This window comes from Desmodus rotundus, chromosome 8 (assembly GCF_022682495.2).
Source record: "Desmodus rotundus isolate HL8 chromosome 8, HLdesRot8A.1, whole genome shotgun sequence".
NCBI lineage: Eukaryota > Metazoa > Chordata > Mammalia > Chiroptera > Phyllostomidae > Desmodus > Desmodus rotundus.
In genome coordinates, this window is record NC_071394.1 from 40,324,460 (window position 1) to 41,422,468 (window position 1,098,009).

The following is a 1,098,009-nucleotide window of genomic DNA, read 5'->3' on the forward strand; positions in this document are numbered from 1 at the left end:
ATAGAAAAAAAAAGTATGCAAAGAATATTTAACCCTATGAAGCTGTCTTTCAGAAATGAACCAAGTAAACGCTAGGGGAGTTCGTTACCGCTACACCTCAGTAATTTACAAGAAATTCTGAGATTTCTTCAAACTGAACTGAATGGACACTAATTACTAACGTGAAAAAAATATCAAAATATAAACCATAGTGGTAAAGTTAAATACATAATCAAGTTCAGATTACTCTAATACTATAATATGGAGGTGTTATAATCACTTAACTCTAGTATAAAGGTTGATGGACTAAAGTATTAAAAATAACATAGTACTAAATAATAGTATTTAGTACTATTATTTAAAGGACATAGTTTAAAATAACAAAGTATTAAAATAATTTGTCAATGGTATACAACATGAAAAGAGATAAATCGCAGTATCAAAAACACAAACTTATGGGGAGAAGCATGAAAGTAGAGGGTTTTTTTATTTTTCAATTACAGTTGACATACCATATTATGTTTATTAGTTTCACGTAGAAAACATAGTGCTTAGACATTTATATAATTTACGAAGTGATCAACCCAGTAAGTCTAATACTCCTCTGACGCCACACACAGTTAGTGAAACTGTAGAGTCATTGGATGCAAAGTTAATTTGTTGTCAGCTTAAAAGAGACTATTACATCTGTAAGATATTTTAGGTAAGCCTCATGAAAACCACACAGCAAACACTGATAGTAGAAACACAAAATATAAAGAGAAAGGAACCAAGGTATATCACTATTTTAAAAAATCATCAATTCACAAGGAAAGACAAAATAGAGGAAGGAAGGAGCTAGAGAACTATGAGACAGACAGAAAACAAGAAAACCATAAGATGGCATCAGTGAGTCCTTACCTGTCCATAATTACTGTAAATGTAAAGAGATTAAATTCTTTGACCAAAAGGCATAGAGTATCTGAGCAGCTTAACAAGCAAGAGCCATCTAATTAATTAGCACAGCCAGCATCTCACATATTTTTTTGTAAGAACTTTTATGTTCTACTCTCTTAGCAAATTTTAATTATACAATACAGTGTTATCAACTATAGTCACCGTGTTATACATCAAATCTTCATACTTTATTCACCTTACAGCTGAAAACATGTACTCTTTTATCAACATCTCCCTATTTCCCTCTGCCCACCCTCTCCTCCAGTCCCTGGCAACCAATTCTCTACTCTGTTTCTATGTGTGTTTTTTTTTAAATTCCACATGTAAGTGATATCATGCAGTATTTGTCGTTCTCCGTCTGATTTATTTCTGTTAGAATAATACCCTCAAGGTATACCTGTATTAGCGAACACAGGTTGTTATTATGTCTCAGCGATTGTGAATAATGCTGCAATTAATATGGGAGTATAGATATATCTTCAATGTTTTTGCTCTAGTTGTTGCTGTTTCCTTTGGATAGATGCCCAGAAGTGGGATTACTAAATCATATAGTAGCTCCAGTTTTAATATTTGAGGAAATTCCATGCTGTTTTCCACAGTGGCTGCACCAATTTACATTCCCACCACCAGAGCACAAGGGTGCCCTTTTCTTCACACCCTCACCTCACTGGATACCTGTCTTTTTAATGACAGTCAATCAATGCTCTTAAAAATAAAAGTTTGGGTAACCAATAAGGGGTATTCAAAAAGGAAAGTTGGGGTGCACCTGTATGTCAAAGAAACACCAGACACGACCAGAGCAAAAGAGTATTCTGGTTGCCTGCACCAACTAGCCCAGTTCATTTGGAAGGGGCAGACCAGGCAGGCCAGAGCTGAACGAGACTCTAGCTTCAGAACATCCAGCTCCCTTCGTTCTAACTATACTCAACAGGAAGTTTTTCCAACATGGAAGGATCTATATGGAAATGTGTTTCGTTCTTATTTTTGTTTCTCTGATGATTATACAGGATCTTTTAAAAAATCCAACATAGGTGGGGGAGGGGCGGGGGAGACAACTGTACTTGAACAACAATGTGCAAAAAAATAAAAATTAAAAAGTTAAAAAAAGCCAACATAGGGAGAGTGGAAGTCCTCCTGTTTGGAATCCTACCTCCAGCTGTAACCATTGTTAACAATTTAGTGTAAAACTTACAGACTGATTTTCTAAACTATTCCAAACATCTAGTTCTTTTTAACATACACCATTCAGTAACTTACCAAATAACTTGCTGATTCCTAAATTTATTTCTAAAGCCAGCTTGCTCTTATGAAGACAAAACAATGAACAGCCAATATGGATATTTTGAATCTCTTACAGCTCCTTTTCTTGGTGTAAATGAATACATTTACATTGTGACTTAGAAAATAAAATTCAAGCTCTAGGGTATGATCACCCCAGAGGGAACAATAAAAAATCAAAGCCTGATGACACCCACATCTGATGATAAAATAATAAAATCGAATTTTCAAAATCCACAGTGTTAAGAACCAAGCCCTCCTTTGGAAACTGATTTTCAGAGGATAAAAGGGGGATTCTGAGCTGTTGGGGATCAAATTAGAGAGACTGTTAATAACTGAAGACTTCCTTCTCACCAAAAGTGCACATAAGAGGGAGGGCAAAATCATGATGATGTGTGAAGCTCCCGCAAAGGCAGATACCCTAAGCAGTCTGAGCTGCTCTGTTATTTATATAACAATAAAGACGTGACCATTTTCATACTGACAATATAGGATGCTTCTCTCCCCCCATATTTGTGAGAATCTCATTTTTGCAAACCTTCAATTCTGTAGAGAGGTTTTAGTTTACTGATTGGTTTGTACTTTAAATAGTACCAGAAATACTTTTCATCCTAAAAGAAAAGAGAATAGCTATCTATTTAAACTTGCTCTAATCAATTTTAAAACATTTCAATGTCAGACTATTCGTATGATTTTTTTCATAATTTTTCCAAATTGATGGGCTTCCAAAATTATTTTGAGTGTGTAATACAATGGGTAAGAAAATGAGCTATGGAATTGGAATGGCTGTTAAACCCCAGTCCTGCCAATTAATATAAACTGTCAATGTAAGAAATGTCCAAACCAGTAAGAATTTCTGCGAGTTTATGTGAGCCAAACTGACAATTGCTGGGAAGCAAAAGCTTACGGGACTGAAAAAATGCTCTGAAAAAAGGCAGTTTTGCACCCTCTTTTATACATCACAATCAAAAGAGAACAAGTAAGGGGGCTACCTGAAGTCCATTGGTGGTAGACTAGGGAGGCATCAGAAAGCAAAGGGCGGGGCAACCTCTGGGGTTGGATAAAAAGTAGACACGTACTTCTTTTACACGGGTGGGTACAGGATAGTAACAGTCAACGATTAACACAGTAACAGTAACAATGAGGGGGGTGTGGTTTGAAGGGTCTGGAAAAGGGAAATTGACGTTCCAAAGGTGTGTCATCAGAGACACAAAAAAGACAATAGACAGGCCCAGTTAAGGTATAGACTGACTTTTGTCAGGAAAGATGCTAGCCTAAGACATGAATGCCTACCATGATCTGCTTTTAGCTAAAAAGTCTTAATTTCAGACTATCCTCTGTGGTTACTTTAGGTATCTGAGTTTCCAAGGCTACCATGCAGGGTTCCCCTGAGCTTGTCAACTTTAGTATGCGGCCCCTTTTCATCCACAAAACAATTAACTTATGCTTCTTGGGCCAAGTGTGGGTTTTTTTAACCTGTTAAATGGATATAAAATAGTACAAATTCCATAAAATTTTCACAAGGATTAAATGACGTATTGTTTATAAAGTGCTTAGAAGAATGCCTAATACGATAAGCTAAAGATTCGTCAATCTTGTGGAACTTGCTTATTCATTGTGTAAAAAGTAATATGTTTCATCTATGGGCAGAGTGCAGACACAGAGTTGAATACTCAGTAAATTCTTTTCAGTGAATGTTAAGGAAACAGCGGCACGGACAAATAAATGAAATGTTACTCCAAGTGACGTAACCTTCCCAGGCAAGGTTAGAGCTCCCTCCTCAGGATTCCCTCAGCACTTCAAACATGCCTTTGTGAGAGCACTTTTAATCCTGCAGCGCTCAGGGGCTAGGACCGCCACCTCTCATTTAGGTCTGCGACCTCAGAGCCTCTCAGTGATTGAGGCTTAATAATCTCTCAATAAATGTTCCCTGAGTGAATAAATTCCAGCTGCTTAAACAAAGGTTAAGACACACCTGTAACAGGACAGAAAAAAATCCCCCGGCCAAACTTTGTTTCTGGGGAGAAGTGGGGATGCCTCTGAGGAATGCTAAAATGGATAAATTTAAAATAAGGAAGTTTTGTGACCTGTGGCCTCAGCTCTTTATTCAACAGTCATTTAATATGTGCCTACTGTATGAAAGGCATTGTCCAGGATACAAAAATAAAACAAAATAGCATTGGCCTGTCCTAAGAGAACATTTGAGTAGAAAAAAAAATACTTTACATAAATCACTAAAAGTAGCTTATAATAAATCCTGTATAATAAAGTTCCTTTTATTTATTTTACATGTTAAAATACCTATCATTTATTATGCATGAACTTTCTTTTATACCTCTTTTTAAATTTTTTAAGTTAAATGTATTGTGGTGACTTTGGTTTCCTTTTAAGAGGATGGATTTCCACCTAGTGTGATGAGGTTGTGCATTCTAAGAAAAGAGGTGTTTAGGCTGGTTGTTAAAGACAGTTAAGAGCTCAGTGGGGGAGGTGGTGGATAAGGCAGGAGATGGAGAAAGGACATGACAGAAGAAATAACAAGAGCAAAACTGCAGGAAGAAGAGAATAAAGATGCGTTTAGAAAAGTCCTAGCTTCTTAATTCTACTCGTAACGTTTGTTGATTGGACGAGGTAGAAAAGCCAGCTTAGGGGTTTACCGTCGAGGAACCTGAGTACAAGCCTGGACTGCGTCCAGAGAGTTAGAGTAAACGTGGACTATGTGCAGAATGGTTCGGAAGGGAGGAAGGAAGCTGGTGTGAATGCTTGAGTTGAGAAAATTAGTGCCAGAGCCAGAAATGAATAGGGCGAGAGAGAGAGATGGGAATCATCTGTGAGGTCAGATGACTAACACTTGGCAGCTGACCGGATGTGAGAGGCCGGCAGAAAGGGCTTCCGTCATTCGTCGGCCTTCAGGCCGAAGACGAAGTGTCCCTTCCCTGTGACTCACACATTACTGGAAGCTTTTGAGTTCCTGGAATTTTTTATGAAATTCTGTCTCTCGACAATAAATTTTTAAACCACAATTTTGTTCACATTTTAGTGTCTCCATGACAGTTCTTGGAGCAGAGACTTTCTCTGCAACTGCTTATGTGAATGAGACCCAATGTGACCGGTTTCACTAATTGGGCTCCATGTCTATTACCTCAGTACCATCTGTTGCCAATGGTTTAGTCCTAGACAGCACTGGTTGGATGAGTGATTTTTCTGATAAATAAGAAAACTTCTGGGTACATTCACACTAGTAAAAGGCCATATCTGCCACCTCACCATGCCGATGACAGGTGTCCAGTGCTCAATTTGTGAGTCATCTGCTTGCTGCAGCCCCAGGGAGTGGATTCTGATGCAGAGCAATTGAGAGGATTACTTAGCGAATGCACACAGCACACAGCCATGTCTTAGCCTTCTCTCTCCGGCTCTTCTTTTCCAGATCCAAATACATGTTTAAAAATCTCCACCCAGATGAGCCACAGGCAGCTCAAATTCTCAAATTCAGCATGTCCAGAAAATAATTCATTATCTTTTACCCAAACCCCACTTATTTTCTCGTATCCCTTGACACCTAAGTCTCAGAGTCATGCTTGTCTCCTCCTCTCTTCCTCTCTCGTTTTCTACATCCGGTCCATCAAGAAGCCCCCTGCTTAGTAAACTCTAAGCCTGGGCCCTCCTCTTCAGCCCTGTTCTGCCTGTGACTTCTGCTACAGCCATGGACAAGTCCCTTGCCCTCCAGTCTGCCTCCTTGAATACATTCATTATATTACGACCAGAGTTATTTCTCGAAAACAAACATTTGAAAGTGTAAGATTTTGCTTGAAACTTGTCAATTGCTTCTAATTAAAAAAAAAATCCCAAACTTTTAACTCTAGTCTTTTGCTGCATCACTTATGATGTGGTATTGTGTGACTGGGGGCTCCTTTATTTGAATCCTCTAACATATTAAAAGTTTCTAAATATTTGTGGGATTTAAAGAAATGGAATAGAACTTTGTATACTTTTTTAAAGATTTTATTTATTTATTTTTAGAGAGAAGGGAAGGAAAGGAGAAAGAGGGAAATATCAATGAGTGGTTGCTTCTCGAGCTCCCCCTACTGGGGACCTAGCCAGCAACCCAGACGTGGGCCCTGACTGGGAATCAAACCGGCAACCCTTTGGTTCACAGGCCTGCACTCAATCCACTGAGTTACACCAGCCAGGGCGTACTTTGTATACTTTTATGATATTATTTAATTCTCACATAAACCCTGTCAGATAAATATTATTCTTCCTAGTCCATAAAGGGAGAGAGTAAGGCTCAAAGAGGATATTTAACCTGTTAAAGTAACATAGAAAATAAATGGCAGAGACCAGATTGAAGAAAAACTCTTTCTAACCCCAAAACACTACACAGCTCACCATGCCTCCACATTGCCCTTTATTTGCATTTGTTGTCTCCTTATTGTTGTAGCAGCCCTAGGTAAGCCTGAGATGCACCTTTCATCACTATTTGTGTGTGTGCATCATTAGATTATGAGCTCTTGACTTCCACAACCCCAGTAGCTGGCATAATATTTTTATAATGCCTTTAGTTGGTTTTTGATAAAGGATTTATTAAATTAAATTAAATAATGCCATGCTGAAGGTGATCTTGTTATTTTAGAAAATAATGAAACTTAAAATGATTTCAAAACATGAAGTAATGTTTAAGTACCATTTAAGGATCACTATCTGTGAAATAAATAGTATAGAAATATAAAATATTTACTGTATGTATTTACCATTTGTAGCTCATGAATTTTAACTACTAAAGGAGACATTATGTCTCTAAAATCTTGGTATAAGTAATGGCCCAGTGTTCTCAGGGAAAACTTTTCCAGTTCTATTATTAATAGGATTTCACTCTGCTTAGATTCAGATTGTCCTTGGCCAATGTCATTATTCAGTCTTTCATCTTGAATTCTCTAAACAGAAAAATTTCTTTGGGATCATAACTCGTACCAATAATGAAAACTTCTAGGTCAGGTGAGGTGGTGAGTTCTAAGGGAAGGGATCTCCTAGGAGACCTCCAACTTTTGTTGAGTTCCTTAACTCCATATTGATCATATATATCTGTTGTGGTGAATTCTAAAAGCCACATTTTTCAAGGTAAAAATTCAAAGAGTAAAGAAAGCTAAATAGAGAAGGTGTCTTCATAGAAACTGAGTCATCTGAGAAAAGCATAGAGAAATTAGAGGCATATAGCCTGGTGATAAGATTTAGGAAAAATATTTTTTGCAAATATTTCTGCATTCAAACACTGTATGGTGTTTATAGAATACACAGAATTACCCATCTTGTGCTGTTTTCCTAGAAATTGGCCCTTTTCCTTCCCTTTTTCCACATGATTGAAGCAGGAATGATTAGGTTTCCTCTGTGACGTTGTCGGCAAACACAGATTTGTTCAGGGGTGGATCTTGATCCAGCTAGAGCCATCACTGTGCTCTCCAGGAAACACGCAACAGAGAAAGAGAGAAGCACGGGTTACAGCACAGATGACAGACGTGAGGAGTGATGTTCTCGAGTCTCTGATTCTGGATCAGTCCTGAAGCTCAGTGCATTTCTGCAGGTCTGTCCTCAGATCCCACAGGAAAACTCTGCATTCTCCTTCTTATTTTTTTTTCCTTAGGTGCGTTAAGATTTGGTTTGGGTTATTTACAAATGAAAACATCCACGTTAATACATGGGGGAAATTCTTCCTATTTCCACAGAGAGATTACACAAGGACCAATGCGTTGAGGTTATTTTCAAAAAGCAGGTATCAGTGCGAATACATGGTAGAATTTTATCGTAGTTCCAGGAACCATGAGTGTGTTGCTAAATGAACTTTCTGTCTCTGGAAACATTAAAAAAGAGGCTGGATGTTCATCTGGTACAGATGTAGTAGAGAAGATTTCTGACTCTCAGGAAACTGGGTGAGATAACCTGTTAGGCTCTTTCCAATTATGGTATTTTATGTGATCTTAGGGGGATACATCATCAGTCATCTTCAGGTGCCCACCACAAATATGAAACTGTGTTCTGGCACCTGCTACTTTCCCAATGTCCCCACCCCCATCTCCAGTAGTTGAGCTCAAACATTTAAAAAATGGCATTTGGTGGAATGGGATGTAGTCATTATAAATGTCAGGCAATTATAAATGTCAGTTGTGGGAACTAGAAAGAAATTGCTAACCTGATACTAGGAGGCAAGCCTTACAGGGGATAATACAGAAAGAAGTAAGACAAGAAAGGGGCTGGAATATGAAGGAAAAGAGTGGAATAATTACAAACTGGAGAGAGGTGCAGGAATCTGCCAGCTTTATTACAGCATTCCCAAGACCCCCGGCACCCAGGCAGTGCCTGGCTTATAACAGGAGCTCAGCGAAGTCACTAAGCAGCCCTGGCCAGGTGTCTCCGTGAACTGGGGTGTTGTACCATGCACCAAAAAGTTGCATGTTTGATCCTCAGCCAGGGGGCGTGTGCGAGGCAACCAATCCATGATGCATGCTCTCTCCCTTCCTCTCTCTCTCTCTCTCTCTCATCAAGAAACATATCCTCTGGTGAGGATAAATAAATAAATAAAGTCACTAAGTAAATGGATGGATGGGTGAGTGAATAAAGAGATGAAGCAGACAAGAAATCTGGGCAAGAAAATATGAGAGAAAACCTGAGTCTAGGAATTAAGAGTTAACTTACAGAGAGCTCTGGAGACTCAAGCCGAAAAATTACCTCTTTAAGGCTAAATTGGGTGCATTAGGTCTCATTTGCAATTTCAAGACTCCATGTACTTGGTTTCAGAAGTAATTGCTAAGTTTGACCACTAACACAGAGACCTCTCTACCTTTCCAAATTCCAGATGTATAAACCAAATCTTCCCATCTCAGCCACAAACAGCTGCTTCACAACCACAGCTCAGACTCACTCCCTCGGAGCACCAGACTCAAGTTAACCAACGTTACCTCTCTGCCCTTCAGTCTGAAGCAAATTTGAAGTGGGGGAGTAATCGCTGAACAAAACAAGAGGTTTGAAAACAATTTTGATGGTTGGAAATAAATTAAGGTGCTTAAAATGCCCATTAAAGTCAGTGAAGAGCTTGAGTCCTGCTGGCAACAATATAGAAATCAGGCACTCTGGAATCTGAAAACTCTTGAGTTACATAAATGGCCTGAGAGTGCTGGGGAGAGAAGCCTCCGAGTGCCTGTTCAAACCCTCGCCAGTGCTCAGGGCCTCTGAAGACGGGAGGAGGACGAGCTGCTCCTTTCCCAGCACCCTTTTCACTCCACATGTTTAAGCTCAAGCTCTGTTTAAGGGATTTGATTTCTTCTCTTTCTACCTCCAAAACACTGTCTTTCCCAAACGTGTCCAGTTTTTTGTCTGGAAACATTGGTGCTCTGAGTTCCATTTTGCCTTGTGCACTGGGCCTGGAAGGTCAAGATGAACGGGGCAGAGCAATTCCTTTAACCATGGAGAGGAGCACGTCAATATAATGCTCCCGGAGGCCAAGTCTTCCATACACTAATTTAGCCTCTTTCTTCCTTAATATGTTTTATAATAATCTATGTTTTTTTAATATTTTATTTATTTATTTTTAGACAGAGGGGAAGGGACGGAGAAAGAGAGGGAAAGAAACATCAGTGTGTGGTTGCCTCTCACAAGCCCCCTAATGGGGACCTGGCCAGCAACCCAGGTATGTGCCCTGACTGGGAATCGAACCGGTGAACCTTTGGTTTGCAGGCTGGCCCTCAGTCCACTGAGCCACACCAGCCAGGGCCATATGGTTTTACAATATGCCAAGTCTTAGGCTAATCAGGCAAAATATTAGCTCCACTATGGTGAAGACATTGGTGGCCGTGGTTGGGGTGGGGGGAGTGGGGGGTGGTGTGGACAGGGGGTTGTGACTTTCTTTAGTTTTGTTGGATCTGGTTCACAAGAGGAATTACATCAAGATGTCATTTAAAAGGGGGGGGGGAGCTGATATCTTTTGCTTTTCCTTTGATTCTAGTAAGCGACTGACTCACACACTCCAGAAGGAGGGATGGCCCCTTAGAGCATTAGCTGCACAGCACACTCTGGTACCACCACCACCCAGCATGACTCACTGAAGAACCAGTATTTTTTAAAGCCTCCTAATGTGGCTTATGTAAATGTCCCTGTCTTAGTCCTAGATTAGTCCTGATTCTGATCCTTCCTGTCTGATAGCACATCATTTTTCTTCCATCCACTCTACCACGTGGTAATTTATTGATTTATTAATTCATAACCAGCATTGTCTCAAAATTAAAGTAAGAACTTTGTCATACATGGATTTCCAGATTATGTCACATCCTCTGACACAAACCGGAGGTCCTGTGTCGTAAGGTGAAACTCAGCAATCACTGTACAACACACTCACTCGGAAATCTCAGTGGCCTCGCACAGTCGAATTTATTTCTCGCTCAAGTCCAAGCGGTGACAGATGTAGAAAGGAAGGGGTGCTCGTCTCCAGACGGTCATCCGGGATCTCAGGCTCCTTCCCACATGGCACCCCACTCTTCCTGGATACTTTGGGTTTCCCGCTGTGTCTTGGCGTCCAGCAGATAAAGACAGAAGGAGGAAGAAAGAGATCATGGAGACGGCACGTGAGGCTTTTATGGGCCAGGTTTGGAAGGAGTGTGCTTGCTTCCACCCACAGGTCAAGTCCCACAGCCCCGTAAATGGGCTTGCTTCATACAGTGGAGGCTGGGACATGCAGTAGCTGTGTGCACAGCAGGAAAAGAAAGCGGGATTGGAGAAAACTAGCTAGCCTCCAACACATCTAGTCACTGAAGAGAAATAATAATCCAATTTTTATTCAACACGTATTGATTGCATACGCTGCACCAGTCCCCGTGCCAAGTAGTTTAAATTGATTACTTCACTAATCCTTTGTAAAAGCCCAGGAACTAAGTCTTATTATTATGACTATCTTATAAATGAGGATTCTGGGGCTGAAGAGTTAAGCAATCAAATTCCCACCATTTTCCACTGCCTAGAACTGGGGGTGGAGCCCAGAGAGGGCTTCAGAGTCCTGTTTGGCATCGGTAGCCACCAGCCCCCCAGACCTCCTGGCAGAGTTCCACGCTTCAGCCCCAGGACTGCAGTGTTGGTCACTTCCTAGGCCACGGCCTCTAACCGTGACTAATTCAGCTGAACTGACTAGTCCTTGTTTCACATCAAGAGGCAGTAACGGGTTTCAGTCGAGCAGCCCCTCTCTAAACCTGCTCAGGGTGGGGCTTCAGCTCAGTGGGTCCTGCTCTGCTTCGTGGGGCGGCACGATAGACGCATAGCCCGTGATTTCATCTGGGGTAAAAGTTCTTTTGGAGCAGGGTGGAAACCATAGGCATCCTCCTCCCTGGAAGCACCCTGTTTCCTACCCTCCGAGCCCCCTTTTCCAGAGAATACATACACCCTCTCCGCGTCTGGCTATCAGAGATCAAAGCCCTCCCTCAGCCTGTTTTCTACATTCTCTCTCCCTCTCCTCCTCCCCTTCCCAACACACACACACAAACACACACAAAACCACGGACAGAAACAAATAACACAAATTACATCAGGAGCTGGAGGGAAGGTCTGTAGTATTTTTTCACCCTCCAAATTTTCAAGGCCCAAATTATATACACGTGGATTACACGGGTACAAGCAAGAAAAAATAGAAAAGGTGATAGTGATATTAATTCTAACTGCTGTTGACCTAAGTCCTCTGGAATGGTTCTTAAATTATTGCAAATGGTGTGGAACAAATGCTGAACAACAGAATTTAGAGAGGAAAGGGGAAAAGTGGTTGCAGCTTTTGAAGTAATTCCCCAGACTCCCATCCTCCTCCAAATAAAGACGGTAGAGCCTGAGGCCATGCGATTTCAAACCGGTTAAGTGAGCCTGGAGCGTCCTCCTAGGAGCACTGAAATTCACCGCAGGCTCAAGAGAGAGCTTTAATGAATTCAGTTTTGGACTCAAATGCAAAAGGTGAACTCACATAGGCTTCTCCAAACCTGAAGCTGTTAAACAGGCAAAAACAAAAGCTCACCCAAAGTCTCTTGCAAACTGCTTTCAGCTGAAAAACAATTTTCCCCAGACACGCCTGCTTTTGGAGTAATAGCCGAGGCTTCTCTGTGTAAACTCAAGGCATGATTTTTAGAAGACGTGTGTTGTTGTGCAAAAACACCAGTCTCTCACAGGAGGTTTGTTTATACTGTTAAAGGACAGATGCACTGGGTTGCTAAAGCAGCATTTCAGATGGCTGCATTTCAGAAGAGTCATCAGAACCGCTGTAAGTGGACAACGCCCTAGCTGGGGCGTCAGAGAACACGAGTCACTGAAGGGAAGGAGGAAAGAGAATGCGAATGTGGGGCGGATGGGCTCTTTGGTAGAAACACACCCTGTGAGCTAAGTCACTGCCAAGATTAGACTGAAGGGGTTCTTTCATAAGGAAGGTCAGGGAGTAAAACAAACCATCTCTAACGAGCCACTGATGTGTTTTTAGGATCCAACAGTTTTGGCTCTGCTGTCCCCAAACCTAAGGGAGCTAGCCATCATTAGACCCCCTGAGGACAGGAGGCACAGTGGTTAAGGGCTCTGGCAGGAATCCACAGACCTGAGTCAAAGCTCTCACTAGCTGAAGGTACTTTGGCAAAGTCTTTTCTTCATGCTCTCCTTTTGCAAAAAGAGGACAATAATAGCACCTAAATCACCGTCAGCTTTAGCAAGAGAGTTGTCTGTGTCTTGTGTGTGCTCCGCAACTCTGCAAATGGAATTTAGCAGGCAAAATTTAAATACAAGAGGCATGAATCAGCACTGGCCAGAATACGGCACAGTCACAGCTTTGGAGCTGGCCCAGGGCTCTGGGGAGCAAAGGGAAAAGACAGCTTGTGGGGGCTAGGAGACACCCAGGAGAACTGCAGTTTGGTGAGGAGTGAGAAGCACCTGTTCCCGTGGACAATTTGGGTCTTGTATATCTGTATTTCCTGTGTCTAGAATATGATGGGAATATTCAATAACCACATGGAGAATGCATGCATAAACATCATTTCCTCATAAATGTTTCACCAAATTTTGCTTAGCTTGCAGTGAGCCTTTCTCTGGCCAGTCCACTAATGGCCAAGACATGAAATGTCCATCTGCTGTGCTTAAGCAGAGCCTATGGGAATGGCATCTTGGATCTGTTTCATAAACTCTTCAGAAACAACAACAACAAAAAAAGTCTATTTGAAGAAAATGTATTGCCTGGTAAACACCCAGTAATTTTTAAATGAGTAAATGAGGATAATCAGACCTGATCTAATTAGTACCTGTGTGCCTAGCCTTCCGTCCCCAGTCTCTTTGCCCCCAAGCTAGCTGAGGATGCTTTTCTCATTATATTCTGGAGCTCAGGGATCTGCTGACTTGAGCTGAAAACAGGCTGCCTTTGCACCCTCCTCCTCTGCCCGCACAGGCCGACAGAAAGTGTCTGCAAAACCCGGATTGCTGCAATGCGGTATTTTCCTCAGGAACTCTGAAGCCATATTAAAGATTTTAGACATTTAATGAAAGTATATTTGTTTTCAGTGCTCAAATGCAATTTAAATGGTAGCTGTTGAAGGAGGCAGATGAATTATTGCCGGCTCAGCAGCCCCTTTTTTGTGCTGGCCGATCACAGTGGTATTTTGCTGAACTAAATTATTTCAGGTCCTCTTGAAAATTATGTAGCTCTTCCCCAGAAAGAGTCTGCTGCTAATAACTGTAACCCTTTAGCACCATTGCAGGGAAGAGAAGTGTCTGCCAAAAACAACCATCCCTGAACCCACCAGACCCAGGAAAAGAAAACTGATAATGGACCAGCAGGGAACTCATAGCAAAACAATGGGAAATTGCAAGCAACCTCTCCTTTTTAAAGGTCATTTGTCTTAGTCCTACTGATGCTAATTTGGATTTGGATTTCTCACCAGAGAATTGTGTTATTCTGTACAATATGGCTCCTGGGTCCTATCTTGCTTCTGCACATTTTGTATTCCAGGGAAGGCTTTCCTGTCTTAGACTCCAGCACATTCTTCTTGCTCTTCTGGCCTGCATTCTCCCAGGCTCGCTGCTAAACTCTCTAGTCTCAATATAATCGAAAATCTGTCAACACCAACTAATGGCATATACCTCAGTCCCAGTCCAAAGTCCAATTTAATTTTTAGAAATCAGAAGAGTTAAGGCTGAGGAGAGGAGCTGCAGCATCAGAGCTGAATGTCATGGGTGACGAGTGAGTGTGCCAGAGAGAGGAAATGCAGCCAGCGTGCCTTAGCCACTCTTTCACGGAGTCGGCATTTGTGGTCTGATATGGAAAATGGAGCTTGGTTCTGCACTTTGGAAGGCTGATATTCAGGACCAATGTAAGATTCTATTAACATTCCTAGCCCCTCGGTTCATAATCAGCCAGCAACATGAACTTGGCTTTATGGGTATGGAAATGGAATACTATGTGGTTGAGAAACAGGGCCAGAACTACTTGCCAAATTAACACGGGAACCACACCACGTGCGCCTGCACGTGCATGAGTGTGCGTGTGCGTGATCTTTGGATTTAGATCCACTGTTACTTTTCCTTTTGTTCTTGATCACGTTGTTCTCTTTTGTCCTCTTCCTGCCCTTTTAAAATTATTTGAAATGTATTTCAGCTGTATCTTTTTATACCACACATATTTACATATATATTTATATGAACTTTCATAAGACCTTGGATTACCACCAGCAGCTGGCCGTTTCTAGAAATTACTAGAGAATGAGAATGAGTTAAAATGACTTCCAGAAATAGCCTTTGTTTCCTTCCTTTCCCAGCTAACTTTATTTTCCCTCTTCTGTCATCTCATAGCTGGTAAAACCCCAAGATGGCTTGTCACCAAATCATGAAGCCCGGTCTCTGAAATTGTTCCTGGTTAGCTAACATTATCCTGCACTCAGGTGAAAATGTCGAATCTTTAATTAACCTGCACCTTTTCTGCAAGCAACTAGATTCTTTCACTGCTGAACATTCGATTCTAATTCTTCCTCCCATAACCAATATCTAAAGAGAGGATTTGCACAAAAACCAAAGAGCTTCCTAAATAAGCTTTCTGTTCTTCCAGTGAAATTGCTTCTGCTGTGGAATACTTTGAATTTCCTTCTCATTCACCATACTTGAATTAAGTCATCATTGCTCTGTGAGAACAGCCATATACGGGTATGAGAGAGAGGGAATGAAAAGAGCCCTTCACCCCAGGCACCCCTGGCACGCAGCGACGGCTTAAACTACTAGCCTGTAATAATGTTGGCATGTCTATAGGGTTCTTTTATGAGCAAGGCAATGAGCATCTGAAGTGGTCACCTTGACTTCTCCCCTGTCCCTCAATTCTTTAAACCGACTATTATGAAGCAAAAGACGTGAAATGTCTTCCGAGAGGCATCTAAATCATTTGTACAGAGATCAGAACAGAGTTCCAGCTGGATCCGCAGCAGCTGTGCACATGCGGAGTCTGAGGGACGCATAAAGGCGCGCCCGCTCTGCTGGCCACACGGATGACGGGACCTGAGCCCTGGCTCTGGGTGCCCCGGTTCCCTTGACCTGCCACCTGAGGTTGGTGACACCACCCTCCCATTGCCTCGGGTAAGCTCTGACACAGCGCGGTCGCACAGAAAATTACTCCACAGCACCAGCAAATTCTCTTTCAAATGCAGTTTCTGTCTGTCTCACAAAGAATAAAATCCACAACAATGGCATCTTCTGATTTCCCCCTGGCTTTCTCCCTCCCTGCACCCAGCCAGCCATTTCCAGGAAAAGGAAGAGGGTGGAGCAAATGCACATCCTGAAGACAGGCTGTGCGGGAAGTCCTTTCCAAGGGGGAAAGTGGTGGGAAATTCTTGACCACATGAATGGCTTGAATGAGAGGAAGAGATAAAGTTGAGAAATCAAATATAAACCTTCACATGTTCCCGCTCTTGAGACAGAGGCACCCAGACCATTAGAAGAAACAAGAGAACGTCAAAGAGGTAATGTGACACTGAGCCGTATCCAGCTCATGTGTGGGGGGAGGGGTGCCCAGGAGACCCCATGTGTGTGGCCAGCACCAGCCCAATGCAGAAGCAGTATTACCTCACAGAAGGAGACCTGTTGTTTATATGAGTTGGAGGCAGCTCTCCTGGGCCCCCACAGTCTGTCCAGCTCGTGCAAAAGCTGGAAAGTCTCCATTTGTCTTGACTGTGAGTAGGGACTGCGAAGTTACTGGACGTGCTGGGGAAACGTCAGAGGCCTGTGATGAAGATAAAACAGCTTCAACATAGATTGGTGATTACAGAATAGTCATGTGGACGTGAGGTACAGCACAGGGAATATAGTCAATAATATTGCCATAACTATGTATGGTGCCAGGTGGGCACTGGAAATATCAGGGAGAGCACTTTGTAAAGTAGATGATTGTCTAAAACCACGCTGTACCCCTGGAACTAATACCAAATAACACTAAATGTAAAGTTTAATTGAAAAAAAATTTAAACAATTAAAAATAAATAAATAAATAAATAAATAAATAAAATAAAATTTTAAGTGACTTTTAAAAAAAGAACAGCTCCCATATGTGGCCATTTGAAGACCAATAAAAACAATGAGGACCACAATCTTCTGTTGTGAATGGCAGTCCAAAGATAAGGCCAGGCAGTCGGCAAGGTTGTGCAGAAAAGTGAAGATCCGGCCTCTCACCTCCCCTTACTGCCGGAAGGTCAGCAAGCCCCACCTGTCCTACAGACCCAGAGACCATCTTACCAAGGAACAGGGGAAGGAGGTGAAATAAAAAACTGAGCTTCAACATGGTTGATGTGGCTCAGTGGATTGAGCACCAGCCTGTGAACCAAAGGGTCACTGGTTCGATTCCCAGTCAGGGCACAAGCCTGGGTTGCAGGCCAGGTCCCCAGTACAGGGGAGCACAAGAGGCAACCACATGTTGATGTTTCTCTCCCTCTCTTTCTCCTTCCCATCCCCTCTGTCCAATATATATGTGTGTGTTTTGGACAGAGGGGAAGGGAGCTTAATATATATATATATATTAGATAGATAGATAAGCTTAGCATCTAGTATATATTATATATATATTAGACAGATATATATATATAAGCTTAGCATCTACCCTAAGATAAGATTCATCCATTTAAACCAAAGGAACTGAGTTATCCTTAATCAGAAAGCTTAAACTTCTCTACTATATAGAGAAATCTATGTGCTTCTTGGTAAGGGTGGGGGTTAGACGGCTGAATTGTGAAGAAATTTATTCAACTATTTAATTAAAATAAAACTCAAGACCCAGAAATTCTACTGTTGTATATAAACCTTCAGGAAAACCTTGCTCCTGAGTATAAGGTGACACATACAAAAATTCATAGAAACTGAGAATAACCCAAATCTGCCTCAACAGAGGAATAAGTAAATTGGGATTAAAATCACATAATAATATACTATAAAAGAAAGTTATGCATATCAACATGGATGAATATTAGGTTACAAACATAATATTAAGCAAATAATTAAAGTTTTAAAAAGGTACATACACATATAAAACAGTATATCATTTATGTACAGTTTAAAAACATGCAGAATCAATTAATAATAATTGTGAACATTTATTATGGAGTTTCCTATGCACCAGGCGTTGTTCTAAGATTTTACATTTATTAAATGAGTTACTCTTCACAGTCTTAAAAGGTTGCTACTATTGTATTACTATCCCCATTTTACAGATAGGAAAGCTGAGGTATATATGTAAAGATGTAACTTCTACAGGCTGCTTAGCTAGTAAGTAGGGACCGCAGGATTCAAATCCAAGCAGTTTGATTCCAGAGTCTATGTCGTAAACTTGTATGTTTGTCTCTTACACTCTATGAATCTGAAGTAGAAATATAAAGAATGACATGCAATGGTAAAGTGAAAAGGCCGAATAAGAGTTTGCTTATTCTGCAAGAGCAAAGTAATGGGGCCAAGGACAGGGGCCAGGGAGAAGGGGAGCTTTAATTTCTTAGGTTTGCTGATGTTTATTATATCATCATCTTACCTTCATTACAACATATCTGTACTGTTTTGCTACAAATTGTTAGGTAGCTACATTTCCTTTGCATATCTAAGTATAATATGAGTTAACTTATGAGTATAATATGAATATGCTATTAGACCCTGCTGTAAACTACAAACTCTGGGTAACAGTGATGTGTCAACGCAGGTGACCGATCACTTGCAGCAAATGGCCCGCCCTGGCGGGGGCTGCTGGTAACGGGAGAAGCTATGCATGTGTGGGGACAGGGGGTATAACACATGGGAGATCTCTGTACCTTCTACTCAATTTTGCTGGGAACCTAAAAGTGCTCTAAACGATTAGTCTATTTTTAAAATGTCATTACATGTAACAACATCATCTGGGATACTATTGGCTTATGAATTTGGGTGCAAATTACATTACTACATGACAGTGTTGGCAGTCTTTCAGCACCAACTAACACAAGTCTGGACAACTATAAGAATGGTACTTAGGGAGAGAAGTCAAACTGGCCTTCAGTTACCTTGTAGCACTGGGCAGGGCAGTGAGAAAGTTAGAGACTTCCGCTAAGCCAGGTTCAAGTACTTGGAGGCACACAATTCAGAACAGATGTCACAGTAGAGTAAAAAAAAACCTGGGACTTCTCTGTGAAGTGTGCCAGGTTACTACCTAAGAGGGATTCAAATCAACTGAACAAAGAGCAAGAATTTGGAAACATCCCAGGGGAAACACCCCTTGGAAGGCAGTCCACATCAAATGGCTGGGCACTCGCCAAGTACAGGGGTAGAGCCTGCCTCAGACCTGTAATCTTTTTTACCCAACCTGGAGAACTGCCCTCACCCCCAGGGCATGCTCTTGGGAAAATGAGTCCTGACCTGCCCACACTGACAGCAAGCAGAAGCCCCTCAGAGACGGTGGAGCAGAGAGGGCAGTCAGAAGGCAGGCCTGCGGGACCCCATCAACACCCTCTGGAGCCCTGGGTGGGGATGGGGGAGTTGGACAGCAATGCAGAAAGGGTGGCCTGGGAGGTAGTCAGATTTGGGAAGTGTCTGAGAATAGGGTCACAATATTATCCAAGGACCAGAAAGCTTCCTGACCTTTTGTGGATAAGGGAAAGGAAAATTACTGAATTTTCAGCCTTGGAAACTCTCCCAGGAATTTTTCCATCCCAGTTTATGGACGAATCTCAATCCTTCCCCAGCCTTCACTTTGATTAACAATATTTGGGGTTTTTTTAATGTTCTAAGAAATGATAGTAGCCACCCCTCCCATTGCAAAATATTTCCCCTAAGGCATCTGTGGCTCTCCCCAGCCTGCTCCCTTCCCTGTGGAGATAACATCAAAGCTCTTGATTTCAGGGTTCAGGCAATGTTTGCTACTAGCTGAACATAGAAACAAAAATAAATTTGAAAAAAAGGGGAAAAAAAGAAGCAGATCATTGTATTGGCAAAGTTTGCAATTATATTTTACATTTTACTCAAAGTGCTTTTTCTGTGTCCAATCTAAACATATACAACTGCTTTCCACCTGGGGAAAAAATAAAAAAGAGCGTAACTCCCAGTCCCTGCCTCCTCTGAATCAATCAACAGAGGTGTAGGGGAGATAAGGTTCCCTTCTGCTTCTCATACATCTAGATGGGCTGTGCCCACAACTGCTTTCCTTAGAGAAGAGACAGAAGGGGAATTCAGGGAGCTGAGAAAAAAAGGAGAGAGAATTCAGGAAGGGAGAGGTAGTAGAGAATAGTAACACCCATGAAAAATAAGCAAGAAAGGGAGGTTAGTGAATTACATTTTCCCTCTGCTGGGTGTGGACGAGAAAACCAGGGCTTTGTGTCCTGGAAGCAGGGTTCTACATTTCCCAGACAATTAAGAAACTGTTCCCAAAACTAATTTAATAACAGCATTGGACAAAATTTTCTAAGATGAGAGGAGCTAAAAATTGAATGAGATCCAAAAGATCTGAACTCAGAAACAACTGGATCCCCAAACAGTGGAGGACAGAGCCACCGAGGGACACTGCCCTGCGTGCGTGCGCAGTACCTCGGGGGCTCACAGCTCTGAGAAGCTCACTGCATGTGAACCTAAAGAGGCTGAGCAGTACGAACTGCAGCTTGGAGCCTCGGCAAAGATCCACAGGACTCAGAGAAGGGGAAGTGCTGGCACAAGCCTGCAGACAGTGACAGGCAGTCATTTGTTGGGGACAGCTCTGTGTGGTTTCGGAGACTGTAGTCCCGTGAGAGCAAGCCCTGAAAGGGGCTAGTAATTCTCCCTGGAAAACCAGGTAACGCAGGTGGCAGACATGACCCAACTCTAACACTGAGGGTTCCAGGAATCAGGCCTGAAAAATACATTGTATCCTTTGAAGCTTACTCTGCTTTGCTTTGTATGGCTCTGTCAATATAAACTGGATGGTTAAGTTCAAGGCATAAGTAATAAACTCCTTATCTCATGAAACACGTCTGAAAGACCATCTGGCATCAGCATGACTAACAGACCCTGACCTATGACAAATCTCTGTGTTCCTTCAATTATTATCTATAGATAATACCTGTTTTTGTATGACTATAGCCTTTGACATTGATTGATGAGCTATGTGTGTATGCTGTAAACACCTACACATAACATTCCCAATAAAAGCCGTTTGGAAGAAGGGCTCAGGGCATTCCCCACTAGAGGGAATCGCCATCCCCTTTCCCACCTGAACAAAGGATTGTGTCCAGGACGACTTATTTCTCATCTGCGGTGGCCTGGAGGGCTCTGCGGGACAGAGTTCCTCCCACAGTCATTGTCAGAGACACAGACCAGGAGCAGTCATGAAAACTAGGACTGAAACTAGGCCCCTCTCCAATCATTCTATACCAGCGGCTCTCCACCAGTGTGACTAGCTCGCAGTGACACAGTTGCCAGTGCCTGGAGACATTTTTGGTTGTCCCCGTTGGAGGGGGACGGGTGGGGGAGGAGGGAATAGTGCTGTTATTAAATTAGTTTTGAGAACAGTTCTTAATTGTCTGGGAAATGTAGAAATATTCTTCCAAGACACAAAGCCCTAGTTTTCTTGTCAATACTCAGCATAGAGAAAAAGTAATTCACCAACTCCCTTTTTTGCTTGTCTTTTCCCAGATGAGTACCTAGATGGTACTTGGCATCTTGTGGGTAGAGAGACCGAAGCTGTTGCTAAACACCCTACACTGCCCCAGACAGCCCCTCACAGCAAAGAATGGTCTGGTACAACATGCCGACAATGTCAAGACTGAGAAACCGTGCTCCAGATCCGGTACATTCTGTGGGGCCTACGTCATCCTGAGAGAAGAGGAAAAAGTGGGCCCCAATGACCAACACTGAATATGATGACGACCCCGATGAGTTAACATCAAGTCTCACGTGCTTTCTAAAAAAAATAAAGGTCTAACGTGTTTGGAGTGTGGATGAGCAAAGGGCCACATACAAACCTGACCAGCTCGGGCAGGCCCGTACCGTGGGCTTTACGAACTCGGAGGCCAACAGCAATCACACGGTGTGGTCTGAACATAAAATTTCCTAACTTAAAGCAGGTCATGGTGGGTAGTCATGTCCTAGGCCTGTAGGTTCCTTGACAAAGGTTGGTCTTCACCTTTCAAATGGTCTCTTGTCATTGTGCATCTAAGATAACAACCTTTGAAATGTCAGAGTAATTTTGTATCCAGACATCTTAAAGTCACACCCCCTGGCACAAGAGTGCAGACTGCACTGCAGACCACATTCCATCTCTATGTGCTGTAAAATGTTAACTATACTGTGCCCCCAATGTGAAGGACGTATGTGTCTCTCCATTTTACCTTTTATCCAGTCTCAGAGATTTTCCCTCGTTGTTTTCTCCATCCTCCCTGTGAATTTCACGTGACCCTCCTTACGTCTCCTCCTTTGATTTCACTGTACAAAATAAGCTGCAAAACTGCTAGTCTCTGGTGCATTTTCTCAATTCGTTGAGATTTTGCTTTCCAACAACTGTCATCAGCTTGGCTCAAGGAAACTATTACAAGACTTTTTCTTAGGCTGGATGTTATTCCATCGACAGGAGCAAGTGCATTATATTGCACAATGGGAACCTCTTCCTAGATTGCTAGGAATCTTTCTAGGCATAATTTTCCCCAACATGTATTATGAGTTGGAGCAAAATTATTTGGAGAAAATAATCACGTCTATTCTGCACTTTGGAGGATGCTCAGAACTGGCTGCTGAACAAGAGGACTGGACCACTTGGGTTTGTTCTTTGGGCAACGACGTGTAGATGTCACGACCAGGCAGCGTGGCTTTAAATCTGTCAAAAAGTGGAAAAGGGTCTTCACTTTGCTCAGGTACAGCAGGAGCGTATTTCAGACACCAACCAACCTCTAAGGAAGAAGCGCCCTTTTTGCTGTGCTTGTGGAAAAGATGAACGTGTCTTGGCAGGCTTTTCACGGTACCTAATGGGCTTCTAGACCAAATTCCAATGTATGGGGAGGGTGGTGTTCCCACCTACCACCAAGCAAGTCTCCAGGACACCAGCAGGGTGTCCTACGATTTAACTCAATTCTGACGCTTATCTACCCAGAGATAGCATCAGATTCCACCCGTAAAGGGCTCAGTCCCACAACGTGGCCTCCCACTTCATATGCCAATCACAAGCCCATGTTATTACCCGTGCTTTGGACCAACTGGCTACAAATTGGAGGTTCCAATAGCTCCCTCCAACACAGGATGCCAGTTGGGACAGGATGCCAGTCCCAACAACACAGTTAGGTTGTTACTTATACTTCTGGCCTACTTGGCTATAAATCAGAGGTTCCCAAAACCCCCTCTTTGGATTTAGTTAACTTGCTAAAGTGGATCACAGAACTCAGGCAAGCCATTTACTTACCAGGTCAGCAGTTTATGGTAAAAGGATATAAGTCAGAAACAGCTATATTGGAGAGACGCATAGAGCAAGGGATGAGGACAGGGCAAGGAGCTTCCGTGCAGTCTCCAGGAGCACCACTCTCCCCAAACCTCCACAAGTTCACCAACCTGGAAACTCTCCAAACCCCATCCTTTGGGGTTTTGTAGAGGTTTCATTACATTGGCACGATTGATGAAATCATTGGCCATTGGTAATTGAACTCAGTATCCGACCCTTCTCAGAATTTGGTGGGATGACTGCTACTGACCATTCCAAACCTCTCGTCACAAAGTTGGCTCTCCCAGGGACCTGACCTGTCAACCTGCTGAGTCCTTGGGGCAGTCCAAACATCACCTCCTTAACATAACAAAAGACCTCTGATGCTCTCATCACTTGGAAATTCCAAGGCTTTTAGGAGCCCTGTACCAGAAATGGGACTGATGACCAAATACACATTTCTTATTATTAATCACACTATCATAGTGCCCATGGAAATAATCCACTACAGTGATCTGAAATCTAAAGTACAGATTAAGGGTCTTGAAAATACCAGAGGGCTCTGGAGGAGATGCTCTCCTGATCTAAACCAAGCTTTCCTGACACCCATCTCCACTGTCATCAGGGAGAGCGAGGATTCCTAGATAGAGGGAAAGAAAACAAGCCTACCTGCCCATGTGGTAATGGACAGCAGGGCATGGTGGGATTGGTCATAGTCCTAAGAGCCATACTGTACCCTGCATGGTACTAATCCACTGCATGTAGCCAGGAAAGTATTAAAGTGGCATTTGCAAATTGAAGTTCGGATATACCTCCTTCTAGTGTAGGGAACTCAGAGGCTGGGGAAAAGAGTATAATTTTTAGTATTAAAAACATTATGGTTAAATGGGACTTGAACAAAATTTTATTTGAAACTCAAAAAAATTAAATAAATGTGGCTTTCTAAAAATGCCTTAAATGCCATGAAACAAATTTATTTCAAATATATGAAAATATAGGCATAGAAATACACACAAAATACATATAGAAAACAACATAATGAATTCTGTGATCTGGAAAAATAAAGGACCACTCAGGTATGAAGAACAAAATGAATATGCAATTGAATTAAAGACTACCTGGTTTTAAAAGACAATCCTTTCATTTCTCTGTGATTTAATTTCTCTTCCATTTGGGAGAAATAATAGTTGCTATTAAAAGAAAGAAGAATTATTAGAAAAGTTTATGTTTCTATGGTACTTTTACACAGAAAGCATTACATAAAAATTTTTCTTTCATTTAAATTCTCTAAAATACCCACAATACCATTATGTCAGAAAACTAGGCAGAAAAAGTAAACTGTAATTTAAAAACCAAATAATGTCTGCTAAAAGAGCTATCCACTACTTAAAAACAAGTATCCACTTACACAATTTATATCACTTGAATGATTTAAATTCTAAATTATTTGGGACTATTAATCAGGTTTTAATTCCTCTTCTCTACTATAACACATCAAGCATCTGACATAAAAAAGAACAATAGCTCAGGTAAAAACTGGAAAAAGTGTATCTAATTACTAAAGGTAATAGTACATATAATAATTTTAAAAGGATGCAAGTTAACTGATTTTTATATTTTATTCTCTATTCAGATTTTAGTTCATCTTTATTCTTTTATGTTTTTATAACTGTAGATTGTGAATTAATCTATTTAAATAGGATAATATTTCACAGAAAATGGACATCCTCATGAATCCCAGAACTCCTTCCACGATGAAAGACCATGTTAATAAAACAGTATTAAATTACTCTGCAATAGTAATTGCTCTGCTTCCTTCTACCATAGTGAATGGTAATAAAGGAAGATTTCCCCATACAAATGCCCACTGCTATTTCAAAAAATGAGACCATTGGTTTGATTTAAAATTTGGCTGTAGGGTCTACCAGTTCTAATTAACATGACTAAATCTTGATTTAGAAAAGAGAGAGAAAAAGGTTAAAAAAATACAGCATGTCCTAATCAAATAAGAAGATAATTCAAAGGTCGTTATTTTGCCCATGGAAATGACTGCCGGTTGAGAAACATAAAAGAAAATTTAATCAGGTTGATATAATCTAATATATAGGAACTGACTTGAGCTGCATAATATAAAAAAGTTTTCTGTGATTCAAGAATTGAACACAATGAATACTAGGTCAACGGAATCAAAATCAGTAATTCCAGTCCTAAATGGGTAATTTAAATTGTCTTGATTTTTTTCACTGTAGCTCTTTATATTAATCAAATAAACAAATAAATTATAAATTATCAGCATGACAATGACTACTTTTTCAGAAGCCAGAGACTTACAAAGCATAACTATAGAAGAGATAGATATGTAAGTAGCCAAGGATACTTGACAATGTACAGATATACACCTTAGATAACTGACTGAGATAATCTAATACAATGCAGATGATTTTTAAAATTTTATTGATTCAGCCAGAGCCAGAAAGAATTTAAGGATCGTTTCTCATTTTGGTAATGACGTAAATTAAGAATTGGAGGGTAGAAATATGATTCTAATGTAAATATAGTGGATCTAGATGCGATAGTGATTCCCAAGTTTGCTAATCAAGTCATCTCCTAAAAGAAGAGTCTGGAAGGAAGGAGAATGAAGATCACCTGGACCCACTAATACATCTTAATAGCAGAGTAATCAGACACTATGTGCGTCCTAGTAATATGAATCATGAAGTATAAGGCATCATCAGGGATATATTTTGCCAAGAATGTTTAAGTTGATTTTAATCAAGTCTTTAGTTCTAGTTTCAAGTTCACAGGAAATACAAGACATAGAAAAACAAGTTAAAGAACATGAGATAAATCCAGAATAAGAGACACTCTACAGCAAAACTAATGTTTTTTTTTTCTCTCAATTACTCAATGTCATTGAAAAAAGAAGTGGAGAAGAAAATTTCAAATAAAATAGACTTAGAAGATAAAACAAAAAGAGTCTATGGGAGTATCTGTGATGGCAGCAGAGTAAGTGGAAGCTACACTCACTCCCCTCCAGGACCAAACTGGCATTACAACTAAATTATAGAACAATCATCCTGAGTAACCAACTGAAGACCAGCTGAAGAGAAGTCTTATAACCAAGGATTTACTGAAGAAGCCACATGGCGATGGTAGGAAGGGTGGAGATGTGATAGGGCTGGCCCTGCTCCCAAGGGCAGTGGCTGAGGTTGCAGAGGGATATCTCAGTGGCAGGGCGGATCCCCCTAAGAAGTGTAGTGTCTAAACCATAAGCCAGGCTCCCCAGCGCGGAGCACCAGAGCCAAGAAGAGGTGTCCACATAACATCTGGCTGTGAAATGCAGTGGGGGTTCTGTCCCCCTGAGAGAGACAAGAGTCAGCTAGAGATGCAGGCACTCTCTTAAAAGACCAATGCACAAAATTCTGTTTGCAGCCACTCACCCTAGGCTTCAGCAGAGAGAGGGTGGAGCAGACTACAGTGGTATGAGGAGAGCCTAGGATTTGTGGCACTGGGGAAATAGCTGAAGGGACAGCCACCAGGATCCCTATGCTGAGTCATACTCCCATACCACGGATGACATCTTTCCTGGGTGGAGCACTCCCCTCATGTGGGAAAGCAGTAGCCCCACACTTTGGACTCCCTCTTGCCCCACCCTGTAGAGCTTATGCCTTGCTGAGGAGTACAAGCAGAGGCTCTTTCAATGACTGAACCAAATAGGAAGCCAGAAAGCAGAGGTAGATCTTGGGGTACCTTGGGACTTTTGCTGACCTGCCCCCAGCCTACTGTGGTAAAAGCTGGCTTTGGTGCATAGCTTGTTTCTTCCCATGCACACTCAGGCCCAGCAGAGGTAGTCTCAAACTATGGGTCACTTGTAGCTCCAAACAGGTTGCCAAGGGCCAGTCATGGGCAGTGTCTTACATTGGTCTGCACCAGAATACTTCCCAAGAGACCCAGAAGGAACATACCCAGTGGCCAGCTTGGCAACATTAGAGTAGTATTTAGTGTTTCACAAACAGCACATCCAAAGGGAGATATCGGCAAGCACCAAACCCCAATGATGTGAATTCAGCTCCTGCCCAGCAGCTTGTATGTTGTGGTTAGGGTTGAACCTCACAGTCGACCAGCCTGAGGGTTGATCCCATGCAAAAATTGGCCAATGGGAATCAAGATTCAACTACAAAAGGAGGGCCTACATAACCCATACAAGGGACATTTCTGGAGGGCGCAGCTCATATGATCAAGAAGTCTGCACCACTGAACCCCACAGAACACCTACTACATAAGGCCACTCTACAAAGACTGGGATTCACAACAGATCTATTTAATATGTAGAAACAAACACAAAGAGGCAGCCAAAATGGGGAAACAGAGAAACAAGCCCCAAATGAAAGAACAGAAGGAATCTCCAGAAAAAGAGCTAAATGAAATGGAAGCAAGCAATTTATCACATATAGAATTCAAAGTAATGGTTACAAGGATGCTCAACAAAATGAAAAAAGGATACAGAAAGCATAAAAAAAGGGGCCAGTGAAAACTGACCAATACATTATCTGAAATGAAGAATACACAGGAAGAAATAAATAGTAGGTTGGATGAAGCAGAGGATCGAATCAGAGATTTTGAAGACAAGGTAGAAGAAACAACCAATAAAAGCAGCAAAAATATAAAAAGATCTTTAAAAACGAGGTTAGTTTCAGGAACCTTTGGAATAACATGAAGTGTGATAATATCCATATCATAGGGATACCAGAAGAAGGAGAGAGAGAGAAAAAGGGATCAAGAACCTATCTGAAGAAATAATGACTAAAAAATTCCCTAACCTGGTGAAGGAAAAAGACACACAAGGCCAGGAAGCTCAGAGACTCCTAAACATGATGAACCCAAAAAGACCCACACCAAGGCACCTCATAATTAAAATGGCAAAAGTTAAAGACAAAGAGAGAATCTTAAAAGTTGCAACAGAAAGACAGTTATTTACCTTCAAGAGAGCTCCCATAAGACTGTCAGCTAATTTTTTAACAGAAACATTTCAGGCAAGAAAGGATTGGCATAGCCCTGACTGTGTGGCTCAGAGGATTGGGTATCATCTTACATACCAAAAGGTCACTTGTTCAAATCCCAGTCAGGGCACATACCTGTGTTGTAGGCCAGGTCCCCTGTTGGTGGTGTGCGAAAGGCAACCACTTGAAATTTCTCTCACACATTGATGTTTCTCTCCCTCTCTTTCTCTCTCACCTCCCTTCTCTCTAAAAATAAATAAAGAAAATGTTCCCCAAAAAAAAAAGAGAAAGGATTGCCATGAAATATTCAAAGTGATAAAGAGCAAGGGCCTACAATCAAAACTACTTTACCCAGTAAAGACAGCATTGAAAATTGAAGGAGAAATAAAGAGCTTCCTAGACAAGAAAAAGCTAAAGGAGTTTCTTACCACCGAACCAGTATTATAAAAAATGTTACAGGGAGTGCTAGAAGAAGGAGAAGGAGAAGAAGAAGAGAAGAAGAAGGAAGAGGAGGAGAGAGAAAGATAGTTTAAAGAATAAAATGACATAATTGCATGCCTATCAAAAATCACTTTAAATATAAATGGTTTAAATGCTCCAATCAAAAGTCATAAGGTACCTGAATGGATAGAAAACAAGATTTTATAGATAGATAGATGACAGATGATAGATAGGTAGATACATAGATAGATAGATATGCTGTCTATGAAAGATATATATGCTGTCTACAAAAGACCCACCTCAGAACAAGAGATACACACAGACTAAAAGGAGAAGGATGGAAAAAGATATTCCATGAAAATGAAAATGGAAAAAAAAAAGCTGGGGTAGCAACGCTTATATCTGACAAAATAGAATTGAAAATAAAGACTATCATAAGACACAAAGAAAGAAACTTCATAATGAAAAAGAGAGCACTCCAATAACAGGATACAACCCTTGCAAACATTTGTGAACCCAACATAACAGCACCTAAATGTGCAAAGTAAATTCTGATGCACATAAAAGGAGATCTTGATAATAATACAGTCATGGTAGGGGATTTTAACACCCCATTGACAACAAAGGGTAGATCTTGCAGACAGAAAATTAACAAAGAGATGGCAATCTTAAATGACACACTAGATCATATAGATCTAGTTGATATCTACAGAGCATTTCACCCCAAAGCAACAGAATATACATTCAAGTGTACATAGAACATTTTCTAGAATGGACCACATGTTATACCACAAAACAAGTCTCAATAAATTTAAGAAGATTAAAATCATATCAAGCATCTTCTCTGACCATAAAGGTATGAAACTAAAAATCAACCACAAGACAAAAATGGAAAAACACACAAAGACATGGAAGCTAAATAACATGTTACTAAACAATGAGTGGGTTAACAAGATCAAGGAAGAAATCAAAAGATACCTTGAAACAAAGGAGAACACAACCACCCAAAATCTATGGGACACAGTGGAAGCAGTCATAAGAGGGAAAATTCATAGCTTACAGCCATATCTCAAGGAACAAGAAAAATCTCAAATAAACAATCTAACTTTACACTTAAAGGAACTTGAAGAACAATACCCAAAGCCAAAGTGAGTAGGAGGAAGTAAATAATAAAGATCAGAGAAGAAATAAACAAGATAGAGTCTAAAGAAACAATACAAAATATCAATGAAACCAAGAGCTGATTGTTTGAAAAGATAAACAAGATTGATAAAACTTTAACCAGATTTATCAAGAAAAAACAAAGAGGACTCCAATAAATAAAATCAGAAATGAAAGAGGAGAAGTAACAACTAACCAAAGAAAAGATTGTAAGAAAATATTATGAACAACTAGATGCCAACAAAATTGGACAATATGGACAAAATTGATAAGTTCCTAGAAATATACAATCTTCCAAAACAGAATCAGAAAGAATCAGAGAATCTTAATAGATAGATTACAATTAGTGAAATTGAAGCAGTTATCAAAAAAATCCCAACAAATAAAAGTCCTGGACCAGATGGCTTTACAGATGACTTTTACCAAACATTCAAAGAACTAACACCTATCCTTTTAAAACTATTTCCAAAAAATTCAAGAGGAGGGAAAACTTCCAAACTCATTTACAGGTCCAATATTATCTTAATTCCAAAACAAGACACTGTAAAGAAAGAAAATTATAGGTCAATATCCATGATGAATGTAGATACTATAATCTTCAACAAAATATTAGCAAAACAAATTCAGCAATATAGTAAAAGTATCATACACCATGATCAAGTGAGATTTATTCCAGGAATGCAAGGTTGGTACAGTATCTGCAAATCCATAAACATGATACACCACATAAACAAAATGAAACATAAAAACCACATGACCATAGAAATAGATACAGAAAAAGTATTTGATAAAATCCAGCACCCATTTATGATAAAAACTCCAGCAAAGTGGGAATAGAGGGATCATACCTAAACATGATAAAGGTCATGTATGAAAAAACCTACTGCCAGTGTCATATTCAATGGGCAAAATCTACAGTCATTCCCCTTAAGATCGGGACAAGACAGTGATGTCCACTCTCACCATTCTTATTTAACATTTTACTGGAAGTCCTAGCGACAGCAATCAGAGAAGAAGAAGAAATAAAAGGCATCCAGATTGGAAAGGAAGTAGTAATACTGTCATTCTTTGTAGGTGACATGATACTGTGTATAGAGAACCCTAAAGATTTCACCAAAAAATGTTTTAGAACTGATAAATAAATTTAGTAAAGTATCAGGATGAAAAATAAATATCCAGAAATCACTTGGATGTTTATACACCAATAATGAACTATCAGAAAGGGGAACTAAGAAAACAATTCCATTTATGACTGCTTCAATATATATATATATATATATATATATATATATATGTATATATATATATATATATGAATAAATTTAACCCAGGATGTAAAATACTTGTATTCAGAAAATTATAAGACACTGAAAGAAGAAATTGAAGGTACAAACAAGTGGCAGCATATACCATGTTCATGGATAGGAAGCATTAACATCATTAAAATGTCCATACTACCCAAATAATCTATACATACAACACAATTGCTATCAATATACCAATAGCATATTTCACAGAGCTAGAACAAATATCCCAAAAATGTATATTGACCCACAAAAGAATGGAATAACTTCAGCAATCTTGAGAAAGAAAAGCAAAGTTGGAGGAATCATGCTACCTGGTATCAAACTATACTACAAGGCCATAGTAATCAAAACAGCATGGTACTGGCATAAAAACAGACACACAGATCAATGGAACAGAATAGAGCATGCTGAAATGAACCCATGATTTCATAGTCAATTAATATTTGACAAAGAAGACAAAAGCAGACAATGGGGTAAAGATAATCTATGCAAAAAATGGTGTTGAGAATATCAAATAGATACATGCAAAAAATGAAATTAGACTACCTGCTTACACCATACACAAGAATAAACTCAACTCAAAATGAATTAAAGACTTAAATATTAGACCTGAAACCATAAACATACTAGAAGAAAACATAGGCAGTAAAATCTCAGACATTTCTTGCAGCAATAATTTTTCTAATATATCTCCTCTGGCAAGGGAAACAAAAGAAAAAATAAACAAATGGGACTACATCAAAGTAAAAAGTATTTGCACAGTAAAGGAAACCATCAACAAAATGAAAAGACATATCACTCAATGGGAGAACGTATTTGCCAATACAACTGATAAGGGGTTAATATATAAAACTTATTAAAAACTTAGAAAATTCAACACCAAAAAACAAACAATCTCATTAAAAAGGGGCAGATGGCCCATCAATAAATAAGATTGTTTTCAATAAACATTGCTACAAGAATTTGATAATTATATGCAAATATAAAAACATTTTGGATCTTCACCTAATATCATATACATAACTTTAAATGGAACACTATAAAACTTCTTAAAGAATACATACAGATGGCCAATAGACATATGAAAAGATGCTCAACAGCACTAATCATCAGATAAATGTAAATTAAAACCACGAGTTATTCTCTCAAGCCTGTCAGGCTGGTTATCATCAATAAACGAACAGACAAGTTCAGTGAGGATGTGGAGAAAGGTGAGTCCTCATACACTGTTAGTAGGAATGCAGATTGGTGCAGCCACTGTGGAAAGCAGTATGGAGTTACCTCAAAAAATTAAAAATGGAACTGCCTTATGACCTAGTGATTCCACTTCTGAGAATTTATCTGAAGAAACCTAAAACATTAATTTGAAAGAATATATGCACCCTTATATTCACCAAAGCATTATTTACAACAGTCAAGGCTAAATATTGTTAAAGTGTCCAATCTATCCAAATTTATCAACATGATATCAATCAAAATTCCATCAGTCTTTTTTATAGAAATTGACAAGCTGATTCTAAAAATTAATATAGAAATACAAAACACTTGGAGTGTCCAAGTAATGTTTAAGAGGAAAAGCAACATTGAGGACTATGTTATTTCAAGACTTGCTATAAGTCTACAGTAATCACAACGGTTGTAGTACTGGCATAAAGGACAGTCACAGAGATCAGTGGAACAGAATAGAGAGTCCATAATAGTCACCCATATAGGTAATGAGTTGATTTTGACAAAGATACTAAAATAATTTTATGGGGAAAATTGTTTTCCTTTCAATAAACATTGCTACAAGAATTTGATCATTATAGGCAAATATAAAAACATTTTGGATCTTTAGCTAATATCATGTACATAACTTTAAATGAAAACTGTAAAACTTCTTAAAGAACATATAGGAGAAAAACCTTGCTGCTGTTGGCCTACACAAAATTTCTTTACTATGCTTCTGAGATGAGGTAAAGTTAAAGGAGTTCATCATTGCCAAGCTCTTATTATATGAAATGTAAAAGGGACTTATTTTTTTAAAAAAAGAAAAAAATCAAGACTATGAACAGTAAAATGACAACAAACTCATAACTGTCAAGAACTGAATCTAAAACAAAAACAAAATAAGCTAAGCAAACAACTGGAACAGGAACAGAATCATAGAAATGGAGATCATATGTAGGATTATCCGTGGGGAGGGGAAAGTGGGAGAATGGGAGAAAAGGTGCAGGGATTAAGAAGCATAATTGGTAGGCACAAAATAGACAGGGAGGTGTTAAGAATAGCACAGGAAATGGAGAAGCCAAAGAATATATATGCACAAACCATAGATGAACAAAGCAGGAGTATTGTTGAAGGGAAGGGGGGTTACTGGGCAGAGGAGGGCAAAGAGGAAAAAATTGGGACTGCCGTAATAGCAAAATCAATAAAATATACTTTAAAAAAGAAAAAGAAAAAGAAAAACATCAGCTATTAAAAAAGTGATAATTTGGAATCCCTCATAATTTAAAGCTTCTTTTCCTCAGAATCCACAGTAAAGAAAATGAAAGCAGAAGCCACAGACTGGGAGAAAGTATTTACAAAATACATATCCAATAAAGGATATGTCTCCAGAATCATCTTTTAAAAAATCTTTAAAACTCCATAATAAGAGGACAAACCACCCATATTTTAAAAATGTGCAAGGATTTAGACAAGACACTTCACAAAAGATGGTAGGCAGATGTCAAATAAGCATGTAAAAAGATGTTCAATATAATTAATAATTAGAGTGAGATAAATTAAGATATGCTACACACTTACCAGAATATCTAAAATTAAAAAGACGGACACAATAAAGTATAAGTGAGGATATGGGGCAACTGGTTCTTTCATTCACAGCTAGTGGAAATGCAAAATGGTAGAGTCACTTTGGAATAGTTTTGCCATTTTGTATAAAATCAATTAAACACTAACATATGGTCCAAAATCCCACTTCTAGGTACTTAGCCAAGAGAAGTTAAAAGAAAAAAAAATGTCCACACAAAGACATTTATCCAAATGTTCATATCTTTATGCAGAATAGCCAAAAAACTAGAAACAACCAAAATGTCCATCAGCTACCAAATGGAAAATTTTAGTACATCCATACAATGAAATGCTAATCAGAAGTAACAAGTAAAAAAATAAAAAAAATACTGACATGTTCAATAACATGGTTGAATCTCAAGAACATTATGCAAAATGCAGGAAGTGAAGGAAGGCAGGCACAAAATACTATCTACTTTATGATTCCATTGGTATGAAATTCTAGAAAAGATGAAACTACAGAGAAAGAGAGGACCTCAAGGGTTCCAAAGGTAAAGCTTTGCTGGAGGAAAGGGACTGCCTGCAAATGGACCTAAGAAAGTTTCAGGGGGATAGAATGTTCTATATCATGTCTCTGGTGGTTGTCACGTGACTGTATACATTTGTCACATCTCATAAAATTATTCACCTAATGTTGAAGAATTTTATTGTATATAAATTACACCTCAATGAAAAATAAAACTCTTAAAACCTAGGAGTAATAAAGCTGTATACATCTTAAACATAGAATGAATATATTAAAATATTAATACATATTAATAAATTATTAGATCTGAAAAATGGATCTATAAAGGATTCATAATACTCTTTCTAAACTTTGAAAATTTTCTTTGTTGAAATATTTTTAAGGGAGATGTCGAAATAATGGGAAAAGGCATCTAGGTGAATGTCAAAAAGAGAGAGAGGGGGGAGAGAGAGAGAGAGAGAGAGAGATTTTTAGCATCAGTTATGACCGCCATTACATATAATGGCTCTTTGGAATGAATTTGTGACCCCAGCTAAAACTGACCGGCCATATCTCTGCCAGCCATTTCCACTGCCTTTAAAAACTGTCTCAGGAACAAAGAGAAAACTAGGTACTAAGGTCAGTGTTGCTGTTTTAACAGATTGAATAATTTCTTACTGTCTAAGACTCTTGTATCCTTTTCTCCTTTCTTTCTTTCATTTTTTGTGGGGGGGTGCAAAATTTGTCAAAAGATTTCTTTCTGGCATTTTATTTGTTTTAGTGGGTTTCTTTTCAGCATGATTATTCACAGATTATTTTCCATTTTAATTTCCTTTTTGCTTGATCAGTTGGTCATCCTATTTTTAGAAAATAAAGTGGTAAAAAAAAAATACATATCGCTTCTCTCACTCTGTAAAACAGTTCTAAGAAACCGAGTAAAGCAGAGAAAATACCAAGGCTGACATTTAACAATTATTAAGAGTCTTTGTTTGAAAGAACATCCCTGAAACTCTATGATATATTAAATAGTCATTAAAATTAATGAGAATGCTTTTATTCTTACCTGTGGAAAAAATTTTAATGCATGGTTTCGATAAAAAAAAATTTTTAGTCTTGCAAGTGTTCTGTAAGTGTTAAGAAATCTGGAGGGACCATATGAAAGCAAGTGAGATTCTGCAGAGCTGTGTGAAAAAATAAAATAAAATTGGTAAGTCTATGATGGGTAAGAAGAAAAAAAAGATATCACAGTTTTTCTGCTTCTGCCTTTCTACCCATCTCTCAGGAATGTTCTCAAGCGAAACACTTCTGAGTGCTAAGTGTTGCCAACCAAATAATCTCACCTGAGTCATCATGTCCAGGGATTTGATTAGGGGTCAGTCACATCAGTATGAAGCACCTGTGTGACTGATCTGAGCTACTCAGTCTCCAGCCCCCCTCCTCTGAGAGCTCAAACTCACCGTGTGGCTCCAAAGCCTCAGGCATAGAGAATCAGGTGTTCTCCGTCAATCATATGCTAGCATGAACTGTCGCCCACGGCCCGAGACCTCAGTAATACAAAGAAAATTATCAAGCACAATACTCCAAGGACCTCAGAGGTCAGGCCAAGGACCATGGAAGATCTTGGGAATTTCAGGATTTGAGAAGCTGGGGCCTGCTGAGTTAACCCTTTCCCGAACAGATGAATAATCCCTCCTCCCTGTGGATGTCATCCTACATTGCAAAAGGAATGTTGCAAATACAATTAAGTTAATCTTGAGACAGAGAATATCCCAGGTTATCTGGGAGGGTCCTAAGTGTAGCCACAAGGATTTTTATAAAGTGGAGGAAGAGGCAGATTTAACTACAGTGAGACAGAGGGCAAGATGAAGGAAGACTGAAGCTAAGATGCTAAGGTGCTGGCTTTGGAGAAAGGAGAAGGGGCCACCAGCCAAGTAATGCAAAGAATGGGACTAGAAAAGGTAAGAAAAAGGAGTCCCTCCTAGAGCCTGCAGAGAGAGGAGGCTCTGCCAAACACTTTGATTCAAGTCCAGTGAAACTGATTTCAGACTTCTGACCTCCAGAAGCATGAGCTACCAAGTTGGTGGCAATTTGTTACAGCAGCCATAAGAAACCAATACACATGGGGAACAAAACTTTGTAATGAGATCACTTTGGCATTTCAATTACTAACTCTTCTTGGAAGTCATTCTTTCATTTCATTCAGTTCTAAAAGAGTGAAATATTACAGCAAGATGTCAGCATATACATGAACATGCATGCACACATTTAAAATGCAAATGATCTTAAATACAAAACATTTCAAGAATTTGAAAGCCTAAAGAAATAGCAGGCAAGCTATCCTCAACCAGATGGCTAACTAATAGATTCAGCAGTTGTCCTATAAGGATATTAAATTCAAATATCAAAAGCTGTAATATCCTGAGTACTGTGACTTGAATATAAAAAATAATTGCTAACACGGGAATAAAAAAAAGCGAACTGGCATCACACACAGGGTAAGATAATCAAATGGCATGGGAAATATCAACGAACTTTACTGTGTTCCTCATCTGAATTTTTATATTCTATAATAAACCTTAAATCTACTCAAAATATCTTATTTCCTGTTTTTAAAGATGATAATGTGATCATATTCTGCCCTTGGTGATTTCCCTAGCTTTAATTAACATACATGTTTACAATTCTGTGAATATAGACTACATACTTTCCAGTTCTCATTCACATGCACACATTTTAACCATTACGTCAGAACAGGTGTTTTTCCTCCGAGTACACTTAGCAAATCTTCAGAGTCTTTTTCTCACTAGTCAGATTTAGCTGTATATAATCATATTCACTTTTTTATAATTCATTAATTTCTTTTTTAATCATGGTCTAAACCAGAGGAACAGCCAAATAACCAGAATAGTTTTCCTGAGCTCTGTTTATATGGTAAAGATAAAAATTGTCAAATAATAGTTTTTAAAATTAAGTTAAATTAGTAATTTTAAAGAGTTAGACTTGATGCCCATCCAATCACTCCCATTTTTAATGTTTATAGCGCTATACTCTGAAAATGGATTTTCATAATATGCTATGCATATTACCCAATAAAACAGTGCCTTCTGTATCATCAAAGACTAAATTCTGTGTAGAACAGTTTTAAAATCTATCATATTATATCAAATTATTTGAAAATTGATGTCATCTATAGACTATATATCAACAATAAATAATGTAGAATGTTTGTTTTTCCAGAACAAATAGTGTGGCATTCATAGTAGGGGTTCGATAAATGTTAATTACGTCTACATGTTAATATATCTTAATAAACATCCACCCCCTTTGAAAACCTCATAAGCATTTCTGTTGGTATAGATCCCATTCTTCATTACCCCCACTTCACTGAAACTTTGCATAAGAAAACGGGAAACTAAGAAGGGTTTTCAGGAACTACTACTATAAAGGACACGTGGACAAAGCCAAGGGGGAGGGTGGAAGCAGGGGAGGGAGGTGGGTTTGGCTGGGGTGGGGGGGAGTTGGGGGGGGGAATGCAGACAACTGTAATTGAACAACAATAAAGTAATTTTAAAAAAAGAAAAGAAAACGGGAAACTAAAGCAGCAAGGGTTAGGCAGCTCAGCTAATTATTCCTGCAAGTTATACCAGAATCTAAACATGGTCACACAATTTAATAAAAATACACATTTTCCAGAGAACTGTACTTGAATAACAATAAAATTAGAAAAAAAATTAAATTTAAATTTAAAAAACTACAAAAAAATACACATTTTCCATTTTGTCATGAAATACTTGAGAACATATTTCCCATGAAATGCTCTTAAGATACACAGTTTCATGGTGTTCTTTTTCCCTAAACAATAATAATGAAGAACTTTTCACACTCTCACAAATTCACATTTATAAAAGCCATGCACCAACTACTACATCAGATATATGAGTCTACATTAAATTGAAGTGTTAATATTTGATTCAATTAACTGGCATCCAAAGAAGATATCCAATTTAAGTAATTTAGTTTTATAAAAGCTTTTCAATTAATTACCATAACTGTTAGCCAAACTGACAGATTTCCTCAGTCATCTGAGTAACTGCAGCTTTGGGGATCCGGCCAGAGGTCGTGGCATCCTATAATTCTTTCCATGCCGATGACTGGCTCTGGGCATCAAGTTGGAAAGCAGCTCTTCTCAGAGCTTAGCTGGCAAGTCTAACATAGCGCTATTTCTACTGTTATTGCTATGGAAACCACTAGAAACATAGCTTTGTGAACCAAGAACCAGGTGTGAAGTATCTTGGCTAACTGCACAGCAAGTTCAATCTTTGATGGACAAAACGAGGGTCATGCAGGTACTTAAAAACCAATGTCCTATATGGTGACCAAGCCCCAGCTGGAAATTTTACAAAATTACTTTACTGTGTAGGTGGCCCGCAGCCGCACTGAGCAGTGGCTGTTGATTCGCTTATTGCTGTCCACCCCAGAGCAGGGGCTTTGCAACAGCTAAAGTGTTTAGCTGTTTCCATAAAGTAATGGGAATAGTATTTTCGTGTGTGGGCTATATCTTGCCCTTATATACGACTACTTTATTCCAAGGAGACCAAGTAATAGTATGGATTCTTATTTCATTTTTGAGTGCTATTATTTATAAAAATTACTTATCATTTAGAAAATAGTTTCCATTTACATTAATATTTCTCACTTTGAGGTCAACAAGGTAGAGTTCCCACTTTGTCATAAGAAAGTCTTTAAAGCAATTCTTAGTCCCTGAGAATCTACAACTTAACACAGATACCAAGTGGACCAGGAAAATTCACACTTACCTCATGGTCACTTGGACTTCTACTTAGTCCATAAAACACGTGTTGCTTAGAGTAAGTAATGCTAGCTGATAGAAAAATAAGCAAACCCTGAAATCTCAGTTCCCAATTTACCTCAGTGAGGACAGGTGAGGGTGCTCTGTCCCATGATGTTTCTGGGGATGTAGGCTACTTCCATCTTGTGGCTCTGCCCTCTGGGTCCTTGCAGTTTTCACCCATTCAGTGAATAAAGAGAGTGGGAGGATTTGATAGCTCAGGCCTATAATCTGGGCACGTGACTTCTGTCCACATCCCATTGTCCAGAACTCTAGGAAACATAAACCAGCTGTGTGCCCAAGGAGAGGAAAGCAGCCTCTACCTCTCCCCGCCCACACCAATGCACAAAGTTCTCTGCACTCCACCGAAATACGGGGAATGAGAGCAGAGAAAGTATAAGAGAATTTTATCAGCTGGGCTGGCAAGGAAACACAGGACCCTCACATTCCATTGGCCAAAACTCAGCTTTGTGGCCACATTTAACTGGAAGAGAGCCTCGAGTTTTAAAACAGGTGCACACCCAAGAATAGGATGCGGGTACTGGGGATTACACATCCAATCTAAGCTTCCTTTGAGTGGTCACTAAGATATCCCTATTTGTTCACACACATTCCTTCAGCAGGCGCGTGCGGTTTTTCTTTTCAGAGGGTCCTTGACATCCTTTTTCCTATTTTATATAAGAAACTAGAGACCTCAACAGATAAAGTCTTGAATAGACCAAGTCAGCTAACAAAAAGACAAATTTGCCACTAAATTTCATCTCACTTTTATTAAATGCGTACTGCACAATGACATGGTGCTAAATATTTTGGAAATAAGAAAGAAAGGCAGGCCTTGTACTTTCCCTCACTGAGCCTTTTTTTATTTTTAAGAAAGTGCATTTTTACATAATAGAACACATATACGTAATCATTATTTAGAGAAATATATGCCATTGCACATCATGTGACGCTAGAATTAGAACAGACTCCAGGGAGGTTTGCAGACAAGAAAGAATTGTGCAGGGTGACAGCTGGGAGGAATCTCACTGAGATCAAACCTGAGTAGGACGTGAACGAATAGCGCAAGAGGGAGGACTTTTCAGAAATGACATCTGAGCTGGGAGAAAAGCACGAGCAACATTTTGTTCTAAGCACAGCAAGGAGGCCCGTGTGACTGACAAGGAGACTGGGTAGTGGGAATCGTGGAAGGAGGCAGACAGATCATGCGACCCCATGGGAGATGATTCTGAAATCAGAGTCAGCTGGAGAACCACAGTAGGGACCTGAACAGGCCTGGCATGCCTGTCTAAATGCTTAAGAATGTTGCTTTGGTGACAACATGTAGAGCACGCTGCAGAAGGTAGAGTTGGGCTGCAGGGGCCAATTCAGTGGACCTTCTACAAATGGAGGGACGAGAGGATAAGGGACTAGACTCAAGCAGTGTTAGAGAAGACTTATGAAGAAAGAATGGCCACAGAATTTTGTATTTCTGAAGCAACATATAAAAACACTTTACATTGTTACAGAAGAAAGACCAAACGCAGTAACACAGGCTGATGTTCTCTATGCGGTGGCCCACTTCTACTGAATCCATGCATTCATGTCCTGGTTACCTTTTTGTCATGAGGAGAAATTATATAAGCACCTAAATAACACCCTGCGCTCTCTCCTCAAAACAATCATTTTTTGGCAAAGAGATTAAGTAAAGCCACGAGCCTACTAAGAAATGCAAGATTATGCACATTATCTCTCAAAGGCAGGCAGCGATGTTTGTAATACACCAAGGAGATATCTTCTCAAAGTAAACAGATGTTCTTGGTTGACAATATAAATGCAAGCAGAACCTCACAGAATTTTCTCCTCATTTGGCCTATTTATTTATTTCTATACTGCCTTTGCTTAAAAAAAATAAATTAGACGTGTTTACAGAAATAAAATAAAACAAGGTAAAATAAAGTAAAAATAGGTGATGGAATCAGAACAAAAGACTAATAAAAGTAGAAAAAATAAGAGAGGGCCATGAATAATGCTGGTACACTTAAGAAAATGTGATGAAGTCCTGGCCACTGGATAGAAGTGAATCCAAAACTTGGTTCTGAACTTTCTGCTCAAAGCAGAATTGCTTACATGATACACAGTGTTCATCAAACAAAGCATTTCTTCAAAAGGGAAACAGCCTTTCCTGGTTCCAAGACCCTCAAAAAATTTTCTCTTGAGAAATCTCAAAACAAGAGATAACAATTATTAATATTTGTAATTGGTCAGAAGTCTTTCCATTGCAAATGATAGAAAACCCAACTCAAAGTAGCTAAAGCAGAAAAGTGAATTTACTGACTAGTGTAACTAAGAATCCAAGAGGTCGATCTATGGTTTCCGGCATTGCCAGATTCAGGGGCTCCGTCGGTGCTGTGAGGACTCACCTCCCTTGTCTCAGACCCAGTGTGCCTTCCTTTGTGCAGTTTATTTTCAAGAAGACACTCCCCTCTTAGAAGCAACAATGGCCACCCGGTTTCTATTCCACAAGATTAGCCTCTTCGAGAGGAGTAGAGTCACTTGCCCAATTGACATAGCAGAAGTCGTAGGGCTGATTCTGTTTGTCCCTGCTTTGGCCACATGCCTACCTCTGAACAAATCATGCGGTCAAGGTGAGGTCTTTATGTCTCTGGGTGGCAGAGGTGGGAGCTGCTGAATCAGTGTGAGACTCAGGGTCAGAGACGGGTGGCTCCTTAAAGGGATTCTGACCAGGCAGAAGCATGTTCCCCGTCCATAATACATCCCAACATACTTCTAGAAAAACTGTTAAGTATTTATTTAATAAGGTTGTTTCTTATACATTTCCCTTAAAGGAGTTAATATTCTCACACTAAAGCTCTCCAATTCTATCAAGGTCAGGCACACACCTCTCTGTTGGTTTAATTGGCCTCATTGGACTATCTAGGCCATGTTTCTGGAATACACTAGAATTCATTCAGATGGTTTAAATAAGCAGACTTCAATCACATGTGGAATCCAAAGAACAAAATAAATGAACAAGAAAAACAGAAACAGACTCATAGATACAGAGAACAAACTGATAGTTACCAGAGGGAAGGGGGATTGGCAGACTGGGTGCCACGACCAGCATGGAGTGGGGGTTCCTGATTGGGGGGGACAGAAGATGAAGAAAAGACACAACAGAGGTAGTTTGAGGAAAAGCAGGGACCAGGTGGGACATCGTCCTCTGATGGACAGGCAATGAGCCCTGAACATGGTCTCCGTGTCTATTTTATAGGGGTTGTTAGATAGAGCTCACGGATGCTTTGCAAACCCAGGGAGATGCTGCAGGCACAGACTGTTCCATTCCCAGGCTGTCTAACCGATACATGTGTCTTCTGCAAAAGTTACAGCGTATACAGCTGAAGCTTGCGGTTATCTATCTCCTGTTTAACCCCTGCAGGTCTCGGCTGTTGTTGCTGCTGGCTGGATCTGCCTTGCAGATGCAAGCCGTCAAGTGTGGCTTTGTTAAGCACTCAAACTCGGCAATGACGCCAGCCTTCACCATCCCCCACACTGGGTGAAAAGGTGAAGGGATTGAAAGTACAAATTGGTAGGAACAGAATAGTCATGGGATGTAAAGTACAGCGCAGGCAATACAGTCAATAATACAGCCAGGTGGATACTAGACTTATCAGAGAAATCACTTCATTAATTATATAAATGTCTAACCACTCTCCTGTATACCTGAAACTAACATAAAATAATATTGAAACTACAACTTTAAAATTTTTAATTAAAAAAGAAATAAGGTACTTATAAAGATGTGAACTTGGGTACAAGACACACGCAAGAGGTGTTGAGGGATCCAAAATATAGCAGCATCAGGAAGCTGTTAAAACTCCTAGAGTGGCGTGCCGTGACTTTGCCAGTGGAGCTGTGGAGTTGGAGGCGCCCAGCGAGAGCTCTAGTTTGGGGAAAGTGCGTGCTCCTAGGAAGCAGCCCTAAAGGAAGCAGAAAGTTGGTCGGGGGGGGGAATACCCTGATGTCTCTCTTCTCCCAGGCTCCTATTTTCCTGTTGGTGCTGGAAGAGTTGGGAAAGATGAGCAGATGATGCGGTCTATACTGGTAGGGCCCCTGTACTAGGCTGGAATATGGATCTAGAGGAGCAAGGAGAGAATACCCAGCTCATTGATGTCAGCATATTAGACACCAGCTAGGTGGTGGCCCACATTCCGCTGTGGACTATGCCCATCTACACACCTCTCCCTGTTCACTGGCTATGGTTCACTGATTCAAGGATAGAGATACGTGACTCCAGCAAGCCAAAAAATTATCCTCCCTGAATTCAATCTTGAACAGAAATGCAAAGTTTTGGGGATACAGGAACTGAATCACCATACAGAAGCACCCATGGAGAAATCCCCACTGCTCCTGCTGCTGAGGTCCCAGGAGCTTCCCTGGTTCCTGCCCTTCCTGAAGCTTGGTTTTTCAATTGCTTCTTTAATTCTATGAGTTTCCCCCCAGTATCATATAAATAAATCCTGCTTTTCATTGTTAGCCAGAGTGGTTTTCTGTTGCTTGAATTAAAAAGAGGTTAATTGAATATCTAAGAAAGATTTTTTTAGTCCATACATTGAAGAGGACTAGATGGCTCGTAGTCTTCAGAGATTCTCTAGAAATATTAATTTCCTTAATGAGGTTTTGACCCACATGGTGCTGCGTTAAGTTTGAATACAGAAATTACATGTTACTGATTAATGCCCAGACCTTTGCTCCTTAACAGTCACTGAAGCAACATCCTTGGGTCAAAGTTGAAGAGCTTAAAGGAGACAAGCTCCTAAATAAAAGAGCATTATTTTCCAAATGATGTCATGCAAAGGAGGACCATAGTCAAAGGTCAAATCCATCACAAAAAGCAATTTGGGGTCAGCCTAGACAAAGGTGAATGAGAAGCTAAGGCCATAATAATTCTAATCTGAAATCATTCAAAACTGTACTATTCAACCTTTCCGTTCATCTGCAAATGGTTTTTAGTTCATTGCTTGTTTGCTTCTCTTGTCCTTAGTGAACTGGCCCAGGCTGATAATCAGCTCTTTCCCATCTACATCCTTTCTGCACCTGCCCTCTCATCCACAGGACACAATGTATGGCACTGAGCTAAATGGCAGCAGAACAGAGAGCAGTCCCTGGCTTCATGGAGATTATATAATCTAATGTGTATTAAAGCTAATTCATAAGAGAGTATGAAGATACATTTCAATGGGAGAATTATCTTGTGACCCATTGGAACACAGGAAGGAGGAGACAGATGATTGCAGGTTAAGCAGAGCAGAAGTCTCCAGGAATCACCTGAGGTCAATTTTGATCCCCACATTGCAATCCAGGAGCTTTCCAACTCAAGAGAACTGACTGAGACAGAGCTTCAGAGCAACACCCTCCCAGTATTACATTCATCCACCACTTGAATGAGACCATCTGGGCACATCTGAAGGAGGATTCCTAATGGTGACCTTACAAGTTTTCTGGAGTTGGCCGTGGCTTTGTACATCTACTTTCGAAAAAACAGCCATAAGCAAATTTTACCCTCGTCATTTACATGAGTATCCTCTGTGTCATTTGTGATACCCACAGCATCACACTTCAAATTGTGTCCATGCCTTGAAGCCAGACCTGGACCAACAATCATTCTCCAATGACTCACGCCACTGGGAAACACACCTGACATGACTCCTCAGGGCAGGCTCTGTGTGGTGAAGTCTTGAATGGAGACCAGATGGTCTTTGGACACTGAGTTGGCTCCGACAAAGCTCCCAGATGTCTTCAGTGGACCGCATTCCCCATTGGATACTGAGTCCCTATAGATGTAGACCCACCCCCTGGGACGTGACCCACCACCCTCTTTCCTTTCTAATGCCTCCTCAATCCCTTTCCCCCAAGCCAGGGAAATCTGTTCAAGTCCCAGAAGCTAAAAGCTTCACTTCTGCTCACTCTGAGTTACGGTCTAGCTCAGAGCAGTCCAGTTCTAGCCATGGTAGAAATGATGTGTAATTCTGAGCTAGCCAGAATGTACAAATAAGAAACTGGCTGTTTAATTTTATTTAACTTTAATTCATTTAAATTTAAATAGCTACAGGGTTATGGACTAGGGGCTAACATACTGAATAGCACAGGTTTGGCTGTTAATGCTCAAAAACTAAGAACTGATTTCTTATTTTTTTTTCTTCTGATTCCTCCAGATTTTCTTTTGATATCCCTAAGGCAACAAACTTGAAATTATCTAGCTTAATGGTAGAAGTAGTGAGGACATTAAGTAATATTCCAAAAATATAATCTCATCACATTTATCCCTTTGTATCCTGGCCAAAAAAAAAAAAAAGGTTGCTGTAATCCAGAGCAATGGAGTTCTTTGCCTCTGGCTCTCTAAGGCTGACTTGAGAAGCTTCGATGGCAACATTCTAGCCTCAGGGTGTCACACTTCCTAGTTCTCCCAGGAAGGTCTCTCATGGTAGCAAAGAAGGACTCAGCTGAGTCAAAAAAGGAAGAGAGAAGTGAACAGCGTAGCCATGCCTGCACACCATTTTTCCAGTATGTGTTCCAGGGAGGGAGGTGTTGGCATCCATAGGTTGTTGGGCAGTCTTCTGGCCTAGTCTCACTATCCAGCCTGAGTGAGCACTGGAGTGGCTTGAAAGTTGATGATTCTGTGACCTCCAGTGTGATGTTTAAGGTGCAGAAGCAACAGGTGGGACCTGCACAGGCCTGTAGGGCAGGAACAAAGTGCCCTTCACAGACCATCCCCCAGGGCCAGGTAGGTTAACAGATGCCTCAGTGGATACAGATGTGGACAGATGATAGCTGAGGACCAGAGGTCTCCCTTCTTTCCATATAAGTCCCCGGAAATATGATGAAACCAGAGGGGACAGGTAAAACCCCAATCAGTTGAAATAAAGATTCTACAAACCCCAATCAATTAGCACATAACATTAAAGCTTAATTTTAGTTGTAGAAAAATGAGTTTACATATATTCCTCAACCGAGTTTGAGAATTGTTTCATGATGATGATATTATTACTGTGAGATACATATACATTCCCCCCCACACAGGACCCACTGAAAGTGGACTAAAAAGCCTGGACAGTATTTACAGTAACCCAACTCCTCCTTGTAAAGACCTAATTGGTTACATTAATGAGTCCCAGCCGTAGCCACACGTTTCTAATGTTCCCGGATAAAGAAAGGTAAGCTCCTACTGCAAGCCTACACTGCGCAAATACTTAGGATTGTCCTTGACTTGGTGGAAGGGGAAGCAAATATTTTTTAAAATCAAGTTTGAATTAACTTTGACCCATTTGAATAGAAATACAGTCTATGCTTACTATTAATATTTAATTATGTTCATGTTGTTGTCTTAGTTTAAGCATCCAGCAAGTTATCTCTAACATCCCCATTTTCTTCGTGTATACCTGCTTTTACTATTGTGATGAAGCAGATCAGAGGAAAAGTGAAGAAGTTAGTGAAGTCTGTCTTCAAGTCCTCCCAGTAGTACCTCCACCGGCACCCACTCCCCACCCCAGTGTAGCCTAAAGAGTCTAATCTGGACTAACATGTTAGTGTGTCCTCTGCAAGGTGGCATGCATGCAGGATCTTCTGTGCCTGATGACTTAATCACGAGCAGTGGCCTGGAGGGTGAGATTATCAGCCACACCAAAAGGATACATGGAGTTACAGAAGCTCAGCATAGACAGAAGACCTGGACAAGAAGTTAAAATACTTCACTTCTAATCTAACACACAATCACCACCCTGGCCATTATGGTTCATTTGGTTGGAGTGTCATCTTACACACCAAAATGCTGAGGGTTTGATTCTCAATCAGGGCACATACCTGGGTTGTGGGTTTGATTCCTGGTCAGGGTGTGTGTGGGAGGCAACCAACTGATGTTTCTCTCATATCAATGCCTCTCTCCTCTCTCTCTCTCTCTCTCTCTCTTTCTCTCTCTTTCTTACTCTCTTTCTCTCTCTCTCTCTCTCTAAAAGCAACCAAAAAAATACTTTTGGGTGAGGATAAAAAGAAATTTTTGCATGTTTTCTAAATTTTTTATTTTATTGTTGTTCAAGTACAGTTTTCTGTCTTTTCCCCCCACCCCTCCCCACCACCCCAGTCCTCCCCACCTCCCTGCCCTGTTTCCACCCTTCCTTGTTGTTGTCCATATGTCCTTTATAATTGTTCCTGTAAACCCTTTACCTTTCCCCCCCTCTGGTCACTGTCAGCCTGTTCTCAATTTCAGTGTCTTTGGCTATGCTTTGCTTGCTTTTTCATTTTGTCGATTAGGTTCCTTCTAATGGTGAGATCATATGGTATTTGTCTTTCACCTCCTGGCTTATTTCACTTAGCATAATGCTCTCCAGTTCCATCCATGCTGTTTCAACCACTATGGAAAACAGTATGGAATTTCCTCAGAAAACTAAAAATGGAACTGCCTTTTGACCCAGCAATTCCACTGCTGGGATTATATCCTAAGAATCCTGAAACACCAATCCAAAAGAACCTATGCACCCCAATGTTCATAGCAGCACAATTTACAATAGCCAAGCACTGGAAGCAACCTAAGTGCCCATCAGCAAATGAGTGGATCAAAAAAAATGTGGTACATTTACACAATGGTATTCTACACAGTAGGAGAAAAAAAGAACTTTTGTATAATAATCTGACAAATCACCAACTAGTTGGAAAACTTTCAGACGCCACTTAATCTTTCCAGGCTTCGCTTTGCTCATTTGTGAAGTGCTAGATAAACTCTAAGATCCCTTCCAGTGAAAAAACTGGATGCTTCTGATTTCATCTGTTTCAACATGTGCATGCATGTGAGTAAATTAAAATATGTTACTTCGATGGAATCCTGTGCCATTTTTAAGATTTGTCCTGCCAAATACCTTATGAAGCCACAATAATAAAGAGTTTGGTGCTAGGGCATAAAAAAGCAAGTTAAATAGAACAGAAATTATCTCAAGGGTATAAACTAAAAGTTACACATAATTTAATCACCTAACACCTGCCATATACTGTGCTTTGTGTATTATCAGTATTCAATTTGTTGCTAAACTCTGCAACATAATAATTGACATGAGAAGATAAATTACTGAGAAAGTATTGGCTATTTTATTTGTTTCTCTCCTTGCTTTATATTCCTTGAAGAAAACTAAAAGGGGTTTTTCCCTTTTTCTCCACCAAGACCTGTATTGCAAAATTCCAGCCAGAGATCATAAATCAGTGGCCCATAGTGCAAATCTGGCTTTGAAATGTAAAACCCATAGTGTGATTTCTTTTTTAAATATTAGTTGCCAATATTTTAAAATAGGGATATTTCACTTTTTTTTAAATCCAAATGTTCAACTTCTTTTGAAAAATCAGAAGTTCGGACTGCACTGGGCGTTTATTTCCAGGGGAGATTAGCTACACAGAGTCGTAACTGCCCCTTTCGGTGGGTGTGTGCTCTGTGGTTCCCCAGGACACCCCCACTCTTTGTTCACCTCTAGTTACCACCTGACCGGCCGCCGAGAGCATTTCAGTTTGCGCTTCCTGATCTCCTCACCGCCAAGTTGCCGCTGCAGTGGTTCAGGCTTTGAAGGGAAGCAGGGACCTCCTTAGAAGGCAAGGGTCTGGAGACGGTTGTGCACCTAGTGCAAGATAGGGAGGCACAGGAACCTGCCCCGGGGGATGATTAGACGTAGAGCCCTGGAGCGTGGAAGACAGCAGCTTCAGCACAGCTGTCAGACCCAGGCAGCTCTAGGGATGCCAGTCCCACACCCAAACTGCCTGAGGGGGGCAGGAAGGGCTCGACAATACGTCTCAGGGCCTGACAAACCTAGGCAATGTCTAGAGGTCATGCCATCCTCGGAAGCTCGTCACTTCGGGAGAATCAGACTGGCCTGAGCCATAGAAACACAAGCCATATTGATCCATATGGAGACGTAGCAACAGACCAACGCCGGGGGCGGCACCGTCTCCTGGGAGGGAAAATGGCCCTTCACCGCAGAGATTCTCCTTCACAAAGCCTGTATGAGCCACTGGGATTTCTTCACCTGCTTGTGGAAATGACTGGTGCCCTCAAAGAGCAACCAATACTGAAACGAAGCCGTGCGGAGTGAGTGGGGCCTGTGTGGGGAGGTGGCAGGGCCAGGGTCCATGTTTTCAGAAGGCTTCCCTGGTACTGTACCACAAGGACTGCCTGGGGACTGTTTGCTCCTGAGAACCTTCCAGCTCAAAAAGTCTGTGGCCCAAAGAGTTCTCTCCCATAAAAAGGTGTCTGTGGATGGAGAAAGGATAAAGGATGTGAGAACTGGTACAGGCACATCAGTTCATATGGGAATTGGTAAACGTGAAATTCACTGCCATAGTTTAAGTTCAAAGTAGGAATTCCAATTTGCCAATAGAGTAATGCCGTCAGCAGAACTGAAGGAAGTCTTTCATTCACAGAATGGTATGAACCTCATAAGCATGTGATGGCACTGGCCGCGGAGGACGTTTGACATTTGGCCACCCAGCACATGTCCCCCATCCTGGTGGCACCTTGTTCTCCCGGCTTTATCTTTCCCCCAATGGCTGTAGCCTGAGGATACAGACTGGGCTGCTTCCATGAGAGCTTGTTTAAAGAAGGTAGCAATTTATTTCTATCTTGTAACAGAGATGTTCTTTCTTATATAACATATATAACGCAGAAGTTCTGACAGCATTCGAGACGGCGACCCAGGCCTGAGTGGCAGCTCGAGAACGCTGAGCACACAGCCTCCTTCTGTTTTCTTGCTTTGCCATCCCTAGCGCGTGGTCCTTGTCCACGAGGGCAAAGATGACTTCCTGCAATTTTTACATTCAGCTATAAAAAGAAGGATTGAGGAAAAGGGAACATAAGTACCTTTCCTTTTAAGGGTACCAGTCCGAAGTTGCAACATTCTTGCTCATGTGATCCCACTGAGTAGAAATAAGATACATACTTTTGTATCAAGGAGGCTGGGAAAAAATGTAGGCTTTAACCCAGCTAAAACTTTTACTAAAACCTAAGAGGAAAGCAAATAATGGGGGAAAGAGTTACAGTCTCTGCCACAAAGGGTAAATCCTTGGTGCCTGCCTTCCACTAAGCAAGCCAGAGGGCCCTTCTTCCTTTCCCAGACCAAAGCCACCGGGAGCTGAGCATGTAATGAACTGTGGTCAATTGAATGCTCTCTTTCAGGGCTTCAAATCTTGAGTGAGTAAGGCAAGGATAGAAGATAACATCAGAGGTCATATATTGTCCTGTGTGCTGAACCGAGTCGCTGCTAGGAGAAGGTCGCCATACTTCTTCCCAGCCCCGGAATTCTGTGGGTCCCTGCCTGTCCCCACACCCGGCCTCAAAGCTTCCCATTGTTTCTACAGCCTGCCCCATCAACATTCACTACACCCTGGATATTTTTCCAGTAAGTTTGCTTTTGCTTTAGTTGGCTAGATTCCATTTCCATTGCTTTTAATAAAGAGACTTAAAGGCAAAGACTTAGCCTCAGTGTTTAGCCTCAGTCTAGAAAAATGAAGAGGTTACATAAACCTTGGCCTGTGCTCTAAGCACCAGGCCACAGTGGTGCCCTCGGACCATGTCATTCTAACTCCCTTGTTCAGAGACCTAGGGCCCACTCCAGAATTTCTTGCTCTTATTGCACTCCTATGTATATTATTTATCTTTTGATGCACAATTAGTAAACCCTCAATTTTCATAGTTTAAACCAATGAGCATTATTATCTCACGGTTTCTTCAAGTCAGAAATCCGAGTGTCACTTAGCTCTGTGTCTCTGGCTCCAGGTCCCTCATGAGGAGAAGGTCATGCTGTCGGCCAGGGCTGTGGTCTCGTCTGGAAGCCCAGTTGGGTGGTGCAGGGGTGGGGAGGAGACCTGCTTCCCAGTTTGTTCTTGTGGTCGGTTAGCAAGCCTCAGTCCCTTCTCATGCAGGGCTCTCCACAGTCTGCCCACACATGGCAGCTGTTCCCCAGGTGGGACATCTAAGGGAGGGCAAGAGCGACCACCAAGATGGAAGTCACGATCTTTGACAACCTAATCTCAGAAGTGGCATCCCATAATGTCTGCATGTCCTACTTGTTGGAAGTGAGTCACTTAGTGTAGCCCACACTCACAAGACACAGGGCTTGAACACAAGAAGGCAGAGAAAAGTGGGGCCATTTTAGACTCTGCCTGCCACACCATAAACGTCACTCCCTACATATAAATATATCACCATCAAAGGAGGAAGACAAAGAGTAAAGCTCCCCCAGAAGTATGAGTACCGGTTTTTTCTTTTTACTAAAATGCCCTAAAAATATTTAAGTGACTATTTTGCTTTCACAATATCAGGCAGCAATTGTCAGGCGGAACCCACCAGTGCCAATTTTTTTTACTGTACTATAATTCACATTGCACTGCTACGGCTGCTATTTTCTGTGACATTCCCAAGGATAGTTTCAACGATGATAAAAAAAGACAGTTATGTCAATTTCTTGAATTTTACTATTATTAACAATAATAACAACCAGATGTGCAAAAAGAGGTAATGTGTCCTTTTCCCCATTTATCTTATTTTAGTCCTCTATTATGATTTCCTTAGCTGCCACTGTAGCTTTCAAAAAGCTAGTTCAATTACTGAAGTACTACCCATTAAATGAGAAATGATGGGTTTGCCAGAGAAATCAGCTATTATTTCGAAATAAAAAAGCATAGGCAAAGATACTGCTAACCCTCAATGAATTTCCGGAAGTCTTAACGCCTTTTCAAAGCCATCATGAACAGCAGAACTAAGTTGATGCTTTTGAAATTGAACAGATTGTTAAAGGCACGAAAGTGACAACACCTGTAAACAGCTAGGTTTTCTCAATTATCTAATAAAAGAGTTCATGTGCAAGCAAAGTACTGTTTAAGCATCTATATGCCCGTTGTTCAAGCATGGGAGTCCTTTCTGCTTTCCGTAGTTTTCATCTGAACAAGGAAGTCAAGGCCCCTGATTAATGAGGGCCGCGACCCCATCCTGATCTGCCTCTTCGGGTGGCCAAAAGCAGTGAGAGTTCATGCAGGGTCAAGAAAATTTACGCAAAATTTTATGTCAATATATGGAAGAAATGAAGGGAAAAATTTATTGGCAGGGTGCCCAGACTTCCCGTTAACACACACATTATCTAATTTAATCCCAGCTTAAAGGTCACTTTCCTTAAAGAAATCTCGCTGATCACGCTCTCAAGGATCTCCAACAGGCCTTCCCCATTGTTCTCTGCCATACACCCCATTCATTTCCTTTATAGCATTTACTTTCATGACAATTATGCATTCCCGTGTTTCCTTGCATGTGTAACACACTAGCTGGTAAGTTCCATGATGATAGAATCTTCGTCCTCCAGAACCAGGCTGCCTGGGTTCCAGTCCTAGACATGTCAATCACCACCTGTGTGACCTATGCAAGTCACACAGCATCTTGGGGCCTTACTCTTGCCATATGTAAAATGGGAATAAAGTAGCACCCTCCTCCCCATGGGGATTAAGTGAGCTAATGTAATTAGCACTTTGAAAACTGTGAGCCACTTAGCAAGAACTATTTAGATATTAGTTATTGTTGAAGGCATAGTTATGGGGCTCAATAAATGCATGTTAAATGAACAGACTTAATTCTCACAATAGTTCTACCAAATAGACATCATGGTTTCTTAAGACTGCAGATGAGTAGCCCAAACCTCAGAAGCCAGCCAAGATCACACACTAGTAGTTGTCCTGGGCCATGTCTTGGGTAACTTCAAACAATCCATATTTCTCAACCCAAATGATCTAGTTTTATATTACCCTTCATGTTGCTTTTCTCTCCATTGTTTCCCAGTCTTCAGTGAAGTTTTCCAGCCTAACTGTATTATGGAGTATTAAAGAGAAAAATCATTTGTATATGCTTGAGCTTTAGTGTAAAACCTGGAGAGTGGTGCCCCCTGCTGGAAGCCTGCAAGCAGTTCCCAAGGCGAGGGGATCCTGGGGCCGAATGGGAGTGACAGGAGATGGGGCTAGGATCCTATGTGTCTAGGAACCTTTTCCCAGGTTAAGGCTTGGAGGAGCTGGGCTTTATTTATTCAGAACTCAGCAGCTTCCTTTCAATATTTTTGCTATTTTTCACCAGGATGCTGCTAAGAGGTATTACCTCTTTTTATAGATGAGGTTGAGTAACTGCCTCCCTCCTTTGTAAACTGACGATCCATTTGATTCCAAAATCTAGGGGCCCCTGAGCTAGTGCTGGAGTCAAGCACCTGCTGCTCTGGATCCCCATCCACCTGCTTACCAGCTGAGGCAAGTTATTCACTGTCTCTTAGTGTAGCTTCCTAGCCTGGAAAAGAGAAATATAAGAACTACCTCATTGGGTTGTTGTATAATTTAAACAAAGTCCGTACACTCCTTGGAGCATATAGAGCAGAGGTCCTACTTCCTTATTGTCTGTCTGCTGGGGACCGCCCTTAGCTCCAAGAGAATTCTCTCCGGTCCTCGCAGGTAGTCCCCTACGTTTCAGAATCAGCAACTACGCAGCATTCCATCCCTGCTCTCCACGTCTTCTCTTCTTTCTCTGTTGCCTCTCTCCAGCTGATGCTTCTGCCTGCCTCTTCTGCTTTTAAGGTTTCATGTGATTACATTGGGTCCACCAGATAACCCAGAAATTTCCCTATTTTAAGGCCAACTGATGAGTACATTCAATTCTGCAAAGTCCCTTCAGAGTAAAATCTAGACTAGTGCTTGATTCATTAACCAGGGGTCAGAAATCTCGGGAGTCCATCTGAAGAATCCTGCCTCGTACAGTATCTTCTCAGTAGAAAAACACCTACTGAGACACATGGGACTCTCTCATAGTTAGTTAGTCCCTGTGTCTGTGGATGACTGTTACCAGCAGGATGAGAAGTGTTCAACAAAAACTGTGTTTCTGGTTTTTTCCTTTTCAAATATGCAGGTGCTCAGAAACTTTGTCCACATAAATAAGTAAATGATAAAGGAAGGAGTTTTATTATAGCAATGTAAAGGAATTCTTTAAACTAATTCTAAGTTAATCTATAAAAATATCATGAAGTGCTATATTATTTGAAGTCCTTTTTCTTAATGATCCATTACCTAAAAAGCTACTGAGTGTCTCCAATCCTGTAGAAAGCAAAGAATTAAAAAACCATTGGGCTTGCAATAGGATTTTTACCCAATCAACCTTATTCTCAATTTCTGGGACTTACTACAAAAAGTATTAACAAGATTTATTGAGTGAATTTACAAGGTCTATTACTCTTTTACTTATGAAGATAACAAAAATAATTTTTGGCACAAATAAGTTTGGGGAGAAAAAGGAAATGTTTCATTCCCCAGCTGTGGCTTAATATGGAAACAGTATTTTTAAATGTAAGTTCCCAGTTCCAGAGGTTGCAATGGTCCCCCCAAATGACCAAAAACCCACCTAGACAAAGCAAAGGCAAGGCTTATACTTGACGTGAGGAAAAATCCAGAAGGGGTTTAATCACAAAATCTAAATTAATCTACGATAAGAAGTATTTTTTTTCAGATTGGCAACAATAACAATAATAAAAAAGACTTCCTCAAAACTAAAAAAAGAAAATAGTCCAAGAGGCTGATAAGCTGCAAAGGCAACACAAGAGAACAGAGTCCCACAGAGAACCACTGACGGAATACAGCCAGACAGGAACTGAACGGGGTCTAGGTTATACAGCCCAACCTCCTGGCTGCAGTCTGAGAGAACACCCAGTTACACCAAAGCCAGAATTCTCTCCTTAGCCCGCCGGGCAACTTGCCTGTCATGGTCTCAAAAATATTCCCAGTTACAAATGTATTGCCTGTCTCATCTCCAAAATCACTCTTCATTGCCTGCTCGATGCGGATCCTTTAGTTTTTCTTTGCCCGGTGGGATGGTATTAACCTTCGCCAATAGAGGGCCCTGGAGAGGCACTGCGGGAGCGAGAGGTTTTCTTGCCTGGTTCCGAGGTGCTTTCTCCACTGGCTCTTACAGCTCCGCTGACTTCTCCCGCACCGTACAGGGCCCACCCCCCCGTCGTCAGGTGCCAGCTCACGCAGCATTCACAGGTGCCCAGCCGCCAGCAGCTCCCCTCGGCATTCTCTCTCCAGGAGCTTTTACAGCACAGTGCCTCCAGGGAGCTTGCCCTCCCTAGCAACAGCCCTAGAGGGTGAACTTCCAGCAAGTTCCAGAGGGTCCGTTTCCAGCAACTTCTACTAGAGCGACACCTTAGTGGCATCTCTGCCCATCATTGACCCTCAGTCATGCATTCTCCAGCACGGACGGATTCCTCACCTGGGGGTCAGGAAGAGGGCCTCTTTCCTGGGTACCCTGCCTCAGCCCTAGAAGTAATGGCTTTGCTTTACACCCGCTGTTCCTGTTTTGTTTCAAGTTCTCTTCTTCCTAGTCAATCCTTTGTAACTCCAGTTCCCGGTTATAGTTTATGATTCTTTACATTAAATTTCCCCCGTTCAAATGTCTGTGTGATTTGGTGTTCCTTTCCTGGTTGACCCTGAGTTGGCCCTAAGATCAGTATCTCCAAGAGAACTTCCCTCCACTCAGCTTAGACAATTCTCTAAGGTTCACAGAGAAGGAGGTTTTGTTTTAAAGATATTATAGTTTCCCTTTTTAATAGATCGCATTGTCTGAGACATATTAATATTGTTTTTAGCAAATTCCCTTATTATCAGAATGAATGATCCCAATCCATTTAACTTTTCTTCACAAGCTCTTATTTGATTCATTCACCACTTTTCATTGGCCTTTTGGGATTGCCGAAATATGCAAAGGGGTTCTGTGATCTCAGACAGACTCCAGACATGCTGCTGTGCACCTGTTATAACAGTTACATTTTCACAAGCTACGAGAAGTGAGAAACATGCTGATGCAAAGGTAAAATTATTTTAGTGGCTAGAAAAGGCACTCTTCCTTTTATCTTCCTTTATTTAACCGGGAAGTGTGGAAAGCAGAGGAGAAAAGAAGAGAGACCACGAAATGTTCAGCAACCTCATCACAAATAGAAGAGAAACCAGTGTTGCTTAGACATGAAATGACAACGTGGCAGGGAGAACAAGGGGTCTCTAGAGCTTCTAGATCTGAATACCAACTTTTAAAAAGATTTCTAGTTGCCCTTAGAATGTTCGGAAGGACCTTAAAATACAGAACCCATCATTTGAATCAACCCTGCTTTGGCTATTGTCTTCCCAAACAAGCCCAGTAAGTTCTTCAATACTTCAAGGGCATTTTCTGTGGCAAGGGCAGTAGAATTCTGCAGCTAATGTAAGTTGATTCAGCAGCTGTAATAACTTAAAGCCATCTGTAGTCCTACATTTAGTATGCAAATGTGAGAAAGCAAAGGTCTAGCATTTAATGAAAGATCATATATATATATATATATATATATATATATACACACACACACACACACACACACACACGGTTTGGTGGCATAAGTGTATGTATCTTCATGACGAGATCAATTTCAATGGATACTAAGATGGGCATCATGATGTGAGCCAACAGGTGGGTAGGCAGCTAGGAAGAAGAAATTGTATAGAGATAAGTCCAAGGAAATTTGGTGATGGAGGGAGGAAAGAACTGGAGCTATAGCTGGAAGGTATTTGGAGGTGAAGGAAGGTCACTTTGAAATTGGGGGAGAACTGGGTATGTTAAAAGGAGTCAAGTATATAAACGTTCAAAGGGGAAGGAGAGGACCTTTTTCTTGGATTGTATTAAAGAAACATTTCTATGGCACTTTGGGGTAGAAAAGGCACTCTTTCTTTTATCTTCCTTTATTTAAAAGGGAAGTGTGGAAAGCAGAGGAGAAAAGGTTGTGCCAACCTTCTTCTAATCATTTTACCAGGTTATTTAATCTTTATCACAACAAAGTTAAATAAGTACTATTTTATCCCAATTTTCAGAGAGGGAAACTGAGGAATGGGGATTCAAGAGGTTTGCCCAAGGTCACACAAGTTCTAAGGGACAAAGCTGGGATCTAATCCCAGGCAATGTCTCTAGACAAGGTCTCTAGTGCTAACTCCAGAGAGAGGAGGGAAAAGCTCCATTCTGCGAAGGCAGGAATGGGTGGAATGCGGGGTGCAGGTGAGGGATAAGCCGAGAGGTAAAGAAACACAGGTTCAGATCATAAGGAGATTTTCACCTGGTGGCTTCTATTTCTTTTGCTCTGAGTAAGAGGAGGTGCCATTTGCTGAGATGAAGGCGGAGGGAGAAGGAGCCTACATTTGGGAGGAGTAGGGCCTTTGCAGGCACTGTGAGCACTGGGGAGACAGCTGGCTAGAGCGTCGTCTAGGACTGGCTGGCCGGCTGTGTTGGAAAGCCGCTGAGGCCGGTATCCATGAACTCAAGTGGTTGCAGTCAAAGCCAGTCAGAGTTTTCAGAGCCCAGTGCACAGTGGAAACATGGCGTCCCTTGTTGAGAAAGCAGAAAAAGGACGAACAAAGACACTGCGATATGCAACTTACTTCCTTTCTTTCACGGCCTCCCTCTTGGCCCATCGTGGTGGTTTTCATTTGCTCTTTAATGTCGCACCCACTGGGGCATGGGACACTCTCCGGAGGAGTGGCGGCCCTCACCAGGCCCAAGGGCCCCACCCCGTGACTCAGTGCATCTGCGTGTGTGCGGCCCACCGACTACCGGGTTTGGCCTCCCACCAGCCTGGGGACCGAGACTCCTTCCCACATGCCCCCCCCCAACCTGTCCTGCTAGTCTGGGCCTCAAATATCCACTGGTCCACTTTCTGTCTGACTCTAATAGCGGTTACTTCAAATTTGCATCCTTTTAACCATAAAATCAGATTTTATTCTCAGACAATTTTGATAAACTTAATCCATTACTAGTTTCACATGAGAATAAATTCCATTCATGAGGCAAGTTTCTGGAACATTCTCCCCAAACAAGTTGCTGTTTACAATATACTATGATCAAAGGAGCCATTGTTGAGAAAGAAGTTGCTGATGTGAAGTTCTGAGATTCTGCCCGACTTTGGAACTTCTCTGAAACATCAGACAACACTTGAAGAGAGAAAGGACTTCTCTGGCATCATGTCATCCCATGCTTCCTCTATGGAATCTTAAAACAGACATGAGAGGATTGGATTGGATTATCTCTCTTTGGAATTGGCAATGAAAAATTAGTAGTTATGCAATTTAAACAAAAAAATAGCTTTAAAATTATAGGCCCTTCCAAAATTGATTGAATTTGAAGAAAAATGTGTATCTTTTTATTACCTCTGAACTCGAGGAAACGGAACTGAATGAATTTCTATATTGAACCAAGAATAGCAGTCTATTTAAACTATATAAAATAGTGCTGATTTTCATGGCTCTTAACTAAAAATTCATTTCCCTCACTCTTAAGCCTAAATCACATTCAATTCTATTACTCTATGGAATGATTGTGACTAGAAGACTTTCATAATCTAACTTTTACTGATGACCTATATGCTTTAAAAAGCTGAGCTGCCTTTTCCCTAAGAGAAATGGCGGTGGGGTTAATCCAGCTTATTTGAAGGGCTGCTAACTCCCAACCCCCATCCAAGTTGGTTAATACAGACCAGTGCTAAAAGCATTATTCTTAGAATCTTTGAACTAGGTGAGGCTTTAGAGATCATGTAATACAATGTTCCATCTGCCTTCATGAGTTTCACACGCTTGCAAATGAGTAATTCCTTTTCCAATGTACAAAAAGGCACCAAAAAAAATAAATAAATAAATAACCTCGAAGAACGAGAAGTGCTTGATTGGGTATGTATAAGCTGCGAGCATCCTCTATATCTAGCACGTAGATGGGGGAAAAAACTTGTGTTTTCATCAAATTTTTTAAAACTATCCTCTTAGTCAATTATTTCATTTTAAATACTGCATTGTTATCCAAGTAAAAAAGATCGGTATTTATTATTACACATTATAAATACTGTTTGTCTCCAAATTGTTTCAAGCTACACCATATAGTCCATCATGTAAAAGGTACAACTAGTGTTAGTTTACTCTAATATTTCTCCCAAAGAATTATAGAGAAGAAAAAAGAATATTTCACTCCCTTCTTAGAAGAAAACTGCTTGATTTTGCTGGGGAAGAAATATTTCTCTTCTGCCCTTCTAAGTTCTTCTGGATGGTTTAAGAATTAAATTGACATGATACAAACTAACAGGAAAAATTAAATTTAATTATGTATGTATGGGGGCTTCATAAGAATATGGGGCCCCACAGGTGGTCAGGCAACTGGGACTTATCCACCACTCTGAATGAAGGAAAGGGGGTAGGAGCCAGGACTGCAAAGGGAAGGCAAGCAATGGACATAGAGAAAAACAAGTGTTTGGTAAACAAATGTTTGCCAAGCCATGCAAACAGTGGGACACCAAGATGACTCTGGTCTCCATGGCTCATGAGTCCACCCCCCGCTTGCCCCCCACAAACCTAGCTTCATATTTTCTGTAGATACCTCTGGTGATGGTGCTGTTCCCGGACCAGGCCTTTCACCTAAATTATCTTTAGACAGTTAAGGGGAAGATATAAAGCTCTTCCCAAGACCACTTCTTAAAATCAACCTAAAATAACCCTCATGCCAAAGAGACATACTTTGGGGTAGCAAAATCCTGCTCCCCTACAATTTCAAATAATGTTTATGCTACAGTAAGTTTTGACTTTTAAAATATTAAATGGCAAATATTGGAGAATCTCTAAATGCTCAAGATAGAATGTCAATGAATCATATTCCAAAACAATGAACAACCCTCCTCCTGAAACACTGTCTTCACTTGTCCTCCAAACACTGCACTCACTTGCTGGTTCCTGATACTCAGGAGGTTCCTTCTCAGTGCCGTTTACTAGTCCTTCCTCAGCTTCTCAACTTCTGAACATTGAAGCTCCTCAAGACTCCTTCCTGGGCTGCGTCTCTTCTTCAGTTGTTACTTCATTGGTCCCGTCCAAGGGCATAGCTTTAAATGCCATCTATTTGCCAGAGAGTCCAAATGTATACCTCCAGCCCAGAACTCTTCCCTGGATTTCAGGCTCATATATTGAACTACCAAGTTGATATCTCCATTTGAACATCTGACAGACATCTCACATCTGACATACACAGAATGAGCCTCAAGACCTTCTTCTGGAATCATCCCCATCTCAGTTATTGGCAATTCCACCCTTCTAGACACAAGGAAAAGAGCTTGGAATTGTCTCTAACTCCTCTTTCACTAATATTCCATATCCAATCTGTCAGCAAATTCTGTCGGCTTTCTCAACAAACGCAGAATTAAACCCTTTCCACTACCCTGGTCCAAGCCCCCATCAACTCTGCCTGGATTATTGCAATATCTCCCACACTACTGTCTTTGCTTTCCTACCTATACTCAACACTGCAGCCAAATGATCCTTTTAATCCCACCTAGTTTTGTTAATCTATGACCCAAGTATCATCTACCTATAACGTTCCTACCTTATCCCCAGAGCGAATACTGCAAATTCACTCGAGTCATGTTATATCGCACCCCTGCTGAAAGCCCTGCAGTGAGTTCTGAGCTCACTCAGAGTAAGCTATGCCTCACCATGGTCCATAAGGCCTCCCACAATCTGCGTGTTCATGCACAGACACACACACGCCATTGCTTCTCTGATGGTATCTTCTATTACTCTTTTTCTTTCTTGTTCCACTCTTTTCTAGAGTGGCCACTATGTTGGTCTTAAGCATTCAGGACATACTGCTGCCACAGGAGGCTCTCCCCTGGCTGTTCCTTTTGGTCGTCCCTGATACAGTGACAAGACACACTTCCTCACCGCCTTTGCCCATATTTCATCATAAGAGTCTGTCCTGATCCCTCCATTTAAAACCGCAGTGGCCTCCCATTCCCACAATGCCCTAGTCTTCTTCCTCTCTTTTTTCTCTCTAGCACTTGTCAGTTCAAATATATCTTCTAAGTGACATGTTGAGTTTATTCATTTTCTTTCTTGCCCACGAGGATGCAAGCTCCATGAGGACGGGTATAACCTGCTCTATCTCTAGTATCAATGACTGTACCCAGCAGTGACAATAAAGGATCATCGATGTAAATTCAAACGCTTTTTAAAGAGCCAACATGGTATTAAACAACTTTTGGGGGTAATTTGGTCTTCTTAAAATTGTATACTTTTAAAATTATAGTTCTTGATTTTTGTCACATACATAGTCTAAAGAATCTTCTTTTAGCTACTACACACTAGGAAAAAAATAGGTATAGATAAAGACTATTGTTAAAAATGGTGAAATTTTGTTTTAACTTACTTTGGTTCAATTTTGTACTTCTATAAAAATCAGTGAAATGATTTTTTTCTGACCTTAGACAGAATTTCATATATTAACTATGAGGCTTTTCCAACCTTAAAAAGTTTATTTTCCAATGAACAACAAATATGGAAACATAGGGTCACTTTCTCAAAAGCTCTAATTTAATAAAGGACAGTCATAAAGTTTGATACAGGTGACATGGATTTGGTTTACTTACACTGTGTTCTAGAGATCTGTATGCCAATCAATCTACTGGCATTATTACTACTTTGTTAAAGATTGAACTTATTTTTTTTAGAGAGAGGGGAAAGGAGAGAGAAAGAAAGGGAGAGAAACATCAATGTGTGGTTGCCTCTCACATGCCCCCACTGGGGACCTCACCCACAACCCAGGCAAGTGCCCTGACTGGGAATCAAACTGGCCACTCTTTGGTTCACAGCCCGCACCCAGTCCACTAAGCTACACCAGCCAGGGTTGATTTATTATTATTATTTTATTGAATGTGTATTAAACATTTGAGCTTAAATACTCATAAAGTGTGCTGTGCTATTATCTAAAAACCAATTATGAAGTTTCTGCCGATTGCATTTGCTGCCTGGTATTAGGGAACCAAGGGCAACACGATTTTCCTGTCTGTCTCCATCACATACACACATGTAGGAGCACACAGGCACAAACATAAATCGTTTGAGAACTTTTGACAAAAAAGGAAAATATTTAACTCTATTTTTTAAGGGAGTGAAGACCAGAAAATAAATTACACATTCAAATGCAGGAAAACAATGAGAAGCAGAAAAGGATCGTTATCTGACTTCCAGTCTCGTGCTCAGTCCATGACCAGAAAAAGCATTGTTCTTTCGAGAACAATGTAAAGAACAGACAATGTCAGTTAAGACAAGGAGAGCTCCGCACTGCTACCCCTATTTGCCATCTACCCATCGCTCACAAACACAGTGTTCATAAAATGGTAAAACAGGGACAAATCTGGGCAGCTGCTGCAAGAGAGCACTTTTGGAGAATTCATAAGTGGGAATCCCAAAGAGGTGATGTTTTCCTCACAAATGAAGAGAACTTTTCCAACAATGTTCAAACTAGAAGTTGGTCTCTTCTCCTCCTAAAAAAAAGAAGAGATTCACATAGACCAGCCTTCTCCATCATGGGACATAGGCAGGGATGGTCCTCAGGGGGCAAATCCTCTGGCGTCACTACTACAAGTGGGCATCCCTGAGAAAAAACACTGAAGAAAAGCCCATCTCCTTGTATTTCTGCAGCACAGATGAGCTAACCTAAAGGATCAGGCAGCCGAGTCACTCACAGGAATCAAGGATCTTACCCATATCAAACTTGCCTAATAATCTTAAGAATTCAAGTAGCTCAGGGGCACAGGCACAGCAAGGGGAGGTCTGAAATGCCAGCTACAGCCCTGCAGGTCCTTACTCTCTGCATCAGTTGGACCCTCTGTCTCAGAGCAATGGATCAGTTCCCCGGGTAAAGTATGGTTTTCCCTCCCGGCAGGGAGCATTTCAAGTTGTAAACTATCTCTGAACAATATCTAGAAGGTTACATCTGTGACATCTTCTAAGAAGCCATGTTTCATTAATCCACAGATTCTAGGTCTCTTTACCCTAAGCATTGTGAACCAGGGACATCTTACTAAAACATCCCACCAATAAGAATTCCCCTCCTATAAAATACCATTAATTAGGTTGGTTATTAGTACTTTTACCTGGATATCATACCCCATCACTTGTCTTCTCTCTTCCCTGGGCATTGACAAAGATACTTTGACCAAACTCTAGTCAGTCTCTTCTGCACTCTTTCTCAACTAGGCCTCAACTTGTGGACTTCTGTATTTGTGTCTGAATTGTTCGATTTTAGAAAGACTCCTGATAAGTCAGTTTAACCAGAATCCTCCCACCCTCCATCCACCATGTCTGATCACCCTTGACATCTAATCAGGCTCCTCATCCCCTGCCACCCCACCAATGATGCTTGATCACCCTGGCCTGCTTTCCGCAAGGATCCTGTTAGGTCGTTTGACCCAGAATACCCCCTGACTCCTGATGCTTCCTCTGAGTAAGTTTCCATCCACTAACCCCACCTGCTTCTTGGCTGTAAATTCCTACTTTTCCTTGTGTTGAGCCTGATCGCTCTCCCCTGCTGCAAACCCCATTGCAGTCGCCCGTTGAATAAAGTCTGCCTCACTGTCTTTCCTAAGTGTCAAGAATAATTTTTAAATAGCAAGCGCTTACATCTCCTCACAAAGGGAGAGAACAAATCATCGGCCATTTTCTTCCTCCTAGTAGCAGATTAGAAATAGCAGTGACAATTACTATGGAAATATAGTTAATAATCACCCAGTACTTAGGATTTGAACTTCAAAAAAAAGTAAACAAAGTACATGGTAATTCTTGGCAATTAGTACAACAGTATCGAGATGAGAAGAACTTTCCAAAACCCATGAACACAAGTGGGAAATTCCATGACAGACCAGTAAACAACATCTCCCCCCCCAAAAAACAACTAAACACGTGCCCTTCATAGGACCAACACAGGGCAAACGCCCTTAGCCTATCCGTTCTACATTATTGTAGTATGCTGTCTACCAAATTACGTTTAAATTAAATGTTCGTTAAATTGTATCAGTTGTGTGGGCTCTGTTTTTCTCAAGAAGTCCTCTCCTTGTCATTGATGTGGCTCACATTTAGTGACTCCCTTCTGGGATAGCTCATCTGAACCAGATGATTTACCAAAACATTTGCGGTGTCAGGATTTCCACACCCCAACGTGGTTTTTAAAAATTATGCTCTGTTGCTGCTGGAGTATAGTGCACATTATGCGCTCGTCATCTTTCATAAAGTTCTCCCAGGCACCTTAGGGAACTGCGTAAGCACGAATGGCCTTTGCCCCTCAGGGAAGTACAGTGCAAAGGGGTCAACACACTGAGATATCGGCAAAGTGACTGTTAACACTCTGACGCGATGGAACTGACAGGTAGCACTACCCAGAAGGACGCCTGTCCATGAATAATGGAGACCTAATCCCAGGTCTGCCACCAACTCCCTGCTGGACCCCAGCATACCACCTCCTCTTTCTGGATCTCGCTTCTATCTGTGAAAAAAAAACGGGTTAGATGGGACAGAAGTCCCTTCGAGGTCTAAGTTCACGGAGGAAACACATACAACAAACAGAAGAGCATTAGCAGTCTTGAGGCTGGTATTACGGAACACGTCGTTGAGTCCCAAGAACGGAGTGCGGCGCAGAGTGCATTTTGTGTGGAAAAGCTGAGTGAGTCACTGTGTGGAGAAAGGGTTGGAAGTGTCTTGGCTCCAGCACTTCTATGAAAACCATATGACTGGGGCTCACATTTTGGACTCCAGTTATGTGAATGCCACGAACCCTGGCCTTGGTCTTGTGCTCCACAGGCTGTTTAGGTAAAATGTCTTAATAAATGTATACCTTAGGTTAAGTTGCATACAAAAATGGCTTGTTTGTAGAATAAACAATCATCCTTCAAACTGAAAAAGGGATACTCTAAAGTCTGAGAGAATACGTACAATCATGGTTCCCGCCCAAGGCTCTCCCACAAGAAGCTGAACTATTTCTGTGAACACATGAAGGTTCACCGTTGGTGTGTCCCATGTGGTTTGGCGTCCTGAAGACCAGGGATCTGCATGCTCCAGTCACAGGGGGCTTTTCCCCAACCCTGACCAGGGTGAAAGAGATTATTATGAGAAGTGAAATAAGCCTGACACAGCGAGACAAGTGCTGTGTGATCTCACTTATGCCGGGATCAAAAATGTCGAACTCATAGAACCAGAGAGGAGAATGGTAGTGGCCAAGGGTTACAAGTGGGGGAAATGAGGAGATCTTGGTCAAAGTTTACAACATTTCAGTCATGAGATGAGTAAGTTCTGGAGATGTCATGTATGGCATGGTGACTATAATTAAATACTAAACTGTACACTTGAAATTTGCTAAGAGAATAGGTCTTAAGAGTTCTCACCACCCACACGCCCAGGAAAAAAAAAAAAAAAACGGTAGCTATGTCAGGTGATAGATGTGTGAATTAACTTGATGGGGGTCATCACCTCATAACAGATACACATAGCAAGCTATCGTATTTTACACCTTAAATATTAATATGTAACTTTTATTTGTCAATTATGCCTCAATAAAATTGGGGAGAAACAGAAGAATTATTACTGAGGAGACAGAGTGTGAGCCTGGCAAAGCCCAATGGACTGATGGAGTTATGTAATTTTTTTTCTGAGCCTTCCATAACTCCAAAAATAGAGGAGGAAAAAATCCAGTTTGAGTCTTTTTTTTAAACACCTCATAATGGCAGACATTTGAATTTCTTAACTGGAGCACAAGAGAGAAAAATAAAACGAGATGGGTACAGATTTAAATTCCATTCTTTTTTTCTATTGTGTGAGACTACAGCATCAACAACTGGCAATTGAGAGAAGAGATACATCATTATGCTTATTTATAGCATTAACTACTTTACATTCATCCACACGGTGGAACTGTAAAAAAAAATTATAAAGGGAGTGTGTGGTTCTTTCATTAGCTTGTCTGTAACGCCGGATTGGTCCATAAATTAATGTGTATAAGAGGGTGGAAAAAAAATAGAACTCAAAGCTCTGCCATCGTAATTACAGCTCTTTAAATATCAAAAGACACAAAGAAAGATTCCTTTTAAAAAGCCTACAGACTCTCTTGGCAAGACACTATTAATTACTTGCATAAATCTGCAGTGTGTACACCCAGAGCTATGGGTGACTTTATTACATTACCCAAGCTCTTAATAGTCCCCCTTGGTCTCCACACGTGTTTGTTTAAATTCTTGTTTACCCAGCAATTCCTCTGTAAACTTCAGCTTCCTGTGCAGAGGGCTTGAGCGAGCCCTGGGACAACAGGTAGCTTTGAGTCCCTCAGCACAGTCTATAACTCACACAATTCAATTCGAGAAACCGTATCAGGCGAATGATTAAATTAGACTGGAGATTGCCATGAGCAGTAATAATATCACAGTCTTATTTAAAAACAAGACATGTAGCTTCCATAAACAAACTGTTTATAAATAAACCACATGGGCAAATGGAAAACACAAACTGGGCCTCGGATCTAAATTAATAGTTAGAACCCTGGAGAAAGGGCATTAGTGAAGCAGCTACACCTTAGAAAATATTTGCCTCCAAATTTCTAGTTCTTACATAGAAACCTCATTAACATTTCTCTTTTGAGCATCCATTGCATAGGAAAGTTTATAGAATTTAAATCTGGCCCACAGCTCTATATTTTTGCAATAAATACAGACTCTAGAGAATATACTCCAAGCTGCTTTGGAGGAGACCAGGGGGAGTGTGTTACTTGATAAAATGAAAACCTAAATTCAAAGCAGCAAATGTGTCTCCTGCTATAACCAAGTGCCAATTTTCAGCTTTAATTATACATAAGACCCTTCTACCAAAAAAAAAAAAGTTAAGGAAAATGGATTTATGACCAAGCTGAATTGGTCCACATCATCTACTTGGAGAGAGAGAAGCAAGAGAAGCAGATGGCATGTAAAAACTTAAATTACCTGAAGGACCTTATGTCGAGGAGGAAGTAGTAGATGCTCTTCCTCCTGGAGAGCTGCACGAAGCCAAGGTGGGAGGAGCGGCTCCTCTCAGGTCAGACCCCTGCAATGCCTGTGAGTGTTAAAGATTCCAGGAGTGTTGTCAGAGCTCACCCCACTCTCACAACCATTAAACCTAACGCAACACCATTTAATAACACAAGTTGTTATATTCCTCCTCATCGCCACAAGCCAATTAGTTACAAGACTTGGCCAAAAGCCAATTCCATTGATATCATGAAGCTTAATCATATAATAGAATGGAAAAATCTCCATTACATCTTCATAATCTTTTATGCTTCTAATCGCATAGATGAGTAAAGGAATACTTTGAAGTTTGGAAGTATGGGGAAAAGTTGAGAGTTTCCAGGGACGTGCATCAGTAGATGAGTTCATGTGATTGCACTGGCCCAACAGCACAGACTACAAGGTAAAAATGGCTGTTGTCTGAAGCAGATGTCTGTATGTTTTTTAAGAATGTCCTTCCAGTATCCCAATACTAGCCCTGGGCAGACCCGACACCTCCAGGCCCTGCCGCTATTTAGAAGGCAGGAAGAGGAAGAGGAAGAGGCAAGGAGACCGAGATAGTCGGTGAAATAGAAGGAGAATGAAGAGACTGATGACAAAGGGCTCAGCAAGCAGGAGGAAACGTTCCCCCGGTCAGACATTGCTGGTTAAGTTAAATTAGACGAGGTCTGAGAACCCGTGGTTGGAACTAGCAGTGCAATAACACCACAAAAACGGTAGGCTAAAGAATATTATAAACCTTCATTTCTTTTCTAAAGATAGCCAAAATGTAATACATGATACTTCTTTTTTAAAAGTTTATTTATAGATTTGAGAGAGAGTAAGGGAGAAAGAAAAACATTGATTTGATGTTTAAATGAAGCTTCTTTTAAGTAAGATGTGTGAGGGGTGGTCCTATCCCTGCTGGCTGCCATTGATAATGAAACTTTAACATAGGAAAAGAATCTAGAGGTTTTTCAACTTGAAATATCTCTGTTATAAGTGAGCACAATGAGCTAAGTGAATTATTCAAGGTCACATAGTTAGCTATCAGAATGAGACTGAAAATTCTTGACCTGCCCTGCTCTTTCTGTACATCACACTATGCCTTTGATTTCCTACTTCAAGGTGAATGATTAAAAACCCCAAATGCTACATAGCAATACTGACCTCTCTCACCTGAAGTGTGTTTATTGGTGCTTTCCCTTACTTAAAAGTTTGTAAAAGCTTTTCTAAGAAACATCTGTGGGACATTTTTTAAGCCATTGAAGGAATCAACATATAAAAGACACAGGGATACCGCCGTGGGAGTTCCCAGAATTTAATACGAAAGCTCAATAATGCCGGTAAAATTATTTCAATTAAAACAACTGCCATTGACTGCATGATTTTAAAGAATGCTCTACAAAGTTAGTGTTTCACTTATGAAATCACTTCATATCATTTCTCAGAAATTGTTAATTATCTTGTTTATTTAATTATTACTATTGCCTCCATTGTGCTAAAGTGTAGGTTCCACAAGAGCAGGGATATTATATATCTTGCTAACTAACCTCTGTACCTCAGAGCATATCATAGTCCCTGGAAACTAACAGAAAGCAAACTGTATTTGCGTGATGAATGAAAGTGTGAACAGGGCCTTGAGGAGCCTAAGTTTGAGATTGGTGAGGGGTCTGATCCCCAGACGGAGGGCAATTGAGAGGAGTGGTGGGAGGAAGGGTCCCACAACTCTACCCCACCCCGTGTTGGCTTGTGGGGTAGAGTCCCTGTGTAAGACAGGACTAGGGTCTCAAGGTCTGGGTGGTTCCTACTAAATGCTATTCTTGCTCAATGTTAAAATGTAGCACAGCATTTTACAGATGCAGCTGCAACTGGATGAGCTTGACCTGAACGCACCTGGATAAGTTTAGCCAACTGCAAAGAAGAAATTAATGTGCAATTAACCAAATAGTGTATGTAGCAATGGCTAAGCCTCTTTTGGGGGAGGGAGAACTTTGAAAACTATCCCCCTGCCTCCTTTACTTGTCACAAGTGAAAATAAAAACTTTTTCTTCCAAAAAGACTTGTGTTCTTCTTTGGCTCAGATACTCTGAGCAGATACTCTGATCAAGTGTTCGATCACACTTGAGTGGCAGGTGAAGAGTTCTGGCCTCCATTCTAAAAGCTCAGGGGGCTCTTGATAGGAAGAGTAAGAAACGTAACAAGACAGGGGTTTCAGAAAGGACTTGAGAATGAGGCAGGAAGCAGGAAGATTTATTAGAATGTTTGGAATTGATTCTTCAAAATACGTCATCCGTGTACTTGAGCTGCAGCAGTGATCAAGATGCTGCCCTCGTGGAAAGGACAGTCCAGGGGGGTCACGTGCATACCCAGGCCACTGCTGCACGGTCTTGTGAGTAATACATGGAGAGAACCCCGAATGCAGAGAGTGCAAGAATGAGTTCTGAGCTCAGTTTCAGTTGCCAGTGACATCTACCCTGACTGCAGGAATGTGGGAAGAACTGACCCTGCGGAAGGCAGTTCAGGAGGAAGAAGGAGCACAATCCTGGAATGACAGCACCCCTGTCTCAGAAGGGAGAAAGGATGCTCAGCGGGAACAGAAGAAAGGAAGGCAATGAGGGCCATTCAAACTACAGGATCATAATGATTCAGTGAATGTGAGCACAGGTGGGGAGAGCATAGAATATTCTCAGAACCCATAACTTGCTCACACAGGGACCTTCCCAGCCTGTACCTGCACCCCTACCCACTGCCACGCCCAGAGGTAACCATTATTCTAATTTCATTACCAATACATCAGTTTTGATTATTTAATAATTTCATATAAGCAAAATCATTTCTCTGCCATCTTAAGTTTTGCTCAAAGCTCATCCCAGCAGCCAGAACTCGGAGCTCCTTAAATGTCTTTAAAGGTTCTATCGTAGGGTCAGGTTTTACAGAATAATTAATAAGAGCAGCCTAGTATCCACAATATGACATTTACTGTCTTGAAGTGTTTACAGATTTTAAACAAACAAGTGTTTCTAAAATAAAAAACACTTCTGCCAATCTAAAAATTGGTTAAAAGAGAAGGATGAACCAATGTTACCCCTATAAATTTACTTAAATTTTAAAAAGGAGGGACAGTATGAGTGTGGTTTGTTTATATTTTGTTCTCAAAAAACACAAAGAAATTTCATTTGACATATACATTTTATACACCTACTAGTAATTAATAATATTTATAGTTATAAACTTTGCTTTTACTATTAGCAGATATATCAAGATTTGCACATAGAATACAGCAAAGATGGATTTAGATGTGATGTTAAAAGTGAAAGAAAACTAGTCAAGATAAGGCAGCGGGAGGTAAAAAAAAACTTTGCTGATGTTTTATGAAAAATTTAGGAAAATAAGATTTTGTAATACCTACGAGACAACCAATAAAGATCTTGTTTCTTCTATCTGACTAATCTGGCAGCAGCAGAGAATGTCGTTCACTTTAACCAGCCTGAAAAAATGATCTTATAATATTGCCATCTGTTGGCATATGACAGACACAGCATCCCAACGACACAGATAATGAAGCAAAAATACAGAAAATTAAAAGGACAGATGTGGAAAACTCACATGCTCATTTGGCTTAGCGTTTCACATCTGTTCTCTCAGAGCCTTCCCAGCAACACAAATCTAATTCCTGGATTCAGTGTCTTGAAATGTTATGCTTTGCAACAGGCAACACGTCTCTGACTTACTGACGGTCCGTTCAATCCAACACATGCTGTGCTGTCTCATCGACACGGGGAGCCTTCTCTCCAACACCGGCTTCTGCTATCAAGGGAGAACGCGCAGAAGTACACGTAGGTGTATGTTATGTGAAAGTTATTTAACCAGGCTTCTAAAAACCTGCCTCACTGGCATTTGAAGTCAACTGTGACCAGAAGTACACACCAAAAAATGTCATCTGTATGCTTTACGTACCTTTCCAAGATTATTCACCTTTCTGATTGGCAGATTGTTGAAAAACATTAAGATTAAAAACCAATTCCTTGTGTAGCATATACATACATTCATGTAAGTATCACATCTCTTTTTTATACTTTTAAAATTGTGGACCATATATTGTCTATTCAAAAAATTTAGTTAAAAATGTAACGGAGTAAATAATTATTTCACAACACTGGAGCCGAACACTTTCTGTGCCCCTGCACTGTGGAAGCAATAAGATCAGTTGTTCCCAGCAGGGAGGGTCCCACGGACCCCTCGGAGTCCTCGGCTGTATTCGTTTCTCCCTCCCAGCTCTTTTGAAATGTAAGTAACATACAGCATTGTGTAAGTTTAAGGTGGATAATGTGATGATTTGATACATGTATAGCTTGTGAGATGAGCCAAAATAAGGTTAGTTAGCACACCCCCTACTTCACAGTTATCACTTTTGTGTGTGATGAGAACATTTCATATCTACTTCCCTAGCAACTTTAAAGTCCACAATACTGTATTGTTAACTAGTGTCACTAATTCTGTACATTAGGTCCCCAGCTTGTTCATCTAATAACTGGAAGTGTGTACCCTTTCTCAACATCTCCTACTTCCCCCCCAGTCCCTGACAACCACCATTCTACTCTGTGTCTATAGTTGGCGTTTTTGTATATTCCACATATAAATGAGGTCATACAGTATTTGTCATCCTCTGACATTATTTTATAATAATTTTTCTAACTTCAAAACATTTTTGTAATTTTAATAATTTATATATTTCATATATAATTTACATATAATTTATCATTATAATATCATCATAATAACTATTATTTCACTTGGCAGAATGCCCCCAGGTTCTGTCTATTTTGTCACAAGTGGCAGGATTTTCTTCTTTTTTGGAGCTGAATAGTATTCTACTTCATATGTATACATATTTGCCACACCTTCTTAGTCCACTCATTCATTGACTGTCACTCAGCTGAACCTGACCTTGGCTGTTCTGAATAACACTACAATCAACATGTGCATGCACAAAATTCTAGAAGATGGTGACTCCATTTTTTTGGATATATACCCAGAAATGAGATTGCTGGATAATATGGTAATTCTATTTTTAATTTTTTGAGAAACCTCCAGACTGTTTCCATTCTAGGTGAGCCAGTTCACATTCCCACAAACAGTGTACTGGGGCTCCCTTTTCTCCACATCATTGCTCAGCTGTACTCTTAATAGCATGGGGATTCCCAGCAGAATACTTAAATTTTGTGGCCCATTTAAACTAATGATCTTTTTAAAAGTAATAAAAGCACATTTTCAATCATATAAATAACAACCTTATTCGTATCACTTTTTCCTTTTATGAAACAGTTTTTCTTTTAAGAGGGTCTGTCCATTACTAAAATTTGAGAATGTTGGTCCTGCCTGCCAGAGCATTTGTTTTTTATAAATGTGTTGGCACCAAGTTGCTCTGCATCGAAGATTAATGTAAAACCAACAGAAGTGAACTTAAGATGGAAATCCTGTCTTCCAGCCCATGACATCAGAGCTGCAAGGCAGCACCGTGACTGCAATTCCTACGGGAGAAGCGGCGGGAGCACTGAGCTATCACAGGGCACGTGGCAGAAGACTGATGCCGACCTCGGAAGCTCTTGTGCCTTTAGTGCTTGGCACCATGGTCCCATGGTGATGAATAAAGCAGCAACATCTCCATACATTATCCAAAATACACTTAATTTTCAGCTTATGAACATTTAGCTACATTTAACAAAAATCATTTACATCCATCATGGGGATCCAAGAATCCTCTCTCCCCACCTGACCCCCGCTAAAAGGTTTAGTACATTGCTTAAGCTAGAGAAAAACTTATGTCAATGTTATGGTCACGACTTTGGGACATACCAGCCTGAGTTCCCCCAGGCTCTGATTGTTACTAGCTGTCTGATGTCAACTAAGTTACTCAATACCTCTAAACCTGTCGCTTCACTTGTAACATGGAAATAGTAGAAAATGACTTCACAGCTTGTCAGGAGGCTGAAATGCTAGCTCATTTGTTTATATCATGTGTTTGTAAAAGACACAGCACAGAGCCTGGCCCAGAGCAAGATATCAATTATGTTAGTCATTTTATCAGTATTGATTCCTCACAATAAAGCTTCAAAGTAGAAATTATTGAGCCCATTTTACAGGTGAGGAAACTGAGTCTCAGGAGTTCCTAGTAACAGCAAGGAAGTATGAGAGCTGCAATGTAAAGCCAGGTCTGGCAGGCTCTCACACCTGTAATCTTCCCACTGCACCACACTGGCCCTCAGGAGGTTGCAGAAGCTACACCTGCCTGGCCACTGGCCAGCACCACCAGCTAGAGCTTCCTGTGCTTTGTTACAAGAATCTGGGCCAGCACTCCTTACTGCAGCAGTCAAAGGTTACCAGGGCAAACGGAGCACCCATGATAACCTTAGCAAGTGCACCTTCGCTGGGCAAGGCCAAAGCTGACTCTTTTCGGATGAGATAAAAGCTCTCTGCTCCACTCCCTCCTCAGCCTCCCTGGGCTACAAGAGGCCTGAGCAGAAAGGCAACAGTATGCTATCTCCTTTCACTGACATAGAAGGGGTTAAGATCAACAGGCATGAACATTCAACATATGTTTCCTTTCTCCTGCCAGAGAATATTCCTGGCTTTCTGTTACAAGCAGAGGATTTGTTGTTTTCATTACCAGAGTAAAAATAAATAGGTGTGGGTTGGTTTTGTTTCTGAAGAACCCTCTTCTATACCTCGATGTGCCCTCAGAAATCAACGGGGGAAACGAATGGGGGAGGCGAACTGGCTGCATAACGAACATGGGCTCCCACCTCACACACGGCGCTGCCTCCTCCACACAACAGGGAAATAAAACTCTCTAGGCGATCCACTGTGACGAGTCTGCAGGAACAGTCAATCCTTTTTATTTCTTGTCATTAAACGTGCTCTGCCTCAGTATAATATGCAATAGTTGTCCATGAAATGGATGCCTTTACAATGACTTACTTTCAGTGAAGGAGAAATAACAGAGAGCTGCAATGTGGAGTCATTAGTGGTGGTGATGAGGGGAAGGAGGCGGAGTTTTTGAAACACTAAAGGCGGGCTATAGAAAGGCCTTGACCATCACCCATGACAAGGACTCTACAGCCACTTTTTAAAAAACAAATGCTTGCAATGCTATGTTTTATCTTTGTCCAGTTTCTGTACGATCCCTATGGCAGCATGAGTCACACTGTGGATTGGGAGACCTACACCGTGAACGCTCCTCTTCATTGCCACTGACACATGGAGACTCTGAGGCACAGCAGGGCGATGCGGCCTGTGCGTGAGCCCTTGCTCTAATGGTACTCCACTCTCACCCACGGAGTCAGGTTCCACTTCTGGAAGGGAAGTTCCAGTCCTGTAACACATTCAATCAGACTCACGTGAGCCTGTGTCATGCCAGGTGGTAGGAAAGGCCTGTGAATGATACTTGTCCCAAGGAACGTACGGTCCCTTGAACTGGCCTCTGCAATAGAGTGTAGTGCACATAACAGTAAAAGTGAGTGTGAGGCTCTGTGGGAGCCCATAAAAGGGGTTCTTCAGAGGGCCAAGGGAAGGCTTCCCAAAAGAAGTGCCATTGACACCGAGACCTGAATGTTGAATACGAGATATCCAGGTGAAGAGAGAGTTGACAGGAAGTGTGTCTCTGGCAAAAAGACATCATATACAAAAGCACAAAGGCCAGCAAGACAGCATGGAGCTTTTGACAAACAGTAAGTGATTCCAGATGCTTGGGCAGAGGAGCCAGAAGGAAGAAGAAAGTGAGGCTTGAGAATCAAGAAGATGGCAAATAAAAAATATATGATGCCTTGGCATTCTAATTAAGGAGCTTGGTCTTTGGTCTAAGGGTGATGGGAAACTAAAGTTTTAAGAATGGGAGTCATTTAGAATAGAAGGGCAGATAAAGTGCTTCCCAGATAAGGTCAAGTTAAAGGAGTTCATCATCACCAAGCCCTTATTATAGGAAATGTTAAAGAGATCTATCTAAGAAAAAGATCAAAAATACAAACAGTAAAATGACAACAAACTCACAACTCTCAACAACAACAACAAAAAAACCCAAAACTAAGCAAACAACTAGAACAGGAACAGAATCACAGAAATGGAGATCACATGGAGAGTTATCAGTGGGGATGGGGAGGAGGAGAATGGGGGAAAAGGTACAGGGAATAAATAGCATAAATGGTAGGTACAAAGTAGACAGGGGGAGGTTAAGAATAGTATGGGAAATGGAGAAGCTAAAGAACTTACATGCACAACCCATGGACATGCAGTAAGGTGGGGGCATGATGGTGGAGGGGGGGTGCAGGCAGTGGGGGATAAAGGGGAGAAAAAATGGGACAACTGTAATAGCATAATAAATAAAATATATTTAAAAAATAAAATCTATAAAATCATAAAAAAGAATGGGAGTCTCATAAGCAAGCTACCAACTTAGAAATATCATTCTACAAATAAAAAGGATAGAACAGAACAGAATAGCAGCGGAGTGCAGTGAAGACTAGGGCCTACGGCAGTTGGGTGACAAGTGCGAAATCCGTGTGAAAACCAAAAGCGGTCTGCGTTAAAGGCCTCGGCACAGTGATGGATACATAGGAAATGCTCAGTAAATGATATGTATTTCTAATAACACTAATAACAGTGTGATGGCAAAAAAGAATGGATTGAGATATTTGGAGGATGAGGAGGATATACACCACTCGTGATGGTTTAGCTGTAGAAGATGTGACTGCAGGAGAGATCAAGGATGGCATGGGCTCACCTGGGCCACTGAACCCTTGGTGTGGGAGTTGCCATGGTGAGGGCCTGGAAAAAGAAACGGGTTTGAGGCTGATAGAAGAAATTGGATGTATTTGGAGCTGTTTCAGCTTGAGTGGGCTGTAAACATTTCTCAGTTGATTTACCCCACTTCCTCTCTTTTTTTAAATTCACATTTTAACCATCTTAAGCCATATAATTCGATGGCTTTTAGTACATTCACAATGTTGTGTAATCATCACCACTATCTAACTCCAGAGCATTTTCGTCATCCCGAAAAAGAAAACCCATATCCATTAAAGAGTCACTCCCTATTATCCCGTCCCCTCGGCACCTGGCAACATTAATCTGCTTTCTGTGTCTATGGATTTGGCTTATTCTGAATATTGCACATAAATAAAATCACACACAATATATGATCTTTTGTGTCTGGCATACACAAATGTTCATATTATCATTACTCATAATAGGCAATAAATGGAAACAACCAAATGTCCATCAACTGATGAATGAGCAAACAAACTGTGGTATATCCATACAATGAAATATTGTACAGCCATGAAAAAGGAGTGAAATACTGACCCATGCTACAACATGGGTGAACATTGAAATCATTATGCTAAATGAAAGAAGCCAGACACAAAAGGCATCATATTGCATGTTTCCATTTATGTGAAATCTCTGAAATAGGCAAAACTTTAGACAGAAAGCAGTTTTGTGGTTGCCAGGGACTGCAGGGAGGGAGCAATGGGGAGTGACTGCTTAATATGTACAGGGTTGCCATTTTCAGTGCTGAAAACATTTTGGAACTAGATAGTAGTAATACAACATTGTAAATGTACTTAATCTCACTTTAAAATGGTAAATTTATGCTATACATATTTTACCACAATTTAAAAAAAAAAAAGAAAGGAATGAAGTACCGATACATCTTTGTCCATCGAAGAGCAGCATTCCCACCTCTGAAGGGAGGAGGAGCACTCTCGTGGTTCATACAAGCTGTGGAGTCCAACTGCCTGCATTTGAATCATGGCTCCACCTCTTACTAGATAAGTGACTCTGCACACGTTACTTCGCCTTTCAAACTCAGTCTTCATTTACAGAATGGTGATAGTAATAGTACCTGCACAGGGAGTTACTGCAAAGAGCATGTGAAATAATATCAGTAGTATGGTTAAGCACGGTGGCTGCCACAAGAAATGTGTTTAATAATGTCAGCTATTTTTTTAATTATATTATTATTATTATTATTCCACAGTAAACAGTGTGTAAGATGGGCATATATAGGACGGACCAGCAGGGTCCTCCAAGGTATATTTTTTAAATGCAACTGAAGAGAAGAGCCTCTTTCCTTTCCTGGTGTGATGCTCTCAGACAGGAATCTAAGAGCTGCCAGCAATTATATTGAAAAGGCCAGGAAATGCTTGGCTGGAATAAAGCCAATACAGCAAGAGAAGCCAGGAGAAGGGATTGAGGCAGGTCCAATGCACTGGAGTCCCTGATTCCAGGTGCCCAACACTTGGTCACATAATCAACAAACCACATTTTGGCATAAGCAAGTTCAAATGTTAATTTCTGTTCAATATGGCTTTGCAAACAAAGGGTGCTGAACAATGCAGCTGTTGACTAGAGGGGCCAGCAGGACACTGGAGCAGAGTTATTCAGCAAGCAGCCTGCTGGATACAAGCTTCAAAAATGGAATCCGGGATAGAAATATCAGTTTAGGCATCATTAGCTTAAAATGTGACTATTTTGTGAGAGTAAATGAGATCATCTGGAGGGAAGGCATAGACTGAAAAGATAAGATGGCATGAAATTAAACTTCAGGGAACAGAAACATTTAATGGACAAACGGAGAAAGATGAGCCAGGAAAGGAGGAGGAAATCCAGAGACTGTAGTTTTCCAGAAGACAAAGGAAGAGAAAACTTTGAAAGGAAGAGGCCAATAGTTAAATACCCAAAAGAAATCAAGTAAGGGCAGGACTGAAATCTGTCCTTTGCCTTTGCCACAATGAGACTCTGCAGGTTTTGTGAGTATCAAGCACTTTTCGAGACAGATGCCCGGGAGGTAGGTGACAAAGAAACTGACCCAGAGTGAAAACAATATAGTCTCAGTTATTGTTTTGATTCTAGCACCAGTTATGCAACTTTGGGCAAGCTGTTTAACCTTGCTGGGCCTCAGTCTCCTTACCCACAAACACACAAAAGAGAGGATGTAATTTAAAAGACAGGCACTCAACCCTTCACAGGGGTCTAGATAAGTATGAAGATAACTGAAAGGGATGGTAAGCCCAACCAGGCACTGCTCGGCAATTCCAAGACTTCCTGAAATCCTCTTTGCATAAGTCCATCTAGACTGCCTTAAAAAAAAAAAAATGGTGCCCTGACTGGTGTGGCCCAATTGGTTGGGCGTCGACCCACAGAGCAAAAGGTTGCCAGTTCAACTTCCGGTCAGCACACACTCCTGATTGGCACATCCATCCCTGGAGAGGCCACCGATCAATGTTTCCCACATGGATGTTTCTCTCCCTTTTTGTCTCCCTCCATTCCCCTCTCTCTAAACATAAATAAGTAACATCTTTTAAAAAAATAGTGACAAGGACTTTGGGATCTGCAGTCAGTTCTGGAAACTTAAGCAACTCTGCATTGCAAATCCCTAAACCCCTAAAAGGAAGTAGTGGGCGTTGTGGCATTGGCCACCCAGATGCCCTCCTTAAGCCTGAAACACCGAAATTCCCCTGCTGAGGGCTCTGGGGCAGACGGCACTCAGCCCCCTCCTGACTCAGGAACTGCCCTTCTCAGAGAGAATGCTGCGCAAAGTCCCACCCTTCCTGGGGCAGGCTGCCTCCCAGGACTGGCAAGTGTGGCTATAGAGGCCAAAAGGCCGTCCCTGTGCCTAGAACAGGGGGAGCCTGGGCTCGGCGCCCCATGCCACAGCCTGCTGTCGTCACTCCCTGCAGGGGCTGGCCCTGCAGGTCCTCCCAGGAAATCTCCTACACCCAAATCTTCATCCCAGAATCTGTTTCCCAGGAAACCCCAACTAGGTTTATCTCGAATGAGAAGGAAATGCAGGCAAATGGGAGTCAGGAATGAGTCAGCTCCTACTGCATCCCCAAGCATTTAGGAAACGCAAGAAGCACTTCTCCGTGGTATCTTTCAAGTGCACCCTGGACCATTCTCTGGAGACTTAAAACTGGAACGCCCAGCAGCTCTTTGGAGAACCTAATACAAAATGTGTACGAGTGAAGGTGGTCGAAAGGGTACAAAACCACCGGTCAGAAAATAAAGGCCCAAGGGTGTCGTGTACAGCACAGCGACTAGAGTTAACAACACCTGACCTTGTCTAAGAGAGCTCTCACCGCAGGGGAAAAAGTGTGCAGCGGTGTGGTGAGGGATCTTTTGTAGACTTATTGTGGCGATCATTCCACAGTATACACATATCTCAAATCATCACGTTGTATACTCGAATCTAATACAATGTTTTATGTCAATTATGTCTCAACGAAAAAAAGAATCTAGAAAGGGAAAGAGAGAGTCTGCCCCCCACCCTCGGCCCTGGATGGAGCCCCAAATCTGCAGAGTTAAGAGTGGCCCTGGTGGCAACAGTAGTCATTTAACAGCCACCAAGGAAAAGATAGACACCCAGGGGCCTGCCAGGGAAAGTGCAGAGAGCAGGTAAGGGCTGCGGCAGGAGGGACCCTGGCCGCCAGCCGTGCCCACCCACGGGCAGCACGCTGGGCAGTTTGCCTGCACACACGTGCCCAGAGCCATCTGTGGCGGATGAGAAGAGTGGCCACACGTAGCAATAATTGCGCAGGGTGAATGTGAGCTTCACAGAGCCCAGGCCACTTGCTTCTGCTTAAAGATTCTTTGAAAACAAAAATCATTCTATTGATGTTGTCCTAAATAGTTGAAATATAATTTACTTTTTTACTTCAGTTGCTGGGGGAAAAAATACCAAAACTTTTGAAAGTCCTGTTCCCCCGTCTCTCATCCTTCCCCCCACAGAGCCTTGCTCCTCAAGATTCCGCCTCTAAACTCAGTCTGCTCCCTAATCTATCTTGCTCCTTCACCCTTTCTGTATTTCTTTTATTCTTGCCAGGCGCTCACCAACCTCTCAAACATACCTCCTCACAACCTCTCGAGCTTCTTCAGTCTTTGTGTGTGTGTGTTTGGGAGAGAAACACTTTACCTGTCACCCCAACACAAGGGAAGGGGCTCTGGCCTTTCTCTGCCACCAGACGCAGACGCCTTCCGCATGGAACCAGGTGGCACTTTCGCTTTCGTTCCTGTCATGAGAGACGGGTCACGTTTAAAGCCTCTCCTCTCTCAAAATCACATCCCCCCTACCTTTGGGAGGGAGGATTAAATTATCGTGTCCTCCTTGAAACAGTGATGACAAATGTAAGGTGTTTTTAACATACTTGGCTAAATGAAATGTTTGCAATGCTGTATCAGCCCTCAAATCATTCTTTAAAGTTTGCAAGTTCATAAATCAGAAAACCTGGGAATCATAGGAAGACAATGTGTACACCTGAAACTAATATAATGTTATATACTTCAATAATGTTTTTTATTAAAAAAAAACTCCAATATTCAGAGAAAGAATACGAAGCAGCAAGATTTTGTGACTATCCATCCTCAAAAGGTTGACCACTGTTACTCTTGGAAAAATTTGAGGAGTGTTAAAAAGAACAGAAATGTGCAAAAGGGTTTAGAATGGTCCCAGGCATTATGTGAGAGCTCCCTGCATACATTTGCATACATTATCGTACGTAGACGTTAACACCTCCACGTTACTGATGATGAAACTGAGGTTCAGAGAGCCCCCAGCTGGAAGTGGAGTGTAGTCCCCACAGCAGTGCAGACAAAACAGACCTGATTAGTGGCTTGTTTTTAGAAACAGTGGAACTATGGTTAGGTCCTAAAACATAGTGTATAGGACCCTCAAACAGAGTAGGAAGAAAGCCTGCCAATATCTCCTCTAAGGACAGACATGGACATTCCTCTGAGAAAGAACCCAGTTGAACAGCTGTAGACATGGAGCCAAACAAATAAAGAATTATTATCCTTAACTCAGTAAATCACCAACCCTCACATGTGTGCATACCTCCATACAGAGGGCCAGAGGGACACTTAATCCCCCGTCCACCAAGCGTTCCTGCCGTATCTCAACCTCAGAACCCTGTTTCAAGTTATTGAGAGCTTTTTTCTTTCTTTCTCTCTTTTTAACTGAGCTAACTCTACCACCGCATCCTGACAGTATAATTAACACTAGCCTGGGGAGAGGAATTGTTCTGCATTTAAAAATAAGTATTATAGACAGATACTTTTAGATCTTCTTGCATGGCTGAGAAAGAATCAGTACACAGAGCATGAAGTCAAAAGAAGTCAAAGAACAAAGAAAAAGGAACGCTAATGAATTCTCAGATGTGCTGGAAATCTGTTAAGTCCTGGGTTTGACATTAGATGTGGAGTTAAGTGATTTTTAATTTTTTTAAATTGTAATTTTAAATTGAATATAACCCAAGAATGCTGTCTGTCATTTCACAAAACCTCACTAATGGTTGCACACGAGGAACGTATTAACTCCTACCAAACGGGTTCCCTGCGGAATCAATCATCTAAGAGTTTGGGACAAAGGTGATCTTCAATGAGTTATGCACCTATTTTCCTGCATGTGTTTCAAACTGAGCTGTTTATGTCTGTCATTGGGGCCATATTGCAAGGCCATAAGGTTTGGGGAAGTAGAAAGGAAGTTCATCTAGTCCGATACCTTTGTTTAAAGAGACAGGCATGTCGCAGTCCAACCACTAGACGAGTAACAAATTCAGGGTGAAAACCCAGATGCTGTGGATCCTGGCCTGGGACCCACTCTGCGTCATCGTGACTAGACAGTTCTGGGACTTCCGGGCGCCCTTGGGACAACTATCGTGGTTTGTCACCTTGTAAGCTGTTCTGTCCCATGTAGCAGTGACAAAATTCTCTCCTTCCCCAGTCAGCGACTTCTTAATTGTATACAATGACATTCCTCCCAAATAATTATCTAGGAAAGTAAGAAAAAGTTAAGGAAGTATTTCCTGAATTAATATTCTAATATATTACTGAATTTATATGTAAATCAGTCTACTAGCTGTTAGTCACAAAATAAGATAGAATATAGGAAAATGCTTGGTCAACTCTCCAGAACACCTTTAATAGTGTATATTATTATTATCATTATTATTACTAATCCTTCCATTACCGTATTGGAATTTGGTGTTGAAACATACAATAAAACACCGATTCAGACTAACTGGGAGAGAACAGTCTAAATCATACACTGTGTTATTAGAAGGTAGTGTTATTATCGGGAAGTCCGAAGTCTAACTTGAACTTACAGCCAACAGAGTGCAAACAAATACAGACTTTTCTCCCGTTCCACTTCAAGACAAGAAAAGTTTTACTTAAAATAATAGATTTATATGCTGTAATTAGTGTGCTAGATTCCTTGCAAAGAAATTATCCTGTTATTATAAACATATCTGTATATTAAAAATTCATTAATCCAGGCTTCCAATAATTCAGAGTTTAAGCTCATTTTGTCTATGCCAAAATGAAATAAACCTTTCTTCCCAGATAATGTAAAGGTATATTTCAGTAGGGCACAAGTTGAATTCATGAAATTTAAGGATATGGTCTCTGGAAAGAGATTTTATTTGAGTCTTTCAAAAGCCTACACTGCTGCCATCTGGTGGTCAATTGTGGTTCTATACAATCACTTTAAAATTAAAACTGTGAACAGCAGCGTAGACTAGACTCAAGGAGAATGCACAGTTCTTGTCTGTGCCCTGATTTTCAGTCTAAGCCGCACCTAAAGTACAAACCAATCACCCACTTTCTACCCTTCTCACATAAATACATAGGAGGATTCTTTGTAACTACTGTTCCTATAGGAGTTTTGCCTCTTGAAAGGCAAAAGAGTCCTTGGTATTATCCAAATAGCCAAGACTATAAGGAATCCACACTCAAATGTGGGGAAAATGAGAAACATCCACTGAGTTCAACCTACACCTTTAAACTACGTCCTTAAAGGGCAAGTTCTCAGCCCAAAAATCTTTCTCCCAGTAAGCCCGTTAAGAGAGGCATTCTGATTCTGCTAATTCCCCACCTGTCAGAGAACGCGAAACAGAAGGGGGTGTCATCTGGACAGCCAGCTGTACCCCCTGCCATGCCCTAACAGGGGTAATTTGCTACTCAGGAGCTAATATTGACTCATCAGAAGTTGTTTCATACACTCTGGTTTCCCAAAGGACACGACTCAGGTGTTGAGCCTCAAGTTGTTATTTCTGCATGAAGATGTTGCGGTAGCAGGAAAACAGCACCAGAGGTTTCACCTTATTGATGCGGCTCCCTCCAGTGGCTGCATAACCCCGCCCAGGACAGACAGGCCAGACTTAAGCCCCCAAACCTGCCAATCAATACTACTCATTAAGTGTCATATGTACGAGTAGGGCTGTGTGGATCACCGTGCTAGGTGATAGATATCGGTCAAATGAATAAACTAAAGACATTGTCTTTATTTTTAAGTAACATAATGTCTACCTGGGAGAACTGAATAGTAACAAGGGAAACACTAAGAAATTGCATGAGTGTAATGCAGAGAGGGCACATGATTCTTTGTGATGTGGACAGGGGACAGATTGGAGTACCCGGCCACGTTTCTAATCTCTGAGTGTCTCTCACCCATGGTTAGCATGATTATCGGGCACTCAGAATACTTCTGCCTGCTGTGAAGCTCATCCCCAGTCTTTATCTGTCCCACCCTCTGCAAGTTCAATAGCTAAATCACTTAAAGAATCTTTTATTAGTCACCAGTTACTATGTAGATGGAGCCTCTGAAAAAATCCAGCCAAATAATCTTGTTCTAGGGGCATACAAACAGAAATTGGTTTATAAAGTTCAGTTAATAAGGTTGAAAACAAACTAGAGAGAGATTAATGTACAATTCAAGTTTGTCATAATCAACCCCTAGATGTGAGAGTCTAGACAGGGAATAATAAAGATGAACAATCTTATCAGGATTATGAGGCAGCCAATTATTGAAAAAGATATCTTTGATTTATTACAGTGAACAGAGGAGCTATACAAACTGATACGGGTCAAGTTCCAGAAGGGACAGAGTCAGTCAATTGTTAATCATCAAAATGATGTGTATCTTGGTATCTCAAAAATTATTTGAAAACACAACATAGAAATTAATTTTGTCTATCTTGAACAGAAGAAGATGTAGGCAAATTATCAGTACATCCTTATGAGAACCTGAACTACATCAGACCCACATCTCGCCTTTTGTCACGATTTAATAAATACACAGGAGTACCACAGTAGCGATAGTCTATTTATACCTTCACGGAGCACTCGACACTGATTTGTGATGAAGAGTCTATCGCTATGTGGATAATGGAACTGAAAGTGACACAGTAGTTAACCAACTGGTTTCTAGACAGAGAGAAGAAACAGTACTGTTGCCTCTGCCCTTTCTTCTGGTGCCAAACGGCGACATGGGGACTTGTGATGCATCCCACCTCCGTAAGTTAAAAAACCTGCCGCAGAGCACCTACACTCTGAAAGCACATGACGCACGAAAGCACGCGATGCAGAAAAGAGAGGAGGTGGGCATATAGTTAGCTGTTGAATGAAGGGCAAATGTGACCAAGGTACTTACCGAAATAATCTATCGGCTGGGCACAAGATAAATACTGCTAAATCAATAGCTTTTCTCTGCAGTACTCATAGCACTTACAAATGGAAATGGGAAATACTCCATTCTCAGAACTGACAAAAACTATAGAGCGGTGACAGGAACAGCGTATGTATGAAGAACAGCACAAATATTACTAAAAGACAGAAAACTAAATTGGAACAAATGCAAAGATATACCATCGTTGAGTGGGGAGACAATAATAAAAATGTCAATTCTCACAAAAGTAATATGTAAATCAATGTAATTGTAATTAGTATCCCACAGAAACCTCTTATCTAAATTGAATTAACTTAAATTATATATGGAAGAATATCCAGAATAGCCAGGAAAACTACTTAAAAATCTAACGACAACGGAAGATGTAGTATAAAGCCACTGTGATAAAGGCACGAGTAAATCAATGGAATAAAGTACACAACCCAGACTAGATCCCAGTGCACCGGTGACAATGGGACACACTAATTTTATGAGTAATGAATCGATTATTTTAAAAAGCATAATGTCTTAGCCAGTGCTCCATAAGAAGAAAGTAAAGTTGGATGGGTGTCTATTTTTACCATATGCAAAACCATCTCCAGGTGATTACAGAGCTAACTGCATAAATTAACAAAATTAAATCAAATAGATTAAAATTCCAGAGGAAAATGTGAGAAGCTGCATGTACTATAATCTAGGCAGAGAAGAAAAGTTATTAACCAAACAGGAAACACAAAAAGCTGAAAGAAAGAAAATTAGGAAGGGAGGGAGTGAGGGACCGAAGGAGTGAGGGAAGGAAGACAGATTTGACAATGTGAGTTTTTTATTAGGATGAAAGTACCATAAACAAGCATAGTGGATGTCCATCCTTTTGAAGAGCGGTTGAAAGTATTGAGATTAATTTACATCACAAAAAATTTTGCATTACTTAAAAGAACAACCTAGAGTAATAGACATGCTTGGGAAGAGTTCCTTGAAGTTTTCTGAGTAAGATAAAGAATGAGCAGAAAAGTAGGGATGATCTAATACTACTTTTAAAAAAACAACTGAAAAATTGCCTTCTCTTTATGTGCTCCTGCACATGTGAGTGTGTCTGCCTATAGTCCGTTTATAGTTACAGAGCAGGAAGCCAAACATTCAGAGAGGGTAATTGTCCCGACTTGGGGAGCAGGAAAAGAGGGAGGCAAGAGGAAGCAAACAAAGAAGAGAAATTACAGTTCTAATACACATTAGGATATTATCCCACTTATGTAAAACTATATGTATGCATATGTGTGTATGTTGGCATATATATCAGGAAAACTTTTAACTTAAAAAATTAAATAGGGAGAAAGAAAAGGCGGGAGAGAGTAGAAGTGAGTGAGAGGGGGAGATGTGGAGATAAAAACGGAATCACTGGCAATCACGATGCAATCACGTCACATTCACTACCTCATTTGCTAGTGACTTAACACTCAACCCTCACAGCTCCCAACAATGTCACTTACTCAGATAAGTTCAGTCCAAAGTGTGAGGGTGGTTTTAGTTTTTGTAATTTTTTTCTTTTTCCTACCTCCCACCTCCCTTTCCTTTGAAAACAGGTCAAACATATTGCCAATGTAGAATGTCACCTCCACCACTCAGAATTTTAGCTGACTGCACGGACATCTGTTAAACTGGTGTGTCCACAGATTGATTCTCTAAGCATTTAGTAGCATGTATGGAGCATCCCATAGTCTATTAGGTGAGAGGCTTCTCCTAAAAGCAAAACTAAATCCAAGAAAAGTTTGCTTTTGCAAAACAACAAACACATCTATATCTTCTAAGTGGTAAAAGACTAGAGACTATGGTTCCAACACAGAAGAAACAATTTCTGAAACACCTTAATAAATCTCAATAATTGTTAGAACACCAGGAAGTCAAGCAGAAAACAAAGAAGGATATCAATTTCTCAAAAGATCAAGGTTATAAAATTGGTTTCAGCAACCATTCAACAATTTATAATGAGATCAAACTTGTCACCGAATATCTTGGGAAAGTAATTACAATGGACACACTTTGAGGCTATGGGTTAGCATAAGATGTCACCAAGGAATTAAGAATAATGACGATATTATCGATTTAGGGAACAATGGATGAGGAATACGAAAACCAGGGGAAGAGGTTTTAATACCCACATCAAGTCTGCCGAGTAAAATTAATATAAAACTGAAGTCAGGTTAGTATCATTCCAATATCCTATGTCCATTAAAATTTTATATTGAACCCTCCTCTCGTCATTCATTTAACCTGCCTCCCTCATCTTCTCTCCGCTTTAGCAAGAATAGCAGACGGATCCTGAAGTACCTCGATTAACAATAATCTCAGCTTTTCTTGGTTGAGTCCCTGTTCCATAAGAAGCACTCTTGATATCCTATCTCATTTAAGCATAATTGCGATTTTATAGAATAGGTATTTCTTTCACCATTTTAAGATGGCGAGATTGAGGCTTAGAGAATTACAATGAATATGACCAAGGTCAAAGAGCTAGTAATTGTCAGAGCAGGACTCAGAGCCATGGCCAACTCAAAGCCTGCGCTCTTCCTGCTCCGCTGCTTTGGGTCTCTTGATAGGTCAAGCCCGCCCTGGAGGCAGCCTGACACAGAGAAGCTACCGTGTCCACAGCCATTGCAGCTTAGAGCCACTGACCCAGTATTTTTCATATGCAGCCACTGTTGTTAATTCAACATCTGCACAGTGGATCGGAAGATGCGACTGCCCACCGTCCACAGCTGATCTTCCTTGGACATTCACCAGTGGGAGGCCACTCAGTCCTCTGCCCCAATCAGTGCCCCAGGCCACCCATCAGCATCCCAGACTCCCAGGCCTCATAGGCAAGTGGCTTCAGGTACTTAATCATGACTCAAACTCATACCTGCTTTTCTTGGGAAATACAAAATGTTTTCTTTCTAAACTTAGAAAATTGTATGAAGGATATTATAGGCAAATGAGTCATTCCAATAAGATTCCAGAATCTTATCCCTGAGCATCGTGGGCCGAAGCACTCAGAGATTCTGTGAGCTAGAGGCCTCCAGGCCAGCACTTTCATTTTTTGCAGCTGATGAAACTGGGCTCTAAGAGGTGACACTAAGATCTTTCACAATGTGGCCCTGCCTACCCTTCCCACTTCCTCTCATGTCCCCTCCCGTCGTCCTTGTCCCAATTATAGCACATCTCCCAGAGCAGAGCAGCTAGGTGCAGTGGACAAAGTGCTTAAGGCACCTGCAGTCAGCCCCTGACCTCATCTTCAAAGCAAGGATAGTTCAGCCCTAGGTCCTTCAACACATTTTTATTGAGATTTTACAATATCAGGAACTTTTTAGCCAACCTCAACCGATTAATGACGTTTAAATTCCATGTAAAACTTTTAGCCTTGTAAGTGCTAAATAGCAATTTCTCTATAAGGTTATTAGCTATTATTAGTATTTTTATCTCCTTATCTCACCTCTCCACCTTCGTACATGCTGCCCTGTCTACTTGAAATGCCTCTCCCCAATTTATTCATTCTTCAGGACTCAAAATACCACCTCCTCTGTAGAGCCTTCCCCGTTTTTCCCTAGAACAGTTACTGGCTTCCTTCCCCCACTCTGGGATCTCACTGTACCTACAGCAGGTCCTCAAATAACATCTGTCTAGTTCAACGTTGTTTCATTATAAAGTTGATGAGATGCTGTAGAAACTTAATTCTTGCTTATATCAATTAGCTTATGGCAAAATTGTTTTCATTTTATGTAGTTTTGCCATAGTTCCAAGAATCTATCAATAACATTAAGAGAGGATTTACTGTGTATCAATTGTAGAAATATCCACATTATATTATAATACTTTTTCCACATCTGTCTCCCCCCTTTCCCCTGGGCACTGTTCCTTGGAGGTAAACGAGGATGTTTTAGTCATAGTAGACGTTCCTGCATTCAGCACCACGGCAAGAAGAAAACAGATTCTCCTGAAGAACTGAATGGCCTGCCTGAGCTGTTGCAGTCCATTGGTTCCCTGAGTCCCTGCCCCGTGCTCTTCTCTCTATCATGCTGCTTCTCTGAATCACTGGGGAGAGGGGTCACATTATGCAGGCATCCAGATGCAGCCTATGCTTCTCAGGAGGCCCACGTCAGTCTGGGTCCAGTCAGGAGACAAAATCTACACAGTCACTTACACAGGAAAAGTATAGTACCAAGAATTACTAGCCAATGGTTTAAGAGTAAATCTTTTTTGTTTTTTTATTGTTGCTCAATTACAGTTGTTGCCATTTCCCCCCATTACTCTCCCTGCCCTCCCCACCCTCCCACCTCCCACATTCAATCCTCCCCCCTGCCGATTGTCTTTGTCCATGGGTCCTTTATACATGTTCCTTGACTTGACCTTTCCCCATCTCTCCCCCATTATCCTCCTTCCCTCTGGTCACTGTCAGTTTGTTCTTTATTTCTATGTCTCTGGTTCTGTTTTGCTTGCTTGTTTGTTTTGTTGATTAGGTTCCACTTATAGGGAGATCATATGGTATTTGTCTTTTACCACCTGGCTTATTTCACTTAGCATAATGCTCTCCAGTTCCATCCATGTTGTCACAAAGTGTAGGAGCTCCTTCTTTCTTTCTGCTGCATAGTCTTCCATTGCATAAATGTACCACAGTTTTTTGATCCACTCATTTACTGATGGGCACTTAGGCTGTTTCCAGCACTTGGCTATTATAAATTATGCTGCTATGAACATTGGGGTGTATAGGTTCTTTTGAATTGGTGTTTCAGGATTCTTAGGAAATAATCCCAGCAGTGGAATTGCCGGGTCAAAAGTTTTAGTTTTCTGAGGATATTCCATACTCTTTTCCACATTAGCTGCACCAGTCTGCATTCCCACCAACAGTGCACTAGGGTTCCCTTTTCTCTGCATCCTCACCAGCACTTGTTGTTTGTTGACTTGTTTATGATGGCCATTCTGACCAGTGTGAAGTGGTATCTCATTGTGATTTTAATTTGCATCTCTCTGATGGCTAGTGATGCTGAGCATCCTTTCATATGTCTCTGGGCCCTCTGCATGTCCTCCCTGGAGAAGTGTCTGTTCAGGTCCTTTGCCTATTTTTAATTGGATTGTTTGTCTTCCTGGTGTGGAGTCACGTGAGTTCTTTGATTTAAAACTAAATCTAATACATAAGAAAACTCTATGTGGTACCCTAGAACTAAGGAGAGTACCCAAGGAAAGACAAACACAAAAGACTGTCCCCTCCCCACAGCTGGGGTTCAGGTCTCAATAGAGAAGGTATAGTTGCAGCCCACCACATGGCAGAGAAGTGGCAGTCAGAAAGCAAGCAGGGATCACCCGTCTGTGGTGCAGGCAAGCTGTGACTAATGGGCAGGCACACTGTTGTGTGAAGCAAGAGTTCTGGGGCACCCAATGTCTGCATTGAGAGAGTTTCAGGAGATGCCCTGGGATTGAGGAAGCAGGCAAGCAGAGGCCAGCGGGGTACCAGTGTGGGCAGGAGGCCTAGAGTGCACAGTGTCCATGATCATCAGTCCAGACCAGGCTGCAAGGTCACCACAGCACCATGCATTCTTGACTCGTGGCCAGGGCAGGGCAGGGCACTGGTGAAGTCCTGCCACCCACACTGCTGACAGACTCTGCAGCCAGCAGCGCCAGCACAAAACCCCCTTCTTCCTGCAGTGTCCTTCCAGCACCCTCTATGAGAGCTGACTGACATGCTCACTGTTGAGGAGAAATGTTTAAAGTTAGCCTGTCCGTTATTGCAGAACATGTATTGAAAGATGAATTTGGAGCTGACAGGAAATAAATTCATAACTGGCACAAAGCCCAAATGGAAACTTCAGGGTGCAATAACGGCTTATGCTAAGTGTGTTAAAGTCCATGAAACTGCCAGTCAGAAGTGAACAACAGGGTTGGTCTGAAGAATAATGAGATAATACAGGTAAAAGTGCAGCACAAAATATACTGTCAATTAATATTTCATTTGGTTCCCTTAATATTGTTATAAAAGTTTGCTATATTGGTTTCCATTGCCATGTATCAAATTATGCCAACACTTAGTGACTTCAAACAGCATGTGTTCATTATTTCACGGTTTCGGTGCATCAGGAATCCGGGCAGAGTCTCACTGGGTCCTCTGTGTCAGAGTGTCTCACAGGGCTTCAGTGAAGGTGCTGCCTAGGGCCGTGGTCCCATCTGAACACTCCACTGGGTACAGATCTTCCTCCAAACTCCCTGAGATGACTCTTGGCAGAGCTTAGTTCCTCAAGAACTCTCGGGCTGAGGGCCTGGCTCCTTAGGCATGATCTGCAGGAGGCCACTGTCAGGTCCTTCCGGCGGAGGCCTCTCCCAGAGGCCTGCGTCATCAGAGCAAGCACGCGAGACGAGCAAAGAGAGTGCAAACAGGACAGAAGTCACGGTCTCCTGTAGCCTGAGTTTGGAAGTGAAGTTCCTCACTGTTGCCGCATTATACTCATTAGAAGCAAGTCGCCAAGTGCATTAGAAGCAAACCACACCTCAGGGGAGGAGATTCCACAAGGACAAGAGTACCAGGAAGTGGGGTCATTACAAGCCCTGTCAGAAGTTATCTGCCCCATTGCCTTTGCTTTTCAGTTCTGCTTTTTTCTTAAGCATGTGAAATTAACACATGAAATCATGATTGCTTTCAAACCCCTATTCGAAATTTAAATATGTTATTCTGGTTAGATAACAATTGGTTTTGTGGAGTGAACACAAAACCAAGTGCTTTACAATCAACCCTTTGGCTACCAATCACAAAATCTTCTTCAAGTTAGACAATTTCAACCATTTGAAATAGATTATGAAATGTTTTGAGTAAATCTACTCTAACCCCTAAATTAATGATATATATTGCTCAAACATGCACACTTTTAAATTCTTTCTCAAAGATTAATTAACCATGCTGTATTTATAACTACCTGATATAGTTGATTACAAAGCACTATTTTCATGGTGAAAGAGTACTTTTTAAGCATTCAGTTATGCTCACTGTAAATACCCACATGTAAGGGTGTTATGTTCTAGCAGTTCACATTCTAAAAGATTTTACCCTGATGCAACTAAGTACAGATATGGCAGCAATAACAGAACCTTATACGACACTTTCCTGTTTCTTCATAACATCCTTCCAGGATCAATATTCAGAAAATGATATATTAAATAAATGTGAATGCAACAGATATTTTGTTAAATGCCTATCACGTGCCAGAAACTCCACACAGCACTGGGAACCCAGTGGTTAATAAGGCAAAAAACATCTGACAGGACTGACTCTGCAGTGGGAGAGCTAGACAGTAAGCATGTAAACAAATAAATGATATCGCTACAGATTGTGATAAGTGCTAAGAAGGAAATCAACAGGATTATGATATAACAGAAGGAGGATAGCTTACACAAGTTGGTCAAGAAAGGCCTTTTTGAGAAGGTGATACCTGACCCGAATGACAATGAACTAGACTACTAAAGAGCTAGGAAAAAGTCCTCCAGGCAGCGGGAAGGGTAAGTACAAAGACCCTCTGTGGCAAAGGGTTGGAGTGACTAAGAAACAGAAGAGCAGACTGTGCCTGGCATGTGATGGTGAAGGGGGAGAGACTCCAAGCTCAAAGAGGAAGGCAGAGGCCCAATCAATCATGCAGGGCCTTCTGGGTCAGGGAAAGGATTCTAGACTTCAGTATAGAAGTGACATAACTAATTTATATATATTTTTAAATCTTCCTGGTGGCCGGGTGACAAATGAATGGGGTTTGAAGTGCCAGGACCAGTGAGAAATCTGTCAGAGGGGACAGGTGCCAGGAGAAAGACTCAGAGAAGCCCTGGCTAGTGTGGCTCAGTGGATTGAGTGCCAGGCCTACAAACCAAAAGGTCGTTGGTTTGATTCCCAGTCAGGGCACATGCCTGGGTTGCGGGCCAGGTCCCCAGTAGGGAGCGCTCAAGAGGCAACCGCACATTGATGTTTCTCTCTTTCTCACTCCCTTCCCCCTCTCTAAAAAATAAATAAATAAAATCTTTTAAAAAAAGAGACTCGGACAAGACTTGTGACAGTGGAGCTGGAAATAAGGGAGTGATTTTGAAAAATGTATTTGAGAGGTTAGATGTGAATGGTGAGGAGAGAGGCAGAGTCGGCTGATTCCTGGTTTGGGGCCAGAGCATTTACTGTGACCGAGCAAAGCAGTGTTCTGAGCAGAGCAGGGACAGTGGCTTGTGGGGGTGGGGAGCTCTATTTAAAATATGTTCAATTTGAGATGCCTATTACTCATCCAACTGGAGCTGTTAGCAGTAAGATTTACAAGGTTGTAGCTCAAGGGACAAAATTTGGCTGGAAATATCAATTCTAATGGAATCAACAATAGCTGTTTCAGACCCTGAGAGCAGATGGGACGTCGGGGGACAGAGGGAGAAGAAAAGAATGCCCAGGAGCAAACCCTGAAATACTGAGTCATTTAAAGACTAGATAGTGGAAGAGGAAGAGGAGGAGATAGATGAATTAGCAAAGGAAATTAAACAGGAGGAAAACCAGGTGGGCGGAAAATCAGGAGGGCAGTGTCAGGGAATGCAGGAAAGGAGAGAATTTTAAGTAAAAGTAATGGTACCAAGTACTGCTGACCTCAACCCTCAGAACTGTCCTTCATGGTCAGCAGGAAGGGTGTTGTCGATGATCTTGGCATAGGAAGTTTTCATGCAGTGGTATAGACTGAAGTCAGATGTGAGTAGACCAAAGAGTAAGTGGAGGCTAAGAAAGTGGAGACAAGTAGAGACACCTGGTATGAGAAGTATTGGGAAGTGAAAGGAAGACTTGAAATGATGACATTGTCTTCAATCTCTTTGAGTAATTCAGAGTATCCAACAGAGGTTCTGCAAACAGTAAATGGAGATTGTATTAGTCAGGGTTCTTCAGAGAAGCAGAACCAATAGGAAATATATAAAGATATGTAGAAAGGTATATTATGAGGGGCAGTTCCACAATCTGCAGTCTGCAAGCTGGAGACCCAGAAAAGCCTGTCGTGGAGTCGCAGTCCGACCCAAAAGCTTGAGAACCAGTGGAGGACTGAGGGTGTAAGTACCAGCCTGAGAACCAGGGGCACTGATGTCCAAAGGCAGGAGATGTTGATGTGTCTTTGTCTCGTCTTTCTTTCCCTCAACCCCTCCCCATTCTCTCTCTGGCCTTCTGACTTGTACAACTCCAATACACAAAGCTCCTGTTTCCTGTGGTCTCCATCACCTCTTCCATTGCCCTTCCCTTCATTGATTTCACAATTCAGCTGTCATAGCTGACTGGCCTGATGAGGATTTTGAACACAGGTGACCTACTTCATCTTTCTTGTTACACAGTTGACTCTTGAATAGAGTGGGGGTGAAGTGAGGCAACCCCTGGGCAGCCAAAAATCCATAACTTTGATTCCATAGTCTGTCCTTGGCATTCGTAGATTCAACAAACCAAGATTAGGAAACAGTATTTTCCATCCACAGGAATGCAAAAACAGTTTTTGATTTCTGGCTGGTTGTATCCGTAGATGCCAAATTTGAGGGTAGGATGGGCCTACTGTTTTTATTTTTTTAAATCTGTGAATGAGTGGGCCAGCACAGTTCAAATCCTGATGTTCAAGGGTCAACTGTATACCATTAAACTGCTTGCAACTTTGTAGACAAGCTTAAACCCATTTACTGTTGACTTGGAAGGTATGAAAGCATCTTTACAGTCATTTGTCTAGAAGGTTACACAAGGGCATGTAATCGGAACTACTCAGTGGTTTGTTTCAATTTGCTTTATTTATCATAGCCACCAAACTACTGCTGCTGTTGCAAACTTTAAATACTTTTCCATTTCATATAAATTCAACTTTCAGAGTCAGGAGCATAAAGCAGAGTATGGACACCATCATCAAAATGTTTTGTAACACTTCATGAACACAGAAAGATATACCAATGTAAGCTAGAAGATTATTTCAATTCAGAGACCGAGGAGGCCTGACACAATGGGGAAATCAGTTATTCATAACAGGGCAAAGAAGGGGAAGGGTCATCGAGGAACATGTATAAAGGACCCATGGACAAAGACAAAGGGGGTAGAATTGAGTGAGGGTGGGAGGCAGGGGTGGGTGGGGAAGGGGAAAGTGGTGGTGGGAAAATTGAGACAATTGTACTTGAACAACAATAAAAAAAAAGAAAAAGAAAATCAGTTATTCACTCTATCTCCTTCGAGAAACTTGCTACCATTTCTAATGAGAGCAATCACAAATGTTTCTTGATGCTTCTTTGAGAAATCATTCCTAAACTCCCTAGCCAGGAACATATATACTTGTGTGCATACAGAGAGAGAGACAAAAAAAAGGAGAGAGAGCAAAACCACATAGTGTTAAGTTAAAAGTCCCTGATAACTCCAAATATATCATTTTAAATCTTTTCTCTACATAATATTCCATGGTTAGCAGAGATCCGGGACACCAAAGAGAATCTTGTCACTAGGATTGATAGAATTTACTTGAGTGTTGCGAACAAAGAGTCATCTGAAAGTGATTCCTTTTCCAAACAGGCACATAATGGATAATTTATGGGGGGAAATATGCCCTTTTTGCATTTTATGAATTGTGGAAGAAACACCACGAAACTGCCAAGCCTCGGCTTAGCAGCTTGACCCCGTGGAAGTTCACCTCCCTTGTCTCAAAGAGACGATGCTCCCAATTGTCCCGTCTTTCCTTGTTCTTTTTTATGCTTCTAGATACAGAGGATCTCTGTTACCTTTCTTTTGTAACAGAGAATGTTGCAATTTTGTACAAATTGCAACCTATTCAATTGTACTATCATATATTTTTACATTCCTATCTTCTGTCAACCCTCCAATGTGGTGAAAATGTTCTCCAATGGTGAAGAACAATGGGAATTTTTTATAATTTTAATGAGATATATTTGACATATAACAATACATTTAAGATGTACAACATAATGATTTTGATATAAGTATGTATTGTAATATGATGACCTTAGTAAGTTTAGTTCATATTCATCACCTTACATAGTTACAAATTTCTTTTCCTATGGTGAGAACTTTAAAGTCTACTCTCTTAGCAACTTCCAAATATACAATATGATGTTGTTAACTGTAGTCACCATGCTGTGCATTACAGCTGCAGAACTTACCATCGGAGGTTTGTACATTTACCCAGTCCCCACCCCCAACTCTCTGCCTATGGCAACTACCAACCTATGCTCTGTTTCTATGAGTTCATTTTCTCAATCCCACACACAACTGAGATTACATAGTATTTGTCTTCTCTGTCTGACTGATCTCACTTCGCATAATGCCCTCGAAGTCCATCCATGTTGTTACAAATGGCAGGGTTTCCCTCTTTTTTTTATGGCTGTATATAATTATATTGGATGTGTATGCCACATCTGCTTTATTCATTCATCCATCAATGGACAACTGGGTTGTTTCCCTGTCTTGGCTATTTTAAATAATGCTGCAATGAACATAGGAATGCAAATAGCTCTTCAAGATTGTGGTTTCATTTTCTTCAGATATATACCCAGAGTAAAATTGCCATATCATATGTTAGTTCTATTTCTTTCTCTCTCTCCCCTATTTTTTTTTTTTTTAGGATCTCTGTACTGTTTTCAATAGTAGCTGCACCAATTTACATTCCCACCAACATGATACAAGGGGTCCCTTTCCTTCATATCCTCGCCAACACTTGTTATCAGTTGTCTGTCTGATGACAGCCATTCTGAGAAGTGTGAGATAATATGCATTGTGGTGTTGACTTGCGTTCCCCTAATGATTAGTGATGTTGAGAGCACCTTGTCAGGTACCTGTTGGCAATTTGTATGTCTTCTTTGGAAAATGTTTAATTAATTTCTTCACCCATTTTTCAACAACACCAGGACTTTTTAAACACTGCTGGTAGGAATATAAACAATTACAACAACCTCCAGAGACAGTGTGACAAAATCTAGTGAAGCTGAAAAAGTTCATACCCTAAAACCCAGTAATCCATTCCTACATATGTGCCCTAGGGAAAACTCTTCCATATCTACATGGAGATGTGCATCCTAATGTTCAAGGCGATCTTATCTCTAATAGCAAAATAAAATAAACAATTTCAATATCCATTAAGAAGATAATGGATTTTAAATGTTACAATATAGCCCTCTACCAGGATACTGTGTAAAAGTCAGTGGATTATAGATATATGTATCAATATGGGTGAATCTCACAAATACAATGCTGAACCCCCCAAAAACAAGCTACAGAAGAAAAATCAGTGTAATGATATTTATGTAAAGTTTACCAATGTGCAAAACAATACCAAAATGAGAATGGGAACATTGAATTCAGGGCAGTGATGTCCTATGAAGAGGACAGGAAGATGTATGAGGGACGAGAACACAGAGGGAACTGAGAACACAGAGGGAACTGTGTATATCCGTGTCGAAGAAAGAAACGTCCAAACCAGTAGAGAATTTTTATGGGTTTATTTGAGCCAAATCGATGACAATTGCCAGGAAGCAAAGCCTCAATGGATTGAGAAAATGCTCCAGTGAATGGCAGTTTTACAGCTTATTGTATACTTTGGAGTAAGAGGAGGAGCCATAAGGAAGGTTACGTGAAATCTATTGGTGGTAGATTAAGGGGGAGGGAGAAAGCAAAGCAGGGAAATCTCTGAGGTTGGACAAAAAGAAAGTTGTAGAGACACACACTTCTTTTAATTGGTGGGTACAGAACAGCAAACATTTATAGCAAATGGAGGTGTTATAGGAGGAGCAAGATAACAATAAGGGGATCTGTGGTCTCCTGCTCTGGTGACTGGAGGGGTCTGAAAAAGATTACTCTGACATTTCAAAGGTTTGATGTCTTAGGTGCCAAAAAAGACAATAGACCGGCTCACTTAAGGTAAAGATTAACCTTTGTCAAGGAAGCTACAGGTCTAGGATGTGACTGTCCGCCATAACTTGCTTTTGGTTAGAAGTTTTAATTTGAGACCATCCTATGTGACTACTTTCAGTCTCCGAGTTTGTTAGGCCACCATGCAGGCCTTCCCTGAGCTTGTCAGGTTTAGTATGTGGCCCCCTTTTCTCATCCTCACCTGAGGATATGTTCATTGATTTTAGAGAGAGAGAAATGGAGAGAAACATCGATGGGTTGTCTCCTGTATGCAACCCAACTGAAACTGAACCTACATACTAAGTATGTGCCCTGACCTGAGATTGAACCCACATTTTGGTGTGATGCTTCAAACAACTGAACTCCGGCCAGGTCTGTAGCTGCTTTTCATCTGCACTGGTAATGTCTTCTTTTTAAGCCAAGTCGTTAAATCCATGAGTGTTTGTTACATTTTTATTCTGAAGTAATTCTGTTATTTATTGAGCAACTACTCTACACAAGACACATTTCTTTTATTGTTAGGTATATTTTATTGATTGTGCTATTACAGTTGTCCCAATTTCCCCCCTTTGCTCCCCTCCACCTGGTACCCCAATTCCCTCCAGAAATCCCCCCCTTAGTTCATGTCCATGGGTCATGCACATAAGTTCTTTGGCTTCTCCATTTCCTATACTATTCTGAACATCCACCTGTCTATTTTGAGCCTACCAATTATGCTTCTTAATCCCTGAAACTTTTCCCTCATTCTGCTCCTTCCCACTCCCAACTGATAACACTCCATGTGATCTCCATGTCTATGATTCTGTTCCTGTTCTGGTGGTTTGCTTAGCTTGGTTTTTAGATTCAGTTGTTGATAGTTGTGCATTTGTTGCCATTTTAATATTCATAGTTTTGATCTTCTTCTTTTTCTTAAGTAAGTCCCTTCAACATTTCATGTAATAATGACTTGGTGATGATGAACTCCTTTAGCTTTACCTTGACTGAGAAGCACGTTATCTGCCCTTCAATTCTAAATGATAGCTTTGCTGGATAGAGTAATCTATGTTGCAGGTCCTTGCCTTTCATCCCTTAGAATACTTCATGCCAGTTCCTTCTTGCCTGCAAAGTTTCTTTTGAGAAATCACTGACAATCTTATGGGAATTCTTTTGTAGATAAGTCTTTGCTTTTCTCTTGCTGCTTTTAAGATTCTGTCTTTATCTTTAACCTTTAGCATTTTAATTGTGATGTGTCTTGGTGTGGTCCTCTTTGCATCCAACTTTTTTGGGACTCTCTGTGCTTCCTGGACTTGTATGACTATTTCCTTCACCAAATTAGGGAAGTTTTCTTTCACTTTTTTTCAAATATATTTTCAATTTCTTCCTCCTCCTCTTCTCCTTCTGGCACCCTTATGATTCAGATGTTGATGTGTTTGGAGCTGTCCCAGAGGCTCCTTATATTATCCTCATTTTTTAAAATTATTTTTTTCTTCTTGCTGTTCTGGTTGAATGTTTATTACTTCCTTATGTTCCAAATCATTGATTTGGGTACCAGCTTCATCTCCTCCACTGTTGGCTGTAGATTTTTCTTTATTTCACTTAGTGTAACCTTCATTTCTTTCTTTATGTTGTTGCCGTATTCAATGAGTTTTTTGAGCATCCTGATCACCAGTGTTTTGAACTCTGCATCTGATAGGTTGTTTATTTCCATTTCATTTAGTTCTTTTTCTGGGGTTTTGTTCTGTTCTTTCCTTTGGGCCATATTCCTTTGTCTCTTAAAGTTGGTAGCCTCTCTGTATTTGTTTCTGTGTGTTAGGTAGAGCTACTTTGACTCTCTGTCTTAGTAAATGGCCTATTGTAGAAAAGGCACCTGTAAATTGTGTGGGGCGGAGCCTTAGATAATCTCCAAGGTGGGGCAACCCACTTCACTGTTTTGTGGCTCTGTGGGGGGTGGGGGCTCCGAGAGGGGGACAATGTCACTGCCTGTTTTCTGGAGGTTTGCCCATCCCTCACCCTGTTTCCAGTCAATTTACTTACTCCCAGTATACAACTGATACCCTTCCAGCTGTTGTTGTGGTGCTGAATCTCAGAAGGAGTGGGTCTGCATCTGTTTTAAATCTGTGTGGGCCCTTTGAGTGGAGTCTCCTGAAAATCTGACCGTTTCTTCTGCCACCCAACCCTCACTGGCTTTTACAGCCAGAAGTTATAGGGATTTATCTTCCTGGCACTGGAAATGGGCTGTGCGTTTTGGCCTGGGGCTGGGATCACTCCCTCCCAAAGTATCCCTCCCAATTTTTATCCACCACACGTGAATGTGGGACCACACGTTCTGCTGCCACTGCTTCTCCATGCCTCACCACATCATTGCGCCTCTCCACCTGTCTCCTAAGCAGGACACATTTCATCCATTATGTTATATATTCAAAGCCTGCAAAATAGGTATACTCCTTTAAAGGGAAAGGAAATCCCCAGATAAATGATTATTTTACCCCTGACCACATAGCATGGAACAACAAATGTGGGGTTTAAACACAAATCCATCTAAAAATCAAATGTTATGCACTTTCTACTACATATCCATGTGTTGACTGATTTTTCTGTGTGGAATTAACTATGCTTCAGTAAGGCTTTAATGAATATGGCTGACTCCATCCCCCAACTAGGGATTCACAGATACCTACCCAATCACAGTAATCTATACTCTCAGGTAGAGTAGCAGATTCAGAGAAGGACAGATGACACAAGCCAGGTCAATGAAACACAGTCCTGGGACCATTATGAAATTTGTGAAAAAGATATCTTTTCGTTGGGTTTCCTTAAGTATAGGAGACAATAAGGTCAGTTGTTGTAAGTTGCTTGGCGGATAGGCGAGAGTTGCTGGTCTTGTAGGCTGTTAGCTGTGGCGGCCGTTGTAGTCACCACTTGTTCAGAACTCTCTTCAGAATGAAGGTAGTTCAGAGAAAAAGAAGACAGGTGAGGAAAAGAGAGAGATTCCTAACAATAATACCATTTGAGGCCTGGATTCTGCTCTAAATGGCCATTCCCTTTTCTTTAGTTCAGTTTCAGTTGGTTTTCTGTCACTAGCAGCCCAAAGTGTCCTAATATATCAGTTTATTGTATTATATGTTTTCATATAACTGTAGTCCTTTCCTCATATATCAGCGTTAAAATTCAATTATTTGAATGTATTTCAGTTGTGTCTCCTCCTCTACACAGGAAAAGTCCACATGAAAGCAAGAATCATGTTTTACTTTCCTCACCGCAATTATCTCAGTACTTCCCAGAAGAACCAATAGGTGCTTATTACATATGTGTTGAATTAATAAGTAAATAAGTAAATGAGCAAGGAAACAGAGTTCCCACTCAACTATTTTTTTTAGTAGTCAATCATTTGATGTCTGTTTTAAACATTTCAGCAAACTCTACTAAAGTGGCACTAAAGTTTTTTTTTATGTTTTACAGTTGTTCCAATTTCCCCTTTTACTCACCTCGCATTCAACTTTTGCATTCATGAAGAAGCTCAACAGCAGAGAAAAGCATTATCTACTGCATATAATAGGCCACCTAGTCTCTCATTCATAAACAAAAGTGAACAACCGAAGATCACCAGATACTTGAGGAAGACATTTCATAGAAGTCCTGGGCGAAGAAATCTATCAAAATGTCAAACTTAAAAATGAAGAGAATGAGCCCTGGCTGGTATAGCTCAGTGGATTGAGAATGGGCTATAAACCAAAGAGTCACTACTTCAATTCCCAGTCAGGGTTCATGCCTGGGTTGCAGGCCAGTTCCCCAGTAGGGGCCACATGAAAGGCAACCACACACTGATGTTTCTCTCCCTCTCTTTCTCCCTCCCTTCTACTCTCTCTAATAGTAAATAAATAAAATCTTTAAAAAATAAATAAAGAGAATGAAATTTTGATAAAAGAACAAAAGTAAAAGGCATAGAGGCTCACTTTGTCTAATTATCTAATTATCTAATATAAATTGCAATAAGAGAGAACAGGTACAGTAAGGCCAGAAGACAATCAAATAAATGCAAGAAGAAACTACTACAAAACTGAGGAATGGCTTAAATTCTCAGTTTGGAAGTGCCCAGAACCATATATGAAATAAAAAATCCATATGTAGACAGATTTGTGGAACTCAGAATACTAAAGCAAAAAGAACATACTACAAGGGGAAATGAAAATAACTTACATGTAAAGGAAGATGTTTCAGATTGCTCTTAGAATTCTTCCTCAAATCCAGGAAACACAGAGAGTCCCAATCAAGAGGAACCCAGAGAGGCCCACCTCAGGATGCATCATAATTAAAATGGCAAAATTCCAAGATAAAGAGAGAATCTTAAAGGCAGGAAGAGAAAAACAGGAAGTAACATACAAGGGAGCCCAAATAGGACTAGCAGCTAACTTCTCAATGGAAACACTCCAAGCCAGAAGAAATATTCCAAGCAATGAAAACCAGAAACCTGCAACCAAGACTACTTTATCCAGCAAGGCTCTCAATTAAAATGGAAGGCCAAATAAAGAGCTTCCCAGACAAAAGAAGCCTCAAAGAATATACCTCCTCCAAACCAGCTCTGCAGGAGATGCTAAAGGGCTTGCTTTAAGAACAGGAAGAAAAACAGTGAAAGAGAGAGGAACACAGGTACAAAAAAATGGCAATGAATAAATACCTATCAATAACAACCTTAAACATACATGGATTAAATGACCCAATCAAAAGACACAGAATAGTGAAATAGATAAAAAAAAAAAAAAAACATGTCCCACTCATAAGCTGCCTACAGGAGACCCACCTCAGAAAAAAAGACCTACACAGACTGAAGGTGAAGGGCTAGAAACAAATATTCCAAGCAAATGGACAGGAAAAAAAAGCCAGGGTAGCAATACTCATATCAGACAAAATAGACTTCAAAAAAAGGGCCATAAAGAGAGACCCAGAAGGTCACTTCATAATACTTAAAGGAAGAATCCACCAAGAAGACATAAACATTTCAAATATATATGCACCCAACATAGGAGCACACAAATACATAAAAAAAATCTTGGAGGACTTCAAGAAAGATATTGACAGTAACACAATTATAGTAAAAGATTTTAACACCCCACTGCCAAAAATGGACAGATCCTCCAAACAAAATATCAACAGATATTGTGGCACTGAACAATGCCCTAGATGAAATGGACTTAACTGATATATATAGAGCCCTTCATCCCAAAGAAGCAAAATACACATTCTTTTCAAATGCACATGGAATATTTTCAAAGATAGACCACATGATAGGACACAAAACAAGCCTCAACAAGTTCAAGAAAATTGAAATCATATCAAGCATTTTCTCTGACCACAAGGGACTGAAACTAGAAACAAACCTCAAGGGAAAAAAACCCAAAACACTCAAAATCATGGGGAGTAAATAGCATGCTATAAAACAATGAATAGGTAAAGAATGAGATTAGGGAAGAAATCAAAAAGTTTCTGGAAACAAGTGAAAATGAATTCACAACAATCCAAAACTTATGGGACACAGAGAAGGCAGTCTTGAGAGGGAAGTTCATAACAATACAGGCCTACCTAAAAAAGATAGAAACATTTCAAATAAATAACCTAACCCTACACCTACAAGAACTCGAGGAACAACAACAAAGACAACCCAGAGCAAGTACAAGGAAGGAAATAACCAAGATCAGAGCAGAATTAAATGACATAGAGGCTAAAAGCACAATTCTAAGGATCAATGCATCCAGGAGCTGGTTCTTTGAAAAGATAAACAAAATCGACAAGCCTTTAAGCAGGCTCATCAAGAAAAAAAGAGAGAGGACCCAAAGAACACAATCAGAAATGAAAGAGGAGAGGTTACAACTGATACCACAGAAATACAAAGGATTGTTAAGAAATTACTACGAAGAACTATATGCCAAGAAATTTGAAAACCTAGATGAAATGGACAAATTGCTAGAAAAATATAATCTTCCAAAACTCAATGAAGAAGAAGCAGAAAGCATGAATAGACTGATGAAATTGAAAGAGTGATCAAAAAGCTTCTGACACACAAAAGCCCTGGACCAGATGGTTTCACAGGAGAACTCTATGAAGCATTTAAGGGAGAGCTAACCCCCATCCTCCACACATTATTTCAAAAAATTCGAGAAGATGGCAGACTCCCCAACTTGTTTTATGAAGTCAACATCATCCTAGTCCCAAAACCAGATAAAGATGTAACAAAGAAAGGAAACTTCAGGCCAATATCACTGATGAACATAGACGCTAAAATTCTCAACAAAGTATTGGCAAACCACATCCAACAATATGTTAAAAAGATCACACATCATGATAAAATGAGATTCATCTCAGGGATGAAAGAATAGTACAATATTCACAAATCGGTAAACATAATACAGCACATAAAAGCAAAGACAAAAACCACATGATCATATCAATAGATGTGGAAAAAGGATTTGATAAGGTACAGCACCCATTTATGATAAAAACACTCAGCAAAGTGGGAATAGAGGGAGCATTCCTCAACATAAAAAAGGCCATATATGAGAGACCTACAGCCAACATCATAATCAATGGACAAAAACTTAGAGCTTTCCCACTAAGATCAGGAACAAGACAAGGATGACTGCTCTCACCACTCTTATTCAACATAGTACTGGAAGTCCTAGCCACAGCAATCAGACAAGAAACAGAAATAAAAGGCATCCAAATTGGAAAGGAGTAAACAAAACTGTCATTGTTCGCAGATGACACAATAGTGTACTTAGAAAATCCTATACACTCCACCAAAAAACTACATGACCTAATAAATGAATTTAGCAAAACAGCCAGATACAAAGTCAATATTCAGAAATCAAAGGCATTGCTGTACACCAACAATGAAACATCAGAAACAGAAATCAGGGAAAAAATCCCATTTGATATAGCAACAAGAAACATAAAGTACCTAGGAATAAACCTAACCAAGGAGGTAAAAGACCTGTACTCAGAAAACTACACAACACTGAAGAAAGAAATTAAGAAAGACACAAACAAACATAAGCATGTGCCATGCTCATGGATTGGAAGAATTAACATCAAAATGGCCATACTACCCAAAGTGATTTATAGATTCAATGCAATTCCTATTAAAATACCCATGACATATTTCACAGATACAGAACAGTTCAGAAATTTATATGGAACCATAAAAGACCCCGAATAGCTGCAGCAATTTTGAGAAAGAAAAACAAAGTGGGAGGGATCACAATAACTGATATCAAACTGTATTACAAGGCCACTGTAATCAAAACAGCCTGGTACTGGCATAAAAACAGGCACATAGACCAATGGAACAGAACAGAGAGCCCAGAAATAAACCCAAGTCTCTAAGGTCAATTAATATTTGACAAAGGGGGAAGAAGCATAAAATGGAGCAAAAATAGCCTCTTCAACAAATGGTGTTGGGAGACCTGGAGAGCTACATGCAAAAAAATGAAACATGATCACCAACGTATACCATACACAAAAACAAATTCAAGGTGGATAAAAGACTTAAGTATAAGTCATAACACCATAAAAGTCTTAGAGGAAAACATTGGCAGGAAAATCTCAGACATTCCACGCAGCAACATCCTCACAGACACGTCCCCTAGAGCAAGGGACAAAAAGGAAAGAATAAACAAATAGGACCTCATCAAAATAAAAAGCTTCTTCATGGCTAAAGAAAACAGCATTAAAATGAAAAGAGAACCAACTGTATGGGAAAACATATTTGCCAATGATACCTCAGACAAGAGTCTGATCTTCAAAATATATAAAGAACTCACACAACTCCACTCCAGGAAGACAAACAACCCAATTAAAAAATGGGTAAAGGACTTGAACAGACACTTCTCCAAGGAGGACATACAGAGGGCCCAGAGACATATGAAAAGATGCTCAGCATCACTAGCCATCAGAGAGATGCAAATTAAAACCACAATGACATACCACCTCACACCAGTCAGAATGGCCAACATAAAGAAATCAACAAACAAATGTTGGAGAGGATGCAGAGAAAAGGGAACCCTACTACATTGTTGATGGGAATGCAGACTGGTGCAGCCACTGTGGAAAACAGTATGGAATTTCCTCACAAAACTAAAAATGGAACTGCCTTTTGACCCAGCAATTCTGCTGCTGGGATTATACCCTAAGAACACTGAAACACCAATCCAAAAGAACCTATGCACACCAATGTTCTTAGCAGCACAATTTACAATAGCCAAGTACTGGAAGCAACCTAAGTGCCCATCAACAAATGAGTGGATCAAAAAACTTCGGTACATTTACACAACGGAATTCTATGCAGCAGAGAGAAAGAAGGAGCTCATACCCTTTGCAACAGCATGGATGGAACTGGAGAGCATTATGCTAAGTGAAATAAGCCAGGTGATGAGGGACAAATGCCATATGATCTCACCTTTAACTGGAACATAATCAACAGAAGAAAAAAGCAAACAAAATATAACCAGAGACATTGAAGTTAAGAACAATCTAACAATAGCCACAGGGGAGAGGGGAGGGGACGGTGGGGAGAAGAGTTTTCAGGAACTACTATAAAGGACACATGGACAAAACCAAGGCGGAGGGTGGAAGCAAGGGAGGGAGGTAGTTTTGGATGGAGCTCGGGGGAGGGGTGGGGAGAAAATGCAGACAACTGTAATTGAACAATAAAATAATTAAAAATGGGAAAAAAAAGAATTCTTCCTAACTACTAAATGTAGGAAGATAGCAAAGTAATGGTTCAACCTTCTGAGAAAAATAATTTTCAATCTAAAATTATACATCCTTTTATACTATCAACTAGTGTGACAAGCAAAAACAGAAACTTTACTGTGTATTTACCCTTTATGAAAAAATATTTTCTTGGAAATATTTACATTAAAAATATTTACTTGATTATGTCATGCAGCAGAATGAGAAAAGGAATCCAGGAAAGAGTAACAGCAGAGCCAAGAAGTGATGTAATTAACCCAGGAGTGCACTGACAACAAATCTCAGACCAATGAGCAGCAGGATGAAGAAAGCAATCAACCCAAATGAAAGCAGGAAGCCAGAGGTCTGTGAGGATAAGGACCTCAAGAAAAAAGCAAATTTCACATAACCAATGAAGCTGTGAAAATCCTGAAGATTTTAGTCATATGGATAAATCAGGGATAAACTTCTATCATCAAGAAAAAAGATAGCCATTGAGTATAGGAAGGGAACAAAGGAGGAAAATAGCTGTACAAAAAGTTATAGTACCAAATCCTAAATTTTGCATGATTTCTATGTAAGAAAAAGTAAATATATTTAACCTTGTCACTTGGGACAGTGACATTACAAACCGTGAATATGTGGAAGTCATGCTACCCTGGCTGAAGCTGGGAAACTGAAGGAAACGGGTTCAGGGACGTGTGGGCATGCTGACTTCCTCAGCTTACCCAGTGAAGTCAGGAGACCCCGTCTAAAGATGATATTGCAGGTGTCCTTCCCAACCTCACTAACAATGGCCCTGAGTTCTTTCCACCTTCTATGCATCCCAAAACCAGACCCATATGTCACAGGATTTTGTGGCAGGTCTCTCACAAGTTTGTATTCAGGATGGGATGAGACTGAAGTCGTTCACAGGCTTTCCTGGGATGGACTAGACTTTCTCTCCATGGGGTGTCTGGTGGTCTCTCCAACAGAGTAGCCAGATCTTTTTGTGGCTACTCAGGGCTCCCAAAAATGTAAAACCAGAAGTTTCCAGACATTCTTAGGCCTAGACCCACTGAGGAAAGTGTTACTTGCACAGCCTTCTGTTGGTTAAGCAGTCACAGGACAGGACAGATTCTAGGGGAAGATAAACTCTGCTTCCCAATCAGCCACGTTTTATCCGCTCCAAATAGTACCGAAGATGTACTTAAGGGAGCATTTCCTCCCAGGTATATAACTTGGAACATGGACTTGATTGGCAAAGATTTTGGCGCGGTGATCTGGGAGAATCATCTGAGCTGTTTGCTAGCACTGGGCTCTTGCTAGAACAATGCATTTCATTAAGAACAGATGCTGCTGTGGCTGCTATTTTATGCAGATACATTTTCCCTGACGTGTTTCCTGGGATAACAATCTTAGCTATTGAGAAAAATAGACCTTTAATTTCTTTTTGGCATGCAGGTGGGGGGGGGGGGCAAGGTTTAAAACAGAGATTAAAACGGAAGATAAAACAACACATCTGCTGTTGCTGATAAAAGTGAAGTGTCAAAAGAAACAAAAAGCTAAAACCAAGCACGCTCCCAGCTTGTTGCTGAAGGAAACTAAGGCAACAGGAAGCACTGAATTTTTATAGGATCTATTTCTGACATGTATTTCAGTCGCCTGCACGCATCACCTTACCCACCAAATTAATGCAGAACCAGGTTCCAGAAGCACCTTCTAAACAACTGAACTCTGCCGGTAGCATTTATACCTTTATGGAACAATAAAGTTGATCAGAGGTTCTTGCCACCTAAGTGCTTCTCAAGAAGCAGAAGAAAACGTTTGATTATACCTCATTCAACAAAATGACATAAAATCCGATGTTTGGGAATATTACCAGACTTGGGCAAAAATGATAGATCAATTAATTCATTCAAAATTTTGTGCTGACCAGACTCTGCTACAGGACAAATGTTGGTTACAATTTCAAAATAAAGCTTAATAAAAAGCAATGTAGGAGCCTTTAAAAAGGGGAAACTCCCAAGAGGGGGTGACACTGTGAAAAGGACAAGACCACACACTATCTCTGATGTGGGCTGCTGACACCCTCAGGGGCAGCACTAACTTGACTGCTGCTGCCTCTGCTCCACGCTGGCCAGACGGAGCTCACACCATCAGTAGTAAAAACCACCTATACAGTTGATTTGACAATGCCAAATCTTCCTTCTGAATTTTTTATGACTTGCTCTTTCTAATAAGGTGACTGGCTGTCACCATTAGGTTCCCCTCTGAGCTAAGTCATTAGAGGCCTGTTAGAAACATGTCAGCAGGCTTTGGTATTTGGCCACAGTCAAGACTGTTCATCCAAATAGCTTGCTGAGATCACAGCTTGAAATGAATGAGACACAGTACAGGTACAATTTGACACAGAAATCTGGAGGATGATGTCATGCCACAGTAAAAGACCTGGCATAAAGCGTTACTGCATTTATTCCACTACGTGTCAACGCCAGAAGGATGGAGACGGCGATCTCCATCCTCACACAAGGACCTGATACCCCTCCTTGGGCACCCACATCTGCCGGCCACCGCACTGCACAATGAGCCTTTGCACGATTCACTGTCCCTCACAATCGTCTTGCGAGAATGGCACCAGTATGCCATTCTTCTCATGGTGAAAAAACTCAAGATGAAGGAGGGTAAATTTCTTGCCCAATATCACCCCACAGGTAAAGGCTGAGTTGGAGTTTCTACGCAGTCATGCCTGATGTCAAAGCCCTCACTGGTTCTACTCAGGAAGCTGCCTCCAGAAGAGAGAGGATCACAATCAGCCACCAGGAAGGATCACTCTCTACATTAGACCACGGGGGGTGTGAAAGGCTTTAGGGAGATTCGGATGCTGGGTTCAATCCTGGAAGACCAGTAGGTCTCATGTGGCTCAGTTGGTGGGGCATCGTCTTGTGAAGCGAAAAGTCGGTGGTTTGACTGCAGTCAGGGGTGCGGTTCGGTCCGGTCAGGGCGCGTACAGAAGGCAGTCAATTGATATTTCTCTCTCACTCATTGTTTCTCTCCCTCTCTTTCTTCCTCCCTTCCCCTCTCTCTAAAAAATAAATAAATAAACTCTTTTTTTCTTTTAAGTTTAAATTAGTTTAATCATAAGCTCTTTGTAGACAATTCAAACCAAAGAAATATATAAGACAATGAGTACAATCTTTCCTCTTTCGTCTTCCCATACCCAGGAAGTCTAACACCATTTCTTCAGAAGTAGCCATTATTATGAATAGTATACAGCCATTAATGTCGATGGCTATATTTCATCTTGTGTATATTTCCAGAAACTTTATCGATAAAGTCCTTTAAAATTGCTTTAAATTATGTATTAAAATTATGTGTAAATCTTCTATTTAAATTATGTGTTAAATTTAAAACCTCATAATATAGATCATATAGATCATATAGGCCATGAGTTTTTTAATTTAGGAAAAGACATCAACATATTCCCACAATCGGCATTAATGGCTGTGTAGTATTTCACTGTAAAACGTTCCACCATTTATTTTTCAAATAAACAGATCCATTTCCATTCTCTAATTGGCTGTTACGAAAGGAGAAATCCCTGGAAGAGGAATTCAGAGTATGTAAGTGGTGAGGAAACTAAGACCATGGCTGAAGTGTGGAGGATGGGCTTGGAGTGGGGAAAACTCCGGGCCTAAGGGTCCGGTTAGCAGGCACGGGGTCAGCACGTAGGGAAGGGAGAGACCAGAGACCAAGACGTCAAGAGCAGGAGGAGGTTTTACACATGGGCGGGGCCTAAAGAAGACAATGGAGAAAGCTGGAAACAAACTTCGTCCACTGCCCTTCCCTCACCACCACCCACCCACACGCTACACACACACCTGCAGTCACCCATGCACACACCAGATCTCGTCCAAGTTCAATGCCCGCCTCCCGCTTCTAATGAGGGTTTTCATTAAATGTTTGAATTGTATCCCTTTCAGGTCTCCAGCACATATAACTGAGTGACATACAGCAAGCCGCATTAACCCTTTGAAGCCCAATAGAGGTCTCCAAGAAGCCTGACAAAAACACAATTTGGGGCAATAGCCTGTAGTGCCCTTGACCCCGATGACCCAGATTTGTTCTAATGAAGTCATCTCATTTCTAAAATTATAACTGTAAAGCTGTCCTTACTTTTCTTATACCAACAACTTTTATAGGAATGTTGGGATGATAAGGGAATTGAAGGGAGTCTGGTAGAAAATATGCCTCATTTTTTTGCAATCCCCAAAACTACAAATACATCCTTGAATCTCATAAAACTTTTCTTGAATACCAGTAATTGAGATGAGAAAGTCTAAGTCAAAATATTACAGTTTAAAAGAAAAACAAAGGCAAAAACCTCAACCAGGGCAATGGAAAATATACTCAAACCTCAATAGCTCCCTCTGCTGTCTCTCTGTGTAATTTTTAATTTTGTGTTTTATTTTCTTTATGTCTATTTTTTAATTGTTCAATAAAGAACCACATGAAGCTGGGTAGTATAAAAGTCAGTTGATAAAATCCTTCCCACTTTATATAAAATTGGAAACATCAATCGTGTATCATGAATAATGACCATCTTGTGTTCCAACTTTTTCTATATGGTAGAGGTATTGGTATAATTTAAAGAAGTGCTTACGTTTTTAAAGCGAAAAGTGATATATATATATATATTTATATATAGATGTACATATATATATGCTTTGATAACTAGGAAATATAAGTCTCTAAAAATTAAATTAATTTGTTTAAAATAAAGCTTTTAAAGTTTCACCTGTCTAGACATTTTGGTCATGTTAGAGCTAAAAGCTAATGGCTTTGAAGAGGCTCTTCAGTTAAATGTGGAGAAAACAAACATGAACTGAACCAGGGAAATAAGTTTTTCTCAGTGAGGATGAAGTACCGGGGCGGAGACACGGGGAACAGAGCTCACACACGCCAAAGGCTTCGAGATGTCATGCAGTGAGTATTTTCATTTTAATTCTCCAAATAAATCTGAGTGAGGCTTATTTGTCATGGAATTGTTTGGTCAGACAACAACTAAGTAGTGGGTTTGGGCACTGATTTAGAAGCATTTGGCTTTGAAGTGGGAACTAGAAAATCTGGGCTTGAAGTTCTTGTTCCCTCACTAACCGGGACCTTGGGAAAATCAGAGCTTCTCAGTCTGTCTCTTCATCTGGCAACTGAATGATTTGATCAAATGACTTCCCAGGTCCTTCCCAGCACCCTAAACAGTCTCACAGTAAATCACACTGCATAGCCCCACCTTTTCTGACTCAGAGAAAATCCAGTTTAAATGAGAATCAAAGGCAATTTTAGGAGAAAAAAAATGGAAGGAAAGAAGGGAAGGAGGGAAAAAGGCAGGCAGACCTGAAGGCAACAGGGAGACTTCGAAGACCAGCCAAATAGAATAGCAAAGGTGAAATGAGAATATTATCAATCAACTTGCCATTTGGTAAAGAAAATAAAAGTCACATGGCTTCTTTTTTTTCCAGCAACAATGGGCAAGACCAACTTTTTTCTCCTCTATGCTTCACCAGTTCATAGACTGACTTCTGGTTCCCAAGCAAGGAGGTCACCACTGCAGCGTTAACAGCAATGGCTCCCTTCATCACAACCTAAGAAGGGGTTCCGGAAAGTCCATGACTCATCCCACCAGTTGTCACTGAGGACTTTATGTGCCAGGCAGTGTTTATGTCAATCAAGAAGACTAAGGACCCTAACCTGTGAATCTCACAATCTACAAAACAAAGAGAAGGCCATACACAAATAATTGTAGCTAAGTTCTATGAAGAAAATAGAAGGTAAGATAGTGACAGTAACTATTTAGGTTGGTGACCGGGAACATACTCTCTGAGAAAGTTATTTTAGTAGAGTGACCCAGAAGAGAGCAAATATCAATGCGGGCAGACAGGACAGAACCCGGAGGTGGGAATGAACCCGAAGTTTGTGGGAAGACAGGAGAGCCAGTGTGGCTGAAGTGCAGCAATGAGGCGGAAAGAAGGTGGTGTGAGCTGAGACCTGAGCAGGAACAGGGCTGGCTAACAATGGGAGTGAAGAGTCTGCCTGGGACGGGAGAACAGCCCAGGAAAGTGGAAAAGAGGAGTCGCTGACTACGTGACAACTTCCCCCTGCTTTTGTTACCACTACCTTTGCTTAGAGTTTGGTAACTCACATTAGTGGTCCTAAAAGAGGCGCATGTTACCAGACTAAAGGGGTCCATTCGCCAGCATCAAAGCTCAGTAAGACATGAACAGGAGCTGGCAGCAAACAAAGTAAGGGTTATTTTTAGGAGCTGGCCCATGCCCAGAGACACAAGTGAGCTAAAGCTTAAAGACCTGGTTCTCCTATGGCTTCCAGGGGATGGGTTGTATAGGGGGAAAATCATTAATCATGGTAACTAACAGTGCTAGGGTCATGGTCAGGGTTGTGGTCTCTACTGACTGGTCGGTGCCAGGGTAGGGGGTAGCTGATCATTGCACCTGGTCCTGAGGTCAGCTATGGCAGCACTTCATCTGGCTTCGCTGCTTTTCTGGGCTGAAACAGAACTGAGGCCTATATGTTCTCTCTATTTGCCCAAAACTCTATCTCTGTGGTCAACAGACCCGAGGCTTTGTTCCTAAGATTATTTCATGCTGACCAGAACCCTCGTTGTACTGAGGGCTTAATGATTATGGGAGTGGACATGCAAGAGAGAAGGAGGTAGGTCAGGAGGCTAGACAAGGCTAGTTTGAGTCAAAAAGAAAGGAGAAAAGGTCATATTAAAGAAAGACAGCTTCTACAAGGTTACAAGCAGAGAAAATGGAAGTGACAGAAAGCCAATTGGGAGAGTGGGGAATAGGACAGACAAGGAAGACCAAGGATAAAAGCAAGCATTCCCTTCAGATGCAAAGTATCTGCAAAAAAACCTCTCACAAAAAGGAATCACAACTAATTTTCAGAGTTACACCACTCATGTTCTTTTCATAGACAATAAAGCACCAGATAGGGTAAGGAAATGATATAAAGTTAAAAAAAAGTTCAGTGATACTTAAAAGCTTTGAATCAATAGATCCCTTGTAATAAATATGTTGATCGAGATGTGTATTAGACTTTATGTTAGCAGATCAAGAAAGGGTTGGTGTGGTCTGCGGGAAGGTTCGGGGGCCATGAATATATCCAGTGCTACCTCGGGACTTGTGGGAACCGTGACGAGTGCCCCAACCGATGAGCACTGAGTGATGCATTTTCTCTCCCAAGGCATCATGTCTCATACAAGTTCTAGCAAGTGCGACGATTCCCAAGCAAGTGCTGAATGCTGAAATATATTTTCCTTGTCAAAATGCAACGAGTACAGGGGTTGATGAGTTCGAAAGTGGACAGTGGACGAGTGCCAGGGTGTGACCGTATAGTGGAGAGCTGCCGAACAGGACTGACTGCTCAAAAAGTGGTTCAAAAGATCTTCTTAAGGAAGATCATTTACACAGAGGACTCTGGACACCGATTAGCCCATCAACAACGTGGTCCCAGAGGAGTGGCTCCCAACGGCGGTCTGCAATGCCAAATCCATATGCAGTCACACTGAGGCTCTTCACCCTCATTCTCTCTTGAACGTACCACATGGCTTCCCAGAGAAAGATTACATGACAAGTGATGCTGCAACAGAATGAACAAAAAAGACAAAAACCCAACTGCCACTACATAAAACACCAAGAGCTCTGAAAGTTTTTAGTTTCCAATATGGTAAATACAGATATAACCCACAGGAACAAAAGCTGTTTGGGTTTCTGTGTAACTGGCTCCTGAGACTTAAAAGCTCAAGTACTGCCCAACTTAATATATTTGAGAATATTAATATTACATACGAAGTATATGTATAGATTACAAATATGTAAATGTTACAAATATGACATTTACTGATGATAATTTCATTATTAATAAGTTAGAAGAGTCCATTAAAACTGCATGCTTGGGACAGTAGACCTAAATTATCAAAACCATTCAAGAACCACTCTAAGGCTGTGATTTGTGTGTTTATGGCGCCCATCCTGAATGGTATAAAAAGCATATACAAGGAAACATCTAAAACTTTCCTTGAAAAGTGTGCAAGTTGCAACTTCATCTTCTCTGGGAATGGAATAGATTCCTCACCTAACTATAAACATGAACTAAAGGGGAAGGAGAGGCTGTGTGTCTGCCTGTATGTGAATATATGACTGCAAAACCAGCTCAGAATGGTCCAAAACCTCACATCATGCAGCTCCAGCATGCAGAGGATAGAACTTTGACCTCCAGCTGCTCTTGAAACCCTCTACCCCATCCCCAACAAAAGGACCAGGACATACCTGGTACTTGAACTCTGGACCCATTCCCAAAGTCAAGGGTCCATTGCCCAGGAAGATCTGGTGTTGACACCCTTTACCATAAATGGCCAAATTCTAAGGTCCTCCAATTAAAACTTGACACACCAGCATTTCTGCATACTTCTCCCCACCTTCCCCAGCCTCTTAAAAATCCTTAACTGCCCTGACTGGTGTGGCTCAGGGGGTTGGGCATCCTCCCACAAACCAAAAGTTCACCAGTTCAATTCCTGGGCAGGGCACATGCCCGGGTTGCAGGCCAGGTCCAAGGCAGGAGGCATGCAAGAGGCAACCAACTGTGTTCCCCTCACACATCGTTTTTCTCTTCTCCACTCCCTTCCCCTCTAAAACTAAATAAAATCTTAAAAAACCAAAAACACCAACCCCCCCCCCCTTAACCTAGTCTAGCAAGCAAGAGGATTTGAGGCACCCCTAAGTCTCCCAACTTCTTCGTTGGCGCCCTCTCCATCAATAAACCTTTCCTTACTCCCAACTCTTGACATTTTGGCCTTTCAAACCATGGGGCACGTGAATTTTGGTTTGGTAACAAATCAAACTTGATATTAATGTATCTTTTTTAAATTTTGGGTCCTTTGTTATTAGAAAGCTGTTCAAAATGTCTTTTGTGAAATATTTCTAAAATCCAGTGGAAAATAAATATCGATGCAATAGTTTATTTCTACATATTAGTATGCATTCCATTGGGTCTTCATGTTTTCAATGTGCCCTTTCAAATATTGCCTGGAAAGCAGATAATTAAAAAACAACAACAAACCTGTCTGTAAAGCTAGGCTACATAATTCCATGATGGGTATTTAATGGCTAACTTCCTCTTCCTGCCGCACTGTTTTCCTTATTAAAGGGAGTAATGGGGGGTGGGGAACACCAGTTTAGATAAGCTCTGAGAAATGAGGCTGTGCCTTTCCAAAGGAGTAATGGTTTACTCCAGGCAAGCCCCAAGACTTGACACGGTTTCAGTGGCTTTAAATTTAGAAACCAGGAATTGATAGTGGCTTATCTTTCTCCAACATTTTATACAGAAAACATTTCTTGCATAAGTTTAGATATCTGAAATAAATACATTAAGTGGCATTTTATATTTTCTAAGTAGCGAAGGGGAGAAGTTGCCACCCCAACATATGCTTCTTTGGGGTATTATTTTAGGCCAATTAGTTGCGAAACAGCAGACCTGGAAGCAGCTCGGAAAACCAAGTAGAAGTGATGTTGTACAGGGCACTCACACTTGTAAGGGAAATCTCCATCTGGGAGGTGTTCCCTCGTTGTACCTAGCCGGCTTTCACCATCAACGGCAAAAGCAGACTTAAATTGCATAACCTTACCTTTGTTCACGTATTTTTCCTGGTAACCTCCCAAGAGTGACTCTGCACCCCCATCTTTACCTGAAGGGTGTATTTAAGGTGACGGCTTCCACCATGTTGGTGCATATTCTGTTTTCATGAGTCTGTCCCATGTATGCGGGAGGTCTGCATGTTATTAAAATTTAGTTTTTCTCCTGTTAATCTGTGATGTGTTAACCTGATTATTAGTACAGCCAGAAGAATTTGAAGGGTAGAGGACTCTTCCTCCCTGCCAGTGGCATGAATACTTCTTTATTGCCATTATTTGCAAAGCAAGCAGAAGGGCTTCTAATCACACATGTATACCTGCAGCCACTGTGGAGAACGTTAACCTCTTTAATGCAGAGGGAAAAAGGGTTTGGGTTCGAGAAAATATAATTTAGGTTAGAATCTTTAAAAATAAATGACATTAAAGAATGGAATAGTTGTCAGTTAAGGAGTAAATTCATAAAACGTGATTCAAACAAACCTTAAGCATTTGATTGGAAACACATAACTTTAATTCACCAATTATTTGAGATAGGACCAAGACTTTTTCTTTGAACGGCAATCTCTTGGTTTGAGTGCCGTCTTTCTTCTATAAACCACACCTCCCTTGTAATGCATCGTCTGAATTCCCACAGAGAACTGAAAACACACTTGTAAACTGTGTGTCAATTTCTGTATTTTTATGATTTCCCTGCCATTTTTAGTTTTATGTTTTATACCTAATTAGAAAACTCACCTTGATCAGGCATTTCCAAAGCAGTCAATTTAATTTTCATAGAAACAACTGTCACATTTTATCAGTTTACATATTTAAATCTCGTAAGAGGAACAAGTACAACTGGAATAAACAAGTTTAGACAGCACAGGTGAATCCTGGCAAGCATACAAACGTGTGTGAACTAGAAAACAGCTGTGAGATGCACGACTATCTGTGCTCCCGGCACCGAGCACTTTACAGAGGGAACCCAGCCAATACAGCAAGCCAAAGCAGAAACAGTAAGCCTCCCACAGTGGGAGACGACAGCGTTGGTATCACCATGCAACCATATCATGTTGAAGCTTTATCTGTGAACTTTTTACTTCAAGATACAATCTTCCTCTTGGATATATACTAGAAGTTAGAACGGCCATCTTATTTTATGTCAAATATCTTTTTTCAAAAGTTGCATAGTATCACCGATGACACATGGAGGTAACACATCCACATTAGTCTTTCCATTCTGAATTGTTACTAACTATTCATAATGGAACCCTTACAATTTACGAGTACACTTAAATAAAATTACTATCAATGGGCATTGGTAACAAGCAAAAAATTTCTTCTTGAACTAATTTTCATCTTTGGCTTGTTTTCCATTGTTGATAGGTTTTCTTGTTATTTCTCCTTTGCTTTCCTTTTTGTCTTAATTTGCCTTTGGTTCTGCCATCTGCTCTGCTCTAGCAGGATAAACTAACTCTATGTTGTAATATTTTACTTAACAAAAGCATGGCTGACAGTCACTGAAAATCCTGGAAACCACAAGTTGCAAAAACAAAAATAAATAATAATTTAAGATTTATTCAGGCAGTGACTGGTCTCTGGATCTCAATGATATAATATGAATTTAAAATAATCAACATTCTATAACCTTTGATCAAAGCTGTAAATATTACCCTAAGAAATCTTCAATGGCAATCAATAAATTCTAAATTCTCCTTAAGAAACAAGAGAGTTAACATTTGATGACAGTTAACATTGGAGGGCTTGCTTGCCACAGGCCCAGGGTTGTACTAAGCACTTTATATTATTAATTCACTTAATCTTTCTGAAATAGGTTCTATTGTAGTCCCCTCATTTTTTTTTAATCCATAGGAAATCTAGCTTGGAGCTTAGTTTAGTGGACCCACGGTTCCAGAGCAGGTCTGTCAGACTCCAAAATCTATGCTCTTGCCCTGGCTGGGTGGCTTAATTGGTTAGGACATTGTCCCGATACACCAAGGCTGTGGGTTCAATCCCCAGTCAGGGTACATACAAGAATCAACCAATGAATGCACAAATAAGTGGAACAACACATCGATGTTTCTCTCTCCCCTGTCCCCCCAAAATAAATTTTAAAAAACCTCTACGCTCTTGGCTGGAATAGTATGCAGCAGCCTAATGAGTACTTCAAAAGTATTCCATTAAAAAAGAAAAAGAAAACATTATTTAAGTCACCTTTTCTTTACAAATGAATGCACCATTCTAACCATATTACTGCTTACCTCAGGTTTTCCAATCCAAATTTAAATGACCATCTGCTCTCACCTCTACACATCAAGATCAAGATAATTTGACATAATCTGAATCTTCTCTTTAATACATTCTTAATCCTTTATTAAAATCATTGCCCCACTATGCACACAATTAGAATTCAGGGAGTAGATATGAGTATCCATTAAATTCTTCCAATATATAATTGCTCTGTTGAAAAATGAGGAAGGGGAAAGAGGGTGGGGGTTCTAAAAAGACATAAAAGTAAAATAAAGGTATTCATACATAAGCCTGTTGAGATGAGGCTAAGTAGTAATAAAACAGATTCCCGTATTCCCCTTTAAAAACACAAGGATATGTGGAAGCATAATTATCCACTCAAAGGGTGACTGTGACTTCCCTCCAAAGAGGAGAGAATGAAGCGGAGCGGGGGAAAACCTCAGAATGGAGAAAAAGACACTATCTCAGCCAGGTGATCAAGGTCAGGATGGACAGGCACATGGAGGTGACCTTGAAAGCGACATGATGGAGAAGGCACTTTACTTATGTGGCCTTCCTCCCCCAAACTGGTAACTGCAGTCTAATCAGAAGAAAAACACAAGACAAATCCAAAGGAGGAGCATTTCTCTAAGATATCTAAATTGTATTGCTCAATACTGTCAAGGTCAGCAAAAACAAGTCTGAGATATCGTGACAGCCATGGGGAACCCGAGGAGACATAACAACTAAAGGTAATGTGACATCCTTGCTGGCATCCTGGACCAGATAAAGAACATTAGGTAAAAACTTTAAAAAGTGGTGAAAACGTTATCAACAGTGGTGCATTAATTGTAACAAATGCACTCCCCACTAATGTAAAATACAAGTAACAGGGGAAGCTGGGTCAAGGTACAGGGGAACTTCTGTACTGTCTCCCCCCTATTTTGTAGAACTGTTCTAAAAAAATAAAGACCGTTTAAAAAAATAAAAGTATAATGTAAAATGGCAGAATAGAAAATATTGAATTTTTTCTATTCTTGGATTTCTTTAGCATACATTCTCTTGCTTCTTGTTACCAACACTGCAGAAAAGATGGGGATTTTGTACGCTAGACTTCAAAATTAACTTAAGGGAAATAAACAGTGGTCATATTTTATCAGACTCAATGAATAAAACACAATTTGAAGTATTCGTTACCTACATTCCTAAAATAAATGGATGAATATTACAAGTTATATTGGTTTCCAAACTCATTTACAAAAACGTCACAGCCTTTCAAAACTGCAGAGAACCTTGGATGCATTCGATGCCAATCTTCTGGAATTTACTGAGCACTAACAACAATGGAAATGAGTTGTCCAGCATTATTCTGCCAGTTAGAAGTAAACAAAAGTCTGGTCTTTCCACTCCCAATTCTAAGGTCTTTCCTTACACAATTCCACTGTGGTTACTTATGTGTCAGAAATAGCCAATGTTTTAAAATGGTCTATGAATATTCTACCTAAGGGGCATCTTTGTAAGTGGAGTAGCTGGAAGGGATGGGGAACCCTACAGTGATATAAACTCTGCACCCATCTTCCTTACATACTAAGCTTTACAAAAACAATTCATATTTACATTTAGTCCCAATGTTGTACGGGTAACAAATTAGAGTACTCAAACTTCAGTGCACTAGTTATAAACCCCACTCCTAGGTGACAGTCAAGTTCTGCCTCTCACGATTGACCAAGAAGACCGAGGAAAGCACACACACACATCGAGATGAAGCAATGGCAAGTACTGTGATTTGAAAGCAAACCTTGAATTTGTCAGGTAAGTTCTGACTGCAAGAATATTTTAGTTCCTAGACTAGAATTGCTAACCAATCCCATTATCCCTAAATCAAGATAAAGCCAAGTCAGTAAGAAGTAGGGTCCCAACTAGAAATTGTAAGTGTGCTGAGACACAAACCCTCTCATGATGTGACTAGTAACACGGAGGCTTCTGATGATGTGCAGTGTGGGGCACTTGCGTGACTCTGTAAAACTCTGCCCCAGTCACAGGTCAACAGTGTTGTATGCACCTGGCAGGTTGACATCACAGAAACTATAATCTCTGGTCCCCCCTCCCCCCCGTACCTTAGGAAACCCAGAAATAATCAGTGTACCATCCGGAGTCACCACGATCCTATCCACGTAGTTCTATCGCAAAGGACAATGTACAGATGGCCAGAAAAGCATTCCTTAGTACCAAGAACGGGGTATCAGGGTTACTAGACAGCCAGCGATACTACTTCCTCCTATTACCTGAAAATACACAGGCCTCTTTCTCTTTGGCTCTAAGTTTAGTATTAAGAGGTTGTAATTCAAAAAAATCACTTAAATGGGTACAGATTAGGATAAACTGTTACCCTCCCTTTCTTTAACTTCCCCACTTAATTTAATGGCCATCTAAAACAAGTGATATAATCTACCTGTGCCTGAAAGATATGTCAAAAAATCCAGAATAGAGTCTACAAAAATGTTACGTTTCTAGCCAATAGCACATATTTATAAAGATAAAATGGAAAGAACGCAGATATGAGTGAACAATTTTTATTGAAACCCTCAAAGATTAAAGAGGACCAAATGGTGAGTTTGGGTACCATAACAGAAAATCTCACCCAACTGTACCATCATTCACAGGAATGAACAAACCCAAACACGACAAAATTCAAATTCTCATGTAATTGCTACAAGTGAATGTAAATTAACTAATCATTTTATCATAACCTTTCTGTAATCACATGAAAAAGAAGGGAATTTACATGGCATAACAAAAGATATGCAAAACTTAATGAAAACACAATTTCTTAATTTTCTCAAACTTACTTTTACAGGATGCAGAATGCACTTGAAATGATTAAATGACTTAAGCTGATTTTTTTTATTGCAAACTGTTTTAACATCAGCTTAACCTCCATGCATGGTATTCAAAAAGAACACAGCCTTTGAATTAGAAAGATCACTTAAGTTAAAATGAGGAATTAGGTATTGAAATGAGGAAAAGGCTGGGGTTTCTTTTGAAAGGAATCTTCAAGTACCAATAAGTATAGAGAAAGAATACTAATTTTGGTTACATTTTTCCCCTTACTGTTAAATATACAAACTATTATACCTTTCGAAATAAAATACCCACATAAGATAACTTTAATAAGAAACATTCAAACCAGATCTTGGAAAAACATTAAGCAAAAAATTTACTGGGCCAATCATGTCTTAATTTGTGATTATTCAAACATTTGATTACGTGTTTCCTGCTGTAGAGCCCAGGTTCTCTCCCTTTTGGTCCCTACAGTTAAGAAACATTCAGTTAGTTGTGCTATTGAGACAACCTGTGATAATGATTTCACTTAGAGGAAAAATATTCGCAATATACGCATTGACAGACCAAGGAGGAAGAGAAAGTAGGTGCTCTGAAAAAACCGTAAATGAAGAAAAACTACTGATTGTAAAGTTTTTATTTCCAAAGGAATGCTGCACCCATTTCACTTAATGTTAGAAATCCAGGTAAAGGCACTGGGATGTACTCCTCCGGATGAGCAGACCACTCAATCACACCGGACGTTTCTGAGTCTGCTGTGGCAATCGGCCTGCCTGCCGAGTGTTTCCGTGACACTTCTTACATAGAGACCAAAGGCAAATCAAACAAGTTTCAATCCATTTAAAATGTAACTAGTTTTATAAAAATATTCAGAGTTGCTAATAAAGCACCAAGAAAAAGAGAACCTCAGAGCCAGGACTCAGATCCTTTCTATGAGGTCACCCTTTACAGTTTTCTCTAATAGGACCTCCAGAGTGACAACAGTCATCTTTGACATGTCCTACCTATATAATCTTAGGGATGTAGAACGTTGCTGTGGTTACTATACCCAAATGCCAATTTTTATTATAAATAGTTAAGAGACATGTTACAAGATAGATTTCATGGCTTACTCTTAAAAAGGTAAAATAGGTGCAACTTTCCTTTAAGAAAGTCTTTATTTTGTAATATACCATTAATATTTTAATGTTCCCTTCAGTAAACACTGACATAACTACAATGGAACTACCAAAGACCTGTGAAGTAGCTACGATTATCTACAAATACTGCATTTTATTTCACTTGAATACAGTATTTGTACATTTTAAGAAAATATTGTACAAAAAATTATATAAATGAAAGCCTCAAAGAAATGTCACTAAATTTTGAACTGATGTGATCAAAGATGTAAATGAAAAGGTTTCTAAACATGATGTAAACATAAATGGAGTAATGCAAAACACCACGGTATTCAAATCTACTGTATTGCTCTTTTCACCCCTCTCGTATCTTTCGACACAGCTTTCTCCTTTTGGAACAATATAAGGGACAGTACATTATCTTCACGACTGTATGCCATCAAATCATTTAATACAGATGCTTGACACATTTAATTTATACAAAATCAATTTGCTTCAAGATACAAAATTAATGTTGATATGTAATTAATGAGAAAAATAAGATGTTAAAAAGATAACTATAAGAATACCCAGATATATGCTGTATTCCCATTTATATAGATCTGATCAATAAAACATCAACACATTCACTTAGATACTGATTTAATCCATGGATCAAGGCCATATTTTCAAAGTATTTTAAGGATGCCAGGACACTGCAAAAGCTGGAGAAAACAGTTGAGGAACAGTATATGCTTGCTAAACGAGAACTATGTTTATTTAGCTAGTGAATACCTAGAGTAATAAATTTTTACTTCATGATAGCAATCAGGCTCGCAAACACCCAGAAATAGGAATTAAGGGTTTTAAGTGTTATAAAGGTCATAAAAAGTCTGATTAGACTGAGGTACATTTACTCAAAATTTTGAGATTCATTAAGTGGTAGCAAACAAAATAATTCCTCAGACAAATGCACATTTTTCAGTGTACATATGAGGGGGGCAGGGAGGGAGAAGAATGTGCATTAACTGGTGCAGCCCACCAAGCTGCATATCAACGTTCTGTTACACCAAACAGGTTAAAGACAAGGGTAATGTTCTAATATAATCTCAGGTTATGTTTCATTTGGCTAAAATAGAGCTTAAGGTTGCTTTGCCATATTAAAAGTTTACTACAATAATTCTTCACATAAACATTTAGACTTGAACTCCAGGACTAAATATGGCATGATTATTTTGCTTTTAATCTGTCAAATAGCTAAAAATCGACAATTTAAAAACTACAACAAAGAAAAGTTGAAGCAGTGTGACTCTTACATCATTGAACCACTTCTAATGGTTAACTGTTAGTATTTAACAAATTCAAAGAGTTAATGAATCCTTGCATTCATTCAGTCTTCTGTGCCTTAGCTAGGATGCATAATTACAAAAGACAGCAGATACTGGTAAAAGCTTCAGGACAGAAAGTGCTTGACGAAGTTACAGTTCTCAAGTGTGTTTGGTGAGAGTATAAGGGCAGATGCGTTGATGAAAACCATTACGAGAGTCAATTCTGTGTTAAAGAGTTCAAAGATGTCACTTTAAGCAGAAAAAAAGCTTTAATAACGTCTTCTTTGACTTATTAGGCGTTTCCAGAGTCTACATCATTAGTGTTGTAACTCTAACAGGACATCTTCATATGGTTATTGTTTGTTTCTATTTCTCTCCTGAAAGAAAAACAAAAATACCGTCACTATATAAAGATTTAAATTGTATTTACATATAATGTAAACCATCTCCATAAAAGGTTCTTAAACACTAATTCACGTAATTAGTTAAAACTGGTTTACTATTACCTATACACACCACAGTGGGAAGATTACCACAAAACCTTTCAAAATGAAAAACTCCAACTCTTATTCCCAGACAGTAAAGGCCTTCTACATAGCCCTATTTTCACACAGCATTTTGGGGAAGGTGAGATTACAGCCAACATCCTTTAGCCCTTTCAATGACTTTCTGACAGTAAGGTATCAAAGAGAAGAAAAAGGAAGCTCTGTAGCAATTTCAAAACTTTTGGCTCAGGTAGGTTACGACGAAAGGGTAATTCTCAGTGTTAACAGAAAAAATACTTTGAATCACAAATTTCCTCCGTATCATATTCTCACATTCAGCATAACTTTCCACATCAGGAAACATTACAATTCCTTCTAAGAAAGTAGAAACACCTTGAACAAAAAAGGTGAACAAGTGATGTTCTCCCGTTTATTAACCAAATATATTTACAGTACCTACAAAACTTCTATCTTTCAATCGAAGGCATCTTATGGTCTGTTTGTACCATTTTGTTTTAGTGTGTAATTCAGTGGTTCTCAAACTTTCACAACATGCAGAATCAGCTGGACGGCTTGTGGAAACACTGGGCCCCCAAAATCTGAAGCCGAACCTGTGAGTTTGCAGTTCCCGCAAGTTCAGAGGTGACCCTAATACTGCTGGTCCAAGAACCACACTCCGAAAGCCACTGTGTTTACCACAGTGTGAGACTCTGTTTTCACTACTCCCAGTTTGTTTTTCATGTCCCATAATAAATAAGAATGCACTTTAAAAATTGTCAAATTAGTTTCCTGTACTCTGAGATACCATCAGAAAATTACAGAACTTTAAATTAATAAATTCCTTTCTTTTTTCATTTTAATATAATCCTAGAACCTGAGTAGCAGTATTTAATATAGAAAGCTAGTAAGTAAATGCCCTATTACATAACTACAAATAATATTATTTCATAGACACATAGGATCAGTGACATATTCTGAAACTAAAGAAAAAACAAAACAAAACAAAAAAGAGCTAGCAATTAATCATGTTTCAAAAGGATAAGCAAAACCAAAAATCCAACATAAAGAACGGAAAACAACAAAAAAATTTGGTACCAGGAAACTTAATCTAACTTTACAAAGGCTCTAAAGCTTTAAAAAAAAAACAGCCTAAACATAAGGTTTAGTTCTCAGAAGAAGAAAACAGATTTGTATGAGAAATACCAAAGCCTGCTTTGAATAGCTTGATAAAAACCAGAATTATAGATGAAGCAGGAGGATGTAACAGCACACTGCTCATCCTTCCCCATACAATGACTGATCTATACTAGAAAAATTCATTAACTCCACGAAGAGCCCCAAAATTACAGAAACAAAAGCAACACTACTTAAGGATAAGTTAGACAAAAATAGAGGTTTAATTCCAGGGAGAGGATCATTTATACAAATGAGGGTTATGTACTATTTAAATAAAAGAGATATTGTTTCAGTTTGAACTATAATCAACTACACATTCCAATAATCAATAAAATATACAGATTATAAAACATATAAGACATCTATGTATGAAATACATAACCTCTAACTCAGTGAACGAAAAAAGATGAAAATAAAAAGAAACTTCAAACAAGGCAGAAAAAGTAAGGGGGAGTATGAAAGACCTAGGTTAATTAGAAAGCACAAAATAAGATGGCAAAAATATACATTTACCTCAAGCAGTCAAAAAATGTAGAATCATCAATGAAAACAAAAAACAATACCTCAGATTTAAAAAAAACCTCTAAATCCAGTTACACGATTTATAAGAAATTTAAAACATAAGAACACAGGAAAGTTAAGAGTAAGAAAAGCAAACCAAAGACTGATACCACCTTATTACTATAACACAAATGGATTTCAAGGGGAAAACCACTGTTGGAGATAAAATCACCACCACATACTGAGAATAAGAAACATGTTTTTAAAAGCTAGTAGAGTATTTAACTAAAATTACAACTTTACATATATTAAAAGTTGTCAGAATTACAAAGAAAACCTGAGTTTTCTAATTATAACAAGAGAATTGAACACATTTCTCTTGGTAATCAGCACAGCAGACAAGTCAGTAAAGATACAGGTTAAATATACGGAACCCAGGAAACAGCTAACTATGACAGTACACACGGAACCACCCCAGAAAGTGACTATATGCCAAGGAGTCAGTATCATACAGATCACATTTTCTGACATAAATTTTAGAAGCAAAACAGATAATCCCAACCAAAAAAACCTTACCCACATGTGGAAATTCTAAAACACACTCCAAATAGTCTGCTCCAAAAGTCCTAAGAGAAATCTAAAACATTTTTACATCAGTACATAATAAAAATGTTCCATCTAAGTCCCTCCAATGCACTTAAATATCTATGTATGCAGAATTTTTTTAAAAGCTAGAAAGTACTGAGCTCATCCTCCAATTCAACGTTAGAAAATGTGTAGCAGTAAGCCCTCAGAGTAGGAGGAATGAAAGAAGACCCTGGCAGAAAAACACAGAATAAAGTAGTAAAAGAGAACCGAAGGACTAAAACTGAAAGCTGGAGTAGGGGAAAAAACCCAACAGTAGAAATAAATCTCTGGAAAAAATAAGTTAAAAAATTAGCATAAACGATATCATGAAGACAAATACAGCTAAAAATGTAAAACCGTAACTGCCCTGGCCAGGTGGCTCAGTTGGCTGGAGCACTGTCCTGTACACCAAAAAGCTGCGGGTCTGACCCCTGGCCAGGCAACCTACGGGAGGCTGCTGCTGATCTATGTTCTCTCTGTGTCTCTCTCAAATCAATCATCATATCCTTGGGTGAGGATTTTTTAAAAAACAGAAATAAAAGAAAAGTGAACATGTAAAAATAAATAAAATAAAAACACTATTAATGTCAATATGCAAAAAAGTTTTAGACAAAATGGACAACTTAAAAATACAATTTACCAAATACAATTTACCAAAACAAATTGAATAAGACTTATAACTAAAAAAGTTTAATCAACAACTGAAAATCCACTCCAAGCAAAAAAGCCACCAGGCTCATATGGTTTTACAGATGCATTTGATTAACTGTCCCAGAATTGATAATTAGGTAATTCTGAACTTATACCTGTTCCAGAAATAGAAATAGAAAAAGAGCAACTATTTCCTGATATATTTTGAGGTTAGCAATACTTTTGATACTAACATTGTCAAGAAAAGCATGAATAAAATAACATTCCAGTCTCACTTGTCACCAAGGACCTCTTACTGGCTGTTCTGTTGGTAACAGAGTGTAGAAGAGCATGGCGGGGAGCAAGAAGGCCAGTAAGAAGGCTAGCACAGAAGCAGCGACTCTTAGACTGGGGTGAAAAATGCAGAGTTAGTGGAGGTGCTTGGAATCGGGATACATTTTAACAGTGGAGTCAACAACACTTACTGACACTGATCAGATATGGGTAAGAAAGAAAAGTATTAAGAACAAAGAATGAGTCCAGTAGTCGTGGCCTAAACTGGAGGAACAGTGGTACCCTCTGCAGGATGGAGACAGTTTGGGGTAGGCAAAGAAATGAATTCTATTAAATTTAAGATGCTTATTAGACAACTAAGTGAAGCTATCAAGCAGGCAACTGGATACATGAATCTGGAGGTAAGAGGAAAGGTCCAGGATGGGTATACAAATTTGATAGTCTTCAGGTGTAAAAATGTCCATCAACAAACCTCAAGTACTCCAGAAGTCTACAGTCAATATCATGGCTTTTTTTTTTTAACTTTTATTTTTTTATCTTCACCCAAAGATATATTTTCATAGCTTTTTAAAGAAGCGTAGAGAGAGAAATATTGGTGCAAGAGACAGCAATTGGTTGCCTTCTGAATTGGGGATCGAACCTGCAACCTGGGTATGTGCCCTGACCGGAAATCAAACCCATGACCTTTCAGTCTACAGGACATCACTCCAACTAACTGAGCCACACTGGCCAGGGCAATACAGCTGCTTTAAAACAGGTGTGTTACACAGCCAACTTCATAATTACACCTCTTGCTGTGTTGTTGGTAACACAGGGAGAACGGAAAGCTAACCTACACAAAAGGAGCCATAGTCCTGTGCACCTGGTGAAGGACTAAGCCTCTACTGATGATTCAGAATGAGGCACTTCCAATATGTACAAGTCTATGACACAGTTTCCAAAGTACTTCACAGAACTCAACTTTTCTTTTACTAATGATTGACAATTCAAAAAAGCAATTTGCAGAGGGGTCATTTTTCATTAATAGAGCTAGGCCTAATAGAGACAGATTGAGATTTGAGTGCTTCTGAGTCTCTGACATAGTGCTTCCTCCTCACCCTGGGCTGAACAAAGGCACTGGAGATCAACAGACCATCCCAAGGCTGAGACCCAGAAATTGAAATTGGCCTGTGGAAGTAAACTCCAGAAGTTAGTTCACTTGCCAACCAACGTGTTTATTTTTTTCTTTTTTTTTTTTGCCAGAGCTTATTAACAGGAGAGCAAACAAGAGCCAGAAAACAAAATTTTCCTCAGTGCCTTCAGAGGGGCCAACAGTTTGCTCTTAACATTACAGATAAAAACAACATATTCCTTTAATCAACAGTAGGTTTATCACCATTAGCAGTATTTCAGTTTTCATTAACCAGGACCTGTTCACAAATGAGCCACCAGGGAAAAGTTAACCGTGTTTCTAAGAAAACAAACCACTGAGAAAGAAGATGAGAATAATCACTCAGAACAATACAATAGAACTGCTAAAGGAGGAAGTATTTGGGGAGGAAAAAACCAAACAAAGCAAAAGCAGGCACTTGAGATCTAAATGTCACAAAAACAAAGACCTTCGCTTCTTTAGACATCTGATTTTCAAATTAAAAATTTCAGTAGAGGAATTAAAGGGGGAAATGGTCACTGCCTCATTTGGGAAGTAGAATATTAGGCGCAAGAACTATGCCAAATTACAAAGCATGAAAAAAAGAAGTTAGAAATCACATACACAAAAATAAGAGAACTGAAGAATAGATCCAAGACAAATGAGTAGTTTGGAAGTAGAAAAAAGAAAGAATGGATGTGTTAAATAAAAAATTCACAAATTCTTTGATACACCTCCCTGCATAAGGTAGGGCTTAATTTTTTTCCTCTAGAGTGTAGGATGGACATAGTAACTTGCTTCAAAGAACAGAGTATGCATAGAGGGAAAAAAAGACGTTTCCTTTGGAGAATCCGAGCAAACACAAACTGAATGAAGTAATCAAAGTCCGTATCACCAGCAATAAGTTATGTACAATCGGACGAGAAAGACACATAACGTACGTGGTATTCTTCCCCAAATCCCACCACGTCAGTCTGCACCAGGAAAGACTGAGAAACCGTCACAGCATTAAGAAGACAGGACAACTAAATGCAAAGCTGCTGTTCCAAACCTTGGAACATTTACATACCTTCTTAAGTTATATAAGTGTCTAATCACTAACTAATATAATGGATGTCAACTAAAAAACTGTTTAAGTCTGTAGTTTAATAAAGATTATTATACCAAAGTTAATCTCTTAGTTTGGATAAGTGCACTATAATTATGTAACATGTTAATATTAGGAAAAACTATAAATATACAACATACAGAAACTGACTACATTATCTTTGCAACAAAATTACTTAATAAAAAACCCTAATAAAGTTAGAAAAATCAACTCCCAAATAATCGTATTGCTGCAGAAATATGAAATACACATATGTTCTACAGGGCATAGTTATTTTAATGGCTGCCCTGCTACTCTTTTTATTGTTTATGTGTTAGATTCTGCCCAAGTTAAAACCAGTAAAGTATCAGATATTTTTAAAGTTTAAAAGAAGAAGGTGTGCATTTTCAAAAAGACTAAGTCTATAGATGAACAGATGACAAAAGTTAAAACATATAATAAATTCAATTCTTCAGGAAACTTAATGACTTACCAGAAATGAAATCTGCATAGGCTGGCTGACAGGACTGGAAAAATTCGTGCTAGAGAGCAGAACAAGGGGTGTATTGGGTGGATAAAACTGATAGCTGTTCAAAAACCTACATATTTGTCCAGAGCCACTGAAGGGCTAAAACACTGAGACAAGCACGACATGCACTGTCCCAACATGACGGACCCTTTCCCATTGAGAGCAAAGGACAAAAATTGTACAGAAAACAGACCAATTCTGCACTGCAAAATTTAAACCAAAAAATAATCAAGGGAACAGACAACCATTACCCTTTGGAGGTTGTTTTTGGAAGTCAGCTCTTTGAACTTAGGCTTCCATTTAATCAAGAGTGTCACATTCTTGATCCTCAGCATGAGCACACTACAACTGCTTTAGAAGATCCTAGTGCTTAAATTTATAAACAAAAGTATTATTCAAGTTCGAGAAAATAGATGTAGTCTAGTAATATATACTATCAACTAAAGGTCAACTAGTCTCCAAGGTAACTACAAAATGGGAGAGTTGGAAAGAAGTTCAAATGGCGCGCACGTGTTAGTCTAAGTGTCCAAATGACAGTAGGGATACAGTTCTAAGGCTTAGGACTAACTCATGTTTTGAGCTGTGATTTATTTCCACAAATAGTATCACTTAATACACTAATTCTTTTTAATGTGTTGTATTATTTTGGTTTTAGAGTTTACACTTAATCTCATGTTTAAGTAACACTATATGAAAAATAAAATTGCAAGGGAAAAAAAAGCACAAAGATCAGAAAGAAATCAGTGGTCTCTACTTGCAGACATGATTGTTAGGTAGAAAACCCTAGATGTTCTATTAGGACTACTAGACTTTATTAAGTGAATTTAACAAAGTCACATGACATAGGACATTTCTATAAACCAACTGGGAAGTAAAACTGAAAATGCAATTACAGTAAAAATATACTTAGCAAGAAATTCGGCAAGAGACATGCTGGCCCTCAAAACTACGAACTATAAAAATGAGAGAAATTATGTTTGTCTCTCTAAGCAGACTGAGTTTAAAAATGGAGGGGGGTTATTTATCTTTAGTAACTTTTAGTATTTATCTGTTGAATGAACAAGGGAATACTCGATGTGGCACTATAGTTTGACTAGACGTGTGCTAGAATTCTCAGGGAAAAAAAAAACTGACCTGGGACCTGGTAAGCAGCGCTTGGAGCCAAAGCAAAGGAATCCATATGTAATTCTACTTTAAAGCCAGATTTTGGAGTTTTTACAATAAAATGAAAACGATAAAATGATTACATTTCAGATTGTTGTTCACAAGTGAAACTGTCCACTAGTTGCTTTTTAGATCCTAGTCTTTTATCATAGATGATAGTCTTGTTATTTCAATATTGACTGTCAAAAGTATAAGACACTCGAAGTAACATACCTGTCAAGTTTCCTGCCAAGAAACAGTAATGTCAGTTTCACTCAGAAATTAGAGTGTAATATATAAACAAAGTTCAATGGAGATAAGTTCTGAGAAGCATGTCATGAGGTGAACTTGTCATGTATATCAGTGCATTTATACAAACCTAGATGGTATAGCCCAGTGGTCCCCAACTTTCAGGAGCAGAGAGAAGGCAGAACTCAGGTGAGTTTCCCTCCCAGTCCAGTTCCCAAGAGGCCACAGACTGGTACGGTCCGAGGCCCAGGGTTAGAGGACCCCTGATGTATAGCCTACTACACGCCTAAGCTATATGATCTAGCTTACTGCTCCCAGGCTACAAACCTGTCCAGCAGGTTACTGTACTGAATACTGCAGGCAATTATTACACGAGGGCATATATTTGTATATCTAAACACAGAAAAGGCATTTAATATAAAAGATGAAAGATGGTACACCTGTGCAGGGCACTTACTATGAATGGAACTTGCAGGACTGGAACTTCCTCTGGGCGAGTCAGTGAGTGAGCGGTAAGTGAATGTGAAGGTCTAGGGTGTTACTATACACCACCGTGGACACTACAAACACTGTCCCATAAGCCCTCCCCCTGCTTCGTTCTGACAGGGTCAGAAATAAAACATGGAAGCGGTCTATGCTGCTCCATGAACAGGGATATGGACTGGATTGATCAGCAATACCAAGAAATCAACTAAGGCACCGTAACAGTGACCATCAGGAGGGAGTGAAAGGTGGCCTGAGGATTAATAACAAATCAAGATGGAGAGATAAAGGAACACAGGGGATTGCCATGGCAGTGTGTTCTGGGTATTACATGCTGGAGCAGCGGTCATATTAAGGAACAAGCTTTGTGGTATTCATAAAAAAGAGGGGAGGAGGTGTCTAACGTGGAAAGGGCATAGAACTAAGAACTCAATAGCCTAACTTGGGAAATTTGTTTTTGGTTCCACCGACTCTGGAACAAAGGGGTCTCTTTAGAATTAAACTGATGTTAAAAATAAAATTTATCTATGCTTTACATCATTACAGTCTGAAAATACGTCCAAAGTACAAGGACAGGCTGGCTCCACACTACAACAGGAAATGCAGCTCTACTATAATCTCATGATAGCACCGTTATATGTGCAGTCCACTGCTGATCGAAACACATGCACATGACTGGCTAGTAAATTTCTGAATTAAGAATTATATGTCACACTTCTAAAATAAACTGTTAATGGGGAAGATAATTCAATAATGTAAGTTTCTTCCTGAAACAAAACTATTTCATATTACTTACAGTTAAATATATACGTATGTTCCTGAAGTAATCATGTATTTTCTGCTGTAGAAAAATAAATGAAATAATTGAAACACCATCAGTTTAGTAACTGTTCATACCATTATAGGTATGAAATATCTCCCAAAGATACATAATTAATCCAGTAAACTACTGGTAGGTCATTTACTAAAAACCTCATAAAATTCTTTATCAACACTGGAACATAACGCAGATACCATTAACTCTCCTAGGGGGCAACAAAATTAATCTAAGAAAATAAAAACAACATTATAAAATGTTAATTGAAGCATCTCCTCTTTTCCCGCACCTGGCTTATCAGAAATATTTACCAAGTTCAGAATAGATTATCATTGCAATAAAAATGAAATCATCTTGACTATTTAAAATATCACTCAATGTTTTATCAAAGCTCACTTAACCATGTAATATAAAAGTTTATGGTATCAAGTGTGAGACATCCTGGACTAAAACCTATTTATTTTCCAGAGAAACATTTTTCAAAGTTTACAGTAAAGATCAAAGGAAAAGCAAGATTTTATATACTGAATTTGTTTCTGTGTATTATAATCAATTCATTAACTGAGAACTACAACCATAGAAAAGTTTACCAAAAGGCAATCGAATAGAGACTTCAACCTAAGAACTACTATGATTCACAGGGAAGCATTACACTACATGTCCTAATTGAGAAAAAGGAAGTAGAGATGGTCTCTGACAATGGTTTGAGTTATAATGTTTTGACTTTACAAAGATAAAAAAGCAATATGCATACTAAATTACGCTGAGTATTTATTATTATAAAATAGGCTTTGTTTTAGATAATTCTGCCAAACTGTACGCTAACATTAAGGGTTCTGAGCGCATTTAAGGTAGGCTATGATGTTGTGTAGGTGTATTAAATGCATTTGCAACTTACAGTACTTGCACCTTACAGTAGGTTAACTGGGATGAAACCCCACTGTAAGTCGAGGAGTATCTGTACATACAGAACTGTTGTCACAGGTAAAATTACTGTTGAAGTAATTTCTTACACATCAACACAAACTTGGTAAGTTTGAGGCAGACCTAAGATCATCTCATCTCAGAATCAAAGTTACTACAATTGTGAAAAAAATTCTATCAGGTACTAAGATTTACTCTTTGGAAATATCCGACAATATAAAATCACATATATGACCAATATCCCTAGAATATTCTAGAATTAAAACTATTTAATAGGGATTTTATTGTAATTATGACTGGCCTGTCCCTGCGTTAAGTTACAGGGCTCCCTCTCTTTCTGAGAGAACAGGTATAGGTAAGTGCCATATTTTGTAAGTGCATCTCAAAATTACTGGCAAGTGGAAACTTTATTCCTATATAAAATTAAAAGGGCTAAAAATTTCACCTCAGATTTTGTTTTCTGATTAATAATGATTCATGAAAATCAAAGAATATAACAGGATCTAAATGACTCACATTCAGTACACCAAAAGTACAATTTCAGAGAAAGGATTATTAATTAGTCAAAAGTAGAATCTAATGCTATTTAGATTACTTGATTTTATAATGGACAAATATACCCAGGACATTATCAGTTCTTTGTTTTTCCTTCTTTTATTTTCCAATTAAACCAGCTTTATCATCAGACACAATACAATACAAACATCAAGCTGAGGTTAAAAAAAGCCCCCCTAACCTCCACTAGCCCTTTCTATTTCAAGTTCCTCTGATGGGTTGTCACTGACTTTAAGTAGCATACTAACACATAAATTTCTCGATTTAACAATTGAGACACTATCCATTCCCACTGCAGCTATGAGTAATTTATGACAGTTGAATGTTTTATTCTCTTCCTCCTCTCTACATTAGAAGCCATACTTAGTTCTAATGACTGTTATGACTTTAATTAATATGCTTAAGGCACAACTGCTTCTATCTAAAGAGATACGTTATCTCTATAAACAATTATGTTACACCTTCAGAAACATGAGGAAGTTAGTACAAAAATTTACCCTTCCTCAAATCTTTCCTTCCTGCTCCATCTCATAACATTTTATCTACCTGGAATTAAATCTCTGACATACTATTGTCCATTTCTACCAACGGAAAAACCATTTTACTTGAATGACCAAGTACATATTTCCTAAAGTACAGTAACTAAACCAATTAAGAAAAATTCTATGACCTTCAAACTTCCCTGTAAATAAGATTTTTCTAAGCTTTCACTCATTTAACAAGTGTTTATAAAACACCTATTATGTGCCAAGCATTAGGTACTAGGGCTTCAGCAGAGAAAAAAAGCAAGTCTTGCTCTCACATAGCTAGCTTATGGTCCATTGAGAAGAAAGGTTAGGCATTTTTCTTTTTAGCTTCCTTCACGTCTCCAAGGTCAGTGGTTCCCAAGTGGGAGCTCATTTCATTTGTCAGGCTTCAGAGACCACAGTGCCTTTTAACAGAAAGAACAGAGATGCTTACAGTATTGACACATACTATATTTACAGTAAAGACCCATCTGATTCAAAATGCACCTAGAGTTGCCATTGAGAAATTTATTTGTTCTAGTAAAATCAGCTAAGTCTTATCTTTCTTGAATTTCTTTTTCACCCTGTTGAAATAGCTCAAGTAACTTTCTCATAAAAGGTCTCTGGCTAAGCTCTTATACACCTGAAATTTTGCACTGCCCTCAATCACAGAATTTGACACTCATGTTTAATAATGTAATGTACTCCATCCCCTCCACTCCAAAAACAGATTTTACATGTGAGTATCCAGAGCTGTAGATGAGAATTCCCGACAGTCTGATTCTTTCTTTCTATTGCTCCACATTTGTAAATTCATTGATTCAAAATCCTAGATCATCAACTAGATCTAAAACATGAACATCTTATTAAACTGCCTGTTCATTGCTTTTTTATTTTGAGCATCACAGTTCTCATTTCCAAGAATATTTTCTGGCTTTCTTTCCTTTTTACATTATGAATTCTCCCTAAAATCAAATCAAATTTTGTTTTGTCTTTTAAATTAACTTCTGCTCTCTGAATTAAATATTTAAGTGGGTTTGTCATGGTTGTTCTTTCAACAAGCTTGGTATGTTATTTTATCAAATATATCAGAATTGTGTGTTCAAATCTAAATGTGAAGAACCACTCAAATACTACAAAAACTGGTATGGATTTCTCCTACAGTTTTAAGTTTCACCTATACCCCTCACTATAAAACAGACAGCCTGACTTTGTAAGCTTTATATAACACGACAGGATATGTCTGGTGGGCTCCCCCACAGGGTGCTTTCCTGGTGAGGCAAGCTGGGAAATTCCTCTACTGCCCAAGTAACCAGAACAAAAAAGAAAAAGAAAAGGCAACAGAAGACTCAACAATGACAAGACAGAATTAGCTTTTTAAAGTGCTCATCTATCACAAGCAAGCTCAAGAATTTAAAGAAAAACATGAACACAGTACGACAAGAAATGTAAGAAAACTACAGTCAACCTTAATGTTAAATTTTAAAGTACAAAACTTCTAGGAAAACGCAGAGGAAAAAATTCTCCCCAAATTTGAGAAAGGCAATTATTTGATGTCAGATCAGTACAAGCCTTCTAAAACTGTTGGTACTCAAAACTGTTTTGGCTATTCTAGGCCCCACACCTGATCTTAACCTGGAACCCCCCTTCCCCCCCCAAAAAAGGCTTACAGGACACTGTGGGTCAGCTAACAGAATACTGCAGTTACGTTAGGAAATATATACACTTTTGGGGGGTAAAGAGCCATGATGTATAAAACTCTCACATTGTTAAAAAATAATCATAAAGCAAACAAGAAAAATGTTAACAGGTGAGCCAGATAAAAGGCACACTAGTATTCTACACACTATCCTTATTCTTACAAGTAAATTATAAATTATATCCAGATAGAGATTTAAAAAAAGAGATTCACTCATATCCCCGCATGTCTCTACAGTTCAATCATTCCACCATATTACTATAGCACCAATGTGTTTTGAGCATTTTCCTGCTGACAGACATTTTGGTTGTTCCTTTTTTTTTTTAAACTATTATTGCCTGTGCTGCTAAGAACATTCCTGTTTGTCTTCTGGGGTACATGGAAAGTTTTTCTTAGTTATCTATCTTAAAGGAAAACTGAATTATAGCGTGTATGAAATGTCCAGCTTCACAAGAACATGCAAAAGTGCTTCCACACATGGCTTTGTCAATTTAATGTTCCCACCAGCGGTTTTATAAGAGATTGTGTTGATCTACAGTCTTCCAGTGCTTGATACTATCAAATTTCTTAATTTTGCCAAATAAATGTACATTTTTTTATTATAGTCTTGATTTGCATTTTTCTTGTTATTATTAAAACTGAATACCCTTCTATATACATATCAGCCATTTTTGTTTCTTCTCATGAAATGACTATCCATGTATCACTTGGCCCACTTTTCAACTAGATATCTTTTTCTTAAACTGACTTACAGGAGTTCTTCATTCTTTTTATTCTTGATACCAATCTTTGGTCAGTTGTGTTCGAATTTTTCCCAGTTCCTAATGTCTTTTTGGTTTCTTTAAAGAATCTTTTGATGAACAGATTTTAATATAGTTGAATTTTATCAATCTATTTTTGTATAATTAAGTGTTGTTTTAGGTCTTGTTTAGGAAACCCTTCTTTACCCAAGATCTGAAGGATGTGCATCTGAGAGAATGTAATCTTCACATATCAGAAGCTCTGAGGAATTTCAGCTACAATAAGACCAAAGGGGTTACATTAAAAGAAAAGGCTAAAAAATAACTCCTTTTATTTAAAAAATTAAAAAGCATAACAAGTAAAGAGAATCCTACCAACACACCACTAATCTGTCCTTTGGATAGTGCCAAGGAGAACCTAGAATACATACCCTTCCTTCATCACTGGGATATCAAGAGTATTTTGAAAGTAGTTTTGCTGGAAAGCCCAAGTGCAAGTATACTAAAAATCTACGAATGAAAATCTATGAATTCTACCTGGACTAGAGGTAACAGCCCCAGGAAGAAAACTGGGCAGAGACACATGATAACCCAAGTGTTAAAAGGCAGGGAAAACTTTCCTGACATGGTGGTTTCAAACGCAAAGGGAAGTCAAATTTCACCTTCCAGCTTATCCATTGTGCTGGCTTTGCCTGCATAGGCTGATGAATTGCTTATCTGGTAGAGTCACTTACATCATGCCTCTCCCATCTCATGCAGCTAACACCAAGCATTAAAGTGCAAAACAAACAAACACTAAGACCAACAAAACAAAACACCCGCGCTATTTGGGGGCAAATACCTGACCTGGATGATCGATCCTCTTCTTTGTTCAATGACGACAGGGGGGAAAAAAGCCAAAATGAGTTAAAAGGATACTAATAAAACTATCATGAGTCCAGGTGTTGGTTGCCAGATATTAGACTTGGGGGAAGAATGTAAATACAAAGGAATAGTACAATAGTTTTGAAGCAATAATGGAACTATTCTGTATCCTGATTGTGGTGGTTACACAAATATACAAATATGTTAAAATTCACAGAACTGTACAGGAACTAGTCTATATCCTGACTGTGGTGGTTACACAAATACAAATGTGTTATATTTCACAGAACTGCACACTCCAAAAAAGTGATTTTTACCCTATGATTAAAAAAATTTTAAAACGATTTATATACAAATATTTATAGAAGCTTTATTTACATTTTTCAAAAAGTGGAAACAATCCAGGTGTCCCCCAAAGAACTGATGAATAAACTGGTAAATCCATACAATGAAATAGTACTTAGTGATAATTAAAAAGAACAAAAATTTGATATACAAAAATAACCAAATAAATTGAAGAGGTATCATGCTGAGTGAAAGAAGCCAGTCTTAAAGGATTACACACTGTAATTTCATTCATCTGACATTATGGAAAATGCCTTCTAGAGACAGGACAGATCAGTGAATTAGGGGAAGTGGAAAGGGGGGCACTTGACTACAAAGCAGCAGCAAAAGGAAATTTGTCATTTTACTGTATGTAAATGTAATAAAAGAAACAAGTTAAAAAGAATATGAAAGAGAAAGAAGTTTCTAAAAGTGATCATCACAGGAAGCAAAAACAGGCTGTGAACAGTCATCTTTGTGCCCCCCAAATCAAATGGAATCTGGATCAAGGAATTCAGTTAAGAAAACAACCAACAGATGTAAACGGCAGCTAGACTGATAATATAAGCGAACATGTCACTGTAGGATTCAAAACCTCACAAATCACAAAATCAATACAAAGCAAATCATATCAATGCCACGGAAATTCAAATTTAAGAAATTCTCCAAATGCAGGAAAAAAAATAATAAAGAACCAATGACACTGAAGGACAAAGATTCAACGTATTTTCATATTAGAAAAAATAAAACAAAAATAAAATCCTGGATTACAGACGAAGAATTAAGGAAAATTTTAAGACAGACTCATATTATACACATTTACACACAGGTCTATATTGTAAGAATAAAGAAAAGTCTTTTATGTACAGAAACAGCTATTTCAAAAGAAAGAAAACTTAGGCTGGCCTCAGACATCTCCATAATATAAAACTATAAATATATTTATATATGTAATAGAAATATAAAACTATAAAGCAGAGCCTGAATAAAAAGACTGTGACCCCAAAATTCTATAGCCAGACAAACTGCTATTCACATATCATAGCTAAAGAAAGATTTCCTTTTTTGCACTGAGGGCTTAATAAACATATTATCAAATTATTCTGCCTAAAAAAAGGAAGTTAAGATTCAAAATAAATATGCCAAAGGTGGATTAGACATAACAAGACTGGCAGTAAACACAATTTAAATGTCAAATTTTAAAGCTGAAATCACTGTTGAATGTATGATTACAAAACAGTAATGTAATGGTCATAATTCCTAAAACAATTATATAATAAAAAAATAAGACAGGATTAAATTTTTACATTGGGTGGAGAAGAAATGTGTAAAGACATAAAAGGATGACCTCTCCTGGGCAGTGAGAAAGGAAAGTTGATAAATATTTCCCTGCCTTGCATCTTTCTCCATGTGTAATCTCATCCCACTTCCACTGACTCATCTGTTGAATAAGAAGCTCCCAATCTGTGACTCCCACATCTAACTGCCTAATCAAAGAGATCTGTCTATATTTCTCAAAGGCATTTTAAAATAAGTGTATCCTGAAACAAAATCTTTATCTGTAACCCACCTTTCATATCCCAAATTGTTTTTCCTGATCCACTATTTGTAATGGCAGGTACAAAAGGTTGAACAGGGCCTTGAATTTTAAATAGTCACTTGTTTAATTCCAAAGCAAAGTTTCTAACATCTAACAATTCAGTTCAGGAGTCACCAGCAGCAAAATCACCAAGGTGCTTGACTAAAACTGTACTCTACCAATCCCTTACCAAATACATCAAATTCTCCTGAAGTGGGCCTCAAGAATCTGCATTTTCAAGAAGCACCCTGGTTGATATTTTATGTGCCCTAAAATTTGGGAATTACTGCTCCAGGACCATTATATTTCAACATTATTCACCATTAACTGAAATAGTTCCCTTTTCTGCAAAGATCAAGAAGCTGCAAGATGCTTGCTTATGTTCATACACACATAGAAATCTACTTAAGTTCCCGTTTTACTTTAATTTCTCCGTACAAGCTTTCCATAGCAACTGTCGTAATTTATTGGAGAAGCTTCTATTAACTTTATACCTGATTCATTTGAAAATAACTTTAAATGTTATCATCCACAGAAAAATCTACTAGTAGCCTACTCCGTCCTTTCTCTCCTTTTCTCCTAAAAAAAGCACCCTCTCCCCCACCCCAATTTTCTGTTGTAGTTTGAAACAAATAGCATCCCCCAGCCTGACTTGTTGTGTGCTTTATGATGAAATCTGGCTAACAAGATGCAAGCATGAACAGTGAGTAAGTAATTTCTTGGGAAATTCCCCTTCAAGTCTCACAGAGGTAAATTAATAGTGTCAGAAATCAAATCCTACAGTCTACATCTAAAGCCTATGTCTTTCCAACTCTTGGCTGCCTTCCTAAAGTCAAACCTTTACTATATTTTGTACAACTGCTCTAACTACACAATTATAAAAATGCCTCAGGAGTTTTAGGGAAAAATATTTTATTTCTCATAAATACAAAATAAGTAATAATCAAACATTTATTTAAAAGCTGTTTCTAACTCCAGACACATTTTGCCATAAAATTAATGTTTGAGATTGGAATCTCTTGCCAGTTCTTATGCCTGCTTAATTACAAATGCAGAATTCACTGAGTTTTGATGAACAGGACTCAATGATCTTTATCACCTGAGGAGTATGAAGAATAGGCAGGAAGCAAATTCAGAGTAAGGGTTACCCTTGGGAAGGAAAGAGGAAATGTTTCAAATATGGCATCGCAGGCTTTCAAGGATGTTTATAAAGTTGTTTCGTAAGCCACCTCAGAGTAAAGTTCTTAAACTCAGAATGTAATATTAAAAGGCATTAAAGATTAAAGAATACCCATCCATGCACAACACCCCAATAAAAAGACCCTACACACAAAAATTACTGTACTCTTACCCTACGCATGGCTTCCTCCTCTTCTTGACGCTTTTCATAATGTGCAAAGTCATCAAAGATTGAGGTGGTATGCTTGAAAGTAGCAATTATTTTAAGCACTTGCTTAGCTTTTTCTAGGGGTACCTCTTGAGTGTCCCTTGAATTGGTAACTGGTTTGTTGTCATTATTTTCTAAGCGAATATGCCGTAATTGGTTATTGGGAACATCTTTGACAAAGATCCACTTAACTTCAAATTTGCCCTTCCACTTATCCTGAGACCAGACACCAGCATATGCATTATAGTCCACAACAGACTTCATTTCAGCCACTCCACAAAAATGTCCACTGCCATTCACACTGAAGAGTAAATAGAGTGGGCCTTTCCCGTTCAGGGAACGGTAAGCTGCATCCAAACGCTTATTACCATGCTCAGTACTACACCAGATAGAGTACTTAATGGAACGGTGAATGTCATCCTCAGAATAGCTTTTAATTATAAACACACGTCCATTCTTCAGGTTCCAGTCAAAGTCTTTGGGATTATAGTTGTTTATGGCCTTTAGCTTTTCCAGCACTGGATGCACTTCCACACTAGAAGGTGAAGCGCTGACAGGAACAACACCTAAACCAAAGTTTTCACCGCCCACTCCATTGTTCTGGTTGAAGCCAGCTCCCCTATTCCGAGGAGCTACCCAGCGGTTCTGCAGCTGCTGCTGTTGGGGCTGCACTTGGTGAGGCTGGGCCTGTGGCTGAGGTCCTTGTTGCTGCTGTGGTTGTGGTGGCTGAGGCTGCTGTTGAGGCAGTTGGCTTTGCACCAATGGTGGTGGTTGAATTAATGGCTGAGGCTGCTGGATTATAGTTTGAGGAGGCAGAACTGGTTGGGTTGGTGGAGCCTTTACCACAGACCCCTTTTCATCCCAAGTTCCAATATTCATGTTGTGTTTTATAGGAGGTGGTGGCACAGCAGAACCCCCAATTCCCACATTGCCCTTGGGTTTAAGTTTCGGTTGAGGTTTGGCAGGCTTTCTGGCAATGGCGGCCCAGGAGGTTGGTTTAGGTGCTGCACTGCTAACTGGGGGCACACTATTGGTTGCAATGCTAGTCATACCACTGCTGCTCAAGGCTGTACCTACAGTTTTTGTCACTGCAGCTGTCAGGTCACCACCAATTTTCAGTCCAGTCATGCCTTGCTCAATACTGCTAATGCCGGGCACCTTACTCAAAGTATCATTGCCAAATCCAGCCTGTCCATCAGTAATAGCTCTCCCAAGAGAACTAGGTGGATAGCCGTAACTGCTACTATAAGCAGAACTTTGCGTTGATTGTCCCTGAGATCCACTTGTCCCCCATGTAGAGAAATCAGCATTACCAGGAAAAAAGTTAAATCCATGCTGACCAAGAAATGGAGGGGTATTTCCTAATGCCCCAGGTTGACTAAACACACCATCTGGTATATAATGATGTTCTCCATTACTCATTTGTCCATAGGTTGTCAGATATGGCATAGGTTGGTCTCCCGCCGTGGACCATGCTGCTTCCCCAAGAGAATATGGAAATCCAATGGATGGAGCATAGTAACTAGGCATGTATGGATCTGACATTGGTGGATAGCTGTTACTCTGGAAAACAAAAGATCATAATCAAGAGCGAAATTTCCTCCGAAGGGTAGGGGGAAAAAAGACATGTGAAAGATTAAAATCAAATAGTTTTAAGTAAGTGAAAAACAAATCCACCTGTTCCAGATAGCTAAATTAAAATTTCACATCTAAGTTTATCAACAACAACAAAAAATTGGCTGATGACTCTTTATTTTAAAGTATTTTGTATAAAATCACAGGATTTTTATTTCAGAGCAGGGGGTAGTGGTGAGTTGATTATTTTTGTTTAAAGGGACTGGTCCTGTACAATTTAAAAATACTGTACAATTCTACAAAGTTGATTTATATATTTTGCAGACATGAAATGATCACTTACAGGCAGCTTTATTTTAAGCAATTGATGTATCCAAAAATTTATAAGCAAGAATTAAACAAACCTGGAAACCATGCCATTAGGAGAGAAATTATAGTCTGTCTATATTATGGAATCTACTTCAGCAATTAAATTTTCTATCTTCATTAAGAAAAAAAAAGAGAAATACACTCTAAGAAAAAAAAGATTCAAGGTTATAACTACAGCATGATTCAAACCTGTTTGTGTTTTGCTTTACTCGTTTTGAAAAAGAAACAAAACCAAATCCTTACTATGGTTTCTTAATGGTTTCTAAAGACAGTAAGTGCCTCTTCTTTGTACTAGGTTTTCCAAATTTTACACAATAAACTCATCACCTTTCTGATCAGAATTTTCATATAAAAACAAGTTCCTGTATTTTTCCCAGAATTACTGCAATTATATCAACTTTTGTTTTGAATATTAGCTAATCATTCATTTAGGCATTTGGCAGAAACCAAGGCACCAAATTGCATTTTAAAAACTCAAATTGTTACTACCCAACATGAAAAATAAAATATTTTAAAGATTTCTTTGAAAAATGCATTTCTTGTATCAAAAACAGGTCTGATAGATTTTTTACTGCTTGACATAGGTATGATTTTTAAAGCCTCAAACAGAGCTGTAGAATTTGTAGACTAAGCAGGGTGAAAACATTAAGCTAATATCCAGTTAGGACTAGTATTCCCTTTGCAAGGGTGAAATTTTGAAGGTGATTATTCACTTAATTTCTATCAATATTGTAAATTCTCCAGAGCAAACTATGTAATCCACTTTTTTTTGCCATTACTCTCTTGGGACTATTCTAATACTGCTTTCCCACTCAAGAAAGTACATTAGGACAAACATGTGCCAAACATCAGTCAAACTACCTGGAATTTATTTTAAATTATTTTTTATAGGCCAATCATTAAAAACTGAGATGCTTTATTGTTACTATTAAGTTTCTTGTAACACACGTTGCAACTGTTACAACTACATTGACTGAGAAAGCTCATATTTTGTCTTTTAAAATGATTTTGACATAACTAAAATAAAAATAACAAGAGAATCAAACAAAGGCTGCATTTAAATTAATAATTATGACACAGTATTACAGAGTATTTCCAGTAAAGCCTGGGCTTAAACTCTCACTTCGCACTATTTAAATAAAAATAAGACTTTAAATACACTTGATATTAAGTACATTTTACTGCATTCAAAACTGAAAATACATGTGTTACTATTTATTAATTTAGTTGAACATATTCTTGAACTATAATGGATAATGGATAATTACTAACTATATTTGAAAATATATTAATATAAAGGAAATGAGCATCTTTGAATCAACCACAGTAGTGCCATCATTACAGAGATGAACAGTGTTTAAATATTGACTGTTATATTTAAAGGCAAATACGAGAAGAGCTTGAGAGAAGTTCAAAATAACCAACAATGGTTTCCAACAAAAAAAAAAATATTTTTAAAGAAACTGAGTAAACTTTACTAGCCATGAAGATGACAGTCACACACACAAGTATAATCCAATCACTAATTATTTGCTAAAATAGAAGTACTCATAGTGTTTGAAGTCAGTATAACTCTGAAAAGCTTAATGAAATTTAACAGAAGTTCAGCCAGTATACGTGAATATATATAAATAGATTAAAACACTTTTTTAATTTTTTTTAAAGTTACTAAAGCATTCATTCATTCATTCACTTTAACCTAACACTTATTGAATGCCTACGTTGTGAAAAACACTGGTAAGAGGCACTCATTCAAAAAGAAAACCTACAGCTAAAGACACGTAACACAGGAAAGTAAATAAATTCCACAGGAGGGAAGCATAGGAAAGCTGGGCTAAGTATGGAGGTAATCAGTTTCAAAGTTTTAACTTAGAATGTTGGCAATGAAATCTAGACTCAGTAAGTGCTTATCTAGCTGTAGGAGTGGAAAAGCAGACAAGGTAGAAAGTTTTATCATTGTTCATAATGAAGTATATGCAAAACTATACTCATAACTTATTCTTATTTCACCATTACAAATGCTGAATTCTGCACAATAGTTACATATCAAGTTCCTAATTTATCTATACCCATTGTGTAATTTAGGGGTCAGCCAACAAAAGACCAAAGAACAAAATACAGGGGTGGCAAAAGTAGGCTTCAAGTTGTTTGTATGGAAAAAAAGACATGTGGGTTATGATTATTACAACAGTCTCATTAATTCTTTATTTCACATATTCACAACTGTAAACCTACTTTTGCCTACTGCTGTATTTTAAGCTTGCAAGCCAAATAGTCCCTTGGTTGCTGCCCATTCTTTTTTTCTTTTTTCTTTTTTTAATAACCTTTTTAAAAAGGCTGCTAACTCAAGGGTTTTCTCAAAGAAAATGGCATGGACTGGATTTGGTTCCTGGGCCACAGTTTATCAACTTTGTTTTAACTGGTTCGATCACCTGTACCAATTCCTAAAAACAAAAAAGTTCCCAACCTCTACTATTAGATTAATGGGGAACAAGTTTTTGCCAATTCTGTTTCCTCTGGGGCTGAAATAGGCCCAAACCCTTTTGGGTGTGAAGGCTTTGATGAGTTATCTTTTCAATTATTTTTAAAAATCATGATTTTTACTACTCCCCTGCAAATTAGCAATTTTGTCAAGAGTATGTTTAAATTACTTTAAAATGTGCTCCACTAGTCACACCTGCCTATCAAATAGACAGCTCAGGCTGACAAGAGAAGTGTTACTGCTACTGCTCGGGTGGGAGGACACAGCTGGCCACAGTACTACCTCCTAGAGTCCTCTGCGTACACTGGATAAATGGACTTTCCCCAGTTTATCCAATGCTAACCATTTATTCCCCAATTCTCTCAGGAGTTTTCGCTAATGAGATGTTTTGTTTCCTTAGCTCTATAAAAGCAACTTAAGCAATCTCCTTTCAAAAGGCAAGACTTCAGTTTGGATTCTAGTAAAAACAAAATGTTAGGGAACTCTTTAAAGTTAAAAAAAAAAAGATATGATCAACACATTTCGAATTAGTAGAGCTTTGAGTATAATTGGAAATATTTTTATGTTTTCCTAAATTTTTAATTGCTAACTAAGTGGAATATCAATTAAGAGAAATGCACCTTGGTAGTGGAGAAAACAAAATTTCCACCTACTAATAATGGAAAATAACTCAAAACTTACTTTCACCTTTTACTTAAAACCTGGTTAATGAGACATAATCATTTTCAGTCTATGCAAAGTAATCACTTTAAATAGTTCATTTCATAATTTGGAAAGTGGTAATAGTGAAATCTTACTATATTCTTCAAGGAGTTACAACCTTTAAACAAAGTAATGTAAACTTTTTATTTCCCTCACATTCGAAAAACTAATTGGAAGGGAAAATAATATATACATATAAATAGTGATATAATAATCAATAGATATAACACACACACTGGTGAAAACCCTTCACCAATATGCACAAACCCTTTGCCTACAGCATAAACTTAAAAACACAGCTGAAGAGGCCATTAATAAAAGGCTGCAGTGAAACCGTGAGGCATTTAAATTCTCATCTTAGCCCAGGCACTTACCATCTGTAGCCAAGTTACAACTCTGAATTGTTTTCTCCTCTATTAAAAGAAAATAAAGATACACTGCCTAGGACCCAAAAAGTATTCAATTGACAAGTTACATGTATTAATACAACTTAAGCTGCCTCTTTAAAATGTAACGATCATAACATACATTTGTATAATTTCAAAGCTTGTCCAGACCTTAGAAGTATAGTCATCAATGATGTGATGTAGTCGGAGGCAAGGACTGAGCTCAATTCTGTACTCTCACTTTCTATGTCCATGAACTTCTCAGATCATTTAATTTCTCTAACCCTGTTACTTCGTCAGTAAATTGGGGATAATACCTGATGCTCTAATTCACTGTAAAGATTTTAAAAAATTGCAAAGTGCTACATGGAAATACAGAGTTAAGCATTTACCTTAATTTTTTTTATCTGGAAACTAAAATATGGAAGGTTAAAAGTTCTTCCTTAAAATTTTGAAATCATTTATAATTGTTATGCCTTAGCTGGTAGGTCAATTGTTTTTCTATTACCTCAAAGAAAACTTGAATAATAATAAAAAGTTTATGATCACTGTTCATAGGGCACAGGGCATTTTAATACAAATCAATTAAACTGAATCTTTCAATTAAGGTAACTTAATACCCATTTTTCCTTCATAAATATCCAAACTTCCATGAAATAACATTGTACAATGTTTCAGAAGTTCAATAAAAAGGCTGAGGCATTATCCAGCAATAACAGCACTTCTGCAAAGAGAAAAACAAAACTACTTTCCCTTAAGAATTAGGTACTTCAGGCTCCAGACCTCACTTCTGAATGAACAGAAAGTGAAGTTTAGTCTACTTTTAATGCTTATCTGTATATTCCTCTAATATTTTAAAATATTATTGTACTTTTTTAAAAAGCATGATTTCTTCACACCTTTTCATAAGAATGTCCTAAGAACAATGTATTATATATCACACTCACTTAACATGATTATTTCATCCATCAACCATAATTCTTCATTCCCTAATTCTGGAAGATAAACTCATCTATTCATTCAATAAGTACTTAATGAATGTCTCCTACGTGTCAGATTAAAGTGCCCTCATCAGAGACCATGAAAAACACAGTCTCTGACTAGAGGACTTCACAGGTCTAGCAGGGAAGATACATGTACCCTACAATTTGGTAAGTACTGTAATGGAAGTACAAACAAAACAAAACAAACACTCTAGCACAAAGAGAACAGTGCAAGTAACTGGGGAAATCACTAAAAACTTCAGAGGTTAACAGACATCTGAATGTGTCTGTGTGTGTAAATCATACATACTGAGATCATAAAATACTTATATTATTATTTTCAGAAAATAATAATAATCCCTATTTCCTTGAATAAGTTAGACAGAGAAAGGTAACCAAAGTTGAGGCAGGAAGTGATGTGTTGTGAAGCTGAGGTAAATAAAGTCTTTAATGTAACAACTGTACAGCCAAATTTTAACTTTGAGAAGACTCCTGAATGTAGAATTACCTATTATGAAATCATTTCAACAGGCAGAGATAATGAAAACCTCAACTAAAGGCAGGGACAGAAAATAACAAAATTCAAAATATATTACTTTCTTAGTTGTTTACACCTCTTCCCTGATAAACATGGCTAGGAATTTATTTCCCCATATACATAAGCAGACAAATGCAAACTTCATTTTTCCAATTTATTCTTCAAATTTCTATGGCACCTTTAATAGTAACCAATTAAACCTGAATTTTCTGATCATCTTAATTGCCTAGTTATTCTGAGGAATTACAGAGAATTATTTTGGTTTTTTTGTATTGCTGACCTTTATTTTTACTTAAATGTAGTGATCTTTGGCCCTGGTTGGTGTGTGTCAGTGGATTGAGTGCTGGGCCTGCAAACCAAAGGGTCGTGCATTTGATCTCCAGTCAGGGCATATGCCTGGGTTGCAGGCCAGGTCACAGGTTGGGGTATGGGAGAGGCAACCACACACTGATGTTTCTCTCCCTTTCTCTCTCCCTCCGTTCCCCTCTCTCTAAAAGTAAATAAATAAAATCTTTAAATATATATATAGTGATCTTTTAAGAGAATAGACAAAAAAAGGTTTACACAGCAAATATTTTGCATAAATGTAAATATGCATGTCTACTTCATAATTAAGCAAAATAAATTAATTTTAAGCACAAAATTTTAAAAATCATTAAAGAATTACACATTAAACCCCAGATAGAATTAACAGAAGCAACAAAAACACACATTTTATAAAGCTTCAGTGGTCTTGTCTTTCCAACTACTGGTTAAGGCCTGAGTTTCAAAAACCCTACCTTCCTTGTCAAACAGAAACATCCAATTTGACTCTCCCTGTTATATATCTACATAACAGAGAACTAATTTTCAGACCTGAAGGACAGACATTCACTTGTAAGTTACTACAAAAACTGTTTCCTAAGGAAGTGAACAGTAGGAAATACAAGAAATATGCTGCCACAGAAGGTCAATAACCTGGTTTAAAGTGTCCCTGGGTTTGATGTGAGTAAGTATACAGAGCAATTTCAATTAACCAAAAACATTAAATACCTTTTCAGGCGAAGGATTCATTTCTCTTATTTATATTAAAATCAGATGATGGCATTTAATTGTAAAGTCACATTATGTATTTAAGGGAAATTTTAAAATTTTAAACAATTACTTCAACTAGGTCAGCACAAAGACCCAGAACTACTTTGCAGAACTTTAGATCTGCAATTACTTGATATATTTCACCAATAAATCCAGTTTCATTAATCTGCTTAAAAAGGTCAATTTTTATACAGTGTTCTATTTCAGCTAAGTGATTATAGGTAACTTAGTCTTACACAACTTACAGATTTCAGATAATTTTCCATTGTCTCCAAAAGATCCAGTTTTCAATGTTTTTATAATTGTAGTGCTCTTTAAAAAGTAATTATGTACCCTGAGTACACCTGATTATTTTTAGTAGTACAGAAAGGTAAATGCTGAAAACCTGTTGGTTAGTACTCACAAGAAGAGAGAAGTAAAACACAGCCTCACTGGTATCAAATTTTAAAACCTCCCTTTAGAGCATGAATATATTGATTCAAATATCATGAATTAAAATAATGACTTGATTAATATAAAGCATAAGGCCTTCCACTTAAATAACACATTAAAACAAGTCTTTTATAGATGTTTCTGCCAACATAAGGTTTTTATGATACAATTTAAAAATCAGGTTCATTAAGGGAAATGCACTTCTATTCTTAAAAAATAACTTCCCAACACTTAGGAAAAAAATTTCACAAGTGAAATTCTTCTGCAAAATTCCCAATTAAAAAAAAAAAAAAAAAAAAAAAACCAGGTAAGAAGCAGAGCACAGCTCTGGTTGCCACAAGCGTGGGATCAAGGGTACCCTCCCCCAGTCCCCCTAGGCAGACCTGAAACACCGCTGGGGAATGCCAAATAACCAATCTTCTATGCCCCTGTGACAAATGAATTATAAAGTATCTGTTACTAAGTAAAACTAAGATTCCTACATAACAATTTTCAAACATCTACAATCCACTAAAATCCCCTGAAAACAGAGTTTGAGCAATTAAGACAAAAGATCTGCATACTATATCCTTGTCTTAGAAATTCATTTACATTTTAATGAAGTATGAAATCAAGTAACAAAAAAAACCATTTTAATTATTTAGACCAAAAAACTTCTAAAACTATCTGATCATAAAGACCTTGTGCGGAGAATATCTACTATACCTCATAATATCAGAATTTCTCAAAAAAGTTAGAAAATACTGCCAAAAGGGATATTAACCGACCCAAATAGAATACAGTGTTTCTTTTAAAACTTGTACACACACTGCACAACAAATGATCTTCCCCTATTTTCCAATGACACATTCGTTCACAATCTCTAGGTGGAAAGTAAATTTACTGAGATCATAAAGTAGATTATATAAATGTGAAATGAACTTTTCATTCTTAAGAGTAGCCAGACTTTCTCAGATTTTATCATCCATTTTTCTTCTTTCTCATGTGTTTATTCCCTCACAACAAATTCTAGGAATGTAGATCAACAGATAGAAGGGGGAGTTCACAGAAATTACCAAGAGATTAATCAGGCTCAACTTAACCATGGCTCTCCATCATCCTAAAAATAATTCTACATCCCACAAATGGAAACTACTTTTTCTTCATATTTGCTCTAAGACTGTGAAGCTGTGTGGTAACATTTGGTTCCTTGTACTTTTATATATAGTTTAAAAAAAAAACAGGTTAAGATTTCAAGATACATTTTTTAAAATATTTTTTAAGCAAAGTAACAAAAGCAGCTTTATTCCAGAATGTTCTCCCTAAAGAAACTAGTTAATAATAAAACTTCATTTTTAAAATTTATTTCAAGTAGCAACATTTTTATTAACAAATGGATGCAGACAGAAATGATATGGAGACCAAAGAACACCACTTTTTATGTCTAAATCTTAATACTCCTGTATACAAATTCACAAGACTTATAAAAAATCCAAACACACAAGAACCTCAAAACCCACCAATTATTTGATGAAATTCTCCATGGCTACAATATATAAGCAGGTGTTTATAAAGTCTTTATTTTATCTATCTCCCTACCAATCTATCTACTCTCTACATTTCTGGGTTATATTGAAACTTTATCAGTGAAATTCAAATTGGAATGCCTTATAAAAAAAACTACACTGAACAAAAAATTTCAGGCACAAAGTAGTCCTCTTCCACAAATTTCTAGCTAATAAAACCTTGTAATTTGCTTTGGCTATGAAGATATGAGAGTGACATAAAAAGATTAAATTCTTTCAACATTCAAAAAACTAACTACAATGTATACAAATAATGTTCATCTTCAAATCTTTACATTTCATAATTTAGTTTCGGCTGTTTATAATTTTTAAGAACTCTCCTGTGCCACACACCTGCATCTGCTATTCACTATTATGCAGGTACACTAGATTTATTCATGTTATGGTTAGTCTCATTAGATTAAAATATCTATTTGAAAAATCAAGTAATACTAATATAAGCTAAATTTCCTAATTATGGAACTATCAAACTTACCTGATTTGTCTGGCTGCTTAAGTATGGCTCAAAATCATCATCATTTACAGCATCTTTTTGATGAATGGAACCGTTTTGTACTGAAACTAAAAAATACGTTTGTATTAGATGTGGTGTAATTATCATTATGAGAATCAGAGAACAATCTAACATTTTCAGTATTCTTCAAACCAAGTCACAGTTATCCCTGAGCTCTTTAGTCTTTTCACTTAAAAACTCTCTTAAAGATTAACTTAATTTTGGATACAAATATTTATGTGCCACCCAAAACTTACAAATCCTGTATAGATAAGCCCAAGATTAGAGAAATACAAATTATACATACATTTCCCATTATCAAAAACATAAGGGAAATATCCCAATTTCAAACCTGTATAATAAGCAGTTAAATTAAAATGTTCAAAGGATTCGCTAATGCTATATTTGAATCTAAAATACTACTTCAAATAGTGTTGTAGACAGATTTCTGTGTGTTCTCTTTGTTAAATCTATGACTTAGTCCAATAAAGGTAAAGAATAAAATAACTTTTTTTGTAACTAAAGTTACAATAAGTATCTTAAATGTCTCCAGTTAAAGTGACTAAAATTAACTAGAAGCAGTATCACAATGAATAAATATAATTATGGAAAAAATCTAAATAAAAAGGGCCTTTATTCTAAACCAAAAAATTACGAAGACTTTCACATGAAAGTACAAATAAAATTCAGACACTAAAGATAACCATTACTTTTGCAACACACAAGAAAACCAATCAGGATACTTTATAACGCCAAATTTGTTCAGAGATAATTTCCATAAATGCTCTACAGTTATTATTCTCTTGACACTGTCTCAGGGTGCTCTGAGGAGACTTGAGGTAAGGTGGTCTTGGGTTTGAATCCCAAGTCCAACACTGAGAAGCTGGGTGAGCCATCTCTAGTGACTTAGCCTCTGTAACTCTACATCTCTGTTCAAGGAGGATATTAATAGTACCTATCTATGTCACCTGATCAAAGTATTCACTGAGAATATGCAATAATCTTGAATATTATTACATAAAATATTACAAGATCTAAATAGGACTAAAAGTTACTTTAGGACCCACAAGTTTTACCAGGCTAAAATTTGACGTGCTAGCACTATGTAAATAGACTGAAATATAGGAAGTTGAACCTTTCTGGTGAATAATCTCAGAAACAACAACAAAAAACCCCCTCAATATCTGGGATTTATTACTTAAAAAGTGTCATGAAATACTGTAAATTAAGGCTGGGGGCAATGGATTTAAGTTGTGTTCCTTTATAATAGCATATCATTTTTATTTCCCTAATGAGTTTAGATCACCTACTATGTAATACTGAGTTGGCACTGACATGGGAGCAAAAATAGGCAATATGCCTTAGTTCTTTGCATCCCACTAAACAGCATAATCACTCAAAGAAATGATGAGATTGTGAAGGCTTCAAAGTAAACCTTAAAGACTACAAGAGAAACATGGTCAACTTGATCTGAAGTGGTTTAACTCTGTATGATAAAGACTGCATCATAGCCAAGGTTGAGCTAAATGTACTCCCTAGACCTTAAATATGTTAATAGCCACTAGAAATTAAAATAAAAGAGGTGGGCACTTTAAGTTATCTGGTGGGCTAATCACGTCAGACCAAGAGATTCTAACATACCTGTTCTCCTTTACCACTGGGTTTAGCACACCTTTATGAAAAGATAGTTATGCATAGTCTATTACCTCTTGAAATGTAATTCTTCACTACAGTTTTGGATTATTACTCTAGTACATATTTGAAACAGCTACCCATTTCAAAATTACAACTCTCTATTTCTCATATTTGTTAGATTCTCACAAATGTAATCTATATTGCTAGCATAGTAAAAAGTGCCTACTTAAAGTTCATTTAAATACATATTACGCTGCTATTCTTATTTCCTGTTCTACCCTTTCTCTTCTTATAAGAGTCGCTGAGACTAAGAACAAAACATTCACACACACTAAGTTAACAGTCTACAGTCATTTATAAGTGATGCATTAATTGTCTAAGAAATCCTAAAAAAAATTATTCAAGGAGTATGTCAATCTAAGGAAATGTTTAATTAAAAGTATTTTATGCATACTGACAGGTAATTTGCATTCAATTAAAATCTGAATAAGAAGCTAGCTCTTGAGTTTCAGAAGCATACATTTAAGAAATTCAACTGTCTTAAAAAAAGACTTTAGTTTTTGAACATTACTTAACGCCAATCTAATGTCTTGGAGACTGAGAGCCATTAAACAGCAATGAAATCCAAGCCCGTTCCATAGTCTGTACAAGTTCTTCAGGGAAAAAAGAACAGATGACTTACATGATTCTTCGCCTGTTTCCTCTGCTCTATGAAGCAGAGTCAAATCAAGATAGAACATGGGCCTTAGGAGCCAGATGATTCTTTGCTCTGGTCTGACTACATCAAGTTAGGAAAGTCAACAGATCTGTGCATCATGTTTTCCCACCTACAAAAACAGTGACAATACCATATACCCTCTATCTCCTTATAGGAATGTTTTGAGGATTAATAATAAAATAAAGCCTAAAATGACAGTTAGGTGCTTTGCAATCATTTCCAGAGGGGAGAAGTTACAAAAGAATATTGCCAAAACACAAGGCATTTTCAACTACTTTTCTGAAACACTAGAAGAGAGCCAAATTTAACCTAATTCTTTGAAACTGCAGTTGTACCAATGTTGGGAGAGGAGAGAGGAGCAAAAAGATAAATTCCTTCCACACATTTATCTATTTATAAACTTAAGGGACAGAAGGAAACAAGCAAGGAAGCCTAAGGCTACCTGGAGTATAAGATCTGACACTTCTCTCTGTGGTGCCTGCAGGAAAAGGAACAATACACTGATTCCTGCAAGCAAAAATTCTCATTAATAAAGAAAAGTGATATAAAGTCATTTTTAAATCATGGACCAATAGGTGAATAATTACTCTTAAATTTCTACTACCCTTCAGTACTACCTTGGCCAAAAATAATAAAAATAATTCTAACAGTTAACACAGAGACAACAGATGAATTTAAAAGAATTCAAACTTACAAACAAGTAAATCTAGGACTAGTTATATTACAAAAGCATTTTGCCCTCCAAAACCACTGCTATAGAAGTCCCTTTAAATTTTAGTTCCTTTAGTGCACTATGTTATTAATGCAGAAAATCAAAGACACTAAAGCCAGGTGTAAAACCAATGCTATCAACTAATGATAATTCGGGGAAGAAATCTCTGAAATTACATTAACTGAAAAGAATACTGCTTTCAAAACTCTGACAACTCCTCGGGGACATATATTTTTCATAAGTTTGATAAGTTCTGAATTCAAGTTTAATACTCATGTTCTTAGAATATTGAGGCCGTAGTTGAAGAAAAGTAACTTTGCTTTTTGCTTCACAAAAGTAAACAGAGTTAACTGTAAAACAATTTCACTAGCTTGAAAACCAAGTCAGCTAAGGCAGAGTAGTTTTCTCAAACACACACATAGCTATTGGTATCAGTTCACTGGAGGTGTCGCCTTGTCCTTGTAATTCTCCCTGTGGAGGCATACAAATGTAAGTAATGTGTAGGTACATCTGTGCACTTGCAGTATCCATTATTTTAAAGCATCTTAAATGACCACCAGTACTTTCAGGGCAGTAGAGTTTTTCCCTAGCACCACATCTTAGGCAATAGTCTTCTGGCATCCTAAAAATAGATGAGGTAAGGAAGGTGGTAAGAAACCAGAAAATACAGTGCCTCCTAGAGCAGTGGACTATTGTAATCACAACAATCCTCGTAACACAGAACAGGATTTACAACCAGAATTATTGCTTTATTTTACAGATAGAGGGGAAATTCTGATCGAAAGATGCACTGTGTTCAAGCTCACTTGGCAAGTCAGTGGCCACAAGCAGTATTAGAATACAGATCACCTAGGAATCCCACTCCATCATTCTACCCGTGAATGAGATTATGAACTGAACAATAAGGGAGGAAGGAAAATCGCTGTAATGAAGAACCATCCAAATACATACTTTGTATATGTATCTAAATACATCTAACAAACAAAAAAGTGATACTGATAAAACAAATTTAATGACCAAAAAAGAAGTATTTATGGCCAATACACAGTATTATTTATATATAACTTATAATATCAAAGACTATGTCATATATCAAGATTACATTAATAGCTTACTAAATAGATGCTCTTATTTTGTTTTCTCAAACAAGTACTTCACAGAACTTGCGTACTTACCTTAAAGCAGGTAACACAAAACACTTAGCATTTCAAATAGCCTTGCAAAGTGCCACCTCCCCACAGATCTAGGATAAAATAATTTATGCTAGGCAATAACAAGCACAAATTTCACATATCTCAAAGTCTGTATACTTCCTAACAGACTAGCAAAAATGTAAGAGATCATTCTTTTTAAATTTACAAGTTAGTTTATAAAAGCTCAGTTAAAATAAATCAACAATGCCAACTTCAGAGGATTATGGTCACAACATAGAAAATGATTCTAAAATCAAAAAATTAGCTCTAAAAATTAAATTCTAGAATTTAAAATTTGTGTGTACATACTCCAAGAAAATACATCTTTAATCAAAACAAAGCAATAATGTTAAACAGTGCCATATATCTGGTACACGCAAGTTCTCAAATAAATTGTAAAATTCGAAGAAAATTAACTAAGCTGTGTATACAGTACCTATTCCTTTCGAATTTGCTACAGTATATAAAAACCTGAAGAAAAAAAACCTGAAGAAATAACATTTTGCTACTGAATTAAAAAACAGGAAGCATAATTCTATTTCATCTAATTTCAAGCCCTATTTACAAACTGTTACAAATACGTAATTCGCTGTAATTTTAATTGGCACTGCCCCAAGAAAGCAGTTACTGTTCTCTGCTCGCTCATGTCACATGATCGATGCCATGTTTCAGTCAGCTGACTACATTACTCCTGATTAGTAAATACAAAATAAACTTATTTTTTAAAATGCTGTACCTTCGGTAGAACTTCTCTCTCTCTCTCTCTTCTTTTAACGGAATAGTTAATCATATAGTCCTGGCAGGAAATTAGTCCTTTCCAAAATACCAAATTAAGCCTCACCGTGCAATCCTAACTACACAACAAGATGACATGCCCGGTCAGTCTTGATCTCTAACGTAAATGACTTCAATGCCATCAGTGATTCACAGTACAATTCACACTAGTGTGACATGGGTACTATGAGATTGCATGTTCCAGTGTAACCCAGACATGTCAGACAGAACATCTACTTATGTACATACATACATAAAGATTTCTTGTGGCAGAAGTTACATAATACATATAAGTTGCAAAATTAAAGAAGTGTCACTGCATTCATAGTAATAGTTCCTGAACTGAAATACAGCGAAGTGGAAAACCGTTTCTTGCACCAGTGTTCCTTCTACGAAAGTGGCATCAACCTTGGAACTACCTAAGCTTGGGATAGCATTTGGCTGCCTCAGCCACGATGAATGTTTCTCCAACCCTACATTTCAAAAAAAATAAAAATAAAAAAGGAGCAAAAACAAACACAAAGGCCCTCACAGTTCAACAAATAACATGAAACCAACATTGGTGAATTAGATAAAATTATCCAAACTCACCCTTATTTCCTTGCCCTTTAGGTCTCTGTGTGGCAAGACGAAAGGTGTCGTAATGAGAAGGAAAAAAAGAAAACAGGGAAAATGTGTTAATCAAAGGCGTTATCAGAGACAAGTTATTTTAAACAATCCGCGTAGGAGTAAAAGCCACCATATCCTCCACAGCCACCGATTTCCCAACCGCCCCCAACCTTTAAACCTCCTACCGCCACTCGGGGTCCGTCTCCCGAGCTCGCCCGGGTTGAGCCCCGCGTCTGCCGCCCTCAGGTTGCGTCCTAAGGCCCGAAGAGCAGTCCGCCCCCCACCCCCGCGGCCACCCGCCTCCACCGCAGACTGGGCCAGGGCGCAAGCCCGGGCCGGGCGGCAGGACCGCAACTTGCGCCGGGGGCACCGTTATGGGGCCGGCAGCGGCGGCGACGGGGAGGAGCCGAAGCCCCACGCGAGGGTGGAGCTCCGGGGCTCGGGCCTTCGCCGAGCCTGAAGCCTCGGCTCCCTCACCTGATCCACGCTAGTGGCTGACATTCTTCACCGCAACCCGAGAGCTGCCGCCGCCGCCGCTGCCGCCTGGGCCTCTCCCCGTGCACTCACAGCAGTTGGAAGCCGCCCTCGGCCGCCTTGACCGTTCCAGCCGCCGCCGCTGCCGCCGCTCGCTGGGAAGCCAGACAGAGGGCCTCGCGCTCGGGAGCCGGTGGAGGGGGCCCGTCTCTTCCGCCTGCACGGTCGTCTTCCCCGCTCCCTCTCCGCTTCTCGGGTCCACAATGGCGGACAGACTCCCTAGTCTCACTTCCGCTCCGAGCCTCCCTGACCTTCCGCTCTCCACTCTGACGTCCGCGCTCACCTCGCTCTTCCTCCCCCACCCTCCCGCCACCGGTAGGGGCTCCGCCCCCGCACGCCACGTCACCGGAGACGGGAGCCGCGCGGCCCACCCCCGGGCGCGTGCGCCGACGGGGGAACGCTGTGCGGGTGCGAGCGCTCACGGCCAGGGTTGCTCGGCGACCCTCCTTCCGTCCGGCGCCCGGGCTGCAGACCTCGTTCGGGGCGGCGGCTGCGGGAATCGGGGCTGCAGCCGGCTGCGCGACCTTCTAGGCAGGAAGTGGGCCTGGGAGGGAGGCGCGGCTGCCGGGAATTGTAGTAGAGCCGGGCCGGCGGCGCCCACCGGGCGGCGGGGTGGACGTTGGCCGGTGGGCACGCCGTAGCCGCGCCCGCCGAGGATGGGCGAGCTGCGGTGGCTGGGCCTCCACTGGAGCCTCCCGAGACTATCTAAAGCCACGTGTGCGGCTTGGTATTTCAGCCACCCTCGCCCTCGGGATAGACTTGCTGAGACGTCCACAGCAGCGGCTGCGTGCAGCGAAAGTTACTGGGTTGGAGCTCTGGGCTGTGACATCTAAAAGCAAGTAGGAGGTGAGCTGGCAAGTGTTTGTTCTCTCCAAGTCCCAGCAACACGACCGGAATATTTCACAATTCAGCTGTAACCTGTGGAGCAGACTTTGCCACCCAATTCGTGGACTTGTGTTCCCCGCCGGAGATGTTGATGTTGATGAATGAATAAAGTTAATTTGATAAAAATAAGTGTAGTTGGAGGACGTTGTTTTCAGACCTAAAAGGACAGACGCTTAAAGTAACTGGTAAAGTTACTTTCCTGGAAATTGGTAAAAGCAAAGAGCTGGTAGGCAACAGTTTGAAATTTGTTGAAGCAACATTTGTAATAAGGGCAAAGATTCCTTGCCTAACGGGCATGATGTGGATTCTTTATAAAGTAATCATTTAAATGACCAAATTCTTCCAAATTCATCAAACGGGCGATTATAAAATTGTTGAATTGTAGGATTCATTTTGTGGTGTACAATGCAACAAGATTTTAGAAGCTCTGAATAATACAACTGGAACTTAACTTAAGAGTCAGCTATTTCATATCTATCACCAAGAGGCATTCCTCAGATCTGGTCAGCTTCCCATGCATTCCCATTTTGCTACATGTCCCAGGGACTCACTAACTTTCAGTTCAGGCTGAGCTCTCTTTCCATTTCCCAAGATTCCCCCACCCTTCCAGTTGTTGTTTCTTAATCTCCCCAGCCTACCCTCCTCCACTCCCATACAGACCTTTTTCACTTGACAGAATTTGCTACTACATGTTATGAGTGGGGAGACTGGGAAAGGAAGCTTGTGAAACTTTTCAGGCCTTGTCTTTGATCCTTAATTATCTAAGTTAAAAAGTAGGGCTTTGGAACCCAACCAATCTAAGTTTGAATTCTGGCTTGGCTGGAATTAGTTGTAAAACCTTGGGAAAAGCCCTGAAATTTTCTAAGCCTTAGTTTTCTCATGACTAAAATAAGATCATGTATGTATACTATCGGGCACAGAGTAAGTTTTCAACCAGCAGTGGCTAGACAGGGCTAGTTTCTGGTTCCTTTGCTAAATAATTTCCAGAAAGGTGATAATAGGTTGCATTCGCTCACTTGTTCATTATATGTTAGGCACTGTAGTAATCACTTAAGTCCTCATAGCACCTTTGTGTGTTAAGTGCTATTTAAAAAAACTGATAGGGAAGTTAAGGAACATGCCCAAAATAACACAGCTAGTCACTGAGGATTTGAACTCAGGCAGTCTGGCTCTAGAGCTTGTATTCTATACCATGTAGTGCTGCCTAATGTCGTGGTACTCTGATAACTTTCTGTTTGCTTTCATTCCTGTCCCTCCTCAAACTCCTTATTTATTGTTCTTCGTAGCATTGATGTCTAAACTGGTACAATACAGTGCTAATTGCCATGAGATATAAAGCCATTTGATACAACATTAAATACTTTTTCAAAGTACGTCTGGGAACTACCTAAAATCATCTCCACTGCCTCCAGAAGTATGCAAGTGGTATTTTGGATAATGCTGATCAAAATTTCACTCCTTCACAGGGCCACTGTGATATGCCAGCCTCCCCTGGTGAGCACAGCACTGTTCAAAGCTTGGAAAGGACAGGGCAAGCTGAATTTCAGCCCCCGTTTACCTGTCAGCCATCTTGGTGCCTTTATCCAAAGAAGTTACACCCTCCACAACTGACTCTGAACTTCTTTGAGACTCCTTGTGTCACTTCAAATTAGGTTCAGCTGCAGGTCACATCGACCCCAAAATAATAGGAACTTAAGATGGAGGTCTGTTTTGCTCTCATGCAAAAAAAGTCTCGTCAGTTTAGGGCTTGTGCTGCTGTCACAGGATAAGGTGGCTTCTAGCCTCTTGCTCTACCATCCTCACTTCTCCCAGTACAAGGTGACACTTCCCTACTTCCAGCCATCATAATCATATTCCTACCTTCAAAAAGAGAAATGAAAAAAAATATTGCTTCCCTTTAAGGACATTTTATAGAAATTGCATTTCCTGCTTCTGCCTACCACCTACTAACTAGAAAACAGTCTCAAGAAAATACTTAGTTGAAGGAAGCCTGGAAATATATCCTGGTACGTTCTAGGTTGTCATGTACTCAACTGGAAATCAAAGTTTAGCACTGACAAAGACTGGCACAGTGGGTAGTGAGAGATTACAGAGTGATGCTCTCTCATGACTTCGATTGGGGTTATAGATTTTGGAAAGGCACAGGTAAGGTACCTTTCTCACTGCCTCATATTGGGGGCATTTGGTTAAGGTGGTGTCTACCAGGTTTCTCCATGGTGAAGTTACTATTTTCCACTACATAAGCTAGTCTTAGGAGGGGAGTCATTAAATCGAGCCCACAATCAACGAGAATTAAAACTACACTCCCTGGAGCAGCTACATGTGTTTTTTGGAATTCATTTGCAAGGAAGATTTGTCATTTCTCCCATATTTGTATTATTCTCTGGGTTATATAATCCAATACTGTTGTTATTTATTGCTCAAATTGGTCCAGGCTTTGGCTAACTGGAGATCCTTTTGACATGCCCCCATTCTTTTTTTTTCCAGCACCCCACTTTGGAACACATTTCATTCATTCTTATGTTTGGGGAAATTTACAAAGATAGGGAAAATGCAGCAGAAAACATCAAGTACCTCTTAAGGTTTCCCTAAAATAATGTAGATCAAAGTGTGGTCCCGGGAGGAGAGCATCAGGGCTGCCTGGGAGTTTGTTAGAAATGTGAATTCCCTAGGGCTCCAACCCAGCGTCACAAAATTGAAAATGTTGCTGTTTTATCAAGACCAACGACGCACACTAATGTTTTAGAACAACTGTACTTAAGTTTCCTCAAAGATGCAGTTCAAAAATCTACCCAAAGAACCCAAAAATTCTCTTATTGACCTGAATGAAAGTATTCCTGAAGAACTGGTTGTTTGCATTAAAAGTAAAGCTGACAAGACATCGACAGATATTTCACCAAGATACGCACGTGGCAAATAAACACATGAAAAGATGTTGGACATTTTTAGTGATTAGAGAAATGGAAATTAACGCCACAACAAGATATCCCTACACACCTGTTAGAATAGCTAAAGTAAAGTGACAGCACCAAGTGCTGATGAGGTTGAAGAGAAACTGCATCACTGATACATTGCCAGTGGGATTCTAAACTAGTACAGCCATGGTGGAAAATAGTTGGACAACTTTCAACCAACTTAAATGGGCTTCTACCAATGGCAGTTACACTCTTGGGCACTTATCCTAAGGAAATGAAAAATTATGATTGGCTATATAGTGGCCTGGCCCTGATACCCACATCCTAATCTTCAGAACTTGTGAATGCGTTACCTGCCTTACAGGGCATAAGGGTCTTTGCAGTTGTGATTAAACTAAGGATATGGAGATTGTTAACCTAAAATTAAAAAGCCCAAATGAGAGGCAGTAAGGGTTTACTTGGGATCAAAAAATTACAATTTGGAAAGCACAAATTTAGGCAGAAACCTGAACAGTGACCTAATACCTGGTAAAGGTGTCAGCTTTTATGAGAAAAAGAAAGAAGTAATTACACAGGAAGAACGAATTCTCACTGGTGCTGACAAACTGAGTTACTCTTGAGCAATACGGGATTGGTTACTGATTCTGTCTTCAGATAGAGTTCACAGTCATCAGTCCTTGTGGTCAGGATGTCTGCTTTCCTGCTTACTTCACAAAATAAGTGTTAGACAATTTTGGATTGGCCCAGACCAAAGGTCTGGCTCAGTTCAAACAGTCCAAAGATTCAAGAAACAAAACATGAAAGGCCATGTTTAATAGGACGGCAGGCTCCAGAGTAGGACCACTGGAGTGTGCTTCCTGGCTTTAGCATTTACTAGCTGTGTGAGCTTGGGCTCGCTCTTCACCATCTCTGGGCTTCTGTGTTGTACTAGTCTCTTAGAGTTCTTGGAAAGATTAAGGGAGGGATAATTACGTGCAGTGCTTGGCACTCTCCTTGACAAATCATAAATATTCAGTAAAAATTAGCAGGTATTACATTTTCATCATCAAGTATTATGATGTACCAAGATGTGTGACCAAAGCTCCAGAATTTTACCAGGAAAATCTGGGTTTGTGTCCCAAGTCTGCCTCTTCAGAAGGCATGTCTTGAACAAGTATTTGACACTCTTAATTCCAATCTCTGAATTTTTTAAATAGATAAAAAGATACTTGTTTTGAAGGTTAAATGAAAAATCACATCAAAAGAATACTTTCTGAAACTATTAGGTGCTTTACAAATATGCTGTATAAAGTGACTAAGAGGACACAACACGGAGGATAAATGAGTTTCATCTCAACATCTTGGCTTTATGGAAATACTAGAGAGAAAGGAGAAGATACTCAATTAACCGAGACAAAATTGTTTCCATCCTGGTAAAATGATGTCTTGAAATAAAGTTGAATTTTGCAAGTTAAATTATGTTTCTTACATATGAGTTTGTAGATGGAGATTCTAGCCTAATATACCTGATTTATGGGTTTGGCCTGAAAAGTTCAGTGTAATCCAATGAAAACGTATTGAGTGTCAATCAAGGACCAGACAATGTACTCGGCCACACAACGTGTACTGTCCATTGAGATGATGGGCGCTAAGAAATAATTGTAAGTCAGATAAATGTTAGCAAAAGGGAAGTACACGGGATCATATAGCAAAACATTTAAGCGATATGTATACTGGTACTATAAATTTCTCCTTGAGAAAATTATGTTTAAGTTGAAATGCCTCCTTGAGAAATTTATGAAAAATAAGAAGGAATACACAACAGCGAACTGTAATTAGGAGAAGAGTAGAAGAGGGAAAGGGGGAAGAGTGTGTTTCAGAATCGACAGTGAAATCCAATACAATTGGAGCACGGAGGACAAGAATATCAGTGGAGGCGGGGGAGGGAGGTGGGTTTGACTGGGGTGGGGTGGAGGGGTGGGGAGAAAATGCAGACAACTGTAATTGAACAGCAATAAAAAAAAAAAAAGAATATCAGTGCCTAGGGCTTGAATAAGTTTTTAGGCTTTTAAAAAATATTATTTTGGTTGCTAAATTGGCTGGAAAATAAGATAATGTAGCATATTTAGGTTTAAAACAGAGGGAAGGGCGTGGTGAAGTCTATTTAAAATAACATTCTATCACAATTTTCCAATTAACTTTCAATGACGGATAGTTTTAGAGTAAAAATATTTTCACTCCTACACTTTATGCCTAATTCTAGACATTACCTGCGCGTAGCTTTCTATTGTGTCCAGATGGGAGTTCACTTAACATTTTAGACTCTACAAAGTATAAACTAAAGTACTCTTAAAACTATGTTACTGTCTCTCCAGCATTTCATGATGTTTACAAGTATAAATGAATTCAGCACTTTCAATCACTTTTGTTAGTCAAGCATATATTTTTTTAAAAACCCACTTTTTTGGAGTTCATTACATTGCAAATGTTCTTTGATCAGAATATTATGATAATTTGCTTTATTTCTGGGTTGGCAGTGTCCAACTACATATTTGCTGTGTTATGTATGCGTGCACTGGACAACTGGAACTGAAAATACGTTCTTGCATTAAACCAATATTCTAAACAGTGGCTTACACAGGGACACGCATCCTGCACTATTGCTGAATTAATTTATTCTGTATTTGACTTTTGATTTTGTCCACCTGCTCTTGCTTCACAAGGCATTGATCTTCTTTCTGCTTCCATCCTTATTTTTATTCATTTTTCCTCTGGATTGCACACATTGTCGCTTCACACCAAGCCCTTTCTATTTTACCTTCCAAACATCCCTTTCTTCCATCCCCATGGCTACATCCTACTCCAGCTCTTACCATTTCTCACTCTGACCAATGCCCTCTGACCTGCTTGCTTGCTCTCTCCCGTCAACCATCCTCCACTCTGCTGCAAAGATTAGATCTTGTTGCCAAACATGCCTCCTGGAAGCCCTTCAGTTTTCCTTTACCTACAGCAGTTGTCTCCAAATGTCCTTGAACTCATACCCTTCACCCAAAAAGCGGCTCTGGGCATCACCTCCAGTACAGCCAATTTTATTCTTTTACAGTTTATGATTTGCATCATTTCATTAATGTTAGGCCCAATATAAATTACATCATAACAAGAAATTTTAAAATATAAAATAAAATAAAAAATACAATTTTTTACACTCTATCATATTGAGCACACTCGCTTTGTAGACCACACTGTCTTCTCATGTTCTTCCCTCCAAGCCCCACATACAATACATATGCTGCTACTTTCTGGCTTCAATACATCACTTAGAATTCTCTCAATGTACCAAACTCCTTCTTGACTGTATCTTCACACAGGTCATTGCTTCTGCCTGGAAATCCTTTTACACTCCCATCCTCCCCAGCCCTTTCTTTGCGTAACTCATACTCACCCTCCAGGGCTCACTTAAATTGCTGTCCTCCAGGATACCTTCCTGGCTCCTCACAGACAGGGGCAGATACCTTTCTCTGTGTTCCCATAGCAACCTGGGCATCCTTTATGTTGCCTACGTCCTTTAGTAGTCTTTACGCTTAAGCTCTCTAAGGATAAGGATCAGGTATTTCATTTTTATGTCAACTGTTGCCTAGCATAGTACTCAGCACATGGTATAATATGACTATTGGGCTGAAAATAACATGACTAAAAGTAGTTTGGTAGAAAACAAGCTGTCATTTTGGTCATGTGGGTGGGTTGGTAATGTTTTATGCATCTATAAAAGAATTGATGCCCACCCCACCCCGCTGAACAGGATTGTACTGGTTTTATACTCATTTATTTTCATTTAATTTTAACTGCTCTGCACTTTTCATCATTTCAAAAATTTGGTATAACCTAAATGCCCAATAATTGGTAAATTGAAAAAGAGTGTGCATGATATTAGATTGAAGAAGAAAATAACATAACCTTTATGTAAAACAATCTTGGAGGATTTAAGCTAAGGTATCAATAAAGATTTTATTACACACGTAGGTTTGTTTTATTAAAACACTTTCTTCACATTCCAGAAAATCAGAAACCATGAACAAGGAAGTAAATATAAGAACAGTCAAGATTTCACCATCCTAGAGACCACTTCTGTGTGGGAGAGAATGGGAGGAAAGGAGGAATGTATATGAATTGATTAGTGACCGATTAGGAGCAGGGCAGTCCTGATCCAATTCGTGGAGGGGGACATAGAAAGCCAAACGAATTTAATGGTAGCCTTGGAGGGTCAGCTTGAAATAAGTGAGGAATTCTTTTGAAGTAGATAAACTCAGATTAAGCCTCAAATTAAAGTGCAGTATATTTAATTTGTTAGTCCAAAATCTGGATAAATTAAGCATATATTCCTAAGACTTTATTTCCAGCTTTATTTTCTTCTGCTCTCTTGCGACTCAGTCGTGCTCCTGATGTTTTCCCTAAATGTCTCGAACATTCTCTTGACTTCATGTCTATGCACACATTGTTTATTATAACAAATGCTACCAAACATTGTCTATTGAAATATGTCCACTTTTCAAAGCTCAACTGAAATGCTTCCTTCTCCATGAAGTCTTCACTTCCTGTCCCACCCCTACCTCCCAACTACAAGAAACTTCTTCCTTTGGAACCTGCATAGCACTTTGTAGTTTGCTAATGGCCTCCGTATTCTGGTAGCGGGGAAACGAGGCAGGGCGGCAAATTTGCAACATGGGACAATACTTCGTAAACTGAAAAGTACTGCATATGTGCAAATATATGATGTTACTTTTGTCGCATCCTCAGAACTAGATTTTAAGCTCCTAATTTAGGACAGAAACTATATTTTATTCAACTTTGTCCCCATTGTCTAACATGTTACTCAGCACATAGTTATTTAATAAATTCTGTTAAGTAGCATGTAGTAATTTTTTGTTTCCTTTTTTTTGTTTTCAGAAGTGGCCATGGGTGTTGAAGAAATGCTTCTCGTTCTTGTTTACCATAATGCACAAAGTTTACAGAAGCCTCTGTGCTGGTCTTGGAGGAAGTTAAGACATGCATCTTCCCCACTGAGTTTGTGAGGAGCTGGTATATGGTTGTTTATTTCCAGGCATAATACTCTACATTGAGTAGACAATGAGGAATTTTCCTGGGCTTGGAGCAGGGTACAAATTTGTGCTTGTCATAGATAAGGGACTCGCCTCTGGTAAGAGGCAAGGCCTTCTATCATGCCCTCAGAATACAGGCAGAGCTACCCTAACTAGAAGTGCAGACACTGGTCCTCTGAGTGGTACATTTCAGATATCTGCACTCTGGAACAGCAGATTAGATCTTGAAGGCAATGAATGTCTTCCATGCCAGTCTTTCAGATTATCTTATTCCTTATATTGGTTATGGACAGGCAGTGAGCAACTTCTCATGTGTTTATGCAGCATCCTCATTTCTCCTTTAGTGATATGTCCAAATCTTTTACACCTGCACCCCTCCCCTTTTTAGGTTGTCTGTCTTCTTATTACTGACTTGTCAGGGTTCTTTATAAATTCAGCATTAAAGGCTTTAATTAGATATGTGGTTTGGAAATATTTTTTCCTAGTCTGTGGCTTTTCTTTTGATTTTCATGGTAGTATCTTTCAGAGACCAGAAATTTCTATTTTTATTGTCTCATTTATTAATTTTGCCTTTTACAGTTCATACTTAAGAAATCTTTACCTAAGCCAAGGTCACAAAGATTATCTCCTATGTTTTCTCATAGAAGTTTTATAGCTTTGGTTCTAACAATTAGATTTATTATCCTTGTGGGCTTAATTATTTGTAAAAGGTATATGTATTAATCTTCAAAAAAATCTTTCTTCCTTAGAAAGTTCCAACTGTGCTGACCTTTACTTCCGTAAGTGACTGTTCGAATTACTCCACCTAGTGGATTCTTAAAAACACTCACATTTAATCTGTCAGTCCACAGAATGGCATTTTAACTGTAAATTGAAAAGCAGGTTTTTTTCAAAAAAGTAAAAATATTTTGCAAAAAGTTTGGAAATAATCATTTAACTTTATTTTTGAAATAAGTATAAATATATCACCTATAAAATTTACATCTCCACATTTGGAGACAAATTTTTCTAACTTATTTTAGAGTTATCGCTTTAAAAGTAAAGTATTTCAGCGGGATTCAAACATTTTTTTAAAGTTTGGAAGAATAGACCCTCCAATTACTTGTCAAGAACAATTAATTGACAATAGAAAAGGTGCATTTACTGAACATTTACAAATTTTCAATAAAATGTTTTAATATGTGGATTGAAAAATGATATTGAACATATCTCTGACTTATTTTTTTAACCAAATTTCAAAATAAGCTGAACTCAAAGGTCAACTTTTGGATTGCTGTATTAAAAAGTGATAACCTGAGATTTAAAAAAATAATTATACATATTTATTTTGCACTCACCCAAAATATTATTAATAGTAAAAGTAAAAAGAATTTTTGTACCACTAGTACAATAAAATAATTTTAAATTATTTACTTCTGTGTATACAATGCTTATCTATGTTTTATAATGTACATAATTTATAAGTATATAAATATATAATAATTGGATATACCCTTGAACATATTACTTAACCTTTCTGGGTTCCTGTATTCTCATCTTTAAAATGAATGGTTTTGATTATCAAATCTCTTTAGCCTACTTGAAAATTCTTTGATTTTGTAATTCAATACCTAAAGACTTTTTTTTGGCCTGTATTTCTACATTTTTAAAAAGATAATATCATAAAGTTTTTGTCATATGTTTTTTCTTTATGATTCATTTATAAATTAAATGCATATTCTTTATAACTCTGACAGCTCATATTCCCTCGCCTGACATCAGTCCCAAAGTCACACAAGTATCGTTTGAGGTAAACATGAATGGTTTTCATACTGGAGACTAGGTTGACAGCACTGCGATGACTGAGTAATGAGAAGAGGGATTTAGTTCAGACACTGGGGAATAAAAACAGATGTGGGAATGAGAGGAATTTATTTTGAAGAAAGAAATCACAGAATCTGCTGATAGGTTGGTATAAAAAGAATTTTGTGGAGAGAAGAAAGAAAGAATTTAGAAGATTGTAGCTTTTGAGATTAGGAGAAGGGTGATATTATAGATAGGTTTATGAACATATTAAAAAGATGCCAGTTTGTGATAAAAGAATGTTAAGCTCAGTTGCAAAAGTTGAATTTGAAGTAATTTTGGTACATCCAGTTATGATTTTTCTCTACGTCGTTACTTAAAAGTAAATCATAGGTTAGGGGAAAATAAATTAATATCCCTCACAAATAAAGATAATGTACAAATCAATAGGAAGAAAAATATATTTCCAATAGAAAAATGGGCAAAGACAATGGCCAGAAATCCACCAAAGAAGACACACAAATGACCGATAAACATGAAATACACTCAATCTCATAAATAATTTAAGAAGTGTAAAGTTAAAATAATAAAAATTTTTAATATCAGGATAGGCTTTAGCCATAATTATGTTGCTCCTTTGCAGGAATTGTTCTTCTCTTTTATACAATTAGACTTGAATGTGCCTAGAATGTACTTGGAAGCTGTGGCATGTGCTGTAGCTTATGGCAATGAGAACCTGAGGGAGAGGCAGGAAGCCCGGCTGGAGCACAGCGGGCCGATCTCATGTAACAGGTGGGCCAGGCAGGTGCTGAGAAGAGCTGCCAATTGCATGAAGAAATGATGACTACATGAAGTGCAAAAGATAATCTTTTGTAAATTAAAGTGATACAACTCATTTCCGAAGAAAAACTGAAATGCAGCTCTTTAAACCAGCTAGCCAGGATTCATTAAGGTAGTAATCCCAGCATATCTTGAGGAGTTGAGAAAGCACCAGATAAATGTTGAAAAGCAGCAAAGGTACAGAGCCTTAGGTATATTAATACAGAATATAAAGTTTGTCACTTACACTCTAACAAACAGAATTGTTGTTTGGGCTCCTAGAACCTGCCCTAGGAATTCAGAGGAGAATGATAGATACTGTTAGAGAAAAAAAAACAGAGAAACAGCAGGATTTGTCCAACTCCGTTTGAAATCTATAGAAGAAATTAAAGAACAAAACACTGACAAAGAAACTTCATATCACTTCATGAAAGCTTCATGACTCTTTATGGTGTATTTTAGGACAAGTGTTAACTTTTATGGTATTAATGAGTTAATTTTCTAATCTCCTGTATATAATACTGCTGAGTATATGTCTTTCATGGCTATCTGCTACTCTAACCGAATAGAGCTTAGAATTCTAGAAGTGCCTCCTGACTTTGCAGGCTGAAATTTTTGAAGCCATATTACCATGCTAGGTAGAGTAACATTCCAGGGCCTAAAGCTCCCACTTACACTTTAGAAAGAAATTTTTAAAAAATTCTGAGGAGAATCAGAACCTTCAGTGTACTTCCTTAGATCCATCTTTCTCCTGGGAGAGGTAGTGGCCTTCATTTAGAAGCGATTTTTTTTTTTGTTAGGCTTCTCAGTTTTCACAGAGCACATCATGAGTTTATACTTAAATGACAACACAGAAAAGCTTGTAGTTGAGGTAATGTTGAAGCATAAAGTATTAACTAATTGCTGAGATGTTATCAGTGTCTTAGCTGAGAGAAAAAGCATGTTTGGAAGACCAGAGAATTTATGCTCTGTAGTGGATGCTGTGGTGGGCCGCCCAGACACCCCAGCAGCACTGAGGCCCTCGTTTTCCCAGCTGCCCACACTCACTGCTGTTGATGTCTCATAATCCGTTTCCCAGAATTGCCCTCAGTAACAGCTGCCTTCCCTAAGGTTACACCACCTTCCCACAGATGGCTTGCTTCTAGTTACTGGTAGGGGTGGGGCACAGGTCTAGTCTACTTCCCTCATCTATGAAGGGTGATCCAGTTCCAGAAGAGTGATCCTCTGAAGCTGCATGGCAATTCATCTGCTGCCCAATTTTACTTCTCTGGTGCCCCTCATAAACCTCCAGCATGCGAATCACCATCTCAGAGAACATGGACTAAGACATACTCCAAATATTCTTTCAGATATATAACCTTTCCAATATTGTCAACTCAATTCTTGGGTCTAGTTAGACCATAAGACAGGCAGCTTTCTTGGTAAGTTAATCTTGGACATTGTCATAGGTCACTATATTTTAATCTGAAGTAGGTATGATAGACAGTGAAGAACCTGGAAAAGCCCACTTAACCCAAGTCCTCTCTGTGTCCTATCGCTTCAAGATGGCCTAATACACACCTTAGTGAATACCTCAATTGCTCACTAAACGTTAACTCTTTTTATTTCCCTGTGATTGGCCTTACTTCTCCCTCCTTAGTTCTGAATGACATATATACCTCATTTTGTTTTACTGTCTTTGGAATTTTTATGTTCATATGAATTCCCCATGCACATGTATTAAAACTGGATTTTCTCTTGTTAGTCTGCTATATGACATTTGAATTATTCAACCCACTCAGAAGAGCTAAGAGGGAAATGGAAAAATTTCCCCATCCCTGATTACAGGGTGGGGAGCAGATGCAGCATGGATTCATGTTCCCAGCAGGACAGCCTGGGACTCCATCATGCTGCTCAGAATAGCATGCACTTAAAAACATGGGAACACTTATTTATTTCTGGAGTCTTCCAATTAATATTTTTGGATGGTGGTTGACCCCAAGGAATCGCAACTGCACAAAGGGTGATCTCAGGTAAGGAGGAACTACTGTAAAATGTTAAAAAACAAAATTCAACCAAGTAAATTTGAAGATCTAATTGACTTTAATTAAGCGGTTCATGACAGGCAGCATCCCACCCAGGAACTAGGAGAGAGATGGAGGAGTTGTACAAAGTGGAAGGTTTTTATAGGCAGAGAGAGGGTGGAACTAAGAAGTAGAAAGAGTGAATTATTTCAGTCCAGGTCATCTTCTCTTAGGGGAAGGGAGGTGTCTTCTCAGGAAGGTTTTTATAGGAAGCAGGATGGGGCAAGGGCATACTAGTGAAAGAAAAGAAAGGATTATTTGGGGGCCAGGACACTTTTTCTTAGGGGAGAACAGATGGGGAAGGATTTTCATTATGCAGTTTGGCTTCTCTTTCTGTGGGGATGGAGAAGACCCACGTGATAGGTTACTTTACTGGTGCTTGACCAGAAAATTCCAGTCTGGTTGATGAAGATTACATTCCTGGGAGAGGTTGAAACTACAATTAGATCAGGTATTAAATCTAGGTTTGGTATCTGGGCTTGCCGCCCAGAATGAGTGATGCCATTTGGGGCCTTTGGTTTTGTATTTAACAATATTAATTACCTCCTTAGAGGTGAAAGTTGAAGCCACATCATTCTACAACTCCATAAAATTATATGTACCTGACTTTTTAAAGTTTAATTTCAGGAAGATTCTAATAAAATGTATATAAAAATTTAACATTTTAAGAATAGATAATGGAGCTCTCCAAGATGGCAGCCTCGGTAAACATGGCTTACCTCCTCACACAACCACATCAACATTACAACTAAACTATGGAACAGCCATCACTCAGAACCAGCAGAAATCAAGTTAAATGGAGGTCCTAAAACCACAGAATTAAAGAAGAAACCACATCCACTCAGACTAGTAGGACAGGCATTGATATAGAACGGGCTGGTCCCACACCCACGTGTGGCAGGTAAAAAATGGGAGGCATATCTCAGGAGCAAGAGGTCCCAGCTCCACATGAGGCCCCCCAGGGTTTCAGTGCCAGGAAGATAAGTTCTATGGCTTCTGGCTGTAAAAACCAGAGGAGATTGAGTTGGTAGAAGAAATGGCTGGATTCCCAGGCAGTTCCTCTTAAAGGGCCTGCAGATGGACTTACTCAGACTCAATCCCACTGAGCTCCAGCACCACAGTAGCAGCTTGAAAGACACGGGGAGGAACTAAAGCATGTGGCATCAGGGAGAGAGCTGGGGGACAGCTTTCTTCAAGACAGAACAGCTGGCAGAGGCCATTGCTCCTCTTCTGAGCCCTCCAACCTACAGAGCCACAAAGCATCTGGGCACCGTACCTGAGACTCCAACCTGGTACACACTGTTTGCCAGCCCTGGTGATTCCCTGAGACTATGCCCCACCCAACTTATGGCCCCATGCAAGCGGTTAACAGTGGGTTTTCCATATGAATAACTTGTCTTGGGACATGCTTCTGATCTTCCTAAATCCTCTAAATAAACAGCAGCTGGCCTCAGCAAGCCCCTGTACCTTGCTAAGTGGCCCCAGGACTCTCACTAGCAACAGTTGGCCTTGCTTCACATCCTGGCCTCCCTAGGGTGCCTCCAAGCCCAGCACAAGAAGCAGCTAGCTGCAGATTGCTTTATAGCTTATGCCAAGTGGCCCCAGCCGGAACTCAAGTAGGCACCAAAGCCCTGCTGAAGTAAGCCCTCCTCTGTGGAGTGGGCTGCTGCACAGCTGATTCTCCATGGTGGGCAGAGGTTGGTGGTCAGTGGTCACAGCCAGTCCTTGCAGTTGACTAGCCTGGGCAAATCCCTCCCATTGACCAGCCAACAGCAGTCAAGGTTCAACTGCAAGAGGAGGGTATACTCAGTACAACCAGAGGGCTCACCTTGAGTACCCAGCTTGGGTGATAAGAAAGGTTTAGCCACTGGACCCCTCAAGACACCTACTACATTAGGCCATGCTACCAACACAGGGAGTCACAGCAGCTCTACCTAATACACAGAAACAAACACAGGGAGGCTGACAAAACCAGGAGACAAAGAAACATGGCCCAATGAAAGAACAAATCAAAACTCCAGAAAAAGCTGAATAAAATTGAGATAAGCAATCTTTCAGATGCAGAGTTCAAAACACTGGTTATAAGTATGCTCAAGGAACTTAGTGAATACCTCAAAAGCATAAAAAAGATCCAGTCAGAAATGAAAGGTTCACTAATTGAAATAAAGAATAGCTTTGGCTGATGTGGCTCAGTGGATTGAGTGCCAGCCTCGAACCAAAGGGCACATACCTGGGTTATGGGCCAGGTCCCCAGTAGGGAATGTGTGAGAGACAACTACACACTGTTGTTTCTCCCCTTCTCTTCCTCCTTCCCTTCCCCTCTCTCTAAAAATAAATAAATAAAATCTTAAAAAATAATTTACAGGGAATCAACAGTAGAGTGGATGAAGCTGAGTATCAAATCAATGATTTGAAAAACAAGGAAGCAAAAAATAAACAACCAGAAAAGCAAGAAGAAAAAAGAATCCAAAAAATCAAGGATAATATAAGGAGCATCTGGGACAACCTCAAGCATTCCAACATTTGCATCATAGGGATGCCAGAAGAAGGAAAGAAAAAGCAAGAATTTGGAAAGCTATTTGAAAAAATAATGAAAGAAAACTTCCCTAATTTGGTGAAGCAAATAGACAAACGAGTCCAGGAAGCACAGACAGTGCCAAACAAGGTGTATGCAAAGAGGCCCACTCCAAGACGCATCATAATCGAAATGCCAAAGGTTAAAGATAAAGAGAGAATCTTAAAAGCAGCAAGAGAAAAAGTTAATTAACCAAAGGGAATTCCCATGAAACTGTCAGCTGATTTCTCAAAAGAAATTTTGCAGGCTAGAAGGGATTGGCAAGGAATATTCATAGTGATGAAAAGCAAGGATCGACAGCAAGATTACTCTATCCAGCAAAGCTGTCATTTAGAATCAAAAGGCAGATAAAGAGCTTCCCAAGAAAAAGCTAAAGGAGTTCATCATCGCCAAACCATTATTATGTGAAATGTTAAAGGGACTTATTTAGGAAAAAGAAGAAGATCAACACTATGAACAATAAAATGGCAATAAATACATAACTATCAACAATTGAATCTAAAAAACAAACTAAACAAACAAGCAGAACAGAAACAGAGTCATAGATATATAGAACAGTTTGATGGCAACCAGACAGGAGGAGGTTTGGAGGAGTAGGTGAAAAGGTGAAGGGATTAACAGCATAAATTGGTAGTTATAGATTAGTAATGGGGGTATGAAGTACAGTATAGGAAATAGAGAAGCCAAAGAACTTATATGCATGACCCATGGGCATGAACAAAGGTGTGCGGATTACTTGAGGAGTGAGGGGTGCTGGGTGGAGGGGGGCAAAGGAGAAAAATTGGGACAACTTAATAACATAATATATAAAATATAGTTTAAGAAAGAAGAATAGATAATACTCTCACCGACTCTTGCATAATAAAAAGTCTTCTCAAAAGCATTACAAAAAAACTTAACATTTGATTGAGTTTATATAATTTTTAAGCAAATCCTACTGATGTTATTTGTAATAAAGGAGTTTTAAGTCTTAGCTGTGATAGCCAGCTTGATTTTAATAACCAGAAAATGAATTGCCAGCAAAACTAAATGACTCATATCTATTTAGTTTGCATCAACAAACTTATAATTGTTACTGAACCCAAGTTTGTGTGCCTGATGCTTTGTAAGGCAAAAACTCCAAACATCAGTTTGGAGTAAAGAAACGTTTATTGATTGAGAAGGTGCCAACCAATAAGATGGGAAACCTAGTGGTACCTCAAATCCACCTTGTTCACTGAACTAGGTTAGGGTTTTTAAAGGGTGAGTGGGGAGAAAGCATGCAGAAGTACTGGTGGGGCAAGTTTTAGTTAGAGAAACTTGGGACGTGACCATTTATGGTAAAACGGTGTCAACACCAGATCTTCCTGGGAAACAAATCTTGTCTTCTGAAAGGATTCTGGTGTTAAGCTCTGATTGTGTCCTGGTCCTCTGGTTTCATGGGGCAGGATTAAGACTTTGGTTCCAGGTGCAGCTGGAGGTCAAAGTTATCACCCCTGAACACACCCCTTCGGCTGTATGACTTACAGATTTGGTCTGTTGTCTCTGAAAAACAACTCAGTATCTCGTTAAACAGAATAAGACCAGTTTGAACTGGTTCTTCAGTTGCATAGTCATTATTGATTGATCATCTTGCTGTACTAGTTATTATATTTTCACTGTGTAATTTATTCCTATCAACACTGTGAAGTCAACTGTATTCTCCTTTTATTGAGAAAAGATGGATTTAAAGTTTGGTACTAGCATCAGGTTGAATAACTATTTCATGGAATTTTCAGACTGAAACTGAAGGCTGCCTTTTTCTAATTGTTTACTTTTGCTAATTTTTCAAAGTACATGTCCAACTTATACATATTTTTAGTGGATTCATTCATGAAATATTGTTACAGATTATGATACTGTGATTTATAGTAAATACATATTTTAGACTTTGTGTACAGTTCTTGGTTCACAGCTCCCAAAACTCTTTGGATTCCCCGAATGATAAGAGCTTTGTAATCATCTTTAGGTCAAATATTTGGTTTCTTGTCACCAGTTCCTGAAATCACATCTAAGCCAGTAATCTAGTGAGTAAACTAGTTTCCTGAATTCTGTGAACTGCTCTAGCAAATTAATGGAACCCAAGGAGGGGGACATTGTAACCTCTGACTTACAGTGGCACTTCGGCACTCATTGCTAATTCTTTCCGGAACTGATGAATACTGAACCATGAAGCATTTTCTCTTGCAGGGGGGAATTGTGACTCATACCAGTTCTAGCAAGTGTGCTGAGTCCTGAGCAAGTACTGAGTGCCGAAAACATTTTTTTCTCATCAAAATGTGACAAGTACAGGGTTTTACGAGTTCTGACGCTAATGAGTACCGAGATCTGAATGTATAGCCAATTGGTCAGAAGCTCAGATAACAAGTTGGGCTTGCAATTTGCATCTGAAGTTGGGACAGTCTTGTTCGACTGAGCCTCTAACCTGTGAAACCTGGTCCTATAGCAGGTAGTTTGAGTCGGAATTGAGTTGAATTGTAAGGAAACTCATCTGGGAGGGAAATCACACACATCGGAATTGGTGACCACAACTGTATATATAAATATGTAAAAGCTTGGTGTAACCAAAGAAGTGTTCAATGAAAACAAAACTACAACATGATCTCCATAAAATATAAATGTATGCACATAAACACAGAAAAATGTATTAAATGATATACATTCTTGAAATAGCAGAATCATGAATGGCTTTTATCCTAGTATACCTTTTCTTATTTTGTAAAATACATAAAATGCTTGTATCTCAATTTATAAGCGAAAAAAATTGAGTTTTTTTACAAATATAAAGTTGCTTCTTCTTTTTAAAAGGAGCAGATCAGTCTCCTTGATCATTTAGAAAGTACAATTTATATTGGGCTTACTTTTAAATGAATTCTGGTTCACGTTTCTTACTTCCTTGTTTTCCAGACTGATAGAAAAATGAACTGATTTCTTCTGAAGATCCACTAGGTGGTGTCGGAGTGGAATTAACTAGTTGTTTTGTTTTGTTTCTACATCCACTAGTTCCCAAGCTTCTGATCGTGTTTTAGAGTTCAAGGGGTCATTTATTCCCCTCAACCGATCTGTTCATTGTGTTACCACACATTAACAAAAACACATCACCTCATTGCACCTCTAGTGCTGATCTAATGCAATATTTAAAAAGTGCCGTCTATGAAGCGATAGAAAATTAATCGATTTATGCTAAGTGATAATATAAACAATGATCCATTGTAAACATGAAACAGACATATACCCAACTCGGACAACCCTGAGATCTTTCGAGATAACTGGAGGTGACTGGACCATACTTTGTGAACCACTAATCTACAGTATTTTAAGAAATTTGGTTCGGCAATTTTCCGATTACCAGTGGTTCTCAACTTTCAGATACTCACTACAGTGCCCCCCAGTTGTGGCGCACTGGTGATCACAGTGATGTTACCGTGTACGGCACTTAGCTCGCTCCGCGTGGACATCGCCCTGTGCTCGTCCAGAGGCTCGGTTCAGTTCCCTCCTCTGCTGCACATTTACCCCCAGTCATCCCTCCGGCTCATGGCTTCCAACAATGGCTTCCATCAATACATTATCTCCTTCTAATAAGTGGTTTTCAGCTATTTTCCTGGCAATGTCGATAAATGCAAGTGAACTTTAATTCCATTAATTGTAGTATTGTGCCCTTAGATTTAGCAGCTAAAAAACATGTCGGAGTTGATTACCTGGGAATAAATTCATGCAGCGTCTCTAAAAGCTTGAGGTGGTAGGCTAAATAATGACCTCCAACACCCACATCCAAATCCGTGGAATCTGTGAATGTTAGCTAATATGGCAAAAGGGACTTTGCAGTTGTGACTACATTAAGAATTTGAGATGGACTACCATGCTGGATTATCCGGGCAGGCCTGATATAATTACAACAGTCACTACAGGAGGGACACAGGAGGAGTCAAGGTCAGAGGAAAAGTCAAGGTGCTGATGGAAACAGAGATTAGAGTGATGTGCTTTGAAGAGTAAGGAAGAGGTCACAAGCCAAAGAATACAGGCTAGGAGTTGAATAACACAAGGAAGTGAGTTCTCTTTAAGAGCTTCCAGAATAAAATAGCCCCGTAAACACTTTGACTTTAGCCCAGTAAAACTGATTTTGAACTTCTGGCCTCCAGAACTGTAAGTTAATAAATTTGTGTTGTTCTATGCCACTAAATTTGTGGCAATTTGTTAAAATGACAATAGGAAACTAATATAGTTCCCTACCTGATTCTTGCTCAGCTACCTACCCCTATTAACCTAGCACTCATTCCTGCATCTATTTTAGCCTTCTAACCTACTTATTTTATCATATTATAAAACTTGTAATCCACTGGAAAAGTATGTTCTACTTCTGGTGTATTTATTAAATTGTTCAGTTTTTCTGGAAGAAGATTTATTAACAATATATTTCAAAATGATCATACTCTTTGGCCCATAATTACATAGAAAGACCTCAATACAAGAATGGACATTACAAGGAAATAATAAAGATTAGAGGAAATAATAGTCAAATAGAAAAACAAAAGAGAAAATAAACAAATGATCTTTTTTCAATAATGAGTACGATAGTGATGAATGTGTTAATTCACTAGATGGGAGGAATCCTTTCACAAGGGGTATGTGTACCCAATCTTCACAATATATGCTCTAAATATCTTACAGTTTTACTCATGAATTATAACTCAATAAAGCTGATTTAAAAAAATTATAAAACATCTTTCAAAGGAACTAAAGACCTAAGTTAGTGGAAAGACAGCCCATGATTATGGATCCAAAGACTTATACCGTTAAGAGGGTAATACTCTCCAAACTGGCCTGCAGAGTCAGTGCAATCCTTACGAAAATCTTAACAGCACTTTTTGTAGAAATTACAAATGATCTTAATTTAAAATTCATATGGACGTGTAAGGGACCCAGAATAGTCAAAATACTCTGGAGAAAGAAGGACAAAGTTGGAGGACTCATGCTTCCAAATGTTAAAATGTAACACAGAGCTACAGCGGTCAAGGCAGCATGGTGCTAACATAAGGTTAGACGTAGAGCTCAATGGGATAAAGTCAACAGTCCAGAAATAAACCCTTCAATGTATGGTCAATGGGTTTGCAACAAGGGTGCCAATGGGAAGACAGTTCAATGGGAAAAAGAATAATCTTTTAACAAATGGTTCTGAGACAACTGGATATCCACATGCAAAAGAGTGGAATTCGATACCTTTTTCATACCATACACAAAATTAACTCAAAATGAACAACAGGCCCAAATATAAAGGCTAGAAATATATATATAACTCTTAGAAGAAATTATGGGAGTAAATCTTCATGACCTTGTAATAGGCATAGCGTTCTTAAATATCACACCAACAGCACAAGTGGCGAAATAAAAAAGTAAATTGAATTTCATCAAAATCCATTACAAACTTTTGTGCTTCAAATGATACTATCAAGAAAGTGAAGAGACACGCAGAGAGTGGGACAAAATATTTGTAAATAATGTATCTGGTGAAGGACTTATCTAGAATGTTTAAAAAACACTTACAACTCTCTAATAAAAAGACAAATAACTCAATTTAAAAATAGGGCAGAGAATCTGCACAGACATTTTCCCAAAGAAGAGGTACAGATGACTAATAAGCCCATGAAAATATATTCAACACAGTTGGTCATCAAGGAAATGAAAATCAAAATTATAATGAGTCACCATTTCACACCCATTAGGATGGTTATAGTTAAAAGTCATATAATGAGTGTTGGTGAGGATGAAGAGACATTAGAATCTTTATGCATTGCTGGTGAGAATATAAAATGTTGCACGCACCATGGAAAACAGTCTGGTAGTTCCACGAAAGTTAATTAGATGTAAATGTGACATTGTATCAGTACCAATCCAGTGAAAACTTTTCTGCCTTCCTTATCTCAACCTTCAACCCTCCTCTCTTTCTGGGCCCCTTGAACTCTGGGCTGCAAAGAAGATGGTGTGGGGTGGGTGAAATTGTCAGTTTAGTCCTGTCTCCCTGACTACAGAAAGCCCCAGCTGGGTTTTGTTTTGTTTTTCTAATCAAATTCACAATTTTGATTATTACTTAAGACTAAACATTATAATTTATAAATTGACACTGTTTTGGTGAAATTAAGTGATCATAGGAACTTTACTATCTGAGAATGATCCAAAAATCTTCCAGAGGTTGAGGAAGGATTTCTTCCAATGGACATATTTTAAAGTCCCAATGGGACACAGAAATGAAGTTTCCTTTTGAATGTCTTCTTTGAGCCCTGCTCTTCAATACATTGCGTACATATGTTAAAATTTTTCTATTATAAATTTAGATCTATGATGTTGCAATGCCCACTGTTTTCTAACAGGTTCATTGAGATATAATTTGCATATAATCACCTTTTAAAGCGTACAATGTTTTTAGTGTGCCGGTATATTCACAGTTGTGAGACCATCCTGCAGTCATTATTTTGGCAAATATTTAATACTGATTCTTTCCCTTTTACTCCATGGTATAGCTTCTTAGCTTTAGAACTCTTGATATTTTGGGCCAGAAAATCATTTCTTGTCCCCTGCATCGTAGGATGGAGGGTATTTAACACCATACACAGCCTGTACCCACAATGCCAATAACATACCACTCACGTCCTGTTGTGACAACCAAAAAAATCTTCAGACATTACCAAAGGTCCCCAGAGGTATAAAATCATTCCTGGTTGAGAAACCGCTGACATCGATGATGTATTTTTCTCTAGCTGAACTCTGCCCTCTAAGCTCCTGTTTTTGTTTTTATAGTCTGTATTCAATGCAAGGCAGGTATTACACACACCCACAGGTCATAGGAGGTGTCCTCACTGCATCTCTATTAGTTGGAACCTGACAACCACCGCAGCTTCAGCCGCTTTCCTGAGCATCTGTTGCCACAGCGGTGTTGCACCCTGGACATCGTTTATGGCCAAGGTCCTACCTAGCCTTCTCAAGGATAACACACCATGGCCAGCTCTCCTGGAGCTGGAGCCAGGAGGATGCTTCCCCTCCCACTTCTGATACTCAGTTAGGGGGATCCCACAGCAGAGACCTCAGGCCTTAACTCTTAAATAAATGGTTACCATGAAATCTTTGAGTTCACCCCCACTCCCACAATGAACAGTCTGTATGTCGCTCCTTGAACTCTTACCAAGTTATTTCCTCAGGATAAATTTCTCGATCTAATAGCGTACACTGTTTTTCCCCAGTGCATCTGAATGTAGATTGCCGAATCATCTGAAAAGGTTGTGCCAATTTACACTCCCACCAACGGTATGTGACAGTATTGATTTTCTAGTACCTTTTCAGCAACCATTTCGCTCTTTCTACCTAATTTCAGTCTGATATAATAAAAACAGTATTTCATTGTTTTATTTCTTTGTGGATTATGCAAGCTTCTTAAAGGTGCATGAATATCAGGTTTTTTAGAGATGCATTTGGAAACATTTAAATTATGAAGATTTTATGTGTTATAAATTTTATGTAGTACAAATTATGGCAAATACTATTTTGAAGTGATATTTGAACTCAATTGGCATTGCCAATCCCCAGAACTAGCCCAAAGGGCAAGACTCAGTAAACACAGGCCAGAGTTGGTCTTTGGATATTTACAACACTGGGTAATACACTAAAGGCCACTTTTGAATAAACACCAGATGCCTGACTGCTTCATTCCTTCTAAAAACTTTATATACAGACATTTATTCCGATTCCCAGAATAAGACGATCTATATAAATGACTTTTATATAACAGGAGAATTATATATTAACATGTATCTATAAAACAAGACAAATGGGCATTTTTCCTAGTCTTAATCTGTTGTTACATAATAACTGTAGCACAGGTTTTGCCCTCCCTCATGTAAAAAGATTTCTCAAGAAGATTGGTTGGAATTAGGATCTCAGTGTTAGCCACCCTTTTATAATTATTTGTTATAATTATAATTTGCACCTGAAATTGAGCAATGTGGGCCAAGGTTATAAGCCAGCATTCCTAAGCAATTTGATGGTTCCTTTAACCCTGTGGTTTGCAAGCACTTTCTTGTAGCTCTCTTTGATGAAATGAGCTCTAGGTCGACAGTCAAAAAATAACCCAGTTATATATCTAAACCCTTACAAAACAAGTTTATGTGCTTATACGAACAAAACTCAGGCTACCAGATATTATGTTAACAGGTGTAGACATAAGCTATTCTATAATCACTTTTCCTTAACCTGAGAGCATTTTAACAGAATTAAGAACTACCCACTGAGGATGTCAATTCCTAGATTTAAGCTAAAAGGAAATGAGAAAAGCTAAATTTAATTTTTAAAGACAAGATTATTGAGCAAATCTCTTTTGAATAATTCAGACAGCTCCATGCTATCTCTTTGATCAAAATGACAGCTCACCAAGATGAGGGACAGATATTATGCCAATTTCATATTTACAAAATCCGTAGTAGGTGAGGGACATAAAATAGACTTCATTGAGGTTCTCAAATCCCCTGCCGTGTCTGTTACAAATCCAGATATCTAGACGTCTTCCTTGGAGATTCTGATTAATATGTCGGAAAGGGACTGGAAATCTCTGTCCTTAAGAGAACGCTCCATATGGTCAAATTTGAGAAATACTGTCTTGTTTATCATTTGTTAAGTGGCAAAGCTGGACAAAAACTCCTGGGTGGGTCAGAAACCATCAGAACTTATAAAAATTAGTTGATGTCTAAAACTGAGCAGCAAAATATAAACTTGCATAGCCACCCCCAACCAGTAAAATGAAAGATTTTGTTGGTTCAGGCTATCGGGACTTGATGTTGTACCTCTTAAGTAAAAGATCGAAACAGGAATAGGTGCTGGTGAGCAGGAGCCAAAGTCATAATCTAGGAAGGGGACAGAATCAAAAGCATGGGTAAAGTAAATGGTACCATTAGTTTATATATCACTTATAAAGAAAAATATTATGATATACCGCTTTCTTATGCTCCAAAGACTTTATTTTACACTTATAGAAAGAGCTCTTTTAGACTTAATTAAGGACTTTTATTGTAACAACTCACACACCCTCTGCAGTCCTCACGCCTGCCTGTTTGATGTGTGCAAACAAATCATGGTTCAAAAGTGGGCAAATAAGCACCCAGTTTACACATCTAAATATGGACCCAGTTCACACACAGATTGGGGTGCCTTCATTGAGGGGGAAGCTAGGTCCTTTAGAGGACAGTTTTATTCTGCAACAGATGAACAGTATGAAGCTTTCCCCCAAATCAAGCCCGGAAGGACCTCTATCCACTGCTAATAACATGATTGTTATCAGAGTAACAGAGCAACAGGGAAAGCTTCTGAGGGTTACCAGATATTACGAACCTAACCTGCAAAGCCCCCCAATACCACCGTGGCCTCCAGTCAGAATGGGGCTTATGGAGATCAAGTGGTAGGTAGATTCTTGACCTGAGTTTATTTTACAAGGGATCTGGTGGGATGGGAGATGGATCCTACGGTCATTTCCTCTCTCACCAAACATACTTAGGGTCTGGCAGAATCTACATATTGGTTTCCTGACCTATTAAGTAAATTCTATTTTAGCGGAAAGAACCAAATAGAGGCCCTTGAAACTGACTACCCTGCTCCTCCTCCCCCTCCACATCCTTTCCTCTACTATCTCCCAGATAGTAAACCGAAAGCAGTACCTCATTTCTAGATAACTGCAGAGACTGGGGATATTCAACTCACCTCTTTGGTTAGTAAAAGCCAGATGGGTCACAGAATATGACTGAATTTATTATAAACGTAATCAAGTGGTGACATCAATTACAGCTGAGGTTCTAGATGTGGTTTTCCCACTGGACTAAATAACCACTGTGCTATTGATCTGAATAAGGCTCACGCATTTCTATCAGTAATGATAATCAGGAGCATGTTGCCTTCATGCTGCAGAGATCGCCCTCTGACCTCGGGGCTGTACAACCTCTTCTGCTTTCTGATACAACATAGCCCAGAGACCATGGCCACTTCGTAGGTCGCAGTGGTCAGCCAGGCAGGGTCCTGACCAGGAAAATACTCAAATTGGCTAATTTAGGATAGTTTGATAGAAGGACTATTCACAGTGAAGGGATTGGAAACACAAGATCATCACCCTCCTTCGATGTACTGGGAGGAATGGTGCCCCTCCAGAACTCACGTACTTCCCAGAACCTCAGAGTGTGAACTTACTTTGAAGTAGGGGCTTTGTAGGTGTAATCAAGTTAAGGTGAGGTCATCTTTGATGGGGGGGGTCTTAATCCAAGGTGACTGGTGTCCTTATAAGAAGAAAAAGATGGAAACACAAGCGCAGAGACATAGGGAAAACCCCATGCGATGATGGAGGTGGAGACTGGAGTGATGCAGCTACAAACCAAGGAACGCCTAGGATTTCTGGCAGAGACCCGCAGCTAGGAACGGGCATGGAGCAGGTCCTCCCTTGGATCCTCCAAGGAAGGAACTAATCCTTCCTGTATTTTAACTTTGACTCCTCTCAGAACTGTGAGAATGAATTTCCGTTGTTTAATCCACTTGGTTGTGGTACTTTGTTACAGCGGTCCCAGAAAACTAATACAGAACTGAATGGACAAGGTAGTTATGGAAACCCAGAGAGAACAACCGTGGCTGTGAGGCAGGGCTGCCTGATAACACTGCAGCCGTCAGCAGAGGGGTGTGGCCGATCTGCTGCAACCCCGTGGTGAGGGAGCCAGGGAAGTATAAGTCTGCCCTGAAACGTTCCTCATTTCTGGCCGCTGCATCCCATTGACCAAACACAACTGGGAGCCAGAAGGCAAGGATCACACTGAGGAAATCAGTCTGTCAACCTCATGGTGCACAGAGTGAGATACAAGAGTGAAGGGCAAATCTGGGCTGAAAATGGAAAATTGTCAGCATGGGGGTCTGTTACATTATTAGGTGTTAACTGGGCCTGGTGAGAGAGCATAGTCAACAAGTGCTTTCATAAGAATGGGGCACTCCAGAGGACAGGAGATAAACCCATATTACTTCAGGGGCTGCCACACGGCTGACGTTTCTAGTCTGGGGCACCTTGAGATATCTCCCTCATGAGTGAGAGACAAGTTGCTGCACCTGCTTTTCCCCCTGCAAAGAAAGAGGCACACAGTTTGATTGGCCCATATGGATTTTGGAGGCTACGTGTTACCCCATTTGCGCATGCTACTCTAATTCATTTAGCATTCAGCTGGCAGGCTGCTGGTGTTGAATGGGGCTTGAAGTAAGAAAAGCCTTGGCAGTAGGGCCGGGCTACATTGCCAACTGTCCTGACATTTGGGCCTTATGCCTACACGGGGTCTGGAAATGTCTACGGTAGAGAGGGATGCCCCATTAAGAGAATCACAGTGCCGACCTCTAGGGGTTTTTGTTAGGCAATGCCTTGTTCTGCTCACAACACTTCTTCATTCAAAAAGAAGCTTCTGGTTTGCTGTTGGACCTGGGTAGATTCAGAGGCCGACCATGGAATACCAAGTAATTATGTAACTTGAATTGTCCGTCGTCAACTGTGTGCTATCTGATCTACTGAGTTATAAAATTGGATGTGTGCTGCAGCATCCTGCCTGGCTGAAAAGGATATATTCAAAGCCGGGCCCTTCCAGGTCAGGAAGCACAGGTGGATTTCCTAAGCATGTAACCTGAACTCCCATAGTGCTTTGCCACCTTTCCTGGAACTCACATCTATGGTCTTATGGAAACTCCCTAGAACCAGTTACTAGAGGAGGGAAAGCACAGCTCAGTTTGAGTGGGCTGAGCCTCGGAGGGTACAGCTGGACATGGACAACTACCTCACAAGAGCAGTTTTACCCTCAGGTTTGCCCGTGAATGACAGTGGTAAAGGAAATCTTCTCAGAGGGCAGAACTTCAGATGGCACATCTGGCTGTCAGCCTCATGCTGGAGGAGAGAGGGCCTGAAATGTGCATCTCCTCTGATTTGCGGGAAGCGACAAAGGAGACGTGGAAAGAACAACACTGGAGAACTAGCCAGCAGGCCATGGGAAAGATAATGTGGATGTACCTCTTGAGATGCGCACATACTTTGAATATAAATCCCCTTTGATAACAAACTTCACACAGGGTGCTTTGGGTCAGAGGCAACGTTCTTATTGAATACTCGACCGTAAATAATAAGTGGGTTAGTTCCCCTTGCCCCAGTCCATAATTCCAGGGCAACTCTTGTGAGCTAAAGGGAAATTCTCGTACATGAGTGGCCGAACACCCCCAGTGGAGAGTGCTGAGGAAAAATATTTTTTCTCTTTACATAAAGGGGGAAAAGGCAGCTGTCATCCTTACCTACTTCCATACTTTGGTATGTAAATAAAAGCTGTCTGCCCTGGCTGGTGTGGTTCAGTTGGTTGGAGTGTCATTCTGTAAGCCAAACGTTCAGTTCCTGGTCAGGGCACATACCCAGGTTGTGGGTTCAATCCCTGGTCTGGGTGCTTACACTCTCTCTAAAAGCGATAAAAAAAAAAAAAAAAACTTTAAAAAAAGCCCTCCAGGAGAAAAATAGATCCACTAGTCTCTTTAGTTTCTCTCGCTCCATCTCAGCTTTTCCTATTTAGAGATGCAGCTATTGACCCATCGATTACTTGGAATCTCTTCCTTCAGGAAAGGGCAGGTATACGTCCTCATAGAAAAGTCACCTGCTTCATAGATGGATATCTCCTAGTCCCCAAGCCTCTCCCCTTGAAAAAATAAATTCCTAGGAGGGAGTTCCAGTCTTGCTGGCACAGTGGGGACTTCGCTTAGGGATGCAGATGCGGTCGTTTGAGTTTCTTCAGGGGGTAAGAGTTTTACTAGCCTTTCAGGTCAGGGCAATTAACTGGACACACGGCTCCATATCTGATTTTCATGGTATGTAAAGGTGTTTCTGTAGGTGTAGGAGTTTTTATAGGAATGCTGAGCAAGCCATATCTTGAGGTCAAAAAGTATCACAAAGAAATATTTAACATCATCCAGTAGCCTTATTTTAGTAGTATTATTGATACTGCCAATTTTAAGTTTTTACATAAAAGTTATGTGATTAAAACAAATAAGTCATTATGTTAATATCAAAAGGTGGTACATTTTCAGTGTAAGAAAGCAGAGATACACGTATAACATCAACAAAAATGGGTAATAACATGGCATTTCTAATATGATTGGGAAAAATTAGTATGAACTCATGATATATTTTCTGCTTCAAAAAGCATTTTCTAGCTCTCTCCACTAAAAACACCCGGTGACTAGGACAATCCAGCAGAAATGAGCAATCAGGGGAGTCCCTTTGAGCCTTCCGAACACTACTCACCCCCACAGGGACCCGCCGTCCAGATTTCTAACACACAGCAGCTCTTCCAGGCTTTGAGTTGGTTATCGCGGGAGCGACGGGGTACAAACGACCTTACGTTTCTGAGAGGCATCGTCTGTTGTGTCCATGTTCAGCTTGTCCATTCTCACTGCACACATCGCTTGACTGTATCCACACACCACAATCAGTTTATCCCTTCAACTGTCGATGGGCTGTTTTGTTGTCTCTGATTTGGAATATAACAAATAGGGCTCCTATTTTTTTATGTCTTTTATTGAGTATATGATCTATTTTGGTAGAACATATGTGTTACATGCACATTGCACACATATTTGTTATGCATGCACCACACATGTGGAAGTGTGTTCATATATGTAAGGGAGACACTGCTGGTCATAGGCATGAACATTTTATATATTCAGCTTTAATAAATACTGCCAACCAGTGAATGAAAACAACCAAGCATTTATATTACATTTTCTATAAAAACTGAATTTCAGGTTAACAAAATAGTTCATAAGGGAAAGTTTCTATTCATATAAAAACTCCTTCTAGTAAGCAAGAAGAAAATGTTAAGGCAGAAGGTGCCCATTGTGCAATCCCTAGTAAAATCGTGGGCCTAAGCAGAGATTGTCATCAGGGAACGCTGAAACCATGGGGCAGAAGGGAGGCTGGATTAGGGCAACAGCATTCAGACCAGTTAACATGAGCGCACCGGCTGGGGAGAACCCAGATATTACGTCTGTCCTCATGTGATAAGCAAAGAAGAGTCATCTTATGAAATAATCTTGCCAAAAATTGAGCCTAAAGCTAATCATATGAATACCTATGATATATAGGTATTCTTTGAAATATTTTAGCTTATTAAAGAAGCGGGAGAGGCAGACAAATAAGATTGGCAAAATAACATTGATTGCCAAAGCAAGCTGTATGTTAGTTCTCATTATTATTCTCTATGTATGTTTTAAACTTTTTGTGATAAATATGACTTTAAAACAAGTTTCCTTAGTGATATAATGTAGAATCTGTGCCTCACTAGAAAACTATGCATTGTGTAGACTCCAGCCGATACCCTCTGGATTACCTGATTCTGATTCTACCTGGGCTACTTCACGAGTCTGTAAATTGGAGGTAACTGATAGCAATGGCAAACAGTTCTTGTCTGAGAGCCTTCAAACTCTGTCCTACCGGTAGAGTTTCAGTTGACCTCCCTCTCCTCCTGCAGACGTTACTTTTGCCACCATTTGCAAATTTGTTTCAACATCCTTTGCTCCATATACATGTGTGCTATTTTGATTTCTTCTTTGACTCTTATGACATCTGCCTGATTATTTGCTTACAAGTTATATAAAATCTTTAACATGTGTTAATTTGTATATCTGTCCTAATTTACTCCCTTTTAAATTTATCTCTTAACAACAACAAATAGCATTTTTGTCTTTCTTGTAAAGCTGAAAGTAAATTCATTGGTATACATATGAATTATTATGTGCTAATGAATAATTGTTGAATAACTTAAATAATTTCAGCATAAATTGTAGGCTGGTTGTACAAATATGAACCAACTTTTCCTTCCATCTTTGTTTTTATTTCCTCATACGATTAGTTCCAGAAACCCCTTTGGAATCTTTGTACTAGAGGTCTGCTGGATGCACTTGCAGTGAGCATGAGGATTCAACAGAATAAAATATGAGCAGAGCAAAACCGAAAACACTACAAAACAAAAACAGAGTAACACCTCCTGAAAACTCATGCCAAGAATTCTGAACATTTTATGTATGTAGATCCAAGACATGTTGTTGGAACACACAAGCATGGTCTGAATTATTTAACAAAAAGTCGTCAGTCTTTTCTTCAATGCCACTCACCGCAGTCACTGGGATTGCTTCACATTTTTGTTACAGAGACCCGCGGCTACCACCGCCTCCTCGCGCGAATTTAGGAGCCATCTGTCATGGAGGCCTGGGCTCCATGTTGGTTCCATTTTCATCGAGTTCAATGGCAATTAGCTCAATCAATTAGTAAACACTATTTTGTGCTTTCACAAATGCAGAATAACAAACTTGGACTCTTTATGGCTCACTTCCATAAACGGCTACTGTAACTGATATTATAGCTGTGTCAATGAGCTCTCACTGAACTTTCTGTCCAATTTCAAAAAAATCACATGCTAATTGCTAAGAACAAGTAGAAGAGTATGCTGAAAAAAATGAGAAAGAAAAGAAAATATGCGATATGTACGCTCTCTTGTTAATTTACTTTTAAACACTTTAAACTACTGGAGAAGACTGGTTTCCCTTCTCTCTCTTCCACCGGGCCGACTTTCCCAGTGCATCCCCCAAGGCCAAGCAAATGTCCCCTCTCTGTTGAAGCCTTGCAGACGTCCCACCCAAGCAGGGTCAGTCTTCCTGTGCTCTGGAAGCACTTCCCCCATACCTCCTTCACAACAGTTTTCACGTTGAATTGTAAACTTTTACCCCAATAGCTTTTCAGGTCATTCCAAGTAAAGACCAGAGCTCTTTCCCTCTTTTGCAGTAGCTTTCTCATTGGACTCTGATTGTGTATTCTATTGGCTTCCTGGCTTCCCCAGAACAGGGCCGTGTTGGTATCCCAGGTATCCCTGGGCCAGCTTCCTCAACTCTTTCGGGTGTTTATTTAACCACTACTGTAGATGCTTTCAGGGAAAGGGGGAGGGGAGAGGAGAAAAGGAAAAGGAAAAAAAAAGTTCCCTAACAGATGTATTTGAAACACGCCAATCAACTTAGGCAAACAAACTTTTTGACATCTTTCCTTGGCGTTGATAGCGAGTGAATTTCCTTTGGGATAAGGTTCAAGTTACTACTTAGAGCTTTCGAAATTATTAGCACCCGTGGGGACACCACGTGGTTTCTTTTGGGGAGGCAGTGCGCCGCCGGCCGCGGTGGCCAGGCAGGGCAGGAGGGTGGACAAGCGCTGGGCAGAGGCCGCCGGGGGAGGGGCTGCAGGGTGGCGCACAGCGCACGCTTTTGCGGACGGCAAGGGCCAACCCAGCCGAAGCGGCGGCGGCGGCGGCGGGCATGGCAGAGGTGCGGCCGGGGCCGGCGACGGCGACCGGGCTGCAGCTGAGCGCGCTGCCCGACCACTCGCCGCTGCTGCAGCCGAGCCTGGCCGAGCTGCGGCGCCGAGCGCGGGCCGTGGGCTCTCCGCTCGCAACGCAGCTGCTCACCGACTCCTTTCTGCTGCGCTTCCTGCGCGCCCGGGATTTCGACCTCGACCTGGCCTGGAGGGTAAGCGTGCGCGGCCGCCGCGCTTCACCCTACGGACAGGGCTGCGTAACTCGCGGTGTGCAGTCCTGATCCCCGCGAAAGCCAAAGTTGCGAGACGGATCTCGGTGGGAACGCGCCCCTGGCGCACTGGGCAGAGGGCGCTGTGGCTGTGGGTATTCTGAGAAATCCAGCGCCGGCTCATTCACTTTTTCTGGATCTTGGAAACGGAAAATCTGGCAAAGCTAGAGCCCTCTAGGGTGATGGCCCTTTTCACGCTGGAACTCTGTCCTTGATGAGTCCCTGGAACTTGTAACGTTTGGGGAAATGCCTTTCATCTTCCCTAGAAGGAAGCTGGCGATGGGGGCGCGGGGAAACAGCTGAGAAGTTGGAAGCTTAGATTTCATTACATCTTAACAGGAAACTCCACATGTGGAGGGGAGAATGAAATTGCCAGTAAGATGGAAGTCCTAAAGCCAAATTCTAGCGAAATAGTATTATTAATAGTCATCCTTAACTGTCAAGACAGTAAAGTAGTCCAGTGTATTTTGAGTGTAAGAATGAGAATGTTTTGTGTTTCCAGGTTGGGTGAGAGAAGGGGTGGTGGGAAGACAGGAGTCAGACAGAGGGATGCGACCTTGAGTTTCGTGACTTTGAACTCAGCATTCACACCTGTTAGATAATGGTGAAAACGCCTACCCCCTGGACTCCTTTCCACGACTGACCATCACCCAGTTTAACCGAATAAGACGTGCCCAGCACAGAGCAAGCACTCAGCAATTGAACGCCCTTTCTCCAGTGGCTTCTTCAATGTCAGGCAGCGGCGACCAGAAAGGCAAGAGCAGTATAGTAGTACAGCATCTCAACGTGTCTCAGTATGAGCGTTTTTGGTTGTTGATAACTAATTTTTAATGGAAAAAGTAAAGACTACAGGTGGTAAAATAATCCATAAATAATAAAGAGTACAAAGTAACTTTCTAAAGGAAAAAAGTTCCCCACCCCATTCCTTAGTTTGCCAATCAGTCTACCCACAGGAGGTTAGTTACCTGTGTCTTGTTTCTCTTTCCAGGCAGAGCCAACTTTCACAGAAGTGTATGTATGTATGTATTTTACATTTTGCCTTTTTTAAACCTAATGTATCATAGACAGCATCATATTTCAGCATATGTGTACATGCTGAAATGTATATATACATTTTCTCTTTTATGGACCTTGTGCTCTTCATCGTATGAACATACTGTGTTAGCGTTCACTGAGCAATCCCTGCTGTTGGACACGGCCTTGCCCTCAGACCAGGGCAGAGCTGCCATGCACGCTCTTCATTCCGCACTCAGTGATTGTCTTTTGAACACCTACAGTTTGCCTGGCAGTATACAATATGCAGTAAACAAGACAAATGGGATGTCTTCCATCACCAACTGGATATTCTAGTCTGTTTTTGCACATTTATCTTTGTGCAAAACTAGAAATATATCCTTGTAAGACAAGTTCTACCTGCAGAATTGCCAGATGGAGTGAGACGTGTACTGGCGCTAATTTTGTCAATTCTGTATCACACAATGATTCCTTTTCCCGCATATCACCACCCATGCTATATTAGCCAACTTCATGATCTGTGTGCCAACCTGCTAGGTGAGAAACTGGTTCTCATTATTATAATATGCATGTATTTAATTACAAACGAGGTTAATTGTCTTCTATATATTTAACATTTTAAAATTCTTTTCTCAGTAACTCCTTATTTTTGCCATTTATTTTCTTGCAGTTTGTTTACATAAAATATAATATACCTACAATATAATATTTTTATTCATAAAACATCTTCATGTATAAAAAAGCAAATGGGCTGTTGTCCTAGTTTGTTGTGTTGACATTGCTATTTTCTTTCCGTGCAAAATTTTAAGTTTTTATGTAACAAATGTATTGATGTGATTGTTTTCCGATTACTTCTGGGTTTTATAATCTCTTCTTTCTAAAATTTTCTTAAGTAATTTATTACTTCTCTCTTTTTGATGTTGGACTTGTTGCTCTACTAGGATTTCTTTGATGATAGGAATGAACTAGGAATCTGACTTTATTTGTTTTCATTTTGTCAAATGACTACCCAGGTGTCTCAACATCATGAGTGATAAACTAATCATCACTAGCAGATGCCGAATGTGAAGGCACAGTCTCAGGCCCTAGGGAAAGTGCAGTTTGAGGCATTAAATGTATATGATGGGAGACCCAAAATGCCCCCAGAATTTATTTATAAAACATTGTGTATTTATTCTTACATGGTTAAACTTCAGTCACCTTCAAAACACTCTCCATTTGATGCCATGCACCTATCAAGACCTTTTTTCCACTGCTCAAAACAGTTTTTTAATTCATCAATTTTGATGCCTTGTAGTGCTTCTGCCATTTTTGTTTCATGTCTTCCACACAGGTAAAACATTTCCCTTTGAGGAAATGTTTTCTTTCATTTGGGGGAAGCAAAGTTGCGTGGGGTAAGATGAGTGAACAAGGAGGGTGGGGCATGGGGGTCATTGTTCTTTTTTAGTTTAAAACTGCTGAACACTCAGCATGGTGTGGGCAGGTGTGCTTATAAAGCACCCATTGCAAAACAGGCACATGTGTGGAAAGAGTCTTTAAAAAAAATTCACTGAAGCTGAACTCCACCTCTTACAACAATACCAGCTGGTACACTGATACAGATGGGTTCCTAGGACACTCACCTAGTGGCAGAAGCCTGTACTACAAGGGGCCCACCCTCCAGAAGATAATTCTAGCTTTTGGGGGGTCCCTCCTCATATGTTGTAGAGGTAACTAACTACAAAAACTGTTGATTTGTTGTTGATTTCATTTTGTTTGCTTTTTAAAAGAAATGTCTGTAGACACAGACAACCCAAGTTTGGCACCAGAGGCGAAGGAGCTGGGGGGACTGAAGAAGGTAAAGGGGGTCAAATGTATGGTGACAGAGGGAGACGAGACTTTTGGTAGTGCGCACACGACGCAATATACAGGTGATGTGCAATTAGAGAATTGTACACTTGAAACTCATACAACGTTATGAACCACTGTCACCCCAATAATTTATAAAGAAAAAAGACAAAAACAAAAACAACAATATAGAAGAAATAAAATTTACCCCAGCCTTTGCATTATGTATATATACACATGTATATATTTCTATATTCTTTATGTTCCTGAATTGTTTTCATTGCACCATATCCTTGGAGAATTGCTAGTAAGACTGTGTCTAAATCTACTGAACAGGGATCAAGTTTCTGTCCGTGAACTCTTTACCTTATTTTTCTGCCACCTGGAGATGAAAGAGAAGGTATTAGAGCCTGAAGCTATTTGTTTTACTTTACAAAGGCAGTTAATTCAACTCATATTTCCTTGTTTATCATATAAAAGCCCTAAAGTTTTACTGTATAAAGAAAGCTCCATAAGTCCCTCAGTTGTAATGTAATTTCTCGTTTTTTCTCATTTTTTATCTGAAGTGATAATGAATTAATGAGGTTTTTAGAATTTTGATAGCTTTCAGGGTGCTGGTGACTTTATAGGTAGTGTTTGGTAGGGTTATCTCATTATTTTCTCATTTTAGAAGAAACAGATGTAAAGAGTTAAGTGACTTGTCTGAAATCACAGTTAAGTGGCAGAGCAAGAATTTGGACATGGGTGAAACTCAGGACAGCCTGTGCTCCCAGGTGTACTCCACGTGCCCTGTCTGTTTAAAGCAATGAACGTAAAAACCTACAACTATTAATTTTCGTCTGTGCTACATATTCTTGTGAATTTCTGTCTTCACAAGTGAATAGTCCAGTTCCTTATATTTTTGCTCTATGTGATAAGTTTTTTATCCTCCAGTTAGTGTTACAGTTTTCCCAAAGACTTGGAAGCTTTCAAGGTACTGTTTACTCTCCCTGCTAATTTCCCACTAAATGGAGCTTCTTTTGTAAAATTTATCATATCAAGGGGGCTTCAGTCTCCATTCTGCTCCTGTAGTTATTGCCCTTAAACTAATATATAACTAACTTCTCTGAGCTTTAGTCTTTTTAATCCATAAAATGGGGTAACAATAGTTACTTCTCAGGTTGCTTGCGAGGATGAACCGGAAATAATGCCATTAAAGGCTATGAAATCTTCACAAATATGGTTTTTATTTTGTTTGAAAGTACATGAAAATGTGAGAAGAAAGCTACTCTATTATAAAGCAGAGTTAAAATAAACCATAACTTTTTAATTTGTTTATTCCTAACTGTGGTACCAATTGTGGTGCCTTTAAATAATGATATTTATTTGCACCCAATTTTTTTGTTTTTGTGAACTTTAGGTCATTTTTTCAAGAATTGCTCTGTAGCATTTTATCATTTACATTATTTGTTTATGTCAACTGGATCTTTGAATTTAATTGTCAGTGGAAAAGTAATAATCAAAGATCCAGGTATAAATATTTTAATTTTGCAAAAATTAAAGGTCAAAGGCATGCAAGTTAATTCTGAATCCTTACAAAAATCATCTTCTCAAGTGTGTGGATCCAGCTAGTTGACTCAGGCAATACAGGGGTTCCCTTATGCTTCAGGGTACTTCTGGAGAACTCCGGGGATGCCTGAAACTGCACACTGTACCAAATCCTAGATACAGAATATTTTTTCCATATATATATATATATACATATATTCCATATATGTTCCATATATATACTCCATGTATATTCCATGTATATTTATATATAAGTATAAATATATTGTTGTATTTTAAACATATAAATGTAAATATATATTCATATATATAAATATAAAGTTATCTTTTTATAGGAAAATAAAATTGTTATTTCTATATAGGAGCTAATTTGCTGCTTCTAGCATTTTGCTTACATCAGAATTAAAAGAACTATTTTTATGCCTGTGAGAACTATGAAAAATATAATGAGCATTATAAAATGCTAGTAACACTTATTCTGATGCCCCTTAAGGGAGCATCAGAATAAATGTTACTTAAAGGAGGTGGAAGAGAAATTCCTATTGTAGGCTAGGATGACTATATCGCAATCATCTACAATGTGCCTTTTGTTCGTACTGCTTTTGGAAACTGCTATTTAGGTCACCAGTTATGTCTTGGTTGGCAAATTTACTGACTTTTTTCCTTTCTTACCTCTCTGTTACATTAAACTCTTATAAACATCCTCTTTTTAAAATCAGTTAAGAAAAGTTATTTAAATGTAGAAATGAAAGAGAGGGGAAAAAAGAGGGGAGACAATATCAGAGAGCGTGAAGGAAAGGGGGACACACACACACACACACACACAGATGACTTTTCCTCACTTCCGTGCACCAGAGCAGTGTTTCTCCTAAAATCCAACCAGCTTCCCTCTTCTTCTTCCAGCCATTCCTAGCCATTGGCATTTCCCGTGGCTTGGACTTTCACTCTCTACTTGTTTTTTAGAATTTATATTTGTGGAATTCCGGCCAAGATGGATGCATGGATAGAAATGCTTTGCTTCCTTGCACAACCAAAAGAAGGATAACAACAAATTTATAAACAAAAAAACACCAGGACTGGTAGAAAATCAAACTGCATGGAAGTCCAACAACCAAGGAGTTAAAGAAACATTCATCCAGACTGTAGGAGGAGTGGAGATGGGCAGCCGGGGAAGAGAGGACGTGGGACAAGGTGGCAGACCCCATGGATGAGGCTGTGGGTGGCTGACTGAGCAGTCCCACATTTGCACACAGATAAGCTCAGAGGAACAACAGGGGAGTGAGACCATGGAACTCAGGGTTTCAGAGTGGGAAACTAAAGACTCCAAACCTCTGGCCATAAAAACCTTTGAGGGTTGTGGGTGTGGGAGAAACTCCACGTGTCACAGGAGACTCCACTGGAGAGGCCCACAGGGTCCTAGAATGTACATAAGCCAACCCACCTGGGAATCAGCACCCAGGGCACAATCCCCTGTGGGAAGCACCCTGGGTGCTGACACTGGTAATCAGGATGCTCACAGAATTGATGGGAGTTCAGTCACAAAATGAAGGAATAAACGAAGGCTACCCAAAGTGAAATCAAGGAAAATAAACAGGGAACCAACAGTGAAGGGAAGGAAACTGGAACACAAAGCAATGATTTGGAACAAAAGGAAGCAATAAACATTCAACCAGAACACAATGAAAAAACAAGAATTCAAAAAAATGAGATGCTGAGGAACCTATGGGACAACTTTAAACATTCCAACATCTGAATCATAGGGGTACCAGAAAGAGAAGAGGAAAAGCAAAAAATTGAAAAGTTATTTGAACAGATAATGAAATAAAACCTCTCCAATCTGGCAAAGGAAGTAGACTTCCAGGGAAGGCCAGGAAGCCGAGAGAATCCCAAAGAAACTGGATCCAAGAAGAAACACACCAAGACATACCATAATTACATTACCCAAGATTAAAGATAAGGAGAGAATCTTAAAAGCAGCAAGATGAAAGGAGAGAGTTACCTACAAAGGAGTTCCCATATGACTATCAGCTGATTTCTCAAAAGAAACATTACAGGCAAGAAGGGGCTGAGAAGAAGTACTGAAAGTCATGAAAGGCAAGGACCTACATCCAAGATTACTGTATCCAGCAAAGCTATCATTTAGAATGGAAGGGCAGATAAAGTGCTTCCCAGATAAGGTCAAGTTAAAGGAGTTCATCATCACCAAACCCTTATTATATGAAATGTTAAAGGGGCTTATCTGAGAAAAAGAATAACATCAAAATTATGAACAGTAAAATGACAACAAACTCATAACTACCAACAACTGAACCTAAAAAACAAATACAAAAATAATAACTAAGCAAACAACTAGAACAGGAACAGAATCATAGAAATGGAGATTAAATGGAGGGTTATCAGTGTGGAGGGGAGGGAGGAATGGGGGAAAAGGTACAGGGAATAAGCATAATTGGTAGGCACAAAATAGACCGTGGGTGGTAAATAACAGTATAGGAAATGGAGAAGCCAAAAACCTTATATGTACAACCCATGGACGTGAACTAAGGTGGGGGAATGCTGGTGGGAGGGGGAGTGCAGAGCAGAGGGGGATAAAGGGAAGAAAAAAATGGGACAACTGTAATAGCATAATCAATAAAATATACTTAAAAAAATAAATAAATAAAATTTATATTTGTAATTTCTCCTCCCAGTCATTTACTACTTTGTGATTACAGTTATAATGTTTATTCCAGTGACTCTCAAAAACTCTCAAATATAAAAATTTGTCCTTTCCTTTCATCTGAACTTTAGTTCTACATTCCTAATAGATGTTTTTAAATTCAAATACAGGGCCAAAAATGCAAAAGCAGAAGTAATGCCTACTTGAGTGTGGTTGGTGGGGTAATAATATGGATGTAATAATTTATAATTTTAATTTGAACATTTCACCTAACATGTTAAATGGTGTGCTTGTGTGTGATGTTGTTACGATGCATAATTACATGTGTATGATTTTGTAATAAAATATTTTATAATAAAAAGGGGCATTATCTGTGTGAGACCCTGTATATTGCCATTTTAGAAAAATTGAGAATGCTGAAAATCATAAAGAAGAAAATTAAAATATAGCAAGTTGTAAATGTGTAATTTCATTTTAGTATTCTCCACAATATACTGCCAATGTTTGTATTATTTGTAAATGTGGAGTAACCATTATTGGTGGTTCTTTTAGGAAAAAAAGAGAAAACACGATTCCTTCAAATGGTATTTTGTCAAGACCTAATATCCAGGCGTAGAATTTCACAGTCTCTCTGAATGTATATTACTATTAACTGAATTGAGTTTTGTTTTTTTCTATTGGCTGAAAGTATAGCAGTTGTACAGAGCTGTTCCTTTGTATCTTTGATTAAGCTTTTTTTTTGTGGGAAAAAAAATAAAAACCAAAAAATTCTAGTTTTCTTTAATGTAAACCTGCACTAAATACTTGGCTGAGCCAATTAACCCAAATGACTTTCCCTATTACAACAGTACTGAGCACCACTCATTCTGCCCATGTATGCTTTACAAGTAACTCTAGAAAACGAGACTCAACAGAGTTAAATAGCTACTGAAGATCACATAGGTAGTAAGTGGCCATACCAAGGTTCTACTGAAGAGGCAGCCTGGGAACTGAACTTTTCACTACACAGCATGGCCTGTGTGATCCAGTTGTCACCAATACGTCACTTCCAGGGAGATTAGGGGTTCACTGTGGTTGCTGCTTTAACTCAAGTGCCAAACACAGTATGTTGAACATTGTAGACACTCTGAACGTATTTGTAGACTTAATTCATTTGATTGATTTCTATTTGTCTCAAAAAGACTAAATAAGGGTGAATGTTTCAGTTGCCCATTGCCAGGTAACAAATCACCCCCAAAATTGGGTGGCCCAGACCACAGCTTTGGCTGTGATCCTCCAGTTTGGGCAAGGCTGAGTTGGGATGTTTATCTCCGCTCCACAGGGCACCTAAGTAAGACAGCCTCCCGTTCTCCAGGGCCTCTCTGCAGAGACTTTGCATTGCAGGACCTTACATGGCAGCTGGACCCTGCAAAGCAAAAACAGAAAAGTCCCAGACTTCTCAAAAACCTAGCATCGTGTCACGTCTGCCAAACTCTCTTAGTCAAAGCAAAACGGCCAGCCTCGATTCAAGGGGAAGGAATCAAATGGATTCCACCCTTTGATAACGTGTGTGCACCAGGGCAGAGGGGTTGTCCGGCAGCTATCTTTGCAGGCCATCCATCACAGGACACAAATGAGAATTACTCAACTTTGAATTTTTGATGAACCCCTACCACCTGAGATCCTTGATGAAGGAAACTTTTATTTTTTATGTTAAGAGGATACCGCAGATTAAAATCTTGACATGAGGGGCGGCAGGGGCCATATGCAATGCCAAGGCTTTCCTACCATTATTACAAAATGCTTACCAAGCATGCTGTCTGTCGACACTTTGTTTTTCAGTTACTGAAAAACTATTACAAGTGGAGAGAAGAATGTCCAGAAATAAGTGCAGATCTACATGCTGGCAGTGTTCTTGGCCTCCTGAGGGCTGGCTACCTTGGCGTCCTGAGAGCCCGGGATCCCACCGGCAGCAGAGTCCTCATTTACAGAATCGGTGAGTCAGACATGGCACTTCCGTTTGATTTTCCTTGGCTGCCATACAGAAGGCTTCAGTGAATCCATATTTAAGCATATTTAGGTTTTTTGGGTTTTAACTTAGGTTAATTCATATTTAATTAATAAATATGTTAATTAATTAATTAATAAAATATGTTAATTTTAATTATGTTTTTAATAATTTTAAATATGTTTTAATTAATAAAATATGTTAATTCATATTTTAACATCCCCTAAGAATAATAAAACTGGAAGTTGTGAGAAAATTAGCAAAAACCAATGAAAATCCTACTTCCATTTTTCCACACCATGAACTGTATAAAATAGGAGAAAAAGAAAACAGGAGAGAAACAGTAGGGGAAAGATGAAAAAGATCAAGAGAAAATGTTGTAAAAACACATAGTGGGAAGTAGAAGTAAAAGTTCTGAACTATAATAACGCATAGAACCTGTCTATTCTGTTCACTGACGTATATACCAAGCACTGAACCAGGGCACGTGGTAGGTGCTTAATTAAATATTTTGCAGGGAGTGAGTGAATGACTAGTTGGATAGTGCCCAGGCTGCTGAGCAAGGTGCTCATTCCCCTGGATGGAGAAAGGTGCAGTGGGAAAGCAGAAACCCAGGAAGTGCTGAAGACTCTGTATTCCACATGCTCCTCCTGCTTTTTATTGCTTCCCCTTTTCATTATTAGGTCTTCCTAGTATTTCTTGTAGGTTGGCAACATACAATTCCAGCCCCTTCCTTAGACCTGTGTGGGATGAAAAATGGAATTCAAGGGAGAAGGACACGTACCACCTGCAGCATGTCCCCATGGCCCAACATTTTAGGAGCAGAATCGTATGAATTATAATCTTCCAGAAACTTGTACATCTTTAAATATTTCAGGGAACTTTAAAATATGTATAGATTTTCTTTTCCTGCCTGCTTATAAATAAGAGGGGTGTCTGTTATTCAGCTGTTTGCTTTCTTGCAAGAAGACACTGTATTTAATTCTTGAAAAAGTGTCAGAAAACTGAGTAGAACGATTCTGGTTTTTTGCTCCAGCTTCTGTGTGTCAAATGCAGTTGAGTTAGTCATGAAGTCATTGTCTATGAACTGGACATCCGTTTAGAGACAATAAGAGATATTGTTGTCTTATTGCTCCAGAGGCGGTACGGGATGTTGAATGAAGTTCTTTGAGTTCCTTGGGGCAGGGCTGCCAGGTTTAGCATAGTACTTATGTTTTATGTAGCAAATAAACCTTTATTTTATGAAAATATAAAGTGTGCATTTACATTTGAACTTCAGATAAACAAGAAACAATTTTTGGTATGCATGAGGCATACTTATACTAAAAATATATATTCTGTTTACCGGACATGGGGCCTTATATTTTATTGGCAGCCCTGCACAGGGGTTCCGGGAATGTAACACCGAAATCCACAGATGATTCTTTCTGCAGGTGTCCTGCCTCTGCACTGCCTGGCTGAAGTCTTCCTAGTTTGTTTATAAAGTAACTGGGCAAATTAAGTCGTAAAAATGACACCTTAATAATGAAAAAGCAAATGTGCTACTTTGGTCATAAATACCTTAACACTGAATTAGGTATTTTATTGTTTAGCAAGAGTCTCTTATCGTATGTTCATTCCTAAGTATACTGTTTAACTCCCAGAGACTTTAAAGCAGGAAAAACCTTCAGGTGCACTGGTGGCCAGAGAGGGTATGCAGTGAATGTCCCGTGTGGCATGTAGAATAACGTGTTGTGGAGAATTGCATGTTATTCTAGGGTGAAAACAAGAAACACAGAAGAATTTTATGAATAAAAGGAAAGGATAAAATAAAGATTTATAAGTTTTCTAAATTTAATTGAACTAATGGGAGGAACTGGACAAGGAAATCTATGGTAGAGCTTTTTGACAGAACATTAGCCTAACCACGTTCCTAGGTACCAGTAAAAGCTGTGCAAAAGTGCCCAGAGCCTTTCCCCGGTTCAACAGGGCCCCCCAACACTAAAGTTTTGCCATTCTTAGCATACAAGCCGGAGGACACATAGCTGACCCTCAAATAATATGGGTTTGAACTACACAGAACCACTTATACATGGATTTTTTTTTCAATAAATAATGTACAGTGCTGTAAATGATTTTCTTAGGAACATTTTCTTCCCTCTAGCTTCCTTTGTAAGAAAACAGTATATAATACTTATACCATACAAAATATGTGTTAATGGGCTGTTCATGCTATCAGTAAGGCTTTCAGTCAGTAGTAGGCTATGAGTAGTTAAGGTGTGGGGGAGTGAAAAGTTATACTTGGATTTTTGACTGCCTGGGGGTCAACACCCCTAACCTCTGTTTTTCAGGGGTCAGTTGCAATTCTAAGCCTTTTGAGACTCACTACTATACTAAAGCAGCAGAAGTAAAATTTAACATTGAGTGTTAGGTTTTGACTATGGCTTAATTCTTTGGAGTACAAGTTCTTAGGAATGCATGGCCTGCTTGGAATCTTAGCTCTGCTATGTTCTAGCTACATGGAGAGCCGTGTGGCTGTAACACCGTTTTCTCACCTGTCAGGCAGCATAGTAAGAACCTATCTCCTAGGATTACTGTGAGTATTAATCCTATGAGATAGAGGATTACTGTGATATATATATATATATATAGATATAGATATAGATATAGATATAGATATATAACATAATTAAAGCATTACCTAGTATATACTAATGACTCAATAAATGTTAGATACATGTTAGGGAAGGAATTAAAAATTTAAGGCTTTTTTTTTTGTCTTAAAAGTGATTCAAATCCAGACCAGAGCTATCCAATGTGACTATGATGACGAAATTGTTCTACAGTAGCCACTTGCCACACAGGCTGTTGAGTACTTGAAATATGGCTATTGCAACATAGAAACTGAATTTTTTATTTTGTTTAATGCTAACTAATTTAAATTTAAATAGCCACATGTGAGTAATGGCTACCGTGTTAGACAGCACAGGTCTTAACATGCTGGTTGGCAGAGAAACTTAGGAATATAACTATTTTATTACCTGCAGACTTTCAATTATTCTGTTTGTATTTTTCACCCTTGTCATTGTCAGCCAGGGTCCGAAGTAGTATAGTGTGTATGAGTTGGATTCATTACTCAAACTCTTACCAGGAATCCAAGGCTTTTAAAACAAGGGGCAATTCCATTGTGTCTTTGTAGGAGTATCTCTGATTATCCCTGTTCTTTCTACATCTTTAAGTTTTTCCTGCTCCTAGACCCTACCCATTGACATTTAAGTCTGGGGTCAGCCATCCAAAATGAAACAAAAGTCCTACTCATTGTCTCAAGACCCTCCAGCGCCAGCCGTCTCCCCACTGCTGTGACTCTCGGCCAAATTCTGTAAGTTAGGGATGCTCACGGTCCACATTTTCTCCCAGTTCCTCTCAGCCTACCGGCGTTTCACTGGTTGCACCCCCACCTCTCTGCTGAGATGACCTCAACAAATTGTCAGTGACCTTCTTTTCACCAAATCTAATGGACATTAAGGGGCGTCCTGTTTTACTTAACCTCTCCACACAGCCACACAGCAAGCCAGTTCCTCTTTCTCTCTCTCTCCTTTTTAGCAAACAGATTTTACTTCAAGGGAAGTTTCATGTAAAGGACACTTTTAATTTAGTAATTTAAAAAGAGGGAGAACATGAGGAAAGACAACTTATTGAAAAAAGAAGGCATGTTTATACTCAGGCATCAAAAGAATAACATTATTATAATTCCTGGAAAAAATTCAACAATGTCTCAGATTTGAAATAGTCTAGCACTTCTACAGAATTGTAAAATAGATATGTAATAACATGCAAATGTGGAATTTCTTACTCTGATTTAAATGGACAATGGATGTTTTAAGACTATTTTACCTGAATCTTTTGTTTTGGGAATACAATGTAGTTACATTAGAACAAATACGGTAAAATTTTGTTGATTATAATCCTAAGGGGAGGAAAGGCTTTTATGAGAAAAAATTCATAATTATGAAAATTAAAAGAAAGCATTCCCAAACTACCAATAGTAGTATTAAAACCTCACAAAACTAACTTTTGGTGTCAGTTTGGAGTAGATTTATTTTTGTTTCAGAGATAATTATCATTTAGATTTTATTAGAATTTAAAAATGTGTTGTAAAAATTTTAATTTATATTCTTAAAATTATTGCAATCACAAATATTATATGTTTGAGAAGAATGACTACTACATATACACTAATAACCATACTTTCTAGATCATTCCTCAGCAAGCCCTTACTTTATATAACTTAGGTTGGTTCAGTGCTTTCTCTTTCTTGAGATACCCTCTTCTCATGGCTTCTTCGATGCCACGTTCTCCTGGTGTTGTTCTCCAATTTAACTGGCTCCTTCTTAATCTCCTTTGCTGGCATCACCAATTCTACTCACCCTTTAAATTCTGAAGTTCCTTAGGACACTGGACTCAGCCTCCTTTTCTCAGGCTACTTTATCTCTCTCCCACAACAAAGATAAACATAGATCAAAGATAATCCCTGTCTTAAACTTTCATATAAACACAAACAATGCCCTGACATTTAACTACCCCATTACCTTTGTTCCCAAAGAGTCATACAACCAACTCCCCGGTCCAGCTGCATCCAGTCGGACATCGCACAGCCACCATTTTAACAGGTCCACAATGATGTATCATCTTTCCAACCAAAATATTTTTTCCATTGTTTCCTATCTCAGTAAGTGTTACCACTATTCTACCCAGTTGTCCAAGACAGGCATTTTGGTATTTTGAAATTTTACTATTACTCAGTCATGAATTCTTTTTCTCTTTTTCTTTCACCCTGTTAGACACTCCGTGGACCCTTCAATCTGAAGACTCTCATGTTTTTTCGGCTTTGGAGAAACTTTCCCTACTGTTAGTCTTCCTCTCTCCTCTGTGTCACGTCCTCTGTCATACTGCTTCCCAGAACTCTAGTTAGTTGGATTTTCAAACTTCAGGATCTAGCTGCATGTCTCTCAGTTTGTTCCTCTCTTTTTTGGGTCTCTGAATTTCAAAAAAATTGCAATTCTTAGTGGATGCATGTTTGTTTGTTTTTAAGATTACCTGCATGCCTCGGCCTGTCCCAGGAATGGTAGGGGAGGGGACAGAAGAAGAATGTCAGTCATTCCTCCTCTTAGTTCAGGCATTCCCTGTTTTTCCTGGGTGTGGGCAGCTACGTGAGTGCTTCTTGGACTCTGCTTTCCAAAGCCCACACTTACTGGTCTAGCCTGTCAGGGCATGTCTCTGCTACATGCTGCTTGTCAGTGAGTGGTGTCAGAGATATCAGCCAGCCTGTCCTACTCCTCAGGGATTTCCTTTTGCAACCTCTTTGGTTACTATAGGGCCCGAGTCGCTCCTCATCATGCAGGCCATGCTTCTCCCATTTGCGATATCTCTGAGTTTGGATGCACCCCAACAGGCATTCCCATCTTTAGCCACATCTATCTCCTGCACAATTTGGGCTGTAGTTTCATCTGGCAATCAAATGCACCCTGCATTTATTCTTTTATTTATTTTTTTTAAGGCACATGCTCTTAAAAGTCTGTTCTTTGCTAGAGAGAAGTAGGCACATGTTTTTGGGCCACCAGTTAGATGTGCTGTTTAATTCATGATCTTTGTACATGTTTTATTTTTATTAAGTCTAAAAGGAATTAGTTTCCTTTTGCTTTCTGATTTTTTACACAATGCTGAGATATGATCTTTTTTAATTTTATTTGTTTAGCATACTGGGACCCCAAAGTTTTTACAGCTTATGATGCATTCCGTTTAAGTCTAATCACATCCGAGCTTATTGTGCAAGAGGTGGAAACCCAACGGAATGGAATCAAGGTTGTCTTTGATCTGGAAGGCTGGCTTTTTTCTCATGCTTTTCAAATTACCCCATCTGTAGCCAAGAAGATTTCTGCTGTTCTTACAGTAAGTGTATAGTTTAACTTGTTGGGGTTATACTTCCAATGGATTTTAATTTAGTTACGTGTTATATAAAGACAAGAGTTAGTACATTTATTAGAAAATCAAATACAATTTTAGAAATGATACATAGAATTCAATAATGCTAAGAGAAAGTAAAGTGTTTTTAATTCATAAAAGAATGTTGCAACAAATTGTAAAAAATATGTTCAAGATTAGTAATCACAGAATTTAAACATTCAAACAATAATGTGTATGGTGACTTTTCTTTCTGTCATTAAAATGCTCTTTCTAAATTTTAAAAATTGAATAAAAATAATATTTATAGCAATGGTACAACAAAATGTCATAATTTGGTAGGTTTATATTGATACAGTTTTTATTTTTAAAATTTTTTATTTTTTTAGAAATCAAAAGCTTTTTTAAATGGCCATGGTTTTTGACCTAGTAATCCTATTTTGGTGAACATAGCCAAGGAATAATCTTAAATATAGTAAAGACCTTGTATGTAATAATAATACTTGTGTACCAAGTACTTGGCTACATCTTCAAATGAATTACCATTCAATGGTCACACAGTCCTATGTTATAGGACTATTATTTTCCCATTCTACAAATTAATCAACTATGGCAGAGAGGTGATAGCAATGCGCAAGCACATCCATTTTGTCGGCAGTGAAGCAAAGGTTCCGGTCCAGAACTTCGGAATTAAAAGCTGTGCTTACAGCCACTATGGCCTCCTTCACAGAAAGATAGGTGCTGTGGCATCAATTCCTATAGAATAACATTAGAAATAGCTTCCTTGTCCAGAAATAGGAAAATGGTCACTTAAATTATGGTGCATCCATCTGATGGATTATTGCAACACATTAATGATGTTTATACAAATTGTATTATATCAGTGGGGCAAAACAGGATACAAATTATTTAGAAAGCATGTTAGCAATTCTGTTTAAAATGAAATTATGCATAGGAAGAACCTGGAAGGAAAATTCTCCAATAGATAACACAGTTCTAAAGGCTTTTCAGAGAGGGGGAAAAAAAAGAATTTTGTATGAAAGAATCTTGGCAGGAAATGTCTCTATATAAACTGTACATCTTTGGGTAGGGAAACTATTGATGAGATTTTTGTCTTTCAACTCTCAACTTTTTAAACCATCTGAATAAGCCTCTATTACTTTTATGTTGAAGACTTATACCAGTCTCAAAAATTTAAAAGTGTGTGTTTATTATACTATTCTTTACTTTTATGAAACTTTAATTTTTTTCAAAATAAAAATTTGAGGGAAAAGTTTCCTTATTAACATCCAAATAACTCATTGATTTAAGTTGAACATTTATATGTGATTGGGAAGAAATTTCTGTGTCTTTTTAGTAGAAAATGCAGGTATTTCTTAAAATACTTTGCCTAAACTACAAAATAAATACTTTTTAGGGAACTTTTCTTAATCTAGTGACAGTGAACTATAAAGCAGACTATGCTGTATTGATGGAATAAATAATTTTGAAACTGAAACACCCATAGGTGCTGCTGTAAGTGTAGAAAATGATCAAAGAAGGGACTTGTCAATAGAAAGATATATTTATTCATGCTTTGTTATTAATAAAATTTTTCTTTATTTTCCAAAGGATTCCTTTCCATTAAAAGTGCGTGGTATCCACTTGATAAATGTGCCAATAATTTTTCATGCTGTCTTTTCCATGATCAAACCATTCCTGACTGAAAAAATTAAGGAACGGGTGAGTGAAGCATGTTCAAGTAACTGTTCCTCTCTACCACATGTTCCAATCCTTTCTCGTTGAAGAAGTGCTTTATTAACCATCCCACCACCATTGAACTCATATTTTGAGTATTTATCTAACAAGCCAACTACTCTTATAAGTTAAAATTTCTTTTTAATTTTGAAAAATCATGTTAGTGATTGTAAAGGGTAACTCTGCCTCCTGCACATAGCTGGTCAGAGTGCAGTATGGTGTATTCCCTGTAGAGGGCAGTGTAGTAATAGTTATCAAAAGTACAGCCTTTGTGCTTCTGGGAATTTATCCTATTCACACATAAACAAAATTGCATATAAATATCAGGATTTATTGCAGCAAGAGATTGGAAACCACTGTGTGTTCATCATCAGGGGACTGGTTAAATGGACTGTGAGACATCGACACAATGCAATACAAGATTTGCAGCATTTATTGTAAAGTAAACTAAGCAAAATGCAGAAGAGTTTATGGTATCCTACCTTTTGTATAAAAAGAGGAAAAATCAGAATCTGTAGCTATATTTGCATTAAAAGTTCATTAAAAGGCTTCACAAGAAAGCAACCTAAGTGGTTATCTATACAGGACAGAGGTGTGGATAGGGCGGGTGAGGATAAGGTTGGGAGGTAGACACCTCACTGTGTATCTTTCATCTTGTTTTGATTTCTAGCCATGTGAATGTATTATCTATGCAAATAAAAAATAAAAAAAATAAATAATACATTTTAACTGAAAACCACAATACCTGAGGTATGTGACTCAATGTTATGTTGGTTAAAGAAAAGAGGTTTGATTTTTTTTTAACCTACCTTGTTGAGCCTAATCTCAGGTGACAATATAATATCTCTTAGGGTATTCATTCATCTTTAAAAGAGAATTTTTAAAGCATTTATTGAGACAAACATTGGCAACGTCTAATGCCTGACAGAAAAAGTTTTTAAAAACTTCTACAATTTAAATCTCAAACATTATTTAAATATAAATGGTGATCATATAAGTTATAATACTATATTTGGAATTTTAAAAAGTATCGTTTTTTATATTACAATGCAACATCTTCCATCTGGTTAGAAAACTGTGACCCTAGAGATTTTTTTTGAGGTTATCCAGCATGCATTTGCATCTGTCTTCAAGGAGAACCACATTTCTGAAGACGGCCCATTTTCATTCTAGTGTTCTTATAAAAGTTGATTCTTTTCTTAATTTTTTTATCTCTTCAATGTAGCATGATAAAAGCTGGCTACCCTCTCTTTAACTCTAAAAGATTTAAAATTAGGTATGTCTATTTTGGGTTATACTCTCGACAAAGAAAAATAAAAGCAATAATAAACTGAACCTAATAAATAGAAGAGGATGAGCAAAAAAGAAAAAAAATATAAAAAATTGAGAATTTAAGTAAAGCATTTGAGTAAGTCAATTAGTATGAAACAGACTTGCCAGAATGCAGGGGTGGAGGATCCCAATCCAGCCACTTCGATCCTTTTCCATACTTTGGCAATACTCAGTGAATGTTCTTATTTCCCCCTCCTGAGGAGATAGTAGACTCTCTTCTCTATTAGCTGATACTATTCTAAACATTTCAGAAAAAATCCAGGACTGAGGACTGTGAGGTTCCTGAGTGCAGGAAGCTTGTTTCATTCATTTTTCAGCCCTCCTGTCCTAGCACAGTGATCTTCAACATGTGTGCCACAAGAATTTTTAAAACACCCAACACCTATTTAGTCAGGGGCACTGACCTCTTTTCCCTCGAATTGTCAAATAAAATAATGACAACAGCCAACACAACAATAGCTGGCTGATGTGAATGTCCTGTCCTACATGACCTATATATTTTTTTGACCATAAAATTATGGTCATATAATAGAATTGCATCTTATTGGTCATGTCACATAATAAAATTGCATCTGATTGGTTAATTCCTGGTATCAGAAATCCTTATATAGGCACCCGATTTTTTAAAAAGTCACTTTGGAGCAAAAAAGGTAGATAATTACTATTATTATTTTTTTGTAAATCAGTCAAAATTATACCTATTTGGTATCAGATTGGCAAAAAATATATTTTTGGTGTGCTGCAGAATTTAAATAATCAGTTTATGTGTGCCATGAGATGAAAGTGGTTGAAAATTGCTGTCCTAGCGCATAATAGGCATTTATTAAATGATTGTTGAATGTTTTGATAAACATTTTGCCCTGCAGATGGAGAAAGGGTTTTTTTAAAATATGTATAGTTTAACAAGATATACTTTTGATTTAAGGTTCTAAATCTTTAACTTTTGAGCATAATATGATTGATATTTATAGTTTAAAATATTTGAAAGTTTAAGGTTTTTAGGCAGCATCATTGTCTCCTAATTTTGTACCAGCAAAGAATATCCATCAAATGTACCATATAAATTATTTCCTATATACCTAATTTTGTGTATATATATACTTTTATCTCACATGAAATAATACCAAGTAGGACATTTTTATGGTCTACAGAAAAGTCTCAGGATATCTGATATTTTGCTAATAATCACTTGTATATCAGGGAATAGAATGAAATACTTTTATTTAGACTTTTAAAAATCTACTTGTGAAACAGGGTAATAATTTTTTTTATAAATCTTGTACAGTTATAAGAATACAAATATAAGAAAACAGTAAGATGATCAGATTCATAAACAGCACAATCCAAACCAGTAAAATTCTTCAATTCATAAGCAGAGGAATAAAGGATGTAATATCTATACATGCTCTTCTATCTTGCAAGTTTTTAGAGTACCTTATTTTATGGTGTTGATTTTCCATTGCAAATTCATCTCATGTATCAAAAAGGCAGAAGACAAACCTCCTAAAACATTCTGGCTATTTCAGATTCATATGCATGGGGCCAATTACAAACAAAGCTTACTTCAGCATTTCCCGGACATTCTTCCTCTGGAATATGGTGGTGAGGGATTCTCCATGGAGGACATTTGTCAAGAGTGGACACATTTTGTAATGAAGTCTGAAAATTATCTCAGCAGTATTTCACAGACCACTTAATGAGAAGAAGTTATTTAATGCGAGTGCCTTGAGTACCTTCCTAATTAAAAATACATAAATGAGATCCTACCTGGTAACATGAATGAAAGAAGAAAAGTCTTTTTTAACTAATTAATGCTTGTCTGGCTGATCTTTTGTGATATGAGCAACATAGGTATTTAGGAAACTACTTTTTAAATGCATTTACCTTTGAAGTAATTATATGTTAATATACTTAAAAACATAGAAGAGATTTCCTGATTTTTACACTTGAAAGTTATCTGTAAAGTAGCTATTCATGTGTGTCTTTGTATGTTTCCAAAAAATTTCATTTCAAACAGGTTCTCTGAGTACATTTGTTCAGAAACAAATGTATAAATAGTCCACTAAAAAGAATTGTTAGCACAAATCAACTGATGATAAAAATCTCTTAACACTCATTTTGGGTAGGTGTCAGATTAGATTATAATTCAGATTAAAATCTGAATATGGTTTTACTGTATTTACTTTTCTCTGAGCCAGCAAGATAGTTCATCTCAGGGAAATTCTATTTTAGCATATTTGCACACAGAAACTCCTGATGGTAGAGTCTATATATCATAAATTATTGTGTGTAGCACCTATAGGCCTCTATGAAATGACTCATGCTGATACAATTTTGAAAATATTTCAAGCAGAGTTAATGACTTCTTAATACTGTGTCTGCATTTTTATACAAATCAAGAATGTAATTTTGACTTCTGTTTGTGGTGAGTTTTATCATGATTGCATAGATATTTAGAGAGAGAACAATGTTTAGTTGTATATATGGACTCCGTTTTTAATGGAACAATAACACAGCAACAAAAGGAAAATCACATGTTTACATTTTTTAAATAGCTGTCAACGACATGTGGAATTTTGGGGATTATGCATGAAATGACTTGAGTTTTATTATTATCTCAGAATATTCAAGTCAAATCCTACAATTCACATTTACTTTAAAAAAATCAGTAGTTGAAATAGGATGTTTGTACTGTAGCTTATAACAAAGAATATTTCATTAATTGAGAAAGATATAAAGGTATGGCTTTCAATTTATAACAGTTCTTATAGTGTTTTATAATTTTAAATTTTATTTTAAATTCAAAAATTAAAGCACGTACTGAAAAATTTGTTAGACATTTGTTCAGCTTAGTTGGGTTTCTACATCAATCATACAATAGTGCCTTTGTATGCGGAGTATGTGAAGGATGTTTTTCTTTGTAAGAAAATTACTCTAATCAGGTGAGCTGATGTTTATTTTCTGTACATATATCTATGATAAAATTGAGAGCAGTTGTGAATGTTCTTTAGAGAATGTGTTTTATTTTGGTTTATCATTGGGAAATCTAATTTTACATTATAATTTTTATTAAAAATTAGATGGCTCCTGTTGTCTAAAGAAAAAAGATTTTCTTCTTTACAGTAAAACCATTTTAAAAGAGTAAACAATAATAAACAATAATGGCTCTGGTTTACCCAGCTTTTATTCCTAGCGGGAGGTTCACATAGCAAAGTGTCTTTTCATTCCCGCTGGCTTACTTAACACACTGCCACACGGCTGTGTAAAGGAACGATTACGTTAGCACCTGAATATGGGCAACATTTAAGAATGTCTTTCAAATGTGATTCATTAGCGATGTTGTTAACAGTAAATAGAAATTAGTCAATCAATAGAAAGACACTTTATCCTGGGACCTTGACATTTTTACAAAATGCAGCAGCTTGCGGACGAATGTTAGAAGAACAGTGTGGGATGAGCAGGCAGCTCTGCGAGGTGGCAGGTAAACAGCTTTCGAAGGGTCTGCATTGCTCAGCCCTGAGGGCGCCAGAAGTGCCTTTTGAAGATGATCTCTACCACTTGCTCATTGTGTTACTGAACTGCATAATAATTTATGTGTTAATATTGTTCAAAAGAAAATAAATATTTTTCACATAAACTATAGCTTCTTTTTTATTAAAAAATATAAGTATTAGGCATTCTTTTTTCCAAAACTGCTTTTCCTGACAGAAGAGTTTAAGAAAAACCTACCACATCTAGATGTCCACCACACAAAGTCCAATTTTTTCTTTACAAGTTTTCATTGCGGGCTGGTTTCCCCAACTGCTGCATTCAACACTACCTCCTGCCAATGTCTTTTGCTGTGTTTAAAGGGACCAGGAACTAATTTTATAAAACTAACCCATGCTTACTTACTAACTTAAAGCTTCTAGTGAAAAAAGCCAGAACGTGCCATTTTGTCGGACACTTTGATTTTGAAACAATTTGCCCTTAGCCTAGATTATGATTTTATTTGTCAAACTATATATTTTCTTACACTGAAGTCTTAGAGTAAATATCTTTGTCACTCACCTAAATGAAGCCACAAAACAGGTCAAATATACAAAAACACCAAAAACTCAGGAAACTAGTAAGATGGTATTGTCTGAACCACTCCGTACTGACCCTTCTTGTGTGCTGAATTTTGCTGTATTTAATGCTCTGGAGGAACCATGAGTCACAAAAACGGAACTAGAAATGATTGAATAAAATCAGGGCTGACAGCAGTACGTCCCCACCACTTCTCCGGTTAGCAAGGACGCAGACCAGCCTCCGCAAGCTCCATGCCCAGCGCTCCATTAACTGCTCTTTCCTATCCAAGTCAATTACATTAGTCTGACTTTTAAATACCTACTGTGCATTGATATCACTGGGCATTGAAGTAAGTACTATGGTGACGAGCAAAATTAACCAGATGCTACTTTGAAGAGAGAAAAAAATATTTCAATGTTAAATATATTTGGGCTGTCATAAAGAATAAAAAGCATTTATTTGAGCAAAGGAGGGATTGCAATCCAGGGCACGGACTGAGGTAGTAAGCTAAATTGTGGTCCAGGGAAAACAAAGAAAGGAGGGGCTTCTAAAGGCCCGGGCTGCACTGCTGTCTTCTTAGTGTAAAGACAGGATTCTGGCTGAGTTAATAGGGCTGGCTTACCCCATACACAAATGAAGGAGGCTGGTTGGCAAGATGTGTTGCACCGTTCAAAGTAAAAAACACAGATGATCTGGGTATTGCACTGAGGAGGAAATAAAGTTTGGGCACAGCCGAAAAGTGCAGAAGTTCATGGGAAAACATGCTGTTTGGAATGCAAGACAGACTTCTTTGTGGTTTCCAAGCTCCATGGCAGTTCCTTGAACATAAATGACTCCACCTTGGCAATCTCTGTTCACAACATGCAAAATGGACAGGTAATATGCAGCATAGCATCGAGTTCATGAGGATGGTTCCAATAAAGTGTTCTGGGTGGGCAACAGAAGGAAAGATCATTTCCACCTGAGAAAAAGGAGGAAGTGTCCTTAAAGGAAGTACAATTTAAAGGAGAGCCTTTAGAGAGAAGTGACTTCCCCAGAGAGCCATGAGAACCAAGGAGAGGAAGGATAGTCCAAGAAAAGAAATAGCATGCACAAAAACTTAGAGGTGAGAAATGAAAGGTCACATCCGAAGAATAGTAAACTCATTGCCAATGGAAATCAGTCTTTTCCGCAGGATCGCAAGGAAAGCATTCCAAAAACCCATGCATGGGAGATTGTGGTGTGGCAAGGTTTGTTCAGGTAGAAATCTGCCCCTGTGTCCCATCTCCATCCGCCCTGCCATGGAAGAAGTCTGATTGTGTCCTCGGGAGGTAAAACCAGAGGCCAGGGTCCAGAGTTTCTGTTTCATATTACGGCCTGGTCCTCAGGAGCCTGCGTGTCTGCTGCAGGCCCACGGGCTGCTGGACCCACGTGCTTGTGTGTGTTCCCACATGAGAGGGAGAACACACAAACGAAAGGGGTGTGCGAAGATCACTGAGAGAGAGAGAGAGAGAGCAAGGTTCTTTGTTCTCCTGGGTTATAACCAGGAGCTTTTTCAAAATAACCAATTAACTTCCCAAGCTTTTGCAGGCTTGTGATGGGTCCACTCCTAGTTAGACTGACAGGCCTCTATATCTGGCACCAAAGCTGGGAAGGGAGTGTTAACCCTCTTGGTGGAGAAATGTTGAAATCCTCTGGAGTGTGTGAAGCTGTAGCTTCCTGGCTAAGCAAACAGGCTTATGCTCCCCAGTTTATTAAGATCAATGTCAACCCTCTCTGCTCTCTTTCTTATTAACAATTAGCTAACTACCTGTGGTAGCACAGAGACCCGTATTTTTGGAGAGAAGGTGTGGGTACAGGAGAGTGGGCCTCTTGCCTAGAAAGATCCATGTGGAACAAAATACGGGAGGCCCTGTGAATGCCAGCTGAAGGATACTCAAATATATAGATTACTTGTTTTGTGCCAGACACTATATTAAATTCAACACATTGTTATACAATCTTTATGAAAAAAGGAGGTACCATTATGTCTATTTTTACATAAGAGGACTGAACTCAAGAAATGTTCATTCTTTGCTCAGAATCAGAGCTAGTAAATGCCAGGGTCAGATGAAGTTGGTAGGCCAGGCTGTGAAGTCCGTGTGCTCCCCAACACCAACACCATCTTGCTCCCAATAGACCCAATTCCACAGACCATGGAGACTGATGGCCATCAGATTCTCTCAGTCCTGCGTGGACATGTCTGATCCCGGCCCATTTCTAAGGCTACTCCTCTCTCATCTAACCTGCCGCTGTAGCCTCCTCAACAGACGACCAGTTTCTTGTTGTTCTCATTGTTCCTACCTGTTCATACCTCTTCCACTGCTGCATAGTCATCTTATCTGCAAGACTTTATTCCCGGAACTTGGAGAGAACAGCCCTGTGTGCAGGATAAACTGCTAGTTGTCACCGAGGCCTCTCACAACCAGGCCCAACCTGTTTTTCCATCCTCGCACTGAGAACTCCTAACCCCACCCACACTCTAGACACACCAACATGTCACCACTTAGAAAAATATTGCCCCTTTCACACAAGAAACTTCAGAATCAGTAGCAAGGAGGGGTGAGGGGTGAGGGGCAAGAGATGAGATATGTGTGAATTTTGTACTTTGAACATTTGCTCTTACAGTTTTCTCTGCTCCAGGCCCTTTGCTGCTTCATTTGTTCATCTTCAAAGTCTCATGACTATGTCACTTCTGTAAAGCAGTCTCTGACCCTCCCAGTGAGAAATACTTGCTTCTCCTTGTGTGGTCCTCTCTGGGAAGGGCAGCCTTTGTGACACTGAATTGAGTGCTATTCACCTGCCAGCCTGCTCTCCCTGCTGAAAAGCGCTCTCAGCTGCAGACACTGTCTTTTTCACCTTTGTGCAATCAGTACCCAGGCTCCATACTCACAGCACGCAGACCTGTGTGAGGGTTTCTCATAGCAAGGCTGGGTGACTGCTACGGGGCCTGTGCTCACAGAATTCTGTTACTGGGAAGTTGGGCTGACCTCAGCTGCCTCCTTACAAGCCTTCCGAGCTGACCTCCCTTTATTTTCTCTCTCATCCTAAATGTTAACTGTCTTACAGTGAACATATTGGCTTTGTTTTTGTCTCAAACTTCAATCCATTTCTCCGTTTTAAGGATCTTAACTAACTGAATTTCATTTTTTGGTTGACTTTAAATTTCATTTATTTTTTGCCTTCATCATTTCCTTCTTCTCTATTCCTCATTTTACCAACATTCCAGACCTCCCAAAAAACCTTTGGATGGCTTTTGTGGAAATGATTACTCAACCTTAAAATCTTTCTCCAAATTTTTGCTTTAAAATTTTTAAAAATTATTATTATTATTATTATGTTTTATCCTCACCTGAGGACATTTTTCATTGCTTTTAGAGAGGAAGGGAGAGAGAGAAACGTTGATGCGAGAGAGAAGCATCAGCTGGTTGCCTCCCAAATGCACCTGTACCAGGGGGGATCCTATGCACCCGGACGGGGGATCAAACCTGCAACCCAGGTATCTGTCCTGACTGGGAATCAAACCACAACCTTTCGGTTACCAGATGGTGTTCCAACCAGCTGAGCCACACTGGCCAGGGCTAAATGATTTTTTAAATTTATTTTTCAATTACAGTTGACATACAATATTATATATTAGTTTCAGGCGTACAACATAGTGATTAGACATTATATAACTTACAAAGTGATCAATCATATCGGATAAGTCTAGTACCCATCCATCACCATAGAGTTATTACAATGTTGCAAAATTGTTGCTTTTGTTTATCCTTTCCATTCAGATCAACCATCCTAAATTTTTCTTCCCACCCTTAAAACCTGCACAGTTTATTTCCCACACAGTGTTAGGGAATTCTTCCTATATTTTATATCAGTTCAATAATTACCCAAATCCAATCTGGAGCACTTTAAAAAAAATCATGTTTATTTCTCTGGCAATTTCACAGGAATTTTTGTAGGTTCCAGGTTCTACATATACTGATGACAATTCCTATAACTATTCATCCTTTTCCCAAAGAAAATGGAATTCTTAGTTATATTAAATAACTCCACCATGGGGCGCTCCCATCTGAGAGCACTGAAGTTTTGCATACGGGAAAGTCCTAATCAGGACACCCCCCTTACACCCATACCCGTTTCTCAGCTTCTATATGGTAGGAAGGATAACCCTCTGGTGAAGAATTATTCACTCTTCTTAGTTGCCTCAAGTGACAACTATCGTTTTCACTTGTCAAAGCTGAGCCTACCGATAGCTCCCAGCACGCTGGACAGACTCAGGTTACCCTACTGTCTTGTCGGTTCTTACTGGATAGGTAGTCCAACCAGCTTCCTAAACTATTTAGATTCCTCTCTGACCTCTTCATTGCCTGTCATTGGTCCTAATGGTCCGCTGCTAACAGTCCTCTGAACTCTTGGAGACCTACACCCAAGTGTTACTGCATTCTGGACCTGACAGCACCATTAAAGGGAAGCTGAGAGTTTGGCGGGAGATTTTAAGGACTTCATTGTTACATCTGATCACATCTGAGCCGCCTTTTTGCCTGTGGCACCTGAAGTTTGGGCTACTCGAGAATGACTTGAAACTCTCACATCTTCCAGGAGATGACCGTTACTGTAAACCAGCAATTTTCAACCACTGTGCTGCAAGAATTTTGAAAACATGCAGCACCTGACTATTTAGTCAGGGGCTCTGACCTCTCTTCCCTCAGTTTGTCAAGTAAAAAAATGACAACACCAAACACAACGATAGCCATCTGGTGTAAATGAATCCAAATTATATCTATGTTTTTGGTCAAATCAGCAAAAAATACATTTTTTGGTGTGCCTCAGAACTTTAGTGATTAGTTTATGTGTGCCATTGAAACCAAACAAGTGGGTTTGGCTGCCTGTGCCAGAGAAAGTCAAACTAGGGAGGCAGGTACTGGTGCAAAAGGCAAGAGGTTTTATTCAGGTGCCCACGTGGGAGAATGGTGGACTCCCCTCTCAAAGACCATCAGCCGTTCTGGCTCAAGTCTGTGGTTCCTACAGGCATGAGGAGGGAAGGGCTTTTTTGCCTATCTAATTACCTTGCTGGCTTTTGGTGTCTGTGTATGGGCCCTGCCCATTCATTTCTAGCCTTTGGCGTGTTCAGTGTAAGAACTTCCCCCTGCACCATCCTGTCCAATGGGGGAGACTCTTAAGTGCTCTATGGAATCTGGGTCAGTGGAGAACGGGGCTGCATGACCAGCCATCAGGAAGAATCTGGAGATGCCGCAGCCCTCAGCCCACCTCCCAATGCTGGACACATACCCACACATCTGGGGAAGCCGGGTGGAGTCTGTGGGGTACCTTTAGATCCTGGCCCCCTCTCTGACTGACTGTCTAGGGTAACACCCTGAGATGAAAAAGGTTAAAAATTGCTGCTGTAAATGATGTCATAAAGAAGACCTTTCTTATCCAAGAACTTCAAAAGACTCAACACAAAGTGTTCCTCAACTGACTGACAATCTTATCTCAGAGCCCAGAGGGGGGACGTGTGCTGTATTTGGAAGCAACTTCTGGATATTTGTCCCCCCAGTTTTCTCTGACCTCTACATGCAAACAAAGAATACCAAGTTGTTAACCAAAAAATTCACCCTGTTGCCACTGTAGTCCTAACCTCTTTAGGGAGGACCTTTTCCATACTAATTTCCTAGACTCTACTAGACTGGTTGCTGTATGGCCTTGGGTCTAGGTTTTATTTCTTATGACAACATCCAATCAATCATTCTGCTGCTTGTTCTTGAATGTACCCCCCTGATTAAATGCCTTGTCTCCAGAACTCTTCTCAATTCCAGACCACCGTCAGAGTACAACAGATGGGTCAGCTATTTCTGCAAGAACAGCATCCATAAGAAATGCTGACTTTGTGGACTCCTTTGAGGAGCTTTCGTCAAAATTCCACAGACGTTACTCTAATCTCAAAGATCGTTCTAAGACAAACTGTGTTTGTTTGAAAAGACCAACGTAGAACTTTCTCTTTTGCTCCAACTTGCTGGGAAGGCCAGACACAAGCCCTCCAATTTCCCACTCTTTATCTCATCATTGATTAGGTAAGATTAAAACTGTTTGTCATGATTGATTAGCTAAGATTAGAAATTTTTGCTTTTATGAAACTTGCTAACTACAGAGCAAAACATTTCCTGTTCTGATATCTGATTGAGACATCTCCTGCTTGCAAAACAACCCCTACTCTAAGTTCCTAGTATGCTGCGTGCTCATTCCTTTCCACAAGAGTCTAAGGCAAAAGCACCCTATTGAGAAACTCTGACACTCAGATCTGGGGTACTTTCCATATTGCGACAGCTGGAATAACATCAACTTCTTTACTTGTCCAGTTTTCGTCTTTGATAGAAGCCACCCAAACATTCTCTGACAATTAGGCAGGTGGTCTGTCTGGAATCAACAGGAGATTTCTAGAAAAGGTTGTGAGCTACCATTTAACCTCAGCTTTTTTTAGCCCCTTGCTACAGGAATGTTTTATATAAATACACATAGGTATGTAACTGGGCCACCTTTAGCTGACTCTGCCCTAACCCTGTTACTGTGTTGAGATAAATTTTACATCTGGCACACACATACAATATACATGTATGTATATATATGTATATATATATATATAATAAAGTATTAATAAATAGTGGAGACTTCTAGTATAGCTTCCATGTAGAAATGGAAAGAGGGACAAATTGCAGACCACCCAGCAGAACCTCGGTGTAACTTTTAACAGTCTTTGTCTTTTGCCCAAGTTCATTCTACCCTCCCTTCCGTTCTTCTCTTCCTCTCTTCCCTCATTATATCCCAATCCAGGGTTCCTTTGGGGTGTCTCTAAATGGCAGGAGGAATATCTCCAAGGCAGGAGGATATCTACCCTCCTGTCTTGGCAAAACAGAAGACTTCTTCTGGAACCCACCCTCCTTAAAAATTATGGAAATAGGCTGGGATGGATTGATAACTCTACATTATTTTTGGTTTTAATTCTACTCTTATGCTTTATTAAAAGGTTGGGGGCAGTTTAGCTTGTATTAATCCTTATTTTTATTTATTTTAATTTGTATTAAACATTATACAACTTCAAATTAAAATTTTGTTTTTCCTTTTTCAATTACTTTAAATCTTTTTGTTCTTTTACATATATTCCCACTGGATTCTGGGAAGGCCACATTAGTTTTCTGCCATCTAGGGAACAACATAGTAAGTGAAGGACTTTCAAAGCAATGCCTCTTCCTGACTTCCTGAGGGGACACTTGGCTTCAGGCGTTCCCCCGGACCTTCATGGGCAGTGACAGAGTAGGGACTCTAGTCACATTCCAGCCACTTCTTTTTCTCTCATTTTACTAAAGCTCTAGGACGGTTTACTTCACCTTCCCATCAGGGTCAGCAGAGAAAACCCTTGAGGTTTGCTTCTACAGCTTCCCTCCACCCTCCTGTGAACCAAGCATAACTAGCTAGAACCAGCTTTAGCTAAGGAATGCTGAAGTTACTCCTCTGGTTCGTGGTTTTCCAAAGCCTTTGGGCCCCCTTTTTAGTGAGTAGAGCCCTGCCTGGGAGGATACAAGAGATGAGCCTTTCCTTTTGTGATTAATGAGCCACTGCCTGCCCCCAGAAATAAATGTCCTGTTTCACTAAACTTCCTGGTTTTACCAAATGGAAACAGATGTCTAAAGAATGACTTCATTGAACTTCTGGGTGTTTGTCACATTTGTTCAGTTATCCTTCCTTTATTCCCTCATCTCCTCCTCCTCCTCTTCCTCCAGGGGCCTGTTGAGTTCTAAGTGGGGTCTAAGTGGATTGCTCTCACCCTTTGAAGAGATGAGTCATCTGAAATCTCCTCCAACCCTCTTCTAACTCCAGAGGGAGACCAAAGCAGTTGTAATGACGGTGCTTTTTGCTACTTCCCATTCCTATCCAAGGGCTAATGCTCAAGTATTCCTTGCCATACCACCACTACTGTTCTGGATGTTAAGGCTTAATGTGGGCAGAAAGGGGGAAGTAAATGTCTAAACAGGGCAGTTGAGGATGCTAGGCAAATCCTAGGGCGCAGCTAGACACCCTTTTGCTAGTTAAGCCATGAGTGATCTGTAAGCAGTTGATGACCAGAGACCTATATGTTATACCACTTAAAAGCATGGCGCCCAGGACTCTGCTTCCATGATAGCTGGCGATGCTTCCAACAACAACAACTGGCCTGGAAGCATGTGGATTCAAATATTATTGCTGGTGGGTTTCTTTTGGGCAATGAAGAATATGAAAGTGGCCAGTTTTGAAAACCCTGGCCTGACCCTTAAGTAAACCATTGGCTTGAGAAACTCAGATGTAAAAATGTTTAGGTCAATAATTAATGTAAAATTAGAATTGGAATGTCCAGCTAACTAATAGGTCTATACACAGAGGGGAAAAAAGAGGTGTCTTTTTTGAAGGTGGGAAAAATATATCTGAGGCCCCGTCAGAGGGAATCATACTATTAGAATTATTTACAGAAAACAAGTTATTAGTAACAAATGTGATCGTTTTAAGTGAACCTTAGCAGACCCCCTTTAAATGCCAGTATGGTGGGAAGGACAAGGCATCAGTTTTGCTTTGTTTGTTAGCTCTAGTGGCCTTTGTTTCTTTCTCTGGGGTCCAATGGTGACTTGTCTTTTGTTTTCTGCCTGATTTTTAAAAAAATTCACTTTGTTTTATTCTAGGTGCATGCTTTTGATTTTTGTTTTGCAGAATACTTCATTAAGCTTACTAAAGCTTTTGTGTAGCTATTTTTTGTTAGCTAATTGATAGTGCTTAGTTTTAGGAACAAGCTAGTAAAATGGGATCCTCTCGTGGTGTAATGTCTTGCAGTTAAAACTGTTGTACAAAATAAGAAGACATGATTCTTAAGGCACATTAGGATTCAAATAGTTTATAGATTCCAATTATTTGCTGAAAAATTCTCATCCATTTTGCCCAGCTTTGTTTTCTATTTTACTTAAATAATCAGATTTTATGGAAAACAAAAGCCTTGTCTTCCAGCTGCAATATCGGGATCATCGATGGCTCTTCCATTTTATTTTTCTTTTTAAGTTACTCTTACGTATTTTTACTATTTTATTGTATGTTGGACATTATATTTAACTTGGAAGTTCCAGGTAATATCTTTCATCAGTGATAATTCTTCCTGAGAGGGAAAGGCTGGTCAATTCAATCAGGTCCTGAGCTGGGATGCAGATTTAGTGAGATTCAGTTTACCTCTGGTTCATATGGGCTTTTGATTGATATCCTGGACACTCTCTTTTTTTTTCTCAGACTTGAATGTTCTTCCTTATGTGGTTATTGAACTTAGTTCCCACCTCCTGCAGGTTCAAAACCTGGCAAAGGTTTTGAAGAGGAGGACGACTGCTATGTTTGTTGCAGGCTCTCTCCCTCTGCTGGAACTTGAGTTCCAAAGCTCTGCAAGCCAATCCAATGTTCCATTCTGCCTTTCTCAATCAGGTTCCCAGAGCTCAGACCATGTGCAGGGACCATGAAACCATGTACTTTGTATTTCTCAATTTCTTTCTCCAGTCTTACATAATTACAACACGAAAAGCTTCACTGATTTCTCTTTTCCACGGTAGTATCTCTGTTGGAGCTAGGATATATCTCTATAGGTATTCATCTATCTGATATCTATGTGTACAGGTGTAGATATTTATACCTTCTTCATGTTCTTTCTTTTTTCTTAACTTTTTCTCTCCGGTTGTTCAGTTTTTCAATGGAACCTTTGACTCTCACCTATTACTTCTACACAGTCAATGATCTTTCATTTGTCCCTTTCTCTCTCCATGTTTCCCTCATTTTTAAACTTGTATTCTTTCTACTTAGCAGCAAATATGATGTTTATATTTATTCTTTGACCCATGTCCCTACCCTTATTTTAATCTTAGCTCTACCCTTAAATATATTAAATGCTCACCATCAGCTATTTCGATAAAGTTTTCCAGTCACTGCTTGTTTAGATGAAGTTAATTTTCTAGTTGGTTTTCCAGGAAGGGCACGTGAGAACAGTATTCCCTCAGGTACAGCATGTTCAAAAAGCTGTGTTTCTATAGTCCTCATACTTGAAGTATAGCTCAGCTGCATATAGAGTACTTGACTAAGAATTTACTTGAATTTTTCTTACAATAATATTCCGTTGTTGCCTTAATTTTATGTTGCCCTTGAAGTATTCTTACCTTATTAAGTAAATCAGTTATTTGCTCCTGATGGCCTTAATTATTTTTTTGTTTTTCCTTAATGTCCAATAATTTTACTAAGTCAACTTCAGATCAATTTTTACCATTTTCCCTTATTTACACAAAGTTCTAGGACTATAGTTATAAACGCAGGTCCTGTTTCATTACTTTGATTTCTTCTTCCAGGACTCTAATAAGATGTATGTCGAATCTTTCCTGCCTATTTTCCATTGTAAGCACTTTCTCTCTTGACCTGCTTTACTTCTTGATGTAATTTTCATTTCCTTGATTGTTTCTTTCTCTTGTTCAGTGATTTTTATCAATATTCCCCTCGAATATTTTCTGTCTGGGACAGACAGTGGTAATCTAGTCTTCATTTCTGAGATTGTTTTGTCTTTTCCTTCAATTTTTTTTTCTGATTTCATCACCATCTATGATATCACCATCTATCACCTTCCTCATGTTGTCCATTTCTGTTCTTAGGTTTTGAACTTCTGATCTATATTTGGTAGGTATATATGTACACACATATTTAACCTGTGCTTGTTTGAGGATATTTAATTTTAACTTGGAACTTTTTGTTTTGTTTTTTTGAGGAAACATTTCCATTAGGTAAAAGGTTTTAATTCACCTTGTCTGTTTTCTTCTTCAGATAGTTTTGTATTGTATTTACTTGATTTTTTCAAAATAGACCTTTTGTGGACCTCATCTTCATTGAAAAGTGTGTTTTATTCTGTCAGTATAGTGAAGTGCAAGGTCTTGGGATGTTTTCGTGGTGCTAGTGGTGTGTATACAGGGATGAGGAGGGCTGGCTGGCATGACTTTTGTCTCTTACAGGATCCTTAATTTCCCCCTTGTATCATTCTTTCCCTTCATTGCCATATCTTTAAGAGATAGTACTCCCTTGTCAATGAAGCTGATTCTTCCTTAGAAGCAATACTTATCTGAAGCTGTCCATTCTGGTCCCATTTTCAAGTCTCTTTCCTATCATTAGTACTATAACCTACCTAGGTCCAGACTGTGTTCAGTATTTTAGCGTTTAATGTTTGACTTTTTTCTTTCAGGGTTTGATTTTTGCCCATGCTTTGTCTATATCTTCCCCTCTCCTTTTCTCTTTATCAAGGACTCTCTGAAGACTTGCCTCTCCAACTCTGAGTATCCAGGCTTCCAGCAGTGGAGGAATCTTTGTTGCAATTTGGTACTTATCAATTTTCTAGTTGTTTGATACTTGTGGTGTCCTCTGTCTCCTATTATGGCTAAAGGCATGGATCACGTGTAATTTCATTTGTACTCCTTTTACATCTAATGATTTTTTGAAGATGTACGGAGGGATTCTAGTCTAGGCAGTTGACATTATCCTCTCTCCAAGCATATCTTACCTCTGTTATCTCTTATTCATAGAACTTTATCTCTGTTGATAAGCAGTTCCAGTTATTTCATTTCCATGCTTTCTAATAGTCTATTAATTATACAGTTTATTTATTCATTCTCTTATTGATGGCCATTTACATTGTATTTAGTATTTCACTATCACAAAAAATTCTGCAAAGAATATTCCTGCATAAATTTGTTCACGCATGCAAGCATTTCTCTAGGGTAATGCCTATATATACCAAAGGGTGCTGGGTTACAGAATATGTGCATCTTCACGTTTAACAGAAGTTGCCTAATTGCTATAAAATGGTTGTAATAGTTTACAGTGTTACCAGCAGTGTCAAGACAGTTCTCATTTTCCTACACCCTTGTTATAATCAAGGCTTACACTTCCATCAATCTGATGGGTGTGACATATTACCCTATCTTAATGTGCATTTTCCTGATTGCTAGTGAAGGTTTGTTTTGTCTTTTCATTCTATTCCCATTTTCATGTTGGGTGGCTGTGTTTTCTTAGTTCTTTGTATATTCTAGAAAATAACACTTAAAAAAATTATTGTTGTTCAGCTACAGTTGTCCCGCTTTTTTCCCCATTGCTCACCCCAACCCAGTCCCCCCCAACTCCCACAGTAAATCCCCCCATTGTCTATGCCCATGAGTCCTTTATTTGAATTCCTTTGTTTGCCCCTCCCCCTTCTTTCCTCCATTATCCTCCTCCCTCCTCCCCTCTGGTCACTGTCAGTTGTTCATTATTTCCATGTTTCTGGTTCTATTTTGCTTGCTTGTTTATTTTGTTGCTTAGGTTCCACTTATAGGTGAGATCATATGGTATTTGTCTTTCACCACCTGGCTTATTTCACTTAGCATAACAGTCTCCAGTTCCATGCATGCTGTCACGAAGGGTAGGGATTCCTCCTCTCTTTCTGCTGTGTAGTATTCCATTGTGTAAGTGTACGAGTTTTTTTATCCACTCATTTACTGATGGGCGCTTAGGGTGCTTCCAGCACTTGGCAACTGTAAATAATGCTGCTATGAACATTGGGATGCACGGGTTCTTTTGTATTGGTGTTTCAGAATTCTTAGGATATCATCCAAGCAGTGGGATCACTATATTGTGGGGCAGTTCCATTTTGTTTTTTGAGGAAATTTCATACTGTTTTCCACAGTGGCTGCACCAGTCTGCGTTCCCAACAGCAGTGTAATAGGGTTCCCTTTAGAAATGAACACTTCTGAAATTTTATATTTTATAAACATATTTTCCAAGTTTGTGCCTTACTTTTAATTGCTTAAAATTACATAGAAGTTTTAAAATTATGTCGTTAAATATATCACTTTTTTCCACTAACATTTGTATTTTTAATCCTCTGACCACCAAAGTCATGAATATACACTTCTGTATTTTCTTACCAAAGTATATTATTTTGCCCTTTCATACTCAGCTGGAGTTATTTTTGTCTATAATACCAGGTAATAATTTAATTTTTCCTATGTGGATTTGACCTCCATAATCGCAAATTCATATTTACAAAGGCTCCTTGTCCAATTATGTTCAAAACCAGCTGACTAGGAAAGGCCTTTCACAGTATCTTCCATCGCACATTCTTCGGCCTCGTCTCCAAGTGCACCCTTCTACAGGAGCATTCTTTTGTTGTCAAACCAGACTACTTACTACATTCACTCTTTTTGAGACACGCCCAAACTATGCTCTTATTCTTTTCATAAGTCATGTTCTCTTTCTGTCTTTTTTCCTTACTAAACTGTAAATTTCTTGTGAAAAAGACACTGTGTAATTCATTTTTGCATCTTCAGTATTTTGCAGTGATTGAGGAGATTTTCAAATCCATTTCTTCAATTTTATTCTGAATTTAATTTGGGCCTTATTGGTGGGAACTTCCACCCAATACTATCCATATCTGTACATTTAGGTTTTCACACACACACAGAGAAAAAGTTTCCTACTCCCCATGAAAAGAGTGATTCTAAATCTCTTAAAATTTTATACAGAACCCTCAAAATACTTTTAATGAACTGGAACCAAAGCCGTCAAGTCTGTCTCCCATTTATAGGACAAAGTCTGTGGTTGGCGCTAACAGTGACATCAGTAAGCATCTTTTGAGAGCTTGGCCTGGACAGGTCACTTTGCAGGGGATACCAGGAGTCAGTCCCTCCTTGACCCAGTTCTGAAGTGAGGCGATTCTCCTTGGAACACCGGCAAGGCCATCTACTTTCCCTTCCGCGGAGCTTCTTTCCTCCAGATGCCTGGACCCTGAAAAGAAACAGCAGGATGTGGAAATCACCTCCGAAGTCACTGCCTATCCTTCTGTACATCCAATGCTGGAGTGTCCACGCAGCTGTCAGCGTTGCTAACGACAAAGCTCTGGCCTTTTGGGCAGGAGCTACAGTTGGGACAAAGGTCTCCGACACTGTGTAGAATCTCTCTCCAGCCTCCTCTGCTGCCTGGTTACCAGTGAGGATCCAGCGGGGACCAAGGATCCTCTTCAAAGGCTCGGCCTGGGCGCCCCAGCTTTGTTGCGGGTGACGTCCTCACATCGATTCACAGTTGAAAGGGAAGATCCGAGGACACGGAGACCACCCGCGCCCACCCAGCCATTTTCATGTCTTCCGCAAGGGCCTGCTGAGCTGGTGTGGGTCTCGGATCGCAGGAACGCGGTGGAGCAGAGCGGCTGTCTAGGTGACGGCGCCCCGGAGCCGCGCCCCAGCAGCCGCGCGCCCCGCCCGACGCCAGGGTGCGCGCGCGCCGGGACTGCATTTCCCATAGGGCCCCGCGTGGAGCGCCACCCCTGCCAAGCGCACACGAGTGGCCCCTGGGACCTGTCGCCGCAGCTGCCTGCAATCCGCCCGTAGAGTCTTTGAAAGGCGGCGGGAGGCTGCCAGCGCTATGGCGAGCCTCAGCAGCCTGCTGTGCTTGCTGGGCCTGCTGCTGTGCGTGGCTGCCAGCCACAGGCTGTCTACTTCCCCTCCCTCCAAGGCCAAGAAGCCCATTATCGGTAAGAAGGAGGGACGGGCGCCGGCGTCCCTCCTTGGCGCCTCCAGCCAGCGCCTCCGGTCTGGGAAACACCTAGGAAAGGTGGTGCGTGGTGTACTTGCCCGCACAGCTCAGGAAGCACGCCGAGACACTGTTTGGGTCCTGCTGAAACGTAGGGAGGGAGGAGGGAGCTCTGAAGCACCTTGCGGGGGTTTTTTGTTCTTTGTACACAGCGAGGGATTTCTACTAATTAAACAAATTATGTGCATGCATTATATTCATTAGAATTTCACTAGTAGACGTATTTCAAGACACAGTGCACGTATAAAAATCGAGTTGACCAGATACTCAAGAAATTAGGGTATGAACCTTGGACTTTGTCATCTTGAGCAGTGGAGGGCAACAGGGGCTAGTGTGATCCTAATGGCAGTTTTCTTGGTGTTAAAATGAAGCATGCGAATTTTCGTTTCCAACAAATTTATGATTTAAAAAGAGTAAAATCCGTTTATATTGCCGTAAGAGACATTTGAGACAGAGCAGGGGAAAGCTATCCAGGGGAAGTGAGCCTGGAATTAAAATTTGCCAGAAGTAATTTATGTTGACAGTTAAGGTTGGTTTTATTGCGGCTTTAATATTATGCCATTTATACTGTTTTTTTCTTCCACTAAGAGGCGCACTGTATTTTGTAACTAAACATGAAGTAGATGAGAATGTTTTCGCTTATATTGGTAATGCTCAGTTTTCAAATGGGTTGTGTATCAGTATTTGGAAATTGAAATGCCTTATTTCTTAGCTATTAAAATAGAAGTCAGATTTTCCAAGAATTAACTCAAAATATAATTCTATGTAGTATGCTGGAAATTGTGGGTGCAGAGAAGAGGAAGGGAATTTCTCTTCCTTTTCCTAGAAACAGTGGTAGTCCAGGGTCAAATACAGAAAAAGTGAGTATGCTTTTGGGCATCCTGATCCATTAAGACAAAATAGTTAACTGAACACCTACTATGTGCAAAGCATTAAGTTAGGAAGTGCAAATGATTCAAAAACGAGGAAGCCACAAACATTGTGAGATGGCTTTAAAGTACAGGTGACATTTTGGTCATATTTTGAGGGGCTGGGAGTATAGCCTGAGCTCTTTGCCCAAGATGGAAAGTAAGTATGTGTGGGCAACCGCAGGGGGATAAGTTGGTAGAACTTAACTGCCGTCTCTCATGTATGCATTTTTCTCCTTTCTGGTACCTTGTGTTCACATGTCCCAAGCCTCCTTTGTGGCCCCTGATCCTGGCCTGTCCTGTATCACTCCATGTCCTATGACATTCCCTAAATCTTTCCCTACCAAATTTTATTTTCTGTAATCAAGATGATCCTACTCATCCACAAGGAGAAAAGCAGTCTGACTGAAGACATTTTGGCCTTTGGTCTATGTTAACGCAGTGCCTGATAAAATGCCAGCTGTTGTAACAAGTTGGGAATATGGAAACAATGTTTCATGTGGCCTACAGAGTCATTGAACGTGTTCCAAATGGTGGAGTAGTGATTGGTGTGGGCACAGGTGTACTCTTGGGATAAACATGTTTTGATGTGACCGAGTACTCTGAAGAGGATGAGGTTTCAGTTGTAAGAGGCAGCCAGGGAGATAGGTGGGGCAGAGCACACACAGGGTCTTGTAATGTTTATGAAACGTTTCGGAACCCATCGAAGTGCTTAAGCAAGGAGGTACGCCCTGCCGATTTGTCATCGCTCATTTTCTGTGATCTCATTTTGTATTGCTTTTCCCCTTGCTCACACAGGGCTCTGGTCTTCCGGACTCCTGGCAATGGGGCAGGTACACACCTGACTCAGAGCTTTTGCACTTGCTGTTTCCTCACCTGGCATCTCTCTTCCTCCAGACATCTGTATTTGGCTAGTTACTTCACCACCCTGAAGTCCTGGATCAAATATCATGTGCTACCTTCTCAAGGATCTGGCAGGTGTATTTAAGAGACTCTCTTCTCGCCTATAGATGAGACACCCCCTACCCCCAAACACACACTTTCTTCCTCTGCATTACTTTTCTCCCTAGCACTTACCACCAGCCAACACACTATATATTTTACCTTTTCTTTTAATCTCATTTATCGTTCATTTTCTCACCATTCCCTCCCACACACTATCATTAAAACTCACAGGACAGTGATTTTTGTTTTATTCACTTATGTGTCTACAACACCTAGTTCAGTGCCTGGTATATAATATGATTCAGTAATAAGTGAATGAATGGATGAATGTTGAGTGAATGTTGACATGATCAGATTTCTTTCCACAGGGAGATCTGGTTGGAGATGGTGGGGGTTGTTTAAGAAGGAATGTAGAGAGACCTTTTGAGAAGCTACTGTAATAGCCTGGGGGGATGCTGCTTGGACTGAGGTAGTTTTGCTGATGATGTTGGAAAGATGTGGATGAAAGGTTATTTCCAGTCTTGCTTTGTTGTCAAGGAAACAGTGTGTCTTTGAGTGTTTGGGGCAAGGGAGAGGTCTCCTACTAGATTTAAGGATCTGTATGTACTGAGGTCCACTTTAGGTTTAGAGCTGTGAGAAGGAGGCTAGTGCTGTTGTAAACCTGCTTTGGGGGCTTATTTAGCCTCCCGGATGAGGGCAGAGAGAGAAGGCTACTTAAAGCTCAAATCAGCCTCCACTACTTCGTTTCCAAAGTCTGTGGGTATTTAATTCTGTGAATTAAGTGAATAAAGCACAGTAGTCCCCCTGTATCCATGGAAGATACGTTACTAGACCCCCAGCGGATACCTGAAACTGTGCATAGTACTGAACCCTATATAAACTATGTTTTTTTCATATATATATATATATATGAATATATATGAGTGTGTATATATATATATATATATGAATGATAAAGTTTAATTTACAAGTTAGGCCCAGTAAGAGATTAGCAACAATAACTCATAATGAAATAGAACAGTTATAAACAATACAGTTGTCCCATGCAGTTGAAAATTCACGTGTAACTTAAGTTAACCCTTTGCATCTATGGATTCCCAACCCTGGATTAAAAATACGGTTTTTAATCCGAGGTTGGTTGAATCTGTGAGTGTGAGGATACAGAGGGCCGAGTGTATATTTATTGAAAAAAACCTGTATGTAAGTGGAGCTATGCAGTTCAAATCCATATTCAAGAATCAACTGTGTGCTCTGACAGAAGTTGTGTGAATGTGGTGTCTCCCAGAATGTCGTTTCGTACTCCCCTCAGCTGTTTTTTACTTAAGGAAGCACTCCAGAGCTTCTCTTGGCCACGTTTGAATTGCCAGCACTGTTCTCGCACTTTGGGGCTGTTATTAAGTACAGTAAGTGTTACCTTAACACAGGTCCTGCAAGACTGTACAGTCGATGTACTAACTGAGACCGCTACTAAGTGACTAGGTGGTCAGGCAGCATCTACAGCATTGAGATGCCGGACTGAGGGATGGATTCAGGTCAGGGCTGGGATGAGGTAGGACAGCTTGAGATTTCATCACGCTTCTCAGAACAGTAGGCAGCATGAAACTTATGCATTGTTTATTTCTAGAATTTTCCATTTAATGTTTTCAGACCACGGGTGACCATGGGTAGCTAAAACCTCACCAAGTCAAACCTTGGATAAGGGGTAACAACTGTAGTGATATTTTTACTGTGGTATCTTTCAGTGTCTGAGTGGGGAAAAAAGGAAATTGATTGAAACTAAACTTCTCTTTTTTCCCCCCTTTTCTGTAATTTAGGCGTATTAATGCAAGGGTGCCGTATTAAGGAAATGAAAAAGCTGGGAAAATACTATATCGCTGCATCCTATGTAAAGTATCTGGAGTCTGCAGGTGCAAGAGTTGTACCAATAAGGTATGATTCAGTGTTGTTACACTGCATAAATAAAAACTGTTCTACTTCTAAAATTACCTTTTATCTCAGAATGAATGCTTTCTCTTTTGATTGCATCATTTAAGTGTGGTAACATTGCCTGTGATTTTTGCCACAGATCTGATGCTCAGAGTCTCTCACTACATTGTTTAAAGTATGAAGTTATGTTTATCTGTAACATCATTGGAGATAGGTCGTATCTGTTAGATAGAGAAGAAGTGACAGTTTCCTTTACCCGCCCCGAGAGGCGGGCCTCACCAGGCATCTTGAAAGTAATGGAGTGAAAGGGTCTCCAACTTTGCCAGCTGTATTCTAGAATATTAGGGTAAGGGCACACATGGGGCATGAAGGAGACGTAGAAGATGACTTTTGAAATACCTTCACACTCCACTGTAAAAACTTGTGAGTGACTAACACAGCAGTGTCGCTTCGGGATCAGTCGCAGGCATTGTAGTTTTGAAAGAGCCGTATGAGTTTTGTGATGTAATGGCCCATGAAGAATAAAATGATTTGTTCATCTATTGATTTGGAAAAAGTTGAATTTTTTTAACAAACAAAACCTTGCGAGTATTAATAATATCATCCTAAATAAGTGTATTTTAAAAGCTTCCAGCACCACCATCTAATCCATTATAGGTGATTTCATACACAAAATACAACTTTTTGCTCAGGGCAGCATGCTTTTGTAAATAATTCTGCATTAAGAAAACTATAGCCAAAAATACTGTTCAAATGGAACGTGAGTAATCAAAATGCAAATGCTACACTTTAGAGAATTACACTACAACATGGTTTCGTGTTTCTCTTCGTAAGGATTGTCTTCTTGCTTGTTTGTTTGCATTTAGCGGTCTCTACCCCAAGATGAACATTTGCTTTTGACATCTGTCTTTAATTCTTTAGTAGCAGATCTAATTTTTCAAATGCAGTCTTACTTGGAACCGAGGTAGCGCCAGAGTTTTAGAGCTGAGGAAGCATCGTGTGTAAGCTGTTCTCTTAGGACAGGAGTGCCGATAGCACGGGTGGGAAGTAGGAGAGACCGAAGGCAGGTGTACCAGTTCAGAGTTATTGCAGTCGGTTAACTGTGGAGTGATGAGGGCTTCTCTTGGATCAGTGGTTGTGGGATTGATAGGTAAATGTTATTCAAAAAAGAAAAAAAATCAGCCCAAGTTGATGATTAATTGAAAAGAGGACACGGGGAGGAATAGACAAGAAAGACAGAAGTTTTGAAACCGGGGAAGTTTTGACAGCAGTGATTCACCAAATACTGGTATGTATGACAGACACACTGAAAATGTGACTGTTAACATCGAGGTTAACTTTCAGCTTGGGTTCCCAAGGTTCATTTAAAGTTAATTGCCAAGGATTAGAACCATACGATCCTATAAAAACAATACAATATGTGGCAGCTAAATTCCCAGGGTAACCTGCAAAGGATTCCCTAATGTAGAATGAGACAGGATCGCACTGAAAATGTGGGGCTCATTTCTGCATTTTGGACGCTGGGAACCAACTGCTGCAGATTAGAAGGGAAAAGGAGGAGGATGGGAGATGTAGGCAAAACTCTGCAGTCGGCAGAACAGTTTGTCTGTGGTCTCCTTCTGCCTTCTGTCTGCTACCTCTCTCTCAGGTGCCTGGTGCTCTCGGGCTATCAGAAATTCCTCCCATGGGACTCGGGGACCCACAGAGCATTCTCCCCCAGGGGGCAGCATGTGGCACCCCCCGGGCTGCTTTTGGTTCAAGAATGTTATTTTGTTCACGTAGCATTTTAAAACATTTTAATCATTTACAAATCGGAAGACTTCATAAAAGTCTGAATTTCTGGTCTGTCTCTCTTTTAAAAGAAAGTTACCTGGAGCTGATTTGAAATGGAGCAAGTGCTCTCCAGTGGCAGCCATGCCTGTCACTCCTTTTCATGCTGTCATTTGTCATCGTTACCAGGCTTCAACTGTGTTCTTCTAGTTAAAGAGAGAGTGAATTATTGAGAGGTTCTTTTGCTTCAAGAAAGTCTGACAAATGCAAATCACATCTGCGTTCAAAGCATGTGACTGGGCCGGTTTCCCCTGGCAGGTCTCTGAGGCACTTGCGTTTGTGACAACCCCCTCCTCCAACATTCAACAACTAAGGCCCCAACTGGTGATAAGCAGGGATCAGAAACTCAGTCATGGACAATGTGGGAGGCATTTATTCAGAATTAATGAAGTGAGTGAAACTGGCCTGCATGGCTAGCTGTCAGGAGTCCCTGGGGTGCAGCTGAGTGACCCAAATCCATGGTTTCCTGATGGTGGTGGCTGCCCATCCTGGTTTAAATATCCACAGGGAAGTTCTGGGCCCTGAATGGTTCCCTTTTCTGTTGGCACAATTTAGGCACATTGAACTGGAAGAATAGTGGGAACAGGCAAACTCACATGTCTTCCCCCTGCCGCTTCCCAGGTCAAGGCCACGGCCCATCATTCCTCCATGTAAGAGGGTGGCAAGCATCCTTGCACTGTCACCCACTGCTCTGTGGCTCTCTGCCGGAAGGATTACTCTAAATTTCAAACAGAACCGATCTTGCAGAGCTCTTTTGGACTTGGAGGAGAGCCCAGAGGGGTTTGCTGGCTAAGCACAACCAAGTTCAGGGCATCAGAGGTGTCTACTTCATAATGTCAGAGGTGCTCTGACTCCCCCTAAAACTTCCCTGGGGCCAAAATGGACTGCAGTTGATGTTTGGTCATCAACCTACTCCTCCTGTGTCGGGGGGAGAGGGAATTACGCCTCGTGCTTCTTTCACAGAACCGTAAGACTGCTAACGGAGGGATTTCACGGACAGGATGCCCTCTTCCCTCGTTCTTGCATTTTGTTGACCTTCTGGAAGAGAAAATCCACCTTGCTGTGACTTAACTAAAGGTTGTCACCAATTATCACAGATTACTTCCCTCCGTCTTTTCTAGAGAAGGCGATAAAATCATCAGTAACCCAGTGACTGGTTAGGTCTTCCCGGGGTATTTGATGGAGGGGCCTCAGAATGGTCGCCTGGGCGGATGAGGCCAGCCTGCCGTGATGTGCGTGGTGTGCCCCAGCGCTCAGCTCTTCCGACTTTTGAACATGCAGCAGTGCCCAGACTTTGCACTGGTGGCGAGGGCGGGATGAGTCAGGGACATGGCTTTCCTGGGCATTGTTTTTATCTGCCGAAGCTGCCTGTAGTTCAGATAGGCATGTTTATAAATCTCCTTATTTAGACTTTACCTGAAATACTAATTGGCTAGCAGAGATATTACCGGTGCTTAAATCCCTTTTTGTAAAAATAATTTTTTTCATTTTTAACTACTGTTGATGTGTACAATATTATATTAGTTCCAAGTGTACAACATAGTGATTAGGCATTTATACAGCTTAGAAGTGACCCCCGATAAGTCACCATGTGCAGTTAGTACAATTTTATCGCCTAGGCTCCCTGTGCTTACTTTCCATCCCTGTGACCGTTTGTATGGATGGTGATTTGTACACTTTCTCACCCCGCCTCCCAGCCCGCTCTCATTGGCTGGCACCCATCAGATTGTTCTCTGTATCTCCAAATCTCACGGCCTTTAATATTTTGCATATGAATACATCACAATATTAAATTATAGTAGGCCACAGAAAAACATGCTTACTCCTCTGATTAGCAAAACAAGGATGTAATTATGTGACTGTGTAGTTTGAAAAGACTCCTCTAGGAAGGTAGAGCGGTAATATTATCTAGAATTTAAGAATTATTTTTTCATCTGGCTTTTAAAAATTAATGTGGTAACTTCCTTTAGAGACTGACTGTTTCCTTAGGTTTGGGAAATAAATCTTTTGTTACTATTTTTCTCGTTTTCAGGCCTGATCTTACAAAGGCGGAGTATGAAAAGCTTTTCCAGTCTGTTAATGGGTAAGTTGGCAGCACTGGCTTGATGCAGTGTGTGAGGCCTGTGTAGTCTGCCCTTGCAAAAAAGTGCCTATAAATATTCCATGTGTTTATGTGTAACTGTCTTGTAGTGGTGCACCATCGGCTTCCTGAGTTCTTTTGTAAGAATTATTTTGTTGAGAGAGAGAGGCAAAAGTCCAACAGAGAAGGAAGGTTCAAAAGTAAATGTTACAAAGTAGACATATATGATTTCTTTTAAAGTGTGACAGAGTCTTTCTTCTTTTAACGCCTGTGTTAAATGTTTTGGAGGCACTTACATGGCACAGCATTCTGCTAGTGTAGGGGACTTGTAAATCCTAAACTTCAGGATATTAATCGGTTCTCTTTTAGAAGGAAATTTGCATAGAACTTAGACAAAAGTTATCTATTCTCTAACATCACCACAAAAGATATGATTGGTTATCTCATAGGAAAAAACATTTTAATAATATGAAAAAATGCTCAACATTGCTCATAATTAAAAACCCTTTTTTAAAACTATCAAGTTGGCAAAGACCAGAAAATTTGCTAATACTGTGTGGTGAAGGTGTAAAGAAACCAGTATTCTCATACTTTTCTTATGGATGTGTAAGTTCTATAGTCTTTTGGGGGGCCAGGAAATCCTTTTATCTATTGAAATTAAAAATGCACATACCTTTGGGCCAGGAAATCCTTTGTAAGTAATTTTATTTTACAGATATACCACCCCCACTCCCACATGTGAGGAGTTGGGCCCAAACATACACATTGTAGTATTATTGAAATACACTCCATTTCCAAGCCACCATTAGTCCATTGGTTGGGAGTTTAGTAAATAAAGGAGACCGCGTACGGTAGAATGTTATGACCGATTATGAATGAGGCTGTCTGTCGGTAGCTGCTGCTTTGACCACCGCCTGGACAGTGTGATATGGTCAGACAGAAGAGTGAGGCCCATAGTGGTGTGTATAGTGCGCTCCCATTGACTTTGGTTCTTAAGGCAGTGGTGAGGAGGTAGGCATTGTGACATGCATCTCTGCATCAACACAGCCGATTTTAGCAGTGGTGGTTTCTGATGGGGAGGGGGAGGGACGGAGCCTATCTTACTGTAAAGCTTTTATAAAAAGAGCTTTTTAAAAACATTTTTAAAGCTGTTTATTTACTACTATCTTTTTGATAAGGCCATGTTTAAAACAATCATATGCCTTCAGTCTTCAATTCGGTTCGGTAAATATTTACTGTAAAATCAGTTAAATTTAGTAAAACATTAAAAATGCCCATTATGCGCAGTGACCTTTGGTACAAAGATCAATCAGTTCAGGCTAGAATGTGTGATAGAGAACCTCAGCATTTCACCAGGAAATGAGCAGTGCTCTCTGCAGCCTCAGAAGCACCGTCTCTGAGCCCTGTGATGCAGGGGGCCTCCTCCTGTTGTAGGGGGTGCGTAGAGATGAAAAGGCAGAGCCTGGCTTCAAAGGACTTGTCAACTGAGAGGGGCGGTCGTGTTTTACTTTATGAAATTACTAAATCTCATGCTAAAAATGCTCTATGTGATCAGAGGCAGCTTTTTAAGTAGTGAGTCAATGAAAAGGACGACCTGCTATGAGTCTTCATTAATCCACTTTGAATTGTAGGGTTTTCTGCACGGTTTTGTGGCAGGCACCCTGCCACATTGTTTATATGTTCTCTACTAGACTGTGCTTTTACTAACAGCAAAAATTACTCATCTTTGGCCCTCCAGGCTATACTGAGCCTGGCTTGTGCAAGAAGTTGAATATAGTAGAACCAACAATCTCAAAAGCGTTATGTCACATATCTTGAATTCAAATTTAAGTCTTTTCAAAATGTTAATACATTTGATCTGACTTTTATAATCTCTTTTGACCATCCTTGCTTATTTTAAGACCTGCTATAATGTTTAAAATTAATAGCTAATTTAAAAAGTTGATATCAAAACATAGTAAATATTTTTCTCTATCTCACCTTTATGGGTAAACTAAAATCAGATGGATGTTACTCCCCCCTTTGGCCCCCTGTACTTTTTCTAGAATCGTGATTGTGTTCTGTTCAAAATTTTCTAATCTCATGCTTGTTTCTGAAGAGATTACAGGGTAGTAATAAAAAATTAAATTCTCATGGATATTTAATTCTAGCTTACATATATGTTTTTGATCAGGTTGTTCCTTATGGTTAGGAAAAACATCTTTGTGAGCCAAAACTGACTCAGGATTCTGGACTTCAATTGATTTTGGCACCATGGATCACCTTAATTGAAACCTTCCTGTGCTTGCAATTTTGTCTCTACTTGATTTTTAGTTCTCTGTACTCTCTCCCTCTTCCCCGTTTATTTACCTTTAACTTACCCATGTGAAAAATAAACTTGTTTATCAAAGAAGTTTTGGAAGAATATGCACAAAATAGTCTTAAGTACAATAATTTACAAATGGGTAGAATGATAAATATTTCATTTTTTACCATAGTTTTTTCATTTTCTGTAATGATCTTGCTGCTATGTCATAGGAAAAAGTTGTTTTAAAATTAGAAGATTGTTTGGTTTCTGTGGGGATGGGGTTGAAGTACACCCTGTCTGGTGTTGTTTCAGGGTCCTTTTCCCTGGAGGAAGTGCTGACATCAGGAAGTCAGGCTATGCTCAAGCAGCCGAAATATTTTACAACCTTACCATAAAGGTAAATATCAGTTTTTGCTTATTATTTCAGATGGGTTTTTGTAATTTTCCATGGGAGTAGTTCCTTTTTCAAGCATATGGTAAAGCTTCCCTCACGGTTAACCCTAGCCTCATCGCCCCTTGCCCTTTGAGGTGCCTCCCTTGAGCAGCCAGTGGAGGCTATCGCTGATTTTCAACTTAATTGAATTCTGGGCTCCAGAGTCCCTTTAGAGCCCTGCTGGCAGCCCCTTGCTATTCGTGCTCAGTAATGTGAACCAGGGCCTCAGGGCGGCTTAATAAGCTGTTTTTTTTATGTACTGGGTGTTGTTCATATGTTATTAATTATTGTCTCCTCTTGAAAGCTGTGCTTTCTCTGACTTATTCCAGCCTACTTGATGTTTCTTCACAATTCCCTTAACTTCACTTGCAGTTACCAAGCAGAGCCTCTTGACTCCTTTGTAATGTCTCGCCTTTGCACCATAGCTCACACCCTCACTATTGCTCCCCTGAACTATTAACAGCAGTTTTCTAATTAGTAATGCTGGATCTAGTATCTCCTCCCTCCCCTATAAATATTTCCCTAAAGAACTGCCTTTGGCATAGGAAATACTTGTTTGAGAACTTTTTAATGGCTAGTCCCAATTACCAGTAGTCTTTCAGAGCGTTTTGCTGAAGACCTATAGTGTGGCCACAGCCCACCTTTCTCCGCCTTTTCTTCTGCAAGTAAGAGAAGGCAGGTTGGTATTTCCAGCACAGACTCTTGGTCCTCCTGCATGTTTCTTTCTACTCCATCCTTGATTTACATCTCCACTGTCTCTCAAGGCGGAGACTCTGTTCTTCTCCTTTAGAGATTTCTCTGCCCCCTCCAGCTGCAGGCATCCCACTCCCTCTTCACTTTTAGAGTATTTTGTTGCAGAATTGTTCAAACATTTTTGTCTCCTACTCTGTACTATGACTGGGTCCGTGACCTTAAGAGGCTTATAGTTCAGAAGACAGAGTATCTTGAAGTTAGCTGTTCGTGTCTCATCTGATTTCATGGTTCTGACACCCTTTGAGGTGTTCCTCATTTCATATTGTGTGGTTCGTGTGCTTAGTACTTGCTCAAGACTTAAAAAAAAAAGTGAACAAACTTGAAATTTTATATTGTGATTTAAAATGAATTTGAGAAATATATACGAACATTATAAACTAGTCATTCTTAATTTTCCTTCTAGAGATTCACATAACCAGCTTGCTCAATTGAAAAAAATAAAAAAGAGTCACATAACCTATAAGACCAAAGATCTATTTTAAAAAATGTAATCAGCTACTTGAAGATTTCAAAACAAAGGAAAAAGCTTAGCCACACTGAACTTCTTGTTTAGCACTGGTCACTGGGGTCCACCAGGTCCTCATTGCAGAGGCCCTGGGAAGTGAGTAGTCCGCTAGATCTACTCAGTTCCCCTCTGCGTCCTCTGCTCTGCTGGGCTGTGTAAAGAATCATAGCAAACACAAGATGTGCTTCCAGCTAGTGGAGGTATGTAGTTGAGAAATTGTATTGGGTGCATATGGAAACTGAGAACAGTCAAACCTGCTTTTGCGTTTATTACATGTAAATGCAGTAAGACCCTACAATTTGACGTATACAGTTTTAACTTCTAAAAATAAACTTTTCCAGACCTGTAGATAAAATGTAAAAAGTTCTACCTTGGGCCCCTGGGTGGATGACTTGGTTGTTTGGAGCGTTGTACACCAAAAGTTGTGGGTTCAATTCCTGGTGAGGGCACATACCTAGGTTGCAGGTTTGATCCCTGGTCAGAGTGTGCAGTACAGATTGATGTTTCTCGCATCCATGTTTCTTTTCTTCTCTCTCCCTTCTACTCACTTTGAACAAACAAACAAATAAACAATAAAAACCCCATATCCTCAAGTGAATATTAAAAAATAATCCTAGCTTGGAATAGAAAGTACAGGAATTAATGTAATTCTCTATTTTTCTCAGTGAGGAACAGAAAACCCCTCCCAACAATTTCCTCATTTAAAATGAGTTATCAGTGGGTTATACTTTACTGTTTATGCAGGAAAATAGATATTTTTAGAAAAGTTACAAAACTCATTTTTGTAACTATCAGCACATACAGTTTTAATCCAGTTAACCAGAACACTCAGTTGCTAGAATACTTTTTCCCCAGTCAAGCTAGTTGTTGTGACCTCCTTTGAAGAAACCCAGTACCAATAAGGAGCATAAATGGTTAGGTATAAAATAGGGGGAGGTTAAGAATAGTATGGAAAATGGAGAAGCCAAAGAACTTATATGTATGACCCGTGGATGTGAACTAAGGTGGTGAATGTGGATGGGAGGTGGGGTGCAGGCTGGAGGGGAATAAAGGGAAGAAAATAAATGGGACAACTGTAATAGCATAATCAATAAAATATATTTTAAAAATAAAGAAGAAAAAACCCCAGTACCTTTGCACTTTTTTAGTTGACAACTTCTACTCTATATAAATCTATTTTACTTTTGTTCAGCCTTTTCCTTCCTTACTGTTCCTTCCCTTCCAGATCATGAATTTCTCCTAATTTAAATCTAATTAGCCAAAGGTGGTATAATGCAGCTATTAGTATATATTCTGAGATAATGGAGGAAAGAGTGTGTTTAAAACCAGACAATTATCCAAGCAACAAGATTTATAGAAGATTGAAAAATAGGCATTTACCAACCATCATCTTTGATATTTACAGTCCCTAATTGTTACTTGTATTACTTGGTAGTTGACTGGCAGATGTCAGTCTCTTTCCCAGCACAAGTGAGGTTGGATAGTTTGGTTGATTAAACTGAATTATTATGTGGGAGGTTGGCCTGAAGAGATACTGTGATAGCCTACTTATGGAATCTGGAAAATTCTTGAGAAATCCATGTATAACTCAGGTGCTTCCCTTGTAATGACATACCAAATATATAATTTTTGTGTTGAAAAGTTTGAATAAGATTCTTTTTCTCTTTCGAAGAGTTTTGATGGTGGAGACTATTTTCCTCTGTGGGGTACATGCCTTGGATTCCAGGAGCTTTCATATCTGACCAGTGGAAAGTACTTATTAATCCACACAAATACTGATGGAATTGCAATGCCCCTGAACTTCACTGGAGGTACGAATTGTCTTCTTGACCCTTTAAAAATATTAACTGGGCGGGATTAGTAAGTGGTCCATATCAAGTAAAAAACGCTCATGCTCATGCCCTGGCTGGGTGGCCCAGTCAGTTAGAGCATCATCCCGTCCTTGGTACAAGTTATGAGGGTGGTTTTTAAGGAATTCTGAATTTTGAGAACTCATTGTTTCTAGTGTTACCAGGACCTGGCATGAATAAAACTGAAAATGGACCTGGTTTCGAGTCCTAGCTTTGTTAGTGTTGCTATGGGGAATCCCTTAACCAATCTTAACTTTAATTTCATGATTTGTAACAAAGTTTTCCTCTTAAGGTTTTTTTAGGGGGGGGGGGTTGAGTATTAAATAAAAATTATGTTTTCCAGATACTGTGCTAAGCACTTTAAATACAATTCTCATAAATGTTAGCTGTCATTATTATAGTGTAGCATTTTCCCCTTGGCTGTGTACTCTATTTCGACCCCAGCTGAGGTGTGCTGAAGTTCAGTTCTGGCACTAAGCACCTGGAGCTAGTGCAGACTCCACAGTTAAAGGGTGTCTCCCCAACTAAACTGCCCTTATTTCAGACACTAGCCTCAATTCATGATCCAGGCCACCCACACTTCTGATCAACTGGCCAAAGATTTGAGGATTCCCATGAACCCCCTTAGGTCCTGTAATTCATTAGAGTGACTTACAGAACTCAGGAAGGCACTGTATTTATGGTGACTTTCATGATAAAGGATACACCCGGGGTGAGGTGTGGGAGAGAATGCACAGCTTCCATGCCCTCCCCCTGTTGGGTCAGGGCACATCACCCTCCTGGCATATGAGTGTGTTCACTCACTGGGGAGCTCATGGCAGTGGGCTTCAGTGTTAAGAGTTTGTATGTGTTTTTTATTGCAAAGGCATGATTGATTAAATCATTGGCTGTGGGGTTGAACTCGATCTCTAGTCCCCCTCCTGTCCCTGGCTCAGATTCCTAACCTTCTCTAATCCTGGGATTAGTCTTCCTGAGGACCAGCCTCAGTCCCACCCTCTCAGGGGCTTACTGTGAGCCTCCGCATTAGCATTACAGACACTGCTGTCCCTCAGGACAGCCCAGGGGTTTTAGAAGCTCCCTGTCAGGAACTCAAGAAGCCAGACAAATTCTTTATTATACTACACTGTAAAAAGATAATGACTCTTGTAGGTTATTTGATCTGTGAATCCTCAGAGTTGAATACTACCAGCTGTTCTGTTCTCATAAGCATTTTGGATGGAAAGCAGTAGTAGTTATACATGGAACCTATAGAATGCTCTATACTTTTCAAAGCTCCTCCTCACACCAGCTCACTTAAATCATTGCAAGAACTCTGTAGGAAGTATATGTATTAGGTCAGTCAGTTTTGGTTGTATGTGGTAGAAACCCAGATTTTACACAAAAAGGAATAAATTCTACTAAAGTGAGGTATTTTCATTCTTTGAGGTACTGAGATTCTGATGGAAGCCTTTAGCTTCCTGAATGAGGGCCTCATTCAGGGACAGCTGGCCTCAGGGCCTTCAACATCATTAGGAACTTTGTATCCCTTTGATGGTACTTGTGTCTGACTTTTAGACTCCAGAGGCTTCAGAGAGGTACATTGCTGTTTTTAATCTATTTACAGAATAGCAATTTCTTGGCCTGATAATTAAAAGAAAATTATCTTTCCTTCATTGCTGGTAAAGTTAAACCTTTTAAGTCCCAGATGCCTTTGAAAGTATGTTGAAAGTTCTAGATAATTTCCTGGGAAAACAAATACATACAGGTGTGGAAAATCTTACCTGTTTTTCAGTTTACCTGTTTATCTACAGAACTCAGGATTCTTTTGCTCATTTTATGGCTAGCCTGCTGTTTAGCATATCAGAAGAATTTTAGTTATTAATGTTGAACTTCTAGAAGAAAAGTACTTAAATATGGATCATATTTGAATTTGTATGTTAAACTTTATAATTGACTAGAATACTTCTGTGGAAATGATGTGTTTTGCTTAGTTATCTTGATTATATCTTAATAATAACCTATCTTTGGCAATTAGTGACTTCAGTGGATTTAATTTTTTCTATGTTTAAATTATTTCCCTTGTACTTAAATTATTTTAGATGTATTGAAGAGCAGAATGTTCCAGAATTTTCCTGCTGACTTGTTGCGGTCATTAGCAAAAGAGCCTCTGACTGCAAATTTCCACAACTGGAGCCTCTCCACGAAGGTATCACATTAATTATATAATAAAATTAATGCAGAGGATCCAAGATGGCAGAGGAGTAAGTGGAAGCTACACTAACCTCCTCCCAGGACCAATCTGGAATTAACTCAATGGTAGAGAAGGCACCCTTAACAACCAGCTGAACACTAGGGGAGAGAAGCCTTATAACCATGGACAGACAAGAGAAACAACTTCACCACAATGAGAATGGTAGAGTGTGGTGACATGAGAGGGCTAGCTGGGCTCCCAAGGGTGGCAGCTGAAGACCTGGAGTGATATTTCAATGGTCGGGGGCTCCCTCTGAGAAGTGTGAGGTCTAAACACCAAGCTGGACTTCCCAGCCTACAGTGCCAGAGCCGGAAAAGAACCCAGATAACATCCATCTGTGAAAAGCAGCAGGGTTTCTGTCTACTAAGGAGAGATGGCTGGAGACTCAGAGAGCCTCTTAAAGGGCCAAAGCCCAAAATTTCATTTGCAAACACTCACCGTGGGCTTCAGCAGTGAGAGAGAAGAGTGGACTGGAGAAATTTGAAAAGAATTGGGGGTTGGTGGCTCTGGGGAGAGAACTGAAGGAACAGCCATCAGGATCCCTGTGCTGAGTCATTCCCCAGATGGCAAGAGACATCTTTCTCAGGCAGAGCTCTCTTCTCCAAATGGCATCAACCTGAGGGGAAGCAGTATCCCTGCCCACAGGAATTACTCTGCCCCACCATATGGTGCTTAAACCAGCTGTCAATTACAGCTTGATGAGTTTAATGATTGACCAGTTTAAGAACTGATTAGTTTAAACAACTCAGTCAGAAAATATGAAGCAGCCAAAATGGGAAGACAAAGAAACGGATTCCAAATGAAAGAACCAGAGAATTCTCCAGTAGAACTAGATGAAATGGAGGCAAGCAGTTTATCAGAGTTTAGCATAATGACTATAAGGATACTAAAAAGCATGAGAAAGGACATAGAAACCATAAAAAATGACCAGTCAGAAATAAAGAATGCAACATCTGAAATAAATAACACACTGGAAGATATTAACAGTAGGTTAGATGAAGCAGAGGATCACATTTGTGAAATGGAAGACAAGGTATAAAAAAACACACAGGCAGAGCAGCAGAAAGGAAAAAGAATTTTAAAAAGTGAAGCAGAACAACATCATCATCATGAGCAAAGGATCAAAAACCTGTTTGAAAAAATAATAACCAAAAAATTCCCTAATATGGTGAAGGAAAAAAACACACAAGCCTGGGAAGCTCAGAGAGTCCCAAACAAATTAGAACCAAAGAGGCGACACTGAGACACATCATAATTAAAATGAACAAGGCTTAAAGAAAGGAGAGAATCCTAAAAGCTGCAAGAGAAAAGCAGGTAGTTACATACAAGGGAGCACTAATTAGACTGTCATCTGATTTCTCCCTGGAAACATTTCAGGCCAGAAGGGAGTGGTGTGAAATATTCAAGGAGATGAAAAGCAAGGACCTACAACCAAGGCTACTTTACCCAGCAAGGTTATCATTTAAAATTGAAGGAGAAATAAGGAGCTTCTCAGAAAAGAAAAAGCTAAAGGAGTTAACACCAAACCAGTACTGCAACAAATGTTAGAGGGCTTGCTTGAAGAAGAAGAAGAAGAAGAAGAAAAAGAGAAAGAAAAAAGAGGAAAACAGTCTAACAATAAAATCACACCACATATGTATCTATCAATAATCACCTTAAATGTAAATGGCTTAAATGCTCCAACCAAAAGACAGAGGGTAGCTGAATGGATAAGAAAACAAGACCCATATATATGCTACCTCCAAGAGACCCAGGTCAGATTGAAAGATACAGATAGACTAAAAGTAAAGGGTTGGAAAAAGATATGCTAATGGAGAAGAAAAAAAAGCTGGGGTAGCAGTACTTATATAGACAAAATAGACCTGAAAACCAAGGCTTTAGTAAGAGACAAAGAAGAACAATACATAATGATAAAGGGAACAATCCAACAAGAGAATATAACCCTAGTATACATGTATGCACCCAACACAGGAGCACCTAAATATGTAAAGCAAATCTTGTGGATATGAAGGAAGAAGTCAATAGAAATACAGTCATAGTCGGGGATTTTATCACCCTGTTGACTTCAATGGAGAGATCTTTCAGGCAAAAAATCAACAAGGAGACAGTGGCCTTAAACAGCACACTAGATCAAATGGATTTAATTTATATCTTCAGAGCATTCCGCCCCACAGCAGCAAAATATGCATACTTTTCAAGTGCACATTGAATGTTTCCTAGGATAGACCACATTAGGACACAAAACAAATCTCAATAAATTTAAGAAGACTGAAATCTCTCAAACTGAATACTGAAATTGAAGCAGTATTCAAACAACTTCCAACAAACAAAAGCCCTGGACCAGATCACTTCACAGGGAATTTACCAAACATTCCGAGAGGAACTAACACTTCTGCTTCTCAAACTATTTCATAAAATTCAAGAGGAGGGGGGCTCCCAAGCTCATTTATGAGACCAGCATTACCCTAATTCCAAAACCAGATAAAGACACCACAAAGAAAGAAAATTATAGGCCAATATCTCTGATGAACATAGATGCTAAAATCCTTAACAAAATATTAGCAAACCGTATGTAGCAATGCATCAAGAATATCATACACCGTGATCAAGTGGATTTTATTCTGGGAGTGCAAGGTTGGTACAACATTCACATACCAGTAAATGTGATCATCACATAAACAAAATGAAGGATAAAAACCACATGATCATATTAATTAATGCAGAAAAAGCATTTGATAAAACCCAGCATTTATGATAAAAACTGTCAGCAAAGTGGGAATAGAGGGAACATACTTAAACATAATAAAGGCTACATATGACAAACCCACTGCCAGCATTATACTGAGTGGGCAGAAACTGTAAGCATTCCCTTTAAGATCAGGAACGAGACAGGGATGTCCTCTTTCACCTCTCTTACTCAACATAGTACTGGAAGTCCTAGCCACAGCCAGACAAGAAGAAGAAATAAAAGACATCCAAATTGGAAAGGAAGTAGTAAAACTGTCTATATGCAGATGACATGATTCTGTATATAGAGAACCCCAGAGATTCCACCAAGAAACCATGAGAACTGATAAATGAATTCAACAACATATTAGGATACAAAATTAATACCCAGAAATCAGTTGCATTTTTATATGCCAATAACAAACAGGGAAATTAAGACAGCAATCCCACTCACAATAGCTACAAAAATAATAAAATATCTAGGAATAAGCCTATCCAAGGATGTAAAAGACCTGTACTCAGAAAATTATAAGATACTAAATAAAGAAATTGAAGAGGATACAAATAAGTGGATGTACATACTGTGTTCATGGGTAGGAAGAATTAATGTCATTGAAATGTCCATACCACCCAAGGCAATCTATAGATTCAACACAATTCCTATGAAGATTCCAATGCTGTATTTCACAGAACTAGAATAAATATTCCATAAATTTATATGGAACCATACAAGGCCCCATGTAGCAACAGAGATCCTGAGAAAGAAGAACAAAGTTGGAAGAATCCTGCTACCTAATATCAAACTGTATTATAAGGCCATAGTAATCAAAACAGCATGGTACTGGCATGAAAACAGTCCCACAGAGCAATGGAACAGAATTTAGAGTCCAGAAATAACCCGCACCTTTACAGTCAATATTCAACAGAGGAAGCAAGCACATACCATAGACTAGAGATAGTTTACTCTTCAAATGGTGTTGGGAAAATCAGACCGATACATGCAGAAAAATGAAACTAGGCCACCTTGTTACACCTCACACAAGAATAAATTCAAAGTAGATCAGAGACTTAAATGTTAGACCCGAAACCACAAAAATCCTAGAAGAAAACATAGGCAGCAAAATTTCAGACATTGCTCGCAGCAATTTTTTATGGGACGTATCTCCCCAGGCAAGGGAAACAAAAGAAAAAAATAAAATAAACAAGTGGAACTCTGTTAAACTCAAAAGTTCTTGCACAGCAAAGGAGACCATCAACAAAATATAAAGACAACCCACAGAATGGAGAACATATTCGCTGATACATCTGATAAGTGGTTAATATCCAAAATTTTACAAAGTACTTACAAAACTCAACACCAGAAAAACAAACAGCCCAATTACAAAATGTGCAAAGGACCTGAATAGACACTTCTCCAAAGAGGATATACAGATGGCCAATAGACATAGGAAAAGATGCTGAACACCACTAATTATCAGAGAAATGAAAATTACAATCACAATGAGATACCATCTCAGACCTGTGAGAATGGCTGTCGTCAATAAGTCAACAAACAAGTGCTAGCGAGGGTGTGGAGAAAGGGGAACTCTTTTGCACTGTTGGTGGGAACGCAGATTGGTGCAGCCACTGTGGAAAGCAGTATGGAGATACATTGAAAAATTAAAAATGGATCTGCCTTTCGATCCAGCTCTTCCACTTCTGGGAATATATCCGAAGGAACCCAAAACACTAAATTGAAAGAACATAAGCATCCCTATGTTTATTGCAGCATAATTACAACAGCTAAGATATGGAAGCAGCCCAAGTGCCCATCAGTAGATGAGAGGATAAACCAACTATGGGACATTTACCCAATGGAATACTAAGCTGTAAAAAAAGAAAAAAAAATTACCTTTTTGAACAGCATGAACGGACCTGGAGAACATTATGCTAAGTGAAATAAGCTAGTCAAAGAAAGACAAATACCATATGATTTCACTCATGTGTGGAATCTAAGGAAGACACTGAACTAACAAGCAAAATGGGCACAGACTCAGGTGGAGAGCAGGATGACAGCTAGGTGGGGGGTGGGTTAGGGGGTGGAGCGATTGAGTAAAAAAGAAAAAGGGCTCATGGACCTGGACAGCAGTGTGGTGGTTGCTGGGGCAGTGGGGTATAGGGGACTAAATCGTAATGTAAAAAAAACAATAAAGGCTAAGTTAAAAAGAGAAATTAATGCACTTAGATTAATTAAAGGAGTAATTATTTTTGTTTTATTTTTATACTCCAGAATTTTACGATGAATGAAAAATTAAGGGAGTTTTTTAATGTATTAACTACGAATACTGATGGCACGATTGAGTTTATTTCCACAATGGAAGGTATGTATCACCCTACATGGACACTTTTTTTCACATATTATGTTTATATTAATCTTAATTTTACAGTTGTCTATTTTGTGAATAAAATCATGTTAACTTTGGGGCCTTAAGATAGAAGTGAGGACACTTTTGGAGATAGGAATTGTGTTTTCCCATGTTCCAAAGTATGTGGTGTACCTGGGTCATCTTCTGGTATGGGTTGGTGAAGAAGGGAAGCAGAGAGAGTGATGAGATAAATGGGGAAAGTGGCTTCTCATTCCTTTATTTTTATTGAATTTATTGGGGTGACATTGGTTAATAAAATTATATAGGTTTTGAGTGTACAGTTCTGTATACATCATCTGTATACTGTCTTATGTGTTCACCACCCAAAGTCAAGCCTCCTTCCATCACCTTCATCCCACCTGTACCTCTTATACCTTCCCGAACCCGCTTTTCCCTCTTGTAGTCACCTTGCAGTTGTGTGTGTCTGCGTTTTTCTCAATCTCTTCACCTTTTTCACCCAGCAACACTGTGGGTTCAGCACCCTGACAGATTCTTCTCCAGACAGCAGCAAAAGATGTAACTGACATCCAGAAAAACATTTTCCTAAGTACATTGGTGAAGTGGCAAGAAATTAAGAATACTCAGGCCCAAACCTCCAAGAGATGAGTGGAGTATTTAGGTGGGACCACCTGGAAGGAGAAGATGGGGTGCTTTCTCCTGGAATCTGGAAGGCAAAGAGCACCAAATGTCTCTGCTTGGTTTTGAACCAAGAAGCTCTTGGGTGTTAGGCGAGCAAGACGACCACAACACCACCGAAAGCTGGCACTGAGGGAGTGGGGTGCCTTAAGCATTCTTAATGACAAGCTGGAGTGCGGCCTGCATTGGACTAACTGGGAAGTTCAAGAAATCTCAACTCACAAGTTTTGTTTCTCAGACTGATAGTGACCCTCCTCCTCCCACATGCGTTGCAGAAGCAAATAGTAAATGATTCTCTGGGGGGGAACTTAGGTTTACCTCAGACTTAGGAATTACCATATTATGAGGTTTTAAGAAAAATGAGCAATTCACAGCCAGAAAACCACAAATGAATAAGGAAGCAACATACCATGAATGAGAATTTGCAGAAACAATAGGCAGCAGCCTTTGAGTTGGTGAGGCTGGTGAGTGCTACTGAGAAGCCAGGGTACTGGAGCAGAACAACCTGGAATAAATTGGAAGTAGCTTGGATGATTCAAACATTGGCTATATCACTGGCTTGCTTTTGTGGGAAGGTCAGACCCCTAAGGGTTTAGAAACAATATCTGGGGAATCCTGGGTAAGGTTGGTCAATCCAGTCTGAAGTGGATGTATCACCTGAGTTTATCATCTTCTCTTTAGCTGTGTTTCCCCTCCTATATTTTTTGTTTCAGTCAATAGCATTATCATTCACCAGATCATTCCAAGTTAGAAACCTGGGAGCTGTCTTTAACTTCTGCTCTCATTCCCCACATCTAGAAAATTCATGCCATCTTCCACTTCCCAAATTCTTCTTGGATATGTGACTTCCATATATGACTTTCTCTGGCCCGCCCCGCCCAACCTCAGCATTAACCACCTTGCACCCGGATCGTCGCAGTGGCCTCCTCACTAACTGCTCCACAAGTCCGCCTTCCAGCCCACCACTGCTGACCCCCCTCAACTGCCCGTCTGATCGCACTGCTTGAGGAGCACTCGGCAGTGGCTCTTCAGCACTTGGAGGATGACGTCTAGATTTGCCAGGTCGTTTACTCCCTGGTGTCCCCCTGCCTGCATCGCTAGCCTGTATTCCTCTGTGGTGCATGGCCCTCCACACAGCAATGCTTCTTGCCCCTGTGTTTTTCCTTACGTCTCTCCTCTCCGAAAAGCTTCCCTTCCTCCCTACTCCCTTGTCCTGATGGCTGTCCTTAAAGACTCAGGTCTGGTTTATTTCCTAAGGGCTGCTCGTACCCCTCATTCTCCCCCTCCACATTTTCAGTACCCCCACTTTCTCCTTGCTCTGTGCTGCCTAGGAATACCTGTTTTTGCATTTATATGCTGTAGATCTGTCTTTCCCCTGAGACTAACGCTCATTGGCAGCTTGGACTGTGTCTTATTATTCTTTGCATTTCCAGGACTTTGTTTAAACCTCAGGAGATGTTGAATCAATGGCTGATTATTTAAATGAGGGAGCATTGGGTTGGCGGGTAGGGAATCCGGTGCCATGGTGCTTCTGCTCCTGGCTGTGTCATCACACCGAGCTCCTTTGGACATTTTATCACCTGAAAAATACCCGGACACCTGCTAGATGGGAACACCTGAGATGCTCTATTATTTCCATGTTTTCTTTTCATTCTTCACACTTTTGTTCTTAAATTAGTGAGGTGGTTTTCAGGAACCTACACTGTTCTTTTAATAATGCAGTTAACTAAAGGAGAGTGACTGTCACCTGTTTCTGTCAGTGTATATCTATAGCCATTCATCCACCCATTTGTCTGTCTGTCTGTCTGATAAATCCTTGTTACAATTTACTACTTAAGACATTTCTTATCCTTACTAATACATTTTGTGTCTCAAAGAAATATGCTAGATCATCTTCCAGTTACCTGTGTGTAACCATTGATTTTCTAATCATGTCACCTGTGGGTCTCCTGCTGGTAGCATCACATGGGGTCCCGGACAAGAGAGAAAGGAAGTGCAGTCACAAGGAGGTAGAGAGACAGGGGAGGAGTGGAATAGAGTGACCGGAGCTGCTGGCTGGCAGGAGGTTTTCTCTTGCGAACCCCAAGAAGGCAAGGCTAAAATGGGTCTCCTCCTTGCGACACGAGTGCAGTGACAGAACCCTGTGCGGTGTGAGAGGGTGGTGCGCTCTGCCCTGGGCAGCTCTGCTTTCAGCGAATTCTCTTGGCTTGTCTACGTGCTTCCCCATGGTGGTCGTAGCTGGAGTTTCAAAGCAAAAATGGTAGACACAAGGTTTCTTTTTCAATTAAAACGAGAAAAGGAATATGTAAAGAAGAAAAGACGAGTATATAAATTTTTCAGAAGGTAAATATCCACTCTCATATTTTTAAAAACTCACGGACTTTTTAAGACATATATAAAAATAGAAAGATAGAGCCTGTAATATAATGACCCCCCCCCCAAATACCTATCTTAGGTTTCAATGACTGTCAACACTTACGTGGCCATTCTTGTTTCCTATCTTCTTTTTCCCCATTCTAGATTTTTTTTAAGTAAATGCTAGGGAATCATCATTTTTATACATGAAGATGTTTAAAAATTCTAAAAATAATTGAACTATATCACCAAAAATCTTTCATACCAAATTTAAACTTTTGCAAACTGTTTTAAAATTGGCACCATGAAGTCAGGAACCGTCCCGGAGTCTGAGAGAAAGCCACAGTCCAGGCTGAGACGAGCTGGCTTGGGTGAAAGGCACCAAACGTGCTGTTGCATTTCCTTCTCGTGGGAATAAGGCGTTATGGGAGGGGATGAAAATGCGGTGTGAAGTACAGGGAGAAGAGACCCATCATGGAAGAAACTCACTCACCACATGTGCACTTGTCTGCTGGGCTAGGGTATATTCAGAGGCGCAACTGTTTTCCCCTACTCTGATCATGTAGTGAAGTGAATAATATTACAAATTGTAAAAGGTTGAAATCAGAGAAATGCTGTATTGTGAGTTTTCACGTTGACTGTGAACAGAAATTCTTTATTTTGTGTCTAAGAGTGCGCATGGTTTTACTTTGTCTGACACAGCGAGTTAGTGTGTTTTACACAGGACAGAAAACATAAGTAACACTGTAGACATTCTCACCACTTAATACCTACTAGTGTGTGTTCTTCGTGCAGGATACAAGTATCCAGTGTATGGTGTCCAGTGGCATCCAGAGAAACCTCCTTATGAGTGGAAGAAGTTAGGCGGCATTTCCCATGCGCCTAATGCTGTGCAGGCTGCATTTTATTTTGCACAGTTCTTTGTTTCTGAAGGTAATACGTGGGTATATATTTTTATCACTCCATTAGTGTAGTTTTGAAGGAAAGGCTTTCATCTGAACATTTGTATACTCTTGCTCTGTAAATGCTCTGTTTTTTAAGTTAAAACACTCACCTAGTGGGGGAAGCAGGTAGTACAAGGGGCCTGCCCTCCAGAAGATGATCTCATTTTTGGGGACGTCCCCCTCGTATATCCTAACTTTTAAAAAATTCACATTTTCTTTTTCTTGCAGCTCGGAGAAACAGTCATCATTTTGAATCTGATGTTGAAGAGAATGAAGCACTAATTTATCAGTTCCATCCAGTTTACACTGCAAATATTTCTTCATTTCAACAAAGTTACATATTTAATTGAAAGCTTTCTGTATGTTAACAGAAATTTTGGATAATTCCATGATGAAATTGTTTTAGTAATGATACTCATGACAGTAATAGAAAGCCACAGAGGTTTCTTTTCTGTGATTTTACTGGTTCTGAATTGTCATTCAATATATTGATTATTTATATCACATTGGTAATTAATCAGTGAGGCAGATAATCATAGTATATTTGATGTAAAAGCTTTAATCTCAAAATTAGAAAAAAATTTGTTGAAAATACAAATATTTTATTTTTTCTGATTGATTCTAGAAATAAATACCACCCCCTACTCAGCCAAACCATTCCTGCTGAAGACTCTTTAAATCAGACCTCTAGTCCGCTGTGGTATCTGTCTCCCTGAGTCTCAGGAGTACTCAGTGTGGTGTGTGTTGGGTGTGTGTGTGTGTGTGTACTTGCACATGTATTTCCCTTCCTGCTGTTAGTATCTGTCTCCCTGAGTCTCAGGAGTACTCAGTGTGGTGTGTGTGTTGGGTGTGTGTGTGTGTACATGCACATGTATTTCCCTTCCTGCTGTTCGCTCCGCAGGGAAAGCAGAGTCTGCGTCTTGAACTTCTTTGTCTCCCACAAGGCCCAGCACAGTGGGCCCTCAGTAAGCCCTTGTGACTATCTGTGAGTGAACTTTGTTCCATGGAAATAATTTGAAATTTGTCATACATGTGTTTGGGTACATTTAAATAAATTTGTCAATCCGTGCTTTCCTCTCTCGCTGCTCACTCTCCTGTATAGTCTCACAAATTCTGAAATTTAGGAATTCCTTGGGGGCAGCCAAGCGGTTGGAGAAGAGAGGATTTTTGGAGCCGTTTCTGAGAGACAGTGTTTATGTACCTGTTCTCCTTGGTCCTTCACAGCTGCTGCTGGAGAGGTGGAAACATGAGCAACAGAGAGAGGGATTGGGCAAGAGGCTGGAGGAGATTAGGAATGTTTTATGTACAGAAAGGTAAGAACATAAAGCTTTGCTCTTAAGATAAACCGTAAGCTTTGGGCAGCAAGGTGGGCAGAACATAGAAATCGAAAGGGATTAACCCCTTCAGCTACAATGGACTTTGGTAAAAGTGTGGTACATTATTTATTTTTTTTCCATAAACATGACAACTCTTTGTTAAATCTTACTGTCAAATGTGCCATTTCTGGTTGGTTTCATGCCTCTCCCCACTAGAAAAAGGCAGAGGCACTACTTTTACTCACACTGACTTGAGATACTATAGATCCACTAGTCTCTGAAGTTCCCTAATAACATATCATCCTGACTCTATCATCACTCCTGATGCTGTATCATCCACCCTTCTGCCCAGGAATCCTGGCTTCTGATTGCTCCCGGAGGTTCTCACTGTGCTCCATTGGTGATGACCACAAATGCGAGAAAATGGGAACCATCCTTTGTTTTCCACTCATGTCAACTTTTCCATTTTTCTAACCGTGTATATTTTTGAAGCCTTTATGCTGGAATCACTTTATTCCAAGGGAGGAGTCTCTTTCAGAGTTGGCGACACTGCCATCTGCCACACACTACCACCTGCCAGAAGGCTGTGAAGAGGCCCGAGGGCAAGCGGGATGAGCAGTCCCATTCAGGCAAGGGATGTCTGCCCTGTCCCTCAGCCGGCTTGGCTTAACACTGACCCAAGGCAGCCCGACATTGCTACATCAGTGAGGGCAAAAGGGGATGTGGACTAGAGGTGCTTGCTTATGTTACTGAGCCCTAGGAGGCGGTGACGGCCACCCCGGAGGGACTGCCTGACACATCGTGTGGAGCCTGTGGAAGGAGTGGAGTGACTACTTTGGGTGCTAGTGGCTGGAGGCACGGAGGCTAAAAGATGGATGTTGCCACACCGCTGCCTTTGTGTGCTGTAAACCAGTGGTGACGCTGCAGCTGGGAATTGAGTAAGCCAGCACGTGGGCCCTCGTATGTTGCTCAAGTCCAGGGGTCATCGTAGCTCTCCAGTAGCCTAGATTCCTGAACTTGTCTGTGTCCATCATGAAAGTCACTTCAAGTCAGCATATCGACCCCATTCTGGCTGCCCAGTCCCATGCAATCCCACGAAAGAAATACTGTGCTTGCCAGGAGGCTTTTCTGGAACTAGAGTCTGGTCACAGGACCTGACACAATCCTGTAGGCAGCAATTCCAGAGCTGCCCAGGGCATCTTGCAGACCTTGAAGGGAGACATGGGAGTCAGGCTCCTGGTGGTCTGGCTAGGCTCTGCCACGGTTGGCTTCTCAGCACTGGGGGGCACTAAGGAAATATTGAAAGTAGATGCTTCCTGTGACCAGGCCCCATGCAGGACCAGGTCCAGGCATGGTGTACCTAACACAGTGGCACTTCTGGCCCTTCCCAGGCCCATGCACTAGAAAGGGGCTCAGAGCACTTTGAGCAAGGTCCTCCAACATGTGGGGACAGACCCCTGATGGGCAAGATCTGGAGCGGGGGCTCCACTTGCCTAAATCCAAGGGTGGCACACTGCCTAGCTCCGTAGGGACCCAGTGACAACTGCTGCTTAGAGAAACACTTAAGAGATATTAGAAGGTTTGTTTCTGAATACAAAGTATGGGGGCCACACACTGTACTCTGCTCATAGATGTCCCTTAAGTCCTAGGACTCTTGCATTGAGACAGTTCACGGCTCCAGGCAGCCTGCTCCTCGAGTTGGTTTGTCAGCTGAAACGTATTCACCCCTGCTTCTGGTCTAGAGTGGCGCTTTAACAACTTCTGTGCATAGGAATCACCCAGGGTCTTGTTAAAGTGCAGATTCCGATTCAGTAGGCCTGGGTGGGGCCTGAGATCTGCGCGTATAACCAGCTCCCAGGTGCTGCTGATGCCACTGGCCAGCGGGCCATGCAGAGTGTCAGGGAGCAGACTTTGTCAGCAGGGTAGGAGCAGAGGCAGAAGACAGTGCGAGGGAGGGAACATGTGGATTAGAAGGAAAAGGAAGAAAGATCAAGAGGAAGAAGGACTGGGTCAGGGTGGGGCTTCCTTCTACAGAAGAGACATCTAAGGTGAATCCTTCCTGGCCTTTCTCTTACCTACGTGGGACACCTCAGATAGAATGGGAACATTGGACTTAAGGACAGAACCTGTCACCCATTTCCATTTAGCCAGATATTTATTTATTATTTTTATAGAGAGAGGGGAAAGAAGGGACAGAGAAGGAGAGGGAGGGAAACATTGGTGTTCAGGAGAATGGTTGCCTCTCACATGCCCCCAAATGGGGACCTGGCCTGCAACCGAGGCATGCGCCCTGATTAGGAATCAAACCTGCAACCCGTTGGTTTGCAGGCTGGCACTCAATCCACTGAGACACACCAGCCAGGGCTTAGCCAGACATTTCTGAGTACCCACAAGTGTGTGAGACTGGGCTGGCAGGGGACGTTTTATGAAGGGATGTGGGCTGTGTCCATTTCCACACTGCAGAACAGGAAAATCTCAATACCTTGTCAGGCTGAGTTTCCATGGTCGGGATGGGGTTAGGATGGTCCTGTAGCTTCTAAAAGCAGAGTGATACATCACGCTGAAGTATTCAGGCCCAGAACTTGGCACATAGTAGGCCCTCAGTGAGTGCCCCTCCCTTCATTTTCCCCTCCCTCCTCCACAATAATGGAACAGCCTGACATACATGAGGTGTTCCTTATCAGAATAGCAACAAAATATACCACTTTGCTCATATGGGAAGAATTATGAAACAAAGGCCTTTTGCTCATTACAAACAGAGGCTTTGTTGTTATTTTGCTTGTAATTTTATTCCACTTAACTTTCTAAAATGAATTTTTTATTCCATATAACATTTTTCACTCTAGTAGTGGTTTAAAATGAAGTTACTTTGCAGTAATGAGTCAGGAACACTAGATGTCAGGAGAGAACCAGCTGACTCAGTGTTTAATAGGTTCTGTTTGCATCCAAACATTTAAAACAGGAGATCGTAGGAGGTTGACGGAAACCTAAAGGACATCGAGGAGTGTAATTACTACACTTATTTAAACTCTAATGGTGTATTGCATCATTATGTTGTACACCAGTAGCTAATATGTGTCAATTATATCTCAGTTACAAGATGCTAATGATTGTATAAATATAAATTTATACCAAATACCAGATGTTATCTATTCCGATTTATGAGGAGGCCCTTCAGGATTTGATTTTAAGAAAGCAAACACAACTTTAATAATCTATTAAGGGTCACGTACTCTTAGGTACACAAATGTGTGGACTGCCTGCAAAATTCCAGTCCCCCTTTCCCTGCTGCCTACCTGGGCAACTGCCAGGCTAGAGTAGTGTATTTTTGGATGAGTAAAGAACCAGAGTGTCATATAATGCGAGATGCTCTGGGGACACCCGCAGGGGAGGCACTCAATCGAGAACACCTACTGTTGAGTAACATACAGGTGGGAAGTGCACTAACCAAACACTGACCTGGTTGGAGATTTTCCCCTATAAAGTTTCGCCACCAAACGTGCTCTAAATCTCATCAGGGTTTCCCTTTCAAATTTAAGGCAAGTCTTTAAACATGAGTTTTTCTGTTGGACGTGTTTGTGTCCACATGAATTTAGCACGCTTTTGGACTTTCAATTCTCTGACAGTTATTGTAATCTCATAACATACAAATTCCGAGCCAGTCTGCTCCGCGATAGAGACGCTCTTCAGCAGCTTACCGTGCCCCTGTAACATCTCCTCCTGTGGTTCGGGATTCAGAGGCCCCGCTGCGGGCAGACACCGTCTTTGCACGGGACTGTGAGCTTCACTATGCTCACCCATCCTCTGCCTCTTCCCTTCACCGCCTCTGTCTCCACTGCGCAGAAAACCATCCGATGTAATTTTGTTCACTTGCTCGTGTAATTATGCTCTGCCTCCCCACGGGAACATAATTCACGTGGAGGTGGAGACTTGACTTTGGCCTGCGTGTGTGGCTACTGCCGCCTATAATTGCTGGGAGCTGTGCGCTCAGTGCCAAGAAACTCCTGACTGGCTGAACTTGAGTACAATTGGGTACTGTACTTGAGGGATGAATACAATACTTTTAATGGAAATTTTGACTACACTTAACTTTTGCTTTATGTAGTCACTTTACAACTTAATCCCCTGAGTCAGATTTGACTCTACTGTAGAAGCTGGTGCCTGCAAGGCCGCTGTCATAAAATAAATAACAAAAACCTGGCAACCTGAAGGTCTTTAAAGCCTCTGATCACAATTAAAGTGCTGATGTCAATGACTTCTAACATCAAATATACTGAAAAAATGTACGGGGCTGACCATTTCAATTTTAATAATTCAACCGAAATAACGTGAGGCGTTCTTGCTTCCAATTCAAAACCCTTGTCAGCTCAGCATCATACACAGAAAAACCATGAATCTAACTCCAAGAAGCACTGAAGAATAAAATAGGTATTGAGTTGAAGCTTTGATTTTACTTTTGTGTGAGGCTATGGGGAGGGAGCGACTGCATTGCCACAAATGCGCTAAGATTTCCTACTGTAGAGATCTTCATTTGTAAATTTGTAGATTCCTGTCGCTTTGACCTCCTGTCCTTTCTGCCTTTCCAAGCTCTCACCTAACCTTGCCCTCCTCCTTTTTCCCATCTCCGCAGTCTTCTTTCTTCCATGTAGCTCAGGACATTTCTAACGTAGATCGGTGTAACTTTTCTTGGCTTTTAGTTGGGAAACAACCCTGCTTCCACATTTTGTGCAGCAAGGCTGGGAAGCGTCCACGAGGTCTTCCTTTCTCTCGCAGGCGCAGGCTGAGCAGCCTCCCTCCACGGGAGCCCTCGTCTGTGCCACGTGTGAGTCCCCCTCCACTGTCTGGCTCCTCAGCCGTGTTTCATTCCTTTGGCTCCTGCCCTGCAGCGTGCGCCTCCGTGGAATGAACTGAAGGGTAGAGAGGAAATACCCCTCCCCGTGATTAAGCATGCCACGCCCATCTGCTTGTGGTTTATTTGTTTAATATTAAAATGCTCTCAGACCTGCACGAGCCAGCTGCTTCTCCTCCATGCTCACCGAGCCCCGTTGCACTGAGCGCCTGTAACGCTATTTTTCTTTGCATCGTTAAGGAGGGGGGAATGCACAAATGTAAATACCAACCAGAAAGCTTGAGCAGGTTTTCAAATTTTTCAATCATGCTGTTTGCTGCACTATTATTCTGGATCAGTCTACTCTCGGAACAATTTTACAGTATTATCAAAGGCCTACTCCAATATTTAGGTCCCAAATGACAGATTTAATGGCCTTAGTTAACACCCCAATGATGTAGGCTTAATTTTATGGCTCACCTGTTTTTGCTGTTTACTTTCCTGGGCTTTGGCCAAGCTGAAGAAACTGTATGAAAACTGAGTTCGACTGTCCATGAAAGAAAATGGCACCTTCCCTAGTAAAAACAAAACCTCCAGTCTCCTAAGCTGGCGCCCGCGAAGGACTCTCCACAAAGGGGTGGAAGAAATAAAGACCCCAGGAGCACCATTCCCAAGCCAGGCCCCTAACAACCTCCCCACGAAATCACTTCTGCTTCTTTCTCCCTCTGTACACAGCTGGACGCTGAGACTCCAGGGCTGTAGGTCAAGCCAGCACACAGCATGAGGCTGGGCCCTGAGTTCTGCTTGAGGAGAGCATCTCAGGAGGGTCTGAGTTTGGTGCTCTCATTGACTGGATGTTCCTTCGCTCCTTGAGTGGGGTCTGCCAGCAGGTTGCTCCAATATCCAGCTACTTACATGCTTGTGGGTAAGAAGGTACAGGATTCAAGTTTGCTATATACCTTCCCCCAACTTTAAATAAAAGTCTTGTCCTTAATTAGGTCAGAGGATTCTTTGTGAAACCTTGAAATAAAAAGATAAAACAGAAGTTGGCTCTGCATGCTAGAATGTACTTCCAAGTGCATTGAACTCTGTGCCTGTGGACCCCAGGTGACAGCTAAAGGGAGCCATTGCTGTAAGAACTGGTTCTGGCCTTTCGCATCGGTGGTGGGGGTGGGGGGAAGGGAGGGTTGAAAGCGCCTGGAGGAGGAGTGAAGAAGACTAACACCTGTAGGGGACTTACTAATATTTCCGGGCCATGCCATCTGCTTCACTCGTGTTGATATTTTCTCCCCAACCCAATGGGATAGATGTCCTCCTCCTCCCGTGGATAAGGAAACTCCAGCTCTGAGAAACCAGTGTGAGGAAGGGAAGTCAGAGAAGAGACGGCGGGGGGGCAGTGGCTGAAATGAATTCTGTTACCCTGAGTAGCACCCCTCCTTTCCAACTACTCACTCCTCTTCCTCGGGACACCTTGCTCTGTAACAGTGCCTGCCACCCCAGGAAGTCCCTTCCGCTGCTTTTATTCCCCAGGACACTTTGTCCTTTGAGAAATCGTTCACTTACAGAACCTAGAAGGAAGGTGTTAGGTGAAAACATCCAGCTTCTTCTCCTCGCAAGGGCGACAAAGGCCGTGCCAGGCATCGTGAGTTCTGACGCTGCAGACCGTGTCACTGGTCTTCACGAGGCCCTTCACACGGCCGTTTAAGGAGACATCAGCTTCGGGGGAAATTCTTTTTGAAAGGAAACTTAATGATTTTATTTCTGTGTAATCTGGAAGCAGAAATGTCTTTTATGATCGAATTTTCCTTTTCAACGTATTGACTAATGTCTGGGGTTCTTACGTATTACAGTGAGCTGAACAAGCACATGTTTCTCTCTTCATTGGTGTAGGTGTATTCTCCAAGGGTTAAGATGGCAAAGGCAGGGAGGAGTACAATTAAATTCATGCTTCAGTAAGAGGATAGTCCAGTTCCCTTGTTCTTTGCCGACGGTTCTGGTGTTCAAAGAGGCACCCGGTTCCTAGAATTTGCTGGGTTTTGTTACCCAAAGGCATTAGCATTGGAGGTGATTTGACTTCCCCACTGCCCATCAGGGCCTAACGCCCCCCAGTGGATTCCCGTTGAACAAAATCTCAACTCGCTTTGACTGAACAACACCCTGACTCCATCACTCTCTACGTCCACTTCCTAACCTCTTCTTCTACCTCTCTTCCACTTCCTACAGTCATGCACTGCAGAAGGAAATTTTATTCAATTACGGGCCACACACAATGGAGGCAAAACATTTCTATCTAGTGATGTTGTAGCCTCAGTGAGGTCACAGGGCAAGGCAGGAGATTAAGAGGAAGGCTGACAAATACAACCTGTGGAAGTGAAGTCAGCAAGGCTTCAAGCCCAATGGTACGACGCATGAAAGGTACTTTCAAGCTTCTAGGATGCAATCCTTTTATTTATCATCAAACCTTAGTAAAATTTATTAGTTCCAAAAGTTTCTTTCGGCTTTGCTTGGGTAATAAAGAGCACAGATTGCTGCTTTGGGAAGAGGTTGTCTGGACCTGGCTGCAAGGACAAGAAGCGGTGATGAGAAAGTCGTTACCTGCCCCAGGACACCTGGGTGGGTTGTGGAGTCGCTGAAGCCCCTCAGAGGTGCTCTGAAGTTTGTGAGGAAGACACTGGGCTTTCTCTAGACATGTAGCCTGAGACTTAATTTTCATTTGTGTATGAAATAGAGGGGTAATCTCTTGAAATCAGAAGAATGAAGGGAGCTTCAAGATGTATACCTTTTCCAAGTTTAATATAATAAATGCATACTGTAATGTGGGAAACATTAAAAACAATAACCATCTTTTACTTCAATGTACATTTTTATTCATAATTGAAAAGAATATTATACTGCTAACTTATTGTAAATGCACCCAGAATCAAAGGGTCCATAGTGACATAAAAAATGTGTATAATTTCTATTAAATAACACTTTCTGGTCACTTCAGAATGAGAATAATATACAGGTATTATATGCACAAAAATGTAAAAAGGAATTGTGAAAACACCTTGTTACCATTTTGTATAAGAAAAAAGATCCATTTTTCACAGCTATCGATACCATATAGGATGGTTCCTAACAGGATCTGACTTTTTAAATTAATTCACCTGGTAGCTCAAAAATCTGTAGAAAAGAAGTTAATATACAGCGAAGCCACGACACAGTGCTATGGGGCAGTAGAAATTCATAGTGGTACAAAATATCGTTCAAGATTTTTACATCAAGTTGCAGTATCAAGATTGAGACCCATCGTGGTTGCCAAGCAATCTAAGAATTGTTCAAGACTGAAAGTTTATCTTTAATGACTTCTGCTGGTAAAATGTTAAAGGTTAAAAACATGTAGAAAACAACAGGAGGTGCAATGTCCTTGCCTTTCTGTCCGTACCAGCAGATCCTCGCCATTGAAATAGAACGAAATGCTATAGGTATTTCCAGTATTTTCCATCAGATGGCAGAGTTGGTAGTACAAAGGAGCGCAAACTGACTTCCCGTTCTGTTGGCCACAGCAACAGAGACTTGAAGTCATTCTCTCCATTTACATACTGCCGTTGTGCTTTCAATCAATGCAACATAATGTCTAGTGTGTTAGAAACAGTATCAAGAAACAGTTATGTGTTGCATAAACCTTTGCAGTTAAGCCATAGTTGTGTGGGAACGGCCTTCAGCATTGCTTTTGCTCCTTTGGTGCCCAGGTGGCAAACAGAAGGCCCACAGGTCGAATCCGGCCCTCCACCTTGTTTTTCTGAATTGATGGCACCTTATTTCTAGCCAGTGGCAGCGCCAAGCTCTCACTTAACTGTTAAGGAGTAGTTACATTTATACAGTCCTAAAATTACACTTGGCCCTCTGAAGGCAACCGCGAGGCTGATGTGGCCCCTGGTGAAAATGAGTTTGACACCCCTGCCTTAGTGAGTCAGTCCCCTTACTTGTCTGCTCTGGGTTCTGTGCAAACACTGGTCCATCAAACAGGCCCTACGGCACCACCCTCAGATCACCACAGATGTAACTAGGAGATGTCTGTTGGTATCACTGAAGCACGCAGTGGCGTTTGGCTGTTAGGAGCTCAGACTTGGTATTTTTTATGCCTACTCAGCAGTCCTTCAGACTTGCTTTTTGGTTTGTTGGTCACGGATGACTTCAGTTCTGACATCTATTATTCAGGTCCCCAGGAGCAGGGAGCTCATTTGCTCAATTCGCCCTTTCATACACAGTCACAACAGACAATGGCACTGTCTGCCCAGACGGATGTTGTGGTCTACGAGCTGGTGAGACTTCAGTTTTATAGAGGGAACAGGCGTGGTATCCAGAGGTTGAAGTTAAGGGAAGTAACTTAGTGACCACTTGAAAGCTACTAGGATTGCTTTTGTAAATTTCTCAAGGCAAAGATATATATATTTGATCTGTTTTTGCTGCTCCCCTAGCTTCTTGCACAAAGTGGATTCTCACTGAGTGTTTGTTGAGAGCATAGGGAGATGGAGGGAGTTGTGAATGGGCCCTTCATCCTCTTGGGGTTGCTGGGACTCAGAATCTGGATGAAAGAAAGCCCAGCATCTCCCATCAGCGCCCGGCTGTGCAGAGCACTAGCAGGCATTGGCTCAGGAGCAGGAGGTTAATACTCCTCTTCACAACTGGACTGTGAGCTTTGTGTGGACAAACTCTCGTATGATTTTGCTTTGCATCTCTAGTGCCTGCACAGTGCCTCACACACAGCCAGCACTCAGCAGGGATGTTTTCAAAAAAGGAGCAGCATCCACACCCTGCAACCAATGGACACTGGCACATGGTGTGGCTTGAAGGAAGTCCTCTAATCCTGTCTCGCCCAGGAAGCTTGGTTAGCAATGATGCTATGGGAACTAGCTTTAGAGGGACTTCAACACTGGTAGCATCTTCTAGGTATTGTCAGTTATACACACCAAATAGCAAATCAGATTTAGCCATGAATGAAGAAGAAACTATGTATCCCAATGTGATATAAGCTGCTACTATGAAGCGAGATTCCCTTTTATACAGTGATAATGGGCCAAGAATGCACCAGGAAACAAGTTTGTTTTGGTAAACATAGGCAGGGGGGTAACTACTTCCCGTGGAAAAAGAATGCCACGCTCACGCTTTCTGCAAAGGCTTTCTCCTTTGCTGTGGAATACCCCAGGGCTTCAATGTCTTTGCAACTGAAAAAAATCGGGGCATTCTACCAGAAGAGAAAATATGGCAACAAAAAGGTGGAGGAAAAGTTATCATAGGGGAACATTCCAGAAAAAAAATACCAAGGCCCTCCGTCTTGAAAATCTACTCATTCCTTCCAGAGATAGTTTCACACTAGAACATGTCTCCTACTCAGAACATTCAGGGAATATCTTTGGTATTATTGATAGTTTAAGTTTTCAAATATCTACATATCTTTATTTTAACGAACTTGGATGGAGACACTTCCACACTGCTCACAGGGCAACATGATCTTGTGCAGGGTATGTGGGTACAGCAATGCCACACTAAAACGGTTCCTATTCACAATTCAAAAGAAGCTGTGCACCCCAATGTTCATAGCAATGTTATTTATAATAGCCAAGTGCTGGAAACAGCCTAAGTGCTCATCAGTGAATGAGTGGATCAAAAACTGTGGTACATTTACACAATGGAATTCTACGCAGCAGACAGAAAAAAGGAGCTTCTCCCCTTTGTGACAGCATGGATGGAACTGGAGAACATTATGCTAAGTGATATAAGCCAGGTGGTGAATGACAAATACCAAATAATCTCACCTTTAACTGGAACCTAATCAACAAAACAAACAAATGAGCAAAACAGAACCAAAGATAAGGAAATAAAGAACAAACTGTCCGTAACCGGAGGGGAATGGGAAGGAGGATAAGGCGGGAAAGAAGTGGAAGGGTCATCAAGAAATATGTATAAAGGACCCTTGGACAAAACCAAAATTGGGGGGAGGATTGAAAGTGGAAGGTGGGGGTGGGTAGGGCGGGGAGAGTAATGTGGAGGGGGAAATGGGGACAACTGTAATTGAACAACAGTAAAAAAAAATTTAAAGAAAATAAAAGGGTTTCCATTCAAATTGTAGACACTGAAGGTCCACATGGTTATTTGAACAAGTTTTCAGCAGATAAAAGTAAGTGTCTTATTTAAAAAAATCAATAACTAACATAATTTTGGGACAGATGAATGAAAAGTATCATGAGTAAGGGGTTCCTGTTCCTAATTCACAATAGGTGTTTTTATGGATAATCTGGATTCACCAGAATATGAATAAAATGCTTTTCTCTCAAGCAACACAGTGTCGCCCACAGACTCTGAGTATATTCATTCTCGTCTGCAACGTCCCTGGACAACTGTGCTGTAGACTGTTCTATTAGTTTTCTACTTCTGTTCTTTTAGTTTGAGTGTGTCAAATTACTGTCTGTGCTTTGCTGGTAGTATCACATTACCTGTTTTTCTGGTTTTCTGCTTATAATGTGTCATGTGATTGAAAACTATGTTTTTTAGATAATTACAATTGTGAATAAATTAACAGTAAGTAGGACTGGAATAAAGGATTGACAAGCTTTTCTACAGGGAAAAACCCTCAGGAGTGTGAGAGCGGATTTTATAAAATTGGTGGGGAGGGTCAGAGACCCGTTTGGTGCCGTGGCTCTTCGCTGTGCTGTGGGGAGATGGGGTGCCAGGCAGCAGAGTTCTTGTCACGTGCAGGGCGTCTCCGAAAAATCGGAAAGGTAAGCACAACGGAGAAGACATTTTTTTTTTGTTTTTTTACTCACAATGGCAGAGATTCCTTAGTGTTTTCAGATCAGAAGGTCCCAGTGGGAATTCTCGCCTTTGCCTTTGTGCCACGGGATGAGAAATAACTTTGTCCTTCCAAGGCAGGCATTTTGCTTTAGGAACTGATTTGTAGATGAATACCTTTCACTTCAGGTTTCCCGCTAAGGACTTACAAGCATGTTGAAATGTTAACACCAAATCCCCTGCGAGTTACGCAGGATAAAATTGGGGTCTCTGTCTTCTGAAGGAAGTGAGACCTAGACTTGTTGCAGTCATCACTGATGCTCACAACATTCCATGCCGCCAGCGTTTGTCACGTGGCATCTCAGATTTTCAGGGGACCTTTAAGGAAAGCTCCATTTTCTTAAGAGGCTGCAATCCTCATGCGGCCCCATATTTCTAGATACGGAAATGCGGAGCTCAGGCAGGATGAAATCAAGGAGGGTGGATGGCCATCGGCGCTAAAACTAAGGAAAGAATCAAACAAGATCAGGAGTTCACCTTCTCAACCTTCCCCCTAAACTTCCTTCTTGACAAAGATTGATGGGACCAATGCGACTCAAGTTCAGAGGCTTTAGACCAAAGACTGTGCGGGCCCAGGAGCACAAAGAGGGCTCCACAGAGGGTGGAGCGATTTTGATTTCGGGGTGAACTTCAGATATTTGAGTTTTGTCATCAACGGCCTTTCCCTGTGATGTTAAAAAAGCCAAAGATCAACCAGCTGACTTTTTAAAAAAATTCACCACACTAAACAAGTGGTATGAAAATAATAAATTGGATTTAATATCTTTGCTCTATAAAAACAAGTTAAGCATGCCACATGAATCCCCCCCAATTCCATTCTTTAAAGTCATTTAACTTGGTACTCTGCTCATTCTATTTTGCCTAAAAATGTCTTGCACAGGAAACTATTTTTCTTATTTAGAATGGTGGCAAAAATGAAAAGCCATAGAAGAACTTAAATAAATGTGTGTAGGTGTTGGTTGAATAAATGTCCAGTGCGACATTTATACCAATGAAAGTCCTGGCCGGGCAAACAGAAGGCTGTACAACACGAGTTCTGAGGAAGGAATCGGAAAGCTGATTGACATTCACATGTAACAGTCCATTTGTATTACCGTGATCTGAATGCAACGGGACTCCCTGCACTCCCTAGGCTCTCGGTTGCTCTCGGGTTCACATTACATCAGGACCCAAGTAAACTCTTTTGTAAAACTGCATTCAACCACTGCCATTTAAGGTTTAAAATAGAGTTAAAAAGGCAAAAAGGGAAGAGAACAATTCCCTTTAAAAAGGGGTTTCAAAGAAATGAAATATGTGAGGCAGTTAAAAAGTGACTTTCAGCAATCATTTGCAAAATCACTTCCTCGGAAACAAAAGTCTTCAGAAAGACTGGCTTCCAGCAGTTGAGTAAACTATCTCTCTGCTGGTTGACAAAGAATCATGGGAAAGCTTGGGTTGGGCAGAAGGATAATGTTTAAACCATGAGTAAAGACAGAGGAAGGCAGGCAAGGCTGAGCTGTTTTGTGTTTTGGGAAGGAAGCAAAGAGCAGTCATCTGAGGTCTGGGGTTTCTCATTGGCCCCGAGAAGACAACATGCATGACAAAAGCCCACGGAAGAAGAGTATCTGACCATCTGATGCTCAGATCCAAGGGGAGGAAGCGTGAAGGGGAGGAGCCAACGGCAGGTGTCCTCCTCAGGTGTTCGGGTCTTGATTACCAGGGCCCGCAGCCCAGGTGAGAAAAGCATCGGACTGCAGTCAACAGCCTGCCTGGTTCAGTTGGGGCTTGTGACAGCTGATGTAGAGGAAAGAAGGCTGGACTGAAGGCTTGCCTAGCAGAGCCAATGGGACGTGGGCAAGTCGCTGCTGCTACTACCAGCCTCAGTAGTCTCTGCAAACTAATAAAATGAATTGCTGAGGTCCTTTTCAACACTGTGGCTTTACCGAGTAGAGAAACAGCACGTGACCCTAGGCATCTTTTCTCTTTTACCTTTCATTCCCTAAAATAACCTTATATTTTTTATTGTTTAGAGAAATGGGTATATGGTACACTAACAAAGTGATTGCTTAGAAAGGGCACATCCCGGTGTTGAAGTTTGTGCATACGCGTGCGAACAACAAGGATAGGTCCATCACTCTTATCTCAGTCATAGTGGCAGCTGCCAGATTTGCAGGTAGAAGGTATTAGGAGAATGTAATCAACTTTTCAGGGACTGAAATCACTTCCTGGGATGTTTTAAATAAGTAGTGCCTGGAAGATTTCAAGATTTCTCTGTCTCTCTGCCTGTCTCTGATTCTCTGTCTCTGTCTTCCTGTCTCTGGGTCTCTGTCTCTCTCACTATCTCTCTCTTTCTCTCTCTCTCACACACACACACATGCACACAACCTACGAAGAATATATGATAAAACCTGATTACAAAAAAATTCCATGATTTCCCTCAATTGAATTTTTCCTTAGAGAAGTAGACTGTGCATCAGTAGTTTAAATATACTCATTCTACTCTAACCAATGTTATGTTTTTGAAGAAAAACAGGTGATGGGAAACACAGGCCCAACTTTTATGGACAGAAAGCGGCAGGAAGGAAGGATCACGTGCTTTTCACTGATCTGCCCTGCCCTGCCCTCCTCGGCATTGGTGCCCGCTGTGTATTGGGTGAGTTGCATAAAAAGAAAACAAGGACACTACTTACCAATTCAGAGAAAAGGTGCTGCCGAGAAAAAATAGTTAGAGTTACGACCACGGGATGATTTATTTTTGTAGCAGAACAGTGAGAATCACGCATTCCATTCAATTGGCTCTTGAGTTTAAAATTCAATTTTAAGTAAGGGAAAGCTAAAATATACTCTGAAGAATTACAGAAACATAGAAGGATCTTGCGTCATAGTTTTTTTTCTTTCTAAGAAAAAGGATAGAAATTCTCATTTCACAAGGTCAATGATTAATTCTTCACAGTATTGAAAAATATATGTATTTTTCTATAATGTATTATAGTTAAAGTAGGTGAAAATGTTCCAAAAATCATGTCAACTAGTTTGAACTGCTGAGCATCTTTAAATCTACATTTCCCATTCTTACTGAGAAACGAAGCCCCTAAGTTTTAGATGGGTCTTAGGCCACCACAAATGAAGACTATAATTCTCAGCTTTCCTTGCAGCTACATTTGAGATGGATCAAATTTGTGCTAATGGGATATAAGCAAAAATAGTGTGTGCAACTCCTGAGACATGGCCTTAAATGAAAGAAGGGCCCTTCTGTGCCTTTTTTCTCCTTTTGGCCTGGAATACAAAAGCAATGGCTGGAACTTTGGCAGCCATGTTGACTCGTTATGATTTTCGGAATGTCAGGACACATAATGAAGCAACAAGAGGGAAGGGGCTTGGGTCCCTGTCTCTAGGGAGCCCAAGTTCAGCTCTTTGCTGACTATCTCCAGAATTTTGAAATATAAAGAGATAGAGACCTCTATCTTACTCAAACCACTGCCATTTCTCCCTCCCTCCCTCTCTCTCTCTCTCTCTCTTTCTTTCCTTCTTTCTTTCTTTCTTATCAGTTTTATCCACCTACTAGAAATGGCATTTTTTTCCTTAACCTGAAATAAATAAATAAAGTTTTTTTTCAGGATGTAAAGAGAGACGCTACCCACAAATTGTAAAATTTTCGAGAATTCTGTTTTTTGGAGTGTTCCGGAATTCCAATAAGAACATTCTAATATTTAAAATAGATCTGCTCTCTTTCTGCATCGCATATTGTGCCGCTACACGAGCAGTGTTTTCTTTCGTTAGTTCTCCTTTTCAGGGATAACACGCTTAAGTTGTGGGCCCGTTTATCATGAATGTCTGCACAGGGTTGGTAGACGCTTCCACAGACCTTCTACCCAGCAGAAGTCACAGATGACTCTTCCGTGGGAAGGCAACGTAAAAACAAACAAACAAACAAAAACCGTATTCAAAGTTTCTAAGTTCAAAAAGATCAGTTGTTTGTAATTTTCTTACTTAATTCAGCGATCCCTTGAAAACAGCTACTACTAACCTTGGGCAAAAATATCAAGTTAGAACATTTAAATTCTAATCAACTGTAAGGATTCGCCTTGTTACTTACTAAGGTAAATCAGAAATGATAAATTAGTGTTTGCTTTAAGAAATAATAAGCCCCAATATTCATTTCATAGTGAGTCCACATTTTAGGATACTATAAATTTTTAAATTAGGTCTGAAATGAAGATGTGTTAATTCTTGGCAAGATTCCTCTCTAATTTGCAAAGGTTGAAAAGAGCAATTTTGGTCTCTGTTTGATAGTCAATTCAGCAGAGTCATGATAGTTTTCCTCGGCTTTGCAACCTGCATTTTAGCTGATTCTAATGAAGACAAATTCCTCTCAATCATGAGTGTCCCATTCATTAAGTGAGACAGATGGCAGCCTTGCTATGTTTTGTTAGATGCGGCCTCTTGAAGCTGTCTGCCTCCCTTATTTAGAAAATAGCAGGGCTTAGTTTTCTGAAGTAAAAAAAGAAAGAAGTCAATATTTTGCTAGGGCAAGATGTCAAGTAATCTTCAAACCAAGTGAGCCCACGGCCTCTCAGATTTAGAGTGGTATGAACATATGCTTTTGTTTCAGGGACACGTACGCTCATATTACATGGCAGGTGGAAGGCTAAGATACTTGGGGGCATGCTAACTTCAGAGTTTTTCCTAAAAGAGATGTTTGAGATTTCTCTGATGTAGACTATAACCCCTTGACCCCTGGGAATTCTCTAGCCAACCCCTATCCCCCGTGACTCCCCTGCTTAACTTTTGCTGCTTTAAAACATGACTGGAAGTGGAAATAGATGTAAGGTAAATTGGAGAGCATCCCAGCTGCCTGTGGCTCCACACAGTGTCAGCAGGAGACACTTTAAGAAAGGACAGGTCATTGACACAAGATAGAGGACACAGCCTGGGGCAGAGTTGGCCAAGGTTTATAAGACACATAGCCGAGGAGGCTCAAAGAGCAAAGAAAACAGTTTTAATTTTTCCCTTCTGTACTGCAGCCAGCCCTAGGGGTTCCCGGGCAGTGCAGGTCCTGTCTTTGGATTTGCCAGGACCACTTCTGAGGAGAGCACGTGAGATGCCTGTCTCAGGATGCTGAGAGGTTCTGACAAACAAGTACAGGCTAGGAGACGTGTTCATTTTCCCTTCCTCTGACCACACGCACACTTCCGTATGGCGAGAACACGGATGTAGGGAACATGTCTTTGTTGAAAGCCCTACCACACGAGGTGCAGTATAGAGTGGATTCCCTGGAACACAGGCAAAAGCTGCAAGAACTGGAGATGCTCATCCTGAAGTGAGCCTCGTGACATGTGACAGTACTGCGTCAGAATCCCCCAGACCCAGGGGACCTGTGGAGTGCGACTGTACAATTCTACACTCTTTTCATTCCTTTGTCTAGGTAAGCAGGACCTGTAAGGAGTAGGCTGGACGAGGAGAGGTGTGGGGGAGAAAAGGGGGCCAGGGAGGAGGTGGGAGGTCTACCTAACCTGTTTCTGATAAGTGGCAAGTTTTTTGGAACTTCAGAATTACCGTTATGGATTCCTGAAATTGGGGATTGAAAGAGTTATAACTTAATTATTTAAGTTACATTATTTGAGTTAATATTAAGTATTAAAAACCCAAACACACACATACCATCTTAAGTAGCTGCCTGTGTTGAATTTCCACAGAAAAGTCACGAAGGGAAGGGTTCCTTCTGCAGTCTCCTACCTGCGCTTGGACAGGCTCCACGACTCCGTGGTACGTCTCAGAAGGATGTACAGGTTTACAGGAAGACAGAACAGCAGCAACGTTTGTACGGCACTATTTCGTGAAATGTGAACTAGGCCTTGTTTGCAGGTGGAGGGCATAATAAAATAACAGTTTAGGATATTTAAGTATTAATTTTATTCTTCTGAATGACGTTCTATTAGTTTTCTCCACAATCATAATAGCTATTGGTCTTGGAATTTGAGTATCAAAGTTATTTTTTAATTAAGAAGTGCAATTTGTACTCTGCACGATTTCTAATCACTCCTACGTGGGCAATGTTTTCAAGCTACTTTGTAGAAAACGTGGAGGAGTTTGGCGTTTCCATGGGCTCTGCACAGCACTTGGGTACCCAACAAGAGCTCCAGACAGGATCCGGCCTACCATTAGGGCGTTCTGGTAACAATGGCCTCTTCCGGTTGTGAGCACCTCACAGTTTACAGGGTATTTTGTACATTTTCATCTAACCCTCCCCTCCCCCTCGGGAGGCAGGCATTATAGCTTCCCTTTACAGATGAGGAAAGCTCCAGGGCTGAGGGGCCCGACGCTGTCCAAGGCCAGAGTGGTGGTGGACCTGGGACCAAAACCCCACCCTGTGTCTTCCAAGTTCTCTTTCCTTTGGCCATGGCTCTTGCTCCTCTGTACACATGCAGAACCCTGGACAAGTCCCCAAAGTCCTCTAGGCTTCCGCTTTCTCCACTGCACAATGACGACTTAGATTTGACCATCTCTCAGGTCCCTGCCAGCTCCTCTTCCCTTTGGATTTGAGGTTATCCAGTAGGACGAAAAGTGAAGGGGTTCAATGGGTTTCAGGGGACTGAAGGGGCACTATCCAGAGGCCTCCCCAAAGCACACCATGGTTGTCATGAACTTGGAGGAACCAGGGAAGAATTTGTTCCATAAGTTCTGATTCTTAAGTTCTGATTCTTATGGAGTCTCATAAAATATATGGAGACTCCACAAAAAAGAAGAAAAAAGAAAACCACACACAAAGAAATTTGTGTACAATTTTAGATGGTGTATAGGCTGTCTTAGAAATATATAGGCCAAGTTAACAACTTCTGGATTAAATAGTGTACATATACCCCTTCGGGGCCCTATAGGAACCCTCATCTTAGTATTCACACAAAGTGAGCAAAACTTATTCTGGCGTGGGAAATAGTAGTTGAAAGATACAAATAGAAAAGAACTGGTGTATTTTCAAGATGTATTTCCCTCCCCCTTGGGAAATTATGTTTCTGATACTCATTTCTTGGTTTTGGGGATGGGGTAGGAGAAAGAAAAGTTGGTGCATAACACATATAAATATCTTCTTGAGAGGTATTTGTAGACGACTCCACATCATTTTAATGCTCCTTTTGACTGTCTTCAGAGCAACATGGCCGATTACAGAGCTGTGGTTGTGATTTCTGCCCCGCATGCCCACGGGCTGCAGGCGTAGGTCTGACACCAGTGTCAGGCCTGGGATAAAGAGTGGAAAGTGTGGTCCTCAGAGATACTCATATTCCCTCCAAAGGGGGAAAGGTGTTGTACTGTCATTTCACTCTTCCCCGTGCCCGTGACATATGTTTTTCAGAACACAGGAAGAACAAGGTATCATGCAAGAATCCGAAATTTTCGATGGCCATACTATTATTCTGGGTTTTGGGAAGTTGAGAACAAAGGGGAACTCCATGCTTGTCTTGTGATGTTGAAAAAAATGACCTACATTCGGTCTGAAAGCTGGATTCACTATTTGTACCCATTTTTCATCTGTCACAGCATCTAACTTCCTGTCTACTAGCCCCAAGTAACGTCTGCTAATGCAAACTCCATCAGGCCTAGGATAACTGCGGCTGTCAGCAGCCCTGACCTAGCACCTCAACAACACAAACCGGTATTTCTCACAGAATTGTCTGTAGGTTTTCACAGCATTCTTTTCATTTTGCATGCCTCATGTTAAATACTGTTAAAAAATTAAAAACCATTTTTTTTACAATTTACAAGTATTCATATAAGAAAAAAACGACTAAAAAAATACCCACCCAAGCACCTACAACTCATCTAGCGCACAATGCTAATAATACATAGGCTGTGACTGAAGAACTCCGTGATCGGTGGGAAAGCAGGGAAGCGCAGTCCATCCTCTGGAAGAAAGTGAGACGTGATGCAGAGAGGAGCTGTCAACGGTGCTTTGCTTCCTAAGTCCAGTTCAGCAGCCGCATTTCAGAGTCAATGGCATTACTTATTTCGACCTAAAACAGAGAATAGGTATTGCTTTAAAGAACTTCAAAACTGACAATGAAATGTCCTTTCTAATCATCCAGGTGCTTCAAAATGCAAAACAGTTTTTGGGTGTGCCTTTACTGTCTGCATAGAGGGCTGTAGCCAACAAGGAAGCTGAAAACCAGGGCTTCCTGCTTCTCAGATTAGGGCAGGGCACACAGGTGTGAACATCAGAGGGCAGGACAGGTTTCTCAGGCTCAACGTGCAGACCACACAGCAACTGAGGTAAAGGTATTGCCTTTGGTTGCTGTGAGGGAAAGATGACAGAGTACTATTATGTCTCCAGTCTACTAAGATACAGCCTTCGCCTCATCTTCCTACAGCATCCTGTTGGTTGACTGCTCAAGAACATCCTGGTCTGGCTTTCCCACCACCTAACCATTGATCCCTTACATACCTCCCATCCCGTGATGGTTAATTTTATGTGTCAACTTGGCTGGACCACAGTACCCAGATATTTGGTCAAACACCAGTCTTGATGTCACTGTGAAGGTGTTTTTTTTAGTTAGGATTAATTTTGAAATCAGTAGACTTTGAATAAAGCAGATTCCCACCATAATGCGAGTGGGTTTTATTCAATCAGTTGAGGGCCTTCAGAGCAAAGACTGAGGTCGCTGGAGGAAGAAGGAATTCTGCCTCCAGAATTCTGCCTTGGTACTCAAGACACCAACATTCACTCTTCCGTGGGAATCTAGTCTGCCGACTTTCCGAGCCGGTTTCAGACTTGCCAGTCTCCGCAATCTCTGTCTGTCTGTCTGGCTGATCTGTCTTCCTCCCTCCCTTTCTCTATACACATTCCAGTTTCTCTGAAACACACGCTGTCATCCCCAGTCATTCTTTTCTCCACACGTTTGACAAGGATCCTGTGCATATTCCTGATTTCATACCAGGCAGTTGCCTTTGCACGATCTAAACCTCAGCACTCTGTCAGCCACATAGCTGGCACTTAATAAATATTTATTGAATACTTCTGCTCTTGCTTTTTCTCTCGTGAGAAAAGTCTTAGCCGATCTAAATCTTACTCATCTTTGAGGTTCAGTTGACATTTCTTCTCCTCTGTCAAGACTTTGGCTTGGACCTCAGCCACTTTGCTTTCTCATCCTGCTCACGGCAACTCTTACCCAACAGCTGAACCCCATGTGGAGCTCATGGCACGCAGCTTCATCATTAATTGTGCTCTGATTGTTTCACTCAGGGAAGTAAGTTTTCTCCCTCCCACTAAATTACGAGCCTCACACCGGCAGAGACTGAGTTTCCACCTAGTAAATGTCTTCCATTAGCTCAGTTCAACGACTCTCTCTCTATGGCGTGTGATGGACTTTTTAGTCATAAATTGGAATAGCTAAGAAAAGGTCCAGCTTTCCAGTTTCACTTTTGGTAGTTTCTGTCCCTGTAAATTCTGTTCCCTCCTGTACACCTCAGGAGCTGGAGTCCCTCATTCTCTCCCTGTCTTCATATCCATCTCCCTGAGCTTTTATTTCTCTGTATTCTGGAAGACGTGCCCAATGGCCATCCCTTTTAGCTCATTGTAGTTTAAAAGGATTTTTTTTACCTTCTTAAAAATTTGCAACATATCTGCACCATCTTTTTAAAAATATTTTTTAATTTTTCAGTCACAATTGACATACAATATTACATTAGTTTTAGATGTGTACCCAGGGATTGGACATTATATGACTCACCAAGTGATCACCCTGATGAAACTAGTATCCATCTGACACCACACACAGTTATTACAATATTACTGACTATATTCCCTACGCTGTACTTTACATCCCCATGACTATCCTGTACCTACCGACTTGCACTTCTTCATCCCTTCACCCTTTCCACCCATCCCCCAACCCCGCTCCCACTTCCATCCAGTCTCCTAATACCCCTCTCCTCTGGCAACCACCATTTACAGGGATTTGAACTAAAAGATAAAAAGATGAGATTAGGGTGGTGGAATTTTTGTACTTTTGTACAACCCTATAGTTAGCAGAGAGATTCAAAGTCCTTAAGTTTACTTATCCATCCACCAGGTGAACTTCTTCTAGAATGGGGATAAGGCAGGAGGAGAAGTTACCGTATTTTTCGGACTATAAGATGCACTGGACCATAAGACATACCTAGGTTTTAGAGAAAGAAAATAGGGGGAAAAACCACACTCCCCATTTTCCTTCCAAATTTTTTTTGGGGGGGGAAGTACATCTTATAGTCCAAAAAATACGGTATCTCTCTGTTAGTGACAACATTGGTGAACGGTTGGGGGAACTTCTAGGTATCTACTGCTCTGTTTACAGCTAACATTTTCTGCTTTGGGGCTTTAGCAACATGGGTTGGTAAAGCAGTGAAGTAGACTGGGTGTGTTCCTATGATGCCAAGTAGGAATTCTGGAGTATACTCCAGGCATTGGGAAATACGTCTGCAAGGAGTTTCCCGAGAAGACAGTGAAGCAACTCTGAGAGAAGACATTAAAAGGCACCTATCGGCAATCCTGCCTTAGCTTTAGTAATAGTTTGATATTTAAAAATCAAACATACACAGCAATAGAGAGAATGGTATTATGAATCCCTATGCACTCACCATCCAGCTTCAACTGAAATAAAAACTATGCTAAACAAGTTTCATTTATCTACAACTTTTTTTTTTGCTAGAGTATTTAAAAGCAAGTCTTAGACATTACATATCACTTCATTCATCAACACATCTCTGTGATTTTCTTACCCAACGATTCTTAACCAGCGGGCGTTTACCAGCTTGTTATCACAATTTGGCCAGATGCGCGTGCAGGGATTCTAGTGGCATCTAGTGGGGAGAGGGCAGCCGTGCTGTGAAATATTCCTACGTGCACGGGGCAGCCCCTACTACAAAGAAAGATCTGGCCCCGAGTTAACAGTGCTGAGCTTGAGAAACACTGCTAAACCGACGAGAATTTCTTTTTTTATTACCCGTTCACTAGCATACCTATCGAAATAGGCAACAATTTCTTAACATCCTTGACATCTAGTCCATATTTACATTTCTCCAGTTATCTGAAAACATATCATTAGTTGGCTTGTTGAGATCAGAATCCAAACAAGGTGAACATATTGTGTGTGACTACTACGTCTCTCAAATCTCTTCGAATCAGTAATGTTCCCCTTTCTTCATTTTCATCTGCGCTACACTATTTCCCACATTCTAGATTGGGCTGATCACTTCCTTGTGGTGAGATTTAACTTGTTCTGTTATTCTTGTATTTTCTACAGTTCCGGTCCAAGCTCAGGCTCGACTCTGTGGCATGATACTTCATAGGTGGCGCTGTGTCTTCTTATTGCGCCACATCCAGAGACACATAATATATAGTCGCCACTCTTTTAGTGATGCTATGATTGATCAATGAGTCCGATAGAAGAGTTTGAGTATGGGGGTACCTAAGACCATTTTTTTTGTTTTTTTCACAGATATTTGTAGATATGTTAGCAGTTACCTGCGGACATCTACCCTCGAGGGAAAATTAATCAAATAATGAGACAGTGACGTTATTTCAAAGCATGTCTCCTGATAGGCCTGTGGTTGTCTCTTTCTATGGCGTCTCTAAGTTTCTCTGTGTTGCTTCTGATGTGTGTGTGAGTGCGTATGTGCTTTTCTCTGTGTTTTTTATGTTCTTTCTCATGTCTTGTTTCTTCCCAGAACCTGTCATAACATGGAGAGTATAAATATTTTTTGATATGAATATAGAATTTAAAGATATATATGCAACATAAAATTTGGTTTATGTTCATTGCCTTAAGTTTTAAAATCAGAGAATACTTTCCTTAGAAATCGGACAAAATGACAGTTTTACTTATGCTGATTCTTTTTTGGTGGCGGAGTGCTCTCTACACCATTACACATATCTATCTCCTTACCGTTGACATCAATGACAAGTGCTGAGAAGAATCCTGAGAATTCTGGAAAAGACAGGAACCACCGCTTCCCTGGAGAAGCCCATTCAGACCCAGGCTTTCTCACTTTGGAAAAGGCCTCGACCAGGATGGACAAGGCTCTGGGGGCAGTGTGTGAGGTCACATGTCAACTGAGAAGGTCTCTGTGTTCCAATGACCACTGGTCCTGGCAGACCCTTTGCATGTGGCCGGCTGCACTACAGGTGGCATCGCTCCTCCCTGGGAAGGACAGTGGTGCCTGAACTAACTACTAGTACAGTGATGAGTCTAGGCTTCAGGAGCCGTATACACACACAGCCGTTCCGCTGCTACTTAGTCAATGGCTACACTCTGGGGTGCATTCTTACATAGTCCCTAAAATGGCATAATCATTTCCTGTGATGGATCACAAAGTTACTAATGCCAGTGACAAAGGGAAAGTACTCCAAAGCTAGGCGAAGCAGGCGCCCTAAGAGCTGCCCCCTCTGTGCTAAGTAAAGCCGCATGCCGGGAGGCCCCTCCCCCTTTGGGACAACCAAGAGGGAGCTGAGTGCATTACAGTGGTAACTCTCTGCACCCCTGAGACAGCCCGGAGAGTTAATGCCCCGTAAGTGCCTGCCGCTTCCAGGGACTGATGCAAGCCGAAGGCATCAGAACTCCACTCTCAGCGAAGGGAAAAGTGAGCCAGCCTGGGCTGCGAGCAGATTATAGACACCCTGCTCTGCGTGTGACAGGGGACAGACAGCACCGGTAGGTAAATGTGGAAGTGTGAAAGCCAGTCAAGACAAGCGGAAGCAGGGTGAAGACAGCGACCTATCGTTTCATTAGTGTTCAGGCGCTTGGTCAAGAAATGGAGGCTGGATGGGGTAGATGCAGACAGCAGGCTCCTCCAGCTGGGGTGTGCCGATACTTTGCTGGTGCTTACCGGTTTTTAAATCAGGGTTGGAAAGCACACGATTCTCAACTCCTTGCCTCCTACACACACACACATGCACAGCCGTGATTTGTCCTTCTGGGTTTTACTCTAGATGCTGTAAATGCAAAATAGCCTGACACCAAATTACAGGGATCCTGCTACAAAACAGCTGTTCTCAGGAAAGCGCAGATGGACGGGGCGACCTCGGGCTCTACCCAGCAGCTGGTCATCAGAGGTCGATTTCCTCTGGGCCTGGACTCTTGGAGCGGAGGACAGGCAGTGAAGGTCCGGGTGGGAGCTGACTGCAGAGCTGCCTAGAATGAGGGCTAGCCTCGCTTGCCTCCCAGTGCTTAGATGCAGCAGAGGGCCCCCAACCTCTGAGCCTCAGACCGGTACCAGTTCAGGCCTAATCAGAACTGGGCTGCACAGCAGGAGGTGAGCTTGAATGTCATGCCCTTGAATCATTCTGAAACCATCCTTCATCCCCCGGTCCGTGGAAAAATCGTCTTCCGTGAAACCTGTCCCTGGTGCCAAAGAGGTTGGGGAGCGCTGCAATAGCAGACACTTACTCAGTAGTGGCCACAGGACAGGTAACATTAGGTTTTCTTTACAGAGAAAAATTAGCCTCTAGCAAAGGCAATCAGACAAGCCCAGATACCAGAAAAAATCAAGTGGTCATTTGGAAACCTTAGGAAAAGAGGCTAACAGTGAAGGGAGAAGCTTTTTCCATATCCTCATGGACGTTTCCAACTCCACCAGGTCTCTCTGCCTCTGCTGGGGAACTCAGTTCCGAAATTCCACAGCTGTCTTTCTTTGATAAACTGCCTTGGTCTAATTACTTCTAGGTGAAGAATTACTGTTATATGAAGCTTAGTTTTCCCACCACCCAGTCGTTACCCAGTTTGCTGATTTTGACAAACTTTAAAGTAATTTAGCTGCTCGCGATGATGCTCCCCGCTGTTCTGCGTCTCTTTCCTAGCTGCATGGGTTTGCGCCAAGCTACTGCTGGTCCGGAGAGGGAAATCTGTTGTTGCTAGCCCTCCCTCACTGCAGCCTCCCCCATAAGCTACTTGCGGTGTAGGTGACCCCTTCAAAGCCCCCACTGACCACATGGCTGTGTGCCCTAATGACAACTCTAAAGAGCGGCCCTTGCTTCCCACCGCCCTCCCCTTAAACTTGGTATCAGTGTGTGGTGGCAGCAAAATGGAGGGGATCCTGGTGAAGACCTAGGTTGTAGCTATGTTGAGAGTTCCAGCCCCTCACTGGCGGTGGTGGTGAGGTGACAGCTCCTGGTACAGGCTACCCCTGACCTGTGTGTCACATGTCCCCAAGCCAGCCCCAGAAGACAGTCACTGAAAGCACCTCTATAGCTTTAGGCAAAAAGACTGACACTGTTCCAGGGGTGTCCAACCTTTTGGCATCTCCAGGCTGCACTGGAAGAAGAGTTGTCTTGGGCCACACATTAAATACATTGCAACATGTAACCACAGAGAAATCTTATAATGGTTTAAGTAAATTTACAACTTTGTGTTGGGTCACATTCACAGCCATCCTGGGCTGCAGGCATCCCTGGACTGCGACACCCCTGGGCCTTTAGACGGAGGAGCAATGGCTGCTGAGGATCTCTGGGCCTCCCCATGCAGAGCTCTCGAGATTCATGTACCGCTTAAACACCGCTTCCTCATAGGTTTGCTCAGTTAATGTGAGATCTATGGCAAACGCCAGATTGGATAGTCACAAATTTCAACTTTATCTTCTGCAGAATGGCCAAGCAGATTAGCCTCTATGCAGAAGACACCCATTTTCTTCTGCTTTTGATAAACTCCTCATTGTCTTTCCAAAGTCAGTGCAGACACCATCTCCCAGTAAAGCCTTCTCTCCCCAAGTGAGAAGTCCATATGCCCCCTTCTGCTGTGGGGACATTGTTTTGTATCTACCTATTCTATGTAGGTCTCTTCTAGATCATTGGCCACTGGAGGTCAAAACTCAAGCATATTCATTTTTATGTCTGCAGCACCCAGCACAGGGTCTAATATGTACTGTATAAATAATCAATAAACAGTTGTAAATGGAACTAAATCAATTTATTTAATCAGTTGTCCTTGGTAGGTTGATATCATTACTCTAAAGAGAGAAAGCATGAAAGACTAATTTCATATGTGAACTGCCTCACTCTATCATATCACCCACCCCCCCGACATCCACACTCAGACTGTGCGCCCTGGAGAGACACTTCATGACTACGAGCGATGACACAACCAAACACGAGCCCGAAGACTCCCTGCACACGTCTGCAGCAGTACCTGTGCACGAACTGCCTGTCTGTACCCACCCATGTAGCGCTGAAAGTGACCCATCCATACACACGTGCCTGGGAATGTGCTAAAGATGCTCTCGATCCCCTTAGTAAGGTGGCTTCCTCATAAAACTGGCTTTGTACTCCACGGAGATTACAGGCTTAAAGAAAATTACAAACCACTGCTCACCGCCCTCTCTAACGATTGAGTACAGAGGACTGGCTTTTTCTCCAACCTGTTGCTGGCTGGTGATATAACACCACTGAACTGGGTACAACAGAATCCAACGTAAAGACCTCATTAAAAGAAGTCAAGCAGCTGAGTGATGCCAACTGGATACACTGGGCGACATTTGCATACCTGTGGGGAACACACATACTGACCTTTGAAATTGTTTCATGCACCGTGATTTTTAATTCAGGTTTAGTTTGATCTTTCAGATTTCTGCTTCCTTCATGGTTGAAAGGCATTCCATATTCATCTGACACAATAATATGCATAATCTGCCAAAGCATAAACTTGTTCCATTATTTTATGCAGCTTGTAGTTTATGCTACATTCAGCTAAAAAGTGTGAGGATTCAGCAGTGAACAAGACGGTTGAGAAAACCCTCTGAGGAGGTCGTGGAGCCAATCAAACTCTTTTAGGTAATCTTAACAGGGTATTTTATGTGTTCCTGGTGCACAGAGATGGAAGGGACCTTAGGGAACACAGACGGCAGTCACTTGTCTCTGGGCCATGACAGAGAACGCTCTTTGAGCTACATGGATGCGCATGTGTCATTCAAGAAAGGAGGTTCCATATCCACATTAATCAATTGCAGTTTTTAATAACCTTCCTTAATAGAAAGACCTTCTTACATGTGACCAACATTTTTTCATGTTGCAGTTTCTCTGCTGAGTTATGTTTTTCACAGTGGAGATGAAAGAAATCATTCAGCACCTTCTGATTTCATAACAAGTATGTACAAGACTCCTCATCACCACCAGGCATTGTTTCAGTTCGGCTCTCCCTTCCAATGCACTGAGCATCTTTATTCTGGTCTCAGTCCTGGCCAAGTTCCCCAGATCCACAAGTACCAGCCTTTGGCGTATGCCCGTTATGAGCACTCGGTAGCACGAACAAGGAGGTGGTGACTACTTAGTCCTGGAGTCTTATGTAACGTGAATATTTTTCCAAGTTGAGTTTGCTTTAAAAAACCCAACATTTATTTCAACAACTATCATGTGACAAGTGCAGTGCTGATTTATGGGCTATATTTCCTACAGGTCATTCTGCCTGAAGAAAATGAATTCCACCTGGAGAGGTGGAGGAGGCTTCGCGGGGCTGCAGTCCCCAGAAAGGCAGCTGAGGGCTGTGTATTTGGGCAGAACCGCAACGGCAAAGAGGCAGCACACGAAGACTTTCGTATACGTGTCTCACACCAGGGACTGTTGTACACAATTTCCTCTATTGCCACGTAATTATGGAACATTGGGCTGACATAATAGGAAGATCACTGGAGCGAGCTTGGTGATTGCTTACCATCCAGGAGAGATTTCAGTTCCACCACTTACGACTGGAGGGACTTTGGGAAAGTTGTGTAACGTCTATGAACCTCAGTTTCATTCCTTGTGAAGTAGGGGTACTCGTTAGTGCATTATAGTACTTTTCTGAGGATTATGTGAGATAATATACGTAAAGGCTTAACACATGCTAGCTATTATTTTATACAGTTTTCTATTTGCTATGTAGAGTTTTCTAGGAATGGAGTCACTGTATCTATTTTCTTGTTTTCTAGCATTTTATCAAGCAGGTGACTATGATTTCTTCCTTATACTCAACTGAATTCAGCCCCATTTGAGGAGGCTTTTGCTGTAGTTGTTGACATCCTTCCATGTCCTCTAGCAATGGTTAGTCCAGTATCTGAGTACTAGACACAGTCATAGGGAGCTTTCCACATACTATACATGCTTTGTCCCATATAATCCATCCTCTGCCTTCTCTGTGAAGCAGTTATCCCACAGTGCACCTATGTGACCTGGCGAGAGCCCTACCCTGCCTCAGCTCTGCTTATCTCTGAGGAAGAGTTTGGCCTGTGGTTAATAGGTCCCTCCCCAGAAGGAGTCAGTTAACACCGGCCTAGACCAACATGGCCATGGAATTGGCCTTCTAGAAGACCTCAAACCTCTTTATAATTTAATGTTAAATGACATACCCTCCAGCACCAGGACAGTTGACCATCACTAGGATGACAACTGCAGGGACCATAGAAGGACACGCACACACACACACAAAAGGCACAACCCTGGTTTCAAGAGGACTACCATCCATTTCCCCTTATCTACCTAGATCACCCCTTTATTTCTCTCCTCCTATATCCACAGCTTCCGGCCCCAAACCTATGAGAGGCTGATCTGAGAGCTACTAGTCTCCTACTTCTCCATTCTCTGGCCATTGAGTTACTAAATAAAGCTTGCGCTATTAATGCTCAGTTTCGGTCTTGTATTTGGCTTTGTAACACCTAATGGAGAAAGAACCTGCTCGGAGTCCCAGGAAGGGGGATTTTGCCTCTTGGGTAATGAAGCCACATTACAGGTGAGAGAAGCAAGGCTCGGAGATGCCAAGGAAGGCCCCTGAGACTGCACAAGTGGAGCCTGGAGTCCAACCTGGTCTTTCTCCCTTTCCCCTCAGCCATGCTGCTCCCAAGATATGTATTTTGTCTCTTCCTGGTAGACTAAATAATTCCTTATTTTCCTATTTGGCAATCAACTACTGATAAAAAATATATCTATAATTTTAGAAACATAAAGCATGTTACCCACTTCAAATACTTTTTAGAATGAATAATAATGGTGATGTTGGGTTACATGTGAAAGGTGTGTTTTAAATATGAGTGGAAAATTAAACCAATGATTAGTAGCAGCAGGTCCAAATTATTTGTTTTCGTTAGTTTTGACCAAGTTAGAAGGATTAATGTTTTCCATCTCATGACACCTTTACTTACAGGTTAACTGGCTTTAACTCAACATGATCCTGGTAGTAGGGGTGCGCGTCAAGTCCGCCTATGAAATCAACTGAAAATATAACAGCCCAATATGAATAAATGTGCAAGCAAAACACACATCATAGAAGGTGTTTAAAATATAACACATACAAATAATGCTAACAAAAATGTCCGTCTATCACAAAACGGAAAAACGCGTGTTTACTATAAAGGACAGCTCAGAATGTTATCCACGCTCAAAAATGGGGAAATTTTCAGAGATACAAAGAAGTTGGCCTCTTAGGGACTAAAAATCACAGTTGTTATTGGTTTTAGTGAAAAATGAAGTCACATTAAATAACATTAGATTTAAAATAATGGGTTTGTCCTTAGGCATACAGCTATGCACTTTTCCTCTATATATCAAAAGATATACCTTCTGATTTTGTTGCCAAGATCCATTTTTATTCTTAAGACTATTTATTGCATCATTACAAAGACCTTTGAGAACTCACATAATCTATGCCCATGCTTTCTGTCCTCAGACTATCCCCACCAAACAGGTGTCTGCCTTTTGCAGAGGAGTTTCATCTCCTTTCAGGTAGCACAGCGCTTGTCTCACAGCCCGTATGGGATCACTGTTCTGGGTGGTAATCATTCTAAGTTTTTCCCGTCTTGCTCACAGCCTCCGTCTTTCTTTTCCAATCCTAGTGTCCATGGCTAATCTTAGTTCATTTTCCCTGTTTTTTGGGGGGTCCATTAAAATGTTGATTACTTTATACCAAGCTTTGGTTTTATTACATCACTTTAGCATTAGCAGGTACATAGGTCTGTAGGGACACTAGACTCTGTGTGTGTGTGGAGGTTCACAGTGAGAGAAGGCTATTATATTATATCTGTAGCTCAAGACAGGCGTTTCAGTGAACATTGATTCAGAGGGGGATGACCTAGCCTAGAAGCTCTCTTGAATCCATGATCCACTTAAGCTCTAGCCACTCTTATCAATCCCTGACCTGCTCTATCCTTTGCATCTGCGAGAGAAGCTGAGGTAAGACTGGGCCAATCAAAGCTTCACCGGATCACGGTGTGGACAGAAGCCTTCGAGTCCCATGGGGTATGTTACAACCAGGCTGAAAGAACCATCTCCACGTAATTGACCTGGAGACCAGAGAAGCCTGAAGCTGATCTTTTTCCCACCAGTACCAGACACTACCCTGGACACTACCCTGGGAGAGAAGCAGTGGGAGGGGAGTCACTCTGAGGCACTGAAAAGATTTTCCTGGGGAGAGTCAGCAGTGCCTAAAGAGGCCATTGAAAGGGTCAGATTAGGCCAAGGTTGTTTTTATTTTTTACTTTTTTTTTTATCAGATTAGATATTTAAACAATCATTCACTCCTTCACTCTGCTGACCAAGGGGTAGGAATTTTTTTTTTTTAATTACATAGGTAGGTAGGGTGTTCGCTTCTAGGAAGGGCACGAGTTCTGTGCCCCTCCACGAGAATTTGAAAGGAAGATAACACTGATTAAAAGTTGAATGAGTGTATCCTTGACAAAGACACACTCCAAAGTTAATGGGGGTGTTAAAAATAAACACATTTATAATTATGTAAATTTGTGAATAAAATGGTTCAGTTAAAAATTATATCTAAAATAAAATTATAAAAATAAAGAGAGCATATATATGTATGCTTTAAGCCAAAACAAAAACAAAATTTTATATCGATGATTTGAATATTAAAATGCAACATTAACACAATCGTTACTTTGGGTATAAATTCATAGAGCTGTGAGTCTGCTCCTTGGCTGTCTATGTCTGATACACCATATCACCGGTATTTCTAGGGAAGGATATACATATAATATGTTTTTAATATGGTTTATTATTTTCATAAATTTGTTTACATTACTCAAAATGTATTTTTATGATTATTAAATTTAAAATTATTGATACCTTAATTAACTGTAAATCATAGTATCTTTAATTGTGGAAATATTTTCTAAATAAATCAGCACCAAGCAAGTTTGCTAAAGAGTGGAGACGATATATATATGCTCTGTCCAGAAGGTATCCAGCCTCATAATGTGAAAAATAGAGACATTTATTGAAAAAGATAGAAGATACAAGAAACATTGTACATGGGACAATGACGCCTCAGTCTCCTTCAAAGTAGGCACCTTGGGACCTCACACAGTTCACCCAGTTGCCATCAGCTGCACCGTCATATTTTCCTGAATCTCATTGATAGTCTGAAAACTCTTCCCTTTCAAAGGTGATTTTAGTTTTGGAAAAAGTCAGAACTCGCAGGGCACCAAATCTGGGCTGTAGGGAGTCTAAGCCACTGGGGTGATTTGATGTTTCACCAAAAGACTCTGCATTAAACCTGAGGCATAAGCAGGTGCATTGTCATGATGAAGCTGCCAATCACCAGTGGCCCATAGCTGCAGCCTTCTGTATCATCCAAACAGTTTCCATGGAGGAATGTTCAAGCTTAATGCTAAATCTGATGCAGATTCATTGCTCTAGTCAGTCAATCATTTTGAATGTGATGACCACACAGTACATGTGCTCACTCAACAGCATCTACTGCCCCCACTGACTATATAGTGAAATCATCCAACCATTCTTGTTATATTAACAATGGCTGGACGTTTTTCAGACAGATCTCATATATATATATATACACACACAATGTAGTTTAGTTCAAATACTTTCCCAGGCACTGTTATTTTACTTCCATTCAGTGTATCTTTCTTTGCCAAAAATTTTATGAGAAAAAAACATAAGTTATATAAATTTATTATTCTTTTCACCAAATATAGCTGCAAAATTTTTAGACCTCGCAAATCAGTTTTTTTTCTATTCTGATACAAGATAGAATCTTTTCTCGATTCAAGATGACTGTTTCAAAGAGAAATTATAAAATGGCAAACGAAGTCTCGTGTAACATCTGAGTTCTCATTATTCCATGGGTCCAGTTCTCCTGCTCACAGGAGCATGAATTCGTAGGCATGAATTCCTACTCCTAAGCCTTCAGTTATTGCCATTTACTAAAAGCTGCAAAAGATGGCTTTGAGGACGTTTCTTTAGTTGAATAATTCAATTTAATTTTTCAACTGATCTTGAATACCAAGCAACTCATATGGAGACTTCATATGGAGAAGTCTCATTTATAAAAGTGCTCACAACCATTGCAGGAAATTTAGATTAATTTACCAACTAGTTCTTTAACGGCTGAGGTGTTCCGAACTCTGACTGAAGGAGAGAGGCAGAGAGAGAAAGCGTATTTTCTCATTCTGAAGGCCTTTTTGTTTGTTTTCAACACCAGCCTCATTACAAAAGTTTTCTCAGGGAAATGCAAATCAGAACCACAGTGAAGCGCGACCTTATCCCCACTAAGCCAAGTTTAAAAAAACAAAAATCAGATAACAACACATGTTGGTGAACAAGTGGAGGATTGGAGCCCTCAGGTGCTGCGGGTGGGAATGAAGATGGTGCAGCAACTTTGGAACAGAGGCAGGGCCTCTGGGTAAACACGGAGCTGCCATGGGCCCCAGGTGTATCCCTCCTAGCATGTACCCACGATAAATGAACACGCGTGCCCACACAGAAATTTGTTCACAGCGTTTATAGTAGCGTTATTCATCATAGCCAAAAGGTGAGACAATTCCAGTTTATTTACCTTAATACGCATGCATGTATAGATAGATAGAAATTTGGAAAACTCAAGCTTCTATTTTCATTGTTCAAATATTGCATGCAGCTTTATTGGGAAGCAATTATAAATTACCTGTGCACCTGAATTCCAAATACATCTTTGCTTCACAAATTTCTTAATTTAATAAGTCTATGTTTTTTAAACCCACAATACTGTGCCCCTCTAAAATTTGTATTAGTACCACAAAGTAAATAATTTTATCTTTAGTATTCACTTCTTAACTGAATTAGCACACCATTTAAAGTAACATTATAAGTGTTAGCTTAGAATGAATACCTAAAGTTTTACTTTGATTCTATGAAATGGATTAAAAAATCAAACTGTATTTGAAAAGTTAATTGGTTTCTGTTGAAAGCATCTGATGAACTGGTAAAATATTGTATTTTACCAGTGGGATTTTAGCTCTGTGGGAAATTCTTTCCCATTGCTGGAGGCAGCCCAGCGCCCTACACTGACCCACATACCAGCCCCGGTCTAGGCTACTGAGCTGCTGGTAGGAGCCTAAGCTTCCAGCACTTCCCCCACCTCTACTGGACACAGGAAAAGAATTAGCCATCACTGCCACACTGTCCACGTTTCTATCTTTTTAATGCATTGACCTACCCACTGTACTTGAAAGGAAGGTGCTAATTACATTGCTTACTTAAAGATTGGGGAAGAAGAGGGTGGTGGTGGTGGTCTTCTCACAGATTTAACCATGTCTTGAAAAGAGAATCCTACTAATTGCATTAACATCTCACACACCTTGGGGAAACTAGTGCAGAAGCCTGAAGTACTGTCAGTTTACCTGTCTTAGATCATATTAGTATAACTATTAGTAATGAAGCTTCATGTGTAAACTAAATAATCTAGCCCGAAATCTAAAGCAGATAGGATGCCGGACAACACGTGCAAACAGAGACTGTTTCAACCAAACAGGACGTGTGGTCACCCCTGCAGACGGGCAGGGGTGAATGAGGCACGTTTTCTCTGCATGTCCGAATTCTAGTGTGATGCAAAATTTGCAAAAATCTAAAACCAAAATGTTACGTATTGGCAAAACTTACATTATCATGCTTCTGGAAGCAGATAAGACTATAAAAAATAGTCTTTTTATGCTATTTTTTTAAGGAGGAATTAAGGAGCAATCATTGAAAAGTGGGCAATTACGAAACTGAGAATATCAAGAACCTTTTATGGAAGGGACACAACAATGTGGCTTTTTTGGCAACAGGAACCTACAAGTCCATGAGATAATGATGTTTCCATGTTAAAAAGAGAGGTTTTTTTAGTGCATATGCTAACACTTCTCATTTGCCAGAGTGGGAGGACAATTCAAGGAAAGGGGGAAATTGAAGTGTAAATGGAGGGCAAGTTTACAGATTCTGAAAGCTTTTTATTAATGATGACAAATGCTTTAAAAATATTGAAGACTTTTTTAAAAAGACGACTTAACAAAGGACTTCAAAACAACTCAGTAGGAAAGTCCTTCGGCTTTTAAGTTTGCAGAAAGGTAGTCATGCTTCACTGTTAGGAAAGTAAAGCAACTATGCATTCTGAAACTCACTTAAATGCAAAAGATGTGAGATGAGAAGATGCTGAATTAAGCGATTTTTCTCCAGTAATAGAATAAGGAGATAAATTCCAATAAATCACAAAAAGTAACAGAGATGGCATGATTAGGTGTCAGGAGTACTGAGGACGGGACAGTTAGAAAGAAAGCACCCACCAAATACGGAGCTGTGGCACAGGAGTGATTTCTGGGAACAGTTCTTGCAGGATTCTGGAGGACCTTTTTCCTGGGGGGAGGGTCTTACAAGAAAAGAGTTACTGAGACAAGATAGAAGCAACTCACACTACAGCTAGTCTCTTGACCCCAACTGGCACCAGGCTCATCCTCCGCAACACGTTGTAGATTGGTGAGCGAGCAGCCAGTCTGGCAGGTGGGAAGGAGCACAGGGAGCTGTACACGGGGATGTAAAGGATGGCATGGGGACTATAGTCAGTAACATTATAGTCAGTAGCTGTGTGTGGTGCCAGATGGGTACTAGACTTGTTGGGATGATCACTGTGTAAGCTACATAAATGTCTAATCACTATGTTGCACACCAGCAACAAATATCGTATGTCAACTGCAACTGAAAAATAAAATTTAAAAAATAGTCTTGAAATTTAGAACAAAAATTTAGCACAATTAAGAGGTGACATCAATTGTGCAGAAAAGTCAGTTATACAGAACATTACTCTTCACTCATTCCCGGAAACGGTGTGAGTATAAAAGATCTTACAGGGAGGGCCTGCAGCCAGGAAACCCCGTTGTTTGCAACCCTTTCAAATGCATTTCCTGTGCCAGCTTCCAACAGCTCAGCCAAGCAACTTCTTGGAAGAAATTTATGTTACTTGTTACCAAATATCCTGACGAGGATTCTCACTGACCTGAAAGGATTAATGACAAAGCTACTCGGGATTTAAAGCAACATCTACCATACAAATACAGACTTATTTTTCACTTGTAAAAGATACACAAGCAATTGCAACTGTTCCAGTTGAATACAGGAAACTTTCCAGTCATAAATAAAGTTTCTAATAGATAACTCAGTGCTAGTGGCCCTATTCTTTACTCAGACATTGAAAACCTGACTGACTTAATACACCTAAAGCAACTACCTACGGGCTCTTCTCAGTGAGCCCTCCAGCTATCACTTCTGCCCCAGGTTTCATTGTGTTTACTGAATATCTAATCAGCATGGAGGTGTTTTGTTTCTGATGCAGCTGGGTTGTATGCTGCCTTGTCGCTGAATCAGAAACACTGAGTCCCTGTAACATTGCCTTAAGCTCAGGATAATGAAAAGACTCAGGACAATGGGGACCAATTAACACACTTACTCTGAATTTGCTTGCTGGTCTATCATTGTTCCTGTTCTGTAGTTATTAGAGTGTTCTAATAAGCATTTATTTTGCAAGTTGCCACCAAAAATGTCTTAAGGAAGCATTGTTCAAGTCTTAAATAACTCAAGTATTGGGGCTGTTATATTGAGATTTGCTTGTTCTGTGATATGATTTACTAAGAGAAAAACCAGGGTGGAGGCTCAACACCAACTGAGTTCATGCAGAGAGACCTGGAGGAAGGATTTTGCAGCACCCCACAGGTAATGAGGGCTTTAGTAGAGACCCGCTATTACAGAAAAGCAACTGAACTGCCTCCGTGTTACTAGGCAACGAGCTACTCAATTGGAAGAATCTGGGCTTTCAGAGGGCATAGTCCAGGTCACAGTTGGGATGCTTCCAGGGGTGCAGGGATGGGCGTGCTGGGCACGGTGAACTTGACAGTGCCCTGAAATAGCCTTGTTGCCCAGAAAGGGTGGTTGGGGCTGTGCTGCTGCTTTTCCATGAGCCCTTTAGGAACCCTAAGGGCCGTTCACACGGCAGATGATACCCAAGTGCAAGCTTTATGGCTGGCTGTTCATTGCTGTCCTCTTTATGATGCTGAAAGTTTAAGATCTCCTCCTCCTTTTAGAACACACAGGAAACTGAAGAAGGGAAGCACGTGGGACCAAGGAGACGCTCCAGGAAAAGTCATCCCCTGTTGCAGGGAAGAGCTCACAGTCCCATAGGCTGAGTTGTCCAGCTTTCCAACATTTTTACCTCTTCTGCTTGGTAACATCCACTCAGAATGGACTCTCTCACTGCTGTCTTGTTCCCCTCAGTCCCAGAACTGATAGAACTCAACTGTCCCTTGTGACAATTTGGTCTGGAAAACACTGAAAATTGTCACTGGGAGGGTCTGGAGGGTCTAGAAGCAACCCCAGGACATCTAGCCCCTCCTTATGCTGGGAAGGGAGAGGGGAGGCCATAGGTGACAGCAGTCTTCAGCCTGGGGACGGCATGCCCCGGCCGTATGAGCAAACTTCCCAAGTGGTGTGTAGGTGTGCATAGTTTAAAGGAGGTCAGTTCCAAGGGCCTTCATTTCATAATTTATGTGTCCTGGGAAAGTGTGTCTGCCCCTTCTGGTTCTTGGTTCCCTAGTTCTCTTCCACATTTGTATTCTCTCCACTTTGCAAGGAAAGGCATTTATCTCAGCCACTCGGAGATCTTATCTTGGCACACCACCCTCGGGGAAAGTCCTCCAGGGCCCTAGGCGATGTGGCAGTTTTAATCTTCTGTGATGACAAAATAATAGCTACTCCTGACAAGGTGGCTAGTTTCTGATTTTTTGCTTCCAAAATAATTGGAGCACCTAACTGATTTATTAGCTGTAGTACTGTAAAAATAATTTTTCATAATAGATCACTGTGTACTTTTTAACCTAAATCTCAGCCACTTTATCTGTAATCTCACTCCTACTTGTCCTTTCTCCTTCCCTGCTTCATTTTTCTCTTTTGTACTCACTACTATTTAGCATACTATACATTTTACTTTAAAAATCTCATTTGTTGTCCGACTCCTTCACTACAATTTCAGCTTTATCACATGAGAAGTTTTGTTTGAACTTGTCTGGTCTTTTCTCTGCTAGAATAGTGCTGGGCACAACACAGGCCCTCCCAACTTACTGGGAACAAACGGAAGGCACTGCAATAGTTGAGTGAGACTGATGTAACCGAATTCCTCTCACTCTCACATTGTTCTTCCTGCGAACAAAGTTTCTGTAGCTACAACATCAGGGGCAAGTGTCTGAAGGTAACTTAGGTGGCCTATCTCAGTCTAGCAATAACTAGTTTCATCCACGGATATGTGAGCTAATTGAAACAAAACTCTCCATTTCATTGAAAGGCACCCTTCTTACAAGTATTTTCATTTTCTGTTTAAGTGTTTATTTGGATGGGGTTATAATTCCAGTTAGTGGCTATCAACATGTGTGAGCGAACATAAATGTATCACACGTGTGGGTGAATGTATTTATGTTTGCTCAGTCATGTCGATGGTCAATAACTGTACAGATGACCTTGGAGAAACATGGGTATGAACTGCGTGAGTCCATTATATGCTGATTTTTTCAATATAACTGTAAATATATTTTCTCCTCCTGATTTTCTTAATAATATTTCATTTTATTTAGCTTACTCTATTGTAAGAATACTGTTTATAATACATATATAAAATATGTAAAATATGTGTTAATTGACTATCTGTGCAGGACATCTGGTCAATGATAGGCTATTAGGAGTTAAGTTTTGGGGGAGTCAAAAGTTGTAAGTAGATTTTTAACTGTGTGGGGTGTTCAAGGGCCAACATTAATTATAAACTCATCCAGAGATGAGTTTATAATTAATGTTGTAAGTGTACGTGTAAGTGTCACACAACATCTGGTCATAGGAAAAAAATTAAAACTAAATGAAAATATTTGCAGGTCTTCTAAACTGAATATAGTAAGATATATTGAGAGAAATTAAAGATGTCTTAAGCAAATGGAAGAATATAAAACACTTATAGGTTGTAAAACTCAATATTATAAAGATACTTCATCTATAGATCAATTAATCTATGGATTCAGGGAAATCCCCATAAAATTTCAGCAATTTAATCAAAATGCTGATTTTAATGCAAAGGCTTAGTTCAGACAATCCTGAAGAATAGTAAACCATGAGAGTTCCTAATTTAAGATTTAAGATTGATAACTGAATTATACAAATTAAGAAGCTTTATTTATTAAAATTAACATTAAGAATGAAATTCTAATTTATAAGAAATTTCTCATTGAAGAGATATATGATAGATTAAAAAAACTTTCAAGAATAAACATATTACATTAGGAAATAGTTTTATGGGTGAAGTGTAAGTTCAAAAGGAAAAAAACACAATTTAAAGTTCCAACTGTTTATTAAATCTTTTTAAGTGGATAATAACGAGTATTAAATTGTTATGGCATTTAGATTCCATGGGATACATTCAAATGAGTAAAGCCTCAGTTTTATGATTAAATAGTATAGTGATGTGTCACTTTGTCTCAGCTGGAGTTACGTTCCCTGAATTCCCCTCTCTGTATGGTTCGGAGGAGTTGGGATTGGTACAAGAGACATCTGTGTGATCTGGAAGACAGGGCGAGGCAGAGTTATTGTGCTCAGAAGTTGGTCTGGGGTCCCAGGCCCCCCTGCAGCTTGAACACGGAGAGCTGACCGCCAAGAACAACACACGCCTGACAAGTAGGACTACAGGGGGACCACTCCACAGCTGAGTGGATGCCAGCGGGAGAGATGGGGGGAAATGTGGGTGGCCAGCCCTGCTCCTCACGTCCTGCATCACTACATCACCTTGACCTCAGAATCAGTGCTGGGACAAGGACAACCCTCCTGACCTCAAGGAGAAATCCTTGACATGGTTGAGTTTTCCTGGAAGTGGCCACCATGACGAAGAAATGCTAAGTCTGGTTTTGTGAAAATAAGGGAAATTACATTTTTACTTTTTTATAATCAAACCCATGACATTTGTCTCATGTCAAATTCTCTTGCCTGTTACTGAACCAAACTTTAATAATGGCGGATTCTTCCAAATTCATTGTATGGTCGTATGGAATTTTGCAGTTGTTAAAATTAAACACAGTTTGTGTGTGGGGTGGGAGGAGCAGATGGGCAAAGGTTTGTTTTCACAATCTTGTGGTATTTGAACTGGATCCTGAGATTCTGTATTCTAATGATAAACTTTGCATATTGAGTATTTTGTGTTAAACCAAGGCAATTGATTTGGAGTGAAATCATTGGGTATATTACATTACATGTGACTCCCATATCCACTTAAATTTCAGTGGGCTAGCCCATTATTTTTCTCCACATTGTGCAAGTAATTTATATTCTCACTCAATATTTAAGTATGGACATTCTGGTATTAATTTAGTGAGTGATCAATATCTCTTCCTTTACCTCTTTATAAAGAATTTAGTTCTTGTTGGGAAGAAAGGCACAACTGTGTGTTGGAAAGCTTGTTGGCCTGTGGTACCTGAAGAAGCTGGATCACACACCCGTTCCCCTTCTTCCAGGATATGCGAACTGGGAAAAACCTCAGGGTGCTGTGTATAGAATGAGGACAATGGCTGCCTCCGGAGTGTGACTGTCCTAGATGCGCTAATGACCTTGGAGTATGGGGACACAAAAGCATTCAGCAAACAGCAGGCTGTTATTGATATTATTGACACATTTATCTTATTCTGACAACACATTCCCATGAACTATTGATTTCAAAAATTTCAAAAGCTCTGTTTAGCTGAGGGTAACAGTGATTTGCCAGAATTCCTGCATTTCCTTCCCCCTAGTTCCCAGAAGACTGTGTGTCCTTGAGAAACCTGTATTGAATTTGTGTCTAGTTGGATTTTCTCATATTTGGAAAGAGTAGCTACTTTAGAGGGGAGGAAATTGATTAGTGTGCCACATTTCGAAGCCTGAGGTTTCACCGTTTATGAGCGCAAGTAAGAAAATAAAGCTCAGTGGAAGCAGAATTTGTGGGGTTAAATGTCAAGCAGAAGCGAGGCTCTCCCTCCATCCAGGGCTGGGGCTGGGGATTCCTTCCCTGTGCCCGTGTCCTGGGCAAGTGACTCACCCAGTGCACCTGGGACCAGTCTGAGTGCATGTGTCACACTCTCATTACCACGTGTTTAACTTTGCCCGGCATTGCCTTTATTCTCTATGCCTTTTCCCCACAAGAGTGCAAACACTGACAGGAGATGTCTCCCCCACCCTTCTCTCTCTCTCTCTCTCTCTCTCTCTCTCTCTCTCTCTCCCCCCCTCGGTGTTTTAAGCCACTACACAGTATTCTTGTGTAGGCAGTATACCCGCTTTGCGCACCTTTGCCCTAACGTTTTCAGTGCTCTTCTTTTAGACGCAGTGATATGGTCATTCTAGTGGTTCGGTGAGGATCCCCTGGACTGTCTTTAGTATTTTGTCTTTGATTCTTATATGGGGGAAGCTGGTTGGGATAGTGTCCCGACAGAGTGCTTTGATAATAAGCAATTACTACAGTGACTTCTCTCCTTGCTCAGACTTGCGATTCATATCACATTTATAAGGACATCTGTAACATACTGGTTCCCACTGTCCTACCTCTTCAACACACACACACACGTCTTAGTTTTTATTTTCTCATATTTGTCATAAAAGTAGCCAGTTCCCCCATGCCCCTTTCTTACTTTGCTCATCTTTTATAGTACATTTTTCTATTCTCTTTAAAGATACTCAGCTATTTTAAACCCATTCAAATTGTGCTCTCTTTTCCTACAGTGGGAGATTAACCCAGTTAATCATCATCTGTGATTGGATGGAATGGCTATTGTCAACTACAGCTTGCCTTTCAGTTTTTGTCATTTTTCAGTCAGTCTGTTCAGGATCACTGGTGGCTGAAGGCCATTTTGTCACCACTGCTGGGCTTATTAGGAAGAACATTTTATTCCGGGAAAAAACAAAATTTAAAAGAAATCATGAACACACCTCCCTTTTCTATTTTTGGAGCTCCCTTTTCATTTTTATTTGGCTACATTTCCAGCTTTTGTTCCTCTCGTGGGTTCAGATCTCTGGAATCAAATGTTCCCATAATCAGTGCCGACACTGTCTTCCCACTTAAAATTTTCTAAGCGCAGATAATACTTAAATAGTGGAATAATAAATGTATGAAATCTCTTTGGGGCCAATAAAGCAGAATGGAATGGCTGGGAGGAAAATAATGGTCAGAAAGGTAAGGGCTAAAACCAGGTCTATGAATTTGTCTCAAATTCATAGTTATAAATATATTACTATTTACTTTATTATTTCCCTTTCCTAGTACAATCTTCATCCAAAAAATGTTATTTCTTCTGAGATCTCTATTACACTTTTCCCCTTCTGTGAATTACTCTTCAAAGAAAATGGAATCTACCATATTCTTCCCAAGATTAAACCCATTTATTGACTCCACATGATCTAGCAAAGCATCCCAACTGCTGTGACCTCAGTGGGTACAGACGCGACAAGATACCGAGTCCCTCATTCCCTGGTGTTTGTGTGTTTTTGTTGGGGGGTGTGTGTGTGTGTTTGCCAAGCGAGGCTTAGGGTAACTAGCCCACTGAGGCAGTCAGTCCTTGCTGGGAGAGAAGTAATGTGTTTACCACAGAGTGCTTTATGAATGTCAGCTGTCTCCATGAGGGCCAAGGCATGAAATAGGTGGGGAATCACTGTTGTGAGACAGAATCCGAGGTCCCTGAAAGACTGATCCCACCACTCAGTTAGTGACCTGAGCACACCAACTACTCATCACTTCTTGTGTAATCCAGGCTTCCCTCAGGCCTGAATATTCCATGGTTTCCCAAGCTATTTTGACATATTTTTCCCAGTATTTAAAATGCATTTTCTTTGTTGTCTTTCTAGTGAGTTCATGTTCTTCATATAGGACCACGTTCACACGCTCTGACAGCCATGCCTGGTGCCCTGAGACACAGGCAGCCTCTGCTTATGTTTTCTGTGCACCCGATTCACTTTGCACAGGCCATTATCTGCACTTCCTTCTTCGGTAGTTGTCTCCTGGGAAAGGGACCAAGTCTTATTTGTCTGTACCCTTGTGGTCTCACACACAAAACTCTTTCAATAACTGTTTCTTGAATGAGTGAATGAATTCATCAATGAAAGATTGGTAATTTAAGCTTGTTTAAACTCTACTAAAGTTAAGCACTATGAGGCTAGATGTGGACTGTAACTACTTTTGGATCCGACCAGGTCATTGACTTCAGAACAAGAAGAGATGTGAGCGGAATGCAGATCCAATCAAACATTTAAATGTCTATGAGGATTGGCAACGTACCTAGAGTGCAGAAAGAACACGGAATTCTGAGGCAATGTGGTTGAAAGAAGCAAACAGAATGTCAACAAAGTGTTGGAAAGCAGGATGATACGTATCTTTGAGGCACATGGGAAGATATTAAAATGTTTTAAAGAGTTACCAAATATAAAACCAACCAAAAAGAAACTCTTAATAGGAGTAAATTCTTCTTTCTACTCAAATCTTTTTTTTTAAATCCTCACCCAAGAATATGTTTATTGATTTTATTTATTTATTTTAAATTATATTATTTATGCTATTACAGTTGTCCCAGTTTTTCCCACTTTGCCCCTTCTACGCAGCCCCACCCCCCACTACTTCAGGCAATCCCCACACTATTGTCCATGTCCACGGGTCATGCATATGTGTTCTTTGGCTACTCTATTTCCCATCTGTACTTTACATCCCCGTGATATTCTGTAACTACCAATTTGTACTTTTTAATCCCTTCATCTTTATCACCCATCCCCCGGATCTCCCTCCCATCTGGCAACCATCAAAATGTTCTCTGTATCTATTATTCTGTTTCTGTTCTGCTTGCTTATTTTGTTTTTAGAATCACTTGCCAATAAATATGCATTTATTGACATTTTATTGTTCATATTTTCGATCTTCTCAAAGAAAAAAACTCTTTAATGTTTCATGTAATACTGGTTTGGTGACAAATACCATATGAACTCATCTTTAACTAGAACATAATCAACAAAAGAAAAAAGCAAACAAAATATAACCAGAGACATTGAAATTAAGAACAATCCAAGAATAGCCAGAGGGAAGTGGGGAGGGGACAGTGGGGTGAAGGGTTTTCAGGAACTACTATAAAGGACACGTGGACAAAACCAAGGGGGAGGGTAGAAGCAAGGGAGGAAGGTGGGTTTGGCTGCTGTTGCGGGGGAGTGGTGGGGAGAATATGCAGATAACTGTAATTGAACAACAATAAAGTAATTTAAAAAAAATACTGGCTTGGTGACGATGAACTCCTTTAGCTTTTTCTTGTCTGGGAAGCTCTTTATCTGTCCTTTGATTCTAAATGATAGCTTTTCTGGGTGTGTCATCTGAGTCCTTGTGTTGTGGGCTGCTGAATTAGCCACATTTGAAGAGTATAAAATGAGATTGTATCTTGTTCCACCAAATATTTAAAAAAGCTGTTAAATTTGTTAAAATAGTGGAAATCAGAGTCCCCTTGAAATGTAGGTTCTGCTTCCCAACAGAAAATCCCTGAACATGTAGTAACCCCAGATTGTTGGAGATGCTTATTTATTGGAGAAGTGCCTTTTCAACACAGGGAACTGATTACAGGGAGAACAAAGTAAGCCTGTTCCACCATTGTAATACTCTTTTTTATGAATTGCAGATTAGGGTTTTGTAATCATTGGGATAATCTGTGTTTACCTGCTATGTAAAATCTTCCTGCTTCTTAACATAACCACAGAGATTACATTAGATCTGGCAGATACACCTTGTAAAACCAGTTCAAAATTTGAATTGGGTAATTAAATTTGCTCTTGTGATTTTAAGTTGAAAGACATGGGGGCTATTTCATTAAAGTTGTATACTATTTAAGAAAATATTTAGATGATTGAATTTAAGTGGATCAAAAAGTTACTGGAAGTTCAATAGGATACTATTCAACCTTATGAAGAAATCAGATTGTGCTACATGCTACAGTGTAGATGAACTCTGAAAACATTATAGTCAGGGAAATGAGTCATACGCAAAAGGGCAAACACTGTAGGAGCCCATTCGCATGCAGTGCCCAGAATCGGTAAATACGCAGAGGTGAGCAGGGACTGCAGGGGTGCGGAGAGGGAGCTGAGAAGGCCTGGTTTACGGCCGCAGAGCTTTCACACGGGATGAAAGTGGACAGTGCTGATAGTTGTACAATGTTCTGAGTGTACTTAACGCTATTTAATTGCACACTTAAAAATGTTCAAAAGGTTAATTTTACATTATGTATATTTTATCACAGTAAAAAGAAACAATAAATTCCAAAGAAGTGATTATTAAGATTTACTGGGTTTTAAAATGAATACTGCAAGTCCTATTCAGCACTTAAGGCTTAAGAAAACACAGGTTTGAAAAAAAATTGTCACTTTAAGAAATGGCATAGTGATTGAAACCCAGATAGCTATAAATAGAATGTTTTTCCTTCATGGACATCGAAAATGTGCAGTGACACCGGAAAAAGTTTATCTGCGTACAGTTTGCAGTATGGACTCCTGCTGGTGAAGTTTCTGTCTCCTCCTCCCCCCCCTCCCCCTTTCCTTCCCCCTTCTCCTTCTCCTCCTCCTCCTCCTTCAGCATTCACAGCTGGTCTTATCTGGAAGGCTCACTTTACTTAGAATTAGTGGCACTTGCTTTTATTAGAGAACAATTTTAAGAGCTGTAACTTTCTGAAATAACATGGCCTTTGGGGCATGAAGACAGATACTCATTCCAAGGTCATTGGACACCAGAAGCAATAAATTAGAATGCCTCCTAACACCTACTCCTCAGGAATGTTTGCTGGAGACGAAAGAATAGTCCGTTGAAATGTAGTGTCTTACAAAAACATGGCCTTTGCTTGAAAAAAAATACCAAGGAACAGAAAACTGATCATTAAAGCCGGCGTTTGCTTTCAAAATGTGAAGAAAAAAATGGGCAGTGACAAAGTCCCAAAGGAACTTGGGCCTTCGCGTGTTCTCTTGTGTCTCTGTCATCTCAACTAGGAGGAAAACTCAGTCAGTGGGATCCCTGGGCTTCAACTGTTCTACCAGTAACTAAGGGTCTTTGTTTCCCTTACGTAAAAAAGAAGCATTTAACTTACTTCTCCAAATAAACGTGTAGGGGAATGAATAGAAAATGAGGCAAATGTAGAGTGATGAAAAGAAAACAGTGTTTACATCTAAGCTGTGCACTTTTTGCCACAATGTGTAAAAATGGCGTGTTCTTCATCGCTTTCCATGGCCTTCCTGGTGAACACAGGGGTTAAAGTTTCATCCCAGACACAATCTGCCCTTTGATTCACCTCTCTTATGAGAGTCAACAGGCCAGGAAAGTCCAGGTTACCTTTTGACCCTCCAGAACACCCAGGAGGAAGCTGCTCCTGAAGTCAAAGCCTTTGTTTTGGCGAGAATCTTCTTCCAGAAGTGATTCTTGCTGCCCCTTCATTCAGGAATGGTCTCCTCCTGCCCCACGCCGCTCAGGCTCTCTTTCACCCCTCTGTCTCAGCTTCAGTGCCATCTCCTCCAAGAGACCTTCCCAGGCCCCCAGGAGGCACTTGCATGTTAGTGGAAGGCCAGAGATGCTCCACCCCTTCAGTGGCAGGAAAACCCTGCCTGTTTCTACTGCAGGGGCTCCACCTCAGGGGGAGCAGGGCCCTGACACACACTCCTGGGTGCGCCTCGGCACCGTGCCCCTCAGGGGCACTTATCATCGCGTCCCAAGTTATGTGGTCACCTCTCCTCCAAGCAGTGGCTCAGCGACCAAGGTCCCTTCAATATTATGGTTCCACCATTTTCAACACGTGTCTACCAAAGCTTCTATGCTTGTCTGTCCAACAGGTAGAAAGGCGAAGAACATGGAGGATCACATGGGGAAGTTATTTAGGGGTCAGGCCTGGCCGTGCACACATGTCTTCTGCTCATTGCCATGGTCTAGATGCAGTTTCACGGGAGTTGTGTGCGGAGAAGCACGAGCAAGCGGGGTCAGTGACTAGCTGGCTATTACATTGCTATTGCAAGACTGGTGAATAAGGACTGGGGAGCAGCACACATTTCATAATTGATTGAACTGTATGTAACAAAGAAAGCTGTCCTTGGGATGCACCTTGAGCTCCAATGTAGACCTGCTGTTCTTACAATCAAAGGGAGAGCAAGAGTAAGAAAGAACGAGAGAGGGAGAGAGAGATTCTGCCATGAGGAAAAAGGTGGACAAAATGAAAAGGCTATTAGGTATAATGTAGAATTAATTTACGTTGTACCTCATAGAACTTAGAAGGGAAGAAATACCTTTTCTTTTTCTCCAGCTTTATTTCCACGTTGGCACTGTTGGAGCTCAAGTTATGGGAGCACTCCCGAACACCGCACTTAGATTCCAGCGTCAATTGCTGTTCCCAGGAACAAGCCTACGTTATTTCTTTTCTCTTGGTTAATAAAGGACTTACTATAAAACACATGACAGTGAGTATTCCATATACACTTGTTATTTATTTATTTTCTTTCTTTTTTATTGTTGTCTTTCTTTATTATTATTTTGTATTGTCTTCATTTATTGTTGGTTGCTCATGTGACATTTCTTAAAGGAATGATAAAATCAGATTTCTATTAAATATGTGATCCAGGAATATAGCTCTTATATCTAAAAGGGATAAATATCTGTTTTATGATCTAATTTTACTTAAAATGCTTCATTGTAACACTGTGGGTATGAGCTATATACTAAGGAGGAGAAGTTAACATTTTAAGGACTTACTGAAAAATTATCATTCCAAAAGTAGCCAGGGCAAGTATTCAAAATTTGTTACCAGTAGCTGCATCAGAAATCTGATTCATTTGCATAAGGACATTGGAAATAACTTTTAATTGGTACAATAAACACTATCAAGAGGTAGGATTGCCTGGCAAAACTCAAAAGGATGGAATTGCCTGGAAATCAGAGAAAATGTTTTCAAAGAGGGAGCAGTCCACAGTGACCGTAGCCATCCATTATAATGAAGCACGATAAGATCTAAGTGATTTTGACAATTAAAAGGTCATCGCTGGCCGCTGAGAGAGCATTTTCAGTGATAACGTAGCACAGGAGGCCAGACGGCTGCGGACTGACAGTGAACGGGTGGTGAGAAAGTGAACACTAAGTCTGGACTGCCTGGGAAGGTGAGGGATTAAGATGTGCAAATTGGCAGTTAGGAAAATAGTCATGGGGATGTAAAGTACAGCGAGGGGAATGTAGTCAGTGATATTGTAGTAATTATGTATGGTGTGGGATGGATGCTAGACTTGCTGGGGAGATCACTCTGTAAGTTACATAAATGTCTAATCACTGTGCTCTACACCTGAAACTAATATAGCATTGCGTTTTAACTGTAATGGGACAAAATTATTAAAAAAAGAGAAGGAGGTCTGGATGGGGGGGGAGAAGAGCACAAGAGACAGGGAAGCTAAATGCATTCTAGGAGGGGAGTCAGGGCAATTTCTTTTATACTGTGACTTTATTCATAAGCTGAGGGAAAGGATCCAGTGGGAGGAGGAGGCTGGGTAGGGAGAGGGGAGACAGAGGGATAGATAAGGGGCAGGTGGGAAGAGAGAGGTGGGGGGAGAGGGAGAGAGAGAGAATAGTTAATGGCACAAGGTGCTGGAATGTGTGGGAGGGATGGACATAAAAGCCACAAAAGCCACAGGCAGAATGAAGGCCTCTTTTTCTATGAGGAGAGAAACAATCATGGGTAAATAAAGGTAGTTCCAATGGCAGAGAGCCCCTGGGAACTTGAGGGACTCCATGTCTACTGGCTTTCATTTTCTTTGTGAAGAGCCTTGGGTAGAGGAGGAGAAGGGTGCCAAGAATCGCATCACCCCTCTGGGCTTCATCTTCTTGTCCCTACAATGGGCTGAGGGCCTCAATGTCTTTGAAATGAGGGTAGGAAGCTCTAAGACTGCCGAGTTTCGTTTTGTTTTTTAATAGGTTCTTTCACATTCCATATTGGGATCACAGTATCTCAGGATGTTATTGGGTCACGGTATAATCCAAGTGGGGTCTTCACACCTCAGTATAGACCTTTGGCATAGGAGGAAACTGAGGCCTGGGGCAGTGAGGAGGCCAGCTAGAGTTGGGGCAGGGAGCAGGGCTCTTGTTCCCCTGTCACGGAAACCCCAGAAGAGATGCAGCTGCAAGGTGCTGGTTCCTACAGGCCTGACAGAGCCGCTGACCTTTTCCCCAGAGCTGTGAGGCCCCTCCTGCTGGACTGTGGTTCTCCTGGGCCCCTTGCAGCCCACAGAGCCCCACTGAGCCCATCCTAGAGCGACGATAGCCCGCTTTCCCAAGGAAAGTGAGGATACATGCCCTCAGCTCCGTGGTTTAAAGAGTGAGCCTGCAGTTTTAAGGAACCTAGTGAGAGGATGGAAGGGCAGGTGGCTGGCTTACGTGTCATGGTGTGAAGTTGCCTCAGGGACAGTGGATGCAGTCATGTGCTCTCTGTGTCAATGAGCAGCACAGGGAGAGATGCGGAGAATGAGTGGTCCAGGTACCTGCGGTGGGTTGGCAGAACTAGCCCGGGGGAGGACAGAGAAGGGTAGGGGTGGGGTTGGGATAAAGGTATTGAATTTAGAATTAAAATGGAATCACAGGGGATTCTGTCAGAACATGGTCAGCTGCTCTGCCTGCTGGGTTCCTAAATATTCCCACTAACAGCCCAGAGTAAAACCATTGCACGGGATCCACGTAAAATCCATACAGCCCATGTTTTCTCACTGTGCATTTCGGGTGCTGTGAGGGTACGAATTTTTTAATTTGTTACTCTGCTCCCTCGTAATCACATCTGGTTCCCAAATCCCTCATCTTCCATTCTGTGCCATCTGGATGGCAGATCCTCCATTCTTCCTTCTCCACTGAAGGACATGTCACACAGCTTGTGGCTGTTGTCACAGTGAGCTGGGAGCACCAACCTGCCTGTAGCAGGGGTATAGAGAGAGGCAGGCAGGCATGGGTGAAGAGGGCTTGCTTTAGGGGTGAAGCAAGGCGTCACACTCCATCAACTATTAATCTGGTGCAGAGAGATTAGGGTGTTTTGAAACACTGCCAACATGTACCATTGGTAAATGAATGGAGAAGAAAATGTGAGTCACTCGATTGAGCTTGGAGATAACCCACCAGCCACAGGGCGTCATCTGTAGAGCTGAGAGCTTTGGAATCCCCTAACTGCCGGACAGGTGCTTTCTCTGGTTAATGGGCACAGAGCTAGAAACTGGCAGGGCTGGAACCGTCGTCACTTCAAGCTTCAAGTGGAAACCTAGAAAATTAAAACCCCCTTCTGGGGTGTAGGTGTTCTCTGCTTGTTGGCATCAATTTTCTGTCAAAATAGGCCTCACTTTGTAGCCGATGAAAATTTCCAGGGAATATATGTAAGTGCACAAACAAATTATACTTTATTTTGAATTAATCAGATTTTTCTACAGTGTGGGGAATGGGAAATTTAAATTTGCATAAGGTGTGAGGAAAGACCTATGGGAAATAATATAAAGACATGGGAACATTTTCCTTATTATGACATTTTCCTTAGTGTACTTATTAAGGTACACTAGCTAGGGTCAGATGCCTGCACGAATAACTACTTTGAGCTGTTCAATATAGAATATTGAACCCACATGTGGGGGGTTCATTTCCTTTTTAAAATCATTAAAATGCAATAAATATTCACTGATTTCCTATGATGTTCCAGATACTGAATCAGGCCCTGGGATCCTAGGGTGACCTCCATCCTCTATAAGTGGGGTACGCTGTTAATTAGGAAATAAATTGAGCACAGGTTTGGAGACATAGTTGGGCCTACTGGCTGCGGGGACAAAGCATCCCCAGGAAGACTGTTGAAGAGCATATAGAAACTGTTAGTGGTTTGAAGGAAGGTGAAGTTGTCTCATTTGGTGACTGACTAGATGAGGGAAGAGTCAAGGAATATGCCCAAGGTTCTAGCTTGTGTGAGGCGTGGTCATTCACATAAAGGGAGATAGAGAATAGAAAAGGAAGAACTTTCTCCCCCATCTCCACCAATGGACATCCTGCAATCCTTCACAGTCCATTTGTTCATAGTTATTCACTCAATGCTCACGCATCTATTATTTGGCGTGCCTGTTGTGTCAGGAAATGGGCTGAGCCCTGGGGATGCCATGCCTCTTAAAATTAAAGTTGTGTTAATGTTCCCAAGCCAGTGTGCAATGGAAGCATATAATAATATATCACAGGTGCCGTTGTCTAGCCCAGGAGGGTGGTCAAATTTGGAAAGAGATAGTTAAGCTGAGATCTGAAAGATGTATAGTTAGTGAGTCAACAGAGAGAGAAGGCCCCTCAGAAAGAGCTTGGTGTGAGGTTGTGTGGAAGAGTTTCATGGACATAGAGAAACAGATGTGGCTGGAGATGAGGAGGGTAGAAAATTTGGCTGTAGATAGTCCTGGTCCAGGGAGATAGGCATTAGTCTAGGTGCTGTAGGTTTAGCACTGACTCTGGAGCTGGTTCTGGTAAGGGGGCTCACTATCTTGCTGCTGTGGTGATAGAATAGCTACTAGGTAGCTAGTAATTCTGTAGCTATTTGGTAGTCATCCAGGTAAATCAGGGGAAACACTACAGGCTCTAAATCTAAACTGTGGTGAGGATAGTTACACGCAGCTCATGAGAAAGTTACTGAAAGAGAAACTCTCTGAGAACCAGTAGATTTTTAATGGCTTATTGGATAAATACTGTGACTCCTTTGAAATGTTGGCTATGGCTACAGGATCACCCTTGTTTGATTCACATGCATTTCTCCATCTTTGACTCACAAAATTCTTCTGTCCCTCCACTCTTCAATATGCAAATATCGCAAGGCTCACAAGAGAACAAACCCCCCGTTTTCTATTCTGAGGATTATCTAGGCCTTTGCTGCTTTCATTCCTTCCCCTCCTGCCTGACCTTTGGGTCATTCTACGTCTCTATGTCTTCTCCATACCTTACAAAGCTAAATTATTAGGAGGAGGTTGAAGTTATTTTTATTTCCAATTCACATTTCTATGGTAACATCACATTATCCTTTTAAAAGGAACACTTGGGCAGACTGGCAAATACATGAACACTAGCCTGCAGGAAGCCTGAAGAAACAGCAGATGTGTGGAATATTTTTCCAACAGTCATGCTTCCTTCTGAAGCATGAAAGGTTCCCCAAAAGTACACTAGCTAGGGTCAGATGCCTGCACAAAGTTGCTCAATATAAAATATTGAACCCACACGTGGAGGGTTCATTTCCTTTTCAAAATCATTAGTGTCTTTAACATACTTTTCTGTCACCATTCCACATACACAACCCAGACTGGCCTTTGTGCGTCCAAATAGATGTTCCAGTTGTAACTGGCAAGCTAATATCAGGAGTAGTGATAGCAACAGATCCTCTGGAAAATTCTGGCAATATTTATACAAGTCAATACTGTTTTCACCATCTTTTGCCTCACCTCCACACTTCCCTGAATTAAAACATTTTCTTAAGTAAATTTGACAAGATCGTAACAAGCCCACAAGTTCCTTTTCAGCAGTAGATGATTCCCAAACCAGATGTTGACAGGTTCTTATGACTACACATTCCGAGTATCCAGGTCTCACCAAAGTGCTCATACAGATGGATAGATATTGTAAAGAGAAACAGAGAGACATAAACAAGCTTTTGCAATAGAATGAGTGATAGAAAGTTTTGACCCCCACCTACCAGCACTCTTCCGTTTGTGAGTTTTTATTTCATTGTCTCTGACCTGCAGTCATGGTTTTTATAGGAAATAGTGAGCAAAAGAGCCTGAGAAGTAACTCAGAAGGTGGGCGGATGGAAATAAATGTTTCCTCAAGCATTTAGTACCCTTCTGAAATGTCCATCACTGAAATGTTAGTCCCACAGAACCACTTAGCACTGCAGAGGGGGAAAGTAGTTAGCCGTTATTAATTTTTAAGGCTGGCTGGCAGCTTTCAGTCCAAGTGCAAGACTTAATTCTGCATTCTGAATAATGCAGAAATTTTCATTAGTTAGAATAGGATTCGAAATGATAAATGATACATTGTCTGCCAAAATACTGTGACATTACGCTATACATTTGCAGATACCTTTCCGAATAAGCTTTCCAGAAGTATACCCAGACAAATTGGAAAGCTAGCAGTATTGTTCCTTATTTTATGTTTTGTGTTTAGAAAAACAATTCAAAAGACACTTCAAAAGACACGTCTTCTTGGTTGTGGGTTGGTAATGTCTTATCCAAAGGGCAGTTCATTATTGCACCTAAAAGCTAAGTGTTGGCACACATTGTACTAGTCTATGAGATTATTGCAATTGGTTTCATAGATTTCTTTTTGCTCACATCTGCCTTCTGAAGACTGTGGGACAATTCAATTACAAGTGCACTTTTGATTCCTACTTCTATCAATAAAAACATAAAATTACCCTTGCTGGAGAACGATCAGACTAAAAGGTTTGTGATTGCTTTTCACTGTCATCTCTCTTCCATCAGATTAGCATGTCAGGTTGGACTAGGGCATGTTTACTTTGTTTTGAGCACCCCAGACTCTTTCTGACTCTGAGTATTATTTGAATTGATGGCAACACAACTACTGTATCCAGATGTCTCTCGGTAACTTAATGTATGGCCCCAATAACAACACTAGAATTAAACCGTTAATGGAATCGGTTGTAGCAGCTGCTTCAATCCCACTTTGATGGGCATTAAAATAGCTGATTCGGAGATTTCTATAGAGAAACTTAAGCTAATAAAGACACCGAAATCAATGGAACTATAATATCTGCCAGTAGCATACAATCCATATACATTGACATTAATACTCTAAAAGAAGGCTAGCAGAAGGTCAAAAAATGTTTACTCAGTTTAGATGAGCCTTTTATTTTGAATGTCATCTTGCATTTCCCAGTTTTGCTTAAAATCACAGGCCTCAAAGAAAAGTCCTTTCCATGTTTATGCTAATAGATAAAGAAGACTATCGATTATTCTGTCTTTTCTCACACGATAAGGCAGGAATGAGCACTCACATCGTTTTAGAGCCTCCAACTAATTCACTGAGGAGGAAAAGAAACGATTCTTTTGGTATTTACTCAAAAGTACCTTACAGGATTTACTTGAGGTTTATCATTCATTGTTACAATTTTTTGAAGTATTTATTCATCCCCAATTCTCATCATTTCCGGTAGGTCCTAAGTCCAGTTAAAACTGTTCATATTCAATCAATTGCTTTTGGCTGTGCACCCTGTTTTAGCTGTGGGTCGGAGGCAGGCTGCCTTTTGTACATTAACAATGTCAGATTGTGGAAATAACTACTAATGGAACTCCCGAAAATAGGCTTTTTGATGTTAACCTCATAGTGGGAAGTATGTCATTACAGCTGCACTTTGGAAATGTCAGAAACTTTCTGGCTCATCTAGCATTAAAAAAAAAATACCCCCAAGCAAGCATAAAATATGTGATGCCGTCTGTTTGCATGTTTTCACTGCCTGATGAGTTTCGTCTCAGGTCTAATATTTATTCCACTTGGTCAAATAACCTGAGAGAGAGCTTATTGTCAACTGGATGCCAGTTTATGTATCATACACTACATCTGTGTGGAGGGAAGCATTCCTCAGACCCCGCTGGAGCTGTGTTGTGGAAAGTCGTAATGGCTAGCTAGAAACTACCCTCACTGCTGAGTCAACTTACAACTCAGACCGTAACTGCAATGATGTAACTAAATCTCTGATATGGTTGGGTGTGGTTTGTTTACCTAATTTGTTATTTTTAAATAAATTAAAATTTCCTTTGGCATTCCGTGAGCCCAGAACAGAGTTGTGCCAAGAAGTGCCTTGCACATTAGCAGGTGGGTGCTTACTAAATGCCAGTTCTTGCCTATGTTGCAAAATCTCTATCTATATAACTTCAGGTCATGTATGTCTTATTTCGTTGTTTTTTATTTAAAAAATGTTATTGTACTTTTCCATTACCATTTAACTCCCTTATACCCCTCTCTCCCTGCAAACATGTACGTTTTTTTTTTTTTTGAGGGTTCTGCTAAAATGCGATTACTTAGCTTTTTTTAGCATCTCTCTCATTGTTTTTTACATCTTGCCTCGAAGGTTATTCATTTTTAGTTTTCTCAGAACATTTTACATAGTTTATATTCATAGAGATCTTGCTATAATGTGTGTTGTTGTTATTGCTATTAGTCAGATTTCAAAATTCTGCAGCCAGCATGCTCACAGTTGGTGAGGGATAAAGCAGTCCAGAATCTTCTACTCAGCAACCCATTTAGGTCTCTGATGAAAAGTTACTAAGACAGGATTGGACAGCTACCCGTGGGCTCCCGTGTCTCTGGGAAGCTCCCCACACAACCGGGACTGCGAGTTTCAGCACTCGGCACCATCTTACCTGAGTGCGGTTCGGTTTGTAAATGTGTGATTGTAACTTCACTACAGTGAGTTCAGTCACTTTAAATTCCAGATTGGAATGACTTCATAGCCCTGTAATGACTGGTTTTGGAAGCTCTATCTCAGCGAAAATCAACCCGCAGGGAGACATAGCAGCGATACTTACAGGTGTCCTCTTCTTCCATGAAAATACTGATCACATAACAGGCATACACAAAACCAACCAACTGCAAAGGAGAGAAAAAACATGCTTTAAGAATCTAAGCCTAATGTCCATAACTAAAGAGCACATATAATCCAATAGGTAAAGAATATATAAGAGTAACATCTATGAATTTGTAATAGAAAACATCTTGTTTTTGAAAAATAACTGTGATTTTTAAGAAGGTTTTTCATTTCTACTCAACTTTAATAGTTTTCTAGAAAAGTATACAGGAATGGGGAAAAACAATTTCTAGATATTTCACTTAAATTTTGATTTGGGAAATACAGATCTTACATTTTAAGGTCACAGATAATTCAGAACACATATTTTTAAATTTTGGCTGCTTATAGAGCAATTTGTAGCTGCACTCATTATTACTACAACTATTTTAATGTTTAAAACCAAAAAGGAATCAAAATATATTAATTACAAATCAAGCACCAATCATTTACTCAGTTATTTAAAATGCCTAGAGAATATAAATTCTATTTAAATACACGTTGTTTTGTTAATTATAGCACAATAAAATGCACTAACTTTCAGGTATTAGTCATAAAATCAAACAGATGAGATGACTTATACTTTGGATACTAGTGGTTAAAAGAATAAACGCGGGTACTTTTAGGCTTTCTAAGTTTTCACATGTTTTTTTCACTTATACTGAGAAGACAATTTTTATTCTATGGAGCCAGTGACACTGTAATTCTTGGAGAATAAAATTGTCATTGAATATAGTTGAGTCTAAAATTACTCTGATAAGTACTTTGATGAAAAAGACGTTCCTCAATAGCTGTTATAGTCTGTCTTCTTGCCTTTCTCTCCATTGTTAACGTCTGTTCCTCCTTCCCCCTTATAAAATAACGTTGGGAAGGAAACTTTCCTGATAGTCCCAGTGTCAAAGGCTGAATGCAGAGAATAATGTATCTGGTGGATGTGACTGCCCAGGTAGATTAGGCCTCTGAACTCATAGCCCACGTCAGACTATCTAGACTAAGGCCAGGAAGTCCCTCAGAGGGTGAGAGGTTAGAGTGAGAAGGACTTACATAGAGAGAGTTGCCGGGGCACAGGCAGGTTCTCTCACCCCCAAGTGAGAGGGTATTTCAGGGAACCAGAAACATGTCGGAACACAGGTGCTTAGCACCTAACTCCCACTTGGAGAAGTAAAAGTTGAGGGGCTGAGGATAAACAGGCTTTTGGTGACAGAGGATGAAGAGACAGGGCTGAGCAGTCATGGCCAGTCAGGTGAATGGGTCCCCTTAGCCTGGCAGGTAAAGCCTTTTGGAGAGAACTGACTGTGCTGTTCTGGAGTGGGACCCCACTCAGAGGACTTCCTGCCAGGTCAGGCGGCCTCAGAAGAATGATGCTGCTTTTTGGTATATAGAAGAAACACCTGAGCCAGAGAGGCTGATCACCCAGAGAAATAGCTGAGAGGATCCTAAAAGACGGTTGGGGTGGGTTTTTGCAGAACCCACAAAAGCACCTACAGAAGGAGGAGTTGCAGTTGGAATCTGTGACACCCAGAGAGCACCTCCTGCTAGATTACAACTGAAGCAGCCTCGTGAGACCCTGTTCCTTATCTCTTCTCCATGAGTCCTCCCTTCACTTCATCCCTGGACTGGCCCAAAAGACAGGAGTGGCGTGAGAAGAGGGAAAGCAGCCATAAGTCCCTTCCCCACTGCTGTCTCCAAGTTGAGGTCATACGCAGGCTGAGGAGGAAAGTTTAAATAGAGGAAAGTTTGCACTGGCCTGGGCTGGGTTTTTTTTTAATTGAGGTAAAATTGGTATACAATGTTATATACATTTTAGGTGTACAATATTATAATTTGACATATGTAGCATTACAAGTGATCACTAGCCAAAGTCCAGTCACCATCCCTCACCATACAACGACCCCTTCACCTATGAAGCCCCCCCCCCGTAACCTCCAGTCTGTCTACTGTATCTATATGTTTGTTTTTGTTTTTGAGATTCCACATATGAATAAAAGATCGTAAGATATTTGTCTTTCTCCCTCTGACTTATTTCGCTTTGCATAACAGTTCTTGCGTCCATGTTCTTGCAAATGGCAGGGTTTTATTTTGTTATTCATGACTGAGTAGTATTCTGTTTGTATATAGTCACAGGTTCTTTATCCATTCTTCCATCACGGACACTTAGGTTGTTTCCATGTCTTGGCTTTTGTAAATAATGCTACAGTGAATATGGGGGTGCCTACATATTTTCAAATTAGTGTTATGGCATCCTTTGGATAAATACCCAGAAGTGAAATAGCTGGATTATATGACAGTTCTAGTTTTACATTTTTGGAAAAATCTCCGTATTGTTTTTCATAGTGTCTGTACCAATTTACACTCCCACCAACAGTGTATGAGGGTTCCCTTTTCTCCATAACCTCTGCAACATTTTTTATTTCTTAGCTTTTTGATTTATTATGGGCTGAATTTTTCAATATCCACAAGGAACCAAAAGAGCTGTAAGTTCAGCCTGAAATGTGATACAAAGGGTGGGATAGATTGAGGCTAAAAAGTGTGCTTGAAGGGGCAGTGGGAGAAAGAATAAAATGCCTTTAATTATATTTTACCATGTCCGGCTCATTCAGTAAACCAGCTGCATACAGAAGAGAGAAATGGCCTATGATCCTATTACAAAAAATTTCCTAGTGGATTTCTTCCAGTCCTTTTTCTCATAGTTGCTATATGCTATGGTTATATTCTTATGACTCATGTCAATACCCACCATAAACTTAATTATTAATAACTATATAAATTTGCACACTTTAAACATACTGTAATATATTTAAGCAATATACTATTATTGAACATTGTTTTCAAATTATACATACTATTATAATGAATATTAATGCTTTTTCTGTATTTTGGATTATCTGATTCTCAGAAGTGCGGTGAGTAACACATTTCATCCTACTACAGCAGCGAATGGCAATGCTTGCTTCATCACACCCTTAAAAATATATGCCAGTATAATAGATAAAATGGCATCTTTTCATTTCTTTAACTTGCAAGTTTTGTTTCATCTGAAACATTTTCATATTTTATCAGACATTTATGTATTTTTTCTAAATTATTTGCAGAAGTCCTTTACCCATTTATTAACTTGCTGTCATTTTCATTAATTTGTATGAGATCTTATGGTATATATATATATATATATATATATATATATATACAAGCTTTTGCTATATTTATTATTTCTTTATGTCAGCAGGTGATAGTGATGGCTCCATAATTGTGTAATATTTTCTTAGTAAATCATATACTGGAAGGTATCTTCCTACAAATAATTTTCCTATTTTCTTGGTGGGCTTTCTCTTAGTGTGGGTTTCTCTTAGGGCTGTTTCTTGTGTGTGTATGTGTACATGTAACTTGGGAGCTTTCTTGTATTAATTTTCGATTGGTGCTGTACAAATGAGCACAAATGTGTGGATTAACACAACACAGATTCATTAGCCTACAGTTCTGGAGATCAGAAGTCTGCAATGGGTCTCTGTGGGCTAAAACAAGGTGTCAGCATGGATGCACTCCTGGAAAATCTCTTTTGTAGCCCTTTTCGGCATTCAGAGTGCCTCCATTCCTAGGCTTGTGGCCCCATTTTTTTTTCATCTTCAAGGCCAGCAACCTTGAACTGATCCTTCTTTGCTGCCATGTCCCTGGAGTCCCTCTTCTGCCACCCTGCTCCACTTTTAAGTACCTTTGAGATTCCACTGGCCCCACCTGGATAATCCAGGATAATATCCTCATTTAAAGTCTCCCAATTAGCCACTTTTAATTCCATCTGCAACCTCAGTTCATTCTGCTTTGGAGATTAGTACATGGGCATCTTTGAGGGGGCGTTATTCTACCTGCCACGTCTGCGAACTTGTATTTTAAGTTCTCAGCTCTCTGTACAGTGGGCTACAATGGGAAGGAAGAAGTGATATTAATGCACTTACTTAAGTTTTAATGTATGAAGTAAAATCATATCTTGATTAAAAAAAAGACTGGAAAGGAAACTTTGAAAAGTCATCTTTTGTATCAATTCATTCCTCTCAGGAACTACCATCTTTTACCATTGGAGAAACCACTGCCAGCATGGATTTGGTGTTTGTGCGTTAGTGTATGTTTTCACATCTTTACTATAAATATGTGTCTACAAGCAGAACATAATTAATTTAAATAGCATTTGTTTCTAATAGTTTTCTTGACAACTTAAATTCTGAGAATATTATCTTTTTAGTTTGATTAAATCATCACTGTTGTCTATTTTGTATTAGAGCTGACAGAGAGCTTATACTAGGCTGAGACAGATGTCTGCTCTGTCTTTTCAAATTCGTTCCATTCATGTGTTGATAACTAGTTTTATCTTCAATCCATGGATTCTTGCAAGAAAGGTTATAAGCCACATGATCATTTTGTGAGCATTAGTTTTCTTGAAAAGAGGCAATATAGTGTGTAAACTTACTTAACTGAGCACAGCAAAATGTAGTTCATCTCCATACATTTGGCATGCCTGTCCCCATCAATCCCATCATGCAGTGGAGCTCCTGCCCCTCACAGGAGAGTCTAGAAACTCGGTCGCACGTGCAACTTCCTTACTGGTAGTCCTTGTGAGGAGGCCAGTGCCAAACCACATGTTAGATATTGCTCAAGGCCATTTTCTAGGTTATTAGATGAAAATAAATAGATATAGAGGTAATATTGTCTCCCCATGCTCCCATGGATTATCTCCTTTCAATCCATGGGTTCCATTTTGGAATATTTTATGTACTTCTTTGCATGCATTTGCCCTCCTTTGGAGACTTACTTTGAAAATGACCCTTTTGGTTGAAAAACAGTTCAATGAGTTCAGATACCGTGAGTTTGAATGACATAAACATAGACAAATCAGATATCTTTTGAACTCTCTAGAGCCAGACCAAGTGACAACGGAACAGATCAAGGTCTCCTGTCCAGTGTGACTGAGTGACTGGTACCAAGGGTCTCTTCCAGGTGCTTTGCAAAGAGCAGGGCAGTAGCAGAAAGGATGAATAATGTTCTAATAGACACATTTCTGAACTAGCTTTGTTACTTTGGTTACAGACTGAAATTTAGATGCTGCATTTCTTATTTTATCTTGGAAGTTGCTTATTGAATAGTTAGCCCACACTTACTTGATAGTTTTATTTCAATAATTTTTTTTACAGCAAACCCAGGTAAGTGAAATTTCACAAATCATTATTTTTTTCATTTGTATTGGTGTGAGGTAGGTAAAGATAAACAAAATATTTTGATTAAGTGCTATAGGACTTTTCTAGTATAAAGCTAGGTCCTTCATGATAGCTAAACACTGTAATGAATATCATTTTTCTACTTTTGTATAGAGTATAATTCTTTGGAAAAATAAAACACTTCTACCTACACCTTTATGTTGATTTAAATTAAACTAAATTATTTTGTCTTCACTGATATCTTTTGAGATGACAATGATATCTAAAGTATACATTAGTATATTATTAGCCTCCTTGACAGAGGCTGTATTTTGGTGTCTTCTAACATTAGCTCATTCTATTTGGCATGCTTGGCCCATCAGCATTTACTGGTTGGTTCATTGGCATTTACTGGAAGAAAGGCCAGAGGATTGATGAGAAGGCCCCTTGAGAACCTACTCAGTGAACTTAATGCTGAAACACTGTTTTCACATGTCAATATGTAGAGCTGATTTGATGGGGTTGAAAAAATTCCATCCTGATAAAAAAATGTTGACCGAAAACAAAATCCACCCCACTGACCTCTGGTTTGCCTTCCAGCTGTTATAAGAGGCCTGGAAAAATATTAATGGGTGTACCATAAATTGTTGTGTTGTGTTATTTATACATTTAAGGATACAAATCTAAGAACCCTCTAAGAAATCTTCATAATATAAAATAAATTTTTATTTTTTAAGGAAACTTTTTAACAATCCCAATGCAAGTTCCTTTCGAGGCTAAACAGAAAGAGGTTTACCAGGTGGGTAACAGTGAAAGGCAAATGCAAGTCCTGATTTTATCATTTGAGTAAGTGCAGTGATAGGGTTAGGTGGAGACATTGAGCAAGTTGAAAGGATTGCATAAGATGATGATCATAGAAATGTCAATACTTTTACAAAGGCAAAGGAGTGCAAACCCCTTTAAATGTTTTTTTTTTTAGAAATATGTTATCACTTATTTCATATAAGTATTTACTTATTTCTTCTCTGTAGTTTTAAGGTCATGGATTGTTCTAAAAATATTGGGTTACTGTGTTTTCTGAAAAGATTCATAATCTATGTAGTCAATATATTTATTTCTCCTTTTCCAAAGAATTCGTTTGACTGACAAAAAGATCAAGTTCTTTATTGTAATGCCACCACACTACCTTTCCTTAGTCAATGTTTTTTTTTTGTCTTTTTGTTTTTTTTTACTAATGAAATGTGATAACACCCAGTTTTAAAAAACAGCAATGCATAGCAAGAGAAAATTTATCAGATCCAATTGTTCCCTAATGGGCTTTAATAATCTCTTGGTAGATGACAAGAAAGGAATTTTGGCTACGTAATTGAAATATATGGTGCCATTAGCTGGAAACGGTGAGACAAAAACATGCCGTAGTAGAAATATTAGATCACACTTTAGGTCCTCAAACAAAATCTGCCAACTCATAATTTTCCCAGCTCAGGCTGTAATCTCAATAGTGTAACAAACAAGTTAATTAAAATACATCCTTTTACTTTGCTTTATTCATGGGCACACTAATAAAATATTTATCCCCCAAATTACTTTGACTACCATGATTAACCAAACTGCTATTTAATTAGTGATGTTATTCTCATGAGAACCTGTCTAGACATCACGTTGATCAACAATCTGTAGATGGCTGAGTGTTGTGTTGTGTTCTGGGTTTCCTAGGATACAAGTGAAATAGTTAATCCCTGTGCCTTTCTCTTTACCTTCACGAAATGTAATATAATGCATTTTTGTTAATAGCAAAGACTTACAACATAATGAAAAATGCCAGGATACTAATCTTGATTAGTTCTGCTTTTAATAAAGTTTTGAAAGTCATTTATTTTAAGGACACTTTTTTCTCTTCCATTAAAGCCATCCGTTTCTACTGTTGTAACATTTACTTTTTTCCCTCTGTATTATAAATTCTGACCGCATAAAATTCTGACTGCATAAATTTCATCTTTCTGATGAAATTAAATGAATGCAAATGACATAAGAACAGAGTCCAACACCACTTTTTGTGTAAGGGATTGATTAGCTTTTGCAAGTAGGAGTCATATATGAGATTGATTTGTTTTGGCCTGCAAGCCTCACGTGAGGATTGGCAGGCTGAAGTTCCACACCAGCAGACACCAGAATGAGGACATTGGCTGCCTGTCCTGCTAACTGTGTGTGCGAGTAAGACTGACTCAAAGAAATGAGTCGTCTCTAAAAGCCTGAGTGTCTTAAGGGAACACTTACAGGTGAAACAGATGATGAGAAAAGCTCATCCAGGGAACTCAGAGAGAACAGCTTGTTCGGGGGTAGCCTTAGGGTGAGAGAATTGCTGAGTATGAGGAAAGCCCAAAGGATTCTTAAAGAAAAACAATTCCCCATCTACCTTCCAGCATTCACACCAACATTCATTTATTTATTTAATTTTTAAAATTCTTACCCGAAGACATTTTCCCATTGCTTTTTAGAGAGATAGGAAGGGAGAGAGAGAAACATCGATGCAAGAGAGAAGCATCTATCAGTTGCCTCCGGTAGCACCTGGACAGGGGATGCAACCTACAACCCAGGCATGTGCCCTGACCAGGAATCGAACCTGCAACATTTCAGTTACAGGACGACACCTGCCAGGGCCTCACCAACATTAAAACCCAAAAGTTTAAGAGAACCGTAAGGAATGACAGAATTTTCTCTATTTGACACACAGCTGCTAAAATGCTTTCTTAGTCGATTTTTCCTCAACTTCAAAATAATTCTATAAAAAGCCTTGGCCAAAACTGCCCGTGGGTGGCAGGCAGAGGGGGACACATTTTGTTCTGTGGAAAGCTTTATTCCTGTGAAAACATTAAGTTGAACATCTGTGAGTAGGAAGCTTCTGTAGGTGATTTATTTGGGCTGAGGTATTAAGTTATTTATAAAAGAAAGCATATTACCTAATGTCAAGAACTGGGCATCGTTTGGGATCTTACTTTTGTAAGCTAACAAGTTAGCCTGTTATTGTCCCGGGGTGCTGGTCAGAGACATAGGTGAGCAACAGCTCCTTGTCTGTGCTGTATTCCCCCTGGGGGCCACAGGGGGCCCCTGCTCACACAGCAGGCTGTGCTGCAGGAGAGGGTGCCAGGTCGCCTTTACAGCAAGGAAAGCAAGCCCACTCTGTGCCAGGGGTGGGAATGGGGAGGGAGAAGTTACCTCATCCCTAAAGTCTGTTTACTAAAAATATAACCCTGAGAAATCGCTCAGGTAAAGAGCAGTTGTAAGTTTGGAGGTGATCAGTGTATCTACAGGTGGTAGTTAAAGCTGTAAGACTGCATTCGATCACTAAGGAAGTGAATGAAGTCAGAGAAGGGACCCAGGGATGAAGTACTGAAACATTATAACACTTAGGGGTTGGAGAGAAGTCAAGAAACCAGCAAAAAGGGCTGAATGGGACTGACCAGAGAGGTACAGCGATACAAGAAAGTGAGAGCCATCAGCTGTGCCCAAGGCCTCTGAAAGGTCAAGGACACTGAGCTGTAGGTAGCGGGAGGACATGAGTGACCTTGATGGGAATTGTTTTGGTGGAGGGTGGAGCCAAAATAGGATCAAAACGGGTTCAGGAGAAAAGAGGATTTCAACAATTCTTTAAGGAGATTTGCAGGAAGAGAGTGGAGAGAGGCACAGTAGCTGGAAAAAGACATGAGGCAATGAGGTTGTTTGTTGTTTTTATTTTAAGGTATATTCTGATGGGAATAGGCTCTTCCTTAAACTACGACTCACGATTTGGGGTAATGGAGGACAAAGATTGTTTAGTCTATCCAAGCACGTGTGAATTCTTTATCTACTTCCAAGCCCTCTATAACCTGGCCTCACCCTGGCTTTCAAGGCTCATCTTCGGCCTTCCCTGCCGCGAGCCTGCACCTCAGCTGCCTGAGCACATCCCATCCTTGGCCTGCCCAAGACCTGCTAACCCTTTCTCACATCCCTGCTTCCACAAACCTTCTCATCCTCTAAGCCATGTTGTATAAATGTCACTTCCTTTGCTCTCTCCAGCGGCTGTACCTCTAGTCTGAACTGTCTCAGCACTCCCTCCTTACATCTCCAATGGCATTTCCCAGTATTGCTTTGTATCATAGCTACATGTGCATTTGCTATCTCCAGGTAGGTCCTTAAAGGCAGGAACTTCTGAGAGAGTAAAGAGAAAAGCCATGTCCCCTGAGAGTCCTGCCCGGATTCCTTCGAGACGAGGACCTGCTCCTTCCCCGACTTGGGCACAGCCTCATATCCCTTGATTAAGGCACATTTCACATGATTATATCCATTTATTTAGACCTCCGCCTCTGTCTCCAGACTCTTTCAAGGTGAGGACTTTTTCTCAACTCAACTTTGCATTTCTGACACTCAGCACCTTGGCTGGTACAAAGAAGGTACTCATTAAATGTTTTTGAATGAATAAATGATGAGAAGCACTGCATTTCAAAGCAAAGCGTGGGAGGGAAACCAGTATGTTTGGGATAAAGTGGATGAATTTCAGAACTTCAGCATGCTAGCAACCATGAAATTCCTACTTGGGTCACTCAGTCAAAGTAAAAGCCAGCTCTGCTCCAGTGCAGTGGTAGCTATTGTCTTGATTTGATAAACTTGATAGATGTTTATGCTTTGCTTTGATACTGTCTGGGTCATGCAATAAACATGAGAACAGCCAAAGACTGTCCCATTGTAGGCAGATGGAGGAAATATAAACGTGTAGAAAGAAAAGAGATATTGGGCTATTTTCACTTACGCAGTAACCATCGGTCAGGTTTACGTGAAACCAAAGGGTTGAAATGCATTCAAAATAGCTACCTGTCTACCTGAACACACGCTCCTTCCTTCCCTGGGGAGAGGAAAAATAATGTGATGGAGTGAGGATTTTCAGCCGCTTTGCTGAAGTGGTAAGGTGGTTTTTACTAAGGATTAGCAGTCTTCCTCCTCTCGCAGCAAGTCTGCATGTAGCGCGCCTTTTGTCAGCTCAGGATGGTAGACAACAAAGTGTCCAGACACAGAAGGCATGGTTAGGAATTTGAGATTCTTCTGGCTCTTCTAGAAGGGGTGGGGTTCAGCTTCGTGCCGTGGCTCACAGTGAGTTTGGGACTGCACAGCAGGCGAATCTTCCTGGGAAGTTACTGCAAACTCCAGGACTGAGGAATAGGCAGCAGGTGGACAGTCCCCTCGCACAGGGCTATGTGGACACATTTCCTTCTCCACGGCTCTCAGGAGGGCCTTTTCGTGCAACCATCACCCATTCCCATCTGTTTTCTCTCGTGTGCCCACTGAAACGGAAGTCTAGGATCTTAGGGCCCTCAGGGGAGGAAGTCCTAAGAGGAATTGGCCTTTTATTTGTTCGGATCACTCTGGGAAGAGTGTGAATCCTGGTTAGCCCTAATCTATTTGTTTTTAATCAAGCAGCTCATACTTCTCCTTCAGGAATCCCGAATTAGAGTTATGTCTCTTTATGGAAGTGTCCTTTGCCAAGTGAAGCCTGAAATTATTTGAAGACATTTGGATCAATCTCTTAAGGGTCCCACTGGCACCCTAGGCTCCAAATGAATCAATGAATATGGAAATAAGTTGTTTTCTCCCCGATGACCATAAAAACGTGCAGGAGCAACACCATCGCATTTAGTCAGGCTTTGGGATTTATTGCCCTTACGTGTATGGGAAGCGCCTGTGTAGACAGTCAAATGGAAAACAAATAGTTTTTGGCTTCTGCCAAGGAAGCAATGTTTTTTAATGACATGCTTTTGTGATGCAGACATTCTGCGCAGGCCAGCTCAGCAATATCACAGGGCACACAAATGTTACTCTAACTCACAAACTGCTTTGTTCTCAGATAATGCATTTCTGGTGGCAATGATTAGAGGAGTAAGAGCATTGTTCAAAAATAAAAAAGTAAAGGTACCTATTTAAATAGCTGCTTATACCCTTTGCAACAGCATGGATGGAACTGGAGAGCATTATGCTAAGTGAAATAAGCCAGGCAGTGAGGGACAAATACCATGTGATCTCACTTTTAACTGGAACCTAATCAACAAAAGAAAAAAACAAACAAAATATAACCAGAGACATTGAAGTTAAGAGCAATCTAACAATAACCAGAGGGGAGTGGGGAGGGGATAGTGGGGAGAAGGGTTTTTAGGAACTACTATAAAGGACACAGGGACAAAACCAAGGGGGAGGGTGGAGGTGGGGGAGGGAGGTGGATTTGGCTGTGGTGGGGTGGAGGGGTGGGGAGAAAATGCAGACAACTGTAATTGAACAACAATAAAAAATGTTTAATTTAACATAAAAAATAGCTCATTTTATTTAGGACTTTTCTAAGTGTTCACTGCCAAATTCAATAATTCTTCAATGGTATCATTTGAATAGCTTGGTAGGGTCATAGTATCTGAGTGTTATGAGGTAATTTGAAGGAAACTATTCTCTTAAGAAAAATTTCATTTAGCTTTTGCCTATTTTACAATCCTAAATGTAAACTAAAACAGAATTTGTAAATGTGTGAGTTTAGCATAAATGTAGTTTGGGAGTAAAGAGTTGTTTTTGATAGTGTCAGGGTGTCACAGACGAGGTCTTGGGTGAACACACCTGTCTGTCCACATGGAGACCTGTAAACAAGCCAGGTTACGCAGAGCTCTGGCTCCTGCACGTCTCACCCTTTATGTGGAATCAGGCCCAGGAGGCTGGGATGAAAGTTGGGCTTGGTTGGGAGCCCTCTGCCTGTGTCCATTCAGGTTGGGCTCGGACTTCCTTGTTCCCATCTTGAGGTGTCGACTTCACTCTCTAGAAGCTCACACCTCCTGTTTTAACGACTCATTTTGGAATCTGCTCTCGGGCATACTATAGCAGATTTACTCTGTGTGACTTTTCCATGTCGGGTACCCTTAGTGACTCAGGAGAGACATCTCTGCCAATATACCCTCAAATCCAGCTTGCCACTGGGCCGTGGAATGCAACAGTGGGATGTTCCTCTCCAAATTTTATGTGTTAGAACTGAGATCTCAGAGCATCCATTGGAAGGCAGTGGATGGCAGAGCAGCTGTGCTCCAAGCTCCACGCTTAGGCAGCCAGGCACTGCCCCAAGGGCATACAAATCCACCTGCCTATCCACTGCCCGTCTGCTTGTCACTGCGGAGCTGGCTCAGCCAGTAATAGAGCTATTGAGGGGACATTTACAAAGGGCAATGCCTGGAGCCTTGACTATTGTGGACCCTGCTCCTGTTATCCAGGGACAGTCATGTAACCTCCGCAGACTGCTCAGGCCCTTGTTGCAATGGAGTTGTATGTAAATACACAGAGTTTGTGGATCTCAGGAGAACTCAGAGAAAGAGAGGCTTTCCTCTGCTCATATGTGTCTGTGGAATTTGAGAGGACGTATTTTGCAGTATACGAGTAGAAGCCTACTTCTCTGTGATTAAGTGGGGTTTTCACAGGCTTTTTAATTTGTCTGGGAGATGCATTTGACCCACCTAGCAAAATATGGCAGATGTTGTAATCTTCTGGGTTGGGTTAGCAGATGGAGCCAATTCCACCCAAGCCCACTGACTTGCACAGGAGTCAGAATGAGAGTGATGATGCTGTGACCCTGGTCTGAGAAGACTCCAGGGAACTCTATGTGAGAAACTGGCCACAGTAGCAAAGTGTTCCAGCCTTTGTAACTAGTGGACCTTTGAGTGAAGCCAGATGCATAGCCTAAGACCTGCCAATAATTCATCATTGCTGCAGCAGATCACTGACCTTCCCCCACGGTTGAGGACGGGAGGATCTCAAGTCATGGACCACCTGACCTTTCCTGAAGGTCAAGGAAAAATAAATGTTGAGCACTAACACTTTATCTGTGTGGCGTTCCTGTCTGCTCCTTGATTATGAGCCTCTGCTCTTCTGACTGATGAAACAATTTCACCTTGTTTCTGGGGACCCATGACGTTCCTCTTGCTGCTAGCCTTGCTCTGATGTACCCAGGTCTCAGGATGGGCTTCAGCTTTTTTCCTGGGATCCAGTGCTTTCCTTACAGTTAATTGTTATGGTGGTCAAGAGTCCAGCTTTGTGGTTGGAGAGATTTCAGTTCAAATTTTGGCTTTGCCAATACTATCTAAGTGAGCTTGGACAAAAGTATTTAACCTTTCTGAGCCTCATTTGTAAAATGGAGATAACGATCATATTACTTCATTGATTATTGTGAGGGTTACTGAGATAATGACTACTTAGTGCTCAGCACAGGGCATTGCTGGACAGTAGTCTGGCCCTGTACGCCCATTACTTCCCTTAGTCATTATATTACTAGAACTACGTCCTATCACTAACTCCATTCTACGGATGAGAAATTGAGGCACACTGTTTAATGAACTTATCCTCAAATCACTTCGGCAGGAAGGGACACTCTGGCTCTTTAGCTCAGGGTGTTAACCTGCCCTTACTGCCGCTCCATATGCACTTCTTCTGCAACCCAAAGCTGCATTTACTTCACAAAGCAACTACAAACTCCTTTATGTTATACTTTCCCAAGAAGACGGTATAAGTTTTCATAGTAATCTTAGAATTAAGTGCTATTCACCTATCCACTGGACATATTACTCACCACATACTGCATACTTTTTAAATGATGGCTTAAAATTTTAGTACCATGAGAAGTACAAAATTTGAGTCAAAAGCATGAAATAGCTCTAGAATGCTTGTGTCTAATAATCTGGAGTTTTTAGATTTTACCTTTGATTTTATTGGGTGATTTTTCAATCCAAAGGGCAACAACCATCTTTATTCCTAATAATGTGTTGCAATCAATAAAAAGGAGGAGTACTTCACTAACAATACTCAAACCAAGTGCTCCTTTTCGAAGACAGCTTTGGCATGATGTCAGAACTTCATGGCTGTGATATTTCCTTTCAAATAGTAGTGCCTTTCTGGGTCCAGGCACACTCATTATTATTGGAGTTTAAATGATTGCTAAAGGCTTTGTTGAAACTCAAGTGCACCATGCATTTGGATCTAAGCACAGTCTACTAGTCATGACAAAAATAAAGTGAGGTCAATTTACTATGACTTACCCTCAGAGTCTATGTTGGCTTCCAGGGGTTCTATCATCTTTGCTACTTACAGTCCTTCAATAATGAGTTTAATAATTGATTCTATTTTGGGGTGGTGGGAGGATGGTGCTATGTTTCCTGCTCTATAATTGTATAATTCTTTTTTTTTTTTTTTGAAAATGGAGACAGTTGGCCAGGGCCAGGAAAAAAACCTAAAGAACCACCTTGGTAGCAATCTGGGTTCTCTGCTGGTGATGCAAGCCAGTTGTGTGATTCACAGAAGATGGAGAGGAACTCGGGGTTGTACAAGCCACAACAAAACTGTTACAATCTAAATATCTCCAATAGAGCCACGCACTTCAGTGCAGAGGCGGCTGTGTCTCCGTGGTGCCAGAGCCTGCTCTCGGCAACCTTGGATGTCCCGAGTTAGCCCTTCAGGGTAGACATCTCAGGCCCAGTTGCCAGCCTCCATCAGACTGAAGAGTGTTCACACCTAATGAAACTCTAGAAAGGATCTCTGGAAGGAATTTTAGGGTGGGAGCCTTACTCAGAGAAGATATTCGAGCAGGCTAAGGAGGGTCAGGCTGATGAAAAGAAGTTTGACAACTTTTTTTTCAATTAATTTTGGGGGGGTAATTATTTTACTTCAGGGACCAGTGAAAGTTAGAGACATCTTAAAGATCTAACTTATGCTTTAATTAAAATCTTTGTCGATATCCTCGATCCATATAAATCCTAAATAAAAATAGGTTATATTTTATGTAGTGTGAGTAAAAACAAGTGTCACCTCTGCTTCTAATCCAGGTGTTTAAAAGTGAAAAAAGCTGACAAAACTCTGACTATTAGTTTCTTGTTTCAGTTCTGATTTATAAGTTATCAGACCCCAACTGTTCTGCTGGCCGGACAATGCAGGAGGAAGGCAAGAGTGTTGGTTCAGTGTTGGTTGGGGCTGGGTCTCCCTACTCTGCCCTGACACGTTCAAGGTCCCCGAGGCTCTCCTCTTCAGAATCATTGACAGAAAACGTCTGTTACCTACCAAGTTTGATAACTTTCTACTTTTCTACATGGTGGGAGCTGAGTTGAGAGAATACTTTGATTCATTATAGAGAATTTAAAGAAGATCTTAATGGGCATATATTAAATTTCTGTTTTTTATAGTAATAATTTGATACTTTGAGACAGATTATATCTCCTTAATAAATTATGATGTATGTTTACATCTCATTAGAAAAAGAGAGCTATGCATACAACCATTTGTAGCTACACTATTTGAGCCATTTGAGCATTTACGTCAGGCTAGTTATTTAGTGCTAAATTCTGGGTAATTTGCTTTTCACAACATATTTGTGAAGTGAGTATTATTATCTCTCTTTTGCAGATGAGGAAACCAAGGATCAGAATAACTTGTTTCTGATTACATAGCTAGTTAGTAGTGGAATTAGCACTCAACGATAAGTCTTCAGTTTACAAAGACCTATGACTTTGACACTCTTCGAACTGTCTTCACATTCACTGGGCAAGATGTAAGAAGGCAAGACTTTGGTTCTATTAGAGATTCCCCACTGACTGAGGTGCCATGCCCTCCCTACAGCCCTAGGCCCCAATCCATTCTTGCTCATTGATGGACCACACTAAGTCCCAACCCTGTATTACTCTTGCTGCCCATTCCTTTGCCCCTGCTCTCAGGTCATAAGGTAGAACAGAAGCATAATGCTCAGGTCCTATAAACGACAAATTAAATTTAACTTTTTTAGCTTCACTGTTGGCCTTCACCTCTGTTCACAAGCTTACCATTGGCCTCAACCTTCACTTTAGCTTCATTTCTGATACTTGGCAAATTCCGTCTTCATCTTTCACTTATAATCTTCTAGATAGTATCAAATCCTGACAGCCACTACATTCCTTTAAACCCATCTTGGCAAATCAGGTTACCTTATTCATTCATCACTTGTCATCTCTTCAAATGAAGAGAATATATCAATAGGTTATTTTACAAGCTTTTCCTATAATAAAAATCTTTAACTCTATGAAAGTCCCACATCCAACACAAACATTCCTTATCCTTACCTATGACTTTGTTGACTGAAAGACTATTGTGAAATAGTTATATAACCACATAATACCTTACTTTACTTCCTTTCTACATTTATTTCTTCATTCTTTCTTAATGTGTCTGAGGATAGTCTTTCCTTTTTAAAGATAATCCCTCTCTCTTTAATGTTTTTTCCTTATCTTGATTTTCAAAGATTTTTCTTTTGCTCTTTTGAGTTTGTCTCTACATATCTCTTTTTCCCAGACTCTCTTCCTTCTGCCTTCAAAAATGTTTAATTCCCCCTTATCTTATAAAGATGTCACTGGATCCTGTTATGTCTCACAGCTTCTTCCTTCTGCTCACAAATGTCTGAAATGGATGTGTTATCAGCTGCCTCCTTTCCTCTGCTTTTCATTCCTTCCTTAATTCATGGCAAATTGGCTTCTGGCCCTACCTTTCTGCTGAGATTGCTCTTTTAAAGGTTAACAGCCTGCATTTTGTCAAATGTAACGGCTGTTTTATCCATCTGAATTCACACAGTATTGACACTATGTTCCCACTAGACTGTGTTAGGTTCTGCCAGGCTCCCACCTGTCTGTCTATCTCTCTAGGGCCACTTACTCTACTTCTGTGTTTCAGCCTGGCCCCAGCACCTAGAAGTGATTCTTGCTGTGGTGACAGTGGACTGAAAGACTCTGGCTCAATGGTGGGACTCCACGTGTTACTTTTTGCCATGAGCAGCATGGCCCTGTGTTGGCGTCATGTGGATTTCCACCCGGGTAAAAGCGAACAAGCAGGGGCAATCCAGCCTTGGCACAAACTTAGGGTGGGAAAGATCTGCCTGGGATCTGGGGAGGAAGGACCGACTCCAAAACACACTCTAGGAGAGTGTTCAAGTCAGCTCTGATCCTGGCTGTGGTCAGGATGTCCTGACTCAAAAAACCAAAGGAAGCCAGGTCCAGACATCAGGGTGGTGGCCCACTCTCAGAGTCCTTGGTTTTAAAGATTATTTAAGAAGGGAGGGCCATTTAAGAAGAGTTAAGGAAACTGGAGCTAAGGACAGCTCTGTAAGTTAAGGTAGCATAGAAGCCATGGAGAGAGACAGCTGGAGTGAAAAGCTACCCTCCTACCAGTTTAGGAGAGAGGGGGTGAGGATAGGAGGAAGAAATACAGCCCAAGAAATTAGGGCAGAAGGACCAGAACGGCTGACTGATGGCACAGTTAGGAAGAGATTAGTGATGATACAGCTTGATGCTCACACTGGCCCTTGTTCACACCAGGGTTCTCACAGAACCCATCTTAGGACACGAAAATACTTCCCCACCCTGACAGCTGGTTGGGAGATGGCTCCAAATAGACAACCAGGCTTGGCTGTCCCTAAGCTGGGACCTTAGAAGGACTAGGGGTGCACTGCTTCTCAAACTCAAATGCTCGTGCTCATTATCCAGGATCTTGCTAGACTGAAAATTCTGATTTACTAGGTTTCAGGTGGGGCCTGTATTCTGCATTTCTAGCACGCTCCCAGTGACACGGCTGGCGCTGGTCCTCGAGCAGCAAGGGGTTCAGGTAGCAATTGTGTTATTAGCATCTGCAGTTGGGCGGAACTTATGTTTAAGGGGAATCATCTGCAGGCTTGGTCCTTGGGCTTTGGTCCCAATACAATCCAATGAATGTGGCGAATAGAGTCAAAAGCAACGTGACTATGTGTAGTATGTCATCATTGGTTTAAAAACGTGAGGCAAGGAACACACAAACATTGTATATTGTCTTGTAGATTGTGACAGATTGCTAGTTGCCCATTCACCATCCACTCTTCCTTTTTAATGTCCCCCCCGCCCCCCGCCAACAGTACACCTATATTTGGGAGTGGCAATCTACCCATCTTAAAATCTGCCCCTTCAGACAGGGCTAGTCAATTAGATGTGGCGTGGGGCTTTGAGGACAGCTCTTTAAAGGGAGCTGACTTCAGGGAGGCACACCCTTCTGTTCTTCCTTCTTTTTGGCTGGAATATTGATGTGATAGATTTCAATCTAGCCACCATATTCTGATCACGAAGTGACTTTAAGGATGAAAACTGCGTCCCAAGACTGATGAGGAAGAGAGATTAAAAAAGCCGGAGTCTCTGATGACGATGGAGTCACCATTACAGGCCTGCAGTGTCTGTCTCCAGATCCCTCCAGATGAGAGAGAAATAAACCTCTGCCTTCTAAATAACTGCTGTATGTAGCTGAATTCAATCACTAACTGGTATGGAAGGCGCATAGTGTTTTGGGGAGTTTATCTACAGAACTGATGTCAGCTTTGCCTTTGAAGAGGGGCACGGATGATATACCCTGGTTTGCGGACTGGGAGGCAAATTTAAATTTTATAGTATTATTCCCTTCCGTCCTTTTTGGAGTTTCACTGTTAGAATCACAACAGTCACAGATGACAATAAAAAGTAACACAACAAAAGAGAAACAAAAAAGCAAATGAGTGAAACAGAAACTGTGGTAATATGAAAACCTTGGGTTCTTGTGAGTGTTCATGAGTAAAATACTATAATTTTCAATCCCTGTTTTCACATCCTTTGGGTGATCTTTTCTTTTCATTAAAGGTGACAATGGACCCAGCTGTGCTGAATGAACTTCATCAGGCATTTGTACATAAATGGAAATTAGCATGCACATTTGACATTCAACTCAATGCCGATTTTCTACCTTGCCTTCTGCAGAATTCTACATTAGGATCACCATCCAAATAACTAAAGCTCCAGCATTTTCACCACTGAAATCAGATCTTCAATATTTTGAATTCATATTTATGATTGATAACAAGTGAGTGGCAAAGAAAGAAATGTCTTTTGAAATATGTGTCTTTGTTTGTTGGACTTGAAGCAATTTAATCTATTTAATGAGATGTCGAATTTTCATTGGTGGTGTCATTTTATGGCAAATGTCTTAACCGGCATAAATCTTTATGTCTGATCAAAATGCTGTTAATCACATTGTTCAAGAATTTTCTGTTGACGCAAACATCTACACTTGCCTTCAAGCTTTGTTTTATTATAAATTCAATCTTCTTTCTCCTCTAGCTAGGAAAAATTCCTCCTCTTTCAACCAAAGATTTCATACTTTCTCATCATTCCAGGATTTGATTATAGGTCGTTCTAGTGTTTGAATGACTGCTTACCTTTATAACTCCCCCAGGTGTATATATCATTGTGTGTACATGGGTGTATATGCAAAACACATCTTAATCTTTATACTTAATATTTTCTTCTCTTAGTATTTGCACTAATTTTCACTTGAATGAGTGATGGATAGATTTCATTTATTTATTTTCTTTGGCAGTACACTTGCATCTATATTTTGGGACATATAATTTGAGCATTTCACTAGGGAGGCTAATAAACACAGCCTGGAAAGTGTAAAGATAAATCTTACTCACACTTCATTAGATCAAGGAACATTTTTTCACATCAGTTAATATTATAATACTCTTTAAAATATTTGCCTTCTCACCATGGTGCTAATGTGAAGTTAATCTAACACTAAATCTGGAAGCAGATTTAGAAAAAAGATTTTGCAGACTTCATTTGGAATGTTAACCTTTCTACATCAGGCTCTGACTATGATACTGTTATCTTGAGTACTGTGCCATTTCCTTTCTTTAAAAAAAAAATGTTTTTGAAAGGTTTTACCTCACACGATACCTAAAGATGTCTTTTCTCAAAAAAAGTAATTAAATGATTGTAAAACAAAAAACTATTAAAATATAGTTAATCCTTGTTAAAATGAGTAAAGTAACCTATGGAATCTACTGTAACTTCTACCTCACATGTATTCATCAGTCCTGGTCTTGCTATTTTTTAAAGGATTTTATTTATTTATTTCTAGAGAAAGGGAAGGAAAGGAGAGAGAGGGAGAGAAACATCAATGTATGGTTGCCTTTCGCACACCCTCTACCAGGGACCTGGCCTGCAACCCAGGCATGTGCCCCAACTGGGAATCGAACTGGTGACCCTCTGGTTCACAGGCTGGCACTCAATCCACTAAGCCATACCAGCCAGGGTGTGATCTTGCTATTTTTGTTTTTGCTACCAGTTTTAATGCTGTGAATAGAAGGAATTTAAACTTCATTCCATTTACTGATGGATTCTCAAATAATTTTCAGCAGGGACTTTGCTGACATCCTTCCTTTGCTCATTTCATTCAACTAATAATATTTATGTGTGTGAAGATGGAAGGGGAAGGGAGAGGAAAGGAAGAGGAAGAAGAAGAGGAAGAGGAAGGAGAAGAAGAGGAAGAGCAAGATGTAGAGAAAGAGAGAGGAAGTCATATGCTTAAGGCTGGAACCATATCACAGGGCTTTGTAAGAATCTCATCTGCATAAGAAAGAGCGGTTACCATGCGAATTGCTAAAGAGTGGAGAAATTTTGTCTCCACTCAAAAGGCTAATCAGGAATAGTGTTTCAATAGTTAGTGACGAAGTCAAACTGGCTCTATTTCTTCTGCACTCCACTCTCTCCTCTGCTCATTGTCCTCCAGAGCGGTCCATGTCTCCCTATTCTTCCATGTTGCTCCCTTCAGATATTCTCAGATGCCTCAGTGGCATTAAAGAGTAAACTCACAGCCATCTGGTAGTCTTCAAAAGGTAAAATATTAAGGGGATAACGCCCCCTGAAAGGAATGGAGGCTGTGACATGGCACATGAACTAGTGAGTGGGGAAGCACTTTATCTAGTGATGAGAGGTGGTGTGAGCGATAAACATCACTCCCAAAGGAGGCGACACCCACTCTCCTTTCTGGGTAAACAAGTGAGACAGGCTTCAGGGTTCCCCTTCCAGCAGGGGTTCCTCTTCTAGCAGGGGAACCCTGAATCCGGTCTCACTTGTTGGTGAGAGGCTGTAGGTGAGTGTGCAAGCCCATACATGCCGAGAACACAGACACCTAAGGGTGCTCCAGTTAGAGTAGAAAAATGCTCAACTAACGAGTTTGGAATGCTAATTACTCCTGTTTGAACACATTTCATACCTGGTTGTTTCTTCTCTACTATTGTACAGGGGCACATGAGACATTAAATGATTTATTTGTGTGGAAATTACCTTTCAATAAATTAGAAAATAGGTCATGGAACTAGCTGGTCTGAATAGTAAGTTTTTACCTGCATCGTGCATATAGGAGGTGGGTTTGAATGAGGAAACTACCTACATGACATATTCTTTCATCATTGTTCAAATAAAGTAACAAAAAGAAAATTAGGAACAATTTGTGGGAAAATTAGGAACCAAGACACAGCTATCAATGCTCATTTGCTAAAGATCTATTTGGTGGCCAGCATACGTATTTGCTGTCAGAGCATTTAAGTGTTCCAGTAATTCCCTCCGAAGGGCTGTGTTTTTAAAAGTTTAGTAAATGCGGGCCTGCTATCTTTCAAAGGGGCCTTATCAAAACATTTTAATGGGGCTTCAGACCAACTGAACCAAGAAGGGTAATGTGGATTACAATGGCTGGAACTGTCAGCTAACCTGAAGAACATGTTTAAAATAAATTATTCCTATAGCCACAGAAACATACCATACTTTAATTGGGATGGTGAATAGATAGTGCTATTAATACATACTTCTAACCAAAATCCTTTGAAAGGAACTTTATTTGAGCTTTCATTATGCTACTCCATTGTAGTTTCTCAGCATGAAACTAGATATATTAATAAGATGCATTTTCTCTCTTTTTAAATCCAAACCCAATTAAAATATCACACCATACTCATAGCAGTGCCAGGTCTTTGCTCATCAACTTTTCCTCTCTGAATTCTGGCTGCTGCTCAAGGGCTAGGCCAAGTGCTCCAGTAGAAGGCACTAAGCCCACCTTGGACTTCCTGCCATTCCATGTCACATCTGTTCTGTCTTTAAGAATTCTGGTACTGATTCCAATGTGTGGAGGTTTTCTCCCACATCACCAAGCAATTCTATGACACCAGCTGGGTGTACTACAGTTCAACTCAACTCTGACATCGCTACCTAGAGACAGCATCAGATCTCATGGGTTAAGGGTTCAGTCCCCAAAGAGTGTCCCCACCTTCCCTTCAGATGCCAACTGCAAGTCCAGGTTTGATTCACTAGAGTGACTCACAGAACTCAGAGAAACATTTTGCCTATTAGATTACTGGGTTAATATAAAAGGATATAACTCAGGTACAGCCAGATGGAAGAGATGCATAGGGCAAGGGGTGGGGAAAGGGTGCAAAGGTTCCAGGCCCTTTCAGAGACCACCACAATCCTCAAATCTCTACATGTTCAAAACCCGAAGTTCTTCAAGTGCCATTTTTTTAGGATTTTATGGAGGCTTCATTACATAAACACCTTTGATTAAGTGATTGGCCAATGGGTGGGTGTGGAGGTGGGACTGAAAGTTCCAACCCTCTGATCACATGGTTGGCTCCCCTGGTAACCAACCCTCAACCTTAGGTGTGGTCCAAAAGTCACCCACTAACATATTAAAAAACACTTTTAATCTTTTTCACCACTTAAGAAGTTCCAAGGGTTAAGAACTCTGTGCCAGCAATAGGGATGGAAACCAAATGTATATATATAAAATAAATCACAATATCACAGTCTCTAAATGACATATCACCTTATCTGATTTTCTTAATTTCAGGGAACCAGAATGAATTCCACTTCTTCTTTGGTTACTTTTTAGTCATTAAAAAGATATTTAAACAATAACACACAGCAGAGCTCAATAATGGTTAGATGTTTCCATCAGTAGGAAGCGATGGCTCTCTCTTAGATAGAACCACAAGGTTTACTATTTGGCTCCCTAGTTTATCACTATTACATTATCATGCGGGTCTTTGAAGGATTGCTTCTAAAGTTCAAAGGATTTTAATTTTTTATTCTGCAGTCACTTTTTCTTGTTTTTCTTGGTAACTTTGTGCCTAGTCCATTGCTGTCACACACCATTTATTTAATAAACTCATGCTAAAAAATTGAATGTAGTTTTTAAAATCCCTTGGGTAAGTAGACATAAGAATAGACAAATAAATCAATGGAACAGATAGCCTAGAAATAGACCATATAAATATAGTCAATTAAATTTTCTAATCTTCATGTGAGGATTTTATAGATTTTAGAGAGAGGAAGGGAGAAAGAGAAAGAGAAACTTTAATGTTAGTGAGAATCTTTGATTGGTTGCCTCCTGTATATGCCCTGACAGGGGACTGAACCCACAACTTAGGTATGTACGCTGAACAGGGTTTGAACCCACAGCCTTTTGGTGTATGGGACGATGCTGCAACCAACTGAGCTACCCAGCCAGGGCAGTAGTCAATTGATCCTTTTAAGAATATATATATATTTTATTGATTATGCTATTACAGTTGTCCCAACTTTCCCCATTTGCCCCCTGCTGCCTGGTACCCCAATTCTCTTTGGCAATCCCCCATCTTTAGTTCATGTCCATGGGTCATGCACATAAGTTCTTTGGCCTCTCTATTTCCTATACTATTCTTAACATCCCTCTGTCTATTTTGTACCTACAAATTTATGCTTCTTAATTCCTGCACCCTTTTCCCTATTTTCCCCCTTCCCCATCTCAGCTGATAACCCTCCAAACGATCTCCATATCTATGATTCTGTCATATCTATCTATGAGCTGCTTTGACTCCCTATCTTGGTCGTGCGGCCTGTTGTAGAAAAGACACCTGTAAATTGTGTGGGGTAGGGCCTTAGGTAATCACCAGGGCGGGGTGACCCATTTCACTGCTTTGTGGCTCTCTGTGGGGGTAGGACTCAGAGAGAGGACAGTGCTGTTGCCTGGCTTCTGGAGGTTTGCCCGTCACTTTCCATGTTTCTAGTCACTTCATTTTTTCCCCTACATGCAGCTGATGTCCTTCCAGCTGTGGCTCTGGTGCAGAGGGGGTGGATCTGTGTAAGTTCTAAGTTCCTACGGACCCTTTAAGAGGAGTCTTCTGAAAACCTGGCAGTTTCTTCCACAGCCCCAAGCCACACTGGTTTTTATAGCCAGAGGTCATAGGGATTTATCTTCCTGGCACTGGAACCCTTGGCTGCGTGGTCTGGTATGGAGCTGGGATCCCTCACTCAGGATGCATCCCCCCAATTTTTGTCCACCACATGTAAATGTGGGATGGCCCATTCCGCTGCCTCTCCACACCATGCCGTGTCTCTGTGCCTCTCTGCTCATCTCTGTATCTCTTCCCCTCCTACCCATCTGGATGAATGTGACTTCTTTAAACCCTCGGTTGTTGGACTTCCACACAGCTTAATTTTCTGATGGTTCTGGGTGGTATTTGTTTTGAGCTCTAGTTGTAATTTTGTTCTGTAGTTGTGCGAGGAGACGAAGCATGTTTACCTACAACTCCATTTTGACTGGAAGTCCTCAATTGATCTTTGACAAAGGAGCAAAGGTGATATAATGGATCAATAATAGCTTTTTCAACAAACGACACTGGAACTACCAGCCAACCACCTGCAAACAAATTAATAGACCCTTCACAAAAATTACTCAAAATGGATCATAGACCTAAGTGTAAAACTCGAAACTGTGAAAGTCCTAGAAGATAACATAGAAGAAAATCGGGGTGACTGTGGCTGTGGTGATATCTCTCTTGAGACTACATCAAAGGTAAAGAATTAATAAAATGGAACCCCGGGGGAGCCAGCATCTTCTTTCTAGACTCTATTTTATACCATCACAGTAACTGAATAAAGGCTTGACTGTTACTTTCAGTTTGGTTCCTTGTCTAATCTGCCATTTAGACACCTGGCTGCTCAGCTCTCACTGTTTATTGACAGGGAGCACATATGGACTCGCAGGTTTCAACCCTTCTCCTCTGAGAAATATGCCTTCTGTCCACAATGCCATTTGGCAGGATTATCCCTTTCTTACCTACTTCACACACACACACACACACACACTATGATAGCAAATATTCAAATGTAGCTGTCAGGTCTACTTCCTAATACTTGGGCAGGAAGGGGACCTGAACCTGAGTGTCAACTTGGATATTCCTGAGTTTGCATTTCCAGCCATGCTGGTGTGAAGAGATCCCAGTCTGTTTTGCCTCATATACCCCAGCCGTGACTGGGGTCTCCTTGCCTCTTAGAGGTTTCAGATACCAGGCTCACTGCAAGCCCTAAGTCCTCCTGAGATCTACATGGATTCCTTGTTTTACATCTCACACAGGGAGTTCTCTGTCCTGTGCTGGCAGGTGCAAATTTTGCTCTACTTCAAATCCTTAAGTGGATTCTACTTATATTTTTCTAAAGTTAGATATCATTAATTTCCCTTTTAAGTTAATTTGCCTCTTGGATAAAGCACAACTGAGGTATTTTATATGGGATGCAGATCTCTGATTCCTCATCATTTTCTACAAGAAAACTAGTAAAAATGATCATTTTACAGAAGACACAAAGGGTAACAGAGGAAGGTCCCATCCTGAGCCTTCCACCACTTCCAGCTGTTCCCATGCCCGGGGCTGCTCTCCTGGGACATGTCTTTGGGGCTTGGCCCAGGGAAGGACAGCCTGTGTCCTCACTCCAACTGCTCCTGCAGAGCAGCTCTGCCCCACCAGGCTGCACATTCCTTTAACCATGAAGTCTGGGGACAGACATTTCTTCATCTCGTTATGTTTATTTTCTGAGATCTACCTGGGCCACTGCTTGAAAGAGAAAAGGTAGATTGCATGCCAGTCACGTAAAGTGAGTCTTCTGTTGCCTGCTTATAGAATCATCCCAAAGCAGGGAGCTATACCGGAGAAATTCTCTCTGTGGATGATTGTTCAAATGAAAGCCCGTCTTTGACTCCAGTTCTCCCAGTATGATTTTTGTTGTGCTACAGAAGTCATATCTAAAACCAATCTTTTCCTGTAACCACTTTTCCAAAGCTAAATAGGAATAGCAGATGGTATCATCCAGTTATTTCTAGTCTTTCTGATCTCAAATGAATAGTGACTTCTCTTTAAAATCCTATTTAATTTTGCATTCTTTTTACTTTATTATCTTAAAATAATTTACTACTCTTCCTCTTATCCCTTTTAAATTCAAAAGATTCTGTTTGATTTCGGTTCCCTCCATGAATTCTTACTTTATTCCTCAGGTTAGTTATCATTAATCTTCCTTCTGAATTACTTTTCCCAATGAGAAAACACCACCACAAACTAATAGTTTTTTTCCTCTGATATTTCATCTTAAAAATATTTTTATAAGAAGTTTCCACATTTTTAACCAAGGCCATTTCAGAGGCCATACAGACAGACAGACACCACCCTCCCCCTCCATATTTCCACGGTCAGGTTTTTGTTTCTCTGGTCCTCACTCATTTCTTTCCCAGGGCCCATCCCCATCAATAAAGTCTGTTTTTAAAATACTACTGGGGGAAGAACAGATCTAATCTTTTAGATAGTTTTACTTTTTGCTCCATTCTATTTACCTTTCTCCCCTGCCTCTTCTGTGAGCAATAGTGGGGAAGGTCTGAATACTAACTCAGGAGATGTCTTTACCCAGGTATGGATCCATCACTCGACGTCCATTGTATACAAATGTTACACATGATGTAGTCATTACGAGTACACCCGACAGCCCTCCTATTCGACACTCACTCAAGTATTTAGAAGCTGAGCTTATCAGGAATAATACATGTTGAATGCAGGCAGCGTTCCCTTACTTTTTCAGATTGTGAGCATTGAATAATTGTGTTCAGAAGTAAACGTTCACAGAAATGATCACACTGCCATGATCACGAAAGGGTCCCAGAGCACAGGCAGGACTTGGTGCACTGAATGGATCAAAGTCACAGCCCTGTACCATCATCAATACCTGATTTTATGTCTGACATCAAACCAGGTCTGCAGTTAATCCAAGCAAAAACTCTCTTGTCTAAAACATTGCACTAGTTCAGGTACAAATCATTTCTGCCTGAATTATGGAGATAAAGGCCCCCTTGGTCCATTTCCCTTTGCTAGTATAGTCTTTGCTTGTGATAGAAGCAAATACCAGGTCATGGGGAAAACATGAAAATAAAGCAAGAAAGAATGTAAAGGAAACGTGAAAAGAAAAATACTGTACCATTAGTATGATAAAATGAGTTTTTGCTTTCATTAAATTTTAAAATTCTTATGCTGCACCATAGAAGTTTATTTAAAAAGCTCAAGTTATAAACTTATTTAGTTATAAAGCTCAAGTGTTTGTAATTTGGCTTTTTATTCTAGTGAGAACATCTGCTTCTTTTTCTGACCATCACACTTCTCTTGTTTTTTTCCTTTAAAGATGTTTTTCAAACTCCAGACACCCTGGTCTCCTAATCATTCCAGTCAGATCCGGTATATTCATGTCTGATTAACATGAAAATTGTGTACATGGTTTCTTGTCAGTTAAATGATTTAGTTCCTGGTTTGCTATGTCTTAAAGTCATCTTATTCTTACACAGCTGGATGTACTACATTTTTCTGAGCACACGTTTGTGAATATATGTATACATTTTCAGAGTAAATACACTCACACATATACAACCAAGTGTTCTATTTTATTTTGAGAGATGACTCAAAGGGAGGATTTTATTGTGTTTTTAGACTGCTAATGAGCAGTTATTAAAAGTAGGCAATAAGCTATGTTAAATATCTAAATTAAAAACTAGGGTATTGGATTCACCATCCTCAACTAATGTTGCTTACTGCTGGGCAGCGCACTTTTGTATGAAATTTCTTATGACAACTCACTCTGCCTGGCCTCTGAGAAGATCATGTTTTTAACCAATCAGACTGTTTCTCCTCCTCTCTAAATAAACAAACAAAAAAGGCTTTGTTATTTCCTCTTTCTTTGCTTTACCCCTTCTCTGATTTCAGGTATGTACGCTGTGAAGGATGGAGGTGTCTAGATTCTCCAGCGTCTCGTGTACATATACATGTACATGCACACACGAGGAGCATATGCTGGCAGGCGCAGCTGTGGACACACCTACACACGTGCACAAAATGCACACACCCCACGTACATCCACACAAAACAGACACTTAGACCTGGGATGTGTCACTCCGGCATTGTGGAATTAAACCTCTTTTTACAGTTTATGAAAAAAAAACAACTCCTTCTGCCTTTCCTCTGAGACACCAAAGCCGTATTTGTATCATCTAACTCTCTTGGAATAGTCTTATTCTTTCTGGCCTCTGTGTTATTTCTGTGTCTTTACTCTTCCTATTTCTTCAAGCCCCTGACTTGTATCTTATCTCTCCTAAGAGCTATAAGTCACCAATACTATTTTCTCTAATTCCAAAATGATTTGCAGTGACCTTTATAAATTCTTGAGTGTATTTTATTTAGAACTAAGAATTTTTCATGATTTTCAGCACTCTTTGGCCTGAAGAAAGGAAAACTCAGATATTATAATAAATGAAAAAAAATTCCCTTCTTTTTTCTTCAAAAATGTTTGAATTATTTTTCAATTGCACCTGCTATTTCAGGTTTTTAATATCTGATCCTCTTTTCAATAAACCAGTTTTCTTCTCTTTAAATTAAATTTAAATTTTTAATTGCATTTTTTCCATTACCATTTATTCCCTTTATACCCCCTACTCCCCACAATCACCACACTGTTGTCCATGTCCGTGAGTCCTTTTTCCTTTTTGCTTGATCCCTCCACTCCATACCCCTTGTCCCAGAGCTGTCCACCAACTCTAGGGGTCTGTCTCTATTTTTCTTGTTAGTTAACTTTGTTCATTAGGTCAGTTTTCTTTAATCTTTTTAATTTTGACATTAAAATATTTTAGTTTTTACTTATTCTTAGCTACAAAGAATCATGATTTCCTATGTGACCTTATGACTGCATTCATCAGTTCCATAGTACATGTTTTTTGCAAATTACTCACTACTTTCTTTCTAGAACCTGCTTTATTCCCTGTCATCTACATGAGCAGTTTCTTCTTCCCTTTGATCATATTTTACATGATGCATGGGATCTGCCTTAGAAATTGGAAGTCAAATCATTTTTTCCTGACTTAAAATATAGAGGCAGTCTAGTTTTATTAATACTGTTTTTATAATTGGATTCCTGGTGGTAAATTCACTTTGGGGCAATCAATATCAATAGACAAACTGAACTGCAGATCAAACAGATTGTCATAAATGTAATATGGTAAATGTAGAATATCATCAGGCCAAGCACAACCTTGTAAGGCAAGAAAACCACTGGATTCCTAAACACACCACATGCGTATCAGGAGAGTCCATTTGTTTCACCAGAAATACCAGGGAAAGATGAAGGAACTCCCGTGTCAGCTCCTTTGTATTGCATTGAGATGAATCTACCTTCTTTATTCTTTCACTCATTTAAATTTAGTTTAGAATAGAAAAATAAGGCTGCTGATTCAAACCTGTCCATGGTATAAACCTAAAACCATTCACAATATCAAACATTGATTAAATGCCAAACTACTAATACAAATAGCAATATAGTTTGTAAGTAACAAATATGCTAATACCCTAGTATAATAAAAATTACAAAATAGCACTAAAATTATACTAGTTGGAAAATATGCTGTATTTTTCTGAGGCAGTCACTAAGTCAACTCTTTAAATAAACAATGAATTCTCACAATATTTTGAAGATGATATAAACTGACAACTTGTATGAGGTTATTCTCATGCTAGCAGACATGGGTGAACTTCTTGTGGGGTCCTAATCAAGGGAAACGCCCCTTTCTGTGATCTTACTGTTGGCTCATCTGATCTTACCAAGACAGATGCAGTTTGAGGTGGAGTACAAGGGCCACGGGATTTGAGTCTGTGGTGAGGCAAGGAAACTGAATTCCAACAGACTGATTATGAAAAATGGAGCTTTGACAGAGGCAATAAGATATAGCAGGGAGAGAGGGTGGGGCTCATCATGGTTCCTGGCAAGAGTAGGGGGCAAGATACAGTGTACACTGACGGGGGCCAGGGCAGAGTACAAAGGTCTACCAGAGAAGAAGCTGGGACATTGGCTTTGGTTCAGGGAAGGAGGAAGGATCCAGAAGCAAGACAGCTGAAGCCCAAGGTGAGCTCCCAGAGAGCTATGAGAGAGAACTGGGGTCAAGATCTAAAGCAAGATCTAAAACAAGTTTCTTCTCTTTGCAGGCAGCCCAAAGATCCACCCAACTGAACCTACCCTAGCATCTGTCAGAGTTGATCTAGTTCCGCAGTGTCAGGGGTTCATCCTCAACTTCTTTGTGTCTGTGTCTGTGCTTAGGTTATGTCTGAGCAAATTTGGGGCTTTCATGGCAGGGTAAGGTGTGTGTGTGTGCATTACATTGGATAACAACAATCTATGCTATTCCTCAGAGCCCCCCAAATAACCCACTTTCTCTGTGCTGTTTACATGGATTAAAATGTTGAGTGGAAAGCCCTATGTGCACTTCTGTGCCATAAAAGAAGAAATGGAAAGCCGGAGGTGGACCATGAGGTTACCCGGGAGCTGCATTTTGTATTCCTGGAATAGACAATTTTTGAACCCCCCTGAACGTTTGGTGAAGTTGGCCTCCTACCAGCTTTGTAGCCAGGTGGTCCAACATAGACCCAAAAGGAACAGCCACATCCAGTGTCCTATCTCAAGGACTTCCCTCACGTTCACTGTTAGTCTATTTGCATCATCCAGATGTGTTTGCTCCCTGGCCTTAATGAATATTCAAAATGGCCATAATAAGTCCAATAAAGACTTTCATCTTTTTTCATGATCAGGACTAGTTACAGGCTCTCAGAAATCCCTGTTTGGTATAAACTGTGGTTCACCTGTGCTAACGCAATAAGCCAGGAGTCAACGGGAAAGTATTGACTCTAGGTAATGATTTTATTTAACACCTGGGGCTCCCTGCACATATGTGCACCCTCGCTTCTCATCTTGATGAGCAGGAGAGACGCGAGATGGGCAGATGGGACCTTTCTGTAGATTTCTTTCAATAAATTCTCCATGGGACGCCATCACTGATAGATCACGAATACATGTGCCTGGCTGAAGATCAATAGCTCAAGCAGAGGAGTAGAAGGCACGCAGGATTTTGGAAAGTCTGAATATATTTTAGAGTCATGTGATTTCTGTGTTAGGAGTGGTGCATTTTGTTTTCTTTTGTACTCCAGTCTGTACGCTTGCTGAAGGAGTCTGCTGGAAGTGATGGTAAAGCTAACCTTGGCTTTGATGATTTTAAGTGATACTAGACAAGCCCTTGTATCCCTGGGATTAAAGATTCTGAGGGAGCAGGTAGTATTTAGGAATGTATATCCTTGGTGACATTCAAAACTAGAGTGGATTTGAAGACTTTTCCAGCACTGACCATACACTGAGACTGTCTTTGGATGTTGGGTTCACAGTGATGTCACCCAACTGAAGGAATGACTCAGCCATGACAGAGCTCAGTGTGTGTGGATGTGACCATCTGTTGAATAATAGTCTGTGTCCATATAGCACTAAAGAAGCAGTTTTCGGGTTCCCCAAGAATGGTTTCCAACTCTGACACGTGGGCCGCCAGCAACCTTCTCCAGTACCCACGCAGAATCTTCGGTGACTAAAACACACATTTACGCTGAGCCCAGAAGAGGCCTTGGAAATCCACGCGCAGCTCTCTAGGCAGTCACGACCACTAGCTGAGTTGTCACGCAGTATGAAACCTATTTGCTTTGCCTATGTTAGGCCTTGAGTCAGCCTCAGCAGTCCCATGAGGTAGGTGGTGTGATTTTGTTTTACAGATGACAAAAAGTGGAACTTAGAGGGACGGCACACGCTGCCCCAGGTCACAGTGGGAAGGGGGACATGAGATCACACGCGGGTCTGTCTGGCATTCCTCCTTCTTCTGCATGGTACTGCTGCTACCACACCATATGGCCTGTGCTGGGAAAGGAGCCACCTCTGTTTCTTGAAAAATGTAAAAACTTCTTATTATTTCAGGTCTCCACTCCAGAGTTAGAGTTTAAACAGACTGATGAAACACTATCATCCACCTGTCCAAACTTATAACCTGCCATTCATAATAATTTTGACATTTCTGAGGTCATCTCTCTTCCTCCCTTCAACAGACAGATGAGTCGGTTCCGTGTTCAAAATGAAAAAGCAAAATGGCAACAAATGTCAAATGCAACAGTGATTTTTTTTCAGACAAAGCACCAAGAGAGCAAAGCTATTAAAAATTTCATTTTCCTCTGCCCTTCCATTTACTGGCTGTACCCTCTGTGCTCCTGAAGCCTGCACCATCCAAAGCAGCATGTACTGCCAGTGCCTGGGGCACAGCACTGTGTCCATACATGTGAATCCAAGCAGAGTGAGAACCACACATAGGTTGTTTAGTAGCAGGGGTTTGTAGGAGAGATTGAGTAAATCCTATGTTATTGTTTATTAAAAAAATGGGGCAGGAATAGGGAAACAAGAGCTCATTATCTTAAAAATCAATTTGAACTTTTATGTATTTATTTGATTTTGGCTAAATACAACTAGACTCCTCCCATTAAGTATTGTTTTACTTGAAGGATATAAAAACATTAACTGCAATAAGAAAATCTTGCTACTTTAAAAGGGAACTATATTTCCATTTAACTTAGGAAAAAGCAAGAAAATAATGCCTTCTTATATGTAATTTACATTTCATCATTGGCATCATTATTTCCTAAACTAGGCATACTAAAACATAATTAAATTGTACCATGAGTACTAAAAAAATAGCATAAGACCGAAAGTATTTTTAAAAATTTGAATGTAATGTGGATGAAATCAACTCTTCATTTTTACAAATATAAAAGCTGAACTACTTGCCACTTACACTTTGGTTAATCTTGCCCCAGTTGTCTGGTTATTGATTTCTAAGAACATTCATTTGTCAAAGCTGGTTTAGCTCATGCCTCTCTTACACGTTCATCATTTACTAGACTGAAAACACACAGGCTTTCTCTCCGTGCCCTTTTATACATCGCTTTAGAGCTTCTGATCTTTATTCTTCTTCGATAGCTGTGGGATTGATTATGTATAGATTTTGAAATACTCAAGTACTGAGTGAGATGTTTCTAATTTCTGTGTTACAAGCAAGCCTTACAAATTTGACATGCTGAATTCAACCTGTATCTTCTGAAAGGACTGGAAGCCCTGGTGAGTTTTGTGCTGATAAGAATCACAAAGCAGGTGTATTTTCGTGAAATAAAACAATATAGGACAGAAAACAGGGTGGAAATTGTATTTAGAAAAATTAAATCGACTCTAGTAGCATGTTGAATGTATAGTAAACAAAACCTTTGTTTTTCTTGGGTGACTTTTTTTAAACATTATCGTCCAATTCTTTTCAAAATCAGGCCAGTGTCCTTTTACTTCCAGGCCTGACCAGCACATACATCTGTGTGACCTATTATAGGATGTCTGTTTGAAATGTCCTTGCATCTGATTTTATTCCCCATCTTCTGGGGTAACTGTGATAAGCAAAGGCATTAAATATAAATGCTACACAATTCACTTAGAAAGTTTTCTATCCTATCACTCGCTGTGTCCCTTTCCGGGGCTTCACTTCTGCACAGGACTCGGATTCAGGCCTCGTGGGACGGGGACCTAAAGAAGCGTTGGATCTCTTTTGTTGAACTTCTTATTGAGGGGAAGAGTGATGCGGTTTGGGGTAGAGGAAGTAAATAAATATAGGACAATAAATCCGCTCTGTTAGGTATAGGATTGTATTTATCACTTAAGCAAGCAGGTCTACACAACTGTATTATGAAGGTTTGTAAAATATATAACCAGTGTGGGAAAAAGAGAATTGAAACCACATAAGCACAGAAGGCATCCCTGATCTTGGACATCTGCTTTTACAGTAATTCTAAAAACTCCAGCACATAACAAAATATTTCCTCTTTATTTCTGGTCAGATCCAAACATGTTCTAGTTCTGAATAGCTGTTTTTGGATGATTTATGGTTGCATACAACATACTTTGTGGGTAAAACTGGCCTTATTCTACCCAAACTTCCTTTCAGACATGGGACATGAGAGTCAGTGGCCCTGCCTGGAAGGACGGAGAGTGCCACATAGCCTCTTGTATCATGTCACCGGGTGGGTTAATTGTAGGGCAATGTGGGGCATGTCAGGGCGCTGTCACTCATCAGCTTCCCAGCCCAATGCTTCTGTCTCCCGACAGACCCGGCAGTGACGTGTCACTGGTACTTCTTTCTCATTCTTGTCTTTTTCCTTAATCTCTCTTTAACCTGGGCTTCAAGAAGACGGCATTCAATTTGAATGCACTAGCATGTAGGATTGATAACACTTAGAACAAGAAAAAGTGTTCCCACTAAGGCCCAGCTATGCACGCCCAATAACATTGAAGTCAGAGGCAATTAAATAGTATCTGGTGAGGGCTATGGTGTGAGGAGCTTCTTATGAAGTGAAAGGCTCTCCACTTCATTTTTGCATTAAAAATAAAAATTCCTTTCACCTTGATTTCACATTTTGTTGTAAGTGCTAACCAAAAGCTTAAGCAAGTCTTCCAAATGTCAGTTTTCTGAAAGGAATCTGAAATCCTGATTATCCCCAGAAAGAAATTATCCTTCTTGGATCTGAGAACCAACAGTTTCTAAGGAGTTATTTTATCCCGTGATACACTTACTTTCTACACAGGTTTACAATCAGTAACCCTGGAGAGCTCCCCTATCACACCGTCTATAAATAATGTAAATAAGGTGAGTTGCAAAAAAAAAAAAAAAGAAGTCTTCCAGATCATAGACCTACCGGCATATCCGCCAGGACAAAGATCGGCACGTCTGGGGCACTGATGCTCATTTTTCAGCTTTTGCCCTGGAAGTTCCTGCTGGCATACAAGTAGTCTTGTATCATGAAGTTGCAGCATGCCCCAAATCACTTCTTAGTTACAGGTTTTAGAACCTTTTCCATAAAGCTTTGGATCCCTAACAACTAAGAAAATAGTCCTCAAGCTTCCTCACTTCTTGCCTGGCATTTCGTTTGGTTGGAAAGGCCATGAATTAGTCAACAGGAGCAAAGGAGAGGGGGAGTTCATAGCACTAACTGCTCCTTTGCAGCCCAAGCTTGTTTCAGGAGACACAGGTCAGAAACAAATCCTGAAAAATACTCTATTAGTCTCCTATTGCCGCTGCAGCAAATTCTCAGAAAATCTGTCACTTAAAACCACACACATTTCCTATCTACCATTCTGGAAGTCAAACTCCAACGTGAGTCTCCTGGGTGAACCCCAGGGTGTTGACAGCACTTCTTTCTGGAGGCTCTGGAGGGGAATTCACTTACTTGACTTTTTCCAGCTTCTAGATTCCTTGACTAAGAGCCTCCTTCCATGTTCAAAGCCATTAATGACAGGCTGAATTCTTACATCTCCTCTTTCTGAGTCCTTTCTTCCACTCTTGTGTTATAGTGGACTCATTTGCATAATCCAGGACAATCTCCTAATCTCGAGGTCCTTAATCTTATTGGCATCGGCAAAGTCCCTTGTGCCACATGAGGTACAATTTATCAACAGTCCTGGCATTAGCACATGCACATTTGGGGCAGCCATTGTGTTACTTCCCACAGACGCCGGGCTGCATTGACCTGTGAACTCTGGCTGCCTCTTCAGTGTGAAAATCCCAGGGGAAACCCAGGAGTGGAACCCCAGAAAGCATTTGCATAGCGATGACCCCCCAGGTGCTATGATAATGAGATGCTGCTGTTCATACCTGTTCAGGTGACTCTTCTTTCTCAAATACCATCACTAACATACATTCAATACAGACTTTTTTCTTTTCTTCCTTTGTCATAATTGTATATTTCCTCTATGTGGGTTGAGTTACCAACTTTTTAATATAGAAACTGAGGACTGAAAAAGTACGTAAACTGTTAACTGCAACGTGGTTGAAGAAATCACTCTGGTAGTATTTGCCTTGCTTAGAATTATGCAGTTCCTTGGTGGAGCTTCGTTCACCCTGGAAATTCAATCAGCATTAGGTCAGTAAAACTACCGTCCATTTGACCTGCTCAGACAACCTGGGCTTTTGGAGATACTATCATGGAAACACTTTTTTTTTTACTCTAAAAATGTAGAGAGTAGGGTAAAAGGACAAGAGACAGGAGAAAGAAAATTTTACTCTCTTTGAGTGCTTTTTTCTCTGACCCTCCATATTTAAATAAAGCAAGCCCTAGAGACAAGGTAAAATCATGTTTCATAATGAAAAATTAATTTCTTAGAGAGCCTGATGAATATGTCTATGGCAGAACTAAGCAGATTATATTAAACAGTGGTATATGCATTATAAATTGTAAGCATATAACCAGGCCACTAAATAAGTCAGCATGCCTTTGAAATCTCTCTTTTCCCCTGGAATGACAATTGAAAGACAATGTGGCTTAGGGAAGATGCATGTCAGAAACATTCCCTCCCCACCCCAACCCCATGATAAAAGTAAGGCTTGGCTTACGTTTATAAAAGCCATTCATTCATTCAAAAATATTTATTAAATGCAGGCTAAGAACAATGCTGTGAGGGAGGACGTATGTGGCTGTGAATACATCAGTGTGAAAATAAAACCCACCTATTCTCTACCTGGTGTACAGTCTAGAGAGAGACTGTCACTTGTGAGGGAGTCCTGGGCGCCGCGAGGATGTTTCATGTCTTTGCTCTCCTACAGTTTGAAGCCTACTTCTGATTTCATTTACCCGATCCATACCAAGACATCAAAAGGAGGTCTCTACGAAAGACGTATTTCCTTTATTTATAATTTTCATAGCCTAAAACCTCACCACTTTGGATATAAGTATCTTTTTTATTTCCCTACTTGATTTGCAAGGGATTTTTCAGGAAAGCCGAATCCATTTGATAGAGCCACAAGACCATACAGATCACTCTGTGGTGGTGAGTAAGACTAGTTCTTAACAGAGGCAAAGAACCCTACATACTTTAAATGAGATAGGCTGTCAGGCTTAGCATATTCTACGTTAGTTTAGAAAAGGAAATTAGGTGTGCATAAACAAGGGAGATAAAATCCAGGACAGATGAAGAATTCCTGTCGGTAAGCCTTCAAAGGAGGAAAGAAGTGGAGCTGACGACCATGTGACATAGACACTGTTCCACTGTCGGATTTCTGCCTGTTGGAGAGTGGAGTGTGAATATGTTTTAGAAGGGGAATGAACTCTGTCAGAAACGTCCGCATTCCCTGGTGCTCAGGCGTGGAGCCAAATCCTTATACACCGTGCACTCAGGAGTGAGAAGATGCCCAAGGTGCACACGGAAATCTCTTCCCTAGTTATCCAAACCTAAGACTGTTAATAAAAAGCCACTCATTTCCTTCCCTGTGTAAGAGTCCAAGTTACCCTGGTAACTCCAGGGAGACAAATATCATTTGTTGTTGAAGGATTTCAAATGAATATTTGCCTTTTACTCAAATGATTAGAAACTGGTATCTCAAATGCAGAGAAGCTTATTCTCTTGGATATGGTCCTAATTATTCGTGTAAATTAAAATAAGTATGTGATGGTGCTTCTAGCTCTCATACCTAATGATTGTATCTTAGAAATGTGAAACCTTCCATATATATAGGCAATAGCTCCCCCACCAACCAATAACCCCATCTGCTGGACCCAAAAGAAGGATTTTCTCTGGTTAAAACTTATGTAGGCCATACTTGGGGGCAAAATAGCATTGAAACACCTACTATGACAATTATGGATAAAATAACTCTCGATAACTTGAGAGTTATTTTAGCTTCATAATTTTACTTGATTACATTTCTTATTGTTTTCATCAAATCCACAAGTCTCTTTCTAGATGTCCCAGCTGTCTCCTCTGGTGTTCAGAGAAGCATTCTGAACACTGCCTTTCCTACGTTTTGATACCATCACACATTTGACAAACTAGGACTTCACTACTTCCTCCATATACATTTTATTTTCCTAGCAAAATTTTAAGAGTCAGGAGAGTTTATCCTTACTTTTATTGCTGTTATTAGCTCTTAGGGTATACTTTACATAGATGAGATATTTAATAAACACTTAGACTGCACAGACAAACCAATGTAAACAAAACCTAAGTTTGAGGTCTCTATTGACATCAACCCTCCAAGCACCCTGCAGGTCCCTACAACACGATTCTTTATGGTGGGAGGACATATTGGGTCCTGTGTAAGGTAAATTGCACTTGTAATTTCAAATTGCTTTTGGCACAAAAGACACAATGAATGGGTTCAGTGTCTTTTGTTTCTCATTAACCCCAAAGCATATTGAATTTAGGAAAATAGTTAGAGTATTACTTGATAGTGCATCCGTCTCTCAAATCTAGCTACCCCCAAAGTTATCCTGTTACAGATCAGTAGACAGATGGCAAATGCACGGTCCTGAGCTGTATATAGCATTGAAACAGAAATACAATTCTCTGGTCACTAAAAACACCAGTTATGTCTGACTATTATAGTACAAAACCACACACATCATTTTCATATTCAGAATTAAAGTGTTTCCACTGAATAACTAAACATCACTTTAACATAACTCTAACATCTTATTGGCATTTTCAGTCACAGGGAGGAGATTCTTTTTAATGCCTGATACCAATTGTGGGGGTCTTTCCTCTACACCTGTATGACTGAATAGCCAATGCTTAGTTCAGCAGTTGTCTTCATTATTACATCAGTAATCTGATTTTAAAATATTGTGAAGTATAATGTTTTACCCTTAAATTGAGATGGTGTTACCTTTTCTACCTTATAAAGATGTATAGAATCAACCGACTTCAAACATCTCAGTAAATTGCTAGTTTATGAAGACAGAAAGAAAACATTCATTAAAAATAAATGTCAGCTCATTATACATAATGACATTTACAAGGCCCTTTCCCTACGGCAGCTGGTTACTCCTTGTTAATATTTTCTTAGAAAACAAATAGTGGAAACTTGTGAGAATTTCAAACAGAGACAAGACTACAAGTCTAGACTTCTCTGTGAGTGAATTTAACAGAAATTGCATTTCCTACCTTTAGTGATAAATGTACGTATCACATTTTAACTTTCCAGGCAAACTTATTTTTTTTGTTACAAGGTTTAGATTTCACTCTCTACTTGACTTTTCATACAGGTATCTGTGTCTTTAACTCCTTGAATTGACTAAATGCTGCTTTAGTTCCTATGCTATCCGCTGATTCTTAATTATCTCTGGACACTGCCTCTTGGCAGAGTCTTCTTCAATGTGGATCACCATGGAGATCTGGAAGCCATCAGAGGTAAAGAATAGGATGTGGACAAAGGGAGAGGCCCTGCCCACTCCATCTGCGAGCAGGGTCTGCCCATCGCCCTGTCCTGGACCCATGCTGGGGTCTTTGCTCTCTGCTCTCATTGCTGTCAGAAAAATCAGTGGAATTCTAGGTATTTGACAAGAGCAGCTGCTGCTTTGTGTTTTCGTTTTACCAAAAGGGAATCTTGAAAACAGTCAGAGAGGGCCAGACTTACATTATGGGACTCAAAGTCCCGACGCTTAGAATGAAAGATAGAATGATACTTCACTTTGCTAAATATTTTCCCATCACAGGACATTATGTATTATGCTAGAAATCTAAAGAAAAGGATATGTTGTATTAAAACATTTATTTTAGAGATGGGGGTTGAGTGGGAATTTTATGCTTTATTTTTCTAGCACAAGGTTTTCAGCAATACTTTTATAGTTGTATGTACTGCTACATTTATGGATGTATCAAGCTATGAAGGTGAAGATACATTCAAAAATCAGAAAAAATTAACAATGGAGAGTGGAACAGGCAAAAACAATTAACTTTAGGAGGATTTAAGGTGAATTACATCAATCAAGCCTTTGTTACAAGCCTTTGTTGTATTGAGGCTTATCGCATTTTTTTTTGGTTATGCCATCCCTTAGTTAATGCCATTAACTATCAGGGGTGTCCAACCTGTGGCCCGTGGGCCGCATGTGGCCCAGGGTGGCTGTGAATGCGGCCCAACACAAAATCGTAAGTTTACTTAACACATCATGAGATTTTCTGTGATTACGTGCTGCCAATGTATTCAATGTGTGGCCCAAGATAGCTCTTCTCCCGGCGTGGTCCAGAGACGCTGCGAGGTTGGACACCCCTGGTACATTAACCCTAGAGTGTAATACTAAAACTCAGATTTAATCCTAGTACATACACTTTAATTGATTAAATACAGAGGAAAACTTTTGTATCTATTTATTTCTTCATGGGAAAAATCAGTAATAAATATGCATCTTAGATATTACTCGATAAGGAGTTACCAAAAGAATATTCAACTATTGAAAATGTTGTGCTAGGTCACTTACAGCCATGACAATCAATAAATAATCAATGAATAAACAAATACATATAAAAATAGAAAGCAAGAAAAATATCGGTTTATACAGTTATCTTTAGATTTTTGTCATGAATGTAAGATTTGTTCCAATTTTGTCCGTTGAAACCTACTACGAGCACCTTGACATTGAAATATATATTTGTGATGGAAATCTGGCCCCTCCTTTGATAGATGCTTTGCTTTAATTGGAACACAATGACAATTTCTTCAATTTGTTCATTTCTCACTTCATTTTGAAAGTCAATTTGAAGCAGATGTAGCAATTTAAAAGTCTCTCTCTCTAGCTTTCATTTTGTGACGGAAAGCGGGAAGCGTATCCTCCAGGAGTTTACTTTAGACACAAATGGCTTTAATGACCAAACGATAGTATTTACAAAAGAAAGAAAGTAAGGTGATTTTAGTTTTTCTTTTTCTTTTTCTAAAGATGTTATTTATTTTTAGAGAGAGGGGAAGGGAGAAAGAAAGAGAGGAGGAGAAACATTGATGTGTGAGAGAAACATCAACTGGTTGGTTGCCACTCCCATGACCCCAAAAAGGGGCCTGGCCCACACAACCCAGGCATGTGTCCTGACTGGGAATTTAACTGGCGACCTTTCGGTTTGTAGGACGATGCTCAACCCACTGAGCCACATCAGTCAGGGCTGGTTATACTTTGTAAATGGATTTCTTTTATATACATAGAATATATATAAATACATAAATTATATAATATTTTTATATATTACATATATGTAAACACTAAACTACAGAACAAAGGCCAAAACATTAGCCTTGTTACTTCGCCAATTTAGTCATTCTTAACTTGTCAGAAATCATAAAATTATAGGACTTAGATACCCTATTCATAGCACATGACTACTTGATAAATGTCAGTGTTCCTAGCCATTCTCTGCAATGCACCTGGGTTGTTACTTTTTGTTTCCATGCCCATTTGGACTCTGTGCTCTGCTGTGCTATATTTTCCCTTGTAGAACAAGCTTACTTCAGGAACCTCTCTCTACCTGGTTTGCTTGTAGCATTGTTTTCTTCATGAATTTCTTTATCTTTGCTGGTAGAGGCATTTGACATCACCTCCTTAGTCCAGCTATTTTCTTTCTTTATTTCTGTTTTCATTTACAACATCACTTTTATTGTAGTTAATTTACAATTCCCATTTTCTGTTATAGTCAGGCTTATTCAGGAAAACAATCAAGAAGGGCAAGAATCATCGCAAATACTCCATCTCACATGATATTCACAACTAAATAACTATCAAACCACATTTAAGAAGCTGATGATATAAACTTTGGCAGTTTTCAAGAAACACTGATCAAACCATAATAAATCTCAATGCATCAGATAGGATCTACTGAGTTCCTCCTCTTGTAGTCAGCATTATCGGGTGCTTCGGATGGTAGTTTGACTCAGTTCAGAACTGTACATTTAAGACATAATATAATTCCCAGTTGTATTTTGAGGTTTCTATCTGTGAGAAATTTGAGGTTTGTATTGTCCCTGGTTTAGTGCTCAAAGCTCAGTTTCTTCTTCTTCTTTTTTTTTTTTTTAAATCCTCACCTGAAGATATGTTTATCGATTTTAGAGGAAGGGGGAGAGAGAGAGAGAGAGAGAGATCAATTGGTTGCCTCCCGCATGTGCCCCGATCCGGGATTGCCCTGCAACCTAGTTCTGTGCCCTGACCTGGGATCGAACATGCAACCATTTGGTATATGGAAAAATGTTCCAACCAACCGGGCCACCTAGCCAGGGCCCCAAAAGCTCTGTTTTGAGTTCTCCAGGCTTTGGTGGCCAACGTGGCCAGGTGGCTGGGGGCACCCATCTTCATGCAGGTGGTCTAGGACACCCCCACGGGCATGGTCAGTGGGTGCATGCCCACTGGCCCCACAGGTGCGCCAATGAGACTACCACAGAGTGCCTGGTCCAGCTGTTTCCAGTGAATCTTTTCAGTGTGTCCGAAATGCTGGGGGTCAAAGCTCGGAATGCATGAGAATTATGTAGGCAACTTGTTAAAAGGTGGGTTTCTGGATCCCCACTTCAAGAGATTTTTATTCATTAGACTTGACCAAGGGGTGGGAGTTTGCTTTGTTTACAACACTTCAGACCGTTCTGATGCAAGTTTTCGAGGCTGACACATTAAAATCTTCAGTGCAGCAATGACTCAGGACTCAGGCCTACAGCGTAGTCCCAGGTACAACTGTGATACAGAATAGTTAGCGCCTCAGAAAACCTCTCTTGTGCTATCCCTTCATGATTAGACCCTTCCTTGGCCCATGACCCATGATAAACACTGACTGATTTTCCATGACAATAGTTTGTCTTTTGGGGAATGTCAAATAAATGGAATTACAGAGTATGTTACCTTTTGAGACTAGTTTCTCACAGTTTTTAGATTCATCTATATTGTTGCATTTATCAAGTGTTCGTGAGAACCAAAAGTCCTCACTCTCTTTGCCTTGTGTGTGAAAAGACCCTATTTCTCCTTAGCCTTTTCCTACTAATGTCAGCAAATTGTAGAAAAACAACGGATAAATATTTCAGCATGGGTACAATTGTGCAACGCTGATGAAACCAGCAGGTGACAACTTGCTGTCTCTTTGTCAGCGGCCCCTTGGTTTGGGTTGGAAATTATTTATTTACTATTTACTGTTATTTAGTTATCTATGACTTAATCTCTGTAAAAGAAAAATTAAACCACCCAGATCAGCTTAGCTTGGCTTAAGTCTGCCAGGTGACACAGTTCTTCCCTCCCACACTCTTGGACCTTGACGGCCCATCAGAGATAAAGCGGAGAGACTGAGATTTGGGATGTAAAGGTGTCCACGCCAGCCAAGGAAACAGATAGGAAGCAAACAACTCCAGTTCATTACAATGTAGCACCTCTCAGCTATTTAAATTCTCACTTCCTCTGTTTTCCTAGCTCCACTGCAAGGAGGGCATTGTATTTCCAATAAATAATGTATAATTAATCAACATTTCCAAAAACATAGTACCCTTCACATACAATAGTCTTCTGTCTCCCAAAACAGCAGGTACTAATGAGATAGGATTTTTGTCTTGGAGCAATCAGATCCTGTTATTTGGCAATTATGGAGTGCTTAGGGAATGGAACTCAATTTCTCTGGGTTCATCCATTTAAAATCAACCTTGTTGCTATGGAATGGATAGAATTCTTCTACATAGGAAATCTTAGGTAACAAAGTTAGAGAGAAAGGACACTTGCTCTAAGGAAATTGAAATGTGCACTGCCTCAGAGAACTTAATAATTCTGAATAAATAGAATAGAGAAGCCAGTGGAGATGCTGATCACATCCTTGAGTATGTCATTGCCCGCTCTTGTCATAAATATTTAGCTCTACTCAAGCGAGTTTAAATTAATAAAGGATTGTTCATTGTATTTCTTAGATTGGATTTTTAAGTTCACACACACACTTGTTAGAGATAAATAAACTCTCCCTGTAATACCTATTTTATTTATGCCCTCATGGTCTAGAATTACCTTCACGATGTATTGTTTTCTGAGGTGAGGAAATGAGACTAAAGCAACCCAGGTCACTGACAGGCTGGGACTAGGCACTTTCAGCCTGACAATTAGAGATGAGCAGAGGAGGGGTTTCAGTCAGTGGCACGGTGATGACCGGGGAGGGGCCTGCCTGAGCCAGAGCAGTATTTATTAATACATAGGGCGAAGCATTTGTTATAACTCACCCTCAATGATGTTAATGATACGGCATGTAAAATGTGTCCTTTGTTGTTTTTTGAGGTATGGCTGCTGCTCAGTCCTTCTTTCTCTTACTCCAGGTCTCTTTGTGACTAGTGCAGCTGCCTGAAACTGACCGGCGGTCAGGGGCCAGAAGCCAACCTGCAGCCACTTTATCCCCTGTGCTGGTACCATGGAGCCGCTGAGCTCCGTCACCTCTCACTTTCCAATCCTAGCTGCATGTGAGGATTACCTGGGGACTTTTCATAGGTAGCTCTCTGAACCTATTTCATGCCCAGCCACTGAAGGTCTCCAGCCAGTGGGACTTAGGGATCTTTTTGAAACATCCCTGGGTAATTCTGTCAGCCCTGTATGAGAGCCCAGTGTTTTACTCAGTTGGTTTAACTGGTTTACTAGAGGAATGTATACAGACACGCACACACATTTAATCTAGTGAATTTTATCTCACGATGACATAGAAGCTGGGCACTATTGGAGGCAGACTGCAGAGGTCAGAGAGATCAAAATATTCCTGCTTCTCCATAACAGCTCAATCGGATATGCACACTGTTGTTATGGATTTCCCCAAACTTCTGTTGAATCCAGAATAAAAGACACATCTAGTGAAAGTGAACAAGGCATAGGAATTGTAAGTAAGATCACTAAGCTTGAGAAAACTTGCCTATTACTTCGGGGAAAAATGTCTTCTTAATGTGTAAGTTTCTTTAAATTTGTGAAGACTGAGAGTCATGAAATGTTTCATTCAGTGTAAGACAGGGAATGGGAGTCCACTGTTTTTGCCTTGCCAGCTGGGAGACCTCAGAAAAGTCACGATTTCCTTTCTTGGCTCCTCCCCACCCCCCAGTTAGGATGCTGGGTCAAAACAGTCTCTAATGTCTCTTTGGACTCTCTATTCTATGATGATAATCATATACAAAGTAACTGCCATGCGCTGGCCACTGTCCTACTGGTGTTTAACATTTAGGCAGGGCGATAGGACAACTCCATGAAATGGTAAGTGGCGTGCAGCATAGGAAGTAGCTGGTATAGTGCAGAGCAGAAGTCTCTAAGGTCCTAGATGGGGTGGGCTTGTGAAAAATGGCCTTGTGGTAGAGTTAGAACTGGGTCAGGGCCATAGAGAAGGGGATTTAAATGGGGGAAAGGAGTGCAGGAGGCATTCTGGGCGGAGAGAGCAGCACGGAAGTCAGAATACACATGCATTGTGCCAAGCTTTCCATCCCGTACGAAAGACAGACTGAAAGACAGACTGAATCTCCCGGTAAAGTGAAACTTCCTCTTCTGCATTCCCAAAGCGCACTGCAGTGACCATTACTATGGCACTTAATACTGTTTTTTCCCGTGGTTTTAAACCGTTAGACTGTGGAATCATTTTCCATTCACCTTTAGATTGCTAAGTCCCAGCAGATAGCTTGCATCCAGAAGACTGAGTACCTCATAAACATCTGTTTCATTAATGGATAAGGGAAGTGATGAGAATACAGGGCAGGGCAGGCTGGCGTAGTGAGTGTCTTGGTACATCACTCAGGTCCCACATCAGGTACCAACCCTGAATCCCTCCAGCTATCCGGAGTGTTGATGGTTGATGGCTTTCTGCCCAGGTACTTTCTGGGAATGGCTCTCGGCTCAAGAAAGCTGTCTCACCCTAGGTCAGGTTCCTTCCCCAGGAGGGGTCTATATCCAATGGCTGGACAATGCAGCTGTATAAAACTCAAGCCTTTTTCCCTCAATGCAAATAATTTTGCAGGGCTATCCCAGCCCAAGCGCTCCTTGTGGAACAGCTTACTATCTTTGCTGAGTGTGCATTGCAGTTTGCTCTCTCCTTTGCTCAACCCTACTTCCTTCACTTCCTCCTGGTGTTTATCCTGAAGGCGTACTTCATTAAATTTCTGGTTCACAAATATTCACCTCAGAGCCAGTTTCTCACAGAAGCCAATTTAAGATAGCTGGTATGGGAGTTTCATTTTGGATAAAATAGAGGATAAGGTTGAAACGAGCCGGCCTTGAGTCCAAATGACACCTTAATGGGAATTAGAAGAATTTGCCCCTACTCATCTGTTAGAGAATGATAGCCCTAAATACACAAACCTGCAGTGATTGTGGAGGTGGAAGGCACTCCCCCAAGCTGAGCAGTGCTTAACAATCAAGCTATACAACAGAACATGGCAACCTGAAGTGGAAAGGTAGATTTGTGTCAAGCTAGGAAGGGCTATGCTAATCAATCTGGGGATTCCATCTTCTCAAAGCTACACTCTCATTTTTGCAGAAGTTTAAGGGCCTTAGTGCGATGTTAGCTTTTAAACCAAACTAAAGAAATGATTGGGCTGGGCGGGGGAAGGTGGGGAGGAAAGGCAGAAAACTGTACTTGAATAACAACAACAACAAAAAAGAAATGATTCTTCCCATAGATACTACACGTGACTTTACTTTCAGGCTTCAACTCCCTAACATCCTTGAAATATATCCCTGTGAATATTCTTTTCAGTGTTATACTCACTTTACGTGTATTTAGCATTACAGTGTCAAGGGGAGGGAAATGATCTATGATTTCTCATGTATATTTGTTCATGGAATTATCTTTAGCAGAAGAGAAAGTCTCCTAAATATAGTCTATGGGACTTCTCAGGCTACATGTTACATTGTATGTAAGCTGAACACTTAGCCCAAGGCTGGTGAGTGTAATATAACACCAGCACCCACCCGTGTCTGTGCAGAAAATGATAGTTGAGAATCATTTCCCAAATCTGGTTCCAACATAAGCCTTCCTTAGATTTCCCTAGATGTGTTAATTTCAGCATATAGGCATTTGTGATCCTTTCTTTACAATATTAAACCACACAAAACTAGTATGTATGTTATGCACCTACAAGTCAATTGTTAAGGGCACATGCTTTAAAGATTGATTAGCATAGATTTTTACCCTATATTAATGCTTTTACTGAACGCACTTGTCATATTAAGAACCTTTCAACTGATTTCTATTTTTGTACTTTTATTAATAGAATATTCTCTTTATCTGAATGCTTCAGGTCTCCCATTCCAGTGAGAGGAAATAAACATGCCCCAGCATCCAGAAGATAAAATCAGCAGGAGAACAACTAGTATAGATCAGTTGGTGCCTTTTTCTTTTGACAATATGCTTCATTTTGATAACAGAAGGATTTGGCCACCTTGCCCAACCCGATTTAAACTTCACAGAGGGTCATAAACTAGTAATGAGAAACTGGGATTTTCACAATTGCATCCTGGAGGGAAATTTTTTCCAGCCCTAATCTGTTCCTTTGGTCATCAGCCTGTATATACTGGCTTTCCAATAGCCCAGCTATAGGTGCATTACATCAAAAAGGAGAGCTTTTGTGGGTTTCTTTTTCTAATGTGCAACAAATAAGAATTTTATTATCATCCCACCCTGGCTTGTCTGGCTCAGTGGATTGAGCACTGGCCTGCAAACCAAAAGGTTTCTGGTTCAATTCCCCATCAGGGCACATCCCTGGGTAGTGAGCCAGGTCCCCAGTGGGGGTGTGTGTGTGAGAAGCAACCTGTCCATGTATCTCACACATCGATGTTTCTCTCCCTCTTTTTTGCCCACTCTTCCCATCTCTCTATAAATACATAAATAAATAAATAAATAAGAATTTATCATCATCTCAAGTTTCCCTTTTCAATGACATCATGTCACATAGTAAGACACCTTTATGGGCACATGTCGTGTCCTCCACATGAAGCGAGTATGGGAGCTCAGGAGAAATATACTACCTTTTACAATCTCAACTAATATTTAAGTTTATGTGCTGAAGATGTGGGTCAGAACCTATAGGTACGTGTCCTTCAGTTTGTTATATGATTTAGAAATTCATGGCCACTTCAAACACAATGACATGCTTCAAAATGAGATAGGAAGCAGTATTCTCTCTCCAATTCTGTTTCTTGCTCAAAAAGTTCTCCTTATTCCCCTTGAAATGACCTATTACATTGATGGAAGGCACAGCCAGTGATCAACTGCTCTTTCTCCCTCTAAGGGTACAATCTTTCTGGACAGAGACTTTTCCAGGGATGAGAAAGGCATTTAATTGAGTATTAAAGCTGAACTTTGGTATGGAGACTAGACTTTAATCTTGGTATAGTAAAAGAGGAAGCAAATAAACAATAAACAAAAGAGAAAATAATAACCACCACTGCCCTGTCTCTGTCCTAACTGATTGTGAACTGTAAAAATTTGCCACACATTATCACCTGTTCAGCAGCTAGATATCTTAGAGTTGACTTTGCCAGTACAGAATAAAAGGAAACATTTCCTATCAATAAAGAGGGGAAAGATATTCCACTAGGCAATAATTGTCACCATCCCTACCTCAACTCATTTTTATAGAGACCAAAAGCTCAAGATCGGTAGCTCATTATTACAAAAGGTAATTTAGCCTTTGGATTTTGCAGGTGTCTGAGGTAAAATGCAAACTGCATTGATTAAAATACTCCTGCTTATAATTACACCTATGATGAGTCCTGGAGAACAAAAACTACCATGAAACAGATACTGCAGATATAATTAAATGGAAACCAGAGGCTTCGTAGACTCAGGTCGCTTCAAATTATTTAGCTAAATATGCACATTCATGTTTATGTTTGTGTACTTAGAGTTTCTTCCTCATGGATTGGTACAGCTTCCTAATACGGCATTCTTCCATAACCAAGCATTTCCGCAAATCTCAACGATTTCCTGAAGCTTTTCAGAAGTTGGTGATATGTCCCTAATGTTCTCCTCCTCTGTGTCCATGGCTTTTCAACCTTCACCTCCTTTATTCACATAGTGGTTTGTCGTTTTACCAGAGTTCTTCCTTTGATCTTGTCTCCTTGTTTATAATGTTTTCCTCTGGGTGATACCTTTTACTTCAATAAAAGAGCACTAACCTCTAGTCCTACATCACCATCCTCTGCTCTGCTTGGATGTCCTTGGACCATCAAGCGGAACATGTCCGATGCTGTACTCATGATGTCTGGCCTCCCCAAATCTGCTCTAAGTTTTGTATTCTCAACCTTGGTGAATCGTGTAATTATGAATTGAATCATTCTTCTTCCTTTTCTTCCACTGAGCTTCCAAATCTTAATTCTGTCTCAGACAAAGAATTCACTTCCATTCTCAGCATCACAGTTCAGTGCAGCCTCTCATCATCTCTTGTCTGGACCATTTCAAAGTTTCCTCTTTTATGTATTCTGCTTGTCAGATCATTTCCCCTTTATTCCACACTCTACAGGGTGCTCCACAAATAATGCCTGCCTTTTCATTACACAATCATAAGCATGTAATTCTGTAACATAACAATATCACACTCAAGCACATGATACGGCATGTTCATATTGAAATGTTCCAATTGAAACTATAAATTATTATACCCATATTATTACCCTACCAACCACACTCAAGCAGGTGTTATTCTGTGGGACCCTGTATAGTACTCCCTGAGATACCTGGAAAACAAATATAATTCTGTTTTTCCCCCAGTTCAAACTTGCATTGGTTCTTTTTTCATCTAACGGATTCAATAAAACTTTGTAGGTTAGGAAAAACTCTTCATTATCTTTCAGCTTCATATTGCCACTCACACACTTTGGTTTCCTGCCTACCGTTGGGTCCAGACAATATTTCCTAAACATAAGCCTTTCCCCCCCCTTAATATTATTCCCCTTGCCTGGACTGCCTTTCTTTTTCTTTCTTCATTTAGCAGGTTTTAAAAATAATGTGATATTGAGACTATCTGAAGTTTATTATATATGTTATGTTTTATTTTTATAAGCTTCTTGGTAGAAAATTTAAAAGCCCTATAAGCTTGTTTTCAGAGTCAAAAGTGTGGGCTTACAATTTCAGAACTGATAAAATAATTTGCAAGACCAACGGTAATGGAGACAAAGGGATCTTTCCCTCAGTATTTTCTGAAAAAAACTTCCATCTTCATCCAGCCCACAGAGGAAACACAAATAGCTCCAATAATTTCTTTTTCTCCCTCATGCCACGGCTGGCACCTAACTAGAATACAGAAGACTCTGACTCTGGAGAAAATATTACTATGGTGACTAAAAATTAATCAGTGCTGTCTACGATTCAGCATAAATTAAAATAAAGATTAGGTGTTAAATGTTCTGAAGCTGTTAGGTAAACTGTTGATGATTAAGAAATACATTTTACTTTTTATTATGAAAATTACCAAGTATAGAATTTGCATAGAGAGAATAGTAGAAATGAATTCCCATTCACCCATCATCCAGCTTCAACAATTAGTAAATTTTTTCAATCATGTGATACCTGTCACTCACAATTTTATTTTCCTGAAGTATTTTAAGGCAAATCCCACTCATTATACCATTTTATTTGTGAATATCTCATTCAGTTTGTAACTCTGAAATAAAGGATTATTTTCAACTTAATAACAATATAATTAATCACCAAATAAAATAAACAATTCCTTAGTTATCATGATTATTAACACATTATATCTTTACCTATATCAATTTATTATTAAATCATTAACAACAATTCCCTTCTATCCCATCCAATATATTTTCAAATTTCTTTGATTATCTTATACATTTTTTACAGTTGTTTTATTCAAATGAGGTCTGATATATTTTATTTGGTATCTTTTAACAATTCATCCAATTCCCTTTCAGTTCATACTATCTATTTGTTGAAGAATTAGGCCATTTATCCCACAGAATCTTTCACATTCTGAAAAATCTCTCCTTTTCCGTTAAGATTGAGTTATATGTTCAATCTGAAATGCTGTCACTGGCCCCACCTCTGTGTTCCTGCTGCATTCAGCTAATGAGATCCTCAGGTTACTTTACAGTTGTTTACATAGCTCTATTCTCCAACAGATTAGAAGACCCTTGAAGACAACAACACTACCTCATTCATTTTGTATTCTCAGGGCTTACATTCATACATGACCCATAAATGGTTCTTCACACATTTCTGCTAAGTGAATTAGTAAATTAACAAATAAGAGAGAAGACAGGTCAAACTTGGAAAGAGAAGATGGCATAGATATATGATCACTAGGAATGGAGACAAAGTAAAATTAATTAATGGTTTCCATTCTTTATAGGGTGTATCATGTGTTTCTCCCCCAAACTACCTAATTCTTGCATGAGAAGAATCGATATATTAAATAAACTTAGACTGTTAAAAATGCAAAGTTATATATATATATAAAATTAAGGCATAAAAAAATAAAAAGCATATGGATTAGAAAAGAAGTAAAACTGGCCCCATTTGCAAATCACATAATTGTCTACATAAAAAAAACCCAGTGAATATATCACAAAACAAAACAAAAACAAATAACTCCTCATAGAACTAATAAGGTAGCAGCACATTCACAGATACTATGCACAAAAATCAATCATGTTTTTATATACTAATATCAAACGTGTGGAAACAAAATTGGAAAGAGCAATATATACACATATATATTATATATAGTGTATAGTATATGTATAATATATATAAATATAATCATCCCAAGGAAAATAAAATACTTAGGTGTAAACTTAACAAGCATGCACAGTGACCTGTACGCAGCAAATTACAAGATGCTGAGAAAAGAAGTCAAAGGAACTCTTAAGTGATGAGACATACCATGTTTATACACACATGCCATTGGAATACTCAACAAAGATAACATTTTTCCCCAAACTGACATAAATTTAATGTGATTCCCAAAAAGATCCTAGCAATTACTCTGCAGATAGACAACTTATACTAAAATTTATACAGAAATACACAGGCCCCAGAATAGGTAAATAATCCCCCCCAAAGAGAAGAATCACTGCATTAAGTCTTATGCAGCTGCAGGAATCAAGACAGTGTGGTATTGGTGGAGAGCTGATACATAGATCAGTGGGAAAGAATATAGAACCCAGAAATAGACCCACACTCATATGCACAGATGATCTTGGCAAAGGTGCAAAAGCAATTCAATAGAGGAAGACAGCCTTCATACAAATGTTGTTAGAGCTACTGGACATTCACAGGCAAACAATGAATTTTGACCTAAATCTCACACTTCATTTGAAAATTAACTCAACATGGATGTGAACTCTAATGTAAAATGTAAAAACTATAAAACTTTTAGAAAAAAGCACAAGAAAAAGTCTTTGGAGTTTACAGTTAGGCAAATACTTCTTAGACTTGATGTGAAATGCATGATTCATAAAGGGAAAAATTGATAAACTGGACCTCATGGACATCAAAAACTTTGTTCTGTGAAAGACCCTGTTAAAAGGCTGAAAAGGTAAGTTGTAGAGTTGGAGAAAATATTTGAAAGCTCCATATTCAACAAAGAAGCAGTATCTAGAATATATAAAGAACTGTCAAAATTTGACAGATAAAAAAAATCAAACAATCCAGTTAAAAAAGGACAAAAGACAGAAACAGACATTTCACTTCAGAAGATATATTGATGGCAAATACACCCACAAAAACTATTCAACATCATTAGTCATGAGAGACATGCAAATTGAAACCACAATAAGAATGGTAAAATAAAAAATAGTGACCACACCAAATGCTGGTGACGATGCAGAGAAAGTAGATCATGCATACATCACTGGTTGGAATGTACAATGGTTCAGCCATTCTGCAATACAGTTGGTTAGTTTCATTTACTACTATATATGAAACTACTAAACCCAGTAATTACACTGTTGAGGATTTATCCCAGAGAAACAAAACCTATATTTATATAAAAACTTATATACAAAAATAGATATTAACTATAATAAAAAATAACCTCAAAAACATTCAAACACATGGAAGCTAAATTGCGTGTTATTAAACAATGAATGGGTTAACAATGAGATCAAGGAAGAAATAAAAAATTACCTGGAGACAAATGAAAATGAACACACAACAACCAAAGTCTATGGCAAACAGTGAAAGCAGTCCTAAGAGAGAAATTCATAGCATTACAGGCCTACCTCAAGAATAAAGAAAAATCTCAAATAAAAAATCAAACACTACACCTAAAAGAATTAGAAAAAAGAATAACAAGCAAAGCCCAGAGTAAGTAGAAAGAGGGAAATAATAAAGATCAGAGCAGAAATAAATGGCATAGAGATTAAAAAACAATATAAAAGATCAATGAAACCAAGAGCTAGTTCTTTGGAAAGATAATCAAGATCAACAAACTTTTAACCACACTCACCAAGAAAAAAAATGAAAGAGCGAGAGACCAAGACAGCAAGAGCGAGAGCGAGAGCGAGAGCGAGAGAGAGAAAGAGAGAGAGAGAGATCCCAAATAAATAAAATCAGAAATGAAAGAGAAGTAACAACTGAAATCACAGAAATACAAAGGACTGTAAAAAAAAATACTATGAACAACTACACATCAACAAACTGGACAAACTGGGTGGAAGGAACAAATTCCTAGAACATAGAATTTTCCAAATCTCAACCAGGAAGAATCAGAAAACCTGAAAAGACTGTATACAACTAATAAAATTGAGCTGTAATTTAAAAAATTCCAGCAAACAAAAGTCCTGGATTAGATGGCTTCATAGGCAAATTTTACCAAATATTCAAAGAAGAAATAATACTTCTCCTCCTCAAACTATTCCAAAAAGTTCAAGAGGAGGGAGGACTTCCAAGCTCTTTTTATGAGGCCAGCATTATCCTAATTCTAAAATCAGATAAATACACTATAAAAAAAGAAAATTATAGGTCAATATCCCTGATGAACATAGATGCTAAAATTCTCTAAAAAAAATTAGCAAACTGGATCCAGAAATACATTAAAAAGATCATACACTATGATCAAGTGGGAATTATTCTGGGGATGCAAGGTTGGTACAATATTTGCAAATCAATAAATGTGACACAGCACATAAATAAAATGAAGGCTAAAAATTACGTGATCATATTAATAGATGCAGAAAAATCATTTGATAAAATCCAGCACCCATTTATGATAAAAACTTTCAGCTAAGTGGGAGAGAGGGATCATACATCAACATAACGAAGGCCATGTGTGAAAAACCTACTGCCAGCATCATACTCAATGGGCAAAAACTAAAAGTGTTTCTCTTAAGATCAGAACAAGACAGGGATGTCCACTTTCACTGCTCTTATTCACCACAGTACCGGAAGTTCTCACAGTGGTCAAACAAGAAGAAATAAAAGCCACCCAAATTGGAAAGGAGGAAGTAAAACTGTCATTGTTTGCAGATGACTTGATATTGTATATAGAAAAATCAGTTGCATTTTTATACACCAATAATGAACTATCGAAAGAGAAGCTAAGAAAACAATCCTATTTACTATTGCAACAACAAAAAAATAAGATACCTAGGAATAAATTAAACCAAGGAAGTAGAGTTGTATCAATATTTGGAAAACTATAGGTCATTGAAGAAAGAAACTGAGGAAGATACAAATAAGTGGAAGCATATACTGTGTGCATAGATTAGAAGAATTAACATCATTGAAATGTCTATACTACCCAAAGTAATCTATAGATTCAATGCAATTCCTGTGAAAATAACAATGGCATATCTCACAGATCTAGAACAAATATTCCAGAAATTTATATGGAACCAGAAATGACCCTGCATAGCCTCAGCAATCTTGCGAAAGAACAAAGTTGGAGGAATCATAATACCTGATATCAAACTATACTACAAGTCCACTGTAATCAAAACAGCCTGGTACTGGCATAATAACAGGCATATAAATTGATGGAACAGAACAGAGAGCCCAGAAATAAACCACAACTTCATGGTCAATTAGTATTTAACAAAGGAGGTTGCAGCATGCAATGGAACAAAGACAGTATCTTCAACAAATGATGTTGGGAAAATTGGACAGGTATATGCAAACAAATAAAATTAGGCCACCAACTTACACTATACACAGGAATAAACTCAAAATGGATAAAAGACTTAAACATAAACCACGAAACCATAAAAGTGCTAGAAGGAAACATAGGCAGTAAAATCTCAGACATCTTTTGTAGCGATATTTTTACTGATAAATCTCCTAGGGCAAGGAAAGTAAAGTAAAAAATAAACAAATGGGACTAAAAACAGACAAAAATATCAAAAAATGAAAAGGGAACCTGTATTTGTCAATGTTACATCTGATAAGGGGTTAATTTCCAAAATATATTAAAAACTGATACAACTTAACACCATAAAGACAAACAATCCAGTTAAAAATTGGCAAAGGACAGGAATAGACACTTCTCCAAAGAGGGCATACAGATGGCCAGTAGACAAATGAAAAGATGCTCAATGTCACTAATCACCAGAGAGATGCAAATTAAAACCACAATGAGGTATCACCTCACACCTATTAGAATGGCTACCATCAGTAAATCAACCAACAAGTGCTGGTGAGAATATGGAGAAAAGGGAACCCTCCCGCACTCTTGGTTGGAGTGTAGACTGGTGCAGCCAGTGTGGGAAGCAGTATAAAGTTTCCTCAAAAATTCAAAAATGGAACTTCCTTTTGATGCAGCGATCTCACTTCTGGGAATATGTCCTAAGAACCCTGAAACACCAGTGTGAAAGAACACACGCACCCCTATGTTCATAGCAGCGCTACATACAAGAGCCAAGATTTGGAAAGAGCTTATGTGTCCATCAGTAGATGAGTGGCTCAAATAGCTGTGGTACATTTACACAATGGATACTACTCAACTGCAAAAACAAGGAACTCTTACGTTTTGTGACAGCATAGATGGACCTGGGGATCATTATGTTAAGTGAAATAAGCCAGTCAGAGAAAGACAAATACCATATGATCTCACTTGTATGTGGAATCTGTTGTACAAAATAAACTGATGGGCAAAATAGAAACAGAAGCATGGATACATGGGGCAGACTGACAGCTGTCAGGGTCGGGGTGGGGGACTGGGTGAAAGAAGGTGAAGGGATTAGTCCAAGAACACATGTGCACAGCTCACAGACACAGACAACAGTGTGGTGACGCCCAGAGGGAAGCGGGGCCGGGGCTGGGTGGAGGTGGGCAGATGGAGGGGAATGGGACATCTGTAATAGTGTCAACAATGAAAATAAAGCTATAAAAATCCTATGTACAAATGTTCACAACAGTTTTATTTGTAATAGCCCCAAACAGAAAACAACCCACATGTTCCTCCACAGGTAAATGGTTAGACAAACTGTGGTATATCCTTCTCAAGAAATACGACTAGTACAGCAATAAAGAGGAATAATTGATACATGCAGCCACTGGATTACACTGAGTATGGGGAATTATGACCAGTGAAAAAGAAGCCAGTCCCAAACCTTTACCTACTGTGTGATCCATTTATAGAAAACATTTGAAATAGCAACATTATAGAAAGGGAGAACAGATTAGTGATTGTCAGAGATCAAGGATAAAGTGGGGGAGAGCGGTGGGGAGAGAGGAAAGTGGGTGTAGTTTATAAAAGAGCAACAGGGGCAGCCTTGTGGTGATGGAGCTGCTCTGTATCTTGATTGTAACAATGTCAGTATCTTGGTTGAGATTCTGTGCTATAGTTTTGCAGGATATAGCTACCACTGGGGAAAAGTGGTAAAGTTATACAGGTTCGCTATTTATGATTTCTCACAACGGTGTGTAAATCTACACTTATCTTAAAATAGAAAATTTAATTTAAAAAGTAGAAACAAATCCTAAGGATGATCTTTAATGGAAGAAAATAGATGTGCAATATCCAAGTGAGCAGCAAATACATGCACAAGACCAAGAATATTGAAAACTTTATCAATTTAATGGAAGTCAGGGGAAAAAAAGCAAAAATAAATGCCTACCTTCCTATCTGTAGGCATCTACCTACATACCTGCACACACAAATAACATGGTGAATAAAAATATAAAATAAAAAATCAAAGTTTTCCCAATAAATAGAAATGTATTCAGCTCACATACTAAAGGACGGACAGCTCCTTCAGAATTCACATTTTGTAAAGGAGAAAACTGAAGCTTGTGGGGCCTAATTGACTTGGGGCGTTCCAAAGAAAATTGGATCCAGGGTTCCGACTGAAACCCAGTGCCCCTAATTCCCATGCTCGCATATTGTAAATAAAACAAAAAGCAAAAAAACTTTCACTCCAGAAATGAACTACTCCACCAAATACATCCCAGTAGACTCACTGCCATGACTTGTGATATCCTCAAACCATAAAAGAAGTGAAATGTACCTGAAAATAGAATTACATTTTTCTCCAGAGTAAAGGCTTTTCAGTATTTCAAAGGTCATTTATTTTTCAATTTTGCTATTTTTTGATTTGCTAACATGTGGCTGAGGGAACCTATCCCGAATCTAAAGCTGGCCCGTGATTACTCAAGCAAGCGGCACAGCCCTAACTTTCAGCCTTCGGAAGCCGAGTGGCTTCCCCAACCTCAGGGGAAGGCTGGTAGCACCTGCTCCGTGAGCCGAGTTCCACTGTGGACCCGTGAGGAAGACATCATCAATTATGTGATCATTAAATAAGAGTGACCAGGGGACCTGTATCTTAATTAGTATAATAGATATACCTTGTTTTATTGTACTTCAGAAATTGCTTTAAAAATAAAACAACAAATTGAAGGTTTATGGCAACCTTGAATTTTTCCCAACAGCAGGCACTTCATGTCTCTACGTCACATCTTGGTGATTCTTGCAATATTTCAAGCTTTTTCATTATTAGACTTTTGTTATGGTGATCTGTGACCTCTGAGAACCTTTTCGTGAAAGGAAGAGTCAATGGCAGCCCACTGCCCTGTTGTCCTTACACAAAACCGCCCCAGCCACTGTGCTGTTCGGGGTCCAGCACCCTGGTGTGTACGCAGCCATCGCCCTCAAGGCAGGAGCCCCAGCCAGCGAAAAGATTGCAGTTCACTGAGGGCTTGGGTAATGGTTAGTGTTTTTCAGTAACTGGTGCTTTTAAATTAAGGTATGGAACTCTCTTTTTTTTTTAGATATAACGCTATTGCACACTTAGTAGAAACATAATTTTTATGAACATTGGGAAACCCCAAAATGCGTGTGCCTTGCTTTATTGCGATACTCGCTTTAAAGCGGTAGTCAGGAAGCGCGCCCCCAGTGTCTCCGAAGCGTGCCTGCATTCTCTGTCTTCCACTGTCTTAACAGTACGTGCAGGGATAGAAATAAATATTATCAGTTCTAGACGCAACTAGACAGATCTGGGATCTGAAGACCTAGGTTTGCATCCCATAACTGCCATTTCTTAGCTGTGGAATTAAGAGGAAATTATTTCTTCATCTGTAAAATGTGGAGCTATTAAAATTTCTAAGATTGTGAGACTCAATGAGATTTGAAAGACTCTGACCTTCAATAGGCATTTAATACATTTAAAAATTCAATTTGTATTAATTTGAAAAGATAAATGTAGCGATAGTGGAACTACTTGAATACTATAAAATCATTTTCCCGTGAAAATATCAAGTGTTTCTGGGAATGCTTACCCAATTAGTGTGATTAACAATATCTGACAGTTTTAATAGATGCCAGAAGGTAATATGCTGAGCAAAAGAGCTGCTGACCTAGAATAACTATTAAGTCAAAGTATTATTATAGAATGAGCAGAAATAAAGACATGCAGGCCATGGCAGGGTGGCTCAGTGGGTTGGAACAGTGGTGTCCCTGTACACCAAAAGGCTGAGGGTATGATCCCTGGTCAGGGCGTGTATGGTAGGCAGCTGATGGGTATTTCTCTCTCACATTGATCTCTCTCTCTCTCTCTTTCTCAAAATCAAGTAACATATCCTTGGGTGACAATTAAAAACAAACAAAACGGAAGAAATAAAGACATTCAGACCAACAAAGACAGAGTTTACCGTTCACGAGTTCCATGAAAGTACTATGAAAGCACACACTTCAAGACCAGGATAATACTGAACCCACCGAAATGAGTGCTATGCAAGAAGCAATAGTGAGCGCAAAAAAAAAAATTGTTAAGTATGTCATCCAAATAAACATTGGCTAAAAAAATAATAGTTACTAAGTTGTGGTCACTATAAACAAGGTGGACCTAAAATACTAGACCAAATTATATAGCAAATGGGAGAGGGAGGATTTGAAGTAAAGTATAAAGGACTTTATGTCCTTTTTGTGTTTGAAGGGAAGATAAAAATATAAATTGTTTTGATTTTAAAAATCAAGGACATATGGAAAACTTTAAGGATAACTACTGAAAGACCAGAAATAGATACATAATTCCTTAAGTAGCAGAAGGAGAATGAAGAGAATAAAAAAGATTGATGAATCTCACAGAAAGCAGATAAGGAAAAGATGGGAAGAAAGGAAAAAAAAAGCATAGTAAATGGAAGATATTAAAAGAAACTATCATCTTTATGTGGTGAGTAATTGCATACTCATTGATTAGAGAAGGATACGAGGGGAAGGATGCTCATCAATGTTACGATAATGACTACTTCTGAGGGAGGATGAAGAAAGCGTGGTGCAAGGGTGCCTTAGTGATATCAATAAAGTTTTCTTTAAAAATACCTCATGTCCTGACTGATGTGGCTCAGTGGGTTGCGTGTCATCCCATAAACAAAAAGTTTAATGGTTCGATTCCCTGTCAGGGCACAGGTCCCCAGTTGGGGGTGTGCAAGAGGCAACCACTTGAAGTTTCTCTCCCTCTCTTTCTTCCTTCCTTCCCCTCTATCTAAAAATAAATAAATACAATCTTTAAAGAAATAAAAAAATAGAAAATACCCAAAACAAAAATGACAAAATGTTGGCATTTGTCGAATCTTGGTACAAGGGTACGTGTTATATTATTTTCTGTTAATTTGAAATATATGATAATAAAAATCCCCAAACTGTAAGTGTTCAGAAGAGCATGTGTGTACAAATTAACAAAATCTATCCTTTGTTGTAAAAGAGTTAAACAAAATAAATATTAGATTCATAACAGAGTGAAAATATAACAGGTGCTTTGGGGAAAGTCCCAGTGCTAACTTCACACAGCATAATCTGTTCCATTTTGCTTGTCACCAGCCCCCCCCATCCTGCAGAGGCCAGGCAGTCACCCCCAGAGCAACTTCTGCTTGGGCTACTGTAGACAGTTGGAAATTAGCATAATACTGGTTTCTAGTGATTTCTGAAAGAATTAGGGCAGCTTTTCTGGAATTGTCTATAGTGAATTGATGGTGGAGAAACTCCTTGAAGGCTCCACACTGCATGTCTTTTGATTGAAAGCATGATTTCCATCCTTCAATCTGGGATTTATTTTAGGAAAACACCTGAGATTATACAATAAAATTTGACGCTGGGGTAGAACTCGATCACGATACCTCAGTGGCAGAGTGGTATGCTTGGTCTTTGTTGAGTGAAGCTTGGTCTTACTTCATAGTCTGCTGCATGAGACTCCTCCATATTACAAACAGAACCGACCAGAGGGCCTCACACAAACTCCTTCCTGTATGCAGATGTGTAATTGCAAAAATGAATGGCTGAAACAACAGAAATTCATTGTCTCACCACTCTGGAGGCTAGAAGTCTGAGGTCAAGGGGACTGTAGGGCTATGCTCCCTCGGAAGACACTTGGAAAGGCTCTCTTCCAGGCCTCTTCTACCTTCTGTTAGGTCCTTAGCTTGTGGCATTCCATTTCTCATGGGACATTCTCCTTGTGTGACTCCAAATTTCCCTTTTTTATAGTAACACTAGTCATATGATATAGTAACACTAGTCATATGATATCATATAGTAACACCGGTCCATGATACTCCAATTTTACCTCATTATAATTATATCAGCATGTCTCTATTTCCAAATGAGTCACATTCTGAGGTCCTGGAGGCTAGGACCTCAACATGAAGTTTTGCAGGACACAACCCAACCCATTGCACTGTGGTTTCTTTAACTGTTGGGGCACTGTTACTCATTTAAAATATTTTTAAATTCATTCTTTGTTTATTCATTCAGTGGATATTTATTGAAAGCTAACCATATGTCAGACACTCTGCTAGACATTGGAAGAAACCAGGCAACGAGAATGAAGGAACTCACTGTCGTCAGGAGACGCAGGTGAACTACAGATGAGCTCAGTCTGGATCCTCTCTTGGAAAAATAAAAAGGATGATGGAGTTTTCCCAAGACTTTTTGCTTTTAATAGTTGCAAAACTTTATTGTTAAGGAGATTTGGTCAAAAGTGAGACCGATGGCTGACTAGTGAAGATGTTAGATAAATGGTTGATTAGTGAAGATGTTCCAGGACAGAGGAACTTTAAGCCAAAATTGAGTAAACAGGAAGCTCATGTTCTAATGATGAAGGGAAACTATTCTTGCACAGGGACAGATTAGGCAAAGATTCAGAAGTAAGATAAAGCTGATGAGCACAATGTCACTTCCAGAGCAGGGGTGATTTGATTATTGTCTATTATTAGATTTCACAAGCAGTTCTGGTATGTTTCTTCTATACACATAGTCGTTGTGTTCTTTCTTCTCTTTATCTTTCTTTTTTTAATTTATTATCCCCTTATATCCCCTTCCAACTGCAATCACCATACTTGACCATGAGGTCTTTTTCCTTTTTGCTTGATTTCTCCACCCTCTCACCTCCCCACCAGAGCTATCTGCCTGCTTGGTATCTATGAGACTGTCTCTATTTTGCCTATTAGTTCAGTTTGTTCATTAGATTCCACATGTGCGTGAAATCATATGGTATTTGTCTTTCTCTGACTGGCTTATTTCACTTAGCATAATGTTCTCCAGGTCCATCCATGCTATCTCAAAGAGTAAAATTTTCTTCTTTTTTACATCTGAGTAGTATTCCATTGTGCAAATGTCCCATAGTTGTTTTATCCACTCATCTACTGATGGACACTTGGGCTTCCATATTTTGGTGATTGTAAATAATGCTGCAGTGAACATGGAGTGCTTCAGATAAATTCTCAGAAGTGAGATCACTGGGTCAAAAGGCAGTTCCATTTTTAATTTTTTGAGGTACCTCCATACTGCTTTCCACAGTGGCTGTACCGGTCTGCACTCCCACCAACAGTGCAAAAGGGTTCCCCTTTCTCCACATCCTCTCCAGTACTTGTTTTTTGTTAATTTATTGATGGTAGCCATTCCGACAGGTGTGAGGTGATATCTGCTGGTTTTAATTTGCATTTCTCTGACGATCAGTGATGTTCAGCATCTTCTCACATGTCTATTGGCCGTCTGCATGTCCTCTTTGGAGAAATCTCTATTTATGTCCTTTGCCTGACTATTGTAACTGATCATAATCTCCCAGATTTTGATAGAACCATTTGTCATCTAACTTACATGTCCACAAGTTTCCTGAAAGTGCCTGTTACTAAATTTACTTTCGACCACGGAGTCTATTACACTGATTTCACCATTTGTTATTTGTAAACTGTATTTTCCTGACAAGAGGGCTCATTCATTTAAGTTTTGGGCCTGGAAAACCCATTTAGCATGCTATTGTTGGCTATAACAGTGATTTTTGATAAGGAAAGAATTTTAAGCCTCCTGGAAAGAGATCCTTCTGTGAAAGAAAGCACTGTGCCTGTTCCGGAGAACAAATTAAAAGCAAGTTGAATGAAAAAATATAGAAGAAACAACAGGTAGAAAATATTCTCATTCACCTCTTGTTACACCGGCGTGGAGCTTCCAGTCTCTAAACAAATTCCATCGGCTAGTACAGTGTTCTTTAAACAACCCCAAGTGAACTTCTGAAATAAACTGTTCCTTTGTTGGGGGGACCAGCATGTCACGAAAAAGTGACACAAAGTGTTCAAGGATGGCTTTCAGAATGACAGCCTCTGCAGAGAAATTCCCTTCTAGTCTTGTTGGGTTCAATGTGTGTGTCTGTGTGTGCGTGTGCATGCACACATATGTGCGAAATAAAAACTAATTTTCTCTCATCATAAAAATTACGGGAGGTGGAGGGCTGGGTAGGGAAGGGGAGAGTAACGGGGGGAAAATGGGGACAACTGTAACTCAGCAACAATAAAAAATACCATACAGTATTGTTAAGTATAGTCACCATACAATACATTATGGAAAAAATGGAATATGCATAAAAAACTATGCTTCCTTTCTACTAAATTAAATTACGTGGTGCTCAGTGACCTGAACATACCTGTTTCTCTGCATAGTACAAGATAGTCTGGGGCTGGGGCCCTGGCTCAACGGACCCTTTGAGATTTAAGTGGTAAGAGAAAACATTCTCTGCAATTTCAGATCCGTGGATGCATTAGGCATCATTGGCCTCCACGTGAGGAATTCAGACGGGCCGTCTGCTGTTGGATAAATGCTGAGCATCATGCGTGTTTGCACAGTGTGACCTAGTCCAATCACGCCGTTTTGTCCACTCTGCAGAGACTGGAGGCCGCATCTGTCGTCCACTGCTGACTTTAAAATCACCTGCAACCTCTGACGTGGTGAGCCTCAAACGAAAGGTGAAGAATTAAAGACTGTCATCGTGTTGCCCGAACTAGTGCACTTTTTGAAATGGTCTTTGGAAGATTCGGAGGCTTGGTTGGGAACTGGACATTTGGTGGATTTATAAGGAGTGATGAATTTCAGGATTGGGCTCTTGCACACACACATTTTAAAAATGCAATTAATAAACAGAAATTTCAACCAAATGCAGGACTTTCTGATGCGGTTAAAGTGACCTCATATAATACACATTTTCTGGGCCTAAGGATGTTGTAGGTAACTACTATTAACATAGGACAGATTGACAGATATACACTGAACACATGTTGAACATCCACAGCATCCCAGACTACTGTCTATGTCATCTAGTTACATTTTTAAAGTATGAACTACTAGTGTAAAGTATTCATTTCATTTTAAATGAGTATGAGAGCTGTAAAAAAAACCTAAGACTTAGAGAAGTTAAGTAACTTCTAGCTGAAGGTCCTAAAGCTAGTGAACTCTGGAGTGAGATCCAAAGTTAAGACTGCTTGATTCTAAAATAGGTCGGTGCCTTTTCCACTGCACAACACTGCTTCCACGTCTTTTCAGTGTGAGGTCCAAAGACACCCAAGGGGTTTGTGAATGGAGTCCAGGGGTGTCCATGAACATGGTGGGAAAATTACATCATTCTTTTCATTATATCTACCTGAATTTTAGCATTTGTTTCAATTATAAATGTTAGAAACAAACCTTAGAAGTATTCGCTCTTGTTTTGGTTTGGTTTTGCACTTTGAGGGAGGAAAAGAATAGGGGTAAGATTTAAAGAGTGAACAGGGAAAAGCAAAAGGGTGATATCCTTGGTGATAGGAATCCAGGTTGTACATGTTTGTAATCTCTAAATAAGGTGTACTGACACATGTCTAAGACTTAGAATTATCTTTAGAGTTTGTTAAACATACAAATCCCTGGACACTGCTCTCCAGGAATTTCAATGTGGCTGGTGTTGAGGTAAATTCTGGTCTTCTGCACCATGATATACACACGGAAGGTATGTAGTAAGGGCTCTGAATGGGATGGATGAATGGATGGATGGACAGATACCGGTATGAATGACATAGAAGGAAAAACGGACAGGAAAAGAAGCAGCAGGTACTAAGAGACAATGAGTGAAACTGCTGGCTTCAGTGAGGTGCTGTGTTCTGAAGGTCAGACACCACTGTGCCGGGGACCTAGTCTGCATTTCCACCAAGTTAGACTCTCCCTTAAGGCTAGAGAGACACATTATACACAGTATCTTAGGGATGTCAGCAACCATCAGGAGGTCTCACATTACTGGCAACCCTCCCCCCAACAAAAAAAAAGGTAGGAGATGAAGAGGAAAGGAAATGAGGCTAAGAGAGCTCCAGTTCTCCTGCTTACCACCTTTCAACCTCTCTTCTCAGCTCCTCAGTGCAAGGAACAATTTAATAGATGTAAAAACGGCATTTTAGGTGGATTTGCTGAGGAAGGAGACTACAGATTTCTCTGAGTAGCTTCAGGGTTGAGGGCTATTTTGTAAAAACTGATACCAAGTTCCAATTTTGCCTGATGACATTTCATTTGTTAAAAGCATTTATTAGTGACAGTTGAATGGATTTTTCTTGTACTTATACACCACATAGGAAGTGAAAAAGAATCTTCTATGACATTTGTCTCATGCTCTATTTGATATTTATTGGAGCCAGACTAGAATCTACACATGTTAACATAATCACTTCATTACGAGGCCATTTACTGCTAGTCAAGCCACCTTACTTCCTGTACAGAAATAACAGGCTCTGTGTGCAAAGGCTACTAATGGTGGCAAAAAATGACATAAAGTTAAAAAGAAGCTACTGCCAGCTCTGCAGCTCACTGGTTTTCCTAGTAGCTACTGGCATTCTAAGAGAGACTTTTTATATTACAAAACCAGAAAGCAGATATTCAACTATGTCTAATACGGTATATATAATAAGACAGGGCATGATGCTGTTGCTACCCAATTAATGCTTTTTTCCCATCCTTTGGGCTCAAACTCAAGCAATGATAGGAATTATTTAACCCAGAAATGTCAGGTTCGATGAGGATTTGGAAGTTCTGGGTGGTGATATTAAGCACTCATTTCTTAGATGATCTTAGAACTTAAAATGCAATGTCAGGGATTAGGACCTCTCAGACCTCTGGAACCCATCCCGAGGCTCTTATCCTAACCTTACTGGGAGATGGGAGCCTGCCTGTCCTATCCTCTTCTCAGGGAAATGGCCTCACCCACACTCCTTACCACTGAGCAGCCGTGCTATTCCCCTATCACAGATAACCAACCTGGCGGTGAGTAGTGGACCCAGAGGGAGATGGTCAGCTTATTAACTGGCCTGTGACCTACAGCCTAGTACCCAAAGGTGAGCTGGGCCAATCAGATTGACCCTTACAGGGTTTCAAGACGTGTGTGCACATTCTCAGTTGATGGAGAAAGCTGAGGCCACAGGGTCATGATTTGGAGAAGGGTCGGGGATGCCTTGTCTGTAGTAGTTGAAGGCATGAAGGAGCGGACACCGTGAGGAAGTCAACTGACAGAAAAGGAGAACCGGAATAGATCAACAGGGAAAAAGCTGTAGTGAGGGCCGAATGGAGGCCATGTCTATTTATTTTCCATGATGTTCAGCTGAGTTCAGTTCTTGCTCTTGGACTTTTGGGACAGCTATTTTCATTTGCTTTCAGCAAACCATTCTTTACCTGAAAAATGTTAAGCAGGCTTCTTTTTCTCCCAAGCAAATGTGTCAGGTTAGACAAAGTCACTTCAAAATGCCAGAGTTGAAGTTAGTTTAAAAATCCAGATGAATTTTAGTAGTTTGAATCTGAAATTCCAATACTTGATTCGTTTAATCTATTGAAATATTAGTTTGATGTGGTTCAACCTGATATCACGCCCTAAGTGTGCCCTCTGGGGTGTGCACAGAATAGGGGGCCCAGCACCTTTCAGTCCCTTACCATCTGCCATCTTTCCTGTTGAATCTTCAGCTTAGCTGTGTCATTACACTGCCCTGGACCCCGTGTTTCATGTCTCCATGAAATCCTGTATGCTCTTCTCTCTGACCAGAGTGCTAGTCCCTAACTCTTCCACTGGCAAATTTCTATTTATGTTTCAAGATTTATTTCAAGTGCCAGCTCATTCATGAAACATTCCTTAGTTTCACCAGGTTTCACCAATGGCTTCTCCATTCCCAGTTTCTTTGCTACCTGGCCCTCTTACTTTATGTTATCATGCACCGCACTAAGTTAATCTTACCTGTTAACGCCTGTCTGAAAGGCTACATAAGTGCCATGAGGTCCTTGAGAGCAAGGACCATGGTTTAGTTTAATTCTTTCCATCTCTGGCACAAGTCAGTGCTTGGTATATGTGTGCTTTTAATTAACCTAAACACCTTGAATTTTAGAAGATGATCCCAAACAACTCAAAAAATTCAAGATTTGAAAGGCACTCATCATGTGGTAATATCACATATATTATTATCCACCACAAACATGGGGAATGAAATAGCTCAGAAAAAAAATAGAAATAAGCCCCAGTTCTTTGAAATTTGAGACACTAGACACAACTTATATCCAATATTTCACTCAAATAATTGTTGAACATGCTGTTTGAATTATAGCCAAGAAAATGAATAGTCTGGACTTTGGAATAAAAATCAATTTCCTTTTAAATGTATCCTTCCTTCTAGTAAAATAATTTAAATTAATCTGTTAATTTTAAAATAAGTCATGGGGATATAATAAACAGCATAGGGAAAATAGTCAATAATATCATAACTTTGTAGGTGATGGATGGTTACTACATTTATTTTGGTGAGCACATTATAAAGAATATAATTTCTAAAAAATATTTTGTTTTTTAAATTTTATTATTATTTTACTTTAATCCTCACTTGAGGATATGTTTTTATTGATTTTTAGAGAGAGGAAGGGGGAGAGAGAGGGAACCCTTGATGTGAGAGAGACACTTATTGGTTGCCTCCCGCACGTGCCCTCACTGGGGATGAAATGAGATACCTAAGCATGAGCCCTGACTGGGAATCCAACCCACAGCCCTCTGGTGTACCGGACAGTTCTCCAACCAACTGAGCCACCCAGCCAGGGCCAGGAATATAATCTCGATCGCCTACATTGAGCACCTGAAACTAATAAGACATTATATGTCAAGTATCCTTTACTAAAAATAAAAATAAATTAATTTATTCTGAAATCCATTAAAATATTGTTTTGAAATGGACCCTGTGGACCCTGTGGAGATACTGACATTTTTTAAGTAGAGAAATTAATAATATGATTTGCATTAAAAAAAACGTGTAAGGAATAGCACAAAGAGGGAGACACTACCGGTGGGAAGCCCTGTTAAGGAACTGTTCAGAGTGTAAATTAAGTCAGTGGCTGTGCAGATGGAGAAAGAAAAACAGGGAGAGATACTTAGAAGTTGTCACAGTAAAGCCGCAAAATTTTTACCTACATAGATATATTCAATAATATTTACTTTCAAAGCCATTTGGTAAGGTAATGCTCTAATTTTTTAAAAAGGCTTTATTTATTTACTTTTAGACAGAGGGGAAGGGAGAGAGAAAGAGAAGGAGAGAAACATCGATGTGTGGTTGCCTCTCACATGCCCCCTCCTGGAGACCTGGCCTGCAACCCAGGCATGTGCCCTGACTGGGAATCCAACCAGCGACCCTTTGCTTCACAGGCCGGTACTCAACCCACTGAGCTTCACCAGCCAGGGTGTTGTTTTCTGGAATTTGTGTTATGAGTATGGACATCAGTTTTCTCACAGAGAAGCCGTCAATCCTCATATAAGTGTAATTCAAAACACCTACTTGAAATGAGCTAATTCTCACACATGAGGAATGGGCTCATTAAACTTTCAGGCATGCTCCATTAAGAGAAGATGCCAACAGATTTTCCACTGCAGTTGCTAGGGAAATGGGGACATATGGAGAGTACCAAGAATCATTCATTTAGATACAGTTTTATTGTATCTATTTCATAGAAAGCCAAACATTCATGTTTTGTTCATAAACAACAGGACAATTGGTATAAATCAGGGTATATGTGAGGCTCATTCTAATGGACCTAGTGTAAGAGGTCTTAGTCTGCACACTGAGGAATATTTTTCTAGCCCTGAGGTAGAGTCAAAGCAAATTTGACAATATTTAAATAACATCAAGGATTATGATTCTCAAAACAACTGAAGTTTTTGGTTAGTACCTTTGAAAAACCCTAGAATTTTAAAACTGTAGTAGAAAGTGTGGGCTGATTCTCAATTCAGTACCAAGTGATTTGCAAAAATATCCATCTAGTGGCTCAGGACAGAAAACTTGGGTCCCTGTTGGTTCCTTTCTTTCTTTTTTTTTTTTTTTCCATACATCCAAACAAACATTTGGAGCTGTTCTTTCTACGTTCTAAATGGTCTTTTCACCCCGACTGCCACGTGAAAGTTTGTAAAAATGGCCACAGTGCTTTGCAACTCCTTTTATCAAGAAGTGGAATCTATTTCCCATCCCTTCAATCTGGTTTGGTATTTGTGACCAGCTTTGACCAGTGGAATGCTGCAGAAGTGAAGTTCAAAAAATTCTAAGACTGGGACTCAAGAGACCATACAGCTTTTGCTAGCACATTCTTGGAATCGTGTGACTGCCTTGAGAAGAATCCTCACTTTAATCCTCACAATAGCATACTACTTAGGAGAGGTAATACCATTATCCCTACATGAGTGATGAGGAACCTGGAACAGAGAGAGGCTAAGAAACCACAATAGCTTCCACAATAGCTTGTGTCTTGTCCTCGGAGTATCCCCAGTATAGGGAAAGGTACCAGGCATAGAGCAGTTGTTTAAAAGAGAATTATTTCCCTTTTATAGAATTCCTGCATTAAAAATCCCAACCTTCAAATTCATAAGTAGATTCTGAGTTTTCACTTCAACTGTTAGAAATGTTCACGTACTATACACACCCCACACATGTGCGCACACGAAGACAAAGGACCCAGTTGCACTGGCTATTGGCTCGCATGCCACCAAACAGAGCAAGGGAGACAAGCGTTGTATTGATGGGTAGTTCTAGGAGGGTACCAGAACTTTTTAAAATATGAGGATGGCAACATCTATTCATGGGTTTTCCTCTTTGTTCTGGTTGCAAAAGAAGTTCGTAATGAAATATCCTGTTTAGTTATCATAGATTTGGACTTTTTATTTTTGTGCTTTATTATTAGAAGCCTAAATTTTCTGGGGAGCAAACAGGATATGAAAACATCTGCAAACCCATCAGTGATATATTTTTATTTTTGTTTATTCAACAGTTACAGAATATGGAATTAGAAATAAAATATATTTATTGCTTAAGTGATGCCATCCCTTTCAAAGGAAGTGTCAGTTTATTTCCTCCAAGCCACGGCGGAGGATTAACGGTGTGTAATGCGCACGCATACAGAATCATCCCAAGGAGAGGGCCCCACCCCCACTTCTTTCTTCTTCTGTTTCTATGTTCAGTCTATTCATAATGGACTGATCCTTATTCCCAACAATTTGAGGTTAAATCTGCTAATCTGTGGCTTCCACATTGTCCCGCTGCAGGCTGGGGTAGAGAGCAGCTGGGACTGACAGCTCGCTGCCTGAAGCATATGTTGACAATTGCCCCCGGGGAGCAGGAGCGTGTCTCTTACTGGACTGCACTCAGTGTTCCCATGCGCCAAGGGCAGTCTAGCCTTTAACATATTAAGAAGTAACCAAATTATCAGGGTTTCATACTTCACTGCCACTGTGTGGGTTACAAACCTTTCTCAAAGGGTAAAAGCTTATGCTGCTTTCTTTAGTTGGGCAATAAATATTTATAGGATTACCAGCCCATTGTAAATGGGATAACCAAATGCATTCTAATGCAAAACTGCTGGCTGCTTATCTGTTGGACAGAATGAAATCACACAACCAATTCTCTTCCTTGTGCCCTTCTGTTACTGTTCCCTGGATCCCCCATGATGGTGTTTTTTCTTTTTAACTTTTGCAAACATTTGCTTGGAAAATATGTTAGCTATCTCATAAGTCTGGGATATACATTATTCTGTTAATCTCTTGATATTTTTACTGTCACAGAAAATTGTATTTAAAATCTATAGCTCATTATTTCTCTGTTGCCAGGGAGAGACAGTGCCTTTGCTGCTGGGTGTATAATAATAATGTTATATGTAATGTCTACATTTATGTAGTACTTTTCTGAGAGGAGTTCCATACAGCTTGTGAATTTTGAGCTAATTTTTCTGTATGGACATGCTGGTGCTTGTGACATCATTATTATTAACTAAAATTTATTGAATGCATATTATGTGCCAATCACTATGCTTAGTTCCTTGCATGTAGAGTCTCCAAGCTTTTTTAACATGCGGGAAAGGAACTTCTGAAAAGTTTGGCCAGGTTACGGTGGAGCTGGGATTCCAATCCAAGTGTGTCTCATTCTACCACTGACAAAAACTGATATGATGAGGGTTGAATTGACTCCCCTAAGATCCAGTAGCAGAGATTATGTATCTTTCAATAACTAATTCATCATGCATCCTTCTAGATGAGTGATGAGTAGTGAAGCAGAACTTGGCCACTCTCTGTGATCACATTTAACACCACACACTCTAGGAAGTAGGGGTTAATCTCTTAGGGATGTTGGGATGAGGCAGGGTTTTATTGCAAAGTCTTAATCACCTCCAAGCTGCAGCTCCATCAATACACAAAAATGGAGGGTACTTAAAAAGTATTCTAGATGGGATAAAAACAATTCAGTACGACATTGTTATATGCAATTATTCTTAATCAGTTATTCATCCCATAAATATTTCTCTATGAAAATAAGAAATATTAATTATGATTTCCTGTGTCTGGTGTAAGTAGCTCTGCAAAGCTACTTGAATTTGTGGCACCTATCTCCATTCCTTGTGTACACACTTGGAGGGATGAACTTTTCTCTCGTGAGGTTTAGGAGCACTTGAGTTCAGTCCTTTGTGCTTATTTGGAGGAGGGGTTTGGAGGTGGGGATGAGAGAGCCAGCCTGCCTGTAGAAAGCATTCAGTCTGCGCTTTCTGCAACTTATTTCAGTGTGGCCCCGTGGGCAGGGAGACCTGGCTGTCCAGCACTGAGGGCGCCTCATCTGGGAACAGGAGTTAGCACATTGAGTTCCCAGGTGGAAGCCATGGTCTCCAATTGGACTTATAAGCAATGAAGCTTACATTCTGATTTGCTTTCATCTGTTTTCTGTGTCATTTTCCTGTTTGATTTCTAAATCAAAAAGAAAAGAGAGGAATGATGTATTGTCTCTTAAAATATCTCTAAAATGATGATATTATCTCTATTTATTGCCATTAATTTTAGCAGAAAAAAGCAGGGAAAGGGTAAATTTTTGGATATTAACTGACTTTGCATTCCTGGGATTAACCCACCTCAGTCATGGTATTTGATACTTTGTAAAATGAAGAAACAGCTTTATTGAGACATGATTCATGCAGCATAAAACTCCCCCACTCAGAGTGTAAAAGTCGGTGGTTTCAGTACGTGACTACAGAGCGGTGCCAACATCGCCGCAGTCTAACTTCAGAGCCTTCACTTTACTCGGTCAATAGTCACTCCCACCTCTCCTCTCTTCATCCTCCCCCTGCCCGAAGGACCGCCAATCTACCTTCCAGCTCCTTACATTGACCTTTTCTATAAATAAAATCTTATAATGTGTGGACTTTCATGACTGGATTCTTAAACTTCGCATAATGTTTCTGAGATGCGCCCACGTTGCATGGTGTGCCAACACTTCCATTCTCTTTACGGCTGAATTATAGTCCATTGTGCTGTATGCGACTCATCAGTCGGTGGGTATCATAGTTGATTCTGCTTTTTGGCTACCACAAGTAAGCTGCTATGAACATTTGTGTACAAGTTTTGTGTGGATGTTTGTATTATTTTTTGGATATATACCTAAAATGAAAATGGTGGGTTTATATAGAAACTATTTTATTGTATGAAAAACTATCTGACTGCTTTTCAAGCAGCTGCAGTGTTTACATTTCTACCAGCACGTATGAGGTTCCAATTTCTTCACGTCTTCACCAGTGTTTATTATTGTCTGTCTTTAAAAAAAATTATAACCACAGTAGTTGATGTGAAGGGCATATCTCACTGTTTTTCATTTGAAACTAATACTGTTACATGTCGCTGGATTCAGCATGCCAATATCTAACTGAGGATTTATGTGTCTGTGTTCACAGGAGATATTAGTCTGCAGTTTTATTTTTTTTGTGATATCTTTGAGTTGTTTGGGTGTCTTAGTAGTAGACTAATAGAACAGAAAGAGAGTGCTTCTGGTCTATTTTCTGAACAGTTTTGTGAAGGATTGGTATTATGTATTTTTAAAATATTTGATAGAATTTACCAGTAAAGCTGTCTAGGCCTAAGCCTAGATTGGGAGATTTTTAATTATTAACTCATTTTATTTATTCCTTTTTGGTTGGGCTATTCAGATTTTATAGTTCTTTTTGAGTCAATTTTGGTATTTTCTACATTTTATGTAAGTTATCTAAATTGTTTCTATAGTTATTCATAGTATTCTCTTTTAATCCTTTTCATTTTTGTAAAGTCAAAAGGGAAATCCCTGTTTTGATTTCTGATTTTGGTAATTTGCGCATTCTTTTATTTTTCCCCTAATTAATATATCTAATGGTTTATAAATTTTGTAGATTTTTTTAAAAAGTAACAACCTTTGGTTATATTGATTTTTTCCTATTGGTTTTGTATTATTATTTCTTCTTTTATGCTTTGATCTTTGTTATTGCCTTACTTTTGCTTGCTTTGGGGTAGTTTGCTCTTCCTTTTCTAGTTTCTTCAGGTGAACACTTAAACTGTTTGTTTAAAATGTTCCTAATTTTTGATGTGTCCATTTGTAACTCTAAACTTCTCTTTAGAAATTGTTGGCTGTCTACCACAATTTATAATACATTATGCATTTGTTTCCATTACATTCAATTATCCAATGTTCAGAGAACACACTTTGAATACTTTCAATTGAGACTTGTTTTATGGCCTAGCATATGGTCTGTCTTGAAGGATGTTCCATGTGCTCTTGAAAAGAATGTGCGCACTGCTATCAGGTGGAGTGCTCTCTACCTGTCAGCTAGGTAAAGCTGCGCTGGTCTTCTAGGCGCTTGCTAATTCTCAGTCTTTGACAATTATTTTTGAGTAAGGTATTAAAATACCCAACTATATTTTCAAATTTTCTGTTTATCCTTTTAATTCTTTCTGTTTTTACATATGTCTTTTGGGTTCTTTTGTTAGGTGTGCATATATTGTCTCAATTTATCCATCTTTTTATCATTACAAAATCCCTTCATACTAATTATATTTCTTAAAGTCTATTTCTTTCTGATATTAATTATAGCTCTATTATTATTACTATTTGGGTGGACAATCCTTTTCTCTTGTTACTGTCAACTAATTTGTCATTTAATCTGCAGTGTGTCCCTCTAAGTTAGCATACAGGTGCATCTTGTTCCTTTAAGAAAACGCTCAATCTATTGGTTAGATTGATTAGTGTTTTGTCCATTCACATTTACTATAATTATTCATGTACTTGGATTTACATATGTGATTTTTCCATATGCTTAATGTCATTTTGTTTCTTTTTCCTCTTTATGACCTTCTTTTGTGTTAAACAAATATTTTACTTGTTTAGAGTTCTTGTACTATCCAAATTTTTCTGTTGAATTTTTAACTATGTTTTAAAGGTAATTTTCTTTGTGGTTCTTTTAAGGATTACAACATGCATCTTTACCACTGTCTACTTAACCTTCAAGTCAATATTGGCTTACTTCTGGCTAACTATAGAAACTTTGCTCCTATATAGCTCTATTTCCTTTTTCCTCTCTTCTGCTATTATTGTCATACATTTTACATGGACATACCATAGACACCTAACAATGTAGTTATAATTATAATTTCATACAATCTTATGTTTTTAAAATAACTTAGGAGAAGAAAAGAGAAGAAATGCATTTAGGCAGTCCTTTACATTTATCCTCATATTTATTATTTCCAGTGCTCTTCATTTCTCCCTTTAAATTCCAGTTACTATCTGGTGTTATTTTCTTTCAGTCTGAAGAATTTTCTTTATTATCTCTTGTAAGGCATGTCAGCTAGCAACAAATTTTCTCAGTCTTTAATTGAGAATGCCACCCTTTCATTTTCATTTTTTACCTTCATTTTGTTGGAGACAGAATTCTTAGTTGACATTTTTTTCTTGTAGCACTTTTTAAAAAGCAATCCTTTATTTATTTTGAGAAATGAAATTTTGAGGAAGAGGGGAAGGAAGGGAGAAAGAGAGGGAGAGAAACATCACTGTGAGAGAGAAATATAGATCAACTGCCTCCCGTACATGCTCGGACTGGGGACCAAACCCACAACCCAGGCATGTACCCTGACCAGGAATCACACCGGTGACCTATTGCTTTGTGGGACGACACCAAACCAACTGAGCCATGCTGGTCAGGGCTCTTTTAGCATTTTAAAGACACCATTTCATTGCCTTCTGGATTCTATTGCTCCTAATGGGAGGTCAGCTGTTAATTTTTAATGACTTCTCTGTATGGATGAGTTGTTTCTCTTCCACAGGACCATGTCTCTGACTCTCAGCAGTTCGACTATGGTGCATTGAGTGTGGATCTTCTGATTTTATCGTTTACCCTAGTTGGAGTTCTTACAGCTTCTTAAGCCTGTAGATCAATTTTTTATATTTAATTTGAGAAGTTGTGGGTCATTATTTAAAAAAATAATTTTTGCCACTATTTCCCTCATCTCTCCTTTTAGGACCCTAAGTGATATTTATGTTATGTTATGTTGTCTCCTGATATCTGAGGTTCTGCCCATTTTTCTTCAAATTTTTCCCCTCTGTTCATCAGATTGGGATAATTTCTATTTGTTTCTTGAAGCTTAATTATTATTACTTCTGCCATTGCAAATTTCTGATTAAATACATTTAGTGAACTTTTCATTTATTGTTATTATTCTTTTCAATTATTGAATATCTATTTGGTTCTTTTTATAATTTGTTTCCTTGAAATTTCCTCTTGTTGAGTTATTCCCACCATATTTTTTGAATGACTTAAACGTGATTTCTTTTAATTTTGAACATTTTTATAATCAGTGCTTTGAAGCCTTTGTCTGCTAAATACATCCAAACACACTCAAAGACTATTTCTCCTGGAGTTTGAGCCACATTTTTCTGTTTCTTTGCATGTCTTAATTTTTTTAAACTGGTCATTTTAGATAATATATCATAGGAACTCTTATTTCCACCTGAGAGTGATTTTGTTTTGTTTTAAATAACTTGTCTGGGATTAATCTTAATATGTGGCTTTTAAAGCCTCTGCTCAGAAAGAGGAGAAGATGGTGGAGGAGTGAATTGAAGTCACACTGACTTCCTCCCAGGGCCAATCTGGAGTGACAACTCATTGTGGAGAAAACACCTGGAACCAGAAACTGAGTGATAGTGAGAGAGAAGCCTTATAACCTCAGACAAACAGAAGAATCAGCTTCAGCACAACCTGTCTGTACCTGCACAACAGTACACAAGACGTGGTGGGAGCAGTGACCCTCAGTCAACCAGCTGGAGGGAAGGACCCACAAAAGAAAGACCCAACAATAATCAAAACCCAATTACATCGAGAGAGCCAGCATAAATGGCGTAAAGGGCATCCCAAGAGCATCAAGTTCAGGTGATCAAGGGGGCTGCACCACTGAATCTCACATACCACACCATACCATATGCCTCGTACCATAGAAGTTCAGACCACAAAGTCAGGGAGTCAGAACAGATCAATTTAAGAAGCAGAAGCAAACAAGAAGATTCTCACAAATAATGGGAAGACAAAGAAACCCCAATGGAAAGGAAAGGAGGAAGCCTCAGAGATAATGCCAAACAAAGCCTCTGCTCAGTTTTTTAAAACCCAATTTTATTTTTCATTCTGGGATCCTAGAGTTTACCACTATATCTGCAAAGCCTAGTGGTTGGTCAATGATTGATTAGACATTTGCTTAAATACCCAACGCCAGGAATCTTCTACCCTCTGTTGATGCATCTGTGGGTTGTGGAGTACATCAAAATTCAGGCAATTTTCAATTCTCCCCAGACTTTTACTTTCTTCTGTGCCCTCTGATCATTCTTTCACATATGTGAAGCCACCAAGTCAGCCAGGGATGTTTAGGGAGCTTGTACCCCTTGATTCTCTCCTGCACGTGTGCAGTAGCCCAGTTTTACATAACATAAAACAATCATGGGAGTGCCATCTCGTCACTTTGTCATAGAATGTAATGTGTCATGAAATGGACACCTCACCGTCTTTGCCATGTTTCATTGGTTAGAAGTAGGTCCCAGGTGCTGCCCACACCTAAGGGGAGAGAATTATGCAAGGGCATAAACACTGCAGGGAAAGAATTATTGGGGGTTCCTTAGGGTTATCTATCACATAGAGAAAGGTCATTGGGGACCTCAGTGCTTACCTACTTTCTGGTGTAAATTAGTAGGATTTTTAGAGGATGCCTGATCTCTCAATTTAGAGGAATGACTTTACCTCTTAATTCACTAGGCCAGAGACAACAATATTTTAGAAATTGGATTTGATGACATAGATAAAGTTCATTGCACTGGGGTAAGAGAGAAACTATAGGATGCTGAAGGTGATTATTTTTTAAGTGGAAGGAAGCCGTACAACAACTTACTGAAGGAATCATGAGATATGATCGACACACTAGCTTTCTGGATTGTTTATAAGACTTTCTTAGGCTGAACTGTTTTAATTATTTTGGAAAAGTTAGCTTGTCAATTTGTTGGTGAATATTTTTTTATCTTGAATTAATTGGGTTGAATAAATTGAACTAACTGAATGTTGTGGGCATCTTGTACACAGAATTGTAACCCATGGATATTGATACGAATTGAAACAGAACAAATATAAGAATGAAAAGGGCACTGAAGTGCGTTAGCATTTATCGATATTTTGGATTAGATTCATCACCACACAATTTATTACTTCTTAAGTCACTTGTCTGGGTAATCAGGGTATATTATTGTGCCCACAAGGCTGGATGCTCTAATTAGTGCCTGTCATTAACTTGTCTTATTTAACTTTCCCTAGATAAGAAAAATTTCAATTCAATCATTAGACTAAAATGCGGACTCTAGAGGCTAGTGGTGAAAAAATCAGAAATGTAAAGAGAGCCAGTCTTAAACAGATAAGTGTGTTTCTGGTTTTGAGTGTCAGTGTCCTGAATTAAAATCAACTTCAGTTAAAATGACTTAATTTATCAAGATTGCCCACATATTTTCAATAAAAATACTTTGAATATGTTAAAATCACAGACAATAATAATTTTTAAACAATGACTTTTTATCTTGAACTATTTCAATTTTATTTTATTGTGAAAAACAGGCATCAGGAACTTGACACTTGAAACCTGCAGGACACTGTCAGCAATCTGAAGCATCTTACCTACTTTTTGGATTTTTTCAAATTTAAAAGGAAAATTACATTTCTTCATACTTCTTTATGGACAAGAAGGACAAAGAAAACATCTCATCTATTCTTACAACCAGTCTGCCTTCATGAAGCCTGGGCTGGAGCATGTTGGAACAGCCTCTTGTCTGCTGAAGATGGAACTGCCATTCCCTTTTGAAAACTGTCCTCTTCCCAGCCCAAAGTCCATGTTTCCCATGACAGAACTCAGGGCAGGGCAAGCAACCCTGCTGGCTGACCCAGCTTCTCCTTTTCTCCAAGTCAGTTTGTGGGGCAGAGAGAACCTCCCAGGTCTCAAGCAGAAGTGCATACCTTGTCTGTGGCTTCACAAGAAGGAGGTGGAGCCAGGTTTTGCATTAGGCAGAGAATGATTATGACTAATAAACTCACAGATTACCATCTAACTCGTCTCTCACAATCCTATTTCCTAGGACATCACAGACATCGTTGACTGGTGCTTTGCTGACAGGACTCTGTTCAGTAGCAACTGTTGCAAGTTTATCAAATACATATAGTTATACATGTATATATAAACAGATGTAGTTACATATGTATGTATAACTATATATAAATAAATATACCTATGAATATATGCAACTATATATAATATACATACTGTTATATATTGGCAATTTGCTAATTCCTTACCATGTGAAAGTTGTCAAATTTTTAACTCCTCCTTTCTTACAGTGTAACTTCTATACAAATGTAAATCCTGACTCAATGGTCAGTAACGAAAATTGAAATTAAATATACCGCATCTACTCCAGGAAAGAAAGAGTCACATGGTCTGCGCACAGGCCTTCCCAGCAACCTGAGAGCTACAGAGGTGGCAGAAAGTCCTGGCGGGTTGAGAAGGCTTCCAATTTGAGAGACTGGAGTCTTTGTATAAGCTGAATCCTCACTCTCTGATTTCCCTATTTATTTTCGTGCAGTTCCAGACCTGGCATATTTTCATGTTCACATATAATCATAGAAAGTTCTTGCAAAGTCTTGCCTAAAAAACTATCTAGCAGTTTGGATTTTTGTTCTGATGATTCACTCCATTTATGGGAATAACTTGGAATAGGATTTGTTTCCTCTGCCCAGTTCATGTGGGATACAGATATCTCACATTTGAAGATTTTGATTTACATGAAATAATAAAATTTGCGAACTGACTCCTTAGAAGTCTAGTATCTTTCCAAAGTATATACAGAAAGATACATCTACACCTATGTTACTTTTTGTCCAATGTGTTAACACAGTATCCTCAATAAGCACAGTAGTTTGGGGATCCATCCATCAGACCAAGTTTGATGCCCCTTCCCGATCACTCACCACAGAACCTTGGACAAGATACTGATTTTATGCCCCAGCTTCTTCCTATGTAAACCAGATTAATAAAGCCTAGCTTGCATTAAAAACTTCAAAGTAAGATGCCAGCCACATAGTATACAGCCAATAAATGTCAATTATAATTTTAAAAATTATCATCATTGGCTCTAAAGTCATTTACAGCCAATCTGTACAGCAAAGTTTTCTATTTATTTGAATTACTTTAGCCAATTAATTAAAAGTTTTTATGTATCCTGCAGACTTTAATTGTTCATGTTTCATTGTTTGCATGACTTCCTGATTATTTTTGCATTTGGTGGAATTTTATGTAAATAAATTTTAAATGAAAGAGCTATTCACATTGATTTTATCTCAAACTTCCCTTTCTCAGCCAGTTATTGCATTGGGGAGGCTACACTGACTGAAAGAGCAAGAGAGGATAGCTTTCTTTCACAAACAGATCATTAGGTTTTAAAAATAAATATGCAACTAAAAAATGGTGAGAGCAATAATGGAGTCAAGATGCATTATGGGTCCAAATCTAAATTCATCTAATTTCTAATTTCTTCTCTCTGCGAACCCAGGTCTCCCCCGCCCCCAGCTGTTGTATGGATATGGAGACATCCACCCTCCTCAGCCATGTGGGCTGCCGGGGACTCTCATCTCCATCACCTCCCCTCACAGTCCCGCACCCAATCTCAGTCATATTTCGGGGGAACTATCCTCTGATTTGCATTCTGAATTCTTAAATTACTTTTCCATTGAAAATATTTTTTTAAAGTTGCATTTTGAAATAACTTCAGACTTACAGAAAATTTGAAAAAAATAGTTTGAAGATTCCTGTGTATCCTTTATCCAGTCACCTGAAATGTTAGTACCTTGCATAGCCACAGTACAATGATAAAACCCAGGAACTCAACGTTGGTACAATGATATTATCTAATCCATCAACTTCATTCCGTTTTCAACAGCTATTCCATAATTGTCTGGGTTTCTTTCTGGCCCAGTATTACATGTTTTATTTAGTTGTCATGTCTCATCAGTCTCCCTTAATCTGGATGAGTCCTCAGTCTTTGTTTTTGATTAGAATTTTAACAAAGAGATTTCTCGGAAATGTTAATATGCTAATTCACATACTGAATCTCCAAGGAGTGAATATAACATGACATCAGTCAAACTTAAGTCATGACAGAATCCTTCCTGAGGTTTAATCGTAGGAGAGGTATTCCCAGGACACTCTGGGGCAGATGGCCCAGACTACTATAAGAATATCCTGATAACATATTCTTCCTTGTCTGATCCATCCATCTTGTACACGCCTATCACAATAGCCTCCTGAATTCAGAGTTCTGTGTATGCCATTTTCTTGCTTACAAACTGAAAATAGGCCTTTATTTCCTTGAGGGCACACACCCAAAGCTTTAACTTGGCATTCAAGTGCCCCCATTAACCTTTCTTTCCATGTTAAACCACTATTTCTGTGCATTTTTTATTTGCTTAAGCCAAAGTGAACTACTCATTTTTCCCCTGGTTTATTTTTATTTCTCTGCTTACGCTGTTCCTTCTGTCTGGAGCACATGTGAGAAGTAACCAAAGGTCCTCTTTGTTGCAACTGCAGCCATGGGAAATCTGAACCTGTTTTCTCTGAGTTTGTCTTTGACTAGTTGTAATGAGTTGTCTCAAAACTATGTCCAGACCTCTCTTTGGCCAAGACAGCTCTTTTTCCTGGGACTCTGAACCCCATCCAGAAAGCATTTTTCTGCCCTCTGGTTAGGACAATCAGCCTGTTGCTTAGTTTTGCTCTGCCGAATGCCTCCTTCTTTGCCCCTTGTGATACGCTTTAATATACTGTATTTACATAACCCAAAGAAGTAAGTGCTTTGACTTTCAGATTCTTGATTCTCCTTGTGCCAGCATGAACGTAAGCTTCTGCGATCCCACCTGTAACTCATTGGGGATGTTTTTGAAATATTACAGTTTGGTCCATCAGGAAAAGTTCACTTCCTAGAGTAAACTCTTTTGGCCTAAGTTAAATATCACAGCTTCCATGAATACTGCTTCCTCCTGTGAGCCCTGGGGGCACTTAGAATAGTAATTATGGAACTTTCATTTTCTGTCCACCTTATGGCACTTGGATGGCCTGTCTGATCTCCCCTAGTAGAGAGAAAGAAACCGTGGGGTGGATTATGTCAAATTTAACTTTGTTTAGTGTAATTCCATCCTCTCAACCCCAAAGCTCCTAGCACAGTGCTTTGCACACAGTGGGGACTTACTGAGCATTTTTTTCTGAATGAATAATAATCTGTTTTCATTTAGAAGGAATGCAAAAATGACATAAGAGTTTCTTTATGGATTTATACAAAATTTGCCCTGGTTGGTGTGGATCAGTGGATTGAGTGCCAGCCTGCAAACCAAAGAGTCACCAGTTGGATTCCCAGTTGGGGCACATGCCTGGGTTACAGGCCAGGTCCCTGGTAGGGGATGCACGAGAGGCAACCACACAATGATGTTTCTCTCTTTCTCTCTCCCTTCCCCTCTCTCTAAAAATAAATAAAATCTTTTAAAAAAGAATTTATACAAAATTTGGTTAAAGGGGGAGTGGCAATGTTTTTGAATTAATTATTGTTATTTTGAAAGCTACTTTTTTCCAACCTAATAACTATTCTTACTTAGGCCTAAAAATAAAATGTCTGCCAGCATGTGAATGACATTAAATTACCCTAAATAAAGCATCAATAAAGTTAACTTTCTTGCTTCTAATATCTCCATAAGCCTATAGTCACCATGTTTGTCCTGATTAATTATTAACCACTTCTCCCATTTTCTATATTAATGGTTTTGTGCTAGATATTTCAAATTCAGCTTTGCATTTCTCTGATGAAATTATATTTAAGTCTATCTACCAAATGTCGTAGCTCACTTTTGCATTGCAGAGTCCATGTTGAGTAGCTTCTTTGAAACTAGCAGGGCAGTAATAATTTATGAAGCCCTGCAAACATGTGTGGGATAATTATGAGCATTTGGGCCTTGGAAGACTTAATTCTGTTGTTTAGAAATGATATGGAATTTGTAGTTTGAGACACCAATGTCTGTGATAAGTGATTAACATACAGAATAAAATCTGATCATACACATACTACTGAAGAGAATATTATGGTATAAGAGGAACATGAATTTTAAATGCTCACATGTTTCAAGTTATTAAATCCCATAGATGCTGTGTACAAGTGACACACATTCGTATTAGATTTACATAAGACCAAAGACCTATGTAAGAGCTGAGAATTGCTGTCCATAACTCATGTTCCCAAAACATGGATCTGTATACAGACAAAATATATGGTGGATTGTCCAAATTCCACTTAGGATTTTATTAGTGGCCAGGTAAGGGCTTTATACATTTGAATTGTAGTCCTAACATTTTTGCTAAATTTTGTATATGTATCTATAGCAGACCAAAGTATTAAAAGTACATGTATGATAAAATGTTATTCAGTCATAAAAAGGAGTGAAGTCCTGATACATGCTACATGAGTGAACCTTCAAAACATGCTAAGTACAAAAAGCCAAATGGAAAATCCTACATATTATATGATTTCTTTCATATGGAATGTCCAGAATAGGCAAGTCTATTCTTGAGACAGGAAGCAGATTAGTTGTTGCTGAAGGTTGGGGAGGAAGAGGGGATACATAGTGATAGTTAAAGGGTTTAAGTTGCTTTTTAAGGCAAAGAATATATTCTAAAATTGACTGTGGTGGTGGTTGAAGATATCTGTGAATATACTGAAAACTACTGAATTGTACACTTTAACTGGATGAATTGTATGGTGTGTGAATTGTGTCTCAGTGAAGCCTTTAAAAATGTAGGCACTTTTCAAAGACAGAATACGCTGCAGAGACAGGACTGCTGAGAAAGAAATGACCGGAAATCAGTTCCCCAAACAAACACTTTCAAATCCAGACAATTGTACTAACCAGGTGTGCTTTGAACACAAATGTCTGTGCGGAAGGCTAATATTACTGACGTGGCAATTCTTCCCCCCAACCACACTCTCTTCTCAACGTTTTGATGGTTTAATAAATGATTCCTTTACGGAACTTGAGGTAATCGGGTAATCAGTTTTCTGATGATGGAATTGAATACAGAGACCAGAGATGGTGTGTATGAAGTAACTGATCTGAATACTTAAGGCTTCTAGGTAGAACTTAGAAATTGCTCAAAATTTGGTACAGGGAGCAATCATCTATTTCATATATTGGTGAACTCCCTGGGAAAAGGGTGATTCTAGGGAGAATTTAGGGCAAGAGTGGTTGACCATGATTGCTCTCCTCTTACTAGCCACTAGACATCCCCAGCAAACAAGCAAGCAAAAAATCAATCTGGTAAACTGAACACTTTACAAATGTTGAAATCCTTTCTCTTTTAACAAGAAGGTGGTTAGGGGGGTTTTCAAGAGTGAAAGAAAACATTTTGAACTATCCATTGCACTGATCTTTAAACTATCAATTGCTACCTGTGACTTTCAAATACTGGAGCCGCCAAATAAGCCCCATCAAGGCAACAGGAGATTTGCAGGTTTACGGTTCTGAGAGGGTTTGCCACTGAGGTCAGCGAGGAGCTGCAGGGAGGCTGGAGGTTCTCTGTCTGATGTCAAAAGGAAGTTCAATGACGTGGTTAAGACCATGGACTCTGGAGTCCAGCTGAAGTCCATTTGAGGTCCAGCTTCCCTCACTCACAAGCTGGTGACCTCAGGCAAGTAATTTCACCTCTCTCTGTGTCTCAGTTTTCACATTAAAAAAAAATAATCCCTTCTTCTTGGGTCGCTTTGAGGATTAAATGAGTTCCTATTTGCAAAGCACTCAGAGTGGTTGCAAGCACATACCAACAGTTTGTTAAATAAATGCAAATATTTACTAAAAATCAACTCTTCCCAAACACCACTTTAACTATATTTATATTTTTGGAGGCGTATCATTAACAGCATTGAAACTTATTTTAAAATCTTACTTTTGACTTGCACTCTTACACTGTGTGAGCATGTTACTCAGTCAGCAATAGCATTCTCTGCTCCCACAGGCAGATGGAACGGATACCCATTTTGGATAAAGATTCCACAGGATACCTTGTGGTCTAATGTTACCTTTCTGTTGAGATTTAATTTATCTTTAAGTTGAATGTGTCCGGTATGAAGGGCAGAGAACGACAGTGGCGAATATTGCTGTGACCAGACAGACAAAATTCAAAGAGCAGGGGACGAGGGAAAGCAGTTCTCTCAGTGTTCTGATTTCCAGCTCTGACTGTGGTGACAACCTCCAAAGACATTGAGTAGGACTTGTCACCTATCAGATAGGAAGCAGAATATCCTGACAGTGAGGGTTCAAGATAACATAAATGTGAAATGAGCTCCAAACCCAGGCAGAAATGTGAGTGGTACAGATCTCTTCCAGGTTTGGAGATTAGAATTTGTCAGCTAGTTATAAAAATGAGTTCCTTTGAAATATACGTATGTTGTTTAATAGTTAACATGAGAATATGGATCTGTTTACCCACAAATAACTAATCTTGAAAAATTAAAAAGTGTCATAAAATACACATTCATTATTTACCTATTAATCGCAGAACTGGCAGTGCACTAAAATGGAATATCTAGTAATAACTAAGATTTAAGAGTGCCTCCGATGTTCAAATAAATATTATGAGATTTGGGAATGTTTAATAATCTAAGAAAAACAGCAATAACATCTCTTCCACTCTTCTATATAAATCATATGACGATTAAATGGTATTATTGAAGATGTGATACAACATTTCAAAACCTTTTTTGGGAAAAACATACATGTAATTCTCCATCTTACTTTTGGCATCTTATCTTTCTTTCTTGATTGCTTATTTAAATTAAATTCCTTTCCATGTGTTACATTTGGTCTTAAAATTAACATAGTTATTGCTGTCTACGTAGTGATCATGTTGACATATTTTAAATTGTTACACTGTGTGTTTGACAGTGTGTTTTAGATATACTTAGGTTTGCTACTATAATAAACGTGAAGATCATTCAGGTAGTTCTTTGTTCCTGTTGAAACAGTCTCTTGGAAGATATTCCACTGAGTAGGGTTACAGCGCCAAAAGGAACTTTTTTTTTAAAGATTTTATTTATTTATTTTTAGAGAGAGGGGAAGGGAAGGAAAAAGAGGAAGAGAGGGAAACATCAATGTGTGGTTGCCTCTTGAGCACCCCCTATTGGGGACCCGGCCCGCAACCCAGGCATGTGCCCTGACTGGGAATCAGACAGGAATGGTACCAGCCACCCTTTGGTTTGCAGGTGGGCACTCAAACCAATGAGCCACACCAGCCAGGGCCAAAAGGTACATTTGTAATGGTCTTTGCAATAAAGAATGCTTTTCACCAATAACTTAGTGACACTTTACTACAAATATTATTTGCTATTATTTTTAAAAGTTGTTAAATTAATAAAGATTTTTAAATTTCATTTGCACACATTGAGTTACTATCAAGAATAACCATATTCCATACCTTTGTTTACAATTTGGATTCTCTTATGTGATTACATTTGTTCACATTTTTCATTGATGTAATTATTAAGTTTTCATTTAAATGATTTTATCATGTGTTATGGATAATGAGCATGTGTCTGCCATATATGATGCCCATACAACTTTTAGTTATTTGTTTTATTTTAGTTTTGTAAGACTTCGTGTTCAGGTGTTTGGGAATTAAATGAGGAAAATATAGCACAGTAGAATGAGATTAAAGGACAAAGATTCTTTCCATCAGAAATATTTAATTCACACACTGTAGTCGAATAAGAACACGCTCTACTTGGGGTTGTAGTATTAATTTCAACATATATTTCTTTAAACTTGTGGTGTTAAATTTCCAGAGTGACCATCTGATTTCAAAATATGTTCAGCATAGTGGTTGGAATTTAAGTGGACATAGTTTAAAATTTTCACCAGAAACTGTTCTGATACTCCCCTTAATAGGAGCCAAGTTTAGCAATTAAGACAGGCTAAACTTGTGAAGCCATTCTCCAAACGAAGACTATATGGATGTGGAAGAAGAAATTCAGAGGTGCAGCTGAAGTCTGAAAGCAGACTGACTTTCCTTCTCCCTGCACCTGGGTACAAGCGGAGGCCTGTGTTCTAGATCGGTTGTCTTTCCCAAAGGGTAGGAAACAAAATCAAGTCGTAGCTGTATTAAATTACAGGCAGTGTTTAGACATTATGCACTTGGTGTTTGTCAATCTAAAATCCAGAAGATTTGCACAGCAACTGACTCAAAAAGTCTGAATGAGTGGCCATTCGGAGCTAAGCGCAGCCCTTGGCATGACGGATATGGGGTAAGTCAGAGTCACAATCCTCAGTAGTTTCCTACTGGCTTTTAACTGGCTACTTCAGTCCCTGTTCCCCTGTAGTAATTCTGCAAATTTTCATGAAAATATAAAGTATATTCAGTTAGTGGAATGTGCTTGAGAGGCAAATGTAGGAAAGAATTCTAGGAAGCCAGAATGAGAAAAACAGATGCCTATTAAATAAAAGTTTGGCCTTCAGAATAGAGGTTTATGATTGCATGCCTTATGAAGATCACAGAAACGGCATTTTTCATGCAGGAAATGGATGTAAGGTGCGTGATTAACAACTGAGAGTTCAATAGACAGAGCAGCATCAGGATGGAGCCCTTTGGCCTTTGAAGAAAGACCAGCTCAGCAGGACAGAGACAGGCAGAGAGCGGTTGTAGTGATAACAACAGTACAGTAGCCTCCCTTGTCCTCAGGGCATATGCTCCAAGACCCCCAGTGGGTGCCTGAAATAACAAATAGTACCAAACCCTATTTATACTGTGCTTTTTCCCTGCACATACCTCTGATAAAGTTTAGTTTATAAATTAGGCACAGTAAGAGATCAGCAACAAATAATAATAAAATAGAAAAATTATAACAATGTGATGTAATGCAAGTTATATAAATATGCTCTTTCAAAATATTTTATTGTACTGTTCTCTCCCTTCTTCTTGTGATGACGTGAGATGATAAGATGCCAAACTGCACCTAAGGCTGTGTCACCATCCCTCGCAGTAAATGGCTCCGTGTCCCTTATTTCAGGGGATCCCTTGCTGAAGTTTTCTATAGGCCCAATACTTTCAGGAGACACACGTGTGGTCAATCAGAACATGATTTCTGTTCAAATCTTCCACCCTCAAATTAATGCTTTTCCGTCTTAACTAAGCTTTGTTCAATGCACCATGGCCTAACTTTTGTAGTTTGAGGTGCAGCAGCGAAACTAGCATGAGTCTCTTTTCTTCTTCACAATTTCATATATAGAAGATTTGTTCTTACCGTAGATCTTAGCAACCTCATCATACAATTTTTTCCTTACTTATTAAGTCAAAAACTTGCACTTTTTCACTTGAAGGAAGCAATTTATGGCTTCTTTTTGGCATGTCGTAATTTCCAGCACTACTTCTCTTGCACTTTGGTGCCATTGTTAAGCAAGATAAGGGTGACTTGAACACAAGCAGGGAGATACTGGGCAGTCAATCTGATAACCCAGACGGCTACTAAGTGACTGAAGATGGTGAGTGTCTGCAGCGTGGATATGCTGGACAAAAGGATGATTCGCGTTCCTAGCTGGATGGAGAGAGATTTCATCATTCTACTCAGAATAGTGTCAGTGTTAAAACTTTGCACACCATTGTTTATTTCTGGAATTATCCATTTAATACTTTCAGACTTTGGCTGACTACAGGTAACTGAAACCACAGAAAGCAAAACCTCTGATAAGGAGCTACAGCTGTACTAGCAGCACACAGCTACTGAGTGTTTCTGTGCTACATGCTGTGCAGAACCTCACCTACGGTCCATTCATTTCCCAGACGAAGGGCATCTTCTCTCGGATTCGTCTGTGCATTCACTCCTGCTGGGTTTTGATCAATGGATTTGTTCTTTTGTTTTTATCCATTTCAGACTTTGGAATCCCTTGTTTTCTGGTAATTTATTCATTCAACAAATTTCATGCCCTAGTCACTGGGACTATAGAAATGAACAAATAAGAAAAAAAACCATTTCCAACTTTGAAGGAGCTTTCATTCTGATGGAGCAGAGGCTCAATGATACAATGTTGTGTATAATAGTTATATATATAATTATAATACATAATTGATATCATATTACATTGTGTTATAGATTATGTTATACACACACACACACAGAATCATTGTTATATTTGGATGAGGGTAACAGTCCAAATATCCATCAATAGGGGATCATTAAATAAACAATGAAACACTGAGGTGCTAATATGAAAATAGCTCCAAAATACATAAGTAAAAAAGGAAGATTTTAGAAGGGTACATATCATATGCTATCTTTTGTTGGGGGCAAATAACAATAAAGAGTCCTATTTTCCTGTATTTGCATAAAGGTACTTAGATTCTTCATAGCCACACATGTAACACTGATGAATGAACAAAGCACAACTGGTTGCCTGTTGGGGAGCAGAGATGGGAGAGCTGGGCGAAAGGGTGGATGGGAGCTTTTCACTCAACACTTTTTCTATGTTTTTGAACTAAGTGAACATATTATCTGTTTAGCAATTAATAATATTATTCAGCCAGAAAGAGTGAAATCTTGCTATTTGCGACAACGCGGACAGACCCTGAGGGCATTATGCTAAGTGAGATAGGCCAGACAGAGAAAGCCAAATCCTGGATGATCTCACTTACGTGTGAAATCTAAACAGATACAAATGAACAAAACCCCCAAAACCCAAAATAAATCTAAGAGATACAGATTGGTGGTTGAGCACTGGGGCACGAGGTGGTGAGGAAAAGGGTAGAAGGGGTCAAAAGGTACAAACTTCCAGTTATAATGTGAGCAAGTATGGCGACTATGGTCAACAATACTATATCACATATTTGAAAGTTCCTAAGAGAGTAATGGCCAGGTGGATGAAAAACTGAGAACAGCGAAGAGGGAGAAGAGATGAATCCAAGTACCCATTCCAAGCAAAGAGTGTTGGGAGGCGGGGCATCCTTCTGGAACATACCTCATTCTGTAAGGTGGGCAAATGGGCTCATTTGAGGCAATGTCAAGAGTTGAGGGTGGGAGTCAGGCAGGGAGCAGTTGATGAGAATCTCACATGCCAAGGTAAGAATTTGGATTTCAACTTGAAGGTGATGGGAATCACGGAAGGGGGGTGAGAGGAAAGTGGGTGATGAGATGTGTACTTTGTGATCATCTTCCCACAGAGCAAATGCCTGCTCACGGTGGGCAGGGCAGGGCTGGGGTGGGGAAGACTGTTTAGGAGGTTATGGGCTACCCTTAGGGTAAGAAAGGAGCAGATGAGGATGAGAGGAGGTCCTGATATCATCCCATTGCCTACTACTGGCCACTGTCTCTGATTTCTCATCTCCTCTTTGGGTTAAATTTTGTTCATCCCCTCAGACGGTCCACAGCCTGTCTTTTGGATTCCATCCTGATCTTCAGTTGGGTGTTGGTGACAACACTCAGGTCAACAAAAACCAACTGCTGACAATGAAGGGAACAGGAAACTTCTCTGCTTTCCACTCTCCCTGTCAACCCAAGCGCCAGTGAAGGAAGCTCAAGACATCGCTGCTGGGCAGGGATGGGTGCTGTGGTGGGGGTCACGGTGCCTGTGCTGGGGCCCGTTGAGCGGGATCCAGACTCCTCACCTTCTTTCTGAGGTCAGTTCCCCCCTCCCCATTTCCATCAAGCTTGTACACAGTTCCTATAGAAGGCTTATGACGGGGGTTACGTTTCTTTCTGTTCAAACTCTCCTCCAAGCTGGGACACTTGTACCGTCAGTATTCACCAGCATGGCTGCATCCACAGTAAGTGACTCAAACATTTCTCTTTCATTTGCTAGACAGCTGCTGCCTTGAAACCCCAAGGGGCCCCATCCTCTATCCTGGCCACCTCCTTTGCTCCCTTCCTTACGAACTTCTGGATATTTCTGGGCCTCCAGCAATGAAAGGCACCTGGGAACCGCCTATCTCAAAGCCCTTTGTCTGCTTGCTAACTTGTAGCCCATGCAGCACAGGCTGTCAACTATTGCATTCATCATCCATGTTTGTCACACAAGGCAATTCATACAGGAAGTGTTCCCTTATAAGATTTAAAAACACAATTCTAATAATTGTGAATATATTCATATGAAATAAGTGGAAAATATAAGAAACCCATATAAAATCCAAGACAACAATACATCATTTGAAAGTTGTCAAACATTCAGGGTATTTCTTCTTAATATAAAAATGTCTTGGACATCTTGTCTCATAGGTATATTACACAAGAAAAGCAACTAATCTTTTTTTTTTTTTTTTTTTGCCACAAAGCTGAACAATATAGTCCTATGTAAGCAGGCGGGCAGCTTTGAGTGTGGGCAGACACTTTTAGGTGGTAACACACACTTCATTTAGTGTTGCTCTAGTATAGGTTTTTATGTGACAGTTCAGCTCCTCATCAAATGAACACTTCCACCTTGCTGTTTGAGTGGACTGGAATTACTATGGGTAAATGACTTTCTGATTCCATAGCAGTCTGCTGCATTATAAAGATGTGGACATCATGCCATCATTCCTTGAAATGGTTTAGGAATTCAATAAGAATAATTTTTTAAAAGGAGGGGAATCTGTCCACATATGAAAAATTCTAGAAAAAATGTTTCTATAAGAACCTTTAGGATCTAGTATATGATAATAGTGTACTTTTTTTAACCATGGAATAGACTGAAAATTTAAGAGAAAAAGTTGCCTCCATATTTAAAAAATACTACATATTATACACACACACACACACAATGTGGGCAAAAGTAGGTTTATAGTGTGAGTAACATCATTTTGATTAATAAAACTATTGCAATAATCATAACCTGCATGTCTTTTTCCATATGAACAACTATAAACCTACTTTTGCCCTATCTGTCTATCTATCTAGGATTAAAGAAAGACCAGAGAATAGGAAAAAAATTGATAAACATATATTGACAAATGACAGTATATTATATTTTTAAAATGACTATAGAAAGCAAGAATAAATAGATTCCCTGGTATAGCTCTGAATGAAAATTCCTTAGCATTGAGGTACAACCTGCTTCTTTGAATTCAGAGTCAAATTTGGCTTTTATTGAACAAAAACACGAGGAGATATTTAATTTTTAAAAAATTTAAATTGTTAGTCTTTCTTAAAAAATTCTAATTAAAATGTGCTCTAAAAAAACACTTGTCTTAAAACTTGACACATGCAGGTTAAAGACTAACAATTAACAGAGTAAGTAAACGAGTTGAGATCACTACACAAGTGGCCCCAAATAAGCCATGTTTCCTCATATTCTCACCTTTCCATAACCCCCTTCCAAAGTGGCTCTGGGCTTGGTCATGTCAGTCATATGAGGGCTTGTAGCTAAATGGACCATAATAAGCATTACTCAAACCCAGGCATATCTCAGAGATACTGGGGGTTTGGTCCACACCACTGCAATAAAGCAAGTCACAACATGTTTGGTTTCCTACTACTTATAAAATTTATCTTTATGCTATACTGTCATCTATTAGGTATGCAATCCAATTCTGTCTAAAAAGATAATGTACATACCTTAATTAAAAAGATTTTACAGTTAAAAAATTCTAACCAACATCTGAGCCTATTAGAAAAAAGGGGGCAATAGACTTGCTCAAAGCAAAGTTGTCACAACTTTCGATAAGTAAAATCAGATACCTGCAAAGTGCAGTAAGGTGGAGTGCAATAAAATGAGGTATGCCCGGAGAGGCTTGAAAAATGTTTGCATGCTGGGCTTCTCTCAGAACTCAGGTACCCTGCCGTAAGAAAACTTGTCAAGTTTTTCACAAAAAGAGAAGCCACGTGGAGGAGAATTTTTCCAACAGCCAGCACCAGACATCCAAGTGAGGTCTTCTTGGATGTTCTATCCCAAGAAGAGCTCCTGGTTGAAAGGTTCACATGAGGGACCCCAGCCAATACCAGGTGGAACAGAATTACTCAAATTCTTGCCCAAATTCCTGATCCATGGAACTCTAAGAAATGAACTGGTATTATTTTAAGCAATTACATTTTGGAGTGTTTTGTTACCCAGCAGTAGATAACAAATACAGTAAATGATATGAAGGATTTCTCAAAGTTCTTTCTAGAAATAATCCCAAGGTACATTCTTCACTGACACATACCTCCTATATTTCTGCCATCTATTAATTTATTATTGAGCCTCTCTCTTTTATCCTGACATTAACCAGATGGACAGGACTGAGGTGGGTAGTTTATGTGAAAAGCATGGTTAAGAATGTCTTTATTGTGTACTCAGTCAAACAAATGCCAAGTACTTGCTGGATCTCAAAGAAATAGCATTCTTGATGATGGCATATATCTTAATTCTACTCCACACTGTGAGCAAACTGTGGGTGGGACAGCGTGATGGGAAGAAATTAACTTTAGGAAACTTCAAGCACATAAACCTTCTGTGATCCAATCAAGCCATTTTTTCTCTCCATTGCTTTATATGGAATTGTATTCTAACCCCAAAAGTTAGGTATTAGAATGGGTGTCTCTGGAAGAATTTATTTTCTTAAGGAATAATTTTTTTGAACTGTGAATACGAAGTTTATTAGACTGAACAAACCACTGGGTGTGTTTCCATCACCTCTCTCTGGGACTACTGTGCATTAGTGAAAGAATGCATGAGAAGAAGCTGCAGTAGAAGTAGAAGAGCCTGAGGCAGCGGGTGGCTACACACTCTCCTGGGAAACCCTGGGGCTATTTCATTGAATGGGTAGATTTTATCTCAAGTAAGAAACTACAGCGCCTAACTGGCTCTAAAGACAAAGTGTCTGGATACCAATTAGAAAAGATGTCACCTGCCATTAAGTGTAACTAATTTTAGCATAATTGCTGCTATTTCCATTGCTTAAAGGATGTTCTCTGTGTGCTTATTGATAGAATCACCTCCCAGGTGGGTGTGGACAGAAGGTTTAGATATAAAATGCCAATAAAGGAGAGTCCGATCAGACAATGACATGAATGTGACACTTACGGAGAGTAGTATCTGGATGGCACTGTGGATGACCTCCAGGTACTGGAAGTCCACGATGCAGCCTGTGACGGAGACGTACGTGTAATCGTCCACGGCGCCGTGGGCTGAGGGCGGCAGCACTCTTCGCACACAGCCGGGCCCATGCTCTCGCCACCAGGACCGGTGCACGGAGATGTTGAATGTCATCAGATCCGTATCCTAGGGGGGCAGGGGACAAAAGATCCAAAGGACACAGTCACATCACATCGAATCTTTGATTTTTACCTTAGGGGGAATTTAGGATGGATGAAATTGTTGAAAGGATGACTTAAGTTTCAAATGAAAAGTAACAAAGACAAAACAAGAAATGGCTATATGTATATATGCCTAAAGCGTGGGTAATAATTGTTCGATGCAGAGTTACATCGAACAGTGTTACATCAATACAGTGTTTTGCACAAGAACATTTTAAGGTTAGTACACAACAACAATCCAGAGATGACACCCTTCTACATACGTCCATTTAAAAAATTATTGAGTTTAAAGAACCTATGCACACCAATGTTCATAGCAGCACAATTTACAATAGCCAAGTACTAGAAGCAACCTAAGTGCCCATCAGCAAATGAGTGGATCAAAAAACTTCGGTACATTTACACAATGGAATTCTATGCAGCAGAGAGAAAGAAGGAGCTTATACCCTTTGCAACAGCATGGATGGAACTGGAGAGCATTATGCTAAGTGAAATAAGCCAGACAGTGAGGGACAAATACCATATGATCTCACCTTTAACTGGAACATAATCAACAGAAGAAAAAAGCAAACAAAATATAACCTCTAAATATAGAGACATTGAAGTTAAGAACAATCTAACAATAGCCAGAGGGGAGTGGGGAGCTACTATAGGAGCTACTATAAAGGACACATGGACAAAATCAAGGGGGAGGGTGGAGGCCGGGAAGGGAGGTGGGTTCAGCTGGGGTGGGGTGGAGGGATGGGGAGAAAATGCAGACAACTGTTTAATTTTAATAAAAATTTAAAAAATTATTGTTTATTTTGAAACTTTCTGTCTGCATTTTCTTCTTTCATCATCAATATCACCATCATGTGCCAGCATTTATTGAGTATTTGATTGTATGTAGACATTTTTCTAAGCATTTTTCATATATTATATTCTTTAATTTTTATGTATATCCTATTATCAACCCAATTTACAGTAGGCTGAATAATAGTCCTCCCAATATGAATGTAAGTCCTACTCCCTGGAACCTATGAATTTTACCTTCTATGTGCTTCTATGTGCTATTTACTTTGCAAATGTGCTTGAGTTTTTAAAGACATTTTTATTGTATTTTCTCCATTACCATTTAACCCCCTCATACCCATCTCCCCACTGTAATCACCACACTGCTGTCCATGAGTCCTTTGCCACTGAGTTTTAAAGATCACGACATGGGGGGATTATCTTGGATTACCTGTGTAGGGCCTAAATGCAATTGCATACATCCTTACAAGAGGGAGGCAGAGGAAGATTAGATACCAGAGAGACCAGGAGGAGGCAATGTATCCATGGAAGCAGAGATTGGAGTGATGCAGCCACAGCCCAGGAATGCTGGCAGTAACCAGAAGCTGGGGAGATAAGAAAGGATTCTCCCCTAAAGCTCCAGAGGGAGTGTGACCCTGCTGACACCTTGATCTCCGCCCAGTGAAACTGACTTCAGACTTCTGGCCTAGGGAACTGTGAGAGAATGAATTTCGATCGAGACACCAGGTTTGTGGTACTTTGTTATAGGGAAGTCATAAGAAATTAATACATATGAGAAAAGTAAGGTACATAAAGGTAAAATAAAGTGCCCAATTTAGTTAGTGCATAAATTAAATAAATTGACCAATTTCGTTAATGAATAAATTACATAAATTGCTTATTTAGTGGCTGGCCCAGAAGTGGCTCCTATGCAGTCTATACCTTTTGGTATGACCTGGTACTCTCCCAATGCTTACTGTGTACTCCTCAAACTCTACAATTCTTCATACTCTGAAGGGAGCTAGGTCTTTCCTCATTGGTTGTTTCCAGAAAATTCCATTATAACCACAGTGAAAGAACAAAGAAGGCAATCCTGAACACATAAGTATCAAAATAACCTTTCACAGCTCTCAGCAGAGACAACAGCACATCCTCACGAGATGCCCTTTAGTACTCGTGAAGTGTCAGACATGAAAGACAAAGATCATAGTGATTTTGCCACCATCTGGAGAAGAATAGATATGGAATCTGGCTCTAGACCCCCAAATAAACTAAAGATTACCACTTCTTGCCTGAGCAGAGCAGGAGAGGAGGTGTGATGATAGAGACAGGGCAAGGGGACCCGGAGGCCAGGATGCTGGACCTGCAGGGAAGCTGTGCACACGGGAGCAGGGTCTGCTTACGTTGATTTCCCAGCCACCACCTGGTGCAAGCTCTGTTGTCAGTAGTGCCATGGGGACATGTTGGAGTAGGCACCATCCATGGTGTTTGCTCAGAGGCCCGGGGCTGTCCAATGACTGTGCGATGCAAACGACATGTATGCCCACCTCAGTAGGGAGAGGACTGTCCCGACCTCAGTACGTAGGGTGCTTCCAAGTGCCAGAAATTGAGTTTGGGGCTCTGAAAACATAGGGGAAGCTGGTGTGAAATGCAAAGCCCTTGGCCTTCCATGTGGCCAGGACCAAAAACAACCAGAAGAGAGCTCTCTGAACAAGGACAGCGGGGAAACCCTCTCCTGTCATTCTCAGCTGGATGTGTATGGGGCTCATGAGGTTAGAAGCACTTCCTGCTCGCATCAGTAGGCAGTTAACTCTACAGTTTTAGATTTCCCTCAACCCAGGAATTCGGAGTGCCATTGTAAGTATGCCTGGATCACATCAGTAAGAAAACACTTTACCTCTTCTTTCTTTTTTGGATTGTTGGGTTGCGACACATATCCTTCAATCACTTTCACAGTTACAGCACTTTATTGATACTAAAACATTTTATATCATTTTTGGTTGTTCGCTTGCTACATGAGTCATTTGCAGGAAGCCTCTAAAGGGAAAATATTATAGAAAAATAATTGCTTTAGTTGGTGAGTTAAGTTTAACACAAGGCAATTTACCTGCAGGCAAACTATCACTGACTGTTCCCTTTCCTGGCCATCAAGTTTAATCTGCCGCCGTTAGTCTTGATGACTACGGAAGACCCTTATTTCCCATTTTAATAGAATTCATTAGGTTCAGGATGAACTAGCATAATCTCAAAATTTATAGCAATTTCTATGGCAGAACTGTAAGTGCCTTTCAATGTGACTTGGATAAATTTAAATTATACAAATAAAACAAAAGTGAAATTTATGAACTAATAATATGTATTTGTTACACTCATAAAATCTCTCAGTGTGGTTCTCACTTAATTTGTTGGCACTATAACATATTTATTAACTGCACTATTCTTTGCAATGATTCTATAAAAATGTGAAAGAGAACAATATAATGTTGGGGTTAAGGGCAGGCCACCCCAAAACACGACAAAGCAGCATACTGATTGTTTTGAATTAAAGTTACTTGAGTAACAGTCAGTATGAGAAGAACATTCTTACCTTTCTCCCTGTCCCCTGAATGCAGGAAAGAAATCCCCCCACCTGGAAGGTACCCTACCTGTACCAGGAGGTACAGAGACTTCCTTATCACCAAAGATAGGGAATGAAGGCCCAGAGCCTATGTAAACAAACCTGGCTACTTCTTCACTAACTTACTACCCTAAGCTCAAACTCTGCTTAGATACCCCACTAGTTAAGCACCTACACCTAAGTTTCTTTGCCTTGCCAGTTCCTCACAAATTTATATTTTCTTTGTATAAAAAGTATAAATATGCCTGCTTTGGACATTTCTTTAGGTTCCATTTCTGTGAGTCCTCCATATGTATGAATTAAATTGTTTTTTTCCCCCTCCTGTTAATGTCTTGTGTCAATTTAATTAGATCAGCAAAAGAATGAAGGGGTGTGGGGGAGAGATTTTTCCATCCCTACAATAGTATCCAATTTACTTACAGTTCAAACTCCTTACTTAAGTTTGGTATAGAATTATATCATAAATTTGGGTTTGATTTCTATCCCCTTCAAATATTAAAAAAAACCTTGACACATGATAACTGAGTTTCATATATAAGTCACATCAGAGGAAACACAACACAGAAAATTACAACAAATTTTTATTTTATTTTTGTCTGTTTTATTTTTCTTAAAATTTTTTTTATTGTTGTTCAAGTACAGTTGTCTCCATTTTCACCCCAACATGCCCCCACCCTATCCATCCCTGCTTCCCACCCTCGAATCTACCCCCCTTTGGCTTTGTCTGTGTGTCCTTTATACATGTTCCTCAATGGCCCTTCCATGTTATTTCAATGAAGAACAAACTGACAGTAACCTAAATAACCTAAGTGCCCATCAGTAAATGAGTGGATCAAAAAACTGTGGTACATTGACATGATGGAATACTACACAGCAGGAAGAAAGAAGGAGCTCCTACCCTTTGTGGCAGCATGGATGGAACTGGAGAGCATTATGCTAAGTGAAATAAGCCAGGCGGTGAAAGACAAATACCACATGATCTCACCTGTAAGTGGAACCTAATCAACAAAACAAACAAACAAGCAAAATTGAAATAAAGTACAACAAATTTTTATAAAGAAAACAAACAAATACAGATTACTTATTTTGTGGGAGCTTTTCATTACCACGTCAAAGCATGTAGCTTGGAAATACACAGGTTAATACTTAATCATAGATCAACAAAGTAATCTTAAAAATAATTTTGAGTAGCTCAAATGCCATTTCTTACACTTCTTGGAATTAGACTATTATGTGATGAGTTGAGCACACCATGGTTAAGAAATTGACAACTGATGTCCCTGCCATTTTCTTTACAACTTAAATGATATAAACAATGGAATTGGTACTTATGCCAGCATCTGCAATTACTAAGGGGACGGTTTGTAGAACAAGGAAGAGGAAAGTGAGGAGAGAGAAGAAAAACATGAAACAAAACAGAAGGGCTGGAAGGTGTGAGGGCAGCCTGGAGAGAGAGCACGTCAAGGCCAACAGAAGAGAGAATTTCAGGGAAGATAGTTATGTCATAGACTCAAAGCCTCCTAAAAAGAGACCACTGAATTCGCTGACTGGTGGGGGAGAAGCGGCCTTACAAAATGCAATACCAGGAGAGTACTGGGGGTGAAAAACTGGATTACAAGAGAAGAAAACTGAGAAAACAGGATTTTTTTTTTTCATGAAATTTTGGAGTCAAGGTAGTGAGAACATAGCAAGGTGGCTTCCGGGGTGGTCAAGGAGAACAGGAGTCAATACATGGAGAACCAGATATTAGCTATGTCTGCTCATGTTCACCAAGCTCTGACTTCACAGAAAATTATTCCAGAATATCTGCTTTGCCCCTAATACCTATTCCAGTAAATAGTAAATATGTAAAATTATTTAATCTCATTAGTATAAATTACAAACTTGTTCCTATTTTATTTAAATGCTTGAATTTTAGAACAAGAATTTCCAGAATTTTTTGAAAATGTTCATTAGCCCTGGCTGGTGTCGCTCAATGGATTGAGTGTCAGCCTGCGAACGAAAAGTCACTGGTTGGATTCCTGATCAGGGCACATGCCTGGGTTGCGGGCTGGGTCTCCAGCTGGGGGCGTGCAAGAGGGAACCGATCAATGTATCTCTCACACAGTGGATGATTCTCCCTTTCTCCCTCCTTTCCCCTCTCTGTAAAAATAAATAAGTAAAATCTTTTTTTAAAGAAATGTTCATTGATTGTGTGTGTAGACAGGTCTGCCCATATTTGACTCATAAGGAGCAGCCACAGTATTGGAATCAGCTCACATCCTTAAAAAATTCAATATTCAGTTCTTTTATAGTCTCTCTCTCTCTCTCTCTCTCATTCTTCTTTGTTCTTTTAGTTATCTGCTTTTTGGTTATGTGTCTAATTTAACTTTAGCTAATCCTCTCTATTTCTAGAAATGGAGTACTAACTACTCATAATATTCACCTTTTATCCTTTCTTTTTAGTTGTGGCTCAAAAAATTGTTTTTATATGGCTATCTATTTCCTTTGTCTTATTACTTTCTTTTATCATAAGCCAGCCCATCTGGATATAAAAATGTGACCTTGAAGAGAAGTGTACATGTATGTAAGAAAATAGATTTTGCTTAATTTTAAAGTTAGCTTTGGATTTATACTTATACAATAGAATTTATGCCAGTTTAAACTTCTTTTGAAATACTTGGTCATCTCAGAATATGAATTAGAAAAGTTAAAACAATCTTCTTATATTTCTAATTGTTTTATTTCACTAAACATTTCAGAAAACACTGTGGATATATATAATAAAGGACAAACACAGTACTTCGTAGTGAGATCTAAGTGTTTGGAGCCCATAGTACAAAGATTTAGCATCAGTTCAAATACATCGACAATTGATTGTTATTTTCCTACATTACAAGCAACATTGACAGATAGACACAAACGGAATTCAAGCTCCCACCAGGAAGTGTCTGTCACTTGCTATTGCTTTCTGAAGGCCATGAAAGGTCCTGAAAGTAGAGAGCAGTCGGAGTGAGAGTGGCCACTGATGATCTTGGTTTCCCGCTTCTCTCTTTACAGCTAGGTCTTGTTGGGATTTTTCAACCTTCTACCATTGAGCATAGGATGGGGCCAGAGCTAAAAGTCATCAAGTTTTTTGTCTTCATTTTGGGGTTTAATTCCCTAGACTGTACCACTTCAGAAAGCAACAAAGTTTCATCCATCTCTTCAACAGATAGTTACGGAGTTTCTAATATGAGCTGTGCACTGGGGTTTAAGAGTGAACATACAATATTCTCCCAACCCCCATGAAACATGTGTTCTAGTGGAGAAGACGGGCACTGAAGTAAACAAATAGACAAAAATAATGATACATTGCAAAAACTAACATAAAGAGAATGACGTGATGAAAAGTGGTCAAAGAAGGCTTCTCTAATGGCTGATAATTGGGCTAAGACCTGTTAAGCGAGCGAGCACTAGACAGACAAAGACGTGGGGAAAGGGTGTTGCATGCAGACAGATGAGTGAAAAGACCATGAGATGGCAAAGAGGCCTGTACATTCCAGGGGACCACTGAAGGCCCACACAGCCTCGCGAAGCCGAGGTGAGCCCCGGAGTCCTGTAAGAAGAGGTTGAAGACATGGGAAACAAGACACGCTGAGGAGTCTGGATTTCACTCAAAGTCCACCTGGGACATCAAATATGAATATCACTTGCTGTGCGTTTTTAAAAAGATCTGCTGGAAGGAATCAAACAAAAACTCCCAGGCTTCTAATAATGGCTTTAGAAATGGTTAGTCCCATTAGAGCAAATGATGTGAATGAAGCCGGCTTTTACTGAAGGGCCACCTCGAAGGTGGGTGGAGAAAGCACAGCGAGAAGTTAACAGAAACCTTCAATACTCAGGACAACTTTTTTCCTCGTACACGTCAAGCTCCCCTTCTCTTATGTGTATTTATTTTTCAGTTATTCCTTCATTAGTCATGCCCCCTTTTATGCTGGTCTGTCTACTTTCGATGTTTTTCAGGGTCAAAGGGCAGAATCAGGAACATGCCTGGGACAACAGCTCTAAACGCTGAGCACGTGAGCACTGAAATCATCTCTTGCCAGAGCTGCCTCAAGGATTATTTGTGGAAGTATAACGTACAGATATTGACACATATGGTATGTAATTGCTGTACCTGAGTACACTACGATTTGCCTACAGATGATTTTTTTATATTAGTATACATTTTACTTTTACTCTATGAATTTTAAACACTTGTAGTTTACTTAGTTCATTACCATGCCTGTTCAACACATCTGGCTTCTCTGTCTTTGTGTTAATCAATAATTATTTAATTACAATGTTGTGCTTTTTATGCTAATTAGAATTTGGGGACCATAAAAATATGCTAACTTTGTGTTTCCTGCTGGCACTAATGGGTTGTATTTATAGTTTGGCGTATTCATAACTCATGCCTGCATATGCACGTAAGCATACAGTTTACTTCATTTGAACAATAGAAATTTTTCTATTGTCTGTTTTTGTTTTGTTTTGTTTTCTTTCACTAAGTTTAACACTTGGAAGGAATTACCTTGATTTCCACCCCCCCAATTTTGGTAGGAAAAGATTCCTTGTTTGACAAAAAACATTTTGGTTTTAATGGGATATAATTCTTTACAAAAAAGGAAAAATCATATAATTGTTTTAGCTGTTCCCTTTTTGAAAGGTAGCTGGATAAATAGAGCAATGTTGGTCTTTTTGACCGATGGATGTGGCTGCTCATGTGGTTGAAAACCGCAAAAAGACTATTTTTCTTAATTGCTTCCTTTGCTAAAATCATTGTGGAGGCTGGAAAGAGGTCTGATTAACTGCAGACCTGGATGCGGTACAAACCTCTCTGGTAGGTTCTCATCCATCGCCATCCATCTCAAGCTGGATGGCTTGCAGGAGGCAGCGTCTCGGGATCTGGAAATTTCAGAGACAATGACTCAAATGCAACTCTCTGGGTGGGTGTTCACTGCAGCAGCGGACGTGCATTAGCCCATTCTCACTGGGTGACTCGTCGGCAGAGTCTCCGAGGTTCCGTACACATTCAGTGTGCATACATGTGTGAATGTGGGTGCTATTCCCTTTGCTGGGGGAGGAGCTGAACCGAAAATAAAAGCCCACATCTACCCATGGCAGCTATGGATACTCACTTTGAGACTGCTGTCTCTCTTCAAGGATCCCTTGATATGATTATAAGTAATCATACCAAATTTGTAGATGCTTTCTGCAAACATTGCTCTAACCCCTTCCTCTAAACAAGATTAAATTATCACTAGCCAGGTATTCCCCAGTGTGTAAAGTCCAACGGCCATGAAGGAATTACATAACAATGAACATGGTTTTATTTTATTACTATTTAATTATTTTCTTTGGAGAATGATAATGAAGGTCATTTTCTTTTCTTTCTTTTTTTTAACCCCTATGGCTGAGTCATGGGTTTATCTTTCATAGTGTTGTAAGGAGCTCTGAGTGCTTCTAAGCTATTAATTAATTCATATTAGAAAGGAAATTATTTCATTCTTACTAAGGATGATTAATCCCAATAATTTTAATTTCCCTTAGTGAAGTAAAGACCATTTACTTTAGCTCTTCCTCAATTAAAGTTAAATTTCAAGTTTTCCAAGCAACACTTGAATCCTTTTCAATTGGCAGATCATGAGGATCCCATTTCTTCGCATGGATCCATGGCCAATTCCTGGTCATTCTCTTTCCAGGCGGTGGCTGCTCTTAAATCAAAACATCCAGTTTGTCCAAAAGCACACTTACCCTTCCTTTCCATAAGCTCCTGGATGAATATGCATATTATTACACAACTGCTCCTCCCTTTCACAGACCTGCCTCTAGCCTCTGAACAGTCCTTCCACCATGAGCTGCCATTATTTCCATGGGGAGAACCTGCCTGCTGGGATCTTCAGTGGATGTCGGGCAGTTGACTGTGGCTACCTCTTTGCAGTGTATGAGGGACAGCAGGAGGAAGGCACGGGTGCCCGTCTATGCTCTGCCCCATTTCCCCTCTGTCTAAACATAAGGAGCCCTCAAACAGTACAGGTTCCCTCCTTACGAAGAGAATAATCTCACTACACATAGAGATTGTTACAAATCTTATTAGGTCCCCCAATTGTCTCTGAAAATGAGTGCAGAGGTTTTTCCTTGCTCATCTTTTGAACAGGAAAGCTGTTTACGTCATTATTCTCTGTCCATCACAGTATAAAAATCTTTGTAATGTCTTAATTAGCACTTCATAATCTAAAATATATAGTCTATATAGACTAAAATATATTGGTGAATGAAGAACAAAGGTATTCAGAACTACTTTAATTCAGAGCCACTTATGTAGAAAGTGGTTCACACAGTCTGATATCATTTTCTTACAAGAGTGATGCTTTGAGCACCTTGTTAACCAACGGTGAGGTCTGGCAGCATCTTATTTGTTGTTTGGAACTAATATTGTTCATCAGGAGCTCTGCACATTGAAAAGCCTGGTGTGGGGGCCAAAGGTAGGCAAAGTGGAGAGTGGTCCAGTCAGCAACCAGAATATTATGCCACATCTCCCCAATCATGCATCCAACTCTTTTTCTCTGAGTCTAGGAATGAAATAGACAGTTCTGGAGCAAGTCTAGCACTTTATCAGTCAGTTTGGAGACTTCCCAGAAATAGATCAAACAGGAGGTGATTTTTTTCCTTTTATTGTCACAACTATCATTCCTTGAGAGATCTGTTTTTTCAGTGAAAGGCTATGCTTTTAAGGGTCCTGTCTGGCTCAGGGAGAACCTGTAGCCCTGAAAGGCAGTAGGTGCAGCAGAGCCTGGCAAGTCAGGCTGAAAACGCAGTTTGCCTCACATTCTAACTGTAGTCTCACCGTTAAGGGAAAAACATCTCAATCTGAGTAGGCTATAGGCTGACTTTTTTTAAACCTTTAATTAAATGAGAAATGAAATAGTGGCCCTGGCTCTGGCACTTTCCCCATATCCTTAAGGAGTTTAATTTTCATTTACCTGGTTAACATTCTCTAATTTTAGGCCATGTGCCAAGTTGCAGTACTGTCATACTTTAGGCAAATTATATAAGATTTAAATTTCAATTTAGAAGTCCAGGCAGTCCCCTTATGTTTTAAAATTGAGGCATTCTTCAGCAAAAGATTATGCTATCTGGTACATCTACCTCTTTTTTGGAAAAGTTATATATTTAAATTTCCAGTTTCTAGATGTGATTCTGAGAAGAGATCTATTACTCCAGGGCAGAAGGGGCCATGTAGAAAGTCACCGCAATTAGAGATTTTGTGTGACATAAATTCTATGAGGGCAGAAATCTTCCCGATCATCCCCTCCTATAATCTCATGATATCAGAGACCAGTATGTGCTATCACCTGGTGCTCAGTAGAGATCCATGAAGAAGAGAAGGGTAAGACAGATGAATACTACATACCAGATGCATTTGGGGTAAGGATGGGTTGGTATCACATAACTGTGACGTGAAACGAAGGCTGCTGCCGTCGTCAGGGAAAGATTGACCGCCGGGACCCAGGAAGAAAGAGAAATTTATGGGGACACCCAATAAACTTGAAACCCACAGTCAGATCCATTAAATTATGTACAATTAATGAAAGACAGAATTTGAATTACAAGTAATAATTCCATTGAGAATTTTTATAGCTATGTAATAATTCATGGTGTTCTTCAGTCGTTTGTGTCCCTCACGGCCGTGAGTACTGCTCTCAAATTCAGATAGCTATCACACACAATGCATATTACGTATTTATTTATTAACATTTAGAAATAAAGGTGTTCCTGTAATTTAATGTAAATACATAAATATGCGAAAACTATCGTCTCATCATAAAATACCAGGGGTTGTTATGGAAACATGCTAGGCCATTTATATAGGTATTCTTAATATTGAAAAAAAAGTTGTACTTTGGGGATATATAAATACACGTTAGTTTGGTAAATACTCAATTTGGTCATAATTTCACATAAAACAAAGCCTTTGTTGTTTTGTGTGGACTGTAATTTTTCGCTAGGCTGTTTCTTGCATCTGATATGTATGCAGAGGATTAGAGAGAGTGTCAACTAACCTACAGGACAGTGTTAGTGATGTTCAAAACCTACTTCTCAGCCAAAACGTAAGACAAATGGATTATATGTGGACATTTTGCTGAGAATCAATTGAGAACAAAGCCAGATGCTCAGAGGAAAAGAAAAAAAAAAAGATTTCAGCTGATTGTAGGATAATGATTCAAATGACTAGCTCATCCCAGAAATTTTTATAGCTTCTCACTGTGAACTAATGTCTCAAAGGCTAGCTCTCAGGAGAATCTCACCAGGCTCCTAGTTAATGAAAGGTGTTGACAATGAACAGAATTAAAGAACTTTAGCATCAAGAATGGGATCCATTCTTAGTAGGCTATTTGCTTCCTATGGTTTTTAGATTTTGGATGAAGTGATGGCAGGCCCTCTACACCTTTCTTCTTCACCTGTGCTCCTCACTCCAACCACCTTCCCCACACGCATCTGGTCCCACAACTAGGGCAAGCCGAATGGCCTGGGGGAGACTTTCAGGAGCTCAACTTGTACAGAAAAAAGGAAGGAGAGAAGGATTCCAAACAACCCTTCTCTGATTTAAGTTTCCACATCACACGCAGATTATTCATAATATTGCAAAAGCTTTGAGGACCATTCTACGCCTCCTATTTACCTGGATATCACTCATTGTATTCTGATCCTTCCGAACTATGGAGATGGGAGTAGCAGCAGCAGCACCTACCCGAGGACATTTGTCTATTGTCTTTGTCCAGCCTTGGACTGAGTGAGTTCATACTCAATATAACACCTGCTTTTTTTCCTGCTAAAGTGAGTCCAGCTTTGTAATGAGAGTACCCTGTGAACTCAACACCTGTGCACCAAGAAGCAGAAACCTAGTTAATGGACAAGCTACCACTGTTGGCACAGATGTCTCCTCTTGTTCTTTGGCCCTTTCTACACCGGGGTGTAATGCATCCTTTTACAGCTTGCCTTGCCACTTTATCTTTTTAAAAAGCTGGCATGGATTCATTTTGTATACACAGTGCCTAGAACAGAGCCAAACACATGGTGTATATGTAATTAATGTTCACCAAATGGATTATTGGTTTTTAAATATAAAATAAATAGCATGCCCACCTTAAAATCAAATGGTCAGTTCCATATGTATTAAGAAATTAAATGCAACATAGATTATAAAAGAATTAGAGAAAACAAAGACAAAACATTTATCTTAGAGTGAGGAGGTACTATATAAACAAAAATAGTCAAGAAAGAAAATGGTTGTAATGCACATGATAAATTTGCTTTAAATGACAGCTAATGAGAAGGAGAATTAGCAGTGAAATACAAAGGTGACTGCTTCCTCCTATGTTATGCTAAGCTACTCTGAGAAATGGTTTTATCACAATTGAATATTGTCAACCACATGCTAATGAACAATATTCATGTAACTAGCACTGTGTTTGCACAGATGAATTGGTTTAACTCATTAAGGAAAATGGTACATGAATTACATAAGATATATTAAAATGTCTTTTAAAAACATCAATGAATAATTGGTTCAACTGCATTTTTCAGAGTTTAGTCAATTAACCTGGAGTCCCTTAGGTGTGGTCCCAGAACTAAAATATTAAGAAATTGCTTAGTTTTAAAATATGTACAATTTCACAACTCCACAAAGGATATCACAAATGATGGTCCTTCTATTTACCACTGCCTTTTGGCTGAGATTGTTTTAGAAGTATTATGCCTATACTGACCAAGAAATTCCACAGCTGTAAGTTAAAGAGACTAAGAGAAAATCTGAAAAAGTCATAAACTTTATTCTTACACTTGGAATTATTGCCATCTGATTCACCATCACAAAAAACAATTTGTAGGGGAAGTAAATAATTATTTCTCTAGTAAATTTAAAAGGCTTGAAATTCTACTTACAAAGCTTATTTCTAATACACAAACACATACTTATCACGAATTAAGAGAATTCTTTATTCTTTAATAAGAGTATCAATCTGGTATATAAATATTGGACACCTAAAAATAACTCGATCAACTTAGAATTCAAACTTAGCACTTGATCAAATCAGCTGGCTGATGATTATTCATTATTCAGTACAACCTGAATTACAATAAAGCATGTAACAAAAATAAAACACACAACTTTGGTTTTATTAAAAGACTTGCATTACAATGGCAGACTTTTAATGTTATTTTTAAATTACAGTTGACATGATATTTATATTAGTTTCAGATGTACAACATGGTGAGTAGACATTTAAATACCTTAAGAAATGATGTCAGTTTTGATAAGGCAGAAATCATTAATTGATGAAGCAAAGAGTAAAGCCTAAGCAGATATATATAAAAAATCAGCTTCCAAATTTGAGAAGCTTCATGTGCTATAGGATAGTCTAACACTCTAGGAAAAAGACTGAGTAAAGTATACACAAAATGTAATAAAATACTTTAGCTAGAAAATGAGTATTTTTTCTACAGGTAAGTAGGACCATTTTACTTAGCAATGCAAGCTACAGGATGCCAGCACTGAGGTGGCTTCGCCTTTCGCACCCTGGCTTAGACTACGTTCAGCTACAGCCAAACCCCCGTTTGCAGTAAAATCTGGTGCTCTCTCTTGATCAAGTGCCCCTTTGCTAGGGCGCTTTTTGAAGTAGAATTAAAACAATGATAATTTAACCATCAGTATAGCCTCCTTGTTCATTTTGTGTTCCAGACATAGCTTCAGTAGCAGGGGTTAATTTCTAGGTAAATTTTGTTTGGCCTTCTAACAACTGCTATCCCCTATTTTTTTCTTTTCCTGAGAATTCCAGTTTCCAGGCCAAAGGGAGCAAATTCCCAAGTGTTTACTGGTGTTCTGATGCCAGTTCTTTAGAATAGTATGAGTCTCTATGCCACAGATTCATGTGCTTTTTAATCTACTTCAAGAACAAAAAGGATATAATGGCCCATTAGGAAACATTAAATCCTGACCATTTTGTGAATGTTCTTGCTAATATGTGTTCTATAAAGTTGCTCACTTTTATAACTAAGATTCTAGTGTCATGGGTTAATGAGCCACATAGCTTCTAATGCTGTACATCTGCCATTAATCCATTATCAGGAAGGGACTAATCTATCACTTTAGCAAATGGATCAGAAGTCCTGTAAGGGTAAATTAACCCCCATCCTTCATTGTTGTATCTTTCAGATTTATAGGGCATTTTCATACATTATTATATTTGATTTTTAAAACCATTCTCTGAAATGAGGAGGATTTGTATCATCATTCTCATTTGTTTGAGGGGCCTGGCAGGGAAGCACAACGTCTTGTGTATTATTGACCAAAAAGGGCTGTGGGAGGGGGTCTCTTTTTATTGGGCAGGCCGACTGTGCAGCTTCCAGGGCCCTGGGGGAGGAAGAGAAATGATACTCAGTAAGTTGAAATGGCCCTGGTGACCTACCTGGGATTGTTGGATGAGTAGTGAGTGTTTCCACCCAACAGCAGTTACGTGGCAGAGGAAGGAGGCAAACTCAGGCTACTTTGCTCCTTTCCCTATTCCTTTTCCCTTCCCTTCCCTTCTCTTTCCTTCCCTGCCCTTTCCTTTTCTAAATTAATCCTCACCTGAGGATACTCTTAATGATTTTTTAGAGTAAGGAGGAAGGGTAGAAAGAGAGAGAGACAGAGAGAAACACTGATTGGTTGCCTCCCATATCCCTTAACTAGGGATTGAACCTGCAACCTAGGGTATGTGCCCTGACCGCAGATTTAACCGCCAACCTTTTGGTGTATGGGACAATTATGCAATCAACTGAGCCACCCTACCAGGGCAGCTCCTTGCCTTTTCCATTATGGCTTTGGTCAAATTCTTTGGGTGAACCAATGCTAATAGCTTCTGCATCATCACCAAGTTCATGGTAGCTGAGAGCAGTTGTTAAGGCTTGTTCCATTATCTCCCTCCTTGCATGGCCCGGTGCCTCAGGAACAGTGACTCTGCCCTCAGCTCCAGGCTGTCCTGTTAGTCTAGGGGTAAACCTGCTATGTTACCTGGTGATTGTTTCAGGAAAGGGCTCGAAACACAACTCCCACAAGTATGTAAGAAAACCTGCTGCAGGGACGAAATATGTTCGTAACCAAGATGGTACCATAAGTTCTTTTTCTGGACATTGTCACAACAGCTTAACAAGAGAAACAACAATGACATCTAACACATATGTAGTACTTACAATGTGCAGCCATAATTCTTAGCACTGTATGCATTTTAACTGACTTTATCTTGCAACCACCCCTGGAGTAGATGATACCATTCTCCTGACCTTGTGGATGAGGAAGTGGGTACCAATGTATGAAGCTGCAGTGTTCCTGCTTCCAGTCCTAAATCCACACTGCAAGGTGTCATTCTCAGTTACACTGAATGTACTTGTGCTCAGTGCGGTTACATAGCTTGCTTTAATCAACAGCCAGTAGGAGTATATCTGATTTTGCAAGCCAGATTGATGTGGCAAAATAAAGACATGGTGATAACTTGGGTCCTTGATGACATCACTGCATCCACCAACCTTGAAACGTGCTTCGCTTTGAAGCTTTGGGATGTGAGATGCTAAATGCTCTTAACATCTGCAGCGCTTTGAGTCAGTTTTATTTTCTACTTGCAGCACAGAACTTCCCAGGTGACCCCAGAGTCACATTTTAGTACCAACCATGGATGCAACTATTTGTTTTGAGTTTTGGCCTCATGATTTTCGGTCACTTTTTCATCTGTAAACAGGAATGATAATGGCACCCACTTCCTATGCATGGTGAGTCAGAGGACCCAGCACACACAGAGCTCTTAAGAGACTGCCCCAGGTATGGTTCATATTCACCAGTATTTAGTGAGTGCTAGTGAGTATTTTTTATTGTTGTTATCAATATTATTATTTTATGTTTTATTATTAAGTTTTGGTATTTTTTCTAACCTATAAAATGTGAATTGCAATAAGCTTGTAGGATTATAAGAATTAAATGAAACCTATATAAAGTATTTAGCAGAATATCTGGCATATAGAAAATACCCAATCGAATTTGGTATATTTTTTCTAATTAATTTTTATTTCAATGGAAATAATCTACATAAGATGTAAAAGGCCAAATGAATGCTATGGCCTGTAACCAAAGAAAAACAGTTCTATTTTGAGTTAAAGCTATGCTAACATGTGGTTTTCCTTTTAAAAAATCCTATACATTAAAAAATAATACTGTCAACCTCTATGTCAAGATTTACTCTTCAATACACCAGTTTGAATACAAACTTCATATTTTCTTTTTATGAATGAAAACCAATTACAGTCTGTGCAAACTGTTACATGAGAAAGTCCATACTAGTGAGTTGCTATATCCAAAATGAAACATGGGGACACGTCTGGCAAACCGTATCGCTTGCTGACCCATAAACTTGTACAGATCAAATATCCAAGTACAGAAATTAAATATCTAATCCTATACCCATAAGGAAATATTGTACTATCTGGATAAACTAAAACACTGATCTTTCAAAGCCTAGTGATTTAAGTATGATTCTGGTTGAAGGAAATATTAACAAAGGCAACCTGAATCTAAAAAATTTCTAAATGCAGTACAATTAGTTTTCTAGCCCCCCTAGGAATAGGCTGGAGCTTTATACGGAAGCAGTACGCTAAAACTCCATTTGTATTATTAAATTTAGTAACAGAATGATGGCTTCTATATATCAAAGTTGTATTTAGTACCACAAACCACTGAAATATTTACTTCAATATTTGGGAGTAAATATTTGATTTGGGGGTTAACAAATCTTAACCTATAAAAACTCACTTAGAGGATCCTTCCACTGATTAAATGGTGTCCCCTTCGTCATAGACATGCTGTGCAACAAAATGCAAACAGTACTCTCAGTGGTTACTAGTAACATTGTGGCTTCTCAATACATATCTTTAAAATAGATAAAACATAGGCCCTGGCCAGGTAGCTCAGTTGATTAGAGCATTATTCTGATATACCAAGGCTGTGGGTTCAATCCCCAGTCAGGGCACACATAAGAATGAACTAATGAATGTATAAATAAGTGGTGCAACAAATCTGTCTCTCTCTCCCAAATCAATCAATAAAAAAATAGATAAAACGCAGGAGTAAATTACGTGACCATTCAAAGTTTTGATAAGTTTTTCCAATGTAGGTTTTTTACTTATAGAGTTTTATATATGTTGCATTATCGGAGGGGAGAAGTATATTTGGTTTTACTGACTTGTCAAATACCTAAATCTGTACTGTGTGAAGATTCTGTAGGACTATATTTTGGATGGTTTAAAGTATTCATGTATTCAATTTTACCACACAGTTTAGTGTCTACTGTATGCAAGATAGTTTTGTGCTACGAGAGAGTCGAAAGGTAAACTCTACCATCTTAGTTTCTCATTAAGATGGGGCACTGAAAACACACGAAAACTCTAGAAAAGTATATATATTTAAAGACGTAATCCATAAAAACGAGAAAAGCAAAAGACACTCAATTTTGAAAGGTGGAAGTAGAAGAAAGGGAACAGATGTCAGTAGGGAGAGAGAGGGACAGGCCCAAGTTACATTAGCAGAATCATAAAAAGTATTAGTTGCTTCTGAAATGGAGGTGAAGAGGATGGGTCTGAAATCAGGCATCCTGCGTAGAGTCTGTGTGAGAACCAGTAGAGGTCTGCTATCTCCTGCTCCTCACCGCTGTGTGCCCGCTTCCCCAGAAGTCTGACGATGCACACATTAGAGTGAGAAAACAGGATACCGGCTGGCCAATGCTGCACACAGCCGAGGTGGCATGCAACGTGGGGATAAAGGATGGGGCACATACCAGAGCATGAGTGCAAAGACCCTCACCTCTGCCCCTTGTGGTTCTCAGCATGCTGATGCCCAGATCCCGCCCCTTGAGGTAGACACTCGGAGATTCTTTTCTGGGGAACTTAATCTACTCCAAAGCAGAAAAGTCACAGACACTTGACACTTGGAATTCCCCCCAAAATTGTCTGCATGAGTCAATTCACAGTGCAGTTCACAGTTGAAAAGCCCCTTTATGCACTTAGCAGGGCCAGGGCAGTTTTAAAGCCCTCATTCACAATCATGCTCAGACAGCCAAGGATGAGAAAAATTTGAAGGCTCATAGATAAAGACCCAAACTTACAAGCAGGAAAAAAAAATAGAGAAACTTCAAGGAAATAGATTATACAGAGAGGATAAAAACTTTAAAGACAAAACCCCAAACTATTAGGAACATGTACAGACCTCAAACAGTATGCTGTTCATGCAGGGTTCTTCTCTAGCTGCCAAGACTGTACAGAAATAAATTCTTGGTCAAGATGATCATTAAACAAACATATATATTTTAGTTCCCTTCTTGAACCTCATTAAAATATCAGTAAGAGCTTTAAGAAAAGTGTATAAATGGGCAAGGTGGAACCAGGCTTTGCCTTTTAGATGGGAAGCTAGAAGACTCTTTCTGGGACATCTGACCTGCTGGAGAGTCAAGATTACCCATCGTCCTGAGAGGAAGGCAGGAGACAGCCAGGAAGACTCACAGTCTATGTTAAGAGTTTTTGAGAAATCCCTCCCCCACCTATTAAATATGAGCCTACAACTAAGAATTATTACATAGTTGAATTAAGCCACTAAGATGGGAGACAGAAAGCACAGCAATCAGGGAAAAACAAAGGACAGATTTGTTAGAAACAGACACCTAATGGCAAATACAACTCTACTATCATCTACATGCACAGAAAACAGAGAGAAAACATTGGAACTATGGACTAAGATTAAGATTTCATAAAAAGGGAAAATTGGGGGAAATAATTTTGGGGGTATTAAAATATTATGGTGTAAACAAAAGGCTCATTTAGAAGTGTTAAAAAATAAAGTTAAAGATATCTTCCAGAAGATACATATTGTTAAAAGTGAAAATTAGGAAAAGATAAGGAAATTAGAGACCCAATCGGTAAGGTGGGTACCCAAATATCAGTGTTCCTGAAATACGGAAGTGGGGAAATGGACCAGTATCAAATCAAAATCCAGACTTCAGAATCTATGACCAACAGAAGATGCTACAAACTTCCAGGTTGAGGAGACCAGCCACAGAATAAAGATTGGGATACAAAATGGCTCTGGCCTTTCATCAGCAGCATTGCGCGCTGAAGAATATGGAAAGGATATAAAAGAAACATGATTTTCTCTCTAGAATTTTATATCCAGACAAATAATAGATCAAGTGCAAAATCTGAATACGGTATTTCAGACAAGCAAGTTCTGTGCACACTTACTCAATATACTTGTAGATGTGCTAATCAAGACAAGTTCCACCGAAATGAGCAAGTGAAGGAAGACAGAGAGGGAGACATGGGTTGCAGAACAGAGGAGAAGGAAAGGCAATCTGCAAGGTGCTTTTGAAGGGAGGTCCTGTCGTGAGGAACTGGGCATATAGGTTAGCATATCCTGATTGAATTACGTCAAAAGATTGGAGGAGAAGATTCTGGGCAAATAAAATTGAGAATTAGTTTCTAATTAACCAATGAATGGTTGAATAATAATTGGTTAAATCGCTAATGTATCTAAATATGTTGAAATGCTATTTAGTCAATTTGAGAAGAGTTTGGGAATAATTTAATAGTAAATACAAGGAAAATTCAGCAACCAGAACCAATCAGAAACACTAAAGAAGTTTAAAAAGTTATTCAGGAAAGAAAAAGTATCCGCGTTTTACCATGTCTTGGCTGTGAATACCATTTTTATAGTGATTATAAAACAAACATTGAATAATAAGAGTAAATTAAGATAAAATATGAAAAAAAATCATCATGTTAATTTGCAAGAATAGATGTAGAAGCCTATAACTGAATGCTTCTTTTGTTGAAATGGTCTATTGATCTTAAAAAGCCAGATTATAAACCATTATTAAAATGAAAATAAGAACCTGCTTCAGAGAATACCTAGTGAAAGATGACCAAAATAGTGGATATTATGAGATTAAGCAATTGTATGACTTGGTTAACTATGATTTCAGGTAATATATTTTTAACAAATTAAGGTAATGAATGTATGCACTGCTTGCAAGGTAGAGGCAATTAAACTTAGTAGCTCTGTCACGGAACAATAACCCTGTGCTCTAAGCCCAGAAATAATGAGCTCCTGCGGAATATATTATCCTAATGGCGCTCACTGCCGTGATGCTACAGAACGAAACGTTGGTGAATATGGAAGTCATCATTAATGCTGACAGTTTGATTCAGTGCAGCATAATTCCCTTGGTTTGTATTTTGAATTCTTCTGCTATTATACGGCTTCATTGAAGTTTACATTGATATATTGTGGGGTCTTAATACGTCTTAAATGGAGCTTAGGAAGAAAAATAAAACAACTAGCCACGATTTCCCAGTACAAAATTCTGGAAACAAAGCTTTAAATGTTGCTAAGTGGGGTAGCAAGTGATAGAACTATTTAAGAGATAGATTTAAAATCAAACCATCTAAAATTTTCAAAAATAGATCTGAGAATAATCCTAGAATACTGACACTATACAAGTCATTAATATAAAATGCTAGTTCCTGACATCTAATTTGTAAAATGTAAATCATCTAGAAAATGCCAAAAAACATGTTTGGCTTAGTCACTTGTGCTCATCCTTAGTAATACAAATAAAATAATTAGTTAGAATAGAATATAAATTTTCCACAGAGGTTTGTTTTCTATACAAACTGTCTGCATAAGAATCTAACTTATGAGGATCCAATATGGCAGTAGAGTCGCTAGATGTTACACTCACCTCCTCCCAGGACCACACTTGAATTACAACTGAAATATAGGACAATCAACCTGAGTAACCAACCGAAGACTAGCTAGAGAGAAGTGTCATAACTAAGGACTTACAAAGAAGCTATATCAAGACTGGTATAGAAAGGGCAGAAACAAAAAAGGGGCTGGCTTCTGTTCTCATGGGGAGACTGAGATTCCAGAGTGGTATCTCAGCTGTAAAGGTTCTTCCTGAGGAACCTGGGGTCCCAACTCCATGCCAGGGTCCCCTGCCCATGGAACCAGAATACCAGAGCCAGGAAGAGGTGCCCATAACATCTGGCTATGAAAATCAGGAAAGATTCTGCCCAACAGGAGCAGAATCAGGAGTCTGTTAGAGACACAGGCACCCTGTTTAAGCGCCAGTGCACAAAATCTCATTCTCAGCTGTTACCCTGGGTTCCAGCAGAGGGAGGGTGGAGCAGACTAGAGTCATGTGAGAAGAGACTGGGGTTTGTCTTTCTTGGGAGAGAGCTAAAGGGACAGCTGCCAGGATCCCTCTGCTGATTCCCTTTCCCAGACTGAAGATGCCATCTTTCTTGGATGGAGCACACTCCTCCATAAGATGTTAGCCTGGAGAAATGCTATAGTTCCACTTTCTGGACTCCTCCTTGTCCCAGCCAGGGGAGCTAGCTTGCACCCTGCTGAGGAGTCAGGTACCCGAGCTGGGATGTAGAGGTCTGGGCAGACTCAGCAGGCATCAATGATTGAGTTGTGTGGATTTGGGGTGGGGACAATTTTCCCTACCTTCCTGTGAACCTGACTGGTGTCTCCCCCTCGTGGGACATCTGCTAGCTCCACTCTCCAGGCTCTAGGCAATCCCACCCTCCTGACTCTTGATGGCCCCATCCTGCCAAGGTTTGGGCAGAATCCCAGACAGACTGACTTGTGTGGCTCTGGGGTTGAGGCCACTCCTCTCACCTTCCCTCAGCCTGACAGCACCTCCTCCTCACAGGAGATACACTAGCCCTCTCCTTCCAACTCCCAGTGGCCCTGCTCTGCTGAGATCAGGCTCCTGACAAAATCTGGGGCAGGCTGAGTTAGGTGGCCCTAGGATGGGGCCAATTTTCCCTCACAGCCTGACTGGCGCAGAGCCCACCCTTTGCATAGGCAAATCTTGGTCTGTTTGGGTGTGATAAACTCTGCTAGCCTCACCCTGATTATTCCCTGAGACCTCATCCTGCCACAAAGGCCTGTGGGCCCCCAGTGGGTGGCAGCTAGACTTGGTATACCCTGGCACATTTGCCAAGTGGCCTCAGACTCAGCATTGGCAGGGAGCTGGAACATGTATCAATCTGGTAAACACCACTTGCCCTTACCTGGTGACTCACTGAGAACCTACTTCATGCAACTCAAGTACCACCAGTGCTCTTTCAGTGACTGAACCTAACGGGCAACCTGCAGGTGGAAGCAGGTGATGGTGGACGTCACCATGCCTTGGAACTTTTGCTGAATTGCCTCCAGGTCCAGTGCTCATAAAAGCCAGCCTTGGTGCACAGCCTGGCCTTTCCCATATTAAGGCCCAGCAGAGGCAGTAAAAAGTGGCAGATCACTCTGAGTTCCAGAGGACTTGTCCAAGGCCAGTCACAGGCAGCTTCTGACTTTGGTCTGCACAGAGTCCTTCCCAAGAAACCTCAGAACTAACACACCCAGGAGCCAGATTCAGACAACATCAGGACAGGATTCAATTTTAATTAGCTTCACAAGTGGTATGTCCAAAGGTAGATCTTGGCAGGCACCTGATCCTGCTGAAGTGAATTCCATTTTGTGTGGTCAGCATGTGCACTATGGTACAGGCCAGTCCTCACAGTCAGCCAGCCTGAGTGTTGACCCCACACATGAAAGAGCTAATAGAAGTCAACGCTCAATTACAACAGCAGGGCCCGCATCACCCACACAAGAGACATTGCTCGAGCGCTCAGCTCAGGTGCTCAAAGTAAATGAGACACTGGGTCCCACAGGACACCTACTACATAAAGCGACCCTACAGAGACTAGGAGTCATCGAAGATCTACCTAATACACAGAAACAAATGTGAAGAGGCAGCCAAGATGGGGAGACAAAAACAAAACAAAACAAAACATGCTCCAAAATGGAAAAAAAAACCAGGAGAAATCTCCAGAAAAAGCTAAATGAAATGGAGGCAAGCAATTTACCAGATATAGAGCTCAAAAAATGGTTATAAGAATGCTCAAGGAACTTAGTGAGGACTTCAATAAAGTGGGAGCATGCACCTAAAAAGGTTAAAAAAACATAAAAACAGAAGTGAAGGACACAATATCTGAAATGAGGAATATACTAGAAGCAATACACAGGGGGTTGGATGAAGCAGGAGATCAAATCAGAAATTTGGAAGACAGGGTAGCAGAAAACACCCAAACAGAGCGGCAAAAAGAAAAATAAAATTTAAATAATGAGAACAGTTTAAGGGATCTTTGAGACAATAAAAGTGTAATAATATCTGCATCATAGGGGTACCAGAAGGAGAAGAGAGAGAGCAAGGGATCAAGAACCTAACTGAAGAAATAATGGCTGAAAACTTCCTTAATCTGGCAAAAAAATAAAAGACACAGAAGTTCAGGAAGTGCAGAGTCCCAAAATAGATGAAAGGAAAGAGGCCCACGTGAAGACACATTATAGTTAAAATGACAAAAGTTAAAGAAAAAGAGAGAATCTTATAAGCAGCAGGAGAAAGATAGTTACCTACAAGATACCTCCCATAAGACTGTCAGCTCATTTCCCAACAGAAACATTTTAGGCCAGAAGGGAGTGGCGTGAAATAATCAAGGTGATGAAAAGCAAGAACCTACAACAAAGAGTACTTTACCCATCAAGGTTACTATTAAAAGTTGGAGGAGAAATAGTTTCTCAGATAAAAAAAAAAGACTAAATAAGTTTATTACCATGAAAACAGTATTACAAGAAATATTAAATGGTCTTGTTTAAGTAGGAGGAGGAGGAGGAGAAGAAGGAGAAGAAGAATGAAGAAAAACAGAGGAACATATTTAAAATAATAAAATGACAATATGTATATAGCTATCAATAATAACTTTAAATGTAAATTGCTTCAATACTCCAAACAAAAGGAATAGGGTTCCTCAGTATATAAAAAAAATAAGATTGATATAAATGCTACCTACAAGCAACCCACTTCAGAACAAGAGATACACCCAGCCTAAAAATAAAGGGATGGAAAAAGATATGTTGTGCAATAGACATGAGGAGAAAAGCTGGAATCATACTATCAAAAAGCAGATCATACTATCTGACAAAATAGTTCTTAAAACAAAGGCTATAGTAAGACACAAAGAGGGGCACTACGTAATGATGAAGAGAACAATCCAACAAGAGGATATAACCCTTGTAAACATTTATGAACCTGACACAGGAGTGCCTAAATAGGTAAAGTAAATCTTGATGAACATAAAGGGAGAAATTGACAGTCATACCATCAGTGTAGAAGATTTTACCACCTTATTGACATTAATGGATAGATCTTCCAGACAGAAAGTCAACAAGGAAACACTGGTCTTATATTACACACTAGATCAGATGGATTTAATAGATATTTTCAGAGTATTTCGTTCGAAAGCCACAGATGCACAATCTTTTCATATGCACATGGAATGTATTCTAGGATAGATCACATGCTAAAACACAAAATGTCTCAGTAAATTTAAGGAAATTGAAATCATATCAAGCATCTTCTCTGATTATAATGGTATAAAACAAGAAATCAATCACAAGAAAAAAACAAAAGCACACAAAGACATGGAGGCTACATAATGTGTTATTAAACAATAAATGAACTAACAATGAGATCAAGGCAGAAATCAAAATATATGTTGAGACAAATGAAAATGAACACAACAACCCCAAATCTGTGAAACACAGAGAAAGCAGTCCTAAGAAACAACTTCATAGAATTCCAGGTCTATCTCAAAAACAAACAACTATAACTACAGGCCAACATACTGGACAATCTGGAAGAAATGGATAAATTCCTAACATATACAGTCTTCTAAAATTGAATCAGGAGAAATCAAACAATCAGAATACATTGAATACAACTAATGAAATTGAAGCAGTAATAAAAAAAACTCCCAACAAACAAAAGTCCTGGACCAAAGATTCAAAGGATAAGTGACATCTATCTTTTTCAAACTATTCCAAAAAATTCAAGAGGATGGAAGGCTCCCAAGCTCAATTAACAAAGCCAGCATTACCCTAATTCCAAAACCAGATGAAGACACTACACAGAAAGAAAATTATAGGCCAATATCCCTGATGCACATAGATGCTAAAATTCTCAACAAAGTATTAGCAAACCAGATCCCACAATACACTAAAAAGATCATATACCATGATCAAGTGGGATTTATCCTGGGGATGCAAGGCTGGTACAATATTCACAAATCAATAAATGTGATATATCACACAAAAAGAGGATAAGAATCACATAATCATATCAATAGATGCAGAAAAAATATTCAATAAAATCCAGCACCCATTTATGATAAAAATTCTCAGCAAAGTGGGAATAGGAGGATCATACCTCAACAGAATGAAGGCCATATATAACAAACCTATAGCTGACATCATTCTCAATGTACAAAAATTAAAAGTATTTCCCTTAAGATCAGGAATAAGACAAGGACGTCAGCTTTCACCACTGTTATTCAACATAGTACTGGAAGCCCTAGCCACAGCAATCAGACAAGAAGAGGAAATAAAATGCATATAAATTGGAAAGGAGGAAATAAAACTGTTATTATTCATAGATGACTTGATATTACACAGAGAAAGCAATAGAGACTCTGTCAAAAAACTACTAGATTGAATAAATGAACTTGGCAAAATAGGATACAAAATTAGTGTCCAGAAATCAGTGCCATTTTTATACCCCAATAATGAACTATCAGAAAGAGAAACTAAGGAAACAATCCCATTTACTATTGTGACAAAAAATAAATAAGGTGCCTAGGAATAAATGTAACCAAGGAGGTAAAAAAAACCCTGTACTTGGAAAACTATGGGACATTGAAGAAAGAAATTGAGGAAGATACAAATAAATGGAAGCATATACCATGTTCCATGGATTGGAATAATTAACATCATTAAGATGTCCATACTACCCAAAGCAAGCTTTAGATTCAATGTAATTCCTATCAAGATACCAAAGGCTTATTTCACAGAACTAGAACCAATATTCCAACAATTTATACAGAAACACAAAAAGCCCTGAATAGCCACAACAATCTTGAGAAAGAAGAACGAAGTTGGAGAAATTATGCTATCTAATATTAAACTGTATTATAAGGCCATAGTAATCGAAACAGCATGTTATTGGCATAAAAACAGACACATAGACCAATGGAACAGAATAGAGAGCCCAGAAATAAACTCATGTCTTTATGGTTAATTAATATTTGACAAAGGAGCCAAGAACATCAATGGGGTAAAAATAGTCTATTCAATAAATGGTGTTGGGAAAATTGGAGATATGTGCAAAAAATGAAAGTAGACCACCTTCTTGTGGTCTAGTTGTATACAACACACACAGGAATAAACTTAAATGGATTAAAATTTTAAATGTTGGATTCAAAACCATAACAATCCTAAAAGAAAAAACAGGTAGCAAAATCTCAGACATCTCTCATGGCAATATTTCTTTCTGATATATCTACTTGAACAAGGGAAACAAAAGAAAAAGTAAACTAATGGGACTCCACGAAACTAAAAAGGTTTTGCACAGCAAAGGAAACAATCAACAAAATGAAAAGACAACTCCCTGAATGGAAGAACATATTAGCCAATGACACATCTCTGGTAAGTGGTTATAACCAAAGTTTATAAAGTACTTATACAGCAACTCAATACCAAAGAAACAATTCAAATTTTTTTTTAAATGCGCAAAGAATAGGAGTATGTCCTTCTCCAAAGAGAACATGCAGATGGCCAACAGACATATAAAAAGATGCTCAATGTCACTAATCATCAGAAAAATGCAAATTAAAATCACAAGATATCACCTCATGCCTGTCAGAATGTCTGTCATCAATAAATCAACAAAAAACAAGTGCTGGTGCGGATGCGGAGAAAAGGGACCCCTCGTGCCCAGTTGATGGGAATGCAGACTGACGCAGCCCCTGTGGAAAGCAGTATACCTCAAAAAATTAAAAATGGAACTGCCTTATGACCCACCAATTCCACTTACGGAAATACATCCCAAGAAATCCAAGACACTAGTTTGAAAGAATATGTGCACCCCTGTGTTCATTGCAGCGCTATTTACAAGAGCCAGGATCTGGGAGCACCCAGGTGCCCATCCATAAATGAGTGGATAAAAATTGTGGTACTTGCAGGAAATCTTACCTTTTGCAACAGCATGGATGGACCTAGAGAGTATTATGCTTAGTGAAATACGTCAGAGTAAGACAAATACCCTACGACTTCACATATGTATGGAATATAATGAACATAATAAACTAACAAACAAAATAGAGACAGACTTACAGGTACAGAGAACAGACTGACAGATGTCAGAGGCGACTGGTTTTGGGGGCTGAGTGAAAAAGGTGAATGAATTAAGCAGAAACAAAATGAAACAAGAAAACCAACAAACCTCATATACACAGACAATAGTATTTTGATTACTAGAGGGAAATGGGGGTGGAGGAGGCAGAAGAAGGTAAAGGGGGATAAATGGTGATGGAAGGAGACGTGACTTGGGATGGTGAACACACAATACAATATACAGATGATGTATTATAGAATTGTACACCTGGAATCCCTGGCTGGTGTGGCTCAGTGGATTGAGTGCCAGCCTGTGAACCAAAGGGTTGCTGGTTCAATTTCCAATCAGAGCACATGCCTGGGTTGCAGACAGGTTCCCTGGTGCGGGGTACTGGAGTGAGCGAGAGGCAACCGCACATTGATGTTTCTCTTCCTCTCTTTCTCCCTCCTTTCCCTTCTCTTTAAAAATAAATAAATAAAATCTTAAAAAAAAAAAAGAATTGTACACCTGGAACCTATATAATTTTATTAACCAATATCAACACAATAAATAAAATTTAAAAATATTCTAACTTTCAAGATCATAGTAACAAAAAATTTGTTTTTAATGAATGTCCACAATTTCCACATTAAAATATTTTCCCATTTACATAATATCTAGAAATAAATTGTTTCTGTCCCAGAGCTCCGTGGATCTGTTCAGGTCTATAAAGTAAATGGATGGGAGACAGTGGTACAAAAATATAATATTTTTTCAGTTTGGAAAACAGGGCCTGATGAAGATTTATTTTATTTCATCTATAACATGGCATTTGACACTCCCCCTCAATTTTAAAAAACATTGTATTTGTATGTGCTAATGTCTTAGACTGAATAGTTTATGAGTGGAATGATACCATTAATACTGATTTAGTGTTGGGAACTGCCCTGCCTGGTTTCAAAAGCTGTAACCGCCCATGGCTAAGGCTGAGTCAGAGACCTTGGGACCATTAGCCACTAAGGAGACAAAGCTTATCTCCCTGGCAGGGGCAGTGCCCCTGTCCACTTTACTTCACCCTGCTTGGCCCTGAGCCTGACCAGTTAGCCAATGATGGGTAACATTCCTCAAGGGAGGGACGACCTAAGACAGGCATGGTCATGAAGAGGCCCACAGGGAAGGACTTGGGGGGGCTATAGGAAAAGGGGGTGATGGACCCTCGCCCCTCGGCTTTGACATAGCCTGAGTCCTCATTCTGTCTGTAAGAAGTCTCCTAATCTCTTGGCTGCCTTACTTCCCCTGCTTGATTTAAGCTTGAAACAATGACAGAGGGTGGTGCAGTCCTACACTGGAAGGAGTAGATTCCCAGTGCAATCAGGCCTAAGAAAGAATGCGTAAAATCCTGTGAAACCTGCTTTGCTAATACCCTCAATTTAAATGATAAGGGTCCAAGCCTGAAATGAGTTTGTTTACCAAAGTCTTATAGCCCTTTAGCTAACTGACCCTGACTCAAAATAAGTCCTCAGAGTTCTTTGTTTGTTATCTGCTGTGTAATCCTTACTGCCTGACAATGATTGACGAGCTTTACCTGTATTCCTATGCAAATTGAACCCAATAAAACCCCATTGAGGAAAAGGCTCTCCGTGCTTCTCCTTTGAGACTTCGGCCACCTTTCCTCCCCAAGCAGATCATGTTTTGGTAGACTTATTCTCATCTGTGGCAGCAGCCAGGAGGGAGGGGGGGGGGGCCCTGCGGGCAGAGCCCCCCCACAGTTTAGTAGTTTTATTGTTGTGTTAAATATAATACCCCATTGACATTTTTAAAATCTAAAGTGAGCATACGCAGCCATGACAGAACTGAACATTGCACAGTTTTATTAGATATTCTACATTCATTGAACTTTCAACATTCTCCGCGGCAAGGTTTCAAGTGTACAGACACTGTGAGGGTCACCCAGAGAGTAAGGTACGGCCACTGACCGGAAGATGGCTGATAATCTAGACTGAAGGCAGGTACATAAAGAAGGAGATCATCAAAAAGCAGAATGAAGAAAGTGCTCAACAGATCCATGAGCATACGTGGCGTTGTTAGCCCATCGGGTGCCTTAGTGGAAGCTGCTGTGGATGGCTGCAGTGCTGTGCATCCTGCGCTCAGGGGCCAAGGTGGAAGTGAGGGCTTTGGGGCTGCAACAGAAAAATCAGCGCCAAATTGGCAAGCTTCCAGGAAGGCTTCCAGGGAGAGGTGGCATTTGGATTTGGAAGAGTGTGCAGCATCGCGGCGAGTAGAGAAACCTGGGCAATACCGTCTGCTTTTCATGGAGGCCTGTCTCCAAATGATGAAATAGGGATCCAGGGACCCATTTTGAAGGAAGATAACTTGACAGCGGAGGTATACCTTTCTCATCAATTTGCCACACAGGACCCTGCTGCCTGTGACTCGCAAGTTTAGCGTCCCCCATTTACTCAATGCCAAAAATAGGATTTCACTTTTCTTTTGACAGAGACTGAGCAGGGGCTGATGGAAAATCACTGACCTGTGGGGAGTATCACTTGATCGACATTTAACTGCCCACCAAGTTTTTCAGCTGTCTGTCCAGGACTCCCCATGTTTCCATAAGCCATATAACATGTAATGACTAAATCTGAGATTTTTCTAATTGAGAGTTAGAAAGCATGACTGAAGCATACGTGGCCCCAGTAAACTGTTGGATACAGGCAGTGCAATGTTGACAAATGGCTGGCTATACGTAATATAGAGGGGACATCAGACACTGCACCAAACTGAGATTCCACTGGTCTGAGGCCATGTTTTAAAATGCCCAGATGGCCGAGTTCATCTCTGCATTGAGCGGCATTGTGAATCCAATTGAGAGAAAAGATTCTGGGGTCAAAAAGTGGTTCTAGTACAGTCAGATGAAAAGCTTATAATCTAAGGGACACACAGGGATTAATAAAAGGTAAATCTGGCTGGACTTAATGCTGACCTTTAATGAAATATTTTACTTTTCAGCTACCACAGATGGGTTATAGGAGAAAAGACTAGCTATGTATAATTTTACAGCTAAGATTAAGGATCAAAATGCAAACATAATATCTAGAAATAAATTGTTTCTGGCCAAGAGCTCCGTGGAACTGTTCAGGTCTATAAAGTAAATGGATGGGAGACAGTGGTACAAAAATATAATATTTTTTCAGTTTGGAAAACAGGGCCTGATGATTTATTTTATTTCGTCTATAACTGAGAAAGGGTAGCAGTTTCAAACTATAGTTGTTGAAAGTCAATCAACTAAACAACACAAAGCGTTAATCGATTATACAGTTTTTAAAATATGCTAAGACAAATTTATTTTTTAAAAAAACTGGATAAATAAAAATGTGCTTCAGATCATGTATTTGGGCTTTTTATATAGGACTTGTTATCTTTGTACTCCAGTTTCTTGGCCAAATATGATGATTAATAAGTGAATCAAGGTTTATTGATACATGTGCATTAAATTGACCATTTTGATTGAATTAGGGGATGATGGGAAAATATTTTTTTTTCTGGGAGTTTGTGCAGTATTTCATAGTTCATAAAACACTTCCACATTTGAGTGAAATCATCCTGGGGCAACGCTGGAAAAATACCATTTCTCCATTTTGTTAGCTTAGAAAACTGCAATGCAAAGTTGGGACGACCTGACCCACAGGGCCGGTGTTTAAGCTGTAGACCTGGGATGGTGTTCAGGTTCCATGACTAGTGCAGCTTCCCTGCACGGCTCTTCTGAATTATCAAGGAAATTCAAACCAGAAAAATTTACTTAAGAGATTTCTTCTCCTTCCCTCAACTTCCTCAAGTTGACTGTTTTAGTAGAGAAGTAGCCTGAACTAGCCTAAAGTCTCTCTGAATTTCAAAGCCACCACCAATAAATTAAATAACCACATTTAAAACATATCTTATTCTAAAAATATTAAGAGTCTAAGTCATAATTCATAGGTTGTCTATTTCCCCCCTCTGCACAGTGGCTAAGTGTGAGGAGCATAAAGTACTGTGAGTTAGCTTTCTGTGGTATTCTACCACGAAGACCACAGTTCCTGACTAATCGTTCATTTCAGGAAAGTTAATCACAGCGAACAGTTTAAAGACCTTCCTTTAGCAACAGCAAATGACAGGACAAGGAGGAATAAATCATGGAAAAGGGAGGTTAGGCTTTTGAAGATCTTAAGTTCAACTAACAGATCCCTCATCCTCTCTGACTTCTCCCCACAAAGTGTGGAAAAGAAGGTAGAAAAGAAGCAGATATTTAGAAGCATTCAATATATAGTTTCCGAATTTGTTATGGCAGCAATAATTTAATCAGAATTTCCACAATATTAAAAGCAGTTTAATTCATTAGCACTAATTCCATTTTGAAGGGCAATACCAATTAAAAATGTTTTTATTAAAATATTAAAAATGTTTTTAATTGCTCATCATTCATGATTGAATATAGATTCTCAATGTAACTATTTAGAATTAGAAATATATTTATAGAGAAACCTAGCAATATGCTTTGTAATAATGCAGCATGTCATTCTAATTTCCTTGAACTTGTTTGATCTGTTTAAAACAGATTTTGTGGGGTTATATCAAATGAATTTTCCAATTTACAAAAAATAGGAAGTTAAATGAGGCAAATGATTGGTAGTATCTTGAAAAATACTCCAGTAGAAATGAACAAGAAATGATGTGTAACTATCCCGATGAAGCTCACAAGGAATCCAGCAGGTTTCTAATGACAGCAACAGGGTATTTATTTCTATGAGAGGGTCGGGTTAGCAGACGGAGAATGCAGAGAAATAGTTGTTCAGGACTAGCTCTTAAATTGGCAAAAACTTAGGCAATCTGCTTAAGGTAAAAATACGAAATTGGAGCAACAGATAACTGACTTAGTAACTCCTTACAACATAGTCCCTCAATGGTGCTTATTAATAAATTGACATCTATCACAAGGGAGGTTTTCAGAGTTCATCTCTTCACCTGTCCTCTTCAGTATTTTCCCAATCACTTATGTTTCTTAAGTAAAGAAATAAAGGGCATTCTCTCCCTCAATTAGTAATTAACTGTATAATTAATAAATATGTTGAAATCAAAATTATCTTGACATGATGTAGCCATTGGCTGAAATCTACCAAATTGCTATTTAACTGGAAAACTACAAGGTCCCACACTTGGTTGTATATGGTGGGGAAAAATGTAGCCTAATCATTTTAAGAATTAAATTTGCTGATGGGCACTTAGGTTGCTAAGTGCCCATCAGCATATGAGTGGATCCAAAAACCATGGTATATTTACACAATGGAATTCTATGCAGCAGAGAGAAAGAAGGAGCTTATACCCTTTGCAACAGCATGGATGAAACTGGAGAGCATTATGCTAAGTGAAATAAGCCAGGCGGTGAGGGACAGATACCATATGATCTCACCTTTAACTGGAACATAATCAACAAAGGAAAAGAGCAAGCAAAATACAACCAGAGACATTGAGGGGGGGAACAGTCTAGCAGTGGCCAGGGGGGAGTGGGGTGGGGACAGTGGGAAGAGGGGATTGCAGGAGCTATTATGAAGGACACAAGGACAAAATCGGGGGGATGGTGGGGGTGGGGGGGAGGTGGGTTCAGCTGGGGTGGGGGGGAGGTAAGGGGAGAAAAAGCATACAACTGTAATTGAATAACAATAAAAAATAAATTTAAAAAAATGCAAAAAAAAAGAATTAAATTTGACAGGAACTCCACATGAATCATTAACATAGCCTTTAAAAAGGCAAACATCTTAGGCTGAATTAATACAAGCAAAATATCTGGAAGTGAGAGGGAGGTCGTACTCTGCCCTGTGCTGCAGGGACCGCGGGATTCTGGGTGTTGCTCTTCAAGAGGAGACAGAAAGGACTCAGGTGATACGAACTTGAACTTGTATCACATGTGCAACAACTCAATATTCACCCTTTCAGAATAGACTAAGCACTGGAGTGGAGCATGAGAACTCTCTTCAAGTACCTGAAGGCCTGTTATTTAGAAGGAAGGTTTATGTACAAGTAAGTAAACGTTTTTCCCACTCCAGGGCAGGCACCATCACACTAAAACAATATATATTCTATTGACTCCGTCTGTGGAAAATGAAAACTTTTTTTGCATCATTTTTTACTTTGTCCTTTCCATTTTCTTTGCATTACTCAGTTTTCATTGATTTCATGTTTTTAGATCCAATTTATGATTAATTTTATTATATGATTTTGGGTGTCGAGATGATTTAGTGAACAAAACAGATGAGGACCCCTTCCCTTAAGGACTGTGTATTCTAGTATGTGAGAGGTGCTGGAGGCTGGGAGGAGGAGACAAGCAACAAAAAACTTAATACCATTTATAAGCAAATTATTAAGTTTGTTTGAATTGATAGTTTCTCTTCAAAGAGACAATAGAGGAGAATTTATTAGGAGCGCAGGAAGTTTGCAATTTTAAATAGGGGGTGATAAGGATAGTCTTATTGAGAAAGTGATATATGAGAAAAGTCTTAAAGAAGAGGAGGCAGGAAGTCATGAGAATAACTCATGGAAGAGAAAACCAGGCAGCGGGAACGGCATGTGTAAAGGTCCTGAGGCAGCCATTTTTCCAGCAGGAGGCCAGCGAGGCTAGAGCAGGGTGGGCAAATAGTAGGATAGAGGATGAGGATAAAGTGGCGATAGGGAGGTTGGGAGGGATGTTTCCACAGGTCACGCAGTGTCTGTAGGCTGCTGTAAAACTTCACTTTTACTCCAAGCAGAATAAAGACCCATATAGAGTGTTAAACAGAGGGCTGCTGTGGTCTGATCTCTGTCTTAAAAACATCATTCTAGTTACAGTTTTGAAAATAGACTATTGGGGCTAGCGTGAAGAAATTCAAGTCAAGTCTTAGCCTTTTATTCCACAGTAAAGTAAAAAGGAAGCAACTTAACAGTGTCATTTTCTATTTATTATATACTTTATTAGCGTTTTACTAAGGAAAAATGTAACAGGGCATATCACAGAGAAATCATTGAAATATATTACTGGAAAAAACCTTGAGAAATAATCTATTCCACCTTGCCTCAGTCAGATAGTATTCCAATAAGTGATTTCAGACATATATGAATCTGCTTTATGTTAGAACACTTCTAGTAAAATAAATTGAACAGCTCCTTATAATCCACACTCCAAAGCTTCACAGATGTCTCCATTGGAATTCTTCATTCTGTAAATTACAATGTATTCTTCTTTAGTTTCTTTATTTATTTACATGGAAACTTAGAACAAAGAGTACTAAATGTAGAATCAAAACTCCAGATTTCTAATCACATAGTATTCTAATCACACTGGCATCCTGTGTGACCGTTGTCACATCATTCCGTCTCTGTGTGCGATTAAAGGGACAGATGTAGACCCTTCCTTTAGCTCCTAGGAAGAAACGAGCTCCGTAAATCCAAGATATAATTAGAATCATTGTTGGTGTTATTCTCTTCTCATTAGAAATGAAGAATTAATCCAAACCCTTACGCGGATGTTAACTCAGCAAGATGGTGTATGTTGCTATAGCTATGAAATCCTCAGGAAGCATTTAGCTGTTAATTCTGAGTCAGGGGAAAAAAACACTCAGAATTCACCAAAAGCTTTTAATCCCGATTTAGATCCATTCTTACTCTATTACAATGAATGAACTTTAAGGAAAAAATCATGACAGTAATTTAAAAAATGTTTAACAGAACAGTTCAATATAGCTAACATAAATTCCCTTGGAAAATATACTTTAGCTGTTAAATCACAGTGTTGAAATTAGATATTTATCTGAACGAAAATTTACTAGAAGACCATTAAAAATTATAAGTCAATAGCTTAGGTTCTCAATTTAAACATGCGATTGTGTGTGTGCATTGGGAGCAGGGAAACAATGGGATTTTTAAAACTTCAAATCTCATGTGGCCTCAATTTCAGAGGAGTGATGGCAGAAACAGCAGCATTGACCATGATCATTCTAAGTATCCCAGACAGGGTCATATAGTCAGCAATTCCTAAACCCTGGCTGTCCCCTCAGTTCAGGTTTCAAAACTATGAAGAGTCCAAAAAAAAAAAAGAAAGAAAACCCCACAAAATACCGAACACGTGAACAATAGCTAACATTGTGCACAACATCGAGTCCATGTTGACCGTGTGTGAAATGGAGTTCTTCATGTTCACTCCTTTATTCCCCAGGCTTGTTATTAAAACCATTCATTCTTGGCTCCAGGCTCAGCTTTGGATTTATTGTCCATTACTCCTCTCCCCTTTCAAGCCTGCATCGAGTACTGGGCATTCCATTCTCAGACATGTCCAATATTCTTCTTTGCTCTATGTCCGTCGACAATTTCTTGCTTCACTTTATTATTATTATTATTATTATTATTATTATTATTATTATGATTACCAGCCTAGATCTAGATAATCCCAGGACCTTCCTAACTGGTCGTCTCTTGCATAGGCTTGCCTCTAATTAATTCTCCGTGCTGTTCCTGTCCTTATTTTCCTAAAGCTTTGCCCCTATTATTTGTTTATCAAGTATCACTGAACTAGAGCCAGATGTATGGACTGTGTTAGGTACTGGTGATGGGGGGGTGGCAAATAGGACTTGGCCTTTTCACTTGTGGAAACTGCAATTAAGCTTGGCAGAGAGACAGGCAATTAAATGATTATAATACAGTATAATTAGTGAGTCATTATGAGCATGTAGAAAGTGCCATGGCCACAGGAGGAAGGGATCAAGGCCACCTAAGGTGATTAGGAAAATCTTGGACGGGAGAAGGTGATATGAAATCTGTGTATTGCGGGACAGGTGGGCTTCCACCAGGCAGACACTAGGGAAATGCTGATTCTAGGCAGAGAGAACAATATTCAGAGACACATGGAGATATGAAATATAGCAAGTTGGAAGAGCTTTCACTTTTCCAATATTGTTAGAGCATAGGATATGAATTTTTAAAAAGCAGGAAAATTGTCTCCAGGGTGGGTTTCATGTGGAAGACTATGTGGCTTTATTCCATGTTTCATAGACAATGAAAGTAGTGGAGCAATATTTGGTCTCAGGAAGATGGCTGTAGAAAGTGTTCTGCCCATTGACTGGATGGGTCAGGAGCCATCAGGAAGGAGGCCAGCCAGTCCTGGGCAGGAGTCCAGGGAAGAAACGATAAACGCAGTCCAGGTCAGGGAGGAAATGGCAGGGGGTAGGCCCCATTCTGGAGTCTGTAACGTGGAGGCTTTTTACTGGAATTGGGGCAGATATTCTGTCTCTTCATTTGCTTGGTCAAAGTTTAATTATTGCAACTTTTTCTTCTTTGTTTCCCAGGACTGATCGGATTTGGCCCACGTACATGACAGTTGCTCTTTTCCTAGATTATGCATGTCCCATGTTTCCCCTCGGGTCATGGTTTTCAAATTGGGTTCTGCAGGGCCTTGGGAAGGGTTAGGAGGTGATTCAGGGTCCTTACAAGAGGTGCTTAGAAAGGATGGATGGGAGACCAAAGGGCAATTTCTCATACCTCCACCCCACAGCTTACACAGCCAGTTCTGCTTCTATTGGTTTTGTGTGAGGTTCCACATAAGATTTTGCTTGAAGAAAGCTGTTTAAACAACTTCTGCTCAAGGGAGTCGGTAAGATGTATGCATTTCAGTATTCCCTTAGCACTGATATCAGACTTGGAGGAATAGCTCAATCCATTTTATGCCAAATGTAGACAAAGGCTGGGCTGAGCCTCTGCTATGACCATGACTGCAAGTCACACAATGATGCTATTCCTGGGGCCAGGTGTATATAAAGGTCAAAAGTCACATTGAGAAGCTTGCTCTTTCCAAAGTTTCCCAATAAGAAAACTGCCTCTCATAATGGGGCACAGATTCTTAGGGTGTGGGGAACACATTATAGAATGCTTCAAAGAGATATAAAGTGTTTTACTGAAGTATGACTTGGTCAAGATACCATTGTGATACCACTGTGATATCAATGAAATCATCTCTCAGTTAAAATTAGGTGAGCTGAATTATCTCTGCCCTTCTTACATAACACAAAGAACCCAAGGAACCATAGCCACAGCTCCTAAATGGAGCATTCTAATAACACATTCGGTATTGGTAATGTAACAGGGTGCAGCCAGGGGCCCCCCAAATAGGGATTTGTAATGGGGTTCAGAACTCAGGGTGTCCAGGAAATGTTAAAAATATGGGATGTCCTCACCCTCACAGGTCTGAACTGGGGGATGGGACACATGGAGCAGGGCCATTGAGAGTCATTCTGCATAGCAACAGTTTTGCAGCTAACCTCTGGCACGGTCATTTAACATATCTATAACTTTTAACTGGTTTCATGGATATGTTAAATAGCTGTGGCCATGCTTTGAGCCAGGGGGATGTGAGTGACTTCAACCCATGACATAACTGGGGGGCAACTCCCCCTGGTTACAGCGCCTACATGAGAGCTTGGATATGACTGGCTCCACGCCACCAGGCCACGCCTGCTCAGACTTATTATGGCAGCCCAGAAAGCTGGGAAAATACAGAAATGCTGGCTGGTGTAACTGATTATGGGAGGAGTCAGAAATGTGGCTGCAGAGGAAGACTGGTGCTGGGATTTAAACCCAGGTGCAGCAGCCATGTGGGTCAGTCCCACGCAGCTTTGACAAGAAGCGAGAGCCACAGGGCTTTGGGGATCCTTTTGCCACGTAGCCTAGGAAGCCAGAAAGCAAGATGTAGCAGCGATGCAGATCTTTCTCTTAGCAGTTTGGCAGAATGCAGGAGATGCTGCGGGAAGGAAGGGGGGCCCATTCGGTAATAGTATTTTGTCCCCCCCTCCCAGTCTGTTCTGTAACAGTAACATATTAGGAAATAATAATTGACTTGTAGGTTCATGTGGCTTGTTATGCAACAAGGCTAACTGATCCAGCAGTCTAACTCATATCTCACCAATTCCATGAACTCTTCCTGGAGGAATCTTGCTAGGAAAACAAAATAAAACACAATGCAAAGTCACTCTTTCCTTTTGTAGAGGAGAGTGGCCTAAGATGAGGCAATAGAGAAAGACAGGGCCCAGAACAGGCAGGGCCTAAGGGGCCTTATTAAGGATTTTAAATTTAACACTCTCAAAGGTACCAATTTTTTTTTTCTCCCTTGGAGATTCCTTAAAATTATGTTTAAAGTTACAACATTTTGAAATCTGGAGACAATTGGAAATCTATGTGAAAACTTTCTAGCACCCTTGGTTTGCTTTAACTCAGGCAGCACACTGAGACAACACCTTCCCTTGTACTCTGCCTCAACTCGCCCCATTCTGCTTGTCATGCAAACCACACATTTGGAACCCGGCTTAGAATCTGAGACAATGGAGTGAGTCTCTTTCTCCAGTCACATTCCAGAACAGAGGCACTTAAGACCCTCCCAGATTCATTTGAGTCAGCCTCTCTGCAATAACACCTGCTTATCAAAAGCACTTCCGTGAAGGAGGAGATAATGGGTAATGTGAGACGAAAAAGCACAGGTTGCTACTTAGCTTCAAGCACTTCTTTTTAAAGAAATTGAACTACTTACTTGAAACTGTGAAACTCTAAGAGATGTAAATGCATTTAAAGGCCTCTGAGAGTGGGACGACTTAGTCCTATGTTATAGATGGCAAGGATCGGGAGTCTGCATGACGGCAGGAAAACAAATTGTTCTCTGCGTTATATAGTCCATGGCTTTTGGCTGGGATCCAAAGTCAGGGAAGACAATGGAAACTGGTGAAGCAGTTAACAAACATAGCCTCGCCTTCCACCTGTGTGAGCAATAACAATGATAATTGCTTTTACATCCCCCCCCCCCCCCCATCGACGCTGTGCAGTGAGGCTCGTGACTTTGCACCTTGCCCAGAGTGCAGCCTATTCAGACACACTCAGGCTGCTGCCTCCTCAGTGGAACGTTTTGTTTGTGTGAGATGTGTGCAGCTGTCAGGGGAAACCTAATCAGCTCCGTCAACTGAGAAACTGGTTGAGAGTCCCTCTGTCACCATGCTCAGCTTCCTACCCGTCCAGCGTCTGGACAACTGTCTACTCTTCAGGGCTGCTAGCCAGGCAGACAGAGACAGAGACAGAAGCTTCCGTGGAGGCGCTGAGGCTGAATACCTTGTGCTTTTCAGCGATGAATTTGGAAAACATCCCAGACTGTGCATCTGCCTTGGCATAATAGCTTGTACTTCAGAGAATGAGGCTTTCAAGGGAGACAGTGAGAACAACCACTTCTATTCACAGAGGGAGGGTGACATTTCTTCCTCCTTTCAGGGACAAGTGTCTGCCTTGTTATGCTCTGCCCCCGTTGTCGTAGCTGCTGGAGAATGTGTGGAGTCAGGAAGTGCCCACTTGGTGCACAAGCCCCTCTGAGGGGAGCCCCGCCAGCTCATCCAAAGGAGGCTGCTTAGGCTGGGTGGGTGGGTCTGGAAGGGAGACCCTGGGATTCATGCAGCAAGGTCAAAGAGCTTGTTTCACTCATCCCTCTGATCAACTTGGAGTGCCAGTTTTTCCATTTTTGTTTTTATTTTCTTGTTTGTTTTTCAGTGTGGTGGCCAGGTAGCCAAGCTAATGAGCTTCTTTTGGTACCACAGGAAGAAATTGAGATCTAGTGCATTGTAACTTTCCTCAGGGAATATAGAGGCTCAACTGGTCCTGTAGAAATAAATCTCTTTACGGGGTTAGTCATCCTACCTCATGAGCAAATCGCACATCTATATTCAAACGTGTAATTTCAGGTTCAAACAGACATAAACACAGAAGAGGAAAGCCTGTTAGGGGCACAGGAATTCTGGCCACCTGAATGGGGTTGGAAGAAAGAGCTGAACACGCTTCAGAATGTGCTCTTCTGATATAAAGATGCAGTGACATCCAAAGGGGTCCCTTTTATGAAGACAGAAAGAGTCTTTTATAAACAAGCATATAACCTTCTGAGATTTTAAAACCATGTTTATCAGGATGACACTGGTTGTTGAATGTACATTAACAGGGAAAATGGTCTAAAGTGATTGTTTAGGAATGTCTAATGGGTCAAACCCATGCTTGCCTGAAAGGCAATATGTAGCAGCAATGTCCAAGTGTAAATTCTTCTTAGAACCAGAAGAAAATGAATGATGTGTGATGAAATCAGACTGATGAATTAAATACTGGAGTGAGCGGGAGGAAGGACAAAAGGGACTGGGTTTCCGGGTGCTGTGTTTTATGATCAGAAGTACATAGTCAGCTAGACAGAATATTCATAAGACTAACGACTTTTATTTCAGGCATCTCCTTACAGGGTGTATACACTCTTTTGATCAATTTACAATAACACTAGGTCTAGGGATAAGTACGCACTTACAAACTCTATCTAGCTATCTTATAAGTAACTTTAAAATAAGTTCCCCAAAGAAAATGGATTGTAGTTTCTCTTAAGACTTACTTTCCTCTCAACATTACAAAAGCAAATATAATAGCAAATTAAAATTAATATATAGAATATGCGAACTATAAAAAGAATGCACACTTGCAGTTATTTTACATGTTGAAAAGGACTTAAAAACATGAGAAAGAATTTTAAGTAATATAATCTCTTTATTATTAATCTAGAAGTTCCTTAAGGAAAGATCTTTCAGTATTCCATATTTCATCAGGAAGAACTAAGCCGTCCACAACCATGCTATCTGAAGAATGCATGGAAACACAGGAATGTTTATTCTGGAGATACGAAGACTGTAGGGAGAGATGATTACACTGTTCCTGTGTGTGTGCACGACAGAAAGTGGCCTTGTGTTTATGACTCCCCTGTGTGAGCTCTCTCAGGACCCTGGTGCTTTCTTTCCGAAGACTTCTAACATTTGTAATTCAACGCTCCTTTTGGACTCACTGTATCCCCCTCGAGACAAAGCGTGCATTTGCTGCATTCTCTGCTAGAACGCCAGGGTTTATTCCAAGGTTTGGAACAACATAGATGCTACATCAATATTTTATGAATGAATATATGAATGAGTTTGGATCTACATTAGACAGAAACAAAATTTAGCAAACATTTAGCATGACAAACACTATATCATTATTTATCTCATGTAAACTTCCCTGTAACTCTGAGACATATTTCTGTAGATGAAGCAGCTGAAGCTCACAGAGACTACTGAACCACCTCTGTGTGTTTAGGTCCATGGCCACTGTCTTTTGGACAATGATGGTCATTCCCTGCTGCCTGTAAGGGAATCAGATGCCAACTCAGTATAAGATGGACTTCCTAAGAAGTCTAACAATTTGGGAATGCACCATTTTGTGAGGAGCTGAGTTATCTGTCACTGGAATTGTGGAGTCTGCTGGACCATGTCAGGAACATAAAATAGAGAAGACTGGAAAGGAGGTTGAATTAGAAAACCTCTAATGTTCCTTTCAATGCTAAAACTTTAATTTACTGTCTAGCCATATGCTGAAGTGGCAGAAAAATACAGTTCTTTCCCCCTCTGGGTATTTCCTTCTTTTTCTTTTCCTCTTCAAGCAGATGGTTGCTATTGTGCTTGTTGCCCCAGGAGGAGAATGCACAGAAAAACAATCAGAAGTCTGTGCCTTTTGCCCCAGGAAGAGAATGCATAGAAAAACAATCAGAAGTCTGCTGCCTTTTGGCTTTTCTGTTTTAGAAGCCTAAACCTTCAGGGGAAGCTGGAAGCTCAGGGGCACAGCCGAAATATTGTAGAAAAATGTCAAAAATGAGGACACGGTCCCCTATCTGTTTGAAAGAGCTAATCCAAACTGGTGAATTAGAATTAGATAGATGAATGAAGTATAGAGCACTTAATGATGAGCAAGGTGCTGATGCTTCAAAGAAGAGACACCCTTAAGCACCCTTTTTGGGTAGAGCCATGTGAAAGGAGAACTACCCCAGGAAGGGTGTGAGGGGCTTGAGAACACAATAGATCATATGTGTTCTCAGGTAAAGCCCTGGGGAGATACAAGAACCCAGCCAGGCATTGTCTGAGAGGGGTATCTAGTATATACAGCCAGTGAGAGCACCCGGTGACCCTAGGATGAAGCGAACACACCTGGCCCAGGACCTGGGCCCTTTAGGTGACCCCCCAAGCTGAGACACTGCTCTTGGGAAGGAACTTGGCAGGAACGAACACAGTAGGGTAGGGGGCTAAGGATTTGTTCTGAATCCTGAAGACTTATCAAACCAAAGATCGAAGATTTCTTTGAATCCCTTGTCATTCCTGTCTTTTTCTCCTGCATTTATCTAGTTGAAATGAAACACACACATTCTTCCAACAAGAAGTTTAATGTGTGTGTTCGGAATAATTTCAATGTGATCTTGTGATGGAATCCACACTTTAACGGGGTTAACGTGTCTGAGAGTCTGTTTTCATCACTTTTCCATTAGTTCTCCTAGTCTTAAGTAGACATATAAAATAAAGATATATAATTATATCTAATAGGTATAATCCCAAGAGGATATGGATATTAAATGCATATACCACATATATATTCTCTAGGTTTAGAGCCCTATACAAAATCACACCCTTCTGTTTTCTGCAGAGGTAATGGTTTGGTGAAGTAGGAGAGGTGGTAGATAACATCTCTCTATTCCTTTCTCTAATAACATGCTTTTTACATAGGTTGTACAGAGTTTGTCCTGTCAGTCAGAGTCCCTCATGAAACGGACACCAAAAGTGCAAGAGACTTAAGGGGGGGGGCATACTTGTGAAGGTGCAGAGGGAGCAAGAATAGTCAGGATGGGCTTTCAGTCCACAATGAGTGTTATAGTGCAGTTCTGAACAGGGGCTGAGAAGGAGCCCCAGAGTAAAGACTGTTAAAGCAGTACTCTGTCTGGCAGAAATGGCTCAGTTCCAGTCCCCCTACTGTGCTTAGCCTCAGGGAAGTGTGGTCTTGGCAAGAAAGCCATGGTGGACCCTGATGGACAGCTGGAGGCTGTCAGCTAACTGGCTTATGTAAAGTGCACTTTCTCTTGCCCTGGCTGGGTTGCTCAGTTAGTTGAAGCATTGCCCTGTACACCAAAAGGTTGCAGGTTTGATTCATGGACCAGGTACATACCTAGGTTTTGGGTTCAATCCCCAGTTGGGGTGTGTGGGGGAGGCAGCTGATCAATGTTTCTCACATCAATGTTTCTCTCTCTCTCTCTGTTTCTCTCTCCCCACCTTCCTCTCTCTCTAAAATCAATGAAAACATATCCTTGGGTAAGGGTTTATTTAAAAAGTAGACTTTCTCTTGAACGGAGATCTGAGAGGCACACCACTATGGCTTCCACAATCACCACTGTTCATGTTTTAGAATATAACTAATCTTTAGAATTGTATGGATACAGATATGGAGTAGGTTCATGGGAGAATATTGGAGAGAAAAACATAGAGAAGGCGATGGGTTATAATATAGACAAGAAATGTGTGGCCTCAATGACCAACCAATCATCTGAGAACACTTTAACTTAAAGTCTGAAGAGTCACACTGCGGGAGTGAGCCATTTCCCTCTCCTCACTAGATAGGGGACCTTAATACTTCATACATACAGTGCGGATACCCTTTATACAGAGTCTTTTAGCATCCCAATTAAAGCTCTTGGAGCAAGAGTTTGAATGCCACTCTGACCACAAGTAGCAATGAGGCTTAGAAAATATAAAATTCTCCATTTGACCCAAAGGATAAGCAAAGGAAAATTAATGTTCGTAAACTTGCTTTGCTAAAAGGAAAGAATGAAGTGTCAGTGATTTATTCAAAATGACCGTCATTGATTAATTTTCAAAAGTGAGTGAACCAAGAAGGTACTTCTGAATGAAAGAATTACAGCTTATTAAATTTAATTTTCTCAGTTGTAAGGATTAAAAGGTTAATGAAACTGAATAAAAGGGAGAGTGCTATACAAGTCAGTGACTAAAAATGAGGACTGAAGTCTTTTTCATGTGATTTTTTTTCTAAACCAAATGGTATGATAATAGAGACTGACTAGAAACTCTCACCTATGTCCCAGTCTCCACGAGACCGATTCAATCCCTTGAGCTTTGGTGATGTTAAGCCATACATTCTCCAGAGAGAGAGAGAGGATATGAAAAATCTTTTCCATCTGTTTTCTTGTCCTAAATATCACCAATGATGGACCTAGGCCTCCCTGGAAGGAAAACCATCACTGGAGGTGAGCCTTTACAAAATCTCATCATACAGTCTTTTTTTTTTTTTAATTAATCTTTGTTGTGTTTTTCCACTACCATTTCATCCCCTTATGCCCCTTCCCCAGCAATCACTACACTGTTGTCCATGTCCATGTGTTCCTTTCCACTTTTGCTCAATCCAGCTACCCCCTAACCTCCCCTGCTTTGCTGCGTCATCCTGCTTTCATCTATGAGTCTGGACCCATTTTCCTTGTTAGTTTACCCTGTTCATTAGATTCCACACATGAGTGAGATCATATGGTATTTGTGTTTCTCTGACTGGCTTATTTCACTTAGCATAATGTTCTTCAGATCCATCTATACTGACACAAAAAGTAAAATTTTCTTCTTTTTTACAGCTGAATAGTATTCCATTGTGTAAATGTCCCATAGTTGTTTTATCCATTCATCTATTGATGGATATTTGAGCTGCTTCCTTATCTTGGTGATTTTAAATACTGTTTTGAATATTTTACCTGAAATGATATATGGTATGCTTGAGTGTGATATCGTTATGTTACAGAATTACATGCTTATGTTTTTGTAACAAAATATTTTGCAGTAAAAATGGGGCATTTTTTTGTCCTGGACCCTGTATTTGTGTGTTTATGCCAATATCATACTTTCTTGCTTACTATGGCCTTATAGTATATTTTGATATTAGGTAGAGTGATTCATCCAATTTTGTTCCTCTTTCTCAGGATCACTGTTGCTATGTGGGACCTTTTGTGGTTCCATATAAATTTTGAAAAAAAATTTTTAGTTGTGTGAAATACAGCATTGGAATCTGGATAGGAATTGTTGGATCTATAGATTGCTTTGGGTAGTATGGACATTTTAGGGATGTTAATTCTTCCTATCCATGAACACGGTATGGTATATGCTTCTACTTATTTGTATCTTCTTTAATTTCTTTCTTTGGTGTCTTATACATTTCCAAATACAGGTCTTTTACATACTTGGTTTAGTTTATTCCTAGGTATTTTATTCTTTTTGTAGCAATTGTGAATGGGATTGTTTTCTTAATTTCCCTTTCTGTTAGTTGTTAATTGGCATATAAAATGAAACTGATTTCTGGATATTAATTTTGTATCCTGCTACTTTGCTGAATTCAGTTACTAGTTCTAGGAGTTTCTTGGTGGAATCTTTGTGGTACTATGTACAGTATCATGTTGTCTGCAAATACTGACAGTTTTACTTCTCCTTTCTAATTTGGATGCCTTTTATTTCTTCTCCTTGTCTGGTTGCTATGGCTAGAACTTCCAGTACTATGTTGAATAAGAGAGGGGAAAGCGACATCCCTATCTTGTTCCCAATCTTAAGGGGAACACTTATAGTTTTTGCTCATTGGATGTGATGCTGGCAGTGGGTTTGTCATATATGGCCTTAATTATGTTTAGGTATGTTCCCTCTAATCCCACTTATGTCAGCAGTGCAACCGTGCAAAATAAGCCCTGTCTGCTGCATCTCTTCTCCCTACGTCAGCACCTGTGCGCTACAAACAGAGAGAGTCTCATGAGAGCCAGACAAACACCCTCTCCCCTCCATGTTCTGGAGGGCAGGACAGAATGGAGAAAGGAGTTATGAAATGTTTATGAGACTGAATCTTAACAATTCTAAGTGATATTTAATTACTGAATAAAAGTGAAAAGTTAAGGATCTAGCTATTATTTTATTATGAGAGCTTGACCAATAAGTACAAAAGGAAGATTCAATAGAGCACACTTGGAATAGTTACTGACAAATGTCTGTACATTATTTCTCAATGAACGAGTTCCTCATGTAGATAAAGGGTTAATGACACTTATTGTCCTGCTGCATGAGAGTATGACCTTTGGCAACTCTCTCTCTGTTATCCTGAAACTTGGTAAAGATAATATGTACCAACTATATTATAAAGTCACACTGAGTATGATAAAAAGTGACCCATGAGTGGAAAAGTACATCTGGATAGGTATTATCTATTATAAATGCTGATAAGAAGACATGATTTTTAGCTTTGCTAAGTAAGTGCCATGGCCTTCATGGGGACTCTAGAAGCTATGCCTCTGGTGCTAAAAAGATGTGGGCTCTTCTGATGTAGGTGCACCTCCTGGACCTGTTTGATGTAAAACTCATCTCAGACCTGACCTGCTGCATGGATGGTTTAAAAAACTCGGGGAAAACGAATTCCTGACACTGCCCTGTTGGCAAGCTCTGGTGCCTGTCTACGTCCTTCTGTGTGCTCCGCCAAGTGTGATCTATGATGGTCTTGAGTCCAAATGTTCACTTGAACCCAAGAAGACTCTCCATGGGTATTGCTCCCATATAAAAGTGGTTGAAAAAACTGCAGCCACAACAGAGCAATTGGGGGAAAGTTTGTAAGCACCTCCCTCTATGTCTTGAGGTTATCCTGGGGAATCAAATGTACTGCTTAGTGATTTTTCCATCACTCCCAGTGGGGATAGCAGTTCTCCCTACCTCTCCACAACCTCCCACACATAACCCGGCATTTTCTTGTGTGGGTTCCTAATCTTTGTTTGCTTTTCTTCTCCTTATTCATTGCCATTTTTAATAAAAATTGCTAATGTTTGGGGGGGGGAACTAGCTACATTCCAGATACTTAAGTACTTTATCTACCATTATTTCACTTAATCCTCACAACAAACCATGAGGTGGGTTTTCTTCATTATAAAGACCAGATAAATTTAAGTAACTTCTCAAGATCACAGAATTAAGCCATATAAGTATAATTCAAACATGTCATCAAGGAAGTGACTTAAAATCATATTCTAATGATACAGAAGAACCTTTGATCTTCTTGTTGGTATCTTACAAGAGTAAATTTATAGAGCAAATAAGTAAAGGTAGATATTCCAATACTGTTTTTTGAAAACTATTTATTCCAACTTTAACCCTCCTTCTTACTTACAGTGAAAAAGAAAAAAAGGATTATATTGTTTTCCATATAATCTGTTTTTAGTTACATTATTACAAAATAATTTTAATGACAAAACACTATTGGGAAGGTGAAAGAAATTAAAATGAAAGTCCATGGCTATACAAATCAAAGGTAAATTAACTGAATAGCGACTTCATGTCTAGACTGCCCTAGAGGAGACCATACACTTTGAAGGAAGTCCAACTACATGAATAGAAACCTTTTTGTTGGTAACGGAAGGGGAGTATGAAAGTTTATGTGCTAAAATTTCTCATCCAATAATCTCAAAGTTCTCAAAACACAGCTGATCCAGGTGAAATATCATTTAGTAATACTGGTAATAGAGAAAAATACAATAATGATTAAATCAAAAAAGAAAAAAAACACTAGGGTTCCCTTTTCTCCACAACTTCCCCAACACTTGTTTTTTGTTGATTTGTTTATTTACACAATGGAATACTATGCAGCAGAAGGAAAGAAGGAGCTCCTACCCTTTGCAACAGCATAGATGGAACTGGAGAACATTATGCTAAGTGAAGTAAGCCAGGCAGTGAAAGACAAATACCATATGATTTCACCTGTAAGTGGAACCTAATCAACAAAACAAGCAAGGAAGCAAAATATAAACAGAGACACTGAAATAAAGAATAAACTGACAGTAACCAGAGGGACAGAGGAAGGGGATAATGGGGGAAAGAACGGGAAGGGTCTCAAGAACATGTATAAATATCCCATGGACAAAGCCCAAAGGTGGGTAGGATTGAGGGTGGGAGGTAGGGGAGGATGGGAGGAAAGTGGAGACAACTGTGCTTGAACAACAATAAAAACATGCATACAAATAAAAAAGGAGAAAAAAAAACAAATGCAGTTTTGGAAGTATCAGCATTTGTCCACTGCTTAAATGGACATTCAGAGAAAGTAATATCAAGTTTTGATACAAAAATACAAGATGGGGCAAAAGGAGGTTTACAGTGGTGAGTACATGAAACACAGTTTATTCTTGTATTATGATTTATTAATTCTTTTATTATTTTCCATACAAACAACTGTATACCTACTTTTGTGCCACCCTGTATGGTGAAGCATTTTTGTAAAGAAAGAGTAAGACAGGCAAAAAATCCAGCTATCATAAGTTTTAGTTTAAATCACACATTATATGTTACTTTACTGAATTTCAGGATTCAAGAGATCAGAAAATCCTATCACAAAATTTCAGAATTCTACACAATATGCCCCAATTAAATAATAAAGTCACACTTGACCCACTTCAGGTATTGGATATGCTGAATTCCCCAGCATCTTGAAAATTTGATTTTCTTTCTTCCTTTCCTTCCTTCCTTCTTTTCTTTTTTTGCCTACATAGAGAAATAAAGGAAAAAAAAATAGCCAAAATCCTTTCTAAGCCTTTCATATCTCTTGACAATTATAGGGTGTCTTTTGATATCTGTTTTAGTTTCCTATGTCTCCCTTAACAAATTACCTCAATTTGAGTGGCTTAAAACACCACAAATTTATTGTCTCACAATTCTGTAGGTCAGAAGACCAGATGGACTCAGCTGGGAACTCACCTTAGAGACTGACAAGCTTAAATTAAAGTATTAGCAGGACTGCATTTCTTATTAGTGGTTCTGAGTGGAATCCACTTCCAAACTCATTCAGGTTGGGGGCAGAATTCAGGTCCATGTGGTTGTAGACTGAGGTCCAGGTTTCCTTGATGGCTGGGGTGATTCTCGGCTTCTAGAGCTACTATATCCCCTGGCTTGTGGTCTCCTTCATCTTCCAAGTCAGCAATAGTGGGTCAAGTCCCTCTCATGCTTGAATCTCTCTGACCTCCCCTTCTTCCTTATTTCACTGACCTCTCTTCCCAGCCAAAGACAGCCCTGTGCTTTTCAGGGCTCATGTGGTTAACTAAGGCCCACCAGGATAACCCACCTATTTTAAGGCCTTTTAACCTTTATTACATCTACAAAGTCCCTTTTTACTATGTTAGGTAATTTATTTACAGGTTCTAAGGGTTAGGGTCTGGACATCTTTGGGGGCTATTTTGCTTACTGTGCTGTTAAGAGTTGGCCATAGCTCAGTCCTACTCTACACCACTCCTGCAAGATGCATCCACCTACAGACTCTGGGTGTGTCCCCTGACTTACGTCTGTATCGGAAGCACGTAGTGATTCTTCTCAGACATGGCCTGTTTCTGAGATCCCATTCTTACTGAGCCCTCAAATTTAGTCTTCTGCCAGCTTTATGCCACCCCTACAACTCTGACAGGTAATCTCTTCCTGCTATTTGTCTGGATGTTGGAGTATTTCATTTTTCTCTGTCCTGCGGCAGGTCCTGATTGGTCAGCATGGCTTCCAAATTTGTCAATCCCAAGCTGGGATTTCCAAATATGTCTTTTTGGAAGGTTTCAAATCTTTCCATAATTTCTTTGGTCCTTGCCTGAGTTACTCATCCTTAGCCATGAGCTACTGTGGCTCTCATTTTTCATATTCATTGATAGCTATCATGATATATGGAATGTCACTAAAATGTCAGCATTCCAGCATTTACTCACTAGAAATATGATACATTTATTAGTTATGGCTTGAGCTAGTACCCATGTGTTATGTGCTAAATCATAACACAGACAAAATTATTTTCAAAAATCTATATACCTAGGTTAATAAAAAAAAGTTTATACAGCCTGGATCAAGTATTTTCTGGCCATTTTTGATAATTATTGAATTATGATGTAGTTACACTGATGATGTTTTTAATATGCCTGAAATGACAGGGCTATCAAATATTCATCTTGGTAATTTGAGTCATTTAAATAAATGAACTATATTAATATCACAGTAATCTAATAAGCTACTTGGTAATTGGTTATTTTGCAACTGGGATCTAACTGTGGGTATTGGGTAGAATTGAGTAGTTACTGTCAAAACTCTTACTAGGCTATTTCAAATTTTATGTGACTTCATAAGCTCCAATTACAAATATTTATTTTATGTCTATTGAGCGCAATTCCCTGCAATACAAATGAGACAGGCATGGATTCTTCCCTCAAGGCACTCACAGCCTTTTAGAAGGTAGCAAGTCCTCTGCTTCCTGGAATTCAAGGTAGAAAGCAGTAAGTGCTCTCGCAACGGCACAGGTGAAGCATTAAAGACACTGAGAAGAGAAGAAAGTGACTCTACTCTCAAGAAACATATACAGTACTTAGTTGAGGGCAGGCATTTAACAGATATTATTGAATGTATTGAGCTCCTCACTCGATTTGAACCTTGATATGTCTGGACTCCGAAGGAAGGTGAAACTGGCAGCTGTCTATGGAATGAAGAAACACAAACCAAGGCACAGAGATGTGAAATTTCTCATGTTGTAGCTTTAACCTCTGCATTGAGGTCTCTGTCCACTAGCCATTCTCATCCTGGTTTCTATTACCTAGTCTTACCACCCTCCTCCTCTCCCATCCCCACCCCGCACACATGGATGCGTGAAATGTCATCTATCAATAGCAGAAAACAAAACGTTGGCCATTCTCATCTTCCATTCCCACCACCAGCATCCCAGATAAGCACCCATTCCGTGTGCCTGGTTCATTGTAACTACCTCCCAGGTGGGGTCCTGTCTTTCGTGTTTTGCCTTTCTAAAAGCCCTGACTGCCACTTACACTTCTGACCCTGTCATCTGTGTCATCGCAGCTATTGGATATTTCCTGAATACAGTCTGACCCTCATCCCGGCTGTTAAACCCACGGTCCTCCTGTGTTCCCCCCAGTTATCTATTGCAATCCCTCTCCTTCCACCCAGCTAGCCTACTTACCTTCTCCTCCTACCTGGAAGTCATTTTTGTTCACATTCGACCATTTTAACTTTTTCTGTACTTTTCCTAGAGCCACTACACACTGTCTCACAGTACAGTTAAAACCGGGTTTTGAGCTCCTTTGGGGAAGAGTACGTGATTTTTTCATTTTATGTCCTCACAACGGTCGCTTAACAAATGATCAGCAATGGTTTAATAAATGCGTGTTATCACTTGGTCCCTCCCTGTTTTATTTCTCTGCAGAACATTCATTTACAACTTGATATTTTCTAGTCGGTTGCCAAGCTGATTAAGTGAGTCTCCTGACACTAGAAAGTAAGCTCTATCTGAGACACCTTGTTTGATTTTCTCCAACATGAAACCTCATTGTCTAGGATGGAGCCCAGCACGTTCTAAGCTCTCATCCAGAAAGTGTTGAGTAAGTGAATGAATGAATAAAACTGAAAATTTAGGAACTGTTGTTGGTGTCTTTATACAGTTTTATTTAGTGGTTCACTATCATTTTTATATGCCAGAAACACACTTCCAAAGTACTATTTGTGGGCTTCGTATAACATTTCCAGGCTCCCAGATACTTGTATGGAAAACACTAGGTAAACATAGTCATTAGCTTTAAAACATACGTACATTGACATGTGGGAAAGTATAGAATTCTTCACAATTAATTATTATGAAACATGGACATTTTGAAGCTTTCTTGGCACTGAAGGTTTTGAGATAGGAGAGCTAAGAAATTATCTACTAACATTTCTATTGCCTGAAACATTGTAATAGAACAATAGCTAACATACTCCTTTGTTATTCTCAACAATAAGACATTCCTCTTGGTAGAGGGCACTCGGATGCCCCCTACGTGGCAGAGAGGACACTTAGAATCTATACTGAAGTAAGCAATTTCAAAATTGTACAGTGACTTCCACTGGCAGGCAGAAAGGAGGGAGCTCCCAGGCTCTGACATCAGACAGGCTCGGACTTGAATCCTGGCTCGGAAAACGCTCGCGGGTTGCACTGGAACAAGTCATCCCAACTCCTGTCTGTAAAATGGGGGGACGACGGCAGCAATTTCAGAGTGCTGGGGTGAGGACTGAGTGCCACACTGACAGGGGTGCTAATGACAGCATGTGCTTCTTACCTGCTTCGCGACGCGACATGCTAAGTGCTCAAAGTGAATTGTCCCCACTTAATTCTCACAACAGTCCTTTAACATCCATATCGCTAGTATCCTTATTTTTTCAGTTGGAGGAAATGGGGTGTGGAGCATTGCCTGAGCACTAGTAAGCTCTTACTAAATTATAGCTGACATAAGAATTTGTATTATCAATATATGCTATTAGCATACATTTTAATCAAATTGTATATTTTGGCATACACAATTTGATTAAAATATATGCTAAAAAAAGAAGAGCTACTGTTTAACCAGCATTACATTGCACCTGATGCGTTAACACTTTACATGGTCATCTGATTGAACCCTCGCAGCCTGCCTCTGCAGTGTGATCCTGACTCCCAGTTTGCAGAAGAGGAAACTGGGGTTTGAAGAGGTTAGGTCATGTATCTGGGGTCACACAGCTGGAAACTGTTAGAGCCATTATTTAAACCCAGGCTGTCTGACGCCAGAGATGGTGATACCTCTACTACCTGACCTGCAGCCCAACTCCTAGTATTTCTGGAGGTTGCACACATAACTATAACAAAGGAGATGAAGTCGGTGGAGAGCTGGGTCTTGGGAGGAGCGCTGTGGGTGCATTAGTTTCCTGTAGTTGCTGTAGCGAATCACCCCAAATTAGATATCTCGAGACAATAAAAATTTATTTGCTCAAAGTTCCAGGGGTAGATATGTGAAATCAAGGTGTCGGCAAGTTTGTGCTCCCCCCAGAAGCCCTAGGGGACGATGCATTGCTTGCCTCTCTGACTTTTGGTTGCTGCCAACATTCCTTGGCTCATGATTGCTTCACTCTGATCTTTAACATCAATATATTCAAATTTATCTCTGCTCTGTCTTCTCATAACCTTCTCTTCTATGAGTGTGTAACTTCCCTCTGCCAGCCTCCTTTATGGGCATTTGTGAAGGAATCTGGGACCCACCTGGATAATCCAGGATAATGCCTGGTTTCAAGGTTGTTATTATACCCATATTTGTAAAACCTTTACTATGTATGTAACATTCAAAGGTTCCAGGGATTAGGACATGGTATCAATGGGACAGCATTTAACCCTCTGCAGTGAGGAATACTTCATTAAATCCATTCATCTATAGGTTGTGACACACAGTATTATTTTATACATCAAACACAGGAAACATCCCCAACACGGGCAGTCTACTAGGAGACCCTCCACCAAAAAACAGATGAGGACTACACACTCAGGGTAGATACAATCCAGGAAAAAGTCCACCACACAGGAAGAAAGAGAAGGGCATCTTGCCCCTGTTTCATCCTCGGCAGTGGGTGAAGGGAGAAAACAAATTTCTGGGAGTTGGAGCCCAGCTGATGCCCATTTGGGGTCCAGTGCCCTGTGGTCATCCTCAACTTTGATGATACATGTCCAAGTGTAGCGTCGTGACCTGAAAAGGAGTCCAGAGATGCAAGTCTGGACTCTAATGGGTAAGCCGCTTGGGGGCAGAATGCTGCCTGGGACAAGAGCTGGGTAGCAGGAACAGTAACTAGTGTCTGCTGTGGCACCAAGACCCGCACAGCAGTGGGGGCTACAGTTTCCACCAGCAACCTTTCTTTTATAAATCATCCAAGGAAATGAGCCTATCCAGAATCCTGGAGGAGCTGCTCCCACATCAGGTAAACTTTGGTGAATCAGTTGCCCTGAGCACACAGGAGGGGCCCATCATACATTCAGTGTGCTGCCAGGTCCTCAATGACCAGGGCAATCTCGTCTTTGTTGGGCCACATGGCTGTCATTTCAGTCCTCTCCCCGGAGCAGCTGCCCGCTCTGGATGCTGCGAGGCCTCTACCGCACCTGTAACTCCTCTAAACATCCCTCTGTGAGGCCTGCCCCAGCCCTTTTTATCTGTTCCAAGAGCAGTCCTCCATCCTGTAACGTCCATCTCAGAGACTGTTTCCTGGGGAATCCTACTTATGGAATATTTGAAAAATAAAAAACAACAGCAACAAACCGATGAAGCAGGAAAACAAAAACATTGCAGCCGCAGGATTTGTCAGCTGTGTACCATCCTTAAAGGCTGTTATACACTGAATTACCCCGTAATTGGGTTACAGATATATACAGTGTGCGCAACTGCGTCATAAAGTTAGAGATATCCCCAGCTTTTAAAACGCTTTGGTAATTTCGTCGGGTCTACGAGGTTGTGGACGTGTAAGTGTCTGCTCCGTTCTAATCTAGCAGGCATGTTCCTCGCAGCCAGACAGACGGGGTATAAATCCCTGGCCTCTTCCTGATGATGCAGCCTAGCACAAGTGACTTGGTCTCTGTGAGCTTCTGCAAAGTAGGGATCATGTTACTTCCCTACCTCACAAGATTGTTGGTGACCATTAAATTAAATGCCCACCATGTATAAACCTAGTGTTATGACGGCCACGGAACAGGCAATTTATGAATGTTAGTTCCTCTTACTGTTCCCATGGGGGCATCTGAAAACCTCCTGTCTTGCTTGTAGTCCTCTTTAAAAACAATTGCAATAGGATAGCAGGAAATGCATTCTTTGTGGGTGCACTTTAAATAAAGCTAATATACAGAGTAATAGGAAAAAGAACGTCAAATAAATCCTTTCTTTTCTAACTTAAAAACACACTTGAAATAACAGAGCCCACAAGACATGGTTGGTTTGACTGTGGTCTACACACCGTGGCAGGAGGATTCGATCAGCCTAAGGCAGCATGTCCCCTTGCTTCCGGGGGAACTTCCACCAGGCCAGTGTTACTTCCTGCCCCAGCAGCACCTAAGGTTCACCTGGCACTTTGATGAGTGAGGGAGGGGATAAAAGCCACTGCCCCAGGTCACTGCCTTTCTAGCTCATGTTGAGATCTTAGAATCCATGGCCATCATAAGTAATTTGTATTTTCTCAGTTATTAAAATAAAAATTCTGAAAAGAATACATAAAATGATAAACCGGATAACGTCTTGGTACAATATTTCACAGAAAAATTAATATTTTCATGCATTCAAAATGAGTCCCCCATTCTTAAGTGACTTTCTGATGTCATTAGGAAGAGATGCTTCTGGTACGCGCTTATTTGTATTTTAAAGCCAATAAAATCTTGGCACTGAATTTTCAGTTTTAAGCAGCTAAATCTTCAACTATAGTCAAGAGAACCTGAAGGATATAACAGAATGTTCTTGGACTTGAATAGATTTTTTAAAAGGAAAAAGTTGCCAGGCAGGCTCTCAAACATCTCAAGTCATAAGAGAAGTAAGATGTGTTCTCACCAGTCTCCTCCCCGGTGACCCTTCTCCCACACAGATTTAAAAGTTTCAAGTCTGTGCGGCCGAGGTGGCATATGAAAACATTCTAAAAGAGGTGAGAGTCTACAAGAAAGCAACATGAGTTACTGACAGTCACTAAATATAGCTCCCTTTTTCATGAAAACATCTCCCGTGCCACTCTTCATACAAATAAGTGTTCGACATTCAGGAATTGGGGCAAATACATACCTCACTAGGGTTTTGCTTATCTGCATTTTTTTAAAATATGAAATTCAGAATCATGGCATCCCTGTAATTAAGATGCTTGCTGGTAAGCACGAGAAAGCAAGTCTAGCTGCTTGAGGAAAATAGATTTATTGGGGAGGGTATTAGGAAGCATACGTCCATGAGCAGACACGGGGCCTCACAGAAATGGTCAGACACTAGGGACCAGTCCTAGACACAAGGGAAACCGAGGGAGCTATGGAGAGACAGAACCGGGGGGGACAGGAACCACAGTTCCCTTGTTTTAATCTGTCCAGGCCCCCACTACTGGGATTAGTCCTAGGAGGACCATACACAATGTCAGAAAGATCCATTTCCAAAAGAAAACTGGGGCACTGGCAGGAAGGCATGAGCTCATGGCCAACCAACACAGCACACATGTTTACTACAGTGTCCACAGGGTAGGGGTCTTGAGGCGAATTCCGGCCTCCCACATAAGCAGAAGGAGTCAACAACATAGTAAGTGCTTTGTGCCAGAATTCTAAAGCACTGGGGTTAGTAGTGTATTTCTCAAGGATAAAATGCCAACACTCTTCAAGGGGCAAAGATTAAATGGAAGCAATTCCTTAAAGGAAATGCCTGTGGTTAGATGTTCTTTCTTTTGCAGGTGGAGGAAAATGCCTGTGGAAGCCCTTTAAAGAAAGTGAGCCCCGAAAATCACACACAAACAACATAAAGAATAGCTCTTCTAAAGGCTAAGGGCTGGCTTCTTCAATCCCTGAGCAAGAAACAGGGCAGAGGGGTTTTTACAAGTCTTCATTCTCTGTGTCTGTCCTCAGCAAAGGTAGTTTATTTTTTCCATGTACATTACAGAACCTGAGTCTGTAATATAGATTCTGTTGCCTTTGCTGGTGGGTTATTTAAGGCTAGATGAAAAATACAGATTGTATTTAGACTAAAACTTTTGTGGACAAAAGCATTAGGATTTTGCTTCCATTATAGTTGAGTAGCACAAAACTGGTGATAAGAGGAAAGGAATATACAACATTGTTTTTCTGTAAAGTGACTCTCCAGTAGCTGATTTCCTTAACATGCAGGGGGCACACAGAAGAGGTAATCACACCGTCCTCCAGTGCAGCTATTTGTAAGTGTCATGCACTAGCGCAATATCTAAATGCGCAGTGAATTTCTCACCATCCCATCCAGCACAGTCCGACTCCCACCACATCCCCGAGGCCCAGCCGTTCTAAGGAGCCAAAGGAGGGGGAAGGAGAATAGATGGTGAAAGCACTTAAGTCCTTTGATACACCTTTGCAATGTGTGCCTTTTGTTCTCCTTTTCCTTTTGTTGTGTAGCCTGATGGTACAAACCAGCACAACTAGATACTAAGCGAAACTGCATCTGATGAAATACCCTTCCCTGAAATGGAAGGAAAAAGGAATTTCAAAAATGTATCACTTTGGTCCTGGTGCAAACAGATCCTAGGACAAAGATAAGAGTGCAAAAGAGGTTTATTAGACGTTAAGGTTTGTGGGGATAAAAGAGGGAGGAAGGAGGAGTTAGCCGGGAAAGCCTTCAGGAGGAAATGTAGAGCTCATAAAGTCTGGGCCAGCCAAACAGGGGGTTCTCAAGCAGGACTTGCCTATGGTGCTCCGTGTAGGGGAGAAATGGCCAGTGCTCATATTCCAATGAGCTAATATCATGCTCATTCATTGGCAGGACGCTGCTGGGGTGAGTGAGACCCTGGCTGTAACGATGAAGCAAACCTTGCAGGGGACTGTAAGCTTATAGCACTCCTTGCAAATAAACAGCAGGTGCTTTCTTGAAGGGAATTCTAAATGGTAGACCGTCCTGGTTGCCCTGAGGAGGAAATGATTGGTGCAGAATTAGGTGCAGGTTTAGTTCCACGGATTAAAGTTAAAGAATGTGTCACCTGCTAACTGGGTCCTTTTTATAATTACTATCACAGGAGCATAGTCCTAAAGGTGCAGGCAGAGGGAGTGAAGACATAACATTTAATTATAACACGTAGTCTGTTGAAGGAAAGCATTTAGGGTTTGCTGTAAACCAATTAAAAGTGACAAAAACACTGTCATAGTTTGGGCTGCCGTCACAGAGTGTTACAGACTGAGCGCCTCAAACAACAAACATGTATCTCTCACAGTCCCAGAGACTGGGAAGTACAAGATGCCAGCAGGTCCTATGTCTGGTGAGGACACTCATCCTGGTTGGTGGCTGGCTGTCTTCTTGTAACCTCACCTCACAGGGCGAAGAGCAGACAGAGAGAGCCTCTCTCAGGTCTGTCATTAGAAGAGGCTAATCCCATTCATGAGGGCTCCCTCCTCGTGACCTAATTACCTCCTAAAAGCCCCACCTCCAAATACCATCGTGTTGGGGATTTAGGCTTCAACACAGGAATTGTGGGGGTGGGAGGACAAGCACTCAGACGACAGCAAACATTTTTTTTTAAATCAAGGAATACAAATAAATAAAAAATTAAAACGTATAACCTGATAATCTCTTCTTTCCTCACCTGCCCTTTCACGGGTTTATCTTTAAGAAGTTGCTTTAAGGACGTCAGGAGTCAGTGTTGTCTGGTATTGACTGAGTAGTTCTGTTCCAGATATCTCATTACAGAGAATTCAACTAATGTGTGAAATCTTGAATAAATGTGTTTTTACCTAACATGTTATCTAGGAAGACAGCATGTATAATGTAATAAATGTAACACTGGCAGGAAGTGAGAACACTTGAGCTCTGGTCTCGAATTTTCTCAATTGCCAATTTTCAAAAATTAATTTACTTTCTATTTCTTTGGTGATATTTTGCTTACTTTTTCATGTTGTTGATTGGGTTCCAGTTAAAGGTGAGATCATGTGGTATTTGTCTTTTACCACCTGGCTTATTTCACTTAGCATAATGCTCTCCAGTTCCATCCATGCTGTCACAAAGGGTAGGAGCTCCTTCTTTCTCTCTGCTGCATAGAATTCCACTGTGTAAATGTACCATAGTTTTTTGATCCACTCATTTACTGATGGGCACTTAGGCTGCTTCCAGCACTTGGCTATTGTAAATTGTGCTGCTATGAACATTGGGGTGCATAGGTTCTTTTGGATTGAGAACAGGCTGACAGTGACCAGAGGGGAGAGGGGAGGGGATAACGGGGGAAAAGGGTAAAGGGTTTACAGGAACAATTATAAAGGACATGTGGACAACAACAAGGGAGTGTGGAAACATGGGAAGGAGGTGGGGAGGGCTGGGGTGTTGGGAAGGGGTAGGGGGAGAAGGCAGAAAACTGTACTTGAACAACAATTTAAAAAGTTTAAAAATTAATTAATTAATTAATTAACTTTCTATTAATAATTCCATTGTGGGTTTTACCTTATCAGTATTATAACAGATATTGCCCCAAATTTTTGAAGTCTGTAAGGACATCCTTCTATTCACTCATCAAATAATTACTGAGTGCAGAACCCAGGCTAGGCGCAGTCTAAGGCACTGGGGACACCAAACAGTCTACATCCTCCTGGAGTTTATGCTATAGTTGTAGAAACAAACAATCATCAAGGAAATGCAAATATAACTTGTGATATAAGTATTGAGAACAAAGACAAGAGACAGAGAATGCCTGGGGGGCTGTGTTCCTGTGTGTGAGTATTGGAGGGCCTCACATGAGGATTCACACAGGGTGGCCAAGGTCATCTTCTTCTAACCAAGGCACTGGAGCAGAAATGTGGATTACATGTAAAGACAGGGAAAGACAGAAGGAACAGCAAGGCTAAAACTCTAGGGCAGGAATGAGCTGTGAAAGAGTTGGGGAGGTGAGGTGGGGTCGGAAAGGCAGATCTTGGAAAAGGTAAAGACAAGGTAAGGTGTTTGAGGTTCACTCTAAGCCTGAAGGGAAGTCCCAGATGTTTTTAGGCAGAATGAGCTGATGGGATGCATGTTCCACACAGATGGCTCTGGCCTCTGAGGGGAAGGCACCTGTAGAGTGGTGAGAATGGAAGGCAGAAGCTAATCCATTAGCCTGGGTGAGCAATGAGGGAGGTTTAGACATTAAAGGTGGCAGCTGGTCTGCTTCACAATACCTTCTGAAGGTGGAGTTGCCCTGAGTTGCTGCTGGAGCGGATGTTGGGTGTGAGGATAAAAGAGGAAGGAAGAATGACTTCTAACCAGAGCCACTGCTGAAGTGTGGAGCTCAAATCTGGTATCAGGCATTTGACAAAAAATCAGGCTGATTGCCTTCTGTGGGCTAGGGCTAACATACATGAGAGGAAATTTCAGGGTGTTGAAAGGGGTCTGCTGTCCTTTATTTTTCACTCACTACTTTATTCTCTACCTGTGATTAACAACACAGTGATTGACTTTTTGTATGAATTAAATTGTTTATGTATCTGACTGGATCACTTTTTGGAGAGGTGGGCTAGGGGCATTCAGACCATAACTGAGTATCTGCATCAGAGGAGGGGCTTTCTGATCCTCCCAGTAACCCCTCTTAGGATGGAAATGATTGGCAGTGAGACACCAGTTAGATCCAACGCTGCTCATTGTGTGGGCTTAATGAGGAAGTCCCTTTCTGTTCTTTGGTATAATGTAAAAGCACGAGTTGACACAATGTTTAGACAAGGGTTTCTCAAGTTAGTTGGTAGCATTACAAGTCCTGTCTGACATCATATTGTAAAAGTCGCTTTTCTGAGAAAGGCAAATGGAAACAGTGGTGGGACTTGCAACAGAAAAATAACCTAGAAAGACAACCAGCTTCTTTGTGGCCTGAAGCTTAAAAGGCTCAGGAGACCTTGCTTTAGGTAAGGAACACACGATTACTAATAGCAAAGTTAGAACGAGAACTTATTTAGTATGTGGAGAAAGTTCACAAAATGATAAATATTTAAAGCTGATAACCCCAAACATCACGTAGTACACAGAGATAATATTTTAAAATAAATTGATTGCCTGACACCCCTCTGTAATAGTTTCCCTACCTTTCTTTAGGTTGTATAAACTTTGATTGCATTAACACAAAACAAAAATTACATCATTTTAAAATAGAGGATACATAAAGATCATTGTTTTTACTCTGGCATGGACGATGAAAAGTTTCAAACGCTTATACTTGGGATACACAGAACATGTGTCTTATATAGATGCATTCACTCTTGTGAGAATTATGCCCTACAAACACAGAATTCTGATTAATTCTATTTCATACAACTTTTTTGTTTAAAAATATCTTGTTTTAATGACTGAGACAATTTCAAAAGACTAACTTTGGGCTCTGCACACTTCAAACATTATTCTCCCTCCTCCGCTTGTGCACACTTAGCGCTGGGCACACAGACACCTTTGCATCATGGTACAGCCCTGGCCCTGCCCCTCTGCGTCAGGTTAAGATGTTGGGGGAGAAGGCACAGAGAGCCATCCAAGTACCCTGGGAAGCCATTCCTATCCCAGGAAGGCTTCATAAAGAATGATCTGTGCAATTCATAAACATACTCCATTAAATTAAAACAATGTATTTGCAACTGAATTTTCTTGTAGCCAAATAACCAAAATGCCCTTGTCCACTCCAATGCCTTCCTGTCATCCAGGAGTTTGACCAAACTGGAATTAAAACAAGACAGTTGTATTAAACAATTTGCACAAACTACTTTGGGAAATTTTACTAAAACATCCTGTGAACACATTGCCAAGACCAGCATCTTAGAAGAGGCCCGTGCAGTGAGGGGCCATTGTATTCAAGTGTCATTTCCTCTATGGTAAGTCCTCTTTTAGTTGAGAGTCACGATTCGGTGTGTCCTTTTTTTTAAATGAGTGAGAGAGAAAATAATAAGTGCTAAGCTATAAAAGAGTTCCAGAGTCATAGAAGGAAATCTGTTCAAGAATCTCTGAGCACATTGAAGGGGAGCAAGGAGAAAATACAGGATCTGTTTTTAGCGCATGTTAGGCTTTAGGTGTTTTACCCCAGTTTCTCTCAAACTTGCACGTGAATCCTGGGGACCTGCTAAAACTCAGTTTTTGACTGAATAATTCTGGAGCAGAGCCTGAGATTCTGCATTTTTAACAAGTTCCTACGTTTTCCTAGTGCCTTGAGATCACATTTTGAGTAATAAGATCTTACTAGTATTTTGAGTGCTGATTTCGAGTCTGTAGAATGAAAAGGAGGGCTGGGGTTTAGAGACAGAGATTTTGGGTGTCGTCAGATGAGATCATCTTAGTAGCAAGGGTAGTCAGGGATGGGAAAAGGGCCTGGAACTGGACTTTAGGGCACACTGACCTCAGAGTAGCTTCTCTCAACTGTGGTTCCCCATCGAACCATCGGGGCCTTATGCTCTCCTTGAGAAAAGCTGACTTAAAATATAGGAAAAAGGAGAAATGGCTCATCACAGTAGACTGAGATAGACTGGCTGGGAAGTTAGGGTAATAACAGGAGCCTGACTTCATGGAAACTCAGTAGGAAAAAGGTATCAAAAATGAAGATGTGATCAAGTATATGAAGAGTTAAGATATCAAATAAAACCAGGACAGACTACTGATAACTGTCCTCTACTCCCAGAAGCCAGCTTGCATTGACCTTGATAAGAGCAGTTTCAGAGAGCGGGACAGAAGGTTTGATATGAGTGGGTTCAGGAAAGAATGGAATGTAAGGAAGTTTGGATGCTGAGTATAAACACTCTTTCAAATGGAGAAATGGGTTTTATACCCCCAAAAGAAAGGGTTGTGAAGATTTTTTGTTAAAAGATGAGAGCTATTGTACCTTTATTTTGTATGCCCATCAAAATGATCTAGTTCAGAGGAAAAATTGAGGATTAGGAAGGAAACAAGGGACAATCTTAAGAGTAAGTTTCTACTAGGCTAAAGGCAATAGGGTCTACCAGGAGACGGAGGAGTTGGCCTTATAGAAGAGCACAGAACATGTAACAGAGAGACAGAATACATGGGCTTTGGTTTAGGGCCCAGACACATGAAGAGAATAGTAAAAATATTAGCCAAGGGCAGATATCCTGAGCAAGACCCAAGTTTCCCACCCTCCGCAATACTCCTTAGGGCCATGTATGCAGCTCCATACAACCACAGAGATTATCTGGTATTGTTTCAATTTGTTCACTTGGCAAATACTCATAGGGCACCTATCGTCTGGGTGTCAAACACTGCTGTCTCACGTGGCTGACTGGACTTATCCAGAGAGCTTCTTCTTCCTCTTCTATGGATGTCCCACCACACTCACCGAGGCCGTTTTGTGAGCTGATTGGAAAAGAGTGAGCAGATAATATCACACTGAAGACCCTGGTGAAGATTAAGATGTGTGAGCCTGAGTTCTAGCATCGATGCAGAACTGTAGCAAACCCTTTTCTGTGTGGGTGAATAACCCGAGAACTGTTGGTAGTATATGATGTTCTGTAAATGGGGTATCTGGAGGTAAACGTATATTTCATCATCTCCCCTGTCCCAGCACCATCTAACTCCCAGACAGTCTGGTTGGGACAATTTTGGACAACCCCAACCCTTCCTTCAGCTGCTCGCTAAACCAGCCCATCCCATACTGTCAGTTCAACTTTTCCCAATGGCTCTTGCCCCTGAACCCTCGGTTTCATTTCTATACCTACATCTTTGTCTCAGCCTCTTAGAATTCACTGCCTGAATTCTCACAATAGGCAGTTAATTGGTCTCTGCTACTTCAAACCACTCCTTCCTCCGTTCCCTAAATCACAGGCCAAATCTCCCACTCTCCTTCTCAGAAACTGCCATTTAAGGAAAGCCTGAACTGAAGATGACATTTGGAGTCTCTGGATCTGACATTTCAACTTCATTCCTTCTTCCATTCATCAAGTCACCCTCTGCTGGAACCATCCTGGGCTGCTTGCCTCTCATGAACCTTCTTGTGCCTTCTTACGCACTTTCTGCCTTCTTCACGTCTCCTACTCTGTTTTTCAAGTCTGAAATACAGTACTTATCTTGGCCTTTCAAATCATTTCAAGGATTCATCAAAAATTCTATATTCATGGGAAAGCCTTCTGGACTATTTCATAAAAATTATTCCTTTTTCTACACCTCCATAAAAGTTAACTTATGCAGCCATTATAGTTCTTACTAATGTCTTTTGTAGAAGATATATGCTTTTCTATGTTTTCTTGCCATACTCGATTATCAGTTCTCTACAGAGTGGAAAAGTTTATTCATCACTGAATAGTCTCCCAAACACATTTATACAGTGTCTCCCCAAGGGCTTTGTACATAGTAGGTGTCCACAGAATTTTGCATGAATGCATTAATCTACAAATCTATTAAGTACTTCATAAAACGTAGAATGAAAACAATTTCGGGCTATTCACCAGATTGTAAGCGCTGCAAGGGCAGAACCTTTTATCAACTTTTTTATTCCCAGAACCAAGAACAAAGCTCAAGTCAACAAAAACGTGTTGCGTCAATAATTCAAATGATTCTAAGAATCAATATATATTGGGCCCATTTGATGGTTAAGGGGAAAGTAATATAACAAGAATGACTTCCATACAAAAAGAATAGAAAACAGGAGGACTGTGGAGTCTGCCATGGCTGCATTAGCAATGTCTGGGATGGGCAGGAGAAATACACTTTCGAAAGAAGCTTCGAAAGGTGCTATGACATCATGCCTGTCTGAGAATGAGCAGAGAGAATGTCGACAGAAAATTTAAGCTGAGATGCTTTGGTCACTCTTGTTTTGGACTGTCTGGAGAGACTGAGAGGCAAGGCTGTGATTTGTAGAAACCACAGCAAGTAACTGCGGTAGCTCTGTGTGCCTGGGCAGGAAGGGGCTGGATTGGCACTCCTTAGCCTGTCTGGGCTCTTGTGTAGCATAGAAGGGAGTAGAAAATACTGTTTCCTATGGGGCAAAGGACAGTCGTGAGGGCTGGGGAGCCTTACAAAGGCTCATTTTGGCGTGGGCTAAATAACCTGAATCCAAGGGCTCCAGGCAAATTGTATATGTCAGAGCTGCAGAGGAGCCTGCTCAGCAGTGGGGCACTGGGCTCCCCAGGAGTATGGCCTGGTTGAGCGAATGCACGGGGAGTTACACCAGCCAGGGCTGCAAAGGACACACAGGTAGGACACCATAGTTAAGAAAGGATCCACCTCGTCTCAGCATAGACCGACCAGAGGGCAGCCAGGACTAAAGCTGGTACGAGGGCACCAGCTTAAGACCTCGCATGAGGCCTGGCCCTTCCCCCACCTGACATCAGGAGGAGGGAGGATGGGAAGTTTCCTGTACTGCCAGCCAGCATCTGGGGAAGACGCAGGGAGAGTGGGGCAGAACACATTTGCTAGAACGACGCCGAGTACTACTTGTTTGACAGGGCTGGTCTCACCGCAACAACAGACTGTGGGACTGCTGTGTTTTCACCCCTCACACTTTTGGCCCCGGCCTAGGGAAGTGGAGGCTGGTAAGGAGGAGGAGATTAGCCAGAAAAAAGAAAAAGTTGCCATTTTATTCCTCTTTATGAACCCAGTATGCTAAATTGCAGTCTGTCAACTTGGAGGTGAAGGGTCTATGATAAGGTGAGCTTCAGCCGGAAAACAAGAGGTGGCCTGTGGCTCAGACAGCACAGGACATCGCAGTCCTCCACAGTCATGATGGCCAAGGACTGACTGGGAAGGGGGTAGGTCAGGCCAGTCTGGACCTTCAGAACATCCAGACACAGCCTGAGCTTGCTGACCCAAGGTGCAAAGCGAACCAACCTGGAAGAATGGTATGTGTACTTTCAATCTGCCTTCAACTAACTGCCTAATGTAAGGGTGTTTCTGTGCAGACCCCAAATGTTGGAGCTCCAGCTTTCCTAAATCACTTGTGCTGAGTATCTGGAGACGTGCTAGGAGGTGGTAGGAGCACTTCCAGTATGTGAATCCTGCCGTTCTGAAGTGTAGCGCATGGTGTTCTCTTGGTGGAATGCAGAGGGGAGAGTCTACAGAGCAGGGAGAGGGGTCTTTGATGTCCAGAGGGGCCCGGGGGACAGCTCCCCACCCTAGCTGACCAGCCAGGCGCTGCTCTTACTCTGAGCCACCCCTCTTCTTCCTTTGACTAAGGAATGTGGACACGGAGGACATGGCAGAAAACTTCGAGACAGATCTGTAGAGTGTCTGAGTGACCACTATTGTCAACAGCCAGAAGTGGGTTAAGATCCTGATCCTTTAATCTCAAACTACTTCTGATCAATTTATTTCCTCAGTAAAACAGGAACCATTGATCATATTTTGCCTTTCATCCTGAACTATCTGACCTACCTTTAATCATTTCACTAACAGCTTTGGTCCCATACTCACCTGATGCAGTAAAACTCCCATAATACCATCAGTGGAGTCTTCCAGGTCATCATCTCTCTTAATGTAAGACCAAGCATTATTGGGTACTTTACTTTTCTTAGAAAGAAAATAAAAAGCAAGGTCTAGCTCTTAAATGCATAATTTGCATGTGGGTAATTCCTTACTATCCATATACTTAATTATGGTTAGAAAACTGACTCTGTGTTCTGTGGTGTGTCTTTCCTACCTGCTCCAGATATTCTAAATTAATATTCACTACATCTTTGTGAAGCCAAAAAGATTGACTATTTCCCTTTAATAGAAAGACAAAATGAGAAGTGGTTTGCCCAAGGTCACTTAGCAAATTTGCTCTGGGAGCACCCCACCTTAAAGCTCAGGTCCTGTGATTCCTGCTCCTGTGCTCGGCCTAGGAAATCTGTTGCCCCCAACCCATGACACTGCCTCAGAAGTGACTGCAGTGGAGCTCAGCAGGCAGACCTCCCCCTGAGGCGTTCAGCTAGCCAGAGAGGAGGCAGTCCACCCAGTGGCCAAATCCAGTCCTACCCTATTAGACATTCACACCGACTGGGGAGATCACAGGACAACAAAGCAGCAGTCTCCCATCTCCATCCAGCGTGGCGGTCTATGCTAGAGATCCACAGTCTCATAAAGCCCTTGTCATCACAGCAACAGCACAAGCAGAGGTGCGATATATCTGTCAGTCACGTAAATCTATTAAAAATTCAGAATTTAATACATGCAAGGCCCTAAGGCAGGGGTCCACAACCCCCAGGCCACCACAGGAGGTGAATGGCAGGCAAGCGAGCGAAGTTTCATCTCTATTTACAGCCGCTCCCCATCACTTGCATCACTGCCTGAGCTCCACCTCCTGTCAGATCAGCAGCGGCCTTAGAGGCTCAGGGGAGCGTGAACCCTACTGTGAACTGTGCATGCCACGGCTCTAGGTTGTGCGCTCCTTATGAGAATCTACTGCCTGATGATCTGAGGGGGAGCTGAGGCGGTGATGCTAGTGCTGGGGAGCGGCTGCAAATACAGATTATCCTTAGCAGAGAGGTTTGACTGCACAGACAGCATAAAAACTCAGTTGTTTGCAGACTCATATGGAAACGCTAACAGTGAGCGCACTGCAAGTGACAATTGAGCTGCATCCGGTGGCAGGCTTTGTAGTGGCAAGTGAGTGGATGTGCTTCATTCGCACAGCTGCTTCTGGTGGCAGGCTTTAAATCAGAATCTGACACTTACTTCAATCTGTGAGTGGTCCACCCAATATTTTATTTACCACTTCCGTCCGTGCCTCTTCCACGCACTGCGCACTTGTCTCAGTCACAGACCTAGTGTGCCACAAGCATACCCCCTGCTCATTTTGCTGACCCCAGCCACAATGAGTAGAAGACAAAGGTCACTAGAGAACTTCTTTGAAAAAGAGGAAAGACCCAATGATAAGACAGCAGAAGACTCTAAGACCTCCAACAAAAAGAAAGCTGCATTTAAAAGAAAATACCAAGAGTCCTGCTTAAATTAACAGGTTCATTGCTACAGGTGGTTCACAGTCTCCAAGCCCACGTTGTATAATATGTGGCGACCGGCTATCCAACAAAGCCACGAAACCTTCACAACTGCTTCCCCACATGGAGACCGAGGACCCTGCATTAAAAGACAAGTCTTTGGAGTCCTTCAAATGAAAAAAAAAAAACCATGAACATGAAGAACAGAAGCAATTATTGAAGGCCACCCCTTCAGCAAGTGTGTCTGCACTGAGAGCATCACTCTTAGTGGCTGACCGCATTGCTAAAGCTGAGAAGCCCTTTACCATTGGTGAGGAGTTGATCCTGCCTGCTGCTAAGGATATTCGTCATGAACTTTTAGGAGAAGCTGCAGTTCTAAGGTGGCATGTGTTCCTCTTTCGGTTAGCACCATAGCTAGAGGAATTGATGAAGTAGCAGAGGCTGCTGAGGCACAACTGTTAGAGAGGGTTAATGAGTCACCAAGGTACACAGCCCAGGGTGACGAGGCTACCGATGTTGACAAGGCAACAACGCTTGCTTTTGTGCAATATATTTTTCAGCAGAATGTGCATGAGGATGTGTTATGTGCACTTTCGTGCCAACCAACACCACAGCTACAGAACTGTGCGAGTCTTTGAATGATTACATATCAGGAAAACTGAACTGGTCATTTTGTGTCAATATACGCATGGATGGAGTGGCTGACCTGACTGGATGGCTTTCTGGTTTCACTACTCGGGTCAAAGAGGTCGCTTCTGAATGTGAGTCTACACACCGTGTCACCCATAGAGAAATGCTGGCTAGCTGAAAAGTGTCACCTGAACGTAACGTTTTGCAGGATGTGATTAAAACTATCAACCATGATAAAGTACATGCCCTTAACTCAGGTCTGTTTGTGCAGCTCTGTGAAGAGTTGGACGCCGAGCACACACGTCTTCTCTTATGCACAGAAGTGAGAGGTTTTGTAAAGGTGGACCACCGGCCAGAGTTTTTGAGTTACAAGAGCTGCTCCAGAGACTTCTCTTAGAAAAGCAGTCATCACTACCAGCACATTTCAGTGACACAGAATCGGTCGCAAAACTTGCTTCACTGGTGTGACATATTCAACCTGCTCAATGAACTCAATCTGTGCCTTCAGGGAAGACAACAACTGTGTTCAAGTCGATAGATAAAGTGGCTGCATTCAAAGCCACACTGGAATCATGGGGGGCGACGAGTGAACACTGGGATGTTTCAAACAGTGGAGATTTTGAAAGAGACTGAGCCACGGCCTTCTTTCTCCCAGCTGCTGCATGATCACCTACCTCAGCTTAAAAAAGAGTTCGAGCATCACTTCCCAACCACAAAAGACCCTGAACTGGGAAGGAATGGATCCGTGCCCCATGTGTGAATAGGCCAGGTGAATAGACTTTGTCCGTGCTAGAAGAGGATCAACTGCTGGAGATCACAAATGACGATGGCCTTAAAAGTGTGTTTGAAACAATTTGAAATCACTGTATGTTCTGGATTTAAGTCAGGGCGAAATATCCTGAGGTTGCCACAAAAGCACTGAAAAGCCTGCTTCCGTTTCCAACACCCTGTCTTTGTAAAGCGGGGTTTTCTGCAGTGACAGTACCAAAACGAGATTACGGAGTAGACTGGACATAAGCAACACACTTTGGTGTCACTGTGTCCCACCATCCCCAGATGGGACCGTCTAGCTTCAGGAAAATAAGCTCAGGGTTCCTGTGGATTCTGCATTACGGTGAGTTGTATTAATTATCTCATTACATAGTACAACATAATAATAATAGAAATAAAGTACATAATACATGTAATGAGCTTGAGTCTTCTCGAAACCACCCCTGCCCTCACCCCCCAACCCCCAGTCCTTGGAAAAACTGTCCTCCACAAAACTGGTCCCTGGTGCTGAAAAGGTTGGGGAACACTGCCCTAAGGTATTTCTCACATGTCATCCCGTTTACCCCTTACCAAACATCCAGAGGTGCATGTAATTACCCTAACACACTGCCAGTGGGCACCAGAGCCAGGATCTGAACTCAAGTCTAACGTCAGCCTCCATGGTTAGAGCAGGAGGCAGCAAGAAGGCGAGCCCTCACAGAGCCGGCCATTGCTACTGATGGGGGCGGAGAGAGAAAGCCACGTCAGCCATCTCTGAGACCAGCTCAGTGGGGACCAGGAGGTGGAGTGGAATGAGTGTCCCCTCATTTTACCTGTTGGCTGCAGCACTAACTTAACTTTGTGTCCTTGGCATAGTCAAGCCCAGTGTCAAAGTGAGACCACAGAGATACACCTGATTTCTGACTGAACGGATACTCGGAGGGTGGAAAATCATTAATTACACCAGGAAGAAGGTTAGAGGAATATGCATCTCAAGCGATTTGGGGCTCACACTTTTTATCATGCGTTCCCTCATCACGGCTCCATCTTAAGAGCCTTGAATAACCCCACATTCCAGAATATGGTCTGGTGTAAACATGCAGAACATTGTGACATTTAAAAATATGTCCAGAGCAAAGTAGGACAGGTTAGAATTACAGTGTCACTTGTGGGCATGAGGGACAGAAATGAGCAGGTAATACTTCCCTTCCCGAAGCTACAAGGAATCATTTTACCAGCCAATAGCTGCACAAGGAGGATACAATTCCTAACCACATCCACAAATGCAGAAACTAGAAAACAAATAAATTATGTCAACACTATTCCAAAACCCCATGTTTCACCAATGATAAATTGCTGAGTGCAAGGGGAGCTGTGCATGCTGTATTCAATGTCTTCCTGGAGTGATACATTCATTTATTCGAAAGTGCAGCGCCAAGTTATCTGACTGGGTAAGCCTCATTTACATAGAACACGCCAAGCAGTGATAAATTAGAATGCTGAACATCTACTGCCTCAATTCCTTAATAATAAACTCACCTAATTTCTCCTGATAAAGCAATCAAGTACACAGAACACCTGTTTCCAAAGTTCACTGAATGGTCTTGTATCCTCCCTACAAAACTTAGTTTTGCCAAAGGATGGCTGTGGTGTTTATGACGCTCACCTCACCACTGTCTGGGGGCTGGGTTTCTAATCAGCATCCTTTAATGCACAGGAATCCAGACTGTCTCACGTTTACCTCATGCCATTGACATGCAACTGGATCTTTACTCTCTGATTTCATGGTTTGGGGAGAATTGGGGGAGAATTCTCAGAATGTTACACAGAGCAATTAAATTCAAATTTAACACCAAAGGCAAACGTAGTGCTTAGGATTATTCATGCCTTGGCTGCCCTTCATTAATGCAAAAAATTAAAAGCTGACTGTAAACAGAGGGGCACGTGGAGAGCTGAGATAAACCGAGAGATCTGTATTCTCTTCAGTCATTCTGTTTTCTTTTGTTCTTTTGGTTATGGGGATGTTTACAGAGTTTTCTCTGCTTGTTTGTTCTCCTCCATGCCTACTGACGAACAGGGCAGGTTAGAGAGCTTTACCCCGGTCCTCAAATGAGGAACCTCAGACTCTGAGACACAGACTGTGCCAAGGTCACCCCCCCAAACCAGAAGAGACTCCAGCACGCCTGCTTCCCCATGCCGGGCTCTTTTTACCACCGTGTCCCTGGCATACTTGCAGAATGCACTGCCAGTCGGCACCGCGCCTCCTCCCGCAAGTCCATCCCCAGAGCTCACTGTGTGCAGGGGGCTATTTTAGGTGCTGCAGACAGAATGACGGGCAACACGAAGTTCCCACCTCTGTGATAGGAAGCGATCGACAATACAACGTGTAAACTACAAAGGTTTATTTTTTTCTTCTTTCAACTGTATAGCCATAGGAGAAATGAACAATTAGGGCACGGACTTTGAAAGCAAAAGATGATAAAAAGAGTATACTTGCTCAGCTGTGGGAGTCTCAGGTTCCTGTCACTGAGATTCAGCTGTGAGCACACCACGAGTAGGCTTTGCTTCTTGCATAATGCATATGTAAAATGGACCCAAATGAATATAATTAAATGTACAATATTGACCAACCAGTCTATTAAATTGAATATTATTGAATATATGTAATACTACATTATTTCAGTTTCCAAAATGAATTCTGACATCCTAAGAGGTTTCATTGTACACCTATGAAATATTTACAAAACTGTCTGAGTAGCTGATAAATAATAGCAAACTTCAGACATGCTTAGGTAGCTATTTTGAAAAAAAGAATTCCAGATATAAGTAGATCTTTTAAACAGCATGAAAGTTGAAATGTTTAAATACTATTTCTAGCCTGGACAAAATAGCCCAAACAAGAAAACTTACAAACAGAATAAACTGCGATATAGCTTTATAAATGGACCTTTTTGTAAATAGACCTTGCTAATGCTTGCGTTTAGAGAACACAAAGAATACCCTTTTATGTAAAATGATTCATTTACACAAATTTCTAATAAAATCTTCAATGATTTGGTAACATGTGGATTTATTAGTCACTTCCATTGTCTTTCCTTTCTTGTAGGTTTCTTTATCTGCCCGGAACAGGCTCCGCTGGAGGCAACCTCAGAAACACAGAACACGATCACAGGCTTTCCTTTTAAAATAAGAAAAGCTGTGGAGGCTGCGGTTACAACGCACCTGATAGTTGGAGGATTAGGGGAGTAATTGGGATTAGGCATTTAGAGTAACCATGAAAAACACTCTTATTCCAATTCACAAATTCAAAGCCTAAAATAACTCATGCTCTGGGGAAGTACGATTGTTAAGCATAATAAACGCAGCTTACAAAGTGAAGCTCTAATTTATGAGGCTGGTTGCCCTAAGCCACAGAACCACCCAAACCTAGGATTCTACAATTTGACCCACCTCACTTATTTTGTTTCTTTAATTTGCTCAGTATTTCCTGGTGTATGAAATAATAGCTGCTGAAATTCTGCAAGCCACACAAATAATGTCAAGCTTAAAAAAAATCTATGCCCTGATTTTCAAAAATCTATGCTGAGATCAGAACCAGTTGCTGAGCCATATTTTCTAAATAGGAATCTGGGGAGTGTGATGGGGAATCAATTGTAGTTATGGTTCAGAGAGGCAGCAAAATCAGCTCCACGCAGGTGCTGCTGCTTTTTGTGACGGCAAGGCCACCACTCAAGGAAGGCAGCTTGTTGGGTCTTCTCTCCCCTGTCCCCTTCTCCCTGAGGTCCCCTCTGTGAAGCATTCCTTCTGGTGTCTCTGGGAGACAGGGTCTGAAGTTTGGCCAGAGCAGGTCATTTTTCTTTCAATTGTACCGTCACAAGAAATGAGGCTTGTTTTATTCACAGCACCATCTTCCCAAGACAGCAATTATTTCAGTGCTTCTAACTTCCCACACCCAATATTGCTCACGATCTACCAAATTTTATGTCCCTCTGTCCTTTTCACTTTGTGTGTTCTTTTCATGTCCACGTTTATAATCATTTCTTGATTAGGAATCCAAAATATACACCTTTACCTCCCTCCAGAACTCCAAACTACATACCCTGCTGCCGACTGGACATTTCCGCCTGGACGTTTCATGTCCAGAATGGACATCTCCATCCTCCTCTAATAACTGCCAATTTCCCCAGTATTTTCTTTGCATTTTGGCAGACAGATTACCATCAACACAATTGTCTAAACTGTGACTCTGGAAGCCATGGTCATTCTCTCTCACCTTGACTCAGCAAATTCTATATTGATTCTACCTGTTTTTATATGGATATATTCTGTTCTCTGTCCACCCTCATTGTCACTATTGTAAGTTTCTTGCCAGTACCACGGCAGCCTTGTGGGTGGTCTCCTGTCCTCTCCTCTTAGTCCCCTCTACTCTGTACTGCACACTGAAGCTGAAGTTCTCTTCCTAAGATTCAGATCTCATTATGTCACTCTCCTGCCTAGAATACTTCACTGACAACCTACGACATAGAGGCATGGTTTTCACTATTTTTTTGCCAGCAAGTTTCATTCTTCTATATGTAAAGTACGTTCAAGATGTGGAAGTGGACTTGTCCTGGTTGAAGCCCAGGAGCTGAGTCCGCAGACACTATGTGGCTCAGGCTCCTGTCCCCTCCCCACACACCTCACAGAGTTGGAAGACAGCTGACTTGTCATCATAGCCCTCCATTCTTCGGTTTACTTCCTCACACTGATTCTTATCATCTCCCCCTACCACCAGCACCCGCATTTCTAAGCGTATTTGTGCCACATTTGAACTTTGAAGAAAAGAGTGACTATAAATGGAGTATAGAATACAGCTGTCCATGGCCATAAGCTCTGATCCGTGCTTCGATCTGGACCAGGTCTATGAGTAGCAATAATCCTGGGATCTCCCTTCATTACTTGAGGAATCCCATTACCTCTCTCCTGTCTGAGATCTCCCATTCATTACGAGTTCCTTTTCTGTTTGTTTTGCTTTTGTTTGTTTTTTTCTTGTTTTTTGAAACACAGACTCCAGTGTTTCATGAGGAAAAGGGAATGTGTATACAAGTGTGATACATTTTTGCAGATCTTGCTTGTCTAAAAACGTCCTTATACCCTCACTTGATTGGTAGTTTGGCTTAGTTCATATTTTAAATAGGAGATAATTTTCCCTCTAATTTTTAATTTCAGGAGTTTTTTTCTCTTTTGTCTTCTAACTTCCCATGCCTAAAGAAATATAAAGTCATTCTAATCTTTGATCTCTTGTAATTGATCTGTGCTTTCCTTTTTCTAGAGGCTCATAGCACCCTCTGATTGTCACGGATGCTCTGAAATTTCACAGTGATGTGACTTAGTGTGAATGTATTAAGCCCACTGGTGCTTTTCATTGTAGGACAACTCATGTCCTACTCACCTAGGAAATGTTCTTGAATTGCTTCATTGATGCCCCTCTCCCCTTTTTTTGCAGAACTGCTATTATGTGGATTTTGGGGTTGGACTTGCTTAATTATTCTTTTAACTTTATCTTTTATAGTTTCCTTTCTTCCCCTTCCATTCTTTATGGGAAATTTTATCAACTCTTATTTGGTTCTTTATTTCTGCTATAATATTTTTAATTTCCAAAATCTCAGTGTTGCTTTCTGCAACATTTTAAGCATCTTTTTCTTGTTTTGGTTTCACTATTTTTTTCTTATTTCTCTTAGGATGTTATTATAGGTTTTTTTCTCCCCTCTCTTTTATTTATTTATTTATTTTGCATACTGTGTGTTTCTCTAAGGTTGACTTATTTGTGCTTTGTGTTGGTTACTATTCTTCACTTTAAAGGATTTCTTTAGGTAACTGTAATCCCTTGGACATCTGTTCAAGATCGAGAGTGAGAGACTAAAACAATGATTGTAACCATGAGTCCATCTCAATTTTGAGCTTCCCTTTATGGTGATTTGGTATGTGTGTGCTCTCAACCCAGAACATCATGTGGTTTCTTTCTTTAAAAAAGCACACTGAACTAAGTGTATGTCCTGATCATACAGGCAACAAAGCAAACTCTACGCTACTCCAGTGGCACAGTAGGGCTGGTGGAACAATCTGTACTACTAGCCAAACACTCACGCTTCCAGACTCAACATAAAAAGTCGCTCCCTGGGTAAACCGGCTTTGATGCCAACCAGGCCCTCAGACGTGCCCATAGTTAACTACATCCTCCTTGGTGCTTCCAGACACTTATGAATAGTAGGACTATGCATAAATTCGTAATTTATCTGTGGCTGTTTCCTTTTCTGTAAAAGGGGTCAAATACATGTGTCTGCTTCCAGGAGCTGTTTGGAGAATTAAAGATACAGTGCTCATAAGAGCCTGCAGAAATTATTTTCTCAAAAAAATGGCAGTTGTAATACTTAACCACTAACATGCCATGAGAATTCTAACCAACAATCAGTGACGTGGCGTATATGAGACTATTCCCAATTTACCCAAATAGTCAGCCTCTTTAAAACATCCTCAGAAGCATTTTTGTTAATTGTCTAACTGAAAAGGAGACTAGATATTTTTCATGCTTTGTTTTTGTCTTAATATTTTGGGAATGAGAATCTTTTCTTATTCTTCTAAAAAACGTTATATTTCTTCCGAGAACAAATGATTTGCTCCATTTGCCTGCAGTGTTTTTGCTAAGCTGCAGGACAGCGAGTGTGAAGGGAGCCATTGGGTAGTATGTTGGCCAATCTAAGTTCTAATTTCTTTTAAGAGACTGTTTGGCCAATTTCTTTAACATTGAAGGCCAGAAGTTCTAGATGGGGATAATTCCACATAAAGTATTGAATGATATTACTGAGCTGCCAGAAAAATTGCTGAGTGATATTCATCTCAAACCTTCCATAAGGGAGACAATCATTTGCCAATGAGACTTAATGAGATGAATATTAGAATTATGCAAATTGCTTCATTATGAGACTTGAAAATGGTTACTCCTCTTTGATTCCTCGGGTGCTTAAAAAGATGTGGCACCTTTTTATCATGCAAATATGAACATAAAATATGAATAAAAATTAAATTATAAGTTGAAGTAAAAGAAAATGTATCAGAGGTATTCTAAAAAAAATACTCACTTTTCCCGAGGGAGAATAATCTTGCAAATGCATTTTCTTCTGCTTTCAAAAAGATGTTTTTCTCTTTGCAGGTACTTTTGGGAAATGAGAATTATATTCAAGTGAAGGTTCATCAAAAATGCACATATTTTAGGTATTCTTTGAATTTGTAAAACAGTTTGAAAGGTTTAATTAAGAACTTGCAAAAAGTAAAACAAAAACATTTCTGTTAGGACCAGGTAGCTTCACTGGTGAATGCTACCAAATATTTTTTAAAAATCCACAGAACTCATTTTCAAACTCTTCCAAAAATTGAAGATGAGGGACACTTTCAAGTTCATTTTACAAGGCCACTTACAAGTTCATTACCCTTATATCAGAATCAGACAAGGGCACAGCAAGAAAATAAAATCACAGGCCAATATCACTAACAAACATAGATGCAAAAAAATCTTCAATTAAATATTAGCAAATGAAGTCCAACAGCACATTAAAAGGATCATACACTAAAATGAAATGGGATTTATTCCAGAGAGGCAAGGATGGTTCAACATCCACTGATCAATCAATGTGATACACCACATTAACACAATAAAGTATAGTAATAGTTGATCATCTCAATAGATGTAGAAAAAGCATTGATAAAATTCATTCATTTAGGATAAAAATTTTCAACACAATGAATATAAAGGGAATGTACCTCAACACAATATAGGTCATTGACAAGCTCCCGACTAACATCATAACAGTGAGAAGATGGAAGTGTTTCCCCTATGATCAGGAGCAAGACAAGGATGCTCGCTTTTGCCACTTTCAGTCAACATAGCATTGAAAGTTACAGCCAGAACAACCAGGAAGAAGAAATAAAACATATCCAAATTGGAAAGGAAGTAGTGAAACTATCACTATTTGTGGATGGTGTGATTTTATGTATAGAAATCCCTAAACACTCCTCTAAAATCTTTTAGAATAATACATTCTATTAAGTTCAATATACAAATCAATATACAAATCAGTATTGAAATCAATTTGTACATTAAAATCAATATACAAACAGACAAAAACAAGTATGTGTTTTTACATACTAACAACAAAATATCAGAAAGAGTACTTAAGAAAACAATGCCACTTACAACTGAATTTTAAAAATTAAATACCTAGGAACAAATTAACCAAGGCAATGAAATACTGTATTTTTCAGACTATAAGATGCACCCCCCCAAATTTGGGAGGAAAGGGGGGTGCATCTTACAGTCTGAATGTAGCTTACCTGGCTTATTGGGGTGGGGGCGGGGGTGGGGACGGGGATGGTGGTGGAACAGGGTCACAGGAGGCAGGAGCAGGACAACATTTTTTGCTTCAAGGTTTTTTTTTTCCCTATTTTCCTCCTCTAAAACCTAGGTGCATCTTATGGTCTGGTGCATCATATAGTCTGAAAAACATGGTACTTGTACACTAAAAACTATACAAGAGTGATGACAGAAATTGAAGGTGACACAAGTAAATGGAAAGATACCACGCTCGTGGATTGGAATCATTAATATCACTAAAATGTCCCTACCACACAAAGCACCATAAAGATTCAATGTCATACTTATCAAATTACCAGTGCCATTCTTCTCAGAACTAGAATATATAATCCTAGAATTTATATGGAACCAAAGAAGACCCAAGTAGTCAAAGCAATCTTGAGAAAATGGAATAAAGTTGGAGGCATCATGCTGCCTGATTTTGAACTATATTATAAATCTATAGTAATCAAAGGAACATGGTATGGTATGGATAAAACAGACAGAACTGAGAACCCAGAAACAAACCCATAGATATATGGCCAATTAGTTCATGGTAAGGGAGGTAAGAACATACAACAGGGAAAGGACAGTATTTTCACCAAATGGTGCTGGGAAAACTGGGCAGCCACAGGCAAAAAAATAAAAGTAGAGTATTATCTTACACTATACAAACACTCAACTTAAAATGGATTAAAGACTTGAATGTAACACCTGAAACCATAAAGCTCCTAGATGAAAACACAGGCAGTAAGCATCTTGACATTGGTTTTGGCAAAAAAAATTTGGATCTGACACAAAAAGCAAAGGCAACAAAAGCAAAAATAAACAAGTGGTATAGTACACCACACTAAAAAGCTTCTGCACAACCAAGGAAATCATCAACAAAAATGAAAAGGCAACTATTGAATGGAAGAAAATATTTGCAAGTCATATATCCAATAAAGGGTTCACGTCCAAAAATATATAAGGAATTCATACAACGTAATAGCAAAAAAGCAAACAATCCAAATAAAAAATGGGCAGAGGACCTGAATAGATATTATTCCAAAGAAAACATACAGGTGGCCAACAGGTACATGAAAAGATGCTCAACATCACTAATCCTCAGGAAACGCCAATCAAAACCACAATGAGATGTCACTTCACACCTGTTAGAATTGCTGTACTCAAAAAGGCAACAGATGACAAATGCTGGGGCGGATATGGAGAAGAGGGAAACTTTGTGCTCTACTGGTGAAAATGTAAATTGGTGCACCCACTATGAAAAACAGTACGGAGTCTCATCAAAAAGTTAAAACCAGAACTACCATATGATACACGAATTCTACTTCTGGGTATTTATCTGAAGAAAATGAAAACACTAATTTGAAAAGATATGTGCACCCATGTTCCATCATATATATATATATATATATATATATATATATATATATATATATATACACACATATATATTATAGAATATTGCTCCACCATAAAATAATGGAATCTTTATAGGTGTCGATGGATTTGTGCCAATATGGATGGATTATGCCAAGTTAAATAAGTCAGATAGAGAAAGACAAATGCTGTATAATTTCACATATATGTGAAATAAAAAAACAAAACAAAACAAAAAATCAAATCAAACCAAACCAAATAAACAAAACAGAAGCTCATAGATACTGGAAACAGCTTGGTGGTCCCAGGGTAGGGGGGGGTGGTTGAAGGAAGTCGAAAGGTAGAAACTTGCAGTTATAACATAAGTCATGGGGCTATAATATGCAGCATGGTGCCTACAGTCCATAATACTATGTTGCATTTTCAAAGTTGCTGAATGAGTAAAGCTTAAAAGTCCTCATTATGAGAAAAAACTGTAACTCCCTATGGTGTCAGACAGTAACTAGACATTATTTGTTTACTTTGCAATGTATACAGATATGAAATCATGATGCTGTATACCTGAAACTAACAGAAAGTTATATGTCAATTAGACTTCAAAAAAGAGAACATGTTTTAAAAAATTAATGTTAGAAAATCTTGTTGCAATGGGAAGGAAGTGAAGATTTTTCTTACAAAGAAAATATTGCTTCAGTCAGTATTAAAACACTAGGTATTATTTTTCTATGACATCTTTGGTGGAGCTCATACTAATCTTACATTTTCTACATGTCTAAAATATGTTTAACACAGTGGCATCAGGACTGACGTTGATTTTCATGAAATGAGAAGCAGCAGCAAAGCAATAGCAGGCATCGGGTCATAGTTCATGGTCGATGTCCCACACCGTACTTTGTCCTTAACTAGTGATAACTGGAAACACAGAACTCGACCCCCACATGCTGTGCATTGGTGTGCAATTAGTTACAGAAAATTTCTTTTCATTTAATTTACCTTACCCATGAGAGGAGACCTGCTGAAAACATCTTAACCTCAAGGAATTCATAATCAAATCAGGAAGAATATCAGATAAAAAGCAGAAATTTGTTCAACCAACAGTAATAAATGCAGACTATATGCTCTTAAAATATATGAATAAAATTTCCTACAAATATTGAAGGATGTGGTCTTTCACTGAGTGAATTTAACTGACAATGGGGCATTTAATTAATTTGGGGATTATTCACCTGGTAGCTGGGCACACGATGGATTGCAGTAAACAGTGCTGGAGGCACAGAATCAATTAGGATGTTGTTACTCTGTTCTAAGCCAGAGGTAGTGAGCACCTGAACTTTGTATATATTCTCAATAGAAAAGAAGAGGGGATGTGAGAAGTGTGATAGAAAATTGAGACTGGGTTGACAGACTTGTTACAAGTCCTTGGAAAGAAGAGCCTGGTGTAGTGAAGGATTACATAAAATTGATATAAACACTTCCATTTCCATAGCGACCAGGATGACCGGAGATCGGAATCAAAATGTCATTTTATTCAGCCATCAGAATGACAGAAGGACACGGTCCCTGTAAAACTCCAGACTGGATGATCCCTGTGGGCTGTTCCTTGCTCAGGTAGGTTGGACACCTTCAATGGATCTCTGTTTAACAGATGTCTACCATGTAGCTGTCACGAGCTTAAGGACTTGGGAAAAATAGAAAATTAAATACAATCTATTTCTGTTCATGGAGACTCGATAGTTCTTTAAATGGATGAAGGTTTATCCGGACTCCAGCGACACTGAGGAGCCCACGTGTTGCAGCTTACCTACCCGTCTTCTAGGTGAAGTCCAGAGCAACATGGCTCCCAGATGCCAAAATTGTTTGCAGGAGTCATTTCTTCTTTCTCCCACTGGTTCTCTGAACCTCTAGCTTGACTGTCTCTGTCCTTTCACAAGTCAGTGAAACTGCATTTTAAGGGCAGAGGGAAGAGGATGAAGACGCAGTAAGCCTGTTCCCGACTTCTGCCGGTACTGCTACGCTGAGACTACCCTCACTAAGGCCCCAACACCATTGGTCATTACATCTAATGGATACTTTTCTGCTTCTGTAGTAAACCAATGTCTTTTGGTTAAAAATGGCAGAAAAGCAACTCAAACTGACATAAAAAAAGCACTTATGGCTCCCAAAATGTAGAAGTTGTTCGGGTGAAATTCCCAGCAGAGTCCCATCGGCTTGGCTGGCTCACAGGCCCTCCCGGTGCTCAGAGAGCTCACACACTGACTGTTCGCACCTGGGAACCGTCAGTGGTCTCACGCACCCCAAACCAAACGAATCGACAGTAGGAGAGGCATGGTTGCCAAGGGGAAACTAAAGTACATTACCAGAGGCACAGGCAATTCACACATTTCCACTTCAGCATTAATTTATTTGACTTGAGAGAAATATTTGGCACTGATGATCCATTCTGGAGATACGACCTTTTCTCGCTACCTTTGACTTTGTTTTCCTTCGCTTCTATTACTCCTTCTCAGGCTTCTTCACAGAATAGACCTGACGCAGGTTATGCATCATACCAAATTGTATCAAGCCATTGGTTGTTTGCTCTGGTTCCTAGCTGAAGAGCATCCACTGAGATTCATGTCATTCTATCAGGCACTACATCACTGCTGCTAAGGCCATGGCTTCCCTTCCTAGGACCACCCCTGTCTCAGTCACTCCCAGGAGTAGTGAATGAGCTGAGGCCAAGCTCCATCATGTTGTCCATTTCTGGAGAGCACCAGAAGCTCCAACGTTGAAGCTTGACTGGATTAAACCCATGGAGATCTGGCTTTCCCAGGGGCTGCCCAGAAAGGCTGGGGAATGTAGTCTTCTAAGAGGCAAATCTTGGTTAATGACACACAAGAAACAGAAGGGGCTAAAAGACCCCCCCTAGAAGGGGGTGCCTCCCATGACCAAGGGCCAGGCTGTTGCCTCTGCTGCTAACTAGGTAAAGCACCCCCACGTGTTTGCTCCCCTGCCTTTCTTGCTTCGCTGCTGTTTTTCTCTTATTCCCATTGCCCTTCTGTGGCACTCTCTCCTCTAGTAAACGGTGAGCATGTAGCCTTACTTTGGGCTTTGCTTCTTAGGAAAGCAGGGCTAAGACACAGGGCCACCTTTCTCCGACCAATGCACATTGACGGTGCTCCTTAGGGTTCTTCTTACATCATTCTCATCACACATTCTTCCGGGGAAATGTCCCACTCCCATGGTTTCAATCTCTATCTGTAATCTGGTGACTACCAGACCTCCATCTCCATCCCAGACCCCTCTCCCGAGTTCCGGCTCTTCCCGGGTATCTCTGCTTAGAAGGCTCACAGGGATCCCCAACTCAACATGCTCCAACCTGATTCATGTGCCAAACCCAACCTGCTGTTCCCGTGTTTCCTTTCTTGGTGAATATCGCCACAACGAGCACAGGTGCCTACATCGGAAGCCTGGGATCACCATGGTCCCTCGCTCTCTCCTCCTCCTCACTGTGCACATCCAGGCTCTCACCACACCTTGACATTTTTATCTTTTAAAAACACTTTGTTGTCATCAACTTTATTCCATCTACACTGTCATACATAACCTCTCTAAGCCATTTTCCTATTTTGTCTGCATTCCTCCAGCCCTTTTTCTATGGAGTAGGGTTTTTAAAAAGATTTTATTTATTTATTTTTAGAGAGATGGAAAGGGAGGGAGAAGGACAGGGAGAGAAACATCAATGTGTGGTTGCCCGTCATGCACCCCCAACTGGGGACCCGGCCCACAACCCAGGCACGTGCCCTGATGGGGAATCAAACTGGCGACCCTTTAGTTCTCAGGCCAGCGCTCAATTCACTGAGCCACACTAGCCAGGGCTGGAGTACTCTTTTTTTATATTTTATTTTTTCTAACTTTATTGAGGCACAGTTAACATACAACATTGTGTGAGTTTAAGGTGCACAATGATTTGATACTCTTATATATTACAAAGTGATTAGGGTCACTTTGGGACAGGGGCTGGAGGAAGGGGGAAGATGTTGGTCAAAGTGCAAACTTCTAGTTATAAGATGAATACAAGCAGCCTTTGAGTCCCTTTCACAAGGGTGTCAAACTCATTCTCACCGGGGGCCACATCAGTGTTGTGGTTGCCTTCAAAGGGCCGAATGTCATTTTAGGATTGCATAAATGTAACTACTCCTTAACTAGGGGCAAGGAGCTCGATGCTGCTGCCAGTGGGTAGAAACGGTGCCGGGCTGGATAAAACAAGGAGGAGGGCCGAGCCTTGTGTTTGCCACCTGTGCTTTAAAACATCAGTTTCAAAGGCTTTCTGTTATTTTAGATAAAGCTTCCCTAGTGAAGCTTACTCTGACCTTTATGCCCTATGTCCTCCCCTTTTCTCCTGGTTCACTTTTTTTGCCTCCCGCAATCTGGGGGATTTGGTCTTCAGTCCTACCGAATTTTTATCTTCTCATGGTTCCATGTTCTCGCTCACCTCTGAGTCTTCGCATAAGCCGTTTTCTGTGCTTAGAACAGTCTTCATTCTCCTCTTCATCTAGTTAACTTCTACTCATCCTGAGATCTCAGCTTAAATATCCCTTCTTGCAGGAAGCCCTTCTTGATCTCCACCCTTTTTCCCAATCTAGGGCAGCACCTACTGCCAAAGGCCCCGCTGCAGCTGCCGGTGTCCTCTCCCAGCACTTTCAGTGCTGAATCAGACCATTTCCTCTTCCTTTCCGTACTGGGGCGGGGCCTCTGTCAGCCTTGCTCATTATTGCTTTCCCCAGAACCTGGCCCAGCGACTGATGTAAAAATACTCCTAATGTATAAACACCTTTGCAGGTAGTTTTGCCACCTTGCCTTTTATTTTGTGTCAAGTCCCAGAACAGCCAGTGTTTTCTCCCCAGAATTGTAGACAACTGTTGTGTGCAGCCTTGCCTGTAGGGACTCTGAGCAGCTTTCCTCACAGAATCCTGAGTCATGGTTTTAGAATGAGTTTTAGCACGCGGCTCTAAGGTAGAATATGCCATTGACTAGTTCTAAGAAAGAACATCCCATAGATGTGAATAAAATTGTTATTACATATTTCAAAGTTTATCTCCTTTCTGCCTTATGGAGTTAAAAAAAGTCTTTAAGAATAGACTTCCTAGCAAGTGAATAAATTAAGCATGCACGGGCCCTGGCTGCCGGGCATTATGTGCAGGCACCTGGGGCAACGTCACCTTCCTAGTCATTTATTTTTGAGCTAAAATTCTTTGCTGTTTTTCACCCCTGGCTCTCTGTCTTGGAGTTTTTGTGATTGGCTCAACCTGTTGTGCCTTTAAAGTATCTTTTCATAATTTTTGCTTGTGTGTTTTTATTTTATTCCCTGCTACTTTCCATGCTCATGTGCATTGTTTTTTGTTCTTACAGTTTATTATCTGCTGAATAGAAGTTGCTGATGGCAGTTTTTAGGGTTATAAAACATAATATGGGCTCATATCATAAATGGAATTTTAAAATGGAATAGATTTCCGAAGAAATCAACGTTATGTGAAAGCTAAGCCTGTTCAGAATGGATAAATACAATGGCTTATTATAAACATTAGGAACATAGAAATTAACCTCCACACTTAAATTTTATGTTCAGAACAAGCTATTATAGGGTCAATATGGACATTTTTATGTCTAAGCACATTATCTTGTACACTAATTTTCTTCAGTATCTTAATTGATTTATTTGGAGTTCAGTGAGCGAATGAAAAGGCTCCACAAACACAAGTTCAAAACCTGACACTATGCACTGTTTCGTGGTTCTGTTTATAAATGAATGGCTCCCACATCATTCGTAGAAGGATCAGATCTCTAAAAAATCACCCTATAAGTCTTATTTCATTTAAAGCTATGAATTCAGTTCCGTGTGGGGGTTGGGAGAATAAAGCTGTGCAGTAGTCATGTGACCGACAGCGTCTAGTCAGTCCACCTGTCTTCATCTACTTCCCTAAGGGGATGAAAAAATATCTTGATTTTTAGGCATTGCAACTGACCGGTCAGTCTATCATCTATGGTACCTATCTGTTTATCTGTCTGTCTGTCTGTCTATCTATCTATCTATCTGTCCATCTACCTACCTATCTGCCTACCATCTGTCTATCTCTTGCTTCATCCCAAAAGCTTTTGGTATGTTTTTCAAAGCACTAAGTTTCCAGACTTAATTATAAAACAGAAAACTGTACTAAGCTTCACAGAACTGTACTATTTGGGGGAAGTAGGGTGTTTTCCATGTAAATGGGTCCCTAGATTGACTAGGAAATACTTTTGAAAATTGTTTTGGGGGCCGAACAATTAAGACGTTGAGCCTCAGGTGATCGGCATCACAAAACTGCAACTAGTGACAAAGGCGGAATCTCTCTGATTGTCTGATGCAAGGCTGGTGCTCAGCAGGAATGATGCCTTCACATCAAAATCCAGAACAATTCTACTTTAGAAATGCAGGTTTTTGAACATTCAGAGAATCCATCTCTTCGTATCAATCTGGTTCATTCTTTCATCTTCACTCTAGTGTGATATTTGAGTAAAAAGGGGAGATTTAAAAAGTTTTGTGTGTTTGGGCTTGTGTAGATAATCTCTTTACCTATTGGTTATTTTAAGGATATTTCTCCTCATTCACATTGCAATAAAACTTTGGAAAAATGAAGTACTCTCCCTGTTGGTACCCCTTTCCAAAAACAGTGTGACTTCATTACATTTATTACAGGGGGATAAATAAACACTGTCATTCACATATTACCTAGTAGGATTTTTCTCTCCTTACAAACTGAAAAACTATAGAGCAAAAATTTTAGACAAATAGTTAAATTTTCCAAAACTATGAACACGAATCTTCAAAGAGTTGCAGATTCAGCTATACTCCAAAACTGTTCTGATTTCTGTGCTATCCAGCCTGTGACCTGAGACCACTGAGAACTGGCTCCCTGCTTAGTAGCCAAGCTCTTTCTCATACTCCTTGGCTTCTCCTGCCCAGGGCTCTAATTAGCATTGGAATCAGCCATCAAGAGACTGCTCTGCTTTGACTTACGGGAGTGATAACCTAATCAGGCAAAATTAAGGACCTTTCCAACAAATAATATCTGCTACACAATCTCCCTCTGGGTGTTCTGTTAACCTACCTAGTGAAAAATGCAACAAACTTCATATTTCGCAGACATAATATAGCTACGGATGGTTGCCTACAAAAGTCACAGCTGAATGTAGATCACTACATACACTGTTACTTATGCAAGCTAGTTAATCAGCCATCCATTGGTACTCCTCTGTTTTGTACTCAGTGCTGTGGACGATACAGAATAAAGACCTTCCAAATGCATTTTAATTTCTGAGGAACCATTTTAAAAGCCAAAAATATTCAGAAAGAAAAATGTCAAATTTAATACTTATAATCCATAGCCAGCCATTACTTAACTTTCAGTCATAACCCAAAATAGCTGATCTAGAGTTGTCTTTTCCATAGACTTCACTACGTGAAAAATTGATTCACTTAATTTTAAAAAGGTTTCTAAAAGTCGTAATTCTGAATTTCTAGGGAATTGGGACATGGGTATACAAACAAATATGGTGAAGTATGTTCAAAAAGTATCCAGCCATGTACTATGAAAAAGAGATATTTATTGAAAAAGATACAAGATACAAGAAACATTGTACATAGAACAGTGACACGTCAGTCCCCTTCCTGAAGAAGTTTTGACCTTCTTGAGGCAATCTGGTTCATCGGTAGAGGTTTGAATCAAGTCATTAGCAACTGCAGCACGATGTTCCTTCTGCTCTGGCAGCAGAAGCCACGGAATGAATTTTGCCACAACACGTTTCATGCCAAGATCCTGCATCGAAATCTCTGACACGGTAGTTTTGGGAATCCCCAGATCGGCTTCTAGTTCTCCCACAGAACTTTGTTGATTGAAGCCCACACACGTTCAGCATTCTCAGGTGTTCTGCTTGTTCCAGGCCTTCCAGGACATGGATCCCTTTCAACAGATTCTCGGCCACCTTTGTAGCACTTTTATTTGTGCCACACTCATTGCATTGTCCCCAAAAGCCTTCTGATTCATCCACATAGTTTCCACAGCAGAATGTTCAAGCTTAACACAAAATCTGATGCAGCTTCATTGCTCTACTTGCTCATTTTGAATGCGATGGCCACACAGCACACAGGCTCACTCAATGGTGTCTACCACCCCCACTGACTAGTACAGTGAAGTTGTCATTGTTCACACATGTGCATTCCAGTCCACTCTCCTTCACTGCCAGGTTACATCGATGTCATGCAATCCATTTTCGTTGTGTTAACAGTGGCTGGAATTTTTCCGGACGGACCTTTAATGAGAAAACTGGTTTCTATTTCAAGAGGTTTGAAGTGGTTATTCAAGGTAGATGGGTGTATAACTAATTGTTTATTTTCACAATTTTCAAACTTGCAATAATCGACATGTATTACCTTTATTATAACAAAGGTATCATGCCCTCCCCATGCTCAAGAATACAGTGAGGTTACTGGTCTGATGTATTTCGTCCACATCTCTCCTGGCAGGGTTCATCCTAACACCTCAGAACACATTACCTGATCCTGGCCTTTCTTCTGGACATTCATATTAAGGGCCTGCTCTATGTCTACTGTTCATTTCTGCATGAGATTAAAAATATTAGCCAAACGCACAAGAGAATTGAGTAGAAAATAACTGTAGAGAAAAGACTCTGAAAACACTTGTAAGATTTGCAGCATAAAAGAAGCTGTATCTAAAATTTCCAATTATTTGTCCTTTTACACCTTTTCCTGGAAATAATTCTGGGATTTACATATTCAACAGTAGGAGATTCAGATAACAACCCCTTCCTGGACTTGCATCTTGCTTTATCAATGAAGTATTTAACTTGCTAAGTAGTATTTTACTGCCCAACACATATTTGCCTTCTGCAGGAATTGGAAGGCTGGACGGGATTACGCTTTTGAATGACACTGATGTAGTTGTCCTGAATGTCAGCTGTCCTCCCCATCACTTACCTAAAGCCTACAAAGATCAAAGGTGCTACACAGCATGAACGGATTATTGAGAGCATTTTTGTAACTGTGATTAGGTATTTCATGTGCAATTTCTTAGCTGCAATTTGCATGGAGGAGTCAGCCTATATTATACAGAGTTCTGCTTTCCCAACAGTTATCAAAAAACCTTTCTGTTTCTTATTTACCCACCAGAATACAGCAAAATTGTGTGCCTTATTTATGCAGAAAAATCCATGCAATTTGAAAATTTTTCATGTATTTTTGCAAAGCTTTCCGTTAGCACAATTACACAACCTTGTTTGGGAGCTTCTCACCAGAAGAGCACTTATCAAACTTTGATGGCGGAGGAATCAATCACCTGAGCACCTTGTTAAAGTGCAGATTCCAGCGCAGACGCAATAGGTCTGGGCTGGCCCCAAGACTCTGCATTTCTAATAAGCTCTCAAACAATGTTGACGCTGCTGGTGCAAGGACCACACTTAGAGAAGCAAGCTGTTTCTCTAAGTTTATGTTTTTTAAGTTTAAAAAACATAAATGAGGCATTTCTCTTTTTTTTTTTTCTGGGGCACAGTCTGAGACTTTTGCTACCATATGCTGAGGGTTAGACATTGTTGAGATTAAAGAATTTGAGCACCAGAATGTGAATCAAAGGAACTGGCCCTAGTTTCCAGCTACAAAGAAAGAAACTAGTAGCAGACATTTTACACTGGTGTTTCTGCCGGCTCTAAACAAGATCGATGAGCAGATTTATTTACGTGGCTGTGGAACTTGGACCCACTCTGGGGCGGTCCCACTCCCTTGGATCCCTTCAGTGATACGAGGACTAAGCCAGACTTTGTGTTTGCTATGCTCCGTGTGTGCAAGATTTATGTAAACATCTATGTTAATAAGGTACTGGGCAAAGGGAAGAAGTACCAGAAACACTCCCTGAAGTGTTTCCTTCAGCTTATTCAACCTCAAATTCCACAAAATTTACGAGGTACCTACTTGCCAGGACACTAACGTGTGCCCTGAAGCAGATACCAACTAGTACAACCTTGACATTCCACTTTTGAAGGAAACTTGCATGAAATTTGGGAAAATGAATATGATTTTCACATGTAACATAGTTAATAATAATGTAACACAACATATGCTCAATGCCAAATTAGAGAGAAAGGCTAAATGTATGACTACGAATTTCAAATGGATACCCGGTGAGGCCAAGGGACCCTACTGTGACTGCCTACTGCATCTGGGCTCCAATTCTCTGAGATGATTATTGGCTTAGTTTTTTGTCACCATGTGCAAAGCCCTTTTCCTCACTCTTAGCTATGACCTCCCGCATTTTTGTTGATAAAAGAAAATTAATCAGAAAAGAATCACTTCACTTTCCAATCACCAAATCAATTCAATCTTACACTCCTTGCCCCATAGTCCACGCCTTTCCTCTTTGTACATGGCCCTGCTCCTGCCTGTGCTCAACCTCGCTACTTTTATCACTCTAGTCCACACCAGCATCTTGCTTTTCAATATTCTCCTCTCTCTTTTGCAAGGCTATTTCCTTCCTGTCAATTAGTACCATTGACATCAATTTGTAAATGTACCTTAATATTACTTAGGTTAAAAAAAACTCCATTAATACTGTATCTTCTTCTGATCACTGCCTCACTTTCCAGCCCACCTTCCTTTTTCATTTTCTCCTCATCCACATACTGTGTGAAATCCCTCCCTTTTAAACCTTGTTAAGTGAGCTTCACTTCTTCTCTGCCCATGCACATGGTTTCAAAAACCATGGTTAACATGGTTTCTGTCAAGTCTACTCCTCCAAGCGCACATAGACCTTCAGATCATAAAGTCAAATTGGCAGTTTGGAGGATGGCTAACATGGCTACGGGAGATCTGGAAAGGTGGAGACCAGTCACGTGATGATGACGCATGTCATTGCCTGTCTCTAGCTTTACTTGCTTCTCTGCGTCTCTCATTTCTAATTACTGCTCTGCTCCCCACCACCTGCACCTGTATCATGTAACTTTCAAATGTGGAAGAACTGGCCTGTGGCCAAGGATTAATAGGAAGAGTGAAGAAAAGTGTTTTACAAATTTTTTAAAAGATAATTGTAAGAAAAATACTGGAGATGACCTTTTATTCATAATCTTTTTTCCTACCATCACATTTTAAATGAAAGTTTGTCTAAGGAGGTTGCAGGCCTCATTAAGATGGGTCGGTCATTCATTTTTTGTAGGGTCTCTGACTAGGGGTCAACACTCTAGGAATACTCATATTTTGACAAAGCCATATTTCCAAGATGTTTCCATGTCTGCCTATCAGGTAGAACATGATATTGGTATACTGGGAGCTGTCCTAGCTTTAGAATACTAATTGAAACCCCAACGTTCACGAATCCACCAGCTGTCGCTTTTGAACTGAATACATAACTGCCATAGTTCCATTTCCACGCCTTTCCAGGATGGGGCCAACATGAAATGGGTGGCACATTTCACATCAGGGAAACATGACCTTGCGTTTTCCTGTGTTGTCTTGTTCCTCATCCTTCCTTGTTGCCCTTCACTTTCTTGGGGAAAACAGAAGGACCTCACCCCCGGACTCTGGTTCTGAAGGACTGAGGATTCCTTACAATGGAGCACTAAATGCAGATAATATTCCCTAGAGAAGCCTGCCAGTTCCTTCCTTCCTCCTTTCCTCCCTTCCTGTTAAAATCTGTGCAGGAAACTCCAGGCTGAGAGAGCTTCTCATTTCTCAGAAGTAACCTGATTAGCGCCTTCATACTGGAGTGTACCTGTGGGGCAGGAAAAGAGCAGGAACCCCATGGTCCAGCAGGACTGGCAGAGAAGGGGAGCTCATTTGCATGCGCATCCGACCGCACAGGTGCTGTGTTTCTTCCACAGCTCGCCTGGTTGCTGTAACAAAGGGATATTGCTTTGAATTCTTCAAGCAGACTCAGGGATGCTCTTCAAGGACTCCAGGCAATGAAAAGGAAGAAAGGGCCTTTCAGTTAAATATTGAACTCTATTAATTAGAGAAAAACATTTGTTTCATGCCTGGTTATATCTGGTGTTAGCTTTTGTTATTTAAAAACGTCTGTACTATAGTCATACACTTGAAACCACACTTTTCTAAATCATACTAAAGTCATATTTTTAAGAGAATGCTGATAGCTATTGATATGTGAACAAAATAAAAACTGTATTTTTAGATAAAATATGGATGATAATTCACTATAAATAACAAAAAATCCTGCTTTTAAAAAATTGTAAGCAGGAGAGTATAAAGTTTATCATGATGAAATGAGAATTGCTAACTATTGTGCATTTTCAAAAATCAACTTCTCATAGGTTATCACTGTCATTACAGAGTATGAATATAAGGTTAGTGGAGATTTCTGAGTTCTCTAATGAGGTTTTCTGTAGCAAAATTTTATACCAGCGACATGGTTTCCTTGTGTTTAGGATACCAGTGTAATCCATTCGGTTCCCTAATTATAAGGAAAAGTCCTAAGTAGAGATAAAAGTTTCATCACTGAAAGTATGTCCACCCACTAATATGCTGTCACAGACATAGCTGCAATTCAGGCCAATGATTAGTCTCAAAGTAGAGAACTTCGTGTTCAGACTGAGGCTTCTCTTTCTTGGAACTGCCATAAACATGAATTTTCAAGTTCAACCTTACTCAGACATTCATATTTTAAAATATGCTCTTTACTACGCTAGATTTCATCTTTTGCGAGGAGGAGAGACTTTAGTGTCCATGTCAAACTTTTGAATAAAATGCAGTAGGAAAATTATGACAGGAGCCATTGCTGGACAGGACATGTGCGTGTGTCTTCACAGGCCAAGCCATTTCTATAATTTCTAGAAGCTGTGAAAAATGAAAATTTCAGGTTCTTGAATCACGAGATTTTGATGCAGACTATTTTGAGAATTGCTGCATCACAGATTAGAAAGTGACTATTGTAAATAAGTGGATTACTAATAGGATTGGGAATTTGGCTTTCCCAGCTACAGTTCTCATCTTTAATCTGTTTCTGAAACTGTAAGAAGGAATAAAATCAGTCATAAGTATGTTTTCTTTTTTTCTTGCCATCTAGAATCATTTCCAACTTGCGCCGCTTTGATTTGAGTTTCTAACCACACGGTTAATTCAGACCATGGCGCAGACGACTCGTGTCCGTGGACCGTGCAGGTGCCAACCTGTGTGCTGTAGACAGGACTGCCATCCTCACATGCTTTTTATTGCACTTTCCCAAAGAACAGTGTGGCTCCTGTTAGCATTCAATCACTGAGAGTCACTGAAAGATTAAGGTGTGACGCAGCATTCCTAGACGGCTCCCTAACACAGATCTCTCCACATGTGTTGTGAGCAGAGGGCCATTCTGCCTCCGTTCCTGGGGCAACCACCGCAGGACACGGTGGAGGTGGAGCATTGCCCCTTGGTAGGAAAACCTGTTAGAGGAATATTTTATTACATCTCCTTGAGTAATCAGGATGTGAGTTCACTCTCTCATTCTGTGAAATGCACAACTCTTTAGGGCCATTTGAATATAATGCCTACTTAAAGGTACTCGAAAACTGACTGCTGTGCAAGCACACCAGTCAAACACCTTTTCTACTTCAACCCCACATAAACTCCCAGTTTTCTGTCTAGAATTGGAAGGAGAAAATAATTTAAAGTTTTTGTTAATATTCATAACAGGTATCTTGGTATTTTCATTTCATACCCTGGTCCAGCATTTCTCAAATACATTCCTGAGGGTTAATAGGTACTTTAATTTAAAGAAATCAGGCCCTTACTGGTGTGGCTTAATGAGTTGGGTATCATCCTACAAACTGAAAGGTCACCTGTTCGATTCCCAATTGGGTACATAGTTGGGGGCACATATGAGAGGTAACCAGTCAATGTTTCTCACATCGATGTCTCTCTCTCTCTTTCTCCCCCCTTCCCCTCTCTCTAAAAATAAATAAAATCTTTAAAAATTTGAAAATAAAATTTTTAAAAAATCACATTATCATATTATATTAAGAATATATGTTATATTGAAACATAAAATATAGATATAAGAAATTACTAAACCAGTGTAAATCATTGCTCTTACTTGTGTGATGAACTACATGTAAGAAAAGGAGAGTCATAGCGAAGAAAAGCAGTCAGCCACTGAGAGACCAGCACCTCCACACCAGGCTAACCCACAGTCCTCCTGGGTGTGACACATCAGGACCTTCTCAGCATTTATAAGTGGCACTGTGTTTGTATTTTCACTGTCCACCCAGTCATTGACATGGTATTGCAATTTCAGCATATAATAGCATCTGATGCCTAATGGGACATTGAGACAGGCCCCATCATGAAAACATAGATAAGACGTTATACTCACTCTTACATGACTTAAAACCTAGTTAGAGAGATGTTCAAACCAACCACGTGAGCTTAACACACAGATGTTAACAGATGTTAAGACAGCAGAAAGAAGAGGGGGGCTGGGAGCTTGCATCAGAGAAATCTGCAGCAGAAAGGTTTCCTAGGGAGGTGGGTTTTGAGAATTAGGGGCAAGCTAGGCATCAGAGGAAGTGCCACTGTCTACAGACATGAGAGGATAGAGAAGTCTCCGGCAACTAAAAATAGTTTGGAATAAATGCAGTGAAAAATACTCATGGAGGAAGGTCAAGAGGAGAAAGTGGAAAATTCAGCAAAGGTTAGTTCATGAGAGACTCAGAGTATCTCTTTTAATATTTTGGCTTTTCTTTTAAAAGCTGTGAAAAAGTCACTGAAAAGTTACAAATACAGGATTATTCTGGCACTGAGACATTGTAGGCATGGAAGACTGAGAAGAGTATAGAACAATTTCCACGTCTGTGGATTAGGTTTTAGGTGAAGGGTCACATTCCTCACCAGTTACAGACCATCAGAGAAGGAGCAGATGAGGGGAGGGGAATGCGGGGTCAACTTCTGACATGTGACCCATCACAGAGCTGCCACTGAGGAGGAGACGCCCAGGCAGGGCCAGGGGTATCTGTGTGGGTCAGGAAAATGCCTTCTGGTGCCATGGTTTTACAGTGAGTTGAACAGAGTGTTGTCAAAAGTTTCTGATGCTACAGAAAATTCTAGCAAAAAGGGATCTGATAGGTACTGACTTGAATTTGCAGGGAGAGGTCATTTGTGTCCTCTTAGAGAGCAGTTCCTTTGAAAAGGCAAGGGAGTGAATGGGAGGTTTCTATGTGGAGACTATAAGGACACATTTGTCCTCTTGAGACAGGGTGTACAGCAAAATGGCTGCAATCAATAAAAGCTATAGGGACTGTTGACAAGGAAGTGAGACCACGCCCACTGGATTTGTAATGCATTAGCATGCTAAATGATGCAGGCCGGATGTTAGGGATGGAAACAGAAAGCCCATATAAGGACACAAAATGGCTGATGGAGCTCTTCCGAAAAATCTCCACCCCCTTCCCTGGAAGATCTTGGAGATTCCCTTCCCCTTACTGAATATTCTACCCCCAACTGATTAAACAGACCTCAATAAATGAAGCAAATGCCCCTGAAGTGCCCCACTCTCTGTCTCACTGCTTCACTGAGAAGAAACTCACTTTCACATTAAACTCTATGCTGGCTTGTCCTTGAATCATTTCCCACAAGAAGCCAAAACTCACAGTGGGCTGCAAAATCTCAGTTCCCAGACCCCTGGAATATGTGCATCACTCTAGGAACTTGACTGTGTAAAGAGTGATACAGGGCAGGATCTAGATGAAAGTTGCCTTTCTCTCAGCATTGAAGGGGAGGCTTGAGCTTATTTATATGCTGAAATGAAAGATCCAGCGGGGGGTGGAATCAAAAGAAAGATGCCATTTCTAGAAGAACAGAAGGTTTTAGGTGGCAGTGCATCTATTTCTCTGAGTCACAGAGAAGTGCTTACAGAAAGAGAGAAGGTAAGGGGAGGGAAGTCACCACTGTTTGCCTCTATTTCGTTTTGAAATAACAAGCAATGTCATCTGCAAAGCTGGGTGGTGATGAGGATCCCATCAATGAGTGGAGCAAAGTAACAGAGTTAGAAGTCTGGGATAGAGGAGGCACAGCGTCCCAAATACACCTCATTATGGTTTAGATACAATTTTGGTGACTTGCTGAATATATTTGGCGAATCTAGAAGCACCTTTTATTGGGGGGTGGGGGTCAGATCTCCCACCAGCCTTTAAGAACCAAAGCTTCATTATTACATGATTCTGCAGTGCTACTTTTAATGAAGAGTCTCAGCTTTCTAACACTAACTAGGTTAAATCCCACTCTAATTGTCTGCTGTATGGCTTATATCTCACTTTACTGCAGAACATTATTTATATTCAGTTGGGAGAAAGACTTCACCTTACAGTATGTTTTTATAGTTCAGACTCTATCCCTGCTTAAACAATTTTTAAAGTAATTACAACTGTTAGTACTCTTGGGCACAGATCCATATATGAACATCATAAACTCACATGTTTAATAAAAAAGAGTAAACTTGAAATACTTTAATTAGTATTTTCCAGTCTAAAACAGCATATGTTACTCCAAAATTCCTAGATCTATCACCATTCAACGCTAATTTTTTTAAATGAGCAATGATGTATTTATATTGCATTATTTGTTCTTCCTCTATTTCCTTTTAAGGAGTGGGAAACATTTATCTACTGTGTCATAAGAATGTCTAACATTTACTGAATGTCTTCTGTGTGTCCGTGTTTATCTAGGTGATTTTACTTTTATCATCTCATTTAAGATTCCTAACAACCTTGTGAGATAAATACTATTTTCAGTGCCAGACCAGGGGGGCAAGAGTATTTTGCCATTATGTCTGCTGGTATATCTCTAACTTCTACAACACTGTCTGGCACACAGTAGGCACGCATGCAAAACCTATTTGTTCAATAAATGAATTCCATTTGACAGATAAGAAAATTGAGTCATAGGGATGCTAAATAACTTGACTTACTCCCCAGAGGTGGAATGCAAATTAAATGAGCAACTATAAGAAAGCACTTAAGGTAGTGAAGGATGAAATACATTCATACATGTGACTTGTTAGAACACAGCCTGGCACACAGCAACACTGTCCAGGTGATTTGCCAACATTTACTAGCATTCTCTGTTTTCTTCTGTGTCTTCCCCTCCTGATTCGGCAAGGCCTTATTCATTCCTCTACCGCTAGCCCCTGGGCCAGTGTCTTACATAGATTAAGCAGTACGCCAATATGTTGGATGAGGAAAATGCTTTCAAATAGATGCTTTTGAGAGCTTAATGAATTATTTGTTTTAATAAAAATAAAATGAGTTTAAGTCATGTATTCAATATTCATTGTGCTGCTTTATGTTTGGAATAAAATGTTGAAGACAAAAAAGATAATCACTGCCCGCATAGAAGCTGTCACCTGGGGAGGGAGACACCAATATGTGTCTTCTTTCTTTATAGCCCTGAACAGGAAGCTGTCTAAAACCGTGACTTATGCATGTGAAATCGACAAAAACTTCTTGATAAACTGAAACACAAGCTGCAGCGATCAAAGCCACGATTTATTCAAAAACGTTAAGAACGTGGCGTATGTGTAGACTGCAGATAAGTAATGCAGAGGAAAGGATAACTACTTAGTGATATTTAGAACAAAACAAGGGAGTGGGCTGGGAGATTTGCTTAAAAGTATTTAGCAGTGTAGAGTAAGAAGTAACATTATACCATCCCGATATGAAGTATTTAGGTTGGAAATGAAAAAATGGGTAATGATAAAATTGGTTAGATCACAGAATAATTCGTCAAGAAACATGCTATTTTCAAATACAGGTGATGGCAAAAATGTGTGAAATTCGCTATGCAAACCACGTAGGCCCCCAGTGGGAAAACATTAGCACATCAATAATGTATTTTGTTTTGCAGCAACATATACAAGCACTTAATTCTGCCTTCAGATAATGACATTTTAACATCTCACTGACATAAGCTTGGACACAGGCCCAGTCTTCTCTCCAGGCTGTGTGATTCGTGAGATGTGTCCCAAAGATGATGCCCGAGATGGCTTGACAGTTTTAATCAAGCCCTTTGACCTCTGTGGGCTTTAGCATCCCCATCTGTGTAGCAGGGTAATGATCAAACTCACCGTGAAGGGGACGGTAAGGGGCGTTCAGAGATACCTCACCGTGTTTCAGAGTGCAAGGTGCTTTTACAGAGGCCTGCGGCGGCGGTAACCATGGGCCCCGCTTACTGAGTGCTCTGCAGAAGGTGTGTTGTGTGCAGGATCTCTCCATTTATTGGTTTATTTATTGATTTATGAGAGGGGGAGGGACAGAGAAAGAGAGGGAGAGAAACATCAGTTGGATGCCTTCTGAACACGCCCCCAAATGGGGACCTGACCCACAACTCAGGCATGTGCTGTGAGCAAGAATTGAACCAGTGACCTTTCAGTGTATGGATGATACCCCACCAACTGAGCCGCACTGGCCAGGGCTTGCAGGATCCTATTTAGTCATATTATGGCCTCGAAGAGGATATTATTGTTCTTTTTTTTCTTTTCCAATTATAGTTCACATTCAATATTATTTTGTATTAGTTTCAGGTGTACAGCATAGTGGTTGGCAGTCATATACTTTACAAAGTGATTCCCCTGATATTTCCAGTACCCACCTGGCATGGCACACACTTATTACAATATTATTGACTATAATTTCTGTGCCGTACTTCCCATCCTTGGGCCGTCATTGTTCTTACTCTGGGTTCAGGAGCTTGTCTCACAAAGGTAGAACCAGAGATGACCCTTCTGCCTCCAGAGTTCATGTTCTGTCCTCTGGGCCCTGTTACCTCCTGCAAATTGGTCTTTCCTTCAAACCTCCATGAAACCAGCAGCCTAAAGATGACAAAAGACGCACCCTTTCCAGTCCTCTATTTTGCTATGGAGTTGTGATTCTTGCATGACACAAGGAGCTTTTTAAACTTGGACAGGGCTGCGAAAAGGCAGGTTGTTGTACTTACTGCATTCACCACGACGTCATCATGTACACGGGCCGCCTGCAGTGTCTTCAATTCAAAGCATGTGAAACTTGCAGTATTCTACCATCTCTCTCTCTCTGGATCCCTTCCCGCCTTATCTCCCAAGTACTCCATGCTCCAAGGAATACGGCTTTTTCCCACCACCTTTTCCTCAGCAGGGAAAGCTCACATCACCCAGCATCCCTGGCCCCAGCCATGTCGAAGGGAAAAGCAGACTGATTGTCTCTTGAAGTAATTCACAATAGCCTCCGAAAAGCCACTAGACCAACCCAGCCCTCCTGGGACACGGGCATTTTCATCACTGAACCAATGTGGTAATAATAACTAGCATTTGCACGGAGCGCTGTTTTTCACACAGACATTCACAGCACATTTAATTCTGTGAGGGGCTGTTGTCCCTATTTCTCGAACAGGAAAACTAAATTTTAGAGATTGTAATTGGCAGAGTCGTTCTGCAGCTAAGTGGCAGAGCCACAACTCGGAGGCACCACTTTTCATTTATGATTGCATGTTCCGCCCATCGTCCCTCACTGGTCTTCAGGGACACTAGCTTCCTCTGAAGGGGATAAACCTCTTCCTTGGCCTGTCCTAGTTCTGGCCACCAGCACATCCCTTCGTGGAGCCTTGGCAGGTGCAAATCATGCAGTCAGTGATTTGGCCCACACCTTCAAAAACATGCTACATTTTCTCCTGTATTTCACTGACATGTTGAACAGAGTTAATAATTAAATTTGGCAACATGGAGGCAAGAGTGGGTGACTTACTGTCTGAAACTAGTGCTTGTGACCTACAGAAAGATGCTTTCGGCAAAAGTGCATTATTTCCTCATTGTTTCATTCAACGTGTGGTAGGCACTGTTTTTGGCACTTTCTACACACTGTCATCTAATACATATGACCACCTGAAGATGAACGTGCTCTTACTACGTGCATTTCATAGATGAGAACACTGAGGCATAGCTAGGTAACTTGCCTACCAGCTAGCAAACACCAAAAGTGTGTCCCCAGAGCTCCTGCCTTTAGACCTGGTGCTCCACTCACTGCCTGCCATAGATCTCCCCCTTGCAGACTGGGGAATGCTGGGGAGGCTCGTGTTGAATGAGTGTACTGGCAGCCATATCCAGATAGGCCGAAGCCAACCAGGACCTCATGCTTCTGATGCTTTCTCATCATCGGAGCCCAAGTCCACATGATGTGTTTGCTCAGTAAGATCAATCTCTGGAACTTCACTGATCTGAATTTGACCTTCCTACTCATGGGAATTTTCCAGCCAAGCATGAAACAATAGGTGTCATTTATCACAGCCCCATGAGGCAGGAACTACAGTCACACATTGGTACCCATCGGCATCATAACTCGTCAAACCTGGTACTCACTGAATTTTGATGAGAAAAATGTTTCAGGACTCAGCGCTTGTTTACCACTCCTCATACTTGCTAGAACTTTTATGAGTCACATTGTCACTTGCTCGCCACTTGTTGGAACAAATTAACAATAAGTTCCAAGGTACACTCTCTTATCACCCTCATTTTCAGATGAGAAAACTGAGGTCTAACGTTAAACAATCTTCCAGAGTCACAAAGGTGGTAAGTAGTAGAGACAGGATTCAAATGCAGCCGAAATAAATCGTTAGTTTTATGTAGTCCAATGTAGTAATTTGGTGATTAATTAGCTTTTGAGTCAGACAAATCTGAGTAGGAGTCCAGGTTTCCCCGTTTATTAGCCATATAACATTAGGAAAACCCTGGTTTCCTGAAAATACGAATAATAGTGGCTATCTCTTGGGACTCCTGTGGGAATTAAATGAGATAGCACTTACAGAGCACCCATAGAACCTTCACTGAAGCAGAATTATCTCCCACTGCTAGACCTTGATCCTAGCTTTGTATCTCTAGCCCAGTATCCAGCATGTCGTGGGTACTGACGGATGATGAACGAACAAATGGATGAATAGGACATAAAGAATTAAGTTGGTCTGAGAACATTACGCTTTGAAATGTCACACCAAAGCAGTGTTATATGTCAATTGTTCAGACCATGGTTAGTGCTTTTATTTTAACATAAGTATATTCTCTACTGGACAGTCTAAGCATAAAATAATGAAGCTAGAAGAAATCATATAAATACAAGTTAGACATTGCTATAAACTTTATAAATGGCTGTATTGATTAACATTTCTAGGTACTGTACAATGTCTGTACAAATGCATGAATATTTTTTCTAATATCCATTTACAGTTACAGTATCTGGAGCACCTATTCATTATTTTACTGAAAATCTACTATCAGCCATTTTTATACTCCATAACATTTTTATTATGATTATTGTTCCTCAAATAAGCACCTCGTCGTTTGGCACACGTTGTTCATCCATATGAAGTTGAAGTGGCGTAATTTTGTTTCTGGGATCATCGATCTTAGAGGAGAACAAGAACCTCCTAAATCATCTGCCAGGCCTGTGACAAAAATAACACCTTTGACCTGGTTCCTGCCCAGACGTTTCCTCATTGCTGGTCTTGAGGAATATTCCACGGCTCTTACCCAGACGGAAATATGGAGATTTTCTTTTCCTAAAGCTAATGGCCTCAGGTACTCAACTTTCTCTTTCTTCTATCTCTCTGTCTCCAGAGAGACTTTTTTTTTCTTTTCTTTTTCTTTTTCCTTTTTTCTTTCTCCCCTGAAGCCTTTAGGCCTTCTGAATAGCTTGCAGCCAACAAAAATGTTTCCTCTATTTTCATCATTCCATTAAATATGTTTGGTTTAAAACAAAGAAATATTAACTCTATGAGACATTTCCATTAGCCCCACAGCACAATGATAATCACAATTATGAGTTCAATAATGGGAGAGGTTAAAAACAAAGTGAGTGTATAAGTCCTGTGAACCCAGCCCCGTGGTTTTGCCCCATTTCTCGCTGACTGACACTTTTTTGTCTTGAGCCTCTTGTCCCTGGTTCATAGCTTGCTAACCAAAACGACATTCTTAGAGATTCCCTGCCTCCTAATCCAGACATCTATGTCAAACAAATACACATATACTGTTTTATTTAAGCCTATTTTATGTTTACTTAGGGAGGAAAATGCCATAGCGGTTATATACACACATTTTAATTGTAGGGAAGAGATTTCTCTTTGTAGATCATTTGATATGTGAATGTAGTCAGCAATATTAGCACTAGGTTGCTATTCCTTGTAACCAGAAACAGAAATAACAAGTAGAAAGAAAGAGGGGGGAAGTCAAGTGGGTTTAGTGGCTCAAAGATTTCAATAGCTCCGCAGTAGGAATGAGGGAGGAAGAGGTAGGTGGGAATGTATGTTCTGGACTAGACCTTTAGGAAAAAGCAGACTGCCAGGAAGGCGGGCCAGTTTAAGATTCCTTATCTCAAGCTGGTCCAAATGGACTGAGTTTATACTCAGTTAATATCCATGAATTTCTTGGTTTACCATTAAAAAAGTAAATATTCACCCAGTGTGAACATATTAATTCAATCCTATATAAGTAATAAAATCACAGCTAAATTAATCAATTAAAAATGGCTTGCAGACTTAGCTATAAAACATAAGCTATGAAACATTAAAAGCAAGACAACCTTCAGGACCTAGGGCAGGGCAACATGTTCTTAGATTTGACACCAAAGGCATTATTCATAAAAAGAAAATTTGGTAAATTAGATCTCATCAAAATTAAATTTTTTTTCTCTGTTAAGAAGATGAAAGACAAGGTATACACTAGGGGAAAATATTTGCAAACCACGTGTCTGACAAAGCACCAGTATCTAGAATATATAAAGAAGTCTCAAAACTTAACATAAAGAGATATTTCACCAATGGTAAATAAGCACATGGAAAGATATTCAACATCATTAGCCATTAAGAAAATGCAAATTTAAACCACAATGAGATATTGCTACACACCTATCAGAATGGCTACAATAAGGAAGTGACAAGACCAAATGCTGACGAGGATGTAGAGAAACTAGAGCACTCATACATCAATAGTAGGAATGTAAAGTGGTCCAGTCACTAGAAACCAGCTGGACAGCCTTCCATGAAACTAAATACACAACTACCAAAGGATCTGGCAATCACACACTTGGGATTTATCCCAGGTGAACAAAAACTTCTATGGACACAAAACCTATATATAAATGTTCACAGCAGCTCCATTTATAACACCTAGGAGTTAGAAAAAAGCAGATATCCTCCAATGGGTGAATGCTTAAACAAGCTGTGGCATATCCTTGTCATGGAATGAATACTACACAATTAAAAGGAATGAATTATTGATATATGTAATAACTTGGATGAACCTCCAGAGAATCGTGCTAAATGAAAAGTACTAATTTCTAAAGGTTATGGTTTAATACATACAACACTTAAAATGGTAACATTATAAAAATGAAGAAGGCTAGTGGTCTCCAGAGGCTAAGAACAGAGGGAACTATGTTTGTCTATAAAAGGGTAATATGAGGAATCCTGTGGTGATGGATATGTTCCATATCTTGAGTGTATCAATGTAAATATCCTGGCTGTGATACTTTACTATAGTTTTGCAAGACGGTACCACTGTGGGCAACTGGGCAAAGGGATTCCATGCTCTGCATTGTTCTTCCAACTGCCTGTGAATCTACAATTGCCTTAAAATAAGAATCTAATTGAAACATGGTTTTCAAAGCATATTTATTACACAGGAAAATGCTCTTATTATAACAAGTATAAAAGCAAAATATGAAACTATATTTGAATTAATTATAACTTTAAAGAGTGTATATATCTAGCCTTGGAAGGTGTGGCCCAGTGGATTGAGTACTGGTCTACAAACCAAAGGGTCGGCAGTTCGATTCCCAGTCAGGGCACATGCCTGGGCTGCAGGCCAGGTCCCCAGTGTCGGGGCATGTGAGAGACAACTACACACTGATGTTTCTCTCCCTCTTTTTCTCCCTCCCTTCCCCTCTCTAAAAATAAATACATAAAATCTTTACAGAGTATATACATCTATATCTTTCTACATATGTATATACATGCTGACCTATGTATAAACTCTCCCTGTACCATATATGCACACACACGCACAGTCTATATACACATGTATACCAGGCTTAACAAACAGGAGTACTAAAATGCAATGAGTGCTAGAAGGAGGGAACATACATTTTTTCTTTATTATAATTCAATATATTTTTCAGTTTTGTAAAAATGTTTACATGTCACACTTACAATCACCAACCAGAAAACAAAATGTCTGGGGCCATGGCCACCCTCACACTCATACTTCAAACCTTCAGACCTTTCCTAGTAGGGCGTCAGGGGAAATGGCGACTTATTGAAAACCTGAATCTGATATTCAATACATTATCTTTTCCTACTCTCCAAACTGATGACTTTTATAATTAATGGGCTACTTTAACTGCAAATCTCCAAGTCAGTAATATTAATTAAAAAGAAGACATGTAAATGACCTTCTGAAAAGGACTCATCTCTTAATTTGCCCACAAATGAGCACTTGGCCATGGCTTCTCAATCAATACCAGGAAGCTGGCTAGAATTAATGCCAGGCCTCTCAGTTTCAGCCACTTTTAAAAGCACTTAGAATCACCACACGCAGACTCTTCAAGACCAGTCCTATATTTTCCCTTAATTTATCTGACCTTTTTCAGGCAGGGAGTGAATTTAAGGCCTTTATAGGCTTGGCATGAATAACTGGCAACTTTCATCACTTTAGTCGTTGACCAAAAGCTTTGGGAAATGTCATCCTTTCCTATGCTATTGTTCAATATGTTAATAAGATCATTAACATCCTCCTTTGCTGAAAGAAACACCTGATCCATAAAATGGGAGGAAGTTGGAGGTGGAGGTGGATGAATAAAACCCTTTCTATTTCTAGGAGAAATTTGGAGCTCTTTCCTCACGGCCTTTCTTCTTGAATTCAGTGTAGCAAACGTTACGGCTAGCAGGTTGCAAGAACTGGCACTTCTAGGCAACGTGCCGTTGCCTCTTCCGGGGAGCTCTGCGTCTGAAGTCAGCGTATAAGGTGGAAATCAATTATAATATATTCCAAAATACCCCTGACCTCCTTTAAATTGTCCAGAAAGGACACTGCTAATACACCTTTGCATGTAACACATCCCTGTAACTCTTCCCTTCAGGATAGCCCTCTGTTAATTTTTTTTATTTCCTAGGAAGTTGTTGACCTAGGAAATGTGTTTTTGGCACATTTTAACAAGCATTTCATAATTTATCAATAGCTAGGAAGACCTCCCTTAAAACCATCGCTTTGTTCTTTCAGTGGGTTTTACCCACACACACTGGCTGTTTCAGGCTTGAATGCCTCCATTCCCTTGACAAAGTAAGTGACCCAGTTGGGAATTGTCAGGTCGAACTCAGCCAAAGGGAGTAGATGCTTGCACCATGTGAGTGCACTGTGACGAAGTGGTAAGGGTGAGTCTGTACTCCACACCTGTCTCCACACCTGTCTCCACCTCTGTCCTCCAAGCATCGCCTGTACAGGAAGGGACTGGCTACACTTCACTGCTTACATTATGAACTCAACAGCACCCACCACTGTAGAGAAAAGTACAGGATATTTTCTTTCTTAATGTTTTTATGAAGGGAAAAGCAATACAAAGTAAGTAAGTGGAAAAAACAAAAGAGCCACCATGACTAATTGTCCACTGCAAGGAGGCATTCACAAGGAGCTGCACCTGTCGGCAGACACAGCCGGATGAGAGAGGGGCTTTGAATCTGCTCCACTTTCACACACACCCTCCTCACCTGGCTCATGGCTCAGCTGACCGCTGGAGTGCAGAGGGGGCAACTGGATGATTCTGATAAATCAGTTAGATGTTCCCAGCCCCAAACCCGAATCACATCCCTGAAAGCATCCCTGAATTGTGCCGATGTTCTAAGTCTGACTCTCCCTTCAGCCACTCATGTCATGTGTGTTCATTAGGGATTGTAGGTTTCCAGAGAAATGATATTTTCCCCTACCGAATGAGATGGAGGGTGGGGGCAGGACTAAATGGAGCAGGTAGAGCTGCTATAACTGCAAATTTCCATTACAGATGGTCTGATGAGAATAACCAATACAGGCAGCAAGTGGGGTGGACATATTTTAGATCCTAATTACTGATTTGTGAGAATATAATTTCTCAGATTTCTCGGAGCCAAACCCTTTCTGAAATCTGAAAACACAGATGCTAATTTACAATCTTAGATGACTGAATTCACAACCTTACTGTGCTAAGTCTTCTTGTCATTTTCTGTTAGGTAGCCCTGGTGTCAGCTGCTCGGACAGTGTCATTCATTCCTGTTTATGAATGGCTAGCAGGTTCCAGGCTTTCTGCATGTGTCAGGCTATCAGACTGCCTGGATAAGACGGAACACTCCTTCGTGGTAGGGAAGAAGGACGTATGGATACAGTAATACGCTTGCCCTGGTTTTCTCGTTTTCCTCCCTTTGTGTGTTTCTCTTACACACGTGAGGCAACTGTCAATAATGGATATGACCTTGGTCTTGGAGACAGCAGTCCAGGATTAAAAACCCCATTTGCCAGATGTCAGTTGCCTCATCAAGGGTAAACTGCTTACCATCTATCAACCTCCCATTTCATTTCTTTAAAAAAAATACTTTGAAATGTGTTTTTAGCTTTACTTTTATTGTTGGCACTATACCAGATGGCCCCAACCCCCACCCCTTTTCCCCACCCCCACCCAGTCCCCACCCCCTCCTCTGGCATCCCCACGCTGTGGTCTGAGTCTGTGGGTGATGCACATGTGTTCTTTAGCTGATCCCTTCACCTTCTGCCATCCAGTCCCCTCTCCCTCCTCCCCTCTGACAGCTGTCAGTCTGGTCCATGTGTCTATGCCTCTGTTTCTGTTTCGTTTGTCAGTTTATTTCGTTTATTAGGTTTCACACATAAGTAAGTTATTTGTCTTTCTCTGACTGGCTTATTTCACTTAGCATAATAATCTCCAGGTACATCCATGCTGTTGCAAAAAGTAAGATTTCCTTCTTTTTTATAGCTGTGTAGTATTCCATTGTGTAAATGTAAACCTCCCATTTTCTTAGGTATGTAAGGGGAAGAGTGATGTCAGGGTGAAATGAGTTGCCTTCGTGAGCTTTTCTGATACCCACTGACCTTCCAGCCCTCCCTGTTTTATCAGCCTTACACCCTTTGTACTCAGGGACAGCGTTTTGCTCCTTGTAGTCAAACCTCCGCACCTAGTGTCACGTCCCTTCAAAAAATTCTTTCCTCAGTGGGACAGTGAGTAAAGAGGCCATGATTGATGTGGTTTAATAAAAAAATCTACATTTGGTGCATGTCAGCTCCTGGCACAGAGCTTCTGAAACCCTTGGCATTTCCTCCGTGATAGGAGAGACTTTTGCTACTCATAAGAAGGCCCTTTTCACCTTCACTGAGTCGTGTATCTAAGGTGACTCTTAAGGGCACAGAGCTCTAGAGAGCTCCTGGGTGGGAGCTGGTGGCCAGAGGAACCAACCATGTGAATAGAGCGCTGGATCTTTCAGCCCCACTACCTCTGGGGAGGGGAAGGGGCTAAAACTTGAGTTCAATCACTAGTGGTTGTTTATTAAATCAATCATGCCTACTTAATAAAAAGCTTCCTTAAAAACTCTTGAGCATCCAGGTTCGGGAAGTGCTTCTGGGTTGGTTGACATAGCAACACATCAAAATGCAGGGAGGGCGGCACATCTGGAGAGGGCATGAAGGCTCCACGTCCCTGTCCCAGCTCCTCTCCTTGCCCTATTCACCTCCACTTGGCTGTTGCATTTTTATCTTTTATATAAGCCAATAATCATAATCACAGTGCTTTCCTGAATTCTATGAGCTACTGAAACTGAGGAGGAGTTATAGACACCCCTGAATTTGCAGTAGTCTGGTCAGAAGTGCAAGTGGACTAGAAATCCCATTTACAGCTGGCGTGTGAAGTGGGGGCTGTTTTGTGGGACTGAGCCCTTAGCCTGTGGGGTCTGTGCCAACTCTGGTAGTTGGTGTCAGAACAGAATTGAACAGTTAGAAAACAAAATAATTATTTAGTGTCAGAAAAAAATAGAATTACCCAAAAGACCAAAATGTGCATTTAAATGTAACTAATTCTCATTGAAATTAGAGTTTATGGTAAACATATACAACTTTGTAGAACAAACTACTTTCTAATCGACTCTCGGTTTCAAAAACATTTTCTTTTTTGCTTTCAATACTAAAGTCTGTCTTTGGTTGTAAGAGAGGAAACAAATATGCCGCATCTTGGTTTTTTCTCCCCCCGCTGAAGTTTCAGACAAAGCTATTAGAAATACATCAACTATTCAGGCAAAGATTTTGATTAGAGTCTAAAAATGCAGAGTGGATTCACCATGGAACTAAGAAAGCTAGTCGCAGGACCCTTGCTTCAATAGACTCATTACCGCCGGAAGACAGACCAGCTGGCAAAGGCTCGGCTTCCTGAATAGGACCGTTGGAGGGGAAGGGTGATGTACAACAAAGGAGAAGCAGGAAGCGAGAGGAAGAAGAGTAAGGAGTGTCAAGGTAAAGAGAACATAAAATAAGAAAGAAGGGCTAGATGGGGAGGGGAGGGAGGCCCTTCGAAAGCATGGGAACTGTGCTTTCAGAGGGGGTCTCCGTCTTCCCTGCTACGCTCTGATATAATTATGGTTGCTCTATTACTGGTGAGAAAACTCCGGCTCCCAGACAACAGCACATGGAGCAGAAACAGAATTTAATGCTCTGTCTTACCCCACCTCTGGTCCATGACTGAATTCTGTCAGTTCTGTCTTCCAGCTGTACAGTAGCCCCTCCTCTTACTCATGGGGGACACTTTCCAAGACCCAGTGGATGCCTGAATCTAAGGCCTAAATTACATAGTATAATATACTATGTATTTTCCTACACGTACATGCCTATGATAAAGTTTAGCATATACACTGGGCACTATAAGAGATTAGCAACAAGGACAAACAGTACAATAGAACAACTATAACAACATACTGTAGTAAAAGTCACATGAATGGCTTTGGGACCATTGTTAAGTGAAATAAGTTTCCTGAACACAAGCACTGCAATACCAAGACAGGTGACCTGATAACCCAGACGGCTACTGAGTGACTGAAGAGTGGGGGTGTCTACAGCGTGGGAAAGCAGGACAAAGGGTGATTCCCATCCAGGGCAGGGCTGAGCGGTGCGACATGAGATGTCATCAGGCTACTGAGAACACTGTGCAGTTAAAAACTCATGAAATGTTTATTTCTGCAATTTTCCATTTAATATTTTTGGACTGTGGTTGACTGGGGGTAACTGAAACCACAGAGAGCAAAACCGTGGATGTGGGGGGGAATACTATATTTCAAACTGGATTACTCTCCCCTCAGCCACTGCCACCACCCTAGTCGAAGTCACCTTTTTTTCTTACCTGACCAGCACAGTCATCTCTCTATGGGTCTTCTTCCCTCCACTCTTATCCCCTACAACAGCCACACCAAGTTTTGATCCTGTTATTCTCTTATGCTTAACCTTCCATCAGGTTCCCATTACACTTAGACCAAAACCTAAATTCTTACCACGGCCTGCCAGAGGTTCCTACAGAATCTTACAATGGCCCAGCTCTCCAGATGCACGGCCTGCCCTCTTCACCCTGTTCACAGCATCCTGGGACACAACACAGCATCCCCGCTGTCTGCGTGCATGCTGTACATGCTCCGATCTCGGGGGCCCGGCAGTCCCCCGTGTCCTTGCACAGCTCCCTTCTGCCACTTGGCCTCTTAGCTCTCTCCATTCCCATGAAGTCACTCTCTATTCCTTTATCTTGCCTTCACTGTCTTGATATCACTTAACACAACATGGTATTATATCACGTATTTATGTATCTATCATGTCTTTTCTACTGGAAGAAAAGATCCACAAGAGCAAGTTCTTTTCACAACCCTGCTACATTTTCAGCACCTATAACGATACCTTAGCCACAAAGAAGCTATCAGTGAATTGGTTGACTAAATGTGTCTGATACCAAAGATGACAAAAGAAAATGTTTACAAAAGTTGGAACTTATTTTGAAAATAATCTCTAAAAATTATCTCTAAAATATGTAGAAAATGAACATTTTCCAGTAAGCGCTATGCCTTCGGCGCATTTATATCAGAGATATTTCCTGCGATACATATCTGACAAAGTGTTCTGATGACTGATGTCATGTTTTGTAAAGCCCCTTGAGCCACTTGGAGGAAAATACAATATAAATGCAAACTAATCGCAAACCACCTCTCATAATACAGTACATGAGGCTTTTGATGGTTCAGTGAAAAATAAAGGAGGGAGTTTCTAAAGGTGAAGAAATAAATCAAGTCTTAGTCATTATAGTCTGATCCAAACAATTCAGACCTTAGAAATTCCCTTCCTGACGTTTCAGCAAAGATGAAAACCTCCTATACTCGAGCATTCTGTTAGACTGCCGCCATTATTACACCCCAATCTGGTCTTAGGCAAACAGATAAAACCTTGATTTTATTGTCTATAAGCACAGCTATCTCTAAAAAAGCCAGCATTTTTCCCTCCTGGAAGTGAAAATATCTTTTCTTTTTTTACATTAAAAATACTATAGATAAAGAATGAACAATAAAACTATATGAGTTAACAGGTTAGACTCACCCTAAAGCAAGATTGTGTGATAATTAAAAGTTTCTATAATGATTATGAATATATGCTACAGTTACAACGAGGTTCAAGGATGTTAGATTCTCAGTTTACATGCTCTAAGTATAGATGCTGGTATGACATACAGGAGAGAGTTGAATGCAATTGTCGACCAGCACTCCCAAACCACGCTTCTAAAACTATCAGGGAAAAGAACACGTGTTGTGGAGAGGTGTTTTCTGCTGCCTTACGTGGCAAAATAAGGGGTCTGCTGAGCCTCTTTAGAGCTGTGTCAATCTTGAACATAATGTTTTGAAAGTAGTCCATTCATGTGGACTTCCACTTTATTGATTTTTTAAATATTACAAAAACACAAAACACCTCTGGGTAAAGCCAGAATTATGGCTTCACATGAATCGCTATCTACTAGGTACGTTGATTTTTAGCCTTTATGATAAATGTATAGAGTTTTCCATTTTGCCTTTAAAATTTGACATAGAAGCTAAGAAATTAATTTATCAAATGGTCATCTTTTTTTTCTCCTTTTCAGGAAAAAATGATTAAACTAAAATGCAAGATCAACCATCATTTTGGGAAGAGGAGTTTATAGACTCAGCCAGATAGGCAAATAGAGAAAGAGCAAAAAGAAGAAAGAAGGTATTTGTCTTAGTTTTCACATTAATGTTGCTAACAATGACACGCACAGGAAGTCTTGTTTCTCATGTGGAAATCTATATGCTCACTTGATAAAATTACTACTGGTCTATGTGATTCCAGAATAGGAATTACAATTACAACTTTGATTTGCAAGGTTTAAGCTTGGTAGGAATCCTGGGGAAGTCCATAAATTAATGGACACATTGAAAACAAACTGCAAAATATATCAAAAGTCCTTTTTCTTTTTGGGTACACTCCAAAAATGATCAATCATAGGTTATACCTCATTGTGTTTAAATTGTGAGACCCTCTGCCTCAGGATGAGACCCTCTGTAGAGGTCATCCTTCAGGGTATCTTAGGTTGCAAATTCCACTGGGGGCTCAGGCTTCCTTCTACTTTTTCACAAATTCAAATATGAAGAAAGTATTGTTATCAACTTAATACCAATAAAGAACTGGAAAGAAATTACACTAATAAAAATGGGATTTTCCTTTAATCAGCTTCTTATGAAAAACTGCAAAGTAAACTCTTGGTGCATGATGAAAGAGATTATGCCCCCTGCCCACCCAATCTGGCAAAGGAGTAAAGAAATGCATGGGCAATGATTTCTACTCCAAGAAATACAGGCCGGCACCAGGCTTTCTGGTGAACAAGCGCATCAGAGCACCGAGTGATGCAAAGGTGCTGATGGTTCCCAGAGAAGGTGCATCACCGTCTCTGACGGCGCTCATTTGCATACACGCATTTAGTCCCAGCAGGGGTGTGCACTCAGGGGTCCCCCAGAGCAGGAAGGCAGACATCCTCAGGTAAAAGCAGCTCTTCACTAAACCTTTCAGCCTCATTCCGAAGTCCAGTTGTCAGTTAACTGCTTTCAGGATGACATCTTAAATCAAAAAAATGACACACGTGTACAGTAACTGGCCTAATCTTTTCTGTAAATTGCTGCCCGTGGTTTTCAGAATCGTAGTAAATTGCTGGCAATTGACAATGTGTCTCCCTGCACGGCTAACTTCAGTTGTGCAGTTAACAAATCAGTCTTAAATTATTCATCGGATCCCCCAATGTCTAGGCTCTTCTGACTGGCATTGATTTCAGGGACCAGTAGCCTGCTTGCACCGTATACTGAAGTGACATTCATATCATGGTCTCAGCAGGCAAGATTAATTGTATGCAGAAAATAACAACCCTGCTCTTTGCCTCAGTATCTCAGTTAATGGTGAGTGAGAACAACTCGCTGCACCATCAGTGCATCTGCTCTCCTGGGCTGTCCTGACGCAGGACAGAGCGTTTCCTCGGACTAACCCTTAAAATAGCCTTAATGCCCCCGGATGCTTCAAACACACAGAGGAAGTGTTTTCTCTATCAATTCTGTAATTACAGGGCAAGAATAAGATGATGAATTATATGTACAAGCTAAAACATCCAATGGCCCATTTAGAAATCACACCATCAAATCATTGGTCATTGTTCTAGAAACGGGGTCAACTGCCCAGGTAGCTCAACCAAGTTCAATTTTTGTTGCTAACATAAGTGTGGGTTTAGAGTGTGTGTTCTGAACGGACTTCTTATCACCATTTTTCTTTCAGCAGCATACATGGGATTTTGCAGGAAGAATATTTATTCTTCTTTGAAATACCTTTTGAATCAGTATTAGCTCTAAGTTGTGCAGTGAGTCAGTCTTTTTTTTTTTAAAGAAGCACATTTGTCTATTTATGTTCAGGAAAATTAACTTCAGATCACCTCCGAAGGAAGCTCAGTGTTCTCTCATTTTCTCTTGTGTCTGAACAGATATTTCTAGGCCACTGGTCATCAGAGCTCCCTGTGTAGAGCATGTCCCTACAGGACCACCTCCCAAGGGTAGTGACCTTGGCTCTGGTGCATGTAAACCCTGGAGCATTCTCTCTGATGCATGCTGGTCAGAAGAGTGTCTGGGGAAAGAGTGTGGGATGGAGGTGGGTGGATCAATGCAAATTCATTGTAGAAACATTTTTTAAATGTAGCAATTCAAAGCACTTTTTTCTCACTGATGGTAGGTCAGTAATAGCATCTGTGTGAGTGGAGGTCAGCATGGTTATTGTGTTACTCCTTTTCCTATCCTTCTTAGGGATCCTCCCTGATTCCAGTGCAGACTATGTTCCCTTCTCTATGGTATCAGTTCTTTTTTCTTCATCATCGCAACACTGGTTACATGTTCTTGTTATGAGTCATTTACTGTCTGTCTTTCATAGGATACAGAACATTTTATGAGTTCAGGAACTGAATAAAGCCTTAGTGCTTAGCACAGTACTTTGAACCAAGTAAATGCTAAGTAAATTGTCTATAGAATTATATATGATTAGTTTGGTATTATTTTCAGCTGTATACTTAGAGCTCCCAAACGGTGGCTAAAACACATTTCCGAACATAAAAGAAACTTGTTGTGGGCAGCTCAGGGCTGATATGAAAGTTCCCCAGAGGTATCAGGGTACCAGGCTCCTTTTTAATTTTTACTCGAGTCTTCTCACGCAATTTACATCCTAAAGGTCACTTCATGGTCAAGGTGGCTGCCACCATGCTGGTAGCAAAATATTGGCTCCAGAGATGTTCATGTCCTAATCCTCAGAACCTGCAAATATACTAACCTACTTGGAAAAGGGACTTTGTGGCTGTGATGAAAGTGAAGGACCTTGATGTGCTGAGATTAGCTGGCATAATGCAGGTGGGCCTAATCTAGTCACACAGGTCCTTACGGCAGACGGCCTTTCTTGGGATGGCCGAGTGAGGAGGACTGGCAGGCCACGGGTGGCTTTGCGGTGGAGAGAGGCATGTAGGTGGTTGCCAGACGCTGGGGACGGGAAGGAAGCAGATGCTCCCCTAGAGCCTCCGAAACAGAACACCTGGATGGTATGTTACTGTATTTTATTTTTTCGGTTATTGAGTTATACTTGGCATATCATATTGTATCAGTTTTAGGTGCACATTATGATTTGATTCAGTATATACTGTGAAAAGATCACCACAAGAAGTGTAGCTACCATCCACCACCTCACAGTTACAAATCTTTTTTTTGTGTGATGAGACCTTTGAAAAACTTCTCTCTTAGCACCTTTCAAACACACAGTATGAGACTGGTCACACTCGTCGCCATGCTGTGCATTACATCCCTGGGGCTTACTCATCTCAGAGTTGGGATTTGTACCTTCTGACCATCCTCACCTACTTCGCCCACCACCTATGCCCCACCTCTGGCAACCGCTGATATGCTCTCTGTATCTATGTGTTTTTTTAAAAAGAAAACTCCACATATTAAGTGATCATACAGTGTTTGTCTTTCTCTGACTCACTTCACTTAGCCTAACGTCCTTAAGTTCCATCCATGTTGTCACAAATTGGCAGGATTGCCTTCATTTTTATGACTGAACAATATTCTACTGTATACATGTGCATTTTCTTTATTCGTTTGCTTTGTCAGCGGACCCTCAGATTGCATCCATGCCCTGGCTGTTGTAAATAACACCGCAATGTACACGGGGGCGCAGGTATCTTTCATTTCAAGATAGTGCTTTCATTTCTTTCAGATAAACACTAGATCAGATGGTAGTTCTATTTTTAATATTTTGAGGAACCTGTATGTTTTTTTCCATAGCAGCTAACATTTTCATTTTAGCCCATTGAGACTTGATTTCTGACCCACAGAAGAAGCATAGGACTTATACTTTTGAAGTCACTAAGTTTGGGCCTTCTTCTAAGCGGAAGCAGTTCTTAAGCTGCCTTTCCAGAAGTCCTTCACAATTCTTCTGCTTCTCTCTCCATGACTAGACCTCAGATGACCATACTTACTCATACAGAGGCAAAAGGAATAGAGCTTTTTAGTACTTACTCATCAAATAAAAGCAGGGTTTTCCATGACTCTTATCCAGGAAAAGGGGGAGTAGATAATGGGAGATGACCATAAATGGCGACTTCTGTCACCATTGGTTTAATAAAAGAATGATTAGATGGATATAATCGAACACCTAGCAAATTAGAAAAGTGATAAGATTTTTATAGAAAGTGATACTTCCCATTTGTAAGTTAATTTAACAAATGGATATCCTTCCTTTTTCTTTTAAGTTAGGTAAATTTCATTCAACTTTTGTCCCTACCAATGTAATTTTAATTTTGGAAACATGCCTTTAAAGATTCTATGCTTTTAGGAAATTAAGACCTACTAATAATCAGATCCCATAAATTACATCTCAGAGAACTTGAGTCAACCAGCTATTACAATAATAAAGTAGAATTATTTTTTCAATGCCTTCAACCTCACTTGTTATTTGATTGTGAGATGTTACATTTGGTTTCTGTAGCAGCTTGAAAGTTCCCAGAAAAACAAACAAACAAAAAAACAAAACACCTTTCATGGAGCGTAAACAGCTGGATGCTTCAATGTTCTGATTTTAACACGTAGGCACACTGATAAATCCTATAAACACAACCGTTGCTGTACCTCTCTTGTTACTCCCAAGTCAGGAAACAGGTTAAGGAGGGTCAATGCCGAGGGCTTCCAAGGGGCAGAGGAGGTACAAGCTCCTCTCTGACCAGACACATGGTTATTTCATGCCTCTGTCCTGTTTCGTTCCATCACCTGTGCCTCTGTTCACTGGTCTGTGCTGGCACCAGCCAGTTCTGCCTCGTCTTCTGGGCAATCTTTGCCCAGGCACTTTTTCTGTGTTTTCCTCTCTATCAGCCTTCAGATCCCTGAAGCCCTGCCGGTGGACAGACATGACTTATGAGGAGCTTCACTCCAAAGGGCATCTCATCAGGAGGATTTCTGAACTGTCCTTCTATTAGCATCTCCCTGCATCAAGAGAAAGCAAAACACGTCTCCCTTCCCACTTCTCATCTTTCACATTCTACTTCAGGCCAAGCATATTCAATTTTCACATCTTTCCTTATACATCTCATTTGATTTCCTCACCATTCTGCTAGTCCTGCGTTCTCCAGCTTACCCTGAGCCAGGGATCCAGAACTCTTGGGCTAGGGCAGCAACTATTACAACACTGGGCCTCGAGTGGCTGCAGGAATGGACCAAGTCACAGTGGGATGCATAAGGCCATCTCTGTGCAAGGCTGTAAACTAGATCAGTCTCAGGTCTCGGGCCCATAACCTCCCATGCCCTGAAAGTACGGATCAGAAAGAAATCTCTGTGCAGACAACTTTTAACATATGAACATTATTATTTGTGATCCCTCCCTCCCACAGGCTACATAGGGAATTTTGATACAAAGCATTTAAATGAGTTTTGCTTGCCTCTCTCTGACAGTGCTGTTGAACAACTGTTATTGCAGCCCCTCTGTCCCTGCAGGGCCCTTCGCCTTAACGTTCATCAGTTGTAATTTGACTGCACGATGTGATTTTATTTCATAAAGCTACATGGTGGTGTATGCTGCTATTCTGATTTTGAAAGTAAATTAATGCAACTAAACATGTTTACCAGGATCTCTGTTATAATCTGAAAACCATTGCAAATGTCATTGAGATTCTTCATCACCAAGGTCTAACTCTTAATTGGCATTTCTCAACAAAGACATTGTATCTTCAGAACAAGATACTTAACATCACAAGAAAATCCAAAATCTTAAAGGCATCTACTCATGTTCTGTTTGTTCTAACTACACATTGTTCTTCTAAAATGACCTTGTGTTTACTGAGTGCATCAAACATTCTCTTGTAGCATCTTCCGATTGTCTTTAAAAATATCACAAAGCATTAGAATATAAGCCATAAAAGAGTGGTTTCTCTGCAACAACACCATTGTCTTGAAATTAATGCTTACACAGAAATTCAGCAGCCATGGTCTGCTCAGAATGGCTTAATTTACGTAAGCAGTGGCTTTACAAACTTACACCTACTGGATTAATTAAAATAAATGTTTTATCAAACTTAGTGAGAGAATAAGTCATAGCTGGAGATGGCTACATCAGTAGAGGCCACTAGTAGCAGCTGGGAAAGACCGAGGCCCGCGGGAGTCCGTGATGCCTGTAACCTCCACCATCAGCTTAAGGTTGGCTGTGTGAGGAGTGGACTCATTCCTGGTTCCTCTCCCAGAGGAGTGGAGGCAAGAGAATGGACGACAGAGAGGTAAAGTTCTCTGCCATGGTCAGCTTTGGTGAGGAGGAATAGATTTGAATCAGACCTGACACTAATTTTTAAGGACCAAAGTTGTTATAGAATCTGTACACAATGTAATAACAAATGGGTAGAGGGTTTGCAATGAAATAGTTGGGAGAAAGTTTAATCAAAGTAATAAAACTCATCCCAATGAGTTGAGACAATAAACTAGATGTATGGGTTAAATGTTTACTTTTCTTTAAAAAATGATCTCAGGAAGGACTTCCAGTCAAGATGGTGGGGTAGGTAGAGTGTGCCGGCCTCCTCTACAACCACATCGGAATGATAACTAAATTATAGAACAGTCTTCATTGAGAATCACCTGACGGCTGGCTGAACAAAAGTCTTATAACTAAGGAAATCAGGGAGAAGCCACGTTGAGACTGGGAGAACAGGCAGGCCCCACACCCATGGTGTGCTGATTAAGAATCAGAAGGGATAGCTCAGTTTTGGAAGTGCCCCCTGAGGAGTGAGGGGTCTCAGCCCCACACCTGGCTCCCTAGCCCAGGATACCAGTGCTGGGAGGAAAAGTCCCCATAACATCTGGCTGTGAAAACCAGAGGGGATTGCATCTGAGTGAGGCAGAGGGCTGCCAGGGACTGAGACATCCTCTTAAAGAGCCCGAGCACAGATTCACTAGCTCACAAACTCACTCATTCTATGCTCCAGCACAGGAGTAGCATCACAAAAGGTTCCGGAAACACACGGGGAAGAACTAAAGTGACTAGTTTCAGGGTGAGGGCTGAAGGGACATCTCTCTCCAGGACAGAAGTGCTGGCAGGTGCCATCATTCCTTTGTTAAACTTTCTTCCCGCCCAGCTGGCAGGTGCAGGTGGGCACCAAAGTTGTGCTCTCCATTAACCTCACTAACCCTGTTCACCCCACCCCACCCTACTGGCACACCCAGCCTGCACGTCTTCTCCACACAAGCGGCCTGCCTTACCTTGTGCTTCAGATTTTCCTAAAAACTCTCAAAGATCCACAAACACCGAACAAGCAGCAGCTGGCTTCAGCGTGCCTTGTACCTCTTGCTAAGTGGCCTCAAGCCTGGCATAAGCCATAACCAGTCATCTCAACTTGCATTGTAACCCCAACAGGTGGCCCTAAGCCTGGCATAAGCAGCGGCTAGTCTTGTCTTGAAATGTAGCTTTAACTAAGTGGCCACAATCCTGACACAAGTGGCAGCTGCCCTCGGCTCACACTGTGATGCCCACAAGGGTCCAAACCCAGCACTAGTGGAAGCTTACCTTGGTTCACAGCATAGCTTCTCCCAGTGTCTCTAAGTCCAGCACAAGCAACAACCAACTCCAGACCATTTCGTAGCCCAGGTGTCCCCAAGCTGGGCACAAATGGCAGCTGACCTTGGCACACACCAGAGTCTCTCCCAACTGGTTTCAGAACAGACACACCTGGTGGCCAATGTCAGCCCACACCAGATCACCACCCAACTAACTCAACAAATGACACAGCTAAAGGATGGACTCAGCAATAGACTCCCACTAAAGTGACCCCCTCTCTGTATGGTCAGCCCCCGCACAAAAAGTCATCCACTGCAGTCACAGTGAGTCCTCACACCCAATGGGCCTAAGGGGCAGTCCCATCCACTGATGAGTCTGAAGACTCTCGTCAGTTGTCATTACTGATGTAACAACAGCGATCAATGCTCAACTACAACAGGAGGGCACACACAACCCACACAACAAACGCCCCTGTGGCACCTGGCTCAGGTGACAGGGGAGACGGTACCACTAGACCCTACAGATCGCTCTGCCAGTATCAGGAGATGTGGCAGATTTACTTAATACACAGGAATAAATACAGAGAGCAGCCAAAGTGAGACAAACAAACATGTCCCAAATGAAAGAACAGAATAAAACACCAGAAAAAGAACCAAACAAAATGGAGAAAAGCAATCTACAAGACACAGAGTTCAAAACCCTGGTTATAAGGATGCTCAGTGAACTTAGTGAGAACTTCAACAAAGACATAGGAAACTTAAAAAAGAACCAGTCAGAAATGAAGAATACAATAACTGAAATAAAGAATACATTAGAGGGAATCAACATCAAATTAGTTGAAGCAGAGAATCATATCAGCTATCTGGAAGACAGGTAGCAGAAAACACCCAGAGGAACAGCAAAAAGAAAAAGAATGAAAAATTGAGGATAGTTTAAGGAACCTCTGGAACAACATCAAGTGTAACAACATTTGTATCTTAGGGGAACCAGAAGGAAAACACAGAGAGCAAGGGATTGAAACCTACTTGAAGAAATAATGACTGAAAACATCCCTAACGTGTAAAACAATTAGACATACACATCCAGGAAGTGCCCAAACAAGGTGAACCCAAAGAGGCCCACAGGACACACCATAATTAAAATGACAAAGGTTAAAACAAAGAGCGAAACTTAAAAGCCATGAGAGAAAAAGCAGTTAGTTATGTCCAAGGGAGCTCTCAAAGGACTGTCAGTTGATTTCTCCTCAGCAACTCTGAAGGCCAGAGGATTGGCACAAAATGTTCAAAGTGACAAAAATCAAAGACCTAGAAACCAAGACTACTCTACCCAGAACGGCTACCATTGAGAATCCAAGGACAGATAAAGAGCTTCCCACACAAGGAAAAGCTAAAGGAGTACATCTCCACTAAACCAGTATTACAAGAAATGTTAAAGGGACTTCTTCAAAAAGAAAAGATAAAAAAGTATGATTAAGAAAATAATAATTGGTTATAAAAGCCAGCTGCTATCCAGGGTCTGTATTGAACAGAGAGATGGCTTTCCTTTGGAAACTCTTGTTGGGCCAGGGACCAGGTTGCCCCGTGTTCTCCTTGTCTTGTTTGTGCTTATGCCTACGGCCCTCTGCCCTGCCCCAGGACTTTCAACCAGGGACTCTGGGCCACCTTTGGGTGGGCACCCACCTTCACGCCCCTCCTGCTGTTTCTCCAGTCCGTGCAGACACCTGGCGCCTTCTGGAACAGCACCCTGTGGTCAGGCTGGCTGGGCTGCTCGGCCCATTCTCCAGGGGCAGTGGGTCACCCACCATCCAAGCCCAAGGGACCCTCATCCAGCCAAGGAGAATCTGCCCAGACCTCCACATCACCACCTGACTCTGCCCATTTAGTCAGAGTCCCTTGACATCCAGTCGAACTTGAGAGCTCTGACCCAAGGTCCTGCCTCTAACTCCACACTCAGAAGAGGGCAGCCACCTGCCCTTACTCAGACAGTCTACCTTGGACCACCGCCAGGCCCCAGGCCCAAGGTCTCCACCTTGTACTACCTGCTCCACAGAGGGCAGCTGCTGACTCACACAGAGAGTGCCCTGGACATCTGCTCACCTCCATGCAAGCTTGCAATGGACTCTACATAGTCAAGGGCAACCACAGACCAGTAGTCAGAGCATTGTGCGCTCTGGTTTACCTAGGATCCTTAAAACCAAGATCTCACCCTTGGACTTCAAGCAGGGAAGAGGTCAACCTGAGATTCCTGTGGCTCCACCCTGGCCTGGAGACACTACATTTAATCTTACTGCACTTGAACCTACTCTAAAAAATGGGCAGGCACCAGCCAACAATCAGCATCCCATCATTGTCCACATAACTATGGGCCCTCCATCCAAGCTCCTCACCTTGGACGCCCCACTGAGCAAAGGGACTACCATCCACCAGTACCAAGAGTCCCCTGGCTGTCTCTCCTCATGAGGAACTGAAATCCAAGGGCTCTGCTGTGGTCTCCCTACCTGGCAAAGGGCAGCCCCTGACAGGGTGCCTGAGACACCCACCCACCTCCATCCACGCTGTCTACAGGCAAGTCTTCGCTCAGCCAAGGGCAGCCTAAGACCAGAAATTAGAGGCTCACAAAACCCTGTCTCCCTATGGACCCTAAGGGCAGGGTCTCTGCTGTTGAACCCTCTTGTCAGGAAACAGCAACAGCCAACCTCCAGTCAGAACCCCCCTCCCCTCCCCTGTAGTCTCGCCTGCACACCCTCCATCCCAGCTTTCCCCAATATCATCACCTTTGAAAATAGAGTCAACTCAGTGTGGTCGTTTGAGTCCCATGGCCCCATATGCACCTGCACACGTCCCATCCCAGCTTCCTGAACTGACTGCATGCTCCATAAGGAGCAACCCCCCTGCCTGCCTTCAGAAAGCCATGCATGAAAGCCACCTTCATTCCATCATTCCAGGTTTCCCAGGTGGATTCCTTGCTCAGCCATGGAAACGTCTGGCCCACCTACGCCTTGGTGCCCCTGCAAGACCCTCTATCCAGGCACTGCGTTTCCAACCCTCCAAGCAGCAAAGGACCCTCCCAGACCTCCGGACTCCACCTACATGCATGCCAGGTGTCCAGCCTCAAGGTGTCCCTAGACAGTCCTCGACTTGTCTGCTTGTGGTCATCAGTGAGGTGACTGGAAGAGGTTGCTACCTGGTAGAAGAGAAATACCTCATACCAATCCTCATAACCAGGGTGTCCTCAGAGAATCCGAACCCAGAAGTTGCAAGGAGTGAGGAGAGTGGCCTCACAAGCCCCCACTGCCTCCTAGAAATATTGGTCCTGGCCATCTCCCTGGCTCCCAGGTGGTGTCCCAACTGCCAAAAAGGGAAGAGCCAATCCTGATGGCCCTTCCCACCCTGCCAGGAAACAGGGCAAGAAGAACAGCCTCACCCAGAAGGAGGAGAGGGGCGTCTTGATACAGACATGAGAATGCTGAGGCACCAGCCCAGGTGGAAATCTGTCGACCAGCACAGGGGCCAGGGCAGGGGCTGCCGCTGAAGGCTGAGGTTGCTGTCTCAGTCACAGGTGGCCTGGTGCTGAGGCCTCGCCAGTGACTGGAGCCATTCAGAGCACAGACCCCTGGATGAGTCACTTGCCAGGGTGGTGGTGGGCCATGGCCTGCAGACTTTTGGCCTTGGACCAACTTCAGCCTGATGTCCTGGTGGCATGTCACTTGGGGAGCATTCTGGAGGGTTCTCTGGTTCAGAGGGAGCAAAAGATGCTGTGCCTTAGAACAGGAGAATGACCGGAAGTTGGAGGAGCTGTCCATAGAAATGAAACTCATAGATAAAGCTTTGACAGAATTTAACAGAGCTTACATTTATAAAAACATCTTTTAACATAAGCGAAGGGAACAAAACATCTATAAAAACATCTTTTAACATAAGCGGAGGGAACAAAAACTCTCCAAAGAAGTGTCTGAACTAAAGGATTCACGCGGTGTTCGAAGAAGAAGATCAAATGTTGAATATCTGCTTGCTAACTTGGCAAGGACATGAATTAAAGAACTTGCCAGAGGACCAGGCCTCCCAGGACAGGGCACGAGATGACAGGGGGTGGGGACTGGGGGCAAGTTCTGGAGGAGACCCTGGCCTTGAGCACTGAGGTGTCCCTGGCTGAGCTCCTCCAGGCCGACAGGTCCCCTGCCCTGGAGCAGGAAGTGAGGCATTACAAGGAAAGGCCCGCCACTGCAGAGCTTCTATGGCGAGGTGCGGGGGCTCCTGGAAGTTTCTGCTGTGTGGGCAACAATTTCACAGCATGCAGGTGAGATGGTCGCATGCACACCCACCCCAGGAGGGCACAGAAGGGGGATGGGGTAGAATGTAGGTCATCTCCTGAGGTGGAGGTGACATGAGCTTCATCTGATGTATATGATGTTTAAATGTGTAAGAATGCAAAAAAAAAAAAAAAGGTGTATTTTCATTAAAGGAATAAACTGTAAAACACAAATAGCAACAATGTTTCTGTCTATATTCAATTATATTTGCACAGGTAAGTCTTGATCGATACAGTGACTCTAGTCAGACAGCGATAAATAGAGCTGTTGCTGACAGAATAATACAGCCATCTGCTCTTTTGAAAACGATTTGAGTCCCTACAGAAAGCCATAAGATAATGGCACACTTCTGATTAAAAACTCCTAATGCTACCTAGGCTGCAGCAATTACTTAGTGGTTTGCTGTGGTTTCGGTATGTTATTGGACTATAATGAAGCACCAAATTAGAGTTTTAGAGCAAAGGTTTTCAAAATGTTTGTATTTGATGAAATTTAGGAGAAATAGAACACTAAGTTTAAACTTGCTTATAATTTCTGTTGCTATGGAATAGAAGCCACAGGGAAGAACAAAGGTTTCGCCATTCACAAAAGGTTACTGAGGACACTGTTTTCAGAAGTTGTGTTCACTTAGCCCATGCCAAAGGGAAGGTATAGTTTGCCCCTTGGAGTAAGAAATGCATAGCAATATTTACGTTGCCTTGTTGTTTTTTAAAGATCGAAACTGAATCATTTTGGAAAAAGATTGTGTGGGAACCAAACATAATTTTTTAAACTCTATTGTTTACACTATTACGGATGTCCTGGTTCCCCCCTTCCCCACTGCCTTTGCTCACCTGCTGCACCCCCTCCCCTGCCGCTGCCCCCAACATAAATTTTTACATTTACAAGTTTTAGGGTCTTGTTTAGATTCAAGACCTGGAAGCAGATGATGACGGTCCCTCCTTCATAAATGTTTAGTCACTGAATAGATACCACTCCTATCTCCACCAGCCCTCAGTCAATATTACAAAACATTCTTGCAGGATAGCAGGATAAATATGCACTAACATGTTCAGAATCTGTAGCATTTTGTTATTCTAGTAAACAGAAACAGTTTATGCATTTTCCAAAGTGTCTTACTGATATAAATATGCCATTTACTCCATTATATAGTAAATGAGATATCATTCTTGAGTGTTGAAGGTAGGCACAGTTTGGCTGGGTTTCTATGGTGCTATTTCTCTGTCATTTGCTGATACATTATTCTTGAGTAAAAGGGCATGGTACCTAGCTTCAGCCCTCTGTAAACACCATATTTCAGGTTTCCTTTTGAAAAATGCCCATGCAGGAAGAAATCACCCAAAGAAAAAGGTAAATTTAAGTTTAAAACTCATTACTGGACTCAGTAATCTTTATTTGTTTAAATACAGAAAAGAAATATAGTATACCTCATTAATTTAGTTTGAAACTGCCATCAGAAAAAGGGTTTCTGACACACAAAATGTTTAGAATGTTTATGTAGATATCAGATGGACAGTGCACAGCTTGGGGGAGCTGAGACTTCTGCTTCCTACGCAACTGTTTGCACAGAGGACTGAATCAGTGCTCTGAAATCTCCCTACTTGGAAGGAATTGCCCGAAGCCAAAGTTGGTAGAAGAATCCAAGCTTGAAGGGAAATGAGTCTTGATCAGGGAAAGAATTTTCCCAGTAAGTAGGAAGGAATGATTGTGGCTAGACAATAAGAATAAACCTTGCAAAAGAACCTCACCCTGTCTGGTGTGCAGGTGAAATATCCAGCTGAAGATTCTCTCTCACAACAGAAGAGGACCCTCGTGAACAGTGGTGTCTATGTGAGCCCAAAGAGGACAAGAAGTACTGTTATCGCCATTTGGGGAAACGGTTTAACTTTATTTAAGAGTCAAAACACCCACAAAGCAGGTCACTTAGGAAAAAATGCGGTGGGTAAAGCATGACCCAGGGAAACAAATGCAGGCGGGTGTCCCTTGGGTGTGACGGCAAAGCACCTGTGGGGAGCGGGTGCCAGTAAAGCTGGGCCACCCCCCATGCCGCCCCCACCCTGGCCCCTGCCTGTAGGTTGTTAGATGGCCTCTCATCAAAGCTCATAATTAATACGAGATAAACCCCCCTAGGATTTCTATACGTTCTTCTTTTATGTCTCAGTCATGCTCATGTATAGCCATACACACTCTGAATTCTGTGTGTATGTGACACATTGAATATTCTCTAGGATCACTGATGTGTAAGATCCACACATCTTTCCAGAAAAATCCATTAGAAGAAATATTAGCCTAAAGTTTTTATAATTTGGAGTAATCAAAAAAGATGCCATAAGACCACAGCCCAAGATATGGAGAATTAAAAAGTACAACTTGAGTTCTCAACATAACTTACTTTTCAGTAGCTTTAAATGTAGCAAATGAGCTTGGTTTTCATTCTGAACATATTCCTAGGGAGAAAAAAGTGATTTCAAGTCCCACAACCTCCAAAGAAGCAGCAATAACTTATTAATTGTGCCCTTGCTGATCTTAAAGTGTGGCAAGAGAAACAGCCGTAGAGACTTCTAAAGATGCGTACAGTTCTCCCGGGGAGAGCAGTCAGCACACTAGGGGAATCTGGCTGTACGAGTATTTCAGAACAGCTATTTACATGTTGAAAGAAAGAATTTAATTAATAGTGTTACAGCTGTGAAGTTAATATGAAGATCTGAGGTCCTATCACAAGGGACTGTGACTTATTTTTTAAGCAAGTCACTCAGTCCCGCATTACTCCCTTTTACAGCTCTTGTGTATTAATATAGGTCTCAGAGGATTTCAGGATGAAGCTTGTGATGCCTATTAATTTTTTCATTATTAATCAAGATGATGATGTTGGTGGCAATTATAAGAACCGCCATAAACTGAAACCTCACAATGTGCCAAGATCCTAAGTCACTTACATGCATTATTTAATTCTTTCATCAATCCAGTAAAATGAGTGTTGTGGGTTTCCTCATTTTGCAGAAAAGGAAGCCGAGGCTCCAGGAGGTTGTGCAAGCAATCTTTCGTTAGCTAGCTACCCACAGTCATCCTGACCCCGCCATACATGCACACGTCCTTTAAAACCTTCATTTGCTTCAAGCTCTGGAAATGAATCAGTGCCCTCAAGATCACGGTAACAAACACACAATGCAGAGCTGGCCGGAAGGTAACAACAGAGGAGCATCTGGAGGCTATGAGCAAGGGTCCCCAGGATAGGCCGGACATGTGGCTGTCCATGACCACAAGAATATATCCTTTCAGTTAATAAGAATGGTCCGGTAATGCCTGTCATTGGAATAACACCCAAGTGCATAGAGTTGTTGGGGAAATTAATCTGAATCCACTGTCTGGAGAAAGATTCACTATTTTATAATAAATATTTTGGGCCAAAATCAAGGAATAAGGAGGCTTCTATTAATATGTTCAAGTGGGTAATTCAAGAAATGTCTTCATGGACTAACAGGAGATAGAGAGCTCTAGAAAGTTAGTGTAAGAACCAGCACCAATGGACAAGGAATTTCTTATGGAGCCCAACCTGGGCAAGTAGCAGGGGTGCTTGGGTTTGTCTGGGGCCCTTAGCTGTGCTCGATTTTCCAGAATAGATTTCCTACAGACTGGAATTGAGGCTACACTGGCTAACCAGGGAAATGTCACCAGCTTGTGATATGGAAGACAGAGGGAGACCAGCAGAAAACCTTTAAGATGCTCCTTTTGAAGTTATCTAACCTTTTAATGCCTAGCATACTTGACTGACTGCTTAATAGCATTTTAATGGATAATAAAACGAGCAATCAATACTATTATATACACTTTTTATAATTTTGTACCCAAAGAAATGAGAAGAAAACCCCTTCACATGCACATTGATATTAGAAAAACAGTTCATACAAGAAACTTGGAGCAGAGGAAGAAAATCAGACTTGTGTGGAGCAAACAAATGCCATTATTATTATTATTCATTTTTTGTAACTTCACAGGATTGTTTGGAAGCTTACCTGAGTTACCACACATGATACACTTAAAATAATGCTAAAAACCCAACCATTATATTTACTATTACCATTGGCAAAGCTGGTCCTGTTCTTACATTTCACAGAGACTCGGTGGGGTTAAGTGATTTGCCCAAGGGCCCAGAGTTAATACGTGCTAATGACAAGATTTGAACAAGACTTAGGACTTGAAATTCAGCCTTCTTCCAACACACTATGATGCCGATGCCACAGGATAAAACTCCTCTGTCTAATTCACTGTAAATCACTTTATGTGGAAGAAAATAAAAGAGAATTTCTATGCAGCGAAATAAATTATGATTTAAAATGACTCTCCCAATCACAAGATACAAAATGCTAGGTGTTGAAAAATGCTATGCTTATTATTCCATAATTATATTATTCATAAGATTTGCATTTGAAAATTGCTTTTTAATCTGCATGTTACAGATGATAACTGGGCATTCATTTAAGTATTTTTTTTATGCCTTAGAAATTAGTGGTGAAAGGCGATTGATAACATAAATATCAAAGGTAGAGTTAGGAATTTGTATGAACTCAGTATTAGAACTGTCATTTCAGAGACCTGGGACATTTGCCAATACGAGAAAATGATGACAAGCTCTCATTATAAAGTTATTATAATCTAGGACAAAGGGTAACCTCCTTTGGAGTACCTGGAGAAAATTCGTTAGGCATGTTTGTTGGCTGGCTAGATCAGAAATTCTTTGTTGCCACATGGACTTCCACGGAGCCTACCAATCCTGAAGACATCTGTGTGGGTCACGGCAGATTTGCTAAGATCGAAACCACAAATGCTAGTAGAAGACCACTGTGTTACTTAGAACATCTGAGACTCTCGTATAACAATAGAATAAGCATAAATACAGTTGATAAGAAAAATCTAAAAAATTAATTACAGCTTTCTTATTCTTTTGTGATTATACTGCTGAGTTTCTTCTCTTCAGTCTCTACAAGTGAAAATTGTTCTGGTTTGCAAGAAAGATGTTTAAGAAACAAAACTTAGAAACTTAACCCAAGACGCTTTATGTTTGGGGGGCAATTGAAAGACAGTTGGGGGGAGCTGTAAGGAAGATTGTGAGGTCTGCTGATACTGCTTCCAGACAGGCAGAAATAACGTTCATATCGTGATTTTTAAGACAACCCCTCCATCTGATCAGGATTTCAAAGCAGGGATCACCACACTGATGTACTTAGTTGTTAGGAAACGTGTGTTCCACTTAAGTATCTGTGGTTTTCATTCTTTGTCAAGCACTTTTTTTTAGAATTATTATTGAAGCACAGGTAGAGACTTGCTTTTCCTAGTTGTTACATTAACATCTTATTTTATTTTCCCAGTTCAAAAAGAAGAATATTCAAAGCCATCATTTCACTTGACATTGGGTGCTGTGGATGTCGTGACTTCCTACAGTGGCCGCCGGGACACTCGGGGTCCACTCCAGCTTACAAACCAAACAACAGGCCATCGGTTCAGAGTTCCATTACATTAACACCCTCCCAAGACCATGCCTTCCTGAAAGGTATCCAGCCTCATTCTTTATTAGTATCCCATTTGTAATGTTACTTAGACTACTCCACTTATGTATATAATAATACACAGTGATAATAATTATTTAGTAGTGTACTCTTTCTAAAGTGTATTTTAAAAGCATGATAAACTTACCTTAGAGAGCCCACCTACTTCCAAATAAAAGCAGATAATGAACACATTCCAGGTGACCCAGAGGGCAGTCCACACTGTATACTAGAGAGAGAGCGAGAGGGTGGGGAAAAGAAGAAAAATGTGGAGATGAAAGGCATGTATACTAAGTAAACCAATAACACAATGTCAGTAAGTCTGTCTTCTGGGAAGAAACAGGGCGTGCTCAGGGACGAGTGTGCCTTATGAGGTCCCCTAAGATCTCTAGAAATTAAAACTCCAATAGTTTCTACTGCTTTCAGTAAATGCCAATAGAGCTAGATTTATTTTTAAAGTGTTGTGCTCACTTGCAGATACAGGTTAAGCCCACCATTGACTTGATTTATGTTTTCTGAGTATTGGCTTTTCCAGGGAGTGAAGTTATGCACATTTTGTTGGCTCTCTCTATTTATCTAATTTTTGGTTACAATATCAAATTGTCAAGATTTGGGGAATGTTAGGTAACATCCATCCATTCCCTATCCCTAAATGAGAATCGTGTTTGAAAATGGATGTGTTGTGTGGAGTAAAATTAACACACTTTCACCTGTTATACCACTATTTTATTAAGACTGAAATGTGTGCCTCTAATATACACTTACAATGGAATATCATCATGTAAAACATCTTTAAAAGCACAGAAATAATAAATAAGACTAAAAATGGGCAAATGAACAAGAGATTTAATACTAATGGGGAAATCCCTTCCAATCACACCCAACAAACTCTAAGTATGCTAGCCTTACTGATTTATTGGTTTTGTTAATGTAGCATGAACTAGGAAGTGCCTTCCTCACGCGTATTAGTCAATTTGAATTAATGGAGGACGTCTAAGGGCTCAATTCATCCAGTCATTCTTGTGTGCAGATGGAGAAACTGAGGCCCAGAAGACTGACACACAGGTCGGCTTAGATGGCTGAGGATGGTACTTACCACGGGAGCACCATTAGCAGACCAGACGCAATGGGTTATTCATTTATTTTATTTTACCCCCAAAATCTATGAATTCTGAATTTCTTAAAGGAGCAGACTAATTACATTATTGCTTTCTATCAGTGATTATAAGCATCACATACTATTGTCAAATTTAAATAAAGAAAATATAATATAATATAAATAAAATATAGTATAATATAAAATAAAGAAAAATAAAATATAGAAATCATTTCATCAACTTCTTCTATGCTGTGTCAAAGAATATAGTTATAAATTTGAAACCCTGTAGAAATAGCCATATTCCTATTAGAAATCTTACTGGAAGCCTTGAATTATTTATAAAATTTAATTTATGCTTTGTGTCTTTCTGTTATTTATGATTTTCAACAGGCTTTCAAAATAATCACGTGTAGTTGTGTAGTTCTATAATTGGGTACATTTGATATCATTTTTCTTTCTGGAGAACAGGTTTTGCTTGCTTGTTTTTTTAAAAAAAAATAATGCAATTAAAACAATGAGTTAAGGTCTCAAAATCACTAGAAATTCAGAGAAGCTGGAAGTATGTTAAAAAGTTAAAATAAGTTTAACAATATATTGAGGTTTTTTTAGTATTTGCAGATATCTTGATTCTCTGTTGACATCTTTTGTTAGTAGTATCTTCTAGTATGAGTGACCTTGGGCACTTTAAAAATGTGCCAAATGCATTGAAACATACTTTTTGGAACCACACATGTTCCCACGAATGTGGAAAATAGCTAAACTACCTCTGCAGTGTATACTCTTTGCAAACTTACCAAGTCACAGTAACCATAACAATGTTAAGGCTGTTGCTAGTAAGACGGGCTCTGGTAGCTGACATTTTTTGTTCTAAATCAATCTAATTATGAGTACATTAGCATGAGAGAGACTGCAGACCACCAAGTAATTTTTAAAAAGCCACTAATAAAGGTTAAGAAAAGGACATAAACTAAGTCAAGACTAAAGGAAGAAATAAACTGAGTTAATTGCAAAGCCATATAATTTTTAATTTTTAGGACTCTAAACCTAACCCTTAAGTATATTTTTAGGAATGTCAATCACCTCACAGTTATCACAAATGCATTACAGAATGAATATATTTAAAAATCAGAGCACAAGTGTAGAGATTGAAGTGTAGGATCCTCTCCAGCTGCACTACTTATGCCCCTTCTGAACTTTCAGAGATGAAATTCCCAGTCTGAACAGACTCCGACTACCAGCTGCTAAATTGTTAATAACCAGAGTGATCACTATGCTGCTTTCTGTGTTCCTGGTACTGTGCTAAGCACTTCACACAGATGATTCATTCAGTCACCACACTAAACCGAGGTAGAGAGGGTGTTGTTTTATAACTTCGTGTCACCGTTGGGGCAGAAATCAAACAGTCTGACTCCAGAGCTGGGGTGCTTACGGATTACAGGAGAAGTTTCATTTTAAGAAATCTTAAGAAAAGGACTGTAGATTAGTTTGAGAGTTAACACTCCACCTAAATTTGCAGGTTATCAAATGATCAATTCACTGAACTATCAATTTACCAAAAATTTATTTCATTTGTATGTATTCTATAACTGGCAATGTTTGGGGAATGATGGTTTCTTTTGCATTTTGTGATTAATGTGTTTGCATGATATGGACATCATTTTTTAAAGAAACACTGTAAGTTTCTTTCTCCTCATACAAAGATAATTTATATGATTAACCTCTGGATTGTAATGAGATGAAAACTGTATACCTCAGTGTGCACCTGAGACACAGGTCTGTACGTGGAAATAAAGGGAAAGAAATCTCTAGCAATACAAATACATCCATAAATATTTTTACTTAGGCAAGAACTGTTAGGACAACATATGTATTCTTTTTTAAAAAATAATTTTAATGTTTTTTATCAAGAACATTCTTTTTTTTTAAGAATTTATTTCTTTATTTTTAGAGAGGGGAAGGGAGGGAGAAAAATAGGGTGAGAAACATCAATGTGTGGTTGTCTCTCACAAGCCCCCTACTGGGAACCTGGCCCACAACCCTGGCATGTGCCCTGACTGGGAATCGAACCGGTGACCCTTTAGTTCTCAGGCCGGTGCTCAATCCACTGAGCCACAGCAGCCAGGGTTATGTATTCTTTTTTTGATGTGGGTTATTTTATTTATAATTCAATTGAAAGAAGAATAATAAAGAGGTAAGTCTCCATTTTTAACAAAGGCTCTTTGATTATCACGGGGCACACCTTCTTGTTCACGTATGTAGATAAACATACTTGCAGTATAGAAAGCTTAACTTCCCAATGGAAAAATAAAACAAAAACAAAGCCACTCTATACTTCTCTATCATCTATCTACCTATTTGTCCTGCTTTAAGTTAAGCACACATACTTGAAATCCTAATTCACATAGACAAAGACTATAAAGATTTTTTTAAAAGTTTCTGTGTTCTATGTGGTTTTGGAACTACTTCCCAGTTTTATGAGAATACGTCAGCATTTTTCAATCGAAATGAACTTTAGAAGCCTTGCTGTCTGTTTCTCTGTCATCGAGCAATTAGTCTATAATATGATTTGTTCTCACTTCCTAAGCTTGTTTGCTTTCCAATGACCAGGAAGCCCATTCATTCATTCATAGGTGTGTCAGTCAGATGAAATGTTACGTACGATGGGTTAGAAAAAAGAAGACATTACACAGCTCAATTATTTATGAAGCACTATCTCTGTTAGTTTATGCTAAGCAAGTCACGAACATTATATAATTCTTAAAAACAACTATGAATCAGGTTTTTACAAATTAACTATGGTACAAAGAAAGCCAATAAATGTCCTAAGTGTTCAGAGCCAATCATTGGTGGGAGAGGATTTAAATCTGGCACCAACGGAATGGACACCTAGCACTCATAACTGTCCTGTTGGGCAGTGGCCCGGGAAGGAGATGCATAATGACAAATGACATAGTAAGGAAATTTTCCTGTAGAACAATTGAAATTTAAAGCAAGTGGCTGTCCTCTGCATATGAGCACTGGCATAAATGTCCAAATAACTAAATTGTGGGCCTACAAAATTTACATGGTCTTTTTTAAATTTTAAAGGCAATTTTGAGTTAATTTTAACTTCAAAGTTAATCTTTATTTAAAATATGTTAAATTAGCTAATGTTTCTACCTTTAAAATAATTGAAAACTGCTTGATTAAATTAACGTACTGCCCAGGAAATAATAATGATTTAAATAATTCTAGGGCACAGCCTCATTTTGGAATTCGTAAGTAAGATCTTTGAATATCTGACATGGGAGTAAACAGGAGCGAACAGCTGATTCTGGAACGGTAATTTATGAGTGCCAAATGGGCTTTCACAGCCCACACTCTGCTCCATTTCGTCTCTAGCGAAAGAAACCCAAAAGGTACATTCAAACGCTTCACCTAAGCTTGGTATTCCCTAATGTGTATATGTCCCCTTACACCATCGCGAAAATAAATTTTAAGCAGTAAGAGAGTACTACATAACAAAGTTGTTTTGTGTTCTAAAAATATACATAGAAATAGCAAATTATACCTTTTCAGTAGTGACAGTAGCCAAGGGAAATTATTACTCTCTCATTTTGTGATTTGGGCAAATTTTTCTGATAGCCTGGGCTGTGAGGCCTCCTTAATTCCAGTGGCAGGAGCCCAAGATAGTATAATGCTTCGGAAAAAATAAGTTAATCGATGTGGGTGCCGGCAGAGCAGCACACCTATTTTTTCCTGTGAATCCTCCAGTGAGACTGACATGAGCAAGGCAGTAAGGCCAATTTTTCTCGTTGAACTGAGACATGTTCTTGAATTAGAAATTGCTTCCTGTTCATCCTGTAAAATCACTTCATCCAATAACATTTAATTCATTTATTATTTGTTCAATCAAGTATTAAGCACACTGGGATAGACCTAGAACACAGCAACGGATAGGCATGGTCTGCCTGGTGGGAGAACCCTGTAGAAAGGGGTGAGGTGGGCTGGTGGCAAGGATGGTGACTGTGTAGAGCAGAGGTGTCAAACTCATTTTCATGGGGGCCACATCAGCCTCATGGTTGCCTTCAAACGGCCGAATGTCATTTTAGGACTGTATACATGTAACTACTCCTTAACTGGGGGCAAGGAGCTTGGCACTGCCACTGGGTAGAAACCAGGTCCCAGGATGGATAAAATAAGGTGGAGGGCCGGATTCAGCCCTCGGGCCTTGTGTTTGCCGCCTGTGGTGCAGAGAGCTAGGAGAGAGAGTTGCAGGATCTAAGAGAGCAGAGTGGAAGTGGCACTTATCCCAGACAGGGGTGATCAGGTAAGGCTTTTAAGGGGCGACCATTCAGTTGAAAAATTATTACCCACTTCCCAAGTAGTTAAGGAGCATAAGGCGTTCCAGGTGTGTGCAAACTGAGGCGGCAAACAACAGCATATGGTCTTAAGAAAGCACACGCCACTCAGAGCGGTGGTGGCAGGAGGTAGTGTGTGCAAAGAAGCTTGCATGTGAAGGAGAAAAGGTTGCTAGAGCTGGGCACAAACACCAGACACGGCTATACACACAAGAGGCTGGAGAGCACGTAAAATTGGAGGGTCCAGGGTGCTGAGGGCACAAACTCTCCATCCTTCCACGTCTCTGAGGCTGGCTCATGCTCTCCCCAGGCCTCTGCCTCATTACACTCTCATTATCCAGAGACCCTGCACCCTGAGCCTCCACATTCCTTACTTAAGGAGCTCCTAGAAAGCAGGGAGGCTATAATTTATACTCTTTTCTACTTGTGCAATCCCATCACAGTGTAGTAGGTTCTCAATAAATGCTTTATGAGTGCATGGGAACTGATGCTACTGACATCCGATTATATGCCTTACAGTGCTTCCTGCCCAGAACCCCTCCAGTCCCTTCTTCCCCAGTGAACTCAAACTCATTCTGCCGTCCTCTGCTCTGCGTTCACTGCTGTGGCATCGGACAGTTGTCCACGCTACACACCTCATGGCACGTGTGCTCCTTGTCACAGTTACAGTTCAACCTTTTTGTGGGCGATTACTTCATAGAGGCCCGCTTCCCCTCACCAGACTGTAGGTAGCCAGGAGGACAGAATATTTATGTTTGTGTTTGCTCACCAATGTACCCTGCACCTAAAACAATGCCAAATACACAGCAGAAACTCCATACACAAGGTTTAAATGAATACATAAATAAAAGAGGAAAGAGGGAAGACAGAAAAAAGGGAAGAAGGGAGGGTAGAAGGGGGGCAGAAAGGAATGAAAGAAGGCAGGAGGAAGGAAGGAAAAACTGATTATGAGACCTGAGTTTAGTTAGTTTGGTCAACCGAGATTATTCTCATATTTTATCCTGCTGAGAGTTTGTGGTGGTTTTTAAGACAGTGGTTCAGGAAGAGAGCAAAGGACACATTGGAAGGGAGGACGGCTGACTGCAAGCAAGAAGTCTGTACACAGGAGAGAGAATGCAGGTGCCTCCGCATAGACAGTCGTGTGGAGAGCATGGAGAACTAAGGTTTAGAGGGTAGGGGCAGTGGGACTAGTTAATGTCACTGACGTATATCAAGAATTTCACCCCGTAGAAGCCACTGGTTTCACAGCCCTCTGGCATTTTGTGCTTCAGCAGAACACCAACATTGTAAAATAAAAAGTTCATACTGAACAAGAGTGCTCTGTGTTCACTGCAACAAACTACAACATAAAATCCAACAATATTTGATACTATGTATATAAAGCATCTTATACCGCAAGTCCAACTCCACGAGACACCTTTCTAGTATATTATACCACAGCTTAGCAGAGGCTCAGAGAAGAAATCAAGAGCAGGAACTGCGGGCTCAGGCGGCAGAGTGACGCCAGTCACTGCCGTGCTCCTGGGCAGCCAATCTGAGCGTGGAGTCTTTGCTGTGGGTCACTGCCCTTCGCTCTGGGACATGATGAAAGGTATTGAAGAGCCAATTTTGAGATTCAAAACAGAGAATTAATGCATTTATGGAAAATTTTCTAACTTTATTCTTTTCTACACATGTGACTGGATTAAGTCACATTGGATTAATGGAAAGATGGAATATTTTAGGTTTTCTTCTAATGAGGCAATGTTACTGCTATATTACAAGAAAATATTTTGTAATTCTACTGAATACTGTGTATTAATTCAGGCTCAGCGAGCATTTTAGAGCATGCCACTTCTATCTACAATTATTTATCTATGGTTGTTATTTCTTATAAAGTTTTTATATACATACAGCCTAAAATATTACCTTCTTTTTATAGAAAACTAATTACTGTGAGGAACTCCCATTTTACTGTGGCTCACCACATACACCTCGTTCAATTATCCTATAAAGGAGGGGTTGCTGACCCTGTTTGACATGGTTTGCAGTATGGATTCATGTTCCAAATTTCTCTCAACAAAATGGGAAGTGTTCAATGATACACCATGCAAAATACATTACAGGCAAGTACTGAATAACCTTTTGTACGTGTATTGGTAGTGTCCTAAGTCAATTACAATTATATTACATTACTGTCTTCAGTTAGCAAACAGTTATGGCTAGGTAGGTTAACTTTGTAGGGTGATACATGTCAATTTAAATGACAGTTAATGTATATTTACATCTCATTGTAACATCAAGACCTCAACAAACCTCTTACTCTATCTCCCCAAACCCCATTTTAAATGTAAAAACAATTCCGCGTGAGACTTGAACTTAGTTAACACTGTGAGTCTCACATCTACAGACGTGTTGCTTTGCTGTCTTTGTAAACATTCACTGTCACCCTTTCCGCGGATAATCTTAATGGAATTCAGTCTGTGACGGCTACAGTGGCAACGCTGCGTCATCGCTGAGGGGGCAACTTCAATTATTCATCTCCTCACAGCAATTCTGTAGTGTTCATACAAAAAGACATGGTAAAATAAGACTTACCACCACGATGTATCGGGGTCTGTACTGAATCGTGCCGAACAAACCCAGTATGACAACTATTATATGCAGAAAATTTCCGAGAATAGGTGCCCACTGGAAACCAAGGAAGTCAAAGATCTGCCTCTCCAGCGCTGAAAGCTAAAACAAAGCAAGGAGAGCCCGTGAGCGCTTCACCCCAGCATAATCACTCCATGTTCATCTTCATTTTACATCAGAGAAGCCTGCACGTTCTTCTTCATAGTAATGGCCAGCATTATCGCTAGAGTTGTGATACCGATTTCAGGTACTGCTTTGTATAGCTTTTCTCAGAAAATATACTAGGATAACTTTAGGCATTATGATTCAAGTATCAACAGGTTTTAAACCTACCTGGAGAGCTATACTCCTTAAATCATTTTCTACAGGAGAAAATCTAGACAGATATTTTATGACACTCTATTTTATGATAGTAATTTATCATTATTTTTATTAAAATGGTTGGCTTAGTGTAACACATTTGGAACAATAACTCCACACTGGTGATGCTAAAACTAGCATTGTTTTTTAAAAAACACCACCCCCCTACAACCCCTGCCTTCCTCTTGAAACATAAATGGTCAAATCTCCTGTTTTGTTTATTTGCCTTTCACTGGACTGTCACTGATGATAATGACGTGGCCAACCGCTGTTTCAAAGTGAAGCTCATTGTATTGATTTCCTCTGAGCTTAGTGACCCCATGAAAAACTAAAGAATCCCTTTGAATCATATTTTTTGAGATTGCATGCCTTCATGAACATTCATCTTCGATTAGGTGGAATCATCATTTTTGAACATCCAAATAAGTATTATGGAGCCATAACAATTTTAGATATGCCACAGTTTACTGTATTTGCATGATACTAACTACATTTTTAAATAATTCCAAAATGTATTTAAAATACACACGGAAAGTACTTCCGATGGAGGAGATGAATTTTGTCTAGTCCAGTGAATGCCAACAATGTCATTATCATGGACACATAATATTTATTATATTCTATATCTAAAACATTTATGATTCCACCTGCCATATTTGGACACTAATCTCACACATTTCAAGCATTTTTCTAGATTTACTTTGATATAATAGTAATTCTAATAAAATGATCCAAACGTTAGCCATCCTTATGGCCCTAGAAACTGCAGATTTGCAATGAAAATGGTACCCTAGGTATTTTTCTAGTTATGTGGCAGGTGTATGCCTGAATAGCTTTAATTTCCTTGGACACAAAGCCATGCCCACTATCCAGTAAGCTGAATCTGCCTTGGTTAAGATTCACCTGCAGTCAGCTGTGGACGAGAAGAGAGCAAATGCTACAGACAACCAACCAGAACCACATTCGTTTCATGGCTATTTCCTGATGGTCACGTGATCTGTCACCATCCTGCCCGCACAGACGGGAGGGAAGATGCACAGGAGTGGCTAAAAAAATAATCGCAGCACGACAAGGAGCAGCACTCACTGTGGTTTCAGTCCCCTGGGGCTCTGCTTGTGACTCTCCTTGGTCCCAGGCGCCTGTCCCTAAAATGCAGCAGCAGCTGCAGGCAATTTGTTTTGAGAAGCAACCTATTTTAAAGTTGTCGCACATCACAAAAACCTTTAAAGTGAACTTTTCAAATGGGGAAAAACTCATTTTTTTCTGTCAGAAAATTTATGGATAGCATTCCCTTTTATGTTATTAAAGAAAGCATGCATAATGAATGTAAGCCACATGAACAGCCACATCCGTCATTGAAGGCACTACATCTCGCTATTGATCGATGTTTGTTCTCTGATAACTTAAGAGTGGACCCATGGCGGCTTGAATGGGGGCACAAACACAAGGCCGTTAAGGAAATCAAATGGGGGATTGCAGCAAGGACCAGGCTTGAGGCAGCTGCAACAACTGTGCAAACCATGGATGCTAGATTTGAATACTGCATTTTATTATTTATTTATATTTAAACCTTCACCTAAGGATATGTTTATTGACTTTAGAGAGAGAGACAGAGAGAGACATCAATGTAATAGAGAAACTTAGATTGGCTGCCTCCGGTATGCACCGTGACAGAGGTTGAACCTGCAACCCAGGCGTGTGCCCTGGCTGAGAATCGGACCCACGCGTTTTGGTGTGTGGGACAACACGCCAACCAACTGAGCCGCCCACCCATGGCTGAGTGTTGTATTTTAAAAAGTCAACTAACGACATCCAAAAGCCTTTCAAAAGTAAAATGCCACTGCAATTTTTACTTAATTTTTAATCTAAATTTTATGTTAAGCTGTTTAGACATTTAGTTTATAAGCAAGTATCTTTTCTCTACATGTCATACTCTAGAGACATCACTTTTTGTCTCAGAGCTTGACATTAATAATAATGGCCCAGAGCCACCAAATGAAATTAAATGATATTCTGGTTGCTTTGTTAGCTCAGGAGAAGCAGGACTGTAGTTTAGAAGTCTCGCCGTCCAAATGGCTCTCACCAATGGTGTGCTGAAGCTGCTGGCGCAGGCCTGGGAACGTGGGTCAGATGCACCTCTTCCCAACTCCAAGGTCAGTGACCTCGAGCTGGGAACTTTGCATCAGCAACTATGGGGATATTTGCAATAGGAACATTGGGAAAGGCTAAAAATAAGGGTTTTGTGTGTGTTCTGAGAGCTTATTGCTGTACATTTACTTGCACACAACTGAATATGCTCCCTGGACAATAGTGGTTCTGAGGCAGGAGGGCAGTGAGAGGAAGTGGCCACAGGCAGACTGTAGCCTGAAAGGAAAGCAACCTGTCTGGACCGGAACAGAAGGCTGGGGGACCCAAAGAGGGAAGCTGCACAGAGGCTGTAGCAAAGAAGAGAATGGATGAGACATCTGAAGAACCTGAAGTTTAAATAAAAGTAGAGAATTCAATAATTTATAAAGGTAAGAATACATCCCAGAGAAAGCAAAGCCAACCAGTCACCAGTATAAAACAAGAAGCAGTGATGTAAAGAACAATAAAATCATTTTTTTTATAAATCCTCACCCAAGGATATGTTTATTGGGGAGAGAAAGGGGGGGAGAGAGAGAGAGAGAGAGAGAGAGAGAGAGAGAGAGAGAGAGAGAGAGAGAGAGAGAAAGAGAGAGAGAGAGAGAGAAAGAGAGAGAGAGAAGCATCACCACAACCTAGGTATGTGCCCTGACTGGGGATCAAACCCAATATTCACTAATTGAGAAGCACTTGTTATGATGTAAATGTTGCATACGGATTGTAACTTTCACAATCAAATTGTAGAAAGCTTGGCAGTCTTCACTATGGTTATGGAACAAAATGTAAAGTATCATTTGACCATATGAAGTACAGTGTTTCTAACACAGGTTGGGAGAGGCTGAACGTTTTGTGCCTAAATTCTGTTGCTTTATGGCAAGGGGAAAGGAGTGAGTTTTAACAATTCTTACCTCAGGGTCAAGCATGTCCTTTTATCAGGCTCCAAGGTGAAACATTCCTCTAAATCTATGAATCTTAACCACACCCCACGTTAACCAGACATACTCCCTTGGCTCAAGCAGTATCCCTGCTTCCTTATTTTAGGCCCAAAGAATACAGACACAAGCAAATAGACACACCTTCAAAACAGTAGTTTTCTTACTGATCCATATATTATGCTTAATGCCTCACATGGTATTTTGCACACTTGCTTATCATTATTGATATTTGTGGGTATTAATTTGCATGTAGTTAAAGAGCTGTGAAAACTCCAGTTGACCAAACATTTTCCTGAGCATGTACCTAGACTGTGTCTATATAATAAGCTTCTGCCCCCCCAAAAGCTGGGCAAGTGCTCATTCTTAAGGAGTGAGTGAGTGGGTGCCTTTGGAGATTCAACTTCACAGGAAGATAAGCTGCCTTTCATTCTGACTCTTGGATTCTCCCCCTGCTCACTAGAGGCAGAGGCATTAGGAAAGATCAAAACAGGGTTACTCATGTTGGCACACTCATAAGGAAGCACTTGATCGAATCACAGTTTCTAAAAAGACTGGAAAATTAAAGCACATTGTGCCTGATTCTCTATACCTTCATCTCTATAACCAGTAGTCTGGGATTTCATGAGGTAAGTATTTTATAACCATGAAGATTCAAATCTTTCTTAAAAGTGGGAATTTAAAAGTCCTATTAATATTCCCATTAGCTAAATTGATATATGCTGGGCCATGTCGAGCAGGGTTTGGGTTACGAAGTGGGTTTCTTTGTCTGGAGAGGCCATGTAGCCTTTAGCTCCACCACCATTACCCATGATTCCTTTGCCCTAAAATCCCACAGCTCTCAGTTCCCCACAGATTTTTCATGTGTAAGGTTGATGATGCCCAACTTCTGTGTTCATGGATCTGGCACAGGCCAAATTATGATCTTATGTGTTAAGCTGTCATCTTTAAACATTTTTATGGCTCTGAGAGAAAAGGACCATTGGCATTTGTATCATTATTCTACTTCACAGAGAGGTGAGATTGAGTCCTAATAACCTGGAGATTTACCGCTCTCTTTTTTTATAAAGATTTTATTTATTTTATTTTTAGACAGAGGGAAAGGGAGGGAGAAAGAGAGGGAGAGAAACATCAACATGTGTTTGCCTCTCATGCACCCCCTACTGGGGACCTGGCCCGCAACACAGATATGTACCCTGACTAGGAATCAAACCAGCGACCCTGTGGTTCACAGGCTGGTGTTCAACCCACTGAGCCACACCAGCCAGGTGCTGGTTTACCACTCTCTTAAAGCAGGTGCTGTTTTAGAGGAGTTGCTATGTGTCCATAGACAGGGGACCTGGCAGCAGGATATACACAAACTTTGGTGGATCCAGGAACTCCAGATTATGCATGATCAGGATTGAATCATCCAATAATGACAGTAATAGAGTTTCTGCAAAGCATAGTTTCTGCGTGGTTTTGTATTATTTTTCGTAGGGGTTAGATAGCAAAGGCTATTACAATGAAATCAGAAACTGATCATTTAGTGAGATGAATAAAGTCAAATCAAGTTTAATATACCTCCTTTTTCTGTTGCTGGATTTTTAGTACCTCCTCCAGTGGCCTGACCGACCACCAGTGTGTACGTAGCTAGGTGAGGTGGAACCATGCGCACTGAGAGGAGAGATATTTTCCCCAATGCCAAGTGGGATTGTCTAAGTTCTTCTTTGAATTAGTTTTCCTATGTGAAACGATTGTCTCCAGAACACTGGAAAGGGCTTCTTGAATTCTGCATATACACTTTGAGTCCCTCTATCCCAGGGAAGTTGGGTGGGCATTTCTTATCTTGCAATTCAATAAGGAAGATGTAGACTACTCACTCAAGTAAACAATACTGGACATCAGAGAACAGCTATATGTTGGGCTACAAGACTGCTTTTTGAAGAATTAAGGTAATGGGTAACATATCAAAGAAACCTTCCTGTTAAAAGATGAACAGATACTATACTACAAATGGACAGATTTATGAAGGGTGATAAATCTGTCCAAGTCTTTTGTCTTATGGAGCCAAAAGAATGCATGTGAAGGGCATTTACGTCCGACAAGTTCACTCGGGAAAGTTATTCTGTATGTTTTGTGCACTGACTTAGCACATCAATTGGAAGAGTGACATCCCTTTCCCTGACTTCTCACTATGTAGAGAAAAAAACAATGTATTTAAAAAGTGCTCTGAAGCTTGAATGGATAGTAATACTATGGATATGACATTATTTAACACTTTAATATCAATTAATCTAATTTGATGCTAACAAAATGGGATAAATCTTACTACCCCTATTGTATAAATAAGGAAAACTCAGAGTAATCAGCTAGCTAGCATCAGAGATGAAACTAGCATCTTTATGTCCTGATCCATTATTCTTTCTTCCATTCTACTCCTAAATCGCCCAATAAAACATGCATTGTTTAATGAGGTTAAATTCTGAAATAAGCTGTATCACAAGAGATAGAAATACAAGAAGCATAGTGGATTGGTCCTCTTTCCTCCTATCCCACCCACTTCCGAATGAGGCAAGCCCTTGCTCTGTTCTTCAGAAGACGCCAGCTATACCTTTCAGAAACTCACCAGCTCAGCTATCTTAGTCAAGGTTCAGTTTCTTCATTAAGTGTAGATAACAATTATCTCACAGATAATGGCCAGTCTAGTCCAGCGATTTTCAACCTTTTTCATCTCATGGCACACATAGCCTAATTACTAAAATTCTGTGGCACACCAAAAATATATTTATTGCTGATCTGACAAAAAATAGATATAATTTTGGTTCATTCACACTGGACAGTTATTGTTGTGTTGGCTGTTGTCATTTTTTTATTTGACAATCTAAGGAAAAAGAGGTCAGTCACCCTGGCTAAATAGTCAGGTTTTGCATGTTTTAAAAATTCTTGTGGCACACCAGTTGAAAATAGATGGTCTATTCTGTTCTATTACTAGTGCTAACTTAGATCAGCTATATTAATTTCCAACCTATCAGTGCATCAAGAATTATAGTTTACAAAAGCACATGCTGGAGGGGAGTGCCCCATCAAGGAAGAGAAAAAGCAAGGTGTGCCTTCCACTGCTGGGATTATAGCCTAAGAATCTTGAAACACTAATTCAAAAGAACCCATGCACCCCAATGTTCATAGCAGCCCACAATTTACAATAGCCAAGTGCTGGAAGCAACCTAAGTGCCCATCAGTAAATGAATGGGTCAACAAGCTATGGTACATTTACACAATGGAATTCTACACAGCAGAGAGAAAGAAGGAGCTCATACCCTTTGTGACAGCATGGATGGAACTAGAGAGCATTGTGCTAAGTGAAATAAGCCAGGTGGTAAAAGACAAATACCATATGATCTCATCTATAAGTGGAACCTAATCAACAAAACAAGCAAGCAAAATATAACCAGAGACATTGAAATAAAGAACAAACTGACAGTAACCAGAGGGATAGGGGGAGGGGAATAATGGGGGAAAGAAAAGGAAGGGTCATCTAGGAACATGTATAAAGGACACATGGACAAAGCCAAAGAGGGTAGGATGGAGGATGGGAGGCAGGGGTGGGTGGGGCAGGGGAAAGTGGTGGAAAGAAAATGGAGAAAACTGTACTTGAACAACAATAAAAAAATCTGAAAAAAAGGGTTTGGGATTTACTGTGCAGGTGTTGGGAGGCCATTGGAGCTTTATCTCATACATAAAGAAGTTTCATAAAGAGCAGCATGCTTTAGAATATACAAAATCCCTCTGTCACAGGCTCGGGAGAGTTTTGATCTGGTTTTGTAAGGGGCGGTAAGGCTGGACTGCAGGTGGGACACCTGTTGGAAGCTGTTGCAACGATCAGACGACAAAGGATGGGGAACCTGATCTAAGCTAGTGGCCAAGAGAATTCAGAAAGGGACCGTGAGGAAACATTCAGGAACCAAAATCTAAGGGTCAATTACAAGTGAGAGGGGAAGGATAAACCAGGTCACTTCATCAAAATTTTCACTCTGACCAAAGTAAAGTTGCTGGATGGGTACTGTTAGAATTATTGAAAGTGAGGAGGAAAATTGGTTTTGAAGCTAATGTGTTGGAACTTCTTATAGAATTCTGACACAGCATCAGATTCCCATTCCAATTGTGGGCTTTCCCTATCCTTTTTTTAAAAATGCAAGTGAAAACCTGGGTGGACACCCGTAGGCTGCACACGTTGATGGTGCCTCACAGAGAGGAGCTGTGCAGGTCTCTGTTGGACTCAGTACAGGTAAGGAGACCTCTCCTCTCTTTCTGTCAATAGGTACACAAAAAGCTAAGTGATTTTCAACTTAGGGGAAGACAAATATAATTAGAATAATTGAAATAATACATAAGAACTGAGCACAAAACATGCTGTTGGGAAACCTAACACTGACTAAAAAGAAATTTTAGTTTATTCACTGTTAGGGATTATTTTAATCACTACTCTTCTCATATCAACTCAGTTAGCTTAACTCAACATGCAACGTTTCCAGCTGTGGGGTTTAATTAGGGGAAATGAGGTTCTTATAATTAAGTAAACTTTTAAAATATTTCCTTGGCAGCGCCTATTTTTTAAAACAAATTTATAATTTACCAATAGGTTTTGTCAAGAGGGCGTTTTCACACTTGCTTTCTAGCACTGCAGACACCGATGCAGACAAAGAAATCTAAAAAAACCGTGCCCTGAAGAAACTTAGTGGTGACTACTCTCATTCTCTCTTTCAAACTGTCAGCAGCACTCTGGGTAAGCATTTCACAAAAGTTGGGCAAAAGAAAATGATCTGTTAATATGTGTTTGAGGATGTCCCTTGTTCTCTAAACAGCGTGATTTCATCCTACGATCTGGCTCCTAAGTCTCCTTCGCCTGCCAGAAATTATTCTACAACCCAACTCCTCCCACGCTGCCAAGCAGAAGCCGACCTTAATAAATGCCGTTCCATCCATGAACAACTCAAGCCAGGAGTAAGGCGACCACTTTAGCAAAAGTCCAAATTAGCAATTTGTTACAGAACAGTGATTGAAGATTGAATTTCAACCCTCCAGTGGAGCCATAACGGATCCAAGAACACTAAAGCTGAACCCCGAGGCTGGGTGACCTATGCAATTCCACAAACAGCTGGTGGGAACGTGCCTGCCATGGCATTTAAGACTCCCATGGAGGTTTGACTTAATGGCAGCCCAGCATGAGAAGAGACAAGACAGGGTTATGGACCAAAAGTTTCCTCGTTTCCTATTTGTCACTGAGACTACCTACAGGAATACCCTTTTAAAGAATTCCTTTAAAATATACAGATTCAGCAAGAGCTAGATTTTTTTTTCATATGGAAAAGAAAGTAAATGCTTCTACTTTAGAAAATAATATAGACCAAAACTTGAAGCTGTCAAAATATTAATGCTACAGAGAAGCCATTCTCTGAAAATCAGATTGTACAATAAACTCTTAAGGAATAAACTGCTGATGGTGTCCAAGTAGGTTCTTTTTCCTGTGATGATTCTTCTTGCCTTCCTCTTGCTGCCCTAAGTCCACTGTGTAGCAGCGGCTCCAGTAGCCTGTTGTGGTCCGTATCCCCCAGGAGTGCCGGTAACACCACGAACCACCGACCCTGGAACACATCCTTGACAGTAGGACTAGTGAAAACCTTAGACAAAGATTGAGGTATTTCTAGCGTAAACTTGAACTTTATTTTTCCTCTTCAGTTGTCACTATCCAATGGCTGTGACCTAATTTGGTGAAATGGTCTTCATCAGCTTGATAGGCGCATCTTTCACCTTCAGGGCCTCAAGGGACAAACTGAATTAACCGCTTTTTAATCATGCTCCTACTTTTTGGACATTAAAATGTTTCTCAAAGGACCGATGAGGCTCGATCAGCCTTGTAGTATCCAGGCTTTTAGACTGTAAGTGTACAACCAGACTAAACAAAACAGTATCTATCATATGACCTGTCTTCTGGGCTCTCCTCTAGGGACGGGTTGCATAAGTGTTAATTTTTATGAGCTGTGATACAGCTACGCTTATCACGAAGAGACACACTGTCAACACTCTGAGCTTTTATCTCAGCCGCACTCATTCCCTTCCTTCTAGTGATGGTCCATATTTGTAAATTTCCTCACAGGGATGATGCTTTGCCCCACATTTCTGTGTGCAGTAAGTACACTTACTGTTCAATATTGCAGTCTGAAATAATGTTAGTATCACAGAAGGACATATTTACGATGTTTTGACCTCTGTTTCAGAGAGTCTCATATTTTAAAGTAAAAACAAGACTGATGTTCTTCCAAATATGTTTCCATTTCTTATATATTTAGGGGAAGAACAGGGAGTTGATATTTTCTCATTACCTATTGTGTGTTATGCGTTACATATAGATTCTAATTAAATTTTAATAAAAACCCCTACAAAGTGGGTATTTTATCCTCATTTTACAGAGGTGTAAAAGGCACCCAGCACACTCAACAAACACCATTAGTAAGTGTTAGAACCAGCACCGGAACCTAGCTCAGACAACCTCCAGAATCCAGATTCCTTACACCATAGTATGGCCTTTCCCTGAAGGTTCAGATTAATTCCTAATAGCTTAAATATTTCATTTTATATATATCTATATATATATATATATGTGTGTGTGTGTGTGTGTGTGTGTGTGTGTGTGTGTGTGTATACGCATACTGTTTGTAAAGTGCCTTATAGACATGTTTGCATTTGTGCCTCATTCTTGCTCTCCTGATCTATGGTTATAGGAATAAATTCAACAATTTATAAGAATAAATTCAACAAAATACAGAGAAGACTTATCTGCAGGAAGATGGAAAAAACATTTTTGTATTTTTTCTGCTTAATACATCCAAAAACCATGGACAACAAATATAAAACAAACACAAGAAGGGTCTGAAAGGTGGAGAGAAGAAACCAGAGCAGCTAGCAACCTGAGGAATGAGAGGTGGTGATTTCCAAAGGTTTTCTTTTTGCTGCATGTACTCCAGACTTGGAACTGATGAGACTGGCAACTCAGAAATTGGTGCAGACAAAAAAAAATCCCCCCAAAACCTGTTCTTTGTAGCCAGAGGGCCAGAAAAGGTAGCCTACAAAGAGAAAAAACTTTTAGGCAATAATCACTCTACTCCAGTCAAATACCAGGGCGGGGCAGGGGAGGGTTGGGGGGAAAGGAAACATTCCCTTACTAATGCAATGAAATGACAAGGAGGAAGCCTGAACTCTGTCTACCCTAATAAGGATGTAACAAGGCAAGGAAGCTGTCAGAGAAGCCTAAATAGTGAGTTGAGACTTTCATCACGGCCAGCCAATAATGACTGTGGAGACCACGTGGGGAGACTGAACTTCCACTCTCACCTGGCAGTAATGAAGCGTCACTCCCTTTCACTGCTGGGGTGAGTTAAGAGGAAGACAAGCAGAGAGTTAGGACTTTCACCATCACCCAGAGTTAATGAGGCTATTCCCACCATAGTGTCAGTGGAGGCCATGTAAGGACATGAAGCTCCCACTGACACCCAGCAGTAAGAGGGGCATCCTATCTCAGGTATCAGTGGAGTATAAATGGAACACCTGTACTTCTACCTCCAGCTGGTAGTAACAAGGTGATTCACTGCCTTCCCTTGCTGGATTAGTGTCAGAAAAAATACAGAAAAAACAGAATGTTTAAATGAGATCCAGAGTCTCAAAACATAAAGCAAAAAATGTTCAGGTTTCAACCAAAACCACATCACTTACCAAGAACCAAAAAGATCTCAAATTGAATGAGAAAGATAAGCAATAGATGCCAAAACCAAGAGGAGAGAGATGTTAAAACTATTTGACAAAGACTTTAAAGCAGCAGTGATACAAATGATTCAACAAGCTATTATAAGAATACTTGAAACAAACGAATAATTGGAAAACTTCACAAAAAACAAAAAGTCTCCACGAAGAAACTGGAGTTTTAAAAAAACAAATGGAAATTTGGGGAGTCAAAATACAATAACTAGAACAAAAAGTTCAGTGGATGGGCTCATGCACTGAAGAAGGAAACAGGAAGAAGGAAAGAAGGAAACGGAAAGAAGGGCACAGGGAAAATTAGTAAAATGAAAGATGGAACAGGATATAACACCCAATCTGAACAACATAAAGAAAATAGGTTGTAAAAAAATGTGAACAGAGACTCAAGGACCTGCGAGACTATAACAAAGCATCTAACATTTCTGTTTTTCTGGGAGGAAAGGAGAAAGAAGGTGCAACTGAAAAAAGGACTTGAAAAAGAATGGCTGGAAATTGCCCAAATTAGACAAAAGAAACTTACAGAGTGAAGAGGTTGAGTGAACTTCTGGTTGAGTGACAAAATTCATCATAATTAAACTTCTAAAAATGAAAGACAAATTATCCTGACAATAGCCAGAGAAAAATAACACCTTAATTATAGGGGAAAATAATTTTAATGACTATTCATCGCCAGAAACCACGGAACCAGAACAAAGTGGCATGATACTTTTCAAGTACTGAAAGAAAAACAACTGTCCATTGAGAATCTGATTCCCAAAACAAATATCCTTCAGGAATGTGTGGAAATCAAGACATTCTCAGATAAAGAAAATTGAGACAATTTATCACCGCTAGACTTACCCTAAAAAAAAATGACTAAAGAATATTCTCTAAACAGGAAGGAAATGATCAATTAAGGACTCCTAGAACATCAGGATAGAAGAGAGAACATGGTAAGCAAAAAAATATGAGTAAATATGGTAGGCTTTCCTTCTCCTCTTGAGCTTTCTAAATTATCCTTGATAGTTGAAGCAGATTTTATAACATTTGTCCTGGTTCCATACATATATATACGTGAAAGAAATATTTAAGGCAAGTATATTATATAAGGGGTAGGGGGAAAGGACAGAAAGTGAGGTCGGGTTTCTATCCTTCACTCTAACTGGTAAAATGATGACACCAGCAGACTGTGCTAAGTTTTGTCACTACAGGAGAAAGCACTAAACAACTGTACATGGAGATATACTCAAAAACACTACAGATAAATCAGATGAAACTGAAAAATGTTCAAGCAACCCCCAGGAAGGCAGGAAAATGAATGGAAAATAATGAGAACAAATAGAAAATACAAAATAAAATGTTACAATTTTAATCCTTACTATATCAAGAATCATATTACATGTAAATGGTCTAAGTACATCCAAGACAGGAACTGGCAGGATGGACTAGAAAATATGACCCATATATATGCTGTCTATGAAAAAGTCACTTCACATAAATCACACAAGCGTATGAGTAGAATTTCTTTTTCATTTCAGCCTGAGAATCTCTGTCTTTTAAATCAAGTATTTTGTCCACAAGTGTTTATTGTGATTAACGATATGTTTGGATTTGTTTCTATTACCCTAGCTTTATATTTCTTTTTCTTGCCATTTCTAGGCTTCTTTTTTCTACTTCCCTTCTTTTGAAATGATCAGTTTTTTTCCCTTTTCATGTTTTCCCTTCATTCGTTTTAAGTATATAGGCTTTACTTTTATTTAAATAATTACCCTAGATTTGTTAGAGTATGTACATGAGTTATCAGTGAAGTTAATCATTATCTTTTCCTTCTTCCCAAACAATGCAATGACTTTAGAACACTTTAGAAAATTTTAGAAAAAGTTCCCAATAGGTATTTTTTGTGTATAGTTCTATATTTTGACATTGTTATTGTTTTATTCAGTCATGTCTGTATCTGATTTACCCACCTCCTTGCTCGTGCTTTTCCTTATTGTCCAGACATTTTCCCTGGGAAAACCCCTTTCTTCCTAATGAATATTTGTTCAAATTTGATACATAAGGAAGGGTCTCTTGGTGGCAAACACTTTCCATTATTCTTCACTTGAAAATATCTTTCATTCATATACTTAAAAGCATTTCCCATTAAGCATATTTTACTTTCTGCATATTTTTAAAAAATGTCCTGAACTCCAATGGTACTAGTAAGAACTGAGAAATATGTTTTCCCCGAAAGCACTGTGTCCTACACTTCCCCTCTCAATAGATTTTAAAAATTTATGTTCTTGAAGTTTCGAAGATTGACTTATAATGTCTTTCAATTTATCTTCCCTGGTAATTTTTCACCTTCCAGAATCTGATGATTGGTGCCTTTCATTAGTACTGGAAAATTCTCAGCTAAATGTCTCTTCAAAATCTTACACTTGTAGTATTGTTTCTCTTTCTCTTTTTTTCCTATCGGAACTCCATTCAGGCACATAGAACTTCTTATTCAAACTTCCTGTCTTCCAGTCTTCTACATTTTCTAACTCTGGTTTTTCTGTACTGCATTGTGTACAGTATCTTCAGAAAATCTTTTCTCGTTCATTATTTTTCCCCGTTCTTTTGAACCTGCTCAACCCATCTGTTGAATTTTTTAAAAATCAGTATTATACATTTTTATTTTTGTTGATTCTATGTGTTTTACTGCAAAAATACTTAGTCATTTTCTCTTCAGTCATGTCAAACTTCTTTATTTCTTTGAGCATATACATTTATGTTTATCTCATATTTTAATTCAGCTATTTGTTTTTCCTATTGCTTTATAGGTATGGCACCTCAGTTCTTTGTCTATTCTGAATTGTTGACTGTGAGTCTAATTCCTTGGAACTCTATCTTTGGGAAATTTTATGATTTCTTTTAAAGGTAGATTTTTATTTGGTTTTGTATTTTCATTTATATATACTCGGTGCCTTGAGACACTAATAGCCTACTACCTAAATTAAATAAATTCTTGGCCTATAGATTTTCTGGATCAGCCAAGAGGTGTGAATTTAGTTTATAAATCCATGTGAGGACTAATCTATTTTTTATGAATATTCAGGAAAAAATTTGCTTTTGTACATCCAATAAGAAGGTTGGAGGCTTCTTATTTGAGTCTTTGAGGGATGGGTTTGGGTCTAGTTCTCACCTTTACTTTGAAGCTGGACACATTTGAGTGTCCAGCTTTATGAAGAGGTTCTTCTATTACACTCCTAACGTGGCTTGTCTTTTGGGATTTGTCTTTTCTTCCCAATTTTTGAGTTTGGAAACTGAAACTCAAATTTATTGGAACTTAGTTTCTTGTTAGCTCATTGATGCAATTAAATATTTTGAAGTCTGACATTTTACGGTTGTTTTTAACAGCAGTGATGTTCAGGGAAATTATTTTACCGTACTGCCAAAAAGGTGTCTTCCAAAATACTTCTGATCTCCAGGAACCTATTGCCTCCATTACATATTCCCTTCATTGAACTACAGTGAAAAATGTCTTATTTCAAAGAAACAAAATTCCACTCATGTGCTCTAGTAAGTAACTCCTGACACAGGTCATCTCTGTATTTTGAGGCAAAGTGGGAAATTGTATTCATCTAGTTCTTCAACAAACAATATTATTGTTTAATGCTAAGGACTGGAATAAATAAAAGTAGAAATCCTCTTTATAAAGTAGTGATTAAAATCTGATTTTTCACAAGCTATGCATGTTTAGAACCTCAGGGAACAGACTGCGTTAAGTAGGAAAAATCCTGCCTGCTCAACTCTCACAACATAGACATGAGAGGGCAAAACTGCGGGCGGCATACGATAATAAGGCTTTAATAATCCTGGGTCAGCTTGTATTTTATCAGGGAGCATAGATACAAGGAATATAGCTGTGTTTGGCATATTGTGACTGCACAATAAATAGTTGTCAACATTCACTCTTCTTTAGAGAAAGAGAAGATATTTTTTGAGAGAGAACTTGCAGTTACAATATTTAGTGGGCAATCTGGCTTTCAATCACTATAGATTTAGTAAAGAAAATGGGTATTTACATGAGTTGAAAGAAACAAGAGAAATCGTTTGACAAGTGAAATGGGAGAGGTAACACCTGGCCTGAGACTTCAGTAGATGATTAATGCAATGACTTCAATGGTATATTTTGGCATTAATGTGGTAAAAATGGTAATAAGCCTTCTAAGTATACGCATTACATTCATTCCTGAATTTCTGAATTCTGTGGAAGTTTTACACAGAAGGAGATTTGGAGCTTTTCTTTGTGTCCAACACAACTACCACCATCTGCTTTTCCTCGTTTAGCCATTTCTCCATGGCAACGCATTATTGATATACCAGTGTGATTGCAATTGTATGGTCAACTTTATGTAACCCCATACTGCCAACCATGAATCCAGCAATTTTCTCTTTCTACCTTTGCTTACAGAGCCACCTTCCAGTGGCTGTGTTGCTACATTTTAGGGCACACCACACAGAGAGAAGAGGTGGAATTTTTTAGTGAAAGGAGCCTTTTATCCTAGTAGCTGTCTCAGGGCCAAAACTTCTCCAGCAGTTCTTTTGTGAAAGTTAAGACCTGGCTGGCAACCGAAAGTGTACATAGTTGTAAGCAGCATTAACTGAGATTTCAAAATATCAAACCAGACAAAAGAGAAGCAGGGGAGCTGGCATCAAGTTCAAGGAACAGCACAGTTCTTTTTCGTGTGCTCCACACAGTGTCATTCAGGATACAGTTTAATAAGAACTGGGTGCTTCTTCAGTCACTGAACAGTGAAATCCACAACTGGAAATGTGAATGGATTGCTTATCAAGATCGGACTTTCTTTCATCTTCATGGGTCAACTAAGAAGAACTTGCAGGCATTTCATTATGACAGTTTGCCGATGCAAAGATATCCTTAAACTCTCCATCACAATAAGGTGACTAAATGGTAATGGAAAAAAAACACAATACAAAAATTTTTTTAAAGATATTATCAGATCCATGCTGTAAACAGTTTGGCAACATTACGAACTTTTATTTTTTTCAGTAGAAATATACTATCAGCACACTATTTTTATTCTAATAACTACCAAGTTAATAAGAATAAGTCTTCAAATAAATGACGAATCGAAGTCACACTTAAAGTAAAACATAGGAAATGTTAGACCTGACTATGATACGGGAATGCAGCTCAAACAATGTTCACCAAGGTCCTCCCTCTGTATTTCCTCAACAATTGTATTTCTGTTGTACTACAATATTTAGCACACGCTGATTTCAATAGTGGTATGTTGAGTAAATAAATTATGTCCTAGATCGACGCATAAGAAACTCAATGGAAAGACCAATTGCATCCACTACTTTGGTATTTTGCATGTAGTAAGACTTGATCAAAACCATTTACAAAGAAATGTGATCAAAATGATAGTTTTTTCCACCCAAATACAGTAAAGATATAGTATTTCCAAGAGAGTTTACTCAAGCCAAAAATGCAGGATTAAATAAAATGTACGTGACCAGCAATGTCGCTGCCATCAAGATCTATCGACCAGTATTTCAAGAACAAGCACGTTTTGACTATTTCCCCTCTGACTTCTGCATCCAAAAGTTTTCTTGTTGAAACTTTTAGCAATGTGACTGGTATAATTTTCAATGATATACCCCTGTTGTCTCTGAATTACAAACTCATTTTCCAAAGGTCTCCAAACATCTATTCAAACATAATAGCTTTTCTTCCTCTCTGACCTTCGTGGGCTGAGTTAAAAGTTTATAAATCAGGAGCAAGCCTGTCCCGGCACCAAACACCCAAACTATGCTATACTAAGCTCTATCCCTTTTTAAGATTCTTCCTTATTTTTCTCTCTTAGAATAATTACTATGTCACAAATAGGCATCATCTCCATAACTCCTTTGATTTCCCTCTTCATCGTGATTCCATTGTTCAGCTGTACTATTTCAAACTAGTCAGTAGTTGAACAAAAATGAAATAAAAATGGTACGGTCATATAACTCCCTGTTTAAATTACAGACATCCCCCAAAAGGAGATAATGAAAGGTGAAGTTCAGGAGCCCAAAGACTCAGCCTTTGCCCTTTCCTTCCACCACCCCATTCTCCCTTTTCACTGGGAAGGAGCACCATTTAAAAAATACTAAGATAGCTGATGAAATTATATCCATACACTCCAGAATAGCCACTGATAGGTGTTTTCTTTTTTGAATCATTATGAACTATAGGACTTTTCATAAACAATACAATATATAGATGCTTAGTCCTCTCCTCTGTGTCAAGGACTAAGTGTGAGGCCTGAGTTCACTCAAAGCTCACAGTCAAGTTGAGGAAATGGGCAAAGAAAGCAATCATAAAATAGTGTGGGCCAGGAGAGGGCAAGAGTGAGAGAGTGGCAGACATTAACATCAGGACACCTGGGAGGTAATGGGTAGATCCGACGTGCTTCTGGGACACCGGAGTCAGGATTTATGAATAAAATTAAAAATTTACATAGTTCTCCTTGCACCAGTCAAAGATATAATTGCCTTTTCTTCTTGTACAGTTACTTGCCTCCTATCCCCCATACCAAGGAGAGTCTGTTTTGAGAGTAAAAATCCCTTACAGTGTGAAGCACATCTAATTGTACAGGAACATATTAAAAATACTAAAGTCTTTTTAGTTTTAGAAAATGCAATGATAGTTTGGCCTTAGAAAAGTTGAATAAATATGACTTTTTCCTTGAGAACCTCCCAAATTCTAAGTTCAATTCAGCCACTGTCAATGACATTCTAGAAACCAGTCTCAGCAGGAAGAAATCATTATTTTCCTAAAAGGGCTTTCAAACACTGTAGGAGTGATAAGCCAAGTTCCCAAATACAATGCAGAATGAGATAAATGACCAAAGAGAGGTGTAAACCAGCTGCTGTCCTTGTTCAGAGGAGGGGATGGAATTACAGCTTCTCGAGGGTCATCTATTTGAGAGGAAAAGGGAGCTGGTATGAAAATAAAAAAGGGGACTACCTTTTAAAGGCCACAGATTTATGGCAAATAGTGAACCAAAAAAGAAATTTTTACCAACAATAGTGATATGATTGAAGATACTAGCAAAAGGGTAATCAATATGGACATACCAACTACAATTATAAGGTTTTCTAAAATCATGTTAGTCTTTAACACTAGTTCTTACTTTACTCATAATAGCATTCATTCATTTCTTTTTTTAAATGTATTTGATTAATTATGTTACTACAGTTGTCCTATTTTTCTCCCCTTTATTCCCCTCTGCACTGCACCCGCATTTCCTCCCCTTAGTTCATGTCAGTGGGTTGTACACATCAGTTATTTGGCTTCTCCATTTCCTTTACTATTGTTAACCTCCTCCTGCCTGTTTTGTACCTACCAGTTATGTTTCTTATTCCCTGTACATTTTCCCTGATCTTTCCCTCTCCCCCTCCCCTCTGATAACCCTCCATGTGATCTCCATTTCTGTGATTCTGTTCCTGTTCTAGTTGTTTCCTTAGTGTGTTTCTGGTTGTTGTTTTTTTTTTAGGTTCAGTTGTTGACAGTTGTGAGTTTGTTGTCCTTTTACTGTTCATATTTTTGATCAACTTCTTTTTCTAAGTCCCTTTAACATTTCATATAATAAGGGTTTGGTGATAATGAACTCCTTTAACTTGACCTTAACTGGGAAGCACTTTATCTGCCCTTACATTCTAAATGATAGCTTTGCTGGACAGAGTAATCTTGAATGTAGGTCCTTGGCTTTCATGACTTCAAATACATCTTTCCATCTCCTTCTTGCTTGCAAGGTTTCTTTTGAGAAATCAGCTAGTAGTCTTATGGGAACCACTTTGTAGGTAACTCTTTCCACTTGCTGCTTTTAAGATTCTCTCTTTGTTTTTAACCTTGGGTAATTTAATGATGATATGCCTTGGTGTGTGCTTCCTTGGGTCCGACTTCTTTGGGACTCTCTGAGCTTCCTGGACTTCCTGGAAGTCTATTTCCTTTGCCAGATTAGAGAAGTTCTCCATTATTTTTTCAAATAAGTTTTCAATTTCTTGCTCTTCCTCTTCTCCTTCCAGCACTCCTATGATTCAGTTGTGGGAATGCTTAGTGTTGTCCCAGAGGTTCCTAAGTGTCTCTTCATTTTTTTGAATTCTTGTTTCTTCATTCTGTTCTGATTGAATGTTTATTTCTTCCTTGTGCTCCAAATCCTTGATTTGAGTCCTGGTTTCCTTCCCGTCAGTGTTGGTTCCCCATACATTTTCCTTTATTTCACTTTTCATAGCCTTCACTTTTTCCTCCATTTTGTGACCATATTCAACCATTTCTGTGAGCATCCAGATTACCAGTGTTTTGAACTCTGCATCTGATAGGTTGGCTTTCTCTTCATCACTGAGTTCTACTTTTAGACCTTTGATTTATTCCTTCATTAGGGCCATATTTTTTGTCTTGGCACAGCTGTTCCATTCTAAGGGGCAGAGCCTTAGGTATTCGCCAGGGCAGGGCAACCCACATTGCTGCGTTGTGGCACTGCATGTGGAGGAGGGGTCAGAGAGGGATTAATGCCACTTGCTCAGTTCTCAGCGGGCTTTCAGTGACTTCCCCTGCTACTCACAAGCAAATTGGGTACTTCTGGTGCTGATTCCTTGGTGGGTGGGTTTGTGTACATTCTAGGATCCTGTGGGCCTCTCCAATGAACTCTCCTGTGAGGCTGGGAGTTTTTCCTGCTGCTGCAATCTCCACACATTTTTGCTGCCAGTGGTTTTGAGGCTTTATTTCTCCCTGCTGGTACCCTGGATTGTGAGGTCTGTCTTGCTCCCCAGTTGTTCTTCCCTATTATCCCCATGCAAATGTGGGACTGCTTGGTCCACCAGCTGCCACCTGGCCCACCTGGTCCTCTGCCACTGCCTTGCCGAGCATCCTCTCCACCCCAGCTACCCATCTCCACCCCTCCTACCAGTCTAAATGAATGTTTCTTCTCTAACTCTTTGATTGTTGGACTTCCATACAGCTCTATCTTCTGGCAGTTCTGTTTTTGTTTTTGTTTTTTTTTAATTTGCTGTTGTCCCTCTTTTGGTTGTGCAAGGAGGCAAAGTGTATCTATGTACACCTCCACCTTGGCCGGAAGTTTCATTCGTTTCTAATTTACGTATTGATTCTTGCAATAGACATATTGAGTGACCCACTAGGCTCTAGAGGTGCAAAACTGCAGGAGAAGATTCACTATTTTTCTCATGAATGTTGCACCTCTACAACCGTAAGAGGACCACAACAGGTATGTATAGTGTGAATATATGTACACATTTATACACGTAAATATAACCTCTCAAATATTTCAAGAAAAACTAATTCTAAGACATTTACCTAGAAGTGTAGGTCATTTAAAGGAGAAAAAAGAGTCAGAGAAAGAGAGAGAGAGAAAGACAGAGAAGCTGGTAGGTGGAGCCTGGGAAAGACTGATAAGAGTGTTCACCTCGATCAGAGAAGGGAATCAGTAGACTAGTCTAAAAAAAAGAGCATCAGGAGAGTCTGTGTTCTGCCGTTAGTCCAACTATTTCAACAAGGGCTCATGTTGCCAAATTTCTAAGCAATTGTTTTTTACTTCTCAGTTAAAAATGCAAAGAGTTAAAGTGGCCTTATTAGCCTGTGGCTGGTTTTACCTAATAATATCATTTTCAAATTTTAAAAGTTATAAGCAGAAAGGTGAAGGCACATACCTGGTACTCAAGTGAGATTTTACACAAGATGAAAAGAAAGACAATTTTAAATTAGAAAGAAAACCACTTAAGTAGTACAGTGGCCGAAAGAACAGCAGTGCAGTTGGAAAAATACTATAGAATCAGATTTAAAGGTGTGGGAGTTTTGCTACACTACAGTTGATACTGTGAATTGCTGACAGCCTATGAGTCATTTTACTAACATCTGGATGAGGAGAGAATGACATGAACAGGTCAGGAGCTCTCCCTTAAGGGCGCTGTGAGTTTCATAGAATTTTAGGGAATCCTATAAAGTTTAAAAGAAAATTGAAAGCATTAATATAATGTATAACAATTTATTCCCTCTTTTAATGAATTAAATGTTTTCAAAATCTGTCTTTAATTTCTTTAAAGGGAGTCTTAGGTAGAGTGGGCTTTTGTAATTAAGTACATCGAGGAAAGCAAGAATGATATCTAATGATAGTAAAACATTAGTGATGGTGGTTTCTTTTTATATGTATTTCACTGAAAACTGTAATATAAAAAGAAATACTTTAAAAGGAAGTTAAATCATTCATAATATATATATCTTGACTGGCCTTCTGTTTTATTTTCCCACATTCCTTTTCATTATTTGTTCATTATTTATATATGAAAATTGTAAACACACAAAAATGCATTGTTACAGTCCATTTTTTCACTTGACATAATACTATAAAACTTTCATGTTATAATTGTCACAATTATTATTTCATGAAGTACACCTGGGAGCTTGTGAGAGATGCAGAATCCTGGGCCTCATGGGGACCCACAGAGTCTGACCCACGCTTGGAAGTGACTTCCAGGGAACAGGTAGGCGCATTCACGTTTCAGAAGTGCTGCCTTAGAGGATGCCCTCACTGTGACTGCGTGCCACGGTGTGTGTCAGCCCATGTGGCAGTGCCAGCAGTCTACCCGGCTCTCCTTACAGCTTGGAGCCCAGTAAAAGCTGACCCTTCTGTACTTTTTTGCAGGTGATTGGAGGAGCAGTTTTATCACATGCTTAGACCATCACTGAGCTGGTGGCCAGGGGACATTTTATAAGTAATGACCTTGAAATTATATAAGAGAGATGTAGCAATGGAGTCTTCTCTAAGAACAGGGGTGAAATTAAAATGCTACGGGTGCAAGAACATTCAGGCAGCTTGGATGCAGTGCAGATCACTACGGACACTATCGAGCCATTTGATTGTAGCAATTGCTGGTGACATTTTGGGGCATAGCTGTAACTCATTAATAACTTCACCCTTGTCTGACTTCTTCAAGTGAGCCCCTCAATTGATGAAAAGGGTTGTCTCTGATGTCGGCTCAGCTGCACCAGGTCTCACAAATCCACTTTCCTCCCTGGCATCAAGCGCCAGATAATAGAATATTCATCGTTCACATAAAACCATATGCTGCTTTGGCACAAATCCCATCACTCAATATTTAAAGCTGTGGTGGGTCCTCTGACACCCTCTGTCAGAATCCTAGGCACAGCATGCTAAGTATAATGGCAAGGCTTAAACATCCACTATTGCCTTTCCTTTTGTTACATTTCCCAACATGTCATAAGCTCGTGCTGACACAGAATAAAATTATATAAAACATTCCATCCAAAGGCAATGCAGAGAATTCTAATTTAAAATAGTGTCTGGCTCTGACTGAGCGGTTCATGTGGCTGCAGTGTAATCCCCTGCACCAGGAAGTTGTGGGTTCGATCCCTGATCAGAGTGCATATAGGAGGTCGCTGGTTGATGTCTCTCTCTCTCTGTTCACCTTCCTCTCTTTCTAAAATAAATAAACATATTCTTGGGTAAGGATTGAAAAAAATAATAAAATAACATGGTGTCTGGTTCAGACCTGTGACATGGCCTTTCCAAATTCACACAGTGATAATGATGATGACATCGAAAGAGAGAAAATTCAGAGAACACAAAGGGCCAACTGCAGAATCCGGGAGAAATAAGCACGAACATAATTGGACTGAAAAGCGCAACTAGTGTCCATTAGTGCTCGCAGAGAGACACCACTCCTCCCATCACTTCAGTATCTCACTGTGTACTCCTGGAATCAGAAAGGCAAGATTCACAGCGACCCTGAAACTAGCTTCTGCTGTTTTTAGGTAACCAACATAAGACATCAATTTTGCCCCCATAAATGCTTTTTCCTACATCCATGCCAGCTATGATATCCAGAAAATGACTGGGAGTGCAACACAAGCAGTCTGATGTCTCTTGAATTTTACCCTCTAATTCTGAGATGGGATATGGGCATGCAACAGGTTAATAATGCATTAACCTACTACAGAGAGTAGGAATACGACAGGCCCTGGAAGCAGTGCATCCTGGGGAATGTAGTTTTTCTACACAGACTGTCAGACACCCCACAGCAAACAGCCTATCTGCTTGGAAACAAACAGGTTTAGATGAAGGCACAGGCGGTGGTCTGGAAAAACACAACAAACTTTAAAGAAGATAAACTTTAAAATTTTAGGGCAAAATGAAGCTGAAAAGTGAAACCTAATTATTTATGCTCTATAACCCTATGTTATCTATATTTCTATATAAACAGTACTTCTTGATTAAAAATAAAAATGGAAGACAAAGAAATATATAACTATTTAGTTTAAAGTGTTTATATTTGAATGGTCAGATTATGGGTTTAAATTTCTTATATATTTCTGCATTTTCCAATTTTTCTATAGTGAACACATATTACCATTGTAATCACAAAACCAGTATCTTAAATTTAGCATGTCAATTTTGTTTCTATCATCATGGTAAAGAAGAAAAATAACTTGAAAAAATTACACAAATATTAACATTGTTTTCCTTTGGTTAATGACCCTGGTGTTTCCTCAATTTCATTGCATTTACATTGTTTTCCAGAAGTTACACTTTTGCACTGATAAAAAATAGAAACATAAAATAAATAAAAATCTTCTAAACCCTAGCAGATGCAGGCTAAAACAGTTATATATTACCAACCACCTAAAATAGATGACACTGGCAAGGATTTTGCCTAACTATCCAACAGTTAATGAGGCTATATTATAGCAGGTAAGAGACTGGCATTTTCTCCGGGAGCTAGAGTAGGGTGTCCATGACTCTCACATTCTAGACAATTCAGGGCGTCTGAGGGCCTCCCTGCTCAAATTCCTTCTGTGCTTCCATAATCCCAGCGAGGTTCTGCCACGTGACCGACTGTGTCTATGGGGCCCTCACAGGGTTACCCTGAAGGGATCCAGCAGCATAGTCAGTGCCACCTGTGAACACTATTTACATAGAAACCAAATGGGGCATCTAATACAGGACAAAGCAAAGGAAGCCTAGCAGCCTGCAAACTAGGAGGTCCAGGAAAACGCAGTTGGTGTGGAACTCGCAGCGTCCCCAGCAGTCTCAGGCAAGAGGGCGGCTCGCCCACAGAAGCAAGTGGGCCGACAGCCACACGCAAACAGTTTATCCTCTGATGTCTGTCTGCCGAAGAGATTGCCCCTTCAAGGATGAGTCATCTCACAGACAGACTGGGAATACTGACAAAAAATACTTGCATGTTTAACAACATGCAAAATATATGTGGCTGGGTGTTTACACATGCAGTAAAAATAAACAGAAAAGCAAAGGAGAGAGTAACTGAGGAAGGACGCATGAGGAACAAGCAACGGTGCATCGAGGGTTCTTTCTAACATTCGGTAGTGGGTACATGGGTGCACACAATATCAGTTTTAACATATTTTCATGAGCTTTAGATACTTTGAAAATAACTACAAAGTAAAGCCGTGAGGCCCCAGATCCTCTCCCTCACTCCAAGCAGCAGGCTGACTGCCTCTTCTCAATTCTGGCAGAAGATGAAGTATGTACGCAGTGGAGATGGTGATACAGAGAGAGTTTAAAGTGAGAAACACGAAGCCTCGGTAGGGGCAAGGCTCCTGTAAATAAAGCCAGGCCTGCAAATCTACAAACCTGATGTTATGAACAACCACTTCCCCGTCCCCTTCCTCAGCAGGGACTGAGGACACTGGGAGCTGGGCCTCTAGTCTCTGGGCAAGAGCCAACTGGGCGTTCCCTGAGACCAACAACCAGATTACCTACCGCTCAGAGACGCCCACGGGGAGCGAGCGCCGCCCACAGGCGCGGAGCTTTGTGTCAGGTCTTTCTCAAATGTGAGCAGGCCGACAGGGACCGAACACGTCAACTCATCTTTAACATAAGCGACATGAAAAATGACATTTAAAAAGCAACCCAGAAGAAAGACTGTGCAGAGAGGAGAAAAGTCCACGACAAGAATATGAAACAACCCCAAACCTATCATTTATATCCTTAAAGACGTAAGGAAAGATCGCGATGATAAAGCAAGAATAGGATGCTATAAGGAGGAAAAGCTAGAAACACAAAACAAGAACGTTTGGAAATTTAAACACATAGCAGTAATAGAAAACTCATTAAGTAGGATACATTTGAGAAACTATCTCAGAAAATAGAATTGAAAATAAGACAATAGGAAAAAAAGAAGGACGAGCGATGCAATATCCAAATAATAGGAGTTCCCAAAGAAGCAACAGAAAAAAAAACAAAGTAATTTAACACAATTTCTCAGAGCTCAGGAAGAGAAGTTTCCAGATAAAAGAGACTCCTCCCCAACCAAGAGCCCACACAGCCTCTCACCAGCCTGTGCTGTTCTAGGTGCTCGGAAGGTTGTGGCAGTAGATAAACGAAAACATGGACAAACATTTAATAAGTGGGACAGTGCAGAGGGAAATGGAAGAGGGTAAGGGGATGGAGCAGTACGGGAGATGCTACTATCTATTTCATTACCCGCTTAAATGAACTTGTATCAGTTCAAGTTCTCAAAATCAATGTGCACGGAGATCCACTAGGATTCAAGGTCGTAGGAAAATCTCGGAGCCATGCAATGCAGAGGAACAGTCAATGGCACAAGGATAGAGAAATCAACAGTAATTTCAACTGAGACCACAGCCACCGAGGCTGAAATTATCTTCAGTGCTATGGAATATCAGAAATTTGTCACTAGTAGAAAAATCCTCCTATAATATAAACTCCAACAGAATCCGTTTTGTGGCTGAAAATAGGTAATGTGAATTTCATGGCCATAAGCACTCTGAAACTACTTTCTTTTGGAACTCTGTTTAAGATGTATCTTGTAGGGGAAAATAGACAACTATAAAGCTACTTTGTACTAGGGACTACCTTTCCAAGTGACATGTTTAAAGATCAAACCAGACCTATAATTTCCCACAGGTCCTCAGGGCTCTGTTTCCCTGGCCCCTCTCCCTGTGCCGGGACACCTGCTGTCTGTCAGGAAGCAACTCCAGGCAGAGACGCTGGACTCCCGGACATTGTGCTGTAATCACAGCTGCCATCAACTGTGAGGAACAGCGCAAAGATGACACAGCATGGTCCTTGACCTCGGCCTCTCTGAGGCTCTGTCACAGAGCCCAAATTAGCCTGTGCAAGGTTCTGTAAAGGCAGTGTTGAGCAGGTGTATCTCTCACAAGTGACCTGATCAAAGTGGCCTAGAAAGTGAAAGCCAAGTTTAAAAGTTGCCAGCTCCACTTTATATGTGACTAGGCTCCTGCACGTTCTCAGACAGGATTTACTTTCTGCGAATCCTGAGGAAGTCAAATTAGTCTCTGAAGCTACGCTTTAATGCTCAAAGGATTCACTAATTGCGAGCTGTTGGATCAAAAAAAAAAATAAAGACAAAAGAGGGAAATCAATTTGAGCACTAGTAGTTGTAACAAGATGCAATTAGGGAGATGTGGCCAGGAGTGAGGAAGTCACACTAAGAAAAGGAGAATCTTCTGGAAAGTGACACTGGAGAAGAATTTGTTTCTGTCGAAGCCATTTTTTATCAGATGCTGCGCACTTCATAACAGTGGCAGCACCAAGGTGAGATGGTTTATTATTTACATAAAAATATATATTTGGAATCCTCACCCAAGGATATGCTTATTGATTTTTTAGAGAGAAAACAGGGGAGGGAAAGAGAGAGAGAGATAAACATTGATGTGAGAATTACTGACTGGCTGCCTTCTGTACATGGCCCGACTAGAGATCAAACCCACAACTTAGGAATGTGCCCTATAGGGGATCAAAGCTACAACCTTTTGGTGTACAGGATGGCGCTCCAACTGTGCCACCAGCCAGGGCTGGGGTGAGATGCTTCAGCACCCCGAGAACTGGGTTTGTTTTGAAATTCTCTAGTCATCATAAATAAAGACACGCATAAGAGGAAAAAATACATAAAATAGAAATAAAGTCTTCTTTTTAAATTTTTTTCTGGTATTTCCTAAGTAATATCAGTGCATTTACTTGGCAAACACAGCTTCCAAACAAGTCCCTAAGCCATTCCTTCCAACTAGATTGTTTCCCTGAGCCCCACTGATTCAGAAACTCTGGAGTAGCCCCTGCTTGGTCAAACAACCACTACATAGTGAGGTCTTCCTCAGTCCGATTGCCAGGACACAGCAACACTTTGTCCACATTCGAGAAGTGCCCTACCCAGGACTTATTCCAAAGCAAAGGCATAAGGTAACTATTCACATCTTTCCTTCTCTTTGCTAAAACGGGACAGTGCTTGTTGCAAAAACCAGCATTTGAGTAGCACTTGTTCCACATAAGAGTGTCCTTGCTCCCTAAGGAGAAGGGCCTCTGTTCTGAAGGTCACTGCTGTCGTTGGGACGTTCTCTCCTGATGGGAGAGCACTGAACTGCGTATCACCATTCTCCCTCCATGAGTGTGGGGATGCTGCTGGAACAGAGTCTGAGGAGGGTTTAGACTGTGTATAAAATGCATTTCAGTTTAAAGAAATGAATGGAGGTTTATTGTCAGTATTCCAATACAACTTAAGAGACTCTGAGCAAGAAATCTCTCCAAACTCTAGCTGCTTCCTTTGTCAAAAGAATTTAATTCAGGAAAGAAAAAAAAGTAGCAACTGTTCCAAGAGGGTTTCATCGATTCTTCCGGAGACAGTTTCATTGTCAGAGAACCTGATTCTGTCGCGTTCCTAGATGTGTGCATGGGCCCATCACTTGGAACATGCCGGATAAACCACCGCTGTTCCACTGCTCCCCCATCCAGTCTCTGCAGAGAATATACTAAGAGCAAATGCAAGTCAGTAAATCCACTGAGTAGGTTCTATCTCGCTGGAGAAAAAAGACGTGTATTAACATCATTGTTAACTTAATGACTGACATGCACATCATAGGTGTTTAGGTATTTAATAGCTGTTCTGTTTGTACCTTAAAAGTATTTTTTCCTGATCTAATAGAGAAAGCAACTGGGTGATGCACCTTTCTCTTCTTCTGCCAGAAGCCTGGCATTGTGGGAACTTGCTGCTTTGCTTTCTAAAGGCATTATAATGATAAATTTATTTTTAAATGAATTTTACTACTAAAATGTTATTAGAAATTATTTATCCGTGTCTCAAGTGACTTCTTCACTGATAGTAATACTCAAAAAAACTGAGACATTTTCTTGAAGTTTTAAATGCATGACCAAGGGAACTTGAGTTTTATATATATATATACACACACACACACACACACACATTATAAGATACATATACATGTATCAATTTGTATACGTACACACACAATGACGTATACCATATGTATACGACTGAGGCAGCACACGCACCGTGAAATATGCTGCTAGCACTTCAGTGAGATGAAGAGTACACGCATCCAACTCAGTGCTCATCTGTTAGCTCTATTAATTTCTGATGCAGAGAGGAATCACTACCAAGTGAACTGAATGGTGGTAATGACTCCATAAGAGAGAGCCCAGTCTCCAGTTTTATAAATAATGCTACTCATAAACAAAGCATGCACACACATTGATTTGAATTTGAATATACATCTGTAATTGGGTATAGTGTTATTTGCATAGCTGTGTTTCACAAGAAGCTGCTTATGAACACTTCCTTTGGGACCATTTCAGACCATTTCAGAAACTCAGAAAATACACAAAGAGAAAAAAACACTAAATGAAATGTTGTTATATTTCGGCCATGATATAAAAAGCAGTTCCCTGATGGGCAGTGGTTCTCAAAGTGTGGTCCAGGAGCCGCAGCATCGACAAATGCAGTCTTCTAAATGGCATTAGAAACACATTCCTGGGCCCCGTCCAGAGGAGGAGATGTGGGGGTGGCACCCAGCACTCAGTTTTAGCAAGTACTGTGTTAGCTTGTCAGTGATAAAAAAAATAGCTGCCAACTTTTACAGTTCACATCTGAGCCTATGCTGGTGTTTTGGGGTGAAAAATACATTTAATTATGAGCAAAGTTATACAGTTTCCAACTACCAAATGAACTGTGGCTTAGGGTGATTTTATACTTCAGTAATATCCGCACTGCCTAAGGGAAGTCACATGGCAGGCTCAGCCCAGAAATGAGGGTGTCTACTAGGTCCCCGTTGGCTGGAATTACCTTCAGACAGGCCGAGGCGTTGCATCCCACTTAGCCTGGTTCTCACTACCCTTCAGGTCTTCCCACATGAGGTTGCTGTGGAGCTCGGAGTCAGGTTTCCTGTGCACACCCATTGGAACCAGCCTGCTCAGGGGAAGACTTTCATTTCATGACCGTGGTGCTTAATAAAGAATGGCAGATGCAAGGAAAGAAAATTGCCAAGAGAATACAGAGAGCCTCAGAAAACTCAGTAGCTGGAAAGAGCTCAGCCCACCCTTCTCCTTTTCATGAAGTTGCCATGGTGATGATGATGCACCTGAAGTCAAGGACAATCACCCCTCTAACCCCCCTCCCCCACAAGGATGTGTAGGGCCCTCTGCAGGCTCCACGTTCCCCAGTGTGCTCCAGGTAGTTTCAGTCTGCTGTTACGTTATGCTGTTATTTCAATCTGTTTCATGTCTAACAACTAGCAAGTTCAGATGACGCTGCAGAGTAACTATTATCATAACTTCACTTTCCATAATTCCATGGTGGGGGAATTCTATCTATTCAGAGTCCAGAGAGAAAAGACTTAAAAAACCTAGGCATAATTACCAGTCCTGTGAATATGACACCATGAACTACCTATTTATATACGTGGATATTTTTCTCTCTGTATACTAATGATCAAGAAAACAAAGAAAAGGGAGAGCATGTTTAAAAGTTTAGAAAACTTCTAAAAACCATCTACAAAGGGAAAGGGAAGTGGACAAAATGGGGAAATCCTTACTGGGTTTCAAGACAAAGAAATTCTGTCTCCCAAATGTAATTAATGTTCCTCAAAGAATGATTCTCCGCATCCAAGCCTCCTGACACACTGGTTGGGCAGGTAGAATCGGAAGATGACCACAGAAGGGCCCCACGGCCTTGGGACCAAGAGGGCTCCAAGCTGAATTAGGAAATAGGAGAATTCTTTCTCGATGTCACCCTATGGAGTCCCAATCTAATTTCTCCAACCTGCTCAACTTCAGTTGGGCCATGCTGTAAGGTAATTTCCTGGAAGGTATCAACTGTTAAAAATTTTATTCATTACTGCTAAAATTCTATCTTTATACATTTTTTCCTTGAGATAATCACACTTTAATAGTATTTACTTAAAGTTACATTTTCAGTGGAGCCTCCCCTGATCAAACTATAAGTCACAGCTCCCTTCCCAAACTCTCTCTTTATTTACTGTTTCCTTTTCCCTCTCTGGCTGATATCACCATTCCAAAATTATACACTTTATGTATTTATTTGATTTATTTTCCATCTCTGTCAGAGATTTTTGTTTGACCAACTGTTGTATCCACAAAGGCCACAAGAATGAGTGGCACAGCAGAGACCCTGAAAGATTTGTCAAATGAAGAAAATTCTGGGAGATAGTATCTTCTAGATCCAAAGTTGACTCACCAATGCTGCAATGTAATGCATCAAACCCAACAATGATATGGGATGTGGAGAAGAATCTGTCCAAAAGTCCTTCAAATCTTACTACTTCAATCAGTTTGTACACTGTATCTGGAATGAGGACGAGACCAGAAGCTGTGGGGAGGAGAGCTATGACTATCTTCGGTTACCTTAATAAACTCCCCGATAGCATGGAATTGAAATGCAGAGCCACATCACAAAGAGATTACAACCACACTGACCTCTTTTTTTATATAATATATACTTTTATTGTATTTTTCCATTACCGTTTATCTCCCTTATACCCCTGTCCTACCACAATCGCCACGCTGTTGTCCGTGTTCACGAGTCTTTTTCCTTTTTGCTCGATCCCTCTGTTCCCTAACTGGCACCCAAGAGCTGTCAGCCTTCTCTCCATCTATGAGTCTGTCTCTGTTTTGCTTGTTAGTTCAGTTTATTTATTAGATTCCACATATGAGTGAAATCATATGGTATCTGTCTTTTTCTGACTGGCTTATTTCACTCAGCATAATGTTCTCCAGGTCCATCCATGCTGTCGCAAAGGGTAAGATTTTCTTCGCTTTTACAGTTGAGTAGTATTTCATTGTATGAATGTCCCATAGTTGTTTTATCCACTCATCTACTGATGGACACTCGGGCTGCTTCCTTATCTTGGCAATTGTAAATAACACTGCAATGAACATATGGGTGCTTATGTTCTTTCGAATTAGTGTTTCAGGTTTCTTTGGATAAATTCCCACAAAATAATCCATCAACAAAATAAAAGACAACCCACTGAATGGGAGAACATATTTGCTGATACATCTGATAAGGGGTTATCATCCCAAATTTATAAATAACTTATAAAACTCAACACCGATAAAACCAAACAATCCAATTAAGAAATGGGCAAAGGACCTGAATAGACACTTCCGTAAAGAGGACATACAGATGTCTAGTAGACATATGAAGAGATGCACAACATCACTAATCACCAGAGAAATGCAAATTAAAACCACAAACAGATATCACCTCACACTGGTCAGAATGCTTAACATCAACAAATCAACAAACAACAAGTACTGGTGAGGATGTAGAAAAAGGGGGACCCCTTTGCACTGTTGGTGGGAATGCAGATTGATGCAGCCACTGTGGAAAGCAGTATGGAGATAGCTCAAAAAATTAAAAATGAAACTGCCTTATGATACAACTACACTGATTTCTAATCCAACTCATATACAAAAATATTTCCAACAGGGTCTTCATCCAGACATGTCTGACACGCTGATGCAAACAAAAACACCACAAAGCTGCGCATCATCACAAAACAAACGCAAACTGCTGAGCCTGTCTGCTAGGGACACTAGTCCTTAAAGGGATTAGCCTCCTAACTCTGTGACAACATAGATAATTATAGCATCATGTTTATTATGCTGTAGCTGGCAAAGCACACGTTGATTATAATGCAATTCTCCCCCCTCTTGGGGCTTCAGTGTAAATAGAGATGTTATATACTGGGTTGGATCATGAAAGCACAAAGCCTCAGTTTGGGGGGGGAGCAGGGCATGCTCCGTGGAACCCGATGACAGCCTTGGCATGGGCAAGTGGCTGTGTCTTTCTGTCGGGCCTTGCTGCCATGTCCTGTTCCTGTGAAGCTGGCCTTAACCTTCAGCTGACAGTCATGATCAGCGTGATGACATGGCACAGGTTGGATGCACACCCCATTTCCTATGAATGTCACTAATAAACAATAGTTTCATAGAGCCCGTGGCTAAACAGACCCACGTTCAAGAAAGCATCAAACCAGGAGCTTTAACCAAAGAACAGATGCCCAAGTGAGTCAAAAGGACGTGTCTGTTGGGGCTCACGCGGAGAGTCTAAATGACAATGTGTTTCCCCAGACACGCTGAAGTGAGATGTACTAAGTCCCAACTTCATTACTGTCAGCTGAGGAAACAGAACAGTCATGATAGCACCTGGCAGGCAGCTGGGCATGCAGGATGGTCCAGACTTCTCCTTCCCCAGGAAGGAGTGTGATTTTGTGCCGCTGAGAGCAGCATTCACCCCAGGAAGGCAGGCCGTGCTGCTGCGCAGCTGTGCAGAGTGTGGTGATCGCCCTTCCAGCTGTCTGTTCCTCTCCGGTGAGAGCAGGCGCCATGTGAGCAGGGGGTTGGGAGAAAAAGCCCACCAGCCAGTTATTTACATTAGACCATCTCTATGTCAATGCGTCTTAAACCACATTGTGGTCCACCTCTTCCTTCATTCCCTGAGTCTGAAAATGATGCCATGGGCTCTGCACTGGACAGCAGGCTGGGGATATAACGAGATCACGATCCCTGTGCTTGAACAGCCCAGCCTCACTGGGAATGCCAACATGTGATTCGATCCTTCCAAAGCAAAGTGAGAGTGTTGTCATTGTGATAAAAACCAAACAAAACACGTTAACAAAAGCCCAGCACTCTGGGAGTACACGTGGGGAGCAACGAATACTATCCATGATTAGAAGGAAGTAACTTAGGAAACATAGGCAGAATTCGTCTGATGCTTTAAGGATAGATGAGTCAGTACCAGCCTCTGAGACACGTTGGGCAAAGACGCAGCAGACTGTGGTCTGCTGTCTACAGGCAGAAAAGAAGGAGAACAAGAGGCTCCTCGTGTTCATAATCACTTAATGTTGGCGATTGCCTATGAAGACGGGAGGTGTCATCTGGTCTCTGGGGAGGGAGCTCTGGATGTGGCCAGGGGTATTTGTTACTGCACCCCACAGAGATATTCACATTCTCTTTTAGGTTCAAGAACGGCTTGTCTCTGGCTCCTGACTCTGCTGTTCATAACGGCACCATCGGTGTGGAAGGCCGATGAGGCCGAGAGGCAGAACGTACGACGGGGACGCCAACCTGGATTCCTGAAGTGCGGTTCCTTATGAAAGTGAACAGACTACTCTTAGGTCATGACACATTGAATTTAAGCAAAAACTCAAAGCCATAAAATGCAGAATTGAAAAGAAAGCAGAATGTAATATTGTTTGCACTTTTTTACATGTGAAGTTATTTGCAGAAAAAACAATTTTCTCAGTTGTTTCAATTAGCGCTTTTAAGCACTAACAGTGGCAGAATCGAGTATCATGCTCCAGTCTGAATTCACATGGGTCACAACTACCGAGACAGCAGGTCTTTCTTTCTTGATCTTCACCTGAGGATATGTTCATTGATTTTTTTTTTTTAGAGAGAGAGAGAGGAGGGGAAAGAGAGAGAGAGAGAGAGAGAGAGAGAGAGACATCCATGTGAGAAACACTGATCAGTTGCCTCCTGTACCTGGCCCGACCAGGGATCGAACCCACAACCTAGGTAGATGCCCTGACCAGAAATTGAACCCACAAACTTTTGGTGTAGCAGACGACAGTCCAACTGACCGAGCCACGTCCATGGCCAAGATATCAGTTCTTAAAATTATAGGATAAAGACCTAATTTTCAAAGGTACTTAGGCATGGGTTGTGGTTGGGCTTTGGAGCTCCAGCATGTTTAACAGAGATTGTGTATGAAGTATACAGGTCTGGCACAAATAACGCCCCTTTTTCATTAGAAAACCTTTTATTACAAAAATCATAAGCATATAATTCTGTAACATAACAACGTCACACTGAAGTACACTGTAAGGTGTTTTAGGTGAAATGTTCAAAGTAAAACTATAAATCACTACACCCGTATTATTATCCTACCAACCACACTCAAGCAGGTGTTACTTCTGCCAGATCCTGTATTTACTACAGTAACTTGCTAGACTTTGGGACTGTGAGATGGAACCAGCAAATGACTCTGGTATTTGAGTCACATTTCAGAGTCACCTTCCGCCCTGCTTGTAAAGGGCTCTCTTCAAGGTTCATAATCATTCCTGCCCCCACTTCATAGCTCAATTCTTAACTTCCCATTATTGTTCCATTTGTTTTCAACGACGAGTTTTATGACTCTATGGTAAGCTGTCTCAAGCCTTTTTGAATGTGGTGAGTAAATATATTTAATAAAAGCTAACTCCGTAGTGCAATGTCAACAGAGCAGTGCAGACAGCCAAACCAAGTGCGGGGGGAACTGGCTGGTGCTGAACTAGTGAGGGAGCCGCTAGCCCCATACCGAAGATGCTGTGGCATGTTTTCACTTCATATGAAGATACCAAGAGCTCAGCTTGACACTTCTAACCTCGAGAACTCATTCTGCACGTGGCTCATAACTCATGGCCCCCACATGCAACAGGGCACATCTACCTTCTAAGCACAGTGGGAGGCGGGAAAGAGCAATGAGTCAGCAAAGTTCAATGAGCATAATTCAAAGTTAAACTATACTAAACATTAGAGGGTTTGGGGTAACTTTTTCCCCTCTTAAATTAATTACAAGGCTATGATATAAGAATGCTACTCTGACTTGCATTCTGATTTGCTTTCTTTTTTTACAACATGTTCATTGATTTTAGAGAGAGAGGAAGAGAGAGAGAGAAACATCGATGTGAAAGAGAAATATTGATTGGTTGTCTTCTGGTACCCTAACCAGGAACTAAAACTGCAACCTAGGTGTGCCCTGTAACTGGGAAGCGAACCTGGTTTGCTTTCTTGAATAACAGGGAAACAAGTTAAATTCTGGGGAGAGGCCAAGAAATGCATTCAACTCTAGGTGTGCACATGGGAGTGTGTTAGGACATGTCGCTCATCTGCTATGTACGATAAAGGGGGAATGGGTTGAGAATTGCTGGTCCAGCACAATGAAAATGGGTCACGGCGTGAGAAGGTCCTGATTATAATTCTGCTTTTGCCACTGTGACTTCTGTCAACTTATGCAGATTTTATGCACCTTGGTTTTCTGATCTGTAAAAGTGGAAAAAACAGTACCTTCCCTTTAGTGGGATAAGATGAAGTGTAGATGCTTGGTATGTGACTTAGTTCTTCGTCCTTCTCCAAGTGTTCTGGATGCTTACTATACAAGTTAGGAAGCTTTATGTTGCAAACAACCTAAAAATCAACTCATACTGGCATAGACCTCATGGAATGTTCTGGCCATATAAATGAAAAATTATGTAGGTCAAGATTCAGAGATGCTATGATCTACTGGATACCAGATCACAGGGGAGAGAGCAAGAAAGAGACGGAGAGGTCAATGTTACTGAACAATATGAATGCTACACAGAGGGAGGGTGGTGCTATAGATCAGATGCCAGGGACGCAAACACGAATCCACTCCAGTGGCAAACTGGCATTTTAAACTCCTTGTGAAACCATTTTATGTTACATTTATTATAAACCATGCAAAAATGTCACATTTATTTCACAAAGTATATACACATAAAAATTTCCTATATATAGCAGCAAAACCTCACTTTGTTCAGCAACCTCAGTACTTGAGCTGTGGCTAAGAAAATATTCAGGGCCAATACTCAAACTATAACAGAAAAGTTATTTGGAAAGTCAGAGAGGTAGGAGAAGGGAGCCCTAGAAGAAATGGGCTTAGAAAACCAGTTAAGAAGGCAAAAGAAGGGCTCTTGGAGCTGAGGAAAGAGAGAGATATGCACCTTGAGAGAAGAAAAAGGGAGGACAGGCAAGGGTGTGCCCTGGAAAAAGAGAGAGATGGCATGAGCAGGGTCCCTGGCTTAAGGGCTTTTACCTGGAAGTCTCAGGGGAAGGACTCAATAGAATATTCATCAGATTTCCAGGTGTGCCCCCTCAGGGTCGTCATCTCCACAGATTGGGGCACACCAGGGCAGGGGGTCGCAAGTCACTGCTACTGGTCTTGATGTCAGCCGTGGTGTCGCACCATCCGATTTTACTCCTTCTCTGGGTTTGGAGTGACAACACAGCTCAGGCCTAGATGTCATCTCCAGGGGTTAATGCCTAAGGGACTGGTTGTGCAAGGGCTTGTAGCTTGGCCAATTGTTAGGCACCCAGGGTTTCTGCTCTGGTGACCCTCTGCTCGTGACTGTTCAACTACCTACTACATTCCAGCCCCAGCCTTAAGGATTCTTGGCTTGGAATTTCTTCTTAGACAGAACTGAAGGACCAAGGTTGCTGAACTGAGGTCTCACACTTGGTGCTATTTCACCACCAACATATACATAGATGCTTCTCAATTTACAGTGGGATTCCATCCCGATAAACCCATCATAAGTTGAAAATACTGTAAATCAAAAATGCCTTTCAATACATCTAACCTAGCAATATCATAGCTTAGCCTAGCCTACCTTAAACATGCTCAGAACACATACATTAAGCCTACAGCTGGGTAAATCATCTAATACAAAGCCTGTTTTACAATAAAGATTTAATATCTCATATCATTTGTTATGCACATTGCTTTCACACTATCGTGAAGTCTGAAAATCATAAGTTAACCCATCCTAAATCGGGGGCCTTCTGTATATTTGAAGAGAAGATTCTACTCTAAGGAAACAGAGAGAAAACATAGACCGAGGTCTACCCACTCTGACATAATGCCATCGCGTCCTGGGCTGGAAGTCAAAGATAGTGTTTATTTTCTCTTTAGAATTCATCCAATGGTTTTATTCTTTCACAGAATCGCACAGATAGATAACAATGTCCAGTAAGAACTGGATATGCTTACCTCTCTCTCTCTCATACACACACACACACACACACACACACACACACACACCCTGAAGGCAATACCAAAAATCCCTTTCGTTAAGTCCCTCATGAGCAACCAGTTTCATGTTGGTATGATGAAGTCAAAAATCAGACCTAGCGAGAATCCCGAGAACCCATTAAACTGCTGACATTTCTGAGACAGTTTTACGCGTAAAGCATGAACACATCTGATCAATGTTTCATACTGGATCCAGACTGGGCTCGACAGGCAGACATACTAATTAATTTTTTAAAACATTAGTTCTTCATCCGGTCACAGTGTTTACTGAAAAGCAGATACTTTTCACATCTGAAATATGGGAAAGAAAACTGAGGGTGATTTAACTCCCAAATATACAAGTATAGTAAATATTGTGCTACTTATAGGGATTCTGTGTCCTTAAACTTTTAAAATAGTCACAAATTCAAAAATCTTAGCTTGCCGTCTCAGATTAAATGCTTTATCCTCACTGTTATTTTTTAAAGATATGGCTGCTGTTTTGTTCTTATTGAGGAAGAAAGTTTTGATAGCCTCGAATTGTAGTCAACGAGTTAGTATGCGTCCAACTTAGACTCTAAGTAAGATGACTTTGTCGTTTTCAGCAACAGAAGAAGCAGTAACCCTCATGGTGATGCTCAACTAAGTGGACCTAACTGCTACATCGGTTAGCTTCACTCCAGGGCCCAGTCATCTGACCGCCGAGTCATCTGGCTGCTGAGTCATTGGCTGAAACTGGGATGGGAGATTCTGGTCTGCACCTCGGCCCAGCATGGGAGTCCGGTTGGACAGGATTGTCAGGTACCCGGTCATGAGCTCCCCTCTCTCTGGATTGGGGACCATAATGGGATGCCAGCCTATGGAACTGAGGTTTACCTCTTGGAGGCATATATGGAAAAGCCAGTGGGCAGAGGGAAAACTGGGGATTAGCGTGATGCAGATGCGGGATTCCCGGCACTGCGGCATCTAGAGGGTGCACACATCAGGGACAGCGTGGGTTGTAGGTGACAGCGTCAGGGACTTTCATTGCTGTTATTGTTGTTGAACTACAGAGAACGGTGAGCTGAGTCTCAACCACGTGGGTGGAAACAAACAAGGAGTGGTAATCAAGGGTGGTGTTCTGTCTGTAATACCCATAAAGCTTAGGGAAAGGCTGAAAAATCTGAGCCTTTGCTTCTCACTTACAAAAAGAACTCAAATATTTTAGTTCAATGTTCCCTGGTTCTATAGGTACACAGGATCAGGGCATTTTTGTTTCCCCCATCAAGTAAGGTTTTGAGATTTCTTATAACACTAAACACTGTTTTTTGAATATCTTAGAAATTGATCTGGTTTCTGAGGAGCGTGTATGAAGTATAACAAAGAAATCAAGCAATCCATTATTTTAAATGTTGTCATCTATGTGAATAGATATAAAATGTTCAAAGAGAATCAAGTTTACCCTCTTTTTTTAAATTTTAAAAAAATGCTCTTGATTAAGCAATAGCCAGCTTCTTACTGTGATGGCAAATTTGCTATAGGTTCCCATTCCATTTTTGGAGCACTCTAAGTTAGAAGGTACTTATGTATTTGAGCTGAACTTTGGTTTGTTAAATCCAAACTTTTTTCCCTCTACTGTTCTTTGTAGTAATCCTTCTCATATTTGTATTTGAATTGTATGTTGCATCATGTTGCTGTTACATCCCTCCTAGCCTTTCCCTTTCTCGTCCGTGCTAATTCTTATTCCTTTATGCCCTTCCTTCATTCCACAGTTCTCAAGCCTTTCATCCTGCAGGCTGCTCCCTCTGATCCACTCTAAATGATCAATGCCTCTCATAAAGTGCGCCAGACACAATCTTCCAGATGGGGTACGGCCTTGTAAACCTGGGCATGACCTACAACTGAGCGCTGAACTAGGGTATCTTATGTCTTTTAAAAGCCCCATTGTAACTTGCGATCTGTTAAAACCTCCAGTTATTTCACGGGAATTGCTGTTTGCTTCTTGTTCAGAAGTTTAATATAAGACATGTACATTTCACTAATTATAGATGACCAGCCTGCCCTTGCCCTGTGTCAGACTGGAGTTAGATTCCTTAGACATCTCTCAATTCATAGAAAAGACCACATAATTGTGGTTCTGTCAAATAATTAACTCAGGTTTTTGAAACTTTAGATAAGACCAACAGAAATAATCTTATAAACACCTAGAAATGTTTTAATACATGAAGATTTTAATTGCTTCTCACGCTTTATGTAGTTGATTTAACCCTTATGAGACCATCTGATAAAATCTGAGTGTGAATATTTGGAGAAAAGTTATTAATGTGTAAGTGATCTCATAGCATTTTTTCTATTTCTATTTTATTTATGAATTATTTCAAATACATGTAACACACTGACGACTACATTTGCCCCAGAATTCCATTTTATTTGTTTATTTTTTGAGGCACGAAGCACTGTGTTTCGGCTAATGTCTCCCTCACAGCCCTTTCTCTACTTGTCCTCTGGAGGCAACCACTGTAGGAGTCGGTGTCCACCATTCCTATGGGCATGTTATGTTCTACTCTATCTTCGTGTACATGTAAACCACGCATTGTTCTATTTTTAAAGTTTTAGACATTTATATAAATGGCAGCATGCTGTACGTATCTTTCTGCGATTTTCTTCTCATTCAGGATTACTTGTAGCTTTATGTACCTTGATATATGTATATCTAGCCCATTCATTTTGCTGTATCTTTGGTAAATCTCAATCAGCCACTTTAATGAGCAAACTTGTTATGAAAAGGTCAGTTGATAGTTTGCCATTCTTCACTATTACAACCAATGCTGCAGTTAGAAACCACCTATGTACATAATCTCCTTGGTCTATGAGAGTTTTCAGAGTTTGCCCTTCGAAGGGGAACTGTGAAGTAAGGCTGTATGTATGTATTCAGCTCTCTAGGTATTTCCAAATTCCTCTCCGAATGATTACATTTATGTTCAAGAAGAAAAAAAATACTGTTCTATATAAAGATAAGGCAAAATTTTCCTTTTGTTGCACAAAAAGTAAAATGCCTAGAATATCCAATAAACTGATGGGCTAGTTTAAATAGATAGCAAGTAAAAAAAAATACTTTCAAAAGGCAAGTACAAACTCTAAGGTTCTATTTAGTCAAATATATGTTCTGAGGAACGTTATACGAGAAGATTTTTTAAAACTTTCCACTACAGTTAGTGCAGGAAGAATGCTCTTGAAATGAGTGTCCACTGTATTTATTATATAATGGCTCCTTGGCAGGTGCTATGGGAAAGATTCCTTTGTGGTGACTGCAGAAAAGCTGTATTTCTTAACATCTGGTTTCATTTCATCCTCCACACTCTGTACATTTTACAACTGCTGATATTTTCCTCTTTGCTTTGACCACTGGAAGCTTTGACCACACAAGGAAGTATGTGACCCGCCGTTGGCAACAATGCAAAACAGAAAGGCAGCGTAAACTCGAGCTTGGCATTGTTTTCTTTTCCTACTCACGTCCTCTCTCCAACCAAATATTCCAGTGAATTTATTCATGCAGTGATAATAGTAGTATTTTTATAAGCTTTCTCAACTCAAATTCCTTTTGAAAGGAAATGAACTGTGTAAAAATAAATGAATGAATGAAACAGAAAAAGTGAGCGACTAAATATATCTTTATCACCACCTTTGAGTACAGTCTCAATCAGAAGCTCTGGGCTTGCTGGTTAAACTACCTAAGCTTTGGCACATTTCCAGTTAAATAACGTACACCTGACTCAGACTCTAAAATGAAACCCAACATCTTCCTCACAGAATAGCCCCCTCCTTCTGCTACCACATAAAAATGTTTTATTGGTTATTTTTCACGACAAAAGTAATTATACATATTATTACTAGTGATAGGATGGTGGAGAAGGGGGATTCCACCTTCATGACCCCCAATTGTCTCCTCACACTCTCGCCTATAAAACATTTAAAACGGAACTATGAACTTTTTCTCAACCTCATTTCAAATGGGAATAGGTTCTTCAGCATACATTTTATGTGTCTAGATGTGATGTTGTGATGTGCTCCCTACGTTCAAGGCTAGACTACAAGATGAGGAGGACACAATTCCTGCCCTCTGAGAAGTTTAAGGAGTCATCTTTGACCCCTTTACCCCCTCGCCCTACCTACTTAGTTACCGAATGAACTTGATTCTTCTTTCGCCTTGCCTTGTGGGACCTGTCCTCCATTCTTGTGCAACCACCCTCCCTTACGGTTCTTTCATCCCGTTCTCAGACCTCTGAGATCTCCTCCTCACTGATTCTTCTAATCCTATCTCCCAACCCTGTCATCATCCTTGCTGCCCACTGCCACCAGATGAATATTCCCTAACTACCGCTCCGCCGTCGGTCTCCTGCCTCAGAGAGCTCTACTTCCCCATCTTACCCATAGGCCGTCTGGGGGCCTTCCACAAGCACCAGTTCAGCTACTACCTCTCCTGCTCCCCACAGGAGCCTCTCCCACCATCCACCGTCCCCATTTCACGGTAAACCACATCTCCCGCTTCCGAGAGAATGGAGAAGCCTCAGCTTCCTGTTACTCCTACCCCCGCCACTGAACCACAGGCAACATGTCTACTTTCATTTACCTCCCCTTCACTCCTCCTTCCCAATTCTGAGTAAAATGTGCTCCTTCATGCTTCCTCATTCCCGAGTCAATGTAGAATACGTGCTTTGGCAAAGCAGCCCTGGCAAATGGAAGGAAAATCATCACTAGATTTCTACTTGAGAAAGAGACAGAGAAGAGTGGTGTGATCAGTGTGGTCACACCCACAGCAAGAGCATGTCAACCATGGTAAACATCTTACATGTGTAACCCATGGAGACGATGCTAAAAACTGACCTAGCTTAAACAGAAGCATTTACTTGAAGATTCTTGAAAACACTCACTCAGGATAATTTCAATGGTAAGATAATTAAATTTTTAACAGAGAAAAGAAGGTCTGGATAAGTAAATTCAATTAAGTATAACTTAATTATTTATATAGTCAAAGACAGGAGGAACTCTTCAATGAAACTTCTGATGTGGACCTCTCTGATTAGCACCACACCCTCACTTACTCCAAAGAGGAGTGAGACCTGCAGAAAACGAGAGAAAGGGGTGACTGCCCCGTGGGCGGCCTTGGCAGCTTTACCAGGAACCAGAGCTCCTTCTGATGTTATCCTTTCCTCCAGCTATGAAATCGCCTCTTTACTGCCTCCCCCTTCTCCTCCCACTGCTCAATATTTGTTTCTTTTGAAATGTCAATTCTGAAAAGGTTACAATTTACTCTTAAGTATGCATCCCTGAGTAAGCATTTCAAAAATTTGTAATCAGCTCTCCTTAGGGGGTTCTGTGGCAGAATTCTTGGTAAATAGCTCCCCATTAAAGCTAATCTGAGTGTAGTTGATGGCTCACAGCAGGAGTTATAAAGCTGTTGCTAATTGAAGAAATTTATACGAAGTCATTTACCCTTTGAGGGTGTCTCCACACCAACCCCCCCCACCACAGCCTCTGCAAAGGACGCAATGACAGAGCATTAGATGGTTCTGTGTGGGCTTTTTACTATGGACCCTTCAGTAAAATCAATCCTTATGTGCAATTAATACATCTTTAATATGACCATAACTCATCACCAAACTAACGAGGTATTAAACCAGAGTATCTCAGGAATTCTCTGAAGGCCTGCATTCATTTTATAAAATCTCAAGATATACTCATTAGTGAGAGTAAACAAATAACCAACATGACACGGACAGAGTACTCTTAACAATAAAGAGTGAAAATAACAGTGCTCAGTTCAAAACCTTTGCAAAAAAATAAAAAAGCAAAACGAATTAGAAAAGTTCTGGATAGCTACCTTGAAGGATGGGGTGTGCCTGGAGATTTCAAATAACTGAAGAAGCCATGAGGGTTAATTGATGTCAGTAGTGCAAGGCTGAGGAAACCACTCACTGCTGATTGAAGGTGAATAATTTGTTTGGTCCAGGGCCCTTTTCTGAATAACCTATGCTGATTCCCATCAGCAGACAGAATTAGTTATTACTGCCAATGTGTCCCTTCAGGGCCTGCTCATTTTTCAACTCTCTGCCATTTTGTTGAGTTATTCCCTAAATGAATCAATTGCTAATTTATAATTAGATCCATTGACAGCATAAATCTCTGTAGTGGAAGACTTCAAAAATTACAACATGAGTCTATAGACAAATCAGGGATAGAGCATGTTTATTATTTGTAAAACTAATTAGCTTAAATCTTGGCTTAAAATCCTTTTCAAGATATATTAGCTAGATTTTTTCTGATGGGCTTAACGTGATGAACTTAATACTTGTCTTGCTCATCCTTGTTTTTCATCAACATTCACAGTGACTATTCGAAAGTAGTGGATTTATTGATGTCACTGACATAAAAAGTCTTGTCATCAGCTCTGTGTTATAGGGATCTTGATATGAAGGCAACTATTGTTACATTAAGGCCATACAACTATGCTTGAGGGCCAAACCACACAGGAGAAATTCCCTGTAGCTATGCTAAAACCCTAGAAAATAATGGACTATAAAATAATCAGGCCGGATAAGCCAGTCGGATTTCTAATTCATGCTCTTCTCTGGGCCGCTTGAGAAGTCCTGGCCTTCAGTGTGTGGCTACTGGCATCGCAGTCGGAACTCATTGCTGCTTCTTATCCTGCTCCACAGCACACCCCTACGTATAGCTGACTGTACATCTAAGTGTGAAACAAACCTGGTCTTGACGTAGTAAGTCCTTACTGCTTCTGATACTCAGAACCCTGATGCCTTTGTGGTCAGAAGGAAACCCAGCGATCCCCCACTGTGATATCTCACAGGATTGCCGTTCACTTACAGTGTGGACCTTCCCATCTTCCTTTCACGGCACCAGGAAAATATCCCCCAGCCCCTGACATTCTGATTTCTGGTATGCACCAGTGGATACCAGCGGGCTAAATAAGTACGTTCTTTCACAAGTCTGCCAGCTCTTCCCTTCTCACTGAACTGCCGTGACGATCTGTGTGTGTTTAGGTAAGTCTGATGACTACTGAGGAACACGGTCACTACTGAGAAACTCGGTCACTGTGTTTTTGTGGCCCAAGGACCACTGTTCCCCAGTCCTCCCTCACCAAACACAGTATTTAAGTGAATACATGTTTTCTGTGTGGACATGATGAGATTTAACCTGAGAGCAAATCCTAGACCGCTGTCTTTTTAGGCTCTTTGCTTCCTATTCACCCTCAGGCCCACGGGAGGACGAGGGTAGCCACTGCTACCACTGCTTCCTAACAACTGACAGGCCCCGAAAACCCCTGCCCAATCTCAACTAGAACATTGAGAACTTCTAGTCTAGTCAAAATGCTTTAAAAGCAGTTATAACATTTAAGAATTCAGACTTCCCCAGACTAAGAAATAAAACAATTTAGGAAAATCTTAATTAAATCGTATCCAGGAAAAAAGATTTTGATGGCAGCAGAAGAGATGTTTTCTAGTTTCTAGAATCATTCTTTCTTGAAGTGACAACACCTAAGTATTCTGTGTTAATGAGTCTCCTGAGAGACTCATTAGAACTCGTTAGAACTGCTGTTACGGAGAACTGGAGGCTATAGAATCCAGGTCCAGGCCGAAGATGATCTTTTTGTCCATGACTCAGCTACATTGTAAAACAATCAAAGCAACCCAAAGTCATCTGCAAGTGGGGTCAACAGGCTGTCTCCTGGCTTTGAATTCGATATGGATTCATGCCTGGCCTCTGCAGTCTTCTGCAATTTAAGTGGGATGTACGTGGGATTTCTATTGACCGTGCTTACAGCTACGCCCGTGGAGAGGCCTTCTCCACCACTGCAGAACCTCCCTGCTTGTAACTAAGCACCTGCTCCATTATCAACACACTCACAGGCAAGGGAAAAAAGTTAGACAACTTTACAGAACCAGTCATGTAATCCAAAGATTAATTGTTCTTCCAACAACAACATCTGACAACAGCTGGCATGTCGCTTTTCTACCCACAGGTTGGCCCAGAATTGCAGAACCAGAGCAGGAAAAGAGGACATTGATGTAATCCCCCAGCCCTTCAGGAAGCCTCCAAATAGATCATCCCAGACAGAGGCACAGTTGCCCTAATTTTAATAAGCTCCAGGGGCAGAGCTCTCATGACTTCCTATTCTGAACAGAGAGAAACTCTTGCTTACAGTGGAGCAATCTCTCCTGTCAGAGCTGAAGTCAGTCCATTGTGTTGGCTGTTGCTAGTGATGGAAAAGGGCCTCTGACAATTCCCGTATCACACGCTCCTCACCAACAAAAGTCGGCTCATTCCTTGTGGGTCAGATTTCCCCAACACTTTTAAAATATTAACATAACTTTTGCTACACTCTATACTTAGCTCTTAAATCCAGACCTAAGAATCCAGTAAAGGCCAGCCGGATTAGAGTAAAAAGGGAGGTCTCCGTGCTGCCCAGGACGGCAGCCACCGGCCACACAGTCACTAGTGGGACTGCGAAAATGAATTTTAAATTCAGTTTAGCTTTTGCTTAAGTTTACACCTAAAGACTGGTGTTTGCTACAGTGTTTGGAAGATCTCAAGTATGTCTGGAACAACTTGAGTTGGTGAATTTACATTTTCGAACGTAAATCTCATGACATCTCATGTTCAAGTGTTGCTGATGAAAACTTAGCACCCACTTTGAGATGTATTTTAGTGAACATACACTAAAATACACTAACTTTAGTGTTCATGGAGGGTTTTGAAGACTTAATATAACAAGAAAAACTTAAGTATCTCATTATTACTATTTTATACTGATTCCATGTTGAAATTATAATAGTTTGGATATACTGGCTGCTATGGATGGATGATTGTTACCCCCTCAAAAAACGTTCACAAGTTGAAGCCCTAATAGCATTTGGACAGGGCCTTTGAGGGGTCACAAGAGTGGGTCTGTCACCAGAATAGACTGTGCCGGCACCCTGTCCTTGGAATTCCCAACCTCTGGAGCTGGAAGAAATAAATGTCTGTTGTTTAAGCCACTCAGTCTACAGTATTTTGTTATGGCACACAGAGCTGACTCAGACACAGGGTTAAACAAGACAGTGTCAAAATTAATTTTCTTTTTTTCCCTGTCTTTAATGTAAATAATCACAATCCTAAAAAATAATCCTGGAATGGAAATTCTCTCTCTTATTGTATTTCCCCTCATAGGCACCACAATTCTGACAGGGCATTAAAAGGTTGGTACAGGAAATGAAGGAAGTCAGAACAGCAGGGTCTGAAATGTGGCACAAGGTCATGATCAAAAGCAGCCCAAGGAAGAGGGTTTAAGGTCATCTGTGTGGTCTCAGCAGTCCAGCTAGTTACAAATCTCCAGCACAGGGATATGTTCTGAGGTACACAAGTTAATTTTAAGGGTTTTTTGTTTGTTTGTTTTTATTTGTTTCAAGTTTTGCATAGGACAGATGTGAACTGGAAGTCTGCAAAAATGAAAAATGCAGAAAAAGGAATTTTACATGACGTTAGATGTCTGGCTGGTGGGGGAACCTTGGACGAGCCCACCTGCAGAGGGCGGGGCTGGGCTACATGTGGTGAGATGTCTGTGCGCCCGTTTGTGGCTCAAGACTAGTATTCTAACAAATTCACAGGGATAAGAGGTGTCGCAATTTGAAAAATTAGAAAGCTATTTTGAATGCACCTGGCTATGAAAATATTAGCAGCATTATAACTTGGAAATGAATTTCTAAAGTGTTCCTTCATGGGTCAGAGCTGAGAAAAAAAGGCCGGTGGCCAGACCCAAGTCTGTCCAGGAGGAGGGATGGTCACTCAGAGCTGCCCACGGAACGCTGATGTGCAGGGTCACAGTTCACTACTATTGCCTTAGATTAAAAGCTGCTTTTTATGTGCTCTTTGAGCCCCCTTCAGGGGTCTTTTCATGGTGCCACCAGACACACCGAGTGTGTACCCCTGTGACTGTAGGCATTAATCTTGGATATGTTCTTGTGGATTTGATCTGAGAAAGTAAAATGTGTAATGATCACAGCTTTCCTCTAATGCAATGCGAATTCCTGACAGCACCATTGTAATAAGGGTCAGGAAAGTGAGCGTGGCCTGTTCTGACAGGAAGCACCCAGGAGGACGGACACAGAAGGCAAGAGATTTCTGGTCCTGAACTTTTAATGAATCTTCATGGGAATTTTAGCAAATCGACTTTTCCCTCCAACTTTTCCTTGACATTTTGAAATGCTAACCTTTTGCTACTTCGTTTGTTTTTGATAAGCTAACACAGCCAGGGATTTAACCGCACGGATATTAGACGCATGCTGAGGGCAGGGACAGCATCGCCTGCTTCTTTTGTGTGTTGAAAATGCTGCTGTGGACGCGACTGGGTGCAAAGGCCCACCTGACTGAGAAGGACAGACTGGTACGCAGATGTTCAGTACAGCACAGGGGGTGTCGTCAATCATACCGTAACAACAGTGTATGGTGCCGGGTGGGTACTAGACTCCTCAGAAAAATCACTCTGTAAATTACACAATTGTCTAACCACTATGCTGTACACCTAAAACCAATATAACAATATTGAACATCAGCTGTAATTGAAAAATAACATAATTTTGTAACGACTCATAAATTTTAAGAGAAGTCTACATGAACTATTGTGAAATATTTTTTTCTTTTTACCCTCAGGAAAAATATGTCCAGCTCCTACAGTGTTGAAGCTATTATATATTAAATCTGAATGCTGAAATGACTCTCAGAGATTGCCTTATAAATCCCTTCATCGTAAAGCTGACGAGGTTGGGACCCAGGCTTAGTGTCACTTCTAAATCTGGTAGCTAGTTAGGAAACTGCAGCTAGAATCCCGGCTGTGGAGAGATCGGCTCCTTTATACTGTCTCAGCGACAGCTAAGATTACTCAGGTGGGCATTTGTGAACAATTCAAATCCACAGACAAAATATTTTGAAATCTACTTTTTGGTCTCTCCTTTTAACTTTAAATAGTCATGATACAAAAATTAATTTTTCTGTGCTTTTAGAAAACATGAGTTTTAACTATTTTGATGTTTAATGTTCTTAATACCAAAAGTCATAACCAAGTGTTTAATGCACAATGAATCCGCATATCCCAGTGCCCTGCATCACTTAGAGAGCATTCACTTTGTGCCAGAAACTGGCAAACACTTCACACGCGTGATCACACCCGGGAGGGAGGGGCCAGTGCTGTTAATACTCTGCAATGAGGAAACTGACGCACAGAGAGGGCACCTAGCCAGCCCGACGTCAAACACGAAGCCTTTGCAATGCTGGGATCCGCCGGGCATCTGCAGGTGCTGAGTTATATCTAAGTCTTCAACCTCTGCTCTTACAATCAACTCAGTTGGCTGAATATGACCAGTTAGGTGAGCTCATGCTATCATTCCCATGCAGTTGGAAGTGGGAGACATAAACATTGGTATAAATAGTAGATACAGTTCTCCTGGATGGTGCTTTTTTCTCTAGTGAAATTTTGCAAAGTAAACATTAAAAGAATAGACCCATTGTAAAGAAACTGTTGACCACAGAACTTAAAATCCATGGTCCTGAGAGAACAAAGTGTAAACAGCACAAGATGCTAATGCTGGCAGCGAACATGAAGGATACCGGGGCGTGGGTGAGCATATTTGCCTTTACTCTCCTGGTCACATACTGCCACATCCCATTCCTCACGGGGGATTAAACTTCCCTGCCTCTCTGTATGTAGGTACCAGTTCTAGACAATGGTCAATGAGTAGAAATTAAATGTCACTTCCACCCAAAGCTTCTAATTACTGATGAAAGGCCAGTACAACATTCTCTCCCCCTTCCATGTCAATGAAAAGCTGTGAGTTTCAGATTATCTGGCTACAGGACAGTGGAGACTCCATTCTTCTGTGTCACTACAAGCTACACAGAGAACCATTGTTCCAGATTAGCAGACTTTGCTTAATAAGAAAGAAACCTTCAGAATCTGGGAATATTTTTTACTGCAATGTATCTTAGACTGCTCTTTATGCCCACTGTAGTTTTCAAGTATAAGCTTATTAGAAAAACAACTAGCCTTGGGACAAAGCGTTATTTTACTCTATGCATAAGCAAGAGAAATATTACCACCACAATCCAAGAGTCATAAGCAAACTGTGTAATCAGAAGAAAGAAATGACAAGTCACTCATTTATGCAATCAATATTGATATACTCCTTTTGAGAAACAACACTCATACGAAAGTTTGTCATTAAAATAAAACTTGATGGTGACCTAAATAAGTGGTGAGGAGGACAATCGTGCAGGCAGGAAATCAGTAAAGAATTTATGACTAGGAGGAAGGAGCTGAGAGTGACACCAGCGACTAAAATGTGGCGGGCTGAGGTGGCAGGCGTTCTGGGGGTGAGGTAGAGATCACATTCTCAGTGAGGCAGACCTAAAATTTTAGATAATAAGATATTTCCAAAATGGAAAAGTCAAATCGGCAGTTTGGTACATACGCAGGGCAGATTCGCAAAAGAAAGAGTTGGATGATGATATAGAATAACAATAGCAATAAAATTAGTAAGTATATAGGAATTGACTGAACCAAGAACCCGTAAGATTTTTACAGAGTGTATTTTTAAAACTATGTCAGGGCACATCTCCATATGTATTACAAGAGGAATATACTTTGTTAATGGATGGGTGGTTTTACACTTTAAAGATCTTTATTTTTCTCAAGTGTATCTCTAAATTTGATACAATGTTAATTAAATTTGCAGAGAAGGCTTTTTGAGGACCTTGGGAAAGTTATTTAAAATAATGTGAAGCTTTGGTTATTTAGACAAAGAAGAGGAAAAACCTAAGATCTCACTTCATCATACATGAAGATGCATTTCAAAGTTCTAGCCATAAACAGACATATGGTGGTCATAGGGCAAGATGGGGAACTCCACACACTGCGCAAGTATGTTCCCTTGATATACAATCACGCTGCACCGTTAATCAACGGGAAAGGGGAGACTGTCTAGTAGAAGGTATTGGGAGAAAACTTGCTTGTCAATTAAGGAAAAAAAAACCCCTACTCTGAATCCTAACTTTATACCACACAGAATGGGGATGAGGACAAATTAGAAAGGTGCTATTAGAAATGGATTGTGAAAGGTGGAAATGTAAGGTTAATACAAGAATATATAGAGGAACATGTTGAGACTCCCAAACACATAAACTATACGTCAGAAAAATTGAAGGACCTCCGTGTATCTATATTTTGACTTTCTTTGCTCAATAGGATGTACCTTAGACCAAGGTGACAGACAGCTCATAGACTGGGAAAGATCTACAATACCTAAAATAAATGAGGGGTAATACCTTTAAAATATAAGGAAATTTTTATAAATCAACAAGATAGCAAACTGAATAGAAAATCAAGAAAACAATATAAATAGACAATTCATAGTGAAATCCAAATAGCTATTATGTACACGAAGAACTCTGCAACCTCACTAACAATCTCATACGTGCAAATTAAAACAAGGTATGACTTTACTTCCATCAGATTGACAAACACCAGAAAGCCCAAATCATATAATTTCAGAAGTTAGTGAAGATGTGGGGAGACAGAAACCCATCTGGAGTATTGGTGAGTGTGTAAATTAACACACCCTCTCTGGAAAACAAGCTGGTACACTTGATTATTCATATTACTCATGGCCCGACAGATCCACCCCTCCCGATGGAGATTTTTATATATGTATGCGTTTCTCTCACGACAAAAGGGCATGTGCATAGGAAGACTCAACACTGCGTTGTTTATAGCATGGGAGAGAGAGGGAGTTTAGGAGAGGGTTTATGCTATGGAACTTAGAAATACATACCGGGTACATATAACAACTGGCATAGATTTTAAAACAGTGTTGAATTAAAACAATGTTAAGAATCAGAATGGCCCTCTGGCACAATTTATCCTCTTTAAATTTAGCAGAATTTTGTTTTCTTGAAAACATGCACAGATAAAAACATCATAGTGCTATGTTCATATGTCAGGATACAATTCAAGAATATTCTAAGTAAATAAAAGAACTGAGCCACTATTATTAGTACATCTCTGAACTGGTACATACTTTGTTATACTTAATCCAACGGAGCAGACCCGAGTCCATATGCATACCCCTGACTACACAAACAATTGATGAAATAATAGAGAAACCTGTCTGTAGTGAAGCTGTATTCCAACAGGGAAACTTGCTTTAGAAAAGCAATACGTAAAAATTCAGAATACGAAAACACACGTGGATGTGCATTGCTGTATCTTTCCATAACCACACGGCTTTGCTTCTAGAAAATCAGAGGGAAGAGGCTGATGCAGAGCGTGAGCTGATGTGATAGAATGCAGCTTCACGGACGTGTCGCCTGAATCCAGCATTACATTTCAGTGCAGTAATGGGCCTCAGTACTTTTCTTCCTGGCAAGGTATAAGCCATCTATTTATTGTAACACATTTCTACTATTTACATATATGAGACCAAACAAGACCTCTGTCTTCTAGAAATACAAATGCTTTGACAAGAGATTATTTTCCCTAATCACTGTGTTGCAAAGGAAATGCACATGATGCTAACTGAGCTGTCCAATACAGTTTCTTTTGACATGCAAAAATGGATCTTATGATGCCAGAAGGAAAGCAAATAGTGTGATAAACTCATTTACTTAGTGAGTTTCTCATAGCCCCTGATGCCATATATTTTTGTGGTTAATTTCATTTGTTTCTAAATACTTGTTGGGAAGATAGTTATTTTCCTCTTGCCGGTAATGTGCCATCTGTTCAGAGCAAATGAAAAACATGATACATAAAAGTTTTCCTCATCAGAAAGGAAAGCCAAGATGAGGCTGAAACTGAGGAGTTACCTGAGCTTCAATATGCAGTTACATAATAGACTCCCCAGGTGAGGGGCAGGGTTTTGTTTGTGGCAGCAGCTCAGATACAAACAGTGCAAATGCAGTCAGTTCATTGTAAACGAGGAGATCTCCCGGTGTCAGTACTGTGGTGTGAACATGGCCCTTTAGGACCCGGGCCTGTGGGAGTCCTGCGAAGGGCCTATTTCCCCACTGGAGCTCACAGATGAAAGGATGAGCAAGTATAAGAGCGGAATTTGAGATCAAGGAAGCTGTTCAGAGGATTAAAAAGCAAAATAAATGCCACCCTGAGAGAGAACTGACGAAAGATGGAAAAGAAGTCAGGCTCTAACACACAATCCTCTGAAACCAGGAAATGCACGGTCACGTGTCAGAAGGGTCCTGTCTCCTTGGTCTGATCCCAACAGGCAGACAAGATGACTGTACATTTCCAGGCCCTCCTAATTTATTTAAAAAAAGAAGTTTGGGGTAAAAAAAGTGGGTTAGGAGCCTTAGAGAGAAGTGCTAGTTGGGAATAGCAGGGATTTGCTGGGTAGGACGATAAACTCCTCACAAAGCCACATATTCATTAGCCTGGTAATTATAATCATTCATTTGTCATTTACTAAATCAATCATCTGTTGATGACTTTAGTAACCTTCATAGATAAGAACTCTTCAAGGTCCTGGAGATATCATGTTAATCAGGATTGTTTCAGGTCTCCAAATTTCATGGTATAAAAAAGCATGTCAACTCACCCACTCCTTTTTGCTAAGAGAACTATATTATTTGAGCATCTATAGGCTAGGTACCATGTAAGGCACTGGGAACATAGGCGTGAGCAAAATAGACCCAATTGGTACTTTCACAGAAATTGCTACTAATACAGGAAAAGAGATATTAATTAAATAATCATAACAACAGCCCCATGGTCTCAAGTAAAGTTAAGCTCAATGAATGAGTGAAACGGGCTCTCAGAACACGTGGACCTGAGAATAAGAAAGGCTTCCTCGGGGAAGTAGTTCTTGAGTAGGCGTTAGTTTGGTTGAGCTGGAGAAGATAACATTCCAAGCAAAGGAAAGAACATTTGTACATGTTCTGTGAAGGAAGGAGATGACAGGGCATTTTTGAGTCAATGAGAGAAAGCCACCGGGATTTGGGTAGTGAAAGAAAGAGGGAGACAAATGTGCAGGTTGATGAGAGAGGCCCCCTGTAGGGCTTTCTGTGAAATGGAAGGACCTTTGTCCATCTGCTGAGAATAATAATAAGAGAACGGTCCTCATACTACTTTTATTTGGAAAGGGTCATTTTGCTGTAGCATAAAGCAAGGCTTGGAGAACAGCCAGATGGATACAAGGAGATTGATAAGATGACTTCTCCAGGGACATGGGTGGGAGCTGATGGTGGCCTGGTGAGACTTAGAAAGTCATCAGTCACTGAACCAGAGACTAAATACAGTAAGAAGAGCACTGTAAAATGGGGTGGAGGGAACAAGGAGCCCAAAGGAGAGTCATGGGAATTAGACTACAGCTAAGCGGCCGGAGAGCGATGCCTCTTAAAGGAAGTCATGAATGAGGAATTCTTCATTGAATAAAAGCTAGGAATAGGATGTGGTATTGCAGGGGAGGAGGAAAGCATGAGGGGAGACACAGGCTGAGATGCATGTGGGCAGCCAGACCAAGGGCAAAACGGTGAAAAGATTGTGCTGGAGGCTGGCAAGCAATAGGTGTAAAGCAGGCAAGTTGACGTGGGTTGCTTTAGAAGGGGTGGGGAGGGAAACTGGCCAGAAACCTTGGAGCGTTGCCATTTATGTGGTAACAGGCAGTGGGGACCTGGAAACTGCACTGATGAGGAGCAGCCAGAGTCGTGTGAGGAACATGCAGGAGAGAGTGTGGCAAGGAGGAGGGTGAGTCAAGAATCAAATGCCAAGAAGGGCTTGAGTAAGAGGACTAAGCACTAACCATGAATTTTAGCAACATGGGGTTTTATCCATAATATGGCCCCAAATATTTTCCGAACTAATCTTTCACTATGCTACTACAACTCAACATTTAATGAAGCCATTTTTCTCTCTCTTCCTCATTCTTGTTTTTCTTTTTCCTCTTATTCTCCTCCATCCCCTCCTCCCCCTTCGTCCCTCCCCCCACCCCTTGCTATCAAACCTTGTCTTTATAAGGGATAAAACTGGTCTAAGATAACAACAGCCAATCCATTGTTTCTTAGTGATTGGCCTAGAGATGGATGTGACATTTGGTACTAATGTGAGTTGTCAGGGCAACATGGATAAAAGAGCCAATGTGCGTGTGGAGGGTGATGGAGCCACAGAAGAGAAGGCCAGGGCCTGGTGACGTGGCTGGCCCTGAACGGATCCCGGGACTAACTACTCCAGGCTTCCTGTAGAAGGCAGCGGTGTCCTTCCAGCGGCCCAGGTTTGGCAGTGTTCTTGTTGGCATCCTTTCCATCTGAAAGCTTTTCTAACTGATGGAACACCCAGTTATTCCCTTCCACAAACTCCATTTTGTGTTCACTTTTCCCTTTACTCACTCCGATTCCTCTGCCAAGAGATTCTTTATGAAATCTTCAATATTCATCTATCCCAAACCAGCCCAACTTTCAAGGCCCTTTCCATCACATCACTTTCCCACTTTTTCCTAGTCCTAAGGAATTACTCCCCCAGTCCTCTCCCTCAACCATCCATTGCCCTTCCAGTAAATCTCTTTGACCCCTTAAAATATGGATATTTATGCACATGTATGATGTTCCTTGCTAGACCTTAATTTGCTCAATGCAAGATCCCTGCCCAAACTAATTTAACTTCCCAGCACCTAATACAATGTTTTATCCATAGTAGATCCTGAATAAATTGAGTAACCTAGTAAAATGTTTAAAAGTTCTCACAATAAATGAAGCTAGCAATAGAAATATATGGATACCACAATGTTTTGGAGAGTTATTGTCAGAGAGAAAATTTCTAGTGGGATCATCAAAGTCAGGGGAAACAGTTAATAGCAATTTCAGCCACAGCTCCATTGCAAATGACATATTGCTGAAATTGTGGGCCTGCATCTCATAGCAATTAAGTGATCATAGTACACTCTGGCACTTGGGTGCTTGTGGAGCTTAGAGATAAGAATGCAACCACCACTGCATTTCATTAGGAGCCCAGAGATCAGGAAGAGCAAACCCGAGGCAGTTTTTGTTACAGCAGGGACACAGAATATTGGCAATAAAAGAAGGAAGTATATAGAGTACACACATAAGTGAAAGTGACAGATAAAGGATGTAAAGAACAAGGGCCACAAATCTTACCGGATGGGACCCTTCATCTGGACAGATGGCACGGTGGGTGGTCAGTTATTCTGAGACAGTAAAACAGGCTCTGAGGTAGATATAAGGAGGGCAAGAAGAAGAGAGGTGCCTATAAATGCCTTTCTCAGCCTTTGCCCAAGCTTTCCTTGACAAAACCCCCACTGCACTCCCCCCCCCCCGCCCCCTTTGATTGATGTCAGTGCTCACAGATACAGTTCATGCTGATCTAGCACGCATTTCAGCAGAGGCCTTTACTTGTCCTGCCCCTGTTCTGCGTATTTTTGCTCTTGTGACAAAACTAAAACCTGGACCCCCTAGAGAAGCCACTTCCCCCCTAAAGGCAGTACTGGGTTGTGCATGTCCTGAGGGGACCACACATGACTGTGGAGAGAGGAAGTGAATACATTCCAAAAAGACCATTCTTTAAAAATCTATTGAATTATGAAGGGGCATGACGGGGGTTAGGAGACCAGTGATGATGATGCTGTCTCTCTTTTTCTGGGTGCTAATTACATGAGTGTGTTTACTTTGTGAAAATTCATTCCATTACACAATGTGGGTATATTTCTGTGTGTATGCTATACTTCAATAAAATTTTAACTTAGAGAAAACTTATTGAAAAATTTGGGCTGAAACAGCTCAATTCTGAAAGAAAACCCAAAATAAAACTCACACGAACACAAGAATCTGGCTGCGAGGTGAGACAGTGAGGGACTCAATCATCATCATTGTAGAATATTGACTCTGTCATCTTGGAATCACGCTTTGGGGATTTTGAAACGCATTATTTTTCTGGGCCGCTCCCCAAGCTCAGGAAGTAGGCATGTCTAACTGGTCCCCAGCATACCAGGCTCTTGGCGTGTTGCTTCAGTCTTGTTGCAGAAGCCACAGCCTAGTGTGACAGTGACGGGACATTCGTGATGGACAGCAAAGGAAAACTGGTGGTTGTGACTTGGCTTGAGCGAGCTGGAAATAAAGGAAGATCCAAAAGTGATGGCCAAGAGAGAGGGAGGAAGGGCAAAAGTGGGTCTAAAGCAAAGGGTTGAAAATAGGGAATGTGCTATAACCAAACAAAAATGTCCTTGGGTTGTGATGGTGTGGCCTGAACCATTCTTGCTTCTCTGACAGATTACCTTCCTCTTCCCTGTGCTCCCCTTTGCATTTGTGGGGAGAAATCTCTGCTCTTTAGTCAAACCTCCCCAGGTTTCCACAGACCTGCTTTCTCCCCAGCCCAACGCACAGCTTTCAATGACTATCTAGGGAACAGGGCATATAAGGAATTATTTCCTGGAAGCAGTAACGTATCACCTTCCTATAGAAGCCCCATCACTAAGTTATGACACAGGTCTGTCTTAGCCGAGCTGGAGAAACAACACACCCAGATGATTTTTAGCACTATTTACACTGTGGAACTAAAACATGACGCTTTCAGGCACCAATGCAGGGCTAGTGGAATCTCTCCAAAGGTCATCTGAGATCGTTTAGCCACCCTTTCTTGTTACACGTCCTTGCTGCAAGCGCCTACTCTCCCACTGACCCTTGCAGTTGGGCAGCCTGGGACAGATCCCACATTGGAAAAGCTTTTAATCTTCCGAATAATTTCTTCCAACTGTGGGATGTGGAAGCAGGTTTGTAACAGAAAGAAATCATATTAATACTGTCCTCTTAATCCGTCTTGAGACAATACTTTTTTAAAAAAGGCAGAGAAAAAAATGATGGCAGCTTTGTGGTTCTCAACCAGCAGAGCATAACTTTAACATTTTGGGGAAGGTAATAGCATTTGGCAGAAAGTCGAACAAGGAATTGGGAGTGAACATCACCTTGAGGCAGGGCAGGGACACTGTACAATGAGGCACTAATCTGAGAGTCACGTCAGTCATTTCTACGTGATTCATGGGAGATCGACTGGGAGGAAGACAAGCAAACAACTACTGACTGGGGGCGGGAGGACGTAGAACATGATTCTCATATTTAAGTAATTAGCATTTACTGAGTGTCTCCTGTGCGCAGAACTAGAGCTGCTGAGGTACTGATTCCCTTGGTTTTAGATAAATGGCAGTGAGTAACTCACAGTCCGCAAGCAGCATTTTACGCTTTGTTCACATTCCAGATTCACATCAGACATCTTCTTCCATCTGGTTGTATCCACAATATCCAAGATTGTTTCAATTTTGTAAAGTGCAACTGACAAACACAAAGTAGAGCTATTTTTTTTCCTAGCCACTCACACACTTTGGAAAACAATGGGAAATTATTCACACAGTGTAAAATTATCTTTATTCAGAAGATCACATAAGCAATGTATTCACAATCAAAAACATTTTACATTAGCAATAAGTGCCAATCACTTCTGCAAGAGCTTCCCGGGGTTGGTAGATATTCTTATTGCTTCATTTTGTTTCCATCAAAGAGACGGAATAGATGCTTTTTAACCTTAACATTATCGGTTCTACATCAGGCATAGAGGAGGGAAAGATCTGGGAAGAGATGGGGTACCTTCACTGTTCCCTGGAAACAGATTCAGAAACCCTCTTCTAATTTCTAAACTGGTCCTAAGTCACACAAGCACATATACCTTTACAGAATTAGCCACGCATTCTAAGGAAATGTAAGTTTTGCTGTTGTTTTAGGGAAAAGGTGCAGGATCACACCATGCAACATGCTCTTTGAACAGGTGGTTGGGACATCAGTCTCCACTGTAAATTAGAGTATGCAAGTAAGATGGTATAGCAGACAGAATAATGCCCCTTCCTCAAAAACGCCACTATCCCTAAAATCTGTTGGATATATTACCTTATATCACAAAAGTGGCTTTATAGATGTGATAAAATAAAAACCTTAAAACGAGGAATTATTTTATATTATCCAGGTGTGCCCAATCTAATCACATGGGTCCTGACACATGGGTCCAGGCCCTTCTCTAGCTGTAGTCAGAGAAAGACATGACTCTGTAACGACGACCAGAGAAATGCAACGCTGCTGGCTTTAAAGATGTGGGGCACAAGCCAAGGAACGCGGGTGCCCCGCGAAAGCCGGGAAAGGTAATGGGACAGATTCTACCCCAGAGTCTCAAAGAAACCCAGTCCTGTCAGAACACTGGATCTAGCCCAGTGGGAACACTTGGGAACTTTGAACCTCTAGAACTGAAAGGTAATAAGTTGGGCTGTTTTAAGTCACTCATTTTGTGTTGTTTGTTACAGCAACAACAGGAAACTAATACATGAGGGCTGGCAGATAGAGGTTTTTTAGTGTCAGTATCTCAAATGCACAAAAACCATTTTGACTAAGATGTCCATGACACCATTAAATACGGTCTGGCAAAAAAGACTGACAAAATCAGATAACAGCTTTGGTTTCAACAACTATCTAGAACTATATACTAGAAGACATTAACTGATTTTCAATATTATGCCCTAATTAACAGTCATACAAAGCTATGCTTCTGGTTTTATTATGAAACCATTTTATTGAGGATCTTACCCATTATTTCTTTCAATATACCCCTATGTAATGTCCCAAATGAAAAATTTATCTCGGCCCTGACTGGTGTGGCTTATTGAGTTGGGCACTGTCCTACAGACCAAAAGGTGGCCAGTTTGATTTCCGGTCAGAGCACACGCCTGGGTTGCGGGCCAGGTCCCCGTTTGGGGGGTGTGCGAGAGGCAACCCATCAATGTTTCTCTCACACATTGGTGTTTCTCTCCCTTTCTTTCTTCCTCTCTTCCCCTCTCTCTAAAAATAAATAAATAAAATCTTTTTAAAAATTTCTCTCAAAGTTTAAAATCAGGGGATATTTTGTTTTTCTTGATGAACATTTCAAGTATGCAATGTATTCCTAGCAATTATTTATGAGTAGAAGCCTCTATTTTGTACTTAGTTGTCTTTCAAAACTTAGTGCTGGGCACAAAGGATTCACTCAAAATTATTTGTGAAGTGAATGAATTTGTGACTGAATCTTGGCTCTTAAGTGGTTAAAAGCCAGGTTTTGTGCACAGCTACAGTAATTGCCTTTCTTGTCGTATTAATATTATTATTGGCATTGCTTTTCTTAGTTCTTCCTTTAGCATTTTTTATTTCTTTTTTATAGTATAGTTACATTTGTCATGTGTGTTCTCAAAGGATTCAGCTTGTGGGGAAAGAGAATGCTGACATGTTAACTACAATAGAATAAAAATCACTGAGCAGATACTCAAATGTTACAGGGACCTAAAGTACAAAGGGGCTAAAAGTCACTGGTATTTGTTCAGGGGTAAAGGACATTCCAAAGTTGAGGGATGTCATTAACCCAGATGACCTCGTTGGGGACACTGAATAATCTAGTGTCGCTAGAGCATACCGTACTGGGAGAAATATCGGGGAAAGACAGTAGGACAATGACAAATCAGTTTAGGACCGACCGCATTAGATTAGATGCAACAAAGAGCTACCGAACAGAATAGAGATTAACTCCAAAAGGGTTTTGAGAAGACTAACCTTTTTTATTGTAGTGTCTCGGGAAAATAAGACAAAACTAAACTCTGATGACAAAATAACAATGGTTTGGAGGAATGGAAAACTGAAAGCAGAGGCATCGATCTGAATGTTATTGAAATAACCCAGGGAATAAATAATAAGGACCAGAACATAGCTGGGGATGAATTCAAGGGAACTTACAGAAGTAGAATCAACATTACATGACATGTGATTGGATATGAGGATTGGGATTGAACAGAAGAGAAAATGACTATGAGAATATGACATTTTGATTAAAAGCAATAGCGATACAATAGGAGGAGACATTGAAGAGAAGGTAATAATACAGAATATCCCTTATGTATTGAATGACAACCATTTGCCCGATTGTATTTCATATATCTTATAGTCACAGCTGTTCTACAAAGTAGATTTTACAACCTTCATCTTATAGCTGCACGTACATTTTCAGTATCTTCTCCGGGGTCCTTTAGCAATTAAGAGCCAGAAACCTAATCCTAGTCTGCTCCGGTTCAAGGTCATGCTCTTCCTGACGGTCCAATCTCATGTGGAACGCACTGAATTCGGAAGGCCAGAGGACCAGCCATGTCCAGCAGGTAAATGTGCTAAGTGTGCATGTGGTGTCTAGGAGCATAACTGGTACACGCAGGGTTCAAATCATCTGAAGGTAGATGGTGGCTGGGGAAGTGTCTGGGATCATCTGTGGGGAACGTGTGGGAGCAGAGAAGACCAAGAATGTTGCACTCAAAGGTCGGTGGAGAGAGAGGAGTCAGAAGAGGAAGCTGCGAGGGAGGAGACTGAGAGTAAGAAGTGAAGAAGAGCACAGTGTCACCAAGGTCGAGAGGGGGCTTGTCAAGAAGGAACAGTGGTCAGTTGGAATAAACTAGAAAAATTACACGAGGGTGAGAACTAGGAAAGCCTCTGGATTTTGAAAACTCTAAAAATTTAGAAAATTCATTTGGGATTCTGAACGGGCAGCATCATCAGGTGTTGATAGAGCCAAGAAGCAAGGCCGTGGGGTTGGGTGGTAAGGAGTAGTGAAGACATGAAGCCTGTTCCTTGTGACATTTAGCAATGGCAGGAAGACTAGAAGCAGGGCAGAGGATGTAGGGACAAGAAAAAAGTTTTTAAAATATATACATATATATTTTAATGCCTGTAAAAGGCCTGTTTGGGTATAAGAAGGCAGTGGAGAGAAAATAATATGAATATGAGACAAGGAGATTTTTGTCACTGTCTTGGTAGGTCATGTGGTGTCAGTGCAAGGGCCACGTCCCTTTGAGAGCCATCCTCTGTGACCGCACGGCTTGTCACAGGCTGGGCTGCAGAGCTCTGGGAAGCTGCAGGGCACACCTAGAAACTGGGGCCATTCCCTCTTTAACTTAAACATAATCTCCAACTAAGGTATACTGGTCTTTAAAATGCATCCACTGAGTAAAACGCCGTATCCCAGACATGACTCATCACTTAGCATAGCTATAATGCTAACAAATACCAAGGATAGTCACTCGAGTTTATGATTTCGTTTTGTGGGTGTGTTTACACTGATTAGAATACTTACAAACAGTAAATATAAGCCCAGTGGTTTATGCTTGCTATAGAAATCAATTTCACCTTTTAAATGAGTAATCATAGAAGAAACATTCAGTGTAATATAGGAAGGATATCTGCAGAGGTCTAGCGCCATGCCATACGGAATACACAACAGCACAAAAATGCGCATTCTGCTTAATGGCTAAACATTAAGGGAGGAGACAACAGAACAGAGTTTGGCTCCAAAAAGGGAGCTACAAGAGCAACAAAAGCTTTGGAATCAGCAACAAACATGAGAAATGAGGAAACACGGAGGAGATATGAGTAAATGGAAAGCTTTATAACTTGGAGGGAATTGAGAAAGCTAATGAAAGGGAGCAAAAGAAGCGTGCCAGCCCTGAAGAGAAAGCTCCAAAGGAACGAAATCAACGTGGCCTCCTAGACTGCTCTGCACCAGAAGAATGAGTTTAAAAGAGAACAGGGAGGCTAAGGAAGGGTTAGTAGGTGTGTAGTGTGGAGGTGGGAGTAAGACCCCCAACAGCCACTCCTCACGGAGCGTCAGGGTGTGGTTTCGCCCTCTGTGTCCCACTCTTTCATATATTCGATGTGTTTTCAGACTGTATTAATAAAATAACACTGGGAGATCTGGAGGTAAGGCAATGATGTTATAAAAGTTCTTTGCCTTCCCTGAAGTCTCAATTCAACCTAGTTGGAAACAGTATATATATATATATATATGCATAATACACACACACACGGAATATATATATATATACACATATATATGGAATAACTAGTAAAAAGGAACATGTGTAAGAATATATTTATAGACATATTAGCATAACAAAAGAATTGATATATTGTTAGATTTTTTGAGAAACTGAACCGTTTGGCTTTTGTCTAACAATCACATTTGGCATGGCAAACCCCACTTCCTCCCTCATGATGACCTGGGAGTCGTTGTCACTCAGCCCAGGATGGACACTGAGCCCGCCATGTCCCCTTCCTGGCCAGCGTCCTGTTACAGCAGCATTGCCTTGACCCACTCGTCCCTACTGCTAGGCCCCTCTCTTCAGTGCTTCCCACTGGTCACAGAGCCACAGAGGTAACAACTAATTGTTTTCTGGTCATTTCTTACTTTTTATAATAAAGTCTGACAATTTTCTCCTGGGTCTTAAACCCATGTGGCATTTGTCCTTAGGTAAGGCAGACATGATAAATGCCATTATCTAAAGCTTTCAACTGCTGAAATAAATCTCCAAGAAGGGTGACAAGGTGCTAAGATCACAGGATTAGAGACAGGATATTTGGGTTCAAATCCAGACTCACGGTACTTCCTAAAACACAACATTAACTTCACGGGGCCTCCGAGTCCTCACAGGCGAAATATGGGGTTGAGGAGGACAGAGTTCCTGGGCATGCCGCAACCTCTGGGCCCTGTGAACTTGCTCGTTGACAGGTGACACACACACTCAGACCCACTCAGACACGTTCTCGCAAAGTGTTCTCTGAAGTTGCTGTCAACTTGAAAATGTCAGGTCTTATCTACTTCTTGAAATAAATCACCACTTCTCCCCTCCTGTTATCAGTTCTTTGAAGACGCTTCAACCATGACAAGACATAATAAAGAGGGAGATTAATTGGTGAACTGGAAAACCCTTGCAGGACAAGGACACGCACACGGAGGAGACACGCTGGCCACTGCGCTTTCTGCAGTCTTTGTCTCAGGTTTCAAGGCTTTGTTGGCAGGATGGCCGGCTTATCTTCTTAAAAACATTAAGCCTAAATTGTTAATAAAGGGAATTATGTACGTTGTAATTTTGTCATTAACTAACCTTGATTAAAGCACCTATTTATAATTACTTTCAACCCCTTGGAACACATGATGCGTATTCCTTTGCCACTTTCTCTCTCCTCCACACTGGTACCTTCAATATCATTGCTTTTTCAAAATTAACATAAATAAAATTTAAATTTGCTTGGAGACTTTAAATAAAACACCTCTTGAATAAATGTAAGATACTATGAGTAATGCAAGGGTAACTATGGGAATCATTCAGTGGCACTGTGTCCCAGACAGACAGCAGAAAGAACAGAAAGCACAGTTTCTATATTTAAAAGCTGTGATATTGGCAACTAGCCTTTATCAGGTTCTCACCATGGGCCAGGGAATCCCTTTTCATACTTACCGCAGCCCTTCATGTAAGGGCCACGACTGCCCCCATCCTACTTATGTTTAGAGGAAACAATCTGACAACTACTGCAGAACGTGGTGTGAACAAGGAACCCCTTCACGGCAAGGGAGAATCTGAGTGCTAAAAGTGGGAGATCACAGATTAAAAGGGATTTCGGTTGAAAAGCAAATTCCTATAGAAGGTGACATTTGAGTCAGTCTTGAAACTTTTATTAGATACAAATAAATAGTACTAAGGGGGAAGTACCATTTGCTAGGAAATGGTACTTCCATATGCTAGGAAAAAAGAATAGCGTGTAGCAAGAGAAGTCTCATCACAATAATTAACACGCCTATGCTTGACCTGCACCATGTCAGTCACCTGCACGCAAGGTAAAATCCATCAGCTCTGAGATGCTCTTGTTTATAGCTGCAGTTCCAACTCCCAGTACATAGTAATATAAGTTGAATGAAGGAAAATACATGTAATTTTTCCTAAAAGATCCTGCCTAAAACGGTAGAGTGTGCTTTACCACTCTGTTATGAAATGAATGTTTGTGTCTGTCCCCAAATGCACATGTAGACGCCCTAACCCCCAATGTGATGGTATTTGGAAGTGAGGCCTTTGGGAGGTAACTAGATTAGATTATGCCATGAGGGTGGGACCCGCATGATGGCCTTAGTGCCCTTATAGGAAAAGGCACAAGCATGGAGAAAAGGCCACAGTGAGCACACAGTGAGAAGGCAGCTCTCCCCAGGAACCAAATTTGCCTGCACCTTGATTCTTAGACTTGCTGGCCTCTAGGACTGTGAGAAATAAGTGTCTGTTATTTAGGCCACCCAGTCTATAGTATTTTATCTATAGTATTTTGTTATGGCAGCCCAAGCCAGGTGATTTGCTTTGGCCAATGAGAATATAGTGGATGTGATCTAAGCAGAGGCTTGACATGTGCTTGCCTTGTCCCTGTGCCTCTGCCGGCACCACAAAGAATACACAGCAGCGTGTGTACCAGTGCAAGAGCTGAAGAGGCAGTTGACAGAGTTACACAGCAAAGGCGCAGCGGTGTAATGCCGTGTGCGCCAGAGCGTGGGGTTGGGGGTAGGAATGAGATGAGGAGAAAGCAGTTGAAAGATAGTCTTTTTAATCAAATGTAAAGGTTTACATTTCAACAGGGAGTCTGAAAAGCAATTATATTATAAAATGTTTACAATGCAGTTGAGTAAAATAAACCAGAGACTGGAGGCTACAAAATAAAGCATCTTGTAGGGCAATTCTGCCCGCTCAATGACAAGGGTTGCACTCTGCTATCTTTGTCACTGTCTTTGACAAAGCAACCGGGGATCTCGTTTTACAATGTGTTAGATAACAACTATCCGTAAATAACATTCTCAGTCCCACGCAAAGGCTTGATGATTACCAACCATCCTCACTGTGATGGTCATAATCAACACACACACACGCACACACACACACGCGTGTGCACACACAGGCAATGTTCCAAAAACCAAACAGAAGAAACTAAGAAACAAGAGGATGTAAATTCATGAATGCCAAGTAAAATGGCTTTGCCACTTTCCCCTTATCCACTCAGCCACTTTACTGGGAAGTGCCAGAAGGCTTACTGATGTTAATCCTAAGATTTTTGTAGCTAATAAACCCAAGCTGGCAATGGCAGACACTCAGGCTGCAAAAGTTAATAAACTAAATTCCCTGAGGCTGGGAACCCAGAGGACAATAAATGTCCAAAGGCATTAAAATCAGAGCCCCAGTTGCCCAGCACAGGACTCCTGGACTTCAACATCAAGTTCAAATTTGGCTGTCAGTGCATTTTATCCAGCATCTTTTGGGCCTTCACTAGAGTCTTAGGGTCCTCTGCTAATTGGTCTCCCTGAAACAGGATGAAAGTCTCTGGCATGTCTCCACTGAGAATAGGTTTAGACCCAGCAGGGATTTGTAGGTAGGAAGTGAATGGTAGGATTAGCAGATCATTTTCTATTCCCACAGTAAGAATTTATTGTAAGGTAAATTGCCTGCAAGGCAATAGACACCTTTACACCTTCTACCAGAAGCTTGATAGAAAATTCAGGCTATATCTAGAAGTTATAGCCCACATGTTTCATGATATACCAAACATTGCTTCAATTATCATTCTTTGTTTTTATTGCTAAAACAGAATATATATCCTATTCCACTATTATTACTTTTCAAGTCTACAACTGAAACAGGCATTCTATGTTTTAGTAGTTCATTTTTCTATAACTTGTTATTCTCTTTATTTCTTTCAAATTCTAATTTTTATAAATAAAAACTATTGAATTATGCATTTTTGGTAGTTTTTTTCTTTTTGTAAAAGCAGTCAAAAACCATTTCAAACACTTTGAATTTTGTCAAGGTAAGAAATAAAGAATTTATTTTAGCCTTAAAGCAGAAAAACAACTTCTTTTCTGGATTATCAAGTCTTCATTCGGCAACTGTATCATGAGGAAAATGTCTTTCTTTTAAGACCTTGAACTTCAACACTTTCTTAATTGTGAAACTCATTAAGTGTTCAGAAGTGACATTATTTGCTAAAGCTCATACCCATTAAGCAAAGCACACCCACTGTAGTTATTAAGGTACTAGGGAATCACTGCACCAGTAAGGAGGCAGGAAAATAGGAGGCCACAAAACTGAAATGAAAACATTCCCAGTAAGAAACTAATTACCTAACCAATACAGAGCAAATGAAACTTCTACTCCCTGAAGAGGAGTTAAAGTCAGTCCAATCTACTCTAATCATATCACACAACCCACTGTAGCTCTACTTCTTTGAAGAGGGGTCTCTAGTAGCCTTTCAGAACTTTTCCCATATTCTCTGACATCATTGGAACCTATTCTTCATGTTATCCCTATCATGAGGACTGTTGAATACATTTGAATACATGCAAATGTGAAATAAATGAATAAATAGATGAATACAAGCTTTGAATAAGCAACACTAGAGTGACTTCCTATCACTTATCCTTCTATCACTTCTTATAGAGTAACTGACATCAGCTATTTCATGTGTCAACCAGAATCAGTGGGCAAGATGGCGACCTACAGAATCCCTTTCTCTATAGTACAAACTGCTCCTTTCACGGTAGCTCTGTCATTCTCTGATCACCCGGCAAGGACACCCTGGATAAGCCTTGACACCTAGAGCTGTCAATACCATTTAGACAGGACTGGGGTAAAGACCAGTCAATGACTCCAAAGTCATTGGAGTTATTAAAATGTGAACTTTCCCCATATGGCGAATGAAGCTATGGTAAGAATGGTGGTTGTAATGGGTTTTTAAACGCCTATTGGGAGGCAATATAAAAAGAGCATCCTTAGTCGTCTGGTTTACAACAGCTTATTTCTTCTTGTGTGTATTGACACTTCTTTGCCTTTCCTTTTATGTTTACCTGTTATTAGCAGGAAGTACATGATTAATAGCTGTTTAATTAATAGGGCGTGATATAACTACAAATTATACTTCAAAATAAAAGGTGTCTCCAAACTCAGTGCCCAGTAACTAGACTCAAAGTTCCTTGCTTAGACTGATTTAATGGTGAGTGCTGAATTAACTGTGCTGTGGAGTGGACCCTGGGCTGAAGTCAGCTAGCTGCGGCTCCACTGCTAAAGAGCTTTCCAATGGCTAAGAGCAGGCTTGCAAGTCAGCCCTTGGCTTCGACTGTTAGCTGTGTGACCCTGGACAAATTACCTAACTCTTATGATTCTCAGTTCTCTTATCCATAAGTTGGGACTCTTAGCTTATAGAGCTGTTGAGATATTAAATCAGGGCAGTATGTGTAAATAGTTAGCACAGTACAACATGAATGGTAGTTAAAAAATATCTATACTTTGGGTGCTTCAGCTAACTCTCCATAGTTCAATGTCCTTTCTTTTTTCCCATTTACTAAAAAATTCCAAGAGCCACCTCTCTTATTCCACAAGAGAATATTTTAATATATTTTATATGTTCTCTGTTGGTTGGTAACAGCTCAACTTTTGTATCCACCATAACACTTGTATCACCGTCAAATGACTTCACTTTAAAGTCTATTTATCACTAAAGAAATGTACCTCAGTAATTCTCAAACACAGTGTCAATTTTTACCTTTTAATTCATAATCTGAATCTATCTACCTATCTATCTTCTATCATTTATGTAATCTCTAGTTCTCAGCTATAGATTCGCTTTCCTTTTGCTGGAATAGCACCTAGTTTTCTGACTATATAACCATGCTCTTATTCTATTAAATTCAATGCCTCATTGAAATCTATTCTTAATTTTCCATTCAAAAATATTTAATAAGGATTTACATAATCCTCATGAAATCGAGCATGAAATGATTACAGCAAAAATGCAGTGCAGCAAGAAAAGAGTTTTGACAACAGCTGCTGTGATACAGTACGATAATGGGCAGTGTGAGAGAGGAAGTAACCACAGCAAAAAGGGTTTCTGATAATGGAGGGAGAGACTTCCAAGTAGCCCTTTCCGACCAGACATTGCTCATTCCCTCCAAAATTGCTACCAATTAAATTACTGATAGCATTTTCTGTTACCCACATGCAGCTGCAAAAGTGTAATTTCAAACTTGGTAGAAAATTGTACTTGTGACATTTTCCCAGGTTTGTGAAGTAAAAAGGCAGAACATTTGAACTAGCTGCTACAATGGAATAATAGTTGGTATGTGCCAGGACTAAAATTGAGCAACCACAGACAGAACTGGGAAACAGCTTGAAATGAGCACGTTAGCTCTGATATAAAGAAGACGACACTGATATGGTAGCACATGGGCCATATATAGGGTACCTGGTCAGACGAGAAGAAAACCACGCTCAGGGAGGACTAACTTAATTCCGGAGTTACTGGTTTATAGATTTGAAGTGGGGCTTGGGCATCTATATTAATAGTTTCATGGGTAATTCAGATACAGTGGCAAGACCAAATGGCACCAAATCCCAACATTACACTTTCTAAACAAATACTGTACTCTTCACTCCTGGCGAGAAGAAACGGCATCACATGTTTCCTTGAACACCATCGCAGACCACTAAGACCTACTGAAATCCCCCACATGACCCTCTCTTCATTCTTTCTGTCTTGGCAGAAATTCTTGAGAAAGCTTTCTATAATTTTCTACGTCCTCTCCTCACCTATATCATTCCTGACTCAAGCTGTTGCAATCTACCTTTTATATTCACAACTCCAATTAAACTGTTCTCATTAGGGTCATCAGCACCCCCTGAATGAAGAATTCTAATGAGTGTTTTTAGTGCCAAATTTTCTTGGCTTCTCCCCACAAGGTTAATGGACATTACTGACTACACCCACTTTAAAACATCGCATTCTTTTCATCTCTTCTTTTGTCCTCCCTGGGTTTCTCTTTCTCTTCCTGCAGCTTAACATTTGGTATTCTTCAGGGTTCCATTTTAAATCACCTTCTCTTCCTACTCTATGTGCTTTTCCTAACTAATGAAGGATATAGTGAGAACGCTCAGACAGTTCTCATACCCTAGACTTTTATTCCTATAGTCACTCAAATAGGATTTAATGTCCAAGATGGAATAATCTCCACCATCCCCATCCTCCCACACATAACACCTGCTCTTTCTCCTATATTTATATGATTTTCAATGCTGTTTAAATTTTACCTAGGATATATAGTAAACTGCTAACATTTGTCTGTTCCATTGAATACCTAGAGGCTATTATTTGTGTTTTGCTCTATTAAAAAGAAGTCTAGAGTGTGTCTTTCAAAAGACAATTCATACGTGGTGGTTAATTTGCAAGAGAAAGGGAAGCCCCTACACTCAGTTTCTTATGAAACATCTAATTCATGAACGGGCAGGAATAAAAAAGTGATCTAGGCATAATAGCAAAGGAAACCACATGGCCGAAGGCTGGAACAAAAGTTGACCACTGGACTGTAGGATCTGCCTGTGGTGAGCCGGCCATTTTAATTGTCAGGTAGTGATGGAACCACACATTGCCAGTGAATCTGCTAAAGGTTCAATTTATAATGGTTATGGAAGCATGATCCGATGACTTTTCTTTGGATACTTACTATTGATTCATCCTTGTGGCACAATAAGAAGGGAATATCTGAATGCTCTTAAACAGTAAACAATTACCCACTAAAGATGCTTGCTCATCAATGTTGGTTCTCAGGATGAAGTTCAGGAAGTGAGAATGGACAGAATGTGTTGAGAATCCACAGTCTCAAGGGAATGCTATCAGCTACTATTTATTGTTTATTTTATGCTGGCCCTACCCATGCATTATCTCTTGATTTTTATGACATCTCTGAGAAAAAGGTATTATCCTCCCACATTTACAAGAACAAGTAATATAAGTGAACTTCGTAGAGGTTAAATAACTAGTTCAGGCCAGGCAACTAGCAATGATTCACCAAGGAATGATTCCAATCCAAGTATGTGGGACTCTAAAGCCCTTGTTCTTTCCACTCTGACTTGATATACTGCCTCTGTCATGATATCAGCATTGTGATCTGATTGATGGTTTGGGTCTTCCTTCTGTACCCATGGATCAACTTTGTGCTTTATGAGACACACTTAAACATCAGGAATTTCTGTTTTTTACTGAGTTAACACTTATTCTTAAACTTTTGGATAAGTACTTATTGCTTTGATGGCCCTCCTTCCCACAAGACCTTCTGAAGAAGGTTTTTATTATCCTCGTGAATTCTTGGGGTATATAATATGACTGCTTCAGCTCTGATTATCTCCTGTATTTCCTCCCATTCCTTCTTCTCAAAGAGGTTAGTCATGTAAATTACTACTATATCACCCAGGGAATTCGAACCAGAAGGAGATATACATCCAGAGATTCAGTGCAAGTGATTGGCCTATACAATTCTGAGGCCCAGATACGCAAATCTGAAATCCACAGGGCAGGCCGTAACAGAGGACAGGTTAGAACCCATGAGCGAGGCACAGGTAGAATTTCTTCTCGGAAGCCTAGCTGTGCATCTAAGATCGTTCAGCTGATTGAATCAGGCTCAATCATATTATGTAAGTTACTCTCTCTTACTTACAGTGAACTGATTATGGACTAAACCACATCCACAAAACACCATCCTGGTAACAAACACAAAGGTTAGTGTTTGAATAACTACAGACTGCACCCATCGAAAGACTGTCACTGCCACTATTACTACTTTCAATGGGAATAAATGATATTTATTACACTTCACATGTTTTCAAATTATTTAACATCTGATTCTCAAAACAACTTGGAGAAAATTGGATCAGGTCTTATTGTGTCCAATTTATAAAAGAGCAAACAGGCTCAGAGAACTTGAATTAGTCTGGGGTCACACATGAGAAGACAATGTGGGACTTGCAGCCAGCCCTTGGTGCCATGGGTTACTCTCGCAGCACACCTTGAAGTAGATCACTGCCCCGGTTACTCGGCAAAGGCGACAGACAGCGTTAGCAGGGTAGAAAGCTTTGTCTCATGCAACTCCTACAAATGAGTTTAAATTAAGTATATTGTGTACTTGGTTTATTGATTTCCTCACTGGCACTTGTTATTAGCAAAGAACAAAATAAAAACTCACAGCTCTTTTGATTATGCTAAATGTTTTATCTTCACTTTTCAAGCTTGTTATTTCTTAGAACCTATCTACAGTAGAGTTTGATTTTTTAAAAATCTCTGTTATTCAGACATTGAAAGCAAGACACAGAGGAACCTACACAGACCTTCAGAGACTTTTCATGTTTTCACTCTCGACACCTTCCTGCATAACATGTAACAAATAATTGATGAAGTTATGTTTCAATATTTTAAGGGTTTACATAATTTTAAAGATTTCAGGATCTATTTTAATTCAATGCTATGAAGGCATAATTCATTTTAAGACTTAGATAAATGATGGTTTTACTTTTTAAATCTCAAATCAAATAAATTGATGATTAAGGCATATAATTAATAATAACAACAGCTAGCATTTGTCAAACTCGAAGTATGTCTGCCATTTTGCTACAATACTTCCACATAAAACATCACTTAATCCTCCCAGCAAACGTAGGTGGCAGCTACAGTTACAAGGGATGCTAAGACGCACAGCTGATAATGGCAGAGCCCCAGTTTGAACCAGTCTAACTCACTCCAGGCCTTGGTTCTTAGCCCCACCAGCTAACTACCTCTCTTATTAATAAAACCTACACACAGATATTCCTCCAAATCTTGAGTCTTAACAAAAATTTGCATGGCTCTCAGGAGCTATTGTTCTTTTTCTTCTATGAGCAGCAGCCCTGCAGGTTTCCCAGTCTCCTTCCCCTGACCCCACTATACTCCAGGCTAATAAGAAGCCTGAGCACTGCTGACTTTTACCACAGCCTTCCACGGAATGAGAAGAAGAAGAGGACTCCTAGTAAATAACAACGCAGTTCATTACTTCACTTATTCATTTGCTCGTAGTAAGTATTTACTGAGATGACATGCTACCCACTCAGGCAGGCCATGATAGAGGTGAAAAAGTAAACCACTTCTGCTCTCAAAGGACGTGTCTATTGGGATGGGCAACGTAGCAATTACACGAAACCATCAGTCAAGCATCATGATAAAGAGGCATACAGGTGCTGTGCAATCACAGGGAAGTTAACACCGAGCTCATCTTTGGAGGACAGGTCAGAATTAGGAGGAGGAATGACGGAATGCTTTTAATAGACATGAAGCAGTATGTACAGTGTAGCAAGATTAAGCAGAATATGAATGGCTTCCAGAACACGAAGACGTTCTCTGTGGATAAGCAAGAAAAAGCAGTGAAGGAGGCAGTCTTTGGGATACCAGGAGGTCAGGGTCAAGCCTGTTGGGTCATTGCCAAATTTACTGCAGCACTGGACACCACTCAGCCAAAGTATTCTTACTTTAAAATTTCAGTTTAAAGTGCAGTACTTAATCTCATAAAAATTGAATTTTAAGATAAAACATTGCCAACATGACATGGACCAATAGATCCCACAGTGGTCCAGCGGCCTCCTTAGAAGCCTAATAAGCTACAAGCTACAAAATTGAGGTTCTCCCATTTATTGACATTAAGACACCTCAAGAGATTATGGATATTTGTCATTTTTCTGGTACACTCCCCCAAACTCTGTCCCCACATATAATTTGTAGCTGGCAATGGAGCTTGTGTAACCGCAGGTGTTACAAGAAATGACAAAGGGCATATTTCAAGAGAACGGGACAGGTTTACAGGGTGTGCAGTGGCAGTGGATTGAATGACATGAGTACTAAGAGCTTCAGAACAATCCTCTTCTACCTAGTCACAGTTGGTTGAATCGTCACGTGCATTTTCTGATCGTATTTGATAATACAGATATTCAAAACTCTTGGAAAAATACAGTTTCAGATGACAGTATCATTAAAACATTAAGGCCATAAAGTAGCCCTTGAGCCAACCTGGGAATCCATTCGTGTCTCTTCATGACAGCATCGCTGTTTGAATGACAACAGGAAATGCTGTCTTCACCTCTAAAAATGAACTGTTTCCTTGAGAATCATATAAAAAAGCAGAGGGAATTTTCATCTTAGAAATCAACCTTCTACCCCCTGAAAAACATGTCCATGACCACACCCCCTTATCTGTCTGCTGTGCGTAGTGTCAACGGTCCCTTGAGGTTTGCCAAACTCTGGGTCCATGAGCAGTGACTGCTGTCCTTTTGCCACTGAGCAACCCCCACAATCCTGGGTTTCTGATGATTACGACAGAAGCACAAATTCTTTTAATTCCTTAGCACAACCTGGACCATGCTGGAAACCAACCCCAGCATGTCAAAAAACCCACTCTGAAAGGGTTAAGCATTAAGATATTACTAGGTAAAAGCTATATTCAGTTCTGAGCCTGAGACCAAAAAATAAAAATAAAAATCAATCGCGCCCTTACTTTGACTAGTGTCTACCTGAAATTTAGCATTTCTTTCCATCGTAAATGCAGTGATCCAGCACCCATGACATCTTCTGCAGTACAGATCAGGGTTCTTTTCCCAGGACATGACAGGCACAGAAGTTGCAGAACATTACTTATGCTTATCTTGTCTTCGAAATTAACCAGGTTGGGAGAACTGTCACTAGATGTTATTTCATACGATATTAAAGAAGCACATGTAGTCTGCATCAGAATTTTTTTGAAAATATTTTGATAATTGTATTTCAATTCTATCAGTCTTTTTGTCATCACACGTATTTTATTTTATGCATTTAAAAACAATCCTGAGAAGGTTCATCAGACTGCCAAAATTCTCCATGTGCAAAAGAGATTAAAACTGTGTGTAAATTTTATATAAATAAAATTGTTTTTTTCTGACTGCCCTTCCTATGAAGGAACAACCCTATGGGGGGGAGCAGATAAACAAACAAACAAACAAACAAAAAACCCAACTCTGCCTTCTCAAGCTCATCAATGCCCATGACCAAATGGCTGCCTGAGCTGCATGGGAATCTCAGAGAGGCTAATTAGCACAGGCTGCGATATTTCCAACGGTTAGTCCTTTCTTTTGATTATCGGAAATTCTCTGATCCGGCATGGTCAGAGAATCAGGTGTTCTAGTTAATAATGGCCCAACCGAGACAGAGAGAAAGTAAAGGTGTGAAGGATGTTGGTGCTGGGTTTGCACGAGATGAGTGATTTCGTCAGCCTGATTGCCTCTGCATTGTTGCACCACTGGGTATCCAAACAGCAGCCAGGAAACTTCCCAAACTGTTATCCACCCTATTGTAAACACTCCCCTACCCCACTCTTTTCATTCTTCCTCTTTACGGTCTTTCCTTTTACAGGGAATGAAGTCGCCAGTCACCATTTATTGAGCCTTAAGATGATCACAAGGAGTAATAAGAACAGCTGAACTGCCCTGGGAAGATTAATAATATCTTTCTCACTTTTCCAATCCATGGTGTGCGTCCGAAGTTCTCTCTCTATGTTTGTGAAACTGTAATAAAGGATATTACTTTTCCACATTGCTTTAGGTCAAAGAGACCATGTCGAAAGTCAAGTACAAGTGAGCTAGACATCCCACTCAGCTTGCGGTTGCCTGCACCAGAGATGAAACTTGCTCCCAAGCTTAATTTGAGCAGTATTTCAAATTAACACGAGGAGATGTTCCAGATATCTAATATGTTAACTGTTTGAGTACCAAATATTAAGATGAAAGAATTACACAAAGAAAATTAAGAAGAAACAATGATGAAGAAGGAAGAAAAAGAGGAGAGAGGAGGGGAGGAAGAAGGCAAAGAGGAAAAAGAATCCCTGAGCATGCGCTAAGCATGCAATGAATTAACTTCTCATTCAATGTTTTCTCTTTGAAACAGATGCTGACTTGCTGAGTTCCCCTTTCTTCTCGAGTTAAAGTTCTTCTCCTCGTCTTGAAACTTCACCCCAACATCATTCTATCAGTCTCATCTGATTCTCTACTTGTCTGACTTTCTCAGTCCCCTTTGGTGGCTCATTTTGTTTTGCCCATTAAATGCTGGTGTCCCCCTGTGACTCTGTCTTCAGCATTCTCTCTTTCTGTTTCTGTATCATCCCTTCACCGTGCATGTCCATCAACAGGCCTGTTTACTAGCAACTCTTGTCTGCAAGGTGAAGGACCCATGGGCAAAACCTCATCAGGGCTCTCAAGAAGCAGCTCACAGTTCTAGTTGGGGTGACTGAAATAGATAGTTGAAACATAGTGGGTTAAGCCCAATAACAAAGTCATGCACAGGAATTTTTATGTATATATGGCACAGGTACCTCATCCGAACTGGGGCCGCCTTAGAGAAAGAGCCACCTGGGAATTGGGAAGCACCTTAATGGATTGGCTACACAGAGGGAGGAGGGAAAGACACAGCACCAGGGTCAGAAGTAGCGTGTACATTATATGCAAGGAATTACCAGCAATTAGGTATTGCTGGACCATTGAGTATGAGAGGAGAATGGCAGTGGAAGATGTTTTGAACAATTATTAACATCAATCAGGTACGAAGGAATTAAAAGTGAATATGAATACCTAAATCAAGGGCGATTAACCTTACCTGTCACCAACTCCATCAAAAAACATGAAATGACAATGATGCCATGATTATAAACATGAAGAGCATGGGAGATGTTGGGTTTTTACATGACTATGCTCATTCATCCAGCTCTTATAGTAACTGTCAGTCCAGGAAGGTGGGGCTGTTCAGACTTTCTCGGGATTAGTAATTTCCCTGTCTGGATCTGCTCTCCTGCCTCTTTTCAGATCCCTGGGGAATCATTCCATTCTGATCCCTCCTCAACTTTGCCTCTGTAAATTCTCCACTCTGTACATGCTGGGGAAGAAGCATCCCCAGCCCTCCTTTCTTCCCCCACTGGGGCGTGTTGGCTCATCACTATTCAGTGGCCTCCATAAGTCTGTAACTTTGGTGTCTAGCTTCAAAGAAAGCCCTGAAGTTATTGGAGAAATGGTTCTCAGGGTACAGTTCAGGCTGTCCTTTAAAGAGAAACCCAAGGCTTTTCTCACCAATCCCTGAGGCTTCCCTCCCCTCGATCATTTTGGAAGTGTCTTGTGCTGACTTTTTCTCTCTTTTGGAGACTGGAAAATCCCAAATCTATGTCCTCTAATTTCTATATCCAAACAGGAATGATAATTGAATTACTTATTCTTTAACTCTGTCCTGAAAACAAGCACTATAACATGGCAAACTTTGAGTGACTGAATTTCCATTTCAATTCCTGTGAAAGGAGATATTTTATAACAACCAACTGTTGCTTTAAACACACACACACACACGCAACCTTGGATTCAAAGTAAAATTAAGCTAAATTCTAGGACATTCTGGGAAGATGCCAGGATCTTTCTCATTGCTGTTCTTCATTCCTTTTCCTTCATCTTTCTCCCTCGTGTCCTTATTACTTAGAGTTGCACTGGGGGTCAAGGGGACAGAAATGTGCTAGCCAAAACTGCACCAAATGAAGCCTGTTAAATAACATTCTAAGGTTTACATATTTCTAAAGTTTACTCTGGGCCCCTGAGGAATAGAATTTTCCTTACCTTATCCCTTCTCCTAGAAGTCATTATCCTCAGCATCAAAGAGACAGCAGGCACATCCCTCCCCTCTGAATGAGGTTCCTGGTGAATGCATTCAGTGCTTCCAGAACCATCTCAACTGCCTCCCTGGTACTCAGAAACCAAAATTAATCTAGCATTCTCAAGACTAAGGACAATTTGGAGGCCAGAGGGGAGGATGCTGCTAGTGGTGATAGTGGCTCGTGCAGCTGCAGCTAAGACAGTGCCAACATGGTTCGGAGAGCAGGGGCTTTGGTGAGGATCTGGGTTCCACTTCAGACTTCACCACTTTGAAGATGTGTGAGTTTGGGCAACTCGATTTCTCTCTGCATTGCTTCCTTTACGTGTAGAATCTGGATAATAGAACCTATCTTGCAGGGTTGCTTTGAGAATTAAATGAGACAATATATGTATGTAGAACCTGGAATGGAATAAATTATTAATAAACTATAGTCCTAATAAGAGTGTTAATAATAATAAAATTAATCCAAAAAGGTTTAAGTCACTTCCTGCTAAAACACACACATGTAGTGAGGACTTATTAGACTGCTCGGTTTCATGAGGAAACAGCCCAAGGAATACATCAAATCTGACACATCTTATGGTCTATCATGACCCCAGAGAACAGCACCTGCAGACGACACAAGACACACGGCGAGAAGACAGACACGAACGACTAGACGATGAAGTGCCCGGTCTGAGCCCGGCCTGATCCCGGGTCCACGCGGGGCATCTCAGTTGTGGGAGAACCTCCCTGATGCCTGGCACTCCACCACATGCAGCTCACTGCCTTGGAGGGCATGTGCACAGTGGATGACCAACTCTATTCTTTATCCTGGCTGCACTTTAGAATTACCTGGGAGCTTTACAAGAATGCCGGTGAGCAGCCCCACCCTCACTCTGCCACTCCTGATATTCTGGCTTATTTGATATGCTGTTTAAGCCCAGCAAATAAGTAATTTTAAAAACCTTTCTGGTCAATTTTAAAGGACTACCAGGTTGAGAAGCACTGTGGGAAAGTAGCTACTTACTTATATTAACAATAAAGATGATTAATAATAATGATGACAACACTAATACCAATATGTATTACAGGTTTATTTCTTGCTGCTTACTGTGCTAAGTGAACGACCACACATTTTGTGGGTGGCAAATTCAGGATAGGAAGCTGGATCTGAATGACTTTGTAACCGGATCCAGGTCTGGATGCCTGTCACCACGCAAGCCAATGCTGGAGAGGCAGGTGCTGATGGAAAGGACAGTGGTTTATTTGAAGATGCTGGCCATCTGGAAGATGGACTCATGTTTCAAAGCCCTGCTCCACCTCTCTTTGGAGACAGGGGTTTTATAACAAGGGAGAGGGGAACAGAACAAGGAGATCAAGGGAGAGGACTGAAAAGTTCTCTACATGCAGAGGAGCACAGCCCATTCCTATACGACAAGTGATGGTCCGGTGTGCATCATCCTGGTTTAGTCATCCTGGCTCCACGTCATCCTGACTTTACATCATCCTGGATCCACAACTGAAGGTCAGCAAATCTCCCGGAACTGGGATGCTTGAAGGTCGGAGTCTGTATTTTTGAAGCTAGTTCCTAGGATTCTTATGCAAACATGTTGTCCATCTACAAGCTACATATCAGTCAGAACCTGCACTTACAGAAACAATGTCACAAGAATGGCGGGGTGGGTCATAATTTCCCACCGTTATAATTTTCCCATTACAACTTCACGCTTGTATTTTTAATCAGTATCACAGAGGTCAGTTTTGTTAATTTTGTATTTGATGGGCCATCCTTAGGGTATGGTTGAAGATGAGCATACTGCATGAGTTTACTTGTTTCCAAGGTAATGTACAGTTATTTTAGCAGTGGCCTTGGATTCGTATAAAGACATCATGGAAGAGTGGTGAAAAGCATGCAGGGACTCTGGACCTGATAGTCTTGGTGCAAATACTGGTCCTACCACTAACCGGATGAATACCTGACTCCACTAGTTAACATCTGTTTAACTCTTTTGTTCCTTCATTTCTTCATCAGTAAAATGGGAATATAATGATAATAATACCATAACGAGTTTCTTTTAAAGAAATTTAGTGCTTAGAACAGTGTCGGGCATATGGTAAGAGCTTTGTAAGTATATGTTATCATTATATATCTAATTGAGGCAATGACCAATGGTGGGAGTTTGGGAATCATGAAAGCTTGTCGGGGAGACACTTTTGGATGGTCAGCTCTTTACCACACAAGATCTATCTAGAAGGTATCCAGACATGTAATATGAAAAATAAAGACATTTATTGAAGAAGATACAAGATATAAGAAACACTGTACATAGGACAATGACACCTCAGTCCCCTTCAAAGTAGGAACCCTGAGGCCTAACACAGTTCTCCCAATTGCCACCAGCTGTCCTGTCGTATTTTCCTGAATCTCATTGGCAGTCTGAAATCTCTTCCCTTTCAAAGGTGATTTGAGTTTTGGGAAAAGCCAGAAGTTGCAGGGCACCAAATTGGGCCATAAGGGGGCTGAGTGACCTGGGTGATTTGATGTTTCTCCAAAAACCTCTGCACCAGATATGATGCATGAGTGGGTACAATGTCCCAATGAAGCTGCCAATCACCAGTTACCCATAGCTGAGGCCTTCTGAATCATCCAAATAGTTTCTGTGGAGGAACATTCAAGCTTAATGCAAAATTTGATGCAGATTCATTGCTCTACTTGCTCAGTCATTATGAATGTAATGGCCACACAGTAACATGCTCACTCAATGGCACCCCCCCCGACACCATTGACTAGTACCGTGAAGTCATCATTGTTCACACATGAACATTCCAGTCCACTCTCCTTGGCTGCCAAGTTACATCGATGTCTTGCAAACCATCCTCATTATATTAATAATGGCTGGACTTTTTCCAGACAGTCCTCATATTTCTTAGATCATGCTATGTTGCTGGCAATCTGATTCTGAATCTTTGGCCCAGAGAGAGAATTACATGTATTAGTTACTCTTGGTGGGGAAGGTACTACCTTCTAAAGAGAATTTTGGAATGTGTGTGGACATTTTTATTTGTCATGAGGAAAGGGGGAGCCCTACTTGTATGTGGTGGGTGAAAACCAAGGTTATTTCATGTTACATTCGAGGAAAAACTGGCCTTCCACAAATGGCATTAATACCCACTTGAGGAATAATTGTATATAAAATGATTTAATCATAAAGTAAGAGAGAAAAGTAGATATTATAAACAAGTTTCTTTAAATTTGAAGAGGAAATGAGATGGAGAATACTTGGGAGAGGAAAGAAAGCATCCAACGGACATCGCACTTCACCAGATGGTGTGGAGGGCACTGCAGGGGTCAAGTGTGAAGTCACCTCCACAAAAACAGTAAGTCTGGAAGTTCAGGGCCCAGGCTGTAGCTAAGATACTTTTTTTTAAAAAAAGTTATGCTATAATTATTATTGTGTCAGAATAGGTAAGCTTATGAACAAAGAATAAAAGGAAAAAGTAAAAACAAACACATTTTAAAAAAGTGATAGGGCAATAGGACTACATATGATTTTTCCTTCTTTTAAGAATAAAACCATAGTGGAAAAACCCATAGAATGAAAAACTAGCAAACATATGACTTTCTAATCATAGTGAGCATGAAACCAGTATTAAAAGTAGATATTCCTTGACTGGAGAGCAACCCAAGAATGGAGATAATAGACAAGAAAAATATGGCCTTGCCTCCCTCTTTAAAAAAAGAAAATCAATAAACTTGGCTTTGGAAGTTTTAGTGACAAACTAATTTTATATTTTTGATTTGCCTTCTAATTAATCTAATGCATTTTCATTTCCCTTTTTATATCTGGGCGCTTCAGAGTTCATAATTCTCTAGGGAACTGGGTTCCCCACACCCGCTTTGACCTCGTAACCTTCACAGCACTGACAGCTGCTGTAGGAACGCTGGACACCTCTGCGGCTGCTCTAGTTCTTAATTTCCAAGTCAACTTACACTTAGTGAAGATCTTCTTTGATTAAGACAGGGTCTGTCAGGACTGGAAACCTTGGACCATTAAACCATTTTTCTAGTTATATACTGCTTTCATTTCTGAAGTATTACTCGTAGGCCACAAAACTGGCTGCTTATCACGAGAAAATACAACACCCTCCCCCACGCCACTGTCAAACACCCAGAATAGATTTTATCCTGCTGAATTTGGGATCATACAGTGTGATAGACAATAGAAAAGTACCCACTCAGAAACTCAACCTTTCTATAATCTTGATGTCTTTGAGTTGATCTGCTCGGTGGTTATATTTTTCTGTATGCGATCCTCTAAAAACTGCATATGTCTGGCTTTGACATGTTTGCATCTTTAATTGGATTACTTACGGGAATGAATCTGGAACTCTGTTTTCAAACACCTCGGTATTTTTCTGTCTTTTGTTTGAAGTGGCATTTCCTTTCCCCTGTGGTGACTTACTCTGATATCTGCTGTGCTTTCCCTGCTGTCCCTGTTGGACTTCACTTTTTATGGAGGCACTTCCCGCTTTCCCCAAAGCATACAATATATTGATTCACTTTATGAGGTGTTTTTTTTTTCCCCAATCTTCTTTTCTATGGAACAATTTTTGTTTCAGGTCTCAGGAACATCTTAGGTATAAGGTAGGATGATCACAAAACCCTGGTTATTTCTCGTCCTTCCTCTTATTATATTATCCACAAAGTGCAATAGAACATACAACATTCCTCCATTCACCTTTTCCGCTTATTGATTTTCAGATTTGGCTGGTGCAATAAAAGGTAAGATGCTGACTGGTTTTTTTTTTGAGTTTTCCATTTTAGATGTTTCTATTATAAAAACAATCTAATTTATGTATTAATTTTAGCTCACAGGAGTTAGTTCCTAGGTACAAGGTAGGTTCTGAAAAGTACTTAATATATCCTTTTTCTAGTATTTCCTTAGTCTGCTGTGGCCTGTTCCACCGCCCTGGTTCTCACAATGTTGTTTCTCTTTTTCTCATTCTGGCCTGCTCCCACATGACTTCTTGCTCTATTGATTATATTTCAAGGGGAATCACAACTATTGTTTCTCTTTTACTGCTGAATCCCTCTTTTCCATATTCTTTCTCTGTGAAGCTTTCTAGCTCCTAAAACATATACCTCCCAGAAGCCCCGTTCACGTAAGAAGTAAGCACCTCTATCTCCCAGAAATGGTGTTTCCCAGGGAAGTTCCATATGTCTAAATATAAAATGGATAGCCACCCTCTGCGGGGAACTGTCTCCTGGACAATGTGACCAGGACAGGAGGAGAGAGCAGCCGTGCTGTTTGAGAACCAGGGCATCGATGAAAATAACAGCCTGGGCTGCCCTTAGTGAGCCCACGGCTTCCCATTCACCCCGTCACCAGGTATTTCTCACTGGCACTGGAGAAGGATGTGCGGTAGTCACTGTCCTAGGCCAAGAACTCCAAAAGATGCTCGTGTGTGTGTGTGTGTGTGTGTGTGTGTGTGTAAACAGAAGGCCTTCCTTGCCCTTACTCCAGTCTTGAAGGACAAGACTGTTCTCATGCTGCTCAGCTCCAGGTATATTTGCTCATGTGATCGATACCCTTACTGTCTTTAACCAGCTGTTTCCTGCACACGGGAGCGTTTCCTGCCCTGACATTTACCTCTCTGCTCGGGAGATCTGTAACAGTTTCCCCCGGTTGCTCCTGTACCTCCCCTATGTTTCCTCAACCAAAGCTGCGTCGACATTTGCAGTCAAGTCACTATACTCCCCCTTCTCTGGTTTCCCTTTGTCTTGATGCAGCAATCTATTTTAAAATCCCTGTGACCACTTTAGAGTGTCAGAGAAAAAGCAGCATATTATGTACAAAACAAGACAAAGGGCCAAACATAAATTTTTAAAAATAGAGCCCAAGAATGTGTACGTGGGAAAAGGTATACGGCTTTCGAATTACTAAAGAAACAAACAGATACTAACCATACGACATGTATGCGATTCTAACAATCCTTTACCAATGAACAATACCAGGTTGTAGTTTATGCTTCCACAATAATAGTTTCAAATGTATTTTGAAAATTATGGTTAAATAAAAACATGTTCAGATACACAAAAGATGAGAGGCATGGTTGCCAGCAGATTCACACTAAAAATCCTAATGAGAGTTTTTAGGCTGAAGGGAGAGTAGCAGATGGGAGTTCAGATCTCCAATGAAGAATAAAGGACCTTGAAAAAACTTGACTTCCCTAAATTGCATCAGAATAAAATGAACAATTTACCACCCTGCCACTTCCCTCTGTGTTTGCAGATCTCTATTTCTCAGTGACAACATTCCCAGGAAATAAGTGCCACGGTTATAAAATTCTAAGCTGCCGACTTGACCACAAAATAAGAGCAGCAAAATGCGTCAAGCGTCCTCGTACAAACCTAACCTGAAATCCTTAGTCACACACTATAACGATAATTATAATAATTAACATCTAGTGAGCACTTACCATGTACCAGGCATTTTTCCCAATAACTGACTTCTTTTGTTTCATTTTATTCTCATCACAACCTCGCGAAGGATGGTTGTTACAGAGAGGGCACCTGAGGTTCTGCGAGTCTGAGTAACTTGCTCAAGTTCTCAGCCACCCACGATATGATCTTGTCACATTTTAGAGCTCTTACTCTTAACCACTACTCTCTATGATGTTTTATATTAATTCATTAGTGTCTGTCCGTGTTCGTTAGCAAGAGTTGTTCATCTTAAACCACTGTGAATTTTCACAGGGCCCTCAGAGGGCACCACTCCAGGGAGCCCCCCACAAACAATGCAAGGTGAGGCAGCCTCTGGAGTTGGGCAAGGCCAGGACCCTGGGCAGACTGTTCATTTCATTGAGATTTTTTTCACCATCCAATAACGAGACGTTTGAGAATTCCCTATATTTAACAAAGAGGCAAAGCAAAATAGATGTGGCTAGAAGAGAGCGGGGTTTGATGTGGCTGTCCAACTCTAGTGCTCTCCACAGTCACCTGCAGGGGCTTGTCACACAGGCAAGGGTCTGAGCCTGCCAGCAGGCTCCGGTTTCAGTGAGCTCAGGGTGGATCCAGGGTTCAGAGTTAACAGACAGAGTGGATAAAAGAAAAAGGCTGAAAGGTACACGACTGTCCGGGGTGATGAAATAGTTTTACATTAGGTTATTGTGATGGTTGCAAAATTCTGTAAATACAGTTAAAAAGCTTTGAATCATACCCTTTAAATGGATGAGCTGTATGGAGCATGTATTGTATCTCAAATAAGGCTGCTGAAAGAAAGTTTTGAGCAAACATGACCATAGAGACACAGCCCTCCAGGCAAGTCCCTCTGACTACAGACTCCCAGAGGGTCTCGCGGACAAGAGGGCCGGGGTAAGTCCTTTCTCCAGCTGACCACGAAGATGGAAATCCACAGAGGGACTTCATTGTCCCGATTCTCTTCTTGGTCCTTTCTATCCCTTGATCCTTCCTTTCATTTTGAACTTTATTTTCTGGAGGGGGCAGTGTAAATGAGAATGTTTTAGTATTTATCCCCTCCACTGGCTTTTCAGTTATGCCTCTTTCAATTTTAATACATTTTATAAATTTATTAAATTTGCTCTATGATTATAATAAGCTTTCTTAATATACTCGGATCAACCTTGAATTAATATTATGATTTTATATATAATGTAAGGCATTTTAAATTGACTTTTTAAAAATTTGAGAGAAAATAATTATATATATTTACCCTTATGAAAGTTCTTTATTCTTTATTGCAAATCTGAATTTCCAACTGCTACTCTCCCTTTAGAGTGAAAACTCTCTTTAGCACTTTTTAGTATGAACCTGCTTGAAATGGGGTGCAAAGCAAGGATCCCAAAATATAGGAAATATCCCCCACAGCCCATGATTGGGGGGAGGGGAGTGAATGAGAGGGCATTTAAGATACTTTGCATTACGATGGGAAGTGGATAACCTTGTCTTTCCTGAAGTGTAGTGACTCCTGACATGGCCAGGGCAACTTATACCATGTCTGTGTGAGAGGCAGGGAGGCGGAGGCTCCCATGTCACGGAGTCCTTTTGCCCTGACTAAAGATGGCAGCCACATGAAGGTAATGATACAGGAATCTGGCAAATGTAGCTCATAGTAAGAGGGGCCAGAGATGAGTTCATGTAGGAAGCTCTGGGTCAGGATTTAAACTAAGGGTGGACAGAAAGAGAGAGGCAGGTTGGCCATGAGGGCTGAAAGAACAGGTAGCATGCTGGTCTGTGGTGAAGAGGGCAGCCATGAGGTATTTTGCCGTGCTGCCTGTAATGAGGAAGGAGCAATGTCTGGTCCTGTGAGGATTTGGCCATGTGGCCCAAGCTGGTATGGGGGACAAAAGGAGGTAGCCATGAGGGAGCCGCAAGTAGCTACGCAGTTTGTAGTCAGGATTCAGCCATGTGGCCTGGTGTAGTAAGGAAGCAGCAGCCAACAGGGAGAGAACGGCATGCTGCTGTTCTGATGGTGCCCACCCTGGCTGACTCCGAAGCCACCAAGGACTCTGCCTTTCAAGAGTTGACCTGCTGCCTCACAGACCCAGACTCTTGGGACTTGGGACATATGGAGGGGCCACTCTCTTGGGACTTGTGTCCTTCCTGGACTTCACCATGATCCAGCGCAGCACAGCACATGTTTTCCTGGACCACTACATGGAGGTTGAGGATGATGAACCCCACATCCTGAAGGAGAGAGCTGCTGCGAGAGGAGGGCAACTTCGAAACCCATGGGTGCACTTCCCAGAGGAGATACAGAACTGTTCGTGCAGCCAGTTGAGAACAAACAAGAATATGGGGAACTACTGGGCATGGTTTCGTCTTGTAGCCTGGTGGGGAGCAAGGGAAGTGGGGGCTCCTGTGGGAGAGCAGGGCTCTGAGCTGAAGCGCTCCCAGTCCCCCAACCCAAGGCTGGAATCTTGTAAATGAGAACCTGTTTCCCTCAACACTAACGCTGGGTCATGCATCAAGGTGCCTTGTGCACAGGCCCTGCTTTGCTCGGTTACATGCTGGCAACCGTTTCTATCATCTTTTGTGTGCCTGGAAATATTTTTATTTAAATGTAATTTTTGAAATACATTTTTTACCATATCAAGAATTCTACAGTTGACGGTATAGTTTACTTTTTGTGTTTTAGCACTTTGGAGATTTTTTCTATTTTTTTGCCTACATACTTTTAAATTTTTAATAGATTATAAAATATAGTTTATTGTCAAATTTTATATATTTTCAGGAAACTAAGATATAAAAATTAGATTAAAATATACAAAATTCTATTTGTGAGACAATATGGGGGGATTTATATACAAGGAAAGGATATATAATACATCTATGACTATTTCAACCCCCATAACTTTTCCATCTTGAACAGTGTGGATAAAACCATATGAGAAGTAGAGAAATGATGAAGAATACACTTGGTCTTAATGAAAATCAGCCCAATGTTTAGGAAAAGATGGGTAAGGTTCAAGTTTTCCTCATTTTTATTGCTGAAACATATTTCTACTTAAAAATCACGAAGTGCAAAATGTTTTCTAATTTTGTTACCTTTGCTACAATTTCATAGTTCATTAATATGGCTACAACTAAATTATATACTGGAATAAATCTATTTAAATTATATCTTTAAAGCAAAATAAATAAAAGTCAACCAGGAACTTCAATAATGAACTTCTTACCTAAGGAAAAATGTTAAATATTTCTTTATAACCAACAATGCCCAAAGTGTCTTCAAAATAAATACTAATAACATATTTCCACTTATTTTTTCATACCTTCCCTTTTCTTGATAGAATCAATGACCTACACTGCCTTAATTTCCCTTCTGAAATAAACAGCCTCTCTGTTAGGAATTGTGATTTTAAAAACAATCTTCTCTTAGTATACCTTTTTGCACAATAATCATGATATAGGGAGAGGCTATTTTGAAACAAAGAAAAGCATTCACTCCTCTTGATTATTCATACTAGGTATCGCTCTATCTTTTCACCTAGAGAAAGTAAAGGCTTGGAAAAATCTATTCATTTGACCTAGAAATCCCATAGGGCAGTGAGCCATCTATCTCTAAAGAATTTATCATTGGAAAATATCAAGCCCACATGCTCCAAAATTAAACAGGAAGTACTTTTAATTATGAAAAAGTTATGATAAATGTGAAGGATGGGTGCACTGTTGCATGTTCCTGTAACAAAGGCCCTTGGAGATTTGAGTACTCTCACTACATCCTCTAGTTAAATCTTCCTTTCTTTCCATTGTCTCTTGTAATGTAACACTTACTATTATTCCCCTGTAGCTGCAAGACAATGAGGTCTTTTTCCACCTTCCATCCAGCTCCCAGCCTCTGCTAACTCAGGAAAATTTCCAGGAGAGGAAATTATCAGGCAGAGAGGATTATCTATGTTTTGGGCTTCCACCAGACACATCATAACATGCCAGCCCACAGATTTGCCCAGTATTTGCTGGTTTCTGCTGGTCAGAGCAAAGACAGTCCTGCTCTGGCAGGTGGCTTTCTCCACGCTCTGTGACCATAGCCTCAGAATTGGTCTCACCTCCGTTAGCTTCTCCCGTTGGTTTTATTTCTCTAAAATGTCTTTGCACCCACAATTCTTCAATGGTTTTAAGAAAAATTATAACGGTTTCTCTTTGTACATTTGCCTGGTGCTTTCTGATTTTTATCACGTGAATGGAGGCCTTGCACACCATTCTGTAGCCAAACTGAAAGTCGAACTCCTCTCTGTTTCCAAGGAACTTGAAATCTGATCAAAAACACACAACAGAACTAGGTGGGAAATGGCAGATGATAGAGTAAAGGATAAGGACAGCCAACCTCCCAAGAGTTCAGAGGAGGAAGTAGGATTGCCAGACACGATCCAGGGCTTCCAACTGCACTTGAATTTCAGATATACAGGGAATGTATATTTAGTAAAAGTATATCCCAAATGTTGCATTATATTGGAAAATATTGCTTCTTGAGCTGATATTCAAATTTAACTTGAAACCCTATATTTTTCATAAATTTGTTCCTAGGAGGAAGGGCACCCTCGTGGGGAAAAGGCTCTGGAAGCAGGAAAAAATTGACTCAGGCTGTTAAGGAAGGATTGAGATGTTAAAAACTACCACATAATGTGTATGCAGATAAGTAGTGGGAGAAAGGATCAGAGAAATGTGTCAAGTTCAAAACCCCTGAGAATTCTGAACGCCAATCTAAGAAGAACGGACTCTATTTTACTGGCAAAGACGAATAAGAAAGATTCATTGGAAGTCTCTCATTTTTGACCTCTTTAAAGGTAACAGTAGCAATAAGAATCAATTTTATGGTATAGGTCTTCCATAGCAAAGCCCTTTTCCGACTTTAAAGGGCTTTTTGCTTCAATAAAATCCCATTTTCCTTTTTATGCTTTTCCGTAGACATTTACAGTCTTCCTTTGTTCAGGTATAAGGCATGATGATGGCTCTGCCTTCAGCAACATGAAACAAGATTTTCTGTTTCTGCCAAATAAATGAGAATTTAGATCGTGTAGAAATTGACTAATGCCAAACAGACTTTTAACCATGTTTATTTGAAGCAACTTGCTGTACTTCAGTGCACAATTACAAATCATGCTTTCAAGCGCTTCAGAATCTCAGACCTGCCAAGAGCTAATTAACTGCGCTGACAGTGGAAAGATGTGGCAACAGAAGGCAGAGTTTCTGAATGACTGTAAGGTATTTAATTTGAATAAAAGGAGAATTAAAAAGCAGCAGTGAGCAAGAGTGGTAACAGATACAGAGTGCCTGTATTAAAGATGCCTATTTGATTTCAAAATCATCCACTGGAAATTTATTATTGGGATGAATGTTTTAAAGTGTTAAGACAGCCTTCCGCAGCAGACAGCAGTGATGGGAGCCGTAAGGCGAGTTTGTGTTGCTGCAGTTCTCCCAGCAGAGACTGACCTTTCCTCCTTGAGCACCTTTCCTGCACTTCTGACCATGAACATGAACAAGGTTCCTCAGTGCTTACCGTCATGGTCAGAACAGCTAGTTTCTCGTAACATGTATAACCGAATCAAGTGACTGCTGCGTCCTGGCTAAGACACTGAATACAATACATGCATAATCTAGTAAGTACCCTCATCACTGATTTGCAACTGTTTCCTGTGCAGTCCAAGCCTTCATCCCAATCCTACTCCCAGGTCTGAGAAGCGGCAGCAGAGATGGGATGTTTTTCTCAGATTCCTTCTGAGACAGCACTTCAGATAACTTCAGCTGAGGTCTCCTGGCTGCTTCCATCTCCTCCCTATTCAACCCTGATTACACTCAATGAGTGGAGAGGAAGAAAACTTTTTCAGGTGCCAGGAACTTTCATGTGTTATTTCATTGATTGTTATAAAGCAGATCACCACAGTAGGGCTACTCCTATTTTCAAGATATGGAAACTAAATCTCGAAAAGCTTTAGTATCTTGCTCTTCATTCAAATCCAGGTGGGCTGACTCGAGCCTCACGGGCTTTCTCCCACCCTAGCGCACCATATCCCCACACAGCCTTGCTTTCTCTAAGATTCTTCAGCCCTGGTTTTCTTTGTAGCTTATCCCTAATTCAATTCGGATTTCTCATGAAATTAAAGGCGCTTATAACTTCCTTCCTACGCAAAGGTTGAGTTCTTTCTTTTCCTTCTTTTTTTTTATTACAAAAAAACCCTCACTTCTTGGTTATTATTTATTTTGTTAACGTGGCTACCAAAGAACAAGAAACAACCACATAATGAACATTTCTGAGTACTCTGCAAAACTTTTTAAAAAAAAGGCATTGTGCCTCAGAGTTTTTTCCCCAATATTATTTTGTATTAGTTTCAGGTGTACTGCTTAGTGGTTATACAATTGTAACTTTACATGGAGTTGTCCTCAGTATTTCCAGTACCCAACTGGCACCATACAATGTTATCAGAATATTTTTGACTGTATTTCCTATGGGTCAAAGGAGTGAAGACACCAAGAAGCACAAATTGGTGGTGGTTACAAGCCACCAATTTGTTACAAAATAGTCAGGGGATGTGGTTGAGTCCTTTCTGTAACCAAGTCCAGTTGCTCCCTAGAATGAGGTTGAGTTGCCCTTATCAGGTCATGTGTGGGTCAGATTCCAGGTGGCCCAAGATTTCTAGGAGCTTCCCTAGCTTCCGCCCTCACCGGCAGTGAGTTAAAGTAGAAAGTGCTATTTAGGTTCATAGCCACATGAATTCTTCTGCTATGTTGGGTTTGATAATTTTTCACAGCTAGTTTTGCAACTCGTATGTACCTCCTCCCACAGGGGGCAGCTGAGTGCATACATATAAGATTTTTTACCAATAACTCTTATTGCATTCACAGTACACACAAGGTTTTTCTTCTAAATAATATCCTGCAACTTTTTATAGAACTTAATTTTAAAAAACTTGTGAAACATTCTACGTGTATTTATAAGTACAAGAAGAATACATCTGCATAATTGTAACCAAGATTGAACAGATGTTAACGTATTGTAATTTGCTCCAGATCATTTTTTTAAGAAATAGAATGTTACAGATATTGCTCAAATGCTACTTCCACCCCTTACCCCGTCCTTTATAGAAGTATCCCCTCTTTTGTAGATGGTACGGATCATTTCCATGCATGTTTTTGAACTTCTGGAATATGAATAAATGCATCCATAAACAACACGGCTGTGCGTTTTAAAGATTTGTATAATTGGAATCCTACCACACATACCTTTTTACAACTTGTTTTTCTTTTACTTTTTATGAGCGTCTAGCCTAGAGAAATGAGAGGAGCTCAAGGAGAGACGTACAAGGATTTTCATTGAATCACTGTATTCTAGTAAAACAAAACATGAGAACAACCTGATTGTCCCTCTGCTGTGCAATGTCTACACAACCGTGATTTATGCAATGGAATGCTACCAATGCCATCCAGCAGTTAACATGGATCAACGACATCTACTCAGATTCAGAGAACTTAAGTTGCTTTTCTCAAAAAATGCATTTAGGCCCAGGAAAGCAATGAATATAAAGTGAGTTTTTACAATAGCAGGTTCCTGTTTGTTTCTTTTTAAGATTGATCCCTTGATAATAAAAATATTCAATGATTTAGTACATAAAAATTCTTAGCATTATCACTGGTGAAAATAAAACCCCGGTGTTTTAGTATTTTCTTTACCTAAACCTCTGCTCTATTCATCAGCTCATGTGTTCATTCCTGCAACGCAGATAACAAAAAAAGATGCAGAATTTTGACACTAAATTAAGTCAATGTGTTAGCAAACTCTCTTTCCATCCCTGTTATTAACTTGATTTAAAAAATTCAAGACAAAGGAAGATGGGTCTATCTTTCATCGTTCAGAAAGTGTTCCCATTTACTATATTTGGGTAAGGTGATCAGAGCAGTGGTGCTTTTCAGAGGCGTGGTCTCTCCTGCTATCTGGTTTATCAAGTTACTGCTGAAAAGACTTTGGATAACTCATTTGTATGCAGACCCGAATTTCCAAATTGGCAGCTCTAACTACCACAGCATTCTAACTGCCATATATAGATGACAGTAAATTACTTTCAATATTACCTTCAGACTATTAAAGCTATAGTGGTATGAGAATAATGTATGTGTGCATATTGCTACTGTCAGTAGGTACCCAATCAATAAAACAATATTGCTTAGTATCCCAGCAAAGAAGAGCTCTGATAACGTAATGGTAGCCTGAAATATGCTAATAAATATATTTAGTAAAACCTCTATTACTGAAGATGAGGCTGCAGTGAACTGGGAAAACTGCAAAGCATGCTGGGACCTGTGCAGCTCAGAGCTGGCATTCTGCGGAACTTTATTGCGGTTGAACCTGGAGGGGAAGCGATGTGTGAGTGAGAGAGTCCTGAGCCATTCAGCTAGGTTGGTGAGACAAAGCAGCAACTCTCTTACCCTCCGGAATAGGTCAGGTCGTCCTGCTGTAGGTTTCTGTTGCACTCGTAATGAGCTCATCACCACACTAAGTATGCAATTTTTACAAAGTTATGTGATTAGGTTTCTTTCCGCTGCCAGACACCAAGCTTGATGGAAGGGACAGTGCCTATCTCCTCTGTTACATATCCCCATTCCCAAGCAAAACTCCTTGAACGAATTTAATAATCATAAAAATAATTAAAGGGGCATGAGGGAGAGGGTGCTGATGTAAATAAAGGTTTTATTGGGTACCATGATAAGGCAAGTCTTCTCTGTGTCTTCACCCCACCTATGACCACATCCAGCAAGGGCTGTAAGTCAGGAATTCCAGGGGAGCAATAGAACAGAGATCAGAGCACTTGGTTTATATTCAACTGCATTATTCACCTGCTGTATGACTTTGAGCAAGTTACTTAACTTTCCTAAGTCTCCGTTTTCCCATTCCTCGTTCCCTGAGGCAGAAATGAGTAAGGTATCTTTTAAGGGATGGATAATAGTTTCATAGATTGTTCTTAAGGATGAGATAATCCCAATATTGCTTAGTATACAGTACTTGCTGAAAACATGTTTTCTATTATTACCATTGTTATTCGAGATTAGAATCCATTCCTAAGGAATGGAGGTTGATAAGAAATAAGAAGGTACAACACAAGCCCCAGCCATTGGTACTGGTTTAGGATGGGATTCCGTTCTCAAGGATGTGAAGTCCCAGATGGAATCACTAATGTATTTCCGAAAACAACCCAGATTTATGGTCCAGGCCAACACAGAGATGATGGGCTGAGAGAAGGTGATGAAGCTCTGAGCCTTCAGGCTTGGAGAAAAGCAGCAGAACACTGTGTTGAGTGAGAGTTAGTGGGATGATTGGGAAGAATGAAAAAATCCAGTAGATCCCCACCAGGTGTTGGGATTTGGGCTACCTTACTCGGAATTAGGTGATCCAATTTTGAGAAGCTGGCAATATGAGAGGAAGCAATCAGGAGTTGGGGAATTTATTCTGGTGGTGGCCATTACTATAGAAAGGCTTAACCTGAGCCATAAATATGACATTAAGCAGAACTATTAAGGACATCAGGAATGGGCAGTAGCGGCAATGTAGTTAGTACAGATTTATTGAAATTAAATCACAACAAAAGAGAAATCAACATGGATAAATAATAGATTTAGATTCTTTTTTATCTTTGGAAAATAGTTTTCATCACAGAGTAAGAAATTGTGCAAAAAACAGTGAAAAAACTTAAAAAGAGTCACTGACAACAGGAACCTTGTCCAGGAATTGCCAATACTTGGCATGTGTTCTGCCATTTCTGAATTCTGTATCCTCGGCCAACCTCAAGGAATAATCTCTGTGTTCTTCCCAGTGAGCCAATATATGGACTTACGATACTTCTTAATATAGCATACGTGGCAGCCTCTTTTAACCAAACTCATTCGGCATACAAGAGAAGACCTACTTGCCTTCCCTGACCTACATTAACCCCTTAGTATTTAAGTGAGGAAACTGAGGCCTAGTGAAGCGAACCCACCTTCCTCTGCAAATCTCAGAGCCCACTACTGTACTTGTCCTGGTGATATCCCCCCTTCTCTCTTCCTGATTCTCAATACCATTTCTATTTCTATTCAATTAACATCATTGTTACGCAGAACACATTTAGGCAAAATATCAGATATAAAATAATTAAATGACCTTTGTTGAAGTCACATGACTACTTGTTCATAGACTCAGGACTCTAGGCAAATACTAGGTGCTTGTGGCTGAAACCCTTGACTATGTAAGAAAAGATGAATGGGAAAAATGTTGACTAACTCAAAAATAAAAACTCCTTTCAATGGAAGAGACATGATATTTGAGCGTCATGGTAACGCCCCTTGTTGTAAAGAAAGTCATGGAGATAAAAAGAAGATATCAACACAAGCTCCTTTTGTAGCCTCTGAGAGAGATCTGGACCAACCAAACTATTGTAAATTCTAAACAGTAAAAGTAATAGTTAATGAACTGGGCATGCTTTATTACTTAATGCTTCCATACTGACTTCAGGTGAATTTATGAGACAATTATGCTTTTGTATCAAGCACTTATTATATACACTGACCAGGAAGAAGCACCAATTCATAAGGTTTCGGGATCATTTAAACTGGTTACAGAGGTTTACAGCGTTTGTACTTTTATTTTTCTAAGACTGCTGATCATGACTGTGATTTCTTGGTTAGGAATTCTGTAATTCTTTTTCTAGGGAAGTATACGATCTACTTGTTTTTATGTAATTTCTAAGACATACCGAGAAGTCATACGAGGAAGGAACTGCCTAGAATGTCTGACTTCTGTTGGGCTGGGGCGTGGAGTTGGTTGAGGGAGCGAGAGTCAGATTTCCAGACAGAAGCAGCAAGAGCAAGTGCAAAGGCCTGAGGCAAGGAGGAGATAGGTACCTTTTAAAAGAATTTTTAAAGATTTTATTTATTTATTTTTAGAGAGGGGAAGGGAGGGAGAAAGAGAGGGGCAGAAACATCAGTATGTGGGAGACACATTGATCAGTTGCCTCTCGCATATCCGCACCTGGGACCTAGCCAGCAATCCAGGTGTGTGCCCTGACTGGGAATTGAACTGGCAATCTTTGGGTTCGCAGGATGGCACTCAACCCACTGAGCCACACCAGCCAGAGTGGAGTTAGGTACATTTTAGGAATAAAAAATGCACATCTTATGGTTGCTGCACAGTAGACCTGGAGAGCAGAGATGTAATCTAGGGGAAAGATCAGAGCCAGGTCAGGTAGGTTTTTATAGACTACGGTTAGGAGTTGGATTTGAATTTAAGCACCAAGTAGGCAAGTGTATGATTTGATTAACCTTTAAAAATGGCACATTTTTTTCTTTGAATTAGTGTTAGTGAAGTAAGAAACTTAAGTAGACTCAGGACAGGGACTTATTCTGATTGATCTCTGACACTTCCACATTGTCCATTCACAACCAGATGAGGGTAAGTGTTTACTAAATAAATAAGAGATTATATGGCTTACTGAATGACCAAAGGAATATCGGGAAAGAATTATCAGTGCAGATAGAGTTCAAAACACATGGTGGAACAATTTAGCCATGTCAAAGTCTGAGTGGACAGGAAAAAGACTTTAAAATCGCATGCCTTTAAGATTTATTGTTGGAGATATAATTAGTCTTTGAATTCTTTCCTCCTTCAAAAGTTTGTTTATTCTGTAGTTGCTGTTGTGCTAACATTCTTGCTTTATTTAAGTGTTTTCTTCCTGAATAGCATGCATTTATGTAGCTAGGATAATTAGGTTGAATTACATCAATTTGGAGAGGTTAAATTCTTGTAGTAATTATACATTTGCAATTTACAATTAGAGTATAAATCTGATGATGGTATATTACTTTCAATGCATGTGATAATGGCAATTTAAGAAAGATGTATACAGAATTCTGGATACTATTGACTTAAGCAATTAGTCTATAAAATGCTCGAGTTTAAATATTCTAGAAAAAGAAAGCTGTAAGTTGACACCTACCCATTTTATAGTTGAAAATCCTATATTGTATTGGGTTTTTAAACTGTTTTCCAAATAGACAGAAGGCCAGTTAAGAAACAATATTACAAAACAAAAATTCCTTCCACATGCTAAACTCAGTATATTGAGATATCCATTCCATCATCACATATAATTATACCCAAGTATTTTTGCAAAAAAAATTGTAAGTAGAATGGTTAAATAGCTATATGATGGATAGATAATTCACAGGTACATCTCTGTTTCAAGGTGCAAATAAGTAAATTATATATTTAGGCATGTAAAATGTCATTGGTATCAAAAAAGATTCCACTTCTGACACTTTTCAGAGTCAGCTAGAGAGATTATACATTAATAATTTTTTAATAAAATATACCATTATCAAGAGTAATTCTTCTGATTTCATGATCTAAGAAAAGTTGCACGATGCACCAGTTTCCTGAGTTTGAGAATACTTTCTGAAATACTGCACATTTCATTTATTTATTTTTATATAAAATTTATTTTGGGATAGTTGAAGATTTACAGAAGGTTGCAAAGGGAGTAAAGTGATTTCTCTCCTACCCCTCCCAGTTTCCCCTGACATTAACATCCTATTTTTTGTTCTGGGATGTGGAAATAGGCTGACAACAGATAGATGATAGATAGATACACAAAACACACAAAACAAGGGAACGATTATCTAAAAATGAAAGCATTTAGGGATAAGACTCAGCTTTAGAGGCAAAGAGAATGAGCAAATCACTAAGAATTAATATAGTTTTCCAGTTGTGACATAGTTTTTAGATACCACAAAATTCAGTCCCAAGGCACAAGTTTCAATAGCAAATTTGCATTTGGCAGACCTCGGTGCCTTTAGAACATGTCTGCTAGCCTGCATTCCAGGACTTTAAAGGCACTGCATTAACGATATTGTAATAAAGTAGCTAGGCATTGCAAGGTAAATTGCACTGATTTTCAACATTTTCCAAGGTAACATCAATGCTAATTGCTAATAAGCCTTGTATTGTGCCTAAAATAAATTCAAAATTTGCTGTATTCATGGAAAGCAGAATTTTATCAGACAAACTTACTTTCATTGCACATTTTGTTGTTCTTATTTATATAGAAACATTTATTAGCTCTGAGTAGAATTATAAAGAAGAATAAAAACACCAGCTCTCCTTTTAAAGAGATCAACTAAAATGAGAGACAAAAAGGAAGAATGAAGAAGATTTAATAAAATAGCCAAATATAAGAAGTACTACAGGATTTGAACCCACAAAATGCAGGGGCGGGGGATCCTGAGAACAAGGCTGGGAGAAGCAGCCTTTAGACTGCGGAGTGACTGACGGGAATGTTTTGGGCCCTCGGGGTTACGAGAGAAGGTCGTTCTATAAAAAGAACACAGCACGACTGAAGGTTTGCAAATCCAGCATATGGACCGCCTATGCCCCGTGATGAGGCAAGTTGTCAAATGTATAGTTAATGGTTTAGAAGCATCAGAAAGACCTTCCATCTGACAAATGATATTGTTCTACAAAGGCAAAGACTTGGAAAACTGTCTGCCTCAGCTGCTTTTCCAAATCAAGATGACCAGCAGGACATGCTTTCTTCTCATCCTTCAGTGTCAGCTGATTCAGGGTCTGGGGCTAAATTACTGGCAGCCATTGTTGACACTGTCAAAGGGTCGGCCGATGACCTCCCCACCCAACCACACATCACGCTCCAGTCTTGTTTCCTTGGGCACATGTGTTTTGGCATGTCTGTATTTCTTTAAATGCCTTATTCTTTTTTTATAAACATTAATGCACTTAATATGATCACGCACACGCCCTCTCTATAATTTTTCTTACCCCTTAGCTTTGGCAAATACGTCTGTGCAGCCACAGCACCAGGAGTAAGCGACAAAGTCACAGGGCTGAATTTAAGAAGTGGGCTCTTGCAGAAGCAGCGGCCTCAACGAAGCAGCGGAAGAACAAAGAGAGATTAATCTTGACAGTCAGACTTGCAGACACTCGGACAAGAAGATGATACCCTTTGAGGTGTCTATTGTAGCCCTGTTATTTTTGTTCCATGTAAAACTGGAGCATTTGATGACTAGGTCAAACTGGAGTAATACACTAAGCATTCTGCCTGGCACCTACCTATAGACACAATCCAAACAGAGAGACAGAAAATCTGTAAGTAATCAATAGTGAGCTATTTCAGTGTAGTGGCTTAGGTAATTTGTCCACACGCCTATTGTATCCACCTGCAAAAGACTGGAAAATTCCCCATGAACAAAAATTAATTGTGTATAAGCAACTGCAAATGCGCACGGTGAGATGAAGCTATGTACAATATATGGCAGACCCAAATTGTTTCCGATTATACTAATCAGAAAGAATTTAATATACTAAGAATTCTTGGTGTAAATTTGAGTCAATGGTAAACTGTGCTTAACTCATGCTTCACTCAATATTTTAAATGAGTCATTATCTACCTAGAAAAAAGAATTCACAGATAAAAAAAGGAGAAAATAGATTTCTTCATGAAATTAGGAAGAGTCTTAAAAAGAAGAAAAATAAGAGTTACAAACCACAATTGGAAATCATCGTGTGCTTAATTACATTAAAGCCACACTATCACATACCTCAATAAAGCTGGAATAAAAAAGGAACATCAGACAAACCATCCCACGCCACCAAAAAGTTGCAGTCACAGTTGGAGAGGACCTCGAAGTAAGCGTGCCCATCTTCCCACAGGCTGAAAGAATCTGCTTCATCATCCATTACTGCAGGCGGACGATCTCATCTCTGAACACTACTAGTGGCAGAGAACTTGCTACTGTGCAAGGCAGCTCTCTCTGCTCAGGTATGAACATTCTAATTTAATTTTATCTGTAGCTTTAACTCAGCACCCGATCTCCACATTGCCCACTGGAATAATACAAAATTAAACAACACCTATTCCATTTAAAAACTTTCCAAATAGTTGAAGATGACTTTCCAACTCTTCCTAATGTGGTCCTGTCTTCATAAACAGTCCTAATTCAGTCACTTCCCATGTGCATGATTTCCCCAACTTGCATCATTTTGGGTTCCATTTTATTCATTTAATGTATATTACCTGAGAACCCACTACATGCCAGGCACGGGATATGCTGATGGATAGAACAGTGCAGCATCCACACTCATGGAGCTTAAAGTCTACTTAAGAAAGGCAAATGCTTTAAGCAAGATAATTAGAGATGTGATAAGTACTACAAAGGGGAAAGGTCACGGGCACTAGTCAGTTCTTACAAAGTGCCTAAATCTGCATGTAAAACTCCAGGAACTCTTTCAATGAAGGCCAGGTGCATTAGGATGATTTATCACCTGGACTTAACCTATGATTCTTTTAATCTGGTCAAGATTACGATAACTCAGAAATCGCATCGCAGAGTTGAAAATACTCGTACTAAGGCTGAAATAAACTGAAAACTGGGTATCCAGTTTATAGCAACTGCTGACTCCTTTGACTATACGGCTCTGTCCCAGGTGACAAACTACCCTGAGGGAAAATTCCAAAGGAAGCCTCTTGGCAGTTAGCTAGTGCCCAGGTCAGCTCACCAAGTTGCATATCAGGAAACTGGGCCCTCACGCAGAGAGAGAGAAGTTAGTAGCTCTGCTTCCAGTTCTTAAGACTCTCCATATATTAAAGACAATGTAGAATGGCCCAAATGAAATCTGCAAATTAAACTATTTGCTGCCAACAAACTAGCAATGTTAAATCAACACAAAGATTACTGCAAGTAAAATCATATTCCCTGGCAACTTCCCCCAGAATTTCTTCCAGCTCTCTCCCAACTTCAACCTGCCCAGACAGAGCTCTCATCTCCAGTGTGTTTTTGCTCTACTTCCCCGAGCACGCTGAATGGGCTGCATTATTCTGTGGAGTGGGCCATATTGTGGAGGTCAAATACCCTCCACTACTGATTGAGGTATCCTGGAAAACAAAGCAGGCAAGAAGTAGCATGCATAACAGGTAGGGTTCTACTAAGCAGCTGGGCAACCTTTGCGCTCTGGTAGCTTTTCTGAACTCAAATATTTTGCTGGGCAAATGAGAGATCTATTCTGAAGATTTGGGTTGCTTCCAGCTTTAATGTCCTATGAATCTGAATACTGTTTAATTAAGTTTAGATTAATTTCCTATCACCATTTCCATAAAGTATGGAAAAGAACCCTTGGGTAATTAGGAGACTAATCAAAATATAAACTATAATATTTTTAAAGTCTCAAGAATACTTGACTATGAATGATATTCAGTAATCTATTTTCACTGTTTGAAACATTCAGTTCTTGTAATTCTACAAAATGTTTTTATAGCAGATTTTAGCAGAGATCTTCCCATTAAACATCCACCAAATAGCATGAGTCTGGAAACAGATTGCTCGCGTGGCGCTGACTGCTTTTCCGGATGAGTGGCTGTCCAGCGTGGCCAGGCTAACGTTGCTTGGAACGTTCTGAGAGTCACAATAATGCAGAAAATGGCAGATTGCATGAATGTTGGGACTCCATCATGCATCACTTTGACATTTGTTTGAACCCAATTTTTGTTTTGCAAACTCAATACCTTCTACTTACCTTCATTGCTAGCTTCAGTACTTTTGCATTTCTCTGTAAGTTTTCAGATATAAGTACTGACCTAGCTGGCCAAGGCCAGTCGGAATACCAACCACTTTGGAAAAAAAAGAAATTGCTCATGTCATTCACACACACACACATATATACATACACACACATACATACATATATATATATGAGAGAGAATGTATTTATAATGTCTACGAGTGTCTATCTCAGGATGAGATTGGTAAGGGAAATACACAGAACTCAATGTGTTTTTCAGAAACCATTTACAAATATTCATTTCCCTCAGATACTAGCAATATACATTATTTAGAAAACATAGTGCAAATTTTGATTTGCTTGTCTTCTAAAAATCTCACAAGAAAACATGCTCTTCTGAGAATTCCAGCCTAATTTCCATGCAAATTATCCATATATCTATCTAATCTATAAATCTATATTCATGTATTATGCATGCTTTGGATACTCATCTAAATAGTTACAGATTGATTTGGGGAATCCTTTGAGGCTCATCACATTACCTTCTTTGGCATCCATGTTTGAGTGGCCCGCAGATTTTTAAGCTCAGCTGACTTTTCAGCACCTAAGACTGTTTTTGAGGGAGAGGAGAAGGTGATCAACAGTGAGCACTTGATTTTTAGTTGATTCTACTTTATAAGTATATGCTGCTTCAAAATTACTGAAATTACATGAGTGACAGCTGCTTTTCCCCAAATGCAATCCAAACTAAAGAAAAATGTAATTATAGTCTATTTAATATTTGTGAAACTGATGTCAAAATACAACTTAGCCACTCTACATTGTATAAATGCCATTTATACAACCTTCAGGGGAAACTACTGTATCTTTCACTGTTCACTCTACCTATTTCCTCATGTACAAAGTGCATTAGTCATCTCTATCCTACTCTTATACAAGGTAGTAGTTATGTGCTTTCAAAGTATGTAACACCAAAATAATATAATACATTCTTCCAAACGGCTTTAATTACTTAGGAATCGGACCAAAATTCCTTCTGCAGAGATTCAAGGTTCTCGTTTCGAATCCTGAGCTATGTGGTGGACATACGAGCAGAACTCGGTAGAGACAAGGAGCCAAGACTCTGCAGCCACATGCCTGGGCTCCCTCTCCTACCTAGACAGGTTACTCTACCTTTCTTTTCTTATCTTTTCTTTTTTAATTTATTTTTTATTGTTGTTCAATTACAGTTTTCTGCATTTTCTTTCCACCCCTCCAACCCACCCCAGTCAAACCCACCTCCTTCCCTCACCTCCACCCTCCCCCTTCGCTTTGTCCATGTGTCCTTTATAGTAGTTCCTGAAAACCCCTCTCCCCATTGTCCCCTCCCCACTCTACCTTCTACTCACTACTCTACCTTTCTGAACCTCAGTTCTTTGTCTGTAAGGTGTGGATAATATCCTTCCCTCGTTGAGCTATTTTATAAGTTAAATGGGTCATTATTTAAAGTGCTTAATGAAATGCCTGCACATAGCAAGCCCCTACATACATAGCAAGTATTATCATTATGTTGATTAAGTGGCATTTGCCTCGGGGCAGCAGGCCTAAGGCAACTGTTGTCCTGTTGTAAAATACTAGTTTGGAGGTGTAATTGGAAGCAGAGTCCCAGCACTTATCCGTCCAGTTCTTTGGGTCTGGGACAATCACACTTCTGGCCCTTCTCCTACTTTCCTGCCTCACCTGTGCCCTGACACCAAACATCCCCAGTTCCCACTAACACAACTTTTGAAACAATGTTGATGTTATGACCAAAAAAGAAGAGGACAATTTCTTTGAATGTTGGAGATTAAGATTCAGGTTAAATCAAACATCATTCCCTTCGAACATCATTCTGATGATTTTAATAAATCTAGATGATTTTCTTTTTTCTTGTACTTTTGCCAGTCCTTAAAGAAGGTTCTAAAAAATAGCAAAGGCAAGCTAAACTGTCATCAGCTCTCTCAATCCTCACAGCAGTAGAAAGAACTTTATTCAAACTAACGACTACAATGGTGTTGACAGGAACAACAGACCTTGGTCATCCAATTTATGAAGACAGCGACTTTGCAGATTTGGTGTTTTTTAAGTACAATTTGGTACATTAAAGTACATTTTAGCCTCAGTTTTTGATTTGTAAGGTGGCAACATTATGGTTTAACATAGAACGCCCAAGTGGAGGGCTACACGTGACTGAAATAAAGACTGAGCACAATCAGTCACCAAAAGCACAAAATAATTATCCCCCACAAAGTTCCAGGGAATGATAGATAAGCACTTAAACTCACTAGTAATCTGCATGCAAAGAATACTGGAATTCAAAATATTTTATTTTGCTTCTCCATGATGCTCTGGCCATTGACAGTGGGTGCACATTTGCCCTCCTGCTAAGATTCGCTTCAGGCAAAGGCATTTCCACCCACTCCTGACAGAAGACACAGTGAGGGGGGCCACACGTGGCAGCGTTCCCAGTGCTCAGTGCCATGCCTTGCTTTAATGTGCCTTATTACGTTTCAGTCAAGACAAACTTTCTGACAACCCAATAATGCATACACTCAACAAAAAGTAAAAGGAAGAGGCAAGGGACCCTAGGGAGTTGTTCTCTTTCTAAACCCAAAACAGAACTTTCAGTTTTTAATATTTAAAAGTCACTCATTCTGAAGATATGTTCTACCTTTGGCAATCATGTGTGCATGACCTAAGGGCTGGAGGAGAAAGAAAAAACAAACAGAACATGAAGCGCATTTCAAAGTTTATTGTTAGTTTTATGATGGAACTCAATGAATTCCAGGAGAACGGTGACTGTAGCTATATTTTACATCAATGGACAAATCTGCCCTAAAAGCCCCAGCATAAGGCCATGTAAGAAATAGATTATTTTGACAGTCCTGAGTGCTTCACGCGTTCTAAATATGTTATGCCTTCCCCATTTGTCAACGCTTCCAGTCAAATCCAGACACAGAGTGGAATAAACAGGTTAGCAGTTCAGAAGTCAGACACAGCTGTAATAGACTATAGATAAAGCTTGGCTTCGAAAGTTAGGTTTGTTTTCATTCACTTAAAAAGTATTTGTAAACACAACACTGTGTATCCCAGGAAAAGCACTCAGAATCGTGGGTCGCATAACATTTGAAGCACTGCTTCTAAAGACCAGTTGTTTTTCACTTAAATGAAGCTGTCTAACCCCAGATAAGAAAAGCCTGTTGAGATTTCTGGTGTGCTTTAAATATCCAGAATTTCTTTCAACAATCACACTACAAAAATGCTCACATGGAAAACCATTGAATTAGCAAGTATAAACTCTATAAAAGAAGACAAGATAAACAAATTTGGACATCCTAAAATAACTTCCACTTCTGCAACAGGCAGTGGTTAAAACGACATAAACACTAGAAACTTCATTCTCATTGGCCACAGCACCAAAGGGAAAAGGAAGCTAGAAAGACTGATTAAATTGGCATTGGAGAATTTCCTGTGCATTATACATCGCATCCTTTATAACCTTAGAAACTGGCCAAGACTAAAGTTCAATGGCTATTGTTTACAAAACACAGATTCTGATAAAAATAGCCTCTCTTAGCTCTGCTGTCTTTTTCTCTAGTTGTTCTCATGTGTTTGTTACCAAAGCACCCTTGAGAACATTTGTGAGAGCAAGAGAATAAAGCAAACTACAAGACACTCTGCTTTGTGCAATCTCAGCTGTGCGAAAGGACAGGCACAGACAGGGCAGAAGACACTCTCTCAAATGTGAGTGGCTCTTCTGTGTATGTTTCTGCATTTTCTAAACCTTTTTTAAAAATGTATCGATATTACTTTTATCTACATATGTGAAACCTAAAATCTCTGAAAACATAAAGCTTTTCATAACTTGAGTATTCCTTCGCTTGGCAGCATAACTTGACCGGTGGTGGCAAGAAACTATGGCTAGCCTTCCTCCTCCCTGGGAGGCTTCTGCTCTGTCCCCCCGCAGAAAGAGCGATGTGCCTTGGTGATGGGGTTCTGTCCCGGACGCCACTGGGGTTCTTATAAAATGTATAGTGTAGGCATCATGTTACATTTCTAAACCCTGAGACTTTTAGAAACACATCTCACCCTAAGCATTTTGGTTCAGAAATGAGGATCTCTAATAAAACAAAATCTTAGGTCTTCCATGAGGCTTAAATGTTGCATCTGACATAGACAGATAACCATGATCAGCACCATTGAGAGTTCAGATATGACCTAGTAGACACATGATTCCATGATTAGATAGGTGATAACAAAGAAGATACCGATAACTGTTCTTTTTTTTTGAGTGTTGCAATAAGTTCTATTTGCTTTAAGATCTACTAACTCCTTACCTTTGAAAGTCCTTATAATTTTGAAAGTGCTATAATTAGATATTATCTTATCTGAGGTTTACTTATGTGAGATTATCCTAGAGACACCGAACAAGCACTATTCCTAAGTGCTCATCATGTTCAGAGAGATTAAAGTCATCTGTATCCTGCTAATAACTGGTAAGACTCAAATTAGACAAGCTTTCCTGATTCCTATGATAATGTGTTTTGTTTTAAAGCATTTGAGAAAGTTTAAGCCTAAAATTTATGGGGTTAAAATGAGTCATTTTCACGTGTACCAAATCGGAGAATTTCTCCCACAAGATATTTTCTGAAAATAGTCTTGAAGAAGGTAAGCCACCAAGAAGGGAAATAATTTTAAAAGGTACCACGAAATATGAAATATAAGGATGAATGAATAACTAAAGTTTATTGTTGTGTAAATAAAAATTTGCTCCCTCTACCAAGGAAGAAAATTATATCCACAAATACGCCAAAATAAATTCTTAAATCTGCGTGATCCAATACAGTAGCCACTGGCCACATTTGATATTAAAATAAAAATCACTTTAAATTAAATTAAAGATTTGGTTCCTCAGTCAGTCACAGTAGCCACACTTTAAGTGTTCAACAGACATGTGGCTGGTGGGGACTGACTGATTCCTGGGCATCAAGAGTACAGAATGCTTCCATTATCACACAGAATTCTGTGTAGCAGTGTAGTGGTAGATGCCATGCAACGTGGTGGGTAGGGGTTAGAGTTAGGAAAGCCAGGTGAACAGAGGAAGATGCAGGTGTTTCCGGGTATATTTCTTTTCAGGAGATGATGTGGATATGGGTATACTCAGGACATTGATTAAAAAAACTATAAATGTATAGGCCGATTGCAGATTAGTGAAAATCAATGATGTAATTTCTACTATCAAAAAACCTATTTTCTCACAGGTAATAAAAATAATTTCTCATAAAATAAAAATCTGAAATAAGGTTCAGAAATAAATTATATTCTCTTTGCAACAAATATAAATGGATAAACCAATAGTGACTCCAGATATTTTAAATTGATTCAGCAATATTATGTTACTTTTCAGAGATATACATTATGAAAAAAGATGCAAAAATGTAAAATTCATTGATGAGAGAAGAAAATTACAAAAATAAGAAAACACCATACATTAATTGACAATTGTCGTGGCACCTGAAATACTGCACAGAACATATGAATGCCATGTATCTATACTTGAAATTAAAAATCCATCAACTATCACATTATTAAAAATAGATTAATGAATAATTATGATTAAGATTTATAAGACAATGCTTTAAAAAACTGATACATAAAGATGAAAGTGTAAGAAAACATCTAAAACTTTCAAATAGGGTTGTGGTAGTTAATATAAGTTAATATAATTAACTTATAGTATAAGTTAATAGGTACAGACATAATTTTACAACAAACCAATAGAACAGACATTTTAAGGACACAAGGAACATACACAAATCAAGGATGAATGAACTCTCAAAGGAAACCTTAATAAATGTCAAAGAATCAATATCATATGTACTATGTTCACTGACCATATGCAAAATAATTTGAAATCGATAAAAAAGATAACTAAAAAATGCATATATCTGTAAACTAAAAGACTTATAACTAAATAAAATGGTAATAGAATGGGCAATTAGGAATAGTTTAGAGGTGAATGACAATTTAAAAACTATATATTAATCATTGTGGAACTCAGCTAACAGAGGACCTATATAAAAATTACAGCTTTAAATGTAACAGAGGAAATAAAAACAAATTAGAAGAGAAACAAGGAACGGAAACTATAACAAAGCCCAAAATAAAAAGGAAGTAAAATTATAGGGAATAAATAACCTGTGAAATAAAAAGAAGCACTTAACAATTCAAAAAGATGACCAAAACAAAATTCATTATTTGAAAATACTAAAAGTTAGACAAACTTCTCTTAGTACTTATTTTTTAAATGTAGATGGGAGATGAACAGATGAAAGTACACAAATTATAGAATGTAAGAAGAGAAGTATCTCCAGATATGGGAGCTTAAAATAATATTTTGTATTTCCATATGCCTCTCAATTTATAAATTTAAAAGAAAGTTTTAGATTTTAAGACCTTATTAACTCTACTGACAGATAAAATGGAGCATTCTACTGAATAAATGGAGCATTCCACTCTATTCACTGATAACATTGTAAAGATGTTAATTCTTCTCAAACACATTTATCATGACGGCTCCGGGGAAGTGACTCACTAACCAGATATAAAGACATACCTAAATAAATAAATAAATAATTTAATAAAACAAAACAAAATGCCATAGCTATAGTATTAAAAAAGTTTAGGGCTTCATTATCTCCCTAAAATCGTTAAAATTATTATGAAACTTCTTTAAAAAATAGAAAGCTTAGTGCTTTGCTTGAACCAGCGACAACTAAGCCTAGAGAATATCTGTCCTCAAAACTGCAAATATAATGACAAGAACAGTTTAAAAACAAAGTAGAAACAGAATAGGAAACAAACAAGCCAAGTTGTGTGCATTGAGTGTTGACTAATCATCACTAGGTGAAGCCTTAAAAATGGAGGAGATACAGCAGCATGAAACAGGCTCAGCGTTGAGGAGGATTTTGAAGGTAAATTTGCAGAAGTTGTGGGAGTTTTGACCTAAGTCAGGATATTGGGAACTGAAGTTTTGTACAAACATTTATCACCATACACTTTAAGACTCTTGCGATAGCCACAAAACTGACCAGCCTGCCGCTGGCTCCCCGTGGTGAGATTAATTTTTCTGGAGTGCTGCACGTTAGAAGAATAAAAACGTCTAAGGGTAAAGCTCTTTCACAGTCCTTAGCTTGCTCTTGATGAAAAAAGAGAAAAGGAGGACCGAGTATAGTCATTGTTATTGAATAGCAGGGGAGATTTTCTTTAAATAAGTATAAAAAAACTTGAGCATGAACCTGTATGTAGGTTGCAGGCAGCAGAGAAGTCTGCAGATGAAGAAGGCAATGGCAATGCAGAGAGATGGAGGACTGGATTAACAGCGGAGTTAGAGACAATGGCCTAGGGCAGGAGCGGGAACTGGTTTCCTAGGAAAGATTGGGTGAAAGTGACGCCCTTGCAACATGACGGCTAAAATGATTCCTCCCAAATCTACTGACAAAATTGCTGCCTTGACAGCTGCCGAGTTTTGTCTGAATCTTGACCAACTTTTCATCCCCAGTGAAGGTTGGACAAGGATCATTTGATTGGCATTAATTTCTGAACAAGATCAAAGAAGTCATAAAATTCACACCTGAAGGGCACTTTTTGTTTGGGTTGGATTTTCTTCCAGTATTTGTCTTCTGGGTCCTTTGCTCGCTATGGAAGGCAAATAAGAAGATTCTGACAAGTCAATATTAGAGATAATGATGTTTTCCTAATTCAAGAACTGCCCTGACCTTGGAATTGAATAAAGAAGTACATAAAATGCACATTTTTAATAAGAGGAGAGCATCCAAACTTAGTTACAAAAGGGAAGACAGAATTCAATGAAAAAGTGGATCCTGAATATCTTTCCATTCCAGTCAACACCCAAATGCAAGCAAGAAGGCATTTATCTTCATAGTAATATCTGCTTCCCAACAGATAAGTAAAACAACAACAACAAACCATTACTGGAACAATAGTTAATCCGATGCAATAAAGTAAAATGCTTCCCCTGTATAGGCACATGCTCCTAACTTAACAACAAACAAACAAAAATGCTTCTGTGTTTACTGCACCTCATGTTCCATGGCAATGGCTCTTCTATGCAAATGAACTAAGGAAACTGTGAAAAGCAAACATCTTTGATAACATCTGCGTGCAAATGTTCAGAACATTAGGCATTTGAATCCATGTGTCTAACTACAAATGTTAATGATTCGGCATTAGATTGGATGGAGTATTGAAAACTCCAAGTTTGACACCGAGAGAAACAATCTGTGTATTGCGTAGTTTGCTTTTCTTCCCTCCACCCACCCAGCTCAGAATAAATGCTAAAGTGCGGAGACACTTGAAGGAAATCTATTCTTTAGCTAAAATGATGCTGGTATTTTTAATCTGCTTTCTTGCTTTCAGGCTCAAGTACCTGCTAAGTTGATCTTTTAAAGAACTGAGAAGCATGGCTGGCTGGGATCAAAATTACTCTAACAGATGAGCTGGGCATGCATGATAATTGTCCTAACAGTCCCTAAAATGTGGCAGCTCCCTTATAGTTTGTGAACTACAAGTTGCATTCAATAGAGCCTTCTTTACAGTGTGGAAAGGGTCACTTCATATCCCAAGGACCTGGGCTCTCACCCTGGTGCATCACCCACCAGCTGTGCAAATGTGGACCCGAGCCAGAATCATCATCTACTTGTCACATCGGATCACATCCCGCTCTCCTGCGAAAAAAGAGCTACCTGCTGCCTTGGATAAATCCTAACATCCTTAAGTAACTTAGCCTCTGAAATTGTAGGTGACGGGCCCTGCCTATCTCTCCAGTCTCAACTTGCGCCATGCCCTTTAGCTCCACCACCCTGGCCTGCCACTCCCAACACCAGCATTGCTCTAGCACCAAAGCATCAGCAAATTTTGGGATATCGGCACTCCTGAAGGCAAATATAGTACTGAAATTTTAATGGTGGCACTTCTGATGCTGGATTCCAGAGAACCTTTTATAAGTGGGAGCCAAGGAGCTAGGTAATATGCTGGGTAACCTTAGGTGATCCTGGATGACAGACTGATGTGTGGGCTCAGAGACTCACTGGTACCCCCATGAGCCCCAGAGAGGGGGCAGGGGGCTCACAGCAATTGTAATTGGGCATAAATGTAAATGATACCCCATCGGAAAATACAGCTTGCGTTTGACTTTAGCACACGGATTCCCCACACAAAGGATAGTTAAAGGCAGTGAAAACAAAAACTGATTTCATTCTTTTCTTCAAATAAGGACAAGACCTTACTTGTGGAAAGATATATAGTCTCCAACTTACGATGGTTTGATTTGCTATTTTTTGACCTGATGATAATGGAAAACAGGTATGTGTTTAGTAGAAATCATACTTCCAGTGTCGGTTGTTGATCTTTTCCTGGGCTAGTGACATGCAATGTGATGCTCTCGTGGTGCTGGGCAGCGGCAGCCGCAGCTCCCCGTCAGGCGCTCGATCATGAGGGTAAACACCTGAGACTGCGCAGCATTCTGTGCTGCCAGCGTTTGTTGGATATTGTGTCTACAAAACACCCATCTGTGTCTCCCGCCCTTGGTAAGAAGAAGAAGAAGAGGAAGGCAAATACTCTCGAGATGAAACTCAAGATAACTGCCCAAGGGCAGGCTAATGTAAGTGCTCCGGGCACGTTTAAGGTGGGCTGGGCGAGGCTACGTGATCTTTGGAAGGTTAGGTGCAGTTAATGCATTTTTGACTTGGACAGTTTGAAACTACGATGGGTTTATCAGGACATAAGCCCCCTGTAAGCTGAAGAGAGTATATATAAGAAAAATGTGAAACTTGCTGAAAGTGGCACAGAGAAGGGGGCTGAGAGGGAAGGAGGGGGTAGAGCAGGGAAGACAGAGCAGCAGAAGGAAGGAGCAGGCAGCCAAGCGCACCCCAGGCCCCCGTGAGAGGCACCGATCCCCCCACCACACACCTGCTCATGGGATCCACGACGTACTATTTTCAAACACGAGGGTGCTACTTTATAAAATAATTGTTATATGTTTAGAGAACATTGGAAAATTAGAAATATAGACAGATAAAAAAAGAGTCACTCATGGTCCAAGCAGAACAAACCAAGTAATGTCAAATTTCTGTTGTGTCTTCCTTCAGCCTTTTTGACAGATGTAGCTTTTAGAATTATTTTTTAGTTTTCACCTAGTTGACGATTTACACCTTTAACATCAGTTTCCCAAGCTGTCATGATTTTTAACCAGAGCTCAATTTAAATAACTACATTGAGCCCATTGGGAAGATGGGCCATCATATAACTCTGTAAACTCCAAATTTAGATATTAAATTCCCTTCCAGTTTTTTGGTACATATAGGTCCTCAGTGTGACAAGCATTTTTGCCATTCTATATTTCTCAGTTCATGCTGTAAGCATTACCTGAGGATTCCCAAAACACTGTCTTTACTGTTCTCAGTGGCCCGAGGAGCAGGAGGACCTCCCCTGTAGCACCTACAGGCAGCTGAGGTCATTTCGACAAGTGACAGACACGCACTGCCCAGTCAGCAGTCGGCGCTTCAGGATGTCCACACTCACAGCTCAAACGCAGACGGTGGGCACCACAAAACACCTCAACGCTCTATTGTCCCTGTATGTCTGTAAGCCTGGGGGAGTTTACTTAGCAAAGCAAATCTAACTGCTCTTTCTCTTAACTAAGAGTGTTAAAGCTTTGTTCCCACTCAAGAAAAAATTTATGATTCCTTGAGGAGAGTTCAGGTAAGTTGGTCAAAGCTATTTCCTTGTTTCACGGGCTGCTCTGTGTGACACTGTAGACCATTAAGGGTCTCAAGGTTTTTCAAGTGCGTCAGGCCTCTCTATGCCAAAGAAAGCAACTTCACTTCTCTGTCCATTCTAATAACCTTGAAAATTTCACATCTAATAATAGCAATTTGTAATTATATATCTCTTTCTAACTCATTTGCCTCCATTTAAACCTCATGAAATGATTAGAAAAGCAATATATTGAAGAATCTAAGGCAACCTTTCATTTACTTTGGCATGTTTTATTTAGATTTAAATATAATTATTAATTCATCTTAACAATCAGCCCTCTTTTTGACGTGTTCTACACATCAAAATCACATTATTTTTTTTCACTCTGCAGGGGTCTTAGTTCCTTACTTCTTTTTGCACAAAGTCTGGTACTTTTTTGAGAGACGTGAGAAATGCTAACTGCCAAGTCAAACAGTATCCACTGGGACCTCCCCATTCACCCGCAATGAGGCAGATTTCTGATTCTACACTATTGTTATGAAAAGCTCCGTGACATTTGCATCATTGTTATTTTAAGAAGTTGGTCAACATGTGAGAACTCCTAAATAAGTGAACAAAAGTTAGATTTCTGAAAAAGACTGTCTCCAACTTCCATGTGTTAATAATTGCTATAATGTGTATTTAACAACTAATAATGGAAAGGGCGAAGATTAGAATCTACTGATAGTTAAGTTAAATTTCTGTATTCATTAAGCTGGTGCTCACAGCTGTTTACAACCACTTAATCCGACAAGAAGGAATGGAATGGCTTTATTATACCGCATTGAAAATCTCCACATTAAATACTGTTTAAATAAATAAAAGTTTAGGCTTAGAACATACCTCATTGTAAAATTCTCAGCCCTGAATTCAACTCCTCTCAGAAGCAAGACAAACTTCACCTGATTGTCTTAATTGGAATGCAGCCAGCAAGAGTTTGGGTAAAATATAAGTTGAAAGAAGACATTAAAAACTCTTTGGCACTTTAAAATCTCAATTTATTAATTTGGATGGGTAGATACTGGTTATTTTGGTGGACCTGTGAGATGCATAATATCTGAAGGGCAATTTGACAATCTGTGACGTTATAGTTTTAAAATGTTCATATACACTTACCCAGTCACCTGCATTTAGGAATGCCCCTTGAAGAAAAAAATTAAAGGCAAGCAAAAGGATTTACATCTAAAAATACTTATTTCAATGTTTCCTTATGATATTAAAATAATGGGATTAAATAGAAGACAGTTATATATGTTAAAGAATTACAGTATGTTCATATAAAGGTATACTCTGTACAATATTAAATGACTAGGGAACGTAACATCATTACATTTTTTTAATAAAAGAAATCCAGGAGACAGTTTTGTAGTATAATATTATTTTTAAAAGTTGTATTGCTAGCCCTGGCTGGTGTAGCTCAGTGGATTGAGTGCAGGCCTATGAACCAATGGGTCACAGGTTCGATTTCCAGTCAGGGCACATGTCTGGGTTGTGGGCCAGGTCCCCAGTTTGGGGAGTGCAAGAGGCAACCACACATTGATGTTTCTCTCCATCTCTTTCTCTTTCCCTTCCCCTCCCTCTAAAAATAAATAAGTAAAATCTTTAAAAAAAAAGTTGTATTGCTTAGATGTATAGCTTAGAAAGATTTCCTGAAATGCTACACATCAAAATATCATTGTTGACCACCAAAGAGGTGATTTTTGACATTTTTATATATTCAACATTTCTAATGAACAGATATTACTTTGTAATTTTTTATAACAACACACACTCATTTCTAAGCATTTTAAGGTGTTAAAGGAAGTAAACCTTATCTTTGAGCCACTTACATGTACTTAAATACATGGACACAACTAATTAAAATTAGCATAGTTGTTTTTATCAACAACTCCCTTTTAATACAGTTTGTAAGGGATTAAAATTAATTTTTGACTTTATAGGTCTCCTTCAGCTGGCTATCTTTATTTTTTATATGATCCATTTGCCAGCAATCTAATCCAATGCCCCTCAGATCATAACGCTGTCAAGCTCGTGGTTTTTGGTGGGGGTACAAATAAAGAAAGCTTGTGCTGGAGACATTTTATTTTGTCTGCAACCTTTAGTTTTTAGACTCTGGTGTTTCAGTGAATCAGAAACTAACTTATTAGGCCCCCAGAAGAAACTGCCTGTAACCATCAGGTATCCTTGCCCTGAAGTCCAGTAACACCCACACACTTCCAACAGCTGGCTGTGGCCCCAGAGGGAAGCGCAGCCTAATGTAGAATTCCGGAGTCTGAGTTATCTTACTCAGCAGCCAGAGGTGTTAGGGATGTCCAGGAGTGTCTCAATTTACCAAAAAGTGCTGCTTCACTTTCATCCCCTTTGCCTCTTGTCCCCTCTCCCTCCCTGTCCCCATCCTCCATCCTCCCATCTTCAGCTCAGAGCTCAGCGCCTTCAAGCCCTCTCCCGGCTAAAGTCTGCCATAGGGAAAGGAGCACATCTTTATGCATAAGAATGACTTATTTTAAAGCTCCTCCAGTGTTAAAAGATGGTCTATAAAAATCAGGGAAGAGAGAAGTTTGATGGTCAGCTCACTGATTTTTCAACCACAAGATTTTTTTTTTAAGATTTTATTTATTTAATTTTAGACAGGGGAAAGGAGGGAGAAAGAGAGGGAGAGAAATATCAATGTGTGGTTGCCTCTTGCGCTCCCCCTACTGGGGACCTGGCCTGCAACCCAGGCATGTGCCCTGACTGGGAATCAGAACAGCCACCCTTTGGTCCACAGGTCGGCACTCAGTCCCCTGAGCCACACCAGCCAGAGCAACCACAGGATTTCTAAGCTCCTCGATACGCATGTGTATAGCTAATTTTCAAGAGAGAGGTACAGACTGAATGCTTCCACTAATTTAATCATCTTGAAATCTTAATCAAAACACTTATCCAGGACTCATGCTTTCTAAAGACATTTTTAAATGTCCTACCCCAAGTACAATAGTATTTCCTTTTAGGTAGAGTTTGAAGAGTACATAAAGGTATGATTTGATCATGATGTGTCTTTATTCATTACCTGTACTAGGTGCAGGGGCAGAAACTTGTGGAAGAAGTGGTCCTTTCCTAAAATTTTCCTCAAAATATGCATCACTGGGTCTTTATCTTAAGGAAAATTCTGGTTCTAATAAAGCAGAGCACTCTTACTAACCAGCAAGACCTACTCAGGGCTGAAAAGCTAGCAGCCACATTTCTAGCTACCTCCAGTGACACTGCCCCCCAGGAAGTGTTTCCCTGACTGCTCCCCAGGCAAGCTGCACCCCCGTCTTTTGCATTCTCCTCCCACATGTTGCCCATCACATTCTTCCTTGTTTCATCATTTTCTCTCTCTCACCCTGAGATGTGAGAACAGAGGCCTTAACTGACTCACCTCTGTAGCACCCACAGTGGCCTGCAAAATGTCTGTTACATCTTGCATTTCTCATGAGTATCTTTGAATGAATACAATATGGAAGAAATAAAGTTGAGACATTCGTGACTTCATGGCACAATGATAGCAACAGGGTCAAAAAGTCCCACTCCATTGTGAGACTCAGCTCAAATATCACCTCTGAAGGACAACTTCTCTGACTTCCTTAGGAAAGAATAAAACTCTTCCTACAATGTCGACCTGAATCTGTAACAGAGTACTCGTCCCAGATGGTAAGTATTTATTTCATGTGCACCTTCTTCACTAGATCTTGTCCTATTCACGGTGTACACTCAGCATCATGCTCACACAGATTGTAAGGTCCGTGAGGACGACAGTGCATCTGTCTTGCTCATACATGTATCCCCCAGACTCTGCGTAGACGCCCACACTTGGTGAGTCCTTAATAAAGATTCGCGGTGTGCATGAATGAAGGCTGAAAATCAGAGACACAAAAGGATGACAAGATGCTAAGACAATGACTCCATGTCATTGCCTGACTTTCATACTCATTAAAGACTTAGTTTGAAAAACCACAAAAGGGAGAAGCTATAGATATTTCTGCCAAAGACGTTTTTTAACTCCTCTTCATCCAATTAATTTAATTAGTTAAATTTAATGTCAAATGAAATTTAAAGCAATAACCCAGAAATTTGGGACTTGCTTAGGAAAAAAATCGCCATGATCTTATTTAAATGTGTAATAGATATCTAAATTTCCATTACTCATAGAGCTTTTAAAAATGGTTTCATTGGACACAGGCCTTAAGAAATCATTAGAAAATGCAAATAAAATTACACAAATATTTGAAGATTGTATTTTCTATAACTTTGCCTATATTTTTTCTAGTACTTTAAGAGATGGGTACTTGGGATCACAGTTTATTTTACTAATGTCTGTAACTACTTAGTCTCTTGCATTTTTTAAAGATTTTATTTTTTTAGAGCAGCAAAATGGAGAGGAAGATACGGAGTTCCCATGTGTCCCTGCCCCATACACGCTTAGCTTCCCCCATTGTCAACATGCCCTATCACAGTGGACACCAATGTTTTTGGCACCAGGGACTGGTTTTGAGGAAGACCATTTTTCCAGGAACTGAGGTTTGGAATGATTCAAGCTCACCTCCGGCTTTGTGGCCTGGTTCCTAACAGGCCACGGACAGGTACCAGTCCGCAGCCCAGGGGTTGGGGACCGTCACCCTATCAGACTGAGACTTTTGTGACAACTGATGACAAACCTAATTTTCCCCTTTCTTAACCAAATCTTACTGTTCCCCACTGTCTACCAAGCGACTGTCCATAACCTGACTTAATAAACTGAGTGTTTAGTAGGAACTGATGCTTCTGCTCAAAGGTGGCCCAACACCTGTGACTCGAAATTAGCAGGAAATGCCCTTTTATGACACTGTGTACTCAGTTACATTGAACTGAAATCATCAAAATTTTATTTGAATAAAAAAGTATCAAACATAGATAAATTACTTTCAAAAGGGCCACAGCATTTGTTAAACTTTCACAGATATAGAATGCTCTGTCCAAGTAATCAATTAAGGATTATTCCATTTGGAATTGAGAGGGCGACAAACTAGTCTGGCCGGTTAGTGTGGGCTGTCACATTACTCAGTCGGAGACAGATTCATTTCCCGGTTCGAATGTACCAAGTCACCAAGGACACCACAGGGCTCGGGCGAACTAGACACTGCTGCGTGCTGATCAAATATAAAAGCACTGCTTTGGGATCAATAGAACGGAGGTAGTGTGAAATGCACCGCGACTTTCTAAATGACAAGCCAGATTCCAAGGGACAAAACAGTCTCTGGTTCGTAGACTCGTGACTGCATGCTCACACTGAGAGATAAAGCAAGTGTTTGGAGCAAATATGAAATCTATGTCACAATTCAATTTACATGGTCCAGGCAAAGGGGGTTAATCTGGGACGCGTTCTCTCTTCAACAGTGCATTATTCTCCAGATAGGCTATTTTCCTTGACACAGCCCTCGAGAAAGATCAAAGACAGCATGAAAAAAGATAACGTGCGGTATTATGACAGACATCAAATATCATGTGAATGTACAGTTTTTGCCGCAGATTAATTTGACGCGCAAGCCCTTAGGTCACAGCAATATCACAGAGGGTTTTCTGGGTCACGGATCTAAAAGTGTTCTACGATCCTCCGTTCTAATATAGAAGTAGTTCATTAAAATGATTGTCTAATTATCAGGAAATAATTTCCCTATTTCTTGAAGTTCTTCCAAGTGATAAAAGCGCTCGTAGGCTGAGCTCTGCCTTGACTGGAAAAGCAGCGCTCCACTGGGAAATTAAATAAAACCTCTTCTTCCGGGATTTCCAGTCCCTGGTGATTGCAGACTTACAGAGGAACATCACAATATCTCATTTTCCCTTAGTATCTTCACAACGCCAGAGACCTCATTTTGCATTTCTGTGTGTGTTATTTGGAGTGAATTGGATATCTTTCAGGGATGAGCAAATGGAGAAGATATAAAGAGGAATAACCAAATTAAAAGCTTTTTGAAGCAAAACCCATGTAGTCAACTTTTTGGTTCTCCATGACTTTTCCTACTACTTATTTCATTTCCATTGTTAAAATAATTCTCTCTCATGTACTCAAATATCTAAAGGGTTATGTTGCGACATGGAATAACTACAGGTCAGTTATAGTTTAATTTGGGGGTTACAGTTGTTAGAGCAAGTTAATTAACTTTTTCCTTTTTTATATGCCTTTCTTTTGGTTATTCTTAGAGTATCTCAGGCAGATAATTAAGCATTCCCTAAGGCACTTTTTCAGTCCTTGTTACCACTGATTGCTAACAAGATTTAGCAGAAAATAAATCACCCTTTTTTTTAGGTCACCTGCAAACATAAAAAAAAATCCTCTGTTATTTTAGAATGCAAGAAAATCAATTGCTATAGCAATAATGCTTTTCAGATACAAGCATTGGGTAAGCACAAACACAAAGATGTGGTCGGTTTCATTTTGTAACCCTTTAGTCCATTTGTTAGAAGAAGCTTTCACCTGAAATTATCATTGTCCACCATTCACCTTCCTGAATTCACAATTTCAGATATAATGTTGGTTTATTGTAGGTCATGTATCTCAGTCAATTTAATACAAATCAGTTCTGGCAGAGCTCTGGGCAATTAAAAGAATAGCCACACAGACACGAAGTGCTATTAATATGTTTATTTTGAAAACAAGCCATATTTAACTAAAAAATTGGGGATGTAAGTGAGCAATCTATCATCGGCATGCTAGTTTTTTAAAATACATCTTAAAAATTTGGTTTTCATTTTTTACAAGTTCTGTTTTAAAGACTACAGCCTGATAAATGGCTAGAATTAAAGTAACAAAACCAGGAGTCGCTGTTTCACTCAGGTTGTCTTTGGATGTGACATAGGAAAACTCATCTAACAGAAAGAGAATGGTTTCCAAGTAACATTAATATAAAGTGCAAAATCACAAACATCTCTGTAAAATGTTAAGAGTGCTTGTCTACCTACCTTCCTAACACAATTTTTCTCCTAAATAATCTCCCTGTGTCATTTCTCAGTGAACCAGCTTCACGAAGCCACTCAATCCTTGTGCACCCCACACCTGAGGTGCTTGCCCTGTCTACAAGAACCCTATCCGTTATTCAATATCCACGTGGACTTCCATCTATTCCATGATTTGTCTTTCTAAACAGACTTCCCCCTATTTATAACTAGCAAAACATAGAAGGGTGTTTCTATAGTTTATAGATTATAATCAAAAAGTCCCTGAGGAATGTCGTTAAACATCAACAAATGCCTCTACACAAAACTGAGAAGTGAATCATCTGTAACACAAACTATAATAAAAAATAAAGAAGCTGGAAGAGTAGACTCTAGATATAGTTAATATTAGAATATTGTGTCAGATTTCCATGTGTTATCAATCACTGTTACAAAATAAAAACATGTCGGCCATGGTGTTCAGTTCCATTATGACTGCACGACGCTGACGATGACTATGCTGATGATAAACAAATACCATTTGTTTGGTGTTCTGATGATCCAGGCATTTCTAAATAACTCTCTCTCTCTCTCTCCCTCTCTCTCTTACATACACACACACCCATCTATCAACTCACGTTTCACAAGCCAAAGAGGTAGAAGTAAATAAAACTTTGAAATAATTCCTAATTCACAGAAGAGTGACCTGAGTGATCTAGAGATGTTAGATGGGATTCAAGTCAAAATCTGTGAGACGCAAAACACATTGGATCCTTACCACTACACCCTGTCTAAACACTACACACAGCATAGTGGATTTGAAAATGTTTGGGTAAGCGCCCTTGTCAGTCTCCAGATTTCTAATCTGATAACATTTACAAGATGTTAATGCTAAACTACTACTTGTCTATAATTTGTTTCCTAATATGTCAGCTTTTTCATATTACCCGTAACTGAAAGCAGGTAATGTTTCATACATCATAGCTCAATACTGCCTGCCGGCTAAGGTCCTCAGCCAAAGTGAGTAATCAGAGATTTCAGGACACACAGTTCTTACGCAAGTGGTTTATTCTACCTGGAACAAAAACATGAAAGGTCACAAAACTAAGAGTAAAGTCATCAACAAACTCTCAGTGTAAACAGGGATAATTTGTGACAATAAAAACACAAAAGAGGAGGGGGAAAAGATCTGAATTTGCAAATGGGGGAGGGGATAAATGCATTCAAAAAATAACGGATTACTGTATATGTGAAACTTTTTATTCATAAAGCTAATGGTAACCACACATAAAAACCCTGAAACTGAAACCTTAAAAAAAAGGGGGAAACAGAGGGGAAAACGTATGGACTACCACCAAACAAGGGAATACAGTTCTTTTTAGTCATGTCTACAACCTGTGAAGACTTTGTAAGACAGTAAAATGCGTATTTATTATGCTTAATTGAATCCAGTTTGCTGAAAATGACTAGAAGAGTTGAATCATTTTTCATGTTTCTTTGACTATTCTTATCAAACCTTCGGAGTTGCTGTCATGATAGCAGAATTGTGCTAATAGCTGTACCACACATTGCGCTCAGAAGTGATTATTCCCTGGAACAAAGCATCATAGGAGCAATAGTACTGAGTAATTTTTTCCACCCTCCCTGTTTCTCGATTTAAGTAGTAAAATATCTGGAAAATAAATTGAAGCTTCATTTAAAGTACCTTGAAAATAATATGCTGTATTTACTTTGTTGACAATGCAACTTGCTCTATTTAAACAGTATGCAGAAAAGTCTATTAAAACAAGTAATGTACTTAAAAAGAAAATCATGTTGTAGCTTAAAATAAAGCAATATATTCTGAATATGGTCTGCATTGAAGTCAGGAAATGTGGAGAAAAAGGATGAGGATGATGTCGTCTACTTATCTAGAATGACATTCAGTTGACTTAATTTTATAAAGTCCCAAATTGGAGACATCTATATGCAAATTTAAGTATAAAAAGATATTTCCAAGAGGTATAAACATTTTTTGAGGTTTGGGTCATTGCTGATTTATTTACTCAATGACAAATCAATAATTTACTATCTATATATGACAACATACATAAATTCCTATTATGTCTAATATTGTTGAAGAAGAGAATAAGAAAGAACAAAAATATGTAAGGTTTTCTGTATGTACTTCTATCAACAAAACTAGTGATTTCTAAGTTTATTAGAATAAAAAGTTATAAATTACTAGTAATGCATAAGATATTATACCATCTCCTGTTTTAGCATTTATTTAAGTACACTGAAGTAATAGAAAATGATTCCTATACTCTGGCATATTTTCATTTAATAAGATGTTCATTTATTCTGAGATAACTATGTATTTTATTTCATCAAGAAAACAAGCATAGACCAAGCTTCTTAAAGTCTTGATTTAAAATTTACACTTTAATTTTCTCTTGTAATATGTTTAGGAACTTTTTAAAAATCAACTTTTAAGGTTAGCTTCAATTTATTTAGCTTTTTTGACTAAAATTTAATTGGTGGAACATCATTTTAAAATGATGCTTTAGAATTTATCGATCTGTGAAGACCCTATTTTTGAAAAATGCTCATTCATTTAAGACTGAAAATAGCTGTATCCTCACTCCTCAGAGCTAAATGATAGAAATACTGTAGAACTCTCAGTATAACCAGAAAAGACAGTCAAGGACATTTCATTTTTTAATATTTTAAATCTGTGTACAACTAATTTTTAAGAGTAAGAATGGATGATCATTCAAACATAACTTTATTAGAACATTTACTAATTTAAACAGAAATTTCCTTGTTTTGAAGAATATATATATATGAACCACTTCCTTTGAATTAAACTAAGTGCTCACCAACTTTCTGAACCTGAAACATATCCATCTTGTAAATTCCACTTCCAAATGTTAAATACATTTTAAATCTTTAACACAGCTTATCAAAACTTCTCATTCTTTTTGCCTTTGCATTGTCGAATAAAATTTTGAAAACTCTCAAGGTTTTTGTTGAAAGGAAAATGAAGTCCCTTGTTCCAAAATAGCAAAAACATTGTTTTTAGATTTATAAACACTAGTTAGTGAATTAGAGTGATTAATCAATCCAATAGATTTTTTCCCCTTCTACATTACTGAGTTCCTTTTCACCACCTTTGTATAAACACAAAATCTACTGAATCAGAACTCTGGGGATGGTGCCCAGCACTCTGTGAAATGTAATAGGATGTTTCAGTATGTGTCAGGCAAAAGGTGGATGCTTTAATAACCAACAGCATTTCTTCCAAGGGTTATATGGAAAGAAATATTTGACTCCCTAAAGTAATAAAAATATAAAATACTAAAAATTACTATAAATGTGTATTATGTACATGTAAAGAACCATAAGACTTTAATAAGACATTAAGAATATTTGAATAGAAGGTAGACCCTTACTCATAAATATAAAGATGAAATATTACAAATCCCCCAATTCTTCTGAAATTAGTTTAACATTTTAATATGATCCAAATCAAAAGTAAATTAGCTGTTTAAAAATTTGACCATCCTTGTGTCTCTGGAATAAATCCCACTTGTTAATTCCAGGGACACAAGGAAAGTACAATATCTGCAGATCAATAAACATGATACATCACATAAACAAAAGGAAAGACAAGAATCAGGTGATCATATCAATAGATGCAGAAAAGGTATTTGATGAAATCCAGCACATGTTTATGACAAAAAACACTCACCAAAGAGGTACTAGAGAGAGCATACCTCAACATAATAAAGGCCATGTGTGAAAAACCTACTGCCAACATCACACTCAGTGAGCAAAAACTAAAAGCATTTCCGTTAAGACCAGGAACAAGACAGTGATGTTCACCTTCACCACTCTTATTCAACATAGTACTGGAAGTCCCAGTGACAGTGGTCAGACAAAAAGAAGAAATAAAAGGCATCCAAACTGGAAAAGAGGGAGTAAAACTGTCATTATTCACAGACAACATGATAGTGTACGAAGAAACCCCAATAGGCTCCACCAAAAAACTTCTCGAACTAATAAATGAATTCTCAAAGTAGTGGGATACAAAGTCAATATGCAGAGATCAACGGCATTGTTATATATCAATAATGAACTATCAGAAAGTGAAACTAAGAAAACAATCCCACTTATTATTGCAACAACAACAAAACAGTACCTAGGAATAAATTTAACCAAGGAGGTAAAAGACCTATACTCATAAAACTACAGGATACTGAAGAAAGAAATCGAGGAAGATACAAATAAGTGGAAGCATATACCATGCTCATAGACTGGAAGAATTAATATCATTAAAATGTCCATAATACCCAAAGCAATCTATAGATTCTACAAAATTGCTATTCAGACATGGATGTCATATTTCACAGATCTAGAATATTTCAAAAACTTATATGGAACCATAAACAACCCTGAAGAGCTGCAGCAATTTTGAGAAAGAAGAACAAAGTAGGAGGGATCACAATACCTGACATCAAAGTATATTACAAGGCCATAGTAGTCAAAACAGCCTGTTACTGCCATAAGAACTGACACAGATCAATGGAACAGAATAGAGAGCCCAGAACTAAACCCATGTCTTTAAGGTCAATTAATATTTGACAAAGGGGCAACAGCATACACTGAAGACAGTCTCTTCAGTAAATGGTGTTGGGAGAACTGGACTGGTACATGGAATGAAAAGAAAGAAAGAAACTAGACTACCATCTTATACCATACACCAAAATGAACTCAAAATGGATAAAAAATTTAAATACAAGTTGTGATACCATAAAAATCATAGAGGAAAACAGAGCAAAATTTCAGATATCTTGCATAGCAGTACTTTTGCTGATATGTGGTATCCCCAAAAAGGTGGGGATCATGATCTATAAAGAGTTCTTGTTTTATAATTAACATTACATTGAATTTATCTGACATAGTTTTCAAAAATGTAGGGTGCAGTGGCTATATTAGTCTATAATCCTTATGTACCATAGTTTATGGTATTTTTCATAATTCATATGTTATGAATTAATTATAATTACCATTTTTGCATATATAACAAAACTTTGGACACAAGACTTTGAACATAGCTCTAGATAACTGTCACATTATTCAACACAATAGATTTCTGCAGTGCATGATGATCTCCTAAGACTCTTGATCAACACTTCCAGGATATATTTTTAAAGGTCATACAAGTTTATGCATCTACCCAGAGCCAATAAATATATTTGTGCACATAAGTTAATCGCAATCTCTGGAGTTGTGCAGTGTATAAATTATATAACTGAACTAGTGATCCCTCCCACCTGTATAGTAAGAACTAATCCATCTCATTTATTGTCACTAATATTAAATATAATCACTTTTAGATTCACTGACACAATAGATGGAAATAAACATGTTTCTCACTGAGAAGTAGTTGAGTTTCAGTTGCATTTACCAGGGTCTCAAAAACACCAAAAGCAAACCACCAAACCCTGTGGTTTAATGAAGAGAGAAGTTGACATTTCTTCTTATTTAATGCTCCTGATGCAAGCAAAACAGACCCATGTCAGGTAGGAAGGAGGGTTCTTCTCCGCGGTGATGTCCAAAGACCATTGTTGCTGTAATCACGTTTCTCCACCCAGCATTTTGCTCCCTCGACTTGGTCTGAGATCACACGGCACCATAACTACGGTGTTCCAAACAGCACAAGGGAGGCCAGTGAAAGGAAGAGGCGGAGCTCTCTTCCCTGGTAAGGGCACAATGCAGAGTTTGCTTATAAAACTTCTTTCCATGTCCCATTAATCAGAACTCAGTCACCTGGCCAGACCTCACTGTTACAGAAAGTGGAAGATACAGTGTTTATTTTGGTCCATTCCAGACCCAGCTAAAAACACCTAGAAAATAATTTTGGGAAAAGGTGTATCTCACTCTGTTATACAGAGAATCTTAAATTTGCAATGTGTTTTCTTACTATTGTGGTTGATAATTTTTCACACATTTATATAATTTCTTATGTGAAATACACTTCAGTGCCTTCTGCTAATTTTTCCAACAGGATTTGTTTTGTTTTGTTTTATAAGAGTTTTTGTTAAAGGTATCTCATTGTGGTTTTATTTTGCATCTCTGATGATTAGTGATGCTGAGCATTTTTTCACATATCTATTGCCAATCTTTATGCCCTCTTTGAAGAAGTGTCTATTCAGGTCCTTTGTCCATTTTTTAATTGGATTGTTTGTCTTCCTGGGCTTGCGTCATATAAGTTCTTTACATATTTTATAAATTAACCCCTTATCAGATGTATCATTGTTGAATATGTTCTCCAATTCATAGGGTTCCCTCTTCATTTTTGTTGATGGTTCCTTTTGCTGTGCAGAAGCTTTCATTAAAATGGTATCTCAAACTGTACAATATGAGATTGTTAAATAAATGCTCTAACATTATAATTAGAGGATCTATCACAGGGCCAGTGTTCAAGCAAAGTTGACAGCCCGGAAATTAGATAACAGCAGCTTTAGAATGTAAATTAATACTATTTTAAGTTAAGAGCAAGTAGTATCCCGATTTTATTTTTATGGGAAAGAAAGATTTAGCTTTATATCTTATATCCTGAGCAAGTTAGAATTTTATTTTCCTGTGTTTGGAAAACAAATCGTGGGCACCATATAAATTTTATGTATTTCTTAAATTTATCTAAGGTTCATCTTAAGCCCTCACACATACGGTTCATGTATTACAGTGGAAACTAATTCTTAGTGAGGTGCAGCCTTCTCTATTTTATGATGTTGAAAATGTATTCAGTGAAATTATTTACATGCTTTAAATATTTAACGGATGCCCATAACAAGTCAACAAGCATTTATTTCATATCTTGTATCTACTCGGTCATGTGTTAGGCATTGAGGATAGAGACGGAATATAAGGCATGAATGACTTTCCCAAGAAAGACTTTGAAACAGTATTTCATTAAACATTTGTGGTGACTAAGATAAATTACCCTTGGTTATACTGTAGTGAGCGATATTGATCAAAGGATTTATTGGAGAAAAGAGACTCATAAATTTCACACAATTGGATTCTGGTTCAAAATAATTTACAGTTGAGGGCTAACTTGCATGGTGTAAATAATCAGTACTATACTTTGTTAGTTAAGAGAAGGGAGACATTCAAGAGCTTATGAAGGGAAAAAGACCCATCAAGAACATTTGAATTTCAACTTTAAACATGAGCAAGATTAAGGTAGGGAGAAGAGAACAGGGGTTACAGATGAGAAGAACCGAAGAAAACTGGCGTGGAGATGGGGCGGCCAGGGCCTGTAGAAGAAAGTTAATCTTGGGTGCACCATCATTTAGAACAGCATTTAAAAGAGTTGTAATAAGGGTGATATATTTTATTAGCACATTTTAGCCAAGGAGATATTAGTAATCTAATCTATACTATTACTTTGGAATCAGGAGGGAATGTGCAAATGTGGCCTGGAAGCAGCCATGAAGTAATTAACCTGGGGGTGAGAAAAGTCAGTAGATAACCTGACCGGAGAAATGAAACTGACTTAGAGAAGTGAGGCAATAGCAGACATACACAGCATCGGCAATAAACAAAGAAAGCCAGATCTAAGATTTGCGAGTAGCTTTAGGGAAGAGGGGAAAAGAAAAAGGTTGTTTGGAAGATTCCTATACGGTTGTGTCCAAATAAAAATACTTAATGTGGCAGCCAGACTGTAAGAGGTTGTCCAAAGATCCCAGCCCCTGGCATTGACACTTGTGTGTATTCCCCTCTCCATGCCCACAGGTAGCCTAGTGACTGGCTTCTAACCAACAGAATAAGGCAAAAGTGATGGCATGTCACTCTGTGATTAAGACACATAATAGTTTGTCTTCGATCTCAGCAGACTCTCTCCCTTGCTGGCCTCGAGGAAGCAAGCTGCCGTGTTGGGAGCGCCGACAAGGCAATGAACTGAGGGTAGCCTCAGGCCAACGGTCAGCTAGGAACTGAGTCCCTCAATATAACAGCCCTTGAGGAACTGAAATTCTGCCAACAACCATGTGAACTTGGAAACAGATCCTTCTCCAGCAGCCTTCAGGTAAGACCTTGGCTCTGGGTGACACTGAGATCCAGCCTTGTGAGAAATATCGAAACAGATTCCTGGCCCACACCCTGAGATGAGAAAGGTGTGCTGTTTTAAGCCACTAAGATATGAGGTAACAGGTTGTGGCAGCAATAAATAACTAATAAATTTATGTATTTTTTCTTGCTTTGCCCTCTCCCTGTCCATTGAAGAGGAACATGGCATTAGTTTCTTCTCCTTTCCTAACTTCTGGGAAAAATTCAACTGTTATTGGAACTATTCTCTTGGAGTTTGTATTCAGAATCAAGAAGAAAGAATGACAGAATAGAGAACAAGAAACATACAGAACTGGATTGGAAAAGAGGTTATTTGGAGGGGAGGTTAAGGGGAGAGATATGAGGTCCAAGGTCAGAGGAACTCAGATAAGAAAGCAAAGGAAGGTATAATTTAAAAGAAGTTATTTTGCCATTCTCGTTTGGTGGTGGGGTCGTGTAATCTCACCACAGGCACTTGTCTGACCGAGGACCCCTTGGCTTTTGACATCAGCGGGGTAAATGAACACATGCTCTAGTTTCCACTGTGGTATTTGCCAAAAGTAAAGGGAAAGCTAATAATTGTCACTAGTTTCTTCAAAACCCTAATCACTGAAGAGTTTCCCAGAGCGTCCATCTTCCCCTGGACATGTATTCGGAGCCACTCTGAAGTTCCTTTCCCAACCCACTCCGTTGTAGGTCTCTGTCCGTGTTGAAGAGGGAAGGGGAGTGAGGCTATGCAGGAGAGTTCCCGATCCATTAGGAGACAGGACCTGAGAAGCTGATGAGAGAAAAAAAAACCTACCAGTGACTGATAGACCCTGATATAAAAGAATGGTGATAAAACCAGCTGTTATGGTAGCAATGTCTTGTAAGTAAAGATATTGATCTTCAAGGGCACAAAACATGTCACTACAGGTCAGCAGAGTTCTGCCCAAAGTAGAAAATAATAAAATAACTAACATTTTAAATGATCCTTATATGCCAGGGCTCCTAGTGATGTGCGTATAGGAATTTATTTGATTCTCACAACAACATATGAAAAAGTTTCTGCCATTATCTGTATTTTATAGATGAGGAAAAAGGCAACAAGATGTTATTTAATTTCCCTAAGTTTACAGAACTACAAAGGGTAGAGCCAGGATACAAACCTAGGCAGTTTATTTTTAGAGTCCTTGTTACTAACAAATATTAACTATTAATTGACTGAAGATGATTCCAGAGAAATTTCCCACAGGCAGAGCTGCACACTAGTAAGTTTTATGAGAAATTTTTACAACATGTACTTGAAAGTTTCAAGTACTAATGTTTCCCTCATAATTAATGCAAACAATTATAAATGATACATCTTTGCAAAGTTTTAAAACCAAAGTTTTTCTTTTGGCATTGTATTTAAACAGCAAAATTTAGTTAAAGAGTCTGTAGAATCCTTTCTTCTATCAGGATTTACTGTCAGTCAATAATTAGAAACTCCTTTAACTCTGTCTCTCCAAAGAGATCCTGAATCCAGTCACTCCTCATTGCTAAACCCAAGTCCAAGCTCACCTCTTCTCGCTGGGACTACTGTTAACAGCCCTCTTCCCAGCTTCTCCACTTCCATTTTTATTTCCCTATTTTTCACTCTTTAAGTAATAACAAGGGTCATTTCACTAAAGCATAAATCAGATCATGCTCAAAATTCCCCAAGGGTTTCTGAAAGCAATTCACATGAAATTGGAACACTGTACACCATGAGCTGCGATAGTCCGCTGATCTGTCTCCTGCCCACTCGCGGTCCTCATGACCTACATCGTTCCACCCTTCAGTCGCTCTGCTCCAGCCTCAGTGGCTTGTTTTCATCCCTTGACTCTGCTTAGCTCATCTGTCTCTGACTTTGCCCAGGGAATCACGTTTGACTGGTCTGCTCTATCTTCAGAGCATTACATGGCTATCTCCCTTACATTATCAGCTCAAATTAAAGACTGTGTTTATCTTATCCCCTACTTGATTTATTTTCTCGACAGGATTTATCACTTTTTGAAAACATCTTATGTCTTGACTGTCTACCTTCCTTACTACATTCATTAGGCAGGGATTTTAATTTACTACTGTACTGTCCCTTCTTAAAGCGATGCATATTATATTGATGCTCAATACATAATTGAACTGTTGGGTTAGTAACGAATGAATGAATAACTAATACAGGCCAGTAAGGGAGTTAGCGGCTAAGATTCAGGAAAACATAAGAAGACACAGTATCTGACCTCAAATCTCAGGATCTACTTATCATCTCTCCAAGGGGTAAAGTGTAAACTGGACCGTGAAGCACAGGCAGAAGTCAGCCTGGGAGAGAGTGTGGAAAAAAGTTTTCGGCAAAGGTGGGCTAAGAGACACCAAGGCCCACATTGAAGGGGGAGCTAAGCCTGTTGGAGGTGCTGAAAGGGAAGCAGTGGCTTGGCTGTTCTGGAGACAGAGGTGAGGCTGGAGGGTAGTCCACCGGCCAAACAATTCTTGTTGAGAGTATGGACTTCATCAGGCGGGAATGGAGAACTCCAGACAGGTTTTAAATAGAAAAGTGGTAAGGACTGGAACCTGAATCCAGCCAGCTACAACTAAGGTACCTTTTAATAAAAAATTAAACATGTAATCTTATGGGGTAACGCTATGAATTAGGGTAAGAAGAGTTAGTGGTGAATAGCAGGTTCCTATGAATGTGCAAAATGGTATGTTCGAGACTCACAGTATTATCAATCCCCTGAATGGATAGCAGGACTCAGTGCTAGTCAGGGAGTTGAGTCCAATGCTGACCATTCCTTACATATACAGGATGGGGAAAAATTAGGTTTGCAGTTATATGTGAAACACAGTTTGTTCTTGTATTATTATTTGTTAATTATTGTATTATTTTCCATATAAACAACTGTGAACCTTTTGCCCCACCCTGTGTGTATATATATTTTAACTTCTTTTCATAAAGCTCAGAAGTACTTTTTTGAGTTAATAAGACTATTTCAGTTATGAGTTGGTCCCAATTGTCCTATTTTGCATCTATTGAAAGGGCTCAGTATTACATTTCCCCTTTATTAGGGGATGTATTTCAGACTTTCTAATTGTATTTCGGGAGAGCACTCCGGCATGGTTCTGTCAGTCCATCACTCCTGCTAGCCAGGGTATGCAGGAGTAATATTTTATTCCTGGCTATTTTTACTTTGTTTAGATTTTTAAACTTTATCTTCTCTTTGCATAAAACAAGTGTTTCTCTGAAATGAACACTATGGAATACAAATATATAATGTTTGTTCATTCATGTTTTTCCTGATTCTTTTACAGATACTCATGGAAATCCTACCATATAGAAGGTGTTGTGGTCATAGGCACATCAAGCAGGGAGATCATTATTATTTCAGCATAAAATCAGAACTAAGCCTTGAGAATCTGTACACAATTGATCCAGGTAGCTCGCATTTTTGGGAAAGTGTTTAGAATCACTTTTGCCCATGTTCACTAGTATATTAATTAAGTAATGTGATTCATGTTCAGTTTCGTAAACCAAATGTACTGAGATATAATGTGTGTGTGTATGTTAGGCAGCAGAGTCACCTACAAGCTCATCATCGTAGCCAGCAGCGGGGCCTCATGCTTGCTTGTAATCTCAGCACTCTGCCCAGTGCCTGGTATACAGTAGGCATTGACTAAACTGTTACTGAATAGAATAGAGGGGGATACAATCTGGCATCTGGCTGTTAGACTTCACTATTTGTAATTTCTTTATTTAAACGTTGATGAAATGTACTGTTGCAGACGTGTTCCATATTAAAGAGAACCACCTACAAGTCAGCAATGTGTAATACACACCAATAAACTTTTGTGTCCTTGTTCCTTTGCAGCTGTGTCCTCTTCAGTTTGTGTTTATCTCACCTACACCAGCGACACCCCAATGACCAGCTTTTGTAAAACAGTAATGTTCTGTTTGTATGTGAATAATTTATTCTGTTCCACCCACCAACTTTAGGGACATAGAAATTTGACATAATCTCAGGCATATTGTGATTAATATTAAAGTAATGTAAAACTAGGGCAGAAGTCTATTTTGCATTAATAAAAGTCCTTATCAATGCAAACTATTTTCACATTAACACAATTAGCAATGCAGAAATGCAAATCTGGTTCTCCTAGGACTCAAGAACTTGCATTCACTACACGGCAGGTACCATTTCTGGGACTCCTGTAAAACTTTTGTTAAATATGCTGACCTAGCAGATTTGTGAATGTTAAGTAGTCATTCTGTTTCTGGTTTAGCAGCTGTGAAAATTAATTAAATCACACTTGAAAATATAGAAAATATCTATAATTTTTTCTTTCACTTCCCTAAATAATTGAAAAAGAAATAGCCAACTTGAAGCTATATTTACAAAGATAATATCATAGGGTTATTAAAAGGAGAGTAACCAAAATAACTTAATATTAAGCTTTGTTATTGCATTTCATAAAGGGCTTTAGATACACAATGAAATGCGGATTCTGGCACAACCCTCAGGGTACAGGTATAAAAGAATCTATTTAGCATAAATAGCACATAAAGAGAAATGTAGTTGGTGCTTACATTAGTCAATCTATTCTCTTTAAAAAATCTTCATTTTGAATTTGCGTAGATAACTCTAGCTTAGATCCTCTTTAACTCAAGAGCAAACTATTGCACCCTGAATAATTCTGTGGTATTTTTTCTCATATACCTGCCTTTACACATGGCGCGGTACACTACCATGACGAGTATTTACAATCAAGACAATATAAAGCTGGGTTGTTAGTTTAGTTAATGTTTTTGTTGGTTCATAATCTGGTCTTGTTGGAATATTTAACTGGTTTGAGTCTGGATGCAGTTTATGCCACATGGCTATGCTACTCTCCTTACCTTTATGTCTAACACCTGTCATTTTCCTCATTCACTGAAGACTGCTTCTTGTTCCAGTCTTCCTCTCCACCCAACCCTGCCATTGAGATAGCACATGTGGCCAAATGGCTATAACCAACAGGGACTGTCAAAAAAGATTGTAAGACCAACACTCCAATGGATTTATGGCTTAAAACTGGCAGAAGACCAACTCGGTGCAACAGGGGGACCAGCCTCACCTTTTGGTAACCTGAGCTTCATCATACACTCATTGCAATACACTAGGAGACTAAAGGGCACAACCCCCGGAGCCATCATCAGAAACTGAAAGCCCATCTAAGGACACAGATTGGCAGACAGGGCTCTTCCTAGAAGTCTCCAGCCCTGCATCATCATCACCTGGGTGACGTCAGAGACTGTGGGATGGCTCACTGGACATGGCAGTTCTATCGACCGTTTCTAGACCGACCTCTCCATCACCTTCTCCACTCCTGGGCCCCGCCCACTGTAATGGCAGATAAGAACACCCATCTCTGCTTGTTCTGCCCCCATGAACTCATGCTCCACTTCTTTAAGTGGACTCCATTGTTCTCTGGCTCTCCTATTACACCACATTCCTCTTATTCATGCTTTCTCCACATCTCTTTAGTCACTTTCCACAGAAGAGCTAATTTACAGGATATATCACATCCACCATACAGGAACTTTCTCGACTGACCAGCCTTAATTGTCACCCCACCTTTCCCCTTCGCTCGTAAATGATCAGAAGGAATCTTGCTCCTTTCATCTGAAATTAACCTGCTACTTCTGCTTGGGGTCCCATCTCCTCCTACCTGTTCAAGAACCTTGTCTTCTTAATAACCCCTCTCCCTCTGCTATCACCACTGGCTCTGCTCTATTACAGCCTTTTTCTCAGCTGGTCTTGCATCTAGAAAAGAGTTCTTATTTCCTTTGTACTTGAAACACCTTAAGTAATGTTTCTATGCTAATTTTTTGCTATTTCTTCCTCTCCCTTGCATTCTGCAAGTCAGTTAAATCAGAATTTCCTGTATCGTTCATTTAGACAGTCAGCAGGCATGAGGCACTGTCCCAGGTGCTGGGATATAGCAGTTACTGAGACACACATCCCCAGGCATCTAGAATACTATGAGAAGTCCCTTTTGGAGATCACAGAAGCCATTTCTATTTTCTTCAAGACATACCAAACTCTAGTATCCTTTTTTATACAATTATCAGTTGCCTAATAAATCTCAGAACTGAATTTATGAATATATGTATATTCATTTTATCTTCTGAAAAAATAATTTAAATAGTTCCCGGCAAGAGGGACAAACACTAAAGTTGGGTAGCTGTATCCCATATAACTTGTGACTACAATTTCTTAAAAAGCACAACCAACTCTGATCGTTAAGAAGATATATTAGAACTCATGGAGAAATCAAAATAAAGATAATAATAAAGACGAAAACACAGTAATAGTTCATTTTGCTCCCCATGAACATGCTCCGGTTTTATTTTTCCAAGACACCTTCACCAAACTATTACTTCGGTGAAATTTAAGAATTTGAAATGATCCCCTGTTGAACCCTGTGATATATCTGTTCTTACTGCCACCATTTCTGACTGGCAACCGATCCCTGACTGTCATACACCCTCAGGGCTGTCGTGACCTCATGTCAGAGATTCAACAGTTTACATGAAAGCTGCCTGTGCAGTGGAAGGGCAGTGACCTTGTGGAACTGCGACAGCTCTGGCTTCAAACATTTCTTGCTTATGTTGTAGTTTAGATTTGCTGTTTGTTTACTTGATGTCCGTGTTTATATGGGAAAATGATAGAGAAGGATGGAATGTCAGGTCAATCGCCACCCACTTGCACAAATAGAGGTCAGTGTTCTCTTCACCCCCCCCAAGTCTACAACTATAATTCTGATTCCTAAAACTTTCTAGGTTATATATTTCCCCCACACGAGATTCTGTTGTTTTCATCTCCGTCTTCCTGTTTGCTGTTCTTCCCGGCATTGCCGCGGCTGCAATGAGACACGTGACGTGAAGAATGCCGGTGGACCCCTCGTAACCAATACAGAGTCATGATGTGACTGTAAACCAGGATGTGCATTGGCACATTACAAATTGTAGGTGACTGAGAGCTAGCTTCACATAAAATTTATCATCTATTTGCCAAGGGCTGACGGGGCAGGTGGCGTGATCTAGTGCGTGGAAGACTAATTGGGAGTCCAGAGACCCTGATTCCACTCTGAGTTCCACGATAGCTGTGCTCCGTGACTCAGAGCAATTCACCACCTGACCGTATTTCAACCGTCCTCCCTGTGAACTGGATATAGTACTTATCACCTACAACCCCACACAGAATTTGAGGATCTCAATGACTTATTGCCTGTAGAGTGATTTGCGCTCCTGAGGAAAAAGAAGTCCACCCTTCAAGTTAAAAATACTTTAATTTAAACAAAAATAAACAACTCCAATACTATCACAGCATCATCCTGCAAAACAACAAAGTGTGAATTCTAGAAGCATAGGGGCTTTTGTTCGAGGAAATAAGTAATTAAAGGCACAGATGGGATAATGAAGTTTACTTTCTACTCTCACTGAGTGTCAGAATGGTAGTCACAAGGATCAGGGATTTCAGAGCAGCAAGGCCAGTGGCATCCCTGGGAAAACTTTAAAATGTCCAAGATCTGTAAAGGATGCCACTGATAACAGAAATGTCATTTCCGAGCTGAAAATATCCCAAACATTCCGATACATAAAACATTTGGCAGACATCTGCTGTGCATATGACCAGACGGCAAAAAGCTGTCACTCCCTGTTCAGGGGCTCCATCCTCTCCCCCTAATGACCAACTGAGGTTAAAGCCGTTTAAGCATCTAGTCAGTCTGCATAGCAAATGCAAAGGAAGTCACTGCAACCTGGTGTTCAGGACACAGTCACACCACGAAGGTTCTCTGAAGTGGCAGATGGGGAAACTTTCCTAATGGCAATCGACACAAGAAGAGTCACAGGGGCAAAAGGAATGAAGGTCTTGTTCTGGGAGTATAGCGTAAACAAATTTGGCTCAGTTTCTTGCAGAACAGGCTGGGTAAGCAGGGCTAACATAGTCAGAAGATTAGATCGTAGAAATCACAAGGAACTTTTTAGGTTACTCTGTGGTGATATTTTTTCATATTCCGTTTGCAAGTGTGTGTGTTACTTGATCAGTTCGAAATGCTTGCACTCTAGATATGGAGAGTGCGTGAAATCAAGGCTTGCTGCAATTTCGCTCAGATATTGGGTTGGCCAAAATGTTTGTTTGCTTTTTACCATAAGATGTCTCTAGTAGTGCTTAGTTGTCTTTAAGTTCATTCAAAACAATTTTGTTGGACTGTATTATGACAGCTGTCATATCAGCATGCACTTGAAAACAACTTATCAAAATTGGTGAATTTTTGTGTAGCCATTTTAATACTGAGGATGAAGAAAATATGCAACATTTTCATCATATTATGCTTTATTATTTCAAGAAAGATAAAGACAAAACTGAAACACACAAAAAAAGATTGTGCAACGTATGCAGAAGGTGCTGTGACTGATCGAATGTGTCAAAAGTGGTTTGTGAAGTTTCATGCTGGACATTTCTCGCTGGATGACGCTCCACAGTTGGGCAGACCGGTTGAAGCTGAGAGCAATCAAATCAAGACATTAATTGACAACAATCAATGTTATAATGCATGGGAGATGGCCAACACACTCAAAATATCCAGATCAATAAAGTTATTGGTGAGAATGAAAAACGTGTCTTTTATTTTATGGAAAAAAAACATATGGACATTTTGGCTGACCCAGTACATCACCTACTGCCCTGGGTGTCTCCAGGGTCTCCATGCGAATGAAGCCCACAGGGAAAGCCAGTGGCACTTCAGCTACATCGGCGTGCCTGCCAAGTCCGCCGTTCTAATGACACGTTCACTCTAGTCATGCTCTTAACTTGCTGCCCCATCACCCTGTCCAGTTGGAAAGCGAGAATGAACATACTGTAAAATTAATCTATTTAACATTTTTATTATTCACGTTTATCATTTATTTAAAAACTAGACAAATCAAATAACTGACTTAAAATCCCACATGGATGAGATGGAATAATCAGGAACTAAAAGTCCTTGTTAGGAGAGATCATGTCATTTACATCTTTGTGGTTTTTGCCCGTCAGTAACCTGTCTAGACACCCCAGGGATAGTCATAGCTACTGTTCATCAGTGATGGTACTTTCTTAGGAGCTTTCATTATAAAAATAAAATTTAATTTTCAAAAAAAATGTTACGAGTATTATTACAGCTATCTTACAAATGAGTAAACAGAGATTTGGAGTAATAAGCAAGTTATCTGACTTCATGCAACTTTCAAAGTGACTTTGTCACATGCCCTTAAGTAGAATCTATTTCTTTGTACCTATAATTTTTGGGCTTGGCCAAGTGACTTTATTTGGTCCATAGAATTGTAGCAAATGAGATGTCAGCAGAGGATAGAAAAATGGTTAATCAAAGGAAAGGAAGTCCCAGTGCACAAGCACTATTGGATCACTGAGACCTTCCTGTGAATGAGCCCAGGCTACTGCTGGAGAGTCACCTAGAAGAGAAGTGGGCTCACTGGCCCATAGCCTGGTAACTGATAGCTCCAGGGAAAGGCCTTCCTGGACTGTTCAATGGATAAAGAAACTACAGTAAATGCACAGATCTATTTCATCCACGGCGGTACACATACAATGTGTATGAGTTTCAAACGCATCATGCTAAACGAAAGAAGCCAGAGCCAAACTGCCACATGCTATAAATTCAATTTAAAAGCCATTCTAGAAAAAGGTATAGGGACAGATAACATATCAGTTGTTGGCAGAGGTTAGGGTGTGAAAAGGTTTGACAACAAAGGGACCACCAGGGGGAATTCTGGGGGGTAATGGAACTCCTCTGTATGTTCATCATGGTTTGGGCTACATGAGACATGCATTTGTCAAAATTAACAGAACTGTAACCAAAAGAGGGTGAATCTTACTGCATGTAACTAAAACTAAACTTTAAAAACACTCCCTCTTCCTCCTTAACTGTGGAATTGTGCTGTATTGCTGGAGTTAAAGTTAGAAGGACCCACATTACTTAGGTTCTGGACCTGCACTTACTATCTGAGTGATTTAAGTAAATATCATAATGTCTCTAAGCCTCGGTTTATAACACATAAATGGAGATAGTAATACCCACCTTAGACTTCCATGTTCCTTCCATGAAATGAGGCAGTAACACTCGCCAGAGGTATGGCCGAGAGTCAAATGAGATAATGTGTGCAGGGGCCCGGCACAAAGTAAGGACTCAGCACAGGGAAATGGTGATGTGAGATGCTCATGCCGATGATCACTCTAATGATGATGGAAATAATGGTCTCCCTTAGAAGAGCACTATTTGGGGAGAATTTATGCCTCTAGAAAACTACTAGGATTCCCAGAACTCTGATTCTAAATACACACTGCGTCCTATATCCTCCTATAAGACTCTGTACCCCATGGAGATTTTCAACAAATGGAGGCTTCCAACATGAATGAACTCAGCAGATATACAGTAGGCACCTACTATGTACAAAACACTGTCAAACAGGTGTTCTATGTAGTAACCGCATTCATAATTTCTAAAAGTTTCTTACAACAAACTATAATGCTATTTTATAGATCTCTAACTTATCCTTGATGTAGGAGGTCCCCCTGTAACCTTGCTTGTTACCTCTGAGATTATACTTTGGGATCTTTAGCTTCTGAGCCTTAAAGCTACGTAGAATTTTATAGTTTTTGCATCTCTAATTACGACTTTTTAATGAAATCTATTTATTTTATTTTGGTTTCCTTGCCTACATCAAATTCTTGGAATCAAGAAAACCATCTGAAGTCATTGAATCTTTAAATGATAAATGATCAAAATACTAAACACGGCTCTGAGTCACCCCTGCATGCAGTAGAGTTCTAGGAGATAGAGGGAAACCCTTCACTGGTGCGGCAAGAAGGGGTCTCCAGCTTCCACACCCTCCCGAACAGAAGAGCTACTTAGCTTAGAATCGACAAATTTTAACCAGAAATTAAAAAAGGGAAAGAGGCACCTGCACATGCAGATTGGTAAAAATTTTATAAATATATTCATATCTTAGGGAGAACTTATGAATGTATATGTATATGGCATAAATGAATATATATATGTATTCATTCATGTATATATTCTCACACACACACACATAGTCATACTAACCAAACACATTGGGAATAGCACTAAACTAGGAGTCAGGGGAACTGGGCTCTACTCCTGGTGGCGGATCAAAGTCTGGTATTCCATCTACTATAAGGGCCCCAGACTTGAGGGAGTGCATTTAATTCAACTATTTATATAAATGCCATTTTACCTACTTTGCAGCAGGCATAGGGAAATAATGTACCTTTATTGGAAAATGACACCTTTTTCCTTGTTCTATTTAATTGATAAAGTTTTAAAAATATAAATAAAGCACCATCCTAGTAGAACAGTCCTTTGTAAACCTAAAAGATTTGGTATTTTGACTCCTGCGGGTAGAAGATGAAATAGTAAAAGAACATTTTTGTGTAAAGCCGTCTCAAGCATCTTAAAGCTTTAGGTAAAGAGTAAAACCTTGCTTGAATGTGATTGGCAAGATAAGAATGTCTTGGTGAATGGGGGGGAAATGGTTCTCAGTATGCCTAAAGGTTCTCGCACAAAGAAAAAGTAGGTAAAAAATTTAACCCCAGGAAAAACTGTTAATGCCAAAGGGAAGAAAAAGCAAACTCATTAAAGTTCTAAATATTCAGAAATAATAAAGGGTCTTAGAAAGTATGGAAATAGTACCCTATTCACCTTTATGATTCTCAAAAATGTAATATGAAATAAAGCATAGTTAATTTATGTTTTTAATTGCAAAAGTAACTGATATTTTAAAAAACAGGGATACTCAAGAGTAGACCACAATGGGTTTTTCAATCGGCCCCGTAAGAAGTAAATTATAAAGTTCCTACTGGTGCCCCGCAGGAAAAAGAAAAATCCATTCCCCTTCGTTCTTTATTGACATAATAGTTCTTCAGAACAGCTTACAACTGAGCTTATGTTTCACACATGAACATTTGATGGAGCTCACCTGTTGTGATCTGTTTAAGTGCTCCCATTCTCAGCAACAGCTATAAGTTGCCAAAACCACAGCTTTCGCAAGGTTTTAAAGTAATTGAGGGAGCTTTTCCTTTGTTTTTGCTCTCACTTCATCTCACTTGAACATCAAACAGAATTTACTCAAGTTTGGAAATTCAGGGGTTGATCATGGAAGCTCGCTTATCTCAAAAGTTTTAGACTGCTTTTCCTACCTGTTTCTGGTGACAAGGCTTTGCTAAGAACTAGCACAGGAGCTACTTGGCTCCGCCCACTGGCACCTCTGTCCTAGCCCCAACACGGACACCCGCTCAGCAGCTGGCGTAGTGAAGGCCCCGGGTGCTTAAGACTAGTGCCGGCAAGTGGGGCATCCACCTGCTAGATTGTCTGATAAGCCAGGAGAAGTTGACATCCCTAGAATGTGCTAGCCCATATTCCCATTGTCACCTGATAGGAGAAAGAGGTGGAAAAGCTCATTATTGAAAGCGGTAACCAAGGGAAATAAAAACTATACTTAGGGCAAAGCAGAAAGTCTAGAGGTTGAAATGGCCATCTTTGTTATCCCACTGAAGCATGAGAGTGAGTTCAATTTTATCTTTGGAAAGTACAAAACATTTGTTAATTTAAAATCTCTTCATAACATCCTAGCTCGTATTAAAGACCATCTAGTCCACATTTACCAATTCATGGTACTATTTAACAACCTTAGCTGCCAAGGTATTTTTTCCTAAATATAACTAATTGCCTCAGACAGTGAGATACAATGGCAGGGAGATCTATACAGACTGAAGTCCTAGCAATATGGACTAAATCAACTGATGAGTCCAGCCTGCATCTCATTACTCTCATCTGTAATGTGAGAAGGTCTGCTGGAGGAGATAACCCATGTACGAGCTCCTAGTGGAGAAACACAGGTCATTTCTACCCATGCTACAGTCAGAGTCAATTACTTTGCATTTTCCACTCCTTCAAGGCAGTGATACAGAATAGCACACTAATACGCTGCACGGACTTGAAAATGCCGCCATTTTCAGCTTCTCCCTTTTGATCCCTTATATTGCATATGTAGGTGCAGAGCCCATTAAAAATTAAAACTACAATGTGCTTAATAATCGAAGAGAAATTTTAAAAGAAACAGCTGCTACTCTGAAAACGGCTCTGAGAAATAAAGCATTTAAAAGAAAAAAATAAGTCTTTAATAATTTTTAAAAGCATAAACAAGGGAATTTGGAAGGTTCATTTTGAGAAGAGAATAAAGAGTAGAGAAAATGTGTGTTTGTGTAGGAAACTATGCATTTGTGTATAAGGCGGTGGTATGAGAGAAAGAGATAGCACAGAGAAGAATTATTTTTTTAAAAAAAGAAGAGTGTACATGTGTTCAGCAATCAACATTTATCCATTGTAAAAATAAAAACTCCACCCTCATTAAATGCTAATCAGGTAGTAAAATGTGGTTTTATCCTACTGTTAATTTTCCATTACATTAACCGTCTCATCAAAACTTATGTTTACACACTGAAGTTTTCTGACAATAAAACTTCATGAAAACAGTTCAGAATGCTTTAGCTACATAAAAGTAGGTCTTCCGACAGTTATTATTTTGTGCTCTATAAAAAATAAAAATATACATAAAATAAAACAAAATAAAATATACATAAAAATTAAGTATAAAAGTAGCCACTGTGACTTAAGTATCTGAGTATCTTCCATAAAGATATCAGCCTAGATAGGAGACTAGGTTTAGATACGAATTTACCAATGTTCAGAGAAAAATGTTTTATATTTTGTTGAAATTACCCTGGAACCTCATAAAAAAATGCCCTCTTACTTTGAATAAAGTCTAAACATATTAGCTTTCAAAAGCACCATAATATGGTCCCTCTTATCCTTCCATATATGATTTCTGACCTGCCTTTCAGCTTCTGAAAAATCAAGAACTTTAGTCATCTTTGTGTTCCCTCATCTAGCAGGAGCTTGGTTCACAGTTGCTACTTAGTATGTCAGAACCAATCAGGTCACACAGGGCTATTCACCTTTTTCCAGTATAACTGGTGCCTTTCTCCCCACTGTTTATGCTCTTAAGATTTTGCCAACCATTTTTCTCTGCCCATTTCAATTCAATCTGTTTTTAAGCATGAACTCAAATACCAGCTCCCTCACGAAGGTGATCATTGGAACCTCTCCTAGATGTCCACTGACTGCACTGATGCTTCGGGAAGGAGATGTCACAGCCAGGTCATGACTATGGTCATGAAATGTCACAACAGTGCAGGGAATGGCAGGGCCCCTCCGTTAGACTGCCCACGGCAACCCTAGGCTGGACGCTGGAGTATGGGAGCAAGACTGAGAGGCCTTTGGAAGCATGAGTCTGCACTAGCTCAGCCCCCAGGGAAGACATCACGGGGGCGCAACAGAGGGGCCAAGATGCAGGGCGGCCTCAGACAATGGCAGGCACCTGCAAATTTTAAGAAAGTATCACTTAGGAGTCTATCACAGAAAATCTGGTTTTCAAGGGTGGGGATTATAGTACACTAAATCCTCACTTAACGCCTTTGAGACATTCAGCTACTTTACGTGAAAGGACCTATAACCAAACCAATTTTCCCATAAGCTAAATGATTTAAACAATTGTTGAGTTCCTAGGGCATGATAAAATGATTTCTTTGAGGATCTGCTAACTCTGGGAGCACAGGCGGACTAGAGGCAGCATTAAGGCATGGCAAGCCGGGAATGAAATAGATGCAGACGTGCAAGTCGGGCCTGAACCTGTAGAGAGCACCCATCAAACAAGATGCAGTCACAGCAAAAGACCAAAGGATGTAGGCCTTTCTACAGAGATGGACACTTCCTAAATTCCACATGAGAGGTTAGTCGTTGAAACCCCATTTATACCTCATCCCATTTCACATGCACGGAATGTGTACAAACCTAGAAGAAACACTCAGATTTAAGGACGAAGGGACGGAGTCGCTTGCTTCTGTCACTTCTTTGACAGAGAAGTTCTCAACGCCCAGCGTTCTGCTCTCTCACAGCTCTCCACACAGCTGTGGTTCTGTGGGAGCGATGTTTGCATTTTATTTAAGTGAGTTTCATCAGCGGCTGACTGTCAGGACCACGAGGGCAGGCACTGCGTCTGCTGCTCTTCGCTTTGTTCCCAGAGCCTATTGTGCCCCCCGCAAGGTGGAAACCCCGTGTGTGGACTTACGCAAACATGATAGCAAAGAAAGGTAGATCGGAGCAGCTGCATACAAAAATGACACAGAATAGGGACACTGAGGCATGTGGGCTGACGTTCTGTCAAAAACAAAGGCTAAAAATTTGTTGTTACATTATCTTTCTTTCGGTGTTTTAAGTCGGCATGTGAGTTAAGCTTTTTTTTTTTACGATAACATTTTGGGAATTGAGAGTGGCTTTATTTTCTTTCTCAGAATCTCCTGGGTTTATGGTTTTAAATTGATATATAATGCGGATAAAGAACAATGGACAAATCATAAGCATATAGCTCAATTAATTCTTTTTAGTCCTTGAGAGTGACCATTTCTTCTAATCTTATTTATTTATTTATTTATTACTTTTTTTATTGAGTTAAGCATTTTAACATTATAAAAAAACTCTTTCTGAAACTGTTGGTCAACATCCCAAGTAGCTTGTCCGCAGTCGAATACGTTCTGAATAGATTTTGCTTCTGAAATTCTACCCTTGGGCTCTTTAACCCTGTAAATCAGGTAGTAGCGTTGACTTTAACAGTCCTGAACGGAGCACTATTGTCTATTTTAGGGATCAAAGACAACGGAAGGTCAGAACGGCAGGATAAAGGCCCCGTGGGCTCAAGGCTGCTAAGTGGCCCGGACAGTGTCTGAATCACTCTGACCCCAAGTCTGAGTTCTCACCATAGCCCGAGGCAGGGGGTCATTGTGATGGCATGTGGCTCACACTTGCTCATTTTCAGGGCGTGCCAGCTGTGGGTTTCAAACATGTTTTCAAAGGAAAAAGCAGCACTTATCAGTGCTTACATACAGCATTGGCACTGAACTTCACAGTGTTCACTCACCTGATGTAACTGATCTTCACAGTGTCTGAGGGACACAGGCCGGACCACATGGCCCTGGTGTTCCTGGTGAGCCATCTGATTCTCAGCTGAAATGACTCCCTTCTGATCAAGCAGCTAGTGGGTGAAAAAGCCAATTTGCTTAATTTAATACATATAAGATCGACTTTGAATTCAACATTGAGAATCATCGATTCCCTCAAATAATGTATCTCGGTTAAAGGGGCATAGAATATTTAAAATGGGGCGTGGAGAACAGGGTATTTCCACAGAAGAAACACTGAAAATGGAATACTGAAAGGATTAACAACCCACAGAAAGGAGGCAAAAATTGTACAAATACTGCCACAAAACTCTGCAGCTCTCTTTATGTGCTTGTGGGTGCTGGTGGTGATTATGTTTCCTGATGGTCCTGTGTTCTGATGCTCCACCCATTCCACATAAATCAGTAGGCAGACAATAATGCTGTACCAGTGCTGACTAAAGATAAGTTAAAACTTTCATTTTAACACACACTTGTTTGAGTTTCCACTAACTTGGGCTTTGCCAGATTCCCTTCAACTCTCCAATCCTACTTCCCAGTCCCACCTCTAGGATTGCTTAATTTGCCAAAATTTTCTTACTCACTGAAACCAAAGCTACAAAGTAAAACTGCAAGCCAACTGCATCAGAGTGTAATTTGCCATAAGAAGTCCTCCATCCACAGTTCAAACTCAGTGAAAAACTAGCAGCAAAAAACCACAGCAGGATCGATAACAATGACAGCTAAGTGAAGTTTAATAAAGGTGGAATAGAGAGCCCAGAAATAAACCCATGTCTCTAGGGTCAATTAATATTCAACAAAGGGGGCAGAAGCATAAAATGGAGTAAAAATAGCCTCTTCAACAAATGGTGTTGGGAGATCTGGACAGCTACATGCAAAAAAATGAAACTCGATCATCAACTTACATCACACATAAGAATAAACTCAAGATGGATAAAAGACTTAAATATAAGTCGTGACACCATAAAAGTCCTCGAGGAGAACATAGGCAGGAAAATCTCAGATATTCCACACAGCACTACTTTCACCGATAAGTCCCCTTAGAGCAAGGGACATATAGGAAAGAATAAACAAATGGGACTTCATCAAAATAAAAAGCTTTTGCACAGCTAAAGAAAACGTCAGCAAAATGAAAAGGAAACCAACCATATGGGAAAAATATATTTGCCAATGATACCTCAGACAAGGGTTTGATCTCCAAAATATATAAAGAACTCACACAACTCCACTCCAAGAAGACAAAAAAAAACGATTAAAAAATGGGTAAAGGACCTGAACAGACACTTCTCCAGGGAGGACATACAGAGGGCCCAGAGACATATGAAAGGATGCTCAACATCACTAGCCATCAGAGAGATGTAGATTGAAACCACAGTGAGATACCACTTCACACCGGTCAGAATGGCCATCATTAATAAATCAACAAACAACAAGTGCTGGCAAGGTTGTGGAGCAAAGGGAACCCTAGTGCACTGTTGGTGGGAATGCAGACTGGTGTAACCACTGTGGAAAACAGTATGGAATATCCTCGAACAACTAAAAATGGAACTGCCTTTTGACCCGGCAATTCCACTACTGGGATGATACTCTAAAAATCCTGAAAAAACAATTCAAAAGAAGCTATGCACCCCAGTGTTCATAGCAGCACAATTTACAATAGCCAAGTGTTTGGAGCAAACTAAGTGCCCATCAGAAAATGAGGGGGTCAGAAAACTGTGGTACGTTTACACAATGGAATTCTACACAGCAGAGAGAAAGAAGGAGCTCCTACCCTTTTCAACAGCATGGATGGAACTGGAGAGTATTATGCTAATTGAAGTAAGCCAGGTGGTGAAAGACAAATACCATATGATCTCACCTATAAGTGCAACCTAATCAACAAAATAAACAAGCAAACAAAATATAACCAGGGACACTGAAATAAAGAACAAACTGACAGTAACCAGAGGGAATGGGGGAGGGGGATAATGGGGGAAAGAAGGGGAAGAGCTGTCAAGGAACATTTATAAAGGACCCAAGGGCAAAGCCAAAGGAGGGTAGGATTGAGAGTGGGAGGTGGAGGTGGGTGGGGCGGGGGAGAGTAGTGGAGAGGAAATGGAGACAAATGTACTCGAACAACAATAACAAAAAAAGAAAAAAAAGAAAAACTAGCAGCAGCCTGCTGAAGGCCGGGGAGCGGGGAGGGTGAGGAACACCCTTTATTTGGCTTAGAACTGCTAAACAAACTTTTCTAGCCTGAACTCCTGAACTCTCAGGCACTAGAGGTATTGCCTTACTCCTGGGGAAAGCAAAGCATAATTCAACTTCATCTGTCAATTTAGGCTAACTAGAGTTAGGCTGCAATTGCTAATACTGATGAATTAGACTCTACAAATGGTCTGTGTGCTAGTAACGAAAATATTTTAGGTGGAATATTTGTGAATAGCACTAGCCAAAAGTGATTTTATTCCAAAGATAACCAATAATACCTTTCTCATTTTGAGTGCTATATTTTAAGGTTGGCTTTCTGCAGTCAAGAAGCATAATTTCTATAGAAGGCAGTAGGGGTCAAGTCAACAAATGATTGAAGTGACAACACATACCTTTGTGATAAGAAAGTGACTCTGTAGCTGGAAGGTTGCAATTAATGACCACTCATTTCTTCAGCGCAATGCAACGTACAATGACTTGTGTTTTATTTGCTTTGCCTGCCTTGCAACCTTAAATGAAATGAGCCATTATTTCAAAACTGTAAAGGGCTGCCTGGAAACCAAACTGTAAATCTGAAATAATTTATCCAAAAGACTTGGTCTGTAAAGGTTCTAAGTTTCCAGACTGACAGAACACAATGAGACATGGGAGCCAAACAATTTAGCATGATCTCTCCTCTCAATGGAAATAAGGGGACCCCAAAAATATGGTAAGTAGGCAAGATTTCTCATATTTACTCTAAAAAATCTATAAACTCTTATGAAATCACATTGACTTTGAAAATAAAATAGGAGAATTTTGTATAGAAACCTTAAGAGTAAGTACAGAAAATTAGAAAATGTTCTAAATCCATATTTTATCATTTAATGATAGAACATTCAACATAAAACTTTATTTTTCAAAATTCATCTAAAATTTGACAGTCCTTTAGAGTAATCGCTACTTTTCTGGACCAAAAAGGGGTCATATCTGGGATGACACGCAGCACCTCACACACATCCCGGCACTGAACTATCATAAATAGTTCCAACCCGACTCGCTTTCTAGTGATGTTTTAGAACAACCCAGAGTTATTTTCTTAATTTTCTAGAAGCAGAATTTCTTAAGTCAAAGGGAGTGCATGAATTCTGCAGTTTTTTTGAAATGTTTTGCTAAATTGCTTCCAGAATTCACTTGTGCTATGGCAGGTATAAGAATGTTTACGTTCCTAAACAAATGATACGAACAAGCATACAAAACTTACTTTATATCTGTTAAAACTATAAGAAAATGCGTCCTTGTTAAATAACATCTATTGCTTCAGCTATTTAATATTGAAACAAAATGTGTGATGTGAATATCCATGCCTAGATAAATATCTAAAGATACTCATTCAGCTGATGACAGATTTCTCTTCCTCCAAGCAGAAAAACACATATTTTGTTAAAATATGCAACAGAAATACAGTAATACAAAGTTCAGGGAAAATAATGAACTAATCCTCTACCCATTATAAAAAGAACGCCATTAAAAGAAAACAGTATGCTACTCATGTTTTTAGAGAAACAATAGCAAAAATTAATAATGTGTCTTTTGTATATAATTAAATATTAGTTTAAGTTAATATATGTATATAACCTAAAATACATTTTTCTTTTTCTTATTTAAGCAAATGCTCATAAACACAGAGGCAAAAGACTTATATGCCCATCTACAGTCTTTATAAATTCCTTGTTATAATCCCCTGGGTCTCAGAGCTAATCAATATGGCATTTTTCAATTCAAGAAATTCTAATTAAAATTAAGCCTTTTATGATGATTGGTTAAATCAGGACTAAGTTATTTCACTGACACACGTGTCTGCCATCAAACTAGAAAGTAGGGAAAAAGTAAAACAGAAGAGCAAGGAGATTTTGAAAGCACCCTGTCAGAGAAGGGAAGGGGAGCCTGGTCTGCAAGAACTACAGTAGGGGGAAGTCACTGAAGGTGGTTTACCATAGAAATCAGGAGGAAATGTGCCAAACTTCTTCAGCATTCTTACCGGTGCAGAGAGAGCAGAGCAGGCTGAAATGAAAGACTGCAGCGAGCAATAAAATGGCAGTATGTGACATAAGGAATGAATGCAAGTGTCACAGTTACTACAAAAGGCAGAAGCAAAATTAAAATCCACACTGGAGAACAAAAATTCAAATTGCCGAATGTACATTGCAGAAAATAAAATCAGGAGCCTGGAGCACATGGAAAGCCCTCCCAGAATTCAGAAGAGAAGCCAAAGGTATGAAATCAAGAAAACTTGTTAAGTATGTTAAGTACGCGGTTAAGTATGGCGAGCAGACACAGTGAGCTGACCTTTGGGGTTGCACTGTCCCCGAGGAAAAAGCATTAATTGAAGTACAGGTCATAATAAAAGAAAATGAAACTAAATTTTTATCTAAGAAATTTTTTAATATTCTGACTATGCCTAAAAGTACTAATTTCATTCCAGTTGAAAAATAGAAGAATGTCACCTATATGTAGACGGATCTTGAAATGGCAAGCAAAGTAAAAGTAAACAAATACAGAGAAAGATGATACGAAGAGGAGGCAAGGAGAGAGAGAAGAGGAAGGAGAGAAGGAAAGAATTAAGAAACAGGCTGCCTTCAAAATAGCAACAGCAAAAGATTGTCTGCATTTGGCTTTCCTGGGACAGTGAAGTCAAGAGGACAGAAGCATAACGTTGACAGGTCTTTGTGGATGAGAGGGCATTCGAGATGTCTGCACCATTGTTATCTGTGTGTTAAAGCAACACCAGGGTAAAGCCAGGTATGCTGTTCTTCAGGACATACCGCATTCACTCAGTTATGTGCTCCTGTTTACAAATGTTCCTTACAGTTTACTACAGCCAGTCTTGGAAAGAAACAAATTCACTATTCAGGGCTCGGATAAGACTGGATTGGTGAAGCTACATTTACTGGGTTTGAATCTCAAAGGAAAGTAAGCTTTCCTTGACTCAGCTGTGTTTTGTTCAGCCAGGGGTGGCTGTTCTCTACAGAATTCCTGTAGCTTCTCTCCTCAACCTGCTCCACACCCACTCCCAGGAAATGAATTTCTTAAATACATTCTTGTCCATTGTTCAAATAGAATGTTTTGCAATTTTAATTATTGTTTAATACAATAGATAGTGTTGCATGTTCCAGTCTCGGTAATGTTCCTTTAACTAAACGACACCGAACAAGGTGCTAGGAGAATTGCTAATCAAAGAGCTGGTTTTTTTTCCTTTCACAAGAGCCAGACTGTCACAGTAATCAACACTGTCAGTACTTAAGAAATAATTTGTGTTCAAATCTGAAGCCTACTGAATGGCATATGTCATTTTTCTTTTATAGTGAGGGATAATAATTCATCCTGAAACAAATATTTTGTAACTTCTTATCTTCCATACAGAGCATGTGAATGTTACTGAATTAATTCTGTTTAAAATCAATACATGATGTGTAGTCATAAGCATGGATAATGATATTCAAAGAAAAGCAAGATGGCAAGAACAATCATTAAAATGCAAAATACTAAGAGCAGTTATTTATAAATATTAAACCTACAGGCGGTCTCTTCCTTCCTGAGTTTTCTTCTACCAATTCTTAAATGAGTACACTTTAATTAAATGTTTTTGAAAAATACATAAAGCAAATACCCAGATGCTCAAGCTCATATTACTCAGATAAATGCAAATTAAATCAACAATGAGATACCACTTCATATTCAAAATACAGGCAAAAATTTATAGTCAGAAAGTACTGAGTGATGGTATAGCAATATGCGCCCTGGTTTCCTAGAGGAAGGAATGCGAAACGTGCCATTAGGATTTGTTAAAGCTGATAATTTGTACCTATGCTATAATTTATCCACTTCACTCTATAAAATTAAAGAAATTGTTATAGCATGTGTATAAGGATATACACATGCTGTGTGTGTGTGTATCCTTATACACACACTCACACTCACACAATGGCTCACTGTGACAGAGCATGTAAGAATAAACAACATAAATGCCCATTCTTCTACACAGAATGTCATATAAAAAGTGAACTAGAACTTCATGGGTCAAAATGGATAAATCTCAAAATCATTGGGTTCAGCTGAAAAAGCAGTAATAGTTTGTACTGCACATACTTAAATTTTATGTACTAATATTTAAATAAAGCTTAAATATGTGAAACAACACTATATTGTTTATGGGTCCCTCGATATAAAGTGTTAAGTGATAACTGGGGGAAATAAACACCAAAGGCTGCCGTGCGGAGCACACGAGGGAAAGGCATAGGCAAGAGAAACATAGGTGTTTGGGGGTTTTCCCTATACTTTTCTATATGCTTGAAGTAGATCAAAATAATAACAATGCACTACCGTAAGATCATATATTTTTAATTTAAATGACCCTTTCAATTATGAAATTAAGGAAAGTGGCTTGAAAAACAAGATTTCTAGATTTTGACGAAGTTTTAGATGTCATCTATTTGATTCTTCACCCTCTAATATCTTTATATAGAGAGTTACAAATCAGTTCTTCGGTAACTCTGATCTTTTAACAAATCATCCTTAAGCTCTAGAGGTCTACAGATTTGTATTCAAGGTCAGCCTGGATAACGATTCTGCAAATAAAGGCTTTTAACACAGGTATATTGTAATTGATGGAAGCAAGAAAAATTTAAGTGAACTCTGTAATTGAAATGTCCCATAGATAATAAAACTGATTGGAATGGAAAGAATAGAAACATAGAATTTTCCATAATGATTTTTGAAACTCTGAGGAAGAGAGAAGACTCTGTGTGAAAATGGAATCTGTCATGCAAGCCGCTGCCTTTAAGAATAAATGAAACCCAAACTGAGGATTCCACTCAATGTCTACAATTACAAGGGCCTACGTCCAGGGCAGATAAATAGAGTAAAGAAGACCACTGGCCTTGCTAAAGTCTTCATAACATATTCCATAACTTTTTTAAAAAATTTTATTGTTATTCAGTTACAGTTGTCTGCCTTTTCTCCCCATCCCTCCACCCCACCCCAGCCAAACCCACCTCCCTTATATTCCATGATTTTATAAATGGTGTTAAGTTAGAGAAGTTGAATGAGTTGGGAAAAATCTTTTACACAAGTTTTACAATCACCTTTAAGGCATTGCTATAAGTCTTGATTTGCTAATTGACTTTTTGTATGTTAATAGGCTTGAATCTATTAACATAAGGCATTAAGTAATGCCTTAATGTGTTTTAGTGCTTTCACTTAATGGAACTACAACAGAGCACATATAGAAACCTATTCCTCCACTCATTAACATGCATAATAAACATCCACTTTTCTTCATACTCCAATGGGTTTTAAAGAAAAGGATACATGAACAATTTTACTCTCACAGAAACCTCTACAGAGAAAGAAAATCAAAGAGAAATATCCTCTGGCTAACTCTTCCCCATTACAGTTCAATGCATCATTCTTTGTAGTTCTTTTTTTTTTTATCATTACATCTAATCTGTATTGAAAATAGAAAGAGAATGAGAACTGATTAAACACCTTTCTAATTTCAAACTTGCAATTCATTTCTTCTGCTTGAAAAAGGAACCATCTCCTTCTTTCAAAAAGAACTGGTTTTTGAGATAGTACACTCATCAAAAGAATTTTTGATAAATGTTGGCTTGCCCAGGGCTGAGATTGTGGGACAGACACAAAATAATTGTCTTTAATCCTTGGCACTTGTCTTTGATCATTCCAGGCATAAATGATTCCTCCTACCTCTGCCAAGTCAAGGCACAGGTAACATGCAGTTTTGTACTGTACTATTTGAATAATGTATCATCTCTACGTCACCAGTAATCATTAACATCTGAGGAGTACTTTAGAGTATTGTTAGCCGATGACACGTTCCTTTGAGGAGGCAGTGCTGCAGCTTCAGCCAGCTTCTCAAGGAGGACGACAGCTACAGCACATCAGGCCCAATGTGTTGAGGAGACACACCGAATGGTCTTGGTCACAGGCATTTAGGTAGCTGCCCACTATTCCCACTATAAGGGCTCAGGAAAGAGGAACTGGGAACAGTGGGTGACAAAGGTAGAGAAAGCACATTCCAGAAGGTGACCTCCAGCAATAAGACCCTACTCATTATCATGCTGATTCATAGTCAAGAGAATCAGAAGTCCCGGAAGATGCCTCAGGGGTGCACAGAGGCATCTCGAGAGATGAATAGGAACAGTGTCATAGAGAGCTGCCACGCACTTCTCACTGTCTTCAGAAGAACAGACTCCAGTTACTTTCCAAGCTTTATCACCCACTCTCTGTGTCTTTAGTCACATTCTTGTCTTTCCTGCCCTCTTCCTGCACGATTCCTCCACGCAACTCTACCTTATGGTGTCCTTGACTTTTTCCCCTTTACTGTACAGTTTCTCTTCTGTTGTGCAGTTTCTCCTGCCTACCATTCACACAGTTTCCAAAGCCTTCTGGGCTTTTTCTTCCAACTGGGAAACTTCCTGAGTTAGACACCCGGGGCTCTTTCTTCAGCTGCTGCTTCCTCATCACGAGTCCTCTGTGCTCATTTTTCCTGGTGCTGTGTTCCATCTTCTCTGCTTCTGGAGCTCACATAGAAGCCTGGGAGTTACCTGGCATGAGTTGATAGATACATGCCCGTAACAGCCATTCGAGTTATGTTGAACATTCTGAGTTTGTCCCTCTGATTCCTGCCTCCTGATTTGATTCTGTTTGCCAGACTAATGAATGTCCTGTTACTTAAGTGTAATTCTTTTAGCATGCCTACTTGCTTAGCCCTTGGTGCTCATTCATTCACTCACTCATTCACTCATTCAGTATTTTTGAAATTATTTGCTATATCAGACCTGACACTAGGTACTGAGAATCTCAATCATCGAGAACTAGGTGGTCTAGTCGGGGGAAACAGGCCAAACAATGAATAAGATACAGCACATTATGAAAGGGGCCTGAGTGGGTGGTAGAGGATATATATTTGGACCATGCTGGAGGGCCTAGGAATGCCTCCCAGAGGAAGTGACATGGAAGCTAAGGCCTGAAGGAAGACTAGGAGTGAACAAGGTTGAAGGATAGGAAGTGGAAATTACAAGTACAGGAAGCCACACGTGCAAAATGTAGAGGTAGAAAGAAACATGTACAAGACTGCCTGTTTGTTATAGCATGGAATGGGAAAAGAGCATTTTATTTTTAAACACTTAACTCTTCACTGCTCACTTTACACCAATTAAAAATAAATAAGTATGTACTTATTTTAAAAATATGAATCATTAAGCACACACTTGTATTAAGAATATGAGTCATTAAGTACAACATTTAATAAGATCACAGTCCTACAAGGATTTTGGATGATTCATTTGTCTCATCTCCCTAAAAAATTTTAGTTATGAACAGCTATTCTCTGTTTAAAACTGTAATGAGGAGGAAAATGGGCCACTATAGGCTAAATGAATAACTTTTAACTTCATTCATTCATTTGATCATTGTGCAAATATTTACTGAGTTCTTACCACCGCTAAGACTTCTCTGATGATGTTTACTATGCCATGGAGGAAAGAAAAACACTTAAACAAGTAAACAACTAAATAAATCACGAAGTACTGCAAACATAACCATTAAAGGCAAAGCCGAGCAAATGATCCATAAACCTAAGATCAAATCATATAAAAAAGTCCATTTACTAAAAATGCTATAGAAATCGAACCAAACACTAAAACTTCTTTCTAATAAATGGTATTAGTAATATTTCCTTTACAACATACTAAATAACCACCAGTCACAGGTTCACTTGCTAGAGTTGGACACAATTTATTAGGGATGACAAATGGTTATAGTACATTGGTGAGAGGTAGCTTCTTGCAGGGGTTATACGCGGTTGTAAAGACTGGCTCTAAGCCTCGTTCTGCCATTTTCCAACTGGATGGCTTTCAGCAGGCTATTTAACCTTATAAGAATCTCATTCCTTTGTTCATAATATGACAATATAAATAAAAATAATGTTAGTACAAACTCGTTGTGTTGTTCTGAGGCTCAATATGAGTTAATTCACATTAAACAAGTCAATGCACGTTCAGCTCTTGGAGCAGTGCCTGGCCCATTCCAAACATGTTAGCACCTGCATTATAATCTGTTAAGAGAACAGTAAAGACCCTTGATGTCCAGAACTACCATGCAGTTTATAAACTATTTTTGCTTTCCTATGCCCACAATAGCTATCATCAAAGAGCTATTATTCCCTGCTCCAAATTGTAAAAATGCCGGTTTTATTTTTAAAAATCCTTCCTGGTTTTCTTCTGACAGCAATTGTCTTTGACGTTAACTGATTAGGGCATTAAGCACAAGCTGCTTGGGAACTTCCACCAGTAACAAGGCTGGGTGTGTGGAGATGCCATGTGCGAACACACAGATGTTCAATGGAAGACTTGTGTGGGCCCTTGCCTCACCCTTACTCCCCTCCAGAGGATGGAGTTGTGGAGTGAGCGGTTGGGGCATGACAGCTACTGGTCCCCTTGATGGGGTGAAGCATGGAGAATCTTGCCTCTATTTGTCCTCCTTCCCTGAACCAGAGAGAGGCAGCAAGTCTGGGGTGTGTCTGCTCTGTGGATCCAAGTCTTCCCTCCGAGGTGGGGTCCACAGGCTGGCCTGGGGATCAGGAAGGGTTAGTATGCACACTTAACTTGCCAGCACATAGAAGCTGAGTTACCTGCTCTAATAGCCTTCTCTCTATCAGTCAAAAAAACAAAAAGTGATATTTTGATCTCTATCTATCTATGTCTACATCTCAATTGCTTCCAAACCAGGTAACTAGAAAATATAGAAAGGATGATATTTATTGATCTCCTCCAATCCCAACACCTAGTTCTTCAAAAAAAAAAAAAGTAGTTTTAAAATGTAAAAATGTTATCTAAAATACATGGGAACTAGCAAAATGTAATCTCCCATGGGAACTGTCTTTGCACTATTTTTTTGATAGTTTTTTTCATGTTCATTTTTTATTGTATTTTTTCCATTACCATTTAGTCCCCTTATTCCCGCTTCCCCACCACAATCACCACACTGTTGTCCATGTCCATGTGTCCTTTTTCCTTCATCCCTCTACCCCTAAAGTCCCCGTTACCCTTAGCTGTCACCCTGCTCTCTGTCTGTAAGTCTGTCCGTATTTTCCTTGTTAGTTCAGTTTGTTCATTAGATTCCACATGTGAATAAATCATATGGCATTTATCTTTCTCTGACTGGCTTAGTTCACTTAACACGATATTTTCCAGGTCCATCCATATTGTTGCAAAGGGTAAAATTTTCTTCTTTTTTACAGCGAGTAGTGTTCCATTGTGTAAATTTCCCATAGTTGTCTTATCCGCTCATCTACTGATGGACACTTGGCTACTTCCATATCTTGGTAATGCAAATGTTACAATAATATGTAAATTATTTGATGTTTATTAATAAATGTGAGAAAATGACTGAAATGAACTTTTACACCAGCAATTGACCTTATACCTTAAAGCATGATTCTTCAGCAACACAAATGCTGCTGACATTTTTTTTCTCCACGTTCGGTGTAAGAACAATTTGCATAGGAGGGTCCTCAAATGCCCTGTGTAAGAGGTGCTGGCCTCAGCACTGCCCGTCTCTCACAGGGTATATGTTCTGCTACTCACATCTACAAGAAAATGTTTAATTTTTTGAGTTAATGCATAAAAATGCAAATGTGGGCTCCTTTCTATCTCTGTGTAACATGTAATTGAATAAAACTTCTTCTTTTGGCTTACATAGCATTTTGTACCTTATCAACCACCATTAAAATGCATTAAACGGCTGTGATAATGATGCACAATTGACCTGCCCAGGACTGCAGCATTCCTAATCATGTCTAATTTCTGTCTGAAAATAAAGGACAGCTTAATTATCAAACTACTAACCTCAAGTCCTTTGAGTATTTTTTTAAAAAGGCAAAGAATATTAATTAGTTCAACTCTCAATCTTACAAACTTCCGTACTCTTTTTGGGAAACTAGCAATGACACATTCCAGCCTTTCCTCCATAGGTGCATGGCCGATATTAATATCTAGGCTTGAAAAGTTGGGGATACTTTGGCTGCTTTTTCATTTGTTATTTCCATAGTGTAAATCTGTAATGTATTTCAATATGTTTACTCTTAAAACAAAAATTAGAAACCTAGTATTTAACCAGTCCTTTAAAATATCGGTGTTACCTACAAAGAACAGAGAGCCTGATGATGTCTGTATGTATTAAAGAAAAAGACTCGGTGATATGTTATCATCTATAAATAGTTATAACCATACAGAACTAATAAATAATACACTCATTAGCATTTTAAGAGTGCAGACCGTACTTCAATTTCTGAGGCAATCAAACCCCTCTCTTTTTCTTGTAAACTCTGCTGACAGTTACTAGAGTTTGCAGGCAAGGGGACCAGGACAGGTGAGAGGTGAGAACGAAGGGAAGGGGCAGGCCCGGAACCAGGGTTAGGGGTTTGGGCTTCATTTTACAGACCTGTATTGTCTCATCTAATGTGCCTTTCTTGGAGCAGTTGACAGATGTTTTGCCACTCAAAGGAATTTTATTATCAGATAATTTGGAAAAATAACATTATTTGGAAAAACAAAGAGATGTCTATATTCCAGGACTTCTAAGAGTCTTTAATATGCAAATGAGTATTTTTCAGCACCAAGAATTTTGAATATACTCTACAGAATTTCTAGTTTCCTTTTTACTATCAAATCCTTTTTTTAAGAAAATACTTCTTTATAGAACTTGGTGTCACAAAAGTATCAAATACTTTAAGTAGGTTTAGGCGAATGGGACATACTTAGAGATTTGAATCTTAGGAGTGACTTGGTTTGATTCACATGTAAGGTAGATCCCTCTGGTGGCTGTGGGAAAGAGGCTTGGTGACCCGGAGTCTGTCTAGACAAGACGAGTAAGGTCAGAATGAGGCAGTTGTAGGCAGGAGAAGAGAGGTAGAAAGACTAAGATAAATCTAAGAGAAAAATTTGGCAGGACTTGGCAATTAATTTGGTAAGTGAGTAGGTCAAATCTACCCCCCAAATTTGAAATTTAGGTGACTGGGGGAATATATGTGCCAACATGATAGAGAAGAGCAAGATAGAGAATAATGGGAAAGAGACATTATAAGGAAATGTGCAAACACATGTAAATTTCAATTTATAAAGTTCTTTCACACTCACTGTGTTATCCAAAACTCACAGCAACTCTAAGGTATAAACAATATAAATAATTGTTCTTATTTTCATGATGAGAAGAATGGGATCAGCATTTTAAATCACTCACTAAAGGAAGCTAAAACCACATGCATAATAATGTGAGGATTCCACTCGCCTCCTCAAATCACCTCTCAGTAAAAAGGTAATTTTGCCATATCCAAGTTCTTTGAAAATCTCTCAAGTTTCAGGAACTACATAACTGTCTTTTGAAGAAATTGCGTTAGCTTGAAACATTCGCAACCAATTCTAGTTGAGAGGCTTCTGGAGCTCCACTGGATGAACTGGTAGAAAGAAGGGCCAAGAAATATAACTAGGATTTAAGATTAATTCTTAGGTCTGCGTACCTGCCACTGTTGGATGTTACTGTTCTCCAAGTTTTAAAAAGAATTTTCCTTATATATTTATGATTTAAGATAAAATTTATAGTAGCAACCTCATACACAGAAACAAAAACTACTGAATTTTAAAGAATTTAGTTGAATGTAGAAGTAATGGTCCTAAAAATCTTCATACAATAATCCCCAAATGGTTCCAGATGTTGAAGATACGTGCCAAGCCTTTGGATTGTTTCATGAAATGTGAGAAAAAGCAGTTTTACTAATATACCATACAACTGCACATGTGATTTGAAGTATGCATCAGTAATTAAAATTATACATTAGTGCTCTGAATAGGCCATAGACTTCCATCCACATCTCTAAGTTACATGCTTAGCCTGGCCGAAAGAGTAGTTCTTCTGACTGAGAAAGTGAGAGAATCATCCTTCATGCTGAGTTTCCTTCCATTCAGGCTTATTTGACGTGTGGACCCCATCCCATTTTTCATTGCCACCTCTGTTTCCATTGACTCAGGAGATGACTGATCAAATCCTCTCAGAGCTGAAATTGGGAAGCCAAGGACGACCTTGGAAGCAAGGGAGGCAGTGAATTAATGTGGAATTAGGAATGACATATACGGTACTGATCCTAAATCTTGTCATGAAAGATTCAAACTTTGCTTCTGCAATCGGGAGGAACAAGGTTTCCAGGAAATGAAAAGCTATATGTCATAAAAATGCTGCTGTGGCTTGGGGTGTTTGCGGGGAAATAGTATGGCGGTGCGAAGAGAGCCGCAGGCTCACAGGCAGCCTCTACAAGAGACTCGTCCCCTTTGGGAGACAATTCTTCACGGGTCTATAACATTTCTACACATCTTGGCAGTGAGGCACTGACTGCCACTTATTCTCCACGGTGTCTTCAAAGATGTTTGATAGCAAATAGCCTTTGAAGATGGAGACAGTGTCTTCCTCCAGAGAAAAGGATAGGTGTATTTACTCCCCGATATAATAGAGATAAATCTCCTTGCAGAGGGAAGGTCAGCCATGCTTTCTGCCCACTGGAAAAGATTCGGAGTCCCGAGGCTCTGGCTCCTCTCCAGCAGTCCCTCCTGTAATGCAATGCCCTGCACGTGATGTGTCCCACGGCAGTCTGTGTGTCCCCGGTGGGAACTGAGGCCAGGGTTTTGGGTACACGGATGCTAATACACTGGCTCCCGTCATTCTTGTGTATAATAAACTGTCTTTAACCTCTTACCCAGGAGCCTTGGGTCTTCTGCCAGCATCCATGACACCGTGACAAGCTAACTTGCTCATTTGCAAGTCAGGGGAAATCTCAGACCCTTCAGAATTTGTGAAATTTTCTGCATTCCCTCCTTTGCTTGTGTAGAAAAAAAAATCTGGAGCGTACATGACCATTAGTCCTCCTTCCAGCTTGGTCAGTGCACATAATGTATATTGGGATTATAAAAAACCTTGGCAAAATGGTGCTTTATTTAAAAATTCCTAAAGTTGACTTTACAAAAAAATTCCACATCAAACTCTATGAGTTTTGTTTCCTCATTAAAAGAACAAAAACCAAGGACCTGAACAACTGGCTTCATTCAGTTAAAACTTCAGCTCTTAAATGTGTTGGATTGAGCTGAAACCAATCTCCTCCCAAATCCCTCATGCTCACTCACTTCCTTCAAGAAGTCATTCAATTGTAGCTTTAGTTTGAAGATTCTACAGCACCTGAGAAGTCTACTAATAACAATTCCTACGAAATCTTAAACCAGTTGGTCTATTTGTGTAACTGAATTGTGTCTTTGTGGCTGTTTCAATTCCAGTGATGTTGGACACAAGAAATGTTACTCTCCATATTTGATAAGAAAAAATATTCACTCACATTTGACAAACATTTCTCAACAAGAGTAGGAAATTTATTCATTCATTAATAAGTATTTATTGAATTGCTACTATATTCCAGAAACTGGCACAAAGTTATGATATAAAAATTAATAAAACATGATTACTGCCTTCAGAAAGGGCCCAACAAAATAGCGGAGTCTGTAATGTAGTGTTATACCCTATAGCTTTCACTTCCTCAGAAAACAGAAAATATACCATTCAGACATTAACAAAACTTTTTGAGTAACAGCTGAATGAATGAATACATGGATATTAAATGACTAAATACAAGTCTGCAAGCCGTGCAGAACCCTGGCTGTGCATCAAATATATGCTTTGGCAGCCTGGGGATTTCTGAAACCATTTCAGATCAGTAGTGCTAATGAAAACTCATTTCTCTGCAGAAAGAAGAATTTAAATTCTAATTGCATTAAAATCCCTGGGCCATTACTTCTTACTAAGAATGCACATAGCAACTATTAAACTATACTTAAACTAACCCTGTCAGAGGGTCGACTCTCCCCTCCCTTTTTAAAGCAGACGTTCGCCTGAGGATCTGCGCCAAGGCACCGTTAAACCTAGTTCAAGGTCTCCTAGGCTTGATGCCGCAGGCCTACCTGGACCGGGCTGCACACTGACGTGGCTTTGTGGTTTTCACCCTAAGGACACAGACTGTACTGCATCCAGGGACTAGGCTGTTGATCTGATTTCAATGCTGATCAAGTCATAAGAAAACAGGTGGACTCTTGTTCTTCCTCATGGTAGAGAACCCCAAGTCATCAATCTGCCTCACTGTTCTGAGAATGGGAAGTCTCTGTCCTTAAAACTAGAATAGAGTTATTATTATGCACTGGCTGTTGGTAAGGGTCCAAATCCTTGAGATTTTTATCATTAATTCATTCTATCCACAGTTACTAACACGGAGCCTATCTATGGGAACCACTGCCTTGGAAGGAAAGGGCTGGGAATGCAGCGAAGACGAATGGAGTCCTTGTGGACCTGAGGCATCCACCTACAGTGCAGAAAGGAGAAAAGCATGATCCCTAGGAATGCGACATGTGATGTCCTCATGGCAGCTGAAGGTTTACGTAAGATTTAGGCAGTTGTGAGAGAAAAAGCAACTGTTTTCTATCTGCTTCTTCAAGATCTAGATCAAATGTCAGTTATCTTTAACATTGGGGGTGGGGTGAGGGGTTATGCCATTGAAGAAGATGATGTTCAGCTTCATCCTTTTCCCTGAAAGGCTCCTTCAGAGCATCTGACTGGCTCGCCCATTTCTCACCCACATTTTCTGCTCATCTTTGTTCATTCATCCATTTATTTCCTAACTCCTGCGGAGGCAGAGAAGATGTTGCCTCTTCCTACAAAGCCCTTCAAGTTTGATAAATAGATCAGAATCAGCATAAGTGCATAAATGGTCTAAGTGTTATAAGAGAAATGTGTGTAGGTTGCTGAAGGGAGGTGGTATTTCTATCCGGCTGTTGGCAAGGCTTTAGAGGAGATCTTGATTAGAGCAACGAGAGAAGAGTGGGTGCAGAGGAGAAGACGAGACACCCGGAGCTACAGCCTGGCAGCATGAAGGTGTGAAATAGAGGTATCTCAGCACCTGCAGTTCACCCTTACCCACCTTCCCTAAACATCCCTGCTCTGGTAAGAAGTCCAACTTGTCCCAGTAGCATGATTCTCTCTTCCTAATAAGTCCTTTCTCCAATTCTTAGGTTATTCTGTGGTTTCAGTCCATCTCCCTGTCTGGTAAGTGTCTCCAGTCTTCATACCTGGTCTTTGACCACCCCACCAACTTCATCCTTATTTATTCATCCATTGCATGTTCTGACCCAGCCCAGGAGGACCATCTCTGTCTCCATTCTGAAACCTGACTTCTGCAACCCTGCTTCTTCCGTGGTTGTCCACAATATCTGCATAATATCTCACAATAAATATATTGTTACTTTTTGATGATGCAACCTTCTCTTCTGAAGAGTTGAAAGGTAATTTCCACTATGTTAAGCCCAATAGAAATGAATATTTAACAGGTATTTGGTAAACCACAAAAACTATTCTGGGAAATCTCATATTTATCATATTATTTAGTTGTTCTCACATCTCTTCAATTTAGGAACTATAGTGTATATTTTATAAATCAGATACCTCAGGAAGGAGAACTTCTAACTTGCATGAAGTCATACAGCTAGTAAGTGACCGAGCCAAGGTTCTCCTTCTAGTCTCTCTAGATAAAAGGTATTTCTCAAAAAACTCTATTTGCCACTAAATCTGTCTCTATCTATATGTCTATATATCTTGCCTCTGCTTGATCACCATCAGTGATGAAACGCTCACTATTCTCTAAAGCAACATATTTTGATATTTTTATTGTGATTAAAATATACATGATATATGCAGCGCTAGGAAGAAATGAGCTATCAAGCCATAAAAAGACATGGAGAAACCTTAAATGCATATTGCGAAATGGGAAAAAAAAAGCCAATCTGAAAAGGCTTGATACGTGCTGTGTGATTCCAAATACATGATATTCTGAGCAAGGCCAAACTAGGGAGACCATGAAAAGATGAGTGGTTTCCCAGGGTGGGGGTGGAGAGGTGAACAGTCAGGGCAGGGAAGATTTTTAGAGCGCAAACACTCTATGTTATAATAATGGATACACATCACTGTACGTGTGTCCAAGCCCACGGAGTAGACAACACCAAGAGAGAACCGCCAGGTAAACGACAGACTCAGTGATAATGATGTGTCAGCGTAGGTTTATCCTTGGTAAAAAGAAAAATGCACCACTGTGATGAGTAATGTTGATGACGGGTGAGGCGACGCATGTGTGGGGGCAGGGGATACATGGGAAATTCTATATTCTCCCCTCAGTTTTGTTGTAAATCTAAAGCTGGTCCCTAAAAATGAAGTCTTTGAATAAAGCAAACAAAATACACAGATATAAGATTTACCACTTATAAGTGTGTGGCTAAGCGTCATTAAGTACATGCACATTGTAACTATTACCGCTGTCCGTCTTCAGAGCTTTTCATTTTCCCAAACGGAAACTTGGCACCCACTGAACAGTAACTTCCCCTTCTCCCCTCTCCACTCAGCTCTTGGAAACCCGCACTGTACTTTCTTTTCTGCCTCTGTGAATTCGACTACTCTAGGTACCTTATATAAGTTGAATCATATGGTATTTTTCCTTTTGTGTATAACGTATTTCATTTAGCATTTCAACATTCATCCCTGTTGTAGCATTTATCAGCATTTCATTCTTCCTTAAAAAGTACTGACTAACATTCCACTGTATTTATATGTCACACGTGTCTGTCCATTCATCAGTCAATGACCATTTGTGTTTTTCCCATCTTTTGACTATGAGCATAATGTTGCTGTGAACACAGGTGTACGAATATCTCTTCGACAGCATGCCTTCCATTCCTTTGCTACGTATGCAGAAGTGGAATTGCTATGTACCAATGTGGTGGCGAAGTTTTTTGAGGAAGTGCCATATGGTTTTCCACAGTGGCTGTACTGTGTTACACATCCGCCAGCTCTGCACAGGGGTTCCATGAGGCCACATGTTTTGGCCACGCCAAATTTATGTGTAAATATTACTATGTCAAGAAAAGTCGTTCCCATGCTAGAACACAACTCCAAACCTCAAGAGAGTAAGAACATTGAGGGTTAGTGTCTCTTCAGGTCCTGCAGACGTGGGAGGCAGGCATGGAAAGGGTCCTGATGGATCCGGCTTCACTCTTTGGCCCTGGAATGGGTTGAACGGTCATCTTCTGAGAGCCGCATTCTCGTCAACCCGTGCTCGGAAGAATGGCAGGAGCTTCAGTGACCTCATCACTGAGCCTGCTTTCTCTCCCTAGGTGAACCCTACCCAGTCTTCTTGCGTGTTTGATCCTGCTGGGACCCAGGGCCTCTGCCAATCACATACTTTGCTTTAGTGTTGGTGTCCACACCAAGTTTCAGCCTCTGCTTTCCCAAGCACACTTGTCCTACAGTTTCATCTTTTCCTCGGCTTTCCCTAAATCTTGTATTTAGAGGCAGCTTTCCCCACTAAGTGTGCACCGATTCCTACCAGTTGAACAAACTGTAGTCTGTCTCCCCTGACACCTGTGTGCAGTTCTAATGTTTACTTATCCACTTAGGTTTTTGCCCAAACTTAGGCATTAACTTTCCTGGATTCATTCCTCCTTTCAATGTCTCCAGTCTTAACTGCCCATCTAAAGCAGAACAGCCTGCACCAACAGTAATGAAATAAAGTCCTTTTTACAATCCCACAGCTGCCCTTCTATGTAAAGGCACCCGGACCCACCTTGTGCACAGCTTCAGGTTCACAATTAAGTAGGGCAGAAGAAATACAATACTGTTGCATTTTGAGAGATAAAATGAGAAATAATATGAGGCTCAGGGAATACTCAGATCCCTTCCTTGTCCCTATGGAGTTATTTATAAAATGATTGTTGCTAGAATTACATATTCCAGGTCAGGTGTGTTCGAGTCATTGCCTATTCAAGGACTGCAGAGCCTCCCTCCAAAGCAGAAGAGAGCACCAGTTCCACTAAGCTAAAACAGAAAATCTGAAAATAGAGAGGAACTATCTAAAAGCATGTTGAATGGGACAAATGGGTTTTGGCTCATATTTTTTGGCTAGCTCTACTTTTTGATGAGCAATGAGTAAATTGAATTATTTTTCTTGTATTTGAATACAATCACCATACTTAATTGTTTCGAGTCTAGTATTTCCAGCTGTTTCAATAGCTTCTCGAACATGGTTTTCAGTGTCCTCAGATGAAGAAATTCTAGTTTAGTAGGGTCTACCTTGAAACACACAGCCCGAAAGCGAGCTGTACCCTCTGGACGAGGACTGCTCAGTGGGCAGTTCCAGTCCTTCAAGCACTGCACGCCCACAGCGCTGACTAAGACCATGTTTGCTGTCTTTAGGGGCCAGAGTCACAGTGGGCCCCGTACAAACTGTGAGCAGCTATTTGCACATCTGGCTATTTGCACATTAGTGTTGATAAATATATAATTTTCTCATCCTGTGCTTTGGAGGTTGATTTAAAAAATATATCATCTTCTCGGTTTCTTTCCATTAAGCAAGCCAACAGAAATACTCTTCAATTTTGTTAATGTCATTAAATGTACCTGCAGTGCCTAAAAGGCTGTAAAATGTACAGATTTGATAAGCATGCTTTCTGAGATTAGTAGTCCTAAAAAAGAAAGAAAATCGTTAGAGTTGGATGGCTTGTCGTTAGTGAGCACACTGAGATGCTCTAGTGATTACTACATTCTCTTCAAAGCATTCATCTTATGTTCCCTGTTTAGTAGCCCTCTGCTGGATATTAAAAGTATAATAATATAGAGTCACTAAGCTTATTTTTTCCTCAATTTTGGAATTTAGGGTCAGGATTGCTTATCTCTAATAGCCTAGAGATATGTTCATGTCCATATGTTCATGGACAATGAAATTTCTATACAAAACAAATACTGACAATGAATCTAAAATCATGTCCTCAAACCCTTTTAAGACCTAAAAATTCTTCTGTTTGAGATTTGACTGATTTAAACAACCAAGCACTGTGTTCACTGCATATAATTCTTGGCTATTTGTAATTGCCAAGATTTGGAAGCAGCTCGAGTGCCCATCAGTATGAGTAGAGAAAAAAGCTGTGGTACATTTACACAATGGAACACCACTTGGCAGTAAAAAAGAAGGAACTCTTACCTTTTGCAACAGCATGGATGGACCTGAAGATTATTATGCTAAGCCAGTCAGAGAAAGACAAATAACATATGATTTCACTTACATGCAGACTCTAATAAACAAAATAAACAACCATACAAAATAGAAACAGACCCACAGATACAGAGAGCAGACTGAAAGCTATCAGAAGGGAGGGGTGTTGGGGGGCTGAGTGAAAGAGGTGAAGGGATTAAGAAAAAAAACTCACAGGCCAGACAACTGTATGGCGATTACTGGATGTAAAAGGCAGGGAGGAGATAGAGGAGGGTAAGGGGAGCTAAGTGGTGATGGAAGGAGACTTGACTTGAGTGGTGAGCACATGACAGAATACACAGATGACGTATCATAGAGTTGTATACTTGAAACACACATAATTTTATTAACAGATGTCACCCCAATAAATTCAATTAAGAAATAAACAACCAAGTACTTTCTCACTATCTAATCCCTATGTAAATGATAAGAGAGTCTCCTTCCAATTTCAAGTTTAATAAAACAGAAATAAAGAGGTTGTTTGTAAACTCATCCGTATCTATCCCAGAAATGAGCCTACCACAACCTTCTTGTTATTTTTGCTCCAACTAGCTTTGCAAAAATACTTAAGTCCTGTAGCATTTTTCAAAGCATCACCCCATTCTAGGCGTCAGACTGCCATTATTTCTAAATGTTTATTCTTTTTCAGGAATCCTTAGTTATGCACCTTTCCTTTGATCTTTTTATGTACATCTCCTTTCAAAATGTTGATTGATTAGGGATATACTTGTATTTCCACAAAATTGTTTACTTTTTGATCTTCACTGGCATCATTTTTAATTAGTCAGGATTTGTTTTTTGGAAGTCTCTTAACAACTCTCAGATAACCTCCCTTTTTAGAATCTTTGGGCATAAAAATGAATCCATATTTTCTAAACTTTGCTCTTGTGTTACTTAGAAGAGCCAGAACTCACATCTGGAGATGCCCAGAAGTTTTCTTTTCTCTCCAGTGTGACTTCTAAGTCGATAGCATCAGGGACTCCTGACTGTGCCACAAGATCTAAAGCACCAATGTATTTTCCTCTTCAAACAGAATTAATTCAACAAAAGCTCCTATCTTCCTTCATAGAAATGTCATTTTAAGTTATGCAGGACATAGATAAGCCGCATACTCTGCTTTTAGGGAATTAAATTTACAGTATATGTCTTCACAAAAAAATCCTCAGTTACTACTCTATCTTCCAAAACCAACTTAGTATTTGTTATGGAAAGCATCACTTGTATCTATATCCGACCACAGAAGATATTATTCGGTTCTAGAATGGGTGTCATCGTCACTTGTCTAAATGTCCTTGGTTCTCCTATTGTATGTTATCACTCACTGTTAGAGCTTTAAGCTGCACTACAACAAATGAAAGATAAGCCGGGATGTTGTTGTACATCATTCGTTTGCTCCTGGACTGAACCTATGAACAGTTATTGTGTCCAGCTGAAACACCGTGTGACTGGTCCCTGAACAACTGTACCCTGTGACTTCCCTGAACCATGAGGAGCTCAGTGTAAGTCTCATGGTCTGCACTGGTCCTGATGAGTCCACACAGAACTGCTCATGTGGCATAACATGACTCAGGTCCCCCTTTCCGTAGCACGTGGAACATGTAACGTCAAAGTAAAAGCCTCTGGCAGACTCAGCGGTAGCCAAGTCTTGCCATTTCCTTACTTTGCAAAGCGATGGGGACTGATTTCAGACCTTCAGAATGAGAGGACTAACCACCCTTTCACGCGAGAATCAGTCACTTCTATATGTGTACAATTTTAAAGCCTTTGGATTGTACATGTGATTATTTTCAAGACCATTTTAACGAAAGAAAATAGGACTTGTTTAAATAGTTGAATTACATTTAAAAATAATTAAAATTTCATATTTTATTGCCTAATAGGGTATAGTACACAGTTCCAAATTTCTTAGTATACCACCTGTTTAGCAAGCTAGAAAACTGACTTCAGTCAACACATACAGGCAACTGAGTTGCAGGATAAAAAATATAGCAATTACAGCTATAAAATGCTTATTAGATCATCCAGTTCCCGCCTTCCAACTGCCAAATCATAAAAAAAGTAAAATGTAGAGAAGATAAAATATAATGCACCATTCTCAATTAAAAAACCTACACATAAATGTTAAACTTTCTGTTTGAAAGCATTTCTAAGCTGAGGGTAAGCTAATGTTCTCATTTTTAAAATGCTTTTTAAGGGATTTTCCCCATTGTGAATACACTTTGAAATGCCACAGATGTGACTATTGTTGTAGTAACAATCCTTCACAATACAGGCACCTAGAAATATAGTGCACACATGTATTTTGTATAATATGTGTACGCAATGTGCGTAAGTGCGTATCGTACTTACGTACAGTATATTTGCCATCAACACCAACTGTTTCAAATAGAAATCATAGAGACGAGGCTACTTGACATTTAACAGTCCTCTAACTCACCTCAAAATGTACTTTATTTATTTGGTTTTCAGCAGAATCCAGCCAGTTCCAGCTCAAGGACAATGACAACCCAGACACCATTACTACAGTCTCTGCCCCCAGCCTGGCTGTCAGGTGTATTTCTGAATTTCAACAATTAATCCATACTTTCATGTCAAGATGAAAAGCCTTTATAAGCTATTTTTCTTTCCTTAATCCTGTTTTTATAATTCCCCAAATTAAGAATATTAATGTAAAAGTATCGAGCAGCACCTGGACACCAATTACACCTTGACCACAATGACCCCAGGATCGTCTATACAGAATCAACATGTGGCGTCTGCACTACAGCAACTCCGCACTCACTTTCAAAAGCTAGAGGAACGTACTGCAGTGTGATAAAGGACATATATAACAAGCTCACAGCTAGCATCATACCCAACAGTGAAAGGCTGAAAGCTTTTTCTCTAAGAAAAGGAACAAGACAAGGGTGCACTCTCACCATTCTTTTTTTTTAGGGATATTTTATTTTTTTTAAGATTTTATTTATTTTTAGACAGAGGGGAAGAGAAGGAGAAAGAGAAGGAGAGGAATATCAGTGTGTGGTTGCCTCTCTCTCGTGCGCCCCCTAATGGGGACCTGGCCTGCAACCCAGGCATGTGTCCTGACTGGGAATTAAACAGGCAATAGTTTGGTTTGAAGCCCACGCTCAATCAACTGAGCTACACTAGCCAAGGCTCACCATTCTTATGTATCCTAGTAATGGAAGTCCTAGCTGGAGCAATTAGGCAAGGAAAATAAATAAAGGGCATCCACATTAGAGACAGGTAAAATTGTCTCTGTTTGCACATGATATAATCTTATGTAAAGGAAATCTTGAAGACCAGCAGAAAACCTGTTAGAACTAGCAAATGAATTCACTACAGATGCAGGATATAAAATCAACACATAGAAATCAGTTATGTTTCTATACACTAATAACAGAATATCTGAAAGGAAACAATACCATTTACAATAGCATCATAAAGAATAAAAAACTGTTATATGTTAATTATAACAATAAAACTGGAATAAAAACAATAAAATACTTAGGAATAAATTTAACCAAGGATGCTAAAGGTCTTTACACTGAAATCTCTAAGATTTTGATGCACCAACTTGAAGAAGACATAAACAAATGGAAATGCATCTGATATTTATGGATCAGAAGAATTAACATTTCTAAAATACTATACAAAGTTATCTATAGATTCAAAAGAAATGCTATCAAAATTCTAATGGTATTATTCATAGAAATAGAAGAACTATTCTAAAATTTGTATGGAACCAAACAAGAATTCAAATAGCCAAAGCAATCCTAATAAAAAAGCACAAAGCTGGAGGCATATTCTTCTTAATTTCCAACTATATTACAAAGCTATAGTGATCAAGACAGTATGGTACTGGCATAAAAACAGAATCAATGGAATAGTATCAACAACTCAAAAATATACCCTCACATATACATTCAATGAATACTTAACAAGGGAGCCATGAATATTCCATGAGGAAAGGCTAGTTAGGGGTGTCCAACATTTTGGCATCTCTGCACCACACTGGAAGAAAAGGAGTTGTCTTGGGCCACATATTAAATGCACAAACACTAACAAAACCAACAAAATCTCATAATATTTTAAGTAAATTTACGATTTTGTGTTGGGCCACATTCATAGCCCTCCTGGGCCACATGAGGCCCACAGGCCATGGGTTGGACACCCCTGGCCTAGTGTCTTCAATAAATGATGTTGGGCAACTGAATATTCATTCATATGAAAAAGAATATAACTTGAACCCAGTTTCCACAAGTGACAAAAATTAGCTCAAATTACATTAAAGACTTAAACATAAGACCTGAAACCATAAAGCTCCTAAAAGAAACAGGGAAAAAACTCCTTGAACTGATTTAAAAATGAGTAGAGGAACTAATAGACATTTTCTCAAAGAAGACATCCAAATGGCAACAGGTACATGAAGAGATGCTCAACATCACTAATCACCAGGGAAACGCCAATCAAAACCATGATGAGATATCACACCATACCTGTTAGAATGCTATGATTAAGACGACAATAGATAACAAGTGTTAAGAAGAATGTACAGAAAAAGGAATCCCTTGTGTACTGTCGGTGGGAATGTGAATTAATGCAGCCACTAAGGAAAATACTATAGAGGGTCTTCAAAAACCTTAAAATGGAGCTACCGCATGATATAGCAATCTAACATTTTGGTATATATCCAACGAAAATAAAAATAGGATATCAAAAAAGGTATCTGTAATCCCATGATTATTGCAATATTATTCACACTAGACAAGATATGGAAATAACCTAAGTGTCTATCAAAAGGTGGATGAATGAAGAAGATGCGGTATATATGTACAACGGAATATTACTCAGCCACGAGAAAGAACGAAATCCTGACATTTGTAACAACATGGATCAAAGGGTACCTACTTGCAGATGGAAGATGAATAAGCTCTGGGGATCTAATTGTGATTGTAGTCAACAATACTGTATTGTATACTTGGAAGTGGCTAAGAGACTAGGTCTTAAATGTTTTCATCATGGAAAAGGAATGATAATTATGTGACATGATGGAGGTGTTAGGTAATGCTATGGTGGGAAGCATAGTGCAATAATGTCTCATATCAATATGCTTTACTCAAATTTATATGACTTTATATGTCAATTATGTCTCAATAAAAAAACAAAGAATAAAACTAATGACAGGTAGAAAGCCAAGGTTCTAAAAATAACCTATGTTGGAAAAGTGGACGTAGTGTACCAGGATGATGAGGCTCAAGGACCTTGCATTGATACAGGTATAGGGGCAGCCTGGGTCGAGGATGCTGACTTAGAAAGCCCTTCTTTCCTTCCTTCTCTGAGACCAGAAAGGGGTGAGTACTGGTCAACCTGGGATTACAAGGGAGTCCATTACAGGGCTTGGGTAGAATTCTTGGAGTCTGTCAACTTAGATGGGGAAATAATGTATTTTTATTTTTACTAACATGGAATTAAAATTTATCATTACCGTTAATTAATGAATGTCAGCAGAAAACTAAAGTAGTATTAGCGGTACCTGTGACTTCCTCATAGGTATTTTAATTTCATTTCATGTTGTAATTATTGCAGATATCTCCAATACTGTTCATGCTTATTGCGACTTTGAAATTATAAAAGTTATCATTCTAATCTTGTTTAATACATTAATAAAGAAGCACACAAATTCCTATATCACACTTTAAAAACACCTTGATAATTGCATTTCAATATCTTTGATTGTCTTTGTAATCCATTGTGTTTTATTCTATGATTTGAAAAATAATGTTCTGAGAAGCAATGAATTAGCTTCCACAAATTGCCAAAGCAGTCCTTGCACAAAAATGGTCAAGAAACTGGCAGATGGTACAGAAGGGAGCAGACAGCTGGAGAGAATCTTACCCTCTGAGAGAAAGGGGTTTTGGTCAAAGAGAAGGGTGAGAGAATTCTCTGGGAGGTGCCAGGACCGAAATGTCTGGACTTTCGACCACTCATTGCAGCTGCAGTCTGTTCCTGGGTGGTCCTCAGACCTACCCTGGCTCCCGGAACAAAGGATAGAGCAGGAAGGCCTTTGGTCCCAGGAGAAGAAAAATAAAATAAGTTTTGTGATAGTAGGTACATAGATACACATAAGAGAATAATATTTTATCAGGAAAATAATTTCTTACCTGATTAAATGGGATTATTTATGTAAAGATAATAATTACTCAAATAACATTGACCCTAAGCCAGGCAGTGTTCTGTGTGATTTATACATATCAGTTCCATCAACACTCACATCAATCCAACACAGCAGGCACTATTATTGGCCCCATTTTGCAGATGGAGAGGTGAAGAAATTAAGGTTAAGCTGCTCAGGGGAGGCCAGGAGTTCCGCCACAGTCCCAGGATTTGGATGTAGCCAGGTGGACTCAGGACAATGTACCCTTATGCAGGCTGCAGGGTGACTTTCTAAAGTATTAATCATAATAACTGATGTTATTTGTTTGTACTCTGCAATAATAATGATAATAAAGGAAATGTGATATATTACAGCTAGAAATCAAAAAATAACATTCTATGTTTGTATTTTCCACTCCGTTGTTCTCATCCGATGTGCTTCCAATAAGCACACTGCCTGTTTGTTAGGTCTGCCACGACTCCCCCTGGGTTCTAAGGAAGCAAGTCTGAACCTTTCAAGGGCAGCTCTTTCCATGACTGATGGTGTAACCCAGCTTCTGACATTATTAATATATTATTTTCAGAAAACATTCTGAAGTGTGCGGGCAGCCGTGCCATGCTGGCTGTAGCTGCTGCGATAACCTTCTTCCCTTCAAAACATCAATGAGAGGGCAGCCCTGGAATTCTGTGTCACCAGATGAGAAACATCAAGAGCACCAGGAGTTTCTTTGTGTGGAAGTCTCAGGCTTCCCCACTGGGGAGGTAAGCTGAGGCCCAGCACGCAGTATGTGGCCCGGTGATATTCAGGAAGCAAGAAATCAAATACTTTGTTGCAGAGGTAAAGCTCGATTTACAAGGTTTTTACTGCATTGGTCTTTGTGGATATCGTCTGCATTCAGAAGAATACCCAAATCTCTCTCAAATATCATTGTGAATATATAGCCATTCATATAATACTGTGAACAGTTCTGAGTGCCAATAACATAACGCTTCCAAAATTTCAAGGAAAATGGAACATTTTTACTTAAGAGTTGAGAGGTATGATTATGTTTTGAAATTTGAGTCAAAGCTATACAAGCGTAGACCTCTTCTGCTTTGTACCCTCCTGTTACACAGCTGCGTGTATTGGAAACTATTTTTCCCTAATGGGAAAAATAGAGATATAAATGGTTTTCCAGTAATAACAGAATGAATTGAGATTTGGATTGAGAGTTGGAAGACCTGAATTGTAGTACTTAGTCCCTCATTTATTTCTGAATAGTTTGTAGTTCAATAGCTTTCAAAAGAAGTTTGCAGAGTGACTTGCAATAAACTCTTGCCTGGAAAAGAACATAAGGGAATTAAATGGGGAATCAGAAACAACATATAAAAAGGGAGCAAATTTCCTTAGCCCATTTCATCTAACTCTGAGGACCCTGAACACAAAGTGAAGAAAGGAAAGACGATGAACCTCATAAGTTTTGCTGTCATTAAAGTCCACTAGTTCTCAATAAAAGCAGTTTCTGGTTTTTGTTTTGTTTTGTTTCCTGGGTCTAAATTTTAGAAAAAAAATTTTCGTGTGGATCTTTATATAAAAAGGCATCAAGTTAGACAACTCTTCTCAAAAAAACAAAAGTTTGGAATAAAAGTTAATGGTATTTTATTGCACTGTACTTGAGCAAAGGTAATTTCTTTGGAGACTCAGTCCACTGTAGTTCAGGTAAATTGCCTTTGATACACCGCCGGGACAGAAGGAGCCACGGGAACAGAAGGAGCCACGGGGACGGAAGGAGCCACAGGGACGGAAGGAGCCACAGGGACGGAAGGAGCCACCGGGTAGCTCCATGACCTCTCTTGACTCTTCATTGGTAAAGCAGAGCTTTTCATTACGTTAACTCCAGGGTTCCTTCTAACTCACAAGTGATATTATTTCTAGGATTAATTTCATTCAGATGTTCTATTCTTGTTAACACACCATCCAAGCCCACAGGCCCACAGTGCAGGGATTCTCATCACCATTTTTTATAAAATGTACTTCAAGTAAGAACTGGGGTCTTCCACAGTACCTGAAAAAACAATGCCTGTTGCATTAACAAGTGAATACAAATATTTCAAAGTCCTCACTGCCACTTTTCTAAAAATTTATTTATTTATTTTTATTCAGTTACAATTGTCTGCATTTTCTCCCCTTCCCTCCACCCCCTCACTGCCACTTTTATAGCTTGTGTTTAAAAGGCTCAGCTTCATTGAATTGTCTGTATTTCCTATGAATTCTAAAACAAACAGCCCAGAAATCTCTGTAGCCAATAGTAGTTCCAAGGGTAATCTAACAGTGCCAAGGTACATGCTATAATTTCTAGATAAGTAAAAAGATGTGATGAAGGGGAGTGAAGGGGAACAGAATATGCTGCCCTAAAATATGCCTTGTTGGCACATTGATTACTTTGAACTCAGTTATTTTTAAGAAACAGCTCTAAAAACTGAGACGTTTCCCCTTTGGAAAAGACATTTATATTTTTAAGGGAAATCTCCATTTGTAAGGGTCTCTCTCTCTCTCTCTCTCTCCAAGGAAGAGGAGACTAAGTCTCTAGAGCTTCTTTTAATGGGGGAAGACAGCAACTTAAATCTGCATGACAACCACACTTTTGTTTACAGGCATATGTTTTGCTTTATTGCATTATACAGATATTGCATTTTTTTTTTTTTTTTACAAATTGAAAGCAAGATCCTCCACCAGCAAAAAGATTAGAACTTGTTAAAGGCTCAGATGATGGTTAGTAATTTTTAGCAATAAAATACTTTTTATTACAAGATATACATTGATTTTTTAGATATAATGCTATTGCACACTTAGATTACAGTATAGTATAAACATAAATTTTATGTGCACCAGAAAACCAGAAAATTAGTGTGACTCACTGTATTGCAATATTTGCTTTACTGTGGTGTTCTGGAACTGAACCCCTGATATCTCCAAGGTATGCCTGTACTGGGCTTTGACTGAAAACTCCCCATAAGTGGCTAGCCCCACTGCCAACATTTTTGTTTTGTCTTTAGCTGCAGGTGGTATTTATGTTGCTAGCTTGGGCCATTCCAGGGAGTTATTCAATTATCCTGGGTATCTCCCATGTACACAAGAGGTATACTTGTTATTAAACTTTCATTTGTTTTTCTCATCTTCATCTGCCTTTTATTTTGGGTGGAAGGTGTCTCAGCCAAGAACCTAGAAGGGTAGAGGAAAAATTATTTTTTCCTCTCCCACAGTTTGCAGAGAATAAGGTTAGCATTGTCACTTAAATTTTGTTCCACTCCAGTTCTCTTTATACACAGCAGCCAAACTGAGCTTCTTACAACATAAATTTGACCATGCCCTCTCCTGCATAAACACCTGAATAGCTTCTTTGGGGGCTAAGGAAAAAAGAAATATTCGTTCTTCACAATGTCCTACGAAGCCTTGCTAGATGGGTTCCTGGACACCTGCGCCCTCTCTCCTCTCCTGACTTCCCAGCCTAACTTACTGGGCTTCACTTACGCTGGAGTTTCAGTTCCCTAAACACGCCCACCACATCCTGACCCTGGGACCTCCACACACACTCAGGTGTGCTCTTCCCGCTGGGCTAACCACAGGCAGCTCCTTCCCTTCCCATCCTTTCATCTCAACCGCCACCTATTAAGAGAGACCCTCCCCAACCACGTCTAGTCAAGAGCTGATCTCAGTATTCTGTATTCAGTTAATGTTTGTTCCTTTCATAACACTCCTCAAAACTCACAATTACTTTGTTGACTTGTTCTTCCTTCCGTCTGACATTGCATAATGTAGGTTCCATGACGACAGACTTGTGCTGCCTTGTCTACCGTTGCATTATCTACCCTTGCATTCCAAGCCCTGACTGGGCCATGTTGAGTGAATGCTAAAGAATAACTGTGCATTTTATAATCATCATGGCAACACTATCGTCAAATTTCATGGTCCCTTTTCCCATATTATTTCCTATTTCGTATCCTCAGCGTGGATACAGTTTCTACACAAACTAGACAAATTATAAACTTTTCTTATCAGAAAATATGATGACTTCTGAAAGCACATAATGGTATATTAAAAACCTACCAAAGTCAATAAGATTTTTATGGTGTCTTCAAACTCATATCTTATCAGAATAGCTCAGAATTAGCAGACACATCATTGACAGAGAAACAAATACATATTAAAAGATACTGGGCAAATGTTTTGTCAAAGAAGCCACTGGGCAAAGAGTGGGTGTGGAAAGTTCCGTCATATTCCTCTACGAAAATAATTCCCCACTCTTCCTATAAAAATACATTTTAACAACGAGTTACTGAGGAACTGTGACCCACAAGACTGGTTCTTTGCCTGTTCTGGACTGTTGGTTCATAAACTGCAACTGAAAATCAATTCAGTAGACAATCGCCAGAATTTCTAAACTTCAAATACAATGGAAAAAAGAATGGAAAATATCAAAGTACATTTCACAGATATGCGATAACGGCTATTTGAAGAAATTTGTTTTAGTTATGTATGTGTTTTGAGTGTATGTGTTATGCATGCTTGTTCTGGGTCCGAATGTAAATCACAGGTTTCAGATAAAAACAAGCTGAAAACCACAAAACTAGGCAGTAAAGGAGGTAGAAAGAAGAGCTAGTAACTACTTGTAAAGCATGTGCATATATCTACATTCATTATACCCCTATAAGGGTACTGATGAGGTTCGGGACACTTGACCTCAAATATGGCACCTTGGCATACTAAGCTGAAGGAATCTGCAAAAGTGCAGAAGCAGAAAGGTCACTCTGATCTCCCCCTCCCACCCCTTCCCCTGAAACGGCCCTAAAACCCTTGTGTGAGAGGTGCTCTCCTTATGCCCAGAAGAAAGGGGCATCCTTACCCTAACAAACAGGCCTTGTTGAATTTCCCCCAGCTGACTACACTAACCTCATATTTTCTGACCTGTCATATTTCTGCAAGACTGCCAAGCCTTCACTGCACCTAGCGTAAAATACTCAGGTCTAACTCTTTCTTCAGGTCTTCATTTCCTTATGAAGGCTCTTGTGCCATGTAAAATTTATATTAAATAAATCTCTGTGCTTTTCTTCTTTTAATGTGTCTTTGCCAGTTTAATTTCAGACCTAGCCAAGGACTCCGAGAAGGTCAAGAAATATTTTTTCCTCCCCTAAAGTACTCACACTCTTTATTTGTTCCTGTCTTTGATACATTTCATTCTGCCTTGTATTTTAGATAATTGCTTTTATATCTGGTTTGAGTTATAATGTAAAATCCTTGAGGGTGGAAAAATGTCTTACTCATGAATGAATTGAATTAAGGTCAAGCATTATGTTGGATTAAAGATGGCCACAGTTATCTGACACCCTTTCCATTAAGGGTGTCTAGAAACAGTCATGTCTTTTCCTTCTCAGTCTGGGAGGGGAGGTCTGTTATTGTATTGACCAGTGAAAATGGCAGAAATTATGAAGTAAATCATGTTTCCAGGATTAAACCTTACAAAGCTCGGGGGGGGGGAGGGGCTTGGACAAGAACATTCTTGGGACAACCACTCTTGGAGCCCGAGCTCCCATGCGGGAAGCTGGGTAGCTTGCTGGAAAAACCATGGAGGAGGCCCCTGCGACCACCTAGACAGGAGGGAAGCTGGGCTGAGCCCACCCCTCTAGCGTCATGGTGAAAGTCAAAGACATGTGTGTGAGGCCTTCTTGGGTCTTATAAACCCAAAACCAGGCACTGGCAAACTGAGGCCTGCCAGGTAACTACTTGATTTTGTAAATAAAATTTTATTAGAACACAACCACAGTTATTTATTTACATATTGTCAGTAGCTCTTTTCACATTATAACAGCAGGGCTGAGCAGCAGTGATAGACAGCATGTCCCACAAAGTCTGAAATATTTACGACCTGATTCTGTACAAACAAAGTGTGTGACCACATCCATTCTAGACCATCCCAGACACCTCCAAATGACCACAGATGACACTACATAGAGCAGCAGAATCTCCCCTCCAAGTTCTGCCTATATTTCTAATCTATAAAAACTGTCACGCAGAATACAAGGTTATCGTTTTAAGCCACTTGTTCTAGGGTGGATTTTTATGCAACAGTAGGAAGCTGAAAGATTAGTTATTACCCGGAAGTGTGGAGGTGTCGTATGAAACCTGTGACACGTGTCAAGGGCTTTGGAATCAGGCCACGGACTGGAGCTGAAAGGGCCTGATCGTGACTGCTAGTGGAAAAATAAAGAGACTATTAGTAAAAGCAGCAAGAACTTTGAAAAGACTGTTGGTGAAACTTTAAGGGACAGTGAAAACATGTTACTGGAGGCGGGGGAACATGAGCTACTCTTTCTGTATTGGCAAAAAAAATTGACATTAGTGTTGTCTGTGGTAATGAAGAGAATGGAAAGGAACTTAATGAATGTGTGAATCTGGCAAAAAAAAAAAAACAGATTAATAGGCAAAACAGAGAAAGCACCAACTGGCTTCTTGCTGCTGAGGATAAAATATGAGAAGAGAGATGAGCTAGGAAAAAAAAGCAAAACCTGTTGAGTTTGTGAGCAGAATGTCTAGGAAACACGAAGTAGCCAGAGCAGGGTGGGTATGAAAATCAAACTTTCTCATCTAGCCTCTCCCAGCAATAGACTTGCAAAATCAGACATGGCCCCAGGACAAAGGTTACATCTAAGCTCTCACCTATAAAACTGGTCGTGGGGTAAACAATCTCAATTCTTTTGTTGAGACCTCAAAAAGATTTGAGGGCAAGCTTAATAGGGCTTCTAAGACTCTTAAGGAATGTACATCTTAGTCTTTCTCTGCCAGAAAAGAGGACCTCTATGAATCTTGAGATTCGCTTGGTAAACCCTTTCAACCAGACAAAAAGGCTTCTTTGTATTATTTTCCCAGAGTTACCTAAATATCAGCCCAGAGGAAAAAGACACGTCACCAAATGTGCGTGTGGCTTTTGTTTAACGAACTGGGTTATCATTGATACACAGGAGCCCTATAAAGATTTTTATAGAAAAGGAGGGATGACTCAGGGAGCATAACCAAGAGACACTGCAGGCATTTGTAGGAAACAGGACTAGACCCCAGTCAGGAAACTAGTCACAGGTATCTGGTTGTGTTTCAGAATCCGTGTGGAACAGGCTCTGCCCCCTCGGCCTGTTTTCTCCTTTTGAAGAGGATGGTCCACGGTTATTCTTTCCTTATTTGGCCATTAAATGTTAGGAGGAGAGCAGATAAATTCTCCCAACGGTTCACAGATCTTCAGGTTGAAAGGAGCCACACTCAAGGACCCTCATCCATACATGGTCTTGATTTACATTATCAGCGTTTTCAATTCAAGGCAATGTTGCAACAGGGTACGATTTTTTAATGTGGAAGGAATGTAAGTAATCTGTGGCCAGAAGATGAACAACACTCCTTCTACAGAGCATCGTCTATCTCCCCTTAAACCTGTGGGAGCTCCGTGACTATAGTGACCAATAGAATCTGGTGAAAGCCACACTGTGTCAATTTTTGATCCTGGCCCTTAAGAGACTGTAAGTTCCTGGTTCCTCTCTCTTGGGTTACTTACTTTTGGAGCTGTGAACTGCCATGTTACACCTCCAATGACTGCTGGAGAGAACAAGGGAAGGTTCTGAATCCACAGTTTTCAAATTTCCCAGTCTGCATTTGTGAAGCCACCACTGACCTTCCAGTAGAGCTACTTGCTAGATTCTATCACAGATGCCACAAGAAAAAAAATTGCCCAGACAAACCCTGTCCAAGTTTGACCCACAAAATCCTAAGTAATAACAAAATGGTTGTTGATTTAAAGCACTAAGGTTTCTAGTGATTTGTTATTCAGCAATAGATAATAAACATATATTTCATACTGCTACTAAAAATACACAATGATATTTTCAACATATCTATTCTCCAAAGCCAATAACTTTTAAATAATACGGTTTCTGTTATGAGTTGAATAGTGTCTCCCAAAAAGATACGCCGAAGTCCTAACTCCCAGAACTTGCAAATCTGAACTTATTTAGAAATAAGGTCTTTGCAGATGCAATCAAAGGTAGGGGAATTGCACAAAACTAGGGTGGGTCCTAATCCAAGGACTGGTGTCCTTACAAGAAGGGGGAACTCTGGGCACAGACACAGAGAGGCGAGGCCATGTGGAGATGGATACAGAGACTTGAGCTGTGTGTCTCTAAACCAGGGAACGCCCAACATTGTGGGCAACCACCAGAAGCAAAGAAGGAATCTTCCCTTAGAGCTTTTCAGGGAGAGCATGGCCTTGCCAACATCTTGGTTTTGGACTTCTAACCTCCAAATAAAGAAAATAAACATCTGTTATTTTAAGACACCTGTTTGTGATACTTAGTTACTGTAGCCTTAGGTGGCTAACACAGTCTTCCACAGCACAGGGTGTCGAGTAGATTTTCTATGTCTATTACTAACACTCCTGATAACATATAACACAGCTTTTGGAACATTATTAACACTGCATAGTAATCTTCACATGGCTCAGCACATACAAATTCGAAATATTTCAGCTGCTTCCCCACATTGCGCCAATGTTCTTTTTCACGCTGTTTCTTAACGGGATGACAGTGGAGTATTCTGAGGCTTCATGCCTCCTGGCCCTTCAAATCCACTTAGTGGCTTGTGGGCCACACCTGAGCAAGGGCCAGAACCATAAAAAGGGATAAAAATACAATGAGATAATACCATTACTTGCCAGCAGTGTGGTGATGGATAACCGTAATTAGTCCCTTACAAGGGATTTGGAAATTTGCTTTGACTTTCAGCTTTTCATTCTAAATACTTTCAGATAATGACACTTGGGCCCAAAACATAAGTGAAACATTTAGTCCATCTGCATTTGTGTCTATATCAATACTTCAGAAAGCGTATCACTCTAAAAATAGAGAAAAGTTTACGCTGCTTATTTTTAAGATGCTTATTTTGTATGATAATATGTGTAGTTAAAGGAAAAGATACATTAAGTCACTACTTAGTAAATCCTCTGCTACAATGATTGTTTATACCTGGATTCAGGAAACGACCAGATAAATGGGATGATCACAAGATTTCGGTATGGGCACTGCAGCATTTACTTGACATTAAACCTCACTTAAGTGGCCCCTGGTGCCCCTATAAAGAATGTAGCATTATTGCATTATTATTAAAAATGTATTTCATATTTCCATATTGTATTCATTTGGCTGGTGAGACATGCACTATAATGAGCTAGGACCAGATTCATCTGAGCTATAAAAATAAATAATAACTACATGATAATCTTTTGATGTACAGCCAAACTCATTTAATTTCTGGAGTCATAAAAAGATGAAATGAACCACAAATTCAAAAATGCCAATGAGTACTTGAAGAAACTATTCTTTAGAGACAGGTAATTCTAGCTTTTTTATACAGTAGAAAATTTAATTGCTTAGGGGAAATTTCATAGTAAAATGACATATTCCTATACTAGTATAATAAGAAACCTAGAAATATATTTAACAGTATTGAGACTGGAGAGTAAGAACCTAAGAAAATTCCTTGGCAGGCAGAACAGGGAAGCTGAACCAGATAGTGTCTAGCTGGACACATTGGTTGAGCAATTTACAGCCAGGTGCAGATGGTCACCTCCCTAGAGATAACGTCTAGGCCTCAGTTGTATTTCAGCTCCAGGCCCAAAGAAGCAGCAAAACCAGCTGGATGAGGCCAGGACGAACTGCAATGACTAAGGACCCCTGCCCAGCACTGACCAATCAGTGGAGACTATGACCTGAAGGGGCCAATGGGAGAACTGATGAATATTCTGCTCACACCCTCCCCTGATGCCTCCCCTAAGATTCCACACTGCAAGAGAGAGATAAAAGCCTCAAGACAAAAAGGACTCAGCAAGCTGTCTCCTCTGGGGAGCAGTCCATGCCATTCCCCTTCACTTCTTCTTCCCTCACTTGTTCCCCCACAGGCACGGGTCTCCTACACTCTAAGGCAATGGGCAGCTGGCAGCTTGCCCCAGCCAAACCCCCAAACCTGTCCCCAAGACCCCCTTTTCTCTGACTTCCCAGTGAGCTCACGCAGCCTAGCCCAGGCTCTCCTGTTGCTTCCTCTATGCTAAGCCCTTCTTTGATTTACAGTCCCCAGCTTTAATAAATGTACCCTCATCCTTATGGACTCATTGTGAAATCTTTCCCACATGAACTCGAGAACCCACGCACTACCGTCTGGCACTAGCCAGACCCACTCAGGGCCAGGTCTCCTCAGGGCCAGTAACAGCGGTAGCTCTTGCTTTTTCCTAGGCCATCTTATAAATTGTGCTAGAAAACTTTCATGAAGAAACCCATAAACACACAGACAGAATCACTGTATCATACCAAATAAAAGGAGTAGAGGTTTACGACTGCAAGTCTAAGTTCACACGGCCACCTGTTCACAGCTTGGTGGGGTTACTTAAGTCACCGAACACTCTCAGACTTTAGTCTCCTTACACATAGGTTTAAACTATTGTGTTACCTATGACAAGGGATCATTGGGATGACAAATGAGAAAAGTATACAGAAATGTTCCCTGTAAATTATAAGACATTATGCAGATGTTATGATATTCATTAGTTTAATGGGAAAAGTAACCCAAAATTACAAATTTTCATGTACATTCTTTCTAACTTGAGGCTTTGAAATTTAGGGTTCAATTTGGTTTATACTGAATTCTTTCTTTTGAGGAGTTTTTCTTCTCAGACTATACCAAACCAGTCACTTATTAACAGTGGGTATTTAGAATAAAACAACATTTTCTCCTGGAAGACTAAAGCATAGACTGTTAAAACATTGTTACTGACCTTTACTGAAGTCTGTTAAGCAGAAACGAGGGGTTAAGAATGTAATGGAAGACACATTTTCTTATTTCTGAAGCCTTTATGATTGTACATGTTCCCTTTTCAAAGGCCTTTTAACAGCTCTGACATAAGGCTTTCTTGAAGTTTCAGCTAGAATATAGACAGGTTAAAAGGCATTCAAGTAAAAAGGCTTAGTAGGAGAATCAAAATGGAAATAGCGCCGTAATTGTTCCCTTCACATTCACATCAGGCTCAGTCGGAGCATGTTCCTGCCCCGGTCATCCAGCTGGGGAGAACCCTGCACTTCAAAGAAATCTCCCCTCACATTACACATCAGCTGAATCACATCTGAAGACACAGTGGAACGTGAGGGAAAAAAGGATTTAATTTTATCATTCTAAATGTTCTCTTGCCAAGCACTGTTTATTTGGGCTTTCATAAAGATGGAGATACAGTAGTCCCCCCTTATTCCTGTGGGGGGACATGTTCCAGCACCCCCCGTGGATGCCTGGAAGCTCAGAGAGTACTGACCCCTCTATATGCTATGTTTTTTCCTAGACGTACATACGTATGAAAGTTTAATTTATAAATTAGGCACAGTAAGAGATTAATACCAATAACTGATAATAAAATGGAACAATTATAACAATACAAAGGTCAGTCCAGAAAAAGCCCAGCCATTGTTATTATAAAGAGAACGGTTTGCACAACATCGATGTGACCTGGCAGCCAAGGAGAGCAGACTGGAGTGTGCATGCGTGAACAATGACGATTTTACTGTACTAGTCGGTGGGGAGCGGTAGACGCTATTGAGTGAGCACGTGTACTGTGTGGCTGTCACATTCAGAATGACTGACTGATGCCCTGGCTGGTGTGGCTCACTGGATTGAGTGCCAGCCTGTGAACCAAAGGGTCACTGGTTCCATTCCCAGACAGGGCACATGCCTGGGTTGCAGGCCAGGTCCCCAGTAGGGGACACATGAGAGGCAATCACACATTGATGTTTCTCTCCCTCTCTTTCTCCCTCCCTTCCCTTCTCTAAAAATAAATAAATAAAATCTTTAAAAAAGAAAGACTGACTGAGTAGAGTAATAAATCTACATCAAATTTTGTTTTAAGCTTGAACATTCCTCTGCGGGAACTATTCAGATGATCCAGAGGCTTCAGCTATGGGGGTGAGGGGCAACCAGTCATTGGCAGCTTCATCACCACAACGCACCCACTCATGCATCACGTCTTATGCAAAGTTTTTTGGTGCAACATCAAATCATCCAGGTGACTCAGCCCCTCTACAGCCCTAATTTGGCGCCCTGTGACTTCTGGCTTTTCCTAAAACTAAAATAACCTTTGAAAGAGAAGAGATTTCAGACCATGATGAGATTCAGGAAAATAAGACGGGGCAGCTGATGGTGATTGGGAGAACTGTGTGAGGTCCCAAGGTGCCTGCTTTGAAGGGAGGGGACTGAGGTGCTATTGTCCTATGTACAATGTTTCTTGTATCTTGTATCGTCTTTAATAGATGTCTCTATTTATTAGGAGTACATGGCTGGATACTTTCCAGACAGACCTCAAATATGTAATAAAAGTTATGTGAATGTGGTTTCTCTAATAACTGATCTTATAATTTAACCGAGATGGCTACTAACTGACTCACAGGTGGGGACTAATGGGAGGAGAGCACACACAGTGTGGGGATGACGGACAAAAGAGACAGTTCGTATTTGTGGCGGGATGGAGCAGAAAGGAGCAAGATTTCATCTCACTGCTTAGAGTGGTGTGCAACTTAAAACTTAAGAATTCTTGAGAAAAGCGTTTAGTCTGGTCAAGGAGTACGTGAACACACTCACCTCCTTGCAAAACCACAGCAAAAATTACAACTAGACTACAAAATAAATATCACCCAGAATCGTCAGAAAATTGAGTCGTATGGAAGTCCAACCACCAAGGAATTAAAGTAGGCACATTCATCCAGATGGGTAGGAGGGACAGAGATGCGCAGATACACAGAGAGGCACCGGGACCTGGAGATGCTGAACAGGCAGCTCCACACCCACATGTGGTGGGTCAAAATTGGAGAGATACCTTGGGAGCAAGGGATCTCAGCCTCACACCTGACCATCCAGCCCAGGATTCCACTGCCAGGAAGGTAAGTCCCCACAACTGCTGGCTGTGAAAACCAGTGGGGGTTGGGGTGGCGGAAGACACTGCAGGATTCTCAGGAGTCTTCTTTTAAAGAGCTCTCAACAGACTTAGGACCTACTCAGACTCACTCCCTCTCTCGGCTTCAGCACTAGGGCAGCAGCTGCAAGGGCACCTGTGGCTGCCTACAGGGAGAAATTGAAGTGTCTGGCATCAGGGTGAGTGCCAGGGGACAGCTTCCTCCCAGACCTAACCCCAGACGCCAGGCAGTGGCATTGTCCCATTTCTGAGCCCTCTGCCACACAGAGCCACAGAGCAGTGAGATCATATTGGAGAACCCATCAACCTGGTTCACACGGGTTGCCCTGCCCTGGTGATTATCTAAGGCTCCACTCCAACCAACTTACAGGTGTGCTTTTCTACAATAGGCCACACTACAAGACAGGGAGTCAAAGCAGCTATACCTAACACACAGAAGCAAACACAGGGAGGCTGCCAAATTGAGGAGACAAAGAAATATGGCTTAAATGAAAGAACAGAATAAAACCCCAGAAAAAGAACTAACCAAAATGGAGATTTGCAATCTATCAGATGCAGAGTTCAAAACATTGGTTATTAGGATGCTCAAGGAACTCACTGGGTACTTCAACAGTAGAAAGAAGACCCAGGAGGAAATGAAGCTTACACTAAGTGAAATAAAGAAAAATTTACAGGGAACCAACAGTGGAGTGGATAAAGCCAAGAATCAGATCAAATCATTGATCTATTTATTTCAGACAGAGGGGAAGGGAGGAAGAGAGGGAGAGAAACATCAATGTGTGGTTACCGCTCACACACCCCCTACTGGGGGACCTGCCCTGGCCTGCAACCCAAGCCTGTGCCCTGACTGGGAATGGGACCAGAGACCCATTGGTTCAGCACTCAATCAGGCCAGCACTCAATCCACTGAGCCACACCAGCCAGGGCTGGAATTTTCCTTTTAGTATTTTCAGACCATTGTTGACTACAAGTAACTAAAACCATGGAAAGCAAAATGCTGATGAGTGGGGACTAGTGCCCACAATAACCTACTGGTGCTGGAGCTGTAAGTTAGTTGTCAAAAGTTCAGTTGGGAGATGTTTGTTCTGTATGCTCATTAATACACTTTCCAGTTCATCCAGGATAAAAATCAGCTGATAAGAAGGAAATACCAAACTTCTTCCCATGGCATCCATGTGCCTTCTCACACGCTCCCTCTCCAGCCTGACTTTTTGTCACTCCTTACCACACACATGAGCCCTATCCTCGGGAACTATTGTACTTGCTTCTACCTGCCCTGGGCCTTTGCTCACCCTTTCCTTCTACCTGGAACACGGTGCCTCTCCTGCTCCAGGCTTTCCCTTGGCCACCTCCTCGACCTCATCCTTTGAGCTGCAGATTAGGTACCACTTCTTCTTCGGCTGCTCCTGGCCTCCGGCACTGACAGGTGCTGCTTCTGTGTGCTCTCACTGTGCCTCCTTTTGGCCTCACAGTAAATCACCACCTTTTCTGAACTAGAAGCTTCTGGAAGACAGGGACAGTGTCTTCTTCATCCACGGTCTCTGTATTAGTTTATCTATTGCAGTATAAAGAAAACTGTCCCAAAAACAAAGGATAAAAGATAAAAACACTTCTCTCACAGTTCTGAGCCCGGAGTTCTGGAGCACATTCCATAGCTGGTGCTGCCCTCGGGCCTCCCGGAAGGCTGCAGCCCACGTGTTCACTAGGGGGCATCCTGACTGGGTGGGCAGATCCACTTCCCAGCTCTCACGTGGCTATTGGTAAGAGGCTACAGTTTCTTGCTGCATGGGCTGTGCCACAGACCACACAGTTCCCCCAGAGAAAGGCATCCACGAGATATAAAGCCCAAGGCAGAAGTCACAGTACTTTACCACCGAATCTGGGAAGTGACATGCCGTAATTTCTGGCACGCACTGTGGGATGGGACTGCACACGAGTGTGAGTAGCAGGAGGCAGGAATCACTGGGGACCAGTTCAGAGGCTGGATCTCACAGTCCCCAGTGCCTAGTAGTCCAAGTAGCCTGTAAGAGGTGCTAACAGGTATCTCAGAGTGAGTTAACACATGAGTGAATAAATGAATAGATAAAAATTAAGTTTATGCAAAGTTTGGGGCTAATATAAAAGATGGACTTTCTGTATTTGAAAGATTTTCTGCTAAAAAAAAACCCAGTATACCATAACCTTTGCAATGTCACTGTCTTCTTTTGCATGGGATACCTGGTCCAGTGAAACTGGTTTAATGGCATGTGGCTATTTATTCCCAGAGGGCTGAGCAGACAGGAAAGCTCTGTGAAATAATATCCACATCTCTTTATGTCTTGAAAAGAAATTGCTACCCATAGATTCTCATGCTTTACTTGCCACAGGACTTGTCTCATTATGGATAGTTTGATACATTTAAGCCGATTAAAAGGTAAAGGAAAACAATGTCTGGAATAGCAGGTCCATTAAGCAAGAAAATGAGAACCATAAACAATGCAAAGGATATTAAACTATTTGCCTTTCATTAGACTTGTGAATTCTGTTGGAGATAAGACTGAGCTTCATAAGATATGATTCAAAAGCTAAATTATTTTAATAATAGGTTGGTCTACCAGCTGTACTATATTGTTTTCTTGCTATACTGCATTGAATGCCATTTAACTATTTTAATTAATTTCTGGCCCACAGGCAAAATTGATAAGCATTTCTCTACCTGCCTATAGATAAAAAACTAGCATAATAAATGGACCAATACAGTACAACATTGTAATGTGATGGTAATGTGCTAAGGACTGAGCTAATAAAAAATCATTATTAAGGTAATTGCTTTAAAATAATAACATTAAAAAAACAGTTGTACAAAGGAAACTATATAACATTGCTGAAAGAAATGAAAAAGGACAAATAAATGGAAAAGCATCCCATATTCAAAGATTGAAGGGCTTAATATTGTGACAAGACATGCCGCACGAAGCTACACAACCCTTACCAAAACCCCAACGACAGTTTCTGCAGAAACTGAAAATCCACACTAAAATTCATGTGGATTCTCAAGGAACTTTGAATAGCCAAAAAAAAGAAAAAAGAAAAAGAAAAAATTCTTGAAAAAGAACAGAGTTAGAAGAATCTTATGTCCTGATTACAAAATGTACTAGAAAGTTACAGTAATCAAAACTGTGATATAAGGACAGACATACAGACCCATAGAATAGAATAGAATAGAATAGAATAGAATAGAATAGAATAGAATAGAATAGAGAGTCCAAAAATAAACCCTCACATATATGGCCAAATAATTTTGATGAGATCGGGCACGTTCAGGGTAGTATGGCCAGAGACGAATAATTTGCAATCAGGGAAGCAAGCCCACTGGATGTGGGAAAAGAGAATCTTCAAACAGTGCTGGGAAAACGATATTCATACACAAAATAATAAAGTTTCACTCTCACCTACCACCACATACAAAAATATAATTTGAAAATGGATCAAAGATTTAAATGTAAGAGCTAAAACTATAAAACTTTTAAAAGAAAGCATGACAAAGACAATGGGGGGGACTGAATGTGGGAGACAGGGGTGGGGAGGGTGGGGGAGAGTAAGGGGGGGAAATGGGTGACAACTGTAACTGAACAACAATAAAAAACTAAACTATAAAAAAGAAAAAAAGAAAGCATGAGGCAAAATCTTTATGACATTGAATTTGGCAATGATTTCTTGGATATGTCACCAAAGATACAGGGAACCAGAAAAAAAAGAAAAAGAAAAATTGTTCTTTAGGAAAGTTTACAATGTTCATGCAGCAAAGGGCACTATCAACAGAGTGAAAAGGCAATCCATAGAGCTGGGGATGATATGTGCAAATAAAATATCTGATAAGGGATTGACATCTAGAATATACAGACAACTCCTAAAACTCAACGATAAAATTCAAAATTCAACTCAATTCAAAATTCAATGATTTAAATAGTCATTTCTCCAAAGATCTGTAAAAGCCAATAAACACATGAAAATATGTTCAACATCACTAATAATTAGGGAAATGCAAATCAGAACCATAATAAGAAATCACCTCACACCCATTAGGATGACTACTATTTAAAAGAAAAAAAAAAAAAAAGACAGAGCAAATAACAGGTGTTGTCCAGGATGTGGAGAAATTGAAAACCTGTGGACTATTGGTGGGAATGTGAAATGGAATAGCCCCTGTGGAAAGGAGTGTGGCTGCTCCTCAAAAAACTAAAAATAGGCTTATATATGATCCGGCAATTCTACTTGTCATTCTATACCCCAAACAAAGGAAAGCCGGATCTGAAAGGACCATCTCTACCCCTACACTTACCGCAGCAGCATCCTTCTCAATGGGAACACATACAATCACTACACGTGTCTATCGGCAGGTGAATGGAAGGGCAAAATGAGCTACATACATAGAATGGAATATCAACCAGCCTTTCAAAGGAAAGAAATTCTGCTACATGCATAAGTCTTGAAGACATTATGCTAAGCCAGTCACAAAAAGGCAAATACTGTGCCACTTACAAGAGTTACCTAAAATAGTTGAAATCACAGAGAGAGAAAGTAGAATGCTGGGGAAGGGAGTGGGGCGTAGCTGTTTAATGGGGACAGAGTTTCAGTTCTGCAAGATGGAAAGAGTTCTGGAGAGGGATGGTGTGATGGTTACACAGCAATACAAATGTATTTGATAACAACGAGCTACATACTTACAGCTGATTAAGATGGCAAATGTTGTTATGGTGTATTTTACTATAATTTTAAAATTGAAAAAAATAAAAATGCCTAGGAAGAAGGAAGGCAGCAGGAGGGATCTCTGTGGTTACGGAAGTGCCTGTACCTTGACCCCTTCAATGTCAATGTCAATGTGGATGGGATATTGTGCTATAGTGGTGTAAGACGGTACCCCTGGAGGAGACTGGGTAAACTGCACATGGGCTCTCTCCATGTCACTGCTTACAATTGCATGTGAATCTACAATAGTCTCGAAATAAGAATTTAAGGGAACACAAAGTTGATTAACATTAGTGGCTTATTGTATATTCATATTCACATACCTGATTTTCACTCATTCATTCAACAAACGTTTTTTCAGCACCTGCAATGTACTGGTTCTCATGGAGCTCACGTTATTTTCTTAAACAAATTACACTTATCATAAGGTGAAGGCTAAAATTCCACCACTGTCCTATCAGATGTAAGTGCATAAATAGCACTATGATGCTGTATTTAATAAACTACATTTTGTGTTCAGATACCAGAAGTGTTATAGAGGACAATTTATTTAGAAATTACATTACATGGAATGAGTAATGTGGCAACGATCTTTTTCAAACTATTAAAAAGTACATTCATTTAGTTTCTTTGAACCAACTGCATCTGAATTAACTTGAATGGTAACATTGAAAACACCCATTACTATGTTCTATATACATTAATAATGAGGAGGTTGGTGCAGAGGAGAAACACTGCAAGATGACATTTCCTTTTATTTTGTATCATTTTCTCTGGACTAGAAAAGGGCATAAAGGTCCACGATGGCCAAGCTTGCAGCCAAAAGAGAGAATAACCAATTTAGTACTTTGAACTATCAGCAAAATAGAAGCTACGTTTCATTTTCCCGGGTGGGATGCTGTGACTTACCAAATTGTTAATCTTCAGAGATCCCACTCCTTTACCAGTAAGCAGTCAAATGCTTTAAATGTGCCTGGCTATTCTTTGACTCGTTGGAAATTCAGGGCTTTCTTTCTGCTTTTCTTGGCTTTTTTTTTTAACTTAAGACCATTTAAGAGAGACTGGCACTTCAATTTTATCTTTATTTTTAATGAGGTTTTTAAAAATATGCACAATATAACAATTGATAAACTAGCCTATCTCCAATACACATGTGATTAATTCAACATACTGTTATCAATCTCAGTTACGAATTACTGGTAGAAAGGTCAGTTTGAATTAATGAGAAAAGGAGATTATGCAATAAGGTTTTTAAATGTAATTTTATTATTCACAAGTATATTTTTTAGATTGTGAAAGTTTCTATTTAGAGACCCAGCTGAGTCTGTTTAATAGGAATTTATGATCCCTTTAAAAACATACTATTTTGTAGCAGTTTTAGATTTACAGAAATATGAGCAGAAGTTACAGAGTACCCATAGACATCCCCTCAGTGTCCTGTATAATTAATGTCTCGAAGCAATGAAATACACTTGTTGCAATTGATGAGCCTATACTGATGCTTTCTTGTTAACTAAACTCTATAGTTTACAGTGGAATTCACTCTTGGTGTTGTGCAGCCTAAGTTTTGGCAAACGTGTAATAACATTCCTTACAGCATCACGCAGAATAGCTTCACTGTCCTGAAACCTCCCCGAGCTCCACTTACCCCTCCCCCTTACCCCCTTGTCTCTGGCCACCACTGATTTTTTACTGTGCCCATAGTTTTGACTTGTCCAAGTGTCACATAGTTGGAATCATATAGTTTGTAGCCTTTCCAGATTGGCCTCTTTCACTCAGCAATATGCATTTAAGTTTCCTTCATGTCTTTTAGTGGCTTCATAGATCATTTCTTTTTAGTGCTGAATAACATTCCACTGTACAGATGTACCACTGTGTGTTTATCCATTCACCTATTGAATGACATCTTGGTTACTTCCAAGTTTTTGGCAATTATGACTAAAGCTGCTGTAAACATTTGTGTGCAAGGTTTTGTGTGGACATAAGTCTGTGACTCATTTGGGTAAATACCAAGGAGCACGATTGCTGGGTTATATAATAAGAGCATGTTTAGTTTTCTAGGCCATGCCAAGGTGTCTGTACTGTTTTGCATTCTCTCCAGCAATGAATGACAGTTCTGGTGGCTCCACGTCCTTGCCAGCACTTCCTGTTGTCAGTTGTCCTGAATGCTACCCATTCTGACAGGCCTGCAGTTTTAATTTGGACTTTCCTGATGATATTGGATGCTGAACACTTCATATGCTTACTGATCATTTGTCATTTGTATATCATCTTTGGTGAAATATCCGTTCAGGTATTTTGCCCATTTTTAAATTGGACCTTTGGTTTTCTTAGTATTGAATTTGAAGAGTTCTTTGTATATTTTGGATACCAATCTTTTGTCAAACATGGGTGATTTTTTTGTGAATATTTTCCTTCTATGTATGATAGGATCCTTTTTAAGTTGCTTAACTAATTTGCTTTGTAATCTTTATAAAACCTGTAAAACTTAGAATAGGTCCCTCATATAGTGTTTAGTCAGCTAACATTTGAAGATGCCCATTTACTGTGCTTCTCCCCCAAAATGTGGGTTTGTTTTGTATAGGCCCATTTTCACAAATTCTGCAGTAGTCATTGAAAATAAATGCTAATATATTCCCACCCACCTTCCCAAAACAAACTTTGAGTTTGCTTAGACCAGAGAGAAGCTCGATGAAAATACATCCATCGGCTTGCAAGACTGCCCCTGTTTCACTCATTCCAGGTAAGAAAACTCATCATCACCAGGACAAGCTGACCAGGTTGCTGGCTTGTGCCCCTCCCCAAGCTCTCCATGCCTGCTTCTTTCAGATACATTTACATTGTAGGTATCAGAAGTAGGGTTACCCTCTCATTCCTATTGTGCAAAATACACAAGCTTTTTAAGATAATTCCCTTGTTAAGTCAATCCCACTAAAGTATTTGGGACAATTGGGTGACTCCAATGGAATCAAAGATCACCTATTCTTAGCATTTGCAAAAAATCCTGAAGAATTCTTGAGGCTACCCTAGAAATTGAGATCATGGCATTTAACAGATGGTCCCTGGTCCGAAAGCCCTCTAAATGAGTGCAGCAGGAACCTGCGAAATGATCCCATTCATGGCGATATGTTTATATTGCACTTTGTGCTTGTAGTGGAGATCTGGAAATTGACTATGTAAGGGATCTTTATGACTTCCCTTTTAGACAGTATTTTCCTTTCTAGTTTCTTTTTACACAACTGTAATATACAGTTAAGCCATGGTTGTTCCTGAGATGGCATGTGCTAAAATCATCTTTCATCTTGTCAGGAAACCAGGAAATGTGTCCTATGTAGTGACTGTGTCTTCAAAATCTATTAAGTCTTCCTCTGTGATCTATTTCCACCAAACAACAGGATATCCCATCCCCAGTAAAGTCCTAGAAGCTGAACACAGCAAGTGAAACAGGCAGGCTCGGCCAATCATCTCACCTGCAACACACACGAGTTAAAGCTCTGAAGATTTAACCTCCTGACATAAAGAGTTTTCTTCACAAAGGAATAGTGCACAATGTTCATGCTTACAAGCCCTTGTCACATAAACAATTGCTAGCATTAATTAACATGTAAAATGTATATTAAACAGTCGGCTGCAAGGAAAGCAGTGCATTCACTATGGGAGAATATGTGATTGGTCAACTCGTACTCTTCATGAGGGCACCTCAAATGGGCAAGATTCTCTTCAGCTACAGTCTGCTTACCAAAGGAGGTTTCAAACCCTAAGTAACACAAGTGAGGAGTCTAATGCTGAGATGCTACCTCTCTGGTGCAGGCTGGCCTTGTACTTAGAGCCAGGTACCAATCATTGAGTGGAGAGTCCCTTTCACAAGGAAAGAACAGCTTCTATCAATAGATTAAAGTCTGCTCTATCAGGGAACCATCAATGTAAAGTCAACAATAAGAGCATGGCTTCTTCACAAGTCGTGGAGCTCTCATTAGAGCAAGAAGGGGGCCTTTGCACTTGCACAATGCGATGGAACAGTAGGCCTGACCAGTGGCTTGGACAATGACACTGCCAAGTGACACTGGCTGCCACCATAGCCATGCCATGACTGGACTTTGTCAGCAGAATGACAGTCTTGATATAATATTTGGGGTGCTATTAAGTATTGAAAGAGGCAATAGTAACTTAGCCTAGTAACTTAAGAATTTAACATTTTTCATCCAACTGGATGATTTATACACTAATTCAATGTTGTATTAAATGCAGAATACTTTAAAACTTTCCTTAACTTATTATTGCCTTATTCTGAGTGCCTGGGTAGGAACTTGAGATGTAGACAGTTATTCAGAAGACAGATGCACACACTAAAGGACGCTTATAATTGGTCTAACATAAAGACGCAATTAGCTAAAGCAATTCTGATAAAAATGCAGATACATTTTACAGCAATTCTGTTTAACTGGAAAGATCGCTGTGTCTCTCCTGTGATCTGTGGATGGGGCTTATCTCACTGACTGCAATGCCCCCAGTGCTTTGTACAGTGTCCTCAAGGAATGTTCTGTGAATGACTGACTGAATGAATAAATTAATGAGTAAATAATAAGATAATTCAGAATCATAAATAGCTTTTTAGTGGGTCTAAATGTGGGCTTAGTGCACTCTGAACCATTGTGCTAATATCTATATACTCTTATAAAAATGCTGGAATTCTTATAACAGTGTTTGAAAGGACAGACTTTTATGCCTCTTGGGACCTGTGAGTGAAATATGTAGAAATTCACCCCAATAGACGCAAATACCTTCATGCACTCAGCTCTTTGTGTCTACTATTCCCATCAGTAATATCTACTATTACCCCTTCAGTTCTTTACAATTAATATTAGCTTTTTCAAAATTGCTGACATTTATGCCCTGAACTTCCAAAGAAACAGTGTGACGTACATCACAGGGACGTTTCTATGCTGGTTGTGTTATCAACGCCTGCACTGCCATTTCTCTCTCACTTTTCAGAATAATGGAAAGAATCAGCAGAATGCTCAATAAAATTCTGCAAAAAAAAAGATAATGTTATAGGTATTTCAAAGACATAACTTTCATTTTTTTTTGAAAGTAGAAACTTCTTTCCTTTAAAATTTTTTATTATTGTTTTGATTTTTTAAATTAAATGTACTGAAGTGACACTGGTTAATAATTTATATAGGTCTTAAGTGTACCATTCTATGATTCATCACTGTATATTGCATTGTGTGCCTACCGCCAAAAGTCAAATCTTCTTCCGTCACTATATATCAGAGCTTTCATTGTTTCATGATTTAGAGCAGTGGGTTAGCTTCATTAAATCTGTAGAAATGAATTCCTGAAGGAAAGTCTCCATTGTCTATTCAATCAATAATAGTCTTTGGTGTTCGGTGCTTCTGACTCTTCAGAATTACATACCATGGTAAAATGAGGGGTAGGTAATGTAAGCCTTTATTGTGCAGGGTGGGACAATGGAATTTGAGAATGGGGATGTGGGGAACACAGGGCATTAGAACCAAAGATCAGTTTTAAGGAACACTGTATGGAAGTCAAGGATCTGGACCCTGACCCTCCTGAAAGTCTTCGTGCACATGTACAGCCTGGACAGGTTTCATGTGCCCTGGGTGGCATGAGCATCCCCATCCCCATCTGAAAACCACCAAGCCCAACACTCACTGGCACCAAGACTCTCACATGGCTTGAGTCTCTCTGGAAAATGCATAGATAAGAGGATGATTCAGATGAGTGTAAATTTTTAGGCCTGGCTCCTAGATTTATGCTCCTTGGCCCATCGGCCCATAAGTCATCTAGATAGCATCACAGAGTGGTGGGCTCCTAGCCCACTTCTTGACCCCCTGCTCAATGCTGTCTCTGGCACTGAAATGATCACGGAGCTGGCAGTCAGACAGACGTGAGTTGACAGTGTAGATCTGCCACCTGTTACCAGAATGGACGGAGACTACTCAAATTCTGGGCCCCATTTCCTCCCCTTCTAGATGAGGCTAACCATACTCACCGTTTGCTAGGATTAAGTGAGGCAATACATCGTTGAAGTGCCGAGCACGGTTCCCAAAACACACTCATTCCTTTGAGTCCTTCCACCCTCCCCTGACCTTTAGCTCAGTTCCTAACCAAGTGGCATTACAGACCATGTTGAGTTTCAATACCAAAACTTGCTTTCACTTACAGGGTAATAAATTCAACCTCATCTGTGCTCTTCTTTAAGCTTTTAAGTACAATTATTTTCCATTAAATTCTCACTTAAAGTTTCCATTCCCTTTTAGCATGTAACTGTCTCTCACACTAAAGCATTTTAGAAAACTCAGAATAAAGAAAGTAATCGGAAAAAGAAGTATATACTATTTTATTTTCTGAACACAAGAAACAAGTTACATCACTGGGTCATGAGGCTGATAATATGCATCAATAATCATGTTTACTTTTAGAAAATATCACCTCAGAATTTTCTTCACGTGTCAGGGATGATAAAATTATTTTATAATTGAGGCACAGTGCAAGACGCGCACTTCCTGGAGGAATGGTGGGAAATGGACAAGTTTCAGGGATACCCCGTCTGGTCCACTTTAGGGTATGCAGTCCAGGCACTGCTTGGAATTTCTGGAGATCTTCTGATATGTCAAAAGTTTCATTATAAACCACTGAGGCTTCTTCAAAGAACCGAGAGCCTTTCTTTGCCTTTCTGCTAAATTGTGATGCAGAACGTATTGATTTCAGACAAAACAAAAAATATGAGTGATCACACTTATCTACATTCATTAAAAAATCATACAAATATATAGCTAGAAGGGTCTGAAGAGCCACGCTTGGATTCTCTGGAAGTAACAGACTACAGAATTTGGGAGATTATGGGTCCAGGACTAGCATTCATGTTGCAAACAAGTCTTTTCTTTTTCTGAGATAAAATGTAGAACCTGTTAACTACCAACGTCATGAAGCGTGCCCCAGACAAGGTAAGGGGTGCTTTCATCTTCTGCCATCGGTTAGGATGTATTGGATCTGCAGTCCTTTACTTTTCAAACCGTCTGAATGTGACTTGTGCGGAAATTATCAAAACAGGAAGTCTTGGGCAGGGCAGTTTTTCTTCTCGACAAACAGTAAGATGCTTCTTAGAGGAATACATGGTTTAGAAAGTCAAATGAAAGTTTTTTCAGCAATTTAAATATTTTTAATGTCATGCTTGCAACTTCTTGAATCACAATGAAACATATTTGTTTCAATTTGGACATCTAATAGATATGCAAATACTGTTATATTTTTAAAATTCAAACTCCAAACTAAAATGAATCCCATTTTTGTAAAACAAAGCAACTTTTGGTATATGGCTTGAGTACAGCTTCCTAATGGATGGATATTTTGAGTTTTAAAATTTTGTATTTTTTTTCTTTAGATAAAACACAAGATGTTTTTCTATCCAGTCTGAATCTCACTGACTTTCAAGATAACCTGGGGCAAATAACAATGCCCTTTCAAATTCCAAATTATGTTGGAGTAGATGACTCACTTTTCCAGGAGTGAAGGAAAATAACATATAGTTTATTGTAAAGGTAAACCAAGTAACCCCTCCCATTGGTCAATGGGCCATGCAGGCTGACTTTCAGCTGTGAAATGCAAGACTGCTCAGACCTAAAAATTTTATCTCCAAACGTCCTGCGCACTTGCTTATTTCCCTACTTCTGCTAATGGCACCTTCTTTTTTTTAACAGAAGTTGGCTTATCGCCTAGACTCAAGCTCTTTGAATTATATGCCTCTTGCTTCTCATTTGTTGTCCACAGTCAAATAATTGCCAAGTTCTGTTAGTTTTATTGCCACCATGTCCCACGAGGATGACCTTTCACACAGAGTACAATTATCTGAGTTGATCTTTCTCATACTTCTTCCAAAAGTGTTGCAATATACCTGCAAATGTCCTCCTGTGTCCAGATATGCTTTTGTAAGAATAATCTTCCTAAAATACAGCTGTTGATCAACTCTTCAATGTCATATGAATTAACATCCAATTCCTTAACTTGAATGAAGGCTCTCACTGGCCCCTGACTCTGCTATCTTAACCACCACGCTTACCCTATGCACTAGGGTAATGATATGTACTTAAGTGAAGTATATATCATCCCTCACAGATACCCACTCCTGAAGTTACCAGACTCTTCTCAGACATGAAGAGGGAGGAAAGCTGGATGGCTGAGGACTCTGTCAAGTGAACAAGACTCTGAGGTATAGCTGACTGGACACCTCAGGGCTGTGTCCAGAAAAATATTGAAAATTAAAAAGATCAAATTTTCTTTGAATAATTTTGGGAATAACTAGATTCTCGCAGAGCTACCTCAGGAAACTGCTTTTGGCTCTGGCTTCAACCTAGTTATCCAGCTAAGACAGCCTTAGCATTTCATTCTAGACCACAGCTCTTAAGTTAGCGCTAGGTCCTCCAGGCCTTGACATGTGTACTGTCCTGCGCCGGAGGGAATGTAATCTCTAAGCCTGAGCACCGCAGTCCTGACCAGCTCCACTGCTTGTGCTGTCTTCCCCACGACCCTTCCTTAAGCCCAGTTCCCTGATTTAACTCTCCATTCAATTTAAATTCGGTTCATATAGTCCTACAGCACAGCCTCACACCACTCACCTTTTCCCAGAATACTTCAGCTAGAAGTGTTATCTCTTCTTGCCTGTAAAAACACTTTGCACAATTCACACAAGATTTTTCACATTCTGCCTAGAGTTGTTTTTCTTACATTTCCTACACATTTAATATTACAGTAACTTGAGGCCAAGCCTTATGCTTTTTGCATCTTCTACAAAACCCAAAATAGTGCTTTCATATAAGAGAAGCATAATATATAAGTATCTCTACAGTTGATTTTATGCCAGAAATGAAAGAGACATTTAACCTTTTACTGGGAAATGTGATTATTTGCCTCTTTCTTTGTATAAAGGATTTTTTTATTCCTAGTATTTAGGAGAGTCTGGCACCCAGTGATGTTCACAAATGCATGTGGAAGAAAGAAAAGAAGAAAAGTAGAAAAAGAGAAAGAAGAAAAAGAAGAAAGAGAGAAAAGAAAAAAGATAAGAAAGAAAGAAAGAGAGAGAAAAGAAAAGAAAAGAAAAGAAAAGAAAAGAAAAGAAAAGAAAAGAAAAAAGGAAGAAAAGAGGAGAGGAGAGAAAGCAAAGAGAGAGAAAATACTTATACATAAAATTTTAGCTTGTTGATCTCCACTGAATTTCAGAACAATAAAGCTATTTGGTGCAGCAGTTTTAATAGAAGAGAGTGAATTAAACCATAAGGAAAAAAGAGCTATTTATTTATTCTAAAATGATTAGGTAAGATCACACTTAGAGTGGACTCACATGCAGGTGGTAAGTGTGTCACCAGGAGAAGCCTCCTGGGTTGGCAGCAGAGGGACAAGGACCGGCCCCCTGGCTCCACAGGCTCAGCATGTGAGCCCACTACGGCCCCTAATCATTTCTCAGGGGTGTATTCAAATTACAGAGCTCACCAAAATCAAAGGGGTAGAACTGGAATGCAACTTGACTTGTCTAATGTACACCAAGAAATAAAACTGTCTCAGAACTGATGAGGTCACGACCAGCACACGTTCTCCCTGTGGACACATCTGCATGGGGTGTCAAATACTAAGGTTAGTATTTTGCCGTGAGCACTGAGGTCAGAACCAGGCAAGTCTGTTACATGATTTGAAAGGGTGACAGTGTTAGGCTAGGATGGTTTACAGTGTCTACCAACTCAGAGGTCATTCATCCTGAATATGGAATTCCATCACCTGGCTCTTCGGCCAAACCTATCATCCACTAAAACTATCAGTTATGGAACAATCGGCATGAAGATGTGACTCTTTGTCCTTGCTTTTCTGCACTCCATTGCGGACAGCTCTGCTCCCTCTCCCCTCCCCAGACTGCCTTCCCCTGATTGGCACAGGCTTGATTTTATGAATATGTTCAATCAGGTATTTCTCCAGCTGGGAGAAACTCTCATTAAGCTTTTCAAAGCTCTGCTCTTACGTAGTGCATTCTGCTTTAATAGTTGAACTTTCTGAGTGGTTTCATTGCTCTTAATTTTAAATCCTGGGCAGACATCTTATTGCTCATCCACCATATATAGAAGGCAAAAGAGCTCTCCCTTCAATAACCCCTTCAAGAACTTTGAACATGATCAAAAGGTACAAACTTCTGACTTCTGACTGACCGTAGAAAGTCAGTCAGCCCTGAGGATGTAAGGTGGAGCACGGTGACAGTAGTTAATACTGTATTATACATTTGAAAGTTGCTGAGAAAGTAGATCTTAAAAGATCTCATCACTTCGCATGGAAGACAAACTTGTTACTATGTGTGGTGAGGGATGCCAACTAGACTTACTGTGGTGACCATGTCACAATACATACATGTATCAAATCATGTTCTACACATGAAACTGATGCATTACATGTCAATTATATCTCAACAAACAAGAACTCCTTGACAAGAACTTTTAAATTTAGTTCTCTCCCCAAACACTAAAATTCAGTAATACAAATATTAAGAAAACAATTATTAGCACTTAAAATAATATGATTTAACAAAGAAAAAGTACATGCAGAATTGAATTAATGCTAAATATAAACCAAATCTTTTAACACTGAAACAATTTAAAACTAATAAATGAAAAGGAAGTTCAATCCAAACACCTGATTACCAACCAAAGTTCCATAAAGGACAGTAAGAGTTTAAGAAAGACAAACACGCTGGAGTGCTGGGTTAGAAAGTGTTGCCGCCCTCACTGCGACCTCAAGAGTCACTCTGAGCACTGTCCAACGAGCTCCTCCAGACCTCGAGGACATGGCTGGGACAGCTGAGGACCGAGCTCAGGGCTCAGGGGTCAAATTCCCCATTTGCCAACTCGACAGGTGAGAATGAATCAGGTTCTCAAACCCAAAATGTATTCAAGGACCATAAGTTCTCAGAACCCAGATGGAGAGGGCCAGGAGAGACCGGCTTTTCATTCCTTTTCATCCCTGACCACACACACGTTAGTGCCCTCCGACCAAGAGCCTACTGACACCCGATGCTCAGGCCTCAGGGACACGTGTACCATAGTATGCTGTGCAGGCATTTTTAAGGGACGTGCAGGGAAGAAGGACTGGATTCTACATAAAGGAAATCTAAATGTGTCCTTTTAAAAATAGTGACCTCGAGGAGTCCATTTGTCCGTGAGAAACATCAGTGGGCACTTTGAGAAGTTTACTGGTACATGTGTATCCAAAGCATTAACCATATTCTGCATTAAAATAGTTTTTAAGGTGGTCGTAGTTTTTGTGATATCCTCTCGTCAGAATTATATGTGTACATTATAGAATTCTCCAAGTCGAATTTGTTTTTGCATATACCTGGTTTTTTATTAATTCACATTTGGGTTTTTTGAAAATGCAAGAAGTCATGAAAAGCATCTCATAATTTTTAGCTGCCTTATTTAGTATAAATCCAGTAAAAACTTCCTGCTATAAAAAGAGAATTAATTAAGTCAAATCTATTTTCTCCTAAAATCTAGTTTCTGCTGAATGATCTATAGCCATTAAAACTTTAAACTCATATTTAATAAAAATATTTGTTTTCAAGAGAGTTATCAACAATTTAAACAACTAAAATGACTGTATAACCCTGAGGGTTGAAAGATAAGAAAATATGTCTTTAAATTTTCTATAATCAAGGAGGAACCACATGTTACAATAAATACAGTAGAAAGAATAGTCACTGTTTATGAAAAAGCAATTCTATGCCAGGCAAAATACTATTTTCTTTGCATAGTTTCTTTGCATAGTTTCTCTGGTCCTTGAAACAACCCATAACTATTCGTACTCTGTGGATAAGGGAATTGACTGACCCACCCAAAGTCACCTAGCTATCGAGGCTTGCAGCTGACATATGATTACTTTTTCCTCCCTTTTCTCTTGCTCTTTCCATTCTAACTGTGATTTTCAAGGAAAGATTTGGTCCACCCAAAAATGGATTTCCTATGATTTCTGAGTAGCATCTACTGACCTATGAATTCTGCCCTGGACATCCATATGCAGGGACACAACCACAGCAAGAAGCTGTCACTCTAGTCCCCTTAGAACAGAGGGAAATGCTTTTCTATGGCACCCAACCCTGCTTAAAATCATGATACGTGAAACAATTAAATCGTAGAATGTTAGTCCTGGAGTGTTTAAGTAACCAGCCCAGAACACCGGTCAATTAGCAACAGAATGAGGCTCGCCTCTTACACTTGCTGGCCCCCAATTCCTTGTTACTTCTTTCTTCTATTTGCATATTTACATTTCAGCAAATGCTTGTTAAGTGCCAACCATGTTAGGTAAATCAGCTGTGAAGACTGAATTATGCATCTCAAGACAGAATCTTAGGCATGGTACTAGAACAAAGTGAACTGGACCCCCATCAAGTCCACCCCCTTCCTCTGCCTAACGACTGGGACTGGTCGAACCCTGATAGCTTCTTACATGTTGTCTTCCTACTGGACAGCATGCTTAAGTGGAAGGATTTGGACAGATGTGTGTCTCTTTAGCAATGCATTTCACCTATCCACTAGGACGTATCTCTGTAGGTGACTAGGGTCGGATCTTCCAATTTAAATACAGAAACAGTGACTTGTCCAGGGTCCTGTGGCTAGTTAGGGAGCAGAAGAATTAGTGTTCCATTGCCTACTTCCCTGTTCTTGGCAAATTTTTAAAATCACAGCTCTAATCACATTTTATTATTTTAAAAAATGAAATTAGAAACAGAAGATTACTAAATACTTCCTTGGAAATTAAATGTATAGAATTGTAACAACTTTGCAATCCACCTTAGTTATTTTTATTCTGTGCATTTATAATCCTATAATACTAAAATGAAGACATGAGATTTTGAGTTTTATTGATCAGGCAATATTTTCAACAAGTAGTTTTTAATGTTCTGCTATCCCACCAACTTAGAGTTTGAAGTTATCTTATTTTTCAGTTAAAACTTTTGACAAATAATTGATTCCTATTTAAGATGTATTATATACAATTTGAGAGAAAGCAATTGCCTGTAAGTGCTGTTCTTTAGTGAGTCAACTATATTTTCTCATAGCTTCCAAATTCTGTGTGCAAATCCCTTCACCACATTAAGCTACAGTTTCCAAAAGAGTCCTCATTTCCAGGCAATATATTCTGCAATTAGCACTATCTGGCCTGGATGAAACTCACTTGGGTAACTTACAGTATAGTTAGGTATTCGCACACACCTTTGGGGGGCGAGCCGTATCAAAAATGCATGAGGTAGGAAATGAGTGGACTAGAAAGTGGACTTTCAGTCATTGTGTTTTTCAAGAGTACCACGATAACTTCAGCAAATTAGAACAGAGAGTTTTGCTCATGCAGTGAAGCACTTCCATGGTTATTAGGCTTATCCAAGGATCATTCATTAGTTCACACATTTCATTTTAATTTTCACAGAATTAGTAACCAAAGAGCACAGCTGTTTTCAAAAGAAACAGTATATCAGCTATTGGAGAACATTTTCCCAATGGCCTTTGCTTTGTTTGAATTCTGTGTCCTTCCTTTTAAGAGTCCCAAAGAGCCCGATACCATGACCAGGGAACAAAACCTCATTCTACACTCACTTCACCCATTTAGAGTTCAGGCATGCAGCTCACGTTATTTGCAACGTGAACTTGCCAAGATGCCACTGTATTCTTAGGAGGTGCTAGTGGGAGGAGTTAACAGCCTAACCCTCTATGTAATATCACTGCTGTGAAAGAAAACCCAGGGATGGTGAGCCACACAAAGCATCATCTTTTGACATAGATGTTCTAAACAATATTTTATTATCATCAGACTAAACTCTACCAGCATTTATTAACTAAGAAGAAAATGCACTCTGTAACACGTTCCCTGGAGGTCTACTGTTAGCTCTTCTCATCTCTGAAACAATGTAGATGATAAGATTTACATCGTTATGCAGTAAATAGCCATTGAGTACCTTCTGTGTGCCTGACATTATGACAAAAGCCAGAAATCACTGTCAAACTTCCAATGGATACAATGACATCTCTTATAGTCACAAACTTGGGTGAGTTCTTTCACAAAGTGTAAGGTTAGTTAATGCATTTTTAAATTAATGTTTATGCTTTCCTTGTTAAGGATACAGGGTCTAAAGTGAAGCTACAGAAAAACAGTTTTGAGCAATAAACTTTAATTATTTTTTCTGTGTGGCACCCAGAAATAATGCCTGCTCTTTGAAACGCTGACCTATAAATTTCCCTTTGATAAAAAGGACTACAAAAGAAGTTGGGAACCCAGCTGAGGAAAAAAAGAAAAGATGCCTTTTATTCAAGTGCTTTGGGGAAGTAGAAGAGACTAATGAGCCAGAATAGAGAAAGGCTTTCTTCCTAGCGAATATGTAACCCACATGAATGCCCTCGGTTTACCCATTTGGCAAACCTGAAATGGAAATGCCGCCAAGGCCTGTCCCCGTGAATAGCTTCATTTGAGAATTCTGAACATGTCAAGGGGCAGTTCTAGACGAACATGTTTTCATTCATCTTGGGAGCCTTGTAGGGTAATTAGGGAAGCGAGAACACTCAGATTGAATAAAGAGTGGCGTCCAGGCTATTTTTACCATAGCCTGTGGTGTTAACTCCTGAAAACCAAGAATTTTCCAAGATGAAATTCAAAGTTTAAGGCCACACTGATGCCCCTGAGTTGACCTCAACATTGGTTATGCGCAAGGTAACACTCACATTTACTTCCATTGTTCTTCTACATGCTACCCTGAAATACTGACTCAAGTCGGAAACTAATTTTGGAGGGCTCCTTTTGTTGCTGTGGTTGTTTTTGCCATACTAAGGCCACCAGCAACCACAGAGCTTAAACGTGTGTGTCTGTTTGTGAGAGATAGATGGGGGTGGGGGAGAAAGAGAGAGAGATGAGAAATGAGAGAGGCAAGGTGAGGAGGAATTGGTCTGAAATAGAAAACTCTGGGCATGCCCCCATTTCCCTGACCAAGTTGAAGAGCTTTAGTTCTAATTTCAAGTGTAAGGGGGCAAAATAAGTTTTAATGAGGTGACTAAATCCCGATTCACACACACACTTGTGTCTGAGTATCCACGGTCCGGTGGCATGGGAACTCACTGAGAGGGTGTTAATTGCATGAAGCCCTGGATCTCCTGGGAAAGGTAGCAGACAGCCATCAGGTGGGCAGGAGGGGTGTTCCTTCACGAGGGCAGCATTCATGCCACGCCCAGCTTGGTTGGCTCTGCCTGTTGGACATGCGCCCAAACACTAGGAAAAAGGATAGATACAGAGAATACAAACAGCAGTGTGCACTGCACAGGTTGCCAAAAGCGTCCTTTCTAGCCAAAGGCTGACCACCCTGCTCATCCTACCAGGGGGGGAAGCTAGGACCACACATCTATATAGTGAGGCCCTAAGAGTGCTAACCACTGCAGGATGAGCTATAACGCCTTGGCGCTTAGGCCAGATTGTGGTCTGACAAGTCTACCTGCACAGTCCTGAACATTGGGGCTATGATAGAGTTCCCTGGACCAGTGAGCATAAGGAACCCACCAAATGCCTACGGACCCAAGAAGAGGTCCTGCTCACCACTGTTTCACTTCCCCCTGTACGTGTCTCGGTGGTTGTCCTTATCTCCTCGACCGCAACAATGTGTTTATTGATGTCTCGTCTCTGCCACGTGTGAGTTCATTGAAGATAAAGGCTATGTGATACTCATCTTTCTAGAACCTCAATCCATGGCATGATATGTGCACACAAAACATCTTGTGAAGTGAATGAATGAATAAAGATTAAACCATAGTTAGCTCCTCCTGAACACTCAGTCTCCTGAACAGCAAACAAAACCTTAGAAAGCCAGGTTGAGCTCACTGCAGAGGAAAGAGCAGTGCAGAGTTTGAAAAGAGACGGAAAGTGATCAGACTGGAGTCAGAGACCTATCAGCTCAAATTTCCCACCACCACTGGCCATGTGTCTGGTATTATTTACTTAACTTCTCTGTGTCTCATTTTGCTAAAGTATAAAATGCCTATTTCATAGAACTACTTGAGGTTTTAGATTAGATAACTTTAACAAAACACTTTTACAGTGTCTGGTACACAAAGGCACATAATGTGTAAAGGATATTGTTTATAAGATGCTGGAGGACAATGGAGGAGAAATGTGTCAGGGGAAATATGTTTCGTGTCTGAGTTCCCACGGTCCAGTAGCACGAGGTTATTCCCTTGGGCCAATTACTGCCTGGACCAAATGGCCAGGCTTTAGAGCCAAAGGGCAGTGACCGGCTAAATTACTTTTACATGGAGAAGATTAAAGCCCAGTGCTATATAGGAAAGATTGCAATGGATCTCACCAAAATAATTAGAGGGTTGTGTTTAGAAATATTTACAGCCTTCTAGACCTGTGCTTCTTCAAAACTATTTGGTAGATATTAGCATCATCCAAAATTTCATGTAGCTCATGATTCAAAAGGCAAAAATTACATATTACCTGGTGTTATTAAAAATAAGTATCACCTATGCATTAATTTGGTTATTCATTGATTTATTATTCTTATGTCATTGGTGAGCCATAGCACCACGGATGAACAATATCAAAAGGAATATGCACACCTATGTTCAATAAGCTCTCATCACCAGAGAGGAATCAGGCTTACAATTTATAATTGCAGTTTTATTTTTTTTTAATATATTTATTGATTATGCTATTACAGTTGTCCCATTTCCCCCCCCACTCCACTCCATCCTGCCCACCCCCCTCCCTCCCACATTCCCCCCCTATAGTTCATGTCCATAGGTCATACTTATAAGTTCTTTGGCTTCTACATTTCCTACACTATTTTTACCCTCCCTCTCTCTATTTTCCACCTATCATCTATGCTACTTATTCTCTGTACCTTTCCCCCCCTCTCCCCCTCCCACTCCCTTAATGACAACCCTCATGTTCTAGTTGTTTGCCTAGTTTGCTCTCGTTTTTGTTTTATGTGTGGCCGTTAATAACTGTGAGTTTGCTGTCATTTTTACTGTTCCTATTTTTGATCTTCTTTTTCTTAGGTAACTCCCTTTAACATTTCATATAATAAGGGCTTGGTGATGATGAGCTTCTTTAACTTGACCTTATCTGAGAAGCACTTTATCTTCCCTTCCATTCTAAGTGATAGTTTTGCTGGATACAGTAATCTTGGATGTAGGTCCTTGCGTTTAATCATGGGTAATGTAATTATGATGTGCTTTGGCGTGTTCCTCCTTGGGTCCAGCTTCTTTGGGACTCTCTGAGCTTCCTGGACTTCCCGGAAGTCTATTTCCTTTGCCAGATTAGGGAAGTTCTCCTTCATTATTTGTTCAAATAAGTTTTCAATTTTTTGTTCTTCCTCTTCTCCTTCTGGCACCCCTATAATTCGGATGTTAGAACGTTTCAAGGAGTCCTGGAGGTTCCTAAGCCTCTCCTCATTTTTCCAAGTTCTTGTTTCTTCATTCTTTTCTGGGTGGATGTTTGTTTCTTCCTTCTGGTCCACTCCATTGATTTGAGTCCCAGTTTCCTTCTCATCACTATTGGTTCCCTGTACATTTTCCTTTGTTTCTCTTAGCATAGGCTTCATTTTTTCATCTGTTTTTCGAACAGATTCAACCAAGTCTGTGAGCATATTGATAACCAGTGCTTTGAACTGTGCATCCGATAGGTTGGCTATCTCTTCCTCGCTTAGTTGTATTTTTTCTGGAGCTTTGAAGTGTTCTGTCATTTGGGCCATTTTTTTTTTTTTTTTTTTTTTTTTGGTCTTTGAGCGTCTGTTACTTTAAGGGGCAGAGCCTTAGGTGTTCACTGGGGCAGGGTTGCGCTGGTCGCTAAGCTGTGACGCTGTACGTGGGGGAGGGGCCGAGTGGGAGCAATGGCGCCCGCCTCACTCTCCTCCGGCTTTCACTCTTTCACTTTGCTACCCACAATCAAACTGGGCCCCTCTGGTGCTGGTTCCCGAGTGGGTGGGCCTGTGCACACTCTAGGCCCCTGTGGGTCTCTCCAGCAACCTCTTCTGTGAGGCTGGGAGTCTCTCCTGCTGCCGCCCCAACCCCCACAGGCGTTTTCAATCAGAGGTTTGAGGCTTTATTTCCGGGAGCTGGAGCCCTGGGTTGCGTGGTCTGCTTCGCTCCCTGCCATTCGTCAGGTTTATCTGTGGGCGAATGTGGTGCCACAATGTGCTATCCGCCACTCTGCCTGCCCCACTCTCCGCCACTCTGAGTCCGGTCCTCTGGGTTTATCTGTGCGAATGTGGGGCCGCAGGGTCTGCTAGTGCTCGGACTGCCTGCGCCATTTGTCCCACACTCCGCCAGTCTCAGTCCCGCCACAGCCACTCGAGTCCTCTCCACCCCGGTGCCCGTCTCCGCCCCTCCTACCAGTCTGGATGAATGTTTATTTTCTATTTCCTTGGTGTTGGTCCCCCTTGCTGTTCGATTCTCTGTCAGTTCTGGTTGTGCGAGGAGGCGCAGTGTGTCTACCTACGCCGCCATCTTGGTTCTCGTATCTGTCTCATTGGCTTTTTCATAATTGCAGTTTTATAAAGTGGGGTAGATTGATTGTGGCCATGCTGTCCTCCCCTCAGGGCTCAGCATAAATATCATTTCCATGGGAAAGCCTTCCTTATCCCCTACAACCTTCCAAACCAGTTTGGAACCTACTTATTCTCACAAAGCTCTGATATCTCTCTTGGCATCCTGAATCACATTCCACTTCTCCAGGGTCAATCCTCACCACTTGACCATGAATTCCATTAGGTTAAGTTCCATGCACCTGGAACACCACAGCTGCCCAGGAAGTTCAAATCAGACCAAAAGAATAATGAAACCTAAAAGTATCTATGTATGGCATTTTTCAGTAAGGAGGCCTTTGTTAAGACTGGCTTCAGATGAATGAGGAGGGTAAAAGGAGACTGCATTTATCTGAGAAGCAAATTAGAACGAAGAAAACAGGGATGGCAAGCGGAGACAGAGTTAAGAAAACAGACTGACAGCTACAAAGAATCAGGTGAGGGAGCCTTCCGCCCACCCTGATTCAAAGTTAATAATTTGTTGGGTAGCTGTTGCAGATTGATAAAAAGGCAGTGAAATGACTGGCGAAAGAACAGTGGAGCTATGGATTCACAGGAAGTGGAAAACAGAAAACTATTCCAAGATGAGTGAATAAATTGAAAGAAGAAGAAAGTGATGAGAGAGGTCTCAGAGATGTGTCATGGATATTTCAGTGAGGTTGAGAAGCAGGTATGGTGGGAGTTAAGCCTGAGAGGACAAGACTATAGCGGCTGGGCAGGTGCCAGTGACAGTCAGGATGTGGTGAAGAGCCCAGGAGACCGTGGGAAGTGTAGTTAGTCCCTGCAGAATGGGCATCAGAGGCTTGTATTACAGACTCAGTGAGACAAAAGGGAAATTGATAGAGTAACTTGAAAACCAGATATTCTTCATTCGTTTTATTTGGTTTTATTTTATTTTATTTTTTAATAAGATTTACACATGCTAGCTTGGGGCCCACTCCATGAAGGCCTTTCTGCCTGGTTCTCTGCACCAGGAAAGACACACAGACACTCCACACTTGGGTACCCTCACCTTAAAGCACACGGGGCAAACACAAGGCCCACGGGCTGAATCCGGCCCTCCACCTTGCTTTGTCCAGATGGCACCTCGTTTCTACCTGGCAGCAGCACCGAGCTCTCCCTTAATTAAGGAGTAGTTACATTTATACAGTCCTAAAATTACATTGGCCCTTTGAAGGCAACCGCGAGGCTGAGGTGGCCCCCCCATGAAAATGAGTTTGACACCCCTGCCCTAAAGTATAACAATTGAATGGAGACTTTCATATCTTCTCCACAGGACTTGTAAGAATCAACTCAATATGATAAATTCAAAAGCATGTAGAAGCTGTTATTGTTATGTGTGTACTATATTATTACTAATTTGTTGTACCTCATTAAAATTTTTTCCATAAAGTATAATCATCACATTAAAGACGAATCCTGACTTTCGCTTCCTGGAAGACATGGTAGATAAGCTCTGGTTTTACCAAATACATATCAAGCAATAAAAACTCATTTCTTCTGCAATTTACACACTTTCCCAAACGGCAAGCCTCGGGCCATCTGTCCTCCCCCACTCACAGTGGGAAAGTGACAGGAAGGCTTAAGCTGAAATGTTCCTGCTGGAGAAATATGTTCCGAAGAAATGTGGCTGCAGTTACTGTTGTCACCATCATCATTGTCATCATTGTTAGTCGCAGCCCAGAGTTATAGCTAACGCGTTTAAAAACAAAATAAAACATAAATCCTGAGCAGAGTCAGGTAAAGTGCTCGGGCGAACTACGGTGGGACAAGAAGAATAGTATCGAAGTGAGCAGCACTTCAAGAAGCTGTAATTCTTCATTATTCTCCAAGTGCACCCGTGAGTGTTTCAAGTGGCCAAGTCACCACAATGAAGAGTAGTAGCCTAATTTCATGTTCCTTTAGACTCAAAAGCCTAACTCATGTGGAACATCAAAACTTTTGTGCATCTCAATATCCAGTTCATCTCTAAACTAGTGTCAGTTTGTGGTTTCACATTTTCCCTCTCGGCCTGTATTGTTTTGGATAATCTGCCACCAGGGACAGATGTAATTGAGACGGAGATTGATGAATCACTATTCTCTTTGCTATGTGATCAGCATCTCTCTTTGCAAAATATGCTAAAGGAAAGTACCTTTGACACACACCACTTCTTTCCTGAGAAATGTCTATTAAAAGAGAAGGAAACACAATTCCTTGAAAGTTAGCTATGAAAAGGTCTATTTGTATTAATGTATACATAAATGTACATACTCCAGTACATTGAACATTATCAGAAAATAATGGTAATTACATCATTAACATATACAGATTCCCAACATATATCTCTCAAAGCAGAACAAGATCCGGATTATTATGTTCATAAAGAAATCTTGGTCACCGTTCCCAAAGCCACGATAAGTATTTTTAGTGTGGTCTGAACTTTTCTTGAAAGGGAGAGCCAATCAAAACACGTATGGCCAGGCCCTGGCTCAGTGGATTGAGTGCTGGCCTGGGAACCAAAGAGTTGCGGGTTCCATCCCAATCAGGGCACGTGCCTGGGTTGTGGGCCAGGTCCCCAGCAGGGGAAGCGTAAGAGGCAACCACACATTGATGTTTCTCTCCTCTCTTTAACAAAACAAAACACATATGACTGGTCCCATTGGCCAGTGCACACATGGTGTCTGAAGCAGCTCATTTAACTACTTGTCTATTCAAAGCACACACCCTTTTCCCGCTTTCACACTCCATCACTCTAGGATCATCACTCTACCCCCAGTCCTGTCTCGGATGTGCCCAGAGAAAGTAATCAGAAAATACTTGTGAAATAAATAAAAACAGGAGTCAAGTATCTTCAATCTTTATTCTGCCTCTTGAGCCCTCTAGCCCTAGCCTCCTATTTAATTAGAACCTGTTTTTATATAATCTTATCTCCTAGCTCCCTAATCTGAATCCAGTCTTCTCCACCTCCCATACTCCCTCCTGGATTTAGCCTCTCCTTGATTTGCCACTCAGGAATTTAGACTTAGGCTCCCTTACTTAGTTTCTGGATTAATGTGTATCCCAGAAAAGCTCAGCCCAGTATCTTGCTCCTATAGACACCAACCAGCACCTATCACCAGCAACCAGAGGGACCCCAGGACATGTGAAAAGCATAAAGAAGAGGGAAGAGATACAGAACAGGTGGAGCCAGGTTTCACTTCTACAATTCTCTCCTGTTCAGACGAGCTAAATGACACAAGATACACGGCACAGAACAAGAAAACAAAAAGCAGACTGTGCGGTGGGCCCTCGTACAAGACCAACCATAATCGATGGGTCCGCACTGGGAGCTGGCTCTGGGAGGAGGGAGTGTGCCAGGTATGTAAAAAGAAAGACAAGAAGGAACACCCACAATAACCAGGTTTGACACCAATGGCATTTTACAAGAAAATCCTGAATAGAATAACCCTTTCTTAAAATACCATAGAAAATTAGTTCAAATGAAACACAAAGTAATTATCCTCTTAGTGCTAGATATAGTTACTACATAGCTTAGTGCTAGATAACTATTAAGCTATTAACAACTTAATCCTCCATTCCTAAAGATATCTCTTGTATTTTCTGGCACAATAAAAATATCTATTCCAAATTGATATTTAATATAATATTCAAAAGAAATATATGTGTATAGTAAAACCTTATAGAATAAAAATGATTATAAAAAGTTTTGACTTTTTTCTTTGCTTATTATTTTTAAAGTATGTAAATTTTTACAAATTCATATTTTTAAACTTTCTAAGTTTATTCTTCATTTTAGAAACTACAAAATGAGGTTTTTTTATTTCTTCTTTTAAATTTTTATTGTTATTCAATTACAGTTGTATGCCTTGTCTCCCCATCCCTCCACCCCAACCCAGCTGAACCCACCTCCCTCCCCCACCTCCACCCTCCCCCTTGATTTTGTCCATGTGTCCTTTATAGTAGTTCCTGTAATCCCCTCTCCTCACTGGCCCCTCCCCACTCCCCCCCAGCCATTGTTAGATTGTTCTTAACTTCAATGTCTCTGCTTATATTTTGTTTGCTTTTTTCTTCTGTTGATTATGTTCCAGTTAAAGGTGAGATCATATGGTATTTGTCCCTCACTGTCTGGCTTATTTCACTTAGCATAATGCTCTCCAGTTCCATCCATGCTGTTGCAAAGGGTATAAGCTCCTTCTTTCTCTCTGCTGCATAGAATTCCATTGTGTAAATATACCATAGTTTTTGGATCCACTCGTTTGCTGATGGGCACTTAGGTTGCTTCCAGCACTTGGCTATTGTAAATTGCATGCACTCTTACACTAATGAGGTTAAAAAGTTGTCTGAAAACACAAGAAGGGAACATACATACACTATAAAAATTGTGTAAAGACAACAGGATGTTTTATTTTTATTCTACTTGAAAAACGTTATCTATTATAAAATGTTCATAGCAGCACAATTTACAATAGACAAAGTTTTTCAAGTAGAATAAAAATAAAACATCCTGTTGTCTTTACACAATTTTTATAGTGTATGTATGTTCCCTTCTTGTGTTTTCAGACAACTTTTTAACCCCATTAGAGTAAGAGTGCATGCAATTTGTGTCTTGCATTTTCATTCATCACTGCGCCTCAAGCGTTTTTCTTTGTGGCTCCTGAATGACCTTTACCATTATTTTAAAAGGCCTCCTATGTCTCTAACAAGAAGATACTCTACACTTTATTTAAGTATCCTTTTTACTGCTGGATAGTTGTCTTATTTCCATTTTTTAGGAATGTAACCAACAGCTTTTGGCATTAATTTGTTAAGTTTTAATAATTCTCTTATTAATTTTATGAACTTATTATAAAAATAGCTTCATTACATTATTACAAATATTTCTTTAATCTTTTTCTTGCCTAAACTGTTGCTATGCAGTTTCCACTCTTTATGTAATGATAGTTCCATTTATGATTTCCCGATCTTAAAAAATAGAGAATTATCCTCCTGTAAACACTGCCAGCTTAAGCCCAGGTTTTATGTTCATCTTTCCATACATTTCTGATTAGTTATTGCACTTATTAAGTAATCCTCCTTTACCTTCATTGTTTTGTAATGTTTCCTTCGATACTTATTAAATTCTCAAATATGAAGAAATATTTCTAGAAAACCTGTTCTGTTTGAGAGGTCTATCTTTGGGACCTGCACCAGAAAACCTTGTTTTAAATTAATTTGTTTGTCTATACGTCTACAGAAGCTATAGGTATGTCCTCCTTAAACAACATTTTTAATTATTTTTATTTTATTTACTACTTTTTACTTCAAGTGAACTTCAGAAAAGAATTCTTTATAGTTACAAAATTTTCTGTTTAATTTGAATTTAATTTCATTAAATGTATAAATTGGATTGCAGGGAATACATATTTTTATACATTTAATATTTTCAAGATAGAGCAATGTTCAGTTTCTTCATGTACTAAATCTTTATTCTTTATAATGTTGGGCACCTTCTGTCTATGCCGACACAACTTCTGCTGAGTTTACTGCTTCTACAATGTATATCTTATTTCCTTTAATATGCTGTCCTTTATATTGTAATTTATACTTCATAATGATGTCTATGTTAAATGAGCTTCAAAATCTGGCTAAGCAGAAAAGAAAATACACATTTAAGGAAAATGTTAAATGATTCCATGGACTAAAACCACTCAGAGTACTTTCTGACTTCACACACTCTCTGCTCCACCAATTTATTTATTTATTTTTTTGATCAGCTGACGATGACTTCTCTAAACCTACTAAATTATTTATATTAAAATGTCTTTTTTAATTTCCCCATTATATATCAAACTCAAAAATTTAAGATAAACTCTAGAAATTATAATAAAGAATTATTTTAACTGAATAAGGTAATTTTTAAGTTCCTCTGCTTTATTTATCCCACTTGAAATCTTATTTCATGACGGATTTATTTTCAATTACTAGAATGTATATTTTTAATACTTAGTAAACATTGATCATTTTATTTATAATAATGGTATTGCAGTTATATTTTTGTTTTTCTTTATTATTTTTAATTTTATTTTTTCCATTACCATTTATCTCCCTTATACCCCCTCCTGCCAGCAATCACCTCACTGTTGTCCGTGTCCATGAGTGCTTTTTAGAACTGTATATTTTAAAGATGGCAATACTAGATTAAAAATGACCATGATTTTTATTTTTATAATTGAAAATTAAACTTTTTACTAAAATCTACCTTCGCTTTTCCCTTTGAGTGGATGCTCTCATCGTGATTTATGCCTACTTTTATAATTATGTTATGTTCTCTAGATAGGAATAAGTGATCCATCAGTAGGATTAACATATCATTTGTTGCTTCTCCTATAATTTAATTTTGTTTATACATCTGTTTCAAAAGGGCTCTTCTTGTCTATTTTGAATTAAAATGATACAATTATGTTTCAGGTTATTATAAACATTTTTTTTTCAAATACTCTATGCTTCATAATTAAACCAACTTCTGGTCTCTTGGCCTAAGCATACTACCTCTCTGGGTTAATTTCATAGTGCTCTATTCTATTTTACATAAAGCTACATTTAATTAAAAGAAAAACAGGAAAAAAGCTTCCTTAAATAACTCTCTAAATGTGTATATTTGGAGCAAAATATGACCCCCCAAAATATCTTCAGTTTCAACTAAAAATCTAGAACTTTATGGAATACCATCTCCTATCTACTGCGAGGAAAGAATGAAACTCAAAATCCTATACCATTTATCTGAAAAGGTAAAAGGAAGACGTTTGAGAACACACAAAGTTAAGGTAGTTCACCATTCAAGTTCTTTACAGGAGAGAAATACGTGAGTCAATTTAAATGAGCAGTACGTGAAGGAAAGTAGAAATGTAGAGATGGAAGAACAGAAAGAGGAGCAGCTCCCGGCCTTGGCATTCTCGCATTGAATATAATCAAGCTCACAGCACATCAACATCAGACAAGGCCACTCTGTCTCTGATGGTCAAGACGAAAACTAGACCATACTGTAGTCACGTCCAAACTAAGGCAAGAACATGAACATTGTCCAGACCACATAATACCAGACATCTCCCTCTCCCAGTGAACTGAGTGACTGCTGCTCCTTTACCAATTACCGCTCTAGCTTAAGCCTAGTCTGCCCTCACTGTAGATAGGACTTATTAAGAAGCCAGATCAGAAGGCAGATTGGTACAGCCAATAAATAAAGATACAATAAATAAAGCCATAAAGGTTTTTGCCCTATGGAGTTTATGTAATTAAAATACATACATAAGGTATATTCGTATGGTAATACACATATGAAGAAAAATACAACTGGGTAAGGAAATAGAACATGAAGGGAGAGACTATTACAACACGTTGAAGCTACAACAGAGCAGAGGCCTGAATAGAGTGAGGGAGCAAGCCATCCGTATCTTGGGAAGGTTAACGAGGCTTAAGGAAGACACAGTACATGTTCTGAATTGGGGCTTCCTTGCTGGGTTTGGGGAGCAGCAAGAAGCCCGGTGTTGTCGGAGCACAGTGACAACGGGAGACAAGCCAGGGACTGGGTTGTGCAGGATTTGGGAATTTGAACAGAGTATTTTCTTACAGAACAAGGACTCATAAGGTTCAGTTGCTCAGAATCTCTGTGAAGTTTTTCTACCCTTCTTTTCTACCACCCTTAATGAAGGAAGGGCATTGACTCCTCATTCTCAATTGTTGCCTGAGAGTTGAACTAGTGCTGCTGCCCTTCCTGGAATCGTGTCCTTACACAGGAGACCAAGCAGGAATAAAGGTGGAGGTGGAAAAGCTTTCTTTCCCTGAAGATTTTTTTTTAATCCAGGAAGAAGGATTCTCCTTAAGTCTCATTGATTTGACTAAGGCACATGCCTGGACTTAGAAAACACTGAAAAAAGGAAATGAAGCACCAATTATGCCAATTCCAGGGGTGATACCATCCCTGGAAATGGGAGAGGCTGCCCTTCCCGAGATTTAGGTAAAATTATTCTCTTTGCTGGAGAAAAAGGTAGAAAAAGGAATGGCTGTTGAGTAAACAACCAAAAAGTCTGCCACCAAAATCCATTACAGCAACAAATTCAAGGAGGGAGACTCAGATGTCACATCATGCTCCTTAGCACTTAAAAAAGCAAATCAAATCGGCATTTAATCCCATTGAAACTTCTAAGTATAATAGGAAGAGAAGAAAATTAGCAAAACCAACAGAATATATTATCCTCAAATTTAACTCAACATTATCTTCTCTCTCATTTGAAATGAGATATTTGACAGCAATGACCACTATTCCATTGGTATTCACGTTCTCTTAAAGGTACGAGTGAATGCAGAAAACATAAAAATGAAGTATTAAATACAAATGTTTTTCAAAAGAAGATATAAGCTACCACTTTTGCTGACAGGATTAGAAAATACATATTCTAACCTAAAGAAACTAGTAGAATTAACATGCAATTTTGGTAAGATGGTGGGATGTAAGATCAAAATCAATAGTTTTTTTCTATTCACAATATACTTGAAAAGTTATAAAATATATAAACACTACACAATGTTAAAGAATATATTAACCAGAAATAAATGGATTCTATGGGAAACAATCTTATTGATGGGAACTGATCAAAATATCTAATTTTTCTTGGATGGAAAAATTTCATAATACACATACATATACATGCATAACAAGTTTTCAAAGACCAATACAAAAATTTATTCCAGCTTTTATTAGAAATCAGTAGACAAGCTTTTTTCTGAGTATATAAATAAAGTGATCTTAAATTTTATATGGAAGAAGCATTCGAGAATGACTAAAAAGAGCTGTGAAATAGAAGCATACACATCCTCAAAGGTCGGCGTTAACATTCTTGTTTATATAAATCACAGTACTGAAGCTCAGAAGTCACTGTGTTGTCCTAGATCACGTGGCTAGTCAATGAAGCAGGAGTCAAACCCAAGTCAGCCTAATGCCAAAGTACTTACCACTGCCATAGAGTCACAATCACTTACCACTGCGTCCACAATCACTAGGACGATTGTCTGACACATCTACCTGCTTCATTATTGCTTTTTTTTTTTTTTTTGCTGGATACTATAAGTTAAACCTTATGAGTCAGAGATTAATCTTACTCTTACCTTTGCACAGCCCATAGGAAGCACGGATCTACCCTAACTCCCATGTTGCAGATGAGGTGATATTCCTCCGCATCCATGTCCTGGTTCGGTCTGCAAGGGCCTACGATGTTGGTACTGTGATGACGTACAACAAAAACAAATTCAAGGAAGGAAACCATTCCATTTAAGTTTTTGTCTCCTTTCCCTTCACGCCAACCCTGGTCTTGCTAGGCTTCCTAAAATCTGAGGAGGAGAAGAGGTCACATGGTTTCCAAAAGAGAAAAGTAATTCAAAGATCCATGCACCCGGAACAAGATAACCCTAATATTGGAAGAAGCCCAACAGAAAACAAGAGCCTAAGAGGTACGTGTTTGTGTTGTAGGAAGGGAAGAAGCTTTGGGTCCTCTGTAGAATCCAAAGGAGGCAATTCATAAAGTACTTTGACTCTGTTTTTATAGAAAAATTTAAGAATAGAAAGGATATATCTGTTAAGTCCAACTGATGAGGGTATTTAATGTTCTTAAAATTTTATTATAATATATTTTGTGCAACTCAATAAGAAATACTAAATATGAAGAAAAGATACTACCTGCTAAAGCTCTTCAAATAAACTCACCTCAATTAATATTTTCTGAGTGTCTACTATGAGCAAGGAACTGGACTATGAATAATAAAAGTGGATTAAAATACTATTCTTTGGAGCTTACAAACTAGGATATAGACAGGAATATACGCTCAAGGCAGAATACACTATCAAAGGCACCATGGAAGCAGAAAGCAAGTGGACAGATTTATTTTCCTAGGAGGTTTCATTGAGGAGAAACATATCAGCTGGGACTGGAAATCTCAACAGGCTATTGGCAGGTGAGGGTGGAAAGAAGAGAAGAAAGTCGTCAAGTGAAAGAACCCGTGGAGACTAGAAAGAACAAGGCACACCAAGCCTGTTTGTGCTCCTACAACAGCCAATGTTGTAGGAGCACAAACAGCAGGCATGTGGTGTGTGATTTTCACAGCAGGAGGAGGGCAGGGAGGTAGCGGGGTGAGGAAGGGAGGCAGAGGAAGACAGAGGGAGCAAGGGTAAAATCAGATTGTGGAGGACTATGCTAGGAATGAACACTCATTCTTTAGCTATGGAGACCCACTTCTGTGTGCCCCTTGAAATACATTGAGACTGCCCTTTCATTCTTTTAAATGATACACTTAGTCATTAGTATCTTAACTTTGCACAGTGACAGATGATTACTACAATTATTATGGTATCACATGGTAAGGTGTATAAATATGCTGAATCATGTTGTACACTTGAAACTAATATTGTATGTCAACTATCCTTTAATAATTTTTTTTAATTTTAAGAAGAATAATCACTTTCAAACAAAAACAAAGACAAAGATGTTTTCTGAAAGGAGATCTGCAAGGAATTCAGAAATAGTCCCCAATACATTTTCTAAAAGGAAACCAAACAATAGTAAACATCTTTCCAAGCATCAACAGTCTAAGTGCGGACAAATGTCACCGACCCGTTTCCATTAGCTCCTTCGTGAAAGCTCCCTGCATGCCAATCTTGTGCTGAAATGAACTGGCTCCTGTCCAGGTACGAGTACAGTCAGGCTCCTAACCCACCCCCCAGTGAACTCCAGCTCTGACTCTTCACTACAGATGGTGTTTCCTCAGGGGGAAAAAAAAAAGACTAGCTGGGCTTTAGGTAGTTGCTAGAAAATCACAAACTGGTTGACACTGGGAAATTACTAAGAACTTGATGAGAACAATACTATTTGAAACTGATAGTTAAATAGGAATTCATTCATTTAAATTATAGAAGGTGTGGTATATTAAATTGGCATATAAATGGAGAATTCCTAGACAGCATTATCTCTGGTCTGCAGAAAATTCCATCATAGAAATTGTAGTGTAGTTTTGTGCCATCTTCCTTCAAGAGTAGGAATGTGATATCTGTTCATTTAAAAATATTTATGTCTCTTCTTTTACATAAATAAAAACACATAGCCAAGGATACTAATACTAACCACCATGTCTCTTCACCTTTTTATATGACAACTGCTAAGATCAACTTTATGTTCTTTTACTTTCCAGGTGAGGCTTATATGTTGTTTTGCAGAAACTAGATCCTGAACAATTGTTTAAAAGGGAATAGTGTGCTAAATTTAGGAAGCTCAGAGTCAAATTAATGGAGCAATGATGATATTCTGTTGCATTCAGATGGCTGGTATGAAAGCTTCTTTCCTTTAAACCGTCTTGGCTCTATTTTAAATTCAATTGATATAACAAATATTTATTGAGTATCCACAATATACCAAACACTTGGCTAGACATTTGGGATGCAAATATAAATCTCTTATCTTGCACTTTAAAAAATATGTGAGCTACCACAAGTTCAATAAATGGAAGAATGTACATCATAAATAAAATGCGCACATGCATTATACACAGATTTAATTTTCTAGGAGAGAAGTCGTATCTAATTTAGCCTTTCCTTTTTTTTTTCAGTAAACAAGTAAAGAGTCAGTAAATCATATTAAATTCTAGAAAAACTGTAAGTGCTGTAGGCTTCCTGATATTTCCATAGGAATGTGTGTTACGCTAGACTATCAACTCCAGAGAAAAAGGCACTAGACAGAGATTGAATGTGAACGTGGTTGGGTGTCGAGTTTCATCCAAAATTCAGGAGGTGGCATCAAGAATAGGGAGTGAGGTCAGTAAGAGTTGTGCTCACACAGAGACTTCTGAAAGGCAATCAGGAGAATCCAAAACCCTAATGCAGAGGCCAACCAAGAACAAGAGAGACAGACCACAGCAGTTGATAAAGCCCAGCTCGGGGAATCCCTCATGAACTGCTCCATGTAACCTGCTCCAGCCTTGGCTGGTTTTAGGTCCATTCTCTTAACTGTAATTCTGGTGCCAGGGACACCTTGAAAAGAGCATCGTATCGTAGCTCCTGATAATGAGATACACCAAAGCCAGAATTTCCAAAAGGAAGTAGATGCTATCTTTGTTGGTGAGCTCAATATACATTTGTGTATTCTCTCAACTGTTCTCCATCATAAAACATACAAGTTAGCAAGAGAGCTATTTTGCCAAGAGTTTATAGCTGGCAACGTCAGATCAATGGTGTAGGCAAACATTCTTGATTTTACAGTCATTTCTTTCTTCTCCAATGAATACCTATATTTGGGGGCATTTGGGAAGCCTGGAACATATCAGGGGAAAGATTACAGGTGAAGTTTTACGATGGGTGTTGAAGGACCTAGGATGGTGCTCTTTATTTTCCAGAAATAGCAATGTACTTGAAATCATACAGTCATTCCAGTGCATTCCTGGACCACTACTTTGAAATAATGCCTTTCAGTAAAAACGATCTGAAAACTAAAAGGTCAGTTCTCCCCACCAGCTTGCTCACAGATGCATGACTAAACCACTGAACTCTGACGTCACCGAGGCCATCTGTATCGCACTTAACTAGGAATTCTTATTGGCTCATACTGAGGCAATTACATGTGCGAGATTTTCCACTTTCGGAGTTTATTTTTGCATCTTATTTATACCACATTCACATCTTACCCGCTTCTTCCTGCTGAAATTCTACCCACTGTGCTCATGACCGCTGGATCTTGAATGAGCCCTACGCTCTGAAACTAAGCATCACAGTCTCGTGTGTTAACCAGAACAAAGGGGCAGCACCAACGCAAGGAGGAGGAGACTGAAGATAAGAAGGAGAAGCCACTGTCTTCCCCGAAGTCTCAGGCACAGGGGTTATGATGACCAAAAGCAAACAGCTTCCCGGAGTTCACAATTATCTGAACCAGGAAGCACCACCGGTGTACCGCACCCCACGGAGACATTCTACTCATACCCTGTCCTGTGTGGAGCAAGGTGGCATTCTGGATGGGGTGGTTTCAAGAGCTAAGAAAAATAAAGTGGAAGAAGGAGTTCATAGTGGGCAGATATGTGAGCATTTCAGTTTTCCCACATACAACGACCGTATTTTCAAACTTTAATTTTCGCAAATCACCTTCATAACTATGGTTACTTTTGTGCTGCCTGTTGTATGATTTCTCAGCAAATGAACACATTATAAAAAATAAATAAATGCATCTCCAAAGAAATAAAAATATTTCATTGGCTTGTTATATTTCTAAAGTATGTAAAATACAAAAGTTTTAAAATAAATCATCCACGTACCACCTAAAATGTTGACTATTATAAATCATGATTTGAAATTAAGTACTTTCCAATTTACAACCAAACTTGCAAGTGTTAAGCATAAATATTGTCTGTTTATGTGAAAATTCCAGTAACCAAAAGCATTACAGATTACTGGTTTTAGAAAGCATTTAAGCAGGGCTTCTGTTTGGTGTGGTTTCAGCACCGCTGCTCTGTGCTCCATCATCAGGGTCTGCTCCTTCCTGCAGGATGCACAGCCAGCAAGGCACCCAGGCGTCGTCCCCACGCAGATCCATGCCCATGACTATTCTGTAAAACTATGTGCCTAGGAAACAAGTTATCTGAAACTCTAACAGGGGTTGTGTATATGTGTTCCCTCCAGTCGGAAATCCTCAGAGCAGGATCCTCAGAACAAAGAAAAGCCAGACCTTGAAAGGAAAATAGTCTAATTTCCTGTTTTCCAGAAGCCCGTGAGAAATTTATTAACCATCAGTTGGTGATTACAGAGAATGGAGATCACGGCTAACAAGATGGAAGAAATGGCTTCTGCACTAGCGTGCCTCTTAGTGAAAGGACAAAATGCACAACTGACTCAGCGTTACTGACAGCGTAATTAATGTGTGTAGTCATCAAAACGAGACACCAGGAAAGCTAATTAGCAGGTTACTCTGCAACACTTAAAAATATAATTTTTATTAAATGTGGAACAACAAATAAAAAATTCAGACCTTAGGGAATTGTTCAAGTATTGAAAGGGAATTTAAAACAAAATACTTTAAAATGGTTTTCATTGAAGAAACATTTCACACAGTGAAACACAAGGATGTTATTGATACAATTCAATGAGTTTTGACCAATGTATGTGCTCCTTTAGTCAATGACCCCATGGAGATACAGAACACTTTCACCGCTCCAGAAAGTTCCAACCTGCCACCTTGCAGTCCACTCCTCTTCCTCTTTCTCCACAAGGAACCTCCACCCTGATTTCTATCACATCAAAGGTCTCAAACTTAAATAAATACATTAGGCAGCAAGAACCCCCTGTTTTCTTGTAGAATTTTGTGTTCGCTTCTTTCTGATGATATAATATTTGAAACGCACTCATGTGACTACAAGCACCAGTAGTTCATTCTTTCTCCTTGGTGAGTGGAGCCACCATGTATTTATTCCTCTGTTAATGGACATTTGGGTTGTTTCCAGATTGGGGATAGTATGAATGCAGCTACTATAAAGCTTGTCTACAAGTTTTTGTTTTGACATAATTTTCATTTTTCTTGTGTAAATACGTAGGAGTAGATTTCTGATTGATTAAGGATATGTTCAAATTTCTGAGAGACCGCCAAAAAGTTTCTCAAAGTGTCTGTATCATTTTGCATTCTCCCAGAACATGTAAGTGTTCCCACACAGCCTCACCACTATGCGTGCGGTGAGTCTGTCAGGGTCAGCTGCTCCAAAGGGTAAGAACATTTTTTCATCGTGATCTCCACTTGCATTTTCTTGATGAACAATAACAGTGAGGATATTTTTCATATGCTTACTGTCATCTATATCCCTTCTTATATATCTCTTCAAGTCCTTTTCCCATTTTTTTAATCAAGTTGTTTTTCATTATTGGTTTGTGTTAGTTCTTTAAATACTGTAAACTTGACTCCCTGGGCAGGAAGGTGTCATGCAGTACTTTCTGCAGTGGGTGTCTTCCCTTTCCATTTGCGAGGTTTGGCTGTTGATGAGCAGAATGTCTGCATCTGATGAAGTACAATTTATCATTATTTTCTTCAAGGTTAATGCTCTTGTCTACTGTCATTGCCTGTTCCAAGGTTGCAGTACCATTCTCCCATGTTCTCTTCTAACAAGGTATGAGTCCGGCTTATGTATTTATGTCTATGATCCATCTTAAATTTACTTCTGCTAATGGAATGAAATAGGAGTCAAAATTCATATTTCTCCCATATGTCTATCCAGTGTTCCAGCACCATCTGTTGAAAAGATTTTCTTTATTCCCTAAAACTGTCTTGGTGCCTTTGTCAAAAATTAATAGACCAACTACATGTGGGTCTATTGCTGCACGCTTTACATTTCTTTAATCTGTGTCTATATTGATGCCAAGCAACATCTCCATCACTGCAGGTTTACAGTAAACCTTGAAGTCATGTGGTGTGTGTCCTCCAACTTTGTTCTTCTTTTCCAAGATTGCTTTGGACATTCTGGGTTCCTTACATTTCATATACATTATAGAATAATTTCTCAATTTATTTAAAAAAACATTTTAGAATTGTTTTGAATTTTTGTGTAGCCACTTTGATACTGAAGATGGAAGAAAGTTTGCAACATTTTTGGCATATTATTCTTTATCATTTCAAGAAAGGTAAAAATGCAACTGAAACGCAAAAAAAAGATTTGTGCAGTGTATGGAGAAGGTGCTGTGGCTGATCAAACGTGTCAAAAATGATTTGCAAAGTTTCATGCTGGAGATTTCTTGCTGGATGATGCTCCACAGTCAGGTAGACCAGTTGAAATAGATAGCGATCAAATCGAGACATTGAGAACAATCAATTTTTTTCACCACACAGGAGATAGCCAACATACTCAAAATATTTAAATCAATAAAGTTATTGGTGAAAATAAAAATGTATTTATTTTAATCATTTTTATTGTTATTCCATTAATAATTGTCCCAATTTTTCCCCCTTTGCCCTCCCAACCCCTGCTCCCAGAGTCAACTCCCACAGTCTGTTGTCCATGTCCGTGGGTCATGCATGCGTGTTCCTTGTCTAGTCCCTTCCCCTTCTTTCCATTATCCCCCTCCCCCTGCCTTCTGGTCGCTGTCAGTCTGTTCCATGTTTCCATACCTGTGGTTCTATTGTGTTCATTAGTTCATTTTGTTCATTAGGTTCCTCTTATAGGTGAGATCACTTGGTATTTGTCTTTCACCAACTGGCTTATTTCACTTAGCATAATATTCTCCAGTTCCATCCATGATTTGTGAATGGGAATGTGTTCATTCTATATTCTGTAGTTTTTGAGTGTACTGTTTTATAAATATCAGTTATATCTATTGGGTTTGAAGTGTGTTTTAAATGTTTTACATCCTTAGAGATTTTCTTTTTTGTCTGATTTTCCTACTGAGAGCTGTTAAAATTGCTGTGAATTTATTTATGTTTTCCCTTTAATTCTGTCAGTTTTGCTTAATACATTTTGAAGCTTTTTAAACAGTTGACAGCACATGAGGATTTTTTATATTGACCCTTTTATCATTATAAAAATAAGTTCCCCTTGGCAACTGGTAATACTCTTGTTCTCATTTCCATTTTGTCTAATATTCGTAAACACACTAGTTTGGACGCTTGTTGTTGGCATAGTATACCTATCCCCATTTTTGTTTTTAATAATGTATACCAAAGTTTTGATTTTTTATCTAGTCTGACAATGTACATCTTTTCATTGGAGTGTTTAATCCATTGATATTTGATGTGATTATTGATTTGCTAGGGATTTTCTATAGCATCACGGTATATTTGCTAATTTGTCAGTTATGAGTTTTATATAATTGTCCCTCCTCTCTTGTTTTCTTTAGAGTCATTAAAATTACTCTCTTAATTTTATTTTCTCTAGTGGCTTCAAAGCTGCACCTCCTCAAACTATCCAATGCTTTCTGTAGGAATTACAATATACATCCTTTACTTATGACAGGCTATTTAAAAAGTAATCTTGTACTACTTCATGTAAAATATAAGAATCTCACAGCAATATTTATTCATGCTGTCCCTGTTTCATATATTTTAAATCTATATGTGATATAATACCCATGATATAATGCTATTATTTTATTTGTATTGTCTTTTAAAGAAATAAAAAAAATATTTATCCAAATATTTAAAATTTCTGGTGCTAGTCTTACTATTTTTGGAGCTTATTTTCTCTCTCTTATCATTTCTCTCAAGCTTCAAGAGCTTCCTTTACCATTTATTGAGGTGTAGTTCTGCTAGCAACAGATTCTTTTAGATTTTGTATGAAAATTGTCTTTACCTTATCATGACTTTTGAAGGACATTTTTGATGTGGTATAGCACGCTAAACTATCACATGACTTTTTTCCCAAAATTTAAAGGTGACATCCATTGTCTTTCTGATCTCAATTGTTATCGCTAACACGTTAGCCATAATTTTTATTGTTGTTTACCTATGTGTGATGTGTGGGGTTTTTTCTGGCTATTTTAGGAACTAAGTAATCAGCAGTTTGATTATGGTATAAGGTAATTTTTTGAGTTTACTAATTTCTTGAATTTATAAGGATATTTTTCTTTATGACATTGTGAAATTTTCTGCCATTATTTCTTTAAATATTATTTCTTTCCCATTCTCTTTTCTATGTCCATTTCATATGCTCCACAGATCATTGGGATTCTCTTCATTTAAAAAAAATGTTTTCTCTCCTTTTTAATTTTTGAAGTATTTAAGTTCACTGGCTCTTTTTTCTTCAATGCTCAATCTGCTGGTAAGCCCATGTAAGAATTTTTCATTGCCATCTAGTATTTTTAAGTTTTGGAATTTCTGTTTGGTTCTTATATTACTTTCGATTTCTCTATTGAATTTCCTTCTCTGTTTCATGCATCATTTAGATATTTTCCTTAAATCCCTGAACACATTTATAATAAAGTTTTTTAAACCCTTGTCTACTCATCCTAATATCTTGATCATCTTGGAGTCTGTTTCTATTGAGTACATTTCCTTTAATTAATGATCACCCTTTTGTTTGATGTGTTGGTTCTCTGCATATCTCATAATTTGAAATTTTATTCTGGGCATCATGCAGTATAATCATGCTGTGTGTGACACATTATCCTGCTTTGAAGAGCATTCTTATTTTCTCCAGCAGCCCATCATGCTGATGGCAGGATCTCCATACCCTGCCAGGCATAGTTTTCTGTTTTATGTAGAAGATATATTTTGTTTCATTACTTAATTCTAGCATGTGACCCTTATTCTAGGGTGCAATGACCCTTACTTCTGAGCGTAGCTCTTTATGGTACCAACTGTTTGGGTATTCAGTGAGGCCTTTTCAACTCTGCTTCGCCAGAAATCCAACGGCTCCGAGAACTGCACGGCTGTCATCTCTATGCCCATCTCTCAGCCCTGCAGCAGTGTCACTGTGCTGAGCTGCGCAGAGTCTCACTCAGAGTGTGTGTGGCCCAGCTCAGAGCCAATGGCTTGAGATGTAACCACAGCACCTCCTGACTCCCCACCATGAAACTCCCTCTTGGTTACCTGCTCAACCAACTCCAATACCTGCCTCCTCATATCAGCAAGACCACCACTCTCTGGGCAGGCTCCAGACCCAGCGTCACATTCAGAAAGTAGCCTTCAGTATCTCCTCCCAAGGTCATAGTCTTCCACTGCCTGTTGTCCAATGCCTGAAAATACTGCCTCAGCTACTCTGTCCAATATTAGAGTCATTTATGTCAAAGGAGTTTATTCAATACCAGTTACATCATCTGACAGGAGCATAAGTCGACAGGTAGTTAAGGGAGGATTTTAAAAACAAATAAAATGAACTTTATTCAAGGACATATCCTACATCCATGTTAATTTATCTTAACCCTTTTTGTAAAACAGAAAGTTTTAAATTCCCCTTGTTTTGGATTTCTAATTGGAAAAATAGCTTTATATAAATACATTTCATCTGAACTTTAAGGATATGTCTTAGAAAGTCTCAGAGAGGATGATAAACTCTAATACCACACAAGCTATGCTACAGAAAGGACAACGATCCATCTTCCTCTCGGATGAGAGGTCGTCTACCACCCACAGCCCACAGCACACGGGAGAATTTACAATACCGGGCAGTCCAAGGCGTCAAGCCTGTGAGTGACTGACATTAGCGGTCATCAGTAAATCCTGTCTGCTCACACCTCTGTGCGTCTCCCACAAAGCTGCCAGGTCTACGTTTACTCACAGAGAGAACCAGATGCTCTAAAACGCGAACTTCTTCCTGTCTAGTCACAAACCAGTAATTACACAAATTCAGAAAATACCTAAAGAAGATAGTATTTTGTTTATATAATTTTCTATACAATAATCCTTTGGAAAGATTCATTAAAAATTTAGCTGACATATAATTGTTCTTTAATAACAATCTTTTATATTTAATAATATCTATGCTTGACTTTCAGAAGTTGTTCATTTTTAAACATGTTCTGAAAAGGGCATTATATACATAATTACTAAAATTGAAATTTAGTGACCAATAAAATGTAAGCACTATTAATAATTAAATTTACAAACCAAAAGAAAAAATACATGTCAAAGATCAAAAGAATAGAACCTGATACGGCAAGAGTATGCAGTATTAAGAAAAGCAAAATTCAGAAAAATGAGAATACGCATTTTATTCACCACTGAAAATAGAGCATAGAAATATTCACTGAATTCTAAAGAGTCAAAATAATTATTTTATTGTGATGACTGAGTTACACAAATTGAAAGTATTCCAACTGAAAAAAAAAGCATTGAAAATTGCCATTCTCATTAATTTAAGCATGACAGCTAGTAACCACAAATTCCTGGTCTTTTAATCTTAACCATTGTTAGCACTCTACTGAATACTGCCTGAAAAAAAAACCCGATGAACTCATAAATTGGTATTGCCAGGTTAATACCAGAAAAAGTGATTTTAATAGATAAAACTGAAGGTATAGCTACATTCAAAATTGATATGAAGCATATGCATATTTTATCTCACATTTCTCATTTTTATAACTGGTCATTAGGATAGAACTTGAGGTTATTAGAAGCACAATAATTGTTTTTTTCTAGTTTCTCTTCTTAAATCCAGTGATGTTGCCTAGCAATGCAGAGCCTTGCCAATACTCTAAAGTATGTCCTCCTAATTACTAATTTCAAAAATAATAATCAGAACTGGTATAATAGGCCTATACTAGTAACCCACCTTGCTCTCAAATATGAATATTTCCCCTACATGTCCAATCTAATGGGATTTCTTTAAACCCAAGAAAAGGATATGCTGCGTTTCTACACAGCTAAGGTATGGCTTCAAATAATTTATCTTTCTTCAGCATCTAAAATGTCATGGGAAATTCCAACAAGAAAATGAATGGTAAGCTTCAAATTCAGAAGCATGAATATCATTCAATATAGTTTCTCCATTTCAGCATTAAAATAGTTAAAAGGCTCACATAAAGGTAGTATTAATAGAAATAACTTTCTAATAATAGAATTATATAAGAAAAATTGTATATTACCAAAAAGTACATTGCGATTCACTAAATTACACTAAATAATATACTTTAAATATAAATTACAAAAGATTCCCCTACACCTTAAACATAATTAATATTTGACTACGTTTCACAGCTTTTAACTGTTCTATTAGTTCTTCAACCTAACTGGCCTTTAAAGGGAAAAGGCAGGATTTATGTAATTTAAAAATACTTAAGTAATAATAGACTTACAACTTCTGAGAAATGGCAGAAAAAACTCAGAGGAAATCCCAGGTCTCACCAAATTTTATCATAGTGCAGAACTCCGAAGAGTGATAGGACCACAGCTCAGTCACAGGAAGCAGGTCACACACAGCACCCAAATTCGCTAACGATTAGTGAAGGGCACTGACAAAGAGTCTCTCTTTGAAAACCCTGGCCAAACTCCTCTGCGATTGTTTCTTGAATAGGCCCATCAACCTTGGCCTATAAAGACTCAAACAGACACTAACGTAGTGTCTCACAACTCAAGGCTGCATCCCTAGGATGACCTTGCCCCCTCTTTAAAATCCCTGCCTGAGCAAACTCAAGGCTGTCAAAGAGTTTACTGTTTGTTCAATTCAACACCTGAAAGACAGAGTCCCTGTCTCCTAGTCTCTGTGGGAAGATTAGGGCTGAACTCCAATTGCCAGTTAGTAAATCCACATGGCTTTCACACAGAAATTCCAATTTTCTGTAGGTTAGCCACGAGTTCCTGCCTCACTAGCCACACCGTTTTATGAATTGCTCAGCTGAGCTACACACACAGAGCAGCACTCCCATCCAACAAGCCTGCCTCTAAACAACCACAGCAGGGAAGCAAGCTGCCCCTGGCTCACTGCAGAGCCTCCTGGACTTCCTAATCATTGTAGAGAACAAAGCTGAAGAACCACAGGGTTTCAGCATCCAAGGATGCCCTTTGAAGAAACAGGAGAGCTGAAATCAATTTTCTCTCTTCTAAGAAGAAAGGGATTATGGTAAATGATCTCTAAAGCATAATTAAAAACAAACAAGATCCTAAGTCCTTTCCAGTGCTATCGCACCAATGGAACCCTTAGAATCATGAAAGAATTAAAATACACCTCTTGGCAACTCAACTCCTTGGGATAATTAGCATTGAAAAAACATTACATTAATGGCTGGGATAAAGTGTAATTGAAATTCTTAGCTCACACTGCCCTATAAACCCCCTCATACTGCCAGTCCAGGCTTATTTACATATTTGTTTACACACATCAGCTCATAGGCACATCCTGATACTTTATCACAGACAACAAAACCAAGCTACTCTCAATTCTCTCCCCGAGTCAGTTGCATGTAAAACTTTCCTTCTAAAATCCCCAGTTTCTGGACCTGCCACAAATTTAGGGCTTAAAGACAATGGTAAGAACAGACAAGTGAAACAGTTTATTGCAATAAACATCTTGATTTGTGGCCCTATCTTACTGTGATGAACTATTCTGTTAAAAGTTTAGGTCACAGTAAATCTTATTCATTCCATATTCCAACCATGGCAGAAACAAATCCACTTAGACTTATAATTTCAGTCTTTGACTCTCTGTATTTTTTCTAACTAAAACTAAAGTAGCCTATAAAAATACTTTGAAAAAGGCTTCCAGTCAAGATGGTATAGGTACATATAGTACTCGTATCCTCCCACAGCCACATCCAAATTACAATTAAACTACAGAACAACCATCATTCAGAACTGTATGAAATCTAGCAGAATAGAAGTCCTACAACTAAGGATATAAAGAAGGAGCCACACTGAGACTGGTAGGAGGGGCAGTAAAACAGAACGGGCTGGTCCCATATACCTATGTGGCAGACAAAAGTCAGGAGAGAGATCTCTGCTGCAGAGGTCCCTCTTAAAGAGTGATGAGCCCCAGCCCCATACCAGGCACCCCAGCTCAAGTTTCCAGTGCCAGAAAGAGAAGTCCCTATAACTTCTGTCTGTAAAAACCAGTGGGGATTGATGCTGAAGGAGACAAAGGGCTTCTGGAGTCCCAGGCAGTTCCTCTTAAAGGGCAGATACAGACTTACTCTGACTCACTTGCTCTGAACTCCAGCACTGCGGCAGCAGCTCGAAAGGCATCAAGGACAAACATGGAGGAACTGAACTGTCTGGAAACAAGGTAAGAGCTGGGGGGCGCTGTTCTCTCAGACAGAAGTGCTGGCAGAGGCTAATGTTCCTTTTCTGAGCCCTCCCCCTCAGGGCCAGCAGGTGGACACCATTATCTGAGACTACATCAACCTGGCTATTACTGATAGCCCTGCCCTGGTGATTCCCTGGGACACTGCCTCACCCAACTTGCCAGGCACCCAAGCTCTTTCCAGTGACTTTTCCATACAAATGCCCTGGCTCATGCTTCAGACTTTCTTAAAATCTCTCAAATAAGCAGCCTGTGATTTCAGCAAGCCCCATACCTTCTGTTAACTGGCCTCAGGCCCAGCACTACGGGCATCTGGCCTTGCTTTGCAGCTTGGCCTCTACCAGGCACCTCCAAGGCCAATATAAGTAGAAGCCATCTGCAGATCACTTTGGAACTCATGCCACATGGCCCTAGGTAGGACACAGGTGGCAGTGGACATGGGCCTGCACCTCCCAGGAGGCCCCACAGGGGCACACCTGGTGGACAGTTTCATCACCACCCAACCACCTCCACAAGCAACACACTCGAAAGGTGGACTCAGTGGGCACACTTGAAATACATCCTGCTCCGTGGGGTGGACCCCTGCACACCTGATCCTCCATGGTGGTCATCGCCAGTCCTTGCAGCTGATTGATCTCGGGGTAAATCCCTTCCATTGATGTGTCAACAGCAATTTAGGCTCAACTACAACAGGGGGTGTACAGAACCCACATAGCAGGGGCATGACTGGAGTGCCCAGCTCAGCTGAATGAGGAGGCTGGGCCACTGGACCCTACAGAACACAGACATCAGGCCACTCTACCAAGCCTGGGAGATGCAGCAACTCTATCTAACACGTAGAAACAAACAAAGAGAGACTGCCAAAAATGAGCAGACACAGAAACACGTCCCAAATGAAAGAACAGAACAAAACTCCAGAAAAAGAACTAAACAAAATGGACACAAGCAATCTACTAGACGCAGAGTTCAAAACGCTGGTCACAAGGATGCTCAATGAACTTAGGGGAAGAGTAGATGAACTTAGAGAATTTCAACAGTATAAAAAAGGATATGGAAACCATTTTAAAAAGTCAAAAGTGAAGGACACACTAACTGAAATGAAAAATAATTTACAGGGAATCAACAGTAGAGTAGATGAAGCTGAGAATCAAAACAGCAATTTCGAGTTGGAAGCAAAAAACAATCAGAACAGCAAAAAGAAAAAAATAATCCCAAAAATGAGGATAGTGTAAGAAGCCTCTGGAATAACATCAAGTGTACCAACATTCACATCATGGAGGTGCTGGAAGGAAAAGAAAGAAAGTAAGAAATTGAAAACCTATTTGAAAAAATATTAACAGGAAAATTCCCTCACCTGGTGTAGGAAATAGACATACAAGTCCAGGAAGCACTGAGAGTTCCAAACAAGATGAACCCAAAGAGGCCCATACTGAAAAACATTATAATTAAAATGCAAAAAGTTAAAGACAATGAGAGAATCTTAAAAGCAGCAAGAGAAAAACAGTTAGTTACCTACAAGGAAGCTCTCATAAGACTGTCAGCTGATTCTCAACAGACACTTTGTAGGCCAAAAGGGAGTTGCAGGAAATATTCAAAGTGATAAAATGCAAGGACATACAAAGGATACTCTACCCAGCAAAGCTATCATTTAGAACCCACGGAAATAAAAAGAGCTTCCAGATAAGAAAAAGCTGAAAAAGTTCATCACTACCAAACCAGTAATACACTAAATGTTAAAGCATTTTCTTTTTGAAGAAGAAAAATAAAAGATCAAAAATATAAACAATAAAATGGCAATAAATACATATCTATCAACAAGTGAATCTAAAAAACAAAATAAATGAATAAGCAGAACAGAAACAGACTTATAGATACAGAGAACATTTTGACAGTTGCCAGATAGGAGGGATTTGAAGGGATGGATGAAAAAGATGAAAGGATTACGAAGTACAAATTGGTAGTTTACACAATAGTCATGGGGATATAAAGTACAGCATAGTGAATATAGTCAATAATATTCTAATAACTATGTATGTGTGAGATGGGTACAAGATTTATCAGAATCATCACTTAAGTGATATAATGTGTAATCACTGGGGTGTATACCTGAAACTAATATAGGTATGTCAACTGTAATTGAAAAATGAAAAATTAAGTAAAATACTTTGAAAAAATTTCAGAGGATACTTTGAATGTGTTTCCTGCTTACTGCTAAGAAAATACAAGAAATATGTGTGCTCTTATAAATGGCATCTAAAAGTATTAGTTATATTTTTAATGACAATTTTTAATCTTCTCACAAATTGTCAAAAGAACAGTAAGAATAAATTACTTCACAAAGCAGCCTAAACTTCAATGTTGCTGCATCAATATCGCAATGCATCAATATCGCAATGCCAATCTGCAGTATGTTCTCCCAGTAAAAATTTGATATTTAGGTTACCAAACAATAGAAGAAAAAAAGCATGAAGTCCTGGCCAGGTGACTCACTTGGCTGAAGCATCATCCATACACCAAAAGGTTGCATGTTTGATCCCTGGTCAGGGCACATACCTAGGTTGTGGGTTCGATCCCCAGTCAGGGCATGTATGGGAGGCAACTGGTCAATGTTTCTCTCTCACATTGATGTTTCTCTCTCTCTCTTTCTCTGTCTCTCTCCCAGTCTTCCTTGCTCCCTCTCTAAAATTAATAAACATATCCTTGGATAAGGAACTTTTTTTAAAAAGCATGAAGACCTCCACATGAGCTAAAATAAGATTTATTATATTGTTTTGCACTATTTGTACCTCACCATAAAGTATTACTTTTATTTTACTTAATCTAAAGGACATGGAAATTTTTAGAAGATAGATGAACTTGTTTTAAACCAAGTTTTATGACTTCTCATGAAATGGTGACTCTGATGAGAATGTGTGGTTATGCGTTATGTACACACTGGGGTTTTCCATCCAAAGGCCATGTCAGCAACATTAATGAGCATTATCAAATGCCATACAGGTCAAATTGCAGACCTAATGTGCACCTGAACAGAACTGACAATATATGGCTGTGACAGGAAAAACATATCTTAAGATAGATCCGTAGAGCTTGACAAGTGCTAAAATTTCCAGAACTGTGAAACTGAAATCTGCGTATTTGGGCATTAAAGATGAATGCCCCGAAGCTTACTTTCATAGCCCTGTAAACTATGTTATGCTACGTACATTAACTAGAACAGACTACCACCTGCAGAAAGTAACATGGTCAAAGATAATTATGAGTGTGCTCAGCTCAGCAGTAAAATGAAAAAATAAAAATAAAAATGAACCACTCTCACCACAAAATGAACCACACTAACTTTTTTCAAATGCAATTTTCTAGGGAAGTGGAATATGAAAAACTATAGAATCAAGAGAGAATCACTCAAGTCAGTTTCCCTGGGTCAGACCTACCCAGGTTTCTGACATCATGTATACCATCTGGTCACCCAGTGCGCACCAAACAAAAAGTCTTGGTGGCATAGCAGAGAGAACCTGGGCCTAGATAACTGGCTCTGCTTTCCTGCCCGGCGACATGACCTTGGACAAGATAACTCATCTCTCTGGGTCTCATTTTCCCAGTCCATAAAACAGGGGTAACATTGGCTACATGTAGAATAATTGTATGAAATATGAATTATGTAAAATCCCTAGCATAATAGCTTTTATATGAGGTTGAGCTATTATTATACCTCCCCACTTATTGAAACTGTCTCAGTGCCGATGTCAATTCCTGATAATTGTAGGTCTTTAGAGGAATGTGCAGGACATCCATGCTCTAGACCTTCTTGCTAATACAACCCTGGTACTCTTCATGCCATTAGGTGTCCTGCCCAGAAGACAAGTCACACCGGACGAGGCCTTGACAGTTCTACAGGGACTGGTACAGGGACTGGTCCAGGCAGGGAAGGTGACCCAAAACTGATCAATTGTATATGGGGAGAAATCTGAAAAAGGTTTTCAGTACAGATGAAAAGAGCCATAAAAGAGGAAAGGATCTTATTTTATGTGCCACTTCCTTCCAGAGTTGAATGTTTTCATGTGAAAACACGAGACCTGGAACTGCTAAAGGCATATTGTAACCAGGGTGAAAGACCAACAGAATTCCACAAACGCCAACCTAGAGCCCTAATATTGGCATGCTGGTTACCCAACCCCAGCAACTATTTACTCTCAATCTCTTACTATGTGAAATTTATTAATAAACACTCAGTGTCTGGACTTGAGCTTCTCAAACACTGTAATAAAAGAACTTTTAAAAAAATTTTCAATCAGTTATAGACAAAAACATTTGTAAAATACAATATAAATGAATTCCCAAGATTGTGGTCTTGAATGTCATGATGAAGTCAAATTGCTATAACCGTTTCTAAATGCTTACTTGATTACTTAGCTTCTTGTAGAGCAGAAACAAAGTCTGTACTGATACGAGTCTATGCATCACCTTTGAATAGCGCTGATTTAACATACTTTACCCTGGGCGCTTTGCTTCTTGCAACCAACACATCCTGATAATACAGGGAACATAATCACTCATTTATCCAGAATTCAACATCTATCTATTGGGCAACTCCTCTGTGTGAAACAAGGAACAGGCCTGTGGGGTATACCTAAACAAGTAAGGCAAGAACCTTTTCATTCCTAAAATACTAGGAAACTATACACAAATAATAAAATATAAACTAAAAAGTAATGACAATATGGAACACTGGTACAGAATAATAATTCACAGAAAATAACCATCTTCCAATATAAAACATATTCACCCTGGCCAGGGGGCTCGGTTGGTGAGAGCATCGTCGTGTGCACCAAAAGGTCGTGGGCTTGATCCCCGGTTGGGGCAGCAACTGATCTATGTTTCTCTCTCACATCAATGTCGTCTATGTTTCTCTCTCCCTCACAATCTCTCTCTCCTTCTCTCCCCCTCTCCCTTCCTCCCTATCTTCTCCTCTCTCTAAAAAACAATCAATAAAAACATATCCTAGGGTGAGGATTAAAAAAACATATTCATGTTAATGTAATAAATTATCCACCAATAGAATTATGACAAATAATTAGGAGAAAATATAAGAAACTTGTTGACGTTTGACCTAAACACGCTGAGGTATCATTGAACTCTCACCGGGGTTCACTGATTCAGTAATCCGTTAAACAGGAAGCAAATGGGTAAGTTTTCCATGTAAGGAGAAGGGCGGAGCAGCAATTTGATTTCAGTGATTTTTCTCTATGGCTACAATTCTGAATCATATCGAAATGAACCAAAGTTTCAAGTACGGAATATAATGTGAAAGTTTTATTTATTCTTTTTATAACTCAAAAATCAGAGTTATTAAACTTTTGAAAATAATACAATACAGTAAAATATGTTTGCTTCAAATATAATTATTGTACAATGGCAATGAAGGATGCAGCCTACAACTCTTAAGTTGGGTGTGTGTTACAATTCTCAAGAGTCCCTTTAAAAGACACACAATGCAAAATTAACATTTTCATGCATTGTTCTCCCTTTGAACATGCTTGAAGTTTGATTATTGCTATTTAAAACAACCATTTTTATTTTATATGTGTACATATTTCTAGAGGGGGTTGCCATTATTTAACAGGAAGTTATGCATGTGAGGAGAGAAATCTTAATTTTTTTTAATATGGAAAATATGCCCTGGCTAGTATGGCTAAGTGGATTGGGCACTGGCCTGAGAACCAAAGGGTCCCTGGTTCAATTCCCAATCAGGGCACATGCCTGGCTTGTGGGCCGGGTTGCCAGAAAGAGGTGCGTAAGAGGCAATCACACATTGATGTTTCTCTCCCTCTCTTTCTCCCTCCCTTCTCCTCTCTAAAAGTAAATTTTTTTTAAATATGGAAAATATTTGGAATTTTAATAAAAATTTGACAATTTTAATAAATAACAATAAATTTAAATGTAGATTTTAATAAATTTAAACCACTTCAGACATTCTAAACTACAGGTTTTAAGATTCTTTCAAATAGTAAAAACCTCTTCCTAAATAAAGTCTTACTTAGACTACAAAGTTTTTTTTTAAAGATTTTATTTATTTATTTTTAGAGAGAGGGGAAGGGAGGCAGAAAGAAAGCAAAGAATGATGTGTGGTTGCCTCCCATGCGCCCCCTATTAGGGACCTGCAACCCAGGCAAGTGCCCTGACTGGGAATCAAACTAGGGACCTTTTGGTTTGTAGGCTGGTGCTCAATCCACTGAGCCACACCAGCCAGAGACAGACTTCAGAGTTTTTAAGACATAGCCTCTTAAGTGTTCTGCTGAAAGTGCTCTGAGCCCTCATTTCCTGCTGAACAGGATCAGGAGCAGAGTACAGGGCCCTGCTTCCGCTTCCCTTGTTGCTCCCTCCAAGGAGCCTGACTCTCTGGCTCCTGAGGACATCTTAGCCCATATGTGACAGGAGCACACTGCTGTGGTGACACATTTTTGTCATGTTCATGCCTGTCATTCCTCTACTGGAGAAGGTGAGATAGATTGTTTTGTGACCAGGAAACTATTTCTTATTGACATTTCTCATTATTTTAAATAGTGCTTATATTCCACGTGGTGTAACCTTCCATTTCATTCACAATGACACTGTGCATAAATTATTTACTCATGAATATATGGACCAGTTAATCTTACCCAAATTGGCTGACACTGCCCACCACCCTTCACTCTTTGTTCTGGCCTGACTTCCTTCTGGAAGACTCCATGAGTCCCCTGCCCTCAGGCTGGGTTAAATGCCCACTCAGGACCCCAGAGTTTACAAGGGTTAGTTCTGCATTATAACACATTACATTGACATTATCCATTTACCCAACTGTCTCCAGCCAGAAGACTATAACCTCCTCAGAACGAGGATAATTTTTAATTCATCTCACAATCAGAAATAAAGAGTGGAATGTAGTAAAGAAAAATTATTTCAAACATTTTGTCAGGTAACGTTAATAATTAAACACAATCCTACTACTAGCGTTAGCCACACATGCACACACATACCTCAGACATATATTGTAACAGTTACTGTGCTTCAGAGACTTACTGTGACTAAACCACGTTTCGCTATCACACAAACCACACTGTGTGTCCAATTCAGCCAGGGTCTGGCACCGTACGGGGCACATGACTAGCCCTCAGTTAATATCCCTGAATGCACTCATCAATAAATGAACAGATGCATGGGTGAATGAATGAATGAATTGAAGTGGCTTCTGAAATTTAGTTCACAACTATGTAATCACAATACCCTGTTGTGATTCCATTGGCGAAGCTTTAGAAAGCCTCACAAACAATCACGCTGGTGCAAGTGAGTTAATTTTAAATGGTACAAGTTTCTCGAATGGAAACAATAATGTTCAAAAATGAATCAGCACTCGGGAAATATTTGTGCTGCTATATAATACAGGGTCCAGCACAAATAATGGCCCTTTTTATTAAAATATCTTTTATTACGAAATCATAAGCATGTAATCCTGTAACATAATATCACACTCAAGCACACCATATGACATTTTAGATGAAATGTTCAAATTAAAACTATAAATTATTACACCGATATTATTACCCTACCAACCACACTCAAGCAGGCCTTACTTCTGCTGGACCCTGTATATTATTAACCTCTCAAACTCACTTTTCTCTACACAAAGTTAATAGAAGTTAGGGAGACAGGAAAGGCAGAAGGAAGGACAGAGAGAGGAGTGGGTGCTGAAAGGGCAGAGAGGCAGGAGGGAGAGAAAGAAAGAATGAGTTTCCACTTAAGTAAAGGAAAACTAAATTTAAATCAGTTGTGTGGGGCATGAAATTTCTTGTGAAATACCGTATTTTTCGGACTGTAAGATGCACTTTTCCCTCCAAATTTGGGAGGGAAATGGGGGTGCGTCTTACAGTCCGAATGTAGCTTATCTGGCTCACTGTTGGGAGTGGGGTGGCCGGCGGTGGAGAGGGGTCATAAGAGGCAGAAGCTGGGTCACCGCTGCAGGAAGCCCACGGCAGCAGGAGTGGGACAATGCTGTGGGGCCTGGGCTGGGAGGAGGGGGTGTCCCGGGGGTGCAAAGCAAGGGAGGCAGGAGCGGAGTCCCCGCTGCAACATACTATGGTGCTAGGGAGGAGGGTACAGGCGGTGCAGGCACGTTAGGAAAAGAAAGCCTGCGGCACCTGTATGTGCCTCCGTCACATGACTGGTGTGCCCCTCCCCCCATTAACATTAACATAGGCAAATGCTACTGCAGGGTCACCTATCAATGTGGCCCTGCAGCTGTTGCCAAACTACAACTCCCATCATGCTTGGACAGGTTGGGATGATGGGAGCTGTAATTTGGCAACAGCTGCAGAGCCACACACATTGTGTAAACCTGCTGTCCCCATACAAGAGTGTTGCACAACCTGTGGCCCCACAGCAGCAGATCCCCCCGTGACAGTGTCAGCAGCAGATCCCCCCATAACAGCGTCAGCAGCAGATCCCCCCACAACAGCGGCAGCAGAAGACCCCCCCATAACAGCGTCAGCAGCAGATCCCCCCATAACAGCTTCAGCAGCAGATCCCCCCATAACAGCGTCAGCAGCAGATCCCCCACAACAGCGGCAGCAGCAGACCCCCCCATAACAGCGTCAGCAGCAGATCCTCCCACAACAGCGGCAGCAGCAGACCCCCCCATAACAGCGTCAGCAGCAGATCCCCCCATAACAGCGTCAGCAACAGATCCCCCCGTGACAGTGTCAGCAGCAGACCCCCCCATGACAGTGTCAGCAGTAGACCCCCCCGTGACAGTGTCAGCAGCAGATCCCCCCATAACAGCGTCAGCAACAGATCCCCCCGTGACAGTGTCAGCAGCAGACCCCCCCATGACAGTGTCAGCAGCAGACCCCCCCGTGACAGTGTCAGCAGCAGATCCCCCCACAACAGCGGCAGCAGCAGACCCCCCCATAACAGCGGCAGCAGCAGACCCCCCCATAACAGCGTCAGCAGAAGACCCCCCCGTGACAGTGTCAGCAGCAGACCCCCCCATGACAGTGTCAGCAGCAGATCCCCCTGTGACAGTGTCAGCAGCAGATCCCCCCATGACAATGTCAGCAATGCCTTTGACGGCTCTGAAGATGACATCCTCTATGAACAGAGTGCAGACAGGGATACTAGTGATTCTGAGGAACGGAGCATCATAAATGTGGACAGTAGTGAGGAGTTCTTGGGGTTCCCTGATGATTAGAGGAGTTTCTGTACTTAAAAGCTTAAAGTCAGTAATAATGGTTGTTAATGCTGCTGTTGGGTTCTGTTTACATTTACATTGGTGAAATATTATGTTATTTATGTTATTAAATATTTTACCACATTTTTTGCTTCAAAATGTTTTTCCTATTTTCCTCCTCTAAAACCTAGGTGCATCCTATGGTCCGAAAAGTACGGTATGTCCCCAGGGTGCTATTTATTTTCGCAGTGGTCATGTATGATAAATGCAAAAATCACACTATATTCTTGAATCCACTGACTTTCAGATACTTAAAATCTCAAGCCAAACAAACTGGATGGCATCATACAATATTAAAACTTTGTAACTGTTTTAAGTTTCCTTGTGCCTCCAAATCTGAAGCTACCTCGTTACAGTTTTCATGCCACATATAAAATGAAAATGTATACTGGAAAAAATGCAATCAAAGAAGTTCCACCAATGTACAGCTTCCCAGAGACTCTAAATTAGGGTCTTATAATTTAGGTGTGGCCCTGGCTAGGGTGGCTCCGTTGGCTAGTCATCCCAAAAGCTGGAAGGTTGCAGTTTCTATTCTCAGTTGGGACAGAAGCCTAGGTTGTGGGTGGAGTCCCCGGTCAGGGCGCATACGGGAGGTAACTGACCAATTTTTCTCTCACATCAATGTTTCTCTTCCTCTCTTTCTCCTTCCCTTCCCCTTCTCTAAAATCAATACGCTTGTCCTCAGGTGAGGATAAAAAAGAAAATTAAGTGTGAATAAAAAGAAAAGGGAACAGGCTCAAAGACATAATTAACATAGAAAATGTTTTATATCCTATTTAAATTGAATTACAGTAATTCAAATGTATACTTCTAAAAATAAACAAACGTCACAGGCTGTTTACTTTGCCAATGGCACATACCCAGTGAGTGTCTGTAAAGGTTCACTGAGCGCTCCACGGTTCACTGCTCTGCTTCCAATGACGGCTGTGTGATGGTTAATTTTATGCATCAACTTGACTGGGCCAAGGGATGCCCCAATAGTTGATAAAACATTATTTCTGATGTTTACAGTACGCCTGTGAGGGTGTCTCGGGAAGAGATCAGCATTTGGACCTGCAGACTGATCACCTTTAGGAATGCTGGTGGCATCAGCCATTCGGTTGATGACGCAAACAGAACATAAGGGCAGAGGAAGGGAGAAGTTGCTGTCTCTGTTTGAGCTGGGGCATCCGTCTTCTCCTGCCCTTGGACATCAGCCCTCCTGGTTCACAGACCCTCAAACTCAGACTGAATTGCACCAGCAGCCCTCCTGGTCCTCCAGCTTGTACATGGCAGATGGTGGGTCTTCTCAGCCTCCATTATCATGTACGCCAATTCCTATAATAAACCTCCTGATATGTACTGTGTTTTGCCATGTAAAATGCACACCCACATTTTTGTGCACATCATACATGGGATTATTATGCCTGTTATTGTACCCATGACATGTAATCATTATACCTATGTCTAATGTACACCCTTATTTTTCCCTCGGAAATTTGGGCAAAAAAGAGCACATTATACATGGCAAAATTCTGATCCTCTGGAGAACCCTGGCCAATAGAGGCTGTATCCATCCCTTTAGACACAAGTAGCATGATCTAGTCTGTTCTTCAAATCTTCCTAGAAATAATTTTGAAAACCTTCTTCCATAAACTTCACAGCACATCTTCTTCAGACAGAGCGTGTATGGAATTTGATCAGGCCTGCCATTTTCCAAGGAGGAATAATAGCACAGCAGTCACTGCCCGAGTTTGCTACGGAGAGAAAAGAAAATGAAGTAGTAGGAAGAAACACGCATCTGCTCTCTGGCTGCAGGTAGTAATTTCCAAACCTGACGTGAGACGTAGCCAGTTAAGAACCGATGACCGGTACACCTAAATGAACATCAAACTCATTTTCTGGAACGGCCCCTTTTCTGTACCTGTTTCATCCGTCATGTGCTGCAAGTTTCCGATCACTTTTCTCTGACTCAAGAAAGTGGCCGTGCTGGAAATGTCACATGGCTCCTTTCTCAGACATGTGGGTGGAAAAGGCCACATCATAAAACACACTGCACCAGGTGGCCTTTGAGAGTCTCCGTAAGAGTGTCACACTCACAAAAATGCAACTGCAGAGACAATTCACGGCGTGACACAGGTGGACTGCAGCGGGTACAGAGCAGCGGCACGGGCACTTTCATTTCCCAGTTTTACAATCACGACGGACAGCTGACCAGATCGAGATGCAGCGGGGGGTTGCAGGGTGAGGGCACTCTGTAATGAAATCAGTCCAGAAACCTCAGGGTCCACATCTTTTCCGGGACTAAGAGACCAATGTGGGCAGCACAAGTAACAGACGTAGCCAAACATGGTGCTCCGTTAACATCAATTGCATCTTAATATAAGGTAGGCCCATTTTAATAATACAGGGCAGAATCATGAGTGAGCCGTTATCAGACATTGGGAACCACCAAGAAAGCTTGGCAACCAACTAAGTAAGGAGCACAGGGACCACTTGTCTAAGATGTCCAAGTTTCTCTAGTCAGCCACCTTAAGATATTGTTGTCTTTCATTGTTTCCTACCTACGTGATTTAAAGTTTTACCAGTTAAAGAGGTGAAGATAATGATCTCTGTACTATCCTGACTCGGTCGACATGGGCTCAGTAACGTCGGGAGGCCAGAACATGCAGCTCAGGGCGATGACTGTAGGAATAAAGCAGCAGGGTGGAGGGAGTGGGGGAGGGGACAGTATTTTCCCTTCCACATTCTGAGCCGGCTCCCGCAATACCAGCAATCCACCATTAAGGCTAATCTGGACCCTTCATTTTTCCTTCTGAACTATTTCCAAATTAGCATTCCCTTTAAAAAGGATTGTACCTTCCACAAAATACATCACTAAGAGAAAGATGAAACTACCACATTCCTTTGTTTAAACATATCTGATCAATGCTGACAAGAGTGGATTACTACACATCAGGCTTCTATTTGCGCATTCCAATACTGCTGCTTAAAGAACATGACACCGACGACTCATCTTTTGTCTGTGGTTTATTACTGTTCAAATCTTTTATCTCCACGACTTCTTCCTGCAAAGCGTTATCATTGCACATACCGTAGTTTATACAGGAATCAGTAGTTTAATCCTGCCAAAAACACTGTTCCCCTACACTTGATTGATGTAGGAGAAAAATGCTATCTCAGGAACTCCCAGAAATGTCTGATGATCTTATTTCTGAGGCTTATAAATGAAGCTTATAAAATTTGCTATGATTTCCTACATCATCTTTTTTCATACATATTGAGTTCAATCCAGACAACCTATTTCTAATGCCACCGGACTTGCTGCTGCTATGTTGGTTTAAGTTATATCACATGGAAAGTTTCCCTTATAGCCCTAATGGTGCCTTCCAGTTGGGAGCCCCCCCCACCCCTTGGAGTGAGCCTCCAGTACCACTTGGAAAAAAGTATGGCTACACAGCAGCTAACCATCTGTCCGCATCATTCTGATCCCTCGGGGATTTCTCTATCACTTTTCCTTCGTTTCGGGTCACGAGAAGCACACAGCCATTGCAGGTGATGCTTGGCCCAAATCTAAATTTCAGATTCCCTCTTAACTAAATATAATGCAAGACAAACACTGGCTACAGAAGTGCATTTCTATTTATAAATCTTTAGGTACCATTGTCCTAATGGCATTTTAAGCCTTTCATTAGTAGAATGGGTACTAATCAACTTTTCACAATCAAATTAAATTTTATAATGACTAAAAATGTAAGAAATATAAATTTTAGATATCTGTAAATATAATACCTGTTCAGCTTTGGTATGGTCCTCTAAAATGTGAAAATATTATTTCCTCAATATAATGGAACAAAAATAAAGCATCTTGAATTAGAATCCATGCATATTTTTCAAGTATCAAACCAGTTTCTCACCAGCAAGAAAAAATGCACTACAAAAATCAATAGTCTGTATCTTGTGTTGTCTTGAAAGAAAATCGAGCCATTACTTTTATCTTCGGTCAAACTTCTCAGAACCTCTGCCTTCCCATAAAAGTATCATCAGTAGTGAAGGAGTTAAAAAGTATGTATAAAGACAAGACAATTTTGGACTAGTCAAGCAAACATTAATAATGGATAGCCAATACTCCTCTGTATGATGTGGGCTGTGAAGTGTTGCAAAATGTTACATCTCCTTGTGAAATGCTGCCAGAGAACCACGTGTGAAGGACAGAGCGCTGAGGATGATGCCCTCTGTGTACATCCAACCACAGCTGCCCTTTAGAAGAAAAGACTGCTGGGGGATCTCTGCAGGCCTCCTAATGGTCCAGAGGCTTCACCTAATGCTTTCCTCTAATTGGCCCTGCATTTAGAACGCTCACTCAGTGGTATGGCTGCCACATTCAGATTGTTCACAATCATACACCAAGGCCAAGGCAGAGTTTCCCATTAGACAGCAAAAAAGAATTTGAGGTTTAAACTTTTATGGAGAGAGAGGATACTTCTGAGCAGAGGTCCCGAAGGTATTAGAAGATTATATCTGGACAGTGAACGCGTGTCAGGAGTGGTTCATCTGTTGAAGAAAATAGAGCATGCAATAATTGCAGAATATTTGGTCTGCAGAATGCTTGCATTTCATTCTTTTGTTTCAGGATAAATTGGGGAGCCTCCTGAGGGACTCTAAAAATAAATATCAATCATGAGGAAAGCTATCTTCTCCTAACAGAAAGGAAAGGAAAAGGAGCTGTTTCAAGAGTTACAATAGCTCTTCTTATTACTCAAGTCACCTGGATCATAATTTTAAAATTACACTTTATGTAGAGAAATTGCTTACTTAAATAATCACTCTTTCCAACTGGTTTGGCCTCAGCCCAGAAGGGAAAAACTCTCTTTTAATCCAGTCAGGAGGTGGCACACACAAAATTCTGTTGTCTGCATTTCTCCGCTTCCGAGGGCTTAAGTCATGTCACAATGTATGAGTTCAGTATACTGCTTAATTCTCCACATTCCAGTTTTCTCATCTGTAAATGGGAGTACATTAACATCTTCTTCATGGAGATGTTATAAGAATGAAACAAGGGAACCGAGGTGCTACAGAATTTTATTGCATATTGTAACAAAGATTACATTTCAAAATTCAGAAAATACATTTCACAAGCCAAATAGCTTTTAGTGTGTTCTCAAGTAAATCACCCACTCATAGCTTCCTTAAAGACTGAATATTTAGATTTTCAATGTGAGGACAATGGAAAATTATAGCTTAGAAGCCTGGAAGAAGCAGCCATGGTGTAGGAAAGGTGTTTTGATCTGTTTGCCATCGATCACTTGCCATCTCCGTGGAAGGAGCTAATTAGGACCAATAATGTAGACAGGTGGAGGAGCTGGGCACTGGGGGAAGTCCTTGCCCGTTCATGGGAATCAATCAACACCTATTAGGCAGAAATGACTTTCCCTCAATGAGGGAGTCTGGTCAATCACCTAGAAGTGCAGCCTATGAACCACTATCAATTCTGGACCATTTAGTCACGAATCGGTTATCCTCTACTATGTTCAGGAGATTCTAAAGCTACTAAATAAAAGGAGTTAATGTTGGAACTTTGAATATAAAGACCGGCACCGCACTAGTAAATGGGTAGTAACTGGCTCCGAGGGGCGGGAGAACGGCCTGATTTGTGGTGTTAGTGTATTCTCATGATGTAAATACTTCCACTCCAACAGACTTTTAGCTGCCCAAGTAATGTCACAAGATGCAGAGTTAGAAAGAGATGTTCAACAGTACAGTTACATACAATTTCTACCGTACAGATACAATAGGTATAAAATAACCCCTGGAGCACAGATGAAGTACAGTGCAACGAAGTAAAAATAATTAAGAAAGGTTGAGCTTCAGATAGTATTACCTTTGTTTTTAATTTAAAACGTATACAATTAATGTTTACTACAGGGTGTGTTTAACAACTGGCTCACGGAATTTCTGGGAATGTAACAGTGAAGTCTCCCCAGATGGTACGAGCGGGCTCCAGTACATCAGGGCCTCCATCTGCTACTCATCGTCCGGATGAAAGGCAAAGGCACAGAAGATCGGATAAAAACCAAAGCACGAGAAACTCTATTTAAACGTGAGGGACTTGACTAACAGTGAAAAGTCCCACTCTCAGAGATATTTAAGAGTTGACAAGAGCGTCTTTTGGATCGAGCATTCAGGGCACTGAAGGTGATTTCTAGGTAATTCTTGAGGACACCTCAAATCCGAGCTATGTTACCTTTCGTAAACTACAATTTGAAAGTGCTGCCTTATCAAGGATCTATATTTTAAGTACAAGTTGATAAAGAACTGCCATCAATGAGAACTTTATATTATCTTCATTATGATCAGTTACAGCTAGTTACCTGTACAGGAAACATACCTGGAGCACAGAGCATTCCTCCTTATCCCTTAATGAACTGAGCTAACCAGTCAACTTCACAGCCTGGGGCTTCCCACACGCAAGCACTTATTATACTACGTATTAATCAATACCAAAGTATAACCATGTCTCAAATTACTGGAACAGAGAGAAACTGTCAGAAATATATTTACGACTTATCATCACATCCACTGAGCTCATATCTCTTACGAGAATGTGAGAGCTAAAATTCTATTCCAATACCTTGTTAATAAAGGAACTAGACGTCTATATGAAACCATTCATAATGCAAATACCTGTGGAGGGACTGGAGAAAAGAAATTCAAACACGTAATTCTATTTAATAATTCAGGAATGCAATTAACCAGGAAAAGCATTCTAAAGAGTGTTTCTCCATGCACAAAAGACAAAAAAAAAAAAAACCTGGGAAAAAAGAACAAAATCATTAACACTGCCATGATCTTGCACCTGCTTCTCTCAGCAATGGACCATCTCATGTTTACAAGCAGAGCCCTTGTCAGCACCTCCAACCCCTACTGCCCACGAGCCTTCACCCTCGTCTCCCTTTCTTGATAGACATGCTTCTCTTCCAAATGGGGGAACTGGTGATTCTCTGGCCAAGTCAAAGAGAACAACAATTGACTAGTTCAAGTGTCTCACCTTCCCAAATGTATGTCATCGAGTAAGACTCAATGCTTTCACCGGGGATTTTTTTACTATACCCGTCTTCATATCTGTTCTCCAATACTTTACTTAGCCTGAAGATAAGAGTGTTCCTTTACAGGGCATTTGGGGCTATCGCCCATTTTATTTTAGTATCTTTGCAAAATATACCAAATTAAAAATGTAAATTGGATAGTTTGTGCTATGTGTCATTGGCTTGCACTTCCATTTAACTGGCATTTTGAATACTAATCATTGGTACAATCTTATCTTTTAGTCAAATGTTATATTCTGCTGTAAACTCACGACAAATCACACATAGTAACACCAATTAGTGTTGATGGGGGTTAAAAGCATGCATTTTTGATTCACCTTAGAAAGCAGGTCCACTTTCACTTTATCAATTACTTGCCCAATAGTCTCCCTAAAACCGACATTCAAAACTTTGAGTCCTGTTTCTAGCACTGTTCTCATCTATCTTTACACTGCCTCTTGAGGTGACCTTATCCAGGGCCTTAAATACCAATATTGCTCATGATTCCCGATTCTGAATATTTGGTCCAATTGTCCTCTGAGTTCCAAGCTCATATACCTGACAGCTACTTGGCCTCATGTATCACAATCTTAAAGTGTCTGAAACAGAACTTTGTCTCCAAACACACTCCTGCTCCACCTCCATACCCACAAGACCAAATTTTCCCACTTTCAGTAAAAAGCACCACAATCACCTTCTCTTTCAGAAGATGTGGAGGTCAGCCCCCGAGCCAGCCCTAGGATTTCTGCTCCTAAATCCTGTCTCAACTTTATCCTTTCCCCTACCTGTTGTTATTATCCGTGTCTGACTCGTATTGTCTCTTGTTCATAGTAACAGAAGAGCACCCTGTCTCCATTTCCTTTCATTTCCTCTCCTCTCTTCTCTACTCAGCAATGAGAGCACCTTGAAACACAAGTCAGATGATAACATGACTCTGTTTAAAATGCTCCAATGGGTTCACTTTGCTCTCTGAACAAAATTGGATGTCAATGCCAATGTCCAATGCCACCCCACTGCATGTGCTCTCTCTCTCTCTCTGACTGCCCCCTAGCCACCCCAGAGTCCTGTCACATCTAGAACTTTCCAAGATCTTTCCAAACTGGAAACTTTGTACATTTGGTTTCTCTTGCTTAGAATGGTTCCCCTCTTTCATGCTGACTCCTGGTCATCCTTTCAGACTAAGCTTCCAATTTCTGGGAAGTCTTCCTGACCACCCTGTCTTAAAAGGGCCCTCCCAAGTTTTTTGAGTGTTACACTTTCAGCTCCTTAATAGCACTTAACAGTATTTGTAATTAGATAATCTTTGTTTACATATTTATTGACAGCCCTTCTACCCTCAGATACAACTGCCTAAGAGCAGGTCTGCATCTGAGTAGTTCACACCTGTACACGCAGTGCTCAGGGACTCTATGAATATTTGATGAATGTTGTTTTTTATTTCAAGTACAGGAATCACAGAACACAGTAAAGAGAGCACAGACTCAAGATTTCAACATCCATCCTGTTATAACTCGAGTCTCGTTATTAGCCAGCATTTTAATTTCCCTAACCTTTTCTAAGTATCATGAGATGAACCTGAGCATTTACATATACTACAGAAAGAATGTAAACTAAATGATTAAGAATTATATTGCACAGGAAAAGGATAGGAGCTATTAAAATTAAAAACGAGTTAAAGCAAAAGTGTCAATAATATATCGACATAGTGCAAGAAATGTACTCTGGTATTCACTGCCAAATAACTATGTCAGGTGTGGTACACCTCCTAAAACTTAGTTTGAAAACATGCCACCACGATGCCACCACCACCATTCCCACACCTCCCAACACACCTGGGCACAAGATGGTATGAATGTGGTATGGAGAGTTAAGTCAACTTGATATTCACTGCAAGAAAAAAACTGTTCCTAGTTTTCTTTAATTTGAGCGTATATTCTCTCAAATAAAAACATAGAGCCCGTCAATGTGCCAAAAGCTGCTTGTTTTCTATAACTCCTTTAGAGGTCTCTGTTACTGTAGAATGTACAGTGAAAGTTTTTCATTTTGTTTCACGGACTTTTCATTTTATTAGGAACACGGCTGTGAGAGTTCCGTGAAGTGATGCAAGATGAAGCAAAGCTCTCTGCAAAAAACAGTATCCAGGGGCAAACTTCCGTTGAGTGTGTTCTGGAGTTGGACCTGTGTGGTGTCAAGAAGACGTGGAAAGCTCTGTGGGAACAACCTCTAAAGCCCTCAGTTCAAAACTTCACCAAGACCATTACAGGCAAATAGCACTTAAATGACACTGGACTAAATTTCAGACCTTAAAAAATGTGCAATTAAGACTCATCTAAATGTGGCAACTAAAACTAATTTACTGAAAGCAGATGATCAAGTGTTACTTTTTATTTCTACATTACACATATATGATAACTGAATATACATGATTCGAAAACAAGTAAAACCAAAAGTATCCTTACAAAAATATATTTAAAAGTTCTTGGATGACGATGAATCTGTTACACGGTGATAAAATGCTTTTCAAAAAGATTTACTTTGCACAGTTTTCTATGGGTACGCATTTATGTTTGCCAGTTTCTCTTCAAACTGATCTCGCAGAGTTAAGAACATGAATGTAAAATCTGGGGGAAGCACACAAATTTGCCTCAGGGTAGAAGCATGGAGAAGTAGTGATGGGAGATGGCCAGAGCAGTGGGATAAAGAGTGTGGAAAAAAGGCTGAGATTACAAACCCTAGTTCATTCAAATACACTCCCCTGAAAGTGTGAGTTCTCTCCAATTCCACTCACCAACCTGATGGTTCACTCGGGAGGGTGGTTTGGATAAAATGTGAGTGAGATAATATGAGCCTTTTGTTTGTTTCTTTAACTTTAAGAAGCTAATATGTCATCTTTTCATGACCTGCATAGTCATTTCTTGGCATTACTCTGTATTCTCTTCAGCAAATGTGTTCTGTGAGTTCCATTCCTCTCTCAACACCCACACTTACTACTGCTTCATAACCTCCTCCCTCCAGGAGTTTGTGGGAGCAAAAAAAAAATGTGAAAGGAAAGAAAAGACAGCTGGTTTCCACAGAAAGAACACTAGATCTGCGAGCCCTACCCTGTGGTAAGCTAGAGCGCACTCTACTGGCTCAGGGAGTCAGTTAAATTCAGGGTAGGAATTTGTAAGCCCGTCGATAAACACATCCATTATTAAAAATTAAATGTAAGTAAATAATATTAAAAACAGAGGTACTAAATACTTAAAACATATCCCTTCCTAATTAATTTTCTGTGTTTTACTTTATGCTTTTGAGGTTATTCATGCCTATTTTTATCTGTTTGACAGAAACAGTATGTAGTATATCATGGTATAACGGTGTACTTCAGCTTGGCCAACATGGGAGTATTTACACCACAGAAATTGGCAAATGCTAAAAATCAACATGTAACATTGTTTTGTTGATAGTCTAGAGTTAAGAAAGCAATGGAGATTTTTTTTTCTAATAATGCTTATTAAACCTAAACGTGTCATGCCATTATTGTTGGTAGCACACACAAAAAATGACTAAATAATTGTCCAGTATTTGAAAACTTACTCAATTCAGCCAAGAATCTGCTCAGGTACAGAGAAGGTCATCAGGAGGACATGACCTCCAGCTGACCCTTGAGCGGCACCGGGACAATCAGAGGCTCCTCACCCTCCCCTGTCCTTGGCATGTACATTCTGTCCACTGTGTTCACAGTGGGAGTCATTTCAAGGACAAAGCCCTGAGAGCAGCATGTGTTGTTGGGACCATCTGGACGCTATGTGTGACTGAAACCCATTAAGGCCTCTATATAAACTTTAAAGATTCTGGCAGGGGAAGGAAGGTACAGAAATCAACTCATCTTGCAGCTGCCCAAGACACGCGTCTATGGGAGCTCCCTCGCTAACTGAACCTGCCCCTGCCAATCTGAGTGGTCTGCCTCTTTCTGCAGTGTCACCTTGCCCTCTGGGAGGAGGGCCAGTTTCAAATTGCACCAGGGGAAGTGTCCCCAGTTGCAAACCATCACCATGTCATTGGTAGAGAGAAGTTCCAATGTTGGCTTCCTTGTTACTCCTCAGAGTAAATAAACATATTAACCCTCATTCATGTCAGCACTAGAGAACCAAGAGCTCATCAAATTCAACAAAACAATTCTGCCAGAATTAACTGGCTATATTGAAAGTTAAGAGTATTAAGAGTATTATATGTTTTATCATTATTATTTATCAAATGAGTGCTACACATCCTATGTATTACATAGTAATGTAATATGCACAGACATGTTTTGTTTGATATCCAATTATTAAGTGTTTACTGTCTCTACCATACAAAAACTATTGACCTGGAAGAGTTTTTAACTACGAGTATCACCTTCCTCATCTGCCAACTAGTGAAATTCGGGCCTTCCTCAGATGATAATTTTAGAAGTAAAATAAAATAGTGTGTATGGGAAAACCTTATATGGGTTGCAAATGTTAATTGTTATCATAAATTCAGCAAATATGTTTCACCTCCCAATATGAGCTCTCCTAGGGACTTGCAGGGTGTGCAAAGATGAATACTGTTTGATCCTTCTCCTCAGGTTACTTACAGACTAGTGATGAGAGATACGAGTATATAACAAAATAATTTAAGGGGGTAAAGTGTTCTAGCAGAGGAAAAAGCAAAGGGTTATTATGCGATTTAAGAAAAAGACGTGATTGATTTTGCCTGGAGCATCAGGGAAGATTTCATAGATAAAGTGGAATTTTGAGACAAGCTTTGAAGAGTAAGATGCATTTATAGCAACTGAGAAGGTGTATGGGGGAAGTAGGGGCATTTCAGGATGAAAGGTGAAACACCAAACACAATATCATCACAAATATTACATACAATACCAACTAAGGAAATCATGGATGGGCTGGTCCATCCCCTATATCAAAACCCCTCACCATCCATGTAAAATGCAAAGAATTATGTTATTACAGATGGTACAATCCAATGCATCTATCTACAGTCTTGCATATACAAAGGTTGACTAACTATTCTGTTTTTACAACTTATAAGCCACGCCCATTTCTAATAACTAAAGTATAAATTATCCTCTGGGCTTTTTTTTTTTAAGAAAAGATGTTCATGTGAATTTTAAAATTATTTTTCAAGAAAAGGCTATAAAATATGTCCTATTTAACAGGAGAGAAGGAACTGTCCCTTAGATTTAAAGAAAAGTAGCCACTGATTTCAACTCTATAAATACATAAATCATGCACTTATTAAGTGAAAAGTGAAGACCACATCCAATTCGAGGTTTTTATGGGAGAGTGGAACTCTGAGGCCAGGGAAAGCTGAAAGCTTTTACAACATCCATGGGAACAAGGACTGACTAAAGGAAGAGCATAATTTTAACCTTCAGTTAATGAGTCTCACAAGGGTTGACATTACTCATTAAACTTCACTGAAAAGCGTTTTCCTCTTGCTAGTCAAAATATGCGAGTTGATTTTTGTGACTTTAAAAAACAAACAACACTTTGAAGAAGGCTTGGCAGAGCTTCTACAGTCTTGTCTTTAGTTTAATGAAAGGAAAACGTCTATTAACCTCTCATACACAAAAGTCTAACACAAAAGGTCTGTGGCCGTGACCTGAAGTGACAACGCAATAGACCCCAAGGCCAGTCTAGGTCCCACTGGGACATATGTTAAGAAAAGCATTCGCTTCACACTGAAAGCCCTTTTACTCTCCACTAGCCACCGCGCCACCGGAGCCTTTCAGTCTGCTCTCTCCCTAGTGACAGCTGTCAGTCTGTCGCAGTCTGAACATGCAGCATTTCAACAAAATCTAAAGCGAAATTGTAAGAGCATGGGTTGAAATACTTCATTTAAAACGCACAGCCAGACCTCACTTCTTGGAGATCAAAGAGTCCTCAAGTACCACTTTTCAACCTGATAATGGTAAGAACCACCTCAGTGTGAACTAGGAGTTAAAGCTGCTCCTGTGTCTTCAGAACCTGGACATTCCCAGGCACGTCCCCGTGGAACAACGTTACTGGGAACACCCGGAAGAAAAAAGAGCCCACGAGTCCCCGTGAAACTTCAGCTGGGATGCAGCGGGTGCTAACGCCAGTTTTGCAACCCAGGAGCGGGGAAACCGCTCCTCTCCTGGCGGCTGGGCAGCAGCCACAGGACCTCGTGGCGACACCCGGCGGGGGCGCGATGAACCCCAACGCGCGGGACCAAAAGGGCAACCGCGCCCGCCCTCAAGGCAGGCGTGACCCGGTGAGTGCCCGCGGCGGGAGGGCAGTGTGAGTCCGGGCTGGGTGCAGGCTGGGAGACGGCAGGAGCTCCAGGCTCGCCGGCCGGCCCCGCGCCCGGAGCGGCGGCTCCGCGGAAGGAGCCGGGGAGGCCGGTCCCACGGCCGGGGCGGTCAGGGGTTAGGGCTCGCGTGGCACTCACCAGCTGCAGCGCGCAGAGGCAGATGAGCGAGCAGCGCCCGGTGCAGCAGCCCATGGTGCCGGCGGCGTCCGAGCGGCGCGCGCGGCCGGAGATCCGCGTCTTCCGGCGCCGCCGACTCGCGAGCAGCCCCCGCCCGGGGCTCGCCGGCCCGGCCCAGGCTCGCCCTCCCCGCGGACGCCGCTCGCCGCGCGGGGGTCTGCGTTCGCTCGCCGCCTTTGTTAGTTTCCCGGGCGGACGGAGGTCAGTGCCGCGCGCACCACGCGAGCGTCTGGCGGAGGTTCCTGCCGCCCACTGTGCGGGTCCGCTTCTTGGGGAGGGGGAGCCGGGCGGGCAGGGCGGGGGGCGGAAGGGAGGCCACAGATGGTGAGTGGGTGGAAGTCTGTTTAGGGGAGGGGAGTATGTAGGAGGTGGGCGTCTGAGAAGTGGAGTGGGCTGTCTTCGTAGGGCAGTGTGTGTGTGTGTGTGTGTGTGTGTGTGTGTGTATGAATGAAAGGGAGTGCCACTGAAAAGGATGGTCCTAAGAGTCTTTGAAGAGAGAGAATGAAGGGATTACGAAGAAGGAGGAAAAAACTCGCAGACACAAACAACAGTATGGTGATCACCAGAGGGAAAGGGGGTGGGGGGAGGTAGAAGAGGGTGAAAGGGGGTAAATGGTGGTGGAAGGAGACTTGACTTGGGGTGGTGAACACACGATACAATCAATATACAGATGATGTGTTGTAGAATTGTACTCCTGAACATATATAATTTTATTAACCAATGTCACCCCAACAGATTTAATTTAAAAAGAAGAAAATGAATATGAATGAGCGTGAAGTGGGGCGTCTGGTGGTGGTGGAAACCATCAGCGGCCCACGTAACTGGGGAGACCGGGCTGCGCTTTCTCGCTTGGGGTGTTCGGGTGTTGGGAGGGTGATCCGAGGAGTGTGCAAAGGAGGGGACAGGATTTGGGTGAGCAGCCCCGTTGCTGGAGAGGGTGGGAGTGCGGACACCAAGCCACTAGAGGGTCCAGAGGCAAGCAGCTCCGAGCGGGCGAGCGCGGCGGAGCGCAGGCGGAGCCCCGAGACCGCGGGGCTGCTTGCGCGGGCGGCCGGAGAGGCACTGCGTGCGCTGGGCAGGCGAGTCCGCTCCGCCCGGCGCCGGGCGCTCAGCTCTGGGAACTCGCGGACCGGTTCTCCCGACTCTGGGGACTACAGTCAGTTGCCCAAAGGGCATCCCGGCTGGAGTCTGGGTGGGAAAGTTGGATTTGGACCCAGATGGTTTGGAGAGTCGACGCGGCGATGTGACGGGCCGGCTGGGAGTGTGGCCGGCAAACGAACGGTCGACGGAACCTTTTGAAATTGCCACCAAGCGTGAAAGAAGAGAAGCCGAAAAAGAAGAGGATTCGTGGCTTTTTCTACGAATTGGGTATTTTTTTCCCGGGGTGAGGATAAATAAGATTTCTTCCCAGGGAGAATCGAGTTGTTTGAAAAGAGCTTGAAAATAAGACCTGGCCCGGGATAGTGAAGCTGAGTGGAGGAGGTCTGCAGACAATGATGACATTCCATCAGGGCTCCGCGTCAGATTTCTTGGGTTCCTCTGTCGTAGTAGGTGGAACTAAGCAAGTAGCTCCAGCGTGCCAGAAGAGCAGGGACAAGCCTCCCGGCCATTTGTCTCAAAAGAGGCTTCTTCATAACTTGGCACAGAAACCCCGTTTCTAACCCACTGCTGCCCTCCTGGGTCCTTGGTGGTAGGTTAGTGAGTAAAGCAAGAGATCTTTACGTTACTTTTAAAACATTCTCTCTCTACCTGGAAACTCTGCTCGAACCACCCTTCCCGAATTGAAGGGAGTTCTGCTTTCGTTTTATTTTATTTTTGCAATTAACTGGCTTTTTCTGAACTGTTTCTTCGGGGCTTACACTTATAACTTAAAACAGAGTTCTCAGGAAAACCCTTGCATGACATACGGGTATTTGAAATCCTGGTAGGAACACACAAATAATCTCAGGCCTTGGGTCAATAAAAGGGTCAAGAACATTCATTGTTTTGGTTCCTCCTCTGTCCCTTCATTTGGAGAAAGGAAAAAATTGAGTCAGACACCTTTTTTTTTTTTTTTTAAGCCAGGCTTTAAGGAATCAATGACCGGGGACCATGAGGGCATGCTTCTTTTACGCTAAGAACATAACCATCACTGTTCATGATGGATGGACACAGTTGGAAAACATGGACTCTCACAGATAAATAACTTAGCATACAGAAAAGAACAGTGAAGAAAGTTTGAGGCCATGGACCCCTCTGAAAGCAGAAGAGGGAGGAGATATGAGTAAGACTATCCACAGCTTCCAGAAATTAGTGCAGCCTGTTCATCTCCAGAGATGGTACTGAATGATGATAATGAACATAATGATCCTTCCTTCCCTCTACATTATGTATGTTTGCCCCAATACATGTTTTCTTTTATTGTTTTCTTATTCATTTATTTAAGAATACCAAATTTTGCAGCTAACATGCATTGAGTCCTTCCCAGACACCAGTCTAAGTGCTTTCTGTATATTCACTGTATCTAATCCTACAGCAGCCAGTAAGCTGGGTGCTGTGAGCATCCCTAGTGAGAAGCTGTAGAGATGGAAACGGATTTTGTGGCTATGAAATGGGTGAAGAGGAATGCAAAACCAGGTACTCTGATTGAAGATCTCCTGATTTAAGATTGAGGCATTTACCATTCTGCCCCTGCAATTTAGGATACCAGTACACCTGCGCTCCACCTAACTGCTCCGAGGGGAAGTGGGCAGTGATTTGCCTTGATCCTTCCTCCAGAATCAGGGCCACCCAGTGCTGTGGTTTCTGGGACTGAGAAAAGTCCTCTTGTACCTTTCCTTCCCTTTCCCACTGCCCCCTCTACTGATAGACTCAGATTGCAGTTTCTTCCTTGTGTAATGTAAGTCAGTTGAAAATACATTTAACTTTCAAAGGGAGGAAGAGGGAAGAAGCAGAGATAACACAATGCTAGTAAGAACTCTGGACATTATAGGAAGCTACCTTTATTTGTTTCTGCAATCTCTTATTCTCACTTTCTAAATCAAACTACATCCTGAACTAAAAATCTTCATCCCTTCTTTGTTCCCTTCCTTCCTCCATATCGCTCGCAAACATTTACTTGCTCCATTTCTTTATTATGTTTAGGGCTGTGCTGCTTGCCAGGTGTGCGAAGGTAAATGAATTACTTCTTCCTTTCCCTTCAAGGGCTTGGAGGTGGGAAGGGAGAGAGCAGACACATCAGTGAAGTAGAACCCACTCTGAAAGAGATTGGAACCAAATACTGTCATTGATTTATCTTCTTGTGAGGATAAGGGGAGGTTTAAAGAGGATTATCTGTTTCTTGAGGAGAGAAACAGAAGAGGAGTTCTCGCTTGAGCAGGAAGAGTAGAAAATAACAGAAAGGGGGGGGTGGTCAGGGAAGGGTTTGAAAAAGTTGTTTAAGGAGGAAATAATCTAAGTAGAGCAGCCACTCTGATGTATGGTGGGTTATGCCATTTCCTAGCTGTGGAATCTCAGACAAGGCACTTACTCCCCTGTGAGCCCCTTCCCTAACTGAAGTGAACCCGATGATAACAGGGACTAAGCCTCACATTTGTTCTTCATCCCCCACCTGCATGCGTCCTGCACCACCACCTCCTGCAGGTCTCGGCCTCCTGTCACCTGCCAGAGAGGCCTGCACTGACCGCAACAGCTGAGGGGGACTCCAACCACTCTGTTGTATGTTCATTCAAAACATGGATTTCTTTATAATTTCCTGTCTCCTTGCGTAATCTACTCAATAGTTCTTGAATGAAGATAGTGTGTGCCTGTTGTAGCATAATACTTCACACGTAGAGTTGATATATGTGTATACACATATATGTAGTGTACGGTAAGTATTAAACTGTATGTATACACATGCACGCAAGCCCTAATGACATTCAACTCCATGCTTTTTTCCTTTTATCTTTTTTTATTTATCAGTTTCTTCGTAAAATTACTTTTGAGAAACCCCAATTCTGTCTTCCTTAAAGTTGAGGGAGAAGCAAATCATCGATACCAGTGATATTCAACCTTTTTCATCTCATGGTATACATAAACTAATTACTAAAATTCTGTGACATAACGAAAATATACATTCTGCTGATCTGACAAAAAATATAAGTATAATTTTGATTGACTTGTAAAAAAATAATAATAATAACCTATTATTTTTGCTCCAAAGTGACTTTTTTAAAAATCAGGTGCCCATAGTTATATGTTAGGATTTCTGGTACCAAGAGCTGATCAGTCAAATGCAACCTTATCGTAAGATGTGACCAATAAGCCCTGGCTGGTGTGGCTCAGTGGATCAAGCACCGGCCTGCAAACCAAAGGGTCGCTGGTTCAATTCCTAGTCAGAGCACATGCCTGGGTTGTGGGCCAGGTCCCGAGTAGGGGGCACATGAGAGGCAATCATACATTAATATTTCTCTCTTCTCTTTCTCCCTCCCTCCCCATCTATCTAAAAATAAATAAGATTTTTTTTTTAAAGATGTGACCAGTAAGATGCAACTCTATTATGTGACATATGTTTATGGTTCAGGACCAGGCATTCACACCGGATGATTACTGTTGTATTGGCTGTTGCCATTTTTCAATTTGCCAGTCTAAGGGGAAAGGATCAGTGCCTCCGATGAAGTAGTCAGGTTTTCCATGTTTTAGAAACTCTCACTGCAGGGCGCTTGAAAATCGCTCACCTGTGTACCCAGCCTAAGGGGAACTAGGTGGAAGAGAGCACACCTAGAGTCCAGACCTGGAAGTGCAGGTTTCTAGATTCCACAGGACTTTCAGACACTAGGATTTGAGACCACAGCTTGAAGCAGTAAAAGTTCCTCCTTGATTATGTCACAGGTGGGGTTTTTTTTTAACCTTCCAGTTTGGCATTTTTGTTTGAGTGAAGTAGGGTACAGTCTGATCAAGTATCTTTCCATCCCCATTGAGAAAATTTCCTAACTGTGCCACTCAGTGTGTGCTTTTTCTCTGGTGCTGCCTTGATCTTGGGACCCTCCTTCCCGGAATAATCAAATTCTAATCCTCTACACCTCCTCCTACAACTGGCTTAACCTCATGATTCTCCTTCAAACATGGTGAAACAGTGTGGCTGCTCGATTGGAGCGAAGATAAGGTTCACACTGGAGCAAAGTTTGGGGGCACACCTGGGGAGAATCTGAAGCGTGGTGTGGAGGCTGCTGTGCATCTGTGTGATGCCCAGGGCCTGCTGAGATCACACTGCTGGTGAGAATCGATTCACTTGTTATGCCTAGCAACAAATGGCCCAGAAGGTTGGGGACATGGGGAAGAGATGGCAATTAAAATTCAGTATTTTCTCACTCCATGAGACATATTTCCTGCTACTATAAGCACTTTACATCATAGCATTTAAAAGTGACCCCCCCCCACCCAAAGGGCTGTTTTATTGGGAGGTAAAGTGAGAAAGAAGTAGGTGATGGCTGTATGGTGTGGGAGGGATTTTAAGGATACTGGAAAGCCCAGAGGATGTGACGATTATAAAAAGAGAAAGAATGAGCAAATTTCTTTGGTATACATTGTTTCAAGAAATGGTAGCAATAACTAGTTTTAAAATTTAAAAAAGCACTATCTCTTTTATTCCTGTTTGGGTTAAAAATAAGCCTCAATTGATATTACCTATCATACTCTTCAGTGGTCTAATAACTCTGATCTTGTTACTATTATCCTAATTATTATTACAATGATATGCATTTGGAGTTTTTCTGGTGTCGTGTACTGAGCAGCCGCAACTGACACAGACAAGTTCAAGCACTTCTTGCCACAGAATTTATTGCCAAGTGTTAATAACCATTGGAGATTTCTATACAAGAAGCATCACTGCATACCGCCTATGTCAGAGTCCTTATATTGGAGACACGCACATGTCCGTGCCCCCATTCATTTGCTCCCCTGCCCTCTGCTTTTCCCAACAGTCCAGAAGATCAGATGAGACTCCTCTGCCTTGCAGCTTAGCCGGACCCCTCACAACTGGCTGTAACGAAGAAAGAGAAAAGGTAGCATGACCGAAAGTGAAAAGGAAAACATCAATATGAAGTCTTAGTGAATCCTGAAGCCGCCAACATGGCTTTTGCATTCATCTATCTATCTGCCTGTCTACTGGATTTCATTAAGCCTTCCAAAGTAAAGGAAGATATTTTCTTTTTATCCCCCATTTTTAAACCAAAAAAATCTTTTAAAGTTTTTATTCATTATAGTACCATTCCTAGAGAAAATATCTCTTTAGATAATGTACCTTTGCATTAGATTCCCTCATATCCATCTGGTTTGAGGATCAGTCCTAAATTAGTATCTAATGCTTATGTAAGATTTAACATAAGGAGGGTTTATGGGATCTCTGTAATTCACTTTGGCACCTTTCTTAATCTAAGTTTATTTTAAAATAAGTGGTTAAAAATAATGTATGCAGTACTGACCAGGTTGCCAAAGGAAATGTAAAATATAAAGTACATTATTAGCTCAGGATAATATAGAGCAAACTACCTTTTAGTCATATATGAATGATAGATACTTTCTATTTGTCCGTGGTATTTTAGTATGCAGAGAAAATCCAAATTATACCAATGCACATAAATATACATGTATTTTATTTTTTAAATCAGTGACACAAACTTACATTTCACAGTGAACATGCTGGTGCATTTTCCTATGCATTTATTCCAGAAATCTAAAGAAGTTTAAACAACCATTAAAGAGAGTACAACCATATAATTTCCCTTTATATTTTTGAATGGGAAAATAAGAAAATGGAATTGCTAGTGGGAGAAGAGGAGCAGTCGTTTGTACACGTCACTGTGATATCCTGAGGCAGTCTTAAAAGTGAGAAGCAGCACTCGAGGTCAAAAGCCACAGATTCCCTTTGCATTTACTAGATCCCAGCTGTGCCCTCTGTAAGGCCTTGGTCTCACCTGGAAAAGACGCAGCTCACCACAGGAAAGCACGTTGTGCCACACAGCACCCTTTCCCTCCGGTTGGCTGTATGGTTTCCGTAGGATGCATATACTGAACAGTGGTAGGGAACTGACAGGTTCTGAGTACAGTTGTAAACACAGCTCACTTTTTAGTACATCACATTTAAAAATAGCTTCATTAAAATAAAAAGTAAAAGGCACAGAAGTCCAATTTCTTGTCATAAACAACACTGAGTACCTGCAAACGGGTCCTCAGGGGTGTACCAAAATCCCTGGTGCTGAGACCGAGTGGGAAATGCACAAAAGTAGTTTTCCCCAGCAGCACACCCCGTCCGGGGAAAGCCTTGGTAAGAGAGCATCCAACAGTGTGTAGCCGAGGCTCTCTCTGGCAGCCCCACCCACATCCCTTTGCCCGTACCATTTCAGTGCACGTGGGGCCACCTTCTCCTGGCAGCACCTCTGTTTCGCATTCAGGCCAGTCTGCAGTTCTGGAGAATTAACCACATCCCAGGAGCAACCCTGGAATCCCAACTGAAAAGAGTTGCTGTATAGACGCCTCAGCTGCAGGGACCCAGAGAAGATAACTCAGAGGTGCGCATTCCGTATCATTTTCAGAGTTCCCCAGCCGGGGTGGTCCACCAGGGTAATTTGTTTCAAGATCCACATTTTCCTGGCCCTCTTCCTTCTTGGTTTCCTGTCCATACTTCTCCACTGTGGTTTCCAGGGGTCACGTCCCAGGGATGATCCTAGTGAGCAGTAAGACAAACTGCTTGCTCGAATTCCTATCTGAGGGTCTGCTTCCATGAAAGCCCAAACTAAGCCGTGCTTATTCTCTCCTGGTCTTCCATTCTTGACACCAGCATCTTGAATAAATAATCAGTAGGATTTTGTCCCATTTTTTATGAATTAGAGCAACTTGAAGGACTCTTTAAATCCAGATTTTATAAAGATCACAAAAAGATAAGCAGATATGACTTAGCCCACAAGATAGGATCAAAACTGCCTGTGACTCCTGATCACTAACCCAAACATCACAATACACTGCGTATTAGAGATTTTACACCGCGGGAGGGCTGATGTGAAATCCCCCATTTCCTGCTCACTAAAGATTAGGAACACTCCTGGCAGAAGTTGACTAGAAGAACTAACTCTGTTTTGATTGTGTCTGTCTTTCTCTTCCAGCATTGACAGATTCCGCCAAGCTTACTTGGAAATATTCTGTATTGTGATGGTCCCCAATGAGGTAGGCTTGCCCACGCATCAGTAGCCTTATTCCAATTGTATGCCAAATCCTCTCAGTCTCTCCTTACGGGTAGTTCAAAATCGATTTTCAGTACAAAGTTATCTTTACATCCCGAAAAAGTTGCTCCTGACAGGGGTTTTCTCCAGCTAGCCTCTTGTGAGCTCCTCGTATTTCCAGTGAGAGCTTTTTTCTCTGTTTGCAGAGCTCAGTGCTCTCTCTGTACACCCTCATTTTGAAAAGGAAAGGGGAGCCCTCATGTGTCTACTCCCTTTGGCAGGAAGAACAACTTCCAGATGGCGTCTTACTTTGAACTGGAAGCAGAAACTGACACCTGTGATACTTACTATCACGGCAGCCCAGAGGTTTTACTGCTTTACTATTTAATTCCAGTCATGTGATGACACACTGATTAATTACTTGGATTTTCTTCCTTAACTGTCCTTGAATGACAGACACTTCCAAGTTTGAAAGACACAGAGAGAGGCCTGTCTCAGTTACAGTTAAGCTTGAACCTGTGGGAACACATGTCAAAGCACATTAGAAACAAGAAAGCTGCACGGTCCCTCTGCCATTAATTCCTGCTGTAAATGACTGTGCTTGGCAGACCGTCTTCACAGCATAAACCACCCCTGAACATTAATGCTCGGCCCCGATTTATAATTCTAAGTTGCAATTATATCTTTTAATTCACTTGGTTCTCAAAATAACCACAGAGGTATCTAGAAAAAAGTGACTCACTCAGCTAGTCAGTGGCTGTTATCTCTTTCTGTCCCATAAACATTGCTTACCATCAACAAAACCCAGGTAAACTATATTAGTTAAGGCAAGTAGTAACATTAGCTGCTGTGACAAACAAATCCTAAATCTTAGTGGCTTTACGCAATAAAATTTATCTTTCCCTCCCACATCATTCTTGGCCTATTCTTTGGCCCATACTCTTCCATATGGCCACACCCAGCTGCAAGGGAAGCTGGAAAATCTGATCTAGCTCTGGGACCAAGAAGAAAAAGGAGAGGATTTGAATGGCACTTTGTCAAATGTGATAGGCTGCTTCTAAACTCCTCATTTCATCCTGTAATCTCCGCCGAGAATACCCTCTCTCCTCCATGCACTTGCTTCTCGAGAGAATACTCATCCACCCTGGTAGCTGAGCTCAGATGCTGCCTCCTCTGTTGATGTGCTTATTCCCATCTTGAATTTGTGCAAGGTGTCCCCCTTTTTGTTTCCTTCCCACTCTTAATTATCCTCTGTTATTTAATTACAAAAGCTCTACGGACACTGCCTGTCTTTGAATAGTGCATAATAATGACAGTACATATTTGCTGAGCTGCTAAACAATGGCGCCCACCTTTCCTGTTATATTCTCTGGTGGCACCGACATGGCATTCCTCCAACAGGTGCTGGATTGACTTCATAAGAATCACCTGCAGAGTCTGCTATACTTGGTCTCGTCTCTCAGCACCAACTCCAAGGGATCAGGTGTCTGTCCTTCCCCCTCAAAGCAGAGTGTGAAGCCCAGCCTCACTGACCTTGGGCTCAGTCAGTCATGTGATGTGCTTTGACCAATGGAATGTGGGCAGAAGGTGGGTCCATTTGAAACGGGTTTTAAGGGGCATCACATGTTTTGGTTCCCCTTATGCTTCTGCCATCTGCCATGAAAAGAGTGGCCCCAGGTGGTTGCTGTTCCTTCCTTGTATGCTAGAATGAGAGACATGAGGAGCAGACCTGAACCCAGGCCCAGCCCAGCCCAGCTGAGCCACATCCAACTTGTACACCTGTGAGCAAGAAATGAATGTTTGTAAGCCACTGAGCTTTTTAGCAGTGTTTGTTACACAGCATTACTGAAACCAAAGCTAACTAATACACCTCCCCACCCTGATTATTTTATAATTGGTCAGGGTGGGACCTAGGCATCTGTATTTTTTTTTGGATGTTCAGCCACCTCAAAGGAAACTATGGTACACGTTTGTCCCCTATTCAATAGGAGGAAAACTTAATATTTCAGCCCACAGGACAGATCAGCCATTTCCCCAACCACATTCCAGGGCATGTGGCTTTAGATAGATTGCCAGCAGCTCTCCGGTGACAGTTTATCATGAGTCCTGCTGCAGGGGCATTGGGAGGCAGGAGAAGCGTGGACATGAGTGCTGACATCCCCTTCCAACCTCAAGGTGGGTGGCAGTGCTGCAGGAGCCTCTTTAGGATGCAAGTTGGTCTATTTTTTCCTTCAACCAGAATTCATTGTTTCATCTCATTATTAATATTTAAAATGAGCGACATTACCAAGTTTTATTTGATCAGTGTATTCTCTCTAATCATTAGGTAATATAATTTAAAGGTAAAATAATTATATACTCTATATAGTCTATAGGAATGAGAGACAAGGTGAACTTTGAATACTATAGTTACTGTTTCCTATGTCTAAAAGGATTTTTTTCCCTACATGTCTGGCGTGTAGGATGTTAATGTTGGCTATTTTTAAAAAGATGTTGAAGTGCTTTAGGGAATATATTGGCAAAAATATTGCTACATGGAATATCTTAGATTTTACTGCGTATGTTTTCTTCTAGGAATTGTATGGTTTCATGGCTTACATTTAAGTCTTTTATCCATTTTGAGTTTATTTTTGTGTGTGGTGTAAGTTGGTGGTCTGGTTTCATTTTTTGCACATACCGGTCCAGTTGTCCCAACACCGTTTATTGAAGAGACTGTCATTGCTCCATTGTGTCCTCTTGCCTCCTTTGTCAAATATCAGTTGATCGTACAGACATGGGTCTATCCTGGGCTCTCTGTTCTGTTTCATTGATCTATATGTTTGTTCTTGTGCCAGAACCAGGCTGTTTTTATTACAGTGGCCTTGTAATATAGTTTGATATCAGGAGTAGTGATACCTCCAGCTTTGTTCTTCTTTTGCAAGATTGCTGAGGCTCTTTGGGGTCTTTTTTGGTTCCATATAAATTTTTGGAATATATGTTAACCATGGACATGGACAACCATATGGAGATTGACTTAGGGAGGGGAGAAGGTGGGTTTGAGTGGTGGGGGGAGAGGGGGAGAAAAAGCAGAAATAACTGTAACAGAATAAACAATAAAAATAAATTTTTTAAAAAAAGATGTTAAAGTGACTTTTATACCTCTCTTTTAGCCCTAATAATATCACCACATATCATTTCTCTGGTTATGCAAGTTCTCTGTTCATGAATTAAGGATATGCAATAAGTATACAGAACCTGACTCCATGTAGCTGTCTTATATCTTATGCTTTAATAAGTAACAAAGGAATTTGACTTTTGCTATTTCTTTGGCACAGTAGGGAAGGTGTAAGGAGAAGAAATATATTTAACTCTATAAATACAAGGTCTTGTTTCCTTCCACTCTAGTAGAGAAGGAAGAAGAGACAGTCATAAGAACCCTGGGAAATTTGTCACATCTATGAATCACATTAAGTAGGGAGATTAGAATACTTTTTAAAAAAATAATTGACAATAACCTTCAATTTCAAATACAGAATTATAATCCCAAAGGGCAGGTATTTTGTGTCAGAATCCTTTAGGAGTCCTTTGGAGTTTGTCACAGGCAGGAGTCCTGGTCATTCTCTGTGCTTGCCGGGGTAGACCCTAACTTTACCAATGTTTGCTGAATAAATGGATGGGCAGATGGACAGTGGTGGGGGTGGGGAGTTTTCTGCTGAGCGAAAATGGGAATCATTGAGCAGTCTAATCCAAAAAGCTATGCATGTGATTAAATAAACACTTGCTACCAGAAATGTTGCCCTTGGTGGCTGTCCAAGGAGCGTTTCCTGCTCCAGCTGACTGCCTGGGGCTGGTTGAGGTGCTCATGCAGATAAGTCTTCTGGGTCAGCCTGTCACGTCCAAATGCTGCCTGACCCTGTTTCTGATGCAAGTGCTTCAGAAGATTTTATCTGCTGTTTTCTTTTGTAGTGATGCCATTGAATATTTTATAGTATTGTGGATATTTTTAGCCAATTCTATTTTCAGTATATCCTTGAAAAGACAGGCATAAAGATGAGCTACTTTTAAATTCATACATCTCATGCTAAGAAAGAACATTCTTCAACGAAATTGAAGCAGTTTATGTAAAATGACTAAGTCACTAAGTATTTGTAAGCAAACTGATAGGAAGAATTTTATCTAAATCTGCAAAAAGGATAGCGCAGAAGCAGCACAGCCTTCTTATCATAACTAATATATGAGCCTGCTATTAATCTGTGTTAAGTTTAACTTATTCTGCAGAAAAAAGAAGTGACTCCTCTGAGCTTAACCAAAAGAAGACAGGCAATTTTTTCGCTCATTATTACTTGGCCTAAGGCACAGGAGTTCAGGCAAAGTTTCTTCTCACTGAGTCTAAGTCCTAGGATGAGAATAAAAGTAAAGACAACAAATATTCCCCAGCATATCACCATCACTTTAAGAATAAACATCATTAGATGATCATAAAAAGGAAATGCAGATGGCTTAGGCTTCATATTGGAAAGCACACAGTAATACTAATTTTGATCTTCAATGGGTACTCTAAGCCGGGTTCTAAGTGCAAGTTTGACCTCAGTCTTAATGTTCCTAATCATTTTTTAATGCTGAGCAAAAGCTTGGCTAATGATGTCCAGCAGCTCTGCCCAGAAGACACCTATTTCTAAAACATTTGGCTAAAGAGAGCCTGGCTTTCCTCCACTGGTCCAGAGTTGTCACAAAGGTTCTCAACGGGAATGCAAGTTTCTCCAGAGCAGGCCTGGCTGAACTTTTGCCTTCCCTCTAGGAAACTAGAAACAACATTATATTAGGGACCTCCTTCAAGATCCAAGAACTTTCAGAACACTTTTCCAAGCTTAACTGTCACTGTTTCCTACTATAAAACACCAAAAGCTACTGAAAATCTGGCTTCCTCTGTCTCCATGCCTCTTTCTGATATGGAGATGATATGACATAAGGGGAGAGACCATAAGCCTTGCAGACACATCTGCGATGGATTCCCGTCTTCCAGTGACCTGCTGGGAGAGGGCCCCATGAGTGGTAGCCATAGCCATCTTCAAATCCTATTGTTTTTCCTTGGTTCCTGTTTCTTCTGAAGCCACTGTTGACCATGCCCTCCTTCACTCTCATATCCCACCTGTCAGAACATTCTTTTCTAGTGCAGTCCAATGCAGTTTTAATAAAAATAATGGAATGAAAATAATAGCAAGTCCAATATTTATTGAGACTTTACAATGACCCAAGCACTGTAGTAGGTGTTGGGGATAAAACCTTGCCCTGCCCTTAAAGAGCTTACGGCCTGAAGGGAGAAATGAGACTACAAAGAAATAATTGCAAACCTCACAAAATAGTAGTAGTAGTAACAGTAATAGTAGTAATAGTAGTGGTAGTAGTAGTAGTAGTAGTAGTAGTAGTACCCGTACTAGTACCAGCAGCAAGAGACTAGGTTATTAAAGTTCTGGAATGCTTGCATGAATATCTTAAGCTTTATTGTCTAGGTCAGTTGTATCTATACATGTTTTGTTAGGTATCATTATCACTAAAACATGCGAATATACCAATCGCTATACATACACACAACATAAACAGCCAATCCCCATTATTCGCAGAATCTGTAGTTGCAAATTCACCTACCAGCTAAAATCCACTGTGACATTGCAAACAACACTTACGGCACTTGGGCAGCCATTTGCGGACACATGCAGAGCAGGGAGAAAGTTTGAGTGCCTGAGGGCAGGTTGCCGACTGAAGTCCAACAAGTTTCTCTTACTGTAAACAAGTGTCTTTTTGCAAACTATTTTGTGCCATATTTCCCACATTTTTGTGATTTATCTTGGAAATGCTGGTGTTTTAAATGGCCCCAAAGTGTAGTGCTAAAGTGTTCCTAAGCACAGAAGGCTGTGATGTGCCTTATGGAGAAAGCACGTGTGTGAGAAACAAGCTGTGTTGAGACATGATCTATAATGCTGTGGACTGTGGTTAATGAATCAACAATACATGCTAAACAAAGTGTCTTTAAAAAGTAGAACACATAAAACCTCATCTCATCGGTAAAATTGTTATCAGCAAGGCCAAGTAGGATAGATTGTAATGACTTGTGTAGACAATGCACATTTTTTCCATGTTCAGTTGACTATGAAGCCCAAATAAACACATCTTTGAGTTTAGAAATTATTGTAGGCTCGCCAGAGCAGGACCCTGGAATCTCACCAGTTGTTACCTCCCATGATATGTGCTTGACAATGTTACCATCCTAAGCCATTATCCCAATTTCATAAGACATTTATCCTCTGGTGTGCAGTTTCTATTAGTATTGCATTATGAAACCCCGTTGCTGCTTGCTGAAGACTCTATAGGAAATAGGACCACAATCCCCAGGAAATGGAGTTGGAGAGATCCCAGAAGAAGGCTTTCAGAAATGAGAGACCTGTTAGCAAAGCGAGTCAGAAAGGCCAATATTTCAGTCTGAAGAAGACTAGAGAGCATCCTTAACAAGATCTATTTCTATTGAGTGTTGGATTCAGAGGGCAGCCCACAGGAGTTTGAGATTTCAGAGATGAAGGAATGCTGGCCGATATAAGGGTCCAGGTTACAGTCATGGGAGAGAGTAGAAAAAATGTTGTTTGAAAGTGAAATAGACATCAAGTGGTCAAAGAACTTTGCCTCCCTGAAAATGGCAGAAATTGGGATGGCAGAGATTGTAATCAAATTAAAGCATCAGTTGAATGTCCACTGCTCTATGAAGTCTAACCCAACTGCTCTGCCTCTCTCCAGACTTCACCAAACTCTTCCTTCAGTCCCAAAGTTCCCAGAGCACTTCCGTCACACTGAAGATGAAATGCAGCAGCAGAATTACATAGAATTAGATGGAATTAGATAGAACTGACGTGCCCTGGGGACCTTAAAGACATGGCTAATACCCATGTTTAGTGGAGAAAGCATTGGCTGAGTTTGATTGTAAATCAACATGTAAACATATGTATCGGGCAAACGAGAGCCAACCACGCATTGTGGTGAAACCTCCAGACCCCAGTCGCCTGGGTCCAAATCCTGCTCTACCAGGGGTTAGCCCCATTGTGTTGAGAAATTGACCTTATTCCCGTGTTCCTCACTGTGAAATGAGAAACATGATAAAGGTATTAACACGGAAGTGCTATTGGAATTAAATGAGTAAATTAATATAAAACTGTTGGAACTGTCCCAGGCTCATGGCAAATGTTCAGTCATAGGCTGGTATTACCTTGATTAGTACAATTTTTTAAATTCTCTTGATTTTAACTGAAAATTGATGTTGAATTTGGTTGCATACTCAATTTTGGCTTTTCTTTCTTTTTGTTCATTATTTTATACTTTTTTTTCTCTTTTGGGAGAATTTAAGCAATGAAAAGTAAATTAAACTATCAGGAAACACTAATTTTCCCTAAGATTCATACAGCTTATGCTTTTCAAATTATTTGATTTTTTATACTTAAAAACTCACATACAAACACTCATGATATCATTTAAACATAATTTTAATTAGTCATTTAACAGCTTATCTCATTATATTCTAGCCTTTATCCTTGAAAGAGATTTCTATAAAGTATTTTTAAATGGGTAAGGCAAAATAGGAATATGTTTGGCCAGTATTATTTAAATTAGCATGAAACTCTGCTTCTTTTACTTGCCCGTTCTTGCTCTTACTCGTCTGTGTATTATTTCAAACAAAGATTCCTTACTTGTGCTTCTTACCAGAATCATGTGGGAATGTAAATACTGGTAGCTTTTCAAATGAAAATGAAATGTGAAATGTATTCTGCCCTATAGTGGAGATTTACTCTACTCTTAAAATATAATAGCAAGTGGAAGAGTTTAAAGCTTGCAGTCTATTTATTAGCAGGCTGCTTAGGACAGCATTTGTACTGTCATTTCCTGGAAATCTTACTAACTCAACACCAGCCAGTCCATCATAGCTTCACAAAGGAGGTGATGAAAAGCATGCCTGTCTCCTGCACTTAAAATTGAAATTAGCCTGACGGGATTGCACAAAGGGCTCTTTGCAGTCAGCCGTGGTTGACTTCAAAGAATTCATATACTTGGAAGAAAAAAAAAAGAATCCCAAGCTACAAAGAATTGAGAATCTGGCACAAATAATGTCATATTTTACTTAAAGCTTGAAAAGCAAAAAAGCAAGAAACAACAACCAAAGCCCTTGATGTTTCCAAACAATTAATTTGAAAACTATATTTATTCGATTAGTCTCTATTTGTCACTTAATGTTACAAGTGGTTCCCAATGTTACTACTCAAGCATAAGTCAATTATCTTTATGTAACTTATTAGTGCCAGCTTGCATTGGTAAGTGAAGAAAATAAACAATATCCTTGAAATTCAGTTATGCTTGCTTACTGTTTACAGTAGATGTGGCCAATATAAACGTGTCCAGGGCCAGGAAGGAGGTGTGATAGTGGAAGCAGTCTGGGTGGGGACAGGGAGAACTGGGGAGCACAGTCTTGTGTGAAGGGGGCAGCCATCACACAGCACCACCCAATTGCTGTCTTGGAAGGGGCTGAATCAGCACAGGCAGCTGTAAAGATTATCAAGAGGAGGTTGCAAATTGGATTTGTATATGATCTCTTCCAATTTTTCCACAATTGCAATTAATTTAAAAATGAAAACACTGTGAAGGCTAATAAAACAAATGCGTCATATTTAGTGTATCTCACAGAAACAGTTACAAGGTATATGAAGCAAAAGATGACAAGGTTGGGTTGTTCAATAAGTAGTAAGTGCAGGGAGTCTCCGCTGCTTCTCAGTTGGAGGGGTAAAAGTCTTGCCCAGAGCTCAGTGGCAGGGGGCACAAGGCTTCAGACACCAAGTTCAGCTTCATAAGCAGAAGACTAGGAAGTTGCACTTTTGGAACTAGGTCATTACTGCTGTCCGTGAAGCTGCCACCATGAGGACTCTCGCATCAGCTGCTACAGTTGCAATTAATGCTGTCCTTACTTTCTGTATTATTCCCATTGCTGCCCCATAGCCTTCAACCTAGATGATGTCTCAGTGCTTTTGCTGCTTCTGAAATCAATGATCTTAATGCTTCCAGAATTATTTCCATTGCGCCGTCATCACTGCAGCTACCACTGAAGAAGGCTTCAGAGGTGGACGCAGGAAGAGTCACATCACTTCTCCCCCCTCCAGCTGTATGATTTTCCGTCAACTCCTCCCATGAGCAGATAACATAGAAATGATATGCCAATTTCTTTAAGAGTATAGATGTAAAAGTCTCCTGAAAATATTAGAAAACTAAGTCAACCGATATATTTAAAAATCCATCACTAATTCACAACAATAGCATCGGTTTTATCTACTAATGCGAAAAAGGCTTTAACAACAGAAAGATTCAATGTTATCCACCAAATTAACAGGTGGAGGGAGGATTATCTGGGAAGATGCAAGAAAAAAATGATAAAATGCAATAATCATTTATATTAAACAACTTTATCAAACTAGAAATAGAAGATAATTTTCTTAACCTGATCCATTTATAACAAAACCATCAACACTATCCTACAGAATGTTGAAACATAATCAGTATTTTCTATAAAAGCTGGAAAAGGGAAAGAGCTATCTGCTGGCACTGGTTGCATTTATTCTTGTCGCAGAGCTCCTGGACAGTGTGGTAAGACAGGACAAAGAAATGTTGTAAAATTAAAAACAGGAAAAAGGACACAAATTGTCATTGCTTGGAGATTTTAAAATTACCTATGGGAAAATCAAGAAAATCTATAGATGGCACTATTTAAATCAGAAAGATTTTTAGATATAGTGTCAAAGTGAAAAATCTCAATGAAACTGTTATAAAATAGCAGCAACCAATTAAAAATATTACTTTAAATATATAACATGTACAACAGCATAAAACATTCATGGACCTAAGAACTAATCCAGGAAACATGTATAAGACTTTGTATTTAATGTATTGAGTGACATGAACACATAAATATACCTAAATTTAAAATAAAATATGAGTATACCATATTCATGGGTAAAAAGGCACAGACTCATAAAGATGACAGTCTATAAATGTACAATTATTCTAATAAAAACTATACTAGTACTTTTCTTGGAACTCGATCTAAAAGCCATATTGAAAAAAAATCATTGGAAAGGAAGAACCAAGATTATTTTAAAGAATAATACTCTGTCAAATATTTAAACTTTTTATGATTATAATAATTAAAGTTGTTTGCTTGGGGTAAAGATACACTGATAAACCTCTGGGAAAACATGGAGCATGAAGAAATAGATTTATGGAGATTCTTTAAGATGGCAGCCGAGTTGGTGGAAGCTACACTTACCTCCTCCCAAGAACAATTGGAATTACAACTAAAATATAAACAATTAACCTGAATAACCAGCTGAAGACTGCTGGACAGAAGTCTTATAGCCAAGGACTCATAGAAGAAGTCACATTGAGATGGGGAGGAAGAGCTGAGACAGAAAAGGCCTGGCCCCACTCCCACAGGCAGCAACTGAGATCCCAAAGAAATGTCTCAGCTACAAAGGTTACCCCTGAGGAGCATGGGGTCTCAACCCCATGCCAGGGTCCCTGGCCCAGAGCCAGGAAGAGGCACCTACATAACATCTGGCTGTGAAAGTCAGAGGGGATCCGGTCTACCAGAGAAAGACAGAATCTGCCAGAGACACAGGAGCACTCTGAAAGGGCCAACACACAAAATCTCCCTTGCAGCTACTCATCCTGGGCCCTGACAGAGAGAGAGTGGAGCAGGCTGAAACCACGTGAGGAGAGGCTGAGGTTTCTGACTCTGGGGAGAAAATTAAAGGGACAGTTGCCAGGACCTCTGTGCTTAGCCCTCTCCCACATCACAAATACCATCTTTCTTGGGTGGAGCACTCACCTCCTTAGGGCATCAGCCTGAGGAATGCAATAGCCCACCCTCCAGACTGGCTGTTGACCCCCCTGACGAGCTCGCACCCTGCGGAGGAGTCAGCTGCCTTGGTAGGGGTGTACAAAGCTGGGCAGGCTCAGGGGGTGTCAGTGACAGAGTTGTGTGGCTCTGGAGCAGGGGCCCCTCTTCCCTCCGTCCCCTAAGCTTGACCAGTGCTTCCCCTCCAGAGAGATCCACTAGCCCCACCCTCCCAACTCCATACATATATATTTGTCCTATATTCTACACATTTACACATATTTTATATGTTTTCAAATTTACTATATATGGCCAAGTTGCTCTCCAGGCAGACCCACCCTGATGAGCTGGAGTTCCCAACAGAATCTGGGACCGGCTGAGTTGTGTGGCTCTAGGACGGAGGCCATTTCTCTCTTAGACACCTGGGCAGTGCAGAGCCCTCTCTTCACAGGGCCAAACCTTGGCCTGCTGGGGCCTTATGAACTCTGCCGGCCTCACCCTGAAGACCCCGCCCCCCCAAAGGTCTGCGGGACCCCGGCAGGTGGTAGCTAAACTTGGTGTACCCTGAGACTTTTGTTGAGTAGCCTCAGACCCAGCACTGACACCATATAGAAAACTAATGATTTTTCTATGGAAGGAATTATTAAGTAAAAACAAGAAAACATGAAGTATAGAAAAAGAAAGCAATAAATTGGACTATGTGAAAAATAAAATTCATAGGTACCCTAAATAAACGTTAAATGCAAACCAGAAAACTGAGTAAGATATTTATAAAATATGCACCACAAAATATGCAATTTATTATCTAGAGATGATCCCCATAAATAAATAATTCAACAGAAAAAAATGGTTAAAGACTGACAGACTATTTTTCCATTTTAGGAGTATCAAATGAATTCCTGAATAAAATTTAAGGCACTAGTTTAATCTGATTCAATAAAAGGGATCGTACCCTTTTACCATTTCTAATGAAGAAAAGTAATTACCTAGCATATTTAAAATGTCAAGATTTACACCCAAGATTTCTATGAACTAGAATTAACTGCTAACAAGCAGTGACAGGAAAAAAACTGAAAGTCATGTTATCAAAGGGGTTATAAGATAACGACTTCCATTTCATGGGAATTTTTGTGTATTTTCATAAAAACAAATTTTTCAAGGGAAATAGAATGTTTTATGAACATGGGAGAAAACACTCAAATGGAGTAAATGAATTCCTTTTCCTCTACTGAATAAAATAACTGTCGGTTACCTGGTCCATGCTCTGTCAAGCTAGATACACAGAAGACAACGTGGTTAAATAGCTTCTCGTTTGGTGCATCATTTATGAATTCAGTCTCGATGATGATGCACTCAAACCCAGTCGATCAGCGATGTAAATGTCCTGTACTGTGTCACAGCAGATGGAAAGGGGAGAGAATGGAATGGGGGGGTTGGTTCGCCAGCCTGAGCACCATCTCTCCACCCAGACGACACGCACAGCGTGTTCTTTACAGCATCAGTTTGGCTGAGCAGCAGTGCCCGCCTCCCCTGGTCCATACAGTTTAGAAAGCGCCTTTCCTAGGAGATGGGGTTAGAAAGGACTCATTGCCTTACCTTTTCTGTTTGTGAAGGGATTATAAAGCAACGTGCTCCGTTTTCATGAATCACATAATCTAAAACAGACTCATATTCCGCATGTAGTACGTGTTCTAAAAATCACATCAGTGATGCCTTGACACTACCAGGGACTCCATGATCACAGGTGTGTTTGGTGAAACTTTTCATTATAATTAGTTCACAATTGTTGGTTCTTTCTTTCTTTTTCTCTCTCTTTTTTAACCATGCAAACGCTAGTCAGAATTTATAATACATAATGAATGAAATTTTTGTGTAGAGATAAGGACAATAATTAAGTTTTTCTTCACTAAGTTGAATGTTTTCTACAAGAATAGAGTAAAACCTAATGAAGTGATTTGTAATTAAACATCTGGAATTTCTTAAGCTTTATGTCCAATGAGAATGTAGGGTTTTTAAGCCTTTTCTTTGGCACCCAGGTTTACTACTCAAGCACCATCAGTCCTGAAATCCTTTAGCTTAAGAAATTGTTTCCACCTAATCAACAAAACAAATGAGAAAAATAGAACCAGAGACATGGAAATAAAGAACAAACTGCCAGGGACCAGAGGGGAGGAGGTGGGGGGATAACGGGGGAAAGAAGGGGAAGGGTCATGTATAAAGGACCCATGGACAAGGACAATGGGGTGGGGATTGACTGTGGGGGGAAGTGGACAGGACAGGGGAGAGCACAGAGGGTGAGGGAACTGGGACAACTGTAACTGAACAACAATAAAAAAAGAGAAACTTCTTCAAAAATGCTTTTCCTGGAAGTTCATACATACAAATTCTTATCTTGGACCTTCATCAATACATCTAGACAATGGGTTAAAAAAGTAAAGTATTTGGTGACCAAACAAGGATCTCATTGTAACAGGGTACAGGACAAGGGGTGTCCCCAGGAACCCCTACAAACCTTGGTTGGGGGATGGGGGAGAGTGGATGACAGGACTAAGATACTTTAAATTACAATGATAATTTGGCAGCTAGTTTACCAGCTGTGTTAATAGCTGTGCTGCTGCCTTGGGGCAAGGTGGGCATGACTTTAAGGGCATATCCTGACAAACACCATGGGGGGGTGATGCCCCCTGGATCACTGGGTTGCTCTTGCCCTGACTGGGGATGGCAGCTGAGAGAATATAAACAATACAGGAGAGATGGAAAATGTAGCTCATTGTAGGAGGAGTTGGAGGTGAGGTCCTGTAGGAAGTTCTGGGTCAGGATTTAATCTAAGGGCAGATAGCCACGAGGAAATTTGGCTGTGCAGCTTGGAAGGGAGTGGAAGAGCCATGAGGGAGAATGATGTAGCAGCCACGTGAAGGGAGGAGTAATGAGCAGCTATGTGGTTTGTAGGCAGGATCGAGCCACGTGGCCGGTGTGGTAAGGAAGGAGGCTTGCTGCTGCTCTGATCGTGGCCGCTTTAGCTGACGCTGAAGACTCTCCCTTGCAAATCTCTGAGCTGCTGCCTCCAAACCCAGACTCTATCTGGACTCGAGACTTGCACCTTTCCTGGACTTCACCATAATCCAGGGCACCACGGCACACACTTGCCTGGACGATTATAGAGGCTGATGACAACATACCCCCGACCCTGAAGGGGAGAGCTGCTGTGTGAGGATGGTGACTTTGGTACCTTCCAGAGAGACGAGAGATCTGTCTGTGCAGCCAGCCTAAGATAATAATATGGGGAACTATTTGCTTTGCTCTTGGCTTATAGCCTTTTGGGAAACAAGGGGAGGGCTGAATCTCAAGTGAATGGAGGGCTCCGAGCATGTGTTCTGAGCCCCCCACCAAGGTTGGAATGTTGTAAGTGAACTGTGCCTTCCAGCATTAACTGTTGGGTCATTCACCACACTGCCTTGTGGACGGGCCCCTGTCTGGTTGGTTACATCATCGTCCAGACAACTTTCCTTGACATTCAAGAGGACACAACCTCTCCCTTCTTCAGTCCCCAAGTTCGCCACCGCTCACACAAAATACCCGAGGGACATTTCTTTGTTTCTGTGTGTCAGATCCAGTTGACTGTGCCTCCCAGAGGGACAGAGCCCTGCTTGTCTATCCCTGTGTCCCCCAGGGCCAAGGGCAGTGCCTGCTATCCGAATGACTAAAATGGGAGAAAGAGTTGAAGAATCCTTATTTTCAAAGAAAATCCCTTTTTGTATTCCTCGTTATTGAATATCTGGATATTTCTGAAGAGTCCCGAGCACATTTAAAATATTTCCTATTGTTCTGTGTTCTTTTATGTGAAGGCCAGTTAGTTGTGGTCAGTTAGGGGACACAAGAGAGATTGGGGAAGCAAAGTTTGTTATGCTCACAGGTCCCAGCACACCAGGCATGGGCACCCGGTGAAGACTTAGGTGGTGATCAGGCAGAAAGCAGGCGCCAGGAGAAAGCTGAGGCTAGACCCTCTTCCAGAGGTTCCAATGGAAAGGTAATGCAGGGCAGGGCAGACAGTTTAGGACTGGCTAGTTTGAACAATTTCAGCAGGCTCCCAGCTGTAGGGGTGGTCCCTAGTTGCCTGATCCCTGGCTTTGGATGATTAAGGCAGAAGTATACGGCCACTAGACAGAGTCAGACTCTGGATTGGTTAGTTTGCATATCAAAGGCTCCAGGAGGGGCAGTCTCTCCCTAGCCAGAAAGGTTTATAAGATGCCCAAACATTATAATATAAAAAAATTATAAACAATACAAACATCTACATGAAAGGGCTCTTTCAACTCAAGAAGCCAGAAGAGCAGTGATCTGTCGTTTTTAGGGTCACGGCCACATCTTGGCATCACTGTCTATCTCCTATTTCCTTTCCCAGTCTGAAACCTCCTAAGCGGTCTGCTCTCACTTCCTCTCCATCTCCACATAATGAGTGCGTAGAGGGCTGAGAAGAGCAGGCTGAGTGGTGCAGCCATGGGAGCGGGAAGGGCGAGTGACCAGACTCGGCGCAGGGGTAGAGATGGGGATTTGAGGTGTGACACTCTCTTCACCTTGCGGATTACATGGCTCCTTTTTTCCAGTACCACCTGCAAAAGAAGTCGGGCTGAGTTTATCCTGGAATCGCACTGAGGTCTTGCGTCCCTGACCACTAGCAACAAGGACAATGGAGAGGTGATTCTCCATCTTGATTTTTTCATGAGCTCAGTAACCCATCCATGATACTCTTTTCCACTCTGTCAAGGTCACCTAGTGTAGGAACCTGCTTCTCCATCCACCCATCAGCTCTGTCAACTGTCCCCGAAGCAAGTGCAGACCCACACAACCTGTTCCATGGCTTGGTGCTTCCCTCCCTGTGGAGAACAGGACAAATAAAATGGCATTTGTCTGATCAAGATAGCATAAAGCATATAAAACAAAGTGGAGTCACTCATGTCAACTAAAATGGCTATCAGTGAGCCATGACACTTTGGTTCAAGAAGGAAACTGCCTAAGTCAGAGCAGACACTTATGGCAAGGAAACACACTTAAGATACCAGAACAGCCATGTCTGCAGAGCGGGACCACCCATAGAAAGACTCCTGGGCAAATTCCCCACTCAGCATCAGGGGTGCCAACACACTTATCGAAAAGATGCAGAAGGGTAGAGGACACCACTTTGAAGGTATAACTGAGGCAGGCTCCAGACCACTGCTGAGACAGCTGAGCTCCAAACCCCAGAGTTGCTGCTCCACGCTGATCTCCCTTGGCATCAACCACTGGAGACTCTGCCCTGCGGAACTGAGGACTTTGCCTGCCCTGCTGCCCACATGGCTCCAGAGATCCTTCCTTGCAAGACACTGGCAACTCCCTTGCCCCTTGCCCACTGCGCTGTCTCCCAGGCCCGAGGATTAAGACTCTGGGACTTGGGTTTGTTATCCCCCATTGATTGCTCTGTGTGTGTGTGTTATATTTCTCTTAGATTATTAGAGTGTGAGTAGGATATTAATGTATGTTGATGTTCTACTTTGAGTGAACCTGCATTCAGTAAAAGCTGAGTGAATGGCATAGTTACTGTGTGTGACTTTTGTCTATTCCTTGGTGCCGGGCTGTGCCACAGGCAGCTAGCCGAGCAGTTGCCTGGCTGACTTACAGGAAAGACTGTATCTCGAACATGTGCTTGTGACACCCCCATGCTTATTGTGTGCTGTGTAGCTGCTATACTCTTCCACCTTCCACCCATGAAACCATTGCCAACAGCCTGAGTGGCCCCTGGCACACAGGTGTTCTCATTGGTGTAACGTGTCCATTAAAGAACCTAGCCATACTGATGTTCCTCTTTTAGGATACTATGGGACATCCGCTGTTGTTTTTGTACTGTTCCCATTTAGTGTTTTACTCTACTGCAAGGGATTACATTTTAGAATGCTTGCCTTCCCAAAAGCATTATTGATCTAAAAAACATTATTCTATAACAAAGTGGAAAGGAGAATAAAGAATAAATGCCCATAAATAAATTCTTATTCTTGCCTCTCTTCTATCGAAATGCTTTTAGAATAGCCTTCAGCCTGAAAATTTTGTCTCTCCCGCTCTGTGTCTGGGCCAGTACTTGTGATGTCAGAGTTTGGCGTATGCTTTTCAAACCTGCTTCTAGTTTAAACTCTAGTGCATTGAGAATATAATCTAAAGAAGACGAATTCTAAAAAGTATAATTTTTAGGAAGTAAAACCACCATTAAAAATTAAAATCCACTTCAGTGTACAAAAATAGTTAGTTAGAATAGACTTCCCTCAGCTCTCGCTTTAAGGACAGATGATAGAACAACAAATAGCCTAGTCCAAGGTCGCATGTGGCTGCTCCATCCTCACCATGGACCCTGGAAACCAGGTTTAGAATGGAACTGAAACCTATTGCAATCAATAATAATAATCATAAAAGTGTGTCGCTGTAACTCCATGGAAATACTTTCTATAATTTTTCACTTAATGGAATTGAACTGAAAGTGGTTCTGAGGCACTCATAGCGCTTTTGTTGTCATTCAGGGACACAGTGCAAGAAGCCCCCTTAAAAATCAGGTCTCAAGGTCAAGGAGAAGAGAAAGACGGTTTTTGTGTTCTCTCCTGTCTTAAAACGTGGCAGTGTGCTGCAGGGCTACCTTGATGGAAGACAAGAAACAAAGATATAGAATAGGAGACATCCCCAGCAAAAGCAGGCAGAACATGCAATAGGACAAATAGAAAATGTATACAAAGAAAAGGAAAGAAATCTCTCTTTTCTTGTAATAAATAAAATAAAATAAAATAGCCAGCAAGAAAAAGTGTGCGCACAAGGGAAGGCACTCTGTAATGTGTGATTTATTAGCCACGTAATTTTGTTAGTGAAACACTTCCCTTTGATGCTATACACCAGACAATTGGTACCTCATTAAAAGGAAGAGTGTTTATAAAAAGAAAGGTGAAGACAAGTTTTACGTAGAATGATCAAACTGCTTGGTGGAAGTCGAAGTGCACCAATAATTGCTTGAAATCACCACCTCAGACATTGTAGAGATTATGCCTTTAAGCTTCCATTTCCTTTTCTACCTCACAAACTGATTTGAGAAAGATTGAAGCGCTGCTTATGCAGCACGTGTACCCTTAAATACTGGTTGTAATAAGAAAGTAGATGATGGTCAATAGAAGGAGTTTTCTTTTCAGAGCTGAACAGTTTATTTTTTGAATGGATAAACCAGTTGTAATACAGATGTCCCCCACTTCCCCCTCTTTGCTTCCCTCCACCCAGCCTTCCTTCCCCACCTTTACCGCATTGTTGCTTCTGTCCGTGGCCCATGCATATACACACGTATGTTCTTTGTCTAATCTCTTCCATTCCAGCCATCCCCTTCCCTCTGAAACTTGTCAGTCTGGTCCACGTGAACAGGTTTTATCCAGTGACAGCCTCTCTGAGACTTCGGCTGCCTAGGCTGGGATGATGTTCTCAGACTTGGACCTCATCTCCCGGGAGCGGTGCAGAGTTGCCCACAGCAGCCCTCGGACACTGAGTACTTGATCTCGCTATCGGAGCAAAGCTGCCACTCTCAGCTGTCTCTTGAGAGATGAGATCAAGAGTCATTTGTGCATCCTCACTTCAAAAATGGAAAATTAGTTAATTATGTCACTCTACCTGGAAGAGAAAACTTGTAGCATTCAATTTGTCACAGTATAGGATGTTGGAGAGGGAAAACCTGCCTAGCTTGGTTATCAAAAAGAACAAAAAGATAAATTGCAACTGATTAACAATGGAGTGTCAGAAGTCTCAAAAGTGCCAAGCTGTCTTTATTTTCTTCAGTGCTCTTAATGCTAAATTAGAAAAGACATAGACAGCATTGGAACTGACAGAGTGTAGAAAGTAGTATCAACAAAACTGCTCACAAATAGAAGGGAAAAAGTCTTAAAGTCATTGAAGTCTTAGCTTTAAATGTCAAATCCAAATTGATCTGTAGAGAGACAAAGACTCTCTCCTGGAAAAAGAATTGCAGCCAAATGCTCATCAATAGAGACAAAAGACGAGCTTGGCAAACTCATTACAGTGCCAGTGAAGCTGTTTGATAAACCACAGGGCAGAGACAAAGCTCTCCGTTAGAAGAGCCGTATGAGGCTCTCCACTCAACCTGCCAACTGCAGCTAACATGAACATCTCTTAACAAGAAATGTGCGGGGGGTGGAAAAATGTAGGAGCGATTCACTGAGTGAGACAGAAAGCTCCAGATCAGTCAAAGGCATTGCCTGAACTGCCTGGGGTTGGTTAGATGCCAAAACCCAAAGATGCAGCAAAAAATTCTCCCATTAACTGCTCAGAAGAGACCAACGTTGAGCATACCCGGAATGTAGCTGACTACTGTTGAAAATCCTGCACATCTGGGGCTGGGTAAGACTGAACGGCTCAGCCAAATGACATCCGTGGACAAGATCATGAGTGCTGAATATGAAAGCAACCATACCTTCCTTCCGGACTCCAGACGCCATTGCAGATTAAGCCTCATTCAGAGCATTTGGGACTTCGTATGGGATCTAGATGTGTAAGCTTACACCCTTAGCTCTAAATGAGTCCAAGTCTGCTGGCCTTGACAAATTTTACCCCAAGCTATTGAGAGAATTTGGGTAAGAAATCGCACATGCTCAAAGATTCAAAATGGGATACTGCTGCGTGACAGAGAGAGAGAGTTGTGATGACCACAGAGAGGACTAAGAGCCTCCAGCTCCGCACCCCAAGTGCACTCAGGTACACGTGCTGAGGCCCTGCTTCCCTGGCTGCTCCCGTCATCACTGCGCATAGCAGGACTCTGAGAGCGGGCCATGGGTGCCTGATGTGGGTCTTCTGTCTTTGCTTGGGCACGACCTTCAGCTTGGTGACACTATCACAGGACTGCACAGGGGTCTAAGGCCCTCCCTACCCAATCCTTCTGTTCCCTTCTCCTCTCACAGGTGCCATCCCTGGGTGACAGTCTAAAAGCTCTTTTCTCCTATTCCTATTCTCTCCCTCTTTGTCCTTCATGGCATTTCCTCAATAAATCCCCTACATGGCTAACCCTGCCTGGGTAACTGCTCCTTTAAGGACTTGAATTACCATAAGCTTGTATCTACCAACTATAGAGGGCCCGTCTTTCATTCTAAAAACTGCAGATTCCACCTATGGAAGAGATGAGAGGGATTTATCGCAATGTATGTTTAGAGTTACAAAAGTATAGCATGGATTTTCTAACTGCAAGTCATGTAATACTTAAATAATTTTCTTTTTCAATATAGTTGCTAGAGTGATACAAGGGGGAGGGGAATGTGAAAGACATTCGTATTTTCACAAAGCATCTGACAGTGTCTCAGGTGTGGCTACATTTGGTCTATGAACTTTATCGTGCACTATGGGGTGACTAACTCTGACTAAGTCCATCAAAGGACACTTTAGAGGGAAGACAGAGAAGACTGGGTAGAGACCCAGGAGTCTAAGAGCTTCGGTCCACTAGGATACTTCCAGGGCGATTACTATGCCCCAGGCAGTGTATTAAGCACATTGCATACTATATGGATATAAACACATCAAACCAAAATACCATCCTTCAGATAAGCTTGTGAAAGAGATGGTTTCCCCTTGCCAAGGACGCGGAAGCCCAAGCATGAGCAGCATAACTTAACAAATAATTCATCATTGGTTGAGGGCCAGGATATAAACACAGGTCGATCATGCTCAAGACCTAAGCTAACCCCAACCCCTGCCTCCTGTCTTCAGGGAAGGATTTCAAGTTCATCGTGGCCAGACTTTGATATGCACTGTGAGAACTCCTGGGAGACAGGGGTCCCCAATATACAACGCAAGGAAACAGTGTGCAAAAAGCTCTGCAGGCCTTTTTTTAATGTGCAGTGGCATCCTCTGCAGGGTGGTCCATGAAAGTGCAGGAGAATGTGCTGTGGGCCTCTGGCTACTCTCCAAGACTAACAGACACCTTACTGATGGGAGGTGTCTGGACTGAGTGGCTAGCAGAACAAGGTTCAGCACGGGGTGGGTATGGGTTAGGTCAGGTGATGAGATCACTCCTTCCCCATAATGCCAATTGTGGTAGACACATCACATGCTCCTTTCACAACTCAGCTGACTTCTGATTTCAGTTCTAACCACAGCAGACCATTCCAGTGGAGCTCAGCCTGCTTTTATGCTGCCAGCATCCCAACTAATTGCCTCTTTTTACCATTCTCTCTTTAAGACCTTATGCAACTTAGTGGGATTGCATTTCACCCTATGCTCATAAGCAGCCTGGAAGTACAGAAAATTTGGCAGCTCCATTAAGGGAAGAAAGTCATTGGACAATTCTGGGGGCATTCACTCTGCCTCTGACTAGTCATGACAAAATGGAGCTACTGTTGGTTAGAGTAGCATCCTAGATAATGTATCCTGATAGTGACTTTGCGTTTTTCCTCATCTCAATTTTCCTGCTTCTTCACTCCCCTGTGGTCACCTTTCAAAAACAGCTGCATTCTTGTCCTTGTTACAGGCGCTGCTCTAGGGGAACTTAAGCTGAGACAGTTGGGTACAGGAAGTGATCCTAGAGAGTAGTCAGGATGGGATTCTGGAACTAGGTCTATGAGAGATCAGCACCCCATTTGTGATTATTAGAGGGGCGCAACAATCCCTGGGGTGCTGAGCATTGCAATGACTAAATCATGTGAGTGGTGAGACTGGGATGGGAACAGGAGAGAAGGGCAAGCATCGGGTTACATTGTAGTTCTGCACTGAACAGCATGGGGCAATGGTAAGAACAGTGTATGGAGTCAGCTGACTTTTGCTAACTGTCAAGGAGACCTTGCAAGAGAATCCAGGCTCAGATTAGTCAACTGTCAACTTGGGACATGCCGTGACAACCAGAGGGAATCATGGCAACAGTTAAACATCTCCTGCAGCCAGGGCAAAATGTGCTAAAACTGCAGGCCAGAATTAAATTACAGGGACAACAGAGACTGAATGTATAACCTGAAAAGGTATTGTCTGTTAAAGGAAATAATGGCACCTTGAGACCTGGGATGAAGACTGTTAAGCGTCTGCATCAAATAAAGGTCTAAATAGAACTGCCTGGTTCCCCATCACTTCCCGCGACGCACCTGCAGCCTGTGTGTGACACAGAGCTCAGGCCCCACTGAGTTAAATGTCTAGGAGAAAAAAAATAACAAACAAACAAACACCACATTCCACCAAGGTACAACAAGGAACAGTTTCTGGTGAAACTGGAGCTCTGATTGGCTATTTTGGACTCTTTATTTTGGCATTAAAAGGAATTATTGTATTTTTTAGTGTAACTGACTCTGATTACCTTCAGGAGCTAAGGAGGGAGTATGGCTGTGACTTGGGGATCCCCATGGGTCCTTTGGTGCTTCTCTGCCTGATGATTAATGAACAGACAATTGTACCAACCATTGCACAAAAAGGGCAAGGCAATCGTGAATGCAGATCCCTCTGGGATGAAGGCCTGTGTCACTCTACCAGGTAAACACTTGAATTCTGCAGCAGCGCAGGGCGAGGGTGAGGGAAATCAGAAGGGGTGGGAGCGAAGAGGGAGATGCTCACTTTCCATCGTGGCCTTCAGAGAGGTTGCAGCAGGGAGGACTGTAGCTTGTTCTATTAAACCTGCCTGTATGAACTGTTTGAAGAAATTGCAGCCCCTGTCCCTATTGGAAATGGAGTGACAGAGTGAACTTAGAGACATAACATAGTGTGAAGAGTGCAGTAGGCTGGACTACAGCAAATACCACTTGGCTCCTCTCATTTTGAGCCTCATCTGTGGTGGGCAGTGGCATATGAGGGACCTTGCTGTCCCTGAAACAAGCATGGCCTGAACCAGTGCATCGTGTTACAGGGCTTTCTGAGATACCAACAGGACTTGCTTGGCCTACTTGTAGGTACAGCCTGAAGCTAATACTCTTGGCAGTGACCTTCAACCCACGGGAGATGTGTGGCAGTGGATGAAGGCTTCAGGCCCCTGACTTTCATGAAGATATTTCTGGGAGGCAGATTCTGTTCATTTCTCAGAGGTTGTGGATGAACTCTCTAATGACCTTCGCAGTGGAAATAATAATGCACACTTATATGGGCTTCTCCTCTTCCTGTGCCTTTCTGTCTTCTTCCCTCCCTCACTTCTGCTTCCCGAGAGCATCTCTCAGACGAGCATCTCTGACAAGAAGCCCTGAAACCCCTTCTCAAGCTCTACTTTCAGGGGATATCAAACTAAAACATACAAAGTATCTCCCAAAACTTCATGTTTTCTGCCTTATGAAAGATAAGCTCACTCCTGCTGGAAGGGTAGCTGGATTGAATACTGTATACATAACATTTACTATTTAGAGCCCGAAAGCAGAATGAGTATGCGTTATATGCCAGATTTCACATTTCTAATGCCTTTCAGGATTTTCACCATAAAACTTGGTGGAGATGCTGAAAACCCACAGTGACAGCCCAACGAGTTATTGCTGCTGGAATTTTTAAGTGACTCAGATAACATATTTTTAGAGAAAATTCACCCCAGAGCAAAATTGGAAGCATTGGAGGGAATATACCTTATAGGCCTATAATTTTTCACCTTCCAGATTCCCTTACATATCCAGTTTAAGCTATCATTAATATTGCTTTGGGGCATTCCTAGCTGTCCCCAGTGAGCAGTCTGCTACTAGCTCTAACCACTTTCTGAGAAACATGAAGTTCAAGCAGTGTCTAAAAGCTTAGATCAATGAGTCATGAAGAAGCTAAATGGGATGACTAGCCTTCACTGAAGTCCTGGATCCCAAAGCTCAAGCCTGGGGAATGCTGATGGATGCTCTCCGAGGCAAAGCAGTTAAAAAAACACTCAGCACTTAGCAATTTCCAGTCCCAAATAATTTACTGAAATCTTATATATCCCATAACCATGTCTTTGAAAAATATGTGATAGTGCCCTCGTTTTTCTACATAGGAAAAAATAGATTAAAAATGGTGTTTAATAAGGTAGCAGTCAAAAATAAAAATTGGAATTCAGTAGTTCCTGAGTTCAGGAATATTTTGTTTGGCTATTTATTTCAAATTTGAAGAATTCCAACTAGACTGATGTGTCATCCAAGAAGTTAATTTTGCGTGGGTGCTATTTTTTACTGTGTTCCAAAAGCAAATGGCATCAACGAGTTCTTTGAATGGAAGACTTGGGCTTCTAGCTCCGGAATGCGAAAGCTGTTTTGTGGCACTCAACAGACCATTGAGGTTGCAAAGACTCACAAAAATATTGTTGAAGAAGTAAAAGAATATTTAGCAATCTTTACTTATTTTGAACAGACAAAAGGAGAGGTGCAAACGAGAGGTGATTGACAGGTAGGGACAGGGAGTGGAACTGACATCACTTGTGTGTCCCCTAGAAGTCCAGACTTAAGGTGCCGTGCCTTTATTATGCTACTGAGTCGAATAGCTTTTCATTCAGAGTGCTCACTGCAGAATGTGAGTGTAAGGAAATCATCTTTTATATGTTACAGTATTTCCTTTGAAATGTGACAAATTAAGCCATTAATTAAATTATTTAAAATTATCTTTTCACGTAGACACAATTCCCAAAATTCTAGGGAGCACTATAGCGCCCCCCTCCCCAAAATGACACTTTTCTCAACATTTTCTAATTTTCTAATGAAAACTAGAGTTTAGCAGAAGTACATTAATGTGAAGTAAATTCTCATAAAGTTTGAACCTGAAAACACTGACACCTGAGTGCCATTTTCTCAGAAATTCCTGGGATGCTTATTAAAAATACAGGCTTCTGAACTTCGTCCACAACCACTGAATCAGAATGTCCTAGGATAGAGTACAGGTATTGGTACTTGTAAGCAAATTCTAGTCTCTCCTTCCCCAATCAACACATGACTTACCCACTGAGTCCTAGGAAGTTTCTAGAAACAACACTCTGCACATTGTATTTCTGATGTGCACGTCTGGACAGCAGCGACCTGTAGGCGGTCTGATTATAAGGACATACTCAAGTCGGGACTTGTTTTCCTCACATATCAAGAAGGTCGCACGCAAGTCCCTGCTGGCTTTGCTCCAATAGTGCCGGGACGCTCCAGCCAGTGTCTGCAGGTCCCCTTGGCCTCTAGCTCATGAGTGTCACCTCACACATCACATTTAAAGCTCCTCAAAGGGTGCGGCCTAGGGCAAGCGCATGCCATCCAGGGATGAAGTTACGTTAGCCGCGTCTCTGTCTCTGATATTTGTGCAGCGGCCTCCCCACACTGTGTCCTCTGTAGCTCTGAGGCTGCTCTACTAGCTGCTCGATCACTGTATTGTTTGCAGTAATGTCCTGGAACATAAATCTCTCAAAGATCTGATATCCTTTGCAGGGATATTTTTTGAGGTTAGTATATGAGTTTGCTCTGGTCTAGTAGACTTTTTTTTCCCCCTTTGGCTGTCTCTGGCAAAGTAGCTGGCCTTCCATTTAGCTAGCTTTTCTCATGGAGCTACCAACCCTGTCTTAATAGCTTTCCATAAAAACCTCCACTGCTTCTGAAAGCAGCCTTGGGCTTGAATATACCCTCACTCAGGTCAGCTTTGAAGCTCCATGTGTGAGCGATCTAGGGGAAGGTGATGAGGACCTGCCTTACTCAGTACAGGCTCTGCCCTATTAAGTGGGGCTGTGGGAGGAGGAGCCCCAACATCTGAGGCTCACTTGGAATTCAGCCTCTGCAACGTGCAGCTGGGGGACAACAAGAAATCCTGGCAGCCTGTTCCTTCTGGAAGTGTATCATAGCCATTGACAGGAGCTGAGAGGAGAGAGAGCCCAATGCTTAACCACATTTACCTGAGGAGTGGGGCTTCCCCCTGAGCTGGGTGGGGAGTGAGGGCACAGGTTGTAGTAGAATGATTACAGACTCTGTTCTAACCCAGATTTAGTAGATTTTTTTGGAAAAATAAAAAGGTTTATTTTCTGTATACCCTTAGCACACTTTCCAGAGGGTTTACTTTTTTTTCTTAAATTAATATTCACCAGTTATGGTTGTGTTGCTGCAGAATGGGTCTGTGGAGCTCCTCGCGCCCCCTGCCGGCGGTCATCTCTGTGCTCGATGTGTTCGACCTGTGAACACGTCACAGAACTTACTTTTCCTCCCAGTTTGTCATTTGCCTTTTTACGTCACTTGTACTGAAATTTTAAAATACAATGGCATGTAGCTTACTTAATTATTTCCTCCTTATTGAATTTTGAGTGTTAGTTGGAAAAGCATTCTTTACATCCATGTTATAATATAATTCACTCTTTTCCCCCCTAGTACTTGTTTGATTTAATTTTTACATTTAGATCTCCAATCATTAATTTATTGAAATGGGTTGTGTGAAATATAATTTCTAAATTACCTTGTTCTACATGGCTATTTAGACATTCTAAACTAATGATTAAAAAATCCATCTTCTTGTCGAGTACTTGAGATTGGACCTGTATCAATTTAAAAGTTTTCCACGTATATTTTAGTTGTTTTCAGACTCCATTCTGTTTTATTGGTATATCAATCTACTTACGAGCTACTACTACACTCTTTTAATTATAGAAACCTTATATTATGTTTTTAAGTGGTGAGCTTCCTGAAACTCAATTACTCTCATTTTTTAGGGTTTTCTGAACAGTTTTTATTTACTTATTTTTAATTTTATTAATTTTACAATCAACTTGGACAGCTCCAGACCAGGAAAATAAAATAAAATTTGTTGGATTGTGTTATCATTTTAAATCTATACATTAACTTGGGGAGTATCAATATCTTTTACTTGAGTTATTCTTTTCAAAATCATAGGTGGTCTGCCCATTTGACTGAGCCTACTTCCTCTGCCTTTCAGTGGGATTTCAGATTTTTCCTCATTTAGATTTTGCATGTGTCTTGTTAAGAGTATTTCTGGACATTTGTTGCTGTTGTTGTTGCTACAATGAGTGGTGGTTTCCTCTTCCAACATATTTTATACATTGTTATTTTTGGTCTGTAAAAAGGCTATTGATTTTTGTATTTTAACTTCATAACTTGATAAATTACTGATTATCCTATTGTTTGTATTAATTTTTTCACTGGTTGCATTTGGTTTTCGTGGTATATTATTATAAGAGTCTACAAATAAAAATAATCTTTTCTCTAATTGCTATTGTCTCAAATTATTAACCCTGTCTCAAGGATTATCTAATAATGATAAATAACAATGGATATTATAGTAATTCTTGCCTTGTTCATGATTTTAGTGACAATGGGAAAGATGTTTCCTTGTCATTTAAGATGATGATGGTATTTTGTCTTTATTTTCCTGGCATAAACCCCACGTACGTCATGGTTCATATTCTTTATGGTATTGTTGGGTTCTACTTGCCAATTCTTCGTTTATAACTCTATCACTGTCTGTGAGGTTGGTCCGTACTTCCGTCATTGTGTGGCTGTGATGGGTGCAGTCATTGTCAGGTTTGGAGTCACTGTTATATTCTCCTCATGAAATTGATTAGGAAGGTTTCCTTATTTTACGAGCCCTGGAACAGTTTAAGTAACAACAGCAATATTTGTGCTTGGAAGGTTTGGTGGAAGACCTGTAAAAACATATGAGTGGATCCTTTTGTGGGGGGTGGTATAGCACTTTGATATAGTTCTCTATTTGACATCGAAATTCAAATTTTCTCTTCTTCTTGGGGGTAATTTGGACAAAATTTGTTTTCCTAGAAATTTACCTTTTTAATCTAAGTTTCAAACTTATTTACAAACAATTGTTTAAAGCCATCTCTTAGGAATGTTTTTAAATTCTTATAATTTCAAAAGGTATTTTCGCTGTCATTTTTTATTTTGTACGTTCACGTTTTCTTTCTTTTTTTCTGGATGATGTTAGCTACTAGTGTGTCCATTAGATTGACAACTTCAAAACACCAGTTTGGGTACTTATGTATTATTCGTTATATCTTCTTGTTTTCTAATTTATTAAGTTCTGCTTTTATGCTTTTTAGTTTATTTTTCCTTCTTTCTTCATATTTATTTTGTTCTTTTACCTGCTTTCTGATGTGGATCCTCCTTTCATTTTTATTGTTTAAATTAAAGGCCATGAATTTTCCTCTGAACATCATTACAATTGTATTCTACAGATTCTCTTTTGTATATTTTTAATCATTTCTAAAAGAAATTCTTCAATTTTGATTTATTTTTTTCCTTTGATTCTAGAGATATTTATAAGTAACTTTGAAAGTTGTGGTTGTAAAGGCTTCCACCCTCTTTAAAAATTAACTTTTATTTTAATGTGTCATGAGCAGAGAATGTTGTTGCATTATTTTCTTTTAATAAAATTTATTCAGATTTATCTTTTTTATGTTAAAACTTATACGCCCTTTCTTGTTCATTTTCGTCCCAATTACTTACTTGTCTTAGATTGCCAATATTTTGTTCAAATCTCTTATTACAGGTAGGATTCTGTGAGAAGGCTTGCCTTCACAGGACTGCATAAGAAAATTGGGGGTGGCGCTGATGGAAGGGTCTCTATCTTAATTGTGATAGTAGTTGCACAACTCTATGCAGTTGTCAAAACTCATAAAACCTTGCACTAATAAGAGTGTGCACACTGCACATAAATATAAAAAATGTAAAGAAAGTGGCTAGGAAGGTATAAAGTTAAATAATTCAAGAAAAATAAAATAAATGTTTTGGCTATCTCTTGTTATTTTGCTAAAAATCATTCTTGCCTCTTCACGCCCCTTTGTATGACAGAAGGCTGGCTTTCCTAGGCCACTTCAATGGGACTAATGGGGCACCCCCATCAAGAGATTAGAGAATGGAGGAAGGCAGAGCCAAGGGATTGGTTCTCCTGGCTCTTTCCCTGGGGAACTGCCTCAGGATGGCTATGGTCTTCAACCCTTCATCAAGGACGCCTCTATCACCATGAATCTCCCCTGGCACTTTTTAGTACTTACTTCTTCCTCTGATTCCTTTTGCTCTAGACATGGTAACAATCCTCACTGTTACTAGCCCTAGGACACTACACTATTTGGTGGTTCTCTTAATTGTGTTCATTGTGTTCCCTTAATTGTGTTCAATTGTATATTCCTATATTAAAATCTCTCAAATGACCTACCTTGAATTTGCCATCCATTTCATGCAGAGACACAAACCAATATAGTGCATGAAGACTCATGAGAATGAACCCAGCATATTCTCCGGGCAGTGAGGAGGCCAGCTCGACAGGAAGAGAAGGTGTAGTTTGAATAGCTGAGAAATAAGGTAGAATATGAAGCATGCACTGTGGTCAGCAAGGTCACAGCATCTAAAAGTAGGTGCATCTTAATTTTGTCAGGAAAACTAAGACCATTGGAAATGTTTAGACAGAAAGTGAACATTATTAAAGTAATACTGGAACGTGCAAGATGGATTGGAGCAGGAAACATGGAGTTTAGCTGAACAACTAGAAGAACAATATATGTCATGTAAAGTGAGGGAACCTACTCAATGCCTATGCAATGGAAAGACAAGCATAAACAATTAGATCTTGGAAACTAAGTGGATATAAGACAAGAGAGACCAAGATGAGCCAAAGATGACTGAAGTCTGGGTGCCTGGAAGAATGATGATGTCATTAAAGGGTGACCTTTGTTGGAAAAGCTGACTGATTTGTAAGGGAAGACATTGTTTGAAAGGTAACTATCACACCCCCATTTGGGAAATTAGCTCTGCATGGTGGGTTTGATTTCAGCTTGGAAACTATTTTTTCTCCCTATGTTACAGAAAAATCTGAAGTCATAAATCTCCATTGAGAACCAGCCAATGGTAGAACTCAGAGAATCTGATTCCAGAGATCACTGGGAAGAAAAGCTTCAACCTCAGGAAAAAAATTAAATAATTTCTGTGATTCTACTCAACATAATGAGTCAGGCAGATTGGTGGTTGGAATCAGAGGAATGTTACTTGGAAAATGGAAACATTACCCAAATCAAATGGAAGACTGATAATGAGAGCTTAACTAGCAGAAGCTGTACCACTCGCAGGGGTAAAGGCAAGGGGAGTCATTGCACTGGGCGATTTATTTATGTAGTAGTTTACCAGGCAGACTAAGGCTAATTACTTAAGTGTAATTAGCCTGGGAGGGAGCTGTGTTTGGATTCAAAGACTGCAGATGGTGTCACTTCTACTCCAGCTCTTGCCTCTGATTAGTAGTAACCTGTATTTGGTGCGGTGTGGGAGGGAACAGACTACTGACCCCATTAGGACCAGACTACTGAATCTGACCTTTGAGGATCACAGTTTAATAGTAAGCATAGGTTTCTTGTGAGGTTGTTAATACTTTTGCTGCAAATGTGAAATTTGACTTGAGAATTGGTGTAGGAGAAAAGATATAAATGGGGGACTTCTTTGAACTCTGGTGGGCAAAAGGAAGTTGCAGAGGGAATATACCCCAGACTGACTTTTGAGGAGGCCCAAGTTTTTCTTCTTTTCTGGTCTCATCCAAGAGCCCAACACAATATTGGATTTAGAGAAGATGCTCATTGAATACACGTTGACTTGAATTGGTACTAACCCAGGATATAGATAGTCCTGCATTTAAACTATTATATTATTGCTTGAAAAGCCAAAGTTGTATGATTCAGGGACCTCAGAAAGATGTTTAAGGTCTACAAAATCCAATATGCTTTAGGAAGTATGAAGTGGGATCCTCACATATGTAAGGGCAAATAAAGGTAGCTTATATGACAAGACAATATATATAGCTCAAAAAGTACAAAAGGAATAAGAACAGCTAGGCAGCCTAGGAGTTAATATCCTCTATTTTTCAAATAAATCCCAGTGGTGATGAAGATGAGAGTTAAGGAAAGACATATCAGAGAAGGCTCAGCACCTCAGTGATTCCTCCAATTTAAGATTGAAACAAGGGTGGGGCAGTGGATCTGTTCACACACACCCACCCGATAAGTTTCTTTCACCTCCAAAGATTAAGAGCAGATATTAAGGAAGCATTTCAATGACTGATTTAAATTCCATCACCTTCAAGTGGGTAACGTCACTGTAAGGAAATGCATGTAAAGACCATCTTCTGCAGTACATCGCTGAACGAGTTCTCCCTTGGATGAGCTTCCCCCCACAGTTGGCCAGTGGTCAGAATTTCATGATTCAAAGTTGACAGTGAAGTCTTGAGTTCACATTGTCATCATTGAATCGGAAGCTCCAAGAAATTGTTAATAGAAACTTTGAAAAAATCCTAACAAAAATCTGCCTGCGTTTTCAGAATCACTTGTAAGTTTATTAGAAAATGTACATGTCTATGATGCTATATTTCTCCACTGTAAAAGACATCACTGTTTTAATACGTTTCCTTAGGTTTTATTCATTGTCCTGGTCCCTGGGAGTTGAGTAATAGTCCATAGGCAATTTAGAGTGGGTCAACCCCCCAAAATTAATAAAAGAATGCGCTACTCTTTAAAATATATTTTAGTTGACTATAATATATCATAAATGGATGCTCTGTAGTCCTAGCAGCAGGGTTTATTATTGATATTGATGGTTAATAACTATACTAACATAAAAAATTCAGGCTAAGTTATAAAATGAAATGCCCAAAGTCACAGAACAAGCAGCTCCCATACTACTCCAAGCAATAAGTTCATCTAATATTCAAATATGAAAACTCATTTTTCACAAAGTACATGTAAAAATACAATGGTTTTTATTTTTACATTATCAATAATAGTAAATAAGGTAGCCATACCAAGATATTTATAAGACTCACTATAAAATATAATGAAGCAGCAACTCAATATCAATATATTATACCAGGTAATAAGGGAAATTTTAGGGGTATAGGTAGGCAGCTACTTAGTCACTTCTCAGTATTTTGTGAAATTATTTAAGTGATAAAAGCTCTAATAAGTACTTCCAAGAAGAGACAGAATGAATAAAGTAACCTCACTGAAGCGGCATTTCATTTATTTATTTTGTGTGTGTGTGTGTGTGTGAGGAACAGGTTTTTATTTTCTATTTTTATTTTAATTTTATATTTTGTATTAAAGTATAGTCTATATACAATGTCATGTTAGTTTCAAATGTGCAACATAGTTATTCAATATTTATATACCTTATGAAGTGATCAGCATGACAAATCTAGTAACCATCTGTCACCATACAAAGTTATTGCATTATTAATGACCATGTTCCCTGTGCTGAACATTACATCCCCGTGACCTATTTGTTTTATAACTGGATGCGTGTGCCTCTTACCCCCCTTCATGTTTTTTGCCCATTTCCTCACCCTCCTCTCCTCTGGCAACCGTCAGTTTGTTCTCTATATCTATGAGTCTGTTTCTGGTTTATTTTACTTATTTGATTTGATTTTAGATTCCACATATCAGTGAAACCATTAGGTATTTGTTCTTCTCTGTCTGATATATTAAAACTTGGCATAATACCCTCTAGGTTTATCAATATTGTTACAAGTGGAAATATTTCATTTTTATTTATGGCTGAATAATATTCATTGTATATAATCTACTTCTTCTTTATCCATTTGTCTATTAATGGACACTTAGGTTGCTTCCATAACTTGCCTATTGTAAATAATGCTGAAATGTTGAAAGAGTGGCCTTATGGAGAAGGTGGCCCATGGGGCCCAGTGGCAGAATCTATCCTGGTCAGCAAAGCCAAGTGCTCCAGGGGTGTTGCTTTGTGGGCTGTGTGCACCCTCCTGTTGTAGCCGGGTCACAGCCACTGAGGGCGTGATGGTGGGATGGGCTGGCTGCCAGACACTGTCTGGTTGTGAGGCCCAGCAGTGATGACTGTGGGTGGACTGGAGTGTGGGGCTGGCTCCCCAGCAGGTTGTTGTTTGGGGGTAAGCCCCAGTGATACCTGGGGGCCATGCACCAGGTACTGGGGAGTGGGCCTGCTGCTTTGGAGAGGCCTAATGAACTGGCATTTCATTAAAAAAATATGCTCTACAACTGTAACTGAATAACAATAAAAATTGAAAAAAAATATGCTCAATAGGTTGTTTAAAAGTTGATTGACTGTGCGCGAATGTGGGGCCTCGGGGTGCTACCCGCCGCTCTGCCTGCCCCGTTCTCTGCCACTCTGAGTCCGGCCCTCTCGGTTTATCTGCGCGAATGTGGGGCTGCAGGGTTTGCCAGTGGTCAGACTGCCTGCCCCGTTCGTCCCACACTCCGCCAGTCTCAGTCCCACCACGGCCACGCAAGTCCTCTCCTCCCCTGCTGCCCGTCTCTGCCCCTCCTACCGGTCTGGATGTATGTTTATTTTTTTATCTACTTGGTGTCGGACTTCCTTGCCGTTCGATTTTCTGTCAGTTCTGGTTGTGCCAGGAGGCACAGTGTGTCTACCTACGCCACCATCTTGGTTATAAATAAAAAATATGAACAGTAAAAATGACAGCAAACTCACAGTTATTAACAACCACACCTAAAATAAAAACAAAAGAAAACTAAGCAAACAACTAGAACAGAAACAGAACCACAGAAATGGAGATCACTTGGAGGGTTATCAATAAGGGAGTGGGAGGGGGAGAGAGGGGGGAAAGGTACAGAGAATAAATAGCATAAATGATAGGTGGAAAATAGACAGGGGGAGGGTAAGAATAGTGTAGGAAATGTAGAAGCCAAAGAACTTATAAGTATGACCCATGGACATGAACTATAGGGGGGGAATGTGGGAGGGAGGGGGTGGGCAGGATGGAGTTGAGTGAAGGGGGGGAAATGGGACAACTGTAATAGCATAATCAATAAATATATAAAATAAATAAATAAAAGTTGATTGACAGGTATTCTGAATTGGTTCTTTTCTTCAAGCTCAAGACAAGCATAAAAATTCCCTTGAGAAATTTTTTCAGCTTTCCTTAAGGCTGAAGACCTTGGTTTTATATAGATTAATATCTTTAGAATTTTATTCTCAAAGAAATGTTTAATAACCTAATGCATTATGGTATAGTGCAAGTGATTTCTATGAATGCTATTTTTTACTTGTTTTCAGCAAAGCCAAAAGTGACCTCATAGAATGGTAATCTCCCTTCCTCAATGAGGTTTCCATCACTCTCTGAGTTTATCATGAAGAATAGTGATGCTCTGATTAAAAAAAAAGTCACCCTATTGTGGTTAGACCTCACCAAGGGCAGGCCTGTACATCTTTCTTTTCCCCTTCCCCCCGTAAACAGAACAGAGAACAATGGTAAAATGCATCGGATTATGGTAATTATGCAAGGACTGCTATACGTCTTTAGTTCCTCACAAAACATCCTCAGAATGTTCCTAACCATTGCCGTGTGAATACTCATCTTCAGTTTCCCCTCTTTACAAAATGTAGATACGCTAAAAGAGGCGAGCTCTGTCAGCCTCTAGCCCATCAGCCCAGAGTTGTTAACTCATTAGCGTGGTTCTATGGGCTAAGCAGAAAGGGCAACGAGAGAATTTGAGTCTATTGTATATTTCCTGTTCATATTTTTCCATCTCACTGTCACTTCTTTGGTTCAGTTTCTTACCATGCCTAATGTGATTTATTGCAATGGTCTTCCAGCTGATGTGCCTGCCTTGCCTCCGAACCCATTTTTCACATGCTCCGGAGAGTACTTCAGGCCTGCACTCTGCTCTCCCCCCGCCCAGGGTTTCCAGACCATTTGGGTTGTTGATCCAGTCTACCCACTACCAGCCCTCCCCTCATTTATAGGGAATATCCTCTGCCCCTCATTCTGCCCCAGTCTCTCTAGATTTCAAGGCCATCTGGGTTTGGGCTCCTTCGCCTTTTCCATCATCCTACTAGTCTGGACTTTATGTTGTTTCCTGTCCAAGTTATGTGATTGTGATTTGGTGAGAACCCTTTATTTATAAAACTTGATAAATTCCCACTGGATTCAAGGTAATTCCTCTTGCAGAAATATTCACAGCAATTATAAAATACTTTTTCCTCTCTCTGTCTTAAATCTTTAATGATATTTCCTAGACATTATTCCAATGAGATAATTTCTGGTACTTTTAAAGGCTAACGCTCTACATATTTTTAATCAGTTTAAGCATATAAAAGGCAATTTGACTCTTCACGACGTAGTGTCAGAGTATTTTGAACGCTGGAAACATTTCTGGGCAAAGTGGAGTGTTTTGTTGCCTAAACTGACATAGGTGTTCCTTTTAAAATTATTACTAACGTAAAGTACTGTGAATGTCTTCTAAATTCACGGGGTTCTGCATTTGGCCACAAGAAATCGTGGAAGTGCAGACTGAGTCCTGTAGGCCTGTTGCTCAGGATACGCATTTGGAAATGGTCCATATGTAAATGATTAGTCCTGCCCTTTTGGAAAAAACTAGGTGATAAAAATCCCATTTTTTCCTCTTCCTTTAGATAAAGAAGGTGTACAAAACTAAGCCTGAACAGAAACTGGCTTTTCTACTCCCTTTACCAATTTCTCTTCATCAAAGCAAGATTTTGAAAGCCACGTAGACGTATTTATTCAACAGCGTGGAATTTGTTGCTGCAGGCCACTCTGTCTCCGAGCATGTGCCATGCCAAACGGTGTCTGTACACAGCCCTTAATTTAAACTCTTGGGACCAGATGTATCCCAAAGGCAGAATTTTTTTAAATTTTAGGAAAGTGAAACAGTGCATGCATCTTCTATTAAAAAATATTCCCAGGAGAACCCCGAGCAGTTTCTTATGATCAAACACATTAATATGTCAGAAGCGAAAGCATGACTATTTACTTAGGAAAAATGAAGTTTAAAAGTCTCACACCAAGACGCAGGTTTTGAGCCAAATGAGTTACAGAGACAGTTTTTATTTTTTACAGTTTTTTGGATTTCAGAATTATAGATAAAGGCTTATGACCTGTGGTGTTTAACAAAAAATAGAACATAGTTTCTACTCTCAAGGAATCCAAGAACTGTTACTGTTTAGCTAATTCACACTGTTAGGCCCATGCTGATGTTAAAATACTGGGATATTTTCCCCAAGAATTAAGTGTCCATTGTCCCGAGCCATTCAAGGGCTCTCTCCTCCAACCCATCCATCCCCTGAATTCCTGGTATGTTTCCAACCACGACCCAACACCTGAAGGAGTAACTCCTGGTTTCACAGCCAGACTGTATGGGTACCAGAGACATACCACTTATTCAGAATTTTAAATAGCACTCCTGAAATTACAGGATAATATATTTCAGGAAGGCCAGAGGATTTTGACAGAAAGAGGAGAGGTTGGGGAAACTTAGGAGTCCCACTTTCTTTTATTTTTAACTTTTATAGACCAGAGGTTTAGGAAAGCAGAAAGCCAATGAAATTATCTACCACTCATAAAGTTAAGTCTCTACTGGGAAAACCAGTCCCAAGAGAGCAAGTAGGAAAAAACAGCTCTGGGAAGGAGTCGCCCCCACGATTTCTTATCATCACTGGCTTTTCTAGTTATAATCCTTATCTTTACTGCAGATGTGGGAAATTCCACATAGGCTCATTGCTATTTTTTCAACAGATGTTAATGTCCTCCATGGCAGAGTTGAAAGAACATGACTTGATGCCCAACCTATTACAGAGAACTTCTCCTTTACCTTGTAGTCACAATTTCCCTGGGCAAATTCCAGCCTCACTGGAGCTTAGTTTTTGTTTTTCATCTGTCAAATGGGTATAATAATTCCTGTTTGATGCCAGGATGTTGGCCAACATTAAGTGGATGGCATAGGTTGCTAGACAAATACAAGATTAAACAGGATTAATCATTTTTTATCAGATTAAAAGTGACTATGATTATTTTAATTTAATTTAATTTTTTACTGAGTTTGGTCAGCACTGTTCCATAGGCTGTAACTATTACGTGAGAATGCATTGACCTGTCTTCCACCTACCCCGTTGGCCAGAGGTCCACGGCTGGAGTGGATGCCATTTAGGACTTTCATAAAAATATTGCTTCTCCAGTTAGTGTGAGAGGCAGGGCAACACAGTGGTTGAGAGCATGCGGTCTAGAACATGATTATCTTGACTTAGATCCCAGCGCTGGCACCTACTAGCTTGAGCAAGTCACTTACTCTCTTTGTTCTTCAATTTTCTCATTGGCAAAATAAGAGTAATAATTATACCTATTGCATAATATCATTATAACTATTAAATGATTTAATGAATGTGTAACATCTATCTAGTATAGTGCCTGGCAAAGATTAAACTTTCATTAGGTGTTGGCCATTCCTGAAAAAATGCCTGCCTCCAGGGGGCGCCCTTCCCACAGCTGCTACTTTCCGTTTCTCTTTGGAAATTGAAGATTCTATTGCCTGTGGAGATATTTCAACAGAGCATAGCTTGGTGTCAATCATTACTTTTCTTAAGTGGACAGATGCAACCAGCAAAATAAGATATGGAGAAGTACTAATAATGTGTCATATTCAGAACACAAATGATACCTGTGTTAGTCCAAAAACCACATAAATTTTCAATGTTCACTTGCATCGTAACTTTGAGCTTTACACATCGGGAAATTTTCTACTCCCCCCAAAACTGCATGACCCTTTATCTCTACTTTTCTCAGTGCCACTCTTTCAACATATTACATTGCAATTATTTTCCTTTTATATTTTACAATAAATATTGGTTGACAAACATTTACTGAGTACCTACATTGTGCTAGATAGGCTTGCATCCCTTCTTAAAACAATTAAAATTAGGAAATCTCTTTAAGTTATCCTTGAGTCCATCAAACAGTCTGAACCATGGCCTTGTAATTATGTAGATGATAGGTAAATGCTTACTGAATTAAACATAACTGAAGTTACTTTAATGTTAGCATATTCATGCTTTCATCCAATAATTAGCAGAGATAACAGCTAAAAGTGCTAAGCTTTTCTCATAATTTGTGTCACTTAATCCTCATGCAGGCTTGTAGATATGGTTATCTTCATATTACTGTTGAAGACACTTATCTTGAAAAAGGTTAAATAATTTACTCAAAGTTACACAACTAATAAGGACTCTGACCCATAACTAGCCAACTCTAGTAGCTATTTTTTAACCCACCATTTTCTTTAGTCCATAAAATATGTTGCCTGTTCATGTAAACTCTTGACCTTCCAACATCAGAACTTATCAGAAATGCCAAGGTCAAACATTAAGCAAAAAGAATTTAGAGGACAAGCAAAAAAGGAAGACTCCCTGGAAGTACATAAATTGTGCAATCACAAATAATACACTGGTATTATGAGAAAAATAACAAACTCTTGGAAAGAGAGTCTCTGTTGGTGAAGGCCCCTTTAGCTTGCAAGGCACCAACATTCAGAGGAACCTTGGCTCAGCTTGTCCTTATCTGCTCAGACATAGTGTGTCGCTGAGCTCAGCCTGAAATGCCTATCTGTGTACATACCCCATCACCCACACAGCTTGACCGCAATTTGTCTGACACCTTGTCATGAGTGGCTCATCTTTTGACTTCAGTTTTGGCCCTGGTGCTTATAAGACTCAAGAGTGTCCTGCATGGCTTTGCCAGGGTCCTTTGATGACAATCACCCAGCTTACTGCAGCATTTGGTGGAGTTGGGGAACACTTGACTGAAAATTACTTATTCCATCCCTGAAAAGTAATGTTTTCAGTTTATTTCACACAGACATCACTTTGCCAAATTTATAATGGACGTCTGTTTCCATAGCACAGGTAATTTATTCCAGTTACTTAAGATTGAATTCTAAATCCATGTGCCATTGGTTATTTAGGAAAGATGTAAGGAGGACTTTCCCGAGATCCTTATGGGTTATTAAACACGGAAATATGAAGACTATTGAAGGACCCTTTTCCTGAAAAGGTCTTTAAAAGCAGGATCAATAAACATTATCCAGGGTGGGCTAGAGTGGACCTATACGAAGGCAAAGATATGTAATAGATGACTTCTCAGGGCCTGGCATTCTATGACTCATGCTTTAAAATCAATGATCTGTGTTGAGAAAAATTATATCTTAGTGTGTGAAGAAAACAAACATAAAATATTCTAGAGGCAATAATAAGCACTTGTAGTGTACTAACCCAAAAGAATTGCCTTAGGAGATATTTACCAAGTCTCACTGACTGCAAACATAGCAGTCAGATTACAATCGTGGTAGTGGGTGGGGGGACCTACAGTTTTTAATGAAGCCCTTAAAGCTCATGCAGTAAAAATGCAGATAATCTTCCAAAAATACATTCATTTACTGTCTACATTTAGTAAATACGAACATGGTTTGAAACCTTCCAAAATGCTGTCCCTGCATTCATATTATAAAATAAACTGAAGATATAAATGACTCTCAAAGATTGTACTATGCCAGTTTTAAATAACATTTAAATTATATATTTTTTCCATACTTACAGATTATTCAGGCAGTGCTCCTTTTAGCGTGACTGTGCCTCAAATATTTGGACTTTGGGAAGTAAGAATGTATTTTTCTTGATGAACAACATTGATTTATCTGTCTGTTTAGCTTCCAAAGGATTATTTAGCCCAATGAATAAAAGTAATGTTGATTTAATCTTAACAATGAAAAAATGAATGAGTTGGAAATAGGTGTATTGTGTTCTGTTTCCTCATCTTAAACATTGGAATTAGAGAAGATTGAAGGACGTTTATGTAGAAATACCACAAAGAATTTGTGTGCATTTTTAAAAGATTTTATTTGTTTATTTTTAGAGAGAGGGGAAGGGAGGAAGAAAGAGAGAGATAGAAACATTAATGTGTGGTTGCCTCTCATGTGCCCCTGCTGGCCATCTGGCCTGCAACCCAGGTATGTGCCCTGAGTGGGAATCGAACTGGTTACCCTTTGGTTTGCAGGCTGGCACTCAATCCACTGGGTCACACCAGCCAGGGTGACTTTCTGTGCATTTTTATAGACTTCAGTACTTGGTGTGACACTGACTACCATTTATAATCTCATTAACACTTTGACTTATTTTCCCTGTTGATAAATATATCATCATTGCTAATTTTTCACTTGAGTTGCATGGCATTCATATTTCCATTTATTTATTAAATAAATATGTATCAGGCACTTTGCTGGCTGCTGGCATATAACCGTGATCCAGAAGATGAGGCCCTTGTCTTCACGGATCTTACAATCCACTGGAAGAGACACGGGGACAAGGTAATCACAACAGAGATTGTTTCGAATGCATACACATGTTAGGCAGGGAGAGCCTCCCAAGTGTAAAAAGGTTTGGCAGGAATTTAGAGAGCAAAAGCGGAAGTTGCATGGGATGTGGCTGGGGAACAGGTCCTAGAAGCAGTGAGGACACATTGGAGAGTAGCAGAATATTTTGTTTAACACAGAGAACAGAGAAAGGCAGAAAAGGGAGGAGAAGGGGAGAGACAGCTGGATAGATTTCCTTAAGTTAGCTAGGGTAAATTGGGAAGAGGAAAAGAAAAAATGAGTTATATATGATAAAAGATTGACTGATTATTGAGAAGCATGAGACAGCATGAAACTTACTATATATAAAAACACTGGATGAGCACGCTTCTAAAACTGAGCCGCCAGGACCATGAGGAGCCTGCCTTTGGGAAATTCACGTGCCTGACTCACAGCATGACATCAGATTATGCTACTCAACATTTTGGGAAGAATAAGATCAGGGGCTGTAAAACCTTTCTCACTCCTTCCCATCGGCTCTATATCCTTTCCTTTTGAATCTGGGCTGACGTGCGACTATTTGACTTAATAAAGTAGAAGTGATGCTATGACAGTTTGGGGTAATCCGTTAAGAAAACTGGCCATTTATGCCTTTTACCTTAGATTCCTAAGCCAACATATTAAGAAATCTAACTGCCCTGCTGTAAAAAATGTGGGGGAGAGGCTCTGAGGCCACCTAGAGAGGAAGAGGGGATCAGTGAGCCCACTGTTCCCAACCGAGGTACATCCCATCCGAGGTTCTCGGGATATGAGTGAACCTGACTTGGACCCTCCAAATAAGTCTCCCCAATGGCTAAACACCATGGAGAGGTCCCAGCTGATGCCGCATAGAGCAGAAAAATCACCTAGCTGAGCCCTGCCAAATCCCTGATCCAGAAAATTGTGAAGGATCAGTAAATGGTTGTTATCTCAAGCCATCAAGTTTGGGTACTTTGTTGCAGAGCAATGTTGCCAGGAGTGAGGTACCATATTTAACCATGTATAACACACACGTTTTTGCCCAAATTTTTGAGGGAAAATAAGGATGTGCGTTACACATGGGTATAATAATTACATACCATGGGCATAATAATCCTCATGTATAATGCACACAAAACCGTGGGTGTGCATTATACATGGGAGTGTATTACACACAGCAAAATATGGTACTGCCACACAAACATCCCAAGCCAGTGACACAAGGACCAGGCAGAAAGGAGCTACAGTGGCCTTAAAGAGACTATTAGAGAATGCTGGAGGGGCCTTGAGGAAGCGTTCATGAGGAGAACATTACTGGAACAGAAGAAAAGGGAACCCTAGTTACGTAGGGCGAGAAAGTTTGGTAACACTTAATGACTTGTTCTCTTCCACCATTGATGGATGGGCGAGCCTGTCTCATTACACTCTCCTCTGACCTTATCACCCTAGTAGCTTTTACACACATTCACTTTCCTGCTCTCCAATTTTATAGCCAAATCCTGATCACTTGCATGCTTATTTCCCACCACAAGCATTATAGCCTTCCTTCGGGCTTAGTCCTAGTAGAAAGATATGGCTCAATACATGCCCATTATATAAGTGGAGATAAGTGGTAAAAGTAAACCCCCAAAACCTGAGTTTTAGAAACATGCTCATATGCAGAAATCATCGTTTTGACGTCTCCCTTTGCTCCATAAACAAGTGCGTTTGGTTTATAAACTCTTAGAATTATGGACCTGCAGTGATTTTTATCTCTCTTATCTCTTTACTGATCTTCTCAGCTTCATTGACTGGAGCTTTTTAAAGTAACCTTTCCCTATTAATTTCTCTTCCACCTGCACTGCCCTGGTATTGACCTATATTCATCATGGCAACAGTTTGGCATATTCTTTAGCCGTTAAAATGAAACATGTCTTAGAATATATTTCATTCACTTATTCTTTTGTACATCAAAAAAAAAAATAGACGTTCATCATGCTGAGCCCTAGAAAGTAGCTGGAATCCTGCCTGCATCTCTGGTGTGCTCCTACCACCTGGCATTTCTGAGGAACCCCAGGGGTCGTTGGTTTGTAACCAATGGCGTTTTATTGCTCCTATCCACCTCGGGCTGTGTTTTTCCTTACTCACTGTCTGCCACAGAGTGTGAGAGAGCCCTAAGGAAAATTTATGTCCCTTTCTCTCACTCTAGTCTGAAACCATGTTATTAATATCATCATCTTCTTAGAGTGTCCAGCACAAATAATAGCCCTTTTTATTACAAAATCTTTTATTACCAAATCATAAGCATGTAATTCTGTAACATGCCAATATCATACTCAGGCACACCATATGATATTTTAGGTGAAATGTTCAAATTAAAACTATAAACTATCACACCCATACTGTTACCCTACCAACCACACTCAAGCAAGCCTTACTTCTGCCGAACACTGTATATTTTATTTGAAAATAAATATTTGATATTATCTACCAAGACTTCTTTCCATTTGTTTTCATTGTAACATTAACCAATGATTATGTTAATTTCTAAACTTATCTCATTAATTATCCAATTTATAACATATGTCACCAACATCTATGCTCACGCTGTGTTGTCATAGCAGGCCTACTAACTCTCCGAACTGTTTCTATATCCTTTTCATGCCAGTCATCCTTTATAATATTTAAATGTTAGTTATATCTTGTGAGTGCTTGAGTTAGAGATAAAAAGGATGCTCAAAAACACAGTCAGCGTGATGAAAGAAACCCTGGGACCCCCTAGAGATTGATCTTCCTAGAGCTGAAGATCTAAAGAGAGCTGGTTTGATTTTCCAGACTGGTCTCAGAGCAGGTAACTGGGCAGTCTTAAGATATTCAAGGGGCCTCAGCAATTCCAGTCCTGTTTCTGGAGCACAGGGTGAGTGTAAAATATGAAGATGAGTCTCTGGGCCCAGAGGCAGGCCTGGAGCCCTGGTAGATACCTAATCTTTTAAATTAGCATCTGTGGGCAGGCAAGGTGTGCTCCACTCAAGGGCCACAAATGTCAGAGTGGAGTGCCCAACCCTGTGTGCCTTGTGAAGGGGACAGAAAGCCTTGTGTTCTGGGAAAGATCACATCTCCACTAGGTTTTATTCCCAGGTTGGCTAGTGGCCAGGACTTGGCACTTTCATCTAGGGCTTGGTCTTAATTATGCTGAATCACTGCTGAACTGGGGGGAGCTGGCGCAGAGAAAATAAGGAGGCTCAGTATTGGCTAAGGAGCCAGGCCAGGCCGGGACTTGCGGGTGAGATCTCAGGGACGTACTTCTGAGAAGCCAGAGGGCACGAAAGGGCCATAAAAGTGTGCCCTTCGTTCTGCATTTGGCTCTTCCTTTTCTTTCCATATACTAGGGAATTTGTTGTCTGATAAGACTACAGCACTATCTGAATATGGTTTATTTCCCCACTCACTTTTCTTGGAACCAATTGGCTCTGAGAGCACCATTGCCAAGTTTCTGAAGGGATTGACTGGTCATGCAGCATGTTTCAGTCCACTGAGGGCTTGCTACTGTAAGGTACTATGCAGGGCACTGGAAGCCAAGATCCCTCAAGGAGCTAAAACACAGTCAAGTGGCTGAAACACGAGCATGTAAGCTACAGTACAAAGCAATATGTAACGATATTCTATGAACAAAACTCTTTAATTTTCAAAGAAAAACTCTGATTGTTTTTGGGTCATGGTAACAAGTAACTCCCAGACCTGGTATTAAACAATCCTAGTTGATCCATGACAGATTTGAATTGGAAATCGCACTTCCGGTTGCCAGGTGTTTTGGCAACTTCTGGAAGTATCAGCAATAGCTACACTCCAATAACCAACTCTCTACAGCTAAAGCTCATGGGTCCCTAAAAGGTCTTGCTTCTGTACGTCAGCAATCCTGAACTCCAGACTTCTCCAAATCTTACATAAGAGCGTGTTTGCTTTATTCAGAGAGATGGCACCCCGCAACCACAATTTCTCATTGTTTAAAAAGCAACACATTTACATTTCTGTTTTAGATTCTGAGTGATGACTTTTTTCTTTGACATCCTTGATTGAACTCAATTGGTCTTTTGGGTCAAGTGTGTTCCCCCTGGAGTCCCAAGCTCTCAGGGAGCGAGCAGGCCATGGGAGACACGTTCCAGGTCTAGACTGACAGTCACAAGTCTTTACTAATGCCATCGCCAAGTCTGGGGCTCTGATCTTGGGAACTAATTATGTCAGTTGTCAGAATATAGATGATACCACAGACAGACGCTTTCCTTGTAAAAGCAAGTTACTGGACAACTTTGGCAGGAGTGTCGGAATCAAAAAGGGGAAAATATAAAATGTTTACCTGAGCCCATGACGTCAATGAGAATCTGCCAGCTGCCCCCCACCCCCAATACACACCTGCCAAACATCTTATCTCTCCTATATTTTTTCCTTTTTAGCCAGAGAGGAAAAAGCCATAAGCCTTAACGAAAGGAAATTTATTGTTAAAGATCTAGGTATATTAGGGTATAAAAATATTAGGGTTAAAAAGGAAAGTTAAAAGATCTGGATTATGGTATTATAACGTTAGTTACGGGTAGGTATAAGCTGAGAGTCTCTCTCCTATAAAAATCGCCTGTCTCTCACTTCAGGGATAACCGGAAACTGAAAGTAGGTAAGTATGGCTGACAGACGTCGCTGCTCACTGAGTGTGGGAAGTGTAATGCAGGCTGAGATATCTCATGTTTAACCCATTCTTTGGGTGGCAAAAGAACCTAGCTTCTAGGCCAGCTTTTGCGGGTGTATGGCAAGGAAGTCGCCGTAGGAGAAGTATCAAACACAGCTCTCACGCTTGCGTGACCGGTCATGACTGCCCATAACTAAGGGTCTGCAGTCCTGCAGGAGAGAGCGCATTCAGGGGGACAATTATATTGTCACACAGAGTGGAAAATATCGTCCTGCAGCGAGGGAGGAACCTGGTCGAACTGACTGGGGAAAAGAGCCTCCCCTCAGAGCAGGGCCCAGCCTGCGATGACCACGTGTTCACAATGCTGGGTTACTGTGCCGGGTTACAGTGACCTGTGTCCTACATGCCATCTGGCTGACTTTGAGAAGACAAAAGTCTTTAACAAAAGAAAAGCTGTTTTTTCTAAAGTCACAATGTACCTCTGAAGTAGTCTACCCTTCTTCTAGGACAGCTGTTTAAGAGATGAGACCAGGATTCTTTTTGCTCTGAAATATCAGACAAGGCCATGCTTCCTGTTTTTTGTTTGTTTTTATTTTTTGGGGGGGCAGGGGGCGCAATAAGAGTGTTAGGTTCTTTCACAAAGAAGAAAATGTCTTCATTCCAAAATTATGTAATGAGGAACTTCAGTCCTAGCCAACCTCTCCTTAGTATATAGCAGTGTAAAAAAAGTCCCCCAAAGCTCATGAACACTTATTATTTGATTAAATTAATGGAGGAGGGAGGCACCTTCCTGGAATAAAATTATCAGCTGACCTCTCTCTTCTTTTAAACAGCCACACATTGCATGGCTTCTCTTAAGACTCATGACTGCATGAGCAAAGACCATGGGTTTTAGGTTACGTACTTTGTTACAGAAAGGGTTGCCAAGGGCCAAAAATCCATTAAAGGCCAAATGAAGGAATGAGAATGTTCAGGCTGGGGCATTTGTTGAAATACTCACTCCTAATATATTTTCTACTAATCAAATGAAGAAAAGCTAAAAATAAATACAGCAATAATAAAAATATGAAAGATATTAAAGACAATAGTGAAAATAAAAAGAGGGATTTAAAAATTCAAAAGAACTTAAAACTTTCTAAAATAAACAAGAAATAAAATGTAAAAAGAAAACAAACAAAACCCAAGATAATTTCAAATGTTGTTGAAAATTTACATTAGAAAATTTAACAAATGCTTACAGTTTTAAAATGGACAACAATATGACCTGGTAAAAAATAATGCAAAATGATACCTTGACTGGTGTGGCTTAGCTGGTTGGGCATCAGCCCACAAAGCAAGAGATCGCCCATCACGTTTCTGGTCAAGGCACGTTCTTGGGTTGCAGGTTGGTCCCCGGCTGTGGCACACATAAGAGGCAACCCATTGACGTTTCTCTCTCACGTCAGTGTTTCTCACCCTCTATTTCTCTCTCCCTTCCCCTCTCTCTTAAAATAAGTAAATAAACTCTTTAAAAAAATAATGTAAAATGAATATTATTCAAAAGACTAGATTCAAGAAGAAAAGCAAATGAAGCAAAAGGAAAGGGTTAAATGACGTGATGCTATTCTCAGATTTAGTACCACGGCACCGCGGCACATGTCCTCATGACAGAAAGCCAATGAGCACAGCACAAAATGTTTTTTCTTTTGCACAGCACAAAATGGTTTGCATATATATACGTATTGTGCAAAGGCCTCTGTTTTCTTATTTTTCAATTAAGGTATTCTATTTCTATAAAGTAAAAATTATCTAATATATGGATGCAATTTTCTTTAATTAAAATAATCATCATGTGTCTGGTAGTAAAACATCAGAAACATAACTATAAACAAACTGTTTAAGTTGTGCATGATATGGCCACAACGAGCCGACTTCTCCTACTAGGTGGGTTTGATCCCCTGCTGCCCACATAATTTTTATTTTGTATTTTGAATCACTAAATTATTCCTCTCATATACAAATGTACTTTAATATCTCCCATATCTTAAAATAGCCTTCACCCAGTAAATATAACACTGATATCCAGAACCTAAAAACAATGTCTACCAATCCATGAAGAAGAGGGTGCCGACCAAAGAGAGAAATGGGTAGAGAGCTCGTGCTGACTGGCGCTGCCCAACTGGCTGATAAACATGTAAACTCACTGATCTTCAGGGAGATGCAAATTGCAGCCATATCACGATGGATAAAACTAACTTTTAAAAAAGCAAGTATTGGCAAAATTAATCAGCAACTGGAACTCGTACACACTATTTTAAGAAAAAAGACTGTATAGAGCTCATTGGCTATTATCATTTAATATAAGTGTTGCCTATATGAGTGATCTCATTCCTGGGTGAATTTGTACATATGTGCACCAAAAGTCATTACTAGAAACTAGAAAATTATGACTAGCACATAGCAGTCCTATTTGTAAACTAAAATTGTAAATTACCCAAAATTTCCTCCAACACTATTGTAAACAAATTGTGGTATATTCTGATAATACAACATTAAACAGCAATGCATGTGAAACCCCCACAACTACCAGTAACAAAGTGAATAATTCTCCAAAACATCATGCCCAGCAAATGCAGCCAGACCCAACAGATTAGGCAGCCCTGCAGTGTGGGCCATTAGTCCAGAGGGTAGTGACTGCATGGAGCCCTTGGGAGCTTCCAGGAAGGTGGTTATATTCTGTTTTCTGAGCTGTAGGCTGTTGTGTTTCTGCAAGTTCTTAAGAAGTACTGACTATTTAAGATACGTGCACTTCTTGTAGTATATGCTTAAATTAAAAGTTAATAAAAACCAAACTTGACCCTGTAGTGCCCTGAACTACCACACATGTGTGACATCGTCTTTTATAATAAGCCTTCATGATAAGAGTTTTATTCTTGCTACATTTATTATATCCACTCCCTCATGCTGTTTTCTCTGTAGAACCCATTTCAGTTGGTCTCTGTACCCACTGCTCAGCAGTGGGACTCACTTCAAGACCAGCGGTGAGTGACCCTAAACCAGTGGCTGGTTTTCAGTCTTCATTTTACTCAACCTCCCAGCAGCACCTGCCACACTGAGAACTCCTTTGTTTTGGAAATGTTTATCCTTCGGTTTTGTAACACTATGTTCTCCCTACTGCCATTCCTTTTTAGTATCTCTCACTTACTGTAACGAACAAAGCCAGGAGAATGGCATAACTTGAATTCACAGAACACTACAAATTCCAAATGACCTGTAAGTACAAACGTCACCACTACCTTTTGGCAGAACCTTGTCTCCGGCTTGGCAGACAGCTGCGGTGGGGGAGAGAAGCTTGGGAAAATTGCTGAGGAGGAGGCAGTGGGGGAAGAAATGGTACCATGGACCTGAAGTCCTCGCAGAAGGAGAAAGTCCCCTGTGAGTGTGAAAATATGGAACACTGGTTCAGATAAGTCAGAACCGTGCCAGCAGAGAAGGGACACACGGTGTGTGGGGCTCACGGTGACAAGACTGAGAGGCAGTGTTTCTGAAGGGTGAGGGTACAAGAAAGACAGCATTGTCCCTAGGGGACAGGAAGTGAAGGGAAAAAAGAAGCAGGGAGGTGAAAATTATGATACTGCCAGAAAAAGGAGAATAAAATACAAAATCAGGGCATACGATCTCTTCTCACAGTAACCAAATACACAAACCGAGAAGTTCCTATTCTTGGAATTGGTAAGTTGTAACCTGTCCCACCAAAACCCTGTTCACAATTCACATGGATGTAAGTTGTCCCCTCTACACACCACAGCTACGCAGGGGACAGAGAGCAGGAATCAGATGCTTTAGCTGGTGCAAATGCTTGCAGGAAACCAACCACAAAGCAGGAGGAAAGTCTAAGACAATATCCAAACTGAATTAAATATCCTCAGGCAACTGTCTGCGGACACGTAGCCAGAATAAGAAATGTGCATATTAAGGAAAACGTGAAATGGAAAGTTGACTGAACTCAGCAAAGAAGGACGAGGAGGAGGAGAAAATTATAACAGCAGTAATGAATAAATTACAAAGTACCACTGGCTTAAACAAAAATTTAATAAGGGACTTTGGAGAAAGGTGGGAACATATCCAAAAGAAATCAGTTAACATGACTAAAAAGGGTTGGAAGAAAAGTGTTTAAAATAGAAAACAGACAAGTATATATTTTTAAATCATATAATATGGAGTCTCTTACAATGAAAACAAGACAACAGAACTAGTACTTAGTTCTTTAATATAAAAAATCCAGGACATAATAAAAAAAAAAAACTCTTTCTAAATATAGAAGATACCCAATAGTACCTGAGAACTTTTCTGGAAATGACTGTGGAGAAATAAAGTTGGAAGCAATAATAAGTAACTCTCAGCAAAATGATAGCTAAATTGTTATCACCTACAGGGTAAGCATCAGACACCTCAGCCCAGCACCATACTGCTCTGCTGCCTTATCCACCTCCCCCCACACTAGAACTACTGCTAGAAATTTGTCCACTCTCAGCCTTACTCAAAAATCCCCTGGGGGCTCCTGTCCCCTGTACACAAGCAGGACCTCTGGGTCGGAAGATCCAGCCCAGGGACTTCTTTGTCTTCGCACTGGCCTGCCTACGGAACCTTTGAGTTACTTGCACCCACTGGCTGTGGGGGGTGGTTTGACATCTGGTACCTCCAAAGGCAAGAGAGTGGGCTAAGTTTGACCTCAACAACACTGAACTCCGCAATGTGTGTTAATAAATCCATACGACTTTAATGATTGAAAAATCTTTAGGACTTCCAGGCAAATCCTCTTGACTTAAAGACAAAGCGATCAATCTTTTAAAAGGACAAGAGGATTAGCCTGACATCAGATTTCTCAAAAGCAACATAAAAAGTAAAACAATAGAGCAGCATTTCCAATGACAAAAAGTGAGTCAAAGGTTATACTCGGAAAAACTGCCACTTAACTACCAAGACCACAGAAAAACATGCGAGAACCCAGGTTACACTGCACTCCGAAGTTCTCCTGGAAGAATCTTTTAGAGAATGAGCCAAGCAAGAACTCACTGGAGGAATTTCCAGGAAAGGAGTCGTGGTGAGCATGAGGGTGAGGGGCTGAGAGTCTCTACATAGCACAGCTGGCACCAGCATTTTGAAGAGGCTTCTCTTCAACCAGAGAGGATCAGAGGTGTAAGTCACGGGAGTCGAGTGGAAATAGTTTCCATGCCATAGCTCTGCCTAGTACTCAGTTTGTGAATGTGAGTGAGTGAGTTAACCCTTCACGTTTCAGTTTTACTACCTATAAAGTGTGGACCAAAAAATAAACATTTTTTTTGCTTTGTTGTGAAAAGTTAATGAGATAATATGTTGGCATGATACCCCAGTACATGCAACAGTCAACTGGACCTTCATTCATTTCTTCATCTCTCTTATTAATGCAAAACACTCCATGTATTTATGTAACTCATTATGTAAATGTGTCAAAATTCACGTAGATACAAATTACATGGGATAAAAAGTTAAGAAAGCATTGTTCACTAAATGGATCCATAGCAAGACCATCTTAAATAGTAAGTCACTATAATACATTTAATTTTTAATTAGTAATTCCCAAGAGACTTTTAATGTATATATGTATATATTTTAAAATTGCATATATATATATATATATATATATATATATATATATATAAAATAGACATGATGTCAGTTACCCAGAATAATGCCAAAGTGTTTTAGTATTTGTTCTCATTGGTATGTTCTAGATTATAATCAGGGATAGGACAGGTAAAGGCTTTCTTTAACTTGATTTCTTCCTTGGCCTGTATTCGTATATGTTAAAATGTACTAATGTCCATGAGCTGATTGATGTTCTCCAGGTGACTCTAAGAGGGCACAACGCGGTTCCCCCTCCTCAGGCTGGATGGACCAGGCTGTCAAGATTGAGAGAGAAGAGTGTGACCCTCCCATGGCGCAGAAAACCAGGGACGAGGGGCAGCTCGGGATCAAGATGATGAGAACGGAAAACTGCCTCACCTGGTTAAGGAGTGGTTGGTGAATAAAAGTGGAAGTAGTTCTGAGAAATGCACTCTTGACTTTAAAAAAAACAGTTCTAGAACTATTCTAACCTTGCCGTTAGGAGAGAAGGCAGAGGTCTTCTATCAAAAAGATCAGATGAATGTAGAGGTTTTCCCTGTTTTATCAGCAGCATCAGAAAGAGAGAGTTCACTCCCAGCTGTATCTGTGAGGAGTCATCATTTTCTCTATAGAAGGAAGCAGCCTACCTATCTGGGTCTGAAAAGATGCTCTGGAGAGAACAAAACATTGATGTGGAATTTAAAGGGCAACGGAAACAATAAAAACACATAAAAGGTCAATTGATCCAGACAGTCTGGCAGCCAGAGCTCCCAGCCCCTGACAGCTGGGAGAGAGCAGAGGCAGTTACAAAGCCCGCTGGGTCAGGGCCCGCTTGAAATGACTGACAGGAAAACGGCCGGTCTGCCTGGAGCCCAGTGTATCTGTCTCACCCGCAGGAACCTCCCTTAGGAAGGTCTTCCTGTCCTTTACACAGTGCCTTGACTTTACACCGAGTCACTCTTCAGGTAAAAACTGTCACATACAGATGGTTGATTACCTTGGCTTCTTGAAAAGAGAATAATTTCTTGAAGAACCTCTTCTTTCAAGGGATAAAAATGACTTAAAGATCCAGAGGCAGGCTCTTACACTGGCAAAAATAAAAAGACGGTCGCTGTGAGCTAGGCACCTGAGAGCTAAATGAATGAATGGGACACACACACAGAGGATTTTTTTTTTTTTCCTGTAGGGGCTAGAGGTTCTATTCATGAATACAGTTGATCTGTTTAGGTTTTCTTAGAGACCTAAGAAAGGTCTTTTTATAGCCCACGAAGCTTAATGTTCTCTAGCCAGCTCTTTGGACCTTAGGCCACGTGGTCAAGCCCTTCCCTGCTCTATTTGGGATTACTGGTGTGGGGTGAAATAATTTACAGACTTTAAATAAAATTGTACTGTATATATTTCTGTGTATACTTGTTGCGCTGGCTGTATATACGGTGCATCTGTACTTTTAGTAAGTTAACACACAAATATGAATATCATCTGAGCCTTCAGGATGTTAAAATGATGTTAAAACTCATTAGAGAAATAACCTTAAAGTGGATGCTATTAATTTCCCATACTTATGATTGCATGTGTTTGATCTGTAAGGTTATTTTGAGTTTATAGCAAATTGTTGTTTTCGTAGCAAATTGTTGTTCACAGGACCTGTAATTCCACAGGGGAGAAAAAAGAAAAGGAGAGAGAAACAGGGAAGGGTTAGAAAAATGTACATAACAATGGTAAATTTCGGTAAAGGTAATGTAGATTGCTAACTGTTAATGTTTTGTAAGATTTAGTTTCAACACATCTGTTAAGCTTCAATTTGTAATGTAGGCTTCAGAAACATTAAAAGTATTTTTTTAATTCCTTATTTTTTTTAATTTATAGGGAAAATCTCTTATTTAGTCTTCTTACTTATTGCTGAAAAGGTGTGAATGAGTAAGCTATCAATATAGTATAAAGGAACTTCAGCAGACGTAGTTTAAAAACCCTAAATAGCCAAGGTACCCAGAATATCTGACATGGTCCGTAGTAGCAAACAGGACTATTCTTAGCCTGACCTCTAGTGTTAGCAGCCAAGTGTGGAGTCTGGCAATATTAGACCAAAATAAATTGACAAGAAACACATGACAATAATTTTTGTTATAAAATAATTCTTCCTTAGTGCGTTAATACTGAGCCCAGACGCACCAGTCCAGAAGGCAGCCAGGGAGTAGCACCTTCACTTGGAGGAAGAAAAACCTGAGCCTGACTGCTTTTAGGATCACGGGATCCATCTGAATCAGTTTTCGGATCTGAATTTCAATCTTTACATCCACCACCTAACAGTCTGTTTTACAGCAGTGGGAAGACAATCGCTGGCTTTTAATCCCAGCCATCACCACTCCTCGGGCGAGCGCTGCCATCACTAAGACGTGGGTTCTGCTCTGAAGTTGGCGGGCAGGTTGTACTTACTCAAAGGGCACAGCAGAGAGGGGCAGAGGAAGAATTTATTCTTTATTAATCCAGTCTAGTTCAGAGTCGTCTGACTTTTCTCCAGTCAACCGAAACAATCTTAGTAATTATCACCAATTTACAAGACATTTCTAAGATACCTCATTAAATTCAACCTACTCAAGTGTTTGCCTCTTTTCTCTGGCAGCAGAAGCCCTCTGAAGCTTTAAACAAAGTGTCTCACCATATGAAGTCATCAGCCTGGGATTAATTTTTATCCATGACTTCAAGTGATACGTTCTTCACAGATAAAGGAGAACTGTGAGTTGTTTGCTTATTTGTCTTAAAATCTGGAACATTCAACTCTTCTGGTCTCCCTTGCCCTTACATACTTTGTCTTAATATGAGGGACTTGTTACCCTTGATAAGACATATACTACTAAGTTGATTTTTCAGCAGAAGTCACAGTAGCCAACGCTCCAATTATCACTTAGTTTCTTACCTTGGGAATATTTATAAGCATATCAAAGAAGGTCATACTTAGAGGTAACAATTCCTATTGGTCTTAAAATGGCACAATTCTCATTTACTTACTTATTTTTTGTCTTTTAGTGTGGTGATGGAAATATTTGAATTAAAAATGCTTTTAGGAATGTCAAAATAAACTTGCAATAAAACTTTGCAAAATTTTTGGTGGAGCAATTACCAATGATGCATGCTGTGTGTGTGTGTGTGTGTGTGTGTGTGTGTGTATAGTTGTAGGACTTTTGCGCTTCATTTCACGGAGCGCTGCATTCCTCTCTGGGTTCACAGAGCGGAATGGTCTCTGCTGCCTGCCTACTCTGTCTACAACCAATTCCAGCTCTGCTTGTTACCTATATCATTACTAAGCTGGGTTAATGAAGGGTTTTGGATGCAAGCAACAGAACCAAATATTAAACAAAAAAGGAGATTTATCAGAATACAAGTAGAAGAGCTCATAGAATAAACCCACGTCATTATGGTCAATTAATATTTGACAAAGGAGGCAAGAACACCAGTGGGGTAATGATGGTCTATTCAATAAAGAGTGTCAGGGAAGTTGGACAGATATGTGCAAAAAATGAAATAAGACCACCTTCTTATGCCATGCACAGGAATAAACTCAAAATGGATTAAAGACTTAAATGTTAGACTCAAAATCATAAAAAATCCTAAAAGAAAACATAGGCAGTACAGTCTCAGACATGTTTAATAGCAATAATTTTTCTGATACATCTTTTCAAGCTAGGGAAACAAAAGAAAAATTGAACAAATGGGACTATCTCAAACTAAAAATTTTTTATACAGCAAAGGAAACCATCAACACAGTGAAAAGACAACCCACGGAATGGGAGAACATATTCACAAATGATAAGTGGTTAATACCCAAATTTATAAAGAACTTATGTAACCCAACACACACAAAAATATCCAATTTAAAAATGTACAGAGGACCTACCTGAATAGACACTTCTCCAAAGAGGACATACAGATGGCCAACAGACATATGAAAAGATGCTCAATGTCACTGATCATCAGAGAAATGCAAATTAAATCCACAATGAGTTATCCCCTCACACCAGTCACAATGGCTGTCATCAATATATCAACAAACAACAAGTGCTGGCGAGGATGTGGAGAAAGGGGAACCCTACTGCCATGTTGGTGGAAATGCAGATTGGTGCAGCCACTGTGGAAAGCAGTATGGAGATACCTCAAAAAATTAAAAACAGAACTGCCTTATGACCCAGTGATCCCACTTATGGGCATATTATCCAGTGAAACCTGAAACACTGATTCGAAAGAACATTCTCCTCTATGTTCCTTGCAGTGTTATTTATAATAGCAAAGATTTGGAAGCTGCCCAAGTGTCCAGCAGTAGAGGAGTGAATAACACATTGTGATACACAATGAAACACTACTCAGCTATAAAAAAAGAAGGAAGTCTTACCTTTTGAGACAGCATGAAACAACCTGGAGAGTATTATGCTAAGTGAAATAACCCAGCCAGAGAAAGACATGTAGAACTAATGAATGAAACAAACAAACAAACAAAATAGAAACAGACTCATAGATACAGAGAACAGACTGGCAGCTGTCAGAGGAGACTGGGGTTGGGGAGCTGGGTGAAAAAGATGAAGGGATTAAGCAAAAAACAAAAAACAAAACCCTTATGGACATAAATAACGGTGTGGTGATGACCAGAGGGAAAGGGGGTGGGGGAAGGTAGAAGAGGGTAAAGGGGGATAAATGGTGATGGAAGGAAACATGACTTTGGGTAGTAAACACACAATACAATATATAGATGATGTATTATAGATTGTGTCCCTGAAACCTATGTAATTTTATTAACCAATGTCACCCCAATAAAATCAATTAAAAAATATCAAACAGCAAAAAAAAAAAAAGTACCACCTGTGCTCATCCAAAATCAAATTCCTATTTATGGCTAGATTTTAGGAGCTTGCACTGCTTCTCCCAAAAAGAATAAGAGATTTTCGCAACCCCAGGGGAACGAGCATGGAGCTGCAACACTGTCGGAGGCGAGCATGGTTATCATAAGCAGCGGCCGCACGGGCATAATAAACACATCTTGACTCACAATGTTGCCATGGCCAATTGAACATGAGTTTCCTGAAAGCAAATGAAAATAAAAATTCAGGTCTGGGGAACAAAAGCCTGTCTGGAGCCACAATAATAAATAGTTTTGGTCCTTTCTCAATTCCCAGACCTGAAACACCTTGCAGACAAAAGCTTCTTGAATAAAGGCAGGCAAGGTGAACTTCAGAACGAACCTTGCAGCACATCTATTATGCGTACCCTGTGAAATTTTTCCTAACCATGATGAAAGGCTCATAAAACTATTTACCAGGGTAATTTTTCTTCGAAATGAAAATACCAAGTCTTTCAAGGATTGTCAGGAACTGCCTCTGAGCTAATTCTTGGGACCCTCAAACACTGCTATGTACCCCCAGTCTTACATGGGCCTCATGGGCTACAGAACAGTGGGGTTTTCACATTATCCTCCTAGAAACATTGAAGAACCTCAATCCCAGTTTGTGGTTGTTTTAACAGTTCCTGAGGGTATAGTTTGGACAAACACCTTTAGAGGCAGGCAGTGTCCCTAGCTTGACACCTCCACTCATAGAGGGAAACCAGTGGTGATACCAGGCCGGGGCTCTCTCTCCCAAGCGAGCAGCACATCTTGAATCTCAGTCTTCTTCTCTTCTACTCAGTCTTCTACTCTAACAGTGAAGGGTAGGGTGACATCATGAATTTAAAAGATTTAGGGGGGTAATTTCTCCCAATCTCAATTTAATTATGCAATTTAACTGATGCAAAAGTGAACAGGCTTAAAATAGCGAATATTTGGGGGTTTTGTTTACCTGAAAAAAAGTGCTTATTTACGTTTGGTTCAAGATCAGGCATCCCTTTCTTGTAGTACATCAGAGATACTCTTAGGTCTTGTCGCTAACATTTATGCTTTGCAGAAGTCACTTGTCAGTCTAAAGGCTGCTACTGGGATTTTTTTCTTTGATTCCCCAGTTTCACTATAATGATTGCTGGCATATGTTTCTTTTTATGTAAGCTGTTTGGGGTTCATTGGGAGTTTGAATGTGAGGGTTGAGATTGTTCATCCGTTCTGGAACATTATAAGCCATTATCTCTTGAAATGTTGCTTCTGTCTTGTTCATTCTTTCCTCTCCTTCGGAAACTCATGCTTAGATCTTCTTCCTCCCTCTCTTTTTAAAAATTTTTATTTATTGATTTGAGAGAGACAGAAACATTGATTTCTTGTCCCACATATTTATGCACTCATCGGTTGACTCTTTAAGTGCCCTGACAGGGGATCAAACCCGCAACCTTGCCTTCTTGGGACAAACGGTTTAACCAACTGACCTACTTGGCCAGGGACCTTCCTCTCTTTTATTAGCTTTTAACCTTGTTTCTATTTTACATCAGCTTGTCTCCTTATCCTTCATTCTTAATGATAACTTCTCATCTGTCTTGATGTTCTGATCTCCCATTGATTTTCACTCAGTCATAGCTAATCTACAATATTATTAACATGTTCATTGAATATTTAATTTAGTTACCTTGTTTTAAGTTAATTTTAAATTTACTTTTAATAGAATTTATAAATTCTTGAGAGCAATACTTAGCTTATTTATTTAAGCCTTCCTACTATTTCTAGAATATTCACCTACAACCATAAATCTCTCTGTATGCATGACTTTAGCTATATATTACAATTCTCATAATGTAATATCATTCAGTTCAAAATATTTTTAATTTACATTGTAACTTTTCTTTAGTTCAAGAGTTAGTGATTATATTGCTTAAGTGCCAAATAATGGCAATTTTTGTTTAACTCTACATAGTCAAATAACAAATTGTTTATATGAGCCCTTTGAGAGGTTGCCCAAGGTATACCAAAGTTTTGTAAATATTTCCCATGCATTATGATTGTGAATTTATCTATTTTACTTTTTAATGTGAATTCTAGCTTTACGCATTTCGTGACTATGCTATGTTGTGTGTGTGTACATATATTTCTGATGTGATATCTCGTTCATTAATTCTCTCTACGGCCATGTCTAATTGGTTCTTACAAGTTGCTGATTACATTTTTGTTTTCAGTCATTGTATGTTTTCATTTTAGAATTTCTATTTGGTTATTTTTATAGTTATTCAGCTAAATTCTCAATCTTCTGTTTTATTTCCCTGAGCGTGCCAGTCATAGTTATTTCAATGTAAACAGAAATAATAGTAACTCTGTCATCTGGATTTCTCATTGATTAGTTTCTATTGCTTATTATTTTCCTTGGTTATGGATCATGTTTTCTAACATGCAGTGCTATTTATGTGCTTATTTATATTTACTGACTACTAAATATTGAACATGAAGAACCGGAAGAATCACCAGAAATATTGAACAGGAAGAACCGGAAGAATCTTTCTCTAAAGAGGATTTACATTGACTTCCGACAGGAGCTTAAGGACAAAGGAAATGCCGTATCATCTCAATCCCATTGGAAAGGGAAAAGATTTTCACTGGTAAGGAGAATCCCTTTTCAGTAGAGCTTGTCTTTGAAGGCATAGACTTTCAGAATGAGCCCTAGACAGTCACCAGGAACTTGAATGAACCTTAAATTCCAATTTTTATTCCTAAACGTGGAACTAATTGAAGATATTTTCAGGCCCTTAGACTTTCAGGATCTAAGAGAAAATTGTTCCTCCTAGAATCCAGAATCGCCTTTTGGGTATTTTTGTTTTCTTAGATATTGGTCCCTTAATTCTTCGTAGGCTTGATAGCTCTCTGATATCATTAAATAATTTAAAAAATATCTTGCACACCTTCTTTACTTCCTCCTCAGTGTAATGTTGTCTGGACGACTTAGAAACTCAGCGTTTGAATGACAGGGATTTCCACGGGGAAAACAGTGTTTTTAGAGCTGATGAAAAGCATTTGATATGTCACACTACCTTTTCTTTTGAAACAAGAATAAAAGAATTTAAATGATAGATGGAAATGAAATGTTAATTCCATCAGTATTTGAAATATTAACAAGGCCATCTCTCTAGATTATAAAACGTGTTCAGAATGCAAAGAAACTATTGGCAGGTCATACATAAGTTGTTTACATCTAATTTATCTTTTTTTCTCCTCTTAAACTTATAGAGAATTGGAAATGAAAAGGCAGAAGAGGTAGAACAGAGTAAGAGGGACTTTTATATATTATTCCTTATTACTCATGTATAGATTAATATGTAGTTATCAAGCAACTGACTTAGAATAGTATGATGGTTTCTAAAAGCTGATTTTGTAGAAACAAATTCGTTACAGAAAAATAATAATACAGAAAAGTTATATTTTAATACTTAAAGTTCACAAGGTAATAACCTGATGAATCAGATATCTTCTATTTATTTTATATTGGCATTTTGACTTTTAACTGCTTTAAAGTACTTAGGAGTTCCAGGGGACATAATATTAGAACTGGTATATCCATGCTTTAATCATCTATAAAGTTAAGTTGGATTGAATTTGCACACCATTCTATCTTGGAAGTTGTATACTTGGGATTAAAATTCAAACTAAATAGTATCTTCTGTTTTTTTATTATAGAAAAACTAAAAGTCACAGATCATTACTGTAATATATATAAATTATTCTACCTAATTCAGAATTATTTTATTCTTTTCCAAACTGTACTCAGTTTGCCCTCTATGTTTGAATGCTGTCAGCAAAAAGAAAAAACTCAGAAAGAGCAGTAGAAAATACAGTATTTAAGCAATATACCCTATCACAGGAATTACAGAATTTCTGCAACAAGGAAACCAGAACAAATGGTGAACTTTGACAATGTAATCACCTTGATGGCCCAGGTGCATGATAACACAGCAGCCAAGGGCTTTCCCTTAGTCATTTTAAAATATGGATTAGCGCCCAATAACACCATGAGAAAAATCCTTCAAACAGGAAGTGCAAAACCTCCCTGCAGAGAGATGCCACCACCAGTGTAGGGATGCTGATTCTCTAATGTATTTTTACTGCCGAGGAGAGAGATTGGGGGAGAATTCAGAAGACTTTCTCCCTGTACAGTTCCTATAGGAACCACCATTTTCCCAGTTTCATACTTTCATTAAGTCTTTAGCTGCCCCCAAACATTGTTTTATCCACGTTAATACTGTTCATACAATAGCGTTAAGAATTTTGTGAAAAATACTTGAAATATGGATGCACTCTGTATTCCCGTATCAAGCACTACTACTTTAAGATTTTTAGTTCATGAATTAAATAATCTGTATATTTTCTTAACTGAAAATATTATTTAATAGTGATGAGAACCATAATAATTTAGAAGCCAACAGAGGGGTCTTCAAAGTGAAAAGTGAAATATTGGGAATTAAGATTTCTGAATTGTAATTCTGATTTGCCCATTAATTTTCAGCAAGGTGCTTTCCAAGGCACTTAATTCTCAAGGTACAAATGAGAAAAATTTACAAATTTTCTCATTTGTAAAGTGAAGGTGATTGGATTTGAATATTTCTTAGATTTCTTATACTTAAAATAATAAATTTGAGGTATAGACCATTAAAAAATTTAAGGAATTGTCCATATTCTGGAGGACTAAGGCAAAACTGGAAAGTGTCACTTTATGTGCAGTGGACCAGGGCATGGAGACCAAAGTCATGCCTCCTCAGGCCTTCATCCCTGTGAGTAAAATTTGGGCCTATTCTGACACGGTCATCTGCAAGCAGTGTCCACGGTATTGCGGCTGAGATGAGACAAATTCACACAGACTAGCGAGTCCCGTGGAGGAAAAGGGACAGCATGGCCACTCTCTTAAGGGGAGAGCACACCGACCCTTCCCTTGACAGGCTTTTATTGCTTTTTTGGGCACATCACATTGAGGGTGGGCCTCATTTACTATGCACAGGTTCCTTTAGGCGGCTACAGAAAACAAAGGAGAGGATGTTGCTAATTACATAAAAAAGGAAGGATATTTGCAAATGTAAAGGGAAAAGTGGTTGAACTGGTTACACTTGTCCTTGGGAGGTTTAGCATAGATTTTAGGAAGTTACTTTAAAGATATGCAGTAAACATTTGCTGCCTCAATTCAGGGTGGGGGAGTTTTAGCTAAAGCAAGTCTCATAGCCGCCTAGATACAATGAGGGCCTGAGTCCCCACGGGAGAACCTATCCGTGGGTGTGGGTTCTGTGTGCCGGACAGCGCTCCCCACTGGCCTTTCTGAGTGGGAGCTGGGTCCATGCCACGCAGAACGGTCTCCTATACTACTCAACTGGTATAACAACAGGTTTCTTCAAAAGTCTCAGTTTCATCAGTGAAAGTGCAAAAAAAGCTCACACACTCCACGAGCATTTAGTTCTCCCCCAGCAGGGATCACAAGTTGGTTGGATGGGAGGACAAACAACATGCTACCTCTAGAGCTTCTGTACCCTTATCAGAAATGAAGAGACAGACCCGGGAGCCACTCCTCCCCATTCCCCAGACTCTATGCCTTTCCACCACTACGGCTTTTGAACCAATAGGAACTAACTTTGGTAAACTTGATACTTCTGTCTTCAGTCACAGGAAGCACAAGACCTAGGACATCAGTCACCCTCCAGTGTCTTATCACCAAAAAGCTCTGTCTTTCCCCTTTCCTCTCCCCTTTTGCCATCTCTCTCTAACTTCGGAAAACCTTCCAATGTGCCCTCTGGCCTCACTGTCTATCAGCAACAAATCTCCCTGCATTCTCAGCCTCTTCTCCAAATATTCCGTTTATGTTCTTGGTGTAACCACCTGGCTCGCCCTTGAGGACCTTCCTTCTTCTTCACCCTCTCAAATGTTTTCTTTCTCTGTGTCGTGCTGGGAAGGAGGGCAAATGGCTGATCTGTTCTTCCTTGCTCTTTTCAAACCATTCTTCCCTTTCTTCTGAAGACCATTCAAGCTTTGAATCTCATATATCAAATAATCTTTTTATAACTCTATTTTCTTATTTTTATTCCTTTCTATTGATTCTAGATCCTTGATTCCCTCATTTCTTTTATGGAACAAGAGACTTTCTCTTACCCTAGTTCTTGGCCATTTCAGTAAACAAGTAGCTAATCCTTCCCATACTCTGCCTTTTAGCTGTTTGATCTCCTTTGTACAGTGAATCCACCCACTACTCAGACACTAACATTTATGGCCATACCCAAGATCTTGTCATTGTCAACATCCATAGAACAAAATGGCGACCTTGATTTAGATGCTAATCTGTGGCACCAAATACAAAGGCAATCAGCAGCTCTGATCACCAGCAGAAACTTATTCAATGACAGCCAAGACTAAGCTCGTTAAGACACTGAAAATGCATACTGGCCCCAATACTCCCCCTATTGAAAGGTAAGAGATAGAGTCACTGTGTCTTTTGCTTTTAAGAGAGGAAACCAAACAAAGATGTGCATTAAGACTATTTGTAGTATTTACACCTGTGCTGTTTTCATGTGAACTATAAAATCCATAAACCTTCTAATACATAGATATGTACCCTGCAAGCATTGACAAAATAAAAAATAAAACTATGGGTGATGGAAGAAGTAGAAGATTCCTATGTTACTAAAAATAAATAAATAAAATAACAGCTTCTAGGAAAGTCTACTAAAGAAAATAGTAATTTTGAATTTAGCTTTTCAAAACTACTTAAATGAGATTGACGAAGTCAGTGTGTTCAATTAGGGCCATAATTATCTGGGTTATTTAAATTTAATTTCTGAGTGCAAGTTATTGTCAAAATGCAAGAGATTTAGTTTACCCCAGCAAAAGAACTGTGTTAGCTAATTATAGGCTTACTGTTAAATTAGGTCCTGTTTCTCTGTAGCGGCAACGTAACCAGACAAGAATCTCCTGCCTCTATTAAACATTTACTCTGGAACTGCCTAATTACAACAGGATTTGTGGGGGTAGCACTGGCAGATGTTCTGAAAGGCTGTGGAAAATGCAGCCACTTCATAGGAGATGGACACCCACTTATGACCATCCTACCATCAGATCAGGGCACGTGAGGTCATGCGTCAATCAGGAAATGGAGCGTGTGCTTCTCAGTGTGATTCGGCACCGTCAATAGTCTGAACACCTGCAATACAGGCATTTGTTTTCCAGCTGCCTCAGGAAAATACTGCAAGGGTTCACAAAGCAATTCCAGAAAACTTTCAGTTCTTTTCTAAACTCAGTGTTGTGGAAACAGAAAGCTACTCAAATTATTATAATCAGAGTTTCAATGTTGAAAAACGCCACATAAGTTTCCTTTATGTTAATTGACTGCACATTTCCCAGATCGCAAAGGAAGAAAGAAAACAACCTCTATTTGCAGATGACATGATCTTGTATACAGAAAATGCTAAGGAATCCACTGAAAAACTTTAGAACTACTACACAAGTTCAGTAATGTTGTAAGAACATCAACACACTAAAATCAGTGTTTTACACGCTTACAACGAACAATTGGAAAATGAAATTTAAAAAACAATTCCATTTACAATAGCAAAAAAGAATAAAAACAAATTTAACAAAAGTATTACAAAACTTATGCCTGAAAACTATAGCATATTGTGGAAAATACAGAATTACATAAAAACCTTAATATTCTTAAGATAATAGTACTCCCTAAATTGATATAGAGATTTAACAGAACTCCTATCAAAAACACAATTGCTTCTTTGAGGAAGTCAGCAAGCTGACCCTAAAATTCACATACAAATGCAAGAAGAAGAAGAAGAAGATCAAAGAAGAGCAAAGTTTGAGACCAAAGTGTGAGTTGGTTTCACACTTCAAGAAGTTCAGTCATAATTCTTGGTGTTCATACTTATTACCAATTACAGTAGTCAGGACCGTGTGGTACTTGCATAAATAAAGATTAGTGGTATAGAATGAAACACCCAGAAATAAACTTTAAAATTTAAAAATACTTACTGGATGGCCCAGGAATTCCTCTCCTAGATACATATCCAAGATAAATTAAAACATAGGTCCACGAGAAAACTTGTGCAAAATATATATGTATATATAAAGGTATTATTCATGATTCTAAAATGTGGAAGTAACCAAAATGTCTATCACTTGATTAATGGATAAATGAAATGTGATACATCCAACAGTAGAATATTATTCATCAATTAAAGAAATAAAGTCTTGATACATGATCAACATGGTTGGCCCTTTAAAACATATGGTAAGTGAAAGAAGCCAGTCACAAAGACTACATATATTATTTCATTTATATGAAATGTCCAGAATAGGAAAATCTATCTAGAAAGAAAGATTTTCTGGATAGATTTTCTAGTTAGTTGCTGCACCGTGATTACAGAAGAATGGGCAATGACTGAGACTGGATATAAAGTTTCTTTTTGGGGTGATGAAAATGTTTTGAAATTGATTGTGTTAATGGTTTCATTATTCTGTGAATATACTCAAAACACTGAATTGCACACTTTAAGTGTGTGAATATTAAGATATGTGAATTATATCTCAATAAAGCTCTTATGTGAAAAATTTTTAAATATATAACTGTAGTCTGAAATTGTTGAACAGTGTATCAGTAAAAACTATAATCCATTGTTTAATGGAATAAAATGTTGGCATTTTTATAAAAATGTTAAATGTTTTTCTACAAAGCAGGATAGATTCAAGTAAACAGTGAGGAAATTAGAGTTCTCTAGATTGTGTGAAGCAGGAACAGCTTCCGGGTCTTTTTTGAACAATCTGAGCTTTTATGAAACAGCTACTTTCTCAGGGTGTTAGTATATTGGGTGAAAAAGCTTAGTTAACTGAAGAGAAAATGCTTCCAAATATCAGAGAAGCGTCTGTCCCAGAAAAAGAAAGTCAGATAACGGGCAGTCTCTTGCAAAAAGCGTAAGAAATAAGAATCAGAAACTTCACTGTAGAACGGAAGGAGAAGAAAAGAAATGGCATCTTTTAAAAGTTTAAAAAATAAATAAGATGCTATGTATGTGACTTCAGTAGCACATTTCAGGGATCGGCTGGGCAAGGTGCCTGGGAAGAAATAATCTGGACCGGACACAGATGTCGGGCCTGCATTGAAGGTGCAGTTGTGAAGCTAAGGAAGCCATGGGGCTCAGGTGCCCAGTGCCATCGAGGATGTGGCCGCTTAGGACCTGGGACGGGAGGGAGGAGAGGACCACGCTGCCACTGTGGCCGCTGCTTCCTCACGGAGGGTAAGCAGACCCCAGTGGGTGCATCAGCTAATTTTGGATCACACCAGACTTTAAAATTTGGGTACTTTTATGCTTAATGTATTTATAACTAGTATCTAATACACAGTTTTACCAGTACCCATGCTTAGAGGACGGCTGAAGGAAGCAGAATCCACCTGACAGAGCTGATGTGAGCTGATCCATCTGACGGAGACCGCGTCTACCACAGGTGTTCCCGAGGTGGGACACGGGCCTAGGGCTCCATCAAAAAGAGAGCGAAGGAACGGAATTTGAGAAACCATGTCTCAAAACGGCAATTCCCCAAAGAAGTACTCTAGCTATACTAAAACCCTAAGCATTTTTTAAATAACCAAACCTTTTGCCATGTGATGCTTAGCTTTGAGAGAAAGCTGGTATATCTGGGTACATAACAGGTTGCATTGGAAATACGTGAAGTGAGTTAAAATAATCACCTACTCAGGCAAATATGGGGCTTACTGGTACTTTCCTATCCATATATGAAAAGAAAAAATAACTTCAATGTATGCAGGCATTTTGAATATAAGATGAGGAAGAAATAGAATTTTGAAAGTACCTATACTGGCAGTACACAACAAGATATTTAAGATTACTGATCATGAGAGACAAAACATTGTCAATAGATACTTCATCAGATAAGTAGTCTTTAAAGGCTTTCGGTTTCATGGTGCCTTTAAGGAGAAAACTTCCTTCCCCCAGTGGGGACCCTCTCAGAGAGCAGACAGCCTGCTGTGGCTTCTCCACCTACATCTGAAGAGGAAAATGTAACTCAGGCTGTCAGAGAGCCTTGGACTTGTGGGTTCATTGCAGCATTGATTACAATAGCCAAGACCTGGAAACAGCCCTGGTACTCATCCGTAGATGAGTGGATTAAAAAAAAACTGTGGTACATTTACGCAGTGAACTACTACTCAGCTATAAAAAGAAAGGAAGGAAGGAAGGAAGGGAGGGAGGAAGGAAAAATCTTACCTTTTGCGATGATAGCTTGGATGGACCTGGAGATTATTATGCTAAATGAGTTAAGCCAGGTATACCTTATTGAGGTATAATTGGCAAATAAAGTTATAAGATATTTAAAGTATACGATGTGAGGATTCGATGTGTACATTGTAGAGAAGTCTCCCCAAGTTAATACATACATTCATCACCTCACAAATTTACCTTATTTTTGTTGAGAACATTTAAATTCTAAGTTCTTAGCAAATATTAATTAGATAACAGTGTTATCAACTATCATTATGATGTTACATATTAAATCCTCAGACCTAATGCATTTTGTAACTGAAAATTTATATCATTTTTTAAAGTGCATATGTTATCAAGGAGATTCATTCAGTAGATCAAAGCTCATTTTTAGAGTTAGACTGCTAGTTTACAGAGAGAATTTAGAATGCAATTTTCATAATAGTATTAATGGAAATGTGAAATATTTTAATTGTTTTGGGAGCCTCTGAGCATACTAACTTAAAAAGTTATTTTACTTACTGGATCACTTTGTTATGTAAAATAATCACAAATGTATTACAATCATAGTACCATTAAAAGAGAGTCCAGTATGCTATGAAAATTAACTGTTCAGCAAGGACTATGTTAGACATAAGAGTGAAAACTAACAAGAAAACCTAAGGAGATTAACTGTCGAGTTCTGCATCTATTTGACAGGGGGAATGGAGAGGCAGCATTTTGGAATTGCCTTTCCATTTGTATCCATTAAAATTCATGTGTGGCTGTGTTCTTTCAATGATGCTGATCACAATTAAATGGAAGTTTAGTGGTTTCCGTAGTGTAGTGGTTATCACGTTCGCCTAACAATTAAATGGAAGTTTGATAACCATCTTCTTCAACAGTATTTCTAATCAATTCTAGGACTTGAAGTTATGGAAATTGATTTCATATTCAGCACTGTGGTCTCTTGAACTTCAACACCAGAGGACATAAGGGCCACACCTCTTCATCCCGACAGCAAGTACAGAGACGCTGCTGTATCAGCGTAAAAGCCCCAAGTGAATGAATAGGACGGAAATGAACTTTTCAAGGTGTAGACTCCTATATGATGCTTCATAGAGGTGGTGCTTGGAGAAAATGTACGATAAACAATATTCGCTAGTCAATAAGGCGCATGTAGGGAAGGCACTCTCGCTGCTCTTTGAGGGATGAAAATGTCTGAAATACAATTCAATATCCCACAGGTAGAATTTAAGACAAATGATCTTGGGAGTTATTTGAGTTTGGGGTCTTCTCCCTCGCTTTATTCCTTCCATTCCTTCCTCCCTCTTTTCTCCCTTTAGCTCTCTCTCTCTCTTTCTCTTTCTGTCTTTATTTTTGGCTAGGACAAGATTCCTTTCTCATGTGATTTTACTATTTTAATAATAGTTGTGGAATTTATGATTTCTGATTTTCGTATCATGAAAGTTTGTAAAGGAAGTCTCTACAAAAATTAGCGGTTACTGGAGGCCATAAGGGACGAGTGGCTGTGCTGTCACTAAGGGAAGTGTGCCACAGTGACTAGGCAAACGGCTAAATACGAAGGTCCTGTGTGGCCCAGAAAACACACACGAACACGTCCACATAGCCACAGACAGAACCGTACACACATGCATGAGAATGAATCAGAAGTCAGTGATTGTTTGTGATGTTCTTAAGAGACCTACAACTTTAAAAGTTTTTACTTCACATTTGTGTTGTATGCCTTGAAATTTATTTTTTGATTGTATCCTTGGAGATTGCATAAAACATCTTACTTTTCAAAAAAATACCATCTTACTTTTCAGAGGTGCTAGCTCTGGTGCCACACACACACACACACACACACACACACAAATCAGCTCCTCTTTTCTGAATTCCTTGATTTCAAAGCTTGCCTCATACAAAGGATAGCTACAGTCTTTCTCAGGAAGCATTCCCACAAAATGCTTGAAAGGATCAGTCAAGGTTTCACCAACATCTCCAACCAAGCTCTCTTTGCCTTCTTTAGCGATGCACTTTTTGTCTGCACTGAGACAAAAAGTGACGGCCTTCTTTATTTGCTTGGTTTCTTCTGGTGTGGAACATTTCCTAACTTTCATGTCATAAAAAACGCAACATACATCATCAGCAGCAACTTGCACTCCTGAGGTCTTCTTTGCCACGGTGGTTGCAGGGAGGAGGAGGAGGGAGCCAGCTGGCACGGAGTCTGCTGCACATCTTCACAGCAGCAGAACCAAACAACTGAGCAAGGAGGCTGACAGTATTTTTCTTAAAACAACTACAACAAAAAAATCACAACAAAAACAAACATATCTACTGAGGATAATTTTAAAAGTTTTAAAAACTTGGGAAGCTTAGAAAGAAAAGGAAGAAGGGAGGGAAGGAGAAAGAGAAAGAAGAAAATAAATATGTAAATAGGTATTTCCTATGTGTAAATTACATACATAACATATAAATATAGATATAGATACTCCCTATTTATAGGTGTTATAGAGACGGTGATTAAAATTTCAAATGTGTGTGTAAGACATTGAGATAAAGACATTGTATGTGTTATGTGAACAGAATGAAGAAACAAAAATTCAAAAAAATGAGGGGAGGCTTAGGAACCTCTGGGGCAACTTTAAACTCTCTAACATCAGAATTATAGGGGTGCCAGAATGAGAAGAATGAGAGCAAGAAGCTGAAAACTTATTTGAACAAATAATGAAGGAAAACTTCCCCAATCTAGCAAAGGAAATAGACTTCCAGGAAGTCCAGGAAGCTCAGAGAGTCCCAAAGAAATTGGGCCCAAACAGGAACACACCAAGGCACATCATCATTAAGTTACTCAAGGTTACAGATAAACAGAGAATCTTAAAAACAGCAAGAGGAAAGGAGAGAGTTGCCTACAAAGGAGTGCCCATAAGACTATCCGCTGATTTCTCCAAAGAAACCTTACAGGAAAGAAGAGGCTGGAAAGAAGTATTCGAAGTCATGAAAGCCAAGGACCTACATCCAAGATTACTCTATCCAGCAAAGCTAGCATTTAGAATGGAAGGGCAGATCAAGTGCTTCCCAGATAAGGTCAAGTGAAAGTAGTTCATCATCACCAAGTCCTTATTATGTGAAGTGTTAAAGGAACTTATCTAAGAAATAGAAGAAGATCAAAAACTATGAACAGTAAAATGACAAAAAAACTCACAACTATCAACAACTGAACCTACAAAAACAAAAACAAAAACTAAGCAAACAACTAGAACAGGAACAGAATCAGAGAAATGGAGATCACATGGAGGGTTTTCAGTGGGGAGGGGGAGGGGAACAATAGGAGGGGGAAAGGTACAGGGAATAAGAAGCATAATTGGTAGGCATAAAATAGATGGGGAGAGGTTTAGAATGGTTTAGAAAATGGAGAAGTCAAAGAACTTATATGTACAACCCATGGACATGAACTAAGGGCAGGGGAATGCTGGAGGGCTGGGGGGTGCAGGGGGAGGGGGGATAAAGGGAAAAAAATTGGGAAAACTGTAATAGCATAATCAATAAAATGTACTTAAACAAAAAAAGCAAAATGAAAAAAAGACATTATGTTACCCTTGAGGCATGCAAGAAATGTAAAATTTTGTCTTTTTATCATGAGTCTAAGTCCCTGTTTTTCTGATGCAGAAAAATTAATGTTACAGACTGATGTTCTCAAATTCAGTAATTTCTCAGTCAATTCAGTTTTAAACTCCATTGCTTTAAAGTTCTGCCCATACGCCACACCTCTGGATTTGTCTCTCAGAGTGTTCTTGGCTCCTGGTGGACAGTTTCGGGCGATACTCTGTTCTCTGCGGACATCCACTACCACTGCCCCTCAAACTGGTCTTGAATCTGCATCAAAACCCTCTGGAGGACTTGTTAGAATATAGGCCGCCACTCCTTTACCCTGAATTTCTGAGTCGATGTCTAGAGAAGGATGTGCCCTCACAGAGTACCCATTGATGCTGATTCTGCTAGTCAGGGACCACACTTTGAGAACCACTGCACTAAGGCATACTTCGTACGTGCTGATCTTTCCTCTACTGATCCTACTCTTGAAGATGGTCACTAGGTCAATGCCACACCTACATCCCTGTAGAATCATGGGAGACTGTCCTAAACTGTCTCTTTACTTTTGGTGAACTCAGAGCATTAAGGAGCCTGGCCTATGCCCCTTTGGCCTGGCCACATCTACTACCCCTTCTGTTTGTCTGCTCCCCATCCTTCCCACTGTATCTTTAAACTTCACTAAGGAAATGGGACCCAGATCCTATTCACCTCTAAAATATATCGAAGGGCCCCTTTATTCTCTTACCCACCCATGGGGGCTTTGCCCAGAAAAGGAGAGGAAGCCCTAACTCTTGCCCTCCTGAGCTCCATTTCTCACTCCCATTTCTCAGAGTGTTATCCCTGGAGAAGCATTCATTCTCCTAGCACTCTTTGGCAAGGTGTGCTCTCCTGTATTTGTGCCCTTAGCACCGGGGGTTTCAGAACAATTTCTGCCAAGAAAAGCCTAATGATTAAGCTATTAAAATCGATGCTTTAAATTTTGTCTGATATGATTTTAAGGCCTGTTTTCTAGATCAAAACCAAATTTTCACTTTTTATTTTATATTTTCAGTTCCTCTGAGAAGATAAGGCTCAGTTTAAGATCTAATTTGAATTATGGTAAGGCCACAAGGAGAGAGGAACAGCAGTAAAAAAATAAATCAGTTAAATTTCACAATACTACCCAGCTTAGACACATTTGGTTAGTTTTCTGATAGAATGGCACACTTGCTATCTTTGTGCTTTTGGTGAAATGTTACTGATGTCCATTACTGAAAGAAAAAAGAAGTATATTTCCACCGGCCATTGTAAGAATTTCTCTTGTCATTTCAAGAGTTATGTCCAGCACATCCAACGATAAGGATGTTGAAGTGACTGCGCTCCCTCTGGGCACAGTCACTTGGATGCTCAGGTGACCATCCCTGTCATACCTGAACAGAAGGCTCGTGTGCAGAATCTCTCAGTTCTGTCTCCAGAATCCCCTCACTGGGGGCCCTGAGTGAAGAGCCTGAGGAAGCCAGAGGCCAGAGGGGTTGGTTGTATTTGAATGAAGTTACCCTGAATCTAATTGGGCTGCTCTTTATATTCTTAGAATCCCAGCACTCCGTGTTAAGTATGAAATGGTAGGTTAATTAGCATATATATTTTCACAAATACCATACACTAAAAGGGCTCCATATTTAGTGGAAATGTAAGGTAACCTTCATGCTGCCTTCAGAGTGTCTACTAAGACTTAAATTTTAAGAGGACAGAAAATTAATACTCTATAGTGACCTAAGGAGTGGTTATGTTGAAAGAAAACCCCATAGTCTATAGTTCATAAAATGACCCCAACCTTAAACTGTTTTAAAGGAGTGATCTGTTAGTAATTAAAACTCAAATGGTGTACATGTGAATGTAAATAATGATTCAAGTATATACACATGTGCGTGTGTATAATCACTCTTGTCCTTTTGTTTCATTTTATTATATTAAGAGCTCCCACTCATTAAGTGCTACTATAGGTTAAGCCTCCATAATGTGTCCTTAATGTATGATGCCTGTGAAGCAGAGATTATTACCCAAACAGAATGGATGAGGAAACTGAAGCTCAGAAGGGTCAAGGACAGTATTGTCCCCAAAGTACCTGAGCATGGTTTCAAACCTTTACTTGTCTAAATCCAGAAATTCCAAAATTTTCTTAATTCAGGTTCTTCAATTTTTCTTTGGTTTTTTAAATTAAAATACAATATTCATCCAACTGTTATAATTGCTAGTGACAACCATGTGCTGATTCTAAGGAATTATCTGCCAGGCAAGAGAAACCCGGGGCTAAATGAGCCTCCTGTGTTAGAAGAACAGAAAGAGGATAAATCTTAAGTGTTCTCATGAGATAGAGATCGAGAGATAGAGAGAGAGACAGAGAGAGAGAGAGAAAGAAGAGAGGGAGAGGGAGAGAATGGCGGCTATGTGAGGTGATGGATTTGGTAATTAGCTTGACTGTTGTGATCAATCATTGCGTTGTGTACCTTAAGTACACAATTTGTTAATTATACCTCAGTAAAGTTGAAAAGGAAAAAAAAAAAAAAAGAATGAAGGCCACTGTGGCCAGGGTGTCCTTTATAAAGGAAGAATAAAGAGAGGCGTTTAGAAAGGTTGCAGAGATGAGATTGTGTACGGTCAAGGTTTGCATTTTATTCTACGTGAGATAAGGAGCCATTGGAATGTGTTGGTCAGAAGAATGTGATCTAATCTAATCTATTAAATAGTTGCACTGCCTGTTTAAGAATGGGACAAGACTGAAACTAGAGAGGCCAGTTTGGAGGTCATTGCCATATAAAAGATATTAATGAGTTGGCAGAGGATCTGAGATAGAAAGTAGATAAATGAGAAATGTATTTGGAAGCAGATTCAACAGGACTTGCTGGTAATAGTATCGAAGTGGATAAAATAAATTTTATTAGGTTTTACTAATTATCTCTGATATTTAAAACCCTGGTTTTACTGACCGGAGATGATTGTTAATGTCCAGGTAAGTAGAAGATGAGAAGTGTTTTCAAAATAGGAGACACCTTAGCATATATAAAAGGTGGTAAACAATGTCAGAGTTTCCATTCTGGCCATGGTGGCATTGCTGATACCGCTCTTATTCTCTCCGCATTAACAACTAGCTCATTGGTCACATGCCCCCGAGGCTGGCTCCGATTCACACTGAGGACGCTTTAGAAGACAGGCTTTAATGATTCGAGGAGATGCATAAGTAACTCTGTCAAAACAAAGTCTAAAGCTCTTTAAAGGAGGACCAAAACTTCAATGAGGTGGCATTCTCAAATTTAAGTAATAAGTCAAAAAAGCTTGAACACTTGGGGAAGCAAAAATATTATCCATAACCAGGAAAGAGAGTGAAGGATAAAGGATGGGTAGGTTTCTAAGAAGGCAGGAGGAGAAGCAGCCCTGAGCAGAGTGAATTAGTTCTTCTGTTCTATCAGGAGTAAAGGGTACAGCACAGGTCACAATTAGGGACAGTTGGGGGGTACAGCACAGGTCACAATTAGGGACAGTTGGTAGCCATTGGATGAAAGAGTTTTGGTGTTGTGGGTTCTGTATTTTTCTATGAATTAGGTCTTTGCTGACAGTGACTTGAATAACACTAAGGAATGTGGAGAGAGAATGGACTGGAGAATATAGCAGTATTGCCAGGGAATGTCAACATTCTACCCAAAGCCCGGGAACACGAAGGCACTGGTCTGCAGGTGTCTGGGCTTTCCCAGGGGAGGAGAAAGAAACTTGGTGGTTGCTCCAGGGTTGGGACAGGGAGGCACAGACGGGATGGGTCATCTCATCCACACTGAAGTCGCATGGATTCCATGCAGAGCTTGGGGTGGGGAAGGAGTAGTTCTAGCCTGTAAGAAAGTTTTAAATGTGTATAAGGGCAAAGAAAGGAAGAATAGAAAATAGAGTTAAGGGAACAATCCAAATTGGAACAAATGTAAGAATACATAAATACTAAGAATTTAAATGAATCAAGAATTGTTTAACTCTTTAAAATATGTAGATGATGAACAAGGACAAAGCTTCACCCCGAATTATCAGCACATCCTTACTTGATTTTTTGGTAGCTGTTGCGTTAGCCCTCTTTCCTTTATAAATGAAAGTTTTGAAAACACACTGTGAATATGTTTATAAATTTAGCACTTTTACAAATATATTAGAAACAGTTACTAAAACTTTGTTAGCTTAATGCAATCACATGTATCATTGCCTTACGTGTCTTTTTATATAAATGACTGATTTTCCACATGTCCCAGGGGTGCTGAGAAAAATCAGACTTGACAATTCATTACTTTTGTAAATAGGTTTGTGAAACTCAATAATGATCTTAAATAGTAACATATTATAATATGTAATATCCTATTATATGTACATATCTATAATTCTTTAAATATAGCTTCCAATAAGGTATTACTTAATCAATTATTTGGACAAATAAATGAAGAAAATACATAAGCATTTTGCTAAGTTTGAAATTTGGAAGTTTTCATTTTATTTTGTTTTCTTTCAATCTGAATAATTTACTTTTCACAACTGTTTAACCTAAAATATAAATCTTCCATCAATGCCTAAACATTTAAGTACATTTTTTCAGCAAAAGGTTATTAGCTGCCGAATGTTGACATTACCACACGTTCAAGTTCATGACTCCTTATACAACAATGTTTTACATTTCTGCATTACTAATTTGACAATAGGAAAATAGTTTGCTTAAGGGCTTCACTAATGCAAAGCACACTTTTATCTTAGCTTAACACTATTTTAATATTAACAACGATATGCATTATATTGTCCACATTTCACCATTAAAATAGATGGAACAAGAAGTGAAAATATAATTATACAAACAAAGCAGTCACGACATTGGAAAAACTAACCTTTGGAGAATCACAGGTGTTAATGTGACGGAAATGACTGGATAGGGCACCTATGCAACGGGAAAAAATGACAGTGTACTTGGTTTTGTAAGAACCAAATGTTGCTAACTAATGGGGATGAATTAAAGTTAAAACAGTCTTGAAAACAAGATTTCATAGACATTTAAGTAAATAACTCAACCATCAAATTTAACAACCAATGACTTTCAGGGGAAAAAAGACAAGGATTTCTACTCCATTCTATTCAAAAAATATATTTTGCGTCTATTCTGTGCCCAGCACTGTGCTAGATATGGAAAAGATAAAGGCGAGACTCAGTGTCAGTTATACAACTATAGCTACAGGAATGCATGCGCTAAGTTTAAATCATTTTAAAAACCACACGCATACACAAATAATTTTTAAATCAATTTTGACCTACAAAATAAACAATGAGAAAAAATTATTTATTAATAATTGTATGAAGGTGGTCAAACCTGCTTACACATTCCCCCCAAATTTAAATCGGACTCTGAATTATCTGCATTATTTTCAACCGAGTCACTGATTAGTATGTGTTTCACAAACAATTATGGTCTTGCTGCTTGCTGTGCCTACAGCAACAGCACCTTGAACATAGCAGAAAATACGTAAATATTGTCAAACAAATAAAAGAAACAATTAGCAAGTACTGAACACTGCATTATAAAGCAGTCCTCCTGAGATCTTGGTAAAGTGATACAAAATGATTTCATTTTCTAAATGGAAGGCAAATTAAAATGATCTCAGATAAAAAGTAATTACTTAGAGCCCTGGCATGTATGAATGAATCTGATCATTTTTCTTTTCATGAAACATAATTTAGCATATCTGCACATGAATAGCAGAGGAAAAATTAAATCAATTAATTTAAAATGGAAAATTCTGAAAGACTTCACAACCGAAGTAATCTCTCTAGTTAAAAAAACATGTCTTTTGCAATTAGTAAACTGTTCAATATATTGCAGAAGAGAGAGTGTCACCGACCGGAATCTCCTTCTCTGACTGGCACACAGCCATTTTGTCACTCACTCAGTGTGAGGCCTGAATAGGGGATTATAAACATTAGCAGGAGCCTTCCGTTCACCACCAACTCATCTATTTACCTAAATTGTGATTCACTGGTTATGCAAACGTGGCTTAGTTGCAATCTTCATTAATTCAGGTTCCATTCTTTGAACAGTATGTAATATGATCGCGTTACCTACTGATTTTAAATGCTTCTAGAATCCTTCAGTCCCTCCTGATGGAGTCTATACTCTTAACAAAGTCTATGAGGCCCTGTGATCTGCCTTCCCCACCTCTGGACTCAACTCGGGACCCTCCCTGCCTGTCTTCAGAACAGCCTGCTCCCTTTTCAGTGCCTTCAAATGCCTCAGCGCGCTCTTACCCCTGAGCCTCCGCGGTTCAAGTCCATCTACATGGAAAGCTCTCTTCCTCCCTCTCCACCTGGAGGATTTCTTCTTGTCCTTTGAGTGTCATTTTATATTTTAGCACCCCGAGGAGAAAGGGACCAAGTCCTAAATTGGAAGATAGGGACTGTGTTTACCTTATGGAATCTGTGACATTAAGCAAGTTCCTAACCTTTAGATATCATTCATTCTTTCAATTATTCACTAATTATTCAACAAATATTGATGGATCATCTATTACAAGTCAAGCATTCTGCTAGGCATGGGAAATGCAATAGCAACATAAAACAAAGTCCCTTCCGTCTGGGGCTTACACTCTGGTAATTAATATAGACAACGGAGACATAAAGATGCAAAATCATTTCAGAAAGTGATAAATACTGTTAGGAAAATCAGTCATGGGTCAGGGATAAGGCTTCTTGGAAAAGTTTCTTTGGAGCTGGGTCCTAAAGAATGAAAAAGAAAAGCCATATCAAACTCAGGAGAGAGAGCATTCATTCTCGTCAGAGGGGATACAAGTGCAGGGCCCTAAGGTGAGGATGAGCTTGGCTGATCCATGGGACAATTAAGGACCAGTGGGCCTGGAAACTAGCAAAAAAGAAAGCATCATGGGTAATAAGAATGGAGCAAATTCTGCAGCATATTGAAATTTGGATTTGATTATAAGCCCTAAAGTGAGCCTCTGGAGGATTTGGAGCAAAGGAGGGCAATGTTCTTATTTAGAAAAATTACACTGTTTATAGTTAGAGGAGTGAGAATGGAAGCAGAAACAATGGTGGCGTGACCTAGGGTTTAGAAGGATCATTGGTGGGATTCAGGATCTAACTTGGGAAATAAGAGTCCTGGAGCCCTCTGATAGTTTAAAAGCAGAAAGAGAAAGAAAGAGAAATCAGTGAATAATCAATTAAATGAATTCTATTATTTTATCACAAGAAAAATGAGAAGAGAACACCTTTAGATTACATCATGGCTTCTCGGCCTTATTGATGTCTGATCTGGATAATTAGTTTTTGTGAGGAGGGTCCTGTGCTTTGTAGAATGTTTAGCAGCATCCCTGGCCCCAGTCCATTAGATGCTAAGAGCAAGTCTTGATTTTAACAGCCAGCAATATGTGAGAATATTTTAAGATGTGTCATTCATCAGCTAATATTTATTTTAATATTCAGGGCAGGAAATCTGTAGTAGATAGCCTTATGGTAAATCCCGCCTGTGCCATTTGCTACCTGGGGTATACATAATTGATGAAATTCTTAGCTTTCTTCCTTTTCTTATTCATATGAATCTCTCATATTTTGTGGTTTATTATCCCCCAAATGTGTCCCATAGTCCAATCCCACCCATCTCTTTTCTTCTACTACCCCCATCTCATCTTCAGCCTGCAACATAAAATTCAAAAAGATGTATATGATAGGTAAGGTGAAAAAACTAAACCAGACAGGGAAAGCTGGCCGACTCCTGATGGTCAAATGGCAAAAATGTATGTGATGATGATAAATTGATATACTTTTTTCTGGTCTCAGAGTATACAATTTGCCATACTGTTTTCTGCTTTTCTAAAGTTATTCTGATGTTTGACATTTACCTCTTGTTGGTCAAGTCAAGGGTCAATCAGTACATTTGTGTACTATGGCCCCAAGATACTCTTTTGTCTTGTTCCAATTTCTTGGCCGGACTCCACTGCTCTTCACCAGCCTCAGAGTAATTAGCAAATGTGATCATTGCAGATTACATTTGCAAATCCTTCATGATTTATGGGCTATCCAGTGTTAATGCAGTTAAACTACTAATATAAGTACACCTAAATTATATTAGTATTTAACATAATTAAACTCCTATTCACCTCACCGTTTCTTCAACTAAATACCCATCTTGTCCCCTCGTACATATGCTCATCCCCGTCTTCTCACCATTATGGTTATATTCTCTCCCTTATCTAAACCCTCCTCCTCTCCTGCCTATAATATAATTGTATTCGTGTTTAATGCTAATGGCAAGTGCTTCCAATGAAGCCTTCCTACTCTTTTAACTCATAATAATTCCTCTAGTGTAACAAATGAAGCATTGATAATTTATACTATACAAGATGTCACTTGACTGGAAATTATTTTGTACAAATTACTAATTGTTTCTACTTTGTAAGCCTTATTTCCTCAATAAGATTGTGAGATAGTCAATCAATCAGCAGAGCTTGCTAGAGTTTAACTAAGAAAGATTTACCTTAATCACCACAAATGATAAATGGATTGTCATTTTGATGTCTTTGTTAGAAAAAAATCTGTTCTGTCCCCTAGTGCCTAATACTTGAGTGGGTACATACTAAGTATCCAATAATTACCTGTTGAGTTAATACGGTAAATATTTAAATAAATTTCTTATGTATTTTTAATTTATTTTTATTATATTTTATTGATAGTGCTATTACAGTTGTCCTGATTTTTCCCTCTTTGCCCCCTTCCACTAAGCTCCCCCTACTCCCTCAGTCAATCCCCCCACCATTGCTCATGTCCATGGGTCACATGTATAATGTCTTTGGCTACTCCATTTCCCATACTGTACATTACATCCCTGTGGATACTCTGCAACTACCCATCCGTACCCCTCGATCCCCTCATCTCCTCACCCATTTTCCCCCTCCCCACTCCTATCTGGCAACCATTTGGTAACTTAACTTCTTTCTCTTGCTGCTTTTAAGAGTGTCTCTTTATCTTTAACCTGTGGCCTTTTAATTATGACGTGTCTTGGAGTGGGCCTCTTTGCATCCATCATAATTGGGACTTTGTGCTTCCTGGATTTGCATGTCTGTTTCCTTCACCAAATTAAGGAAGTTTTCTTTCACTAATTTTACACATAGATTTCCAATTTCTTGCTCTTTCTTTTCTCCTTCTGGCACTCCTGTGTTGTGAATGTTGGACCTCTTGAAGTTGTCTCAGGGTCTGCTTATACTATCCCCATTTTGGGGGGAGGGGATTTTTTTCTTCTTGTTCTGCATCATTGTTTTTTTACTTCCTTATGTTCTGAATCATTAATTTGATTCTCAACTTCATCCACTCTACTATTGTTTCCCTGTAAATTATTCTTTACCTCAATTAGTGTATCCTTTATTTCTGACCGGGTCTTTTTTATGCTGCTGAGGTCCTTATTAAGTTTCTTGAGCATCCTTATAAACTGTTTTGAGCTCTGCATCTGATAGATTGCTTATCTCCATTTCATTTAGCTCTTTTTCTGGAGTTTTGATCTGTTCTTTCATTTGGGCCATGTTTCTTTGTCTGCTCATTTTGGCAGCCCCCTGTGTTCATTTCTACAGACTACATAGATCTGCTCTGACACCGTGTCTTGGTAGTGTGGCCTAATGTAGTAGGTGTCCTGTAAGGTCCAGTGGCACAGACTCCCCTATTACTGAGGCTGGGTACTCAAGGTGCACCATTTGTGTGGGCTGAGTACACCCTCTTGTAGCTGAGCTTTGCTTGTTGTTAGCAGAATCACCGGGAGGGATTTACTCAGACCAGCAGCTGCAAGGATTGGCTGTGACCACTTAGCACCAACCTCTGCCCCCTGTGGGGGATCAGCTGTGCAGGGGCAAGGTGGTGGTGTTCCAACATGGTCTGTAGCTGTCCACTGGGTGTGCTGGACCTTTGGTGTCCTGGGTGGTGTAGGCCAAAATCAGCCCCCACCTGTGTTTCGCTAGGCCACCCTGCCTGAGCTATAAAGCAATCTGAGATGAATGCTGCTTCTGCTGGGCTTGGAAATTCCCAGCTGAAGCCGAACTGTGAATCTAATCTGGCTGCTGATAGGGCTCACTGAAGCCAGCTACTGCATCTTTGATAGGATTTAGGAGCCAAGACCAGCCATTCTTATGGAAAAGCAGCTTGGGTGGGCCATAAATTGGGAGGGGCAAAGCCTCTGGGGGGCTCCAAAGTGGGTCAAACAGTGTTAACCAGGTTGATGGAGTCTCAGATATGGCACCCACTTACAGGCTCTGTGGGGGGAGGTTTTAGCAAAGTAATAATGGCCTCTACTTACCTTGATGCCAGACACTTCAGTTTCCCCCTAGTTCCACTGGTACCTTTCAAGCTTCTACCCCAGTGCTGGAACTCAGAAGGAGTGACTCTGAGTAGGTGAGTCCATGTGTGGGTTCTTTAAGAAGAACTGCTTGGGCATCCAGAAGTTTCTTCTACTGATTCAATCCCCACTGATTTTTGCAGCTTGAAGTTTTGGGAACTCATTATCCTGTCACTGGAACCCTGAGATGGGGGGCTGCTGTGCTGCTGAGACTCCTTGCTCACAAAACATCCCTCCTGAATTTTCATCCACCTCACACGGGTGAGGGACCAGCCTGCTCTGCCTTTGCTTGCCTCCTACCAGTCTGTGCAGATGTGGTTTCTTCAATTCCGTAGTTGTCAGACTTCCATTCAATTCGATTTCTGATGGTTCTGAGTGATGGCTGTTTTATATTTCATTTATTTATTTTTTTAAGACTTCATTTTTAGACAGAGGGGAAGGGAGGGAGAAAGAGAGGAAGAGAAACAGAATGTGTGGTTGCCTCTCACGTGTTCCCTACTGAGAACCTGGCCTGCAACCCAGGCATGTGCCCTGACTGGGAATCAAACTAGCAAGCCTTTGGTTCGCAGGCCAGTGAGCCACACCAGCCAGGGCTGTTCTATATTTTAGATGTAATTTCGATGTGGTCGTGCAAAGAGGCGAGCCAGGTGTGCTTACACTGCCATCTTGACCAGCATTCTCTTTCTTATGTATTTTAATAACAAAAGAAAATAATACTTCTCACTAAAAATCACATGTGACTGTAATATATGAACAGTGCAAGTGAGTTTAGAGGAACTCTACATAATTTTTTAAAAACATAACATGTAATTAATCCTGGAGACTTTTTCTTCTTAGTCTAGAGAAATAAAAATGTAAATTACTCAGGTAGAACTTAAGTAGCGGTTCTTAAAATTTGGCGTGATTCGGAATCTATGGGAGGGGTTAAAACAAAGCGCTGTATGTGTCCCAAGAGTTCCTGATGCAGCAGGCCTAGAGTGGGACCCACTAATTTGCATTTCTAACAAGTATTCTGGCGATAGAGTTGCTACTGTTCCTACATACATATTCTGAGAATCACTGTGTAAAGCATTTTTTCTCCTAAGGAGAAAAACCAAATACTTCAGTTACACTTCCACCATGTTTCAAGAACCATAACAGAGGAAGGCAGAACAGTCAAAGGAGACAATACTCATGATTATTTTATTAAAATAAGATATTCAAAGGAGGAAAGATTAATTTTTCTCAGAAACAAAATTGTTCTATTGTTCTCACTGGCAAAGGAGAATTAAAGTGGCCGGTTTCCCTAGGTCCATCTAGTCTACCCAGAAGTCCTCATTTGAAGCCTCAGGGCCCCACTTTCCAAGTGATAACCCTCCCTTTCACATTGAAAGCTTGACAAGACTGTGACTCCAAGTTATATTGTAGTTCTGCAACTTTCACAACTAAAGTCTTGTGTTTGTTTTTCAGAAAAATTTCCCCTGTGGCTTTCTAAATAAGAAATTCTTCCAGGCTTACTTCAGTAGTTCTTTGGTTCTCTGAGCACAACTTGATCTGAGAGTTTACAGACCGAGTTTGTCATTGTTTTTGTCAGAATCCCAGTGCAGTCAGAGAAATCCATGCCATGCAGTCACGTGCTGGAGCTGGCTCATACCAGCTAGCAAAAGATGCGTGGAGTCTTCTGGACTCCATGTGCAGCGACACCAGTAGATAGTTTGACATTGGCCATGGTGGGAATACTTACACCAAGGAGACTGGTCATTCTACAAATAAGATTCTTCTTGAGAATTAGTTGTTAAATGTTTAACAACCCAACACTAATTTCATATCACTGTTTTTGTGATTAACATTACTATACTATTCAGTGCAGAAACCCATGGTCCCTGACACACTTGCTTGAGAAGGCGCTTCTCAAAATCAGCCGCAGGTGATTACACGTAATTCAACCCTATGCCATGGCTAGCTAGCCTCTCATTTCCATTGGAAAGGAATCCGGGTTTGTGCTCTAGCTCTGAGACATGAACAAGTCAACTCCCAAACCCCATCTTTGAGGGACCACTTCCTAGGACCACTCCTGATAAAAACATCTATATCAGTAGAATCTGTTCAGTAAACAAAATACAGCAATTATTTTAAAAGAGAATTTAATGTGAGGAATTTTTAACTTGCAATACAGAACTGTTAAATAGGTAACAAAATGCAAAGAATATATATTAAAGTATCACAGCAACATATATTAGGTATATTATATATCGATTCCTAGGAAGAGTTGGAATCCTTAAATCTTAGAAGCTTGGGAAATTAACCCCACCAAGATGAAACTCAGACCACTGAGAGGGGGTTGATTCTCTTCGACTGGCCCTGGTGTTTCTGAGCATGGAGGAGGGGATCTTTATTCTGGGACCCTCTGACTAAGGAGAGGATGGATCATGCTGGACTGATGCTGGTGTCTTTGTCATGATGCCCCAGAAGAACAAGTGCAAAGTCTAAATCAGGAGGAAATAGATAATACAATAGAAGCATTGCAAAACCATGGGAAAATCTGCCTGGAAATTGATTCCAAGATTATTAGACAAAGGGGAATGCAATATAACTGTAGATCAGACCAAAGTTAATGATATGGGTGCACTTACTAGCAATTTTGGATTTAAGTGTTAGTGCATTTAAAAGTTCATGATTATATGACTAAAACTTGGACTCTGGGATGGTCTGTCTTTAAAGATGTTGAGAGGCAAGGGCTTGTCTGACATAATGGGGAGAATGGAATGCGAAGATAAGGGCAAGGCGCTGTGGGCCGTAGTGTTTCCCTGGGATATCTCTCTGTCCCCCTCCTGGAATTTGGTAGTTCGTGATTTAATATCATTTCTTCAGTAAAGTCTCCCCTCACCCCCTGAACTTATTTTTATGATTTTGCCCACAATGGAAGTGAATAAATGGTGACTACTGTTTAACATTTGTCCCCCTCATTAGTCTGCTTGTGAGAGCAGGACATTGTCACTGGCATCACCTTATTAGATGCTCAGAATATACCTGTAGGATGAGTGAATGGACATCATATAAAGTATCTGACACAAGTAGCTAAGCAATAAATGATAATCTTATTCATCATTCATGGTTTTATTTTATAATTGATATAATTTACAGTGACGTCTTTAATAAAAATCTGCTATGACATTATTTTGTGCAGTGACCTTTTTCTGTTTCACAGAGATTAGAGACTGTAGCATAAAAATCAAAGGGTAAATTTTATTATTTCATCAGATGAGTATGTTGGGTCTCATATACCTGTAGAGTTTCATCAATGTGGGAGTTCTTAGAGTAGAAAGTTTTCCCATTATTCCTATGCAGAAAAAGGTTGATATTCTCTTTGGTTTATAACCTGAGCTAAATACTTGTTTAAAACAATTCACTGCTGACTGTAGGCACAAGTGTTAAATTATGGTGAACATCCACTTAGCATGTTCAGGCATCTTCCCTGTCCACGTGGCTAACAAACTTACCTCTGAGAGTTAGAGGTCATGACCCAAAGCAGCCAGATGGCCAAGAGTCGTCTCCCCTCCAAAGCAGACCTTTCCTCCCATCCCCCTGGTCCCAGGCAGGCCACTGTCAGTTTGTTTGAGCCCGGGAGCACTCACCTGGCATCCACTTAGCCAGGTCGGTACTTGCAAGAGGAGAGATGACTATTCCTGTCAGACTCACTCCCTCAGGATCCTTGATTCCTACTCCACAAAGGACTTGTACAGATGGGAATCTCACTAACAGATTAAATTCCCTGCTTGCAAAGCTAAGATGGCTCCCCTAACGAGGAATGAGCAATAAAGGATGTGAGCCTCTTTAAAAGTATTAAGATCCTGACTCACACAGAATCACTGAAAAGAAAGAAAGCACAGGTCATATTCCAAGTATTACTCAATTGTTTTTGTCACAAAAATTGTAGACATTTATTGTAGAAAATTTAGAAAATATAGTTAAACCCAATGACACTGCCTACTGATAACCGTTGTCAACGGCAATTTCTGTTACAGATCCGTCCAGACTCCTTTGAAGGGTGTGAGTGTGTGTTAATTTGTGAACTAGATAGATAAGTTTTTATTCTCTGTAACTTTATATATGTGAAATAAGTGTAAAACATGACTATTCCATAATATTTTATGAGCATCTTTGTTATTTTTTATTGTTCAAGATTATAATTTTATTGATTATGTAATATTCTATTTCATGGAAATAAAATATTCCTCATTAGAAAATTTACATGTTAACCTTACTGTTTGACACTGTGTAGTGTTACTTCTTTCTTTATAGAAGTAAATCTCTTTTATATCTATTTACATACATGATTGATGATTTTATCAAGATAGAGTTCTAAAAGTGCAAATTCTTGGCAAAGTGTATGAGTGCAAATCTTCAAAGATAGTGACACATATTGCCAAAACACTATCCAAGGTGTTTGTACCAATTTATATTTTTATTAATGTGTATGAGTGGATCTGCTTCCTGGTACCCTCTCAAATTCCAATTGCTTAATTAAACTTTAAATGCATTGTGCTGCATTGGTGCCAGAAAAGTATCTGATGTCTCATGGTTTTGCACTTGGAAAAAGTAGCCTGTTTGGGTAACATTGCCCCATCTGTTTTGAGACAGACTTTAATTTTTTAAAGCAACTGACACAGCTCCCACAGGCCTTTCTCTCCACGGTCGCTTTTTCCTAGTTTTGAGTTTGCCTGTGGATATGGAGATGCAGAATTTCTCTGCTTAATAGCTCATGCATATTCAATGCTTACCATGTGCTTCGTATTTATATAATTTAATGTTTATAGTTACCTTATAACATGGCTACTACTATCCCCAATTTCCAGAATAACTGAAATTAGCCCCACTTTCTAAAAGGGAAAAGTGAGGCACTGTGGAGTTAAAGAAATAACTGGTACACTCTGCACCACTATAAAGAGTGGTGATAAGTGGGAATTTGTATTTCTGTCTGATGACTATATTTACATAAATGAAAAAATAAATTTATTTGACTAGTCAAAAACACATGCCAAGCTCTTAACAGGCAGATCAAACAACAATAGGATGGTCAGTTGCACTGATATTAGGGATGTCCAAGAAGGACTTAATGAATGAGGTGAGCTTGAACTCAGTCTTGAATGATGAATGTGCTTACCAGGCAGATGTGATGTGGTGCAGAGAGACTGATGAAGGCCTGCCAAGTGGAGGAGCAGTTGGGCGAAAGCGTGAAGATGTGAAGCAGCATGACGCAGCCACCATAACGGCACGTACCAGGACATTGGCTTTGTGTGAAGTAGTTCTCAAGCTGTTTGCTTCACTTCTCTTCTTTGGGCTGGAAAGCACAGCTTCTGCTTCCCATGCGTAGTATTTAAGGGCTGGGCAGAGGTTTCCTGATATGTGTCAAACTTCTTTGTCAAATATTCCTAGGGAGGGACATATTACTCTAGACAAGCGTCTGTTAAATGAATAAATACAAAGTTGCACTGAAGTATAGGAACTGCCAGGTGAAATTAAAAAAAAAGAAAAAATGGGGAATTTAAAGGCTTTTCTTGATTTGGTTTGGAGACAGCTAAAGTGGCATTTTCTTTTTTTTTTTCTTTTTAATTTTTATTGTTATTCAATTACAGTTGTATGCCTTCCTCCCCATCCCTCCACCCCACCCCAGCCGAACCCCCCTCCCTCCACCAACACCACCCTCCCCGTTGATATTCTCCATGTGCCCTTCATAGTAGTTCCTGTAATCCCCTCTCCTCACTGTCCCCACCCATTCCCCCCTGGCTATTGTTAGATTGTTCTTAACTTCAATGTCTCTGGTTATATTTCATTTCCTTTTTTCTTCTGTTGATTATGTTCCAGTTAAAGGTGATATCATATGGTATTTTTCCCTCACCGTCTGGCTTATTTCACTTACCATAAAGCTCTCCAGTTCCATCCATGCTGTTGCAAAGGGTATAAGCTCCTTCTTTCTCTCTGCTGCGTAGAATTCCATTGTGTAAATATACCATAGTTTTTGGATCCACTCATTTGCTGATGGGCACTTAGGTTGCTTCCAGTACTTGGCTATTGTAAATTGTGCTGCTATGAACATTGGGGTGCATAGGCTCTTTTGGATTGGTGTTTCAGGGTTCTTAGGGTATAATCCCAGCAGCAGAATTGCTGGGTTAAAGGACAGTTCCATTTTTAGTTTTCTGAGGAAATTCCATACTGTTTTCCACAGCAGCTGCACCAGTCTGCATTCCCACCAACAGTGTACTAGTAAAGTGGCATTTTCTATGTATTCTAAATATTTTTGTGGTTCCTTATTATAAAAATTCCTTCTAAATATGCTGACATTTTTATTCAATCAGCTAGGATGCTTATTCAAAACAGGATTGTGAATTAATATAAATAAATAAAATAGTCCACTCCTGCAGTTAAATGTAGCTTGTATATAACTCAACATAAAAATAATAAAAATATTAATAACATTTTTTTTCTCCTGTGGCAACCATATTCTTTTATATGCCTGGAGCTCAGGCTGAACTAATTTGTGCTGAATTTATTAACACATAAAACTTAGAGTGACCAGTATTGTATCTGGACTTGTGAGTTCTGCAATGTGAATGGTGGTTGGGAAATACCATTAATTTCATGTACAGGGGGGACAAAATTAGGTTTACAGTTGTACCCATTTTTGAATACAACAATTAATAAGTGAATGGTAATACAAAAATAAACCAAAAGCCTACTTCTGCCCCACCCTGTGTAGATAAGCCTGTTGGCAGATAGATTCAAACATAACAAAAGAGAGCACATGGCCAGCTTGAGTCTGAAGGCATCACAGATGTAGTCATTGATTTTTATCACACCCCAAAATAACAAAGACCTTTCAAAAAGTATTCTATTAACCTGAGAAAAAGGTGAATTACTTCTGCTGTCTTATTAGCAATCAATGGTAATAAAGACTGTGGAAGTGCCTCAGAGAATCCTTAATTATCATTTTGAGATCCTCTGAGAACAAATGAAAGAGAGGCTTATAAAAAAGGAAAGTTAATTAACTTGTCCCAAGCACTATACTCATCCAATTAAAGTATAAATAAAATATTTCTAACTCACCATAGGTTGTTTGACATGTGCTAGATAATTTATGCAAGAGAAGGAAATAAGCAATATAAAACATTGAAAACTGCTTACATTATCTTGCCTAGTTCCCTTAAAAAGTATGTCCTCTGGTTTGGTAATTTCTCTTTATTTTCCCATTACAGTATTTCTCCTTAGAAGATAGCTAAATGGCCCGCAATAACCCAGCACAGTGCACAGAAAGGTCTCTGACCTTGCAAAGATGCTCAGGGAAAGCAGGATCATTATAATGGTTGTTTGCAAGTCTGAATCATCACCAACTACTGGATATGTATCCTTCTAGACATTTTATTTATTTTTCCAACTCAGTATTACCTTCCTAGTAAAGGAAAAACTCAGCCAAGGTTTTTTGGGGGTTTTTTTTAGAATTATACATTTTTTTATTGTATTTTTTTCCATTGTCATTTATCACCCTTAGGATTTTTAAAAGCATCTTGAAATATTTAAACAAAAAAATGGGAGTATATTTTAAATTACACACTTCTATAGAATTATTTTAGTGAATGGCTATGTAAAAAGGAAGGGTTGTCACCTGAAATACTGTCTGTGAGACAGTTGTGAATGAAGGACAAGTGCTTCAGAATGAAATGGGAAAGACAGGGTGTGCATCAGCAGGTTTTTTTATGCTTTGCCCAAAGGTCTGGGGCTGAAGCAGTTCTGTAGGAAAACTGCCAGCCAGAACTGGTGCTGCAGGGGGAATGCGGAGGTGCATTTGTACAGCAGCCATTACTTGTGCAAATGACCTTTTTCTTGGCTGACAAGAAAAATAAATATTCTAGATTATATTTTGTCATATTGTCTTTGATCTTCTCCTATGGAATTGCTTATCTGAAGTGTATTGCACTTTAAAAATTACCTGCTTGTTCTGGACCGTGTGATTTGAATTTGTTTTTTATACCATCGCCAAAGATTAGATGATGTCTCAACGTGAGCATGCAGCAATGACTCTGAGAAGTAATAAGTACTTTGTCCCTTAACGTTGCCATCTAGCACACTGCAGTGCACTTTAGGCTTCCCTGGCACTTGGGTCTCCTCAGTGTTTTTGCATTTGACCAGGGGTCAGTACTAACCACTACTTCATATACCCTAAGTCTCATTTGATGATGTGGTACATATTGAGCTGGGGAATGAAACCCCTCACTCAAAGACATACAAGAGATCACTCACCATTCTTCCAGCAGAATGGTAGGCTCAGGGGAAAAATACCTAACTTATGATTTCATAAAACCTTTTATATTTGCAAGAGTTTACAAATATTGCCCTGACTGGTGTGGCTCAGTTGGTTGGGTGTCATCCTGCAAACCAAAAGGTCACTGGCTTGATTCCTGGTCAGGGCACATGCCTGGATTTTGGGCTGGTCCCTGGTTACGGTGTGGGAGAGGCAACTGATCAATGTATCTCTCACACACTGATGTTTCTCTTCCTTTCTTTCTCCCCCACTTCCCCTCTCTCTAAAAATAACTTAATAAAATCTTTTTTAGAAGTCTACAAATACTGTAGTCCTGATTTCGACATCTAGCTAGAAGGTAAAAGGACTCAGGATACTGCTTTTCTGATTATAACAATGAGAATAAGCCACAAAAAAAAAAAAAAGCTGTAAAATCACAGTAAGCCATTTTGGAGTAACAAATATCAAATTTTGCTTCATGGTATAAAACAAGTAGAAAAACATGAAGCAGTTGGTTTTATACATTGTACAACAGGAGGTGCAGAACTATCATCACTGAGAAAATTAAAATAAACAAAGAAGCTATCCCCTGAGACTTCACAGAGGCACTTTCAGAAGCAGAGTGTAAGAGCAGACTCGGAGATTTTGCTGAACTGGAGAGAGAGAAATTGTGTTTTGATGAGGCCCTAGCAGCTGAAATTTTAAGGGCAGAGTATTGGCGATGAGGGAGCTATGCAGAAAACAGAGCTCCAGAAATCTGCATACATTGCACTTGAGCTTGTTGCAGAATGTTAACTTGTTCACATGTAGCATAAATACCCTGAAGCCAGGCGAAGACATACTCTTTATTGCAAGATAAACAAGTCCCAGAGAGTACCCAGAGCTGTAAGACTCTCCGTTGGAGTTATGACCCGCATTAGTGGAGGTGCCTCACTGAAGAATCCGGATGTTCAGTAGAGAATCAGGAGGATAATCTCAGCACTAAGGTTAATCTAATCCTACAGTAAACCTAGTCCAGATCCACCTGAAAAAGTTTTCAAAAGAAACCTCAAAGGATTAAGCTGCCCCACAAATAATGCAACTATTAAAACACACTGCAATATTTTTAAAAAATGGCAAAACACTCCAGACAAAAATACAAGCAAAATATCCAGCACCCAGTTAAAATATACTAGAATATGAATGATCAGGAAGATGTTACCCAGAATCATAAGAAAAATAATACTATAGAAACAATCAAATATGACAGAGATGATGGAGTAATTAGAACAGGACCTTATCAAAGTTACAAACATAATTAAGAGGTTTTTTCAAAAAAAGGAAACTGAAAGTCAAGAGAAATAACATTTATAAAGATGAACCAAATATTTCTTCTAGATAAGAACAATTAAATATGGAAATTAAAAATTCCTTTAGAGGCTTAACAGGTTATGAGACATTTATAAAACTATTCAGTGAACTTGAAGACACAGTAAAAGTCAATAGATAGATAGACAAGCACAGAAAGAAAAAAAGTTTAAAAACTAAACAAGGACTCAACAACCCGTGGGAAAATATAAAGCAATCTAACATGTTTAATTAGAGTCTCTGAAATAAAGGAAAGCCAAAATATGTTTGGAGAAATTATTTTGCTATAATTGCTATTAAAACCAGATTTTTTTGTCTATATTTTGGGATTTTATCCATACCAAATCATGTCATCAGTGGTTAAGGACAGTTTTAATTCTTTTTTCTCCTTCTAAAAACTTGTCTTGTCTTATTGCAGTGGCTTGCACTGCCAGAACAATGGTGAATAGGAGTGTGGAAAGAGAATATCCTTGTTTTGTCCATGATCATGGGGGGGAAATGTTCAGCTCCTCACCTTTAAGTATGATGTAAGCTGTTAAGTTTTTTGTAGATACTCTTTATCAAATTGAGGGAGTCTGCCTCTAATCTTGGTTTTCTGAAATCTTTTATCATGGAAAGGTTTTAAATTGTGTCATGTCCTTTTTCTGTATCAAATAATACAATCATAACATTTTTCTTTTAAGCCTGTTAATAGGTGGATTGCATAGATTAATTATCAAATGTTGAATCAGCCTCACATAACTGGAATAAATACCAATTGGTAACAATATATAATTATTTTCATCGATTGTTCAAATCAATTTGCTAATGTTTTATTGAAGATTTTTGCATCTGTATTCATGAGAGATCTTGGTCTAAAGTTTTACTTCTTATAATGTCATTAATCTGGTTTTAGTATTAGATTAATACTGGATAGAATGAATTAGGAAATGTTCACTCTACTTCTATTATCTGGATGAGATTGTGGAGAATTTCTATCAATTCTTTTTTAAATATTTGGTAGAATTCACCCATAAAACCATTTGAGCTTGGTGCTTTCTTTTTTGGGAAGGTTTTAAATTATTGTTTCATTTACTTTAACAGGTATAAGTCTATTCAGATTATTTATTTACCCTTGTGTAAATTTTGGTAGTATACTTTGAAGCCACTGGTTCATTTCATTAAAGTTATTAAATTTGTAGGCGTAAAGTTCTTGATATTACCCCTTTATTATTATTTTAATGTCCATGGGACTAGTAGTGATAAGCCTTCTTACATTTTTGGTATTATTTGTGTATTCTCTTTTTTTTGTATTGTTTCCCTATTTGCATTTTCATTGATTTTTGCTCTAATTTTAGCATTTATTTTCAACTGCTTGCTTTAGACATAAACTACTTTTCTTTCTCTAGTTTCCTAAGGTGTAATATAAATTATTGGTTTTACATATTTCTTCTTTTCTAATATATTTGTAAATGCTATAAAAATAGTATAAATCTCCCTCAAAATATTGCTTTCAATATTGCACACAAATTTTGACAAGCCTTATTTTCTTTTTTTCTGTATTTTTTATTATTGTTCAGTTACAATTGTCCCCATTTTTCCTCCATTACTCTCCTCTGCCCCTATCCACCCCCACCTCCCTCCTTCAATCCTCCCCCTATTGTCTTTGTCCATGGGTCCTTTATACATGTTGTATTTTCATTTTTGTTTAGCTCAAAATATTTTTAAATTACTCTTGAGTCTTTGACTCATGTGTTTTATGTACATTTATTATTTTCCTAATATTTGAGACTATTCCAGCTATCTTTCCATTATTGACTTCCAGTTTAATTATGTAGTGATCTGAAACACATTTTTTATTATTTCTATTTTAAATGTTTTACATGTTTTTCATGGTCAAGAATGAGGCCCATCTTGATAAATGTTCCACATAAGCTTGAGAAAAATGTTTTTTCTGCTATTTTTAGAGGCAGTTGTATTTCAATGTTAATTAGATCCAGTTGATTGATACTGTTTTTCAGGTCAATTATATCTTAAATATTTCCTGCCTGCTTTACCTTATTAATATAGAAAGGGTTGTGTTGAAATCTCCCATTGGAATAGTGGAATTATATGTTTTTTCCTGAAGTTCTGTCAATTGTCACCTTGTGTATTTTGACAACCTGCTGTTGGGTGCATATACCTTTAAGACTGTTTGTCTCTTTGTCTTGTATAAACACAGAGTGATGGCTTCTAGGATCTTCACATGAAGAGCAGAAATCAATGGCCTATCTTACTTTAACTTTTAACAATCCTTCCATCCCTGGAAGCTTAGAATTCAATAAATATCCTCTGTGATCTCTAAAAGGGTGATAATAATATTTATATCAAATTACAGTTCTGTGAGTGCCCCTCTTTATCCTTTCCATGTGCATAAGCACATAAGTTACTTGAAATTCTCTGAGCTCCTAGATTGATGTCAGTCAGTTACCTCAAAACACCTACAGGGTGGGGCAAAGGTAGGTTTACAGTTGTTTGGATAGAAAATAATGCAGTAATTAAAACATAATAATACAAAAGTAAACTGTGTCTTGCATCTACTTTTGCCCCACAATGCATCCCACGATGCGTGTTCTCCCTCCTCTCTGTGGCTCACACTACTTAAGTTTGCTACCAAGCCAGTGTTAGAAGTGCCTCTGCTGCCACAGATGACCACGGCCATTGTGAGGCCAGCGTCTGTTCTCAAAGTGTTGTTACCTGGTATTTCCAAGGTGTCTTACCCTTAGAATGCTAGAGAAGTGTTGCGGTCTGGGGAACTGAAGGAAGGCTGATATGGCTGGGCTATAAGAATTAAGCTGTTGTGTAGCCCAAATTAAACTGAAGAGAGACACACACAATCTTGTAGAACATGTTACAGAATCTCACTAGGGTGCTCTGGAAAGGCTTTGATTTTAAGATACCTTCTAATGTGCCTATGGTCAAACTCAACCAGCTGCCAAAGGATATACAGGTTATTCAAGGCCCAGTATATTCTAAAACACATTCCCTTTCTGCAGCAAGGACTCACACATGTACAATGCACGATGCATAAGCCTGGTAATAACAGAGGTGGTGCATTTTGAAAGATTATTTGGAAAATTGACATGCAGCTCCAACTTCACCATTAATTTTATTTTGACCCCATTTTTGAAGTTCATAGAAAACAGTTCAGTTCATAGAAAGACCAAACTTAACAATGTGTGTACATAAAATAAAAAGTCCACGTTAAAACACAGGCACCCTTACATAGCTAACAAACACGTCTCTCAAAGGTCTTTGCGTGCTGCACTCGTCCTGGGGGGAAACGTTCCGTACACAGATTGCATCTCCCTCACGTGACACCCCCATGTCGCGCTTGGCAGTCTCTGCGCTCCTTCTGTGAACATAGACATTTACCTGTGTTCTTACCCACAAGGATTCAAACGCTGAATGCTCCAAACGTTTTCAGACAGATGTTATCAAATGTTTTCCTGTCATAGTTTTCTCAGGCAATTTGCATAGAGCAAGCCACGGAAAATGAGGTGCAATCGAAAGAGAAACAATTTTGTTTCTCACTAACATCTGGGAATATACCTGTGTCTAGGAAGGATATTTCCTTTATTGCACTAAAAACACTTGTTCCAACAACATTTTATGTTTAATCTGATATATGTGTGTTTCAGATTAAACATATATATTATATATATAAAGTGTGTACTTTGTATATATACTTTAATATATATCTACTTTTCAGTTTATCAGATTAAGTGTATATATACACATATAATTTTTACCCTTGATGCCCCCAATTCCTCTGTACATGGCATATTATCCTTCTCTTTTCCCATCAGGAGAGCTGGGATCAAACTTCTACTTCTGGTTAGTATTTAAAAGGTTACAAGAGGCTATAACTCTTACTATAATAATTTTTTAAATTGGGTGTTTAAAAAGTCATAGTATTTTTTAAAAGCTATTAGAAATCTGAAGATGTACAGAATGTACAGAGAGAAATGAGTACTTCCTAGGAAAAAACAAATTCCTAGTTATTTTCATGCCTGGGGTAGAGTGGATGGGGGATCAAACCTTCTATAGGCAATGGGTGTTCCACAGGTAAGAAGAAACCATCCAACTACCTAATGGAACATGTAGGATGGCAAGAAAGATTAGATCCCAAAAAGCACCAGCAGTAAAGTCTTTCTTGAACCACACAGTGTTTCCAATGTGGGCTCCACAGGTATGGAAACGAGCTAAACGCTGGGACCAAAACAGGAAGTCAGGGAGCCAACCCCCGAGGGCACCATGCAGGACAAGGTGTGGTGGCAGAACTCACAAGCAGTCCAAAAGCTGCCTGTAAATCATAACAGGATCTCAAGAGTCTACAATCCTTAGATCCCAAATCCTTCCAAAATTCAGAGTCCTGATCTTACCCTCAAAATATGTATTTGAAGCCAGGAGCAAACACAAATGAACAAAGGCTCCAACCCATAACAAATCTAGTTCAGCAAGAGGTTAGGTCAGATCTCAGAGAGAAAAGGCTATGTTCTGCTTTGAAATTAGGTATTATTGATTTCTTGCCTACTATTTTTAATAAATAATTATTTTTAATACAATAAGGCATTACATGGGTTGCAAAAACAAAACAAGACACAAAAATCAGGAAATACGATTAAAAATTCAGGCTAAAATTTTTCAGAGTAGAACCACATGTTGCTTTTAACAGAAAAGAACATTAAAGTAATTACTTCAAAGTGTTAAAGAAAAATGTTGTACTAAGAGCATGAATTAGTAGAAATTTAAGCAGAAAAATTATAGCATTGAAGAAGACATTATCTAAAGTGAAGAATTTATCCAATGAGCTTAACAACATACTGGACATAGAAAAAAAAAAACCCATAAACTTGAAGACAAATTATTGAAACACATAAAAGGAGATGCAAAGAGGAAATCTCAGATGACTGCAGAACGTAGCAAAACAACAGAGATATGTGATACGGTACCATGTAATCTATCACGCTTGAAATTCATAATCTATCATGCTTGAAATTTAAGTCCCAAAAGATCTAGAAAAGAGGGCAGAAGAACTGTGTAAAAACATAGCTGCCATAACTGATTAAGGACAATAACACAGATAACCAAAAAGCTCAGCAAAACTCAAGCAGAATAAATATGAAGAAAACCATGCCTTTGATCTCAGAGGGGAGATTAGCTAGAGAAATATATGCATATAAACATAGCTCATGGAGCGTGACAATGATGTGGTGAAGGTGGGGCAGCAGCTTTGGGTGGAGGGGGACAAAGAGGAGTAGCGGGGGACATCTGTAATGATGCCAACAACAACAAAAGAAAATCATGCTTTGACAAATCAAACTGTAGAGAGTGACAGCTAAAGAGCCATTTGTTAAGAATCCACAAAATCAGGACTTCTGGAATTTCAGAGTATAGAGCTTTAAAAATTCTCTTCCCCCCAAAAGCAATAATAAAAAAAAAAAAGCTGAAGTCAAAATCAACTATTCCAGGGCTCTGAAAAAGGCCAGAGAAACATAACAATTTGAGAATTGATTATTCAAGAAAAACTGAACTTCTACACCTGTAACAGGCTCTGCGGTGGACTGCCCTGGGGCGGTTGCCCTCCTCCCGAGACCTGTGGCGGAACAAGCTGGGAAAATGGGCTGTTCTGCTGTTGAGGGGGACAGCTTGATTTGAAGAAGACTGAGGAAAAACTACATACACAGGAATGGTGCCAAAAACAATAATTTCCTTGGCAAACAACTGAGGAAGTCCAACATTACAGCTGCCTGAGGCTTCAACGTCCGTTAAGGCAAGGACACATCAGCCAGAAATGCAATAGGGAAACTGGGGAATAAGACAGCTCCCATGAGCCTTGAAAAGCTTCAGGATACTCATGGTGGTCCGGAATGCTGTGGGTGTGCTCAGGAGAGACCAGAGAACCCAGCTACCTGCTCACCATGGACAGAACGTGAGACCTGGTATAAGCAGCCCATAAAAGCTGGAGTAGACTTATAAATTGCCTACTTGCAATGTGTTCCCTAATTGAACACACCGCCATAAGCAAAGGGTGGAATTCTTACTGATTAAAGCTGTTCAAGTGGAAACTCTGATTAATCACTGGCTCACCACTAAGCCATTTAACTCAAGGGTTATATGTAGGAATCTAGGTTTTAAAATAGAAACAAGAACAAAAATAACTCAGGGGAGAATGACTATAGAGACAGATTCCATTCCAGGCAAGTTTTTAAATAAAGAAGTACCAAACACGATCAACAAAAATGAAGTTACAGGGGTGGGGACCAGAAAAACCTAGTGTTGCCACATACATTATCTAAATTTCATGTCTGATTCTCAACAAAAAATGAGGCAGGCAAAGAAATAAGGAAGTATGGCTGAGGGAGAGAGAGAGATGAGAGAGAGAGGTATTGAGTAGAAACTGTGAGAGATTTTAGATGTTGGATTTAGTATACAAACACTACTAAACATCTGTTATGGATATTTTTAAAGAACTAAAGTATATTTTTAAAAAATAAAAGAAAGTATGATGAGAAAAAGATGGAGAAATTGTCACAGTCACTGATAGACTAATGAGATATGAAGATTAAATACAATGTAGCACCCAGATTATATCCAGAAATGGAAAAAATACATGGAAAAATGAATATAAAATCTGTAGCTTAGTTAATACTATGGAACCAACACACATATTTTTAATTTTGACACCTCTAATGATAAATAAAGCTACTCAAGCAATAGAAAACAATATCTGAATTCCTCTTTAACCTTGAAGTAGAGAAAACTTTTCTACCAAGACTGACTTTCTAGAATTAACTTTGAAAAGATTGATAAATTTTATAAATAAAATTTTAAAAAATAATCAAAGAATAGCTTACCACCTGGGCTAAATTACTTACAATATATATAAAACAAGAGACTACTATAGCTAATGTATATTAAGACAACCTCCTAAAAATTAGAGAATATAGAATCAATAACCCTATAGAAAAATGGAAACAGAAATTCCCAACAAATGATATAAAAATGGTCTTCAACCAGTCATAATAAGGAAATTCAAAATATCATTAAAATATCCCTAAGCATGTAAAATTGTTGAAACTCATTCATAGTTAGAGATATATAAGTTAAAACAACATGGAGATTCTAGTCTCAACTATTAGACTAGTGAAAATTATAAAAATGACAACATATTCAACATGGCAATGCAAATGTACAATCATGCAAGGAAATTTGGCAATACCTAGCAAAACTACATGTGCAATTACCTTCTATCCAGCAAATCCACTTCTGGAATCTTCTGCAAAGATATTTCTCCAATGGTATAAGCATACATGTGAAAAATGGTATCCATTGCAGCATTTTTATGGATACAAAATATTAGAAACAACCTTAATGCTTGTACATTAGAATGGTTGAATAAACTCTAATACAACCATTGGTGTACGATGCTGTTCTATAAAAAAGAATGAGGAAGAACTTCATTAACTGGTATAAAATAATTTTCAGATATTGTTTGCTGAGTGAGAACAAGTGAGAGAAGAGGATCTACAGCATGCTACCCTTCATGTAAGAGAAAGGGATATATAAGAAAATACTCATACATATGCTTATTTATGCAAAACAATCCTGGAGGAAAAAGCAAAAATGAAGGAGGAGTTGGTTGCCTAATGGGGTGGGTAGGAAAGAAAAGGAGAATGAAAATAAACTAGTAGACACGGAAAGAGACTGACACTTCTCAGAGCCCATCTTTTTGTACAGTTTAACCATTGGAAACACACCGGTGTTTCACATACATCCAACCATAATGAAATTAAAAATATACCCATAAATAAACTGATCAATTAATGAAATCAAAGAGGATGTGGAGGAGTCCAAAATGTTAAAACAACCTGGGGATGCTAGTCTCACTTCTCAGGCTAGCAAAAATTATAAAGTGAGCAATATATTCAACAGGCAAGGTTGTGAGGGAACAAGCATTGTCATACCGTAATGATGGAAATGCAAATGTACAGTCATGACGCCTAACAAAACTTATAGTGCCAATAGGAACAAATGAACCCAGGTACCTGGAAACATATCCTAATCTCACTGAAGAGTATGGCAAAGAAAAGAATTAACCCACTCAAGTTTGAAAAACAGTATTTTAATTGGGTTCTGTGAGGCTAAAGAAAAAAAATGTTGTACAAAAGTGCAGCACTCAATAGGGCTGTTTCTCACAGAAGTATATATTAGCAACACTGTAACTACTTTGTTTACTAGCCTGAAACAAATAAGTGAATATAGTAACAGGTAATGAGAGCCAGTGTTCTTTTTCTTTACAAAGACATTAGAAATAAAGGGAAGGGGAAGAAATCTAGAAGCAATTTAGTGTTATTTGATTTAAACCAGAGGTATCAATATTAAGGTATATTAACACACACACAAAATCATTACTTAATATTGATAACTTCCAATTCATCGAATACACACAAACACACACACACACATATACTAAGGGGGACCCCCCAAAAAACCAGAATTATCTTCTGGAGGGTGGACCCCTTGTAGTACAGGCTTCCCCCACTAGGTGAGTGTTCTAGAAACCCATCTGTATCAGTGCACCAGCTGGCACTGTTGTGCGAGGCTGCATTCAGCTTCAGAGAATTTTTTTGAAGACTCTTTCAACACGTTTGCCCATTTCATGATGGTTGGTTTATGAGCGCACCTGCCCACACTGCGCTGTGTTGATCAAAAACAGCATGACTCCCATGCTCCAGCCTCCCTATTAACCCAATCTCACTCTGAGAGACTTTCTTTGTTTACCCAGATGAAAAAAGCCCTCAAGGGAAATGTTTTGCCTATGTGGAAGAGGTGAAACAAAAAACAGCAGAAGCACTGAAAAGCATCAAAATCGATGAGTTCGAAAACTGTTTTGAGCAGTGGAAAAAATGTCTCAATAGGTGTATTGCATCAATGGAGAGTACTTTGAAGGTGACTGAAGTTTAAACATGTAAGAATAAATACGCAATTTTTATAAATACATTTGCACTTCCATCATTATTGTATATCTGTGTGCGCACACATACATACATGTTTATGGTGTATGTATAAAATACCTATATATCCATATACATATATATTTATTTGTGGGCATACATGTGTGGAGGTTGTTATATTTGCACATCTTTCTTGTTCTGATCACTGAAAGGACCTATGAGAAATGCTGCTCCTGCTGAATGAGCATATAATTGTCCAGATCTTGGTTTCTAAATACAATTCTCCAATAAAAGAAAGCTGTGCCACTTGGAGACCTGGTTGCTTCCAGGACTGGGGCAGGGAAAATGCAAGAGAAGCCTGGAACATCTTATGGTGCCAAAAAATAAGCAAGTACTTGAAAAAGCACAATGGCACGTGAGAAGTACATAGAAGCCAATGGAAGGAGCTACCGTTGGCCAAAACTTGAAGAATCTGAACAAAAAAGTAGTGATAGCATTGTATATTAACCAACAGAACCAAATAAACATCCATGAGTCCATAGACATACATGAACGAATGAATGAATGAATGAATGATGGAGAAGAGACAGTTCTTCCTTACAAAAGAATTCCAATTAGTAGATGTAGAAGAAAGGAGCAAAGTATAAAATTAAAAGAGTACAAAATGGCATGCATTAATCTTGAGGTTAAATTTTTTAGAGAACAATATTTCCCCCATGTATTTATTAGTTACAAAATAGTATGTTACAGTAGAGAAACCCAGCGGACATCTCCTTGTTCCTGTGACTAAGGTTAACACCATCACTGAGATGAGTCCTACCAACATCACGAGACATCTGGTGTCATGCACTAGGAGGGCAAAGGTCATTTCTGTGGTTTTACTGACAAAATACATAACTCTCAGTCTAACTATGAGAAAATATCAGACCGATCAAAACTGAGAAGAAATTACATAAAACATGTGACCAGTAACATAAAAAGTGTCAAGGTCACAAAAGACAATGAAAGAAGGAGGCACCGTAACAGACTGGAGGAGACTAAGGAGACGCAATGGTTCTATCCATTCTGGGATCCTGGATCGGACTCAGGATAAGGAAAAAAAGACAGGAGGGGAAAAACAGATTAAATGTAAATAATGCTCGTAGCATAGTTAGTAATATTGTGCTAACATTAGTTCACTAATTTTAATAATTGGACCATGATTATGTCAGTAGATAACATCAGAGGACACTAGGTAAAGGATGTACACGGACTTTCTGTGCATGTAAGTCTAAAATTGTTTCAAAATAAAATTTAAACTATTAAAGATAGATCTTTTGGCCCTAACATAGAAAGCTATATAATAAATTAAATAAAAAGATAACTAAATGAAAAAAAAAACAATTTCAGAAGTAGAATTTATAATATTACTTAAAAAACACACATATAACTATGGCACATCCAAACAATTGAATATTATTCAATGTTGAAAAAAATGATCTATCAAGATGTGAAAATACATGGAAGAAACTTAAATGCATATTACTAAGTGAAAGAAGCCAATCTGCAAATGCTACATACTTTATAATTCGAACAACATGGTACTCTGGAAAAGGCAAAACCGTGGAGACAAAAACATCCAGGGACTAGGAGGGAGAGAGTGATGGACAGGCAGAGCACCGAGGATTTTTAGGGCTGTAAATTTATGCTACGGTTGGGGTGGATCCATGTCACTACACGTTTGTACAGATGCACAGACTGTGGAACGAGAGTGAATCCTGATGTAAAGTATGAACTCTGGGTAACAGTGATGTGTCAGTGCAGGTGCATCGCTTGCAGCAAATGGACCGCTCTGGTGGGGGTGTTAGTAACGGGAGAAGCTATGTGTTTCTCAGGGCAGGGGTTTAATACATGGGAAATCTCTGTACCAGCTACTCAGTTTTGCTGTGAACCTAAAAATGCTCTAAAAAATAAAGTCTGTTACTAAACTATGTATATATACAAGTGTATTTATATGTATATGTATATATATTTTTACATTTATATTTATACTAGTATATGCTTAAAAACTTAGTGTATGCCAATTGTTACCAGTTATTTTTCTGGCTGGGAGAGACGAGTGGATAATCCAAGGGATTTACACTTTCTACTTTACATATTTTATATTTTTCTGTCATGTTTGTATTTTTATAATGAGGATACATTTGGAAAAAACCAGTGATAACATTCTAAAAAAAAGAATATATTTGAAAAATAGGTAAATGAAAGCCAGTTTAGAAAATAAGTTTGCTTTATCCATAGTCCATTGAATACACATCTGATTTCCAGAAGCAGCGCCCCAGGCAAGCTGCTACATGCAAATCTATAGCTGCGTTCGGTAAGATTAACAGATAGGGAGGGTATAAAATATTTATGCCCACGGAGCACTTAGAACTGCGAGAACGATCTGCTTCTCACACACAGCCATATGCTACGGCTTTTAGGTCAGAATTGCCCATTTAGGTTAGCTGTAGCTACAGTGCTGCTTTCTGATACAGTTATATCATAAAAGTAACAATAAGCTTTGATACATATTAAAGTTCCTTTTATTTCTCTCCTTCATGTCATGGGCAATGATTTATGGTGGCAGAATATGTTCTGAGTAATTTTTAAGTATTAAAAACACCTGGAAAATACATTTATAGTTTAAGTTAGAAAATTACCTTCACATTAGCCCCACCTTCAAGCCCGTTTAATTTCTGCTGATGTTGTATCTTGATGTGTTGTGAGAATGAACTAAACTTCTGTTTATTCCAACTTCTGGTGAGCCACATTGAGGTTACTCGCTGTCCTCCTGGATCACAGGTAAAGTCATCCACACTGCCCACACAGCGTGGTCCTTCCACGCTGGGACTGCCACCTGTCAGTAATGCGTTCACGTGACTTTGGCTGAGTGCATCTGACAAAGGAAGTTAATGGGTATCAGAGTCTCTTAAAACAGGATCTCTGGGACATTCGAATTGATCTAATTTTAACTTCAGTATTCTTTGCATTTAAATTCCTGGTGAGTTCTTAAGTCTATGTGGTGTTTTATGTAGCAATTATAGCCTACCATGGACATCTATATTTTTCAGTCCTTCCTTCACGCACAAGTAGCTACCCGCTCAGGGAGATAGGATGAACTGCCCAGAGTCTCATAACTACCAAATGCCAAGCTAAAACCAAGTATTATGTCCCCTGCTCTTGTCCTCTTTTTATGTCATAATATCACTATTTAAACATAAGCTAACAGCTCTATGATATTTACAATCTCTGTACTTTCTGGCCTTTATAGTTAAATACTCCGGAAAATGTAGATTATATTGGAAAGTGCGCACAAATGAATTAACGGAGCCCTTTATGACTCAGGTAATGCTGGCACTTTCCCTGTCACATGACTTTTCTCCAAGGACATGAGAAATACAACTCTCTGAAGATTAAGTGTAATTATTAAAGAGCACCGTCACTGAAGGTTAAGTATAATGATTAGAGAGGACAGATGCCAATCCTAATGCAAGTAAAGAATCTTGCCTTTAAGATAAAGTTTGTATCTTAAGGCAAAGTATACAAAAAAATTCAGTCCTGTTGTAAGGTACAGTCAACTTTAGGACAAAGAAATTAACATTATAGTGATAAAGGATTACAAAATGAGAAAATGCCAGCTACGGTGGTACTGGGGTAGCAAAAACAATAGCTCCTCACAGTTCCACCTTAAAACATAGGAATCTAATTTATGCAGCAGCCAGAACATGAGAAGAGCAAAAGGCCTCCCCCACGTACTGACTGTGTGCTGTTGGCCTGCTCACAAGGGGCACGTGGGGCTGTGGAAGAGTAGTCCCACTGTTTTCTACTACTTTCTGCTACCTTCAGGGAGCTCCAGAAATTCGAAGGATAAGGTTAATGTCCTAAATACAGTACATGTTTATTAAGTATTTTTCGATTTTTATGTAAAATTTCCTGGGGAACCAGACCTAAGACAAAATACTTAGTCCATATCGGTGTGAAGTAATTTCTAATACTACGGAGAACTGTATTTCCCATAAGGCTACACCAGGCTCCCCCATCCCATAAGCTCTCCTTACAACGTGCATGGGCATTTCCCCCATCCAGTGGTGGGTCTGGGGCTCCCTTCCCTAAGGTCCGGGTGGGCCTCTGACTACTGCAGAAATGACGTAAAAAGTGACTCCCAGGCGAGGTCATAAACAGGCCACAACTCCTTCCTCCCCGGACTACATCACGGCCTTCTGGGCACCCTGAAACTTGAACCTCTGCTGCATCACTTCCGCAGGACCGGTTCCCCTCCCCCCCGCCCTTTCCGTTTTCCTGCACTGGGAGCTCCGCAGCACTCCCAGGCAGAAAGCTGAGGCCAACGGGACTCTGCCCTTATGCACTCCTTCTCTCACACTTCAGTCCCGTGCGGCCGGGGGTCCAATGCTGAAAATAGTAGCTTTGTTAGCTATTTAATAGCATTTGATAGTTGTTTAGGGTGGGAAGGTAAGTCCAACCCCCATTACCCCATCGTGGCCAAAATGCAAGTTGGCTTATCTGTTATACGTACAAAGTATTGTTAGGTTTTGTCCTGTTAAAAAGTAGAGCTCGTTATCTTAATGGAGGTGAACTTATTGTTAGGTTACCAATGTAGGCAAGTTTACATTTTTATAGAAACTGACTAAGCCCTGCCTCGAATTAATGTTACATTGCTTGTATCTGTCAGGATGTCACACACATCATATCAAAGACAAAAACAAATCCTTACTTCTGGGGCTCAGCTCCTTCCCTCTGTTGAATGTAAAAGGGAAAGCAGTTGAGTCCTAACTGACCCCATCCTTGGAAAGTCAGCTGCTCTTTTGAGAGCCGTAACCTCATCAATTGTCGACGGGTCATGCTTCAGCAAACCAGTGGCCTCACCGGGGCCTGAAGCCTGCACTCATCCCGGTCCTTCAGACAAGGTAGACCGGCCTTTCATGAAACCCCAGGTGGGATTTTTCCTTTCTACGCACTGCTTTATTGATTCAACAAATATTTATTGGTACCTGCCATGTCCTAGGGATTTGGCAGTAAAGAGCAGATTACATTGTTTTGGAGGGAGCCAAACTTTAAAATAAATATACCATTGCTTAAATATGTAATCTGTAAGAGAATCATAAGGGCTAAGGAGGAAATAATGCAAAATAAGAGAATAGATTGCAAGAGAATAGAAAAGCAGGAGGCAGAAATTGCCAGGCTAAAAAAAGTCCGTGCCCTTCCCTGATGCACAGCACCACTTCCTTCACACTCTGTTGGTCTAAGCAGTAGTGGGACTGCCCAGGTTCAAGGGGAGGGAGGAATAGATTCTGCCGCTTGATGGGGAAAGGCCAGGCCACACACAGAAAAGCACATGTGGTGAAACCACCTTCGGAAAATGCGCTTAGCTACGGTTTCCATGCCTAGATACACAAATTATTGCCACCTGGTAGCAGAAATACATTTGTGAATTATTTATCATAACACCATTGAACAGTGGAAATCAAAATTTGCAAAAATATTTGAGGCTATCATGTACATTTGGAAATGCAAAGAGAATATTTTAACAGACTGATTTCACCACTTAAAGGAAATTTGGAGGTTTTTGAAAAGCATTTGAATTACATTGTTACTCTTTTGAAAAACACTTAGGTGGGTAAAATACAGTATATTTGAAGAGTTAACTAAGAAGTTACTACTCTGCAGCTTTTATTTCTGAAAATATTTAAGTTCAAGTCAATAGTACTTAATATTCCAAGTTTATAATACCTTATTAAATTGCCACAACCCTATCTTTGTCACTTGTATAACATAATCATATTTACTTTACAATTGTATGTTACAAATATATAATTAAAATATTTTAACCTCACTGTAAAGAGGTAATTTAACAAATTATTCTGTCTATTTAATGCATGCTAATCAGCAGGAGATTACTTAAGTATAACATGACAATTAACACAAGAAATAGAAAATAAACTTTCTAGGATAGGATGGATAATTTCAGGGACTAATTATATCTCCAACAATACATTGTAAGTGCATATTAATATAAAGACGTGTTCCTTTCCATTCAGATTTTAGAGGTGGCCAGAATTAGTCCAATGTGTGTTTCAGTCCTACCCAAATTACCGCATTTTCAGACTATAAGATGCACCTAGGTTTTAGAGGAGGAAAATAGGGGGAAAACCCCACTCTACCACCACCCCCATACCCCCCAGCAAGTTGGGTGAGCTAAATTCAGACTATAAGATGCACCCCCATTTTCCTCCCAAATTTGGGGGTGGGGTAAGTGCGTCTTATAGTCTGAAAAACATGGTAACACTTCTGTTCTCACATTCATTTATTTATTTAGTAATCCATTCGTTCTTCACCCTTTCATAGATTCAAGGAATATTCGCTCTTGGTCATCATTCTGTTATGAGTAGTGTATTAGGGATCTCCAGAGAAGCAGAACTAATGGGGTGTGTACATGTGTGTGTACAAATATGGAACTAGCCAGTCTGAACACCTAGAGCCAGGAGAGCTGATGGTATACGTTTCAGTCTAGTATGAGGCCAAAGGCAGGGGAAAGTCAATGTCCTACATCAAAGACAGTTTAACAGAGATAAAGATTTTTTTTTTCACTCAGTCTTTTAGTCTATTCAGGCCTTCAATGGATTAGATGAAGCTCACTAGTGATGGTAAGAAAATAGGTTTTCCTTAGTCCACCAATTTAAATGTTAATCTCATCCAGAAATGCCCTTACAGACACACCCAGAAATAGTGTTTAGCTAGGTTTCTGGACATCCTATGGCCTAGTCAAGTTTACACATAAAATTAACCACCATAAATAGTTATGATAGAAGAGCCAGAGATTAATCAAAACCTGTTCCCATCATTTGCTTTTGTTTTTCTTCTTTTATAGTTGCTCCATTAATTTTTTGTTTGTCAGACGAGAAATCGCCATCCCAGCAACCTCATTGTTGTTATGCCAGTTTAAGAGAGCCTCCTCCTACCTAAGTGTACTTTTTAGACTTGTCTTTCCAGTTCTTCTATTTGATCTGAAAGCAGCTCTGTGTTATCTGTGCTCAGTCTCCATGGGAGCTGAGAATCAACAGTAAACATGTTTTTGGCCAAAGTCCTGACAATCACCATCAAAGAACTAATTAAACATCCTTTATCCTTACGTTTAAGACACAGCATTAGGTGCTATGCAAACATTGTCTCTCACACACACACACACACACACACACACACAGAAAGAAAGAGAGTGTCTGTCCTTGAGAAATGAAATTAGGAAAAGATGGTAGATAGATACCACCAAAGTAAATTCTGGTTATTTCATCACATAACACATATTTTAAAGATTAGAAAACAATTCAGAAGTTCTAATACATCATGAACACAAGTTCTGGAAAGTAGAAAAAAGAGAAAATGGGGGGGGACAACAATACTTGTTCCTGATAAAATATCTTGAGATATTTACTGACTAGTTTGCAAGGAAGTTATTTACTAAAATAACAGTAATTCAAAATGAAAAGGGATACAATCCTTTTAAAAGATAAATCAGATCATGTCACTTCACCACTTACAACCCAACTGTGGCTTCCCAGTAGATTTGTATTAACAGCCAAAATCTTAGCGTTGGCCTGGACAATCTTCTGGGGCTCTCTGACCACACCACCTTTCCTGTGGTTCACTGCTATGACCAGGGCCAAACTCTTCATTCCGAAGGATGCCAACCTCTTATCGCGGGACCTTTCCTGTTGGTGTCCTCCCTCTGCCGAAAAGGCTGGCTCTTGCCCCGCGCCTGCCCCGCCCCATCCACAGGCCCCACACAGGTCAAGGATTTAGGCAGCTCTCTCTTTGTACAACTTCAATATATGTCCAGAAACTGCACCACAATAGATCATACCTTTTTATGGGAAAACAATGGAAGCAGTTATGACTAACATTCATAGCAAATAATCATAGTATGACTAAAAATGGTATTGTCTGCAAGACTACGTCTACTATAACCCCCATAAGCATTTTAATGTGCAGAAATACTACAAAGTTGCAACTCATTGAATCAAAGAATAAATTAAGTGCCTGATTAAAACCACAATTTTCTCTGTAATAAATCTCATCCAAATTCAACCAGGAAGCTAAAATCAGCACTTAATGGTAATTACCTATTACTTTTATTGCTTCATATTTACAAGAGTTTGGCAAAAATGATTTGGAATGTCCAGATGTCTCTTAGAAGCTGCTCATGGTAGCTTGCACTTAGGACTTTATGTTCTGTAATTTTTTTTAAACATTGTTTTAATTATTTTTAAAGATTTTATTTATTTATTTTTTAGAGAGGGGAAGGGAGAGAGAGAGGGAGAGAAGCACCAATGTGTCATTGCATCTCGTGTTCCCCGCACTGGGGACCTGGCCAGCAACCCAGGCATGTGCCCTGAGTGGGGATTGAACCAGCCACCCTTTGCTTCACAGGCTGGCGCTTAATCCACTGAGCCACACCAGCCAGGGCATGTGTTCAGTAATGTTCTTTGCATCAACAAAAGACAGTTAAAACTCTCAAATGTTGTGTCTCTCCAATTTAGAGGTATTTAAAAACCAGCTAACTCCACATATTCCTTTTCATGCTTGCTTACACAGTTAACTAACTCACAATCACAAACACAGCTACTTAGTATTTGACTAGAGTTTTGACTTACTAACAACTAGTTAGGTGACTTTTAGGAAAATTGGGATATTTATCCATTGTCATACACTGGCATTTTTCTTACCCAAATTTGAGAATGCTCTTAACTATAGAGTTCACTGAATAAGCATAGATCTGGAAATTAGGATCACAAAAAGGGGAAAGGTACTAGCAGGGTGAGTTGTGACGAGAGCTGACTCTGAGCTTCTAGGGGAAGAGGTCTTGCTTGTCCAGGTCTGGGGTGCCAAACCGTGGCTGGAAGAGGCCACTGCCCTGTGATGGGGATGTGGGAGAGGCCACCTCGGGGTTCACCACGGCAGAATGCCCACCACTCCGCAAGGTCCGCCAGAGTCGCCGCATGGGGAAGTGGCAGCGAACGTGCCGTGCATCGGCCATTTCTGGACAAGATTATGGTGGTGTGTGACTTTCAAGTTTCTTCAGCTTTTTTGCATAATTTCTTATTTTGCAGTAACAAACTCTTTGCAAATATAAAAAATCTGATCTGTTATGATATTGATGGACATCTTTGATTTGAGTTATTTTAGTTAATATATTTATTCCACTTGCTTCCCTTTTCTGACATGTGGGGAATCCTGAGCATGGTCCCTGACCTCATCCACCTGAGTGCCTGATAGGCAAGGAAAACTTCAATCAAATAATCACACAAATAACTATGGGATTGCCTTGTGATGAGCTCTGTCGAGGGAGAATAGGGCACAGTGGGGTGGACCTGGCCTGTGCTGGGAGGTCTGGGAATGGCTGCAGTGCTCTGTCCCTTGAATCGGAGGCCACACTGCTCATTCTCTGACTCACACAGGTACTTGCTTCCATGTGCGAAATTCGCTGTATGTTTACTCATTGATGTGTTTCAGGCTGCCATTACCTTATTAGATCTCTGCTCTATTAAAGCAATGTTGTTTGACTGACTGCAGGCCTACTGAGAGTAGCAGTGCGCACGCGTGCATTGCTATCACACCACTATAGCTTTCCTAGTCTGAAGATAACGGTGAAAATAATGTACTGTTTCTTGTGTATGGCAATTTAGATGCTGTAATAGCTAGGACTGGCAATTTGGAAATGTATACGAGTTATCTAGGGCCTTTGCAGCACTAAGTTGATATATCAATCAAGATGCTGAAAAAGACCAAGCTTCTAAAATCATCCCTTATCTGATTATTATTTGCAGCTATAGCATATGGAAATGATTCTTGGAAATTACAAACATAAGTTTTTTTATTTCTACTTTCTTGGAAGAGTCAATGACAAGGGCTGTTTGAAGTTTTACTAGCATGTTGCCTTATTGCAATATTGAAGTCCTGCATCCTTCACCCAACTTTAATACCAGATTCTACATGTGAACCAAAGGATTTGCATGGAAAATATAGTGATAGCATCAAGAGATTTTTTTGAATAAAGTTATGCAATATTTTATATTATTAAGGAAGAAATATTCTAAAACAGACAATTTTTAAGAAATCATTTCACATATATTTCTCCTTTATTTTTTAATTTAAATTCTGTTCATCTTATCCAAATATTTTAATTGCTAGATAGTATTTTTAGTTGATTAAAACATTTTATTTAAATTAGCTTGTTTGAAATTTTTTCTGTTCTTGCATAAAGTGCTGTAGTAAAAATTCTTATACATATGTTGTGCACAACAAGGAGGAATCAATAAAATATTTGCAGAAGAATGGGCATAGTAGAAACAATTGTTATAAATTTTTGTAACTAAATTATTTTACAGATAGAGTTTTTATTGAAGAGAGGCACCAAAGTGTATAGGAACGATTTATTCTAGCTTCAGGGTGGTAGTTCCTTTGGAGAGGAAGGAAGTTAAAAGGGGTGGAAGCCAGGCTAAGCTATCTCTTTGCCTTTCCCTCTTTAAAACTAATCAAAAAAGAAAAAGTGATACCAGCTGTTTACTTGTGGTGATAAAGTGTACGTTTTATTATTTCTCACACTTTTCTATATACTTGAAATATTTCATAATTTACAAAAAAATCTTAAACTCTATAAACTGGTTTGTGATGTTCTTTAAAACGAGAAAATCTTAAATTCTAAGTGCATTTGAGTCACAGAGAAAACGATCTATTGCATCACATCCAATTGCCTCATTTGAGAGAACTATAAGGTTTAAAAAAAAACAGCCATGAAGAAATAACATACCAGTAAGCTTTACATAGTTAAGAAGCTAAACAGGATTATATTGAAGAATATCCCTCCATAATAAACCTTACCGGTTTATTATGTCTATCAAGAACTTCAAAATGTGACCTTATTTGGAAATCTGATCTTCGCAGATGTAATTAGTTGAATTTGGATATGGTCATACTGGATTAAGATGGACCCTAAATCCAATGACTGGTGTCCTTAAAAGAGGAGAGGACCCACAGGGATACAACCCCCCACACAGAGGGAACATGAAGATAAGAGGCAGAAATTGGAGTGATGCACGTACGTCAAGGAAGACCAAGGATGGCAAGCAAACACCAGAAGGTACAAAGAGGAAAGGAAAAAGTCTCCTCTCGTGTGTTAATAGATTCCCACTATAGTGTTCAATTTGTAGAGCTAATTGGAGGTGGGCTGGTATTGCCCTTTCCTTCTTTGCATAGATTTAGCATAACCCGGCTGTTCTTACCTAGTTGCCATAAACCACTCACCCCCATTCTCATGTTGCTCCTGATGGAAACACTGTGTTAGCTTTTCCAGTGCAGCATCACAGAGGAACGGCTTCCCTTGCTGGCATTCGCAATGTTAGATTCCCTTAATTAAAAAAAAACTCAACATAAATCTTCAGGCAATTAATTTTGAAACTGAATAAGAACGTTTAGGCAGCATACCCTAGCTGCTGATACTCTTGCTAAGGGCAACCCTTTAACTCTTCTATTGTTCAAATTAAATACCTTGCAGCCATTCAGAAACTGTGAATGGTGTTGCCGCATCTCCCCACTGCCAAAGCAGTTAATTAGCTCCTGGCAGGTCTGAATAGGGGACGACGGAAAGGAGGACTTCTAATTGCTACTGAGGTGCAGGTTGCCTAACCCTTCTTTCCGTCAGCAATTACCCTCTCTACACCATTCAGATGTTCAGTTACCTGATAGAAAGCAGAAAACATTTTTCTCATATTCCTAATGGTAGCATCATCATCATTCTTTTAGCTGCATAGAAGGAAAACAAAAAATGAATATTCCCAAAGCAAACAGCTTTATAAAATCTGAGGAGGACTTCTCTAAGGAAGGTCTATAGCATAAGATTTATTCTTCACGCCACCGAAAACTTCAAAGTGGTCAAATTCGAAGGATTTACTGAAAAAACCTTCTTAGTGTTCTCTGACAGTGAAAGTAAGTTCATTATTTTTATGTTTATACTGGCACTTAAGAACCTCAACGGTTTTATTAACTTGGCAGGTAGATTTCTCTGATCATGTTTCTTCTATTTTCCTATATATTCATTAGATGACAATGCAATAGAATATCTTGGGATTCTTTTTCCAAATTATTTTCATCCTTCAGAGCTCAACTCAATTTTATCTCCTTTCTGAACCCTTTTGGGACTGTTTTGTTTTTTCCAGCTTCTTTGAAATTCTGTGATGCGTAGCGTCTGTATTTGTCACCTCTTATTTTCAAGCAAGTTTAGTGTTACAGCCTCAGTCAGCCTTACCGGTTTATTGAGAATAGAAATTGTCTTCGTGTCTTCTCTTTGGAATATGCTGTTTTATTCTTCATAGGTGAGTAAGAAAACAATCTTTTTGTACTAAAAGCCATCTTTCTCTCTAAAATCAGAAAAATTTTTCTAAAGGCAGTGTCTTTAAAGAATGTTTCTCCAAATCCTTTACTATGTCCTTGGAATCTGCATCTATCCATAGAAAATATACAACAAACTGGAATCTAAAATAAAAGTATATTTTACTTCTCTGTGTTGTCTTATCTAGGCATACTGGGTGGTAGAGATACTAACTCCAGAGGTTGACCACCTTCTAGAAAAACCAGGTCAAGGCACCAGGGGGACAGCTGGTACCTAGAAAGGATGGTAACTTTGACATATTAGGCAAAACACAGAAGCAGGGAAATCACCGGGGACTGTCTTGATCAGGGAGCTCTCCTGCAGTGGACAGGGAGAAGGTAGCAGGAAATAAGAACCTCACCCGTCAGCCACTGGTCAGGGCTCCACATAGGCTGGAATTTAAGTCATGACCCCAAATTACTGGGGGCAGAATAAAAGAATGCTGCCTAAGGGAAAATTAACACCACAGCCCAGTCCTTTGACAAGGACCAGCCCTGAAGCACCGAGGAAACAATAAACCTGGAGCCTCCCTGAGCAGACAAACTGGAGGCTGGTTGTCCTAAGTTGACGGGGGAGGGGGGGGGGTGACGTTGATTTACTTTCTGCCCAGACTGCGGCAGCCTGGGAGAGCAAGGGTGGAAAGTAGGGCTCATTACTAAGCTTCATAATGATGGAGTTGATAAAGGAGGGGGCAATGATACCAGAAATGACAAAATAACCACTGCTTACCGCTCTCCTCTCCTGTCCCTTCCCCCACAAACCACGCCCTCTCTTATTCATTCCAGGGACGGCCTGGGTCGGCAGTACTGTAATTCCTTGTTAGCCTTCCCACCGTCACAGAACACTGGGCGCTGGACTCAGAAATCTGGATGTTTGACCAGAGGTGGAGAAGCACCGCACCAAATCTTGTCATCTAACAAAAGCTGAATTTTCTTTAACGTGTTTATTAGATTTTAGAAGTTTGGAAGTATTGTGATGGCGAGGACAATTCCATGGAAATTTCATGGCAACGGAAGCCTTTATTGCAGCAGTTTTCAGCCTTTTTCATCTTATGGCACACAGACTAATTACTAAAATTCTGCAGCATATCAAAAAATATATTTTTTGCTGATCACACACAAAAAAATAGGTATAATTTTGATTCATTCATACCTGTAGCTATTGTTGTGTTGGCTGTTGTCATTATTTTATTTGACAATCTAAGGGAAAAGAGGTCAATGCCCCTGACTAAACAGTCAGGTATTGCGTGTATTAAAAATTCTTGCAGTGCACTGGCTGAAAAATTGCTGCTCAGCCCTGACCTGGTAGCTCAGATAGTTAGAGCAGCCACTCAACATGCCAAGGTTGTGGGTTCGCTCTCCAGTCAGATCATGAATGCATAAATAAGTGGAACTACAAATGGATATCTCTCTCTGTCTCTCTGTCTCTCTCTCCCTTTTCCTTTCTCTAAAAAACATCAATAAAAAGTTTTTATTTTTAAAGAGAAAGAAAAATCACTGCCACATTGCCATTCCATCCTCTAGGTGCCCAGATCCCGTCGTATTGATGTGTGTGGTGCCCCCTAGTGTTGTACAACATGTTTGTCCTGGGTAAAGTCAGGCTGGTTTAAATAGAAAATGTCGTAGTAAAGAATATCAGGTAGTGTAGTTTATCTTGACCACACCTTTGTGCAAAGTGTGGTCAAGAGCAATAATTCTGTGGTTTGATTCCCTGCAGGCAAATCATGGTTCTGCCCTGTGTTTTACTGAGGAACTTAGACAAATTACGCACACTCTGTGCCTCAATTCACTCAACTATAATAATACTGTGTATTTTTAAAAAACTGTACATAAAGAGAAAGCTAAAAGAGACTTAAATGAAACAAAACAAGCAATGTGCTTAGAAGTGTGCCTGGCACATGGTGGGAACTCCATAGGCATTTGCTATTGTTGTCAGTGTAGATTAGAGTTATGAATTCACCAACTAGACTTCCACTAGCACCAGCTGAAAGCATTTTGTTGCTCTGTCCCAGGATCAATGAGAAGCCTTAGTGTTTAGAACCAGTACAATGATATTTCTTTCATACGAATATTAGGCCCCTGAGAAAGGGATTTATGAAACCATAAGGAAATATCAAGAGAATAACATAGCTTTTCTTCCCGATAGGTTTTAGAACACAGGAGTAGGCACATTTGAAGACTTGTGTGGTGGAAGAACCACACAACATCCTTGAATTTGTATTGTTTAAATATGGCCGTGAGTGTGCACATTGTCTAGTGGGTGTAGTAGCTCTAAAAATACGTACAATGGCTTGGCTATTTTATGGTTAGAGCACTGCTTTGCTGTGCCAAGGTTGTAACTTCGACCCCTGGTCAGGGCACATACAAGAATCAACCAACGGCCCTGACTCTGCAAAGTGAAGTGTTGCCTGTTTGATTCCTGGTCAGGGCACATGCCTGGGTTGTGAGCCTGGTCCCTGGCTGGGGCACGTGCAATAGTCAACCGATTAGTGTTTCTCTCCCTTTCTTTCTCTCTTCCTTCCTCTCTCTCCAAAAATAAATTAATTAAAATTTTTAAAAGGGAATCAACCAACGAATGCATAAATAAGTGGAACAACACACCTCTCTCTCCCTCTCTCTCTCTCACACACACAAATCAATAAATAAAAATTTTTAAACACTAAATATAAATACATAAAATATTTTCCTGTATTTTTCTTTTGGTAATTTATATGTTACTTTCTTCTCTGTGTCCCTGTCTCGTTTCACCTCTTTCATAAATAATATATAGCCTCTCCCTGTCATTCTACAGGGGTCATGGGGACTTTAAACTAAATTGATATGGCTGTAAAGGAGGAAATGAGAGGCAAGGGAATACACTGTGACTTTAGGATGGAAAGATATGTGGTTTAACTGCAAATGTAAAGGCAGCTTTGACTGAGGTGAAACATAAGAAAGATCCAAGAACAATCAGAGGAAACTATTACAGATCTCCTGGGCAGAGGGAAAACTCAGTGGAAGAAATGTTCCTGTGGAGGAAACAGCTGGTTAAAATGTTAGAGTATCAATCACACGGGGAAATACACAGGAGCTGAGCCAGGTAACAGTACAGGCTCCTTGCCAGGAACGGAATGAGGACAGGGATGGGCAGAGGTTGACAGACTCACACAAACATACACACAGGCGTCGCACTGAAGGGTTCTCTGACAAGGACAGCATCAGCAGCACACCCACGCTCCCCTGGCACTGACAAAGGTAACCTGGTGAATGGGATGAATGGGGAGCCATGGGCTGCCCCAGTGCAGACCCCCGCAGAGGCAAGTGAGGGAAGAGCAGCACCAGCTGTTCTTTTCAGTTCCCATAAATCAGGCTCTGATGGATGTGTTCTGAGCACTCCGTTTTGTCTGCCCCGTCACCTGCTGTGACTTTTGTGGCCCCTGAAAGTGAGACCTCAGACTTGGTCCTGCCACCAGCCTTGGGCTGATCTCTTTGCTCCCCAAGGGCACCAGTGCTCACTTACTGGCCCTGAGGCAAGGAAACAACTTCCATGAGGATGGTAATTTCAGGCTGTCATTTTCGCACTCCCAAGGCTCTAGTATTTGGGTTTTCGAAGCAGCATTAGAGGCAGACAAGGATGTAGGCTTCTTATGCAACAGTGAGAGCTGCAGAAAGGTGTTTCTTGAGTTTCCGGGAAGCACCACAGAGAAACAGAAGCTATTGGTGCACAGAAGATGAATGAATAAATGCAGGAAATCAGTGGAGACGCATGGAGAGTAGTTGTGACACCTGAGATAATGTATACAAAGAGCAGGAATTATAAAACCAACTGAGGGTAATCTGAAACTGGGGAATAAGAGAAATGGCTATGGGAGCTGGGGAAGGAGAAACCTCTCTAGGAAATCAGGGACTGAGCTACTACCAAAGAAAAATTGTTAGTTTTCTTTGCCCAACGTGAATCCAGTCAAGAGGAATGAACTAGTATTCATGAGTTAAGAAGAAAAACATGATTTAAAAAAAATTTAATAGACAGGTCTAAACAGGAAAATGAAAATACCAGCATTATTCACTCTACAACACTGAAGGAATATGAACACTGACAAGAAGAAATGGTAAAAGGAGAGGGTATATGTTTTAGTGTGATTTGTCTATAATATAATATGCTAAAAAATGAAAAACAATCTGGCTTTTGTGGATATAAGGTTTTATTATATCTGAGATTGTCTTGTGACCTGCAAGAGAAATTGCTGCACAGGAATCAAGATTGAGGAAGGAAGAGCTCACAAAATTTAAGTATCATTGAGAGGAAAGACCATGTAAAAATAACATCACATTAGAGGCAGTAAGTGGAAGGGCAGTCTAAAACCAGAGTAATAAATGATACTAATGAAAAAAAAGTCACATAATAGATATTTCTCCTGGGAAAATATGAAAATGGCCAACAAGCCCATGAAAAGATTGTCAAAATCATGAGCCTTCAGGGAAATAGAAATCAAAACCACAGTGAAATACTACTTCACATCCAGTAGGATGGCGAGAATCAAAAAGTCAGATAATAAGGATTGTTGACAAGTATGTGGAGAAATTGGAACCCTTTTACATTGCTGGTGGACATAGAAAGTGGTGAAGCCAATTTAAGAAAACAGTTTCTACATTTCTTAAAAAGATTAACATACAGTTATCATTTGATCTAAACATTTTACTTCTAGTTATATACCCAAAAGAGGTGAAAACATATGTCCATACAAAACCTTATATATAAATATTATAGCCGTGTTATTTGTTATAATTGAGAAAGCGTGGAAAGAACTTAAATATCCATCAATAGACGGATAAAAAAAGGCGATATATCTCATACAATGAAATAGTATTAAACCATTAAAAGGAGTGAAGTACTGGTAGATGCTACAATGCAAATGAACCTTGAAATCATCATGCTAAGTGAAAAGAGCTAGTCAGAAAAGACCACATGCTACACGACTTTATGCATATCTGGGCAAAGCTGTGACTGTTTCTGGGTTGCATCCTTTGTCTGCGGAGCATGTGAAGCCCAAGTAACTCCTTGTTGCTCGTTCTGTTGTAACAAGTTTAGAGTGAAGGTGAAAACCCTGCAGAGAGCTATTGGCAGTGGTGGTAGTGAGGACTCAAGAACTGACTCTAAACCACAGTCTCTTGAAGTTAATTTTTTAGAAGACGTTGGGAAGCTCATAGAGTCTATAGATATGACTTAATATCAAATGGATTAAGTTTTTCTAATCTGTTTTTACCATAGAAGAGATAAAGATTAGGTGCATATTTTAGGCTCAGATTTTTAAGAACTTTTCATATTGTACCAAAAAAAATGGACTTTATTCTGTGACACTGGAGAACCAATAACTCAGGGGACAGACACAGTAATATCTTATAACAAAAAGACCCTGGCAGAAGCACTTAGGATGGTAGGAACCAGAGAGCAGATGAGCATCAGGGAGATCCGTTTGTGCTTTAGCTTTTAGAATGTAGCAAAAACTCACAGTGAAGAAATCAAAACTTAAGCTAGGTCTGTGATCACTGGAAAGTAAGAGAGGCAGTTTGGAGGATGGTCTGACAAGACTTAGCAACAAATCGGTTTTGAAGTTTATGGGGATGTTTCTAACTTGAATGACCAGATGATTATAATGCATTAATTGGTTTATGAAATATAAGCAGAGGTGCAGAGTGGAAGGGTGACAAAACCCCACATTTATACTATTTAGCTAATGTGTGTTTGCATTTGGGGCTGTCACTGAGGAGAGAGGTCAGAAACGGAGATCAGATTAGATTTGAGAATTTTTTAGCGCACAGTAATTGAGCTGTATGAAAAGTGTATGTCACCCAAGTGGAGAGCAGAATATAAACAAGAAAGAGCTGAGGACAAAGTCCTAGGACAACAGTATTTAACAGGCAAGAGGAAGAAAACGAACAAGCAAAGAAAGCTGAGAAAGCCAGACAGGCAGACAAGCAGGTGAGACTGGCACAGTGGAGGCTACAAGAGGAGTTTCAAGAATGGAGGTGAACAGCAAGGTCAAGAGGAAATCGGGCTTCCCTGAGATGGTACCTTGATCCGTGACACAGTCACGTAAGGAAGGTGATTCATTGCACTCTCAGCTCAGGGTCACGGTGTTTCTTAAACTACATTTAAAAACAATGTTGTAGATATTTTAATAAAAAATGATGCTCAAGAAATATATTAGATATGTGGAACAGGGTACCAAGGAAACTTGAAATGATGCTCAAATTAAACTCGGGCGCAAGTCTTACCTCTTGCACTGCTAACCAGAATGGGGCATCTTGACCACTTACATTTGATTTTCGACATGGCATTCTTGACCAAAAACAATGAGGAAAAACAGTATTGTTTCTCACAGCTTGACAAATGCACAGAGAAAACTTCCCAGATCGCATGGCTGGAGAAGTGAGAAAGACATTGTTAATCTTCCCAGGTAGTTCCGCTGCTATTTCTATTACCGCTTCATGTTGTCTCAAGGCTCAATAAATGCTGACTGCCAATGAGTTTATTCCCACATCCTTTTTCTAAGGAAAGGTTGTAAATCGGAAGAGGGAAAGAATGTGTGGCATCATTTAAACCAGGGTGGATAACAATTCTGAAGATGGTTTGAGCTATTTAGATGTCTGATGGTGCAACATAATGGTCTTCTACAATGGATGAGGGACAGTCCTCTGCTAAAATGCAATCATCTCATACAAACCAGGATGAATCTCAGGAGCACTAACATCTTTTTTCTCTTTCAGTTGAGCCATTATCCACACTACCCCATTCCCTGGCCCTGCCAGATAAGAGAATTCTCTGTACTTAATTATAATAAGAGCCTAACCATTTAAAATGTCTTAAAAAGGCAGTAATTATCCTCATTACACTGAGGACTCACCTACATTTCAGACAAGCACTTGGCGGTTGGTGCTGCAATTGGGGCAGGGCTATAGCATTTGATGAGTTTGAGATTAGAGAGTGAAATTTCTGATATATATATTTAGTTACCAGGGTGACACAGAATGTGCTAAAGAATTGAAAAGGCCTATGCTTCTTTCTTAAACAGCACAATCTCAGAACTATGGGGGTCACTCCAGCAGATAAAGAAGAGCAATGGGCTGTTTAGGGATGACATGGTGGGAAAAGCTTGACGAGGTGTTACACACTGAGGCAACATATCTGACGTACAATGGTTCTATTAATTTCTTTAAGGAATGTTTCTATTAGCTAAATCCCTCTTTTAAAAAGACTTCTTAAGATGGTATTTACTTTTAGAAGATACAATGGTATTTTCTGGTTTAATTAAAAATACTGTTGGAAATACAAAGAATCAGGATAAAATTTCCACATGGTTTAGTGGCTATATTATTATTTGAATATTTTGCTACTAGCCTCATTAAAGTTGACTTTTTCCCCAAGAAGATAGGATGTCTGTATTTTGAAATGTGATAACCACCAAATGCATGTATAATTCACTAATTCACAAAAAGCTAGGGGGATGCGACTTATTCTAAAGCTATTAATGTGTACATCATTCTCAGACTTATCATTACCATATGTTGTAAACCACTCACGTTCTTTTGATATGTATAGCACAGCATTCTCCGTAAAAGTTGCACTTAACTCATACAATTCTTGATCACTAGCCACAGGCTAGACAGTTTACCCATGGGATAGGGTTGGGGAGTAAACCAGGAGAATGAGGAAACCAGCAAGGAAACAAGGAAACAAACAAATAAACAGGAAATCTCTTGAAGGGTCTTGGTAATGTTAATAAATGTGAGAACTTCACTTCTGTAACTTATTATATATCTAAGAAGATAACTGGGTCAGTGGAGGACTTTTTGGTCTATTTCATTCTTGGCAATGTTTCATGATAATTTTCATTTTTACTTTTATGACTAAGTATTGCATCTTTAAATTGGAACTTTATAAAATGTAAAGCATTTTAACTGGAATTGAATGCAGTGATGTCATTAATTGGCAATAACTCATCCATGCGTAAGTCCAACTTCTCCAGGGTCCAAAGACATCATCTCTGAGTTATCGAAAAACCTCATCATGTACTATTCTCTTCATTCATAGACAGAGAGCATTTACTGTTCAGAATACATCCTCATTTATGTTATTCCTTCATTAGGCTTGGAAGTTATTCCTTCATTAGGCTGCCTAATTCTATTTCATCCTTCAAGGATAAACTCAAATGCAGTGTCGGGAATATAGTCAATAATATTGTAATAATTACGGTGTCAGGCGGGAACTAGACTTCAGGGAGGATCGCTTTGTAAGTTATGTAAATGTCTAACCTCTGTGCTATGCATCTGAAATGAAAATAATCAATGTAAACTCTAATTAAAAAATAAAAAATAAAGTCTTTGCCAAATGAAAACTAAGGATAAGCTCAAATGACACTTTCCCATAAAAGAAGCCTTTGTAGACTCCCTCAAGCATTATTATTCTCTAGCATTTGTCTCCAATTTCCTATAACATATGTGTGTGTTTATTCTACTAGTTAATCACTGGGCGTAATTGTCTACTGTCCAACACACACTCAGCAGACATCAGGTTCTCTGAGAGGAGAGATTCCTTCTTGCTTCTCTGTGTTTTTAGTGCTTACTTGAGTGTGGCACGTTAAGTCAATAATGTTTGTCATAAATGAATTACTGTATTTTGCTGTGTATGATGTGCACTTTTTGGTCCAAATATTTTAGGGAAAATAAGGATGAGCATTATACATGGGTAGCACTTGAAAAACCTTATATCTGTTCTTGTGTTTTCTGTTACATAAAATTTCTTATACCATAATATGTTGAAAAATGCTAAATTCCTTTATAGTACAAAAAACACGTATCTAAATATAAATAAATAAATAAATAATTGAATTAAAAATTTAAAACAAAAGATCGTTTTCTTGAAAGCTTGGGCCAAAAATATGGGTGCACATTATATATTGGAGTGCATTTATTATACACGACAAAATACGGTACTTGTGAGTTCATGATTTCAGAATGCTATTTACTGGGAGTTGTGTTCCTTTTGAAATTTCACGGACAGCCTTTGGGAAAAGTTCTTAGAATATAGACCTGTCTTAACAAGGAAGAATGGAATAGATAAAAGGTACAAAAATAGCTGGAGGGACTGCCACTAGCAGATGCAAGAACAGAAGGCTACCATGAGCAAGACCGAATCTTTGCAGAACTTGAGGTTTTAGAGGGTTATATATAAGGCAGCATTGATTAGAGAGGTAATGGGGCCAGAAGGGCTGAGAACATTGGCCCTTCAGTCAATTGAATGCTTTCCTTAAACTGTGGCTTTGCCACTTACCAACAGAGCTAAGTTTTAACCTGTCTCATTAGCTTCTCTTATAATAATAACCTTCTAAATTTTGGGGACTTCCTTAGTCCATTTGCCCACAATAAGAAAATACCACAGATAAATTATAAGGAACATCAAGTAAGAAAAATAATATGAAGCACTTAGCCTTCTGTAAAGGGTCGGAAGTTAGCATCATATTTTAAATGTATGCTTTTCAGAAAAGAAATAGTAAAAATCAATCAATAAACTAAAGATACAATTCACTGAACTTAAAATAGGCCCAAAATTATTGCCTGAGACAAACTGTAAATTGAAGCTTTAGCGTTGCCCCTTTACGAATATTGCCTAGTACCTTGGGTGAATAATTAAAGCCGTGACCTCCACGAGGAGGTGGTGGCAACAGCAGCTAGGAGATCAAGTACCAGCTCCTCTGTTGTCTGATTTGTGACCGGATATGCACACCATCAGACTGTCAGTAATTGGAGAGAATCACCCTTCTTCCTGTTACCTTGGAGTTGTTTGAAGAATTAATAATAATAATAGGATTTTATCACATCTGTCTTCTTTGTAGAGAAAGCAGTGATGGAAAACCCAGACAATATGAGATGAAAGGTTAGTAATGGAAACCTCCCCAAGAAGTTGCAGTGGGAGGGACTGCAGTGAAAGATAATACAAATGAGTAACAGTCAGCAGTTTAGTTATGTGGTGCTGGGCTTAGTCACTAAATAACAGACGTTCATAAATGTTTACGAGGTGATCCTAGAAGCTGAGGGAAGGTTCGGTCTGCCAATCAAGACACAAAGCAGGTGTCCTCGCGGAGGTAGCACACTGTCACGGGAAGAACCGGGCTTGAAGGCAGTTGGGCCTGGGGAGGAATCCCTTTTTCGTGAATTACTATTTGCTGTCTGTCCTTCCAAGTTTTAACATCTTTTAAAGTAAACTGGGAATAATAATATTTGTCATCTGGAAGGCTGTGAGAATCAAAGGAGATAATGCATGTGGATGCTGAACCTACAGGGAGCACCCTCTCCAGCTAATTGCTGATCCCTTTGACGCAGAGAGATTTGATCAGTTGGGGGTGGGGGGGAGACGCAGGGAGGGGCTGTAGGAGGAGGTTGCCCGAGGCGATGGGAAACAGTCTAGGATGGGATTGGCTGAGAAAACGGAATGCCTCCCGAGCGCATGGAATTATAGGCAAGAAGATTTGAAATAAAAGAAGGGCTCTCGGGCAGCTGGCTCGACTCTCTGGCTCTCACACCGGCTGGTTCTGGCTCTCCGGCTCTCTTCCTGGAGCTTACCTGGATAATCATGCTACAGCTGCCTGCGCTTCCCAACAGAAGGTATTTTGGGTGGGAAGGAACCCTGGGCACAGCCTAGGGTTGGGCTGGCCTGGCAGAGGGTGGCAGATTTATTGTTCTTTGGGTGTTCTAGAGGGGATGACCCCTGAGGCAGAAGCCCACCATTCTTCAAAATTTGTGTAGCTTTTGTATCTTATGTTGTTTTCATTTGTAAACTAACCCTACAGAAATAAGATGATTAAAACTAACACGCAGAAATGATAGGAGAACTCAGGTGTTAAAGAGTTTATCCTAGCCTTAATTGATAGGCCTAAGTGACTACCATATTTTGCCGTGTATAATGCGCACTTTTTTGACCAAATTTTTTAGGGAAAAATAAGAAGGTGCATTGCATTATACATAGGTATTATTAATTCTGTATCGATATAAATGTTTTAATTCTTTTATTTATGCATATGTGTTAAAAGGGTAACTCTAGAAAGCAATAACAATATACTTATGGAAAATAATACCCTAGAATACAATAATCAGTTTTGTTTCTAAATATAAGTAAATAAAAATTGAATTAAAAAATTAAAATGAAAGATTTTTTTCCTGAAAGTTTGGAGCAAAAACATGGGTGCTCACTACACACAGGAGCCCATTCTACACAGCAAAACACAGTAATCCCTGTGGAAAGCTGTTACCCCAAAATTCTGAAGCTTTTGAGTGACGACTCCTTTCCTTTATCCCCAAACGTTTGCCTCTGGGATTTAGCCTAGACGGTGGCTGCAGGCAGCAGGACCCAAATGACCCAAACTGCCGTTCGGTAACACCCTTGTACCAGGTATTCCTGGTGCACTACCCTTTTCTTCACTGATTTTTTTCTTACTAGGAAAAATCATCAGTTTCCTTAGCAGAGCTCATCTTTTTCTGTTATTTTCAGTCACCTATTCTCTGTCTATTTTGTCAAAAAAGAGGAGATATGTTAAATGTCTGAGGAATAGTATTTCAGATTAAGTTCCTCAAATTGGTAGAACAATGTGTTATAAATCTGCTGACCTAATCCTTGACCATCTAAACTTCATCACTATTACTGCTTTTATCTTTCACCACTTTCCAGGACCAATATTGGAAATAATGGAAGAAAGGGAGATCTATTTCCCTTTCTTCCATTACAAAGACCCCATTTTCTTTCGAACTAGCCACTTTAAGTCTGAAAACTTTGCTTTTATATGTTCTTGGCAGAATATTTTCTGGGCTTACTTTAATTGGAATGTATTTATGATAATATTAGGAATACCATTCAAAAACATCACCCATTAACTTGGATGGAAGAGTTTTATGGATCTGATATAACTTGAGAAAAATACACCCATATTTTCAAATTGAGATTTGCATGAAGATAATCACGTACGTTAAAAAAAGAAGAGTATGGGGGGATAAAGGTGATGGAAGGAGACCTGACTTGGGGTGGTGAACACAATACAGCATACAGTTGATGGATTATGGAATTGTCCGCCTGAGACCTAGATAATTTTGTTAACCAATGTCACCCCAATAAATTCAATTTAAAAAAGAAGCCACATAGAACCCATGTAGTTTCAGGGTATACTATTTTGTACACATGAAATCCTTGCATGAAAGTGTAACTTTGATTTAATTTAAAATTAAATTTGGAGGTTAATGCAAATGCTTAGTTTATAGAAAGCTATATACTTCGGAAAGATCTAGACTTTTTGCTTCATAGAGTAAACGCTTAGTTTTATGACTACTAAGCATCTGTACTCCTTCCTGTCTTGTGCTATTGTCATTTTCTTTTTGAGGAATTACTCTTCATAAAGACAAAAAAAATTAAGGCCGAGTGGTGGTAGCATCAATTGAGATAGCCTGCCTTCCAAAAGCTGAGGCATTAACATGTGGCACGAAGCAAACCAGCTGGCCCCTGTGTCCTGTGATTTTGAAACATGAATAAAATAATGTCAATATGGAAAAAAAAAACAATTGAAGCCAATTCATTTAACTGCCCAGGTTCAGTGATCCAGTGGCTCAGTTATGTCACTAAGGACCCAGAATCTTCCCTTTGTATCTTTATATTCATAGGTCATAGCCCAGCTTTTGTAGCCACCTCCATCCATGCTCCCAAGGTGGCTGCTTAATTCCAGGTCCCACAATATAATATGATTCTGTAAAGCGGCAATTCGATCAGGGCTCAGCTTGACAGCTCCTTTCTGCAGCAATGGTGTGATCTAGGCTTGGTCATGCTGCTCAATAAATAAATACACACCACCTATAATTATATTGTTATAGGTTTTCAAATATTCTGATTTATTAATTCACAGATCTGTGAAAATATCCTAAGTGGGATATTCCCCTAATTTACAGTGATGCCTTTCAAAATTGTACTTAGTGACAGAGAATACTTTCATTGACTTTTTTGGTAGCAATTTGGGAAGGAAGAGAGAAACATCTTTCCTCCATTACTCAGAAACCCTTTACTGTATCTTCTTTCATGTTTTTCTTGATATAAAATCCCCTCCAGCTATGGCAACTGTAGCTAAAATTGTTTGCTTGATACTGTACTGGGACTTGGCTTTTTCACACCCCTGTGCCCACTTACACCTAAGATATTGGAATTTTCATTAAATGTTGGCTGAATTAATAATTGAAAATAAATTATCAAAGGCGATTACTACAATATGAGCATAAGAGACTGGTCACTATATAAAGGAACAGCAATGTGGACATGATTCCATGAAAAAAAGGAAACATAGCTGAGATTTAGAAAAGTGAAGGACAACAGAATATGAGCTGCATATTGAAAATACCAGTGTCTTGGGATTTATAAGGTTTGGGTCTGAGCGTTTAGAGAATCACTCAGATACATATTCTGGACAGTGAACAATTGACATTTGTTTTTATATTTTTTCTTTGTAATAACATTAATTCAGTCAATAATATCCCTGATAAAAATGCAGAGGTAGAAACTGTTTCTATTCTTGGTGTACTATCTAGTAAGAAGTATATCCAATTTACTTCTTACTTGTAGGATTAGAAAAGCCTAAATTTATTTTTCCATCTAACTTGTTCATTTTATAAATGAAAAGATTGAACTATGGAGAGATTCAACTAATCCACGCTATTTTAATAGCATCTATTAATTAGTTATTCTATTGCCTTGTATGCATTCTGTTGTCTTGTATCATGTATGTACCTTCTCTTATTTAATGCTCTCAATAATTTATTAAATAGGAACCCCAATGCAGGGATCAGGTTACTGAAATTCAGCAAGGTTAAGTAACTTGTCCAAGGTCAAAGAGCAGTGCTTATCACCAGCAATGAGGCCCAGCTCCGTTGATTCTTGCTAGTGATCACTCCCCAGCACCGGCACCCGCTTTCTGGGACCTTGGAAGCAAACTCACTGGGGATCTGGAGCTCAGGAATTGGGCAGAGAGGTTTAGGTGGCCCTGATGTGTAGACTGTGATGTATGATTATGTGCCTTTAATGAGATCATCATGCCCTATTAACTTAACAGCTTTAATAATATGCTGTTTACAAATATAAACATAAATGAAATGACAAAAATCATGAAACTGTACCTAATGAAAATCTAATGAAATAAGCTATTTTAAGCTAGACCACTAAATTGCATTCTAATCAGAATGAAAAACAGCTGACATTCCTAATGAAGCATAACCAGGTAGGGTTGGGGGTGGGAGCAGAGGGTGTCACAATGAATAACTCCTTTATGTTTCCATCTAAATCATGTTGAGAGCACTGAGTATTGAGTATGGCCAGAGTGTCCCTATGAAGTCCTGAGAGATAGGCCAGGCTCTTGCAGGAAGAGCCACAGCTGTGTGGGAAGGAGTGCCATTGGCTGTCATCTTTCCCACTGATTCTGGTTAATGTATAAAATGTCTGCAATGAGTTCGGCAAGCGGCCTCTATTCCACGTTCAACGCTAGAACTGTTCATTAATGTGCTTATGCATTCATTCCTTCAAGCTGCTGACATGATTGAGCCCATATAATTAGTAGGTTGAAACGGTGGCAGGAAATATGGAAAGAGTTCTGAGAGATGACTAATACTGCATGATTTCACTTACAGGAGGAATCTGAAAAACAAAACAAATGAACAAACAAAATAGAACAGAAACAAACTCATAGATACTGAGGGAAAACTGATAATTGCTAGAGGAGAGTGGGGTAGGGGGATTAAGTGGATAAGGGGAAGGGAATTAAAAAATACAAACTTCTAGTTATAACATTAGTCCCGGGGATGCGGCATACAGCGTGGAGAGTACCGTCAATGGTGTCGGGATACCATGTGAGGGGACGGATGGTTACTAGGCTGACTGTGCTCACCACTTTGTAAGGTACATAAATGTTGAATCGCTACAGTGGTCCCTGAAACCTTATAATATTGTGTGGCAGCTATAATTAAAAATAAATTTAAAAAACACATCCCCTTTGAAAGAAGCAGAGTTAAAATATGGTGGGTAATGTAATTAGAGTAGATTAGACTATAACTTCAGCTTCTCCTCTTTCTAGAGGCAGAAGCTTCATTTCTCTATATTGCTCTGGGTAATTAGTTTCCTAACCAGAAATGTTTTAGTTTTGTTCAATAGTCTCTCATTTACCTGCCTCTTTTCCAGGACAGAATTCCCTAGTATGTCAACAAGGGCAGAGCGATGACTATGCTCTGAGCATGAGCTTTAGACAATGATGTCATTTCTGAGCCCTGAACAAGTTTCACAGTTAAGAAGCCAATGAGATCAGTGTTATTTTTTTAAAAGACACTATCCTCATCATAATATTGCCATCCAAGTTAGCAATCCAAGCAGTCTTTTTCTTCTAAGTTAGGGCTCAAAGACATTAATTTGTTCCTATTTCTTCTTGACCTTGAAATAATTCAAAATGTGAAATGCTATTTGATTAATAACACAAAAACTATTATGTATGTGCACATATGCATGTGCGTGTGTGTATATCTGTATAAAACACTAAGCATGGCATAGCATCATATACATGGTACAGAAATAGCAAACTCTGTCTCCTCTAGACAGAAATAGGCACATATATGGTAGTTTGTGCGATGTTTTCAAGCAGCCACACATACTGTGTCAGCCACAGGGTAATGTATCTGCATCTACTAGGCTGTAGGCATAGATACATATAATGTATACAGTCTCCTTTTAATTGTTAATAAAACGTAATTTCAAGAAGAAAGGTCAGAATTTTTAAAGACTGAACCAATAACATAGGTATTCTGTTTTTAATGTAGATTGAAATATTGGTAATACATATGGAGAAGGATATTTATTTTCTCTGAGAAATAGGGAGAATTGAATAGATCTTCTCAAAACGATGCTCGGTGGAATGCACGGTACTTGGGCAGTCTCTACGAGATTACTCTGAATTTCTTTTCAAGCACCTCAGAGATCGCAGGGGTCTGTATCTAGCCCTTCAAGCGGCCTGATTAGAATAGATTCTCATTATGGGAAAAACCCTGTGCTTATCCTACAGTCACTCCCTACCTCCAAGCCCCTGCATACCCAGTGCAAAGTCCTGCCCCAGGAAGTGTCTTCCACACCTTTTCTAATTTGCAGAGTATCCTGTACATCTGCCCCAGGCAAAGTATCAACCCTATCAAGGCACTCTGAGAGAGGAATTTGAATTCAGGTCTAGCTGTCCTCCACCGTGGACTCAGGACTTCACACTGACATCCTTGGACTTCCTTGCTGCCCAGGTTTTCACTCAGCTTGGGCTTGTTACCTACAAAACGCTTAATATTAACCTTGATAATTCTTGGCACTTAACTGCCTGAAGTGGTTACGTGATTAACATGGTAAATGGCTAATGCCCTCTACTTGGCACGGTCAATTGACATTCTCTGTCGTTGCTTGGTTACTTTTCTTTAGTTTTCAGAATGTGCCCAACAATCAGTGTGCTAGTTAATAAATACCTAGTGATGATGGCTGTAACTACCCTCATTGTTAAGGGATTGGTCAGTCATTAGGCTCTGGATTCGATTGAATGAGAGTAACATTTAGTCGAGGTTACTTGTAGAAACATGTATGATTCTACATGGAGGGCATGCCACAATCTAAGACCTTTGGGCTTTGCCAAAGAAAAATAGTGAATTATAAGTCTTATTCTTCAGCATTGCAGTATTCTTTAAAAGTATTTTATTTCTGCAGCCTTAGTTTCTGACTTCATGTTACTCAACTCCATTTTAAACAGACTATTTCTATCATTTTATTCTGTTCCCCCACAGATTTCCCTTTGAAATATAAACTTTTCAACTTATTCTTAATTGCTCTCTCCTTGCCTTATTCTGAACTCTTCCAAACGCACACACACACACACAGCATCAAAGCTCTTTGACATTATTGTATTCCTTCCCCTAAATGCGTCAGCATGTTCCATAGTAACCCTATCTATGTCACGTGTGGAGTCTGTCTACTACTGTTTCATAACAAAATCCTCAAACCTTCAAGCATTCAGTGGTAAACATTTGCCCCTCCTGAGGTAGTGGGTTGGCAGGAATAACAACTTCAGGCCACAGTCACTAGCGCTGGTCATTTTGACTGTCTCTTATGCTGGCCTTGGCACCGTCAGGCTATCAGACATACTTTTCTCATAAAACAAAACAAAACAAAGTGCAGGAAGCAAACTCCAATGTGTAAGCACCTTTCAAGCTTCTGCTCATATCACAACTGCATACAACACATTGCACAAAATATTGAGTAAGTCACATGGCCGAGTCAAAGTTGAAGATACTAGTGTTTAAGGGCAGACTGCCAAGTTAGTGGCAAAGAGTGGAAACAGGGAGGGGTGAAGAAGGTGGTCCAATATCTCAATCTGCCACAAGAGGTGAGACAATGTACACCTTTTCATGGACCCAGTCTGCATTTGGTGTTATCTACTGTCTCCTAATACTTAGAATTTTAACAAAAATGAGTTCAGAGAATATGGCTAGAAATGCCACATCTGCATCCTGGATGTGACATTTATCACATGTGATTTGTGAGGCAGGAGTTATAATTTTGTTATTCCTAAATTAATGATAAAGTAAATGGAAGGTAAACATTGCACTTAATTTTGACAAAAATTAAGAGTGGACGTTAACAGCAACCTACTAAATAAAAATATGAGTGGTTCTTTTATGTTGCTAATTAATGGCAATGAACAATGGGTTTTCTGTCATTTCAAACTAGATTGGAACTGTGAAATTGTGAAGAATGTCATTTCTGCTTTATCTTTCATTATCTTCAAATCACCCGGTGTTATGCTAGTGTGTTAAAAATGTTGAATGCACTCAACACACATATTGGAATGGCCACATTTAAAAAATCCTGCACCTGTCCGGACTGCTGAGGGTGCAGAGTGAGTGGAGCTCTGCTCCATTGCTGGTGGGGATACAAAGTGGTCCAGTCCCTCTGGAAACAGTTCGTGGTTTCTCATGAAGTGAAACACAGACCCTTAGAAACAGCAATCTCACTCTGAGGAATCTTTCACGATCTTTTATCTAGGATGCAACAGTGGTTTTTATCCTTTGGGGCTTCTCTTTGGGGATGCCATGTTTGTTTTGCTGTCTTTTATTTGCTTTTCAATCCCCCTGCAAAATATTGTACTAAGCTTTCTGTTTACTCAATTCTTTTTCTGTTTTCTTCATTTCTCGTGATTTCAAAGCTGCTGATTGCAAAAGTGTCATAGTAGGTCCTCACTTCTTTGTTTGAGCTCAAGATAGTTATTTATGATCTGTTGTTTAAAAGGTGAAATATAGAGATTTCTTTAGCAAACATATGTCACCGATTTCTACTCTTTGATATCCAAATAAGTGCTCTTATATGGGTGCATAATGCAATCATCTGCTGGAGGAAACATCTCTAATATTTTCTTATGATATAAATATACTAAATGGTGAGTCTTGTCTGAGATACACCAGTTTTCAGAGTACATACATTCTACATGCCAGAAAACTTAATTAGATAAGATGTTTAAGGTAAAGATAGTTAATGTCGTTTCAGCTTGCTGAGTCTGTGGTTCAGCTGCTACGCAGGTCTGCCCGCAGTGCCCATGTCAGAGGCCAGGTGATTAGAGCACCGGGCCACACAGGTTCCCTCACCTCCTTGCTCTCCCCCACCCCACCCCCCCGCCCCGCTTTTGATGGCTTTGCTCGCCACTGCCTTCTTACACTTCAATAATTCTCTGTTTTGTGGCCACAGTAAGAAAACAAACATCCAAATAATCAACAATAAAAACCCCTCACCTCCATGTGCCTTACCCTCAGCCTCTTTCCATCTCTTTTCTTTGAGTATTGTCAAAATTCACAAATGAAGAGGCTTCAGTTCTTTAAGGCATCTTTATCCCTCAGTACTCTGAGGAGTTGCTCCTGAGTTTAACAATCTCTGACACCCTAATGATGCTGCACCTTTGGAGTCACTAGCAAATCCCAGCTTGCAAAATCCAGGTGCCTTCAGCTGCGGGTCTCACCCTCCTGTGACTTTCTGCTGTGGTATGTGATGCTGCTGCCCACTCGTTCCTTCTTGACTCGCTGCCTCTTGTTTTTAACCTCCTCATTCTCATTTTACTACGTAGCCTCCTCTGTGACCTCTCCTTCCCCACCTGCCTTGTAGGTGTAACTTTTTCAAGGTCGCATCCTTGGTCTTCCCACATGTCCACCCCAGTGATTTCAGCCACTGCCACAGTTTTAACTTTATCCCTTCAGATAATTCCAACTTTGTATTTCCAGCCCAGCTCTGCTCTTGGGCACCACACACACTACATTTGCAATCCTTTGCCGGACAGAGATGTGGCACTTACCCTAAATCCAACACATTCATAATGAAAGTAGCCAATGAAGAAAGTGCACAGAACATGGGCTTTGTACTCAGACAACCCTGACTTAAAGTTTTGCCTTTTGCACTTATTCCCTGTGTGCCAATAGAACAGGCACTTAGATGGTACATGCAGCTATAATTTGAGGAAAAATGCCCAAATTTACAGACTTATGGTGAGAATTAGACGTGTAACACATTGCCTGAAATATGGTGGCACTCCGTGCCTAAGAGCTGTTCTGTGTTCTTATCTTAACTTCAAAGTCTCCTTCTCTCCCTGGAACTCTGTATCCGTAACAGCATCAGCAGAGCCTGATAGCACTTTCTCCTCTATCTTCAGACCCCATCAGTGGTCAAGTCTTGTTGATTCTTGGTCATTTTTTTCTTGTATCCACACCTATTTTTCTAGGTATGAGTCCTTTCAAATATTATGCCCCAGTCTTAAGCTTGCCTTTTCATCCTTTCTGTAAGTCTTTCACAGTCTCATCCATTATTACGAAATTCCGCCATTACACTCACTTATTTTTTGTGTCTAGAAGCCACAGGAAAAGTGGCCCTTTTCAGCAGCACTACAGGCTTAAATACTACATTGCAAGAGTGTGCCAAAGTCGTTTCTCCACAGAAATCTGTGCTTTGCAGTCAACAGCCTGTGCATTTAGTCATATTTTTGTATTTGAGCTACTGCATCAATTACAGGTGTGGCTCTCACCTGTGCGGCCTCCTGGTGTGAACACCCATAAATGTGAGTTCATTCTTGGTTATAACCTTATCCTGGCTTTCTTTTTCTCATCAAAAAACTTTCACTTATCATTTTTATTTTTACTTTTCTGAACCCTTAGTACATTACCAGCAATTATAGAAATAAGTACGTTTTTATAAAGCTGTGGCAGCATGACATATATACAGTGTCATTAGGAAACTTACTTCATCGCACCTTTGGTCTCTCTTGACATCGTGAAAGCTGTTGGGGAAAATACCAAATGTTCAATGAAATGATTTGGGTAGCGCATCTCCTTTCCAACACAGTTAACGGGGGAACTAATCTTTTCTTGTCAAAGCATTGGTACACATGGGCAAGTGCATCGCTGTTCACCCCTGTGTGAATATCGCAATGCATTATGATAAATAGATGCCTCATACCTTCCTAAGAGAAAAAAACTAAGTAATTTGTTGCAACCAATTGTAATGCAGATTTCTTTCACACATCTGCAAAATTACATTCTATCACATTAGCTTGTATTGCATCAAACTTACCAGAGGGAAGAAATGAGAATATTTACATTTAAAGTGAATTAGCTTTAGTTCACCCATGGCTAGAAGACATGGTGTATATCCACTTGAATTTCTCTTTTCTGTGTTTGTAAGACACTACTTTTTCTCTTTTAGAATATAGCTAAAGGCACACAGGGTTTCCTGCAGAGATCTCTCAAATAATATATTTGTAGAGTGAGGCGAGGTAGAGCCAGGCCTATTCAATTATGCTAATTGCATACATCACATTCTGCCTCATAGATCCACTTGTATTAGCAGATTAAATTGTTTTGCAAAGTATATCCACTAAAATATGAGCTCTTGGAAAAAAAAAGTCTAAATATCTTATATGAGTAGGCTCCAAATAAGAATTTAATAAAATCTTAATTAATTAAAATGGTAAGTATTGATTGTGAACAATAACTTAGGGTGATTTCTAATTTTGCTTAAATATTTTTGTGGAGTAAGTTAAGGTAAAATAGAAACAGGAGGTCTGGCAGCATTAATGCGTAGCATTTATGTTTCTTTTACTCTAACACATTAATTAATTGCATTGTTTGCCACACTCTGCCAATGATTTACTGACAATGCTACAGCTCCTGTTCTTTGAAATATTCCATCTTGTATGTGGAATATTGAGCTGAGCCCGATGCCCCTGGAAGCAGAAATGATAAAGAAATCTCTCTACCCCCTTATGTTCCTGGAAACAGTTAACCACAAAGGACCACACTCCGCTCTTTGATTCAGAGATAGGGCCCACCTCCATCCTACCTCATGGCTCCCATAAGACTCACTGCCCATCTACCTTCATAACTGCATTAGGTAGTTGCCTCCATAAGACCCCAAGTTTTCTCTTTTTTCTCTGAGACATTTTGCATTAATGAATATTTTCCCTACTGCAGTAACCTAAATAAAATCATCCCCTTAACCGAGGTATCATTGGCAAATATATTTTCCAATACAGTTGGTTCCCTTTTCATTTTGCTGATGTTTTCTTTAGCCATGCAGAAGCTTTTTATTTTGATGAAATACCATTTGTTTATTCTTTCCTTTATGTCTCTTGCTCTATGAAACATATCGGTGAAAATATTGCTGCATGGAATATGTGAGATTTTCTTCCCTACGTTCTCCTCTAGGACTTTTATGGTGTTGTGACTTATATTTAAGTCTTTTATCTGTTTTGAGTTTGTTTTTGTGCGTGGTGTAAGTTGGTGCTGGAGTTACATATTTTTGCACGTAGCTGTCCAGCTCTCCCAATACCATTTGTTGAAGAGGCAAGTTTTACTCCATTTTATGCTTCTGCCTCCTTTGTTGAATATTAATCAACCATAGAGACTTGGATTTATTTCTGGGCTCTTTGTTCTGTTGCATTGATCTATGTGTCCGTTCTTATGCTAGTACCAGGCTGTTTTGACTACTGTGGCCTTGTAATACACTTTGATGTCAGGTATTGTGATCCCTCCTGCTTTGTTCTTCTTTCTCAAAATTGCTGCAGCTCTTGAGGGTTGTTTATGGTTCCATATAAATTTTTGAAATGTTTGTTATATATCTGGGAAATATGTCATTGGAATTTTAAAGGGTTTGATTTCTAAAATATATAAAGAACTCACATGACTCCAGTCCAGGAAGACAAAAAAAAAAACAATTAAAAAATGGGCCAAGGACCTGGACAGACACTTCTCCAAGGAGGACATACAGAGGGCCCAGAACGTATGAAAGGATGCTCAGCATCACTAACCATCAGAGAGATGCAAATTAAAACCACAATGAGGTACCACCTCCCACTGGTCAGAATGGCCAACATGAACAAACAAGTGCTGGTGACATTGTGGAGGAAAGGACACTCTAGTGCACTGTTGGTGGGAATGCAGACGGGTGCAGCCTCTGTGGAAAGCAGGATGGAATTTCCTCAGAAAACTAAAAATGGAACTGCCTTTTGACCTGGCAATGCCACTGCTGGGAGTATACCCTAAGAATCCTGAAACACCAATCCAAAAGAACCTATGCACCCTAACGTTCATAGCAGCACAATTTACAATAGCCAAGTACTGGAAGCAACCTAAGTGCCCATTAGTAAATGAGTGGATCAAAAAACTGTGATTCCATTTATACAATGGAATACTACACAGCAGAAAGAAAGGAGCTCCTACCCTTCGTGACAACATGGATGGAACTGGAGAGCATTATGTTAAGTGAAATAGGCCAGGTGGTGAAAGACAAATACCATATGATCTCACCTATAAGTGGAACCTAATCAAAAAGGCAAACAAGCAAGCAAAGTATAACCAGAGACATTGAAATTAAGAACAAACTGACAGTAACCAGAGGGGAGGTGGGAGGGGATAGTGGTGGGGGGAAGGTGAAGGGTCATCAAGGAACATGTATAAAGGACACATGGACAAAGCCAAAGGAGGGTAAGATAGAGGGTGAGAGGTGGGGATGGCTGCAGTAGGGGGTAGGGGTGAAGGGAAAATGGAGACAACTAAATTTAAACAACAATAAGAAAGAGAGAGAATTAAAAATCATCCCCCTAATTGTTCAGTGCATTCCATCCTTCACATGAGAGGTGTATTGGAATTGAAATACATGATTAGGATAAAATAAACAAGATAAGTAAATAAAGACATTAAATACTTTATTCATGGATAGAATTCTATTTTAAAGTGTACACATACATAATACAGGTATTCAATAACAAAGAGAGAAAAGTGAAATTTAACAACTTACTGAGTGAAAATAGCCTCAGTAATAGATTATTGTAATTTTTCAGGTAGATACCCAGAAAGGAGTTGCTGGGTCATATGATGCCTTTATTCTTAATTTTTTGAAGAGCCTCCATACCGTTTTCCATAGTGGTTGTACCAGTTTATATTTCTACCAGCATCGAAGGAGGATTCCTTTTTCCACAACCTTTCCAACACTTGTTATTACTTGTCTTGATAATAGCTATTCTAATGTGTGTGAAGTGGCATCTCATCCTAGTTTTCACTGGCATTTCCCTAATAGCTAGTGCTGTTGAATATCTTTTCATTTGTCTTTTGCCATGTGTATGTCTTGTTGGGAGAAGTGTCTGTTCAGGTCATCTGCCCACTTTTTAATTGGATCATTTATTTGTTTGGTGTTGAGTTGTATGAATTCTTCACGTATTTTGGATACTAACCCCTTGTTGGAGCTGTTCACAGAGACATATGCTCCCCTACGTTCATCGCAGCACTATTCATAGTGCCCGAGACATAGAAATGACCGAAGAGACCTTCAGTAGGTGACTGGGTAAAGAAGGTGTGATACATATATGAGTGGAACACTCCTCAGCCATAAGAAAAAAATGCAATACTATCATTTGCGACAACATGTATAGACCTTGAGAATATCATGTTAAGCGAAATAAGTCAGGCAGAAAGTGTTAAGAACCATATGATTTTTACTCTTATGTAGGATATAAAACTGAAAGCAATAAATGAACAAGTGAGAAAAACAAAAACTCATAGACACAGACAACAGTGTGATGATTACCTAAGGGAAGGGTATAAGGGGGTAATAGAGAGTAAAAGGGGTCAAGTATATTGTGACAGAAGATGATCTGACTTTGGGTGGTAGGCACATAAAGCAATATGAAGATCAGGTACCATAGAAATGTGTGCTTGAAAGCTATATAATCTCATTAACCAATGTCACCTCGATAAATTTAATAAAAAGTAAAATAAATAAATAGTACAGTAAGAAGCCAAAGAAAACAATAAATTAGTATATTTGCTATGTTTTTAGACAGTTCATTATTAAAAGATGGACAACTATGAGTTTACAGTCATTTCAATGATAACCAGCTATGTAAACGTAGAGTAATAATAGTCCGACTGTATTTTAAATGACTTTGGGTAGTGCATTCACTGCCTGTTGCTTGCTATATGAGAAAGTATCACAAAATTACTGACTCTAAACACCAAACTTACTATCTAACAGTTCTGGACATCAGAGGTCCAAAATGGGTCTCACTGAGCTAAAATCAAGGAGTAAGTAGTGTTGTGTTCTTTTTGGAAGCTTAAATGATGATCCGTTTCCTTGCCTTTTCCAACGCCTAGAAAATGGGCATAATACTTGGCTTATGCCTCCCTTCCACCATTTTCGAAGCCAGCAACAATGGGTTGAGGCTTTATTAGCTTGCATTGTTCTGATCTCCTCTTCTACTTTTTCCACTTGAAAGGACCCTTGTGACTACTTTTGGACCAAGTGTACAATCAAAGGTGACATCCGCATCTTAAGGGCAGCTGAGTAGCAACCTTAATTCCTTTTTGTCAGGCAACACAACATATTCACCAGGTTTTGACAACTAGTATGTGAGCAATTTTAGAGAGCCGTTATTCATTTTTCTGCCTACCACAAATAATATATTCAAGTATTAACTTAAATGAAAATAGGTTACGTTTTTCTGGAAGGAACAGTCCTTGAAAATTGTGCTCTAGATGATATTTCTCTGCTCTTGTGTAAAATCATTTTCTTTCCTTTATCCAGGCTTGCTCCTGCCCCAACCAGGACTTAGGTTCAGCTACTATCTTCATTATTCTTCTGCTAAACCGGCTGTAAAGAAAGAAGTGAATGGCCCTGGCCAATGTGGCTAGGTTGGTTGACATGTCATCCTGTAACTGAAAGGTTGCAGGTTTGATTCCTGGTCAGGGTATATACCTAGGTTTCAGATTTGATCCCTGGCTAGGGCATAAGGGGAGGCGAACAATCAATGCTTCTCTCTCACACTGATGTTGCTCTATCTGCCTTCCTCTGTCTCTGAAAGCAATGAAAACAGTGTCCTCTGGTGAGGATTGAAAAACAAAACTAAACAAACTAAACAAACAAACAAAAAAAACAAAACAGAGCTAATGAGTTCAGTCCTAGGACAGATATATGTAGCTAGTGGTCCAGTTCATTACAGGTCTTCCCTCCCCAGTTTTCACAATCTACCATATGTTCCCATGTCTCATTGCAGAACTAAATGTGTAGATGTGGGAAGCGTGGTGCTGCTAACATGTGTTTCTTAGAGCTCTGCGTCTGCTGCATACGGAGCCAGTTACGTAAATGAGAGTACTAGGGTTGTGCTCTTGTTAAATTTCCATCAGAAAAGAGATTTTAATTTGGGACCTCAGTAAGAGCTTAAGGAAGTGATTGCCCTACGTGCTTACCTTAATCTGAGGTCTCCGTGTGGCACACAAAAATATAAATATGTAATAAAATATAGTAAAATAAAAACTTTTAAAACTGCATTGTCCATAGTCAATGTTCCCCATCTAGGTCTTATTGAAATTAGGTTACCTGAAAAAAAAATTCTTAATACCAGGAAAAAAAAAGAGGACCTTACTACATCCCAAATATCAAGTCAAAAAGGATAAAAAAGAAATACTATGAACTATATTTTATTTCATTAAACTCAACAACTTAAATGAAACAAATATATAATAGAAAGATAAACATTTTCATGTTTATTGATGTGGAAATAGAAAAATATTAGTAACCAAATATTTATTTTAAAAATTCATAATTATAAACATTTCCATAGAAAAAATTTCAGACCAGAGAGTATTTTTAGTGAATATTCCCAAGAAATAATGTTATACATATAACCATTTTAAACATTTTTTAAAATTCTTTCCTATTCATTTCAATGAGGCAGCATTATCATGATATCAAAGCATTGAACATTTTAAGTAAATAAAACTATAGACAGTATCTCTCAAGGACATAGATGCAAAATTCTATTACAAAACACTAGCAGATTGTATGTAAAATAGTAATTCATGACTTTTTTGACAAATGGTCCTGATTCTCTACCAGTGCTGGTGTGAAGGAAAGCGGTTTGTTCAGATGCTGGCCACCGGGAAGATGCAGCCACTTGGGTCTCAAAATCCACCTTAACATCTCTGGTCAAGCCAGCGATTCTTATGGGGAGTTGCTGGGAATTCAGGAAGGGAAAATTCCTAGGGCAAGCACAAATGCGCCATTTCTCTTGGGAGTAGGTAGAGGGTGGATTGAAAGGGGAGTGCACAGCTTCTTTGCAAGCTCACTCCCTTCATCTGGTGTTCTCTCTCTATTTGCATTAGCATTCCCCTGTGGTTTATGGCCTGCGCAAGGCTGCGACAAGAACTGAAGCAGAGGGTTGACATAACTTTGATTACTAGTTGGGATATTTACAACTTCACGTCTTAGTGCATGCACAGGTTTTAAAGAGGGGGAAAGAGAGGGAAAGCAGATCAGAGGGGTCAGGGGAAGGGTTTGTGGGTGCACATGCAGGGTCCTTGCTAGTCCTGATATGGATCTTTCTGGGCAGCATCCTTGAATCAGTGGGACTCCAGGGTCAGACTGTTTCTTAGGTTTACACAGGAGCTGAACCTGTTGATTCTAGTAAAGTATACTTTGAAAACGAACATAACATATAAACTCCAGCTTTGAGGGAAAAATCAGGTTAGAGTAAAAAGTACGTTTAATATTTACTAAGATTAATGTAGATAGCCATATATAAATAGGGTATATTAATTCCCTATTATGTTTGGACCCTAATGTCACCACATACACAAAAATTAAATTGGATTAAATACCAAATATAACAGGTGAAACTATCAAACACTTAGAAGAAAGCATAGGATTAAATCTGCATGATCTCAAATTTGGAACTAGCTACTTAGATATGGCACTAAAGCATGAACAACAACAAAATAGATGAATTAGACTTCATCAAAATGTATAACTGTTGTGCTTCAAAGGACACTAACAAGAAAGTGAAAACCAACCAACAATATAGGAAAACAGACTTGCAAATCATATATCTGGTGAAGGATTTTTATCTTGAATATGTAAAGAAGTCTTACAAATAAAAATGCAAATCAAAATTACAATGAGATACAGCATCACAAACGTGAGGATGGCTATAATCAAAAAGAGGTAAGTGCAGATTTTGAAGGGGATGTGAAGAAAACAGAACTGGTCAGAATGTGAAATAGGACAGCCACCTTGAAAAACAGCCTGGCTGTTTTCAAACTGCAAACTTAGAATTAAATGGGGCCCCGCAACTCCACTCCCAGGAATATATTAGAACAATGAAAACATATGCTCACACAAAAACGTGTGTGTATTTATAGCAGCATTGTTCAGGATAACCAAAAGGCAAAACAATTCAAGTGTCTATAAACTGATTAATAGGTAAACAAAATGTATATATTCATACAATGGAACATTCATTATTTCTTATATGAAAACAGAAGTTAACTTGCAAAATATAACTTTTGAAAGTTATACACCTGGTGAAAGAAGCTAGTCATAAAATATAACTTTTTTGTGATTTACTAAATAAACTATTCAGAACTGGCAAAGCTGCACTGACAGGAATTAGATTAGTGATTACTTAGATATGAGGAAGATGGAAGGATTGAGGGTAAAACTAAAGGGTATACTGTGTTTTTTATTGATGTGATAAAAACATAAAATTGACTCTGGTGATGGTTGCACAACTCTGTACATACTGTTGATAAAAGCCCTTAAACTGACTACTTCAAATGGTTGAATTAAATGGTAGGTGAATCTATAACTCAATGACGCTGGTGACTGCCTTCTTTCCCAGCTGCTGTCTGAGGGTCCAGATTATAATCAGCCTGCATTTTAGAGCTGAGTGGGATCCTGCCCAAAGGTGGCAGTGGGCTTGCTGCCCCTACCCCCCCAAAAAAGTCTCCAGCTTCTAAAAAAAGCTTGTCCATATTTCTAGCACCCCAGCTGTTACCGTTGCCGTCTAAGTGACTGTCACTTAAATCTTCCAGCTCTGTATGCCTATGGGGCTAGGCATACATGGGTCCTTGGGAAAACAATGAGACGGTTCTATTCAGAAGCAAAATTACTCTCAGTAACTATGCCCTCTGGCTAAGCACAGTGTGAGTAGGCAAAAATACCAACTTATACTTCCTCCATTTTACATTTACAAGAAGAAAACTGGAAAACACCAATACGAGAAGATTAAACAACGTGGTCCTGAGGAGCCAATGAGTTAAAGAAACTGAAACAGTATGTAACTGAAAGCTTTTTCTCTAAGATCGTGAACAAGACAACGATACCCATTCTCTCCACTTTTACTCAACACAGTACTGAAGTCCTAGTCAGAGCAAAATAGGTAAGGGAAAAAAAAAGGCATCCAAACTAAAGAGGAAGTAAAATTGTCTCTCCTTGCAGATGACATGATATATATAAAAAACCCTAAAGAAAAAACCGTTTAGAACTAATAAACAAATTCAATAAAGTTGCAGAATATAAAATCAATATACAAAAATCTATTGCATTTCTTAACACTAATAATAAAATGTCATAAAGAGAAATTAGACAATAGTCCTATTAACAATGTCATCCAAAAGAATAAAATACTTAGGAATAAACTTAACCAAGGTAGTGAAAGTACTGTAAACCAAAAACTATTGTATAAAGCAGGTGTCCCCAACCTTGGGGCCATGGACTGCTACCAGTCCCAGCCTGGTAGGGACGAGGCCACGCAGCAGGAGGTGAGCTTGAATGCAATCAGCTTAAATCACCCTAAAATCACCCCCACCTGGTCTGTGGAAAATTTGTCTTTCATGAAACCAGTCTCTGGTACCCAAAAGTTTCGGGACTGCTGGTCTAAAACATTGATGAAAGAAATGGAAAGAAGACATAAATAAATGGAAATATATTCTGTGCTCATGAATTGGAAAAATTAATATCATTAAAATTTCTGTATCACTCAAAGCAATCTACAGATTCAATGTTATGTCCATCAAAATCTCAGTGGCACTTTTCACAAAAATAGAAAAACAATCCTAAAGTTTGTATGGAACCACAGAGACCCCTAATAGGCAAAGCAATCTTGAGAGAAAGAAGAACAAAGTTGAAATCTTTACACTTCCTGATTTCAAACTACACTGCAAAGTTACAGAATCAAAACAGTAAGGTATTGGCATAAAAAACTCACATGCATAGATATCGTATTTTGCTGTGTATAATTTGCACCCATGTTTCAGTACTAATTCCCATGTACAATTTGCATCCTTATTTTTCCCTCAGAAATTTGGGCAAAAAAGTGTGCATTATATATGGCAAAATATGGTCACACATAGATCAAGGGATCAGAATAGAGAAACCAGCTAAAAATGATCATGTAGGTACAGTCAATTAATTTTCAACAATGGTGCCAAAAATATACAATGGGGAAAGGGTAGTCACTTCAATAAATGGTATTAAGAAAATCAGATATCCAAAGGAAAGAAACAAGGCTTTTATCTTACATTTTATGCAAAAATCAACTCAAAATAGATTACAGATTTGAACACAAGGCCTGAATCCATAAAACTTCTAGCAGAATACATAGGGACAAAACTCTTTGACATTGCTTTTGGATTTGACACGGAAAGCAAAAGCCACAACAACAACCAAAAAAGGACCTAGATAGACATTTTTCCAAAGAAGACGTACAAATAGCTAACAGGTACATGAAAAGATTCTCAGCATCACTAATCACCAGGAGAGTAAATCAGACCCACAGTTAGTGTCACCACACAACTATTAGGATGTCTATTATCAAAAATACAGGAGAGAATGAAATCTGCTGAGTATATGAAGAAAAAAGAGCCTTTGTGGGCTCCTGGCATAGCCACTGTGGAGGGTTGATAAGAAAGCTCAGGCTCTTCCTCCTTACATATCGTGGGGGATTCAAACTACGCAAGTCTCTGATGGGCCGCATGCCAGGGTCCTCACCTCAGCCCCACCTACTAACCCAAATTAAGCCCCTGCCCTCAGACTGGCTTGCGAAGCCTGCCTTGATCTCCCTAGAAAACTTTATTATGTAGGTAATAAACCTTTTCATTCCCTGTTGGGTGTGTGTGTGTGTGTGTGTGTGTGTGTGTGTGTGACATCATCAGTGTTGACATCCAAACCAAATTTTAGTGAGGACACACCAAATTTTAGTGAGGTGCAGAGTGCCAGCCACAGCACCGTGTAGTCTCAAGTACACGGGGACTCCGAATGTTGGAGGAGGGGAAGGGACTGGGGGTCCACGACAGTTTTGTCTGTTTAACCCTTTGTGTGGCTTTAACGATATGTGTTTACGTGCTGGAGTGGAACAAAACCAGATGTAGGAATTTCCAGTTGGGTACCAAGAGCACTAACCTAAGGGCTGAAACTCTAGCAGACCCTTTAGACTGGGAGGTTAAAGAGAAATCTGGCTGGCGTATTTCATGCGTGAGGTGTTACAATAACTTCAAGCGATTGCTCGTGGATAGCTTTGCTAATCGAGAGTGATGACAGAGTCTTAAAGACTTGTTGTAAACTTTTAAGTTTACAGAATATTTTTTGGTAAACTTGATGTAACATACCTTGATTAAGATATTTTATATTGGCAATATTGAAAAACCCACTGTTCTTTAACAGTAAGTATCTTTGCATTTGTATGAAAAAGTAAAAGAAATTGAAAGGAAAAGTATTAAATTTCTCAGACTGCATCCATGCTAATAAAATCCTTGTCAATTTTCTTTCCCCACAGACTGATTTAAGGGCAATTACGATTTGGCACTATGCTGGCGATAAAGTATTTTGTTTATGAAATGCAAACGTGCGATTTTTCCTGATTTCTAAGTATTTCCAGTGTTATCTCCAAGGTTTTTTATTATGAAGATTTATGCGGCCACTTGATCTAATTATGAATTAATGATTTGATTCATTTAGAGATTAATTTAATAAAATAAACATTCATGAAGAGAAGTTATCAGTGATAACTAAATCTGAGCTGATGACCAAACAGGAATGAAAGAAAAATGTTACATACCTTCAATTTACCACCTTTATCCCATTACATTAATAATTTTAATGGCTTCTTCAGTTAATAACATTTCCATACTTGATATAGTTATCCATAATTTTTCACGTTTGTTTCCTTCGTAAAAGTTTTAATTAGGACAACTGTGATATTTAAACTCTCTTTTATTTAAACTCTTTATTCTTAAAAGCACTCTAATTCATTTGAAGCCTAGTTATTCTGTGCTCACAACTGAGTACATCTTGACATTTGGAGAATGAATACAAGCCTCAAGAGCAATTTACCCGGGTCTAAGAGCTTCTCTCATTCGGTGACATATGTGGTCATATTAAAGATGTATTAATTGCACTTCGGGAGTGACTCTGACTGAAGGGTCTGTGGGAAGAGCCCACACTTAATCACTTACTGCTCTGTCATCTTATCGTTTGCAGCAGCTCCTCCTGCGAGGTTGGAAAGGGGAATTAACCAATAAAGGGTAAATAAATCCACACGCAATTTCAAAAATCAGCAACAACCTTACTCTTGTTGCCATAAGCCATCCAATGTAGTCAGATTGGCTTTAACAGGGAGTTGTGTACCAAGAATTCTGCCTCAGAACCTCCTAATTAGAGCTGATTACATTTTTCAAATGCTTATTCAAGGAGGCATACTTAATGGTGAATTATAACCTTTCAGAATTGAAATTACAAAATAATTGAGGAGTAGCAGAAGGTGGGGGCGGGGGGCACAGGAGAAGAGGCAGTTTCGTAGCTAGAGGAAAGGGTGACTTCAGGAGCCCTTGCTCCGGGGGAGCCTGTGGAGGCAGTCCGAAGGGCAGGCGTCAGTGTCTCTTCTGCTTTGTACCCCAGTTTCTTGCTCCTCTTGAGAGAGCAAAAGGCTCCGAGTTATTTACATCAGAAGCTTTTAAAATTTGATAGTGTTCCTATAGCCATTTAGCGTGTAGGTCATCACAAAAGCTTTTTGTCTCAGTTATTTGTTCAGCCCGTATCTTCTCTCTGGGTAATTTAATCTTGTTTATCTTTCAGTTTAACCTGAGTGAATAGCCCGTGTTAAATTCCTTTAGGTAAATCGATCTTTTGTAAGTCAGGTCAGTTCCCAATATTTTCTCTGTAACGACATACACGGAAGATTATTTTAACATGCAACACACTTTCTTTGGGTGCTGGAATCAACCCCTGGCCTGTCAACTGTAACTCCACACCATTTTCTCTGCAGCCTGAAAGAGTACATAGAAACAAGTGATAAACAGCGATGGTATCACAGATGTAATCTCGACTTTGCTCTTCTAGATTTCAATCTTTCACAACTTAAAAATTGATCTCGTGTCAGAAATAAAATACATCTTAGAGCTGATGAGTATGTCACAATGACTAGAACAGGAAGTGAGGCCAAAACTTAGGAAGCCATCAGTGAGTGAGTAGCATTTGTGCTGTAGGGGAAAGGAAAGGCCTGACTGACCACAAAGGGCATTGCTGGCGACTCAGAGCGCTCTCCTCGTGTTGTGAAGCTGGCGTGGATATTGCTGGAGAGTTTTGAGAGCACAAAGGATTCCTCCAAGCCACTCATTCCTAGTGCCATTATGAATAAAAGGATACAAACAGCCTCGGGATTTTGTCCAGAACTTAGATGACATATGTTTCCAATTAAAAAAAAAAAAAAAAAACTCTCCAGTCTTACATCTCAGGAAGATTCTTCTTAGTTCAATTTAATTTTCCCCGACAACTTCGATCTAATCTCAGTATGTTTGGAAAAGCCATAGGTGCTTTGTCTCTTTCTATATTATACCTTTACTACAATATTCCCTCCACCAGTGATTCCCGTAAACTTTGTGTGCGGTTGCACAGAGGCTATTATAAATTCTTCTGGAATCTCAGAAAATAAATTCTGGTGGAAAAGATACAGGAGCTTCATCAAGCAAGTGAAGCTGGTAACTTAAAGTTGACTCACTTTTTCTGAGCCGCTGTGGTCAGGTCACTTTATTGCAAATGCTGTGCGTGATATTGGGCTTTTAGAACCTTATCCAGGGTAGTGAGTGTTTTAAATACGCAGAACTCCTTTTTAAATTTTTTATTTAAGAATAGTTGGCGTACAATCTTCTATTGGTTCCAACACAGTGACTCAGTTACAATACAGTTGGCATACAACCTTCTTTTACGTGTACAATACAGTGATTCAACATTTTTATACCTCACAATGTCATCACCCCACTCACTTTAATCATCTGTCACTGGGTAAACTTATCACAATAATGGTTCCAGCATACCCCTTCCCATTTTCATCTAACCTCTTACCCCTCCCTTCTGGTCATTGCGGTCTCTGTTTCTATGAGTTTGCTTTCGTTTTGTTTCACGTTTAGATTCCACACATAAGTGAAAGAATACATGAATGTTCATTTCTTGAGACAACCTCAAAGAAGCTGAGTTCAAGGGCCAATCTGTGTCTTCCTTGTGCCTCACTTTGTAGTGATGGCAACTGTGATTGCAGCCCAGCCTCCCCAGAGCCCAGGGTCTGCCAGGCACTGCTTCCCTAGAGAGAAAGCAGCTTGTCTGAGCTCAGAGAGAAGGGGGAGGAAATAGCCCCAGGGAGCATCTAACCTGCCCTGTAACTGTCCTTGCTGCAGGTTAGACAGTATACTTTTCTCTCTTCCTTTTTATTTTAATTGCCCCCTAGTAGGTTAAGAATGGATGTTCAAAAAAGGAGCATTTTCAGACTGAATGTTATTGCCATAAAATTAACATTCATTTCAGTCACAAAAGTGATTCTTGTTGGATTTCTGCATTGTGGTATTGTAAGCAGGTTTATCTACTACTGACTAATTTCAAATAACTTATAACTCTGAATATGATCTCAACCCTGGACACTCAATTAAAGTTAATGATTTATCTATCCTTTTCATTAAGATTCTTCTGTATAAAGTCTTGATAATTCTTTGTTATCTAGTGAAAGTCTACATCTTCTAATTTATAGACTGAACCAAGAATAAGAAAGAAAAAGGAGACGAAAAAGAACTTATTCATATGCATTAAGGGGTCATGAAATATAAGATATCTTTTTTCCCTGCCCCCTTTTATACTTTATTCCACCTGAAATACTATGCACTTACTGTAACCTCCATTAAAATGGGGATTTTTAATCCCCCTCCCCAGAATCTATAGCAGTGCCAGGGACGGAGGTGTTTAAGAGATGTTTGTTGAAGGAGTGAGCAAGATTGATACGGCGTCTAGTTCTCCCGGTTTTTAAATCCCATACACACTACACACTAATTCCACTCTCTCTGACATTATATGCACATTATTCTCACAATGGTTTTTGAATTCTCCTAAATGATCAGCCACTCCTTTTAGGTAGGAAGGAAAATTAGGAACACCACACAACACAATAACATTATGTGGATTAATTTTTTTGTTTGAATAATTGAATAATCATGGGGAAATTTTCAGGAACTATGAAATATAAATATTAGATAATTTAGAATCAAGGCAGGGGAGTCAAAATTTTAGTACTGAAACAGATACACTTTAAACATCTGAAAGGTCAAACCGTAAAACTGACAGAAACAAGGGCAGGGATCTACTTCGGGTCCCCTGCAACATGAAATGGCCATCTGTCACAGACTGTTGTTGAAAATCACCAAGACCCGGGATGCAGGCTGCACAGATGACAAAAAGCGGGAGTGACTCCCGCCTGAATGAGGTGAAGCTCTCTGGGCAAGCTCCCCACCTCTCCCAGGAGTGCGCATTCCCACCAGCCACATTCAAATTAAAGACGATCAACGGTCTTGAATGGCTGCATTTCCTGTTTACAAATATTGAATCAGCTTTATCTTGAGAGGACCAATAATATACTCTTGAGGGGTTTATGGTATTTAATTAATTTCTAAATTTTTATCAGAGAATTACATTTACGTGTCTTAGAAATTACCACTTCAACAATGCTGGTGACAAAAAGCAGTCTCTTGCCCACATTTATTCCTAATTCTTGCTTTCTATAAGAAATACCTTATGAAATTTCTGACATTTAACTACTTTAACCTACTCACTGGCAACTTTATATGGTTGAACTTCATATTTTCCTGCGTTCTAAGCACATAAAATGTCTGCTTCTTGTTTAAACATGGAACCCTTTAATCAACATTATCTTTGAAAGTGATTTTTTATTCTTATTCTATTTATTTGTGCTGCAATCTTTATTTCCTTGCACCTGTTTGCTTTCATTTTAGTTTGCTGGTTTTCTCTGGTTAAATACACATTATCCTTTTGAGTAATATTCCATGCATTTTTCCAGTTTGTTCTTGATAGGTATTTCAGGTGTATTTTTTCTTCTTTACAAACAGTGCTGCTGTAAATATTGCTATTCATACCTTCCGGTGTGTATACGTTACAGTTCTTCTGAGTTATATACTCAGGAATGGAATTTCTGTGCTGTGAAGTATATGCATCTGCCCCTTTCCTAGAGGTTAACCGTTTGTTTTCCAAAGTAGCGGTACCGAGGTTCTCTTCCATTAGCAGTAGATAAATGTCCCGTAGCTTCAAATCCTTGACAACACCTGGTGATGGCAGAAGATTCTGCAATGTTCTTTACGACCATCCTGGTGCTCCACTATACCCTGCCTCCCCAGGGCTACCTGAGAGGGCAACGCAAATCAGGTTACTGTGGTCTTTCTCCACTCACTGCTTTAATTCCAGTTTCCTGGGATCTGTTATCTAAGTTCCTCCTTGTCTTGCTTTCCCGCTTACAAAGTTTGGCTGCTGTACTTATATTTTCTTTGTTTTGGTGGATTTATCCTTTATTAAGCTATAATATTTTTATTTTAGTGGAGATTCAAGCAGGAATCTAGATAAACCTGTGTGCTCAATCAGCGTCTTTAGAAGCTGTTCATAGTGTTTTATTTGCATACACTTAAGTCTCTGTTGCAAGTACTCAACTCTGTTTAATTATAGCTCAAAGCAGCTACAGACAATAATAAGTGAATGGGCATAGCTGTGCTCAAAGAAAGCAATATCTATAAAACAGTGAACTGGACTTGGCCCATAAGCCCTATTTGGCTGACCCCTAATATAAACCCACCTGGATGTCTGACGTAAGGATAGTGCCTGAAAAAACATTCCTCAATATGCATTGCTTCCAGGACTTGCCTTAGCCATACATCTTCCATTAACACATTAGCTGTGAGACCTTTTCACTCACAAATGAAAATTCAAGAAATTTCTCTCAGTCCACTCTCAATCCCAGGTCTTTCTGGCCACTGCATCTGAACAGAGGTGGGCTAGAAGAAGCTGGCACAGAATCCTGGCTACCTCCTGAAAAGCCAAGTCAGTTTTATAGTTGAACTCATGCCTGAACTCGGGAGCAGCCAGTGAAGCAGGTAGCACTGGGCTCATAAATTCCTTTCACATATTCATGGCTGGTTTTTCTCGAGGTGCAAGCCCGTGTAGGCCACCAATTGTGTTTTTCATCTGGTTACATAATTCCAAGTCAGTGGCCATCAGAGACCAGAAATTTTAGTCATTTATTGAACAAAATATTTGTCATTTTCCTTCCATTTAAGTGTAAATTTTAAGCATGTTGAGAGCTTGCTGTACACTTAACATTGCATTCCCAGGATTCTGTACAGGAGACAGTACAGCTGTAAATATTGATGATGGGATTTATGACAATGCGGCCCAGACTTTTATGTGAACAGTGAATATTCTATTATGCGATGTGCGATGCCAGGGAGAACGTGGGTGTGGAGAGACCCGGGGCGGCTGAGCAAATGCCACAGGCTGCCCTGTGGTTATCATTGCTCTCTAAGGTCGAAGCCTGGATGGAGGGACTGTTTTGAGTTAGGCAGACAAGAGCGAGGTTGCTAATGCGGTACAGCTGTGCCCAAAAATGCATCAGCAATTGCTACAATCAAATACATTTTGAATGACTTTCTAGTGTCCCTAGGGATCTGTACTTTATCTGAGCTATACGGATGCCTGGACTTCTAAACATGGGGGCATGGTGGTGTAATTTCTGACCCTAGAGATATCTCCATTATAAGCTTCACTTCTACCTTCCAATCAGCTATTGAAGGACTAAGCTATTCCCATCTTTCTTGCATAAGTATATATAATATAAATTAAATATGTGTTCTCCTGTGTATACGTATGTATGTAAATATTAATATATACATATATGTGAATACACACACATATGTTTCTCCTTCATGAGTTTCCCAAAAGTGAAATTCCAATTAAAAGAATATCTGTTCAAAGAATATCATTCACATTTAATAAGAATGAAGTTTCCATCTATGGTGGCTTCAGTGGACTCGCAAGGCTTCTTGCCACACCAGCCCATTCATTTCTGGTCAAGTACATAGGCTGGACACAGTCAAGTAGGAAAACTCATGGTGTTCTAACCACGAGGACTAATACAAGACTATGTTCTTTGATCTCAGTGACTAGAAACATTCCAATGCTTCTGTTTTAAAATATATGAGGAATTCCCATGACAGTTACTTAAAATGGCCCCTGAGCTCAATAATTATCTGAACTGAAATAAATAAATTTTAAGCATGTTGGGAAATAAAATCAATCCTCTGATAACCAGCCAACAAAATCCTTTGGTGGCCTCAGCTCTGCTGGGCTTCATAGTGCAAAGTCATGAGTTGCTTCCTTAATTGCCGTACAGTGTGGCATGGAATGGAAAAAGAGGAGTCCTCCATGATCATGATGGTGCTTTTCAAATTTTAATATGTATACAAATCACCTGGGATCCTGTTAAAATGCAGATTCTCCTTCAGTAAGTCTGAGATCGAGTCCAAAATTCTGCAGCTCTAACAAGCTCCCGGTGATGCTTATGCTGCTGGGTTACAGCCCACAATTAGAGTAGCAATGTTATTTGGAACCAATGACCCAGAAGAATAATGACTTCCTGTGCTTTGTCAATTACTGCAAGATATGCCCTGGAAACTTTTCGCATAAGAATGGCATCCTTGGCTTTAAAGACAAACTTGTTAGTGGAAAAGCAAGATAGATATGTCACCCTAGACATTTGTGTGGCTGCCACCTAGTTTTTGATAGATAGCATACGTCTATCGGAAGCGGGTCTTGCAGATGGTAATGGTACCATTGTCGCAGAAAGGTCATTATAGTTTCTGGATGCTGTGAAGCCTAGAATTGAAGAAAAAAATGTGATAGTCTAGGTTAAACTATCATGTCATATGGCATTATGTAAATATGTTTAACCTCATAATTCTGTAATGTGTCTTTTGTTTTCATTTTCTTTATTTATACCTTATGTCATTCTTCCAAAAATTTGTAACAGTTGTCATTTGCCTTTACACACCTTTTAGAAGTTAAATTTATTATAATTATAAGTCAGATTTTATGTGGAATACATATTTGAATCTAAACTGAATCAATGAAATGCAATGTGAAAGAAATAATATTATATTTATCACTTTTATATTCAGTCATTTGTTCTCACAAATACTTATATAAGTCACTTCCTATGGGCCAAGCTTCATAGTAGGAACAACAAGGATACATGCGGAGATATAAGGAGAATTAAAATTAAGTTCCTTTTCTCACAACCACAGATAGACAATTTAATTATTTCGTAAAATAGCACACCGTACAAAAGTATTATACAAGGGAACAACCGAGGTAAGGCACTGAGGTAGCTGTTTCAGCATTTTCATCTCTCTGTAGAAATCTCTCATCTGTTCATGCACTAGACCCACCTGGCGTATATATTTTGTTTTCAAGTCCCTGTCTGATAATTACAACATCTGGTGTGTATCCGAGTCTGATTCTCTTGGTTGCTTTATCTCCTGGCAGCATGGTATTTTCTTTCTGTGTGTGTGTGTCTTGTCATTTTTATTGAATCATAGACATAATATGTAAAGGAGCAGTGGAGACTTAGGTAAATAATGCTTTCACTTGGAACTGGACACTCCTTTTCTTTTTCTAGGCCATTAGTATAAGAAGTTGAGTCAATCTGCTTAGAAGTTGAGCTGTGTTTCAGTGTTTTTGTTACTATTGTTATCCTCAGTGAACCACAAGATTTCATTTTTCCAGTTATTTTCATAGGCTTAGTGTGGGGCTTGAGATGCTTGAAGGTAATTATTACTGTTCCTACACTTACCTCAGTTTTCAGCAGGCCTTGAACAACTTGAATAAGAGGGGGTTCTCCCCATGCTCTTGCTCTGTCACTGGAAGTACTCGGCTGATGCTTATTATTTGATTCTGGGATCATAGCAGGGATAAGGTGAAGGTTCTTTGGCCTTGTGCCTCAGTGTAAAACTGAGGCAGGCTCTGAGAACCTGGGACATAAAGGTGTGGCTTTCTAAGTAGAGATTCCCTAGAGGAACTCAGTAACAGATTTAAACTGGCATGATAAAGAATTGCTGAACTTAAAAATAGGTCAATTAAAATGACCTAATCTGAGGAACAGAAATAGAAAAGAATAACGAAAAATCAACAATCTGTAAGGAACCTGTGGGACATTATCTCTTATACCAACAAAAGCATAAGGGTGTCCCAGAAAGAGAAGACAGAGAAAGGAGTGAAGGACTGTTTCAAGAAATAATGGCCGAATATTTACCAAATTTAATAGATACATCAGAAAAGTTTAATGAGCTCCAAGTGGTATAAATTCAAGAGATATACACCAAGACATATTATAACCAAAATATGAAAGCCAAGAAGAAAGAAAGGACATTGAAAGCAGCAAAAGAGAAGCAACTCGTCACATGCAAAGGAGGCTCAATAAGATTAACAGCTGGTTTTCTGTCAAAAATCATGGGAGCCAGAAGGATGACATATTCATAGTGTTAGAAAAAAAATTAATCAAAAATTCTATATACTTCAAAAGTGTCCTTTAAAGATGAAGGAAAAATTAAGACATTCCCACATAAAAAGAAACAAGAGTTATTTGTTAGCAGACCTGTGTATAAGAAATGCTAAAGAGATTCCTTTAGCCTAAATTGAAAGGTCACAATGCAACAATCCAACACACACACACAAAAATAAAGAACTCTAGTAAAAGCGATGACATTGATAAATACCAACTGCAATACTAATGTGTGTTTTTGTTCATAACTTCTTTATTTTCCTATCCAACGTAAAAGACAACTGTAGAAAGCAATAATAACTTTATGTTGATGGGCACACGATATATAAAGATGTATTTTGTAATTTTCTTCATGCTCTTTTCATGTTGTTATTATCATCAATTACATTAACAAGGGTGCAAAGACCTTTAATATGTGGTTGGGTTAAAATAATCTTGATATGTGAATAATCCAAAGTACTAGATACTAAACTACATATTAAGTTTCCTAAATGATCTTTCATGTCCATTTGTGAATAATTATTCAAATCTTTCTATTTATATTTGTATTCAGTCAAAAGGTTGAAATACATTTAACTCTTCTATGAACACATTGAAAGAAAAGAAGAAGTAGGGCTAGTACTGAGCAGGATGAGGAAGCTCAAAGCATCTACCTTGGAGGCTTCTAGATGTGATAATCCACACATGGACCATCCACATAAGGCTTCCATTGTCCTTAAACAAAGAACAGAGAATGTCTATCATTGATTTCTGGGTTTACTACTCAGTCATTCCCTCACCTCCTTTAAAAGATGATTGCAATAGATGCAACCAATCCCCTATTTCCAGTGCAACCCTTCTGCATCCAAACAGAACAAAAAGAACGCCCTCCCAAACCACTGTAAGAGTGATTTTTCTAAAGCCCAAAGGTCATGACACCACCTATTGAAACGCCTTCAGCAGTTTCTCCCCGGCCCCATAACTCCCAGACTCGCAGCCAAAGCCCGCAGTCCTCTCCAGGGGGCCACCAAACCATCTTTCCAGAATCATGTGTGAGTACCCATGTTTTTTCAGCTGCAGTTCATGATCTAGCAGTTCCTAAAACTGAACCCGAATCAGAGAGAGGAGGACATTGTGGAGAGCAGGAGAAACGATGTCCTAACAGATACATTGATGTTCCTAAGTTATCAGTACCTAAGGTAGAAAACCTGTGGAAAAATATTCATTACTATTATATATAGTAGCAAAAAATAAAAGATATCTACTTAGATGTTTAAGTGAAAATGGCACAGAAAATTTTAATGCATTCATACAACCTTAATGCATATGGGCATTAAAAATCATTTCTGAATTTTTTTAATGTTTATGCCTATTAGTGATAAAGCGAGGCAACAAACTAGATACTTTTGATCATATTTACAAAGAATATACAAACTACGTGCCATAAACTCACATGCCATAAACATGTGCTGCGTGTGCATTTAAATACGGGACGAAATTGTACTAACAAAATAATAGTCTCTATGTGTAATGGAGTTGGGAGCAATTTATGTGATTTTTATTTTCCTCTTGCAGTGTCTGTGTAGTCTCACATTTTGACAGTAAAGACGCCTGCTACTTTTATATAAACAATACAGTTTACAATTGATATAATTGGCATTAATTCCTAAAACGACCCATCATCACGTGATTTGTGTGAAATGTGTGCCTCTGCCATTCACGTCCTGGAATCTGGAATGACAACTTTTCATCCCGTGGATTTTCTTGTGAGAAAATGACATCATCTGAATTTGTTTAATGCCAGTAAAGTGGTTCGAAGATGAAAACTACTATGTAAGTGCTAAGTACTGTTATTGATCATTAAAAATCACTCAACATATCACAAGTAATTCTCTTCATTACTGGCATGAAAGCCATTTTCTCCAAGCAAAGGGTAAGGATTTACTCACAATATTGACATTTTAAAAAGTGTATTACTGAGGGACATGGAGTGCTAGAAACACTTATCTTTCATTTAAGTCCTGTTGTGAGAACTTATATTTTTGTGGTGTCAGCTCTCTATTTATTTATGTCAAATGCTAACACTATTGCTACATCATAAATTTTGCAGAAAAGTGTTGTATCAAGTAAATTTTCAGTGAACAGTGATTCCTGCTCACATGAATGGCTTAGGTGGAGGTGGGGTTGGTGGAGGGCTGGTCTCCTCGGGTCTGGATTGGTAACACCTGCATCCGGAAGAGGTAATGTTAATGCAGACGCGGATTTTGGGGGTCAAGAGAGGAGTGGGGAGGGTACAGAATTTGCTGGGGCTGGTGCTGGCCCTCTGAGGAAAAGATGTTTTTGAGTTTACCCTCCAGATTACGGTCATGTGGACATCTTCACTGGGACCATCCAAGAGGGATCTCTAGGTTTAGCAGGCAACAAGTGACATCTTTCCCTTACTGCTTTTCGTCTGTGTCTCACAGACATTCAATTGCTAATAACTGCCTGGAAGGCAAGGGTTACTGTTATATACATTTGACAAAGGAACTTGAAGCTCAGGGATTGTTGCTTGACCAAGCTTACACAGATAATAAGTTTCTAACAAGTGCCATATTGCCCTTCTGAAGGACAGCGAGATTTGCGCTGCCCTGCTGGGGTGCTAATGCAATGGGAAAGTGGAGAGGATTGAATGGGGGAAAGCTCCGTTATGCTTCCTGTGTAATTTCTACCTCCAGTGCCAGAGTTTATCTCGAATTCACTTTCATTTAACAAGAGCTTTTTCTCCCTGATTTCAGGTGGCATGATGGAAATAAAATAGGATAAGAAATGAAATGTATATTCTTAACTCTGTTGCTAATTAGCTAATTATTCTTTTTTCTCACAGATTCAATAGGGGTCATAACATATTCCATATCTTTATTAGCATCATTTGAGATTAATAGATGTGGAAAAAATAAAAATGTTAAGTAATTTCTTATCCATACTATTGCTGTTCTTGCAGCCTTTAGAGCACAGGTGGTAAACACGAGGCCCGCGGGAGAAGCCAGCCCTCCACCTTGTTTTATCCCGCCGGGCACCTCGTTTCTACCCAGCGGCAGTGCAGAGCTCTCGCTTAACTGTTAAGGAGTGGTTACATTTATACAGTCCTAAAGTTATATTTGGCCCTTTGAAGGCAACCACGAGGCTGATGTGGCCCCCAGTGAAAATGAGTTTGACACTCCTCCTTTAAAGAATTTCTTAAATACTTTCACTCACTCCCTGACCTGGAGAAGTTGGTGAAATAGTCGTCACTGGTTTCCCATGATTTCATTATCCTTCTGCCAGGTGATGCGTCAGGGCCCAGCACGCGCCAAGGAGCCTTCCGAGGGCATTGGTAGTGTGCAGACACATTCACATACACTCTTTGAGCTCTTCCATCTCCATAAATTTGTCCATTTGCAATAAAGTATGTGTTCTTCTTTCTTATTTTCCAATTCTTATTTCCTTAGAGAGAATATTTGAAACACTTCATTTAACTTTTCACCATGTTCCAAAATCACTACCAGGATCAGGTCATTCACACATGTGTTCTGAGTCATTGATCAAATTCCAGGAGCAGGCTATGCCCAAACTGCCTGAGGTATGGAAACTCGACGTTTAGAGAGAACTTACAGGAACCTATCTCAAATACACCACAATAGCTACTTCAGTGCTATTTCAAAGAATAATTTATGATTATGTTTGGTACTTTTTATCTTATTTGAGATTTATTTCAGATGTGCAGGGGTAGTTTAACATTAAAAAATCATGAAATGTATTTATGTAATACGATTAAAGATAAAAACCACATGGTCACCACAACAGATAGGGAAGATGCCTTTCCTACAATTCAAAACACATTCATGATTAAATACTCTTGATAAAATAGGACAAAGTAGGAACTTTACTAACCTGGTTAAAAAGATTTTTTAAAAATTGCACTAGAATCTTTTACAAAAATATGAAAGCATTAAAAACATTCCTCTAAAATCAAAACTAAGTGTATTACGTTATCACTATTTCTATTTTGTTGTTGTTCAATTACAGTTGTCCCACATCTTTCCCCATTGCTGTCCCCTGCCCTGCCCACCCTCCCCCAATCTCCACCCCATTGTCCATGCCCATGGGTCTTTTACACATGTTCCTTGACTTGTCCCTTCCCCTTCCTTCCCTGTTATATCCCTCTCCCCTGCCCCCTCCATCACTGTCTGTTTGTTCTTTATTTCCATGTCTCTGATTCTATTTTGCTCATTTGTTTGTTTCGTTAATTTGGTGGCTTTCTGATGGCTAGTGGTGTTGATTGAGCATTCTTCCATGTGTCTATGCATCCTTTGTATTCGGTATTTTAAAAAACTACCTCCTCCATGTATCCACTTACAGGTAAGATCATATGGCATTTGTCTTTCACTGCCTGCCTTATTTAGCATAATGCTCTCCAGTCCCATCCATGCTGTCGCAAAGGGTAGGAGTTCCTTCATTCTTTCTGCTATGTAGAATTCCATTGTGTAAATGTACCATAGTTTTTTGATCCACTCATTTGCTGATGGGCACCTAGGTTGCTTCCAGCACTTGGCTTTTGTAAACACTTCTATGAACACTGGGGTGCATAGGTTCTTTTGCATTATTGTTTCAGGATTCTTAGGGTATAATCCCAGCAGTGGAATCACTTGATCAAAAAGCAGTCCCATTTTTAGTTCTCTGAGGAAATTTCTACTGTTTTCACAGTGGCTACACCAGTCTGCATTCCCACCAACAATGTACTAGAGTTCCCTTCTCTCCACAACCTTGCCAGCACTTGTTCTTTGCTATTTAAAAAATTACCTCCTTCATGTATTCAGTTACTCATAAGCACAACACTGAGACTAAACTAAAAGTCACAAAACAGGAAAAAAGAGGTGATGCATTAAATTATTTTGTCCTTTAACTACTTTATTTACTTTCACCCAATGTTTGATTTGTACTTCAGTGACATAACTTTTGCAGTTAACTCAAAGCAAAAGAATCTAAAATCATGGAATCTGTGAGGTCCTTATACCATCACTATCTTTACTATATAAAAAAGTGTAAGCATCCCAAACAGAACACCTGGATACCTAAAGAAATTTATGTGTGCCCTTTCCATAAAAGGTTCTCCAGATTTGGACCCACATCACATCTCCAAGTAAATAATTTCCAAGTTATTAGAATACTTCATTGTATCCTCAAATTATTGAATTGCATACATCAAAGGGTAGCCCATTTTTCTGAAAAGAGGGCAGAGAGTAAATAATTTTAGCCTTTGTAAGTCATTGAGTCTGTTGCATCTACTCAGGCTGGCTTCTATTGCACAAAAGCATACATAGGCAGTATGTAAATGATTGGGTGTGGCTGTGTTTCAATAAAACTTTATAAAAAATTATAATGGGCCAGATATGGCCAATGGTCCCATTATTCTCTATGTATAAAGAATCTAATGTCATCTTCCTAATATCCCTCCATTCTTCTACTCTAATCTGGATTGGTTGCTTCCTACCAGGTTTAATTACTGTTCACCAGTGACTGACTTTTATTGCTCTCTTATTTTTAGAGCTCATATCTTCATCTTTCTTGATTTACTGCCTTATTTTGCTGTATTACCAAGTAATAGGCCAATAAAAGGGTACTAGTGTTTTGGCTCCTCGCCTGTTTGAAATATCTTTATTTTGTGTTCATAATTTGATTGGTAATTTAGCTAATTATCAAATTTTAGATTGAATATAATTTTTCCCTCAGGATATTGAGAACATTGCTCCATTTTATTCTGACACTCAGAGTGCTAAAGAGAAGTCTAATATTGGTCTAAATTTAGGTCGGTGTGTGTAATATGTTTCTCTTTTCTCTTGGAAAATTTCATAATCTTTTTATTGTAAGAGTTCTGGAATAAAACAATGATGTGCCTACATGTGGGTCATTTTATTCAGACTAATCTCCATGCAGTAGGACATTTAAATTCAAAGAATAATGTCCCTTATATTCCAGGAAATTTTTTATTTTAATTGTATGAAAATTTCCACTCCTTCATTTTTCTCTTTTACTTTTTTGGAACTTATACTAGCATAAATGGAATTCTTTGATTGTTGCTTTATGTTTTTCATCAGTTATCTTAAAATTTTAATTCTTGTTAATTTGTGTTTCGGGTAACTTCCAAATTATTAAATCCCAAACCTTTAAATTGTTTATTTCATCACATTTCTAGTGCTTAAGTCCTTTTATATTCTCCAATTCTCCATTTTTTGTATGACCTGTTATGCTTATAGGTGTGAAATAGCTTTCTAGCACTCTAAGAAAATATATACATACTGTAAAAAGTGACTTTCCATTAAATTTCTGCTTCCTCTGGAGCTATGTTTCTTTTCATGTGCTTGGTCTTACTCTGTTGTGCTTCCGGCTTTCTTCTGTTGGCAACTGAGCCTTGACTATTGGCGCATCCCTACAGTGCGAGGCCTCTGAGAAACAGACTGGGAGCTCAGCTCATGCAGGCAGACTGCCTCATCCAACACACATGGCTTAGAGCTGAATGTGCAGGGATCTGGTCAACTGGGAAGGGACTCAAATCTTGGAACAAGGGGAGTTTTCTTTGAAGATGCCACCCTCTACACTGGCCACTATTGTTCTCATCATAAAGCTCATCCAATTTTGAGAGAGAGAGATTCAAAGAGAGAGAAATAGAAAGACTGAGACAGAGAGAAATATGGGAAGTAGATAAAGGTGGTGTGGCTGCTGGATTCGGCATACAGGTTGAGGTGTGAGACTTTCACAGGCTTCTGATTTAGTCTTCTGTTTTCAGCCAGGCTTTTCATGACCAGCCACTGTGGCTGTGTTGAAACTTGGACTCTTTGAGGTTCCTCTAGCCAGTTCTCATCAACTGCCAACCACTTCTATCTGTTCTGTTTTCCAGTCATGAAGTTAAATTTCTCATCTGGCAACAGGCACCCATCATTCGTTTCATTGTTATCAAAGCAAACCCTTTCAATTCCTATACTAAGTTTCGGAGCCTGCCATGGAAGGATCGCTTACAAATACCTATTTTCAATTTGAATGCTAACCTGGAAACTCTGATTAGCATTTCTGAGATTGAATAAGGTCTCTGGAGTTCATACTCTCTTATAATCAGTATATTAATGCCTGTTTCCCACACCTTTTAATTTCTGAGGTACGTTTGGAGTCATTAGTCAATATTATGGATATCTTATTAATGGCCAATAACTTACAAAATCTATTTTGTCCTCCAAATGTATCACCCTCTTTAAGATTATGCCAAAGTGTTAAAGCTTGATCCAACTCATTAAAAACTGATTCGTAATCAACTAATCTTGCATGAATATACTGCAGAAATCAAGGAAAAGAATCAGCGTATCTCAAATACAAAACCTTAATTATTGCTTCTCTCCTGTGAATCCAATTCACAATCTGATCACAAAGATTCAAGAGATAAAACACCTGGAATTACTAATCAGTGGCCTTTAATTTATGTGATAGAATCTGGATATTATTTTATTTTTCTTGAGCAAGTAGCAATACACTCACAACAGCCTCATTGTTTATGTGTTAGCTTCCAAATCTTACTAAGCTGGAACTCAGGAAAAGCTGTTTTTCTGAGCGGTTATATCTATGCATGGCATAAATACACTTGCGATTCTGAGAAATGATTCTGCAAAGCATGAATATTTTATTTCTCTTCTAGCATTTATTGACACAAAATTTATAGCTAAGTTTTCATTCTTTTTTTCAAACTTTGTTTATTTTCCTCTAAGTTTTTACTATTTATCTCAGTTTTTAGCATTAGGAAATTTAAAACCCAGGAAATATTTTCATTTGAAGTTAGGAGAACCTTTGTATCCCAAGGTTTTAGAAATTCTTCTTTTCAGTGATGATTGAAGGTTTGTACATATATAGATAGATGTATATATGTATATAAATTTATGTACATGTAAAATGTACATACATATATATGTTTAACTAATAATGATATAGGATTAAGTTGTTTTAAATTTGCAAAATGTTATTTCAGTCCATGATCTTTTTATATTCTGTAGTTTTCTGGTGATATTGTGTCAGAGTTCGAAAGTATATGGTCATTGGAAATATTTGTTGCTAAGAAATTTATAGAGCAGAACAGTATTGAAAAATTGATAATATGTAATCAGTTGATAAATTAGTTTTAACAGTAAATTAAGCTTACTCATTAACTCCAATTTTATTGTAACCATTTGACAAAAATATTTCCAATATATATTTAAAGCTCTTTCTAAACTAACAGAGCAATAGGATTTTTTTTTTTACTCCAGTGTAATAAAATGGTATCTTCAGACAGGTTTTGAAGTATAGAGATACCTTTGCTGAAAACTCACTTGACTAAATGACCCAAGGGATTTTAAAAGGGGTTTTTTTGTTTGTTTTTGCTTGTTCCATTTTTGTTGGTGGTAGTTTGCTTCTTAAGATATGGCTCCCAAATATACTTTTAATAGATTTTATAGCATCTCTTATTATAGGTTTTCTCAGTGAGGCTGCTTCTTGATATGATTTGCTCCCTTCATTTCCTATTATTTTGTCTCTTACTATGCATAACTTTTTTTATTGTGTGTTCTTATTGCAAGACACCTCTAATGTATTTTTGAGGTATTCATGGGATAAATTGATGGATAAAAGAGAGCAAGAGATAAAAATCTTCCTCAGTAAAAAATACAGATCTCCTAATAGGTGCCATTATTTATAGTCGCTTTTATCATGTTTTTTTTTTGTCTAATAACATAAAATGGAGCTTTACCCATGCATATTCTGACAGACAGAAAATTGTGCTTTTGTGTGTTTGAAAATTTGCCTTGAATGTTTTGTCTTACACGACAGCTTTAAAATAACGCTGCTTCACAGACTGTGTTGCCTGCAGCTGCAGCTCTTCGGGCTCTTTCTTTCTGAGCACGCGCTGGTGTTTGCACCTCCATGCTGTCACAGGACAAACCTGGGGCCGGGGGTGAATGACATACTATTACCGAATGGACCCCCTCTTGTGCCTCAGGGGTCCCCTCCCCACCCTGTACTAGGTTCGCCTTGTCTGCTGCCAGGGAAAGATGTCTCTCAATACCAGAGATTGGTGAAAAGGAAAGGAATTATTTATTTCAAAAGTTATACAGACTTAGAGTAATGACTTCATGTCTTCATTAAAATACTGAAGTCCTTTAGAATACCCACAAACACACACAGTCCTTCCTTCTCCCTTCGCCCAGTCTGGGGTACCTTATCTCAGGAAAAGAAGTAGAAGACCGTGGCTCAGGTAGCCCCTCAGTTCTGGCACTATCAGCTGTGTCACCGTCACAATCTCCAGTTAATCCGAAATCATGTGGCACCTTCTCATGACCCACCAGCAAGAGTCCTTTCACCCCTTTCCTTCCCAGCAAGGTCTCTCCTGCTTCCTAAGCCATGTGGCAAAAGGGATCACCCCAAAGCCATGTGGTCCCTACCCTCCCACATGGCTGCTGCGCCTGAGTTTTAATCCCAGCGCCAATCTTCTTCTGCATCCCCATTTCCAACTGTTCACACAATCAGTTACATTCCTAGCATTCCCGTATTTTTCCAGCCTTTCTTGGCTGCCATAGTAAGTCCAGGAAGGCATGGCCCCATGGCATGGAGCCAATCATCTCCAAGCTCTCACACAGGTGCTGTAACCAGGGGGAGTTGCCTCCCAGTTACATCCTGGGTTGAAGTCACTCCCATCCCCCTGGCTCAAAGCATGGCCACAGCTATTTAACATATCCATGAAACCAGTTAAAACTTATAGATATGTTAAATGACCATGCCTGAGGTTATTTGCAAAACTGTTGCTATGCAAAACAACTCTCAACGGCCCTGTTCCATGTGTCCCATCCACCAGTTCAGACCTCCAGGGGTGAAGACAACCTGTATTTTTAATATTTCCTAGACACCCTGAGTTCTGGACCCCATTACAAATCCTTCTTTGGGTGGGGGGCCCTGGCTGCACCCTGTATCAGTGCCACACGTGGGTCCAGAAACAAACGGCTGCATTTCTCGTGGACCGTTCCCGGCAGCCGAGTAGGAGGAGCACAAGCAGAGCCGCGCAGGGAATTGGAAGCCTGCCCTTTCACCAACATCACCCTGACCATTTTGCTCTGTGGGCATTTCTACACATGTCTACACGTCATAATTGTTTGCCAGCGTCACTTAGATAATGAAAACGGACTAACACTGACGTACCTGCAGACTCTCATGGCTCTGTCATTTTTATTTGACTGTTCCAAAGGATTTTTACTTAATTTTACAGAAGTTTTCTTGTATGGGTTAGATCTTTGCAAATGTGCTTTTAAAGGGATGGCTTTCCTCCAGTTTGCACTAGGGCTTGGGGACACAGTAAGTAATAAAGAAGCTTTATTTTTAATGAGTGGTAACTTGTCATCAAAATTGTCATTCTTTTAAGAAAAAAAGAAAAAACAAAGACAGAATGTATTTGCACATATGGAGACAATAGTGTGAAATTTCCTCCACCTAGTTAGTTCTGATATTGTAAGCTTGAAGTTATTGTTCAGAATAACAAGCCAATATTATTAAGATCATAAATTTAAATAATTTCTTCCCAGATTTGGCTAATATGGACGTAAGCATATGTTTCTCCATGTTGCTAAAACATCTATTTTATACTTGAAATTATAAACTTCACAAGCTCCTTGGCATATCCTGTGAGCAGTTGCATAAGAGTATATGAAATTGGTAACAAACATCTATTATTATATGCATAATATAAAACTGAATATGCAGACCTCACTAGCTATTCCAGTTATTATGATTGTAAAAGTTAGGTTTAAACAACCGTTTATTATGCTCACAAATTTGGTTATAAGACATTCAATTAGGACCCCATGGAGATGCCTTGCTTCTGCTCCATAATGTCCGGGCCTCAGCTGGTAGATTCAGAAGCTGGAAAATAGGGCATCTGAGGGCTCATTAACACCCACAGCTGGCAGCTGATGCCACCTGTTGGCTGGACCTCAGCTGGCACTCTCCATCAAAACTCCTGTGATCAGCCTCACCACGTGGCCTGGACTTCTTCACATCGTTGTGTCTGGGTCCAAGGAAGAACGTTCAGTGTTTGGAAGGGGCCAGATGGAAGTCATAGAAATTACTGTGATCTAGCCTCAGAATTTTTAAAGCGCCAATTCTGTTATATTCTCCTTATCAAGGCAGCCACAGACCTCTCTAATTTCAAGGGGAGGGGAAATTGACTCCACCTCTGGATGCGAGAGTGGAAAGGTTCTGAAAGAGCATGTAGGACAAGAAGTACTGTGTGGTCATTTTTGCAAACCATAATCTGCCACATTAACTATGAAAGAAATGTCAAAATGGTATGAGTATACATAACTAAACACTACTAGATTGTCATGTTGGGGTTTTTTATTGAAACATTCAGCTTCTTTAAGACATATATCTTTGATTTCCTTGACCTTCACTGGGTTCCTATCATTGATAATTTTCCACATTTAATAATTGCTTATAGGTTTATTTAGAACCACTCAGGATAATTCTTAACACATAGTAATTGGAAGGATCTTATTTTTATCATGTCTTTTTATAAAAACACTGTCAAATTGTTATAAGAGGATAAATGAAATAATTTATTATTCACTTAAACCTGTTATTACAGAGCCATTGTTCCAGAACTCAAATTTCAATATTAAGAAAAGATCGTCTGCCAGAGGAAGACAGTGGATTGCACATACTGAATCTTTTTTAGTGAGAACAAAACAACAGGACACTAAGCAAAAAGTTTCCCAGTTTGTGCGACAACATACATGGCTAAATTCAAGTTGCGCTTGGGGAGTTACGATGGAGTCTGACTAGGCCCAGAGGACAGGTTCTGGTTGTGCAAAAGAAAGGCATGGGGTGTGGATCAGAATGTAAATCACATGTTAAAAGCCAAAGCCCTGAGAACTTACTTAAAATCATTCCCATTTGAAGATTGAAAACAACATGTAATTTTAGTTATAATTGATTTAATAAATTACAAATACATTATACTAAATTTACTTTTGACACATTCATAATAAATCTAGCCTTATATATTATTGACCACTTTTCCAACTCATTAGGTTAGTTTTGGGGGAAAAAAGAAAAGGCAAAAACTGCATACTCTAACTCTCCCAAGTATGACTGACCCACGCCGCACTCTAGGCCGACACGAAGAACTTGTACTATGAGCCACCACCAACAAATTATCTAGAGTACGTACTGTGCTTTTCTATAAGGATGGCATCTAAGATTACTTGTGCAAAAAATGTGTAAAGTAGCAAATGTTATAAGGAAATGTCAAGAAAATTCTCAGTTAAACTATTTAAACATAGAGTACTCCGTTTAGTTACATAATTACTGTTTTCCTCTGCACAGCAATGGTTTTATAGAATAATTTTTCTTCCCCAGACATGCCAGTGTGTAGCATTCTGACTTAAATTTATCACTGTCTGAAAAATAAAGCTGCAAATAATTCCCCCAAAGCAACAACTTCCTTCTCTGAAACTCAAACCTTATCTTCTATCACGTCCTAGAGGTAAAGATAACTGGACAACAGAATAGTCTCTGTGCTCGAAATACCCACCAAGGGGGCACACGGGGGACGTGGACATCAGCTGGCTCATTTCCTGGGTGAATTAGGTTCTGTCTTTTTTAATTCTGTAAAAGCTGTATTTCACAACAGCCGGCATAATCTACTGAATAGGTGTCCCATGGTATTAGAGTTGCCAGTATGTTAATGCCTTTCAGAATATCAAACTGTTATTAAATTCTGAACGTGTTGTAGTTTGTTAGCACGAACATAAGGCACATTTCCTTATCAGTGACTTTTTACTTCATGAGTATCCTGCTCAGAGACTCAATGCCAGACGGCCCTGGAACCAATGGCTTCTATTGGACAGAGTGCCCGTACCAGTGCTCTATTGCTGCTCTATTTGCAAGCTCTATTGCTTTTACCCTCGAAATAGCGGCCCTTCACGATGCTTACACAACCATCGCCTGATTGTTGCTTCTCTCGTTTCTCTCCTAGACTATTATTTGCTCTTTGTGCTCAGCCTCCCCCACCAGCCACAACTTGTTTTTTATTGTTTCCTAAACCATACTGTTCTTTGCCTAAAATTATTTATTGACTCTTTGTTATCAGCAGGATAAAGAAAAAAAATCCCACAATACCCTATCCTGGCAGACCTACAAGACCAAATTCTTCTCATATCATTCTTCATCCTTCTTTCCCCTTCCCTTCCACCTCTTTCCCTCCCTCCCTTCCTCTCCTCCTCTACGCTTTCTTCCTTCTTTTATTTATTCATTCCAGAAATCTGTGCTGTGATCCCGCTACATGCTAGGCACTATATAGTCTCCGGAATGCAATTATGAGTAAAACAAGCAGTGTTATCTTAGGCAAATAGACCAAGGCCGGAGGGGGTTGGGAAACATACCTCCACCAAAAAATCATTACTGCAAATGTTAAATTGCAGCCATGACACATGGCCACAAAGAGTACATTGTACAAACAGAAATACAATGGGAGACTTTGACCGCGACAACAGGGATCTGGGCAGGAAGACTTTACAAGCTTTATTCTATAACGTGGCACAAAGTGGGCAGTTTTCATTTATTTGTTGGAGGACCTACTAGAGGGAGGAGGGGTTGGGTGGAGAGGTCACGTAGAGACAGTGACAAGGACACCTGAACTATGGAGGGAAAGCCCCCCGAGGATGCTCAGACAGCCACAGATTATTTTGTCTTGTCTTTTTTCTTTTTTTTTTTCATTTGCAAAACCAACCAAAGTTTAGCTAATGATTTTGTTCCTTTTATATTTAAAAATATTGTAAATGCTATGCTTTGCAATTTTAAGCGTTTATCAGGTAGTGCTTTTTTTAAACTTTTTATTATTGTTGAAGTATAATTGTCTCCATTTCCCTCCCACCGCTCCCCCCACCCCAGCCATCCCCACTTCCCACCCTTGATCCTAACCCTCTTTGGTCTTGTCCATGTGTCCTTTATAGATGTTCCTAAAAACCTTCCCCCTTTTCCCCCCATTGTAAGCCTGATAAGAGATTGACCAATTGCATTGATATTTCCAAATAATCAGTTTTTAGTTTCATTGATTTTTCTGTATTTTTCCTTTATTTCAATTTTGTTGATTCATGCTATATTTTAAAATTATTATTTCCTTTCTTCTGCTGGCTTTAGCTTTTATTTGCTCTTTTCCTGGGTCCCTAAGGGGTGAGATTAGATAATTAGTTTTAGATCTTTCTTCTTTCCCAATATATACATTTAACATTATAAAATTCCTCTAAGTGTTGCGGGTGGGAGTGGGGCTCTTTCACAGGATTGCGAGAAAAGCATTCCACAGACCCACTCACGGGAGACTGTGGTGTGGTAAGATTCATTCGGGTGGAAATAGAAGGCCGCCCCTGTGTCCCATCTCTGTCCATTCGCCATGGAGAAAGTCCATCTGTGTCCTCAGCAAAGCCCAAAGTCCAGTGTCCAGAGTTTCTGTTTCGTCTCAAAGCTTAGTCCTTCAGAGCCCACAGGTGGCTGCTAAACAGTCTCAGTCCCCATCTAGGGAGCTTAGTGCTGTTGCTGGCTGTGCTGCTGTTCCCAGGCTGTTGCCTGGAGCCTGCATTTAGAGTCTGCACTGCTGCTGAGTTTGGGGCTGCTAGACCCACATGGTTACCATGGAGAGAACATGCTAACATATGGGACCAGGGAGGGAGGGAGGGAGAGAGAGAGAGAGAGAGAGAGAGAGAGAGAGAGAGAGAGAGAACTTCTCTGTTAAGCTGGGTTATATTATCTCCGGCTTGGGATGGTGGAGGTGCTTTTTCAAAATAACCAATCAACTTCCCAAGCTTTTGTGAGCTTTCTATGGGTCCACCTCTTAGCCAATTGATCCCTTCCTCAGGTTAAACTGAAAGGCCTCTCTTCCTCAAAAATGCTTACTTCCCCCCCATAGTATGGGCAAGTGGATCAGGAAGATTTAAAAGGTGGTCCTTCCTCCACGTACTGGGAAAGGGAGGGCTGTTAACTGTTAACCTGCTTTGTGGGGAAATGCTGCAATCCCTGGGGAGTGTGTGAAGCTGTAACTTCCTGGTGAAACAAACTTACAATATATCTGATTCCTTTTGTTTCCTTCCTTTACTAGTAATAGCTAACTACCTACAGTAACATAAGCACTGGTTTTACTATATCCCACAAAATTTGATGTTTTATTTGTATTATCTATTCAATAATTTCCACATCGATATGTCATATCTGAGTCTAGAACGCAGTCTGAGTTCCGATGATTGCTGCATCTCTTCAGAGAGTACTTTCTCTTGACGGTCACATGCCTTGTGATGTTTTTTTCTTTTTTTCTTTCCAGAAAGCTAGGTTGTTTTCAGTAATAGGAACTGAAGTAAATACACCTTTCATGTGAGGATTTATTTTAATCTGGCAGAGCTGTTTAACGTTTGTTGTAACTATAGTTATCAGAGACTTTGAATTCCTTTAGTATCTTTGTATTTCCTCTCTAGACTTGGCCCTCTTTGTAATTCACCTCCGAGATCCAGAGTCTCTTTTGATCATGGGGGAGGGGAAGTGTTCTAGAATCTTCCTATTAAGCTTCAGTCTTCCCTTAGTGACTGGTGACTCAGGACTGACTCACAAATATTTCTCCAGTTATACAGTCCACCCCAGCCTCTCCACATCGCCCACTCCCTCCCCTACATTCCATCCCTTTTCTAAAACCCAGACTCCTGCTCTATTCTTTCCCCTTTGTTGAAACTAGAAATCTGGACAGGGCTACAATGAGGAGGAACCCTCTTCCCCAAGCTGGAATAAGTCCTTTTCCCCAAGCAGGCTTTGCTATGGAGAGGGCTCTGGGAATATTTCACAGTGGCCACTCCTCCCCACTCCCTACCCCCATGGGGCTCATTCATGTATTTCACATGACAACCTCATGGGTTTCCTAGAGGAAAAGCCCATGGAAGTGTGGGAACCCCCTACAACACTTGCCCCATAGGGTTTTCAGGCTGGTTCACACTCCTCCTTCAACAATTCATCAAAACCACCATTGAAGTGTCCCTACTGGTTTGTGGAAGCTGAACTGGGAAATCGCCTCAAACTATTTATCCATCTTCAACAAATCTCCATAGTCAAGAGCCTGGGACAGTTGTATAGTTTTATGGTCCCTTAAAAATAAGTTGGACCAGGAAAATCTCAATTTCAAAGGCAAAATAAGTGATATGACATCAAACTTAACCAATTAAAAAAACTACACATCAAAAATAAATGACAAAACACTTGTGGATTATAAATTAAATTTTGTGACTATGAAGAGCCTATTATTAGCGTTGGTAGCTGGATATTAACAAAAGAGAAGGGAGCAAAACTGGCTAAGCTTAATTAGGTAGGAAGCTACAGCTTTGCTCACCCCTGGGGACCACTGCACTCTCCCTGGAAGGGATTTAACATCATCCAGCCCAGCAGCAGGTATCAGGAGCAGGAGCAGGGGAAATTCCTCTGCTAGGTGCATGGTGCTAGGGGCCAAGATGGCGACCATAAAGGGGAGTTCTCCAGCCTGAGAAAAGGATAGGACTGGATAAGAGACACAGAAACCCAGAATATCTAGGAGATAGATTGGTTAGGGAGAGGGCCTAGTACAAGCCCACAATGGATTGGAAAATATTGGTTAGTTTGAAAGCCTGAGATAATATAATCAAAACTTAATGAAGGGCCCTGGCAGGTGTGGCTCAGTGGATTAAATGCCAGCCTGTGAACCAAAGGGTATCCCTTTGATTCCCAGACAGGGCACATGCCTGGGTTGCAGGCCAGGTTCCCAATAGGGAGCATGCGAGAGGCAACTACACATTGATGTTTCTCTCTTTCTCCTTCCTTTCCCTTCTGTCTAAAAATAAAATCTTTAAAATAAAAAGCTTCACGAAGACCCGTTTCTCAGTAACATACATTCGTTCACCTGTTCATTTGCACATTCTCTCTGTAGCAGCCACGTGAGCTGAGCCCAAGCACAGGCTCCAGGTGTGAACCTGGGTACATTAATGCAGCACCAGCTGGAGCACAGCTGGGAGCCGAGACTATGCAAGCTGGATGGGGACAGAGACTGAACTGGACTAAGCTTTGGCATGGACAAAAGAAATGGCACAGAATTTCTGGACCCTGGCCCTTCTGTGCTTGATGAAGACAAGGCTGGATTTCTTCCACAGTGGGACAGACACCAGGAACAGATCAGACAGATGAGACACCAGGAACCTGGGGGCAGTCTATCATTTCTACCCCCAGTAAATCTTACCATTACACCTCATCACACCCTGCATGGGTGGGTCCCCAGAGATGCTTTTCTTGTGACTCTGTGGAAGGACCTCATTTTCATTGGCAACATCATGAGAAGACTTCTAATAAGGACTATTAATTGACCCCACCCAAAATGCATAATTCTAAAAATGCGTAGGTTATAAAACAACATAAACAAATAAATATAATAAAACAAATATATTATTCTTTATAATTTTAGATTACTCAAAAGCCATTTCTTATCATAACTGATAGAAAACAACAGTGTTGCCTATCTATAGTGAAAATGGAGAAAATCAAAAATTCATGGACTTTTTTGATAAAAACTGGTGGGAAAACTATTATATTTATCATGGTGACTTTTTCTGAGGAAATTGTAATTCTCAGTGATCCAAGCTGCTCTACAGTTAAGTGCTCGTGGGCTCGGTTTCCTTGTCTGAATCTAAAAGTGGCCGTTGAGCTCTAAAGTCTCTCTCTAGGGCTAACTGGCCAAATTAAAGATAGCCAAGGCTTTATCTTGGCTATACCAATAATTAAGGTATATTCAAATTAAAAAAGAGTCGTTAATAAAAACCACTTAATCTGTGATGTCAACAGATTTACAGGCTGCTGGATTTGATTGGAAGGCTTCCCTTCAATGTGGAAACCTGCTTGTAATGTATTCATCCTCATTCTATCCACTGAAGTTCCAGGGCCATTTTAGTTTGTATTCTTCACCACATGATTCACAGAAAGCACATTTTCTAACTTCATAAAGTGGAAAATAAACTTTACTTCCTTAAGTCCGAATATGCTTTTTAGAACTAGCTTTCTGTCAGTATTACAGAAGTGCTGGCATTGACTGTCTCTAGTCCTGGCAGTTTATTACTGTAATTTGTTTCCATATTATGGGTGCCCTGCAGAAAATTTGCATAATGTTAAAAGGAGAATACTCACAAAATAGTAATCAAGCCAGCATTTGGGATAGTTGTATTTTCAGGCCAGCAAAGCACTTTAAAAATACATTTAATTTTGCTGGCAGGCACTGAGAGTGGTAGAAACCATTGGACTTGGACGTTTGAAAGACCTTAGTGGACCTTCAAAAGAGCACATCTTTCTGAATGTTCCCCGTCATTCTTCCCAGATTTAAACTTACTGACATTTTTATTATTGATCCATTTCTTATATATGCCTTTCATCCCCACAAATTTCTTCTCCTTTTATTTTGTGTACAGTGTGAACTGCCCTTGGAATCACCCAAAATATTTTTTACCTATTTGGATCTGGAAGTGTAACGGGACAGGGACCGGCCCAGAGCAGGTCTGCCTCAGGCTGGTCTGTGGTGTGTGGGTTCTTGACCTTGTGTAGGAAAGATTTCACAACACGAGTCCAGGTGATTTTGAGAATAGTTTGTTGAGGCAGGGGACAGTGAAAACAAGGAAGGACTTAGGGTAGAAGAAGTAACAGGAGAGAGCCTAGGCGGTGCTCGAGTTTGGCTCTCTAGAAGAGTTAAAGGCATGATGTTAAATGAAGTAAGCCAGGCGGTGAAAGACAAATATCATATGATCTCACCTATAAGTGGAACCTAATCAACAAAACAAGCAAGCAAGCAACATATAACCAGAGACACTGAAATAAAGAACACACTGACAGTAACTGAGAAAGAAGGGAAAGGATAGTCAAAAAACATGTATAAAGGACCCATGGACAAAGCCAAAGTGGGGAAGTATGGAAGGTGGGAGGTGGGGGTAGGTAGGGTGAGGAAAGTAGAGGTGGAAAAATGGAGATAACTGTATTTGAACAATAAAAAAAATGATAAAAAATAAAAAAAGAAAAGTTACAGGAAAGCAGTGAGGCCAGGCGGGACTGCTTTTAGCTCACTGGAAAGTCAGAGAAAAGGGGGCCCTGGAGACAGGATCGAGGATAAGCCGCAGTCAAGCAGCTGCTGTAACTGCTCCCCTGGCTGCAAGTCCAAAGGGAACCCTTAGAGTTTAGGTGGAAATAAAAAATTCACGCCAGGAAGGAGCAAGGACACGCTCTATGCAGGGGTGTCCCACCCACAGCATGCAGGCCACTTGTGGCCCAGGATGGCTAGGAATGCAGCTCAACACAAAACTAAATTTACTTAAAACCAATTTTTATTTGCTCATCAGTTTTCATTAGTGTTTCTGTATTTAATGTGTGGCCTAAGACATCTCTTCTTCCAATGTGGCCCAGAGACACCAGAAGGTCAGACGCCCCTGAGCCTGCCCTGAGTCTTTGTCCCGAGGGCTTTTTGTCTTTTTTAACCCATGGGGGAGAATCTTAGGGGGAGAATCTTAGGGGAGGGTTTCAGCAGCATATCCATCAGCTTTCCAGATGCATTTTTAATATGCTTATGCATCCAAATCAGCATATAGGACGGTTTGGGATTTTTCTTTGGTCTGCTGTATTGTTTTGCTTTTATCTAGAGCCAGTCTACCTTTTAATGGCGTTTTTGTTATTTGTCCCCTTGACTTCATTTGTCCTTGGGTTTAGCTGGTACAAATGGCATTAATTGGGTCTCTGATCTCTATATCCCAGACCAGGGTGATTTAAGCTATGCATTCTCTGGTTAGGGAGAAGAGGTATGAACTAAGTGCTCTCAAGTTTCCTTGGTTGTGGACTATAAGGACTTGCGATTCACCAGCTGGCTGAAAGTTGTTGAAATCATTTGGCTTTCGTTTCATTTTCTTGTCTTGGTTTCCCGATTCCACTTGCCCCGGAATTTTCCTAGCTTCTCACTGTCCTGTCACAGAAGGATGTAGTATGCCTGAGGCAAGTTTGCCATGCTGCTTATCACACTACTGGTATGAAAAAAGTACACTTACAAATTATTATGACACACATTATTATTAAGGTAACAATCAAAATAATCATATAAAAAAGAACTTGTAAAACTCAACACCAGAAAACAAACAATCCAATTAAAAAATGAGCAAAAGACCTGAGTAGAGACTTCTCAAAAGAGGACATACAGATGGCCAGTAGACATATGAAAAAATGCTGAATGTCACTAATAGCAAAGAGATGCAAATTAAAACTACAATGAGATATTACCTCACACCTGTTAGAATGACTATCATCAATAAATCAACAAGCAACAAGTGTTGGTGAAGATGTGGAGAAAGGGGAACCATTTTGAACTGTTGGTGGGAATGCAGACTGGTGCAGCCACTATGGAAAGCAGTATGGAGGTACCTCAAAAAATTAAAAATGGATCTGCATTATGATCCAGTGATTCTACTTCTGGGAATATTTCCAAAGAAATCTGAAACTCCAATTCAAAAGAATATATGCATCCCTATGTTTATTACAGCGGTATTTATAATAGCCAAGATTTTAAAGCAGCCCAAGTGTCCATCATCAGTAGATGAGTGGATAAAAAACTGTGGTACATTTACACAATGGAACACTACTTGGCTGTAAGAAAAGAAGGAACTCTTACCTTTTGCAATAGCATGGATGGACCTGGAGAGCATTATGCTAAGTGAAATAAGCCAGTCAGAGAAAGACAAATACCGTATGATCTCATTTCTATGTGGAATGTAATGAACAAAATAAACTGATGAACAAAATAAAGTTACAAACAAAATAGGAACAGCCTCATAGATATAGAGAACACACTGACAGCTGTCAGAGGGTTGGGGTTGGGCAGAGCTGGGTAAGAAAGTTGAAGGGATTAAGAAAAAATCCTTATGGCTGGACAACAGTATGATGATTAGCAGAGGGAAGGGAGATGGGAGGAAGTAGAAGAGGGTAAAACGTGTATAAATGGTGATGGAAGGAGATTTGACTGGGGTGGTGAACACACAATGCAATATATAGATGATATATTATAGAATCATACCCTTGAAACCTATATAATTTTATTAACCAATATCACCCCAATAAATTCAATGAAAAATCATGACATAAAAACAAGTCTTAACAAGAGTTTATTTGAACCAAATTGATAACAATTCCCAGAAGTGATCTCAATGGATTGAGAAAATGTTCTGAAGAACAGCAGTTTTACAGCTTATTTTATACATTTGAATAAAAGGATGAGACACAAGGAGGGTTACATGAAGTTCCTTGGTCGTAGATTAGGGTGATGGGAGAAGCAAAGCTGGGAAATCCCTGAGATTGGACACAGAGTAAAGTGAAGAGACACACGCTTCTTTTCATGGGTGTGTACAGGATAGTTAACATTTACATGAAGATGGTATGTGGGGAACAAGATACCATGAGGGGTTCTGTGGTCTCCTGCTCTGGTGGAAGATTGTGCCCTGGGGGGTCTGAAAAAGATTACTCTTTCTCAAAGGTGTGTGATCTTAGATGCAAAAAGACATCAGCCAGGCTCACCTAAACTTTTAACCTTTGTCAAAGAAGCTACAGGCCTCGCACTTGACTACCTGTCATGACTCACTTTTAATTAGGAATTTTTATGTTCAGACCATCCTGTATGGTCATTTTTGGTCTCTGAATTTGTAAGGCCACCGTGCAGGCCTCCCCTGAGCTTGTCAGAGTTAGTATGTGGCCCCTTTTCATTGCACACCTGTAAACTAATATTTCTCTTTAATAAGGTGTTACTATCTCAATAATTGCCAGTCTTTGCTCATACAGAAGTTATAAATAAATTCAGATTTTATGAATAAAATAATTATTTACATTAAGTTTTATACTTTATTTCAGTCCATTTTGCATCTTGTAGTTTGAATTTGCTTCTTTTTAATATGATTTGAGATAGATTGTCAATTAAGGAAGGTATGACCGGGGAACAATCAGCCCAGTTTTCTGACGTGACTAAGTTTCTCATCGTCACTTCCACTTTCCTGAGATGTTGCCCCCCTTCTACCTCACTTTCTCAGACACCACAGCCACACGACTGTTGTACACAGCAGACACTTATGGACGACCTGTGATAAAAAAGGAGACGGCAGAACAGCACAGTTGACTTGGACATTAGGCACCCGTGATCCTGGACCATCTCTTCACAGGGGATGCATCACTGGTCATTTTTTTTCTTCAGATTCGGTGTGTCACCGTTTTAGTTGTGACCCTTCAGCATTTCTCCGTTTGTATCTGATCTCATGTTTATAATAGGATTGTAAATTCCTGGCCTCCTAATTTTAACACCAGGGTCATCTTGAGTTCTTTTTTTTTTTTTCTTGATACAGGTCATATTTTTTCACTTATCCATGTAACTTGTACCTTTATTGTATGCATAACAATCTCAATAAGACATTGCAAGGGTTTTAAATTTTGTTGCCTTTCTTTCCACGGTGTTCGTTTTGTTTTGGCAGGCAGCTAATTGCTGGAAAATCCTCCTACCCCTCTGTTCCTGCAAAGTTTGGTTTAATTAGTGGCTAGAGCAGATCTCAGTCACAGGGCATGGCCTTCTTCTTGGGCAGTGATTTCCAACCAGTGTGCCGCAAGGATCTCTTGTTTCTAGATGTTTTATTGTTTCTGCTATTACAGATGTCCCATTTTTCCCCTTCATCCCTTCCACCCAGCCCGTCCCCCATGTCTGTAGTCAGTCCCCTCACCATTGTCCCCGTCCATGGGTCCTTCATGTATGTTCTTTGACTGGTCCCTTCACCTTGTTTCAATCTGTCCCCTTCTCTCTTCCCTCTTATAGCTGTCAGTCTATTCTGTGATCCCCTGATTCTGATTCTATTTTGTTCATTAGTTTATTTTGTTCATTAGACTCCTCTTATAAGTGAGATCATACGATATTTATCTTTCATCAGCTGGCTTATTTCACTTAGCATAATAGTCTCCAGTTCCATCCATGTGGTTGCAAAAGGCAAGGAATCCTTCTTTTTTTTCTGTTGCATAGTATTATATATTGCATTAAATGTGCCACAGTTTTTTGGTCCACTCATCTACTGATGGGCACTTAGGCTGTTTCCAAATCTTGGCTGTTGTAAATAGTGCTGCTACAAACACAGAGGTGCCTAAGTTCTTGTAAATTGGTGTCTCATGATTCTTAGGGGATATACAGTGGAATCTCTGGGTCAAAGGCAGTTTCATTTTTTATTTTGTGAGAAAACTCCACACTGTTTTTCACAGTGGCTGCACCAAACTGCATTTCTCCCAACAGTGCACTAGGGTTCCCTTTTCTCCCCATCCTCGCCAGAACTTGCTGTTTGTTGATTTATTAATGATAGCCATTTTGGCAGATGTGAGGTGGTATCTCATTGTGGTTTTCATTGCATCTCTCTGATGGTTAGTGATGTTCAGCTTCTTTTCATATGTCTAGGGGCCATCTGTATGCCTTCCTTAGACACGTGTCTATGCAAGTCCTTTGACCATTTTTTAGTTGGATTGTTTGTCTTCCTGGTGTTGAGTCATATGAGTTCTTTATATATTTTGGAGATTAAACCTTGTCTGACATATTGTTGGCAAATAAGAAGAACAAAGTTGGAGGGATCACAATACCTGATATCAAACTATACTACAAGGCCACTGTATTCAAAATAGTCTAACATAAGAATAGACACATAGATCAAGAGAACAGAATAGAGAGCCCAGAAATAAACCCATGTCTCTATGGTCAATTAATATTTGACAAAGGGGGCAGGAGCACAGTCAATGGAGTAAAGAAAATCTCTTCAATAAATGGTGTTGGAAGAACTGGACTGGTACTTGCAAAAACATGAAACTAGACCACCAACTTACACCATACACCAGCATAAATGCAAAATGGATAAAAGACTTAAATATAAGTTGGGATACCATAAGAATCCTAGTGGAAAACATAGTAAAATTTCAGGTATCTCACACAGCAATATTTTTGCCAATATACCTCCTAGGGCAAGGGAAATAAAGGAAAAACTGATCAAGTGGGACTACAACAAATTAAAAAGCTTCTGCATAGCTAAAGAAGCCATCATCAAAATGAAAAGGATTTTTAAAACATGCAATATCTGTCTGACTAGTCGGGAGCACTGACCTCTTTTCCCTACGATTGTCCAAATAAAAATGACAACAGCCAACACAACAATACCCATCCAGTTGAATGAATCAAAATTATACCTATTTTTTGTCAGATCGGCAAAAAATACAATATTTTTTTGGTGTACTGCAGAACTTTAGTAGTTTATGTGTGTCATGAGATGGAATCGTTTGATTGCTGCTGTAGGGCACGCTTTCTGCTTCTAAGACATGCTTTTTCTGGAGCTTCAAATGAATGTCAAGGAACCCAGTTAAGTCTCTTAATCCCGGCTAAATCAGAGCCGTGAGTCTCCCAGGCCCTCTTGACCTCTAGCAGCACTTCTCTCAGCCCCAAAGCCGGTAATCTTGGCTAGATTTCATGGTGAGTGGTGTTGCGTATATACATTGTAACTCTTGGCCTCTGATCTGCGGGAGAGCACCCACAAAAACTTCTGCCCTCCCTTCCACCCCGCCCCTTCCTTCCCTTTTCTCAGGTACCGTCATATAAATTGCTAATATTTCAACAACCCAAATATTCAATCTTTTCCCTCCAGTCAGTAAGAACACTGGTCCAAAGCAGAAAAGTGTCACTAGTAAAAAAAAAAAAACAAAAATAAAACAAAACAACAACAAAAAACAGGGTAACCTATTTTGGGTATCATATTTTGTATTTTTCTTTTTTCAAGAATCGTATTTCTAAGCTGCCTGATGTTTAATGACGAAAAACAGTTTTTTCATATATTATCCAGTTTTTCTGCTACTTTTATTAAAAGGACAATTCTAATACCAATCAACATGGCATGGCCCGAAGCATGCAGATTCTTAGATTGCTAAAATCATATTGTAGATAAAATCTACATACTAAGTTTTTCATTTTATATCTCTCATATCATTATAAATTCTCTGTTTAATTATCACCTAATATTAATAAAAAAACTACATATAATTTTCTTACTTATTTCACTATTTTCAATAATTATGTTGCTTCAGAAGTTACTGTTATAAATAATGATATCTTGAAGATTATTAGCTTGAGTTATATTTATCTTATCTACTAGAATTCCAGACCTGACATGATGAACTTATACAGAATGTGTATTTAAAGGTTCCTGATGTATTCCTACTAAATCCTCTAAAAAAGTGTGACTGTTTAAAAATATGTCCACAAAGTCACTGACATTTTCCCTTGACTGTTGGCCGGACTTGCTGACTTGCTTTTAATGAACAGCATATTATAGCATTGACATTAGCTTCACGGCTATAACACTATTAATTAAATCCTGTCTCTTAGCATGCAAATAGCTTTTTTGATAAACACATCTGCAGCTGGATTCTCCCGGTGTCCCTAGGCGTTGCTCCTCTAAGGAGTATTTAAGCGTCTTTGGGCGTCTCCGAGGCTGTTTGTTATTCAGGCTACATTTTAAGATCAACAAGGGCACAACTAAGTTATTGCTGCTTTCTTGGAAATAACATGACTTGCCATCATTTTCTTTCCAAGTAATACATGGAGGGTGTAAATAGGAAATCTTATTTTATCTGGCACTTTTAAGATACCAAGAAAAAATCAAAATCATATACTTTTGTTTTCCAAAGGAATTAGCCTGGCACTGTAGTATCATCTTGATGATGACTAAAATTATAGGCTAATTTCCTACTAGTTTTTCTCGAGAGGTGCAGAATTCAGTGGTGCTAGACAATTTCTGTGGGTCAAGTTCTCAAAGCGTAATTATACATAAACAGATTCAGTCAGCGTATAGAAATTCTATAGATTTACCTTATATTGGCCATGAACTTTGATCAGAAGCTTTTAAAAGCAACAGTAAGACAGATGGTTGACACTTACTGATTGCTAGTCTGTCTATACACATTATTTTACATTTATAGTTTATTCTTAAAATAACCGCTAGAGGCAAATGCTGTTTTCCTTGTTCTATGTGGAACTTTAACTCCAAAAGTCTAAGAAGGGGCCAAGAAGACACATAATAAGGGAGGAAGGGGAGCTGTGTTTCCAGGTCTTGCAGCCAGAAGCTCTGTGCCTCAAATACCACAGGGACATCCACTCAGACTGGTCCACAAACGGTACATTTTATCAAACATGGGTTTTTAAGCGTGTACTTATTTTTTTAGTTATGTACAATGTGATCTCTTCCTATAGCGACCGGATCCACTAATATTTTGATTGTGTAAGAAACTTAAACAGTCTTTCAGTGTGACAACAATCGAACCTTACTATCCTGTTTAACTGGACACCGTTGCCCGTGGGAGCTGTCTTTTCCCACGAAATACTTCGGCTGTATATTTCACCTGTGGAGCCAGGCAGGATCAAAAAAAAAAAATTCTTATTTTTCAAGTCATTCTTATTGCCTAATTTAAATTCTGCCTCTAAACAGGGCTGGGAAAACATTTTGTTTTTCTCAAGTTCGATTTCTTTCTCACTCTCAAGGTTTGGCTTTTCTTACTAGTGGCCATAATATTTTGAGTTAAAAATATTTTAGAGAGCCAATACGAGTTCTAAACACAGGACACCAAAACCCTAGGAGATCTGATATACACTATTATTTCTACAATAAAGGAAAGCTAAATGCAAGTTGAAGTCTGTAGTGTATTTTATCATGATATTTAATGTAAATACAAAGATTTAGGAATCTTTTCTGAAGACACAACAGGGCAATGTCATTAACTGCTTGGTTACACAGTCTAATGGCAAACAGAAACAATCCAAACTTTTGAGCGATCACTGTGGCCTGCGGTTGCTGTGCGTGAGAAATCCCTGCAGTGATATGCTTCTCTGTAGTGGTTGCCAGTAGGTTTTAGTTCTGTTTTTTTTTTTTTAAAGCAGTTGGGTCATTTTTTTTATGTATAGTAGCTTCATTTATTGCTGCGTGTTTAAGTCACTATTGCAAAACTAATAAATAATCACACTGAAATATATAGTTTCTGTCATTTCTGTTTTATACTATATTCTGCTTCCGATCAACATATAAACAATTTTTAAATAAAAGTCAATGTTTTTCTGTATGATTTTTTCATAGTGTGAGTATAAATATTAAATGATTATATTAGATTTTCTCTAAAAGCTCCCTTCCTAACTTTACTGTGCCAAATCCTCCTTTCCAAGTTCTTAATACACCATGCAGATTCTGCATCAACTTTAGCTGTTCAACTTAGCTGTTAAAGCTCAGTCTTGTGTCTTCTCTCCTGGCCAAGCAAACCACACCGAGGGCTTGTGGCTGGAGGGTTTTACTCCCTCCCCGCTTCCTCTCCCAGGCTAGGCCACCTGGCCGGGACAAGATGGAGGAGGTGGTCATCTTACCCAGCCAGCCCAAAGCTGGAGGGAGACTGGAAGGCAACCCTGCTCTCACTCAGCTCTCTGATGTTTCCGGGGCTCCACTGATGTGATGGTCTTCAAATTTATCCATTTCTATATGCATTAATTGAAACAACATTTCTTTTAAAATAAATCTCAAATTACTTCAATATATGAGAGTCAATTAGACCATTGTTTTCCAAAAAATCAACCACTGAGTGCAGGCTATAGGTCTAAATTTCAATGAAAGCAGTATAGTGCTCCAGAGAAAATGACTCTCATACCATCTAGTACAATGTGTTGTTGGGCTTTTTAAAAGAAAATTTAAGCAATGAGGGTGGAATTCTTAATGGAGCATATTAAACGTAAGGTCGTTGTAGAACGAACGTGTGTAGAACAAACAGAACACCAGTAAATGCCGTTAAATCACGGATTGTCTTGCTCTGGTGTTAATTTGTGTATTTAATGGATACAATCTCATGGTTGAGAAACTTCAATCAAGAGGAAAATCCAAATGAAGAATGTTAGATGACACTGACAATGGTTCATAAGACTATAAAAGATAGACTGATAAACATGTTTATTTGCATGTTGCTTATAGCTTTGCTTAACAGAATAGTAATTTATGCCTTCGAGAAGTTTTATACAACAAAGAATACTACCACGAGATGATTAGGTGGTAAATGAGGAACATTTAGCTGAAGAGCCTTGCAGCAGCAGAGCTTACAATGTGATTATGCAACACCCCCTTCTGAGATGTTATAATGAAAAAGAAGTCATTGAATTGCAATACAAATTTGCTCTGTAACTCATTTGACAAAGAATTCACACTTATAGACATATCTAAAAAGTTTCTCTTTGCACGGAGAAAGTTTATTGCTGATCCATGAGAAGTTGTAGGTCGAGGCTATGGAGTGGCCTTGAACATGAGAGGCACCAAAGTTGCTGTGCATTTGATCTGTGACTGGACTCATCTAGCAGTCACAGGATGCCCACAGAGTTCTAGATTTCTCCCTCAAATATTGGGTCTGTTTTATATGAGAGAGCACTGTTAAGCCATGTTTTAGAGTTTTTCTGTAGTATAGAACCTAACCTCATGCACACCAGTATACGCAAAGGTTAACTTAGAACTCATGAGCATGGCGATGGGAACAAATGAATATACCAGTCAGCTTCTGTCCCCGTGAAATATTCTCTGTAATGGGAAGCATAGACAATTAAATAAATAATAATAATAGAATGTGAATGTATTGTAAGAAGGGAATTTTCTTAGAATTCCGAGTGCACAGAGCAGGGTAGGCAAAGACCTCCCAAACAAAAATGTGACGGGTTTGTGCGTCACTGTACAGGGTGCGGCGAAAGGAGGTTTGCAGCGGTGAGTATGCAAAAACACGGTTTATTCTTGTAGTATTACTTACTAATTACTGTGTGATTTATTTGTATTACAACTGGAAACCACTTTTGCCCTCCCTGTATTTAAGAACCGGGAGACTACACCCTTAATCCTCAATGCTGACAGTCACAGGAGAACAACGTTCACCACCAGCCACGCGTGAGACACGTGTTTTTTCTGTCCTCTGCAGTGAATTCGTGTTGCTCTGTCTTCGTCCCACGCTCTCCCTTCAGACTCTTCTTTCACCTGCAGTTTCTGCTCGAACTGCACACCATCGTGGATGGGAGCCTGGATCGCTATCCTTAGAAGGCGGCCTTGTAGAAACACGCTCTACAGGAAACCGCGGAGCTACAGCGGCGCAGGCCAGGGCAACTGGGTCGTGCTGTCCTGCTGGGTTTTATCCCGAGGTGCCCTGAAGTCACCTTTCCTGAGCAAATATGGACAAATGTGCTTCCTAAATGAGAAGGCTCCTTTGTGGCCCAAGTGTTATTTAGCTTAGAACCAGTACTTACTCAAACACTGTTTCAAGAAAGGGGAAATATGTTTTAAGAAAGTATAATGCTGGAGTTGAAAAAAATGGTAATAAGTCTTTTCAGAACACAGTACTATGTCCCTAAAGTTATTTTAGGGACAAAAGTTTTGTTTGAGCTGTTTGAGGTGATCTAGTCTTGTTTTCTAGGAAAATGTGCGATGGTATAATAGTACCATTTCTTAATGGGCCCTCTGATGTTTTAGTTTCTAATATAATGAATCATTTTATTGCATTCTATAATTACGGAATTAGTCGAGAAAATTTCCTCTTTATTTGAAATGTTAGGAGGCATTAGGAGAGAACAACCTCTCCTATGTCAGAGCAGCAGAGGACAGCAGAAGCCCTAATTGAGTAGTGAACTGTGCACTGGGTGATGTGATAAATAATTTAAGGCTGATTTGTTACCTGTGCAGAAGGGAAGTTAGTCATGCAGGGAGACACTTTGTCAATTGCCAGCGATGTATGAGGTTTTTCAGAACCACCAGCAACAATTTACAGAAAAGATTAAGCCAGTTACTGTACACATGTGACATTTTCTTGATTTAAGATGTCAATCTGGATAGCCGTAAACTGACAACTGGAGTTTGGAGTGAGGCGATACAGTTTATGAAGAGCTGCTTTTACCTGAGGAGTCTGCCTTTCTGCTCCGGAAGACCCCTGAGTGCACACCCCTGCTGGGACTAAATGTGCAAATGAGCGCTGTCAGAGACAGGGAGACGCCTTCTCTGGGAACCGTCATCACACCTTTGCATACTCGGTGTTCGAATAATGCACTTGTTCACGAGAAGGTATGGTGACGGCCTGTATTTGTTTGAGCTTATGTTATTTCAAAGAAAACGCTATAAATATATTTTATTTATTCCTAAACCAACATGATGGATATAATTACTTTCATCTTGCACCAGAATCCTTCTTTGTTAGTTACTTTTCAAAAGGATGTGGCATGAGCATCGTAGAAAATTCCCTTTGGAGACCAAAGTAATAATTGCTGCAGGCAAGATCCACTGATGAATGATAAAATGACTGGTCAAGACTTTAAAGAGAAACATTGTCTATATAGCCTCAACGTATTGCCCCCCAAATATTGACTAATTACTCTGTTGGTGTTAACTTTCATCTACAAATTATTTTGTATTCCCCTTCCTTCCAGAAGGTGAAACTTCCCTTTCCTTCCTTTCAGTACAGGCTGTACTTAGTGAATGACTTGCAAAGAAAAGCATGAAAAGAGGAAAATGATAACTCTACCACGGGCAACCCTGTCAGACAGCACTAACCCAATAACCCAGGTTGCCATCACTAAGAATAAGCCGTGTTGCCGTTTCGTACCCTGATATGATTACCCTGGTGTGATGTGATACGCAGGACACTTTGCTTCTGTGACAGCCTTCCTAAAAATTCATAATCCTAATCTAATTATGAAAAAACATCAGAGTAACCCATTCTCCACAAGGAAAATATTCCACAAAATATTTAGTTGGTGTTCTTCAAAAGTATCTATTCCAAGTGCATAAAAATTAAATGAAAACTAAAAGGCTGCCACAAACTGAAGATGTGACTAAGTTGACTAAATGAAGCTTTGTGTCATCAGTTGAATCATGGAACAAAAATAAATTTAAACAGGCATTAGTGAAAAAAAGGGAAGTACAAATAAAGTCTTTAGTTAATAGAGTTTTACCAATATTAATTTTTTAGTTTTGATAAATGTACCATGGTTATGAAAGTTATGGAGACCACTATACTTGAACAACATTTTTAAAAAGATTAAAAAATACAAAAACAAAACAAAACAAAAAAAAGGAAAAAATCATGAAGTCTTTATAACAATACATATATTTATATTTTAAACCATATACATTTATTTATATATTTTATACATAGAAATACACAAATAATTTATATATTTTAAAAAATAAATGTATTTACATATATTCAAGTTTAAAAAATGAAAAGTTATAAATATTAGTAGAACCTATATGGGAATCTTCCCTATTATCTTGAAAATTTACATATACTAACACTTTCAAAGTAACAACTAAAAATAAAGAAAATTTTACAGAAGAAATGGTCAATGGATGCTCTGAGTTACATTGGGTTCCACAAAAGATACGTTGAAGTCCTAACCCCCAGTACTTTAGAATGTGACCTTTTTTGGAACTACGGTCCTTGCAGGTGTAATTAGGTAAGACGTAGTATGACTGGTGTCCTTTTAAGAAGATGACACACAAGAGGCAGGGATAACAGGGCTTCGGCTGCAAACCGAGGAGCACCAAGGATTGCCAGCCTCTACCGGACAGGAAGATAGGGAGAAGAAACTTTCTCCCTTCCGGTTTCAGAGTGAGCACAGCTCTGCAGGCACCTGGATTTGAACTTGCTGGCCTCCAGAATTATGCAGCTGTTTTCCATTCTTTTAAGCCACAAAGTTGGTAGTTTTTATTACATTAGTAAACGGATGCAATTGAGAACTACAATAAACTTCTACACATTTGATTAGTATGAGCTACTTAGATATCTTTAACAGTGTTAAAGTTAGAAGCAAAAAAATATTTTTCCTTGAATTTTTTAAAAATGCCTTATTTCCAATAAAAATTGTAAACTCCAAGATATCCTGAAGGATGGTGGCTTCTTGAAGAATATTTATGGGACAAGAATTCCATCCATAATTCAAATGCAGTGAGGGCACACTCTGTGTTTGATTATCCTCTGTGCTTTAGAAAAAAATAAACAGTATATACTTCTAAATTTATTTTCATGTTAGTTTACATTAACTCATTAGTTCTTTAATATTCCCAGGTTTAAACCTTGTAAGCCGGGGTTTTTGTTGTAATTCCTGCACTGAAATTGTATATACCAATAGTCTTCAGTTAAAATAAAAGCGGATGTTTTGTTTTATACATAAGAACAGGCAACATGCCCTTTTTGTTAGCAATGAACTATATCTTTTTATCTGAAGGGTGATACTTAGAGCTTCCTAATGTCTTATGCAATTTAATATCAACTCTGATGATTCATTTCAAACATTCTTTTCCTGTAAATTTTTTATCGAAAGGGAAAAGAAAGAAGACTGTTTAATAAATTATGTTTTTATCTTTGAACTCAATTTTCGAGAGTGGAATATAAAATGGTAGATTTGATGGTAGATGTCAAACACAAGTGGCTTATGAATTGAAATGATTATTAGACCACAATCCTGGTTTCACTCAGGATTTGTTTATTTATTTATTTTTCGCTATTGCCAAAAGACACAATTATTTGTTTAAAACAAATCATCAGAATAGATCCAAGATGGCAGCAGACTCGGCAGGTGTTACACTCACCTCCTTCCAGGACCAAACTGGAATTACAACTAATTCGGGAATCAACCTGAATTATCATCTTAAAACTAGCTGGAGAACAGTCTACAACCAAGAATTTACAAAAGAAGCCACAAAAGAAGGGCAGAAAAGAAGTCTCTGCCCTTCCTACTGAGACTAGTAGGAAGGGCAGAGACTCAAAAAGGGCTGGCTCTGCTCCCAGAGGCAGCAGCTGTGATTCCAGAGGGATATGTTAGCTGCAAAGATTCCTACTGAGGAGCTGGGCTCCCCGGCCCAGAGCTCCAGAGCTGGAAAGAGGCACCCACATAATATTGGGCTGTGAAAATTAGCAGGGAGTCTGTCTGCCAGGGAGAGACAGAAGTCTGCTAGAGACACAGGTGCACTCTTAAATGGCCAATACACACAGTCTTCTTTGCAGCCACTTACCCTGGGGTCCAGCCAAGGGAAGGCTGAGCAGACAAAACTCATGTGAGGAGAGACTGGGGTTTGTGGCTCTGGGGAATGACCTGCCAGGACTTTGTGCTTTGTCCCTCTCCCACACCACAAACACCATATTTTTAGGGTGGAGCCCTCCCCTCCACACTATATCAGCCTGAGGGAATGCAATCACCCTACTCTCTGAACTCCCTCTCACCCAGCCCTTTCACCCTCTCACCCTCCTCAGTGGAGCTTTTGCCCTGCTGAGGAGTCAGTTGCTTGGGGCAAGATGTAGAATTCTGGGCAGAATCAGGAGGTATCAGTGACTGAATGGTGAGGCTTTAGGGTGGCAGTCATTTCCCCCATTTTCCCATGAACCTGATCTTTACCTCCCCCTCACAGGAGATCCACTAGGCCCATCCTCTGGTTTCCTGGAAGTCTCAACCTCCCAAATCCTGGTGGCCCTGCCCTGCCAAGGTCTGGACGGAATCTGGGATAGACTAGTTGTGTGGCTCTGGGTTAGGGGCTACTCCTTTCACCTTCCCCCAGTCCGACCAGCACCTCCCCCTCAGGAGAGATGCACTAGCTCCACCCTCCTGACTCCCAGAGGCCTAGCCCTGCTGAGCTTGACCACCCAGCAGATCTTGGACAGAACGAGCTGTGTGGCTCCAGGACAAAGGCCATTTTTCCCTCACAGCCTGACTGGTGCAGAGCCCTCCTATTCAAATCTTGGTCTGTTCAGGACTGATAAACACTTCTAGTCTCACCCTTACTACTCCCTAAGACCTTGCTCCTCCACAAAGGTCTGCCAGCACTCAGAAAGTAGCAGCTAGATGTGATGTACACTGGGACACTTACAGAGTGGCCTCAAACTCAACATTGGCAAGGAGTTTGAACCTGTGTCAGTCTGGTGAACACCACTCACCCCTACCTGGTGACTCACTGAGAACTTACCTCATGTAATTCAAGGCTCTTTCAGTGACAGAACCTACAGACAGCTGGCAGGCAGAGGCAGGTGGTTGTGGATCCTGAGGTGACTTGGGACTTTTGCTGATCTGCCCCTTGGTTCTGTGCTGGTAAAAGGTGGCTTTGGTGCACAGCTCGGTCCTTCTCACACACACCCAGGCACAGCAGAGGCAGCCATAAACTGTGGATCACTTTGTACCTCCAAACAGTTTGCCCAGGGCCAGTCACAGGCGGCATCTGAGATTGACCAACATCAGAGTCCCTCCAAAAAGGCTCCAGAATCAACACACCCAGTGACCAACTTCAGACTACATCAGAGAGGATCTAATTAGCTTCACAAGCAGCATATCCAAAGGTGGATCTCAGCAGGCACTGGAGTCTGTTGAGGTGAATTCTGCTTCATGTGGTCAGAACTGGCACAGCAGTTCACACATTGTGGTTGGGGTTGATCTTCACAGTCAGCCAGCCTGAAAGTCTACCCCCCACACAAATGGGACAATAGAAATTAAGACTCAATTACAACAGGAAGGTCTACATAATGCACACAAGGGACATTCCTGGAGCACCCAGTTCAGGTGATCAAGGAGACTGCACAACTAAGTCCCACAGGACACCTACTACATAAGGTAACTCTAACAAAGCTGGAAGTCATAAAAGATCTACCTAATATATAGAAAAAAAAAAGCAAAAAGAAGCAGCCAAAATGGGGAGAAAAAGAAACAGGCCCCAAATGAAAGAATAAGAGAAATCTCCAGAAAAATAGCTAAATGAAATGGAGGCAAGAAATTTATCACGTATAGAGTTAAAAAATTGTTATAAGGATGTTCAAGGAACTTAGAACTTAGTAAGAAGTAAAACTATCACTATTTGCAGATGGCATGATACTGTGCATAGAGAACCCTAAACACTCCACCAGAAAACTGCTAGAACTGATCAATGAATCCAGCAAAGGAGCAGGATACAAAATCAATTGAATTTGTATACACCAATAATAAACTATTAGAAAGAAAAACTAAGAAACAATCCCATTTACATTTGTATCAAAAAATAAAATACCTAGGAATAAATTTCACTTCCCTTTCCCATATATCAATGTAAATTTGAAAGTGCTTTACTCTTTTAGGTTCTGTGGGTTTGAAAACATATTCTGCTAGATTGAAAGGGAGTTTGAAGGGCAAAATATCCACTAATACAATTTCAGTGCAAAATCTTTAATTATGAAATAGGAATTAAATGGCCCTGAAGGATTGTGAAACTGATAATAAATCCATGCCCTTATTGGAATGGAAATTTTACTCAAATTTAATTAAAAGCACCCCTGTTGGTTTTTTCCTATGGGGCAGAGGGTGGATGGGAGAAATGTTCTATCACATTCTGCAGTGGGAGGTCGAGCACCTGAGGCAGAATGGCCCTCAGCTGCAGGGGCAGAGCAGGGGTATCCTGAAAGATTCCCAGATGATGTGCATGGAGGTACCAAGGGCAGGGTCAGCACACAGTTCCTCTCAGGAGCCTGCTACCCCTGACTCTAAGTCCTCACTCTGTTGCCTGACACCTGGGTGAGTGAGCAAGTCATCCATCTTCGATGAGCTGTAATTTCTGCTTCTGTAAAAATTGGTTCATACCTCACAGGGTTGCTGTGAGCATTATTTGAAGGATAAAGTTTATTACATAGTAAATCTTTGTTATTCTTATTTTAAATTAAAAATGAAATCATTTCCAGGAACATACATTCCTATTCTTGTTATTCTCTTTGATTTTTTCTTCTGTGTTTCTATTACCAACTCTACTTCTCACCATTTGGGGGAAATAAATTCCCTAATCAACACTGGGCCTTCTATCTTGGAAACGTGACAGTATTTTGGTTGGTGTCCAGTCATTCACTGACACTGATTGAATCCTGCAGGACCTTTTGCAGACACTAGTCTGTACTTACAACAGTGTGGTTGACAAGCACTAGAGAAATACATAATTTATACATTTTTCAGTACATTGATTTTTCTAAGAGGAAACTATGCCACAATGTAAATTCTACTATAAAAAACTGTGTAAGAGAAATAAATATATTAATTTTAAATTCATACAGTATAATGAAGTCTAAAGCACAGTTGGGGGATTGGACCTACGCACAAGGATATTTGAAAAATGGGAGGGAAGAGACTATGGGTGCAGGGGATATAGGGAAGTAGGCTTGTTGATGGGAAGTTGCAATGATTTTTTTTCTGCTTGCTGTTATATTAAGACAGAACTACTCCTGTCATGCAAGGTATGAAGTCCCTAGATCTCTTCTTGTTCTCACGGAGTAGGTGTAATGATATAAAAAAGCAATTTGTTTAGTCATTTTGCTGGGTATCTTCCATTCACCCTTACAGGCCCACTCTCTGCATTTCCCCACCCATAAACGTCCTCCACAAATTTTAAGGGCAGAAAAAAGACCACTTGTTCTCAGGCTTCAGGTTAGATTTGACCAATGGGGAGCTGGCAATAGATCAAAGAGAAGAAGGAGAATGAGGAGAGAGGATTTATCTTCCTGTCTAGGTCCTGTGAGTTCACCTCCGACTGGCTGAGTGTTCCCCAAAGGTTACTGCCCCTCTCAGTCTGACCTTCACTAAAGGACTCTCTCCTCCTATATGTCAACAATTCTCCCTCTTTCCTACCGTGCAAGGGCAACATGTTCACTACTATTCCATATTCCTGCACTAACCCGTGTGGTTCACTACCTGGCCCCCCTCCCCATACCTTAGTAATTATCTCCTTTGTCAGTGAAACATTTCTACATATCTTAATTTCAGTATGCCCTCTATTTCCTCTTGACTGATACAAATGTCAATGTTTTATAACATTATCTTTATTAGGGACTACTGAGGCCTAGCAGTCTTCAAGTAGGACATGAAAATGGGAAGGAGTGTTCATTTCCTTGTTCGGAATGTGGCTGTTCAACAGCTAGATCCTTCTTAATGGTATTCCCAGACAGCCCATTTCTCTGACTCTGTCCCAGTTACTAGGCATTCAGGTTCACGGCTCTTAGGGCCTTTGAAAGAGTAAGTGAATCATAGTCAGACTTTGGAAGGAGCAACTTCTTCGGAAAATAGCACTGTCGGTCATTACTAACCGCAAAATAATGGCTATGTATTGATTTTAAATATTGATCCTTTTGTCTGAATAATGTTATGATGTTTATTTAAAATAGTTTCCCAAAACTCAGCATAAATTTTAAAGGTCTTCATTCTGCATTCTCAAAAGCACCTCGTCTGTTGGGATTTCCATTCTATACTTCTATTTTGGGACCATAAAAAAATCAATTTTGTGATGCAAAATCATCATTAACTGACACTTAAGATGTAAAGTTACACCAAAATGATTTTCTTTTTTTAATTCTTTTTATTTATTTTTATTTTTTATTTTCAATTATTTTATTGTTGTTCAATTACAGTTGTCTGCATTTTCTCCCCACCCCTCCCCCCAACCCCATCCAAACCCACCTCCCTCCCCTGCTTCCACCCTCCCCCTTGGTTTTGTCCCTGTGTCCTTTATAGTAGTTCCTGAAAACCCCTCTACCCACTGGCCCCTCCACCCTCCCCTCTGGCTATTGTTAGATTGTTCTTAATTTCAATGTCTCTGGTTATATTTTGTTTCCTTTTTTTATTTTGTTGATTATGTTCCAGTTAAAGGTGAGATCATATGGTATTTGTCCCTCACTGCCTGGCTTATTTCACTTAGCATAATGCTCTCCAGTTCCTTCCATGCTGTCTCAAAGGGTATAAGTTCCTTCTTTCTCTCTGCTGCATAGAATTCCATTGTGTAAATGTACCATAGTTTTTTGACCCACTCATTTGCTGATGGGCACTTAGATTGCTTCCAGTACTTGGCTGTTGTAAATTGTGCTGCTATGAACATTGGGGTGCATAGGTTCTTTTGGATTGGTGTTTCAGGGCTCTTAGGGTATAATCCCAGCAGTGGCATTGCTGGGTCAAAAGGCAGTTCCATTTTTAGTTTTCTGAGGAAATTCACAGCAGCTGCACCAGTCTGCATTCCCACCAACAATGTACTAGGGTTCCCTTCTCTTCGCATCCTCTCTAACATTTGTTTGCTGATTTGTTCATGTTGGCCATTCTGACCAGTGTGAGGTGGTATCTCATTGTGGTTTTAATTTGCATCTCTCTGATGGCTAGTGATGCTGAGCATCTTTTCATGTGTCTCTGGGCCCTCTGTATGTCCTCCTTGAAGAAGTGTCTGTTCAAGTCCTTTGCCCATTTTTTAATTGGGTTCTTCCTGGAGTGGAGTCATGTGAGTTCTTTATATATTTTGGAGATCAGGCCCTTGTCTGATTTATCACTGGCAAATATGTTTTCCCATACAGTTGGTTCTCTTTTCATTTCAATGCTATTTTCTTTAGCCATGCTGAAGCTTTTTAATTTGATGAGGTCCCATTTGTTTATTCTTTCCTTTATGTCCCTTGCTTTAGGGGACATATCTGAATGATTTTCAATAACCATATTTCTCATCTAATCTAAAATTCATTTGTACATACCCAATAAATTAACATTATTCTTTCCCAAGATGTTACCATTCTTTAAAGCTTTTCCTTGTTTTACAATTCTTGAAAATTATTACTTTAACATGAATGGAAAGACCTTTGGAGATGAATCATTTTACCTGTTTGACATATTTCAAATAATCACAACTGACTACAACATGGGTAAAATAATGGAGACAGGGATTAATATTAGTTTATATTTTCTTTTTTATTTTTATTTTTAATTATTTTTTATTACGCTATTATAGTTGTCCTGGTTTTTTCCCCTACATCCCCTGGCACCCAGCACCCCCCACTCCTTCAAACAATCCCCCTACCATTGTTCATGTCCATAGGTCATGCATATAAGTTCTTTGGCTACACCATTTCCTTTACATTTCCTATATTTTACATTCCCATGGCTATTCCATAACTACCTATTTGTACTTCTTAATCCCCTCACCTCTTCACCCATTGCCCCACACTCCCTCCCATCTAGCAGCCACAAAAATGCTCCTTGTATCCATGATTCTTTCTCTCTTCTTCTTGTTTGCTTAGTTTGTTTTTTAGATTCATTTGTTGATAGATATGTATTTTGGCCATTTTATTGTTCATAGTTTTGATCTTTTTCTTAAATAAGTCCCTTTAACATTTCCTATAATAATGTTTTGGTGATGATGAACTCCTTTAGGTTTTTTCTTGTCTGGGAAGATCTTATTCTACCCATCCATTCTAAATGATAGCTTTGCTGGGTAGAGCAATCTTGGCTGTAGGTCCCCGCTTTTCATGACTTTGAATATTTCTTGCCAATCCCTTCTAGCCTGCAAACTATCTTTTGAGAAATCAGATGACAGTCTTATGCTAAGTCCCCTATAGGTAACTAACTTCTTTTTTCTTGCTGCTTCTACGATTCTCTCTTAATCTTTAACCTTTAGTGTTTTAATTATGATATGTCCTAGAGTGGGCCTCTTTTCATCCATCTTGTTTGGGACTCTCTGGGCTTTCTGGATTTGTGTGAATACTTCATTCACAACTTTAGGGAAGTTTCCTTTCATTATTTTTTCAAATAGATCTATAATTTCTTGCTCTTTCTCTTCTCCTTCTAGCAGTCCTGTGATGTGAATGTTGGACTTCTTAAAGTTGTCCCAGAGATCTGCTTATAATCTCCTCATTTTTTTGGATTCTTTTTTCTTCTGGTTGTTCTGCAGGGTCATTTTTTGTTTACTTATATTCCAAATCATTGACTTGATTCTTGGCTTCATCAACTCTACTGTTGTTTCCATGTAAATTGTTCTTTATTTCAATGAAAGTGTATCTTTCATTTCTGACAGGATCTTTTTTATGCTGCTGAGGTCCTCACTAAGTTCCCTGAGCATCCTTATAACCAGTGTTTTGAACTCTGCATTTGACAAATTGCTTATCTCCATTTTGTTTAGCTCTTTTTGGGGAGTTTTGATCTGTTCTTTCATTTGGGCATGTTTGTTTGTCTCCTCATTTTGACAGCTTGCCTGTGTTTTTTTCTCTGTATGAGGTAGAGCTTCTTGGACTTTGTCTTGGTAGTGTGGCCTAACGTAGTAGGTGTCCTGTAAGGTCCAGTGGCCCAGCCTCCCCTATCACCCAAGCTGGGTACTCGAGATGTGCTTTTGTGGTCTGAGTACATGCTCCTCCTGTAGTTCAGCCTTGGTTGCTGTTGGTAGATCACTAAGAGGGATTTAGCCAGGCCAGTAAGCTGTAAGGGTTGGCTATGACCACTTACTACCAATCTCCGCCCTCCATGGAGGATCAGCTGTGCAGGGGCAGGGTCATGGTGCTCCGATGTGGTCTGTAGCTGTGCACTGGGTGCACTGGCCCTGGGGTTTCCCAAGTGGTGCAGGCAAAGTCAGCCTCCACCTATGTCAGGGGTGTCAAACTCATTTTTGCTGGGGGCCACATCAGCCTCGCAGTTGCTTTCAAAGGGCCAAATGTAATTTTAGGACTGTATAAATGTAACTACTCCTTAACTGGGGGCAAGGGGCTCTGCACTGCCACTGGGTCGAAACAAGGTGCCAGATGGAATAAAATAAGATGGAGGGCTGGATTCAGCCTGCAGGCCTTGTGTTTTCCACCTGTGACCTATGTTTTGCCCAAGGCCACCATACCTGAGCTATAAAGCAATCAAATGACTGCTACTTGTGTTGAGCTTGGAGATTCCCAGGTGAAGCCAAGCTGTGAATCTAGGCTGGCTGCTGCTAGTGCCTGGCCTGGAGCTCACTGAGGCCAGCTGTTGCTTCTTTGAGAGGATTTAAGAAGTTGTGTAACGTATGCCAACACCAGCAATTCATATGGAAAAGCAGCTTGGGTGGGCCTGTAGGTTAGGTGGGGTGGAGTCTCTGGGGATCTCCAAGGCCAGTCAAACAGTGTTAGACAGAGTGGTGGAGCCTCAGATATGGCACTCACTTGCCAGCTCTGTGGGGGGAGGTTTAGAAAAGAGACAATGGCCTCTGCTCACCTTGATGCCAGACCCCTCAGTTCCTCCCTGTATACCACAGTGCCTTTCAAGCTGCTACCCCAGAGACAGTGAGTCTGAGTAGGAGAGTCTGTGTGTGGGTTCTTTAAGAGGAACTGGTTGGGGGTCCAGAAGTCTCTTCCACTGACTCAATCCCCACTGATTTTTGCAGCCAGAAGTTGTGGGGTCTTATCTTCCTGTCACTGAAACCCTGTGATGGGGGGGCCTGTTGTGCTGTGGGGACTCCTTGCTCACAAAAGATCCCTCCTGAATTTTTATCCACCGACACACAGTGTGAAACCAGCCCATTCTGCATCTGCGCACCTCCTGCCAGTCTGGATGGATGTGGTTTCTTTAAATCCATAGTTGTGGGACTTCCATTCAACTCGATTTCTGATGGTTCTGAGTGATGGTTGTTCTATATTTTAGTTATAATTTTGATATGGTTGTGTGAAGAAGTGAACCATGTCTGCCTATGCCACCATCTTGACTGGACGTCCAGTTTATATTTTAAAATACATGTTATTAAAGTATCCTGATGATCTCAATATTTGGTTGTCTAGTAAATAGTGTATAGGAGAGGCCTTTTTAAGTTATCATCTATCATCCCACATATACTTATTACCTATCGAGTGCTTGACATGGTGCTTGATCCAGAGCTACAAAGAGGAACAAAATACAGCCCCCTCCCATTGAAGTACTCCAACTCTAAATAGGGAAGAGAGGTGTGGGAAGCTGTGACCCAGGTTTCCAAGAGCCACAGGAGCAGCTGTCTGGAGTACATCTGCCAGGGGAGATGAGAGAGTAGGCTCACAGAAGGCATAGCAATTGAGCTGTCCTAGAAGATGGAGTTAATCTTGGGGATGAAAAGGACACTAATTTGAATTATTCTTCATAGAAAACTGTATCAACAGAGTTATTTGTAGATGCAGTGGTCTAAAATTCAGAGTCAGAGTCATTTTTCTCATCTGGTAGGAAAATAGATGTAGAAATAGTTGGCTGACATCGTTTTTTGGTCATATGTCTCTTAGACAGTTTAATTTCTGCAGCCCAGCTTAATTTAGGGAAATAAATAAAATAGAGCTTAGAGGATAATTTTCAGAGACTGAAAGCAATTCTCTTCATAATATATAAGATACCTCTTTACATTTAAAACTATAGTACAGTGCACCGGATAGGGATTTTTATCTATCTTATTGTGCCTTGGCCTTTTTCCCCCATTCACTTCCAAATGCCAACAGGGGCACTCAAATACAAAAGAGAAAGCAATTCTAAGAGATAATATGCTTAGATATGTAAAAGTCCTTGCTGAGAATATAGTGCTGGCCCCCCATTTAACTACCATGTTGAAAGTGGGTTTATATATTTCTAATATTTATAATCTGAAGTTATACTAGAATGTTTACTGTACTTTGCCATATATAATGCACACCTTTTTGCCAAAATTTTTGAGGGAAAAATAAGGATGCACATCATATATGAGTATAATGATTACATATCGTGGGTATAATAATGGGTATAATAATCCCATGTGTAATGCACACCAAACATGGGTGTGCATTATACACAGCAACATACAGTATATTGTACAACACTGCATCATGTCAACATACTGAGAGTTTATTATATTTGATGTCTTTGGAAATTTATTACATTTTTAAATTCTCACTTCTTTTATGAACCTGCAGTTCATTTCAAACCCTATAAACCACCATCATTAATTTCTTTTCAAAGGATGGTAAATTGTGAATGCAGCAAAATGCAAAGTGGAAATAATGCTTTGCTCACATCAGATAGCAAAGAAGCACAAAAACAAGATCAACAAATTAACCACTGTGGCTAAGTGCCCTGGTGCAATGAGAGCAGACAGACATGGCAATGGGGACCTCCTGAACCTGGGGAAAGGGCGATTGGGAAGGGCTTCCTAAAGTAATAGTCTGAGATCTGAGGAATGAGTAGAAGTCAACAAAGGGAAGAGGAGAGGGAAGACTGTTTCAAGCAGAGAAAACAACTTGTGTAAAGACTCAGAGGTGAGGTGGATCATGGAGCTATGAGGAAAAACAAAAATCAACAGGGCTAGAGCCTATATTTCATAAATCAAAAAATATAGCTAGAAAGATATGCAGGAGTAAATGAACAGATCCAGATTACATAACATTAAGGAATATTTACAGATAAAAGTAGCCTTTGAAATGTGTATTTTACAATGATCACTCTGAAGAATGGGCTGGCAGGAGGAAGACAGGGGAGATGGGAGAAGGACTTGGGTAGGTTGTGACAGTGGAGATAAAATGAAGTTGGATAAGAGTGGTGTGCACTTAGAAGATGGGCTTGCAAAGGCTTGGCAAGAGACAGCGTATGCAGATGGGCAGTGAGAGAATGAGGGGTCGGGAATGATTCTGATTTCTGATTTGAGCAACTGACTGCACAATGATGTCATTCACAAGATAGGAAATGTTGAAGCATGAGCAAATTGTGATGGCAAGTGGGAGATTCTATTATTTAAATTTTTGAGCATATTGAGTTTGAATACCTATGGAGCTTTTAAGTGGTGATGTCTGCTGGATCCTTGGTTCTGAAGCCCAGGAGAGGAGCCTGAGATGGAGATCTGAAAATCCTCAATAGTTCAAATCATGGCAGTGGATGAGGTCTCCAGGCAGAATGTGGGTTGTGAGAAAAGAAGAGGACCTGCAAAGTAGCCCAGGAAATAGCAAATCTGAGTGATAGGCAAAGAAAGACAGTCTTGTGTCTATGCCAAGTTCTCTAGGAAGTAAAGCTTGAGGCAAAAGCTGTGTGTTGATACTTTCTTTGGGATGTGATGCCTGGGCAAGTTCAATAAGTTCAAAAACACTAGTGAGTCGAGGAAGAATGAAGAGCAAGTAGAAGGTGAGGCATCACCGGACTAGCCACAGCCTCACAGAATAACAGAGCCCCGTGCTTGTGCTTATTCACATTGAAGCCTATCAAACAGGGCTTTGGTTTGTTTTTTTTTTCAGGGTAAGAAAGGGCAAGCCATTTATCTGCTGAGTTTTTCCCATTGCTTGTCTTCTCAAGCAGCTGCTGGGAAAGCCCATTCCTCAGGGGTTCTGTTGGGTTAAACTTGGGCACTGCAGCTCCCCACGGTAGCCATCATACAGGCTCTCCTCAAGTCAGGCCCTTGTCCCCACTGGAGGCAGAGACAAGAGTAGGTGACAGGAGACAAAGCAATGACAGTGGCAGCCAGGACTTTACAACTGCTAGAATGATGCAAGTCACCATTGGGCTTATCTAGCCTGACATCAGGGTAACCTGCCAAGACTAAGGAGAGAGGTGGTCTGAATAAATCCGGGTACCAGTTTACCAACCGTAAAGAGTATGTCCTTTGAGGAAGTCTAATAGAAATGGCTCAACATGGATGAAAGTTAAATAATGTTAGAGAAGGCAAAGGAAAAAGTGTTTCATCTATGCCAAACGTTTCAGACAAGGCAAACAGGGTAAGAACTGTAGTGGATTTGAATGGGTTGTCTCTTCTTCTGACAAAGGCACTTTAACTTTCCTGTGAGCATCCACACTTCCTCTAATCTTGGCTCATGAACTCTGGATGAGTTCAATCCAACTACTGGCCCCAGAGGGAGAACATAAACCAGATATATACCATCAGAAATTCATCTCCTTGGTCACCCTACTGGGTCATTTCATGATTTTTTGCAGGAAGAATTAGAAAAAAGCTATAAACCCAGATTTTTCAATTATATGACCCAAATTCTCCTTTTTTCTAAGCCAGTGTTAGCTGGATTTCTATCACTTGTAACTGAGAGGTTCCTAATAACTCCAAGGGCAGAAAGGTGGCCAATGGCTTTAGTGCCAGGACCACTAGGGCCTTGGAGAGAAAAGTGTGGTGGGGCAATGCTGGGAGTAGTCGGGGTTTTGGTGATTTTTCTTTATCATCTTTCTCAGCTCCCCAAACACTAGATCATCTACTGGGAAAGGACTAAGAAGGACAACTGTAAAATGTTTAAAAATCTGCAGGAGAAAGGAGAAATGCCACCCACAAATGTATTCTGCTTGGTGTCTCTGCTCTGATTTATGCTTGCATAATTTTCTTCCTGTACGTTAGCATCTGTGATTCCACCTTTCAGGTCTGCAAGCGATGCCACCTTAATTGCTGCTGGGTTTCTGCTCTGTCTCCAGGGGCTCCATTCACCCTGGCCCTACCCTGGCAGGTATTTCCTTTGTAAATGAAAGCTTCATGGAAATATCCTAATTTGAGCAAGACACGTCTTTCCTTTTGGGATTCGGACTGACCCACATGTCAAACTCGTATATCCTAATGTTTAATAAGGAACTTAGAGGATACTTGCATTAAGGAAGATAGCTAGCTTGTTGTTGTATTGTTTGTTTTTAAGGGAGTACTTGAGACAGCTCATTCCTTCAAAATGGTATTGTTAGACAGCCAGAAGAATAGGCCACGAGTATGTCTTTCTATTTGAATATCATCTACCCGTCCCAGAGTTACTAGAGAGTCACGTATGCGATTTTTAGGGCTCTTTGTAAAGCTAAGTAAATCAGATGTTCACCTTACAAAGTCAGTGGGAAGAACAGCTGCAGGATTGTTACTTTGTCATGGCTTTAAACTAAATAATAGCATCACACTGATTTTAAATATCAATTTGCCTTCTGTATGTCCTCCTTGGAGAAGTGTCTGTGCAGGACCTTTGGCCATTTTTTAATTGGATTGTTTGTCTTCCTGAAGTGGAGTTGTGTGAGTTCTTAATATATTTTGGAGATCGAACATAAAGAACAAACTGATAGTAACCAGAAGGGAAGGGGGATAATGGGGAAAAGAAGGGGAAGGTTTATCAAGGAACAAGTACAAAGGACCCATGGAAAAAGCCAAAGGTGGGTAGGGTTGAGGGTGGGAGGTGGGGGTGGGTGGGGCAGGGGAGGCTGGTGGAGGGAAAGTGGAGACAACTATGCTGGAACAACAATAAAAAAAAAGAGAAAGGACTAAAAAACATAAATAAAAATAAATAAATATCAATGTGCCTTTTATTCGAAATAGTTTTTGTTATTTTTTACCCCCAAATAGTTTCTAAGACAGTAATATGCATTTGGAAGTCCATTATTCTATGTCTTTCCCACAACCTAGCACACTGCCTGGTACAGAACAGGTGATTGATAATGGCTGGCTGATTAATTTGTTGGCATAATTAATTTTAATACAGTGGTCTGCACTCATTTCTGTAGTGGCATGTGCAGGCCGGCCATCCTTGCCTTTGTGACCTCTGAAAAACGGGACCTTTTCTGCACTGTCTCATTAGATGGATGAAAATAACACCCGGAGACAGACTATGTGCTAAATAGTACTTACAGGAGAGGTCTTAACTTTATTCCTTTCTCCCACCCCCATAATCAACTCAATTTGCCATTTAAATAACTAAAGACTTAGAAGTGATTTTCAGAGATGTAATTCAAATGAAATCAGTCTAGAAGATAATATGCTTCAACACAAAAATGTCTTTATTAAGCCTATAATAGCCTTTTCTGAGCACAAAACTGTAAAGTTAATTTACATATTTCTAACATTTATTAAAATTCATTGTAATATCCATTCTTAATAGACTTATCTGTATTTTTAAGTTCTTTTTTTTGGAAATCTACCACATTTTTTAACATTCTCATTTATGATCTGAGCTCATATTACATTTAATAATCCTAAAAATTGTTATCAGCATCTTTGATTCAACAGATGATAAACTTGACAGTTTTTATAGTAGAGAGTAAAAACCATAATGGAAATAATTTACATGCTTATATAAAGTCACACAGAATCTCACATACATGCACAGGCACACATTGTTTAAAAAAACAATGCTGGGAGCAGAGCAAGCTGGCAGCAGGGCGCTGGGCTGCCTGTGGTCTCTGCCAGGACCTCTGTGCTGAGCCTGCGGAAGCCCAGCCACACCTCCCCCAGAGGAGAGGAGGGAACCACTACTGATGTCAGAAATATGCTTTAGGAAATGACCTCAAATTCTTGGCTGCGCCGTTGAACCTTCCTCTGAATCAGCAGTCAGATTTTTTTTTAATGTTTTCAGTTTTTTAGTGTTTTATTGGAAGAACAGGGTGACATCCGGCCTAATATTCTTTCTTCCCCTTTATTTTATTGTTAACACTATTACAGATGTCCCCGTTTTACCCTCATTTGCCCTCTTCTTCCCAGCCCCCACACCCCCTTCGCTAGGCCATCACCACACCGCTGTCTGTGCCTGTGGAGTTTGCACACGCGTCCTTGACTAACCCCTTCACTTCCCTTCATCCAGTCTTCCCGCACCCCTCCCCTCAGACCCAGCCTGGTAATAAAGCATTGTTTGTGAGCTCAGAAGGCAAGAAAGACCTCCTTCCTGTGAGACTGAACAACAGAGAAGGACGAGACCAACTATGCTGGAAAACATGTAAAGCCTTTCAGCATATTCACGACCATTACATATAATATGCTGACTGGCTTATGAAAGCAGACGACCGTACATACGTCATACTAGTCAACTTGAGGCGGCTTTTGTAAACTATGATCCTGGAGCACGCATGACCTGGGAGACGATTTAAGCGACCTGTGAAGCCGGGCTGTGTGAACGGAGGAGCAGGACGTGCACGGAGCAGAGCGGCCTTGGGATTTGTAGGTGTGATGAAAGGGAACACCTGACTCCTGTTTCCACCCCTGAAGACAGCCGTGGGGAAATGCGTGGGAATCCTAAATGCAGAGATCCCACCGGAAAAGGCATTTTTCATCCTGTTTTACCAAAATGCCACTTACTACAAGGCTCTGCACCCAGAATCCTTTGGTACTGGAACTGTAACCATTCGTCTCCTGTAGAGAGTCCGAGGTGCTGTTCTGATTTTGTGCTTTCCTTTCACTATGTTAAGGCCACAGCTGTGTATGAGTTAAACTACCTCAGTCACCATCTTCATCCATATGGGTGTTCACAGACATCAACCTGCCTCACCCAAGAATCTACTAAAGGGAACACACAAAGCAAACAAAAATAAAGATACGAAAGGAAACTTAAGAATCCCATGAAAGAGCAGAGGTAGAGTGTCTGGCGCTCTACTGAAGAAGGACCTCTCATCCTTGAAGAGAACCCTGGGGTCCCAGTGAAAACTTCTTTCTCAGCGAACATCCCATGTTAGGAATCTTTCAAACAGTGGTCAGATGAGAGGCTTCGTTGCCTGTTTCCCAGCAGATGTTTGTGTCACTGAGAAAATAAAGCAGTTCTACTCATAAAACCACGACACTGCTCCATGTTAAGTAAAATGTACATGATGTTCGATAGGTTGTCTTCGTGAAAATTCCAGAAGGAAATATTGGCATGAGCGTGTTTTAAAATGCAAGATGGGGGTCTGAATTGCAACGACACAACAAATGAGCAGCTCTCAGCCCTTACCCACCGTTTCTCTCTGATAAACATTTCATTGTGACGTTCTATAATTAGTGGTACTTCTTACGCAAAAGGGTGGGATAAGAACGCCGCTTGTCTTAAAATGTGCCAATGAAATCACATTTTGAAATTATCATGGGTCTTGACTGTGTTATGCACTCAGTTCTACTTAGCGGTCAGTCTTTGACTTGAGTGAATAATGTTCACTTAGTCCCTGTGGCCCCTTTTCTAAACGTGTTTAACACTTCCTGAGGTTCATTCTCCACTATTAACAATTACTTACTCAAATACTAATAGCATTTTTAAAACAGCCTTTTAAAATGTATTGTCCCCAATTTAGCTATTGTTAGCTATGAGTAACTAAAAACTAGTGCACTTAATGCTATTTCTTATGTTAGTTCATTTTAATGCTTTTCTTATAGCAGTGCTACTCACAGAAATGCCTACGTGACATTTATAATTGATCACTTTGAACTCTTTCCAACTACATAATTATAGTTCTTTTCATTTCAACATGTTGAGAGGTAAGAACTTACTATGTCTTTCATGACTTGTATAAATCAGTTTTAAAATCCTTCTTAGTGTCTGATGTGGCCATTAGTTATACTGACAAAATATTTTGAATGCAGATTTTTGATTAAAAAAAGTTAATTGAAGGCATTAGAAAATGCTGAGTGTTTAAATAACCTGTGAAAACTCAGAAATTAAAAGAACAAATAATTTACAAATAATTGACTGAAGTTTGCTGCTCTTTGAATATTAACTTTTGCCAGTGGATACTAAAGTCAGGCGCTGATTCAGGATGGTCTCCCGAAATACATTCACAAAGTTGCAGTCTAATTTTAGTGTTTCTCTGTTTAAAGCTTTTGGGGAAAAAATTAAAATTTTAATTCCCATTTGACCTAATGATAGTATCCACATACATCAAAAGAGAGTAACTTACAGACTTTCTATGAGATTAACAAGTTTCCAGGTGCTACTGTGGCTGCTGGGGGACCACACTTTGCAAAACAGAAGGATCTAGTTTATCATTTACTATCAAATATCCTAAATTCCAGAAGAGATTTTATACATGTAATCATATTAAAATATATGTCGGTGACCAATATTTAATATTTAAAAATATGAGAAACTTCGTCATTAAATATCCTAAGTGGTTATTTCATAGCTTTGGGGTATGATTTTTCATTTCCTTGAGTCTACAAAGCTTCATTCAGACCAAGTCTGGCACTGTTGTAAATGAAATGATCTCTAACTTGATTTCCTTGATTTTTTACAGTGAGCTTTTCTTCTTCATTTAAGTTTTTGGTTCATTAGACACTTTCTTTGACAATTTAAATTTCTTTGTTCACAGACTTTTTATTTCCGTCATAGTTAACTTCCATTTTCTAGCTACTCTTAATGCTGCCTTCACAAAGTTAATTTGGGTGCTGTTATTAGTGAGATTAGAACTTTCATTACTTACTGAAAACTTCTAATCATGAAGTTTAGGTTTCCCATGAGACTGAAAGTAGTGAGGAAGATGCCTACCAGCCCTTAGGGTGCCTGTCCTAGCCTGAAAACTAACATTTTAAACTAATTACTGATATACAACCAGTAAAAAATAAAGTTATTTAGATTTTTTCTTCCTGCCTCCCTTCTCTCTCCAAAAGTAAAACTCCTTTGCCTCATTGCTCCGTGTCTTTAGGGTGGGCCTTTCTCTGGAAATAGTCGTAAGGAATCTGGGAGACAGCTGCAGCGCAGTTTCTGCCAAATGTAGCCGCTAGTGATTTAAAACTTGAGCTATATTTATATACTAAAATTGAAATAGAAATTTTAGCACATATTTGTCTAAGAAATTTTACTTATCTTTAGGGAACCCCAATCTAAAACCAGTTTTAGAGTTGAACTATGCTCTATTTCAATTCCTTTATCTCAAGTATTCGGTTTCTATTAGTTAAATTTAAATAACTGTTGAAGCCCCTGCAAATTACTAATCTATGTTAGCATATTATTGGAAAGAAATTAATCTTAGCATTAAGTAGTGTGTTACATAACACTCAAAATTTATGTGTTGGATTTTTTAAATGTGTACATGCATATTTTTAAAAAGAGCCTACTGACTTGCTAAGTAAAAATAGTGTTTTGTAGAAATGGCTTTTGTTTGTTTGTTTGTTGTTTGAGAGAGAAAGAAACATTGGTTTGTTGTTCCAGTTATTTATGCATTCATTGGTTGATTCTTGTATGTACCCTGACCTAGAAGTGAACCCATATCTTGCTGTATCTGGATGATGCCCTAACCAACTGAGCTACCTGGCCAGAGCCTAGAAATGATTTTAAATGCTTTTTGGCCACTTTTAAGTAACAGATTTAAACCACTGCATAAAATGATTATCATGCTAAAAATTACAAAAAAAGAGAAAAAAACCTTTTAAGGGTATATTAGGTTAGGCCAATTGCAAAATAAGAAGCCCAAGAAAAAGAAACAGAAGCATGGATAAAAATGTCTACACTATAAAATAAGTGTATAAAAATGTGACCTGTGTCTTGGGCTCTCTATGAACAGTGACAGGTTCTGCCAGGCCATAAAAATGAGTGCTACATTTATTCAATTAATGTGAAATGAATTCTTAAAAATCGTAGGTTTTAAGTTCTATATTTCCAAAAAAACAGAATATAAAACAGAAAGCATAAAAACTTTAAAACATGTAATAACAATTTTATTCATATCTGTGTGGTAATATTCCTTCACAGTTGACGGTATAATCTAGCTAAGAGCTTAGTGTCTTAAAAGTCCTCATGATACTATCTCATAAACGTCTGTAAGGAACACTGTTAAAAGAATCTGCAAAGGTAAGATAGCACATACCAGTTTTCTAAAATTCTTGGGAAAGAAAACTGGATGTTTGGACTTGAGAAAATGTGAAAAGACAAAAACATTTACAAATGTGTTCATACATTGGACATTATTTTAAGCCAGTCACCACGTCAGGTTTGGGGAAAGCAGTTATGAGCAAGAGAGATGGGCCCGATCCTATGCAGAAAGGACAACTGAAGAGCCCCTCATAAGTGCACGCTGTACATACTCAGTGACAGTCAGAGCAGTAACCCCTGACCTGATTAGGAGACAGAGTGAAGATTCAGGAGGGCTTCTTGAAGGAAGTGACATCTAGGTGAAACTTAAAAGATGAGTAGAAGTTAGTTAGCAAGGTGACGGAGGAGAGAATAGATTCTTTCAAGCAGAGAGCTCAGCTTACGTGAAGACTCTGAGGTGAGAAAGATTGTGGGGCCCCAAAGAAATAAAAGCTGAGTAGGGCTGGGACCAAAACACACTAGGTTGTTGAGAGGCAAAAAATGAATCTGGTGATGATTCATTAGGTAGATGATAAAGGTCATAAAATGCAGACTTCAGAACATTAAAGAATATTTACATAAGGACAACAAAAAGCCTTTACAATATGTGCTTTTCAGGGATCTTTCTCTAGAGGATGGGTTGGAGGAGTGCGGGCAGGGTAGGAGGATGGTTGGGGAAGTTACAGCAGTAGAGATGGAGTAAAGTCGGTGAGATGAGAGGGAAGCATATTCAGGAGACAGAACTGTCAAGGTTTGGTGAGGGACTGGATGTGAGCAGTGAGGAGTAAGAGAGAGTGAGGGATCAGGGAGATTCCAGGTCTCTGATCTGGGCAGCAGGGGGCGTGGTGGCGCCTTTCCTAAGGAATGTCAAGGAAATCCCAGTTTGGGTTTGGCAGGAGAGAATACTCAGGTTTGAACAACAGACTTCAGAAATTTGACACATTCAGCCTGACTAGCAACTTTGACCTCCCCTAGGGCAGGGGGGCTGCTTCTCAGTGGGCTCCAAAGTGCCGCTAGAACACAGCAGACCCCCATCAGCTATAACAGATTGCGAGGACTCTATGACAATGAGTTCATTTGGTCTTAATCTATATTTCTCCCGTTTCTAAATCTGGTGCCAGGTGGAGAGTGGAGTTCTATCAAATATGAGTTCCTGTACGGCGCCAGACCTACGTGAGCAAGGAGCGGCCTAGAGGAGTCACTCAATCTGAAGTTTCACAGAAGTTAGGGCCCTTCTTAGAGCTGAACACACTTATACTTGGGTCAAATTTCCAAAGTCTGAGCACTCTTAAGACTATAGAAGTAGAAATTGTTAGATCCGTTTTATGGTTCTTTCCTTCATCTCAATTCTTTTCCTTAGGAAACAAATCTGTGATTCAAACCACAGGCTTCTCTTACAGTATTTCTCATCTACGCTTTTCTTATTCAAACTGCATTCCCAGATTCAGATGATCATTTCCTCCGGCCTAGAATAGAGCAACAACATCCTAATTGGTCTTTGTGCTCCAGGCACCATCTGCTATTAAGCATCATTCTGCATCTTAGCCCCAGGTATTCCATTTCATAATGTTATCAAGCATCTGAGCCTTCACTAACACGGAAGCATGGAATGACCCTGTAACTACGGAGTACGTTATATACCTCTGTTAGTGCACTTATGAGAGGTAACTTTTTATTACAGTTACTTGTGGGTATTTGCATCTTTCTGTTTATTTGTCAGTCTTCCATAACTTTTTTGAAGTTGGAAGATGATTCAGTGGGCCTCAATTTGCTTATAAGACCACAGGACAGTTAAATGGAAAAAGACTTCCTTAAATGCTGCCACGTGGCAGGTAGAGTTTGAGTTCTGTATTAGCTTTGGAAGTGTGGTCTGAGAGCTGACATTGTTTTGCTCATCATTGCATTTCATGGACCTGCTCAAAAGGAACACAATGTCAGTTCTGGTGCTATGTTTTCATAAGTTCAATAACCAAGGGTTTAGATTATGAAAAATTGCTGTGAGCACAAGTCACACTGATGATTGACTGAAATACTTTTTTAAAAATGAAAAAGTCTTCTTTGCCATGTCTCTTTCTGCTATGTACTTTTGCAGCATCTTGACTGAGATCCTGCACTCTTCTTCAATGTCACAGAATAGCTATGGTAAACAATACGAGGTTTTCTGGTCATAATTTCTGATTTTCCATCTGCACCTGCAAAAAATAATTTTTTTTCAAAAGGCAACACATTTGTAAGGTTAATTTCCTCTGGGAAAAGCAGGATTTTCAGAACAACTTTAATGTTTTTTTTCCTTTAATGTATAACATGATTTAATTTTTATCACATTATATATTCACGTTTGCATGATAAAGGGATACCATGTCACTTTAAAAACACCTCTTTATCATCTGAATCACTTAAGGAAGAATGTTAAGGGATCAAATAGAGCAAGGATTTTTAAATCCCATTGGATCAACTTCCCTAATCCTCCAATAGTCAGCACTAATTAGTAATGGCAGACAACCATCTTCCTTGTTGAGGTTTGGAATGAACATTTTATCCCAATTTTCGAATTTTCATGACAGCTCAATAATGCCATTTTATCCTTTCTTTTATCAGCATCACCTCTGTTGAAAGTCTGGGCTTTTGGTGATAGGAATGATCCATCGAACTTTTAACAGAATCAGCATTAACAGAGTAAGACTGGCATGTCATCCAGAAGCTCCCCTCTCATGTCTGATCCAGTAACTCATGTATAGCACCACCAGGCGGCTGGCAAACCAACCCTCTCAGTCAAGAGTGATAAAGGCTTTTTCAGCAGGGTAAGGAAAACGTCCCTTCTAAAACTGCTAAGATGAAAATAAAGCTCCAAAATTATCTTTTTTTCCTTTTTAGCCTTTCAATTTTGCAAAATATATTTCTGAGGATGTTTTGAAGAGGTTGGTCATGTGGGGTAATGAGGAATAGCCTGGAACATGCCAAGCCCTGTCCCTCACTGTTAATTATGCTGGTGGCAGAGGGTCGATGTGGAGAACTACACTACGGTTCTAGGGGGCAGTTCCTATATGCCAGACCTCTGCCACACACTTTACACATGTGACCTTCTCATGTGATTCTACAGTGCACACCACCCAAGTAGGGCAATTGTACCTTTTTAAGAGGAGGAAAGTGCGTCTCACTTTCTTAACTTAAGGGAGTCAAGTCAAATACGAAGGATGAAAATATAGAATCTCTTCAGGTTTCCCAGCAGTCACAGTAGGAGGTAATGGAGGATGCCTTCAAAATTTGGTCAAATGGATGGTGATTGTTTTAAGCAACTGAGTTTTGGGTTAGTTTATATGCTGTAAGACCTAACTGATCATGAAACCGGAAGCTAGATGTGGGGCGATGCCCAAAGACAATGTTAAAATATGTGGCATTGACTTTGAGGCAGGGGGAAACACCGTTTGGAAATTTATTAAAATGGTGATCTGATCTAGTTGTTTGCTTGGGGTTTTTTTTGTTGGACAACTGGAATAGCATAATCAATAAAATATATTTAAAAAATAAAAGAATTCAATTAAAAAATAATGAAATGGTGATGAGTTATATATAGAAATACAAAATAGGCAAAACTAATACTGCAACCTTGAAAAAGAGGCAGTACCTAATGAATGTCTAGATTTCCTAATAAGATCACCAGACAGAATCTTAAAGTGCCATTTCATTTCTTTCATAATAAAATGTGGGAAGAAGGAAGTGAGTTAAAGAAAAATTATTGAGTTTTTTTTTAAAGCAGAATTTAGAGGGAATTTAGAAGGCTTGGGGCCTACTAACTTTCTCACATGTTACTTCTCCATACAGTAAAAAATTCATTTTTTAAAGTATATTTTATTTATGATGCTATTACAGTTGTTCCAATTTTCCCCCTTTCCCCCCATCTGCCTGGTTCCCCCCCTTGCCTCGAGTGATTCCCCCCCCAGATTAGTTCATGTACATGGGTTATGCATGTAAGTTCTTTGGCTTTTCCATTGCCCACAATGTTCTTAACATCCCCCTGTCTATTCTGTACCTACCCAATTGTGCTTTTAAATCCCTATACCTTTCCCCCCATTCTTCTCCTTCCCCCTCCTAGATGATAACCCTGCAAATGATCTCTATGTCTATAATGATAAAAATCAGGTCAAAAGTGTGGCTATAGCCCTGGCCAGGTGGCTCAGTTGGAGTGTTGTCCTGTACACCAAAAGTCTGCAGGTTCAATTCCAAGTCAGGGCACATAGGTAGGTTGTGGGTTCAATCCCCAGTTGGGGCTAGTACAGGAGGCAGCCAATTGATGTCTCTCTCTCTGTCTCCCTCTCTCCCTCCCTCCCTCTCCCTGTCTCGCCCCTCTCTCTCTATCTCCCCCCCACTCTCTTGAATATCAATAAAATATATCATCAGATGAGGATTAAAAAAAGTGTGGCTATAAAAATATTGTTAAGATCTATAAAGTTTTATGGTGCTTAGAAATACCTTTCAAGTAGATACAAAGGATTCTAAGAAACATAAAGACAGATTCTAAGGGTTTTATTCAAGCAAAAGAGTCACCAGCTTTAACTTACAGAAATAACCCTGAACTCCCAAAATTTCATTAGCAGCAAGCAGGTTGAGATAGCTGCTGACCTGCAAAACAGACCACTTTTTTCACAAGAGGAAAAGGACACTTCAGAATAGACGCCAAGAGCCCAAGAGATAGCGCCGCCAGCTCTGGTGAGCAATGGATCAGGCTGCCTTTCCCAGGTAGCAGAACCAGGCTCTAATCAAGGAGTGTCTTCTGCCTCCAGAGTGGGAAATCTGACATATTTGTCCTTCAGGATTCCAAATTCTTGTGAACTAGTGACTGCTTTCTGATTAGAAGTGTCTGTTATGATATATTATGTCAATATAGCATGGATGTAGGGAGTTTTGTGATGGGGATGCATGTATCTTAGTTTACTAGACTCTAGTAAACTAAGAATATAGAAAACCAGATGATGTGCTGGGATCATAGATTTCAAATCTGATGCCGTAATCAGTTAAGACTTTTAAAGGATCTGAGATAAGGGACATTTTTTGCATGTGAGAGCAATGTAAGTTACTGTGGCCAGAAAGCACAGGTAAATTGCGAAAATATCCACAGTGCTTTGTAGCTCCCCCCATCAAAGGTAACATTTCCTCCACCTCCATGAGTCTAGGCTGGCCTTGTGGCTTGCTTTGGCTAACTGATCAGAAGTAAACATGAAACAAACAAAACATTGAGAAAGTGCGAGTACACTGGGGATTCCTCTCTTGCTGATTTTGGGACCATGTGAGGAAGACTGAGCTACCTGGCTGCATAAACAGATATATGTGGTCCAATCACCACCTATGCACAGATGAACAGACAGGCCCAGGGACTCCTACAAGCTAAGCCACCTATGTGACAGGCAGCTACTAAAGAGTGTATATAGGGGAGAGACCAGAGAAGACCAAGAGAAGAAATACTCAGCTGATCCCAGACCAATTCACCAACTCACAGATCATACGCTAAATAAATAGTTGTTTGGGGAAACTGTTGCAGAAAAATGGATGAGATACTCACCATGCAGCAACTGGCTGATGATTCGTGCTACGCTTCGTAAGGTGACCTATTATTCACTGATTTCTCTTCTTTATACCCCCCGGCCACACTTTCATTCCAACCTTCCCCAATTTGGAAGAACACATTTTTAAGTGTCAGAATCTACTGCGTATTTATGCTGTAGCAGGTCTGGAAGCAGTGGTTGTTCATTGTGTTCAGAAAAAGATTTGTAATGCCTTGAACGATAGCTAAAAATTAAGAGAGCAAACCATCGGAGAGACATATGTCCATGTATTCCTCCCTGACAAGGATATTTATAATTAGTCCATTCCTCTATTGCCTGTTTTGTCTAAATATCATGCGTATCTCTGTGGCCTCACTTTGACACTGGGCTTGGCTATGCCAAGGTCACAAAGTTAAATTAGTGCTACAGCTAACAGGTAACATGGGGGGACACTCATTCCACTCCATCTCCTGGTCCCCACTGAGCTGGCCTCAGAGATGGCTGACGTGGCTTTTTCTCTCTGCCCCCCGTCAGTAGCAATGGCCCGCTCTGTGAGGGCTCACCTTCTTGCTGCCTCCTGCTCTAACCATGGAGGCTGACGTTAGACTTGAGTTCAGATCCTGGCTCTGGTGCTCACCAGCAGTGTGTTAGGGTAATTACATGCACCTCTATGTTTTATAGGGGTTCAATGGAATGACACATGAGAAACTCTCAACTTTGTAATAGATCTATGTGGCTGACAGTACATTTCACCTCTGTTGTGCTGTCACTGTGATGACAAAGGATTTATAAGACAGAGGAGCTCCAGCACAGATGGTCGTGCTGGATGGAGAAGGGGGGCTGCTGCTTTGCTGTCCCATGAGCTGTGCAGTCTGTGCGGCCTTCTGGCTGATGGGTTAGGAATGGATTTGGCCATGGCGTGGACTGCCTCCTCTCTGACTAGCTGAACACCTGCTTAGCCCAACTGGAGTCACTTCTGAGGCTGAGTCATGGGTTTGAGCCCACAGGGGGTCCTGAACTGAGCACAGGAGCAGGGACCATGTGACCTGGGCTTTATGCCAGCTCCAGCACTAACTTGCTGAGTGACCTTGGGCAAACCACTTCCCTACTCTTCTTTCTCTTAAAGGGAAATAATGAGTCTTATTGCCACACTTCACAAAGCGGTAGTGAAGATTAATTTAGAATATCTAGAGCAATTTCAGAGGGAAACACCACAGGGATCATAATTAGTTTTATAATCTATAATTAAGTCTATAAATAGTGAGAGGTAGCCACACCTGAATTACACATTGGAAAATGAAACCACTTTTTTAAAGAAATCTTTTTGGGAAAATGAAGATCAGTTATTTGGTCACATTTGTAGAGATGACAAACTGGAAAACATGAAGATCATGGCCTCAATGCAGCCTTGAACTTGGACTCTTCAGTGAGAAAACAAACCTGCTGATGGAGACCAACCTGCATAGCAGATGTTCCAGACTGAAGGCCGCAAAGCTAACTCACGAAGGAAAGGAATCTAGGGCATTTACAGAAGAAAGGACTGGGATCTTAACCCAATTCCGGGGATGGGGATTTTATAATGAAATTATAATTGTGGAGCCTGCAAAACACACTGGGGAACCCCTTTTCCTAAACCTTCTCTCACATCCTTTAAGTCCACGTGCCTCAACCCAGGTGACAGGAGATGGTGCAGAAATAAGGAGCACTTCCCAGCGGGGGCCAGGAGCCCGTTCAGTCACTTCCTTCTTGGGAAACTTGTACATTATACCCTCGGGCCATAAGGAAATTTTCCTTTTTGGCCTTTCCACCTTCCATTCCTCCAGCCGAGCACCCACTGTGAACTGCACAGTAGAGCATGGTGTCAAGGGCATGCTTTAACTCCACCATCCTTTTAGGACTTTCAGAACACTCAGTAGAGGCAGTTTAGACCAAAGTTTAGAGTGGTTGCAGAAACACGCTTACATTATTCAGTTAGTTGAAAGCAGTTTTCATCGCGTTGCTTAGCTTTACTCCTTAGGTTGGCGAGCAAATGCTATGATTTGGACCTTCCACTGTCTTCTCTCTCTCTATCAGTCCTTGGTTGAGGACCATGATGCCCTTTTCTGTCTGAGCCACAGGCCCTCACTTACTTTCCAGCTGAAACTGGTCTTCTCAAAGACCCTTGACCTCCCAGCAGACAGGCCAGAGTTTTAAGACACTGGGTTCATAAAAACAAATAAAATGGCAACTTATTTTTTCTGGATAATCTCCTCCTCCTTATCAGCCTCTGCTTCCCCGGGCTGGGGCCAAAACTGTGGGGGATGGAAACTGAGCAATCCTACAGTTTATTCTTCCTGTGAGATCTTCTCTACTGGGTGCTGTAGATTTACTCCTCACCAAAGAGAAAGATGAAAATAACAAACTGTGACCTTTGGCCGAAAGAGACTTACCAGAAAGCCAGTGAAGCTTAAGCTTCCAAGCCCTGCACTGTACTAGCCCCTTTCAAGGTATTGGGATGGGCCACACATGTCTTGTCTGTGAAACTTGTCTGTGGTGGATGTTTTAGCCATAATGGGTATAGAACTCTGTCTGCACACAAACTTCCTCTCTGTCAAATTTCTTCTAGTGGCAGGTGAGGTGAGAGATGTGAGTCTATGAGGAAGTTGCTTTGGAGATACACTTAGTTTGGTTTCTGTGGCATTCATTCATGTAGTTTACAGACACTTATGAGTCATACTGAACTATGTTTTGTTCCGGGATAGAAACAACTTCCAGTACTTTGCCCCTATTTGCCTTCTTCTCCCCACATCACTTACCGCCTTTCTCCTTCAAAATTCTTCTCCCCTCACCGTGCACCCATTTCAGCACTTTCTCTCCCATTAACTTATTTTATTTTCTTCATTGCACTTGCCTACCACAAATAGTGTCACTTGTCATTATCTTGTCAACTTTTACCTTCTCCACTAGAACTTATGCTCCCAGAGGTCAAGGTCTTTGTCATGTTCATTGATGTATCCCAGTGCCTATGAATGAGCCAAGAAAATATTTGTTGAATGAATGAAAGAATATCCATAAAGGTTTTTTGATAGTGTACATTTTAATATTATCAAAATAAAATCCATATTAAATATGTAATGGGATACAGAAATTATATTTTGAAATTTAGATATTAACTAGTTTCATGAGCTTTGAGAGAAGCTCTTCTTACTTTCTACCTGGTTATTTCTACTGTATCTCCTGAGCTATCTCACTCAGTGATATGTTAAATTAAAATGCTTTTGAGATTCTATACATTTATGTAATAGCCTACAATAAGATATCTGGATCAAAAATTAAATTTATTACAAAATCAACTAAAGTCATACTAAATATTGGTATATATGTGCAATTTATTTTAAAATAAACGTAAAAAATAAAGGGAGAGAATTGGACTTTCAGTTTATTTTTATTTTACTTGTTTTACTTTTAAATTATAGATATATAGCTGTGTATAATCATATAAATACCTGTTTTGCTGTGAATCTATAAACACTTTCCTTTAATGTGTATATAAATGTAGTTAATATTTTTGGTAGAACTATTACAGAAAATAAAAAATTATAATCAGTGCTGTAGCTGAGTTTTACTTCTATACTGTACGTGCCTGTACCTTTTAGACGGTGCTCCTCAATAGCAATAAACAAAGCAACAAAGTGAAGAAGTGACTCTACTTTCTTAACCTTAGTTTCAAACTAATCCTGCTTATGTCAGAATCTGAACCAACTTTAATGTAGCTAAAGCCTCTTCTAAGTTTACATGTTTCTGTTTTAGGGAAAAGATTTTTGTTGAGCAAATTGGTACAGAGTCGTATAACCGTGAGGCTTGTACACACACGCGACAAAGTACAGGCAGAAAGATACACATGACACAGCTATATCCAAGGGCCAACGTGGCTTTACATACATTTCCCTGGCTCCTTCCCTTTATCTAGTTGGATGACTGTCATTTTGCACCTATTCGTCTGAGACAATGACATGGTGAGGGCTGTCCTGTGATGGATGGGACTGTCAGAACCCACCGAATTTAGATACTGCACTAGTGGGTCACATTTACAAAGGGCTGTGTTACAGAAAAGTGTGGTTGCTCCTTTATAAGTATTCTGAGTGTTTAGGAAGTGGGCTGGTTGTTAAGGAACGATGATGCATTCTCCCCTTCCCTATGCTACCATTTCTTTCGTGTCACTTAGATATAACTGACAGAAACAAAGCCCAGGGCTTCTGTCCACAGGCTTCTAGTCTAAGGAAGAAATCTCTCCTCTCCAGCTATCTTCAAATAATCCAATAGAGCAAAGGCTGGGCACCTGGAAATCGGGTTCAGCAAGTTAAAGGGGCAGAAATATTTTCCCTTTATTCCTTCTAGGTTCTTTGGCTGGTCTAATAATTAAACTGATGTAAGACAGGTTAACAGGAGAAAACAAACAATTACATACAGAGGGGAGCCCCATTAAGTAAGAAGAATAAATCACCTTGTTCACTAGAAATCTAAAGAACAAAGACTTAAAATTAACACACTCTCTTATTTTCTGGCTCAGTGTGATACCTCTAATAAAAGCATTTTTTTGTGAATTTCTTCCTTCATCTTTTTCTCCCAACTTAAATGCGAACTTGGGATGTCAGCCCATTTCTCTTAGGAAACCTGCCCTTTAGTATCTGCACAGGACCGAAGGGCGCCAGTCTCTCCAAGTGGCAGAGCACAGCTTACGGGCGTGCAGCCGCAAGGCGTCTTCCTCCTACAGCATTTCAGCGAGTCATACAACATGACCACAACTATTACCTCCAAGTCATTCCTTCCCCAAAATTGTCCCACTGGAGTCGTGGCATTTTACCTTTGAGATGTATGTTTCTAGAAACATTTTAGTTTTCTGACCAACTTAAAATACCGAAACAAAAAGATAGTAACAATGCTGTTTATGCCTTTAGTGTCCTGGTTATTTGAGGGGTAAGGATTACCTTGGATTCCTGTTTATAGACAGTTCAGTTGCCAGTTGATCCATTTTGTTTGGATAGAGTCCAGGCTCCTTCCTGCTGGTACCCCAATTTCTTTGAGGGAGAGTAACTCCAGGTGCCCACTTCTCATTACAGAAGAAAAAGCCAAAGAAACCAGCTTCTTTCTTTCCTGCATGTTGCCTCCATTTCACCATATTGTCACTGGAAAAGGACCAGGACTAAGGCAGGTCTGCCCCAGAACATTCCAGAATGTGTGGGTTCTTGACTTCATGCAGGAAAGATTTATGACAAAGTCCAAGTGATTTTGAGAGCGTGTTTATTAAAGCCAGGGACAGTGAAACAAAGGAAGGGCTTAAGATAGAAGAGACAAGATCCAAGCAAGAGGAGTGAGCCTCGACGAAGCTGCCCTGGCCCTTTGGAAACATGAGGAGGAGTCAAGCCTTGGCAAGGCTGCCTTGGACCTTTAAAGAGCAAGTCACAGAGGGAGAAGTGAGCCAGCTGGGCTACATGGACTCAGGAAACAAGTTCCAGAAGAAAACCCGGGGCCCTTGGAGACATGCTCAGGGTGTTAGTCCAGGATGAGCTGCTGCTGCCTGCTGACCCCCTTGGTTGAAAGTCTCCTGGGAACCTTTAGAGTTTAGGAGATAAAAAGCAAAGATACACACCTGAGGAAAGAAGGGGGCAAGGCACCAGGGCCTCCAAAGAAAGCTTTCACTGGTTCCTTTGTCTTAAGGGTTTTTACCTCTTTTTTTCTACAGGTAGAAATTTCAGGGGAGATCTCAGGGGAGAATCTCAATAGAATATTCATCAAGTTTCCAAGTGTGTCCTTTGATGTACCGATACATCAAAATGAGTGTATAAAGGGGTCAGGTTCATTCTCTGGTCAGCTTCACCTTCAAAGAATGTCATCAGAGGGGGACTAGGACCAAGGTGGGTGGGTCTGCCCTGGCATGGTCCAGAATGTGTAAGGCACTTGCTCCTAGGTGTCCTTGGTCAGGGAAGCTAAGACCTTGTGATTTATTATCTGGCTGTAAATTGCTGAGCCATTTAACTATGTGTCTCAGTTTCCCAGTTCTACTTGCGAAGGAATTGTCCTAACTTCTTACTAACCTGCCTCCGTATGACCCCGGTCTCCTGGGGTTTTGCATCGTGACCAAGTGAGGTGGTGAGAGGGCAAAGTCGAAGGTCTTCCACCCCTGTTACAGGGTTCCTGCCCAGGATGTTCATGTTTAGAGATGTATGCATGTGTGTGCCCCAATGTTTCTCCCTTCGCTTCTTCCTGTTTCCATGCCTGTTATGTTAGCCTCCTATCAACTCTGCGAGACCCCACACTTAGGTTTCCACACACGCACACACGCATGCACATTCTAATATCCTTTCTCACAAGCAAATCCCTTTTGCTCACATCAGAACTAATTTCTGTTGTTTGTGACCAAAAAACCCTAATTGATATTTATGTCATGATTTTGAATCTTATAGAAAAGAAGATAACCAAAATCCTCGGAGGTATGTATTCGATTCAGTCCTCAAAAGTTAAACATTCATCAATAGCCAGAAGGGAGTGGGGAAGGGGGAGTGGGGAGGGGACAGTGGGGAGAAGGGTTTACAGGAACTACTATAAAGGACACATGGACAAAATCAAGGGGGGGTGGAGGTGGGGAGGTGGGGGTTCGACTGGGGTGAGGTGGAGGGATGGGGCGATAATGCAGACAACTGTAACTGAATAACAATAAATTTTTTTTAAAAAGTTAAACATTCATAATTAAATTTGTGAATAATGAAAGTGTAAAATTACCAGTGTTATAGAGTAAAAGAGTTCAGGTAGAATCTTAGAATACAATTATGTTTTCATTGACACTTTTACCTTTATATGAAATGTTTGATTGTGCTGCCTTCATTCTCAGAGATCCAAAATGTTAAATCTACATGGGATATGCAGAAAGGGCTCAACAAAATTGGCATAACACCAAATGCATTAGGCTCCCACTTATCCTACTTTCCCTGTGGAATTGAGTTTTTAGTTTCTTCCTTCTTTTCTTTCTCTTTCTTCCTTTCTTTCTTTATCCTTCCTCCCTCCCTTCCTCCCTCCCTCTCTCTCTCTCTTTCTCTTTCTTTCTTCCTAGAGCTTATTCAGAAAATTTGTAGTTTTAAGAAATATGTTTCTTTCCTACAGGGGCTCTTTATAATAGTTTAACATTAAACTATGCAAAACTGAAATTTTAGTGCCAAGATTATAATGATTTAATGGTATAAATAAGTTAGCACTTGTAATAGTAGAAGATTTTTCAGACTGTGCTAGAATCTTTGCTGAAAATATTGTTTGTTGTGAAATTATAACACTAAAAATTAATGTGGGCTTAAAATTTTCTATTTATCTCTGAATGTTTTTATTTAAAAAATAGAGAAAATAAATATTCATAATAAAGTAGTATTAAACAAAGCATACAGTATATTTCTGTATTAATATTGATGTCTTATGTTGCTAACAAAAACATTAACTCACCTGACCTAAACAATAAATAAGAATGTACTAGCTTATATACGTGAGATGGGCAGACACAGATTCGTTTTAAGACAAGGCTTGATCTCGAGGATTATGATGTCACTGGAGCTGTGTCTCTGTGCCTTTACAATTCTTTGGTTCTTTTTTTCTTTCTATTGGTATTACTAAAAATGGCAGCTGCAGTCCCAGGCCTCGCATCTACCCCCATGTCGTTTGCGTGAGAGTAATATGCCCATGTTATCCCACAATTCTAGGCAAAATTTAGAGATTTACTCCTGTACAATTGAATTAAATCACATGTCCACTCCAAAGTCCATCACTGTAGCCAGAGTAATGAGATGTAGTGCTTGGCTAATCCCGCATTATTTATTCCATTCTAGCAGCAATGGCATGTGGGCACAGCTTCCCAGGAGCACATTAATCCCCAAAAGAAAACTGGGAGCTATTGAAAAGGAGGGAGAAACAAGGAAACTTCACAGGTAACTGCAAGTGTCCAGTTTCCCTGCATTACGAGGCTATTGTGAGGGAACACGAACGACATCTAGATGTTTTGTGTAAAGTTTACCTTCCTCATCCATCACTTGTTATGCGAACCAACAAAGATGTGCTTCATGTTGAATAGATGGACAGAGATGCAAAATGACAAAGACCTAACTGTTTTTAATATTTCCTGGACATTTGTGTTAATTTTAGTAATATCGAGGTCATCCTGTTCAGAGCTGTGAACCACTTAGCAGAAACCTTTCTCTTCTCTTTTGTCATTTCTGCTAAGTGACGTTTGTAGATGCAGCCTTCATGGAATGGGTCTAGCCTCCTTCACGCAGTATAAAAGGCAAAACAAATTGACTTAGTGTTCTGTCAGCTGATAAGAATAACTGACCAATCAAGTTACTTCAGGGTGGGAATTGAAATTTTAGTATCTTTAACCTCAAATTCTCGGCTCCTCCCTTCCCCTCAGTAGTGTTATAACACTTGCATAGTATCTTCTAAAGTCTGTCTGATTTTATGAAACTTGACAGCAGCCAAGTTTAGACCATTCTCACCAGTGATGGACCAGAGGCATGTAACATCTGTTTCTAAATTTCATCACAGAGATTCTGAAATGTTATTGGGCTAGAAAGGAAGGGAACCAGGCCAGCAGCTACTGTCCCCTCCATTGTGCATGAGGCTGCCAGGCTCACTCTTGGGACCACGCAAAGGCGTGCTATGGTAGGAGGTGACTGTGGCCTGTAGCAAGTTCCTATGGAAGCAGAGGGGCCATGTCGTATCTGGCTCATCAGATTCACCTGGCATCATAGATAAAGCCCAGCCAGGGCCAGTATGCCTATTAGTAGTTGTTCAGGCCACTTTCCACAGACGCTACTGTTCCTCTTGGGCGTTGTCTTTCATTCACTCTATGGACACTTGTGGTACAAGATGGTGCAGAAAATTAAATTTAAAAAGTAAAATCATCAAATTCAGACCCTCATGTTAAGTTATTTTCAGTCTACTAGGTGATGGTTGTACACACCACAAGTGTAATACACAACAGAGAGTGAAAAAAACCTGTAATCAGAGAGCGAGGAGAAGAAGAGCCAGGGGGAAGAACATTTCTGCCTTGAGCGGTACTGGGAGAGAACTGGGCTCCACACCACAGCTTTCACTAAATTCAGGGTGAAATTGTTTTCTCCATCCATCACTGTAGAGCTGTAACTAATACAACTGGTGATACATATTAATGAATTACTACAGATAATGAATTACTTCTTTGGTTTGCCATTGGCTAAGTTTCTGAAGTAACTTTGGCCAAATTCTGAGTTTTTGTGGAGTTGAGGTATATTACATTACTCAACTTAAAACTTCATCACTTGATATACTTTTCTTAATCCCAAAATACAAGTTTCTTGGTTATTTTAAAGGAATTGCAAAATCCAATATTTTTTGTTGTTTTATGGTTGTTACTTTGCATAATTTGTGTAACCAAGAATATATAGGTAATAGAATCCACTTTTAATTAGGTGTTGAGAAGGCTATAGGAAAAAAATCTCCATGTCTTTGAACTTCAGTTTTCTGATCTCTAAATATATATATATATCCTTTAAAATATAATATATAACATATATATATATTACCTAGCTAGGACTTAGAGGAAATAATAGTTGCTCAATAAATTGCAGCTATTACGAGAGGACACACTGTGGTATAATTGCACTGTTTACTCGACTGTCCCCCTTAATGAGATAGTTTACAGGACGAGATAGTGTATCATTCATCATTTTGTACTTAGCTCTCAGCGGAGTGTCTGGCATGTGCAGCTGCTTAATGCTTGTTAGTTGGCCTGTTGATGATCAGGTGACTAACAGAATAAATGAATAAACGTTATCATTTTCATTCCCGATTCCTTACCTGAGCCTTCTCTTAAAAGTCTTCAGTAAGATCTTCTCAATAGGACTTTCTAGACTTACCGGCCAATACAAGTCTCCACTCCAGCTACACTGGTCTCCTCTTTCCCTCTGACCTAAAAATACTGAAATTTAATCTGACTCCACACTTTATTACAAATACCATCCCTCCTCCTCTTCCCACCAAAACCCAATCCAGATAGCAAAGTCCAGACCGAGTCTCGCCTTCCTAGGAAGACTTCCCACATCACCGTTCTTCCCAGAAGTTTGTCCATGTTGAACTCTCATTTCCCTACGTGTCTGCAACACTGATTTTGCACTTTGATACAATGAATTGTGCTATTGCGTGTATTTTACCTCATGAATCATAATGAGATTAGTTGTTTCTAAGCTCTCTTAAGGCAGAAAGTGCAGCTCCTATCCTCTTTCATTCATTCTGAGATGCACTTTTCACATTTTGACTTCCCTGAAATCAGAATGCAATTCACAATCAATGGCAGTTCAAATCATCGTAAGCTCGAACTGCAGTGAGTTCTTGCAGAGGACAGTTGAGTTTGCTTCTGTCAGAAATCACCATCCTGAAACCATTTTCCATTAAACTTGTACTGTATGTTTCGACTGCAAAGACGAGTGAGTACCCACTTTAAATGTTCAGGTGAAATTTGTTTCATCTCTCTTGCCAGTGGTGAGATTGAGACAAGCAACCTTCCTTGTCCCTTTTACCTTGTCAAGTTCATATCTTGTTTACTCTTATACTAAGTGTACAGCCCTCGTCTCAACTTAATGTAGAGTCTCCTATTACACCTATGTCATCTTGGACACTCTTTTCTATAATTGAAAATAAAATTATGATCCATATTACAAATGGTGGCAATGTGTTACTTTGTATTCCCCAAGTGTTGGCATAATGTTATTCGGAGATTAATATGAACATGCTAAATTGAACTGATGTCCTTCTGGATGCTCTTTTCTCTTATTCCACAACCAACCTCTTGGTTGAAGGCATCGCCTTTTACTTATTTAATAACTGGGATATTAGGTAAATGTTAGAGTTAGTACAGAGTAACACAGGTTACTTCTGCAGTCTTTGAAATCAGGCCGTTGTGTTTGTATCTTCTCCTTTTTGGCTTTCTAGCTCTAATACCTCAGACATATAACTTAAAGTCTTTACACCTCAATTTGCTCATTTGCAAAATGGGGTAACAATTAGTACTTCAAAGGAATAATGTTAGGGTTAATTCAGAAAATCATGTAAAGTGTTCAGCCTGGCTCCAAGGTTAACATAGTATTGGCTGACTGTGTTAGTATATTTTTAATCAATACCTATGTCTTCCATGTATACCAACCCAAAATAATAACATTTAGTAAGATCTTACTATATAGTAGCCAATCACCAGTGCCTTGGTTTCTTCTTCTGAGAATGAGGATGATGGAACTTGATCTTCTAGCACCGTTGGGAGGATTCAGTGGCTTGCTCTGTGCCACGTGACTTGTGCCACGCGACTTGTGCCACGCGACTTGTCTAAGCCAGGATTCAAGCCTGGGTCTGCTGAGACCAGAGTCGGAGAATTCCATCACTGCTACCTGCCACAGAACGTAACCGCGAAGTGCACCTTGCCACTTTAAGCTTTTTCTGCTCAACGCCTATGCGACACATGTATGCCCTCTATCAAGCGTGAACAGAAAAATGAGGAATCGAACATCATGTGGAGTCATTTTTCTATCTGAGAAATGGGTGAGGTTAGAAATATTGTTGTAGTTTAAACTGAGAGCATATGGAAATGATTTAAATGTGAATACAGCAAGTCAAGAAAAATGAGCAAGCAATAAGGAAGAATTTTAAGTAGAAACTTCTGTTTTTCTAACATTTGATAACAAATGGCCGACCAGGAGCCTCTCCCCGTCGTCTCTGCAGCCGTGTCGGCTGTGTGCACTGGCCGCACTTCTCTGTTTGAAGTGACTTGTATTTCCAGAGTCGTGATAGAAGTCCAGCAGGTTTTATTCAGTAAGCGGGTGCTTTTGTGCTTAATGAAACGGTTCCTTTATCTGCTAACCAGATCAGAGAAGAATAATTGCCTAGAAATTTCTTGTCCATTATGTTTATCGTTAAGAATAATAATGGAGCGTATTGGTAATTATCCTATTAAAACTTATCAGGCAGTAGGGAGCATTAGTAGATAATTATCCACTTCCCCAATCTCCTGAACTCCAGCATCAGTACAAAACCTTTAAAAATGCCCATATTTTATAATAATTAATCTTGAAGAATGCTAAGCCCTCTTTCAGTTAAATTGATATATAAATTTAAAGACTTGATGACTTTTAATTTGCATGCTATGTCGCACATCCTTGTTTAGAAAGCTGAATATTACAATGCTAACTCATGGATAATTTGAGATTCTTATTTGCTAGGGTTACAATGAAACATCAGATAAAGCTGTTTTAGTGCATGAAAACACTACCATTACTTTCTGAAAGTGCAGATTTAGGATTTCATTCATTCACTCAATCATTAACTCACTTCACACATTTTGATTGAGCTTTTAAGATGTGCTAGGCAGTGGACATAAAGATGGAAAAGACAGACAAGGTCCCAAATCCAGTGATCTCTACACACTGGTGGTGGGACACAGTCTTTTAACAAAACAATAAGGAAATATCAGATAACATTAAAAGTCCTGCGAAGAGTTAAAATGGGGAGGGGACAGGTGGCAGCAGTCATTCACCACATCCTCACTGACCATCGACGATCCTGAGGATGTCAAACAAGTCAGCCATCAACTTTGCCCCCCGCAGTTAATTGTACGGATACAAGAACAAAGTATGTGTGTGAAATGTCACATGAGAAAATTGTGCATAAAGTTTAGAGAAGAGAAATGCCAGAGAAATTGCTCCCAAAAATAAGGACAAGGAGAGAAGGCTATATGGGAATAAAATAATATTTTGTGTGAATCTTGAAGGATGGGTAAGATTCCAAAGGTAGACAATGGGAAGAGAATGACAAGAGACATTCAATAAAATCAGTGAGTGTGAGGCAAGCAGCAGAATAGGAGTTTCGAGGAGAGGAGCAAGACGACTTCTTGGATGAGATACAGGGAGCAACTGCAGGTAAGTGGGGCTGCAGAGGAACTAAGAGGAAGGCATTTTGAAATTTGAACTTTTACTTGCATTATTCCACTTGACTGAATAGTCAGTATAAATTTCCTCTCCCAAGTTCAAGTATTTCAAGGTTCAAATCAAATATTAGCTTCAATACATATTTGATAACATTTATTAAGTATCTAATCTAGAATAGGCATCCTTCTTAATGCCCAGAATGTCTTTTATTTTCTTCACATTTCCTTTAAGGATTTACCTGTGACATTGCTGTTTGCACCTATGACATTATAATAGACCAGAGGTTGGCAATTCTTTTCTAAAAAGTGAGATATATTTGTCAATATTTTAGGTTTCACCGGTGATATAGTCTCTGTCTCAACTATGCAGCTATCCTTGTAGCATGAAAGCAGCCATAGACAATAGTACATAAATAAGTGTAGCTGCATTCCAATAAAACTGTGTTCATAAAAACAGGCAGCTGCTTTACCAATGTCTGAAAGAGACTGTGAACCTGGAAAGGCAGAATCCATGTTTGCTCACTTACAATGCGGCAGATTTTGTCCAGTGGGTAAATGATGAATATTTTTAAACTGAATACAGTCACATAACACTTGACATCATCCTTTAGGAAATTTTTAACAGTGTCTTTTGAACACTACCCACTTACCCATAATAACCAATTACCAAATAGCTCATTAAATCAGTACACTATTGCTCCAGCTTGTTGATTAAAATAACCTAAATAACTAGACTGAATATTTTATATCCCAGTTGTTTCTGACATATTAATAATAATTATTAGTGTAACTACAAGGTTATTCAACTATGTATTCAAAACATTTTATAATTAGTTGACCCAAATGTATGCATTTTATTTGTTTTCCTAATAATTCAGACATAAGAATTTTGCAAAACAATTGAGAATTTGTATTATCGTACCATGGTAAGATACAAATACTTGTTTAAAGTATATTTAACAAATTCATCAAAAGGCTGATGAATAATACTTGTGGGGATAGGAGAAGGAGCCAGCCCAGAGAAATTAAGGTGCACCTTGAGGAAGCAGGAGTCATCATCAGGGAGGGAGACCTTCCTGAAAATTTTATTGGGAGATCCCAGGACGGGGTCCAGAGGTTCAGAAGTCTGGCTGTCCAACCAGGAGTGGGTGAGACAATCAGATATTCCAATATCCAAGCAGACAGAGCACGGTCTGGGCACTTGAGAGCATGAGTTTGAGGGAGATTAGGGGCAGCTGTCCTAGAACCCCTATCCCCACACCCCAGCCCAGTCCAAAGTAGTGATGGCTGCTACAGTGACAATGAGGCCACACCCCTGACAGCAGGGCCTCTCCCACCAGAAAGGAAGGCTAGAGCCTTAGTCCAGGGTGAAGCATCTACGGACTCAAGCACAGTGCTTAGTGTAGACATATCATCTGCTTTGTCGTCTTCAATGACACAACCACTTAAAGTCTTCATCAACTTATAACCACTGCCAAGTTCATCTGTTAGGTACAGTGTATGGGCTTTACTCAGTCCTGTCCACTATATATGTTCACAACTTCACGTGGTTTGAGACTAAATAAATACATTCATTTGTAATTTAATAAAGAAGTCAATAACCTACTCCTGGAAGTCAATCTGCAGAAATACTATAAATTAGTCTGTTTTCAATATTCTTATATTAAAATGTGTGGAGAGTCTAAATAATTGATTAGATGGAATTAGTTAAATAATCATGCATCTACTTGAGGGGTTATTACCTCACTTTTTTTTTAAGATTTTATTTATTTATTTTTAGACAGAGGGAAGGGAGGGAGAAAGAGAGGGAGAGAAACATCAGTGTGTGGTTGCCTCTCGTGCATCCCCTACTGGGGACCTGGACTGCAACCCAGGCATGTGCCCTGACTGGGAACTCAATCAGTGACCCTTTGGTTCACAGGATGGTGCTCAATCCACTGAGTCACACCTGCCAGAGCATTTTTTTATTTTTTAAATATATTTCATTGATTATGCTATTACAGTTGTCCCTTCTTTTCTCCCCTTTATTCCCCTCTGCCCTGAACCCCCCTCCTACTAGCATTCCCCTACCTTAGTTCATGACTGTGTGTCATACATATAAGTTCTTTGGCTTGTCCATTTCCCATACTATTCTTAACGTCCCCCTGTCTATTTTGCATCTATCATTTATGCTTCTTATGCCCTGTACCTTTTCCCTCATTATCACCCCCCCACCATGCTGATAACCCTCCATGTGATTTCCATTTCTGTGAATCTGTTCCTGTTCTAGTTGTTTGCCTAGTTCATTGTTGTTTTTGTTTTTTTAGGTTTGATTATTGATAGTTGTGAGTTTGTCATCATTTTACTGTTTATATTTTGATCTTCTTTTTCTTAGAGAAGCCCCTTTAACATTTCATATAATAAGGGCTTGGTGATGATGAATTCCTTTCACTTGACCTTATGTGGGAAGCACTTTATCTGCCCTTCCATTCTAAATGATAGCTTTGCTGGATAGAGCAATTTTGAATGTCGGTCCTTGCCTTTCATGCCTTTGAATACTTCTTTCCATCCCCTTCTTGCCTGTAAGGCTTCTTTTGAGAAGTCAGTTGATAGTCTTAAGGGAATTCCTTTGTAGGTAACTATTACCTCACTTTTAAAAAGATAATTATTGTAAAATTTTTGCAAAATGGGGGAAATACTAATGACACAATATTAAACTAGAAAAACAGATGCAACACTTTCAAATTCTGCCTCAAAACTGCATTGGTCAGGAGAGGCTAGTTCACACAGCAATAAGAAATTCCATTAAAAATGTCAATGGTTTAGGACAATAAAAGTTCACTTAATGCTCACAAATAGTCTGCTACATGTTCAGGAGGTTCTCCCAGCCATTGTCCCATGTATTGTCCATCATTCCTGCTACTTTGTTGGATGAATGACACCTCTCTCTGAACCACTGTACAGTCCAGTTACTGGTGTTTCAGCCTGTTCCTATAAACGGTGTGACTATCCACAATCAGAAATCATCGGATTGTCAAGGTCAAACATCAGGCAAACCAGGATTTGGAGAACAAGCAGGAAAAATAAAAGGTTCTGCCTTACCTGCCTTAGAAATGACTCACAAGGCTAGGCACTGATGGTAAGGGTCTCACGGTGGTAACAGGGTAGACACTGATTCTATGGGATCTCACAGTGGTAACAGGGTAGGCACTGATGGTAAGGGATCCCACAGTGGTAACAGGGTAGGCACTGATAATAAGGGATCCCACAGTGGTAACAGGGTAGGCACTGATAATAAGGGATCCCACAGTGGTAATAGGCTAGGCACTGATGGTAAGGGATCTGCTCAGGTGGCAGAAGCACCAATAGGAAGCTTGGCTCAGCCCATCCTCCTGCTCAGATGCGATGTGCATGCTGAGATCAGCTTAGAATGCCTGCCTGTGTGCATAACTCATCACACACACAACTGTACACAGCAAAACTGCAATTTGTTTGACTCTCCCATAGCTCATCTCATACTGTCAATTTATGTCCTAGTACTAATATTACTCATGAGAGACTGAGAAGGTTGCAGCTAAGAAGATTTGATGAGAATTGCCCAGCTTCCTGCAGCACAAACACTTTGTGGAGTTGGGCCCTTGATTGAAAACCTCTTGCCCCAGCCCAGAAAGGTAATATTTTTAGTTTATTTCACACAGGCAGCACTTCTTCAGATCCTAGGTAGGTGTCTGCTTCCCTAGAAAAGGTAATTTATTCCAGTTACTTAGGATTGAAATTCAAAATCATGCACCATTGACATTTTAATATGGATATAAGAAAAATTTTCTGAGAATCTTATGGGTTATTAAACACTGAAATGTGTTTCTGAAGAAAATCGCAGGACATCTCGGTGCCAAGTTCTCCAGTTCTCTATGGAGCCAGGGTACTGAATAGTTGCTTCTCAAGGTACTTCCCAAGCCTGAGATTTTATGATAAGGGCTATAAAATCAATACCTTCAGTAGAGAAAAATTACATCTTTCCAGTCTGTGAAAAAATAAATCTAAAATATTCTAGATTATATTTCTTGAGCACTAAACAAGTATTGCTGCCTTAGCAAAGATTTACCTAGGTTTTTTTTTAATTGCAAAGATTGCAGAAAGGCAGCACACCTGGAATAAAGTTGAAGTACGCAGAGCATTTAGTATAATATTGAACATGGCAAAGATGGGGAAAGTCATTTTTTAAAGGAAATTATAGCAAATTCTAATCTTCTTTAATGAAAAACTATAGTTTAAAAGATCATTTAAAGGGATAGCACTAAATTCATACTATATAAAAATGATTATATAAATGAACTGGTAAATATCATACTATATTTTTTAAATAACATAATTTTCTAATTTTTTTTATATTCACACTTCAAATATTCAAGCAGTTACCCATTTATACATGGGTTGTGATCTAAAAATTTCTTTGTAACTTGGCGGTTGGAAGTAAAAATCTATTTTACCTCCAAAAATTTATTTAACTCATATTATAAAAATATAGTACTTTTGCAATGAAAGAAATTCTTTAACCTTATTTTTCAACAAAATTAAATTAATCTCAATAAAATAATTCAGTGATAGAGAAGAATATTAAATTAACATAAGGGGATCAATAGCCTTATATAATCAAGCAATAACCATTTAGAAGATATAATATTGGAGAGAGCTCCATTTCCAATAGCAAAATAAAATTTAAAATACTTAGAAATAAACAACAAAAAAAATGTAAAACCTATGTATTTAAAACTTTATAATGTTCCTGAAAGAGACAAAGGACTTGAGCAAACAGGGAGACACCATTTGCTCTTGAGATAGGATGATTTAATTCATCACTAAAATGTCATTTCTTTTTCCATTGAATTATAAATTTAAATTGATTAAAAAATAAATAACAGGCATTTTCAGGAGCTACACAATTAAATACCAAGGTGTATAATGAAAAATAAAATGCAAGAATACCCACAATGACTTTAAAAAGAAAAACTATAAGGAAGTGTAATCTTAGCAGATACAAAAACATACTTTGAAGCCCCTATAATTCAAACTGTGTGGTACTGGCACCTGAATAGACTGAGAGACCAGCCAAATAGAGTCTGAAAGCTGACCCAAGAACAAGTGGAAATTTAAGAAATGATGAAGATGGTGTCTCAAATCACTGAGACAAAATTTTTTGTTATTTTTAAAAACATCATATTGGATCCTTAGCTCATTCTATACACAATAATAAATCCCAACCTATACAAAAAGTGAATGTTAACAATGACACCATGCATGTACTAAAAGTGTGCACGGGGAGAACATATTCTTCCATAATCCAAGGATGAGCAAAGGCTCTATTCATGAGTCAAATCCAGATGCAATAAAAGAAACTATCAATAAGTTTGACTATGTAATTATGTATTCTGCATATTTATGTAAAATATATTGCGTATAATTATGTAAAACAAGAAATATTTCAAAATAATTTGGCATTGCAAAAATACATAAGTCATGGAAAACTGGATGAAAATATTTGCAACAAGTATGCAGCAGAGATCTAGGTAAAGGGTATCCCTGAGATTCAAGAAGCAAGAAATGGGGGTAGCAAGAAAAAACAACAACATTACACCAAGATCTGTATGCTATTGGCAGAAGACTGATTCTGTCTGAGCCCTAGATATTATACTGTCTGTATTCTAAGCCAAGTAGGTACTAGAGTCTACATTTGGACGGAACTACAAGTGATGCCAAATGACTCAGCTAGGAAAAGTGTGGGGCTACCTGACATCAGAGCCAGGAACATCAGATGAGACATCAGCAATCTCATTGCGGTCAATGTGATGTCACTGCCCAGAGTTTCAGTAGAATTGCTGTAGGGTATTGACCGGTGAGCTGGATAGACTTTGTCCGTGACCTTTCAGTGGATGAGGTCTGCTGTTTAAACCCTGGGCCAGCGCTGTACTTGCTTTCACTCCTGCCCTCTTGTTTTCATCCAATCCCTGTCCTCCTATAAAGGCACTGTGTCCTGAATCCCTGCTGACTTCTCTCCCAGCTCCAAATCTTCTCTAATACAGAGTTCTCATCCTCCTGAAAGATGGTGAGAACTTTCCCATCGGAAACTTACCTTCCTGATAGGCTCCAGCTGGTTGGAGTTCCCATGGCGATAAAAAGAGTGCACCTTGTGGTGCTTTATTGCTCCCGTTCCCTTTGACTTTGATTTAGCATCACTCACATGAAGGATGAGTAAGACGAGAAGAATTTATACTCCCTTTTACATCCTAAAGCCACACTATCCATCTTGTCTTAAACGTTTTTTATTGCATAGAGGTATTTGACCACAGCTATTAAGCCTTACTTCTTTTCATATCCCTGGAGCATTAACTAATGATTAACTTTTCTTATTCACTATTCAGAATGTTCACATTGAGTATCACCCACATACTTACACAGCCTTATAAATTCAGCACCCAAGCCATTTTTTCTTTCTCTCATCCACCTCTTGATCCCTTTTCAATATTTGTGTTTTTGTTATGACTTGGGAATGCTTCCTACTGCAGAGGATGACCATGTGACATGTCACACCCACTGAGCACCTGCTGGCTGCAAGATGTTGTATTAGGTGCTATGAAGGAGCCAAAGTGTACAAAATATATTATATGGTTGTTCAAAGAGCTAAAATCTATTCAAGCTGACGAAGGAACGAGTAATTACAGTATCGCACATGAACAAACTACACGGAGTATAATAAACTCTGCCATGTCTAAACAAGAAAGGAATTTGCTCAAGTGTGTGCCACTTGGAGTCATAGCACTGTCCAGAGGAGAGTGGTCCCGAGGACAGGACAGCCATCTCCCTGTGCAGACCGGGCCTGCACAGGCGTTGGTAATAGCATGCCAATCTCGATACTCCGGTCTCTAGAAACAATTAGATCTGTTGTCAGGAACAGAGATGGTACAATAGGAGAAAGCATCCATATTAATTGACATTGATGTAGCCATATTTGTTTGTTAGGGTCACAGACCAATTGCCTTAAAACCCAGAAATTTATTCTTTCATAGGTCTGGAGGTAAAAGTCTGAAATCAAGTGTCAGCAGGGTTGGTTTCTTTTGGGAGTTCTAAGGGACAATCTCTTCTACAGATACCTTTCTTGTAGCTTCTGGCGGTTGCTGGAAATCAATGGCATAACTTGCCTTATAGAGCCATCACTCCAATCTCTGCTCCTCTCTTCACATGGCCTTCTTCCCTGTGTGTTGTTCTGTCTTTTTTTCTTCTTATAAGGACACCTGTCATTAGATTTAGGGCCAACCCTAAATCCAGAATGATCACATTCATAGGTACTAAGAGTTAGGACTTAGATATATCTTGTTGGAGACCAATATTTAATCCACCACAATAACCAGGTCCTCTTGTCTCCATATTTTTCCATCCTAGCAGAGAGGGAAGAATTCTAAAGCATTACAACAAATAGGGATTTAGTTTTTTAAATCTAGGCATCTTGGAGAAAACAATTTGTGGACCTAAGAACATCAGGATCTTGCAAGTGAAAGATACACTCCCGGAGCCTGCTGGGTCTAACACCATCTATCACTTGCTTTAGAAGAGTCTGGAAGGTGTGGATATGTGATTGTTGCTTAAAAGATTCTGCTGTGATGGAACTGCCTGGGATAAAAGAGTTGTGAGCCTTCCAGGCTAGGTTTTATTTGGAGATGCCTCCTTGATGGGGGAGTCATTTATTATATGCAGCCCTCATATGGTGGGGCTGGGGGGTGTAGTGAAAGTGAGCACTGAAGAACCTAAGAGTCTCTAAGACCTCGGGTGAGGAGAAACTGGGGCAAGAGAACTAAGCTGGGAGGCATAGTGGGAAGAAGAACTTGGGAGATGGACAGATGGAAAGATATTGCCCCTGAAGGATGCCCTAAGAAGGAAATGGATAGAAGAGAGACGGTGTCACACATTCATAAACTGGAACACTAAGAGTTATGTACTGAATGCTATTTGGTTTACAATTCAAGAACATTAAAATCTAAAAAAAAAAATGAGAGAAATCTGTTTTCTCTCTGCAGGAGTCCATCATTCCTTGAGGGAGGCTGAGAGTTAAGAAAAGGAATGAAATGAGGATTTATGATACTTGTCATCCCTCTTGTCATATATTTTCTAAATTAAAAACAGCATTGAGATCAATAGTCACAGTTGATATTTTTCAAGGCTGCTAGGATACAAGATATGATGAAGAAGAATCTTAAATAGCCCTTTGCTCTGGTTTCCACTCCCCCGTGAGCTAGAGTTCTTAGCTGTGGTACCGTGACCACAGGCCCCTACCCCAGAGACAGAACAACATTCCCACTGAGATTCAGAGGTCCTGGTGGCGGGACTGCTCAGGAACGACAGTAAAATGAAAGTGTCTTGGCTCATTAGCATACTTGAGGTAAGAATAACAAGTGTGGAAAATGTGCTAAAAGTGTGTTCTTGGCTGACATACCATAGTCCCCCTTATCTTCAGAGGATAAGTTTCAAGATTCTTGAAACTGCCGGTAGTACTGAACTCTATTTATACTATATATTTTTTCTATATGTACATACCTATGATAAAGTTCAGTTTATAAATTAGGCACAGTAAAAGATTAATTATGATAACTAAATAGAACAATTGTAACAATTTATTATAATAAAACTTAGGCAAATGTGGGCTTTCTCTTCCCCCCCTCTCAAATTATCTTATTGTACTGTACTTGCCTTTTCGCTTAAAGGAAGCACTTTACAGCTTCTCTTGGGCATGGCTGAATTTCCAGCATCACTACCCTTGCACTTGAGGGTCATTGTTAAGTGCAATAAGAATGACTTGAATGCAGGCACTGTGATGCCGAGACTGTTGATCTGATCGCTGGGACCGGTACTCAGTGACTAATGGCGGGAGCGCCTGCAGGGGGTAGGAGATGGACAAAGGGATGGATGGATTCCCATCCTGGGAGGGGTAGAGCTGGATGGCAGATTTCATCACACTACTCGGAATGGCATGCAATTTAAAACTCATGTTTATTTTTGGAATTTTCCATGTAACGTTTTCAGACTACAGCTGACCATGATGGACCATAGATAACAAACCACAAGGCAAAACCACCGATACGGGATATTACTATAGAGATAGAAACAGAGAGAAAGATAGAGATACAGGTCAATTTTGAATTATGACCTTGCTATTAGAATAAAAACAACAGAGATGCAAAAACACATATGTAGAGGATTTTGTTCTTTTTCTATCAGCTGAATCAGAAGGGGAGGGACTGTCCGACCTATTCTTAGGCTACCACCCAGTACCTTCACCCCCACCTCTGCACTCTGAGAAGAGCCATCACTTTCCTTAGATGAAGAGACAGCCTACCTGGCTAGGTCTGCAGAGATCCCTACACTAGAGTTTTTTTAAAAAAGATAATGATGGATAATTTAAAGGGCAGTGTAAACGATAAAGCCACTAAAGGTCAGTTGATCAGAACACAGTGAGTGTGGCTGCAGTGACAAATTGCTGGGCAGTGCAGCCTGAGGTGACAGACAGGGAAGACCATTCTTTCCCAGCTCGCACTGTGGCAAGGCCAGGAGCCGCATCAGCAAAACCCCTCGGCACAGCGACTTGACAGTTCTTTAGCAAATGATCCTCCAGGTGGAGACCCTCTAATTTAGACACGGTTGATTATACCAGTCGACCGATCTCACTGAAGAGAGAGGACTTTCTTGATTCGCTCTCCCTTTTACAGGAGTACAGACATCTTAAGTATCCATGTATGCGTGGCGTTGTGTTGGCAAACTATAAATGACAGGCACTGCTCTCTAGAAATAATTTTATAAATATAATTTAATTGAGAGAAGAGAATAGATGTATTTTTAAAGGGAAACCAGGCTTTGAAATTAGTTTGTTCAATTTAGAAATTATTTTCATATAAGGCAAGAAGTGCATTTTATCTGCACTGAAACTTTTTCCCCAGGAATGTGACCCACGTCAGCCTTGCTGTTCACAGAGGGTCGGGGAAGTGTGAAGTTCCCATTTGCTCTTTGGGTTAAACCTAACCTTCGTTTCATTTTTTAAAGGTTGTTCTCCAATGTGCTTTCACTCTCTTTTAGTATTCTTCTGCTGCTGCTATTTTGGATTAACTAGTCTAACCAGCAATGGATTAATTGATCTTGGTCAGCAATGGAACAATTAAGAACTCAACGCAGTGTTTATTGATTCCCGCGTATAGTGGGGCCAGGCGTGCTGTCCACTAAAACAAGGACGCGAGCCTCACTTATGATCAGCATTCAATAAGTTAAAATACCCACATAGTGCACCACAACCTGTATGTTAAAATCAATGAGGAAATAAGTTTAGTAAGAATTTTGTTGATTCTGCCTCATTATGATTTATTTGTATTTGTTTTTAAGGGTTTTCTGAGAATGTGGGAAATTATAGTTGCTATTCTTGCTGCACTTCTATTTTCTCATTAATATGAAAAGGTGGAGGGAGAAGAATGGGGGCAGTTAGCATAGGGAAGGTACATTGCGTATTCAGGTGTAGAGAATGTGGATTGCTCATGATTATTTGAGTCTAAGATTCATATTTAAACTTTCCTTAAATAATTCTTGTATTGTGTGATGTTTTTAGGAAAAAGCTATGGCATAAGAATTAAAAGTACATTTTACCATGTTAATTTTTAACCTTTTGAGATTTTTCATTAGAACAAATTGTGAATGTATGTTACATCAATAAAAATGAGAATTCAGAAAACTTTATTTTCTGAAAAAGGCTCATGTCTAAATTTCCACAGTATATATAATATGGTTTATATTAGAATCTTTACACAAGATGAGGGAACACCAACTGAAGTTCAGCTTGACTGGAAAACACAGCTATTCTTTGTCTGACCCCTACTGCTTGGAGCATGTAAGTGTAGAGTCCAAAAATACCAAATGGGGAAAAAATAAAAGGTGGCAGTTCTTTTGAGAAACAGCATTTTGTTTCATTTAAAACAAGGAGAAAAAATAATTCACCCTTAGTAAACTTTATTATTAGAAGAGAAACACAAACCTAAAAGAAACCTTAGCTGTTTTCCAGTTCAGCCTTTGCTTCTGGTAGAAGGGAAGAGAAAGACAGTTTGCAGGGCCAAGGAGCACAGTCTGAATTGGTTCGTGGGGCCACACTTCTTTCTGCATTCACACCACTGGTCTCGGATCTGTTCTACAAGAGCAGAGTGATAATATTTCGGTTTTCAAGCCTTTCCACTGCTCCCCATCCACCAGCTGCATCACTGCCATCACCGGGACCAGTGTGGACATCCACCAGGACCACCCCTTTCCAAGAAATGGGCAGTCTTTCCTCCCCGAGGCTGTGAGGACAGACAGATGTTCCTCAAGTAAAGCGAAAGGCAGAGACAGGTACACGCTTCCCTTCCTTTTCTTCCTCCTCTTCTCCTCCTCCTCCTCCTTTTTCTAGAACTATCTTCCTTAGCCTAGACTCAGTTCACACTTTTCTGTTTTCTTTTGAGATAGAGCTTCTTACAGTTCCGATTATGTTTTCTTTGCCATTGTCTGTGCTTGTGGATAATCTCTTTTAGTTGGAAGCCCTCTGAGATTGAGTGTGGAACGTCACACCATGTGAAATCATCCTGGCTTCAAAAGCAGAAAAGGAGAATATATTTCATTAACGTTACTTATTTGCTCGTGGTTCTTGGTTGGTTTTTTCCCATATGACGTGAAGCATCCATTACTTTTGCTTTCTTTGCACCTCCATACTTCACACATCCTCAGTTGAATTCCTCATATCTTAAAACACTGTTTGTCAAATACTTACCCTCTTTACTGGATACTTAACTCAACCAGTTCATAAATGTTTTCCCAAAGGCGTGTGTCTATTTCCAGATCTTCAAATAACTCAGCTTTGTTTCCAAATTAATAAGAACATTTGTCCTAATTAATTTGTCTAATTCTAAACCAGGGAGTTTTCCCTCAGGTATTCCAAGATATTTTGGACAAGAATGCCTACAATTCTCATGACCCTTTGCAGTCAACACCCTCCCATACCAGGTTACAGGCAAATACTGATCTGTTTTCAGTTACTGTAGCTTAGAGTCCAATGAAACTTTAAATACTAGATGAGAAATAAGTCATCTTCCAAAACCAACTCTGTGAAGGATGACAGAAATTTGTTGCCACTTGTTTGAGAAACCAAGTGCAATATCCTAAAATAATCCTCACAAACATGCCTAAAATAATTCTCATAAACAAAGCACGCTGTGTTTTCATTGCTACCACCCCAGGTGCCAGCCCACAGAATGCTTGTTGGCACCCCATTCCGACAGATATATGGGATTTATGAGTAGTTGCTTAGAAACTTTTATAGCAGTTTGAGATTACTATGTCATCCAACGGCATGATCATTTTTCTTAGAAGTTCAATTTTACTGTATTTTTTAAAAGCGCTGGTCAGCCGCAGGGTGGAAGTTTAAAAGCAAAACAAAAGCTGGTACTTCACCACAGACCATCAGAAAAGCGCTGCCCACACACGCTCTCAATCTGCCCTCACTGGCAATCAGTTTTCTTTGTTTTGTTTCTCAGTAGTGGCTTTGAGGCTTTTAAAACGTATGCACTGAATCTAGAGCAAGAAATGTATAAGTATTTGTCACGATTTTTTAAAATATGTAATGAGAGGAAGAAATCCTCAGTGACTCAGCTAGACTTCATCCCCCAAAAACTGTCCAAGGAAGAAAAAAAACCTCACCCTTAAAAAAAATGGCTGAGGAAATTGCTGTTGCCCATTAGTTGATTTAAGTTAATGATGCAAGTAGCCATTAGTTCAACTAATGGTAATGGACCTTCTGATGAGTAATTTGGTGAAAATGTCCCAGATGCTTCCATTCTGAAAAAGGCTCAGAAGAGGTAAAAAATGAAAAGTATTTATTTTCTAAATCAACAGTGAACAAGTGATTGAAATAAAAGCAATACATAAAGATATTTATCAATTATAACTAATAAATTATTCTTAAAACCTCTAAAATGTTGTATCCAGTACAATTATTTACTACTAATAAAATTGACAAACACATATAACTTATAATATAACTTGTATTCTATGCCAGATACTGTTCAAAGTGTGTGACGTATATCATTTCATTTAACCCTCATACCCACGCTGTGAGTCAACCGCTGTTATTATGTTAGAGATAAACTAAGAGTGTGAAGGTCAAGTACTTGCCCAGCATTATGCACCTCGATAGCAGCCAAGTCTTTGTGTCTACCTCCTGTTTGCTGCTAATTTGAACTTCCAGCCCAGAAGCCGCTAAATAAGGGAGCTGGAAAAAAAATAAGTAAATCAGTGCTCTATCCAAGGCATGTTTCTTCAAACTTGTTGTATCACTTGGTAAATGAAGGCTTTGAGCATTAACTGCTTTTTCGTCCCCAGGATATTTTCCCAGTGACTTAGGTAATCATGCTCAGATTATATAATGTCATCACAATCAACTGAAAAATTAAGGAAAAATAAACCAGCCACCAAACTTTTTTAATACTCACCCAAGGATATGTTCATTGATTTTTAGAGAGAGAAGAAGTGGGGGAGAGAGAGAGAAACATGGATGTAAGTGAGAAACATCGATCAGTTGCCTTCTGTATGCACCTTGTCTGGAGATTGAACCCAGAACCTAGGCATGTGCCCTGACAGGGAATCGAACCCTCATTCTTGTGTATAGGATGACATTCCAACCAACCGAGCAACCTCTCCAGGGCAACCAATTGTTTGTTTAATGAGGTTAAACAACTGTTTATTTTCCCTGTGTAAATAACCATCTATTTTTAGTGCTATTAAGCCATGGTCTGCTTTGATAATGGTATAAAGTCTTATCCAGAAAGAAATTAAACATGATACTACTGATATTATGCTTTCCTTTTGATGGAGCAAAGTACCCACTCTACACTTAAGTTTCTTCTCTCATTTTATACTCTCTGGACCCAAGTATCATACCCCCAATATGTTAGGAAGACATTCCAGGTTATACTCCACAAAATTTGTAGAAAACGCTGAATTTTGGTCATATTAAAGAAATTCTATGACTTTAATTTTAAAGTCTAGAAGGTTCTAAGGAAGTGAAGAACATTTAGAGAACAGTTTTTTTCCATGACGTTTCCACTAAAATAGGACGATTACTTCTGCTATGAATCTAAATGAGATATTTAGTTTCTTGATATTGTATATATGTGTATATTTATCTTCCATCAATCAAAACCTCAGCTCAAAAATATCTTTCAAATATATTAGCACCAAGAAAGTATGTCTTCCCAGAGTTCCAGAGTTCTCCATGATGAGAAATGCCTTCCATGCAAATCCCCATTTAGATTCCCCCTAAAGTTGAAGTGGTCACTTGAGTAGAAGTATGAAACTTTACATCACTCTTTTCTGAGGTTCATGCACAGGCTATTCTGTAAGGTTTTTGCCATCCATCATGAATATAACACAGATACATATTTTGAATTAGGAAAAAAGTAAATTTGGGGTTTTACCAAGGTGACCTGAAAAGTCCATTTATTTCATTTGCAGAACATCACTAGACATGTGCCATGTATTGTAACAAAAGTGTATTATTGTTTTTCACACGGTATTTTTTATTTGAAAAATGGCAAAGCATAAAATGCAAATTTTAAGACATTTATACCTGAAGCCGTGATATATGTTCTTGACAAAGGCAACAAGAAATGTTTGTACACAAGATTAGTGACAGATGAGTTCCATAAACATTTAATCCCCTGACAGTTGAAGATTTTGAATTGATCACAGCTGACCAAGAAGTCATTTCTTCCAAGGTGCACAGAAGTATATTATAATAACAATGAATGCTAAAATATAACGGGCATGTCAGTACTGGTTTGAAATATCACATACACTACCGTATATTTTAGTTGAGATTTATTTTATAGAAATGACAAAAGCTGTTTTTTTCTCATTGTTATCACTAAACATGAAAGAATTAAGATATTTAGACATTTCTTAAAGAGACAGTCATTTATCATGTTTACTTAAATAAATTGTCCTGTCCTCAAATTTGCCTTGACATATTTACTGACTGAACGCTATGTGTCAACCACTGTGCTAGCTTACTGTAAATAGAATGGTAAACAAGATATAGTTTCTGCCTCCAAAGACTTGTCAGTAGAGACAAATAAGAGCAATATTTAAACAATTTTAATCATCAATACACATGCAGCATAATTAAATATGTCTACAAAAACATCAACACATTATTTGAATGGCTTCCATGTGGGAAAAACTCCAAAAGAAAGACTATTTTTATATTTTATTATACAAAAATTCTTTTAAAATTATAGCTCAAAAAGTAAAATTAAAAGGTGGTAGGCTAAAACCGTAAAAGAAGTCTTCAAAATGAGATGTCCATAGAGGTCTTTGGAAAGCTCTGACATGTTCGTAAGAGTTCAGAAAGCCACCTGCATGTGTAAAGCTGTGCGTACACCACGAAAAGACATGAGAATTCCTAATATCTCCCCTGTGGCTGATCTTGAGGCCCTTTAAAAATAGGAGTGAAAGCTTAGGCACAGTTGTAAGCTGTCATTTAAGGTATTCTCTAACACACACAAAGTCCCTTGACAAAGTACAGGAAACTTACTGGGTCAAAGCATTTAAGGGCCTTCCTGTTCAATCATTAGCTGACCAGTAAATCAGCCAAGCAGAGAGATGGCAAACAGTGCAGAACTAGCCAAGAAAAGTCACTAAACCAACAGCAATAACAAAAATAATGGTAAGAGAGAGGTCACATTTCCAGAACCTCCACATATTATTTAAAATGCCTGTTTTTTTAAAAAAAATATTATAATACATGCAAAGAAACAAGAAATTATAGCCCTTATACAGGGACAGGGGGTGGGGGAAAACACAGTCAACAAAAATATTCTGCTAGGACACCCAAATGTTAGACTTAATAGGCAAATAAATATAGCAGCTATTAAAAACATGGTTAAAGACTAAAGGGAACTATGTCTAAAGAATTATTGGGAAGTATGAGAATGATGTCTTACCAGATAGAAAACATCAATAAAGACATAGAAATTATTTTTAAAAAGTAAACAAATAGCAATACTAGAGTTGAAATGTACAATAATTGAAATGAGAAATTTGTCAAAAGAGTCTCAAGGGCAAATGCAAGCTGGCAAAGAAAGAATCAAGTGAACTTTAACATAGACCTAGTCTATATTAAGCACACAGTCAAAGACATTAAAATAGGAATTAAAAAGAAAAGAACAGAGTATTCCAACATATGCACAATGGGGGTACCAAAATGAGAAGAGAGAGGGGAAAGGACAGAAAACAAAAATTGAAAATATAATGGCTGCAAACATTGCAAATTCAGTGAATATTTTATATCTATAAATTTAAGCAGGTTGATGAACTCCTAAGAGGATAATCTTACAGAAATCCATACATAGATACATCATAATCAAACTATCCAAACCGAGAGGAGAAAAAAATCTTGAAAGTAACAAAAGAAAAACAACTTATCACAATACAAGGTATTCCTGATAAGATTAGCAGCTGACTTTGGCATTGATGAAAATGTCCTCATAGTAGGTAGAGGTGATCATTGCATAACTCTTTATTATTCTAAATATTACTAAATATCATATGCATTAACACACAAATTTTATACTTTCAATGGTTGAATTTTTTGGTATGTGAATTATACGTCAATAAAGCTATTGTTTCAAATGTAGGACACAAAATTTTCCACTTGATTCTCCACAATCTTTGCATCCTTGTATATCTCTTAACTTCCATATGTTTAAATCCTTCCTACAAAGAAAGAGATGAGTTCAAAATACGGTATCTTCAAAGAAAGCATTCTAACAATAAAATTTTCTTAGATTCTTCACCCTTTAACTATTCTATGCCCCTGTGAATTCAAAGAATAACTCAGATTCTGGACAGTTCTGGCTGTATAACATAGGATCGCAGAGTCTTAAATGAACCAGGGCACAGGGCACAAAGCCACACCTACCTAAGACTTCAATCCCCACCATCAGGCATAGAAAGTTCTGGTTGTGTGGAGTACATCTGGATTCCCCAGAAGTTTCCCTTCCATCTATAGGGGTCAAGATAGAAGATACACATTTCCTCCTTCATCAACAGGAATTACAAGTGGGCCAGGCCCTCCTTCTTTAGCTCTTACACCCCCTCGACATGAACACAGAGGGAGCTCCTGAAAGCACCTTTTTTTTTTATCTGTCAACACACCACTCTGCCTTGCTTATCCATAGGAACTAAACTCATTATGCCTTTTATGCCTTTTTTACCTCTTTCCCAGTCATGACTAGAAGCCCTGGAATCCCAGTAACCCCTCATCCAGCCTCCAGTCCCCAGTCCCTGTATGAACAGCACACTGTCCCTTTTCTTTCTCATTCTCTCACCTCTCTCCATCTCTAATTCCAGAAATCCTTCCTTTGTGCCCTTCAGAACTCACCATCACACATCAGTAAGCTCTTCCATATTCTCAGCCTCTTTCATAAATCTCCTGTTTACCGCCTTTGTAGAACAGAAGCCTGGTTCCCCCCTGACGATACCATGTTCCTTGTGATACCTTCAAGAAATGGCTGCTTGTCTCTCACCGTCGTGGTGCTGCTCCACTTAGAGGTGGAGCACATATCCTCCTTCTCACTTTTAAATTTCTCTCTCTCTGTTCTCCAAAACCTCCCAGATTTGCAGATCACTTTTAACTCCTCATTTTTCCTGTCACCTGTGGACCTCTTGGTCATTGCCCCTACATTTCTCAATGGCTGTAGCATCTCGATCACTATCATTATCACACAGAACAGAAACTCTGTCCTGACGTAATTCTTGGAAATTTCAATGTACAGCACTCCAATCCTTGATCTTCTCTCTGTAACGATCTCTCCAACCCACTGCACCTCAGTTGCTTCCTCATGGCGATCCCAGATCTGTCATTACCAGGCAGTACTGCAGAACAGGGCAGCCGCCTGCTCCACCTGCAGGCTGCACCCCCAGAGACTTGAGAAGAGAGCTGCCTGGTCATCAAACACAGTCCTTAGAGAAGCACCTGAGATAAATGTCCAAGAACTTGGAGACTAATGTGTCCAAACTTCTCTTATTTGAAAATAAGAGATGGAGGTTCTTTTTGTTCCATGTGGAGAGGCCCCATGAAGATGAATATCAGGGTATATTATTTACAACATTGATCTCTCTTTTTAAAAAATATTTTTATTGTTATTCAATTACAGTTGTATGCCTTTTCTCCCCATCCCTCCACCCCACCCCAGCTGAACCCCCCCTCCCTCCCCGACCTCCACCCTCCCCCTTGATTTTGTCCATGTGTCCTTTATAGTAGTTTTTGTAATCCCTTCTCCTCACTGTCCCCTCCCCACTCCCCTCTGGCTATTGTTACATTGTTCTTAATTTCAATGTCTCTGGTTATATTTTGTTTGCTTTTTTCTTTTGTGATTATGTTCCAGTTAAAGGTGAGATCATATGGTGTTTGTCCCTCACTGCCTGGCTTATTTCACTTAGCATAATGCTGTCCAGTTCCATCCATGCTGTCACAAAGGGTATAAGCTCCTTCTTTCTCTCTGCTGCATAGAATTCCATTGTGTAAATATACCATAGTTTTTTGATCCACTCATTTGCTGATGGACACTTAGGTTGCTTCCAGTACTTGGCTATTGTAAATTGTGCTGCTATGAACATTGGGGTGCATAGGTTCTTTTGAATTGGTGTTTCAGGGTTCTTAGGGTATAATCCCAGCAGCAGAATTGCTGGGTCAAAGGGCAGTTCCATTTTTAGTTTTCTGAGGAAATTCCATACTGTTTTCCACAGCAGCTGCACCAGTCTGCATTCCCACCAACAGTGCACTAGGGGTCCCTTTTCTCCGCATCCTCTCCAGCATTTGTTTGTTGATTTGTTTATGTTGGCCACTCTGACTGATGTGAGATGATACCTCATTGTGGTTTTAATTTGCATCTCTCTGATGGCTAGTGATGCTGAGCATCTTTTTATATGTCTCTGGGTCCTCTGTATGTCTTCCTTGGAGAAGTGTCTGTTCAAGTCCTTTGCCCATTTTTTAATTGGGTCGTTTGTCTTCCTGGAGTGCAGTCATGTGAGTTCTTTATATATTTTGGAGATCAGGACCTTGTCTGAGGTATCATTGGCAAATATGTTTTCCCATACTGTTGGTTGTCTTTTTATTTTAATGCTGTTTGCTTTAGCCATGCAGAAGCTTTTTATTTTGATAAGGTCCCATTTGCTTATTCTTTTCTTTATGTCCCTTAAATAAGTAAAATACATAGGCCATCTAGTATCCACTGACATTACCCACGAGTGCATCTAAATAAATCAACAAACAAATGAGTACAAATAAATAAGGTGAAGGAGTAAGAGGTCCTGATCCAAACAAACACCAAGTTACAGCTCTCTCATTAGGGCGACTAGAGTACATTGTGATTTAAATTTACTTTTTGAACAGTGTACATGAGATTGACTTAGTGTGCCGCCCTAAAGCAGAGTTATGACTTTCTAGCTTATTTAATTTCAATTCTGAATACAAGTCATAATCAAAATGCAAGGGGTTTTGTTTACCCTAACAAAAGAGCCCTATTTACTAATTTCAGGCTTAATGTGAAATTAAGTCCTGTTTCTCTGTAGCAGCAAAGTAATCAGACAAGAATCCCATGTCTCTATTAAACATTTACACTAGAACTGCCTAATTAGACCAGGATTTGTTTGGGTAGCACTGGCAGATGTTCTGAAAGGCTGCGGAAAATGCAGCCACTTCATAGGAGATGGGCATCCACTCAAACCCATCCTGACATCAGGTCAGGGCACGTGAGTGCATGTGTCAATCAAGAAATGTACTGGATACTTCTCAAATAATTCAGTACAATAGACCATCTGAGCACTTACAATGAAGGTATTTGTTCTCCATCAGCTCCAAAAAATATTGCAAGAATTCATAAAGGGAGTCCAGACATTTTAGTATTTCCACAGTTAAGTCTTATGGAATCACAAGATTATTTAGATTATTATAATCAAAGTTTCAATCTCATAAAAAAGTAATAATACACCCACTTAGACAGCCATTGCGCTACTGACAGTCCATTTTCTAAGACTTCTTTACACAACATAAGGCATGATATTTGAGAGACTGCGAGATTTTTGCCTGGTGGTCCATAGTTGAGTGGGTGGCACTCTGCCAACCATGTCTGCTGAACAAAGGAGTGTACAGAGCTGGGCTCTGTTTTCTGTATTTCATGCATGCTGGCATACTTGACTGGGTAATGTGGGCCAGACAAGTGACAGATGGCACGTTTGCACCAATGAGATTTGCCAGAGCAGGAGGCTCCTCACCACCCTCCTCAGAAACGGCCACGGTTGCACATATGTATGAGATTGCTCCTGAAGTGCAGGCTTATGGCACAGTTGCTTGGGTGGACTGGTTTGGCACTAACTCTGAGTTTGGCAAGTGACATCGGTGGCCCACATTTGGCTTATCATAGTTCTGAGTCATCCCCAAAGATATATCAGATCATTAAACTATTTCCCACTGGAACCAAAAACTCCCAGCACTGACTTTTCCTTTCTTTTAAGTCAATTATTCCTGGGAAGAAAAAGAAAAATTCTTATGTCTGGAAGAATGAAATCCTCCCTTACAGGTGGTTTTTGAAAAACTGTAGAAGTGTAATCCTGCTTCCTTTCCAACCTACCTTACCATGTCACTGGCTTCCCATTGCCATCCTTCCTACCACACTCTGTCCTGTTGCCTTTCTCCCTCCTCCTCCCTCACTTGTATACTCTTTCCTTACCTTATAGGTAAGAAAAAAGATCATTCCTTAAAGACAGTGACTGGTCTTAGTATGACCATAGCCCCAGCATCCAGCACAATGCCAAGAATACAATAGCTGCCTAATAAATACTTATCGAATACATTTTTAAAAACTTATGTGATATCAAAAAAACAAGAAGAAAGAATTGGGACTATCTGTGTGTATAGCCACAAAAGAGATAATCCTATTAAGACAAATTCTCTATGCATTAGATTGTTATAATGATGGTCCTCAATAAATTGTATTCCCCTGAGCCCACATTCCTTTACAATGCTCTTTTGCTGCTCTTCTCATCAGAAGGTAGAGTCCATGTTTCTGTCCTCCTTAAATCTGCTCTGCTTCTGTAAGTTTCTTTAACTGATAAAAAAGTAAGGAAAGACGCATCCTGTCAATTACAAAAAGCCTAGTTCTTAAAAGATTTTGCAGATTCTGCTCTTGTTCTCTTGGAAGCCTAAAGCCAGTGTGTTGTGAAGAAGCTGGGTTTAGCCTGCTGGAAGACAAGAGGCCACATGGAGGAGAGCCAAGCTGGCCTACTCAGCAGCTAGCAACAACTCCCAGACATGTGAGTGAGGCCACCTTGGACATTTCAGCCCCAGCCAAGCCATCCACAATCAACAGAGCAAACTCCCACATTGGAACCCAGCAGGATCATGAGAAATAATCAATCACTGTTGCTGGGATTATACCCTAAGAATCCTGAAACACCAATTCAAAAGAACCTTTGCACCCCAATGTTCATAGCAGCACAATTTACTATAGCCAAGTGCTGGAAGCAACCTAGGTGCCCATTAGTAAATGAGTGGATCAAAAAACTATGGTACATTTACACAATGAAATACTATGCAGCAGAAAGAAAAAAGGAGCTTCTACCCTTCGCGACAGCATGGTTGGAACTGGAGAGCATTATGCTAAATGAAGTAAGCCAAGAGGTGAAAGATAAATACTCACCTATAAGTGGAACCTAATCAACAAAACAAAACAAAATATAGCCAGAGACACTGAAATAAAGAACAAACTGACAGTAACCAGAGAGGAGGGGGAGGGGGATAAGAGGGGAAAGAAGGGGAAGGGTCATCAAGGAACATGTATAAAGGACTCATGGACAAAGCCAAAGGGGGGGAAATATTGAGGGTGGGAGGTAGGGGGTGGGGAGGGGAAAGTGGTGGCAGGAAAATGGGAACAACTGTACTTTAATAACAGTTAAAAATTTTTTTTAATTAAAAAAAAATCACTGTTGCCTCGTCGGAGGTCAGGTGCCCAGCACTAGATTACGGAAACCCTCCACACTCGCCAGGTGAGCAGTGCCTCCTCCACCAGAAGTGCCTCACACTGATGGGCCTCTGCAACAAGGCTGCAGCTGCTTTCTCAGGTTCAGGGTATTCCTCAGGCTCCTCCAAGCAGCCACTGCTTGGAGTCCACTTGCTTTCATCCATTTTCCTAGATTCTGCACGTTTGCCTTATCCCTAGATCCTATTTGTTATCTAGCTCTCTCTGACAAATAAATTAGTTGGATGATTTACTTAAATTTTTATTTGAAATTCTTCCCCATGAACCTGCTTTTTGGGTCATCTTCCTGGGTCTCTCACAGTACAGCCCACAGAGAACAAATCTTATTCACATACACCCACTTCATACTGAACCTGACCAGATTCCTGGGACCTTACCAGGACCCTGCTTCTTCAGGAAATGAAAGCATTGGACCTGTGGATAATAATAACTCACATGATAGGAAAATAATTATAAAACATTACTTTGAACACAAAGCTACACCTTCTTTCTATGTTTTCTTAGGGTTTTTACTACTATTTGTAGTAAATTCTTAGGCTTTATATCTGCAAATGCTCAACAGTGACTTTTAGGAATCTCTAACAGAGCTTAATCTGTAACCTCTGTGATGCCCGTATTTGATTTTGTTGTAACTTATTATCCCAGGAGTAGCCTTGTCTGTTTACTTCACTCTGTGTGATCTTCACAAGCCAAATATTCTTTGACCTGGGTCTAGAGTCTTCTTTTACGGGGACCTTCTTCTCTCATTATGCTAAATGAAGTAAGCCAAGAGGTGAAAGACAAATATTCACCTATAAGTGGAACCTAATCAACAAAACAAAACAAAATATAGCCAGAGACATTGAAATAAAAAACAAACTGACAGTAACCAGAGAGGAGGGGGAGGGGGATAAGAGGGGAAAGAAGGGGAAGGGTCATCCAGGAACATGTATAAAGGACCGACAGATATTTTGGAACTAATACCCATTTCAAGTTCTTTTTAGTGGAAACATTTATTATCTGGTTGGGGTCCTTGTGGAGAATGACGACAAAACCCTTCCAGGATTCCAGAGTTGCAGTGTTGATGTGACCCCTAACCTGCCCCCGGCTGCTGCCGCTGCCAGGTAGGGCTGTGTTTCTGTCTGATCCTTCACAGTCACAATCCCCGCACATGCAGTCGCTGTTCTGCCTGTGGCAGCCCCTTGTGGCCGGTGACAGTGGAAATCTCTCCTACTCTTCCCTGGTAACCAGCTCTGTCTCCAGGCCATGGGCTCCCTCCCAAACATTCACTTGCCAACCAAAACCAGGATTGAGGCTCCAAACTGATCACTAACCTTTCCATTTAGCCTTATCAGTTGGCTGTCACTCACCAGAAGAGTGACAGAGGCTGAGAGTTTTCCCAGAAAAAATAGGAGTCACTCAGTGGCAGTCATGTTCCTGGAGAGATAACATGCTTCTGTGTCAACAAGCAAGGAGAGGGCGTGGCTCAGTGCCCCCCAAGTCTGTGTGTCTGATGGAGTGCATATTCCCCTTCTGGCTTAAATTTTAGCATGTTATATCATGATAGTAATGTAAAACAATACTTAGGAAGACACTAGCAGGGATACGCTACAGACATGGTTCAAGTACAATCTTTACATTTTCTTGGCACTAGAATTTTGACGTTCTCTGTAAGGACAGTATTTTTTATTAAGTTTTAAATGAGGGCCACGGGGAAAAAGTAAGAGAACATGAGAGGTTGTCCCTCTCCTCTCAGAGAAGACCCTGTGATCTGTACCTCTCTGCTGCCCATATTTGATCCAACTTCCCAGAAAGAGAGGGCGCTGAGCACAATGCGTGCCCTGTGCGAAAGCTGCGTCCAAGGATCACTGTGACCTCGGGACGCTGAAAGCCACTGCAGAGGCTTTCGGAATTACTAGAGCTGAAATAATGACAACGGCATCAGCAATCCCCACCGCATATCGGGTGCTGACGATGTGGCAGGCATTGCAGTAATGGTTTTATGTCCATCATCAGCTCTTATCCCCTAGTGGCCCTATAAGGCACAATTACCCTCATTTTCCAGACAGATAATTTTGAAGCTTCAATGATTTAAACCAACCAAGGCCACACAACTAGATAGTGGCGGAGTCAGGATTTAAATCCTGGCTTTTAATCCATTTTATTCAGGTTTTTCCATTTTTTTCAGGAGCAAATGCCTTTTATGTAAATATTTACCAGATCCCTGATAAATAAAAGTGACACCCTCAGCTGGTGTGGTTTAACTAGTGTGCGGATGCTAAGAACCCCCCCCAAAGCCCCGAGATCTGTGGGAGACAGTGGAAATCACCCACTCGCTGCACTGCCTCCTGATGGTGTGCGGGAGAGTCCTTAGCAACGCTGAGTGGCTCAAAGTGCTCGTGAAAAGCGTAAAGTAACAGAAGTGACGGTGCTGCTGTGTTGGGAGGCCTGGTAGGCTGGGTGGTTTTTCCGTTGTAGGTTCAGTCAAAGAGCCTCGTCCTTCCATGGGAACATGTCTTCTGATAACAGAAGAACTCTTCTCACAGCTACCAATGAAGGGGGGGGGAAGCATCAATCATTCATTCACTCTCCTGCTGGGTTGGCTACCAGAGAAGAGACTTATCAAAAAGAGGGTTCAGGAGCAGGAATGCTCCCAAAGAGAAGTGATGGCTTAGGCTGTCTACACACACACACACACACACACACACACACACACACACACACACGGAGTCCTTGTGATGGTCCAACCCCAGCCACACGGAGACAGTGGGACTCTGCATGCAGCCGACACCTGAAGGAGGGACTCTTGTGGAGCACTCACTCCACACTGCCTTGGTTCAGGCTGACCTACTCGGGCATTGCCAACTTGTTCCTGGACACTTCGGTCACCCATGTGTCTCAGTGGTCTATTTCAATCTTTGTCTCCATTTTCCACTGCTTTCCTCAGTTTCAGCATTTTTGATATTTAATGAAGAAAACGGTCATTTTATTGGAAGCTGGATTTTCAGATTATCTCTGAAGAGAGTCAGTTTACTGAGAGGCTTTAATTCTCTGTGAGGGCCCGGAGGGGTTAGCTCTGTTTATTTGATGAGCACATAACAGCCCTTCTCTATGGCCTGCTAATTAGGTACGGTTTGGCGATTACTTTCTAGAATAGTGTTGGCACTGATAGTTCGCAGCTCAGGGAGCCTGCTGACCCTCCTCCATCCTGTACCCTGAATAACAGTCTCTGACAAATAGTGATAAAATGGTGTAAATTCTAACAGCTCATGTACACACTTTTATATTTTTTCTGTACTTTATTTATTAAGGTGGCCCAAAGAAATCAGAGGTAAAAGATGAAGTTTGCTGAGAAAGAAATTTACAATGAAGTCACAATTATGCCTAATGTGAGACACACGTCGTGACCTCCTTCTCGAGATTCAATTTCCCAGGCACGGCTGGAACCAGCAACAGCCAAAATTCCAGACTTCTTGAAGCTGGAAAATGTCAAGGAGAACTATGTGCACACATGCGGCACCGCATTTAAATATTCCACCTCTTCATCAGCGTGGTGCACTTCTAAAATAGAGCGTACAGCTGGTCTGTAAGCGCTATCACTAGTCCATCTCTACGCTCTACACCCTGACACGAGAGTATTTTCCTGAACTTTTAAGCAATGTCTTTTAGGAAAAGTTGGGCTTGTTTAGCAATCTTTTTCACGTACCCTAGCTGGGAAGCTTTCCAAACTGTTCTGCTCTGCTTACCTATAATCTGCATCTTCTCTGTAAACAACCGTGTCTGTTCACTTGAAAAGTAAGCACCAACTTGGATTCTAAAGTAAGCAAGTGATTTCTTCATCAGGAAGCATAACATGAGGAGAAAAAATATAAAACCCATTAAAATATTAATAGAACTTAAAAAAGTCCTCACTTGAAGATATGTTTAGTGATTTTAGAGAGAGAGAAAGGTGGGGAGAGAGAGAGACATGCATCCATGTGAAGGAGAGGAACATCCATTGGTTGCCTCCGTACAGCCCCAACTGGGACTCAAACCCACAACCTACATATGTACCCTGACTGGGGATGAAGCCCTCAACCTTTTGGTGTACAGGACGATGCTTCAACCAACTGAGCAACCCGGCCAGGGCTAAAATATTAGTAGAACTTCTAAACTAGTAATTTACTTATGTCAATAAAACTGTGATTTACATTAAAAGAACTATTCTAGCAAGACAAATATATCTATTTTTAAAAAACACTTTAATAAAACCCTAACGTGAGAATCCAGAGGAAGTTATTTCTAGCAAAATATTACTATACATTTCACATAGAATTTTACCATAAGGTATTGGATGGGCCTCCTGTCCCATGTAAAATATTATTTAAGATATAAAATTGGAGGTAAAATACAATTGCATCCATATGAACTCTAGAAAGAACAAATCGGATCTGTAGTTCTGACAAGCAGATCAGCGGTTGCTGGGCTGGGGAGTTCAAAAAGGGGATAATTGACAAGGGGCCCAGATAAACTTTCGAGGGCGATGAGTATATTCTGTATCTTGACTGAGGTGGTAGTTTCATGGGTGCGTACATTTGTCAAAGACCACTGAATCATTCACGTAAAGGGGTTCCATTTTATTGAAAAGGGATACATTTTATCCCTTATGTTTCCATCAAGATGACAAAAAAAAAAGAAGCAAAAGGTATGCACCACATTTTAAACATCTATATATAGTATTTAACCAAGTTATATCTCTAAAGTAATTTTGAGAATCATACCTAAAAACCTTAGTATGCCCCCAATTTCTTTGTATTTATTGTTTTCATGTCTTCCTCTTTCTCTGCCATGCTCCATTACTGACCTCTACTGAGCGTTAAGTAGATTGTACAAGAAAATTTAGAAGGCGTTCTCTTAATAGGTTTTCTTCATAGTAGTTGCTGTTTCTCTACACACATCTATGTTTACTAAGACTATTGCATCTAAATAATAAGTCTCAACTAGAGCAGCAGTAGAGCAACCTACAGGGTCAGAATAACCACGTGCCCGTTGGAGGTGCTTAGTGGACTTAAAATGTACTTGCCTTAGAGTATAGCTTATTAAAATCATTCTCTCATTTTTTTAATAAGCTTTAAATTTTTATTATACCTTTAAAATAAATCTTTTGTCTTCAAAAATCCTGGGTAAGTATTAGTTTCCTATTGCTGTTGTAAAATATTACCGCAAACTTAGTGGCCCAAAACAAGACAAACTTATAATCTTACAGCTCTGGAGGTCGGAGGCCAGAAGTGGGTTTTATGGGGTTAAAACCCATATGGTGGCAGGGCCATCTTTCTTTGTGGAAGCTCTATGCGAGAATCTGTTTCTTCACCTTCTCCAGCTTCTAGAGGACTCCTGTCGTGTCCCCTTTCTACGTCTTCAAAGCACGTCACTCCATCCCGTACTTCGGTTGCCACGTTCCCTTCTCCCACTCTGATGCTCTTACCTCCGCCTTACAAGGTCTTATTGGGTTGATCCAGAGAATCCAGGATAATCTTCCCATCTCAAGATCCTTAACTTAATCACATCTGCAAAGGCCCTGTCTCTGCGTCAGGCAGCGTGCTCAGAGCTTTGGGGGATTAAGACACGAACATCTTTGAGAGACCACTCTACCTATCACAGTATCCAAACACAATCGCAATAAATTTCTCTTTCTTAAAAACTAAATGGACTCAACAACTGGAGACAAACAACTTAATTTAAAAATAGATAAGTGATTTGAATAGACATTTCTCAAAAGGAATTGTGCAACTGATCAACAAACACGAAAAGATGTTTGTATATTGTTCATAGCAACATTACTCACAATAAGCAAAAGGTGGAACCCAAATGTCCATTAAGGGATGAATGGATAAATGAGATGTATATACATACAATGGAATATTTTTCAGTCATAAAATGGAATGAAGTACTGATATATGCTACTATATGGATGAATCTTGAAAACATTAGCTTAAGGCAGGAAACTATACCCTAAAGGCTACCTATTGTATATAATTCTATTTATTTAAAATACCCAGAATAAGCAAACCCAAGGACTCAGAAAGCAGATTAGGGGTGGCTGGGGGCTTGAAGGAGAGAAAAATGAGGAGTGACTGCTTAACGGATAAGGGACTTCCGTTTGAGGTGATAAAAATTTCTGGAACTAGACAGTGGTGATGGTTGCACAACGTTGTACATTCGCTTATGCCACTGAACTGCACATTTTAAAATCATTAAGATGGGCCCTGCCTGGGTGGCTCTGTTGGTTGGAGCATCGTCTGTGCACCAAAACTTTGCGGGTTCAATTCCCAGGGTCAACCAATCGATGTTCTCTCTCACATCAGTGTTTTTCTCTCTCTCTCTTGCTTTGTCTCTAAAATCAATGAACATATCCTTCCGTGAGGACTTTTTTTTTTAATTGTTAAAATGGTAAATTTTATGTTGTGTGCATTTTACCACAATTTAAAACTGAAATAGAAATGTTTCTTAATTCATGTCTTCCAAAGCTCCTTTTATAAATATTTACACATTTGTGTATAGTTGGTCTCACCCATTAAACATTCTCAAACCCCAAGTCAGTCTTTTCTTCACACCTTAGAGAGCTTGCTCAGCATGAGTAGGGTTTCAAGTTTGATTCCTATAGTAACACTCGAGTTATTTTTCTACAGCGAGTCATTAAATGTTTAATTGACATCCTAATGAAACCCCCCATATCACTGGGAATAGTAATACCTAATAAGTAATTTAGAAAGATGGAGAGAAGCTGTGTTTTTTGGAGACAAGCAGAGGTTCTGAGCTGCCCTGGGTAAGGGGTCACCGGCCCAGCCAGCAGCACATGCCACGTTTGCCAGTGCACTTCTACAGGGTGCAAGTGAAAAGCTGCTCCTTGCAAACTTGGCCTTTTATCTGCAAGTAAAGTTTAGAGATTATATATAAGATGACAGTTATGCTTTTAAAAAGAGTGGATAAAAGTGGATTCTGAAAAAGAACACTACGTCTTGTGTATTATGTGTTTTTGTGCTTGTGAACCCAATTGGCCCAACAGGCCTCCCAAGTGTTCAACAGACAGCATAATTATCTCCATTCACCAAGGAGAAACGACTGCCCAGGGAAAGCAGAGAAAGTCCAAGCATCTGGTCTCACGTCAAGAGAGCACTGTCTTCCACGTACATTCTGTGAATAATCAGCCAGGTTTGTTTTTGTAAGTAAACATTCCTAGAATAAATGAAGGTTGGAAAATCTCAACACTAGGGTCTTCTTTGGAAGGTTGGCCATTCACATGAGCATATCAAAGGCTCTGAGAATCTCTGCGGTGGAGAAACGTGCTAGAATTTTGTTCAACCTAGCATGGGTTTGATTCTAGAATTCATCTTATAAGTAATGCTGTTTGTATGCTCCAGGAAACTCTTAGGAAATGGCATTCTAACAGCCTCATACTTACTAGAACTTCATGTACACTTTGGTATTTATTTCTATCTTTCCCTTAATAATCAGCCTATAGGCAGTAATGTGGCCTAGTATAATTTAGAATGCAGAAGCTCATTTTCATCCAGGCCCCAAATAATGTCCTATCATCTGCCAGTTATAATTATAAACAGGGAAATTATATGAATATTGAGTCTAAGAATCATATTGACCTCATTAAATTTTACCACTAATTACACATTTACTAGAGAGAGCAGGTGTCCATAAAAGCAAGGAAAGGAACAAATGCCCATTCTTTATAGGATCCTGGTGAGTTATATGACAGAGAAGAGCCACTGCTGGAAACCACATGCTTGCAGTCATGCTCACAGACCAGGAGTTCTGCTGGGGCAGCTGGTCAGGGGGACTCCTACCCCAGGACTGGCCTACAGGGACTCAAGGGAAATAGGTGGTTGAGGGTATCTAGAGAGAAGAGAAGATGTTCTCTTTGGCCCCAATGGCTTGAGTTTTCCCATGTCTGTGAGGTCAAGACTCTACCCTGGGTAGACTAGCACCTCCATCATTCTGGAAGAGACCTGGCAGCAAAGGGAGAGGATTGAAGGACAGCGGGTGTGTGTGTGTGTGAGAGAGAGAGAGAGAGACATCAAGCACGCCTGTAACACTATTGGACATTTAATACTTACTTCTCTTAATTTGTCTAATTAATGTCTAAAATAGTTGGGCATGGTAAAAACAAACAAAAAAAACCTGTTAGACCAGGGGTGTCCAACCTTTTGACATCTCCAGACCATACTGGAAGAAGAGTTGTCTTGGGCCACCCATTAAATACACAAACACTAACAAAAAACAAAAAAATCTCATAATGTTTTAAGTAAATTTACAATTTTCTTTTGGGCTCCAGTCATAGCCATCCTGGGCTACACGAGGCCTGTGAGCTGCAGGTTGGACACCCCTGTGACCATTTTGACTATGGATCAACAAGAGAAATACCTTACTGTTTCACAGTTGTCTGCAAGAAATGAAGTATGTGCAGCCTTCCGACCTAACACTTAACAGTAGCAAATGGCTTCCTCCAAGGATCATGGACGTGGAAATAAATATTGTAAGTAAATGAAAGCATGTAGAGTGTACATAGTTAGAGTCATACACTCAGATAGCATGGCAAGTTGGTAGGGACCACAAAACAACAGTACAAACAGAAATATAATATTTTTAATTTTTGTAAGAGCATATATTTATAGCAATTTCATTTTATTTAAAATGCCTGCAGCTCTCCAAATGTGTTTTAAGACATCCCAGGCTAACCCAATTAACTCAGAGATATTGTAGGATGTTTTAAGTGTCCAAGGAAACGCAATACTACTCAACATCTGCCAGTCACCTTGCAAACTATTTGCTTGAGTGAACAGACATTTTCAATATTTTATGCTACATTCCTTTAAACATTATGGTATCTTGGCAAAGCTGTGTTTTCTATAGTGGCTATAATAAAAAACCAAGTACCTTGACAAAAGTCAGAGTGGAACAGATTACGAGGGTGGTTTGATCTGGTTCTCAGCCAGATGCAGAGGTTTCTGTCTCCTCCTGAGAACAGGAACTATATCTTACCTATCTGCACAACATCCAGTAGGAATGCGGAGCTTGACACACAGCAGGTGCGCCCTGCCTGTTTGTGGCACAGAAGTGTTGCCTAATGCGACAGAAGGTAGCGCATCACTACAGAACAAGGTACTTACTTACCTTGTGTCTACAACAGCCCTGAATGTGGTTTCGGAAAGCTGGGCTATGCTAAGGAGACTGTGAGGAAATCCATTTTGTCCATGTGGGGTGAAGCAAGAAAATCCACCCAGTTTTTCTGGCCCATATGAGATGCTCTACAGGCCATGGGGGTCAGGCACCACCAAATAGTCCAGTCAAAGTTAAGAACAGGATAAAGGAGGCACCAAGGATCCAAATGTTCCAAATGTCTTGTGTCCTCAGAAAAAGAGACAGTGTGCAACCCTCGGGGGAAATGAGTAAGGGATGAAAGCGACAGAGACCCTGCTGTGGACAGGGAGGGACAGGAAAAGAAGGGACATTATTAAAAAATAAAAAGTAATGAGTGTGTGCATGGCTTCCCTAGTCATATCAGCAGGAGGAAGTGGTTCGCTTGGAGAGAACTGGCACCTGGCCTGAGGCTGCTGGGGTTAAGAAAGGGAAGGAACTCGGCCCCACTCTGGACGGGAAGGCAGGAAGGAGGTAGCCGCACTGTCACCCTGTCCAATGTTCTCCCAAATGTGCTAAACAGACCACTGCAGGCACTGGATGGAATTCAGCTACTGGTGGCGAGATGTCTTTTTCATTGTAATGGCTAGACACATATTTTCACTCATTTTAACTCTACACTTAGCATCAGATGCACAGTTTCACATTACTGTTGACAAGAAGGCTGAAGTAGTAAAGCTTAGTTGTTACCTACATGACACAGACCACATGGACCGCAGGCCAGCCCTGGAGCTCCTAGATGGCTACGTCTGAACTCAGCAAGGAAATGCTGGAAACTGGAGAAACAGTGTTGATGATCATTCCCAAGAAGCTGGCCCTATCTTTTCTCAAACTTTGCAGGGCCTATTATACAAACTATTTCAACATGCAAAGCCTCACTTCGGGGGAAAGGAGTTTGTTTGCTGATGTGTCTGGGCGGCAGAGAAGTTGCTTGGAAAATTGTGAGGAAGCAAGGTAAACATTTCATGCCCAGCCAAGCACAGGCCAGAGCTTCCCAGATATACAGGGAAAAGAGTCCATAGGTGCGCATGGTAGTGTTATCGGGCATTTGCATATCTTCAATACCTAATGTGGCACCCATCTCACAGGGGGAAAAGGCTAATTAATTATACATTGTGTCATTGTATGCTTGATCTTTCTTGTTACCACAATGAAGGGAAATTTACATTTGCTAGAGTAAGTTTATCATTCCAAATGAATAATATAATAATTAAACTCAAGATGAAAAATAGATGGCAGGGCAAGCTGGTAGCATAGGTAAGGGCGGCACTCACCTCATCCCACAACCACATCAAAATCACAACTAAACTAAACTACAAAACAGCCATTGTTCAGAACCATCTCAAATCTAACTGAATGAAAGTTCTACAACCAGGGAATTAAAGGAGAAGCCACATTGAGACTGGCAAGAGGGGTGGAGATGAAGAACTGGCTGGTCCCACACCCATGTGTGGTGGATAAAAACTAGAAGGGGAATCTCTGCTGTGGAGGTACCCCCTGAGGAACAGGCCCACATCAGGCCTTCAGCCCAGGGTTCCAGTGCCAAGAAGATAAGTCTCCACAACTTTTAGCTGTAAAATCCAGCAGGGACTGAGGTTGAGAGAAACAGAGGGCTCTGGAATCCCAGCTTTTCCTCTCAAAGGGCCCGTGATAGACTTACCCAGACTCAATCCCTCAGAGGTCCAGCACTGGTCAGCAGCTTGAAAGGCATCAAAGACATATGGAGAAGACCTGAATCGTCTAGCATCAGGGAGAGAGCTGGAGGGACAGCTTTCTCCCAGGCAGAAGTGCTAATAGAGGCCATTGTACCTTTGATGAGCCCTTTCCCCACAGAGCTGGGAGGGGGTCCATATCTGAGTCTCCATCAAACTGGCTCATGCTGTTTTCCCTGCAACATGGGTTGCCCTGACCTAGCAAATACCTAAGGCTCCACCCCTTATGACATAACAGGAATACTTAAACAAACAAACAAAAAAAATGGCCCAAATGAAAGAGTAGATCAAAGCTCCAGAAAAAATACAACTAAGTAATGAAGAGATAGCCAACCTATCAGGTGCACAGTTCAAAACACTGGTAATCAGAATGCTCACAGAATTGGTTGAGTACAGTCACAAAATAGAGGAAAAAGTGAAGGCTATGAAAAGTGAAATACAGGGAAATGTACAGGGAACCAACAGTAACAGAAAGGAAACCAGGACTCATATCATGGTTTAGACCAGAAGGAAGAAATAAACATTTAACCAGAACAGAATGAAGAAACAAGAATTCAGAAAAATGAGGAGAGGCTTAGGGAACCTCCAAGACAACTTTAAACATTCCAATATCCGAATCATAGAGGTGCCAGAAGGAGAAGAGGAAGAGCAAGAAATTGAAAACGTATTTAAAAAAATAATGAAGGAGAACTTCCCTATTCTGGCAAAGAAAATAGACTTCCAGGAAACTCACAGAATCCCAAAGAAGTAGGACCCAAGGGAGCACACACCAAGGCACATCATCATTAAGTTACCCAAGATTAAAAATGAGAGAATCTTAAAAGCAGCAAGAAAAAAGGAGACAGTTACCTATGAAAGAGTTCCCATAAGGCTATGAGCTAATTTCTCAAAAGAAACCTTGCAGGCAAGATGGGGCTGGAAAGAAGTATTCAAAGTCATGAAAGGCAAGGACCAACATCCAAGATTACTGTATCCAGCAAGATTACTCTATCATTTAGAATGGAAGAGGAGATAAAGTGCTTCCCAGATAAGGTCAAGTTAAAGGAGTTCATCATTACCAAACCCTTATTACATGAAATGTTAAAGGGACTTATCTAAGAAAAAGAAGAAGATGAAAAATATGAACAGTAAAATGACAACAAACTCACAACTATCAATAACTGAACCTAAAAAAACAAAGACAAACTAAGCAAACAACTAGAATAGGAACAGAATCACAGAAATGGAGATCACATGGAGGGGATGGGGGAGGGGATGGGGGAGAGAGAGGAGGGGATGGGGGGAAAATGAGGGAAAAGGTACAGGGAATAAGAAGCATAAATGGTAGGTACAAAATAGGGGGAGGTTAACAATAGTATAGGTAATGTAGAAGCCAAAGAACTTACGTGTATGACCCATGGACATGAACTAAAGGGGTGAATGCAGGAGGGGGGTACAGGGCAAAGGGAAATAAAGGGGGTAAAAATAGGACAACTGTAATGGCATAATCAATAAAATATATTTTTAAAAAATGAATAAAACAATGATCTTAAAAAAAAAGCTTCCCAGACAAGAAAAAAACTAAAGGAGTTCATCACCACCAAACCAATATATGAAGTGTTAAAGGAAGAAGGGAAAAAAGATAAAAAAATATGAACAATAAAATGGCAATAGATGCATATCTATCAACAATTGCATGGGGAAAAAATTAAAGCAACAAGCAGAACAGAAATAGGCTCTAGATACAGAGAACATTTTGACAGTTGCCATATGGGAGGGGGTTGGGGAAGTGGGTGAAAAAGGTAATGGGATTAAGAGGTACAAATGGGTTGTTACAGAAGAGTGGTGGGGATGTAAAGTACAGCACAGGGAATGTAGTCAGTAATGTTCTAATACTGTGTGTGGTGTCAGGTGTGAGATGCATTGCACTTCCACTTAGTAAGTCATGTAATGTCTAAGCACTAGGGTGTACACCTGAAACTAATACAATAATGTATGTCAACAGTAATTGAAAATTTTTTACAAGATGAAAAATATTTTTATTATTTTCTTCCCTAAAGTATGATCTTCAGAAAGCAAATTTAAGAGAGTCACACTTTGAGGTATTTTCTTCCCACACTGATTTTCAGCAATTTCCAAAGCATTTTCTGGTTTTAGTGCTGTAATCCACTTATATTCTCCTCAGGGGAAAAGATGATCAAGGAATATTTCTTGGTAAATGCTCTCAACTTATTGCAGCTTTTTTTGTAATAAAAAAAAAACCTCCTGGAACATATTAGTTGGTAGAAATGAAACAGGGATGGTAGCTTCTTTAACAAGAGCATATTCCATATGTAGGCCTTGTTGAAAATTAATAAGAACATTGTGTGTCTGTGTGTGTGTGTGGAGAAAGATATCTCTACTCAATTTATAAACGTGAATTTACTTTTAGTACTAGAAGGCGGTATTGATTTCAAGTATTCTCATTTACCACTAAATAATTTTCCCCCAGGAGAAGTAAATAGTGCAGTAGAGGATTTGTTGATATAATGAATTACTACTGAATTAATTAAACTACACATAAATACACATCTCTGTGGATACAAGGGCTTTTATTAAACACAAAGAAAGCATAAGGGCATCCCCAAGTCCAAATCTAAATATATGTGAAAATTACACTTGATCTTTGCCAAAAGGCTGAGAAAGAATAAATATATGTGAAAATTAAAAGCAGCAGCTACCTATAATATTTAGAAACTAACTTCAGAATTCACTCAAAAAGTGAACTAGTGTGTAAATGAAAGTCATAAAACATGATAAGACCCACTGTTGCCTGTGTGAAGCATATGAAGATGAAATCAGAACACGAGGTTGAAAATGGTTTGTTGTAAAACGGGATTATAAGGGAAGAGTGGTGCAAGTTGAGAAAGGAGAGATCGCTGTGCCAGAGGGCAATCGAGAAGGCTTCATGGAGGAAGTGGTATTTGATTTGGATCCGGAGGAGCAGCATGACTTGGACATGCAGAAATAAATGGGAATGAGAGAAAACAATTCTAGAAAGAGGTCCCAGAACAAACAGAGCAACAAAAGTGGAAAAATATGAGCTATAAAGCTTTCAGGGAAATGAAATTGGTTTGGAAAAACCCAGTGTATGAAGGAAATTCCTCACCATAGCTAAAATTGGATATATGTGAGACACTGTTACAAACATTTTATATGCAATATGTCATTTAACCCTCTCCACAATCCTATCAGTGTCTATATTTTTATTATATTTTTATTATGATGTTAAAATGAGGAAACTAGAGTGTAGAGAGTTTAAGGAAGTTGTTGGAAGTTCTTTAGGTAGAAATGGACAAAACCCAAGAAGTCTGAATTTAGGGCCTATATTCTTCACTGAAGCATTGTATTTGGGGGTGGAGGGTGGACAGCCTTTTCAAATGCTATTAACACACACAAAAAGTAAAAAAAAGAAAAAAGTAAACCACTGATTAAAAAACTAAGTAAAGTAAGTAGTATTTCCTACCTCAGTTCCACTCCCCAGAGGTAATTACATGAGCATATTTTCTGTGTGTCTTCCCCAGCCTTTTCCTTTGCTTGTTCACAGATAGCCTGAGAAGCAGTACACTCCAGCCTCAAAACTCCATTCCCTTCCAATTCATTCTCCAGCAACATTTAACACATGCTAGTGGGAAAATGGATTCCTGAGCTCACAAGCACAGAAACTCATCATTGTGGCTGTGTAGAAGGAAACGTATAAAACATTAGAGTGCCAAATGTTTTGGACGGCAGTGCCTTATTAAAATGTAGAGTTTTTAAACCATACACTCCAATATTCAAATGCCAGTTTTTAATGGAAAAAAAAGAATTTTAAGTATCATATTAATGAAGCATTTAAATATTTCAGATGGCTGATTTCATGCAATTTTAGTTGCTTAACCTTCTATAAATATTGAAAACCAAAATAATTACACTGAGGAACCTCTAAAAGCTTTCATGAAATTAGCTTTTCCCAGTGGAGTGAGAGTTATAAACATCCAGTGAAAATACTGGGATCATTAGAGTGGACCCCAGTCCAACAATCGGGAGAAATGGCTAACAAGTCAGCTTTTGGAGAGTGCAGACAGAGGCAATAAAGAACATTTTGACACGTGCAGATAAAGAGTCTAAATCTTGTAGCCACAAGATAGCATCCAGGAGAGTTTTAAACTTCAAAAGAAAAAAGTACTGATTTGTTCTACCGTTATGATGAGCAGCTAACATCTGTCTTGTTCGAACGTAAGTTCTATGAGTATGGTTTTGTGTTGTCTTCTTTTCTGTTTTATACCCAGGCTTTAGTAGCATTGCACAAAGTAGATATCAATACTGGTGGAAGGAAGGAGAGAAGGAGAGAAGGAGGAAAGTACAGAAGAAGAGAAGGAGGAAAGAGGCCTCCACATTTGGACCCACTATGCAAACCAGACCACCTCAGACTACCTTCAGGTACATTCTTAATGGCAGGTCCTCATACTCTTCATTCTGTATTTTAACGGGGAGGAAGAAAGTTCTAATTCCCTGAGAGCGTACCCTCCTGGCGTGGCATGACCGGGAAGCTATGTCTGGCCGCTCTTTGGAGGATAGCTTCCCAAGATTATCTTCAAATTTTGTGAAGTCAGCCTCTTTGCAATTTTTAAGCATTTGATCAAAAATCGCATTTATTTTTCTATTCTGTCATTAACAGATTATCATAGTTATGAAGATATTTAAAGATCTAAAAATTTCCTTAGCAGAGCAAAATGTCATATTTATTGTGTTTATTTTAGAAAGATAAGAATGTTCCCGTATTGGTTACGTATATATTAACTTGGTGAAAACTTTCCTCAATAATCTGAGCGATTTTTATCAAAATGTTAATTTTTTAAGTATATTGCCATTTACAAAGTACTTTTAAATGTGTTTTTCCAACAATCATGTGAGAAAATAGGAAGTCCCATTTTACAGATTAAAAATGTTGAGGTTCAACATTATTTAATTACATAATTAATGTCACAGAGCTAGGAAGGGGGGAACAGATATATATATATATATATATATATATATATATATATATATATATATATACTTTGATCCTTCTGCTTCTTCCCACAGCTAGCTTATTCTTAGGGGGCAAAGTTTTTGTAATTATTAAGATTTAATTTATAAACCAAAGCAAGCATCTTTTCACTAGGCCTCACTTCCTAGCCCCTCACTAGGTTATTTTGAAGGCAGTAACTGTGTAGGAATGGATTAAATTCTCACAGGAAAGATTCCCCAATGTGGTTAACAACCACACAAACCACCAACACCTCTACTTTGAATCGCCTGAGCACATAAGGAGTCATTTCTGTGTTTTGCAGAACGCATAGCTGTTGAACTGCTCCATCCATTTTATTTGTTTTGAAGTTAATATCTGTGTACTTTTTCATTGCTAATGTCTCCCAGTGACCTTCTAAACTGTTGGCTTTAAAGAACTAGAAAAACTGCCTAGTTACTGCGTAGTCAGCAATGCACGCGTACTCCACCGCCCCAGCCCACCATGGCTTATTTTACTCCAGCGGGACTGAGCCATCACACACACATATCTTGGTCAAGTGCATGCAGATGGTTGACAGAGCGGGAGGTGATGGAGAAGTTTCAGGTCTGTAGTAACCACCGATGACGTGAATTTCAGACCACTCTACCTTCTCCAGCCAGTGGACTCTATCTTGTGGTTTCAGAGACACAAGAATTCCAGCAGAAGTGCTTGGTAGCATACAGAGAGAAGCAACCTCTTCTGGAACAGATGTTGTTTAGTAAAGCATTTTATTCAGGTTCAGCATTTTCATTGGACAGTAACCCATTTAAAAAATAGATCACATGTAATGCCGTGTGGAACTAATTGGGGGTTGTTTGAATTGGGCTAGCTCATGGGATCTGATACAATAAACAGAGAGCCAGACTTGAAGTAAAACCTGGGTGCAAATATAGCTCTGCTATCTACCGGCAACTGTCAGTGAATCTCTTAATTTCTCTGATCCCGTTTTGTCATCAATGAAGTAAGGGATTTGCTACAGGGAATCACCAACATGCCTTTTAGAGCTAAAGTCTTATAAATGCACTACTGCTTCAAAGTATTATAAACTTAAGCAATATCCACAAAATCATCACAAACTGCTACAAAGACATATTCTTTTATGACCACCTTAATAGTACATTGATATGATACATTAAAAATTTAGTGAATTGATTTTCTACTTTAAAGGTAAAATATAGGATTGACTGGAAAAGGAAGTGTAGCCACTAGCTTTCAGTGACTACTCCTTTTTCATGTTTAATAGTGGTCACCCCGAAAATCGTCCAGAACATGAGGAATCATAGTATGGCCAGATGGAGACAGAGAGTCAGAGAGCACAGCTCCTAATGTTGGGAGCCTAAGACAGACAAAGGGAAAGGGAAGACAGTTTTCTGGCCTCAGTTGGAGGACGGACCTTCAGTGCCAGGGGTTTGGTCGGTCCAGATCGGCACCACTGTTTGATGTGCCCTAACGCGCACAGCTTTTTTATGTGTTAGGTTTTCTTCTTGTTAATGGGGAATTATCTTGTGGTTCCCTTACCGTGATAATAGCTGCACTTTGGAGCACAGCAACACAGACCAACTGTAGGAGGAGAATCATAAACAGAGTTTGTAGTTCATTTGAAGACAGAGATAAAGAGAGCTCAAATCAAGCCAAGAGAACAGATCTCAAATTCAACCCACAGAGTCTACTGAGCCCGATGCAGACGGACTGTTTTCCAGGGACTCAAGGATGGTTTGTGTCTCTTCAATTGCCATCCATGGACCTGAGGATGACCACCCCAAACTGTCACTGTTGTCTGTTGTTAACAGTATCTGATGAGGTCCTGTTCAACGAGGCTAAAGAGAGGTTTTCCTCCACTGTCTTCTCTAAAAAGTTAAACCTCTGAAACATTATCGAAATGGAAAAGAATGACATCATCTTTCACGGTTAACACACAACTAACACAAAATTAATTTTTAAGGATGTAATAAGTGATTTCCCCAGGAATAAGAGCATGTTTTACAAAGAGAGAATATTGCCAAGTCCCCAGGGCCCTTTGATTTGCACCAAGAATAGTGAGTGCTGTTAGTGCCTCTGGCTGACAGGGTATTGAAACACAGTAACTTCGAAATGAAATTATCTTGGTAGACAGTTTACAAATTTTTGCATAGAAAATATTTATATTCCTGAGAAACAGATAACTATTGCATCAGATTGATATTTCTTACTTATGCATAATTAACAAAAAAGATGAAATTTCTCTTTGTTATAATCTTAGATTTGGAAGACAAAAGAATTCCCCCAATATTCACCATTAAAAGTTGGGGAATACCTCAAAAAAGTATGTTTATTATATTTTATATTATAAGACAAAGGGGAGGTTTAAAGAACATCTTAATAATTTGATTATTCTGAGTTTAGGGACTAAGTTTGGGAAAGACAAAATCAAGACGAGTTGTCAAAGGAAACAAAATATAAACGTAAGTCATAAGATTCAAAGGTGAGAAATAGTTACATGCAATATTTTGAAAACACAGAAGAAAAAGTAGCAATGATCCTTAGAAACTTAACCTTTTACAAACTTAACTTTTGTCAAAATGATCAGGAGTATGGCAACAAATTAGTGTTCTCAGGCTATTTTGTGAAAAAGACTCTCTATGTTATCTGGGCAGAGAATAATTGGTCATTTTATAGGGAAAAAAAGCCCTCAGATTCCAGTTGTACTTTTTGCATATCAACCATTTTATAATTGGTAGTAAAGTATACATAGCCTTTCTCTTTATGACTAAATCTATTAACACGGAACCACCTTTGTCCAAACACACACACACAAAAACTGTTTAACACAATTTATTGTTTTCTTCGCTCACCATCTTGGGTATTAGAAACTTATATCATCATCTCCTTTAGATCTCTTACCCTTAGATTATGACCTCAAACTTGTCTATTATTTTAGTTTTATTTATAAACTTTTTAAAGTAATCTAAAGATATTTTTATATTTATGCCTTTAAATATATGTTTATATGTATTACTATATATTTTTCTATGTAACAACATATAACTATGCAAATGGATGGAAAAATTAAAATGATTAAAATTAGTTGTCTAAAATACAACTGTCAGCATATTTAATTTTAAGATTGTGTAAATATTTACATATACATATATAATGGATATGCCATCTGAATGAACAATAACAATTTCCTCAACGAGGAAACAGACAAAATATTGATGTATTTATTGTCTTACCAACTCATTTGTATTTATCTGTAATTATAGCATAGTCCCAACTATTTATATTAACTTCCACTATTAATCAAAGTAATCAACTTTTGTTTTTCTGGACTCAAGAGAAAACTAGAAAATGATGTCCTGCAAAATGTCTGTCTAATATTTTTCCTTGAGTACACATTTTACGTAATTTTAACAAACATGCATACATTCACACAGGTACAAGTCAAAGACATTTAAATGACTTGTTAATCTGTAGCCTTCTATATATAAAGGTGAGAAACAAGTGAAATTCAAAATAGTGTTTCTTGAAAAATAATTGTCCTTTTAGTTCTTAGAAGTGGTTGAGCTATAAATATATTTACAAATTAGCTTAATTTAACTTTAGTTTAAGGTCTTGAAGCTAATTAAAGATCTGAAAATTACAAAATTTACCAACACATTAAGCCCTTATGATCACAAGGCTCACAGGACTCATAATTAAAATTTAATTGGACTAAGCACAACTTTATATCGTTAACATTAAATATTTTGTGGGTACAATAATAACTCACAGGGCCCATAGAACTAAGATAGAATTTTTATCAAATTTTAATTATAAGAAATTGTATCCGAATTTTATCTTATCTAAAATATTAGACTAACATTTTTTATGTGGTAATAAGATCAGAGAAAAACCTGTGGAGTTATTATAAACTAAAATTAAATTATTCATTCTTATTGGGTTAGAGAGTCCTCTTTTCAGTATAAATGAATCTCTGTAACATATAACACAATTTTACATTAATCTCCAAAGTTTTCTGAGAGAAGATGAAAACGGAGAGGAAGGCAAAGAATGCAAGAGAGAACTGCCTTCGAATATGAAATCATCACTGTAAAAACCTAATTACCTAACCACAAACACATGTTGAGGGCTTGTTATATAAGCAGCACCTGGTACTTTGTATCTATTGACTAGTTTAATGGTCACTCAGGCACTAGGCACTATTATTGCACCCACTGTAAAGATGAACAAATTGAGGTACAACGAGGTTAAGTACTCTCCCTGAGTCCTTGCAGCAAAGTCCGTCAGGCAGCTAAGTAAGCCACAGGTCCAGAATTTGGCCCCGGGCAGCTTGGCCCCAGAGTCTGTGCTCCCAACCACTTTGCAATGCTGCAGTGGGAACATGGGCACTTCAGCCACTTCCAGCTCGTGTGGCTCTGTGCTCTACTCCTAAAGGAGCTGAGTTCCACTGGGCCTATTTTATTAATTGTAGGAATGTTCTTATCCAGAGTCTCTATATTCTCACCTAGTTTTGGCTGCTTGGTCTGTGAGAGACATAGAAAGCTGTGTTACATCATTCTGTTTTTCTGGGCTTTAAACCTCTTTCTTTCTCTGGCCCTTGTACAAAAGTATTTTATTGTATATGTCAATGACATGTTAGTCTTTGCATGTGTATCTCTGACCCTTATGTGGATAAGGTGCCTTGTACTTTTTAAATCAAAATAAAATGACCTCCATCAATTTAAAAGGGAAGGAAGGGAGAGAGAGAAAGAAAAAGGAAGAAAAGGAGGAAGAGAGGGAGAAAAGAAAGAATGAAGTTGAGTTCCCACCAGTCTTGTGTTATGTAGATCAGCCACAAAAGCGAGGAGTCTGAATTCTCTTGTTCCAAGAATACGTAATCACGGTGTCCAGAGGAGATGTCTATAGTTGGGGGTGAGAAAGATTTGAAACAGATGCTAGCAGAAAGAAAGTAGAGAGGCACCATTATAAAGATACTGGTGATGCTCCCTAAATGTCATATATTCAGTTAAAAATAGACAGGACTTGCTGCCAGCTAAGAGAAAAAGGCAGAGCAAGGATCCAGGCAAATGTAAAAGGATGAGATGAAGATTAAAGGGCAAAATGTTGACCTTGTGGAGGTACAGGTAATGGTAGAGATAAACCAGAGCGAAAGGGCGTCAGCACAGAGCTGGCACAGGATAAACATGAGCTGATGGACTGCTGGTGAGTGGCACTGAAGCGTGGACATTTCATCATGAAATGACCTTATTGTCTCCCGGAAAACCATCAAGAGCTCCGTCCCTAACGGGGTGACAGAAGTATTTCTTTCAGTAGAGCATAGAGTAGGCAGTGAGAGACCGAAGAAGTCATCCAACCTGGGCAGAACATACTTGTAAAAATCTGGTGTAATAACAAGAAGGAGTGTTATTCACTGCTGGCTTTTTTGAAAAGATGTGAGCGTAAACCTACTTGGGATAGAAGCTGAGCCCCAGGGCCTGAGTCCCAGCTAGAACTCAGGCTTTAGGGCAGATAGGAAGCCACTCTGTACAGGGGAGGGGAGGTGAACTTGACCTCGGTGGGGAATCCAGAGGGCAGGAGAAAAAAGTCTGCAGGAGAAAAAAGTCTGCAGGAGAGCTGAGGGAGGAGGCAGAAAGAGAGCCTTCATAGCCAAGGCCAGCAGGTGACTTTACAGGAGACCATGAGAGGCTAATGGGGACTGTGGAGGTGTTCCTGCACAGGGAGTGATGTGACGCCCTCCATCACCCTGGAGAAAGCCTCAGAAAGGATCACGGTGCTCACTAGCAGGTGCTCCAGTCACATGCCTGGGCCCCTCGGATCCCAGCCAGCTCTGTAATGGACTCAGCCAGTGTGGGACCTGGAAGCGCAAGGCAATTTGTGCCCCAGGAGCCAGAGGTGACTTCCCTATTGTGAACAATTCTTGAAGGCACTCTTGTTTCACAGAAGACCTGCCAGAGTGGAGCCTTGCGGTCTGCAGCAGTGTCCTTGATCACACACCATTTGACTTTTGTCCCTGTTGTCACTCGCATTCCTACTCCCTCCTTCTGAGATCATCTCCGAAATGAGCTTCCCGCACTGAAGTCTTGTCTCAGTTTGCTTTGGGGAGAACACGAAGATAAAATAGTGTCCCCTGTGTCTGTGTGACCAAATTGTGAAGACATCAAAAGCTATGTCCTCAGTTCTCTCTGACAAAGAGCAACTAAAAAGTGTCGACCCAGATGCAGAGTTTCGTGGACTAAGAGAGAGGGATATCTGGGTGACTCTAGCACTCGCTGTCACAGATACGTGTCTCCTGTTCCCTATGCCTCCCTTTCTTTCATTCTTTTATCTTTCCATCAGAGTATCTGGCTGCCTTTTCCCATGACCTGCTAGTAGTGATACTAACTGCACAACAGCCCAGTTAAAAAGCAGGCGAAAAGATTTGGATAGATGCTTCACAAAGGAAGGTATGCAGATTGCCAATGAGCACATAAACATTCTCAGCATCGTTAGTCATCAGGGAAATGGAAGTTAATACCACAAGGAGATGCCACACTACTCACTCACTAGAGAGGCTAAAATTTGGAAAGAAAAAGCGCATCAGATTCTGATCTGCATGTAGAGCAACTATTGGTGGAAATACAAAATTTTACAACCACTTTGGAAAAAGTTTGGAAATTCTGTATAAAACATAAAACTAAACAAATACGTATGGTCCAGGAATTCAGCTTAAGAAATCTTCTGCAAAAGAAATGAAAACGTATGCAAAAGATTTATACAAGAATGTTTGTTCATAGCACCTTTATTCATAGCAGATAAAAATGGAAGCCACGCAGGTGTCCATCAGAAAGAGAATAGTTAAACAAATGTTAGCATATTTATGTAAAGTAATAAATATGCATGAATATGAAACTGTTATGCTGAGCAATAAGAGTAATGTCAAAAGAGAACATAGTGTATTTGTATTCCACTTATAGGATGTTCTAGAGTACACAAAACTATAATCTATAGAGTTGGAAAAAGTGAAAAAGAATGGTTACCCGTCAGTGGTAAGGATAATGATTGATTGGACAGAGTGAGAGAACTTTCTGGTATGACGAAAAAGTTCTGTATCTTGAGGAGGTTTTGAGTTTCACAGCTTTAAGCATCTGCCAAAAAACACAGACTGGTACACTTAAGATTTGTGTATTTTATTTTACAGAAATTTTACCTCAAAGAAAAAAAAGCCATAAACAAATACTGAACTCTAGTTAATGATACATATAATAAAGCATTTCATGGGAAATGTCCATAATTCACCATGAAGTGCCTTAAAAATGGATTAATGTGTGGATAGAGAGAGAATAAAGTAAATGTGAGAAAATGTGAATTGTGGGCTCTAGGAGTTGACCCATGGATGCTCATGTTCTCTCATCTTTTTGTTAGGTTTGAAATGTTTCATAATATAATGTTTAAAAAGATCAGTAATGACCACTAAAGCTGAAGAGCTGACTTTATCGGGAGTTCCACTGTGCCACGCTCTCCGCTGTCACCGTTATACTGCAGAGTGGAGTCCTCTCTAAATCACCAGTGGTGGGTACTATCACCCTCGCTATCTTCAGGGCAAAAACTGACACTGAGAGAGGTTAAATTAACTTTTCAAAAATCTAATGCAGAATATAAAGTGATGCAGCCAGTTTGGAAAGAGTTTGACAGTTTTATATAAACTTAAACAAATACTTACGGCCCTTATACTTATGTCTTGAGAAGTTCTACTCAAGAAATCCTTCCCCAAGGAAATAAAAATATATGTTCACCAAAAACAAAACTTATACAAGGATGCCTATAGCAGCTTTATTTATAAAATAGGATTCAAATCCAAATTTATGCTCTTAACTTTCATGATATCCTGTTTTTTAAAAGAAGGAGAACAATCTTTACCCTCAAGCAGCTCCTGTTTAGAGTCACAATTGATGAACCTACGTTGACTGACACACCATCGTCGCCCAAAGTCCACAGTGTACATTAGGGTCCACTGCTGGTGCTCATTCTATGGGCTTGAGCAAGTGTATAATGACCATTCTGTATAACCCACCATTATAGCATCATACAGAATAGTTTCAGTGCCCTAAAAACCTTCTGCGCTCTGTCCATTCATCCCACCCTCACCTCTAACTCCTGGTAACCAACCATCTTTTTACTGTCCTGTAGTTAAAATCGTACAGTGTGTAACCTTTTCAGATTGGCTTCTTCCAGTTAGTAATATGCATGTAAGTGTCCTCTATATTATTTTGTGTCTTGATGGTCCATTTCCTTCTAACACTGAAAAATATTTCATTGTCCGAATGCACCACAGTTAATTCACCCACTCACCTACTGAAGGACACCTTGGTTGCTTCCAGGTTCGGGCTGTTGTGGACCAAGCTGCTGTAAACATCCATGTGCACGTTTTGTGTGCACATAAGTCTTCAGCTCCTTTGGGTAAGTAATAAGGAGCAATATCGGGGGATCATATGGTCAGAGTATATTTAGTTCTCCGAGAAACTGCCAGTCTTCCAAAGTGGTTGTACCATTTTGCAGTCCCACCAGCAATGGACGGAAGTTCTTCCAGCTTCACGTCCTTCCCAGCATCTGGTGTTGTCAGCGTTCCAGACTGTGGCCATTCTAATGGTGCCTAGTGGCACCTCATTGTTTTAATTTGCAGTTCCCTGATGGCATATGATGTTGAGCATCTTTTCATATGCTTATTTGTCATCTGTGTATTTTCCTTGGTGAAATGTCTGTTCAGGTCTTTGGTCCATTTTTGAATTAGGTTACTTTTCTTATTCTTAAGAGTTTTCTACATATTTCAGGAAACAATCTGTTATCAGATACACATTTGCAAATATTTTCTCTCTCCCAACCTGTAGTTTGTCTTTCCATTCTTTTGATAGAGTCTTTTACACAGCAGGTTTTAATTTTAATGAACTCCAGCTTATTGATTATTTTTTATGTACATTATACCTTTGAAGTTATATCTTAAAAACCATCACCATACCCAAGGTCATCTGGATACTCTCCATAAGGTTGAAGGGTACTGAAATATGGCACCCCCAAAAGTTCCTCTTTGGCATAAGGATTATTTTTAGCTAAAGGCTATTGAGAATTAGCAGACACAGGAAAAGCTGTAAAAACAGGGCACAAGTTTTCCTTACCTGCCACTGTTAGCTGTGTGACATCGAGAAGTCACTTAACCTCTCTGAGTTTCAGTTACCTTAGCTATAAAATGAAGATAATACTATGTGTCTCTTAGAGCTATTGCAAAGGTTAAATAAAATAATTACCTTAAATGCTTACTACACGGCCAGTCTTATGAAATACTAACAAAACCTTTTTAAGCCAAATGACTTTAATTTTGATTTGTCATGTTTATATACATCTGAACTTGGGATAGTACCAAAGCTTTCCTAAGCATCTTTAATTCCTTAGCTGTGTGTACAATATAGGTAGTTTTGTTCCAGTCTATTTCACATGATTCGTGACCATGGTCTCTCTTGTTTGTGCGTATGAATCATTTGATCTGGAGCTGGTGTGTCCCTGAACTGGGGCAAGGATTTTGGGCCCTATTATCATGCATGACTAGGAAAAGATCAAAGTAGCTTTTATTTTACTTTCTGAAAATTAATACAAGCTGACAGCCCCTACACAGGAATTCCTGCATTCTGTGTCAGTTCCAAGGAGTGTACCGTACTTCCCGACCTTCCCAGACCCAGACTTCCTACCATTCCTGCAGACACTAAAGGAATTTTACTGTGCGGCTCACTCCCCTTCTCTTCCATTTACTTTACTCTCTGATCTGATAAATAAAAGTGTCAAAATTCCAAGTCCCTTTCAAAATATTGTACAATAATTGTCTGTTGGGAGAGAGAGAGAGAAAAGGAAGGAAAGAAGGAAGGAAGGAAGGGAGGGAGGGAGGAAAGAAAGAAAGAAAGAAAGAAAGAAAGAAAGAAAGAAAGAAAGAAAGAAAGAAAGAAAGAAAGAAAGAAAGAAAGAAAGAAAGAAAGAAAGAAAGAAAGAAAGAAAGAAAGAAAGAAAGAAAGAAAGAAAGAAAGAAAGAAAGAAAGAAAGAAAGAAGGAAAGAAGGCAGGTTCTTGCTTCTGAGAAGCAGCTGAGAGCTAAAAACACCACACAGCCCAGCGCTTAGTGTCCAACTCCCAGAAAGGGTCTTAACTGAAGATGACTTTGGATTTGTTTAGGATGAGTGGACACCTAAGATACATCTAATTATTTCCATCTCATGTGATTACTGAACTGACCAGGTGGAGGAGAAACTTTCAGCTCAGTCCTGTGTGTATGAGAAAAGGAGTTCTGTGCCAAGAAACTCTACAAAGTGATCTGATCATAAATTCTTAATGAACCAGGTCATGGTGGGTAATCATTCCCCAGGAATATAACTTTTTTTTTTTTGGAATATAACTTTTTTAGCAAGAGGCCTATCTTTGTCTTAAGGAAGTATTGTTCACTGTTTCTGTGCATCTAGGTTACACACCTTTGAAATAAATCATAACCATCCTCAAGAGAACAAACACATAATCTTTCTATCCTGTAATCCAATCCCTGCCTTACTTTCTCCCACCTCTGTGTAATCTTCCTTACGTGCCCTCCTTAATCTCAAATGTATAAAAGAAACCTCAAAACTGTTATTCTCAGGGGAATTTACGATCTTGCTCCTTTTCATATGTCATCAGTTTTTTTTAAGTTCTCTAAAGGTTTAGACATTCTTATATTGACACTTGGGAAAAAATTGGGGAGAATTGTGTGAGCTTGGACAAATTGCATATGATAGCCAATAGCGGGCATAAGATTATTACCACAGGTCGTTAACTAACTATTAATAAGAAAGAGAGCAAAGGGAAGTAGAATTGAGCTTAATAAACTGAGGAACATATGCCCGTTTGCTTAGCCAGGAAGCTACAGACTCATTCACACACTCCAGGGGACTGCCACCAAGGAAACATAGTCCTAGGGGCACAGGAATTCCCCAGAGCACTGCCCACCCTCTGGTACAGAACTGTTGGGTGCAGGGGAAGGGGTTTGGCCATAGGGGCCTGTCAGCTCAGCTAGAGGTTGGACCCATCATAAGCCCATAAAGCTTGGGAAGTTGATTGGTTATCTGGTTATTTTGAAAATGCTGCTGATTATAACTCCAGGGAAACAAAGAAGCGCTCTGTCTCTCTCTCCCTGTAACCCAAATTCGCCCCATTCATTCACACACTCTGTCCCCTGGGAGCACGTGACCATGTGGGTGTAGCAGTCTAAAGGTCTAATGTCTGAAATTAATGTAAGACACTTAAAATGACATATTAAAAAATTGGAAAAGTCTTCAAAGTAAAATTTCCAGAAAAGCAAGTTCGAATGGCTAAGAAACATGAAAAAAATGGGAAAATGCAAAAAAGTAATTGAGATCTTGTTATACCTGTGAGGGATTTAAAAAAATATTACTTTTTCTCCCACCTTCTAAGTGCTTCTAGCTAGGCTACTGATTAAATTAAGTGAGACCGATTACCTGAAGAAAATAAAATTTTTAATGCATGTATGTGGGGGAATTCACACAAACACAAAAAGTCTAAAGACACTGAGACGAAGTTGGGTATATGACATTTTAGACAAAGGAGAAAAGGGGGTAGTTGATTAAATTAAGTGAGACCGATTACCTGAAGAAAATAAAATTTTTAATGCATGTATGTGGGGGAATTCACACAAACACAAAAAGTCTAAAGACACTGAGACGAAGTTGGGTATATGACATTTTAGACAAAGGAGAAAAGGGGGTAGATGGGATCTTAAATTCCAAAAGCGAGAATGGGCTGTTTACAGCTAATTGAGAAGAAATAAAACACGAGGCAAGTAAATTTTTGCTAGGAAACCCAGAAACAGTGAGACATAGGAAGTAACCTACCAAAATCTATTCAAATTAGTCTGCTAAGATGAACATCCTAAGTTTCTTCCTGAAGTAAGCCTTTCCCTCTCAGTCTCCTAGGCAGGAAATAGAGGGGAGAGTTAAAGGTTCTTTCTGAATCTGTTGTTTCTTAATTGCCAGCTTAAAAATCAATATCTCAAAAGGCAAAACTTTTGGTCCCTTTCATACCCATAGGACGACACTTTCAAGTGCCCAAGTAGAAAGGTGACAGCCTTTTATCCCATTTAAAATAGCTCAGTGGGATTTGTAGACTCATAGGTACCCTAAGAATGCCATGTCAGGGTTGTTTGAAAAGAATAAAGACGGGTATCCTGTCTCATCCCTGACTAACGTTCTGAAATTAGATGTGGCACAAACCACCTAGAGTCAGTGAAGGCTCCACAGGTCAAAGGTCAGGTCCTCCACATGCTTGCCCCACTTCAGATACCAGCCACAATTCCGAGGGGACTCCAGGGTTTTTTATAATAATATTTATTTATTATTATTTTATTGTTTTTAATCCTTACCCAAGTATATGTTTATTGATCTGCTTACCTCCAGTACGCCCCTGACCGGGGATCGAACCTGTAACCTTTTGGTTTACTGGATGACAGTCCAACCGACCAAGACACCCAGTCAGGGCAAGGAGTCTGTCTCCACGTGTTTATCACTTCTTCCTAAACCGCCCTCTATTTCAGTAATTCACTACACAGAATTCAAGAAATTGCTATACTTGTGATGACAGCTAATTATAAAGGACAAAACTCAAAAACAGCCAAATAATGAGATACATAGAGCAGGGTTGGAGAGAGTTTGAAACACAAAGCTCTGTGCTCTCTCCAGGAGGCATCAAAGCACGTCACCCTCCCAGCACATGGATGTGTTCACCAATGGATGAATGTGAATTCATCATGGATGTGAAGCTTCCTAGCTTCACTGAGCTTTGGTGTTCAGAGTCTTATGAGGTTTTGTCACATAGATGCAATTGATCAAATCATTGGCACAAGATTGAATTCAATCTCCAGACACCTTCCCTTTTCCAGAGGTCAGACAGCTGAAAATCCCAACCCTGTGCTTAGTCTTTCTGGTGACCAGCTCCCATCCCATTGATCTGGGGGCCAAAGGTGAGTCACCTCATTAGCATAAACTCAGGTCTGATCCAAAGGGCTCATGAATAACAGACACTTGTACTACCCAGGAAATTTCAAAGGTTTCAGAAGCTTCATGCCAGAGACAGGGAACAGGGAGATGGAGAAAACCAGACAAATTCTTTATTAAACAACAAAAGGGAGAAGTAAGCAACAAATATTTGAAAAGGTAAAATTCTCTAGATGAGTGTTCTCCAAACATGAGGTCATGACCCATTCACGAATAACAAATTTGGTCCACTGGGAACCAGTATCATTTTAACAGACTGTAATTTAGAATGGAATAGAATAGAATGGAATGGAATGGAATGGAATAGGATAGGATAGGATAGGAGAGAAGAGAAGAGAAGAGAAGAGAAGAGAAGAGAAGAGAAGAGAAGAGAAGAGAAGAGAAGAGAAGAGAATATCATGTATAGTAAGGATAAGTATTATTTTGTGAAATTTTGCTTCAGATAGTCAGGTAGATATAGATATGTAGCTAGATTGTCCCTTAGACATATATACACAAATTATGTATATATCTATATCTAGATAGATAGATAGATAGATAGATAGATAGATAAAATGGATTTTTACTGTAGTAACAAAGTTTTATTTTAAGGCCAGTGCCCAAATGAACAGATAACATTTCTAAATATTTTTAAGATAGCGTGTGAATTACAATATCATTTTATCCATGTAGTTTTTACTATCAATTACTAGTAGCACTTTAATTAGCATACAAGCTAGCTATAAATAACTCAGCTCATGTGATAAATGTGCTTATGTCTCTTAAAGCAAACACTCACTAAAGTATCTGCAAATTTTGAGTTTTACCACCCAGAGACCTAGCTGAAGTTGTAAATCCACCCTGCTCCATAGAAATGAGGCCATTAAATCATCAGAATAAGAAACTTTTCAGGGAAGAGTTCCCTTTGAATTATGGTGCTGTTGTGAAATTCATTTCCAGATTTCCTGAATTAATTGAATTCCTTTCACAACTGCTAGGTCTACAGGAACATTAATTCATCTATATCACAGGTATTTCCTGTTCCGGTTCCATGTTGGGCACTGGGGATTGAGCAATAAAAAAGGCACATGTGGTATCTATCAGACACGAGTTTTATCCACAGAGAGACCAAGCCTGGCCTGGGCAGTGAGAGAGGTCACCCTGAGGAAGCAAAGGTTAAGCCCACATCTGAAGATTAGCTAAGCAGAGAGAGAAGCAATGGGCCCAGAGACAGGAGGGATCCAAAGAAACTGGAAGAACCACAATGTAACTGGAGGAGCAGGTGAGGAGAGGAGAGTCAGTAAGAGATGCTGTCCAAGACATAGGCAGGAGCTATATTTTGAAGAAATTAAAAGTCATGTTATATAGACCATTTCAAAGCCAGCTCCTATAGAGTGAGTAGATCTTTCCATTTGATACACTCTTCTAAATAGCACTATCAGGCAAAGTATAGAATTCCGCAAAATTACAGTTGACCTGGAATTTCTAATGTACAAACATTTATTGTCTAGTGGAGGGAGGCCAAGGTAACTCAGGCAGGTTAGGGCTCTAGGGATAGAATTGGGAGCATTTGAAGACAGCATTGAAGTATGTGTTGAGAATGACTGGTTATTCTAGAAATAGGAGCCAAAGAGAACATTTAAATTAGGGTGTCAACAAAAAAGACAATGAAAGCAGAAGAGAATAGAAAAACATTATACATATATTTTAACAAATTATATTTTAAAAGCTGCAGCAGCTGTCACTTTGTTTCAGAATTTGATGTTTATCCCTTCATTTGCTGTCTATACAGTATATGTATGTATGTGTATATATATGTATGTGACACAAATTCATTTCCATTTTTAACTTTAGCAGAATGTAATATTTAACACAAAGCTGGTACAATTAATTCAAGATGAAGGATTACAAGTTTAAAAGGTCTTTTACATCTGTTTTGCTTTAGCTATAACATATCTTAAAAAGAACCAATGTTTGGAATGGAATTATTTTTAACACTATAAAAATAGAATCTAGTACTTGGAGACAAGAGTAGTAAACCCCAAATTTGACTTAAAATAAAACTCCCACTTTTGAAATCTGAGACTAATTTACACTTTTTTCTTAGAGTGTTTTGAAGCATCGTTGTATTTTTAAATAGACTTTAAATGAGTTCCGACACTATTCACTCCTACTTTTGAAATCTGAGACTAATTACACATTTTTATTAGAGTGTTTTGAAGCATTGTTGTGTTTTAAAACAGACTTTAAATGAGTTCTGATGCTATACACTTATTTCTGTCATTCATAATCATTCTTTTCCCTTTTAAATAGCATCTTATTTTCATTTTGCCTTTACTTCATAAGTTAGATAGAATTTTATTTTTAGGGAAATCTACCCTAAAAAAATGATGCCATATGTAGACTCCATGACTCAATTATTTGGACCTCACATGATTGCAAATGATAGAAACCCAGCTCAAACTAATTTAAACAGAAAAGGAGGATTTTATGGGCTTGCATGCCTACATCACAGGACACATGACTTAGGTGTGAGGACAACGAAAGACTGAAAGTGTGTCAGGAAGTTATCGCTGTCTCTTGTTTCTGATTCATTCTGCAAGTTCTCCGTAGCTGCAGGTGGGCTTCTTCACACGACAGAGGACGTGGCTGTCAGCCACCCACAGCACACAGGCTGATAGCTCTGCAACCAGGGAGGGAGGAGTGTTCTTCCCCAGATCTACTGTGAAAAATCTGCCCAGGGAGGATTCAGATTGACCTGATTTGGGTCATGTGATAATCTCTAGTCCAATTACTGTGCCCGAGGTAGCATATTATGATTGGTGGCTGCCACTAGAACCACGTGCATTGGTTATATAATAAGCGGGAAAAAGTGTTAAATTCAGTTCTGACTAGGAAATGTGAACAGAAACATTTTGTTTGAGAGTGAAAATCATTATTTTAAATCAAATGTATCTTCTTCCATTCAAAACTCCTGTGAACATACTACAGTCTACCGACATCACCCTTTTTTATGTTTGTCTCTTCCCCTGCATGACAAAGAGCCAATGCTGTAACATACAGATTTGTGTTGCTGGTGTCTAACATTGGACCTCGCACAGAGCCCATGATCAAGACGTGTTTGTTGGACTGAGCAGATACACTTGAAAATATCATCTACAGAGAGCAAGAAGCGCATGGGTACATTGGCCTACTCACAAGCTCAACTCTAGACACCTCCAAGGCACACACCCACGAAAACACACAGAAAAAAGCACACAAAAGCACTTACACTGATCTTCAGCCTTTGGGGGCCAAGGATAGGTGGATTATTGAATAATGTGGGAAAACTTTTTACTACTCATCAAATTCATTCATTATTTGTTCCTTCTGCCTGGATGCATAGCTAAACCACATTTCTCAGGCTCCCTTGTATTTGAGGGTGGCCGTGGGACTAAGTTCTCACAGTGGAAATTATAAATATATGTGACTTCGTGTGAGGCTTTGGACTCTCTCCTCAATGTTCTATTTCCCACGTTCTGTCTCCTAAAATTCAGATTAACCAAACTTCAGTCATGCAGATGACAACAGTGTCTCAGGAGACTGTGGAGCCGTACAATGGAGGGGGCCTGGACACCACATGCAGCAGAGCTGGCTCGGGAAGCATTCACCTCCGAATCATTAACATGAGAAAAAATATTAGTATCTTTATTCTTTAACCTCCTGGGTTGTTGGGGCTCTTTGTTATAGAACTTAATGTCTTATTCCAACTAAAGAAAAGTGAGAAAAACTGTAAAATTGGGGAAAGCCAGTAGAGGAGAGGTAGAATTTTAAATTGAAAATGAAAACAAATAATAGAGGAAGGAAAAGAAGGTTTTAAAACGAAGGAAACAGTACAGAGCCTGAGCCAGCCTTGGGCCTGGGGAAGGAGAGATGTTCCCGGTCTCAAGAAGCACCTTGGCATTTGTAGAATGTGTAGGTGACAGGGAGAGACGATCGGAGGGGCATTTTGAAAACTTGTTAGTTTGAATTGCATTTCCTTTTAACTTTTCTTTAACAATATAAATATTAAAATATTTAAAAATCATTCTTGGCCACAATGTTATATTAAGTTAAATGTGATATTAAGTAAATGGACTGGCCCTAGCCATAGTGAAATTGAATCAACTTGTACAAATTTCCATAAGAATTAGGTGAATTCCTATGGAAATAAGAATTCCCATTGCGACTGATACTATTAAATCACTTTTGAATTTTAACTCTTATTCTCCCGGCACAGAAGCTTTTCAACCTAGATATTGGGCCAAGTGCAGTGATACTGGTATTGAACAAGCATATTACCAAGTATCTCCAGAAGTGCATCAGGCTAGGAAGTAATTTAAAAAGTGGGGAAACTACTATATCCTTTTAGTTGTTGATAACTGTCCTTTTGTTTATTTGGCTTCACCTTTTTTATTTTGATAAATTTCGAACTATAAATAGTTGACAAATAGTACAATAACACTGATACAGGCTCACCTAGATTCATCCTCATTTAACATTCTCTCAAAGATATTCCCTGTACTGTCTCTTTTGTTTTAGAGGGTTATGTTTTACCTTTCATCATTAAATTAAAAATCTAGGAGGTGGAAGAGGGTATGATGGGATAAATGGTGATGGAAGGAGACTTGACTTGGGTATTGAACACACAATACAATATACAGATGGTGTATTATAGAATTGAACCCCCCAAACCTATATAATTTGATTAACCAATGTCACCCCAATAAATTCAATAAAAAAGTAAAAAATAAAAAAATAGATCAATAAGGGCAAAATCAGTAAGATATTCAAATAACCGTCTTAGCATCACTAATGAAAAGGTGACAGAAAATCTATCTGGCATAGGTTTTGTGTGAATGTGGTAGGCGTCAAGCCTCATTTTTAAACATCTCTATCAGTGCTATCTAGTAAGCTATTTTCTGGACTATAAACCCTCCTTCTTTATACTGTGCTTTGTGATGTTCGGGTGGGACTCAATAAACCCCTCTCCTTTGCCATCCTGCTCCCTATGCCATCCCACCAGTAGAAAACCTTGGAGGGAGACTGGAAGTTTGGGATGGACCAGGGATATGCTCCTTCCTGCTGACTTTGTCACTGTCACTCCAGCAATGACCCTGCAGCACAGCAATGGCCTTGTTTTCAGTAACAATAGGTCCAATTTCCAATCATTTCCATACCCTCAGAACCCTCCTCAGGGTGCCCCTTCAGAGAAATCAGCAGCAGGCAACTGGTACCCCTCCGTCTGAGGTCCAGGTCCCCACTCTGAAGGTTCCTTCAAGCTCCCAGGTTCTAATAACCACAGCCCTTCCTTTCAGACGGCTGAGACCCGGCTGTGGCAGCTACTTCCTACATACTGTCTGCTACCTACTGTGCCCTTTGCCCTACGGCAGTTGCCCAACGCTCTGGACTTACATTTCCTACCTCCAGTGCTCTCCATGGAAATAAGTGGAATGATTTCTGCCTTCCAATGACCCAACATCATTTATTACTCATAAAAGACCATTTTTTCTCTCAATGTAGTGCTGGACCATTTTGCATGAATCAAATCATCATGTATGGGTCTATTTTGAACCCTTTTAGTTCCAATGAAATATTTGTCCATCTTTATGCCAATATCTTATTTTGTTACTGTGGTTTTATAATAAATCCAAATACCCAGTATCATTAGTCTTTGCACCTTGTTCATTTTCTTCCAGATTTAGTTTTGGGAGTTCCCTGCTGTCAGCCCCTGCAGAGTCTCCCTCAGCTCTAGAGAAACACTTTCCTCAACGTCAAGTCCCTCCTGAAGCAGCCTGCATACGCTGACTGTGAGAGGCAAATGCATACGTGCTGCCCTCCCTACCAGGTTGGCTGAGACTTCCTTGAACGAGACAGCAGTTTAACATTTCCCCCTGCTTATCCTTCACTGATGTTGATCCTTGATCTACAATGCCCATCTCAGCATCTCCTTCAGGGGACCCCAAACTTCAACAAGACCTTATCTCAATACCTGCTGTTCTCCTGGTTTCCATGCTGAGAACTGGAAGTGGTCTCTTTGACTAAAGGATCTGTTTGCTTCCCCGGGTAAAGGGAAGTGAGTCATAAGCACTGTGGTCAGAAAATAGTCCACAAACTCAGAATATAACACACGACTTTATTACTAACAACTTCAATGCAGGAAGTAAAGAAGGAAGAATTCAAAAGATAGAAGCTGGGGACCACCACACAGACCATAATATTATAGTTCTTTCACAATACTGTTTGAAGTCTTCTCTTAAAACAAAATATTTATTGGTTCTAGAGAGAGAGAGAGAGAGAAACATCGACCTGCCGCTCCACCCATTCACGCATTAGCTGGTTGACCCCTCCTGTACCCTGACTAGGATCGAACCGGCAACCTTGGCACATGGGGATGGTGCTCCAACCCACCAGCTACCTGGCCAGGGCTTCTCTCCTCTTATCTTGGTGAGATTTGTGTGTTTTAGTTGGTTTTCAGATAAGCCATTTTAAGTTTTGTTGATTGTCCTATCTGTTTTCCACTGTGTTGTTTTGCCTCTAATTTTTCTCTTTTTCCCTACTCTTTGGGTTTATTCTGCTGTTCATTGTTTCAGTGCTAAAGATGAACATGTGGCTCTTTAATTTTGATGGTTAGCTCTTCTCTAATGGAAGTATTTAAAGGTAAGAATTTTTCTCAAAGTACCACTTTTTATATAGCCTTTTTGCTCTCCACTTTAAGGGCAGGCTGTCCATAGCAACTTCTTTGGACGGAGTACACCATACAAAAGGGGAGAGTATAGCTTCACCTGCAGTGAAGAAACCGGACAAGCACTACCTTAGCCAGGTGATCAACGTCAACCTGAGCTGTGGTACATCCTGTTGATAGGAGTTACCATTGATACAATGTGATCGAAATGACACTTCACTTCTGCAGTCTTCCAGACAAACATAACCCCAGTCTAACCATGAAAGGAAGATCAGAGTCCAACAGTGGGACATCCTACAAAATAAGTGACCACTATCCCTCAAAACCGTCGAAGTCAGCAAAATCAAGGAAAGCCTGAGGACTGTTGCAGCCAAGAGGAGCTTAAGGGGACATGACCACCAAATGGAACCTGATATCCTGGATCGGATTCTGAAACAGAAAAAGGATAGTAGGAACAAACTGAGAAAATCAGAATAAAGTATGAAGTTTAGATAATAATAATGTATTTATTCATTTATTAATTGAGGCAAAGTACTAATATAAGAAGTTAATAACAAGGGAAAATGGGTGTGGGGTATATTGGGAATTCTCTGTACGATCTTCCCATTATGTCTGTAAATATAAAACTGTGTCTATTCGTCTGGGTTCTCTAGAGAATCAGAACTAATAGTGTGTACAGATAAATAGCCATAGGTAGAGGGAGAGATAGAGATAGAGTTAGAGATAGAGATAGATAGAGTTAGAGATAGGGATAGATAGAGATATAGAGATAGAGATAGAGAGAAGAGGAGATTTATTATAGAAACTGGCTCACACATTTGTGGAGGCCAAGAAGTCCCATGATCTGCTGTAACAAGCTGGAGAACCAGGAAAGACGTGGGTTTGGGGGCTATACAGGGGCACTGATTTAAGTCCCTGAATCTGAGGATATGGGAAGCAGGAGCTCTGATGTCCAAGGGCAGGAGAAGATGGGCATCTCAGCTCAAGAAAAAAGAAAGAGCACTGGCTGGGTTGCTTAGTTGTTTGAAGCGTAGTCCGGTACACCAAAAGACTGAGGGTTAGATTCCTGGTCAGGGCACATACCTAGATTGCAGGTTCGATGCCCAGTCGGGGCACATATGGGAGGCAACTGATCTGTTTTTTTTGTTCTGTTTTGTTATTCTCCCTCTCTCCCTTTCTTGAACTCTCTCTCTCTAGCTCTAAAAAAAAAAAAAAAAAAGGAATTGACCCTTCCTCTCTGTCTATCCCTCTCCCTATGGCTATTTATCTATATATACTATTAGTTCTGATTCTCTAGAGAACCCTAAAGGCCTATTCAGTTTCGTCTGTTTAGCCTTCAATAGTTAGGAAAGGGGAGTTGAAACCTCCCATTATATGGCGAATTTAGCAATATCATCCTACTGTTTTATCTATTTTGACCTCACATATTTTGAAGTTCTTATTAGGTGTTTAATAACTCTCATTATGCAGTTACAGTCTTTTTCTTTTTGTCTTAATATCTCTGTTAATATGAATTCTACACCTTGTTGGTTTAGTATCTTTTTTTTAAAGATATTTATTTATTTATTTTTAGAGAGGGGAAGGGAAGGAGAAAGAGAGGGAGAGAAACATCAATGTGTGGTTGCCTCTCACGTTCCCCCTACTGGGGACCTGGCCTGCAATGCAGGGATGTGCCCTGGCTGGGAATCAAACTGGTGACCCTTTGGTTCACAGGCTGGGAGTTCAATCCACTGAGCCACACCAGCCACCAATAGTTAGTGTCTTTATGACAAGTTTTATACATTCTTTTACCTTCAAACTTTGTATCCAATATGCTTAGGCATTTCTTTGTAAACTGCATGTATCTGTCAACATTTGCTTTTTACCTGGCATGTTTGGTCATTTGCTTTTTTGTAATAACTGCTCTATGTATCTCTTCTACCATTTTTATTTACTATTTCAATTTGTTCCCCCTTTTTCTTTTTTTGTGAATCAAAATTATTTTTATTTTATTTTATAGAGTACGAAAACAAAAGATATAAACACATTGAATGAATTACATACTAAATTTTAACCATGAAGAGCATTGAGGACAAACAACTTGTTACCTTGTAAAGAAAAGCTAGTTGATATATCTGATGATATTAGAATGAACAGAGATCTGTGCACATTAGTTTCCTAATGACTATGCTCCACTGAGTATTGTGCTGGGCTCAGCGATTACATAAGAACTAGTATCATATGCCGATGCTTGCCACCCAGCAGTGTGGTAATGCACACTGGAGATATTTTAGACGCAACTTAAGTATTAGACTCAGGGGTGTTTGTTTTATTTGTTCATGACTTTGATCTCTTATATTTTCCTTGGTAGCTGTGTGTTTTGCCATGACCTTGTGTGAGACAGGGGTGGCGTGACATGAAAATTTATTGTAGAGAACTCTGTTGGTGGTGGAAACAAATAGTGAGCTCTTTGAATAAAAAACAAGGCATAAAACACCAATCATAGTCTTTGCACATTACAGGTACTCAAATATAAGTTCTTTATTTCTTGTTTTTATTGTTATTATTTTATTTCAAATTTGAATCCAACTCCTGCCCTGAAGTAGATGCTCTTCGGGCTCTTTCTAACCACTCAGGTGGCACATCTTCATGGAAGCACCATCGGTCCAGGAAGTACCCAGCCACACGCCATGAAAAATACATTTACTGAAGAAGATACAAGATACAAGAACATCGTACCTAGGACAATACTGCCTCAGTCCCCTTTAAAGCAGGCACCTATGATTAATCTCTGGTGATGACCTTGAGGACATCTGGTTCATTGGTAGAGGTATGAATCAAGTCATTAGCAACTGCAACATGATCCTTCATCAAAATCTTGGAAACAGTAGTTTTTATAATCCCGAGATCAGCTTCTAGTTCTCGCACTGTCAGTTGCTGATCTTTGTTGATTGCAGCCCATACATGTTCAGCATTCTCAGGTGTCCTGCTTGTTGCAGGCCTTCCAGAACATGGATCACTTTCAACAGATTCTCGACCATTGTTGAAGCATTTGTGCCACACTTTTATTTGTGCTGCACTCATACATCATCCCTGAAAGCCTTGTGAATCATCCTGTGGAGGAATGTTCAAGCTTAATTCAAAATTTGATGCAGATCCATTGCTCTGCTTGCTCAGTCATTTTGAATGTGCTGGCCACACAGTGCACATGTTCACTCAGCAGGGTCCACCGCCCCCACTGACTAGTACAGTGAAGTCGTCATTGTTCACACATGTGCATTCCAGTCCACTCTCCTTGGCTGCCAGGTTACAACAATGTCACACAAACTCTTCTCATATTAACAATGACTGGCCTTTTTCTGGACATACCTCGTATATATGTGGTTTGTACCCTTCTGTAAATTCCTTAAGGCACTTAGAATACAACAATTGCGAGGACTTTTATGTGTATATGTTTTAAAAGTTTTCATGAAAATCCTTAGGAAATATATTAGGTTTATTTTTTCCTTCAAGAGAGTCTCTCTCGGCATAATTTAGCTCCTTGGAATGATTATGCATTACCATGTCACCATTTGGAACATCACTTGCAGTTCTCTGCTGTAATGCAAGGACTTCCTCAGGTACCGTACAGCGACATACGTCTGTCCCAGTACTAGCTGATGCAGACTGTTGTGTTGGATGTTTGCTTACTCTGTGTGCTCCTAATTTGTAGTTCCCATTTCTGGGTTCAGATGGACACATCTCCTTTACTACAATCTGCTTGCCTGCTTTGAACTAGTTATTCTTGGCCTTCTCGACCCTTTTTAATCAAATACAGTTTCCTGAACTTGGTTAAATTTCAAATCTGCCAAGACTCTTGTTAAGGATGCAGATTTCCTAGAAGCTTCCCGGCCTCTGAGATGGAACCTAGAAATGTGTATTTTTAGTAAATAGCCTGAGTAATGGAAAAGCACGAAACAATGAAGTCATCTGACTTATAAGCAAGTAATCTTAAGCATATAAACAAGCTCATCTTTTATTTTATTTATTTTAATTGAGTTTATTGGGGTGACACTGGTTAATAAAATTACATAGGTTTCGGGTGTACAATTCTACATGACATCATCTGTATATGGTATTGTGAGTTCACCACCCCATGTTCTCCCTTTGTCTATGATTCATTCGAATCAAGGAAAAGGCAAGCATTTTAGCATGTTTCACCATCCATTGGCCTACTCTGCCCCCAGGCCTCATCAGGTCACTACCATGCAAACCTTTGGTGCTCGGTCACAGCATCTGTAAGAACAAGAAACAGTATCATCCTATTTGAGCATCTTTTCTTCACACTACATCTTGCAACACCTCCTAGATTTATCTCTTTTATTCAAATATTTCACATTAACTTTTTCAATGAGGACTTTTATATTGCAAGGTATCTAAACCATTGCATGCCTGCGGATTTTTTTTCACGCCCTCACTTCATATTTAAATGACAATAGACCTGGATATAAAATTCTATGCTTCAAGATTTTTTCAATACTTTTAAAACACTACTCTACTCTCTACAGTAATCGGATTTTATTCTTTTGTGTTCTTCTTTCTATATGTAGCTTTTAGAATTTACTTTCTGTCCTTGGTATGATTAAATTTCACTCTAAGATGTAGATATTTTTTCTTCTCTCTCCTCTTTGGTACTCTATATGTGTTTTTAATCTAATGCTTATTTTTAAAATTGATTGTACAAAATTTATTTATTATAAATATAAAAAATTTAAAATTTTATGAATAAAAACTTTAATTAATCATTAATTTATTATTTCTTCAAATATTCTTTTAATATTCCACCTATTCATTTTGAAATTTTTCCTCTCTTTCTGGGAACTTGTTAGTTAGATATTCTACTTCTATCCCCCATATCCCATACCTTTACTTTCATGTTTCATTATTTGCACTTTCCTATCTTCTGGGAGATTTTCCCAGTCTGGTCTTCCAATTTCTTAATTCATTGCTAAATTGTATCTATTCTGTTACTCTTCACACTGATGTGTTCTTTATTAAAATTATACTGTGGAGATAAGCATTTTTGCTTGGTTCTCATTTTCTTTTTCTTGTTCTTATTGCTAATACCTTTTCTTATCTCATTTTTTGTGCTTATCAAACTGCAAATTCATGGCCCATCTGTTGAGTTCCCCCTCTTATGGGAACCGTAACACAGAATGTTTTTCTTTGGACACGCTGCTCAAACATCCTGCAGTTTTGTTTACTGAGCTCCTGTTTACTCTGAACGTACAGGGCAGTGCATCAGACTCCAGCAGCGAGCCCAGTGACCTCAGGAGGAGGAGTGGATGGGCCCTGGGAGGAGGACCCCAGCCACTAACACATTCGCCAGCTAGTCCTCATGCTTCAAACCAACTCCTCAGCTCTGAGCTTGTTCACCCTCCCTCACCCTGCCTGCTCTACACACTCCACGTAGTGTGAGGCCTGAGACACTCTCTAGATTATAATTCCCCACCTGGAGGGTTTGTGGGGACAGAGGAAGGGAAAGCACTGTCCAGAGTCAGTCCCCACTTGTGTTTTCCCTGTTCCTCTTAAGCACGTGCCCGGCAAAGCCCTGATTTTCCTCCCAAGGATCTCTGAACCAGAGCTCTAGGTTTCTGCAGGTGTCCACAGACACTGTCTTGCCCAAGGCACAGCGACAAGAGCAAAAGCAGAATTCTGCATTGTCCTTCCTATTTTATCCTCCCACCACTTCATTGTCACAGCAAGGTCCCCACTCACACAACACCCCACTTCTTCCCCATCCCCGCAGTGTCTTAGTTTTGGGTGGTGTTTTCCTTCCATCATTCCCTTAGGGTTGACCTCTGCGGGGGGGGAGATAACAAAATCAGCATTTTGACAGAAACTGGAAACAGATCGATCTAGTTCCTTAACCCATCCAAATGAAAAGCTTTCTTTTACACACAAGCACAATGTCACACCCTTCCCTGACACGTCTGGGGGGCAGGGCAGCAAAGAGGGCTCTCAGCAGGAGCAGCAATGATACTCTCTAGTCATGAGATTGAAACCTGAAGGAGCTGTTTGAATGGGGTGTGGGGAAGCACTGAAGAGGGTCGGCGTTTGCCCAGCAAAATGTTACGGGCCTATCACTGCCTTGAGACATTTAACTTACTTTCTAGAGATACTTACCTGATGTACTTCTTTTTTTCAGGATTTCAGCAGCAAGAAAAAGCAAACTTTTCTTCCTTTGGTTTTGTCTGATAATTTGTTTGTTTTTTAAGCAATGCAGAAGTTTAGAAAGCATTTGGAACTACCTGCCTGCAGCTAGTTTCCAGGATGCTTGGGTTCCACTTCAGGTTATAAAGGACAGTGAGAGCCATGGCAACAGATGAAATTCCTAAGAGGAGTCCCCAGGGCTGGAGGAAGAGAAGATGAGGCTGGAAGCATGGAGGACCCCACCATCAATGATGAGGAGCGGGGAGCATCAGGAGGAGGAAACAAAACCATGAGCAGAAGGATTAGAGAAACAGGGAATTCAAGTGTCTCATGGGGTTAAAAACAGCCATAGTGTCAACATGCTGGTGAGGTCAAGTACAACAGGGGATGAAGTGCCATTGATTCAGGCACAAGGAGCTGATAGAATTCAGAGTGCTGGAAGCAGAAAGCAAAATTGAATTAGGCTTGAATTGATAGTGAGGGAGGCAGAGAGTATGGGCAACTGTCCCAAGAAATTTGGTTGTAAAGTGCAGGAGATGGGGGGCAAATGAGGGGGGAGTTTTTTGTGCATTAAAGAATCAAACATGTTAACCCTGGGTTAGTGGATTGAGTGCCAGCCTGCAAGCCAAAGGATCACTGGTTCGATTCCCAGTCAGGACACAGGCCTGGGTTGCAGGCCAGGTCCCCAGTAGGGAATGAGTGAGAGGCAACCACACACTGATGTTTCTCTCTCTCTCTCTTTCTCCTTCCATTCCCCTCTCTCTAAAATAAACAAATAAAAAAATTTTAAAAAACAACCAAGCATGTTAAATATCATCAGAGGTCTCATCCATGACTTTCAAGTAATGACACCTGGGAAGCTTTAAAAAATACCTGTGGCTGGACTCTTCCCAAGGATATTCGGATGTAATTACTCTGGAGTGAGGTCCAGTTGTCAGTACTTTTTTGAATGCTCCCTAGGGAAGTCTAAGGCTCAGGTAGATTTGGAGCCACCGGTCTAAGGGAAGGACCCAGGAGAGAGGGAGAAGAAAATGTAAGAGAGAAAAAAGATAATATTGCATATAAAAGAGGCTCAAGTTGGGGCAGTGACTTGGTCTTAAGCAACACAGACATTCCTTCTGCTGGGAAGAGAAAGGTTCAGAAGCAGGCAAGTGTGCAGCTGAGATACAGAAGGAAGACGAGGAGTTCCTGTGTGGCAGGCTGTCCTTTCTTGGTGAAGTGGGAAGAAAAGCCATTCGCTGAGTGGCAGGAAGGAGAGTTAAGGACAGCAGAGGAGGGTGGGCGTGGTTGCTGTAACAGGCCCCTGAACCATAGACTTTCTAACACTGTTGAGGACCCATTTGAGGCTGGTGGAAAGTCCCCGTCCTTAGGTGACTTCCTCCGGCAGCGAGACTCCAGGTGTGCCTTGACTGGCAGAGTGGACATTTATAGTTGTATTCGTTCATGACTGGGAGACTAAGGGACTAAATGAAAAAAAAAAAAAACCCCTGCCAATAAAGGAAGTTACCGATGTGTATTACAGAATCTGGGCAAGAGAGAGAAGGAATCGCAGAGAAAGCGGAAATGGCAGGATATAAAGTTCAAGAGACTGGAAGGCTCGATGAGATTGAAAAGTTATGTAGCAAGAGAAGCTGAACACTACAAGGGGAAGAATACAACGCTGTAATCTGAGAGCAGCAGTTGGAATCTGAGTCTTCGGATGTGGAGAGCTAGATGACAGCCAGGTCTGGGCAGAACCGAGGGTGTGCACAGCTGAGGCAAAACGTGGGGGAAAGCACCAGAACATTGCATTTTCTGGAATACCCACTTCCCCAAATATTTTAATTGTCTTACTTATAATCTATGACTATAATATATGATTATACTATAAAGTAAATATAAATATATACTACATATAATGTATTTTTGTAATTATAGTTTGCCTGGCATGTCTGGGATGTTTTTGAAAACATGAAAGGGAGGAAAAAAAGGAAAAGGTCCCCCCATATGTGTACATAAATTAACAGGACTAAATAAATATAAACCAAAATGTTAACAGTGAGATCATGGATAACCTTTTTTCTTTTCCAAATGTTGTACAACAGTCAAATAATCTTAAAAGACAGTATAATAAAATTTACATTTTAAAAGAAAATGGTTTACCCCAAATAAACTTTGCTCTTTCAGGATATCTTAGTCCATAGAGGAAGTAATATTCTGAACTGTGGAACATATGTGTTAGTACAGAGTATCTAAGGCAAACAGTCATTTGAATGAGTCACTTTCTTTCCGGCTTATTTTAAATGATGAGATAGCAATCGGGCCAAATTATTTAGATTTATAAATATTTACTCATAAGACAAGTTCCTGGTGTCCATAATGTTGACTTAATAAGTGCAAATTGACATTGATATATTACAAGACTTCCTTCTCTAGCGCTGTGTATTGTATTAAGAGAACTTCAGGAAGGAGAACAAGAAAACAGTGGGCAAAGAAGGCCATCTCTGACTACCCATTTTTGACTTGACTCTTCTCCAAGATTCAAGAACATGTATACATTTCCTATTCCCCTTTCCCTTTTTCTTCCTCCATAGCACTTAATAACATACTATTTATATCACTAGTACGTGTGAAATTTTATATAATGTACACACACACACACACACACAAGTATTCATTTGTCTTTGTAAATACTAAGTCAGAAATTCTGATACACCTGGTATGGGGTAAGATGTGAGCATTGCTGCTTGTTAAAGCTGATTCTTACCGGCAACCAGCATTCTCTCAAAGCAGAGCTTTGGGACCCTTGCCCCCTTGTTCCCTGAAACTCAAGCCATTCTCTTGGCTGTCAATATTCCTGTCACCTGTGATGTCTCAGCATCCTGAACATCTGCTTGTTCCATTCCCAGCTCATCACTGACTGCCTCTCATTTGGGAAACTTGACTAAAAAGCCAACTAAAAATAAAAAAAATACATGCCTAAGGTTCTTTGTAAAATAAACAGAGGGCAAATTACATCTCTTAGGTGCTTCAAAGAGGCAAAAGGAAAGAAACACCTTCGGTGGAAGAGTCACGCCTGCAACAACGTCTAGAAGACTGCTTTAAAACGTTTGATGGTGTGCATGGGGCCACAGCTGGCCAGGTGCTAGCGGAGCGCTGCAATGACAGCCGCCAGAAACCCTGCAGCAGCAGCTGGCAGGGCAACTAGCAGTGAAATCAACTCAGATGACATAAACTGTACTTTAAAAATCACTTCCTCAAACAGCATCATCTCTTTTTTTTCAACTTTTGCTTTTGAAATAATTATAGACTTAGAGAACATTTCAAAGATAATGCAGAGAGGTAAGTCCCATGTACCTTTGCCTCAGGTTTCCCTGATGGTTGTATCTTGTGTAACTATAGTCCAGCGTCAAGCCCAAGGCATTGACATTGGTACAACGTGTGTGTATAGTTATATGCCATTTTTTATCACATATGTAATTCACGTAACCATCATGCAGCTGAGATAAAAAGTCATTCCATCATTTTTACTTTCTCTGGGATGAATGCCTGGGAGGCAATTGCTGGATCTCCCCGGGAGGCTGACCTTTCTATTGTCATGGGCCTCCCTCTACCTGATCATTTCCTTTGCTCTCAAGTCTGTTTATCTGAGTTCTTCTGTTTGCATGGTGTATCTTTTTCTACTCTCTTACTTTCAGCCTATCTATGTGGTTGTAGCTTCATTGAATTTATTATACACAGCATATAATTGTGTCACTTTAAAAAACTTAAAAAATAATAGATTTCCTTTTTTAGAAGTTGGAGGTTTATAGAAAAATTGAGCAGTGAGCAGAGATCCCACATACCCTCCACTCATTCCCCTTCCCCCAATTCCTTATCATGTAACATCTAATACAAATGTGGAACATTTGTTATAATTGATGGACCATATTGATACATAATTATTAACCAAAGTCCATAATTTACATTAGGGTTCGCTCTGTGTTGTGCATTCCATGAGTCTGACAAATGCATCCACCATTGTCATTGAGAATAATTTCATTGACTTAAAAATCCCCTGTGCTCCACCTGGTCATTACTCCCTCCCTCACACCTAAGTCCTCAGCACCCACCCACCATTTCACTGTCTCTGCATAGTTTACCCATTCCAGAATGTCGTAGAGGGGGAATCATACAGAATGCAGCCTTTTCAGATTGGCTTCCTCTACTTACCAGTAAGCATTTAAGATTCCTCCAAGTGTTTTTGTGGCTTTGGTGACTCTTAAAAAAATCTGAATAATACTTCATTATATGGGTGTATAATGATATGGGTATATCACTCATTGAAGGACGTTGTACTTCTCTTTTGGTGAATATGAATAAAGCTTCTGTAAACATTCATGTGCAACTTTTGTGTACACGTAGTTTTCAACTCATTTTGGTAAATAGCAAGGAAAATTGCATTTATTCCATCTTTCTGGCAGGAGAGGTTCCCTTGTCAGCACTACTTAAGAAGAAATAAATGTACTGTTAATCAGCAAGTGATTATCTTTTTTATCCTGACCATGATTTCTTTTTAATTACCATATAGACACATCAAGCCTGCTCTCTTTAGTCAAAAGATAAAGAAAGGGGTAACCTAGACAGACAGAGTATATTTTTAGTGTCAGCAATCATCAGACATTAATTGAAGCATCAGGAGACCCAGAGGGCTAAACTAAATATGGTTTAAAAATTAGAGATAGTCTCCGTACAAAGCCCTCTCACATTCCAAGCAAATAAGTAAATCTCACCCCTCAACACCAACTCTGCAATACTTCTGCCACATAACAGCATTCATGTTTTAGTGATAGGAATGTAGAGATTTTTAAAAAGTATTATCTAACTGCTCTAGGGAATCGTAAACCACCAAACTGTAGGAGAAAACTGAGAAAATTACATGAAGTTAACTTAAAAATAGCTCAGTGGGATCAAATTACAAAAAGCAAAATTAATAGAGCAAATGATGTATTTATTGAATACAAAATTCTCACCCTACTTTAAACTCATTTTACATTTGACATAATTATTTTTGCCTAATGAAAACCTTTTAAACCATGAATTAGTACTTTTCTTCAACTGCCAATAGTCTCTGTCTAGTTACAGATAAGCAATAGACTTTCCAAATGTGAAGACACAGGATGTCCATTGGCTTCTAATGTGCTAACATTTCTAGTTCGCTTTAGCTTAGGGAAAGGTGACTTTGTCACCTCTTACATAATTTACATCTGTGCTGTTTTCAGCCATTAATATTTTGTACAACTAAGAGGAAAATATTTCTCATTGTTTAAAATAAACACAGCAATATAAATATTATAGATTCATCTTAAAACTGATTGAAACTTTAATAGAAGGGTAGTCTTTATAAATAATAAAGTTTGTTTGCTTGTGTCATACAATGCAAAAGATATTCAGGGAAATCTGCAAATCCCACCCATCAGTCTCAACCATCCCATATCTTCAGTTTATTATTAGGATCTGATGTCTACTGAGTGCCTGCTTTGTACCACAGCTCAATTCTCCCATACCCGTCTCTCCCCAGCCGTCCACATGAAGCAGTGCATCCAGATGAATCCAGTGTGTTGGTGACTAGCTAATACCCCACATGCTGTATCCAGTATTTCCAAAGGGCCAGGAAAGCCTCGGGTGACCTGGAAGAAAAAATGGGAATGGTACCCTTAACCAAGCCCACCACGATCTTCCACAGATTTTTGCGCCTGAGCAATTGGATGAATGGTAGTGCCATTTTCTGATATGGGGAACACTTACGGAGAAGCAGGTCTCTACAGGGAAAGTAAGAAATCTCAGTACAGTAGATGTTTATCCTTAACATTTTTTGAGATAGGTATAGGACCTTCAGGAATCCCCCAAATTCATCAGTACCACCTATAATGTGTCCCATAAAGTACACCATAGTGGCATCTTCCTTTTTTGTCCCTTAAAGACCTCTCTCTTGCCTGAGAACCACTGAAATGCCTTTTTCCTTTATTGCTCTGCAGGACCAGGTAGTGCAGCCATCTAGGGTTCCACAGATGAATATGACATTGCATTAGATTACCCGTGACTTCGAGGTTTTAGCTGGAGATTCTTTCAGGCGTTGAATGCCATCATCAGCGTTACAATTAGTTTCCCTTCTTGGCCACTTTTCAAAAATAAATAGTATTGGTTTCACTTCCTGAGTGTTTCTGAATATGGGACAATGACTCAAAATAAGAAAACCACGTCAAGACAAGATTGCAAAGTAAGCGATGAACATCTCTCGCTAGCTAGTAGACCATTCAGGGATATCGACATGCCCATCCCTGAAATATTCAATGGTGTGAATCAGTAAAATTTGAGAGTCTTTCAAATTATGAATCAGAGTCTCACAATTGGTTAAAATCATGATTTTTTAATCCAAGAATGTCAATGACATACCTGAACTGATCACATCTAGCTTCTACTAAATTAGTTTTCTATCCTATATGTTGTCAGTGAAGTTTCCCAGTTTTGTACTTTGAGACTCCTCACTCTACCCTATGGTAATGCAAAGCTTCACCTGTCCTACTTTTAAGATTTGTTAAGAACCTCAATAAAGTTTTGGATGCCCTAAAGAGGACATGTTTGAAACAAACAGAAAACCTTGGCTCAAATCCTGTCTCTGCTATTCACAAGCTGTGTGACTTCTGGAAAGTTGCTTAGACTCTCTGAGCACGTTTCTCAATGTTTGAAAATGGCCCAGAGAATAGCTCATGGAGATGCGCCCCTCAGATTGCCCCTTAAGAAATCCTGATGTGAGGAGTTCAGTTAGCCAACAGTTCTGGCTGCCACACCTTTCAATTTGCTGTGACATTTCCTGGAGTTCACTCCTCCCAACCCACAACTGAGCAAGGAAGGAGTATTAGAGCTAGGCCATTTGACCTCTAAAGGTCAAACTTTGCTGTGGGTTCCCACTGGCCTGTCTGAGATGGTCTCACAGGTACTCTGAACAACTTACTATTAGTTTTACCCAATCATCTTTCCTTTACTCTCTCCTTTCACAATGGTCGGACGGCATCAGAGGCTGAAGGTGCCCCCTGCCTACTCCTGCTTTCTAGCCATTTATCCTTCACAGGGGTTTCCCTCAATATACCTCTTGAATAACTATCTGTATCTTGGCGGCTGCCTTTCTTAAGGCCCTAACTCACTGTCTCTACTGGAGACCAGTGAAGATCTTGAGCATTCCATCATTTCTTCCAACCAGGACATAAAGCATATGCTTGCATCTCTGCAAGAAGTCACTTGTGTGCAGCTAGTTCGACATTAGCCAGGCTTAAAAATTTCTGTTTCTACCTTGGCTGGTATGGCTCAGTGGATTGAGTGCCAGCCTGTGAACTGAAGGGTTCCTGGTTCGATTCCCAACCAGGACACATGTCTGGGTTATGGGCCAGGTTCACAGTTGTTGGCACACAAGAGGCAACCATACACTGATGTTTCTCTCCCTCTCTTTGCCCCTCCCTTCCCTCTCTTTAAAAATAAATTTAAAAAATCTTTTTAAAAAGGAAACTGTAAGAAGGTATATTTTTTTTAAAATTTGTCCCCTTACTGCTCCTGACCTGTGACCTCTGGAGTACATGCTATCAATTTCCTAGTGTGGTTTTGCCTGTGCTCTTCAGAATTCTTAACTCCACCTTTGTGTGGTGATGATTCATCCAATCCCCCTCCCAAGACCCATTGTTCTTCCAGCTTCTTAGACTTTGTACGGTCTTAGAAATACACATACAGATGACCTCAAGAACTATGCCATATTCTCCCTATATTAACATTGCCAGGGAAAGAAGAACTCAACTGTGCAGACACTCAGACAGCCTCCAAGTCTGGGTGCTAATCAGCAGTGTAGTGCAGAGGGGAAAGCTTGTGCTCTAGAGCCAGGCTGCCAAATGGGCTGGCCAATCCTGAACCTGCCACTGCGGAGATAGGTGGTCCTGACTATGAGATGTGTGACGCTAAGTGGTACCTCAATTCCTCTGCTTTGTAAAATTTAGATAATAATCACGTAGTAAGTGCACATTATTCATTAATGTGTGCATGTGTATGGCCATAAATATTTTTCCAGTAAATTAGGATGCCTTTATAAATTTGGTTTAAAGTATGATTTTTTTTTAGAGAATAAAATTAAAGTCAAGGGACTGTGTTTGCCTACAACTATTACTTTTCACAAAATTCACGGTAATAGTTAAGCCTTATCAGAGTATATAGTGCCGGAATATAAGTAGTCCACTAAAAAAGAAAATAACCTTCATAGACTTTAATGGTTGGATGGAAGGAATAAAGAATTAAAGAGAAAGAAAAAAATGGAGAAGAGAAGGGAAGAAAGAAAGCTAGACAATAAGTAAAATAACGTACGAGACCATGGAGGAAAGATGAGGTACCAGTGAAGAATGTTTTATTTCTGAATTTTTGAAGTAGAGCTGTAGACAGAACAGTGGTCTGGCTGTAAGGCAGTATTTCTGGATATTTTAAAACCAGTTTTATTGAACCCTAAGTGATATACTGAAAATTGCTTTTACTTAACTTACACAATTTGATGAGTTTGGGCGCATACCCATGAAATCAACACAATGAAGACAACCTTTAAAAAAAATCATTGTCCCCCACCCTATAAGGGACCTTTTTAGATAGTTCTTTTTCTATAATGATCCCTCCACCCCATGAAAATTTAATACCACAGATCTACATATCTATTTATGTACTAGGCTCTTTGGAGGTGACCATTGTCTTATGTAAAAATTTTTTGCTCCCTGGACCCAACTTTTACTTCATCGTGGGCAACACTGCCCTTGCATGCTGGGAGGTAACTGAGTCTTAGTGCCGCATGAACCGATTATTCAACCTTTTGCAAGTTGCTCACTCTTTGAGGCTCAATTTCCTCATTTGTAAAATGAAGAGGTTGAACAACAAGCTCTTGAAGACTTATTTGTGGCCCTGGAGCCCCGTGACTTTTACATGGTACCCACTGGAGCTTACTCCTCTGGCCCTCCCTGCCCCCTTGCCCCCCCACCTTTGCAGGCAGAAGGTGTGGGTATCACCCTGCATTGTGATTGGTAGCTTGTGTGTCAGGTTCCCTCCAAAATGACATGAGCTCCTGAAGACAAAGTCCACATGCACTTGGTACCATACCTGGCAGGATAGGCACTCGGTGGGCTTTGTACAACGGGCCACACAGAGTACTTACTGGTTGAACTAGACGAACTTGCCAGTGTTAGTCCCTTCTGCCATCCAATATTTAGGCTAACCCAGGCATCATGGAATTAAATGACACCTGTCTCGTGCTGTGGTCCACAAGGCAGTGTCTGACATCTCAAAGGGTCAAAGAATACTTAAAGAAGGGAGGAAATTTGAGAGCAAGAGGGGGAAAACTAGAGAAGTCGTATTGTTACTAACCTTACTTTTCTTTGAAAATGTCTAATACCTTTTAGTTATGGCAGATTGTTCTGACCAAGACCCAGCCAGATAGTTAATCAGCTTGGTCAAAAGTGGGCATGTAGGGATATTGCCATTAAATTGTTTTATGCTGTTTATAGTGTGAATCTGTCATAAAAAGCAAGAAAGAAATGATTGGTGACATTCATGAAGCACTTTCTAGTTTCCCAGGGGCTTTGTCATGACTCATCTTGCAGGCTCCAACAGAGTTTCATGTGGCCTAAGAGACAGTCAAAGTAAGTGAGTCCACTGAGCCGGTGAAGGAGCATTCCCTTGCCAACCACATTGATATCCTATGTGGATGTCTTAAGCATTCTCTTTACAGACTGGTTTATAATATTTGAAGATGCTATAATACAAGACAACTATATAACCCATTTGCCATTCTCATCTTCCACCACCAAACCTGTCAATAAACTCAAAATAAATAAATATATATATAAGAAACAATTTCCATTAGCAACTACCAAGACTTAACATCACAGAATGCAAGGGATAGAGGGAACTTTATCTTCTGGTGCAGATATGCTTAACCTTTGGTACATGAGTCCCTAAAATTGACTAGACAATACCATGGCTATCAGAATGTCTCTCATAATGGTCCAGAGCTTCCATCAGGTTATGAAGGCGGATGGGCGCCATGGTGACAGCCCAGTTACATCTGAGACAACTGAGCCTGGAGAGGCCAAGCAAATCCTTGGGGTTCCACACCACAGCGAGAGCCAGAGCGTGTCTTCCCCTGTCACTCAAGCGCCTTCAGGAGCTACACATTTTTGAGCCCCATCAGGGACTAGTTATATCAGTGTGATTCTGAAGTTTGAATATAAAAGAATCTTGCGCACGCTTGCCTAATTTTTCTTGAGGCTACAGCCCTTAATTTGGATTAGTTAGCATTGCAATAAAATGTATACAATCTCAGCAATAAAATGTATAGAAAGGGAATCATTTCACAAGGAGGAACTCTGGTGAATGTGCATTAAAACTTGAATAGAACTGATAATGTTCCATGATTACAGATTAACACATATATTGATTCCTTGGAAATGGTTGAGGCAGAGGCCAATATTTAAAAATTAAGAAACTGAGAGCAAATCTCATTTATAGCCTGAAACAGCAGTATAGATGCTGAACAAGCTTGTTATAATCATGTAAATGTCAAGGACAAAATTTGTAAAAGGCAACAATGTACATGTTGTAAGTGAGAAGATAGGAAATGTTAGTAGAATTATGTGAAATTCGATTTCCCTTAGTTTTTTTTTTAATGTGGGAATTTGCTCAAATTATCTGACTAGTTCTTTAAAAAAAATATAGTTCTTATCAGCAAGAATATAATCTAAGGATAAGTAATCAATTGGATGCCTAGCTTAGGTAAGAAAAAGGAAACAGTTGCAAGTGATTTAAAAAATAGCATTGTATACCTATTTTGTCACAATTTATTCTAATTCCTTCTTCCAGTCAGCTCTCAGATGCCACAGAGCATCCTTCTCTCCATGAAAATATCAGGATGTTGAAAGATAAAGCCCAGCCAAGCTATCATGTCTATGTAGCAAACACTGCAACGTCTCAAAAAATTCAGAAGGAGAAAAAAAAACCCAGAAGCACACGTTGCCACTCTATTCGCAAATATCCAAATATTCTGTGGCCCATACGATTCTGAAAAATGGAAAGTGGATTTGAGGAAAGGAAAGCACGGCTTCCAAGTGCAGGAGGGCACGATGCGTGCATTATCTGGTGACCGGGCAGCCAACAAAGTCCCCCTAAGTGTTGTAGGAAGCACCACTCCCCATCCTTCCAAAGCATCCAGATCAGCCCAGAGGGAAGCCTGGAGAGGGAGGCAGAGAAGAAAGATGCCTTGGACATCAAGATTTCTAAGCAGGGGGGAAGGTGCTGGGGGATGCAGAGGTGGAGCTGGCTTCTCTAGGCCCCTGGGTCTGCTCCCTGTCTGTTTAGAAGAAAGGGATTGATAGTGGCAGCAGCCCAAAGACCCACAAACTAAGGCATGCACCTCTGGAAACCTTCCTTACAGTTCTTCTGACTGTACTGGGGCTCTTTGAATGGAATGAGTTGGAGATAAGGAAGTAAGCAAATGGCAGGGGAGAGTCACACGTGTGGGGAAGCCATTCATTAGTCATAGGACGCACACCGCAGAAAGTGGGGAAATGCCACTTCCCTCTCTTGTTTATTGCTCTAGCTTCTGGGCATCCAGAAAACAAGTGAAGAGTGTTCAGAGCAGCCACAGAGCATGGCCTTGGGGACTGGTAATTTTCTTGCCTCAGGGAATCTTTTAGAGAAGGTATCACAGGGAGTTGTTCTTAGCCACCGATGACCCAATGCCGGCCCACTTTGTGTAGGGTCCTGTGGCAAGTGCTGAGAGGAAGAACAAAAGCCACAACATGAAGTTCTCTCCCTAACCATCTTGAACTCTGATTATACCCTGCTGCTGGTAGCAAAAAACAAAACAAAAAACATGCCCACTCCTGCTGGGAAAACTGAGGAAAGGGGTACCCAGTCTGGAGTGAGGACTTCTGAGATGATCACTGTGCTTGCCTTGGACAAAGCAGTGGGCCCCAGAGGGATGGTTTCTACCAGTGACGTTCCACTTGCACCATTGCCTGTTGGGAAGGTCTCCCCATCCTCCACTCCCAAGAGTAAACCGTTTTGGCCATTCTCCCTGGCTTGGCGCCTTATTTACTTGCAGAGTCGTTCTTCTGTGGGATCAGGGCCAGAGGCAGGCCAAATGATTGCCAGTCATGCTGAATCTGCCATCCTTCCGTCCTCTCAACTTGCTTTTCTAATGAGAGGCCTAAGGGTGGGGAAGGAGGAAGGAGGGCATTCTGTTGATTGGTAGAGAGTCTTCCCAATGACTCTAGGGCTTCCTCCCCTGCTCTCTAAGTCCCAGCCGTGCAAAGCATTTTTACCTCTGAATCCACAGTATTTCCCAGGCAGAAGTGATTTAGGCCTGCCTTGTTGACAGACCAGGGAGAAAGGGTCAGGAGGTAAGGGACCAACAGACAATCACACTCTGCACGCTACCCTTTCTTTTTGTGCCTAGAATGTGGAGTGAGTGAAACTGGATTGCTATCATGGGCAGTTTTGAAGCAAGAAAGTCATTAGAGAATAGCAGAGGGGGAGGGGCAAAGGTGTCTGACTCATCTTTTCTGGATGCCCTGAGGCAAAGGATGATAAGAGAGTGAGGAACACATCACAATGCTCTGGGACAGTCAAACCACCTCCAGCCCCCGGTGTTGTGGACCGTGCTGCATACGCAAACAGGAATTCGACTTGAATAAGCACAATTCAGCAAGAGCCGCTGCTTGTAAGATCCACTCCTGAGAACATGAATTTGAGGTTTAATGAGTCATTATATAGCTTTAATACCTGAAGTGATCCTTTTAACTTGAGACTTTCTTTTTTTAAAGATTAGGTGAAAATCTGAATTGACAGTATACAATAAACTATGTGAAATGTATTAGATTCTTAATGTACAGGAACACATGTCCAATCGACTATAATAATATTGAGCACAAACCTGGTGAGAGATCCAACATCTCCTAACTTGGAAATAGAAAAAGAAGGGGAGGGGAGGCAAATCTGGCTAAAAGGATAAAACGTTTCTTTCTTTTTTCATCCTAGTCTTATACCATTCACAGATTATCCTCTCTGTCCCATTTGGTCTGATTTGGAAGTCACATCACTATTTGGAGGGTCTAATTGCAGAGAGCTGTCAGTTCAATCTGTTCTTAATTGGTCACATTTCAGGTGTTAAGTAGGTATTAATTAAATGTCATTCTCTACTTCAGTTCCGCATTTCCTAAGTGATCACTGCACAGCTTCAAACACTGGTCCCTTCCCTTCCTATGCTTGCTTTTTAATTTTTTACGTTAGTTGTTCGTGGCTGTTCACAGTTTTATGATAGGGGAAGTGCTAAAAGGGGCATCTTACCTATTTTTAAGAACATAAAATTTTAGGTTGTGTGCCACTTGAAAAGATCTCCCCTTCTGTCAAAAACACATTTATTTTAATTTTTTCTACTACTATCGAATATAAGCCCTTACCTTACAAATATAAACCCTTGCCTTACAAATATAAGCAGCTTACCTTACAAATATAAACATTTTAGCTTGAAAAATATGGAGGCATTGGCTGAAGCAAGAGGTGGTCCAGTGGGCTAGTAAAACCATTCCCCAAGCAGAGAAGACCGAGCTGAAAGAGCCTGAGGTACAAATGCTTACTCATCCCCACTCTGGGCCACACGGAAACACAGACGAGGCCTGGCGGTCCTCACCCCGGTCAGCAGCCCGCACGCAGTTTCCTAAATACTGTTTGCGACTTCACTTGTTTTCACGCGAGCCCAAGCACAACAGCAGACTGTTTATATTTGATTTCAATTTCCTCAAATTTGGAATGAATATGTACTTTTTAAAATTTTTATTATTAAATATTGCCTATTTACATTTATATATTTATTTATCTTTGTATTTTACATAATGCTTATTATATTTTTTCCACTATCCTTAGTCCCCTTACACTCCAAACAGTCTCTCGGGCTAGGTGCAAACAGTCAACACTCCCGCATTTAGGTTTTCCCTCACCTGCTCCTCTAAGGATGCTTTCTGGTAGCTGCATTTCTTCACGCTTTTGGGTTGGCACCAGAAAAACGAAGTGCAATATGAATACCATCAAGAAGTAGAGAAAATAGAATCACATCATTTGTGAGACAGGTCCTTGGAAATGATTTCCACACAGCTTTGCTAGATTAACATGCTCTCTGGCGCCTGGAGGAGCAGCTTTGGTGCCCCTCTGGGCATGGGTATCTGTCTCTGGGCTCAAAGGGATCCAGCCACAGAGAGGTGACCTCATCAAATGATGTAGTCAGCGTTGTAGCAGTTCCACAGAGAATTACAAAGTATTTGGGACTACTAGCCACAATATAACACTAAACAAGTTTTTGTTTTTTTTTTTAATTGATTCTTGGCGGCGGGTAAAGGGGGGGGTAGAGACAGAGAGACAGAGGGAGAGAGAGATTCATTGCTCCATTTACGGATGCATGCATTGGTTGCCTCTTGTATGTGCCCTCACGGGAGATCGAACCTACAACCTTGGTGTATCGGGACGATGCTACAACCCACTGAGCTACTCATCCAGGGCCAAACTAAACAAGTTTTTAAAGTAATAAATTGTGTATTTCTTTAAGTAAAGATGTACTGTAGAGTTTTAATTATATTAGCAGTGGTCTTTACGTTAATAAAATCTTTTTTTTAACTTTATTTTTATTGTTGACACTATTACAGATGTTCCCCTTTTTCCTCCCTTTGCGCACCTCCACCCAGATAGGGTAATAAAATCTTGTTGCAGTGGTATGGGGAGACCCTCCCTATTTTCCATGCCAGCAAGTTCTTCGGTAAAGCCTCTAAGGATTTTTTTCTAGTATGGGCTACGTAATGTTTGTCATGTGCTTATAAAATTGCAGAAAAGATTCAGGTCCCCTGATGGCAATGTAAAAAAGGGCAAGTCAATACCAATTTATACAAGGTACACTTGATTTCTCATCAACCATCAAGAATTTAAGTTGACTAAATGATTTAATTTCGCAGATAATTATACAGCAAACACATTGCTTCATGTATTTGGACTTGATGACTTTGGAGGATTCTAGAAACTAGTTTCAGGATACTTCTCTCTGGATCAGGGCACTGTTTCCATCGAAAGAGAATAGTTATTTCCATAAGACATAGACACAATTGCTTTCATTATACACACGCAGATTCTTGAGGCAAGTATAGAATCCTTGAGATTCCTTCATTTTTTCCCTTTCTTGATTACTTTCTACACACTCGTAAGTCACATTAGTATTTCCTTTCACATGCCATAGAATTGCCAAGACTGTAATCAGTTGTAACTCTAATTATTCGACTTTTTCTCCATGTTTAAGTTTTTTCTGGCATTCAGTTTAAAAGTTACAAAGA

The 1,098,009-nt window shown here is 39.8% G+C and overlaps 4 protein-coding genes and 2 long non-coding RNA genes across 12 annotated transcripts; 3 read left to right on the forward strand and 3 right to left on the reverse strand.

The window, feature by feature from the left end:
• Positions 1–120,583: 120,583 nt before the first annotated feature.
• YTHDF3 (YTH N6-methyladenosine RNA binding protein F3) lies at positions 120,584–158,032 on the reverse strand. Of its 4 annotated transcripts, none has more exons than XM_024572012.4 (6): positions 157,736–158,032; positions 157,241–157,265; positions 153,935–154,079; positions 151,600–151,685; positions 140,983–142,581; positions 120,584–123,667 (listed from the first exon to the last, which is right to left on the reverse strand). In XM_024572012.4, the coding sequence occupies exons 3-6, from the start codon at positions 153,990–153,992 to the stop codon at positions 123,644–123,646; spliced, it is 1,767 nt and encodes a 588-aa protein (XP_024427780.1). In that variant the 5' UTR covers positions 153,993–154,079; positions 157,241–157,265; positions 157,736–158,032; the 3' UTR covers positions 120,584–123,643. The 4 variants fall into 4 exon arrangements, with proteins under 4 accessions (XP_024427780.1, XP_071078353.1, XP_053785491.1 ...); XM_071222252.1 differs by having other exon boundaries at positions 157,826–158,031; XM_053929516.2 differs by lacking the exon at positions 153,935–154,079 and having other exon boundaries at positions 157,826–158,031.
• Positions 158,033–190,193: 32,161 nt separating this feature from the next.
• On the forward strand, positions 190,194–212,239 carry TTPA (alpha tocopherol transfer protein). 2 transcript variants are annotated; one of them, XM_024572247.4, is made up of 5 exons: positions 190,194–190,514; positions 199,441–199,594; positions 205,341–205,534; positions 207,158–207,268; positions 210,142–212,239. In XM_024572247.4, the coding sequence occupies exons 1-5, from the start codon at positions 190,305–190,307 to the stop codon at positions 210,310–210,312; spliced, it is 840 nt and encodes a 279-aa protein (XP_024428015.3). In that variant the 5' UTR covers positions 190,194–190,304; the 3' UTR covers positions 210,313–212,239. The 2 variants fall into 2 exon arrangements, with proteins under 2 accessions (XP_024428015.3, XP_053785847.1); XM_053929872.2 differs by lacking the exons at positions 205,341–205,534; positions 207,158–207,268.
• Positions 212,240–227,065: 14,826 nt separating this feature from the next.
• On the forward strand, positions 227,066–253,212 carry GGH (gamma-glutamyl hydrolase). The gene is made up of 9 exons (XM_024572227.4): positions 227,066–227,270; positions 230,997–231,111; positions 234,971–235,021; positions 237,618–237,702; positions 240,669–240,807; positions 242,925–243,031; positions 248,073–248,163; positions 251,995–252,132; positions 252,372–253,212. The coding sequence occupies exons 1-9, from the start codon at positions 227,162–227,164 to the stop codon at positions 252,491–252,493; spliced, it is 957 nt and encodes a 318-aa protein (XP_024427995.2). The 5' UTR covers positions 227,066–227,161; the 3' UTR covers positions 252,494–253,212.
• An 18,690-nt stretch (positions 253,213–271,902) lies between these two features.
• On the reverse strand, positions 271,903–790,292 carry NKAIN3 (sodium/potassium transporting ATPase interacting 3). 2 transcript variants are annotated; one of them, XM_053930338.2, is made up of 7 exons: positions 789,839–790,072; positions 538,594–538,731; positions 530,726–530,806; positions 402,638–402,835; positions 308,944–309,004; positions 283,230–283,299; positions 271,903–273,109 (listed from the first exon to the last, which is right to left on the reverse strand). In XM_053930338.2, the coding sequence occupies exons 1-7, from the start codon at positions 789,890–789,892 to the stop codon at positions 273,100–273,102; spliced, it is 612 nt and encodes a 203-aa protein (XP_053786313.1). In that variant the 5' UTR covers positions 789,893–790,072; the 3' UTR covers positions 271,903–273,099. The 2 variants fall into 2 exon arrangements, with proteins under 2 accessions (XP_053786313.1, XP_053786314.1); XM_053930339.2 differs by lacking the exon at positions 283,230–283,299 and having other exon boundaries at positions 789,839–790,292.
• On the forward strand, positions 789,598–801,075 carry LOC123477850 (uncharacterized). 2 transcript variants are annotated; one of them, XR_008427545.2, is made up of 5 exons: positions 789,598–789,661; positions 795,820–796,027; positions 797,242–797,406; positions 797,998–798,058; positions 799,456–801,075. It is a non-coding gene; the product is annotated as an uncharacterized lncRNA (long non-coding RNA). The 2 variants fall into 2 exon arrangements; XR_008427544.2 differs by lacking the exon at positions 789,598–789,661 and adding an exon at positions 790,341–790,427.
• Positions 801,076–1,033,253: 232,178 nt separating this feature from the next.
• On the reverse strand, positions 1,033,254–1,036,416 carry LOC123477849 (uncharacterized). The gene is made up of 3 exons (XR_006652856.3): positions 1,036,136–1,036,416; positions 1,035,674–1,035,757; positions 1,033,254–1,035,468 (listed from the first exon to the last, which is right to left on the reverse strand). It is a non-coding gene; the product is annotated as an uncharacterized lncRNA (long non-coding RNA).
• Positions 1,036,417–1,098,009: the final 61,593 nt, after the last annotated feature.

Bases quoted from the DNA above. Each gene is read 5' to 3' on its own strand.
- TTPA (XM_024572247.4), top strand. From the start codon at position 190,305: ATGGCAGAGGTGCGGCCGGGGCCGGCGACGGCGACCGGGCTGCAGCTG. The intron at 205,535-207,157 runs GTAAGTGTATAG...TATTTTCCAAAG, and splicing joins AGATTTCTGCTGTTCTTACA to GATTCCTTTCCATTAAAAGT. The intron at 207,269-210,141 runs GTGAGTGAAGCA...TGGCTATTTCAG, and splicing joins CTGAAAAAATTAAGGAACGG to ATTCATATGCATGGGGCCAA.
- NKAIN3 (XM_053930338.2), bottom strand. From the start codon at position 789,892: ATGGGCTGCTGCACCGGGCGCTGCTCGCTCATCTGCCTCTGCGCGCTG. The intron at 530,807-538,593 runs GTAAGTCTTATT...CTCTCTCTCTAG, and splicing joins GACCCCGATACATCGTGGTG to TATACAGTGTGGACTGCCCT. The intron at 309,005-402,637 runs GTAAGTGTCACA...TCTCCTTTGCAG, and splicing joins CCATCCAGATACTACTCTCC to TTGGTTGGTTTTGTGTATGC.
- YTHDF3 (XM_024572012.4), bottom strand. From the start codon at position 153,992: ATGTTCTATCTTGATTTGACTCTGCTTCATAGAGCAGAGGAAACAGGC. The intron at 151,686-153,934 runs GTAAGTCATCTG...CGTATTTTTTAG, and splicing joins GGAAACAGGCGAAGAATCAT to TTTCAGTACAAAACGGTTCC. The intron at 123,668-140,982 runs GTAAGAGTACAG...TTTTTCTTTCAG, and splicing joins AGGAGGAAGCCATGCGTAGG to GAGAGAAATAGAAACAAACA.
- GGH (XM_024572227.4), top strand. From the start codon at position 227,162: ATGGCGAGCCTCAGCAGCCTGCTGTGCTTGCTGGGCCTGCTGCTGTGC. The intron at 231,112-234,970 runs GTATGATTCAGT...TCTCGTTTTCAG, and splicing joins GCAAGAGTTGTACCAATAAG to GCCTGATCTTACAAAGGCGG. The intron at 237,703-240,668 runs GTAAATATCAGT...TCTCTTTCGAAG, and splicing joins TTTACAACCTTACCATAAAG to AGTTTTGATGGTGGAGACTA.